The sequence below is a fragment of the Pleurodeles waltl genome, chromosome 3_1 (assembly GCF_031143425.1).
Source record: "Pleurodeles waltl isolate 20211129_DDA chromosome 3_1, aPleWal1.hap1.20221129, whole genome shotgun sequence".
Lineage (NCBI taxonomy): Eukaryota > Metazoa > Chordata > Amphibia > Caudata > Salamandridae > Pleurodeles > Pleurodeles waltl.
The window spans coordinates 1,142,992,118-1,144,145,550 of record NC_090440.1 but is presented as its reverse complement, the minus strand read 5'-3'; the positions used below and the strand labels follow the sequence as shown (position 1 = coordinate 1,144,145,550).

Here is a 1,153,433-nt window from a genome sequence, read left to right as displayed (position 1 = left end):
ATTACCACTCCCTGGCAGGAAGCCACACGAGTGTTAGTCCAAAAGGCAGGCTTCAAAGGAGAAGCCGTATTTGAAGGGCAAATGGGTAACACTTGGGAGAGGGGCTTCTCTGTTGTTTAGACAAGCAGGCCAATACTAGGGACAGAGAGGGAAAACCAGTTTTCAAACTGGTTATTCAGGGGTGTGTAGCCCCCTTGGTAGGCACACCTCTGGGTTGGACTAGGGAGCTCTGTACACTGAGATAAAAGTTCTGCCATGTTTGAAGGGGGCAGAATGGAGACTTCTAGGATAGCCAGATGCCACACTTCAGAAGAGGTCATCCTCAGGAGGGAGGGAACCTGTTAGCCCATTGGCAAGTGACAAGTGATTAAGACCTCCCCTGAGTGCTTTTTCTTGGCATAAAAAGGGCACCCCTGCCCTCCCAAACACCTCCCCCCCCCCCCCCCCCCCCAAAAAAAAAGATCTTGTTGGACTGGAGAAAATGACCAGAGAGGACTGCCCTGCTACACCAAGGACTCAGCGAATAAAGGCTTGCACCAATTTGGACTGCACCTGCTGTATCTAGTTGCTAGCAAAGGAAAACGGGCTGTGCCTTCTGTGTCCTGCTTATGGAGAAGTCGACTCCTGATCCCATCCAAAGCAAGAGACTCCCAAGTATCAATTGGCTGATGATCTATTCTCAGCATAGGGACGCAATTGCTGAAGAGGCCTGCTGGGGCAAGTTGGTAGCCCAGATCGCTGCTGTGTGCCACCGGGCAGTCCAAGGAAGCAGGACCCAATGCTCAAAAGTTGCCACCACATCTGTGGGACCCAGGAAAGTTGTGAAAGTTCAACTAGGTCACCCAGTAGGCAAATTACTGGCAGAAGAAGAAATCTGCTGTACCGGGCCACTGGACATCTACCCAGCTCAAGAGGACTTCGCAGGCCATTGACACCTTTGACCAGGATCACCTCACCATCCCTGTTGACCGCACAGCATCCTTGAGCCCCTTCAGCATCCTGTATCCCTTGCATCAGGACCTCTCAATAAGTCTGTGCAAGGAGCCACTGATGCTGGAATTGAACTGAAGACTCCATTCCTGGACAAGGTAACTCTTTCTGTGGGCCCTGCTGTTCCCCACGACTGGCTCCCTGCCGTAGTTGGTCGCCTAAAGAAACAGCATTGGAACTTACCCAAGTTTTTCTTGAAAAAGTTTTAAATTGTCATTTTCCTTCAGTTTGTCAATACAGGTAGGTAACCAGTATAAATATACTATGCCTTGTAAATTCTGTATCTCTGTAACCCTCCAGTAGATCTTTTTAATTTTAGAGTAAAAATATATAATAATCTAAACTATTTTTATAAACTGGTGTTGGATTTCTTGAGTATTTTGTGTATTTTTTCTTTACTTGTTTTGGTGTTGTTTAAATGTTTTACACTTTTTTTTTTTTTTTGTGTAAGTGTGATTTGTCAGAGCCACAGCTACCCAGGTTTAAGCTCAAGGTTTAAGAAATTAAACCTACAAGTGCGTGGTTAGTGTAATACTCAGTGAGTTTGCACAACCACACCGTATAATACACCCTATTTCCTCCCAAGTAGTATCAGGTAATGAGGAATCTATAGAGCAGTATCCCCTTGAAAAGTCAACTGCTCGATAAAACTTTAGCCTACAATGTTGTAATATAACAGGGTGCTTTGTAGGCTAAAGTTTAATCAGGCAGCTGTGGTTAAAGCAAGTGTGTGTATAGCAAAAGGAAAATTACTTCCGCATTAAAACTTTGTCTAAAACCAAAAACAGTCCCAGATTTAGCCTTGTTAAAATCTGTTGTGAAGAAGTTCTGCGGAAATGTTTCAAAATCCAGTGAACATATGGTGTATAATGCCTAGAGAGTGCAAGAAGTTGCACCTGAGTATCCTCTTCATTTCTGAGGTCACGTACCTCCTAATTCTATGTTGGTTCACACAGCCCAGAAGAGATCAGCTAACGATGGTTCCAGTGAAGGACTACCTGCAAGCAAGGGAAACAAATGACTGATGTGATTGAGAAAAGAGTGGCAATCGGTGTGGCAACCTCATGGTGCATTACCAACTCCCAGGCATTCCTCAGCTAGTGTTGCCATTCAGATGTAAGAAAATGGGTGATCTGCTGCAGCACATCCAAGAACACTATAAGGAAGAACTGAAGGAAAAACTAGGATTGTGGCATGTGTAGCTATAGATACACATACTGTGCATACTTCTGCCATCTAGTGTTTGGCTCTTAAGTGTAGAAGTTGTTTTTCTTTGACAAAGTCTTTCGAGTCACGAAGTATAGTGACTCCACCTATTACTGGTAATGTGCATGGATATCGGCTCCATTGTTGTACTGTTTTTTTTTTCTCCGCCATCTGATTCAGTCTTATCCCTTCGAGCTCTAGATTGACGCTGCGTGGTGGTGTTGCCAGGCCTGTTTGGATCCTTCGCACTCGGTGCTAACAATTGCTGTTTCTACTGTCTGGTCCTAATGCTCATTATGCCACCCCAGTTTGGACCCAGCCATATCCAAATTAGTCATGACCCTACTCCCCAAGGCAACAGTGCAGCCTGAATCACCAGGCCAGGTCCTCCTTGGACCAGAAAGAAGCGAAAAGAACAGATCGGCGGAATGGTGAACAACGCAAACATTCACCCCCCCAGTCACAGATCTGAGTTTAATCCATAATTTTTTCGCTGATTTGTTCTGCATTCTTTCCAACATCTGTTCTTTTTGATTTAGTCTTCCCTAATTGGGAAGGGTATCCCCAGACGTAGTCCCGTGTTTGGCATGCCATTGGATTCAAGCTAGCCTGGTTTATAAGGGGTGAAACCCCGAAAAAGGTCCCAGTATGCTTATTTCTGGTCCAGGAAGGACGTGACCTGGAAGTTCTGGCTGGACTATTAACATGCGTAGCAGTGTCTAGACTGATTTGCATATGGCTGGGTCCAAACTGTAATGGCATGGCCAGCAAAAAAAATAATGGATTAAACCCAGATCTTTGACTGGTGGTGAATGTTTGATTTGTTCTGCATTCCGTCTGTGAGGTGTTCTTTTTGCATTTGTCACCCTAAGTGGGAAGGGTATGCCCAGACGTGGGGCCCGTGCTCACACAGCCGCCGGTTTCAAGCTATACTAGCTGTTGAGGGGTGATACCCCGAAACTGGTCGAGGATGCTTGTTTCTGGTCTGGGAGAACCTGGCCCGGCAGTTCGGGCCGGACTGTTTCCATGGGGAGAAGGTAAAGATTGGTTTGCATATGGCTGGGTCCAAACTGGAACGGCATGGCCAGCAAAAAAATAATGGATTAGACCCAGGTCTGTGGCTTGGGGTGAATGTTTGATTTGTTCTGCACTCTGTCCATCATCTGTTCTTTTTGCATTTGTTTCAAGAGGAGATGCACGCACTACTCAGCAAGTGGGCCATATAAGCTTACGACCACAATACCGTGGCAAAGGGGTATTTTCCTTCTATTTGCTCATCATCTATAGGGATGGGTGACTAAGGCCTGTTCTCGACCTTAGACCCCTCAGCAAATACATCCTGTCCAGACACTTCAACATTGTAACACTTCAGGATGCCATCCCTCTACTACAGCAGTGGGACTTTATGACCACGCTCAACCTGAAGGGCTTCTACTTTAACACACCCATCCATCCTGCACAATGCTGGTTACTCCAGTTCATGGTAAGTGATCAGCACTATTAGTTCAAAGTGGTGCTCTTTTGGGTCACTGCAGCCCTGGGGTGTTCACAACTTGTTTCGCCATGGTAGCCACTCATTTCAGAAGGAATTGCATTAAGTCTTCCCTTACTTAGATGACTGACTAAGAGCGCAAAGCACAACAGTGCCTAGCACATACTCTGGGTACCATATATCTCTTACACAGCCTAGGCGTCAGCATCCATACAGTAAAATTTCATCTCCAGTCCCTACATGTCTAACCCTTCACAGGGGCCTAACTCAACTCTGTTACGGAGGAAGCATACCCCAGTCCTGCAAGGGTCCCAGTTTTCCAGACGCTGCTCTCTTTTTCAGCCAGATCTGGTAAAGGTCACAAAGGTCCTGCGCATCCTCGGCCTGATGGTCTCCTGCATGCCACGTTAAACATGCGTCTGTTACAGAAGTGCCTAGCAACTCAGCGGTCACAAGTGGAGGGTCACTGGTAGGATCTAGTATTGATCGGGGCTGTAATCATCGCTGTCTGCAGTCGTGGAATGCCAATAACCTGTTGCAAGGAAGGCCCTTTTTGGATCCAGTACCACAGATGACCATTACATAGGGCGCCTCTCTCACTGGTTGAGTATCTCACTTACAGAAGTTGACTGCTCAAGGAATGTGGGCACCCAGTAAACAGGGTGTTCACCTGGAGTTGCTAGCCATTCAGCTAGCTCTCAAGGCCTTCCTCCCTCACATCTAATCACATCTAACACAAGGGTAGTACTTGCACGGGCAACACCACTACACCACTGCCACGTTCCACCTACAGAAACAGAGCGGCACCTACTAATGGAATATATACCGAAAGTGGACAGCAGGTTTGCAGACCTCCACAGCTGGATGCAGCAACAAGTCCATGAATGGGAATTTCAGCCCCAAGTCCTACTTCCATACTTCCGCTGTTAGGGTTCTCCCCACATGAACCTCTTCGCCACTGCCAAACCGCAAAATGCCCAACCTTTGCCTCCAGGTTCCCACATCCTCAGTCCATGGGCCATACACAATGGATGGACTGGTCATGAATGTTTGCCTACGCTTTTCCACCTCTCCCACTTCTATTTGAGATTTGGAGGCTTCAGCAAACATCCTTCACTCTCATTTTGGTAGCCCCCAGCTAGGCCAGGCAGCCCTAGTTCACCATCCTCCTTGACCTATCTCTGGTGTCCCATGAGAAGCTGTACAACCGGCTGCATCTTCTCTCACAAAATCAGGGCAAACTCTGGTCTCACAAGCAGCTTAATCTTGCCATGTGGCCAATACTGTGCAGACATACGACATGCAAAGGTCACAATTCTATTTATACTATTGAGTGGCACCATGGAACAACACCAAGACAACTTACAGGTGGTCGCATACTACAACCCACTGGAGGTGTGTATGTGTGTGTATACATATATATGTATGTATATATATATGTGTATGTATATATATATGTATGTATATATATATGTATATGTGTATGTATATGTGGGTATATATATATATATATATATATATATATATATATATATATATATATATATATATATATATATATATATATATTGGCGTACCATATACAGTACTCTCACGTTTCTGGACTGCTGGTGATACCCAAGCCCTAAATGACTCTGTTGGGGCTCACAGACGAGTAGGGGATAGTAGGCACATTAGACTGCAGATAGCAGCAGGCCTCCTCCTGGCAAAAAGACATTGCCTGCAACTGGAGAGTAAAGGCACCACCAGCAATGAATGGATGGTCCTGCGGAATGGAGTACTGCACCAATGCTGAACGTTGTGTTTATAAAGCTAGGGGTTGTCCGAACAACATGGTGAAATCTGTGGAGACTGGGTTTCATATTGCATGGCTAGAACATCATGAATACTCTCAATATGCTGCATGATAAATGTCTGGAACTGGGTTCGGGATTGAGGTAATTTTTGTCGAATACACTGTGCTGTAACTCGTGAGGTGTGATCAGATCTAGATCTTTCTAACACCAATAAAAAGCTGTGAAAAAAATAATTTGCAATCTGACTCCTGAAGTCCTGGAGTGTTACATCAGTCTGCCGTCAGAAAATATGACTATGCTGAAAGAGGCATGCAGGCCTACAACCAGAGCCTGCTATATAGCCAAATGGAAAATGTTTGTGCACTTCTGTCTTCCTAGACATTTTGATCCCCTCAAAGCAGTAGTCCAGATCATTGTATGTCATCATCTTCATTTGCAACAGTCAGGACTTACTTATACTTCTATCAGGGTTCACTTGGCGGCTCTTGCCGCTTACTTGCAGAACAGTGAACGCACTTCACTTTTTCAGGTTCCTTTCATCAAAACTTTTATGGAAGGGCTAACCGAGATTATTCCGCCATGGGTGCCATCTTCCTCAGTCTGGAACCTCGACATTGTCCTAACATGGCTCATGGTCCCTCCTTTTGAGCCACTACATTCTTGTCCCTTACAGTTTCTTTCTTGTAAAGTATCTTTCCTCGTCATTACTTCCCCTAGTGTGTCAGTGAGCTGTAGTCTCTTACCTAGGAATAACCTTTTTTCGAGGTACAGTACGTTAGGATAATCAGGACAAATCCCAGATTCCTACCCAAGCGTAGTCTCTAGTTTCCACCTTAATCAAACCATAGGTCTTCCATATCCAGGATCAGAACATGCTCTTCACATGTCGCAGGACAAGAGAGCCTTCTTGTATTACATTGAGAGGACAAAGCCCTTTAAAACACAACAGCTTTTCATCTCTTTTTCCAAACCACCCAAAGGGCATGTTCTTTCCAAGGCAGGTTGTGCACACTAGTTGGTCAGATGTATACAGACCTGTTATGCCAAAGCCAAAATACCTTTTCCTATCCCTCTCAGACCCCACTCAACATGTAAAAAATTGGGTTTTACGACTGTCTTGGGTAATATCCCTATAGCTGACATCTGCAAAGCAGCTATGTGGTCTACTACCCACACATTTACAAACATTACTGTGTAGATGTCAGCTTGCCAACAAGCTAGCATTGGGCAGGCTGGCCCTTTGCACTTTTTCACTTTTTTTTTTTTGCAACATCCTAAGGCTAGCCATTGCTTTTAAGGAGGACTGCTTTACAGTCTGTGCACAACTTGTGTGCCTACAATTATGTATGTCATGAGCAGAAAATGTTACCCAGTAAGCATCTGTTTATGCATATACTGCTGTAGATTCACATGCGTTCACCCTGCCCCCAGAAGCCTTTCAATGTTCTGAATGCTCTTTTTTATCTTTAATATTCCTCTGCATGGTCATCTTTTCTGTATCTCTGTGCTTTGTCGCTACCTTCGGCCTTTGCGCGGAAGGACAAGGTGGAGTCACTATACCTTGTGACTTGAAAGACTTCTTCTAAGAAAAACAACTTGCACATGTCCAAGCCCAGCACTAGGTGGGAAGAGTATGCAGTGTATGAATCTACAGTATTACATGACATGAAATGGGTAAGTAACATTCTCCTTCCAATGTGGGTATATGCTGCTGTCTAGATGCTGTACCTATGGCATGTTCAAAGATCAACGTAGGCTTCATTTTATGACTTCATGCCTTGTTTCAGATTTCTGGATTCCACCAATAAGTAAAGAACAGCAATGCCGGTAAGGTCTGCTGTTTTATGACCATTGTTGCAGCCCATATACTGATGAGACAATTGAAAAGATTAATAAGGACACTCCTACAGCCAAGAACATGGATGCTCTTCAGCAACACAAGCCAGTAGATAGGCCTTCCAAAGCACAGTCTTTTAAACACAAGCACAATAATCCTCCAAACCCAGTCCATACATAGGGAAAGTTTTTGACAGAATAATAAAGACCACAGTAGAGTCATCTTTTGGTCTAGTAATTTTCTGATGAAAGTCTGGTGTTGTGCATCAAGCCGGTGTTTTTCCTGCAGTAAACAGCCTGCCACTATTTTCTAGTATGCCTATGTATTTTTTAAATTTTAAAACAGGGGTCTACTCATTTTCCTCTGCGTCTCTGCTCTATTGTTTTACTTCTTTTATTTTCTCCGCTTGTATTTCCATGGTATGTTATCCCACAGCAGCATGGTATCTGCATTCGTAAACATGAAATGGAAGCACTACTGTTGACGGAAAGCTTCCTCAACGTCCAGGCTGTCACTTGGTGAATATTGTCTCCCATATCACAAAACACCAGCTGTCAAACGTTTGATGGCAGCAGTCAACAGTGTACTAGAGAAACTACAGAAAACTGAGTAATGTCCACAGTGCTGCATAGCTACTCCATTGAGTTCACGCACCTACCCCTGAATATACCTCCATGAATCCACAAAATCAATAGGGAAAGTATACCGTTGTTGCTACAAAAGGATTGCTGGCTGCTAAGCAAAAGGGCAATAAAGGAAGTGCTGTATGTCAGAGTATTCATATACTTACTGATACCCCAAAAAAAGGCAACACTGTGTCTTATCCTGAAGCAGTGGGTCCTAAATACCTACTGGGAAACTGTTCATACATATTTAACAAGAAGTGATCCCACTTGGACTTGAAAGAGCCTTTCTAGTGGCACTTAACGTTAAGGACACCTATTTGCATGTGCTGATACTCTGAAGTCCTCATCAGAACCTTTTATTCCTGTGTTTTACTCAGGAATGTATTTTTATTTGTGACCTACTAGGCCATGTCCTCTTTCTTCTCAACCCAAAGGCGCAAGAAATCTAGCTGGTATACAAATTAATCATACACTAATACATTTTTCTAAGGGATAAGCAAATTAATGCTCTTTAATATTTACTGAATTGTAAATATTAAATATTTATTCAGGACTCAAACCATTACAAAATAAACATGTATTGCAAGTAAATTTCATAGGGTGGTAATTCATTTGTATACCATCCTGTACATACATTTAACATACTTTACTTGGAATTAGAATTATGGACATCCAGCATTCATCCATGTCATTCAAATACACAATGATAGATTTATTGTCCCTGATCAGTTTTAAATGATTAAAGTAACCTTTTGTATGAATAAAAGTGCTTCTTCAGAGCTGTATTGAGACGTTTTAAAAACCACAGTCCTTGCTAGAAGTGCTTAAGAGATTTGGTCTAGGCCTACCTTGTATCTAAATAGTCCAATGGCTATACCAGGCCCCGAGGTGCAACTTAGCTTTGAAGGCTTCCTTTCATGCAACATCCTTCTATCTCAAGGAACAACAAGGCTGCTCCTTCTCCCCATTGCTGTTCTTTTTTTAGCCTTGGAGCCAGTAACAACTGCAGTCTGACTGTCCTTCCATGGCACTTCCTGACAGACTACTGTTAAAGTTATTCTTTATGCAGATGCCATCCTTATGACTGTTACAAATCCAGTGGAATCTCAACTGGCTCTCATAAACTTGCTGAGTATTTTCTCTCAGCTCTTATACCACAAGGTAAATTCAGACATGTGAAGCGATTCACGTGTCCCTGTATCAAAGGGTTCCAATTCTGATGGGTACCACAAATAATTAATTACTTATGCACCTTTCTAAATAGGGGGCCTATCCAACATGGTGGACAACAATATAATTCCTTTATTGAATGTCACGTTAAGCAATTTTGACAGGTGGGTAGGCCTCCAACTACTGTATTAGGATTGTGTTCAGGCTGTAAAAATGATGGTAGCGCCTAAATATAATTACGTCTTTGGCATGCTTCCCATAGAAAAATCATAAACTCTACTGGTGCTAATATATTAGACTAGTAAGGCACTTGTGTAGGGAGATGGACAACAAGTAGACCTAGACTTAAACTTGACAAACTCTACGCTCATACCTAGTCAGGAGCATTAAGATGAACTCATACATTGTTCTAATCTGGCCCATCATCTTTCACAAATGATGCACTGGATTCCCTCAAGGCTGGACATACTGCTTTAGGTTACCATGGAAAGGGATATGCTTGCAGACAACTGAAGCTTCAGTATCCTTTACATACCCTGGCCACCCACACCTAACGTGGACAACCTGGTGATTGGAACAATGCAAAGCTTGCGGAAAGAAGCACACAGATCTTGGCTTCATGCCCCAAGGCCCCTGTCTGGCATAACTGTGGCATACATATAGGTGGCTCACTGCTGGCTTTCCAACAGTATAATGCATATAGTAGACCAATTGTTCTTGAAGAATACCCTTAAATCCTTTCAGAATTTACAATATGAGTTTACAATGGAACAGCCCAGTCCGTGATCTAATACACAGCTGCAGCACAGATTCCGGAGCAAATTGGGAAATGTGGCACTTGACTTGCAGTACTCTCCCATTCGACACTACTTTGGAGACATGACTCCTATGGGGGTGTGGTTTCTGGCATTTATGGTTGTCTCATTGATGAACATTTCTCCACTCCCACGAGGGAAAATGCTAGAGTATACTGCAACAGGAGAACACAGAGTGTACAGGTCAGAAGATTAAGCTGACCTTTTGATTACTCACAATACCTTTCTGCTTGAGGCCACACTGAAATTCATTAACTTTAACGTCCGCTATTATTGGTACATTGGTACTAGGCACCACATAGACCTGGCATGTTGCCACACTGTTAGAAATGGGGTTTCTAATAGTCTGAGTATGCACCCTATGCAAGCAGCAACCATTACTCTAGTCTGGGTAAGCTAGATACACAACTAGAGGTAACCTGTGCTTACTCTCTGGAAGCAAGCCACCAAACCCTTGGAGAACACGTTAGGTAGAAAGCAGAGTCCAACCCTCCAGCAGGCAGCAGGGCAACACAAGAGAAAAGCAGGCCTTTGAAGTCCAGCAGATGAGTCCTTTAAGTACCACAGCAGTTCTTCTGACAGAGTCCAGTTATAGTTCCAGAAGTGTCTGCTTTGGTGGGGTCAGAAACCCAGTACTTATACCTAAAAGTACCTTTGAAGTGGGGGTGGCTTCAAAGGAATGATCCTTTCTTCCTCTATGCTGGCCCCAGACTATCAGTAGAGGGTAATCAGCCCTTTGTGTGGGGCCAGGCACTGTCTATTCAGGTGCAAGTGTCATTCCCCTCTCACCCTTCCTGCGCAGGAAGAGGCATTAGAATGCAGATTAATGCAGATGAGCACCCACACATCTAACCTTCATGTGTTTGTGGCTGTCTAGAGGGAATGCACAAAGTGTAGCCATCACCCATCCCCAGATGTGTATTGGAGACAGGCGGCAAGCACAAACTACTGTAAGAGCAGAGCAATGTCCACTTTCTAAAAGTGGGATTTCTCAAATAGTATTGTTAAATCCAACTTATCATTACCATTCCAAAGATACAAAACATAATGCAGCTACTCCTTTCTGATCAGGAATTACAGCTTAAACTGTGGTTAATGAATTTCCAATGCAAGCCTATGAGAGTAGTAGGCTTCACAATAGCCAAAAATGAATTTGGAGGTTTTTCACTACCAGAACATGTAAAACTTAAAAGTACATGTCCTACCTTTTAACTACTTTGCACCCTGCCCTATGGGCTACCTAGGGCCTTCCTTAGGGGTAACATATATGTAGTAAAAGGGGAATTTCAGGTTTGGCAAGGGTTTTTAAATGCCAAGTTGAAGTGGCAGTCACACTACACACTGGCTCTGTAAAGGCAGGCTGAGACATGTTTAAAGGGCTACCTAAGTGGGTGGCACAATCAGTGCTGCAGGCCCATTAGTACCAATTAAGTTACAGACCCTGGGTATATGGTATACCACTTTACAAGGAACTTAAATGTAAATTAAATATGCCAGTTGTGAATATATACCAATGCATCATGTTTAGGGGAGAAGCACATGCACTTTTGCACTGGCCAGCATTGGTAAAGTGTTCAGAGTCCTACTGCCAACAAAAAGAACCAGCAAACATATACGGCAGGCAGACAAAAGAGTTTGAGGAAAGACCAAACTAAGGCTGATAGGTCTAATGCACATGATGTCTGTTGACGATGCGGGGCTGTGACCTCATACATATACTCTGGCACTGTACGGCACAACTGGACTGCTGAGTGGCATGACCTGGGAAAAGCACATGAAATGCCATTACGCCCTCAATACATCTTGCACCACTTCATGACATGGCAGACGACGTAATACAAAACTAGCACTTGCAACAGTGGCTGGCGATGGCATTCATCATTGCGGAGGAGGAAAGCATTGGCCCCCACGCATGCTGAATAGTTAGCTGAACTTGCAAGGGTGGTGGAATGTGAGCACATCATATACAAGGTCAATGTTCAGTTGCACCTCTGACACAGTGTGAGAACTATTTCTTACTCCACTGTAGATCGGGGCTACTTTGGTTACAAGGAGCCTCTATGGGAAAGGGTGCACTATACTATGCTTGTATCTTAGATAACCCATGATAACTTGGGCTGGGAGACAGAACGTAGTGCACTTGATACTCGGTCACTTCAGGGACTGTGATGAGAACAAGATGTACGTGGTTAATTGATTTAGTAGAGTGCCCTCTAATGTAATGAGGAATGGAAATGGGTGGTTAGACCATTGTGTTTGACAGTAGAATCCATGTGAAGAAACAGCAGTATTGTTAGGATATGTCGTGTGCTGTAGTATTTACCTCTTACATTAGGTTGTTTGTTGGTCTTCAGTTGATGAATGCCACGTCCTGTTATTGCCATTGTGCAAAACTGCCACAATGTGCTGTTTAACTTACATGTCTACTAAAAGTTTTCTTTATATTAAAAAAAAAAAAAAAAAAACTTAAAAATCAACATTACCAGTTGACATACTGCCCCAGTTTCACAAAATAAGATATGTATACTATTTGTTCAGCCTTTTGAGTCACAAGGTATCAGTAACTTCTTTAGTTGTGTACCTGCTTGGGCACTCCACTGGGTTAGCAAGATTCTTACTTTGACAGTTATCCTGTTACCTTTTCTCTTTTGAGACACTCCAGACACTGCCACTGAAGACCAGGCCTCCTATCTTTTGGGGCCCTCACACCTTCCTTACCTACTCCAGCTAATGAAGAGGCATAGAGAGTGATGGAACAGATGCCCTTCAGTAGATGTCCTCAGTGCCACTCGAAGTACCCTTGGGCCGGCCCTGACAGCATCTGTAACCTGTACTTTCCCCAGTGCTGAAGAGGAGGGAGCTGAAGAGGAAGAACAGATGCTCAAAGATGCTCTGTCTATCTCAGTCAACACCAGGCCTTGGATCTAGTCCACCCAAGACAGCGGAGTATTGTTAACACAAATAAATGCACAACAAAACTGAGTACAGACCCAGGAAGGTTGGGCTTCGAGCCCCGTGCATTAAACCCTCGCACCTCCATGGCTGCAATTGCCCTTTGGTTCTGGTCAGCATCTAGGCAAGGTGTTTGAGCTGAGAGAAGATCGAGCTGGGAGCCTTGACACGTCCCCATCGGCCTTCGAGCCCGAAAGCACACCTCTGCGTGCACAGCTCGGTCAAATTCGAAACATCTGCCTGCATCAAAATCAGTGTCTGCTTGGGACAATCCATGGCCAGCTCAGAAGAGAAGCCCATCCTTAGAAAGCTCCAACAGTAGCTCAAGACAGACTCCAACACATCATTATCTATACCCACACTGACAAGTTCTCTGCCACACCGGGAAAGACTTTGCCTAGAACCCTGAAGCTCTTTTTCTTGGACACTCCACAACCAAAAGCTTCTCTACAGCTTGCTGCTCAAAAAAAGGCTAAGGGACTGGGCTGCCAGCCTTTAACCTCTTCATCAACTCCTGCGACTTCCTCACTGGGATCCCTGGCATCCTACTCCTACTCCGACTCATGAAGCCCTAGTTACTATTCTCCAGCAGGATGGGGCCCCTGTCTACCCTCATCCCACAAACGATCCATGGGAGGACCATGATGTGGAGCTTCCAGGGGACCCTGACCTCGAGCATGTCCCTGTCAGAGCTTCTCCACATGACACCATTGCAACCCATTGTGTCATCCAGGGCATTGCCTCCTAGCACAAGGTTGATATGGGGTGAGAGCTGCGCCCTGGTTGCAATGGCAGCTCCACCTGGGATGGCCCGTGATTGGGGAAGTCTATGGAGTGCTCGCCTAGAACCAGATTAAGAGTTTTATTGAAGGAGAAATCGACACTCGAAATCCAACACCGATTTTATTTAAAAAAAGAAATAAAAAATACTCTTTTTTTATAAGAATTTAAACAATAGAGCAAAGAAAGATCCACTGGAGGGTTTAGAAGATGCATATTTTACAAGCAATAATAAATCAAAGCAATTTCACTCAACTGCTAACAAGCTGTGGCAAAGTCAACGAACTGGACGCTTGCAAACTTTATCAAAGAAAACTCAAGCTAGTGTCAGTGCGGTGAGTTAGGAGTACTTGGGGTGACTAACTATGGCAGGGAGCAAGTTATGGAGATTAGGCAGGTCCTCAAGAGCAGTTGCCTTCACAGGAGGAGCAGTCCTTCTCCTGTTCCAGACACTTTATCTTTGTTGCAATTCATTTTTATGGAGTGGTCCTGATGCAAGGGAAAAAGGATGCTGAAGATGGTTTGTGGATGTGACACTGTAGACGGAGGTCTCCCTGTAAGGACTCCTCAGTCCAGAAAGATGGTGTGGGGGTCCTGTTTGCAGGGTCGATGTCCCACAAAGTCCCCTCTGTTGTGGCCGAAGTTCTGTCACCACTGGACTACCAGTTTCCCCGTTGTCGAGGTCACAGACCAGTCCTTCCTGGGTTGATAACTTTCCTTCTGAGAGTTCAAGCAAATCTCCGACAGCACTCTGTCTCAGTAAACTCTGGTGCAATGCAGTGCTTCAGGGCTTGGTCCTTGGTGCTGCATGGCGGTGATTATAGCGGCTTGGAGACTTTGGGATACCAACTTGCCCAAGCGGACTTCTTCAGCTGTTGTGTCCCTGTGCTGCGAATTTGTCAGTCAGCTGACCCTTGGAGTTCTCTTGGATTGACTGGGCTCTGGAAACTGCTTCTCCTTGTGCAGGAACCAGCGGGCCCAGTCCCTCTCTCTGCTAGCGAGCAGCTGCAGTCCTCGTTGGTGCAGCAAGGCAGTCCTTTGGTTGATTTTCCGAGCCGTTTGAGGTCTGGGAGCCAGAGGGCTTCCTTTATGCTCAGAAAGTTCCCACTTCACCCCGCAGATTCATGAGATGGGTGCCCCCACATCCCACTGAGTCACCACCACAGATTTTGATTATTCCTGTCAAATGATGTGTAATAACGGCCTGTACAAGTAATCACTGGCGGATCTGGGTACCAATAATAGTTGATGTTTGATATGTTGTATTATATCCCAGTAGAAAGCACAAGTTAGACATGCATGTTACACCAGAGGATGAAACTTCCTAGAGAAACCACTATTGAGAGCTGAATGTTCCCTCCCAGTTTATCCCTATGCTAAAGGACATAGTCAAGTCTGTACCAGAAGTTTTCAGGGAGCCTGTGAAATAAATTTATGTCTGCATCATCTGATCCTGTATGCATCAGAATGCATGTCTTCGACCCCAGCCCCCCTGTTAGTTTCTGCCACCCATAAGAGAGTGCCAGAAAGCTACCCTCTCCTGACAAGGAGAGTAAGTCCACTGATGCAGCTCACAAAAGGGTGAAAAGTTGGTGCTGCCATACACTGGCACATAGCCAATTCTGTGGATTTCCTGCCCCAAAATGACAGGTCTCAATGGGAGAAATTGGAGGCCTTACTACAACATCTCCTGGACCAATTTAGGAATAATGGGGCTGCCAGCTCATCAACCTGAATGCTCCTCTTAAGTCCGAAGGTTGATAAGTTGAGTGCCCCTCAAGTTAGTTCCCGCAACATCTTTCAGAGGTAGCAGGCAAGAGGAAGTTCAAAAGCTACTTCCCCAGTCACAACGTAGTTGTATCAGCAACAACAGCAGGTCTATCACCAACAGGGAGGAAGAGGATACAAACAAGGCACCTTGTGGGGTAGTTAGCTCCAAGGGCTGAGGCAGAGGCACCCTTTCAAGGGAGCCTCTGCCTTAAAATTACTGACTTGGCCCTCTTTCCTCCCGATCACACCACACCGGTGGAGGAGAGGCTCTAATAATTCTTCCTTCTGGGAGAATATTACCACAGGTCATGGGTCCCATCTAGTATCAAGCACAGCTAATGCCTCAAGCTCATCTCAGCCCCACAAAACATCCTAACCAGCACAAACCTTCAGCCCTGACATGTCACTCGACTACAGGAGGCGGTCCAGGTACTCAAAGGGACCATTTACTTCCTCATACCTAAGAACAGATGCATCCCTTGAAACATTTCCATATAGTCAGCGTACAGGATGTCATCCCCCTGCTGCATCATAACCACACTAGACTTGAAGGACTCTTACTTCCACATACTTATCCATCTATCTCACTGGCACAACATCTGCTTCATGGCAAGCAGTCGCACTATCAGTTCAGATGTTTCCCTTTGGAACCACCACAGGCCCAAAGCATTTTGCCACATGAGTAGTGATGGTAGCTGCCCACCTCAGAAGGGGACTCATGTTTACCCTTACCTACACTACTGACTAAATAAGAGAAGCTGTCCTCTTCCTGCTCCACAGCTTGGGGTTTATTGTCCGTGACACCAAGCCCCACCTCCAGCCCCTACAGGTATTACCCTTTCTAGAGTCTGTCCTAAATGCTGGTACGGTCCAGGTCTACCCAAGTGATAAAAATATGCATTCAGCAGTTCCTGTATCTTTTTTCAGCCACTCTATCCTCTAACAGTTTGAACAGTGATGCACCTTCGAAGTATGATCATCACCTGTATAGCCATAGTCCCTCACACAAGGCTCCATATGCTTCCACTTCAAGAGTGCCTTTAGGCATAATGGTCAGAAGTAGAGCCAATGGTAAGATCTAGTGCCGATAAGGGCCAGCACCCATCATGCTTTGTGATGGTGGAACAGCAACAAGCTGCTGTGGGGGAGGCCCTTCACAGACCCAATTCCGCATGTGACCATCACCACAGACACATCACTTGCCAGGTAAAGGGCACATATAGTGGATGTGACAGCCTAGGGTCTCTGACCATCTTATCAACAGGGGCTCTGCATCAACCGTCTGGATCATTTAGCTACACAGCTGAACCCATAACCCATTTCAAGGCAAAGGAGTCCTCGTACGAACAGACAGTGTGACAACCATGTTCCATCTTCACAAAGAATGCGGCACACACTATGCAGCAGTCAGCACTGGTACTGCAGATTTAGCATTGGGCGATCCACCACAGAGTGCATCTTCTAGTGGAATACCTCCATAGGTGGGCAACATCTCTGCAGACCTGTTCAGCAGGATGTAACAATAAGTCCATGTGTGAAAACTCCACCAACAAGTCCTACTCGCACACATCCATCAGTTAGGGGATCCAGACTTCTTCGCCACTAACAAAAATGCAAAATGCCCAAACTTTGCCTCCTTGTTTCAACAGCAGCAGTCCATGGACAATGCTCTGTGAATGAACTCGTTAGGGATCTTTGTGTACACTTTTCCTGCTCTCCCACTTCTATTGTAAGTAGTGAGGAAACTGTGGAAAACATGCCTCAGCTTGGTGGCTCCCATGTCGAGGCCATGCTTCTTAGCCTTTCTAGAGATCTCCATTGCTGTACACAACAAGCTCCCCTACCGGCCAGACCTTCTCACACAGAATGAAGGCAGAGTCAGACACACACCCCAGGCAGCTCAACCTGGCGAACTTGGCTCCTGAGGTCTTAAAGATTGGATAGCATAAGCTACCACAAGAGTGCATGAATATACTAAAAGAATCAAGCATTCCCACCACTCTCGCGATACGCTGCTAAGTGGAAGAAGCTGGTCCACTACTGTACCTTGAACCGCTTAAACCCTCTTACAACAACGTCCAAGACATCATATGCTACCTCTTGCATCTGCAGAAGTCAAGGCTAGCCTACACCTCAGTACGCTACACCTAACTGCCATAGCCGTGTACATAAAAAACACTGAACACTTTCCACTGTTCAAGATCCCTGTCATTAAAGCCTTGATGGAAGGACTTAAAAGTACCATCATGTATAGCCAGGTGGATTTGCCTTAAGCCTCCAAACCTGCTATCACAGTGGTACAATAACCCTACCTGTGCCCCCAAGACCTCTGACGTGGTCAGCTCTACAAACCTTGACAAAAATGTATTGTGTGGATATTCTTACAAGGTAACAAGCAAGAGGCAGAGAACCTGACAAAGACTGTTTAAGACCTTTGCACAATCCGCTGGCTATGCACTGCTTACAGGAGTATTGCTTTACAGTCAATGCAGAGCATGTGTAACAATGGAGTCAGTGCCCAGGCGTATTCACAACTAGGGAAGGACTCACTAATACCTCAGGACTTGAAAGACTTCTTTTAAGAAAAGTTTGCAACAGTGTAAGCCCAGCTCCTTATGGCAGGAATTGCAGAGCATTTGAACCTACAGCATTACATGAAACAAACAGATGCTTACAGGTTAAGTAAGAACCCATTTTGCCAAGCCAAGCCAAAAAAAAAAAAAAGTCAGCCTAAAAAAATAAATCCCTAATTTTTTATTTTTTTTGTTTGCGTAATGTTCCCCTTGTACTAAGGTTACTTTGTGGGCAAAATGGATCATAACAATGTACTTTGTTTTGAGAACTGTTAAGAGCTCTTCTCAGATCACTTAATTGAAACAAGAAGAGGAAGAATCTTCTCATTGTTATAAACTATGTGTGTTTACCAAATGTTTTGCTGTACTGTTGGTGGTGGCTCATCTGCTCTGCCAGGGAATTCATGTTTACAATTGATTGATAAAAGAAAAACAGTTCAGAAATGCAGATTTCACACACAAACAGTTTCTCATATTCATCACCTGTGCCCAAAAGTCCCATCTGTAACCACTGAAGACCCAAAATTAACTAGGAGCAACACTGAAGAAAAAGTTACTTACCTTTTATAATTCTTTTTCTGGTAGAAACTCTAACCTCAGATTCCTCCCCATAGAATCTTCTCCAGGCTGAATCTGGAAAATCTTGCAGTACCTCCACACGCCAGTGGTTGACATTGATAGGCTTGGCATCGGAAGTGACTTGCACGGTTCCGATATAGGTGCAACCCAGGCACGCTAACATCTTTGGATGCAAACGGTGAACTCTCTCCTCTTTGTTTGAAGGATAAGATGGAGGGAAGAATGTCAGCAGTGTGATTTTGCCTGATGTGGAAAGAGGTCACACCACCTTCGGAAGGAAGGAGGCACGAGTCCGAAGAACCAGTTTGTCCAGGTAGACGTTGGCGTATGGATGGTTAACTCCCTGACTCTCCTTGCTGATGTAACGGCCACTAACAAGGCCGTTTTAAGAGTTAGGAGTCTGAGCGGACAACTTGCAGAGGCTTAAATGGGGAGCACATGAGAAAAGTTAGGACCAAATTAAGGTGCCATGGGGTCATGGTGAAAAGGGTAGGAGGAAACAAATGGTGCAAGCCCTTAAAAAGAAGTGTTACAACTGGAGGGCTGATCTAGCAACTGCAACAAAGCAGATATAGCCAAAAGATCACTTTTAACGGTGCCCAAGGCAAGACCTTGCTGAGCTAAAGATAGCACAAACAATAACAGTTCCAACAAAACCGGGGGCGCAAGTAGTTCAACATGATGGGAGGAGCACCAAACGGTGATATACAGTCTTTGTTGAGGAGATGCCTGGCTGCCAAGATGACATCACAAATCTCACAAGGAATATAAAAGACATTCAATTGTTACCGCTCAATCTTCGCGCATGAAGGTGGAGTGTCAGACTTTATCTTCTAGAATTTAGAGCTGGAGCAGAATCCAAGGAGAGGTGTACAGAAGTCCTGGGTTCCAGTCTAAGCAGAACACTTTTGAAAGTCCAACACGCAGAAGAGCTGACTTTGCATGTTCTTGGCAGTAGATCGAGCCAAGGTTCGCCCCATTCTTTGAGGAAACCTTACCGTCTCCAGATGTGGACTCCATTCGTGATCCACAGGGCATTGGCAGCTAAGTTTGTCCGATATCCCACCAGGTGCTGCACAATCAGTAAGATGTCCTGTCGCTCCAGCCAGGCTCAGAGGTGCGGGCCTCTTGCTCACTGTCTATGGCCCCATTCCACCCTGATGTTGCAGTACAACATAGCAGTGGTGTTGTCTGTAAACACCTGAACCAGCTTTCCATTTGATGGAACGGAGGAAGGCTTTCAACGCCAGAAGATTAACGTGGAGCTGAGACTTTGTCGGAAACCAGAGTCCTTTAATCTCCACCTCTCCCTGGTGCCCAGCATAACCCAGAAGTGATGCATTGTAAGTTCTGATCGAGAAAGGAAGAGGGGTCTGCCATTAGTGCAGTCTCAGTTTGTTAGCCACCATTGCAGATCTTTTGCAGTCTTCTTCTAAATCTGACCTGTCGACGAGCTTCACCAGCAGGATACAGGCCCACCAAAATTCAGGACAGACAGTGAAGTATAGGAATCGTATCCTGAATGGACTGACTACTCTGCAGGGTAGGTGCTGAACAACAATGTGTCCAGAATCGCTCAGATGAAGGGGAGCCTCTGAGAAGGAGTCTGGTGTGACTTCGCCAAGTTGATAGTGAACACCAGTGAATGCAGGAGGATAGTCATAGTCTGGAGGTAGGTGATGACTGCCTGGGGCTAGCCTACCTTTAGCAGCCTGCTGTCAAGGAAGGGGAAGACTGGCCTGGTAACCCAAAGGTGGGCTGCAACCACTGTCATCACTTTGGTGAACACCCAGGGGGCACTGGTGAGGCCGAAGGGGACCACAGTGAACTGGAAATGCTTGTGGCCTATTATGAACTGCAGGTAAAGCATGTGAGCTTGCAGGACAGGGATGGGAAGTCCAGCACAAACACTCAGCCTCCATAGCTCAGGGAAGGCAGCACCGAAGCCAAGGTGAGCAACTTCTCTTTTTTCAGCAGGGCATTGAAGGGGCGCAGATCCAGTATCGAGCCACGGCCTCTCTTTTTTTTATTTGACACCACAAAGTAGCCATACGTCTGGTGCAGGCACCCTCTTGATGGCTCTTTTGGCCAACAGAACTTGCTCTTCCTGACAGTGCAAGGGGAAATGGTCCTCCACCAGCTGTTGTGGGAAGTGGCAAAGGTGGATGGGTTTCCACAAATGGAAGGGCATAACACCGCTGCACAATTTGTAGCACACACTTGTCATAAGTGATTTTGGTTTAGTGGACAGGTACTGCCTGATCCTATGGCCAAAGGGATAGCCGTTATGGGTATAGGGCCCACTGAAGCAGCTTGGTGGGTGTGAGCCAAAGGTTCAGAGGACTGGACAGCGCACTGGGGCTGGCTCTTGTGCCCTCTATTGGATCTGCAAACCTGGGCGCAAAAAGTCTGAAAGGCCTGCTGGGAGTTGGGTAAGGCTGGTATTGCAGACACCCATAAGAGCCCCAGGTGCAACCACAGAAGGGGTGTAAGGATTGTTGCTGTAGTTGGGAAGATAGAGAGAGGCCTAGGGATCTTGCAGTAATCTGGCTTACATGAACCGCTCAAGCACTGTCAGTTTTGTCACCAAATAGGTGGGAGATTCTCTTCCCAAAAATGTCCAGCCTCTTGGATTCCCTATGCAGTGGGGTAAAAATGAAAGTTTGTGTGGATCTTTGCTGTTATGGCCTACACTGCAAGGCTCTCAGGTGAGTGATTCTGGGAGCGGAAGGCTGCACCTACTAGGATGGGTCGATGGCGATGAGCACAGGGGAGCATTGGCTTGTTTAGTTATTTAAAAGTATAACAACTTTAAATAGTAAAAAAGGACAAATATAAACCAGATACGTTAATTAATTAATCAACACTTCAGCAGGCTTTGCCTTATTGTAAACGTCATTCTTAGGGGAAAAAGACCAATAATAGCATAATGTGCAAAGTATACAAGATAAACATCTAAAACACACACATATATATATATATATATATATATATATATATATATATATATATATATATATATATATATATATTCCTGACTAGAGTGAGGGTCCTTGCTTGGACAGGGGGGTAACCTGACTGCCAGCCAAAGTCCCCATTTCTAACAGGCATTAAGGCTTACAGCATAATTAGTTGACAATATATGAACACAAATTAGTCCAGTGAAACAGTGCTTGGGGTCCCAGTAAGTATAAGCATCTAGGGAATGGGAAAACATACTTTTGTTGTCACCATATACCAAGAAGAGGCTGTTATGAACACAATGTGTTGAAGATATTGTCCAGCTCCTTAGCCAAACAGAAAACTCATGATGGTTGCTTCCCTTCAGCAATCAAATCAAATCATTAACATTTATAAAGCGCGCTACTCACCCGTGCGGGTCTCAAGGCGCTAGGGGAAAAAAAAGGGGGGTTAACGCTGCTCGAACAGCCAGGTCTTTAGGAGTCTCCGGAAAGCGGAGTGGTCCTGGGTGGTCCTGAGGCTGGTGGGGAGGGGGAGTTCCAGGTCTTGGCCGCCAGGAAGGAGAAAGATCTCCCACCCGCTGTGGAGCGGCGGATGCGAGGGACAGCAGCAAGTGCGAGGCCAGAGGAGCACAGGTGGCGGGTGGGGACGTAGAAGCTGAGGCGTCTGTTGAGGTATTCCGGTCCCTTGTCGTGGAGGGCTTTGTGTGCGTGGGTGAGAAGTCGGAAGGTGATCCTTTTGCTGACTGGGAGCCAATGCAGGTGTCTCAGGTGTGCGGAGATGTGGCTGCTGCGGGGTACGTCTAGGATGAGGCGGGCCGAGGCGTTTTGAATGCGTTGCAGGCGATTTTGGAGTTTGGCTGTGGTCCCGGCGTAGAGGGTGTTGCCGTAGTCCAGACGGCTCGTGACGAGGGCGTGGGTCACGGTTTTTCTGGTGTCGGCGGGGATCCAGCGGAAGATCTTACGGAGCATGCGGAGGGTGAGGAAGCAGGCGGAGGACACGGCGTTGACTTGCTTAGTCATGGTGAGAAGAGGGTCCAAGATGAGGCTGAGGTTGCGGGCGTGGTCTGTGGGGGTCGGTGCGGTGCCGAGGGCCGTGGGCCACCAGGAGTCGTCCCAGGTGGACGGGGTGTTGCCGAGGATGAGGACTTCCGTTTTTTCAGAGTTCAGCTTTAGGCGGCTGAGCCTCATCCAATCTGCGATGTCCTTCATTCCCTCTTGTAGGTTGGTCTTGGCGCTGGCGGGGTCCTTGGTGAGGGAGAGTATAAGTTGGGTGTCGTCGGCGTAGGAGGTGATGATGATGTCGTGCTTGCGTACGATGTTGGCGAGGGGGCTCATGTAGACATTGAAGAGTGTCGGGCTGAGTGATGAGCCTTGAGGTACGCCGCAGATGATCTCGGTGGGTTCTGAGCGAAACGGAGGGAGGTAAACTCTTTGTGAACGGTTTGCGAGGAAGGAGGCGATCCAGTCCAGAGCCTGGCCTTGGATCCTGGTGGAGCGGAGGCGGGTGATTAGGGTGCGGTGGCAGACGGTGTCAAAGGCAGCCGAGAGGTCGAGGAGAATGAGGGCGACTGTTTCACCGTTGTCCATCAGGGTTCTGATGTCGTCTGTGACTGAGATGAGGGCGGTTTCAGTGCTGTGGTTGGTTCGGAATCCGGTTTGTGAGGGGTCGAGCAGGTTGTTGTCTTCCAGGAAGGTGGTCAGCTGTTTGTTGACGGTCTTCTCTATTACTTTGGCTGGGAAAGGCAGAAGAGAGATGGGGCGGAAGTTTTTCAGGTCGCTCGGGTCAGCCGTAGGTTTCTTTAGTAGGGCGTTGACTTCGGCGTGTTTCCAGCATTCGGGGAAGGTAGAAGAAGAAAAAGAAGAGTTGATGACGGTCTGGAGGTGCGGGGCGATGATGTCGTCGGCTTTGTTAAAGATGAAGTGCGGGCAAGGGTCCGAAGGGTCGCCGGAGTGGATAGAGTTCATGATGGATTTGGTTTCTTCCGTGTTGATGTGGGTCCAGTTGTTGAGGGTGATGGCCAGGGGTGCGGGTTCGGTGGTGTTTGGTTGGGTCTGGTGTCTGAAGCTGTCGTGGAGGTCGCTGATCTTGCGATGGAAGAAAGTGGCGAGGGATTCGCACAGATCCTGTGAGGGCGTGACGGCGTTGGCGTTGGTGCGATGAGGATCACAGCTGTATAAAGAACCAATGCAGAATAACTACTCCATTACAAACATTCTGGCACAGAAAGCTTTCGCAAACACACTTGATGGTCAAAAATGCCCACATGCCAAGTTCATTGTTTCATCTCACCCACCCCCCAATAGCAAGGGAATACTCTGTGGATAAATTTGCCAAGGATATTGTAAATGCTATTTTACTTTGTCCACTGATTCTGGCAGTGGTATGAAAAAAATTTATCAAGCACCCATCACCATGACCTTAGTTGCAATAACATGGGCCAGGCTGGTATGATACCCCCATTTGATTGATATGCCTCACTGCAGACTCAATGGTTGCCCAAACTTGTGAATGAACCAATCTACTGATTACCTGAAGTCTTAGAATATATATATATATATATATATATATATGTGTGTGTGTGTGTGCGCACGTGCATGTGCGCCCCAGTGATTCTTGTTGCGCACAGAACATTTTTCAGGGTGAACTGTCAAGCTGGGGGGGGGGGGGGAGTTGTGTGTGTATATATGTGTGTGTGTGTGTGTGTGTGTGTGTATGTATGTATGTATGTGTGTGTATATATATATATATATATATATATATATATATATATATATATAGTGAGAGAGCGAGAATTTACATTTGTTTTTCAAGATAATGTCTTTCTAGAGCTTTACGGTCATATAAAATGACAATAACGATGCCAAATAAATTAATAGAAAACGTGCAATCTAAAATGTTTTCTTAATTCATTTTAGAAATAAAACAATTGCAGTCATTTCATCCATAGAAATTCCAGGTTAAAGTGCAATTTATGTTTAGAATAGCTTTCTGCATTCTGACAAAAACAAATGACAGTGTAACAAAAGGCAGATTACGCCAGTTTAAAACTTAGATTTCAGACATAAATTCCTTCTTGGGCTTTTATCGCCACCATCAAACCTTTAATTTGCCATTATGGGTTTACCCCAATCCCTAAATTTAAAATCTGCATTTGGTTTTCCCTGTGTAGTACATTCTTTAGATATCGAAACACTTCATCATGGCCCAATCAAGTCGAAAATGGGGTTATAAAGCTTTTATTATACAAGTAACTCAAATCACAGTCTTTATTGTTTAAACAAGCCAATGCTTCAATAACAATTTCTATTTGGGTTTTGAAACAGTGTAACATATTGATAGCCTGCCTAACCAGGCAGTCATTACATTCATGTAGCTCTCAATTCTAAGACAAATAGGCTAAGACCCCTTTTTATTGAATTCCAGCCGGCAGCTGAAACTTGGTATACAACTTTTACTCAAGGTGTAACTAAATCTGAAGCTATGCAACTGTGCATGCACTGCTCTGGTCGTACTATCCTCCACTCACACTGCATCATTCATACACTTGATGGAAGTTGTTTCACACATTGATCAGTCAACTGGTGAAAGAGCCTAAGAAATGGTCTTTCCATTAAATATGCTTATTAAAGGTTCAGTGAAAGGCCACAATACAGAGTACTAGAATGACAAAAGTTGTTTATTGTAACTATGAGTATAGTTTAGGTAAAGACCAGCAGATTTCTAGTAAAGTAATTGGGTTGTTCTAACACTGCAATTTAGCCCACAAAACAGTACAGTCAACCAGATCAGAAGTGGCTTATACATCAACAAAGCAGTAGCACAGACCCTGCAAACTTAATAGGTCTCCAAGCTACTACCAATATGGCAAACCAGTGATCAGTTGTAGAATGCTCTTCTCAAAACTCTCTTTCACACGGAATAAAACCCTTCTAATCCATCTAAATTCTTAAAAGCTTATGTGATTATTTTATAAGTTAAATCCAATAATGAAGTCAAATTATAATTGGGGAGGCTTCTCAATAAAAGAAACCAGGATTACTCTTGTCATTGTAAAAATATGCTTTCTATATTTTGGTCTAACTTGTACATAAGTGTTTGAGGGGAGACGGTAAGGTGTCCAACATGTTGTCTTTTCCACATCCCTTGTTTAGTCTTAAATAATGATGTGTGAGCAGAAGTGCCTCACTTTAGAAACATACCCATTTCCCCCCCTCTGCCACACCCCCCCCCCAACTCCTGGCCCCACCTGCCGGCAAAAGGCAAAGAGGTAGTGGGCTGACGGAGGATGGATAATGCCAGATGACAATGGAGGTGGCCTAGATCTGCTGAGCTTCGGGCATAGAGGACTTGCAGGGGGCTGTATCCTTTAAAAGAAGGCAGCAGCCGGATGCGCCATTATTGTAGATATTCATGTGCCGGGAGCAGAATGCCCATTGAGTGCTGGTGGTGCTCGCAGGTGATGGGAAACTCTACAGTGAGGTGCGAAGGGCAGGCAGATGAGGTGACACTAACTTTTGGTTTTGATTGGCAGCATGGGGAAGAGAAAGACTACTTAGACCTATGTAGCAGAACATAATGGAACCATTTGTAACACGACCCAGAAAGACTGGACCTGGGTACAGTCAGGTGAGACTAAAAAGGACGGATGCTTCAACAGAGCCTATGCCCGCATAGAGTTAGACAATGTCAAAGCTGAAGTCAACCTCTTGCAGGCAGACCTCGGAAACGGAAATGCCAGGGCCTAAAAGATGGCTGTAACAGTGGCATAACCAAACATTGAACTCCAATAGCTAAAGAAAATAATAGAAGCATCATGGGAAATGCCTCTCACTCCGGAAGACCGAGCATAAGATGGGTAAGGGAAGCACAGAAGCCTGAGCTTCACTTACAAATACTAGGTTTCAAGGATCAACTTGATAGATGATTCCTGGAGCCATGTCTGGAGCAGTAGTGACGGATGCAATCAAGTCAAGGGGACTGTTCACATTCTTCTCGTTTAAAAAAAAAAAAAAAAAAAAAAGTGACATGGCCCTGCACTCTGCCACAAAAGGACATCAAGATTATTTTGTTACAGAGACAGCATTTCACATAATAACAAAAAGAGATGGCAATCCTGTGTCACGGGCCAAAAGGTGCAGAAGCAGAGAATGTTCTTTGATGCTTTCAATCAGAAACTGAGGGCCATAGAGTTGAACGCATGTGGAAATATTCAGCCCAACACAGAGATTTCCATGAAGAGAAATCTTACTTCTTTGTCATACTGGGAGCGGCTGGAGTTAGGAGTAACAACTTCGGGATCTCAATAGCCAGAGCCAAACTGGTCACAGAGAGAACGAGGCCTGCTCTGTCACATTCCAAGCAAACCTCAACAAGGCGATAGGAAGAGTGGAGATTGTATTTGGAGGGGAAGTTACTTACCTTCTGTATTTTTCAGATGGATACTCTACCAGCAGCTATTTTACCTTGTGAATGTTCCCCAGGTGCCACACTGGAAGTAGAAACTTTAAAATAGTACTCTGCACGCCAGGGGGTGGCTTATGCGCACCATCCATGTGCGCGGACGTCAGTGTTTTCATAGGCTGTCTGCACCCTCACTATGTGCAGATTGGTATGAGCAGTGGGCAGATCTCTAATTTGGGACCCTTTAGAAAGAAAAAGAGATCAGTTCACTGAACAGGTGAGGTGGGAGGCTCAGTGATGAATCTGCAGTTAGAGAATGTACCAGAAAGAGAATTACAGAAGGGAAGTAACTTGTTCTTCTAATGGCAGCAGATTCCTCGCCTTGTGAATAGGTACAATAGCCAGTGTTCTCCATGTAGTAGTTGTGTGAAGTGGCTCAGACAAAAAGAAAGAAATGTCCTGCAGGACTGAGTGGGCCCTTATCGATGTGCCTCAACTGTTGTAGCAGTAGTTCTTCATGAATGTATGTGCTGATGCCCACAATGTCACCTGACAAATAGCCAGGCCTTTACAAGCTACAGCAGTGGTAGCAGGTTCAGCTCTACTGGAATGATCATATAAGCCAGATGGCGGCTGCTTACTAGCTAGTGCATAGCAGATCTTAATAAAGGGAACAGTCCATGTGGAAATGGCCCGTTTTTGCAAAGTCTTGCTCTTTTTGCCCCTGAGAATCTAAGAAAGAGCTGAATGTCCTCCACTGTTCTTTCATGCAATCTATACAAAAGCTTAATGCACTCTTAAGGTCCTAATGATGGAGCCTTTCTTCCTCCTTTAAAGGGATGAGGTGCAGCAAGAAATGCCAGAATGGTGCTGGCTTGCCCAGCATGAAACAGCTATCAGGGAGACCCTGCAGCTTGCTCACACACCTAGCCTTTGTTATGCCGATGAGAAAGACTAATTTAAACTTGAAACTAATGTGCAGCAGCTCAAAAAGACACAGATCATATAAGTGAGTACTGCATTCAAGTCCCACTGTAGCATCACAAAGGGTTTTGTTGGAAATAAATGATGCACACCTTTCAAAAATCTCATCACGAGCTGATTTCAATAAAGAGACAGATCCGGAAACCACAAAAAAGGCAGGGGAAAAAATTAACACAAAACTTCAGATAACTTGGCTTACAGTGGAACAATTTGACAGACATTGCCTCAAGCCACAAATTTGACCCAACAACTGGCGTACACCGATTTTGTAGAGGGATGCCTCGCTGCCATGATAGTAACAACTTCAGAAGGCATGTCAAAGAAGGTCAACTGTCGCTGCTCAATCTCTGAGCATGGAGATGCAAACTGTGCAGGCCTGGGTGCAGCACCCGCTTCTGCTGCAACAGAGGTCTTCCCAAAGCGGCAGTTCGATTGGAGGACAGGTGTTCATACCAAGGATTTCCAGGTACAACACTCTCCTGGTCCAATCTGCTGCCACTAGGATGACTTGGGCCTAGTCATTCCTGATCTTCATGACTCAAGACAGGAGAGGCAGTGGCAGTAAGGGATACACGAGTCCCTAGCTCCACTCTAAGCAGACTATATCTCCAAAAGAGCCTTCATGCAACTCAAACGAGCACAAGTGTTGACTTTGCATGTGCTTGGTGGTGCACTGTGGCCCTGCTGTAATTACAGTGTTCCAAGGCTGAATCCTCATTGTTGCCAAAAAGGGCTAGAGCCATAGAATGGCATATCCAATAAAGATGCCTGGACATTGTTGTAGAAGTCTGTGGGCCTCATCCAGGCATGATGCCGAAGTAGTCGGTCATGGCCAAGCCAGAGCGAATCACAAATTTGTGTCCTGGCCATCCTAAATAGCTTGAGCATGGGATGCTCTGACGTGGTCCAGGACATCCGGTAAAACTTTGGGTCTGTGTCCCTTAGGGCATGGGAGTTGTTGCCTACAAAATAGCTGACATTTACAGGCTGCAGTACAAGGCTTGTGGATGAGAAGATGCATCTGCCCAAGCTTGATTATCTTTTTAGACTCCTGATCAGTTGGAGAAGGCATTAGGATTAGCCTTATTTTTCAGTCACCTGCACTACCAACTTCACTGGTGTGGGCTCTTTGGTAAGGAAGTCAGGGTTACCTGGTGCTGAGCGAGCTACCTGTTGACTGGTGGTCCCTGACAATGTCCCAATTATGAGTGAAGGCTTTGATAAATGGCAATAGATTCTGTTGGTGATTGACCAGGCTGGAGTACCTCTGTCAGAACATTAGTCTTCACTTCCATGCTGGTTGTAGGTATACTTGCTGCCCTGTGCATAACAACCGCAAAGGAGGCAGTTTCTTCTGTGGGAGGGCCAGGAGGTGAAACAAGGCCACTGCCTGCGGAGACACATCCAGGCCAATGGGATATTTTAGTTCTTCATGGCAATTTTTCTTATCACATAGAGGAACAGAATCACCTCATCAAAATTGTCACTATCCAAGTCTGTGCCAAAATGATTGCACAGACTCTAGGCCCTAACATGTAGGGAGAGCAACGTATCAGAATGGTTTCTGTCTGGCTGCGCTCTGGTCAGATCAGGGTATGGCCTTGATCAGGGTCCCGGTGGATTCTGCTCAGTCAGACAGCACAATAAATTGCATACCCTCCTCCAGCATTGGTACAAGCTTCGATGTGAGGGGATTCGCTCATACATTCTCAAAACATATTGTGTTGACTTTCACCAAAAGAGGAAGCAGAACCCAGACCTCTACTTTCTATCTACCTCAGACTTAAGGGTATGCAGCACTGCTTTTAAGTCGGGCATAGCATGTTGTCAATAACACCACATGCTGCAGACACGAAACGTTGCTTACCTGTAACCAGTTGTTTGCCGCTTGTGTTGTGGATTCACATGCACCACACACCCTCCCTGTGTAGGGAAAATATGTAGGGGTGCAAGTTAATAGTTGGTAATTATAAGCATTTCTTTTTGCTGATAAGAGACTTCTAATCGCAGATTCCTAGGCTTGTGAATTTTCTAAGACACCAGACTTGTTCCAGAAACTTTCATAGCATTTCTCTCATGTGACAGTATGTGTCGTCTTGCACCTCCACTTTGTCTGCCCCACCCTGAAAGTGACTGTGCAGCTGCTATATCTGTGCCACCAACTTGTGCACACCACTACCGATTTGGATCTGGGGTTTTACAAAGCTTGTCACTTCTGGCAGGGATTTTTCCCTCAAATTCTCTAAACGTTTGCAGACAGTCTCCCACTAAAACTATAGGGTTTAAACTGTGTTGTGACAGTAACTAGCAGATGCCACTTACGGACATCCATGTCTGTCTATGGTGCCTCGGCTTTCAGCATAACTCTGCATTGTGTCCGTGTTGCACCATGATGAACAAGGCAGCCATCCGCAACTGTGAGGCACAACTTGCCAAACTCCTTTTGTCAAAAAAGCACTCATGGTCAAAGTAACACTGACCCTGGTCAAAAAACACAAGTGATCAAAGTATAGGTCTCCCGCAGCGCAACACTCCCACCATCCAAAGTCACACAATGTTCCATGCATCTTCAAGCCACAGTCATTCCCCTTCTATGGACCTGATCCAACACTAGTCCTGTTTGTCCCCGTCCTGAACAGGCGACACCACAAAAGCTCTAGCAGCTGGGGGTAGCCCTATGTCAGATTTTGGTACCACACCACATCCCTATGGAGTGCCTTCACGCCCTATCCAATGGGGCCGGTAGTCCGGATTCCCATTGTGGATTTGTCCTTGACACATTTTGCTGAGAGGGTGACTATTTTCCTGGCTTTGGCCATGGTGTCACCCATGATTCCACCATTGGCACGACGACTGACACTAGTGGCTTGAGCATCAAGGCCAATAACAACATCACTGACAACTGAAACGAAGACAATGATGTTTATCAAACTCTGAGAATCTCCCAACCAGTCAGATCTAGATATTATGCCCAATCTGAACCAGACTGTGGCCCAAAGTATAATTCTGGGGACAATTACAACTATGATGATGAACAGTAAGATGCTCAGTATCATGAAGGCAACGTCTTAGACGATCTACAGGATGCCAGTGGCCTATACACCTTGCAAGACGGCTTTTCTTCGTCTAATCCCACTGTGGCTACTAAGGAATCTTCATCCATTGCAACTGTAATTTGGAGTGGCTGAGGTACTTGACCTTACCCTACCTACACAGACATCAAAACTAAAAATTTTACAGAAGTCCCCAGCCCAGCACGATCCAACCAGTAACTTTTGTTTCCCTTTAAGAAGTCCTTGACTGATCTTCTGAGGGGCATGTGGGCATAACCAGCTCTTAAAGACCCCAGTATACTTCTACAGCATCCTACTTGAGAGAGCTTGGTGGAGCAGGCATCTACTAGCTGCCTGAATCCCAGTTCCTTCCATGACACTCCACCCGACAGGGAATCCAAAAGATGGAGACCTTCACGAAACAAATGTTTTCCTCCACCAGCCTTGCCCTAGGCTTTGCCACATAACATGCTTCCTCTGCAAGCCCCAGAGGAACCCCGTCCAGCCTTACAAAGGCTAATTTTGGATGGACAGGGTGCTGTGAAATACTCTATATGATCCATTCTGGATCCTACTGATTGATACCACCTGCCTTATCCAAACAGTGTGGTGCTTAGGTGCGATGCCTAGATTCCCCCCATGGGCTTCTCATCTGATGTCCAGCAGTCTCTCATGGACATACACTTTGGCAGCTGTAGGCTGTTCAGAGCAAAGGCTGGCCACTCTCTGACTTAGCTCTCCCAGCAGCAGTGCTCCTTTCAAGGCTTCGGTAAATGCAACCATCAAAGACAGAGTCCATAGCTCTCCCCTCCCCCCCCCCAACACAGTCAACATAAAACCATTTCACATTTTTCTTGGTGGCACACAATCGCCCAGTAGGTCACGTCACCTTTCACCTTCCCGAATGGAGGAAGATCATGTTCGATTAATAGGTGCTCTAGATTGTGCAACACAGAATCTGCCTACTCATCCTCTCATACCCCTGGACATACCCACACAACAATGACTCCCAGAGGGCTACTTATCAATAGTCTGCAGCACAGTTCAGGCTTTCTTGGCCAATGGAGCAACATAGAGAGTGTCAACATAAGAGCTCAGGGCTGGTTGCTACTCCCATTATTTTCTAGTGCCGAAAAAGGGGGAGCCCTCTGACCCACCCTAGGTCTTTGCCTTCTGAACTGCTTCCCCTAGAAGGCCAAATTCTAAATGCTTAGTCTTTCCTGGACCTAGGAGACTTGATGGTGGTGTTGGATTTGCAGGAGATCTACTTCCACATTCCCATCCTACAGTCCCACAAACATTACCTGCAGTTTTGTATAGGCCAAGAGCACTTTTAGGTCACCATGCTCCCCTTTGGCCTTGCCAGTGCACCTTCATGTTCCCAAAGGTGATGGTGGTGGTTGCAGCCCATCTGCGGAGGTTGGGAATACCAGTCTTCCCATACCTGGACGACTGGCTACTGTAGGCGAGCTCGCCACAAACATTCATAAGCGACCTCCAGACGATGGCTTACCTGTTGACAAATCTGCTGTTTTCCAACAACTTGCTGGTGTAACACCTGTCTCTGTCACAATGGCTCCCTTTTATTGGAGTCATCCTGGACACAGTGCTCTTCTGAGCCTTTCCTTCGGCTCAATAAATCAGGGTCATTCAGAATATGACCCTAATGGTTCAACAATTGGGCTGGGTTTCAGCAAGAGTGGCTCTGTGACTTCTAGGCCTCTAGGGCTCCTGCATCCAGCTTTTGATCCGCACTAGGTGGCACATACTTGCTCTGTAGTTGGATCTGAAGTATTGGTGGGCTCAGCAACAGGAAATCTCTCTGATTCCATCCAAGTGTCGAAGCAGTCTGTGTGTGAAAGACCTGCAGCGGTGGCTGTCCATCTACAATTAGTCCAGTGGCAGACTCTTATTCCTTCCCCACCAAGAGCTTATGGTTATGATGGATGCATTGTTGCTGGGTTGGTGAAGTCATCTAAGAAAGATGGAGATCCGAGAACTCTGGTCTCTGTCGGAAGCTTGCCTCCTCATCAACCTGTTGGAACTCCGAGTGATCCACTTGCACTAAAGGTTACTCTTGACTATCAAGTTAGAACTGGTGCAAGTTTTCACAGACAAAACAACCTCCATGTGGTACTGCAACAAGCAGTGCAGAGTGGGGTCGTGGGTCTTGTGCCAGGGAGTTTTAAATCCCTGGAAGTGGCTGAACACCTCAGGGCATCTCCTTGATTACCTAACACCTGGCAGGAACTTTAGTGCCAGTGCCCACTAATTTAACTAACCTTGCCTAGTAGATTACAATAGGCAGTTACACTCAAAGGTGGCACAGGGCAGCCTCCACCAATAGGGAGCTCACTGGCTCGATCTACATGCCACTGCAGAGAATACGTAGTGTCAAAACATTTGTGAGGTGAAGTTCCTGTGGGAGTCCTCCCTTGGAAACGAGTTCCGTCTGCATTGAGGATTGGGACTCATGTATGCCTTCCTGTTCCTCTCTCTGGTACCCAGAGTCCTGAAAAAGAACAAAAAAGACCAGGCAATATCATCCCAGTGGCTCCTGACTGGGTAAGGAGAGATTTTCTGGCCATGAGCACATCCTCCAAAACAGCTGTCCCTTTGAGAGGACCTACTGTCACAATAGCAGGGCTGGATCGTAATCCCAAACCTACTCAATCTGCTCCTCCATGCATGGAGATTGAAAGGCACAGCTGCTAGCTTTTGATCTCCCTCACAAAGTGATCAGTGTCATCCTAGCAATCAGGCATCCATTCACCAAATCTGTGGAAGCTAGACGCTGGGAAAAGTTTGCTATCTGGTGTTCCTCTGAAATATCCAACCTTTGAATGTACACTTCTTAGATGTTCTTTTGTTCAGTCTGTCATTTGTCTAGTAATGTCTTGCTGTGGCAAAGGTTAAATGTTACCTTTCGACCTTCAAATATTTACCTGATCAGCCAACCTTCAAGACATCTGTTGTGATGCGCTTTTTGAAGGGGTTGATCCACATAATTCTTCAACACAGTTTGTGATACCACAGTGGGAACTTCATTTGGTACTCATCTGTTTAATGTGCACCCCCTTCGAACCGATGCAGTTATCCTCCTCGCCTGGTATTCATCAAGACTATTCCACATGACTATAACATTGGCCACACAAGTGAGTAAGCTCCCGTCATTGTCTCTGATACCACCCATGAACGTCTTTCTTCCAGGACAAATTAGTTCTTAGGACAAAGGCAGCGTTCTGACCCAGTATAGTCTTAACCTTCCCCATAAGGCAATCCATCACCGTGCCAACATTCTATGCGCCACCTCATCCCTCCAAAGAGGAAGAGCATCTCCATTGTCTCAACCCTTAAAGGCCCCTCGGTTTCCATATTGGTCCGACAAGAGATTAGACAAGATGACTGCCTTTTTTCAGTTCCTCTGGAGCTAATAAAGGCAAAGAGGTGCAAAAGAGAACCATCTTCCAATGAATTGTTATGCATCAAGATCTGCTATAGGCTGGGTATAAAGCAACACAGAAAGCTTGCACATTCGTTCCTCACGAGTAAAGCCTGCTACAACTGCGCTTAAGCGCGTTGTACCAGTTCTGGACATTTGCCAGACTGCTGTGTGGACACGTATGAATCTGCTGTTAGGAGGAGATGTACTGCTTTGGTGTCTACTCACCAAGCGATGATCTGCTGTTAGGAGTCTCTATCAAAAAGAACAAATTACTTTCCTTCTGTAATACCTTTTCTAGTAGAGACTTGACGGCAGATTCCTCACCAACCAGTGCTTAATTTGATCTGGTTGTTGCTGGTGGGGGGGGCACCTGCACTTATTTTTGAGGGCTGGCACTTATTATTCTGCATCAGGCAATTACTACAAGCAAAAGACACATATGGGAAAGATGGAGGAAAGCAAGACTGAAAGGGGTCACAAAGGGAGAAAGCTGCAAGAGTGAGCTTAAGGGGCAGGGAGTGGCTGTAAATGGATTAAAGAGGCCATAGATACTTTAGGATTATGCATTCTCCGTGTTCTGTGCATGCACATTTAAATGCAGCAGCCGTGTGTTTCAGAGAAGAGCTTTGAGCACCGGCATGTTTTTATTTACAAATGAACCACTCTCACCAACACATCCTCCTCCCCGTTCCATGGAATGGATTCATTTAGTCCATCAAAAAAAGACCCCAGTCTGTAAGTCTGCACACTGCTGTATTTGATTTCTGTAGGCCCTGAGTCTCTCTGCAGGGATGGAGATCAGAAAGTCACTGATGTCAGAATGGGAAGGTGGCACATATATAGTAGGCCCGATGTCACATCTGAGCAGGGTCGGACCTGACTCAGAGTGACACAGCGCCATCTGCTGAAGTGCAGGGAAATGCTACGAAGGTTTCTGGATCTAGTTTGGCGCTAAGGCAAATTCACAAGGTCAGAAATATGCAATTAGAGTATTCACCAAAAAAGGTAAGTAACTTGTACTTTACCCCATCACATTTTTCGATGGAGGAAAAATTAATCTAAGGAGTACTCTCCATGCTGATGCTTTCTGGGTTTCGGCTACCTGATTATAAGCCATTCTTGAAACCAAACGTTTATGGAGGAAACAACTTGTAATTTACTGAATCCTACACCAGATAGCAGCATAATTCATAGCATGTGAATTTACAAGTCACAAGATGGTATTGTTGAATGTCAGGAAAGTAAAATTTCTCTTCCACTTATTACTTACCACCACACTCTCGCCGACTACTTAACGGCCAGAAGATTATCTCTAAAAGTCCAAAACCCATTAAATGTTACCTGATAGGAAATGCACACAGGCTACTTCACAGACCCGTACAATCTGTTGTCAACATGCCCAACTAAGAATGCACCTCCGTTTGGCATATTGTAAGAAATTATCCATGTTCTCACTACCCTTTCTAAACAGGACAGGTGAGATGATCTCGGCCCCACTAACTGATACCAGTGCTTATTACTATCCAACTCAATTGTGTGTGCATGCATAAACACACAACCCAAACAATTCTCTCTCTCCCCCCTCGGTGTCTAGCAACTTGCCTCTGCTTCAAAAAAACTAAAGGAAAGGGTTTTCAATCTTTCTCCTCTACTTCTTGTTTGAACTTTCCGCCAATGCCCTCAAACACAAACTTTTTTCTCTTACTCCATTTTGGACCCTCACATCCCTACCACTGCTTGAAGAGCAATAATATTGCTGGTAAATTGTCAGTGTGAGACACTCCTACATCTATTTATCTGCAGACCCCCATAGTAACATAGTAGGCAACTGTTACACGCCATTCTACTCGCTCCACTCTAAATGCAGCTTTGGGTTGCCTGGGCATATTGATGGGAACTATGTGGTCAATGTAATAAAAGAATCACAACACGCCTCGTCAGGGGTAGTAAGCACTATACAAAAATACTATTACAACGCAAGCACATCTATGGGTGTCTCATCAGGTGAGCTTCCTTCACATATTGTGCTTCCTGTCATCATAAATTCATTCAAATAAAATGATCATTGGAATTAGACATATTGCCGGGAATGCACGTGTTCATTGTCAACCATGTCATTGCTATTCAGAGTCAAAAAGCAGGACATAATTTACTGTGTGTTAACTCGTTCATCATTTCCTTTGAAACATCCAATTTGCTAACAAGCTTGTTTTTTATTTTAGGGAGACTTCAGACACAAATCCTCGTTTGTTATCTGAGAAACCGAGTGGAACTTGCAAGCCAACATGTATCAGTGGGAGACATCTTCACCAGGAACTCAAAATGAGATGGAAACAGTATAAAAAGGGCTTGGAAGTAGAGAACTGAATTGGAAACATTTCCATAATCTCTGATTTGCCAAAGTAGACATTACAGCATCCCTGTCCTCTCAAATACACTGCGAGTGATGCCCTAGGAGCAGTTTTAATTCTAAATCAGCACACATCTGGCATTTTTGGTGTGAGCATTATGAGACTTAAGGTTTATAATCCGGGTATCTTCAGCACTTATTTTGTGTTGAAATGTATACATCTATGAAAGATTACTTGTGTGTACACATTACTTCATCTTTGGAACACTGATTGCAATTTGGTATCTGATCACGAAGGCAACAAGCTGGCCAGCAGGCAAATTTTCTTCAAGACTGAAGACATGCAGAAAAGTGGCAAACACGTTAGAATCCATCAGTATGGAAAGGATTGTTCTCTGGGGTCAGACGAAAGATCGGAATATGTGAATATGTACTAAGTCACTTTGTGTATTCAAAATCTACTTCAATTCTCATACGTGCCCATCAATATTTTCTGGTTCTATAATTCTGTTTCTACATTTTTGCAAAGGTATATTTTGATAACTTCAGAGGGAAAATTTCTATTTAAATGTAAATATCTTGTATATTTTTTTAAAGTTATTCATAGAATACACAGCTGTAGCTGTGTATGTGTGTTAGGGGGTGGGAACGAGACATCAGTATTATTACCATTACAGAGATTTTGCAATACAGGTCTTTCACGGCTGCAAGCTGATTGCTTGCTCCCTTAGCCTCCAAAGGTCCTTTCAAACGTCATGTTTAAAATTATTGTTTTATTTTTTTTCTGTTTGCTTCTAGCTTTTTACATTAGGTGATGTTTTTCTATCTGCAATGTAGTGCTTTCTTTGGGCGCGAGGCTCATGTCGGAAGACAACTGAATTACTTATCGAAGTGGTGCCCATGACATGAATACTTTATAAGGTATACTTTTTCATATCGATATAAAGGCTTCTCTAAATTAGTTAAACAGGAGTGTTGTATAGTACGACTATAGTATTAGCACCGTCGGTCTGAACTACTTCTCTTTGAACCAATCCTAAAAAATGGCTGGTGAGCAAGACAAACAGCATTCGACTCTAGCATGCTGAAGTTGGAACTTTAGTGGGAAAATGATAGTCTTTGACCTTCTAAATATCCATAGCTAGTAGAAGAGGTTTTCATAAAGAGATACATTAAATAGCCTACACTTTCATTTCCATCAGCCTATGGAGGAAGTCGCCACATGATGCTTCCGACCATGTCTGGGCCCCACGAGTCCATCCCACAGAGCTTTGTGAGATAACTGTTGTAGACTTGTCAGCATCTGTGCATGAAAGTCATCCAATGAGGAGTATGCTAGCATAGTCAAAAGCAGGGACGAAAGCGTGTGTCATTGTTGGGCACTGAATGTAGGCTTTTATTACCTCAGTAGATGATTCCATTGTGACCTCACTGTCATGTCCCTCTTTTCTTGCTAGGAGGCAATAGGCTCGGCATTCTTTTTATATTTTCTACATGACAAGTCATTTATTTCACATATTGAGTTAAAAAATAAATGCCAATTTTTATTTCAAATGTTAAAGTGAGCAAAGGCAAAACTTACGTAGTTGAAAGATTAGGGCCAGAATACAATCTAGTGAAAGAGTATAGATGACTGGTATAGCAAAGAAAGATAACCGTAAACTAAAAAAAAAAAATAGACATATTTACAAGCCCCTTATGCCTCCGGAGCGTCACTTTTTGCGATGCTCCAGTGGCGCTGTGCCATATTTATAAGTTTGTGTTATGCCACTTTTTGTGGTTTAACACCACCTTGTAAATAGGGGCCTTCCTGATGCAGCTTTCTGCGGGAAAGGGCTGTGCAATGGAAATTGCTGTGGACGTACCCACGCAACACGCTTTTTGACTCCACCCCAGATTTACAAGGAAACGTAAAGCTGTGGTAGCACCAAACAAAAGGGGTGGCGTTAGAGTGGCGCAACAAGGAGAAATACTTTTAATTCTCCTTGTTTATACAAATCGCCATTAGTGATTGTTTTTGTGCAGGCACAATCACCCCTCCCCCAACACAGGCACCCTTGCACCATGGTGCAAGGGTGCCTGCGTTGGTGGTAGGCAGTTGATTTAGTGCCAGCGCAGGGGAGAATACAGGGATGCGCCCTATTCTTGTAAATATGGTGCATCCCTGCAATCTAGAAATGGCACAGCAAGATTTCTTGCAGCACTGCGCTGCGCCGTTTCCTTGTAAATAGGGTCCTAGTGTCTAAAGCCATTAAGCAAGAAACCAGAAGGAAGAGGAAAGATGAAACCCAGCAATGGCAGCAAAGAGGGTATTGGCAAATGAAAATAAGACATCTTCCCAGTGCTTTGTGATTACCATCAACTAAACTTAGTGGTGTGGCAGATCACTGTTTCTGTCTGGCACCACGAAAAAAAAAATATATATATTCAATAGGTCAACTCCGTTAAATAAGGGACTTGAAGGTGCAATGCAAAAAAACAAAAAATCAGCAGTACTACCGGTTTATATTCAGGATGAATGTTTTATGGTCTGACTGAGCTTCTATAGTGCATTCTAGCAAAAAGGTTTCTGGGAACTATTACATGAACCCACCTAGTCAAATTGCACAGACTTTGGCTTTTTTTTTTGCTAAAGATCGTCAGTGAGATGATGAGTGATATCAGATTTTAATGAATTCTAGATAGTGGGAGGTAGCACAGAGAAACCGCATCTGCCTCAACTAGAGACACTGCGTTTAGGCACTCATAGCAGAGCCTTATCTCTACTACCAAGTCCCAATCTGTCAGATACAATATAACCTTATGAAATAAGACTCTAGGGCCCAGATTTAAGAAAAGTGGCACTTCATTACATGAAGTGCCACTTCTCTTGCGCCCCGCTAACACCATCATATGTGTGCAGTTTTAATGATATGTTGCACCATAGCGCAAGCTAGGATCAATAGTGTCCTAATTTCTAACACTATTGTGGTACTTTGTAGGATTACTTTGCGCTAATCCTGCAAATTACAAGTCCATTATAAACATTGGTATGCCTCAGTTTAACGCCTGCACTGAGCAGGCACCGAAAATGACGAGAAAATGGTGCAGTGGAGTCTCACCTCTTTTCCACTGCGCCATTTTTCTGTTCCTCCTAACGGAGGAACACCCCCCACCCACCTGCCCCCCCCCCCCCCCCAGCCCTTGCATACATTGTGCCTGGCGCAGGCATAATGTGGCACAAAGGTTTACAAAGTGGCACAATACGTGTATTGCACCACTTTGTAAATTAGATGCAGAGTTTTTTGCCAACCTGACGCCACATTAGCATCCCAAAAAAGACACCTAGGTAGCGCTAGGCCGTTCTCAAATTTGGGCCTATTTTTTTTTTAATAGTAATCCATAAAAAATTTAAACATACTTTGAAAAAGGGAACCAGTGCAGTGTTAATCGTGCTTTGGAAATATGGTCATTTCTGCCTACATTTTAAGATGTGAAAAGCTACATTCTGTGCTCTCTGGAGCCTTGCAACGGAGACTTAAGGACTCAAAGTAGACCATCTTGTAGTAGTTCAAACAAACTTCCTTTGCACTTCTCAGAATTCCTCTGTGTTACTGGGACAATTGTGAAGATATACATTTGCTTAGTCAATAAAAGCAGTTCTTAACTACAGCATTCATTTGGTGTCCGAGGGATGTCTCAGCATCAAACAAGACTCCCAAGTTCTTGACTTGGTCTATTAGCTGTCAACTGAGGTCCAAGACTATAGATGGATTAAGGGAAAGCAGTGATGGACTACCCTTTGTACCAAAAATTGTGACTTTTTGGTACTATTGAGTTGATGGTTCGAGTTCCTCCAGGTTTGAGTTTCGCCAAATATTTATTTTCCTAGTAAAGGAGAAAACCGGAGTATGAGTATTGCTGTCAAATTTTTTTTACAGTACCTGATATCCCTAAAAACGTTTGAAGACTGAATCAAAATATATCTTAACCAGGATAAGAGGTCATGGAACACAGTTTCTGCAGTCTGGCCTGCAAATCTCAGACAGGAAGGAACCGAGATGTTTCCATTACCAGCACGCTGCACCTTCATTAGGGAAGCACACTGTGTCATGCCAAAAGCCCAGTAAAGCAGTTTGTCACATGCCTTAGTGTAATGCTAAAAAACAAAAAGAGGGGATAGGTTGGACTAGGCTACCATACATTATAATTGTTAGTCCACAGCTTGTGCCAGTTTTGGAAAACACTTACAGGGTGGTTTTTGGTCATAAACTATTGTGACCAGATCTAGAAAGATTAGACTTCTTGGTGAAGAATCATGAGGTCCTCCTTCAGAGGTTTTGGAAATGTGTTTCCTAGGTGTATATAGTAACGAGAGTGAAGATGAGTAAAGAGACGATAGTATGGTTTCCAAAAAGAAAATTTAGCAACATCTTGGAGTGAATCAGGAGTTAATGTTGACCAAGAACATGTGTCCCCCTCGAGCAAACTGCCTCTGGCTTTCGAATGGACATGCCTCTGATAAAGGAGTGCAGAGCTACAGGAGCAATCCGTGTAGCAGTCACAGGCAGTGTACTCCATATTTTATTTTGCCAATGAAAACATGAGTAAGCCTGTCACAAAGTGAGGGGCTCATATTAGGAGAGCATTACTAGTTGCACAGGTGAGAGGCAGCCATCTTCTTTAATCAGAAGGTTGGCTGGAGGGCTTAATGTTTCCAATGGTATAAAAGCAGTGGTTCCCAAGCTGCGTGAATCTGTTAGCAGCGCCCCTGGCTAGTTTTGATGGTGCACCGGGGTGCTGCAGTGCACAGATTGGGGACCACTGGTTTCAAAGGACCAGCAGTCAGAATTAGGGTTGAGGTACATAATGTTGCAGATGGTTTACCTCTCCAAAATAGCGTGGTGTAGATTAACAGAATACCACACTTAAGAGCCAACACAAAACTAGGCGTTACTGACGTAATTGCACTGAAAAATGAATGGTAGGATGCTAACAAACCGCAACCAGCAAGCACATAGCAGTAAGCTTTAGAAAAGTTCTGCCAGACCACCTCGAATTTTCATATTGTTTGTTAGATTATCCACATTATCACCAACAAGAATTAAGATCACATTTGTATTCAGAAAAACAAAACCTTACCTAGTAGAATTTATATCTTTCCAAGTTATTCTATTGTCCCTCTTTTACCTATACATTGAATGTAAAAATTGTTCTTGTTAATAACAGAGGCTATCATTCAATGTGGGAAAACTTTAAAAATGTATTGTATACAAATGTACCGGACTGTTGACATTAGCAGCGCAACTGTCATGTTCTTCTTGGGATGGCTGGCAAAAATGAGGTAATACTTTCTAAGATCACCTTAAAGACAATAAAAGTTTTAACTGGTTGTTGGTAGTTTGCAGGAACAACATAGTTTTGCATCTTGTTTAGCCGTGAACAAACGGGGAGACAATTAAAAATACTTGTGGAAAGAAATACACCGTTTCATTATATCTTGCATTCCACCTTGCTGAACTCTCCAGTTATATACATGTGCCATATTAAGAAAAACTGTGACCTTGGTGCTGATGTTCCATATTAGATCAAACCAGACTGCTAACGGGCCACAAGATAAATACAGTACACTACTGGTTAGGTGGATTCCAACTAGCTAAAGAAGTTGTGGATTTTGAAAATGGACTACCATACTGCCACCTCTTCAGGCAAGGGATTAAGTTTCCCACCCATGCTTTCACAAGCCTCTGGTTCAACATGTCATGTTTGTAAAAGGTATTTTTAACCTTAATGGACTTTAAGCCTTTGTTCCCTGCCTGAACTTTCCGATTCAAGCAATATAACGGAGTTCGAGGCTACTACCTCCACCACTCACATAACTACAGATGAAAACATTCAAGCCAAAATCTCTGCGATGCAAAAAAATGGGCCCTTGTGTGTTGCCCAAGGTAGTATGAAGAAAACAGAAATGTTCTGAGCTGGTTAAAGTGTATTTATGTAGCATAACTAGAATTCAGATACAGTTTCTTCTTTAAATTGTCTTAACATTTCATAAACTCGGTCTTTGATTGCAAGTGTTATTTTCAGTAAAGTATAACATTTTAACATTGGTTTTTGAGTCTTTATTTTTAACAAAATGCAAATATCTTGTCACACTGCTACATAGAGAAGATCTTATTGGAAATGATGCAATCTAAGTGACAGTACTGTTAAGAGAAATGGACAATAATACAAAAATGTGTCACAGGTGGTGAAACTAAATTGGCTTCTCTCTCCCCACATATAACCACGCAGACTCCCATCTGGGTAGGGGTAATCACAGAGTACAATAAATAAAGACACTTAGGGCAAGATTTATAAGGCCCTAGCGCCTCCTTGTGCTACAGTAGTGTCATTTTTTTTGTTTACGCTAATGTGGCTCAAGAAGGCAATTTTCGCTGCGCCATATTTACAAAGTGGTGCAATGCATGCATTGCGCCACTTTGACCCCTTGCGCCACCTTATGCCTATGTCACGCATTATGTATGCAAGGGGGGGTTCCGGCGTTAGGAGGCCTGCAAAAATGGCGCAGTGAAATCTACAAGATTTTCTTGCGGCATTTTGGCATCATTTTTAATGCCTGCTCAAAGCAGGCATTAAAGTGACACTCATTTTAATCATTTGGCCTCTTGCACTTAGCTGCACTAGCGTCAACATTTGTGAGGCTAGTGCAGCAAAGCGCCACAATAGCGTAAAAAATGTAGACGCTATTGGCCTAACGTGCGCCATATTGTAAATACGGCACACCTATGGTGTCGTTAGATGGCGTAGGGATGCACCAGTTTCTTGTAAATATGCCCTCTAACCTCTTTGCTAAACAAGGATAGAGGCCCTCACCCATCCTCTGAGGTGGCATGCTTCATTACAGGAAATCTCCTCACATCAACACTTTGGGTGGTTGTCTGTGCACGCTACCTTTGTGGAAAGGGAGTTGCTGATGGTTTTTTTTTTCAGTCCAAAGGAGAAGAGATCTATGAAAATGGGTGTGGGTGTCATAATGTAACAAAAATATAAGAGAAATGTGCGGGGGGGGGACAAAGAAAGCAAGCCAGCTCAGGGTGAGGGCTTCTCTCCTTTATAAACAATGATGTTAAGTTTCCCTATTCATTGTACTTTACCTTTATCTAGCTAGAACTATTCTGTGTAGTTAAGTATTTGATAGAAGGACATACTCTTCAGGTTCCCCATCCTCCTTACCCCCTGCCCCCACACACTTTGATTTCATCCCCTGTACACACTTTCAGGAACAGAATCAAATGGATAGAAAATAGAGGCAGCAAGGTCTAGATCTTGGTGCTGCATTTTCAAAAATCTCACACTACGATCATCCAGTTTTCAAACATCAATAGGGCCACTCCTCCCTTGTGTCTAATGTGAAACTACAATACAACCACAGCAGCTTTAACAGCTACTTTACCAAAAATCAAATACATTTTTACTTTGAATGGATATTTCCAACTGTGCAGATTCCTCACCTTTAGAATATCCCCAGGTTCTAGACTGGATCCAGAAGATATAAAACAGCATTGCTCCCATGCGCGAAGTGGTGTTTTGTACGTTGACTTTGTTCTACCCCAGCAGTGATGAATGGAGCTCCACATAAGCACCACCTCTGTGGGTAGACCTGTGTTCCTTCTTTTCGCACCTTCGTATGTGGATCCGGAGCTCTCACCCACTTTTTTTCTCGTGAGTTAACTAACTTTTTCTACACTTTTTCTCAATAACCAATGTGCAAAGCAACATGCCCCCTTCTAAAGCCATATGGTTTAAGCCTCGTGTCAAAAACGATTTCAGATGGCCAGTGGGCAAGCAGGGCTGCTGGACACAAACATGGTGGTTGAGGCCTTTTACTCCTGATGTCCCAGGCCCCGACCTACTATGAATCCTGAGCAACTAGGCTAGGTAAACCTTCTGCACTTGACTCCTAATGGTAGCTCTAGACGAGCAGTAAAAGGATCCCTTGGGAGGGCATGGCAGAGTGTGTGTGGTGTAGCTACAGATTAGTGAACACAACGCTTAATTTAGATTGCATCCACTAATGTCAATAAAGCAGTGTCCGGTCAAATACTTGCTTTTATACAAAAGATAAGTATTTTATTTCTAACTTTACACATTCAAAGAAATAACATTTGTAAGCAACAACACAATACCCTTGTGGTCGGGGCTCTACGGTTTATCTGGCAAACCACTATTCCACCTTCTTCCTTGCAATGTGGTTGGGGTTATTCGCCAATCACTGGTGGCCGTATGCAGGGACTGCTCACTAGTGATCCTTACTCAAGTGTTCCCTTTAACTCTAGAAAAATACTGAAAAGTGTCTATGGTGGCTCAGCACCTTCAGTAGAGTCCCCCAGCACCTGACAGGCCTATTTCTCGTCGCACCCCTTGAAGCATCACAGAAGTGTTCAAAGTTTTAGCTGGTGCTCTAACCGTGGACACTTGCAATCTCGGTCCTATTCAGAGGAGTTTGGCTGAACATGGTACACGCAGCAATACCACGCAGGCTCTCTCCTGAGTGGAGCTGCCAGTGCTTCCCGCTTCCATTGGTACGGTAAGTTTAGTTTTCCTTACACAGGGGACGGGGTTGATCTGTATGCTCCCAACCGGAGGTCAACAAAAGTCCTCTCAGCAGCCTTCAGAGTCCATGAGGTTCATCATGCAGCAGCCCTCATAGCACAATTTTAACCTGCAGGTCACAGCTTCAATTTTCCAGGGTACTGGACCGACCTTGACAAAACTAAGTGTCTTCAACCCCTTCTGGCATACAGTGTTGCCACGGTACTGATGGCACAGCTTAGACTTCTCTGCAATCACAGATACCACCGTGCCCCCTCTTTGCATGTGGGGTTGCTCGGCTCACGCAAGCCTTGGTGCTTTTTTTGGCACAGTCGCTTCTATGGTGGCTCCCTCTGGCAAACGGGGTCACAGCACCGGTGCGGTAAGGGCTTGGCAGTCCCCACACAAGTTTTGATGCACGGCTCAGTCTACGCAGACCTCTCCTGGAATACTGGGGTCAACAAATCACTCCTGCACACGAACAGCTACCAGATCGGGGCACAGCTGTCTCTTCACACTGTGAGTCCTCTCAGTGGGGCTTCCAACAGGACCTCACTCCCTCCAACACACTCCTGTTCCTCACAGGGCACACTGGTCTTGGCAAACAGGCAGGTGCTGGTGCTCCAGGCTAAAGGGCAGGTGGTCTTGGTTTCCCTGGATTATGTCCCCTCACCCAGCAAACTAGTAGGCCTTGGCCCTCAGTTCTGGTCACAGGCAGAAGTCCTGCAGCTTTTCCCTCCCACACAGCCCATCTGGCGGTTTGGAAGATGCTTCTTTTTAGTGTCTGATTTTCTCTCTTTTCTTCTTGAAAGGCTGTCACAGCAGGAGAGGCTCCGAAGTAGATAGTCCCATAACACCATGGGAGTGCCTAGAGTTCACACCTGGATGTCAACCACAGTGATATGTGCCTGCAAAGATAAATCCTGGGCTCCCAGCCTTACTCTTTAGGATTGTCTCATCGGGTCCATTTCCTTCCTTGTAATCTCTCACTGAATCAAAGAGCACCCTATAGAAATGTTCAGGGGAAACCGTCTCCTTTCCTCCATTGTGTCCCACCCAGCCCACAGGAATGCAGCAATACACAATCTGGAGGGATTCCTCTAAGTCTCATATCTTCACCCTGCAAGCCTAGGCTTCCCAAAATGGAAACCAGAGTCCTCCATGTAATGTACCGCTGCAAGAACACTTGTACTCAGTGTACATACACAGCCTACATACTGTCCAGTACTATTACCTCCATGAATTGTGCCACCCCATACATGCAGCACACATAATCACTCGGTGCGCACCGCTCAGTACTGTCTCCTTTCTGTGTTGTGCCATACTATGTTATTTGCAAACACACACTGCCAGACACCCTCACAATGCACAACCCTTCACCCATCATGTATTGTACTTCTCACAAGTACATATACATAAGGACATGTTTTCAATATGTATGCACTGGATAGAACTATATATCTCATGTAATGTATTGCTCACAGACACACATACATTAATTGGATGCATAAACTATGCTTGTAGTGCACTCCAATGCCCTATTCCTGTACTGTACCCTTCAAAGGCACACATGCATCCAGTGCAGTCACCACTCGTGCACTGCACAGCACTCTACATCCAACTGATGTTAGCCAACGGTGAGTTAAACGCACGAGCGTTACTTCAATAAAGCTGAGTGAGCCTGTAGGCCTCGCTTCCGTGACAAAGTGTAAAAAAAGACCTGTTCAATCCTACTGATTATTACACAGTATGCTGCCACCACTACTAAAGTGTGCTGCTAACAGTGTATGAGCCCCTTCTCGGTCCAACAAGACTTCAATCCGTGAGTCAGGCCCATGTCATGGTGCACATGCATGATCCTTGTTTGCCTATGGCAACAAAAATCAGCTTTAGGGATCCAGGCAACAGTACAGTTGGGCACTCAGGGCAGGGGTACACATATTCTACCAAGCAGAGGACTTTTCCTGTCCCAACACCTAATACTGTTGTAAGCAAAGGTCTGTGACAGACCCATAGTAGGTATGTTTTCATTTTAAATTGTGCGAAGAGTGTGCCCTCATGAATCCAAAGGCAATTCAGGAACATGAAGCAAAGCTGGATGTCGCTGAATGGGGTAAGAAATTGCGCAAGTCTCACTCCCATTAGAAATCAAGTTTACGGATCCGCTCCCGAACCTGGAGCCATTCACATGACAAATCTCATCCCTTTGCAAGTAAGCGGAAGCACAAGGAGACGAAGCGGGATTCCTCCCAGTCCCACCACTCTCTGCCTGAGAAATTGCAAGGATGTCAAGGTGCCTCTGTTTCGATCAATCACAGTCCCTCTACCCTTAACCAAAGAGCCAATTCCTTCTCTGATCTTGATACAATACTTTCCAAATGTCCTAAGCCACCAGCAACAGCGTAAGGGACTGAGGCCTTTCAAGAGGCCAGGTTGCTTATCTTCTGCATTTTTGGGCTCCTTCTGGCACTTTTGGGCAACAAAGATCTACAGAGCCATTCATTCAGGTTATGGGCAGTGGACCTGTTTCTGATGGACATCAGGTTCCATACCAGCTTAAGGGATAACTATTACTACGGCTCCAAAAATCCATGCAGGTCTCTTTGACATAGCTGCTGGTTCTGACCCCACTGATGCCAAATGAAGGCACCATTCCAATTATTGTGTCTGACTCTGAGCCACGTTCTTCCCGACCTCAACTGAGGTTGAGTCCTTGTTTTGCCCTGACACACCTAATCCCCGGATTGTCAGATTCTAACAAGACAATGCGTCTACTGCTGAGCCTCCAGCCCTACCTCGCACTCCAGCAAATTTTCAGTTCTGACTATGATGATGATGATGACAATTTATATAAGGATTTACAGTAGGCTCTGGGTTGGACACTTCCACAAACACTGGGCTGGTTTCCCACCCAGACTATCACAGAGAAGAGCGCTTCTTTCGGTATGTTAATGCGCATGCAACCAAGTTATTCAACTTACAAATTACTTCTACAGAAGTTAAAACAAATGTTCTTAATTAAGTTTCGCCGCCTAACTTCTTCCAAACTACTACTGTCATTTAATGATACCCTGACCAGCATTACTGGGTACTTGGGCTAAGCCTTATTCTTGTCCACCGGTGAACCGACAGGTAGCCAGATGTACTGATCGGTGTCAGGTGACACTGACTTTTTAACGCAACATCCTATGCAAGAAAGTGTGGCGGTTCAAGCTTCCACCAGCACAGTTAATCACAATCCTTTCCCTACGACCCCACTAGACAGTATTAGAGAATTGAGGCATTCCGGAAATTAATGTTTTCATCAGCCAGCCTGGCCCTGCAGTAGATCAAACCCAGCTGTCTCTTAGGGTGATACCCACATAACATTATAATTGAGATCTTGCCAGCAGTCCCTAAAGAATTGCAGGTCTTCCTGGTGCAAACCATCCAGGATGATTAGGATGTGGCCAAATATGTAATACATTTCACAATGGACCCTACTAACTATTTGGGCAGAGCAGTTGGAATTGGTGTGGTGCTGCAATGTCATGTCTGGATTAGATCCCCAGGCCTCTCTGAAGAAGTGCAGTCATCACTCATTGACATGCCTTTTTATGGATGCTGCCTTTTTTGGCAAGGACGACGATTCAGTCATGGAACACTTTAAAGAGAGCGGGCCAGGGCGTGTTCCTTGGGCCTTTTTGCGTGGCAATTTCTTCAGCAATTTTGCCACTTTTGGGAATACTCCAGAGATTTGGCATCTCTGTAGAGCCAGGGTGCACTGCCCCTTCAACAGGCAACTCAGTCCTTGTGGAGTCAGGGATGGGGATCAAGCAGACAAAGTCCAGGCCACCAGGTGCAACAAACCTCTTAGTCTTCTACCCCTGCAGTAACAACCTTCAAACTGATTTAGTTTGCCCATAGTGGCACACAAAAACGATTTGGGAGGCAGGATCAGACATTTCCTCCAAGGGTGGCGAAGCATTGCATCTGACAGGTGGGTCATTAAGAACGTTCAGCAAGGCTACACTTTGCCATAATCTTTCCAACCCACTGCATCTTGCATTCACACCAAAGTGGCTTTCAGAGGAGCATCTGTCCATTCTTCTTCAAGAGGTACACACTCTTTTAGCCAAAAGAGCCATAGAGATGATTCTGGCCCCAGAATTAAGGACCACCTGTTAGTCCCACTATTTCCTCAGGTCAAAGGAGATCTCCACCTGCTGAAAGCCTTTGTGCCAAAGTTCAAATTCAAGATGTTAATTATTGCTTAAGTTCTGTCTGCCCTGGATTCAGGAAACTAAATAGTGGCTTTGGATCCGCAGGTTGCCTAATTTCTGTCCTGCAGTCCCACAGACAAAATGTGCTGTTCAAACTAGGCCAGGATCACTTCTTATTTGCCATGCTTCCCTTTGGCCTCAACAGTGCCCCTAGAGTGTTCATGAAAGTGATAACGGTGACCACTGCACACCTTCGGAGTTTGGGGATTCCTGTTTTCCCCTACCTTGATGATTGTCGGTTGAAGGCGGGTTCACCACAGCCCACCTCCAGATGACGGTGGACTGCCTTAAACTGCTGAGTTTCACTATTAAGTTGCTGAGGTCACACCTGACTCCTTCACAGCAGCTCCCTTTCATTGGAACCATCCTAGATATGGTGTGGTTTCAGGACTTTCCTCCATTTCAGTGATCCTAGGACTTTCAGGCTATGATGCTGATGTTTCAGCATTGGTCCTGGGTCTCACCAAGAGTGGCTCTGAGACTCCCTGGCACTTTGTATCCTGCTTGTGGATTATGTTAGGTGACACATGCAGGCTCTGCAGTGGAACCTGGGCTCTCAATGGGCCCAGCACGGTCAGATTTTATTCAAGTTTCAGGGAAGACTACAAAAGGTATGTAAAGGTGGCTACTGACTACAGCTGGGCCCATGCAGACCCCTTTTTCTGCCACACCCAGACCTGACTGTTGTGACTGATGCTCTGCTGATGGCCTGGTGACATTATCTGGGAGAGGTGGAGATCAGGGTTATCTGGTCTCCCAGAACAACCTGACTTCACATCAGCCTGCTTGAGTTGCGAGCCGGTCGTCTAGTTCAGACAGCCTTTCTACTGTCTATCAAGATGAGGCTGGTTCAGGTTCTCATGGGCAACACCACTGCCATGTGATACTGCAAAAGGTTGTTTCTCTCTTGGGATGGTTGGAGCATAAGGGCATCTGGTCTTGAACCACTTAGCAGGATATATGAACACCAGGGTGGACAAATTTAGTCGGCGGTGCTCGGTTGATCACGAATGGCGACTATATCACAAGGTGGCATAGGGCAGTCTTCCAGCAGTGGGGAAAACCAAGCCTAGATCTTTTTGCCACTTTTGAAAAAGCATATCAAAACGTTTGCAAACTGGGCCTCATTTAGAAGAACTGATGCATCAGCATTGATGCATAATTTTTCTTGTGTCTGCCGCAAATGCCCTTACGACACCATGGATGCGCTGCATTTACAATACAGGGCTCCATGACACAAGAATTCACGGATGCATCAGAAATTCGGATGCATTTTTTTACGTTAGTGTGCATGGCTGGAGTTAATCATAAAACTGATGCAACTCCAGCAATGTATCAGAACAGAACAGAACAGAGCAGAGGCAAGTCCCATGTTAAAAGGCATATGTCAATCTTTGTCTGGTTTGAGGAAGCACAGGGATTTTGATGAAGTCAAGTCTTAAAGTAATGCAGTGAAAAGTTGTAAATTTCACTGCATCAGTTTTACGTGGCTATTAACGTGGGAACCCCTACCCTGCATACATTATACCTGGTGCATGTTTAATGTGATGCAGGTCTCAACAAACTGACACACTGACCCAGTGCGTCAGTCTGTAAATATGGAGCAGTGTGAAGAACTGATTGCGCAGCTGCTGCACAAAATAAAAATGACGCAGTGGCAGGGCAGGGCTCATTATAAATATATCCATGTGTTTCCAAAAATGGTCCCTCACAGAAATGTATTCCAGAGTCCACAGGAGTCCTCAATGGCTTTTCATCTTGAGTTCTGAATATCATGAACGACTGGAGAGTGTGGTAGTGGGAACTTCTGGGTTCTGAACAGGCTACTGCTTTAGGACAGAGGACCTCTGTCTTCAGCAGCAGGCAAGCTTCTGCACCAAGACCTACAGGATCTACACCTCCGTGCACGGAATAGAGCAGCGGCAAATGACTGCATTCAATCTCCCAACTGAAGTTGTGGATATAATCCTTTCAGCTGAATGTCCCTCCAGAAAGGTTGATTGACCCAGGAGCTGGGAGAAATTTTAGGCGTGGCATGGCAATACAGATCCATTGCAAGCTAAACTGTCCTAAGTCTTATCTGACATCTGACCCAGTAAGGACTTGCAGTGGGCACTATTCAAGTTTATTTGTGGGCTTGTTTCACTTTTTGTGTTTGCCAGACCAGCCATTCTTGTTTGAACCACCTATTGTGCTGCCACAGTGGGATCCTTATTTGATACTCACTTTCCTTATACAGGGAGTGCAGAATTATTAGGTAAGTTGTATTTTTGAGGATTAATTTTATTATTGAACAACAACCATGTTCTCAATGAACCCAAAAAACTCATTAATATCAAAGCTGAATATTTTTGGAAGTAGTTTTTAGTTTGTTTTTAGTTTTAGCTATGTTAGGGGGATATCTGTGTGTGCAGGTGACTATTACTGTGCATAATTATTAGGCAACTTAACAAAAAAAAATATATACCCATTTCAATTATTTATTATTACCAGTGAAACCAATATAACATCTCAACATTCACAAATATACATTTCTGACATTCAAAAACAAAACAAAAACAAATCAGTGACCAATATAGCCACCTTTCTTTGCAAGGACACTCAAAAGCCTGCCATCCATGGATTCTGTCAGTGTTTTGATCTGTTCATCATCAACATTGCGTGCAGCAGCAACCACAGCCTCCCAGACACTGTTCAGAGAGGTGTACTGTTTTCCCTCCTTGTAAATCTCACATTTGATGATGGACCACAGGTTCTCAATGGGGTTCAGATCAGGTGAACAAGGAGGCCATGTCATTAGATTTCCTTCTTTTATACCCTTTCTTGCCAGCCACGCTGTGGAGTACTTGGACGCGTGTGATGGAGCATTGTCCTGCATGAAAATCATGTTTTTCTTGAAGGATGCAGACTTCTTCCTGTACCACTGCTTGAAGAAGGTATCTTCCAGGAACTGGCAGTAGGACTGGGAGTTGAGCTTGACTCCATCCTCAACCCGAAAAGGCCCCACAAGCTCATCTTTGATGATACCAGCCCAAACCAGTACTCCACCTCCACCTTGCTGGCGTCTGAGTCGGACTGGAGCTCTCTGCCCTTTACCAATCCAGCCACGGGCCCATCCATCTGGCCCATCAAGACTCACTCTCATTTCATCAGTCCATAAAACCTTAGAAAAATCAGTCTTGAGATATTTCTTGGCCCAGTCTTGACGTTTCAGCTTGTGTGTCTTGTTCAGTGGTGGTCGTCTTTCAGCCTTTCTTACCTTGGCCATGTCTCTGAGTATTGCACACCTTGTGCTTTTGGGCACTCCAGTGATGTTGCAGCTCTGAAATATGGCCAAACTGGTGGCAAGTGGCATCGTGGCAGCTGCACGCTTGACTTTTCTCAGTTCATGGGCAGTTATTTTGCGCCTTGGTTTTTCCACACGCTTCTTGCGACCCTGTTGACTATTTTGAATGAAACGCTTGATTGTTCGATGATCACGCTTCAGAAGCTTTGCAATTTTAAGAGTGCTGGATCCCTCTGCAAGATATCTCACTATTTTTGACTTTTCTGAGCCTGTCAAGTCCTTCTTTTGACCCATTTTGCCAAAGGAAAGGAAGTTGCCTAATAATTATGCACACCTGATATAGGGTGTTGATGTCATTAGACCACACCCCTTCTCATTACAGAGATGCACATCACCTAATATGCTTAATTGGTAGTAGGCTTTCGAGCCTATACAGCTTGGAGTCAGACAACATGCATAAAGAGGATGATGTGGTCAAAATACTCATTTGCCTAATAATTCTGCACTCCCTGTATGCACTCCCGTTAAACCAATGCACAGCTGTCCTCCATGTCTCCTGACACTGAAGGCTGTCAAAATAGCTTCCGCTAATCACATCCGTGAGATTCAGTCTCAGTGCATCCACCCTACATTTTTTTCCCAAACTGATGTTTGGCCAGGGCCAAGGACTAGGGCGGCCTTATTGCCTAAAGTTCAGACCTTTTTTTTTTTGGGTCATATAGTCCATTACCCGTTCTATGCTCTTCACTTCACCTCACCCCTCGAAAGAGGAGGCGAGATTTCATTGGAGCCCTGAGCTTTTACTATGATTGCACCAAGGACCCCTGGATGGATGATCAGCTTTTTAGAGGGGGGGGTTCTCTGAGGCACTGAACCGCAGGGCAGTGGAGAATAGGACTTTGCCATGATGCACAGTCCTTTGTATTAAGATCTACTGCACAGTGGGTAAGAAACAGTGCCAAGAAGGACAGACCATTCCACCAGGACCAAGGCTGCTATCGCTGCATTGGCAGGCAGAGTGCCTGTCCTTCACATCTGTCAGTCTGTGACGTGGGCGTCAGTGCACATGTTCACAAAACACTTCTGCCTTGATAGCTAGATTCGAGGAGGGCATTTTGCCTGTTTGGTCTTGCCGGACTTTTTGATATAAACTATTTCCTAGACCCACCACCTTGGGAGGTACTGCTTTGGTACCTATTCTAAAGGTGAGGAATCTGCACCTAGAAATATCATTCTATCCATCAGAAGAACAAGTTACTTACCTTTGGTAAAGCTCTTTCGGGTGGATACTTTAATAGCAGATTTCTTACTGCCATCCTGCCTCCTCATTCTGTGTAATGGACTATTTTCCAATCTTCCAGAAAGGTCCAAATTTAGGAATCTGCAAGGTGAGAACAGAGTTGAGAAAGAAACTGATGTCAGCATGCAGAAGTGGTGCTTATTTGCGGTTCCATTTGTCAAAGGGCTGGACAAAGTTGGTGCAGAGATCGCACTATGCCACCTTCCGGCCTGAGGGAGATATGCTGTTTTAAATCTTCCAGATCTAGTCTGGCACCGGGTATACTCAAAAGGTGAGGATCCTGCAGTTAGATAGTGCATCCACTAGAAGGAGCCAAACAAGTAACTTGCTCTTTGCTCCAAAAGGACAAGCTGGGTAACTTTCTTCCTGATGAATGGGATTCCCCCCAGTGACTACTTACCTGAACCTATTCCCAGGAACCAGACAGGACCAGGTGGTAGGTATTGTGTGGACTGTACCAAGGAGGTCAGGTCAGACAAGCAGCATGTTATAGGGTACAAGAGCAGCAAGAAGGACAAGAGACCCCAAAAGAGAACTTTGTCCCGCTGGCTATAGCCCTCGCAAAGGAAGCCCTGGAAAGTATTCAAGCACATTCCACATCAGGTTAAACTTCTACAGCAAACTTGGACAGCGGTGTTTTAGTGGTTGAGATCCGTGTAGTGGTGGCATGCGCTTCTCTTCATACATTTACGAACCACTACTGTTTGGATTCAGAAATGAGAAGGGATGGCCATGTCACCCTTGCAGTCCTCGAGGATTTCCTCAACTAAACTTTCATTCAAATCCTATGGTGGGTGTGGGTACTGATTTTGATTCTATTTGACAGGTGAGGAATATGTAGGTAGAGGTATCCATCACAAGAAAACGTTGCTTACTTTTTGTAACCTTTCTGGTGGATACTCTACCTACATGCAGATTCCTAACTCACCCCATCCTCTCCCCCATTCTGGAGAAAGGTCATAGGGTTTTAGGAAGGTTTCAAATTTAGACTGCTCCACTGCATTGCTACAGCTACTATCATTTCATTGTCTTGGCCTCGAAAAACCTGGATTCCAACCTCCGATGATCTGCAGCGACCATCACTTTTAGGAACACCCAATGGGCTGAGGTAAGGCCAAAGAGAGCAGTGAATCGAATGTGTTCCTACCCCACCTTCAACATCAGGTAATGCTTGTGGTATGGGCTGATGGGTATATGAAAACGTGTCCTGCAAGCCCAAGGACACAATACAGTCTCCTGTGCCTATCGCTGACAGGATCTGACCCAGGATGAGCCTTTTTAATCTGCTCTCTCTCTCAGTAAGGCATTTAGCGGGCAGTGGTCTAAAGCAGGCCTATCGCCTCTGTCCTACAAAACAAGGAGTTAAGACAAATAGTCCAGTCCTCCCTTCTCAAAGTCTGTCACACATTTCATAGCCCCCTGAACAACTGCAGGTAAACTTCCTGCACCGGAATTGTGGAATGTTTCTCTAAAAGTTGCTCCTTATGGGAGGAATTTGAGGTGGGGAGGAAATAGAGGGCAGGACATAACTCCCTTGAACAATTTGTAAGACCCATGTGTCCAATCTTATGGATCTCCAGCCGGGGAGGAAATACTGTATTCTGCCTCCTCCTGGCAAGGCATAAGATTTAGATGGCCAATGGAAGAGGCTTGTTGGCCACTGCAGCAGGAAAGGATGAATTTGAGGTCTGCTGTCCCTGCTGGTTTGAACAGTGTCTACTGGTGCAACATTGATAGTCTAGGAAGAACTGGTTTTGTTGTGGCACAGGTAGGGAGTGCTGGTATTATCTGTGAGCTAGTCACATGAAATAGCCTCAGAATGTCCTGAATTGGGAAAATTGAAAAGCTGGTGTCTGTAACCCCAAAGGTAGGGCTGTAGCTCAACTAGCCTTGAATCATTCAACTGCCAAATCAGCCTTTTCTCTAAATAACATGGAGCAGCCTAAGGGCATCCTCCATTAAGGGTGCTTGCTTGTCCCAAGAAAGCCCAGTTGATTGTATCTAAGTGTGCCTCCCAAGCATGAAACTGGTGCCAGTAGCTCTGCCTAGTGTCCAGCGCAGATCACAGCACATAGTTTGCTGTGTCCTGGCCATCCTGCACAGTTTGGGATAGTGAGGTCCAAAGGTCTTCTTTAATTGCCAGCAAGATGTTGTCTTGTAACCACTGAGATGGCAAACTGCATTAATAGCTCTGCGGTCTAGAGTGGCTGAAGAAAGCATTCTATTTCCAAAAGCATCAGTTCACAGCCAGGGCCTTGGTTGGAAAGAAATTTGGATTATAACAAACAGGCTTTCCAGAGTTGGATGCCTAGTTAGTAAGTTCAGATAACCAGTCTAAGGGCATCAGTGCCGATGCGCCAGTTTTCCTGTCACCCTGCGCCTCCCCATTGACACCATGGTAGCTGTATCTATGATAAAGCACACACAATGGCGCACGTTAGTACAACTGCGTCAAAATGTTTGATGCAGTTGTAGCACTTTGCTGGACTAGTGTCAACATTTTTGATGCTAGTCAAGCAAAACTCAGGGAGGCCCATTGAAAAGAGCCTAGCGTCAGTTTAATGTCTGCCCTAGGCAGGTGTTAAAAAATCTTGTAGATTTCACTGCACCATTTTTTTGGGGCCTCCCTGCTGGAAAGCGCTTCTCTTGCATACATTATACCTGCCAAAGGTATAATGTGGCGCAAGGTGTTACAAGCTGGTGCAATTGTTACATTATAAATACGCCACAGGCTGGGAGTGTGTTTTGCACTGCTGTATCATAAAAGAAAACGCTGCTACATTGGTGTTAAGGGCTTGTAAATGATCCCCTAAATGATCGACTGACTGGCAGCCATGAGCATGGCTTAGACTATTTAGCTAGAAGAGCATCAGTAAGAGCATCATTAAAAGGCAACAATTGCTCAGACGGAGCTGTGGCAGACTGCTGCAGCTCCCGAATTATGAGCAATTAGGGGCCAGAATCACACTAAAGACCTGCTACATGGCCTCTTTGAAGTCAGCTATTTGCTGTGGTGTTGAAGATTACCTGGGGAGTTTGGGCATGCTGCGACCAATTGCGGAAGCAGTTCGGATTCAGGTGACCTTAGAGGATTGAAATCTGTATGTGGGCGCCCCTGCAACTTCCCACTAAACTTTAAGATCCAGGATGAGGACGAGTCCCAAATGTCTTTCTTGGGCTTGTGTTGAGACTTCGATTTACGGAAGACCTCTACGAAGAAGTAAACTTCTCGCAGTATCGGCCTGGAGATTGGGTCCGTGATCGGGCCTGAGATCTGAAACAGGATCTGTGCTTTGACTGTATCATGTGGTCGGGGATGGAGTTTTGCTTCATGTTCCTCAATTGTCTTGGGGTGCATAAGAGCACACTTGTTGCACAAATTAGATTTGTGCCCAGAATCCAAGCACCACAGGTGTATCTTGTACTTGTCTGTGACTGACATCTGCTTCCTACAGTTCGCACAGATTAATCCTTCTTGTTTTCAGCCAGGACGTTATTCCCTAGCACACTGTGAAATGTTTTAGGAGTTCTTGACATAGGTGGGAGCGTATTGAATAGGGGAGTAAGAAAGGAACTGACCTTAGCACGTAGGCAACTTTGCTGTGTCACTTCCAGGGCAATAGGAAGTCTCCGAGGAGGGCTATAGGCCTACATACCACTGTATAGGAACATTGCTGAAGAATTCTCAGGATTGAGTCTGGTACCTGAAGCTAGTCTAAATGTGAGAAATCTACCATTAGACTTGTCCATCAGAAATGCTTTTAGCAACTATTTTCGAAACCAAATTGAAAGCACCAGCTATAGTTGCCACCAAAGTAATAGCGTACAGATTGAGCTGAATACATGGTGATGTGAGAGAACAGTTAGGCCCAAAGGCTATTTATGAGGGATCTAGAAAGCAGTAATTAGGCAGCTGCCTTCAGGTGAAAAGAGAATAACGGTGCTGAAGAACATGTTACTTACCTTCAGTAATGCTCTTTCTGTTGGATTTCACTAACTTCAGATTCCTCATCTTTACAATACTCCAAGGTGCCAGACTGAATCTGGATACATTTTGCTCCTGCGCTCGGGTTGATGCTGCCGTGTAGCTTTGTTGTGAACCACGCACCTCCTGATGTAGGAAAGTGACAATAAGGCCCGTATTTATACTTTTTTTAGCGCCGCATTTGCGCCGCTTTTTGACGCAAAACGGCGCAAACCTACAAAATACAATGGTATTTTGCAAGTTTGCGCCGTTTTTGCGTCAAAAAACGACGCAAATGCGGCGCAAAAAAAGTATAAATACGGGCCTAAGTACCACCCCTGTATGCGGACGCCAGTTTCTTCAATCCTTCTCTTTCCCTACTGTCGATGATAGTGTGGTGATTCCTAATGTGACACTTCATTATGATGCTAACACAGAATGAGCATTCATTCCATTGTCAACACCTAATTCGCATGCACATTCATACTTGTGATATTCTATAAAAAAAATAAAAAATAAACATCGTTGAATATAAATCCTAGTTATCACAGTTCATTGTTACGGTTCCATCTCTCAATTAAAGAAGACATAATTATGCTGGTTTGCTGCATCAAGACTCCCTAGTCTATAACTGTTTCAAACTACGTTGACAAAAATGAGTCATTCTGATTTAAGGTAAAAACTGAATATACTTCATATTCATCTGTGGAGTGATTGTATTTTTTTTATGGAGACCGATCACGTCTTAGCAGTGCTTTACCAGATCAACAGCCTGATCTAGATGTGCTATGTTACCAAGGTATGCTCATGTAATTTGTGGCAAGAAACGTATCACAGCAGAACGTTGCTATCAAACGATGCTATTTCTCGTTTTTTTGTACTGTCTAATTTCAGTTCAACTGCTGAAATAAAACAGATTAAAAACAAATCCTGAGTTTTTCTTGTTTTACTGCCGTCACTACACACGCAGGGTTACATGATTTATGTGATAAAGACCCATTGAATAATGCTAATATGTAGCAATGGCTGCAGTAAAATGAATTAAGACTGAAGATTCTTGATGGCGTAAATTAGTATAATTATTTTGCTAATTGAGAGGTGAAATCCAACAAATGAGCTATAGTAACTGGGCTTTATATTCAACGATGTTTTTAGGCGATCTCAAATGTATGAATATGCATGGAAATTAGATGCTGACAATGGAATTAATACTCACTCTGTTAGCAGCAAGTGCAATGAGTGTACAATATGTATTGTTAATTTTATATTTTAAAGTACCTTCATGGATTGTTTATGGCATAAAGCACCCACCGCATCGAAGTCAGTTTCCCTCCATTTTTTCCAAGCCTTCAAGACAAGAGGGGGCTAAAGTTAGTGAACAATTTGCAGAACCAACATATTTGTAATTCTGTTAATTTTCACTGTAAATCATAAATCAAACAGAAAGTCGAGTGGGCAGGTTAGTGAGGAATCTGCAGGTAGAATATCCACCAGAAAGATCATTACTGCCGGTAAATAACTTTTTTGCAGCAACCATTCCTCCACTTTCATGGGATGGAAAGGGGGTACAAGGTCGGATGAGTGGTGGATAAGGCAAGATGGAAAGGAGGGAACACCTTAGGGAGTAAAACAGACCTGGATCCCAATACCAACTTGTCTGGAAAGAAGGTAGTGTAGGGAGGTTGACAGCTAAGGGCTTTCAACTCACTGATCCGTTTAGAAGACGTGATGGCAACAAAAAGCTAAATTTTGAGGCTCAGTATATGAGGGATGAAACCATGACGGGAGGTCAATAGAGTTCCCATCTAGAAGATAGGAACCCGACTTAAGTCCCATTGATGAACCACAAAACAGGTGGGTGGAAAAAGATTGGTCAGCCATTAAAAAAATGCATGACAGCAGGGGAGTTACACAAGGGCGGATGATACAGCAGTCCGAGGAAAGCAGACAAGCTAAATAGCCCTTCAAAGTGCCAATGGCACCCCCTCTAAGCAAGGGAAAGCAGAATTGCAGGACTTGAGATAGTTTGGCCTGCATGGGATAGACACAATTATTCACACACCATGCAACAAAGTTGCTCCATCGGCCAGATTAAGTAGATTTGGTGGAGGGGTGACGTGCAGATAAGACTAATGGGTATATTTATGAAAAGTAGCGCAGCACTACTTTTCTTGCGCCACTCAGCACCCCCCTAACGCCTCCAGGTGTGCGGCGTATTTAATATACGGCGCACCATGGTGATAGTTAGGGAACTAGCATCAGAATAGAGTCATTGTTTGCACGGGAACGCCTACCTTGCGTTTCATTAAGGCAAGGTAGGTCTCCACTTTCAAAAACTGACTTTAACTCCATACATTTGACGCTAGAGGGGTCTAACACCAAAGTAAAAATATGGAGTTAGTTTTGCACCGAATTAGAGTTTTTAAAAAAAATGACACTCATTCGGTGCAAACAGAGTATAAATATGCCCCTTAGTTTCTTAACAAGATTGAATAGAACAGTGGTGAAGTACGTGCAGAGAGGAATGGTGGATCGCCTGGTGCTTAACAGTATATATGGGTCACAAGTCAATCTACCACTGGTGAAGATGATGGCTTCTCCCAAGCTGCTAGGACAGGCATCAGCAGAGCCTCATTGAAAGGGACAAGAGGATCCGAAGTGACTGATGAGGGTAAGAGGGCTTCAGTGAGTACTTTAGTTGAAATCTCAGCTGAAGGTAGCTGTAAGTCCAAGGCCTCCGCCACTTTTAACATGATTTTGTGAAGGGACACCACCTAGCTAACTCCTGGGAAGTATCCAGGTCACATGCTGAAGACAGGCCTGAAGAAGATCCTGATCTGGGTCACCGTAAGAGATGTATTCTACAGGGTCCGAGTCTGTGACAAATATCTAATGGAGGAGTGCTCCTTAACCCCTTCGCTGCCAGGCCTTTTCCCCCTCCTGTGCCAGGCCTTTTTTTGCCTATTTGGGGCAGTTCGCGCTTAGGCCCTCATAACTTTTTGTCCACATAAACTAACCAAGCCAAATTTGCGTCCTTTTTTTCCAACATCCTAGGGATTCTAGAGGTACCCAGACTTCGTGGGTTCCCTTGAAGGAGGCCAAGAAATTGGCCAAAATACAGTGAAAATTTCGTTTTTTTTAAAAAAAATGGAAAAAGTGGCTGCAGAAGAAGGCTTGTGGATTTCCCCCTGAAAATGGCATCAACAAAGGGTTTGTAGTGCTAAACTCAGCACCTTCCTAGCTTTCAGGAACAGGCAGACTTGAATCAGAAAACCCAATTTTTCAACACAATTTTGGCATTTTACTGGGGCATACCCCATTTATGCAATTTTGTGTGCTTTCAGCCTCCTTCCAGTCAGTGACAGGAATGGGCATGAAACCAATGCTGGAACCCAGAAACCTAACCATTTCCGAAAAGTAGACAAAATTCTGAATTCAGCAAGGGGTCATTTGTGTAGATCCTACAAGGGTTTCCTACAGAAAATAACAGCTGAAAAAGAAAAATATTGAAATTGAGGTGAAAAAAACATCAATTTTTCTCTACGTTTTACTCTGTAACTTTTCCCTGCAATGTCAGATTATGGAAAGCAATATACCGTTACGTCTGCTGGACTCCTCCGGTTGCGCGGATATATAGGGCTTGTAGGTTCATCAAGAACCCGAGGAACGCAGAGCCAATAAATGAGCTGCACCCTGCAGTGCATTTTCATTCTATACCGGGTATACAGCAATTCATTTGCTGAAATATAAAGAGTAAAAAATTGCTATCAAGAAAACCTTTGCATTTCCAAAAAGGGCACAAGATAAGGTGCTGAGGAGCAATGGTTATTTGCACATCTCTGAATTCCGGGGTGACCATACAAGCATGTGAATTATAGGGAATTTCTCAAATATATGTCTTTTTTACACACTCTCCTATATTTGGAAGGAAAAAATGTAGAGAAAGACAAGGGGCAATAGCACTTGTTTTGCTAATCTATGTTCCCCCAAGTCTCCCGATAAAAATGATACCTCACTTGTGTGGGTAGGCCTAGCGCCCGCGACAGGAAACGCCCCAAAGCGCAACGTGGACACATCCAAAATTTTGGGAGAAAACAGAGGTGTTTTTTTGCGAAGTGCCTACCTGTAGATTTTGGCCTCTAGCTCAGCCGGCACCTAGGGAAACCTACCAAACCTGTGCATTTCTGAAAACTAGAGACCTAGGGGAATCCAAGGAGGGGTGACTTGCGGGGCTCGGACCAGGTTCTGTTACCCAGAATCCTTTGCAAACCTCAAAATTTGGCTAAAAAAACAAGTTTTCCTCACATTTCTGTGGCAAAAAGTTCTGGAATCTGAGAGGAGCTACAAATTTCCTTCCACCCAGCGTTCCCCCAAGTCTCCCGATAAAAATGATACCTCACTTGCGTGGGTAGGCCTAGCGCCAGCGACAGGAAACACCCCAAAGCGCAACGTGGACACATCCTAAATTTTGGGAAAAAACAGAGGTGTTTTTTGCGAAGTGCCTACCTGTAGATTTTGGCCTCTAGCTCAGCCGGCACCTGGGGAAACCTACCAAACCTGTGCATTTCTGAAAACTAGAGACCTAGGGGAATCCAAGGAGGGGTGACTTGCGGGGCTTGGACCAGGTTCTGTTACCCAGAATCCTTTGCAAACCTCAAAATTTGGCTAAAAAAACAAGTTTTCCTCACATTTCTGTGGCAAAAAGTTCTGGAATCTGAGAGGAGCTACAAATTTCCTTCCACCCAGCGTTCCCCCAAGTCTCCCGATAAAAATGATACCTCACTTGCGTGGGTAGGCCTAGCGCCGGCGACAGGAAACACCCCAAAGCGCAACGTGGACACATCCTAAATTTTGGGAAAAAACAGAGGTGTTTTTTGCGAAGTGCCTACCTGTAGATTTTGGCCTCTAGCTCAGCCGGCACCTAGGGAAACCTACCAAACCTGTGCATTTCTGAAAACTAGAGACCTAGGGGAATCCAAGGAGGGGTGACTTGCGGGGCTCGGACCAGGTTCTGTTACCCAGAATCCTTTGCAAACCTCAAAATTTGGCTAAAAAAACACATGTTCCTCACATTTCTGTGGCAGAAAGTTCTGGAATCTGAGAGGAGCTACAAATTTCCTTCCACCCAGCGTTCCCCCAAGTCTCCCGATAAAAATGATACCTCACTTGCGTGGGTAGGCCTAGCGCCGGCGACAGGAAACACCCCAAAGCGCAACGTGGACACATCCTAAATTTTGGAAAAAAACAGAGGTGTTTTTTGCGAAGTGCCTACCTGTAGATTTTGGCCTCTAGCTCAGCCGGCACCTAGGGAAACCTACCAAACCTGTGCATTTCTGAAAACTAGAGACCTAGGGGAATCCAAGGAGGGGTGACTTGCGGGGCTCGGACCAGGTTCTGTTACCCAGAATCCTTTGCAAACCTCAAAATTTGACTAAAAAACACATGTCCCTCACATTTCTGTGACAGACAGTTCTGGAATCTGAGAGGAGCTACAAATTTCCTTCCACCCAGCGATCCCCCAAGTCTCCCGATAAAAATGATACCTCACTTGCGTGGGTAGGCCTAGCGCCGGCGACAGGAAACACCCCAAAGCGCAACGTGGACACATCCTAAATTTTGGAAAAAAACAGAGGTGTTTTTTGCGAAGTGCCTACCTGTAGATTTTGGCCTCTAGCTCAGCCGGCACCTAGGGAAACCTACCAAACCTGTGCATTTCTGAAAACTAGAGACCTAGGGGAATCCAAGGAGGGGTGACTTGCGGGGCTCGGACCAGGTTCTGTTACCCAGAATCCTTTGCAAACCTCAAAATTTGGCTAAAAAACACATGTCCCTCACATTTCTGTGACAGACAGTTCTGGAATCTGATAGAAGCCACAAATTTCCTTCCACCCAGCGTTCCCCCAAGTCTCCCGATAAAAATGATACCTCACTTGTGTGGGTGGGCCAGGTGCCTGCAACAGAATAAGGCCCAAAACCTGAAGGGATAGTTGGGGGAGCCACGCAAGCCACACCTCCCTAGACTCCTTGGGGGGCCTATTTTTAAAAAATTTCTGGGTTTTGTAGGTTTCCCTACATGACAGCCACACCCTGGACCAAAAACATAGGTGGGCCCTTCCCCCCCCCCCCAAACACAGGCATTTTTTAAATATATCACTTTGATGTGTGCACATACGTCCGTGATGTGCCAAACACTAAAATTGTGAAAAGAAACACACTTAGGTTATGTGAAGAAGACCCCTCACCCACCAACCAAGTTGGTGGCATGCTTCATCATCGGGGTCCCACCCGAGGCACCTAGCGTGTCACAGGTGTGCTGCGACGCCTGATTACAGCGGAGCAGGTTTTGTCTTTTTTTTACAACACATACTGGTTGGATTTGGCACGAGGGTGAGTGATGGTTGAGTGGATCGAATTTTATTAACAAGGGATTTCACAAAAATGAAATGCACTGCTAATAACTGAAAGGCAAAAAAGTGAACCAATGACTCACAGCTCGTGAGCTGTAAAGTCGCGACAAGGCACCAACCGCTTTACAGGCCATTCACACACCTTTCATACATGACACGCACAAGACCATTCACACCGCCAGCCACGGGCCCAGCACATTACAACACTCACACCGACAGACCGCGCCACTCAAGGGCCCATCACTTACATACGCCCACATGCCTGATACAAGAATCACACCAGCTGATGGGAGTGTGGACTGCCGTTCGGCTGGCACCGCCAGCCAAGCGCCACCCCACGCACACCGCCAGCCAAGCGCCACCCCACGCACACCGCCAGCCAAGCGCCACCCCACGAACACTGCAATCACTTTTTTTTATTTATAAACAACAAAGAAACTACTAATTATAAAATAAGCACAAAACTACAAACACAAAAGCTCTAACTAAATACACAACAGATGCCAACCGTGAAACATATGAAAATATAAAACAGACAGCTTACGCTAAAGGTATTTCCCAGATTTCTTTTGGGGTATGGTAACTTCTGTAACAGCCGGGAACACACAGGCCAGGCTTTGAAGGGCATTCGGGGCAGTACATCCGGCTCTCCCTCCGGATTAATCTCCGGGCACATACTCTACATTTCTTTGTGGGCATGTCTTTTTTGGGAGTGGGAGGAATGTGATCTGGAAAGTGCCAATTTTCAATCTAGCCACATCCTCCACCACTTCTACTCTAGGAACTCTTGCCGGTTCCACCACAATAAGGCTTTCTATCACCGACTCCTGAAATTTAACAAATGACATCCTTGACTCGGGTGAACAATCCTTGTATACAATAAAGGCATTAAAAGTTGCCAAATGAAATAAATGTAGGGCCAACTTTTTATACCACACATATGACTTACGAAGAGCAGTGTAAGGTTCTAACCTCTGATCTACTCTATCAACACCACCCATGTGCCTATTGTAGTCCAAAATGCACGCAGGTTTGCGCACTTCCGCAACCTGACCCCAAACAGCCACAGGGGAAGTACTCTCATCATGGATGGTCAATAGCATGTACACATCCCTCCAGTCTGAAAATTTCAGAGCTAGCAGCTCATTATTCCGCAAGGCACTGCACTGTCCCCTCTCAAGTTTTTTACAGACAAGCTCCCTTGGATAGCCTTTCCGGTTAGAACGGATTGTGCCACAAGCAACAGTGTCCACCCTAAACAACTCCTTGAACAACTGCACTCCAGTGTAGAAATTATCTACGTACAAATGGTGACCTTTGTTAAACAGCCGCCTAGCAAGTTCCCACACAATTTTTTCGCTAACTCCAAAAGTGGCCGGACAACCAGGAGGGTCAATACTGGAATCCCTACCAGTGTAGACCCGGAAATTATACACATATCCTGTACTGCTTTCTGACAGCAGATACAATTTAATCCCATACCGTGTCCTCTTACTAGGAATGTACTGCTTAAAAACTAAACGCCCCTTGAAAAGGACCAAAGACTCGTCCACACTTATCTCTTTGCCTGGGACATAGACCTCTGAAAACCGATCCACAAAATGATCAAGGACAGGCCTAATCTTAAAAAGGCGGTCACAATCAGGGTGATCTCGTGGCAAGGCTAAAGCATTGTCTACAAAATGCAGCATACGAAGAAGCAGCAAATACTGATTACGTGTCATAGTTGCAGGAAATATAGCAGTTGCCATCAAGGGACTAGTAGACCAATAAGAAGCCAGTGACGGCTTCCTGATCAACCCCATCAAAAAAGTCAAACCTAAAAACCTTTTCATCTCTTCCAGATATGTGGGAACCCAATGAGTAGCTCTAGACTGAGGCTTAAGTCTGGCAGCGTTGTCCCGCAAATATTGCTCTGCATACACATTTGTCTGCTCCACAATCTCTTCCAAAAATACATCGTCCATAAACAAGTGAAAGAAATGGACAGGCAGAAAGTTTTCCGTATTAACTCTACACCCTGGGAGACCAGTAAATGCAGGTAACTGTTGCTGCTCCATGTTTGGGGCAATCCAGGTGTCAGGTCTTCCAATGGGAAACCCTGCAGCCCCAGGCTGCTGCACTCTTGGCACATCAATGTCCTCCTCTAACACAGGCCCTTCATCTGCACTGAGAGTAGCTTCCTCATCAGAAGAATACTCTTGGACAGAAAACTCACTTCCAGAATCTCCTGCTTCCTCCTCTGCCTCAGATGCAGAGTCAGTGTCGTAATCATGGTCTGAAGACGACTCAAAGAGCATGCGAACAACCTGCTGAGCGGTCACTTTGCGGCTAGCCATGATCCTAACAACAAATGGATTGCCAACAACAACTAGCACTAAAATAAGTAATGAACAAAGTGTAGCTTTATCACAAAGAGTTATGTACTACAAAAAACTATACCACACAGTTGCCTGAAATAGCTACTCACCAAGCAACTACTCTGCAATCACCAATGATATCCCACTAAAAAGAAAAAAGAAAAAAGCAATTTAGACATATGACAACACAAACACCACTGTGCTCACATCTAAGGACAATGTCAAACACACAATACTGCATTTAGTACACCACCTACAAACATGTCAACAATACTCCTTTGGAGTAAATTGCGTTCACTTACCTAAAACATGCAACTATGCAAACCACAGGACAACTACTGCCAAAACCGCAAAGATCCACAGCAAAGGAAGCAAAAGCGTTGAACTAGAAGAAAAAGAAGAAATAAATTGTTATAATCACAAATACAAATACTTTGCCAGTTGACAAACACCCCACCACCAAGAACTTGGAAGTTGTCCCTGGTACCTAAGTGGATCCTGCCCCCCTCGGGGTAGATGGGCGTAAAAGAATTGGCCAATCGGACCCCAAGGGGGGCAGAAATGGGCAACACCTCTGTGCCCCCTTTCAGGGGGCGACCCTTCCCCAAGGGGGCACCCCCAGCACAACACAAAACAAAAAAATCCCTGCTGTATTGGTGGTCTCTGCCCTCCTTGGGGGCAGATGGCCCTACAAAATTACGGGCAGAGATGGGCAATACAAATTTTCCCCACCTTAGGGGGGCGACCGTTGCCCAAGGGGTGCCCCCAAACACACACCAAACACAATCCCTGGCACCTAGTGTGCTTCCACCCCCCCCGGGGCCAGATCGTCCAAAAAATGGCTGGTCTGCCATCGGGGGGGGGGGGGCGAAACAGAAAAAAAAAGCTCCCCAGGGGAGCGACCCTTGCCACAGGAGTTGCCCCCAAAATAAACAATAAAAACAAAATCCCTGGTGTCTAGTGGTTTCGGCTGATCTGCTCCCGGGGGGGGGCAAAATACAAATAAAAATTGCCCCCGGGGGGGGGGGGGGGCGACCCTTGCCCAAGGGGTCACCCCCAAAAACACACATAAACAAAGATATCCCTGGTGTCTAGTGGTTTTCGCCCCCCCCGGGGGCAGATCCGCCGAAAAATCAGCAGATCTGCCCCCAGGGGGGGCGAAATACAAATAAAAATTGCCCCCGGGGGGGGCGACCCTTGCCCAAGGGGTCGCCCCCAAAAACACACATAAACAAAGATATCCCTGGTGTCTAGTGGTTTTCGCCCCCCCCTGGGGGCAGATCCGCCGAAAAAACAGCGGATCTGCCCCCAGGGGGGGGCGAAATACAAATAAAAATTGCCCCCGGGGGGGGGACCCTTGCCCAAGGGGTCGCACCCAAAAACACACATAAACAAAGATATCCCTGGTGTCTAGTGGTTTTCGCCCCCCCCCTGGGGGCAGATCCGCCGAAAAAACGGCGGATCTGCCCCCGGGGGGGGGGGCGAAATACAAATAAAAATTGCCCCCGGAGTGGGCGACCCCTGCCCAAGGGGTCGCCCCCAAAAACAAACATAAAAAAAGATATCCCTGGTGTCTAGTGGTTTTCGCCCCCCCCCCCCCCCGGGGGCATATCCGCTGAAAAAAAATTGCCCCCGGGGGGGACCCTTGCCCAAGGGGTCGCACCCAAAAACACACATAAACAAAGATATCCCTGGTGTCTAGTGGTTTTCGCCCCCCCCCTGGGGGCAGATCCGCCGAAAAAACGGCGGATCTGCCCCCGGGGGGGGGGGGGCGAAATACAAATAAAAATTGCCCCCGGGGGGGGCCACCCTTGCCCAAGGGGTCGCCCCCAAAAACACACATAAAAAACGATATCCCTGGTGTCTAGTGGTTTTCGCCCCCCCCCCCCCCCCGGGGGCATATCCGCTGAAAAAAAATTGCCCCCGGGGGGGCGACCCTTGCTCAAGGGGTCGCCCCCAAAAACAAACATTAAAAAATATATCCCTGGTGTCTAGTGGTTTTCGCCCCCCCCTGGGGGCAGATCCGCCGAAAAATCGGCGGATCTGCCCCCAGGGGGGGCGAAATCCAAATAAAAATTGCCCCCGGGGGGGGGGGCGACCCTTGCCCAAGGGATCGCCCCCAAATTTAGGAACAAAGAAAATCCCTGGGGCTAGTGGAGATTCCTGCTCCACGATCGCGGGCCCTGCCCGCGATCGTGGAGCAGGAATCTTGAGAAAACAGACACAGGGGGAAAGGAAAAACCCTTTCCTTTCCCCCCATGTCTGTTTTCTCAACCCCCCCGCCCCCCAAAAACGGAGAGGACTCACCTGTGAGCTCCTGCTCCGAAGACGCGCTGGAAGCAAATGGCTTCCAGCGCGCCGGCAACAGTAGATGATGTCAGCGCGCTGCACGCGCGCTGACGTCATCGGATTGCCGGGGGGGGGGCGGGGGTGGAAGGGGAAGGTCTTACCCTTCCATCCCCGCCTGGGGGGGAAGGGGGGTAAACCTCCTTTTCCAACAACCACTAGGCATCTCTACAGGCATGGACAACCGCTTTGGTGTCAGTCTGTGGCACCAGATGTGTTGGATATGAAGACAAAGGTGGCAGCAGTGGTGTGGTGGAGGCGAGATGGTGCAGACCATGTGGTTGGTTGCAGTGCTGAGAAGTGAAGAGCCGGATTGAAACAGGGAGGTGAAGGCACTGGAGCCGATGGTGCAGCGCTGAATGATACAGCTGAAATGCAGGAACACTGAGAGGTGGGGTGAAGCTACAGAGCCCGAAAGGGCATCAAAAAGCAGCGTCATCTTCGCAAAGATGGCATACATGGAAATGAGGAATACTGCCTGATCCGAACTCAGTGAAGGTCGTTACCAACGGTAAAAGCTACATAAGAGGTGCTGAGGACTCTGAAGGCAGTGAAGGTCTGTCCGGAGCCAGTCCCGATGGAGAAGAAGGGCTGCATGGACATACACAGGAATTAAGTCGACCAACTTTGGTTCTGAGGACAATGGTCCTGTTGGAGACAGAGACTGTTGAGATGACTTACCTAATGAGTGCTTCTTACCCTTTGTATGATGTTTTCTTCATTTTCTTCATTTTGTGGAAGATGAGGATGGAGATCTGGAATGATGCTCATATCGCTTCTTGCTACGTTGGTCATCTTTCCCTCTGGTCACAAAGAGTATGGACTGCCTCTCTTTGATGGCATTGGGGTGGCAAGAGGAGCAGGTCTCTGGAGTCATGGTTGGACCCTTAGTGACAGTGGCAAACCGAGTGTGGTTCCCGGATGGATGTCTGTCCCTTACAATCCTCACAGGGATTAAAACCCAACTTTTTGGAAGGAGACAAGGTACTGCTTTTTTGTAAATTTGTGTGATGAATTTTCTTAGAGCTAGAAACACATGATGCATGTGGAAGGCATGGAAAAAAGGGGACTGATAATGCTGCGCCAGGCTGGGCCTTGGTGGGGTCATCTGATGTTACTTTTGGCACCAACTGAATCCAGCATCCTCTACCAGCGATATTGTTGCTTTGAAGTTTTCTGAACTCAGTCTGATGCTTTGGGATTGTTCCACAGCTGAGGGATCTGCAAGTAGACTCATTCATCAGAAGTATCACAAAACACATGCTGGCCTCATCTTTGAATAAAGTGCAAGAAATTAATTTGGAACTTCTTGTGCCCTCAATTTTTTAGCTTGGAGTACTAAGTAATATGATACGTAGTGGGGCAGGCTGCTACTAAGTAATATGATACATAGTGGGGCAGGCTGCTATTATAGGTGGGTAGCAGTAACCACTGGTCTATTACGGTGATTGGCCATTTGGAATATTTCGCTAACACTAAGCCTAATCAGGACAATGGCATGTCACATTAGGAAGCATGAAGAAGTGGCTAGAGCCTAGGTCAACAAACCTCCCATAAATATAGAAAATAAGGAAGTGAGACTTAACGGAATGACACAACTTTTTATACAGCGTGAGTTGCCAACAATGAAGGACTGCCTTGAATGGTGGCATAAAAACATTAAAACAGTATCTTGACATGCAAATGAAGTCTTAGTGGCTAAGAATTAACCTGTTTCCACCTGGAGAGGACACAAATGAAAGAACTGCAGACAAATTCAGAGAGATTCTTGAAAACACTTAATTGATCAACCAAGAGACTATTAATGAATTAATGATCGCAATCGATGATATAAGGGAGCAAATTGAAGATTTAAAGATGAATGATGTTCAAAAGAACTATGATATATTGGCCAGTATCTCAGACAAATTCAGGAAGAACAGAGAAATAGGAAATTAATCAAATATCTGAGACCAAAGGGACTATAATGAACCAAGGAAATACATGTATACAAACAATTGACACAATAATAATACCTAACCTTGCATTAACTGTAGGAAGCTTGCCTGGTGTGTGGTGAGCACTTATGGTGTTAAAACCTTTTAGCAGATCCAGGTATACCCTATTAGTTTAGTGTAGACAGTGGCTAGGAAGCCAGGGCTCTCTAGAGGTAGGTGTGGATGCGTAGCCAAGACCTATCTAGGAGGCATGCAAAGCTTCTGCAACACCACTATAATAACACAGCTCTTACACACATGAAAGAACCGCACACTCTAAAAGTACTTTGTTATGGTAACATAATTAGTAAAATACTGTATAGGCAATACCCCAACTGGAGGTAAGTAAACACACTGTTATATACACATTAACAATCAGGAAATAGCATAGAAGGCAATAGGCATTGGTAAAAGCAATAGCAAATAGTAAGGGCCCTAGGGGAGGGCCAAACCATATACTAAAAAAGTGGAATGTAAAAGGCAGTCCCCCACCCAAGGAAGTGGAATCAGTAGAGGGGAACTGGAGGAACTAGGAACCCCAAGAGTTAAGTACCAGAGTGCCCCCAAGAGAGAAAAGGTAAGTACCTGGTTTTCCCCAAAAACAGCAGGAGGACTTTGGAAAACTGTGCAAGACCCAGACAAGACTGGAAAAACCCAAAGGTGGATTCTGACAGAAGAGGACCTACAAAGGAAGGAGACCAAGTCCAGTTCGAGTTGGAGAGTCTGGCTGTGGCAGGAGCTCAACCTTTTGTGAATGTAGGACCAGGTCGACGGTAGATGGAGAAAGTCAGCAGTGCAGCACAGGAGCACAAGAGGAGTACCAGTGATGCTGGAAAACCACCGACAAGCCTTGGCAAATGCAAGAGTCGGAGAAGAGGTTTTGCAAGGCTGAAGAGGACCAGCGAGGTCCAGGGAACTCGACCCAAGGAGGGGAGTCCGAGGTGACCCTCAGCAGCTGGATGAGTCACAAGAAGAGCACCCACAGGCGAGCCACAGGCAGCAGGCACAGGAGTCACTGTGAGGCCCACTCAGCACACCTGAAGAGGAGTCCCACTTCACTGGAGCAGCAGGCAGGCGACTGTGCTTTGCAAGAAGGAGTGCTGGGGCCCAGGGCTCGTGGAGCCTGAAGATCCCATGTAGGTGGAACAAACAAGCCTTGGTAGCTGCAAGAGTCACAGTGCACAGGCAAGGGCTTACTGTCTCTAAAGTTGGACAGCTTGTAGAGAGGACCAAGGGGACCACTCTAGACCACCACCTGTGATGCAGGATCCATACAGTTCCGGAGCAGAGAGGATCCACACAGCTGGTCGTTGTTGCAGTTGGTGCCTGGGGGTGCAGGTGAGTGACTCCTTCATTCCAAGGGAGATTCTTTCTTACTTCTTGTGCAGGCTTGTCACCCTCAGAGGATGCACAGCAAGGGAAAATTTTCAGTTGCTGGAAGGAGCCGGAGAAACAATATTGCAGAGCGGAGACGTTGCTGGAGTTGCAGATTGTTGGTTCCGAGAGGGTCCAGTTGCAGTCCTGGTGGCCAGAAGATTAAGTGAATGATGCAGAGGAGTCCTGCTGGAATCTTGTACATCGAACCCGAGGACCCTTCCAAAAGGGAGACCCTAAATAGCACAGGAAGGGGGATTGGTCACCTAGCAGGGTGATCACATATTAGGAGGGGGCTGTGACATCACCTGCCTGACCTGGCAACTCAGATGCTCCCAGGGGCCGCTGCCCACCTTGGATTCAAGATGGCAGAATCAAGTGGCCACCTAGAGGAGCTCTGGGTACCACCCCTGGGTGATGATGGACAGTGGAGTGGTCACTCCCCTTTCCATCATCCAGTTTCATGCCAGAGCAAGGAACGGGGGTCCCTGGACTGGTGCAAACCAGTTTATGCAAGGAAAGCACCAAATGTGCCCTTCAAAGCATACCGGCGGCTTGGTGAGGCTACCCCTCCCAAGCTATGTAACACATTATTTCCAAGGGAGAGGGTGTTACCTCCCTCTCCCACAGGAAATCCTTTGTTCTGCCTTCCCCTACCTGAGCTGGTCAAGGGTGTTGGGGGCAGAAACCTGTCTAAGGGGTGGCGGCAGCGTCTGGAATACCCCAGAAGGCTAGTAGGAGCAATGCTGAGGGTCTTCTAAGGAGCCCCAAGAGTGAATGGAATCATACAGCCAATACTGACAACAGTATTGGGGTATGATTCAAACATGTTTGATACCAAAAATGTCCAGGTTCGGAGTTACCATTATGTAGCTGGGCACGGGTGTCCAGTACATGGGTATAATTACTTCCCCACACTTACAAAGTCCAGTGTAAAGAAGCTGGAGTTCATAGGGCACCTCTGCTCTTGCAGGGGTGCCCTCACACACAGGTACCTGCACCCTGCCCTCTGGGCTAGGAGGGTCTACCGTAGGCGTGACTTATAGTGACCTGGTGCAGTGAACTGTACTGAAAGGGTGCAAGCACCTTTTCACGAAGGCTGCAATGGCAGGCCTGCAGACACATTTTGCATGGGCTCCCATGGGTGGCACAATACATGCTGCAGCCCATGGGGAACTCCTGGTGCCTTAATGCCCTGGGTACCTAAGGACCATATACTATGGACTTATAGAGGGGCACCAGTATGCCAATTGTGGGGTGTGCTAAGTCCTAAGCAACCAAATTTAGAGAAAGTACAGTCACTGGGGTCCTAGTTATCAGGAAACACACTGACAGCAGGCAAAAAGTGGGGGTAACCATTCCAAAAAGAGGGAGCTTTCCTACACAACCCCCCCTCCAAACGAAGGACAATAACTTTGCCCAGTTGAGTATTCATTGTCTCAGTGGAAATATCCAGAGAGTCCATCTGCATTTGAGTGGATACTCCCAGGTCTATGTTCCACTGTACAGTCCATTCCTTGTAGGGATATAGACCACCTCCTTAGAAGACCCCCAGTATTGCCATTCCAGCCTTCTGAGGTTTTCCAGGCAGCCGCTGCCACCTCTCAGACAGGTTTCTGCCCTCTGTTGCTTGAGAAGCTCAAGCCCGGGAAAGCAGAACAAAGGATTTCTTTTGGGAGAGGGGTGTTACACCCTCTCCCTTTGGAAATAGATGTTGGAGGCTTGGGACGAGTAGCCTCCCCAAGCCACTGGAAATGCTTTGAAGAGCACACTTGGTGTGCTCCTTCATAATCCAGTCAACACCGGTTCAGGGTCCCCTGTTCCCTGCTCTGGGGCAAAACTGGACAAAGGAAAGGGGAGTGACCACTCCCCTGACCATCACCACCCCAGGGGTGGTGCTCAGAGCTCATCCAGAGGGTCCCTGGGCTTTGCCTTCTTGGATTTCAAGTTGGCAGGGAACTCTGGGAGCATCTGAGTGGTCAGTGCCAGCAGGTGACGTCAGAGCCCTCCCTTGATAGGTGCTTACCTGTTTAGGTGACCAATCCCCCTTTCAGGGCTATTTAGGGTCTCTCCTTTGGGTGTTTTTTCAGATTCGAATTGCAAGACTCCAGCAGGAATCCTCTGCATCCTCTACTTCATCTTCTCACCAAAGAAACTGTGTCTGGACCCTCCAGGAACTCTACAAACTGCAACAAAGAAGCAAAGATGACTACTGCAACATTGTATCCTCAGCTCCTGCCAGCAACTGCAACTGTTTCTCGGTCACTAGCCTACAAACAAGTGATCATGACTCTCCTAATTAATCAGACAGGGCAGGCTTTAAAAGACGTGCTAGAGGCTGTCAGAGAGTTAGGGGATTTAGGACAATGGGATAAACCTCAGGGATCCTCAAGGTCTGAGGGGCGCACAGATATCAACAGAGTGTCTAGGAAAGACATGTTTACGGCGCTACTAAACGATTGTGTCAAAAAAGAACAGTTGATGGGATAGATACCAAAAGCTTGTGGGAAATGTACCGTAAAAAGAGGTTTAGATCGAAAGGAAAGCAGCAGAAAGGTAAACAAACAAAATAACAAGTGTGAAACGCAGAGCCAGTCACAGATATCAGGAGAAGGAATAGAAAGGGAGAGAAATGTTTCCTCACGAGGGAGATAGGAAAACTTGGACATTGACTGGTTAATTTTTGAGAACAGAGACGGGGGCGAGCCTGCTCTTAAATATGAAAGCATATATCCAGACCTCACTTGGGCAAAAGTTGACAAGTTTAAATCAGACTAGGAAACTGGCCAAGCTCCGGTACAAAGTTGGGCTCCTCAAGATAACAGACCTCATGTTGATTTAGAAATACACTGGAAAGACAAAAAAGTGCAAAAAGTTTGAGCCTTAGTTGATACCGGGGTGGAGGCCTCTTTGATTTATGGAAACCCTAAGAAGTTTAACGGACCACATTACACCATCACATGGTTGGGGGGAAGGCAGACCCCCACTGTACAAACCACAGTACAAATGAAAATAGGGAGAACAGTGAGAAGAGGATATACTGTGCTGATTGTGCCTCTTTTGGAATACATATTGGGAATTGACATTTTGAAAGGAATGACTTTGTATTTGGATGATTGTTGTTATCAATTTGGAACAAAAAGATACACTTGAGTGGCAGACATGAAAGTGGGTTGTTTAAAAATTTCCCCAGTGAAGATGCCCCTGGCAACTAAAGTAATTCATTTGAAACAGTGCTGCTTTCCTGGAGGGCATGATGAAATACGTGAAACTATAAAAGACATGATTGAGGCTGGTGTAATAGCTCCAACTACTACTGAATGGAACAATCCCCTCTGGCCGGTTAAACAACCAGACGGACGGTACAGAATGACAGCTGATTACCGCGAGCTTAATAAACATTCACACCCCTTTGACAGCCGCGGTCCCAGACACATAACTTTGATTAAATGAATACAGAAACATGCAGGGACATGGTATGCCACCATAGACCTTGCCAACACGTTCTTCTCCATACCCTTGGTGCCAGAATGTCAAGAGCAATTTTCATTCTCCCGCTGCGGAAGACAACATAAAATGTTATCTTTGCCTCAGGGGTACATACATAGTCCCACTATCTGTCACCGGCTGGTGGCAGAGCATCTGGAGGAAGTATCTGTCATTCCAGGTGTGCAATTGACCCAATACATTGATTATGTGATGATTCAGGGAGAGACAGAAGAACAAGTGCATATTCAGTTGGAGAGAGCGGTGGAACTCTTGCAGAGTAATGGGTGGATGATTAACACAGATAAGACACAAGGACCATCTCAAAATGTGAAGTGTCTAGGCATCCAGTGGAATTAGGGACTCAGAGAGGTGTTACCGCAAGCAAAGCAAAAAATTCTCTAGTTTGCCACTCCCCGCACTAAGCAGGAGACACAGAGATTTATAGGATTGTTTGGTTTTTGGAGACAGCACATCCCTCATTTGAGTCAGATCTTGGCCCCTCTGTACAAAGTGACTAGGAAGAAACATGAGTTTGAATGGGGTGAAGAGCAGCAGTGTGCTTTTGATTTGGCAAATGAAGCAATTCAACAGGCTTTAGACTTGTGGCCAGTGCAGGAGGGAGACATTGAGTTACATGTAACTGTTCAGGGACAATATGCAAATTGGAGTATGTGGCAGAAACAGGGAAGGCTAAGGGTGTCCTTGGGGTTCTGGACTAGAAAACTACCTGACTCTGGGGAGCGCTATACTCCTTTTGAAAAACAGCTTTTGGCCTGTTATTAGCTCTAGTGGATACTGAGCAAATAACACTAGGTCATAATGTAATTCTGAGACCTGAAATACTGATCATGCAGTGTGTGATGAGTTCACCTAAATCTCACCATATAGGACATGCACAAGAGGCTAGTATCATATGCTGGAAATGGTACATACAAGACAGGGCTCAAGTAGGACCGACAGGCACTGCAGCCCTACATGAACAGGTGTCACAAGCCCCTGTACAGGATGAGGAGAGGGTGCAGGAGGTACCACAGGTAATAAAAGTGTCACCAGTAAGATGGAGTGCACCATTTGAATCCTTGTCACCTGAGGATAGGAAACATATATGGTTCACTGATGGTTCATCCAAATACGTGGGTAGCAAAAGACATTGGAAAGCAGTGTCATACAATCCAGTTACCAAAAAGTTGCTGACCACCACAGGAGAAGGTAAAAGTAGTTAATATGGGGAGTTGTAAGCTGTGTATCAGGCTCTAAAGCAAGAGCTGCCTGGGACTTTCATATTTACACTGATTCTTGGTCCACTGCCAATGGGTTAGCCACTTGGCTTCCCACATGGCATGCACATAACTGGTTTATCCACTCAAAGGAGGTGTGGGGCAAAGAGCTGTGGTAGGCAATTTGGGAAATGTTAGAACAGAGTAAAGTCACAGTGTATCACGTGGATGCACCTTGTCCCATTGACTCACTAGAACGCTGGTTCAATTCCCATGCAGACGACAAAGCCAAAATTTCAGAGACAGAAGTGGCAATACTGGACTCTGACTTGGTGGGGATGGCTAAATGAGCGCACCAAAATGTGGACACCTGGGAGAAAAAGCCACTTACAGGTGGGCAGAGATTAGAGGGATGCACATTCCCCTAGACATGATAAAAACTGTAATTTTGCAATGTCCTATTTGTCAGCACACATAACAAAGATCTGTCCCACAAACAGCCAAATGTCAATTGGGGAGAGAAAAGTTACCAGGACAGATATGGCAAATTGATTACATTGGACCACTATCGATTAGTCGCGGGTGTCAATACACCTGCACTGTAGTGGACACTTACTCTCAGTACTTGATTGATGTCCCTTGCAAACATGCTACTCATCACATTACTATCAGAACTTTGGACTTGTTAATGTTATTCTATAGAGTACCACTCCAGGTCCAGAGTGATAATGGGTCACACTTCAAAGGCAAATTGGTGCAGGACTGTTCTCAGCACAATATTGAGTGGATATATAATATTCCTTACTATCCACAGGCCTCAGGAATTATTGAGAGAATGAATGGCTTACTGAAAGCTCAATTGCGAAAATTATCTGATGGAACTTTGAAAAAATGAAGAGAGTATTTAAATGAAGCCCTCCAAGTGTGTTACTACATGTCCTGCAATTCTCGTGACATTGGAAAATGCATTCAATTGCGTTTAAAAAATAAAACATCAACCTCTCAAAACTTACCGAGGGAACACAGAAGTTTGTGCTTTTACCGAATGGACAGACATTGTAAAAATATGTCAAATCACATGGCTTGTCATTATCTAGTGACTGCTACCAGTCAGATTAAACATGTCAAGTTGCCAGTTGGCTGGCTTTTCTCGTGTGGAAACCTTACTTTTACCTACATTCCAGGTAACATAACAGGCGGGCCGTGTACTTTCACATGCCTTGGACTCATGATATTTCCATCTAACTCTATACATACTCGTTATCCTAGAGACACTATGCAACTAGACGAAAATTGTGTCTCAGATATTCAATTATTATCCCATTCAGAGTATCTAAGCTTAAGTCTTTCAATTGGAGGCGTGCCTGGTTTAGCTGTATACAATACTAGGGTAATTAATAAGCTAGCATGTCTAATAGTTAAAAACATTAACCATACTTCTATTGCTTTATCTGAATTTTTATTAGATGTGCATGGTACTAGAAAAGCTGCATTACAAAACAGGGCTGCTATAGACTACCTTTTGCTAAAACATAATCATGGCTGTTCTGATTTTGAAGGCATGTGTTGTTTTAACCTTTCTGACCACTCTAAATCTATCCAGGCCCACATTGATACACTACATACATTAGTTAAAGGGGTATAACAGGATATGGATCAGGGATGGTGGGACTGGCTGTTTCAGTGGTTACCTGATTTTGGACAATTACGCAAAGTTTTGGGTGGAATATCTTTAGTATTGGCTCTTAATATGTTATTATGTTGCTGTGCACAGTGTATTCCTAATCTGCTTGCAATGTTTAGACTGAAAAAAGTTGATTTTAAACCTATGGGCTACACAAGTCATTGGTCAAAGAGCAGAATGTAGTGATATTTGTATTTTGACCACTGACTTCGTGTCACACCACTTTGCACTTGGCTTAGCTGTCCACCGTCACATTAGTGATCACCAGTTATAGACTCCATTTTGTATTCAGCTTAGCCTTAGTGTCACTGCCATGTTAAAGGTATGAGTAGTTTTCCGTACAAACATGGTATGCAACGTGTTTTCTATTCTGTGTGTTCTTTTTCTCACTGAAGAGCTAGGACATAAGGTGGAGGAGTCAGATAGCGAGATAAGGATGTACTAGACTGATGTTTATGGTACAGCAGAGAACGGTTTGGTTTTGGGAAAGACACCTCTGGATTTTGGCCAAGTCCCGACATGTTTCTTTCAAAGCTAACCTAAAATAGTCAGCATATTTTAATACTTGTTGCGCAGTGGGAGGGTTTTTTCCAGAAAGCTCCTTCCTCATTTGTTTAAAATATATAAGAGACCCAGATCGACAGTGGGAGATTCAGAGATCTCAATCAGGATTTTGGACGTAGAATGCCTGATATATATTTCCCATGAGCGTAGAGTTCTCTCTTTCTCATCTCAGTCGAACGGGGTCATCAGATTGCTGGCAGGAGAAAGATGAAGCACCAGCAAGGCCCTACGGTGACGTACTTTTATTAATTATTTGCTTTGCATTGTGTATCTTTGCATGTATGTGTTTGCTGTTTATAGATTGAAGATTCTTTGTACATGGTCTTACTTCATTGTTGCATATTTTAAAAGTATACTTTTGGCTATTCAAGCCTTCCTTCATGAGCCTTGCGAAAAGCTATAAAAAAGGTCTTCTTCGAATTAAGAAGTGCATTCCAGAGAATCTTTTTGACTCCTTTCAGTGTGTGTATTTTCACTCAGTCAAAAGTAAAGCAAAACAACCGGTCACCCACTATATTCCAGGAAACGAGACCGAGCCTTCATTACCCCTAAAATACTGTTGTATTTCTTTCCAGAGTGCTTTGCATAGGCTTATTCTTGTAGAAACCAGGCGTTGAGGCGCCACATTGCCCGTAGCCCTTCTCTTAGAGGGCCCAGACTTAGCGGCAGGGGGGCACAGTCAGAAATTCCTCTCAGCAAAATTTGGATTTGGTTGAGGCCTCGACAGTCCAGTGTGGGCATAAAGATCAGATCTATGAGTGACGGAGTGTGATGAGCCATGGACTTGTGCGTGTATTGTCTGCGCTGCAAATGCCAAGTTTGCCAGACATCGTACAGTCCCAGTGAGGTATACCAGTCTGAGAGATGTTAAGCATTTGGGTGGCGGGCCATGGAGAGGGGTTGTTTTCTTTCACTAATGACTGAGCTGAAACTCTCATGCACTGACAAAAGTCACTGGAATGCGCTTCTTAGTCTAGAGAAGACATTTATTAATTCACTGCGCAAGGTTCGTAAAGGAGATTAGCATGCTGAAAGCACACGTTTAAAAATGGTCACAGCAATTAAATGAAAACATGTACAAATGATTCTCCACTGCAATAAACACAGCAAATATATGTATCTATATGTATGTATATATGTCACAATGCAAAGCAGATAACAAGAATTAAAAAATATGCATCACCATGAGGCACGGGCACATCTCCTTCATATCCCTCCCATCAGCATCAGATCTCCAGAACCCAGAATCGATTGTGGGGAGCGAGAGATCAATTATCTTCACGGGAAGGATGACATACCTCAGCGTCCTGAGCATGGCTGAGATCTGATTCACTCCCTGGTCCATTTGGACCCGGCTTCTTATACTATGAACAAACAAGAAAGGAGAATTTGAGAAACTCCCTCCTCATAAGTTTATTATTTAAAAAATGCTGATTACTTTAGGCCAGCTTTGAAAAGAATACGACGGGACTTGGCCAAAATCCCAGGGTGCCCTTAAGCAAAACAAACTGTTCCCTGCCGTCCTAATACATTCTTATCAGCCTAAGCCCTTGGTGAGAAAAAAACATGCAAAATAAAAACATGAGCACATTGTATAACGTGAGCATGGAAAATTACTTGCAGCTTTTAACGTGGTAGTGGCTAATGCTAAAATAAAGTCAATAGGCAAAATGAAGTTGGTGGTCACTAATGTGACGGTGCGCTGCTGGCTAAGAGCAATGTGGAGTCAGTTGTCAAAACACAAATATCATTACAGGGGTCCAGACGCATCTGCCTCTGGTATTGGGACTGCCTTAAAGTCTCCCCCTATCAATGTCGGTCCTTGGGGCAATTTAAGGAGGTGTTTGGAGAGGATCTGAAGGAAAGAGTGTAGGGCCGCTGATGGTGTATAGACAGTCACTAAGTTAAGGGTGCATCCCTTGAGAGTACCGGTCAAGATTAAGAATCTTCTTTGCGGATCACTTTTCATAGGAGAGATTGTCATTGTACAGGACTTCCTCATTAACATGGTCACCCCCCTGGAGCCTGTAGTGTGCCCTGCACAGTACATCCTGTTGCAGCCTCTATGCACCAGGAACTGGCAGTTCTGGCCCATTAGGTGTGTCTCTTGTAATAATAGGATATATGGAGAGTGTTGGTGGGCAAATGTGAGCACCGGTGTACGCTTCACCTTTTCTAACAGGCCATTTACATTCCAAGACAGGACCCTCACAGTTGCCATTGTGGATTTCTTGTTTGATTCCACACCGTTTGGGGACAATGGACCGTGGGGGTTCCTCAGTGTGTCTCGCTGTTTATGGTGCATGTGTCTGTATGCGCTGTGTTATGCTTGCTATAGTGTGTGCCTTGCGTCAAGATGCACAAGTAATACATTTCCATGCAACTGTATCCTAGTATGTCATACAAAAGATAGGTTAAAACAAACTTTTCCCAAACTCTGGTAAACCTACAAAATCCTTCCCCTTCCCAAACTCCTACCTCACCCCATACTTCCCACCCAGAAGCATATGTTGCCCTACTGAAAAAGTACAACATAACACTACAAACAAAAACAAAACCTACAACTGTTAGCATTAAGCTAAGTCAAGTTAAGGGGTATGGTAGTAGTCCTCCCTTCTGTGAAGGCTTAGTAGTAGCCATCAATGTAAGTGCAGTTAGATCACTGGGCTGCATGATGTCAGTATTATGATCCACCATTCAGTGGGGGAGCCGATATGTTCCTCCTAGTCCGATGCCTGGTTAGATTTCTCTCCTTGGTTCTGTGAAACCCTAGAGGTGACAAGGAGATTTCTCAGTCCAGTGGAGTGTCCAAAGAGGAACGATTGTTGGGGCCCCGGCGTTATCACCGAGATCGAGTTCTGCTGCATTGGGGCTTGGGTTGTGTGCCAGAAACAATAGTTTATGGTCTTTTTGAGGTGTGTTTTGGGGTACTCCATGTATTACTGCATGGGCGCTCCTCTGTGAGCCACTGCCAAGCTAAGGTTGGTGAATCAAAGAAGTGGGTCTTATTTACATTTCAGAGTTTTACAGGAAAGAGGAGACGGTATTCGAGGCCCACCATCCTCAGCTTTTGCTTAACCTCTTTGTAAGACCTTCTTTGTGGTTGGATCTCACGCGTGCAGTCTGGGAATAGGAGGACTTTGGTAACTTCACACTGGAGGTCTAGATGATTGCGGGCTTCACGGTATACAGTGTCTCTGTCCCTGTAGTTTTAAATGCGGGCTATCATGGGTCTCGGAGGTGCCCCAAGAGGTGGTTTTGGATTTAAGGCCTGGTTGGCTCACTCGACCACAAACCAAGTTGATATGCGCTTGGGTGGTATCCAACTCTTTATCCATGACTCCAGAAAGTCTGCAGTCTGCTGTGCCTCTATCCCCCTCAGGCACTCTCAGCACGCGTATATTATTGCACCCGAATGACCATTCGCGTCTTCTGCCTGTCAGTGGAGTTCCGTTGTTTTGGTCAATATGCTTTCCACTTGGATTTTAAGGATAGATACTTCATCTTCCACTATCGAAATTCAGGACTCAGCGTTGGTGATTCTAGCAAAGGCATTTCGGAGGTCTTTCCGAAACAGGGCCACGTCCTCCAACACTTCGCATATTCTTGTTTCCACTGTTAATTGAGAGGATTGTATTGCATGTAAAATAGTGATAAGTTCATTGGCGGGACTTGGAGTTTTCTCTCCAGTTGGATCACCGATGGCCGTAGCTGCATGGTTGGTAGTGTATTGATCCATCCGCATTTGTGCAGTGGTCGATCTGGGTGGCTAATCTTTGTCCATTGTGGCGTCTGGTTTCAGGGGACTGTTGGCACACACACCGTTTGTTGTTGTTTCTCTAGCTGCCGGGCCCACTGTGGGTTGTACCCACCATCAAGTTCAGTGATTATTTGCAGGGTCCACTGCTGGGCCCTGGGTTGGTGGAACATAAGGCGCCCAAGCGGCAAGTATGCGGCGATCAAAGCGGCTACTCCTCAACGGTTCATTTGTATGACATAGGTTTTCTGCACGTGGGTCCTGATCGCAGGGTTGTTGGGATCCTTCCCGGTAGAGGAGTGGGTCTTTAAAAAAAAAAGTGGGGGGGACTGGTTTCCTTCAATCCTCGTGCCCGGGGTTTCCCCGGTTCCCTAGCACCCTCAGGCCACTGACGGTGTGTGTAGCTGCACACTTCTGGAGCGGCAAGGGGGTTCCTCCACTCCACACCTCCAGCAGGCACATACAGCGAGGCCCTCTGCCATGAGGCCGCTCCCTGGGATGCCTCCGGCCTAGGGCAGTCGAGCCTGGCAAGACTTTCCCGTCTAGCCCTGTATTTTAGTGACACCATGACCATCAGCGGGTCCACCACCTGCAGCCCAGCACCGGGTTCTCACCGCAGAGGCCCCGGCTCCCACCCAGGTCCATGCAGCACTTGCACCACTCCCTCTGTGGAGCCGCCCCAAGCAGCCCAACACCCCGTCCTCAGCCGCTTTCCTCAAGTGTCCCGGGTAGTCTCCCCCAGTATTAATGCAGGGGTGTGGAATTTATTAAAATATCTACTTGTCCAGGGGACAGGTTGCTTCTCAAATCTACTTGTCCTGTAAAAAGATCTACTTGTCCCTTTGGTGCCATTTAGTGTGACGACAAATTATGGCAGCAATCTCATTATGTAAGAGCTCTGATAATAGCCTCTCTGATTATGCCAGGGCTACTACCATAGTAGGGCTTGAATACTTGCAGTTTCAATCCCCACTGTAGCAATTTCCTTATTTTGCCACCTTTCTGCAGATCTGCATACTGGGGCTGGAGGAAGCAGTAAGCAATAGCTCCAGGGCTGGAATGCCTTTGAGTCTGCAAACCTACTAACATGCATGTTTTAAAGATTTTCACCAGCTTCTCTCTAATATTTTCCCATAATAAGAAAGGTTGGACATTTACTTCTGACAATGGCAGAATTAGGACTTCTTCCAGGGTTGGAAAGAAAGTGGCGTGAGGGAAAATGAACTTGCAAATGCTCAATAGATTTTCACATGAGCAAATCTACACATCGTATTTACCCATGCTAAAATACAGTTCACAAATATTTTATAGGGGTACGACATATACCATGGGTGCACTTTTGTGACTTTCTTTAAGAATTTGGGGACACATGTAGGTAGGTTCAGATTTGCGAGTCGCAAATCCGAATGTAGGATGGTGTTCCTGACACTATCTGTGATTTGTAAGGGCTTCGCAAATGCCCACCTCATGAATAATCATGAGGTGGGTCGCAATTTGCGACCCCCTTGCGAATGGCGGCCCTCACAGGGATGGTGGCCTGCTGGAGACAGCAGACCACCATGTCTGTGACTGCTTTTCAATAAAGCATTTTTTTTTTTTTTTTGTATTGCAGCCCGTTTTCCTTAAAGGAAAACGAGATGCATTACAAAAACGAAAAATTAAACGTTTTTGTTTCATTTTTTCAGAGCAGGCAGTGGTCCACAGGACATGTTTACAGTACATTCACTTTTGCGAAAGTGTTAGCACCCATTTGAAATGGGTGCAAACTGCAATTGGTTTGCGCCCGCGTTCGCGGTCACAAAACAATCCTACATTGCACTGCGAGTCGCAATTAGGAAGGGGACACCCCTTCCTAATTGCGAGTCGCAAACCCGTTTTGCGATTCGGTAACCAGGTTAAAAAGCTACCTACATGTGGGTCTTGGTCCCTAATTAGGTCTGGTGTTAACAAAGACATTTTGTTTTTATTAAACTTCTATTCCTCTCTCTTTCGGCTGGCTTTACTGTGAGTGATCGCATTCTGCTCTTCCACAAGGAGCATATTGGCACACAAAGTAGTTTTGTTCAGTGTCAGGAACTACAGTGGCAATCAGTGACGTAACGAAACTGGAGGGTGCCCCTTTGCAAAGAACATGGAGGAGCCCCCTCTCCAGACTCACTCGGGCAGGTGCTGTGCTGAAGGGGCCCCCTGGAGGGCGGCTGCGGGGCCTTTGTTATGCCACTGTTGGCAACGTGTGCTTTTAGAGTTCAAAAACTTTTTGGGGGGGTTTTGCCAGTGTTTGTTACAATGTTGAGGGCCTGGTAGGTCCCACAACAATAAAGTGTTACAAAAGCCATGTCAAAACAAGACACACATTGATGAAACTAAAAGACTTATAAAAATATGTCAGATCAGTTGGCTTTGTCAGTGTTTGTTTATTTTCATGCTTCCCATAATCGTGTTGAAAATGGTTACACTGATTTTCCATTAGAAATATTTTTGGGAAATACTAGCATGCATCAACACATTTTACTAAATGACACTTCATTTGCATCTAATCAGAGAGCATTCTGGGTGCATTATACTTAGCCTCATAGCCTAAACTTTTCAAACATGTGTATACACGTTTGTTTTTTTTGTACTGGAACCAACGTCAGTAGTGAAGTGTGACCTTAAAACATTTATTTACAGCACTCACCCTAATAATGAAGGCTTTCAAATAATGAACCATAAATACACATTACCTCAACTGCAGAGAGTTCCACTCTCTGTAAACTGGCAGCCAAAGGGTTCGTGCTGCAGAGGGTTGGGCCTACTTGTCCCAAGGACAAAGTAAACATAAAAACTTGTTGCCCTTGACCCCAAACAAGATGTCCCGGGCGTCGGGTGATAGGAATTCCACATCCCTGTAATGGCACTGTAATCACCAGCAAGTCTGCTGTTCGCCGCTCAGTAAAAGGGGGAGCATCTCCAGCACTGCATTATTCCTTGTCATATAGGCCCTGGCACCCACATAGGCCAGTGAGGGGTCTGCTATGCCTCCGAAGCAGGTTGTTCGAGGGCCCTAGGCAGCACCATATCTAGTGTCCTGCCTCCCGGAAAAGGGATGCCTCAGGCCCACTCATTCTCCAGCCATTCCGGGCCCCAGGTCTCAGGGTGGGGAGGTCGGTAGTGCATGCCTCGCACTCACAGTTCTGGCTTTGCAGCTCCTGGACGGTGCTACGACCCCGATATGTTTCGGATCTCTGGGCACATCAGCAGGTTTCTAGTCCACACGCCTTTGCTCCCACTGTTATTTCTGCACCCACAGCATCAGGTCCCCGTTAGATCTTCACGCCTGCCATGTTGTGCCAGTTGGCTATTGGTCCGCCAGCAAGTTGAGGGTCAGCAAGCACGATTCCAGGAAGTCACAAGCACTGCAGGTGGGTCCCCCACGGTCCCTTCAGGGTTACCAGGGCTTTCGCAGTATGGATTGATGTAGGAAGAACAGGAACACATCATATACATCACATACAGTTGTAAACCAATGTAAGTAGTGAAAGGCTTAATACATGACATGCTAAAAAAAAGATAGACTGTGGGTTCAATATCAAAGGCAGGTCATATTTAGGACAAACAAACACTTATTACTTAGGAAACTTATACACATGCTGCATTGTTAAGTTAGCTGTACTGAAACACACAAGAGGCCCAACCCACATTAGAATGAGAGTTTTTCTTTAAAGCTGCACCAACTGTCGCTTTCAAAATCTTCACTTAGCACGAACAGGGTGGTACAAAAGGGTGAATCCTGCCTTAGCACAAGGGTCCTAAAAACCACAAGTCATTCATATCTTGGTGAGGGGAACTGTGTAAGGGTCAGATAAGCATTTGCATAAGGCAGGGCTACCGTGAGCATCATGTAACATATAATCACTTGTTGTGCAGAAAAGATACAGATGCTGAATGACGTCAATGTTACTTACCCACCCATGAGGCGACCAATTCTCTTGCATGTGCTCTTTTTAAGGTGTACCTTTCCCCTATTATCTTATCTGTACTGCTTGTTCTTGCTTACGTCAATGCTGAACTTGTCAGCATAGTTTTTGTGGTTTTTACAGTATAAATAACACTGCTTGTGAACTAGAACTTTTAACTTCAGTCATGGCCTCTATGTTGGGACTGCCTGTTGTTCCCAGCTGAAAATCGATTAAACCTATTTTGCTGTGTCAAATTGATATGTCTTATTTTATCAACAGATTTCCCTCTAACATATTGGCCAGCTAAGCCAGGTGATCTACTTTGATCTCACCAACTGCTGGACTGGGGGCCCTGCCTGTCTCCACAAGGTGATCTGCGCACTTTTTAAAGAGATAGAGGAGATGCCAACATTTAAGTAAAAATCTCTGATCTTGTGGGGATGGATGGGAATCAGGTGTTTAGCAGTTAAGGTAGACAAAGTACGAGGTCTGTTCCTTTTATTTTATAAAGACATTTACAATTTTGACAATGTAATGTATATAATTTTGGTGTTTGCATGCAAGATTGTGTATGAATTGATACAATATTAAGGGATCCCGGTGGTAAGTCCGGAAGATACAAGGAACTTGACTAAGTCAAAAGTGGTCAAGAGTAGTGTTGGACTTGGGGCTGAGCAATCAGTGTATGTTCTAAAGAACGCTCAAGTCAACCTAACCCAGACCTTAAGTCTGGAAGTCACAATTTGTAGTTGCAAATAGTGAAAAGTTGTACCCTCTATGAATCCAGAGGGAAGTGACCTGTAGTATTTTGTTTGCCCTAGTAGGAAATTAAGAATTACTGTGTATGTATATGCATGTATAGATAGAAATGTGGCCACATAATAATGTCAATATATAAGTTTATGTTATTTAGTGTATAATTTAGGAATAAGTATCAGACCTCCTATTCTTATGAAAGTTAAGTTATAATAGTATACTCAAAAGTAAAGTAATTGACTGGATTGAGCAAATGTCCCAAAAAAGTCAACTAATTAATTCCACATCCCTTAATTAATTATTCATTTTTTAATGGTCAGGCTGTCGCCCCCTGCAACAGAACTGACCTTAGTAGACCAGTAATATCAAAATCATAGAATCATTTTTTTTAAGTCAGAAGTTTATGAATGTCTAGGTATTTATAGTATATCACCTCTAGGCCTTAAAACAACCTACATTGACATAAGAGAAATGCCCGTTAGACAATTATAAATAATTATTCAAAGAGCTAATATAAGGACATTGTCCTCCAAGTTAAATGTAGTGTAGTAGCCTTATGAACCCCATAACAAATACTGACTCTACTATTATCCCCATTATGAAACTATAGAGCCTCAAGATTGGAGGCAAAGATGAATTATCAAAAAGTATAGACTGGGACATATACACATATCTTGAGGGTATAAAAATAGACAAAGAATTATCAGCTACTAAACATACAAATATATTTAACTACCTTTCAGATAGATGTGAACAGGACCTTTGCATAATTAGAATGAAAGAGTTTGTTTTGAAATCTACAAAACCTGTTGCAGTTGTCTTTCCAAGAGTGAGGCACCCCTTTGAAGGCCTCTAAAATATTCCATTGAATTTTTCATGCGTGACACTGGTGCCACCTTGTGGCCAGAAAGTGAATATATTGAAGTCACTGAAATTTTTCATTGGAACCATGGGCAACAGTCATGTGAATTCCCTGCGATAATAGCAGACTCATATTTAGCATTAGACCTCCTACTGTATGCATTTATTAGGGACTTCCCAGTGTTGAATTTAGGATATGAGTAACTTATAAACATATATATATATATATATATATCACAATAACATTATTGTTTGTTGTGTCAGGCAAACAAACCACTTAGGCCACACATAAATGCACGTACCTAATATATATATAAATGAACAAAGTCTTTCAGAGATTAGGGATATATATATATCTGAGGTTCACCTTCACAGCCTAAGGACAGTTTATGTGAAGTCTGGAAATACCCCAGGAAGTAAATAGAAGTCCATTTAGAGTGTAAACCATATAGTATAAAGGATTAAGGGCCAGATGTAGCAAAATTGGTACACGTCGCAAACAGTGAATTTCGCTGTTTGCGACGTGCAAAAAGCACATTGCGATGCCCAATCCCCGTTTTGCGAGTCAGTAACCTGGTTACCGACTTGCAAAACGGGACTGCGAGTTGCAATTAGGAAGGGGTGTTCCCCTTCCTAATTGCGAGTCGCGGTGCAATGCTGCGACCCCTTCCCCTTTGTGAATGGCATGGAAAACATTTTTTCAGAGCAGTCCTATGGACCACTGCCTGCTCTGAAAAAATGAAACGAAAATGTTTCATGGTTTCGTTTTGTAATGCATCTCGTTTTCCTTTAAGGAAAACAGGCTGCATTATAAAAAATAAAAAAAATGCTTTATTTAAAAGCAGTCACAGACATGGTGGTCTGCTGTCTCCAGCAGGCCACCATCCCTGTGAGTGCTGCGAGTCTCAAGGGGGTCACTAATTGCGACCCACCTCATTAATATTAATGAGGTGGGCCTTTGCAACCCCTTGCGAGTCGCAGATGGTGTCAGGGACACCATCCTGCATTCTGAATTGCGAGTCTCTCTGACTCGCAATTTGCGAGTCGCAATTCAGAAAATACATACATCTGGCCCTTAGTTCAGTTAACAGACACGAGTTCTACTTTAGTACACATGGTTAAAGTGTTCTCAGGAGACAAGGACAGGATAGGAAAATACTGTAAGGAACGGCACAAAGCAACATTACAACTTGCACATGCATGGCCCAAAAAGGGCACATTTGATAATACAACAATAGAACACATGGCCACCTTCCTACAAAGTAAATTCAAGGGAAATAAACTAAAGAAAAGGAAGATCACACTAGACCTATGGAGGGTCTTTTGTGAAACAAATATGAATGAGTCAAAGACAAAGCCTCAGACCCTCCATTTGGTTCCTCCACCCCCCTATCAAGACGTGCAATTAAGGTTAGGCAGTGCAAAGGTACAGGGCATATATATGACACACTCACTACCCACCTCTTCACATCCCCCTGCTGTGGGATATACAGACCCTGAGTATAGCCCACCATTAGAATCTTTTTCTGAACATAGAGAATATGTCCACCCATCTCCATGTCCTCAAATGGCCAGAACACCACAGGAAATGTTAGGTGGGGACAGTACTAAATACATAGGGACAGTAGATGCCACATTTACACTTCATTTAGAGGACGAGATGTCCCCCACTAGGAAAAATGAAGGTATACATAATGAGGGGTCAAGAGAGGCACAGAGAATGGATGGGGCTAGAAAAAAAGAAGGTGTTTTGCAAAAAACAAGTACCAACATTAAAAATGAGACAAGAAGGTTAGCTTACACACCAGAAAGTCCCCCCACAGAGTGCTGCAGGTTCATGCACCCAAGAGCAGAGGAGAATAGTGTAGGCAAGGAGGTCACAGTGCAGGAAGATGGACGGGTAGACCAAAGAGCGACTTGGGAAAAGGAGGAAGGGCCCTTGAGGCAGTCAAGGGCCCTCACTGGGCCACAAATGACAGAACAAGAAGGACTAGAGGACACAGTCGCCACACATAGCAGCTTAGGTGAAGAAGATCTGGATTTAGAAAAATACTACAAAGGATCAGAGGGGGCATTAGATGACATCACTGGACATGTTAAAAGAATGTCCCTTCTTGAGGACAATAACAGGGAACAGTCACAATATGCCTGTGAGGGAGAAGAAAACAATAAGACAGGACAGACTTTACAAAAGAAGCCAAGAGAATTACAGAGATTAGAATTTGATGGGGCGCATGCACGCCCATATGAGAGAAAGGGAACATTTGATATGGCAGGAAAAATGACACTGAGGAAAGACATGGCACATGCATTCCCTGTACGCCCTGGCAATAATTTGACGCCCAATGAAATAGTAACTCAGTATAAAAATAGTTGGTATAATGTTGTCCCTTTTACTGACAACCTAGCAGGTTGGACAGAAGGATTGGCATCACAGATGACACCATGCCCGCGAGAGGGTTCCTTTGAACCCCGAGACATGGCTAATGCAGAAATGTGCATTTTTCAGGGGACAGGGGATCCTTACTGGGATTATCCCTATATGCAGAAAGGTCTAAGAGTGTGGCAGAAATATGCTCCTAAGTATGACTCTCGGCACCCTACTGGCAATAGGACTAGAGTCCTGTCACAACTGCAGGGGCGCCTCAGTATATACCATGGCCCCAGATGGACAAAGAAAATCTTAAAAACAGTTGCCACAACTTGCTGAGGGTACTGGGAAATGGATAACATCTCTGGAAAAACACACTGCAGGGATTACTCTTGCAATACGGGACATTAAGAGTTTACTAAGTTCCCTTATAGGAGATGAGACAGACCTACTGTTCACAAAGGCAGGAGTAAAGGATGTGACATTGACCAACCCAAAATGTGATGGGGCACCCTTTAATAAAGTAAGGGGAATTGTTTGGAAACAACTTAGCAAAATGTATCCAGACAGGCCACACATTGGGTCCCTTATGGCACAAACAATGCAGCCAAATGAGGACCCAGCCCAATTCCTTAGCAGAATGAAGGAAAAATGGACAAGTTGGGGAGAGTTGGGATGTAACTGGACAGAATGCAATACTATTTTACAATATAGTGAAAAAGGGTCTGCCAGCTGAAGTGCAGGATAAATTAGATAATATAGTGGCCTTAAAGGCCAAACCGTGGATAGAGATACAAGCACATATAATACATTTTTTTAAGAAGAGATAAGAAAAGGAAAAGAGCGAGAAAGATAAAATAGAGAAAGCAGCAGCTAAATTGGTCGAGCAGAAACTGGCTAAGAAAACAGAGGAAGGAATTACCAGTGCCACCACCCAGTTAGCTGCAGTGTCCCTGGGAGTGCCCCCTTCAGGCACCCCAAAGCAACCCTACCAGTATGCCCAGAAAAAAAAATAACAGGAATAATGGAAGAGGAGGGCGAGGAAGGTTTGGAGGAAATAGAGTAAACACATTCCAGAGTGGACAGACGTGCCACTATTGCAAGATGACAGGACATTTCATTAGAAACTGTAGGTTTAAAAAGGAAGATGAACTTAGCAACCAGACAAGGGCAAATTATGGCCAACAAATGGCACCTCCTGGTGGCATTTTAGCACAACCTACCACTAGTCCCCAAGTGATATATCTCCCACAGCCCCAAATACAACTGCAGCCTCAACCACAGATACAGCCTCAGCAGTTACAGCAATCAGTGCCCCAAATACAGTATGGGCCACAGCAGACAGTGCAGCCCACCTTGCAGCACCAGAACTTACAAGGAGGGGTAACTGTCAGCGGAGGGAACCCATTCCAGCAAAACTACATGGGAGGATATGCCCAATGAAGGTGCCCAAGGAGAAGTCTCATGTGTCCAGTCTTATCGGTAACCCTCAGGCCAGATGTGGAACCCACTGTGATGGTAGCCATAAATGACAAGGACACTTTTCTCATTGACACTGGTGCCACTAGGTCCTGTATCCGTGAGAGGGGACTGCCATTGTCAAATTTATCAATGGACACACAGGGGTTCTCCGGGGCTGTAATCAGGGTTCCATTCACTAAACCTGTGCAGATGGAAATAGGGGGGGGAAGGTATGTTGATGGATGTTTCTCATCTCCCCAAATGCACCAGCTAATCTGCTAGGATGTGATCTCATGGCAAAATTAAACATGACTATTCACTTTGAAGAGGATGGGACTATGATCTGTTCAACACCTGGAGTATCTAGTACACGCATCATGACAATGGTTACACAACCCCCAGATGGTAACCAAGTTAGAGCCAGACCTGTAGACATTTTAGCTTTTACTAGAGCAGTGTACACCATCATAGCAGAAACACCGGAACTGACAGGGAAGCTAGTTGAATTACCCAAGAGCTTTCTTTTTAGACGACAGGGCCCCTATTTTGAAATATTAGACAAGCCCTCATTCTGGAAATAGAGGCTCTAGAAGTGTCCCCCACCTATAGGACACTGGTGCGAAGTGGGCATGTGTCATCTTTTATGATCCCAACATGCAGGTGGGCGACATATCAGATGACCATTTGTTAGCTGATGACCTTAGAAGGACAGTGATTGTTTTTCAAAACAGTGTACCTCTGCGCACCACACAAGAGACAAAGCCTGTTATACCAATAAATGTCTCCAGTCCTATCAAGGGTAATGACTTTGCGCAGGTACCCTCCAACTTGTGGACCAAAGGCCCTTATGATGTAGGCCTCATCCGCATAGCAGTACCATTCAGAATAATTTTGAAGGAAGGAGCAATATTACCAAGAGTGAGACAATACCCTCTATCCAAAGAAGCAGAGGAGGGGATTGCACCTGTTATACAGGCATCGGTGGAGCAGGGAGTCATATACCCAGGTGTATCTCCGTGCAACACCCCAAATTACCCTATAAGGAAAGCCAAGGGAAATTTGTGGCGCATGATTCAAGACCTGCGCCCCCTTAATGACATAGTGATACCAGAATTCCCTGCAGTACCTGACCCTTCCATCATCCTAACCAACATACCCCAAGATGCTAAATACTTTTCAGTCATAGACTTGAAGAATGCATTTTTCAGCATTCCCCTGCACCAAGACAGTCACTTTTTGACTGGATTTTCGTATCGCGGTTCACAGTACCTTCATTCCCGATTACCTCAAGGGTACTGTGAGTCCCCTAGTGTCTTTAACAGGACGGTCAAGAATGACCTCACCAATTTTCAATGTGACAGCACAGTGTTGCAGTATGTCGATGACCTACTGATCTGTAGTCCAGCAGAGGAGCAGTGTAGAAAGGACACGGTGTCCCTGTTGCGTACCCTTGCTCAAAGAGGTTACAGGGACAAATTACAGTACTGCCAGGAAGAAGTTCAATACTTGGGGCAACTACTGTCAGCATCAGGCCGCCTAATTATGCCAGGGAGAGCAGAATCCATTCAGCAGATGACAGAGCCTGAGACTGTGAAAGGAATGCAGAAGTTCCTAGGCTTATGTAATTATGTCAGACAATGGGTTTTTGACTACAGTACTTTAATATCCCCACTGCTTGCATCTATCAAACAGGCAAAAACACAGAAAGACAGGATAACATGGACTACGGAGATGGAACATACCTTCAGTAAGCTAAAAACAGAGATAACAAATGCACCAGTGTTAGGAACACCAGATCACAACAAATAGTTTTTTCTTTTTTGCCACTGTAATGGCCAGGTGATGACAGCTGTCCTCACCTAAAAGTATCCTTTAGGCCACAAACCAATTGCATGTTTTAGTGGCCTACTTGATTCTGTCATGAAAAGCCATTACCCTTGTGAACAAGCACTAGCCACAGCAGCCTTTGCAGTAGAGAAAAGTGCCCCCATTGTCATGGGTGCACCTCTGACACTGTATGCTGAACATGCTGTGTTTGCAATAATTCAGAAAGCTAAAACAACATTAACAACACAGAGAGTATCAGGCTATGAGATAATATTATCATTACCATCCTTGAAGGTGGTTAAATGCCACATAGTCAATCCTGCTACCTTCTTTGCCACCCCATTTCAGACACTGACGATGATGCCCATGTTTGTGCCACATATACTCCAGATCCAGGTAGTGTTGTATATTTTGTGGATGGGTCTTCCACAATAGATCAGGACACAGGGGTAAGACATACCGGTGCTGCAGTGGTCAGAGCGATGCAGCACAACTCTTCAGACACACTGCAGATAGCCGAACAGATAACTTTGCCATCTCAATAGTCAGCCCAGGCTGCTGAATTAGTAGCTTTAGTGGCAGCCCTCAAACAAGGGGAAGGAGAAACAATAACAATATACTCTGATTCAGCCTATTTCACTACGACAGTGCATTCCAGCATAATGCAGTGGAACAGACGGGGATTTCTCAAGTCTGATAGAAGCCCTGTCATGCACCGCCCCCTTTTAGAGGACTTGATACAAGCTTTAACACTGCCACATGCAGTTGCAATAGTGAAATGCACAGCCCACACTAATGGTCAAGGTTTTGTGTTCCGAGTAATTGCTCTGGCTGATTGGGCAGCCAAAGATATGCAGCAACATGCCCTCTTAGTGACACACATACCACAGTTTTGTTAGCTAGTGAAACATTGACACCTTCAGACCCTTTGAAATGCATCCAGAAATTACACAGAGACAGCTCATCTGCATATAAGAGAGATACAAGAAAATGCCCCAGAGCATGAGAAACAGTAGTGGGAAACCAGAGGATGCACACAGACAGGAACAGATTTAATAAACAGACAAATGTCAACAGGGAAGCCTGTCATGCCCCCAAGCATTGCTACTGATAGCTCTAAACCAGCTACATCTTCCTTCACATACTGCTAGAGACAATGGCCCTCATTACAACCCTGGCGGTCCAAGACCGCCAGGGCTGTTTTAGCTGAAGCACCGCCAACAGGCTGGCGGTGCTTCAGAGGGGATTACGACTGCAGTGGTAGCGCCGCGGTCGCACCGCCGGGGCCGGCGGTTTCCCGCCACATTTGCCCCGACTATGATAATCCGCCAGGGCAGCGCTGCTTGCAGCACTACCCAGGGGATTACGAGTCCCCCTACGCCAGCCCTTTTCCTGACGGTTTGAACCGCCAGGAAAAGGCTGTCGGTACGGGGAGTCGTGGGACCCCTGGGGGCCCCTGCACTGCCCCCTGACAGTGGCATGGCATTGGCAGTGCAGGGGCCTCCTGACAGGGCCCCGTGCAGCTTTTCACTGTCTGCATAGCAGACAGTGAAAAGCGCGACGGGTGCAACTGCACCCGTCGCACAGCCGCAACACTGCCGGCTCCATTTGGAGCCGGCTCCCATGTTGCAGCCCACATCCCCGCCCTGCCGGGATCTCATAATGGGCACCGCGAGAGTGCGGCCGCATTGGTGGGGTCACAGCGGTTACACCGCCGCCCGCCAATGTTGTAATGACCCCCAATATGTCCCTCCAAATACGTCAGGATTGGTTTGTCCCTAACTTACATGAGATGATTACAATGTACATACACACCTGCACAGTGTGCCAGCAGTATTCACCAAGTCCCACCTCTAAGGCAATAGCTTCCACAATACCTCGCCCACAGGGTCCCTTTAAGGAACTGCACATTGATTACATTGATATGATTGACAGATGCAATCATTATCGCTATCTTATAGTTGTAGTCTGCCCATTCTCAAGGTGGATTGAAGCAGGACTTGTGTTCACTGTGATGCCAAGTCTGCTGCTAATTTTTTGATCTGTGAGGTAATACCGCAGTGGGATGTCCCTGAGGTGATCAGATCCGACAATGGCACCCACTTCGTCAATAATGTATTTTCTGCCCTCACTTCCTTGTTAGGAAAAACACACAAATTGTCTTCAGCTTATCATCCGCAAAGTAATGGAATTGTGGAGCGCCTTAATGGCCTCCTCAAGAACAAAATAAGTAAACTATGTGTGACATTGAAAAAGAAATGGCTATACTGCCTCCCATTAGCACTCTTTGCTTTGAGAAATACCCCAGGATCAGATCACCATTTGAGTCCTCATCAAATAGTGACAGGTAGAACAATGAGCACATTTGTGCCATCAACTAGACATAAGTTGGAGACTGAGAGTGCACCTGAAGTTGTACAAACTGAAATTAATGAATACATGTCTGAGCTAACCAAAGTTGCAAAGTTCTTCTCTAAACAGGTTACATGTGCAGCCAATAAGTGCGCCCACGCATCTCCTGTAAAGGATCAACAAACACCATTTCCTTTTGGAACTTTAGTATATATCCACAATTTTGTCAGAAAGTGGAAAGACTTCAAATTCAATGGACCCTTCCCAGTGACAGACAGCACGACTACAGCAGTGAAAGTTGAAGGCCACAAACCATGGTACCACCTCCAGGACATCTGCCTGGCCCCGACCATGCCATCCATCCCTTTGGACACCGAGCAGGAAAAAGAGGGGGGAGAGCAGGAGAAGCAACCAGAGTAAAGCCTCCATCTAAAGCTCCAATTATAGACAATTCTTCTTTCCAGTTATGCATTTTATGTGTGTTTTTCCTCCTCGGTGCACTGATATTGATGTTTTTAGCCCTTAGATATTTTGTATTTTTTTGATCCTATATCAATTATTACACGCATGCAGAGAACTGTTGATAATGATATTGACCATCACCCTCTACATACTGCTTTGTTTGATAATATGTTGTATCAGCACATGCATAGTATAGGCACACCCACGTCCAACACCAGTTGTTATGTATGCTCTCTCATCCCCCATGCTGCTGGAGTAGATAGATTGCATCTCCCAAAATATGTTTCCCCAAACATTACACATTGTCTCCTGTACCTATTTTTATGCAGAATGAGAGCACAGCTACAACCAACTCACGTAAGTCCTGTTACTGCACTAGTTAACACAACTAGATTTGACACCACCCCAAAAGTCCTACAAGTCCTGACAGGAAAACAAGAGATAATGGAAGAGATACCAAAAATGAAGAAAGCAGGGCAAAAAAGGTCTCACCCACATTGGGAAAAAGGGGTAATACATCAAGGTATTTTTGGAAGGTCTTACCGATCATCTGAATGTAGTAACTACTTAGCTAAACCCCTGTCGCTGATTGCACAGGCAGGCCAGTTCTTAGTATCACAGGATCAGTATTTGCCCATGATAAATGGCATACCGAGGCCAAAGTCATATGTAGAGCAATATCATTATGGAATGGCACTGAGGCACAAGGTCCACTAAGTTTTAATAAGATAATAGGCCAATGTCAGGAAATATAGGATGCGAACATACAGAGATATACATGGACAGGAACTACCATACACCCTAGAATAGCAATGAGATTAACACAGTTTTCTCTTTGTTTCAGAGGGAATGGGACAGTGAAGGTGGGGAGTATCCTCAACTGCAACATCACCACCTGCAATGCTGATATGCAGGGCAGCACCTCCAGCCTGATGGATCATTACTGGATGTGTGGGGCCCGGCTCCACATGCAACTACCCCCGGACTGGAATGGCCTCTGCTCCCTAGTGACTTTGCACACCCCCTCCCTGATGATACCAGGTGTGGACATCTCTCAGTTACATGACCATCCCATGAGCCATCCAACAACCTTGCTTCACCATTACCAGACAGAACGAGCTGCTGAGTTTTTTGGTACTGCAGTGTGGAAAGATGTTACACAGGAACATAGACTATTAAATGATGCCCAAATCTTTTTTGGTAGCATCCTACCATTTATTCAGGCAAAAGCAACTGCACGCTGGCTGCAGATCACACTCTTTAAATTGATGAAGACCATAAATGCAACCGAAGACGGGTTCAATGCTCTCAAGGAAGAACTCCGAGCCCTTAGGCTGATGGTAATGCAACACAGATATGTACTTGATTTAATGACGGCCATGGAAGGAGGGGTGTGTAAGAAGATTGGATCGGCCAATGATGCGGACAATGGGAGATTAACTCAGGCCATTCAGACTTTGCATGATCTACAAAAGAAAATGATCGATAAGGGGGGTGCCCCTGATGGGTGGTTTGAGGGCTGGTTCGAATGGGTGCCATCCTGGATATCGGGGTTGTTCAAGGCCTTGTTGCCTTTGATCGTGTTGTTGCTCTTGATGTGTCTTATTTTTCAGGTAATAGCATGTTGCAAAAGGATGACAGTTAAATTGGGAGGGACAGAGTAGTGGGTATGTGGGGATTCCCCTAGTTTCATTAGTAGATGGGAAGGTAGGAAAAGTAGTTGAATAATCAACTAGAGGGGGGAATGATGTAGGAAGAATAGGAACACATCATATACATACAAACATACATACAAACATAAGTTCCCAAATCCCAATACAAACATTTTAGGCTAGGGATAGTTGTAAACCAATGTAAGTAGTGAAAGGCTTAGTACATGACATGCAAAAAAAAAGACAGACTGTGGGTAAAACAGCAAAGGCAGGCCATATTTAGGCCAAACAAACACTTATTACTTAGGAAACTTATACACATGCTGCATTGTTAAGTTAGCTGTGCTGAAACACACAAGAGGCCCAACCCACATTAGAATGAGAGTTTTTCTTTAAAGCTGCACCAACTGTCGCTTTCAAAATCTTCACTTAGCACGAACAGGGTGGAACAAAAGGGTGTATCATGCCTTAGTACAAGGGTCCTAAAAAGCACAAGTCATTCATATCTTGGTGAGGGGAAGCATAGTTTTTTGTGGTTTTTACAGTATAAATACCACTGCCTGTGAACTAAAACTTTGAACTTCAGCCATGGCCTCTATGTTGAGACTGCCTGTTGTTACCAGCTGAAAATCGATTAAGCCTATATTGCTGTGTCAAATTGATATGTCTTGTTTCATTAACAGATTTCCCTCTAACAGGATGGCTACTTATTTCACAGGATTACCGAGGGGGATTGGGAGCGCACCTAAATTGTGGCTGCAATGTTGGTGTGCTTCACCAAGCCCCCGAAAGATCAAAGTTAGAATAAGAGAACATAAGAGCAAAATACGGACCAAGAATAAAAAATCTGTGTTAGCTGCACACTTTCATGCTCAGGGACATACTGTAAGCCAGTTACGTTTTTTGTATTGGAAGTTGTCCGAACTAGCGATGATATAGACAACAATAAAAACCTCCTTTGGAGAGAGATTTATTGGATTAAGAAAGAAGGTACTTTGACACCCACCAGGTTGAATGATCGCATGGAGTTGAGTTGTTTTCTATAATGTATGCTCATTCAATTTCCGTTTTGCCAGCAGCCTTATTTTGTTTATGTTTTGCAACATCCTGCATTCACATGAAGTGTGATATGTAAATATTGTTTGGTGACCACTTTCTTAAAAAGTGATTTTCAGATGTACCCTGTTGTTATAAGGAATAATGATCAATCCTATATTTTTGGTACACATATGGATTACAAGTTTCCTTCATTTCATATAGTTGGTTTAGCTCACAGCTAGGAACATGCATTAGGAATTTTTAGATTTTTTTGACCTTTGGTTGACATTTTTGTTTTTTTTGTTGTTCTTTACTCAACTACATTTCATGCAGGTGGTTACTTTGTGCCTGTAAACAGCCAATGAGGCACGTCTGTACAACATTATTGGAAGTAAATTAGAGTCCAAGTTTTACATACCTAAATTTTCATAACAGGGTGTGTCATGCCGAAATAAAATTTTAGAATGTTTTTGCAATTCTTTCATTATTTGAACATGGCGTCGCCCCGAAATCTGTGGTTTGCACCTCACACTGCTTTATGTTTTTTTAGCTGTCACTGAAACCAAGAGACTAGACATGATGGTCGGTCAAAAATTGTACCTAAGATGAGTTTAGTATGAGCCATGATGGGTGTACATGAACAATAGGTGAATGTCAAGATTTATTCTTTTGTCAGAACTCATTTGTTTATCCTGACAATTAAATCTTGGATTACAAGGTTTTTGTTAATGTGGAAATGTGAAGATCCACCATGTGGTCATCTGAGTTCCTGTTTTGCGGGTTACAGTGCTGTTTTGATGGCAACTAAAGGGATGGCAAAAAATCACCACTAAGATGGCAGCCGCTACGAATGGTGTCAGAACTTTTTCTTCATGGAAGGAATTCAAATGAGGGTTGACGACTGTGAGCGATACCTTTAGAGAGAGGTTATTTTGAAATACTGCTCCCACATCACCGCATCATATGCAGTTTTAATCCCAGACTACTAGGGATAACTTCAGGGATGCAACTAGACCCAAACACTCAGGGGGCAGCGAGGAGGGAACTAGTACTAAACAGTGGTGGTGGGGCTAAAATTTCACACAATGGGGGCCGGACCATGTGGAAAGCCTATATGTCCGGGTTTAATGTGCTAATGCATGGAAAAAGGATATGTGCAGGCCTCTTTCATGATGTAGCGCATTAAACCCAGATCTTTTATCTTCGCCAATGCATTCTCCTGAGACAATGAGCAATGCTTGAGCTCAGAGAGTGTACGCCACCAGACCTGCCAGCATCGAATGTCCACAAGATGGTTAGTACGAGTATTGTGCATGTCTGAGGAAGTAGCATAGTAAGGATGCCATGGGTGGAGGTGTAAGCTGGGAAAATGGCCACTTTGAATGCTGGTGTGGTGATAAATACAGCACTGATCAGGGTTCAAAGGGCCCCTCAGGGCTCCAGTGTCACTGCACCTTCTGACCAATGGTAGGTATGCCCGTAATCTGACGCACAGAAAAGAAAGCACTGATGGCTTACTGGAAAAATGTCTTATCAGATTAAAAGTAGCATGCACTGCATAATGATATCATTATTCCAAGGAACAAGATGAAGTCTGCGGAATGAATCTCCCTATGTGCTCAAGAAAGTGCTCTCACAGACATTGAAAAGTAGACTGGAGGCCTAAAGAATAAAACAGGATAAAGAAATGTTTGGGGAGCGTCTATCTGGCTGTCACAAAATGAGGCGGTTCACCAAAAGCTCAAAAGGAAAGGGTACCCACAGAGAATAATTTGCTGGATACCTGTTCACGATGTTAAAGCATGCCTGCATTGGTATTTCTCTAGCATGGACCTTGCCTGAGAGCAACACTGCGTTGCACATTATGGGAGGTAATGGAAAATAATGCAAGATTGTATTCATCAAGTGGCATCTTAAATCTTTTTGTTACGTACACTTATAGTAGTGTCTCTCACATTTAAATTTTAGGCACATCGTGATTAAGTGATTTCCCACAACTGCAAAATTTTTAGCTATTGCGAAGCTGAATTCAAACCAAGGTCCTCAGATCGACAGTTTAGCAACTAGACCACACCTCCTTCCTTAGTTGATGTATTAGAACTTTTTTTTAAAGCGTAAAACATGTGATTTCACCACTCCTTGTGAAAGCCCAGGTTCTTCTGATGTCTTAACGTAGCCATTAGGCCATATTCCTCATGTTGTCTAGTGAGTCGGCTGAATGTAAATTATTTTCGCATTTATGTGGGTAAACACCTAAACAAGTGAGTTTTATCTATTTGCATATACAAAATGGTTTAAAGTTAATTACAGGCAGGATACATAACAAGTAACTGTGTAATCTAGTTCGTTATTATCAGTGAGGGGTTCTGGTGATATATTTGGCCCTGTGGTTTGTAAATGTCACCAGAAGCCCAAGGTGGCAACAACAAAGTACCCATTATGTATTTTTTTTTTATAATACAACCAGTTTTGCTTAAGGTTCAGCTAACAATGGGGATTGACTGGAATTAAAATGTTGAGGTTTTGTTTCCCTGTCATAAATAGATTATTGATAAAACAAGAATAGGCAAAGAGGAGATCAGTGGATTTATGTGAACATGAGACTGCAGATTTACAGCATAATTATGAATGTACTGAAATTTCCACATAATTTCCAAAATATGCAGATTTCACCACAATTGTTGTTTATATCTCAAACAGATGAAAATACCAGACAATGTGCCACATAATATTCATTTTGTGATGCATAATTTCAATACCTTTGGTCCTCCACACTGATTATTCTTAGTAGCCTGGACAATGTAAAACATCTGCACAGTGTTTTAGAGACTACTGTTATGATGACAAAATCTGTAATCTGCATATAACCGTGAAATATTTCTCATATTTAATGGCTCCTTCTCATATTTAATGGCACTGCTCTTTGTGCAATACAAGCCCCAAAACATGAAATACATGCATTTTTACTCAAAGGCGTAATGACTTGTCAAATAGCTTAAAATGGCTATGCGCTGCTGTGAGAGGAGTGAGGCAATATTGTATTAGACTTATACAGCAGGTTCCCATTTCGTTAGCTTTAGATTAATTTTCTTATGAAAATACACACTTACGCATAAGTCATGCTTGCTTCTTTCACTCCAAATGAAAGAAGGTGGACAAAGATGCACATATTTAAATGTCTGCATGCTGCAACAATAATTCATTATGGGAAGTAGTGTTATCAGCCACATTACAGAAGAAGCTGAAGCTATTTAAAAATTAAATTTATTCTTATTTTGATGAGTATCAGCAGCATAAGACACTTCTGCAGGAGTAGACTGAGATAGCCAGAAGGAGACCTGTGAGTAGACCTATGCATGTGGGAAAGTGTTGCATGACCATAACTCTGCTTCACTCCTTTCAATGGGCTCCTGTAGCTCCCATCGATGCACAACGCCTGCAGCCTCAGCCAGTGCAGAGCTTGTGTTCCTTCACCTGAACTGGTTCCTGAAGGAAGATGGAAGGTGGAAGGTATAAGTAGGAACATAAAGTGGTATGCAGAGCTTTAGTCCACTGAGATCATGTTTGAGGGCATCATGACTGGAAGTCTTCCCTTTATTTGAGGTGACACCAAGATATACATTAACGATTAGCACACATGCACTAACAGAGTATACTGCAGGAAATGCCTTCTATTGCACCCTTGTAGTTGAGCTGTCATCACAAGCTTTATGCTTTCCTTCTCCAGCCACTCACTTTGGGGTTTGCCTGCTTCAACAAGCCAGGGAAGTGAATATATAAAATGTCAAACTCCCTCAGTATGTGAAGGGTTTACGTTTGATAATCCACGTGAAACACAATTTTGAAATGGACTATATCACAGTTTACAATTCTAAAAATAGCTGCCAAGTGAATCAGTGACGTGCAACACCCTTACTCCAACTTACTGCTTAATTTGCTTTTAATGAAAAATGTGTGCTTGTGACCAAAATGTTTCTTTGGTGATTGGTATCAGCACCATCCACAGCCAGCACCAGCACTGCCCTGTTACACAGTGAAAGACAGACCTCTGATGAAGGGAGCAAGACTGGAGGAAAATGTGTTGTAAAGTTTACTTTAGTCAATGTAGTCATGCCTCCTGCTCAAACACCCTCAAAATGTTCAATGAAATCTTCAAATGGTTCACAGTCAACACATGCAGCATGGTCACCCAGGCCCTCATCACCAGCAAGCTGGACTACGGCAAGGCACTTAGGGGCATATTTATACTCTGTTTGCACCTGATTTGCATAATTTTATTTACGCAAATCCAGCACAAACTTAACTCCATATTTATATTTTGATGCTAGACCCGTCTAGCGTCAAAATATTGGAGTTTGCATCATTTTAAGGATGTGTGAAACCACCTTGCGTCAATGAGATGCACAGTAGGTGTTCCCGTCCAAAAAATGACTCAAACACATTTTTAACCAACAGGGCAAAAATGACACACGGGTAGGATGCAGAGTCGAAATATGACGCAAATTGGGCTTTACGTCAAATTTTAATGCCTGGGTCAGGCCAGGCATTAAAATGGGGCAAACACACCACTACACACACAAGCAACATCATTGCTCAAGAAGGACAACATGGAGGTGCTACTGATGAAGCATGCCAGACAACGCAGAGCACAGGACCAACAGCAGCAGCCACCACCACCCCAACGTGCACCCCAAAGGCAATGAGAGCCTAAGGCAGGAGAGGGTCTTCAGGACCAGGACAACCCTCCAGGGCCTCAGGGAACACTATATCATCCGTAGCTACAGACTCAACTGGCAAGCCTTACAGCAGCAGCTGTGCCAAACTGAGCCACAGATAACAGCCAGCCTGCAGACATCACACAATATTCCACCAGTGACCAAGCTGCTAGCTCTCCTGCACACATTGTTCCAAACAACGGGTGCCCTGGTCCCTGGGGTATCACAGTCCTCATTCTCTGCCTTCCTGCCCAAGGTCCTAGATGCTATCATCTCCCTCACACCCAGCCACATCAGCTTCCCCAACACACAGCACAAGCAGCAGGAGACCAAACAGGAGTTTTACCAAATACATTGCTTCCCGCATGTGCTTGGTGCTATTGACTGCACCCATGTCCGGATTGTACCACCTGCTGCAACAGAGCATCTATACCGGAACAGAAAGCACACCCACTCCATAAATGTGCAGGCCATAGTTGACCACCAGGGATTGTTTACCAACATCTTGGCCAAGTATCCTGGGAGTGTACATGATTCCTTCATCCTCCGCACAGCACCATCAATCTGCACTTCCAGGACGGACGATATGGCAATGGCCTTCTTGTTGGTAAGCCCATAAACCTACCAATATACACATGGCACAGCAAACCTGTAGGACACACAATACATACACCACTACATTGACACATGGGCAGGAAGACACTGAGGTGTGACACAGGTAGTTATGTTGTACACCCTGACACAATGGAATAGACACCTATGAACAAATGACAGCTGCCAGTAACAATAGATGCCACTCGAGCTACAAGGGACCAATGTCAAACCACACAGTGACAATGACGTGGCCTGCCCTGGAAGTAGAATTTGGAAGATGAACCATATACTATTACATTAGGTCACATAGTTAATCCCACACCCTCTCAAGCAATAAGTACTGTGGAAGGGGTGTTCAATGTGTGTTGCTGCAGGTCAAACACCATGAGACACATAGCATAATGATGCTGACTCACATGTAGGTGACATGGAAATACCTAGTCAGTCCCAACATCACACATCACTCCTGGGGTGATGTTGCCAGGTAGCAATAAGGAAGTGGACTGTGCTATGAACACATATTGATGTGCCACTAATGCAAACTTCACACTGCTGCACACACTGAAAGAGCCAATCGTCCATCAAAATAACAGATGTACAGGGAGATGGCCCTTCCTACACAGATACATCCACCTCAAGGCAGTTAGCCAGGTTACCTGGAGCAAGTTTGGTAGTGTAGGTGCACGGTTGCACACGAGCTACTGGCAGAGGGAACCACAAAGGTCTACATAGAACCAAGTTACACATGGGACAATTGTGCATTGTCAGTACTGAACACCTCCATGCTGCCAACTTAGGGAAATGTGGTGGGCACTGTCACCAAGCCTAATCAAGGGCCTCACTTCTGGATTCCATCAGCAAAGACCTATGTCTAAGTGGATGGGATGTCCAGGTCACATAGTGCAACCATGTTACCACCACATCAGAATCTATTGTGTGTGTAGAAGTATCATGTCCCCTCCAGTGAAAGCACACTAAAACATGTTGGTCACTACAGAACGCATGGTACATACATACTGAACTGCAGTTTGGAAACTAAACCATAGATATCAGGTCAATGAGCCAAACACAAGTTGTCAAGTCAAACAACCCAATGCAGAAAGAATCTCACAGAAGCCCAGGATCTCACACAATGCCACAAACACATGAGTCACAGACAACACAAGATATCAACTGCCATGCTACATGACATTCCTGGTGCAAGCAGCAACACAATACTTACTCCTATTTTCTTTTTCAGCTGATCAGGGTTACAGGATCCAGCCATGGATCATGACCCCATTCCCAAACCCAAGCACAGCAGCAGAGTGTGGCTATAATGAGGCACATCGGAGCACACACACCATTGTGGAACGGACCTTTGGCATCCTGAAGCCCAGATTTAGCTGCCTGGACATCACAGGAGGCAGCCTCCTATATGCCCTAGAAATGGCCTTCAAGATCATATTGACTTGTGCCATCCTGCACAACATTTATGTTAGGAGGAACACCCCCCTATATGAACCCGAACAAGAACTGCCTGAGGAGGAGGAGGAGAAGGAGGCAGATGGTGCAAGGGAAAATAAGGGGGAACATCCAAACAGCTGCAGGAATGTGTCGCAGACAGCAGATAGTTCAAAACTTAGTTCACCAATAGTCACTCTAAACACATTGTTACGATATGTAATTAAACACCGAATTTTATCACTCAGGCCTGCTCTGGTTACTTATTTCTGCATTACATGTTCTTTAGGAATGTGAGTATTACTTCAGGGAGCATGTCACAAAGACAAATCTGACTACTTCTGATGCAACATCACATGTGATGCGTATGATTGCACAGCAAACATCACACACAGTTTAAGAAAAAAACATCTTTTCAATTTCACATATGAAGGACGAAATCATAGGACCACAACATATGACAGACATTTACGTTACCAACATGGTCTACTGTAGCACATGACACACAACTATGACATCTTCAATCATAAGGTAAATAAGCGCCTCATACATGAGGCAGTGGATGTGAAATATCAGTGGTAACAGTAATGTATGAACAGACCCCTGACGTTAGTAAGTGTGACATTTGCTATCTCTGCAAGGTGCTTGTGTGACAAGAGGTGCATCAATCCTGAAAATGGATAGCATGAGTGTCCCAGGTATGACAAGCAATGGTCACAACACATTCTCTGCGCATTCCATCCCTGGTAATAAGTCCTGACACTGCCATGTGTTAAGTCTCTGACCTCCCTTCTCTAGGGGGCGCTGTAAGTGGACTATCTGTACCCTGGGAATCATCATTAACACTCACCCAGATTCCCATTCTGACTCCTGTTTGCTTCCCTTTTCCGTATGGCTTGCTTAGAACAACTACATTAGCCTGCATGGACTTCAGGTCCCATAATGCACTGACTGATAGTCGGTAAGACCTGCAATCTTCTGTCCATAGATTTCCATGGGAAAAGTCCGGTTTTCCCTGTATACTGGATTCTCTCCTCCTGGACTTGTGAGAAACTGAAGCTGCACACACCTGTGAGCTCTCTCGTGCAGCCCCGCCATGTAACTCTGCCCTGCCCTTGCTACTGCCTGGAACTGCTTAAAAGCTGCCATTCCCTGAAGCTCCTCATCATGCATTGGAGTACAATTCATTTGTGTACTAGAGCCCTTGTTGGATTGTGTTACAGTCCTGATTACGCCTGAAACTGCTCACTGTTTACACAGTGCTGTTCCTGCTTGTTCCAGTCAGACTCTGCTCCCTTTTTTTCTGCCAAAACCTGCATTCTGTTACCCAGACCTGTTCCAGTCGTTGCGTCAACCAGAGCCGGTTTCCTGAGCCTCCATTTGCCTCCTAGTTGGTTCCCTTGCCCTCTGTTTCCTCTTGGGGTATCGTGTCTGGTAAGTGTACTATCAGTCCTCAACTGTATAGAATTGTTTAACTTTGTATTTGTTCTGGCACCCGGTTTCCAAGAGGCTAATCCAGCCCCATCCTTTGTCTAGTTTTGCATGTAGTCATTAGTGCCTAACAGTGACAGTGTGCTATGGCTGTATTCCAGGATTTGTTACAGTGTCTCCAGCCCGACAAACCAGGGCTAGTGTCGTGTATGTAAGGACAATCCATGTTTGTGCCCTGAGGGTCCAGACACAGATTCACTTCTGCCGCCACCCTTCTATGGGGCTTGCGTGGCAACTAGCTGTGAGATTAATTTGCACAGCGGCACTGACTGTTGCTGTGGTAAGTTCTGAGTCCTACCCTGTGCACTATCTTAGTGATGAGCCCTGCATGTTTGTCCATTACTGACCCGTTACATATTTGTCTACACTAAGGTTGCTCTGTATTCACTCTTCTGTATTATCTGCCGTACCATAGCTGCCCTATCCCCTTGTATGCCTTTAGCTGATCTTCTGCTTTAGGACAAACCTGCCTTGCAAGATACTCTGAGAACTCAAGGGTTGCCCCAACAGACTCCTGACTAGACCTGCACGAACCCATAACACCATGGAGCCCAATACTGACACAGGGTACACATGCCCACACACTTGAACGGGACACTTTTGTGGAATGCACCTCTGAAAATACGTGAACACATGCAGCCAGGGCTGCAGGTCTACCACAGCCACAGGAGTAACATGGGTAATTCGCATTAGTCAAACTGACATGTACATAACAATTTTATCATTTGTATTGAGGCTCAGTGTCGCAAACACTGTACCTACCAAACATGTACAAATGCCCGACATATAGGTAGTTTACACACAAGTCACCATGAAGTCGTAGCCAACAATTAATGACATGTGAGGGGTAACATATCCGACATAGCCCTCATCAGCCATCCTCGATCATCCCTGTGTACTGTTTGTCGTGGGAAATGTAATGTCCCCAAAGTCAAACAACTACACACATCAAATGAGTTGACACATATTACAAACACATATCATGACTGCATTACATCATTGATTGCCAGCTAATGTTGATACCCATTTGTAACACATTGATACATGACCATTATGCCAAATGTATTGTATGCTGTTCCATCAGAAGCACACATATAATTGTAACATTCAATTCACACACAAAACACAGAGGCCATGATTTATACTTTTGTAGTGCAGCCTTGCCGTCATTTGATGCAAAACCAGCACAAACTTACAAAATCCGTTAGAATTTCCTTACTTAGCGCTGCTTTTGCGTCAGAAAACAAAGGAAATTCTCCGCAAAGATAGTATAAATGTGGACCGCAGTTGCATGGTCTATCACTTACTGCTTAATTTGCTTTTAAAGAAAAATGTGTGCTGGAGACCAAAATGTTTCTTTGGTGATTGGTATCAGCACCATCCACAGCCAGCACCAGCACTGCCCTGGCCAAACACTATAACACACACTGCAGGCCATACCATCCTATCTTTGTCTAGATACAGGCTGTATGCATGTTAAATATTTCAAATTCACGCAAACACAGTCTGAGTCCGAAATTTTTGCGCAAATGGGTCAAAAAACCACGCATTCGTATACTAAACATCAATGGGCCCCCTAGAGGTAATTCCACCAGCGCACCCCAAGCATGCGGATATCCATAAAAATAGTAGTTTTCCAGTAATGTGTGGTATTTTGCCGCACATATAGATTATGCATCAAATATATTCACGCAAACTACCTATGCGTCAAAAAAATACACGCAAGATGGGAAACGGGGCGCAAAGGGGACAGGAAGTGATGTAATAGGAAATCCTGTTTACAGACATGGTACGATGGGAGTACTTTCAGTTTCACTTTACGGTCTGTGCTTTTTCTTGACTGTGTGGATTTGTCTTGGTGTTGCTCTGGTTTGGATTGCGTTTATTGTATCTTGTGGTGTCTATCTTTTGTCTTTTGGTGTATTCTATTTGTATATTGTACCTGTGTAAGTGTTTTGTGTATTTCAGTGCTGTCTGAATTGTATTTGTGCTGTTTGGGGGTTAGATTAGTTGGGTTAGTTGGGGTTTGTAATTTGGGTTGTAAGTCTCCTTTTTTCTGTTTTTTTCCCTTAATTTTTCACTTATCTTTTTGTAATTTTGTACTATAACATGTCGGGAAGGGCGACATGAATAAAGAGGAGCTTGGGGCCTTTGTGTAGCTGGTGTGCCACTTTCTTCCAATGATGCTGGAGGCGGGGCCATTGATACAGGGGTATCACACGGAGGCAAGGCGGCTGTGTTGGTCCAAGGTGCTCTTCCACCTGAAACGTGTGTTCAACACCTCCCGGAACGAGCACCAGCTGAAGCATCGCTGGGCTGACCTGGTGGCAAGAGAACAGGACCTGCTGGACCACCTGGGTGTGGTGATCGGTGGCCCTGTTGGTGAGTATCACATTGAAAAATGTGTATAGTAGAATGCTCTTGAGTGACAGTAGCAGATGTCTTGACGTGCTGCATGCAATGTTTGTGGCCATGTAGAATGCAAGTAGAACACACTGTTAGTGTACGAGTATTGAGATGTATTACACATGTTTATATATGTTAACAATGCAGTACAGAGTTTTGTTGAGCCATGCCCAACTATTACTTAGGGCCACATGGACCAAGCTATTCATAATTTTCACAAACGGCCTAGTTTTCAGAATTTTTGTGTTTACGTCAGGACAAATATTCATTCAAATGCACAACCCAAATTTTGCCATTCTGCTATCACATTGCACAATCACAAAACAGGGTTTGCTAGTGGCTTCTAGGAATGGGCGTTCCTATCCTATTATCGAGTCGCAGGCCCAATTGTTTTTCCCTAAGGCACAAAATGCTGGCACTGACCAATTGCAGTTACCATCCGTTTCAAGTTTGTGCTAACCCAGATGTCCCCCACTAGGAAAAATGAAGGTATACATAATGAGGGGTCAAGAGAGGCACAGAGAATGGATGGGGCTAGAAAAAAAAGAAGGTGTTTTGCAAAAAACAAGTACCAACATTAAAAATGAGACAAGAAGGTCAGCTTACACACCAGAAAGTCCCCCCACAGAGTGCTGCAGGTTCATGCACCCAAGAGCAGAGGAGAATAGTGTAGGCAAGGAGGTCACAGTGCAGGAAGATGGACGGGTAGACCAAAGAGCGACTTGGGAAAAGGAGGAAGGGCCCTTGAGGCAGTCAAGGGCCCTCACTGAGCCACAAATGACGGAACAAGAAGGACTAGAGGACACAGTCGCCACACATAGCAGCTTAGGTGAAGAAGATCTGGATTTAGAAAAATCCTACAAAGGATCAGAGGGGGCATTAGATGACATCACTGGACATGTTAAAAGAATGTCCCTTCTTGAGGACGATAACAGGGAACAGTCACAATATGCCTGTGAGGGAGAAGAAAACAATAAGACAGGACAGACTTTACAAAAGAAGCCAAGAGAATTACAGAGATTAGAATTTGATAGGGCGCATGCACGCCTATATGAGAGAAAGGGAACATTTGATATGGCAGGAAAAATGACACTGAGGAAAGACATGGCACATGCATTCCCTGTACGCCCTGGCAATAATTTGACGCCCAATGAAATAGTAACTCAGTATGAAAATAGTTGGTATAATGTTGTCCCTTTTACTGACAACCTAGCAGGTTGGACAGAAGGATTGGCATCACAGATGACACCATGCCCGCGAGAGGGTTCCTTTGAACCCCGAGACATGGCTAATGCAGAAATGTGCATTTTTCAGGGGACAGGGGATCCTTACTGGGATTATCCCTATATGCAGAAAGGTCTAAGAGTGTGGCAGAAATATGCTCCTAAGTATGACTCTCGGCACCCTACTGGCAATAGGACTAGAGTCCTGTCACAACTGCAGGGGCGCCTCAGTATATACCATGGCCCCAGATGGACAAAGAAAATCTTAAAAACAGTTGCCACAACTTGCTGAGGTTACTGGGAAATGGATAACATCTCTGGAAAAACACACTGCAGGGATTACTCTTGCAATACGGGACATTAAGAGTTTATTAAGTTCCCTTATAGGAGATGAGACAGACCTACTGTTCACAAAGGCAGGAGTAAAGGATGTGACATTGACCAACCCAAAATGTGATGGGGCACCCTTTAATAAAGTAAGGGGAATTGTTTGGAAACAACTGAGCAAAATGTATCCAGACAGGCCACACATTGGGTCTCTTATGGCACAAACAATGCAGCCAAATGAGGACCCAGCCCAATTCCTTAGCAGAATGAAGGAAAAATGGACAAGTTGGGGAGAGTTGGGATGTAACTGGACAGAATGCAATACTATTTTACAATATAGTGAAAAAGGGTCTGCCAGCTGAAGTGCAGGATAAATTAGATAATATAGTGGCCTTAAAGGCCAAACCATGGATAGAGATACAAGCACATATAATAAAAAAAATTAAGAAGAGATAAGAAAAGGAAAAGAGCGAGAAAGATAAAATAGAGAAAGCAGCAGCTAAATTGGTCGAGCAGAAACTGGCTAAGAAAACAGAGGAAGGAATTACCAGTGCCACCACCCAGTTAGCTGCAGTGTCCCTGGGAGTGCCCCCTTCAGGCACCCCAAAGCAACCCTACCAGTATGCCCAGAAAAAAAAATAACAGGAATAATGGAAGAGGAGGGCGAGGAAGGTTTGGAGGAAATAGAGTAAACACATTCCAGAGTGGACAGACGTGCCACTATTGCAAGATGACAGGACATTTCATTAGAAACTGTAGGTTTAAAAAGGAAGATGAACTTAGCAACCAGACAAGGGCAAATTATGGCCGACAAATGGCACCTCCTGGTGGCATTTTAGCACAACCTACCACTAGTCCCCAAGTGATATATCTCCCACAGCCCCAAATACAACTGCAGCCTCAACCACAGATACAGCCTCAGCAGTTACAGCAATCAGTGCCCCAAATACAGTATGGGCCACAGCAGACAGTGCAGCCCACCTTGCAGCACCAGAACTTACAAGGAGGGGTAACTGTCAGCGGAGGGAACCCATTCCAGCAAAACTACATGGGAGGATATGCCCAATGAAGGTGCCCAAGGAGAAGTCTCATGTGTCCAGTCTTATCGGTAACCCTCAGGCCAGATGTGGAACCCACTGTGATGGTAGCCATAAATGACAAGGACACTTTTCTCATTGACACTGGTGCCACTAGGTCCTGTATCCGTGAGAGGGGACTGCCATTGTCAAATTTATCAATGGACACACAGGGGTTCTCCGGGGCTGTAATCAGGGTTCCATTCACTAAACCTGTGCAGATGGAAATAGGGGGGGGAAGGTATGTTAATGGATGTTTCTTATCTCCCCAAATGCACCAGCTAATCTGCTAGGATGTGATCTCATGGCAAAATTAAACATGACTATTCACTTTGAAGAGGATGGGACTATGATCTGTTCAACACCTGGAGTATCTAGTACACGCATCATGACAATGGTTACACAACCCCCAGATGGTAACCAAGTTAGAGCCAGACCTGTAGACATTTTAGCTTTTACTAGAGCAGTGTACACCATCATAGCAGAAACACCGGAACTGACAGGGAAGCTAGTTGAATTACCCAAGAGCTTTCTTTTTAGACGACAGGGCCCCTATTTTGAAATATTAGACAAGCCCTCATTCTGGAAATAGAGGCTCTAGAAGTGTCCCCCACCTATAGGACACTGGTGCGAAGTGGGCATGTGTCATCTTTTATGATCCCAACATGCAGGTGGGCGACATATCAGATGACCATTTGTTAGCTGATGACCTTAGAAGGACAGTGATTGTTTTTCAAAACAGTGTACCTCTGCGCACCACACAAGAGACAAAGCCTGTTATACCAATAAATGTCTCCAGTCCTATCAAGGGTAATGACTTTGCGCAGGTACCCTCCAACTTGTGGACCAAAGGCCCTTATGATGTAGGCCTCATCCGCATAGCAGTACCATTCAGAATAATTTTGAAGGAAGGAGCAATATTACCAAGAGTGAGACAATACCCTCTATCCAAAGAAGCAGAGGAGGGGATTGCACCTGTTATACAGGCATCGGTGGAGCAGGGAGTCATATACCCAGGTGTATCTCCCTGCAACACCCCAAATTACCCTATAAGGAAAGCCAAGGGAAATTTGTGGCGCATGATTCAAGACCTGCGCCCCCTTAATGACATAGTGATACCAGAATTCCCTGCAGTACCTGACCCTTCCATCATCCTAACCAACATACCCCAAGATGCTAAATACTTTTCAGTCATAGACTTGAAGAATGCATTTTTCAGCATTCCCCTGCACCAAGACAGTCACTTTTTGACTGGATTTTCGTATCGCGGTTCACAGTACCTTCATTCCCGATTACCTCAAGGGTACTGTGAGTCCCCTAGTGTCTTTAACAGGACGGTCAAGAATGACCTCACCAATTTTCAATGTGACAGCACAGTGTTGCAGTATGTCGATGACCTACTGATCTGTAGTCCAGCAGAGGAGCAGTGTAGAAAGGACACGGTGTCCCTGTTGCGTACCCTTGCTCAAAGAGGTTACAGGGACAAATTACAGTACTGCCAGGAAGAAGTTCAATACTTGGGGCAACTACTGTCAGCATCAGGCCGCCTAATTATGCCAGGGAGAGCAGAATCCATTCAGCAGATGACAGAGCCTGAGACTGTGAAAGGAATGCAGAAGTTCCTAGGCTTATGTAATTATGTCAGACAATGGGTTTTTGACTACAGTACTTTAATATCCCCACTGCTTGCATCTATCAAACAGGCAAAAACACAGAAAGACTGGATAACATGGACTACGGAGATGGAACATACCTTCAGTAAGCTAAAAATAGAGATAACAAATGCACCAGTGTTAGGAACACCAGATCACAACAAAGAGTTTTTTCTTTTTTGCCACTGTAATGGCCAGGTGATGACAGCTGTCCTCACCTAAAAGTATCCTTTAGGCCACAAACCAATTGCATGTTTTAGTGGCCTACTTGATTCTGTCATGAAAAGCCATTACCCTTGTGAACAAGCATAAGCCACGGCAGCCTTTGCAGTAGAGAAAAGTGCCCCCATTGTCATGGGTGCACCTCTGACACTGTATGCTGAACATGCTGTGTTTGCAATAATTCAGAAAGCTAAAACAACATTAACAACACAGAGAGTATCAGGCTATGAGATAATATTATCATTACCATCCTTGAAGGTGGTTAAATGCCACATAGTCAATCCTGCTGCCTTCTTTGCCACCCCATTTCAGACACTGACGATGATGCCCATGTTTGTGCCACATATACTCCAGATCCAGGTAGTGTTGTATATTTTGTGGATGGGTCTTCCACAATAGATAAGGACACAGGGGTAAGACATGCAGGTGCTGCAGTGGTCAGAGCGATGCAGCACAACTCTTCAGACACACTGCAGATAGCCGAACAGATAACTTTGCCATCTCAATAGTCAGCCCAGGCTGCTGAATTAGTAGCTTTAGTGGCAGCCCTCAAACAAGGGGAAGGAGAAACAATAACAATATACTCTGATTCAGCCTATTTCACTACGACAGTGCATTCCAGCATAATGCAGTGGAACAGACGGGGATTTCTCAAGTCTGATAGAAGCCCTGTCATGCACCGACCCCTTTTAGAGGACTTGATACAAGCTTTAACACTGCCACATGCAGTTGCAATAGTGAAATGCACAGCCCACACTAATGGTCAAGGTTTTGTGTTCCGAGTAATTACTCTGGCTGATTGGGCAGCCAAAGATATGCAGCAACACGCCCTCTTAGTGACACACATACCACAGTTTTGTTAGCTAGTGAAACATTGACACCTTCAGACCCTTTGAAATGCATCCAGAAATTACACAGAGACAGCTCATCTGCATATAAGAGAGATACAAGAAAATGCCCCAGAGCATGAGAAACAGTTGTGGGAAACCAGAGGATGCACACAGACAGGAACAGATTTAATAAACAGACAAATGTCAACAGGGAAGCCTGTCATGCCCCCAAGCATTGCTACTGATAGCTCTAAACCAGCTACATCTTCCTTCACAAACTGCTAGAGACAATGGCCCTCATTACAACCCTGGCGGTCCAAGATCGCCAGGGCTGTTTTAGCTGAAGCACCGCCAACAGGCTGGCGGTGCTTCAGAGGGGATTACGACCGCAGGGGTAGTGCCGCGGTCGCACCGCCGGGGCCGGCGGTTTCCCGCCACATTTGCCCCGACGGTGATAATCCGCCAGGGCAGCGCTGCTTGCAGCACTGCCCAGGGGATTACGAGTCCCCCTACCGCCAGCCCTTTTCCTGACGGTTTGAACCGCCAGGAAAAGGCTGTCGGTACGGGGAGTCGTGGGACCCCTGGGGGCCCCTGCACTGCCCCCTGACAGTGGCATGGCATCGGCAGTGCAGGGGCCTCCTGACAGGGCCCGTGCAGCTCTTCACTGTCTGCATAGCAGACAGTGAAAAGCGCGACGGGTGCAACTGCACCCGTCGCACGGCCGCAACACCGCCGGCTCCATTTGGAGCCTGCTCCCATGTTGCAGCCCACATCCCCGCCCTGCGGGAATGTCATAATGGGCACCGCGAGAGTGCGGCCGCATTGGTGGGGGCACAGCGGTTACACCGCCGCCCGCCAATGTTGTAATGACCCCCAATATGTCCCTCCAAATACGTCAGGATTGGTTTGTCCCTAACTTACATGAGATGATTACAATGTACATACACACCTGCACAGTGTGCCAGCAGTATTCACCAAGTCCCACCTCTAAGGCAATAGCTTCCACAATACCTCGCCCACAGGGTCCCTTTAAGGAACTGCACATTGATTACATTGATATGATTGACAGATGCAATCATTATCGCTATCTTATAGTTGTAGTCTGCCCATTCTCAAGGTGGATTGAAGCAGGACTTGTGTTCACTGTGATGCCAAGTCTGCTGCTAATTTTTTTATCTGTGAGGTAATACCGCAGTGGGATGTCCCTGAGGGGATCTGATCCGACAATGGCACCCACTTCGTCAATAATGTATTTTCTGCCCTCACTTCCTTGTTAGGAAAAACACACAAATTGTCTTCAGCTTATCATCCGCAAAGTAATGGAATTGTGGAGCGCCTTAATGGCCTCCTCAAGAACAAAATAAGTAAACTATGTGTGACATTGAAAAAGAAATGGCTATACTGCCTCCCATTAGCACTCTTTGCTTTGAGAAATACCCCAGGATCAGATCACCATTTGAGTCCTCATCAAATAGTGACAGGTAGAACAATGAGCACATTTGTGCCATCAACTAGACATAAGTTGGAGACTGAGAGTGCACCTGAAGTTGTACAAACTGAAATTAATGAATACATGTCTGACCTAACCAAAGTTGCAAAGTTCTTCTCTAAACAGGTTACACGTGCTGCCAATAAGTGCGCCCACGCATCTCCTGTAAAGGATCAACAAACACCATTTTCTTTTGGAACTTTAGTATATATCCACAATTTTGTCAGAAAGTGGAAAGACTTCAAATTCAATGGACCCTTCCCAGTGACAGACAGCACGACTACAGCAGTGAAAGTCGAAGGCCACAAACCATGGTACCACCTCCAGGACATCTGCCTGGCCCCGACCATGCCATCCATCCCTTTGGACACCGAGCAGGAAAAAGAGGGGGGAGAACAGGAGAAGCAACCAGAGTAAAGCCTCCATCTAAAGCTCCAATTATAGACAATTCTTCTTTCCAGTTATGCATTTTATGTGTGTTTTTCCTCCTCGGTGCACTGATATTGATGTTTTTAGCCCTTAGATATTTTGTATTTTTTTGATCCTAGATCAATTATTACACGCATGCAGAGAACTGTTGATAATGATATTGACCAGCACCCTCTCCATACTGCTTTGTTTGATAATATGTTGTATCAGCACATGCATAGTATAGGCACACCCACGTCCAACACCAGTTGTTATGTATGCTCTCTCATCCCCCATGCTGCTGGAGTAGATAGATTGCATCTCCCAAAAGATGTTTCCCCAAACATTACACATTGTCTCCTGTACCTATTTTTATGCAGAATGAGAGCACAGCTACAACCAACTCACGTAAGTCCTGTTACTGCACTAGTTAACACAACTAGATTTGACACCACCCCAAAAGTCCTACAAGTCCTGACAGGAAAACAAGAGATAATGGAAGAGATACCAAAAATGAAGAAAGCAGGGCAAAAAAGGTCTCACCCACATTGGGAAAAAGGGGTATTACATCAAGGTATTTTTGGAAGGTCTTACCGATCATCTGAATGTAGTAACTATTTAGCTAAACCCCTGTCGCTGATTGCACAGGCAGGCCAGTTCTTAGTATCACAGGATCAGTATTTGCCCATGATAAATGGCATACCGAGGCCAAAGTCATATGTAGAGCAATATCATTATGGAATGGCACTGAGGCACAAGGTCCACTAAGTTTTAATAAGATAATAGGCCAATGTCAGGAAATATGGGATGCGAACATACAGAGATATACATGGACAGGAACTACCATTCACCCTAGAATAGCAATGAGATTAGCACAGTTTTCTCTTTGTTTCAGAGGGAATGGGACAGTGAAGGTGGGGAGTAACCTCAACTGCAACATCACCACCTACAATGCTGATATGCAGGGCAGCACCTTCAGCCTGATGGATCATTACTGGATGTGTGGGGCCCGGCTCCACATGCAACTACCCCCAGACTGGAATGGCCTCTGCTCCCTAGTGACTTTGCACACCCCCTCCCTGATGATACCAGGTGTGGACATCTCTCAGTTACATGACCATCCCATGAGCCGTCCAACAACCTTGCTTCACCATTACCAGACAGAACGAGCTGCTGAGTTTTTTGGTACTGCAGTGTGGAAAGACGTTCCACAGGAACATAGGCTATTAAATGATGCCCAAATCTTTTTTGGTAGCATCCTACCATTTATTCAGGCAAAAGCAACTGCACGCTGGCTGCAGATCACACTCTTTAAATTGATGAAGACCATAAATGCAACCGAAGACGGGTTCAATGCTCTCAAGGAAGAACTCCGAGCCCTTAGGCTGATGGTAATGCAACACAGATATGTACTTGATTTAATGACGGCCATGGAAGGAGGGGTGTGTAAGAAGATTGGATCGGCCAATGATGCGGACAATGGGAGATTAACTCAGGCCATTCAGACTTTGCATGATCTACAAAAGAAAATGATCGATAAGGGGGGTGCCCCTGATGGGTGGTTTGAGGGCTGGTTCGAATGGGTGCCATCCTGGATATCGGGGTTGTTCAAGGCCTTGTTGCCTTTGATCGTGTTGTTGCTCTTGATGTGTCTTATTTTTCAGGTAATAGCATGTTGCAAAAGGATGACAGCTAAATTGGGAGGGACAGAGTAGTGGGTATGTGGGGATTCCCCTAGTTTCATTAGTAGATGGGAAGGTAGGAAAAGTAGTTGAATAATCAACTAGAGGGGGGAATGATGTAGGAAGAATAGGAACACATCATATACATACAAACATACATACAAACATAAGTTCCCAAATCCCAATACAAACATTTTAGGCTAGGGATAGTTGTAAACCAATGTAAGTAGTGAAAGGCTTAGTACATGACATGCAAAAAAAAAGACAGACTGTGGATAAAACAGCAAAGGCAGGCCATATTTAGGCCAAACAAACACTTATTACTTAGGAAACTTATACACATGCTGCATTGTTAAGTTAGCTGTGCTGAAACACACAAGAGGCCCAACCCACATTAGAATGAGAGTTTTTCTTTAAAGCTGCACCAACTGTCGCTTTCAAAATCTTCACTTAGCACGAACAGGGTGGAACAAAAGGGTGTATCCTGCCTTAGTACAAGGGTCCTAAAAGTCATTCATATCTTGGTGAGGGGAAGCATAGTTTTTTGTGGTTTTTACAGTATAAATACCACTGCCTGTGAACTAGAACTTTGAACTTCAGCCATGGCCTCTATGTTGAGACTGCCTGTTGTTACCAGCTGAAAATCGATTAAGCCTATATTGCTGTGTCAAATTGATATGTCTTGTTTCATTAACAGATTTCCCTCTAACAGGATGGCTACTTATTTCACAGGATTACCGAGGGGGATTGGGAGCGCACCTAAATTGTGGCCGCAATGTTGGTGTGCTTCACCAAGCCCCTGAAAGATCAAAGTTAGAATAAGAGAACATAAGAGCAAAATACGGACCAAGAATAAAAAATCTGTGTTAGCTGCACACTTTCATGCTCAGGGACATACTGTAAGCCAGTTACGTTTTTTGTATTGGAAGTTGTCCGAACTAGCGATGATATAGACAACAATAAAAACCTCCTTTGGAGAGAGATTTATTGGATTAAGAAAGAAGGTACTTTGACACCCACCAGGTTGAATGATCGCATGGAGTTGAGTTGTTTTCTATAATGTATGCTCATTCAATTTCCGTTTTGCCAGCAGCCTTATTTTGTTTATGTTTTGCAACATCCTGCATTCACATGAAGTGTGATAAGTAAATAATGTTTGGTGACCACTTTCTTAAAAAGTGATTTTCAGATGTACCCTGTTGTTATAAGGAATAATGATCAATCCTATATTTTTGGTACACATATGGATTACAAGTTTCCTTCATTTCATATAGTTGGTTTAGCTCACAGCTAGGAACATGCATTAGGAATTTTTAGATTTTTTTGACCTTTGGGTGACATTTTTGTTTTTTTGTTGTTCTTTACTCAACTACATTTCATGCAGGTGGTTACTTTGTGCCTGTAAACAGCCAATGAGGCACGTCTGTACAACATTATTGGAAGTAAATTAGAGTCCAAGTTTTACATACCTAAATTTTCATAACAGGGTGTGTCATGCCGAAATAAAATTTTAGAATGTTTTTGCAATTCTTTCATTATTTGAACATGGCGTCGCCCCGAAATCTGTGGTTTGCACCTCACACTGCTTTATGTTTTTTTAGCTGTCACTGAAACCAAGAGACTAGACATGATGGTCGGTCAAAAATTGTACCTAAGATGAGTTTAGTATGAGCCATGATGGGTGTACATGAACAATAGGTGAATGTCAAGATTTATTCTTTTGTCAGAACTCATTTGTTTATCCTGACAATTAAATCTTGGATTACAAGGTTTTTGTTAATGTGGAAATGTGAAGATCCACCATGTGGTCATCTGTGTTCCTGTTTTGCGGGTTACAGTGCTGTTTTGATGGCAACTAAAGGGATGGCAAAAAATCACCACTAAGATGGCAGCCGCTACGAATGGTGTCAGAACTTTTTCTTCATGGAAGGAATTCAAATGAGGGTTGACGACTGTGAGCGATAACTTTAGAGAGAGGTTATTTTGAAATACTGCTCCCACATCACCGCATCATATGCAGTTTTAATCCCAGACTACTAGGGATAACTTCAGGGATGCAACTAGACCCAAACACTCAGGGGGCAGCGAGGAGGGAACTAGTACTAAACAGTGGTGGTGGGGATAAAATTTCACACAATGGGGGCCGGACCATGTGGAAAGCCTATATGTCCGGGTTTAATGTGCTAATGCATGGAAAAAGGATATGTGCAGGCCTCTTTCATGATGTAGCGCATTAAACCCAGATCTTTTATCTTCGCCAATGCATTCTCCTGAGACAATGAGCAATGCTTGAGCTCAGAGAGTGTACGCCACCAGACCTGCCAGCATCGAATGTCCACAAGATGGTTAGTACGAGTATTGTGCATGTCTGAGGAAGTAGCATAGTAAGGATGCCATGGGTGGAGGTGTAAGCTGGGAAAATGGCCACTCTGAATGCTGGTGTGGTGATAAATACAGCACTGATCAGGGTTCAAAGGGCCCCTCAGGGCTCCAGTGTCACTGCACCTTCTGACCAATGGTAGGTATGCCCGTAATCTGACGCACAGAAAAGAAAGCACTGATGGGTTACTGGAAAAATGTCTTATCAGATTAAAAGTAGCATGCACTGCATAATGATATAATTATTCCAAGGAACAAGATGAAGTCTGCGGAATGAATCTCCCTATGTGCTCAAGAAAGTGCTCTCACAGACATTGAAAAGTAGACTGGAGGCCTAAAGAATAAAACAGGATAAAGAAATGTTTGAGGAGCGTCTATCTGGCTGTCACAAAATGAGGCGGTTCACCAAAAGCTCAAAAGGAAAGGGTACCCACAGAGAATAATTTGCTGGATACCTGTTCACGATGTTAAAGCATGCCTGCATTGGTATTTCTCTAGCATGGACCTTGCCTGAGAGCAACACTGCGTTGCACATTATGGGAGGTAATGGAAAATAATGCAAGATTGTATTCATCAAGTGGCATCTTAAATCTTTTTGTTACGCACACTTACATTAGTGTCTCTCACATTTAAATTTTAGGCACATCGTGATTAAGTGATTTCCCACAACTGCAAAATGTTTAGCTATTGCGAAGCTGAATTCAAACCAAGGTCCTCAGATCGACAGTTTAGCAACTAGACCACACCTCCTTCCTTAGTTGATGTATTAGAACTTTTTTTTAAAGCGTAAAACATGTGATTTCACCACTCCTTGTGAAAGCCCATGTTCTTCTGATGTCTTAACGTAGCCATTAGGCCATATTCCTCATGTTGTCTAGTGAGTCGGCTGAATGTAAATTATTTTCGCATTTATGTGGGTAAACACCTAAACAAGTGAGTTTTATCTATTTGCATATACAAAATGGTTTAAAGTTAATTACAGGCAGGATACATAACAAGTAACTGTGTAATCTAGTTCGTTATTATCAGTGAGGGGTTCTGGTGATATATTTGGCCCTGTGGTTTGTAAATGTCACCAGAAGCCCAAGTTGGCAACAACAAAGTACCCATTATGTATTTTTTTTTTATAATACAACCAGTTTTGCTTAAGGTTCAGCTAACAATGGGGATTGACTGGAATTAAAATGTTGAGGTTTTGTTTCCCTGTCATAAATAGATTATTGATAAAACAAGAATAGGCAAAGAGGAGATCAGTGGATTTATGTGAACATGAGACTGCAGATTTACAGCATAATTATGAATGTACTGAAATTTCCACATAATTTCCAAAATATGCAGATTTCACCACAATTGTTGTTTATATCTCAAACAGATGAAAATACCAGACAATGTGCCACATAATATTCATTTTGTGATGCATAATTTCAATAACTTTGGTTCTCCACACTGATTATTCTTAGTAGCCTGGACAATGTAAAACATCTGCACAGTGTTTTAGAGACTACTGTTATGATGACAAAATCTGTAATCTGCATATACCAGTGAAATATTTCTCATATTTAATGGCTCCTTCTCATATTTAATGGCACTGCTCTTTGTGCAATACAAGCCCCAAAACATGAAATACATGCATTTTTACTCAAAGGCGTAATGACTTGTCAAATAGCTTAAAATGGCTATGCGCTGCTGTGAGAGGAGTGAGGCAATATTGTATTAGACTTATACAGCAGGTTCCCATTTCGTTAGCTTTAGATTAATTTTCTTATGAAAATACACACTTACGCATAAGTCATGCTTGCTTCTTTCTCTCCAAATGAAAGAAGGTGGACAAAGATGCACATATTTAAATGTCTGCATGCTGCAACAATAATTCATCATGGGAAGTAGTGTTATCAGCCACATTACAGAAGAAGCTGAAGCTATTTAAAAATTAAATTTATTCTTATTTTGATGAGTATCAGCAGCATAAGACACTTCTGCAGGAGTAGACTGAGATAGCCAGAAGGAGACCTGTGAGTAGACCTATGCATGTGGGAAAGTGTTGCATGACCATAACTCTGCTTCACTCCTTTCAATGGGCTCCTGTAGCTCCCATCGATGCACAACGCCTGCAGCCTCAGCCAGTGCAGAGCTTGTGTTCCTTCACCTGAACTGGTTCCTGAAGGAAGATGGAAGGTGGAAGGTATAAGTAGGAACATAAAGTGGTATGCAGAGCTTTAGTCCACTGAGATCATGTTTGAGGGCATCATGACTGGAAGTCTTCCCTTTATTTGAGGTGACACCAAGATATACATTAACGATTAGCACACATGCACTAACAGAGTATACTGCAGGAAATGCCTTCTATTGCACCCTTGTAGTTGAGCTGTCATCACAAGCTTTATGCTTTCCTTCTCCAGCCACTCACTTTGGGGTTTGCCTGCTTCAACAAGCCAGGGAAGTGAATATATAAAATGTCAAACTCCCTCAGTATGTGAAGGGTTTACGTTTGATAATCCACGTGAAACACAATTTTGAAATGGACTATATCACAGTTTACAATTCTAAAAATAGCTGCCAAGTGAATCAGTGACGTGCAACACCCTTACTCCAACTTACTGCTTAATTTGCTTTTAATGAAAAATGTGTGCTTGTGACCAAAATGTTTCTTTGGTGATTGGTATCAGCACCATCCACAGCCAGCACCAGCACTGCCCTGTTACACAGTGAAAGACAGACCTCTGATGAAGGGGGCAAGACTGGAGGAAAATGTGTTGTAAAGTTTACTTTAGTCAATGTAGTCATGCCTCCTGCTCAAACACCCTCAAAATGTTCAATGAAATCTTCAAATGGTTCACAGTCAACACATGCAGCATGGTCACCCAGGCCCTCATCACCAGCAAGCTGGACTACGGCAAGGCACTTAGGGGCATATTTATACTCTGTTTGCACCTGATTTGCATAATTTTATTTACGCAAATCCAGCGCAAACTTAACTCCATATTTATATTTTGATGCTAGACCCGTCTAGCGTCAAAATATTGGAGTTTGCATCATTTTAAGGATGTGTGAAACCACCTTGCGTCAATGAGATGCACAGTAGGTGTTCCCGTCCAAAAAATTACTCAAACACATTTTTATCCAACAGGGCAAAAATGACGCACGGGTAGGATGCGGAGTCGAAAAATGACCCAAATTGGGCTTTACGTCAAATTTTAATGCCTGGGTCAGGCCAGGCATTAAAATGGGGCAAACACACCACTACACACACAAGCAACATCATTGCTCAAGAAGGACAACATGGAGGTGCTACTGATGCAGCATGCCAGACAACGCAGAGCACAGGACCAACAGCAGCAGCCACCACCACCCCAACGTGGACCCCAAAGGCAACGCCTAAGGCAGGAGAGGGTCTTCAGGACCAGGACAACCCTCCAGGGCCTCAGGGAACACTATATCATCCGTAGCTACAGACTCAACTGGCAAGCCTTACAGCAGCAGCTGTGCCAAACTGAGCCACAGATAACAGCCAGCCTGCAGACATCACACAATATTCCACCAGTGACCAAGCTGCTAGCTCTCCTGCACACGTTGTTCCAAACAACGGGTGCCCTGGTCCCTGGGGTATCACAGTCCTCATTCTCTGCCTTCCTGCCCAAGGTCCTAGATGCTATCATCTCCCTCACACCCAGCCACATCAGCTTCCCCAACACACAGCACAAGCAGCAGGAGACCAAACAGGAGTTTTACCAAATACATTGCTTTCCGCATGTGCTTGGTGCTATTGACTGCACCCATGTCCGGATTGTACCACCTGCTGCAACAGAGCATCTATACCGGAATAGCAACTAGACCACACCTCCTTCCTTAGTTGATGTATTAGAACTTTTTTTTAAAGCGTAAAACATGTGATTTCACCACTCCTTGTGAAAGCCCATGTTCTTCTGATGTCTTAACGTAGCCATTAGGCCATATTCCTCATGTTGTCTAGTGAGTCGGCTGAATGTAAATTATTTTCGCATTTATGTGGGTAAACACCTAAACAAGTGAGTTTTATCTATTTGCATATACAAAATGGTTTAAAGTTAATTACAGGCAGGATACATAACAAGTAACTGTGTAATCTAGTTCGTTATTATCAGTGAGGGGTTCTGGTGATATATTTGGCCCTGTGGTTTGTAAATGTCACCAGAAGCCCAAGTTGGCAACAACAAAGTACCCATTATGTATTTTTTTTTTATAATACAACCAGTTTTGCTTAAGGTTCAGCTAACAATGGGGATTGACTGGAATTAAAATGTTGAGGTTTTGTTTCCCTGTCATAAATAGATTATTGATAAAACAAGAATAGGCAAAGAGGAGATCAGTGGATTTATGTGAACATGAGACTGCAGATTTACAGCATAATTATGAATGTACTGAAATTTCCACATAATTTCCAAAATATGCAGATTTCACCACAATTGTTGTTTATATCTCAAACAGATGAAAATACCAGACAATGTGCCACATAATATTCATTTTGTGATGCATAATTTCAATAACTTTGGTTCTCCACACTGATTATTCTTAGTAGCCTGGACAATGTAAAACATCTGCACAGTGTTTTAGAGACTACTGTTATGATGACAAAATCTGTAATCTGCATATACCAGTGAAATATTTCTCATATTTAATGGCTCCTTCTCATATTTAATGGCACTGCTCTTTGTGCAATACAAGCCCCAAAACATGAAATACATGCATTTTTACTCAAAGGCGTAATGACTTGTCAAATAGCTTAAAATGGCTATGCGCTGCTGTGAGAGGAGTGAGGCAATATTGTATTAGACTTATACAGCAGGTTCCCATTTCGTTAGCTTTAGATTAATTTTCTTATGAAAATACACACTTACGCATAAGTCATGCTTGCTTCTTTCTCTCCAAATGAAAGAAGGTGGACAAAGATGCACATATTTAAATGTCTGCATGCTGCAACAATAATTCATCATGGGAAGTAGTGTTATCAGCCACATTACAGAAGAAGCTGAAGCTATTTAAAAATTAAATTTATTCTTATTTTGATGAGTATCAGCAGCATAAGACACTTCTGCAGGAGTAGACTGAGATAGCCAGAAGGAGACCTGTGAGTAGACCTATGCATGTGGGAAAGTGTTGCATGACCATAACTCTGCTTCACTCCTTTCAATGGGCTCCTGTAGCTCCCATCGATGCACAACGCCTGCAGCCTCAGCCAGTGCAGAGCTTGTGTTCCTTCACCTGAACTGGTTCCTGAAGGAAGATGGAAGGTGGAAGGTATAAGTAGGAACATAAAGTGGTATGCAGAGCTTTAGTCCACTGAGATCATGTTTGAGGGCATCATGACTGGAAGTCTTCCCTTTATTTGAGGTGACACCAAGATATACATTAACGATTAGCACACATGCACTAACAGAGTATACTGCAGGAAATGCCTTCTATTGCACCCTTGTAGTTGAGCTGTCATCACAAGCTTTATGCTTTCCTTCTCCAGCCACTCACTTTGGGGTTTGCCTGCTTCAACAAGCCAGGGAAGTGAATATATAAAATGTCAAACTCCCTCAGTATGTGAAGGGTTTACGTTTGATAATCCACGTGAAACACAATTTTGAAATGGACTATATCACAGTTTACAATTCTAAAAATAGCTGCCAAGTGAATCAGTGACGTGCAACACCCTTACTCCAACGTACTGCTTAATTTGCTTTTAATGAAAAATGTGTGCTTGTGACCAAAATGTTTCTTTGGTGATTGGTATCAGCACCATCCACAGCCAGCACCAGCACTGCCCTGTTACACAGTGAAAGACAGACCTCTGATGAAGGGGGCAAGACTGGAGGAAAATGTGTTGTAAAGTTTACTTTAGTCAATGTAGTCATGCCTCCTGCTCAAACACCCTCAAAATGTTCAATGAAATCTTCAAATGGTTCACAGTCAACACATGCAGCATGGTCACCCAGGCCCTCATCACCAGCAAGCTGGACTACGGCAAGGCACTTAGGGGCATATTTATACTCTGTTTGCACCTGATTTGCATAATTTTATTTACGCAAATCCAGCGCAAACTTAACACCATATTTATATTTTGATGCTAGACCCGTCTAGCGTCAAAATATTGGAGTTTGCATCATTTTAAGGATGTGTGAAACCACCTTGCGTCAATGAGATGCACAGTAGGTGTTCCCGTCCAAAAAATTACTCAAACACATTTTTATCCAACAGGGCAAAAATGACGCACGGGTAGGATGCGGAGTCGAAAAATGACGCAAATTGGGCTTTACGTCAAATTTTAATGCCTGGGTCAGGCCAGGCATTAAAATGGGGCAAACACACCACTACACACACAAGCAACATCATTGCTCAAGAAGGACAACATGGAGGTGCTACTGATGCAGCATGCCAGACAACGCAGAGCACAGGACCAACAGCAGCAGCCACCACCACCCCAACGTGGACCCCAAAGGCAACGCCTAAGGCAGGAGAGGGTCTTCAGGACCAGGACAACCCTCCAGGGCCTCAGGGAACACTATATCATCCGTAGCTACAGACTCAACTGGCAAGCCTTACAGCAGCAGCTGTGCCAAACTGAGCCACAGATAACAGCCAGCCTGCAGACATCACACAATATTCCACCAGTGACCAAGCTGCTAGCTCTCCTGCACACGTTGTTCCAAACAACGGGTGCCCTGGTCCCTGGGGTATCACAGTCCTCATTCTCTGCCTTCCTGCCCAAGGTCCTAGATGCTATCATCTCCCTCACACCCAGCCACATCAGCTTCCCCAACACACAGCACAAGCAGCAGGAGACCAAACAGGAGTTTTACCAAATACATTGCTTTCCGCATGTGCTTGGTGCTATTGACTGCACCCATGTCCGGATTGTACCACCTGCTGCAACAGAGCATCTATACCGGAATAGCAACTAGACCACACCTCCTTCCTTAGTTGATGTATTAGAACTTTTTTTTAAAGCGTAAAACATGTGATTTCACCACTCCTTGTGAAAGCCCATGTTCTTCTGATGTCTTAACGTAGCCATTAGGCCATATTCCTCATGTTGTCTAGTGAGTCGGCTGAATGTAAATTATTTTCGCATTTATGTGGGTAAACACCTAAACAAGTGAGTTTTATCTATTTGCATATACAAAATGGTTTAAAGTTAATTACAGGCAGGATACATAACAAGTAACTGTGTAATCTAGTTCGTTATTATCAGTGAGGGGTTCTGGTGATATATTTGGCCCTGTGGTTTGTAAATGTCACCAGAAGCCCAAGTTGGCAACAACAAAGTACCCATTATGTATTTTTTTTTTATAATACAACCAGTTTTGCTTAAGGTTCAGCTAACAATGGGGATTGACTGGAATTAAAATGTTGAGGTTTTGTTTCCCTGTCATAAATAGATTATTGATAAAACAAGAATAGGCAAAGAGGAGATCAGTGGATTTATGTGAACATGAGACTGCAGATTTACAGCATAATTATGAATGTACTGAAATTTCCACATAATTTCCAAAATATGCAGATTTCACCACAATTGTTGTTTATATCTCAAACAGATGAAAATACCAGACAATGTGCCACATAATATTCATTTTGTGATGCATAATTTCAATAACTTTGGTTCTCCACACTGATTATTCTTAGTAGCCTGGACAATGTAAAACATCTGCACAGTGTTTTAGAGACTACTGTTATGATGACAAAATCTGTAATCTGCATATACCAGTGAAATATTTCTCATATTTAATGGCTCCTTCTCATATTTAATGGCACTGCTCTTTGTGCAATACAAGCCCCAAAACATGAAATACATGCATTTTTACTCAAAGGCGTAATGACTTGTCAAATAGCTTAAAATGGCTATGCGCTGCTGTGAGAGGAGTGAGGCAATATTGTATTAGACTTATACAGCAGGTTCCCATTTCGTTAGCTTTAGATTAATTTTCTTATGAAAATACACACTTACGCATAAGTCATGCTTGCTTCTTTCTCTCCAAATGAAAGAAGGTGGACAAAGATGCACATATTTAAATGTCTGCATGCTGCAACAATAATTCATCATGGGAAGTAGTGTTATCAGCCACATTACAGAAGAAGCTGAAGCTATTTAAAAATTAAATTTATTCTTATTTTGATGAGTATCAGCAGCATAAGACACTTCTGCAGGAGTAGACTGAGATAGCCAGAAGGAGACCTGTGAGTAGACCTATGCATGTGGGAAAGTGTTGCATGACCATAACTCTGCTTCACTCCTTTCAATGGGCTCCTGTAGCTCCCATCGATGCACAACGCCTGCAGCCTCAGCCAGTGCAGAGCTTGTGTTCCTTCACCTGAACTGGTTCCTGAAGGAAGATGGAAGGTGGAAGGTATAAGTAGGAACATAAAGTGGTATGCAGAGCTTTAGTCCACTGAGATCATGTTTGAGGGCATCATGACTGGAAGTCTTCCCTTTATTTGAGGTGACACCAAGATATACATTAACGATTAGCACACATGCACTAACAGAGTATACTGCAGGAAATGCCTTCTATTGCACCCTTGTAGTTGAGCTGTCATCACAAGCTTTATGCTTTCCTTCTCCAGCCACTCACTTTGGGGTTTGCCTGCTTCAACAAGCCAGGGAAGTGAATATATAAAATGTCAAACTCCCTCAGTATGTGAAGGGTTTACGTTTGATAATCCACGTGAAACACAATTTTGAAATGGACTATATCACAGTTTACAATTCTAAAAATAGCTGCCAAGTGAATCAGTGACGTGCAACACCCTTACTCCAACTTACTGCTTAATTTGCTTTTAATGAAAAATGTGTGCTTGTGACCAAAATGTTTCTTTGGTGATTGGTATCAGCACCATCCACAGCCAGCACCAGCACTGCCCTGTTACACAGTGAAAGACAGACCTCTGATGAAGGGGGCAAGACTGGAGGAAAATGTGTTGTAAAGTTTACTTTAGTCAATGTAGTCATGCCTCCTGCTCAAACACCCTCAAAATGTTCAATGAAATCTTCAAATGGTTCACAGTCAACACATGCAGCATGGTCACCCAGGCCCTCATCACCAGCAAGCTGGACTACGGCAAGGCACTTAGGGGCATATTTATACTCTGTTTGCACCTGATTTGCATAATTTTATTTACGCAAATCCAGCGCAAACTTAACTCCATATTTATATTTTGATGCTAGACCCGTCTAGCGTCAAAATATTGGAGTTTGCATCATTTTAAGGATGTGTGAAACCACCTTGCGTCAATGAGATGCACAGTAGGTGTTCCCGTCCAAAAAATTACTCAAACACATTTTTATCCAACAGGGCAAAAATGACGCACGGGTAGGATGCGGAGTCGAAAAATGACCCAAATTGGGCTTTACGTCAAATTTTAATGCCTGGGTCAGGCCAGGCATTAAAATGGGGCAAACACACCACTACACACACAAGCAACATCATTGCTCAAGAAGGACAACATGGAGGTGCTACTGATGCAGCATGCCAGACAACGCAGAGCACAGGACCAACAGCAGCAGCCACCACCACCCCAACGTGGACCCCAAAGGCAACGCCTAAGGCAGGAGAGGGTCTTCAGGACCAGGACAACCCTCCAGGGCCTCAGGGAACACTATATCATCCGTAGCTACAGACTCAACTGGCAAGCCTTACAGCAGCAGCTGTGCCAAACTGAGCCACAGATAACAGCCAGCCTGCAGACATCACACAATATTCCACCAGTGACCAAGCTGCTAGCTCTCCTGCACACGTTGTTCCAAACAACGGGTGCCCTGGTCCCTGGGGTATCACAGTCCTCATTCTCTGCCTTCCTGCCCAAGGTCCTAGATGCTATCATCTCCCTCACACCCAGCCACATCAGCTTCCCCAACACACAGCACAAGCAGCAGGAGACCAAACAGGAGTTTTACCAAATACATTGCTTTCCGCATGTGCTTGGTGCTATTGACTGCACCCATGTCCGGATTGTACCACCTGCTGCAACAGAGCATCTATACCGGAATAGCAACTAGACCACACCTCCTTCCTTAGTTGATGTATTAGAACTTTTTTTTAAAGCGTAAAACATGTGATTTCACCACTCCTTGTGAAAGCCCATGTTCTTCTGATGTCTTAACGTAGCCATTAGGCCATATTCCTCATGTTGTCTAGTGAGTCGGCTGAATGTAAATTATTTTCGCATTTATGTGGGTAAACACCTAAACAAGTGAGTTTTATCTATTTGCATATACAAAATGGTTTAAAGTTAATTACAGGCAGGATACATAACAAGTAACTGTGTAATCTAGTTCGTTATTATCAGTGAGGGGTTCTGGTGATATATTTGGCCCTGTGGTTTGTAAATGTCACCAGAAGCCCAAGTTGGCAACAACAAAGTACCCATTATGTATTTTTTTTTTATAATACAACCAGTTTTGCTTAAGGTTCAGCTAACAATGGGGATTGACTGGAATTAAAATGTTGAGGTTTTGTTTCCCTGTCATAAATAGATTATTGATAAAACAAGAATAGGCAAAGAGGAGATCAGTGGATTTATGTGAACATGAGACTGCAGATTTACAGCATAATTATGAATGTACTGAAATTTCCACATAATTTCCAAAATATGCAGATTTCACCACAATTGTTGTTTATATCTCAAACAGATGAAAATACCAGACAATGTGCCACATAATATTCATTTTGTGATGCATAATTTCAATAACTTTGGTTCTCCACACTGATTATTCTTAGTAGCCTGGACAATGTAAAACATCTGCACAGTGTTTTAGAGACTACTGTTATGATGACAAAATCTGTAATCTGCATATACCAGTGAAATATTTCTCATATTTAATGGCTCCTTCTCATATTTAATGGCACTGCTCTTTGTGCAATACAAGCCCCAAAACATGAAATACATGCATTTTTACTCAAAGGCGTAATGACTTGTCAAATAGCTTAAAATGGCTATGCGCTGCTGTGAGAGGAGTGAGGCAATATTGTATTAGACTTATACAGCAGGTTCCCATTTCGTTAGCTTTAGATTAATTTTCTTATGAAAATACACACTTACGCATAAGTCATGCTTGCTTCTTTCTCTCCAAATGAAAGAAGGTGGACAAAGATGCACATATTTAAATGTCTGCATGCTGCAACAATAATTCATCATGGGAAGTAGTGTTATCAGCCACATTACAGAAGAAGCTGAAGCTATTTAAAAATTAAATTTATTCTTATTTTGATGAGTATCAGCAGCATAAGACACTTCTGCAGGAGTAGACTGAGATAGCCAGAAGGAGACCTGTGAGTAGACCTATGCATGTGGGAAAGTGTTGCATGACCATAACTCTGCTTCACTCCTTTCAATGGGCTCCTGTAGCTCCCATCGATGCACAACGCCTGCAGCCTCAGCCAGTGCAGAGCTTGTGTTCCTTCACCTGAACTGGTTCCTGAAGGAAGATGGAAGGTGGAAGGTATAAGTAGGAACATAAAGTGGTATGCAGAGCTTTAGTCCACTGAGATCATGTTTGAGGGCATCATGACTGGAAGTCTTCCCTTTATTTGAGGTGACACCAAGATATACATTAACGATTAGCACACATGCACTAACAGAGTATACTGCAGGAAATGCCTTCTATTGCACCCTTGTAGTTGAGCTGTCATCACAAGCTTTATGCTTTCCTTCTCCAGCCACTCACTTTGGGGTTTGCCTGCTTCAACAAGCCAGGGAAGTGAATATATAAAATGTCAAACTCCCTCAGTATGTGAAGGGTTTACGTTTGATAATCCACGTGAAACACAATTTTGAAATGGACTATATCACAGTTTACAATTCTAAAAATAGCTGCCAAGTGAATCAGTGACGTGCAACACCCTTACTCCAACTTACTGCTTAATTTGCTTTTAATGAAAAATGTGTGCTTGTGACCAAAATGTTTCTTTGGTGATTGGTATCAGCACCATCCACAGCCAGCACCAGCACTGCCCTGTTACACAGTGAAAGACAGACCTCTGATGAAGGGGGCAAGACTGGAGGAAAATGTGTTGTAAAGTTTACTTTAGTCAATGTAGTCATGCCTCCTGCTCAAACACCCTCAAAATGTTCAATGAAATCTTCAAATGGTTCACAGTCAACACATGCAGCATGGTCACCCAGGCCCTCATCACCAGCAAGCTGGACTACGGCAAGGCACTTAGGGGCATATTTATACTCTGTTTGCACCTGATTTGCATAATTTTATTTACGCAAATCCAGCGCAAACTTAACTCCATATTTATATTTTGATGCTAGACCCGTCTAGCGTCAAAATATTGGAGTTTGCATCATTTTAAGGATGTGTGAAACCACCTTGCGTCAATGAGATGCACAGTAGGTGTTCCCGTCCAAAAAATTACTCAAACACATTTTTATCCAACAGGGCAAAAATGACGCACGGGTAGGATGCGGAGTCGAAAAATGACCCAAATTGGGCTTTACGTCAAATTTTAATGCCTGGGTCAGGCCAGGCATTAAAATGGGGCAAACACACCACTACACACACAAGCAACATCATTGCTCAAGAAGGACAACATGGAGGTGCTACTGATGCAGCATGCCAGACAACGCAGAGCACAGGACCAACAGCAGCAGCCACCACCACCCCAACGTGGACCCCAAAGGCAACGCCTAAGGCAGGAGAGGGTCTTCAGGACCAGGACAACCCTCCAGGGCCTCAGGGAACACTATATCATCCGTAGCTACAGACTCAACTGGCAAGCCTTACAGCAGCAGCTGTGCCAAACTGAGCCACAGATAACAGCCAGCCTGCAGACATCACACAATATTCCACCAGTGACCAAGCTGCTAGCTCTCCTGCACACGTTGTTCCAAACAACGGGTGCCCTGGTCCCTGGGGTATCACAGTCCTCATTCTCTGCCTTCCTGCCCAAGGTCCTAGATGCTATCATCTCCCTCACACCCAGCCACATCAGCTTCCCCAACACACAGCACAAGCAGCAGGAGACCAAACAGGAGTTTTACCAAATACATTGCTTTCCGCATGTGCTTGGTGCTATTGACTGCACCCATGTCCGGATTGTACCACCTGCTGCAACAGAGCATCTATACCGGAATAGCAACTAGACCACACCTCCTTCCTTAGTTGATGTATTAGAACTTTTTTTTAAAGCGTAAAACATGTGATTTCACCACTCCTTGTGAAAGCCCATGTTCTTCTGATGTCTTAACGTAGCCATTAGGCCATATTCCTCATGTTGTCTAGTGAGTCGGCTGAATGTAAATTATTTTCGCATTTATGTGGGTAAACACCTAAACAAGTGAGTTTTATCTATTTGCATATACAAAATGGTTTAAAGTTAATTACAGGCAGGATACATAACAAGTAACTGTGTAATCTAGTTCGTTATTATCAGTGAGGGGTTCTGGTGATATATTTGGCCCTGTGGTTTGTAAATGTCACCAGAAGCCCAAGTTGGCAACAACAAAGTACCCATTATGTATTTTTTTTTTATAATACAACCAGTTTTGCTTAAGGTTCAGCTAACAATGGGGATTGACTGGAATTAAAATGTTGAGGTTTTGTTTCCCTGTCATAAATAGATTATTGATAAAACAAGAATAGGCAAAGAGGAGATCAGTGGATTTATGTGAACATGAGACTGCAGATTTACAGCATAATTATGAATGTACTGAAATTTCCACATAATTTCCAAAATATGCAGATTTCACCACAATTGTTGTTTATATCTCAAACAGATGAAAATACCAGACAATGTGCCACATAATATTCATTTTGTGATGCATAATTTCAATAACTTTGGTTCTCCACACTGATTATTCTTAGTAGCCTGGACAATGTAAAACATCTGCACAGTGTTTTAGAGACTACTGTTATGATGACAAAATCTGTAATCTGCATATACCAGTGAAATATTTCTCATATTTAATGGCTCCTTCTCATATTTAATGGCACTGCTCTTTGTGCAATACAAGCCCCAAAACATGAAATACATGCATTTTTACTCAAAGGCGTAATGACTTGTCAAATAGCTTAAAATGGCTATGCGCTGCTGTGAGAGGAGTGAGGCAATATTGTATTAGACTTATACAGCAGGTTCCCATTTCGTTAGCTTTAGATTAATTTTCTTATGAAAATACACACTTACGCATAAGTCATGCTTGCTTCTTTCTCTCCAAATGAAAGAAGGTGGACAAAGATGCACATATTTAAATGTCTGCATGCTGCAACAATAATTCATCATGGGAAGTAGTGTTATCAGCCACATTACAGAAGAAGCTGAAGCTATTTAAAAATTAAATTTATTCTTATTTTGATGAGTATCAGCAGCATAAGACACTTCTGCAGGAGTAGACTGAGATAGCCAGAAGGAGACCTGTGAGTAGACCTATGCATGTGGGAAAGTGTTGCATGACCATAACTCTGCTTCACTCCTTTCAATGGGCTCCTGTAGCTCCCATCGATGCACAACGCCTGCAGCCTCAGCCAGTGCAGAGCTTGTGTTCCTTCACCTGAACTGGTTCCTGAAGGAAGATGGAAGGTGGAAGGTATAAGTAGGAACATAAAGTGGTATGCAGAGCTTTAGTCCACTGAGATCATGTTTGAGGGCATCATGACTGGAAGTCTTCCCTTTATTTGAGGTGACACCAAGATATACATTAACGATTAGCACACATGCACTAACAGAGTATACTGCAGGAAATGCCTTCTATTGCACCCTTGTAGTTGAGCTGTCATCACAAGCTTTATGCTTTCCTTCTCCAGCCACTCACTTTGGGGTTTGCCTGCTTCAACAAGCCAGGGAAGTGAATATATAAAATGTCAAACTCCCTCAGTATGTGAAGGGTTTACGTTTGATAATCCACGTGAAACACAATTTTGAAATGGACTATATCACAGTTTACAATTCTAAAAATAGCTGCCAAGTGAATCAGTGACGTGCAACACCCTTACTCCAACTTACTGCTTAATTTGCTTTTAATGAAAAATGTGTGCTTGTGACCAAAATGTTTCTTTGGTGATTGGTATCAGCACCATCCACAGCCAGCACCAGCACTGCCCTGTTACACAGTGAAAGACAGACCTCTGATGAAGGGGGCAAGACTGGAGGAAAATGTGTTGTAAAGTTTACTTTAGTCAATGTAGTCATGCCTCCTGCTCAAACACCCTCAAAATGTTCAATGAAATCTTCAAATGGTTCACAGTCAACACATGCAGCATGGTCACCCAGGCCCTCATCACCAGCAAGCTGGACTACGGCAAGGCACTTAGGGGCATATTTATACTCTGTTTGCACCTGATTTGCATAATTTTATTTACGCAAATCCAGCGCAAACTTAACTCCATATTTATATTTTGATGCTAGACCCGTCTAGCGTCAAAATATTGGAGTTTGCATCATTTTAAGGATGTGTGAAACCACCTTGCGTCAATGAGATGCACAGTAGGTGTTCCCGTCCAAAAAATTACTCAAACACATTTTTATCCAACAGGGCAAAAATGACGCACGGGTAGGATGCGGAGTCGAAAAATGACCCAAATTGGGCTTTACGTCAAATTTTAATGCCTGGGTCAGGCCAGGCATTAAAATGGGGCAAACACACCACTACACACACAAGCAACATCATTGCTCAAGAAGGACAACATGGAGGTGCTACTGATGCAGCATGCCAGACAACGCAGAGCACAGGACCAACAGCAGCAGCCACCACCACCCCAACGTGGACCCCAAAGGCAACGCCTAAGGCAGGAGAGGGTCTTCAGGACCAGGACAACCCTCCAGGGCCTCAGGGAACACTATATCATCCGTAGCTACAGACTCAACTGGCAAGCCTTACAGCAGCAGCTGTGCCAAACTGAGCCACAGATAACAGCCAGCCTGCAGACATCACACAATATTCCACCAGTGACCAAGCTGCTAGCTCTCCTGCACACGTTGTTCCAAACAACGGGTGCCCTGGTCCCTGGGGTATCACAGTCCTCATTCTCTGCCTTCCTGCCCAAGGTCCTAGATGCTATCATCTCCCTCACACCCAGCCACATCAGCTTCCCCAACACACAGCACAAGCAGCAGGAGACCAAACAGGAGTTTTACCAAATACATTGCTTTCCGCATGTGCTTGGTGCTATTGACTGCACCCATGTCCGGATTGTACCACCTGCTGCAACAGAGCATCTATACCGGAACAGAAAGCACACCCACTCCATAAATGTGCAGGCCATAGTTGACCACCAGGGATTGTTTACCAACATCTTGGCCAAGTATCCTGGGAGTGTACATGATTCCTTCATCCTCCGCCACAGCACCATCAATCTGCACTTCCAGGACGGACGATATGGCAATGGCCTTCTTGTTGGTAAGCCCATAAACCTAGCAATATACACATGGCACAGAAAACCTGTAGGACACACAATACATACACCACTACATTGACACATGGGCAGGAAGACACTGAGGTGTGACACAGGTAGTTATGTTGTACACCCTGACACAATGGAATAGACACCTATGAACAAATGACAGCTGCCAGTAACAATAGATGCCACTTGAGCTACAAGGGACCAATGTCAAACCACACAGTGACAATGAAGTGGCCTGCCCTGGAAGTAGAATTTGGAAGATGAACCATATACTATTACATTAGGTCACATAGTTAATCCCACACCCTCTCAAGCAATAAGTACTGTGGAAGGGGTGTTCAATGTGTGTTGCTGCAGGTCAAACACCATGAGACACATAGCATAATGATGCTGACTCACATGTAGGTGACATGGAAATACCTAGTCAGTCCCAACATCACACATCACTCCTGGGGTGATGTTGCCAGGTAGCAATAAGGAAGTGGACTGTGCTATGAACACATATTGATGTGCCACTAATGCAAACTTCACACTGCTGCACACACTGAAAGAGCCAATCGTCCATCAAAATAACAGATGTACAGGGAGATGGCCCTTCCTACACAGATACATCCACCTCAAGGCAGTTAGCCAGGTTACCTGGAGCAAGTTTGGTAGTGTAGGTGCACGGTTGCACACGAGCTACTGGCAGAGGGAACCACAAAGGTCTACATAGAACCAAGTTACACATGGGACAATTGTGCATTGTCAGTACTGAACACCTCCATGCTGCCAACTTAGGGAAATGTGGTGCACTGTCACCAAGCCTAATCAAGGGCCTCACTTCTGGATTCCATCAGCAAAGACCTATGTCTAAGTGGATGGGATGTCCAGGTCACATAGTGCAACCATGTTACCACCACATCGGAATCTATTGTGTGTGTGGAAGTATCATGTCCCCTCCAGTGAAAGCACACTAAAACATGTTGGTCACTACAGAACGCATGGTACATACATACTGAACTGCAGTTTGGAAACTAAACCATAGATATCAGGTCAATGAGCCAAACACAAGTTGTCAAGTCAAACAACCCAATGCAGAAAGAATCTCACAGAAGCCCAGGATCTCACACAATGCCACAAACACATGAGTCACAGACAACACAAGATATCAACTGCCATGCTACATGACATTCCTGGTGCAAGCAGCAACACAATACTTACTCCTATTTTCTTTTTCAGCTGATCAGGGTTACAGGATCCAGCCATGGATCATGACCCCATTCCCAAACCCAAGCACAGCAGCAGAGTGTGGCTATAATGAGGCACATCGGAGGACACACACCATTGTGGAACAGACCTTTGGCATCCTGAAGCCCAGATTTAGCTGCCTGGACATCACAGGAGGCAGCCTCATATATGCCCTAGAAATGGCCTTCAAGATCATATTGACTTGTGCCATCCTGCACAACATTTATGTTAGGAGGAACACCCCCCTATATGAACCCGAACAAGAACTGCCTGAGGAGGAGGAGGAGAAGGAGGCAGATGGTGCAAGGGAAAATAAGGGGGAACATCCAAACAACTGCAGGAATGTGTTGCAGACAGCAGATAGTTCAAAACTTTGTTCACCAATAGTCACTCTAAACACATTGTTACGATATGTAATTAAACACCGAATTTTATCACTCAGGCCTGCTCTGGTTACTTATTTCTGCATTACATGTTCTTTAGGAATGTGAGTATTACCTCAGGGAGCATGTCACAAAGACAAATCTGACTACTTCTGATGCAACATCACATGTGATGCGTATGATTGCACAGCAAACATCACACACAGTTTAAGAAAAAAACATCTTTTCAATTTCACATATGAAGGACGAAATCATAGGACCACAACATATGACAGACATTTACGTTACCAACATGGTCTACTGTAGCACATGACACACAACTATGACATCTTCAATCATAAGGTAAATAAGCGCCTCATACATGAGGCAGTGGATGTGAAATATCAGTGGTAACAGTAATGTATGAACAGACCCCTGACGTTAGTAAGTGTGACATTTGCTATCTCTGCAAGGTGCTTGTGTGACAAGAGGTGCATCAATCCTGAAAATGGATAGCATGAGTGTCCCAGGTATGACAAGCAATGGTCACAACACATTCTCTGCGCATTCCATCCCTGGTAATAAGTCCTGACACTGCCATGTGTTAAGTCTCTGACCTCCCTTCTCTAGGGGGCGCTGTAAGTGGACTATCTGTACCCTGGGAATCATCATTAACACTCACCCAGATTCCCATTCTGACTCCTGTTTGCTTCCCTTTTCCATATGGCTTGCTTAGAACAACTACATTAGCCTGCATGGACTTCAGGTCCCATAATGCACTGACTGATAGTCGGTAAGACCTGCAATCTTCTGTCCATAGATTTCCATGGGAAAAGTCCGGTTTTCCCTGTATACTGGATTCTCTCCTCCTGGACTTGTGAGAAACTGAAGCTGCACACACCTGTGAGCTCTCTCGTGCAGCCCAGCCATGTAACTCTGCCCTGGCCTTGCTACTGCCTGGAACTGCTTAAAAGCTGCCATTCCCTGAAGCTCCTCATCATGCATTGGAGTACAATTCATTTGTGTACTAGAGCCCTTGTTGGATTGTGTTACAGTCCTGATTACGCCTGAAACTGCTCACTGTTTACACAGTGCTGTTCCTGCTTGTTCCAGTCAGACTCTGCTCCCTTTTTTCTGCCAAAACCAGCATTCTGTTACCCAGACCTGTTCCAGTCGTTGCGTCAACCAGAGCCGGTTTCCTGAGCCTCCATTTGCCTCCTAGTTGGTTCCCTTGCCCTCTGTTTCCTCTTGGGGTATCGTGTCTGGTAAGTGTACTATCAGTCCTCAACTGTATAGAATTGTTTAACTTTGTATTTGTTCTGGCACCCGGTTTCCAAGAGGCTAATCCAGCCCCATCCTTTGTCTAGTTTTGCATGTAGTCATTAGTGCCTAACAGTGACAGTGTGCTATGGCTGTATTCCAGGATTTGTTACAGTGTCTCCAGCCCGACAAAGCAGGGCTAGTGTTGTGTATGTAAGGACAATCCATGTTTGTGCCCTGAGGGTCCAGACACAGATTCACTTCTGCCGCCACCCTTCTATGGGGCTTGCGTGGCAACTAGCTGTGAGATTAATTTGCACAGCGGCACTGACTGTTGCTGTGGTAAGTTCTGAGTCCTACCCTGTGCACTATCTTAGTGATGAGCCCTGCATGTTTGTCCATTACTGACCCGTTACATATTTGTCTACACTAAGGTTGCTCTGTATTCACTCTTCTGTATTATCTGCCGTACCATAGCTGCCCTATCCCCTTGTATGCCTCTAGCTGATCTTCTGCTTTAGGACAAACCTGCCTTGCAAGATACTCTGAGAACTCAAGGGTTGCCCCAACAGACTCCTGACTAGACCTGCACGAACCCATAACACCATGGAGCCCAATACTGACACAGGGTACACATGCCCACACACTTGAACGGGACACTTTTGTGGAATGCACCTCTGAAAATACGTGAACACATGCAGCCAGGGCTGCAGGTCTACCACAGCCACAGGAGTAACATGGGTAATTCGCATTAGTCAAACTGACGTGTACATAACAATTTTATCATTTGTATTGAGGCTCAGTGTCGCAAACACTGTACCTACCAAACATGTACAAATGCCCGACATATAGGTAGTTTACACACAAGTCACCATGAAGTCGTAGCCAACAATTAATGACATGTGAGGGGTAACATATCCGACATAGCCCTCATCAGCCATCCTCGATCATCCCTGTGTACTGTTTGTTGTGGGAAATGTAATGTCCCCAAAGTCAAACAACTACACACATCAAATGAGTTGACACATATTACAAACACATATCATGACTGCTGTACATCATTGATTGCCAGCTAATGTTGATACCCATTTGTAACACATTGATACATGACCATTATGCCAAATGTATTGTATGCTGTTCCATCAGAAGCACACATATAATTGTAACATTCAATTCACACACAAAACACACAGACCATGATTTATACTTTTGTAGTGCAGCCTTGCCGTCATTTGATGCAAAACCAGGACAAACTTACAAAATCCGTTAGAATTTCCTTACTTAGCGCTGCTTTTGCGTCAGAAAACAAAGGAAATTCTCTGCAAAGATAGTATAAATGTGGACCGCAGTTGCATGGTCTATCACTTACTGCTTAATTTGCTTTTAAAGAAAAATGTGTGCTGGAGACCAAAATGTTTCTTTGGTGATTGGTATCAGCACCATCCACAGCCAGCACCAGCACTGCCCTGGCCAAACACTATAACACACACTGCAGGCCATACCATCCTATCTTTGTCTAGATACAGGCTGTATGCATGTTAAATATTTCAAATTCACGCAAACACAGTCTGAGTCCAAAATTTTGGCGCAAATGGGTCGAAAAACCACGCATGCGTATACTAAACATCAATGGGCCCCCTTGAGGTAATTCCACCAGCGCACCCCAAGCATGCGGATATCCATAAAAATAGTAGTTTTCCAGTAATGTGTGGTATTTTGCCGCACATATAGATTATGCATCAAATATATTTACGCAAACTACGTATGCGTCAAAAAAATACACGCAAGATGGGAAACGGGGCGCAAAGGGGACAGGAAGTGATGTAATAGGAAATCCTGTTTACAGACATGGTACGATGGGAGTACTTTCAGTTTCACTTTACGGTCTGTGCTTTTTCTTGACTGTGTGGATGTGTCTTGGTGTTGCTCTTGTTTGGATTGCGTATATTGTATCTTGTGGTGTCTATCTTTTGTCTTTTGGTGTATTCTATTTGTATATTGTACCTGTGTAAGTGTTTTGTGTATTTCAGTGCTGTCTGAATTGTATTTGTGCTGTTTGGGGGTTAGATTAGTTGGGTTAGTTGGGGTTTGTAATTTGGGTTGTAAGTTTCCTTTTTTCAGTTTTTTTCCCTTAATTTTTCACTTATCTTTTTGTAATTTTGTACTATAACATGTCGGGAAGGGCGACATGAATAAAGAGGAGCTTGGGGCCTTTGTGTAGCTGGTGTGCCACTTTCTTCCAATGATGCTGGAGGCGGGCCATGTGATACAGGGGTATCACACGGAGGCAAGGCGGCTGTGTTGGTCCAAGGTGCTCGTCCACCTGAAACGTGTGTTCAACACCTCCCGGAACGAGCACCAGCTGAAGCATCGCTGGGCTTACCTGGTGGCAAGAGAACAGGACCTGCTGGACCACCTGGGTGTGGTGATCGGTGGCCCTGTTGGTGAGTATCACATTGAAAAATGTGTATAGTAGAATGCTCTTGAGTGACAGTAGCAGATGTCTTGACGTGCTGCATGCAATGTTTGTGGCCATGTGGAATGCAAGTAGAACACACTGTTAGTGTACGAGTATTGAGATGTATTACACATGTTTATATATGTTAACAATGCAGTACAGAGTTTCGTTGAGCCATGCCCAACTATTACTTAGGGCCACATGGACCAAGCTATTCATAATTTTCACAAACGGCCTAGTTTTCTGAATTTTTGTGTTTACGTCAGGACAAATATTCATTCACATGCACAACCCAAATTTTGCCATTCTGCTATCACATTGCACAATCACAAAACAGGGTTTGCTAGTGGCTTCTAGGAATGGGCGTTCCTATCCTATTATCGAGTTGCAGGCCCAATTGTTTTTCCCTAAGGCACAAAATGCTGGCACTGACCAATTGCAGTTACCATCCGTTTCAAGTTTGTGCTAACCCATTTGCAAAAGGGGAGGGGTCCCCATGGGATCCCTTCCCCTTTGTGAATGCATGGCCAAAAATTGATTCTGAGCAGGAAGTTGTGCCACAGCCACTGATTGCTTCCAAAAATATTTTTCAGTCATAAAATAGGTTTTTGAAATACTTTCTGTTTACCCCTGCTGAAACAAGGCTGCAATGAAACAAATATTTACATCCCTATTTGAAAGCAGTCACAGACATGGTGGTCTGCTGAGCCCAGCAGGCCAGCATCCCTGTGAGTGCCCTCATTTCCAAGGGGTTTGCAAAATGAGACCTACCTCATCATTATTCAAGAGGTAGGTAATTTGCTACCCCATTTTTGAATTGCAAACAGTGTCATTTTTAGTGTTCTGCCTCAGATCATCCAGCTTGCTAATTGCTAGTTGATAAATCTTGCAATGTGTGACTCAAAGAATCTGATCTTGGTACATATGGCCCTGAGTAACACATTTCAGGTGCAATGACAATACCTGTGCCCATGCATTCTGTCAATGATGATCTGTTAAGACACTGTCAGCATATCATATTTCACAGTTTGGGAACAGCAAAGTGGGCAATCCATGTTTAGTGCTACATTATCATCATTACACACACACACATGATCCCTGCCATCATGTTGGCATAGGAGGCATATACAGCTTAGGGGACACTGCCAATGGTGCATTTGTTACCTACATATAACTGTGCCACATATGCTATAGACCACTAAATGCAAGATAATTACTGACTGAAAATTGACCCACATGTCCATCACACAGTTAATCGTTTTCCCTTGATCCACAAGCCACAATGCCAGAGTCACTTCTATTGCAGGGCACCAGGGAAGTGCCATTACAATTGTCACCCAATTACAAATCATGACATGGAGTACCATATGAAATGGATTAGCCACACAACTTTGTAGTCAGGTTTAGCACTACATGATTGTTAGGCCCAGTGCATATGTACATATGTGTGTCTATCACTCACTGAAGTGTCAGTGTCAATGCAAGTTTGCAGTGGTATGTCTGTTGGAGTGTCTACATGTAGGATCAGCAGCTCACTCATATAAAATGTCACACACAGTGATATGCTCTCCACACGTTTGTACAGTGATCAGACATTGAGCATATATTCCCTTTTCATGTCTTACAGGTGGACCGGCCCCCTATACCATCGGGGAAGTGGCTCAATTTGAGTACCCAGAGGTATCCAGTAAGTTTGAAAATGTCTGTCCTGTGTAGTGATTGCAGCTGTTGTGTGAGTGACTCTTGTGTGTTGCACTCATTGCAAGATATGATGAGCTGGAAAGTGATCTGATCTATTACTTAACTGTAGGTTGACATAGTGTTCCATGCAAGGGTTAGACATTCACAAGCAGAGTGTCATATCTTGGCAGCAGCATGTGAACAAGGTGATTAGTAGCCACATGTAGGCCCACATTTGATTTGGAAGTGCTCCAGTGTCAGAATATTGTCAGCAAGTCATACCCCCATTTACACAAGACAGTGATGCATCAGTCTTCCACATAAAATTGTGCATCCCTGTATTGTAATGTACATGTAGGACTGCATGGGTAACTTTCCCCAACATCTAGCCCCAAATGTTGTACTCCATTACGTGGCACTTATGTGGTATGTAATAGGCGTGCATGCAAGTCAAGGCCAGATGTGTGCTGGCATCAACGTGGGTGATTTTAGAAATGTGTTGGCAGATCAGGTGTTGATGGTTGTCCACAAATGGAAACATGAATGTAGATGTGATTGACTAATGACTACCTCACTCCTAGTTTGCAGGCCTTCTCACATGTGTTCCACTCACTAAATCCATGTACAGGTGGACATGGCTTCGTGGTTGTCCTTGACAGTTGTGATAATGTATTGAATGCCCATACCCCCTCAGGTACAGGGGTAGGAGGAGAACATGTATGTAGGTAGGTGTGTTGGTCACAGTGTAAATGACAGACATCTAATTAAAGCATGCATGTGTCCCAAACAACACTGACCCCTTATGATTAGCAACTGCATACCATTCTGCCGATTACATATACAAATCACTGGTCTTGGGGGGCCTTGAAGTTGATCTAGATGAAAGGGATTAGTCGGCCTGGCCCATGTTAAGTACTTGCTGCATTTGTATTGTGACACATTGCACTACACAAATGCACAGATCAGTTTATTTGGTACACACCTTGTTGTACTTTGCTCTGCTGTCAAATACTTGATGGTTAGGCCCCGTTGCCATGTCATTCCTCAGGGTCAATGTATCATCTGTACTGTGATTTGGACTGCATGTGCCATTTGAGGGACAGTGTTAGATTATCATCTGTACATGCATCACACAATGATGATACTAATGGTTGCCTGTCTCATTTTTACAGCTGCCATCATGAATGCCGCTGAGATAAGGGAGTTCCAGAGTCGGGCAGTGAGGTACAGGCACATCTTGGATGTGGAGTATGGGTTCAGAATGATGGCAAGACGCTATTGTAGGGAGAGAGCCACAGGAGCATGGCGGGCTTTCAGCCAAGAGGGACCGGCATTGGCCACAACAGGTGTAGCCACCACCATGACTGCAGCCAGTGGCACAGAGTATATCAGCCCCACCTGCTGCACCCTCAGCCTCGGGAGCACCAGCCACAACACCTGCTGCACCTTCAATTACAGCACCCGGACCATGCCATTTGCAGGAGCAACTACATCAGGGACACAGACCACCACAGTAGCTGCTTTGGCCATGGCCGCAATGACACAGCTACAGAGGGACATGAGAAAAGTCCCAAAGAACATTCACACTCTCCAACGGGATATGGACAGGAATAGCCGGAGGCTAAAGTCAATTGAAAATAAAACTCTGAAGAGGGCAAACCTCTCAACTCCTGCATTACCTCACCCCTAATTCCATCCCCTCCCTCCTCTTTCCTTATCCAGTTTAGTTTTTAGTGGGTTTAGGGGGTTTAGTGATGGGTTAGAGTAGGCTAGTAGTTTAGATAGGATAAGTAGGGTGGCGGATGGGGGTGTTTATATTATTACATGTTAGTTTGTGGGTTAGGGGTTTGTTTAGTATTAGTTAGTATGTGTTTAGGTTAGTATATGTTGTCCTACATGTGTCCCGTCATATAAGGGGGAGTGGGGGGTAAATGTTTAGAGTGTTTAGTTAAATGTTTAGGGGATATGGCCAAGACTGAGTTTCATCTTGTAGATACCTTGGCCTGAAATATACTATTTTTACATTGCATTTGCCTCATTTTTTAATGCAACAGCAGCGCAAACTTACAAATTACAATTATATTTTGTAAGTCTGTGCTGCTTTTACTTCAGAAATGTTGCACAGACAGCACAGAAGATTTAGAATTCCTGGCCCTTGTGCATAACTATCTGCCCACATTATTTCTGCACTCTGGTATTGACACTCTGTGACCACTGACATGTTACAGGCATCACAAATCTCCTGCAAAGTAGATGTATCACATTACACAGAAACAAAGTGGTTGTGTAGGTGCTGTTGATTTTAAAGTGCTGTAGTGCAATATTTACATAGTCCAGGTTTGTGAGCCTACTAGTGTAAAGTATTACATCTTCCTGCACATAAACAATCATTAATGGCAGTTTGCTCATTCCATATGTGCTGCATTCTGCAGCACACATAGAACAAGCAAGAAATGTGGAGAAATTAAAGTATTTCTCCTTGTTGCGCCACGCTAACACTACCCCTGGAGAGGCGTTAGTTTTTGGTGCTGCCTTTGGTTAATGATTCCACATAAATCTGGGGCAGTGTCAAAAAGCAAAGGGCGATGCGTGGGTTCACCCACAGCAACACCCATTGCATGCCCCTTTGCTGCAGAAAACTGTGTGGGTTGGCCCTTATGTACAAGGCAGCGTTAAGCCGCGAAGATTGGCTTGTAAATATGAAGCAGGGCCGGTGGCACAAGGGCCTCGTAAATAAGGCCCAATGGCTGCAGGGTCTTGGCTGCATCTGGACTTGAACTCAGCTCTATCTGCACAAGAGTTCAACTCTACAAGATTATTAGGTTTGTTTGAGGTAGAGTTCCACTGTCTCTGTATGCACCAGAATCTACTTCCCTATGTGTAAGAACTTGCTTTAATAAGAGTGAGTGTGAGTATCTGCTTTTGAGAGTGTATCTGAACAAGTGAAAGTGAGCGAAGGAGAATGAGTGTGTTACAACGAGTGAAGGAGTGATTGATTGGAGGTTGTGTAAGAAGATGAAGTGAGTTGTGGGTATAGCTGTCAATGGTGCAGCAACTGCACCAGTGCCCAGTGTTAGTGCGTGTAAGTGTGTTAATAAGTGAGAATGAGAACCAGTTAGTCTGAGTATGTTTGTGTATGGGTAACAGTAAGTGAGAATAAGTATGAGTGTGAAGGAGTAAGTGAGATAAAGTGAGTTGGAGTGAGTGGGGGGAAACAGACTAAGATCCAGATTATCAAAACTTTCACACAGCACAGCACCCAAAGTTGTTGCATTGCACGAGAGGGAGAAAGCTAGAAAGTGCCACATCTACACAGATATCGTACTAGCCTTCTCTCCCTGTAGCACTGGCGCACAAATAGGCTGCCAAGCGCCAAACAAACACCTTAGCACCATAGTGCAAAGATGTCTGTGTGAATCTGGCATAGGTTTTGGCCCTTCCAGCACAAAATACAATGCTTCTAACTTTAAAACTTTTCTTACTTCGGATGTGTGCTGTATAGTGTAGTATACATGCAAAGTGGGAAAGGTTATGAGAAATTAAAGCATTTTTCCTTTTTAACACCTGTTTTCAAGTGGTGCTTACTTTTTTGGCACAAAAAACTGTCTACCATTGTTAGCAGATAGGATTGTGTGTCAAAAACCATGGGTGGTTGCATGGGAGCCACCCATGGGACATCCCCTTGACAAAGAGTAACACAAAGCAACACTTTGCACCGCTTTGTGTTACTTTCAAACAACTTTCCAGTGCAAAAATTCAAAAACACATTTTGCACAGATTTGTGTCAATTTTGTAACTCAAATGCAGCACAAAATGTTTGTTGATCTGGGCCTACATGTGAAAGGGAGTGAGAATACTTGAGGCAAATCTAGAAAAAAATCTGGTAAACTACTGGGTAGTATTACGTCCCACGACTTTCAAAGATCACCAGTAGCCACTGATGGTCCTCATTATGAGTCTGGTGGAAACAAGCCAGCTAAACCGGCGGTTGCTGCCACATAGAGCCTGGTGGGACTCCAAGTCCCAGGCTCCTTTTTGCCTCTGCCTGCCCCTCTCCACCTGGGGCCACTTGCTGCTGATCGCGGGCGCTACAAAGCGCACCGCGCAACACTCCTCTTGGTTGCTGCCACATAGAGCCTGGTGGGATTCCAAGTCCCAGGCTCCTTTTTGCCTCTGCCTGCTCCTCTCCACCTGGGGCCACTTGCTGCTGATCGCGGGCGCTATAAAGCGCACGGCGCAACACTCCTCTTGGTTGCTGCCACATAGAGCCTGGTGGGACTCCAAGTCCCAGGCTCCTTTTTGCCTCTGCCTGCTCCTCTCCACCTGGGGCCACTTGCTGCTGATCGCGGGCGCTATAAAGCGCACCGCGCAACACCGCTGCGCGGGACGAGCGCGGGCGAAGCCCGGGCCAAGGGCGGGCCCGTCCGCACCCGTCAGAGACCGAAGGAGGCTGGGCTGGGCCCCCCCTCTGGGCCCTAAGGTACGCTACTAGTTCATATAGTGCTGGGAAGCAACTTTAAAACTCTGTTTTGCCCTGCTTCTGTAACTTTAATCCTTAATGGGGAAGCGTAAGGCGAAAGGTAGCCCTGCACTGGGCTCTGCAAAATCTAAGATACTTAAAACCAATAAAGTCACGTTACCACATACTAACTGTGTTGCCAAGGAAATAGATGACCTGATTGAAGAATTTGAACAGATTTTAAACAATAAGGAGAGGATCAGGCGAAAGGAGTCGAAATCTGGTACTCTCATCCCGTTCTTGACTCCAAGTTCGCATACTGACCCCAAACCACAAACTGTTACGTCACTTCATCAGGCATCAGCCCCCCAAGGCCCTACTAATATTGGTAGTTCTTCTTCCTCATCTGCATTTCATCTTGATCCTGAAGTACCAAACGACAATATTACACATTTTTCAATTCCTTGTTCTAACCGTTTTTCCTCTCTGGCCCCCCAAGTTCTGGAAAATCCTATATTAATCTCTACGACCTTGCCATATACGGAGAGTGTTCCTTCACTAAATGACTTGCCAGCATTGGTGGTTAGTCTTAAGAGCGAAATAGGCGGGCTGAAATCCTTACTGTTTAAAATTACTACTCTTCTCAAAGGTAAAATTCTTCTCCCTAATGGTGAGCCCAAACCAAACTCTACAATATCCAACCACCCACACGTAAAAATTGTTTCTTCAACTGAGTCCCTGCCACTGCCATCAAGCACAGCAGCCTTTATGGAAGGGCAGCACTCTTACAGCCAGAATATGTCCCCTTTTGAACATAACACTCCTCTTTCCTTTAATGTCCCTCTCAAATGGGACACTACTAAAGCTTCCCGTCAAAACTTTGACCCAACGAAGAATAATTATATATATATGTGTAATGTTCCACCTCTGCCCCCAAATACACGAGAAGACAAAGCCTCACTAGCCAATAAAGCCACGCACTGGCTGAGACACGTTAGAGGCTGTGGCTCAGTCATCCACAATGACATTTTATCTGCCGAGCGAATGGCCTTCCAGGTTGTCGAGACTTCATAAAACTCAAATTCAAAAACTCCCATCTGGTAAAAGGTCTTCTAGATATGGAAGCACGCAATATAAATAGGGAGCCATCTGCTATTTCTCTCAGCGCCAATCGACCCACCAATGGTTATATGAAGCCGAACCTCCTCTCTAGAACAGCCAGCTGGGTCTCGAGCCGTTCTATAGACCATCGAGATTTCAGGCCATGAGGCCATCAGGCCCCAAAAGGTGTACCATCTGACCCTGTCCAAAACACCAGCTCCGGCCCTACTTCTAGTGGCCAATTAGCACCTGATTTCGACCTCCAGGGGGCCATTTCCGACATCAATTGACTATACTCTACTAATTCCTGCGTCCCCATTCCTAGCTTAGACCGACGGGCTACAGGTTCTTCACCCTATCCAGTTAGCCCAGGTGTCGCTTCCCCTCTGGGTTCACGACTCGTTAATATCAATCAATTTACAAATCTGTGTATGAAGAAGTTTATTGACAGCAACCTTCCAGATGACACTCTCGTGAAACCAAGCTGCTCTATTGCCCAGACACCAGCAAAACTTTTGTCCTGGAATGTGGCTGGCATCAATGGCAAACTTGCAGACATTGAGTGGGGGGTATTTGTTGAAAATTGTAATGTATGTATGTTCCAGGAAACATGGGCCAAAAACTGCACATATAGACAGGGGTTTAGTTCCTTTTTTAAACCGGCTATGCCGTCTTTAGCAGGTAGGGCAGTAGGGGGCTTATGTACTTGGGTAAAATCGACAGAGGTGGGAGGAATAAAGGAGATATACGTGGACTCCCATGACATCTTGGCTATTGCTATCCAACCAATCTCAGGCTCCCCCGTTCTCTGTATAAATATTTATAGCAGGCCGGGACCCTCCAATAACTGCTCTACTATCATTGAGCTTTTAAATACTCTTATTTCAGACTTCCGTCTTAAATATCATATTATAATAGCAGGGGATTTTAATGTCCAGCTTGAAATCAATTTAGATCTTATAGAGGTCATGCAACCTGAAGATAGTGTATGGAACATTCCTCCCCATTCCACCCAGCAAAACTCATACAAACCTTGCGCTAGGGCAATGCAGGTAATAGATCTTATGATATCACATGGTCTCCGTCTTGGTAATGGCCGTTTCCCAGCTGACACCCCCGCAAGACCAACCTTTTTCAGGGGTTCCTATAGTAGTAAACTAGATTACATTTTTTTTTATTTAAGAGTTTGGCACTACATACTAGATGTGGAAGTGGGCAATCCATACACTAGCGATCATGCCCCTCTACAGATTACATACAAGAGACCTCTTCTAGCAGGAGCTGTGTTTCCTTCTGTTTTACCTGCTGTTATGGAGTTGTCTAGCAATAGGCGCACAGTAAGATGGGACTCCTTTGAGAAATCGAACAAGCTCCGAGAAAAACTGTGTGATCTAATTTCTTCCCATCAGTTATTTGACCATAGTCTTACTTTTTCTCCAATTGAAGTTACGTCCCTTCATTTGGACCTCTTCACTACCCTGAAAGAGCTGTTTTCTAGACGCCCAAGGCCGCTGACTAACTCCTGCCCCCAACCCTGCTCCAAATGGTTCAACAAGAGGTGTAGAGAGGCTAAAAATACCCTGGTTAGCGTCTTAAGGACAAAGGACAGACTAGGTATCATTAATGCTAGACGTAATTATGCTTTTATATGCAATAAGAGCAAACATGAGCATGAAGAGGAGCTCTGGAGTGACCTACTTGAGGCAGCTAGAGCTCATGACTCAAAACGATTTTGGATTTTGGTATCTCGTAGTGATCAGAACCGAGCCCCTCATTTGGAGTCTCATATTACTCCTGATGCCTGGCTTTCCCATTTTAAAGAACTGTACGGCTCTCCATTGGCCCTCGATGCCCCAAATCTGGGACAGCTGACAACATCTTATTCATCCGCGTCCTCTTTGCCCCTCTTTACACTGAACGAAACCGCCCTGGCCATCACAGCCCAAAAAGCAGCGAAGGCCCCTGGGTCGGATGGGATTCCTTCTGATATGTTTAAAGCGGACCTGAATACCTGGAGCCGGTATATTAATAGGCTTTCTAATGCCATTTTGATTACCAGATCCTACCCTGACTCATGGAAAGAGGCTATTATCGTGCCTATCTATAAGAAAGGAGAGAGGAATTCCCCGGGAAACTACAGACCCATCAGCCTCCTTGACAATCTCCCAAAAATATTTTGCCACCAATTGTTGAGCAGGCTGAGTAAATGGATAGTGGATAACCAAATTTTAAATCACCTTCAAGCGGGCTCCAGAGAAAAAATCAGTACAATAGACCAGATATTTCACTTTATCTCTATTAAATGGAAAGTTGTCGATGTGAATTCAGGCCACCTATTCGTAGCTTTTGTTGACTTAAAATCAGCTTTCGATTTGGTACCTCGCAATAAACTATGGGAGGTCTTGTCTAAAATGGGAGTCCCTTGCCCTATTTTAAATATCATTAGAGATCTCTATACTGGAAATTATGGTAGAATCAGATGGGCCAGCATGGCGAACTAACTGAAAAATGTCCCACTGTTTGTGGTGTGAGGCAAGGTTGCATACTCGCCCCTACCTTATTCCTCCTTTTCATAAACGCATGCATTCCGTATCTTATGGAGTGCTCCAATGACGCCCCCAAAATAGGAGGGCAGAAGATCCCCTGCCTCCTATTTGCTGATGACACCTTGTTGATATCCCAAACAGCCACAGGTCTCACAATCCTGCTTTCAAGATTTATGACCTTTTGTAATGACCACGGCTTGGAAATCAACCGATCAAAAACTAAGTGTATGGTGTTTGGGGATAAAAAAGGTAGGATGCGGAGCCCCATTTATTTAGAGGGCGCCGCATTGGAAAGAGTTGGCGATTTTGAATATCTAGGCCTGAAACTAGAAGATTCGCACAAATGGCATTCTCATCTTCAGAAAGCAAATGTCCGCTTGAAACAACGGACGAGGGGTATCATAAGATTTGCAGCTAGATCTCCTAGCTTTGCCGTGACACCCGCAATTGAAATTTACAAATCACAAGCAAGGGGGGGAGCCCTTTATGGAGCCGAGTTGTGGGGCCACTGTAATATAGATGATCTGATAAAAGTGGAAAACTCTTTTTTAAGGTCCCTGCTAAGAGTTCCTTCTAGCACCCCAATGCTCCACATTCGAATGGACCTAAACTTGCCACCCATTTGCCAGATTGCTGCGCTTAGGCCTTTGTTGTATTGGATCCGTCTATGGTCATTGGACTCTCTTATTCCCTATAGATGTGGGCTAGTCAACCTGATGGCCAATAATACTAGTCCTAAAATCAAGTGGTGTGTGTATGTAGAAGGGATTTTCACACTACTTGGCTTGGTTTAGAAATTGGGTTTTTGGTTGGCAGTCAGGTTGCCCTCTGTCCAAGCAAGAACCCTCACTCTAGTCAGGGTAAGTCACACACAATCCAAAATCAGCCTGTGCTCACCCTCCGGTAGTTTGGCACGAGCAGTCAGGCTTAACTTAGAAGGCAATGTGTAAAGCATTTGTGCAATAAATCATACAACACCATAGCATAACACCACAAAAATACACCACACAGTGTTTAGAAAAATATATAATATTTATCTGGGTATCTTCAGGTCAAAACGATCAAAGTTGCAATATGAATTTGTAAAGATATCACTGAAAAGTGATATAAAGTGTCTTAAGTCTTTAGAAAGTAAACAGAGTCTCTTTCAAACACAAAGTACCTGGTTTCTGGTGGAAAATCTCCTCAGAGGGCCACAAAGGAAGAGATGCGTGGAAAAAGGGTGTGTGCGTCGATTTCTCCCCAGCACACACGGACTTGCGTCGTTATTTTCCACGCGGGAAAGTCGAGCGTCGTTTTCCGGCGCGCGGACAGTCTCTTTCTGTGGGTCGCGGGGATTACCAGATGTCCCGGGTCTGTGCGTGGATTTTCCTGCTTGTTTTCCGGCTGCGCGTCGTTCTGCGGGGTTGTGCGTCGAAGTTTCGATCTCACGGCAGGCGTCGCGTCGATTTCTCCTGCGGAGTCGGGCGGCGTTGTCCTTGCGAGGCTGTGCGTCAAAGTTTTGATCTCACGGCAGGCGTTGCGTCGATTTCTCCTGCGGAGTCGGGCGGCGTTGTCCTTGCGAGGCCGTGCGTCAAAGTTTTGATCTCACGGCAGGCGTCGTGTCGATTTCTCCCGGGAAGTCGGGCGGCGTTGTCCTTGCGAGGCCGTGCGTCAAAGTTTCGGTCGTCCCGAAGGCATCGCGTTGATCAGCGTCGGTGTGCGGCGTTTTTCTTGCCGCGGAACAAGCTATGCGTCGAAAAGTTCAGCGCACGGAGCGTCCAAGAGGAAGAGTGAAGTCTTTTTGGTCCTGAGACTTCAGGGAACAGGAGGCAAGCTCTATCCAAGCCCTTGGAGAGCACTTTTACAGCCAGGCAAGAGTTCAGCAAGGCAGCAGGCCAACAGCAAGGCAGCAGTCCTTTGTAGAAAAGCAGACAGGTGAGTCCTTTGAGCAGCCAGGCAGTTCTTCTTGGCAGGATGTAGTTTCTGGTTCAGGTTTCTTCTCCAGCAAGTGTCTGATGAGGTAGGGCAGAGGCCCTGTTTTATACTAAGTTGTGCCTTTGAAGTGGGGGGGACTTCAAAGAGTCTCTAAGAAATGCACCAAGCCCCCTTTCAGTTCAATCCTGTCTGCCAGAGTCCCAGTAGGGGGTGTGGCAGTCCTTTGTGTGAGGGCAGGCCCTCCACCCTCCCAGCCCAGGAAGACCCATTCAAAATGCACATGTATGCAAGTGAGGCTGAGTACCCTGTGTTTGGGGTGTGTCTGAGTGAATGCACAAGGAGCTGTCAACTAAACCTAGCCAGACGTGGATTGAAGGGCACAACAAGATTTTAGTGCAAAGAAATGCTCACTTTCTAAAAGTGGCATTTCTAGAATAGTAATATTAAATCCGACTTCACCAGTCAGCAGGATTTTGTATTACCATTCTGGCCATACTAAATATGACCTTCTTGCTCCTTTCAGATCAGCAGCTGCCACTTCAACAGTGTATGAGGGCAGCCCCAATGTTAGCCTATGAAAGGAGCAGGCTTCACAGTAGTGTAAAAACAAATTTAGGAGTTTTACACTACCAGGACATATAACTACACAGGTACATGTCCTGCCTTTTACCTACACAGCACCCTGCTCTAGGGGTTACCTAGGGCACACATTAGGGATGACTTATATGTAGTAAAAGGGGAGTTCTAGGCTTGGAAAGTACTTTTAAATGCCAAGTCGAAGTGGCAGTGAAACTGCACACACAGGCCTTGCAATGGCAGGCCTGAGACAGGGTTAAGGGGCTACTGAGGTGGGTGGCACAACCAGTGCTGCAGGCCCACTAGTAGCATTTAATCTACCTGCCCTAGGTACATGTAGTGCACTCTACCAGGGACTTACAAGTACATTAAATAGTCAATCATGGATAAACCAATCAGTAGTACAATTTACCCAGAGAGCATATGCACTTTAGCATTGGTTAGCAGTGGTAAAGTGCCCAGAGGTCAAAAGCCAACAACAACAGGTCAGAAAAAATAGGAGGAAGGAGGCAAAATGTTTGGGGATGTCCCTGTCAAAAAGCCAGGTCCAACATGACCCCCTACCAGCCTAAAGCCAGGGGAGAACAATCACTATCCTGATGTACTTCCCTGTTTGAGGCGACAGAACAAGGACCCAGGCCCACAACAGCAGGGGCATGCTCCAGTTCTTCGCCTTCCTGACTCCAATTGGATCACTCTGTCCATACTCTCAGGGCCCACTAAGCTAACCCATGGGGAACCTTTCTCCTTACCTGCGGATCCCATCTGTGCAGCACCTAACCTTACTTTGCTCACAGATGTATCCCAGAAGCAGGATAGTACCACCCTGACCAACACAGTGGTGTTGCCCACTCTACCCCCGGGGTGTGACACTTGTCCCCTCCCCAGGGATAACTCTGTCCACCCGGACAGCAAGCCACAGTGATTACTGACAGCTGCCAGGGATGAGAGCCAGGCCCCAGGCCTCTCAAAGCTCTCCAACCACTGTGGCTGTGGAGAGTGGGGGGCGGTAGCCCCAGGTGCTGGGCACCCTTTAACCACTCTCCCTTCCACCAGGTCAGGGATGACAGCCTGAACCTGGTCCTCCCCTCTGGGGCTCTGTACCCTCCCTCCTGGAGCGGTACCCCCAGAGTCCAACATGGTCAGGGTGCTTACAGAAGTCGCCCTGTACCATTCCTCCACCAGTGCAGGGCTGTTAACCTGCAACTGGCCCTCCAACCTGGGGCCTGTACCTTCAGGTTGGACTAGGGCCCGGGGTGAGGCTTCCCTCCCCCTGCCCTCCCTTCTGGGGTCCAGCACCCTCCAACTAGGAGTGGCCTCCTCAGAAGACAACATGGTAGGGGCACTGTTATCAGTAGCCCCTCCCTCCAGGTCCGGGGGGACACGCTGAACCTGGTCTTCCAGCCCAGGGTCTGTACCCTCAGACTGGATCACTGCCTGGCAAACCAGGACTTCCTGGGAGGCACACCTACCCCCCACCAGGTCAGAGTTTAACCTCTGCACCTGACCATTCAACTCAGAGTCACCACCCTGAAGTTGAACAATTGCCTGGCACGCCAGGACTTCCTGGAGGGCACACTGACCCTCCACCAGGTCAGAGTTTAACCTCTGAACTTGGCCATTCAACTCAGAGTCACCACCCTGAAGTTGAACAATTGCCTGGCACGCCAGGACTTCCTGGAGGGCACACTGACCCTCCACCAGGTCAGAGTTTAACCTCTGAACTGGGCCATTCAACTCAGAGTCACCACCCTGAAGTTGAACAATTGCCTGGCGCACCAGGACTTTCTGGGAGGCACACCTACCTCCCACCAGGTCAGAGTTTAACCTCTGAGCCTGGTTCCCCAACCCAGGGTCACCACCCTGAGGTTGGGCAATTGCCTGGCACGCCAGGACTTTCTGGGGGGGCACACCTACCCCCCACCAGGTCAGAGTTTAACCTCTGAACCTGGTCATCCAACCCAGAGTCAACACCCTGAGGTTGGACAATTGCCTGGCACAGCAGGACTTCTTGGGAGGCACACCTACCTCCCACCAGGTCAGAGTTTAACCTCTGAACCTGGGTATCCAACCCAGAGTCACCACCTTGAGGTTGAACAATTGCCTGGCACGCCAGGACTTTCTGGGGGGCACACCTACCCCCCACCAGGTCAGAGTTTAACCTCTGAACCCGGTTATCCAACCCAGAGTCAGCACTCTGAGGTTGGACAACTGCCTGGTATACCAGGACTTTCTGGGGGGTACACCTACCCCCCAACAGGTCAGAGTTTATCCCCTGAACCTGGTTAGCCAACCCAGAGTCACCACCCTGAGGTTGAACCATTGCCTGGCAGGCCAGGACTTCCAGGGAGGCACACCTACCTCCCACCAGGTCAGAGTTTAACCTCTGAGCCTGGTTCCCCAACCCAGGGTCACCACCCTGAGGTTGGGCAATTGCCTGTCACGCCAGGACTTTCTGGGGGGCACACCTACCCCCCACCAGGTCAGAGTTTAACCTCTGAACCTGGTCACCCAACCCAGAGTCAACACCCTGAGGTTGGACAATTGCCTGGCACAGCAGGACTTCTTGGGAGGCACATCTACCTCCCACCAGGTCAGAGTTTAACCTCTGAGCTTGGTTCCCCAACCCAGGGTCACCACCCTGAGGTTGGGCAATTGCCTGGCACGCCAGGACTTTATGGGGGGCACACCTACCCCCCACCAGGTCAGAGTTTAACCTCTGAACCTGGTCATCCAACCCAGAGTCAACACCCTGAGGTTGGACAATTGCCTGGCACAGCAGGACTTCTTGGGTGGCACATCTACCTCCCACCAGGTCTGAGTTTAACCTCTGAACCTGGGTATCCAACCCAGAGTCACCACCTTGAGGTTGAATCTTTGCCTGGCATGCCAGGACTTCCTGGGGGGCACTCTCACCCCCCACAAGGGACACACCGTCCCCAAGGGCCACACAAGAGTCTGGTTGGCGCAGGTCTCCCGACCTCTGCCCATCCGGCAGAGTCTGGGTTTCCCCCAAACCAGAAACGGTTTCACCTGGGTCATTCCTGGGGGGCTCTGCTCTCAGAGCTGTCCCCTGACTCTCAAGGTCCTCCACTGGGGTCTGCAACCCCCTCTCAACCCTATGTCTGGACTTCTGCACCCCTTCACTAGGAGGGGTACTGCCAGACACCAGAACTGTTGGGATGCTGGCTACAGTCACCCCCCCAAGTTCTTCTGACACTGCGGTGCTTCCCTCAAAAGGTGGCCCTACGGTACAGGCTAGGCTTCCCTCCTGGTGTTCCCTCATGGAACCCTCTAGGACCTGGGACCTACCTGGGACACTACAATCCTTTCCCACCACACTCGGTTGGGAACCACCTAGACCACTCCCTTCAGGAGCACCCCCAAATGCCTCTTCAGACTCTCTGGTACTCACCCAGAAGTCTGCCTCCATTGTAAGTTCCCTGGGGTCAGAGAACTCACACTCCACCTGGTGTTGGCGTAGCTCTGGAAAATAAGGACCAGACATATGCTCTCCAGCAATTACATCACTCTGCCCTTCACATGTATTAACCACAGTACCCTTCACCCAACCACCCAGTAACTCAACCTTGGAAAAGCACTCTACTTCACCCTCCTGAGACTGGTGAGACAGTATCTGTCTGTCCCTGACACTCAACCCATACTCTTCTGGGATGTCTCTACACTCTATATCCAGGATGTCCACCAGGGGGGAACCCTTTTCTCTGTCACTCTCTGCTAGAATCAGTAAAGTGTCCCTCCCCCCAGTAGGAATATGACTCCCTGTGCCAGTCCCCCAATCCTTCTCAGGGACCCTGTGCATAACGGGAACTACCTCATACCCTTGAACCGCCTGGGGTGTGTCAACTCGCTTCTTCAAGTTGGGCACCACATCTCTGGGCTTGTGCCCTCCTTCAGCAGTACTAGATGCAAGATTTTTGCTGCCACCATCTGAACTGGACTCCGCCCTTCCGGCCTCCAGTTTCAGCTCTTTACAGCTCAGCTCTTGAGCTGCAATCTTTTCTTCTTCCAGGGCTAAGAGTCTTTTTGCCTCAACCTCTGCAAGATACTCCTCTAATTGTTGCTCCTGTCGCCTTTGACCTCGGAGCCATTCATCTATTTCTGGGTCACTGTCCAACTCTGAGTAGTCTTCCTCCTCATGTGAGTAGTCCTCCTCCTCATCTGAGGGGTACTTAGTCATTTGGTTTCTTGCTGCCTCTCTCTCTGCCCATCTTTCCTCCCCCCAGACTATGTAGTGATGGAGCATCTCCGCCTTAGTAGATCTCCTTGCTACAGGAAGGCCCCATTTTCTGCAAAGCTCCCTTAGGTCAGCCTTAGTGAGGTGGTCAGTACGAACAAAGAATGAGTAGGTAAGCAATCCCATTCTGATAAGATCTTATCAGCAAAAAACAAAAATCCGAAGTCCAAAATATCAATAGTATATCCAGGAGGACATCAGAGAACCAAAAGCCAAAAAAGATGAAAAATCAAGTTGACCTTCAACTGTGGGTAGGTAGTGAAATACTTAGCTACTGTATGTCACTGCACAAACACAAGTCCTATCCTCACCGCTGATCACCAATGTTAGAAATTGGGTTTTTGGTTGGCAGTCAGGTTGCCCTCTGTCCAAGCAAGAACCCTCACTCTAGTCAGGGTAAGTCACACACAATCCAAAATCAGCCTGTGCTCACCCTCCGGTAGTTTGGCACGAGCAGTCAGGCTTAACTTAGAAGGCAATGTGTAAAGCATTTGTGCAATAAATCATACAACACCATAGCATAACACCACAAAAATACACCACACAGTGTTTAGAAAAATATATAATATTTATCTGGGTATCTTCAGGTCAAAACGATCACAGTTGCAATATGAATTTGTAAAGATATCACTGAAAAGTGATATAAAGTGTCTTAAGTCTTTAGAAAGTAAACAGAGTCTCTTTCAAACACAAAGTACCTGGTTTCTGGTGGAAAATCTCCTCAGAGGGCCACAAAGGAAGAGATGCGTGGAAAAAGGGTGTGTGCGTCGATTTCTCCCCAGCACACACGGACTTGCGTCGTTATTTTCCACGCGGGGAAGTCGAGCGTCGTTTTCCGGCGCGCGGACAGTCTCTTTCTGTGGGTCGCGGGGATTACCAGATGTCCCGGGTCTGTGCGTGGATTTTCCTGCTTGTTTTCCGGCTGCGCGTCGTTCTGCGGGGCTGTGCGTCGAAGTTTCGATCTCACGGCACGCGTCGCGTCGATTTCTCCTGCAGAGTCGGGCGGCGTTGTCCTTGCGAGGCCGTGCGTCAAAGTTTTGATCTCACGGCAGGCGTTGCGTCGATTTCTCCTGCGGAGTCGGGCGGCGTTGTCCTTGCGAGGCCGTGCGTCAAAGTTTTGATCTCACGGCAGGCGTCGCGTCGATTTCTCCCGGGAAGTCGGGCGGCGTTGTCCTTGCGAGGCCGTGCGTCAAAGTTTCGGTCGTCCCGAAGGCGTCGCATTGATCAGCGTCGGTGTGCGGCGTTTTTCTTGCCGCGGAACAAGCTGTGCGTCGAAAAGTTCGGCGCACGGAGCGTCCAAGAGGAAGAGTGAAGTCTTTTTTGGTCCTGAGACTTCAGGGAACAGGAGGCAAGCTCTATCCAAGCCCTTGGAGAGCACTTTTACAGCCAGGCAAGAGTTCAGCAAGGCAGCAGGCCAACAGCAAGGCAGCAGTCCTTTGTAGAAAAGCAGACAGGTGAGTCCTTTGAGCAGCCAGACAGTTCTTCTTGGCAGGATGTAGTTTCTGGTTCAGGTTTCTTCTCCAGCAAGTGTCTGATGAGGTAGGGCAGAGGCCCTGTTTTATACTAAGTTGTGCCTTTGAAGTGGGGGGGACTTCAAAGAGTCTCTAAGAAATGCACCAAGCCCCCTTTCAGTTCAATCCTGTCTGCCAGAGTCCCAGTAGGGGGTGTGGCAGTCCTTTGTGTGAGGGCAGGCCCTCCACCCTCCCAGCCCAGGAAGACCCATTCAAAACGGAGATGTATGCAAGTGAGGCTGAGTACCCTGTGTTTGGGGGGTGTCTGAGTGAATGCACAAGGAGCTGTCAACTAAACCTAGCCAGACGTGGATTGAAGGGCACAACAAGATTTTAGTGCAAAGAAATGCTCACTTTCTAAAAGTGGCATTTCTAGAATAGTAATATTAAATCCGACTTCACCAGTCAGCAGGATTTTGTATTACCATTCTGGCCATACTAAATATGACCTTCCTGCTCCTTTCAGATCAGCAGCTGACACTTCAACAGTGTATGAGGGCAGCCCCAATGTTAGCCTATGAAAGGAGCAGGCCTCACAGTAGTGTAAAAACGAATTTAGGAGTTTTACACTACCAGGACATATAACTACACAGGTACATGTCCTGCCTTTTACCTACACAGCACCCTGCTCTAGGGTTACCTAGGGCACACATTAGCGATGACTTATATGTAGTAAAAGGGGAGTTCTAGGCTTGGCAAGTACTTTTAAATGCCAAGTCGAAGTGGCAGTGAAACTGCACACACAGGCCTTGCAATGGCAGGCCTGAGACAGGGTTAAGGGGCTACTGAGGTGGGTGGCACAACGAGTGCTGCAGGCCCACTAGTAGCATTTAATCTACCTGCCCTAGGCACATGTAGTGCACTCTACCAGGGACTTACAAGTAAATTAAATAGTCAATCATGGATAAACCAATCAGTAGTACAATTTACCCAGAGAGCATATGCACTTTAGCACTGGTTAGCAGTGGTAAAGTGCCCAGAGGTCAAAAGCCAACAACAACAGGTCAGAAAAAATAGGAGGAAGGAGGCAAAAAGTTTGGGGATGTCCCTGTCAAAAAGCCAGGTCCAACAGGGTCTTACTGGAAGGATCCGCTATCCATTCCAAAAAACGCAACACAGACACTGAAGGATGCGTTTTGGCTCCATGTGCATCTTTCACAACTGTCTGCTGTCTCACCATCATCCATGACGGGCAGTTTCTTACAAATAAAATGCCATTATGAATCTGCGCAATAAATGGACATAGTTCTCTCTCCACGTGCACGTGCATTGTACATTAGATTTAGGGTAGGTTCTCTCCCTTTGCGCATCTTAACACATAAATAGGCCAACACTAGCTGCACTTCGAAGATGTGCCCAATGGTTGTGCCAGGGAAGAATCTTTTACCCACATTCTCTTTCAATGTCCTGCATACCAAAACCAGAGAGCTCGTTGGATTATCCCCTTGTGTAGGAAAATGGGTTTTAAGAACTGTCCACTGGCCTTGAGAATTTTTAAATCTGATCCATCCGTTCTAGTGGTTTGTTGCCTGGCAAAATACTTAGATTCCATCTGGCACTGTAGATTGAACATGCTTAAAAAAATAGAGGTAAACTCGACCATAGATGTGGGGAGCGGTCGTTGATGAACTCATCAGTGAATTTTAATGCAGGCACCTATTACCTTTTACTGCTTAAAGTATCTTTATGCCTAGACCTTTTTTTTTATATATATATTTTTTTTTTCTTTTAAGCAGCAATGTCTTATTATACTTAATATGACCGGCCAAGCCTGTATCTGATTTTTGATATTTATCATGCAAAATTTTTGTATTCCTACATGATCTTTTAATATTGTTTGACATTTTAAAAGGAAGAATTTTTATGGTTAATATATACACTTTTAATATTTAATTTTTTTTTTAATGTATGGATATTCTTATATTCTTAAATAGAAATGTTTCCTTTTGTGACATGTTCGGTTAGGCTTGTATTTGAATCTTTATGCCCAACATGCAAATCTTTGCACCATTATATGATTTTATAATATGGCTCGAACTTCCAGAAGGAAAACTCCCATGTTTAATATCTTCTTATGTAGTTCAACTTCTTATGTTCGAAATCTTTTGTTTATAACTTGCTGCTTTGTAAAACTGTGAATTGTGGTGTGCTTTTATGGTATTTACTTTTACCGAAATAAAGCTGACGGAAAAAAAAAGGAAACCGGCGGTGGCGATCTGACCGCCAACCTGCTGGCGGTGCAGACTGCCGAATTACGACTGTGGCGGTGAACAGGCCAGTAAACACCCAGTACACCACCTGTACCGCCAGTGTGGTATGACCAACCATCTACAGAGCAGCGGAAAGGACCTTACTGCCCACCGTATTACGGATCATCACACTGCCACGACTTCCGGGGCAACCTCCACTCAAAGCCTGGCGGAAAGGAACAGTATATAAGGAAACACCACCTTAGGGATACGGAGGAGTCCGCCAACGGCATGGAGCGAGAACTGGAGATCTTCACGATGCTGGTACTTGCAATCCACCTCCAGGACATACAGTGCCGATGAAGATGACAACGGTGAGTACCCCACCTACCACGCAAGGGAAGGAAGGGGACAATTACACACACACACACCACACACACACCCGACACTGACTGCCACACCCACACAAACAAACCCAGAGCAACACCCCTACCTATACACACACACACGCACACTCACAATACACTCACGCACAACCAGAACACATACCACACCCTACACACACGACACTCACACACCAAACAACACCAACCATAAACATGTCATGACAGTCATACCCAGCCACACACAAACTGAGCACAACACCACGACTGACACAGACACCAGGCAGAAGACGGCATACCGGACACAACCACAAGTGCCAGCTTGCCACTAATACCATACCATGACACCATCATCCATACCATTCACGCCACCCACATCATGCACAAGAACTGAACACACATCACAATCAATTTTCCACACACATACCATCCACACCAACTTCCAAACCCATCACCACACAATAGCATTGCACACACAAATACAAACGGGGCAAAAGTGAAAAATAGAAGTGATGTTCCCACACAAGCACAGTACACATGCATAGATGAGGACAACGATGCACATACCTGTGCACATGAGGCAGCCATAGGCAAACGCAGGACAACTTGATCAAAGTGCACCATCTGTGCAGGTTGGCCAGATATATTATTGAGCAAAACAAAAGGGGAAACAGGAACTATCTACAAATGGGCCCATTGGGTAGTTCTGAGGTCCATGACCATGCGGCCAAACAGTCCCAACAAGGCTCCAACTTGACTCCTGACACAACTATGGTCTCCACAGGGCAGGGGCATCAATGAGGCAGGCACCTCAGGGCGCAGGGGTGGGGATCAGGTTAGGAAGAGGAGGTTTGGGCTTTGGCTTCGGAGGGGGCTTGGGCTTCGGCTTGGGAGGGGGGGCTTGGCCTTAGCTTTTGATGCAGGGGGTGTGGGTTTAGATCGGTGGGTGGGAGCGGGATCAGGCCTCTTGACAGGTGTTTTCTTGGAGGGGGAAGGGACATGGGAACTGGAAGGAACGTCTAAGGAGGGTTCTGAAGTAGAGGTGGTGGGTTTGGGAAGGCCACAGGACAAGATGGGTGGGCCAGGAGGTTCAAACAGGTAACGCAGGAAAGGAAACGTTTTTTAGGAGCACGGGGAGGGGGTTTGGAAACGGGCGTGGGAGTAGAGGTAGAGGGAGTGGTCATAGGACGTGTGGGTCAGCCTTGAGACCCTCACAGGTGAGAAGCTGCGCTTTACAAATATTGATTGATTGATAGGTGTGCTGGAAGTAGATGCAGGTGGGTGCTCAGTCTGCTTGTGTGTGGTGGATGAATGTGGGGTGCCTGAGTGGGTGCGTTTGCGTGTTTTGGGAGGAGGTGGGTGAAAAAGGGTGAGAGAGGACAAACAGGCCGTGTGAATGTAAGTTGTAGTGGTGTCTGCATGTCTGGTGTGTGTGCTGCAGGTGTCTGTTATGGTTATTGTGGTGAGTGCAGGTGTAGTGTCTGTGGTGCATGTCTGGGTGACTGCTGTTGTGGTGACTGTGTCAATGGTGGCAGGATCTGGGAGTGAGGATGCAGTGCTGGCGGGTGTGTGTGGTCACTGTAAGGGAGGACGAGGAGGGGGAGACATTGGAGGACAAGGCTGTTGTGTTTGCATCTGTATGTTGAGTGTGTGCATGGCTGCGGTGTGAACTGTGGTGCCTGTGTGTGTCCTTGTATGGCATGTGTGTTGTTCTGTGTGCATGCTGTTTGGCTTGTGTGCTTGGGATGGGGATGGGGAGAGGGGTACTGGATGGGGCACACGTGTTCGGAGGGGGGACGGAGGTACCAGGGACACTGGCTACAGTCAAAGAGGAGGCCAGAGCCTGAAACGATCTCTGGAGTCCAGACAAGGCACTGTGAATGCCTTCCAGGTAGGCATTGGTTTGCTGCATCTGGGTTGCCAGCACCTGGATGGCATTCATTATGGTTGTCTGTCCAACAGAGATGGTTCTCAGGAGGTCAATAGCCTCCTCATTGAGGGCAGCTGGGCTGACTGGGGCAGGGCCAGAGGTGCCTGCGGCGAAGGAGACACCCACCCTCCTGGGTGAGTGGGCACAGGCAACTCGGTGGGGAGCTACTGGGAGGGCGCTGCTGGTAGGGGGGGGTGGCAGACGAAGATGTTGTTGGAGTGGTCCCAGAGGGGTCCGCCACCACCAGGAAGCTGCCATCGAAGAAGGAATCAGAGTCTGATGTTGCAGTGGTAGTAGGCTCCCCCCTAGTGCTCCCCTTGCCCCTGCAACCCACTGGTTCCCTCAGCATCGGTGGACTGTGCCTCCTGGGTCCCGTAGGCTGCAGCGTCCCTACTCGCCGGTGCCTCAGCTCCTTCACCTGATGATGCTGATCCACACAAGGACACAAGAAAACAGAGAGGGAGGGGGAGACAAGGAAAGGGATGCAGGTTGTGAGCAGCTCAACTATGATGCAGCTAGGCATACATGAAGTACACTTCAGTCTCAGACCTTACCTTACCATAACCTTTGCACTACAGGAATGTACCACTGATAGGGATAACATCTGCCTCTTTGGAGTATACTACACTGACAGTGGTGCCCTACAGATTCATTGTACATGTCCTGCAACTCCAACTGAGGTATCCATTTAATGCTCAGATGTTTTGAGTACCACCATGTCACTTAGCAAGACAACAGGAACACTACCTGACTGACTGTACTACCCAATTACCACCTTACCTGTGTACACATGCCCTCTCCACAACAAGATAACATAACCCGGTCAAGAAGCTGAAAACCTTCATACCTTGACACCTATGAGTCACTGTAATAGCATCCTTTCTCCATATTGCCTACCATCCTCCCAATACAGTTGGCATGCAGGACAGTGTGAGAACTCACCCCCTTGTGGCCACTGTGATGCCTTCAAGCACCCATCCAAGGCTGGGTAGGCCACCACCAGTATGCAGGACATTAGGGGGTCAGGGTCCGACGTGCACCCCTCCCTCGTTGGGAGGCCGTCCCCAGCTGGGCCTCTGCAGTCTTTTGGGCCCAGCGTCTCAGGTCCTCCCACTGTTTCCTGCAGTGGTTGTTCCATTGGCTATAGACCCCCAGGGTCCCAACGTCTTTGGCGATGGCTCGCCATAACCCCATCTTCTGATGGACGCTGACCTGCATGGGAGACACAAAGGTATACACATTAATGTAGAATTACCACATGCTTGCTGAAATAGGGTACAATCGTACTGGCAGTAGGCCACCATACATTCCATCATCTTCCTACAGGTACGCATCGATAGCCTACTCCACTACTCCTATACGCTTGGTAATCCTACATTCACACACACATGCACCCAAGCAATCACACTCACTGCTAGGACACTGTTAATCCACTCACCTGCTCCTCTGGTCACCCATACAACTTGGCATACAGGGGTAGGACCCCGTTCACAAGCCTGGTCAGCTCCTCCTATGTGAAGGCTGGGGCCCTCTCCCCTGCTTTGCGACCAGATGCAGGACACAGCAGCAGCACTCACCACGACCACCAGCTGTGGTCATGGTGAGTGCAGGAGTCAAGTGGCAAAGGGAAATCAAAATGGCGGTGACGACTGCGGTGGTATGCACCGTCACTGCCGGTGGCGATGACGATTGGCCCCTGTTCCCCATAGACACCAATGTCAACCAAAGAGGAATTGCAGGGCGGTACAGACTGCCTAACGCCATGATGACTTACACCAGCGGAGCCATGTCACTTTCATCTGTCCTCAGCATGTAGGACAGGCGAGCACCATTTGAAGTGTAAAATGTTATAGAGTGCAATCTCTAAGCGCCCGCCATGCTGTCATATCTTCTTTTATATGTTAGGCACATCAGTCATAAACAGCAATACATGCTATATGTGATGTGTGGCATCAATTAGCTGCATTTGTAGGTTGCATAGCACCGTGATCACACGTCGATTGTCACAATGTTAGCTGTATACAACCTTTCCATTATATGAAGGCTACGTGTGTGCAGTTGTGTGTGAGTTGACATCATCCGTAATATGTTGGTGTGGTGAGATATGTGTGTTGGCCCTCCCTAGGTACCAAACCATGCCAAGACTGATTAATGCACCAGTGTATCGGCCCCTAGTTGACCTGGCAACTTTGGAGGAACAACACTATATACTGACCTACGGTCTGAACCAGATGACCATACATGAACTGTGTGCCCAATTGAAGCCAGATCTACTGCCAGCTCTACATATTCCTTATGCTATTCCGCCTTATGTGGAGGTACTGTCTGTGCTACATTGTTTGGCCACTGGGTCATTTCAGGAGACAGTTGCCTTGGCAGCAGGTGTGTCACAGCCAATGTTCTGTAACATCTAAAGGGATGTCCTCACTGCCTTGCTGAAACAACTCCACATCTACATCAAATTTCCCCAAACTGGTGACTTTCCCACTGTGAAATCTGAGTTCTATGCCATTGCACACACTCCACATGTGATTGTGGCCATAAATGGCACCCATATTCCCATGATTCCTCCCAGGGTAAATGAACAAGTGTACAGAAATAGGAAAAGTCATCACTCCATTAATGTACAGGTGATGTGTCTTGCAGACCAGTACATCTCCCAAGTGATTGCCAAATTCCCTGGATCTGTGCATGACTCTTACATTTTGAGGAACAGCAGTGCCCCACACCTGATGGCACAGCTACAAAGAGAGAGAGTCTGGCTTGTGGGTGGGTGAGACGTGAGAGTGCAGTAGCGAACAACCTGCCTTTCTTACTCTTTACCCTCTACACAATGGTGACATGTGCTATGTATTCCCACTCTTCCCAGGTGATTCTGGCTATCCAAACCTGTCCTTGCTGTTGACACCAGTGAGGTATCCCAGGTCAGGGGGTGGCATTCACTACAGTGAGGCACATGGTAGGACAAGAAGAGTCATCAAAAGGACCTTCGGCCTACTGAACGCAATATTCTGGTGCCTGCATTTGACAGGCGGATCCCTGTGCTCCTCCCCAAACAAGGTTTGCAGATCATCGTGGCCTGCTGTATGCTGCACAACTTGGCACTAAGGGGACATGTACTCCTATTGGAAGAGGAGGAAGGACCTGATCCACGGGTGGCAGCTGAGGGGACAGAGGACAGCGATGAAGAAGGGGAGGATGATGTGGACTCCAGAACTCAGATCATTCAGCTATACTTCCAATGAGTTGAAGGTACATTTTGACTAATGTTTCCCATGACATTGCCTATGTAGATTTGTGTACAATTGTAAGAATGTACAACCAGTATTGGAGACACAGCAGTGTGTGTGTGTTGCAATGTGTGTACTGTCACATACCCCTTACTGTGTCATGTGTTTGATGACTCCCAGGGTAGTTCACACACAGAAGTTTTGATTTCCTGGATGTGTTTCCTGCCTTCACATGTATGGACTGTTTAGACATGCTGCGTGGATAGAGGGTGTGGGCCAGTTTTGCTGGCAGTACTTGTGACACCACATCTCCTCAGTAGCTGCACATCAACCTAGTGTGGATGGAGGTCACCTCAGCTGAAGTAGATGGCCCTGCAGTTCTACTAACCTGCAAAGCTGCATATCTGAGTTAATAACTGGTGTGTAGTGAAACTGACAAATGGTAATACTGGTCATTCAAGAAGTGAGAGTACTCTGGCAATTATGTCCAACTTTGGACACAAAACAGGTACATGTGTCATTGAACAAACTGTACCTAAATGTATGCTACATATCTGTTCCTCACAGGTCTTCCTATGGTGGGATCCCCTTTGCCATGCAATGTACAAGGAGGATTAGGACATTCCTGGTGCAAGTGCCAGGAAACCATTTCTCAGATTTGGAATGTTACATGCCTGCAGACATTCGCCCAGGCCAATTTCAGGTACTGTTTCAACATTTTACATTGAGAAAGTTATTCATCACATGCCTGCATTGTGAATAAAGCACAAATAAATTGGGCGTGGATTTACAGTGTTTATTAAGCGCAGCTCAATGAGGGATGGGGAAATACAAAGGAGTGGGTTGATGGTGGACGAAATAGCAGTTTGGTGTTCACAGCTGTTGGTAGCACAGGTCCAGAGTCCATGGGGCCATTAGGAAATGGAGCACAGACAGTAGTCAACAAGGTGGGTCAGTGGAACACAAGGGAGACAGTTCAGGAAAGGATCACATCCTGGTGGTGGGTTTGGTTATGGCTACAGTGTCTGAGGTATGTCTGGTTGGTTGGCCGGCCACGTTTGCGAGGGGGTTTTTGGGCAGCAGAGGCCATGGTGGCATTGTGGGCCTGCCATTGCTCCATAGCCTCCTGGTGGTGTTCTCTCTGCAGCCTCTAAATCTCCTGTAAAGTGGGCAGGACCTGGTCCATCCTGTCCTGTGAGTGCTGGTATGCTGCCAGGATTTGGGAAATAGCCACCTGGCCAGTTGCTAGCCTGGTTTGGCTCCCCGTCCCACAGATACCCTCCCACTTGCTCGGGCCCCCTGTGCCTGTGACCCCATCAGTGTGCCCACTTGCACCAGGCTCTTCATCATCTTGCCTAGTGATGGGTGGTGACTCTGGTCCCTGCACATGTGGGCACACAGTGGCTGACCCAGGGACACTGGTTTAGGGGCATTGGGCCCCAGCGTGGGTGGTGGCTGAGTAGTGGGGGTCTGTCTGGTGGGCTGGGTGGGGCTTCTGGAGGGTGACTGACCAGAGGTACCCGATGGACCATGGAGGCAGTCCAGATCCAGACATCCTGCTGTACTGTCATCACTGGGGCTTTCTTCTGCTGTGGGACTGGCATTTTCTGGCACCTCCTGGTGGATGCCATGAGCAGTAGTACCTGTGGAGTAAGAAAAACAAATTGATTGTGTGTCCTACTTGGCTTACCAGAGTCCAGTCCTCCAGTGAGGCCCTCGGATGCAGGGCAGCCATGACCTTCTCCTCCCACTCAGTCAACTCAGGGGGAGGTGGTGGGGGACCACCACCAGTCCTCTGGATGGCAATCTGGTGTTGTGATGCCCTGGACCGGACCTTCCCCGCAGGTTGTTCCACCTCTTCCTGATGTCATCCTCATGCGTGGATTGTTTCCCACTGCATTCACCCTGTTGACGATCCTCTGCCATAGCTCCAGCAATGGATGTCTGCTGGACGTGTGCACCGAACAGCTGTGGCTCCACCCTGATTATTTCATCCACCATGGTCTGCAACTCCCTGTCAGTGAAACAGGGGTTCAAAGGGGGTGCCATAGCGGGCTGTGTGGGGGAGATGCGTGCTGTGATGTGGTGGTGTTGTTTGGAGTAGTAAAGTGTGTGAGTGAGTTGGTGACAGGTGTGGTGATATTTGAAGGTGCAGTTGTGGGATGCGTGGATGTGTGTTTGTGAGCTATATGTGGTGTGCAATAACGTGACTTGAGTTTGTGGTGTCACTTTCCAGTTGGTCAAGAGTTGTGTAGTAACAGGTAGGTATATCTAGGGATTGTGGGTGTGTGTTTTATAGTGGTGTGTACGTGTCTCTGGTGTGGGGTGTTGTTGTTGGTGAGTCCATTACGTGGCTGCGGTGGTCTGTACCACCAATCTCGTACCGCTGTTGCACGACGCTGTGCTGATTTGCGATTCGTAATTAGGAGGGTGGTTTATTTTTGCCATGGCGGTGGCGGATTCTGTGTAGCCTGTTTCCTGCTGTTGTTCAGCCTGGCGGGCCAGATACCTCACTCTCTTCTGGAGGATTTTGCCTTTGGGGTTGTATTATGGCAAGGAGCTTCCTGCATCCACACCGGTCTTTTAACAGCAGACTGCACTGCAGTTGGCAGTAATTACCGCCAAACTCGTAATGAGGGCCATAGTCTCTTAAACCAGTGTTAATGGGTATGCACTGTTTATCTTTAAAACGGTGGTGATCAGTAAAGAACACTGCCTTGCACAATTAGACTCCCAATGTCAGTTTTTTGTCCTGGATATTGTGATTCGTCTGTGAGCCCCATGGCCTCCTTTGAGCACACTGCTGAAGCAAGATAAGCTGAAGGTTTTGGTCAAACAGAAGTAAATGTTTATTAAGAAGTTTAGTTTTAGTTTAGTCTAATGAATTTTTAGAGCGCATGGCTACCCGAGTAATTCCCAGTGCTGAAGGTAAACAATAAACTCAGCAGAGCCTATACTGATAATAAAAATGTCTTGCAGCTTTTTAACTGAGCTAGAGCTGCCTCCCCATTTTGCTTTCTTGAAACTGGGTATGTTAACCAACGAGGCAGTGGAGGATCTAAGTGCCCTTTGAGGGACATAAGGTGACACACATTGCCTGAGAAACCACGGACCCTTGTTATGGAGGGCTTTATGTGTCATGCAGATGGCCTTGAAATTGATCTGTTGTTTTATGGGAAGCTAATGAAGAGATGCCAGTGCAGGTTTGGCAGACAGATGCATGGGTGTGTTCATAAGCAAATGTGCAGCGGCGTTTTGCACAACTTGCAATCTCTTTACTAGATAACCCGGAGAGCTAAGAAAAAGGGAGTTGCCATAATCTAAGAGGGACAATATCAGGGCCTGAATAAAGAGTCTTCTGGCTGAAAAAGGTAGGATGTTGAAGATTTTCCTCATGGTTCTTAGTAAGCTGAAACAGGATGCAGCCAGCTTTTTAGATTGATAGTCCATCGTGAGGCGGGGGTCTAACCAGAAGCCTACGGTCTTTATATTTTCTTTTTGAGGAGGGAGATTTTTAAGATTTTCCAATGCTAACGCAGGAGACCTAAGGAGAGCATGGTTTTAAACTATCATTACTTCGGACTTTTCGTCATTGAGTTTAAGTTTAGAGATAGTCATCCATCTAGCTAAATCCGCGAGACAGGAGGATAAATTAGATTGGGCAGTGTTTCTGGGACTCAAAAGAGAAACTACCAGCTGGCTATCGTCGGCATATGATATCAAGGAACGACCATGTGGTTCAACGATTTTGGCTAAAGGGGACATGTAAATATTAAAGTGAGTGGGGCTCAACGAGGAGCCCTGAAGGGCCCAGCAGGTGAGGAAGAATGTGTTGGAAAGGAAAGAGCCGTCAAAGACTTGAAAAGTTCTATCTTTCAAGAAGGAGGAAAACCATCTTAGTGTAGTACCTTCCATTTCTATGGCTGAAAGTCTTTGAAGTAGTATACTGTGGTCTACAGTATCAAATAGGATGACAGATGCATGTCCACCTAGATCTAGTAATTGGAAAGTATCTTCCATAATGGCAAATAAAGTTGACTCTGTGCTATGTTGTGGTCTAAATCCCATTTGTGAGGGATGTAGGACTTCATGGTCTTCAAGGATACACGTTAGTTGGTTATTAACGTGTTTTTTAGCTACCTTCGCCACAATGGGAAGGAGAGCAATAGGTCTATAGTTGCTCAAAAGAGTTGGGTCAAGTTTAGGTTTTTTTAATAAAGGCTTAACAACTGCATACTTCAAAAGCTGGGGTACAAGACCAGAGGTTAGGGATTGGTTCAGAATATCTTTTAGTATAGGTGAGATTATGTTAGAGGCCAGAGCTAACACAATAGGAGGGGTGGGATCTAGGGGGAGAACTATTTTATAGTGTGCAAATATTTAGTAACTAGAGCCTCTGTTACAGGTTTAGGAGACAGGAGTGAGACTGTCAGAAATTGAAGATCATTATGTGAATGCCGATCTATCTCTTGAGTGTAGTTGGAGGGGAAGGTAGAATACATATCTATAATTTTCTTTTGTAATACCCTGCCAGATCATTACTATGGGTGGTGGAGGCCTCTATAGGGATGTCTGTCGAGGGGACCAGGGTAAGTTCTTTAAAGATAGTAAAGATCTCTTTAGGGAAGTTTGCAGACTGTTCAATTCTAGATGTATAGAATGCTGATTGAGCTAATTTGATTTCTGCATGGAATGATCTGATCGCCTCCCTATATTGTGTCTTAGAGGAGATGTCATAGTCCTTTCTCCACCTTCTTTCAAGTTGCTTTCACCTTTTTTTAAGTTGAATCAGTTGAGGTGTAAACCATGGTTTGGCCTTATGATTAATCGTTCTGACAACAGTCTTAGTTGGTAGTATGTTGTCTAAGGAAGTGGAAATCCACTTATTAAAGTTTTCTATAGACACAAACCAGTCTCCTCACAGATAGGAAGAGAGAGATGTAGTGTATCCCGTCAGTGTCTATGGTTCAATTTTGACCACTGGCGAGAAGTTGACTTTATGAAGGTTTGATGGAGGGGAAGAGAGGGACAGGGAAGCGTAAGTGACATTGGATAATTATCTGTCCAGATCAGAGGGAGAGGGGTATGAGAGAATAAGTCAGGAAGGTTACTGAAGAATAAATCAATGGTATGGCCTTTAATATGGTGGGTCCTTAGATCAACTGTGTCAAATCTAGTGAGGCCAAATCGGAAAGTAGGGATTTAGTCGAGAGGCGATGTTCCTCATCTGCGTGGATATTAAAGTCGCCAAGGATGGTAAAGTTTGCGGTTTTGCAGGACATGTCGGCCACAGAGTCAAGTAGGGCTTGTAAAAATCTCCCATATGGACCTGGAGGGCGGTAGATAAGTAGTCCAGAAAAAGTGAATGTGTCATTCAAGGTTAAAGAGAAGGACAGGCTTTAACAGTCAGGAATATCCAAAGGAGTGGCAGAACATTTAATTGAATTCTTATGGATGATGGCAATCCCTTCACCTTTAGCATGAGGTCTATCTAGACGGTTGATTGAATAGTCCTGGGGTAGTGACATTACTACCTCAGGAGAAGAATCTTCATTGAGCCAGGTTTTAGTTAGAAACAAAGTGTCTGGAATAAATTATTCTATTAATGAGAGAATTTGTAGATTGTGCGCTGTTAAAGAGCGACAGTTGACCAGTAAAAGTGGTTTTATTGAGTGGGGGAGGTAGTACAGGTTGAGGGGTCCAAGTGCAGATGTTATAGGCCATGTTGGGGGAATCAGGAGATATAGAAGAATGGGCTATATTCAACACGGGGCTATTAGAGGCTAGCAGCTGTTGTCCTGAATAGACTAATCTCTTTAAGTCTGTTTGGACAGCATGTCTGGCCACAGGTCTCTGTAGGGCGCGGACAGGCGCAGACGTCTACTGCGCGTCCGGCACATGAAGCCCTTTATACTGGGCAGCTCCTGGTGAGTGTAACAACTAGACCGCCTACCAAAATGGTGGAGAGAAAGGGAATCGTGGGGGAGCTAAAAAAATGGTGGCTGAATTTTTTTTAAAGCATATCACGCGTGGCAGACAGGGAGAACGCGACACGGTTTGCAGGCAGCAAGCAGTGAATTAAAAAGGGGAGCAATATGCAGAAGTGGAACCAGAGGGCTTGAGGCAAGCGTAGCCTCGAATACATGCAGCGCTACGAGTCTGCCCTCCGCCTCTGAACACGGGCGTAAGGCAGTGCAAGTTAAAATACAATAGAATAAAAGGAATACTCGATAGGTGATGGGTTTAGGAAATACCTTTGTGTGATCTTATGATCTCTTCTGCAGCCCTACTTCACGCAGGCTTTCCCTGGGACAGACACGCACAAAGCTGCAGGCCTGGAACCCACTACGGAACACGACGATGGGGAGGTAGGTTGGGGGCGGTGTTGGCTGAAGCCCTTTTAGCCAAATGGGTGTTGCACGCCTGGATAACTTGGTGTGCGTTGGCAAATATGCTTCCTTTAGTGTTCATACTAAATGGGAGCGCAAGGCCTCATGAATTTATCTACTGTTTTTTTATTTTTAGTTCCAGTGAATTAGGTGTGAGCACGGTTTGATTAAAAGATTGGAATGAAAATCCGTATGTCTTCTTAGTGTGCCATAAAGACAGTGGGCAGTCATGCGTTTAGATACGTGCATACTTCGTACTGAACGATATCCTGTTAGATTTTTACATGTATGCAATCTAGGTACCATTACGATCTCATTAGGACGTTTGAACAGTTGAGATCGCACTTCCTCAATTAATAGTTGTTTGATACAGTAATTGTACAAATTATAATGTATTCGTTTTCCAATATACTTAGACATTTATCTTTTCGTTTTTTAGAAAATAAATCCCCTGAAGAAGGGCAACGCCTGAAATACACTGGGAAGCCTTGTTTAATACATCTATTAATGGAAACAGAGGGATTCTAAATATTAAAGCATGCACTGGTGGAACCGGATGAATACTTGTGAACATTAACTCTCACATTTTCCAGCTACATCACAAGTGTTATTTTCATTTCAAGTATTGAATAATAAGAAGTCGGCTCTTGTGTGTGTAAACAGGATGCCTACAGAGACAATCCCAGTTGGGCCCAACCATAGTGCGTGAAGGGCGTCGTCCTTATTCAGAAGGGCGCTACCAATTCACTTGACCTACACCTAGGATCAGAAGAGATTCCCTTTCACACACAACTAGCATAATAAACCTGCACATAATGTTTGTTTACTACTGGAGTGCATTTCTATTTTCAATCTGGACAGAGTTTGTTTTACTTGAAACTGCAGTACTGAACAAAGAACTGATCATCTAGTCATGTGTTTTTGGTTCCGGCTAGGTAGAAGCATCCCACTGCCTAAGGTACAACCTGTGAAGCCACTCCTCCCCTGTGGGATGCGATGGAGAAAAAGATTTGGCAGGGTAATAGACTGACCTAAATGAAGGGGTGTCCCCCAATTTAGGAAAGAAGGCGGCCCTAGTTCGCAACACCAATATGTCATGATGTAAATGGTGGGTGGATGATCAGAACTTGAAATTCATGGACTCTCCTCGCTCAGGTGATCGACACCAAAAATATTGTTCTTATTGTATAATAAACACAAGTTACAACTGTGGAGCAGCTTAAAGAGAGACCCACATTGGAACAGCCAAAATGAGACCAAGATCCTTCTGCAGCCTAACAAAGGAAGTGGGAGAATACAGATTGGTCAACCCTCTCAAGAACAATGGTGGATTTGAACAAGGCAGGCAGATCTGGGAGACAGAGGCATGCCAACAACACAGTCAAGTACCTTTTTACAATACCTATAGCACACCCCCTTTGAGTTAGAGAGAGTGGGAGCTGCAGAATTTAGGACAAACAAGTCTGTTAAGGGTCCATGTTGTTGTCTGTGCACCATGAAACAAATGTTTTCCATCTTCCAAAAAACACAGATATTATTGAAGGGGCGACAAGCTGACAAGATTGCGTTCTCCATCTCCAGGGGCAGATCAAAAGAGCTTAAATGGCACCATTTACTCTCCAGGCATTAAAGTAGAGGCCTCGGAGATTAGGGTGCAGTACCATACCCTACGACTGGGAGAGTAGGTCTGGTCTGATTGGCAGCTTGAATGGGGGATGTAGAAAGAAGCACCCACGGTCATCATACCTTACACTCCTTGGAAGATCCGGGGCAATCAGAATTACTTTTGCCTGTTCTTGTGAACCTTCCTCAGAACTCGAGGAATCAAGGATATGGGGGGAATGCAAAGTGCAGCTGAAAGTTCTACTTCAACTGAAATACGCCCCACAAAGCTCTATCAACGGATATTGACGGGAGCAGAACTGCTGGTTCTGAGCATTTCCAGAGGAGTCAAACAAGTCCACCTGAGTAGTGTCCACTTGGCAAAGGTGTCCTGGACTACCGCCTGCAGAAGATGGTTCTCGTGAACTGCAAGATAACGCTGGTTCAGGCTGTAGGCGCTGACATTCAGAGACCTCACCAAGTCATTAGCTGTTGATCAGATCCCGGGCGGTGTGCTTAAGGCCACAGCCTCAATGCCTTAAGGCTAAAGGGAGGACACCCTACTTTCACTTGCTTGTTCATGTACCACATTTCTATTGTATTATCCTTCAAAACCTGGATGAACCGGCCTTGAATAAAAGGGAGGAATGTTTTGAGCTCAGGCTGAATTGCCTGCTGTTCCAGCCTGTTGACATGAAGCACCTGCTCATCCGGATTTCGAAAGTCCCTGATCTCTAGATGAGACCCCCCGCCCCCACCACCATAGTGTAGAAGCATCCATAACTACCTTGACCATGGTCTGAGGAAGACTGAAGACCATCCTACAATGGCGGCTCACCTTGTTTCCCCACAAATCCACATCCACTGCAGTGTTTGGGGAGACCACAGGTCTTCCCATACTGGAACCACTGCCGGAGGATTCAATGCATGACCAGTAGTATACAGGAAGCTAGCAGACTTAGCAAGCGCAAGACCTTCAGGACTAGAACGCATACACCTTCCAGGAAGGATTGGTCCATCTCCTGGATGTTGAGTCCATCTCCTGGATGTTGAGGATTCTGTAAGGAGGAGAGGTTTGTGGAAGGATGGCGTTCAGAAGCAACCCTATGAACAGGAGGGGCTGCAATGGCTCCAGGTGACATTTGGCCCTGTTGACTGAAAAGCCCAGATCAAACAGTAACAAGTCTGTAGACTGCAGATGATGCATCACCCTATCTGGCAATCTGGCTTTGAGCCAGGGGTGGCTCCTCTGCTATGGCAGAGGAGCTTCGCCCCCGCCAGCAGCAGCTGCAAACCTTTTATAGTAAAAACATAATAAACTCTGTTTATTATGTTTTTACTTTAAAAGAGGTGGAACCACGGGCAATGTGCAGAAGACTCCCCCTCAGTGAGCATGTATGTTTGGCCAGCCGTCTGAGGCGGGCCAAACATACATGCGCACTAGGCTCTCTCCAACCTGGCACTATGTTGCTGGGTTGGGGAGAGCAGGCAGAAGTTCCCACTGTGCTCTGAGTGCCCTGGCAGAGTGCTCCCTCCAATCCTACTGCTGCTTTCATGATGCTGCTGGCAGCATCACAGCAGCTGTAGGATTGGACGCAGGGCAGACTGGAAGCCTGTGCCTGCAATGCAAGACGTCGCAGAGCAGAGCGGATGGAATGTTGTGGTGCAGAAAAAAGGTAAGTTTGACTTTTTGTTATTATTATGCTTTTTTGGTACCCCCTACTAACGCGCCACCCCTCCCCTTTTCCCCTTTTCACTCTGGCGCATTTCTCCTCCTTTGAGCAGCCAGTTGTCCAGGTACAGAAAGATGGGAATGCTCGTCCTTCTGAGGTGGGATGTAATCACCATAATCAGCTTCTTAAGGTGCTGATAACAGATCAAATGAGAGCATCACAAACTGGTAATGCATGGAACTCAGCAAAAAATACTAGTACTTCTGATGAGACCCCAGTGCTGGAATGTGGAATTACATGTTCTTAAGTTGAGAAACACCATCCTGTCTCCCGCTTGTAATATCAACAAGATCCAAGGTAGGGTCAGCATCTTGAGCATCTGCCCTCTGAGGAAAAGAATCGAGTCCTTGAAGTCTAGAATCAAATGTAGACCACAGTCGTCCTTAGAAACAAGGCAATAGCTAGAGAAATATCCTCACCCAATTCCATGCTCTGGAACTAAGTCTACAGTTCTTTCCAGGATACATGTGGCCAACTCTTGCAGTATGGAAATGTGATCTGCTGGAAGGTTAGACGGTGGGGAAGGGAAGGGGTGGAGCCTGAGGGAGGGATAGGGTATAACCTCTATGATGTGATGGACCCACTGGTCCAAACTAATGGCCTTACAGAGTAGGAGAAAGGAAGACACCCAGCTTCTCTCTAGCTCTTAAGACTACCCCCCCCCCCAAACAGGCTCATCATGTCACAATTCCTTCCTTGCACTCTCTTGCTTATCACCAGGGGGCCAAATTGTGGGACTTTCCAATGCTCTAATAAGCTTCCAGACCTTCATCTGTATGCAAATCCAGACCTCCAGCCATTTGGATGCCTTTTGCTAATTACCATCCATTTGAAATCCATGCCGGTTATTCTGGAAGCCAGTCTGTTCATGTTTGGCACTCCATTAACTAGAATCCTCTGCTCACTGCTTCGTCTCCACCCCTGCAGGTCAAGAATGGGTGGAGGAATTCAGCATACCTGTGACTGGCTGGTGCTAGCCTGCTCACACCTGATGAATGTGATTACTGTGAGCCCTTTTAAGGCTGAGCTCCCTTCAGCCCAGTGTTGGTCATTGTAGCTGTTTTCCAGAGTGAGATCAACCATTGTTTCCTGAAGTTTCTGAGCCATAGTTATTCCTTGTTCCTGTTCCAGAGCCTTAGCTATTACTCCCTTGTTTCCTGAGCTCCTGAACCATAGTTATTCCTTGTTCTTGAGCTGTAGCTATTCATTGTTCCTGTTGCTGAGCCATAGCTATCCTTATTCCTGTTTCTGAGCTGTAACAAATCCTTGTTCCTGAACCAGCACTCACCACAGTGCTACCTTGTCTTCTGAGCCTTAACAAATCCTTGTTTCTGAACTAGCACACACTGCAGTGCTACTTGACTCCTGGGACTCAGCTATTCCTTGTTTCTTGAACGATTTCTGTCTGCTGTTTCCTTGTTTCCCGCAACAGCACTTCTTGTGCTCCCTTGAAGCCTCTCCAGTATTTTCCTTTAGCCAGACTACCTTTCTTTCCATTTCTTTGTTCTAGTTCCTAGTTTGCAGTTTTTTTTGCTGTCTTGCAACTAGTTTCCTTGTATGTTTGTAACTTGCTTTCTGATAAGTGTGCCCTTTTTGTCCTTTCTTTCCTCAAGCACTCCTCCTTGCTAGCTCCCTGTCTATCGTAGTTGTGTTTAGTTCTACTCTCTTGCTGTTACCGCCATACATGTTTGTGTTTGATCATCAGGATCTGTGGGCTCAGCTGACAACCTAGGTGGTGTTTCTTGTCCTCTGTATTGTCTTTCAGTTACTTTTTATAACATCACTATAGGGGTCAGATCCACATACCCTGCCTTTGATATATATACGATATATGGATATTAGCAGTCAGAATCTGTAATAGCAATTGCAGGTGAGGAACCTACTGAGCTTCAGTCCTACCGTCTGGAGCTCCAGAGTGCTTTACCCCACATTCCCTTTATTGTTCATGCTGTTAAATATATGTCTTGCACATTTTTCCTTGTGTGTTAGTTAGTCTGGGTGCCACATTACCTCTTGAATGCCTGTTCTTTCTGAGTCTTAACTTTCTTATTCCTTTGAACAGAGCTATCCCTTTGGATCACCTCTCTCCTCTGACTCTCTGTGTAATCTTGGACAGCTTTGAACTAGTATTCTGCCTCCATTGTCTTCCCTGCCACCAGTCTATCCAGCATCCCTCAACAACTCCGGACACATCATTGAACCTACTGTGTCCACACCAGATTTGTAATATGGCATGAAATATTCTGCCAGTCCTGAACAACCTCCTGAAAGTGCCTCCTCATGCCCTCCAAGACACGCAGTGTGACCGGCTCGGTCATGTCCCATAATACATGCATGTACCATGCTAAAAGACAGATGGCATTTAGTCATTTTAATGGTATACTGCTTGGAGAATTACCGATCTCTCTGGCGACGAGTGCACATGCAGAATAGGATCTCCTGGTGCAGGGTGGTAGCTCCTTGTTGCTAATCTTTCTGCAGGTGTTGAGGTGAGCTTTTCCCAGGCTGCCATGACTGACTCCACCAAGGTATCATTGAAGAGAAGTTGGGGTTCTAAGGTGGATGCAGAAGAAAGGAGGACCTCTATGAGGAAGTTGGTTTTAATATCCTCCGTTGGAAGCTTAACATCTAGCCCCTCAGCTGCTTTTTAAAACACTGACTGGAAGACCATAATGTGTGTGGTTGGTGCCCAGAGGAATTATATTTCTATTTCTGGGGAAAGGCCTGCCAACTTATGTAACTGCGGTCCTCCTGAATCATCCCCATAAGCATGGAGGTTGAGGGGATCTGAATCAGATCCAATGATGTCATGCATCCTTTGCATATATTCCTCCTCTTCCAAGAGCCTACATCCAAAACCTGTTTCAATCCAAGGACTTTAAATGGTGGAGGCGGAACTGATGGCTCCAAGTCTGGTGCTGGATTAGATGTTTGCGGTGGTGGCTTCTGTGGTGGGGCAAGTCAAAACATTGATGGTAATGCCTCTGTGTACTGGCATGAAAGAAGCAGGAATAGGCGAAATGCCTGAGGGCCTAGTATTAAAGTCAAATGCATAAACATCAGCATGTATATTGTATCAAACAGCCTCTGGAAGCACTGGATGGTGCCATATCTCTGGTAAAGATGTAAAACATTGTGTTAAGAAATGCAGCTAAGTCTGTGCCCAGTGTTCAGGGTATAAGGGAGCTTTGCCAGGAATTCTGGGAACATTGGAGTTGGTACTGCAGACAGCTCAAGGGTCCAGTCAGCCAGAAGTAATGGCATGGGGCTGCAAGAGGAAGATCTGACAGCTCCACAATGGCCATCTCTGGTCCAGAGAATTACGATCCTGTGGGAGATAGAGGGCATCTAGACAATTTTCCATGCTTCTTTTGATTTTGCCACTTGCTCATGGAACTCTGGGGAGAGTGACTTGGAGTGCAGCCTCAGACGATGACAGCTCAGCCTGTCACCACTGGCCTATGCCATGAACAATCTAGTTTCCTCCTCCTTGATGGTGTTAGGCTGCATTCTAAGGCAAGAGTTGCCAGACATGAAGTGATGGTATGACTCCATTGCACCAAAGGCAATAGAATGGGGGCCCGTAATGAAAATCTTTCGCTCACAGTCCCTACAAGGATTGAAGCCCAAACGTTTCAGAGGGAACATTACATTGCACAACTATGGGAGGGTGAGCTCCAGATCCATTACAAAAGCGCTGAAAAACAGGAACTGATGTTGCTATGCGAGGCGGCCACTTGATGGCTTTGGTGATGTCAACTGACCTCACTTCTGGTGGATACCAAGTCAGGGCCCACAACTGGTGCCTTAACAGCTTTGAAGTTTCGGCATCCAGTCTGGTGCATGCAATTGTTTTACAGGCGAGGATTCTGCAAGTAGAAGTATCCATCAGAAAAAGAGTCCATTCCACAGAAGGAGGAGGTCGCAGGGTTGGTGAGGAATTTATATTAAGAGTACCCACCAGAGAGTATTACTAAAGGTACGCAACTTGTTCGTACCTTTCTGGCAGAAGTTCTAACAACAGGCTTCTCACCATGTGAATAAATACCAAAGCAGTACTTCCCCCTAGGCATTGGGTTTGTGGAATGGCTCAGACCAAAATGTCCTGTAGAACCAAGCAGGCAAAACGCCCATCTGGACAGCCCTAACTGTCAAAGCAATAGTGATTTGTGAATGTGTGCACTGATGCCCATGTACCAGCCTGATAGAGGTCCAGCACAATAGTAGCTGCCTTGGTTCAAATTGAATGAGCCTATAATCCTTCAGGCAGCTGCTTTTTAGCTAGTGCATAGTAAACTTTTATGAAGAGGGCTTTCAATCTACAGATGGTTCTTTTCCACACTGCCTTACCCTTTTATATTTCTGAAAAGCTCACAAGGAGTTGATCGTTAGTCTGATGGTCTTTGGTACGATCACTGTGAAAACTGAAGCATCTTTGATGACCCAAACGGTGTAATCTTTCCTCCTCTTTGGAGGGGTAAAGCGAGGCACAAAATGTAGAAAGAGAGAAAGCCTGCCCGATGTTGCAAGATTTTACTACCTTTGGTAGAAATAGAGCTCAAAATCTCAATACCAGATTGTCTGGCAAGAATGTTGTGTAGGGAATCTAGAATGAAAGAGAATTCAATTTACTTATGCTCCAACCTGACATGACTGCAACCAGCAAAACCGTTTTCAGGGTCAAGAGAAGTAGAGGGCAACTGTGCATTGGGTAAATGGGGCACACATCAGAAAAGTGAGAACAGAATTCAAGTCCTGCTGCGACATAACAAAGGACTTAAACAGAAACAAATGCTGTAATCCTTTAAGAAATCTCACCACAACAGGTAATTTAAATAAATAAAACTGATCTAGCAACCACATAAGAACATAAAGAGCAGACAAATAGCCTCTAACAGTACCCAGTGCAAGTCCTTCCTAGGCCAATAACAAAACAAACACCACTTCGGACAGCAAAACATGTAGCAAGCGAATCTGATGGGTGTCGCACCAAGGCACAACTTTGTCTAATTTCGCAAAGGGCACCTGGCTGCTAGAATCACTTTGAGAGGAAGATAAAAGGAGACTAACTGCTGCTGCTCAATCTACAAGCATGAAAGGGCAGAGTGCAGTAGACCGGGTGCAGAGCCCTGCACTGTTGCTGTAACAGTAGACCCTACCAAAGTGGCAGCTTGAATGGAGAACATATGCTCATGCCTAGAAGTTTTGGATACCACATTCTTCTGGCCCTATTTGAAGCCACCAGTATGACTTGGGCCCCATTGGTCTTGATCTTCAGAACTCGAGCCAAGAGAGGTAGGGGGAAAAGGCATACAGGAATCCCAAGCCCACTCAAAACACCATGGGTCTCCCAGCGAGAGCCTTTTGGGAAATTTAGCACACAAAAATGCTGATACTGCATGTTTTCAGCTATGTAAAAAGATTGAGCCATGATTGTGCACATTCCTGTAAAACGCCCTGTGCAATTTCCGATGCTACAGCTATTTGTAATCCACTAGTCAGAGAATGAGTTTGTCCATCCTGGCATTTAGAGATCCTATTGGGTGCTTTACAACCAGATAAATGCTCTGGTGATTCAGCTAGTTTCAAAGGCACAAGGCCTCCTGCACAGGAACAAACACTCCACTGTGAATACGTGTTTAAATACCACATGGTGTATTGTGGTCTGTCAGAACGTGTATTAACCTCCTCTTGATGGATGGTAGGAGGGCCTTCAATGCCAATTGGATCACTCACAATGCCAGCATATTGATGTGGAGGTTGGTTACTGCCGTAGACCAGAGTTCTCTGATGTACGCCTCTCCCAAGTAGTCTCCACAGCCCAGCAGTGATGTGTCTGTTACTACCATACTACCATCACAGTGTGAGGAGAGGAGTCTGCTACTAGCTCACTCACAGTTCAGCGGACACCACTGCAGCTCTTTTGCAGTCTCCTTTGGAACCTGGATGTAATCAGAGCTGTTCCCCTGATGCTTTGCCCACTGGGACCGACTGCAGAGCCTGAAAATGGCATCCGGGTGGTTGACTACCAGCATACAGGAGGCCAACAGACCCAGGAGCCTCAACACCATCCTAACTGAAATCTAAGACAGAGGCTGGAAATCCGGATCATAACCTTAAATTGGACTCTCCCCTCGGAGGGGGCAGGGCACGAACAGAAATGCCTGCGAAAGAGTCAGGTGTGGCTTTGGCACCATGTTAGTGTACTCCAACAATGTTAGAAGCTTTGTTGGCATCTGGAGATGATCTAAGACTGCCTGCAGCGAGATTGTCTTCAACAACTAGATGTCAAATTATGCTGCAACCACCTCCATCACTTTCATTAACACATGAGGAGCACTGGTAAGGCCAACGGGGAGCATTGCAAACTGATGATGCTTCCGGTCAACTGAACAGCAGGTGAGGCATGTGGCCTGCAAGACAGGAATATACAAGTAAGTTTAATGCAAGTACAGTACCACCCTTCAGACTTGGGATACATCGCAGACAAAGAGGACCTTGGCCAGCATAAGCATTTTTAATTTGTACTACCGCAGGAAGGCAATGAGAAAGCAGAGATCTAAAAATACAACAAATACCTCTGTGCTTCTTACCACAAGGAAGTAGTAGGGGTGACACCCAGTTCCTATTTCTGAGGCCAGAACACTCTCTGTGACCTCTGGCCAAAGGGGCCTGCACTTCCTGCTGCAAAACACACAGGTGTTTCTCCATTAGCCACGTTGAAGAGGGTCAAGGTGCAGCAGAGTCAAAAGAAATGGAAGGGCATAGACCTCCCATGAAAAGTTGGAGGATCCATGTGTTCGAAGTGATGTCTTGCCATCCTTGGAAGAAATGTCTGATCCTGCCTCCTACAGGGTAGTTGAGTGCAAAAAGGGACACACTAAAGTGTTTTTTTGTGGTTGTGCTTGCTAGAGGGGCAGGGGCGCTGAGAAGTATGTTGTCCTTGATGGCCTGAACATTGTCTTTGGGTGCTGAGTCCTCAGCCACGAAATAGCTGAGAATGGTTTTGTGCCTGTGGCAGCATCTGGCATTGACGGTGTTTGAACTCCCTAGAATATACCCAAAAGGAACAAACCTGCCAGGGGCAGACAGCACCAGGGAATGAGCTGAGCCATGACTTTTCTTTAAAGTGATCCAGGGCAGAGTCTGCTTTCTCACCGAAAAAGCAAGCGCAATGAAATGGCAAGTCCATTAAAGGTGCCTAGACACCCCTGGAGATGACTGTAAACCTCATCCTGGCATGGTGCTGAAGCACCACTCTTGTGCCCACTGCCCCACCCAATCAGTTGTACCAAAGCCAGACCTTTAATCAATCAGATACATGTATGATCCCAATAGGTGATAAGCCGCGCAATACATGTATCTGATTGATTTAAGGTCTGCATTTGGTACAACTGATTGGGTGGGACAGTGGGCACAAGGGTGGTGCTTCAGCACCATGCCAGGATGAGGCATGATGCCCTGACCCTTTTGCAATATAGAGATGCTTTGGTGTCATGGACTGATAGATGTAGCTTATGAGACCACTTTCAAACCTGTTGATCTGTGCCTTTTTTTTCTTTGCAGATTGGGCATTTTCATAGTGTAGAAAAGAGCGTTGTCACTGGTAAGGAGACAAAGAAAATGCTGCTGCGGCTGAACCGAAGAGTCAGAAGAGTGATGGAATGCAAGAGACGCGCTGGAGAACCTTCTCCCTGATAAGCTGGGGCAGCCAAGCAAGGCCTAGGGTAATGGGTTCGTTTTTCATAGAAAGCGCCTAAAGATAGCTGCCAAATCTCGTAGACTCAAAGATCTCGCAAGATTTTGAGTTGAATGTCTCAGACTGGAAACAGGAACTGGAAGGAGGCCAGAGTGGGAGGATAAGGTGTTTCTAAATGTACAGGGGATCCAATGGGGCCTAATTTTGAATATGACACAACCCTAGAAATGGGTGTGATTGCTATTTTACATAATGGTATACCTTGGTGCTTACGGGCAATCTCAGTTGCATCGGAGGGGCTGAATTGTGCCTAGTTGGATCATTATTTGCATCACTGTGCATGGGAATGCAGACTCTGCACTAGGGATGATATGTGATCAGAGAGGTGGGATTGTGCCTGGGGGGTCGTTAGTAGCGGGGTACGTACAGTGCATTAAGGCTGTGCTAAATGGGATGGGAGAGGTGTGCCTAAGGGGTCGTTAATAGCGGGGTACATATGGTGCAAGAGGCACAGGTCTCCACAGTACTCCTCTCCCCCTCCAAAGACAAACTGACAGGCTGTGGTTTGGTTAGATTGTGTGCATGAACATTTTCCACCAGGTGTGCATGTGATTGGCTGGTTCCCAAGAATATTCTTTGGGGGTGGGGGGTTTAACCCTTCCAATGAACAAGATACTACAAATAACCCTATCTTCTTCAGAAATTGAGAATGTGGTTAACCTCAAATTCTTCTTGGCCCTTCACCAGGACAGGAGTAGGCGGTGGAATTGGATGTGAGGAGGAGGTAAAGGGTTTCAGAAGTGAGGTGTGGAACACATGCTGTATGTGACAGTCTTCAGGTAAATCTAGTTTCATGGCCACAGGACTTTCGCAATCTTGAATGGACCCACATATTAAGGATGTAGTTTTTTTGGCCCTTCCATGCATACGTGTTTTGGTGGTGAGCCATACTTTACCTCCTTCTGCATAGGAAGGTGCAGGACACCTGTGTTGGTCCTGCTTCATGTGCTCTTTTGTATACAATACGTTTTTCTGTGCAGTGTCCCAGATGTTTTGTAGATTCTGTGGAATGGTGTCCACTGCTGGTATCGTTTAGATAGACTGAATCGGAAAGGCCTTTGGATGATATCCTAGGTTACAATAAAAGGGTGACATTCCAATTGTCAAATGGATACTGCCGTTATAGGCCAATTCTGCCAGTGGCAGTGCCCACACCAAACTACTGGCTACTGTTGACAAAAAAACGACGAAGGTACTGTTCCATGGATTGATTGGTTAGTTTTGCTTGCCTGCGGGTGGTAGGCTGAGGGCAAACAGTGATCGATGTGCACAGCTGTGCAGACCACCTGCCTAAATTTGGAAATAAATTGGAGGCCTCTATCTGATAGAATGACTGAGGGCAAACCATGGGGTCCTATTTGCTGGATAAAGGTGCCTACTAAATCTGTAGAGTTCTGTAATTTTGGCAGAGGGACGAAGTGGGCCATTTTAGAAAACAAATTCACAACCACTAAAATGGTGGTGTATCCTTGGGTTCTCTTTGGAAATGGCCCTTTCTGCAGGGTTATCTTGAAACTGTTTTGCCTTACTTCCTCCAATTTTCCTGACCCTCTTTTTGTCGGCTTTAGGTCTCTGGGTAGTTTACCACTGCTAATCAGTGCTAAAGTGAATATGCCCTCTCCCTTAAAACTTGATTTAATTGGCATATTTAATGCACCTGTAAGTCCCTTGTAAAGTGGTATACATATACCCAGGCCCTGTAAATTAAATGCTGCTAGTGGGCTTGCAGTGCAGATTGCGCCACCCACAGAAGTAGCCTTTCAATCTTGCCTCAGGCCTGCCACTGCCGTTCCCGCGTCCGCAGTTTACTTCCACACTGACTTGGCTGGTCAAACTACTTGTCAAGGCCTAAACTCCCTTTTTACTACACCTAAGTCACCCCTAAGGTAGGCCCTAGATAGCCCTCTGGGCCAGGTACTGTGTATGTAAAAGGTAGCTCATATATCTTTATGTGTTGCATGTCCCAGTAGTGACAAACAGCCTATTTAGTTTTTCACTACTGTGAGTGCTGCTCCTCTCATACGGTTGAGTTGGGAATTTGCTTATGTATGTCTAAGTGGTTGAGTGTGGTAAAGCCGCCGACCAAGATGGCCACGCGGCTCTGGAGCAACGGGGACGTTGCCTACATATAGCTGCTGGCTGGAGCAATCCTCTGCCCTCAACGATTCCCGGGGTTAGGACTAGAGGTGAGTGAGGACTGAGACCCTGGGAGACTGCTGCTGGCACCCTGGACCCCGTGACGTGCCGCCCCTCTTGATCTCCCCACCACAGCCGAACCCGGCCCTCAGAGGTCCCATGGAGACAGGGTCTGTGGGTGAGCCTGAGGGTGGGGCAGCGAAGTGCTCGGCCCAGTGTGAAGATCTGCTTGCGGCCCTGGCTCCGGGCTAGACCGATCCCGGGCGTATTCACCTGCGGCGCACCTGGAGGTGAGCAGCACAGTTTCTGTTCCCCAGCAAAGCCTCATTGCCGTGCTACCACCAGCCCTGGCCCACAGCGTGGCGTGTAACTAGAAGCCTGCTCCTTCACTGAGTGGGATTATGCGCTGACTACCAGGACACCGGCGGACATATTGGACACTGCGGTGGCTGCGCGGACCCACTCTGCGCGCTGGTGTCCCCCCCCCTCTGCTACAGTGCAGTCACACCCCACCATGGCCCCCACAAACCCTGGATGGCTGTATGTGAGCCCTTAGGACATGGGGGATATGGCAGCGTGCTGCAGCCTACGCAGGTGAGAAATATGTCATGACTCATTTGTGTGCCCTGCTGTGGGAAGCTGCAATGCCTATTTTCTCTTGCTCATCTGCTATGCATGTATAACCTGCCATTGTTACCTTGCACCTAGGGTGTGATGCAGTTTGGTGCTGTGCTGTGCTGTGCTGTGCTGTGCTGTGCTATGCTTTGCTTTGGTTCAACCCATTGCCTCGAACGACTGCAGACTGTTCCTGTAACAACTATACATACCCCATTTTGATGCACAGTGCTTGTGGGGTGGAGATCCTTGTGGATTGCTATCTCCCTGATAGTCCTGCCCTGCGTGTTGCCTATACATGATATGCTGATTGTGCCTCCACGACTCAGTTTGCTTGGGCTCCACTTACCCAGCTCCTGTGCTTGCCGAGCTCTGCTACCCTCCTTGCCCGTCCTTTTACAGTCCGCTTGCAACACCACAATGGGGCGAGGGGACCCTAAACAACAACAGCTCTCCTTCAACTTTTAATAAGATCCCACGACATATGGACTCCAAGACATCTCCAGATGAGGACCCAACCACTGACCCTGCCTTTGCCCTCCATTTGATGAAACTACTGCAATTATGGCTGAATTGTGGGAGGGCTTAAAGGCCATCGATACATGCTTTCATGCCCTCACCACAAGAATTGATCACTTAAATGAATGCTTAGGCTGTCATCCCACTAGGTTGGATAGTGCGGACGGTCGTATATCTAAACTGTAAGACGGAGGTTCAGACACCAACAAGTTTATTGAAGATCATGGCCACCAAAAATTAGGATTTAGAAGCGCGCTCTAGGTGCAGGAACATCCACATAGCAGGGGTGGCGGAGTCCACCAACATGGGCCACATTAATTTTTTTGAGAAGCTGCTGGTAGACCTGTTTGGAAGAGAATCATTCATGAACACAGGTCCTTATATTCAGAGCTGTGCCAGATGCTCCTTCTCGATTGATAATTGCTGGGTTACTTAATTTTCGTGATCAGGATACGGCTCTGTGCCTGGCCCATGAGAAGGGACCGATGCACTCCTGCGGACTCCGCTGCCCCCTCTCCTTTGGACTAGAATTCTGATTACTCATCATGATGGTCCTTTACTTATCAGCCTTTCTTGTATGCTGACACTACCACTGTACCTTCTGCAGTTTTTGGTGCACAGCGAGCCAGCGGATTCCGCACTTTACTAGATTTCCTCTTCAACTAGGCAACCCCAACCCATTTGCAGAGCATTGCCACATCCCAGAGGTGTACGCTGACATGTTAAGTTTGTTAGTTTGTTGGGGAACTGTTGGGATTCATTGATATTTGCATACTCCAGTGTGGGAGGGGGGTATGGGAACAGTAGTTCTTGTATAATTGTTGGACAGACGCTTTACTACTAGATGTGCTCTGATGTTTCTTGCTTCTCACACTTTCCATCCACCACATATTAATTGCTACTTACCAGATGATACGGGTTAATGGCACTCGCCCTACTGACATATCTTGTATGACTTGGATTATCAGGGGTTTAAACAATCCTCGGAAGGGAAAGCAAGTTCTATCACACCTATCTAGACATGGCATTAAACTGGCATTCCTGCAGGAGACACATTTAGGGCCCTGTGCTCCTGCCCTTATGCCTCAACATGTGGCACAAACCGTTTTTTTGTGCATTACAGCTCCTATTCCCGTAGTGTATGCACGTTAATCCATAAAAGCATCCCCTTTGTCAGGAGAGACTCGGTCTCTCAGCCTGATGATTGATATCTCCTTGTCTCCGGTAAACTGGCTGGCAAGTCTATCTTGCTAGTCAATGTATAGGCCCCCAACGTTGATTCCTCTGAGTTCTTTCAGGACCTCTCTACCCACTTCAGCCGATTCCAAACTGAGCATATTCTCCATAGAGGAGATTTCAACATTACCTGCTTCCCCAGTTTGGATTCCACTGGCTCGTCCATCAGCATCAAGCCACACTCACTCCGTGCCCTTACGGAGCTGCTTGATACTTTTCATTTTACTGATGCCTGGCGCCCTAGGCACCCACATGCAAGGGACTACACCTACTACTCTGCCCCGCATAAAGTACTGCCCATTGGTAACTCTCTCCCAGATTGATGCTGTAGCTCTTTGCCATGGTACACAAATCTCGTACTTTTTCGGATAACTCTCCAGTTATGGCTGCAATGAGTATCCTCTGTTCATGCCCCATTGGCTTCTGGCGCTTTCCTACCAATGTACAATACGATGAGTTATTTCGCACTGAAGTACATGATGCTATCACCGAATACTTTGCCATGAACACGGGGACTTTGCAGACACAATCAGTGTTTTGGAAAGCCTTCAAGGAGTATATTAGGGGAGTTTGTATAGCAAAGCATGCAGGAGTCTTCTGTAGCATAAGGGATTATTTATCCATGGTTGAGAGGCAGCTGCACAACCTAGATCGCCAAAATCTAGCCCTCGCCCCTCACTCACCTTTACACAGTAGATCCCTATTATTGCAGGAGATTCAGGAGTTGGCCATGCGTAAAGTTGCCTATTTGGGTAAATACGCTAGGGCACGCAGATACAGTGAGAGCAAAGGACCGGGCCACACTTTAGCACAGATTCTTCGCCCTCCTTACCAGGCCTCCTATGTCACAGGTTTGCTTCATGAGGATGGTACCATGACTACTGACAATGCTGCCATACTGGACACGTTCACGACATATTACAATCAACTGTATACATCCTGCGTGGGTACTACCGATTCAGCCACCCCTGGGTGCCCATGCAAACTGTGTATGCAGGCCTGCTAGTGCAGCCTGCGTGAGGTCACTGTAAGTCAATCCTATGGTATGCCCTCCTAGCCCAGAGGGCAGGGTGCAGGTTCCTGTGTGTGAGGGCACCCCTGCATGAACACTGGACTTCGTAAGTGCAGGTAAGCCATTTTACCTGTGTACTGGATGCAGGCATGTTTGGTATCCAACATGTTGTAACCATACCCTAATACGAGTATTGGTGGCATGATTCCGTGCACTCTGGGGGCTCCTTAGAGGACCCCCAGTATTGTTCCTACCAGTCTTCCATGTTTGGCGGGCAAACCACGCTGCAGCAGCTCCTCAGACAGGTTTCTGCCCTCCTGCTGCTTGCCAGGTCAAGCAGGAGAAGGCAGAACAAAAGATTTCATGTGGGAGAGGGGATGCAACACCCTCTCCCTTGAAAATAGGTGTTCCATGTCTGTGGAAACGGAGCCTCCTCATGCCACCGGCTTGCTTTGAAGGGCACATTTGGTTCCTCCTTGCATAATCCGGTTTGCACCAGCACCCTGCACTGGTGAGAAACTACACAAAGGGAAGTGACCACTCCCCTGTCCGTCACCACCCCAGGGGCGGTGTCCAGTGCTCCTCCAGGTGGGCAGTTGATTCTGCCATCTTGGAAACAAGATGTGCAGAAGTCCCTGGGAGCATCTAGTTGGTTAGGACAGGTGACTGACATCAGTGACCCCCCTCTTACAGGTGGTCACCTCCACAGTGACCAAGCCCCCTGTTAGGGCTATTTAGGGACTTCCTAGAGGGTGGGTCCCCAGATTCGGTGTTACAAGACTTCATCACAACTCCTCTGCATTGACCTATTCTGCTCCCGGCCACTGGAACCACTGCTGTACTTCACAGGAACCAAACAAGCCTGCAACTCCAGAGACGACCTTGCCTTGCAACATTGTGTTTTTGGCTCCTTCTACTATTCGCAACATTTCCAAGGCTCTGCATCCTCTGGTGTTGGCAAGACTTAAGCTGCATCAAATAAGCAGTAAGGAATCTCCCTTGGACGAAGGAGTCAAATAAAATAAAATAAGCCTTTTTCAACAGAAGTTTGCCATAAAAGCATACATACAGAAAACAAAAACAATACATTAACCACAAGCCAAGCATATAAGAAAAGCATTAAGACTCAGGTAGAATGGATGGTATTGAGACAAAATAAAACGATAAAATACAGGGTTTTGTAATTAACAACTGTGCAGAAAATATAAAAATGAAAAAGAAAATATAAAAATGCAAGGAATGAAACAATAAAAATGATTAGGATCACCCAGCAGGTTGCATATGGCAATAGTTATGGAATTTACTTCTCAGTCACTAGCGAAATGTATTATTTTTCTGTGTCTGAGGATATCCCATAGGAACTTGAACATGATGTTACAGATGTATATGGTTGGCAAAGACTGTAGGAACACATAGAATGGTCGGCATTGTGTCAAGTTCATGGATCTCAGTAATGGCAACAATAGTCTCTTTCTTGGCAAGTTATACAATGAACAGAATAGAATTGTATGGAAAGAACTTTGCTTAGTAGCCATGTCATACGGACATTTGGCCATAGGTCTCAAACAGTCATTTAAGGTTGGGAAACTCACCGGTTGATGGAAAAGATCTACCCTAAACCTGGTCAAAACAAATCTGTGCTCTTCATTGCTCACCTCCTTTAGATATAGTTGCATCCCAGGTGAAGTTAAGTTCAGCTTGCTTTTAAGAACACTTGGCTGAAGCAGTTCAGCGGTTAGACTTAGGCCCATATTTATACCTTTTTAGCGCCACATTTGCATAATTTTATTATGCAAAAGTGGCGCAAACTTACAAAATACAATTATATTCTGTAAATTTGCGCCACTTTTGCACCAAAAAATTACGCAAATGCGGCACTAAAAAAAAGTATAAATACGGGCCTTAGTTCCTCTAAATGTGACAAGCAGTCTTTCTGCAGGTTTTTTTTATAGTGACAGCTCGTTGTGTTTCTGGTTTATAGTAGTAGTCTGGGTGTCCTAGATCACTCATACAATTTTTTACGTAGACCAACCATTTTACTTTTCCTCCGTTAGAGGACCTAAGGCAATCCCGTATAATCTCTTGGTTCAGCTTGGTATACTCAGAAGTCCATATCTTGTGCCATAGCAAGATCGGTTTGATTTGTATTAGGTTTAAAATTAGCAGGACCCCCAATTCTGAGCGGCATACGTGTGGTGGACTACTCTGTGGGAGAGAAAGAAGATACTTCAGGAAGGCGTTCTACATCAACTGTAGGGAGACATTGTTTACATGTCCCCAAAGGCCTGCCCCATACATGGCTGTTGACACACATTTGGCCTTATAAACCCTAGAGGGTTTCTTACCAACCTTGCAAGTAAAATAGCATAAGGCTGCAATAGTTTTCTGGAAGTGTAGCACTCTGGTTCTAATTGCCATGTGCCATGTCCCTTTTACATCAAACATGATCCCCCAGGTAGGAAAAGGAAATAGCGTAATCAATTCTGGTGTCTGGGAGTTTTCGGTAACACTTTCCCACCTGTCATAGAAAATGTCTTGCTTTTGATAACTAATAGCCCCAGTTCTTCCATATAGGACACAAAACATGTTAGTAACTGTTGCAGTGCAAGTGGGATTTTGGCCATTAGGCCCACATCATCAGCATATAAAAGGGCGGGGCTGTGCCGGGAGCCTATTTGGGGCAGGTTGTTACAATTGGAAGATAAGACGTTACCCAGAATATTACTGTAAAGGGAGAAGAGAAATAATGCCAGAACACAACCCTGCCTTACACCCCTCTCTATTCCAAATGGCTGGGACTGGTGCTGCATCCATGGTATGTTTCCCTGAGAAATTGTATGATCAGTAGGTCCACCCCCATGTTCCCCATGATAGCCCACAATTTGCTATGAATTTCGCCAACAAAGGCAGCAGTTAAATCAACAAAAGCTAGATACAATCTCCCTTGTTTGATAGTGGAGTATTTCTCGATCAGCATGCTTAGGTTTAGACTCTGTTCCGCAGTGCCTACTCCCTCCCGGAACCCGTACTGTAAGTCTGATAAAACATTTTTTTGCCCTGGGCCCATTCCTGTAGTCTGTTCAAGATAACGCAGCCTGAAACGTTTAGCATCAAATCTAGGAGAGAGATAGGATGGTAGCAAGTTGGACTATGTCAATCTCCCTTTTTGAAGATTGGGACAATAGTTGATTCCCTCCAGGATCTCAGTAGGCCAACTTGACAACACGCATTCAGGACGTGAGTAAGCAGTGGCCCCCAGAGGGTCGTGTTGGCTTTAAACAGATCTACAGGGATGAAGTCCGGGCCCGGCGCCTTGCCGGCTTTGCTAGCATTCAGGGCAGCAATGATCTAGTCCAAGGTGAATGCCAGCTTGATGGGGAAAGTAACGGGGCAAAAAAAAAAAAAATCACTCTCAGACAGAGCATCTACTGTCAGGAATAAGGATGTGCGCGGTCCAGGTCCCGCCCGAAACTGCGCTGCACGGATTTGCGCACCACTTGTTATCCCCTCTTGTTCCACAAGTGGCCATCAATGTCGTCTGCCCTGTGGTAAAGCTCATGTAGCTGCAGGTTCAGGACATTGGTGGACAAGATGCACTTATCAGTGCTATTCTCTGAAGGGACTACAATTCCCATGTTTTTAGAGGCAGCAGCCATCTTGGGGTGTGGCAGGCCTATAAAGCCCAGCAACATCCAAGCACGTTGCTCACTATTTTGAAGACTTCAATGCAGTCAGACCTCGTGGGGGTTCCTCTGAAGAAGAGTAGATTTCCTGCATGGCAGATGGACGGCAATCGGAGTATCCTTGTTTCCATGGTGAATTCAGATATGAGTAGGTCGTACTCTTAGCGGTAAGGTCTTCATGAGCCCAATCGTGAAGGGAGTTGTAACTTCCAAAAGGTAAAGCACCCCTTAGCACAACGAGCAAAGCGTTCTCAGTTTTCAGAGTGAAGCAGCCTTGGAGCGATGATTAAAGCGCTTCAGTCCACATGAGTAAAGCGCTCTTTTCACAGCAATCAAAGCGCTTCAGTCCACTTGAGGAAAGCGCCCTTGGCACGGCAATCCAAGCGCTTCAGTACACATGAGTAAAGCGCTCTTGGCACAGCAATCCAAGCCCTTCAGTCCACATGAGTAAAGCGCTCTTGGCACAGCAATCAAAGCGCTTCAGGCCGCATGAGTAAAGCGCTCTTAGCTCAGCAATCTAAGCGCTTCAGTCCGCACGAGTAAAGCCCTCTTGGCACAGCAAACAAAGCGCTTCAGTCTGCATGAGGAAAGCGCCCTTGGTACGGCACTCAAAGCGCTTCAGTCCACTTGAGGAAAGCGCCCTTGGTACGGCAATCAAAGTGCTTCAGTTCACATGAGTAAAGCGCCCTTGGCGCGGTAATCAAAGCTCTTCAGTCCACATGACTAAAAAAGCCCGTGGCACAACATTCAAAGTAATTCTGGCCACATGAGTAAGGCGCCCCTTAGCATAACGAGCGTAGCGCTTCAGATGAAACAAGTGAAATCGCTATCTGGCATAAGGAACAAAGCGCTTCAAGTAAAATGAGTAAAACTTTCCGGCCTATAGTTGTGAATGGGAAAGCATTTTGGAGATAAGCAAATTATAGATTTCATTGTTTTTTTTGGAAAGCATAATATGTGAAAAGCATATTTTAATTTTGAGAATTTCTAGGCTATGATCAAAAGTTTATATAATGAATGCATAGTTGTCACAGATTTGATATTCAGAGTATAATCATAGTCCAAAGCTCTTGCCATCTCTTGGTTCTGAGGTTGTAGTTTGTTCTTGTTCCATGATTCAAAGAAGGGGCTCTGCCCTGATTTCAAAAGGGGTCTCAATCTGATATCAGGGAGACGCCTTTGATCAAGAGTCTATTGATGAGTTATATTGCTATTGCATGAGTATATGCATATTTGTTCTAACCTTTTCTTTTCAGATCTCTCTCCCTGCAGTTCCCTACCCTAGTTCCCTTCCACCACCTGGCTTCATCATAACTCTGTGCTATAATAGCTTTCTGAGTTGGTGACGCCGGGAGGTGGGCCTTTTGTTCAGCAACGTGCAGATCCAGAGGAAAGGACACTGTGACACAGCCCTGACCTGTTAATAGGATTGGAATAAATATTGGAAAAGTGACTAATCCAGTCTCCCTCACTAATGGCTATTTCAAGGTGTGGACTGGTATCAGGCTGGAGATAGGGTGAATTGATTGCCCGCCAAAAAGCTGCAGGGTCTTTACTCGTGCTTGCTTCATGCAGTTTGCCCCATAGATCTTCTTTTAATACTGTTTTCTTCTGTGTTAAAACATGCTTGTAGTTTTTCCTAGCGGCCCTGACTTCCTACACACATCGTGGGCATTTTTGTAGTGCTAGTTTCATCGTTCTATGTGCCTTGGTAAAATGTTCATCAAACCACCCTCTCGTCCTGTTGTTGCTGCTGTCCCTACCTGTAATTACTAGTCCCTCCTTAACATCCCCAGCAATCTTTTGGAAACTCTTAATGATATCCTCGGGGTCAGGGCCCAGGTCTAAACCACTTTCAAAAGCCTGCGTACAACCACAGATCATGTTTTTGAGAAATTCTTGGGGCTCAGTCTTTGACCAGCGCAAGGTGAACTTGTTGAGCCTGTCAATGTTCATAGCTCCCACCGTACAATAGTTAGGAAGTGGTGCTTGGGATAAAAATAAAAAAAATCTCTTGAAGCCAATTTCCAGGTCTATGCTCAGGGGGTAATGGTCACTGCATGAAATTGTGTGGGTAATGAAATTTCCAGCCCTTGCGGCATGTCTGTTTGTGATCAAAATGTAATCTATCACTGAGTTTTTCCCATGCTCACTGAACATAGGTGTAAATGGGATTGGTGGACAGCAAATCTCCTTACAGAATGCAAGGTCAATATTGAATATAAGATCATTCAAGTGTTCTCCACAGCTAGAGTGTGTAAAGTGTGAGTGCCCAGCGTTCCCCCTTTTGCTTAAACCGCAGACCTTTTCTGAAGTCCTAGTGCAAACTTCAGTATTGAAATCTCCCCCCATAGAAATACCAAATCCTGGAATTATTTATTCCTGAGAGCTTCCATATCCCTTTTTAGTATAGTAAGGCAGTTTTTAACTCAGCTTTCGGGATGTTGGTATAGAAGTTAATGAAGACCAGCATCCGTTTTGGTGATGTTTCAACAACAACAATGTGATGGTAGGGTTGCGGAGCCAGCATAGTTATACTAGCTGCTCCCAGGGTGTTTGAAACTTAAGTACAGATCCCCCCCTTTGTTTTTCCTGAGTTGGATGGTTCTGCCGGGGTATGATAGATTCTGAAACCGTTTAGGTGGATTGGGTTTACTGCCCATGTTTCTTGTACACAGACTACAGCGAAGCTATTAACAAAATCACACCAGTCTGCTATTACAACTTTAGATAGTATACCTGCCACGTTCCAGAATGCTATCCTTGTATTCCCCTCAGGAGTGGTACGTTCACAATTGACCAACTGGCCATGAATCAGTAGATTGAGTCTGTCCAGGATGAGGGGGAGGATGTTTTTAGAGTCAGCAGCAGGAAAAGAAGTCAAGCCAGGAGCAGTTATGTCGCATGGAAAGGATAGTAGATCAGCAGGGATGTCGGGTGGTGCACGGAGTCAGTCATTCTTATCTAGATTAGAAGAAGTGCCAGCTAAAAGGTTGGTGAATCTGGTCCCGTCACACGGGGAATGGGATACTTAAACTGAATGTGTGAGAACCCTGGGGCGCATGCCCTTCCATCTAAGGCAACCAGATTATCAACCAAGCTCCTATACCGAAGTGTCAGCTCAATTGAGGCAAGACAGGTAGCCGGATCTGGCCTTCTAACAGCATCAATTATGTCTTTGCATATTATGGAGTAACAGCCCTTCACATGACAGATCCAGTGGAGTGAAGGAGTCACTCCCTGCATCTGCAGGCACCTAAGGCAACAGCAACTTACTGCTGGGATCCGCTCTCCACAGGAACTGCGTTGATCCTCCAACACAGGTGGTGGTCTTGAGTGGTCTTCTTGCACCTCTCTGCCCACTCTCTAACTTGGGAGATGGTGAGCTCTTGACTTTCTTTGCAGGACAGTACCCCTATGCTCTGCGACTCTTGCAGCAACCAAGGCTTGTTGACTTGTTGCATCAAGGGCTCTTCAGGCTTGAAGTAGTCCTGGCCTCCATCACTTCAGCCTTGCAAGGACAGTCTGTCCTCTGCTGCTCCAGCAAGATGGGACTCCTCTCCAGGTGTGCTGGCTGGGCCTCACTGCAACTTACTGTGCCTGCTGCTAGTGGGTTGCCTGTGGGGGTTACGACTGCTTCTTCTGGCTCTTCTGACTGCTGAGGTTCAGACCGAACTGCCCTCCAAAGGTCGAGTCCCCTGGACCTTGTTAGTCCCCCTCTTCCCTGCAAATCCTCTTCTGCCAAGACTTGTTGGTGGTCCTCCTGACCATCTGACACCTGGCGACCGACATGGGACATCATCTGCATAACTCCAAGGACCTCCCTGCAGCTCCTGGGCTTCACAGCTGATCTTCATCTTCTCTCATCGACCCAGATCTTCATCCACAGAAGGGTTTGTAGTGGCTTCTGGCCCCACACAGACACTCCTGTGTGGACTGGACTCTGGTCCCCTTCTTCCAGAATCCACCGAAGAGTTCCACTGGACTGGCCCTGGTCTTGCAATATTCCTTTTCCAAGTCCCCTTGTTAGTCTTTGGGAAGACCAGGTAACATACCTCTGCTCTCCTGGTTGCTAGGGATCACCTAGGTACTCACCTCTCGGGTCTTAAGTTCTCCCAGCTCCCTTCTAACTAGTCTACATCCTTGGGTGGGTGTCCTAACTTTGCATTCCACTGTTTTAGTATATGGTTTGCCACCCCCTCACCTCCCCCAATAGGGCCCTAGCTATTTTCTGCTATTTCTTGCCAATGCTTGTTTTTCTATTATAATTCCAAATACTTACTGTGCATATGAAGTGTGTACTTACCTCTAGTTGGGGGACTGCCTATAAGTAATCTAGATCAGGGTTACTGTAATAAAGTACCTTTAATTTTGCAAAGTGTGGTACCTTTCATGTGTGATAAGTTACTGTGTGACTGCTGTGGTATCGCAAGTGCTTTACACTCCTCCTAGATAAGTCTTGGCTGCTCACCACAGCTACCATTAGAAAGCTCTGGCTTCCTATACTCTGTTTCAGTAAATGATAGGGTTTGCCTGGACCTGGTATAAGGTGCAACACCATAGGTGTCCACCACACACCAGGATGCCGAAAAGGCATTTGACTCCCTTCAATGGTCCTTTTTGAATGCCACACTCACAAAGCTGGGAGTTCTTAGAAGTTTCCAAGACCTCATTACCCTACTATATATAGGCCCAACTTGCTTGTTTACACCTAAACGCACACTCTCTGAATTCTATCCCTTAACACGTGGCACCTGGCAGGGCCGTCCACTTTCTCCACTGTTGTTCATTATTGCCATGGACCATTTGGTCTGGCACTTCCAAGAAAACCACCTAGATTGAATACTACAGTTTCATTGAGGCCCGTTATTGGCATCTATTTACTCAGACGACATACTGCTTTTTCGTTCGGGCCCCCCCAACTAACCTTCCTCCTTCGATAGAGGAGACGATCCTATTCGGAGCTTTCTCAGGTTTATTGGTCATTTGGAGTAAATCTGAGCTTTTTCCACTCACGGAGATAATGACTCCATGTGGTGCAAAGACTCTCCCAAATACCTAGGCATTTTCCTGCATAGGGATGGCTCAGAAGTGATCTGGTGCAATTATGGTCCGGCAATCGATAGACTCAAGACCCAAGTTGACCGCTGGATCTGGCTGCCTTTATCAATAGCGGGTTGAATCACGATAATTAAAATGGTGGTTCTGCCCCGGTTTCTGTACTTGTTTTTGAATATCCCTATTGTTTTGACTAAGAGTTTTTTTTTTTTTACACCCTGCGTAGTCTACTCACACAGCTTATAGGGCAGACAAGCACCCTGCATCAGCTGGAGCACACTAACGCTCCGTTATGACCATGGCGATTTTGGAGTCCCTGATCTGCACCCTTACTCACCGGTTGCACAACCTCACTTTCTCTACTTCTGGTATCATCCTTATGCTCGAATCCAGTATCTTAAGCAAGAATGCCAACAAGCCCTTCCCCTTCCCACCATACTCCTGTTGGGGTTGCCAAGAAACTTGAAAGAAATACAGATGCTCCCCACTACCTGCTGGGCCTGGTCCAAACTATTACAATATTTGAACTATGATACAATATACTCTCCAGATCTTTTTTTTTTTTAAATATGTTTTTATTATTTTATCACCCAAGTGGCAACATTCAAGTGAAATACAAGAGATTACATTATGTTCCAAGACGCATTGTTCATAGCGATTATTTTGTTTGCACATTCTGCGAGTCCCGTTCAAGTCCACCGTGACCCAGCTTGGGCATTACAGATTTTGTTTTCACGGTACGCAATAATTCGGCATGTGCAAAGTAATTAGAGAAACAAAAAGGTATAGCGAGATATACTAAAATACGAAATAGAGTGGGCACGGCGGAGACAGGGAGAGGGGGGCTAGGGGGGGCGGCAGCAGGGAGAGCCAGGCGCCGGGGGGGGGGGGGGGAGAACGGCGCCACCTCAGATCACGCTGCAAGTCCCGGCGCTCATCCCAGTTACACTGCCGCCCCCGCACACAGCCGGTCCCTCACAGAACACCAGGGGTCCAGCCCGCCAGCAGGATAAGGGCAGCGGCGCAGGGGCAGCGGGTCAAAAGAGGAAGGGGCAGCAGGACTCCCCATCCCCAGGTCCCATAACATGTCTGCACATTTCAGCTCGCCAACGGTGCATCTGATGAGCTATACGAGGAGTATTGCAGTTTTTACTTTGGACTACCTCTTCCCCCATGAGTGTCAGTCAACCTCTATAATAATGTATTACATTTGCCGTTGAAGTGACAGCGATTATCTCATTCATGTTATTTTAGGGAGGGCGTTCATCATCTTTGTTTTCTGCAGCTGTCACAAATGAATTCCATACATCTAGTCCTTTAACTAGGATACCTTTATCCAGTAAGTTCTGTAGTGTCTGTGTTTCTGCTTTGGCCCAGCGTATTACCTCCTCTCGCCATTGGGCAACACTGGGAGCGCCCGGTGCCTTCCATTGCATGGCAATAAGGCGTCTATACAGCACCAATGCCAGGGCGATGCATTTATATGTACGTTCGCGTTTCTTAGGGTGGGGTGTTATACCCAGTAAGCACTCTTCGGGAGTGGGGGATAGTGTGGTGTTTGTCCATTCAGCAAGCAACGTTATTATTTCTATCCATGTGTTCCTAATCAGGAGGCATTCCCATGTCATGTGATAAAAAGTGGCCTCTTCTGTGTCGCATCTGGGGCATGTCTGTGGTGAACGGGGAAACATACGCGTTATGCGATGTGGTGATAAATAAGTCTGATGCACATAATTAAACTGTGTAAATCGGAAGCGGGGGTTACGTGAGACCTCGCAAATCATTTTCATCGCCTGTTCCCATGAGTATGGTGTTAAGGGCTCCGGTAACACATGATCCCATTTATTTTTTGCTTGTTCCTGTTTGTGTTTGGTCTGGGCTACTCTCCATATCTTCCCCATCCTGGCAATCCTTGGTTCCCTCTGACCCCTGAGATGTTGACTCTGGGCATGATTACTACACACCACTTGAAATCTGTGGGCGACCTGTTCACTAACTCAACCTTAAAATCGGCCTCCGTCTTAACGGAGGGATGTAGCACTTTGCAAATGGACAGGTTTATAATCCATTGATTGCATAGCGTACTGCGCACCACACTGCCTTCTTATCCAGCGGAGCCGGAAGCTTTCCACCCTCTCTTGCTAGATATAATAGCTCACCTTATAACTCTGTTATCACGCCTCGCTGCAGCTGCGGCCTATTGGAGTGGAGAGGGCTGGAGCCGTATGGGAGAGGAATCTGGGCCACCCCCTTTCAGATAAAACATGGTATTACTGCTATGCGCAAACCAAGCTGATTTCTAACAATCACCACCATAAATTACTCCACTAAAAATATTTGCATCGAGCATCCACCACTTCTAAACTGTTAGCCTAGTTAGATCTGACTAAGTCACATCACTGCCACAAGTGTACAGGGGAACAGGCTAATTTTGTTCATCTGGCTTGGACCTGTGCACCGATCTCCAGGTTTTGGGAGGACATTCATTCCACCCTGTCTCTTATGAATGAACAGTCACTTGCTCTTGGCCCGCTGTTGACTCTTCTGGGATATGTTAAGCCCCTACCTGTAGGCATATGGCAATATACAGCTATTACGCTCCTGCTGGCTAGGTGCCAGGTGTCCTTCCACTGGGGCAACAGTATACTCCCTACAGTTGGGGCTTGGCTGTGTGATCTCCCTGGTGAATGCCTCCTTACAGCCACCATCTTTGAGACCAGAGGACATATGGCAGCCACTTAGGGTCTACCTTGCCTGTCTACCTCACAACACTGTTGATACTGAGGGGGAGAACGCTACGTCCCCAGGAACCTAAATAATCTCCTTTTTGCACCTGCTTGACTCCCCCTTCCTATTTATTTTGCCACCCTCTTTATGTTCACCTCCTGTCTCAACCTTGGCATTTCCTCTTTGTATACCCACCACATTTCTCTGATCTGTCTGCTCTCCTTCTTTCCCACCCCTTTCCATTGACTTCCAGTCTTGCTTCTATGGTAGCTACGTTCATGGATGCATTTGTTTGGAGATGTCATGATTGTACATATATGTTTGCTGGATAATTATGCTTCTGTGCTTATCTGTTTTTTTCTGTTATTTCTTCAAAATGTTTTCAATAAAAAATGTATTAAATTTTTTTATGTCTAAGTGATAATTTCTGATCTATAAGGAGTAGTGTGGGAATGTTTGGTATGTCTGGAATGGAGGTGAGAAATCATGCTTACTGGTGTAGGTGGATTTTACATTGTTATTTCAGAAATGCCACTTTTAGAAAGTGGGCATTTCTCTATGCTCATAACTCTGGTGCTCTGCAGCATGGCTCCAATGTACCCCTAGGGCAGAGCGCCAGTTCTACTTTGTGCATACTCCCCAGACAGCCATCCATCAGGGAGGGTTAGGTGTGACAGGGTTACATCTGCATACTGATGGTCTTCCTGGGCTGGGAGAGAGGGAGGCTGGCACACTTTACAGTCGTATAGGTTGTTTCCTGCTCTCACACAAAAGGGTAATTTACCCCCTACTGATGTCTGAAGCCAGGGTAGAGGAGAAGGGACGTTCTTGGAACTGGTCAGAACTGGCAGGAACCTTCTTCCACCTTCTAGAAGCAGAGCATTTTGAATATAAATAGATGGGATTTCATCCCCTGATGTGAAGAGCATTTTTGGAAATGGGACTAAACCTCTGTCAGAAGGACTACTGGACTGCACAAGGGACTCAGCTGGACTGCTCCTCTGTGGCTGTCCTGCTTCTGCTGGGTGGCATAAAGGACTTCCTGGATTGCTTTTCTGCTTGTTGTCCTGCTGCCAGCTGCTCCCTGACTGTTCAAACAGACACTGTGGCCCTACCAGGGGGAACTGCTACTTGAACCTTGTGTTGCATGCTGGCCTGACTTTTTTCACTCTGCCCCACACTAAGTGTTCTCCTGGGGCCCGCATGCGACTATGGACGTGCATTTACTGCCCCTGGTCCAGCAAATAGATATATAGTACCTGAGGAGCACTGTACTTTTGGCTGATGTCAGCATGTGAAGAGCTCTTTCTTAATTATGGCCTTAGTGCAGACAAAGCACTTTAATTCCCCTTCCCTTTTTGCATAGCTGACAGGGCACGCTGTGTAGGAAAGTGGCTTTCTTCTAGCATAGTTACCCCCCCATTTCTGCCCTGTTTGTCAGTATGTTTTTACTGTCTTACTGGGATCCTGCTAGTCAGGACCCCAGTGCTCATAGTTGTGGCCTATATGTCAGTATGCTTGACTGTGTTGCTGGAGTTCTGCTAACCAGAACTCCAGAACTTATGCTCTCTCTGTTTTCCAAATTTGTCACTATAGTCTAGTGACTCCATATTCCAATCAAGATTGGCACACTGGACCCCCTCCCCCTTATACGTCCCTAGTATATGGTCCCTAGGTACCCAGGGCATTGGGGTTCCAGGATATCCTTATGGGCTGCAGCATTTCTTTTGCCACCTGTAAGGAGCTTACACAAACACTCCTGCAGGACTACCACTGCAGCCTGAGTGAAACAGTGCACACACTATTTCACAGCCATTTTCACTGCACCAGGTAACTTATAAGTCACCTATATGTCTAACCTTCAGTTACTGAAGGCTAGGTGCAAAGTTATTGTGTGTAAGGGCACCCTTGCACTAGCAAAGGTGCCCCCACTTTGTCCAGGACCAATTTTCCAGACTTCGTGAGTGCAGGGACACCATTACAAGCGTGTAATACATGTATGTCCATACATATATGTAGCTTCACAATGGTAACTCCCGATATATGGCCATGTGAGGTGTCTAAATTGAGAAATTGTACCCCCAATCAAATTCTGGTATTGGGGTGGCAATTCCATGCACCCTGGGGGCTCCACTATGGACCCCCAGTACTGCCAAACCACACCTCTGAGGTTTCCTCTGCAGTTCCAGCTGCTGCCACCTCATAGACAGGTTTCTGCCCTCCTGGGAATTAAGCAGCTCAATCCCAGGAAGGCAGAACAATTAATGTTCTTAAGGAGAGGGGTGTTACACCCTCTCCCATTGGAAATAGGTGTTACAGGCATGGTAGGGGTATCCTCCCAGAGCCTCTGGAAATCCTTTGGAGGGCACAAACGGTGCCCTCCTTGCATAACCCAGTCTACACCGGTTCAGGGACCCCCAGTCTCTGCTCTGGCACGAAACTGGACAAAGGAAAGGGGAGTGACGACTCCCCTGTCCATCACCACCCCAGGGGTGGTGGCCAGAGCTCCTCCAAAGTGTCCCTGCGTTAGCCATCTTATATTCCAAGGTGTGGGGACCCTCTGGGAGCATCTGAGTGGCCAGTGCCAGCAGGTGACGTCAGAAACCCCTCCTGCCAGGTGCATACCTAGTTAGGTAGCCAATCTCCCCTCTCAGGGCTATTTAGGGTCTTTCCTCTGGGTGTTTCCTTAGATTCGGTTTGAAAGACCACCAGAACTCCTCTGTATCCTCTGCTTTAGCTTCCGACCGTCGGATCAACAGTAGGCTGCTCCAGGAACGCTGTAACTGAAACAAAGTATCAAAGAAGGCTACTGTGACCCTGCAACTTCAGCTCCAGCCAGCAATTGAAACAGTTTCCAGGTTGTGCACGCTCTGAGGACTGTCTTCATTCTGCACCAGAAGGACCAAAGGAATCTCCTGTGGAGTGACGGAGTCACTTCCCTACTTCAGCAGGCACCTCTCTGCAACGACAACCAGTACTCTGGGACTCCAATCCTGTTGACGAGCGTGAACCTTGGAACACATGTGGTGGACCGAAGTGATCCTGACTGTCCGAAGGTCCAGCTGTCCTAATTAGGTGGAGGTCAGGGTTGCCTCCCCGTGCCAGACAGTACCCCTGTGCACCACGTGTGTTCTGCAGCTCCTTGGGCTTCTGTGCACTTCTTCCAGAAATCCTTCATGCACAGCGTAGCCCAGGTCCCCACAACTCCATCCTGCGACGCTCAGCTCCCAGAGTTGTTCGCCGGCGGCGTGGGATCCCTTTGGGTAGTGCTGCAACAACCTCATTTTGCAACTCCTTTGTCCCTGTGTCCTGGGACTCCTGAGGGTGCTGCCTGGTCTTCTGAGGGTTCTCTAAGGTGCTGAGAGCCCACTTTGTCTCCTCAGTCTGAAATGAGGCACCCAGGTGCCTCCTGTGCCCAGGTAGCGCCTTTTCCTGCCAACCGCAACATTTTTGTGAGCCAAGGGTTGTTGGGGGAGTCCAATGATGAAAACCAGTCTGCTTCCAATGACTCGACGTGGGACATCTCTTGCACCAAGCAGGAATCCGCAGCTGTCTTCTTTGGTGCATTTCTGACTTCTTCATCCAACTGGAGAATCCACTTTTGCACCTTCATCCTGGTTAGCAGGGTCTCCTGTTCTTCCTGGACTCTTCATCTACTTCTGGACTTGGTCTCCTCTCTCGGCAGGTCTTCAGGTCCAGGAATCCATTGTTGGTGTCTTACAGTCTTGCTTCGCTTTTGCATAATCCTTAAGCATGACTTCTAGTGTGTTCTGAGGAAACTTGCTGTACTTTACTACTGCTTTCCTGTGCTCTGGGGTGGGGTACTTTACTTACCTTTGGTGTTTTCTTACACTCCTAGCGCTCCTCTACACACTACACATGCCTACGGGGGAAACAGACATTCGCATTCCACTATTTTAATATATGGTTTGTGTTGCCATATTGCAACCTGTTGTGTTTTTCACTGTTTGCACTATTTTCTGACTGTTTACTTACCTGATGTTGGTTAATAGTGTATATATTGTGTATATTACTTACCTCGTAAGGGAGTATAGTCTCTAAGGCATTTTTGGCATTTGTGTCACCAAAATAAAGTACCTTTATTTTTGTAACACTGAGTATTGACTTTTCTTGTGTATAAGTACTGTGTGACTATAGTGGTATTGCAAGAGCTTTGCATGACTGCTAGTTCAGCCTTGGCTGCTCTGCTATAGCTAGCCCTAGACAGCCTTAGCTGCTAGACTGCCTACATTTCACTAAGGTGGATCACTGGACCTGTTATAAGGTGTAAGTACCTCTGGTACCCACTACAAACCAGGCCAGCTTCTCACACTCTGCCTGGACTTCACCGTGCTCCTTTGCAGCCCCTCCAACAAGAGAGCCTCACAGGTGTGAGGGATTTCCCCCCCCCCAAGCAGGAGCCCACAACGCAGAAGCACTCTGCTGACTCAGAGTGGCGAACGGGGCCGGATTCCCCCATGAGCCAGTGTCTGCATTTCAAAAGGCCACTGCAGTGCTGCAGGAAGAACCTGGCCAGGCCAAGGACTGCAGAGACAACCAGAAACGTCCCAAAGAGGCCCTGTCAAGGAGGGGGGAAAAAAAAAAAAAAAAAAAAAAAAAAAAGAGTTGCACTGAGTGCTGCACTGAGGGCAGGGCACCACGCTCGAAGCCGTGTCAGGATCTCTTCCTCACCCCAGCATCCTGCCCCCTTGCAGGATGGAAGTCGGGCAGGGGCCACTGGGGCGAGGTACCACGATCTCAGTTTCTGCTGGGGCCCCGTGTGTGAGCGCAGAGGTGAGTAGGGCCCTGGGGGTATTATATGGCCGACCTGCGCTGCTTGAGCATGCGGCCTCGAGTTTATAACATGAGGCAACGCGGCTGCACAAGAAAGTTTAGACACCCTTCCCCTCCTCCCCCCGCACCACCACTTAGCCCAATACTTGCCTTGCACAAACACCATGCCTCAGTGGAGTGGAATCACCTTCCCTCCTCACAGTAGGAACTTTTGGCACTGGACCCTCCATAACCCACAGGGGGAGAAGCCTTGATGGAGGCCCCGGTCTTGTTCCCCACTGCCCTGGAAAGCGACTGTATAACCCCTGATAGTAGTGCAAGGGCTCTCACGCCCTAGGTGGTGGGTAAAGGGGAGGGGGTAGGTGGGGACGGAGTGATTGAGGAGCTCAACATTGCATGTTTGGAGTACACGAACCATGTTGTCTTGCCCTACATGGGGCCTGCACCACCAGATGACCTTTAAGGGGAGTACCATTTGCTAGTGTGAGGATACCTGCCCTCATGCCGCTATAGTGGTTTGTATGTTTGTGGTACACCAACCCATGCTGCTTTGTGGAACGGATTACCATTATCTCACTAAAATGGAGGGGGGAGAGCTCTTATAAGACTTACACAGTAATGATCCCCTTTAGGTCCTTATGATGGCATGTGGTGATTTACATGTTTGATTACGTATCCCATGACCTGATGCTATTTGCGTGAGACTGCACCTGTGCCCTGATGTATGACGTTCTCATATAACCAAGGTTAATGGATAATAACTCAGGATTTCCATAGGGTGCACAGTAGTTAAGAAACATGTTATTTTGATACTTGCAGTGTCAAGATAACGAGTATTATTTCAGGACTGCATAATACACCCAGTAATGATGTTTTGGTAATGTACAATCTAGAAAGCTTTTTCTCTTATTGTACGCACTGTGCTGTTTGCCTATTTGGCAAAGTAATAACATTTATGTCATATTGAACTATGATTTTTGTATAATATACTTCAAATTTGTAAGGAAATGCCTTCCTTGGTATGGTTACCCCCTGCCTTTTGTTGGTGCCAGTTATGATTGAAAGTGTGCTGGGGCCCTGCTAACCAGGCCCCAGCACCAATGTTCTTACCCTAAACTGTACCTTTGTTCCCACAATTGGCACAGCTCTGGCACACAGATAAGTCCTGTGTAAATGGTACCAAGGGCCCTGTGGCAGTTCAGGCTGGACTGTTCCCATAAGGAACAGGGTCAAGACTGATTTGCATTTGGCTGGGTCCATACTGGGGTGGCATGGTGAGCAAAATAACAATGGATTAAACCCAGATCTCTGACCGGGGGTGAGTGTTTGCATTGTTCAGCACTCTGTCCATCATCCTTTTGTGTTGCTAAACTCCCATCAGAGTGCCATGCCCACCTCTCACTGCCTGTGGCATAGATAAGTCACCCCGCTAGCAGGCCTACAGCCCTAAGGCAGGGTGCACTATACCACAGGTGAGGGCATAGTTGCATGAGCACTATGCCCCTACAGTGTCTAAGCAAAACCTTAGACATTGTAAGTGCAGGGTAGCCATAAAGAGTATATGGTCTGGGAGTCTGTCAATTACAAACTCCACAGTTCCATAATGGCTACACTGAAATCTAGGAAGTTTGGTATCAAACTTCTCAGCACAATAAATGCACACTGATGCCAGTGTGGGATTTATTGTAAAATACACCCAGAGGGCATTTTAGAGATGCCCCCTGAATACCAGTCTGACTGCTATTGCTAGGCTGACCATTTTCTGCAAGCCTGCCACAACCAGACGTGTTTCTGGCCACATGGGGCGAGTGCCTTTGTCACTCTGTGGCCAGGAACAAAACCTGTACTGGGTGGAGGTGCTTCTCACCTCCCCCTGCAGGAACTGTAACACCTGGCGGTGAGCCTCAAAGGCTCATGCTTTTTGTTACAGCACCCCAGGGCATCCCAGCCAGTGGAAATGCCTGTCCTGCCGTCCACTGCCCCCACTTTTGGCAGCAAGGCTGGAGGAGATAATGAGGAAAACAAGGAGGAGTCACCCACCAGTCAGGACAGGCCCTAGGGGGCCCTGAGCTGTGGTAACCCCTGCCTTTAGAAATCCTCAATCTTGAGTTTTGAGGATCCCCCCGCAGTAGGAAGAGGCACAAAGAGGGTGCAGCCGTCTTCAAGGACAGCAGCCATTGGCTGCTGCCCCCCTGACCTAAACACACCCCTAAATTCAGTATTTAGGGGCGCACTGAATCCAGGAAATCAGATTCATGCAACCTACAAGAAGAAGAAGGACTGCTAACCTGAAAGCCCTGCAGAGATGACAGAGACAACAACTGACTTGGCCCCAGCCCTACCGGCCTGTCTCCAGACTCAAAGAACCTGCACAGCGACGCATCCGACAGGGATCAGTGACCAGTGCTTAATTTGTGCTTGTTGTTTAAAGTGCGGAGCACGGACACTTAATTCTGAGGGCCGGCGCTTAGTCTTCTGTCTCAAGCATTTACTGCGAGCAAAAGACACATGGGAAAGACGGAGGAAGAGGAAAAATGAAAAAGCGTCAGAAAGGGGAAAAGCAGGAAGCTTGACAGAGTGAGTTGAACGGGTAGGGAGTGGGTATAAATGGACGGATGAGGCCCGAGGAGGCTTCAGGATCACGCTGCCTCAGTATTATGTGCTCGCACTTTTAATTGCAGCAGCCGCGTGTTTAAAAGGAGAGATTTGGGCACCGGCACTTTTTTATTTACAAATTAAGCACAGCGAGTGACCTCTGACGCTCAGACGACTGCCCTGAACCAGAATGACCAAGAAACTCCTGAGAACATCGGCACTGTTCAAAAAACTGCAACAACTTTGCAACTTTAAAGCAACTTTCAAAGAACTCTCTCTTCCCGTCAGAAGCGTGAGACTTCATACTCTGCACCCAACGCCCCCGGCTCGAGTTCAGAACCAACATCACAGAGAGGACTCTGAGTCGACCCCCCGCACCTCCACAGCAACACCTGAAGATAGGATCCGGGGGTTCCCCCTGACCGTGACTGTCTGGTAACAAGGAACCCGACTCCTGGCCCAAGCACTGCACCCGCAGCCCCCATGACCGAGAGGAACCAACCACCAGTGCAGGAGTGACCAGCAGGCAGCCCTCATCCTAGCCCGAGAAGCCCCCCTGTGCCCTGCCTGCATCACCTAAGTGACCCCTGGCTCCCTCCATTGCTTTAAATAACAAACCCGACACCTACCTTGCCAACTGCACCCAGCCGCCCCTGTGCCGCTGAGGATGTGTTTTGTGGGCTTGTGTGTGCCCCCCCCCCAGTGCTCTACAAAACCCCCCTGGTCTGCTCCCCGAGGACACAGGTACTTACCTGTAAGCAGACTAGGACGGGAGCACCCCTGTTCTTCATAAGTGCCTGTGTGTTTTGGGCCCTCCTTTGACCTCTGCACCTGACCAGTCCTGTGTTGCTGGTGCAGTGGCTTTGGGGTTGCCTTGAACCCCAAACGGTGGGCTCTCTATGCCCAGGAGAATGACTGTGTAAGAGCTTTACTAACCTGAAAAACTTAACCAAACTTACCTTGCCCAGGAACTGTTGATTTTTTCAGTGTCTACTTTTAAAACAGCTTATTGCCATTTTAAACTAAAACTGTGTGTACTACTGTTTTAAATCAAAGTTCCATACTTACCTCTGTGAAGTACCTTGCATTTTATGTACTTCTAATCTTGAATCTTGTGGTTCTAAAATAAATAAAGAAAATATATTTTTCTATATAAAAACTATTGGCCTGGAGTTAAGTCTTTGAGTGTGTGTTCCTCATTTATTGCCTGTGTGTGTACAACAAATGCTTAACACTACCCTCTGATAAGCCTACTGCTCCAGCACACTACCACAAAATAGAGCATTAGTATTATCTAATTTTGCCACTATCAACCTCTAAGGGGAACCCTTAGACCCTGCGCACACTATCTCTCACTTTGAGATAGTATATCCAGAGCCAACTTCCTACATTGGTGGATCAGCAGTGGGGTCTAAGACTTTGCATTTGCTGGACTACTCAGCCAATACCTGATCACATGACTGAAACTGCAAAAACTGTCATTAGAAATTGATTTTTACAATTTGACTATTTTTCTAAATTTTTAAAAGTCCTGCTAGGGCCTTGTGTAGGTCCCTGTTAGCATTTCTTTTGAAGTTTAAAAGTTTGTAAAAGTTAGGATTTAAGTTCTAGAAGTAGTTTTTAGATTCTTAAAAAGTGATCCCAACTTTCAGAGTGACAATGAGTCAAACAGATGAGACAGTGATGGAACTCAACTTCACACCTTACCTGCATCTAGGGATGTCAGAGTTAAGGTCTCTCTGTAAACTAAAAAAGATAAAAACTGGGTCCAACCCTACAAAAGTAAATCTCCAGGAGCTTTTGGCAGAGTTCACTAGGGACCACCCCTCTGAGGATACTCCTTCAGATGGTGAAGTTAGTGACCAAGAGGAAGATCTCCCCCCCTCCTGTCCTAACCAGGGAGAACAGGGTTCCCCCAACCCTGACTCCACGAATCAGAGTGCCTGGTTCTTCCACAGGGGAGACCAGTACCTCTGGAAGCATTGAGGGCAGCCTCAATGAAGAGGACCTCCTGTTAGCCAGGATGGCCAAAAGATTGGCTTTGGAAAAGCAGCTCCTAGCCATAGAAAAGGAAATACAAGAGATGGGTTTAACTCCCTTCAATGGTGGCAGCAACATAAATAGAGTCAGAGAGAATACTAACATCCTAAACATCCCCAAAGGGATTGTAACCAAATATAAAGATGATGATGATGACACCACGAAGTGGTTCACAGCTTTTGAGAGGGCTTGTGCAACCAGAAAAGTAAACAGATCTCACGGAGGTGCTCTCCTTTGGGAAACGTTCACTGGAATGTGTAGGGATAAACTCCTCACACTCTCTGGTAAAGATGCTGAATCTTATGACCTCATGAAGGCTACTCTGATTGAGGGCTTTGGATTCTCAACTGAGGAGTACAGGATTAGGTTCAGGGGGCTCAAAAATCCTTGAGCCAGACCTGGGTTGATTTTATTGACTTCTCAGTCAAAACACTGGATAACTGGCAGTGGTGTAAGTGATTATGATGGGCTATATAACTTGTTTGTGAAAGAACATCTGTTAAGTAATTGCTTCAGTGATAACCTGCATCAGCATCTGGTAGACCTAGGTCCAATTTCTCCCCAGGAATTGGGAAAGAAGGCAGACCAATGGGTCACGACTAGGGTGACCAAGACTTCCACAGGGAGTGACCAAAAGAAAGAGGTCACAAAGCCTCCCCAGGGGAAGAGTGGTGAGACATCCAAGGGCAAAAGTAAAGAGTTTTCTACAGGGCCCCAAAAACCTGCTCAGGAGGGTGGGCCTCCAAGCCTCTTCACAGTCCGCAAATGGGTATAAGGGTAAAAACTTTGATCCCAAGAAGGCCTGGTGTTGAAACTGTAGTCAGCATGGACACCAAACTGTAGACAAGGCCTGTCCAAAGAAAAGTCCCACAACAAATGCTACTCTAGTTAGTACTGGAATAGCCAGTCTCCAGGTGGGATCAACAGTGTGCCCAGAGCAAATCAGGGTTCACACTGAAGCTACATTAGTCTCTGAGGGTGGGGTGGACTTAGCCACACTTGCTGTCTGGCCGAATAATATGCAAAAACACAGGCAGCAGCTCTTAATCAGTGGTACTAGAGTAGAAGCCCTGAGGGATACAGGTGCCAGTTTCACAATGGTGACAGACAAACTGGTTTCCCCAGGACAGTACCTGGCTGGACAGACATATCCAGTCACTAATGCTGACAATCAAACTAAAGGTAGAGCTCAAGACCCATGCAGCCATGCTGGGTATCCCTGAACTGGTGTGCGTCAAGACAAGGGCACAAAGCAGGGCTCAGGGTGAAAAAGAAGTGTTGGAGTCTGGAATAATGGCCCAAAACCTTCAGAGATAAAAGGAAAGAAGACTGGGGAACCAGCTTCAACACAGCAAAAGAAACGGAACCTCTCTTCCCAGGAAGATGTTCTATACCCTGAGGGAACTGAGTCCATGGAGCTGGAGCCTTACCAGGTTGAGCTCTTGGGCCCAGGGGGACCCTCAAGGGAACAGCTGTGTAAGGGTCAAGAAACTTGTCCCTCTCTTAAAGGCGTAAGACAGCAAGCAGCTGAGCAAGAAAAATGAACTGTCCGTGGAACCCACAGGGTCTATTAGGAAGATGGGCTCCTTTACACTGAGGCAAGAGATCCAAAACCTGGTGCCACGAGGAGTGGTAGTGCCTCAGGAGTTTAGGGAGTTCATTCTGACCTTAGCCCATGACATTCCCCTTGCTGGGCATTTGGGACAAACCAAGACTTGGGAGAGATTAGTCACCCATTTCGATTGGCCCAATATGTCCCAGAAGGTAAAGGAGATTTGCACCTCCTGCGTCACCGGTCAAGCCAGTGGTAAGACAGGTGGTCATCCGAAGGCCCCCCTCATTTCACTTCCAGTGGTGGGGTCCCCTTTGAAAGAGTGGAAGTGGACATAGTGGGTCCACTGGAACTTCCTACAGCATCAGGGAACCAATATATTCTGGTAGTAGTGGATCATGCTACCAGGTACCCTGAAGCAATTCTCCTTAGGTCCACTACTGCTCCTGCAGTAGCTAAAACACTCATGGTATTTTTTACCAGAGTGGGATTTCCTAAAGAGGTGGTTTCTGACAGAGGTACCAACTTCATGTCAGCTTACCTGAAACATATGTGGAATGAGTGTGGGGTGACTTATAAATTCACCACACCATACCATCCACAAACCAATTGTCTTGTGGAGAGATTTAACAAGACATTGAAGGGCATGATCATGGGGCTCCCTGAAAAACTCAAAAGGAGATGGGATGGCCTCTTGCCATGCTTGCTTTTCGCCTACATAGAGGTACCACAGAGGGGAGGAGGGTTTTCCCTCTTTGAGTTTCAGTTTGGCCATCCTGTTAGGGGGCTACTGGCACTTGTAAGAGGGCTGGGAGAGACCTCTCCATGAGCCTAAATAAGATGTGGTGGACTATGTACTAGGCCTACGTTCCAGGATGGCAGAGTACATGGAAAAGACAAGCAAAAACCTTGAGGCCAGCCAACAACTCCAGAAGTTGTGGTATGACCAAAAGGCTGCAATGGTTGAATTTCAGCCAGGGCAGAAAGTCTGGGTTCTGGAGCCTGTGGCTCCCAGGGTACGTCAGGACAAATGGAGTGGCCCTTACACAGTACTAGAGAAAAAGTCAGGTCACCTACCTGGAGGACCTTGGCACTAGCAGGACCCCCAAGAGGGTGATCCATGTTAACCACCTTAAACTCGATCATGACAGGGCAGATGTAAACATGTTAATGGTTACAGATGAGGACCAGGAAGCAGAGAGTGAACCTCTCCCCGATCTCCTCTCCACTGACCCTAAAGATGGCTCGGTAGATGGAGTGATCTATTCAGACACCCTCTCTGGCCAACAGCAGGCTGACTGCAGGCAAGGCCTCCAGCAGTTTGCTGAGCTCTTTTCCTTTACCCTTGGTCAGACACACCTGTGTACCCATGATGTGGACATAGGAGACAGTATGCCTGTCCAGAATAAAATATTCAGACAGTCTGACCAAGTCAAAGAAAGCATCAAAGTGGAAGTCCACAAGATGCTGGAGTTGGGAGCGATTAAGCACCCTGACAGTCCATGGGCTAGCCCAGTGGTCTTGGTCCCCAAACCTCACACCAAAGTTGTCAAGAAAGAAATGAGGTTTTCTTTGAACTACAGAGGGCTCAACTCTGTCACTAAGACAGATGCTCACCCCATTCCAAGGGCAGATGAGCTCATTGACAAATTAGGTGTAGCCAAATTCTTAAGTACCTTTGACTTGACAGCAGGGTACTGGCAAATCAAAATGGAACCTGGAGCAAAAGAGAAAATAGCATTCTCTACACCTGATGGGCACTACCAGTTTACTGTGATGCCCCTTGGCTTAAAGAATGCCCCTGCCACCTTCCAAAGGTTGGTGAATCAAGTCCTTGCTGGCTTGGAGTCCTTTAGTGCAGCTTATTTTGATGCTATTGCTGTCTTTAGCTCCAACTGGCAGGATCACCTGGTCCACCTGAAGAAGGTTTTGCAGGCCCTGCAAGCAGCAGGCCTCTCTATCAAGGCACCTAAATGTCAGATAGGGCAGGGAACTGTGGTTTACTTGGGACACCTTGTAGGTGGAGGCCAAGTTCAGCCACTCTGACCCAAGATCCAGACTATTCTGGACTGGTAGCTCCAAAAACCCAGACTCCAGTCAGGGAATTCCTTGGCTTGACCGGGTACTACAATAGTGACACCCCTCACAGAACTGACCTCTAGGAAAATGCCCAAGAAAGTTATATGGACTGTGGTCTGTCAAAGGGCCGTTGACACCCTGAAGCAAGCTATCTGTACAGCACCAGTTTTGAAAGCTCCAGATTATTCTAAGCAGTTCATATTGCAGACTGATGCATCTGAGCTTGAGATATGAGCAGTCCTGTCCCAAACAAATGATAATGGCCTTGAAAATCCTGTTGCTTTTATTAGCAGGAGTTTACTCCCCGGGGAGCAGTGTTGGAGTGCCATTGAGAGGGAGGCCTTTGCTGTGGTTCGGTCCCTGAAGAAGTTGAGACCATACCTTTTTGTACTCAATTCACAGTTCAAACTGACCACAGACCTCTCAAATGGCTGATGCAAATGAAGGGAGAAAACCCTAAACTGTTGAGGTGGTACATATCCCTACAGGGAATGGACTTTATAGTGGAACACAAAACTGGGACTGCCAATGCTGATGGCAATTCCAGGTTCTCCCACTTAGAAAATGAAGACTCTTGGGAAAGGTTAGTCTCATCCTCTTTCATTTGAGGGGGAGGGGGGTTGTGTAAGGAAATGCCTTCCTTGGCATGGTTACCCCCTTACTTTTTGCCTTTTGTTGATGCCAGTTATCATTGAAAGTGTGCTGGGACCCTGCTAACCAGGCCACAGCACCAGTGTTCTTTCCCTAAACTGTACCTTTGTTCCCACAATTGGCACAGCCCTACAACATGTTTCTACAATCCTGTGTGGAGTCTCTTTTGTGGTGTATTTATTGTGTCACTAGTGTGAGTGTATTGCACAAATGCTTTATACATGACCTCTGGGGATAAGCCTTACTGCCCTGTGCCAAGCTACTGGTCGTAAGCACAGGTTATATTTGGTGTGTAACTTACTCGCCCTGACTAGAGTAGTGGTTTCTGCCTGACTGAGGTGCATCTCCTAGCCAACCAGAAACCCCATTTCTAAAAGGTTCATGGGGTACCTATGAAAGAAATCAGTACTAATGTTGTGTATTGGGGGTACCGGAATGGGTTGAAGATGACCTTCAGGAGGACCATGAGAGGTTTTCTTACTGGGACAAATTGGGCAAGCTTTTACAAATGTCTGCCTTTCTCTGGCAAGTGTTTCCCACCACAACCATCAGTTACAGAGATCTTTTGGTTTTGTTTCCCGGAATGTCCTGTCAACTAGGAAGGATGACAACACTGGAGGATCCCATCCTTAAACTCTGGGGGAATAAACAAGTATCTGTCATAAAGGAGAAGGCCCTCCTGAATGGAATGAAGAAGGTAGTTAACCACTGTGTTTGATTCAACCCTGTAAGTGCCTTTTTCATGTCTATGAGGAACTTATCAGTGGAGCAACTGCCTACAATTCTATCTGCTGGAATCATGGGTATGTCTTTAGTCATGGTTTTGTCAAGAACAAAGATCTGGGATAGGGCATCAGCCTCTGCCTGTCTATCTCCTGGGGGGCACATGATAACAAAGTTGAATTAATAGAAGAAAAGGACCCATCACATTTGACGTGGTGTTAACGCCAAAGCGGAATGAAAGCACTGCAAGTTCTTGTGGTTGAATAAATTGTTATGGGATGTCTGCCATCCCATAAATAGTGACACTTTTCTTGAAATGCCATTATAATCACAAGTAACACCCCCTCAGCTATTGTGTAATTTTGCTCTCCCGGTAACAATTTTTTTGAGAAGGCGGCAATTAGATGCATGTGACGGGTTTCTTTGCCATGTTGTGATAGCACCATCTGACTGTATAGTGTGAAGTATCAGACTCCACATAATATAGTTTTGCGGGGTCTGGGTGTGTGAGGATGGGGGCTTACGTGAATTTGTTTTTCAATAGGTCAAAAGCCTTCTTGGCTTCCACAGACCAATGGTACACCATCCCTTTTTTTTTTTTTAGCAGGCTGGTCATAGGGACAACGATGTCTGAGAAGTGTGAAATAAAGCATCTGTAGAAATTTGCAAAACCCAATAGGGCCTAAACATCCTTGACGCATGTGGGTATGGGCGAGATAAAGATAGCCTCAATCTTTGTCTGATCCATTTTTATGAAGACGAAGATATCAACTTGTGTTACATGGAACATACACTTGTCTAGCTCTGAAAACAAGCGATGTTCTTGCAATGTCTGCAGAACTGCCTTAACATAACTCTTGTGTTCTTTTTAAAATATTAAGATATCTTGTATGTAGACAATAACAAACTGACCAGGAAATTCCCTTAGGACCTAATTTATGAAAAACTGAAAGGCCGCAGGGGGTTAACAACCCAAACTGCATAACAAAGTACTTGTACAAGCCATACTTAGTGTGAAATGCAGTTTACCCTTCGGTTCACTGCACTGACCGTTTTGTAATGTAGAGAAGCTTTGGTGTTGTGGACTGATAGATGTTGCTCTGTGCCTTTTTTCTTTGTAGATGGGGGATCTGTCAAGATGTAGGAAGGAGTGTCTTTGCTGGCAAGGAGCCAAAGAAAAGGCTGCCGCTGCTGAGCAAGAAGGTCGGAAGAGCGACAGAATGCAGTAGATGTGCTGGTGAACCTTCTCCCTGGTAAGCTGGGGAAGCCAAGCAAGGCCTGAAGGACAGGGTGTGATCTTTATAGTTCACACTCAGAGATGACCACCAAATCTCACAGGACTCTAAAACCTCATGAGATTTTGAGTCCCATGTCTCAGATTGGGACTGGGAATTGGAAGAAGGCCAGGGTGGGACGGTAAGGGGTTACTAAATATACTGGATCCACTGGGGCCTAACCTTGGAGATGGATGTGAGTCATATCTTACATTATTGTGCATCTTGGTGCTTACATGTGATTGCAGTTGCATGGGAGAGGCAGGATATTGCCAAGGGGGGTATTCTTTGTGGCACTGTGCATGGGAATGCAGACTCTATACTAAAGACATACGATGGGAGAGGCAGGATTGTGCCATGGGTGGGTAATAGTGGGGTACATATGGTGCAAGACGTACACGTCACAACACATAATATGGAACATTCTGCATTCTAAATTTAGACTACATAAAATAAATGCTGAATTGTTCAGTTATAAATATGGAGATGGGGAGTTGGGGATTGATTAGCCCTTTCATTGTTATTGCTGTTGTTGATGCCCAGAGCGAGCATTGGTGTGTGGGGTTGGGAGGTGGGGTGGCGGGTTCTCAGGGCAAGTGACACTAATTCCCTGATGCATGCCGCAACTACTCTTAAATTGATGTCTTGGAACATATGGGGGATGGGTATCGTGTCAAAGCGCCATAGTATCCTGACATACATGAAGAGAAGGGGAGTCCACATTGCTATGTTACAGAAGCCACATCTCACTAGGGGGAGGCTGACCGCCTCCATAAACGTTGGCGGGGGCAACTGTTTGCCACCACATATTCTGCATATGCACAGGAAGCGCTGGTCTGGGTGAGAGCGGAAGTGCCATTCGAGCCAATCTTGGTAGACACAGACAGGGAGGGCTGGTATGTATTAATAAAAGGCCGCCTGTATGGATGACTGACCCAACCAAGATCTCTTCGTCTTCCCCCTGAGAGGGGGAGACTTGGAGCCCCTGACTTTGAACTATATTACCTGTCGGCTCAATTACAATGGCTGGCACAATGGCTAAATGGGCTAGACTTAGTGGAGACAATTCTGGACGGCGAAGCTAGGCAAGGGGAGGAATTCATAGCACGACTGCTCAGGGGGAAACCAGTACCGCCCAGACCAACCATATTGGTATCCACAGCTCTAGCAGCGTAGCGTAGAGCCCTTCGGAGAACAGACACAACTAATCCTGATGCACCTGCGCTGCCCCTTGTGGGACTCCCACGTGGTACGACTGGGTCCACCTTCACCTCCAGACAACTCAAATATTGGACAGAGGCAGGGATCACTACGGTGGGCCACTGCTATCAGGGAGGGATGCTGATCCCCTTCGGGGACCTGGTAGACCAAAAGGGTCTGCCTGCCGGCCAATTCTTGACTTATGAGGCTGTAGCAGGGGCCCTGAAGGAGCTGTGGGGTGACAGGAATGGTGAACCACCTGCGGGGGTAGCCCTTCATACTATGCTGGTTGTGGGTGGAGGTTCACACCTGGTCACTTGGATTTATAAGGCATTAAATGGGATGATTGAGAGACCACTGGACGAACTGCGACTCAAATGGGCCACCGATATAGGCAGATCCATGACAGATGCAGAATGGCATAAGATTCTATCCTCTGCACATCAGATTTCACGTAATATGTGACTGAAGTTTATACAATATAAGTATGTCCACAGGACCTATCTCACCCCACGCAGAATTAACCGGATCTACAGGGTGACGACAGGAACCTGTCCCTGGTGTCAGTTGGCCGATGTGGACCTACGCCACATGACCTGGGAATGTCCGAAGTTAAGACCATACTGGGAAAAGGTGATTGCACGTATCTATACCGTTTTACATAGACAACTTGATGATGGGCCAGCGGTATGTTTGTTGGGCCTTTTTGACAAGTCCTTAATTAAAAAAGTGGGGAATAGATTTGTAGACTTTGCATTAGTACTGGCGCGCAGGAGAGTGGCGATGGTCTGGAAAAATAAGTATGGGCCCCAGCTGGCCAATGTTACTCCCTTGACGAGGGCAGAGGGGAGAGTACTGCGGAGGGATGAGATGAGGGGACTGAGGCGCCGACTGATCGCCCCCCCATGGGTGGAGGTGGTAGATGCATGGGAAGCGCTAGACGCCGCTGTGGACGATAGCCCGGGTGGGGTCCTGACCCCGAGTGGCTCAGGCATGAACGAGAGCTAGCACCGACATGAGACCGCCGTCGATCTGCGTCATGGGCGGTGCCTCCCCCTAGGTCTGTCCCTTCGTGCCCCCACCACCCCTGCCCCCCAGGTACTCGGGGGTCAGCATGGGCAACTGCACACCATGCATGTGATCTCTGGAAGTCTGGGCAAGTTACTGGGTTAACTGGTTATTCTGTTTTGTTTATTTCCATTTCGTTATTGGCTTACACACACAGGGAGTACAGGCACACATGCCTACGATGATATCTGGGGTGATTACCAACTCCCTGTCTCGCAAATATGCAACTGAGAACCTGAGAAGGCTTAAGACTTTGCCAGTATACTTTTGTATGCCTAAGACTGAATAAGATATAGGTCATCCTGTGATTGTGGTTTTGTGAAGTATGTAATGGATACCTACAGGCTGTATAGCAATGTAATTTAGAACCCTGAGTATTAAGTTCTGGCAATATGAATGAACGGATATGGATTACTTGAAATGCCAATAAACAAAATTGTAAAAATAAATAAATATGGCATTGTGTCTATCAGTCACTGGGAGCAAGCTGTCTGCTGTGTGTAGAGGTGACACTTTGAAAGGGGAGAAAATAAAAATTAAGAGTTAACTTTATGGTTATATGGACTCTATAAAACTCATCTTTTAAATTTTCTCACATAATCAAGAGTCAGATAAAAAAAAAAAAAAAAAAACAGGCAACATGCTCCCAGTGGCCCGTGACCACTGTGCCATATTTATAATAGAAAAATACAGCAATTCTTCTAAATGTGAGGAATTTAAAGTGAAGGACTATGCTTCGTAAAACATTAACATGTAATTGGCATAATTAAAAAAGTGTAGAAAAGCATTAGGACAATGTTTCAAACAAATATTTTCTTCACTTTAAATTTTTCCCATTTAAAGAAAAATTACCTTTTCAGTTATAAATATGGCAAAGTGTCTCCTAGCCACAGGAAACAAGAGGCCTGTTGTTTGTAAATGCAACACTTTAAAATGAGAGAAAAGTAAAATGAAGAGGTAACAATCATTAAAGTAACTTTCATTTAATTTTCAACTATTTAAAAGTATTCATTAAAACCATTATGTTCTCACACTCCAATACTGGGTTGACAAGGACTTTTATTGAGGTGTTAAAAATCTCAGTGCTTCACCTCTGTGCCACAGCCTTGGTCGTGAATCTGACTGAGCACCCTGCCATCTGAATCCTGATTATAATGTAAAATAAACACAGCATTCCCTTAACTTTAAAAGTAAATATGTCCCTGTTCTTTTTTAAAGATGAACTCAAGGCTGCTAACCACTCTGAAGATGTCTGTAAACTACTGGTAGCTCACCGGTTGACTCGTTGAAGACAACTGGTCTACCCAGTGCTCTCAGGTATGATATGCATAAAACCTCAGTACTCTCCTGAGGTCCAAGCAATGGAGGTGGAGTATAGAACGCCTGCAAGTCGATGTTCTTACTGATGTGGAACGGCATTACAACTTTCGGCAAGAAGGCTGACTGTGATCACAAAACCAGCTAGTTTGGGAAAAGGAGGTATATGCTGGTTAGACACAGAGGTTGAGGCTCACTCACATGCCGCACTAATCTTATGGCAACAAGAAACCCTCTCTTGATGAGAAGCCTCAAGGAGCAGCTGTGAAGTGGAAAAAAAAGTTATAAACTTTTCAAAAAGCACATAACAGCAGACTTAAAAAAGGAGGGCTTATCCAGGAACTGCAAAAAAAACTGTAATGTGCACTTTAACTATGTCAGACAGACAATGCCTTTGCCAGCTAGGGACAAAAAAACATAACTATTTCAGATACCATTCCCTGGAGGGGTCTTCTATCTGCTGAGTACTGCACTAAGCCCGAAATCTGTCCCACTGACCGGCATGTACAATTTTGGTGAAGAACGCCTGGCTGCCAAGATGACATCAATCACGTCTAGAGGAAGGTTGGAAGCGTTCAGCTGTCACTGCTCAATCTCCACACATGAAGGTGGAGATTGTGAAGGCCAACGTGCAGAACTTTTCTCTGTTGCTGTGAGTGCAGGTCCCCCCGGAGGGGGCAGAATGACTGGAGGAAAGATTCTCAATCCCATGAGATTGGCTCAGACGAAGGGGAGTGTCTGAGAAGGTGCCAAATGTGACTTTGGTATGTTGATAGTGAACCCCAAAGATGATAGGATGCTCTGCACAGTCTGGAGGTGGCTGAAAACTGCTTGGGGCGAGCCCGCCTTCAATAGACAGTTGTTGAGGTAGGGGAACACTAGCACTCCTGACCTTCAAAGGTATGCTGCCACCACCATCACCATCACTTTTGTGAACACCCGAGGGACACTGGTGAGACCAAAGGGAGGGGGTCAAGAAACTGGAAATGCACCTGTTCCACCACAAACTGCAGGTAGCACCAATGGGGTTGTAAGATTGCTGTAAGGAAATGCCTCTTTTTGCATGACTACCCCCAAATTCTGGACAGAAGCTGCTGATCTGTTGACCGAGGCCTGCTAACCAGACCTTACTAGTGCCTGACTTTAAAGTGTATATTTTTAATTGGCTTGCATCCAATTGGCATAAACTAACATACTTGTAAGTCTTTAGTATTTGGTACCCAGGGCCTGAAAGTCAGAGGGTTACTCAAGGGATAGTAGCACTGTTTGTGCCACCATATGTGTGACAAAGTTAAAATGTGGCTCTCAGTCCACCACTTCAGACTGGAAAACTACTAACTTGACTTTGTGATTCAAAGTACTAAGCCCACTGTGCCATTTAAAAGAATGCCAAATCCCAAAGCTCTCTCTGTAAAATGTTTGTCACCCCTATGGTAGGCATAGTGAGCCCTAAGGGAGGGTGCAACATTTTTCCAGGCCAGAACATGTATTATCACTCTTTGACAGTAAAAATGTGAGACTGTCGTTTTTACTGTGGAAGGTCCTGGTAGCGCCATTGGCAAGTACAGGATTAACACGCTGACCCATCACCTGTGCTACCCCCTGAATGGTGGGACCAAAGTTGATACTCCAAAGTATCAAACAATTCATTACATTAAGTCTGACTTGATACTCAAGTCAGAATTAATGTAACTCGTTGCAGTGTGCAACTTTTGCACTGTTGCAGCTTAGTTACCCAACATCTCCTGGGCCCCTTCACAGATGCATATGGGGTATGTCCCAAAGATAGTTTTCTGCGCTCCTGGGAAGACATGCAAACAGCTCCTGGGAAAGGACACAGTAGAAGCTTGCAATGGGAGCGGTGTTACCTCTCTATGGCAGAATGCCACACAGGTGTTGTCCAAAAAGGCAAGCTTCAAAGGAGAAGGTGCCTTTGGAGAGCCAACGGGTAACACTTGGGAAGGCGGCTGCTGTATTGTTTAGGATGGAGATGCCGGGCACTGTCGACAGAGAGGGGAAACCAGTTGTCGCACTGTTTTTTCGGAGGCGTGTAGCCCTCTTGGAAGCCAACCCTTTTGGTTGGGTTAGGAAGCCTTAGGGGTGGGCTAGTGAGGGCTGTACACCATGAGTGGGGTTCTGCCATGTTTGAAGTTGGCAGACTGGAGAACTCTGGGACAGCCAAACGACACTTCACAGGTAGTGGTCATCGGAGGGAGGAAACCTAGTAGCCCTTTAACTACTGATCCTATCCTACCTTAAGAGCATCTTCTGGGCATAAGAACTGCACCCCTGGCACCCAGAACTCAAATCTTCTTGGCCTGAGAAAAGGACCGAAGGATTGCACTGCTGCACAAAGGGACAAGCAAAGAGAGGCTCCTCCAAAAAAGACTGCACCTGCTGAACCTGATGGCTAGCAAAGGAGAAGGGACTGTACCTGCTTTGTCCTACTCATGGAGAAGTAGACTCCTGAGCCCTGCTAATGTAAGAGACTTTAAAGGTCTGTTGACTGACCACCTGTCACACAGCACAGACCACAACATTTGAAGAAGCATACTGGGGTGAGTTGGTAGCTCAGATCTTGAATCACCTCCATGTAGCACCAAGGAACAGGACCCAAAGGTCAAATGCTTCCCCCAAGTCTGCTCGACCCAGGAGACATGTCAGAGTGCAGCTGGTTTTGCCCAGAAGGCAAGTTATCACCCAAGGAAGGATTCCACTGTGATCACGATACTGGGCAACTGGCAGTCCAGTGGCAACCGAACTCCTGTCAGGCCCGATAGGACTTTGAGGGACTTCAACCCCTGTGATTAGGACTGCCTCAACAAGCTTGTGAACTGAGGAGTAGCCGCAAGAAAAAATCCATCAAAGACATTGCATCCACACCATCCTGTATCCCTTGCATCAGGACCACTTCCATAGGAGTCTATGGAAAGAGGATACAGAGAAATAGGTGTGCTGCAGATCCAATGTCCCATCCATTCTCCAGTGTCAAGGGCAGACAAGACCTGGGCAAGAGTGAACATTTTAACTGTCTTCTTCCAGAGGAAGGCGTTGAGAGGGCGTAGGTCTAAAATAGGATGAAGGATTTCTAATTTTTGGGAGCTGGAAAGTAGTGGGAATAACCACCATAACCTTCCTTTAGTGAGGGAGCCATTTCCATAGCCCCTTTGGCCAAAAGGCATTGCACTTCCTGATGCAAAACGGAGAGATGGTCCTCTGTCAGTCGGTTGAGACATGGTGGAAGGTGTGGCAGTACAGAAAGGGAGGTTGGGGCATAGTGCTTCCTAACCATTTGCAAGAACCACCTTTCCGATTTTATGGCCTGCCAACCCGGCAGGAATCATCTGCTCCTGCCTCAGTCTTGTATGGTTTGGACGAGGACAGGCCGTTTATCTTTAGACACCTGGGAGGACTTGTGTCACAGAATCCCATAGGGCATGGAAATAGCACCCCAGCAGGCATTCACAGATCGCATTGCTAAACACCTGGATGAGAAGTCTTTTCTTGAATATCTCCACTTGTGACTACTGGTAGCGCACTTGTGAGCAGGAGGAGGGGCCAGCCGCCACACGTCAGGGCAAGGAGCCCTTTAAAAACATTGTCGCGCTCCCGCTGCCGCGGGTAGCGCACTTGTGAGCAGGAGGAGGGGCCAGCCGCCACACGTCAGGGCAAGGAGCCCTTTAAAAACATTGTCGCGCTCCCGCTGCCGCGGGTAGCGCACTTGTGAGCAGGAGGAGGGGCCAGCCGCCACACGTCAGGGCAAGGAGCCCTTTAAAAACATTGTCGCGCTCCCGCTGCCGCGGGACGCGCCCGGGCCAAGGGCGGGCCCGTCCTTGCCCGTCATTGCCAGGAAGAGCCAGGAAGAGCCAGGGCAGGGCCACCCCCCTAATAATTTGAACGAGGTAGGCTCAAATGTGATGCCCCTTAAAAGCAGTGCGTCTGGGTCTATTTAAGTACAAACAATCTTACCCATATCGCACTACCTCCCAATTAGGGCCTATCGGCTTCTGGAATTTATTACCCAAGGTATTCATAACTCCCCCTTCGCGCACTAGTTATAAACGTCTTTGAGGCAAATAGCCTACCAAGATGGGGAAAAGGAAAGCTACCAGTAATCCTACTGAGCAGGGAAGGGCAAAAAGAGCACCTCGACACGCGGCCGAAAATTGTACGCTCACCCAAATTGACGATCTTATAGAGGAAGTGGAGAGTTTGCTAGCCACGAAACCCTCAAAATCTCGTAGGAAAGATGCTTCTTCCTCCTCTAATGTCATAAAATCTTTCTTCGCTCCTGTTCACAGAGATTCGCAGATATCTATACCCCAAGGCACCAGCACAGAACTTAGGAAGTTAGAAATTTTAAAGAATCCAACAGAGAGCCCTAACTTAAATCTGCCTAACCAGCAAGATGGTGTATCCCCCCTGCCAAACTGCAATAACCGCTTCTTACCCCTTGTCCTACCATCGCCAGCTGAATTAGAGAGAACCATCTCAAGGGAAATTGAGAAACCAGTCCCAGTCATAGCCACTCAAGATGAACATCTAGCTGTCTTCCAGCTAGTACAGATAAGAGATGAAATTTTAAGCCTTAGAGAGCATCTTACATCTTTTACTCATATGATATATGAGAAGCTGGACGGCATATCTGCAGTAATTGGGGATATAAGGAAGATACCACAAAAATTAGACCTTAATTCCTTACCAAAGTCAGTTGAAACACCGGAAACACCCATCCCACAGAGGTGTAGGCGTCAAAGGGTCGAAATGGTAACACAGACTACTCAGGGGGGCAATAGCGCACCTCCTGCAGCGTGTGTTCGTAATAACTACAATCCACCCTTGGACACAGGGAATAATTGGAAGGTGCACAGAGAAAGACACCTAGATACAAGCTCCAAATGCCCCTTGGGAAATAACCTCCAATGCCAGACTAGACATAACGTCTATGATATTTATATAACAAACGTCCCGAAGCTAAGTAAAGATCAATTTGAGCAAGGGGATTCCCTTAAAAACAAAGTTATACATTGGATAAGAAGGACAAAGAAGTGTAGATCCATTATAAGGGACGATATAGTCATTGCACAGAGACTTATAAAAATAGGTTCAACATCAGATCTCATAGGGATAAAATTGACCAGTCAGAATCTAGTTAAGGGCCTTTTGGCACTTGAGGAAAGAATGAGACCGGGCACCTCCTCCCAAATGACACTTGTTCACAAACTTCCGCAATCATTGACAAACCGGTCTCCACAAGAGATAAATAGTACTATAATGGCCCAATATTCTTGCCCGCAGAGAAGGGACCGAAAGCAAACCCATACTTCAGACATAGATTGACGCGAAGTCTCTGCCGTTGAAGTTCCTGCCGTTGAAGTTGGGAGCAATGGCATACCCAATCCCGACTCTTATACTACAAAAAATGACTTACCTAATATCCTGGGAGCAGAGCCTAAAACTTATTGTAGTGGCTCGCCAAAGGAAAAGTCCCAGCAAGAAATATTTTGTACATATGAGATTAGGGAAAATCTACCAGAAAATGGGCATGACCATGACCCACCGATTAAGATTCTATCCTGGAATGTGGCAGGCCTGACTCAGAAAATAGCTAATCCTGACTGGTGCAGACTTATAGATCAACACCACATCATTTTATTACAGGAGACCTGGGCGCCATCAGTAGTAAATAGAGAAGGCTATTGGACCTTCCAGAAGGCTGCATTACCATCACCATCAGGTAGGGCTTCAGGCGGCCTGATAATTTGGTTAAAACACGACTTGTTCCCAAAAGTTAGAGAGATAGTATCCCCTTTGAGGGATTTATTAGCCGTTGCAGTTGAAATTAGTACTGTTAAAGGTCTTGTTAACATAATAATTGTAAAGTTATATATTAGACCTGGCACCCAAAGGACCCAGACCATCCAGATGAGTTCAATAGTAGAATTTCTTAACTGCTTACCTATTGGGCGGGGTATAATGGTTGCGGGCGACTTCAATATGCAATTGAACCGCGGAGATGGCAATCAGCAAGAGGGATCCCAGTTCACAGACCCATGGGATAGATCAGGGCCGGTGCAAATTACATCTAAGAAAGAAGGAGGAGCCCTAGACCTACTGGAAGACCTAATAAAAATAAAGGGATTAAGAATAGTAAATGGGAATACCAGATCAGACAATCTGGCGTCACCTACATATAGGAGAGGTGTATATACTAGCCACCTGGACTATGTCTTAGTAAATGACGGCCTCTGGAAATCCCTAACTGACATGATAGTTCTCCCTCGCATTGATAGTGACAATCTAGCCTTAAGTACCTCCTTTTCCACTATCTTATTTAGTTCCAAGACACTATCAACGTGGACTTCAAATAGTGCCCTCATTAGGACCAATGACCGTAAAAATGTGAAATGGGATCGGGTTGAAAGTGATGTAAATTTCCAGCTAGCGATTTATAGAACAGTTGCAACAACACTTTCCCCCCTGAAACATACAAATATCAAATTGGTTGATTTGGTCTATCTTCATAATATCTTGGCCATCCGACTAAAACCACACTTTCAGACGGTAAGGAGGCGGACAGAGACTGTGATTAAAACCTCTAGGTGGTTCTCCAACTCCTGCCGTCAAGCTAAGATACACTTACTGGGAGCACTTAAGGAAGGGAATTTAAGAGAGATAAGGAAGAGCAGGACTGTATACAAAGATGTACTTAAAAATGCAAAAAAAGAATGGGCGAATAGGAATTGGAACAAGATGGTTGTGGCGCTCCAGGAGAAAGATCTTAACCTATTCTGGAAACTAGTGTCAGATAAGAGTAGCCCTCAAGAAATGGAAAGTTACCCTGTCATCCAGCCAGAAATTTGGATGACGCACTTTTCAAATATATACAGAAAACCACATACCAATAGCACTATTACACCCCTACTAAAACCTAATGATCCTGTTGGCAATACCCTAACGTGGGGGAGTACAACACCACCTAAATTTGACCTGGACTTATTTTCCATAAAAGAAACAACAGAGGCTCTCCAATCCACACGCAAGGGAAAGGCCCCTGGTCTTGATGGTATCCCAGGAGATTTATATCTTTCTCGTCTGACAACGTGGTCATTGTATCTAAACGCACTTAGTAACGAAATACTGAGGGGGGGAGGACTCCCTACTACATGGCAAGGAGCAGTTATAGTCCCTATTTATAAGAAAGGGCCAAGGGAACAACCTAACAACTATAGACCTATCAGTCTTATTGATGTTAGCCAAAAAATCTTCGCTAAGCAAGTGCTGAACAGATTACAGACATGGATAGATGATGCCCAAATTCTCTCAGAATCCCAGGGAGGCTTCAGAAGAGGAGTGAGTACAATAGACCAGGTATTTAGGTTTAACCTCCTCTGCTGGAAATACCTGTCATTCAACAAAAGTCAACTGTATGTAGCTTTTATCGACTTAAAAGCTGCTTTTGACATGGTACCTCGGGATACATTATGGGAAGTTATGGAGAGTTATCAACCCAATAGCGAACTACTAAGACTGATTAGATATCTCCATGAAGGGACTTACGCTCATGTACGTTGGTCAGATAGTGGCGACCTAACGGAAGCCATACCCGTCAATAGAGGGGTTAGGCAGGGCTGCATCTTGGCACCAACACTATTTAACCTCTACATAAACGGTGCTGTGGACCAATTGCTACACTGTAATCATGATGCCCCTAGATTAGCTGGAACCCCAGTCCCTATTTTAATGTTCGCCGATGACACCTTACTAATTTCAAGAACACCTATGGGCTTGCAAAATGAATTGGACACTTTTTATAATTTTTGCTCTAACAGAGGACTTGAAATTAATTCAACAAAATCTAAGTTTATGGCCTATAACCCACACAAACTATTTAGGGGGAAAATGATGATAGCAGGCCAACCAGTGGAGAGAGTCAGACAATTTGATTATTTGGGGATTAGGTTAAGTGACGACCAACGTTGGTCGGCACAGATTAAGAAGAGTCTGACAACACTTAGGCAAAGGTCTATAGTGATAGCTAAGAAAATAGCTAATACTTGTGAAGGGGAGATAACACCTGCCATCACCGTTTACAAATCAGTGGCAGTAGCGGCCTCAATTTATGGTGCCGAGCTTTGGGGTCATACCAACTCTAGGTGTCTGACCACTGTAGAAAACCGGTTTATTCGAAATTTCCTAAAGTTGCCGATGAGCACCCCTCTCACTCCACTAAGATTTGATTTAGCCCTAAATGAAATACACAATGAAATTGCATTAAGACCCCTAATGTATTGGATTAATCTTTGGTCCTTAGAGGACCGGTCCATTCTCCATAAAGCACTAGATGAATTTCTTGCAAATGACAGCGTATTAAAGATCCCTTGGTTCAGATACATCAGAGATACGTGTAAATTTCTTAAAATGGAGGAGGTGTGGAGTGCTCCCCACAATTTGGCAAAGGGAACAAAGGAACGTGTAAAAAGGTGTTACTGGGAGAGCATTTTGACCCAAATTTGGTTAAAAAATCATGGTAGTCTGACTTTGCAGTTCTTAGACCATAAATGTAGTCCCAAGTTCGAGGCCTATATGGATAATGTAAATCCTCCATATACCAAAACACTATTTATTAAATTTAGACTAGGGACTCTTCCGCTTAAGTCATTTACAGCGCAATGGAGACCGGAGGACTGCAATTCAATATACTGCCATCATTGTCAAAAGACAAAAGAGTCACTCGCGCACTTTATGTTTTTCTGCCCTAGATATTTGGTACCTAGGAAAAAGTGGATTGCTCCACTATGTAGGGCTATTGGGATAAGGGAATGGAATATGGCATTACGACTCCTAACAACTGATACAAATGATAAAATAGTTTTTTCTGTGGTGGGATATCTGCGAAGTGCATGGTTACTAAGAACAAAAGAACTATTATAAATGTGTAATTTTAATACATTGGTTCTAGACTATATTCACTTAATACATCAGTTTTTAACCGGATGAACCTAAAACCTAAACGGTCTGGATTTTAGTTTAAAGAATAATGACGATTTGTATGTTTTATAAATATATGACCTCACTATTTAATTAGGGTTCTTAAAAAAAAAAAAAAAAAAAAAGTAAATTATGCAATTTTCTTCTTTTATCTCGGATAACAGAGACAAATGTTAAAATTGGTCACTCAGCGGCAAGGTTCTTGTAAAATACACAGGTGACACGAACTAGAATTCTGATAATCATGTGCTTCTAATGTCCTGATTTTAGATTATATTTAATTAGTTTGATAAAATTTTAATTAATTGAAGTTAAATTTTAACAACCTAATACTTTTATATGTCTTTGAGATTTCGTAAAAACAAAAAATGTTTAAAAATAACGTTGTCTATACATTCTTAAAATTTTTAAAGTGCTATGCTTCTTAATCATGTTATGTCTTGTATTGTTTACTTTTAAGGCTTATAGCCGAAATAAAGTTATATATGGATGGACTACTGATTGGTGGGAGTAGGTGGAAGCGTGTTGGGGTTAGCCTTACTTGCAGACGCCTGCAACCCCAAGCTTTTAGGAAAGGGGTACAGAGATAAAAATGCCAGGTGGCCTAAGGCTGGGCAGTGACGTTGAGCAATATGGAGACGGACAGTGGGACCAGAGCAAAGTTTGACCCCAACAAAGTATCCGTAAGAGCCTTGTTAAAAAGCAAGAGTGGCTGAAGCACTTCTGTAAGAACACAGGTCTTGACTTCCAAGGTGGGGAGCTGAAAGTCCGTGACTTTGGCCACCCTGTGCATTACAATGGTGAAAGAAGCACTCTTCTCAGTGGTAGGACAAGGAGGTGAGAGGAGCCCCGACTCAGGGGAGGTGTCAAGACCACTAGCTTCCTGCAGAACAACATACCAATTCTGGTGATAGTTTTGTCCAATGTCATCACCTGCTCGTAATCACTGTCCACATCAGAGTCGAAAAGGGAATGTAGGGTGTGGGTTAATCTTGGTGGAGGCAGATCTAGCAAGGGAAGCAGGGCCCCTATGGTGGCTGAATGCAGCCTAGGTCAAGGTCGGACCGGCCCCTGACTCCATATCAGAGAGAACAATTGAAGCCTCGTCTTCTGGCTTGAATATCAGTGTAGAAGTACTAAGAACTGGCGTGGACAGTGGCGCTAGAGGCGGAATTGTGACTGGAGTCAAAGGTGCCACCATAGGGTCCAGTTGGCACAGAGGGCGAACCAACCTGCAGTAATCCAGGTGAAGAACCTCTTGGGTTTGTGGGGCTCAGAACAATACAGAGAGAGTAGGCATCCCTTACTGTTCCAATACATCTGCCACTTAAGAGGGACGCACAGCGGTGGGTACCCTATATTTCGTTTTATTTTTATTCATTATTTTCTAATCTTTTATCTGGTAACACGTAGAGTCCGCTTTTCATTAATTGTTAGGTTCACACTTGTCACATCCGAAGTAATTAGCATGGACTAGTTAAAGCGACCTTACAGTTAACTAGCTCCTGATTCTAACCTGATGATCCTTGCTTGCAGCAGTGGGTTAATGGCAGGCTGGCAAAGACTGGTCAGCCTTACGCCAAAGTGTAGCCACAAAAGAAGTCTTCACTCTGTCCTTTAGTGTCCTAGAAGAAAAAGTCATGCATACCTTGCAAACCCTATTTTTGCCGTCAGGATGAAGGCAATATAGGCAGTGTTTATGTTGATCTTCCGCATGTAATCTCTTTTCCCCCAAGTTTTACAGAATCTAAAGAGCACTTTTTAAAAAAACTATCCAACATTTTGATGCTTTAGAAGCTGAAGTAAGTAAAAAAACTGAGCAGAGCTCAGAGTCCCTTCACACAACTTGCAGTAGAAAATCTGAGGGACTGGAGCTCTGAGCAGCTTCAGGATTGGCTGCAGGGCAGGCTGGGAGCCTGCACCAAGAAGATGGAGGAGCGGAGCGGCGGCGAGGAGTCATTTTTTTCCCTTAATTTAATTTTTAATCCGCCCCCGTGCGCTACCCCGCCCCTTCTGCACCCCGCAAACCGCCACTGATACCAATGGTAGTCTAGTTTGGTGTGCCTATAATAAAGTACCTTTATTTTTGCAACACTGTGGTTCCTTCCATGTGTGATAAGTTATTGTGTGACGACTGTGGTACTACAAGTGCTTCACAAGCCTTCTAGGTAAGTCTTCGCTGATCACCACAACTACCCTAAAGAGCCCTGGCTGTCTAGACACTAACTATTTAATTGGGGTTTGCCCAGATCCAGTATAAGGTGTTACACCATAGGTGTCCACCACACACTGGGCCAGCTTCTTACATACTTTAACAATGTTTTCTATAGAAAGTTTCTCTATACTGCTATTTGATGGTGCGAAGCCCACTTCGACGACGGGGACAGTTTAAGCATGCCAATCTATGAAAGATACAAGAGAATTGTATGTACCATTCTGCCCCATTTTACTAAGCTGATCTTCTGTGAAATAAATGTCCTGTTGCCAATTGTCAAACCCTGCAACAGAGGAAATACTAGGTGTGTTACGTTTTTATCCAAAACACGTAGTCTATTTTACTGTTTTGAAAAAAAAATACCAATTGTCAAGGGATTGGACAAGCCCTGAACAAAGCATCAATGCCCTGGACTTGAGTGTTGTGTACCCCAATATTTCCTTCAAATAGTTGTAACCCTTCAGTGTCAATTGGGAAACAAAGAAATCAAAGTAAATCAATGTAGTTTTGAGGAATCGCATTTTGGTTCTTCACCAATTTGGGCCTAATGGGCCCTGTGATACACAATGACAATTGGGCCTCTCTCTGTGGGACAATGTACAACTAACACAAGCTATGCTTACTGATATGTTTCTGATATTGCCTGAAATGCATTATATTGCAAGGCTTGTCATTAGAACAGCCACCATGAAATATCATTGTCATTGCATGCTAGCTGAAGCAGTCTTCCTTCTTGAAGATACCATTTATGTACGTGCTGTTCTCAGTTCTGTCATAAGATGTATCACGTGATATTAGACAGGTAGGACATATTAGGTAACTTCCTTGTCTGTGCTTCAATTTACTATATATGGTGCATTATGAAGAATTGACTGTAGCACCTTTGGCAATAGTGAAGAAATGATCATACGTCAATGTTAAGGACCAATGAAAGACTCGATTCTGTTTGTGGTTTGATATTATAAAAGATCATGCATTACTTCCTTATTCAGACTGTTCAAGCTTGACCTATGCTGCTCAGTCTCCATGTACATGTATTTGTTGGTTCTAAATAAACCTTTTTGTCTACTAGGAAGAGCTGGCTAACGGTTGTATCCTGAGATGGGTATCTAAGATTCTGCTTCTACATTTGGTGGAAGATGCGGTGCTTGTCCTTCAGATAGCTCTCTTCAGCCTGGCTCCTGCCACTGCGCAGCAGGGGGGGGTTGAGGGAGGGGGGTTACGGCATCCTGGGGCTGTCGTATCTGTTGCTTCTGTGATCCTTCTCCGACTGCTCTCTCTCTAGAGGTTTCTGTTGATTTCTTTTAAGAAACAGGGGGGGAGGGGGTGGTGGAGTGATTCATTGATATTTCTGCTTCATAGGTTTAGTAATGGACTTGTGGATAATTTTTATATATACCGTTCCCCTTAGCCTGCTCTTCTTCATGATAATGTTTTTTATTTGTCTGTGCGGGCGTGCTGATACTACTTCTCCCCACATTACGGGCACCTCTACTCTACCTCGTGCGGATTTGCAGATGGTGGCCTATAGCTCTTCGCCACCTGCTGGCATTTTGTATTAATATCACAGTTTCTGTCTTGCTGCACCATTTACTTCCTTCCTTGTGACTGCATAAATAGATTAGGTTTCCTGTGTTTATTGTAGATTGTTATTACTTCAAGAGGAGGTTACGTAAGTGAGGCAGCTAGTGGTGTTGTCTCGGAACACAGCGGGAGGCGTTGTGTGATCACTGCTTCGCGAAGCAGTGACATCTCCAGCCGGCAGGGCTGGAGAAGAACAGTCTGGCCACAGGGGGGGGTGGTAGGTGTCCACCCCAGTGCTGAGGGGCAGATGGTGCCCAGAACACTCTGGCCAGAGGGGGGGTGGTAGGTGTCCACCCCAGTGCTAAGGGGCAGGTGGTGCCCAAGATACTCTGGCCAGAGGGGGGTGGTAGGTGTCCACCCCAGTGCTAAGGGGCAGGTGGTGCCCAGGTGTTGTGGAGTCGTGGTTTTCCATTCCAGTGGAGCAGGCAGGAGGTGCCGGGCTCTTTCATGTTTTCTGATCTATTCCCTACCATATTGCAGTCTGTGTTCTATGTTTATTGCATGTTGGAGTCGAAAGTTTTGGGTATGATGCACAAAAACAAAAACATATGGTGAAATAATTGTGGTGTGTATGGATGAAAGTGGCTTTGATTTATGAATGCATGGGTAGAAATGAGTGGTGTGCTGTATGTTTTATTTGAATGCATGCATTTGCACTTTAAAAGAGAGGACTTTGACAGTAGGAGGCATTCGGAGGGTGGGTTCCTGGTTGACATAGATTACAATGGGTATATAGACATTTATGAAAATTGACTGCTAGGATACCAGGATCCAGGGGAACTAAGTGACTACCCCACAACAGTGCACTATCACCACCCTGCACTCACCATACACCGGTACAAGGGGTGGGACCATTGCTATCTGTCAGGGCAAAGTTTTGTTCTGTCCCCCTGTCTTTTGTTTTCTTGTTATATGTGAGTGCCTTAGGGCAGGATATCAAGGGTGTGGTATTCTTACCTTTCTCTCCTGACTTTGTCATCTTTTCTTAGCCGTAAGGACGCCGGTGGGCGCAGTCACTAGCACCTTTGGCAATTTACCCTTTCAAACTTGTGCACGCTTTAGGTGAACACGATTGTGTGCATCGTGGCATAAATGGAAGAAGGTTTTCGGCTTCACTAATACTAAAAGCGGTTGTGTGGATGAAGAGTCCCCTGTTTATCCCCTGACGTGTTATTGGGTATGAGCGGCGGGTGCAACCTGCCGACACCCCTGTGTTCCCTGATGTGATAGTAATTGTCTTGTATTGAGCCAGTTAAGGGAGAGTTAGCCATGGGGAACCCTCTTAGTAAAAACCATTTAGAAGTGCATCAACCCACTCCTCCAAAAGACAGTCCTGCATACCAAGTAGCTATTAAACAAGGCCTACACGCATTACTGTTCCTAGACAAATGTCATAGACTGACTGCCAAAAGACCTGATTTACAGTTTCCAAAAAATGCCACCTATGACATGAATAAAATGTCATATTTAAGACAGATGCTGACCCTGAAAGGACGCAAGATAAGGGGATTAGAATGGGACGCTTTCTATTCTTGGAATTATTGTTTACGAGAACTCAGAATGACATATTATGTAAAGGATAAAGTACACAAGGAATTATTAGAATTGAAGGATGGATGTTATATTGTGAGAAAGAGGAGTGACAAGCGAGAGGAGTGGAGAGATAAAACGCTTGAGGTGGTGGGGACATTCCCATGTGTTCCTGTGGTAGGTGCACCACCACAGGAAGACAAGGTGAAGGGAACGCTGGAGAAGGAAGAAGAGGATCCACTCATAGAGGACCTCATAATGGGAAGACTAGGGGGTAATAAAACAAGGTCCGAGGGGATGGTGCAAAGTGCGAAATCAGCAGCAGGGGTACAGCCTCCGGAGCTATCCTCAGCTCAGAAGGCTGCAGCCCGTGGACTGGTGCAGAGCTTAGTAAAAGAGGAACAAAAAAAAGTGGATCTGGAAGAGTTAACAGACCGCAGATGCTGCGGGAGGTGAAAGAGGAAGTGGCACATATCGTACTAAAATTAGATACAGAGAGTGAAAAGTTACTCATAGAATTAGCAAAGAAAAAGAAAAAGCCGAATTTATTGAAAACACATTGGAAGCAGCAATTTGGGGATACCTCGGGAGACAGTTTCAGAGGGATACCAGAGCTACATAAGATCATATGGGAGATATGTGTTTTCACTCACAATACGAAGTATAACATTGATCTTATGAACTCGCCTCATGAGGAAAGTTTACTAGGAAATAGAAGGGGCAGCATATCAGGAAGCCAGTCGCAGGGAGGGTCACCGTATGTCACACCGAATAACTCCCCCAGCACACAAAGCAAGAATACATTTCTAAAATCTGATAGCACAAAGTGTCACGCCTTACTCACAGACCTCACTGATGGTAGGAAGAAGGTGGCAGATTTAAGAAGGGACACCACGAGGGCATACGGGGAAGAATTACTGGCCTTAGCACGCGCAGAACTAATGGCCCAGGGACCAGGAGTGCATAACAAATATACACAACATACAAACAATACGGACCCCATGCCCATAGAATACAGGTGGGACACCTCCCAGCTGAGTTTTACAGGGGAGGAATTGAAATGCTGGAGTGATGACAAAGTGTATTAAAGATTGGAATATGCCATACTAAAATTACAAAAAAATTGTTAGAAGGGTTACAGACAGCGCAAGTGCTAAAGGACCTAAAGAAAGGAACAGAAAAAGTAACCCAAATGCCTCAGAGAGGTGCCCTCACCCTCTATAGGAGAGGGGGGCCATATCCCAACATATGTTTATGTACCATGGCATCGTGCTGACTTGTTTGCCTTCACCAAAGATTATCCAAAACTGCGCGAGGACCCACACAAATGGTACACAGAGTTGAACAGGATAGTGGTGATGGGAGAGATGCTTTGGAAGGATTTGAACATGTTATTCAGTATAATAATACCACGAGATCTATGGGAGGATTGCAAAAAGGTGGTAGAATGGCCAACAGAAGAAGCAGAGAGAGGTAAAGGGGGGCACCAGGGTGGAGGTAGCAAGAGAAAAGGTGATCAAATACATAAGAGAAAGGGTACCAGAAGAGAAGAAAGACTGGTCCAAAATAATTCAAACAAAACAGGAAAAGAATGAGAGTGTGACGAGTTACTACGACCGTCTACTCCAGGTATACCAGCAGAGCAGTGTAATGAAAAACCCACTAGGTGAGGCGATGCCAGCGTTTGTGACTAACTTTGTATATGGATTACAGCAACCCATACAAACTCACTTACAAACGTCATTGATGTGCTGGCAACAACAACCAATTGACAAAGTGTTAGCAGCAGCCAGGTACTGCGCAGACTATCAAACAAACATCCAAGAAGCAGATGCAGAGAAGTTGAAAAAGGATAAGTTGAAACTGATGGTGGCACAAGAGAGGTTTTACAGCAATAGCTAAGGAAGGAGAAGAGGAAGGGGAAGAAGTAGGGGATGAGGTGAACGGGTACCTTTCACGCCCCAACCAGGTACTACTTGTTTCCTCTGCAATCAACCAGGACACTGGAAAGCAGACTGCCCACTGCTAACCAGAGGACAGAGGGGTAGGAATCAACAAAGGCAACAACAGGAGACGCCACCACAACCCCCACCATACACCAATAATGTGTATGATGCATACACCAATGATCCGGACTGCGCCGGTTGGGGCACCCACCAAGACACACCACAAGCACCTCAAAGGGGGCATGGGTTCCCATATCCCCCTCCCACCGAGACATACTTCACAGGCCCAGTGTTGTCAGTAGATCAAGATGGTCCATATGTAGATGGGACGGTATTGGGTAAAACAGTGCCATTTTTAGTTGATACTGGGGCCACCAGGTCAATGCTGAGACCTTCTGATGCTCAGAAATGCACCATTATCAGAAACACAAATAACGGCCGTAGGGATAATGGGGCAACCTATGGACAAATTTCTTACACAACCACTGAGATTCAAGGTAGGCCCTATCACAGTAAATCACCAGTTAATCTTTGCCAGGTACTGCCCAGTAAATCTGCTGGGTAGGGATCTCCTATGTAAATTGCAATGCACCATCAGCTGCTCACCTGAAGGGATCTTCTTGGAGAGCAAGTAGAATGGGATAGAGTTGCAAGCCTTTATGAAATGTGACCCGGGAGGACAGGCGCAAGGGCAGGGTCTTCCACCTGAACTGCAGAATACAGTCCCTAGCGAGGTATGGGCGAAGGGGCCAAATGATGTGGGAAGGATTTTGGACTACCCACCGGTACGCTGCGCCCTGGAGCCAAATTACCACAGGTACCACAATACAAAATAGCTAGAGAGGGTGAGGAGGGTATAGCCCCAGTAATAGAAGATCTTCTGAAACAAGGAATACTGCGGGGAGTGAGAGATAGCCCATGCAATACTCCGATACTCCCTGTGAAGAAAGCAGCAGTAGGGCCAGATGGGGCCCCGGTATATAGATTTACTCAGGATCTTAGGGAACTCAACATGGCAGTTGTACCATCATTTCCAGTAGTCCCAAACCCAGCCACCATTTTGTCTAACATTCCCAATACAGCCACACATTTCACCGGCCTAGTCCTCAGTAATGCTTTCTTCTCAGTGCCTCTTCATAGGGAGTCTCAGGGTCTATTTGCATTCTCATTCAAATTAAGAAGATACACGTGGCAAAAGCTCCCTCAAGGCTTCCGCGACAGCCCTTCAGTGTTCTCAGACGCCCTGAGGTCAGACCTGGCATCATTGCACCTGCCAGGATGGTCCACACTGATACAGTACATTGATGATCTGTTACTAGCCTCACCATCACGGACTGCATGCGTCCAAGACACGGTGGCCTTATTGGCCACCTAGCCAGGAAAAGACATAAGGTTTCCCAGAAGAAGTTACAGCTCTGCAAATCTCAAGTAAAGTATCTAGGACATGAACTGTCCCTGGGATCCAGGAGGCTGTTACCAGATCGGATAGCGGCAATAACACATCACCCAAGGCTGAAGACACAAACAGAGGTGTGGGTTTCCTTGGGGTGGCAGGTTATTGTAGGCAGTGGATACCTAATTTTTCCCTAATTGCACGACCATTGTTAGATTTAACACACAAAGATGTGCCAGACAAGGTAACATGGCCAGAACAGTGTGAGGAGGCCTTTCAGAAATTGAAGACGGAATTGTGTGCGGCACCAGCACTAGGCCTCCCAGACTACACTAAAGACTTACACCTATTCTGTCACGAAAAGGGGGGTTGCTCCCTAGGGGTTCTGGCACAAAAATACGGCACTTACTACCGCCCAGTGGCTTATTACTCAGCTACCTTAGACCCAGTGGCAGCAGGTCTTCCCCCATGTCAGAGCAGCAGCTGCCCTGGCAGTAGAACAATCTGAAAATATCGTCCTGGCACACACCTTGGTATTACATGTTCCCCACTCAGTAGACACGTTACTGACTACCACTAAAACCCAGCACTTGACAAATGCTCGTCTCTCACGCTATGAACTAACATTACTGGCACCACATCTAAAGATAAAGAGATGTACTACATTGAACCCCTCCTGCCTGTTGCCCACAGAAAAGGATCACGATGACCCCACCATAGACAATTCCTTCCATGATTGCGTCGTGGCCACAGACAGACACACCAAGGTGAGGCCAGACCTAAGAGACACCGTTCCCAGAGGCTGAAGGTGACCTGTTTGTTGACAGATCATGCATAAGAGATCATACTGGAGCGCTACAGGCCGCCTATGCTGTAGGAACGGCTAAAAAGTTGCTAGAAGGAGGAAGGCTACCAACAATAACAAGCGCCCAGGCGGCAGAATTGATAGCACTTACTAGGGCATGCATGTGGGCAGCAGGAAGGACAGTGAACATTTACACAGACAGCCAAATACTCATTTGGGGGTCACACATGATTTTGGTCAGTTATGGGCAATGAGGGGGTTCCTCACCTCAGCAGGCCGACAGATACAACATGCCTCACTGATTGTTGCCTTGTTACAAGCTTTGCTGATGCCCAAGCAAGTGTATCCACCTTCACCCCTAGCCTTGATATGGTGAGACCTGAAATAAGAATCTTTGAGAATTTGGTCCTTGAGAAAGTTAAGAAATTATGTAAATTCACTCCCAAACCTAACTGTAATCTGACGAGAAATGAACAACAGGCCCTTTTGAGATTACAGCAGAATAAAAACATTGTTATTAAACCCTGTGATAAAGGGGGAAGAATTGTCCTCCTTGAAATGGATCAATACAAACATAAGGTTAGTCTTATGTTAGGAATACCAGAACATTATAATAAAGTTAACAGCGGTTGGCAAAGGGAAGTGAAAAAGGTGATTCAGGAAGTTAGTTGGAAAGCATTTAATGATGGACTGATTTGTGAAAAAGAATACATATACCTGAATCCTACGACTACTAGAGTTCCCATACTATATGGTCTTCCGAAAGTCCACAAGAATGAGACGGATCCTCCCTTTCGACCCATTGTGTCTACGGTAGGGTCCATTACGGAACCACTATCAAAATACGTGGAAACATTTCTTAAAACGAGAGTAGTTCAACTCCCTGCATACATTAAGGATACAGGGCATATTATTTCAATCTTGGAAGGGGCCAGTTTCAATCCAGATACTGAGTTTCTGGTGACCATGGACATTGAGGCCCTGTATACAAATATCCCCCAACATGAAGCCTGGCAGGCGGTTCGTCAAATGTTTGACAAGGAAGGCATGACGGACCATCTGCTGTTTGTCCTCGATTGCCTTAAAATTGTATTGGAAAGTAACTTTTTGGAATTTGATGGAGAGATCTATCAGCAAAAGAAGGGAGTCAGTATGGGAGCAGCTTGTGCGCCAAGTGTTGCCAATATTTATGTAGGTCTATTCGAACAGACTCATATATACAATGAAATTGCCCCTTTTTGTGAGAATATCAGGCTCTGGTCAAGGTATATAGATGATGTCTTTTTTTATCTGGTCAGGACATGAAGAACAACTGGAAGAGTTCTGTAATTGGATCAATTTATGTGACACAAATCTTAAATTTTCCATTCATAAAAGCAGGGACAAAATTGAGTTCCTAGATATTTGGATAAAAAGTCAGAACTCTCAGCTAGAGGTATCACTCTATACTAAACCTACGGCAAAGAACACCATTTTGCACTTTGATAGTTACCACCCTAGAGTCAGAAACAAGGTGTTCCCTTCAGTCAGTTTCTCCACATCCGCAGAAACTGTACGGAACTGAGTGATTATAACATACATGCAGACGTGCTTCAAGAAAAACTACTTCTGAGGGGATATCCTAAGAGACTGATCAGAGATTCATACAAACGGGCAAAATACTATAATAGAGAGAGTATGTTCCAACAATGCACAAAAGAACCTAAACAACAACTAGTTTGTGTTATTCAACATTCAAATTTGAACAATAGAATCAGGAAAATAATCAACAACAATTGGCAAATTTTGAATAGTGATCAAACTCTTAAACCTTTGGAGCGACCTCTTTTGGCTTTTAAAAAAAATCAGAACATCCGTAACAAATTAGTTAAGGCAGCCCTACCAAGAGAAAGAGAATTCTGTCAAAAGTCCATTACTGGTACTGTCCCAGTGTTGGGAAATCACTGTTGTGGAATCTGCAAAGCATGCCCCAAAGCCATTGTAAACGATTTATTAGTATGGGGACAAAAGAAATATAAATTGCGTGACATGACTAACTGTAGAACCTCGAATTGTGTGTATTTGATTACCTGTCCCTGTCCAGCGGGTTATGTGGGAGAAACTGGACGTGAAATTAGAGTACGAATCTCAGAACATCTATCGAATATTCGAAACAAAAGGGAGGGAGCTCCCCTGGTGCAACACTGGTTGAAAGAAAAACACGAGCTAGATGATTTGATGTGGACGGTTCTGGAAAAAATCAAGGACGTCCCTGGCAAAGTAATGGAAAATACAAGAAAGAAGCGGGAAGTGTTTTGGATTTTTACCCTGGACACACATGATAAAGGTCTCAATGAGTGTATACCTTGGGAAAATGCTCTAATTTGAATCCTTCCTGATGTGTGTTTTCTTGTCTAGGAATTAATGATCTTCTCACATCTTGGGCAGCACCAGCTTTTTAGTTTTTTTGTCTTTTTCTTTAAAGACCTTCGATTCTGCTATATAAATAGAGAGGTCTTGGTCTAAGGTAAAGGAAAGATGTATATTTATACATCTACCATTACTCTCTAGGGGCATGCTGCAATAAACTACTTTAGGAGTCTGTATTTTCTTTTTTATTAATTTTTTATATTTTTCTTTTTTTATTCTGTATCTCATTTTTTGCATGGTTCTTTTCTAATTATATATTTAATGATTTGATCTTTCTATTTTGAATTATTCTTCTGTCTTTGGTTTTTCTCCCTACAGTTGGTTACATTGAAGACCTCTCTAAGATGGCCGACCCTATTCTTAGATGCCTCTTGAGTACGAAATCGCGCGATTTCGTCTGACGTCTCGTGGTCTTTACCGCAAGTAGGAGTTGAATGCCTGACCTTTAAATGGGGAATGCCGAACTCGGCAACCCTTGATCGGGCGTTCTTTACCAATAGTCGCCATAAAAGAAATCGGCATACCAGAAGGTAGGCTATCCCCTCCTGAAAAATCATAGTTCCCAGTTAAACGAGGGGTTCTTTTCGTACTGTTTTACTTGAAACGAATAGTCTTTTAGTTTATATGTTCACTCGCTTTTTTTCATCTACCGAGGAACCATTCTATCTAACCATGAACTTAGTGGGGTGGTGAAATCGTGGTTAAGAATGTCTGTAATATATTTGAATAGATTTCTGAATTTTTATGGACACGGGATTCCAGATAATTTTGATTTAAAAAAAGAGATAAGAGAGAACGGTTGAGGTAGGGGATCTCCATTTTTGTTATACCATTGACTTACGTTTTTTTCCCCCCCTTCCCCTTTTTCATATAGATGGAAGACTGATGGAAGTTATGGGTATCTATTCCTTTGGGAATTCGGTTATTTTGAAGAATATCTTGGTATGAGAAGGAATAAGTTATTGTATTTATAGGTAAAAGGCTGGTCCCTTAGATTTATAGATTCTTTTATTTATTTAAGGTGGTCCGTTCGGAAAACAGGGATAGATCTGTGAATCAGGCTCTGTGCCTGCATAAGGAGCCACTGAGGATTAGAATTTGAAGTTAGAGAATCAGTCCCTCTGTGCGCTCTCTCCCTGAGGGAACGCATCATCATTGTCATCTGGTATTTATTACTATCAATATACCCGGTGTGGAGACTATTCTGGGAGAACACATATATTTGATGTGTTCTTTGCATGTACTTGGTGTTCTAATTTTTCTTGCACTGGCTTTTGAGGATGAATCTTTTTTATTTTTTATTCTTTAATCACGTTCTTTTTTCCTCCTCTTATATTTGCATTTTTCCACCCCCCCTTTTTTCTTTGTTTATGCACTTTGGATTCTTTTGGTGATATTTTGCTTGTGGTATTATGTAGGTGGCTATTTGGATCTCAAGGAATCGGACTAAATGTATTTTTGTGTTATCATTTTTTATGTTTATCAGGATTGACTCGGGTGGGAAGGACAAGAATCTAAAAGACCTGCAACATCAGTTACCTAAAATTGAAAAAGGAACTGCCCTGACGAAGGCGGTCTTACAAATTGGATGGCTACCGCCGAAACGCGCGTAGGCTTAGTTCCTACAGTTGTTACAATGGACTATGAATTTTAAGGTCCAAGTGATTAAATTTTGGCTTAAGTTTTTACAGTTGTTACAATGGACTATGAATTTTAAGGTCCAATTGATTAAATTTTCTTTATGAATTAGGTGGAGACGCTATTTAGCTCTGAGTTATAACATGTCATTATTATGAACATTATTAAGACTCTAGAAAGAAAAAGTGTACATTTAATTTACATCTTATTATATCTTGGACAATTTGGATTTTCTTCTGTCAATGTTATTTTTTTATTATCCGTTGTGTCTTGTCTTGTGTAACACTGTGTCTCTGTTTATTCACTATATTTATGTGTGTGTGTCTTCCCTTGTGAATATGTAAATATTTATCTAATTCTGATTATTGCGTTCTCATGTTGTTGTACATACATATGTAATAAATATCATTTTTCATATTTTTGTTATCTTGACTTTTTGGTTGTTTATATTGTAGACAACAGTGAGCATTAGTTGTAGCTCATTTTCTTTTCTTGTACTCAAGTATTTCCCTGGATGGGCTACATATTATACCAGGGACCCTCGATAGTCTTCTCTCTTCTCCCAAGCAAGTAGCAATTGTGAAATGCACAGTACACACCTCTGCAAAGGATTACGTCTCTATGGGGAATGCATTCATTGACAAAGAAGCGCGAAGAATAGCACTCATTGGGTGTGAGTACAAATTGGTTCAGGTCACACCCACCATAACTATCCAAGAAGAAAATACACATTTTTACCCTTAGAGTGTCCAACAACAGGCCCAAGAAAAGGAATTTATGGATTGGGAGGAGGCTGGTTGCAAGCACAATGAGGAGGGTATCTGGGTAGGGCCCAACGGCAAGATATGTTTGCCATCTTTATTCTTGACCTCCATGGCACGCCTCTTCCATGGTCCCTCACACGTGGGAAGGGATGGAATGATACAATTGTTCTCACAGTGCTGGTTTAATACAAAATTCAGACAGAGTGCAGAAAATGTGTGCAAAAGGTGTACTATTTGTGCACAATACAACACTGGAAAGGGTACCCCAACTGCTTCAGACCACTTTCCACCCCCACATGGACCGTTTGAAAGTCTTCAAATGGACTTTATTGAAATGCCTCCAGTAAACAAAATAAGATATGTTTTGGTAAAAGTGTGCATGTTCAGCAAATGGGTTGAAGCATACCCTACTACAAATTGTGATGCACAAACTGTCACAAAGTGTCTGTTAAAAGAGCTGATACCACGTTTCGGGGTGCCGACTCTTAAGTTCTGACAATGGACCAGGATTAATTTTCCAGGTTATTCAGGGCCTTTGTAAAGGGCTGGGAATAACACAGAAGCTACATTGTGCATATCACCCCGCTGCAGCAGGAACTGTGGAAAGACCAAATGGAGTGCTGAAAAATAAGATAGGGAAAATATGCGCAGTGACTGAGTTATCTTGGATTGATGCACTCCCATTAGCGCTGCCAGCCACAAGGAGCACCCCTGACCGAGTCACAAAATGGAGTCCCCATGAGATAATATTTGGGTGCCCCATGAACATACCAGGCCACATGTCAGTTGCACCATTGGCAATAACTGATGATCTATTGATACAATATTGTAGAAAAATAACTGAGACACCACGTTATCTCCATCGCCAGGTACTGCAGGCCTTGCCAGAAGAAGGAACATTACAGGAACACGGACTACACCCGGGCGATTGGGTGTGGGTGAAGGCCCACACAAGACGCCACTGTCTTCAACCACGGTGTAAAGGACCATACCAGGTCCTGCTGACAACAGCTACAGCAGTTAAGTGTGAGGGTCTCACATCCTGGATTCATAGCTCACACACCAAGAAAGCTGCCGGACCGAAGGATGCCCAGCCGCCACCTACAGTGCCCATGAAAGTTTCACCCTCACAGCAGGGATACAACCTTTGATCAACAAGTACCACCAGACAACACTGACAGGACTGCTCGTGCTACACTCCTACAGGAGTCAGAGGGTGTAAGCTGGTCCTCCAGTGCATCAGTACATCGTTTTGAGGATTGCTCGTGCTACACTCCTACAGGGGTCAGAGGGTGTAAGCGGGTCCTCCAGTGAACAAGTACATAGTTTCAGAACTGCTCGTGCTGCACTCCTACAGGAGTCAAGAGGTGCAAGCGGGGTTCTGCAGGATCCCTTCATAGACTACTCGTGCAGCACGCCTAAGGATAAGTACATTGATATAAAATACCAGCAGGGGTGGTTTCAAGTGCTAGTAACCTCTGATACCAACCTGTAAAATATAACAGAGGAGCATATAAAGGCTGCAAGATTGAAATTTCAGAAAAAAGGACATTGAGGCAATTGTTATGACACAGATTCCATGACGCCAAGAAGAAGAAAAAGGAGAAGAAGTGGCCTATGGTAATTACGGCATTTTGTACCCCGATACCAGCTATAATTATCACAGCGATGTTGATAATATATAGAGGAGACATACAGATACCATTTCTAGACCAAGAACATTATGAGAACAAACTTGTGAAGAATGCAAGCGTGGGGAACAAGACACAGTGGGTGAAATACACAAAATGGGATGAAGATGTGGAGAATTACAAGAAAAATACATTTGTACAGATGACAGCTATGTATAAAGAATCAGTGAATGTGTCAGACTGTTATATTTGCACTCACCTACCGACCACCACCCAGGGGAAGAGTAACTATACTCAGATTCCACTCACCGAATATATTGCATGTAATATACTAAACAACATGTTCGGGAGGGAAGTGAAAGGGACAATAAAGAGGAGGCTGAAGAAGGGAAAAAAACAGGGGAAAAAGGGATAGCATCATTGCAAATTGGGTATCTACACTAGCAGCGGGTAAAATGCCAAGTATAGAAGAAAAGAATGGAATTGCATATCTGATATAGGTGCTCCAGGCAGATAGCATCCGACCAACTAAGACAAGTGTAGAAGAAGGGACAGAAGGTAAAGGGATGAATACGTGTGGGGAATTAACACCGAAGGCAAGGGAAAAGGAATTGTTGGATGCCTTCAACACAGGAAGGGATAAGGGTCACACCCAGGGTGGGACTAGCATGGAAATGTTGTCAGCATCCCTTGCGAGACACAAGAAGAAGAAAGCACCGTGGTGTTTCTGATAACATAAAGGCAGCACTACTACTACCGACAATAGCAGCCTAAAGGTAGGAAGTAGTGGCTGCAATAAAACTTCAGGCTTGGACAATATATGGAATGGCTCGACAGGTTTGTCCATAGGTCTCACGGCCCCAAAAGGAATATTTATAGTATGTGGGTCATCCGCATATTCTAGATTACCAGCGGGTTGGCAAGGCACCTGCTACATAGCGTTTGTGTTACCTCGAATAGTGCATGTGACAGAGTTGCCACAAGATAAAAAGGGAACACCTGGGAGGGTACGCAGAAAGAGGACACCCACATGGTTGGATACGTTCATGGCAGAGCAGGATGTCATTGTGATGCCATTAGGAATAGCACATTCACAATATCAAATTCACATATTGGACGAATTAGTGGAGAAATTGGCCAGTTCAACAGCAGCAGCCTTGAGTAACATTACTGAGGAGCTCACAGACATGCAAGCTGTTGTAATACAGAACAGGCTTGCGTTAGACATCATACTAGCAAGAGACGGTGGTGTATGTGCCGTGATCCATCAGGAATGCTGCATATATTTACACCGGACAATAGCGGGAACATAAGAACGGAGATAGGGGAAATAAGGAAGGTAGAAGAAGGAGCGAAGAAAGTGGAAGCTGGGACAGAGGTAGGAGGAATGGTGGATGGCACAGCAGCATGGTTCAGGGGGTTGGGGGTACCTGGTTGATAGAAGTTCTGGTGATAGAGATAGTGGCATTGATCACATTGTGTGTGCTGGTACAGGTTTGTCCATCCTTCATAGCTTTACTGTTGAAAACAACCTGTCGTAGGAGTCACGAAGATTACCCTAAGCAAGGGTATGAGGAAACAAAAGGAGAAAAGAACTGGGTTGAAATTACCCTAATACATCAGGACCTTTGAGGTTGTCATTGAGTATCAGAGGGCGGAATGTGGAATCGCATTTTGGTTTTTCACCAATTTGGGCCTAATGGGCCCTGTGATACACAATGACAATTGGGCCTATCTCTGTGGGACAATGTACAACTAACACAAGCTATGCTTACTGATATGTTTCTGATATTGGCTGAAACGCACTATATTGCAAGGCTCGCCATTAGAACAGCCACCATGAAATATCATTGTCATTGCATGCTAGCTGAAGCAGTCTTCCTTCTTGAAGATACCATTTGTGTACATGCTGTTCTCAGCTCTGTCATAAGATGTATCACGCGATATTAGACAGGTAGGACGTATTAGGCAACTTCCTTGTCTGTGCTTCAATTTACTATAAATGGTGCGTTATGAAGAATTGACTGTAGCACCTTTGGCAATAGTGAAGAAATGATCATACGTCAATGTCAAGGACCAATGAAATGCTCAATTCTGTTTGTGGTTTGATATTATAAAAGATCATGTATTAATTCCTTATTCAGACTGTTCGATCTTGACTGATGCTGCTCAGTCTCCATGTACATGTATTTGTTGTTTCTAAATAAACCTTTTTGTCTACCAGGAAGAGCTGGCTAACGGTTGTTTGTATCCTGAGATGGGTATCTAAGATTCTGCTTCTACAGTTTGTGCCAGCATATTTTTCTTTCCGAGGGATGATGTAAGCCCATAATAAAACAAACAGGGTCTGCAGGGACATGACCAGAAAAATAAGGACATTTTTTTCAATTAATGTGGGGGACTCCCTACAGCCCTACAGGTGGTGTTGGGCAGTGTTCCCACTGTATAATTAAAAATAGCATGTGGAGTACTAGTTCAACGATAACAAAACATTTGGCCATCATTTGCAGACTTCAAGTACAAATCCTCATTTCTGAATACTGTATAGGATTCTAGATCAGATAACATGTTTGAAACAGTCACAACATCTCATTCATCTGGACCGAACCTGGGTAATGAAATCGTCCATAGCAATCATAACATAAGGAATTTCCAAAGTTACTAAACTAAAAATGTCATAAAGGAGCTCAATTCAAACAATACCATCGTGGGCAGGAAAAGCAGAAATGTTCACAAGGGACAGTTTTCTTTGGACCTTATGTGAGAAAGAACGTGGCTTAAGTACTTTAGCTACCAGTTCAGGAGAAGTACGACCTGGGAGATAATGTCCATTCAACTGCAGGAAAAGTACTCTAACAAAAATAATCCAGATAAAGAGAAAAAACAGGGCAAGAAAAATCCAAAGGTAGGACCACGGATTAATCAAATAAGTATTTTCAACCAAAATCATAGAGCATGTGCAGCATGCACGGAACTATGTGAAGAATTGGAAGAGAAATTATAAATGTCGGCAAAATAACCAGAGGCAGTATGAGCAAAAAGAGGGACCACAGTGGGCAAAAGTGAGCAAGTAGGAACCACCAATGGTGGTTAATAATATATAATTTTCATTGCCAGGAGTAGTAGTCTAAAACTGTAAAATCACATCAGAAGCGCACCCTGTATTGGCAGTAGCAACAGAAACCAGTGCATTTTCAGCATTAGAAGTCCCCCACAGGGCAGTAGTAGTAGTATGGCTGCATAATACGCTTAAAGGGATCTCTTGGAGGGTAGGGAGAGGAGATATGGAGGTACCCAGATACTCTTGTGACAGACTGTGGCGAACTGGCCACATGATGTAACAATCAAATCAATGGAAATTTGTTTCTGTTTACAACTGTAGGAAAGTACCCTCTTTTTGGCATGTTACCCCAAATTTCTGACTGATGTCAGTGTGATTTTGACTGTCACTGGGATCCTGCTAGTCAGGACTCCAGTGCTTTTGTTTTTTTTGGCCTTCTTGTCAGTGTGTTTCACTGTTTTCTAAATTGTCCCTGGAGTCCTGCTAATCAGAACTCCAGTGCTCAGGCCTGGATCCAGCAACACGGGTGGTGGACTAAAGTGACTCCAGCAGTCCCCACGTCCAGCTGTCCAACTTTGGTGGAGGTAAGAGCTTGCCTCCCCACGCAAGACAGTGCCCCCGTGCACCACATGACTTGCAGCTCCCAAGGTTTGTGTGCGACCTTCCAAGAAGTTCTTTGTGCATTGCACAGCTTAGGCCCATTTGCACCTCCTTTGTCCCCGTGCTGTCGGACACCTGTGCACGCTGCCTGGTCCTCCAAGGGCTCTCTGAGTTGCTGAGAGCCCCCTTTGCCTCCCCCTCCTGGGTAGAGGCCACAAGGTCCCTCCTGGTCCAGGGCAGCATCATTTTCCGAGGTAAGAGCTTGCCTCCCCACGCAAGACAGTACTCCTGTGCACAGCGTGACTTGCAGCTGCCAAGGTTTGTGTGCAACCTTCCAAGAAGTTCTTCATGCATAGCACAGCTTAGGCCCACAGCACTCCATCCTGCGATGCACAGCCTCCTGAGTGGTTCTACGGCGGCGTGGGAATCCTTTGTGTCATGCTACGTGGGCCTCCATTTGCACCTCCTTTGTCCCTGTGCTGTGGGACTCCTGTGCGCATTGCCTGGTCTTCTGGGGGCTCTCTGAGTTACTGAGAGCCCCCTCTGCCTCTCCCTCCTGGTCCCAGGCAGCACCATTTTCCACTGACCGCAAGCTTTGCATGTGCCAAGGCTTGTTGGCGGAATCCAGCATCGCAAACCAGACTGCAGTCATCCATCCGGCGTGGGACACGTTCTGCACCAATCAGGAACCCGCATCTGTCTTCTTTGGTGCAATACTGACTGTCTTCTCACCGGTGGTTCTTCTTTTGCATATTCATCCGGGTTAGCAGGGGCTCCTGTTCTTCCTGGACTCTTCAGTGCTTCTTGGACTTGGTCCCCTTCTTACACAGGTCTTCAGGTCCAGGAATCCATTGTTGGTGTCCTGCAGTCTCTTCTAGCTCTTGCATTATCTTCTATCAAAACTTCAACTGTTTTTTTTTTTTTTTTTGGAAACTTGCTGTGTTTTACTCCTGCTTTCCTGGGGTGGGAGTACATTACTTACCTTTGGTGTTTTCATACACTCCCAGCACCCCTCTACACACTACACTTGCCTAGGTGGGAAATAGACTTTCACATGCCACTATTTTACTATAAGGTTTGTGTTCCCCCTAGGCTTATTGCAACCTATTGTGATTTTCACTATTTGCCTACTATGTACTTACCTGTTTTTGGTTACTAGTGTATATATTGTGTAATTTACTTACCTCCTAAGGGAGTATAGTCTCCAAAGTATTTTTGGCATAGTGTGACTAAAATAAAGTACCTTCTTTTTTTGTAACACTGAGGATTGTCCTTCATGTGTGTAAGTACTGTGTGACTACAGTGGTACTGCAAGAGCTTTGCATGTCTCCTAGTTCAGCCTTGGCTGCTCTGCCTACAGCCTGGCTTCTAGACACTGACTACATTTCACTAATAAGGGATAACTGGACCTGGTATAAAGTGTAAGTACCTTTGGTACCCACTACAAACCAGGCCAGCCTCCTACAATAACCAGCATGCGATGGCAAAATCACAGTTCTAGTACCTTGAACAACAAGGACAGGCATCGGAGCTCTGTAGGACAGGCTGAAGTCCTTTTTTTATCTGTAATCTTCTTCTAAACTAGATCCCCAACTTTAGGAATCCAGCCAGAAGTCACTGGATGCTCTTTCACTTCGTCAATGGCAGGACATTTAGAGTTCACGTTTGAGTGTTTATCTCGGAAGTCTTGTAATTTCTGTAAAACAGTGAAACGTTCACTGATGTCAAAGAGCGCATCTGCCACTACAGTGGCACGTTAATCAAGATCTGGAACATACACTGGCACACCAAAATGGACCTTATAGGGGATCTGAACACCCAAAGATTTCTAGGCAGATTATTTAATGATCTCTAGACTCCAAACAGGTGATGAGTCCAACTACGACCTTAACCTAATACTCTCGTTGTTAGGAACTGCTGTAAGTCACGGTTCTTCAGTTCCCCTTTTGAATTTCCCTCTGGATGAGGGGGTGGAATAATTCACACCAACACCCAGAATTCACATGGTCTCCTGGAAAGCCTTACAGGCAAAGCAGATCCTTGACCCCAATGGAGTGCTTCTCCTGCATATGAACCAATAAAGATCTACAAGTCTTTGATAACAGTTCAAGCGTCAGCTGATCACGGTGGCCCCACCCATGGAAATCGAGAACATGAATTGACAAGCCAATGAAATGAATTTAAATCTACAATCTGTTTGAAGCAGTCCACAAGGATCTAAATAGTCACACTGTAGTGGTTAATTTGAAACTTGAAGGGGTGTCTGTGGTGGGCGGGCAACAGTGGAACCTTTAATTTGTTGGCAAATTTCACAGCAAAGGACATATTTTTCAGTCTGTTTATAAAGACCCTGCCACCAGTATCGTTTATGTAACAGCAATACTATAGGTACCACACCAGCATGGGTAGATGCTAAGCCTTCGAGTGTAGCTATTATTAATTCTAGCCTGTGCTCCTGGTTGGATATCACTCGAACACCTACAAGCAAATGAAATATTGTAGGCATGCAACAGATAGGAGTATTTAAATGGAAAATGTTTTGATAAAGGCATGTCTCTAGCTGAAGCAGTGACAGCAGCCATGATGACATCTACTCCTGTATGTGAATGAGTAATCACAGCTACTTGTACAGTCTGAACAGCCGCCTTAGCAGCCTCATCAGGTAATTAATTCAGTACAACATGATTCAATGTGTTTATGACGTGAGCCTGTGGGCAAAGCATTTTTAAGAGCTGCCACCTTTCTCCAAAGCAATTTATGCTTGATAGTATTACCTTCAGTCTCTCTAAATCCATTCAAGAGTCAATAATGCAAATTATCATTATAGAACTGATTGCAGTAATAGGAATCACACAATATCAGTGTTGGGAATTCAAGAACTGTATTCTACAATGCCAGAACCAAAGTGTTCAATTCAGCCAGCTGAGCGGTACAGTCACCCAAGGTTTCTGTGTATGTTTTTTGTGTCTGAAATTCTAAATCTTCACTGCAGTGCATACTGCTGCGTACTTATGCTTAGAACCAACCGCGGGGTGCACTGAACCATCAATATATATATATTATTAAATCATACTGATCTAGAGGCAAAATTTAATTTGACACGTTATTCTTGTACATACTAGAGAAATTCCTGTGCTCGTAATGCACGGTCAAAAATGTGATCTACATCAGTAGCTGTAAAGGAAGTGGCCCACTGAATCCATCGTGGATGTAAGGCTTTGGCCTTAAGAAAGTTCACCTTTGTAACAGCCTCTAAGGCTGGAATGGGAGGGACCACAATTATGCACTTCCCCTGAGCCAATGGACGGTCATTCAGTACAGCTGTTCAAACTGCAGTCAGAATTTTTTCTGTTGGTGCAAAACCCATTTCCGCATTAGAATCTAAATGCGATTTATATGCAATTGGCAGTTTCACCTTCAATAACAGTGAGATGTGTAAACAGTAGCACCTGCAATCATGTTGATAACTAAATTACTGCAGTTAATACATGTGTGTAAGTGTTTGGATGAAAGTATGTCAGTTTGCAATGCTCTGATAATGTCAGTATATTCCATAGTCCAATGTTTGTCTGAAAAATCAGGATGAATTAATTCGTACCACAGTTTGCCCAGTTGTGCATAGTCTGGTATGTATTTTCTACGAAAGTTTAGAAAGCCTAAAAGTGATTGCAGCTTTTTAAAAGTATTTGGTGGTTGCAAGAGAGCACATTTATCTACGGAAGGATGGTGCAAGGCTTCTGCCTTCACCTGACAATTCATAACCTTAGAGCAGGACACTTAGAAAATTAATCTTTGATTTTTGAAAATTGAATTTAAAGCTGTGGTCTGCAAATCCTAGGCTTATGTGATCTACTCTGGCCAAATGTGCATTTAAATCATCTGTGAGGTAAATGTCATCAACGTATGACAATGCTTCTGAGTCAATTTTATGTAAAATTGATGTCACACAGGCAGTCTACAAAAGCATCTCTAGGTCCCTGGGATTGTAAAAACAATTAAATCTCTGATTTCAGACACTATATTTTGGCAGAAAAAAACACCGGAAATGTCCAATGTTTTTTTTTTTTTTTTAACAAACAATGTTATTCATTAAAGCAGTACTATGTGAATTTTCCACAGAAAGTACGAGTATGATAAACAAGTTACTTACCTTTGGTAATAAATTATCTGGTAGAGACTCCATCTAGCTGCAGATTCCTTACCTTAGAATTCCCTGGTGTCAGCTTTGAATCTGGAATTTTTCTGCTGAGAAGTACCCTGTGCACGCAGTCGGGTGGCGTCGTTCGGATCCACGTGCGTCATCCGGCTCCGCGTGTCGTCGTCAGCATCGTTGGAGCAGTCTGTGACGTCACGGTCTTCTATATAGGCACCACCCCGGCACGCGTTCTCAGTTCTTTTCCACAACGTCCCACACCAGAAGCGCGGTGTCATGGAAGAACCAACTTTTTTCTTTTCTTTTTGATTGTCTGAGCAAAAAGAAATGCCCTGGAGAATGTATAAAGATCGAAAATATATATATATATATATATATATATATATATATATATATATATATATATATATATATATATATATATATATATATATATATATATATATATCCACAGAGTTGTAAGGAATTTGCAGCTAGTTAGGGTCTCTACCAGATAATTAATTACCGAAGGTAAGTAACTTGTTCATCTGATAGAGACTTCTAGCTGCAGATTCCTTAATAGATACCCAAGCTATAACTCCTGGTGGTGGGTTGAAGATATACTTCACGCAAGGAAGTCCTGAAGGACCGAGAGAGCAAAATGCCACTTTCTTCTAACCTGGCTATCAAGGCAGTAGTGTCTTCAAAACGTGTGCAAGGAAGCCCACGTTTCCGCCTGGCAGATGTCTAGTTCAGGCACGCCTCGAGCTAATGCCATGGTAGCAGCTTTCCCTCTGGTAGAGTGAGATCTCAAGCCCTCAGGAGGCTGCTTCTTAGCCAAAGCGTAGCTAATTTTAATGCAGAGAACGACCCAGCGTGAAAGGGTTAGTTTCTGGACTGCCCGCCCCCTCTTTGCACCAAAGTACCCCAGAAAGAGTTGGTCGTCCACCCGAAACTCTTTTGTGCAGTCAAGGTAGAACGATAACGTTCTTTTTGGGTTCAGTCAATGGAGACGCTCCTCTTCTTTAGAGGGATGCGGTGGAGCAAAGAAGGTGGGCAGGGTGATATTTTGACCCAAATGGAAAGGGGTCACCACCTTTTCACAAACGGTCCACACCGCCCTGCTTGCTGCAGTACCACATTGTGGTAGTGTTGTCCATAAACACCGGCACTACCTTCCCTTTCACAACAGGAAGAAATACCTTTAATGTTAGCCGGATCGCCCGAAGCTCCAACAAGTTGATATGGGGTCTGGAATCTGCCGGAGACCAGAGGCCCCTGATCTACACCTCTCCCAGATGGCCGCCCCAGCCCAGAAGTGCTGCATCTGTCACTACAGTGAAATCTGGCTGGGGAAGGGAGAGTAGTCTGCCCTTGACCCAATCGCAGTTCACTAACCACCACTGCAGATCCTTTGCAGTTCCTTCAGAGATCTGACCCATGTCGGTAAGATTTCCCTGATGCTGTGCCCATTGGAACTTCAGGTCCCACTGCAGAGCCCTCATATGCCATCTGGCATGCTTGACCAATAGGATGCAGGAAGCCATGAGTCCCAACAGCCTCAGAGTCCGTCTCACCGAAATCCAGGAAATTTGGTATCATAACCTGAATATTCTGGACTCGCTGCTCTGGAGGATAGGCCAGATACTGCACTGTGTCCAGAACAGCTCAGATGAAAGTGAGCTTCTGAGAGGGAGTCAGGTGCGACTTTAGCACGTTTATAGTGAACCCCAGCAAGTGCAAGAGGTTCGCCATCATCTGGAGGTGGGTGACGAGCGCCTGGGGCGTCGGAGCCTCCACTAGCCAGTCGTCCAGGTAGGGGAAGACTGAAATCCCTAACCTGCGCAGATGAGCTGCTACCACTGCCATCACTTTCGTGAACACCTGAGGGGCACTGGTGAGACCGAAAGGGAGCACGTAAAACTTCAAGTGCTCGTGGCCCTCCTTGAACTGCAAGTAACGCCGGTGGGCAGGCAGGATGGGGATGTGAAAATACACATCCTGCAAGTCCAACACCACCATCCAGTCTCCTTGGTCTAGGGCAGACAAGACCTGAGCAAGAGTGAGCATCTTGAATTTCTCCTTTTTTATGAAGAGATTGACGTCCCTTAAATCTAGGATACGGCAAAGGCCCTTGTTCTTTTTGGGAATCAGAAAGTAGCGGGAATAACAACCACTGCCTACTTCTGACATTGGGACCCTTTCTAAGGCTCCCTTGGCTAAGAGAGCCATAACTTTCTCACGGAGCAAGACCAAATGATCCCCCATCAGCTGTTCTTTTACCGGAGGGATAAGAGAGGGAAAGACAGGAAGGGGAGGGAATAGCCGTTCTTTATGATATGCAAGACCCATTTGTCTGATGTGATGGACTGCCAGTGAGGGGGATAAAATTGAATCCTCCCTCCAACTGGATGGACATGGTCTTGCAGAACCATACTAGGAGGGCTTGGGCGCTGCGGAAGAGAGGGACTGTGTGGTGGATGACCTCTGGCTAGACCCTCTGGGTCTGGCGGTACCATGACCTCGTCCTCGCACGGGATGCTGTGAAGCCGGAGGATGGTGGCTAACTTGTGGCTGGGTGTGGTACCGCGCCCCTTCCGAAGCCTCGAAAGGCACGAAAGACAGACTGCTCATGAGCCTGTGCTGAAAGGCCCATGGATCTGGACCGTAGCTTGAGAATCCTTGAACCTCTGAAGCGCAGAATCTGCCTTCTCACCAAAAAGGAGAGCGCCATCAAAGTGCATATCCATCAAACTCGACTGGACATCCCCTGACAAGCCAGTGGAACGTAGCCAGACGTGGCGACAGAGGGCCACTGTCGAAGGAATTGCCCTGCCCAGCGAGTCGTTCGTATCCAAGCCACACCAGATAGTAAACTTGTCTGCATCTCTCCCATCCTTGACAGCCTGGATGAGAGTGTCCCGTATGCCCTACGGGACCTGGGGCAGCACCTGTGCCACTGTATCCCATAAAGTATGGGAAAAACAGCCCAATAGGCAAGAGGTGTTTACTGACGTCAATGCCAGGCTGGAGGAAGTAAACAACTTCTTTCCAAGTTGGTCCAGCCTCTTGGATTCCCTATCCAGAGGGGAGGAAGGGAAGGCACCACAGGAAGTGGAGGCTTGGGCCACTAAGCTCTCTGGGATGGGGTGTTGGGAGAGGAAACTAGGGTCATTTGGAGCAGGTCTATGGCAGCTGCCGATTGTCCTATTCACAGGAGCCCCTGTGCTGTGTTTGGACCATGTTCCCAGAAGGACATCCGTGAAAGCCTCATTGAAGGTTAACATTGTCTCAAATGTAGCAACCCCTGGCTGAAGCACCTCCGGCATAAGATTAGTCCTGACTGGCACCGTAGGCAAGTCTAGGTCCAAGACCTCAGGTGCCCTACACATCAACATGGATTAAGATGCACCCTCCTCCGTAGCCACAGCGGGAGGAGAGAGCGTGCCAGCATCTGGAGAAGTATCCAGTCCACTGGCTTCCCCTAGATGGTCATACCAGTCCTGTTCGTGCTCCAATCCATATTCTAAAGGGTCCTCAGAACCCCTCCAACTCCTCTCCTATGCCTGGGTGTTCTGAATAAGCCTCAGGCACTGAGCTGGGCCTAATCAGAGCTGTTGAAGCCGGAATCGGCGTCATATGACATTGTTCCGGCTCCGGATCAACCGGAATGAGGATGGGGCTACCACCACCATAGGGTGGTGGAGGGAGCGTCGACGTCGGGCGTGTTGCTGGAGAAGGTCGACTGTGAGAAACCAGCGCCAGTCCGGATCTGCTATCGGATCCCGGGGTGCCCAACGGTGCCCCTGAAGACCATCCCGAGGGTGCAGCCTGCTCAAAAACAAGGCGCATAGCCTCGTTAAATTCTTTGATTTGAGCGGAGGTCGCTCCGGTCCCTGGAAAATGGGAAGACGTGGAGTCGGCCCTGGCGACGGCTCCACAGAACCTCAACGTTCCCTGGACGCCTCGTCGGGCGACAGGTGTGGCGAAGTCGAAGTCCGCCTGGACTTCTTCTTGCGCCTCTTACCTGAATGTCCTGAAGACCTCGAATGCAAGGAAGATGACTTGGGGCTCCTGGAGCTGTGCCGCGACTTCCTCCTAGAGCGGGACCATGACCTCCTCGGAGTCACGCTAACTGAAGATGGCTGTCGGGGCTGCTAGAATTGTGGTCCTTTTCAAGGCACCAGAGACACACTTGGTGTGGATCCGTAACCAACATGGTACGATGACATGAAACATACGGTTGAATCCTGTCTTTCTTGAATACATCGTTCAGACAATTGAAAAGCTTTGACAAAACTGCAGAAAAATTGGTAGCTCTCCCTAGATCTTCGCTTAACCGGCACAGAAGGAAAATAACTGACGCACGTGCGCCGGGGTGGTGCCTTACCTTTGAATTATCCACAGGCGTCAAACTGGCTTCGTAAGATTTTTAGTGAGCAGTAACCCTGCACGCCAGTAGGTGGTGTTGATCACCTCTGTGTCAGTCATGGGTTACCCTGGAAATGACGTTGCGGTCCCTATTTAGGTGCTACATAGCTGCACTCCTGATGTCAGTTTTTTTTCCCACAACTTTTCATGCTATAAGTGCAGAACCATGAAGAACAATGACTTCTAGTGTGTCAAAACTAAGGCCCTGAAAGGGGAATAGAATCCCTGTTGTAGGAAGTTGGCTCTGTATATACTATACCAAAATGAGGTATAGTGGGCAGAGAGTCCAGGGGTTCCCCAGAGGCTTAATAGAGGCTAAAGTAGATAACACTAATGCTCTCTTTTGTTGTAGTGTGGTCGAGCACTTAGGCTATCAGAGGGTAGTGCAAAGTATTTGTTGTACACACACACTCAAGGAATGAGGCATACACTCAATGACTAACTCCAGGCCAATGTTTTTTATATAGCAAAAATATATTTTGTTTCCTTATTATTAGAACCAGAAGAATTGTTGCAGTTATGTATAGTTTTCAATAGGTAGCAAGCATTTGTATCAAATGTACTTTGTTTGGTTTTTCTACATAAAGCAGTTTACAAGTATCAATTTTCTATTAAAAAAATTATTAGTGGAATTTTCCATAGGAGTCCATAGTCCTAGGGATGAAAAAGTGTTAGCACAGATAATAGGTAAGTACACGTCTTATGATACCAGTCTTCAGGATTTAGGATGTCCACAGGCCGAAGTTTAGGCTGACTCCAAAAGTGCACCACCAGCAACCAGGGGCTGGCTGGGTGCAGAGGTCAAAGTTGGCAGAGTAGCCAGTATGTAGTTGGACCAGTCGTGTTGACCAGTGTCCACTTACATACCTTAAGATGTCTTCCCCACACTTAGAGTCCAGGAATTGGCCTGGAGTCTGTAGGGGTACTCTGCCCATGCGAGGTGACCCTCACATTTAGAAAAATGCACCCTGCCCTTGGGCTGAAGGGCCTTCCAGATAGGTGACTTATAATGTCTAAGTGCAGTGGTCAGGTTCGGTAGTGAAAGGGTGCTTGCATTATTTCACGCAGGCTGCAATTGCAGGCCTGCAATCAGTTTGCCTGGGCTCTCATGGGTGGCATAATACATGCTGCAGACCATAAGGGACCCCTGGGGTACCAATTGCCCTGGGTACCTAGAAACAATATACTAGGGACGTACATGGGTGCACCAGTATGCCAATTGTGGGTGTAATAAGTTACCAGCAACTTTATTTAGGGGAAAGAGCACAGTCGCTGGGGTTGTGGTTAGCAGGATCCCAGCGAACTATAGTCCAAACACACTCGCATCAGGCAAAAAGTGGGGATAACTATGCCAGAAAGATGACACTCTTCAACAACCTAGGGTGGCAACTCCACGGTTGGCTCAGGGGCCTCCTCCTCAGGGACCCCGTCAACCTCCACCACTGGAACTTCAGGGACCAGTTTCCTGCGCCCCCTACCCCTCACCTTGGCAGTTGCCTGGGCCATTCTTCCAGATTCCAGACACCCTTGACTCCCTTCCTGTGCAGCAATGGATTGTGTGGTCATGCAGACCCACTCAGGCAATCCCATCACCTCAAAGTGAAACCTGAGCTCTACCTCCTTTCAGGTAGGGTGCTCCAGGTCATTGTCTAACAGACAATCTACAGGCATGGCAGGGCTCACAGCTACTTTCAGAGTACCAGAGAACCCTACACCCCACAAAGGGAACCAGAGCCACTGGTAGATGGCTCACACAATTGTCGCCTAGTATGACTTAGTGGAATGTGTTTGGTAGGACCTGCTCTGTTGACACCAGCTGACACTTGACAGGTGTTATGCTTGCTCCTGTGTCACGCAGAGCCTCCACCCATTGCCCATTAATGGCGGCCCACTACATTAGCCAACCCATGTGTCTGCTCACCAGTGGGATCACTCTGCACATTGGGGTACAAACCTCTGACTTGTGATCAAAGAACCCTTTCTTCTTAGTCTCATACTGGGATTGGTTACCACTATTCTCTTGAAAATTATTTTGGGGGCCTTTAGGGAACTCCTTATTTTTACGTTTTTCTCCACCCTCTTTCTTCTGTTGAGAATCCTGACCACCTTTGTAGTTGTCCCACCCCTCTACCCCGACACCCTTTTGGACACTTTGGTGCTAGCCCAGAGGTCCGCCTCCTTAGCAAGATACCTGGGATCAGTCAGCTTACTGTCAACTAGGTGCTGGTGCAGCTCTGTAAAACAAATACCGAGTATGTGCTTCCTCAGGATTAAATTGTACAATTCAACATAATCACGGACTTTGCTGCCCACACCCAGCCATTTAGTGCCTTATTGGAGAAATCAATGTAGTCTATCCAGGATTGGTTGGGGAGCTTGTTACTGTTCCTGGATTTCTGGCGATACTTCTCAGGGGTTAGTCCAAATTAGGCAATCAAAATGGCTTTCATGGGAATGCACTTGGTCTGGTCCCGAACCTCTGAAAGAGGTGTGTCCCTCCCACGTGTTGGCATGTGATTCCACAGCCCCCCTCAGTTCTCTTCAGGAATCCCATGTGCCCTCAATGCAACTTCAGAACTTATCAATGCCATCTCTCACCACATAACTGAGCACCAAATTCTTGGGTGTACAAACCTCCTTGTCTCCATCAAGTACTGTACGTATGATGCCACCATCACTGCGGGGAACAGACTGCCTAGCCTTGACTCAGTTCATGAGCAAATAGAAGTTTCTTCTCAGACAAGGCCCTTTCACCCTCAGCCTTACTCTCCTCTGCCACCATTTGTAGTTTTGACACCTGCAGCCTGAATTTTCTTTTCTCTCTCTCCTTTCCTCTAGAATCAGGCCATGACTTGAGACACTGCTTTCTGCCCTCACAGGAGACACAAATCCACGGATGTCATCCTTAACTGCTGTTGGCTGCTCTTCAGAAGAGCCATTCTCCTGCTCCCCTAACTCACCATGCTCTTGGGAGTGGGATTCTGCCAAAGCCCTCAGCGTGTTTTGGTATTCCCCCTTCTTGGAGGCTCCACGGGTAGGTACCCCTAATCCCTTTGCAAAAAATCTTCAGCTAAGGGACTGTATAATTCTCCATTTTAGCCAGGTCAAACTCCTCAGCTCCAATTGTGGAACCAGCCAGAGACATGATGTATAGGGCTAAAGATGCAAAGCAGGGAAAATTCCACACAAAAAAAGTTGAGATGGTTTTCAAATGTGGGTAGGTAGTGTACACGTAGCTACTGTATGGCACTGCACAAACAAGTCCTATCCTCACCGCTACCACCAATGTTAGAAATTGGGTATCTAGTTGGCAGAGGTATACACCCTCGTCCAAGTAGGTACCACAATCCTAGTCAGGGTAAGTCAAAACACAATCCAATTTATCCTGTGCTCACCCTCTGGTAGCTTGACAGACTTAACTTAAAAGGCAATGTATAAAGTATTTGTGCAGTAACTCATACAGTAACAGTGAAGACACCACAAAACACACTCCACACCAATTTAGGAAAATAGATAATATTTATCTAACTAAAATAAGACCAAAAAGACAAAAATCCAATATGCACAAGATATCAGTTTTTAAAGGTTTAAATGAGTTCCAATCCTTAAGAATTAGTGGTTGTATCCTCTTAACATACAGTACCTGGGATGCACCAAAAATAACGATGCACTGGGTTGCAGCAGGAGAAGATGTGTCGAAAAATAAGGTGCTGCATTGTATTTTCCGGCCCAGCACAGGCAATGCATTGGTTCTTTTCGCATTTTAAGATGATGCGTCGATTTACAGGACACAGCCTTGGTTCCGAGGGGATGTGTTGAAAAATAAAGTGATGTGTTGTATTTTCTGGCGCAGCATAGATGATGTGTCCTTTCTTCCTCTGCTGCAAGGAGATGTGTTGTTTTCCAGGAGCGCAGCCTTGGTTCTTCACTGCGATGCAGGGATATTTTGATGTCCAGGGACGATGCGTTAAAAATCCTTGACATACTGGTAAGAAGGAGCGGGCGCTGCGTCGACCTGTTAGGCGATGCAGTGATTTTTCAATCGCGAGGCAGGCACTGCATCGATGTTCCAACGCACAGGGACTTTCTTCTCTTTGGTGAATTCTTTGTGGCCCTGGGACTTCAGAACAGGAGGCAAGCCCAATCCAAGCCATTGGAGAGCATTTGTGGGGAAGGCAGAGTCCTTCCAGCAGAGCCAGGAACCAACAGGGCAACAAGCAGGGCAGCAGTCCTTTTCAGCAAAGCAGTCCAGATGAGTCCTTTGGGCAGCCAGACAGACCCTGTGACAGGGACCAGGTGTAGATCCAGAAGTATTTGATTTGGAGGGGTGAGATAACCAGTATATATACAACCAAAATTGCCTTTGAAGTGGGGTAAACTTCAAAGAGTGGTTTTGAAGTACAAAGTTCCCCCTTTAAACTCAACCCTGTCTGCCAGGATCCCTGGAAGGGGGGGGAGGGGTATCAGTCCTTTATGTGAGGGCAGGCCACTGGCATCTGAAGTGTAAGGGAGAGCCCCTCCACCCTACCTGCCCAGGGAGACCCATTCAGTATGCAGATGTGACTGAGTGTCCTGTGTTTATGACTATCTGGGTGGAATGCACAAAGGAAGCTGTCAACCAGCACAGCCCATACGTGGACTGGAGACAAGCTGTAAGGCACAGATGGCAGTAACTGCAGAGAAATGCCCACTTTCTAAAAGTGGCATTTTGAAATAGTAATATTAAATCCAACTTCACCAGTAAGCAGGATTTTCTATTACCATTCTAGCCATACTAAACATGACAGGGCTAACTCCTTTCAGATGATAATCTACCCCTTAAGAGTATATAAGGGCAGTCCTAATGTTGGCCTAGGAGAGAAGGCCTCACTGTAGTGGAAAACAAATGTGTGTTACCAGGACATATAAAACACAAGTACATGTCCTGGCTTTTACTTGCATAGCATCCTGCCCTATGGGTTACCTAGGGCCTACCTTAAGGGTGACCTATGTGTAGAAAAGGGGGTGTTTAAGGCTTGACAAGTGGTTTTAAATGCCAAGTCGAAGTGGCACTGAAACTGCACACACAAGCCTTGCAATGGCATGTCTGGGACATGGTTAAGGGGCTTCTTATGTGGGTGGCACTATCAGTGCAGCAGGCCCACTAGTAGCATTAAATTTACAGGCCCTGGGCACCTCTAGTGCACTTTATTAGGGAAGTACAGGTAAATTAAATATACCAACTGGGTAGGAGCCAATTTTGCCATGTTTAGGGGAGACGGCACACGCACTTTAGCACTGGTCAGCAGTGGTAAAGTGCACAGAGTCCTAAAACCAGTGAAAACAGGGTCAGAAAAATAGAGTGAGGAAGGCAAAACGTTGGGGGATGTTCACCCCAAGGCTGTCAGGTCTGCAGATACTCTCAAGTTTACTACACCAATTGTCATGGAACACTCAGGCTTGACGTTTCTAATACGAAAACAACCATCATTCATATTCAAAATAGGATGTTCCTTCAGCCACTGCACACTCTCGCTCATCATTCACCATCTCAAAGTTCTACACACTTGACATTCCTAACTGTTTCTTACATACTGTGACATAATGACTGATATATCTACCAAACATCACACTTACCTTTACTTGTAGGACACGGTTTTGCAAAAGCCAGATTTTCAGAACAGCCACATATCTAACATGTAGGTTTGGCTTTTGATTTCCCTCTCCCACAAGGATTACCAGAATCTAATGTGTTGCCATTATTATTCTTAACCTTTCAAAAAAACTTCAAACATTGTATCATAAGAGCACATTTCTGTCCTCTGGCTGGAATGTCTTCAAAGTTGCAACACCATTAACCCACAGACGCTCCAGAATTGCAGGAGTACAAGCCTGCATTACCACATATTCACTAGTCAGATAATCTAGCACACCAAAATTACAGCCTGTTGCCAAATTCATGAAATCGCTTACGTACTCATCAGACTCATTCTTTTTCTGTTTCCTCTGAAAAACACTGTAATATGTGATACATAAACAAACTTTTGGAGCTAAAATTGAGCAAATCTCTAATAGCTGCAGTAAACCTATTTATGTCCCACCCAGCAAATATTGCTTCCTGGCATTTCTTAACTTTTTTTTAAGCCTTGAGGTCATACAAAATGTAAAATAATTATTTGCTTTTGATCCATTACACATTTCATTGAACATCAGTCGTACCAATATAATAAAAAAATACTCCTTCCATTAATTTAATCACAAAGAATGTTCAGATCAATACGTCCAACAGACTTAGGGAAGGCTGAAAGACAAAAATCAATATTTTAGTGGAACTGTCCAATGTCGACACTTAACCAATGGAGGAACTTGACTAGTTCCCTGTACATTCTTCGGCTTACAATTAGGAAAGTAAAGATATAATGATGCAGTTATTTGTGCGCAAAAGGAAAATACTACAGTTTTAAAATATCAAAAGTACTTAAATTCGTGGAAAAAGTGGGAATAAAAACTCCTTTCAATTCCAGAGAAAATGAATCAGGAATAGCTACAATGTATGATCGTACACTGATATAAGTGCTAACACCAATTAGGCTGCAATATTCATTTTAGATATTAAAGATGGCCACCCCGCAAGGTCTCGTCCCGTAACCTTACACGGCTGTCATTTTTGGCGTGACGTAGTAATAAAGAACTAATCAAGACAGCAGGGTGCATCCAGGAGAATGCACTTCTCGATTAAAGGCAGGAACTTGAACGGCTTCACTGGAACAAAAACAATTCTAGGCAATATTATGGTTCAATTAACAATAACACAATGCTGAGCCATAGGAAACAAGTGGCACGCACAGCAGAAGAGCATACTTATTAATGACTTTTTTTTTTTTTTTTTTTTTCGTCCTCATAATTATCACCCATGCTTTGGTAGAGGAAAAATGGTACCGGACGGGGGAAACGTAACCCTTGGGTCGTCCCGTTTGGTCTACGTTTTATTATTCTCCCAATCGTATGCCATCAACCAGGATATACTATTTTCTATGAAACCTAGTCATAACCAAAGCATCGCCCAGTATTGGGTAAGGGGAGTACTAATCATTGGACTTAAGTTGCACGAGGAGGAGACCAGACAGCAAAACAGTAATATACTATTGGTAGACATTTTCCCAGTTCATCCAGAAGTTATCCCTTCTAGAAAGGGGACCTCGTTGTTCCATTATGCACATTCGATTTACAGATATTTGCCAATCCTTAGAACGGGGGGGAAAGGGGTCAACCCATTTACGACAAATTTCTCGTCTAGCCAAAAGTATTAATACAAACAACAGGTGCTCCTGATGTGCTGACAATTTTTGATAATTCATACCCTGTTCACTGACCCCAAACACCACCATAGAAAGATCCAATTTTACGTTCACATTAAATATTATCTTTAAAGTGTTTCCTATCTCCTCCCAATATTCCCACAACTTTGAACATTGCCAAAACATGTGTATATCGTTTGCCTTATCGTCACCACACCTCGGACAGTTTTTCTGAGTTTTCCCGATAGCTGTTAATCTGGCCGGCGTCCAGTAAACCCTATGAAGTGTGAACAAATGGTTTTTCTTCAACTCTGCCGGGCTGGTCGTGAACCACAATTCTGAGCAGGACCTATTCCATAAAGATTTCACATCTAGAGTTGGAAAGATCCCCCCCCACTTCGACAAGGGAAGGGATGTCCCATCCCTTGTTGCTTCCAACAGAGCATGGTACCACAGAGCAACTTCCTTATTAATGATTTTCTGGTTTAATTTCCCTTCCCATATATTCCTTCCTATTTCTCCTATTTGTTGCGATTTAACCCAACTAGCTATCTGAAGATACTTGAATTTGGAGACTGTGCCTCCAGTCCCTTCATAAAGTGTCGACCAGCTTAACAGTTCTGGTCCTTCCATTATCTGGCCCCATCTTACAATCCCACTCACTCTCAAAGGAATTGATAATTTATCAGTGAGGCTTTCAGGAGTGCCAGGTGAATCCCAAATGGGGGAAGAGCTGCAAAAATAGGGTATCTCTAGCACCTTCCGAAAGTGCATCCAAATGTTGCATGCATGTCTGAGTGTCTTCAAGCGTACCTTCTTGAAGTACTTAGGATGGCCGAATTTATATAGAAAATGATCTGCTTTTTCCTCGAGGTGTGCCGTTAAGGCTTTCCACGCCGGATCATATTCTGACTTCTTATTCAATAGGTTTCTAATGTTTTTTAATTGAAATGCCAGATAATACTTGAAGAAATCTGGAGACGCAATGCCCCCCCACTCTTTTTTTTTTACTCATCTTTTTCCACGAGATCCTTACTCCTTTAGAGGCCCATACAAACGAGGATAAATCCCCCTGTAGTTTTTTAAACCAGCAGTTCTTAAACTCTAGTGGAATAGTGTTGAATAAAAAGGTGAATTTTGGGAGAATACACATCTTCAAAATGTTGGATCTTCCAATTATGGAAAGAGGGAGAGCGGCCCACGTCTTTAGCAATTTTTTGGTTTCTCTGTATGTTATGTTAAAATTTAGTTTAGGTACCTCATTTAGATCATTTGTTAATCGTATACCCAAATATCTGATCTCTTGTTTGACTAAAGGAGAAGCATAAGTCAAATTCCAACACATTATTTCTGTCTTTTCTGTGTTTACGCTGTAACCAGAAAGTTTACCAAATTGCTCCATCAAAGTATTGAACGCTAGTAGGGTAGAACTAACATCCTTGGTGTATAGCATAAGATCATCCGCATATAATGCTACTTTTTTTTCCCAGTCCCCACTTTGAAATGGAGTAATTTCCTTACTTAACCTAAGAGAAATTGCCAGAGGCTCAATATATAAGTTAAAAAGCAAGGGAGACAATGGACATCCCTGTCGCGTACCCCGCCAAATCCTAAATTCTTGTGATAACTGGCCGTTGACCAGAATTCTCGCTGAGGGGCATCTATACAATTCCCTGACTGTCCTAACAAAAGGAAATCCCAAGCCTCCTTTTTCCAGCACAAACCTCAAAAAAGACCAATTGACCCGATCGAAGGCCTTTGCTGCGTCAAAAGTCAGGATCGCCAGAGGGGTCTTTTCTTGTTCCGCCAGATCTATTGCAGCAAATAACTCATGTGTTACATCCTGGAGATACCTCCCTTTCATAAAACCCTTTTGATCCGTATGAATCAGATTGCCTATGGCACTCCCTAATCTCCTGGCTAAAATCCCTGTATAAAGTTTGTAGTCGGCATTCAACAGGGAGATGGGTCTGTAAGATGCACAAGACATTGGGTCCTTACCTGGCTTTAAAACTAGACAAATTATAGCCTCTCTCCAGGATTTAGGCGTCTGAGCCCCCTCAACCAGCATAGAATTAAATAATTCTAATAAAAAAGGACTAATAACTTCCCCCAAGACCTTGTACAATTCATTAGGTAGATTGTCTGGACCAGCGGCCTTTCCTTTTTTTAACGCTTTTATGCCTTCAATAAGCTCAGCCTCATTTATTTTACAATTTAATAGGGTCTTTTCAGAATCTTCTAGAGCTGGAAGGTGTAGTTTTTCTAGAAAATCACTAATCGACTCGTCTGAATTAACCAGGCTTTCTGAGTATACGTCTTGGAAAAAAGATACAAATGCCCCCTCAATCTCTTCTTGCTCCACACAAATCGTATTGTCCGATTTGACTGCTGAAATATATCTTTTAGAGAGGTCTGACTTAACCTTCCATGCTAGTAGCTTACTGCAACCTTCTCCATATTCATGGTGAGCATATCGGCTAGCTTCCCATTTTAACTTACTGCGATTTTCCAAAAAAGCCTCTAGCTTAGTCCGAACATTAACCTCTTGACATATCAAGTCCTCTAATAAATTGACCTTCTCTTCTGCTCGTGCTTTATGGATTGCAGCTTGCAAGGTTTTTAGAGATAATTCCATATCTCCCAATTTCTCTTTTTCTTCACGATGTTTGTATATTGCCAGGCTCATAAGCCTCCCTCTAATATAAGCCTTAAAGGCGTCCCAAACACACCATAAACTTGCCGTACCTTGGTTCAAAAGAAAGAAATCTCTTGTGTCTTTTTTTAATGCTTCTACTATAGAGTCGTCTAATAGTATAGCGCGATTAATTATACATCTAATACCTTTATTTACGACCCTGATATCCAAGTGTAATTTTACAGCTGAATGATCTGAGAGGTGAGCTGGATTGTGGGCTACCTTTCTGACCTCTGGGCATAAACTTTTATGTATTAAAAAAAAATCTATTCTAGATCTATGCCCATATTTTTTATTGTAAAATGTATATCTGTCTCCTTCGCCTCCTCTGCAGTGCCATATGTCTACCAATCCTAAATCTTGCACGGCTTGTTTCACCTGTGCCCTCATTTTAGGAGAGTTATCCGTACCTCGAGGGGTTGACTTATCGTGTACAGGGTCTAACAAAATGTTGAAGTCTCCGCCTAGTACCACTGGATATCTAGCTAGAAGTAAAATATTGAATAACTCTTGAAATGGTGTGGGATCATCTAGGTTAGGTCCATAATAGCCTGCCACCATGACCCAATAACCACATACGCACAGTTCTACCACTACCCATCTCCCTCTAGGGTCAACTTGCACCGATCCTATCCTAAGCTTTATGGATTTTTTGATGAGAACTGCCACGCCTTTTATCACACTAGTTTGGGAGGAGCATACGCTAAGAGAAACCCAATTCAACCGTTTAACCCAGGTCTCCCACTCTGTTTGTTGGAGATGAGTTTCTTGCAATATGATAATCTCCTCTTCCGCCAATCTTAAATATTCAAAAATCTTCCTCCTCCTGCTTACCACTCTTAAACCATTCACATTCCAAGAAAGAAATTTCAATCTTAAATTCCCATACTTAGACATATCTGTCAGGAGAAAAGGAAAACGTCATAAGCACAGCGCACCCCCCTCCTAGGTAAACAACATATGAGGACTTTCTTATTTTTATCCTTTCAACCCACCTAACCCACCTAACCCAACCCAAACCCCCACACCCAGTGCCTTCCACCCCCTCCACCAACACCAACCCCAACTCCCACCCAAACCCAACCCCCCTACCCTGGGGAACCCTCCCTGATTCTACTAGGATAACCATCCTGTTATCCTAAATTCGAACTCCCCATCGGACGAGATACTTCCACTAGATCTTATTGTGACGCCTTAATCTGGTCTATAAATGCGCTAACCTCCCCCGGATCTCTCATGTTATACATTTTGTTCTTCCACATGATCCGGAGTGCTGCCGGAAACCTTAGCTGTACGGTAGCCCCAAGAGAACGAAGCTCACGCATAAAATTTCCCAATTCCCACTGTCTATCTAACGTTGCTTTAGACAAGTCCGATCTTATCCTGAAGGCCCAATCCCCCTTGGAAAAAACACCAACTTTAAGGGCTTCAGACAGAATTTTTTCCTTGATAGAGTACGTATTGAAATTTATCAGAATCCTCCTGGGATTCTACCTCCCGGGATTTTTCTTGAACGGGTCACGATGGACTCTTTGAATATCCTCTTCCAGGTTAAACCCTGCTGTATTTGGGATAACCTCTTTTATCAAAGCAATCACATAGCCCTTAATATCTTCCCCTTCCAATCCCTCAGGAACACCCAAAAGCCTGATATTATTTCTCCGCATGTTATTTTCCAAAATCTCTAGTTTGTCCTGTAACAACTTTTCTCCACGTTTTAATTGTGAAATATCCTCAGATTGAGCTGCCACCCGCTCCTCATGGGCCGCCACCACAGTCTCGAGTTTACCCATCCGATCTGTTAACAAAGTGATTTTATTTTCCAAAGCCTCACATACTTCCCGAATCCTTGTTTGGTTATATTCTGATGTCTCAAATTTTTCCCTAATCTCTTTAGTAAGAGAGATTAGCAGGGCCTGTACGTCCATACCATAAGACATTGTACCTCTGAGAGGGTTGCTCTCCACTTCTAACAAAGCCGATAATTTAGAGGAATCCTCTCCCTGTCCATCTAGATCCTTGTCTAATGGATTTAGGGGCGACCGCCTAGCCAAACGCATAGCTAAATTTGACATTTCTAAATCATCTGAGGTTAGTTGACTATTTGCCATATCCTGCGATGGAAAGGTAGTAGTCCGAAAATATCTTGTGATCAGTAATTCACTCCTCCCCAGAAGTTCAGGTTGGCCTTCCCCCAAGAGAGGGATAGGAGGGCCCACAGATGACAAAATTTGATCAGTCCCCTTTAAAGAGACTTCGCCGTGAGTCTTATATCCAGGATTTGTAACTGCTACAGTCTCTGATGAATAAACCTGGGGCTTATCACTCACACCCAGGGGGCCGGGCTTACAAGTCCTTGCACCAACCAGGTTTTTAACCTCTGCCCGTGCAACCCTGGGGCGGCGTTTGATTGGAGACATGCACCGAGAGGCTCTGCTGGTATCACGTTCTCCTCCCACCTTATTCCTGTTCAAATTACTCCTAGTGGAAAGCCCCGGAGTCTCCGGTAAACTCCCACGAAGAGAACAGCGAGAGGTATAAGATCTCCCTCGTCGCACACCCCTCACTGCTTCAGCCCAAATAATGGAATTTAAAGCTTGATTCCAGGGGACCCCCTGACCACCTCTCGCCGAAGCAATTTCGCCCCCCTCCTTGTTCGCCGTGATTTTTAATTAAATCTCCCGACCTGGGGCGGGGAGATCAATATAAACAAGTACACTCCAATAGTAACGTATTCCGAGACTGGATTTTCTAGGATCCTTCCGAGTCCTTCAAATAGCTACTCCAAGCCCGATAGGCAAATGATGCCCAGTGATGCCCAACTCGGTCTAATTCAAGGAGTAGAAACAACGTTGGAATAACTCTTAAAGCAAAGAGACAATGCTCAAAGTTAATGATAAGAGAGTTTAACATCAAACCTCTGTGGGTGACAGAAGAAGTCTCAAAAAAAAAAAAAAAAAAAGGAAAGGCTCACAAAAAAAAAAAAAAAAAAAAAAAAAAAAAAAAAATGCGGATTCAACCTGCGATTGTTTTTTAAAGATCCGATGTTCAGGTTAATTAACGATTTATGGTATTCCTACCAATCTGGATTTATCAGTGTGTATCTCTCACGCAGGGAGCTCTGTCAACCTCAACACCGAGAGAGAGAGAAAAAAAAAAAAAAAAACGCCATCAACAGCTCTTCCCGGCAAGAGGGACGACTCACCCGGGGCGCCGGTCTAGGAGCCCTGCACAATCCCAGTCTCTCCCCTAGTCTCTTCCCCGGCGTCTCTCCTCCAAACCTCTTCCTCGTCACAACAAGGGGGCCCCTCTACGGCCGCGGTGATCCTCTCGCGCGTCGATCCAACTGCGGGACTGCTCCGGCTCTCAGCGCGTCGTTTCCAGGTCAGGGGTCGCAGGTCGCGTCTCTCGTCCGCGTCTCTCGTCCGATGGGAGTTCGCGGTCAGCGCTTCAACCGGCCGCCATGTTCCCCGTCCCTCTGGCGCTGCTCTTGGCGCCCTCTGTCCCTGGCGCTCCTCAGGTCCTCCTGTAGCCCATTAATGACTTTTGTAAGGTGCTGTATCGCGCATTCACAACACAAACGAAAACATAGGGAAAGTCAGACAATCATTTACTGACTCAAACTAGGGCTTGAGCTGCATTCTTCTGAGTAAAGCATAACCAATTAAGTGGCAATTAAGTGGTTAAGTAACATGCGCACCATTCAAATCCACAATCTCATGCCAAATCGACAAACTGCTAGAATGTTAGCTCAAAAGGATGAAATGTTTCGGAGGGTAAAATGCGTAAGTGAACTGTTGAGTGATTACTTTATTGTGCTCACAGGAATACACTAAAACCACCCAACACTCCTACAGAGGAGAGGCTAATCACATGATCGTAAAATTCAGTACAAACTTGAAACATAATTTAGAAATTTCAGAAGTGACAAAAGTATAATACAATGATACGATAAAATTATGTACAAATTGAAACTGAAAAGTATCAGTTGGCTGGTTTCAAGGCAGACTTCCTCCGAGAAGATAATCGTGGCTGTTTTCTTCCTGTCTGAGATGGGGATTCCAGGTTCCACTGACGGGGCTGGGGTATACTATATTAAAAAAACATACACACAATAGAGTCATGTTGGTATTACTCTCAATTCATCTCATCAGATCTGAAGCAGAGTAGTGCGCCTGCTCATTTATTATTTTTCTCTTTACACCCCTGACAACTGGCTGGCCACTTCAAGTTAGGGGCTATAGTTATTCAACTTCAGCTAGATGCAGTCAATACCATGTTATTAGATTATACCACAGTTACGTTGCAAAGCACAGCAACAAAAAAAAAAAATACTGGACTACAAAATGATCTCCAGATAAACCTAAGTAAAAACAGGATCTTGTCATTCAGCTAAGGCTCCTCAATATGATTTTGTATATGGAAGGTCTCCCAGTGGGAAGGGTCCAAAATATACTCTTGTCTGGGCGACTGAATGTCCAGTCAAACATGGTCAACATATATGAGTTATCATAAAGTCAGTGCACTGCCCTTTGCCATTAGTTTGAGACTCCTTGGCTTGTCAGTCATTCATTACTTATGCTGCTTATGAAATTCCTTCTCTAAATGACTTAAGGCACACATTTTTATAGGAAATCTTGCTGTCTTAAACTTCTCTACTCACTTCTCTTCTGGTCATTTTGAACTCTGCTGATAATTCTACAATTCCAAAATTGAAGAATAGGATACTTACATTCAATAACGTTCTTTCTGGTACAGACTATCTAACTGCATATTCATCACCATTTGAATATTCCCCAGGTGTCAGACTGGATCCAGAAACCTTTGAGCAGTATCTCGTTGTGCCAGTAGGTGGGTGCCAAGCAGTTCCACACTGACACCGCTCTGATCCAGATTACGTGCAAGTCCTTAATGGGCACCACTCCCATATACTGACATCAATTGCTCTGAAGGCTGTCCGCTCATCGAGACACAGAGCCCCAACAGCAAATTAGCTATTACCAACATGCAGATTACAGCAGTTGGGATCTTATGAATTGGTAAAGGCCAATTCACAGAAAAGTAGGGGAGGGGGATGGTGTGTGAGGGGGGGCAGCAGGGAACCTGAAGTTAGAGTCTCTAACAGAAAGAGTGCTACAGAAGGTAAGCAACTTGTCCTTCTAATAGAGGCTTTTAGCCACGGATTCCTCACCATTAGAATAGATACCATAGCAATATCTATACCAATTGGCTCAAGCCAAGAAGTCCTGTAGGACTATGGGGCGAAAGGCCCTTCTCAGCAAATTTAGCTGACCAGACAGTAGTGCTTCGTGAACGTAAGGAGTGATATAGATGTTGCCGCTTGGCTGAGAGAGGAACTGAGTGCCAACGTAGTAGCAGCACCTTTGGCCCCGGAGGAATTGGCCTGCAGACATTCTGGAGGTTGAATTTTGGCCAGGGCATAGTAGATCTTGATGAAGAGCACAATCCAACAGGAGATGGTCCTCTTTGGCACTGCCTTGCTTTTTTTGCCTGAGTAAAAACCACAAAGAGCCGATCAGCCACCCAGTGTTCTTTTGGTCGGATCAATGCGAAAGCTTAGTGCGCTTTTGGGGTCCAAGCAATGGCGTCTCTCCACAGAGTAGTAAGACGGAGCATATAATAAAGGCAGGGTGATGGTTTGTCTGACACAGAACAGCATCACAACGTTTAGTAAAAAGGATGCTCTCATCAACAGAACCTGGTTGACTGGAATGTGGTGTAGAGAGGTTAACAGAGCCTAAAGCTCAATCACTCGCAGTGCTGAGGTGATGGAGAGAAGGAACACAGTCTTGAGGGTGCAGAGCTACAAGGGACAGCTGTGAAACGGCTCAAAGAGAGTGCACATCAGAAATGTATTAACATAGTTAAGGTCCCACTGTGGCATGACAAAGGGAGAGGGAGGAAACAAATATTGTAAACTTTTCAAAAAGCACATAACTGGCGACTTAAACAAACAGGGTTGATTCTGTAACAGAAAAAGGGCCGAAAGAACCCTTTAACTGTGCCTGGAGCAAGATCTTGCCAGGCTATGAACAAAACAAATGACAAATCATATAAAACTTTGCCTGAAGGGGGTCCATTCTGCCAAGAACAGCAGTTGTCTGGGAGCACCTGCATCACCCTCCCCTTGATGGAAGGAAGAAAGGCTTTCAACACCAAGTGGATGGCCCTCAGATCTAGGTTGATATAGAGCCAGAATTTCACACTCCAGTAACCACCAGTGCAGATCTTTTGCAGTCTTTTCTGAAATATGAACATAGTTTGAGAGACACACTTGATGGTGGGTCTATTGGGACTTCAAATCCCCCTGCAGAGCCCGCATGCCACCTGGTGTGCTCTATCAGCAGGGTGCAGGAGGGGTACTGAGCACCTTGCACCAATCAAGGCTTGTTGAATCTCACCGTGGACTCCAACAGGAGAACCAAAGACCTGCCAGCGAGGGACGTCAGCATCGCAGAGGACAGCCTTCTCAGTCGTCCACTTGCCTTGTTCTGTCTCTCCTTCTGCAGGTCACCCAAAGAACCGTTTGTACCCTGACACAGGAGCACCACTGCTAAGGATCCACTGCACAAGAGTGCCGCGGCCCAATGACTTCCCACAGTGCCCCACCCCCTTTCATTCCGGATGCCCACCGGCCGAGGCCTCATGTTGGCAGATCCCAGACTTTTTCCCAAGTGCCCCCTTGCAATCTCTTTCCAGGTGGCCCCCCCCCTTGTCGCCAAGTGGTCGGTGCACAGGAACCCGACACTACAAACAGCACCAAGCCACAAATCTGTCCCGACGACAGGCGTATACAGTTTTTGTAGAGGGATATCTACCTGGCAAGATGATGTAACCCATCTCCGCAGGGAGGTCAAAGGTGTTCAGATGCTGCTGCTCAATCCCCAAGCATGAAGGTGGAGATTGCAACATCCCAGTTGCAGAACCCTGCCTTGCTGCTGCAAAAGCAGATCCTCTTGGAGGGACAGCCTGATCGGAGGACAGATGCTCAATCCTAGGGAGTACAAGATACCATAATCTCCCCTAGGATCTAGGATGACTTAAGCCCTGTCAGTCCTGATCTTCTTGAGAACTCTGGGCAGGAGTGGTATCAGAAGAAAGGCATACAGGAGTCCAGAGTTCCACTTGAGATTGAACAGGTCTCCTAGCAAGAGTAAAGGAAGCCTTCGAAACTCCAATGTGGAGAAGTGCTGGCATTGCATATTCTCAGCAGTGGCCAACAGATCGAGCCAATGTTCTCCCTATTTATGGAAGATACCTTGACCCACCTCCAAGTGTAACTGCCACTGGTGATCTGCTAGGTATGGACAGGAGAATTTGTCTGCCCTAGTATTCAATAATCCTGCCTAGTTGCTCACCACTGAGAAAATACCTTAGTGATCCAGTCATTTCCAGAGGCCCAAGACCTCCTGGCAGAGCCCCACCTGCTCTGGACATTGAGGTTCCACACGGCTGTGGTGTTGTCTGGGAGCACCTGCATCACCCTCCCCTTGATGGAAGGAAGAAAGGCTTTCAACACCAAGTGGATGGCCCTCAGATCTAGGTTGATATAGAGCCAGAATTTCACACTCCAGTAACCACCAGTGCAGATCTTTTGCAGTCTTTTCTGAAATATGAACATAGTTTGAGAGACACACTTGATGGTGGGTCTATTGGGACTTCAAATCCCCCTGCAGAGCCCGCATGCCACCTGGTGTGCTCTATCAGCAGGGTGCAGGAGGGGTACTGAGCACCTTGCACCAATCAAGGCTTGTTGAATCCCACCGTGGACTCCAACAGGAGAACCAAAGACCTGCCAGCGAGGGACGTCAGCATCGCAGAGGACAGCCTTCTCAGTCGTCCACTTGCCTTGTTCGGTCTCTCCTTCTGCAGGTCACCCAAAGAACCGTTTGTACCCTGACACAGGAGCACCACTGCTAAGGATCCACTGCACAAGAGTGCCGCGGCCCAATGACTTCCCACAGTGCCCCACCCCCTTTCATTCCGGATGCCCACCGGCCGAGGCCTCATGTTGGCAGATCCCAGACTTTTTCCCAAGTGCCCCCTTGCAATCTCTTTCCAGGTGCCCCCCCCCCCCTTGTCGCCAAGTGGTCGGTGCACAGGAACCCGACACTACAAACAGCACTGCACCTGGACTCTCCTGGGCAGGTAAACCTGAGCTTCTGGCCTTGTCAGTAACTTTGCACTCCTAGCCCCCTCTTACCTACTGGGCACCCCAGAGAACTGTGTGTAAGGACTCCTATGAAGACACAATATTCTGGAACCTATGCTGCCTAAAAACACATTTATCTACAAAAGCGTTACTTGCAAATCGTCTGAAGAACTGCAACCATATTTCTTTTTCTACAAATGTTCTGGTGTTTACATATAATACAAAGTAACTATGTTACTAACCAATTGGTCTCGAGTTGCTTCTTAATTGTGTATTGACTGCACGTACAACCTAGCACTACCCTCTGATAAGCCTAACAGCTCACCCACACCACCATAAAAGAGAGCTTTTGGGATTGTCATTTTTACCCATGTAAACCATTAAGGGTTGCCCTGGATTATCTGCATAGTACCACCCTACATTGGTTCAATGCATACCAAGCTTCCTACACTCATATTGGGGTAGCTCAGCCAAAGCACAAAAGGCATGGTAGGTCTGGTGCGGACAAGCAAGATGGGGCAGATGGGCTCATGGAGTATCGCATACCTGTTCTCCTTTATTGCTTGAAGGTGGAGCCTGTCTTGTCCCCAAAAAGGCGAGTCTTGTGGGAACGACATGTTAATGAGGGATGACTGTACACTGCCTGGAAGAAAATCTGTGGAATCGGTAGTGTCCAAGCAATAACAAATTGTGAACTTAGCTGTGTCATGCCTATTCTGTATGGCCTGGACAAAGCCAGTCAGATCATCAGGGACACCTGGAAGGACTTGAGCCACGGAGTCCCAAAGGGCATGAAGGAAATCCTCTCTTGAAGGAAATCCTTTTTTCCGCTACTCCGGCCTGAGCCTGGTTCATCAGCAAGAGGGCAGAACAGTGTCTGGGGTTAGCAGCAGTGCAGGCTGGCAGCTGGACCCCGTAAGGCAGAACTGGAGGATCATCTAGGGAACTCCTACAGTACATGGTATCATGCAACTAACACCAGAATTGGTGCAGTTGCGTGATTTGAACATGTTTGATACCAAACATGCCTAGGTACGGAGAAGCCATTATGTAGATGGACCACTCGTTTTGACCAGTGTCTACTACATACCTGAAGATGGCTTCCCTGCACTTACAGAGTCCAAGAATTGGTCTGGAGTCTGTAGGGGAACCCTGCTCATGTAGTGTGGTGTGGTTAGGTTTTTACATGCGCCCTTTCAAGCAGGATGCAATGACGGGCCTGCAATCACAGTTTGCATGGGCTCCTATGGGTGGCATAATACATGCTGCAACCCATAAGGGACCCCTGGTACACCAATGCCCTGGGTACCTAGGTACCATATACTGGGGACTTACAGGGTGGCACCAGTATGCCAATTGTGGGTGTGAAAAGTTACCAACACCTACATTTAGGGGAGAGAGAGCACTGGAGTCCTGGTTAGCTGGATCCCAGTGCACTACAGTCTAAAACATATTAACACCAGGCACAAAAGTGGTGGGTACTACAACCAGAATCCAGCTTACTACACTGATTTATTATCCTATCCACTGGAAAAGTGGACTGCCTTCATTGAGATCTGGTGTTTTATGGCCAAGTGCCACAAACACTGAGTCTCTGATGAGATTACTTGGGACCTTATGCCTCCAGGCTTGTTGATATAAAACATCAATGTTGCCTTGTCCCTCTGTATCAACACAGATGAATCAAAATCTTTGGGTAGGAACAACTGAAGGCCTTTCCTGAAGATTCTCATCTCCGGCACACTAATCTATTGTCTTGCTTTATATCTGGATCACAAGACCTCTGGCTGACGACATCTGGAAATGACCTCCTGCATCCTTCCACTGAAGCATCTGTGGTTATCAAGTTGGATTGAGTCAGGAGAAAATACAGTCATATTCCTGTGCTTCTTTCCATGGTGGATCATGGAAGAAAAGTTGTAATTAACAATGTGATGTGGATTTGGTCAATCAAGAAGCTTATATGTTCAATTCATACTTTATTAAATACACCTTTTGTTGGCAGAAGGGGGGGGGGGGGGACATATACAAAATTATATCTGTCCTACTAATCCCTTCAGTTGGCATTTGATGGTTTTGGTGCCTCAGCAATGAGGCCCACGCTGAGCAGGGAAGCTCGTTTGTCTTTTCAGTGAAACGTAGGCCTTTAATTCTTGGGGGTCTAGGAGCACTTCCAGTACATGAATTGTGCATAATGCTTTTAGGGTTGATTTCCCTTTAATCAATGAGAGTCCTAGTCTCCTAAATAGTTGAGTGTAGGCTCTAAGGTAGCACACTGGACTAAACAGTCACTGAGGTGTGGATTGACCTGATGACCTAAATGTTAAAGATGGGCACCTACTGGTACCATGTATTTTGTGAATAGTTTCTGGAGTAGAATTGAGTCCAACAAGGAACACTCTGAATTGATTATGGAAACAGGCCAACTCAAATATGAGAATGTTTTGATGTTATAGCGTACAGGTGGGTGGAAACTGATGTCTTTAAGATATAGGGATGCCATAAATTTGCTGTCCATCAGCTGCTGCAGCACTTTCTGCAAGGCGGCCATATGGAAGGGCTAATTTCTCAGGAAAACTGTGAACTGGCATAGACCTAGAATAGGTTTCCAATCTCCTTTTTCATGAGAAACAAAACCTTGAGTAGAAGCCTACATTGTGAAGACTGGTTTGAAATCTCCCTTTCGCAGCATGGTAGGGATGATAGCCTTTTGCAATTAGACACATTAGTATTTCAGCTTAAGCCATAGTGTTTGAGGATGGCACTGAAAAGATTCTAGGACGTGTCCAAACTGGATGCAGTCCAATACCCATTTTTCCAATACCATTTGCTTCTGTTCTTGCTACAAGGCTGAAATTCTGGCACCTAGAGGGCCAGGTCTCAGGCAGCAAAAGTAATGGTGGCTAGTGACTGGTGCCTCATTTCTTTTGATTTAGACTTTTCTCTGCCATTCTATATTGTTTGATTTTTGTTATATGTCGGTGTATGCTCTACTCTGTGGGGTGGGACCGTAATATTAGCAGTATTGTGACTTTAGTTGACATTTATCATCATGATAACCACCTCAATATGCCTGGCTCCTCCTGCTACAGGGCTGTGGGTGCCACTGCAATGCTCTGATGGACTGAACTATATCCTGTCAACTTTATGTTTTGCAGCACATCATCAATATGCTTCCCAATTAAAGATATCTCATCTAACAGCATATCTAGCATTACATTTTGCTTCTTAGGTCTAAAAGAAGTCGCTTTCAGACAACCTGATCTCTGTAATGCAGTTGCTCAGCAAGCAAGCGGAATCCAAGATTAATACTGGCCACTGCAGAGTCAAGAAATGATGCAGATACTTTCTTTCCTTCATGAGGGATAACCTTCACTTCCTATTTCTGGTTGTCAGGCAATAGGTCGAGTGAAGTGTTAAGTGACCATATCTGCATAGAATTGCCATGGTATTAGCCATCCTGATCGACGTGGCTTCTGTATTAGACAGCATGCAGTCTTCCTTCCCGCAGACAGTCTAATTATTGAATATGCCCGGGGGGGTTCAACATGGTAAGCCCAGGAATTATTAGACACCTTGTACTTCTTAGGCAGCCTTGGTACTACTGCTGCTATAGTCACCAGCATCTGCATAACATTTTTGCATCAGCATTAACTTTAAGCCTTCATGCCAGTGACGGGCTGTTAATATTATATTTTTAACCGACTTCCTTTTTGGCTCTCTAAAGCTGTGTAGAAAGCATTCTGTTTACTTACTTTCTGTTGGAGGGTGAAATATTTTTAATACTTTTTGATGAGAAGATGGAATCTGGTGATATCTGGCTGAGAATCTACTCGCTGGGTGTGGACAACTCTGCCACCAACCACCAATTGTCACACCTCTTAGTCAAGCAGGTTCTGTCAGTTCTTAGGTTTTTTCAAAGTGTCTGCCTGCAAACCCTTAGTGGCAGCGTAGGCAAGGTTGGATAACTGGGTACTAGAGTCAGAGGAACAGATGGTTACATGTCAGCCAGCTGAAGTTCTGGCTGAGGCCTTTGTATTTCATGGGGAGGATGAGGCACTTTTCTGAGGGGCTCAAAAGAGGCTGATATGAAGCCCAAGTGTTCAGTTACGGTGTTGACTTCCCCAGAGCTTTGCAGAAGCTGTATGACAATCTGCTGTCACTCTCTAGGAGCAGAAGATGCCTGACTCCATAAAGGCTCTTTCCCCAATGTGGTGGAGGCCCTGAATCTGGCAGCCCTGGCACTAGGCATGCAGCCTTGGAGAGACAGAGTGGTGCAACTGCCCAACACGGCACATGCTTTATTCAGAGTAGCTGCCGGGGTCTTGTGGCAAGCAGTGCGAGCGGGAACCCATTTCCTGCCCCAAGTGAGGTGCTGAGACTTCTCCTCATTTGTGCCTACGGCCTCTTGATATGGAACCCAGCAGGCCTCTCCTCCTCTTGCTGTCCCCACAGAGAGCTGTGCTCCATCATCCACACAATGTATAACTGGCACTTAATACATGGGGTGGATATTTTCTCCATCAATGTCCAGGGAAGATACCCATAAACTGGGAGACACAGAGCATCACCCTGATCATTATGGTGGAGGCAGACCTTGCCTCAGGCATTCTGCGACCTCTACACTTCGTACCTCGGCCCTGTCCAGTGCATCACTGCTGCACTGAACTTGCAGAGAGTTTACTTCTCTCTTGGTGAGTCCAAGGCCATACACCTCCAACCCCCCCCTCAACCCCCCTCTCCCCGGTAGACCCCCTTATGGAGTAGCGATGCCTCCACCGTCCCCTTTTTACCAACTAAATCAGATGAGGGTGGCCGCCACACTCAGGTATGGATGGGTAGTGCCCCCACCCAGTTCTACTGTCCGTGCTTCCATTTATGTTTTTTTTTGGCTGTCATAGGGTTTTGCTGGCTTTACAGGGTTCAAGGACAAGGCACTCTTTTACCCATTTGGAATGAGATATTCTTCTCCCAAAATATGTGGGGGCCCTCACAACCCTGGTGAACCACAGCACACATTGCACCTAGGAACTGGACTAACCTGTGAATACAAAACCATCCACACATCCAATTTTGAACCCTGTTCCTTGAGGGGCATGTGAACACGGAATACCTTCACTGGGGAACCAGAGAAAAGTCACAGAGGGACCTGTCCACAGCTAATGTTCACCTTCCTGTCTATACACTATCCCCCCCCCCCCCCCCCAGACATACCAGTGGGAAGAACCATGGTCTACATATCCCTTCCATCTCTCCTCCCCATAGCCTTCGGCTATTCCCTCAGGTCTGATTACCCATCAATTAGTCCCAGGAATTTACCCACCCCACCCTTATGGTGGGTTATCCTGTATTGCTGACACGACTCCCAAGCATCCAATATATCTACTTTCACATGCTTCCTTGTCCTTGCCTATTACTAGCTGCACGTTCCTGTTATTGCCATTAATACTCCTCCATATTCGCCCCCCACTTTGAGAGGAAAGTGAGGCCAATGCACCAGAGATTTGGCCAACAACCCGTGGGCTTCTGAGTACTTTCCTCTTTCGTCAGTCGCATCCTTTGATCTCTGATTCACTTGATCAAACACTGTCAGATGTCTTCCTAACCTCTATCACTGCTTACCTTAAATGTCAATGGATTATTGTATTTTGTGAAACCTAAAAAGATGATGCACTATTTTTTACACCGAGAGTACCAATAAAGCACTCATCCAGGAAACACTTATCTCAAGATCAGATGCTAAAACTTAAACGTGACTGGTTGGGCCCAGTTTTCAGCAACAGTCGCCAGGTAGTGATAAATGGCACTTCATCTCCTTCCAGCAGCTCCTCAAAGAATCTGGAGGGGAACATTCTTCTCAGTCTCAAGGTCCAGAGCAGTTTTTAAAACCTGGACAGATAAAGAATGTGGCTGAGTGTTCACCAAACTACGTATATTGGACAAACCACAGTGGAAGGATTGTAATATGTGCTAAATGCAGACAAGACTCGTTTTCTTGCGAGTCTATCCCGGATCACCTATGCCCTATTGCTGCACTGCACTTTTTCAAAGGGAAGACTATTTTCTTGTACCCGACCTGGTTCTAGACTGGTCAGGTTAACCCGACATCCACAACTTATTATGTGATCAGACACTGCAGGACATTTGGCTCTTTATATAGTGCACTGACCTGTGCTGCCCTTATGGCACCCAAACCCCGCATTGATTACTTGTCCATCCAGGAACACTTATTTTCCAATGTGACCTGCTGTGAAATACTGGAGGCAGTGTCTCTGATCACAGCCTGGATCACTAAGGTTTATACTTTGGGCTGCTAATGCTCCGCCAGCCAGGCAGTACATGAAAGCCTTCACCTACAGGCAACCTGAACAAAAAGAGCAGCTTCAGCACTACATCCGCTTTCCACTATCTGACAATAAGGGCTCAGTGACTTCTCAGAGGACACTGTGGGTGGTGGGAAAGGCAACACTGAGAGGGATGCTGATGAGGTACTCTGCCATGGGAAGAAAGAAGGCTAGCGCTTAACAGTGTCAATTGGAGATGGCGGTCCGTGACCTGTATGTCCAGTACGTCATCTCACCCATCAATCTGCGATTAGCCACATTACACCACAATACATTCTTTGTTGAAGTAGCAGAAATAGCATAAGTGAAGCTACTACGGCGCTGGTATGACTAGAGAGAGAAGGCAGATCATCTTTTAACTGCTCAGCTATGCCAACGGGAATGCCAATTAGCAACACCAGACATTTGTGATGAGGGCCAGAATTTGCTGACGCGTCTTTTTGACATTATGGGTCACTTTGCTTCGTATTATTCTTTGCTTTAGGCATCAGATTCACAAGCCATGTCAGACCAAATCGATTCCTATATAGCCCCATTCTACTGTCCACCCCTCAAAGGAAGCCTAAACATATTCGTAGGGGGCATTTACAAAGGAAGCCACATCAGCTTCACCCATTCTGCAAATCTCTTGCAGAGGATGGTTATCCTGGCAAATTTATTAAGACTGGCAAACCTCTCCTGACGCGTTTCCTGGCATGAGTGTTCTAAGAAGCAGAGAAGGAAGGCTCTCTGGGGGCCATATTCAATCATTCAACCACTACCAGCATTCCCAAAAAGAATAAAGACTCACTGGAGTGTGATAGTTATCACCCATCTCCATACTTAATATTGAGCTTAAAATCCTCACCAAAATACTGGTGACATGGTGGAGGAAGGTTATTCCTCAATTCATTTCTATGTCGCAGGTGGGGTTCATGCTGCTTTGCACCTCCTGTAATCATCTAAGACACTTGGCTCATATTATAGCAGACAAAAGACCTGGATACAGAGAAGGCATTCAGTCATGTAGAATGATCCTATCTTTTCAGGGTGATGACCAAGTAAGTCTAGAGGAAGATTTTACACACAAATTCTGCCTTTTACACCTACTGCTGAAATTATCTGCAGGGTTTCTTGTCTAGCACGATAAAGATTCACCAGGGCACCCAGCAGGGATGCCCTTCTCTCTGCTCTTCTTCATTGTGGCCTTGGCATTCTTGTCTATGGCACTAAGTCTACCTCAGCTTTCAAGGGAATACGGATAGGCAACGTGAGGTGAAATGATTTTTATAGGAGGATGACATTAACCTCTTCTGTCCCATCCTAATTCTTCAGCAGCAATGTCCATTATTGAACAAGTTACTAAGTTTTGGTAACGCCTTATTTGTTGCAGACTATTTAGCTGCAGATTTCTTACCTTTCAATATCCTCAGGTGTCAGACTGGATCTGGAAGATTTGAGCAGTCCTGCTGTGTGCTGGCAGGTGGCCTCGTTTGGTTCTATGTTGCCATAGTCCACCCTGGTAGTGAGGTGCATGATACCTATAAAGGTGACACCTCGGAGTGCCTACATCAGTTACTTTTGCGACTTTTCATGGCAGGGAGCCACAATGAAAACACACCACTCGTGTAGAAAACATTAAGGCCCTGAAAGGGGTGTGGTCATACCTGAACTAGTTCAGAGAGTAGGGAGGATAGGTAAGGAATCTGCGGCTAGGTAGTCTATATCAGATAAGGTGTTACAAAGGTTAAGTAACTTGTTCACCTGATCAGTGTTTTCTAGCTGCTGATTCCTTACCTTGGGATAGATACCCAAGCAATATCCCCCCCCCCCCCAGTGGTAGGCATGCAAATCTGATTAAACCAGAAAATCCTGTAGGACAGAATGGGCAAAGTACCCGTAACAACTGACTTGACTGTCCAGGTACTAATGTTTTGTGAACCTGCACAGGGATACATTGCAGACTGACAGCTATCCAGAAGAGGAATGCCGCACACTAACACAGTAGCCTGAGCCTCAGCTCAGGTAGAGTGAGCCTAATAGCCCTCAGGGAGCTGTTTCTTGGACAATGCGTAGCAGATCTTAATACACATGACAATCAATTGTAAGATGGTGCTTTTCTGTACAGTTTTCCCTTTCTTTGCTTCCACGAAAAGTTGATACTCCACACAGAACTCTCTTATACTGTCAAGGCAGAACAACAACACTCTTTTTTAGTCCAGATGGTGGGGCTCTCATCTTCTTTGGAGGGCTGGGGTGAAGCAAAGATGGTAGGCAGGGTGATGTTCTGGCCTTCATGGAAAGGAGAGACAACCTTTGGAAGGAATGAGGCACGGTTACAGAGGACCAGTTTGTCTGGGTAAAAGGTGGTATAAGGAGGGAGCGCCAAGAGCACTTGTTGTTCACTGTCCCTTATGGCTGATGTTATGGACACTAAATTGGCATGGTCAGTACCTTAAGAAGATGTAGGAAAGTCCCCTCTTTCTAGCATAATTAGCCACTTTTTACCTGATGTCAGTGTGGTTAGACTGTTTTCACTGGAGTACTGCTAACCAAGACCCCATTGGTTGAGCTCTCTCCTCAAAATGTGGTTGTCTTGGTACTCTTTACACCCCACAATTGGCATACTGGTGTACCCCTGTAAGTCCCTAGCATATGGCACTTAGGTACCCAGGGCATCAGGGGTCCCCCATGGGCTGCAGCTTGTATTAACCATCCATGGGAGCCCATGCAAACTGTGAAGGTGCATGCACTCTTACACTGCTGGTCACTACACCAGGTCACTTTAAGATACCCCTATGGGAGCTCCTTCCAGCCCAAAGGGCAAGGTGCAGGTCCCGGTGTGTGGGCATCCCTGCATAAGCAACGGCGCCCCTATGAACTCCAGTTCCAACTCCCTGGACTTATGTATTGGCAATAGGTCACTCCCTATGGTCCAGCTACATAATGGTAAGCCTGAACCTAGGCATGTTTTGTATCAAATAAGTTGAATTCATACCCCAATACTGATGTCAGTATGGGTGGCATGATTCCATTCACTCTGGGGCCTTCTTAGAGGACCCCCCAGTATTTCTCCTACCAGTCTTCCAGGGTTTGCGGGCAGCCCATGCTGCTGCAGTCCCTCAGACAGATTCTGCCCTCCTGCTGCTTGATCATCTCAAGCAGGGGAAAGCAGAAAGATAGATTTCCTGTGGGAAAGGGGTGCAACCTTCTCTCCTTTAGAAATAGGTTTAGCCTCCCCACGCCACAGGTTAGTTTTGAAGAGCACATTTGGTGCACTCCTTGCATAGTCCGGTTTGCACCCAAGTCCCAGCTATGGCGTGAAACTGCACAAAGGAAAGAAGAATAACAACTCCCCTGTCCATCAACACCCCAGGGGTAGTGCTCAGAACTCCCCCAGGTGGCCACTTGGTTCTGCCATCTTGAAATCAAGATGTGCAGAGGATCCTTGGAGCATCTGACTGGTCAGGGTAGGTACCTGAAGTCAGTGAATCCCTCTGATAGGTGGTCACCTTGCATAGTGAAAGCCCCTTCTTGAGCTATTTAGGGACTCCCTTGAGGGTGGGTCCCCAGATTTGCTGTGCAATATTCCACCAGGACTCCTCTGCAAAGACCTTCAGCTCCTGCCCACCAGAACCGCTGCTGGACTCCCCAGGAACTGAACAAGACTGCAACACCGAGACGCCATCTCCTTGCAACACTGTCTCAGCTGCGCCTTTCCACCACAGTGCATCCAATGCGGTCGGCAAAACGTCAGCTGCACCAACGAAGCAAGACGGAATCTCCCTTGGAGTGAAGGAATCACTCCCCTGCATCCGTAGGCACCTAAGGCAACAACGTCCGGCTGCTGGGATCTGCTGTCCTCTGGACCTTGGAAGATTCTCCAACACTGGTAGTGGTTCTCATGGGTCCTGTGCCCTCTCTGACGTCTGCCCCACTTGGGAGAGGAAGAGGCCTTGCCTCTTCCTCCAAGACAGAAACCGTGTGCACCGTGATTGCTGCAGCAACCAAGGCTTGTTGAACTCCTGCTCTGAGGGATCTTCAGGCTCCAAGTAGCTGTGGCCACCAGCACTCTACCGCTGTAAGGACTGTCTCCTTTCTGCTATTCCAGCGACGTGGGACTCTTCAGGTGTGCTGACTTACAGTGCCTGTGGCAGTAGGTTTCTAGTGGGGGATACAACTGCTTCTTCTGGCCCTCCTGTCTTCTGAGGGTCAGCCCGGACTCCACCCCAAGGGCTGAGTCTGTAGGACTTTGCTGGTCCTCTGCAGGTCTGAAAATCTCCAACAGCTCCATTTGCTTGTGCTTGTTGGTTGTCCTCCTGATCACTGACCCAACTGCAATCTGGTCACCGACAAGGGACAGCTCCTAAGTGGCTTCAGGAACTCCACTGCAGCTCCTGGTCTCCGCCGTTGAACTTTCTCCATCGCTGTCACCCTGGGACTTCACCCACAGAAGGGTGGGCATTGCTTCTGCCCCACCTGGACACTCCTGTGTTGACTGGACTCTGTCCCCTTCATTTGCAGGTCCTCTTCATCCACAATCCATCGTCTGATTCCACAGTCCTGGTCTTGCTTTTGCAATGTTCCATTTACAAGTCCCCATGTTAGCCTATAGGGTGACCAGGTAAATTACCTCTTCTCTCCTGGTCGCAGGGGGTCTTCTAGATACTTACCTTGGGGTTCCGCACTCCGCCAGCCCCTAGCTAACTATTCTAGCAACACAAAAGGATGATGGACGGTGTGCTGAACAATACAAACTCACCCCCAGTCACAGATCTGGGTTTGATCCATCGTTCTTTTGCTCACCATGCACCCCAGTGTCAACCCTCATGGGAACAGTCCAGCCCGAACTGCCAAGCCAGGTCCTCCCTGGACAGGAAACAAGCATCCTGGGACCGGTTTCAGGGTATCACCCTTCATCAGCCAGGCTAGCTTGAATCCAGTGGCACAGTGAGCACGGGACCCACATCTGGGCATACCCTTCCCGCTTAGGGCAACTTTAGCAACACAAAAGGATAATGGACGGAGTGCTGAACAATACAAACACTCACCTCCAGTCACAGACCTGGGTTTAATCCATCGTTCTTTTGCTCACCATGCCACCCCAGTTTGTGTTCCTAGCTAACTACTTCACATTCGCTGGTGGGGGACCCAGTCTCGCATTCCACTTTTTTAGTATAAGGTTTGGCCTCCCTAGAGGGCCCCGGCTACTTTATGGTTGCTCCTAACACTTACCTGTGTATATTTTGTGTGTACTTACCTCCAGAAAGGGGTTTGCCTTTAGTAATGTTCCTGTAATAAATTATTTTTGCATTACTATTGCAACACTGCGTGGTTCCTTTCTTTTGTGATAAGTTACTGTGTGACTACTATGGTACTGCAAGTGCTTCACACTCCTCTTAGCTAAGTCTTGGCTACCACTAGAGAGCCCTGGCTACCTAGACACTAACACTATCTAATAAGGGTTGCCTGGACCCAGTATAAGGTGTAACACCATAGGTGTTCACCACACACTGGGCCAGCCTCCTACATTGGTGGTGCAGAGGTGGGATAAGAAACTTGCAATTCCTTTACTAGTCTGTTCCACAGGAAAGATCACTACTAGTCTTTAGGACGTACTACACTTGGTAGTAGTAATTTCTAGACCGCTACTTTAGGCAAGTTGAGAGCCTAGCATAGCTTTTTCTCTAAACCTTTAGAAAGTCTAGAACCTTGAATTACGTAGGTGCACCAACACTACTCTAGGTAACATGCCTTCAGCAAAGGACACAACCCAGGCTCAGCATACAAGTATGAGTGCCTCACCTTTCATGAGTTTAGGGAGTTATGTGCCTCTTGGCAGCTGAAGACTGGGAGAAATTCCAACAAAACCCTACGCCGGTGTAGGAAAGTACCCTCTTTCTTGGCATGGTTACCCCATTTTCTGCCTGATGTCAGTGCTTGACTGTGTTCACTGGGATCTTGCTAACCACCACTCTAGTGATTATGCTCTCTTTCCCAAACCTCTGTATTTAACTCTCAATTGGCATACTGGTGGCCCCTTATAAGTCCCTAGTATTGGTACCCAGGGCAGTGGGGTTCCAGGGGATACCTATGGGCTGCAGCATATCTTTTGCCACCCTTAGGGAGCCCATGTGAAGGCTTCTACAGGACTGCCATTGCAGCTTGTGTGAAAAGGTGCATGCACCCTTCCACTGCCATTTACACGGACCCAGGTCACTTATAGGTCACACCTATAGTAGGCCCTGAGGGCACGGTGCAAAGTACCTGTGTGTAAGGGCACCCCTGCACTAGCAGAGGTGCCCCCACAACCATTTTCCCAGACTTTGTGAGTGCTGGGAACGCTATTTTACACGTATACTGGACATAGGTCACTACCTATGTCCAGCTACATAATGGCAACTCCGAACATAGGCATGTTTGGTATCAAACATATTGGAATCATACCCCAGTGGTTTTGCAGGCATTGGTTGTATGATTCCAAGCACTATGGGGGCTCCTTAGAGGACCCCCAGTATTGCCATTCCAGCCTTCTGGGGTTTTCCAGGCAGCCCCAGCTGCTGCCACCTCACAGACAAGTTTCAGCCCTCCTGTTGCTTGAAAAGCTTGAGCCCAGGAAGGCAGAACAATGAAGGTGCAAAAGGAGAATATAATCACAGGTGAAGAATACAATAGTGATGGGGGAACACAAACCATATACTAAGAAAGTGGAATGCGAATGTCGGTTTCCCACCTAGGCAAGTTTGAGCCAAATGTAGAAGGTATGATACAATCATGTCCTCTTGACAATTATTGAGGCCCACGTTGTTAGAGGAACACCATATGAAAAATCTCTTCCATTTGAAGGGGTAAGCGGAGCAAATGAAAAGCCGCTTAGCCTACTTGAGAATCTCTATGCAGTCTTGTGGCAAGTTCAAGTTTCCATACTGAACTAGCTCAGGAGCCATGCTGTGACCGGTGAAGAAGGCCTGGGAACCACCACTGGCGTGGCCACTCTGGAGCAATTAGGATCATCCTGGCTTTGGAGTGAAACAACTTGATCAGGACTGCCAGGATTAGGGGAATCGGTGGAAAGGCATAAAGAAATTCACCTGACCGGTAGATCCACAGGGCATTCCCCAGTGTCTCTGAATGGTAATACCTGAAGGCAAAGTTGTGGTATTTCCTATTTTCCACTGTGGAGAAGAGGTCCATAGAAGGGGTGCCCCACAAGCAGACGATACTTTGAACGACTTCTTCATGCAAGACTCCCACTTGTGATTTCGTTGAACGCTATGCTGAAAGCTTCTGCTTGAACATTCTGGACATCTGGGAGGCGAGTTGCCATTATCCTCGGGTTCCTGGCCAAGAGCCATTTCCAAATTGTCTGGGCCTCTAGTGACAAGACTCTGCACCTGGTGCCCCCTTGCTTGTTCAGCTAGTAAATGATGATTGTATTGTTCATCTGAACAAGCAGTGTCAATGGTGAATGATGGGTGAAAGGCCTTGAGTGCCAGATGAACTGTGTGAAGCTCAAGGAGATTGATATGATAAGTCTTCTCTCCGAGACCATGAGCCCTGAATCTAGAGGTGATCCATGTGCGACCCCCATCCGAGCAACGATGCATCTGTCACAATGGTTTGAGAAGGGACCTGTTGGCGAAACGGCACCCTTTGGAGGAGATTGTTTGGAGATCACCACCACTTGAAAGATCCTATCGTGTATTGGGATAATGTGATTTTGTCCTCCTGGTTGCCAGTCAGTTGGTCCCATTTGTCCTCCAGACAATCCTGGAGGCCGCATATAGAGGCGCGCATTGGGAGTGACAAAGATACAGGAGGCCATTGAACTGAGAAGATATGAGACTGCTCTTGTTATTGGATGAGACACCCTCCTGCGAGTATGACATTTCTGAAGGATCAATAAGCGTCATTCCTCCGAAGGACACACCTTTGCGTGAATGGTGTAGATGAAGGCCCCTAAGTAATGCAGCGTCTGGACTGGTGTTGACGTGGACTTGTTGAAGTGGACGTGAAGGCCCAACCGATGATGGAGCTGGCAGGTCCAATTGAAATGCAGTTGGGCTTTGTGAAACGTAGATGCCTTTTTGAGCCAATTGTCACTTGGCGTAGACGAAGGTTGTGTTTTCTTAGATGGGCTGTAACTACAGCCATGCAGTTGAAGAATGTTCTGGGTGCTGACTTGAATCCAAATGGTAGTACTGTGTACTGTAATTGTCATACCCCACGAGAAATCTGATAATTTTTTGATGCTTCCTGGCGATGGGAATGTAGAAGTATGCCTTGTGTAGGTGGCTAGAGCAAAGCCAATCCCCCTGATGAAGTTGGGGATATATTTGATGTAAAGCCAACATCTTGAACTTTTCCTTCCAAATCCACTTGTTGGTGACTATGGTTTCAATTACATTAGTCTGAGCCAAGCATGTCTCCTTAGTTATCTTATGGCAATAACCATGTGCAGAACTAGGAAAGAGTACGCAGCTGCACTGATTATTTGGTTTGATACCATTGCTCCTGTGTTTACTATTTCTAGGAAGCCTTCAAATTTGTCATTTGGAAGGTGTTCAGCAAATTGTTCGATCAAATCTCAAAGGGCCAGGCCGTACCTTCCCAAGAGTGCAGTAGCACTGTCTGCTTTCACTGATATGGGAGCTGTACTGCAGACTTTGCGGCCTGCTGAATTCTGCTTTCTACTCTGCTTATCTGGAGGTTAAGAAGATGATGGAGAGGTAGAATGTACTTTTTTGGGAGCCAATATCACAACAGAGTCGGGAGCAGGATCCGAACGTAAAAATAAGGGATCTTGCTCTGAAGGTCTGCATTTCGTCAGAAGCGTGGCTGGTGCAGGCTTAGAAGTGGCCTGAGTTGAAAGCAGGTCCATGCAGACCTGGAACCAGGGGAAGTAGCGATCTTGAGATGGCATGTTGCTGTAGCATTTCGAAGATCACCGAGGTGGGCAGTGTGGGGAGTGACATTGGTATATTTCGTTTGGAAGCCCCTTGGACTATAACCTCTTGAAAAGTGGATACGTCATCTATCGGAGAGACATGCGGTGATGGAGTGTCTGATAAGGTTGGTAAGTAATCTCTTGTTGTAGAAGAGGAATGGTTGGTATGACAACAACAAGAATGTGACCTTCATCTATGTGAGATACAGGACGGTGATGGTGATGTTAAGCAGTAGAAGAGCGACCTAAGCATGACAATGAGAGTGAAGGTGCAACAGTGATCACGTTAGGGTCCTGGTGTTCTCCTAAGTTCTGCAGGAGGAGGTAAAGTACTGGTGGAGGAAGCAATGGTGGAGGGGGAAAAGGAGAATTGGAGGTGGTGAAGAAGGTGGAAGAGATGGAAAGATGATTAATCTGTTAAATAATAAATTATTCTCTTTTTTCTTGTCTCCCTCCTTGACGTTTCCAAACATCTCAACATCGGCCTTGATCAACCACAATGTGTCGATGGCAACGCAGCACTCCTCAACATCGATCTCCCACATTGACGTTTTGCTCTTGACGTTGACTGTCCATGTCGTGATGACGGCGAACTGGCACTCTTTGACGGCAAAGTATTTCTTGACGTCGTCCGTGCATAATCCCTTGACGTTGACTGGTGTTGTGTCGACAGCAAGCGCCGACATTGCTCCAACGTTGACCCAGTCCTTGACGGCAAACAAGTTGGAGCTGCTCTGTACCTCGATGTCCTTGGGGACAGATATCATTTCCAGCTAGAAACACTCACTTGAGATCTTGCATGAGCACTGGAGATTCATGGTCAAGTCCTGGTGGACGACTATTCTTCCCCTCGCTGAGGTCCATCTGGCAGGGTGTCTGTTTTCTTTTCCTCACCTCTGATGCTTGCAGGCAAATCTTCTTCCTGTCGTGCTGAGTGTGTTTGGAAAATTTTCTGTGAATGTCACAGGAGGCAGGAAGAGAGGATGAGTCGATGTTGGAGAAACGTTGCTGCCCGCCGTTGACACAACAGCAATTTTTATATATTAAAAGGTGGTGAAACTTCTTGCTGTACATCAGTCTCCCCAGAATAATAACCCAACAGAGGTGATTTCAAAAGGTGGTTGCTGCTGAGTACACATTTTCAACTAAGCTTTCAATTAACTTCAAAAAGAACGAGCATACACCATAATAGCTCACTCTTTTGCTTCTATTCTGGTGTCAAAAGGCATTACTTCTTCCGAAGGCGCTACTGAGGCTGCCCATTTTAGTTGTGGCTTCAGAGCAACGTAAAAAGAATATCTGGTAGAGCCTAGGTCCTTCTCTTTTTCTCGAATGACGGTTATTCATAGAATATTTCATGCTAGATGGTGCCAATTTTAACCCGTGTATATGGTCAATAAGGGCAGTACTCTGGTCAACAAGGGCAGTACTCTCAGAAATGCTTTTCTTCAAATAGTTTAATTAATTTACTGTATTTTGCATGATACCAAAAAGCAACAATGTGTTGCACTTAACAACCACGAAGAGTGGGAGAATTTAAGGTCTAGAGTAATATTAATAGCAGGTCTCATGAAAACTTACGGTTTGTCAGGGGACATCATACAAAGGACCTGCTTACAACTGTCTTTGGATCCAGGGACCACTGCAAAGAGTAACACATATGATTTAGAGGCTTCCCAAGTTACTGGCTCCAAATACGTTTTCTTTTTCTTTTTTTACAGTAACTTTACCTTGGTCAGAAGCGGGCGTCTGAGATGACCCAATGTAACTGACACCAGCCCCAAAAGTCACATTATTTATTGTTTCTGATGAGAACAAAAAACAACAGTTTAGGTTCAGGCAATATACAACAAATCCTTGTTTTACATATGCTAAAAAAGTATCACCCTATTCCCCCACACTCGCTCCACCACCATATCCACATTCCAGATGAAAATCGGGTTCGAGACATTTCAAATTATTTCCAATCAAAATACAAACATGATTATTATATAATGCACCAAGCCTTTTACTAGCGTGCAAGAATTACATCAAAAAGGTCAGTGCTGTGGAAATCGGTCTAGAACGACAAAGAATTAACAGCTTTCGAGGGATTGTAGAAAGACTGGCAACTTAGAGATTAATTGCAAACAGAAGGCCCTCACAGAGAGTGCAGAGATCAGAGAGAAAGGCAGACGTGACCTACTCACTTCAACAGTACAGGGACAATACAAGCACATCAGTAATTCACAGGGTACTCACGGTCAGGGGTACTTATTGCTCTTCCGCCTACATTGAGATCTGATCCATCAGAATGCTGTCCCACACTACACAAAGAAACTGTACAAAGGGAAATAAATTAATAATTAGACAACCCAGGTGTTCTGCTTCAGCTTCTCATGCCACAAAAGAAAAATACTGACAGCACTCAGAGGATCAATGGTAGAAATAAATAAGATGAGAAACATGATTAGATGATTTAAGTTCTACATGATTTCAGCCACTCATGGCCCTACTTCTACAACAAACAATGTGACAAGTGGAAAAAATAACACATATATAAAGGTAAACATTATTCCCCTCAATGAAATTTTCTTTATCCAAAATAGGAGACAGTGGATTTCGGTTTCGGGAGGATGGTTTGGGGCTGACTAATCTGGGGATGATGATATGGAAGGCACATGCTAAAGTTCAATGACTATACCTTGCTTGCTGCTAGGTGCGCGAGAGCAAGGAACAGCACCAATGCTTTTACTGCGTTGTCTCATGTTAGATTCCACAGCTTTCTTAGCTGAGTTCAGGATTGCTGCAGTGCTAAGGGACATCTGCCTGGTGAAAAAAAGCACAATTTACAATCATACATGCGACAAACAATAGTACATAACTCACAAAAAATTACCATACAATAGATGTGGTTCTGCTGCATTGGTGCAGTCTTTAATGCCCTAGCTTAGACTAAAAGACGTAAGAGAAGGAGATCCCAATACACTGTACTTCAGTTGCCTTTTGACTGAATAGGGTATCCCCTCTTTTTTAGTTTTTAATAAAATAAAAAACAAGTACATAGTCTATTCCTATAAATACCAATTTTATGTTCTGTGAAGGGTAGAAGCCAGAATATTATTCTGAACCTATATTTAAATGTTGGCATACGTCAAAGTAAATTTCTCATTGGTGTTTAACGTAGGATCATTTATTTTAACAGGACTGTCACACAAAAACTACCCATATACATCAATTTCATGGCTACTGTTCCATCTCACCTCCCTCTTCCAATACAGTTATGCAGGACACTCTCAGCAGCTATTAGACACTAAATAGTCCAAGGAACTGATCTACTTCATGTATCTACCTTTTTTCTCTTAAGTTGCCATTTCTAAGTGCACATTTAGTGGAATGCTAAGTGTCCACAGACTAACAGGACAACTATGGTAACATTTTATTTTTTCAAACCGGTCTCAAAACATTCAAGCAAGCATTCTGCCAGAGCTGGGGGTCTATTATAGCTCTTTAAAGTGCATTACAATCAACTCAGACCAGAAATATAGTAATTTGAAATACAATAAGATATACACATTATGTAGTAATTGCCTAATTTGTTTAAATGCCATAAAAAAGGTATAAAAAGATTTTCATATATTTGGATGCTTTACATATTTTGTTCAGGGGTATTTTTAGTAAGGAGTGCCTATTTTATTATGTCAACTTACTGTGCTTCATATCTCAATTTTAATGCCAGTGTTAAATGCAAATTCGATTTTATATAGGTTTGTACACCGTTTGTAGCACATAATCCACACTATAGTTGTAAAGGCTGATTGCCAAATAGAACCCTCCCATATCATTGCATTCAGCCTTGTGTAAGTGTATAATAATTTATTATAAAGTAGCCACTCTATTTAAAACCAGTTACTTGCATTATGACTCACAGTATGTCGGTTTTAGTCAGCATACTTATTATTTGACAACGTTTGCCTTCCTGAGTGATAATCACCTTTCGGTCCTACTCCTGCATGCATAGCGTATGTCACTGTGCAATTTGACTGAGTTCTTGTGTTGTACTTCAATAATGTTAAAGGCTGAAACGCCTCAGGTAACATTCAAATTAATATGGCAACAGTATGTAAACAGATACTAAATAAATAACTATACACAATCTAAAGAAATGTTGTAAAGAGTGTGGTGTAGCTGTTAGATATAATCAACTAATCAGGGCTTTTTCCAGATGGTGGCACTGTCGTTCATTAAGCCTCACACCCAATACCACTACATTCAGCTTTTAACACTGTCTCTTGCCGCGTCCAACCACATACAAGTTCAACTTCAACCTACAGAGAATCCCCACACTTCAGCCAAGACTTGGCAGACAGTGCCTCTAATTTTACATTTGGAAGTATAATCTCACAAAACCATACACAAACTGGTAATGACACTGTGCCATCCTATTTCACAAAGATTGTCATTATAATGCAAAACCCAAATCAATTGTAAAACAAGAGACCCTTTAAAGAATTTACAATAAACCTTAACCACCAAACCTTTACCCCTTTATTTGACGGAGCATTTCACGATAGACTTCTCATGACATTAAAGACTACCTACAACATACTGGTTATCAACATGTGTCTTAAATGTAAATCCAACAAACCAAAACATGGGATCTCTGGTAAGACATCAACATTAAATCTTATGATGGCAGGGCAAGACTCAAACCATTAACAATGTCTACGTTTGCTGCCATCATTGCGAAAGCTACAGATGACAGCAATGTCAATTTCAATGTAATCTATCACAGCATAACTGCCTACAACAGCAAAGCATTTCATAATTACTGCACAATTGTACATTCACTGGCACATACTTCTACATGTTTGATGAATTCTAATGAAGCTTAGGCAGCCTAAGCAATCCAGGTACATAATTACATCGTCATTAAAGCCCATAGAGATCTACTTCATCATTGTCTCTATACAACCTCTCTGATAAAATCAAAACGTAAACTACCGTTTGTTAACATTTCAACATCCTCTCCCATTATAAAATAACCCTTCTTTGAATACATTACAACTCCCTTCCACAACATACTATCAAATCCTCCTGCACAACCAGGATATTGACCTCCTCTGTCAAGGCAGGCATATGCTTGCCCTTTCTAAAATCAAAAAGCAACAGAAATAAAGCCTCACCCTAAGCTCAATTATTCACCTTTCCTTTCTGAGAAAAGTCCTAGAAAGTGTACTACCTCCTCGTTCCCTTACTTTGCTTTATTATTTTGGAGGCAGCCATCACTCCAGATAACCCCACTCACAACCCCACTTTAAAAAATAGCTGTCCTCCCCCTTTACCTCCTCCTGTTTCTACTGTCCCTTACAGACACCAGTAGGTAATGTGCGAGACACCAACTTAAGCATTTTTCGTTTGGAGTTTGTTATGGATTTAGAGGTGTGGTGGGATCTCTGCTTGGCAGGGCTAGTGAGGTGCATTCACATGCAAAAATCATTAGCCTTTCTTTGGTAAAGCAAAGGAAAGGCTTAGTGTTGGAGTGTGACAACAGGATATGCATGCATAAGGAAACCAAGATGCCTGGACTGAACAGGAAAGTGTTTCAAACCAGACAACTAAGCGAGAACTGTGCTCTTGAAAAGTGGAGCCCCTCTTCAGACAACTATGAAATCAGCCTGGTGGCAAGTAAGCACTGTGCTGGGGGGTGACTAATTGCTGCTATAAGTCATAAGCTTTGCACGGGGACACTCCCACTTCTGGGGGATGCAATTCAAAGTCCATACGCATCATTTGTGGAAACACTTGCAGCAGCTTTATTCACAGTCTTACAACGATGTTTCCTGTGCCCAACCGGAAACCACAATATCTTGACCCCCAAGTCATGAATCATACTATCGGTCATAAATCAATTGGTGACAGGTCATAAATCATATCACAGGCCATAAATCAATTAGTGGCAGACACCTGGTCATATATCCATCATCATTAATGACAATTGCCATGGATAAATTTTATGCTGCTTCCTCTCTGCTTAGTACCCGTTCGGCGTTTCCTGTTGATGCTTGGTCCTTGAGCTGCTTGGTCCTTGAGCTGCTTGGTCCTCCAGCTGGAGCTGGAGGGGTAATGCATTAACTGCTAACTTTTAGGCCCAACTTTCTACCTTGCAGTCTGTTTTGCTCGACCGGCTGGTGGGCCGGGCTGGTCTGTGAGTGCTGTGTCCTGACCCCTTTTCCTCCCTGACCGCATCCCAAGGTAAGTGAACGGTCTTCCACCCTGTAAGGTGGCCTTCCCAACTCCTAAAGTGCTTCTTGCTGCGACTAACCTTGGCTGTAGGTGTGGGCGGGACTTCCTTTGTCCGGTGCTGCTGGTCACCGGCGTGCCCGAATACCAGAGTGCTCCACCACTTATAGGGGCACCTTCTTTGAAAAAATGCCTGGCCTCCCATCGGGCGGTTAACCGTGCCACTTGCACCTTCCTTGGTGCCTTTATTTGTGCAGTCTCCCCCTGCCGGTCCAGCCTGGGGGGAGGCGGTGTTTAGGTGTGGGCTGCTACGGCATGCCCCCTCGCCATCTTGCCCTTGCACCCTCGAGCCGGGCCTTGGCGTCGTTTACCATGCCGGTCTTCCGAGCCCCATTAGGGAGCAGGCCTCTGCCATTAGCGTCAACAATTAGTTCAAGTTAACTGAGCAGGCTTTGGTTGGTTACAACAGGAAATTGAGACTTTCCTCTGGCTTAATGAGTTGTTCAGTCGGGTGTGCCCCATGTGCTAGGGTTTGACGTTTGAGGGGTTGCCTTCCCCTGGGGAAGGGTTTTGTCCAGGAGGTGTTCCTCCAACTGAAGGGCTGTCAGATACTGACGGGCGCGGTTCCTGCCTCATCCAACCCGATCGGCTTGTTAGGAGAACTTAAGCCTGGAGGACTCTCAGAGCCCTGATCCATAGCTTCCTCCATTTTTCCTTTGTTGTTTGGTCCGTTTGTTGCTCCCCCTTCACCTGAGGCTTGTAAGGAAATGGTGACTGTGTGTTCTAATTGGGAGCTTCCCTCTGTGGGGAGACTGATAACCTCTGGTTGTAATGGTGATGGCAGACCTGTTATATCCTCATTGCTAGAGTAAAGAACTGATCCGGCATCAATCGAAAAGGTACATTTATAGTATTTTGTTTCATCTTAAAGCTCCAAGTCGTTGTCCTTAGAAAGGGAGCACCCTCATTGAATGCTGACTCCAAAGTTGACAGTGGCCAGGGGTTCTTTGCCATTAATGGGGGATCTTGCTTACCTGGCAGCTTGGGTGTTTTGGCTGGACTGTTTTTTTAGCAGTTCATGTAGGGGCCGGCCCCCTTTCCTCACCTGACCTCATTGAATGCAGCTGTAGGGCTATTTGTTATTTACTGAAAGTGAGTTGAGCCCAAATAATGCCTCTGACAGGGAGGAGATATCGTTATGGGTAGTTTAGTGTGATTGCCTGAAGCTGTTTTGCAGATGTTTACTGTTTGTTTAGGAGTATGCCGTGGCCCGCCCACCCAGTGAGGCTATGTCGTCTCTGCTGGAATGACGAACTGCTACGTGTTGCTGCTGCCAGGGCTAGATGTCACAATTGCAGTACAGTGGTGGAAATAACAGCTTGATGAATAGCATAATAGAGTTCCTCCGGTAGTAACTCAGATACACTGAGTGCCCTGATGCCAATGCAGGTTTCTATGTTCATCCGTGCGCTGGAACCGCAAACTGCACCTCAGCCTAGCTCAGCCTCTTCCGCAGATCACTGCTGTCTGCCCTAGCGCTCGATGACCTAATGGTGCTTGCTCCAACTAAAGGAGGGCTAAAGTCCTGAAAAGCCTGCAGAGCCTTCTGCCCAGTAGCTCTCTAAGTTATCAGGGCACTCATTGGTCCCCATTCCCCTCTTCGCTGATTTCATCTTTCAAGGAGGGAACTTGGAAGAGTGAGAGGAAGAAGAGGCCCAGAGTGCAAAAACCGGGTGCAGACTAGTACTGACAGGCAGCTGGACTGACTTGCTGGTGTACTTGTCTGGAGGCTATCAGGCAGATTTGTATGTATGCAGGCCAAATAGGGGCCTCTCAAGTCTAGGAGATGGTGGATGCATCAGTAGTGAAGGCTTTGCAAAAGAGGTAGTCAGAGTAGGCAAAAAGACCAAGAAAGAAAATGTCTAAACAGGAGTAACCTTCCTCTTCGGACCCAAACTCAGACACTCCTAGTACTTCAACATCAGGCAAATATGTTCCACACCTTTTGGACCATATCTGGGACAATTTGGAATGCAAGTGGGGCTGAAACAGTTGTTTCCACAATATGAAAAGCAACTGCAAGTTGCCAAGCCTCTACATCATAATATCCTGTAATAAGAATTGGAAGTTTTTTTTCTTACCAGTGGTCCTTATTGAGTTTGGTTCCTCAACAGATGGACTTAGCAGACATTTTTATTACTTCTGCAGGATCGTTTAGAGTTAGGGCTAAAGGTCCCAACATTAAGAATAACATGGTCTGCAATTAACCTCTTCTGTGCCTTGGACGAGATGATCTCGTCCAAGGCTACAGTTCCCCTGTGCCTTGGACGAGATCATCTCGTCCATGGCACAGGGGAACTTGGGGGCGCGCTAGCGCGCCCCCCGTGCACCCCCCTTCCCCCCCCAAGTCGGGGATGGAAGGGGAAGACCTTCCCCTTCCACCCCCGACCCCCCCCACCCCCCCCTGTGACGTCAGCGCGCGCGCGCGCTGATGTGTCACAGGGGCCTCCCTCGTCGCGCTGGAAGCTCTGCTTCCAGCGCGATTGAAAAAGAAATGCAAAAGCATTTCTTTTTCAATCACTTGGGAGGCCCGGAGGGGCTTCAAAGGGAAGGAAAAGTATTTCCTTCCCTTTGAAGTCCCTCCGAGGGTTTCAAAAGCCGGATTGCTTGCAATCCGGTTTTTGAAACCCCACTAGACACCAGGGATTTTTTTTTTTTTCGTAGAAATTGACAAAAGGGAGGGAGCCCTTGGGCAAGGGTCGCTCCCAGGGGGGGCATTTTTTTGAAAAGGCCTTTTCTGCCCCCCCTGGGGGACAAATTAATTTTAGGCCATTTCTGCCCCACCGGGGGACAGATCGGCCTATTATTAGGCCGAACTGCCCCCGGGGGGGGGGGGGCAGAACACTCTAGGCGCCAGGGCAATTTTTTTTTTGTGTTTTTTTTTTTTGTTGTTTCTTTTTTTAGAGATGGGGAGCGACCCATCAGGCAAGGGTCGCTCCCCTGGGGGGGCAAATTGTATTTAGACCATTTCTGCCCCCCTGGGGGCAGATTGGCCAATTTTAGGTCAATCTGCCCCCAAGGGGGCAGAAACCACTAGGCACCGGGGATTTGTTTTTTGGCGCCAATGTCACGCAGGGGGAGCGACCCCGTAGGCAAGGGTCGCTCCCGGGGGGGGGGGGGGGGGGGCAAATTTATTTTAGGCCATTTCTGCCCCCCCGGGGGACAGATCGGCCTATTATTAGGCCGAACTGCCCCCCGGGGGGGGGGGGGGGCAGAACACTCTAGGTGCCAGGGCAATTTTTTTTGTGTGTGTTTTTTTTTTGTTGTTTCTTTTTTTAGAGATGGGGAGCGACCCATCAGGCAAGGGTCGCTCCCCTGGGGGGGGCAAATTTTATTTAGACCATTTCTGCCCCCCTGGGGGCAGATTGGCTGAGTTTAGGTCAACCTGCCCCCAAGGGGGCAGAAACCACTAGGCACCGGGGATTTGTTTTTTGGTGCCAATGTCACGCAGGGGGAGCGACCCCGTAGGCAAGGGTCGCTCCCGGGGGGGGGATGGGGGGGCAAATTTATTTTAGGCCATTTCTGCCCCCCCCCCCCCCCCTGGGGCCGGCTGAGCTACAGGCCAAACACCACAGGTAGGCACCTTGCAAAAAACACCTCTGTTTTCTGTGAAAAAATATGTTGTGTCCACGTTGTGTTTTGGGCCATTTCCTTTTGTGGGCGCTAGGCCTACCCACAGAAGTGATGTACCATTTTTATCGAGAGACTTAGGGGAAGGCTGGGTGGAAGGAAATTTGTGGCTCCTCTCAGATTCCAGAACTTTCTGTCACCGAAATGAGAGGAAAAAGTGTTTTTTGGGCCAAATTTTGATGTTTGCAAAGGATTCTGGGTAACATAACCTGGTCAGAGCCCCGCAAGTCACCCCATCTTGGATTCCCCTGGGTTTCTAGTTTTCAAAAATGCACTGGTTTGCTAGGTTTCCTCAGGTGTCGGCTGAGCTACAGGCCAAAATCCACAGGTAGGCACTGCTTTTTATAAAAAAATGTGATGTGTCCACGTTGTGTTTTGGTCCCTTTCCTTTCGTGGGCGCTAGTCCTACCCACACAAGTGAGGTATCATTTTTATCGGGAGACTTGGGGGAACGCTGTGTAGAAGGAAATTTGTGGCTCCTCTCAGATTCTAGAACTTTCTGCCACAGAAATGTGAGTAACATGTGTATTTTTAGCCAAATTTTGAGGTTTGCAAAGGATTCTGGGTAACAGAACCTGGTCCGAGCCCCGCAAGTCACCCCTCCTTGGATTCCCCTAGGTCTCTAGTTTTCAGAAATGCACAGGTTTGGTAGGTTTCCCTAGGTGCCGGCTGAGCTAGAGGCCAAAAGCTACAGGTAGGCACTTCGCAAAAAACACCTCTGTTTTTTTCCAAAATTTAGGATGTGTCCACGTTGCGCTTTGGGGTGTTTCCTGTCGCCGGCGCTAGGCCTACCCACGCAAGTGAGGTATCATTTTTATCGGGAGACTTGGGGGAACGCTGGGTGGAAGGAAATTTGTAGCTCCTCTCAGATTCCAGAACTTTCTGCCACAGAAATGTGAGGGACATGTGTTTTTTTAGCCAAATGTTGAGGTTTGCAAAGGATTCTGGGTAACAGAACCTGGTCCGAGCCCCGCAAGTCACCCCTCCTTGGATTCCCCTAGGTCTCTAGTTTTCAGAAATGCACAGGTTTGGTAGGTTTCCCTAGGTGCCGGCTGAGCTAGAGGCCAATATCTACAGGTAGGCACTTCGCAAAAAACAGCTCTGTTTTCTGTGATGTGTCCACGTTGTGTTTTGGGGCATATCCTGTCGCGGGCGCTAGGCCTACCCACACAAGTGAGGTATCATTTTTATCGGGAGACGTGGGGGAACGCTGGGTGGAAGGAAATTTGTGGCTCCTCTCAGATTCCAGAACTTTCTGCCACAGAAATGTGAGGAACATGTGTTTTTTTAGCCAAATTTTGAGATTTGCAAAGGATTCTGGGTAACAGAACCTGGTCCGAGCCCCGCAAGTCACCCCTCCTTGGATTCCCCTAGGTCTCTAGTTTTCAGAAATGCACAGGTTTGGTAGGTTTCCCTAGGTGGCGGCTGAGCTAGAGGCCAAAATCTACAGGTAGTCACTTTGCTAAAAACAGCTCTGTTTTCTGTGATATGTCCACGTTGTGTTTTGGGGCATATCCTGTCGCGGGCGCTAGGCCTACCCACACAAGTGAGGTATCATTTTTATCGGGAGACGTGGGGGAACGCTGGGTGGAAGGAAATTTGTGGCTCCTCTCAGATTCCAGAACTTTCTGCCACAGAAATGTGAGGAACATGTGTTTTTTTAGCCAAATTTTGAGGTTTGCAAAGGATTCTGGGTAACAGAACCTGGTCCGAGCCCCGCAAGTCACCCCTCCTTGGATTCCCCTAGGTCTCTAGTTTTCAGAAATGCACAGGTTTGGTAGGTTTCCCTAGGTGGCGGCTGAGCTAGAGGCCAAAATCTACAGGTAGTCACTTTGCTAAAAACAGCTCTGTTTTCTGTGATATGTCCACGTTGTGTTTTGGGGCATATCCTGTCGCGGGCGCTAGGCCTACCCACACAAGTGAGGTATCATTTTTATTGGGAGACGTGGGGGAACGCTGGGTGGAAGGAAATTTGTGGCTCCTCTCAGATTCCAGAACTTTCTGCCACAGAAATGTGAGGAACACATGTTTTTTTAGCCAAATTTTGAGATTTGCAAAGGATTCTGGGTAACAGAACCTGGTCCGAGCCCCGCAAGTCACCCCTCCTTGGATTCCCCTAGGTCTCTAGTTTTCAGAAATGCACAGGTTTGGTAGGTTTCCCTAGGTGGCGGCTGAGCTAGAGGCCAAAATCTACAGGTAGTCACTTTGCTAAAAACAGCTCTGTTTTCTGTGATATGTCCACGTTGTGTTTTGGGGCATATCCTGTCGCGGGCGCTAGGCCTACCCACACAAGTGAGGTATCATTTTTATCGGGAGACGTGGGGGGACGCTGGGTGGAAGGAAATTTGTGGCTCCTCTCAGATTCCAGAACTTTCTGCCAGAGAAATGTGAGGAACATGTGTTTTTTTAGCCAAATTTTGAGGTTTGCAAAGGATTCTGGGTAACAGAACCTGGTCCGAGCCCCGCAAGTCACCCCTCCTTGGATTCCCCTAGGTCTCTAGTTTTCAGAAATGCACAGGTTTGGTAGGTTTCCCTAGGTGGCGGCTGAGCTAGAGGCCAAAATCTACAGGTAGTCACTTTGCTAAAAACAGCTCTGTTTTCTGTGATATGTCCACGTTGTGTTTTGGGGCATATCCTGTCGCGGGCGCTAGGCCTACCCACACAAGTGAGGTATCATTTTTATCGGGAGACGTGGGGGAACGCTGGGTGGAAGGAAATTTGTGGCTCCTCTCAGATTCCAGAACTTTCTGCCACAGAAATGTGAGGAACATGTGTTTTTTTAGCCAAATTTTGAGGTTTGCAAAGGATTCTGGGTAACAGAACCTGGTCCGAGCCCCGCAAGTCACCCCTCCTTGGATTCCCCTAGGTCTCTAGTTTTCAGAAATGCACAGGTTTGGTAGGTTTCCCTAGGTGCCGGCTGAGCTAGAGGCCAAAATCTACAGGTAGGCACTTCGCAAAAAACACCTCTGTTTTTTTCCAAAATTTAGGATGTGTCCACGTTGCGCTTTGGGGTGTTTCCTGTCGCCGGCGCTAGGCCTACCCACGCAAGTGAGGTATCATTTTTATCGGGAGACTTGGGGGAACGCTGGGTGGAAGGAAATTTGTAGCTCCTCTCAGATTCCAGAACTTTCTGCCACAGAAATGTGAGGGACATGTGTTTTTTTAGCCAAATTTTGAGATTTGCAAAGGATTCTGGGTAACAGAACCTGGTCCGAGCCCCGCAAGTCACCCCTCCTTGGATTCCCCTAGGTCTCTAGTTTTCAGAAATGCACAGGTTTGGTAGGTTTCCCTAGGTGGCGGCTGAGCTAGAGGCCAAAATCTACAGGTAGTCACTTTGCTAAAAACAGCTCTGTTTTCTGTGATATGTCCACGTTGTGTTTTGGGGCATATCCTGTCGCGGGCGCTAGGCCTACCCACACAAGTGAGGTATCATTTTTATCGGGAGACGTGGGGGAACGCTGGGTGGAAGGAAATTTGTGGCTCCTCTCAGATTCCAGAACTTTCTGCCACAGAAATGTGAGGAACATGTGTTTTTTTAGCCAAATTTTGAGGTTTGCAAAGGATTCTGGGTAACAGAACCTGGTCCGAGCCCCGCAAGTCACCCCTCCTTGGATTCCCCTAGGTCTCTAGTTTTCAGAAATGCACAGGTTTGGTAGGTTTCCCTAGGTGGCGGCTGAGCTAGAGGCCAAAATCTACAGGTAGTCACTTTGCTAAAAACAGCTCTGTTTTCTGTGATATGTCCACGTTGTGTTTTGGGGCATATCCTGTCGCGGGCACTAGGCCTACCCACACAAGTGAGGTATCATTTTTATCGGGAGACGTGGGGGAACGCTGGGTGGAAGGAAATTTGTGGCTCCTCTCAGATTCCAGAACTTTCTGCCACAGAAATGTGAGGAACACATGTTTTTTTAGCCAAATTTTGAGATTTGCAAAGGATTCTGGGTAACAGAACCTGGTCCGAGCCCCGCAAGTCACCCCTCCTTGGATTCCCCTAGGTCTCTAGTTTTCAGAAATGCACAGGTTTGGTAGGTTTCCCTAGGTGGCGGCTGAGCTAGAGGCCAAAATCTACAGGTAGTCACTTTGCTAAAAACAGCTCTGTTTTCTGTGATATGTCCACGTTGTGTTTTGGGGCATATCCTGTCGCGGGCGCTAGGCCTACCCACACAAGTGAGGTATCATTTTTATCGGGAGACGTGGGGGAACGCTGGGTGGAAGGAAATTTGTGGCTCCTCTCAGATTCCAGAACTTTCTGCCACAGAAATGTGAGGAACATGTGTTTTTTTAGCCAAATTTTGAGGTTTGCAAAGGATTCTGGGTAACAGAACCTGGTCCGAGCCCCGCAAGTCACCCCTCCTTGGATTCCCCTAGGTCTCTAGTTTTCAGAAATGCACAGGTTTGGTAGGTTTCCCTAGGTGCCGGCTGAGCTAGAGGCCAAAATCTACAGGTAGGCACTTCGCAAAAAACACCTCTGTTTTTTTCCAAAATTTAGGATGTGTCCACGTTGCGCTTTGGGGTGTTTCCTGTCGCCGGCGCTAGGCCTACCCACGCAAGTGAGGTATCATTTTTATCGGGAGACTTGGGGGAACGCTGGGTGGAAGGAAATTTGTAGCTCCTCTCAGATTCCAGAACTTTCTGCCACAGAAATGTGAGGGACATGTGTTTTTTTAGCCAAATTTTGAGGTTTGCAAAGGATTCTGGGTAACAGAACCTGGTCCGAGCCACACAAGTCACCCCTCCTTGGATTCCCCTAGGTCTCTAGTTTTCAGAAATGTACAGGTTTGGTAGGTTTCCCTAGGTGGCGGCTGAGCTAGAGGCCAAAATCTCCAGGTAGTCACTTTGCTAAAAACAGCTCTGTTTTCTGTGATGTGTCCACGTTGTGTTTTGGGGCATATCCTGTCGCGGGCGCTAGGCCTACCCACACAAGTGAGGTATCATTTTTATCGGGAGACGTGGGGGAACGCTGGGTGGAAGGAAATTTGTGGCTCCTCTCAGATTCCAGAACTTTCTGCCACAGAAATGTGAGGAACATGTGTTTTTTTAGCCAAATTTTGAGATTTGCAAAGGATTCTGGGTAACAGAACCTGGTCCGAGCCCCGCAAGTCACCCCTCCTTGGATTCCCCTAGGTCTCTAGTTTTCAGAAATGCACAGGTTTGGTAGGTTTCCCTAGGTGGCGGCTGAGCTAGAGGCCAAAATCTACAGGTAGTCACTTTGCTAAAAACAGCTCTGTTTTCTGTGATATGTCCACGTTGTGTTTTGGGGCATATCCTGTCGCGGGCGCTAGGCCTACCCACACAAGTGAGGTATCATTTTTATCGGGAGACGTGGGGGAACGCTGGGTGGAAGGAAATTTGTGGCTCCTCTCAGATTCCAGAACTTTCTGCCAGAGAAATGTGAGGAACATGTGTTTTTTTAGCCAAATTTTGAGGTTTGCAAAGGATTCTGGGTAACAGAACCTGGTCCGAGCCCCGCAAGTCACCCCTCCTTGGATTCCCCTAGGTCTCTAGTTTTCAGAAATGCACAGGTTTGGTAGGTTTCCCTAGGTGGCGGCTGAGCTAGAGGCCAAAATCTACAGGTAGTCACTTTGCTAAAAACAGCTCTGTTTTCTGTGATATGTCCACGTTGTGTTTTGGGGCATATCCTGTCGCGGGCGCTAGGCCTACCCACACAAGTGAGGTATCATTTTTATCGGGAGACGTGGGGGAACGCTGGGTGGAAGGAAATTTGTGGCTCCTCTCAGATTCCAGAACTTTCTGCCACAGAAATGTGAGGAACATGTGTTTTTTTAGCCAAATTTTGAGGTTTGCAAAGGATTCTGGGTAACAGAACCTGGTCCGAGCCCCGCAAGTCACCCCTCCTTGGATTCCCCTAGGTCTCTAGTTTTCAGAAATGCACAGGTTTGGTAGGTTTCCCTAGGTGCCGGCTGAGCTAGAGGCCAAAATCTACAGGTAGGCACTTCGCAAAAAACACCTCTGTTTTTTTCCAAAATTTAGGATGTGTCCACGTTGCGCTTTGGGGTGTTTCCTGTCGCCGGCGCTAGGCCTACCCACGCAAGTGAGGTATCATTTTTATCGGGAGACTTGGGGGAACGCTGGGTGGAAGGAAATTTGTAGCTCCTCTCAGATTCCAGAACTTTCTGCCACAGAAATGTGAGGGACATGTGTTTTTTTAGCCAAATTTTGAGGTTTGCAAAGGATTCTGGGTAACAGAACCTGGTCCGAGCCACACAAGTCACCCCTCCTTGGATTCCCCTAGGTCTCTAGTTTTCAGAAATGTACAGGTTTGGTAGGTTTCCCTAGGTGGCGGCTGAGCTAGAGGCCAAAATCTCCAGGTAGTCACTTTGCTAAAAACAGCTCTGTTTTCTGTGATGTGTCCACGTTGTGTTTTGGGGCATATCCTGTCGCGGGCGCTAGGCCTACCCACACAAGTGAGGTATCATTTTTATCGGGAGACGTGGGGGAACGCTGGGTGGAAGGAAATTTGTGGCTCCTCTCAGATTCCAGAACTTTCTGCCACAGAAATGTGAGGAACATGTGTTTTTTTAGCCAAATTTTGAGATTTGCAAAGGATTCTGGGTAACAGAACCTGGTCCGAGCCCCGCAAGTCACCCCTCCTTGGATTCCCCTAGGTCTCTAGTTTTCAGAAATGCACAGGTTTGGTAGGTTTCCCTAGGTGGCGGCTGAGCTAGAGGCCAAAATCTACAGGTAGTCACTTTGCTAAAAACAGCTCTGTTTTCTGTGATATGTCCACGTTGTGTTTTGGGGCATATCCTGTCGCGGGCGCTAGGCCTACCCACACAAGTGAGGTATCATTTTTATCGGGAGACGTGGGGGAACGCTGGGTGGAAGGAAATTTGTGGCTCCTCTCAGATTCCAGAACTTTCTGCCACAGAAATGTGAGGAACATGTGTTTTTTTAGCCAAATTTTGAGGTTTGCAAAGGATTCTGGGTACCATTGTTATCGGGAGACCTGGGGGAACATAGATTAGCAAAACAAGTACTATTGCCCCTTGTCTTTCTCTACATTTTTTCCTTCCAAATATAGGAGTGTGTGTAAAAAAGACATCTATTTGAGAAATTCCCTGTAATTCACGTGCTACTATGGTCACCCCGGAATTCAGAGATGTGCAAATAACCACTGCTCCTCAACACCTTATCTTGTGCCCTTTTTGGAAATGCAAAGGTTTTCTTGATAGCAATTTTTTACTCCTTATATTTCAGCAAATGAATTGCTGCATACCCGGTATAGAATGAAAACGCACTGCAAGGTGCAGCTCATTTATTGGCTCTGGGTTCCTCGGGTTCTTGATGAACCTACAAACCCTATATATCCCCGCAACCAGAGGAGTCCAGCAGACGTAACGGTATATTGCTTTCGATAATCTGACATTGCAGGGAAAAGTTACAGAGTAAAACGTAGAGAAAAATTGATGGTTTTTTCACCTCAATTTCAATATTTTTCTTTTTCAGCTGTTATTTTCTGTAGGAAACCCTTGTAGGATCTACACAAATGACCCCTTGCTGAATTCAGAATTTTGTCTACTTTTCAGAAATGTTTAGGTTTCTGGGATCCAGCATTGGTTTCATGACCATTCCTGTCACTGACTGGAAGGAGGCTGAAAGCACAAAAAATTGCACAAATGGGGTATGCCCCAGTAAAATGCCAAAATTGTGTTGAAAAATTGGGTTTTCGGATTCAAGTCTGCCTGTTCCTGAAAGCTGGGAAGCTGCTGAGTTTAGCACCGCAGACCCTTTGTTGATGCCCTTTTCAGGGGAAAAACCACAAGCCTTCTTCTGCAGCCCCTTTTTCCAATTTTTTTGAAAAAAACGAAATTTTCACTGTATTTTGGCCAATTTCTTGGCCTCCTTCAGGGGAACCCACAAAGTCTGGGTACCTTTAGAATCCCTAGGATGTTGGAAAAAAAGGACGCAAATTTGGCTTGGTTAGCTTATGTGGACAAAAAGTTATGAGGGCCTAAGCGCGAACTGCCCCAAATAGGCAAAAAAGGGCCTGGCACAGGAGGGGGAAAAGGCCTGGCAGCGAAGGGGTTAAGGAGGTCAATGCATCCTGGAACAGTTTGCCAGATGACCAGGGATTGTGCAATAGGTTGTTCAATGGTTTTCAGAATTTAAGGCCAGCTGTGGTTTGGCAACTACTTTCATGGGATTTGCTTTTGGTGTTAGAGGCCATGGTAGATCCTCCATATGAAATTTTATAGTCAATTGATAGTGTTCTGATGATGATGATGACTTTTATCTTGGTAGCAATCATGTCACCTAGCAGATTGGTGAAGCTTGGTTTGTTTTCAGTTAGACTCCTACTTTTAAAGTGTTGCAGGATAGGCTTGCATTGAGACCAGGTCTCTCATTTACTCTAAAAGTAAATACTGCAATTAACACAGAGCAGGATTTTTTTTGCCAGTCTCTGTTCCTTCTCCTTCAGGCTTAAGGGCAGAACCTTCTTCATTTGTTGGATGTGAGAATCGCTCTTTTGTTAACTGTCCAGGGTGGGGGAGTTAAGAGCCTTGTCTTCACAGTTTGTAAATTTTAGACCTGCCAAAAGAGGGTCAAAACCATCAGTTCAGACGTTTCAGTAGGTGGTACGATAACAAAGATTGCTTACAAGGAGTCAGAACACTCCTCGTTAGAGGTGCATGGTAGGTCTATGACAGTGATGTCCGCATCAACTGCAGAAATACAGGGTGCCTCATTATCAAAGATATTTGCAGCAGCTATACAGGATAGTCCCTCAACATTCACAAAGCATTATAGGATAATGTAAGGGATAAAGCGGGATGATGTGTTCGGGCCATAGTTTTAACCACTATTAAGGAATAGTGTGTGTTTGGATCTGGTCAAAGGAATAAAGATTTATTAACAGGAGGTGAGTTGTCGTGGTGTTATTGGCTTCTTACTTCTCATAAGTAATGAAGCAAAGCGAGGGTGCTTCATTACTTACCATATTCCATTAGGCAGAGTCCCTTCTCTATTTGTTTCATTAGCACCATCTGATGAAAGATAACGGGACAACTAAGATGTCTATGGCTTTTTTATGAACAGGAAGAGTTAGGGGGAGGGTACTTTTTAAAAGTAAGATTGTGCTTGGCGATGTCTGGAGGCTTGGCTACCTCATTAATGATGAAATGGTCGACTATCAGGTCCCTGACCATGACCTCTAATTCACATGAGCTAGCCCACACTGCCCTGAAATGTTGTGCTTTCTTACTGTCTTGTCTAGTAGATAATTACAAATACAATATGAAGACCTCTATATCCTCAATACGCTAACTTTGACACCTAAAGCATACAGTTTGCTTTAGGGCACTACTTCCTGTTTCTTTGTATACAGTGCATTGAAAGTGGTGTTTTGGGCCACGTTTACCATTTTTTCTTACATTTTGGCTAACTGGAAAAAAATAAAAAATAAAGGAAAAGAAAAACAGTAAATGTAGCTTTTTTGGCATTGTTTAGTTTTTTCGATTCATTTGGGAAAAAAGGGAAAAGTCATCTACAAATTTGAAAGTTGTGTTTTAGGATCTCATACGTATGGAGGCATTCTACTTTTTAGATTTCAAAAGGCAGTGCTAGGGCCTGGCAACAATGTGTTAATGAGTGATATACGACCGACGTGCATATTCGAGAGAGGGCCAGTCCTGTTAGGATAATTTAGGTGAAGAAACAAGAAAAAGAGACAGATGAACAACAGATAATGACCAGGTCACTGAGGGGACCCTCCTACTATGTTTGTCAAAATAATTCACGAATCACATCCTTAAAGTACGTATTTGAGAAAAAGCACATAAAGTCATTCAACATAGGAGTGAAGAAGTTTTAAATGGTTTTGGCTTGCGATTTTGTATTGCATGAACCAGGCCACTGTGTAGTAGAAACTCAACTCCATATTTCTCAACTTTAGAATATTCTAGTGGCGCCTGATTAGATCGGAAAATGTTCATAGCAGACGTCCAGCATGCGCTAGATGCTGATGTGTGACTGTGCATTGGCCTTGTTCAGCCTCATAGGTGCTGGAGCATAGTCGACATAAGCGCCATCCCTGCGCACCAATGTAATTTTCATGCTTGACTCTTTCGTCTCCATCAGACTCAGAACGCAAAACAACTGTAGGCACCAGTGCGCAGAGTTCTCATTTTTAGATGATAAGAAGAGACTACTTTAGGAGGGCGCGAAGGGGGGGTCACACAGTGAGTAATAGATAGAGTATCCACCAGAAAGAGTATAACTGAAGGCAAGTAAGCTTGTTTTTTTCTGGTGGATACTTCCAAAACTCAGATTTGTTACTTTTAGAATAGATACAAAAGCCTGTCTGTTGCGTGGGCTCAGACCAGAAAATTGTGTCGAATCCAATGAGTGAAATGCCCTTCCCGTTGGACGCTAGGTGTCAAGGAGGTACTGCTTCGTGTGCACTGATGCCAACATTGCAACTTGACAGATAGTCCAGAGCAGGCACTCTGTTTGTCATAGTAGTGCAAGTAGCCTTGGCCCTCGTAAAATAGGCATTCAATCCTTCAAGAGGCTGCTTATTTGAAAATGCATCGACAACCTTGATGCAAAGGACTATCCACAATAAAAAAAGAGTGCTTTTTCAGCACCACCTTATCTTTCTTAGCCTCTGAAAACCCCTCCAAAAGCTGGTCTTTGATGTAATCAATGTAAAACCAGAAGGCTCTCCAGGTGATGGAGTCTCAACTCTTTTGACGGGTGAGGCAGAGCACTCTACTTTGGGAGGCTGCCGGTTTGCCCAACGTGAAAAGGAGTAACACATTTTGGCACAAAGGCTGCCCTGGTCCTCAACAGCAGTTGGTCTGTGAAAAAGGTGGTGTAGGGCTGCTGCACAGAAACCCTGAAGCTCCATCATCTGACAAGCTTTCCCTGTGGCATCACAAACAGTTTGGGAAGAGGCATGAATGTTAAACCTTTAATAAACTATATTACAATATGTGTTCAAACAAGAACCATTGGTCTGGCAAACACCAAAAGGCAGAAAGGGCTGACAAATAACTGTGAATGATGCCAACTGTGAGACTTTGCTGAACCAAAGATAAAAACAAACAAAACATTTGACAACTTGGCTTGTAGGGGGTCTGTGTCTCGGACTCCACAAATTTGTCCCTGCACCCTGCATTTATAGATTTTGTAGCTGGACTCCTTCCTTCAAGGAAAACATCCACAACCTCGGGGGCAGATTGAACACAGTCAACTGCCACCATTAAATCTCCATGCAATGAGGTAAAGATTTGGGTGAACAGCCCTGCCCTGCTGCTGCAACAGAAGATACTCACGAAGTAACAGCCTGATGGGAGGACATATGCTCAATGCCCAGATGTTACAGGAACTACACTATCTTGGTCCTAAAGGGAGCTGCTACGATGACTTGGGCCTGGTCGTCTAGATCTTTTTTTTTTTTTAGAACTCAGGGCAGAAGAGGCAGGGGCAGAAATGCATGAAGAAGTCCCCGACTCCACTCTAGCCTGAAGTTGCCACCAAGACATAGTTATTTGGCACTCCAAACCGCAAACGTTTTGATACTGTGTGTTCTCGATGGGGGTGAAAAGATCTAGCCAGGGTTCTACCCATTGTTAAAAGACGCTCTGCAACATCTCTTGGTGCAGCTGCCATTCATGGTCCACCAGATATTGCCTGCTGATGTTGTTCACCCTACCATTCAAGGATCTTGCTAGGTGGTTCACGATAATGGTTATACCCTAAAGCTCCAGCCAACTCTAAAGGCACAGTTTCTTGGCACACAACTCAGGACCTCACTCCTCCCTTCAGTACAATATGACGGCTGTGTTATCTGTGATTTCTTGTGCCAACCTCCCCTTGATGGATAGTAGGAAAGCCTTCTGCGCCAAACAAATGGCCTTCAACTTCAATAGATTGATAAGAAGCTGGGTCTTTTATCCAACAATACTTTCTGGATTCAACAGTCAACAGAGATACAGCAGTGGGACAAGCATTACAATGTCATGTCTTTCAATAAGGTGAGCCTTTTTCCTTTTTTTGATTTTTCCCCACCATGCACAATCATACATATTACAAAATACTGCTTGCTACTCTGATTCAAGCATGTTAATATATGAAAGATGAAATAATGGAGAAAGTAAAAGTTACTTACCTGCAACTCTAGTTCTCCAATATTGGTATCATTCATTGATTCACATGCTCATTTCTTTGGAAGGAGCAGGTACTCTTTAGAGAGATCACAGGCATGTAGAATGGAACAGTAAGGGAAAGATTATGGGCTCTGCGGAAGCTATTGTGGACGATGTGCAAGGATTTGGTTGAGTTCTTAGGCAAGAGAGTTTTGGACAAGAAGGCCTAGCTGAGTAAATGCAATGTTCGCCGGTATACCCCCCCCCCCCACATGTCCCCCTACTTCAGTAAAAAAAGTAATCCATTAAGCCGGCCCCTGAAGCTGTGCCCCAAGGTAATGTTCGATATCTGGAGCACCCAGGCCTCTATGATCTGTGAGGAGCTTCATCTTAACCAAAGCATCTGTTCGCCTGCCAGTGTTGCAGATTAAGTCCCCCATCATGGCATCTGGAATATACTCCTGGGCATAGAAACAGGGAGGTAGGTTTGAGAAATAATAAAAAAGCCAAGACACCAATATCATTTTGGTAAGAGATACTTGGACCTGAACAGAGAGGGGAGAGATTTCTCCAAAAAGATTTGAGATCAAAGCCAGCATATTGCTTTCCTCAGGCTACAGTCAAGAAAGTCTTCATCTGTGGGGTCATAAACTCCCCAAAAATCTAGTGTTCATTCACAATTATGGTAAGGTCCAAAGCTTTTTTGAGGTCACTCAGTGATTGTGTCACAGCTGATATGCCCGACAAAGTCATTGCCTAGGAGGATACTCCACTCAGCACCCAGATACAGCAGGGCTCTACTGCCGGAGCAAACCCCAACAGTGACAATGGGCACCCCTGTTGTGTGCCCTGCCTCACCAGAAGGGAGGCAGAAGTAAGTTCACCAACTGGGACCCTAAGAGAAAGCGGAGTATAAAATAGTTCAATCATGCATATCATTTTGCTGCCTAATCCAGTCCCTTGCAGCAGAATAAACATGTAGTTCCGGCCTAACATACCAGAGGCTTTCTCCAGGTCTAGGACCAGGTAAACATCGCAGGGCTATACGAAGGGTGTCTCTGCTAGCAACTTGTGGAGGCGATGTATATTAAGGGACCATTACCTGCCATGGAAAAAAACATTTTGATCTTTGTGGATCATTTCCAGCAAACTTTCCATCAACCATGGTGCCAAAATCTTACTTAGAATCTTGTAGTCTTTATTAAGGATGGCAGGGGGTCTATAAAAGGACATGTCTAAAGGGTCTCAACCAGGTTTGGGAAAAGAAACCAAGTGAACTTCACTCCCAGATGGAAGTAAGGTGCCCTTCTTAGAATGCAATGTTATCAAGTTAGGCCAATCACGTAATCAACAGCTCCATATAGGTACAGCTACATTTGATCAGAAAGCAAGTGTGAGTGTGAGTGTGTGTGTGTATATATATATATATATATATATATATATATATATACATATACACACACACACACACACACATCTTTCCAGGAGTTTTTTGTTTTGTTCTCTCCTTTCTCCTAGTCCATATTCTCAATTTCATAGTCTTTATGCCAAACTGGAGGTGTGATTCTCCTTTTGTGAGTCCTTTTGCAATCTTCTTTCTCCATACCAACATCAAGATTCTGTTGGTCTTTCTTACTTCAATTATATCCCTCTCAACTTTCTTCAATCTTCTCCAGAGCTGGAGGTATTTTGACAACTCTATCCGTACTCCAACAATGACCATTTTCCAACATAATTACATTATTTTTTTACCTTAACAATATTAAAAGGACCCATACCTTTTGTGTCTCTCATATGGGAACCAAACCCCTTCACAGGATTTTTAACATACACCTTTTCTCCTACCTTCCAGTGTTGCTGCTTCGCACCATTTTTAATATCATACCTTTTCTTGTAATTATCTTGGTGCAAGGCCACTAATCTTGAATTGAGGCGTTATAGGCTCACTTCTCTCTCCTCCTCCTCCTCCTCCTAACCATGAAGGGAAGAATTTGGTACATGGTTTACGGCCTTTAAGAACTGAAAACGGAGACACTTTTGTAACTGAGTTAGGAGTTGTGTGGTATGCCCATAACATGTCGCGAATGGCATTTTCAATATTTAAGTGGTTTACACTAGCTAATTGGATACATTCTTTAACCATGCAATTGGTTCTTTCAATAAGGGGCAATACAGTACTGTAGTGAGATGGTTTATACCAAGAGATGCAAGGAAGTCCTTCATTGTTAATGAAGTTAATTGAACTCCATTATCGGTGATCATGGTGTCTGGTATGCCCTCAACTACAAACACGTCCTTTAGGAAATTAATGACAGGTTAAGTGGTCATTTGGTTGACCATTTTTACATTTATCCATCGTGAGTGGTAATCAATGAACACTACAGCAAAACGCTTGACTACCCCCTTCATGTTGATTGGCCCTATGATATCTAATGCCCATTTAGTCCAAGGTTTGTCTGGTACAACCACTGGAGATATTGGCGTACTGCGAATCAATCCTGACTTGTCACTAAGTGCACATTTTATGCAGTCCTTAACTTCAGCTTCAATCATCGAATCCATGTTAGGGAACCAATATCTTTCCCTAACACGGGATTTAGTTAGACTCCTGCCCAAATGGGCCTCATGAGCCAGAGTAATGATTTTATTTATTAAATATGCAGGGGGTATTATTTAATCATTACGGAGTACACAGTCTCTACTTTCACTTATTTCGTGTCTCACTTCCCAATAGTTTTTTAGTGTTTCATCCAGATCCTTTCTAGACTCAGGCCATCCTTCCCTGGCTAACATTTTTAATAAGTTCAGGGATTCATCCTTTTGATAAGCTAATTCCCATTCTTCCTTACTGATCGAGGGAGTACAAACTATCATTACAGGATACTCTGAGGTCTGATATTCTTCCTTTATGTCTAAGGGGTCTCTCAAAAGGAAGTCTGCAGCCGTATTTTTAATTCCTGGGAGGTATTCAACTTTGAAACAAAAGTTTTCAAGACCTAAGACCCACCCCCTGCAATCCTTGAGGTACAGTTGTAAAAACCTTTCGTGGAGAATACATATACTAATGGTTTATGGTCTGTGCGTATAGTGAATTGTGTACCCCAAAGAAAAAACTTTAAATGGCATATAGCCCAGAAGCACGCTAGGGCTTCTCTTTCAATGACCGAATAAATGGACTCTGCTTTACTTAACGCTCTTGAAGCAAAGGCCACAATTCTTTCTTTTCCCTCAATCTGTGAAAGGGTTGCTCTTAATCCCAATTTGCTGGTATCTGTAGTGAGGATAGTTTTTCTATTGTGATTAAACTTACATAGATAGGGTGCTGCTAATATGGCCTGTTTAACTTTATGGAGGGCAGATTCATGGCACTCCGTCCACTTGTAAGGGATGTGATTTTTAAGTAATTCTCTAAGATCATATGATAACTCGGAGACGTTCTTAACGTACTTCGTCATATATTCAGCTAGACCCAGGAAGGACTTAAGTTCTTCCTTATTTTTTGGTGCCTCTGCTTTTCTCACAGCTTCCACTGGGAGGTTTTAGGTTTGAATCCATCTTTTGAGATGGTATGCCCTAAATAGTCTACAGAGTCTACTCCAATTTTACATTTTTCCTTCTTCAAAGTTAGACCAGCCTCTTTTAATTTCTTGAGTACACTCCTCAAGTTTGTGTTATGCTCCTCTACCGTGGTTCCGTATATTAATATATCATCTTGGAAGTACAGCGTCTTAGGGGCATCCTCTAAAATCTGTTGCATGATTTTTTGGAATACAGCAGCAGCTGATGCAAGCCCAAATGGCATCCTATTGAACATATAGGATTCTAAAAGCGTGGTGAAGGCTGTGAGCCATTTAGAATCAGGGTGTAGTTCAACTTGATGGTAAGCACTAGAAAGGTCTAACACAGAAAAGCATGCTGCCTTACCCATTGTACTCAGTATCTCATGAAGGACTCTAACCTCTCAAGTTCTCTCTTCAAGGGATCTTTAAGTAAATGGGGTATTTGTCTGGTTTTATGTACCACTGGTTTAGCTCTGGGTTTTAATTTAATTTAATGTTGGAAATCCACCAATAAACCTAACTTTTCACTGAAGACTTCTGGGAATTCCTGTACAATCACATCACTAGAGTTGGGTTTATCAACGAGTAAGTCTTGTTCCGGATTGTTTGGATCTAATTTGATTCCCAACTCTTTCTGATGTTGCCAACCTAATAAGCTAGATCCCTCCTCAACTACGTAAACTTTTCCCACCGTGTTACGACCTTTGAATGAAATGAGGACTTTGAACATACCTTTGAGGGGAATGGGATCTTTGTTGTATCCCTTAGGATTAATGTCTGGATTAATTAATGTGATTGTATTTTCTTCACTAATTTTCCTAAAACTTGAAGCATTTATGATTGTGAATGGTGAGCAAGAATCAGCGAAAACTTTTACAGGATTGCCATCAATGGAAATTACACATTCAGGATACTGAGAACCTTTAACTTCTTCATTTGTAACCTGAAGTATGATCTTTTTAACCTCATGGTGTTCATCTGATTTTTTAAACTCCATTGGTCTCTCAATTTTGGAAACATCCCTACACACTCTAGCAAAATGGCCCTTTTTGTTACATTTCCTACATATAGCTGACCTGGCTTGACAGGAAGTAGAATTCGCCAGATGATTGCTGCTACCACAACGGTAGCATTTGAGACCTGCACTTGAGGTGTTGATTTTTTGGAGTTGTTTACCCCCATTCTTTACCTTAAGCACTTTCTCTTCCTCTATGGTTTCTTTAATTTCAGCAATTTGATCAGAAGAAGGAGGAGATCAGATTTTGGAATTTCAATTGCTTCTTGTAGATCTGGCTGCTTTTGTAGTAACTTTTCCTGAATTTTCATATTGCTCGTACAACGCACTAATTGGTCACGAATAAGAGAATCATTAAGATCCCCAAAATTACATAACATGCTCAAACCCCTCAAAGCAGCCACATAATTAATCACAGTTTCTTGTTTACCTTGAACACGGCAGAAAAATTTATGATGTTCTAATACAACATTAACCCTATCCCCAAATTGTTTTTCTAATTTAGTGTAAGTTGTCAAGTAATCATCTTGCACTTGACCTTCTGGGATATCAGGTTCAGGTAAGGAATCATACATTTTCCTGCCATGCGTGCCCAAATTCTGTAGACGCATATGTTGTTTCCTGATAAAGTTAAATTTGCCCCCACCAATGGCAATGAAGTAAGACTCAAATATCTTAAACCACTCTTTCCAAGGAACATTAGGTTCTCCTGTTTTATTTAAAAATAGAATAGGTTGTGACATTCCTGCTGCAGCCATTTTACAATGTGACAATACTGTACCTGCAAGATTATGATAATAATTACGTATAATACGAGTAACAATGGCAATCAGAATGTACTATGCACACACACACACACACACACACACATATATATATATATAGCGATAATAAGCATCAGAATGTACTATGCATATATATATATATATATATATATATATATAGCGATAGATTGAAATTGGAGAAAACCGGTCTAGTGTTCCTTTTAGTTTAAAGGAAAGAACCTCATATTTCCCATCAGGCTCCTCCAACCTGGAAGAAGCAGTACCAGAAAGATTAAGCGTCTGAAGACGAGTCCGTTTCTGAGAAGATTCACACCAACTGGTAAGTACTATTGCAAGGTAGTTGCTTAAATCAATGTACGAAGACCAGATGCATTTATTTAAAACGCTTGAACTGTTTGTACAGGCTTGCGCTAAGAGATACGATCTCTGAGAGGCAGGAATCGGTTGATCACGTGCCGAACTTGCTGAAAGAAAACTTGTTTATTATTTCACTGAGGAGGCGCTCTTCGATGTGCCTTGTGAAATTACTCTGCGCCTGAATTGTCAAGACACACATTGATTACTGCTTGCTTATGAGGCAATGTGAAGCGTTAAGAGGTGTTATGAGGCGTTGTACGTGAAAATCAATGTTGTGTGGTCTGCTTAAAAGGAATTGACAGAAGCTGTACGATGCGTTTTCATTTTGCGATGTTCCTCGTAAAAATCTACCTTACACATTGGTTATATCTTACGTTATGAGGTACACGTATATGTGCAGATTGACGTTCTATGTGGTCCGCTTCCAAAAGATTTGACAGCATCTGCTCAACGTGTTTTATAGCAGGCAGCGCACATAATTATGTTGCGGTTGACAACATCTGCCTTCCGGTGTAGCTCATATTGTTGTGCTTGAAAGAATCGCGTCTGTAGATTAGCCAAAGGATACTGCTCCTACGAGTGACTGAATTATATTGTTCTATTCTGTGGACATCATACAAAAGTTCTTTCAGTCAACGTTACATTACAGGCACGCTGATAATAAAAGTGGAAAAGATTTGTTGTAACCTTCTGATGAGAGTAAAGCAAACCACAATACTCTCTGCTTGCGCGTGAATGTTTACTTGATTGCTACACAGACATTTTTATAATTTGAGTATTAAATATAGACGTGCAGGCTAACTGGAATGAAGAAAGCTCTTCTTTCTGTATGGTTTATGTTGGCAACCTTGGTAATCTGGCAAGCCTGAATAGATAAAAGCGCAGCACAACAGTACCTTCAAGTGAGAATAATCACAGTAGATGAGGAGCATTAATAAGGGGTGGAGATGAAAGTGCCCCCTCACGCACTGCTCGTCGCCAGTGTTATAATGAGTTCACTCCATATTCCTTCAGTATCTGCCTTTATTTTCCAACTCCACTTTTCCTCATCAGCTCTTCTCACACCATCTTCTCCACAGCTCCCCTCAGCTCTCCACATTCCAATGTCAACTCCAACTCTAACTGTCAGAACATTCCATTCTAAGGGATTCCCAGGGGGGAAAAGGAACATACTACCTACACCTCTATTTTCTTAACTCTTACTAGATAAGTCAATATATATATATATATATATATATATATATATATATATATATATATATATATATACACACCTATATCTACTCATACATTTATAACTTATGCTCTTTGTACTTCTGGAATTATATTACAACATTGTGTGTATGGGAAGGCATGGGGTCATATAGGGAGAGATAATGCACACAAAATGCGAAGTGAATGGCTTCTTAGGAGTGCACACCATATTACATCTTCCACCGGCATCATGCACTTACGTAGTTGTTTTGGCCAAAGTCTTGGTGCTTCCCTTGGGGTCTGAGTAAACAACTGCTGAACTAAGTAACAAGGTCTCTCATTGGATGAATACTAAATCCAATACATCAACACGCCCAATTTATCCTGTTAATGATATTTTGATGGTCAGAAGGACTGGGTGGGTTGGGCCGTGGCAAAAATGTTTTGATGGGGATTGTGTTGTCTCGGTGTCCGTGAATAGTGGATGGCTTGGTGTCTCTGGTCCTTTTCAGCCAAAATCGATTCTGCTCCGCCCCTTTCCTACTTTTACACTACTGTGGCCCCACTTTTGAGGCCCAAGCTATCTAGCCCAAATCGTAGACAGCTACTGGAGCTCACAACTCAATTGTTTTGGACCACCATCTCCTCTAGCTGAGGTGGATTAACTTCTTGCTGCGGCTCCTGTGACATGCCAGTGTCAAATACTCTGCATGACTTGGATAATTCCCAAAAGAGACTAATGCAGGGCAGGCCAAAAGTGTTGCCAAGTTAGCTAATAATTGTTCACCCATTATTCACATTCCTAGTTATGTGCCTTCCTCTGGTGCTAGTATTCCATTAGCAATATCAACATCTCAGGGTGATCGAGCTATTGCTAATTCCATGGGGTCCACTAACCTAGCAATAATAACATGTAATATAGCTGGCCTGAGAGGTAAACTGTCCCATGAGGACTAGGGTGGGAGCTAAATCGACCGGTTGCCATCTAAGAGGAAAGGGTTCAAAGTTTTCCTCATCCTGGCACTAGGATCAGTCACAGGTAGACCCTCTGGGGGCCTGGCTACATGGGTTTGCTCCTCATTAAGTTATGAAGTAAAACAAGTATTAATTCCCATTACATCCTAGGGTTAGCACTTTGGTAATGGAATGCAAAAAACTCCTCTTATATAATGTCTACAGTAGGAAAACCTCACAAAGTGTGGAATCAGTGGTTATAGCACAGTTGAGAGAATTTCTAGTAGCGTCTAGCAGATCCACAGCTACTGTAGTTGGGGGTGACTTCAACAACCGCTTTGAGACCTGAGCTTTAGTAAGGGACATAGCAGGTGAGGAAGGTCAGAAGTGGGGTAGTCCCCAACAACTAGGTCCCTGTATAACAAGTAATTCTAAAGCTGCACTACAAATGACTGAGCTATGTCATGCGGTTTGAGAGATTACAATGGTTCTACCCTGTCATGTACAACCAGAAAACCCACATTTAGGAGAGGAGAGTATAGGAGCAACATTGATTACTTTTTCCTGGCTCTCTATTCATGGCCAGCTCTCACTAATATGGTGGCCCAGTCTAGGTATGAAAACAACTATTTCCCTCTGCTCCTAATCCTGCCCATTGGGTAACTGACCACTAGTAACAACGAAAGGAACGTGTAATGGGCTACCATTTTAACCACCAATACCATTCTCCCTCAGTTATATCATAGCTTAAACTATGTTTTAAGTGCACTGAGTGATCCCGATTGCCCTCTGCAAGCTGTTATGAATTTACAAGTCAATTGGTTTGAGATACTATGAAAAAATTGGATTAGAAAATCTATCCCCAGATGGAATTCTCGACCCAGAGATAATCCTTACAGGTACAATTAAGAATGCAGAGTAGCAAAATATGCTTTGATAAAGAGCATTAAAAATGTTTTTCAAACTCAAATCCAAGTAGCTAGGGCTAGATATAGAGAGGCTATCAAGCAGGCCAAGATTACCTAGGGTTCTTCTATCTGGGGGGGGGGGAAGGAACATATTAGGTGCTATCCAGAACAAGACCCAGGCATTTTTTTGGTACATACTTAGCCATGGTGGTATAACTATTTCGATGCAACCAGAATCTGCTATTCTTCCCAGAGACTGTGTTGCCCATTTTCAATCTCTCTGTGGTGTGGCAAGTGCCAGCAACGCGGATCCTCACATAACTGACTGGGAGGAGTTGACTGCAGTCTCCAACTCCCAATCAGTTGATGCTACTGGGCCCCAAGATAATCCCATATTGTCTTTCACCCTTGAGGAAACACAGCAAGCTATCTGAAAGATGAAAGTTGGCAAGGCCCCAGGTTCGGAGAAGATACCTGGGGACCTGCTGTACAAATCTGAAGGTCTGGGCACCATACTTAAATAGTTTTCAATACCATCTTGGCTGGTGTGCCAATTTCCCACTCATGGAGGGGCACAGAAATAGTTCCTGCCCACAAGAAAGGATTGAAAGCTGAACCAGCCAATCCTCAGCCTATAAGCTTGATCCACACAGACCAAAAAATGTTCAGTAACAGATTCTAGCCCACCTGAATTCTTGGATAGAATACAAGAACAGCCTCTCCCAATCCCAAGTGGGCTTTCACCCCAAAACAAATACTGTCAACCAAGTTTTCAGATTTGTAATGCTCAAGAGGAAAACTGTGGAGATTAACAGAGGCAGTCTTTATGTAGCCTTTGTGGATCTCAAGGAGGCCTTTGATTTGGTCCCCAGAAACTGACTTTGGGTAGTCTTGAGGGATCTGGCCTTTCTCGTAGTTTACTTGAAATCATAGTGCGTCTTCATACTAGGAACTATGACCAAATTAGATGGGGCCCACATGGAGAAACAACAGACTGCATACCTGTTGGCAAGGGTGTAAGACAGGGATGTGTTTTAGCTCCAACTCTTTTTTATGCTATTTATAAACAATTGTGTTGAGTTCTTGATGGACTGTGAAAATGTTTCCTCGTTCCTGGGTGCTATGAAGATCCTATACTGTTGTTCGTGGACGACATCCTTCTGGTGTCAAAAAGCCCTAAGAGCTTGGAAGCCTTGCTTGATACATTTAACCAGGTCTGCAGTAATATAAGTCCTGCCATTAAGGTGAATAAAACTAAACTCATGGCAATAATCATCGAAAATGTTGTGGTATGGTGAGTCTGGGGGAAAAAAAAACCTAGGAAAAGTAGCTAATTTCGATTATTTGGGTATTCCTTTATCTGGCTCTAACTAAGAGTGTGCCTCTTCTGAATTACAGAGTAGCTGCTGTGATGACCTTTGCAAAAAATACTAGGCTCCATCCAATGTTTCCCTTATTAGAAATATGGAGAGCAAAAGCAGTGGTTGCTGCCACCTACGGCTCTCGGACTAAAGCAACGCAGAAGCTTTAGGGGTGCCTGAAAATAAGATCTTGAGGGCTGTGCCAAAACACCCCCAGAGTACGCCCCGGTCTTCTTTAGAGTGGACCTGTATATTCAACCAATTACTTCCCAAGTCCGATTGAAACCAATCTTGTACTGGCTTAGACTATGGGCGACTCTTTTACTGGACCCCTATAGAACTGGGCTGAAAGAAACCGTTGGCCAACCTAGGAGCACTGATGTGTTGCTTTGGTTAAAGTACGTAAAAGGGTCCCTCTACACATTGGGATTTCCTGACCTCAGGCAACACCCAGAGCCTATTTCCTCCTCTTCTGCCAAAAAAGTAAAACTAGTCTTCTGGGATAATGAATGGTCGAAACTTCTCCTGTCTACATGCCTTGACAGAGTGGATGACCATCACTTAAACCACAAATACGAGCTCAAATTTGAAACATTTCTTGATAAGATTGACCCTCCGTTTACTAGGTTATTGTACATACGTTTTAGGCTGGGTACTTTTAACGCTAGCGACCTTTTCTAGTAACTGGAGACATCAGAGACAGGACAATGCACTCTGCCCTACCTACAGGGAAGATTCTGAAATGGACAACTATTTGCTTTTTTGATGCCCAGATATGAGACACAACAAGGGTGCTGGATTGTGCCTGGTGTAGATATTTGGGAACACACCACACCAGCTGGTCCTGAGGATTTATAGGTCAGATACTGGATTATGTATTGTGTTTTCTGTTGCTAAATTCCTCGAGCCTGCTTGGCCTATTCGTTCCAAATTTGCATAACAGGTGGCAGTTGCTCTTGATTTGCATAAGAACTACTTAACTATTTGGATACAAGATTCTAACACACAAGCTCATCGTTCCCTTTAGTAAGACTGTTGCCATTTTTATACTGAAAAGTGATGCACTTTACTTAATGCCTTTATTTTTACCTTTTGTAATCTAGTTTTAACTATAGTTATTGTATATTGTACTTTACTGATGTGTTCTTTTTATGTTCTATTTATTTGTGATCAAACAAAGATGGAATTGCTGTTGCTGTGACAGTTCCCGTCTTGTTAAAAAGCCTATACAATAGTGCCATCTAACAATAAAGCATTGCACATCAAACGATTCATTGCCAATGAAGAATTATTCCTGCTAGACGAATGGCCTGTTTAAGATGATTGCTTTAAGTACTTTTAAGTTTATGTTTTATAAAAAAAAAAATTATTGAATTAATATTTTATATTTGCTTATATTGTATTTTATAAACTTGGTAGCAACTTTTGCATATGGCTTGGAATCTGTTAATTTTTTTGTGAACCATGCTAGCTGAGTTTGTTGTTGCGAAATTGAATTTGAGCAATGTGGGGTATTTTTGTATATTTATGCTTTCCTCTAGTTTTATGGTCTTTGACCGAAATGAATCGCATTGAATTTAATATTCCTTACTATCTGGTTGAAAGACATGCCATATATCCACCAAAGACCAGTGAGACATCAATTGCATTAAATATTCAGCATTGTGAATATTAACGGGGTGAGGTACTAGAGGATACAACTACATAAATTAACATTCAACACACTATTCAAGTCTAAGATCCAGTGAAGGAGGGACCAAGTGAGAAGTGGAAAAGTGCACCAAGAATTGTATTGTGAATGTCCAGTGTTGGGGGGAGTAAATGATTCCCAGAAGGACAGACATGCCATCCAAAAAAACTCTCCCCAAAGACAAATCTTCCCTTGTTATATATCGTTGTTCTAGTGCACAGAAAGGGGACTAGACTTTTGACCCATATCAGTGTACCCATGGCAAAGCCAGATTATCTGGCGCAGGAACATTGGCCCCTCTATCATTTCTGAAGGTTGGGCGCCTCCCAGTCTGCTAAACGTGTCACTTGTTCAAAAGCAATGTAGGTGTCCTTGCGCTTAAGGAATGTATAAACATCATTTTTGGCTGATGTCATGCAGTGCACATTCCAGTTCAACAATACATACCTAGTTGTGATTGGAAGGTCTAAAGATAAGCAAGACCGGCCATCACGAGGCCATCGTTGCAGTGATTGAGGGTGCGATTCTCCAGCTGGGCAGATTTATGTGAGATCCTAGGTGTCTTCATCATTTCTGAGGCTCGTCAGAACAAAACAGTTCCCAACTACCCACCCAGTGGCCGCACTAGAACATCAGTCCAACCAACATAAAGGGCAGACTGAGGTAAACATAGGCTGAGAACATTAGTGACCCGGCATGGCCCACTGAAATAGGACAAGTGATATCTAATAAGGGCGAACCAAGCCCTGCCGAATCAATATAAACAAATGTGCTCATATGGGAGTTTGAAAATAGATGCATTATATAAGCCAGAGCTTGGAATATAGGCAATTAAGGGGACATAGGCATTAACATCCTCATTTATAGTGTTCTATTAGCCATTTAAGGATAGCCAAGCTCATCCAGTTAGAGTATAAAGCATTTTAAACATTGTTACAAGCAATAAGGCGCGATCAGATATTCTATTTGCAGTCAATAGCACTCAAAAGGCCTGCTGTTTGTAAATGTAGGTATTTTCATTTGAATGGAACAACCTCAATTACCGTGTGGTTCAATGCTCAAAAGAGCATGTATAGGATAAGCTGAGAGACTGGCCAAACAGAGGATCAGATGATGATATCTGCAGTCTGAGGTGTGATAGAAGGAGATATGATTGAAGTGGCGCTCAGTGAAATATTGTCCGAGTCTCTACCAGACAGAGGAGTCAGTTATGCCACTTATAGAGCACATCTCAGGAACTCTTTGTTGAGAGGCTACAGAAAGCTCGGACCTCCGCTCCAGTTACGATTGCACCAGCGAATGAGCGCCATGTTGAGAGGAGGGTCAACTCCATTGCTGCTGATGTGGACAATGAGGTCATCCCAGAGTGCACCTTATCTCACGTTGGGTAAACCAATGAGCTCGCTTGGCAGCTGCAGCTGTTTCCTGTTTCCACTCAGCACATCTGAAGAGGAGTCCCACGTCGCTGGAGCAGCAGGAAGGAGACTGTGCTTTGCAGGATGGCATGCTGGAAGCTAGGGCTACACGGAGACTGAAGATCCCTTGGAGGAGGAGCAAACAAGCCTTGGTAGCTGCAAGAGTTGCGATGCACAGGGGTACTGTCCTGCAAGGAAAGGCAAGGCTCACCATCTCCCAAGTTCGACAGCTGTTAGGGAGGACCCAAGGGACCACTCCAGCCCACCACCTGTGATCCCTGCAGTTCTGGAGCAGAGGGGATCCATGCAGCCGGTCGTTGTTGCAGTTGGTTCCTGCAGATGCATGAGAGTGACTCCTTCACTCCGAGGGAGATTCCTGCTTACATATTGTGCAGGCTGAAGACTTGTCGCCCTCAGAGGATCCACAGCCAGGAAAATGTTGCATCTGCTGGAAGGAGCCGGAGAAACAATGTTGCAGAGTGGAGTTGTTACTGGTGGGTCCAGTTGCAGTCCCGGTGGCCAGAAGATGAAGTAAACGATGCACAGGTGTCCTGCTGAAATCTTGCAGGTCGAATCTGAGGACCCACCCGAGAGGGAGACCCTAAACAGACTAGGAAGGGGGATTGGTCACCTAGCAGGGTGACCACCTATCAGGAGGGGACAGTGATGTCAACTGCCTGACATGGCCACTCAGATGCTCCCAGGGGGCTTTGCCCACCTTGGATTCAAGATGGCAGAATCAAGTGGCCACCTAGAAGAACTCTGGGCACCACCCCTGGGAGGTGATGGACAGGGGAGTGGTTACTCCCCTGTCCATTGTCCAGTTTCACACCAGAGCAGGAACTGTGGGTCCCTGGACTGGTACAAACCTGTTTATGCAAGCAGGGAACCAAATGTGCCCTTCAAAGCATACCGGTGGCTTGGGGAGGCCACCCCTCACAAGCCATGTAACACCTATTTCCAAGGGAGAGGGTGTTAGCTCCGTCTTCCATAGGAAATCCTTTGTTCTACCTTCCCCTGCCTGAGCTGGTCAAGCAGCAGGAGGGCAGAAACCTGGCTGAGGGGTGGCAGCAGCACCGCAAGCTGCCGGGAAACTCCAGAAGACTAGTAGGAGCAATGCTGGGGGTCCTCTAAGGAGCCCCCAGAGTGCATGGAATCATACAAGCAATAATGGCAACAATATTGGGGTATGTTTCAGACATGTTTGATACCAAACATGCCTAGGTTCGGAGTTACCATTATGTAGCTGGACACAGAGTGACCTGCGTCCAGTAAACGGGTAAAATGGCTTCCCCGCACTTACAAAGTCCTGAGTAATTGAGCTGGAGTTCGTGGGGGCACCTCTGCTCATTCGGGGGCACCTCTGCTCATTCAGGGGCGCCCTCACACACAGGTACCTGCACTCTGCCTTCTGGGTTAGGAGGACCTGGTGCAGTGACCTGTAGTGAAGTGACCTGTAGTGAAGTGACCTGTAGTGAAGTGACCTGTAGTGAAAGGGTGCATGCACCTTCTCACGCAGGCTGCAATGGCAGGCCAGCAGACACTTTGCATGGGCTCCCAAGGGTGACACAATACATGCCGCAGCTCATGGGGAACCGCTGGTGCCCCAATGACCTGTGTACCTTATAGTAGGGACTTATATGGGGCCACCATCATACCAATTGTGGGGTGTGTTAAGTCCTAAGCAACCAAATTTAGAGGGAGAGAGTACAGTCCCTGGGGTCCTGGTTAGCAGGACCCCAGTGATCACAGTCAAAACACATTGATAGCAGGCAAACAGTGGGGGTGACCATGCCAAAAAGAGGCTACCTTCCTACAATCATAGCCTGAATATCCTTGACTCGCCGTGTGGGAGGATAGGTCCGAAATTGCAGGGTTATCAGAACAGCTCCGCTGAAAAACAGCATCCAAGAGGGAGTTGTGTGTAACCTCTGCACTTTTATAGTGAACTTCAGCAAATGCAGGAGGTCCACTGTAGTCTGGTGGTAGGAGACAACAGTCTGTGGCGAGCCTGCCTTCAACAGCCAGTCAACAAGGTAGGGGAGATAAAAACCCTGATCCCCGCAGATGAGCTGCAGCCATGTAATCACCTTGGTGAACACCTGAGAGGCGCGCTGGTAGCGACAGAGGGGAGCACAGTGAACTACCATCCAAACACCTGGGTCCAGGGCAGATAAAACCTGAGCCAGAGTGAACATCGTAAACTTCTCCTTCTTGAGGAAGAGATTGAGGAACCGAAGGTCTAGGATTTAAAAGAGGGTAATGTCCTTTTTGGGGACCAGAAGGAAGCGGGAATAGCAACCATGACCTACCTCTGGCACGAGAACCCTCTATACGGCTCCTCTGGCCAAGAGAGCCGTAATTTAGTCACAGAGAAGGGACAAGTGATCCTCCATCATCTGAACGTATGATGGTGGCATGGGTGGAGGGGGTAGTCTTGAAGGGGAGGGAGTAGCTCCTTCAGACTATCTGCGTCTGATGTGATGGATTGCCAGCAGAGCAGGTGATGGCAAATCCTGCCACCAACTGGCCCTTGGTGGGGGAGAGTTGGACCAGGAAGGCTTAGAAGCTGCTGCAGAAGGGGGCGGGGGACTGTCCATGTGATCCATGAGGTCAGTGGATCCTACGTCCTCAGCCACGCAGAGCCTGGGCACCATGCACAGCACAATGGCTGGTCAGAAGTGGACATGGCTGGGGGGCCCCCTTCCGTAGCTACGAAAGGCAGATGGGATTTTGGGGGAGAGGGGATGGGAGGGGTGGATAACCAAGCTCTCAGAGGTGGGGTGTTGCTTCAGAAAACTTGGAGCGGAGCGATAGCAGCAGGCAATAGTCCTGTTCATAGGAGCCCTGTGCTGGGTGTGGACCAAGTACCCAGTAGGAAGTCTGTGAAGGACACATTCAAAGGGAGCAGCGGTTCTGAGGTGGAACCTTCCGGTTTTAGCACCTGTCAGGAGATTAGTCCTGACGGCCGCCAAGGGCAAATAAAGGTCCAGGACCTCAGCCACCCTCCACAACATCTTAAAGTAAGAAGCTACCTCCTCCATAGCCACAGTAGGGGGAGAAAGCATGCCAGTATCTGGAGAAGTAATCCAGTCCGATGGCTTCACCAAAGTCTGTATGGCAGTCTATAGGTGTTTTTTTTTCCATGGAGCTGGTATTCCAAAGAGCCCAGCGACCCCTCCCAATCATCCCCAAAAAATAACCCATAAAAAAAGGGCTCAGAATCTGACCTAGTAGACAAAGCTCTTGCCGGCGTCTGAACCTGCATCGTATGATGTCCACCCAGCTGTGTGACAGTCCGGGATTACATTGGGGATGGTGACGCCCGTGGACCGCACCGGGAGCGTCGAGACCGAAGATCGGGGTGGGACACTGAACGCCGGTCCGGATCCAAGGCTGGATACCTGGGTGCTCTTCGGCGTCTAAGCCACTGGTGCGGAATCCAATGGAGTCCCTTCCGACTCCCAAGGGCACAAAGACGCTCCAGAGGGGTGGGTCTGCCCAAAAATGAGGCCCATGGCCTCATAGAACTCTAGGAGTTAGGCAGGAGTCGCTCCAGCTCCCAAAAACTCAGGGAGATGCGGAGTTGGCCCAGACGCAGGCTCTGCAGAGCGAAGCCTAGAACGTGGACACTCCCTCGTCTTGTAAGCCGACGAGCGAGAAGTTGAAGAACTCTTTGACTTCTTAGATATCTTCTTGTGTCTTGACTTACCCAATCACACTGAGGACTTGCACTGGGACAACGGTGGATCCCGATGCCTTACTCTTGACCGAGATCTCGACTTGCAGTCATGCTGCCATTAGCTTTAGGGATCGCTCACTCTAAAGCCTTCAGATGCATGTCGATACTCGGAGCACAACTTTGGGTCATGGTTGTGCCCCAGGCACCAAAAACGCACGAGGTCAGGATCAGTCACAGACATCGTCCAATGACAAGATCCACAGGGCTTGAAGCTTGTCTTTCTATATGACATCCTTGACGCACCAGGAGTAGAATACTCAAAAAATCTTCGACAAGCTTGGAAAAAAAGACAATAAAAATGACTGAGAGGTAACTCTTTTCAGATCAGCACTTGCTGGCGCAGAAAGAAAAGATCTGAGGTCAGCACGCTGGTGTTGCGCCTACCACAACATCATATTTGCTTTGTCCACCGCCAAATGCAAAGCCGAACGACGCCACCTAGCAGCACACAGGGGTACTTGCTCACGAAAATCTCTGGATCCAGTCTGACACCTGGGGGAAATTAAAGGAATCAGCAACTATAAATCTCTATAAGATCCAAGGATGAACTTCAACTTGGCTGGGAAAAGAAGAGTACATGAAGGCTGAAGTTTGAGTTTTACTTCTGAAAATGAAGCATGGCGGCACTGGATGGCCAGTGTGTAATCCGGGAAAAGCATCATGTGTGCTCTCTCCAAGGCTAGACGGCCAGTCTGTTGCGCCATATGAAGTACAGTGGTTTTGTCACATAAACTGAACAGTTTGGCAACCACCTGTCTGGAAGGTTTGTCTACCGTGGGGTATCGGGCAGTAACATGGTGAACCCACTGCACTGCAAAGAAGGGAGAAAGGTCAGCAGATGTCACTTGTATAGAGAACCAGACGTTAAGGAACTTAATGAGATCAGGGCCTTCCAAAACTTCAAGAAGGCAAATATTTGAATATTATTCCTCTGAAGCGATCTTATGTGTCCTCCATTCCTCTCTTTAAAAAGTGAACTCTGTCTAGGAGGTTTGAAACTTATCTCAGGAGGTCTGTGGATTGCTATTGCAGTATCAGTTGAGCTATTTCATTGGTCTTCACAAGGTCAGAGAGTTTACGTTGGCTGCCACACAATAAAACCAGAACAATCAGAGTAGCAATAGAAATAAGGACCACGGAGTCGAGAATCCCACTGATCAAGAACAACGGCAGAGCTCCACTCCCAGTCCCCAAGCAAACTTATTAGGGACTGACGATCGCCAAGGGGACACATACAGTGTTCGTGTATAAGAAAAGAAAAATTGTGACGCTGTGTCCATAAGCACTACCTGATAGGTCGCAGAGAGGATGCACAACAAGGATAATAAACAATCAAACTCCAGGTGGTATTGAGAAGAAGTAGCTGTGAGGAGAAGCTACTCTATGTAGGGCACCCATTTGTCTGTATAGCCACCTGGAAATTGGGAGGCCATTAAAAGTGAGACCTGCCTTAACCCAGCACCTGCAGAGAGGGGCTCCCAGCAGCCAGGTAGGTACAAGCATTCTCTGTAGTCAGTGGGCCTGAGTATCTTTAGATAAACAGCTTTTAGGAGGCCCTCTACTCAGGGCCCAATCAATGGTGCCCTGCCAGCACCATATACTTAGGCATCCCCCTACACTTGTAATCTCCAGTACAAGCATTTGAAATGGCTTCCCTGTCCAATTACTATGTCTCAAAATCAACAGAGATATAGTAGAGGCATATTTGCTCATGCATTTATGCCCTCACATGTGCATGGATGAACCCTGCCTTTGGGTGACTTACATCTGGCACATGCAGTGTTTGGGTACCTGGCAAACTGGAGTGTTTGTGACTGGTAGTGTTTTCAATTTAACCTGCACCAACACATGCAGCCTGCAATGGAAGCAGTGTGTGGGCTTGGTGAGGGGTCCCTGAGGGTGGCACATTTGGAGCTGCAGCCCTCAGTGACTTTTCTTAATACAACAGGCCCTAGGTACCAGGTGTACCATTTACTAGGAACTTAAAGTGGTAGCTAAAGAGTTTGCCAATTGTGCAGAACAACTGTGCAGTTTTTAGAAAAGAGATCTGCCACTGGAGACCAGGTTAGTGGGGACCCAGTACTCTAACAGTCAAAATCACACCAGAAACCAGGCAAAAAGTGTGTGTGGGGGGAGACCACGTCAAAAGAGGCACTTTCCTAGAGGAGCCAAAAGGGTGACTTTGACCTGGTCGTTCCTGATTCTCCTGAGAACTCAGAGCATGAGTGCTATGGGTGGAATGGCAGCTAGGAAACCGAAGCTCCACAAGAAACAAAAAGCATCTACAAGAAAGAGCTGCCTTTGAAACTCCAGTGCGCAAAACTGCTGACACTGCCCATTCTTGGCGTCCGAAAACTGATCTAACCAAGGTTCTCCCCACTGCTGAAAGAGACCTTGCACCACGTCCGGAGGGAGACGGCATTTGTGATTCGATACAAATCTTCAGCTGAGTTTGTCCGCTCAGGGGTTCAGAGATCCAGACAGATGCTGAACCACTAGAGAAATGCCCTGACGTTCCAGCCATGTACAAAGACAAAGAACCTTGTGACAAAATTTCCATGACCCGCCCCGGCTCTGCCTGTTGCAGTACCAGATGGTGGTGGTGTTCTCCGTGAACACCTGCACTAGCCTCACCTTGATGGAGGATAGGAAGACTTTCAATGCCAGTACGAGTGCTCAGAACTCCAACAGGTTGATATGGAGTCTGCATTTTATGTCAGGACACATTTATGCATAACGTCTTTTATTCACTCCCTCTGAGCAGCACACATTAAGAGTTCCAAACTGCGTCATAATGAAAAAGAACTCTCAAGTCGATATAACTCTCCCTGTCTTCTATATTCTTCTTCTTTTGTTTGCTGCTTCTCAGCAGATAAGTATTGTTATATTGTGAATCTGGAATTTTTCTGTGTATGTAATTAATATTGGCAAATATAATATTGGTAGTTTTATGTTTAATCTACAAACTCAATTTATGGATTTATAGATTATAAGGAGGGCTCCACGTTTTCTATTTTGTACAGATAAATGCAGACATAAAACATTATCTTGCCTGTCTGTATTTATTTTTAAAAGCAGAACATACATATATTTGGATACTTTTAAGTGACTCACCATGCTGAGATTAATGACTTTCAGGGCAAAAGCTATACATATTGGTAACATGGGGAGTTACAAAGCTCAATGAGATTTGCTTAAATTACTGCATATCTCAACATGTATATGTGCTATTATACTATGTTTGAAATGTGGGTTTATTATTTTATTGTTTTTGTCTGTGTAATGTGCTAAAACCAGACAGGTAGCAAATTATGAGTGCATGTTTATCCATTAAATAAATGCAGAAATATACAAGTCCCGCTTCTATTCACAAAACATAAAATAAAAATGGATAAATACCAAATGAGATAGCTAAAAAAAAATATGGATAAATACAGACGGAAATGTTAAAAAATAAATAAAAAATACCATAATACCAGGAGCCCTACTTATCAGTTATTAATGTAAGTGTAGATTTTGCATTTGTTCCTTAGAAATAGGTATGTTCAGATTGTGAAAATTTATTTCAGTATTATTTTGAAACCGCTTTTAAATAAATATATACATACACACACACACACACACGAGCCAAAATACTATCAGTTTTAGTTTTTTTTCTTTTAATGTTTAATTGACTTGCCGTTTTCAGTTGCTGCGTATTAGGTTCGTGCTCTGATTGATTCCATTATAAACAGCTTGCGTATACTAAAAGCTAGACCATGACACGATGCGCCGCTATGTTGATGTGAATGACACACTGTGTGAGCCATTGGGAATGTGTTTGGTTCTAACACTCGTTGTGGTTATTGCAAGGCTATTGGCCTTGTTTTTAGCAATGTCAGTTTCACATTCTGGAACAAGCAGTGCATTTTCAGTCAGCTGTTAATGCGCAGTGAATTTTCAGACAGTGTTTTCTTCAAGGCTAATTTTCTGGTGATTAAGACAATTGGTTTGGGCCGATCTCGGTAAGCGTGTTTAGTGTGGAAAGTAAACAATTTATTATTAAAGAAAAAATTTCTGTAAGCAGGCCCTCAATTTTATCTAATTAAATTTAACTGTATACTTTGTACATAGACGTTTAAGAAAACGTTAATTACCTGTAACTGCAGTTATCCAGTATTAGTATCCTTCTTAGATGCACATGCTTGAATCATTCCCTGGAGAAGTGGGAGCCCCACTGTACCTTAGAAGAGCAGCATTTTAAGAATCCCAGACTATAATGGCAGCAGCCATCAACTGAATAGTCTATGTCTGTGAAAAAAAAACAAAAAACTTGGCCTATGACCATTCTGGCACCAGCACCCTCTCGAATACTCCTAAGAGAGGCTCTCTCCCTCAGATTGTCGAGCATAAGAGTGAAGTATATACTGAAGTATAAGGTCAGCCTCACAGGGGAGGAGGGTGGGTCGCATGAGAATCTACCAATACAGGATAACTACATTTACAGGCAAGTAACTAGTTTTCTTAACCAGTATTGGCTCATTCCTAGATTCACATGCTTGAATCAGAATAGCAAGCAGTACTTAAAGCAACTATTACGACCCTTAGTGGATCGTGGGTAAATATAAAAAACAGTTCACAATAGTGTCTAAGAGAAATACAATAACTATGCACACATACTATATTTCATATATAAATGCCTTGTTGAACTGCAGAAGCAAATCAAGCATTAGAGAACACGTTAACATTTAGCATAAAAAATTAGGCTCACCTTACTAAAATAGATGGCGCAGCATCGCCTGTCCTACTGCTGAATCGCAGCAATGTGCTAACTCCAGCCAGTAGTGCTGCGAGAAGGAATGGGTAGTCTTCCACATGGCAGCCCGGCATATATTATCCAAAGAAAGATCAGCGGAGGTAGACACTGCCCTCGTGGAATGTGCCTTAGGTTTCTTGATCAGTGGTTTGCCAGCTTGAGGGTGGCATAACTGAATGGTTGCTGAAATTCACTGAGCTATTGTTGGTTTCCTCACAGAAGCTCCCATACGACCTTAACTGTAAAAGACTAATAATTGATCTGATCTGTTTTACGGAGCCGCTTAGTGTGGCAGCGATAAAACTTCAGACATCGTTTGATGTCAACTGAATGTAGCGCTCTTTCAGCTGTTGTAGTGGGGTTTGTAAAGAATGTCCGCAGGATGATGGGTTCGTTGAGATGGAACCTTCGGTAAGTTTTTGGGATTTGTTCTGAGAAGCCAAAGTCCTCTGTGAAATGCAGGAATGGTTCTTGGATCGTGAAAGCCAGTATGTCACTGACTCTTCTGGTAGAGGAGAGAGAAAGAAGAGTAGCGACCTTCCAATCGGCTTTATGTATTGGCTCAAATGGAGATGTCATAAGCTGAGCAAGAACAGTGTTGAGATGTCACTCTGGAGGAGGTGGGCACACAGGAGGGAAAGTACGAAATAACCCTTTCATAAAATGTTTGATGAGCCTGGCAGAACAAAGGGAAACCGTATATGCACCCGCCAGTATCTTGAGATTGCAGCCAGTTGGACTTCTACAGAAGTAAAGATGAGTCCGGATTTGGCAAGCAAGAGGAAATAAGGCATGACTTGCTCAGGTGAAGCCTCGAATGGATGCAAATCGTTTTGTTGACACCAAGCACAGAATTTCTTCCACTTCTATCAATAAGTTTTCTTTGTACTTTCGGCTTGTACTCTAGAAAGTATTTCTCTACATCCCAGATCTATATTAATTTTTCTGAATTCACAGAACTCAGGAGCCATACGTGCAACGGGCGAGAGGCTGGTTTCAGATGCAATATCTGTCCTTGGTTGTTCATCAGCAGTGTTCCCTTCTTGGAAAGTGGAATGGTTTTGGTCACAGAAAAGAGAATCAGCTCCGTGAACCAGGGTTGTCTGGCCATCTGGGAGCTATTAAGATGAACTGGCAGTGTCAGCTTTCATTTTCCTGAGAACCCTGCTAATCCACGGGAAAGGGGAAAAAGTGTATGCAAAGATCCCGGACCATCACATCGCGAGGGGGACCCCCACGATCCTGGGAGTTGGTATAGACTGGCATAAAACTGGCGCCCATAGTAATGATGAAGTCTGGAACTGTGATAAGGAATGTCAAACCCTAGGAAATGTAATTGATGTGAGTCCACTACTGCAAAGCCTTTATTATTCTTGGTGTAACAGTGATTAGGTCCTCGAAGGACCCTTGAGATTGAATCCATTGGAGCTGCAGTTCTTCCTTTAGTAGTCTCATCTTTAGTCACGCTAGTGATCCTAGATTTATTGATGAAGAAATCATTCCTAGCATTGACTTGAAGATCCTCACAGAAACGTAAGTTTTTCCTGGATATATTTAGAGTCAGGGTGGTTAACATTTGCTGTCTTTCTTTTGAGAGATGGGCCTGGTTTCCGACTGTATCGATTTTTGCATCCAGATTTATCATCTGGCGTGTTGGATGATAGATGATTTTTGGTGATTCACCGTTAGCCCCAGATTGAGAAATAACGTCAAGCAGGCGTTGGTGGCCTGGGAAGGCTGCTGTGATGTTGGCGCTTTGAGAAGCCAATCGTCCAGATAGGGGAAAACCTGAAAGCCTTGCTTGCGAAGCTCTGTTGCCACTGGTGCAAGGCATTTCATGAAGATTTGAGGGGCTGATTTCAACCCGAAAGGAAGTAGCCTGAATTGATAATGGGTACTGGCTACAATAAATTGCAGGCTGGGATGAATCAGAATGCGAAAATAGGCATCCTGGAGATCCAATGATGTCATGTAATCCTGCGGTTGAGAAGGTGTAGTCGGAGAGAGTTATCACCCGAAAGGACTGTTTGTGCAGAAGCTTATTCAATTGTCTGAGATCTCAAATTGGCCTCCATTCTCCTGTTTATTTCTCACCATGAAGAATCAGGAATAGAAACCTAGGCCTTTCTGATAAGAGGGAACCTTCTTTATTGCCCCTTTGAAGAGCATTTGAGTAACCTCTTGTTTTAGTAAGTGAAGATAAGGTGGATGTGCTCCTTTCGGAGGATGATTTGGAGGTTTCTGCACAAACTCTAGGGTGTGACAGGAAGGCACTACGGCCAAGACCCACTTGTCTGATGTTATCTTCTTCCATTCATGCAAGTAATCAGAGGTGTTTGCGCCAACTTGGTTGTGATGAGGGGGAGAAATTGAAGCCAGTACCCAATAGAAATCATTGCTTGCGGACTGTGTCTTGACCACAGGAGGACTGCTTCTGCTTGCTTCCCTGTTTGCTGCTGCGGGAGATTGACAATTGGCTCAATAGTAAGTAGACCTAAACTGAGGCTGCTGTTGTCTATTAGAACCACCTATGTAAGATGTGCAACCTCTGCCCCAGACTCCTCGAAAGGGCAATATTTTATATTGCAGAGTGCCAATAGACTTAGAAGTAATCTGTGTCCATTATGATCGGCAACCATATAGACAAAGCATTATTGGCAAACAAAGTTTTGCAGTCATAGACCATGTCTAAAATCTTTCACTGGACCTCTGGTCTAAAAGAGATGGACTTCAACCATCCTTGATGGTGTAAAAGTGCTGCCCCAGCAAGTTGTCGGAAGCAATGGGAGGGAATATCCAAGGTGCAATCCATTATTTCTGCGGAAGTGCATTCACCTTCTTGTAGTATTTGCTTAGCCTCTGTTTATCTTCAGGAATTATATCAAGGATGTCACTCACAACAGACCACATTTGTCGGTAATAGTGACCTAACATTGCTAATGTATTTGATGCCCGGACAGTAATGGCTGACATAAGGGAAAATCTCTTCCCAATATTGTCCAGCCGTCTCCCTTCCTTAACCCGTGGAGCCGATATCGGGGTGGACGAATTCCTGGAGCGCCTTGTGAAAGCTTGTGAGACAACTGAGTCTGGTTTTGGATAGCCTACGAAGCACACTGGAGAGTCCTCTGTAGCCTTGTATTATTTTTTTACCCAGACAAGGTGGTACTTGTGACACTGTGGCTGGATTTTTCATTATCTTATTTGCCTCATTCCATATATGATCAATTATAGGGATGGCCCTTACAGATTTTCTAGCTTGCTCTTTGAATTCATGTAAAAAAACAATCTGTGTGTGAAACAAATGTTGGCAAATGGAAACACATGGCAGCTCTAACCATAAAACTGGAACTCTCCTATGTCCTCAGGCAGAGAATCCGATGGATGAGGAGGGGGTGGCGATGGTGTAGGAGCCAAAAAATTATCCCACTCATCATGAACATGCTGAAGAGCAACAATCTCTCCCTCCCTCTTCTCTCTCCTCTTCAGAGGAGATATCATCATCTCTGGGAGCAACGGCTATTGCTGATGCTGTTGTTAATCTAGGAGTTGATGGAGTTGGTGGCAAGCTTTTTGAGGTGGCCAGAGAAGGAAGGTGTGGTTGTGTAGGCTGTTGTGGCTGGTCCGGAGTAGGATCCGGGAATCAACATTTATAGTCCTGAAGCATGGTCTGAAAGTTTTGAATGAGAGACATAGGCATCTGAACTGTATTGCGTGGCTGAGTATATTGGAATAGTTCTTACTGTCTGCCATGAGGAGTATAATAAGCTTTACAGTCTTGCTGGTCATATTTATCTTCGTCATCATGATATTTGAAGTGCAATTCGGATGGACTGTGTGTGTCTCCAAATGGCTCCTTTTCCTCAGACTATTCTCAGTCCAAACAGTGGCTGGGCAGTAAGGTGGACAACTTGCTTGGATATGTGTCCTTAGGATGCAAGGCAGACCTTGTTACTTGATCATAGTACAAGGATCAGCAAAAATTTAACTGGTGGCAGGAAAAGAGTATTGTGGCCCTCGTATTACCTTTACCACAGATAGTGTTGTCATTGGGGACACTGTCGACGGTGCTGTAGTTGAGAACAGTTTTGTCGCACGTGGCGTTGATGGTGATGTGGCTGTTGAGGTTGATGTCATCGACCATACTGTCGTTGACAATGGCTTCTTCAACAGTGTTGTCGCAGACGATGGCTTTGTCGATGGTGGCCTTGTCAACGGTAACTTCGTTAATGAATGAGACATATGAGATACAGAGTAAAACTGTCCTCGTCGACAGTTTCAACATCACTTTGGTCGACGGAGGTTTTTTCTTCATTGGTGGTGATGTCAGTTCCACCGTTTCAGAATAACCTGTGCCACCTATCGTCGTTGACGTTATTGGTGTCTGTATAGCTGTCTAGATGGTGCTGACGGTAGCTGTGGTGGTGGTGGACTGCATCAGTGATGGCGGTGTTGTAGTCAACTGGATTTTTGGTTTTCTTGACGTCCATGGTTCAGAGGAAGGAGAACGATGACGAGTCTCCTTTTTCTTAGAGTATGGAGTGGACGGCTCTGAGGAGGCTGACCGAGTGGAGAATGTGATTTCTCTTTGAAGGGTATTTATGATGAGTCTTATGGGGAGTTTTAGCAGTTTTCCTGCTCTCCTCAGAACGCCCTTGGTCAGCAGATCTTGACCTTTTCTGGGGTCTTGAAGCATTGCCACTGTCGTCACTTGAAGAATTGGACTTCGGCTGTAACCACAAAAAAAGTCTTCCTTCTATGTCCCTCAGAGTCTTGGATGGGAACGTGCGACAGATCTTACAGTGCTTTCCTTGATGATTAGGATACAGGCAGTAGAGGTAGTATAGCCTATGTGATTCTTATATACTGCTTTTCTAACGTACCGTGGGACTCCCACTTCGACGACGGGGAATCATTCAAGCATGTGAATCTATGAAAGATCCAGTACTGGATAATAATATATTTCTCACAAAAAAAAATTCATATCAACCAACACAAGTGTCTCAAGAGGACATAATTAGGAAAATAGTCTCACATAAACTGCAACTTGCAGTTAAGGAGACCATGAAAGAGCTTTTGAAGTAAAAAAGGAAAGCAAAGACCCAGGAAGATGATAAATGTTTTTCTATTTCTGAGGATGAAGGTGAAACCCTGAGGAGACCTGGAGGAAAGGGTACTAAGGAAAGAAAATATACAGATGGTACTGGGAAAGGAGTTATTTGCAACTCAAAAAGATTGGATGTACTAAGCAACAGAGGATTGGCAATTAAGCACTGCATGGGAGATAAACAAACAAGACGAGTTTGAGAAGTCTGATAATAGACAGGATGATGACAAATACATTTATGATTTAAATTAGATGGATGGTTTGGATTATGATATATCTGAGTCTTATAGACACAAAGAAAAAATAAAGGTGTGATCTTAAACCCAATGGGTCAGAAATTATTTGCCCCTAGGGAACTGAAACACCCTAGAAGCGAGGAGTGGTGGCCACTTCATCATGTAGTGGATTATATTAAAATGTGGCTGAGAAGGCCATTAGAGAAAGAAGAAAAATATAACAAGGGCAGAATGTTCCCACCCCATGCTAGATAATAAAATCACCTTGACTTCTAATACAGATCTAGAGATGACTTAACGTTGGGTAAAGACCCAAGAAAAGGTTTGGAGAAATCTCTCAAGTCTTGTCAGGACAAAGTTTTAGACATGTTGGGTCCTGTAGCTAGAATGTTTGATTTAGCAGAGGAAGCTTACATAAAGGCGAAGAGATGTTAATTTAGAATTATTGCAAGGTTGGTCCCAAGGGGCCGTATGTTTCATAGGAAATGCCAGTGCTAGTTTTTTTGCGGAAAGGCGCAAAACCATCATAATGTGAATAAACCCCAAATTAGGAGAATTTGTGGTTAAAGAGACATCTGATGATACGAGGGGCCTTCTACTTGGTGAAGGAATGGTTAAAAGTATTGGAAATCATGTTCCAAGTTTCACGAGCCTGGATAGGTCATCATTTTCCATGAAAAAAGTATTTTCCGGAAATAGTCTTTCTGGAAGGGCGGGTAGGAGAGGGCAACCCCCTGGCCGAGAATTTGGTAAGTCCCTGTAGAAAAGTACCCTCTTTTTGGCAAGGTTTCCTCACTTTTTGCCTGCTATCAGTGTGCTTAGACTGTTTTCACTGGGATCCTGCTAATCACTACCCCAGTGATTGTGCTCTCTCCCTCCAAATTTGGTTACATTGGACCTTTGTGCACTACACAATTGGCATATTGGTGTCGCCTTATAAGTCCCTAGTATATGGTACTTAGGTACCCAGGGCACTGGGACACCAGAACCCCCGGGCTGCAACATGTATTATGCCACCCACAGGGCCCACACAAAATGTGTCTGCAGGCCTGCCATTGCAGCCTGTGTAAAAAGGTGCATGTTTGGTACCTAACATGTTGGAATCATACCCCACTAATACCACTATTGGTTGTATGATTCCATGCACTATGGGGTTCCTTGGAGGACCCCAGTATTGCTCCTACCAGTCTTCTAGGGTTTTCCAGGCAGCCTGTGCTGCTGCAGCTTTTCAGACAGGTTTCTGCCCTCCTGCTGCTTGACCAGCTCAGAATAACTACCACATCACAAAGGATTAATATCTAGATCTCGGACATCTCTTTAATTTATCCCTTTCATTACTCTACAAATGAGAGGACTCCTTCATATAGAAATTCCCTGAATCAATAAATGACTTGCTGCTATAGCTGAACGATAGCAATTCACAGTTCTGTATGTAAGACCTTTACCAAAAAGTTCTGCCAAAAAAGTAGCCAACTCCACTTCATCAGCCTCCATTGGATCCAAATCCTTTGCCATGCACCAACTAAACAATATTCGCTAAGCACTTCTGTACCTCTTCTTAGATCCTGGGGCTCATGACTCATTGAGTAATTCAGAAGCTGATTCTGTAAGTCTTATGAATCTTTCAGATTCATTGATGCTTTTTAAAATAAAAGGTTGAGCAAACCTAACAGAATCAACAGACGTTCTACCCCCTATGCTCTTTCTAATAAACCTCTCTTGTTTCTATCAAATAAGGTGTTTTGAGCTGTTGGAAACCGAGACTGTTTTCCAAAAAGGTGTCACTAATACTATCTAACATTTCTGTTTCCTGTAATGCAGCAGTACCCTCTGAATCACTGCAAAGGGAGGAAACCCATATCCTTTTTTCCTTGTCCAAACACATCCATTGCTACTGCACCTGGATTCAGTCTCCAACTGTAATACTCTTCCAATTGAAAAGTCAACCTGCAAGAAGAGGCAAATGCACACCATCTCCCAAGTTGGATAGCGAGCAGAGAGGACCAAGGGGACTACTCCAGACCATCACCTGTGATGCAGGATCCACACAGTTCCAGAGGAGAGCAGATCCACGCAGCCGGTCATCGTTGCTGTAGGTTCCTGCAGATGCAGGGGAGTGAATTCTTCACACCAAGGGAGATTCCTTCTTGATTCTTGGTGCAGCTGAAGCCTTGCCGACCCCAAAGGATGCACAGCCAGGGAAATGTTGCAGTTGCTAGAAGGATCCAGAGAAACAATTTTGTATGATTCTGACACGTGTGATACCAAACATGCCTAGGTTCGGAGTTACCATCATGTAGCTGCATCATAGGTAGTGACCCATGGCCAGTACATAGCTAAAATGGCTTCCCCGCACTTATTAAGTCCAGGGAATCGGAACTGGAGTTCGTAGGGGCCCCTCTGCTCTTGCAGGGGTGTGCACACACACAGGAACCTGCACCCTACCCTTTGGGTTGAAAGGGCCTACCACAGGGGCGACTTACAGTGAACTGTTGTAGTGACCAGCAGTGAAAGGGTGCATGCACCTTTTCACGCAGGCTGCAAATGGCATGCCTGCAGACACAGATTTCATGGGCTCCCATGGGTGGCATAATACATGCTGCAGCCCATGTAGGACCCCCGGTGTACCAATGCCCAAGGTGCTTAAGTACCATACACTAGGGACTTATAGGGGTACACCAGTATGCCAACTGTGGGGTATAAAGGGTATCAAGACAACCAAATTTAGAGGCGAGAGCACAATCACTGGGGTCCTGGTTAGCAGGATCCCACTGAAAGGTCTAAGCACACTGAAAACAGGCAAAAAGTGGGGCTAACCATGCCAGACAGACAGACTTTCCTATATGTTGCCATGGTAAGTAAGGCATTTTTGTATGGGGAAAGTTTGAGTGAGATTATGGCAGCAGCAGACTGGTCTAATGCCAGTACATTTAGGATTTCTTTAAGCCTATAGAACATGTTTCACACTGTGCTTTGAGAAACTTTGAACAAGCATAATGCCAGCCTCCTGTATTGACATAAGATGATGATTCTTATAGTTTTATTGCATAAAGAATCACAATTTTATTGAAGACAAGGTGGCTATCATTATCCCTACACACCCTCCGATTTACTTGGGGGAAGTGGTACTGTTTTATATCTTTTGTATAAATATTGTATAGTGAATAATTCATGCAGTTAATAAAAAAAAAAAGAGATAAACATTTAAGCGTTCATGTTTTGCAGATCAATATAAGTTTGGTGAGTCGTATGTACACAAGAGGATGAAGATGGAGAAGAGAAACAAAAAGAGGAAGAATATGGAGGCCAGGGAGAGTTATATGGACTTGAGAGTTTCTTTTTAAATTATGATGCAGTTGTGTTCTCTTTCGGGACTTTCAATGTATGCTGCTCAGAGGGAGTGAAAAAAGATGTTATGCATAATGTAAGCATCCTTGTCTTTAACAAAATCACGTTTGTTTATGCAGTGAACCTATAAGAATCGTCATTCCACCAGAGACCAGAGGCCTCTAATCTCCATCTCTGCCAGATGGCCACCCCAGCCCTGGAGTGACTTATCTGTCACTACTGACAGATCTGGTGGATAACGGAGAGGGGTCTGCCAATGAGCAAATCGAGGTTTGGTAATAACTACTGCGGATCTCTTGCAGTGCCCTCCGAGATCTGGACCTGTCGGAGAGATTACTCTGATGCTGCACTCACTGAAACTTCAGGTCCCACTGCAGAGCTTGCATATGCTAGTGGGCATGTGTCACAAGCAGGATGCAGGCAGCCATGAGGCCCAGCAGCCTCACAGCCAGTCTCACTGAAAGGCAGGGTAGAGGCTGAAAAATCAGTATCATAGACTCAATTCCGTAACTCGCCTTTCGGGAGGACGAGCCTGAAACTGAACTCTGGCCATAACAGCTCCAATGAAAGGAAGCATTTGAGAAGGGCTCAGGTATAATTTTGGCATGTTGATTGTAAACCCCAGAGAGTGAAGAAGGTGTGCCGTAGTCTGAGGGTGGGAGACGACTGCATGAGACAACCCTACCTCCAACAGCCAATCGTCGAGATAGGGGAGGACTGGCGTACCGGATCAAAAGATGAGCTGCAACCACTGCCATCACCTTGGTGAACACCTGAGGTGTGCTGGTAAGGCCAAAGGGGAGCACAGTCAACTGAAAGTGCTCATGAAATACAATGAACCGCATGTAATGTCCGTGGGAAGGCAGGACGGGGTGGTGGAAGCTTCCATCCTCCAAGACCAATGATACCATCCAGTCTCCCGGGTCCAGGGTAGAGAGGATTTGAGCAAATTTGAGCATTTTTAATTTCTTTATTTTCCTCAGTAAGAAATTGAAAGGGTGCAGGTCGAAGATAGGACAAAGGACTCAGTCTTCTTGGGCATCAGAAAGTAGTAAGAATAGCAATCCCAACCTACTTCTGATGCTGGCACCCTCTCTATGGCTCCCTCGGACAAGAGCACCGCCACCTCCTGGCGAAGTAAGAAGAGATGGTACCCTATCAGCCTGTCATAGGTGGGTGGCATGGGTGGAGGTGTGGTCAGGAAGGGGAGAGAGAGTAGCCCCTTTGTACAAGGTCTGATGTTACTGATCTCCAGTGGTAGAGGTGATGGGGTATCATGCTGCCCACTGGTTGCCCATGATGTTCATAGGGCAAACTAAAGATGTTTGAAGGTTGTGGCTGCCGGGGTGTGGTGGACTGGGCTGACTTCTAGCTGCCTGGCCCATGAGGTCTGTGGATACCGCATACCCGGCCTCGCAGGGGCTGGGAAGCTTGTTGCTGTGGTGGTGGGCAGGTAGAGATGCATCTGGAAGCACCTTAGGAAGACACGAAAGGAGGCAAAAGCTGACTGGGGTCGACGCAAGACCATGAAAAGGCCCAAGGACCTGGCCTTAGCTCTCCTGTCCTTAATGCACTCCAGCTCTGAGCCCACCTTGTCTCAGAAGATATAGAAGCCCTCAAAGGGCATGCCCATAAGCTAAGCTTGGACATCCACCCTCAACCACCAGTTGTCCTCGCTCAGGTGTGGCACCGTAAGGACACAGAGAATTAAACTGCTCTGCCTAGCGAATCTGTCGTATCCAGTCCACATCCGATTGTGAACTCAGCAGCATCTCTCCCATCAGCCTTAACTCGGGAGAGTATAGCCCGGCACTCCTTTGGGACCACAAGCAGGTCTTGTGTAACCAAATCCAAAAGGGAATGAGAGTAACAGTGCTAAAAGCATGCAGTGTTCACAGACCGTAATGCCAGGCTGGCAGAAGAAAACATTTTCTTGCCCCAGATGTCCAGCATTTTGGACTCCTTATCTGGTGGGATGGTAGGGAATGTGTCATGATTTAATCGGGAAGTGGATGCTTGGACCACCAATCTCTTTGGGGTAGGATGTTGGGTGAGTAAAGAGTAGTCCCATGAGGCAGGGCAGTGGTAGCGGGCAACTGTCCTTTCAACAGGAACCTCGGTGCACTGCTTGAACCAGGCCCGAGCAAGATGTCTGTGATGGCTTCATTTAAGGAAACGTTACTTACCTTCAGTAACAATTTATCTGATAGAGACATTCTAGTTGCAGATTCCTTACCTTAGAATTTCCCCTAGCTGTCAGACTGGATCTGGAGATTTTTCTTCGAGCAGTACCCTTGCGAGCCGTCAGGTGGAGTCATTCGACTCCGCATGTGTTGTGCTCACCGGGATCACGTTGCAGTTGTATATAGGTGTCACCCCGATGCGCCCAAGTGAGTTTCTTTTCACGCCTTACCAAGCCAGTAGCGCGGAGCTATGAAGAACACTGAGAATGGTGCACCAGTACTAGGGCCCTGAAAAGGGAATCCCTGTTCCTAGAAATAAGTTCGCAGTGAGGGGAGGATGGGTGGGTGGCTAAGAATATGTCTCTATACCAGAGAGATTGTTACTGAAGGTAAGTAACTTGTTCATCTGATAGAGACTTCTAGTTGCAGATTCCTTACCTTAGAATAGATACCCAAGCAACACTATCCTCAGCGGTGGGCTGCAAACCAAGATCATACTAGAAAGTTCTGCACGACCAAACCGCCAAAACAGCTGTCTCAGTGGACCTGACTATCCAGGCAGTAATGTTTAGTGAAATTGTGCAGGAATACCTACATTGCTGCCTGACAGATATCCAGGACAGGAACTCCGCGTCCTAATGCTGTGGGGGTAGGAGTTGCTCTGGTGGAGTGAGCATGCAAGCCCTCAGGGCGTTGTTTCTTTCCCAAAGCGTAGCACATTGTGATGCACAGCAGTACCCATCGGGAGGGAGATGGTACGCATATGCACCGCCGTCCCTTTCTTCGCACCCACATATCCAACAAAGCGTTGATCGTCCACCCGGAAATCACAAGTACGATTGAGGTATTACGCCAACACACTCTTTTTGGATACAGACAGTGGCATCTTTCTGTAGGAAGCTGGCCTGGTGTGTGGTGAGCAGCTATGGTGTTATCACCTTATACCAGGTCCAGGTATCTCCTATTAGTAAGGTGTAGACAGTGTCTAGGAAGCCAGGGCTCTCTAAGTAGCTGTGGATGAGCAGCCAAGACTTATCTAGGAGACATGCAAATCATATGTAATACCACTAGTCACACAGCACTCTGATACCTGAAAGAACCACATAGTGTTAGTAAATATAAAGGTACTTTATTAAAGTAACACAACACAAGAATACTTATAGGCAGGTCTCCCCAACTGGAGGCAAGTACACACTAATTATATACACATTAGCAATTATAAAATAGCATAGGAAAAACTAGCATTGGCAAAAGTATTAGAAAATACTCAAGGCCCTAGGGGAGGGCCAAACCATATACTAAGAAAGTGGGATATGAGATACAGTCCCTTACCTAAGGCTGTGGAGTCATTAGAACGGAGCTGGAGGAACTAGGGACCCCGAGAGGTGAATACCAGAGTGACCGCGGCCAGGAGAGCAGAGGTGAGTACCTGGTTTTCCCCCAAACTAAGAGGAGGACTTAGTAAAAGGACTATGCAAGACCCAGGTCAGACTGGAAAAACCCAAGGGCGGATTCTGGCATAAGAGATCCTGCAAAGGTGTGATGGTGTCCACCCTTCTGTGGATGCAGGACCAAGTCAACGGAGGAAGAAGACGACCAGAAGTGCAGCGCAGCGATGCAGATGGTGTCCCACCTCAGCTGTCAGGTTGCAGTGGGTCAGTGGTGCCGGACAACCACAAACAAGCGTTGGCAAATGCAAAAGCAGAAAAAGAAGAGTTGCAAGGCTGAATAGGACCAGCAAGGCCCAGGGAAGTCGACCCTTGGAAGGGAGTCCAAGGTGACCCTTGGATGTCGGGAGAGCCAATAGGAGCAGTCACAGGCAACCCACTGGCAGCAGGCACAGTAAGTCGCAGTGAGGCCCAATCAGCACGCCTGAGAGGAGACTGAGCTTGGCAGGAGGAAGTGAGGGGAGCCGGGGCTACACGGAACCTGAATATTACTTAGAGCAGGAGAAAACAAGCCTTGGTAGCTGCAAGAGCGGCAGTGCACAGGGGTATTGTCCTGCAAGGAGAGGCAATGGCTTACTGTCTCCCAAGTTGGACAGCTGGCAGAGAGGACCAAGGGGACCACCACCTCTGATGCAGGGTACACACAGTTCCGGAGGACAGCAGATCCACGCAGCCGATCGTCGATGCAATTGATGCCTGCAGACGCAGGGGAGTGGTGACCCCTCTCCAAAGGAGATTTCTTCTTACTTCTTGGTGCAGGCTGAAGTGTCGTCAAAATCAGAGGATGCACAGCCAGGGAAATGTTACAGCTGCTGGAAGGAGCCGGAAAAACAATGAAACAATGTGCAAATTGGGGTCGTCGTTGGAGTTGCAGTGTGTTGGTTCCTGAAGAGTCCAGTTGTGGTTCCAGTGACCAGAAGATGAAGTAAACGATGCAGAGGTGTCCTGGGGGAGTCTTGCATGTTGAATCTGAGGACCACGTGCAAGCGAGTCCATAGTTTAATCACCTAGCAAGGTGACCGCCTATGGAGGGGGAGGAGGGGGGGGGGGGTGTTGGAGTCCCCTGCCTGACCTGGACAATCAGATGCTTCCAGGGGGCTCTGCACATCTTGCTTTCAAGATGGCATAATCATTGGCCACCTGGAGGAACTCTGGGCACCACCTGTGGGGTGGTGATGGACAGGGGAGTGGTCACTCCTCTTTCCTTTGTGCAGTTTCACTGGTGGCTTGGGGAAGCTACCCCTCCTAAGCCATGTAACACCTATTTCCAAGGGAGAGGGGGTTGCCTTCCTCTCCCACAGGAAATCCCTTGTCCTGCCTTCGCCTGTCTGAGGGGTGGTAGCAGCGCGGGCTGCCTGGAAAACCCTGGAAGACTACTAGGAGCAATACTTGGGGTCCTCTCAGGAGTCCCAAGAGTGTATGGAATATAACAACCAAAACTGGCAACAGTATTGGGGTATGATTCTGACATGTTTGATACCAAACACGCCCAGATTCGGAGTTACCATTATGTAGCTGGACACAGGTAGACCTGTGACCAGTACACGGGTAAAATGGCTTCCACACACTTACGAAGTTCTGTGAAATGGAACTGGAGTTCGTAGGGGAACCTCTGCTCAAGCAGGGGTGCCCTCACACACAGGGACCTGCACCCTGCCCTCTAGGACGGCCTAACATAGGGATGACTTATGGTGACCTGGTGCAGTGACCTGCGGGGAAAGGATGCATGCACCTTTTCACACAGGCTGCAACAGCAGGCCTGCAGACACATTTTGCATGGGCTCCCATGGGTGGCAGAATACATGCTGCAGCCCTTGGGGAACCCCTGCTACACCAATGCCCTGGGTACCTAAGTACCACATTCTAGTGACTTTTAAGTGGGCACCAGTATGTCAATTGTGGGAAGTGCAAAGCCCTATGCAACGAAATTTAGAGGGAGCGCGCACAATCATCCTTGTTAGCAGGATCCCAGTGAAAACAGTCCAAGCATACTGATAGCAGGCAAAAAGTGGGGGCAACCATGCCAAATAAGAGGGCAGTTTCATACAAACTCTAGCAACTGCAAAAGGTGTGCAATAGTCTGAACGTGGGAGATGACTTTCTGGGGCGTGTTTGCCTTCAGCAGTCAGTCATCGAGGTAGGGGAAGACAATCCCCTAGCCTGCGCAGATGAGCTGCAACCCCCACCATTACTTTCGTGAACACCTGAGGGGTGCTGTAAGGCCAAAAGGGGAGCACAGTAAATTGAAAGTGCTTGTGACCTATCACAAATTGCACATAGGGCCTGTGGGCAGGCAAGATGGGTATATGGAAGTAAGCATCTTGCAAGTCCAACGCTACCATGCAGTCTCCAGGGTCCAAGGCAGAGAGGACCTGAGCCAGAGTGAGCATTTTGAACTTCTCTTTCTTGAGGAAGAGATTGAGGGCCCAAAGGTCTAGGATAGAATGTAGGCCCTTGATCCTTTTGGATTCCAGAAAGTAGCGGAAATAACAACCACAACCTACTTCTGGCACATGGACCCTCTCTATGGCTTCCTTGGGCAAGAGAGCTGCGACTTCCGCGTGGAGAAGTGCCAGATGATCCTCGGTAAGCGGCTGTAGGATGAAGGCATGGCCAGAGGGGCAGTCTTGAAGGGGAGGGAGAAGCCCCTTCAGACTACAGGGAGTGCAGAATTATTAGGCAAATGAGTATTTTGACCACATCATCCTCTTTATGCATGTTGTCTTACTCCAAGCTGTATAGGCTCGAAAGCCTACCACCAATTAAGCATATTAGGTGATGTGCATCTCTGTAATGAGAAGGGGTGTGGTCTAATGACATCAACACCCTATATCAGGTGTGCATAATTATTAGGCAACTTCCTTTCCTTTGGCAAAATGGGTCAAAAGAAGGACTTGACAGGCTCCGAAAAGTCAAAAATAGTGAGATATCTTGCAGAGGGATGCAGCACTCTTAAAATTGCAAAGCTTCTGAAGCGTGATCATCAAACCATCAAGCGTTTCATTCAAAATAGTCAACAGGGTCGCAAGAAGCGTGTGGAAAAACCAAGGCGCAAAATAACTGCCCATGAACTGAGAAAAGTCAAGCGTGCAGCTGCCACGATGCCACTTGCCACCAGTTTGGCCATATTTCAGAGCTGCAACATCACTGGAGTGCCCAAAAGCACAAGGTGTGCAATACTCAGAGACATGGCCAAGGTAAGAAAGGCTGAAAGACGACCACCACTGAACAAGACACACAAGCTGAAACGTCAAGACTGGGCCAATAAATATCTCAAGACTGATTTTTCTAAGGTTTTATGGACTGATGAAATGAGAGTGAGACTTGATGGGCCAGATGGATGGGCCCGTGGCTGGATTGGTAAAGGGCAGAGAGCTCCAGTCCGACTCAGACGCCAGCAAGGTGGAGGTGGAGTACTGGTTTGGGCTGGTATCATCAAAGATGAGCTTGTGGGGCCTTTTCGGGTTGAGGATGGAGTCAAGCTCAACTCCCAGTCCTACTGCCAGTTCCTGGAAGACACCTTCTTCAAGCAGTGGTACAGGAAGAAGTCTGCATCCTTCAAGAAAAACATGATTTTCATGCAGGACAATGCTCCATCACACGCGTCCAAGTACTCCACAGCGTGGCTGGCAAGAAAGGGTATAAAAGAAGGAAATCTAATGACATGGCCTCCTTGTTCACCTGATCTGAACCCCATTGAGAACCTGTGGTCCATCATCAAATGTGAGATTTACAAGGAGGGAAAACAGTACACCTCTCTGAACAGTGTCTGGGAGGCTGTGGTTGCTGCTGCACGCAATGTTGATGGTGAACAGATCAAAACACTGACAGAATCCATGGATGGCAGGCTTTTGAGTGTCCTTGCAAAGAAAGGTGGCTATATTGGTCACTGATTTGTTTTTGTTTTGTTTTTGAATGTCAGAAATGTATATTTGTGAATGTTGAAATGTTATATTGGTTTCACTGGTAATAATAAATAATTGAAATGGGTATTTATTTATTTTTTGTTAAGTTGCCTAATAATTATGCACAGTAATAGTCACCTGCACACACAGATATCCCCCTAACATAGCTAAAACTAAAAACAAACTAAAAACTACTTCCAAAAATATTCAGCTTTGATATTAATGAGTTTTTTGGGTTCATTGAGAACATGGTTGTTGTTCAATAATAAAATTAATCCTCAAAAATACAACTTGCCTAATAATTCTGCACTCCCTGTATTTGCAAAACCTACCTGTCTGTCATGATGGATTCCCAGTGGGACGGTTGATGGCGGATTCTGCTCCCCACTAGTCTGAGATGGTGGAATGGACTAGAAGGGTTTGGATACTGCGGCACGGGGCAGAACTCTTGTGGCCTGTCCCACGAGCCTGTGGGATTCCATGTCTCCAGCCGCACAGTGTCTGTGTAGCAGGAGCGGCTTGGTGGCTGGCAGGGAAAGGACCCTACAGGGAGCCCCTTCCGTGACCACGAAAGTGGCAAAAAACAGACTGTGTTGGGCGAGAGGGAGCTGCAAGGGCAAGGTACCGAGCCATCGCCCGGGACTCACTGAACCTCTCCAGCGCCGAGGCTGCTTTGTCTCCGAAGAGACGTTCGCCACTGAAGGGTATGTCCATGAGAAACTGTTGGACCTCCTCCGAAAAACCAGACGTGCTCAACCAGGCGTGGCACCTCAAGGACACCATCAACGCAACCGATCTGCCCAGTGAGTCGGTCGTGTCCAGTCCACAACGAATTGTGAACTTAGCCGCATCCCTCCTGTTAGAAATGGGTTCTCTAGTTGGCAGTCGGTTTGCACTCTGTTTAAGTAGGGACCCTCACTCTAGTCAGGATAAGGAAGATACCGAGGTCAGATAACCCCTGCTCACCCCCTTGGTAGCTTGGCATGAGCAGTCAGGCTTAACTCAAAAGCAATGTGCAAAGCATTCACACATAACACACAGTAATACAGTGAAAACACTACAAAACGACACCACACCAGTTTTAGAAAAATAGCCAACATTTATCTGTGTAAAACAAGACCAAAACGAGAAAAATCCAACAAATAGTAATGAAGATGTGAATTTTGCAAGAATTAACTTAAAAATACAGCTCCTTGAAGTCGATGGCTCCGTCTGGGGCTATCGTGGCATCGTGAACAACAAATCCAACAGTTCAGGCTGGCTGCGGTGTCACAGGCCAGCTACAGTGTTGGAAAGACCCGCAAACAGTACCTTGGAAATATAGAGCGTTGTGATCCTTGCGATGAGATCCAGAGTGTGGCGATGTTGGCACAGGTTCTGGGGGTCTTCAGACCCTTGAAGTCACCCGCATTGCAGATCGAATTCTGGACTGATGATTAAATCAGAAGCGCTGATGTGTATGGCATTGGGGCTGCGGTGCAAAGCAGGACGATGTGATGTGCAGTGCCCACAGGTCACAGTGCAGGCAGCAGCTCGGTAACGGGGTTGGTGAGACCAGGGCGATGTGAAACAGGGTGGTGCTACGTGCGGTGTCTGCAGGTCACAGTGCAGGCAGCGGTGTTGTCGTTGCTGAAGCACTGTCGTTGGTAGGCCCCAGGCGGCAGTGGCTCTGTGTGGCGCCCACAGGTCGCTGTGCAGACAGGGGCAGCAGGTGATGACACAGGAGTCGATGGTGCTTGTGCCGGTGGACCGGGGCTACAGTGCGGGATGGTGCTTTGTGTACCTCACGAGTAGTGTCCACAGGCGTGCAAGGCTGTGCCGGTGTCAGTGTGGGGCGTTGAGGATGCAAAGGCTGCAGTGCGAGCAAGGCGATGCACAGTGCAGGGCCTACCGGTCACGGTGCAGGCAGCGGCTCAGTGACTGAGTCAGTGGAACCAAGGTTTCGGTGCAACATGGGGCACGGGTCCGTGTGGCGTGTCAGGTCACGATGCAGGCAGCGGTGTCGCTGATGGTGTGGTGGTGGTGTTTCTTCTGTTGCAGCACAAAACACACAGTTTCCAGTGCTGTAGGCAGATTAAATTGAAGTCTTTGATATCCCTAAGACTTCCACCAGGAGGCAAGCTCTACTCCAAGCCCTTGGAGAAACCTCACAAGCAGGATACACAGAAAAGTCCAGTCTTTGCCCTCTTTAAGGTAGAAGCAGCAACTGCAGGCCAACCCAGCAAAGCACACACAGCAAAGAAGCAGTACTCCTCCTGCAGCTCTTCTCCTTGGCAGAGGTTCCTCTTGATCCAGATGTGTTCTAAAAGTCTGGGGGTTTGGGTCCACTACTTATACCCAGTTCTGCCTTTGAAGTTGGAAAACTTCAAAGGAAAGTTTCTGTTGTTGACAAGATCCTGCCTTGCCCAGTCTTGGCCCAAGACACACCAGGGGGCGTCAGAGACTGCATTGTGTAAGGGTATGCAAAGCCCTTTCAGGTGTAAGTGACCACTCCTCCCCTCCACTCTAGCTCAGATGGCCCATCAGGATATGCAGGCTATACTCCCCAGCTCCCTCTGTGCCACTGTCTAGAGGGAATGCACAACAGCTCAACTGTCAGTCTGACCCAGATGGAATACGCAACCAGGCAGAGGCACAGAATGGTTTAAGCAAGAAAATGCCCACTTTCTAAAAGTGGTATTTTCAAACAGACTTTACAAAAAGATATGTTTTTAAATTTTGAGTTCAGAGACCCCAAACTCCATATTTTTGTTTGCTTCCAAAGGGAAACTGCACTTAAAAGTTATTTAAAGGCAGCCCCCATGTTAACCTATGACAGAGATTGGTCTTGCAACAGTGAAAAACAAATTTGGCATTATTTCACTATTAGGACATGTAAAACACATCAGTACATGTCCTACCTTGTAACTACACTTCACCACTGCAGGTTAAAATTGCACACTAAGACACTGCAATGGCAGGTCTGAGACATGTTCACAGGGCTACTCATGTGGGTGGCCAAACCAGTGCTGCAGGCCCACTAGTAGCATTTGATTTACAGGCCATTGGCACCTCTGGTGCACTTGACTAGGGACTTACCAGTGTGAGAAAGTAGCCTCTTTCTAGCATGGTTCCCCCACTTTTGGCCTGTTTGTGAGTGTGTCAGTGTGTTTTTATTGTGTCACTGGGATCCTGCTAACCAGGATCCCCGTGCTCATAGTGGAAACCCTATATGTCAGTGTGTTTTGCCTGTCTCACTGGGATCCTGCTAGCCAGGATCCCAGTGCTTATAGTTTGTGGCCTAATGTGTGTGTCGTCAGTAGTGTCTAACTGTGTCACTGAGGCTCTGCTACCCAGAACCTCCGTGCTTATGCTCGTTACTATAGGCTAGTGACTTCATTTACCAATTTCATTTGGCACACTGGACCCTGCTTATAAGTCCCTAGTATATGGTACCTAGGTATCCAAGGCACTGGGGGTTCCAGGAGCTCCTTATGGGCTGCAGCATTTCTTTTGCCACCCATAAGGGGCTCAGCCAAACCCTTTCACAGGACTGCCACTGCAGCCTGTGTGAAATAGTGCACACACTATTTCACAGCCATTTTCACTGCACTTAAATAACTTATAAGTCACCTATATGTCTAACTTTAATTTACTGAAGGCTAGGTGCAAAGTTACTGTGTGAGGGCACCCTTGCACTAGCAAAGGTGCCCCCACGCAGTCCAGGGCCAATTCCCCAGACTTTGTGAGTGCGGGGACGCCATTACACGTGTGCACTACATATAGGTCAATATCTATATGCAGCTTCACAATATGACCATGTAAGGTTTCTAAGACCATGTAATTGCCCCCAGCATTCCAAATCTGGTATCAGGGAGCCAATTCCATGCATCCTGGGGGCTCCACCATAGACCCCCAGTACTGCCAAACCAGCTCTCTGAGGCTTGCACTGCAGCTACAGCTGCTGCCACCTCACAGACAGGATTCTGGCCCTCCTGGGGTCTGAGCAGCTCAGTCCCAGGAAGGCAGAACAAAGCATTTCCTTTGGGAGGAGGGTGTTAAACCTTCTCCCTTTGGAAATAGGTATTACAGGCTTGGGAGGGGTAGCCTCCACCAGCCTCTGGAAATGCTTTGAAGGGCACGGATGGTACCCTCCTTGCATAAGCCAGTCTACACAGGTTCAGGGACCCCCAGTCCCTGCTCTGGCGTGAAACTGGACAAAGGAAAGGGGAGTGACCATTCCCCTGTCCATCACCACCGCAGGGGTGGTGCCCAGAGCTCCTACAGTGTGTCCCAGACTTCAGCCATCTTGTTTTCCAAGGAATGGGGACACTCTGGAAGCCTCTGAGTGGCCAGTGCCAGCAGGTGACGTCAGAGACCCCTCCTGATAGGTCCATACCTGCTAAGGTAGCCAATCCCCCTCTCAGGGCTAATTAGGGTCTCTTCTGTGGGTTTCTCTTCAGATTCTACTTGCCACGTTTCCATCAGGAATCCTCTGCAACTACTTCATCATCCTCTGACCTCGCAATGACCGCAGACTGCTCCAGGAACCAGAAGGGCTACTTTTCCTCTGCAACTTCAGCTCGATCCAGCAGCTGCAACAGTGTTCACGGTGTGCATGCTCTGGTGACTCTGTCTTCACCCTGCACCAAAAGTACCGAAGAAATCTCCAGTGGAGTGACAGAGTCACTTCCCTGCTCCAGAAGGCACCTTCTAAGACGACGACCGGTTCTCTTGGACTCCTCTCCTGGCGACGAGCGTTCTCCTTGGAACACAGGTGGTGGACCCCTTCGACACAGACTGTCCTAAGGTCCTGCTGTCCAAGTTTGGAGGAGGTAAGAGCTTGCCGTCCCCCTTTGCGACAGTACCCCTGTGCACTGGGTCATCTTCACCTCCTGAGGCCTTTGTGCACTATTTGCAAGAATCCTTCGGGCACAGCCTGGCCCAGGTCCCCAGCACTCTATCCTGCGATGCTCAACTCGCTGAGTTGTTCTCAGGCGGTGTGGGACCTTCTTTTGTAGTGCTGCAACAACCACAATTTGCACCTTCTTTGTCCCTGTGTCCTGGGACCTCTCTGGGTGCTGCCTGGTCATCTGTGGGTTCCCTCCAGTGTTGGGAGCCCCTCTGCCTCCTCAGTCCGAGTTGAGGCCCCCAGGTCCCTCCTGGGTCCAGGCAGCGCCACTTTGATGCAATCCACGACACTGCTTGAACCAAGGCTTGTTGGACGAATCCAGTGACGAAGCTTGCCTGCATCCAACAGCTCCACGTGGGACAGCCATTGCATCATGCAGGAACCAGCAGCCGTCTTCCCTGGGTGCATTTCTGCAGTCTTCTTCCAACCGGAGACCCCTCTTTTGCACCTTCTTCTAGGTTGGCAGGGGCTCCTGTCCCTCCTGGAATCTTCTGTGACTTCTGGACTTGGTCTCCTCTCTTTGCAGGTCTTCAGGTCAAGGAATCCACCATTTGTTGTTTACAGTCTTGTTTGGTTCTTGCAATAACTCTAATCACGACTTGTAAGGAAACTTGCAGTACTTTACTCCTACTTTCCTGGGCTCTGGGGTGGGGTATTTTGCTCACTTTTGTGGTACTCTCCCAGCGATTCTCTACACACTACACTTGTCTAGGGGGGAATTTGTGATTCGCATTCCACTTTCTTAGTATATAGTTTGTGTTGCCCCTCAACCTATTTTCTCCTATTGCATTCTATAGCATTTCCTATTGTTTGCACTATCCTATGTCGAATTACTTACCTTATTTTGGTGTCTAGAATATATATTATGTATAATACTTACCTCCAGAAGGAATATTGCCTCTAAAATATTTTTGGCCTTGTGTAAACTACCTTTATTTTTGGTAACACTGAGTATTGTCTTTACTTGTGTATAAGTACTATGTAACGATAGTGGTATTGCAGGAGCTTTGCATGTGTCCTAGTTCAGCCTAAGCTGCTCTGCTACAGGTACCTCTATTAGCCTAAGCTGCTAGAACACTACTACATTTTACTAATAAGGGATAACTGGACCTGGATAAGGTGTAAGGACCCAAGGTACCCACTACAAACCAGGCCAGCATCCTACAACCAGTAAATCAACTATGCCAATCATGGATAAACCAATAATATCTCCACTTTAAATAGGGAGCAATTGCATGTTAGCACTGATCAGCAGTGGTAAAGTGTGCAGAGACAATAAACCAGAAAAAACAGAATCCAGCATACCATAAAAAACAGGCGGTCAGAAGCCAAAAAGACAGCGGAAACATGCCAAAAGATGCCAGGTCTAACACCTCCCATCAGCAACAACGTAGGAGAGGATGGCCTGGGCCTCCTCCGGGACCTGTGGCAACACCTGCACGACTGTATCCTACAATGAATGAGTGTGGCAGCCCAAAAGACATGCAGTGTTCATGGACCCCAATGCCAGGCTGCAGGAAGAAAACATTTTCTTCCCAAGTTGATCCTGTCTTTTTGATTCCCTATCTGGGGAAGCGTACGGGAATGCGCCAGTGGAAGAACCCGCTCCTAGGTGTGTGGTGTTGGGACAGGAATTTAGGGTCATTCGGTGCAGGTCGATGGCGACGGGAGACTGTCCTATTCACAGGAGCCCCTTTGCTGGGTCTGGACCAGGTACCAAGGAGGACATTGGTGAGGGCTTCATTGAATGGTCTAAGGGTTTACGAAGTGGAAGCCCCAGGCTGAAGCACCTCAGTCAGGTTAGTCCAGACTGCCGCAAAAGGAAGCTCGAGGCCGAGGACCTCAGCTGCCCTACTGATCATCACAGAATAAGACGCTCCCTCTGCCGTAGCCACGACAGGGGAGAAAGCATGCCAGCATCTGGAGTAGTATCCAGACCACTAGCCTTGCTCAATTCCTGTGGCATGTCCATGTCCATGTCCATATCAGGCGTCGAGTGATGCCGTTCCGTGTCGTCGAGGCTGAGGACTAGGTCGACATCGATTGTGGGTCCAACCAGCATCTGGAGCGTAAACGTCTTTGCCGTTCCGGGGAAAGTTGCATTGGCACGACCGGTGTCGGCACGGATCTGAAAACCGATAAGGAGGGGCCCGCAGTGGCCAGAGCTTCCAGCACAGAACCAGAGGGCCCCCTATCGGATCGCCTGGGCCCCACTCAGTGGGGGAGGGGTGGCTCTGGTCCCCTCAGAAGTCCAGGAGGTGTGGAGCGGACCCAAAAGTAGGCTCCACTGACTGATGCCTAGAGCGTTGACACTCTTCCAGTGTCACATCGGCCGGGTGACGGGGCAAAGCCGAAGAACGTTTGGTATGACCAGAGTGTCCCAAAGAATTAGAATGGGACGATGAAGAGTGGTGATGACTCTGGGAGCGGTCTTGTCACCTTCCTCTCGAACGAGACCGGGAGTGATGCCGAGTCATGCAACAGGTGTAGGAAAGTACCCTCTTTTTGGCATGGTTACCTGCACTTTTTGCCTGCTGTCAGCATGCTTTGACTGTTTTCACTGGGATCCTGCTAACAAGGACCCAGTGATTGCGCTCTCTCCCTCTAAATTTGGTTGCACACCCCACAATTAACATACCGAAGCCCCCATTTAAGTCCCTAGTATATGGCACCTATGGCATTGGGGCATCAGGGGTTCCCCATGGTCTGTAGCATGTATTGTGCCACCTCTGAGCCCATGTAAAATGTGTCTGCAGGCCTGACATTGCAGCCTGCATGAAAAGGTGGATTCACCTTTTCACTACAGGTCACTGCACCAGGTCACTGTCTCCTAACCCAGTGGACAGAGTGCAGGTCCCTGTGTGTGAGGGAACCCCTGCATGAGTAGAGGTCCCCCTACAAAACCCAGCTCAATTGCACTGGACTTTGTAAGTGCGGGGAAGGATAAGTTACTTACCTGTAAATCCTAGTTTTCTTCCAGGGGTATCCTCATCAAAGTCATAAACATTGAATATTCCCGCCCCCGTGCGGGGACCCCGGAGCATATATAAAATACACACATATAATACATGTGTAACAAACAGTCATGCAGGCTATCATGTTAAAAACAGGCTAAAATGCTTTATTTCTATGAAGTTTTTTTTTTTTTTTTAATATAATAAAGACTACAATAGAGCATAAATATCTACCCAAGCTCCTAAAACTAGGCTTAGGGAAGTAAGCAGCAGCAAACTCTAGAGAAAAAATAGAAAAAACTGCATTGAAAAACAATGAAGCATTCTTAGCCAATAGGCTGCATGCAGGTTAACACAGGAGAACCATAAAAACTTTGGCACCGTGCCTTTAAGACCCTGAGCACCTCCAGTATCCCACCATGCCTCAGGGGTGAAGGAAAGGTGACAGTTGGTTCACAGTTAGGTCAGTTCTTTTTACGGTGACAATATGCATAACTGATTTAAAATACAGTCTGTCCTGCACTTCTAGGAGACGTGCGTCCGGGGAGGAGGGTGGGTTGTTTATGACTTTGATGAGGATACCCCTGGAAGAGAACTAGGATTTACAGGTAAGTAACTTATCCTTCTCTTCCAGGGGATCCTCATCAATAGTCATAAACATTGAATAGATTAGCAAGCCCATCCCTAAATCCAGCGGACTGTCCGATAGAAGTGCAGGAATAGATATGTCTTACGCAAATAGATATTTTAGAGAGGCCTGCCCCACTTGGGCATCCGCTCTTGCATCTGAGTCTAAACAGTAATGTCTAGTAAACGTATGGACAGACTTCCATGTAGCAGCCTTACAAATCTCAGATATCGGAACATTGTTAAGGAGGGCAGCAGTAGCCGCTTTTCCCCTTGTGGAATGCGCTCTAGGCCGCGCTAGTAATTGTTTATTAGCTAGCTGGTAAGTATTAACAATACAAGAAACTATCCATCTTGATATTGTTCGCTTAGATGCTGCCTCTCCTGTCCTCAAATGACCATAGTTTACAGACAAGCGGTTAGAGTGTCTAATCGATTTTGTCTTGTCCAGATAAAATTTCAGCACTCTTTTCAAGTCTAATGAGTGCAATGCTTTCTCTGCCGGAGTCTCCGGATTGGGAAAGAACGTCGGTAAAGATATGGTCTGATTAATATGGAATTCTGACACCACCTTCGGAAGGAAAGATGTATGAGTTCGTAGAACCACTCTATTGTCATGAAAAACCGTGTACGGTTCTTTTGAAGACAAGGCCTGAATTTCACTGACCCTCCTCGCTGAAGTAATGGCCACTAGAAAAGCCGTCTTCCACGTAAGGTGTTGTAAAGAGGCCTTATGTATAGGCTCAAAAGGAGGGCCCATAAGTTTTGCCAAGACTATGTTCAGTTCCCATGGAGGAGAAGGTCTCCGAATGGGCGGAAAAACTTTCTTCAAACCTTCTAAGAAATCCTTGACTACAGGTTTTGTAAAGAAGGATTCCTGAGAAGGCGACTTGCGATAGGCTGTAATAGCAGACAAATGTACCTTAATAGATGATACCTGCAGACCGGACTTCGCTAGATGAAGCAAATAGGACAGTATGACATCCTCCTGCGCCCATATGGGATTATGACCTTGCTGACAGCACCATATGTAAAATCTCTTCCACTTAAAAGCGTAAGAACGCCGCGTGGAAGGCCGTTTGGACTCTTTCAAGATGTTCATGCACTCCTGCGAGAGCCCTAGGTGCCCATACTGCAGGAATTCAGGAGCCATGCTGTTAAGCTCAGAGAGGGTAGGTTGGGATGTAGAATCTTGCCCTCCATTCTGCTCAGAAGATCCGGTCTGCACGGCAGCCTCCTGTGAGGTTTTTCCGACAGGTTGAGGAGATCCGTGTACCAGAATTGTCGGGACCATTGTGGTGCTATAAGAATCATTCTGGTCCTGGATCTGTAAAGTTTGCTGATCACTGCCGGAATGAGGGGAATCGGCGGAAAAGAGTAGAGAAATATCCCTGACCAGTCGATCAACAGGGCATTCCCTCGAGATCCCGGACGGTAGAACCTGGATGCGAAGTCTCGGCATTTCTTGTTTACTTCGTCTGCGAAGAGATCCAGTTGAGGCCGACCCCATTGCGCGAAGATGTATTCTGCGACTTCGCCGTGTAGGACCCAATCGTGAGCGTCCTCTAGGTGTCTGCTCAGAAAATCTGCTTCCACGTTTTGCTGACCTGGCAGGTGAACCGCTGTAATTGACATTCCTCTGGCCAGGAGCCAATGCCATATCGCTTGGGACTCTCGCGATAGGGGTAGGGACCTCGTTCCTCCCTGTTTGTTCAAATAATACATCGTGGTTGTATTGTCCGTGTGTATCAAGAGCGTTTTCCCCTGAATTAGTGGCATGAAAGACTTGAGAGCCAGATGGACCGCTCTGAGTTCTAGCAGATTGATGTGGTACTGCTTTTCTTTGTCTGACCACAGACCCTGCGCTTGAAAGGGACCCAGATGAGCCCCCCATCCCTGAAGAGACGCATCCGTTACTAGGGTGTCGGATAGAAGCACCTGGTGAAACGGAGCCCCCACTGACAGGTGAGGTCTGTGCATCCACCATCTCAATGACTGAAGTGCTACCGCCGGTAGCTGCACCGTGTCCTCCCAGCGACCTGTTCTCTGGCTCCAGTTGGTCTCCAATGCCTCTTGGAGGGGTCTCATGTGAAGTCTGGCATTTGGGACAATAAAAATGCATGATGCCATGGAGCCCAGCAGCGATGTCACCTGACGTGCCGTAGGTGCGTTGGCTCTCAACGGGTCCGGACACTTCCTGTCTATTGAGGATAGTCGTTCCTCCGAAGGATACACTTTTTGGAGTTCTGTGTTTATGATAGCTCCTAGGTAGTGAAGATTCTGTGTTGGAATCAAGGTTGACTTCTGGTAATTGACCTGAAGACCTAGAGCTTTGCAAACTCCTAGTACAATGTCCCGATGGCTTCTCGCCTGCTCCGGAGAAGAAGCCTTCAGTAGCCAGTCGTCTAGGTATGGATATATGTATATCCTTTGTCTTCGAAGATGCGCCGCCACCACTGCCATACATTTCGAGAAAACTCTTGGGGCAGATTTCAGGCCAAAGGGTAGAACTCTGAACTGGTAATGCTGTAACGCTACTCGGAAGCGCAGGAATTTTCGATGTTTGGGAGCTATTGGGATGTGAAAGTACGCATCCTGCAGGTCGATGGAGCACATCCAGTCTCCCTGATGCAGCTGAGGGAAAATCTGGTGAAGCGCTAGCATTCTGAACTTCTGCTTCCTTATGTATTTGTTCAGCAGCCGTAGGTCCAGAATTGGCCTGAAAACGCCCTCTCGACCCTTCTTCGCCACCAGAAAGTAACGGGAGTAGACCCCCTGTCCTCTGTGTGCAGGTGGAACCTTTTCTAAGGCATTCTTTTTTAGGAGGGCGAGAGCCTCCTTGCGTAGCAAGCTGAGATGAGATGGATTGTCTTTGGTTGGTGGCAAGCGTGGTGGAGGCTGTTTGAAAAGAAGAGAATAGCCATGTTCGACAATATTGAGCACCCATTTGTCTCTTGTGATAGAGAGCCACTCGTGACGATAAGCTGTAATACTTCCCCCCACCGGAGTGGTGTACATTGCCGAGGGAAGCGAGATTTCATTGCTTGGTGGGTGCTTTCGGAGTGGACTGTTGAGGTCTACTTGACCCTCGCTCCCTTGTGTTTCTCTGTTGAAAAAGAGGGCGTCCCTGTCGTTGCTGTGACCTTTGCGACCAATGAGGGGTTTGAACCCTCTGCTGGAAAGGGCGCCTGTCATACGGCCTGTACCTCCGCCTGAAATCTTTCTTTCTTTCCAGGCCCACCGCCCTCATGGTATCCACCTCGGTCTTCATGCGGGCCATATCTTCGTCTGCATGGGCACCAAATAGACAGTTCCCGGCAAATGGGAGATTCAGGATGCGTTGTTGTGCTTCCTGTTTCAAACCAGTGAGCCTCAGCCAGGAAGATCTCCTTGCCAGATTCCATGTGCGTACCCATGAGCAGCCAAATCCGCCCCGTCTGCTGCCGCGCTGATAACCTGGTTGGATACCAGGCATCCTTCTTGTAGTCTCTCCTGGAAATCTTGTCTGTCCTCTCTGGGCAATTTTTCTGTGAATCTACTGAGAGAGTCCCACAGAGAACGATCATACCTGCCCAGGAGCGCAGACGCACTGGAGACTTTCATTGCCGAAGCCGCCGTCCCACATATCTTTCTCCCCAGAGAGTCTAGATGCCTGCTCTCTTTATCCGGGGGGATGAAGATGCCACTGAGTGGGTCTTTCGGGCGGCAGCTATTATAACCGAGTCCGGTGGCGGATCCTTCCTGAGGAACAAAGGGTCCTGTTCGGGAGCCTTGTATTTTTTAAGAATCCTAGCCGGGGCAGACTTAAGCGAGGCTGGGGCCAGAAAAGTGTCCATGGTTGGCTGCAACAAACCAGGCACTAGAGGCAGCAACTTTTTTGACGCTGATCTCTGTTGCAGAGTCTCAAAGATGACCGATGAGGAGGTAGATGGTTCTGGAACCTCTATGTTGAGTTTCTGCGCTCCTCTTAGCAGCACCTCGTTGAACGTGGTAATGTCATCCACCGGTGAGACTCAAGCAGGTGGTGAATCTGTTAGGGTGGGTGAGTAACGCCCGACAGATGAACCTGATGAAGACCAAGAGGGTGATCTTCTTCTTGACCGAGACCTGGATCTTCGTTGAGAGCGAGACCTGCTGCGAGACGCTGTAGCAGAGCGCCTAGGCCTCGCTGTCGGTTGGCGAGGAGCAGAACGAGCCCGTTCTGCCCTGGCTGTCGGTGATGGCGTTCTTGGCAGGGAGGCAGTAGGTGAATACATTCGCGAATATTGCGAATCTGGGGAGGCCGCTGGTCTGTTAAGGCTCTCCAGCCATCTCGGAGATAGATTGATGGGCGAGACATGCCCAGATGATGCTGCTCTTGACCGAGAAGAGTCGCTCGGTATGAAGACCACTGGAGATGGCGCCTTGTCTGGCGTGGGGCGATGTTCTGCTCCCTGTGAGACAGGTAAAACCTGAGTCGACGTCGATGGCTGTTTCGACGTCGAAGGGCGCCCAGCCGGTTGCTCTTGCCTCGACGTTGAGTGCCTCGACGCAGAGTGCCTTGACGTCGAACGGCAATCCTTGGACCTCGACTTGCTCGCCGTCGTGTGCCTCAACGTGGAGCGGTGGGAGGTCGACGGCGGATGTCTCTCGTGCATTCGTGGTGATTTCGACGTCGTGTGTCCTGACGTCGGGGGGCGCACAGCCTTTGGCGGCGACCGGGCACGCCGGCGATGGCTCGACGTCGATCGGCGGGCTGCCGTCGACGGAGACCTGCCCCTGCGCTGATGTTCCCTCGACGCCGTTTCCTTCGACGTCGGGTGTGTCACCGTCGACGGCGATCTATGCCGGTGAGACGGTGGTAGCGACGACGTCGACGGTGAACAAACAGGTACTTTCCTACCTGCTGACGTCGACCGAGCCATTCTCTCCTGAGAATGGCCTTCTGGTTGTCTTTGAAGTGAGGAGGACGATGTTCTTTGCCTCTCCTGAAGCCCATGTAGCCGGATCTTCTCTCTGTCTTTCTGAGTCCTCTTAGACATGTTCTTGCAGTACTTACAAGTGTCAGGGCAGTGACTCTGAGGCAGGCACACTATGCACAGAGAGTGGGGATCTGACTGGGCCTTCTTCTTCCCACAAGCAGGGCATTTGACAAAAAGTGAAGGCATTTTTCTGTCAGGAAAAACCTGCCTAGCTCAGACAAAGATGTTATTTGTCGAGTGAAAAGTGAAAAAACGCTTTTTTAAAGAATTTTTCTGAGAAAAACTCAGAAAAACTGAGAGCTCAATGCTCCAGGATCCTCTCAGAAGAAGCCGGAAAAAAGAACTGACCTAACTGTGAACCAACTGTCACCTTTCCTTCACCCCTGAGGCATGGTGGGATACTGGAGGTGCTCAGGGTCTTAAAGGCACGGTGCCAACGTTTTTATGGTTCTCCTGTGTTAACCTGCATGCAGCCTATTGGCTAAGAATGCTTCATTGTTTTTCAATGCAGTTTTTTCTATTTTTTCTCTAGAGTTTGCTGCTGCTTACTTCACTAAGCCTAGTTTTAGGAGCTTGGGTAGATATTTATGCTCTATTGTAGTCTTTATTATATTTAAAAAAAAAAAAAAAAAAAAAACTTCATAGAAATAAAGCATTTTAGCCTGTTTTTAACATGATAGCCTGCATGACTGTTTGTTACACATGTATTATATGTGTGTATTTTATATATGCTCCGGGGTCCCCGCACGGGGGCGGGAATATTCAATGTTTATGACTTTGATGAGGATCCCCTGGAAGAGAATCCATTTTAACAGTGTACTGGACACAGATCACTCACTACCTGTGTCCAGCTACATAACAGTAACTCCGAACCAGAACATGTTTGGTATCAAACATGTTGGAATCATACCCCAATACTGTTGCCAGTATTGGTTGTATGATTCCATGCACTCTGGGGTCTCCTTGGAGGTCACCCGAGTATTGCTCCTACTCGTCTTTCAGGATTTTGCAAGCAGCCGGCGCTGCTGCCACCCTCCAGGCAGGTTTCTGCCCTCCTGCTGATTGACCAGCTCAAGCAGGGGAAGCAGGAACAAAGGATTTCCTGTGGGAGAGAGAGAGGAATCACCCTCTTCCCTTGGAAATAGGTGTTACATGGCCTCCCCAAGCTACTGGTATGCTTTGAAAGGCACATTTTTTGCCCTACTTGCATAAGCCAGTTTAGGGACCCTTGGTCCCTGCTGTAGCGCAAAACTGGACAAAGGAAAGGGGCGTAACCACTCCCCTGTCCATCACCACCCTAGAGGTGTTGCCCAGAGCTCTTCCACGTGGCCACTTGATTTAACCATCTTGAATCCAAGATGTGCAGAGGCCCCCTGGGAGTATCTGTGTGGCCAGGTCAGGAAGGTGACTTCACAGATAGGTGGCCACCCCGCTAGGTGACCAGTCCCCTTTCCTGGACTATTTAGGGTCTCCCTCTTGGGTGGGTCCTCAGATTAGAAGTGCAAGATTTCAGCAGGACTCCTCTGCATCGTTTACTTTATCATCTGGCTAATGGAACCGCAACTAGACTTTTCAGGAATCAATAAATCCGTTTTTTCGGCTCTTTCCAGCAACTCGAACATTTCCCTGGCTGTGTATCCTCTGAGGCCGATGAGACTCCAGCCTGCACCAAGAAGTAAGAAGGAAATCTCCCTTGATGTGAAGGAGTCACTCCCCTGCATCTGCAGGCAAAAACTGCAATGACAACTGGCTGGGTAGATCTGCTCTTCTCCGGAACAACGTGGATCCTGCATCACAGGTGGTGTGTTGAGTGGTCCTTTTGGTCTTCTCTGCGACCTGTCCATCTTGGGAGATGGTAAGCCCTTAACTCTCGTGGCAGGACAGTACCCCTCTGCACTGCAACTCTTGCAGCTACCAAGTTTTGTTTGCTCCTCCTCTAAGGGATCTTCAGGCTTTGTGTAGCCCCCACCCCCAGCACGTCTTCCTACCAGGCACAGTCTCCTCTCAGCTGCTCCAGCAACGTGGGACTCCTCTTCAGGTGTGCTGAGTGGACCTCACTGCAACTGCTTGGTCTGCTGCCAGTTGGCTGACTGTGGGGGCTTCCTCCTCTACTTGTGACTCTCCAGACTGCTGAGGGTCACCCCGGACTCCCCTCTTTGGGTCTAGTCCCCTGGGCCTTGCTGGTCCTCTTCAGCCTTGCAACTCGCCGCCGTCTTCTTCTTCTTTTGCATTTGCCAAGGCTTCTTGTTGGTTCTCTTGCACCACTGACCAACTGCAACCAAGCAGACGACGTGGGACACCATCTGCATCACTTCAGGAACTCCTCTTTATCTCCTGTGCTGCAGTGCTGGTCTTCTTCGTTCCTTGTTGACCCTCTCCTGCATCCACAGAAGGGTGGGTTGTGGCTCCTGCAATGACCGGACACTATATCACAAACTGGACTTAGTCCCCTTCCCTTTGCAGGTCCTCTTCTGCCGGAATCCACCTTTGGGTTCTTCCAGTCTAGTTTGGGTCTTGCATAATCCTTTTCCAAAGTCCTCCTGTCGGTTTTGGGAAAAAACAGGTACTTACCTCTCCTCTCCTGGTCTCTGGGGGTCACCCAGGTACTCACCTCTTGGGGTTCCTAGTTCCTCCAGCTCCCCTGTACTGATTCAACATCCTTGGGCGGGGGAGTGCCTTTCACATTTCACTTTTTTAGTATATAGTTTGGCCCTCCCTATGTTTGCCTATACTTTTGCCAATGCTTATCACTTTTTATACTCTTTACTGATTGCTAATCTGTATATAATAGTGTGTTTACTTACCTCCAGTTGGGGAACTGCCTATTAGTATTCTAGTATTTGTTTTACCATAATAAAGTACCTTTATTTTTGTAACAATGAGTGTTTTCTTTCATGTGTTTAAGAGCTGTGTGACTACAGTGGTGTTGCATGAGCTTTGCATGTCACCTAGATAAGCATTGGCTGCTTATCCACAGGTACCGCTTGAGAGCCTGGCTTCTAGACACTGATTACACTACAGTAAGAAGAGATACCTGGATCTGGTATACGGTGTAAGTACCATGGGTACCCACCACACACCAGGCCAGCCTCCTACAACAAGGAGGGTGCACTAAAGAGGCGGCAGAAGAAGGGCTGGTGGGCTGGGCTGTATGGTTACCTTGGTGTCCATGAGTGCAGGAGGCTGGTCTGGTTTGTAGTGGGTACCAAAGGTCCCACCAGCCACGACTGCTCAGAAGTAGGATGCTGCGTAAGAAAACCAGGGTCACCACTTTCCTGTTCAAGGGCAAGGCTTAGACCAAGGGCCTATCAGAATGGCAGTTATGGCTTTGTTGAACTAGGGAAAGAACTCAGGGCAAGCAGGACAGGTTAAAGGGCTTCTATAAGGACATTTGTCTCAACTTCAGCAGAAGGCAGTTGTAGGATCAGGACCTCAGCAGCAGGTAAAATTACCACTCCGGAGGAAGCACTCATCTGTTGGTGACCCAATGAGGGGAAAATACACATTCTCTGCACCCCCCAAACCCACCCAACCACAATTCAGAGCAAAAAAAAAAAGACATAAGCATATGTCATATGTCATAATGGCATCCTAGTGATACCCTTTTACATAGTACAAATAAGCCATTAAGACTGTTAAGGAATTGAAATCTGAATTTATTAGCCTTCTGGGGAAAAAATAACTTCCATTTCCACTACCCACAGTCTCAAGAACATAATACAGAAGTCAATAATGTAATGCTTTCCTGTAATTAAACGATTTAATCACAATTTTGCTCAAGTTTATAAGGCATGAATGTATAGTCACAATCAAACAGGACTACAACTCTAGTGACTTTGGAGATGGTGCAGTGTTGGTTAAGGTATATAGTCAAAATTTCGGATTTACAATTTCACTTCACCATTATTTCAAATGTCTAAAAATTGGAAAGGTAACTATAATCGGGCAGCAGTAGAACATGTGAGTGTGTATTTTACATCTTCCGCGCCATAAGAGGCAAGTGTAAAATAATGTCATATTTTGCAGCCTATGTAGCTGATGAAGAGCTGGTGGTATGAGCTAAATTCTATTGGAAGTCTGATGTAAAAACTCACTGTACGCTTTAGGTCGAGCCAGTGAAGCCTCACCTCCTCCTTGGTAGGCTGTGGAGGTGAGTAAATGGATGGTAGTGTCAGAGTCACCAGATCCTCGGGGTCTGCGCATGTTCCCAACACGTCCACCACTGAACAGCTCCAAGACTCTGATAGATAAATCACAGAGGCTAAGAGACTTCAAGAGGGGAAGAGGGGATTAGGAAGGGAAACAGCTGGGAAGGAGACCTATAGTAAGAAAAAGGTTAGAACACACAATATGAAAATTATATCTCCTAAAATCAATACTAGACTATGATTCTAAGCATAGTCATTCTGAAAACATGAACAATCTAAGAATTAAGTTTAAAATGACTAAGTTTCAAGATGGCCGAATACCTGTAAGGGAATCAAGATGGATTAAATGAAAACTTTCTTATTCAAGTACTTTCCTTTACATGAGAATCAGAAAAAACATTCTGACTAAGTTTCAAACCAGTCATATAAATCCTTTTTTTGAGAATGCATACTAGAACCATACAATATTGCATCTAGAAACTCTGATCTTCTGTGTACTCTTAAAATGTTTCAACACAAATTGCGCATATTGTAGATTTATATATATATATATATATATATATATATATATAGATAGTAAACACCATAAAAGGAATGTGCACCATGAATAACACAATATGGATTCAGTAAAACAAATCACATAAGTTGTCAACTCGAATATTACATGATAAATATCTTAGAATAGTGGCATACAATAAACAACATGAATTAAACTCGAGGAGAGAATCGTGCATCTTGCCGATTCGAGTGTCACCATGTAAAATGCCAAGAAATGATAGTATGCAATGAATATCAAAGTCAAATCATCATTAAACGAATCGCGCGTCTTGCCAATTCGTAAACCACGATGTAAAATGCCAAGAAATAACAGCTCACAATGAACAACAAGATCTAAGTACAATGAAACGAATTGCGCGTCTTTTGCCGATTCTTAAGCCACCATGTAAATGTCAAGAAATGTAGCGCGCAATGAACAACAAAGTTAAAACACCATAAAACAAATTGCGGGTCTTGACGATTCTTAAGCCACCATGAAAATGTCAAGAAATGGTAGCGTGCAATGAAATAACAAGATTAAATTATCATGAAACGAATTGCGCGTCTTGCCGATTCGCAAGTCACCCTGCAAATGTCACAAACACTCAAGCGCATATTTCACACGCGCAAAGTACTCTGTCAAATCATAAAAGAATTAGGCCCAAGAACATGAGAGTTCTCGATAACGGCGTCAGGAGGCCAGCCTAACCACCGTCTTACCGCCCAGAACAAGGATCTCCAAATGAAGAATGAAAGTCAGATGTCCGGAAGATCAAATAGGCCACCGGGACAGGAGCTCAGGAAGTAGCTGCTGCTCTGCACCGGGACCTCTGAATAGTGAGCACTTGGAGCTGGGCTGGCTCCTTTTTATAGAGTCTTGGCCCAGCCCACAACCACACCTAGGCATGTTGCAGGGAAAGTCTCTAGAAGGCCCTGGAAAGGGACCACACCCTAACACACTCTGAAAGCCTGCAGCAATACATTGCAAATGAACAGCATTTGTAAGCACATTAAAAATAAGTCTTCAGGATTGAACTCTGCAATGCAAAAGGTTAAACAACATATCAGCACAATGCATAAATTACGTTGTTTTGAGAGTGCTGGGTTTTTGCATTCTAGTCGCCAATAGAGCGCGCACTGCCCTGGTGTTGACAGGTAGTGTGATGGTGCGTCCCAGATAGAAAGGGGACACCAGATTAAGAAAGAAAGCAACGATTAAGAAAGAAAGCAACGATTAAGAAAAAAGCAACGATTAAGAAAGAAAGCAACTTCAGTTCCCAACACCAATTTGTCTGGGAAGAAACATGTAAAAAGCGGTCAGACAAGCAAGGCTCGCAACCAGCTATCACAGCAAGTTGAGGTGAATGCAGCACATAAAACTGGTTTTAATGTCAAAAACCGCAACTAGTAACAGTGCAAGGGCTCAAAGGGAGTCTATAAGTAATGTCAGAACCAAAGTAAGGTCCCCCCCTAAGACATTATAAAAGCGTTTGGCAGATGCATGTTTGACCGATCTTTTGGTATCACTACTAGAGGCTTAAGCAAAGAGGGCTGATCTGGTAAACAGAGGATTGCCGAAAGCACCAATAGGTATTGCTTGACCACAGTCTCTGCACAGCCTTGATATGCCATGAACAGTGCCAACTGTAGTACATTGCCAAAGGACGTTTTCAAAGGATCAACACCCATCACGGCATACCAGGAGTCAAACTTGACCCATTCTTCTAAGTATCTGACTGTGCCATTGGATTCAAGCTAGTCTGGCTGCTAAAGTGTGATACTCTTAAACAGGTCCCAGTATGCATGTTCCGGTCCAGGGGGGACCATGCCTTGCAGTTCAGGCTGGACTGTTCCCATGGGAAGCAGGGTCAAGAAAGAGGTGCATATGGTTGGTTCCAAACTGGGGTGGCATGGTGGGCAAAAAAACGATGGATTAGGATGGAGTCTGGACGGCTGCCATTGGCTAAGATTAATTCAAACATTCCATCCATCACCTTGTTTTTCCATCTCTCAAAGTAAACAGATTTTGTAGAAGTGGAGTGCCAAAAAGACCATGTCCGCCACTTCTGATGGTAGCTGAAAGGCACTCTGAAGTGCGTGCTTGATCACCATGCAAAAATGTGTAGGCTGTTCTGATTGGAGTGCAGGACCTGCCCCCCTGAATTAGACAACAGGTCCACTCTGAGTGTGAGACAAAGGAGGAGGGTCCCAATGAACACGGGGCCTAGGTCTTTGTATCACACCCTTGATGGCCAGAACAAGGCAGTAAGAATGGCTTGGGCTTGTTCGTAGTGAATCTTCCTCGGAACCTGTGGAATCAAGTGTATGGTAGTAGAAGCCAAACTGCCACTTCAACAGAAACGCATCCTCCTAGGATCCCTGTGGCAGATATTGGAGGGCTCAGAACATTGGGAAGTGGGCGTCGCTGCACAGGGCAATGTGGTCTTGCGCAACCTCAGGATGGAGACACCACTTGTGGTCGGCAAGTAGACACTGACAAACAAGTTACTTACTTTTGGTAACAAATTATCTGGTAGAGACATATTCTAGTTGCCGATTCCTTACCTTAAAATTTCCCCCAGGGGTAAGACTGGATCCGGAGATTTTACTTCAAGCAGTACCCATGTGCCCCGTCAGTTGGCGTCGGTCAACTCCGTTCTGTTGTTGGCATTGTGAGGACGTTGTGGTCTATAGGTGCCACCCTGGCATGCTGTCAGTTTCTTTTCATTACTTTCCACGCCAGAAGTGGAGAGCCATAAAGAACACAAACTGGTGCACCAGAACTGTTGCTCTGAAAGGGAAGGATGGGTGGGTCGGTAAAGAATCTGCAACTAGAGTTAGCTAGATAGCTGATAATTTGTTACATAAGGTAAGCAACTTGTTCATCTGATAGAGACTTCTAGTTGCAGATTCCTTACCTTACACTACATACCCAAGCAATACCACCCGGGAGGCACGTTTGCGAAATAAGATCATACTAAGAAGTCCTGCAGAACCGAATGGCCAAAGCAGCCATCCCTGCGGACCGGACTGCCCGGGCAGTAGTGTTTAGAGAACATGTGCAAAGATTCCCACGTCACTGCCTGGCAGATGTCCAGGACTGGAACTCTGCGGGCTAACAGTGGTTGCAGCAGTTACTCTGGTAGAGTGAGCAGGCAAACCCTCAGGGGGTTGCTTCTCAGCCAAAGCGTAGCACATTTAATGCAGAGAACAACCCATCTAGAGATGGTCCCTTTCTGCACCTCCCATTCTTTCTTCGCATCCACATAACCCACAAAGAGTTAATCATCCACCTGGAAGTCTTTGGTACGATTAAGGTACAACACCAACGCTCTTTTTTGATCCAGACGGTGGAGTCTCTCTTCTTCACGAGAAGGATGAGGGGGTGCGTAAAAAGTAGACAAGATGATGGATTGGCCTACACGAAAGCCCGTGACCACTTTAGGAAGGAGCGAGGCCCTGGTACGAATCACCACTTTGTCAGGATGGACAGAGATGAAGGGTGGCTTCAAAGAAAGAGCTTGCAGCTCACTCATTCTAAGTGCAGAGGTGATGGCTACAAGGTAAGGTTGTTTTTAAAGTGAGAAGCCGAAGAGGACAATTATGAATTGTTTCAAAGGGAGCACGCATGAGGAAAGTGAGTACCAGGTTCAAATCCCACTGGGGCATTATGAACAGGGTAAGCGGAAACTTGTGGGCAAAACCTTTGAAGAATCTTGCAACAATGGGGGATTTAAACAAGGAGTGTTGATCAGCTAGCTTGAGGAAAGCTGAGATGGCAGACAGATTACCCTTAAGGGTGCCTAAGGCAGAGCCCTCCTGGGCAAGAGAAGTATTAAGAAAAGAATCTCAGACCAAGGTGCAGAAAGGGTATCAACAGACTTGCTGCCAAAATAACATTACAGACTTCGGGTGGAAGGTTGAAAGATGTCAACTGTCGCTGCTCAATCTCCACGCAAGAAGGCGGCAATTGGGCAGGTTCGGGTTGACAACCGTTCCCTGCTGCTGTCCCGGTAGATCCTCCCGAAGAGGCAGTCTGAGTGGAGGATCAATGTCCATGCTCAGAAGCTCAGGATGCCATATTCTTCTTGCCCAGTCTAGAGCCACAAATAGTACTTGGGCTCGGTCATTCTTGATCTTTTTGAGAACTCTGGGCAGAAGTAGTAATGGCGGAAAGATGTATAGGAGGCCTGCGTTTCACTCACGATGAAAAGTGTCGCCTTGTAAACTCCAATGCACAAAACAGCTGACATTGCGTGTTCTCTGCGGAGGTGAAGAGATCTAACCAAAGCTCTCCCCATTGCTGAAAGAGACTTAGCAATGCCTCAGGATATAGACGCCATTCATGATTGAACATGCATTGACGGCTGAGTTTGCCTGTTCTGGCATTCAGAGAGTCCCCTCCCCCACCCTCAGATGTTGAACCACCAGGGATATGCCCTGACATTCCAGCTGCGCCAAGACACGGAGGGCCTCTTGACAAAGAGTCCACAATCCCACCCCCACTGCTTGGTGCTGTACCACATGGCAGTAGTATTATCCGGGAACACCTGCACCACCTTCCCTTTGAGAGCGGGAAGGAATGCTTTCAATGCAAGCCTGATCGCCCTGAGTTCCAGAAGGTTTATGTCGAGCCAGGACTCTGGTGGAGACCAGATGCCTCTGATTTCCACCTCCTCCATGTGGCCATCTTATCCCAGGAATGACACATCTGTCTCTATTGTTAGATCTGGTTGGGGAAGGGAGAGGGATCTACCTTTGACCCAATCCCGGTTTGAAAGCTACCACTGCAGATCTTGCGCAGTTCCCTCTGAGATCTGGACTATGTTGGAGAGAATCCCCTGATGCTGCGCCCACTGGAACTTCAGGTCCCACTGCAGAGCCTGCATATGCCATCTGGCATTCGTGACCAGTGGGATGCAGGAGGCCATGAGGCCCAGCAGGTTCGAAGTCATTCTCACCGAAACCCAGGACAGAGGTCAAAGCATCGGTATCATGGCCTGAACATCCTGGAGTCGCCACTCGGGGAGGACAGGCACTAAAGTGATCTGCTCCGATGAATGGGAGCATCTGAGAGAGAGTAAGGTGTTAACTTTGATATGTTTACAGTAAATCCCAGTGAATGCAGGATGTCCATTGTAGTCTGGAGGTTGGAGATGTCAGTCTGGGATGAGCCTACCTTCCACAGCCAGTCTTCGAGGTAGGGGAAGACTGAGACCACTAGCTGGCACAAATGAGCTGTGGCCACTGCCATCACTTTCGTGAACACCTGAGGGGCGCTAGTAAGGCCAAAGGGGAGCACAGTAAACTGAAAGCGCTTGTGACCCACCACAAACCGCACGTAAAGTCTGTGGGAAGGCAGAACGGGAATGTGAAAGTATGCGTCCTGCAAGTCCAACGCTACAATCAAGTCTCCAGGGCTGACAGGACCTTAGCCAGGGTGAGCATTTTGAACTTCTCCTTCCTGAGGAAGGGATTGAGGGACTGGAGGTCAAGGATAGGGCAGAGGCCCTTGTCCTTCTTTGGCACCAGAAAATAGCTGGAATAACAACTACAACCTACTTCTGTCTCAGGGATCCTCTCTATGACTCCCTCGGCCAAAAGAGACTTAACTTCTTTACAGAGAAGTGCCACGTGATCCTCCGTCATCTGATTGTAGGGTGGTGGCATGGCTAGAGGGGTTGTCTCAAAGTTGAAGGAATAGCCCATTCGGACGATTTGCAAAACTCACCTCTCCGTCATGATGGATTCCCAGTGGGGCAGGTGATGGCAAATCCTGCCTCCAACTGGTCCGTGAGGAGCGATGGATTAGGAAGGTTTAGAGGCTGTGGCGGGAAAGGGGGGTTGGTGGACTGGGCCAACAGCTGGCTTCCTCATCCACGAGGACATTGGATTCCCTTAGCCACGCAAAGGATGGGCAGCATGCGTGTCACGGTGGCCGGAGAGAAATGGATGCGGTTGGGTGTCCCTTCCGTAGCCACAAAAGGGGCGAAAAGCAGACTGAGGGGAGCGAGGAGCAGCTGAGAGGCCATGGACCGAGCTGTAGCACAGGACTCCTTAAAGCGCTCAAACGTTGAGTCCGCTTTCTCTTCGAAGAGACGGGCATGTCCATAAGCGATTGGTGCACATCCCCCAAAAAGCCAGATATCCTCAACCAAGCATAGCGCCTCAAGGCCACCGTCAACGCAACCGATCTTGTTACTTAGTCTGTCATGCCCAGCACACAACGAATTGTGAACTTGGCTGCATCTCTCCCATCAGCAACAGCTTGGGAGAGAATCCCCTAGGCCTTCTGCAGGAGCTGCGGCAGCTCTTGCACGATTGTATCCCATAAAGTACTGGAATAGTGTCCCAAAAGGCATGGTGTGTTAACGGGCCACAATGCCAGACTGGAGGAAGATAATAACTTCTTTCCAAATTGGTCCAGCCGTTTTGATTTCCTATCTGGGGTGCGGATGTGAATGCGCCAGAAGAGTGAGAAGCCTACATGACCAAACTGAGGCGTGGGATGCTGAGTCAAGAATTTAGGGTCGTTAGGCACAGGCCATTGGTAGGGGTGAAAGTCCTGTTGAGAGGAGCCCCTGTGCGGTGTTTAGACCACGTCCCCAGCAGGACATCAGTGAAGGCTTCATTAAAGGGCAAAATGGCTCAGATGTAGAAGCCCCGGGCTGAAGCACCTTAGTCAGGAGGTTTGTCCTGACAGCTGCCGTAGCAACCCAAAACCCAGGACCTCAGCCGCTCTTCTCACCACCATTGAATAAGAGGCTCCCTCCTCCATAGCCATGGTAGGGGGAGAAAGCATGTCAGTGGCAGGGGAGGTATCAAGACCACTGGCTTCGCCCAATCCATTTCAGGATCGACTAGCTGGAATTTTAAAGGGTCCAGTGACCCTGCCATACTCTCACCGTACTCATAAGCTTAAGGGTCAGGATCCAACCTTGGGAGGAAAGTCCGGTGTCGGCACGGATCTGGTAACGGATCCTGGGGTACCCTCGGAGCAGAGGCCGAAGCTACAAGCGCAGATCCTTAGGGGGTCCCCCTCTGACCCCACTGGGCCAGAAGTCATCACAGGAGGGTCGGACTGCCCAAAAATAAGGTGTATAGTCTCGTATAACTCTGAGTTGGGCAGGGGTGGCTCCGACTCCCAGAAATACTGGGAGGCGCGGAGCCAACCCAGAAGCAGGCTCCGAGGATGGAGGCCAAGAGTGCTGCTGCTCCTCCATGTCACATCATCCGAGCGACAGGTGAAGTTGAAGAACTTTTTTTTCTTTGACTTCTTCTTGTGACCCGAATGTCATAATGATTTGGAGTGGCACGGGGACGAGTGGTGATGGCTCCACAAGCGTTCTTGTGACCTTCCTCTTAAACGAGACCTGGAGCATCAAAGAGCCAAGTGCTGGGCCACCATGAGCTTTATGGACCACTCCCCCAAAGGCTTCAGGTTCATGGCCTGGCACTCGGAGCACAACTTCGAGACGGGGTAGAGCTCCAGTCACCACAAGCACACGAGGTGCGGATCCATTACCAACATCATGCAGTGACATAAGTCACAAGGTTTGAATCCGGTCTTGCGCACAGATATCTCGATGCACCACGTAGTGTCAAGAAATGGACAAAAAGTCAGTCAAAAAGTGACTGAGGGTAGCTCTTCTCCGGATATGCGCGTAGGCTAGCGCAGAAAGAAAAGAACATGCCAGTGTGCCGGGGTGGTGCCTATATACGGCTGTAACGTCATCACATGACCAGAAGCGGAGTTGACTGATGCCATGTGACGGGGTGAAAGGGTACTACGCAAAGAAAAATCTTAGGGTCCAGTCTGATGCCTGGAGAAATTCAAAGGTAAGGAATCTGCAACTAGAAGTCTCTATAAGATAGAGTGTCACCTATGGTCACCATCCACAGACCGTTCTGGTGTGTTCAGGCCCAGAGTTTCAGAGCTTCTCAACATGCACACATCCCAGTCATGTTGTTGGCCAAGATTGGACCATCTGATCACGAAGTGCTGAAGCAAAGGCTTCAGTGGCAAATGATTCACCCACATTTTCAGCAGACTGATGTGACAACTCTGCCTTTCTGGAGACCACAGCCCTGTGATTGCCAGGTCCTCGAAATGTGCTCCCCATCCTAATGTGGAAGAATCCATAGTGACCCTATTTCAAGAGCTGAAATGTCCTAAAGAAATGTCTTTCCTTGCAACATGATCTCTGTATTTTCTCAGAAGCTCAAGAAATCCCTATAGACAGAGGTTGGCTTCCTAAAGGGCCGAATGATCCAGGTGCAGACTGCATTCTCAAAGAACATGCTGTTTCTCTGCTCTGTTTGAAGCTCTCTGGCTCTGCATCTGTCTTTTTCCATCTGAGGGCTTGTCCAACAAAGTATTCAGAACTTTGGAGGTGAACCCTGTGGACTGTATCCATGCATGGTGACTCAAAGTGAAAGAGGTGTCCAAAGATCTTGCCTCACTGTCTGCAGTATCTAGTCCAGTTGCACCATGCACCTAAATACATCCTGACCATCCCTTACAACTTCTGAGAAGTGATCTTTCAGATGGTCCAGGAATTTCGTAATCACTATTACTGCCATGTCCCAGAGAAAATGGGCCTATCTACAGAAGATTCAAAGGGCTAAGCTGACAGCTGAAAACCCCCTTTTTTCACTATGGCTTCCAGGTGGTTGGACTCCCAGTCAGGATGATGCACAGGGACAGCTCTAGGGGTGATGCTGGAAGTGGAGGATGTCTGGACTACTAAGCATACAGGTGAGGGGTGGATGGTTAGGAGGGCTGGTTCCCTTGGTGCTGGTCTGCAACTGCAAGCAAAGCCCCTATTAACTGTCAGGCCCGAGGTTGCTTTCACCTGAACCCACTGCTGAGTCTTCAGCAGACACCCACCAAAACACCCACACACATGCGCACAGACACACTCATCCAAATATTAATGTTTTCAACACCCCCGCTCAACACAAATGCCACACAAGCACCTACAACGCCTATGATGGAAAAATACTTTTAGTTCAAAATGCAGATACAGATACAGAGGTAGAGTGCTTTAAAGAGAGCAGAGCAACAGCACATTCTTTGGGACTGCACTCCACTCCTGGATCATATGGCCTTTTAAGAAGCCAACATCTCAAACTGCACACTTGACCTCACATGCTGCACCCACATCACACCGCTCCTCCGGAAGCTAACCAGTCTCCCAATTTACATGCGCAGCCAATTGAAACGTCTCACGCACACATACAAAGCCCTAGACAACATGGAACCAGACTACATAAACAGCAGCATAAACTTTCACAAACCCACTAGGCACTAACGCTCTGCCCTACTTTCACCCACAAAAGCAAAACTGGAGGTTGCTCATTCTCCTTCATCACACCAAAGACATGAAATGACCTCCCTCGACACATCAGCCTCAACCTCACTTCTTAAGCTCTGCAAGAAGCTTAAGACCTGGCTCTTCGTATAAGCACCTTCGGGCCCACATACCTAGACACCTGCCTAAGTGCCTGGATACACTCTAGGGTGATTAGTGTGCTATACAAATCATCATAACATTACATGGGTAGGCATCCATATTAAAGGAGCAAGTGAATCAAGCGGTTGAAGTACAGGTCTTTTCAGTGTCTTAGCTCTCTTACAGTGCTTCTATTACCCAAAGTGGTACCTTATCAAAAGAAACTCTCAAGAGTATAACCTTTAGGACAGGGATTGGTTGTGCTGGCACCAAACTCTTCAAAAGAACAGCCAGGAAATCATGTAATGCTTATCTGCTGAAAAATGACTTACCTAGGTCTTGTCACCAAATTCTTCAGGATGCCAACTCTGGGTGTAAGGTATGGGGAATATAACGGTGTTCGCTGTTGACTGCTAGGCGATGCTGCAGCTGGTATCAACCGTGATGACACAGGAGACATAGCTGCTTGTTCATTCTGATGTACAGTGGGGGTACCATTTTGAAGCTGCTGAGGTGATACCTTGAGAGATGACATAAGTAAAGCCCATTGTTTCTACTTTATTCAATAGTCTATTGAGCCAGCTAATTCCATCAATTAGTAAATTAAAAGATAGTTTAATCTTTTGCTTGTGCTCGAGTTTCAGTTCCTAAAATGTCAAATGCCTAGACCCAATAGCTGTCCATTGCCTGGCCTCTTGCAAAATGTTGATCAGTTCAGTCTAACAGATTAAGTGTTCAGTTTGCACTCTTGGCAGAACTCCAATCCCAAAAGCTGAAAAACAATGAATTATTAAGTTGTTCACCCAAAACACTGCTACCCAAGAAACAAACAATAGATACAGTTGTGTTCTGCAAAGATCCAGTACGATCACAAAACTAGTTTGTTAAAAACAAGTGCACATTGTTGGAGTCAAATAATTCCATTCCTGTGACACTCATCTGTGGCAGTGAGAGTTGCATATTTATCTAGGGAAGATATCAACACTGAAGAACTATCTATATCTATCTATCTGTATCTATCTATCTGTATCTATCTATCTATCTATCTGTATCTATCTATCTGTATCTATCTATCTATCTGTATCTATCTATCTATATCTATCTATCTATCTATATCTATCTATCTATATCTATCTATCTATATCTATCTATCTATATCTATCTATCTATCTATCTATCTATCTATATCTATCTATCTATCTATCTATCTATATCTATATCTATCTATCTATATCTATCTATCTATCTGTATCTATCTATCTGTATCTATCTATCTGTATCTATCTGTATCTATATCTATCTATCTATATCTATCTATCTATATCTATCTATCTATATCTATCTATATCTATATATCTATCTATCTATATATATACATTTTTTTTATTTTACAGAGGACAAACTAGCTTGCAGATGCTTTACCACATATAAAAATAAACATTATTTCCGAGATCTCTGCAACAGCTGTAAGCAATGTTTTAACATTTGAAGGTGCTTTTGTTTAGCGGATTACAAATTAAATCTAGAAATGAACTAAAAACAAAGACTACCATCAGAAAATCCCAGCTTTACTAGAATACAATACCACAAACAAACATTACACTAAAGCATTATCAGCTAATTTTGTTAAGACTCTGGCGAGAGTCCACCCAAAATCTCACCCAAAAATCACCTTAAGGACGTGCAGATGGTGAGAACAAAAATATTGCATAATTACATGTAATTGTACTTTTCCTACAATGGAATCTAATTGCAGTCATAAGCACTGAATTGTGGTACCAACAAGTGGTTTCCCGGAAGAAAATAAGTTACTTACCTGTAACTGTAGTTCTCCAGTATTGGAATCTTTCATAGATTCACATGCTTGAATCATTCCCCGTCATCGAGATGGGAGCCCCCGGTATAAATTACACAAGTAGTGTTAAAATATATGAACAAAAAGTCCCTATGCCTCTTCACTTTAACAGTCTATCAGAGTCATTTTAGGAAAAGGACCAAACTTGAGTATCCACCAATCAAGCGACACCACCCTCTAGAATCCTACTGAGAGAAGCTCCAGCACCTCAGACTTTCTACCGCACGTCGTGCTAGGGAGTCTCCTCAGAGCTCTGCTCTTTCTTCACACCTTTTCAACACATTTTCTCTCAGAAAAACGTATCTGACCTGATTGGAAAACCATCTTCAACATGTCTCATACGGAGAAGAAGGGTCTTTTCAGGAATTGCAAAATTTATGGAAAGAAAAGACTTCATTCTGAAGACCCTCACCAGGATTGCATTTACTGCCTCTATCCAGACCATTCAGCCAAGGACTGTAAGGTTTGTCGTACCTTTTCCTCTAAGACTCTAAAGGATAGGGAAGGCAGATTATTGATATGGCTGCAGAAACTAAAATACAGGGATAATCCAGTTTCTGACTCAGAGGGATGACTCTTCAACATCTAAAAGGTCATCAAAGAGGGTGAGATCAGACACAAGATCTCCCTTCCACCACTCAAGGAAAGGCCACAAAAAGACTGCTTCAGGGTCTTACAAGGGCCGCAGACCATCTTCTTCACCTCAGAAATCTTCCAGCAAACGGGAGAGAGTTCATGCTAGCACTTCAGAGAGGCATAAAAAATCCTCCTCTGTCCCTTCATCTGTGCCTTTTAAGAAACCATCCTCTGTTTCTGCGAAAAAAGCACCGTCACCTTTATTAATATCTTAATCGGGGGAGACACTATTTTGGATTCATATTACACCACTGTGTTAGTGTTTACTCGTTCATCCGAATTACGTACCTGACATCGGTTTTTTATAATTTATATTTTTTTATTATTGTCACGCAATGTGCTATCGGATCAACTTGGGTTGTCCGACTTGTGCAGTCATTTCAGCATTTACAGTATAATTGTCTTATGTTTAGCGCTTGACCTCCTTGTACTTTTCCTCTTTTCATTTTTTGTGTAGGACGCGTGCATTTGGACTTATCAGGGCCCAAGATTTCTGGCTACTACTTCTAATTAGTTACTCCGTGGTCACAAGACGCTTTAATTACCAGTATACTTTCAGGTAGTTCATGACTTAGTTTTTGCATTTTTCGCCGATATTTGCCGGTAACGGTTATTTTTTTTCAGTGGACATACACTGGTCAGTGATGTCAGGAATTTCTTGTTACAGATATAAAACCAACACAGTTTTTGGAGATATTTCAGTCTTACCAACCAGGCCTGCTGGTCTAGGTATAGTCATTATTCTAGTATTTCCCTACCTACATCATTTGTTTTTCTTGTGTACGCCGAAGCATAGATGCGGATGGTTTGATCTCTTCAAGTTTTGACATATTATTACTCACTACTGTTTCGGTTCTGTTTCACTATGCCTGAGCACATTCCCGAATGGTTTTCCTTTTGGTCTCTGCCTTTTCTTTGCCTTACTCAGGTTTTTTTTCACTTAGGCTGTCTCTCACCTGGTGTCCCTACAACTCATTATAATCATCATTGTCTTTTGACTTGGATCTGCCATGTCCACACTACCTTTCCATGTTCTACTCACTTGGGTGGTGCATTTCTGGCTATGACACCATATTTAGTGTTTGTTACCTTATATCACATTGATTGGTTTTGCCGATATAGTGTTCAAATTAGGCGTAAAAAGATACACAAATATCTTATATGTCTGTTTTACAGCCTTGAAAAAGTCACCTGTGCGACGAAACACGTGTTGGCTGTGTTTGGTGAACAATTTCTCTGTATGAAGCAAACTGTGCCTTGAATTAAAGAAACTTCCCTCAATGAACTTGGGATACCTACGTGTTTTTCTTCAACTTCATCAACTTACCTGGACAAATTGATGTCATTTGATTGTGTTTTACTCATGCGTGCTGTGGTCCCATATTGCTTATTGTATATTGTGTATCTGTATACACATTTTATGTCTATCGGGTAGTAAGACTTGACCACTGGCACCACTTTTGACCTTGTTAACGCTCGTTTCGTTTACTTACTGTGTACACTCCCTGGAGGTGCGGCACCTTTCACCCTTACTACCCCTATATAAATTCTATCATAACAATACAGGCTAATAAACGTAATAGACAGTGCAGGGGTGTCTAATGATGGCGTACTAATTTCTTGATTATGTATCCGTTACACTGCGTTCTTCAGTGAAACTAAGTCACCTAATACAATGCAGCCTGCTCGTAACACCACACTTACTTGTGGGGTGCCCAGAACTGGCGGTGCCACTAGGTTGATGGTTAAACTGTCTTCTTCCGCCTGCTCCATGGCCAACTGTTCTTCATACTTCTTCATATCATACTCAAGCTCTGCTGCCAGTTGTTTATCAACAGCAAAGAAATCCTGAATTTCATTCCTGTAATCCTGCATCATTTCCTATACAAACAAGAAATTACAATATGATACGAAGCTACACATTTTCATAGCCAACATCAACAGGGTGAGTAATAATCTTAAAATGGTAATGGGCCTTAAACACGAGAGTTTGGGCACGAGCTAGGAGTGGTAGTTGGAACAGTTATTCAAGCACTAGAAGGCAAGTAGACAAATGGAACTCAATGTGTAAGCACTTAATATGTTCAACAGATATGAACTTTTAATATAACGTACAGATGGCCAACTCTATTTCTATACTCTGGAAGTTATGTTGTAATGATAGCTCTAAAGAAACTCTAACATTTTATGCAAAGGTAGATACCTTCATGAAAAGGAGTTCAAAATCTTGTTCTTAACCAAAATAAGCTTATAAGATCTTTAAGCTCTAACAACTCTTACCCAGATACCCAAACCTGAATATCCTAACTTTACTCCCACTTAACCACAGATGTGATCTTGGGATGACTTTGCATTTCTATAGGTTTTGTAGCCACAAGACCTAGACAATTAACAGAAAAAGTGCTATGGCATGTCTCACTACCTCGCAGAAGGGGCTCACAAGTCTTAGTCATCTCAACGCACATTAAACTACAGATATTTCCACAGATCATTAAAATGCTATGCTACTCTAATATCTCCTGTGCCATGAGGTTCCTCAACCGTCTTACCCAAGACATATCTGTCTCCCTCCTATTTGGATTTACAAGGTTTCTGGTTGGAAAGGCTGTGGTGGTTCAACTTCGTCCACAACAAAAATACATACCCGAAGGTAATTCATGAGCTCTCGCAGAGCTGGAATCCGTTTCTGCTCCAGAAACCCTTTCAGCGAAGTGATGATGGGGATGATGTTTTCAATGAAGATTTTCTTTTGAACCTACATTCAAAAGTAAAACACAAAACGGTTGAATGCAGGATTCAAAGCATCTTTGTCTTACTTCACATGCACAGCATAATAAAGTGGAACACAGAATGCCCTGCATAGGGTAGAAAAGTAGAAATATATAACCACAGAAGGCACAACTGAACAGAAGGCCTCCTCTGCGCAAGCAAAACTTTGGAATATTATGTTACATTAAGGACTAAGCTTTGCTTTTCAATCTGCAAAACTGTCACCTCATATGAATTTTGATAAAGTACATGTTTGAATTAGGACCAGGTACAACACAGACTTCGTCATGGAAAAAACGAAAAGAAAAAAAACAAACCTCAGTGCAGTTACACTAAGCTAGAAGCTGTCCAATATACTCTTAAGCGCTCTATATTTAGGAAAGGAGTCAGATTGTTCAAAATGCATTATGGGGCGTTGTAGGAAAGTACCCTATTTTTGGCATGGTGTAGGAGGCTGGACTGGCTTGTAGTGAGTACCTAGGGGTACTTGCACCTTGCACCAGGCCCAGTTATCCCTTATTAGTGTATAGGGTGTCTAGCAGCATAGGCTGATAGATAATGGTAGCTTAGCAGAGCAGCTTAGGCTGAACTAGGAGACGAGTGAAGCTCCTACAGTACCACTTAGTGTCATATGCACAATATCATAGGAAAACACAATACACAGTTATACTAAAAATAAAGGTACTTTATTTTTATGACAATATGCCAAAGTATCCCAGAGTGTACCCTCAGTGAGAGGATAGGAAATATACACAAGATATATATACACAATACCAGAAATATGCAGTATAGTCTTAGAAAACAGTGCAAACAATGTATAGTTACAATAGGATGCAATGGGGACACATAGGGATAGGGGCAACACAAACCATATACTCCAAAAGTGGAATGCGAACCACGAATGGACCCCAAACCTATGTGACCTTGTAGAGGGTCACTGGGACTATTAGAAAATAGTGAGGGTTAGAAAAATAGCCCACCCCAAGACCCTGAAAAGTGAGTGCAAAGTGCACTAAAGTTCCCCAAAGGACAAAGAAGTCGTGATAGGGGAATAATGCAGGAAAGACACAAACCAACAATGCAACAACGATGGATTTCCAATCTGGGGTACCTGTGGAACAAGGGGACCAAGTACAATAGTCACAAGCAAGTCGGAGATGGGTAGATGCCCAGGAAATGCCAGCAGTGGGTGCAAAGAAGCTTCTACTGGACAGAAGAAGCTGAGGTTTCTGCAGGAACGAAAAGGGCTAGAGACTTCCCATTTTGTGGACGGATCCCTCTCGCCTTGGAGAGTCGTGCAGAAGTGTTTTCCCGCCGAAAGAACGCCAACAAGCCTTGCTAGCTGCAAATCGTGCGGTAAGCGTTTTTGGATGCTGCTGTGGCCCAGGAAGGACCAGGATATCGCAAAGTGCGTCAGGAGAGAGAGGGGACGTCGAGCAAGACAAGGAGCCCTCTCAGCAGCAGGTAGCACCCGGAGAAGTGCCAGAAACAGGCACTACGAGGATGCGTGAAACGGTGCTCACCCGAAGTCGCACAAAGGAGTCCCACGTCGCCGGAGACCAACTTAGAAAGTCGTGCAATGCAGGTTAGAGTGCCGTGGACCCAGGCTTGGCTGTGCACAAAGGATTTCCGCCGGAAGTGCACAGGGGCCGGAGTAGCTGCAAAAGTCGCGGTTCCCAGCAATGCAGTCTGGCGTGGGGAGGCAAGGACTTACCTCCACCAAACTTGGACTGAAGAGTCACTGGACTGTGGGAGTCACTTGGACAGAGTTGCTGGATTCGAGGGACCTCGCTCGTCGTGCTGAGAGGAGACCCAAGGGACCGGTAATGCAGCTTTTTGGTGCCTGCGGTTGCAGGGGGACGAGTCCGTCGACCCACGGGAGATTTCTTCGGAGCTTCTAGTGCAGAGAGGAGGCAGACTACCCCCACAGCATGCACCACCAGGAAAACAGTCGAGAAGGCGGCAGGATCAGTGTTACAGAGTTGCAGTAGTCGTCTTTGCTACTATGTTGCAGTTTTGCAGGCTTCCAGCGCGGTCAGCAGTCGATTCCTTGGCAGAAGGTGAAGAGAGAGATGCAGAGGAACTCGGATGAGCTCTTGCATTCGTTATCTAAGGAATCCCAAGAGACAGAGACCCTAAATAGCCAGCAAAGAGGGTTTGGCTACCTAGGAGAGAGGATAGGCTAGCAACACCTGAAGGAGCCTACCACAAGGAGTCTCTGACGTCACCTGGTGGCACTGGCCACTCAGAGCAGTCCAGTGTGCCAGCAGCACCTCTGTTTCCATGATGGCAGAGGTCTGGAGCACACTGGAGGAGCTCTGGGCACCTCCCAGGGGAGGTACAGGTCAGGGGAGTGGTCACTCCCCTTTCCTTTGTCCAGTTTCGCGCCAGAGCAGGGCTAAGGGGTCCCTGAACCGGTGTAGACTGGCTTATGCAGAAATGGGCACCAAATGTGCCCATGAAAGCATTTCCAGAGGCTGGGGGAGGCTACTCCTCCCCTGCCTTCACACCATTTTCCAAAGGGAGAGGGTGTAACACACTCTCTCAGAGGAAGTCCTTTGTTCTGCCATCCTGGGCCAGGCCTGGCTGGACCCCAGGAGGGCAGATGCCTGTCTGAGGGGTTGGCAGCAGCAGCAGCTGCAGTGAAACCCCGGGAAAGGCAGTTTGGCAGTACCAGGGTCTGTGCTACAGACCACTGGGATCATGGGATTGTGCCAACTATGCCAGGATGGTATAGAGGGGGCAATTCCATGATTACAGACATATTACATGGCCATATTCGGAGTTACCATTGTGAAGCTACATATAGGTAGTGACCTATATGTAGTGCACGCGTGTAATGGTGTCCCCGCACTCACAAAGTCCGGGGAATTGGCCCTGAACAATGTGGGGGCACCTTGGCTAGTGCCAGGGTGCCCTCACACTAAGTAACTTAGCACCCAACCTTTACTAGGTAAAGGTTAGACATATAGGTGACTTATAAGTTACTTAAGTGCAGTGTAAAATGGCTGTGAAATAACGTGGACGTTATTTCACTCAGGCTGCAGTGGCAGGCCTGTGTAAGAATTGTCTGAGCTCCCTATGGGTGGCAAAAGAAATGCTGCAGCCCATAGGGATCTCCTAGAACCCCAATACCCTGGGTACCTCAGTACCATATACTAGGGAATTATAAGGGTGTTCCAGTAAGCCAATGTAAATTGGTAAAATTGGTCACTAGCCTGTTAGTGACAATTTGTAAAGAGAGAGCATAACCACTGAGGTTCTGGTTAGAAGAGCCTCAGTGAGACAGTTAGGCATCACACAGGGAACACATACCTATAGGTCACAAACTTATGAGCACTGGGGTCCTGACTAGCAGGGTCCCAGTGACACATAACAAACATACTGAAAACATAGGGTTTTCACTATGAGCACTGGGCCCTGGCAAGCAGGATACCAGTGAGACAGTGAAAACACCCTGACATACACTCACAAACAGGCCCAAAGTGGGGGTAACAAGGCTAGAAAGAGGCTACTTTCTCACACATGGTTACCACCACTTTTTGCCTGCTATCAGTATGCTTAGTCTGTCTTCACTGGGATTCTGCTAACCAGGATCCCAGTGATGGTGCTCTCTCCCGCTAAATTTGGTTGCCTAGGACTTTGTACACTCCACAGTTAGCATACTGGTGCCCCTTGTAAGTACCTAGTATATGATACTTAGGTATCCAGGGCATTGGAGCACCAGGGGGTCCCCATTGCGGCTGCAACATGTATTGTGCCACCCATGGGAGCCCATAAAAAATGTACATGCAACCTTTTCACCACAGGTCACTGCACCAGGTCACTGTAATTTACCCCTACGGTAGGCCCTCCTAAACCAGAGGGCAGGGTGCAGGTCCCTGTGTGTGAGGGCACCCCTGCATGAGCAGAGGTGCCCCTATGAACTCCAGTTCTATTTCACTGGACTTGATAAGTGCGGGGAAGCCACTTTACCTGTGTACCTTTGTCCAGCTACATAATGGTAACTCCGAATCCTGGGCATGTTTGTATCAAACATGTCGGAATCATACCCCAATACCGCTGCCAGTAGTGGTTGTATGATTCCATGCACTCTGGGGGCTCTTTGGAGGACTGCTAAGTATTGCTCCTACTAGCCTGTCAGGGTTTTCCGTCAGCCCCCGATAATTTTCCTATTCAATAAGCCTTTGTACCTCTCCTGGATCACTTTTGAGGCAGAGGACACGGCATCAACGGATTTCAGTGAAGCTCCAACATAGCGTAGTTGTGTGCTGGTGTTAAGGCTGGGGCAGGCACCGATGGCATGAACATTAGAAGGCTGAAAGTTTTCACTGGTCCAGATATTGTGCTTTATGGGTGCAAGGCCCTGGCGAAAATGCCAAACATTGTGTTAAAAAATACAGCTGGGTTCATACCCGCACTCGGAACACAGAACAATTGTGTAGGACACAGGAAATCCAGCATCTGTGGAGCTGGCACCAATGCACCTAGTAAGAATGGAATTGGCATTGGCGGCGTCAAACAGGAAGGAGTCAGTGCCAATTGAATTGGCTTGAGGGTCGGATTCGGATAAGGTATAGGCAAAGAGCCACCCTGAGCAGGATCAGACAGCTCCTCCGAAACTAAATCTGACTTGGAGGAGAATGGGAGGGTCACTTGGGAGAATTACTTTTCTTTTTTGTTCCGGAGGAATGCTAGGAATGTGATCTGGAACTGTGCCTTGAATGTTGTTGACTTCACCAGTCCTCACAGGCCCAGGCCATAAAAGTCTTTGCTTCCAATTCTGTGATGACCTTAGGATGCACACTGTGGCACAAGTCGCAGTAACAATGGGTCTGGCCCCAAGCATCAAATCACAGAGAGTATGGATCTGTGATGGTCATCTGTCCCTTGCAATCCCAGCACAGCGTAAAGCCTGAATGTTCTGGAGGCAACACAACACTGCACTAGAGTATGACATTTCTGTGACGAAAACTCACAACTCTCAGGAGAGAGCAAGCTTCGGATCAGCATCAACGATGAAAAAAGGGGAAAGAACGTCTTTGCACCGGTAAGGCTCTATGACTTTGGTGATGTCATAAGATGTAGATACGAAGTCAGAGCCGCATACTAGCGGCGTGAGAGCTTTGAAGTTTCTGGATCCAGCCTTACACTTGAGATTAGTCCAAGTGAGGAATTTGCAGAGTTTACACATCCATCAGAAAAGTCAAAGTGCAACAATTTTTGTGAATTAATTCATTGAAAAAAAAAAAAAAACTTAAAAGAGAAGTAGAATTAAAAGAAAGTAACTTTTTCTTCTTCACTATGGGATCTTCAATTTATATTTTAAAAAATTTAACAAAACAGCTAGTTCATTTCTTCTTTGTGTTTTTATTTGAAAAAAAAGGGTCTGCTAAAGAGTTTTTCCTAGTACTGTTCTTATTTAGTGATCCTTTTAATGGCTATTTGGTCTTTTCATAAAGAAAGTGACAAATTCACCCATTAACGCTCGCTACTACTACTTTTTCAATAGCTTTTCTGTTTAAGTGTTATGAATATTTAAATGTGCTTTTGTTTTGCCAGTAACTTTGGCCCCATTTGATGAATTTTCCCGAAATTTTCAAAATACAACAGTTGGTTCAGCTGCTGTCTTGAAAGTTTTGGGGTGATTCATCATGCAGGGGTCGAGAAAAAGGGTATGTCCCAAATGTGTTTTCCCTCATGTATTTTACCATAGGGTCTTTAGACATGACTGTAGCCTGAGCCACTGAACGGAATTACACCAAATTTTGCAGGAAGCTAGATCTTGGTACGCAGATCGTGCTTTTTGTGATTTGGTGTAAATCAGTTTGGAAGTTTTAGAAATATTAAAGGGAAAATAAATATGGATACATAGGAACAAGGTGAGATTTGATTGGGCTGCCAACACATCGAATCAGGAAGTGTTCACAGCCATTTTGGGACTCTGCTTCATCCAAGCCCCTAAAAAAACCTTCCTGCATTTGTTTAAAATGTAGCCCCTGGGTGGGCCAGGTCCGGGGGACATGAGGCCATATTAAAAAAAAACAAGAAAGAGTGTGTGTGTGTGGGGGGGGGGGGGGGGGGGGGGGGGGGGAGTGCACGGGCCCCCTACCCTCCCTAGTGCTCTTTTGAGCCCCAGGGACCATTACCTCCCCAGACGCAAAAAGAACAGATGATGGACGGAATGAAGAACAAATCAAACATTCACTCCCAGTCACAGATCTGGGTTTAATCCATCATTTTTTTCACTTGCCATGCCATTACAGTTTAGACCCAGCCATATGCAAATCAGTCTTGACCCGACCCTGTTCCCCATGGGAACAGTCCAGCCCAAACTGCCAGGCCAGATCTGCCCTTGGCCAGAAACAAGCATCCGGGGACCAGTTTCAGGGTATCACCCTTCATCAACCAGGCTAGCTTGAATCTGGTGGCATAGCAAGCATGGGACCCAGGTCTGGGCATACCCTTCCTACTTGGGGCGACGGATGCAAAAACAACAGATGATGGACGGAATGCAGAACAAATCAAACATTCACCCCCAGTCACAGATCTGGGTTTAATCCTTCCGTTTTTTTGCATACGAATCTCTCCCCCCCCCACCCCCACCATGGGGTTCGTATGATCCCCGGGGACCACAACCTCCCCAGGGATCTATAAAAAATTGTGGAAGGGGGCTATGCTGACCCATCTCCTGGTGCTTTTGCATGTCACTGGAACCACCACCTCCCTGGGGCTGAAAACAAACATTTGCAAGACGGCTGCACAGCCCTCTCCAGGGTCCACCACCTCACAGAGGCCAAACATGTAATAACAACTGGGAAAGGGGCTGCCTGACTCCCTTCCGGGCCATATACGGCTCCAGGGACCACTGCCTTCCAGGAACCGGCAGGTGCAAAAGAAAGCTGGGGGGCGGTGCATGGCTCCCCTCCTAGAGCCCTTAATGGCCCTGGGGTCCGTCTCCCAGCAGAGCCAGCTCCTGCTATCTCCTTAAGTGCCTACACTTGGGAGATAGCTATCTGTGTCCGCTTGGTCGAAGCTGTGACAACTCCTGCCAAGTGAGAGCAAACACTCCCAGCAAGTAGGAGCTGTCAAACTGCTCCAGCTTGCCAGGAGTGAAGGTTTCATCTGTTTCCCTGCCCGCTGTCATGCATAATTAGCAGCTCCATGCATGCTGGTGCAATGCCAGCTCCTGCAGGAGGCTGGGAGCCGGCTGAGACCACAGGGACCTTAAGGCTTTATTTGGAGTTCTTTCAAGTAACTATAACTCATGTCTGATGGTAACTATAACTCGCACCCTTGCCATGCACTGCTAATTACTCCATGTATTACATCACTCATGACATCTTTTATAACATCATTGATAATATTAATAATGTAACATTTGCAGTAAAATCATTGATGTGCATGGCTGGGGAAATAACTAATCATAACTGTTGAATTTCAATGGTTTTGTATATTTGAAATGTGAGCCTAACTATAACGTCCCTTGAACCTTTGTTTTTTTCAGTGAGTACACACACACACACCCACCCCCCCCCCCCCACTCTAACTCCAGGCAAGGATTATGGACGCTTTGGAATGTTGCAAATCCATGTCTTTATTAAAGTGCTCTTCTGCTACCCAGTCTTGTCTTGATCAAATACACAGAACAGCCATCTTGTTCTCGTATTTCACCACTTTATGTGTGACATTATCGTAGACATTGAAAACATTCTTACCGCTACATTTCCTTATACATATTAGAAAAAGTCAGCTCATTGTCCTACTACATAATTTAAACTATTTACTTACTGATAGCCTAATTATCAAAATACTCGTCATGAGTAGCAGGGCAGCTGAAATACATCAGGGTAGCACAACAAGTATACTGCATAAGTATTGCAGATTCGTCTGACTCCATTTTTTTACTGACCCGCCTTTCGGTCAGGTGAACAGCCGCGACAAGCAGTCTAAGATGGATGAAGATACACACACACACAAGTATAAACATGTTTTATACATATATATTACTTTCTGTACACCTATCTATGGCTAAATCTGCGTACACCAACCTTAATCTATATCTCTCTCTCCATCTCTATATGTAGGGTACAGAACAGGTAACTGAGTAATATGGTGCAGTATTGCTATCAAGGGGTTCTGGTGACATCATAAACCATGATCGAGGGGCAAGTGGTTTGTAAATGTCACCTCAACCCCAGGTTGGCAATATAGGATCATATACGTTATAAATTTTTTTTTCGAGACTAGAAAGTGCGTTTCTAAAGGTAAATTTTAATTCTAATGTATTCTTCTACCTGCACACCTGTTGAATAGATTCCCAAGCAACATCCACTGGAGGTGGCCTGAGGGATGGTGAGATGAGGAAATCTTGCAGCACCGATCTGGAAAAGTGGCCATCTCTATACACCTCCAAGTCCAACCAATAGTGTGTGGCAAAGGTAATGCAAAGGCAACCATGTTGCCATTTTGCAGATATTTGGGATAGAAACACCTCTTCAAAGAGCAGAAGATGAAGAGTTGGCCCAGGTCAAATGGGCCAAGATTTCCTCAGGCGGTTCTTTCTTGGCAAAGGCTAAGCACATTTTAATGGAAATGATGATCCAGCAAGACAAAGTCCACTTCTTGACTGCTTTGCCTTGTCTACTGTCACAGTAACCATCAAATAGCTTTTCACCCACTTTAAAGTATTTTGTGCATCAATATAAAAACTGACCACCCTCCTGGAATCCAGGTGATGCAGTTACTCCTTTCCCACTGACAGGATGTGCAGTTTGGATGGAAACTTGGTGCCTGCAGCTCACTGACTCGTCTTGCCAAAGTAACTGCAACCAAAAAGAGTTTTTATGGTCAATAAGCACACTGGCAACTATGAGGAGATTCAAATCGAAACCCATCAAAAAAGTTAAGAACAAGGTTTTGGTCCCACTGGGGTATAACAAAAGGAGAAATGGGATACAGATCAGTCAGTCCATTAAGAAACCTAATCGTAATTGGGGATCTAACCCTTGACAGTGTCCAATGCACACACTTAAGACAAACTTGCCCTTAAGTGATCAACATTGTCAAAGCACCAGAAAACAGGTATTCCATCTCTCAGACTATAAAGATTTAACAGAAGGATGGTGAGTAGACAAGATACCGTACACCACCTCAGGAAGCAGCTGAAAGGAGCTTAACTGTTCTCGCTCAATCTCCTGGCAGAAGGTGAAGACTCTGAAGACTGGGGTGCAGAATCATTCCTCACGATTGGGAGAGAAGATCCCTTTGAAAAGAAGCCGAAGAAGAGGACATGTGTGAGGTGGAGAAGGTCCGCGTATTACACACTTCTCAGCCAATCTGAGGTGACGAGGATGACTTAGAGCCCGTCTTGGCGAGTCCTCCTCAGGATTCTAGCAATCAAGGGTATGGGGAAACGCGTAGTGAGGTGGAAAGTTCAACCTCAACTGAAACATGTGCCTCAAGGCTTCCCTCAAAGATACTGGAAAGAAGAATTGCTGGCACTGACCAATTTTCTATGGTGGTGAACAAGTCCACCTGAGCTGTGTCCCACAGAGTGAATATATCCGCGACTACCTATGGCAGAAGACACCACATGTACTTGATAAGAGAAAGCCTGCTCAGGCCATCATCTATGAAATTCAGAGAACCCCAAAAGGTGATTGGCAGTCAACCAGATCCCATGACAATGCCCCAAAGAGAAGAGCCTCAATGCTTAATGACAAAGGAGTTGAGACTGCTTCCTCTTGCTCATTTACATACACCCGGGCCATATTGTCCATCACTGAAGGTGTACTTGGAGAAATGACACTCTTAAAGCCCTCCATGAAGGCCTTGATAACAGGAATAAGCAAGGGCCAATTGCTCTGAATTCTGCGTAATGGCTGCTAGCTCAGCTCGGTGCAATCAGATAGTATATGCCAATTCCACCTTTTACAAATGCAACAAACAATAAATTAACTCCTGTCAAAAAAGAATCTGATGCAGAGTCAGATGCCCTGGCCCCTGCATTAGTTTTTTATATTGATGTACAACCATCTCCAGAAGCATGGTGTGCCAAGATTGACAGGCCAATGTAGATGCTACCAAAATGAGTCATTGACACTTGCCTCATTGTTCTCATCATGTATGGGATCGGGGAAGTGCAGGTAAAGTCTAATCATATATCCCTGACCCATTCATCTATAATAAATTGGTCAAAGCCAGTGGTAGCCTGGAGGTGAAGTTTTGTCATTTTTCTCAGTGGGGAACAAATCGGTTATGGTAGTGTCCTTAGCACTTTTGGAGCACTTAGGGATTAATCTCCCTCCTGTGGATCCGCTGAAGCGTCCTGTTTACCAGATACACAAAGCTGTTGTCCACTTCTGGCAAATGTTCTGGTAGGAGCTGAACATGTTGAAGGGCCTAATGTCATACATCCAGGGCCAGTGCAAATGGCTGGGTTGAGTTTGTGTGTCCTGCTTCTGAATGTAATACATTGCTGTCATGCTCCCCATCTTTATAAGGTTGCCTCACGACAAATGAGTTTGTAAAACGCTCTGACAGCTAGAGTGATTGCCATGAGTTCAAGGTAACTGATATGGTAACTCTACTATTTTGTCATTTAGATACCATGTACATTCATGTAGTTTAAGTGTGCTTCCCACCCCACAACTGAAGAGTCTGTGGAGATGCTCACTGGCAGAAGTAGATCAAATAAAGGCCTAAAAAAATTCCTGTTAAAGAATAGGAGGGCGTGCAGAGTCCTAGGCTGTACCAACACTAGGCCTTCTCAATGACGTCTGCTTGTGACCATTTTCTTTTAGGATACCCTAAAAATGGCTAAACCTGCTGCGACTGGAGAACGGTTTTTGGCACCGATGGTGAAGCCTAACTTGTGCAACAGAGCCGCTGCCGACTGAGTGCATGCTAGGCTTCTGAACTTCTGAAATATTCTATGAGCATGCTGAGAGTTTTCCATCAAGAGTATAACCTAGTGAATCCTGTTTTGAGGTGGGGCGAGGGGGGCAGTGGTGCAACGGCGAGGATCGGTGGCTGAGCCTCCAAGAAACAGCCCTTCCTTCATACCTGTACCAAGCAAGTCTGAACCGCCTGCTGACATTACCCAGTCCTAACCTTGGTGTGCCACTGTCTGTGTGGCGACTTGCGAAGAGGTGAACACCTGACCTGGGTCTATGCAACTGGAGAGTGAGACCACAATTCACTAGAGTGGGTTGGTAGCTGCCAAAGGGGTTCACCTTGAAAACAGGCCACTACATGTGCCTGTTTAAGTTTTGCCAGAAGGTAAAAAAATTCCTCTCACAGGACTTTTCACTGAAAACGTTCAGGCCACAGAGTTCAAGATTGCACAAGTGGAAAGCACCCATAGAACAGCCCACGCCCAAACCTGTGCCCATCTCCAGAATAATTACGATTTGATTACGTACACTGATAAAGTTTCACTCTTAGCAGCAACAGGTCAGAAAAAACAATGAATTAAACAGAAACCAGATATCCTCCATCCCTCAACTATGCCATGAACACTCAGAAAAGGAAGAAAACATTTGATTAGGTAAAGCACAAGCTGAGAGACATGAGAAACCAGTGACTTACCTTGGATAAAGCTCTTTCTGGTGCACTCACCCTTCAGATTTCTCGCCTTAGGATATTGAAAGGTACCATACTGGATCAGAAGATTTTCCAGCTACTGCTTGTCACTAGGTGGTACCACCCGGCTCCACTGTGACTATGCACTGCCCTGTTCTTTGCGCTCCGATGTCAGTTTCATTTACCTTTCTCATTCCACACCCCCAGAAGCAGTAGGTCAAACAAATTATAGGTGACAGCGTGCCAAACTCTAAACTGGAAACTTTTTTAATTCAAAACAAGTCACTCCACAGAACACGGAGGTGGGAGGGCAGTGAGTATCTATCAGAATGTGTGATGTTGAAGGTAAGTAACCTCTTCTCTTGATGGACAGTTCTATCTACAGATTATCAGCTTTAGAATAGAGAGAATACAAAAGATAGTGGCAGTACCTCTCAAAGGCGGTGGATTTGGCAGGATTACTCAAGCCAGAAAGTCCAGCAGAACAGGCTATCTGACCTTCTTGTCAGACCAAACTATTAAAGCAGGAGTGTTTCATGAATTTATGTACAGACGCCCATGTTTCATTTGGCACATTTCCAGAACAGGAACCCATCAAGCCAACCCCAATGTAACATCTTGGCCCTCAAGGAACAGGCCAGCACACTTACTGTGGAGCTGCTTCTTGGCAGGTACACAGCAGATCCTGATACACAGGACTATCAGCCTTGATGGGGCGCCTTTTGCACCACCTTGCCTTTCTTTACACCTGAAAACTTTACAAAGAGCTGATCATCCCCTCAATGGGTCTTAGTTCAGTTGATATTGAAAGAACACATTTTTGGGATCAAGGAAGTGTAGTCTCTTCTCCATCTTCAAATGGTGAGGTAGGGCAAAGAAGGTTGGCAGAGAGATCAACTGGCCAACATGGGAAGTGCTTAACAAATTAGAAAGGAAGGCTGCTTGTGCCCCAAGCACAAACTTGTTCCAAAAAATAGAGGAGAGGGTGGCTGTACAGGCAACACCTGCAGTTTACTCACACAGCACACTGATGTTGTGGCCATAAAGAAAAGACTGCATAGGATCAAAGGGCAAGCGCATGAGAAATGTGAAGACCAAGTTCAGATCCCACTGAAGCATATCTACCTATCTAGGGGAAATTCAAGTCAAACATTTTACAAAAAACATTCTAATGGGTGAGTTTAAGACAGCTGGTGAGATAAACACAGAAAGATCAAAAGGGAAGACAAATAGCCTTTCAAGGTGACCACCGCAATGCCTTGCTGTACTAATGAAAGAAAAAACAAAAGAACATATAAATGACTGGCACGTAAGAAGCTGGTATTTCGGACACCACACCAGGTGAAAAAGCTGTCCCAGCATCCAGCTTAGAGCGTCTTCGTGGATGGGTGTCTGGTCACCAGAATGACATCAACCACCTTGGTTGGCAAATCAAATGCATTTAGCTGCTGCCGCTCAAACGCCTTGCAAGAGAAGTATGTTGTGGAAAATCAGAAGCAGGACCCTGCAATGCTATACAGGAAGACACTCGGGCTCGGAAGCTCTGGGTAGCACACCCTCCTGGCCCAGCCTGGGGCGATCAAGATGACAGGAGCTGGACTTGTCCTGATCTACCTTAGACAAGGTGCCTACTGGCCTGGTATCCAGGACCCCACACTGCCCTGTCTGCTGTAGTACCACATGGGGTTAGTACTGTCTGTGAGGACTAGCACCAGTCTCCTTTTGATGGATGGCAGGAAGGCTTTTAGAGCCAGACGGATCATCAGTGACGCATCTTTTATCACTGCAAACTCTGATTGGAGAAGGGAGAGACATCTGTCGCAGGTCAGGTTGGTGTCTGTCAGTCTCCACTGCAGATCCTAAGCTGTCTTCTTTGAGATCTGAATTGAGTCTCAGAAGCAGCGCTGATGCTGGATCCACTGAGAACAAAAGGTCCCTCTACATAGCCCACATGTGCCACCTGGCATTAAGGTTAAGGATACGTGAGGCCAAGAGACCAAAAAGCCTCAGAGTACCTTCACCAAGACCCAGGACTGATCCAGAAAAATCAGGGTCATATCCAGAATGTTCCACACACACTCAGGAGGACAGGCAGTGAGAAAGCCACCATGTCCAGGATTGCCCTAATGAATGGAAGCTTCTGCGTGGGTTAAAGTGGAAATTTGTCTTGTTTATGGTGATCCCTAACAATGTCAGGAGCTCGGCCGTCATCTGGAGGTGGTCCATGACTGACTGCAGTGAGTTCTCCTAACATCTGAAGACGGACAGCCACCGCTGCTACCATTTTTGTAAACACCCACACACCAAACAGGAGTAGAGTAAACTGAAAATAGTCTTGGCCACCCTGGGCCAGAGGCAATATCTATGGCACTGCAGGACAGGTATGGGGAAATGCGTGTCTTGCAGGTCTAGTGACACCACCCAGTCTCCAGGGTTTAGAGTTGCAAGCATCTGAGAAGCATGAGCATTTTAAATTTGTCTTTCAGAGAAAGTCATTCAATTGACAGCAGGTCTAAAATAGGCCAGAGCCTCTGTCTTTCTTTGGACAAAGTAGTACAGGGAATAGAACCCTTTCATCTCTCGGAGTCTCACACCTCTAGACAATACAAGTCCCAAAATGCAGTTGCCCCAAAAGTGGACAAAACTCTACGAATATGTCCAGTACCAACTCTGCTAAGGAAACTGCACTGTGCGGATTACATCCATTTCCTTTTCTGGCATTCCAATTGCCAGAATGGAGGGCCAAACCGAGGCTGAACTGTGTGGTGTCACAAGGCCTGCACTGTCCGTTGCCATGCACAGAACGAAAGACAAAAAGGTTTAGTGAAAGGCTATTTTTATTTTTTAAGTGTAATGAGTCTGTGCACAGGGCCCTTTACCCCCAACCTGCATGAGCCACACTTCGATATGCAGGTGGTGTTCGGATGTGACAAAGTAATTAGTTTCTTCTCCAGACCAGTCTCCTCTTGCTTGCCCTCTTTCTCATAAGAGGTCCAGCTCTCCAGCTGTCCAAGCAGCGCTGCCACAATGGCGAGCAGCCAAGGAAATCAACACACAGGTGCCGAGCACAAACGCTTGAGAAGGAAACTGATTGTCTTTTGGTTTCATTGGATTACAGGGCTCTAAGTGAAATGAGACGGCATTGCATGAAGTGCTTCACTATTGCACGCCACGAAACAAAACATGACTAAAGCCAGCTCCAACCGCCTTAGAAATTATGACCACTCTGCACAGCTAACCACCAGAGTATGACAAAACAAGAACTGCATAAACCCAGCCCCACAGCATGACACAGAAATAGCACTCTGTACAGCCAACATCCACTGTGTGACATGGAAGGGACTGTACATACAATACAATGTGAAATGTGATACAAGAACTGCACAAAAATGACTGCCACCAGCATGAGGTTATTAAGCACCACACAAGACCCATATCCACAATATTAATTTAACAAACACTATTCACCTAACAGTTAAATAACAGGGGCACCAAACAAAACTTGGCACGTGTAAAACATGATGAAGAACAGGAGGCCAGAGAGTGAAGAAACACAATAGGCACAAAGTATTTGTGGGCGATGAGCCGGAGCTATTCTCCGTCCGTATGGACTGAAAAGTACCATAATTTCCCTTTACAACTGCGTGCCAGTGATACTTGCTCCCCCTGCCTATCGCAACCCCACCTTCAGCCCTAACACACTCGCAGCATTTGTTTTTGGTGAGAGTGGGGAGAGCTATGTCTAGTGCTGGCGCAAATAAAGGCACTGCTGCATTACTACCTTTGAGCCCCCCAGCCTCTCACCTCCCCCACTTAATCTCCTCTCATACCTCCTGCGCTATCACACCCCACTGCTCGACTCTCCTCAGCACCGTACAACACTACAACTCAAACCATTCTGCATAGCATTTATCCTCTGCCACACCACTCCCCAACCCAACCCAACACCTTCCCCCCTCACCTCGCACAATGCAGCAGCAGCACCTCTGTCCTCTGAAGAATCCCCAGACACTTAAGAGAGAATTATTGTGGTACCAGCGAGAGAGCCGCGTAGGAGCCCCGCCTCCGCGGCTCAACGTCAGTCAGCTGAGTGTGACACGATCAGCTGCGACGTTCGCACTGTGTGCACAGTGGTCGCCGCATCAGCCACGCCATCGTCTCAGCTCGGGGAAGAGGAACAGAGGCAGTACGTGGTATGGAAATCACTGCATGTTTTGAATTTTTAAATGCTGCATCAATATCGGCGTGTATTGCCAGAATCGACTACAGGAGGCGGCCTGTCAAGCAAAAAGGATTGCTTTGGAGATATATCAAGGTACACAGGGTGGAGGGGATGAGGGGGTGGAAAGGCATCCGGTTACAGAACTGCCTGTGCTCGCATGGCTTGTGAGAGAAGCACCATTCTCTGTCATATTTTGTTGGAAATGCAGCGTGGATAGAGAGACAGCCCCCCCCTCAAACACACTATAAGCACCAAATACCAGGAACACGAGGAGGACATAAGTAATTAAGAAAGAAATTAAATTAAAATAACCTGGATATTTTTGAAAGACCACCAAAGGTTAGCTGAATGTTGAAAAGCATATCAAAAGCATCACAGAAGCATGCGGAAGATATAAAATAAAAAGGACAAAAGCACGCTTTAATACAGCAAGATACAGGAAGATACAGGAAGACAGGGGGGTGAAAGAGGCTTTATTTTGAAGCATTTCAAGCACTGTAAGAAGTAACAGATGGACCCTTCCCCCTCGCCATGTTACATCTATTACCCAGTAGTAGAAATTCAAGAACAGGGAGGCCATCTCCTTCCAGTATGCGACACTCTCCTCGGGATCTTCAGAATAAGGGCCAGTCCTCAATAAAGACTCTCAGAACAGCATGTAACATAAAAAATAGGCGCCCCCTACCTTCAGAAACAATGGCAAATGTGGAATCAAGTACAAATACCAGTGGCCTTCAGCAGACTGCAATTAATGAATCCAGGTCTCGATTAACTACACCTCCTGACTCTAAAGATTCAGGCCTCCCTCCCCCAGGCAGAGTTTATTAAAGGAAAGAGACCCCGATGGGGCACAGGACAAAGTGCAAGAGTTGTAAGACAATTTAAATATTGCTTATAACCAGCAGAAGATAACATCTAGCCTGGTATCTCATAGCGAAGAGTTTTGTGATAGCGAAGGAGCCCCTAAGCAACTCTATCCGCTATTCGGTGGGGAAAGTAGAGGGGCTAAGGAGGTCCCATTCAGATCTCAGCCAGTTAGCCATATTGTTGTTTCGTCACAAGACATTTATTTCCTCTCCCCCCTCCCCACCCCACGTGCAGCCCGGCTCAGATTTGGGAGACCCCACGTGGCTTTCCATGAAATCATCTTTGGGCTCTGAACGAGACGTGGAAGAAAGGACCTGCCACAAGAGATACCAGGTAGACGCACAACCTTACGCAGAACAGGCTGGGCGACTTGAAGGAGAAGACACAATTCATTTGCAATCCTTGCTCCATCAAATATTAAATGAGCTAAAGTCTTTAAAACTTTCACAGACAGAAGCGAACAAAATAACAGAAACACAATTAAATTTGATAAATACTAATATTCAGCAGCTTAACACTCAAATCAGTGAGGTCGAACAACGTGTCTCAGGATGTAAAAGAAGGATGAGTTCACATTGCCCCTGCAATCTCCAAATGTCAAGACGATCTACTGCAGCTACAGATTAAGATGGAAGATGCGGAGAACTATTCACGAAGATCAAATTTAAGATTTATAGGAATTCCTGAAGGTTGTGAGAATGGCCAGAATATTACACAATTGATTACTGATCTAGTTAAATAGCATGTACTTCCGGAACTGGTAGATAACCATCAAGATCTCTCTATTATGCGTGCTCATCGAGTTCCAGCGGTGCTAAGACCTAATGCTAAATACCCATGCACAATACTGGTGAACTTTGGCGATTTTTGGATTAAAGAACGTATCTTGCAGCAGGCAATTAAGAGTAGAATACATCAGATTCCGGGCGCCTATGCTTTCAGAATTTTTTCTAACAAGTCAGCTGCCACTGCGCGCAGGTGGAGGGAACTAAAAGAAATGATTCTAGCATTTCAAAAGGCGGGAGCTCCAGCCGGGCTTGTACAGCAATCAAAGTTAAAAGTTCTTTTCAAGGGCCGCTCAAATATAATCCATACAGTGAATGCGGGCAGAACCTTGTTGCAAGATATAAGTAATGGGATAGGACTGGGTAAAGGAGGCTAGTACTAATTGGAGCTTTCATTTAATTATTGTATGTCGTTCACCCTCTAGCGCTCCTGACAACTAGATGCCATGCCAGAGCACCCATGTGGAGACATAAGGGGTGGGGTGGGAGTGCGTTCAGGGGAGGGCGATGCTCTGAGAATCCCCAGGCAGGATGGCTTCAAGGTCAGAGTGTTCAGGGAGGAGGGGGTGGGCAGTTTGGGATTCGGGGATGGAACGGGGAAGAGTTCCCTTAAGTTGAGAAAATTCAGGTTATTTCAAAAGGTAGCATAATATATTGGCTTTGGTTGGAGAAGGATGATTAACAAATTAGTCAATAACAATGGTTAAGCTCAAAGTTATTACCTGCAATGCGAATGGTATTTCTAATAGTAAGAAATACAAAGCAATGCTAAAATGGTTATGTTAATTTAATCCGGATGTTCTTTACTTTCAAGAAACTCATCTTAAAAAGTAATATTCCAAAACAGTTTTCGTCAGCTTGGTTTGCGTCATCTGGTTTGGCAGTTAAAGGGGTGGCAGTATATCTTAGTAACAGACTAGATTGGGTAGTAAAAGATGATATTACAGACCCTAAGGGGAGTTGGATCTGGCTCAAAGTTGTACAAACAAGTTCAAGTCAATTTGGTTAACTACTACGGTCCAGTCATAGATGAAGTAGAGCTACTTATGCAACTTTATAATAAAGCAATGAGTCCCACGGGCCCCTTTATTTTGGGAGGCGATTTTATTGATATTCAAGACATAACTTTAGATACCTCTAATTAAGCAAAAAAGCAACTTAAGCCTAAGACCAAAGGGCTTTTGAATGCAATGAAAAGCGATTTCCAGATAACCGACCCTTTGCGCGAAGGACACCCTGTTGCCACTCAATATACTTGTTATTCACATCGCTATAAAATCACCTCCCGGATAGATTTCTTTTTAGTATCTCGCTCGGTAAAGAAGCTAGATTCAGATATTTGGGTAAATACTTTTTTCTGATCATTCTGTGGTCATGCTGACGCTAGCATTGGACTTGCCTAACAAAGAGAGACCCAGATGCAGTTCAACAGATCTTTGTTAGTTAATCAGCAGTGGGTCTCAGATATGAGAAAACTCAAGCAAGAATTCTTCCAGTTTAATCGACATTCAGCCTCCTTGTTTAATGTATGGGAGGCATTCAAAGCAACAGCTAGGGGGCCAAATCATTTCGATTAAAGTAGCACGGACATGTCAAAGAAAATTGCAAATAACAAATCTACAGGAGGCAATAGACAGGGCATCAGAGGAATGCATTAGATGACAAGGACACGTACTGGCAAGGTGTAATTTTAACTAAAAGCGAGCCGAGCTTAAAGAATTTTTTGATCCTGGAAGAAGTAGTTAGCTCAAGAGCCTATCAGCAGCAGGTTTATGAAGAAAGCTAAATGATAGGTAAGCATTTAGCTTGGGCCACTCATATAAAACACGAAAAACAGAATACATCAAATCCAGGATCCCGAGACAAGTACGATGTTCAAGGATGACAAGGATATAGCTCGAGTATTTATATCACATTATTCCAGAATCTACGAGATGGTCTGTAAAGTCTCGTTTTCACAGCTAACTCAGTATTACGATCCTGTTATGCTACCTAAAATGTTGTTAAAGACTCAGAACGAAGTAGTACAGAAAAACACGCCACTGGAAATCAAGGGAGCTATACAGAGAATACTCAGTGCAAAGGCTTGTGGTGGTGATCGCTTTCCAATAGAATTTTATAAAACTTTTTGCGAAGAGCTTACACCGTTCTTGGCAGAATTATGTAACACAATACTCGAGGGAGTGGAAATACCAATAACGTTTAAAGAGGCAATAATAGTTATCTTTTTGAAAAAAGATGCAAATCCATTGAAATCTGATGCATATCGTCCAATTAGTCTGCTAAATGCCGATTATAACATTTGAACCAAAGTCTGGGCTACCAGGATCACGCCAATTGCACAGCAATTAATACATAAAGATCAGAACGGTTTTGTCACCAGTAGGTCAATGACAACCAATATAAATTTTGTGCTACAAGCAATAGATTACTTTACAGTCAAAATAACTCCTGCAGTAATAATAATGTTAGATGCTGACAAGGCATTCAATTAGTTAATTGGAAAACCTTGGTATACAAACTAACTAAATTTGGTTTCCCTTTGCATTTTACTACAATGTTAAGGCAGTTGTATCAGGGTGCTCAGGCTAGAATCGTAATCAATTTTAAATTTAGAGGCTCTATTCAGATTAAAAGTGGTCCTAGGCAGGGATGTCCCCTTTCTCCTATACCTTTTGCTTTTGTATTGAGCTTCTAAGCACAGGTAATAGGCAGTTCGATAAAAATTATTGTACAACTACCAGAGATGCCAAAAAATAAAAATTTTCCTGACAACATCATCCTCTATCTAAAACCAGGGATTGACAATATACAAAAAGCTTTCAACAAGAAATAATGAGTTCATGCAAATAGGGGGATACAAGATTAATGAAAATAAAACCGAAATTCTCCTATCTAATGCTGGAATGGAGGATCTTCCCGATGTTCCAACAGAAAGCTAATTTATATGAACCTGTAAGGTATCTAGGAATTTATGTAACGAAGAATTATAGATCCTTGTTTAATCTTAATTAAGGTTAAGATGCTTACAAAAGTACAAGCGCTTCTCAATAGATGGGTAGTTTTACCGTTGACTCATAGGGAGGGATCTGCTTAATCAAAATGTCAATCTTCCCACTTTTTCATTTTTTATTTAATAATGTTCCAATAAGAATAAACATCTCCTTACTTTCATGAACTAGATACCATGATATGGGGTTTTATATGGAGACAAAAACCACCAAAGGTTAGACTTTCAGTTATTTAGTTAGATAGGAGCCACAGGGGTTTGGCCCTTCCTAATTTTCGAGTTTATTACCAGGCCGCATTGCAGGATATACTGGCACGACACTTAACCATCAAAGTGACTATGGACAACTTTCTCATCAATAGAATGATGCTAGAATCAGCAATAAGACTCGCAGCATTTATAAAAAAAATAAAAAACTCCAGGAAAAAACCTCGATATAAGTATATACATGACCTTAGTAAAAGACTGGAAATCTTATGTAAAAGATTTCAAATGCCCTTAGGTTATAATTATCTACAATTACAGGAGTTTAAATACATTGGCTTAAATCTTCAAGAGACTGTGATAGCCCTATGGAAAAGCAAAGGGTTTAAAGAGATAGGGAACATTATATTGAGAAATAGATATATTACTTCGGTAGAGGTTGCAACCAGACTTGGTGATATGGTAACTAGACTTTTTCTGAGTTTTTCCCAGATCTCTCATTTTCTTAACGCTACCATACCCCAGGCAAGTACCCAAGAGCATCCAATATGGAGGGCGTAAATAGGAAGTAAATTACATGGCACAGGGAATTGGTACAGATTGTTAGCTGAACAATCCACTTCGACAATAACTGCAGAATTTAGGGATAATATTTTACATACAACACAATGTCTAATATCAGACGAAGATTGGAGGATCATCTCCTAAGTAGGATATAAATCCTTAAGGGCAGCTAATTATAAAAGAATGTCTTTTCTCTCTAGATGGATGGCCTATTACACCCCTGAAAAAATATACAAAATGTTTCTGTCAATTCCCGACCAATGCTTCCGTTGCCATCAGGAGGCGAGGGGGAATTGGCTTCATCTTTTCTTTAACTGCCCTAAATTAACTACTTTTTGGTCGGGAATAGAGGAGGTAATGAACCACACTTTTACTTTTAGGATTGAGCTTGATCCAAATTTAGTACTGTTCGGAGTTTCTGAGAGAACACAACAGCTAGCAAAACACCAACAATACTTTATAGCAATTATTATTGCAGTAGCTCGATCATTAATACTCCAGTTATGGCGGACACAGATGATTCCTACTGTCCAAAGCTGGTGGGATAATATGCTAACAACTAAAAACTATGAGGAGGCATATTCAAAACGTGTGGGGAGTATTTAAAGGTTTTCAGATATATGGCAGTATTTTAAGAAGCAATAAGTTATCAATAAGTATGGTAGACAGGTATATGGAACTAAGTTTCATGAATATATGTTATGCAATATATAAAATGACAGAAAACATCGATGTGATCACAATTGTAAAATGGATTTGAGTTGATTTGATAACTGAATGAACATAGATTGATAGCAAGGTTGTCCTGATTATACCAGCCAAAGAAAATTAGATGGTCAAGGATTGACCATGTGCCCTGGATCTGGAGGTTGTCCATGTAAGCCCCCCCCAGCCTAGAAGTGAGGCATTCATCACTATTGTTTGTGTATGAACCTCCTGATGAAAAGGCATTCCCCAAAGCAGGTTCTTTAGGGAGCACTCCCACTTCAGGGACAGCTTTCCATGATGAGATAATATTATCCTGTCATCACAATTGCATGTCAGCTGGTCCCACTGGTCCTCAAGACATTCCTGCAAAGGTTGCATGTGAAGAGGAGCATTCGGTGTGAGGAAGATTCAGGATACCACTGAGTCTAGGAGAGAGGATGTTGTTCTCACTGTTGGACAGCAAGCTGTCATGAGAGAGTGACATTTCCGAAGGATCGATAAACGTCACTCCTCCAAAGCATACACTCTTTCCTGTAATGTGTTGATGGTTGCTCCCAGGTAGTACAATGTCTGAACCAGGACATAATTTGACTTGCTGAGGTTTACTTGTAGGCCTAATCTTTGGAGCAGACTGCAAGCCCAGTGGTGGTGAAGCTGAGCTTTTTGAGACGTGGGCACCTTGATCAGCCAATCGTCTAGGTAGGGATAGCCTAATAACTTGTTTTTCCTCAGATGGGCAGTCACCACTGCCATGCACTTTGGGAATGTTCTGGGTGCTGACTTGAGACCAAACTGAATGACTTTCTACTGGTAGTCATCTCAACCTACTACAAACCTCAAGAACTTGCAGTGCTTTTTGGCAATTGGAATGTGAAAGTACGTATCTTGAAGGTCGATGGAATATAGCCAAACTCTTTGGTGTAATCAGGGATAATTTTGGTGTAAAGACTGCATTCAGAACTTTTCTCGCCAAATCCACTTGTTGGCTGTCTTGAGGTTGAGAAGGGGTCTGATTTCGTTCTTTTCTTTCTTTTTGCAGGAAAGAACCTGGAATAGATTCCAGTTCCTAGTTAGAGAGGAGGCACGGGCTCTACTGTCGGCTTCTGTAAGAGGATTTTTACCTCCGCTTGTAATTGTGAGGTTTATAATATAGATGGTTTTGGCAGAATGGAAGGTGGGGGGCTGGTGAATCCTAGACAGTATCCATTGCAGATAATATTCAGAACCCAGGCGTCTTGAGTGATGCTTCGCCACTCTGTCAGGTAATGTTGGATGCTTCCCCGTGCCAGAGTGAGTAACCCAAGAGGGGGGAAGTGAAGATTCAGGGTTTTGAGCCCGATGGATGTTTGCCTGTTTGAGCAGGCTGGTTGGTAGAGCTCCCTCTAGACCAAAGGTCTTAAAACTAGGGGACGGATCTCCCTAGGGGGGCCTCAAGTGATCCGGGGGGAAGACACTGGCCAAAAGAAGCATTATACAGATAACATACCTTTGTTTTAAACAGAAGCTTGTTATTACATTTTTAAAAAGGTAACAGTACTTAACTGCTATGTTTAAATAGGTCTAGACATATATAACCATTGCCATTTTTATAAAACAATGGTGAAATATTCTGAGGGGGAACCAATGATTTTTATTTTTCAACTAGGGGGGCGAGGCATAAAAAAGTTTGGAGACCACTGCTCTAGACTGCTTTCTCTGGTAGGACTGATAGAGTCGTTAGTGCTGTTGTGCACTGCTTTGTTGAAGCCCTTGATACCAATGAGGGGTTTGAACCTTCTGGGAACAGGTACGACGTTGGTAGAGTAGGATAGATTTTCTTTGTTCCCTGGGCCTCTATAAGCCAACTAGCTTTAGAGTATCCATCTCTATCCTCAGCCATTTCGTCATCCATATGACATCCAAAAAGTGTGGTGCCAGAGTAGGGGAGATTTATTATTCTCTGTTGTGCTTCTGGTTTGAGGGTAGTAAGACAGAGCCTAGATTGGCTGCGGAGAGCGACTCTGGCAATACTCGTGTGCTGCTGAAATGGATGATTCTGCTGCAGCACTTATAATTTGATTGGATACCATCAAACCTTCATTTAGGATTTCCAGAAAATCCTCTCTTATCCCTGAGGAGACGCTCAATAAACTGTTGCATGGATTCCCACAGTGACCTATCGTATCTTCCTAGAAGGGCAGAGGCACTGGCTGCTTTCATGGAGGTTGCTGCAGAACTGCACACTTTACGACCTACAAAGTCCAACTTGCGACTCTCCTTATCTGGTGGTACTGTAGAGTTGGGAATAGTGCCATGTTGTTTCTTTGCCGCTACTATAAACACCAAATCTGGTGTAGGATCTGTCTGGAGGAAAGCAAGAGTTTGCTCCGGGGGGCAAAACTTCTTTTGAAGCATGGATGGGGATGGTTTAATTGTGGCCCGAGCCAGGAAAAGATCCATGGCTGGATCAAGAAGACCAGGCACCAGTGGAAGTAGAGGTCGAGATACTGTTCTGTGCTGAAGCGTATCGAAAATAACTGAGGTTGTAGTGGTCTGAGTCGACATTGGTATATTTAGTTTTGCTGCTCCCCTCAACGAACACCTCCTGAAGTACAAGTTACTTACTTTTGGTAACAAAATATCTGGTAGAGACATATTCTAGTTGCACATTCCTTACCTTTGAATTTCCAGCAGGCGTCAGACTGGATCTGGATATTTTTCTTCGAGCAGTACCCTTGTGCGTCGGTAGGTGGCGTTGGTCGGTACCGCGGGTGTCATAGTTGCCGTGATGATGTCACGAGTAGTACATAGATGCCGCCTCAGCACAGTGACATCAGTTTCTTTTAATGACTTTCCACGCCAAAACGCAAAGCCGCTCAGAACACTGAGATTGGTGCACCAGAGCAAAGGACCAGAAGGGGGAATCCCTGTCCCTAGAAATCAGTTCTCAAGCGGGGAGGATGGGTGGGTCGGTAAGGAATCTGCAACTAAAATATGTCTCTACCAGATATTTCGTTACGGAAGGTAAGTAACTTGTACATCCGATAGAGACTTCTAGTTGCAGATTCCTTACCTTAGAAAAGATACCAAGCAGTGCCATCCTCGGAGGTGGGCTGCGAACCAAGATCATACTAGCAAGTCCTGCAAAGTAGCCATCCCGATGGACCTGACTGTCCAGGCAATAGTGTTTAGCCAACGTGGGCAGGGATGCCCACGTAGCTAACTGGCCGATGTCCAGGACAGGAACTCTGCTGCTAACGCAATGGAAGCAGCAGTCGCTCTGGTGGAATGAGAGCGCAAGCCCTCAGGGGGCTGCTTCTTCGCCAAAGAATAGCACATCTTGATGCAAAGAAGTACCCATCGAGAGATGGTACGTTTCTGCACCGTCTTCCCTTTCTTCGCACCCACATACCCGACAAAGAGTTGATCGTCCACCCTGAAATCTTTAGTACGATTAAGACAGAACGCCAACGCTCTTTTTGGGTCCAGACGGTCGAGTCTCTCCTCCTCATTGAAAGGATGTGGGTTGCGTAAAAAGTAGGCAGGGTGATGGACTGGCCTACATGAAAAGGCGTAACAACCTAGGGAAGGAATGAAGCCTTAGCGTGCAACACCACTTTGTCAGGGTGCACAGACAAGAATGGAGGTTTAATGAAAGGGCTTGAAGCTTACTCACTCTGCGAGCAGAAGTGATGGCAACAAGAAAGACAGTCTTGAAAGTAAGGAGCCGTAAGAGCAATTGTGCATTGGCTCAAAGGGAGTACACATTAATTAAGTAAGGACAAGATTGAAGTTCCACTGAGGCATGATAAATGGAGTGGGAGGAAATAAATGAGTGAGACCATTAAGGAATCTATTCACAATAGGAGATTGCAAGACTGAGGGTTGATCAGGTAGCCTAAGAAAGGCTGAAATGGCAGATAAAAACCCTTTAAGGGTGCCAAAAGCAGAGCCCTTCTGGGACAAAGAAAGAATTAACAAAAGAACCTCAGAAAGAGGGGCAGAGAGAGGATCAACAGATTTGTTGGTGCACCATGGCACAAATATATGCCAATGACAGGCGTATACCGTTTTGGTGGAGGGACGCCTGGTTGCCAAGATAACATCACAGTCGGGTGGAAGATTCAAAGTTGTCAACTGTTGCCGCTCAATCTCCACGCATGAAGGCGGAGATTGGACAGGTTCAGGTGGAGAACCGTCCCCTGTTGCTGCAACAGAAGATCTGAGTGGAAGATCAAAGGCCATACTCAATAGCTCTGTATACCATACTCTCCGTGCCCAGTCCGAAGCCACCAAGATGACTTGGGCCCTGTCGTTCCTGATCTTCTTGAGAACTCTGGGCAGAAGTGGTATAGGCGTAAAGGAGGCCTGCGAATGCCGCGTTGGAAACTCCAACGCGCAAAACAGCTGACACGGAGGCGAACAGATCTAACCAATGCTCTCCCCACTGCTGAAAGAGACCTTGCAGCACTCATAATCGGCTGTCCACTCAGGCGTTGAGAGAACCCGCCAGATGTTGAACGACTAGGGTAATGCACTGATGTTCCAGCCATGTCTAGAGGCATAGTGCCTCCTAACAATGGATCCAGGACACTACTCAGCCCCGTTTGTTGCAGTACCACAAGGTGGCAGTATTGTCCATAAACACCTGTACTACTTTCCCTTTAAGAGAGGGAAGAAATGCTTTCAAAGCAAGCCTGATCGCCCGGATCTCCAGATGATTGATATAGAGCCCAGACTCCGCCAGAGACCAGAGGCCTCTGATCTCCACCTCTCCCATGTGGCCGTCCCAACCCAGAAGCAACGCATCTGTCATTATAGATAGATCTGGCTAGGAAAGGGAGCGGGATCTCCTGTGGACCCAATATGGATTTGAAAGCCTCCACTGCAGGTCTTTCACAGTCCCCTCTGAGATCTAGACCATGTCGGACAGATTCCACTGATGTTGCGCCCACTGAAACTTCAGGTCCCACTGTAGAGCCTGAATATGCCATCTGGCATGTGTCACTAGGAGGATGCAGGAAGCCATGAGGCCCAGCAGCCTCCGAGTCAGTCTCACCGAAACCCAAGACAGAGGCTGAAGGATCGGAATCAAAGCCTGAATATCTTGGACTCGCTTTCTGCAAGGATAAGCCCGAAACTGCACCGTGTCCAGAACAGCTCAGAGGAAAGGGCACGTCTGAGAGGGAGTCATGTGTGACTTTGGCAAGTTGATAGTGAACCCCAGCTTGTGCAGGAGGCTCGCTGTAGTCTGAAGGTGGGAGACGACTCCCTGGGGTGAGTTTGCCTTCAACATCCAGTCGTCGAGGTAGGAAAAGACTGGGACCCGTAACCGGCGCAGATGAGCTGCAGCCACCGCCATCACTTTCGTGAACACCCGAGGGGCGCTGGTAAGGCCGAAGGGGAGCATGGTAAACTGATAGTGCTCATGACCTACCACAAATGGTAGTTAACATCTGTGGGATGGATGGGAATGTGGAAATAAGCGTCCTTCAAGTCCAACGCTACCATCCAGTCGCCTGGGTCTAAGGCAGACAGAACCTGAGCCAGGGTGAGCATTTTGAATTTCTCCTTTTTGAGGAAGTAGTTGAGGTCCCGAAGGTCTAGGATATGACGTAAGCCCTTGTCCTTTTTCGGCACCAGAAAGTATCGGGAATAACAACCACAACCTACTTCTGGCACAGGGACCTTCTCTATAGCCTCCTTGGCCAAGAGAGCCGCGACTTCCTGGTGGAGGAGTGCCAAATGATCCTCCAGCAGGTGCTTGAATGAAGGAGGCATGGCTGGTGGGGCAGATTGAAAAGGGAGGGAGTAACCCTTTCGATCTATCTGCAAATCTCACTTGTCCGTAGTGATGGATTCCCAGTGGGGCAGGTGATGGCGAATCCTGCCGCAAACTGGACTGGAGTGAGGGGAAGGACTAGGAGGGTTTGGAGGCTGCAGCGAGGGCAGGGGTGGACTGGGTAGACCTCTGGTTCCCTGTCCCGCGCCCATGTGGGGTTCAGCGTCCCAGGCCACGCAGTGGCTGAAGAGCATGGGTGGCACGGTGGCTGGGAGGGGGACGTGACAGGAAGCCCCTTCTGTGCCCAAGAAAGGAGCGAAAGGCGGACTGCTGGGGGCGAGGGCAGCGGAAAGACAAAGGGGCCGACCCGTAGCCCGGGAGTCCTTGAATCTTTCCAAGGCCGAGTCCGCCTTCACTCCAAAGAGACGGGAGCCATCAAAGGGCATGTCCACGAGAGACTGTTGGACATCCCCCGAAAAAAACTGAAGTATGCAACCAGGCGTGGTGTCTTAAGGCCACCGTAGTAGCAACCGATCTGCCCAGAGAGTCGGTCGTGCCCAGCCCACAACAGATCGTGAACTTTGCCGCATGCCTCCCATCGTTGACAGCTTGGGAGACGATAGCAGTGGCTTACTCCGGTATCTGTGGCAGAACTTGCGCAACCGTATCCCACAGAGAGTGGGATTAGCGGCCCAAAAGGCAAGCAGTGTTCACCGACCGCAGCGCGAGACTGGAGTAAGAAAACATCTTCTTCCTAAATTGTTCCAGCCTTTTTGATTCCCTATCGGGGGGGGGGGGGTGCGGAAGGAAATGCACCTTAGAAGTGGAAGCCTGGATGGCAAGACTCAGGCGTGGGGTGTTGGGACAGGAATTTAGGCTTGTTTGGGGCGGGCCAATGGCGGTGCGCAATAGTCCTATTCACAGGAGCCCCTGTGTTGGGTTTGGAGTAAGGATATCAGTGAAGGCTTCATTGAATGGCTAAAGGGGGCTCAGATTTGGAAGCCCCTGGCTGATACACCTCCGCGTCAGGAGACTGGACCTGACCTCTACAGTAGGTAGCTCAAGGCCCAGAACCTCAGCCGCCCTACTGACCACCATAGTATAAGTCACTCCCTCGGCCGTAGCCACGGTAGGAGGAGACAGCATGCCAGCATCTGTAGAAGTGTGTGGTCCACTGGCCTTGCCCAATTCCTGTGCCCCGTCAAGATGGGTCATCCTGGTATTCATAAGGGTCCGGGGAAACCTCTATTCCTTCCCCAAATTTGTACCTATAAGGAAAAGGGTCCAAATCCGACCTGGGGTGAGTAGGCCCCATTGAGGACAGAGGAGGCTTCAGCCGAAGCCGCTCTGACTCAGAGTCCTCGGGGATAAGGATCAGGTCGATGTGACAGTAGGCACTACTGACGTTGTGAGCGTTGTCAATCTTACCGGTGCCAGGTAAGGTCTCAGTGGTACGGCCGGCTTGACTGCGGATCTGGAGGCAACCTCAGTGGCCGGAGCCGAAGTCGCCGTACCAGAAGGCCCCTCGACCGAACCCTTTGGGCCCAAAGGCGCTGTGTCGGGGTCGGTCCACCCAAAAAATGAGGCGCATGGCCTCATAAAACTTTTTGTTGGGCGGGGGTTGCTCTGGCTCCCGGAAATTTGGGGAAGCACAGAGCGGACCTAGAAGCAGGCTCAAAAGACAGAGGCCTCGAGCGTCATAGCTCCTCCAGGGCCGCATCAGCCGAGCGACGGGGTGAAGTCGAAGGGCGATGGGACCTCATCGATTTCTTCTTACCTGTACCCTAAGACTTGAAAGAAGAAGAATGGTGGTGGCTCCCTGAACGATCGAGACTTCCCTCTCGAGTGAGACCGCTCCCTCAAGGCCCTCGGGTGCATGGCCCGGCATTCGGAGCACAACTTTGGGTTGCAGTCGTGCTCTAGGCACCACAAACTAACTCGATGCGGATCCGTCACCAACATCATGCAGTGACAGTCCTCGCACGGCTTGATACCGGTCTTCGGGGGCATCCTCGAAGCACCAAAAAACTCAAGAAAAACTCAACAAAAGGGTCGAAGTTGGTCAAAAATAGACCGTGGTTGCCCTCTCCGGATCAGCACATGGCACGGAAAGAAAAAAAACTGACGTCACTGTTCTGAGGCTGCGTCTATGTACTATTCCAGACGTCATCACAGTGACTATGATGCCCGGGGCGTCGACCAATGCCACCTCCCGACACGCAAGGGTATTGAACGAAGAAAAATCTCCAGATCCAGTCTGACACCTGGGAGAAATTCTAAGGTAAGTAATCTGCAACTAGCAGTCTCTATCAGATAAGTTGTGATGTTGTTCACCAGTGACACTCGAGCTGGTGAAGAGTCGAACAGTGTCGGTGTATATCTTCCAGTTGAAGTGGAGGATGTCAGTGGTCCGATGGTAAGATCGGGAATGAGAGTGGGGAGAATAATGAGCAGCATGGGGGGTTAGTCGATGGGTGCTTTGAACTATGTCGGTGTCTACTTGAGTGATGGCGCTACCTGGACCTTGATCCGGGAGTGTCCCGTGGTTGCAGGAGTGGTGCCGGTGAAAAAGGCACATTTGGAGTTGGATGAGGAGGTATTGGTGGAGGCGGAGGAGGTGCACCTGGGTTGGAGTGGTCACCTGGGAGAGGTGGAAATCAGAAATCTCTTCTCTGGCAGAGTCTCAACTCCACATCAATCTGTTGGAACTGACAGTGATCCGACTGGCACTGAAAGCCTTTCCTTCCTTCCACAAAAAGGAGGCTAGCTCAGGTGTTCACAGACATCACCACTGCCATGTGGTATTGACCAAACAGGGAAGGGTGTGGTCATAGAATCTAGGTCAAGAGGCTTTACATCTTGGGTCGTGGCTGAAAGATCAAGACATTTTTGGTGGCTCGACAGCTGGCAGGCTCCTTGAACGCCAGAGCAGATGAACTCAGCGTTGATGGCTAGCAGATCACATGTTGCATCTTCATTTAGAGGTGGTGCAAGGCCTACACCACAATTGAGGAGGACATTGGTTAGAGCTGTTCACAATTGCAGCGACCATGCAATGCCAGCTCTTCTGTGCATTGGAGTTTCAAAGATAGCTCTTGTTCAGAGACTAATTTGGTCTTGGATGGAGCTCTGGACTCCCATAAGCCTTTCTGACAATACCACTCCTCTCCAGAGTACCGAAGATAATCAAGAGCAACTGGGCTCAAGTCATCTTTCTGGCTTCAGACTGGGCACGAAATTATAGTATCCCAAACTCCAAAGCATTAGCATCTGTCCTCCAGTCAGGCTACCTCTTCAGGAGAACCTTCTGTCACAGTAACAGGGCAGGGTACTGCACCCAAACCTGTCTACTCTCCACCTTTGTGCATGAAGATTGATCAGAGAGAGTGAAGGGTTTTTGATCTCCCTCTAAAAGTATTTGTTGTCATTCTGACATCCAGGTAATCTACTAAGACCATCTACACCTACCGATAGGACAAGTTTGTGGCTTGCTGTACCTCTAAATCAGTTGATCCTCTGTCTGCACCCTGGTCTGAGGTCCTTCTGTTTATACTCCCCAAGGCTTTGCTTTGGGCACAATTAAAGGATCTCTGTCTGCCATTTCTGCCTTTCTACGGTTGCTGGATCAATCTTTCCTATTTAAGTCACTGGCTTACAACATAGGTTTCCTCCCATAACCTTCATTATGTCCCAGTGGGATTTCAATTTAGTTGTTTCTTTCTTTATGTTTTTTCCTTTTGAGCTGATCCGTAGCTGTCCTCTACATTTCCCAACTCTGAAAGCTTTTATTCCTGGTGGCCATAAATCTGCCAAGAGGGTTAGCGAATTGCAGACACTTTCGGTTAACCCACCCTACACTTCCATGTTACCAAACAAGCTGTTTCTTTGAACTAGATCATCCTTTCCACCAGCTTTTCACGTTCGGCAAAGTATCAACCTGCCTACCCCCCCCCACACCCCTTCTAAGGAAGAGGAAAGACTCCACTGCCTAGATCCAAAAAGAACGTTATTTCATACTGATCATACAAAAGAATTCTGGGTGAATGATCAACTCTTTGTTGAATTTGCAGGGGCAAAGAAAGGGAAGGCAATTCAAAAGAGAACCATTATAGCCATGGAAGGAGGTTAGGGTGGGCTGCAGGTGTTGTGGGGCTGTGTCATCAACTGATGACAGACTCCACATAGTTTGAGCCCGGAGTTTTTTCTGAGACATTTCTGTCAAAAATGCAAACATAGCACACAAGTCAACAAAAGGGTGCAAACCAGTGAGGGGAACTCGATCCTGATCAATGCGATGGCATGGAAAAGAAGGAACTGAGGTCAGTGCGCTGAGGTGGCAGTTCACTTCTGTCACAGATGACGCCACATGGAGCCGAACGATTCCACCTATGGGCGTGCAAGGGGACTTGCTCAAATATTTTTGGATCCAGTCTGATATCTGGGAATATTCTAAAGTAAGGAATCTGCTGCTAGAATTCTCAATCCGATACCTGTTGATGACAGGCGCCACAAGGTTTGAACCTGGGGAGTTTTTTTCTGAGATCTCGAAAACATGAAAAAAAAAAAGAAGGCACATTAATCGGTTGACGAAAAGGTAGAAGTAAAAAATTACAGAGGGGAGCATGACCTGGATCCGCACTGATTGTGCAGAAAAGGAGGAACAAAAGAGGTGAGGTCAGCGCACTGGTTACCCCTAAATAGGCACCGTGCATGTCCCTTCTGGTATGGACGACCCCAATGATGCCATGCAGAGCCGAATTATGCCACTTACAGGTGCACAAGGGGGGATTGCTCAAAAGTTCCAGATCCAGTCTGATGCCTGGGAATACTGTAAGCTAAGGAATCTGCAGCTAGAAGTCCCTATCAGATGCCTACGGTGTTGTTTTAAGACACTGATTTTGCTTTGGCCACAGAACCTCTGGGGGTAGGTAATGAGACCTGGGCATTCATTAGATGGACTGGAAAGGTAACCCTTCTAATAGCACTTACATGATGCTGTTCGTTAGGAACACAACTATTATGGTATCAATTAATTGCCGGCAGATACAGGGTCAATGCTCTGCTTTAGGATGAAAATGGTCAATGATGGATATTCAGCCGGGAAGAGAAGTACAGAGTACGGACACTTTGAAAGTATAGCTGATGTCATTTAGTATCCAAACCAAACATGATATTCTTTGAGAGCCTGGAGGATTCTGTAGACTAATGGTTGATGCTTCTTATTTTTATTCGGAAGAATAGCATTGAGCAAAATCATCGTTAACCACAGAACATGATTTGTACTGCAGCATATGCTCCTGTAGATACCAGAGTTATACTGTCAAATCTTGAATGCAACATTGAGTCACTTGTTTTGATAGCCCTGGGTTTGGGCATGCTCACCCCAGAATACATATGGTATTCCGATACGATGCGTCAAATTTTCTGTTGCAAGGCAGGCGCTACGTCAAATTTCCAGTCTGGAAGTCGGTGCTGCGTCATTACGGTCAGGCGATGCAGGCTTTGCGTTGATTTCTGCAGGCGTTGCGCCGATTTTCAGTCCACAAGGATTTTCTTGAAGAGGTGAAGTCTTTGTTGGTCTTGAGACTTCAGGAACAGGAGACAAGGTCAATCCAAGCCCTTGGACAACACTCCAGGAGGAAGGCAGAGTCCTTCCAGCAGAGTCAGGGAAAAAGGGCCGCAGTCCTTCTCAGCAAAGCAGTCAAGATGAGTCCTTTGGGCAGCCAGGCAGTTCCTATGACAGAGTGCAGGTCCTGAAGTGCACAAGTTCCCTTTTCAGCCCAGTCCTATCTGGCAGAATCCCTCTGGGGGATTATCAGTCTTTGTGTGAGGGCAGGCCACTGGCCTTTGAAATAAGTGTGAGCCCCTCTACCCTTCCTGCGCAGGAAGACCCAATCAGTATGCAGATGTGACTGAGTGTCCTGTGTTTGTGGTTGTCTAGGTGGAATGCACAAGGGGAGCTGTAAATTAGCACAGACCAGACATGGACTGGAGACAGGCTGTAAGGCACAAATGGTAGTAAGTGCAGAGAAATGCTCACTTTCTAAAAGTGGATTTTCTAAAATAGTAATATTGCATCCAACTTCACTAGTAAGCAGGATTTTCTATTACTATTCTGGCACTACCAAACAAGACATGACTACTCCTTCCCGATCAGAATCTACCACTTAAGAGTATATGAGGGCAGTTCTAATATTGGTCAATGAGAGGAGCAAGCCTCACAGAAGTGGAACATTAATTTATTAGTTTTTCACTACTGCGAAATTTAAAACACATATGTACATAACCTGCCTTTTACCTACATAGCACCCTGCCCTATGGGTTACCTAGGACCTACCTTAGGGGTGACATATGTAGAAAAAGGGGAGCTGAAGGCTTGGCAAGCAGTTTGAAATGCCAAGTCGAAGTGGCACTGAGACTGCACACACAGGCTTTGCAAAGGCAGGACTGAGACATGGTTGAAGGGCTACTTAAGTGGGTGGCACAATCAGTGTTGAGGGCCCACTCGTAGCATTTAACCTACAGGCCCTGGGCACATGTAGTACACTTTACTAGGGACTTCCAAGTAAATGCAATATGCCAATTGGGTATGAGCCGATGTTACAATGTTTTTAGGGAGATAGCACATGCACTTTACAACTGGTTCGCAGAAGTAAAGTGTCCGGAGTCCTAAAGCCAGCAAAAATGAGGTCAGAAAAAGAAGAGGAGGAAAGCAAAAAGTCTGGGGTGACCCTTCAGAAAGGCCATTTTCCAACCCTCAGCTTTTAAATTCCCTCAAGCACCAAAGTGAGCTCCTGAAACTTTTTTTAACAAATGCTCCTGTGCCCCAGTAGGTGGTGGTGTGGGGCTCCATGTTCGTTTTATCCCGCCTCCATAAGTTACACAGAATTGCAAATGGGTACCACTTTTGAGTGTTGACTTCAGTTTAGAATAAAGCATTTCAACCCCATATATTTGAAGGGTGAGTAACCAGACTGAACGGTGTCAGTGTGCAGAGACTAAAATGAAACATTATTCAAATCTAGGAGTATACTCCACAGAACAGTTTGGGTTGCTGAGGAATCTGCAGTTAGAGAATCCACCAGACACAGCACTACTTAAGGTAAGCAACGTGTTCTTTTGATGGATATTATCTACATATTATTCACCCTCTGAATAGATTCCAAACTAGTAACATTCAACAAGTGGAGGGTCTGAGAACTGCATTTCAGAACAGGAAATCTGGCAGGACCGAGCAAGCAAAAATGTTCCTCTCTTCGGACCCCAGAGTCAAGGAGCTAATGCCTGATGCAGGTGTGGATGGAGACCCCAGGTAGACAATTGGCAGATGTCAAGTATTGGATCCCCCATGGCCAAGGTCGTAGTAGCAGCCATAGCTCTGGTAGAATGAACCCAAAGTGACTCAGGAGGCTCCTTTTGGCCACGGCGCAGCACATTTTTATACAGAGAACAGGTCATGAGCATAAGGTCCATTTACTGACTGCCTTTCCCTTCTTAGCACCACAGAATCCCCCAAAAGTAGTTGGTTGTCCGCTCTGTGCTTTTTAGCTCAATCAGTATAAAAGCTAAAAGTTAGGGGCACTCTTGGGAGAAGAGAAGAAAGCAGGGAGTATGACCGACCCCACCACATTGAAAGGTGATGCCACTTTTAGCAGAAATTATGCTAAAGCCTGAAGCCACAGTTTGTAAGGAAAGGAGGAGTATGGTAGTTGCAGTGAGTAACTGCAATTAAAGAACAAGTTTCCTTCAGTAACGCATTATCTGGTAGAGACAGCATCCAGTCGCAGATTCCTTACTTTAGAATCTTCCCCAGTCGAGAATCTGCATCCAAAAACGAATCACCAAATTCATAATTCAATGAGTAGATTTCCATAATGAATCCAAGACCAAAGAGTACTCAGTTCGCAGAGCGGGGAGAATAGTTAAGGAATCTGTGGATAGATCCTATCAACTAGATAACGTGTTACCAAAGGTAAGTAACTTGTTCATCTGATAAAGACATCTAGCTGCAGACTCCCTACTTTAGAATCCGATACCATAGATATACCAATGAGGGAGGAGGGTCTGCAAAGTGATTCCATTGAGAGTTTCTAGCCAGAAGAAAATTTGTCTAAACAAGAGAAAAAGGCTGAGCTTTTCAGAAAAATACTGATGAGTATCCACACACTCTTTACTAAAAGAACTGTGTAAAGGACCACAGTTAGAACGAGTCATAACATTGAAAACATGATAACATCACCCATGACTGAGACCACTGAAAGTCTCTCACTCAAACAAAACTGGTCTACAACATGATAAAAAAGACCGAATATGAATAATAATTCAGGTGAGCAACAACATATTCTGCAACATAAAAAACTACAGGTAAATAAAGCATGGTAATAAATGTATCCATGGTATCATGACAGATCTATATATATATATATATATCTATCTATATATGCTGAGTAATTTGTCAGACAATACTGACATAACAGAATGGTACCTTTAGGGATATCATACCGCTTAGGAAACCAACAGCCCTCCAAACTGTCACAGTAGTGCAAATTGCTTAAGACACCATCATCAAGTAATAGTATCATACAGATGAATAAGATAGTAGGTATGCAAAAAGACTTGATAGTCTGGCGATGTCAAGGTTAGTACATTACGCTTTTTTTATGAATAGAGACCTATCAACCGAAGATCTAAGAAAGGTCTCCATACATAAACCGGAGATTTTAAAAGGTTCTGTAGGAAAAAAAGAATCGGACTGATTTTGTTTATTCCCTCTAGGGACAACACCTCACAAAGTGTGAAACACAAACTACAAACAATTAGAGGCAGTTAAATGATGAAAACAGTTGTCACCTAGAAGAGCAACAATCATGTAATAAACATATAAAAGTCTTTTACCACAAGTAGACGTGATAAAGCAACACATATTGCCCTCATGTACAATGAATATGAACATTGTCAGAGAAAAAAAGTACCCAGTAAAAAGTTAAATTCCTTCAGGGAAGAAGGAAACCTTAATTAATAAGGCAGTAGCATCAAAACTACACAGAATGAGTGAAGAATATTAATTCATCTATACACATGAGTGAATGGATTCTACCGAGAGCCTAGGCCTCAATGCAGACCCATGATAATGTGACATAATGCTAGGATTCTGAAAGAATAACGTTCAAAGAACATGTCGAATTCTAACAAATGTCTACACCAAGATGTAGTATATACATCAATCTGTGATGGCTAGGAAAGTAAACCTTTAGGACCAAAACAAATAAAGTCTTACAATTCACAGAATGTTACCTTCTGGTTTATGATGAATCAAATCTAGAAAAAGTAGATAACTTTTTTAAAGTGAATATCAAAAATACATTGCAAAAGTAGAATGCACATGAATAGACAATGTATGTAGGAAAGTCCCCTCTTTCTGGCCTGGTTAGCTACACTTTTTGCCTGATGTAAGTGTGCTGACCAGGGTCCCAGTGATTGTGCTCTCTCCTTTAAATGTAGTGGTTTTAATACTTCTTACACCGCACAACTGGCATACTGGTGTACCCCTGTATATGGCACCAAGGGTATTGGCACACTAGGGGTCCCCCCCATGGGCTGTCGCATGTATTATCCCAACCATGGGAGCCTATGCAAACTGTGTCTGCAGGCCTGGCATTTGCAGCCTGCGTGAAAAGGTATATACACCCTTTCACTGCTGGTTACTACAGCAGGTCACTATAAGTCACCCCTATGGCAGGCCCTTCCAGACCAAAGGGCAGGGTGCAGGGTTCCTGTGTGTGTGGGCACCCCTGCATGAGCTGAGGTGCCCCTACCAATTCCAGTTCCAATTCCCTAGACTTCGTAAGTGTGGGGAAGCCAGTTTAGCTATGTACATAATGGTAACTCCAAACCTAGGCATGTTTAGTATCAAACATGTTACAATCATACCCCAATACTGATGCCAGTATTGGTGGCATGATTCCATGCACTCAGGGGGCTTCTGAGAGGACCACAGAGAGTGGCCAAGCCCCTTATAAGGCTACTTAGGAAATCCCTTGCGGGTGGGTCCCCAGATTCGTTGTTTAAGACTCACCGGGGACCTCTCTGCAAAGATATCTTGTGCTCCAGGCCACCGGAACCGCTACTGGACTCTACAGGAACCGAACAAAACGGCAACACTGAGGCAACCTCTCCTTGCACCATTGTTTCCACAGCTCGTGTCCGCAACTTGCAACATTTCCATGGCTGTGCATCCTCTGGGGTCGGCAAAACTTTAGCTGCACCAAAGAAGCAAGACAGAGTCTCCCTTGGAATGGAGTTACTCCCCTGCATCTGCAGGCACCTAAGGCAACAATGTCCGGCTGCTGGGATCTGCTATCCTCTGGACATGCAAAGATTCTCCAACACAGGTGGTGGTTCTGAGGGGTCCTCTGGGTCCTCGCTGCCTTCTGTCGAACTTTGAAGACGGTGAGGACTTGTCTCTTCCTCCAAGAGGGAACCCTTGTGCACTGCGACTGTTGCAGCAAACAAGGCTTGTTAACTCCTGCTCTGAGTGATGTTCAGGCTCCAAGTAGCCCCACCCGCAACACTCTACCTCTGCAAGGACAGTCTCCTCTCTGCTGCACCAGCGATGTGGGACACCTCCTCAGGTGTGCTGACTGGACCTCACTGCGACTTACTGTGCCTGCTGCCAGTAGGTTTGCTTGTGGGGGCTCTGACTGCTTCTGCTGGCTCTCCTGTTTTCACAAGGTCAGCCCTGAATCCCCTCAAAGGGTCGAGCCCCAAGAACCTTGCTGGTTCTCTTCGGCTCTGCTAATCTCCAACAGCTCCAGTTGCATTTGGTTCTTTTTGTTGGTGGTCCTCCAGAACACTGACCCATCTGCAATCCGACAACTGTCTAGGGACAGCTCCTAGTTGACGTCAGGGACTCCTCTGCAGCTGGACTTTATCCATCTCTGTCGACCTGGATCTTCACCCACAGAAGAGTGGGCACTGTCTCCTGCCCCTAATGGACACTCCTGCGTGGACTGGACTCTGTCACCTTCTTTTGCAGGTCTTCCTCATCAGGAATCCACTTTTGGGTTTCACCGGCCTGGTCCTGCTTTTGCAATATTCAATTTATGAGTCCCAGTGTTAGACTAATGGACAACCAGGTAACTTACATCTCCTCTCCCGGCTGCTGGGGGTCTTCTAGATACATTTCTCTTGGGGTTCCACTCTCTCTCCTAGCCCTTGGCTAACTACTCCATATCCTCTGGTGGTGGACCCCTTTCTCACATTCCATTTTTTCTTTATATGATTTGGCCCCCCTATAGGGCCCTTGATATTTTAAGTTATTTCCCAATACTTACCTGTGTATATTTCTTGTGTGTATCTACCTCCAGAAGTGGGGTTTGCCTAAAGTAACCTAGTTTGGTGTTCATGTAATAAAATACCTTTATTTTTGCAACACTGTGTGGTTCCTTTCAGGTGTGATAAATTACTGTGTGACTATCCTAGTATTGCAAGTGATTCACTCTCCTCCTAGATACAACGTGCCTGCTCACTACAGCTACCACTAGACAGCCCTGGCTATCGGGACACTGTAACACTAACTAATAAGGATTGACTGGAACCAGTATAAGGTGTAACACCATAGGTATCCACCACACACTGGGCCAGTCTCCTACATTGGTTGCAGCGGTGGGATAAGACACTTGCAATTGCTTTACCATTCTGTCACCAGTGACTTTCCACAGGAAAGGTCACTACTAGTTTTTAGGACACACTACACTTGTTAGTAGGGATTTCTAAACTTTCAGTTTAGATAAGTTGGGGGCCTAGCATAGCCCTTACTTTGAACTTTTAGAAAGTCTAGAACCTTAGAATAGGTAGGTGCATCCACACTACTCTAGGTAACATATATTCAGCACAGGACACAACTCAGGCACTAGAAGCTAAATATGAGGGCCCCATCTTCCAGGAACTGAGGGAGTTATGTGCCTCTAGGAAGCTGAATACAGGGAGAAAGTCCAACAAAACTCTACTCCTAGGATTGCTAATCCTATCTGACCTCCAACATACAAAGGGTCAGGAAGAGCAGGAAGTAGAGACAGGCCCTCCAGTGTTAGACAGGATAGACTCAGATCCTACTGGAGAGGGTCAGGAGGAGGCTGGGGAACATCATAGTCCTATTGGGAGAACTCAAGGTAGTGAAAAGGGGGGAGCACACAAGTAGGTCACATTTATTCTCCTAGGGGTTTGGTACACATGGTCCCCAGGAGGAGAGATTGATCCTCCTCCTCCATCCATACCCATGTCTCAGTAGTGCCTGATGAGACTAACCACTCTAGTGTGTGTGTGTGTGTGTGTGTGTGTGTGTGGGGGGGGGGGGGAATATTGAGTAATCCCTAGACAGGGAAGTCAGCAGACAGACTAGAAGAGGCCAGACTGAGGTTGCAGTAGCAACAGTTAACACTAGATAAGGAGGCCTTAGCAGTGGAGAAGGAAAGACAGAATTTTGGGTTGACACCCGATAGTGGCAGCAACAGCTACAGGGAGACGGGGGTCAAGGAGGACTCCTATGACTCTAGAAATCTTAGAAAAATAGTCCCCCCCCTCTTACAACGTAGAGGGCAACATCCACACGTAGATCATTGCCTTATAGAGTGCCTGTAGAGTACAGAAGGTCTCCAGAGACAGAGGGCAGCCATCTTGTGGCTTTTCTTTACTGACTAGGGTAGGGACAAACTCCGCACTGCCAGTGAGGAAAACGCAGACAATTATCAGGCACTTAAGGATGCTCTCATTGATGGGTCTGGGATGACCATAGAAGATTATAGGATACAATTCACGGAAACCAGGAAGAAGTCCTCCCAGGAATGGGTACATTTTGTGGACAGCTCTGTCAAGGCCCTGAATGTAATGTACATGATTATCAGGGTTTGTACAATCTTCTTAAGACAGAGCAAATTCTTAATAATTGCACTTCTGACAAGCTGCGTCAGCATCTGGTGGACTCAGATCTGACCACTTCCCAAGAACTTGATAAGATGGCAGACAATGGATTCGCACCACAGTAGGTAAAAAAACCTCACAGAAGAAGGATTCTTCCAAAAATCAGGAGAAAGGTGGGGACAAATCTAAAGACAATAAAGCAACTTTATCAGGCCCACAAAACCCTTCTGGGGGGGGGGGGGGGGGGGAGGGGGGGAAAGGGGGAAAGGTGTCTAAACCCTCTTCATCCTCCCACAAGAAACCTTGGTGCTCAGTCTGTAGACAAAAACTCACAGGGCAGGTGACATCACCTGTCCTAAAAAGAGCACAAAGCCTGCTACTACCACTGCCACATCTACCCCTGGTGTCCCTAGCAATAGCACTGGTAGAAGTAATCAGTGCAAGGATGTAGATGGGTTCACCTTGGGAACTGCAGTGGGCTCCTTCAGGGATCCTGCAAGGGTGATGGTGGTAGGCAACCGTCCCATTTGCAAGAGCCAGTGTGCTAGGTTTTGACCAGGAACCCATTAGGACATCAGTGAGGGCCTCACTGAAACGGAGCAGAGGTTATAAGGTGGAAGCTCCCAGTTGCAGCACCTATGTCAAGAGATTAGTCTTCATGACCACCGAGGGCAGTTGAAGACCCAGGACTTCAGCTACCCTACTCACCATCATAACATAAGAAGCCACAGTAGGGGGAGAAAGCATGCCAGTATCTGGATAAGTGTCCAGTTTGCTGCCCTCACTCAAGTCTTCACCCCAGTCCACTGGTTCAAGGGGCTGGTATTCTGACAGATCATGCGCCCCCCTCCCATCCCATTCATCCCTGAAGCCTAGCCCATAGGAAAGGGGCTTATGATCTGAAAAAGGAGGCAAGGTTCCTACTAGCACTGGAGTCAGAGTCGTACATTGCCCATCCGGCTCCATGTTGGAGTTGGGGATTACAATGGTGATAGCACCGCCCTTAAAACCGGAAGCGTTGGGATTGGCACCAGGGAAGGTAGAGGTAGCACAACTGGTGCCAATCTGGATCCAGGACTGGATCCTTGGGAGCCGTTAGGTGCAGAGACCGAAGCTGCCAGAGCAGAACTCAAAAGGTCCCCTTCCCACTCCTTGGGGCACTAATGAACTCTAGCAGGGTCGGACTGCCCAAAAATGAGGCGCATGGCCTCAAAGAACTCTCAGAGTTGGGCAGGAGTCGCTCCGGGAAACTCTGGGAGGCATGGAGTCAGCCCAGTCGCAGATTCCGCAGAATGAGGCCTAGAACCTCGAAGCTCCCTCATCTCGTTGGCTGAAGGACGAGGAGAAGTCGACGAACTCTTCGACTTCTTTCATTTTTTCTTATGCCTTGACTTACCAGATCGTCCCGAGGACCTGGAGTGGGACAACAATGACGAATTTGGACTCCATGACCGATTCTGGGACCTTACTCTTGACCGGTATTTCAACTTGCGCACAGTTGAGCACCAGGCTGCCATCAGCTTCAGGGAACAATCCTTGAAAGCCTTCAGATGTATGGCCCAGCACTCAGAGCATGACATCCTGTTGTGGTTGCGCTCCAGACACCGAATACACACAAGGTGCAAATCCATCAGGGACATTAGCCGATGACAGGATACACAGGGCTTGAGTCTAGTCTTCCTATAAGACATCCTCGATGCACCAAGAGTGACACTCAAAAAAAAAAAAAAAGGCCAGTCAAAAATTGAATAGCTCTCTTCGGACCAGCACTTTGCTGGTCCTGAAAGAAAAGAACCGATGTCACTGTGTCTGGGTGGTGCCTATATAGGACCTGTGATGTGACATCAGGTTCGGACGCTGCCGTCAACAGACGCTGAGTCAATCTATGCCACCTACATGCGCGCAGGGGTACTGCTTGCAAAAATCTTTCAGATCCAGTCAGACACCAGGGAAGAATTCAAAGGTAAGGAATCTGCAGCTAAAAGTCTCTATCAGATAAAGTGCACATCAAAGTAAAAACTAAATTAAGGCTCCACTGCGGCATAACAAAAGGCACTGTAGGAAAAATGTAAATCTTTCCAAAAATGATAATCACAACTGGTGACTAATGGGGAGGGCTGGCCAGGCAAATTAAAAAAAGGCATGTAGGAAAGTCACTCTTTTTGGCATGGTTAACCCCAGCATTTGCCTGCTATCAGTGTGCTTAGACTGTATTCAAAGGGGTCCTGCTAATCAGGACCCCAGTGATTATGCTCTCTCCTTTCAAATTTGGTTACTTAGGGCCTCTGTGCACTCCAAAATTGGCATACTGGTGCCCCCTTATAAGTCCCTAGAATGCAGTACTTAGGTACTCCGGGCATTGGGGTAGCAGGGGTTCTCCATGGGCTGCAGCATGTATTGTGCCACCCAAGGAAGCCCATACAAATTGTGTCTGCAGGTCTGCACCCTTTCACCACAGGTCACTGCACCAGATCACTAAGTTACCCCTATGGTAGGCCCTCCTAGCCCAAAGGGCAGGGTGCAGGTCCCTGTGTGTGAGGGCACACCTCCATGAGCAGAGGTGCCCCTGCAAACTTCAGTTCCATTACACTGGACTTCGTAAGTGTGGGGGAAGCCGTTTTACCTTTGTCAAGCTACATAATGGTAACTCCGAACAAGTGCATGTTTGCTATCAAACATGTCAGAGTCATACCCCAAAACTGTTGCCAATATTGGTTGTATGATTTTATGCACTCTGGGAGCTCCTTAGAGGACCCCCCAGTATTGCTCTTACCAGTCTTCTAGGGTTTTCCTGGCAGCCTGCGCTGTTGCACCCCTCAGACATGTTTCTGCCCCCCTGTTGATTGACCAGCTCAAGCAGGGGATGGCAGAACAAAGGGTTTTCTGTGGGAGAGGGGGGTAACATCCTCTCCCTTGGAAATAGGTGTTACAAGGCTTGGGAGGGGCAGCCTCCCACAAGTCACCAGTTTGCGTTCAAGGGCACATTTGATGCCCTCCTTGCATAAACCAGTTTGCACTGTTTCAGGGACCCCTGGTCCCTGCTCTGGCTCGAAGCTGGACAAACTAAAGGGGAGTGACCATTCCCCTGTCCAACACCATCACAGGGGTGGTGCTCAGAGCTCCTCCAGGTGGCCACTTGATTCTGCCATCTTGAAACCAAGATGTGCAGAGGCCCCTGGGATCATCTGAGTGGCCAGGTCAGGCAGATGAAGTCAAAGACCCCTCCTGATATGTGATCACCTTGCACGGTGACCGAACCCTCTTTTAGAGCTATTTAAGGACTCCCTTGTGGGTGGGTCCCAAAACTCAATGTGCAGGACTCCACCAGGACTTCTCTGCATCGTTTACGTCCACTCCTGGACACTGGAACCGCAACTGGACTCTTCAGGAACCGAAAAGACTGCAACTCCCATGACAACCTTGCCTTGCAATTTAGTTTCTCTGGCTCATTCCAGCAATGGCAACATTTCCCCCAGCTGTGCATCCTCTGTGGTCGGCAAGACTTCAGCCTGCACCAAGAACCAAGTAAGAATCTCCATTGGAGTGAAGGAGGCACTTACAGAAACGCCGTCGGCTGCGTGGATCTGCTCTCCTCTGGAACTGCGTGGATCCTGCATCACAAGTGGTGGCTTGGACTGGTCACCTTCGTCCTCTCTGCCAGCTGTCCAATTTAGGAGACGGTGAGCCCCTGTCTCTCCTTGCAGGACAGCACCCCTGTGCACCACAACTCTTGCAACTACCAAGGCTTGTTGTCTCCTGCTCCAAGGGATCTTCAGGCTCCGAGTAGCCCTGGCCCCAGCTATTCATCCTGTCAAGAACAGTCTCCTCTCTGCTGCTCCAGCAACATGGGACTCCTCTACAGGTGTACTGACTGCGCCTCACTGCAACTTACTGTGCCTGCTGCATTTGGGTTGCCTGTGAGGGTTGCGACTGCTTCTGTTGGCTCTCCAGACTGCAGAGGCTCAGCCCAGACTTTCCTCCAAGAGTCGAGTCCCCAGGACTTTCCAGGTCCTCTTCAGCCTTGCAACTGCTCCTTTGCTCCTCTTGCTTTTGCCAAGACTTGTTAGTGGTTCTGCTACACCACTGACCATCGGTGACCCTACGACCGCACCGCTAAAAGGACTTCTCTTCAGCTCCTGGGCTCCACAGCTGGTCGTCTTCTTCACCTGTCAACCCGGATCTTCATACAAGGAAAGTTGAGTAGTAGTTCCTGCCCCCACTTCACAATCCATCATGGACTGGACTCTGTCCCCTTCTTTTGCAGGTCCTCTTCTACCGGGATCCACCTTTGGTTTCCTCTATTCTGGTCCTGTTCTTGCACAATCCTTTTTCCAAGTCCTCTGGTTACTCCTTGAGAAGACCAGGTACTTACCTCTGCTCTCCTGGTCGCTGAGGTTTACTTACGTACTCACCTCTTGGGGTCCATAGTTCTTCCAGCTTCTCTTTAATGACTCCAAAACCTTGGGTGGGGTACTTCACTTCGCATTCCACTAATTTGGTATATGGGTTGGTCCTATCCTAGGGTCTTAACTATTTTTCAGTAATTCTTGTCAATGCTTGTTGTTTCTTGTGCCAATTCCTAATCATTATTACTGTGTGTGTATATATATATATATATATATATATATATATATATATATATATATATATATACATATAGAGCGAGAGAGAGAGAGAGCACTTACCTCCAGTTGGGGGACTACTTATAAGTGATCTAGTGTTGAGTTACTATAATAAAGTACCTTTATTTTTGTAACACTGTGTGGTTCTTTCATATGTGATAAGTTGCTGTGTGACTTGTAGTATTGCACAAGCTTTGCATGTCTCCTGGATAAGTCTTGCCTGCTTATCCACAGCTACCACTAGAGAGCCCTGGCTTCCTACACACTTCCTACATACACTTATGTACAAGTTACTTACCTTTTGTAACGATATATCTGGTAGAGACATATTCTAGTTGCAGATTCCTTACCTTAGAATTTCCCCCAGGTGTCAGATTTGATCCAGAGATTTTTTCTTCAAGCAGTATCCCGGCACGCCATTAGGTGGTGTCAGTCTAATCCGCGGGCGTCGTGGTCGCTGTGATGATGTCAAGGTCATAATATAGGCATCACCCTGGTGCGCTGTCAGTTTCTTTTCACGACTTTCCACGCAAGTAGCACGGAGCCATGAAGAACACTGAGAATGGTGTGCTAAAACTAGGGCCCTTAAAAGGAGGTTCCTCTCCCTAGAAATCAGTTCACAGTGCAGAAAGGATGGGTGGGTCAGTAAGGAATTTGCAACTAGAATATGTCTCTACCAGATATATCGTTATCGAAGATAAGTAACTTGTACATCTGATAGAGACTTCTAGTAGCAGATTCCTTACCTTAAAATAGATTCCCGAGCAATACCATTCACCGGGTGGGCTGTGAACTAAGATCACACCAAAAAGTCCTTCAGGACCAAGCTTCCAAAGTGGCCATCTCTGCGGACCTGACTGCCCAGGCAGTAATGCTTGGTGAATGTGTGCAAAGATGCCCACGTTGCTGCCTGGCAGATATCTAGGACTGGAACTCCACTTGCTAACGCTGTGGTAGCAGTAGTTGCTCTGGTAGAATGAGCGTGCAATCCCTCAGCTGGTTGTTTTTTCACCTAAGCGTAGCACATTTTGATGCAGAGGACTACCCATTGCGAGACTGTCCTCTTATGCACTGTCCTTCCTTTCTTCGCACCCACATAACCAACAAAGAGTTGATCATCCACCCAGAAATCTTTGGTACGATTAGGTAGAACGCCAACGCTCTTTTTGGATCCGGGCGGTGGAGTCTCTCCTCCTCATAAGAGGGATGTGGGGGTGCGTAAAAAGTAGGCAAGGTGATAGATTGGCCTACTTAAAAAGGTGTCACGATATTGGGAAGGAAGGAAGCCCTGGTAAGAAGCAAAACCTTGTCAGGATGTAAAGCTAGGAAAGGTGGTATCGAAGAAAGAGCCTGAAGCTCACTCACTCTGCGAGCAGAGGTGATGGCAATCAAGAAGGCAGTTTTAAGGGTCAAGAGCCGTAGATGACAGTTGTGGAGCGGCTTGAAAGGAGCACATATGAGTTTTGTGACGACCAAGTTCAAATCCCACTGGGGCATAATGACCGGGATGGGAGTAAACATATGTGCAAGCCATTTGAGAAACCTCCCCACATTGGAAGATTTGAACAGAGAAGATTGTTCTGGTAGACTTAAAAAGGCAGAGATGGCAGACAAATAGCCCTTGAAGGTGCCCAGAGCACACCCCTACTGGGAATAAAGAGGAGAACCTATGAGAAGGGCGCAGAGATGGAAATGAGCAGACTTGTTGATACACCATGCCACACATTTCTTCCAACTACAGCGTATACTATTTTGGTGGAGAGACACCTGACTGCCATGATAACATCACAGACTTCGGGCAGGAGGTACAGACTGGACAGGTTCTGGTGAATTACCGTCCCCTGTTGCTGTGATAGAAGATCCTCCTTAAGGGGCAGTCTGATCTGAGAATCGATGGCCATGCTCAATAGCTCAGGATACCCAGTCCGGAGCCACCAAGATTACTTGAGCCTGGGCTTGCGTGATCTTGTTCAGAACTCTGAGCAGAAGTGGTATTTGAGGGAAGGCGTACAGGAGGCCTGAGTTCCACTTGTGATGAAGTGTTGGAGAGCAAGTGCCGCCTTGGAAGCTCCAATGTGCAAAATAGCTGCCAATGCGTGTTCCCTGGGAGGCGAACAGATCTAACCAAGGCTCTGCCCACTGCTGAAAGAGACCTTGCGTCATCTCCGAACGGAGATGCCATTAGTGATCGACGGCTGAGTTTGTCTGTTTTGATGTTCAGAGAGCCCACCAGATGTTGAACCACCAGTGAAATGCCCTTATGTTCCCGCCATGTCCACAGGCAAAGCGCCTCTTGACAAAGGGTCCACGACCCCACTCCGCCCTGCTTGTTGCAGAACCACATTGTGATGATGTTGCCGGTGAACACCTGCACCACTTTCCCTTTGAGAGATGGAAGAAATGCTTTCAATGCAAGTCGGATCACCTGGGGCTCCAAAAGACTGATGTGGAGTCCGGACTCCGCCGGAGACCAGAAGCCTCTGATCTCCGCCTCTCCCATGTGTCCGCCCCACCCCCATATGATGCATTTGTCACTGGTTGGGGAAAGTACAGGGATCTGCCCATTGACCTAATCTTGATTCCTCAACCATCACTGCAGGTCTTTCGCAGTTCCCTCCGAGATCTGAACCATGTAGGAGAGATTCCCCTGATGCGGCGCCCACTGGAATTTCAGGTCCCACTGCAGCGCCTGCATATGCCATCTGGCATGTTGGACCAGCAGGATGCAGGAGATCATGAGGCAAAGCAGCCTCAGAGTCATTCTCACCGGAATCCAGCATATAGGCTGAAATACCAGGATCATAGCTCGAATATCGTGGACTCATTTTCCGGGAGGATAAGCGCAAAACTCCACTGTGTCCAGAACAGCTCCAGTGACAGGGAGCATCTGATCAGGTGTGACTTTAGCATGTTCATAGTGAACCCCAGGAAATGCAGGAGGTTCGCCGTACTCTGGAGGTGGGAGACGACTTTCTGAGGCGTGTCTGGCTTCAACAGCCAATCATGAACACCCGAGGGGCGCTGGTAGGGCCAAAGGGGAGAACGGTGACCTGAAAATCCTCGTGACCTACCACTAATCGCAAGTAACATCTATGGGCCAGCAGGACGGGAATGTGAAAATAGGCGTCCTGCAAGTACAACGCTACCATCCAGTCTCTAGGGTCTAGGGCAGAAAGGACTTGAGCTAGGCTTAGGATTTTGAACTTGTTCTTGAGGAAAAGACTGAGGGGCTGGAAATCTAGGATAGGCGAATGCCCTGGTCCTTTTTGGGCACCAGAAAAAAGCAGGAATAACAACCAAGACATACTTCAGGCAGAGAGACCCTCTTTAAGTCTCCCTTGCCCAAGAGAGCCTTGACCTACTTGCTGAGAAGTGCCAAATGATCCTCAGATAGATAATCATATGATGGTGGCATGGCTGGAGGAGATGTCTCGAAAGAGAGGGAGTAAACACTTCAGACAATTTGTAACACCCACCTATCCGTGGTAATGGATTCCCTGTGGGGCAGGTGATGGCAAATCCTGACGCCAACTGGTCCAGGATGTTTCGACAGACTACGAAGGTTTGGAGGCAGAGGAGGTAGTGGACTGGGCATCCCGCTGGCTCCATGATCCCCAAGCTCCTGGGATCCTGCGGCCGGCAGGGGCTGTACAGCACCTTTGGTATCTTCCTAAACATTGCCCTGGGGACACCTTAACCCCAGAAGACTGGGACCGTAAGTCATACTTACCTGTAAACTGTATATGTACTTCCCCCCCACCTCCCCCAAGGACTTCACTGCCTTCAATGAAAATTGTGTCTACTTTTGAGATTGAAAAGTATTGGTTACCTGAAAACAGTTTTAACTGTTAATTACAAACGAAGTGCATGTGATACTTGAAAGTGATACATTCTTCAAACTGTACTTACCTGCAACAAAGATCATTTTGGTTCTAGAATTAAAGTAACAAAGTATATTTTTGATGCATAAACATTGGACTGGAGTTAGTCTTTGAGTGTGTGCATCATTTCTTGACACCGTGTTTACAACAAATGCTTAGCACTACCCTCTGATACGCCTAACTGCTCAACCACACTGCCACAAAAGAGAGCATTAGTATTATCTATTTTATCGTGTGTGAAGCCTCTGGGGATCCACTGGACTCTGCGCGCACTATACCTTACTTTGGTACAGTATATACAGAGGCAGCTTCCTACAACGCTTGGATGATGTTGGCATCAAATATAGGAGTTTAAACATGAATGAATCCCTTGACACTGTGCTATCTATATTCTATGTGCCCTACCTGTGGGTTTCTTTAAAACAAATCTGTGCAATATCTGTGCCTAAGACAAAAGCTATTTCTAGTCTCAGGCTTGCTCATACCCGGATCAATCAATCACAGGGCTGAAAGGTAATGTGTAAGGTTATGGCACCAATGAGTGCACTTGTAGTGAAAATAGGTAGGTTTGACCACTGACTTTGTGTTTCAACACTGTGCATATTAGTTGTTCAATGTTCACCAGTTGCAGATTACATTTTGTATTCAGTTTAGCTGCCTATTGGCTTTATCCTGTCGTTAGACATTGCAGTTGAGACATTGCATATGAGCTGTTTTTTTCCACATGGTAAACTAAGCTTGTGTTCTTCGTATTTTCTCTTACCGAACACAATAGCATGATAAGGAAGCACATATTTTTTGTTTTTCTTAAGTGCAGGGAACAGGTTAGCCTTGGAAGGGGAGCCTTGAAAGGTTGGCCAATTTTCAACGTTTTTCTTCCAACTCTGACCTACAGTAGTCAGCATGGTTGAATATTTACATCTGAGAGGGGAGGACCTTTCAGAATGCTTTTTCCATGATTGTTTAAGCCAGTGGTTCCCAAACTTTTTCGATCCCCGGCTCCTTTGACCTATTGGCCGTGTTGGCCACGGCTCCCCATTATGTTACTTTTTTTTGGCGGGTGGGGGAACGTAATCCCAGCCTCGGGAGTACTACCTTTTTTAGCCTGGAAAATAATTGGGATGAAACTGATGAGGGCATTAGAGAGCTTTAGAAGAGCACCAGATGACACTACATAGGGTCAGGCTTTATTTTTAAATAGGCACTGATGAGATTAAGTAATTTGCACAGAATCAAAGGATGGTAGCTGACGCCAGGACTCCAGCCTGGTTCCCAAGTTCTAAAGTCAACAGCTCTAACTGCTAGGCCACATCTCCTCCTTTGACAAAACTGGTGAAAGGATGTAACCCATCTGGCGGCTGCTTCCGACATCTCCTTCCTGTGCTAGAATGGGTCAGTTATTATTTTTCAGTTTTTCTTGGATATTCTTTTTTCTTCTCAGACACCTTCATACATTATGTCTTTCTGGTATCTGTCTTGCTTTGTCAGAGAAATGAACTCTGGTTTCATTATTCCCACATTCAGATTTGTCACAGAGGCTGGGCGCTCTGGAGTCTCATGTCTGTCTCTATTTACCTGTACCTACACTATTTACAGTTTGTCTTCTTTATTCTCTCGTTCAGGTTGCTGAAAATCAATTATTGGAAACTATTTTTGTTCTTTTGTCATAGGGATATTATTAATGGTACTTTGGCGCCCTCCGCTGGTCACAATAATTAATGCAAGGTGTTTTGTTTCCAATACCACGATGAAAAGCTACCGATTCAAAGCACCTCCGAGTGGTTTCCAGACTGTGTGCGGCGCCCCTGGCTAGTTTTGAAGGCGCACCAGGGAGCCGCGGCGCACAGATTGGGAACCACTGGTTTAAGCTATAAAAAGGTGGCTCTGGTCAGTAGTGAGGGGAATTTCCGGGACCTCTGTCAGGTTTGGACGTCAAAGGCCTGACACAGACACTTGTCCCGTGAGGGTGTATATCTCTTTCTCGCAGTTTAACAGCGGTCATCAACTTGCTGGCATGAGAAAGATGAAGAGCTTGGCAGGCCCTACGGTGATGAATTTTGACTTTATCCTTTGTTTTGCAATTATGCTATAATATAATTACATATATTTGCTGTGTACACTGCAGTTGAGAATCACTTTGATATATTTTCCTTTCATTGCTGTGACTATTTTTAAACGTGTGCCTTCGACCTACTAATCTCCTTCGTTTTTTTTAGGAACCTCGTGGTGGAATAATAATAAATGTCTTCTTTAAAGTAAGAAGTGCATTCCAGAGATTTTTGTCAGCTCGGTCATTAGTGGAAGCAAAACAGCACTAGCAGTGGATGCTGCCTGGCATTTCAACAGGTGTAAGGAAATGGCTCCTTGTTGCAGTTACCCCCCACGTTTTGCCTGATGCTGATGCTGACTTGACTGAGAAGTGTGCTGGGACCCTGCTAACCAGGCCCCAGCACCAGTGTTCTTTCACCTAAAATGTACAATTGTTTCCACAATTGGCACACAGGTAAGTCCCTTGTAAAAGGTACCAGTGGTACCAAGGGCCCTGTGACCAGGGAAGGTCTCTAAGGGCTGCAGCATGTGTTGTGCCTCCCTTAAGGACCCCTCAACTAACACATGCACACTGCCATAGCAGATTGTGTGTGTTGGTGGGGAGAAAAAGGCAAAGTCGACATGGCATCCCCCTCAGGGTGCCATGCACACAAAATACTGCCTGTGGCATAGATAAGTCACTCCTCTAGCAGGCCTTACAGCCCTAAGGCAGGGTGCACTATACCACAGGTGAGGGCATAGCAGCATGAGCAATATGCCCCTACAGTGTCTAAGTCTATTCTTAGACATTGTAAGTACAGTGTGGCCATATTAAGTATATAAAAACGAACTCCACAGCTCCATAATGGCTACACCGAATACTGGGGGGTTTGGTATCAAACTTTCAGAATAATAAACCCACACTGATGCCAGTGTTAGATGTATTAAAAAATGCCCACAGAGGGCATCTCTAAGATGCCCCCTGTATTTTACCCAATCCTTCAGTGCAGGACTGACTGGTCTGTGCCAGCCTGCTGCTGAGAGACGAGTTTCTGACCCCCTGGGGTGAGAGCCTTTGTGCTCTCTGAGGCCAGAATCAAAAGCCTGCACTGGGTGGAGATGCTTAACACCCCCCCACCCCCCTTGCAGGAATGGTAACACCTAGCAGTGAGCATCCAAGGCTCAAGCTTCGTGTTACAATGCCCCACGGCACTCCAGCTAGTCGAGATGCCCGCCCCCTGGACACAGCCCCCACCCTTTGGCAGCAAGTCCAGGGGAGATAATGAGAAAAACAAGGAGGAGTCACCCACCAGTCAGGACAGCCCCTAAGGTGTCCTGAGCTGAGGTGACCCCTGCCTTTAGAAATACTCCATCTTGATTTTGGAGGATTTCCCCCAATAGGATTAGGGATGTGCTCCCCTCCCCACAGGGAGGAGGCACCAAGAGGGAGGAGGCACCAAGAGGGTGTAGCCACCCTCAAGGACAGTAGCCATTGGCTATTGCCCTCCCAGACCTAAACATACCCCTAAATTCAGCATTTAGGGGCACCCCAGAACCTAGGAAATCAGATTCCTGCTACCTGAAGAAAGAAGAAGGACTGATGACCTACAAGCCTGCAGAGAAGGAGAAAGAGGACAACTGCTTTGGCCCCAGCCCTACCGGCCTGTCTCCAACTTCGAAAACCTGCTCCAGCGACGCATCCGACAGGGACCAGCGACCTCTGAAGCCTCAGAGGACTGCCCTGGACTACAGGACCAAGAAACTCCTGTGAACAGCGGCCCTGTTCAAAGCGAGCTACTTCTTTGCAATAAAGAAGCAACTTCTAAAGACTTCACGTTTCCCGCCGGAAGCAGGAGACTCTACACTCTGCACCCGACAACCCCGGCTCGACCTGCAGAAATCCAACACCTCAGGGAGGACTCCCTGGGGACTGCGAGCCTGTGAGTAACCAGAGATTACACCCCTGAGCCCCCACAGCGACGCCTGCAGAGAGAATCCAGAGGCTTCCCCCTGACCGCGACTGCCTGTAACAAGGGACCCGATGCCTGGAACCAACACTGCACCCGCAGCCCCCAGGACCTGAAGGAACCTAACTCCAGTGCAAGAGCGACCCTCTGCCTAGCCCAGGTGGTGGCTGCCCCAATGAGCTCCCCCTGTGCCTGCCTGCATTGTTGAAGTGACCCCCCGGGTCCCTCCATTACTTCCTATACAAAACCAGACGCCTGTTTGCACACTGCACCCGGCCGCCCCTGTGCGGCTGAGAGTGTACTTTCTGTGCCTTCTTGTGTCGCCCCCCGGTGCCCTACAAACCCCCCCCTGGTCTGCCCCCCCGAGGACGCGGGTACTTACCTGCTGGCAGACTAGAACCGGAGCACCCCTGTTCTCCATAGAAGCCTATGTGTTTTTGGCACCTCTTTGACCTCTGCACCTGACCGGCCCTGAGCTGCTGTTGTGGTAACTTTGGGGTTGCCTTGAACCCCCAACGGTGGGCTGCATATGACCCAACTTTGAGACTTGTAAGTGTTTTACTTACCTTCAAAACTAACCTTTACTTTCCTCCCCCAGGAACTGTTGATTTGTGCACTGTGTCCACTTTTGAAATAGCTTATTGCCATTTTTACAAAGACTCTACATGATATTGTGTTCATTTAAAGTTCCTCAAGAATCTAAGTGAAGTAACTTACATTTAAATTATTAACTGTAAATCTTGAACCTGTTCCTAAAATAAATTAAGAAAATATATTTTTCAATACAAAAACCTATTGGCCTGGAGTAAGTCTTTGAGTGTGTGTTCCTCATTTATTGCCTGTGTGTGTACAACCAATGCTTAACACTACACTCTGATAAGCCTACTGCTCGACCACACTACCACAAAATAGAGCATTGGAATTATCTAATTTTGCCACTATCTTACCTCTAAGGGGAACCCTTGGACTCTGTGCACACTATTTCTTACTTTGAAATAGTATATGCAGAGCCAACTTCCTACAACAGGCATCTAGTGTTATGGTGATAGTAAGACAGCTGTCATTTTCTATCTCCTCTCTGAGGGCTACCACATCGTCGGTCTAGATGTCTAGTTCAAAGAAAAGGGTCTGAATGTTGAGTAAATCTTGATAGAGGAAGGAGCCAAGACATTAAACAGATCACCATCAAATTCATCAAAGATATAAAGAACCCTGAATTATGGCAATACTACCTTTATCTACAGAGACTCCACAGGGAGTCAAAGGTGATGCAAGCAAGCGCTGAGGTAATTTTTACATTTCCAGTAGCCCATTTGATAAGCTAGGCTCTCAAGTTTGTTCCTCTCTCTTACATAGAAGCACTTATGTAGCCTGCTGGCAAGGGCACTCTGTAAATTTCCTCCTTTTACATCTTCTCACATTTCAGACTCCTCTATGGGTTGAGAATACAAAAAACAGAACTCTAAAGTGTCTTCATCCTTCCAGTAGTTGTTTTGCACCTCAACGAAGAGACAATCATTTGGAAAGGGTGGAAGGACTATCAGAGCATTTTTGTTGACCCTAACCAGATGTCTGATAAACCTGGAAGTTAACTGCAAGCAGAAAGTGTGATGACTGTTTAACATGGTACTGTATTTTAATGTACACAATGTATTTTCCAAGGCTGTGCTTACTGATTGTGACATTTCTAAAACTGGCAACTGTTTTATTGAATGAATTACTGCACACATTTCATTAAAAGAATGTTAAAAAGGACGCTTACTAATGTTTCAGCCTAGTTGCTAAAGATGTGGCAAAGAGAAACCACACTTTAAAAAAAAAAACAAGAAAAATAACTTTTCTACCTCCAGAAAAATAATTCACTTAAGATCTGAGGTCGGGCAAAGCTGTGTTACATCAAAAATATTTTACTAATACAAAAAACACAAACAAATAATACACCTGTGTTCAAGGACTGCTGCCTCACCATGCAGGTATGCGATTTAGTGATCTCCTTAACTGACATGGTTAAATGTTATAAGGCATTTGCCAAAGTGTCAAAATTCTATAACAAAAAAGGTAATGCTTATGTGCACCAACAGCTTTTTTGTTTTCTCTTTCCAATACCAAAAAGTAGGCCTTTCATCAAAATGTATTTTGGCAAAAAAGGTATTTGAGATTCACATTAATTTAATTGTAATTGGATTTAAAAGTCAAAATGCAATCCTAATAGCCATTTTTGATTTAAAATGTCATTTTCAAAACAACAACAAAATCATCTATAGGAATCAATTACGTGATATGTACAGAGACCGAGAAGCTAGATTGCACATGAATATGAAAGAAGAACTAATGCTGAAAAATAATTACAGAGGATTAACAGGTGTCTTTCCTTTTTTGCAGGATAAATATCATCGCACAATTATATGGAGCACTAAATGTGACACGAGATTAAAACAGTTGACTAAAGGTGTATAGCAGCATATGGAAAATTAACAGAACTGTTTTCATTAAGTGCTTAGCGCAACGCAGCTCAACATAAGGATGTTCAAAGAAGGTCCAGGATGACAGATCCACAGCCGTAAACCGCTCCATTTACATTCATTTAGTTTAAATATCTAGAAGTTATGGGAAAAAACTCGCTCTCCAACACCTGCAGTAGAAAACTTGTCAGTAAAACTTCAGGAACATGAATACTCTCACCTGTGAGATCAGTTTTTTCTGCGCAGCCTGCATGACTGCATTTGCCATTGCTATTTCATCATCATCAGCTTGGATATCCTCGCCAGGCTTCGACCTCATTGCAGACAACTTAATCTCTTTGCAGCTAAGGACTTCAAAAGTATCACAGAGCAACTCATTGGCCTCCATGTCTAAGGGAAGAACCCCATCAACAAAACTGGCTGCAGGAAGATATAAAAAACCAGCTTGAGTGAACTTTGATCCAAAGTAGTTTATTACTGCCCCTTCCCTATACAGTCTCTCTGTAGATACTCAACTTTTGTGTACATACCCAAGATGTTCTGGCTGATCTTGTTGGTAAGGCTGAATCTTTGCTCATCTGTAAAATGTTCCAATAAGAATCTATAAATTTTCATGCGTTTTCCTTTGTTGTCCTTTCCCTTTAGAGAAAACAGAATCTTCTCCCTGACAAAGAAAGCACTGTTACAAAAATTGCAAACCACTCATAAAAATAAACTAAAAGACTGCCTGCAAACAGTTGGATGCATATGGAATGAACATACAGAGGTGTGAAGGATCAAGCAAAATGACTTTCACCAACCTTTCGGACTGTGGGAATTTGTTGTACTTCTCATGCTTTTCATAACAGTTGAAGTGGAAAATGCATTCAGTGAAATGCTGGGAGAACATTACAGGATTCCTTTTCAATAAAAGGTGCACCAGACAAAACTCTGCAAAGCTGCCAAGTAAATTAGAATGTAATTTAATATTAACATGAACAATGGTGGGGGATTTTATTTCTGTACATACCAGTTTAAGGAAAGCAAAGACATACCTGGCAATATCAGGGTCTGGATCTACCAGAACACTGATGAACCGGAAAAACAAGGAACCCTTCCACTTCACAAATTCCTCCTACAGCAAGAAAATTAATACATCAATATCTGTTAAACATTCAGCCTCAAATTTAAGCACGTGGTAAGAAGCACAAATCCAACATACCCACCAGACGGCTTTAAAATGCAAAAAATATCAAACAGAGCCAAACTTCGTATTTGGTTAACATGTTCAGCCAATCCTATCGAGCTGATACCGGCATGCTCAAACTCACTCTGTGGTGAAAGGATAGTTAAATCAGTCACAACTCACACAGTGAACTAACACAAACCTCTAAAGCAATGGTGAGCATCAAACCAACCCGACTTATTCAGAACATCAAGTGACTGAATTGGATGATGTACACACAAATGATTACTTCTCAGGAATCAAATTGCAGCCTACCATCAAACGTGTATTCTTGGGACTACACACTAGTCTTATTCACTAGAAAAACAACTTAACACACTTGCCTATGTTCTTCAGGGGTATTCTGCCAAAAAGTGAAGTTGTTGCAGACATGCTTTGGAAGAAGGAGGCCCTATTTTTTGAGAACCTGTACAGCTTAAGCTTAACAGAAAGGAATACATCCTATGATACATATGGCAATACCGAGCTTTGAATGAGAGAAACCCTTTTTGGAAATCCCATAAAAGGTGGAAAGTTTATTCAACTTGTCAAATTCATTTACTCTATTAATGAATAACTTTAAACATTTACCATCTATCTAATGAGTGTATTGGCTTTTCTGTAGGAGTAAATGGCTGGGTAAAGAAAGTGTGATAAGTTAATTTTCTCTCTCGTTAAGATGGACCTCTGGGAGCGTCTGATTGGGTATGCCAGATAACTGACGTCCGTGTCCCCCTTTTGATAGGCGGTCACCCCAGAGAGTGGCCAAATCCCCTTTTTGAGCCATTTAGGGACTCCCCTGAGGGTGGGTACCCAGATCCGCCATGCAAGACTCCACCAGACCTCTATGCAGGACATCTTCTGCTCCTGGCCTCCAGAACCACTACTGGATTGCACAGGAACTGAACTAGACCACACTGCCTGAGACTACCTCTCCATGCAACATTGTTTCCGTAGCTCCATGTCAACATCTCCATGGCTGTGCATCCTTATGGGGTCAGCAGGACTGCACCAAGAAACCAGAAAGAATCTCCCTTGGAGTGAAGGAGTCACTCCCCTGCATCCACAGACTACTAAGGCAATAACATACAGCTGGTGGGATCTTCTGACCTCCGGGTCTGTGAAGATTCTCCAACACAGGTGGTGGTTCTGAGAGATCCCCTGGATCCTCTCTGCCTTCTGTCCAACGTGGGACAGAATCCCTGTGCACTGCGACTGTTGACCCAACCAAGGCTTGTTGACTCTTGCTGAGGGATCTTCAGGCTCTAAGTAGCCCTGGCCTCCAGCAATGTACCTCTGCAAGGACAGTCTTGTCTCTGCTTCTCCGGCAATGTGGGACTCCTTCAGGTGAACTTCCTGGGCCTCACTGTGACTTACTCTGCCTGTAGGTTGCTTGTGGGGGCTCAGATTGCTTCTGCTGGCTCTCCTGTATTTTGAGGGTCAGCCTGGACTCCCCTCCAAGGGCCGAGTCCCCAGAACCTTGCTGGTCTTCTACACATCTGCAAAACCTCCAACAGCTTCTTCTGGATTTGCCTGTGATTGTTGGTGGTCCTCCTGACCACTGACCCGTTTGCAACCCGGAGACCATCAAGGGAAAGCTCGCAGACAACTTCAGGGACTCCTCTGCAGCTCCTGGAGCCTAACTTCATCCATCACCATCAATCCTGATCTTCAGCTAGGGAGGGTGGGCATTGGCTCCTGCCCCACCTAGACACTCGGGTGTGGACTGGACTCTGTCCCCGTCTTTTGCAGGTCCTCCTCACCCGGAATCCACCCAGAGGTTCCACCAGTCCAGCCCTGCTTCTGCATTTTCCAAACGCGATGTCCCCATGTTCACCTATAGGAAAACCGGGCAACCTGACTCTCTGCACTCGCCCACTGGGGATCTTCTAGGTACTTACATTTTGGGGTTCCACTCTTCCCCAGCTCTTGTCTAACTACTTCATACACTCTGGTGGGGGGCACCCGTTTGCATTCCATTTTTTTTTTGTATATGGTTTGGCCCCCCATAGGGCCCTTGCTAATTTAAAATTTTCCTGAGTACTTACCTGTGAATATTTTGTGTGTTCATACGTCCAGAGGGAGGTATCCCAATGGTAGTCTAGTTTGGTCAGCCTATAATAAAGTACCTAAACTGTGTGGTTTCTTTCATGTGTGATAAGAAAACAAGTTACTAACCTGTAACTACAGTTATCCAGTATTGGTATCTTTCATAAATTCACATGCTTGAATCATCCCCGCTGTCGAAGTGGGAGTCCCACGGTACATGAAAAGCAATAATTAACAAATAATTCCCCTCCCCCCCCCCCCCCCCCATAGGCTATAATGGTAACACAAGTCATTCATATAGCCTATCCAAGTCCTTTTGTGAAAAGGACCCAAACCTGGCTGCTGGCCAATCAGGTACCAACACTCTCCAGAGAAGCTCTTTCCCTCAGATTTTCTAGCAAGAGAGTGAAAAAAGATCATGACCTGAGAGGAAATGCGAGCATCTAAGGGGAGGAGGGTGGGTCGCATGTGAATTTATGAAAGATACCAATACTGGATAACTGTAGTTACAGATAAGTAACTTGTTGTCTTATCCAGTATTGGATCTTTCCTAAATTCACATGCTTGAATCTGAATAGCCAGCAGTACTCTTAATAAACGTCATACCCGTAGTGGATGGAGGGTGCGAGCATAGAAATCCTCTAAAACATATTACCAAATAACCAGCTCATAAATCTTGTATTATGAGCCTAAAACAACACATATATATATATATATATATATATATATATATATATATATATATATATATATATATCAGTATCTCCAACCATATTGCATAGCAATTATAGACAATTGCATATAGAATAGTTTGTACATAATAAAGGAAAGGTCTTACCTTAGTGAAAGAGATGATGTAAGACAGCTTGTCCAACTAGAGAGTCAGTTCCCTGCGACGACTCCAAACAGTAGGGCTGCGCAAAGGAGTGCGTAGTCTTCCATGTCGCAGCCTGACATTTTATCCAGAGCAATGCCCTGGAACAGAGCAGTCGATGTGAAGACTGCTCTAGTGGAGTGCGCTCTTGGGCGCTTAGTCAACGGTTTTCCTGCTTTGGTGTGGCAAAACGGAATTGTAGAAGCAATCCACCGGGCTATGGTGGCCTTAGTGACCCCTGCTCCTTGCCGTCCATGAGCATAAGATACCAACAGCTGATCTGTTTTCCTTATTTGTTTGGTACTTTCGAGGCAAAATTTGAGGCATCTCTTGATGTCCAAAGAATGCAGAGCCTTTTCTGCGATTGTAGATGGATTTGGGAAAAAAGTTCGTAGTATAACGGGCTCATTAAGGTGAAATGATGATGGCACTTTAGGAATGTACCTGGGGTTAGTCCTGAGCAGAACAAAGTCATCTGAAAAAAACAGAAAAGGTTCCTTAGTAGTAAAAGCCTGTATATCGCTGACTTTCCTGGTGGAAGTAAGAGCAAGCAGAGTTGCCACTTTCCATGTGATGTACTTGAGTTCAGCTCTGTGAATAGGTTCGAACGGAGGGACAGGACTACATTCAGATGCCACTCTGGCGGATGTGGACGCACCAGAGGGAAAGTGTGGAAGAGGCCTTTCATGAACTGTTTAACAATCCTGGATGAGCCGAGTGAGGGCATATCAACAGAGCCCCTATAGGAGGCTATAGCTACCAAATTAATCTTAACCGATGCATGGCATAGACTGGCCCTTGAGAGGGTGAGAAGGTACGAAAGAATTTGTTCCGGCTTAATCTGTAAAGGATGGAACTTGTTCTGAGAGCACCAAACACAAAATCACTTCCATTTGCGCTTGTACGTCTTATTTGTACTGTCCGCTTGTGCCCTAGATAAAATCCGTCTGCATTCCTGATCAATGTTCATACCCTGGAACTCTCGGAACTCAGGAGCCAAGCGTGCAATTGAACAGATGTTGGATCGGGATGAAGCTCTGTGTACCAATACTGCCTGGGCCACCTGGGCGCTATGAGAATGATCCTGCAGCACTCCGACTTCATCTTCCTGAGGAGCCTGGGGATCAATGGGATGGGGGGAAAAGCGTAGGCAAAGATCCTGGACCATCTCATCGAAAGAGCTTTTCCCCACGACCCCGGGAGTGGGTACCGACTGGCGTAGAATTGGCATTTCGAGTTCTGATTGGTGGCAAACAAGTCTAGGATCGGTTGTCCCCAGCGTTGGAAGACACCGCTGAGTACCTTCTGGTTGAGTTCCCACTCGTGGCAGTTGTCGTCCGTCCTGCTGAGAGAATCCGCCAGGACGTTGTTGACACCTGGCAGATGCTCCACCCTGAGCGAATATTGTGCATTGTGAGCCAGTCCCAAAGAGAATGAGCTTCCCTTGAGAGGGAGAGGGATCTTGTTTCTCCCTGCTTGTTGATATAAAACATACTTGCTGTGTTGTCCGTCCGGACCAACACTGATGACCGTGCAATACGTGGAAGAAAAGCCTTGAGCGTGAGGTGGATCGCCTTTAATTCCAACAGATTTATGTGCATTCCTTTCTGCGCATCCGACCATCTTCCCTGAATGCGCATGTCTTGTAAATGGCCTCCCCAGCCTTCCAAGGAAGCGTCTGTCGTGATGATAAAATCTGCTATTGGCGTTAGAAAAGTAAGCCATTGGGAGAGACCACCACCGCAAAGCCTGTCGAATTCTTGGTGTAACACTTAACTCCTCTTGTAAAGTTCTCATTCTCAATCTTGCTAGACGAACTAGGATGATGGCTGAGGAAATCATGCCTAGAAGCCACTTGAACAGTCGTACTGAAACAAACTTTTCTGGAAATACTGCCAGCCAAGTTGGTTAGCTTCTGCTGCAGTGCCGGGGAGAGGTATGCCTTATTTTTGATGGTGTTTAGTTGTGCACCCAAGAGGACTATCCTGCGTGAGGGAAGGATGACTGACTTTTGTAGGTTTACTGTTAGCCCCAAACTGCGAAATAATTTCAGACAGGTGTTTGTAACCCTGGACGCTAGTACTGAAGGAGCTTTTATGAGCCAGTCGTCCAGGTATGGAAACACCTGAAAACCCCTGTTGCGGAGAAAACCTGCGACTGGGGCAAGACATTTTGTGATAACTCGTGGAGCTGACTTCAGACCGAATGGGAGAACTTTGAATTGATAATGGGCACCGGCCACAGTAAAGCAGAGATACTTGCTATGTTTTTGATGTATTGGTATGTGGGAATAAGCATCCTGGAGATCCACTGTTGTCATAAAATCTCCAGGATTGAGAAGGTGTAAGATATCCAACAGCGTGATCATCCGAAAGGATTGTTTCCGAAGGAAATTGTTGAGCTTCCTGAGATCTAGTATTGGTCTCCATTCCCCTGACTACTTCTTTATCAGAAAGAACTGGGAATAGAACCCAAGACCTATTTTCTGAACCGGAACCTCTTCTATCGCTCCCTTGGCGAGCATCAGGAACACTTCCTGTTTAAGCAGGCGAAGATGGAACGGTTTGGATGTTCCGGTGCTTTTTGTATGAATTCCAAGGTATGACCTTGTGTCACTATATCCAGCACCCATTTGTCTGATGTTATGGCTTTCCACTCCTGGATTTAATTGGAGATGTTCGCTCCCACTTGTTGAGTCTGTAAATATTGGGGAAAAATAGCCGGTGCCTGGTGATGATCATTGTTTTCTAGGTTGATCCCGGTTTTGGGAACCCTGTCTTATCCTTCCTCCCTGTCTGGCGTATGAGGCAGTGGATGGTTGTCTATACTGCTGCTAATAGGATGGTCTATATTGGGGCTGCTGATACTGCCTGTGAAAGGAACCTCAAAATGAGGTAAATCTCCTTCCTCTTGCACCCCAAAAGGGCTGTTTCCGGTACTGCAAGGTACCTAGGGACTTAGCAGTATCAGTGTCAGCCTTGATGGCCTGTAATGCGTCATCTACATGCTTGCCAAAGAGAGATTCTCCGTCGTAAGGCATGTCAAGAATTCTGGAATGCACTTCCGGTCTGAAAGATGTGGCTTTGAGCCAACCCAGTTGGCGTAATACCGCAGCACCAGCCAGCTGACGAAAACCGGTGGAGGCTATATCTAGAGCGCAGTCAATTATCCCTTCAGACATACGCTCACCTTCTTGGAGGATCTTCCGTGCCTCTGCTTGTTTGCTTTCCGGGATGAGGTCCATTAAAGCCTGCATATCACACCACATTTGCCGATCATAACGACCCAAGATCGCTAAGGAATTTGCTGCCCGAACAGTAATTGCTGACATGGACGAGAACCTTTTGCCCACTTTATCTAATCTCCTTTCTTCTCTATCTGGAGGAGTAGAGATAGCGGTTCTTAGAACGCCTTTGAGCCACTTGAGAGATGACAGAGTCCGGCTTTGGGTGACCAGTTAGACATGCCGGAGAGTACTGAGTTGCCTTATATTTCTTGTCAAGCTTTTGTGGCACTGGTGGAACTTTTGCCGGGTTGCGCATGATCTTGATACCCTCGCTCCATATAAAGTCAATAATAGGGATGGCCCTTACAGACTTCCTTGCTTGTTCTTTAAAATCATGGAGGAAGCATTCAGACTGTGAGACATATGTTGGCAGCTGTAAGCGTGCGGCCACCCAATCCATTAAATTGTGAAAACCACCGATATCCTCCGGTGGAGAATCTGAAGGGCAAGGAGGCGGTGGAGAAGGAGTGGGGGCTAAGTAGTCATCCTATTCCTCAGAAGGATGCTATGGCGTCGATATCTCCCCTTCTTCCCCTGATGTCAAAACTTCATCTCCGGGGGGAGCAGCTAACACGGAATGAGGAGTCATCCTAGGAGTAGCTGGAGGTGAAGGTACGCTCCTTGGTGTAACAGGAGAAGTTGGCGGTGGTGGTTGATCTTCTGCTGTAACTGGGAACCTCCTCCTATAATCCTGCAACATTGACTAAGTCCTGGATCAAGGAGGCAGGCATCTGGACAGAGTCTCTTGGTTGAAGCAGTGGTTGATAATAGCGCCCTTAATGAGAGTAATAAGGTTGATATTGATCATACCCATCATCCTCTTCCTGGTATTTGACATGCAATTGGGATGTGCTGTGCGCATCTTCAAATGGACCCTCATTCGATTCCTCCCAGTCCAGCAAATGACTACGTAATAAGGTTGACACCTTACTTGGTGAAGTATCTGTAGGATAGATCGCCGATCTTGGCAATGATGTGATCTTAACCATGGCTCGAAGATCAGGACACCCAGAAGAAGTAGGAATGGCCTCTATCTGGCTCACAGGAACCATAGGCATAGTCGATGGTGTCGACGACGATGGTCCCGTAGACGGCACAGATGATCCTTCATCAACGACGGTCTCGTCGACGATGGTGTAGACAACAGTGGTTTTGTCGACAGTGTCCTCGTCGACGGTGATACAACCGACCGAGCTTTCGTCGGTGGTGTTGCAGTTGACAGGGCTTTCGTAGACGATGTCATCAACAACTATGTTCTCGTCGACAAAGGCGTCGATGTTGTCAGCGATGCAATTTTTTCTGGGATCCTCGTCGACAGAGGTTCAATAGAAGAAATAGGAGCCTTTACCACTGACGTCAAGGTAGTCGTCGCCGACGGTCTCGTCAACGAGGTGGTGGAGACGGTAGATGTGAACACCTTTGTCGTCGTCACGGTTGTCGACGGTGGTGTCGTGTCGACTTAATTTTGATGGATACCTTTCTAGAGGTAGAAGGCTCAGAGGAAGGAGAATGGTGGGACGACTCCTCCTTTTGACGAGGAGAAGATGGCTCAGAAGAAACTGAGCCCTGTAAGCCTTTTGCACCTTCTCTATGATGCAATTTCTGCTGCTTTCTGGATCTTTCCGCCTGGCCAAGGTCCTCAGATTTGGACCTTTTGTGTGGCCTTTCTGACCCACTCTCCTCACCTGAAGTACATGATTTTGCCTATAACCATGTCAGAAGTCTACCCTCACGGTCTCTGAGGGTCTTTGTGGAGAAGGTACAGCATATCTTGCAGTCCATCACCTGGTGTTGTGGGTAGAGGCAGTATAAGCAATCTTTATGTGGATCATCCACATGGAGCCTTTTCTTGCCACAGGTCTTGCAAGGGCGGAAAAGGCCTTTTGTAGAAGAATCTGACATCCTTAGAGTTTTCTTGCGAGAAAAAAAAAAACTTCTGAAGAAGCAGAAAAAACAGCAGAGCTCAGGGAGACTCCCTTCACACGACGGGCGGTAGAAAATCTGAGGGAAAGAGCTTCTCTGGAGAGTGTTCTAGAGGGTGCTGATACCTGATCGGCCAGCAGCCAGGTTTGGGTCCTTTTCACAAAAGGACTTAGATAGGCTATATGAGTGACTTGTCTTACCATTATAGCCTATAGGAAAAAAAATATATATATAATTGTTAATCATTGCTTTTCATGTACCGTGGGACTCCCACTTCGACGACGGGGATGATTCAAGCATGTAAATTTATGAAAGAGCCAATACTGGATAAGTTACTGTGTGAATACTGTGGTATCACAAATGCTCTACATGCCTTCTAGATTAGCCTCGGCTGCACACCACAGACTACCCTAGAGAGCCCTGGCTGTCTAGACAAAGTAACACTAACTAATTGGGGTTTGCCTGGACCCAGTATAAGGTGTGGCACCATAGGTGTCCACCACACACTGGGCAAGCTCCCTACAAGAAAGCGTCATCCACCTCATTTTTTGCTAATTGCAGTGGATGAAACAGGGGCCCGACTGACCAAAGAGGAGTTGCCACATTTCCAAATTGTACTCAAACAAAGAGTCAAAATGATTGTGCTGAACATGAAACGTTGCAGACAATATCATTTGATATCAATCAGCAGCATTTATACAGCACACAGCTTCCTTCAGGAGCAACGTCGTGGCGCTCCAAGCAAAGCGTCTAAAATAAAGCCAGACAAAGAAATCTAGATTTGGTCAAAGAGCCAGGTTCGTAATTCTTTCCTGAAACAGTGCTCGAATTCGGTCATGCAGAGGTTAATAGAAGGGTGTTCCAAAATTTAGTAGTCAATACTGAGAAAGATCTGCTACCCTGACGGACGTTGGCAAACCTGGGAATATGCACGAGTCATAGGTGCTTAGATCTCAGAGATCTCTACTGTTGGAACCAACCCAGTGTATTTCTCAAGTAAAGAGGCGCTTGCCTGCAAGGTATCTGAATGACAAGGTCAGAGAATTTAACTTAATTCTTTTTGCCACCAGAAGCCAATGTATCTGCATCAGATGCAGAGAGATATGATGGCGAAAAAGGACCCATTGGATTGGCCTCACTATGCATTTTATATGTTCTGTAACATGTGAATCAGAAAGGCGGGTAAACCCAAATTAAGGCTGTTTGCATAATTCAAACGTGATGTCACTAAAGTTACTTAACTTTGGTAACAAATTATCTGGTAGACATATTTTATTTGCAGATTCCTTACCTTAGAATTTCCCACAGGCACCTGACTGGATCTGGAGAATTTTTTTCAAGCAGTAATCTTGCATGCCGTCAGGTGGCGTCGGTTGACTCTGCGTCCGTCTTTAGCACTATGATGACATCGCGGTCGTATATAGGCACCACACAGGCACGCTGACTTCAGTTTCTTTTCACAACTTTCCATGTCAGAAGCGAGGAGCCCTGAAGAACACAGACTGGTGTGCCAGAACTAGGGCCCCTAAAGGGAAGTCTCTCTCCCTCGAAATCCGTTCGCAGAGTGGGGAGGATGGGTGGGTGGGTAAGGAATCTGCAACTAGAATATGTCTCTACCAGATAATTTGTTACCGTAGAGAACTAACTTGTTCATCTAATAGAGACTTCTAATCGCAGATTCCTTACCTTAGAATAGATACCCAAGCAATGCCATCCTCAGAGGCGGGTCTGCGAACTAAGATGATATTAAGAAGCACTGCAGAATCGAACTACCAAAGTAGCCCCGTTCTTGCGGACCTGACTGTCCAGGCAGTAGTGTTTAGTGAACGTGTGCAGGGACGCCCATGTCGCTGCCTGGCAGATATCCAGAACTGGAACTCGGCTAACGCAGTGGTTGCAGCAGTTACTCTGGTATAGTGAGCACGCAAACCCTCAGGGGGTTTCTTCTTAGCCAAAACGTAGCACATTTTGATGCAAAGAACAAAACACCTAGAGATGGTCCTTTTCTGCACCGCCCGTTCTTTCTTCGCATCCAATGCTTTTTTTGGATCCAGACGGTGCAGCTTGTCCTCTTCACAAGAAGGATGTGGGGATGCATAAAAAGTAGGCAAGATGATGAACTGGCCTACATGAAAGGGTGTGACCACTTTGGGTAAGTGTCAGGAAATCCTGAGTTTCTCCGACTCCCCATCTTCAGGTTTTGGGGGGTTCTTCGAAGTTGGCGACACCCGCACAATCTGCAGACTTCATTATGGAGAGTTTCCTGGAAGTGGAGGGCTCTCAAAATGGCAGCCACTAAGAGTCAAGGTTGCCGCTCTAGTGTTGCGGCTGGAGCAGCTCTTGTGGACAGCTGAGTGATGTGAAGTGCGACCCTCTGAAGAGACGCACTTCAATGAGGAGATTTTGTGGGACAGCAGTTTGTTTTCCTGAGTCAATTGTTGCAGTCACGCAAGTATTCCGAGAGAGAGAGAGAATGAATTCTTAAGAGTTCCAATTTCAAGCCATAGAAACCTTACTTTCATTTTTAGTCATGAGAAAAATGTGAAGAGCAGTTACTTCAAGAATATTCAGTTTGTCATGTGAAAAATGTGAAGAACAGGTTTTCTCCTACAATACTCATTTTCAACCAAAACCAGTGTGCAGAAGAGAAAAAGAATATGAAAACAGAATTTGTATAATCTCATACCAAAAACTCCACAAGTAGAATTTCATTGCAATTTTTACCATTAATTACAAACGCGGAAGAGAAGCCAACGTCTCTCTACACTTGGGTAGTTCACATTAAAAGTTATGAAGAAAATCGTAATCCTGGTTAAAAGGAATAGAGAAGGTAGGACTTAGTGAGAGAGAGTATTCATGTTTTGCTTTAGCTTATCAATTAACATAACCAAAAACATTTAGTGTTAGACAAGCACAGAGTAGAGGACGAGGCAGTCTCTTCTTTCATCCCCACCCTTTTTCCCCCTCAAAGAGTTTTTTTTAGTCTCCAGATAAGAATATAGTTGGGGACTGAGAACTTTAGAGAGGCATTGGGTTCAATGAGTCATTCTGCTCCTGTGAAGATTTGCAATAGATACCACTTGTGACAGTAGGAAAGAGGCCCTGGTACGAAGCACCCCTTTGTCAGGATGAACAGAGATGAAGGGTGGCTTCAAAGAAAGCGCTTGCAGCTCGCTCACTCTACATGCATAGGTGATGGCTACTAGGAAAGTTGTTTTTAAAGTGAGAAGTCAAAGAGGACAATTATGAAGAGGCTCAAAAGGAGCACACAGGAGGTGAGTCCCATGTTTAAATCCCACTGGGGCATTATGAACAAGGTAGCAGAAACATGTGGGTAAGACTTATGCGGACTCTCCCAACAATGGTATATTTAAACAAGGAGGGTTGATCAGGTAGTCTGAGGAAGGCAGGGATGGCACAGAAAACCCCTGAGGGTGCCCAAAGCACTGCCCTCATGGGCAAGAGACAGTATAAACAAAAGAACCTCAGACACAGGTGCAGAAAGGGGATCAACAGACTTGTAAGTACACCATGCCACAAATTTATGCCAACAGCAGGTGTATACCATTTAGAAGGAGGGATGCCTGACTGCCAAAATAAATTATAGACTTTGGGAAGAAGGTTCAAAGCTGTCAACGGCCACCGCTCAATCGCCACGCAAGGAAGAGGCGACTGGACAGGTTTGCACAGAGAACTGTTCCCTGCTGCTGCAACAGAAAATCCCCCTGAAGAGGCAGTCTGAGTGGAGGATCGATGGACATGCTCACAAGCTCAAGATACCATACTCGTCATGCCCAGTCGGAGCAACAAGAATTACTTGGGCCCAGTGGTACTTGACCTTCTAGCGAATTCTGGGCAGAAGTGGTATTGGCGGAAAGGCGTATAGGAGGCCTGAGTTCCACTTGAGACAAAAAGCGTTGGCGATCAAGTGCTGTCTTGGAAACTCCAACACGCAAAATAGCTGACATAGGGGGTCATTGCGACCCTGGCGGCCGGCGGTAAGCTGGCGGTAACACCGCCAACAGGCTGGCGGTGTTCCGCCAGCTATTATGACCGTGGCGCAAAAGCCACGGCCATACCACCGGCCCCTCCAACATCATAATCCCCAGGGCAGCGGTGCAAGCACCGCTGCCCTGGGGATTATGAGTCCCCGACCGCCAGCCTGTCCGTGGCGGTAAACACCGCCATGGAAGGGCTGGCGGTAAGGGGACTTGGGGTGCCCCTGGGGGCCCCTGCACTGCCCATGCACTTGGCATGGGCAGTGCAGGGCCCCCCAGGCATAGCCCTGTCGCGCATTTCACTGCCCGAATTTCGGGCAGTGAAATGCGCGACGGGTGCTACTGCACCCGCTGCACACCAGCATTGCCGCCGGCTCTATTACGAGCCGGCAGCAATGTTGATGTGACTTTTCCGCTGGCCCAGTGGAAAAGTCATAATAGGGAGCCAGGAATACCGCCGGCAATGGCGGTATTCTGGCTCCCGCAGCCTCAGCAGTCTTTTTGGAAGACCGCCGAGGTTGTAATGAGGCCCATAGTGTGTTCTCTGCAGAGACTAACACATCTAGCCAAGGCTCTGTCCATTGCTGAAAGAGACCTAGCATAACCTCCCTATGAAGATGTCATTTGTGATCGTTCATACAATGACGGCTGAGTTTGTCTGCTCTGGTGTTCACAGAGCTTGCCACATGTTGAACCACCAGGGATATGTCCTGATGTTCCAGCCACATCCAGAGACATAGGGACTCTTGACAAAGGGTCCACGACCCCACCCTGCCCTGCTTGCTGCAGTACCACATGGCAGTAGTGTTGCCTGTGACACCTGTACCACATTCCCTTTGAGAGAGGGAAGGAGTGCTTTCAATGCAAGCCTTATCGCCCCAAGCTCCACAAGGTTTATGTGGAGACAGGACTCTACCGGAGACCAGATGCTTCTGATCTCTGCCTCTCTCATGTGGCCACCCCATCCCAGGAGTGACGCATCAGTCACTACTGTTTGATCTGGTTGGGGAAGGGAGAGGGATCTGTCTTTGACCCAACCCCAGTTCAAAAGGACCACTGCAGATCTTGCACAGTTCCCTCCCAGGTCTGGACTATGTCGGAGAGATTCCCCTGAAGCTGCACCCACTGGAACTTCAGGTCCCACTGCAGAGACTGCACATGCCATCTGGCATGCATGACCAGCAGGATGCAGGAGGCCATGAGGCCCAGAAGCCTCAAAGTCATTCTCAACGAAACCCAGGACAGAGGCTAAAACATCTATATCATATCTTGAATACCCTGGACTCGCTACTTGGGAGGATACGCCCAAAACTGCACAGTGTGCAGAACTACTCCAATGAGAGGGAGTCATGTATAACTTCAGCACCTTTATAGCGATCCTTAGCTAACGCAGGAGGTCTGCCGTAGTCTGGAGGTGGGAGACAGCAGATTGGGGCGAACCCACCTTCAACAGTCAGTTGTCGACGTAGGGAAAGACTTAAACCCCAAGCCAGCGCAGATGAGCTGCGACCACCGCCATTCACTTTTGTGAACACCAGAGGGGCGTTGGTACGGCCAAAGGGGAGCATGGTAAACTGAATGTGTGTAGGATGCTGGCCTGGTTTGTAGTCGGTCCCAAAGGTACTTACACCTTATACCAGGTCCAGTTCTCCCTTATTAGTGAAATGTGGCCAGTGTTTAGAAGCCAGGGTGACTAGAGGTAGCTGAAGGCAGAGCAACCAAGGCTGAACTAGGAAACATGCAAAGCTCTTGCAATACATCTGTAGTCACACAGTACTTACACACATGAAAGACACTAGTCAGTGTTACCAAAAATAAAGGTACTTTATTTTAGTGACACAAGGAAAAAATATCTTAGAGACTATACTCCCTTAGGAGGTAAGTATTATACACAAATATACACTAGTAACCAAAATCAGGTAAGTAAACAGTCATAAAATAGTGCAAATAGTGAAAATCACCATAAGCTACAATGGGCCTAGGGGGGACACAAACCATATACTAAAATAGTGGAATGCAAATGTCTGTTTCCCACCTAGGTAAGAGTAGTGTGTAGACGGATGCTGGGAGTGTAAGAAAACACCAAAAGTAAGTAATGTACCCCACCCCAAAGCCCAGGAAAACAGGAGAGAAGTACAGCAAATTTCCTCAGAACACACTAGGAGTCGTGATAAAGAATAATGCAAAAACCAACCAAGACTGCAAGACACCAACAATGGATTCCTGGACCTGAAGACCTGTGGAGAGGGAAGACCAAGTCCAAGGACAACTGGAGAATCCAGGAGTAACAGGAGCCCTTGCTTACCCGGATGAAGGTGCAAAAGTGGATTCTCCGGTTAGAAGAAAAAGTCAGAAATGCACCAAAGACAGCTGCGGGTTCCTGCTTGGTGCAAGAGATGTCCCACATCGAGTAGATGGATGCAGGCTGGATTTCGTCATTGGATTCCGCCAACAAGCCTTGGCTCACGCAAAAGATGCGTTTGGTGGGAAAATGCACTACCTGGACCCAGGAGGGACATTGGGGTCTCAACTCGGACTGAGGAGACAGAGGGGGCTCTCAGCACTTCAGAGAGCCCTCAGAAGACCAGGCAGCACCCACAGGAGTCCCAGGACACAGGGACAAAGGAGTTGCAAATTGCAGTCGACGCAGCACTACACAAAGGGGTCCCACGCCACCGGAGAACAACTTAGGGAGCTGAGCATCGCAGGATAGAGTGCTGGGGACCTGGCCTACCCTGTGCACAAAGGATTCCTTGGAGAAGCACACAGAAGCCCTAGGAGCTGCAAAAGAAGCAGTGCACAGGGATACTGTCTGGTTCGGTAAGGCAAGATCTTACCTCCACCAAATTGGACAGGTGGGCCTTTGGACAGTCAGAGTCACTTCGGTCCACCACCTGTGTTCCAGCATCCACACTCGTTATCAGGAGAGGGAATCCCAGTGTACCAGTCATCGCTGCAGAGAGGTGCCTGCTGAAGCAGGGAAGTGACTGTCACTCCATGGGAGATTCCTTCGGTCCTTCTGGTGCAGGTTGAAGACAGGCAGTCCTCAGAGCGTGCACGACCTGGAAACTGTTGCAGTTGCTGGCAGGAGCTGAAGTTACAGAGTTGCAGTAGCCTTCTTGGATACTTTGTTGCAGTTACAGTGTGCCTGGAGCAGTTCTGCAGGTGATCGGTACAAGGTGAAGCAGAGGTTGCAGAGGATTCCTGCTGGAGTCTTGCAAAACCGAATCTGAGGAAACACCCGAGGAGACCCCCTAAATAGCCCTGAGAAGGTGATTGGTCACCTAACCAGGTAAACATCTATCAGGATGGGTCTCTGATATCACCTGCTGGCATTGGCCATTCAGATGCTCCCAGAGTATCCCAACACCTTGGAATCCAAGATGGCTAACACCAGGGACACTCTGGAGGAGCTCTGGGCACCACCCCTTTCCTTTGTAAAGTTTTGCACCAGAGCAGGGACTGGGGGCCCCTGAACCGGTGTAGATTGGATTATGCAAGGAGGGCACAGTTTGTGCCCTTCAAAGCACTTCCAGAGGGTCTGGGAGGATACCCTTCCCATGCCTTTAACACCTATTTCCAAAGGGAAAGGGTGTAGTTCCAAAGGAAATGCTTTGTTCTGCCTTCCTGGGATAGGGCTGCCCAAGCCCCAGGAGGGCAGAAGCCTGTCTGTGAGGTGGCAGCAGCTGGGGCTGCAGTGGAAACTTCAGAGAGCTGGTTTGGCAGTACTGGGGTTCCATGGTGGAGCCCCCAGGGTAAATGGAAGTAGCCCCCCATACCAGAATCGGATTGGGGGTATAGTTTCTCAATCCTAGACACCTTTCATGGCCATATTCGGGTTACCATTGTGAAGCTACATATATGGATTGATATATATGTAATGCACACTTATAATGGCGTCCCCACACTCACGAAGTCCCAGAAATTGGTCCTGGACGTGGGGGCACCTCTGCTAGTGCAGGGGTCCCCTCACACACAGTAACTTTGCACCTAGCCTTCAGGAATTTAAGGTTAGGCATATAGGTGACTTATACATTACCTGGCGCAGTGAAAATGGCTGTGAAATAGTGCTTGCACTATATCACTCAGGCTGCCGTGGCAGTCCTGAAGAAGTGTTTGAATGAGCTCCTCATGGGTGGCAAAAGAAATGCTGCAGACCATAAGAATCTCCTGGAACCCCTATGCCCTGGGTACTTAGGTACCATATACTAAGGACTTAAAGGTGGTCCAATATGCCAATTCAGAGTGAAATATGGAGTCACTGGACTACAGTGACAAAATTAGAAACAGAGAGCATGAGCACTGGAGTTCTGATTAGCATGACTCCAGTGACACAGTCAAGCATACTGACAAAACAGTAAAACATACTCACATACAGGCCACAAACTATGACGTTGGGGTCCTATTACGATCCAAGTGAGACAGTAAAAACACACTGACAAACGGGTAGAAATTGGGGGTAACATAGTACTTTCCTACATGGGGGCATGAATGGTGCCAGGAGTGTCGACCTCGGGACCGGCGCTGTGGAAGATCGAGGTGGTACAGCCAGCGCCAGTCTGGATCCATGGGAATCGGACCGCCCAAAAATGAGGTGCATGGCCTCATAAAATTCCTTAAGTTGCGCAGGGGTCACTCTGGCTCCCAGGAACTCAGGAAGGCGTGGAGTTGGACCAGATGAAGGCCCCACATAGGGAGGCCTAGATGGATGATGATCCCGCTCCCTCGTGTTGTCGGCCAAGGTGAAGTTCAAGTACACTTTGCTTTCTTTAACTTCTTCTTATGCTGCGATTTACCCGATCAGCCCGAGGACTTGGAGTGGGACGACAAAGAAGGGGGGCTTTGTGACCAATCCAGAGACCTTCCTCTCGACCATAACTGTGACTTATGCATAGCTGAGCGCCAGGCCGCCAACAACTTTAGGGACCATTCCCTCAAAGCCTTCAGAATCATAGCCAGCACTCAGAGCACAACTTTGAGGCGTGCCCGCGCTCCAGGCACCAAAGGCACATGAGGTGCAGATCCGTTACGGACTTCCCCCGATGGCAGGATCCATAGGGCTTGAACCCAATCTTACAAGAAGACATCCTTGGATGCACCAGGAGTAGAATACTCAAAAAAGCTTACACAAAAGTCGCAAAAAGGACCAGTTAGAAAACGACTGAGGAATAGATCTTCTTCGCATCAGCACTAGACTGGCGCAGAAAGAAAAGAACTGATGTCAGCGTGCCGGGGTAACGCCTATACAGGAACCAGAACGTCATATCCAGCGCCAGACGTGGAGCTGATCGATGCCACCTAATGATGTGTAGGTTACTGCTGGGGAAAAATCTCAGGTTCCAGACTGATGCCTGGGGGAAATTCTAAGGTAAGGAATCTGCAACTAGATATGTCCATCAAATAAAGGGGGATCATCTGCGTTTGGGCCATACACAGATATCAACGTGAAGGGCTGCCATTGTAAAATGCCTGCCAGGATAACATAGCGCCCCTGCTTGTCATAAAGTACTCTACGCATGTGTCAGTGGAGGACCCTACAGAGAAACACCACAACACCCCGTGCATATTTCGAATAACAGGCCACATCGATATAATGTCCAATTTGCCCTCAAGTGCATCTGTGTCAATTCAGTCAGATGCAGCAGGCAGATGTCAATGTTGTGGTGTTGGAGATACACAAAGATATCCTGCAATTTATGCATCCATTAAGACCCTGAATGTTCCAAGTCAAGCAGTCAACAAATACAATTTAGGAGGAGGAGTGAAATAGAAGGTGTTAATAGGTGATCAGGTTGTTGTATAGCCATTTTAGTAAAGTCTCTAGGCACATTATTTTAGCAACTAGGCCTGCCGCTTGTCCCCTTTAGTCCAGTTACATTTTATTCTGCTTCATTTTCATCATTTCAGAATCAGCTACATTCGTGGTGCTGTTTTATTTGCTTTATCTAGTTATTCTTTCACCTAGGAAAGCGTTCTGTTTCTTAGCAATACATTCTTTTCACTTTGTGCTTGCCTCAAGGCTGCAGTGAGATAGGGTTGCCAGCAAAGTGGTACACTATGTCTCCAACATTCACAGAAACATACATATCCTTAGGTGGGGACATTTTCTCAGAACATCAGCTGTTTTATTATAAAAACACTTCTCTGTCCCATGCACGTTAGAGAGAGATTCCAGTCAGATGACCACGACCACATGCTGATTGACTTTGCTACAGCTGCTTGCTAAGACTACTGGTTCCCTGAACTATATGGGGATGGTGTCTCTCTAGACAACATGCTTCCTTGCTCAGGTATAGGGGATGATGTCTTCCTAGGTGGGAAACCTGAAGGGCGGATTAGGGCTTATCACACTGTGCTCTAACATAGCCTAGGTAGGAACCACATATATTAAGCATAGTGACAGTATGGTGGGATTTTTCTTGAGTTTCACTTTCCTTGTCTTCATTTTGCTTCTTGCGTGTTTTATCGTTCTAATTATTGCAATTCATGCCATATTACCTAAGACACAGCTGTTTCAATAAATCTTATTGAACCATTCTCTGTCTGTCTTTGCATGTGTGAGACTAATGTAACTAAGAGAAAAGGATGAGATCTGATCCACCATGATTTCCCTGGGAAGTCATTGTCATGCGCCCGGTTGCCACAATCATCCCTGTTCGCGGACAGAGATGAGGCGCTGCTAGTTGGCCGGAAACGTATTTCCCACTAATCAAATGATGCTGCCGCCCAAATCCAGCAGCCTCATTAGGATAGTGAGAGCCCTTTCTACATGGCACCACCAATGTTTGGTCAAGCACTGATCTTTCAGAACCTCCTAAGTATCTCTGTCCCACTAGGTGTAAAAGGTATCTCAATACTATATACGGAGACATCCGTGGTACTGAGGATTTCCTCCTCAGCTAGGTATGTAGTACCTATCATATGCTGTAGGTTGTTCAAGCTTTAACTTTAAAAGGATCTATCCCCAATTTGGTGTCTTTATTTCTGAACAGGTATATCTACCATGGCAAACCGTCAACAGGTAGCAATTGCAGAAAACATGTGACCTCCCCTAACTGTCCATTTGCTAACAAATGGCCTCACAGCCCAGGGGGCCTGTAACATTTGTAAATGAGGTTCATTGAGGCAACAGAACAGAAATATTCTACTCTTGGGTCACTTTTCCAGCAGTTGATGGGAACACTAATACATTTCACCAATATGCACCTGCAAACATACATGCAGAATAGAGAGCATATGCATACTTCGAGATACCTCTATCTTTTCAAGACCATAATAACTGGCTTGATTGTGCCCTACTACACATTAGATTAAGTCCTCTGAGTAATGATGATCCTACCTGTCCTTTATTGGCCACATATATACCGCATACTGATGCAACAACCTTAGCGGTAGCAGAGGTTCGCCGCTAATAACTTGACCTTACAGCAAAATATAGACTGTTAGTACAGTTGATAATGCAGACATTAAATACTAACCCAGCACATGATGCCCCAGCGCAACGACATGCAGTCACATGAGGCATTAACCCGGTGACTGTACATTCGATCATGGGTAGGTTGCCAGCCAAACAGGAGGAGATTCCGTTTTGGTTAGCTAAAAAAATAAATGCGCTGGAAGCGGTCTTTCCCCATACGGACCTCAGGTTAAACATAGGATGCTAACTATGTACATGCCATTTGGGATGGTTCCCACAGTAGATAACTGCAACACTTGGGGCAGGTATTTGCCACGCTCAACACTATAGCACACAGTACACTTAAACTTGCCCATCTTCCGGAGGTGTTAAGACAAATTCAAGATGAATACGGGGCTGCCCCGGCCCTGGATTTGTGAATGCAAATAATGGCAATTTTTTCACTGTATCTTCATTTATATTAAGTAACCTTAAAGGGGAAGCAGTTGCACTGGCCGTGCGAATGCGGCTGCAGGACGTGTCTGTACAGGATCAGGAACGCAAGCTTCCAAAGATTATCGCTGAGACCTACTCTAGCATTGGCCGAGATAGTCTGGGAGCCAGACCTATTAAAGTACAATTACAGGGTACATCCATTAAGGATTCTTCCAAACAAGCACCTGAGGGTTCTAAAAAACTCTGGGATAAACAAAAACAAACACCTAAAAAAGGAAGAATCTCAGCATTCAGAGACCCTTCAAAATCGCTATAATCTTAGAAATAAGGAAAATATAAAAATGCCTCATAAATATCAATATATTGATACACGCCAATGTCGTTCCTTTCAGGACTCACTGGATAAACGCAGTGAGAAAGGTGGGCGGTCAGAGCAGCGAACTGAGTACGTGTAACCGAGAGAGGACTCACAACGCTCATCAGAAGTTTGTTAAAAAAGAGAAACTTCCCATACAAAAATGCCAATTCAAAAAGAAAAATGTGGCAGTTATTTCTATACGAAATGCCACTCAGGATGAGAGCTGTACTGAAGAACAGGACAGTGCAGCAGATGTCGCAATAGTTTGCTGGAATCTTCAAGAGCATCTGGAAGTGAAAGCAACTGATGACTTCCTACAAGTTGAGACTGCGGACGTGTGTGTCTCCACACACATAGGGTGTATAAATTAAAATTACAACTTGAAGGAGTAATTGAGCACACAATAAACACCATCTGTTGGGATCTCGTTACCACCATTTATGATATCTTATTGGCCGAAAAGGATTGGCCACCAGAATTTGTCTGTAATGTCCCATATGGGGAAGAGGTAATTGAACTCTCTTTCTCGCCCCTTGTCCCCAGAGAGCTGAGGGAAGCTTGTGCCATTGATTGTGCAAAGGCGCAGGCACCTGCGTTATATCGCAACCATGTAGGATGGGATAAAGATTTCCCCTACCACTTGATACCACTTAAATCTCAACCCCATCCTCAAACCCAATACCCAATAAAGCATGAAGCTAGAGCACCTGTGAAGGAAATCCTCACACAGCTAGAGTACCAGGGAGTAATTAAACCCTGTGCCTCACTAATGAACAATCCATTGTTCCCCGTAGCCAAACTGGACCATTCATATAGAATAGTTTTCGACTACAGACATCTAAACAGTCATACATGCACGTTTGCCATACAAAATGCACAAAGCACTGCACTCATTAACAATATAATGCACAAAAAATACAAAACAACCCTGGATATCTCTAATGTTTTTTTCTGCCAAACTATAGCACCTGAAAGAAAGGACTTAACAAGTTTTAGCGCTTTAGGCTCTCAGAAAAATGCTGCAGTCTCCCACAAGGGTAAGACAAGTCCAGGATTGTTTTTAGCGTGTTACTTCAGTTTTACACAACATTGACCCAAAGGCATTGTCCTACTAGATGACATCTACCTTACGGATGGATGATCTCGTACAGCATGTAAGACGGGTGGCATTTGCCGAATAAGGCTACAAATTAAATTTCAAGAAAATAAAAATAGCCTTACTTAGCGTTCTGTTTTTGAGATACGAATTATCAGATGAAAGCAAGAGCCTAGCGTGTTGGTTTCTGGAAAATGCTCACACCTACAACCACCAAACACTATGAAAAAGCTCCAGTCACTGTTGGGCTTTTTAAACTTTGGCAGAACATACATTCCAGATTATGCACAATGCTTTAAACCATTATATGACTTAATACGTCCTGACTTTCCAAGCAAATATTAGACAGACGAACACACATGCATTCTCAGAGCATTGCAACAAGACATGCTTGCAGCTGAACACTTACAAGAGACAACAATGCACACTTGGTCATCAGATTAATTGCTGGTGCCACTGGTTTCATCAATGTAACATTCAATGATGGTGAGACAATCCGGATTGCACACAAATCACATTTGTATTCGATATCTGCTCTTTGCGCCCACAGAAGAAATTGACTGCTTTTCAGATAACTATTGTTAAATAGAGACCTCTGATCCAGGGGAAACCCATCACTGTTGTATCTCTGATCCCAGCCCTTGAGGCTGTCCCCAAAGCCAGCTTTCCGAACACTAAGGCACTACATCCATGTTGGATTCAATGGGCAACGTCTCTGACGGCCACTGATATTGACTATGTTTCTGCCCCAAAATTACAAACTCAAGAATTTCTCCAATATGAACTTGAATACCATGTTCCTGCAAACACATTGCTTATTGAACAATATCAAATAATTGTTTACACTGATGGCTCAGCCCAGCCTGCAGTAGGCACTAAACACTAATACTCCACTGCCTGCGAGGTCGGGAGTGGCTACATGAAAGATGGTGAATTCCATTCACAACACACTTACACGCAGACCTTAGGGGACTGCACTACACAGTTAGCAGAGCTCAAGGCTCTAGTGATGGCACCAGAACACATGGATCCAGGACAGTTAACATTATTAGTCTGTGATTCATACTACTGTGTCCAGTCCTTCAATGAATATCTACATTACTGGTGGCAGAATGGGTTCAGAGATTCAAAAGACAACACCAAATCAGTAGAAGAGGCAAGGAGCAAAATGCTGAGTGGTTGTAATGAGGGGAAAACAAACTGAATAGCAGAAACAGTGCCCCAACCCACCTTCCACTTTGACCCTCCAATAGGGCCAATCATTGGCAAAAACAAACCCACCATTCAAAACTCATATATAATCAAAAAAAAGAAAAAGGGGAATCATCCCTGGGGAGTGACAGTAAGTTCAAGAAGGTGAGGGCAAGACCAGAATCAGACTGGGCTGCACTGACAAGATGGGAACCACAGAGCCCACTGACTCCCAGCAAAGAAATAAGTCATTTAGAGAGGCCACCATTTCCAGCTTCACGGCATGCTGTTGTTAAGAAAACGCACGGTCAGCCTTTATTGCTGAGGTGGCCATGACCTGATAACATGGGCAGGAAGGAGGACACAGCAGCCCACGTGTCTTGGGCAAATTTAGCAGCAGCCTTGGGATCAGTAATGTTTTTTCCTGAATGGTTATGTGGAGTTTGGCTGGGTAAATCAAAGAGTACTTGGCGTTCATCTTCTGTAAAGTGCATTTCACTGGAATGGAGTCCTGTCTGGCAGCCTGCATGGCTAAGATGAAGTCTGGAAAAAAGGTGAGCTCATTGCCCTGATATTAGAAGGGCCATCATTCTCTAACCAAGCATAGCATAGTGTCCCTAGCTCCATAATTTAAGAGCCTGGCGATAATTGGGCATGCAGGAGTGTCAGGGGGCAGATTCTGGCACAGTGATGTTCCCTCTCAAAGATGAACATAGGGGAAAAGGCATCTCCAAATAGTTCGGAGCATCACTTCCACACAGTCATCCATGCGCCCATCACAGTCAACTTAGGGACTCAAAGAATTTGAAGATTGTTTCACTGCAAACGTGCTTCTAGGTCCTCATTCTTGTTGCAGATAATATCAAGTACCTACTCCATTTGGAGTGGGTGCTTCCCAGACGAGGTGTGCATCCTCCACATCAGACGTAAGGCATTCAGGTTGGTCTGTCAATATCTTCTGCAGTTGGTTGAATCGGTAGCCACTGGAAGATTCTGAGCTCTCTCCTTTGGGGTCCAAAGAAAGAGCAGGGGCACTGCACGCTGCATCCAACTGCAGTGCTTGTCGCCTTTCCTGCATAACTTGCTCCAGATTGGACGAGCACTCCAGCCGCACCCCCACTGCAGCCGGCAGTCCCGACATTGCCGATGGCGTCCATTGGAGTTCTGTGACCCAGTACACGGTGGCTGAGACAAAGAGGCATCCTCTGGCCAGCACTGTGCTGTTTAGTCCCAGGCCTCTTTAGGGTCTGGAAAAAAAGAGCAATTAGTCATCTGCAACAACCTGTAGCAGTGCCAGGAACAGAAGAGTATTTAACGTTACTCACGAAGTCTTGAGTTTGACAGCGAGACATGAGCTCTGCTGATGTTACACTGCCATTGTGTAGTCTGGGAAAATCGTCACTCTTGCATTATCTACCGTCAGGTTGTCAAGCTTGCAAGCCTCTCTCAGAATGACATCACAGTCCTTGTAGTGCGAAAGACAGGCCACCAGTGACCTTGGTGGGGTGTCGGGGAGAGGCCTCGTTGACAGGACTTGACACACTCGTTCGATGGTGAAGAAGGGCGAGAGGGCAAGGGGAGGAACAAAACCATGTTTCTAAGTAGGTCACTCCATCCTGTCCTTCGGCGTTCTCAGGAAGGCCCAGTACTTGGACGCTATTTCGGCATGAGCTGGACCTCAGAATCCGCCACCCTCTCGTCCAAGTAGCAAACTCAATCACTCTGGGTTCGCAGCTGGGATCGAATATCCCAAGTTTGTGGTTGAAGAGTAGCCAAATTCTGCTCTGTAGGATTGACTCTGTCAGCTACTTTGTGGTGGCCATCTCATAGAATAGTAGGATCCGCCATCACTTAGTCTATTTTATTCTCCAATTATACTGGGGATTTTTCTATGGCTTTCAGGACAATGTATAGTTTGTTACCATAGTCGTTGGTGCGTTAGAGTGTTCTGAGGTGGCTGTCTCACTTTGGTTAAGCAATGGGGGTGGGGCGCGAAGGATGTAAGGCCGCAGAGTGGGTCCTGGACCGAAGGCGTCCCATGGTCGGCATGGTAGTGCTATCAGGACCACTGGAGAAGTAGAGTTCACCTGGAGAGAAGGGCCGGCTTGTGTGCGTCAGATTATGATGGAGCACCATACAGCATGAGAAGCCCAATAATTAGAGTGGGTTGCAGGTACATCTCAGGCAGCTGCACATGGGAGCCCAGGAGCTGAAGGAAGGTAGGTGTTCTCCGACAGGGCAGGTTCCAGTACAGGCCGGCTCAGACACGCCCAGCTGGGCCACCAGCAGCAGGTTGTCATCCGCTCAGGAGGTATAGTTAATGGCAAAGGCTGCCTGGAGGGCAAGGTACAAGATGTGCCAACCTGGGGCCTAGCATCCCTCAATAGAGGTCACAAGACAGCCAAACAACAAATAAGCTTATGTGTTCACTAAGACAGAATGTCTCTAGTTCAAGTGTTAGAGAGACCAGGTTCCGAAATTACAACTTGAAGCACTTAAGTTAGGTGTGGCAGCACCACTGCAGCCAGAGCAGCAAAGTACAACTGCAGGGTAACCATGATCTCTGAGGCCCAATGGAACACCCAAGCTTTTGGATGCTGTATCGGGAATCGAATCTGTGTACAGGCCAGTTGGCAGAGATCCAGCAATGTCCGTCTGTCCGGGGCAGTTTCAGCAGAGAGAGAAAGTCAGATCCTGTGCGGTAGCAGTGTCACAGCAAGTAGGCTCCCCCAATGTGGAGCCCAGCAGCTGCAACTCAGGGCTGCTGCACTATTGCCAGGGGGTTGCCTCCGATGACGCCGCAGCTCGGACGTCACCAAGGGAGCAGGGTCTCCTGCTCTGGCCAATCCTCCTGGAAGAAAGGCAGTCTCGAATGCAGGTAGGCCTCAGCGTGCAGCAGCGTAGGTAGGATGAGACTGCAGTCCGCACCTCTAACCTTGACTTCCTGAAGCACCACAGATGCTTCCCCAGCGCAGCTAATGCCTGAGGAGCAGTAGTCAATAGGTCAGAAAGGCCGATGGTGGCTGCTTTAGGTGTAATGCGTTTGGATAATGAGGTTAAACACGGAGGTCTGTTAGCATCTGCCATTTTGGCTTTGCAAGCCACGCCCATGCAGCGCCCACTGTAAAGGGCTATATGTTGCCCTGGTCAGCTTTCCTCTTCTTACCTGACTGGCATTCCCTGTTTGAATCATCCATTGTTATGAGGTTCTTAAAAAGGTCTCACAACAAGCTTCCAACAACTCCCTTTATAATGCTTCAATGGTACCTTAATTTGTTTTATGTTCCTTATGCCTTTGAACCATTGCACAAGTTGCCTTTACACTGCTAGGCCAATCCAATATCCTGCCAACCTTATTCCCTCCTCTAAATCCAACAAAGGAAGAAGAGACTTCATCCTCTGGACCCTAAGAGAAAGGTCCGCTTTCACATGATAAGAACATGTGTGCTCAGATTGGATGAGGAGCCCTTCTTTGGCTACGTGGGGACAATGAAAGGCAAGGCAGTGTATAAGCAAACTTTATCAAAATGGACAGTCTTGTTTAACAAGATGCGCTATGCTCTGGTGCACAAATCACCAGAAGCCATTCAAGCTCATTCTACCAGAGCCAAGTCTTCTTCTTCTGTGCTGGCAGGAGCAGTGTCAGTAGCAGACATCTGTAAGGCTGCGTCCCAGGCTTACCTCCACACATTTGCAAAGCAATACTGTTTGCTGCTGAATTTGGATTCAGGAGTGAGGAGAGAAGGTCACTTCACAAACTCAGTCGTTCAGGAGTTATTGGTGTAACCAGCCACACACCCACCTCCTGGTTGGAGGTTGCTTGTTGAATCTGTTCAGAAGGTAAGGAATCTGCAGGTAGAAGTATCAATCTGGCAAAAAAGTTGCTTACGTTTGGTAACGCTCTTTCTGCTGGATACTCTATCTGCCTGCAGACTCCTCACCGACCCACCCATCTCTCCGCCGCATGGCTGGTTATCCCGCATGTCCTCCTAATGTAGTCCCATCATATTACAACACACTGTGCCTGTCTTGCTGATGTTAGGCCCTTGTGTCTGCCTCAATGGTGTGCGAAAACTGGATGGAAAGTAACGTTTCCATGCTGATGGGGATGCTTTATGGCTCCAGTTATGTGACAGGGATCCCGACTGGCACCTGGGAATTTCAAAAGGTGAGGAATCTGCAGCTAGAACTTTCCATCAGAAAGATATTCTAATGCTCCAGCCACCTTTCGAGGTGTAAACCATATTGGCACAGGGCCCAGGATTCCACTGTGCCTTGCTTGTTGCGGTACGAAATGGCAGGTGTGTTGTACGCGAGAACCTGCATCACACTCCCCGGATGGATGCCAAGAAAGCCTTCAGGACCAAACGAAGGGCCTAAATCTCGAGTAGCCCTGGCTCTCTGCTGGAAAACTTGCCTAGATGAGGTCTAGGACAGATTACATTGGGCCGTCTTCAGCCGTCAGTCATTGAGTTAAGGAGATACAGAAAGAAATGGTTTCTCTCAAGTAATTCTAGTTTTCTCTCAGGGGAATTTCGATTGAAATCATAAGCACTGAATAGTCCCGCCCATGTGCTTGGATCCCAGAGCAGTTCTTTCAAAGACACTTGTACTTTGCTTTAATTCTGAAAGGCCAGGAAACATATGACAGACATGTTAAATTATGCAGCCTTAAAAACAGAAATATTGTCAATCGTATTGAATTACTTTAAAATTTAGAAGGAAAAATGGGTCATACCTTAAAAGTCGCATAAGTAAAATGAAAAGTGAGCTTTTAAAAACACCCTCACAAACCCTTTTCACTTCTTTATAAAATAAGATACATAGCAAAGTAACCGGATTAGGATGAAGCACTGAAACAATGCAAAAAAGAACACTGGGCCTTTAATTGCCTCTAGACCGCCAAAGGATTATGCAGGAGACAGTGCATCTAGACAAGGATTGTTTAGAAGTGTCAGATCTTCTAAGCATAGCATGGTTGACAAACGGTTGCTTTGATTTTATTAAATATTTTATCCTGTCTAGATAAAACTCTACTACCTTCCTAACATTTAGAGTACGGCGAGACCTCACTGCAGGAAGAGGATTCTAAAGAAATGTAGGTACATTAGCAGCAGAGTCTTCTTTAAGGAGGAATTTAAAATGTGTTCTCATCACTACCCTATTGCTACTGAATACTGTATAAGATTCATGTGAACACACAACCTGTATGTCGACAACTCTGAGAGCTGACATAATGGCTACTAAGAGGGAAGCCTTCCAATATGTGTGTTGGAGAGAAGCCTTATGAACGGATTTGAATGGAGGACCCATAAGGCGAGGGAGGTCAGTGTTCAACTCCCATGGAGGAGAATGTCTCCTGAGGGAAAGATATATTTTCCTAATGCTTCCTGAAAATCTTTGACACAGGCATTCTGACAAAAGACATTTTTGTGAAGCATATTTTTGACATGCTGCGAGATGCACTCTAAATGAGGAGAAATGCAATTTTGTTTTAGAGAGATGGAGGAGGTATAGAAGAACTGCCTCTTCCTGACAAGCAAGGAGACTGATATTGTTCTGAGATCATCAGATGCAGAATCCCTTCTACTTGAAGGAACTGGAAGTTCTAGTAGATGGTCTTTTGGCTTCTCTTAGAAAATCAATGCATTCATCAGGGAGATTCAGGTGACAAATACTGTGTGATTTCGAGAGCCATGCAGCCAAGTTCAACGGTGAAGGTTGGGATGATCTGACCTCCATTGTTCTAAAGATCAGGTGTGAACGAGAGCCTCCTGCGTGGACACTCAGCGTATAAGGAGATATATGAGCCACAGTCACGGTCACTCTTGGGTAATGAGAATCATATTCTCGCTTCTGAATGTGAAAACATAATTATCACTGTTGGCAGTAGCGGAAATGAGGAAAGGTGTTAAGAAATTTGCCTGGCCAGTCGATCCACAGTGCATTACATAATGTGTAGGGTTAGTAGAACCTCAAGTCAAAACTTGGGCATTTCTTGTTTTCTCCGTCTGGAAAAAAAACAATTTGGGGAAAACCCCAAACAGAAAAGCTGTCGTGAAGTAAAACGTCATTTAGCATCCATTCAAGATTTTCTTGAATGATTCTGCTGAGTGTCTGCTTGGGTTTACCAGGTTCCCGAAAGATTAACCACCGTAATCTCGCAATCCCTGGAAATGAGCCACTTCCAAATAGTTTGTGTATACAAGGAACAGAGGTCTGGATCTTGTCCCTCCCTGCTTATTCAAATAATGCATGGTTGCAGTGTTGTTCATCTTCAACAATTGGAGAAAAGCATTCATGGCTAGATCTACTGCACTCATACTCAGAAGGCTGATGTGGTAAGACTGTTCATTCTGAGACAACAGGCCTTGAATCTGTAGATGGTCCATGTGAGCACCCCCCAACCTGTTAAGGAGGCGTCCATCACTATGGTTTGGGGCGAGATGTCCTGATGAAAATGCATCCCTTTGAGGAAATTCTCTGAGCAGAACCACCACTTGAGTGATTGTTTTGCATGAGTGGTAAGTATCACTCTGCCTTCCCACCTTCCAGAGAGCTGATCCCATTGATCTTCCAGGCATCGTTGGAAGGGCTGCGTGAAGAGACATGCATGTTGGACCACTAAGATGCATGATGCTAATACACCCAGAAGGGAAGAGACTTTTCTTACTGTTGGGTAGGATGTTTTCTTCAGATTGCAACATTTCTGTAGGATAATCGTCTCCCCTCCAAAGGAAACACTTTTGTGTGTACTGTGTCTAGAACTGCACCCAGATAATGCAAGTGATTCACATGTAGACATAGTTGATTGAGAGTTATGACAGTTAGATGATAATGTTGGCTTGCTTGATAAGGATGACGCTTTGATAAGCCAATCGTCCAGTTATGGATGGATGAAGATTTTCATTTTTCTGGGGTTGGCTGCTACAACCACCATGCATTTGAAGAAAATTAGTGCTGCAGACGTGAGGCAGAAAGAAGATACCTTGTATTGATAGGGTTCTTTTCCTACAACAAACTTCAGGAATTTGACTTTTTTTTTTTAATTAGCTATCAGGATGTGAAAATAAGCATCTAGCCAGTTCCTTTGATGGAGTTGAGGGTAGATGCGATGAAGAGCTAACATCCTGATTTTGTCTTTGCTAGCACATTTGTTTGATTTCATGAGGCCTAAAATGAGTCTATTTGTTTTGGGTCCTTTCTTCTTCACCAGCAAATAATGGGAATAGTAAGAGAATTCCTTATCCACCACATATTTCTGCAAGAAGATGGATACTTCTTGTTGCAGTTTTTCCCATTAGTAAAGGGAACGTTTTCTTTGTGGAACAGATGGTGGTGGACACTTGAATCTGAGACAGTATCCATGTGCTACAATATTCAAAACCCATCTGTTAGTGGTTAATCTTTGCCACTCTTGCAGGAAAGATGTTATACAACAGAACGGCAACAGAAAGGGGGGGGGGGGGGGGAATCTAATTTTTTCCCACCCCTTGTTTTAGTGGCCTGGGCACATGACTGATGTCCTTTGCCTCTTGCTGCTGTTGGTCAGTAATCCAATAATGGGTTTGAACCCTTTGATGGAAATAGCGATCATATGTCTCCTATATTCCCTACCTTTTCTCTAATCCAACTGTTTGGAGTGTGTCTAGTTAGGACTTCATTCTAAACATCTTTTTCAGCATGAGAGCTAAGCAAAGTGCTACCTGAAAAAGGAAGGTTCACCAAGCAAAGTTGGGCATCTGGTTTCAACCCTGTGAGTCTCAGCCCAGACGAATGCCGAAGTGCTAGTCGATAACAATACCCATGCACTGCTAGAGTGGAGGACTTGGCTGCAGCACCGATAACTTTGTTTGACACGATTTTTCCCTCATTAACACTCTCCTGAAAATCCTGGCGCCTGTCTCTAGGAAGATCTTCTATGAACTGCTGGAGTCCCAAAGAGACCTATCTTAGCGCCCTAGGAGAACAGTTGCACTAGCAGCTTTCATGGAAACTGCAGCGGTTCTGCAGACCTTTCTGCCCACTGAATCCAATTTCTTGTTTCCCTTATCAGGAGGTACTGTAGAAGATGGGGCTGTGACATGAAGTTTTTGAGCTGCTGAAACAATGACAATCTGGTATTGAATCTGTGCGGAAAAAAAAGACGCATCTTGACCCAGTGGAAGAATAAATCACTTACCTTTGGTAACGGTTTTTCTGGTAGAGACTATAACCGCAGATTCCTCACTGAGCCTCGCATTATCCCAGGTCTGTGAACTGGCCTATTTGACCTAAAAAGATACCAATCTAGGAATCTGTACATTGATCTCAACCTATTTGATTTTTTGCTCTACATCTGCGGGTGCTGTTGATGCAAGACAGTGACTGATGTTGGCGCATCTAGCTGGTGCCTACATTGACCTGAGCATGTCACACATGGCACAAGTGGCATCAGAAAGGATTCGCAGGAGTACTGCTTAGAAGTTTTCCTGCTCTAGTCTGATGCCCTGGGAATAGTCTGAGGAGAGGAATTTGTGGCTATAAAGAGTCTATAAGAAAAGGTGTTACCACAAGTAATTAACTTGTTATTCTTGACCTTCTGTTGGTTGACAAGCAGACGGGTGATGCAGACATGTGCCTTACGATAAAGGCACATGTCTGCAGGGGCAAGCCACCTTCAGTAACCAGTCGTCCAGGTAGGGGGAAGACTAGGAGCACTGACCTTTTAAGATGAGATGCGACATTCACCATCACGTTTGTGAGCTGGGAGTAGTTACCCACAATACATACAATACATACAGTGTTTATAGAACAGAGGGCAAGACTGGAGGACAAGAAAACCCCATGGACAAAAGTGTAAATCCTTTTTGATTAAACATCTGGAGGAGCAGAAGGAAGAACATTTGGGTTGACTTTCCTGGCCGAACACTGCACCACCAAACTCTCGGAGAAGGGAACTGGGTAAGAAAGTCCAGGTTCTCAGGCAAAGGGCTGTGACAGTGGGCAATCTAGCAGTTGACAAGCGCTCCTGGGTAAGGTTTGGCACAGGCTCCCAAAAGAATATCAATCAAAGCCTTGTTAAAAGAAGAGAGGTTCGGAAAAGGTTTGATCAGACAGTAGAACCTCAGTCTGCACATTTATCTTGACCTTTGTAGGGAGCTAGAGGTTAAGGATTTCCATATCTCTGCACACCGTTATGGCTAATAATGCACTCTTCCCTAGCTGGCCCTAGGAGGAAGAATAACAGTGTCCAGAGAAGTACCCAGGCCAAAGGCCTCTAGGAGTCCATCATACCAATTGTCATCATGGAATGGCAGTTGAATGCCCTCCTCTGCATCATAAGTGCCACTGTCAGAGTCAGTACCGCATACGTCATGAATAACTGCTCTCGGACTTTGGGTGGGGCAGCAATGCCCATGTCAGATGGATTCTGCGATGAGAAGATTAAACTGTGTTGCGCATGGCCTAGGACGAGAGCCTCTTGGGAGGCTCAAAAGGGGTCCTCATTAAAAATTTCAAGGTTAACGTTTAATTGGGGCACAAGAAAGGAGTTGGAAGATTCAGATTAGTCAACTCATTCAAAAACACATCACAATAGGGAAATTGATCAAAGAATGATGGTCTAGGAGACAAAGAACACTGTCAATACCTCTTGACAGTACCGTTCTCATACCCGTTCAGTGCAAGAGAAAGTGCAAACTACAAAACCTGAGACAACTTAGTCTGCAAGGGATCGACACTATCTGTGCACCATGCAACAAAGTTACCCCATTTACCATACTAAGTCAATTTTGTGGAGGGGCAACAAGCAGACAAGATGACATCTACCACCCTCAGTGGCAGTCGGAACGATTTCAGATGTCCCCACTCAATCTCCATGCATGAAGGGGGAGGCCTCAAGTTTGGGATGCAGTACTGTTCCACCGGCTGTGAGATTAGGTAAGGTCTTAATGGCAGCTTGAGCCAGCGACGTGTGGAGGTGCACAGGTCTGCATGCCACATACTCCTTGGCCAGTCAGGGGTGATGAAAATGAATTGGGCTCGGTCCTGACAGATCTTCCTCAGAACTTGAGGAATCAAGAGTATGGGGAAAACAGTGCAGCTGGAAGTTCCACCTCAACTAAATTGTGTCCCCCAAAGTTCCCTTCAACGGAGTAAGGAACTCTGTCAATGTCTTGTGTGAAGCATCAAGTTCACTAGCTGAGGACAGGAACTTGTAGCTGACATTGGAGTTCTTATCCATTGTCTTAATACGAGTAGCCACTGAGGGACGCCTAGTCTAACCTAAAGAGATCATGAATTCTTGTCTATACTCCTCTTCTTCCAAGAGCATTTGGGTATCCCTCCTGGATCTTTTATGAGGAATGGGCTCAGCGGGTGGCAAACTGTGTTTTGAGGGGTTGAAGGCTTCTGTGGTGTCGATGGGCATGGCACAGACAGTATGACTGCATAGATGTGTGTTGGGAGTGAAGGCAAGAACATACACTTGGGCTGAATGCCCGGTGCCATACGTATAAACTTGAGGAGAAGGAAAAATGTCCAAATGCCACAGTGGAGAGAGCTGCGTCCCTGAGAAACTCCGCTGGATCCATACCCAGCGCTGTGAAATCCAGATAAGATGGAGGAGGCATGGGGTGTTCTATATATAATCAAGCCGTGTAGGAAAGAACCCTCTTTCTTGGCATGGTTAACCCCCTTTTTCTTCCTGATGTCAGTGTGTTTGACTGTGTTCACTGGGATCCTGCTAACCAGGACCACATTGATTATGCTCATTCTCCCAAAACTATGTATTTCACCCACAATTGGCACATTGGTGCCCCTTATAAGTCCCTAGTACATAGTACCTAGGTACCCAGAGCATTGAGGTTCCAGGGGATCCTTATGGGCTGCAGCATATATTTTGCCTCCCATAGGGAGCCCATACAAAAACTTCTGCAGGACTGCCATTGCAGCCTGTGTGAAAAGGTGCAAGCACCCTTTCACTGCCATTTTTCACTACACCAGGTCACTTATAAGTCACCCCGTTTGATAGGCCTTCTAGCCCAAAGGGCTGGGTGAAAAGTACCTGTGGGAGGGCACCCCTGCACTAGCTGAGGTGCCCCCTCGAACTCCAGGCCCATTTTCCTGGACTTCGTGAGTGCGGGGACACCATTTTACGCGTATACTGGACATAGGTAACTCCGAACATAGGCATGTTTGGTATCAAACATGTTGGAATCATACCCCAAGGCTTTTGCTAGCACTGGCTGTATGATTCCATGCATTCTGGGGGCTCCTTAGAGGACATCCAGTAGTGCCATTACAGGCTTTTGAAGGTTTCCAGGCAGCCCAAGCTGCCACCTCCCAGACAGGCTTCTGCCCTCCTGTTGCTTGAGAAGCTCAAGCCCAGAAAGGCAGAACAAAGGATTTCCTTTGAAAGAGGGGTATTACACCCTCTCCCTTTGGAAATAGGTGTTACAGGCTTTGGGGTGGGAGGGGGTGCCTTCTCAAGCCACTGGAAATGCTTTGAAGGGCACATTTGGTGCCCTCCTTGCATAAACCAGTCTACACCTTTTCAGGGACTCCCAGTCCCTACTCTGACGCAAATCTGGACAAATGAAAGGGGAATGACTACTCCCCTGTCCATCACCACCCCAGGGGTGGTGTTTATAGCTCCTCCAGAGGGTTCCTCGGCTTTGCCATCTTGGATTCAAGGTTGGCAGGGAACTCTGGGAGGATCTGAATGGCCAGTGCCAGCAAGTGACGTCAGAACCCTCCCCTGATAGGGGATTGGTCACCTAACCAGGTAAGCACCTATCAGGGTTATTTATGGTCTCTCCTTTGGGTGGTTCCTCAGATTCGGATTGAAAGACTCCAGCAGGAATCCTGTACATCCTCCACTTCGACTTCTGACTGAAGGAACTGCATGTGGACTCTTCCGGACCCTAAAAGCTGCAACAAAGAAGCAAGATGCCTCCTGCAACATTGTATCTCCGGCTTCTTCCAGCAAATGCAACATTTCCCTGGTTGTGCATCCTCTGAGGACAGCCCGTCTTCAGCCTGCATCAGAAGGAAGAAAGAAACTCCCTTGGGGTGAAGGAGTCACTCTCCCCTGCTTCTGCAGGCACAAACTGCAACGACGACCGGCTGCGTGGATCCCCTTCTCCTTCTGAGCTGCGTGGATCCTGCATCACGGGTGGAGGACTGAAGTGGTCCTGACGGTCCTCTATTCCCACTGTTCAACTTTGGTGGAGGTAAGACCTTGCCTCCCCAAGCAAGAGATTACCCCTGTGCTCTGAATCCTTTGCGCTGCCAAGGCTTGTTGGCATCCTTCCTCCAAGATCTTCATGCATCCTGAAGCGCCAGCCCCCAGCACTCCTTCCTGCAACGCACAGCTCTCCGAGTGGTTCTCCGGTGGTGTGGGAGGCTTTCTCGTGGCGCTGCGTGGGCCTCTTTTGCAACTTTCGTGTCCCATCCTGTGGGACTCCTGGGTGCGCTGCCTGGTCATCTGTGGGTGCTCCGAGTCGCAGAGGGACCCCCCTCTGGCTTCACCTCCTGGTTAGAGTCCACTTGGCCCTTCCTGGCCCCGGAAGCGCCATTTTCTGCTAACTGTGAGCTTTGTGTGTGCCAAGGCTTGTTGGCGGATTCCGACGACGCAAACCTGACTGCAATCCGGCGTGGGACATCACTTGCACCCTCCAGGAACCCGACTTCGTCTTCTTGGGTGCAGTGCTGATTTTTCTTCTTCACTGGTGGTTCACCTTTTGCACCTTCATCCGGGTTGGTAGGGGCTCCTGCCCTTCCTGGACTCTTCTGTGCTTCTTGGACTTGGTCCCCTTTTTCCACAGGTCTTATTGTCCAGGAATCCACTGTTGGTGTCTTGCAGTCTGTTCTGGGTTTTGGAATATTCTTCTTTACTTTTCTGTGTGTGTTCTGGGAAACTTACTATGATTTAATCCTGTTTTCCTGGTCGCTGGGGTAGGTTGTGGTACTTACCTTTGGGCTTTCCTATTACTACTAGCTCCCCTCTACACACTACACTTGCCTAGGTGGGGGATCGACTTTCGCATTCCACTTTCTTAGTATATGGTTTGTGTTCCCCCAGTCCCATTTCTAACTATTGTGATGTTCACTAATTGCACTGTTTTCTGTTTTTATGCCTGTTTCTTTATTCTAGTGTGTAAGGAAATGCCTCATAGGCATGGTTACCCCCTGACTTTTTGCCTTTGCTGATGCTATGTTATGATTTGAAAGTGTGCTGGGACCCTGCTAACCAGGCAGGGTGTTCTTTCCCTAAACTGTACCTTCGTCTCCAAAATTGCCACAACCCTGGCACCCAGGTAAGTCCCTTGTAACTGGTACCCCTGGTACCAAGGGCCCTGATGCCAGGGAAGGTCTCTAAGGGCTGCAGCATGTCTTAGGCCACCCTGGGTACCCCTCACTCAGCACATGCGCACTACCTCACAGCTTGTGTGTGCTGGTGGGGAGAAAATGACTAAGTCGACATGGCACTCCCCTCAGAGTGCCATGCCAACCTCAAACTGCCTGTGGCATAGGTAAGTCACCCCTCTAGCAGGCCTTCCAGCCCTAAGGCAGGGTGCACTATACCACAGGTGAGGGCATATGTGCATGAGCACTATGCCCCTACAATGTCTAAGCAAAACCTTAGACATTGTACGTGCATGGTAGCCATAAGAGTATATGGTCTGGGAGTTTGTCAAACACGAACTCCGCAGTTCCATAATGGCTACACTGAAAACTGGGAAGTTTGGTATCAAACTTCTCAGCACAATAAATGCACACTGATGCCAGTGTGCAATTTATTGTAACATACACCCAGAGGGCACCTTAGAGGTGTCCCCTGAATACCAACCCGACTTCCAGTGTAGGCTGACTAGTTTCAGCCAGCCTGCCACACACCAGACATGTTGCTGGCCGCATGGGGAGAGTGCCTTTGTCACTCTGTGGCCAGGAACAAAGCCTGTACTGGGTGGAGGTGCTTCTCACCTCCCCCTGCAGGAACTGTAACACCTGGCGGTGAGCCTCAAAGGCTCACCCCTTTTGTTACAGCACCACTGAAGCGTGAGACTTTGCACTCTGCATCAGACGCCCCCGGCTCGACCTGCAGAAAACCAACACCTCAGGGAGGACTCCCTGGCGACTGCGAGCCCGTGAGTAACCAGAGATGACCGCCCTGAACCCCCACAGCGACGCCTGCAGAGAGAATCCTGAGGCTCCCCCTGACTGCCTGTAACAAGGGACCCGACGCCTGGAACCAACACTGCAACCGAAGCCTCCAGGACCTGAAGGAACCAAACTCCAGTGCAAGAGCGACCCCCAGGTGACCCTCTGCCTAGCCCAGGTGGTGGCTGCCCCTAGGAGCCCCCCCTGTGCCTGCCTGCATCATTGAAGGGACCCCCGGGTCTCTCCATTACTTCCTATACCAAACCAGACGCCTGTTTGCACACTGCACCTGGCCGCCGATGTGCCGCTGAGGGTGTACCTTCTGTGCCTTCTTGTGTCCCCCCCCCGGTGCCCCCCTGGTTTGCCCCCGAAGGACGCGGGTACTTACCTGCTGGCAGACTGGAACCAGGGCACCCCTGTTCTCCATAGAAGCCTATGTGTTTTGGGCACCTCTTTGACCTCTGCACCTGAACCTGAGCTGCTGGTGTGGTAACTTTGGGGTTGCCTTGAACCCCCAACGGTGGGCTACCTATGCCCCAACTTTGAGAATTGTAAGTGTTTTACTCACCTTCAAAACTAACCTTCACTTACCTCCCCCAGGAACTGTTGATTTGTGCACTGTGTCCACTTTTGAAATAGCTTATTGCCATTTTTACAAAGACTGTACATGATATTGTGTTCATTCAAAGTTCCTAAAGTATCTAAGTGAAGTACCTTACATTTAAAGTATTAATTGTAAATCGTGAACCTGTGGTTCTTAAAATGAACAAAGAAAAGATATTTTTCAATATGAAAACCTATTGGACTGGAGTAAGTCTTTGAGTGTGTGTTCCTCATTTATTGCCTGTGTGTGTACAACAAATGCTTAACACTACCCTCTGATAAGCCTACTGCTCGACCACACTACCACAAAATAGAGCATTAGAATTATCTACTTTTACCACTATCTTACACCTCTAAGGGGAACCCTTGCACTCTGTGCACACTATTTCTTACTTTGAAATAGTATATACAGAGACAACTTCCTACATAGTGTATATAATTTGTGCATTACTCACCTCCTAAGGGAGTATAGTCTCTATGGTATTTTTGTTATTTGTGTCACCAAAATAAAGTACCTTTTTTTTTTTTTTTAAACACTGATTATTTTCTTTCATGTGTGTGAGTACTGTGTGACTACAGTGGTATTGCATGAGCTTTGCATGTCTCCTAGATAAGCCTTGGCTGCTCATCCACAGCTACCTCTAGACAGCCTGGTTTCTAGACACTACCTACATTTCGCTAATAAGGGATAACTGGACCTGGTATAAGGTGTATGTACCATAAGTACCCACTACAGACCAGGCCAGCTTCCTACAAACTGGCGCTGGTGAATCCAAGAGTGTTGGCCCTGTCTCTGGCAGATGTCAGGACGGCCCAAAGATCACGTTTGTATGAGGAAAAGGTGTGGAGCTGCTAAAAGTAGGATGAGTTGGATCCACTATAACCAAGTCTTGCTCTGAAGATGAAGCTCCTGTGGGGTACAGGGGATTTGCCTCTAGGTCCTTTGTGTTTCCTGCAATGTTTCTTTTTCCACAAGGAATGAGAGGAAGAGACATGGAATGCACCCTCCAGTGACAACAGTCCACCCATCTCTACTGGCCGGGGCAGTGAAGAGCTTTGCCTCCTGGGTGACACTAGCTCTTTGATGGCCTTATGCTGCCAATTATGAAATGCATCACAGATACGGGGAATTGTGGTCTGACCCTAAACACCATAAGCAGATAGAATGAGGTCTATTATGGACATCTGTACCTCACAATCCATACAGGGCTTTAAGCTCGAATGGCAAAGGGGTGGAAGACACTGCACATGTACAAAATCGTGTGCGAGGAAAACTCACAACTCTCAGAGTGAGCTTCAGATCCACTTCGAAGGAGCAAAATAAAATGCAACTGACATTCTTGCACATGGTGGCCGCTATTTTGCGTCAGTGGATTCATCTGACACCACTTCTGGTACCGAAACAAAGCCAGCCCCCATACCAGCGACATGTGATCTTTGAGGCTTCCAGATCCTGTCTGACACCTGGGATTATTCTATAGGTCAGGAATATAAGGTCTATTTCATGGGATGTGTTAATCCCATATGCACTATGCAAGTCAAGGTATAAATAATTAGGACTATGATTAGTAAGCAATACATCCCCGACCCATCGTTATCAGTATGCTGGAGTGGTCCCTGTTCTGGTATGGGATCGGAGTCAGAGCCAAAGACAGAGAACCCTCCGCTGATAGCAGTATTGGCACCAAATCATCAATCAGTGATGGTGGAGCCAGCAATGGTGACTGTATAGTGGTAAACGACCACGGGGCTGGCGTGCACGTCTGTACCAGAGTTGGTGCAGGGCCGGTAGTGGATCCTGCAGAGGCAGGCCTTATTAGGAGACAGTCCATTAGCAGTAATCCAACTGGTAGTCCCTGCAGGTCCATGGGGCCCAAAGGTGCACAAGGAGGGGTCAAAAGTGCACTGATTTGCTGTATGGCCTCCATGAAGGCTTCAGTCTGCTGACAGGCCGATGGCAGCCAAGAAGATCATGGTGCATTGGAACCAGCTGAGGTATTGGTTCTATGGAAAGTTACCTCTAAGGAGTACAGCTTAGATCTGGACACCCTGACACCTTCTCTTTGGAAAAAGTATGGTGGGATGGGGTCGAATACCACTTCAACTTCTTGTACTTTTATTTGGACTTTGACTCATTGGAAGATTTTGAGAGGAACGAGAGTGGTTGCAAGAATATTCTTGGCGAAGGGGCCTGTAACGTGGGGTAAGAACAGGACCCGTCTGACATCTGTGGTTATTTCTAATGCTCAGCAATGTACAGTTTCACCTTCCAGGTCTCGGATTGCTTTTGGGTGTATCAGGGAAAGTTAGTCACACAACTTGAAGTGAAGACTAGAAATCGGTTACCAGACATCTTGTGGGGGTCCATAACTGACATCTGCTTACGCGGAATTGACATGCCTTTAGACCTGTTGTTTTTTTGGAGGGAGCGCACTATTTAAAAAATAATTTAGAATAGGTATGTCAAAGATGGGAGTGGAGTTCCAGATACACATTAGAGGCATAGAAAGAAACTTTAGTCAGCATGCTTGGGTGGCACTTCCATGCAGCTCGACCTCCGGGTGGGAATAGAGCTGCACTGCACCAACTACTGACTTAAAGAAGCATTGCTGAGAAACCTCTCTGGATGGAGTGTGGTACATGGGTGATAGTTTATGGTGAGGAATCTGGGTTTAGGAATATACCTGGCAAAAAGTTGGTTATCACAACAGAGTCAGAAGCTAAACATGGGAATACACAAATACAAAGGGAGGTGAAGATAATAATAAAAAAATAAATTTGAACTGCTTGATAATTTCACACTGCCCCCCTGTCATTTCTAGCTCTGCTTCATCAGATCAGCTATCACAGTGTCAATCATTTGGAATGCAGGCAGCAGCGGATTCACAATTGAAACTAACGAAGCCTCAAGTGACCATCCTTTCCTTGAGTAAGAATTAAATGAAAGAGACCCAACTAGGACGAAACCTGTCTTGAGTTGCTTGTGTCCAGGTTCAGAGAGGATCTAGCTTGTCAGTTTGGGCTGGACGGATCCTACTGGAGCAGGTCCAAGACTGATTTGCATATGACTGGGTCTAATCTCAAGTAGAATGATGGGCAAAAAAAGAGTAATAACCAGTGGCTGAGATTATCCCCTCACCTCAGTGTGTTAAAATCTAAGGCATTAGCCTTAAAGGCTTCTTACCTATATCAGAGCAGGAAACTGATAGAACCCATGCTAAGCCCAATATAACCCATCACATCTTCCAAATTGATACAGACACTAAATTAAGGTGCTGTAGCTTTCATGCTAAACCGTGACACTGGGCAACACGGTGCAGTGTCAGTGTTACAGAATCCTGTTTGTGTTCTCTGTCTGCATGGCACAGGTACAGCTAGAACTCAATCTGCACAGAAGCTTTTTATTTTTGAATCTCTCAATGAGAAATCTGTAGTTCACAGATCTCTAATTCACAGCTTCAACATTCACAGCTGAAGTCATAAATGCAGAAGACGATTATGCAAAGAAGAAAAAGAAAAAGCATGCAGGGTTTACCTCCTCAAATGCCTGGCCTTTCAATGAATTTCCAACAAAAACACAAATTGGTGAGGCTTCATGTATGTCAATTTCCACTCTTGGTTTTTAGGTTTGGGTCCATAGAGGCAGGGCACAACCAAAGGTGCTGGTTTTGCTCAGCCAAAGTACAATCTATGGCACATATTCAATGCACCTGCTAAGGATTACACAGCATTCATAGGATTCTAATGAAACCCATATTCAAACAATAGGAATAGTGTAGAGGCAGGATCGGCATGTTCAGACAGTTCATAGCAGCAACTTTTGGGGTGTTTATCTTTTAAAACAGATGTATTTAGTACTTGGTAAACTGCTCGGATCCTTTCTGGTATTGTGAGCTTATGCTAAGGAAAAGTGCTAGTTTTCAAAGATAGAGACTTTATTACGTGTTCTTGTATTTTGAAGAAACTGGCTGTCTCCATTTGTGATTAACATGATTTTACTTTTTGTAACTGAAGCCACATCAAATGTCTTAAGAATAGTTTTGAATCTGTTTATTTACAATGGTTTGAATAAATCATGCAACAGAATAATGGAAATTAAATAATTACAACTCAAGGTATGATGATTTCATAGATAAAAGTTAGATCTCAACGATGCATCTTGCAGATGCATCAATCAAAACAAACAGCCTTCCATGGCAGCATGTAATAGGGAGGCTTTGGGGATTGGCTTAAACGTTTTTTAATGACCACACCCAACAGCAATATGGAGCTCCGAAGCAAGTGCAATCTTTGGACTGCTTGATCTCCTGAGATACCCTGAAATAGCTGACAGATGCATTCAAATAGAAGTCTATTTTAGGATTGAGGTGGTCAGATGCAGAAGGCAAGGAAGGAAATACGTCATGAGAATGCATTTCAAGTGGCCCAAATACAGAAATATTTCCATTTCACCAACTATGGCACTGTGGAAGCAGGTCAAGATGCTTCCAGAATTTCCCAACACACTGAGAAGCATTAGTGGCATACTACAGGCTTAAACAGTCAGGCAGTCAGATGTAGGGAAACTGGACTGTGGTGTAGCACCTAGTCTTGGATCTTCAATAGCAACCAAGTGAATGGTTTGAAATGTATCCATTAGGCGATCCCAAACGTCTGCATGCCAACACTACCTGGCTCACATCAGCGCAACCATTGTGAGTATGCATGGTTCTTTCTTAAGTTTGAAAAGGACTATTGGTATGAAGGAAACATGAGGAAAAGCATATGCAAATATAACAAAAGCAATTTACTCGGAGTCCCGGGATTCCACCACTGGCTGGAATGGATTGGCATTTTGAATTCTCCAGCACTGTGAAGTTATAATATATCCAGTCCCTGTTCATCAATGTCCAAATCGTTTTCACTAAGGCTTCCACCATATTTCACAATCTTCAATCATGCTCCACCATCAGTGTGATTTTTGTCTCGCAGAAACCATTTCCACAGGTTTTGTGACTCTTGTGATAGCAATGAAGAATTTGTTAAAGCTTATTGTCTGATGATGTGTAGTCATATTGTCTGTCCTTTTAAGAAACTTGTGGTAGGAGATTCGTGGCAAGAAGGCCTTCAGAGAACATCTGGAAGCCCAGAGTTCCAGGATATATGTAAGCTTTCTTCTTGAAGAGCCTAGAAAATGCTTCTTTAAAGATACTGTAAATGCGTGCCCCAACCTTTTAGAGAAGCATCTGTTGTGAGCTGGAACTGCTCATCTGCAGCATAAAGGTCTCGTCCCAGTTGAAGGTTTTCTTTGAGCTTTCACCCTTTTAGAGCTTCTCTGATTTCAGAGGTGTTCAGGATCAGTTTCTCACTGTCCTTTGCCTTGTTGTCACTGTATGCCTAAATTTTTCACAGATAGACATCTACAGACTATATTACAGAAAGAAATGCAGAATCACATCATCCTAAGAGGAACTTGTATTCAGGACCATGATGCATTGCTTTGAGTAGATCTTGTGCTAAGGCCATCAGTCTTTCTATTTTATCTTAAGAGGGCTAAACTTTCACAGTGGCTGCATGTGTTTGCCCTTACATACAGAGACTTACGAGAAGTAGTGAGAACTCGCTTATTCTCATTGAGAGTAAGGAAGACTATTAACATTTTCAGAGTTGAGTGCTTGGATAGCATGCTGGTTTGAGGAAGCCTTAGTGAGTTAGTCGTGTAAATGTAGAAATGCTCTCACCCTTTGACATCATAAGCACTTATAAACTTGAGGCCAAACAGATATGCCTCAACTTTGCGTGTTGACAGTCTATTGCAAATCACAGGTAACTTCGATGTTGCAGAAAGTGGGAGCATGAAAGGATGCATCTTCAGGTTAAATTGATCTCAGGTAATCTCCATGATTGATTAACTGAAGAATCAAAGATCCTTCAACTCTACTGCTTGATGAACTTGTACAAATCGTAAGGTCCAAAATAAGGTGCAACTCCACTTCTTGTTGACAACCAAAAAAAACCTTGATGTCCTCCTTTAGTAGTGGTATTATCACACACTTGCGGAGCAATTAGATGATTTCTGATTTAAAAGCTTTTGGATGCAGATGATTTTCTTTTCTTGAAGAAGTTTGTGGTGGCATGGATACAAATTCCGTTGTTAAGTATACTGAATGATATTGTACACGCAAAGATCAGATGATATTTGATTCCAGATTGGAAGGAATAGTTTCTTACCTGTAACTCCAGTTCTTTCATAGGGGTATATCTCGGACAGTCATAGGCATTGACTAGTTCCACCCAACTTCGGGGAACCCGGAGCAGTTTTTTCAATGTCTTCTCAAGTGTTGATGTTTGCCTTTGTTCAGGAAGGCCTGTATAGTCACTTAAGAATGTCATTATGCAGCCTAAAGAACATGTTACTTACCTTCGGTAACGCATTATCTGGTAGAGTCTAGCTGCAGATTCCTTACCTTTGAACTCTCTGGCGTCAGCTTCAAATCCAGAATCTCTTTGCTGAGCAATAGCCTGCGTGCAATGCCGGGTGACGTCGTTCGGATCCGCGTGTGTCGTCCAGCTCCGCGTGGCTTTGACAGCGTCGTTGGCGCCACCTGTAACGTCATGGTCGCCTTTAAAGACACCACCCTGGTGCGCGTATGTTGGTTCTTTTGTTCACAAAACTTACACGCCAGAAGCGCAGAGTCTTGGCTAGGACCAACAAATTTGTCTGTGGAAAACTAGGGCCCTAAAAGGGATAAACCTCAACCCTAAAAAAGCGGGGAGACATGGGTGAGTGTAAGGAATCTGCAACAAGATAGAGTCTCTACCAAATAATGCATTACCAAAGGTAAGAATTTTGTTCATCTGATAAGGACTTCTAGCTGCAGATTCCTTACCTTTGAGGGATGCGCTGGAGGAAAGAAAGTAGGCAAGGGTGATGTTCTGACCTAGATGAAATGGGGTCACCACCTTGGGGAGTAAAGAGGCACGAGTTCTGAGAACCACCTTGTCTGGATAGTGAGATACGGTGGCTTTGATGACAAAGCTTGCATCTCACTCACACTCCTGGAAGATGTTATTGCCACTAAGAAGGCTGTCTTGATGGTAAGCAGTCGGAAGGAACAGTTGTGCAAAGGCTCGAAGGCCGCACACATCAGAAATGTGAGGACCAGATTTAAGTCCTATTGGGGCATACCAAAGGGCATAGGAGGAAACATATGTAAAAGCCCTTTAAGGAATTTATGTAAAAGGGGGATTTAAACAGAGAAAGCTGATCAGGCAGCCAAAGAAATGCCTATAAGGCAGAAAAATAACCCTTGAGTCCCCAAGGCAGAATCCTGCTGGGCAAGGGAAAGAATGAAGAGAAGAATATCAGAAACGGAATCAGAAAGAGGATCAATAGACCTTTCTGTACAATACTATACAAAGCGTTTCCAACGGCAGGCGTATACCATTTTAGTGGCGGGACGGCTAGCTGCCAAAATAACTTTATGTACTTCGGGAGGAAGGTCAGCAGCCATCAACTGTCACCGCTCAATCTCCACGCATTAAGGCACAGAGTTGACAGGTTTGGGTGGAGAACCCTACCCTGTTGCTACGACAGAAGATCCTCCCGAAGAGACAGCCTGATCTGAGGATCGATGCTCATTTTCAGAAGCTCGGATACCAGACTCTCTGGCCTCAATTCAGAGCCACTAGGATGACCTTGGCCCAATCATTCTTGATCTTCTTAAGAACTCTGGGCAGGAATGGTATGGGTAGAAAAGCGTACAGAAGGCCTGAACTCCACTTGCAATGAAAAGTGCCCTGGAGCAATAGCCGCCTTGGAAACTCCAACGCGCAATTCTGCTGACAATGCGCGTTCTCTGCAGAGGCGAACAGTTCTAACCAAGGCTCTCCCCACTGCGGAAAGAGTCCTTGCGACACCTCTGGATGGAAATACCATTCGTGATCTGCTAGGCATCGACGGCTGAGTTCATCCGCCCTGACGTTCAGAGAACCCGCCAGGTGTTGAACCACCAAGGTTATGCCCTGCTGTTACAGCCATGTCCAGAGACGCAGAGCCTCTTGACAAAGGGTCCACGACTCCACACCGCCCTGTTTATTGCAGTACCACATTGCAGTGGTGTTGTCCGTGAACACCTGCAATATCTTCCCTTTCACAACAGGAAGAAATGCTTTCAATGCCAGTCGGATCACCCAGAGCTCCAACAAGTTGATATGAAGTCTGGATTCTGCCGGAGACCAGAGGCCTCTGATCTCCGTCCCTCCCAGATGGCCGCCCCATCCCAGAAGTGACGCATCTGTCACTACTGTGAGATCTGGCTGGGGAAAGGAGAGGAGTCTGCCTCTGAACCAATAGCAGTTCACTAACTACCACTGCAGGTCTTTTGCAGTTTCTACCGAGATTTGAACTGTTTCTGAAAGATTTCCCTGATGCTGCGCCCATTAGAACTTCAAGCCCCACTGCAGAGCCTTCATATGCCATCTGGCATGTTTGAATAACCGGATGCAGGAAGCCATGAGTCCCAAAAGCCTCGGAATCGGTCTCACCAAAATTCGGGATAGAAGCAAAAACATCGGTATCATAACCTAAATATCCTGGACTCGCTGCTCGGGGGGATAAACCTGAAACTGCACTGTATCCAGAACAGCTCCGATGAAAGGGAGCTTCTGAGCGGGAGTCAGGTGTGACTTCGGCATGTTTAAAGTGAACCCCAGCAAATGCAGGAGGTCAGCTGTAGTCTGAAGGTGGGTGACCAAAGCCTGGGTTGTAGGAGCCTTCAACAGCCAGTCGTCGAGGTAGGGGAAGACTGAAATCCTTAACACGCACAGATGAGCTGCCACCACCGCCATCACCTTGGTGAACACCAGAGGGACAGTGGTGAGACTGAAGGGGAGCACGGTAAAATAAAAGTGCTCGTGGCCCATCTTGAACCGCAAGTAACGCCTGTGGGTGGGTAGGATGGGTGTAGGAAGTTGGCTCTGTATATACTATTTCAAAGTAAGAAATAGTGTGCACAGAGTCCAAGGGTTCCCCTTAGAGGTAAGATAGTGGCAAAAAGAGATCATTCTAATGCTCTATTTTGTGGTAGTATGGTCGAGCAATAGGCTTATCAGAGGATAGTGTTAAGCATTGGTTGTACATACAGGCAATAAATGAGGAACACACACTCAAAGACTTACTCCAGGCCAATAGGTTATTATATTGAAAAATATATTTCTTAGTTTATTTTAAGAACCACAGGTTCAAGATTTACAAGTAATACTTTAAATGTAAGGTACTTCACTAAGATACTTTAGGAACTTTGAATAAAAGCAATACCATATACAGTTTTTGTAAAAATGGCAATAAGCTATTTTCAAAGTGGACACTGCAAAAATCAACAGTTCCTGGGGGAGGCACAGAAAGTACACCCTCAGCGGCACAGGGGCGGCCGGGTGCAGTGTGCAAACAGGCGTCGGGTTTTAGATAGAAATTAATGGAGGGACCCGGTGGTCACTTCAATGATGCAGGCAGGCACAGGGGGGGGCTCCTCGGGGTAGCCACCACCTGGGGTAGGCAGAGGATCGCCTGGGGCCTCCTGCACTGGAGTTCGGTTCCTTCAGGTCCTGGGGGCTGCGGGTGCAGTGTTGGTTCCAGGCGTCGGGTCCATTGTTACAGGCAGTCGCGGTCAGGGGGAGCCTCTGGATTCTCTCTGCAGGCGTCGCTGTGGGGGCTCAGGGGGGTCGTCTCTGGTTACTCACGGGCTCGCAGTCGCCAGGGAGTCCTCCCTGAGGTGTTGGTTTTCTGAGGCCAACAGGTTTTTATATAGAAAAATATATTTTCTTCGTTTATTTTAGGAACCACAGGTTCAAGATTTACAAGTAATACTTAAAATGAAAGGTATTTCACTCAGGTATTCTAGGAACTTTGAATAATCACAATAGCGTGTACAGTTTTGGCAAAAATTGCAATAAGCTATTTTAAAAGTGAACACAGTGCAGAAATCAACAGTTCCTGGGGTAGGTGAGTAAATGTTAAGTTCACAGGTAAGTAAAACACTTACAGGGTTCAAAGTTGGGTCCAAGGTAGCTCACCGTTGGGGGTTCAAGGCAACCCCAAAGTTACCACACCAGCAGCTCAGGGCCGGTCAGGTGCAGAGGTCAAAGAGGTGCCCCAAACACATAGGCTTCAATGGAAACAGGGGTGCCCCGGTTCCAGTCTGCCAGCAGTAAGTACCCGCGTCCTCGGAGGGCAGACCAGGGGGGTTTTGTAGGGGGGTGGGGGCACAAGCAGGCACAGAAAGTACACCCTCAGCGGCAGAGGGGCGGCCGGGTGCAGAGTGCAAACAGGTGTCGGGTTCTGTATTGAAAGCAATGGGGAGACCCGGGGGTCTCTTCAACAATGCAGGCAGGCACGGGGGCTCCTCGGGGTAGCCACCACCTGGGCTAGGTAGAGGGTCGCCTGGGGGTCACTCCTGCACTGGAGTTGGGTTCCTTCAGGTCCTGTGGGTGCACTGTTGGTTCCAGGCATCGGGTCCCTTGTTACAGGCAGTCGCGGTCAGGGGGAGCCTCTGGATTTCCTCTGCAGGCGTCACTGTGGGGACTCAGGGGGGTTGTCTCTGGTTACTCACAGGCTCGCAGTCGCCAGGGAGTCCCCCCTGAGGTGTTTGATTTCCGCGGGTCGAGCTGGGGGCGTCGGGTACAGAGTGGAAAGTCTCATGCTTCCGGGGGGGGGGGGGGGGGGGGGGGGGGGGGGGGGGGAACGTGAAGTCTTTAAAGTTGCTTCTTTGTTGCAGAAAATTGCAGATTGTTGAACAGGGCTGCTGTTCTCTGGAGTTTCTTGGTCCCTGGTTGCAGGGCAGTCCTCTGAGGCTTCAGAGGTTGCTGGTCTCTGTTGGATGCGTCGTGTTGCAGTTTTTCCTCAAAGTTGGGAGACAGGCCGGTAGGGCTGGGCCAAAGCAGTTGTCGTCTCCGTCATCTCTGCAGGGCTTCAGGTCAGCAGTCCTCCTTCTTGTTAAGGTTGCAGGAATATAGTTTCCTAGGTTCTGGGGTGCCCCTAAATACTGAATTTAGGGGTGTGTTTAGGTCTGGGAGGGCAGTAGCCAATGGCTAATGTCCTTGAGGGTGGCTACACCCTCTTTGTGCCTCCTCCCTGTGGGGAGGGGGGCACATCCCTAATCCTATTGGGGGAATCCTCCTTCTTCAAGATAGAGGATTTCTAAAAGTAAGACTCACCTCAGCTCACGACACCTTAGGGGCTGTCCTGACTGGGGGGTGACTCCTCCTTGCTTTTCTCATTATCTCCTCCAGCCTTGCCGCCAAAAGTGGGGGCAGTGGCCGGATGGGTGGGCATCTCCACTAGCTGGGATGCCCTGTGGCGATGTAACAAAGAGGGCGAGCCTTTGAGGCTCACCGCCAGGTGTTACAGTTCATGCAGGGCGAGGTGAGAAGCACCTCCACCCAGTACAGGCTTTGTTCCTGGCCACAGAGTGACAAAGGAACTCTCCCCATGTGGCCAGCAACATGTCTGGTGTGTGGCAGGCTGGCAAAAACTAGTCAGCCCACACTGGAAGTCAGGTATGTTTTTCAGGGGGCATCTCTAAGATGCCCTCTGGGTGTATTTTACAATAAATTGCACACTGGCATCAGTGTGCATTTATTGTGCTGAGAAGTTTGATACCAAACTTCCCAGTTTTCAGTATAGCCATTATGGTGCTGTGGAGTTCGTGTTTGACAGACTCCCAGACCATATACTCTTATGGCTACCATGCACTTACAATGTCTAAGGTTTGGCTTAGACACTGTAGTGGCATAGTGCTCATGCACTTATGCCCTCACCTGTGGTATAGTGCACCCTGCCTTAGGGCTGGAAGGCCTGCTAGAGGGGTGACTTACCTATGTCACAGGCAGTGTAAGGTTGGCATGGCACTCTGACAGGAGTGCCATGTGGACTTAGTTCTTTTCTCCCCACCAGCACACACAAGCTGTGAAGCAGTGTGCATGTGCTGAGTGAGGGGTCCCTAGGGTGGCATAAGACATGCTGCAGCCCTTAGAGACCTTCCCTGGCATCAGGGCCCTTGGTACCAGGGGTACCAATTACAAGGGACTTACCTGAGTGCCAGGATTGTGCCAATTGTAGAGACAAAGGTACAGTTTAGGAAAAGAACACTGGTGCTGGGGCCTGGTTAGCAGGGTCCCAGCACACTTTCAAATCATAACTTAGCATCAGCAAAGGCAAAAAGTCAGGGGGTAACCATGCCAAGAAGGCATTTGCTTACACTAAGGTTTTGCTTAGACACTGTAGGGGCATAGTGCTCATGCACATATGCCCACACCTGGGGTATAGTGCACCCAGCCTCAGGGCTGTAAGGCCTGCTAGAGGGGTGACTTACCTATGGCAAAGGCAGTGTGAGGTTGGCATGGCACTCTGAGGGGAGTGCCATGTCGACTTAGTCATTTTCTCCCCACCAGCACACACAAGCTGTGAAGCAGGGTGCATGTGCTGAGTGAGGGGTCACTAGGGTGGCATAAGACATGCTGCAGCCCTTAGAGACCTTCCCTGGCATCAGGGCCCTTGGTACCAGTTACAAGGGACTTACCTGAGTGCCAGGGTTGTGCCAATTGTGGAGACAAAGGTACAGTTTAGGGAAAGAACACTGGTGCTGGGGCCTGATTAGCAGGGTCCCAGCATACTTTCAAATCATAACTTAGCATCAGCAAAGGCAAAAAGTCAGGGGGTAACTATGCCACGGAGGCATTTCCTCACAATGGGGATGTGAAAATACGCATCCTGCAAGTCCAACTCTACCAGCCAGTCTCTTGTCTAGGGCACACAAGACCTGAGCTAGAGTGAGCATCTTGAATTTCTCCTTTTTGAGGAAGAGATGACTTCCCTTAAATCCAAGATAGAGCGAAGACCCTTGTTCTTCTTTGGAATCAAAAAACAGTGAGAATAACAACCACTGCCTACTTCTGACATCGGGACCCTTTCTATGGTGCCCTTGGCCAAGAGAGCCATAACTTCCTTGTGGAGCAAGATTAAATGATCCTCCATCAGCCGTTTCAATGAAGGGATAGAGGGAGGGAAAGACTGGAAGGGGAGGAAATAGCCCTTTTGTATGATCTGCAAGACCCATTTGTCCGATGTTATGGACCGCCAGTGAGGGAGATGAAATCGAATTCTCCCTCCAACTGGACGTGCACTGTCTTGCAGAGGGCTTAGGCGGTGTGGAAGAGGGGGGCTGAGTAGTGGCCGACCTCTGGCTACACCTTCTGGGTCTGAAGGTACCACGACCTCTTCCTCGCACGAGATGCTGTGAAGGTGGAGGACGGTGGCTGACCTGTGGTTGGTGTGGTACCCCCACAGCCCTCCCGAACCCTCGAAAGGGGAGATAGGAAGACTGCTGGCGAGCGGGCACCGAGAGGCCCAAGGATCTGGCTGTGGCTCGAGAGTTTGTTAACCGCTCAAGAGCAGAGTCTGCATTCTCTCCCAAAAGTTGAGAGCCACCGAAGGGCTTGTCAATCAGATTTGCCTGGACATCCCCCAAAAAGCCAGTGGTATGTAGCCAGGCATGGCGATGAAGGGCCACTGTCAAGGAAATCGCCCTGCCCAGCGAGTTGATCTTGTCCAAACCACACCGAATGGTAAACTTGGCTGCATCTCTCCCATCCTTGACCGCATGGATGAGAGTGTCTCGTACTCCCTCTGGGACCTGGGGCTGCACCTGTGCCACTGTATCCCATAAAGTGTGGGAAAAACGGCCCAATAGGCATGAGGTGTTTATGGACCTGAATGCTAGGCTGGAGGAAGAAAACATCTTCCAAGTTGGTCCAGCCTCTTGGATTCCATATCCAGGGGAGCGGAAGTGAAGGCACCACGGGAAGTCAAAGACAGCTCCAACGATGCTGATGAAGCCACGCGGGTCTGGATGACACACGCAGATCCAAACAACGCCACCCAACAATGTGCGAAGGGTACTGCTCAGCAAAAAGATTATGGATTCGAAGCTGATCCCAGGGAATTCAAAGGTACGATAAGGTAAGGTACCCACCTCAGAGAAATGCAGCAATACACAAATCTGACTTTTTTTGGTAGGGGGAGGGGGGTTGGTGGTCCTCTACACCTCATGTTTTCACCAGGATGACCTGGGCTATCTAAAATGGAACCGTGTAATGTACCATTGCAGGCATACCTGCTCTGAGTGTACTTTAACAGCACACAAGCTTTGATACTCCGTCACACAAACATGACTAATATCCTGCCCGCCGTTTTACAAGTTCCATAAAATATAAAGAAACTTGTAACATGGCGGACGGGATATCCGTAACGTTTGTGACAGAGTATCCCATCCGCCAAGGTCATAATCAGGCCCTATGTCAGTGCTCACTGTTCAGTGCTAAAGCTTTTCTATAATGTACCAGGGTGTGCTATTTGCAAACAGTCACACTGCCAGCACACACACACACTCACCATGTGCATGCTGCACAACATATCTCCCTTTATTTCCTGTATTTTAAGCTAACAAAGCTACACCAAGCACATGCTTTCAGTGGGCATACACTACGTAGGACACCATCTCTCATGTAATATATTTCCAAAAGACAGACATCCTCTATATACATGCACTAACAAAGTTACTTACCTCTGGTAAAGCATTTGAGGTGCATGGCTTCGTAAAAGTCTTATTTGAGCGGTGGTCGTTCTGGTTCACGGATAAGGGGCTGGAAGACGTGAAGTTGGCCCTGGCAACGGCACCGTGGAACCACGCTCAGACCTTCGACATTCCCAAGATGCCTTGTTGGCCAACGGGCGTGGCAAAGTTGAAGCCCGCTTGGGCTTCTTCTCGTGCCTTTCCCCCAAATGCCCGAGGACCTCGAGTGGGAAGAAGAGGAATTAGGGCTCCTGAAGCAGTCCTGTGACCTCCTCCTTGAGCCGGACCACAACCTCTGAGGAGTCGCGGCAACCGCAGTCAACTGCCGGGCCGCCGTGAGCTTTAGAGACCGCTCTCTCTCAAAGCCTTCGGGGCCATGGCCCGGCAGTCTGAGTACGACTTCAAGTCGTGGTCCCTGTCGAGGCACCAGAGACATAAGACATGCCTATGTCATGGCACACATGTATGATCCATTTTCGCCTATGACAAAAACGAAATCACCATTAGTGACCCTGACAACATTACAGTTGGGCACTCAGGACAGGGGCACACGTCTTTATCCAGGCAGAGGACTATTCCTTCCAAACAGTTGGTAAACAGAAAATGCAAGTAGAGGAAGCAATGTAGAATAGGCACCACAGAGGCATTAATTGAGATTGAACAGGCTGTGATAACTTATTGAGTGGAGTGAGTTGGCAAGTTGTACTATAATGAAATCGACTAGAACAAAGTGTTCCAAAAATTGCTTTGTAGTAGAAAAATATGCACTAGAAGGGTGTCTAACCATTGTATGGAGAATACACAGTTTTTTCCTCACTTATAGGAGCTTTAATATTGTGTTCATGTTTACTGTTCCTTATCTAGAAATGGATCAAGGTTTCAGGAAGGAACCTGCTTCATTTGTCAGCAGTTGAACTCTCTGGCACTAGGTGTTTTCAAGGTGAGCTAATTACTCATCAGCCAAGCTTTACTATAAAACACACTTTTGAAGAAATTCTCTTTAAAATAGTGGAGGAGTGAGCGCAACGAGAAATAGGGGCTAAGTAGTTAGCTTGGTCCGTACCCGATACTTCTCCCCACATAGTCTTCCTATAGAAAGACTCTACAGAGTGAATATCTACATATTTATAAATGCATAAAGTGAAGATCAAGATATTATGTGACAAATGGATGAGAAGGAAACCCCACTCAAAAAAGTAGCGGCACTCACCTACCTCTTACAGTGCAGGATGTATATAAAAAAAAAAGTAAAAGAATTCAGGAAACATTTCAGAAAGAGAAGTGGTATGTACACTTGAAACATCCCTGACAGACATAAATGTTCATGCCAATTACAATGAAAGCACATAATGCAGCCACCTCGTTAAGATGCTACAACAATAATGCGACTAATAATGCAGACAAAAGCATTAGCAAATCTAATTAAAAGTGCAATAAAAGAGAAGGGGGGAAAGAATATTGCAAACCTTAAAAAGTCTAATACCTCATTATCCCCACTTATCCCCAAAACAGATCCAAGGTTTGTCCAGATGATTGGCCAGGTGTTCATTCCATAACCAAAAGGTAGAGTAAGACAAGGGCCCCCTTTCTCCTATTGATAAAGTCAGTCAGCTTATACACGTTTAATTAAATAATGGGGCCAACTACAAATAGTCAACAGGTGCTCATTGTTCGTGTCAGCAGAGTGCCGTCACTAGACCAGGGGACAAGATTAATGCTAGAAGCTCCGGGTAACCACAGAGAGTGAATTCCTTTTCAATGGCTTATCTGAGCCATCTGGATGTAGAATTGGTACCTTAACATCAATCCAAGCAGTGGGGAAGAGACTTGTCCTTGCACAAGAGCTTTCCCCACCAACCATACTTCCCGCAGAGCTAACAGTGGTGAGAAACATTCAAATGCCATCTCCAGGGCTGACCCTGTACTTGGACAAAAGTAACATAGTATCAGGAATCAAAGATATGTTAATCTCAAAATGTCTGCTCAGGTTAGGGAATGTACATGCACCAAATACACTGTGCTAAGCATGAGCAGTGTAAGCATCTATCCCTTTCTAGAAGGAATTGTAGTGGTCACCAAGAAAAGCATGCCTCTCCAGTGGTTGGAATTCCAAAGAAGCATTCATATTTACACTTATGCCTGCAGAGAAAGTTTTGCAGCAAGAATGAAACCTATTAGCGAACAGGAGGAGACAGACCCAAAGAAAACAAGCCAGGACGGCCCACTGACGATGAATGTAACACCATACAATGTAATTGCCTCATTGCTATGTCGATTTGCCATTACCGAATCCTGATGTTGTATAAATGCCAATAAAAATCCCGCGCAAAAAAGGAAGACTCTTTAAAGAAGAGGCCCAGTTAGTCGGAGTTTAAAATTAATGAGCGCTAACAACATACTGCCAGTTAATCAGAACAAAGAAATAAACACAAACTTCCTCCTCCAAAATAAATAACTCTAGAAGCCACACTACTACAAAACAAACTTTATTCTCCTAACTTTTTGGAAAGCCTCTTGGTCCATCTCATTACAATTCATCAGAATTAATCCCCTTTCACAGAGCACTATTATACCCTATATCCTATAAGGAACAGTTATTCCACGTTCTGGTTCTACAGCTTGAAGCACTTCATCAACCATATGGCTAGGTCATCAATTATACAAACTGTTGGGATGTGGGTCAGCATGTGGTCTACTGATCTTGTTCCCCTGGTTGACAATCAACAAATCCTTACAAATCTACCATTAAAGATTGAACAGTAGGGGGATCACATATCGGGGTGAAGCAAAAGGCCCTCTGGAAACAGAACTGTGGGTGTGGCTGACTTCTGAGAGCAGAGCCTGTCCAGAGGTGAGAAGAAATACCGGCCTAACAATGCAGAATAACAATGTTTTTAATTATAGGGATCAAGATGCTATCCTCACTAATGGACCAACCCCTATAAAGGGACACCATGGTGCTTCTTTTTCCAGAATACACTCAAACAGTCCAAAGGCAAAGCAAGAGCTTCGGTAAAGTGAAACAAAGTTATGTGATAAGGGAGTGACATATATGACGATGTTCCGAGCAAAGCTAAAGATAGCCCAAAACTGAAAAAGCTAGGATTTTGACATGGAAGAAATGTAGGATTAGTTGAAATATGAGGAAAAAAGGGACAATCAGGGAAAGGACAAAGTAACCCGTACACTGACAATGGACACACAATGTCAAGGCTAACCATTGAGAATATGGACAAGCAACTCACAGGGAACAGAACCACCTCAAGAGACCACAATGCACATACCAAACTGGACTGGGACAGCCCAGGGAATGAACAATGACCACAGTGAACTGCAAGCTTAAGACACTATGAGCCAAACACTTTATAAGATCGAGTTTCTGTGTTAGCATGGGGTCCAAAGCCTGCAGGTGTTTGGTACACCACATTTACACCAAAACTTAACTTGGGAGGCAACGTCCTGCTCCAGATAACTTCTGGAACTGAGGTGCTGGGACAAGAGTCATCCTATACTGAACCTGAGGCCCCATCATTGCCTGAAAGGCGTGCACTACTGTTAACCATCTTTCTCTTTTGCATGTACTCATGACATGAAGGAAAGGAGGATACGTAGTCCTCCTGCAATCCTCACCACTTCTTGTGAACTGTTCTTGTTACATGCTGAAAGGCAGTATTTCCATTTGTTAGGGTGTGTGCTATATAGTTCTTCGAAGGCTTTAAGGTGAGTATAATGGGCACTTCTGTATTGGGAAGGGGGTATGGAGTTCGAAATCGACAATTCGATAGTGAGAGGTGGGAGGGAGCTGGGTTTTTCCCTTTACAGTCCTATAAGCCTCAGAGTGTTATCAGTGGGAGGCTTAACCTACACTGCTTCAGCTGTATACAGGTACCAAGGTCCACATCCGTTTGGTCTGAGAACCGGGCATGACAGAACACAGGACAGCAATCACTCACACACAACAATCATGAATCTGAAAGGGTTCGGCGTAAGATTAAACAAGGAACAGTAATTCAATTGTTGCACCACCGCAGACCAGACTTGGTGCTCTTCCAAGAAACCCATCTTAGGGCACTGAATTCCAGTTCTCAGGTAGGGGGAGATACTCTCTGCTGGCCAACGATGGATTCACGAGGGGGAAGAATAAACATATACATAAATAAATCAATACTAATTGTTTCCACAGAACTGCAACACATCACACCTGCATTTGAATTTTATCATACAATTGAAGCGCACTGTTGAGCCAAGTTTTCATTAAAGCCTGAAAATGTTTTTACATTTTATTTTTACTACAGTTATAATAAACTGCTGGTTCTTACTGCACTGGAATCCACATTGGTGTTTGTTTTTTTATTTCATATTTTTCTGATTTGCACTGCGCATATCATTCCTTCCAGGAAATGCAAAGCACTCAATATTCATGTTGAGAACGTATACTCACATCCACATCTTATTTCAACTGGGAACATTTTAGCTTCATGCCTGCACAGAACATAAGGATAAGCAAATGCCCAAGCTAAACTAACCTGACTCACCTCCATTTACAACTAATAACATTCCCATAGACAGAGCATTAACTCAACTCCATTGCAACAAAATACAGCGAACAAAACAAGGTCTCAGCCAAACATCAACTTCAGCAAGTAGTCTGTCAAAGTAATGGGAGGAGGTTCCAGGACAATTACATAGATTTCTGTGAATATCAAATTCTTACCTGTAAGAGGTTGGTCAGCATGATAAGTGTCTGCTTGCGGATGAATGGATTATTGTCCTTCAGACACACAGACACATTAGGGATGTATCGGTCCACCATGGTGGTGTATCGAATGCACAAATCACACATCACAATAATTACGTTATTGCGGACAGCTACATCATGGCATATCTCCAGCTCCCTTGCCATGGCAGGAACACACTTCTTTGCAAGATCCTCATGCTGCAAGCATAGCTTCCCTGCCACATAAAAGCCACATATAAATGTTTAATCAGTTCATAAGATAATATTAGTGTGTGTGAGCATCACTTTGAATAAAGACAAAAAGTGTTTTAGCTAAGTAGGCTTTCTTGTTATCTAAATTCTGCATTATAGGTATCCTAACTAAAGTAATGAAAGTAGGCTATTCCCAACAGCATGGCAGGGACTCCCAAACTTTTCATCAATTAAGTATGATTGAAAAGATGGCCTTGAGGAAGACTTAAATCTGCAAATTAAGGTGTCAACTCAACCCAGTACAAAACAGGACAGCTTTTACCATTTTATTTTTTTCAAAAGCAAGAAAGAAAAGCCAACTGTAGTCAGATAGTTTCTTTAATGGTCCTTGACAGACTAAAGTCTCAATTCCGACATCTTCAGCGAAACAGCAACGCTTAGTAAAGGTGTGAAAATAATTCAATGTGGCTGCCTCTGCAAATGGGACGTCCTTTAATCAGGTAGCAGCAGCAGCTTTCCTGCGTGCAGAAAGTGCTCAAGGTTTACCAAGAATCGGTTTGTTAGCTAACTGGTAACAGGCGATACACAAAACTATCCATCTAACACTAGTTTGCTAAGAAGACACAATTCTGGTATGGAGAGACCAGTAATTGGTAATAGGCTCATTAGTTAGATCTTTTGGCATATCTAAATAAAATCTCAGGACTCTTTCAACATAGAGCAAGTGAAGGGACTTCTCTTCTAGTGTAGATGGATAATTAAAATATACCAGCAGAGACAATGTTCGGTTTATGTTATAGTCAGATACAACTTTAGATAGGAAAGCAGATCTGTCCTCATACAAACCTGCTATGATTTAAGACTGTAGGGCTTCTCCGCAAAAACACCCCAAAGCTCAATAGCACTTTTTGCTGATGTAAATGCCACTAAGACAGCCACCTTCTCATTGGAAATCCATATCTATAGCTTAAGAGTATACCCACAGTAACATGAGAGAACCTGGGGTGGCTAGTTGAGCTACAGAGGTACTGCAAGGGCATAACATACAGGATTATAAATTATGGGGGGGAGAGGGGGGCATGTATGAACGTGGGACAGGCTGAGTTGTAAATTGGTGGGAAAATATGTGTGTGTGTATATATATATATATATATATATATATACAGGGAGTGCAGAATTATATTAGGCAAGTTGTATTTTTGAGGATTAATTTTATTATTGAACAACAACCATGTTCTCAATGAACCCAAAAAACTCATTAATATCAAAGCTGAATATTTTTGGAAGTAGTTTTTAGTTTGTTTTTAGTTTTAGCTATGTTAGGGGGATATCTGTGTGTGCAGGTGACTATTACTGTGCATAATTATTAGGCAACTTAACAACAAAAAATATATACCCATTTCAATTATTTATTATTACCAGTGAAACCAATATAACATCTCAACATTCACAAATATACATTTCTGACATTCAAAAACAAAACAAAAACAAATCAGTGGCCAATATAGCCACCTTTCTTTGCAAGGACACTCAAAAGCCTGCCATCCATGGATTCTGTCAGTGTTTTGATCTGTTCACCATCAACATTGCGTGCAGCAGCAACCACAGCCTCCCAGACACTGTTCAGAGAGGTGTACTGTTTTCCCTCCTTGTAAATCTCACATTTGATGATGGACCACAGGTTCTCAATGGGGTTCAGATCAGGTGAACAAGGAGGCCATGTCATTAGATTTCCTTCTTTTATACCCTTTCTTGCCAGCCACGCTGGGGAGTACTTGGACGCGTGTGATGGAGCATTGTCCTGCATGAAAATCATGTTTTTCTTGAAGGATGCAGACTTCTTCCTGTACCACTGCTTGAAGAAGGTGTCTTCCAGGAACTGGCAGTAGGACTGGGAGTTGAGCTTGACTCCATCCTCAACCCGAAAAGGCCCCACAAGCTCATCTTTGATGATACCAGCCCAAACCAGTACTCCACCTCCACTTTGCTGGCGTCTGAGTCGGACTGGAGCTCTCTGCCCTTTACCAATCCAGCCACGGGCCCATCCATCTGGCCCATCAAGACTCACTCTCATTTCATCAGTCCATAAAACCTTAGAAAAATCAGTCTTGAGATATTTCTTGGCCCAGTCTTGACGTTTCAGCTTGTGTGTCTTGTTCAGTGGTGGTCGTCTTTCAGCCTTTCTTACCTTGGCCATGTCTCTGAGTATTGCACACCTTGTGCTTTTGGGCACTCCAGTGATGTTGCAGCTCTGAAATATGGCCAAACTGGTGGCAAGTGGCATCGTGGCAGCTGCACGCTTGACTTTTCTCAGTTCATGGGCAGTTATTTTGTGCCTTGGTTTTTCCACACGCTTCTTGCGACCCTGTTGACTATTTTGAATGAAACGCTTGATTGTTCGATGATCACGCTTCAGAAGCTTTGCAATTTTAAGAGTGCTGCATCCCTCTGCAAGATATCTCACTATTTTTGACTTTTCTGAGCCTGTCAAGTCCTTCTTTTGACCCATTTTGCCAAAGGAAAGGAAGTTGCCTAATAATTATGCACACCTGATATAGGGTGTTGATGTCATTAGACCACACCCCTTCTCATTACAGAGATGCACATCACCTAATATGCTTAATTGGTAGTAGGCTTTCGAGCCTATACAGCTTGGAGTAAGACAACATGCATAAAGAGGATGATGTGGTCAAAATACTCATTTGCCTAATAATTCTGCACTCCCTGTATATATATCCCTGCTTGCATGGGCAGTGTATGTATGGATTAAAACATTATTTCAGTAACAGATGTACTGTTTTCAATTCCAGAACATTTATGTGATAGAGTTGTTTCTTCTACCACAATCCCTGCACTGTCAGAACTTGAAGAAGGGCTCACCAACCCACTGGAGACATATCTGTTACAATGGGCTGAGTAGGGAAATTTTTATAAAATTAATTCCTTTCAGAAGATTGGACAGTTTTGTACCACCATTTGCGGAATACCTTTGCCTGTATTGACAGGTCCACTTGGTCTTTCCAACTGATTTTCCACTGAAACCACTGATCTTCCATGCACTTTTGAAGAGACCTGATTTGAAGTCATGCATTGGGTATGAGGCAGATGCAAGAGGCTATTGATCCAAGCATGATAATAAGCATGATAATAATCGCGCTTACTTGAAAACACATGTCTAGAGATGTACAGCAATGTCTGCACCAACTTTGGTGAAAAACTACAGATAATTTTCAAGTAGGCCCTAATTGTGAACTGCATTTACCAGGATGCAAAGGAGCGAACTGTGCCAGGATGTGAGGCAGTGTGCTCCGACCCGCCTTCCTGTTTAAAAGGCTCCCTTGAGCCAGTGAGCTGACGAGCTTTGGAGATGCACCTGTGTGCCTGTGAGAGGTATATGACTTGAGAGGATTTTGGCAGCATTTCCAGCAACCCCAGATGAATTTTCTTTGTTCTCTACTCTCTACTGAAGAAGGGCTAAACCCAGAAACACGTGTCTAGAGATATGCATCAATGTCTGCACCAACTTTGGTGAAAAACGACAGATAATTTCCAAGTAAGCGCTAACTGTTAACTGCATTTACCAGGATGCAAAGGGGTGAACTGTGCTGGGATGTGAGGCAGTGTGCGCCCAACTCTCCTTCCTAAGCCACTTCTTCAGTCTGTAATATGTCCCTCCCTCTCCAGTAACACACCAGGTCCAAAAGGCTTCCCCATTGACTTACTTTTAATTTTTTTTATAACTATTCTCCACCCTCCTTGCGCCGTACCTCTTGAACCTTTTCAAAAAGGTTAGGCGATCTGGTTCTTTTGCCAGATGACCTTGGATGTGCCACGATCTCGACTTTTCCCAAACCTAATAAACCTTCACAGTATTGTGCATCTTACAGGCCTATCTTCCTCGTCAACATGGACAGTAAACTTCTCGCAAAAATGATGGATACTAGTCTGGCTAGTGTCATGAAAACATTAGTTCACAGGGATCAAAACAGCTTTATGTCTGGTAGGGGGATGCATCATTGCTTGAGTAGATTACAGGTGGCACGCTCTATGCTTGGCGACCCGCAAAACCCTGCAGCTTTGTTAGTAATAGATTACAAAAACACCTTCAATACCATCCACTGGCCTTTTCTGATCCAGATAATGCATCAAATGAATGCTGGCCCAAGATTTATGACCCTGGTGGAGACCCTGAACAACTACCCAAGTGGGCGAGCATGAATTAATAGGGTCCATCAAACGAGGTACACAATAGGGCTGCCCCTTCTATCCTCTTCACCTTAGTGGTAGAACCCTTGACCAAATGAAGCAGGGAAAATGAACAGATATATAGGTTCAGGTGGGCAAATGGCTAGAAAGGCAGAGTGGCACTATATGCCAATGACAAGCTTCTGTAGCTGCAACACCCCCAGGAGTCTCTACCACACCAGATGTAAATGCTGGATATTTACAGCAATGCTGTTGGGTTAACGGTCAACTAGTTAAAAACAAATTATATAAACTTGAGAGGTACAACTTGAGAACACAGTATCACACAAGGTCCTCTTCTACATATGGGTATCCATCCACATTATTCAAGGGCAGCATACGCTTAGGACATAAATACTGCACCATTTTTGAGATGCACATGTACTGACCTAGACTGAGAGGTACAACTTGAGAGAACAGTATCACACAAGATCCTTTTCTATATATGGGTATCCACATTACTCAAGGGCAGCAGACGCTTAGGACAAATACTGCACCATTTTTGAGATGCACATGTACTGACCTAGATTCTTAGGCTTCACTCCTGCTTAACCTCCAAAGAAAGGTATCTCTTTACGCAAAGTTATTTCACCCTGCTCTATTTACATACTACAAAACAACCCCTACATATACTCCCTCCAAACTTCTTTCAAAGGCCTACTGACCTAAATTCTTGGTCTTCACTCCTGCTTAACCTCCGAGGAAAGGTTGTGCTTTACACAATGTTTAAACCCCTCTTCAATTACATACTCCACGTCTACCTCTACGTACTGGCCTCAAACTTCTTTCAAGGACCTACAATCGATTATCTTTAGGGAGCTTGCCCACCCACAAGATCCTAAAGACTCAATGTCAAATGTATTGACCCAGTGCATGAGGACGGCTTAGGGACCCCAGACCTTCGACTTTACTACTGGGCAGCACAGAATACCACTTGGGGACTGGCTTTATGGGGACAGATACAAATCCTCCAAGAGGCTTGAGTTGGCTACCCATCAGAGGCTTGGGACACTTAACCTTTTATTAAGGTGGGGGAGCACTAGCCTCTCTCCCACAGGTTTCTCAATCTTTCAAAGCTTTGTCATTTTTTGACAAAACCCACATTCATTAACTGAATGTGTAGAAGTTTAATAGACCGCACATTCACAGTTTGGATCCTTGGCAGCCTTTTACTCCGAACAGGAGGGACCCATCATGAAAAAGTCCTTCAAAAGTGTAGACTAAGGCTTCCCAGGCTTATGCAATATTGAATGCAGGAATCTGATAGAGACTTCTGGCCGCAGATTCCTTACCTTTGAATTCCCTGTTGTCAGCTTCGAATCTGGAATTTCTTGCTGAGCAATACCCTGCGTGCGCTGTCGGGTGGCATAGTTCAGATCTGTGTGCATCGTTCGTCTTTGAGTGCCTTCGTCAGTGTCACTGGAGCTGTCTGGGATGGCACGGTCACCTATAAAGACACCACCCTGGCGCACACACGTCCGTTCTTTACCTTCCGCGCTGGTTAAGCACAGGCCTGGGATCAAGCTACCCTTTGCCTTTTTGGCACGCCTTTTTTCAACCGTTCTGTCAAAGATTTATTCGTGTCTGTGCGAGGAATGTGATCTAGGAAGACGGGTTTTAAGGCGTGTGGTGCCTGCCATCGTGCCATGTCGGTGACGGACCCTGACCAGGTATGTCTCTAGTACCTCGACAGAGACCACAATGCAAAGTTGTGCTCTGGTTCCCGGGCCATGGCCTGAAGGCTTTGAGAGAGCTGTCTCCAAAACTCATGTGGTCCAGCAGTCGACTTCAGCTGGCGCGACCCCTAGGAGAGCACGGTCTCGCTCAAGGATGATGTCTCAGGACCGCTCCAGAAGCCCCAAGTCCTCTTCTTTGCACGCGAGGTCCTCGGGGAAGAGGCACAAGAAGAAAAAGTCCAAGCGGACTTTCACTTCGCCATGCCCGTCGTCCAGGAGCGTTGACATTCCGAGCATGGTTCCGTGAAGCCGATGCCAGGGCCCACTTTGCGTCTCACCCCTTATCTGGGACCAGGAGTGACCCCTGCTCAAATTAACCCCTTCTGTGCCTTGGGCGAGGTGATCTCCTCGTCCTGCACCTGGGGGAGGGGAGGAGCGCTCGCGCTCCCCCCATGGGCCCCCCACCCAAACCCCCCGGTCGTGGATGGAAGGGGAATCCCTTCCCCTTCCACCCCCCGAACCCTCTCCCGAGACATCAGCGCGCATCACGCGCTGATTGTCACAGAGGCCTCCTCCTTCGCGCTGGAAGCTCAGCTTCCAGCGCGCTTGGAAGAGAAATGCATAGCATTTCTCTTCCGATCACGTGGATGATTCCAGAGAGGCTTCAAAGGGAAGGAAATTAATTTCCTTCCCTTTGAAGTCTCTCTCTGCGTTTCAAAAGCCGGATTGTAAAGCAATCCGGCTTTTGAAACACCCACTAGACACCAGGGATTTCTTTCGAAAGTGGATATTGGCATAAGGGAGCGACCCCTTGGGCAAGGGTCGCTCCCAGGGGGGTCATTTTTTTTTAAAGGCCTTTTCTGCTAACCCCGGGGGGGGGGTAGAAACCTCTGGGCGCCAGGGATACTTTTTTTTTTTTTTTTTTTTTAAGAGGTGGGGAGCGACCCCTTAGGCAAGGGTCGCTCCCCTAGGGGGCAAATTACATTTAGGCCATTGGGGGCCCCTTGGGGGCACATTGGCCTATTTTTAAGAGGCCAATCTGCCCCCAAGGGGGACAGAAACCACTAGACACCAGGGATTTTTTTTTTTCTTCGTGAATTTTACGCAAGGGGAGCGACCCCCTAGGCAAGGGTCGTTGCCCTGGAGGGCACATTTATTTTAGGCCATTTCTGCCCCCCTGGGGGGCAGATCAGCCTATTTTAATTAGGCCGATCAACCCCAAGGGGGGCAGAAACCACTAGGCACCGGGGATTTTTTTGTTGTTGTTTTACAGATGGTGAGCGACCCCTTAGGCAAGGGTCGCTGCCCTGGAGGGGCAAAATGTATTTAGGCCATATCTGCCACCTTTGGGGGCAGATCGGCCGATTTTAGGTCAATCTGCCCCAAAAGGGGCAGAAACCACTAGGCACCGGGGATCTTTTTTTTATGCGCCAATGTCACGCAAGGGGAGTTACCCCGTAGGCAAGGGTCGCTCCCCAGGGGGTTTGGGGGGGGGGGGCATATATAATTTAGACCACCTGGTCAGAGCCCCACAAGTCACCCCATCTTGGATTCCCCTAGGTCTCTAGCTCAGCCGGCACCTAGGGAAACCTACCAAACCTGTGCATTTTTTAAAACTAGAGGCCAAAATCTACAGGTAGACACTTTGCAAAAAAAACACCTCTGTTTTCTGTCAAAAAATGGGATGTGTCCACGTTGTGTTTTGGGGCATTTCCTGTTGCGGGCGCTAGGCCTACCCACACAAGTGAGATATCATTTTTATCGGGAGACTTGGGGGGACACAGAATAGCAAAACAAGTGTTATTGCCCCTTGTCTTTCTCTACAAAATATAAGAAAGTGTGTAAAAAAGACGTCTATATGAGAAATGCCCTGTAATTCACATGCTAGCATGGGCACCCCGGAATACAGAGATGTGCAAATAACCACTGCTCCTCAACACCTTATCTTGTGCCCATTTTGGAAATACAAAGGTTTTCTTGATAGCTATTTTTCACTCTTGATATTTCAGCAAATGAATAGTTGTATACCCGGTATAGAATGAAAACCCACTGCAGGGTGCAGCTCATTTATTGGCTCTGGGTACCTAGGGTTCTTGATGAACCTACAAGCCCTATATATCCCCGCAACCAGAAGAGTCCAGCAGACGCAACGGTATATTGCTTTCAAAAATCTGACATTGCAGGAAAAAGTTAGAGTAAAACAAACGTAGAGAAAAATTGCTGTTTTTTTTCACCTCAATTTCAATATTTTTTTTTCCAGTTGTTATTTTCTGTAGGAAACCCTTGTAGGATCTACACAAATTACCCCTTGCTGAATTCAGAATTTTGTCTACTTTTCAGAAATGTTTAGGTTTCTGGGATTCAGCATTGGTTTCACGCCCATTTCTGTCACTGACTGGAAGGAGGCTGAAAGCACACAAAAAAATCGTAAAAATGGGGTATGTCCCAGTAAAATGCCACAATTGTGTTGAAAAATTGGGTTTTCTGATTCAAGTCTGCCTGTTCCTGAAAGCTGGTGATTTTATTACTGCAAACCCTTTGTTGATGCCATTTTCAGGGAAAAAACCACAAGCCTTCTTCTGCAGCCCCTTTTTCCAAATTTTTTTTTAAAAAAAAGAAATTTTCACTGTATTTTGGCTAATTTCTTGGCCTCCTTCAGGGGAACCCACAAAGTCTGGGTACCTCTAGAATCCCTAGGATGTTGGAAAAAAAGGACGCAAATTTGGCATGGGTAGCTTATGTGGACAAAAGGTTATGAGGGTCTAAGCGAGAACTATTCCAAATAGGCAAAAAAAGGCCTGGCACAGGAGGGGGAAAAGGCCTGGCAGCGAAGGGGTTAAAGGCTCTTATGAAGCCATGTGCCTCATTTTTAGGCGGGCTTCCCCCACAGGTGGGTCAAGGGTCTTCGGATCCTGCGGAGACAGCAGGGGCTCCACTGGGTTTGACGCGAGCGGCTTCGGCCTAGGTGCCGTTGCGGACCTCGGGATCTGATATCAGATCCAGACTGACGCCGGTTCCACAACGTCGGCCTCGTTTGGTGCTGGTCCAATGTCGACGCTCCCCCCCCCCCCCCCTACCACCAGGGCGCCCCAACCTCATTCCAGATGATACGGAGCCAGAAAGATCTGATATCAGATGTGGACTGATGCCGGTTCCACAACGTCGGCATCGTTTGGTGCTGGTCCAATGTCGGCGCTCCCCCCCTACTACCAGCGCCCACTAGTGGTGGGCGCCCCATCCTCATTCCAGATGATCCGGAGCCAGAAAGATCTGATATCAGATGTGGACTGACGCCGGTTCCACAACGTCGGCCTCGTTTGGCGCTGGTCCAATGTCGGCGCTCCCCCCCTACTACCAGCGCCCACTAGTGGTGGGCGCCCCATCCTCATTCCAGATGATCCGGAGCCAGAATGACGTCGTACAACGCCAATTCCGACTTCAATGGCGCGGACATGGCTCAGAACAGTGCCTGGTGCTTATTTTGATCAGCCAGGCACAGGTGAGGAATGGGAGGGGTCCATTCCTCACCTGTGCTGAGGATCTTTTAGAGTATGGATTAGAGGAGCAGGACTGGTATGAGGATCTAGGGTAAGCCAGTGGACTGGATACTTCTCCAGATGCTGGTATGCTCTCACCTCCTTCTGTGGGTACGGAGGAGGGAGCGTCATATGCCATGGTGGTGCGTAGGGCAACTGAGATCTTGGACCTGGACTTGCCTACGGTGCCGGTCAGGACTAACATCTAGAAAGAGGTGCTTAAGCCGGGGGTTGCTACATCGGAGCAGACGTTATCCTTTAAAGAGGCCATTACTGATGCCGTGCTGGGGACGTGGTCTAAACCCAGCACAGTGGCACCTGTAAATAGGACAATTGGCCACCGCCATCGACCAGCTCCTACCGACCCTAGTTTCCTGAACCAGCGCCCACATCCCGGAGAGCTTGGTGGTCCAAGCCTCCACATCCCAGGGTGGCTTCCCTTCTGTTCCCCCAATAGGGAATCCAAGAGGCTGGACCAACTTGGTAAGAAGATGTTTTCTTCCTCCATCCTGGCATTTAGGTCCGTAAACACCTCATATGTCTATTGGGCCATTCTTCCCATACTTTATGGGATACAGTAGCATAGGTGCTGCCCCATGTCCCGGAGGGCGTACTGGACACTCACTCAGGCTGTCAAGGATGGGAGCGATTCAGTCAAGTTTACAATTCAGTGTGGTTTGGACACAACCGACTCGATGGGCAGGGCGATTTCATCAATTTCTTCGTCACCATGCCTAGCTTCGTACCACTGGCTTTTTAGGGGATGTCCAGACAAATCTGATGGACATGCCCTTCTATGGCTCACGCCTTTTTGGAGAGAAGGCAGACTTGGCGCTTGAGCAGTTCAAGCAATCTCGAGCTATGGCCAGATCCCTGGGCCTCTTGGGGCCTGCTCGCCAACAGTCTGCCTTTTGCCCCTTCTGAGGCTTCGGGAGAGGTGGGGTACCACGCCACCTACAGGTCAGCCACTGTTCCCCAGCTTCACAGCATCCAGTTGCGGAACCTTCAGACCCAGAGGGTCTAGCCAGCGGTCGGCCACCACCCAGCCCCCCTCTTTCACAACTCCCAAGCCCTCCTACTATGGTTCTGCAAGAACATGCTCATCCAGTTGGAGGGAGGATTCGATTTCATCTCCCTCACTGGTGGCCCATAACATCAGACAAATGGGTCTTGCAGATCATACAGAAGGGCTATTCCCTCCCCTTCTAGCCTTTCCCTCCCTCTATACCTCCTTTGAAAGGACGGCTGATGGAGGATCATTTAATCTTGCTCTGCGAGGAAGTTACGACTCTCTTGGACAAATGAGCCATAGAAAGGGTTCCGATGTCAGAAGTAGGCAGTGGTTGTTATTCCTGCTACTTTCCGATTCCAAACAAGAACAAGGGGCTTCACCCTATCTTGGATTTAAGGGATGTCAATCTTGTCCTCAAAAAAGAGAAATTCAAGATGCTCACTCTTGCTCAGGTCTTGTCTGACCTAGACCAAGGAGACTGGATGGTAGCGTTGGACTTCCAGGATGCGTCTTTTAACATCCCCATCCTACCCGCCCACAGGTGTTACTTGCGGTTCAAGGTGGGCCACCAGCATTTGCAGTTTACCGTGCTCCCCTCGGTCTCACCAGTGCCCCTCGGATGTTGGTAATGGCGGAGGTGGCAGCTCATCTGTGCAGGTTAGGGATTTCAGTCTTCCCCTACCTCGACGACTGGCTGTTGAAGGCTCCTACGCCCCAGGCTCTCATCACCCACCTTCAGACTACAGCGGACCTTGTGCATTCGCTGGGGTTCACTATAAATGTGCTGAAGTCACACCTGACTACCTCTCAGAAGCTCGCTTTCATCGGGGCTGTTCTGGACACAGTGCAGTTTCGGGTTTATCCTCCCAAGCAGCGAGTCCAGGATTTCTGTGAGACAGCCTATGAGGCTGTTGGGACTCATGGCTTCCTGCATCCTGTTAGTCAAACATGCCAGAAGGCATATGTGGGCTCTGCAGTGGGACCTGAAGTTCCAGTGGCCACAGTATCAGGGAAATCTTACAGACAGTTCAGATCTCAGAGGGAAGTGCAAAAGACCTGCAGTGGTGGTTAGTGAACTGCGATTGGGTCAGAGGCAGACTCCTCTCCCTTCCCTAGACAGACCTCACAGTAGTGAAAGATGCGTCACTTCTGGGATGGGGCGGCCATCTGGGAGAGGCAGAGATCTGGGGCCTCCGGTCTCTGGCGGAATCCAGGCTCCATATCAACTTACTGGAGCTCTGGGCAATCAGACTGGCATTGAAAGCATTTCTTCCTGTTGTAAAAGGGAGAATAAGGATAAGTTACTTACCTGTAAATCCTAGTTCTCTTCCAGGGGTATCCTCATCAAAGTCATAAACATTGAATATTCCCGTCCTTGTGCGGGGACCCCGGAGCATATATAAAATATATACACATTATACATGTGTAACAAACAGTCATGCAGGCTATCATGTTAAAAAGAGGTTAAAATGCTTTATTTCTATGAAGTTTTTATTTTTATTTTTATTAAATACTACAATAGAGCCTAAATAAGTACCCAAGCTCCTAAAACTAGGCTTGGGGAAGTAAGCAGTAGCAAACTCTAGTGAAAAAATAGAGAAAACTGCATTGAAAAACAATGAAGCATTCTTAGCCAATAGGCTGCATGTAGGTTAACACAGGAGAACCATAAAAACTTTGGCACTGTGCCTTTAAGACCCTGAGCACCTCCAGTATCCCACCATGCCTCAGGGGTGAAGGAAAGGTGACAGTTGGTTCACAGTTAGGTCAGTTCTTTTTACGGTGACAATTTGTATAATTGAATCAAAATACTGTCTGTCCTGCACTTCCAGTAGACGTGCGTCCGGGGAGGAGGGTGGGTTGTTTATGACTTTGATGAGGATACCCCTGGAAGAGAACTAGGATTTACAGGTAAGTAACTTATCCTTCTCTTCCAGGGGATCCTCATCAATAGTCATAAACATTGAATAGATTAGCAAGCCCATCCCTAAACCCAGCGGACTGTCCGATAGAAGTGCAGGAATAGACATGTCTTACGCAAATAAATTCCTTAGAGAGGCTTGCCCCACTTGGGCATCCGCTCTTGCATCTGAGTCTAAACAATAATGTCTTGTAAAAGTATGGACAGACTTCCATGTAGCAGCCTTACAAATCTCAGATATAGGAACATTGTTAAGGAGAGCAGCAGTAGCCGCTTTTCCCCTTGTGGAATGCGCTCTAGGCCGCGCTAGCAATTGTCTATTAGCTAGCTGGTAAGTATTAACAATACAAGAAACTATCCATCTTGATATTGTTCGCTTAGATGCTGCTTCTCCTGTCCTTAAATGACCATAGTTCACAAACAAGCGGTTAGAGTGTCTAATCGATTTTGTCTTGTCCAGATAAAATTTCAGCACTCTTTTCAAGTCTAATGAGTGCAATGCTTTCTCAGCCGGAGTTTCCGGATTGGGAAAGAACGTCGGTAAAGTTATGGTCTGATTAATATGGAATTCTGACACCACCTTCGGAAGGAAAGATGGGTGAGTTCGTAGAACTACTCTATTGTCATGAAAAACCGTGTACGGTTCTTTTGCAGACAAGGCCTGGATCTCACTGACCCTCCTCGCTGAAGTAATGGCCACCAGAAAAGCCGTTTTCCACGTAAGGTGTTGTAAGGAGGCCTTATGGATAGGCTCGAAAGGAGGGCCCATAAGTTTTGCTAGGACTATGTTCAGTTCCCACGGAGGAGAAGGCCTCCGAATTGGCGGAAAAACTTTCTTCAAACCTTCTAAGAAATCCTTGATTACAGGTTTCGTAAAGAAGGATTCCTGAGAAGGTGACTTGCGATAGGCAGTAATAGCAGACAAATGTACCTTAATAGATGATACCTGCAGACCGGATTTCGCTAGGTGAAGCAAATAGGACAGTATGACGTCCTCCTGCGCCCGTATGGGATTATGGCCTTGCTGACAGCACCATATGTAGAATCTCTTCCACTTAAAAGCGTAGGAACGCCGCGTGGAAGGCCGTTTGGACTCTTTCAAGATGTTCATGCACTCCTGCGAGAGTCCTAGGTGCCCATACTGCAGGAATTCAGGAGCCATGCTGTTAAGCTCAGAGAGGGTAGGTTGGGATGCAGAATCCTGCCCTCCATTCTGCTCAGAAGATCCGGTCTGCACGGCAGCCTCCTGTGAGGTTTTTCCGACAGGTTGAGGAGATCCGTGTACCAGAATTGTCGAGGCCATTGTGGCGCTATAAGAATCATTCTGGTCCTGGATCCGTAAAGTTTGCTGATCACTGCCGGAATGAGGGGAATCGGCGGAAAAGCGTAAAGAAATGTCCCTGACCAGTCGATCAACAGGGCATTCCCTCGAGATCCCGGACGGTAGAACCTGGATGCGAAGTCTGGGCATTTCCTGTTTACATCGTCTGCGAAGAGGTCCAGTTGAGGCCGACCCCATTGCGCGAAGATGTATTCTGCGACTTCGTCGTGCAGGACCCAATCGTGAACGTCCTCCAGGTGTCTGCTTAGAAAGTCTGCTTCTACGTTCTGCTGACCTGGCAGGTGAACTGCTGTGATTGACATTCCTCTGGCCAGGAGCCAATGCCATATCGCTTGGGACTCTCATGAAAGGGGTAGGGATCTCGTTCCCCCTTGTTTGTTCAAGTAATACATCGTGGTTGTATTGTCCGTCTGTATCAATAGAGTTTTCCCCTGAATTAGCGGTGTGAAAGACTTGAGAGCCAGATGGACCGCTCTGAGTTCTAGCAGATTGATGTGGTACTGCTTCTCCTTGTCTGACCACAGACCCTGCGCTTGAAAAGGACCCAGATGAGCCCCCCATCCCTGAAGAGACGCATCCGTTACCAGAGTGTCAGATGGAAGTACCTGGTGAAACGGAGCGCCCACTGACAGGTGAGGTCTGTGCATCCACCATCTCAATGACTGAAGTGCTACCTCCGGTAGCCGCATTGTGTCCTCCCAGCGACCTGTTCTTTGGCTCCAATTGGCCTCCAATGCCTCTTGGAGGGGTCTCATGTGGAGTCTGGCATTTGGGACAGTAAAGATGCACGATGCCATGGAGCCCAGTAGTAATGTCACCTGACGTGCCGTAGGTGCGCTGGCTCTCAACAGGTCCTGGCACTTCTTGTTTATTGAGGACAGTCGTTCCTCCGAAGGATACACTTTTTGTAGTTCTGTGTTTATGATAGCTCCTAGGTAGTGAAGACTCTGCGTTGGAGTCAAGGTTGACTTCTGGTAATTGACCTGAAGACCTAGAGCTTCGCAAACTCCTAGTACAATGTCCTGATGGCTTCTCGCCTGCTCCGGAGAAGAAGCCTTTAGTAGCCATTCGTCTAGGTATGGATATATGTATATCCTTTGTCTTCGTAGATGTGCCGCCACCACTGCCATACATTTCGAGAAAACTCTTGGAGCAGATTTCAGGCCAAAGGGTAGAACCCTGAACTGGTAATGCTGTAACGCTACTCGAAAGCGCAGGAATTTTCGATGCTTTGGAGCTATTGGGATGTGGAAATACGCATCCTGCAGGTCGATGGAGCACATCCAGTCTCCCTGATGCAGTTGAGGGAAAATTTGGTGAAGCGCTAGCATTCTGAACTTCTGCTTTCTTATGTATTTGTTCAGCAGTCTTAGATCCAGGATTGGCCTGAAAACGCCCTCTTGACCCTTCTTTGCTACTAGAAAGTAACGGGAGTAGACCCCCTTTCCTCTGTGGGCAGGTGGAACCCTTTCTATGGCATTCTTTCTTAGGAGGGCGAGAGCCTCCTTGCGTAGCAAGGTGAGATGAGACGGATTGTGTTTGGTTGGTGGCAAGTGTGGTGGAGGCTGTTTGAAAAGAAGAGAATAGCCATGTTCGACAATATTGAGCACCCATTTGTCTCTTGTGATAGAGTGCCACTCGTGAAGATGAGCAATAATACTTCCCCCCCACCGGAGTGGTGTACAGTGTCGAGGGAAGCGAGACTTCATTGCTTAGTGGGTGCTTTTGGAGTGGACTGTTGAGGTCTGCTTGACCCTCGCTCCCTTGTGTTTCTTCGCTGAAACAGAGGGCGTCCCTGTCGTTGCTGAGACCTTTGCGACCAATGAGGGGTTTGAACCCTCTGTTGGAAAGGGCGTCTATCGTACGGTCTGTACCTCCGCCTGAAATCTTTCCTTCTTTCGAGGCCTACCGCCTTCATGGTATCCACCTCGGTCTTCATGCGGGCCATCTCTTCGTCTGCATGGGCACCGAATAGAGAATTCCCGGCAAATGGGAGATTCAGGATACGTTGTTGTGCCTCCTGTTTCAAGCCAGTGAGCCTCAGCCAGGAAGATCTCCTCGCACAGATACCATGTGCGTACCCATGAGCCGCCAAATCCGCCCCATCCGCTGCCGCGCTGATAACTTGGTTAGATACCAGGCATCCTTCCTGTAGAATCTCTTGGAAATCTTGCCGGTCTTCTCTGGGCAGTTTTTCTGTAAATCTACTGAGGGAATCCCACAGAGAACGATCGTACCTGCCCAGGAGCGCAGACGCACTAGAGACCTTCATTGCTGAAGCCGCTGTCCCGCACATCTTTCTTCCCAGAGAGTCTAAATGCCTGCTCTCTTTATCCGGAGGTACCGTGGATGAAGATGCCACCGAGTGGGTCTTTCGGGCGGCAGCTATGATCACTGAGTCTGGTGGCGGATCCTTCCTAAGGAATAAAGGGTCTTGCTCTGGAGCCTTGTACTTTTTAAGAATCCGAGCCGGGGAAGACTTAAGCGAGGCTGGGGCCAGAAAAGTGTCCATGGTTGGCTGCAACAAACCAGGCACTAGAGGCAGCAACTTTTTCGACGCTGATCTCTGTTGTAGCGTCTCAAAGATGATTGATGAGGAGGTAGACGGTTCTGGAACCTCTATATTGAGTTTCTGCGCTCCTCTTAGCAACACCTCGTTGAATGTGGTTATGTCATCCACTGGTGAGACTCTAGCAGGTGGTGAATCTGTAAGAGTAGGTGAGTAACGCCCGACAGAAGAACCTGATGAAGACCAAGAGGGTGATCTTCTTGAGCGCGACCTGGATCTCCGTTGAGAGCGAGATCTGCTGCGGGACGCTGTAGCCGAGCGCCTAGTCCTCGCGGTCGGCTGTCGAGGAGCTGAACGAGCCCGTTCTGCCCCGGCTGTCGGCGATGGCGTTCTTGGCGGGGAGGCAGTGGGTGAATACATTCGCGAATATTGCGAATCTGGGGAGGCCGCTGGTCTGTTGAGGCTCTCCAGCCATCTCGGAGATAGGTTGATGGGCGAGACATGCCCAGGAGATGCTCTTGACCGAGAAGAGTCGCTCGGTATGTAGACCACTGGAGACGGCGCCTTGTCTGGCGAGGGGCGATGTTCTGCTCCCTGTTGGACAGGTAAAACCTGCGTCGACGTCGATGGCTGTTTCGACGTCGAAGGACGCCCAGTCGGTTGGTCCTGCCTCGACGTTGAGTGCCTCGACGATGAGTGCCTTGACGTCGAACGGCGTTCCTTGGACCTCGACCTGCTCGCCGTTGTGTGCCTCGACGTGGAGCGATGGGAGGTTGACGGCGGATGTTTCTCGTGCCGTCGTGGAGATCTCGACGCCGTGTGTCCTGACGTCGGGGGGCGCACAGCCTTTGGCGGCGACCGGGCACGCCGGCGATGGCTCGACGTCGATCGGCGGGCTGCCGTCAACTGAGACCTGCCCCTGCTCTGATGTTCCCTCGACACCGTTCCCTTCGACGTCGGGTTTGTCGCCGTCGACGGCGATCTATGCCGGTGGGACGGTGGTAGCGACGACGTCGACGGTGAACAAACAGGTATTTTCCTACCCGTCGACGTCGACCGGGCCATTCTCTCCTGAGAATGGCCTTCTGGATGCCTGGGGAGTGAGGAGGACGATGTTCTTTTCCTCTCCTGAAGCCCATGAAGTCGGATCTTCTCTCTGTCTTTCAGAGTCCTCCTAGACATGTTCTTACAGTACTTACAAGTGTCAGGGCAGTGACTCTGAGGCAGGCACACTATGCACAGAGAGTGGGGATCTGACTGGGCCGCCTTCTTCCCACAAGCAGGGCATTTGACAAAAAGAGAAGGCATTTTTCTGTCAGAAAAAAACCTTCCTAGCTCAGACAAAGATGTTACTTGTCGAGTGAAAAGTGAAAAAACGCTTTTTTAAAGAATTTTTCTGAGGAAAACTCAGAAAAACTGAGAGCTCAATGCTCCAGGATCCTCTCAGAAGAAGCCGGAAAAAAGAACTGACCTAACTGTGAACCAACTGTCACCTTTCCTTCACCCCTGAGGCATGGTGGGATACTGGAGGTGCTCAGGGTCTTAAAGGCACAGTGCCAAAGTTTTTATGGTTCTCCTGTGTTAACCTACATGCAGCCTATTGGCTAAGAATGCTTCATTGTTTTTCAATGCAGTTTTCTCTATTTTTTCACTAGAGTTTGCTACTGCTTACTTCCCCAAGCCTAGTTTTAGGAGCTTGGGTACTTATTTAGGCTCTATTGTAGTATTTAATAAAAAAATAAAATAAAAAAAACTTCATAGAAATAAAGCATTTTAGCCTGTTTTTAACATGATAGCCTGCATGACTGTTTGTTACACATGTATAATGTGTATATATTTTATATATGCTCCGAGGTCCCCGCACAAGGGCGGGAATATTCAATGTTTATGACTATTGATGAGGATCCCCTGGAAGAGAACGCAGGTGTTCACAGACAATACCACTGCAATGGGGTACTGCAACAAGCAGGGCGGTGTGGGGTTGTGGACCCTTTGTCAAGAGGCTCTGCGTCTCTGGACATGGCTGGAACAGCAGGGCAGGTTCTCTGAATGCCAGGGCGGACAAACTCAGCCGTCAATGCCTTGTGGATAACAAATGGTATCTCCATCCGGAGGTAGCGCAAGCACTCTTTTAGCAGTGGGGAGGTAGATCTGTTCGCCTCCACCGAGAACAGCAATATCAGCAGTATTGCATGTTGGAGTTTCCAAGGCAGCAATTGCTGTGCGACACTTTTGGATGTCCGTGGAATTCAGGCCTCCTGTACGCTTTTCCACCTATTACACTTCTGCCCAGAGTTCTCTTTTCTCCCCAAGGTGGTGACTCCATTTCGTCTGGGTCAGAACATCACCCTGCCCAACTTCTTTACTCCACCGCGTCCCTCTAAGGAAGAGGAGCCACTCCACCGGCTGGATCCAAAAAGAGCGTTGTCTTTCTACCTTGACTGCACAAAAGAGTTCCGGGTGGATGACCAACTCTTTATGGAGTAGGCTGGAGCAAATACGGTCAGGCAGTGCAGAAGCGAATCATTTCACATCAAGATATACTATGCATTGGCCAGGAAGCAGCCTCCTGAGGGCTCATTCTTCCAGGGGCAAAGCTAACACTGCATTAGCTCGGGTGTTCCAGTCCTGGAGATTTGTCAGGCGGCAACGTAAGCATCTTTGCACAGATTTGCAAAGCATTACTGCATGGACAGTCAGGTACGGAGAGACGGACACTTTGCCCGTTCAGTCCTACAGGACTTCTTAGTGTAGGCAGAGGCATCCGCAGCCCACAACCAGGAGGTTATGGCTTGGGAATCTATTCAAAGGGAATGAATGTGCAGTTAGCAGTCTCTTTCAGATGAACAAGTTACTTACCTTCGGTTGTCTGGTAGAGACTATCTAGCTGCAGATTCCTTACACCCATCCATGCCTTCCCGCTCTGCGGATATATCTGGTAGGGTTAGGGTTTATCCCTTTTCAGGGCCCTAGTTTTGCACAGACAATATGTTGGTTCTATCCATGACTCTGCAGTTCTGGCGTGGAAGTTTTGTGGATAAAATAATTGACGTACGTGCCGGGGTGGTGCCTTTATAGGCGAGAGTGTCATGTCAAATGGCTCCAACGACACTGATGGAGCCGGACGACGCATTCAGATCCGAGCAACGCCACCTAACGGCACACACAGGGTATTGCTCAGCAAAAAATTCCAGATTCAAAGCTGACGCCAGGAAATTCAAAGGTAAGGAATCTGCAGCTAGATAGAGTCTCTACTAGATAATGCTTTACCGAAGGTAAGTAACTTGTTCGACAAGCCAATTCTGAGAAACATTTCACAAACAAGCAATTGAAGTGTCTGAAATCATCGCAGCACAAGCAGGTAAAAAAAAGTAACTAGGATGTGAGGCACATTAATGGTACAGTGCTTCCTGGGAGATTAAACATCCTGGTTGCTTAAAGGAGCTGAGTAATTTTTGGTTTTTAATCACCTTGTGCACTCTTGACCGAACAGGCACCTTTTCTGTAATTTTTCCTGTTGTAAGAGTTTAGAGATTCTTGCTACTGATATAGTATTTTATTCAGCCAGGTGCTGTAATGTTTGTAGGAAAGTGCCCTTTTTGACATGGTCACCCCCACTTTTTGCCCCAGGATTGGTGCTTTTTGACTGAAAGTGCACTAGGGTCTCTGCTAACCAGGCCCCCAAGTGCCAGTGCTTTCCCTTACAACAAGGCAAATATCTAATTGTAAACCAATTGGCAAGAAGTTTACCACCCCATAAGCCCCTAGTAAATGCAGCATGTATTATACCACCCTAAGGGACCCACAGTCAAACACATGAAGACTGCCACTGCATAACGCATGAAATTGTGCAAACCATTTTGAAAACACAACACTGCACACACCCTGCGTGCAATGCCCATATCCACTGCACTTAATATATGTAATTCACCCCTAGAGCAGGCTTAGAGACCTAAGGCAGGGTGCACTACATTACATGTGAGGGCCCATCTGATTGAGCAGATGTATCCCTATGCCCTCTAGTTTCATTTAGCAGGATATTGCAAATGTTCAGGCAGCCATCTAGCCATCTTAAGGCCATGTATTGCACTGAAACTAATGGTATTTGTTATCAAACACCTTGTCTCAATAGATCTGTACTGATGCCAGTATCGGACTTATTATGACATGCATCCAGAGGGCACCTAAGAAGTGCCCCCAGAAAACCTAATAGTCTCTTAGTATGCTGGCTGACTGGTACCAACCAGCTTGTACACCACATACAAGTTTCCCCTAACACCAGGACTTAAGATTCGTTGACTGGGAACCAAAGGAAGGACAAAGAATAGCCGAAGTTGTGAGAATAGCGGTCCTGCACCAAAAGTGGTGCCAAACCCTGCCTGGCTGCTTCCACCACGACAATCACAAAGACCGACTCGTCCAGAAGCTGATCAGCCTCCTCAAACCCCTGGAGGACTGGTCTCTCCTTCAACAAACAAGCAGCATCTCTCTTGGGGTGATGAAGCCACCAGACCTGCATCTGCAGGCACCACAGCATGACCTGGTACTTCGCCTTATAGGTCATCAGGCCCAACGAAGGAGCAACACGGCAGGAAGAGGTTGTTGCGAGTCCCAGAGGTGCGGCCCGTCGCTTTCACCAAGCCTCAAGATGCTGACCCCTCCAGTAGCCTCTCAGCACCAACACCCTGTGTACCGGAGCCCTTGCAATTATCAAGGCTTACTGAGTGTCCAGTCCAAACACCAACACTGACCTGTAATCGAGGAATGTCAGGATTAACAAGGCTATCGGCGAGAGTGGCCATGCTGTCCTGTTTTCTCCACCCCTCCCGGTCAAAGTCATGTGAGAGCCTCTAACTGCAGCCACCCGCCGGACAAAACACCTCAGCACCTGAGCCCCTCAGCCTGGGTTTACGGAAAAAGACTGCGTCCCTGTGCTCCAGAGACCATCAAGAGCCAAGCCCCCCCCTTTAAGTTCTGCCGGATTTGTCCCGAAGTACCCCCCCGCAGCGTTTCTTCTTCAGGTACACTGCCATTGACTTTGACATTTAGCACTCGAGGCTACCAACGCAACCAGCACCTCTGCACCCGGAATCACCAGGGCAGGTAAACCCAAACTGCTGGTAGTTTCATGAACCTTGACCACTAAGCAGCTTAAGTACTAAAATATACCCGCTACAATAGTCTGCAAGTACACCTATGCAGTTTATGTTTTTCCCATAGGACAAAATTACAGCGTTAGAGCATCATGCCTCAAACATGACAGCTTTGCTATTTTATTAGTTTTTCTTGTAAAAATCAATAATGTCTAAAGTACTTACCCAACATCAAAGATCTTGGTGTCTAAATATTTTTAAAAATCTGTATTATATTTCTAAATTGGACTCAGATTTCTTTTTAAGTGTGTCTCATTTATTGACTGTGTGTACAACTGCTCAACACTCCGCTGTGATAAGCCTAAACGGCTCGACCACACTACCACAAACAGAGCACTTGGGATTATTAAAGTACTATTTGCACAGTGTACTCCTTCATTGGTACACTACATAAAAAGCTAGCTTACTGCAATTTTGTATTTGTGCTTTATAAAATTGGTGGTTTTCAGAAAGAAAGAGAAAAAACCCAATAAAAGCATTTATTACATAGGCGACACATCGTTTTGCAGATAATAAGTGTCAAGTTTCAATTCAAGTTTTTAACCATCCTGCACTGATGAAAATAAATGCACACAGGTCCTCGAGCCCTGCGGGAATATTCTATGCTTATTACCTTTAGTGAAGATACCATGATGCAGAATCCATACATGACAGCCAATGTACAAAAGATATCACCAACTGGCTTAAGCAAACAATATTTTATAATGGGGAAAAGTACATTAAAATGTCATTTCAAATTGTAATATTATAACCAATTACAATTCAATTCTCAGGTGCAACATTTTTCAGTTTACATTATCATACACACAGTTCTAACTGATGTCTCAGAAGCACTTCAACTCTTTTTTTTTTTGTTTTAAATATACCTAACCTCTAGAATACGTTCTCTGGCATGTGCTTCATGGTCCCAAAGGCACAATATCTTAATAAGGAAAAAGGAATCCTGGACATGGCAAACAAGATAAATTTAAAAACATAACTGTGGTAGCGCAAGGATCACAGCAGGAATTGGGAATAAGTGCCATTGAAGCTCAAGCTAAAAAATTCGATTCAGACAATAGTTATTTAAAGTGGAGGAGGATCACTCCAAGACATGGGGGTGTGGTGGAAGACTCTAGAAGTCACAGAGCTGATTTCATGAAAGCAGTTATAATGAAATTGTCAAAGCACTGCAAGAACAGTGGTAATGAGTAAAGTACAGGGTGGAGTGAACTGAAGAGGTAACGGAGAAGGAAACAAAGCAAAATTGTTGCAGAAGGTAATATAGACTTATTACCTAGTGTAATGAAGGCATGTGCACGCACCACAGGAGGCATAGTGGATCCCCGGAATTGAGTTAGAGGCTGAGAAAGAGGCTGTGATGCTGGCAGGTCCTCACGTTCATGGGGATCCACTTCTGGAAGCAAAGACAGGATCCATGAAATTTTAAAACTTCTAATCTCACATTAGCATCCTCAATATTTACAGAAAACTCTACAGTCCTACCTTGGTCCAAACAGTCTGAAGATGCTAGGATCGACTGGACCAAAAGGAAGATTCGTTTTTCCACTTTGGCTGGGCACATCTGTACAGCCTCTCCCAGGGTGAAAAGATGCCTCACCTATGCAAAAAAGGAAAAACAACTATCTACACTGTGCAAAACAGTGTTAAATGTAAACATTTATTTCAAAGAGGAAATCAGTCATTGTGTAGGCTGGTTACCATGGACCAACTCACTGGCACCCATCAAAGAACTGACAAATTAAATTCTCAATAGGGGAAGAATACTAGGGATATGAACACATACCATTACTAAGAGGTGGGTGGGTGTGTTTTCCTTCCAGATTGTGTTGATTATGTTGCATGCAGCAATAAACACACACTTTTAGAAGGTCACACAATAGTATTTCAGACTTTGATTCTTTTCCTCCATGACAGTACCTGTGTGTTGTGGTTGACACAGCATAGGTGGCAAATGCATTTAAGCCACAGACATTCTGAGATAATGTGTTTGTTATATATTCTTTGCAGTGAATGCACTTTACTGGGAAGTCTTTGCCATGACCATATCTGAAAGGCGTATAATCTTAAAGCCATATTCGTTTTTCAGGACAGAATTTAAGATCCATTGTTTTATATCCTTTTAAAAGGCTTCTATTGATACACACAAAAGAGAGATGTATGCAAGTTGCATTCCATCTCTGAATTGATGCATGTACTCTACTTTTGTTTCTCAGGATCAATGTTCATAACTTTGGTGCCTTTGTTAACCAACTTCCGCATTTAACAAGTTCCAATTCAAGAAAGGCCAAGTGGAACAAACTAAGCTAGTGCTAACTAAGTTTTGTGCAATACCACATTCAAAATGACAGCAAATCTCTAGAATGTGGTAAGTCATGTTTCGTCAGTAGTTTTGCAAGAACTAAAATGTTTACTAATGTGACAATGGACAAACATTTATGAATAATAAAAGAGAAGGGGGAAAAACACAAAACTTAGAACAAAGACGCAAAATGAGTGAAGAACAAAGACGCAAAATGAGTGAAGACCAAGCCAGGCATTCAGTAGGCTCATCAGTCAGTTTTTAGGAGAAAGAAATGAAGTCCCAACGTGAGCACTAGGTACACAAACAGGCCATGAGGGCCTCTAACCAGACAGAAAAATAATATGCCCTTCTCAATAGATAAAGCTCCACCAGCTATGAAGAGGCCTGTAAAGAAGCAATGAACAGGCATACAAGTAAGGTCTGAGATCTCAACAGAAGGTAAAGAGGTTGCAACATAACAAAAATGTCTGTTGGAATTTCAATTTTACTTGGCATAATTATGGCAAAAGAAACCTAAATCATACACTTATTTTTCAAAAAGTATTTTTTTCAAATTTTTTGTTCAAATAATCTGAATTTGCAAAAAGGATAAACAAACATAAGGACGTTTTGGAAAAGCAGAAAGAATGTGCCCTTCAGTACAATCCAGATTACAGTTCTATCATCAAGCTTTTGAAGCACAGGCAGGTCAGGAAGAGAAACACAGGAAAATTAGTTAAGACTGTGCAGTAAATACATTTGTTAATACCATCTTTGAGCACACAGTAGAAAGTACAGTCGACACTTGAAATGACAATGGACAAATGAGTATGGGTGAGCTGATTTTAAATTTACTCAAGGTTACATTACTGGAAGTTATTATTTAAAATATGAAACCAGGATCGCATGTGTACACTGAATCGTGGCCTTCAGGCCCTAGTGGGAGGCTTCATAAGCCTATGGTGGTTTGAATGATAAGGCATAGTTTCTTACCTGTAACTCCAGTTCTCTCGTAGGGGTATTTCCATGATAGTCATAAGCGCTGAATATTCCCCACCAGCCTGCAGGGACCCCGGAGCACTTTTTTCAATATAACTTCTTAAGTGTCCATGTTCGCCTTACTTCAGAAAGGCCTGCCAAGTCACTTAAGAATGTTCCCATGCAGCCTATAGGAAGGGCTACAGTGTTCAAACTTCTTCATTCAGATTGTCCTTGAAGTTAAAGCATTAAACTGCTTGACAAATGAATGTAATTTTTCAGAAAAATTCCTTCACAAAACTCTTTATATCAGAAACAAAACCCTATGAAGGAGTGCAGAGCAGTGTAGCCCATAGGCTGCCATTAGTAATGAAGAAAAAGGATACTGTGCCTTTAAGAACAGCCAGTCCTCCAGTATCCCATCATGCTTAGAGAGAGGCAGTTACCCAGTTGTTTTTGCAGGTAGTTATTGGCTGAGAATAAGTATTAATCTAATAAAGCCATCTATCTGCTCCCCCGGGGAGGTGGGAGGGTTGCCTATGACTATCATGGAAATACCCCTACGAGAGAACTGGAGTTACAGGTAAGAAACAATACCTTCTCTCGTAGGGGATTTCCATGTATAGTCAAAAGCGTTGAATAGAATAGCAAGCCCATCCCATAACCCGCGGAGAAGCAGATAGAGTAATCAGAGAATATTCTCTCAAGCAAAGAGGTTCCTAAGAGAAGCCTGTCCTACTTGAGCATCTGCCCTAGCATCAGAGTCGAGACAATAGTGTTTAGTGAAGGTGTGAACTGATCTCCAAGTCGCAGCTTTACAAATTTCTGATAATGGAACATTCCGCAAAAGAGCAGTCATAGCTGACTTGCCTCTGGTGGAATGTGCTTTTGGTTTACCCTGTAGGGTTTTCTTATCTGGTTGATAGCAAAATAAAATACAGAAGACTATCCATCTCGAGATCGATTGCTTGGAGGTGGCTAAGACGGTACGGACCGTACCATAATTGACAAACAGTTGCGAAGTCCTCCACAGGGGATTGGTCTTATCTAGATAAAATTTCAACACCCTTTTAACATGTAGAGAATGGAGAGCCCTCTCTGCTGGCGTGGAAGGGTTCGGAAAGAAAGTACATAGGGAAATCGACTGCTTAATGTGGAAGTCGGATATAACCTTGGGTAGAAATTTAGGATGTGTTCGTAGGACTACTTTAGATGAGTGAAATACTGTGTAGGGCTCGTGGGCACAGAGGGCCTGGATTTCGCTGACCCTTCATGTTGAAGTGATTGCCACTAGAAAAACTTCCGCCCCATCGCTCTTCTGCCTTTCCCAGCCAAAGTAATAGAGAAGACCGTCAACAAACAGCTGACCACCTTCCTGGAAGACAACAACCTGCTCGACCCCTCACAAACCGGATTCCGAAGCAACCACAGCACTGAAACCGCCCTCATCTCAGTCACTGACGACATCAGAACCCTGATGGACAACGGTGAAACAGTCACCCTCATTCTGCTCGACCTCTCGGCTGCCTTTGACACCGTCTGTCACCGCACCCTAATCACCCGCCTCCGCTCCACCGGAATCCAAGGTCAGGCCCTGGACTGGATCGCCTCCTTCCTCTCAAACCGTTCCCAAAGAGTTTACCTCCCTCCGTTTCGCTCAGAACCCACCGAGATCATCTGCGGCGTACCCCACGGCTCACCACTCAGCCCGACACTCTTCAATGTCTACATGAGCCCCCTCGCCAACATCGTACGCAAGCACGACATCATCATCACCTCCTACGCCGACGACACCCAACTTATACTCTCCCTCACCAAGGACCCCGCCAGCGCCAAGACCAACCTACAAGAGGTCCCCACCCGCCTCCTCCGCTCCTCTGGCCTCGCACTCGCTGCTGTCCCTCGCATCCGCCGCTCCACGGCGGGTGGGAGATCTTTCTCCTTCCTGGCGGCCAAGAACTGGAACTCCCTCCCCACCAGCCTCAGGACCACCCAGGACCACGCACTTTCCGGAGACTCCTAAAGACCTGGCTGTTCGAGCAGCGATAACCCCCCTTTTTCCCCTAGCGCCTTGAGACCCGCACGGGTGAGTAGCGCGCTTTATAAATGTTAATGATTTGATTTGATTTAGAAAATCCGTCTTCCAAGTGAGGTGTTGGAGGGATGCTTTGTGTATGGGTTCGAATGGATGTTGCATTAGACGTGAAAGGACCACATTAAGTTCCCATGGTGGAGAAGGGTGCCTAACTGGAGGAAAGGCCTTCTTTAACCCCTCTAGGAAATCTTTGATAACTGGAATTCTAAAGAAAGAGGTTTGCGAAGGAGTTTTCCTATAAGGAGTTAAGGCTGCCAAATGAACTTTTATTGAGGAAAGTTGCAGGCCAGAACGAGCCAACTGTAACAAGTAAGGGAGAGTGACATCTTCCTTGCAAGATGTAGGGTCTATCCCCATAGAGGAACACCAGATGCAGAATCTTTTCCACATTAAGGAGAATGCTGAACAAGTAGATGGTCGCTTCGCCTCTTTTAAGATGTCCATACAATCCTGTGAAAGGTTTAGATGACCATACTGGACTAGCTCAAGAGCCACGCTGCCAAATTCAATGAGGAGAGATTGGGATGCCTCATTTGTCCTCCGAACTTCGTCAGGAGGTCTGGTCTGCAGGGTAGCCTGAGATGTGGCTGGGGTGATCGTTGAAGGAGATCCAGGGACCACCACTGTCTCTGCCACTCTGGTGCAATGAGGATCATTGTGGCTGATGTCATCGAGGGTTTGAGGAGGACTGCTGAGATCAGCGGAATTGGTGGAAAAGCATACAGAAATTTGTTGGACCAGTCTATCCATAGAGCATTCCCCAGCGATTCTGGGAGGTAAAACCTGGCGGCGAAGTCGCGGCATTTCCTGTTTTTTTCTGTGGCGAAGAGGTCAATAGAATGTGTGCCCCACAAACGGAAAATGTCTTGAGTGACGTCTTCGTTGAGCACCCACTCGTGGTTCTCTTCTAGAACTCTGCTGAGGGCATCTGCTTGCATATTCTGAACCCCTGGAAGGTGGCTTTCCACTATACTCAATTTCCTGGCTAGGAGCCAGTGCCATATTGACAAGACTCTGGATCTGGTGCCCCCTTGCTTGTTCAGATAGAACATAGTAGTGGTATTGTCTGTCTGTACCAGCAAGTTGTTGGTAGTGATTGAGGGTAGAAATGCCTTGAGAGCTGAGTGTACCGCCCGTAGCTCCAGGAGCTGATTCCTTGTGAGACCATCAACCTTGTATTTGCAGGTCATCCATGTGAGCTCCCCATCTGAGGAGATAGGCATCTGTCACAATAGTCTGCGTTGGGGGCTGTGCCCGGAATGGCATCCCCTTTAGGAGCACCACCAAGTATGAGATCTGTTTGCATGGGTGGACAGGCGAATTCGGTCTTTCCAGTTCCCCGACAATTGAGTCCATTGGTCCTGCAAGCATTCCTGAAGCGGACGCATGTGAAGGAGAGCGTTGGGTGTCAGAAAAATGCATGATGCCATGGAGCCGAGAAGTGAGGAGACTGTTCGCACTGTTGGGTGACGCATTGATCGGAGAGCCCGACACTTCCGGAGCGGAGAATGGATAAGCGTTGTTCCTCCGAAGGACACACTTTTGCCTGTAGTGTGTCGATGGTAGCTCCTTAGTAGTGTAACTTCTGGACAGGAACTGTCGTTGACTTGTGAAAGTTGACATGAAGACCTAGGCGGTACAGGAGCTCGCAGGTCATCTGGAAATGCAGTTTGGCTTCTGCGTAAGTGGATGCTTTGATTAACCAGTCGTCCAGATACGGGTATATGAAAATTCGATTTTTCCTGAGATGAGCTGCCACCACCGCCATGCACTTGGAAAAGGTTCTGGGTGCAGACCTGAGACCGAATGGTAGGACCGTGTATTGGAAGTGATCTTGACCCACCACAAACCTCAGGAATTTCCGATGCTTCTTCGCAATGGGGATATGGAAATACGAATCGTGTAGATCCACTGAGCAAAGCCAGTTTCCTTGCTGAATCTGAGGATATATCTGGTGTAAGGATAGCATCCTGAACCTTTCCTTTCGGACCCATTTGTTGGCAATTTGGAGGTCTAGAATGGGCCTGAATTCGCTCTTGTCCTTCTTTTGGATGAGAAAGTATTTGGAGTAAATACCCTTCCCCTGTTGGTTGAGGGGAACCAATTCCACTGCTTTCTTTTCGAGGAGGATGAAAACTTCCACCTTTAAGAGGTCGAGGTGTGCAGTTGAGGGTTTTGGCGCAATGGCCGGATGTGGTGTGGAAAACTTGAGACAATATGCATTCTGTACAATGTTTAAGACCCAAGCGTCTGTTGTAATTTTTTTGCCACTCTACCAGGCAATTGGTGACACTTCCCCCCCACCGGAGTGCTTAACGAAGTTGGGGGGAGGAAATTCTCAAGGTTTTGAGGAGGTAGGTTGTCGGGTACTCTGAGTGGACTGATGGGTCGATCGTCCCCTCTGTGATTTAAGCTGAGGCTGGTAGGCTCACTGGTACTGCTGGTGAGACCTCTTAGGGACCCATTGAGGGGTTTGAACCCTCTGTGTGGTGTGGCGGCGATGGAAAGGACGAAAGGATCTACGTTGCTCTTTAGGTTTGTCCAGTCCAACTGCTTTTGATGTGTCCACCTCAGCTTTCATCCTTGCCATTTCATCATCTGTGTGTGAACCGAATAAGGTTGAGCCCGAAAATGGCAGATTAATTATTCTTTGCTGCGCATCCAGCTTCAATGACGTAAGCCGCAGCCACGAGTGTCTTCTCAGCATCACACCATGGCAGTAAGAATGTGCTGAAAGTAAAGACGCATCCCGCTGCCACGCTTATGATCTGATTGGAGACCATAGCACCCTCTTTGGCCATTTCTAGAAAGTCCTCTCTGTGATCTCGGGAGATGCTCTGCGAACTGCAATACAGAATCCCACAAAGATCTATCGTACCTGCCCAAAAGGGCTGTGGCATTTATAGTCTTAATAGATGACATAGCCGAACCGCAGACTTTACGGCCTGTGGAATCCAACCTTTTACTCTCCTTATCCGGGGGAGAGGTGGAAGACGGAGAGGTAGTGTGAGCTTTGTGAGACCCCCAAATAACCACGGAGTCCGGTGGCGGGTCGGAACGCAAAAACACCGGATCTTGCTCAGGTGGCCGATACTTTTTCTGCAGTCTAGACGGTGCAGGTCTTGTTGTAGCCGGTGTTAGGAAAACCTCCACAGCGGGTGTAAGGAAAGCCTCCTTGGCATGGTTACCCCCTGACTTTTTGCCATTGCTGATGCCAAGTTATGATTTGAAAGTGTGCTGAGGCCTGCTAACCAGGCCCCAGCACCAGTGTTCTTTCCCTAAACTGTACCTTTGTCTCCACAATTGGCACAACCCTGGCACCAAGGTAAGTCCCTTGTAACTGGTACCCCTGGTACGAAGGGCCCTGATGCCAGGGAAGGTCTCTAAGGGCTGCAGCATGTCTTATGCCACCCTGGGGACCCCTCACTCAGCACAGACACACTGCTTGCCAGCTTGTGTGTGCTGGTGGGGAGAAAATGACTAAGTCGACATGGCACTCCCCTCAGGGTGCCATGCCAACCTCACACTGCCTATGGCATAGATAATTCACCCCTCTGGCAGGCCTTACAGCCCTAAGGCAGGGTGCACTATACCACAGGTGAGGGCATAGGTGCATGAGCACTATGCCCCTACAGTGTCTAAGCAAAACCTTAGACATTGTAAGTGCAGGGTAGCCATAAGAGTATATGGTCTGGGAGTCTGTCAAACACGAACTCCACAGCACCATAATGGCTACACTGAAAACTGTGAAGTTTGGTATCAAACTTCTCAGCACAATAAATGCACACCGATGCCAGTGTACATTTTATTGAGAAATACACCCGGAGGGCATCTTAGAGATGCCCCCTGAAAACATACCCGACTTCCAGTGTGGGCTGACTAGTTCTACCAGCCTGCCACACACCAGACATGTTGCTGGCCACACGGGGAGAGTGCCTTTGTCACTCTGTGGCCAGGAACAAAGCCTGTACTCGGTGGAGGTGCTTCTCACCCCCCTGCAGGAACTGTAACACCTGGTGGTGAGCCTCAAAGGCTCACCCCCTTTGTTACAGCGCCACAGGGCATCCCAGCTAGTGGAGATGCCTGCCCCTCCGGCCACTGCCCCCACTTTTGGTGGCAAGGCCGGAGGAGATAATGAGAAAAACAAGGAGGAGTCACTGGCCAGTCAGAACAACCCCTAAGGTGTCCTGAGCTGAGGTGACTCTGACTATTAGAAATCCTCCATCTTGCAGATGGAGGATTTCCCCAATAGGATTAGGGATGTGACCCCCTCCCCACCGGGAGGTGGCACAAAGAGGGTGTAGCCACCCTCAGGGCTAGTAGCCATGGCTACTATCCTCCCAGACCTAAACACACCCCTAAATTGAGTATTCAGGGTCTCTCAGAACCTAGCAAGATAGATTCCTGCAACCTGAAGACGAAGGACTGCTGACCTGAAGCCCTGCAGAGAAGACGGAGACCCCAACTGCTTTGGCCCCAGCCCTACCAGCCTGTCTCCCCACTTCGAGAAAAACTGCAACAGCAACGCGTCCCCCAGGGTCCAGCGACCTCTGAAGCCTCAGAGGACTACATTGCATCTAAAAGGACCTAGAAAATCCTGAGGACAGCGGCCCTGTTCAACCAACTTGCAACTTTGCAACAAAGAAGCAACTTATAAAGACCACACGTTTCCCGCCGGAAGCGTGAGACTTTCCACTCTGCACCCGACGCCCCCGGCTCGACCTGCGGAAAACCAACACTACAGGGAGGACTCCCCGGCGACTGCGAGCCCGTGAGTAGCCAGAGTTGACCCCCCCTGACCCCCACAGCGACACCTGCAGAGGGAATCCAGAGGCTCCCCTTGACCGTGACTGCCTGCTTCAAAGAACCCGACGACTGGGAAACACACTGCACCCACAGCCCCCAGGACCTTAAGGATCCGAACTCCAGTGCAGGAGCGACCCCCAGGCGGCCCTCTTCCTAGCCCAGGTGGTGGCTACCCTGCGGAGCCCCCCCCTTGCCTGCATCGCTGAAGAGACCCCCGGGTCTCCCCATTGAATCCTATTGTGAACCCGACGCCTGTTTGCACTCTGCACCCGGCCGCCCCTGTGCCACTGAGGGTGTACTTTCTGGGCCTGCTTGTGTCCCCCCCCAGTGCCCTACAAAACCCCCCCTGGTCTGCCCTCCGATGTCGCGGGTACTTACCTGCTGGCAGACTGGAACCGGGGCACCCCTATTTCCATTGAAGTCTATGTGTTTTGGGCACCACTTTGACCTCTGCACCTGACCGGCCCTGACCTGCTGGTGTGGTAACTTTTGGGTTGCCTTGAACCCCCAACGGTGGCCTACCTTGGACCCAACTTTGAACCCTGTAAGTTCTTTACTTACCTGTGAACCTAACAAATACTTACCTCCCCCAGGAACTGTTGATTTTTGCACTGTGTCCATTTTTAAAGTAGCTTATTGACATTTTTGCCACAACTGTACATGCTATTGTGATGATTCAAAGTTCCTAAGATACCTGAGTGAAATACCTTGCATTTAAAGTATTGTTTGTAAATCCTGAACCTGTGGTTCTTAAAATAAACTAAGAAAATATATTTTTCTATATAAAAACCTATTGGCCTGGAATTGTCTTTGAGTGTGTGTTCCTCATTTATTGCCTGTGTGTGTACAACAAATGCTTAACACTACCCTCTGATAAGCCTACTGCTCGACCACACTACCACAAAATAGAGCATTAGAATTAGCTCTTTTTGCCACTATCTTACCTCTAAAGGGAACCCTTGGAATCTGTGCATGCTATTTCTTACTTAGAAATAGTACATACAGAGCCAACTTCCTACAGCGGGCTCTAAGAGTCTAGGTACTAGGGGTAATAATGGTCTGGTAGCTGTAAACTGTTGCAGAGTTTCAAAGATGACCGATGTAGATGGTATAGGGGCGGAATATTTAGTTTTGATGCGCCGCGGACCAGCACTTCATGGAAAGTGTTAATATCATCCACCGGGGAGAGTCCGATAAGGTAGGGGAGTAGGCTCTGGTGGAAGACCAAGACTCCCTCTCATGCCCCCTTGAACTTGATCTATGCCTAGATCTGCAGTGCGACCTTGAACGGGATGAGTCATGGCCATGACGTGAACGGTGGCGCGATGTAGAGCGCAGTCTAGTTGGGACATTAATTGGTACTTGAGGCACTGGAAGCGGTGCCGGTTGTGGTAACTCCTGACCAGTTGGCTGAGGTGACGTTGGAGGTAGATCTGGAGGAGGAGAGGCATGCGGAGAAGCACGAGAAGAAGGCGATGAGGGAAGCAGTACTACCCAAGTAGATCGCTCTGAGGACGAATAAATTCTCCGTCTCTAGTGTCTCCTTGATGTCCCCCTCGACGTGGACCTCCCTCTTCGTCTCGACGTCAACGCTGTGCGGGATGTCGACCTATGACGTCTAAGTTTACCTCTCAACGTCGACTCTGACGCCGCCGCCGATCTGCTCCTCGACGTCGTGCGTCTTGGGGTCTTCGACATCGTGCGGTGCCTTGACGTCGAATGGCGACTTCTGTACGACGTCGAGCCGGACTCAGACGGTGAGCATGTCAGCACCGTACCTCCTCTCGACGTCGACCGGGACCGATGGCGTTTTCGCCCTGAAGAATGCCTCTCAGACTTTCCACGACCACTGGAGGCGGAGGTAAGAGCCCTGGTGGAAGACTGACCTTCCCCTCGCTCAGAAGTCCCACTGGTTCCTTGGCGTCTTCTCGCTGCTCTCCCTTGAAAGCGAATCTTCTCTCTGTCACGTAATGTGCGCCAGGAGAATGTCTTGCAGATGTTGCAGGAGGCAGGAATATGTGAGGAAGGCAGACAAATGATACAGACCTCATGAGGATCTGTTTTAGCCTTTTTTCTGCCACATTTTGGGCACTTGTCAAACAAAAAAGGCATTTGTTTAGTAAAAAAAAAGCCTTAAATTCTTGTCAGAAAACTTCAAAATCTAATAGAGAAAGACAAAAGACGTCGAATGAAGCCTTTTTTCTCAACGTTTCTCCATATTTTTGAAGAAAAAAAACTAAAAAAGTCGAGCTCAATGCTCCAGGATCAGCAGGTGCCAGAAAAAAGAACTGAGGTAACTGCCTCTCTCTCCAAGCACGATGGGATACTGGAGGACTGGCTGTTTTTAAAGGCACACTATCCTTTTTCTTCAATACTAATGGCAGCCTATGGGCTACACTGCTCTGCACTCCTTCATAGGGTTTTTTTTCTGATATAAAGAGGAGGAATTGTTCTGAAAAATTACATTCATTTGTCAAGTAATTTAATGCTTTTACTTGAAGGACAATCTGAATGAAGAAGTTTGAACACTGTAGCCCTTCCTATAGGCTGCATGGGAACATTCTTAAGTGACTTGGCAGGCCTTTCTGAAGTAAGGTGAACATGGACAATTAAGAAGTTAAATTGGAAAAAGTGCTCTGGGGTCCCCGCAAGCTGGCGGGGAATATTCAACGCTTATGGCTATACATGGAAATCCCCTACGAGAGAACGTAGCATTGACAAGTGAGTCCCACATAAGTCTGTTGGCTGGACATCAAGGGGTGAGTTGCAGCAAGGTATTATCCGTCTTATAGGAAATGTGAGCCATTCACGCCACCTTCCAAATTAAACAGTACTGGAGACCTTCCAGTTACTGGGAAGCAATAAGCAGGCTAGAGACAGCATTAAGTCTAGAAGAAGTTCATCTGCTTCATTTTTTATTTGTGGCTCAAGTCGTCCTAGCAGCATATAGGAGAATTCATAAGTAGAATATGTACTCAGGGTACTTTTAATTAACTTAAAAATGATATCCCAGGAATGTTGCAGTATGGGGAAATAAAAGAGCATGTGTGCCAGGTCACCTGCGTGATCGCCACAGTTCCAGCAGGTAGGTCTGATGTTAAGTTTATTTACATTTTCAGGGGTCCAGCAGTATCTGTGAATGGGTATGTATTTAGTTTCGGATAGCATTGGTGACAGCCTATTAGTGAAAGGGGATTTGTAGATATGTTTCCAATCAAATTTTATATTACGTTTCAATGGTTCTGTCTCCCATTTTTGCTCATTCCGTGAGTGCGGTTTGGAAAAGTTTGGTGAGAATAGTTTGTATACTTTGGATACCGTATGGACAGCTTTGCACAAGTTATTAATAAAACAAGGTAGCGAACGGCCATTCTTTAGTGCTGGATTTTTAGATAGCTGAAACTTGAGCCTTAGGAATTTGTATTAGTCGAGGTTATCCAACCTGAAGCTGGATTGCAAATTTGAAAAGGGGAGTGGGGAAGTACCATCAATTAAGTGTTCAACAAGGTTAATTCCTTTCTCAGACCAGTCGGGCCACATTTCAGAATATCCATGAATTTTTATTTGGGGTTGAGCCAGATAATGACAGGTTCAAGTTGTGGATCTTTAATTTTATTGTGGTAGTCCATTCTTAGAATAGCCTTTTCAGTAGAATATCTGATGTATTTATAATAGGGATGTAGTAGATGTCCATCATAAGGTAGGTGCAAATAGAATTGCCATCTAGTGATGATTTTTCTATAGTCATCCAGACTGGCAGGTAGACTGACCCGTCAAGGGGCCAGTTAGTGCCCTGTTTGAACAGATATACTGTTTAGTAGTTTTTAAAGCTAGGGAGGCCTATGTCGCCTTAATCTTTAGAGAACCTGTTTTTTTTTAGTGAGATTCTTGTTTTTTTGTCTTGCCATAAAAATCTGTTGAAGGTATTGTCAATTTTGGCTTGGAATTTGCAAAAGATTGTAATAGGAAGCACAATGATGAAATAATTAACTGGAGGGGTGATCATCATTATGAGGGATTCAGCTCTTCCCCACCATGAAAGAAATGTTGGTGACCATTCATCAAGAAGATTGCTGATCTTCTTGCCTGTGGACTCTTCTTATGTTCTAAAGTAGTAATGAGATAATTTGAAAATTCTATCTTTTAGAATTTAATGCAATCTGGTTGCCAAGCAAGGGCTGACTTGCCTACAATTTCTTTATTTCCAATATTATTGAGAAGTATAACCTCAGGCTTGTCTTTATTAAGCTTATAGCCAAATCCTGGATCAATGTCATTAAAGCAGGTAAAGGGCGTCTTAGTGGTAATTAAAATATCTGCAAAGGCAGCTATTTTTTAAAGTGGTATTACTGAACGATACACCTGATATCCCTGCATTTTCCCTTAAGTGATGATGACATGACTTTAGTGCTAGGAGGAAGATGGGGACCAAAGAAGGGGCAGCCTGGTCTAGGTCCTTGCTTCAAGGAAAATGTGTTCAAAATAGTATCCCTGGATCTAAATCTAACGAGCAGGTTATGATAGAGTGCCACTATCATTTATATCTAAAGTTCACCCAAGTTAAATTTCTCAAGGACCAAATTTAAGTAGTGCCAAGCTCCTTTGTCAAATGCTTTTTCTGCGTCAAGTGTGATCACTAATGTAGGGGTGTTTGATAGTTTAGCTTTCTCATAATGTGGCAACATTTTTCCTGTATTGTCTCTGAATATTCTATCCTTTAGAAATCCAACTTGTGAAGGGTGGCTGTGTTTAGATATGTATTTTTGAAGCCTGTGGGAAAGTGTCATGGCATTGATTTTGCAGTCTAGCTTAAGTAATAAGATTGGTCTGTAGCTTTTTTGGAAGCGTAGTGTCTTTCCCTTCTTTGGACATCACAGTTATGATGGCCTCCACGGGGTCGGGGGGAGGTCGTTTGAGTTGTCCAGATTTGGCAAAGAGGGTATAGTTTTAGTAGAGGTAGGATAATTCTTGTGAAGAAAGATTTAAAGAATTGTGTTGTACACCCATGCGGGCCAAGTGTTTTACCTATTTTGAGCTTTATAATAGTGCTGGCTATTTCCTCTTTTGCTATCAGGCCGTTACTCATTTTAATTTCTTCTTCTGTTAGTGTGAGTAAGTTGGCCTTATCTGGGTATACGCCAAACTTCTTGTGATCTATTGATATGTTGTGCGTATACATTTCCTGGTAAAAATCTTTGAATATATCAGCAATTTTATTCTGCTAAGTATGGACGAGACCTTTGTTGTCTTAAATTGCGTTTATGGAGTGCCTTTATAATTTGTGTTTTCAGTATGCGGATAGCGTTATGCCCACTTTGCATAGCCTAATGCTTTTTTGTTTATTGACCAAGACACCTGCTCTAGTGCTTAGAATTTTGATGTATTCTTATTTTGTCTTGACAACCTCATTTAGTATATGTTTAGGTTTAGAGGTGATATGGTGCTTCTCTAATTCTAGTATTTGTTTCTCTAGTTCCATGAGCTTGCTATTAGGCTCTTTGTTCATATTAGATCTAATTTTAAATATCACACATCTTAATGTGACTTTAAGTACCTGCCATCAAATGAGGTCAGAGGAAGTTCTGTAAACATTCTTCAATGATTTCCAATTGTGTTGATGTTTACGTATTTCATCATTGAATCTCCATTGCGTATGTTTTGTGGCCAGTGACAAATCAGTGATGGACAGTGATGCACACATGGTTGGAGATCAGTCTTGGTTCAATTCTTGTTGGGTCAACCCTTTAATGGGGTGTCCCGATATTAGTAAGTAATCTATTCGAGGGTACAAGTTGTGCAGGGTTGAGTGAAAGGTATAATCCCTTTCACCTGGGTTTTGTGTTCTCCAAATGTCAATTAGATTGTGTCTAGAGCACAGGTTCTTTAGGGCCTTTTGGCTTTTGTTAGCGCAGTATGTACAGTGTGAATTTGTATCTTGTGTAGGATCCATCAGGAGATTGAAATAGCCTGCAAAAATGGTCAGGGCATTATCTGGGATTAATTTAGGTTGAGTCGAAAGATCAGTCCAGATGGTTGGATTGCCAGTAGTGGGCGCATAGACAATGACCACAAGGAAGTAATTGTTTTTGTTAAGTTTTTAGATAATCCATCTCCCTTTTTCTTCAGAAAGTTTGAACACCATATCTATATTTGACTTCTTTGAGATCAAGGTTAGGATGCAGTTTTTCTTCCCGACTGCGGGGAGCATACCACACCGCTAAATTGGTTATTTCTGAGTGATGGATGAGCTGAGTGATGGATGAGCTGTGTCTGGAGTCACTCTTGATTTCCTGGAGTAGGAGCCCCCCCCCGCCCTAGTTAGTATAAGCAGTCAATTTTTTTTTTTATTTTTTTTTTTAAATAGGATTGTTGATCCTTTATACATTTATTGATATTATATTTATATTCTGCTTGGAGTTGTCATAAGGGTGGGTTCAGCTAGAACTTTGACACTGGAAAGTGGCGTGCAACGTTTGGTACAGCTCTTGCTCTAGTGGAAAGAAGTGTGCAAGCACTCCGGGGGATGCTATGTAGACAATGTGTGGTACATTTTAATGCAGAAAACGACCCATCTGGAGATTGTTCTCTTCTGTGCTGCCTGACCTTTTTTCGCAGCCACATACCCAACAAAGAGTTGGCTGAACTTACGCTCTTATTGGGTCCAGGCAGTGGAGTCTCTCCTCTTCCTCTGCACCACTTTACTTTTGAGAGAGGAAGATATACTTTCAATGCCAGGATCTCCAATAGGTTAATGTGGGGACACTGGACTATGCCGGACAAAAGATGCCTCTCATCTCCATATCTCCCAGGTGGCCGTCCTATCCTGTCCGATCTTGTTGGGGAAGGGAGAGTGATCTGCCTCTGACCCAATCACAGTTTGTTAGCCACCACTGCAGATCTCGCACAGTTCCCTCTGAGATCTGGACTATGTTGGAGAGATTCCCCTGATGCTACGCCCACTGGAACTTCATATCCCACTGCAGGACCTGTATATGCCATCTAGTATGTGTTACCAGCAGGATGCAGGAAGCCATAATGCCTAGCAGCCTCATAGTCATTCTCACTAAAATCCAGGATAGAGGATGTAACATCGTTATTATAGCCCGAATATCCTAGACTCGCTGCTTGGGAGGATAAACCTTAAACTGCACTGTGTCCAGAACAGATCCGAAGAAAGGGAGCATCTCAGAGGGAGTCAGGTGTGACTTCGGCACGTTTATAGTGAACCCCAGCAAATGCAGAAGGTCAACAGTAGTCTAAAGGTGGGAGACGACAACCTGGGGCAAGCCCGCCTTGAACAGCCAGTCGTTGATGTAGAAGACTGAAACCCATGACCTGTGCAGATGAGCTGCTACTACCTCCATTCTCCTGGTCACCCAACGGCCGCTAGTAAGGCCGAAGGAGAGCACAGGGAACTGAAACTGCTTGCGGCCTACTGTGAACCGTGAGTAACATCTGAGGGCAGGCAGGACAGGAATGTGGAAGGAAGCGTCCTGCAAGTCCAATGCTACCATCCAGTCTCCTGAGTCCAGGACAGATAGAACCTGAGTCCGAGTGAGCACTTTGAACTTCTCCTTCTTGAGGAAGAGATTCAGGGACACAAGCTCTAGGATAGAGCGGAGACCCATGTCCTTTTTGGGTACCAGAAAGTAGCGGGGATAACATCCACAACCTACTTCTAGGACAGGGACCCTCTCTATGGCTCTCTTGGCCAAGAGAACCGTAACCGCTTCACGGAGAAGTGGCAGGTGATCATCCATCCTCCGATCGTAGGATTGTGGCATGGATGGAGAGGAAGTAGCCCCTTCAGACTATCTGCAAAACCCACCTGTCTGACGTGATGGACCTCCAGCGGAGCAGGAGATGGCGAATCCTGACTCCAACTGGTCCCTGGTTTGTAAGCGTTAGACTAGGAAGGTTTGTAGGCAGCTGCAAGTGGGGAGCTGACCAGCCTGCTGGCTCCCTGATCCACTGAAACATTGGATCTCACGCCCTCGGCCACACAGAAGCTGGGCAGTATGCTTGGCACGGTGGCTGAAGGGAAACAGACTTGGTGGGCCGCCACTTCCAGAGATGGGTGCCAAAAGGGTATATTAGACATCCCCTGAACATCCTCACTCAGGTGTGGCGCATCAAGGCCACCGTCGATGCAACCGCTCTACCCAGTGAGTCTGTCTTGCCAAGCTCACATCGGATCGTGAACTTCTCTGCATCTCTCCTATTAGCAACACCTTGGGAGAGAATGGCCCGCACCTCCTCGGGGACCTGTGGCAAGGTCTACGGCAGCAGGCTGTTGTCCTGTTAACAGGAGCCCCGTGCTGGGTTTGGACTGGGTATCCAAGCAGGACATCAGTAAAGGTTTCAATTAAGGGGCAAAAGGGCTTCAGAAGAAGAAGCCCCAGGCTGAAGCACCTCTGTCAGGCGGTTAGTTCTAACTGCCATCAAAGGTATCTCGAGGTCCTGGACCTCAGCAATCCTTGGCACCACCACTGAATAGGACACTCCTTCCTCAGTAGCCACAGTAGGGGTGAAAAGCATGACAGTGTCAGGGGAAGTAACTAGACCACTGGACTCACCCAGGTCCGTCTGCCAGTCTATGGGATCTTGCAGCTGGTATTCTAAGGGGTTCAGCGATACCTCCCGTTCCTCACCATACCCCAATCCAAGGTAATAAAGGTCAGGATCTGACCTAGGGGGCAGAGCCCCCGTCAATGTCGAAATTGGCGTAGGACGACACTGGTGCGGGTCCGTGTCGAAGTTGGGGTTGGCACCATCTAGAGGTGCAGGTGGTGTCGGGAGCATTGACATTGGAACCGGCATTGGGGAAGGCCGAGGTGGTACAACCGGCGCCGGCTCAGATCCAGGAATTAATCCATGGGTGCGCTCCCTGAAGCCAAGGCCGAAGTCGCAAAACCCTAGGGGGCCCCTGCTGACCCACTGGGGCCAGAGGGCGCTCCAGCAGAGTCTGTCTGCCCAAAAATGATGAACATTCAAACTGTTGGAGATGGGCAGGGGTCGCTCTGGCTCCTGGAAACTCAAGGAGGCATTAAGCTGACCCAGACGCAGGCTCCAAGGACAGAGGCCTAGAATGACGATGCTTCTTTTTCCTCGTCTCATGACTTGACGGACAAGGTGAGGTGGAAGAACACTTGTTCTTTGACTTCTTGTGCCTCGACTTACGCAACTGTCCTGAGGACTTGGAGCGAGACGTAGATGAATGGGGACTCTACGACATTCTCTAGACCTTCCTCTCGATCGGCTTTGACAAGAACAGAAGATAACTGGGCTTCTTTGCAGATGTGTCCATCAACACACCCCCCACCTCCCTCCGCACACACTTTTTGCCCCCTTTTAGAACTGCTAGATGCTGGTTTTAGACTTACAGTGCACTGAGGCCTGCTAATCACACCTCAATGTCAGTGCTCTCTCCTTAAAACAAGGTGTGCCTGATTGTTACCACTGGCACAGGACTTTAGTACCCCTGTAAGTCCCTAGAAAACTGCACCCCTGTACTTAGGACATGGGTGCAAACGGGGTCCTTAAGGGTTGCAGTATAATTTATGCCAGCCTAAGGGACCCACCCACAAATTGTGCACAGCCTGCCGACACAGACCGTGTCAGGGTGCAAACCCTGAAGTGAAAACACTACAAGGCACATGTGTGCCATGCCAAATTCACTGCATGCATTATATATAAATCACCCATTCAGCAGGCCTTAAGAGCCCTAAGGCAGGGTCAAGTTTGATATATGTGATGACATACCTGCATATGCCCCTGTGATGTGTACTTCCATTCCTAGATATTGCAAATGACGGGCAGCCATCTTCAACCATGTACAGTTCATTGGTCAGCATGAGTGACCCAGCTACATGATGGCTACATGGAAAATCGTGGTGTTTGGTATGAAACACTTTTTCTTAATAAATGTAGACTGAAACCAGTATTGGATTTACTATGACATGCGCCCAGATGGCACATTAGGGGTGCATCCTCAAACCTACTAGTCCACTAGTATGCTGAATGACTGTTTTTGACCAGCCTGCCATCACAGATGAGCTTTTGCCCTCCTTGATGTAAGAGCCTCTGCTCTCCCAGGTGATAAGCAATGCCTCTGGCAGGAGGTGTTATCCTCTCTACCAACAGGATGGCTTTTAAATATGCATACCAAGGGCAGTGACTTCAAAGTCCCTGCCGCCTTTGTGATTCGGCCTCCGCTTCCCCCAGACCTGGGAGAGGCAACTCCCCTGCCCTAAGGCCCAACTGGCACCAGGACTGGCCAGAAAATTAGATATGCACTGCCTGGGTGGACACACCTCTAGGGTGACCAGCCTAAAGTGAACACGAAATTAGGAATTCTGGGACAGCGTGATGCCCATTCCCCAAAGAAATTGGTCATCTACGCGGTGTAGTGACAAAGGGGTAACTAGCCCATTGGTTACTACCGTTCACTCCCCTTAAAGGCCCCAAACTGAGTATTTACGGGACCCCCTAAAACCAGGAATTCAGGTTTTCTGGACTACAGAAGAAAGACCCGAAGAGCAGTGAAAAGCAAGAACAGAGGAGTTTGCCAAAAGTGGACTTCCCAAAAGCCCCTTTCTGCAGGCCCTCTCCAGCCGAGAGTATCCCTGTACCAGAACCCGAAAGAAAGACACCACTGCACTAGAGCATCATAGCCCAACGAGAAGTGGGCCAATGGTGACCTTATATGCCAGAGGATCTCAAGGGTCGAGCCCCCCTGTGGTTTCCCCTGTCTGCCCCCCATCCCCACCCCACCCCAGTCCCTTCCTGCAGCCACTTTCTAACCAAACCAATCTTCATTAAAGTGAATGGGACAACAGACGTTTTAACACCTCTGCACCTGGATGCTCCGGAGCCCACCCGAAGTGGTGTGTTCTTGGACCTTGCCCCATACTCACCTCAAGTGCAGAAGAGCAGTCCTTTAAGTCCTTGTTAAGTGCCTGAATGCAGAATATTTCTTTTCCACATAGGATAACATAACCACTCCAGAAAATGCACTTTGTCAACTTTTGAAACGTATAAAAATTCATATCGCGAAAAGTACTTACCTGATTCTGATGATCTTGGTTTTCTATGTTCACATACAAATAAGTGCTTTTTTAAATTAAATCTGTGTCAGATTTCTTTGTTGAGTGTGTGACTCGCTTACTGCCTCTGTGGTGAAAAAAATGCTTATCACTGTCCTTTAATAAGCCTAACTGCTCCCCCCCCCGCAACCACAAAAGAGAGCTTTTAGGGTTATTTTAACCTCAGTCAGCCAATATGGGTCGCCCTAGTTATCTGCATAGAGTCCCCTTATATTGGTATATTACATAGATAGCCAGCTTCCTACAATAGTGAACTTTGCTGCATTTTCCCCTTCAGCCACAGCTTGAGAGAGTACGGCCCGGGCTTGCTACCGGACCATTCGCAGCACCTGCACAACCGAATCCCACTGAAAATTTTATTAAAAGCACAAAAGGCATGTTGTGTTCACATACCACAATGAGAGGATGGTGGAAGAAAACATTTTCTTGCCTAAGGTGTGCAGCCTTTTGGCAATGTGCGCAGAACTGAATGTGAAAACTTGGACCACCAACCTCTCCAGTTTGGAGTGTTGGGTGAAGAAAGAGGGGTCCCCTGGGGTGGGGTATGGTGTTGGACAACCTTTCCGGCTCACAGAAGCCCCAGTGCATTGCTTGGAGATCCATAAGGGCTTTGTTAAATGGGATAAGTTGTTTGGAAGGTACGACCCTTGGCTGACGCACCTCTGTGAAGTAGTTAGTCTTGACAGCCACCAAGGTCAACTGAAAGCCCAGGACCTTTATCGCCCTCCTCACCATCATAGCAAATGTGGCACCCTCTTCCGCCGCATTAGTACCAGTATCTGTAGAGGTGTCCAGTGCACTGGCGCCTGCCTTTTCCACACACCAGTCCATGTCGGAGTTTAGGGTCTGGTATTCTTCGGGGTCCAGTGGGCCTTTCCAACCTTTCCCAAATCCTAGCCCATGGAAATAAGGCTCATGGTCCGGTCTGGATGGTATGCTTCCAGTCGGCATCAGGAGCACTCATCCGGCTCCGTGTCAGAGTAAGGGATGAGAACGGGGGAGCCGGAAGCATCAACATTAGGAAAGGTGTCAGGGAAGCTCGAGGTGGTATGACTGGGGCCGGCCAGAATCCATCTGTGGATTAAAGGGGCCTGACTGGCAGTGATGGAGTTCCCGTAGGTGGGAAACCAGTGGTGGCCTCTTCTGAACCAGTGGGGCCAGAAGGTGCCCCAGCGGGAATGGGCCAACCAAATGGGAGATACATGGGCTCATAGAACTTGAAGAGCTACGCAGGGGTTGTTCCCGAAAACTCAGGGAGGCACGCATCTACCTCAGGGGCAGGCTTAGTCGCGGAGCCAGACCTTGAATGACAATGCTCCCTCGTCTTGTCAGATGAGTTCAACAGACAAGGTGAACTCGAAGACCTCTGACTTCTTTACTCTCCTTTTTGTGCGACTTACCTGAATCACAGAATGTTTTTGACTCTAATGAATATCTATAGTCCCGTGACCGATCCGAGGTCCTTTCTCTCGGCCAGGATAGTGATTGTTGCGGCACTACACATCAAGCAGCAATGAGTTTGAGGGACTGCACACTCAAGGCCTTGGAGTGCATGGTGTGGCAGTCAACACAGGTCTTCGTTTTGTGGTCGCACCAGAGGCAGACAAGGTGAGCATCCGTCATCTGTCAGTGGCAGGTTGCCACAGGGCTTGAATCCAACCTTTCTAGTAGGCATGCCTGTACCAGGTACAAAATCTCCGCAAACTTTTGAAAAAAAAAAAGTCAACAAAAGTCAGTCAAAAATGAGTGGGGGCAGCTCTCACCGGATCTGCGTTAACTGTTGGAGAAAGAAAAGAAGTGACAGCGCACGGGGGTAGCACCTATAAAGGCACTGCGCATGTCACTTCCTGCGCAGACAACGCTACAGAGCCGAACAACGCTATCTAACAAGCAAAGGTATTACTCTCAAAACTCCATATCCTGTCTGAAGCGTGGGGATAATTCTAAGGTAAGGAATTTCGAAACTCTTAACATCAAGTGAATGCAAAGCCCTTTCAGCTGGAGAAAAGGGTTTCTTGAAAAAAGTTGGGAGGGAAACAATCAGGTTGACATGAAATACAAGCACTACTTTTGGAAGGAATATCGAATGAGGACAACTTTGTCTTTATAAAACGGTAAATGGCTATTTTACTAAATAGGGAACAGGTTTCACAAACCCTAATGGCAGAAGTAATGACTTATAGGAAGACCGTCTTTTAAGGCAATATGCTGCAGTCACCCTATGAACAGGCTCAAATGGAGGACACATTAATTTGCATAAGACTACATTCAGCACTTAAGTAGGTGGTCTCCCTCAGGAACAGAACCTTAATTCCTTCTACAGTACTTAATAATTGGGAATTGGAAAAAGGGATTGCAATGTAAAGTAACGTAAGGTGGATTTGTAGAGTACTGCTTGTCACCCGTGATGGTATCAGGGCGCTGAGTAGGTGAGAGTTAGCGTATGGTGAGGCTGGACCTGAGTGCAGGCTCTCTATAGTCCCACAAGAAGGCTAACTGATAAACCAGGTCTTCTGCTACTTGCAAAATTCAAGAAGTGAGGAGGAGGCCCTGATGCATTGGAGGAGGTTGTTCAGCATTTGCGGCTTGGTCGGAGAATGATCGACCTCCCATTCTGCTTCTGTGGTTGCGGTGTGTGTGTGCAAGAGAGTGATGCTGAGCAAAGTTGTCTAGTGGGTTGGTGGAAATGAAGCCGGTGACTGAGGTATGCAGGTCTTGTGTTGTGTAGTGACTTGAATGCACATGTGACAATTTTGAAGTGGCAGCACTTTTAGATCGGAAGCCAGGGGAGATTTTTGAGAAATGGTGTGGGATCGGTGTGGGAGGTTGCAGACAGTTTTGTGGCTGCATTTTGGGTGGCTTGAAGTCTGTGGAAAATGTGGGTTGGGATGCCAGTGTAGAGAACATTGCTGTAGTCCAATTTGCTCCTGATTAGGGCCTGTGAGATGGTACGTCTGGTGTCCAGTGGGAGCCACTTCAAGATTTTATGCAACATGCAGCAGATGTGGAAAGATGCAGAGGGGACGGCATTGACCTTGTACTTCATGGTGAGGTTAGTGTCCAAGATAATGCATGGGTTTCTTGCATGGTTGATTTTGGGGGGGGGGGGGGGGGGGTGAGTCCGAGCTTGGTAGCCACCAGGTGGAGTCCCAATGTGAGCTTTGAAAAGGGCATTTGTTTCTGTAAAAGATAATGGCTGTTCAGTGTACCTTCACTGAAGAAAACTGTAGCCAGACGTTGCCAAGTCAAGAAGGTAAGGAAGTACTCCTTTTTTACATCTGGTTTGACCAAGCATACCTGTAAACTACGTCTAGCTGCTGATTTGCATATAGTTGGGGACTTGAAATTGTTTTTAGCCTTTTTTTTCCTCATTTGCACATCACTTCTTTGCACTGTATTGGACTCTGGAGCTTCCCATTTCGGCTGTTAAAACGAACAGGCACTATTTTTGGGATATTGACACACCAGTCTTCCTCATCCAGAGACTACTTAAATTGCATGCCAGCTCGACATTGCAGTGGGCCTGTGCAGCTGATGTTGCGCCAAAGGAACGCCAAATGCAAGCCCGTCCACGCCTGGAATGCACCATGTGCCAGGACCCCTGGTCGCTTTTCCCCTCAGAGGTATACGAGGGAAGCACTGTTACAAACAAACCCCTCTGGCTATAAAACTTTCAATATCACCAATGTTTTCACTGCACTAACTAACTTTAGGTGCAGGGTAGAATTAGTGTCGTCTTCTGATCAGACACGGCTCAGTCTCAATTCTAAAGCAAGTTAGTCGAGTTGCTTCCTAATAAACTCTGTTCCCTTATTAAACATAACTAAGAGTTTTTAGAGTCTCATGCCCCCCATCTTGTATTCCTGACTGAAATTTGGACAGATGAAGCATCCGACCCGGATCTTGCGATTCCATTTATGGCTGGTTACATCATTAGTAGGCTTAACCGGACTGGTAAACATTGCGGCGGCTTAGCAATAGAGTATTACAACATGCTGGAACTAACATGCGAACCCTTAAATTTAGCTGATAATGAGGTCATCTCTTTAAAATGTAAACTAACTGACCAGTGTATGTTTTACGGTCTTTTAATTTATAAATCCCCTTTGCCTTAAGGCCAAATGTTTACACACTCTAGGCAGCAGTACTGAAACAAGTATTAAATATCCAATTTTACGGGATTGGGGGATTTTAACTTTCATTTAGATGAGCTTGATAATAAAGATTCGGTTCAGTTAACTGGAACAAAGTTGTCTCAACATGAATTAGTTGGTGAAGACTGCTACTCACAAGGTAGGCATATGCTGATTTGTTTCCAACTTTTCAAATCTCAAGATGGAAGCAATACTACCGTTAATCTGCTCAGATCATAAGGCAATCCACTTTAGATTGGATCTGTCAGCCCCAATGCCTGTAGTAAAATCAGCTGGGAAGATTAAAAAGAGTCGTGCCTGAACAAGATGAATTATAATGACCTACAGGACAGTCTTGAGGCCTCATTGCTGCTGCTTATTAAAGATCCTAATGAAGCAATGGAAAGGTACACTAAATGGATTAATGAGGCTGTTTCCAAATTGGTGCCGATTAAAGAGGTGAAAACTCTCAGAAATAGTTCAAAAGAACCAAGTTTTTCTCCTAAATTAAGAACAATGAAACAAAAATGTTGTAGGCAAGAAAGCATTTGGAGAACCTATCATAATGAAAATGAAAGAAGCAGATATAGAACCTTAATCCTGGAGTACGAAAACTAATTGAAGAGAAATCTAAATACTATACTAAGTAAATCAATCTTGTCACAAACTCCTCAAAAGTGCTTTTAATAACTGTTTCGGCTCTTTAAAGCTCCCAATTCTCCTAGTACCTCTCCCAGTCAGTCTTTTTGCAATGAAATGGCAGTATTCTTTAGAGACAAAGTGGAGGTAATCTTTGGTGAATTTGACTCCACTAGATCATCCAATCCTAGGACTGAACCTTTTGTGCAGATCTCAAACAACACTGAGCTCTGCAACATTCCTCTCATATTGATCAGGTGAGGTAGTTAATTGGTTCCAGTAAGTCAGGAGCTCCATCAAACTCCTGACCACCTAAAGTAATGCACAATATAGTTCATAAGATGGCTCCAGCTCTCACGGTTCTGTTTAACATCATTGTCGAGGAAACTGTAAACTGTAAACTTTGCACCCGTTAGGGTCTCAAGGCGCTGTACTCATACCGCTATGGAACCCCTCCTGGCTTTTCCCTGTGAGGTGCCCACTCCTGGGCACCCCCAGGATGGAGCCAGGCATCCAAGCGCTGTTGGGGCCGTTGTGGAGATTAAGCAAGCTATTGCCCAGAGTTGCAGAGTGGGACCCATTAATTAGATTAGGCACCGAGGCGAGAATTATCTGGTCCAAGGGAATTGAGCCCAAGACCTGCCGAAGCGGGACTTGAACCCTGGTCTTGAGCCAGATTTCTGCTACTGGGTCTGCCGCTCTAACCATTGTGCCACACTTCTCCACGGAAGGCTGTTTTCCTGCATAATGGAAGAAAGCTTAAATTCTACCATTACTGAAGAAGCCCTCTCTTGATCCTAAGGATGTAAAAAACTATCGTCCAATATCACTGCTACCCTATCCAGCTAAGGCTTTGGCAAAACACCTTAAAAGAACACTGTCAGAATATCTGGAGCAAAAATGAAATTATTAATGAGGCACAGTTTGGCATTAGGTTAAACCACAGTACTGAGACTGCCTTGGTGGCAGTCTTGGAAGAGATAGGACTTATTATGGACAAGGGTGGGAAGGCTGTGATAATCCGTCTAGACTTATCTGCCATTCAGTTCTTTTGGCATGGTTGGCACAAGCTGGGATCACCAGGTGAGCTTTTGACCTTCTCTCCTCTCATTTTTAACAGATCGAGAGCAGATGGTGGCCCTTGGAGAGTATAATTCTAAATCCTTTTTCCTGCCTTGTGGGGTGTTCCCCAGGGGTCATCACTTAACCCTACGCTTCTTACTATTTACGTGGCTCCTCTAGCCAAGTTGATTCATTCATTTGGCCATGGGGATGATTGTTGTGACTATTTCAAGTAATGAGGAGGTTGCTGATCAGTTCAATAGATGTATGAATGCTATAGTCAGTTGAATGAGTGGTAATTGTCTAAAACTAAACACACAAAAAACTGAGATCGTCGTGTTTGGAAAAGACGTTGCATTTTGGAATCAATCTTGGTGGCCTCAATCCTGCAGCTCTCTCCCCCAGCCAGTTTCTAAAGTGAAAAACATAGGGGTTGTTTTTAATGTTGGTTCATTATTTATGGATCGGATCAGCAAACTGACTTTGTCTTGATATTTCATGATGAGAATGTTGAGGCAGGTGCTGCCTTTTATTCCTATTGATCTGCGAAAATCATTTGTAATTTCTTTAGTGCTATCCAGACTTGGTTATTGTAATGTCCTCTATTTGGGCATCAAACAGAGCTTGTTAAATAAGTTACAGATGTTGCAGAATGCATCCTGCCCCTTAAGAAAATACTTACATTTGAGTCCCTATCGGAGGCCCTTGAGGAACTTTACTGGCTCCCAGTCAGGAACAAGATTGCTTTCAAAGGTTTATGCTTGGCATGCAAAGCTTTCCATGGAACTGGACCAAAGTAAAATCCAGGTAGATTGCCCCTAAAGGATTGCTACGATCTGCTGTTTCCAGTTTAGTGAATGTTCCTGAAATCAAGAAGGCTTCATGAGACGGCCACAGTTTTGTTTATTCCATGTTAACTCTGGAACAGATTGTCCCTACATATTAAAAGCCAGGCGATTTTTCTCAGTTTTCAAATAATTAAAAAACGTTGTTGTTCTCTTTGCCTTTAGTTTTCTGTCCCCTTGTTTGCATCATCGCCTAGGCATAGGTCAAGGTTAGCGCCAAGACGCCTTTGGGTATTCACAGGCTTTAGAAAATATCAAATCAAATAAAATGTTTTTGTGGTCACACGAGATGCAGAACATCTTCCATTTAAGAGAATAAGATGTTCTTGTGTAAAGGAGTATGGCTTCTCCTAAAACAGTGGTTCCCAACATGTGGTCTGGCACCCCTGGGGGTCCACGTAGCCTCCTCAGGGAGTCCGTTACTGCTTTGAAAATTACCTAATATTAACAGATTAATAAAGGGTACATAAATAAAGTGGCTAAAAGTACAATTGAAAATGTTAAAACGTACTGCAAATGTCAAGGAATTTGAAATTGGAGACTAAATATTAAATTAGTATCCCCAGATTGATTTGTGGGAACAGTTCAGGTGCATCAAACAGAATACAGTATGAATGATGTGTGGCTTCAAGTGAATTTAGAAAAGCTCCAACCTTCCTGTTAAAACTAAAAATATATATATATATTTTTTTTGTAAATTATAAAAAATGTGTTATTTGTTTTTGATGGCATGCTTGTTTCTGTATTTTGTGTGTATTCAACCAGCTGATCAAAAGTGCATTCCCAAGTTTACCTGGCTAGTAATACCTGGATACATAACTTGAGCAATTCAAGTTAAAAATCTTTATTCGGTCACAAAATATGGCCATAAAAGCACAAAATATAAAATACATTTTGAATAATCACAATCAGATAAAATAGAATAAAATGTTAAGTGTTCAATCAGTTTTATGTAGCATGCACAAAAAGACTTCACAGTTTATAATTAGAAAGCATAACTTCTCCTTAACTTTATAACAGCAACAATGTAGCTCAACACAGCAGAGAAGAGTGCAGAAGAAGTATGACTTTGTAAATAACCCAACCCATCTTTATAAGAAGTAAAGTATTTGTGCAAGAGACCAGAAAGGAGAAAGACAACTAGAAAATTGAATATTTAATCTCATCCTAGTCAATTATATTCTGGATTAGTAATCCAGTTTAAGTAAGGTTCCATGCCTACGGTGTTGGAAATTGGCATGTAACCGAGGACTGAAACCTTGTCAAGTGATCTCTCAATTCTGGCCTCTTCACCTTGTGAAACAAATTTTTTCTTGACCATATCTTTGGTAAGAGGACCAATACATTCAGGGGACAAAAAAAAAAGGGCTTAATACCAGGCTATAAAAGGTTTTCCGGATGTATGCCAACCATGGTATAGCAGCCATATTATCTAGATTTAGACAGTCTACCATCATCTCCCTCGAAACACCAGCCTCAGTGGTGCTCCAGAATTTCAGCCATGGTAATAGGGGAGCCATACCAACATGGCCCTCCAGGAAAACCATGCCTAATTCTAAATGGGTGATGAGGCTTGAGGTGATTTTAGGTATGGCTAAGAGCCTGCACAAGAATTTGTTTTTGGCTGCCTGCAGTTTCCCTGGGCCACTGTATCCCCAGACTCCCGCTCCATATATACCAACCGAAAGGCACTTCCTATTATACAGAAGGGTCATCTCCTTAATTGGTTTATGGCCTGGCCTTTTAGCAAATCTATAAAATCATTTCACAAGCCGCCCCCATCTTTGGGGCTCTCTGATGAATTTGCCTGTCCCATTTCCCGTTAGTGTCCGACAAAATGCCTAGATATTTAAAAAAAGAAAGAAAAAATTAACTTTTTTTAATAGGGGTCTTTCCAATTAAAAAAAAGTGTTCATACCAGGTGTTTTATGACCACTACTCATAATAAATGATTTTCCATGATTCACCTTAAGATTTAAATTTAACAAACATTAAAACCATTTAAAAGATTCTGGAGGCCATTGGCTGTTAGTGCTATAAGAACTGCGTTGTCCGCATATAAAAGTACCAGGACTGTGCAGGTAGCAACTTAAGGAATATCTTTACTACAGGGGCCTAAGAAGAAAAAGAACTCTAAGGAATATTGAACAAGAACAAAAAGGGGGCTAGTATACAGCCCTGCCTGACCCCTCTAACAACCTTTTTTGGAAGTATGCAATTACGTGTGTATAACACACTTTTGTATGGTATACAGTGTAGGCCCCTTACAAAGTCCAGCAAAGGAGGAATTACTCCTGCCTGCTCCTCCAGTTCTCATAGCTTACCCCGGTCTACTAGGTCACAGGCACAGAAGAGGTCCATGAAGGCCATGTGTAGGGCACCTCTCCTGGCTTTAACATACTTCCCTAGTATGGGGGATGAATTAAGAGCTTGCTCCACAGTCCCTAGATCAGGTCCAAAACCGTATTGGGCTGCTAACAAAAAGGAATTCGCCTCTACCTAATCCTCCAGCTTACCCAAAACTTTTGCACTGGAGTCTATTAAAGAAATTGGCTGACAGAATGCAGGAAGGTTCTGATCACCTTTTTTTTAGATTGGTACAATAGTACTCTCTCCCCGGGAGTCAATTACATTTCCCTTGACTACTGCTGTTAAGACACTTGTGACTAATGGTCCCGAAAAAAATCTACATGCACTTGAACAAGTCTATTGGGACCCAGTCAGAACCTGGCGCCTTTCCACTGGCAGCACTCAAGATGGCTTTGGTAATGGATACTAAATCATCTAATCTGATAGCCATTGGTCATTACAGGAATGACAATCTACCCTAATGCCCAGGTCGTACTCCTCCCCCTGATTACTCGTATTAAAAATAAGGGAGAAATTATCAATCTAATCCAGTTCAGAAATATGGCATTATTTGCCAGTGGCTGGATTATCCATAAAAAAGGTGGTTTACTACATTCCAGAAAAGTCTCTTGTTTTTCAGAAGTGCCGCTTTTTAGGTCTTCCCAAGCCTTACCTCTGATTTCCTGCTTCCTGAATTTTATAGGCCGTTATAATTATTTCTAGCTTCCTTGATGGCATCAATGTTACACGGGGTCATGTCATTGGCTTTTTTTAAGGGCTTTGAGCGCTGTGGTGCATTTGGGGCTGAACCATCAGTATGATGGGCGCTCTTTTGGGGGCTTATTTTTATTCAACTTAAGTGAAACCGTTCCACAAATTTCAATTAAACTTTCCCGAATTTTATTTCGGTCAGCATTCAATGAGAGGCAACAAGGTAATGCCTTTAAAAGCCACAGAGATCAATCAAGTCCTTAAGAAACATATGGCACATTTCATATGGACCCTTTTGTTTGCAGAATAGCAAATAGACGGCTTAGTAGCACCTAATGTAACAGAATAATGGGGAATTCAATCAATCAATTAAATCTTTATTTGATCATTATAAAATAGATCATAAAAGACAATGCATACCAAAAACTACATGATAATATATGGAAAATAGTGCAAGTGTATGAGCACAATAAAAATAAGGCTCAAAAAAGCACAACACTAAATAAACAAAGAGTCGCAAATATTAAAATAGTATTAAAATCAGCCCTATTAATAAAAACAAAATTAAAAATAAAAGGCTCTTCTCACGATTTAAACACTTCTTAAAAACAGCCAACGGCAAAGCAAGTTTCAGGATCATTTAGTTGCAGAAGGAAAAGCAGCGCAGCCCTATACTTAAATATGCACAGTAGTGGTAGCAAGAAGCACCTTGTAAGAAAACTATAGAATTTGTAGAATAAAACAATGTGCAATAAAGACTAGGGTGATTGCTCATCACATGGGCAAAAGCATACATCGATCATTGAAAACTGCCCTTGTGAAAAAAACAAGATCCACAGGATGAAGACAAGTCTAAATCGGGTCAGTAGCATTCTTTCATAGAAATTTTGCACATAAAACAAATATGGCGGGACCCCAGAAACCATCTGTGCTAAACAGAACTCTTAAGGTAGGCTTCATTGGCTCTGAAGTCTCCCTTGCAGCCTAATAAAACAATCCTGAACCCAAGCTTTGCCCTTTTTAGTGATAGTTTCTGGCTTACCTAATAAATAAGCGCAACCCAGCGCTGAGGTGGTGTCCCTAATATATTATGAACATGGGATACTTAACCCAAGATCACAAGAAATCCCTGATGATTGCACTGTCAAGCTCTGCTTCAGTGCTAGCCCAAACTGAAATACAAAGTGCCAAGGGAGCAGCATTCATGGCGACTTGAACATAGTCTAGTCCTAATTCCAGGTGGGAAAAGTAATAAGGTGTAAAGGGAATGACCCCCAACAACCAATGACAAAATCTTCTCTCTTTCACCTGGATAGTACCAAGTTCTCTGTAGCTTCATACCCCCATACCATTCCCGTTATGCATTTCCTTTTATATATTTCGAGGATAGGTACAACAGGTTTTTCCCCTCATGCTGAAGGCAAGTTGAAAGGTATCTCCCACCGCCTGCGAAAAGCGGAACACCCTGCTTTTAACACAAGTGGACCAGTTACAAGCGTCATCAAAATCCAAGCCAAGATATTGAAAGGAGCTTACCCTGCCCAGCTTGCACTGCCCTATGTTTAAAGTACAGGATTTGATGTTTCAAGCCAGTGCCCAATACCATATTAAAAAGAGTATCCCAAAGCTTTGATCTATTGACACAATCGAACGGGGAATTGAAAAAAATAAGATAATGGGACTGTGGTCACTATGAGGAAGGGGGTACACCTCTAAATGCACTAATGTCTGGGCTAGATCAGGTGACAAAAGCACAAAATCTATAGTGCTACCCTTGCCTCTACCTACAAAGGTGGGGGAACTTGCATCACCAAGAGCAAAAGCTTCAGAAGAAAAGGCCAGGTTATGAGAAAGAACCATCTGGTTTAATAATTCACCATAAACCATGGATATAAAAAAATGACTAACGTCAACCCCTTGGTCATTAGAAAACACAAGTGCACCATTCCCACTATAAATACATTTTACAATGTTGAAGTCGCCCACCTATCTAATTGACATGCAATTTCTTTGGCTGTGTACAAATTCAGATATTGACTTTCTAAGCTCTCGAATAATACCTACGGAATGCATTGCAAAGAAGCTAAAATTAAAATGTATTAACATTAAATTGAAAGATTTTGGCAAGGAGAGATTTAAAACTTGATGATGTGCCTGGATACTGTAACTCTGACCTTCAGGTTTATTATAGCACATGAAAAAGATGGCCAGACCCCTCTACCCTATTCCTGCAGATGATGGCGTTCAACAATATATGAAATCTTCAGTAAAAATGGAACAGCATACCATAATTCTTGATAAACAACATCCAATCCTCATTATAATGTTTGCAGTGAATCCCCATAATATTCCAGGATATCAGCTGCAGGTCTTGGTAACAGTTTTCTTGATTCACGTCTGTGTTTACATGTACCAGTGGCTGGGAAGAAGTGGGAGATTTGGAGGTGGGCTCCATCTGGACAGTTTTTCCCTCTGGGGGAGCTGGTCTCTGGTGCCAGTCATTATCAGAGAGGCTTGCCAGTGCTTCAAATCAGTTAGTGTGAGCAAATGGGGCACCCTGTGGGATTTCTTACAAAGTCTTTCGACTTGGGCAGCTCTGTACATAGGCGGTATGTCTGAGGGGTGGGATGGGGGTATGGCCGGACAGTAGGAAACAAACAGTCAGAATCTTCAACATTTACAACCACACATTTCCCACTTGAAGATTTTACTGTAGGGCCTACCCACTTAACCCTGCGAGCCATTATGATTTTGTCAATTACTTCAGAAGGACAATCAACACTCTTTTGGCACCAGTGTGCAGTTTTCTTTATAAGGCTCTGACAGTCCTCGTGCAGCTTCTTTCAATGGGTATACCCCCACTTAAACAACTGTGTATGGGATGCTGTCTGTAGCAAAATGTAGGTTCTCTACTTGATCTTTGGGGTTGGGGGGACAAGAGAATCTTGGATCATTTGGATGTGTACGTGAACCTACTGAGGTCACGCAGGGACTCCAGGTTAGCATCCGGTTGATCTTTGGCACCTTCTGCCCTGTGTACTTGAAGAGTTGATTACAGGCCTATTGTCAGGCTGTTGGATACGCAATTGTAGATTATCTACCTTGCATACTCCTATATTATTTGGTATCTGTGGAGTGCCTTCACCAGGCCTTGAATTTCCCATGTTAATAATTTGATATGGGCCAACATTTCTTCTTTAAAAGATGATAATACGCTCTCCTCAGAACAAATGATAGATTTGTGGCAGGCTTTAAGGACTTCCTTGGTGTTATCCATTGAAATGTGATTGATGCCGGTCTGATGTAAAGAGACGGGGTGGCAGAGTCCCATTAGAGTCCCGACAATGGGGCTCTAGTATAACACAGTCCTTTTGGGGTAAGCCCTGTCTTCTACCCTCAACCCCTTTCCTCTTAGTCGGTGGCAGACCTTTTCGAGAGATAGAACTTGAAGGTTCTAGAGCTAATCCACGAATGTTATCATGGACTACACACAGATTGTTTAATCTAGGTTTATTCCACTTTGTGGGTCCAGGGTTGCATGGCATGCCATCTTTCCTATTAATTAATTGGGGTCATATTAGAGACCTCCGCAGGAGTCTCCTGATGGGGTTCAGTTGACGAGGAAGATGGCTCCAAGATCAGCTTTCGTACTGCTTCTATGTGGTTTTGAAACAAATTAAACTCTCTAGATATTGTCCACATGGCTGGGGTTAATCAGGTGGTTATGGAGGGAGTGGAACTTAAGCTCTTCTTACCGCCTTTGGGGGCCGAAGTACTGTACTTCCCCATTGTGGTATGCAGGAGGTCCCTCCGGACAGTTGACTAAAAGGGAAAAGTCAATCAAAAACAAAAACTATCCCAAATCCCTAAAACGAAAGATGAAAACCAACCTTGTTAGGGTGTCTCAGTCAGGTCTTAAATTAATGGTGGTGCCTTCCTGGATCTGAAAACCACAAGACAGGCCCTAGCCTGGGTGCAGGCGGAAGCAGAGGGGCCGCTCTTGGCCCAGTCTTCGCTCCGGGGCGTCCCGCTCTGCAGGAGTCAGGTGGTAGTTTTGAAATGTTACCAAGTACCTCCTTCACTCCAAAGAGATGATGGGGAATGAAGTCCCACCCCACCAAGGGCCTCTCTGCACGGCAGGATGTGCAACTTGAGCATTTCTTGTTCTCAGCGTTTGCAAATAGCTATATTTGCCGAAAATCCCATTTGCAAAAGATGAAGTGCAGCACAAAGTTGTTTAAAACTCGTGATTCTCTTGAAATGTCCTGTTAGAGCAGAGGTCTTAAAACTGGGTGGCGGGCCGCCCTAGGGGGTCCTCAAGTGATCTCAGGGGGGGCGCCAGACTCTTGCCAAAAGAAGCATTATACAGATAACAGGCCTTTGTTTTAAGCAGAAGCATATTATTGCATTAAAAAAATATAACAGTAATTAACTGCAATGTTTAAAGAGGTCTAGACATATTTAAACATTGCCATCTTTATAAAATAATTGTGAAAAATTCTGAAGGGGGTCCCAATGATTTCTATTTTTCAACTGAGGGGGTTCAGCATTAAAACGTTTGGAGACCACTGTGTTAGTGGGAGCCCATATATGCACTTTGAACACCAGAGACAGACTGCTATGATATTCAAATTCCTGGCAATCAACATTTCCACATTTTCTGAGTCCCGGTACCTCTCTGCTTATTGACGTGATGAATTGCTGTTGGGTTTGTCACTTGAACAAACAGAGATGTTGTTTTGAAGCTTAGTAAAATGGATTTAAGGGCCAGGTGAACTGTCCTAAATTCCTGCAGGTTGATGTGCTATGTCATTTTTTTCCGGCCATGTTCATTGTGGTTGTAGACAATCCATGTGAAGTCCCCAATGTAACAGAAAAGCACCTGCAATAAAGGTTTGGGACAGAGTATTCTCATGGAATGTAAGCCTTTTTCAGAAGATTGGTTGACTGGCACCCCCACAGTAGAAACATAACTGCAGCCTGAGAGCGCTAATCAATCTGCCTGACAGCTGGCACCACTGATCTATCATCTATTGCTCTTTAGGCATAAGGTGCCAGAAAAATGCAGGATGCCACTGAATCTAGTAGCTATGAGAAACAGCAGCCCACACGATTTTTCATTTTTGAGAGATTTGACATTTCAGATGGCAGTCTTCATTTCCAAGTAATATATGGCTTAAACTGGGACAGCAGTAGACTCGTAGTGATTTATTCTGAGGCTCAAGCACAGAAAATAATAAACTACTATGTTGATTTGATACTGGGCTCCTTGAGAAGAGGATACTTCTAAAGCCGGAGTCAGAAGGGGTACACAAAACACTTCATCTTCCTGACGTTTTGCAACTAAGCTATGCACTCTGAAAACTGCAAGAAGCAGACTTGAGCTTTGAAGGGAAGCCTCTGTATTGATCAGGTTTGTCATATAGATTTCTATAGCACACTAATCACCGAGAGGGTATCCATGTGCTTGGGCAGGTGTGTGTTCATAAGTTGCTTATATGAAGAGCCAGGTCTACAGCTTCCTGTGCACTCAAGAAGTGTGGAGGAGGCGCTGCTGTGTTGAGGGACGTTTTTCTATGACTTAAGTGCGATGCAGGAGAATGAGATACCTCAGATTCTGATTTCATGAATGCAGGATATTTGTGCGAGTGAGACCGAGACACAGCATAGGCGTCTGGTGCATTGGTGAAAGTGTATGCGTTTGTTCAGGTATTCTGGTCCTATGTTGTTTAGGGCTTTGTATGTGTGCACAAGAAGTGTCTATTGGCTGTGCCTGTGAATGGGGAGCCAGTGAAGCTTCTTGAGGTGAGGAATGGGAGGTTCAGTACGAGTCTTGCAGCAATGTTCTGGATGGTCTCAAGTCTGTGTAGGAGCTCTTTGTAGATTCTGGCATTGAAAGTGTTGCTATAGTCCAGCCCGCTGGTGATGAGTGCATGTGAGATGGTCCATATGGTGTTCTGAGGCAACCTTTTGAAGATCTTTTGTAGCATGCGTAGGATGTGGAAGCATGAGGTGCACACTGCGTTGACTGGAGCCATCATGTTGAGCTGGTCATCTAGGATGATCCCTAGATTTCTTGATAATCTGTAGGTGTTGGTCCTCACTACGACAGCCACTAGATGGAGTCCCATGGGAAGGTCTTGTTGTCAAAGACCAGTACTTCTGTCTTCTAGGAGTTGAGCTGCAGGCAGCTGGTTTGCATTCAGTCTGCTACCATTGTCATGCAGTTCAAGTTGGTTTTGGTGGTGGTTGTCTTGTTTGTCAGGGAGAAGATCAGTTGGGTGTCATTCAGTTGGGTGTCATTGGTGTAGGAGATGATGATGATGTCCTGTGACCGGATGATGTTGGCAAGCATTGTTATGTATAAGTTGAAAAGGGGGGGCTGTGTGACAATCCTTGTGGGACTCCGCAAATCAGTTCCTTGGTCTCCGATGTGAAGGGTGGCAGCCTGACGCTTTGTGTTCATCCCATGAAGAAAGAACAGATCCATTTGAGAGCGGATCCTAGTATGCCAATCTTGTGGAGTATTGGGTGCTATGGGCAGAATGAGGGCTGAGGTTTCTTCTTGGTCCAGGATGAATTGAATGCCGCCAGTGGCTGCAATGACTGCTGTTTCAGTGCTGTGGTTCTTTCTGAATCCTTATTGAGTGTTGTGCAGAAGATGGTGAAGTTCAAGGTGGGCTGTGAGTTACCTGTTGATGATCTCAATCACTTCAGCTGGATAGGGGAGCAGGGAGGTGGGTCGGAAGTCGCTCAGTTGATTCGGGTCAGCTAGGGGGCTTCTTGAGGAAGCCGTTGATTTCTGCAATTTTCAATTCCACTGGAAAAGTGGCGGAACTGATGGAGTTGTTGATGATGTGGGTCAGGATGATGCTGATTGGTGATGTTCCCAGTTTGTAGATGCAGTGGGAGCATGGGCCCGCTGGGGCCCCTGAGTGACTGGACCACACGATTGCCACTGTGACAGTTCTGGTGATAGTTGTTGATTCAGTTAAGTGTCCGTCTTTGTTGGTGGTAGGTAGGTTAACAACAAGTTGGCTGGGCTGGTGTGCGCAAAGATGTCCTTGCAGCTGTTGGGGCTTCCTTTGATCCGGTCCACTAGCGTTTTTTTCTTGGGGTTTCTTATTCGCTGGTGACAGTTGGGGTGCAGCTTCGCAGGCTCTCCATTTCCTTTCTAGCGGTTTACAGTGTTGTTTGATGTCTTGGAGACCTTCTGTGTACCAGCTGGCCTGCTTGTTTGATCTACTATGCTTGTTGGGTTTGATGGCTGCATAGGAATCTGGGCAGTTCTTGATGTTCTTGTTGAGGTTGCCTCTGGGGCTAGGTAGATCTATGCAGAGGGTGCTGAGCCAGTCTGCATATGTGATTTTGCAGCAACTACAGCTTAAAATGGTGAATCTGTTAGGATTGTTAATTTGAGGACTGTTGATTTGGAAGTAGATGACTGAGTAGTCAGTCCTTGTGAGCGGTGCGGTGGAGTTGTTTTTGATGCTGTTGCTTGTGGTGAAGATGGGATCCAGTGTGTGCCCTGAGGTGTGTGTTTTTTCTGGGACAAGCTGGGTGAATCCGATGTTGCTCAAGTTTTCAAAGAGTGCTGTGGAGAAGGGGGTAATTTTGGTCTTACAGGTCAAAGGTGGGGTCACAAAGTAGAATGTAGGTTCTTAAGTCGATGGTGAGCTCAGTGACAAAGTTGGTGATAAGGATGGTAGCTGCTGTTACTTTCTTCCACCAGAAAAAGGAACTGAAGAGAGCGAAGTAGGAGGTCACAACTTTGTGGATTTTTTCAGAGGTAGCTTATGTTTGGTACTTGGCTGATTTGAACCCGCTGTTATGGATAATGACGTTTACAGTGAATATACAGGAGTATTCAGTACTCTTTCTTCTTCTCATGCCCCATCTTTCAGTACGCCTAGTTTAACCTTTGTTCACTACATCTAGACATCTGCATGATCTCCAAAAAGAGTGCTTCCAGAAAAAGGAAAATTAGAAATTCTCTCTTGAGCTTCTGTTTTCAAGCCTGTGAGGTGAAGCCAGGACAAGCAAAGTAAAGCTAGCCCATGGCAGATTACCGGGGCAGCCTTATGAGGAAGTGGAGGCGGCAGCAAAGGCTGAGGAGTCACTGCAGTACAGGTAAGAAGCTAAGTGAAGTAGGAGGTGGAGTCGGAGAATCGCACTGCCCTGAAATTGCAAAGGACTGAATATTTTGTGGTGTAGTATTAATCTGAAGTATGTTGTGTTCTCCTCTTTTTTATCTTGCAGAGGCAATCCAAGGAGAAGTGAAATGGATCTGCTGTTGTTGTCTCAGTCGACTCAACACTGAACACTTCCTCTATAGTTATGCAGTTTTTGCTGTCAACATGCCAGTAGCCTTCGATGTCAACTGTGAACGAGCCCTTGGTGACAAAAATGATGGCTGAACTTACACTGGATGTTATGGATTTCGATGTCAAACAGATGCACCTCTTTTTCCTTGTGAGACCTTTTCTTAGAACTACTTCTCAATAGGTCCCTGGAAAAGTTTAAAAGAACAATGGAAGAGGGAGCACTTTCACCATGTCCCCCTCATCCTCAAGTAGCAATTCTTCACCCTTTACTGGCCCTCCCGCAGGCCATTTCCTCTGTACTTCAGTGTCCACCTGTACGTTCTGAGGCAAAATTGATTAGTGTTTGGACGAATGGAGCTGAGAAGGCACAGAATTCGAACATCGAGAGGGTCTGTTTGGGCCACTGTCCAGGATATTTAAAAAAAAAAGGAAATGATTTTGTTAAAAAAAAAAGTGGTTTAGAACAATTTGGAAATGTTTTCAAAGAGAAAAAAAGACTAAAAAAGCCAAGCACAGTGTTATAGGATCCCCTCATCAAGAACCAGAAAGAACAACATGATCTAATGCAACTGACTGGCCATTATGGGATACTGGTGGTAAGCTGCTCCTTAAAGTGACAATATATTTTTTTCCAGCCATTTAGGCTACAGCACTTTAGGCTACAGTGCCCCCATTGTCTTTCAACCTTCCTTTGAAAAAGGTTTGTGAACAGTTTGTTGACTCCAATCTGAAAATGGAACTTTTTCCGCCTTTTAAACTGGTTTGTCTTTTGAAGGAAAAAAAAAGTGAAAAATTGAACAACAGACTTTTATAGGGTTTCAAAAGTAATTAGGTGGCAGAGGTAGTTGCAGTAACGGGAGCCCCACCCCTTATGCTATGGCTGTCACTGAAGTAGATTCTTGGCACCTTTGGTAGCCTTCTCGACAGCTGCAACCTGATCTTCGCCCTCTACTTAAGCATATTCCTGGGCATTTTTAACAGCACAATCCTATAGCAATTAGAGTTAGGGAGGCAAAAAATGCAGAAACAGAGTCTCACTCTGCTTTTTTTGGCCACACGGAAGGCATTTAACAAACACAAATCGAAAACCATTGTAAAAAGACATTGTTTTTGTCAGAAAACATTCTAAGTCTTAAAAGAGATAGCGTGACATTTTAATAAAGATTGGAACCATTTTCAAACAAAAACTAGTCAAAAGAAGGGCAGCGTGGAGGAAGAACTGTTCAACTGTCACTGTCAAGGCATGATGAGACACTGGTGGTATGCCTCTTCCCTTAAGCAAGCAGTGACAGCTTTCTTGTACTTTAGGCAGATGTTATTGCCTTTCACCTCCCTCACCCTCTAAGTTTATTCAAGACTATTTTTATCACTTTAAAAAACTAGTAAAAGTTTTGCTTTTTTAATAAATCAGCTTAAGAAAATAAATGAAAATTGGTCAAAACAGACCACTGTAGGTTCTAAAAAAAAACAACAAAAAAAAAACTTTAATAGCTGACTTTTTAGAATAGAAAAGGTTTTCTGTGTGTATTTTGCAAAAAGTGCTCTGGAATCCCACACAAGGACTAGACAATTCAGAGTTAATGGCTAAATGAATATCTTTATCCAAAGTTCCTACTTATTCATATGACAACAGGGGAGGGATCAAAGAACATTTCAGGCTCAACTAGTTCTCTGTTATTTATCTTGCCATAGATCCCCCTTTCCCATAAATAAAGGTCTAAGGGCCAGATGTTTGAAAGCATTTTGCATTCGCAAACAGTGCGAATGCCCGTTTGCGAATGCAAAATGCCATTTCAGAATGTATGAAATACATTCTGAACGCAATTTTAAGGAATTGCTAAAATAGGGATTCCTTAAAATTGCGACCCCGTTTAGAAATCGCAAATAAGGATTCCTTATTTGCGACTTCTTAGCACATGTATGAAGTAATTCCTAAATGCGATTTTGGCATTTAGGAATCGCTAATTACCACCAAGTTGAACTTGGTGGTAACCATGTGCAAAATTTAAAAATGCATTTAAAATGCATTTTTAAATTGTACATGTAAAGCACACATGCCCTTTTGGCATGTGTGCACCTTACATGTCCCCAATTTTTTTTTTGGGGTGCAGCAGAGGGGGCCTTAGCCCCCCAGCATCCTGGGGTTTTGCATTTCCAAAATTGCGATTTCTGGTTTAGAAATCGCAATTTTGGAAATGCAAAAAATTCGCAGATATGGGCCAACAGGCCCATAGCTGCGAATGGGGCCGGTATTGCAAATCGGTAATAGCATTTGCGATTTTTAAGAAATCGCTATTACCGATTCACAAATGTGATACAAGGCACTTTGCGAGTCGGAAATAGCGATTTCTTAAAAATCGCTATTTCCGAATAGCAAAGGGCCGTGATGATACATCTGGCCCTAAATTCCTATGGGGATGTACAGACAATTTTAATTCTCTAATCTATCAGACACTACACCCATTATTATCACTGACACACAAGCATTTAACACAGACAGCGAACAGATCCTGACTAAAGCACCCTCACTGATGAACCCACTTGGCATTGCTTAGCCCACCTATTGTGGGACAGAAACCTATAATGCACCTTGGAGGGAGAGTATTATTTATTTTACCAATGCCAAGGATAATGCCACCACGTAGTTAGGGACAGTACTAGTCCTGTACATCGCTTCATATCTGGGCCACGCTCAGTCACAAATCGGACGCCTAAATGAAGGTTTGCACTGGATTGCAAAACTGTTTTTAGTGTGCAGCAAAGGTAGAGTTGACAGACAGCTCATCACAATTCAAACATGGCTTATATGAACTAAGACAAGAAGTTTGATAGGTCACTACATAATGTAATCTTGAGACAAATGATTTGGGATTTTGCACATTTGTTGTGGTAGTAGATTTACAGCTGTCTAGGTAGACACCAGAGTTGCTTAATCTCCACAGCTACAAGTCATCGAACTGTGGACCACTTCAGTGAAGACTGTGATTGACCCATTTGTGACAATCAATGTTGCTTGGACCTTACCAGCATGTCCTCGTCTAGCTGTCCAACCTGGTCCTCAGTCAGCATGATACTAGAAATGTGATCTTCACTGGCTGAGACAATCTCTCCAAAAACACTGTTAAGCAATTCCTGTACAGAGGCAAAGAACAGAAGTAACAATGGGAAGAAGAAATAGACTACTCAACAAATCCATAAAACACTTTATTCAACATGTAAACCATTAATGGCTCAAGGATATCATTTCTTTCCAATACTATGAAAGTTCACAGGTTGAAAAAAATTAGAACATACATATAGCTAATTTTTTGAAACAACGCCACAAATGAGGCACAATTGTGTAAAACATCTCACTATTGAACCACACACGTCAACTTTTGGCTCTGAATGGTGTCCTGTAACAGAAGGACATCACATAGGGAAACAATGGTGTAGAAGTACTGACTAACGTAATCAAACAAAATGAGAGCATCACAATTAAGTCAACATGAGAACAGAAGTTTTAAGTTGTATCTTCAGAAGGAGACCAAGTTATATCCTGCTACAGGATCTTCAAATCTGCCATGCTTTACGAACATTTCATTTCTTTGTGATTTTTTTGTATTGCAGCTATGCCTCAGGAGGCATAAGTGCGCTTTATGTATTATCAACTGAAACACTGTCAGGTATCAACAATCTGTGAACTGAAGGTAGCAGTGTAAATAAATAGAACAGAAGGAGGATGGAGGATGGAGGATGGCCATCAATCACAGGTTAGAACAGCAGATTGTTTTCAACGATTTCCTGATCAAGCCCTACGTCAGAGTAGGAGTTCCGGAATGCCAATTCAAACTTTTGACACCACAGGACCATGCTTGCACACCTCCCCTTATAGGTGTGACCATTTATATTTAATACAAAATCTGAGTTCTCACTTAGAATTCAATAGATAGACTGAATTAAAAAATGGTGAGCAAAACAAGCAGTTTTCTGAAAACTGATTAATCAAATGCAATGCAACTCTCGTAACCAGCTATCTCTCCTGCATGCCTAATTCAGATAGACTGCTTACTAGTGGAAACTATTGGCAGAAATAGAGATTTTCAAATGTCTGCTGGAAAAGGCCCCAATTCAACAGTTTTCTAGGTCACCGTCTACCGAATTGTGCATATTTCTGTAACTTCTTGTGTGTCCTGTGGCTACTCTTCTACAATGTTCCTTTCTTTCAAATTAATTGCAAGAGTAGGATGACAGGTTTAAAAAAAAGATTAAGTGCATCAACCAAAGGATTTCATGAGGGAGGATACACTGCACTAAAATGTGGAGGGTTTTCCAACAAAAAAGCTTCAACTGTTCCATCAATGTGAAAAATATCAAACATTTTTGCAATAAAAACCTATGTGCTCTCTTCTTCTGTAACATGTATGCACATGCCTATGTTTTCTTTTCCCAGGGTAGAACAATATATTATCAATTTAACGTTAAACTTTTTTTATTACTCTCATTTTCTACAAAATGAAAATCAGACTGAACTAAAAGTGAGGCAGAGAGACAGTAATTCTCAGTAAGAAATAAAAACTTTGTGGCTCCTTTAGTGCAGCAATGAAGGATACTGGGCACTAGCTTACAGGCCCCCAAAATAAGCAACAATCAGCTGGACAGGGAGATGATTCACTGGCTCATGAAGACTTTGATCAGGGAGACCTTTGTAAAATACACATTACAACTATATGAAGGGACAATATGCCTCAAGTTCTTCAAATGTACCCCAAACTAAAACATAACCAAGCAAAAGTAAATCCTTCTTACTGTGCATTACATGACGGATACATTCATAATCTGCGTATAGTCAACTTCAGGAAATAACTCAAGGCATTTGTTCTTAGATGTCACTGTACAGTGTCTATATAGCTAAACTATCAATACTTATTTACCCGGGTTCATCCCCCTTCAGGATCAGCTAGTCAAGGGTGTGTAGTGCCACATTCTTGAAGTAAAGAAACATTCTATGTTTGGTGCAATATTTCACAATTGATCAACCCCACAACTAGTAACCAGAGCCATTTTCCAGTAGTTTGGGCCATGTTCCCATTTCTCAATATGTTGTTTGGCCATCCACTCAAAGCTGACGTTATAGTAATTTGCGTAATAGCTCATGCAATCATCATCTTGGCCCAATCACAAATGTAGCCATATTTTAGAACATTTGTATTGGGCACCAGGCATTTATGAATTAGTGAAAATGTACATTCTTACAGCATGGATAATTTCATGGATTTATTTTCACTGAAAAAGAATGCAATTTATGCCACCAAGCTGAAAAGTGTTTGTCCCCCCTCTCTGCCATGCTTAAAAGGTAATTATCTGAAATATTTTAATGCAGAAACACAGAATTTCCCAGGCTAATCACCGTGTACTTGGCAGATGAGGAGCAGTAATTCACAAAGATTCACCTGTGACTTCTACCGATTTGGATTGTAAAAGAAACATATCAAGAAGGTTCCACTGCACCCTTCGGAGAATTGACATATTCATGGATAGTAGCACCAACATGTACATCTTCATCCTGAACAACAGAATGTCTTCTATGACTTTTCAGTATATTTATGGCTGAAATGCATGGTCTACCATCGCCTCTCCTCCTTCTTTGGCTGATTGTGTATATAAATGCAGGAAAAACTGGTACAGAGTTGCCAGACTGACTTATCGATTAAGGTTTTATCCCTCACATCTGTAGTTCATATGAGAATTCTTCTTTCTCAGACATGCCTGTGGGGCCAGAGCAGATATTTTCGAACAAAATGGCAACACGTTAGAAAAAGAAAGGTAGACAGTGCAACAGCGTTCAGAGAGTTTGTGATAGTCATCAATGGGGTAGGAAGCAACGACACAGAATGAAGGAGGAGAGAGTAAGATAAGAGAGTTGAATGGGTTCTCCTACTTGCAACCAAATCAAACGTCAGTTACTCTCAAACAGAAAAACTGGTATTCACGTTGAGGCCGTTAGAGATATATGCTCAGATGATCAGCAACTGATTTAATGTATGCATTTGGTTGCAATGAAGTGTTATGCACATTAGGTTAGACCATAAGAACCCACCTGAGTCTCCTCAGGTGAACTGGCATGAGCATGGCAAAGCCTCTGCAGAGCCTCAACTGCTGGACTGACCACTTCAGGGGCAGAGTGAAATTCTTTAAGCCAAGTCTTAATATCACCTAGAACATGAAAAACAGTGAGTATGCAAAAATACTGAAAAAAAAAAAAAAAAAAAAGAGCACCTTCCAGAGGACGCACTAAGGTAGAACAGGATAAAAAAAAACTGATTCACTTACCAATTAGTCGTTCGCGGCCTCCTGGAGGAAGATGCTTTGCTATGTGACCAATGACATCCAATATATGTCCAGTAGTGCTAATAACTGCATTACCATGCCTAAGAACATAGGAAAACACCAGTTAAAACAAAGAACTAGTATGGTCATATGACAGATTTGATATAATAACACTATGAATGGCCTTTGGTATCATGAAATTAATGGTACATATGGCTACAATATGGAATAGAACCCGCTTCACAGAAAGAATCTACTGAAAAAGAGTAGAAGGTCAAAATCAAATGTTAGTAAGGGGGGTTGACAGCCACGGTATAAAAGACAGACAGACCTGTTTATCACCGCAAGATGCTAGAAGCATCTGTGATTCCTATTCAGGTACAAAATATTTAGTGCTTTTGGTATACAGTAAAGTGTATAAACGGAAAAACATCACTATACTTTAGTGAAATTACAACTACTGAAACCATATATAGGTTATTCCTCCAATTTTCAAGTTTGGCGCATGACTGAAAAATGGGTGCCTGATTAGAAAGCACAGAGAGCCCCAAAATCAGTTCTCTACACACAAAACTCATTAGTTTTTGGAGACTTTTAAGGTCTGATCCCAGAACAATACAGGGAATATGAACTATAGTATGACCTAAACAGAAGAATTCAGGAAGCGTTTAAAGGGAAACCCATAGTTAAAATAATACCACTGGCTAAACGTGACCCTTGCACTGGCAATCACAAAAATACCCCTTGCAAGACTCGTGGAACGTTGTAAACCAGAAGGTGAAGTAGAAAGGGGGCAGAATACCAGCTCAGGGTAAGAAAAGCTTAATGAGTAGTATCACCACATGCACATTTTACTTAACACCTTAAGCCAGTGGTTCCCAACCTTGGGCCTGCGACCCTTGGGGGTCAACAAAGCCTCATCAGAGGGTCCCCGGATTCCAAATATGATTCAGTGGGGTCCCCAGGTTCCAATAATGATAAAGTGGGGGTCCATAGAAGTCAGAAGGTTGGGAACCACTGCCTTAAGCTGTATTGGTTAGACAAATTCACAATCTCAAAATAAACACAAAGGGCCAGATGTAGCAAAAATCCAATTTGCGAGTTGCAAATTGCGAGTCCTTCCGACTCGCAATTTGCAACTTGCAAATTGGTATGCAGAACGGTGTCTCAGACACCGTCTGCGAGTCGGTATGGGGTCGCAAAGACCCACCTCATTAATATTAATGAGGTGGGTCGCAAATTGCGGCCCCATAGCGACTATGGGCACTCGCAAACATGGAGGCCTGCTGTAGTCAGCAGACCTCCATGTTCGTGACTGCTTAGAAATAAAGCATTTTTTTAAATTTATTTTTAAGTGTAGCCCGTTTTCCTTAAAGGAAAACGAGCTGCACTTAAAAAAAAATCCGAAACCTTTCGTTTCTGTATTTTTTCAGGTCAGGTAGTGGTCCCTTGGACCACTACCTGCCCTGAAAAAATAATTTGTGGTCCATTCACAAAGAGGAAGGGGTCCCATGAGGACCCCTTCCAATTTGCGAGTGGGTTACCATCCACTTCAAGTGGATGGTAACTGCGACACCATTTGCGACCGCATATGCGGTCGCAAATGGTATTGCATACCACTGCGAATCGCAAATAGGAAGGGAACACCCCTTCCTATTTGCGATTCGGAAATGCATTTTGCGAGTCGGTCCCGACTCGCAAAATGCATTTCTGCACAGGAAACTGAGATTTGCGACTCGCAAACGGCATTTTTTGCCGTTTGCGACTCGCAAATCGTTTCCTACATCTGGCCCAAAATGTTTTAGAATGCAGATTCTGTGAAAAGACACAACCACTGGCGGGGCACTGTCAGCCTATCCCAAGGCCAATATATTCATAAAAACACATGCTACTTCTGTATTTCCACATCGGGAAACTGTGATGAATGAACACTATAAACCTACAGAACAGCTTTCGTTTTCGCTCATGGGGAAACCTAGCAAAAATTTAGAGCTTACAAAAAAATTCCAACTTTAGGGAACTTGCAGAAAGGAATAAATCCATTTTCAACGTTGTTTTCTTGTCAGCAAATCAGAAGCAACTAAATATTCCACACATCAACCGATTCAGAAATATGCTATATCATTTTATGGTTCTGCAGTCTACACAGTGTCTGAAAAAAATCTTAGGGCAAAGCAGAAATTACGTACAGATGGTAGTCAGGGGTCCTAGGTGCACCTGGGTATGTCTGGATTATTTACAATCAGGAAACTAAAGGTCCTCATCGATGCCTTAGGGTGTGAGTGGGCAGGTAGGAAGCATATTTTTAGATTATTAATTTTAAGTCTCCTGGTGACCAATCAGAGGGCTGAACTATTAATATGCATCAACTCTTTAGAATTGATATTTGGAAAACAAATGTTAGCTTTGTCTTTCCCCAGTTCTAGGGTATGCCCCAATAAAGCAGAGGATTAGTACATACATTTCTAAAATAATATAGTAAAAACATAAGTAGGTACAGGCCTCGGCCACAACTTCTAAGAGCCTACAGTCCCCAAGGATGAAATAGCGGTGCCCATCTGTCCCCATAACATTATCGAATATGAGACAGGCCTAATGGAATTATACGTTCCTGGCCAATCCAATAAAAATTTACCTAGGTGCCCAAGCTTCATGCCACAGTATGTTTCCCAGCCTGGTGGACCCCACCCGAAACGTATTTATGCTCTGGGTGCATCAACCAATGCTGCTATTCATTTGAACAGGAGACATCACCGTTCCATGAAAACAGGCTTTTGGGTAACACTCCCCTATGCTACTGTGGCTCCAAGGTGGTAACCATGTCTGTCCGATGACAGAAGTGCAGGTTTTTGGTGAACTGTGAGCCTGTGAGTGTGCTTAAAGTGTAAAAAGGTAAACACCGTCACCAGTGTCTGCGCTGGATCCAGCTCCTGCTGATTTGATTCCACGGTGTACTGTTTGGGGACGAATCTGCTGTAATTAGGGATGAGTCCTGCTAACCCATGCTGAAAACGAGGACAAACTATACCATTCACCCGTAATCCGTGTTGATAGCTCACAAATTGAACCTTTTTGGAACACAGGGGTAGCGCAATCAGCTGAGCGGCAGTAAAAAGGGCAATTTGTGACTATTTTAGATTGACAGTGATGGGGAAGCTAACGAGCCGTGGTCGCACACGAAGCAAACCTGCTACACAGCAGTGATTAAGCTTATTATCTATGGAATGTTACTTTTACAATGGCACACATTACATTGTTGGAGTGAAGATAGCAGATGATGCGCCAAGGTTTAATCATCTGACCTTCCTAACATGGAACAATTCCTCATAACTAACTAGGAAAATATTTGCAAAAAAGTATGTAACATTGAAACCTCCATGATAGATATGAGAGGTAAACTGGAGAAATGACAATTAGAGTGGTAGCTGTGGAGACGTCTATACAGACAGCTGACCAAAGTAATAGGATCCTAAAGTATCTGTGACCAACCTACAGGAGACCAACAATTGCTTTGCTACTTTGCAGCAAGGCGCTATCCCTACAATCAAAATTGCACATCCGCAGGAACATAATCATGCTGCTTAGGTGGGAGGGCACAAGTGAGAAGGCAGACCTGTGAACGTCCACAGATAGCTTGCTCAAGGATGAATTGAACTGTGACTCCAATCTACCTCCATTATTGTAAATAAGCAGACACAATTGCCCAGAAGAAGTGAAGGGGCTAGTGGAGTCCGCCAAGGGACCACTGTACCCACTTTAGCTGATGAATCCAAGCAGGACACAATCCTGCAGTGAGCAACAAAACATAATAAAGTACTGTGCAATGATAAGAGGTGACTGGAGTTTCCAGACATCAGCCAAGTCACTGTTACTAGGAGAGACCAGCAACCCCTCAGGAAAGACGTTCTTGCATAAGGGGCACAAGCGAGTGCACAGCATTCAGCGCATTTGTGAGTGGTTGCACAAGAGTAAAGTCACACTGTCTAGGCAGAATCTTTACCTGCCAACTTGTAATCACTAAAAGTGAAAGAGGTTGCCTCACTCTGATCCTGACTACCTGCTTTATTCTTTCTTCGCTCTGTTGGTGTTCATGCAGTACAACTGATATTCCCTGTCTGATTAAAGGCAAACATAAGATACAATTCCCATTTTGCACAATGACCAGACGTTTGCTCTCAATTGAGAGGCTGTTTTCCGAAACTGTGGAGTCTCCCTAAAGTATTCCTCCAAATCCACTAATCCTCCATATACTTAACACAAGAGCTCTTTCTAATGTTTTATGAAGCACGGATGATGTTTGTTTCATACAGATTTAAACTGCATTTTCTTGGACACTGGCAGCCAGTTAAGTGATGCCAGGGTAGAGGTGACAGAATAGTGTTTTGTGATTTTTAGCAGAATGTGTGCTGTGGCATTCTTGACCACTTGGAGTTGTTTAACAAAAAAACAAAAAAAGGAGGACTTCCTAAATATAGCGCATTACCGTAGTGACACGCAAGTTTGACGTACTAGAAGATCACAGTAAATACAGCAGGTTGGATAGCACCTCAGGTCCAAACGGCATATCAGCCGCACTGCTCAAGCATAATAAAGAACACAGGATCCCACATTTACAATACCTATTCTCAAATTGATTGTCTACATTGATAATTCTACACTCTTGGTGTGGATTGATTATAACCCAATCTATACAAAGAGGCACAACTTCAGATCCTAGCTGCTACATTTTAATAGATCTCTAAGACACTGTAGCTAAGTATTTCACAAAACTACGACTGAGGATCGGGAGACATGGGCAACTGATCTTAATTTATTACCTTTTAACCAATCCTGATTTATTTCAACCGCAAACAGCATTGATAACCTGGCTAGCCTCACCATGTTAACTTACACATTTAAAGGAGAGAAACATCTTTTAGAAACTTGTCTCATCAATCTTAGTAAAGCTTTTGATTGTGTAAACAAACAATTACTAGGTGAAAAAGTAGCAGCTTGGAATATTTCAGATCACTTTCTTCGGGTGATCCAATACTATTCTATATCATACTAGGCACTTATAGAGCGCATGGCTACCCAACAGGCCTCAGCTCTAAATGTCGTGTCCATTCCTTACTTCCCCTTAGAAGAAACGTGATACTCAAATAATTAAGTCTAGAGATGTTTTCTAAAACTAAGTTCTTCCTTGATCTTTCTTAGTGATAGCAACAGACTGTTATAGGGTTGGGATGCCAGGTAGTCAAACAAACGTCCACCACTCCTTGCTTTCCTGACCATGGGCATTGTAGAAACCCTCTGATCAGCAGATCTTAAAGGCCATTTGGGGCTGTAGGGACTGAAAAGCCGCTGTAGTAGATGTGGGCTTTTGTCGTGCATCACCCAGTAGGCTATGCGCAGAGATTTAAATTAGATTATCTTCCATACTCGCTTCCAGAGAAGAGATGCCAGAATAGAGGTGACAGAATGATGTTTTGAGATTTATAGCAGAATGCATGCTGCAGCATTCTGGACCTCTTGGAGTCGTTTAACAATAAAAAGAGGACTGCCCACGTATAGTGCATTACCGTAGTCCAGGCGGGAAAGCACAAGTCCCTGGACTACCGTTCCATGGGTGGCAGGTAAAAGCCAACTCAGAACCTTCCTAAAGGTCCTGAGCAAGCCAAAGCAACAGGAGGCTACTTTCATCAACTAAACTTCCATAGTGAGGTTACTATCGATCCAAAAGCCAGGAGTTTTTATTTCTGCCTATAGAGGGTGAAGGTCTCTTAGGCAGTTGGGCCAGCATAGTTCTGTCCAGAGGGAACGGTTGTTGCTGACTACCAGAACCTTGGTTTTGTCACTATTTGGTTTCCGACTGCTGCTTGACATCCATTCAGTAACTTCCATTAAATATGAATTTGGTTGCTTTGGAGAGTGCTGCTGGGTCTGGGGTTAGTGAGGTAATGATCTGTAATCAGCATATGACACCGTTGAGAATTCATACCCAATTATTTCATCTGCCAGCAGGCATTCATAGACATTGAACAGCGTGGGGCTCAATAACAAGCCTTGTGGCACTTGGTGTTCCAAAACACCCAAGTCTGAGCAGAATGTTTCCTCACAAACTTGGAAGTTTCTGTTGCTCAGAAATGAGGCAAACCATTTAGAGCTGCATCCTTAATACATACTTCTTCCAATCTCTTGATAGCATCAAGTGGGACACAATGTCAAAAGCAGTGCTTTAGTCCAAAAGTATATTTGTAGCAGAGCCACCTAGATCCTGAATATTTTAAGCTCATCGGTTACAGCTAAAAAAGCTGTTTCTGTGCTATCATCCACTTGAAAGCCAGTTTGAGTAGGGCGAAGATTTTCCTGTTTCTCCACGAATGAGGAGAGGTTCTCATTGACAAATTTCTCAACAATTTTACTGACACCCCGTAGCTAGGAAAAAGGTCTACAGTTTTCAGCTAGTGCAGGGTCTAAAGAAGGTAAGGAGGTTTTTTACGGGTTTCACAGTTCCATGTTTCTAGGCAGGTGGCACCACGCCACTCTCAGGAGAGTGGTTAAGCATATTAGCTAGGAACGTTAAAATAGCATTTCCGCCTTTCATGGGCATGTTAGGGGGGCTGGGCCTAATGGGAATCCTGATTTAATTGAGGTTAAGAATTTCTTCAATTCTGACCTCTGGTAAGGCTGACAAGTTTTTCTCCATGTCAGAGTATTATTTTGAGAGCAGTGTTTGGGGCTGTTTCCTTAGTCAGGGAGGGGCAGATTTCGTTTGTCTTTCTCCACTGTCTTCACACATCATCCTGGGGAACAGTAATAAGGAATAGTTTCTCACCTGCAACTCCAGTTCTCTCTTATGGGTATTTCCATGATAGTCGTAGGCGCTGAATAGTTTCGCCCGCTTGCGGGGACCCCGGAGCACTTTTTCCAATATAACTTCTTAAGTGTCCATGTTGGTCTTACTTCAGGAAGGACTGCCAAGTCACTTAGGAATGCCCATATGCAGCCTAAAGGAAAGGCTACAGTGTCCAAAATTCTTCACCCAGCTTGCTTTAAAAAATGGACAAATTAGAGACGCATGCATTCAAATGCCTGAATGAATGAAAACATTTGCAGAAAAATTCCTTCACAAACCTTTTTATATTGCAAAACAATGATGGAGTGCAGTGGAGCCCTGCCGTCGTCTTTAAAAGGCAATTGTCAAAAAATAATCATGGCACATGGATGGTCCACACCAGGCAGGTGGCGGCTGGAAACAATGTCAACATACGCTTAAACTAAAGGTTACCTCGTTATGGTTTTCCTTTAATTCTTTGTTAAAAGACAAAAAAAATCCCTCGCTACATCCAATTCCGAGTCGTGAAAGATGAACTAACTACCACAACGTTATATGGCGTCAAAATCTTTCTTTGAAAGCTTAGCCAAATATGTAACATTTTATAATGCAATGTTTACAGATAATTATTTAAACTCCCTAAAAATTCCTCGCAAGCTCAAATAAGTCAGGAATTTGGCCTGATAGACACACACCTTGCTATGATGTTGTCTTTTGTGAAATACTGATATGCATTAAAAGAAGCAGAAGGACATAGACTGAAGTACTGCATCTGGTCAGAACACACTGCAGAACCAGGCACTTAATTTCACTCAGGAGTGGAATCGCTACACACAATAGACTTGAGAAACCAAAAATAACATATGCTGGCTTCAGAAGAGTTATAAATAAAAAATATGAACTATCTCACGCTGCAAAATGACAAACTGGCCTTCAGCCGTAAAAGACATGCTTAGTTCATTAACAACTACAAACAACTGCAGCCACTAAAATACATAGGAGACCTATCCAATCTACTATAAGATTAAGTTAATGTAGTTGCATTTCATGCACACTCCAACAATGGAACATTCACTACCCTGGAAATCTAAACCAAGCACAAATACGGGCTTTGCAGCAACAAACCGGAGTCATTGCTGCATGGAAAACTCAGATATTGCAAATGAACTATATCTAATTTGAATAACGTATGTACCCAATGCCACACAGTCAGTTTTTGTCTTGGTGGTGAGCACCCTCATTATGTGACCACGTTCATTAAACACTATCTGGTGTTGAATGACTTAACTAATCTAAATGCCAGTGGGGGCCACCTGATGCGCTGAAAGCGTGATTGTCTACCCTCTGCGCAGGACGCTGACACTATTCCGGCTGGGGTGGAACTTCATCTACTTATCAAAGACAAAGAGAAGAGGGCCTGAGAGCCACGAATGAAGGTCCAGTACAAAGGCTCCGAAAATATATGCCACAAAAACTAGGTACTGTTCCTCAATAAAGATAAAGACTGTAGGGCAGACAAGGAGCCTACGCTCAAAAGGGAACCCTATGTTATTTCAAGGTGATCTCACACACCTCAGTGGGATGCCATGCTTCATCATAAGGCCTGCTCCTCGTAGGACCAGTGCTGCAATGTCCTACGGTCCCCCGAACAGTCACTTTATCGGAGATCTTTTAAATGATGTCTTATGACGAGTCCGAAAGCAAAAAAAAATGTGTGATTAAAACCAACTATCCCCACGAGGGTCATTGGGGATTTCGAGGCCATACTCCCAGTTTTTGATAGATTTCTCTCTCTTCTGGATTTGGCTGAGTTAGACTGACTCCAGATTCCCCAAATGAGTCACAGTAAAGTCATGACTGTTAGGTGGGGCGTCCCCTGAGATCGAATCTATCCTAATGAAGGAGCATGTGGCGCTGGGCAATGTTGTTGTACCTCCGCCCTGTTGTACAAGTTACTTACCTTCAGTAATCAATATATCTGGTAGAGATATTCTAGTTGCATATTTCTTACCTTTGAATTTCCCCAGGTGTCAGACTGGATCCGTAGATTTTTCTTCAAGCAGTACCTCTGCACGCCGTCAGTTGACTCCGCAGACATCGTTGGCATCCTGGTCGCCGTGATGACATCGCAGTCGTATATAGGCACCACGCTGACGGCAGTTTCTTTTCATGACTTTCCACGCAAGTAGCACGGAGCCATGAAGAACACTGAGAATGGTGTGCCAAAACTAGGGCCCTTAAAGGGAAGTTCCTATCCCTAGCAATCAGTTTGCAATGCGGGAAAAATGGGCGGGTCGGTAAAGAATCTGCAACTAGAATATGTCTCTAACAGATGAACAAGTTACTTACCTTCGGTAACGGCTTTTCTGGTGGTTACACTAGCTACCTGTGGATTCCTCACCTAATGAATTCTCCCAATGCGCCAGCATTCAACAGAAATTTGCTTCCTAGCTCTGCACGTCGACGAGGACGTCACTACTGCCCGACTCCCACGCGACTCCGTCTGACGTCATCGTGGCAATAAGAGAACCTGTCGTCAGTTTTCACCATTTTTTACATGCCTTTGAGGCAAACAGGTGATCACCTGACATCACATACTCAACATGACTACATCAATCAAATATAATACACAACATTTAATCAAGTATAAACAGCAAAATATACACACATATATATATATATATATACACATACATACATACACATATACAATCAAATATATATACACATCCTTATATAAAAACACCCTAGTAATCTTGGTAAGACCAACCAGGCAACGGGGAGGCTGGTGGGACCGTCAGGAATCTACAGGTAGCTAGTGTATCCACCAGAAAAGGCGTTACCATCCTTCTGATGGATACAACTACTTGTGGATTCCTCACCTAATGAATAGAGTACCAAAGCAGTACCACACTCGGTGGCGGGTGCCTGAATGGTCACACCAAGAAATCCTGCAGCACAGACCGTGCAAAATGGCAATCCCTCCTAACCTCAGAGTACAAGCAATAATGCTTTGCAAAAGTGTGGAAGGAAGCCCAAGTTGCAGCCTTACAAATTTCTGCCTCAGGAATACCTCTAGCCAAAGCCGAAGAGGTAGACTTAGCCCTGGTGGAATGGGCTCTAATTCCAACAGGAGGAACCTTCTTTGCCAAGGAATAACATACTTTTATGCAAAGAATGACCCACCTGGACAGTGCTCTTTTGTGGACAGCCTTGCCTTTCCTCTTCCCCATGTAGCCAACAAAGAGCTGATTGCCCACCCGGAACTCTCTCGTTCTCTCGATGTAGAAACTTAAAGCTCTCCTCGGGTCAAGCTGATGCAGTCTCTCCTCCTCTTTTGATGGATGGGGAGGAGGGCAGAAAGACAAGAGCGTTATAGATTGTCCCAAATGGAAAGGTGTAACAACCTTTGGTAAGAAAGCCGCCCTGGTCCTCAACACCACCTTGTCTGCATGAAAAAAAGTAAAAGGGGTTTAACAATAATCGATTGAAGTTCACTCACTTGCCTAGCCGACGTGATGGCTATGATTAAAACAGTCTTTAATAGTAAAAACCTTAATGGACATGAATGTAAAGGTTCAAATGGCGAACCCATCATGAATGTGAGAACCACATTAAAATCCCACTGAGGTATAATAAACGGAGTGGGAGGAAACCTATTGGTAAGACCCCTTAAGAACCTTATAACTATAAGGGACTTAAATAAAGAGGGTTGATCAGGAAGGCAAAGAAAGGCCGACAGTGACGACACATAGCCCTTAACAGTCGCAACTGCACAACCCCTCTCTGCGCCAAGGACAATACAAACAATAAAATGTCTGACAAATAGGCTCATAAAGGATCAATTTGCTTCTCTCCACACCAAGCAGCAAATTTTGCCCATCTGCCAGCATAGATAGATTTGGTGGAGTGTCGCCTGGCCGATAAAATAACGTCCACCACTTCTGGCGGGAGAGAAAAGGAACTCAGATTGCCCCGTTCAATCTCCAGGCATGATGGTGCAGGCTCTGGAGGTGGGGGTGTAGAACCTGCCCCTGCGACTGCAAGAGGAGGTCTGCCCTGTGAGAGAGACAAGGCGCAGGACACAGTGAGAGTTGGAGAAGGTCTGTGTACCACACCCTTCTTGGCCAATCCGGAGCTATTAAGATGACTTGGGCCCGGTCTTGGCGAATCTTCCTCAGAACCCGAGGAATCAAGGGTATAGGGGGGAAACGCGTAAAGCAACAGGCCGTACCAGGACATCTGAAACGCATCCCCCAACTCTCCTTGCACAGGATACTGGAGGCTGCAGAACGTGTGCATTCTCCCGAGTGGCAAAGAGGTCTACCTGAGGGAATCCCCACATCCGGAAGATGTGAAGATCAGGTCTGGATGGAGACGCCACTCGTGATCGGCAGAGAAGTGCCGGCTGACACTGTCCGCACATACGTTCAGAACTCCAGCCAGATGGTTTGCTTCTACGCAAATCTGATGGTCCTGTGCCCAGGACCAGACCTGCAGAGTCTCTCTGCAAAGAAGGTACGACCTTACTCCTCCCTGCTTGTTGATGTACCACATCGTGGTAGTGTTGTCTGTCAGGACCTGAACAGACTGACCGCAAAGGGAAGGGAGGAAGGCCTTGAGAGCCAAACGTATGGCCCGCAATTCTAAAAGATTGATATGAAACATCTGTTCCACTGGAGACCAATGACCTTTGACCTCCAGGTCCCCCAGATGAGTTCCCCACCCTAGAGTGGAGGCATCCGTTATAACCGTGGCCACTGGTGGTGGTAGCAAAAACGGCCTTCCTTGGGAAAGGTTGTCGTCCGCAGCCCACCATCATAGATCCACTGCAGTGTCTCTGGAGATCTTTATCGACTCCTCGAGATCCCCTCTGTGCTGAAACCACTGCCTGCGGAGGCACCACTGAAGAGCCCTCACGTGCCAGCGTGCATGAATGACCAACAGAATTCATGAAGTGAACAGACCGAGCAGACGAAGGACCTTTAGGACTGGAACAACCGCTCCACTTTGAAACATTGGATTTAACACCTGAATGTCCTGAATCCGTTGAGGCGGAGGATAGGCCCGATTCAATGTTGTGTCCAGTACTGCCCCTATGAACAAGAGGTGTTGAGAGGGCTCCAGGTGAGATTTGGGCACGTTTACCGAAAACCCCAGATCGAACAACAACTGGGTTGTCATCTGCAGGTGATGCAGCACGAGCTCCAGAGACTTGGCTTTGATCAACCAATCGTCCAGGTAAGGGAATATCAATATTCCCTTCCTCCTGAGATTTGCTGCAACAACCGCCATCACCTTCGTGAATACTTAAGGTGCGGGAGTAAGTCCAAAAGGAAGGACCGCAAACTGGTAGTGTTGTGACCCCACCACAAACCAGAGATACTTCCTTTGAGACGTCAGAATAGGGACAGGAAAGTAAACTTCCTGTAAGTCGACAGACACCATCCAATCCTCTTTGCTCAACGCCAAAAGCACCTGTGCTAGAGTCAGCATTTTGAATTTTTCCCGTTTGAGGAACCAATTCAAAACCCTCCGGTCTAGGATAGGTCTCAATCGACCATCCTTCTTGGGGATCAGGAAATATATTGAATAACAACCCTGACCCCCCTTCCTGCTCTGGAACCAACTTCACTGCACCTTTCGATAAAAGGACTAGAACTTCCTGCTTCAACAATAGGAGATGGTCTTCTGTGCAAAAGGATGGACGGGGAGGGATGAGAGGGGGAAACTCCCAAAAAGGAAGGGCATAACCTTTCCCCACAGTATTGAGGACAGAGGAGTCCGATGTGATCAGCTCCCACATGCTGAGAAAATGAAACAACCTTCCCCCTACAGGAGAAGCATGGGATGCAATGGTTGGAGGACTTAGGCTGCTTTCCCTGTTGCACCCCCACCCCCACTGGAGGAAGAGGAAGAGGTAAGGTGCTGCTGGGTGGCCCCTCTCGTTCTAACCCTACTACGCTCTCTATAGGACCTATATGGAAGACTAGAAGGTTGTTGGCCTGCCGGTTGGGGTCTCCCCTGAAAGGAACTTCCTCGTCCAAACCCCCTGAATCTTCTAAAAGTCCTGAACGGGGTGGTCATAGAAGCCTGCAGGCCTAGGGACTTGGTCGTAGCCCTGCTCTCCTTAAAGCGCTCTAAGGCAGAGTCAGCTTTGGAACCAAACAACTTGCCCCCATCAAATGGCAAGTCCAACAGGGTTGTCAGTACATTTGTTAAAAATCCACAAGACCTCAACCATGCATGTCTCCTGGTGACAATGGATGTGGCCATTGCCCTGGCCACCGAGCCCGACGTATCCAGCCCTGACTGAATAACCTGAGTCGCTGCCGCTTGCACAGCAGATAGGAGAGCTCGCATATCCTGAGGCAAATCAGGTAGCACAGCCTTGGCCGCACCCATCAGGGCATGAATATACCTGCCCAAAACACAAGTGGCATTTGCAGAATTAAGGGCCATTCTGCACAAAGAAAAAGTCTTCTTGGCAGACTGGTCCATTCTTTTCTACTCCCTGTCCGATGGAGCCCCAGGGAAGGAATCAGGAGCCGAACACGAGGAGCACGAGGCCTGAACCACCAGACTCTCCGGAGTCGGTTGCCAAGAGAGGAATCCTGGGTCCCCAGGAGCCACTCTATCTTCTCGCCACTGATCTGCTTACAGCAGTCGAAGATACAGGTTTCCTCCAGACTTCCAGGATTGGTTCTGTGAGAGCTTCGTTGAACGGAAGGAGTGGCTCCGCAGCATCCAAAGCAGGATGCAAGACTTCCGTCAGAATGTTCGTCTTTACCTACGTAAAGTCCGCCGTCTTCCTTACCACTGTATGGAACGAGGTAGCCTCCTCAGTAAATTCCCCAGGAGAGGCCAAATCCCACTCAGGGGAGGTATCGAGACCACTTGCAGAGTCCAAACTCTGAAAGTCCCCCAGGGGCTCACCGATCTCTCCTTCCTCCAGGAGCTGCCTTCGATACTTTTGCTCCTCCAAAAGCCTCAGGGCCTTTCTTCTTGAGAGCAGCCTGGCCTCTGTCCTTGGCGACGACACAGAATTGGCCGACGTCGATGACCTCAGCTGACGCGACCCAGGAGACACACCCCAGTCTCCGGATTCGTCCGACGCCGGATCCATCGGCGCCATGGATAAACGGGCTCTCTTCACCGGCGTCGACTGGATTCATGGTGAAGTCATTGGCGCCACCGGATCAACAGAGGCCACTGGCGTCGAAGGTCTCCTCTGCAACGCCAACAGTACCGGCGCCGGACCAGCACCCTCTGCTGAACAGATGGGCATGAACGGCGTCTGCTTGTATGGAGCCGGAACATCCAATCCAAAAGCCAAGGGACCTGCGGGACCAGCCAGTGCACCGCCAGGGGCCATGGAGCTAAAGATATTAAACATAGCATTCAAGAATGCTGCTGGTTCCGCTCCTAGAGCCGGGAATGCTAGAATACTCCTGTGGCGTTGGATCAGGCACCTCTGACTGCGCTGCAGCCGAGAAGCAAGGACTCTGGTGAGGCTCGACGACCTCGGAGACTGACGGCGCCAGAGAAGCCTGAGGGCTCTCAGACTGAGGAGTCACCGTCGGACTGGCAACCCACGTCGCACAATGCCGAGTAGATGGTGACCTCGACCGAGATCGGTCTCTATCCGAACGGCACCGGGAATCATGTTGACGCCGTCTCTTATGAGACCTTGAGGACTTCCCTGAAGATGACATCCGATGCTTCTTTTTCTTTTTAGCCTTGGCCAAAAACCGCTTGGCCTCTCGCTCCATGAGCACTTTCGGGTTCATTTTTTGACACGAACCACACTCCTCCACGTCATGCTCGGAACTCATACACCACAGGCAGTCATTATGCGGGTCTGTCACTGACATGCGACCCCCGCACTCCCTACAAGGCTTGAATCCGTATTTACGAGGTGGAGACATTTTAACAAAGTAACACCTTTGAGAAACAGTAGCTCCCCAAGAGCCAGGAGAAAAACTGTTATGCTTCAAAGGCAAGGAAAAAAGGGAACTGACGTCAGCAAGGTCCTCTTATTACCACGATGACGTCAGACAGAGTCACTTGGGAGTCGGGCAATAGTGACGCCCTCATCTACGTGCAGAGCTGGGAAGAAAATTACCGTTGAATGCTGGCGCATTGGGAGAATTCATTAGGTGAGGTAGTTGTATCCATGAGAAATATCAATACCAAAGGTAAGTAACTTGAACATCTGATAGAGACTTCTAGTTGCAGATTCCTTACTTTTGAAAAGATACCCGAGCAATATCATCCCCGGTGGTGGGCTGCAAACCAAGATCACACCCAGAAGTCCTGCAAAACCGAACGGCCAAAGTAGACATCCCTGCGGACCTGTCTGTCCAGGCAGTAGTGTCTGGTAAAAGTGTGCAGAGATGTCCACATTGCTGCCTGATGGATGTCCAGGACTGGAAAGCCCCATGCTAGCATTGTGGTAGCAACAGTAGCTCTGGTGGAGAGAGCACGCAAAACTTCAGGGGGTTGCATCTTAGCCAGAGCGTAGCACATTTTAATGCATACGAGCACCCATCTTGAAATGGTCCTTTTCTGCACCGCCTTCCCCTTCTTTGCACCCATATATCCCACAACGAGTTGATCATCCACCCAGAAGTCTTTGGTACGATCAAGGTAGAACGTCAACACTCTTTTTGGAGCCAGGCAGAGGAGTCTCTCCTCTTCATGTGAGGAATGTGGGGGATGCATAAAAGGTAAACAAAGTGATGGACTGCCCGACATGGAAGGGTGTCACCACTTTAGGTAGAAAAGAAGCCCTTGTGTGAAGTACCACTTTGTCAGGGTGTACTGCCTGAAAAGGTGCTTTAGATGCAAGTGCTTGAAGCTCACTTACTCTGTGGGCAGAGGTGATGGCAACCAGTTTTGATGGTTAAGAGCCATAAAGGGCAGCTGTGAAGCGGCTCGAATGGGGCACACATAAGGTATGTTAAGACTAGGTTCAGATCCCATTGGGGCATGATGAATGGGTTAGGAGGAAAAAGATGTGTGAGGCCTTTAAGAAACCTCCCAACAATGGGAGATTTGAATAAAGAAGGTTGATCTGGCAACCTCAAGAAAGCAGAGACAACAGAGAGATATCCCTTAAGGGTGCCCAGGGCAGAGCCTTGTTGGTCAAGGGAAAGAATAAAAAGAAGGACCTGAGAGAGAGGAGCAGATACAAGATCGACCGATTTGTCGATGCATCATGCCACAAATTTCTTCCAACGACAGGCGTAAACAGTTTTGGTTAAGGGACGCCTGGCTGCCAAGATGACGTTACAGACTTCGGGTGGAAGGTCAAAGACGTTGACTGTCGCCGCTCAATCTCCACGCAAGGAGGCAGCGGGTGGACAGTTTCGGGTGGATGACCCTCCCCTGTTGCTGCGACAGAAGATGCTTCCGAAGAGGCAGTCTGATCAGATGAGCTATGGCCATGCTCAACAGCTCAGGATACCAAACTCTTCGTGCCCAGTCCAGAGCCACCAGGATTACTTGGGCCCAGTCTTGCCTGATCTTCTTCATAACTCTGGGCAGAAGTGGTATAGGCGTAAAGGAGGCCTGAGTTCCACTCATGGTGTAAAGTGTCGCTGAGAGAGTGCCGCCTTGGAAACTCCAATGTGCAAAACAGACGACATACTGCATTATCTACAGAGGAAAATAAGTCTAACCAAAGTTCTCCCCACTGAAGGAAAATACCTTGCGCCACTTCCGGATGGAGACACCATTTTTTGCCCTTGCGTTCACGGAGCCCGCCAGGTGTTGAACCATCAGGGAAACGCCCTGATGTTCCAGCCAAGTCCAGACACGAAGAACCTTTTAACAAAAGGGTCCACGACCCCACTCCGCCTTGTTTGTTGCAGTACCATATGGCGGTGGTGCTGTCTGAACACCTGCACTGGTTTCCCTTTGAGAGAGGAAAGAAATGCTTTTAATGCTAGTCGAATCGTTCGGAGCTCCAGAAGGTTGATATGGAGCCCAGTTTCCACCGAGGACCAGAGGAGTGACACATCTATCACCACTGTAAGATCTGGTTGGGGAAGGGAGAGGGATCTGCCTTCGACTCAAACCTGATTCGTTAACCACCACTGGAGGTCTCTCGCAGTTCCTTCCCAGATCTGGACCTTGTTGGAGAGATTCCCCTGATGCTGCACCCACTGGAACTTCAGGTCCCACTGCAAAGCCCGCATTTGCCATTTGTCCTTTTGAACTAGCAGGATGCATGAGGCCATGAGGCCCATCAGCCTCAGAGTCATTCTCACAGAAATCCAGGAGAGAGGCTGAAACATCGGTAACATAGCCCGAATATCCTGGACTCGCTTTTTGGGAGGATATGCCCAAAACTGCACTGTATCCAGAACAGCTCCAATGAAAGGGAGCGTCTGAGAAGGAGTCAGGTGTGACTTCGGCACTTTGATAGTGAACCCCAGCGAATGCAAAAGGTTCGCTGTAGTCTGGAGGTGGGAGACAACTGTCTGGGGTGAGTTCGCATTCAACAGCCAATCGTCGAAGTAGGGGAAGACTGGGACCCCCTAACCTGCGCAGGTGAGTTGCCACCACTACCATCACTTTCGTGAACACCCGAGGGGCACTGGTAAGGCCATAGGGGAGCATGGTAAGATGAAAGTGCTCGTGACCTACCACGAATCGTAAGTAATGCCGGTGGGCCGGCAAGACGGGAATGTGAAAGTATGCGTCTTGCAAGTCCGACACTACCATCCAGTATCCTGGGTCCAGGGCAGATAGGACCTGAGCCAATGTCAACATTTTGAACTTCTCCTTCTTGAGGAAAAGATTGAGGGACCGAAGATCTAATATAGGACGAAGACCCTTGTCTTTTTCGGAACCAGAAATTAGCGGGAATAACAACCATGACCTACTTCTGACAGAGGGACCCTCTCTATAGCTCCTCTAGCCAAAAGGGCTTGGACTTCCTCGAGGAGAAATGTCACATGATCCTGCGATTGTATGAAGGTGGCATGGCTCGAGGGGATGTCTCAAAGGGGAATGAGTAGCACCTTCAGAAGATCTGGAGGACCCACCTGTCCGAGGTAATGGATTGCCATTGGGACAGGTGATGGCGAATCCTGCCACCAACTGGTTCCTGGAGTACCCGCGGACTAGGAAGGTTTTGAGGCTGAGGAGGGGGTGGATTGGGTGACCCGCTGGCTCCGTGATCCCCGGGATCCCGCGCCCGTGGCCGCGCAGGGGCTGTACAGCACGCACAGGTCGATGGCTGTGGGGAAATTGACTCATTTGGGTGCCCTTTCCATAGCCACGAAAGGGGCGAAAGGCGGACTGATGGGGTCTAGGAGCAGGCACGAAGCCAAGGGACTGGGCGGTGTCTCAGGAATCCTTGAAGCACTTTAGCACTGAATCCGCCTTGTCTCCAAAGAGAAGTGTGCCATCAAAGAACATGTGTCCATCAGAGATTGCTGGACATCCCCTGAAAAGCCAGATGCTCTCAGCCAGGAGTGGCGTCTCAATGCCACCATCGATGCAACCGATCTGCCCAGAGAGTTGGTCGTTTCCAGCCAACAATGAATCATGAACTTTGCTGCGTCTCTCCCATCTGTCACGGCTTGGGAAAGGACAGTCAGGGCCTCCTCCGGAACTCTAGGCAGCACTTGTGCGACCGTATCCTAGAGAGTATGGGAATAGTGGCCCAAAAGGCATGCGGCGTTCACGGACCGCAGCGCTAGACTGGTAGAAGAAAACATCTTCCCCAAGTTGTCAGTTGTTTTGATTCATTATCCAGGGGTGCAGTAGGGAATGTACCTGATGAAGATGATGCCTGGATGACAAGGCTCTCAGGCGTGGGATGTTGAGTGAGGAATTTGGGGTCTGATGGCGCAGGTCTATGGCAGCGTGCAATCGTCCTATTCACAGGAGCCCCTCTGCTGGGTCGGGACCAGGTACCCAAAAGGACGTCCGTCAGTGCTTCGGAACAGGAAGAACTGGTTGAAGCACCTCTGTTAGGAGATTAGTCCTAACCACCACAGAAGGAAGCTCGAGGTCCAATACCTCAGCTGCCCTTCTTACCACCATAGAGTAAGAAGCTCCCTCCTCCGTAGCCACGGAAGGGGTAGAGAGAGCATGCCAGCATCAGGGGAGGAGTCCAGACCACTGGTGCCACCCAATTCCTCTACTCATTCCATGCTAGGGTCAAGCTGGTATTCCAAAGAGTCTACCGGCCCCTCTACATTCTCCCCATATCCATACCCAGAAGTATAAGGGTCCGGATCAAACCTGGTTCCAGCAGAGCTCATGGAGAATGCAATCAGCGTCGATCGACACCATTCCAGCTACGATTCTGGGAACAATCGGCAACGGGAGCGTCAACATCTGAGCCAACGCCGGGGACGGTCGCGCTGGAACGACCGGCATCGGGACGGATCCAGAAGCAGATCCGAGGGACCCTCTGGAGTCTGGGCTGAAGCGGATGACTTGGGACCCGAGGGGGCTCCTACTGACTCACCTGGGCCCGAGAGCGCTGAGGGTAGGTCAGTCTGCCTGAAAATGAGGCGCATGGCCTCAGAATTCTTTCAGTTGGGCTGGAGTGGCGCCGGCTCCCGGGAAGTTGGGGAAAGGTGGCGCGGACCCAGATGCAGGCTCTGATGACAGAGGCCTAGATCATTGACACTCTTCCCGCGTCACATCATCCGATCGACAGGGCGAAGTCGAAGAACGTAATCCTTCTTCGACTTCTTTTTCTTGTGACCCGAATGCCCCCAAGACTTCGAGGACGAAGAGTGGAGGTGACTCCGTGGGCGGTCCCGAGACCTTCCTCTCGAGCGAGACCGGGAGCGGCGCGCAGTCAAGTGTCTGGCCGCTAGCAGCTTTAGGGACCGCTCCCTCAAAGCTTTCGGATTCATGGCCCAACACTCAGAGCATGTCTTCGGGTCAGGGTCGCGCTCCAAGCAATAGAGAGACACAAGGTGCAGATCCGTCACCGATATAGTTCGGGGACAGGAGTCGCAGGGTTTGAAGCCGGTCTTCCGTGACATCTGTCAATACATCCACAATCTTGTCACAAAACGTTTGACAAAAAAGAAAAGAACTGACATGCTTATTTAAAGAGACGTGGTCTGTAACGGCTAAGCATTGTGCAGGGTTTGACAATTTGGGTTAAAACTACTTTATGTTGTAACTCCAAGGTGACTGATACCTTGATCTACTCTGTGTATCTCTATCTTTTACCCTGGCAGGGTGTTCTATATTTATAATGTATATTGTAGATCCCCAGCTAGTGGAGTACAATGCTGAGCTGCATGCTATTGACCTAATCAGTAAGCATATGGATGATCTTCTTCTGGGCCACCCTTAAAATTGTGGCAGGTGACTAACTGTAGGTTTGAGTCATGGACTGTCGCTCAGGATTCTCCCGTTGGTGAAGAGGATCAGCTTTGGGGAATCTTTGCCCTCTATTTCCCCTGTCGAGAGGGGGTTCTCTGTTGTACGCCAGCTAAATGTATTCACACTTGGTCATGGTCTTCGGGCATGCAATGGGAGATCAAAGTCCAACCGGGATGGGATCCATACTTACCATCGACCACACTGTACCAGTCTTATAGATTATATCCTTCTTGATATTCGGCTCTGGCACCAATTGGTTCACATGACTGTAGCCCCCAGGCAGGACAGTTACCATAAGGCTCTGGAGCTTACAGTGACAGCCTTGGGTGTTACCTTGCTGAGTACAGATGAAGCACTTGACCGAAAGTTGACTCCATCTAATTGGTGTAGGTTAAAGTGGAGCACCATGATAAGCTCAAAACAAACTCTGGGTAAAGTGTTTGGAGTTGCTTTAAATGGTCTCTCCGCAGTAGTGGATTAAGTTATGCCCCTTGGTGCTCCAGATGCTGTGGTAAGCCTGAGCGATATCCCTAACACTATGTTTGCCTCTCTAAAATATTTTTTTTCTGATAGACTCTAGGTTTATACCTACAAGGAAGAAAGAGGACTCTTGGTTTTCAGCATGTTGCATTGCTAAGCGCACTCTCTCTATTGATCTATCAAATCTGGTTCTAGAGAAGCAATTCGGACTGCTAGAGTGCATTATAAAGCTACTATTACTTGCACCAAGAGAACATGGAAGCGTTCCAAGTGGAGTACAATGCTGGGTTCCAGTAAGATAAGGATTATCGTTCTTTTTGGCAGATTGTTGCTAATGGTGCCACTGGTAATCAGACTCCACTGGATAGCAACATTCCTGCCTCTGCCTGAGTAGAGCATTTTTCCAAGTTAGGCATAAGGATCACAGCACAGTGCTAGCAGCCTCTTCTATTGAGGTCTTAGGGGCCTTAAGCAATACATTATCTGCTCTCACCCAGGATGGACACTCTATTGAGATAGTGTTACCCTGGATCCACCAGATCACCAGTTCTGAGATTTCCAAAGCATTAGACTGTATTACACCTAATGAAGCCCCTGGGTTGGATAAGGTGCATGATGATCTATTTAGATCATACAAATATGTCTGGTGCCCTTAACTAGCCCTGCTTTTTAGTGCTATAATGAATGGCGCGCCTATCCCTTCTACCTGGGTAGGGTCTAAAATTGTTCCAATCTATAAAAAGAGCACCATATCCTTACCAACTAACTAAAGACCAATCAGTCTTATTGACAGTTTGCTAAAACTGTTTAGTCGGACTGTTCTGAATAGGCTGACTGAGTGGGTTTCTGACTCAAATGTTTTAACTCTACTTCTGGCTGGGTTCAGAGACCGTATTGGGACAATTGATCAGGTTTTCCATTTGCAATTGCTACAATGAATATTTGTTAACACTGAGGGGTAACAGACTCTATTTATCTATGTGGACCTTAAGTCTGCTTTTGATCTTCTCCCCAGGAATACTCTGTGGCAGTCCTAGAAGAGTTGGGAGTTCCTAGCTATCTCTTGAGTAATATAATCAGAATACATTCCAACAACTATGCTCAAGTTAGATGTGGGCCAAGTGTGACAGGGGTGTGTGCTGGCCCCAGCCCTCTTTTATTTGTATATTAATAAGCTGGTATCCTAGGTACAGCTATGTGAGGGCGATGGCCCCACTCTTGCTGGGGTTAAGACTCCCTCTCTACTGTTTGCGGATGCCAATCCTCTGCTATCCAAGTTCCAGATGGAGATCCAGAAGCTTCTGGATTGCTTCAAGTCATTCTGCAGACAGAGAGGGATGGAGATTAACCGCAGCAAGACACAATTTATGGTTTTTAACCCCTAACCGACCTCTCTTTCCAGCCTGACCCTCAATGGGGTGCCACTGGAGAGGGTTTCTGTGTTTGATTAGGTAGGGGTTACACTCACTGAAAACTTTGACTGGCCTCCTCATGTTGACTCAAGTTACCGCAATTCTGTGGAGGTATTTTGAAGGCTCATCGGTTCTCTTCTTTTCGAGCACTGTCACCCACCCTAAAGATCTACAGAAGTCAGACTTTGGGGGACAGTCTATACAGTGGGGAGCTTTCATGATACAAGAGCTCTAGAAATGTCTGAAAATTTCTTCTTGAGAAGCTTAGTCAATCTTCCTGCTAGCACATCATTTTTCCCCATGCAGCTGGGTTGTGGTCAGACAGGGTAGTGATTTGGATTTGGTTGGGTTAAGACCCCTCCTATACTGGCAGAGTCTCTGATCACTTCCCGAGCTGACACCCTCCCGCGAGGCCCTGGAAGATGTACTGGGGCAGTATGGCGTTGTTAAGATTCCCTGGTTGAGATCCCTGAAAGCGTGTCTGAGTCACATTGGGTTTGGGCACTTATGGTCTTGTCCTGCAGCTATTACTTCAATGTTTAAGTCCGACCTGAAAGGTGCTTACTTGCGCTACGTTGACAACTAATTTGCACACCTCCATGGTCGGGTCCCTTATTGCATCTTTTTTGGAGTTCAAAGTGGTGAGTCAGTTTGAGGAGTTCTTGCATGAAATCGAACCTCCTCCTTCGAAGAGTTTATATCTTAAATTCCGCATGGGAACTTTCTCCCTTGGTTTCCTTTCCACCGTGTGGAAAACTCATTCTAGCGATCAGGGCCATTTTTGTCCGTTCTGCCCACTAGTGATAGAATCACCCGAACACGCTTTGTTGTTTTGTCCCGCCTACTTAGGGGTTCGAAGAAGATGGATCTTATCTGTTTGTCGCAGTTTGGGGGTTACTGAATTTTAGGATAGCCTTAAGAGTACTACAGAGTGACACTAGGCAGCTTACTGTCTTTGTTGTCTCTTAGTTCATGTTGCACATACCATAGGCTTAGGCAGAAATTGTTGTCCAGATGTGGTTTAGGTTTTTATTCAGTTCCCCTTTCCTTCTTATCTGTTTGATTGTATCATTCATATGGTTTTATTATGTATATTGATATCTACTTATGTCTTAATTGTTCAGATTTTAAAATTAGAGTTGCTCTATTGCATATTTATTGTTTTACATTGTTGTACTGTAAATGTAACATGTTTTTATGGCCTTGTAGAGGAAACAAAGACTGATTGACTAATGACTAATCTAAACCAGCAGCCTCCCTCTCTCTGACTGATGCACATGTTTTGTAATACTAAAGTATCCAGCATACTCGCTTTGACTACTAGAAATTGCAATTGATTAGACACATGGACTGATACCGAACTCTGAATCTATTACGAACTATGCATGTCTCAAGAGAATAAAAACAGCCAGTGCATAAATCTCCGTACTTATTATTGGACTAGAGTCCAGTTGAAATGGCAGGTCTAGCACCATAAGCACGGTTTCTCCATGCTGCTCCTCGGGGGTCTGGTTTCAGATAATGATACTGACATTGAATAATGATGCACATCCATTCACGGCTTACAGCACTTGTTTAATTTAGGAGTAAGCGCTGAGCGCCCATTAAGTTCTTCTGTTTTTAAGTGAATGCAGACTTAAAACCAGAGACCAAAAAATTGCCACTAAATGTTTAATGTCGCAAACTGTATACGATGGAAGCAACATGAAATACTGTTAAATGTATTTCTTTTGTGGTTTGTATCACACACCAACCCGTCATTTTGGTAACCTTTTCTACCAAACAAATACATGAAAATGTGGACGAGGATGAGCTGGGAGTGGGGTGAGCTGTGAGAGTGAATTTTGCCCATTAAACACAAGTTGGGGTTGAGACAATATAAACATACTAAGAGTTACCCTGTCAGGTGTCAATCACTGTAATACGTTTTTCTAGGATTACTACTCGGATACTTTTAAAGAACATTTTTTTCAAAATAAGGTGACTATTTTGTTCTGCTCCAGTATTCAATTTGCTTCTTTTTTACAGTGCAAAAAACGAGAAAGAGGCAAGAATTTTAGAAAGTGCCCAATTGCTATAACAACAAAAGGTGGTGTTTTTGAAATCCTAAGTAATGCAGGAACTCATACGAATGCATTTCTTTGAATTATTTTTACGGATAATCGTGGCAGAGATATAGGAAAAAGCTCCCAAATGAGTAAGATTTTGGTTTCAGCTGCAAAGGTATTTTGTTACATTGAGTAATGAAAATGTCACTTACCCAGTGTACATCTGTTCGTGGCATTAGTCGCTGCAGATTCACATGTTTGGCACAGTCCGCTGCCTGGTGTTGGGCTCGGAGTATTACAAGTTGTTTTTCTTCGAAGAAGTCTTTTTGGTCACGGGACCGAAGGACTCCTCCCTCTTTGGCTCCATTGCGCATGGGCGTCGACTCCATCTTAGATTGTTTTCCCCGCAGAGGGTGAGGATGGAGTTGTTTGGTATAAATAGTGCCCATGCAATGGAGTGAATATGTATGTATGATAAGAGTTTCTAAAAATTATTTACAAATGTTCAGATGTTTAAGGTTTATGATCTACTTCTAAACGGCTACAGGCTTCCCGGGGAGGTGGGAGGGTACATGTGAATCTGCAGCGACTAATGCCACGAACAGATGTACACTGGGTAAGTGACATTTTCAGTTCGATGGCATATGTTGCTGCAGATACACATGTTTGGCATAGACTGTAAAGCAGTTACCTCCCCTAAAAGCGGTGGTTTAGCCTGTAGGAGTTGAAGTAGTTTGGAATAATGTTCTTAGTACAGCTTGGCCCACTGTAGCTTGTTGTGCATTTAGTACGTCTACACAGTAGTGTTTAGTAAACGTATGAGGCGTAGACCAGGTTGCAGCCTTACATATTTCGCTCATAGGAATGTTTCCTAGAAAGGCCATTGTAGCACCTTTCTTTCTGGTTGAGTGTGCCTTTGGTGTAATAGGCAGTTCTCTTTTGGCTTTAAGATAGCATGTTTGAATGCACCTGACTATCCATCTAGCAATGCCTTGTTTAGAGATTGGATTTCCTATGTGTGGTTTTTGAAAAGCTATGAACAGTTGTTTTGTTTTCCTGATTAGCTTTGTTCTGTCAATGTAATACATTAGTGCTCTTTTGATGTCCAATGTATGTAGTGCCCTTTCAGCCACAGAATTTGGTTGTGGGAAGAACACTGGCAATTCTACTGTTTGATTTAAATGGAATGGTGAGATTACTTTTGGCAGAAATTTAGGATTTGTTCTTAGAACTATTTTATTGTTGTGTATTTGAATAAATGGTTCTTGTATGGTAAATGCCTGTATTTCACTTACTCTTCTGAGGGATGTGATTGCAATGAGAAATGCGACCTTCCAGGTTAGATATTGCATTTCACAGGAATGCATGGGTTCGAAAGGGGGACCCATGAGTCTTGTTAAGACGATGTTAAGGTTCCATGAAGGAACTGGTGGTGTTCTTGGTGGTATAATTCTTTTTAGCCCTTCCATGAATGCTTTAATAACTGGTATTCTAAATAGAGACGATGAATGAGTAGTTTGTAGGTAAGCAGATATAGCTGCGAGGTGTATTTTTATAGATGAAAAAGCGAGATTCGCTTTTTGCAAATGTAGTAAGTATCCTACTATGTCTTTAGTAGAGGCATGTACTGGTTGTATTTGATTGGCATGGCAGTAGTAAACAAATCTTTTCCACTTAGATGCATAGCAGTGTCTAGTGGAAGGTTTTCTAGCTTGTTTTATGACCTCCATGCATTCTTGTGTGAGGTCCAAGTGTCCAAATTCTAGGATTTCAGGAGCCAAATTGCCAGATTCAATGATGCTGGGTTTGGATGTCTGATCTGTTGTTTGTGTTGTGTTAACAGATCTGGCCTGTTGGGTAGTTTGACATGCGGTACTAGTGAAAGGTCTAGTAGAGTTGTATACCAAGGTTGTCTTGCCCATGTGGGTGCTATCAGTATGAGTTTGAGTTGGTTTTGACTCAACTTGTTTACTAGATATGGAAGGAGAGGGAGAGGGGGAAAAGCGTACGCAAATATCCCTGACCAATTCATCCATAGAGCATTGCCTTGTGATTCGCGGTGTGGGTACCTGGATGCGAAGTTTTGGCATTTTGAGTTTTCTCTTGTTGCGAACAAATCTATCTGGGGTGTTCCCCAAATTTGAAAGTACTTGTTCAGAACTTGGGGGTGAATTTCCCATTCGTGGACTTGTTGGTGGTCTCGCGAAAGGTTGTCTGCTAGTTGGTTTTGTATTCCTGGAATAAATTGTGCTATTAGGCGAATGTTGTTGTGAATCGCCCACTGCCAAATTTTTTGTGTTAGGAGGCACAATTGTGTTGAGTGTGTTCCTCCTTGTTTGTTTAGATAATACATTGTTGTCATGTTGTCTGTTTTGACAAGAATGTATTTGTGTGTTATTATGGGTTGGAAGGCTTTTAACGCTAGAAATACTGCCAACAGTTCTAGGTAATTGATATGAAGTTTTGTTTCGTGTATATCCCATTGTCCTTGAATGCTGTGGTGATTGAGGTGTGCTCCCCACCCTGTCATGGAAGCATCTGTTGTTATAACGTATTGAGGCACTGGGTCCTGAAATGTCCGCCCTTTGTTTAAATTTTTGCTGTTCCACCATAGAAGCGAGAGGTATGTTTGGCGGTCTACCAACACCAGATTTTGAAGTTGACCCTGTGCCTGTGACCATTGTGATGCTAGACACTGTTGTAAGGGTCGCATGTGTAGTCTTGCGTTTGGGACAATGGCTATGCATGATGACATCATGCCTAGAAGTTTTAGCACAAGTTTTGCTTGTATCTTTTGGTTTGGAAACATAGCACTTATTAGCTTGTGGAATGCTTGCACTCTTTGTGGACTTGGAGTGGCAATTCCTTTTGATGTGTTGATGGTTGCTCCTAGATATTGTTGTGTTTGACACGGTTCTAGGTGTGATTTTGTGTAGTTGATGGAAAACCCCAGTTTGTGAAGGGTTTGTATGACAAAGGTGGTGTCGTTTGCGCATTTTTTTACTGTGTTGGTTTTGATTAGCCAGTCGTCTAGGTAAGGGAACACATGTATCTGTTGTCTCCTGATGTGTGCTGCTACTACTGCTAGACATTTTGTGAACACTCTTGGTGCAGTTGTTATTCCGAATGGCAACACCTTGAATTGGTAATGTATTCCTTTGAATACGAACCGTAGGTACTTTCTGTGAGAAGGGTGTATTGGTATATGAAAGTACGCATCCTTTAGGTCTAATGTGGTCATGTAATCTTGCTGTTTGAGCAGTGGAATGATGTCTTGTAGTGTGACCATGTGAAAATGGTCCGATATGATGTAGGTATTTAGTGTCCTGAGATCTAATATTGGTCTTAATGTTTCGTCTCTTTTTGGAATTAGAAAGTACAGGGAGTAAACTCCTGTGTTTTTTTGTTGTACTGGTACTAATTCTATTGCATCCTTTTGCAGTAGTGCTTGAACTTCTAGTCCTAAAAGTTCTAAATGATGTTGTGACATTTTGCGTGTTTTGGGGGGGATGTTTGGTGGGAAGTTGTGGAATTCTATGCAATAGCCATGTTGGATTATTGCTAATACCCAATTGTCTGTTGTAATCTGTTGCCAAGCTTGGTAGAATTGGCTTAGTCTTCCCCCCACTGGTGTTGAGTGAAGGGGTTGCGTGACTTGAAAGTCACTGTTTAGGTGGAGGTGTTTTTGGAGTCTGGAATCTTCCCCTACTCCTTGGGAATTGACCCCCCCGATATCCCCTGAAACCACCCCTTTGGAAGGAACCCTGATATGGTGTGGTTCTTGATTGTTGGCTGGTGGTGTCTGTGGGTTGGCCACGAAACCCCCCTCTAAATGGAGTTTTTCTGAAAGAGCCTCTGCTCTGCGGGGAGTAGAGTGCGCCCATGGCTTTGGCCGTGTCTGTGTCCTTTTTAAGTTTTTCAATGGCTGTATCCACTTCCGAGCCAAACAGTTGTTTCTCGTTGAAGGGCATATTAAGGACAGCCTGCTGGATTTCAGGTTTGAAGCCTGAAGTGCGTAGCCAAGCGTGTCTCCTTATGGTGACAGCAGTGTTGACTGTTCTTGCTGCAGTATCGGCTGCGTCTAGTGAAGAGCGGATTTGATTGTTTGAGATCGTTTGTCCCTCTTCCACTATTTGCTGCGCCCTTTTTTGGTATTCCTGGGGAAGATGGTCTACGAGAAGTTGCATCTCGTCCCAGTGTGCGCGGTCATATCTGGCCAGCAGCGCTTGTGAATTTGCGATGCGCCACTGGTTGGCTGCCTGTGACGCCACTCTTTTCCCTGCCGCGTCAAATTTTCTGCTTTCTTTGTCCGGAGGTGGGGCGTCGCCAGATGTATGTGAATTTGCTCTTTTGCGAGCTGCCCCTACTACCACAGAGTCGGGTGGTAACTGTGAAGTAATAAACACTGGGTCTGTGGGTGGTGGTTTGTATTTCTTATCCACCCTTGGGGTGATGGCTCTTGATTTTACGGGCTCCTCAAAAATTTGTTTTGCGTGCCGTAACATCCCTGGTAGCATTGGGAGACATTGATATTGGCTATGTGTAGCCGAGAGGGTGTTAAATAAGAAATCATCCTCTATAGGATCGGAATGCAGTTGGACATTGTGGAAGTCTGCAGCCCTAGCCACCAGTTGCGAGTATGAGGTACTGTCCTCTGGCGGTGACGGCTTTGTGGGGTATGACTCGGGATCATTGTCCGGCACTGGGGTGTCATACAGGTCCCAAGCGTCTTGATCCTGATCGTCATGACTTATGGTAGTTTGCGCTGGTGAGTGCATTTGTGGCGGTGTTTGTGCCGGCGATGCCTGTGGAGGAGAGGGCGGAGGCGTGACTTTTTTAACCACTTTGGCTTGTGGTTGTGTGTCATCCTTTGGAAGTCCGATCTTTCTTTTCCTCATGATTGGGGGAAGGGTTGATATCTTCCCTGTATCTTGCTGGATGCACAGTCTCTTTTGTGTGTAGTCCGATTCTACACTTTGGAGCTCTTGTCCAAATTTGTGCATTTGGCCACTTAGTCCTTGTTCCTCTGAGTAGGATGAAGGTGTGGTATTTTTCGGCGCCGAGAGAGAATGTTTTTTCGGTTTCGGCACCGACAGAATTTTTGTTCCTTTCGGCACGGATTCTCGGTGCCGATGTCTTTCGGTGCCGGTATTTTGTTTTTGTCTCTCGGAGCCGCTTTCTCGGCTCCGAGGTTGCTCCATGGCGGTCCCTCGACCGGAGTCGGGTGTCTTCGCTATGGGCGTGCCCTTTTTCGGCCCCTTCGACGGGTCGCCTGATTTATGGGTCGAGCCATGGCCTGTTGGCAGTGGCGTCCCCTGGGCTTTTGGTTTGTCGATGGATTTACTTTTCGACGTCTTACTCACAGTTTGTTGCTGTTGTTCGACGTCGGAGTCTCCGGATTCTGATTCCGGAACCGAGAATGTTTCCTCTTCGTCGTCGAAACGTTGTTTTGTCGACGTGGACGCCATTTGGTGACGCCTGGCTCTTCGGTCCCGGAGTGTTTTTCTGGACCGGAAGGCTCGACAGGCTTCACAGGTATCCTCCTTGTGCTCGGGGGACAAGCACAAGTTACAGACCAAGTGCTGATCTGTATAAGGATACTTACTGTGACATTTTGGGCAGAAACGAAACGGGGTCCGTTCCATCGGCTTCGATGTCGCACGCGGTCGGGCCGACCAGGCCCCGATGGGGGATCGAAACTGCCCCAAAGTCTTCCGATGATCGGTGTCGATGTACCTAACTATCCCGATACCGAACGGAACAATACCGACGCTTTCTTCCGAGATTCTGACTAACTTTCCGAACCGAAACACGGAGCGAAAAGGAATACGTCCGAACCCGACAGCGGAAAAAAACAATCTAAGATGGAGTCGACGCCCATGCGCAATGGAGCCAAAGAGGGAGGAGTCCTTCGGTCCCGTGACCAAAAAGACTTCTTCGAAGAAAAACAACTTGTAATACTCCGAGCCCAACACCAGGCAGCGGACTGTGCCAAACATGTGTATCTGCAGCAACATATGCCATCGAACATGAAATTATCGCTTGCCACTAATTCTTTCCTTTCAGCCACAGACATTCTTGAATGAGGAAAACCAAAAAAAACTATAGGTTCTTTAGCACATTCCAATTGGGTTTAGAAAATAATATTGTTGTAATATGATTTCTAAAAACCTATTTGACATTTGTATGCTTTTTTTGGATAGAGAATCCTTATTCTGATACAGACCCCACTCACACTTTAGCTCCCCAAGTCTTAGAGGTTGAACCACATAATGACTGAACAGTGATGAAAATATTATCAACATATTAATACAGCATGACCATAAATTCACTAACTGTTACAAACTGAAAGAATTCATCTAAACCTTCAGTGGGGTCTAAAATATGTTCTTGAACTTGGGATTCTTTTTGAATATAGCAAAATTCTCTCATATATTAACTGACAACATGGGCAGTCAGATTGGGATGCAACATCTGGAAGGCACACTACAGTTATGAGTTTTGGAATGCTTGGAAGATATTCTTAAGTAAGTAATTTTCAAACAGCAGAAATAATTTCCTCATCAAAGTATTCTCAGATGCAGATAGGTGCCAATGATGCTTCCAATTACTTCACAATGGCTTCCCGAAACAATGTCTTGCCTTTGGAAACGATTTCAGGCCAGAAACTGCAGAAGTCTAATGCCACAGGCAACATGGCAACCTCAATGGGAACAGATTCGTCTCAGAAGAGGGAGGAAAAATAACTTTCATCACTATTGTAGGAACGTGCCTCCTTTCATATGGTCGTCGCAAACCCCTCAATTTTGCCTGGTTTCTGGTGCAATTTTAACTGAAAGGGCACTGGGTCCCTGCTAAACAGGTCCCTATTGCCAGATCTCCTTTCCCAAAACTGCACCGTCGTTTTTCCCAATCGGCAAACTTTAGCTACCACTATAAGTCCCTAGTAAATGGTACCCCTGGTACCTACGGCACAGGGTACTAAAGGAAGGTCACTCAGGGCTGCAGCACGAATTGTACCACCCTCAGGGACCCCCTCGCTAAGTGCACAAAGTGCTGCTTTCGCAGCCTGCGTGTCTTGGTGCAGAACTAAAATATAAATACGACATGGCACACAGCTGGTGTGCCCTGTACTCTTTACACTGCATTCAATATATGTAAGTCACCCCTCTAGGTGGTCTCCAGCCCTAAAAGCAGGGTGCATTATATTACATGTGAGGGCATACATGCATGAGCAGATATGCCCCTGCCATGTCTTTGTCGATTCTCATACATTGTAAGTGAGCAGTGAAGACATTTTAGGTACACGTGCTGGACACTGGTCATTAACAGTTCCCCAGCTACATGATAGCTTCACTGACATAGAGATGTTTGATATCAAAGACCTCGTATTAATAAACTCTCATTGAATCCAGTGATGGATTTATTAATTATATGCACTCAGAGGGCACCTTAGAGGTGCTCAGTGAAAATCTACCAACTCCTAGTGTGGGCACTGACTGGTCAAAACCAGTGCAGCCACCTTAGGCAGAGTTCTAGCCCCCTGAGTTTAGAGCCCACATTTGGTGGCAGGGCTGGCAGGAAAATTAGGCGCCCACTTCATGCCAGTACCACCCCTACTGTTGACAAGCTGAAGTGGACACTACCTTTTAAATTCCTCCAACTTGTGAGGAAGGAATTAGGCAAATATAAATACGACATGGCACACAGCTGGTGTGCCCTGTACTCTTCACACTGCATTCAATATATGTAAGTCACCCCTCTAGGTGGTCTCCAGCCCTAAAAGCAGGGTGCATTATATTACATGTGAGGGCATACATGCATGAGCAGATATGCCCCTGCCATGTCTTTGTCGATTCTCATACATTGTAAGTGAGCAGTGGAGACATTTTAGGTACACGTGCTGGACACTGGTCATTAACAGTTCCCCAGCTACATGATAGCTTCACTGACATAGGGATGTTTGATATCAAAGACCTCGTATTAATAAACTCTCATTGAATCCAGTGATGGATTTATTAATTATATGCACTCAGAGGGCACCTTAGAGGTGCCCAGTGAAAATCTACCAACTCCTAGTGTGGGCACTGACTGGTCAAAACCAGTGCAGCCACCTTAGGCAGAGTTCTAGCCCCCTGAGTTTAGAGCCCACATTTGGTGGCAGGGCTGGCAGGAAAATTAGGTGCCCACTTCATGCCAGTACCACCCCTACTGTTGACAAGCTGAAGTGGACACTACCTTTTAAATTCCTCCAACTTGTGAGGAAGGAATTAGGCCAATAGGGTAAGGGCTATGCCCACTTCCCAATGGAAGTGGTCATAGGAAGGGTATAGTCATCCTAACGGTGAGTAGCCCATTGGCTACCACATGGCACTCCCTGTAAGCACCTAAATTCTGTATTTAGGTAGCAACCCTGTACACTAACTCAGATTCCTGTCGACCTAAGAAGAGCCGGACAACACAGAAGTCACCGCCCCCCCCCAGAGAAGACTGAAGATACCAACTTACTTGGCCCCAGCTCTACCAGCCTGTCTTCAGGCCTCAGAAAACCTGTACTCATAAGACAGCGACCTCCAAAGCCTTGGGAGGACTGCCTTCCTTCAATAAAGACCAAGAACTCGCATGGACAGCAGACCTGTCCAAAAGAACTCAAACTCCAAAGAAGAAGTTGTCTTCCTGAGAAACCATAAAACCACCGCCTGGAACCACCTCAGCACCTGACGCCCACGGTCCATGTCCAAGTGACCTACCAGTTCTGTGAAGGTTCCCCAGCGCTTCTGAACAAGAGCCCACCGTGGTCTGACCAATGCCAGACTCCACAGCGATGCCTGCAGCCTAAATCTGAGAACTCTCCCTGACTGCAACCTGCCCGGTAAGCTGTTTCGGACCCTAAAAGATACCCCTGCACCCTGTCGAAGTTAAAATCCATTTGTATCTTTACTTATTAATGGTCATCCTTTATTATGGGTTTCTTCTCAATATTCAGAAATCGATATGACAAGGCAGTGATTCCAGTGAACTAATAACTGTTGAAACTAAGGGGAAAACCTTATTTTTATGTTATTTTCTACATTTAAATTTAAAGTCACAGGGGTTGCAACAAGAACTTCAACAATGTCTCTTTAAAGATGTCAGGCCACCAGCACCCATAATGCTCTGCACCACCTTTCTATACTTTAACAATTAAAGCCAAGGAAAGCATTTTAAATGTTCTGCTCAGTTGTCATTTTTCCTATACCATTTCGAAAAGTAATGAATGCAAAGGCCTGGTGAAAGGTAAGGATGAAGTCACGGACCTGCAAAATTGAAACTCTCCACTTGACTAAAAGATAATAGAAAATCTGTTCCAAAGGAAGAAAAACTCAATTTGAAACAGAGGCTCTCTAGTGTGCAGAGCTCTTTTCCCGGCAGAGTGGAAAAAAGAACTGAGGAAGAAATACGCTTCTCACTTTCAACAACAGTTCAGTATGGATGGCTGGTTGCCCATTAAAGACATCAAACACGGTTCATTCCACAAGGGGTGTATTTGCAACAAGGACATTGGTTGCTGGCATTCCTCTAATATGCGCAGTGTAGCAAGGATGCAAGAGTCGCCACGCATTCGTCAAACAATACTGCATAGATATGGAAACCTCTAGAGATTCAGCTGTGGGACAAACAGCCCCTAGTAAACTGTTGTGGTAAGGTGAGCCTGTTTCTGCTTCCTTCTTCTGTTGAGTTCTATCCATGTTCTAACGGTCACTGTAGCATGTTTTCTTATGATTTGCATATTTAACATTTAATACTTATTGTTATTCTGATTCAAGTACGTGAGTCTAAGAAAGATCCACTGCCAAAGAAGAAACAAGTTACTGACCTGTAAATACAATTGCCCAGTCTTGGTATTTCTTACAGAACCCTTCGAAGTAAAAGGATGTTAATATTTATTCTTTGACACATGCTTTCAACATCTGATGGACGTTGGACTCAGTGTTGCAATATCAGTGAGCCTTCACATCATTGCGTTAACTGCAAGTCATGAGAAAAGGGTACTAAAGAAAATGTTTGCCATGCGTGACTATGGAAGTGTGACCTTACAGCTATTTTAATTTTACCATGGGACTACAGACGAAATGACTGGGAATTGATTCAAGCATATGACTGATAGATCAAATGTTGAAGAACTGGGCGAGTCCATGCCATTGTGGATCTTTAAGAGCTGATAGACTTAAAATGTTAGCATCACAATTCCCCAGAGAGGCTCTAGCTGGGTGATTTTAATTTTACAGGTACAATAAATGCATTTTCTATAATTTTCTACATAATTAGTTAACAGTTTTTTTTAAGGTGCTGTTGAACACCGCTGGGTGTTGGTAATGTTCCAGCAGTTGTGAATGATGAAAAGCAGACAACAGGGACTAGAACTTCGAAACCTGTGACATGTGCATGTCTTCAGCAAGCAGGGCAATTGATCTTTTAAGAAAACAGGCTTTTTGCAGGTTCACCCCTACTTTTTGTTCGCATGTTGACTAGTAGGCACTAGTGAAATGTCCCTGCAATGCCCCAGGCCCTCCTAATCAGGGCTCCCTGCAATGCCCCAGGCCCTCCTAATCAGGGCTCGGTGATGTGCTCTGACCATTAAAAATACATCTTTAATTGGCTTAATCCCAATTGGTATTACTTAATTATAAGTCCCTAGTATGGGGTACCCGAGGTACCTAGGGTGTGTCACTTAAAGTGTCTCTCGTGGGTTGCAGCACCATTTGGGCCATGAATGAAACAAAGCAAACGCATGACTCACAGCCTGCCACCACTGGCTGGCAAAGCAGTTTTAAACTGCTAACTCGACTATGCCATTTCAATCCACGACAGAGCCCATGTCTTTGTTATTTAATGTTTGTAAGTCACTTCTAAAGCAGGCCTACTGACCCCTAAAGGCAGGGTATATTATATTAAAAATCTGGACCTGTAGTTTATGTGTTAAAGGTCTTAACAGTAAAATTCCCACATTGTAGTTTTTACTGACTAAAGTGTAGTATCCCCTTTGGAGGGTGCAGGGTTACATACTGACATTTCAACAGTGCTAGCATATGAATGGGATTACTAAGGTTGGTTCTTCAAAGTATCAAAAGAATAAGTGCATTAAATCTGAGTTAGAGGTTAAATCAAATGTAATGTCACTAGTAGAGAAAGTGCTCACAGTTGCCTCCTGGGGATAGGTGTGAACAGCTCCCAGGAAGGGTCAGAAAGAGACTTCAGTGCGAGGAGGTATTATCGCCTCCAAGAAGGAAGGAAACTCAAACAGGGAGTGAACCCAAAAGGCAAGCTTCAAAGGGGAAGCCGGCTTCGAAGGGCAAATGGCAAGCACACATGAGAGGGGCTGCTCTCTATTTTCACTAGACAGGATGGCGTCGGCGAGAGAAAAGAGAAAACAGTGGTCAGTCCATTTTTCCCGTGGGAGTTTAGCCCTAAGGTAGTCACACTCCTGGGGTGAGCTACCAATCTACACAAGCCAAGAGAGTTGAGAACATGGCATTCTTGTATAGCTAGAGGGACCTCTTCAGAGGATGTTGTCAAAAATCAGGAAGGACCAAAGTAACCCATTGGCTTGTGACCGCCACGTTCCCTGAATACCGTTTCTGGCCATGTAAGTGGCACTCCAATACCATAGATTTAGTCTGTACTAGAAAAAAGGACCCAAGAAGGACTCCCCCACTGACCCTAGACCTGGCAAAGAGAAGGTGTACATAAGAAGGACTGCACCTGCTGATCCTTGTGCTAGCAAAGGAGGACTGTGCATGTGGTGCCCTGCTTGAGAAGTCATCGTCCCCAAGCCCCAAACAGAAGAAGAGACTCCAACAGTGAGTTGGCTGACTTCCTGTTTCCCCACCCTGAAGAAGCCTGCCTTGGCAAGTTGGTAGCCAAGATCAATATGTCGTTGCTTACCACCTAAGTGCAGCCTCAAAAGAGTCTGCTGGACCCAGGAGAGGCATCAGAGTGCAGTTTGGTTACACAAAATAAAACTGTTTGCCAGTAAAAGGGAACTGTTGGTTTCATCGCTACCGGAGACCAGTGGCAGCTGGTTTTTGGCTGGACTCCATCCAAACTTCAAGGGACATCAACCTCTGTGGCCAAAGTCCACACCCCCCGTGTTCATGGACAAAGGGGTTTACCCAGGAAGATGAGCATCTTGACAGTCCTGTATCCCCTGCATCTGAACTACTCCATTGAAGTCAACTGCAAACTGAAATAAACATGGAACTGATCTGGAAACTGCTTTCATTGGTAAATAACTGTTTCTTGGGACCTTGTTAGTCCCCCTGACCTCCTATCTCCTGATGCTGGTCACCCAAAGTAAATGGAAGTGACAGCATTCAACGTTGACAAAGTTTGATAGAAGTTTCCAAAAGTTAAGCAGAAAGCTGTGATTTATTGTTTCTTCTAGTATTTATATCTTTGGAGCACTCCAGCAGATTGCGTTCATTTTGGTGTCCATAAATTCCTAAAAATAAAACTTTTTTTTATAAATTGGTGTTGAATTTCTTCTGTTGCTTTTCTTTCTTATTCAATTGTCTTGATACTTCTAAATGCTTTGCACTTGTTCTTGTGACCAAAGTCCAACAGCTCGAAGCCACAGCTACCCACAGTTGAGCTAAAGTTTTACAAAAAAGCCTGGTAGGACCCATAGAGGATAATTATCTTAAAATACAGTGAGGTCACACAACCACACCCTATAATACACCCCATTTTTTCACAATCATCATAATCCACCTAAGACAAACTGTAGACCTGAAATACCACAGCCAAGCCCCTCATTCCACCACACACTTTGTTCATATGCTAACCTGTCTAAAGCTTGCAAATGCAACATTGTCATTAAGGCATTCAGACAGTCTAACCTGACTTCTCTCTAATCTGTTTAAGAGGAAAACACTAAAAGAGAGATTACAAGTCAGCTCTTTTTGAAAGGAGAGAACTTGCTGAAAGAGCTCGTCAGTGTGCCAACTAAAACTGAAAGTACACTAGTGAATGATCATCTCCACAAGCAAAAAAGGCACAGCATGTAGCTTTATTTTTTATCTGATGCTCAAGTATTACTTAGTAAAGCAAGATGTTCTCAATCCGAAAAAGCACAAATGAGGTCAATCAATTTGAGAGGAATCCAGATCGGACGATCGTCATGAAAGTTCATGCCATGGTGTTGCAATTTGAGTCTCTCACTTATAAACCTGAATGAGAATAAATGAAGGATGACTGAAGTTCTGCTCCCAAGAAGGTTTCTGCTCTCCTCCACTATCTCCACTCAAAGTTATTGTTACGCCCCGGGTAAAACTATAACACAATAAAAATATCTAACACATGCATCTACGGTGATTTCAATACTTCTGAGGCAAGAAAATAAAAAAATGTAACCCAAACTTTCATACTCATGTTGTCATGCTAGAAATCGGTTAGTACACTATTTCTATGCTCCCCCCTAAAAAACATCGGCTAGACACAAAGCTCTTTGGGGGGGGGGGGGGGGGGTTCAAATAAAATCATCAAGGATAGTGAAAAAGTGAGTATAGTCTGAATTCACTTTTAATTAGTCCTTACCAGACATCAACATGTCAGTGTACAAAAGGGTGGGGTGTGGCGGGACAGGGGGGGGATAGAGACAAATTGAGGAGTCGGCCTACAAAAAAACTGCTTAACAGCCAGTCTTGTCCCAAGCTATAATATTAAAATTTAACATTTGATTAGTGGCTTATACACATCTATCAGGCAGTCATAATAATATAATTAAATCAGTAAAGTGAAACAAACACAAGTAAAAAAAAACATAAAGCCTTCATGAGGTTCATACCTGCGAGTCTGGTCCCAAGCATCAATGATTTTGGTGTAGTCTAGTTTAGGACAGGATCCAGCAACCTTCGAAAGTAGCATCCAAGCAGCGGCAGAGTGATCGGTCTCAGTATGTGAGATCAAATTGTTGATGAAAGTGGATGAAAATTTGTCTTTAGTTGACCACATGTAAAAAGCCTTGGATACATAGCGGCTGTAAAGAAAAACAAAAGGTTGCGAGAAAGAAAAAAATAACTAAAATATGGGTAGCAGACATTTTCCAAAACAGTGGAGGCGACATGTTTCTTTGGCTAAATCTGTGTTGTCCAATATTGGTCCCTCAGTCAGAAACAACAGAATACCATGTCAATCACTAAATGAATTTCATTAAAGGATGCAGAATAGGAGTAATTTACAAGATCTTTCATTCAAAAAATCTGGCATGGGCCTGCCTGTTGTGGACAAGCCTCAGACAGCACTAGAATAACTTAAACTAGCTCAATGTTATGGGGGTCGTGGCTTGGCTTGTCAACATGGTGGTTGTTCACTCCTAAAGTTCCACGCTATCGGCCACCTTAATCCTGTATAATTCTCCTTCGGGCCCGCCATCGGTCCTCACCTGACTGTTCGAGCACGGGGGAGGACCGGGAGAACATCTGCAGACCACGGAGGGCCGACCCCACGACCTGAGAGGTGCTGACCTCAGTGGGAGATCAGTGCCAGCCTCCCACACATCAGGGCCCAGCGCTCACTCTGCTCCCCGTTGGCCCTGAGATCACAAGGCCCTAGGAGGCACAGTGCAAATTCACCTTTGGTGCACAAGGACCAGTGGGCAGCGGCGCGGCTCAGTGGCGACCAAGGGTGAGGAGGCCAAGTTCTTCACTCTCCAGGGAACACCACTAGACAGCCCTAGCTCAGCAGTGCTTCCTGGCAGAGAGAGGCCTGAATGGCCCCGCTCAGCCTGGAAGGCAGCATCTGAGGAGTGCACTACGAAGGCAAGCCAACGTCTTTCGGGCTGGGGCAAAGGCCCCCCACTACACCCGCTGCGATCTGGTGGGGTAGCACAACGTGTAGCCTGTGGAAATCAGAGTGCCCAGAAAGGCTGCAGCACAGTCTCACACAGCTCTCAAGGCAGGCTAGGATCGCACAAGAACTGAGAAATAAGGGGAGGGGGCCCCAATAAAGTGACTCAGGAGGTCCACCAGTGGTGCATCTCCCGTCTTTCCATGAAGTCGAAGGTGGGGTTCCCTGGTGGCCGAAATCTCATTCATCAGAGATGACCTCTGAAAACAATCATGCCGAGTGGTGGAGGTCGAAGAGAAACTCTCAGCGCTGCAGCCTCAGATTTCGGAAGCCCAACAGTCACTAGAAGACCTCCAGGACTGAGTGAGGACCCTGGAGTAGCAAGTGGAGGACGCAGAGGACTGCTCCCTTCAAAGCAATGTTTGTGTCATAGGACCCCCGAAGGGACTAGAATGCTGTGTTCGGCTGACTTTCGTGGACAAGTGGTTCTGCTCCTTTGCCCCCGCCTCAGATCTCAATCAGTTTTTCTCCACAGAAAGCGTGCACAGGATCCCAGGCATGGCCGGCAATCCCAGGAGCGCCTCATGTTAGCCAAACTGCTCCACTACAGGGACTGGGACGCCATTCTCCGGGATGCGATATCTGCAAGCCCCCTCAAACTAGACAATCAAACATTAATGCTAAAAACCAGTTGTGCAACACCAAAGGACTTTGTGTCTGAGCGCAAAATGCAATATTCCTTAGGGTTTCCAACCCAACTACAATAACTGTCAAGAGGCAAGCCTCTTCTTCGCGGACCCTAATGATGTCTGGGACTGGCTAGATCAATATTATGCCCTGGTCCATTTTGACCCAAGGGGGAGGGAGCCCCCCTCAATCACCAGGAATGGGACAGGAGCAGTGGGGTAACTCCTTGCCCCCAAAGCTGCAAAGCCCCCCTCCTCCACTGAAAAACTCATTGCAGACAGACAGTGGCATCTCCTGCGGACAGCGCTGGCTCTTTGGAGGAGGACCGGGCCCCTACATCTTCATGACAGATGAGGAATCAGCCGCAACGGATGGTCTGTGCCTCAGCTCCTAGACCCCTGCGCTGCCCATTCTGCAAACAGGAGACTCCAGTTTCACTTGGTTTACTCATCCTTAACTACTATAACCCCATCCTCAACCTCCACCTCCCTCCTCCACCCTCCCATCCGACGCCTGGAGCCCCCGACCATTTTCTCCTCACAACTGTTGTAATGTTGTATTTTCCCCCTTTCCTTACCCCTCCGCAGTGAGGCCTGTCCAGGGCCACACTGAAAACACCTTCCACAACCAGGTAAGCACAATATTGACTCACTCACACCCTAGCTGCTCCGGGAGGGGGGGGTCTTAACTCACCTATAGTATGGCCTGTAGTATGGCCCCATAAGCAGAAACACGACTCCTAACTCTAAATGTTAGACGGATGCACAAAACGAGGAAACTCTATGGCATTTACTCCTACGTGAAACAGCCCAAATTATTTTTCTCCAAGAAACACACTTCACACTTGCAGAACTGCAGCGCTTGCACAAACGCTGGAGAGGACACATCATAGCTACCACCTACTCAGCTTATGCGCAAATTGCCCTACTCTGGATTGTACCCGGAGTCCCCTTCCATGCCTTGGACACCATAGTACACAGAGAAGGACACTTTGCTATAGTAGAGGACTGCCTTGACAGCTCAAAGGTCCTTCTGAGCCTCATCTATGCCCCCAATACAGAGCAAGAGGCCTTCTGGGAGACGCTGTCACAGATACTCACACACAAAACAGGGAATCCACGTATCCTGGTCAGCGACTACAATTCCCCGCTTGACATATCCTTAGATCCTCCCACCCACAGCTCCCCTATGCACAGCCCCACACACTGGCAGCACGCATTCAAAAATGGGTCCATCAGTGGAAGTTAGCGGATGTGTAGAGGTTCATCCACCCTCATAGATGATTCTACTCCTACTACTCAGCAGTGCACGACCTGTATGTGCATCTTGATCACGTTCCAGTGTTGACTACCCTTTGACATTATACGCAAAGCAGGCTACCTTGGCTGCCTCCTCTCCCATCACGATGCACATTCAAATTAACATGTCGCGAAACGCTCCTCCGGTACCCATGTTGCAACTGCCTATGGAAACACTGGAGCACCCTTCCTTTCATGAGTCTCATAGCCAGCACCTCACTCAATACTTCTCCAACAACCGTGGAACAGCGTCCTCAAGAGCGGCTGAGAGGGATGCCTTCAAGGTGGTCACACTATATGCAGGAAATATCAGGTGTCCATAAGACGCTTGACCTCAGTCCGAATGCTGTATTGCTGACCTGCGCCAAGCAGCGCTCCTAGAAGCCTTCGGAGGAGTGGAGTCTGCGGAGGCCAAAACCCAGTACATAGCCCTCCTGGAACAATTATGCTGCTTCAATTTTAAAGCCTATGATGCCAAAGTGCACCGGAAGGGAGATAAATCGGTCAGCCTCCTTGCATGGCTGGTCAACTAGGAGTCCCACTGTGTCAATAATTGAGATTTCCTCACCCGCTGGTACCAACCTCCACAGTTAATGTGCCATCCTTAGTGTTTTTATTGCCTACTACTCCTCGGTTTACGCTGTGGCCCCGTCCACGGAAAAAGTCAGGTCATTCCTTTTGGGGTGCCTCCTCCAGCACATCACACCTGTCAGCAGGGAAGAACTAGATGAAGCCCTGACTGTTTGTGAATTCAAAGAGGCCATCCGTACCCTTGCCAGGAATAAAACACGTGGCCTGGATGGTCTTTGAATTGAGTAATATAGTACCTTCCGTTCCCTCCATCTCCCCACCTAGCCGAGCTGTATGAAGAAGCTCTGCCTGCAAAGAGGCTGCCACTATCCATAAGTGAGTCAATACTAATCTTGTAGGAAGCTGACTTTTTATGTAGCCAATGTACGGGTGCATCATGCAAAAAGTCCAGACGACCTTTATCAGTTTAAAGAGGCTTATTTTAATATTCCCAAATGCCCTATTTGTGGTAGTGTATCCGAGCAGCTTAGGCTTATTGGGAGAGTGTTGAACATTTGTTTTACACGGTCAATAAATGAGACACACTAATAAAGAAATTCGAGGCCAACTTAACACAGATTTTTATATGTATGTAGACACCAAGATCATTGATACTGGATAAGTACTTTATGTAGGAAGCTGGCCTGGTGTGTGGTAAGCACCTATGGTCGTAATACCTTATGCCAGGTCCAGGTATCCCCTATTAGTGGAGTGTAGCAGTATTTAGAAGAGGAGGCAGCCCCCACAGGCGACCTACGGGAAGCCAAAACAAGAGTCGCACAGTGAGGCCCACTCAGCACACCTGAAGAAGTGTCCCATGTCGCTGGTGCAGCAGGCAGGAGACTGGGCGTTGAAGGAAGAAGTGCTGGGGTCCGGTGCTGCACAGACCCTGAAGATCCCTTGGAGGAGGAACAAGCAAACCTCAGTAGCTGCAAGAGTCACAGTGCACAGGGGCACTGTTCTGCAAGGAAAGGCAAGGGCTTACTGTCTCCCAAGTTGGACAGGTGGCAGAGAGGACCAAGGGGACCACTCCAGACCACCATCTGTGATGCAGGATACACGCAGTTCCGAAGGAGAGAAGATCCACACAGCCAGTAGTCGTCGGAGTTGGTGCCTGCGGATGTAGAGGAGTGACTCCTTCACTCCAAGGGAGATTCCTTTTTACTTCTTGAGCCGGCTGAAGACTCATCGTCCTCAGAGGATGCACAGCCAGGGAAATGTTGCAGTTGCTGAAGGAGCCGGAGAAACAATGTTGCAGAATGGAGTCGTCGCTGAAGTTGCAGAAGGTCCAGTTGCAGTCCCAGTGGCCAGAAGATGAAGTAAATGATGCCGAGGAGTCCTGCTGGAATTTTGCATATCGAATCTAAGGAGCCACCCAAGACAAAGACCATAAGTAGCCCAGGAAGGGGGTTTGGTCACCTAGCAGGGTGACCACCTATCAGGAGGGGGCTGTGACGTCACCTAACTGACCTGGTTACTCAGATGCTCCCAGAGGCCTCTGCCCACCTTGAATTCAAGATGGCAGAATCAAGTGGCCACCTGGAGGAGCACCCCTGGGGGTGGTGATGGACAGGGGTGAGGTTACTCCCCTTTCCTTTGTCCAGTTTGACGCCAGAGCAGGGACCGGTGCAAACCGGTTTATGCAAGGACGGCACCAAATGTGCCCTTCAAAGCATACCGTGGCTTGGGAAAGCTACCCCTCCCAAACCATCTAACAGCTATTTCCAAGGGAGAGGGTGTTACCTCCCTCTCCCAAAGGAAATACTTTGTTCTGCCTTCCTCTGCCTGTGCTGGTCAAGCAGCAGAGCGGAAGGGCAGAAACCTGTCTGATGCGTGGCAGCACCGCAGGCTGCCCGGAAAGTCCCAGAAAGCTAGTGGGAGCAATTCTGTGGGTCCTCCAAGGAGCCCCCAGCGTGCATGGAATCATTATTGGTAACAGTATAGAGGTATGATTCTGACATGTTTGATACCAAACATGCACAAGTTTGGAATTACCATTATGCAGCTGTTTCCAGTACACAGGTAAAATTGCTTCCCTGCACTTACGAAGTCCAGTGTAATGGAGATGGAGCTCGTAGGCGCACCTCTGCTCGTGCCGGGGTGCCCTCACACACAGGTACCTGCACCCTGCCCTTTGGGCTAGGAAGGCCTACCACAGGGGTGACTTACAGTGACCTAGTGCAGTGATGTGTAGTGAAAGGGAGCATGCACCTTTTCACACAGGCTGCAATGTCAGGCCTGCAGACACATTTTGCATGGGCTCCCATGGGTGGCACAATACAAGTTGCAGCCCATGGAGAGCCCCTGGAGCCCAAATGCCCTGGGTACCTAGGTACCATATACTGGGGACTTACATGGGGGCACCAGGATGCCAACTGTGGGATGTATAAAGTACCAAGCAACCAAATTTAGAGGTCGAGAGCACAATCACTGTGGTCCTGGTTAGCAAGATTGCAGTGAAGATAGTCAAAACACACTGACGGCAGGCAACAAGTGGGAGTAAACAGGCCAAAAAAGCATACTTTCCTACACCTTAGACATAGTAGATTTTACAAGAAAACACAATAATGTTATCCTATTGGAGAAACATACACTGCATAAGTATAGTTACAAACGTTTTTTGCAAGGGGAGAGGTTGCCTTCTAGGACTTAAGGTGCTTAAAGGCCATGGTCCAAGAAGTCACCAGGAGTTCAGTTTTACCTGCCCTGGTGTGTCTGGATGCAGAGGTGCGGGTCATGTTGGCAGCCTCAAGTGCTATGCATTAAAAGCTAAGGAAAAAGTACTTGTAAAAGGGAGGCTATAAGTGGGAGCTTAGGGATAAGTCTGGCAGAACCCAAAGGGGGACTCAGCTCTTGAGGGTCCCTGGAGCACAGGGAAAGATAGGTTTACGTGAACCAGGGCTAGGGGGCTCGGAGTACAGGTGATTGGTCCAGCAGGTCGCTGTAGTTAGAGGCTCTAACTTGCTACTGGTGACCAGGAGAGGGTGAGAAAACAAGGCAATAGAGCCACTCTCGACGAAGGCCTTGTGGAACCTAACATCCCTCAATGGCAAGTCAGCGCCAGTGGTGTCCGGATTAGACACGCATCAAGCTTTGATAGATGCAGGGGCTCCAGTACCCGTGGTTTTGGCACTGACCTCCTGGACTCATGACAACCTCTTCCTGGCAAGCTACTCCTTCCATGGACCCGATGGCCAGCAAGACAAAGTACCAAGTTGGTGCTGTGGGTGTCTGCAGATGCAGGGGGATGGCTCCTCTGCCCCAAGGAAGATGATGCTTGGTTTTGAAGGGAGAACAATTCTCTAAGGGTTTGGTGCCAAATGGGCCTTAGGGCACGGGGCAGCATTCTCCAGGTCAGGGAAGAAGCTACGATTGCATATCAAAGGCGGCAGGGGCTTTGAAGCCTCTGACATGCAAACTAGCTACCCATCTTGCTGGAGGAGTTCTGATCACCTTCCTCCAGAGCAAGCTTTGTGTCTGGCCTCTAAGAGTGAGGGTTGCTTTGCAGAGGGATAGGAAACTTGTCTCGGGTGGCAGGTTGGTCGATTTCAGTCAGCCAGCATACTAAGGGACTTGTAGTTTTCAGGGGCCTCCTCTAAGGTTCCCTATTGGCGTATTTCATAATAAATCGGATACTGGCATCAGTATAGATTTATTAAGATGAGGTGTTTGATACCAAACACCAGTATTTTTTAGTGAAGCCATTATGTAGCTGGTTAACTCGTAGTGACCAGTGTCCAGTATATGTTCTCAAAATGACTTTCTGAACATTTGTAATGTTTAGCAATTGAACTAGGCATAACAGGGGTACATCTGGTCATGTAGAGGTGACATCACAAGTAATACAATGCACGCTGTCCCGCAATATATGAAATGCAGGTCGATGCTACATTACATGAAGTGGGTACGGGCATTGGACACAAGGTGTGTGTAATGTTGCATTTTCAAAAAGGGTTGCACCATTTCCTGCATTCTGCAATATCAGTCTGCATGTGTTTGAGTGTATGTCCCTTAGGGTGGCATAATACATACTGAAGAACTTAGACCGTTTTCAGAACTCAGGCCCTGGGTACCAGGGGTACCTTTCACTAGGGACTTATAGGGGTGCTAATGTTCTTGCTAATTGGGTTACAATTGTCATTTGTCTCATTTTTAGGGAAATAGCACTAGCACTCTGGTCTGTTCAGCAGCCTCCAGTGCACTTTCAGAGTCACAAAACAGCTAATGGGGCAAAAAAGGAGGGGCCCTGCAAAAAGCCTGTTCTCCAACAAATCTCACTCTCAAAACCCAACTGAGTCCCGATCCTTCTTGCATACTACCCGGTTGCTATACTGGGCACATACGACAAGATCCTTGGGAAAATCCTGGTTGAGCGCTAAGCTCAGATCCTGCTGACCCTAGTGCACCCTGACCAAAACGGCTTTGACCCTGGGTGTAACACCTCCCATAACATAAGCAGACTTTTCCTTCTGATGGACCGAGCCTCCTCTTGTCGGGTTCCCCATGCGGCCTGCCTCATTCTGGATCTGGAAAAGGCTTTCGATACCCTTGAGTGGGACTACCTCTCAAATGCTTCCGTAGCAATACATAGCTACTTTACGTGACACCCCCCACACCCAAACCCCCCAAATCTACTGTCTTGCTGGGCTGGATAATATCCCCAGCATTCACAGTGTAGAGGGGCACTAGATAGGACTTGCCCCTTCTCCCCTTTATTATTTACTCTTGCGATTGAACCCCTGGCATCTCAACTTTGTTTGGAGGGTGGGGGGCCTGGGGAATACCCATGGACGGCACCACCCACACAGTTTCCCTCTATGAGGATGACCTACTCCTCTACATCCGGGACATCTGCGTATACCTCACTCCTATCTACAATATGCTGCAACCATAGGCACATTTTGGCGGTTTGCATGTTAATTGAGCAAAGTCATGTGCCTTTCCCTTGAGCGGCACCCTGCCCATGATCCAGGTTCGTTTGGGAGGGGCGGATGGTTGCTGAACTGGAGAGGTGACACTGTCCTCTAATCTCAGAAGGGCTTTCGCAGCCCTAAAACCTCAGGTAAAATTTGGTAACTGCTTCCCCATCCATGACCGGAAGATTCGCCATTTCTAAAATGACCATCCTCCTCTAGTACTTCACCAACTTCCCCATCGTTCCCGCATCAGCTTCTTCCATGATTTTCATGTGCTCCTTGGAAATCTTATCTGGGACAATAAATGGCATTGTACTGCTGATCTCAGTGGACAGAGGCAGCTTAGGCGCTCCTTCGTTTGAGGCCTACTACGTGGCAACCCAACTTTAGTGGGTCTCGATGTGGTTGGCACAGTGCAACCTGATCCAGACGTGCGCAGACTTGGGATCCCCTAACTCCCTCGAAGGGTTCAGAGATTCCTATTGCCTAAGACAGCCCCCCTGAGTCTGCAGCCACAACTAGTGAGAATCACTCGCAAATGCATTAGGCAGGTACTTAATCTTACCTGCCATGTCACTCTGTATGTCCCCGCCATTGCCCTCCAGGGCATCCCTTGCACCCCCCAACTTTCACTACTTTGTAGACTTAACCCCCTGGCTCAATTGTTTCCTCACTACCTGACCTATTTACAGAAGGCCAACTCTTCACCCTTGACCAATTGATAGACAACTTACTCTTCCCAGGGGTCAATACTTATCACCATATGCGGTGCACAATCCATGCCCAATCCATACTAGAAGCTGAACTCCCCACCCATTCTGTCATACAGAACCTAATAGGTATGGGAACAGGTCTCTGCTGCACAACATGGCAGTACATGGCATTGAGGGATCATACCGGGACCTCACTGATGTCACTGAGAGGCAAATGGGAAACCGACTTCAGACAGCGCTCCAGGGCAGCGAAAGGGATAAGGCCCTTGAAAACCCACACCAAATTTCCTGCAACACTATGTTTAAAAGTATTCAATTCACCATCCTTCACAGGGCCTTGTCCACCACCACATCAACTTAACTGCTTCTTTCCCACCACGGCTGCCCATGCTGACACGTTATTTCAGCAGACTTACAACATGTGCTGTGTTCTTGCCCTGCTCTCACCACATACTGCAATACAATTCATACCATAATATGCAAGGTGATGAAGCTCCCAGACATCTATACCTGGGAGGCCGGCGCTTTGGGCACTTTTAAGTATGACAAGTGCATATCGGTAAAGACACGTTTAGCTAGTCTTGATTTATTCCTCGCTAAGAGCACCATCACTTAAAACTGGCGCAGTCAGGTCCCTAAACGTGAGACCTGGTATGGTGCAGTACAGATATAGGGGAGGGCTGAGGGTGAGGCCCTGTGCTTTGATGATATCTGGCACAAACACAACTGTCTCATTTTTTCCACATAGGACACCCTTCTTGATCACTTTCTCCAACTCACTCAAAACAATGACCTATCCCTGTGAGCTCTGGGCTGCAGCCCCCATCCACCGGCCCTCCTTTCCCTGACTAATGTCCTCAGCATATCACCGGCCCCCTGGCTGCCCCCACCAACGATGGATTCACCTACCTCCTCGCATTATATTTTTTGGCCCCACTGGAGAGCTCCCTCAGCAGCTATACCAGCCTAGCAACTACAATGCGCATAAAACAGCCACATGTCCAGTAATTGACAGAAAAGCTTTCTAAACAGCACCCTGGTCTGTAACTCTTCCCATATATAACCCAACTCAGCTCTCTCCCTCTCCCAGCACAAGGATTTGCTACATCATTTCTAGTTTAGTCGGACAGTCATACCCATAAGGTATTCTATGAACACAGCCGAACTCACACATTGGATAACTCGCTGCCTTGCCGAACTTGGTGGCCAGGCTGACACCTGATACGAACACAAGTAATCCATGACCTATTTCTGTACCTGCTATTGCTTATTGAAAGCATCAATAAAAACACTTGGTAAAAAGAACTAGCTCAATGATATTACAAGCCATATTCTAAAGAACAAGTAAAGAAGTAATTAGCATGTTGTGGTAGGTCATTTGTAAGGGTTTTGGATGTTCACATTAATTTAGTCAACTTTGCAGAAGTTAAAGCATTACCAAAATTAAACCCACAAAGGATCAATGTGGGGAAAACAACAGTATGGAAATAAACTCATACATACTCTGAAGGCTACAACTTTGGAAACTACACTGCTCTGTTGAGCTCCAGGATGGGCTATCAGTGTTTGTATTTATTATGTTTTGAGAGCAGCACAGGCAGACTTCAACCAAAAGCAGAACATGAAGCGATGAGGACACTACCTGACCAAAGGGAGTTCTACGAAGAATTAAAACAGCCAGAGATTCAAAAAGCCACATAAAAAAAGAAATCAGTGGCTTAGTGACTGAGTTAGCCGTCTCAACAAGGGCAAACAAGTGATGTGGTCAGCAGAACTACAGGCACCCTCAACGTGTGGAGATATTCAGACTACTAATGTAGAAGTTTAAGAAAGAAATGCTGACATTGCAGAAATGTTTCAATAGATTACAAAGAAACTAATCTTTTGCAGAAAGAGGAATCTTTACTAGAACACTAAAACAAGCAGAAAGCAGCACAATTAAATATGCCCATGGACATCGTGAAATATTATAAACAATTTTCGAATAACAGAAAAATGCTGCTTGGGAAAAGACCGTGGGCAAAATCAAAATCGCAGAAACAATGTTTCCATCTGTAGCGAACAGTCAAATCTCAAATGCAGACCTAGTGTTCCATATCCAGCACCCATTGTTCAGTATCTTGCATTTCCCATATGATTTTGAGATAATACTAGATCACATTCAAGAGTATAATCAGCGTTCCAACTCAGGCAAAAATTGGCATCAAACATTTTAAGAATTTATTTTCCAATTAAAAGTGAGAATTCTAGGAATTAATCAGAAGCAAGATAACCTATCTTTACATGTGATACAATGCAACTGTTAAAAGATATATCATCAACTATGCCTCTGAAAAGGAAAAAAAAAAAAACTAAAAAAGAAAAGGACCTTACAAAAAAAAGTTACTTCCCTTCAGTAACATTCTTTGTGGTGGATGCTTAATCTACCTGTAGATTTCTCAGCCTGTAAACCTATCCTGAAGCCACTCTGGCCCATAAACCCTTCTGTAGTACTTCTTCCACATTAGTATAAAGCACAGACTCCATTACAACATCGGTAGTCGAGAACCTGGTGACATCACTGGTGGTATGAGGTGCGCCCCACTGACTTTCCAGCATTAGTTTCCAGTCCATTTTTTCCGCACACACAAGGCAAAGGATAAGAACTTTATAATAAATATGTACAATTGAACATATGCTTAAGAGTACAGAAACAGTAATATCTGGCAAAAGTGTGCAGAGTTACTTATTTCTTCTAATAAAAAACCCTTTGCCAAAGAAGAGGTAGAACATTTTGCTTCTGCAGAATTAGCATGTACGCTCTCAATGGGCTCCTTATTCACTAAAGAATGAGAAAAATGGTAATGCCCAATGTAATACACATCAATCAAGGCCTTTTCCAAAGTGACTTCCCTTTCTGTTCCCTATCTAGCCACAGAAAGCTGGTCGTCACTACAGAAGTTTTTTGCTCTATGTAGAAAGTAACCAAAAGTTTTGATACAGCCTATGGAGCCTCTCTTCCTTCTTAGAAGGATGAGGAGGTGGATATAAAGAGGGAAGGGAAATGGAATGACCTAGGTGAAATGGGGTTACAACTTTAGGCAGAAAGGCAGGTATGGTCCTAAGTACCAACTTTTTATAAACAACAGACAAAGGGTGGATGAGCACTAAGTGCATCCAGTTCACTGGCACGTCACACTGAAGTAACAGCTTTCTAAAGTCAACAACCTTATATGACAACTATGTCAAATTTAAAACGGACAGACTGTCAAAAATCTTAGAAAAAAAAACTGAAGTCCCATGGCAGCCCTATAAAGGAAGTAGGTTGAAACTTACTTGTAAGACCTTATAAGAAACACAAAGCAATAGGTGATTTAAATAAAGATAGTTGGTCCAAAAGCCAGAGGAATGCTGATAAGGTGGCCAAGCAACCTCTGACCAGCTCTACAATACAGCCATATTATGTTGAACAGCAACCACAGAACATGAGCTCTAAAAAAAAATCCACTGTAATCAGAATACAAGTAACTAACTTGTTCCACCTTTTAGACAATATCATTTTGGGAGTCGGTGAGCAAACAGGATAATCAAACACTTCAGATAGAAACTGAAACAAAGCTAAATCTCGCCGCTCAATCTCCAGGAATGGAGGTATAGGCTTTAAAGTTTGGGCTGCAGAACTGGAACAGAAGATCCATCAGGAGATGAAGACAGAGATGTGGACACAGAGAATGGTTCAGGAGGTATACATAGCACACCCTTCTTCAATCTGAGGTCTTGGAGAATTTTCCTCAAAACCTGAGGAATCAAGGATATGGGAAGAAACGCGTAATGAAGTAGAAAGATCTATTCCATGTGGAATTCAACCACCAAGGCTCAATGCAACAGACAGTGAAGAGCACAGAACTTCAAGCAATGCATTTTGTCATGAGCAGCAAGTAAGTCCAACTGGGGGACGTCTCACTGGTTGAAGATGTACTGAATTACCTCCAGATAGAGACGTTTCTTATGGTCAGCACAGCTTAGCCAAATGAGGTTGTCTGTCCTGATATTCTGAAAACCTGCCAAATGGATCATCACTAGCAACATTTCGCCCAGTTGGTCTAGAGACCATAGACCACTAATCTCCAGATCCTTCAGAAGAAACCTTTATTGTGATCACTGTCAGAATATGTAAAGACAATCCCTTAGTTGTGCTGTTTTCCTCTTCCCCGCAAGCCAGGTCTGCTGCAACATCCTGGGAGTGATTCCATGTTGGGAATCACTGCTTGCAGAAGCATCACTGGAGAGACCTTGTGCTAAACTGCACATCTGACCAGTAGTATGCAAGATGGAAGCAGAAATAAATGTAAGAACTTCAGGACTGGAATTTGAGATAAGTCTCACAAGAACAGAATAATGGACTGAATAAGTCAAATCCTCAAGCTGGTGGGCAAGCTCAGAGATGATATCTCCAATACTTCTGTTATGAGTAGGAAATACTAAGTGGGCCTTACTTGAGATTTGGGTCTATTTGTAGAATAGCCCAAGTTGGACAGAAGAGATGTTGTGGTCTGCAAGTGACAAGACACCATCTCTCTGCTGAATGAGCTCACACAAGCCAATTGTCTAAACATGGAAATATTGAGATCCTTGCCCATCTAAGATGGGCCGCTACCACTGCCACCATCGATATTAAGGTGTGGTATTTACTCCAAAAAGACAAAACTAACTAGTGAGTAGTGAGAACCCAGGGCAGATACTTCCTGAGGGACTGTAGGATCAGGACATGGAAAATTGAGCCCCACAAGTCCAATTACACTTTCCAGTCTTGTACTTTCAGTGCCAAAAGTACCTGAGCCAAGGATGACATCCTGATTATCACCTTGCTGAGAAATACGTTCAAGGCCCTGAGGTCTAGGATTGGGCTGAAATAGCCAGCCTTTCCATGTTTTTTTTATTTATTTTTTTGTTTTTTACTTTTCGTTATTCACAATACAACATGAACTTTCCCAAAGCAGAAATCAAAGATGGGCCGCTACCACTGCCACCATCGATATTAAGGTGTGAAAGGGCCTTATTTGTTTTCCAGAGCGGGGAGGGTTGGTAAGGAATCTGTAGCTAGATAGAGTCTCAACCAGATAAGGTGTTACCAAAGGTAGTAACTTGTCCATCTGATAGAAGACCTCTAGCTGCAAATTCCTTACTTAAAACAAGTATCTAAGCAAAACCTCCCCAGAGGCGGGTTTGCAAATCATTTCACACCAAAGGTCCAACAGGATTGAACGGGCAAAATGCCCGTCCCAGTGGACCTGACTGTCTAGGCAGTAGTGCTTAGTAAACAGGTGTAGTGGGGCACAGATGTCCAGGACAAGGACACTGCACGCTAACACAGTGTTCACAGCCTTGGCTCTGGTGGAGTTAGCACGCAAGCCCTCAGGGGCTGATGCTTGGCCAATGTGTAGCAGTTCTTAATGCACAGGACAATCCATCGAGTGATGGAACTCTTCTGTTTGGCCATCCCATATTTTGGCCCCACCTACCCCATGAAGGGTTGATCGACCACCTGGAATTCTCTTGTGCAAAGAAGGTAGGACGACAGTGCTCTTTTGAGATCCAGATGATGGAGTCTCTCCTCCTCTTTGGAGTTGGAGCAAAGAACGTACACAGGACAATGTTCTGGCCTACATTTGATGGAGTCACAACCTTCAGAAAGAAGGAGGCACGTGTTCGGAGAGCCAGCTTATCGAGGTTGAAAGTGAAGTAAGGAGGGTTTTCAGAGACTGCTCGTTATTTGCTGGCCCTAGTTATGGCCACAAAGAAGGCAGTTTTTAAGTCAAGAGCCTAAAAGGGCTTAGCTGTGAAGAGGCTCAAACAGTGTATACATTAGAAAAGTGAGAACCAAATTGAGGTCCCACTGAGGCCTTATGAATGGTGCAGGGGGAAACATATGTTGCAGGGCTTTAGAGAACCTAACCACTATCTGTGATTTAAGAGAGAGGGTTGTTCCGGCAGCCACAAAAATGCCTAGCTGGCAGAAAGGTAATCATTAACTGCACTCAGAGCAGAGCCTGCTTGACCAAGGATAAGGCAAACAATAGAAGTTGAGATAAGGATGTAATAAGGGGCTCAATGTTGGGGAAAGCACTCCTTAACACAAACTTGTCCCGATGGCAAGCGTATCCTGACTTGGTGGAGGGACGTATGGCAGCCAGGATTACATTACAGACTTCAGGATGAAGGTCAAAAGCTGTCAACCGATGCCACTCAATCTCCATGCATGGATGTAGATAGTGCACAGGTTCGAGTGCAGAGCCATCCCCTGTTGTTCCTGTTGTTCCTGTTGTTCCGACATGAGATCCTTTCCAAGAGGCAGCCTCACTGGAGGATTGATGGTCATACTCAATGTAGGAAATTACCATCTTGCCTGGCATGTTACCCCCATTTTTACTTATGTGTCAGTTTGGTTTTGCCTGTCTCACTGGGATCCTGCTAGCCAGGACCCCAGTGCTCATAGTTTGTGGCCTAAATGTGTTCCCTGTGTGGTGCCTAACTGTATCACTGAGACTCTGCCAACCAGAACCTCAGTGCTTATGCTCTCTCTGCTTTTAAAATTGTCACTACAGGCTACTGACCATTTTTACCAATGCTGATTGGCACACTGGAACACCCTTATAAATCCCTAGTATATGGTACCTAGGTACCCAGGGTATTGGGGTTCCAGGAGATCCCTACGGGATGCAGCATTTCTTTTGCCACCCATAGGGAGCTCAGACCAATATTACACAGGACTGCCACTGCAGCCTGAGTGAAATAACGTCCACGTTATTTCACAGCCATTTTACACTGCACTTAAGTAACTTATAAGTCACCTTTATGTCTAACCCTCACTTATTGAAGGTTAAGTGCAAAGTTACTAAGTGTGAGGGCTCCCTGGCACAAGCCAAGGTGCCCTCACATAGTTCAGGTCAATTTCCCCAGACTTTGTGAGTGCGGGGCACCATTACACGCGTGCACTACATATAGGTCAATACCTATATGTAGTTTCACAATGGTAACTCTGAATATGGCCACGTAACATGTCTAAGATCATGAAATTGTCCCCCCCATGCCAAATATGGTATTGTGGTGCCAATCCCATGCATCCCCGGGGCTCCAGCATGGACCCTGGGTACTGCCAAACTAGCTCTATGGGGTTTTCACTGCAGCTACCACTGCTGCCAACCCACAGACAGGCTTCTGCTCTCCTGGGGTCTGGGCAGCCCAGTCCCAGAAAGGCAGAACAAAGGATTTCCTCAGAGAGGGTGTTACACCCTCTCCCTTTGGAAAAAGGTGTTAAGGGCCTGAGAGGAGTAGCCTCTCCTGGCCTCTGGGAATGCTTTGAAGGGCACAGATGGTGCCCTCCTTGCATAAACCAGTCTACACCAGTTCAGGGATCCCCCCCAGCCCCTGCTCAGGCACGAAACAGGACAAAGGAAAGAGGAGTGACCACTCCCCTGTCTATCACCACCCCAGGAGTGGTGCCCAGAGCTCCTCCAGTGTGTCCCAGACCTCTGCCATCTTGAATGCAGAGGTGTGAAGGCACAATGGAGGCCTCCGAGTGGCCAGTGCCAGTAGGTCACATCAGAGACCCCTCCTGATAGGTGCTTACCTGGTTAGGTGGCCAAGCCTCCTCTGAGGGCTATTTAGGGTCTCTCCTCTGGGTTTCTCTTCAGATAATGAATGCAAGAGCTCACCAGAGTTCCTCTGCATCTCCCTCTTCGACTTCCTCCAAGGATCGACCGCTGACTGCTCCAGGACGCCTGCAAAACCGCAACAGAGCAGCAAGATGGCTACCAGCAACATTGTAGCGCCTAATCCTGCCGGCTTTCTCAACTGTTTCCTGGTGGTGCATGCTCTGAGGGCTGTCTACCTTCACCCTGCACTGGAAGCCAAGAAGAAACCTCCCGTGGGTCGACGGAATCTTCCCGCTGCTAACATAGGCACCAAACTTCTGCATCACCGTCCTCTCGGTCCCCTCTCATCTCGACGAGCGTGGTCCCTGAAACACAGGAGCTGGATCCAAGTGACCCCGACAGTCCAGTGGTCCCTCTACCCAAATTTGGTGGAGGAAAGTCCTTGCCTCCCCAAGCCAGACAGTAATCCTGTCTACTGCGTGAACTGCAGCTGCTAGGGCTTCTGTGCACTTTTGCAAGGAATCCTTTGTGCACGGCATAGCCCAGGTCCCCAGCACTCCATCCTGCATTGCTCAACTTGCTGAATTGACCACCGGCTTCGTGGGACCCTCCTTTGTAGTGTTGAGACGACCGCCGTGCTCAGATTTCCTAAACGCCTGTTCAAGTGCTTCTGCGGGTGCTGTCTGCTTCTGCGTGAGCTCTCTGTGCTGCTAAGTGCCCCCTCTGTCTCCTCCTCCATGGGGAGACCTCCTGGTCCTTCCTGGGCCCAGACAGCACCCATTTTCTTCAAACGAAACCTTTGCAGCTAGCAAGGCTGGTTTGCGGTCTTTCTGCATGGAAACAACTCTGCATCCTCCAGCACGCCGTGGGGCATCTTCTGTGCAAAGGACCAGTTCCTTGCATCCTCCGTTGTTGCAGAATCTTCAGCTTCTTGCACCCAGAGGCAGCCCTTTTGCACCTTCATCCGGGGTTTAGTGGGCTCCTGCAACCCCCCACCCCCGCTTTCTCCCCCCCCCCCCCCTCCCGGACACTTTTGTGACTCTTGGACTTGGTCCCCTTCCTTTAAAGGTCCTCAGGTCCAGGAATCCGTCTTCAATACTTTGCAGTCAGTTATTGTCTTTGCAGAATCTCCTATCATGACTTTAGTCTGTTTCTGGGGAAGTAGGGTCACTTTACTCCTACTTTTCAGGGTCTTGGGGTGGGGTATCTTGGACATCCTTAGTGCTTTCTTACAATCCCAGCGACCCTCTACACACTACACTAGGCCTAGGGTCCCTAAGTGGTTAGCATTCCACTTTCTTAGTATATGGTTTGTGTTGCCCCTAGGCCTATTGCATCCTATTGTATTCTACAGTGTCTGCACTACTTCTCTAACTGTTTACTTACCTGATTTTAGTTTGTGTGTATATTTTGTGTATTTTACTTACCTCCTAAGGGAGTATATCCACTGAGATATTTTTGGCACATTGTCACTAAAATAAAGTACCTTTATTTTTAGTAACTCGGAGTATTGTGATTCTTATGATATAGTGCTATATGATATAGGTGTTATAGTAGGAGCTTTGCATGTCTCCTAGTTCAGCCTAAGCTGCTCTGCTATAGCTACCTCTATCAGCCTAAACTGCTAGAACACTACTGATCTACTAATAAGGGATAGCTGGACCTGGCACAAGGTTTAAGTACCATCAGGTACCCACTATAAGCCAGGCCAGCCTCCTACACTCAACAGCTGAGGACACCAGACTCACCTGGCCCAATCTGAAGCCACACAAACGAGTGACACAGTTGTTCTGGATCAGTTTCAAAACTTTGGCAGGAGTGTTATTGGTAGAAAGGCGCACAGGAGGCGCCAATAGAGAACTCCAAATGAGTCTCCCTTGAAATTCCAGCATGCAAAATTGCAGACATAGCGTGTTCTCTGCATTGGCTAATAGATGTAACAAAGGCTCTCACCACTGCTGAAAGAGACCTTGCACCACCTCCAGATGAAGACGCCATTTGTGATCTGCTAGGCATCTGCAGCTGAGTTTCTCTACAACAGTGTTCTGAGAGCTCACCTGGTGTTGAACCATCAGGGAAATGCCCTGCTGTTCCAACCATAGCTAGAGATGCTGGACCTCTTTACAAAGGGTCTACAAATTCACTGTTTGTTGCAATACCACAGGTCTGTGGTGTTGTTTGTGAACACCTGCACCAGTCCTCTCTTGATCAAAGGAAGAACGTCTTTCAGGGTCAAATGAATTGCTAGGGGTTCCAACATGTTGATGTGGAGCTCAGACTCTGCCGGAGCTATATGAGGCCTCTGAAATCCACCTCTCCTAAGTGGCCTCACTAGATGCATTTGTCACTACAGTGTGCTCCATCTGGAGAGAGGGATCTGTCACTGACTAATTTGTGGTTTATTAGCCACCCCTGCAGATCTTTTGCAGTCAGTTCCCTCCGAGATCGGACCATTTTGGAAAGATTTTCCAGATGCTGTGCCCACTGTGACTTCAGGTCCCCCTGCAGAGTCTGCATATGCCATCGGGAATGAGTAACAAACAGGAGGCCCTAAGGACCAAAAGAATCAGACTAAGCCACACCAAAATCCAGAATAAAGGCTGAAACATCAGAACTGTAGCCTCAATATCCTGGCCTAGCCGCTCATGATGAAAGGCCGAAACTGCATTGTGTCCAGATAGCTTCTATGAAAAGCAGCGTCTGAGAGGGAGTCAGGTGTGACTTTGGCATGTTGATAGTAAACCCTCACTAATGTAAGAGGTTTGCCGTAGTCTGAAGGTGGGTGATGACTGCCTGGGGCGAGTCTGCCTTCAACAGCCATTCGAAGTAGTGGAGTACTGAAATCCCCAACCACCGCCAAAGACCTGCAACCACGCCATCACTTTTGTGAATATCCAAGGGGCACTGGTAAGGCCAAAAAGGAGCATGGCGACTTAAAGTGCTGTTGGCCCACCATGAACTGCAGGTAATGTGTGTGGGCAGGCAGGAAGGGATGTAGAAATATGTGTCCTGCAAGTCCAGCTCTAACATCCAGCCTTCCAGTTCGAAGTCAAACAGGACTTGGGCAAGCATGAGCATTTTAAATTTCTCTTTCCTCAAGAAGAGTTTGAGAAGGCACAGATCTAGGATAGGACAAAGTCCCCTGTCGTCCTTTGGCATCAGAAAGTAGCAGGAATAATAACTACAACGAACTTCTGATACAGGCATCCTCTCTCTATGGCCCCCTTGGCTAAGAAAGCCTGCACTTCGTGATGGAACAAGGCAAGATGGTGCTCCGCCAGCCAACTGTACATGGGGGGTATAGTTGGTGGGGTATTCACAAAGTGGAGGGAGTAGCCCCTTCTGGATGAGCTGGAGAACTCAGCACTCTGAATATTACTGTCCGCCAGTAGGGCAAGTGATGGTGTATCCTGCCTCTAACTAGATGCATATGATGGTCGGAGAGCAAACTAAAGAGGCTTGGAGGCAGCACCTGACAGGGGAGTGGTGGACTGACTCAATCACTGGCTACTTGTCCCACAACATCTGTAGGACCCGTGCACTCAGCCAAGAAAAGGCTGGGAAGCCTGTTGGCCATGGTGGCTGAGGGGTTAAGGATGTGGTTTGGAGACCCAATCCATGGTCACAAAAAGGATGGAAGGCAGACTGGGGTTAGCAAAGAGGCGATAAGCAATCCCAGGGACCTGGCCACAGCTCTGCTGTCCTTGGAGCGCTCCAGCACTGTAAGCCACCTTCTTTCCAAAGAGATGAGAGCCATCAAAAGGCATGCCTATGACCAAAGACTGGGCACACCACAAAAGACCAGTTATTTTCAGCTAGGTATGGTGACACAAGGCCACTGATGAGAAATCGCTTTGCCAACAAGTCAATTGTGTCATGCCTGAACTTTGCTGCATCTTGCCTGGCAGCAATAGCCTGAGTGGTATGGCTCGGGGACCTCCTCCAAGACTATAGGCAGCACTTGCGTAACAGAGTTCCATAATGTATGAGAATAATGGCCCAAAAGGCATACAGTGTTCACTGATCATAGTGCTAACTTGGCAGAAAAAAAGCATTCTCTTGCCAAAGGTGTCTAGCCACTTGAATCCCCTATCTGGTAGAATGGTAGGGAACACGCCGGGTTGATCCTGGAAGTGGATGCTTGGACTACCAAGTCCTGTGGGATGAGGTGTTGGGTGAGGAAACTGAGGTCCGCAGCATCAGGGCGAAGGAGGTGGGCAACTATAACTGTCTCAATGAAAGACCAGAACAGTATCTGGTGAATTGTTCAAACCACTGGCATCTGCCAGATCCTCGTACTAGGTGTCTTCTGTGTTGTCAAAGGGATGTTGGTAATCATGAGGGTCCTCTAACCCCTTCCAATTGTCACGCTCTCCAGGCCTGTCAAACAAAAAAGGGACTGACTCAGACTTGGGAAGCATGGACCTGCTTGGCATCAGAGACGGCATTGGGCATCACTGATCCAGCTCCGTATCAAATTTGGGTATAACAATGCGGCCCAAGCCCCCAGAGGGCACCGGTTGCATAAGGAGGGGTGTGGCCTCACCAGTAACGTTGCTCCATATCCAAGGGGTCCAAATGGCACCGAGGGTGAACTCGCCAGTGCAGAACCAGTGGGGTCCCTCCCACACCCATGTCAACCAAAGGCGCTCCAGAGGGGTCGCACTGCCCAAATATGAAGTGCAGAGTAGCTCCAGCTCCAGGAAACTCTGGGAAGTGCAGAGTTGTTCTTGGCACAGGCTCCACTGCAGAGCAAGGTATAGAGAGCCAATGCTCCCACACCAGGCCTGAGAATTTGGACAGACGAGGAGGAGATGAGCACTTACATTTCTTAGACAACTTCAATTTGGACTTATCAGAAGATCGATACGACTGTCTGGAGCATCTCCATGAGCAATCCCTGAACCTTCTCTTTGACCTGGAATGAGAATGGCATGGAGTCAACCGACATCGGGTGACAAGGGGCTGGAGGGACCATTCCCCCAGTGCCTTTGGATTCATGACAAGGCAAATCTTGTAAGTTTTGGAGTCGTGGCTGAGCTCCAGACACCAAAGGTAAACCAAATATCGGTCTCCAGAGAAATCTGCCTGTGACGGGCACCACATGGTTTAAACCCAGTGGACTTCTTGGGAGACATCCCTAGCACACCAGGAGATGGAAATCTCAAAAAGGCCTGGACAAACGATGAGACAAAAGAAATGTCAGTCACAAAATAATGGGTTTAGCTCTCTCCAGATCTGTGCTTCTGCGCCACCTGGTGTGGAAATGAAAAAAACTAACTGGGCGTGAGTGCCACCTATATAGGCAACAGGCAAATGACTTCTGGTGCAGAAAACACATTTCCCGATCCAGTCTAACTAGGGAAAATTGTAACATAAGCAATCTGTGGCTACAAGTCTCTATCAGATGTGCTCTGTGGCAAGAAAGATCCCTCATGGTAGAGTGGCCTGAAATCAATCTTACCCACATCAGAAGGATCAGCGAGACTGGAGTCCGAGCTCGCCCCCCTACACAGGCACTGGAACTGCAGCGGCTGCCTCTGGTAAGTCTTTCAGACGTGGCCCAGGTGGGCTGCAAAAGGCTGTCCTCGAGCTTCTCACACGCAGCCCTGAAGCGGCCAGGGGTGCTCAATGCTCCTCCAAGCTGGTAAAGTTATTTAGCTCGTCCCAAAGGTATTTGGGGGGGACCTCAGTAATGGCTTAGGCCTTCAAGGGTTACCGCAAAGGCCTCTCTCCTTCGATGCTGAACTCAACCAGATCACATTTCTTGCTTGGTCTCAGTGGCCCCTATGGCATATAGGGTCACAGTTCCTCCACTGCACAATGGCCCGAACTGATCTGCATCAAGGCTCTCTTCACAGTGCCCGCCACCCACCCACCTCCCCGACACACGGTATCTCAGAATTAACCTGTGTACAGGGGATTATCTGTTCGGTGCAGCAACGATCACAGCTCACTTCACAGTGGCCCTCCCCTGGCACAAAAGGGTCACCAAATTCCCCTGCACAAGGGCATCAACCCTCTCGGTGCAGCAGTCATCTTCTATCCGCTTGCCAGAATACCACAGTGGCCCTGCTCCCTTCAATGCTCTCAAAGAGTAAACTGGTTTTGACAAGCAGGCAGGCACTAGCGCTCCAGGGAAGATGGTCTTGAACTCCCTGGATGAGGTCTCCTCACCCAGCTGGGAGACGAGAAGTTGTCTACAGGCAGATGTCTTGAGGAGATTCTCCTCACACAGCCCAACTGGCTTCTTGACTGTTGACATTTTTTGGAGTCTCAAGCTCCCCTTCTTATAGTTTGAGTCTTTGACATTTACGTTGGGGGTCTGCTTCCTTTTGAAGTGCCCACTCCTCTCTTCCTCCTGAAAGCAGTATGGCACTGCAGCAACAACTTCAAATTTGATAGCCCCACAACACATGCCATGGGAGCGATTACAGGCTCACATCTGGATATGAGCTGCGTTGTATGTATATCAAAAGATTACCCCAGGGCCTTACACCTACTCTATATCAGTCTCATCTCCTTCTTGAGATGCTCCCAGGGCCCCTTCCCTGTGAACTCTCACTCAATCCAAGAGCACCCTTTGAAGTGTGCTGGAGAGCTTGGCTCTCCCTTCCTCAAGCGTGCCCCACCCAGCTTACAGGAATGCAGCAAAACACAAATCTGTCTTTGGTAATTCCTTTACCTTCTCTGCAGTACATCTCTAAGAATGGAACCCAGTCTTCCATGTATTTTATCATTCACAGGCACGCATACATGCACGCATACACCAAAGCGCATGTACATGCACACTGCACAGTACTACATCCTTTATGCATTGTACCACTCACAGCACACATACACCTAACACATAGAGATCACACATGTACTCTGCAGCACTACACACCAAACGGATGTAGGCCAAGGGTGAATTAAGCACACAGAGGTGGACGTTTAAATGAGTGAACCTGCAGGCCTCACTCCAGTGACACAGGTAAAAAGGATCCATTTGTTCCTACAGATCACTATACGATATCCTGCCACCAATACTGCTGTTCTATTATTACTGTTGTGAAACTGTACTTCAGTGTCTCCGTGCTGTAGCTCTATAACAAATAAAACATTTTTATAAAAAGAAAAAAAACTCTGGTAGAGCAGAGCAGGCTTCTAAAGCCCTTATGGTGCAGCACATGCTGGTAAAATTGAAGAACCTTTCAGCAGAGGAAATTTCTGCAACTTGCACAACGGTATAAGTAGAAATGCCAAGAAGGCAAACCAGACCACTGAGGCTGCATGGAATCTGTTGATTTCTTTTGTGTAGTGCTGCAGAAGATCCTACATTCTAAAATAAGATGAAAACAAGAAGGACAGAGGTGACAGTCTCAAAGGTGTGTAGGAATGCCAGTATAAAAATCAAAGCTGGGATTGCAAGCAAATATTGTTTACTAAGTATTGCATTCAAGACACTCAATTAAAACATGTCTTTTAGGTTACCTGTCAACATTTTCTGTTGTCAGAAACAGCCAACAGTAATACGATTTAATAGGAGAGATTGCATTTTAGAGTCCTATGCAATGGTAAACCACAGACACTCATTTACAGAGATTCACTCATTTTTCAATTTGTAAATAAAGAGTTTTTTTGTCACACAGATACCTCTCCTCCATCTTGTGCAATGGTTCACTTATGTACACGACCATTTGCCTCTCTTGCCTCACTTACTCTTTAATTGTGTCCATCACGTCCTTAAAGTCCTAGAATCTCAATAAAAGTTTAAGATAAAATACACAGTTATTTTTTATTTTATGAATCAAAATCCTAAGTGGTGTAAATATATTACCATGGCCATTTTGCTAAGAATTAGTGCACTATAAATCACACTTCATGTGCTGTGGGAGCAATGTACCTTTCAAACATCTGAACTATGCCGCAGTGTGACTCTAAATACCTCCATCCCACTTCTTCTATAATATTGATGTGGGACATCGGTGCTTTGAAAGGTAAAAAGCAGCAGGAAATAATTTACTAACTGTCAACAGACAAAGTACTTTCACCAAATATCTTCAAAGCTCATTCTGCATCAACCCACTCCAAATATTGTCCTATAAGCATGTTCATGCACTGGTAGTTTCAAAAGCATAAAACTTCTCAAAATATTTATTTTTTTAAATTCAGCCAAGGTCACCAAGATCTTGAAAGACCAATCTGTGAAAAAGATCCCCTTAGGCAAGGAGAAGAACATTAAAGAAAACTGAAATCTACTAGACCCCTCATATACTGTAATCTTAGACACCAATTCAATGTGAATGCCTGTACATTTGTAGGACTATGCCCAAGGACTAATTATGCTGCACGATCGTATGGAAGGAGATTCTTTACTCATTGAGTAGTTGAAGGTCATGGTAAATCACTTCAGGGTCTGAGGAGTAACTGGGATATGCTCGAGATTAAAACGTTTTGCGAGGCTATTTACACTTTCAAGTCAGCATGTGAGGAGGGAGAAGACCTCCACCTTTGCAGTGCTGGAAGCTAACACCTAATTTTATTGCCCTTTTTAACTATAATTTAGAGACTTAACTTGTATATTTTTAACTTGACATTTCGTAGCAAAATATATAGTCTATATCCCTGCTTAACCTTACACTTCCTAATCTGTTTAGTAGAAAGCAACAGCTGTTAAGCAAACAGAACAAATAAAACACAAAGTAATGAGGAGCAAAAAAGCCAGGAACCTGAAAATCCCAGGTTTCCTAATGCACTCTTAAGCAAATATCCGTAGTCCTCAAAACAGCCACGTGTTATAGGAGACACTACTATAACTATGAAAGGAAAAGCTTTATAAAGATCCCACTGATGACCTCTCTTTTTATATCTCTGGTTGTCCCGAGACCTAAACAAAATAATAAGTCAAAGAAGGCTATAAAGGTTTCTTTCTACTTTTCATAAAAGTGATCTGGAATGCATGAGGATAATCAAATAGCATGTGAATCACGGACAGATTGTGACAGTCTAGTCAACTGATGCACCTGCAACCTACCCTACTGCATCCCTAAATTTACAAACCGTAATCCCCAATTCTAACACCACTGCAGGCGCCCTTCCCCTGGTTTGCTATTATGACCATAGTATTTTAAATTTGCAACAAAACATGTACTGCAGAGACAGACGGGCAAGGTTTAATTGTTTATCCTAATTCAAAAGGTATTCACCAACAGCAAGAACTATAATATGCAGGCTCTCCATTACAACAGTCGCCATTCGGCTCCAACTTTAGGAGATAAAATAACAACAACCCAGATTCTAACACAGCATACCAGTCCCCTAGTTTCTTCCGAAAATCATTATGCCAAACGAAACATACCTGAGCTCCTGACTTTCTTCATTAAGTAGAGACAGAAGATCCCACGCCAGTTTCTGATGGCTGTCATCGACCCGAAACTTGTTATAGTGTTTAACATGCTGTAGCATCAGTTGATCCAGACACTCCAGAGCCTTGTCCTGAACAGTGCTTTCTGTGTCTACAACCACTGGTACTACACCAGTCAACCATGCTTTTTGCATAGTAACATTCTGTTGATGAGCCTGTTGACAGAAGCAATGGGTAGAAAGTAGAAATAAATGATACGTTTTAAGTTTGGTCGAGAGGCAGTTTTAAACAAAAGATACCAGTCAAGGTAAAACAAATGATAGTAATTGTCAGGTGTTGAGTAAGTCTTGCACAATAATCCTATTACTTATATGCTTCAAAGTGTGAGAAAGTGTGTGAGAGTGTGTGTGTGAGAGAGAGAGAGATAGAAGGAGAAAGAGACATAGAAGGAGAAATACAGAGAGAGAGAGTTTTCTCCATGCAATTTCCCATAAGAATTTTAGACATCTAAAGCGCTAAGTGCTGAACAGAACAGAATTACACCAAAATTGTCAGTAAGCCAGATCTGATCAAGAAAAATCTCGTTCTGCTATTTGGTGTACATCCATTCAGTTTTGGCGTTATTGAAGAAAAAAGATTTTTGTGTATCTAGGGATGCGGGGTCTGTGGTTCCCAGAGTTCTCAAAATTAATTCTGATTGGCTGCTACCACTTCAACAAGGAAGTGGTGGGAGCCCTCTTGGGTCTTAGACTCAGCCAGATTCCAAGAAAAAAAGTAAAAAACAAAACCAGAAGAGGGCAAGGTAGGAATACCCTGACCCACTTATTTTTTGTTTTAAAAATTTCCCACAAATTTGTGGTGGATCCATGGGAAAATTTGAAACAAAAAAAGGCAAGCATGATTTCCTGCGCTTTAAAAAAAAAAATTTTTTTTTGCCCTCTGGGTGGGTCAGGTCCCAGGGGTAATTGTTTGTTTATAGAACAGGGGAGTGGGGCATATGTGGCCCCGCTTCCCTGACCGATTTAGGTTTCAGGAACGCCAACCTCCGGGGCCCAGCCGTGCTTGCGAGTGTGCCACACTCACAGAGCCATTAATGCCCCTGGGGACCCAATCCTCCACAGCCGGCTATAGCTGTATCACGAGGCGCCCACCCCTGGGAGATAGCGGCTTACCTTGACAACACTGGTGAGGGGGGAAGGAAACCTGTGTTTGCTCTCATTTGTGGGCGCAATTTTAAAGCTCCTGCCACATGAGAGTAAACAGTAAGTCCACTCCGAATGCACAGGAGCATGTAAAATGCACCTGCCCTCTGGGAGCGGACTTTTCACCTATGGGCAGGGAAACAGATGATAATATTGCTCCCGGAGAGAGCAGCATTTTAGTCTGTCCCCTGTGGGCTGGAGTAATGCTGTCTCTCTCTGGAGGCAGAGAGCCTGATGGGCCAGCACGGCATTGGGGCTCCCCCTGCTGCCCACAACAGTAATGATGTGGGTGCCCTGGGTGGGCTCCAGGGCATCCACCAGTTGCTGGCCAGAATCCAGGGGATGGGGTCCCTAGTGACGAAATCGGCCCCAGGAGAGGGGGAGAGGGGTGTGGTGCCCCTCCCCCATTTTCAATTGGCCTGGTTCTCAGGGCCAATATTTGCCTGGGGAGGGAGGTTGTGTGGCCCCTACCCCTTCGTAATATGACCAGGCTCCAGGAGATGGGGTCCCTTGGGCCACAATTGGCCTGGGGAGGGACCCTGTGTGCCCCCACCCCTATAAATTAAGCAATAGGCCCAGGGAGATGGGGTCCCCAGGGTCATATACAGCCCAGGGATTGGGGCCACTTACCCCCACCCCTACAATCCTACGGCAGGCCCTAGGGGATGGTGTCCTGAAGGCCAACATCGGCCAAGGGAGGGCGGTAGCATGCCCTAAGGTAAATGTAAATCGCACCCTCCCCATGCACTGATAATTACTCCACATATTACATCAGTTGTGACATCTACTGACACAATTGATAGCTCTGCCATTTATTCTCAATAAAATTACTGATTAGAAAACTGTAATGAATCCGTTAATATACTGACTGTTCCTACTGCAAGGTGAAAAACGGTTTGATTTTATGAGACTAGGCTAAATTAATTGGCCCATGCTTCTACATCGCTAATGATGTGATGTCTGTCATTTACTGGATTCAATACTGGGCCTTTTTCTACTAGTAGAATTAAGTATCAACTGCTTCTTGATTTAGCTAACACCTGTTTCTATAAGCAGAAGTTGTACACGGCCATCAGGATATTCGACAAGAAATCCGTGTTGCATCTAAAAAAATAAAAAGAAAAGTTTAGCAGTGGCCCATTTGGGCCTGGTGAACCAAATACAGCTCTTTTAAAATCGCCCCATAAGATCAGTGCAACCAAATTCTGTATCAATGTTGCTGAGAAATAAGCTGGTGCCACCTTCCGGAGTGGACACTGTTGGACCTAACATCCTTGCCGTGGTTTCCCGCCTTTTTGCCTCTACTTTCTGTATTTTTGATTGAATGCTGGACTGTATTTTTGCTGGTTTTTGATACTCAGGTCATTTTTTATCACTGCTGAACAGTGGTAAAGTATTAGTGCTCCCTGTGTAAATTGTGATTATGATTGGTTATCCCTGACTGGCATATTTGATTTACTAGTAAGTCCCTAGTAAAATGCAATAGAGGTGCCCACGGCATGTAAATCAAATGCTACGATTGGCCTCCAGCACTGATTGTGCCACTCACAAGTAGCCCCGTAAACATGTCTCAGACCTGCCACTGCAGTGTCTGTGTGTGCAGTTTTCCACTGCCAATTCGACCTGGCAAGTGTATCCCCTTGTCAGGCCCAAACCTTCCCTTTTACTACATGTAAGGCACCCCTAAGTTAGGCCCTAGGTAGCCCATGGGCAGGGTGCAGTGCAAGTTCAAGGTAGGACATGTACTGATGTGTTTTACATGCCCTAACAGTGAAATACTGTTAAGTTCAGTTTTACTGTTGCAAGGCCTATCTCCCCCGTAGGTTAACATGGGGATTGCATTTAAATATCTTTTAAGTGAAGTTTCCGATTGGGAGCAGATAGAGATTTAGAGTTTGAGGTGGCTGAAATCACAATTTAAAAAATACATCTTTTGGTAGAGTTAGTTTTTAGATTGTCTGTTTGAAAATGCCACTTTTAGAAAGTGGGCATTTTCCTGCTTAACCATTCAGTGCCTCTCCTTGGCTGCTGAATTCACATCTGGATCAAATTTACAGTTGGGCTGTTTGTGAATTCACTCTAGACAGTGACACAAAGGGAGCGGAGGCGTGTTCTGCTTATCCTGATGAGTCTACCTGAGCTAGACTGGAAGGGAGGAGCCGACACCTGCACTTGCAAGGGCTGTGCCTGTCCTCTCACAATACAGTCTCCCACCCCCTAGAGTGTGTCTGCGGCACGGCAAGGAAGAGGCAGGGTCTTGTGCACTACAAAAACTTTCCTTTGAAGTTTGCCTACTTCAAAGGCAGAAATTAGTATAAGTATTCGACTGCTGACACCCCAGCCCCCCTCCCCCCCCCAAAAAAAAAACACCCTCCCCACCCAAACTTTGGAACACTTCTGGATCAAGAGGAAACTCTGCCAAGGAGAAGAGCTGAAAAGTTGTGAGGAGAAATACTGCCCCTTTACTGTGACCTGCAGTTACTGCTTCTGCCTCAGAGAAGACAAAGATTAGACTTTGCTGTGTATCTGGATTGTGTATATTCTCCAAGGGTTTGGACTGAGCTTGCCTCCTGTTAAGAAGTCTCAGAGACATCAAAGACTTCATCTGTCAGCACCTAGGCTCTCTTGCTGAGATCCCCTTACTTGCCATGTAGTGCCACATCCAGTATCTGGGCCCCTGGAAGGAGAAGCTGGCAGAACAAAAGTGAAAATCCATGCACCAGAGCCGAGCGGCAGAAAAATCCTTGCAGAGCCGGTAAAAACGACACCGTACTGGCTCAGTGCGGATTCATCGCTGCTGTGCATTTGGATTTTCCCTGCATCGTCTCTGGGCGCCAAAATCTTCAACATCACCACATGGACCCGAGTCTGCTGGTCCGGAAACAGACGCATCCCTTCCCTGCGAGGAAAGAATCGGCGCATCGCTTACCTGGAGGAGAAAATAATCGATGCACGGCCTCACTTGCGGGTAAGGAATCTGACATAGGTTCACCCGTGTGGCTTTATTTTTGATGCATACCAGGTACTTTTTGCTACAACAACGTATTCATTGATTTCTATGGATTAAGACTCTCTTTACTTTAAAAATTCATATCTTTGCTTGTTTATGTGGGATTCTTGTTGTTTTGGTTGTGCTGGATTTAAATAAATATTGGCTATTTTTCTAAATAGGTGTGGAGTTCTGTTATGGTGTTTTCACTGTGTTACTGTGTGTGTTTGGGCACATACTTTACAGATTGCCTCTGAGATAAGCCTGACTGATTGTGCCAAGCTACTAAGGGGGTGAGAGCATGAGTTATCTGAGCTGTGTATCTCCCTTACCCTGATTAGAGTGAGAGTCCCTACTTGGACAGGGTGTGAACTGACTGCCAACTAGAGACCGAATTTGTAACAAACACTATTGATGGAAATGTTTCTGAAGTCAGTCTAATTCCTGGGGGAATTCAAAATGTGCAGAATGCGTAAACCCTATTTAAACAAGAGTAATCTTCAGTTAGAAATACCAATCACAAAGGAAGTGTTCCCTCAAAATCTGGGAAAAGTTATTAAACATCTACTCCCAAAAAGGTGGTTGCATAAGCATCATCAAGACCAGATGAAAATTCCCTAACTCAGAGAGGAACCACTGTTTTATGAACAGCCATACTACAATGAGAACTCAAAAGGAGTCATCAGATGAGGCAAGGAGTGAAGAAATAAAGGAAATCATCTTTTATATCCTACCCTATATAAGTTTTTAGGGAAAGTAACTTATTTCAGCAACACTCTTTCTGGTGGACACTACTATAGCTACCTGATGTCTCACTCTTGGAAAATCCCAGTCGCCAATGTGGATAAGGAAACTCTTCAATAGGCCTCCCATAGTGAGTTTGTTTGGCGGGGAGGCACAATGTGCTAACTCCATCTCAGCATTGTATGCAGACCTTTATGACGACACGTAAGCCACAAAGCGCCATCAGTGTAATGACATCAGTTAACATCTAATTTATTTCAAAAGCTTTCAAGTCAACTGGATGAGAGTAATGCCCATAAGAAGATCGTATCCACCAGAAACAGTGGTACCAAAGGTAAGTAACTTTTTCTTCTGATGGATACTACTGCCTGCAGATTCTCCACGTTTTAAACAGATACCTGAAGCAGACGTGATGATACAGGGCCCAGGTCCAGATTCACAGAACTTCTTGCGGCAGAAATGAGAGATGGGTGTGGTCCTCTGTGATCACTCTTGTCACCGCAGGGAAAGAGTAAAATAGCATTCCTTGCAGAAGGTGGCATCTCGCACTGCACCAACGCAGATCCGCTGTAATGCTGTTGGAGATCTTGATGCAGCTTTGGAGATCTCAACTGTGTTGCAGTCACTGCCTGTGGAAGCACCACTAGAGGGCCCTCATATGCCAGTGTGCATGGGTGATCAACAGAATGCAAGAGGCTAGCTAACTGAGCAGGTATAAAACAGTCAGGACAAGAATGATAGTTCCATCCTGAAGGCTGAATATGGTGTTTAGAACTGCCCCTATAAACAGGATGTGCTGTGGAAAACCCAGGTCAAAACACAACTGGGTTTGTTACCTGCAAGATGCAAGTCACCATCCCTGGAAAGCTGGCTCTAATGAGCCAGTAGTCAAGGTAAGGAAATATTAGGATGCCCAGCTGTCTGATATGGGCCACAACCAATAACATCATTTTTGTGAAGACTTGAGGCGCAGAATTGAGGCCAAATGGAAGTGCAGCAAACAAGTAGTACTCAGCTCAGACAGTGGAGATACTACCCATTTGGATGTAGGATGTGGTTAAGGAAGTAGGCATTCTGCAGATTGACCAACACCATCAAACTTTCTGCTTCCAACTCAAGTGGAACCTGAGCAGGGATAGCATTTTGGACTTTTTTATTTTGGAGAAACAAGTTCAAAGCCCTTAGGTCTAGGATAGGTTGTAACCCGCCATCTGTTTTGGGGGATCAGAAAGTATCAAGAATAGCATCCTTGACCCAGTCCCTGCTTTGGAACCAACTCTACTGCATCCTTTAGGAGTTGGCACTGGATTTCCTATTGAAAGACAAACAGATGAGCTGGCCGGAGATGAATGGGAGGAGGTGTGTGTCGAAAGGGTGAGGCATACCTCACTTTCTCAATTTGCAAGAGCCAAATGGTCTGTAGTGGTGTTCCTTTATGTCTGTGGAACAAAAGATACCTTACCTCCAACTGGTTGAATTTGCTTGGGCTGGGTGGAACTTTCCTGAGGTGGCTGAAGAAGGGTAGGAGGAATGAGAGACAGGAAGACATGGTAGGGTTTGTTGCCATCCTTTGCCTCACCTACTATGTTTTTAGATCGGATTTGCCTGTTATTTCTGTCGCTGTTGTGTGGCGTACTGCTGACAGCCTCGAAAGAAGAAGCCCCTGCTGAAATCTCCAAGCTTCCGAAATTTCTGTAGTACCTGGCTTAAGACTGAAAACCAAGAGAATTGGCTGTGCCCTTTCTATCTTTGCATCTCTTTAACAGTCTGTTTTAGCACCAAATAGACAAGACCTCTCAAAAGGAAGGTTTAGATCCTGTCCTGTGAAAAGAAAGTTTCAAAATCAAGCCTAGTGACGTAGGGAGACAGATGTTACCATGGCTCTTGCAACTGAGTCAGCAGAATGTAGGCCAGATTGAATACCCTGTTTTGGAGCTGCCTGATCATTCTCAATCAGCTTCGTAAAATGGATCTGAAATTCATTCAATAGAGTAAGAGTGGCTACTTGTGCCAAGTCCAGTACAACATTAAATTATCAGCCAAGCAATTAAGAGGCATTGATGGACTTGAGAGCCATGCTCCCTGCTCTAAACATCTTTTTAGGTGAACTGCTCCATTTTCTTCGATTCCTAATCAGATGGAGTGGAGGGAACAGACCCTCGATTCAGCTTAGATGGCCAAGAAGCCTGCATGACTGGGCTCTCGAGAGATGGATGTCTAAAAGAAAATCAAAATCTCCTGGAGCTGGTTTATAGCACCAAACAATCATTTGTGAGACATCAGTAGAAGTGGTCTGCTTTTCCCATATGGCGAGTTGTGTTCTGTCAGGGCTTCACTAAACAGAAGCAATGGTTCTGCCGTGAGTGAGCTGTAATGAAAATGTCACTTACCCAGTGTACATCTGTTCGTGGCATCAGTCGCAGTAGATTCGCATGTTCTGCAATAGCTCGCCATCTGGTGTTGGGCCGGAGTGTTACAAGTTGTTTTTCTTCGAAGAAGTCTTTCGAGTCACGGGACCGAGTGACTCCTCCTTTTGTCTCCATTGCGCATGGGCGTCGACTCCATCTTCGATTGTTTTTCCCCGCAGAGGGTGAGGTAGGAGTTGAATTGTAGTAATAGTGCCCATGCAATGGAGTGACTAAGTATGCACCTATTTAAGGTTGAGATGATACATATATAAATAATTGAAGGTAACTTCCAAACTGCTACAGGCTCCCGGGGAGGCGGGTGGGCACATGCGAATCTACTGCGACTGATGCCACGAACAGATGTACACTGGGTAAGTGACATTTTCAGTTCGATGGCATCTGTCGCTGTAGATACGCATGTTCTGCATAGACTAGTAAGCAGTTATTTCCCCAAAAGCGGTGGATCAGCCTGTAGGAGTGGAAGTAGTCTGAAATAATGTCCTTAATACGGCTTGACCTACTGTGGCTTGTTGTGCGGATAACACGTCTACACAGTAGTGCTTGGTGAATGTGTGAGGCGTAGACCATGTGGCTGCCTTACATATTTCTTGCATTGGGATGTTTCCTAGAAAGGCCATGGTAGCACCTTTCTTTCTGGTTGAGTGTGCCCTTGGTGTAATGGGCAGCTGTCGTTTAGCTTTAAGGTAGCAGATTTGGATGCATTTAACTATCCATCTGGCTATACCTTGTTTTGAAATTGGGTTTCCTGCGTGAGGTTTTTGAAATGCAATAAAGAGTTGTTTAGTCTTTCTGATGTTTTTTGTTCTGTCAATGTAATACATTAATGCTCTTTTGACATCTAATGTATGTAGTGCCCTTTCAGCTACGGTATCTGGCTGTGGAAAGAACACTGGAAGTTCCACTGTTTGATTTAGATGGAACGGTGAAATAACCTTTGGCAAAAATTTAGGATTGGTCCTTAGGACGACTTTATTTTTGTGTAGTTGTATAAAAGGTTCCTGTATTGTAAACGCCTGAATCTCGCTTACTCTTCTTAGGGAAGTAATGGCGATGAGAAATGCCACCTTCCAGGTTAGGAACTGTATGTCGCAGGAGTGCATGGGTTCAAAAGGTGGACCCATAAGTCTAGTTAGGACAACATTTAGGTTCCATGAAGGAACAGGTAGTGTTCTTGGTGGTATAATTCTCCTAAGGCCCTCCATGAATGCTTTAATGACTGGTATCTTATATAGGGAAGTTGAATAGGTAGTCTGCAGGTATGCAGATATTGCTGCAAGGTGAATCTTAATGGAAGAGAAAGCTAGGTTAGATTTTTGTAAGTGAAGCAAGTAACCCACTACATGTTCTGGAGTTGTGTGTAATGGTTGTATTTGATTAATATGGCAGTAGCAAACAAACCTCTTCCATTTACTTGCATAGCAGTGCCTGGTGGATGGCCTTCTGGCTTGTTTTATGACTTCCATACATTCTTGGGTAAGTTGTAAGTGCCCGAATTCTAGGATTTCAGGAGCCAGATTGCTAGATTCAGCGATGCTGGATCTGGGTGTCTGATCTTTTGGTTGTGCTGTGTCAACAGATCTGGCCTGTTGGGCAATTTGATGCAGGGTACCACTGATAGGTCTAGCAGCGTTGTGTACCAGGGTTGCCTTGCCCAAGTTGGTGCTATCAATATGAGTTTGAGTTTGCTTTGACTGAGTTTGTTTACCAGGTAAGGAAGGAGAGGGAGAGGAGGAAAAGCGTAAGCAAATATCCCTGACCAGTTCATCCATAGGGCATTGCCTTGGGATTGTTTGTGTGGGTATCTGGATGCGAAGTTTTGGCATTTTGCGTTCTCCCTTGTCGCAAACAAGTCTATCTGAGGTGTTCCCCAGAGTTTGAAATAAGTGTTCAGAATTTGGGGGTGAATTTCCCATTCGTGGACCTGTTGGTGATCTCGAGAGAGATTGTCTGCGAGTTGATTTTGGATCCCTGGTATAAACTGTGCAATTAGGCGAATTTGGTTGTGAATTGCCCAATGCCAAATTTTTTGTGCTAGCAGGCTTAACTGCGTGGAGTGCGTCCCCCCCTGCTTGTTTAGATAATACATTGTTGTCATGTTGTCTGTTTTGACGAGAATGTATTTGTGAACTATTATTGGTTGGAAAGCTTTTAGTGCTTGAAAAACTGCTAGAAGTTCTAGGTGATTGATATGCAGTTTTGTTTGATGTACGTTCCATTGTCCTTGTATGCTGTGTTGATCGAGGTGTGCTCCCCACTCTGTCATGGAAGCATCTGTTGTTATTACGTATTGTGGCACTGGGTCTTGGAAAGGCCGCCCCTTGTTTAAATTTATGTTGTTCCACCACAGAAGCGAGAGGTAAGTTTGGCGGTCTATTAACACCAGATCTAGAAGGTGACCCTGTGCTTGAGACCACTGTGATGCTAGGCATTGTTGTAAGGGCCTCATGTGCAGTCTTGCGTTTGGGACAATGGCTATGCATGATGACATCATGCCTAGGAGTTGTAATACCATCTTTGCCTGTATCTTTTGTGTTGGATACATGCGTTGTATGATGGTGTTGAAATTTAGAATTCTTTGTGGACTTGGAGTGGCTACTCCCTTTGATGTGTCTATTATGGCTCCTAGGTATTGTTGTACCTTGCGCGGCAGAATGTTGGATTTTGTAAAGTTGACGGTGAACCCGAGTTTGAAGAGGGTTTGTATGATCTGATTTGTGTGATTTGAGCACTGTATGAACGAATGGGCCTTGATTAGCCAGTCGTCCAAATATGGGAACACATGTATTTGCTGCCTTCTTATGTGTGCAGCGACTACCGCTAGACATTTGGTAAAGACTGTTGGTGCGGTTGTTAATCCAAAAGGCAGTACCTTGAATTGGTAATGTATTCCTTTGAATACAAACCTTAGGTATTTCCTGTGCGATGGGTGTATTGGTATATGGAAATAAGCATCCTTGAGGTCTAAAGTTGCCATGTAGTCGTGTAGTTTTAGCAATGGCAATACTTCTTGTAGTGTGACCACGTGGAAGTGGTCTGATTTGATGAAAGTGTTCACTACTCTGAGGTCTAGGATTGGTCTCAGTGTTTTGTCCTTTTTTGGTATCAGAAAGTACAGTGAGTAAACTCCTGTGTTTATTTGTGTGTTTGGCACTAATTCGATTGCATTCTTTTGCAATAGTGCCTGCACTTCTATCTCCAGGAGATTGGAATGGTGTGTTGTTAAATTTTGTGCTTTTGGTGGTATGTTTGGAGGGAATTGTAGAAATTCTATGCAATAACCATGTTGGATAATTGCTAGAACCCAAGTGTCTGTAGTGATTTCCTCCCATGCTTTGTAATAATGACCTATTCTTCCCCCCACTGGTGTTGTGTGGAGGGGGTGAGTGACCTGTGAGTCACTGTTTAGTAGTAGGGGCTTTGGGGCTTTGAAATCTTCCTCTATTTCTAGGGAATTGCCCTCCTCTATATTGTCCCCGAAAACCTCCTCTATACTGTCCCTGGTAACTGGACGGTGTGGCTTGTGAGGTGCTGGCTTGTGTGCTTTGACCTCGAAACCCCCCTCGAAAGGGCGTTTTACGGAATGTGCTGTAATTCCCTCTGCCCTGCGGGGAGTAGAGTGCGCCCATGGCTTTGGCAGTGTCCGTATCTTTTTTGAGTTTCTCAATCGCTGTGTCCACTTCTGGACCGAACAGTTCTTTTTCATTAAAAGGCATATTGAGAACTGCTTGTTGAATTTCTGGTTTAAATCCAGACGTTCGGAGCCATGCATGCCTTCTGATAGTTACAGATGTATTAATTGTCCGTGCAGCTGTATCTGCAGCGTCCATGGAGGAGCGTATCTGGTTGTTGGAGATGGTCTGTCCCTCCTCAACCACTTGTTTTGCCCTATTTTGTAAGTCCTTGGGCAGATGTTCGATGAGATGTTGCATCTCGTCCCAGTGGGCTCTGTCATAGCGCGCAAGTAGTGCCTGGGAGTTCGCGATGCGCCACTGGTTTGCAGCTTGTGCTGCGACTCTTTTACCAGCTGCATCGAACTTGCGGCTTTCTTTATCTGGGGGTGGTGCATCTCCAGATGTGTGAGAGTTGGCCCTTTTCCTAGCTGCTCCTACAACTACAGAGTCTGGTGGCAGCTGTGTAGTGATGAAAGCCGGGTCTGTAGAAGGCGCCTTATACTTTTTTTCCACCCTTGGTGTGATTGCCCTACTTTTGACCGGCTCCTTAAAGATGTCTTTTGCGTGCCGGAGCATACCAGGGAGCATAGGCAGGCTTTGGTAGGAGTTGTGGGTGGAGGAGAGTGTGTTGAATAAGAAATCATCCTCGACCTGTTCTGAGTGGAGGCTTACGTTGTGAAATTGTGCTGCTCTAGCCACCACTTGAGAATACGCGGTGCTGTCTTCTGGTGGAGATGGCTTTGTAGGGTATGCCTCCGGACTGTTATCTGACACTGGGGCGTCGTATAGGTCCCATGCGTCCTGATCTTGGTCACCCTGGCTCATGGTGGTGTGAGCTGGGGAGTGTGATGGAGTTTGTGCTGCTGAGACGTTAATCACGGGCGGAGGAGAGGGTGGTGGGGTAACTCTTTTCACCACTTTTGGTTGTGGTGTCTGTTCCGTCTGGAACTCCAACCTTCTCTTTCTCCTAATGGGGGGAAGGGTGCTTATTTTTCCTGTCCCCTGCTGTATGAAGATACGCTTTTGCGTATGGTCCACATCAGTTGCTTGTAGCTCTTCCTCAAACCTATGCTTCTGCATTTGGGAGGTTAGCGAGTGCTCTTCTGTATAAGAGCCTGAAGCTGGGTCGCTTGCAGTTTGTTTCGGCATCGAAACCCTGTCTGCGTGTTTTTTCGGCTCCGAGGTGACTCTTTTCTTTTTCGGGGCCGAAACCTCTCGGCGTCGATCTGTTTCGGTGCCGCTGTCTCGGCGTCGAGCCGTGTCCACACCGGCATCTCGGTGTCGAGGCTTGTCTCCAGCACTTTCTCGGTCCCGAGAAGGCTGCGTGCCGGTGTCTCGACCGGAGTCGGACGATCTCGGCACTGTTTGGGCCTTTTTCGGTGCCGACGGTCGGTCACCGAATTTATGGGTCGAGCCATGGCCTGGTGGCAGTGGCGTCCCCTGGGCCTTGTAAATGTTCTTCTGAGTGGATTTCGACGTCTTACTCACGGTTTGTGTATCGTCGAATCCTTCGGAGTCTGAGTCTTGGATCGAGAAGGTACCTTCCTCTTCCTGTTCCTCGAACTCTCGTTGGGCTGTCAGTGCGGACGCCATCTGAAGTCTTCTGGCTCGACGGTCTCGGAGTGTTTTTCGGGACCGGAACGCACGACAGGCCTCGCGCAGGTGTCTTCGCTGTGCTCAGGTGACAGGCACAGGTTGCAGACCAAGTGTTGGTCTGTGTAGGGGTATTTATTGTGGCATTTGGGGCAGAAACGGAACGGGGTCCGTTCCATCGGCGTTCTTCAGCACGCGGTCGGGCCGACCGGGCCCCGACGGAGGATCGAAAAACTACCCCGAAGGGCACCGGAGCTCTTCGATCTTCGATGCGGTGTGGAATCTAAGTACGCCGATCCCGAACGCAACAATACCGACGAAAATCTTCCGAAATTAGCTAATTTTCCGTTCCGAAACTCGGAGCGACAGGAACACGTCCGAACCCGATGGCGGAAAAAAAACAATCGAAGATGGAGTCGACGCCCATGCGCAATGGAGACAAAAGGAGGAGTCACTCGGTCCCGTGACTCGAAAGACTTCTTCGAAGAAAAACAACTTGTAACACTCCGGCCCAACACCAGATGGCGAGCTATTGCAGAACATGCGTATCTACAGCGACAGATGCCATCGAACTTTAAGATATCAGTGAGGATGTTTTTGTACCTCTGTTGACAGCAGCTGCAGGTTCATCATGTCTGCTGCCTCTCTTAACTGTATGATATGAGGTCACTTCCAGTAGAAGAATACCAGTAGGGGATAAAGACTTCCATTTTAGGGGGGTATCAAGCCTGCTGGCATCCTTCAAGCCTCCAAAATCCAAGTTGAATATGGTCTGCCCATCTCAATCATCTTCAGAACTAGGGTCATTTTGAGGACCAGTGTCCCCAAATAATGTCTACCCCCATCAGTCTTTGTTCCTCCCTTATAAATTGGGGGCCAGCAGACGGGAGATTTTCTATCCGGGGTGAATATGGTGCCAGAGAAGTCACAGACAGTAGCAGTGGAGATGTTGGCTCCAGCTCCAGAGGAGTCGGCACCGATGGAGTATGCGGCGCCGAAGGGGCTGATCGTGGCGCCAGAGAGATGTCACGGCCTGGCCCTGAAGGTGAAGAGCTCGGAACAAACTGTGGAGAAGGCATTGTTCCCAGTGACAATTTGGGTTCATCCAAGGCACTTACACCAACGGCAGGAACAGAATGAAGGTTGTCGGTTGATAGGGTGTTGGCAACCCTCCAAGTAAATAGGCCATGTGACCCATGGGGCAAGTCAGGGTTCTGAGGAGGAAATAGGGCTCTTCTAAATTTGCTGAACATTGCATTCAGAAATGTGGAATGGTCAGTCCTAGGTATTCTAAGTCCAGAAACGAATCCCCAAAGATAGCTGAATTGATCAAGGAAGGAAGAGGGAAAATGTCCTGAACAACGACTCTCTAACAATGATTACGTTCACAATGCAAGAGTAACAACGCTTGCCGGAACAACACATGCCTTTTTCTCTGCCTTAATCATGCATGTGCTGAACTACGCATATGCGTGGTTAAGGTAGAGAAAAAAAGCGGAGTGGATCGGGAGATGACGATGTCAGGTAAGTGGGGCTCGGGCAGGGTTGGGGGTAATTTTTGTTTATAAGGGTGGGGGGTGTTGGGATACTTTTGTTTTTAGGGGCGGGGTAGTTTTGCTATTAGGGGAAGGGTACTTTTGGGCATTAGGGTGGGTGGGGAAGTGGCATGCTAGAACCACGCATGCCGTTCCCACACATGCCTTTACTAGGCATGCTTTTACAATAAAAAATCACTGTAATAGCGTGAACAGTAAAGGCATTCATGGTAACAACACAGTTGTTGTTCTGATCGCATTGTTTCAACCGCATTGTTCAGGCATGTGTGGTTCTCGCATGCGTTGTTTCATCATACAACCCACGAAGAGTGCTGAGTGAGGGGACTTCCCTCTTGACTGTGTACAGCAAACTAAGAAGGAAGGCAGCAGAGGCAGAGTTGAGGAGGTGAATCTCTTGCTCAGGGGGAGGACTTAGGACAGATCCAGTGGGAAAGAAATGGTTTGCTCACCAGGGTGGCACCTGCGACCCAGAAGACTAGTAAGGAGCAGCCACCTGGGAATCGGCTTTCAGGGTAAAGAGGCTCAGTTTGAACATGACTGGACTATGACTGTGCCCCCCTGTCCTGCTTCTGGTTGATGAGGTGAGTGAAACATTCAGTATGTCTACAAAATTCCACTGTAAACTTCAGGAAGCTTGATTTGTTGCCAATACATTTCCCTACATTCACTGTATCCAAAGTTGTAGCCTAATAATTTGTTTAGTTTTGGGATCTGAGCTAATGTGGTAAGTGTGCCTGTAGCTTTGGATGTTCAACTGCCAAGGTTGGACTAAATGAACTGTTACTGGGAATTAATGACCCCTGGTTCAAACTATTATCAGTACATGCTCATGTGATAAATTGGAAACAGACCTCCAGGAATAAATGGTGAAGGGAACTGCCTCTTGGCTGTGTGTTACCAGAGACATCAAAGTAGCATGAATGGCGACAGGCTGACAAAGCAGCAACATGATGCAAAAGATTGGGACAATACATATTCCTAGGACAGCCACATGAAGCTGTACAGCAATGGATGAACTCATTGGGTCATAGCCTACTATACAGAATGTGGACCCCTCTCTAAGATATGAACTCAGTGTACATAATTTTAAGGCAGTGCTAAAATAAAAAGTATATTTCATTAATAATTAAGTGAATCCCATCAGGATGACTTCCAGAAAATGAATAGAAGTACCGGATCCACTGAAGATGGCCTTTCAGAATTCACAAAAGACATCAAACAATCCAACGATGTGTGCAGCAGCTAGTACAGTGATACACTGACAATTCAATGACACATGAAGGAGAAAGGTACTTGCAACTGGGTCAATGGCCTCCCCTGTAACATGGCAAATGAAGGAGTCCTGAAGGAGTCTTCACTGAGCGCTCATGTTGCGCTGCTTACAGCATTGCTGACATCACCACCAGGAAGCAGAAAAGGAGGTCGCCCTGGTATGTCACAGGTCTGTCAAGTAAATGTCAGCTCTCAATGCGGAAGCGGAGGAAGCAGACAAGTCGACAAGGAACGGGACCAGGAAGGAGTGCTGCAAGGAAGCGGACCATACGTCGGGAGCTGTCAAAAGAGAGGAGACCTGCCAAAGGGAGGAAGGAACCGATGAGACTGGAGTCTCCAGCATGCCGGGACAGAGGGAGCGAGCAGGAGACCATCAACACCTCCTGGGAGTTAGGTTCAACTGCCCAAGGGCACCACAACTCCAGAGTTGAGTCATGGCCTCAGGCAAGTCCCGCCTTGGGGTGACCAGGGCTAGTGGTGGGCAAAAATGAGTTCCTCTGAATAAAAGGGGGGCAAGGAGGAGAAGAGAGCACAGAACTAGTACAGTGGTTGAAGAAGGGGACCACATCTGCACAACTTTTTGGTTTTGATACACGGAGGCCCCGGACTGTTGGTGACGGTGAGGCTGCATAATAAGGATAGAGTATAAGTGAGTCTATTTCTGTATTTTCTCCCTGAGGCTATACCAGGATATGAGTGGGAACGCCTGACCTCAGAAGGTGGAACATCGCATGTACGACCCCATGTGAAAGACCTAGGCTAAGGAAAAACCCACCTTGGAGCAGAGACTTGCTGAACATTATACTTTATTATTTCTTCTGTTCCAACTTTATCTTCTCATATATATGCATAAGCACAGTCTTGAAATTGAACTTTGGGCAGTCTGTCACTGCCAAATGGGCTAGCTTGCAAGTGTGTAGTATTTGTTTTTTAGTCCTGTGGGACTTGACCCGATCCAAAAGATAAAAACAAAAAAAAACATGCACACACACTGCCCACAATTCCAGTCCCCCACTGCATGTGGATCCAAACTAGAACTGTGCAAACTGGAGTCACCTGTTATGCCACTGCAGGCTCAAAAGTACATGCATAGGTTCTCTGACCTTGGAAGAGTAACAATCAGCAGCACTGAATTAAAAAAAGTCCCCTTCCACCATGCTCCTGGAAAAAGAAGAAACAAGTTACTTACCTGTGACTGTAGTTCTTCAGTATTGGAAACTTTTATAGATTTACATGCTTGAATTATTCCCTGTAGTCGAGATGGGAGTACCCGGTGTAATACAAAAGCCATGCTCAATTGCATATAAAGCTCAGATGCACTAGGCCTCTTAATTTATTAACATCTTAGTCGTTTTATAAAAAAGGACCAAACTTAACAGACAGCCAATCAGCTCACACCACCCTCTAGAACCCTCTTGTCAGGAGCTGATTCCCCTCAGATTTTCCACCTCACATTGTGCTAAGGAGTCTCCTTTGAGCTTTGCTCAATTTTCCTCCCAGAAATCCTTTCTGAAGGGATTTGGATACTTTTTCTCTTCAGAAATCATTCAAGGTGGGTCAACCTGGCTACCATGTCAGACACACTTAAGGACTTTTTAGAGCCTGTGCTACCTGCACGATGAAAAGGCTGCATGTGGATGACCAGCATAAGGACTGCATATATTGTCTCTATCCTAACCATAAACCTAGAGACTGTAAGGTATGTAGAACCTTTTCTACTAAGACTCTTTAAGGACAGAGAGGGTTGTCTTCTCATCTGGCTACAAAAAATTAAATCCAGAGACAATCCAGTTTCTGATGAGTACAGTGCCCCTTCTTCTGTTTCTGTGGTGAAAACACCTGTCAAACAACAATCTGATGTTTCTTCAGAGGAAAGACCCAGGAAAGCTTTTTAAAACTCTACTGAGGTGTCCTCAAAAATTGGTAGCCCTTCAAGGATGAAGACTAAAGCTTCAGACTTAAAGTTAAAAAAGAAGCCTGTCTCTGAGCCGTCAACAACACCATTCAAGGTAAAACATACCTTCAAAAAAACAACTTCTGTGCCGTCGACAGGATCATTGTTCGACGATGGCTCAGTCGACGGCTTAGGTCCTGAAGACGACGTCCACCGTCGCCACACTGTTTGTGTCTATGGCGAAATCCGGCTCTTCGTCGACGGTATGCTCTTCCTCCACGACGGCACGTCCTATATCTTCACCGTCGCGTTGATACCGTCGACGCTCCCATCAACGACCCCACCGGCGATGGCCTCGTTGATGCTGTTTCCACTGATGACGGCCTCGTCGACGCTGCTTCCACCGACAACAGCTTTGTCGACAGAGCAACAACCGTCAACGCCATGGTCGGCGACAGTCCCACTGTCGACCACACTCCAACCGTCGACGTCTCAACCATTGACGTTTCCACCGTCGACAACAACCGATTCGTTGACGCCACCACCGTCTGCGGAACATCTCTCGTCAACGACAAAGACTGCAGCCAAAGTATAGAGACCATGTTGCTTGCCTCTGTTTTCGTCAGTGGACCAGGATGCACACACAGGAGGGCGAAGAAGTATCATCTGACGCCCTCAGTCATGTCCCCTAGAAAGGTTTCCAGCCTTTTACCCCCTCACATCTCTTAGATGACGATGACTCGGATGAGGAGGGTATTTTTGGAGCAACCAGCAGCCCTTCCCAGTTAAGGGTTAAATGCCAAGAATACTCAGATGACGATGCTTCATACTATACGCAAAGCTATTATGAGCGGCCGGGGCTAGTAGGTCTTCCCTCTGGGATTGTTTCAGACTTACAAGCAATGTTGACGGACTATCAGGAATGTTTTCCAGCAAAGCCTTTGTCGGTTCAACAGCCGATACTTCTGCCTCAACCAACAACTCCCCACTTGCAGCAGCCGCATCATACACCTCAGCCAAGATCACAGCATTCTGTTCTTTCCATACCAAAGCATCAGGTCTCCTCTGATGAGGATACGGAGGAAGGTAAAATACAGCCTGACAAAGATGAGGGGGATGATTACATCATACCGGCACCTGCTTCTCCTACCAGTGGTAGAGTCCCCACCTGAAGATATAGGTGGCTTCCGGAAAAAGCTAGAGCATGTCGCTAGGCAGTTGGATCTTCCAATGCCCGCAACTCAGCAGGATTGCTTCCTCTGCGATTTTAAAGAACCCCACAGGAAGATGGTCAAAGCTATACCCATCATAGACCATGTTTGCAGCCAGATTACACCGGGGACTCCCATCTTGACGACAGGGAATGATTCAAGCATGTGAATCTATGAAAGTTCCAATACTGGAGTAACTGTAGACCCCTGCACAGATGCAGTTCCCATGTAGAGCACTTCATCTCTTAAGTCTGAAAATTTTGGGCAACAGCACATTATTTTACAAATTAGGCACTGCTCTTAGAGGAGCAGTGGAGGATTGTTTAGGCAAGCGAGGTCTGCATTTTCTGTGTCTAAGTGGTAGAGGAAGAATGACTACCTCAATTCTGAGTCTGAGGGAGGGATTGAAAGCTTAAGTTCCCTGAGCAGATATAGTTAACAGGCAGCAGATTTGGGTAGATTGGCAATATGGTAACTGGAGTTTTGATCCATGAAGAACCCAAGAGCTCTTAAGGCGGCTATAATTTAATAAAGAATAGCAAGATAGCAAGAGTTTATGCCAACCATTTTTGGCACTTCAAATACTCTAAATGACAAGGTAGTCATAGAGGTAATATTACATTTAAGGAGGAGCACCTAATCAAGTCTGATGCAAGAAGGCAGAGACTAATCTAATGTTATTCTAAATGAGAAGGGGTGCCCGCAACCAGAGGTTTAATCGTGTAAGACCCAATGTACCTGTGGTTTAAAGACTGAAATGGTCAAAACCTATCTGGGATCTGGCCCCCTTTATGATGAAAGTGTTTTGCAGTATGGTTGAAAAACAAGTTTTTTACCTTCAATTAACAGTCTTTTAAGGGAGATACTCTAACAACATAATCTGCACCCTGGGAATCTCTCAAGAGGCCAGACTGGATCCACAAAACTCTTTACAATCGCTCCTTAATGCTAGCAGGTGGCTCTATGGGTTTTCTTCACAATACAGTCTCATCCAAAGATAGAACGATGCAGAGCTGAATATAGGAGCCACAACTGCGCACTGTAAATTTATTCAATGACATTTTTTTAAAACTCAGATACAGAGCATAATTACCAAATTGAGAACATGGATGTTTGCATGACCTAAGTTTGAGCTTTTTATACTCTAAAGTCCACTACAAAAAAACAGAGGCAAGAGCAGTTAGTGAGGAATTTGTGATTAGGTAGAATATTTACCAATAATAAGAATCAACTTTTTATGGTGGATGTTTCTAAGAGTAGATTCCTCATCCTGTGATACCAAAGTAGTACACTTCAAGAAGGAGGTACTGAAGAGTTGACTTTATATCAGGGAGCCCTGCAGGAGTGAGTACATAAAATGAGCCTCCAGGGACCTGACAGCCAAAAGAGTAGCACCTGGTGAAAGAGTGTAGCTACAGGCCATGTTGCAGCCAGGCAGGTGACCAAAACAGAAAAACCCCTCGCCAGGACTATAATAAAGGCCTTTGCCCTGGTAGAAGGAGTGCTATGGACCTGAGGAGGATTTCTTCATTTTTTAACTGCCTCCTCCTTCTTTGCAACAGCTTATGGTCCAATAGGTACTCATTATTCTTATCCTTTAGGATCCAACTAGTGGAGCTACTCCTGTTCAGGGGGATGTGGTGGAGAGAAGAAAGCAAACAGCATTGTGGCCTACCCCCGATCAAAAGGGAAAACACTTTCGGAAAGAAGGATGCATGTGTCCAACGTACCACTTTGTCAAGGAAAAAGGTGGTATAGAGAGTCTTCAGAGTAAAAAATCTCCCAGAGGCATAACTCAAATAAGTAAGAACCACAATGAGATCCTATTGAGGCAGAATAACAAACAGTGAAAAGCATATGAGAGCCATTTTTGAAACCAGACTACAACAGATGACAAAGTAATGATAAATAACCTTTAACAGTGACCAGAGCATAAACTTGACGGCTAAAGACAAAAGGAAAAGAACACTAGACAGTCTACCTGTAGAGGGTCAACCTACTTCTTTCTGCAACAGGCAACAAAAATCAGACCAACAGTCAGAAAAAATGGACTTTGTTGAAAGTCATCAAGCAGACAAAACTCTACCCACTGCCTCTGATGGAATGTCAAAACCTCTCAGTTCATTCTTCTCAATCTCAACCAATGGAAGTGTAGGTTATGGAGATTTTATACAGAACCCTGTCCTGCTTCTGGGAAAGAAGGTACTGCCGAAGAGAGAGGTGAAGTGAAGGTCATACTCAAGCATTCAGGAAACTGTGGGTGCCAGCTTCAATGAGTGCACAAAAGAACTACCAGGACAGGATGAACACGGTCTCACACCTGACCGTCTTCAGGATCACTAGGATCAGCTGCAGATTGGGAACCATGTACAGGAAGTCTGAGCCACACTCGACAGAACTCATCTCTTAGTCCCGTTGGGAAGGAAACTCCAGGGAGCAAAATGCTGGGCAAGAAGAATCGGGAGTAGTAACCCTTTCCTCTCTCCTGATGTGGAACCCTTTCTATAGCTCCCTTGAGAAGCATGGTCTCGACCTCCTGCTTGAGCAGATGCAAGTGCTTCACCTTTCGAGGAAGGGGAGGCTTCGTAGGAGGGTAGTGCAAGATTTCCAGGATATGGCCAAATTGGATGCGATTTAGGACTCATTGGTCTGATGTTATCTTCTGCCAATTGTGGAAGTAGAGGGAAATCCTTCCCCCTAGTCTTGAGTGCAAGGGAAGGTTCGTAGTCAGAGACGACAGCAAGTCATTGTCTACGGCCTATATCTTTTGGTTGTCTTCCGGACTTTCCTCTCTGGGAAGCTCTCAAATAAGTTGCCTGTTGAGGCATTCTCTGTTGGAACTGAGGACGAAAGGAATGGGATGCCGCAGAGACAGAAGGATATCTATAATGCTGAAAACCTGGTCTATATGTTGAGTAGCCATGGCCTCTTGCTCCTCAGAAAGGCTGTTTTTTAAACTGCAGGGTGCCAAGGGACCTGGCCGTGTCAGTCTCTCTCTTGATTAACTGAAGTGCATCATCAATGCGCGTCCCGAAAAGGGCTTCACCATCCAAAGGGAGGTCAAGGATTTTGTTTTGGACCTCGGGTCTGAATGAAGTCGCTCGATGCCAACCCTGCCTTCTGAGAACCGCAGAACCTGCCTTCTGACGGAAAGCCGTTGTGGCGATGTCCATAGCACAGTCTATGATTTCTGCAGAAGACCTCTCCCCTTCCTGCAAGACTTTCCTGGCTTCTAATTTAGAGTCTGCAGGCGGTGGTCCAAATAGGGCGCAATGTCAGCCCATAGCTGTCTATCGTATCTGCCTATGATAGCCAGAGAGTTAGAAGCCCTTATAATAAGAGAAGCCATTACGGAAAAACATTTTCCTATATTGTCTAATCTCCTACCCTCCTTGTCCGGTGGGGCAGAAATTGGTGCTGAAGCGTTCCTAGATCTGCGTTGTGCCGCCTAGGCAATAACTGAGTTGGGTCTGAGATGGCCCGTGAGGTAGGCCAGAGAGTCTTCAGGAGCCTTATACTTTTTATCAAGGCGAGGTAGAACCGGGGTGACCGTGGCCGGGTTCTTCATAACTTTAATGCCCTCATTCCAGATATACAGGGAGTGCAGAATTATTAGGCAAATGAGTATTTTGACCACATCATCCTCTTTATGCATGTTGTCTTACTCCAAGCTGAATAGTCTCGAAAGCCTACTACCAATTAAGCATATTAGGTGATGTGCATCTCTGTAATGAGAAGGGGTGTGGTCTAATGACATCACCACCCTATATCAGGTGTGCATAATTATTAGGCAACTTCCTTTCCTTTGGCAAAATGGGTCAAAAGAAGGACTTGACAGGCTCAGAAAAGTCAAAAATAGTGAGATATCTTGCAGATGGATGCAGCACTCTTAAAATTGCAAAGCTTCTGAAGCGTGATCATCGAACAATCAAGCGTTTCATTCAAAATAGTCAACAGGGTCGCAAGAAGCGTGTGGAAAAACCAAGGCGCAAAATAACTGCCCATGAACTGAGAAAAGTCAAGCGTGCAGCTGCCACGATGCCACTTGCCACCAGTTTGGCCATATTTCAGAGCTGCAACATCACTGGAGTGCCCAAAAGCACAAGGTGTGCAATACTCAGAGACATGGCCAAGGTAAGAAAGGCTGAAAGACGACCACCACTGAACAAGAAACACAAGCTGAAACGTCAAGACTGGGCCAAGAAATATCTCAAGACTGATTTTCTAAGGTTTTATGGACTGATGAAATGAGAGTGAGTCTTGATGGGCCAGATGGATGGGCCTGTGGCTGGATTGGTAAAGGGCAGAGAGCTCCAGTCCGACTCAGACGCCAGCAAGGTGGAGGTGGAGTACTGGTTTGGGCTGGTATCATCAAAGATGAGCTTGTGGGGCCTTTTCGGGTTGAGGATGGAGTCAAGCTCAACTCCCAGTCCTACTGCCAGTTCCTGGTAGACACCTTCTTCAAGCAGTGGTACAGGAAGAAGTCTGCATCCTTCAAGAAAAACATGATTTTCATGCAGGACAATGCTCCATCACACGCGTCCAAGTACTCCACAGCGTGGCTGGCAAGAAAGGGTATAAAAGAAGGAAATCTAATGACATGGCCTCCTTGTTCACCTGATCTGAACCCCATTGAGAACCTGTGGTCCATCATCAAATGTGAGATTTACAAGGAGGGAAAACAGTACACCTCTCTGAACAGTGTCTGGGAGGCTGTGGTTGCTGCTGCACGCAATGTTGATGGTGAACAGATCAAAACACTGACAGAATCCATGGATGGCAGGCTTTTGAGTGTCCTTGCAAAGAAAGGTGGCTATATTGGTCACTGATTTGTTTTTGTTTTGTTTTTGAATGTCAGACATGTATATTTGTGAATGTTGAGATGTTATATTGGTTTCACTGGTAATAATAAATAATTGAAATGGGTATATATTTGTTTTTTGTTAAGTTGCCTAATAATTATGCACAGTAATAGTCACCTGCACACACAGATATCCCCCTATCATAGCTAAAACTAAAAACAAACTAAAAACTACTTCCAAAAATATTCAGCTTTGATATTAATGAGTTTTTTGGGTTCATTGAGAACATGGTTGTTGTTCAATAATAAAATTAATCCTCAAAAATACAACTTGCCTAATAATTCTGCACTCCCTGTAGTCCACAATCGGCATAGATTTAACACTCTTTTGAAATGGCTTCTCAAAATCATACAAAAAGCAGTCCATCTGCTTTGTGGGAATGGGAAACTCAAACCTTTTAGCAGCCCTTTCAAGTAGGTTGTGGAAACCGCCAATGTCACCAGGAGGGGAATCTACAGGAACTGGAGAAGGCGAGGACGGAGTAGGAATTTGATAGTCATCCCATTCTGTTATTGCATCCGGCAATTCTCCCTCCACCTTATCATCATCATCAGAAGAGGACAAATCCTGAGTAGGGATGGAAATTGGTGTCTGTACATGAGATGGTTGGATTCCTGGGTGGACAGGAGTAGAAGGCACCGAGGGCACAACAGGCTACTGAACTTCCAAGCCAGCTGGCGGACACCACCTTCTGTAGTCATCCAACATGAGTTGAAGATCAGCTATGAGTGATCCCGGCAAAGAAACCATCTGCTCCTGATAAGGATACTGGTTTGTCTGCTGGTAATAAGAGTGCGGATCATGCTGGGTGTCTTCCTCTCGATACTGGCACTTGACGTGTAGTTCTGATGGGCTATGAGCAACCCCGAAAGGTCCCTCATCATCTGAGTCCTCTTGTTCCAGTAAATGCATAGGTACCAAGGCTGAAACCCTACTTGGACGTCACTAATGGAGAAAGGAAAGCAGACTTCTTATGTGCTTTAACCCTCGTTGACGGCATTGTCGACGGCAACACGGATGGCCTCGTCGACGGGGACGTAGCTGGCACACTTATCGGCATCACCAATGGCATCGACGACGGGAGCACCGACAGAGTCGTCGACGGAGACATCGCTGGGGAAATCCTTGTAGACGTGGAAAACGACGACGGCAGAATCAATGTCGACAGGTCTCACCGGCGGTAGCATCGATGAAGGAGAGGCGTTGGGCGAGGCAACCATGAACGTTGTTGACACGATCGTCGATGAGGAAGAAAACGCCGTCAAGACTGTAGAAGTTGTAGCTGTCAACAACGAAGCTGTACAGATACCTTTAGACACCCCCATCGACGGTGTCGTCGTAGATTTTTCAGATCGCCTCTTAAAGACATGTTTCACCACAGGAGGTGGCGTTGGAGGCTCAGGAGAGGCTCTTTTGCTGCGTTCTGGGTGGGGGAGGCCGCCTCATCTCATCTATACTTGGTCAAGCCCTAAGAATCAAATCCTATGCTTGTGGTTGGTTAGGACTCCGTAACCCTTTTTTGTGTCCCCGAGTGGAAGCAAAGCCCCTCACAAGCAGCCCAAGGCAGCACAAGACAATTCCTTAACCCCATCTCTGAAGTGTAGGTCATCTGCAAGACTTCCAAGGCAAAGTTAACTGATGTTGTCTAAGGATCAGACAAAATCAGTAAATTTTGAAGTAATCATATTGCCTTTAGTTCTGGGTCACTTGGGACCGGAGTAGATTACCACCTGTGGTCTTGTTAATGACGGTCACCACGATATCCTAATAAGATGTAAGAACCATGCATCCCCAAACTATATGAAAGAAGTCCACACTAAACTCCTAGCAGCGGAGCATGTTGCCTGCGTCCCCAGAAACATAAGATTTAAGCGTTTTGGTTTAAGATATGGTCTATGGATGTTGCAGATTTGTATTAACTGGAACTGAGCACTGTGAGATGTGTGGGCACGTTACCTAGGATTTTGTGCCAGTCCCCTTCTGCGAGTGCTTGGCCCATGTCTTGGGACCATCAGTCTCTCAAATCGGTCAGCGCCCACAGAGCCTGTGCTAAAAGTGTTTTAAAGCTAAGGGTAAACACACATGATTTGCCAGCCATGGAATAATCTCTAGACCTGCATGGCCGAAAGCTTCTTATACATCCTCCCCTCAAACCCGCCGCACATTCGTCTCAAATGCCCCATACAGTAGGGGATGGTTGGTGGGTAAGGGCATAATCAGACACAAGCTCTGCAAAGTCTCAGTTTCCCGTCCATATACCAGTTTCCAAGCACTGTCATTCCTCATCTCTCTCAATATCTTTTCCCTGACCAGTCTCCCTCATGTGAAAGGTGCAGTAATGATGCCACGGGGAGAACCTTCATGTAGGGGGTTCTCACCAGCATGCGTTGTAAGGTCCTGAAGAGTATACAGTAAGAGTCCAGGGTGAAAGTCACATTGTCGATCATTCGTGCTAGCCAATATAGATTAAAAAAGTGGCACAGTTCGGGATTAAACGTATCCCTAGCTGCCTACCCTGATATCTGCAATGCCTCCAATAGACTGCCCATATGAGATGTTCCACAAAGTAAGAGTTAAAAGTCTGGGACTGCCAGTTTTCCAACATCAGTAGGCAGGCAACGTTTAGCTAACACCAGGTTCCTACGTCTCAAACCCCAAATGAGGAAAAGCAATAGGCTGTCCTTTTCACAAAAAGTGGCTTTTAAGAGTCATATCAGCAATGCAGCAAATTAATATAACAGGCAGGGAAGGAAAACCATCTAATGCTACCCTGCCCACTACTGACAAGAGCACGGTGAGCCAGAAATTAACAGTGGATCCAGGAGATCACAATCCCAGTCTCAAGTTACCCTCTACAATATTGGCCACCGTATTTTAGATATGGACATAAGGAGACCAAAAAGTCAGAGATTCCCACCAGAGCTCAAGTCCTACTTCTGGTGGTATATGGGTCGTTTCCACTGCGTTCACCCCAATATTCAGTCATAGTCCTCTAGAGCTTTACAGACGCCCTCCAAGTCCAAATGTTCACCTTGAACATATAATAGGTCGTCTGCATACCGGCATATGTACAGAGGGTGACAGTAGATAATGAGCCCCTGATAGCATTGGCCAGACCAGATCTGCAAGGCCAGCGGTTCTATAGCCTTTGCGAGTAACACTGGTGATAATGAACAGCCCTGATGAACAAGTTACTTACCTTCGGTAACAATTTATCTGTTAGAGACATATTCTAGTTGCAGATTCCTTACCTTAAAATTTTCCCCAGGCATCAGACTGGATCCAGAGATTTTAATTTGAGCAGTACCATTGTGCATCGTTAGGTGGCGTCGGTCGATTCCGTGGGAGTCGTTGCCATTGTGGCTGTGGTGATGACATCGGTGACGCAGAGACATGAAGAACACTGAAAATGGTGCGCCAGAGCGAAGGACCTGAATGGGGAATCAATGTCCCTGGCAATCAGTTCACAAGTGAGGAGGATGGGTGGACCAGTAAAGAATCTGCAACTAGAATAGGTCTCTACCAGATAAATTGTTACAGAAGGTAAGTAACTTGTTCATCTGATAGAGACTGCTAGTTGCTGATTCCTTACCTTAGAATAGATACCCAAGCAATACCATACTTGGCAGTGGGCTGCGAACTAAGATCATACTAGAAAGTCCTGCAGGACTGATTGACCAAAGCAGCCATCCCTGCGGCCCTGACTATCCAGGCAGTAATGCTTAGAAAATGTGTGCAGGAATGCCAACGTTGCTGCCTGGCAAATATCCAGGACAGGATCTCTGTGTGCTAACACTGTGGTAGCAGCAGTTGCTCTGGTGGAATGAGCGCGCAAGCCATCAGGTGGTTGCTTTTGTGCCAAAGAGTAGTACATTTTGATGCAGAGAAGTACCCATCGGGAGATGATTTGCTTTTGCACCGCCTTACTTTTCTTCACACCCACATATCAAACAGAGTTGATCGTCCACCCCGAAATCTTTAGTACGATTGAAGTAGAACGCCAACGCTCTTTTTGTATCCAGGCAGTGGAGTCTCTCATCTTCATGAGAAGGATGTGGAGGTGGGTAAAAAGTAGGCAAAGCGATGGACTGGCTTATATGAAAAGGTGTAACTACTTTGAGAAGGATTGAGGCCCTAGTGCGTAACACCACTTTGTCAGAGTGCACAGACAAAAATGGGGGCTTTGAAGAAAGGGCCTCAAGCTCACTTATTCTGCGAGCAGAGGTGATGGCAACAAGAAAAACTGTTTTGAAAGTAAGGCGCCGTAAGGGACAAATGTGTAACGGCTCAAAAGGAGCACACATTAAGTAAGAAAGGACAAGATTGAGGTCTCACTGAAGAATGATAAACGGAGTGGGAGGAAACAAACTAGTGAGACCCTTAAGGAATCTACCAACAATAGGAGACTTAAAAAGGGAAGGTTGATCAGGCAATCTAAGAAAGGCTGAGATAGTTGATAAGTAACCTTTAAGGGTGCCCTAAGCTGAGCCCTGCTGGGCCAAAGAAAGAACCTCAGAGAGGAGCAGGTTGGGGGGGTGGGGGGGACTGTCCCCTGCTGCTGCAAAAGAAGATCCTCCCGAAGGGGCAGTTGGAGTGGATGGTCGGCGGCCATGCTCAGTAGCTCTGGATAACATACTTTCCATGCCCAGTCCGGAGCCACCAAGATTACTTGGGCCCGGTAGTTCTTGATCATCTTCAGAACTCTAGACACAAGTGGTATTGGTGGAAAGGAGGCCGGAGTTACACTTGAGACAAAAAGCGTTGCCGAGCGAGTGCCGCCTTGGAAACTCCAACGCCCAAAACAGCTGACATTGTGCGATCTCTGTGGAGGCGAACAGATCTAACCAAGGCTCTTCCCACTGCTGAAAGAGACCTTGCGCCACCTTCGGATGGAGACGCCATTCGTGGTCAGCTATGCATAAGCAGCTGAGTTCGTCTGCTTTGACGTTCAGAAAGCCCACCAGATGTTGAACCACCAGGGTAATGCCCTGATGTGCCAGCCAGGTCCAGAGGTGCAGAGCCTCCTGACAAAGGGTCCAGGACCCCATTCCACCCTATTTTTTGCAGTACCACATGGGGGTAGTGTCAGTGGACACCTGCACCACCTTCCCTTTGAGAGGGAAGGAATGCTTTCAATGGAAGCCTCATCGCCCAGAGCTCCAAAAGATTGATGTGGAGTCCAGACTCCACTAGAGACCAGAGACCTCTGATCTCCGCCTCTCCCATGTGGCACCCTATCCCAGGAGTGACGGGTCTGTGACTACTGACAGATCTGGCTGGGGAAGAGATAGGGATCTGCCGTTGATCCAATCCTGATTCGAAAGCCATCACTGCAGGTCTTTTGCAGTCTCCTCCGAGATCTGGACCATATCAGGGAGATTTCCCTGATACTACGCGCCCACTGGAACTTCAAGTCACAATGTGATGCATGCATATGCCATATGAAGGTGGGAGACGACTTTCTGGGGCGTGCCGCCTTCAACAGCCAGTAGTTGAGGTAGGGGCAGACTGAAACCTCCAACCTGCACAGATGAGCTGCAACCACCGCCTTAACTTTCGTGAACACCAGAGGGGGACTAGTAAGGCCCAGGGGAAGCACGGTAAATTGAAAGTGCTTGTGACCTACCACGAATCGAAGGTAACATATGTGGGCAGGCAAAACAGGGATATGGAAATAAGTGTCCTGCAAGTCCAACGCTACTATACAGTCTCCTGGGTCCAAGACATGACCCAGGGTAATCATTTTGCACTTCTCCTTTTTGAAGAAGAGATTGAGTGCCCGAAGGTCTAGGATAGGGCGCAAGCCCTTGTCCATTCTGGGCACCAGAAAGTAGTGGGAATAATAACCACAACCTACTTCTGGCACAGGGACCCTCTCTATGGCTCCCATGGCCAAGAGAGCCACTGGTTCCTCGTGGAGAAGTGACAGAAGATCCTCCGGTAAGTAGCCATAGGATGGACAGGTGATGGTGAATCCCGCCATCAACTGGTCTGGGATGAGGGAGACGGACTAGGAAGGCTTGGAGGCTGCAGCGGGGGCAGGGTTGAACTGGGCAGACCTCTGGTTCCCTGTCCCACAAGCCTGTGGGATTCCGCGCCCCCAGCCACGCCAGGGCTGAACAGCATGGGTTGCACGGTGGCTGAGAAAGGGATGCGTCAGGGAGCCCCTTCCGTGGCCATGAAAGGCAGACTGTTGGGGAAGAGGAGCAGTCAAAACGCAGAGGGACAAAGCTGTAGCCTGGGAGTCCTTGAACCTCTCAAACGTCGAGTCCCCATTGTCTCTGAAGAGACAGGTGTCATCAAAGGGCATGTCCTTAAGGGTTTGTTGTACATTCCCTGAGAAACCAGATGTCCTCAACCAGGCATGGCACCTCAATGCCACCGTCAATGCAACCGATCTACCCAGAGAGTCGGTGATGTCAAGCCCACTTCAAATAGTGAACTTCGCCGGGTCTCTCCCATCAGCAACTGCTTGGGAGATGATAGTCTGCGGCAAGACGTGCGCGACCGTGTCCCACAGGGACTGAGTATGATGGCCCAAAAGGCATGCAGTGTTCACTGACTGCATGCCAGACTGGAAGAAGAACACATCTTCTTCCCAAGTTGGTCCAGTCTCTGATTCCGGACCCAGAGGTGTGGAAGGGAATGCGCCAGATAAGGATGCCTAGATAACAAGACTCTCAGGCGTGGGATGTTGGGACAGGAATTTAGGGTCATTTGGGGCAGGCCAATGGAGGCAACTGATCGTCCTGTTCACAGAAGCCCCTGTGCTTGGTGTGGACCAAGTATCCAGAAGGACATCAGTGAGGGCTTTACTGAAAGGAAGGAGTGGCTCAGATGTGGAAGCCCCTGGTTGAAACAACTCCTTCAGGAAACTAGACCTGACTTCAACAGAAGGCAGTTCGAGGCCAAGGACCTCAGCTGCCCTACTGACCACAATAGAAAAAAATTCTCCCTCCGCCATAGCCACTGTAGAGGGAGAAAGCATGCCAGCATCTGGAGAAGTATCCAGAACACTGGCCTCGCCCAATTCCTGTGCCCAGCCCTTTATTAGGGTCATCCTAGAATTCATAAGAGTCCAGGGATCCCTCCATTCCTCACCCACATTCATACCCATAAAAGAAAGGGTCCGAATCCAACCTGGGGTGAATAGACCCCATCGCAGAAGAGGGTGGCGTCGGCCGACGTCACTCTGACTCAGTTGGTTGGGATTAGGATCGGGTTGATGTCGATCTTGGGCACAACCAACGTCAGGAGCGCCAACAGTCGAAATGGCGCCGGGGAAGGTCTCGAAGGTACGACCAGCATCAGTAAAGATCCAGAAGCAGATCAAGAGGGGACCTCGTGGCTGGGGCCGGAGCCGCTAACATGGAACCTGAAGGGCCCCAAGCTGAACCCCTAGGGCCCAAAGGAGTTGAAGAGGGGAGGTGGACTGCCCAAAAATGAGAACCATGGCCTCATAGAATTCTTTCAATTGGGAAGGGGTCACTCCACCTCCAGTGAAGTAGGGAAGGCGCAGAGCTGACCCAGAAGTAGGCTTACAGGACGGAGGCCTAGAATGTCCACTCTCCTCCCGCATCGCATCAGCTGAGCGATAGAGTGAAGTCGAAGGATGCCTAGCCTTCTTCGACGACTTCTTTTTACCCGAGTCTCCTGAAGACTTGGAGGACGACGAGTGGTGGTGATTCCGCGAGCGGTTTCAGGACCTTCCATTGAAGCAAGACCAGTATCGTTGTGGAGTTGAGCACCAGGCCGCCATAAGCTTGAGGGAGTGCTTCCTCAGGGCCTTTAGGTGCATGACCCGGCACTCGAAGCACGACTTCGAGTCGTGGTCACACTACAGGCACAACAAACATACCCGGTGCGGATCCGTCACAGACATCATGCGGTGGCAGGCCTCACAAGGCTTGAAACTGGTCTTTAGGGACATTCTCGATGCACCAAAAATGCACCAAAAACTCGACAAAAGAGTTGAAATTGGTCACAAATTGACCAGGGCTAGCTCTCTCTGGATCAGCAAGTGGCGCAGTAAGAAAAGAACAGACGTCACTGCACAGTGCCGGTGTTTATGTACGACTACCGACATGATCACGGCGACCATGATGCCTACAGTCAACCAATGCCACCTAACGTAACGCCAGGGTACTGCTAGAAGAAAAATCTCTGGCTCCAGTCTGACGACTGGGGGAAATTCTAAGATAAGGAATCTGCAACTAGAAGTCTCTATCAGATGCGTGTCACATTCGATCCTGGAGGAAGAAATGCTGCTCCTGGTTTTGACTTGGGATGTTGTGGACAAGGATAAAAGCTGCATCCAAGTGAGAAAAAAAAAAAAACCTCTCCTCTACCTACATGCTGGCCAATGTAGCGTAAAGTAAATGCCAGCATAGGGAATCAAAAGCCTTCTACACGTCTACTTAAACAGAAAGTGCTTTGGGGTAATCCACTAATGTGGTGTGAATAATGTGCAATAGTTAGCGGATGGTAGGGATCATGCTACATATGGGTATAAACCCCATCTTATTGTTATGTTTAAGGGTACTGCAGTTTGGAAGTAGTCTGCGAACCACAATTTTAGTAAGTATTTCATAATCCATGTTTAGGATAGAAAGAGGCCTAAAATATGTTAATTGATCATTATCTTTGCTGTTTTTGAGCACAGGTTCTAATAAGGTTTCCCCGATTGTGGGCAGTAGATTCCCAGTTGCCCTGATCGTGTTATAAAGAGTAGCCAGGATTAAGGCAAGTGTGTCCACATAAGTTCCCTAGAATTCTAGGGGTAGACCATCTGATCCCTCCACCTTGTCCATAGCCAGAGCCTTTATTAACTCTCTAACCTCCTGTATAGTAAATTTAGGCACAAAGTGAAGTAGCCACTGCAGGCGGCAGCCTCCTTGTATTTGATGCCAAAATATAATAACAAGGACTTGAGAGGAGGCGGCATCATTTTACCTATAAAGGGAAGGGTAATAAGTCAAAAAGGCTGTATTGATCTCAGTCAGGCTATAAACCAGCTGAGCCTCCCATGGTACGCATCTGGAGTTGTTCCTGTCCGTCTCGTAGTCTGTCTTAAGTGCAGGGACTCCACAAATAGGCAAAACACCCCAGCATGAATTAAACATAAAATATTAACAGTTCTCCCATAGTGAGGGGACATGAACAAAAAACATACCCCAACTGTACCTCCCAGGAAACTCGTGCCATAGCACTCCGTCCAAACAAAATAACCATAGTGTAAACACCTTCCTAATGAGACCGAGAAGGATTGTCACTCAAGATTAGGGAGGGAGGACAAAACCATTTGGAATCGATGCCTAGATCTCAGTCCTCTCGCACAAACAAGAGCCAAGACAGGAAAAAATAATAATAGGCGCAAAGAACCGAGCCTTAGCATGTGGAGTACAGAGCTTGGCAGGGAAGAGCAATGCTTATGGGATTGCAAATTCCTGTAGTCATTTGTTGGTGTAGGAAGTTGGCTCTGTACATACTATCTCAAAGTGAGAGATGGTGTGCACAGGATCTAAGGGCTCCGCGTAGAGCTTGATAGTGGCAAAATTAGATAATACTAATGCTCTATTTTGTGGTAGTGTGGTCGAGCAGTAGGCTTATCAGAGGATAGTGTTAAGCATTTGTTGTACACACACAGGCAATAAATGAGGAACACACACTCAAAGACTTAACTCCAGGCCAATAGGTTTTTATATAGAAAAATATATTTTCTGAATTTATTTTAGAACCACAAGATTCAAGATTTGAGGTAAGTACATAAAATACAAGGTCCTTCACATAGGTAAGTAAAGAACTTTGATTCAAATCAGTAGTATACACTGTTTTAGTTAAAATGGCAATAAGCTATTTTAAAAGTGGACACAGAGCAAAAATCAACAGTTCCTGGGGGAAGTAAGTTTGGTTAGGTTTCTCAGGTAAGTAAAGCACTTACACAGTCAGTCTCTTGGGCATAGGCAGCCCACCGTTGGGGGTTCAAGGCAACCCCCAAAGTCACCGCACCAGCAACACAGGGTCGGTCTGGTGCAGAGGTCAAAGGAGGGCCCAAAACACATAGGCGCCTATGAAGAACAGGGGTGCTCTGGTTCCAGTCTGCTAGCAGGTAAGTACCTGCGTCCTCGGGGAGCAGACCAGGGAGGTTTTGTAGATCACCGGCTACTGTCCTGGAGAGTGGCTACACCCTCTTTGTGCCTCCTCCTTGAGAGGAGGGGGCACATCCCTATTCCTATTGGGGGAATCCTCCAATCTCAAGACGGAGGATTTCTAAAGGCAGGAGTCACCTCAGCTCAGGGAACCTTAGGGGCTGTCCTGATTGGTGGGTGCCTCCTCCTTGTTCTTCTCATTATCTCCTCCAGCCTTGCTGCCAAAAGTGGGGGCAGTGGCCGGAGGGGCGGGCATCTCCACTAGCTGGGATGCCCTGGGGTGCTGTAACAAAAGGCATGAGCCTTTGAGGCTCACCGCCAGGTGTTACAGTTCCTGCAGGGGGAGGTGAGAAGCACCTCCACACAGTACAGGCTTTGTTCCTGGCCATAGAGTGACAAAAGTACTCACCCCATGTGGCCAGAAACTCGCCTGGTTGTGGCAGGCTGGCAGAAACTGGTCAGCATAGCACTAGGAGTCGGACTGGTATTCAGGGGGCATCTTTAAGATGCTCTCTGGGTGTATTTTACAATAAATCCCACACTGGCATCAGTTTGACAAACTCCCAGACAATTTACTCTTTATGGCTACACTGCACTTACAATGTCTAAGGTTTTGCTTAGACACTGTAGGGGCATAGTGCTCATGCACATATGCCCTCACCTGTGGCATAGTGCACCCTGCTTAGGGCTGTAAGGCCTGCTAGAGGGTTGACGATTTACCTATGCCACAGGCAGTGAGAGGTGGGCATGGCACCATGAGGGGAGTGCCATGTCGACTTAGTCATTTTCTCCCCGCCAGCACACACAAGCTGTGAGGCAGTGTGCATGTGCTGAGTGAGGGGTCCCCAGGGTGGCTTAAGACATTCTGCAGCCCTTAGAGACCTTCCCTGGCAACAGGGCCCTTGGTACCAGGGGTACCATTTACAAGGGACTTATCTGTGTGCCAGGGTTGTGCCAACTGTGGGAACAAAGGTACAGTTTAGGGAAAGAACACTAGTGCTAGGGCCTGATTAGCAGGGTCCCAGCACACCTTCAATCATAACTGGCATCAACAAAAGGCAAAAAGTCAGGAGGTAACCATGACAAGGAAGGCATTTCCTTAAAACTGGCAAAAATAAAGCTCTGAGTCATTGAACCGCTGCTATGAAATCAGTTAAAACAGACACGTTTCAACCTGGTAGGTGCCAACTGTGCAGGCCTAGCACAAAATATAACCCGGGTCCTATGAGAGGAGGCCTCTTTTTGCATGGTTAGCCCCCCGATGTTTGCTTGATAATGATGTGTCTTAGAAGTTGTAGTGCCCAGAGCCCCTGCTAACCAGGTTCCCTGGGTCAGAACTCTTTCCTAAATCTGTAGTGATGCTTGTCACAATTGAATACACTCTTGAATATCACTGTAAGTCCCTAGTAAATTGGCACACCAGTACACAGGGCATGGGACATTTTGGGTTGGCACCTGAGGGCAGCAGCACTGATTGTGCCACCCTCTAGGGCCCTGCACCCAGCACTGCCATTGCAGGCTAAGTGTTCTGGGGCAAATCTAAAAAGGCCAGTTTGACTTGGCACACTCCCTGTGTGCTCTGTCCACCCTACACTGCACATGTTATGGATAAGTCACCAGTCTGGCAGGCCTTTCAGCCCTACGACAGGGTGCATCATACTATTTGTGAAGGCACAGATGCATGAGCAATATGCCCTCACCATGTCCTTGCCAAACCTGGGACATAGTGAGTGGACCGAGCAGCCAATTTAAGTACAGGTACTGGACACTGGTCAAACACGAGTTCCCCCGCTACATGATTGCCACTCTAACCCTGGATTGTTTGGTATCAAACAACTCAAGAAAATAAATCCAAACTGGCACCAGTATTGGATTCATCCCTAAATGTACCCAGAGGTCACCTTAGAGGTGCCCCGGCAAAAGTTAACCTAACTGGTATGGTTGCTGACTGATTCAAACCAGCATTCCACCTCCAGACAGCCAATACAGAAACCTTGGGGGGCAGCCCTGTCTCTCCGGTTTGTGAAACAATGCCCTTCCTTGGTGGAGGAGCTAACACCCCTTCCCTAGGGAATGTGCCTTCCCCTGGCGGTGAGTTTCAAAGGGTTACTGCCCGTGAAACTCGAGCCTCCAGGCCTGCTGCCAGCAGCTGATGGCTTCCCCTTTTGTGAACCCCCACTTTTAGCGGGAGCAAAGGTGGGAAACAACACAAGGGGTAGAAGGAGGGGTCTCACTGAGTATGCACAACCCCAAGGGGCTTGCAGGCGAAGTGGAGCCTCCATTTCATTTTCCTCCATGTTGGATGGCAGGAAAATAGCCAATGAGGTTTAAGGTAGTGACCCTTCCCACAGGAAGTGGTCACTGTAGTGGGTGTAGCCACCCAAGGGTACGTGTCCCATTGGACACTAACAAGCTCCCCCTAAAACCCTCACTAAATTCAGTATTTAGTGGGATCTCCTAGACCAAAAAATCATATTCATCTGGAAGTAAAGAAGACAGCACCAAAGAACCCGACAGGACAAGAACTAAGGACCTGCTACACCAGAAGAGGCTCCAAGACCCCCCCCTGCTTGTTGCACCAGAGTCCCAACAATCGCTGCTGCGAAGGAGCTGACCACTGGACCAACCGCAAAAGATCCAGAGGACCTTCAGGCTTTCAAATAGCCCAAGATCTCCTCCTTGAGTGGAGGCATCACTCAAGAAACTAAAGAAACCTGAACAGAACCAGCAAACCGGTTAGGGTCACTTCACCGACAGGACGATATCCCCGCAACCGGAAGCCACAGCCGGACCGGACGAAACACCAACGACAGCCCAGACGAGACCTACTAGAGTGCCAACTTTGGTGGTACTGGGCCCTCCTGTGGCCAAGTTCTGGCAATACCCCAGGAACTGGCCAGTCCACATCAAACAACTGCAAAAACAGCTCACCCAGAGCTGCAACGGGACCAGGAAGAAGCCCCAGTCAAGGGATTTCAGGAACACCCCAGACCTCCCACTAGAGCACCCTCATCGTCATGCAGGGACCCCGGAAGAAGACTTACCTCCAGCGCCAAAGGGTTCCATTGCGCACAGCCTCCAAGACCTCCAACTCGCCCTCATCCGGCCGCCCTGAGCCCTGTATCGTAGAACCTGCTGTGTGCCACTGGTCCCTAAACCCTTGCATCCTACATAGAGGGCCAGTCTCCTACAGGTTCCTACAATGGAGAAGTCAGGTAACCACTGTTAGAACGGTGTACCCGGTACGAGGTGGCATGCCGGGTCCATATGAGCTATTTCAAAAGCAACATTTTGGATAAGCTCTCTGGGGCAACTACTTCCTGCAACCAAATCCTCAAGGAAGGAGATCATGGAATCCCCCTCAAGGAGTTTGAGAGACCAACCACCCTGGTGTTATTTCAATGTGCCCTGCCATCTTGGTCCTCAATCCTGGCTTCCAGGGTGTGGATCTGAGTAGACTTATTCATCGGGGGCAAGCACTCTTTCATGGTAGGTACTAGGTCTACTACAGCAGTCACAACTGCAAGCACCCCGTCCGGTATTTTCAAATGATCGTTCTGGAGCAGGCTAAGGTCTGTCACCACAGAATCTACCTTAGTTTCTAGGGCCTCCCTGGTGGAGCAAATGGCAGCTAGGATAGCATCAAGTTTGTCCACCAGTGTGGGGCTCCAGGCTGGGTCTAAGTCCTGCCCTGAGGGTGTGTTAATGTCTCTCATCAGGGAAGGCTCCTCTTTGGATTCTTGAGTACATCCCAAGAGTCTAAAAAATGATGAGCCACAGATAGTGCACGCCCAGGAATAAGTGAGGAGCAGAATTCAGTAAGGTCAACAGCCACAAGTGACCAGTAGCACTATCTTTTAAGCGTTATGGCACAATATCCACCTTTTCCCCTAAAAGCCGGACGTTGAAGACCATATCCATTTGAGAGGCTCAGGTGTCCCCAGAAAAATCAGTGGTATTCATGCAACTCTGGCCTCTGGTACAACACTGGTGTCCATAGCCTGGGACACAGAGCGCTTATATTCAGGAAGACATAAAAATATGCCCTGCCACATTCAAGCCATACTCTTCACTGCTGGCAAAGGAATTCCTTAAATCCTCCAGTAGTGCAGGTACAATCTCACTCACTGTATCCCATAGAACATGGGTGTATTGATCCAAAAGGCACTCTAGTGTTAATTGATCGGGTTCCTTGAAGCATGTGATATGGGAGTAGCCAATTGTCTGAAGATATTGTGCCAACGTTCCCAATACCCTTGTAGAAGTTGTGGGAATGCCAACAGACCAAAGCCCCAAGATGGTGATATTTGGGAAATGTACTGATTGGCATGGCCTACGTGGGCAGAAAAAGCCTGACGTCGAAGACTATATCCACTTGAGAGACTCAGGTGTCCCCAGAAAATTCAGTGGTAACAATAGGTATCACCTGTATGCAGCCAAACAAGATATAGCTAGGCACTCAAGATCCTGAGTGGGGCCCAGTTTTTTTAATAGCTCAGAGCAATGGATTACTGCTCCATCGCAGAAGAGTACGCATATATAGGGCTGACCTAAAAAGCTTATGAAACTCTTTCTTTTTTTTAAATTTATTTTGGGAGGGTGTTACTACTTCAATATAATCTGATCAGGAAGACATGTAGATATCCTGTGTTCAAATAGAATCTCTGTACAATATATAACACAATGAAATGATTGTTCGGATGCCCCACAATGTCTGTGAGAGAATTCACAGAAAATTTCAGAAGAAAATGTTGTCAAGAAATAAACCCAAACGTCATAAAAGCCAAGGAGTCACTCCTATATACACACTCTTAGAGGCAAACAGCCCTTCGCATACAGAAGTAAAACCTTCCACTGTATCCCATAGAAGCAATTAGGCGCTCACGCGAAGCGGGAACAGTTCAGGCACTCACGCGAAGCGGGAAGACTTCAACCTTCACACCAGAGGGAACAACACCCTCATATGTATTTGAAGGAGCCAAAACTAATTAGCAAATTATTTCACAGACATCTTGGGGCATGCTAACAATCATCCCATTGTGTTATAGATTGTGTTAGATATTTGTTTTGATTTGCAACACTTCGTCCTGATGAAGGCCCTGGTCAAGTTAACCTTAGGGATGAAACGTCAACCTCTACTCATGCAATATGGAGTGCTCAATGCCACTTTGATTGTGTAATGTATTCTGATTCACTGTGAGATCCAACCAAGTGCATTCTGATATTGAATTCATAGAAGCCTATTGCTCCGTATAGTTCATATCGGTATTTTTGTGTTGCTCTAATTTGTTATTTTTTTTAAAACATAAAGCTTCCTTTTCATCAATATGTTTATGTGCAGTTATTAGGGTTTAAAATAAGGTTTTCAAAATTACTGGACCATTTAGATGAAAGCATGGGGGTATTTTATGTATGAATTGGCAATTTGCTAAGACTACTCTGTTCTTATGGAAGCTTATGAGAGGATCCTAAATTAAAAACGTCTGATTTCTGCTCAAAACCAACATAGCCACTTTCCAAGGCCAACTTCATCTAAGCCAGGTGGATAGGCTCCAATGGATGGTGGTCTAACAAAAGCAAAAGTTGTGAAGTGATCTCTTAGAAAATGTTTAATGATATTCAGAAAGATGGTTTATTCACTGTTCTGCAGATCTGTGATGTCGCTACCAAATGAACATCAAGACAACCCTAAGAGAGACTTAGTTGGACTGGATGCAGCAAATAAGGCAAAATACATCTGATGAGGTTCTGAAGACAATGGGTGGAAACCCTCCGCCTTAAAGGTACAAAAACCATCCCCATTTAGCCTAGTAGCTGCTATTGACACTGATCTTGCTTCTGCCTATATGATTTGGCATTTAAGGACGATGTCTAAGTTAATGAACTCGGTGTTCAGGAGCCATATCATCAAACCGGGATGCTAGGTGGTGTTGAAGAACTTCTCTTGAGCCCCTCGAGAGGCGATCCGGCAGTGTTCCTGGTGAAATGCATGGGGCTGTGAAGAACTAGACAAGATCATGTGCAACAACTTGCAGGGTGCCAGACAGGCACTACCAAGATCAGCTAATAGGGCTCCTTCTGGAGCTTCATGAGCACTCTCATGACAAGGAGAAGCAGTGAAAAGGCAAAAGCACCTATTCTGGACAATGCTATAAAAAGAGCATCTACTACCGACCCCTGCCTGCTTACAAGTATAAATATTTCTTGTTGGTTGTCGCAAACTATTTATATTGTGTATTGTCTATACCCCCTCCCCTTTGCTCCATCTCAGACGTTGGATATCATGGGGATGTTGAAGCAATAGCCCAATGATGAAGCATGCCACGATTAATGGGTGAGGGCAATTTTTAAGAACCTAGCATTGCTTCTCACTTAAGCAGGTCGAGGACGACTTGTATAGAGTACCTGTTTCTCCTCCTTATCTTGTTTTGCGTGTGCAAGTGTAGTTAATTGGGAGGATGGGTAAGGAGGGTTCGCCTCTCTCCCCTCTCAGCCAACAAAAAACCTTGAACTAGAATCTAAAGTGAAACAGCTTCAGAGTCTCCTAGTCTCCAAACACTCGACTGAAACAATAAACAAACTGAAACCCTAAAATACAAATATAATAAACTAATAAGCCAGAGAGAGCTCACGTGTGGCTGAACTCCAACAAAGCAAAAAAGTTATGCGAATTAAACACACATGGAAAATTTATAGCCAACTAACCAAAGGTCAAAATTCAGAACTACTTGATTATTGCAAAAAAGAGTAAATCAGGGACAACAGAAACTGAGACTAAAAACATAGCCAGCTACTTTGCACAATACTACAAAACACTACACAATCCAGACTTGCATCCAGTTGTCTCAGATTGTGAAACCTAGCTCCAAAATAACAAACTGCACTCAATTTAAGAAGTAGACCAACCCGAGCTAAGCAAACAGTTCAAAGTCCAGGAAATAGACAAGGTAATCAAAACACTTAAAATAAAGAAAGCACTGGGGCCTAACAGTTTCATAGTTTGTTTGTACAAAAACTTCCAGCCACATCTTACACCGCACCTAAAATCTCTCTGATTTTTATGCCTCTAAAGGCACAACTGGTCCGAACTTCACAGAAGCTATAATACCAGTTATTCATAAAGACAACAAAGACCCATCATACACTTAACACTATAGGTTGATATCCCTCCTTCATGTAAATTGTAAAACCTATGCAAATATCCTAGCTGCAAGATTGGAAAAATGACTCCTCTAACATTATTCCCAAGCTGGCTTCATAAAGGGGAGGCCTGCCTCAGATAATCTCAGACTCTTTGCACGTGTCCTAGAAAAAGCCCCTCTCCTCCACACGTCAGCAACAGCTATGACCCTAGATGCCGAAAAGGCTTTTGAGAAGGTGTCTTGGCTCTTCCTTAGATCGGTAATCCGCAAATTCCACCTAGGACCACCCTTTGAACAGAGTATTCGTACTATATGACGACCCATCACCCAGAGTTCGGGTAAACAGCTCCCTTTCTGAGAGGTCCAAACTATCCCAAGGCACAAGGCAAGGATGTCCTTCTCCCAGTTAGTCTTTCTCATAGCCATCCAGCCCCTCCTAACTGAATTGCAACCATCATTAAAGGCATCCCCATTTGATTTCAGGGCCTACAAGGTGCCATACCTGTAATCCTAAATCCGATTAGTGTCTATGCCAAAGCCTCAGGTCACACACTAAACAAAGATAAACAGAGGTCTTTCCCCTAAATCCACTATGTACTTCTGTAAGCCTCGGCAATAGTTACCTCAAATTTGCAAAAGCGTCACCTTAAATACTTGGGGCTAAAATTCTGTAAATCGCTGACCAATTGTCACACACACATTGAAAACACCCTCCTTAAAAAAAAAAATACAAGACCTCGTAGAAACATGGTCTCTCAAACATATGACCTAGTGGGGCAGCTAGGACTGCACCAAAATGCTAATAGCACCGCAGGTAAATTTCATAAGCATGTTCTCTTCATAACTTCCCGCTACCTTTTTAAAACTGCCCAACAATGCTATAATTCAATTTGTTTGGCGCAGTAAAAGACCCAGAATCTCTATCAAAATCCTATTACTGGACAAGGAAAAGGGCGGAGTCTGCCTCCCCACTGCAGCAAACTTCCAATGGCATTCATTCTCAAACAAGCTTTACATTGGTTTCACCCTTTCACTCACCTAGCTGCTACCTCTGTGAAACACTTCAAGCCCCTACACTCCACAAGTATAGTAAGAGACACAATACTGACAGTAAATCACCAAGACAGCAAATGTACTGTCAAACTCAAACACTTCATATGCCTCGCTCTGGCACAACCCACAGATAAAAACTGACAGTACAACCCTCCACTGGCCCACCTGGTCTTCACATAACATCTTATGCATTAAAGATGTGATTGATAGAGCCAACCCAATTTCCTTCTCACTCCTACAAACATTCTTAAACATCCCTAATAAGGAATTTTAGAATTTCCTCAGACTTGTGATTAACCGTAATCAATCCTTCACGAACCCACAAAATCCAAGCATTCTAAAGAAACTAGCTTTAGTTGCATCTCAAGACCACCAAGCCTCTAAAGACGGCTACACTCAGCTATCCAAGAAAAACTGGAAATATGAAAACATGCAACCAAGCTCAAAATCTACCCCATCATCTGTGCAAATACTGGCTGTTACATAGATCCTTCTGGATCCCTGACAAACTGTTTAGACTGGATCTAGTAAAATGGGACTAGTGCTGGAACTGCTCATCCAAGGCTGGTGATCCTAAACACATTTTCTTGCCCTATGCTCCCCTCATGCTGGGAAGGTATTCTCAAAACCATAAACCATATCTTCCACTATAAAGTAACTCTGGACCCTATCCTCACATGCTTAGGCCTCTCGATTCTCCCCAATCCTCCCTCACTCAAAGCAGAACTCTGCTATTTGACTTACTACTCACACTAGGAGTCAAAACGATCCTTAGTGATTGGAAAGACATCAAATCTCTTACCATACCTGGTGGGCCTGGGTATGCTTCCTCAAAAGAATTGACAGCATTATTCTCAACCAAAACGTCAACCACAATAAATACAGGGCACCACACCCTCAGGTACGAGTCCTGAGCTAAATTCCACCTTACATCCCTCTTCTCACAATTAGGATCCTAAGATATCCCACCCCCTTCCTTTCACTACTACTCCTCTCTCATCTGCACTTTCCCCACCACTCTCCTCACATACAAGTATACCATCACCTAACTATTACCTAATCAGGAGAGTTATCCATGGCAGCTGTAAAACCCATTTTATTTCGCCGATCTGATCTATCCAATGAATTATGAATTTATTGTCTTCTCATGTAACATAAGAAAACCACTGTACTGTTTTTTCTTCTCATCTCAGTGTATTCCTGTAATATGAAACTGTTTAACAAAATGTTAATATAAAAAAAAAAAAAAAAAAAAAAGAACTCTGCTAAAGATTATGACACTGAGGCAATCCCAATGCAGGCCAGGTCAGGCACTGCACCCAAGACCCCATGGGAGGCCAACCTCATGATGCAAAAGGCCTTTGGCCAAGTGCCTGGTCTCCGGCAAGGCTCTGCATCCAACACCGCCACCCTAAAGCCCTGTGGACATCAGACTCACGTTCTGGTTTTTGTTTTTTTTAAGTATTTTTTGCAGGTATTGCAGTACTCTCATGGTACTCGCACTCAAACGTAACCTCGCTATTACCATGAAAACTTTCTGCCAAATTCGCCATTAATTCTGTTCAGCTCTTTTTTCAGTTTCGGAGAGCAAAGTTTTCAATGGCAATTAACATGGGAAATGGTATACATATTTATACATTACACAGTTACGATCTAGTTACCATAGGAAGATAGCTTTTTGGTTTGCTAATACATTTGTTGTTGTTTGATAAAACATTCCCAAAAAGAAAAAGAAAAAAGTTAATCCACCTCAGCTCATTTCTGGAAAGTTACAAAGGGATCCATTAAGCAACAGCTGAGAGAAAAAAAAGGGTGGGTCCCTAAAACTCAATTTCCCCATGCAATGTTCTACAGGATAAATGAACAGTGATAACACGAAAACAGTTGAATGGAATTGCAAATGACATCAAATTTGGACGATAGCTAGATCTTGGTCTAGAAAATTGGCTTTTTGTTATTTGGTGTAAATCCTTTCAATAGTTTGAGAACTTAAGGTATAAAAACTTTGTATATCTGGATGGGTGGGTGCAAGTTCGACTACTAGAGTGATCTGACTGGTAAAGGGTGCTCCACACACTTACCCACCCAAAATAAAAAGCCTCATCAGACCATGGGGAGCTCATCCCCGGGGGTAAATGTGTTTGTATGAAGAGGGGGGGATTGAATTGCTTAAAGGAAAGGGTGTATTGTTTATGGGAGAGGCTGGCTCCCATCTCTGAGCCTTCTCAGTGCCTGGGGGCCCCCAATCCTGCCTGGAGTCATATAAAAAATAAAAAAAAGCACCCCCACACCACCTCCCATCTGAGCATATTTCAACACCTGGACCCCATCCCCTAGGGCCCAATGCTCTTAACAAGGGAAGGGGCAGCATTGCTCTCCCTCCCTGAGCCTGATTAGGTGCTGGGTTCCCCCTCACTTAGGGTGCTGTTTCTTTTAAAAGGGGAGGAGGGCCTGTGGCCCCCTACCCCTGCCTTCTCAAGGCCCAGGGTCCCCATCTTTAAAGGCTGTGCTTTTATTTTTTATTAAGGTGTTGGAGGCACACAGACACTCTCCCCCCCCCCCCCTCTCAAGAGCCTCATTACACCCTTCGGACTCCATACCTTGGCCTTCCTTTAATGTAGGTGGGTTACCTGGTGCCCACTTGAGGCACCCACTTACAACACATTGAGAGCCCCACCCCAGTGTCCTCGCCGGCTCCCTGCTTGTAGCAGGACCTCGCCTTATTAACACTTTGTTTCCCTGCACTCAACACTTGTGGCAAGAAACTAGAATGCTGGGTTCCAGGGGTCGGCGCCACTGGACACAACAATCAAGTTGGCCACAGGGGATCGGGTCCCCAGGACCGTTAAACTCTTAAAGGGGCTGCACGGCCTTGATCCCTTAAGTTATACTTTGTGCCCCAGGGGATGGGGTCTCCAGGGCCGAATGCGGCAAAAGGAGGGCGGCTGAAACCCCTTCTCCTTCATAAACAGATTGGGCCCCCTGGGGATGGAGTTCCTGGGGCAGAAAATGGTCTGGGGAGGGGGACCTCCTGATATAGAGCTCCATAGCCCGAAAACGGACAAATTTAATTTAGTTTTAATTTTAAAAATGTATCCAATTAAAACAAATAATTAAATTAGTAAACCGTGGCTAGAAACATTTTTAAAGATAAAAGGAAGGAATGAAGGCAATGCGAGCAGTTATGCTACCACCGACATGAAAGTGGAAGGTGGTTTTGTGATTTTAAGGGCCGCACCCTTCTTGTGATTCATCATGTTTCACAGGTGAGTTAGTTTAATTATTATTAAATAACAAGACTATCTTGGGTGCAAATGGAAGAAACACTGCAGTTATTCTTGTCCGAGCAGGTGGGGGGGCTTGCTTATTACAGTTATGAGGATTCCACTGGAAAAGAACCAGGATTAAAGACAAGTAAGAAAAAGTTACTTGTAGGCCTAGTCATGCATATAAGCAGTCCTTGAAAAATGGCTCACCCGGGTGATGTTTGAAGGTTTGGAAAGAATGATTTAAGAATTACAGGATCATTAAGATAAAAGTCCGACAGGACTTTAGGAATTAATTTCGGGTTAGTAAGTAAAATCACTTTGTCTTCTCTGAACTGAAGGAACCGTTCATGGACGCTAAAATCATGAATCTCCCTGACTCTACATGCAGATGTGAGTACGAGAAGAGCCACCTTCCAACCGTCCACAAAATATATTTCTTATCTGCTCTATGAATAGGCACGAATGGAGCGTTCAACAATTGCCCCAAGACTATGTTGAGCTGCCATGTTGGAGGAGGGGCTCTGACTGGGGGAATGTTCTGAACAATACCTTGAGAAATTGGTTAATGACCCTGACAGACAACAGGGAGGGACTATCAGATCTACGTAAACGGAAAATGGCAGCAAGATGCATCTTAATGGAAGCATGAGGCAATTCTGATTGTGCCAGATGTAAGATGTAAGGCAAGTTCTCTTCTGGAGGTGAGGATGCGCTTTAGAAGTTCTACATCACAGACAGAATCCCTTCCATTTCAGGCGGTATGTTTGATTTACATTGTCCGCCTGCCTGCGCCTTGGCAAGAATGTCCCTGCGATCTTTAGGAATGTTCAGGTGACAAAATTCCTGGAAGTCAGGAGCTAGGCTGATAAATTTAGAGATGGGATCCGGATGTCGATCCTGTTCCTGGTTCATTGTCAGCAAAGTGACCGGCTCGAGTTGGATGGGAGGTTGCACTGGTAGTAGGAGAAGCTCTGTGTACCAGTGTTGACACAGCTACGCAAGGGCTATAAGTATGACCCAGCAGGACTTGACCTTCACTTTGTTGAGCACTTTTTTGAAGGAGAGGAATCAGAGAAAAGGCATAAGCAAATATACCAAACCATGCAATCGAAAAGGTACTCCCCCATAACCCCGGATGGGAATGGCAACTTGCGAAGTACTGGCGTTTGGTATTCTGGGGGGGTCGCAAGAGATCCAGATTTGGTTTGTCCTACTGGAGAAAGATGAGATCCAGTGTTCTGTGGTCCAATTCCCACTTGAGGCTAGTTGTTCTCAGCCTGCTTAAGGTGTCTGCTATTGTGTTTTGATCTCCTGGCACATGCTCTGCCTTCAGGTGCACAGTGTGGCGGATACCCCGTTTTCAAATCAACTGAGCCTCCCTAGACAGTGGACGAGATTGAGAGTCTCCCTGCTTATGTAGTGCATCGTTGTTGTGTTGCCTGTTAAGATGAGCACTGGCGAATGAGGAATCCTGGGAAGGAATACTTGTAGTGCTGGGTATACTGCCATTAATTTGAGATGATTGATGTGGAGGCCCCCAATGTGAAGGAGGCCACTTGCCACTGACCTGAAGATCCTGGAGGTAAGTTCCCCATCCGTCCAGAGATGCATCAGCTGTAATGACTAGCAGTGATGTCTGAGGTAAAAACAGGAGGCCAACAGAGAGATTTAAAGGGCGTGTCCACCAGTCGAGTAACTGGATTATGAGTGGAGTTACTTGAATGATGTCTTCAAAAGACCCTGTAGCTTGCAATCATTGGATGTCTAGTGCTTCCTGAAAAGGACGCATTTGGAGGCGATAGTACGGTATGAGTGGGATGCAAGAGGGCATCATTTTGAGGAGAGATTTGTAATTGAGGACTGAAAGTGACTTTCTTTTCTGCACTCTGGTTCCAGAGTTGTCAGTTTTTGCTGTCTCTCGAGCCTGGGATAGGCCATGTTGAGGTCTGTGTCCAGTATGGCTCCCAGGCAGTTTATTCTCTGTAATGGTTGGAGTACTGATTTATTTGAATTGAGAGTGAGCCCTAGCTCGTGGAGAGGCGTATTGAAGCTATGATGGACTTCTTCACGGACTGCTGGTGGATGCTTCCACCAACAAGTCATCAAGGCAGGGAAAAATGTGATGCTTCTGTTGCCTGAGATAAGCTGCGACTGGTGCAATTTGGTGGAGATGCAAATGCGGGGATGGATGGGGAGGGGAACCGGGGTGGCTCGCAGACTTGATACCGAAGGGTAAAACTCGTAATTGAAAGTGTTTGCTGTGTACCGTAAAACTGAGGAATTTTCTGTGTTTCAGATTAATGGATTTATGAAAATAGGCATCTTGGAGGTCTAGGGAGGACATGTAATTTCCCCTGTTGAGGACCTGCAATATGTCTTGGAGTGGGACCATGCGAAACAATTGTTTCTTGAGATATTTGCTGAGCTGTCTCAAGTTGAGAATTGGTCTCCAATTCTTGAGTATTAATAAGGAGGACTAGAAACCTTTTCCCCGTTGGGAGCAGGAAACTCTCTTGTTCGCTGATGACTGGTTGTTGACGGAGAACCGTTGACGAGAGAGTCGTTGACGGGGGAACCATCAACAGGATATTTACTGTCAACTGAAGCGACGACGATGGTGCAATCAACAACGGTAAGAGTGAGTCATCGACAATGTCGTCAGCAAAAAGGATGTCATCATCAACACTTATTATGGTGAAGGTAGTAGATGTCATGGAAGACACTGTGAAGAGCGTCAATGTCCGTGTCAACGGAAATACCATCGAAGATGTTGAAGCAGGTTTTTTGAAAACAAGGTTCACCTTATGTGGTGGCGTTAGGGGTTCTAAAGTCGATTTCAGACAGGATTTTGAAGGAAAATCTGACTTCTTTTTGTCCTCTACTGGAAATCTGGCACGTTTGTGAGGCGATATAGAGGGGCTGTGGTGTTTCGTAGAGTCCTCAGAAGACGTTTCAGATGCCTTTTTTGAGGTTCTGGAGAGGTATGAGTAACATGAACCTCTTTAGCTCACTTTAAAGGTGTTTTTGAGGACATAGTGGAAGAGGTATTGCTTTCTTCATCAGATTCTGGTTTGTCTCTAGATTTGAGCTTTTGCAGCCAAAGAAGTCGTTGCCCTTCAAGTTTCTTAAAAGTCTTCACAGAAAATGTGCAACATACCTTGCAGTCTCTTGTTTTCTGCTCAGGTTGAAGTCAATATATGCAGTCTTTATGAGGATCATATACATGCAGGCTCCTCTTCACGCAAGTGCCACAAGGTCTAAAAAGCCCCTTTTTGAGGTCTTTGACATGATCAAAGTCAGGTTGAAAAACCAAGTTGTAGAGTATGTCTTTCTATGTAGAAAAAGATGAAAAATAATTTGTGAAGCAGCTACGGCTGGAAGAAAACATAACAGAGCTCACTTGAGACTACTTAGCACAACATGAAGTGGAAAATCTGAGGGGAAGCAAAGGGTGGTGTGACTTGATTGATTGACTCTTAAGTTTGGTCCTTTTTAAAAAATGACTGATATGTTTCTAAACTAAGAGGCCTAAGGACATGAGTATATATGTCTATTGGGACATTGCTTTTCTAAGATACTGGGGACTCCCATATCAATGACGGGGAAGAATTCAAGTATGTGAATCTATGTGTTGGCAGAATTTGATGTGAGCCATATCTTTGAGGTGACAAAGTAGGTGCACAACTCACCACTAACGTAATCTCTTTGATGGGAGAATATGCCCTCAAATATTCAGAGTCACTTGACCTCAACACCATTCTGTTATTAATAAGGCAGAGCCATTTTATAGATAGTTGCATCCCTGAAGGTGGAGGCTGTCCATTGGGTCTCGAAGTTCGAAGGAGGCAGAGAAGAAGGATCCTCTCTGGGCTTTGATGTTGAATGTGGGATAGAAATCAATGCAGGCTTTTCAGGCACAGTACCCATAGGTGTTGACACTAAACAGAGCATGGGCCTCAATGTCGGTCCCAGTCTTGACTATATATGGTCTCTCAAGATTGTGTGCTTCTCGTTCACTTCAACAGGGTCCCAGGTCTCAACAGTGAGCAGCTTGGAATCTTATCCATACTCAATGTTGTGGTTCTCAATATAAAAAGAAAACAGCACATTTTATTTCATCCGGCTCTTTAGGTGAGCGGTAAGAAGGAGCAGTGGTAGAAAGAACATTGCTTCTCAGATGGTCCTAAAGCTGCCTCCTGGAGGCTCTCTTCAAGGTTGTGCAGAATGATTTTCGTCTGCCCTTTACGGTTCTCTTAGACATCTTCTGCCAGGGTCCATAGCGTTCAGGATGAGGGTCATGTGGGAGGCACCCAATGCAGATATCATGCTGGCATCAGTAGGCTTATTTTCTACATTAGGCAAGGCACAAAGTAAAACAATGAAGACATTCTGGCTGGACAAATTAAAAATCCTGTAAGAAAAAAAGAGAACACTTCTAGTCTCTAAAAACGTTGAGTTGAGTGAAACAGACTGTAAAAGGTTTGAGGATTTCCAGAAGGAAGAATCACTAAAGAGGCAGAGCTAACAACTTGATGATCTGGCTACCAGAAGAAACAAAAAATTACCAACCGTCTGTTGGGCATGTTGGGACACATGAGGAATGGTGAGACCCATGAAGTCACAGTATCAGCTTTCATGTTCTTGTCTATGACAGACTACTTCCTAACAATGCCCTTCATTTCCCTTTTTTTCCACACAAAAAAGGGGGGAAAAAAAGTAAATAGGTTTCTAGTCACATCTTGCTTAAGTAGTGACTGCTGATTTTAACTAAGCTTTTATTTTGTAAAAGAATAATAATTAAATGTAGCCATTTTTAGCCTTTTAATGGTCAGCAAAGACCGTTTTTATCACTATTTAAGTGACCTTTCTCCTAGAAAGGCTTGAGCATGTGTAAGTATGTACATTTATATGAATATTTTTTTGTAAAGTGCTCCATGACTCCACACGTAGGTAGGATAATTCAGTGCTTAGGACTATTGAGGAGGATCCCCTGAAAGGATTTTAGGATAGAAAGCGAAGGTTTCCAATACCCTGGCATACATGTGACCAGGATAAGTACATGTGCTTCGAACCAGCGGCCCTTGCTTGATTAGTTTTGTCTGGGGGCACAGCAATGGAGCAGGATGCCATTGTCCTTACTGGTGACAATTCTTTTTTTTTTTTTAAATGGTTAAGGACATTGTTTTTTGTAGGTTCTACAAAATGCTTAGGACTGGGCTCCTATTTTCTATGTAGGTCAGCTGGAATGGATGCAGCTAAGTATCTGTCTTGTGAACCTACCGGGGAGTATAGGAGGGTAGAGTAACTCTTTCAAATATCCATGGATTTTACCAGGACACATACATTGTGGATTTTCAATCCACAACAGAGCAGTGAACAAACTAAAGACTTAAGATGGATAACAGAGACACATTGTGCTATCTATGTGGGTGTAATTCTGCACAAGACAAGGTTGAAGTTTAAAGCTTGCTATGTATCTCTCAGGGATTGAAGCAAAAAGGTAAACAATCTGGGGCATAGCTTATTGTGGACAAGATCCTTAATGCTGAGGGTTAATGGCCTGCAAGTTTTTGAGATCTAACCACTATTTCCTGACTGAGCAATATGTGAAAGATCTGTAATATGAAGATGTTTGTCCAAATATGTCAGAAATATGAGATGCTCAACAGGAAGATTTTCGGGTATCATCGCTTTCAAAACATGATCTGCACAAATATATTTCTCAAGAAATGATTAGTTCAAGCACAAATCTTTGCAATATTGTCTCCTTATAGTTTGTAGGATGGTGAAGACTGCCTTCTTGACAAATATGATCCTCAGTTTTAACACCACAGAGTATCATGAGACAGAGCAACTTGAAAGAAAATTAGATGGGTTAAAGTGGTGGAAGGTATAGATATGGCAACACACTCATTTATCCCAGGGAGGCAATAATAATGGTGTACCTTGCAGCAAATAAATCCACTCGGTGAGAGGAGGTGGGAATGAGATCAAGGGTCTTTACCGGTCACATTAGCATAAGGGTTGTAGATACACCACAAAATGATTAACTGATGACACACTGGCACCACTGCTAAATGGTCAGAAATGATAACCCATACAACAGATAATGAGTTTAAAAACATCAAGGCTTCTCACCACCAGAAGTTCAGTCAAAGATTGTAGGGCCTGCTTCCTGACAGACACTGCAGGGTCACGACATCGCTCTTTCAAGGTAGATAAGTCGTCTGGGCTGCAAGAGCTCACGTTGAACTTTAGTATGTTAACAATTACCTGTTACAAAATGAGCATGAGATAACGGTTAGATTATGCAAAGAAAGAGGAATAAAAAAAATGGGTGACAGAAACTACAGCTAAACATGAGAAATACAACATGAGAAGCTGAGCAGTTGCCATCTAAATTAATCTGAAGGATTGTGGCATAACAACTAAGAGTCCAGAAGTTACTAGGGGAGGATGTGCTTACACCAACAGAACCATTTATGTCTGTCTCCACTCTAATATCTAAAAATACCACAAAATGACACAAAACAGCATCATAAGATCAAATCCAGAATCCCTCCTGCTGATTCCTGTCAAAGAAAAGAAAAGCAACAAGAGACGGACATTCTCTTCTGTACAAGCAAACCGGAGGTAATATGTTGTAATATACACTAGCCATAAACAAGATGATAAAAATCTGAAGTGGCCCCAGAATCCCCAGTCTCTTCCCATGGCGTCTTTAGGAAACTCACAATTAACATTTAGACTTATCCAACCCAATGATAGAAATGTCTTTGCCTTCAAAGAGATCGTTCTTAGCCTCTAAAATGCTGTCAGTCAGTCTTCAAGCCTCAACCAAGCAGATTCCGAAGCCTGTCACCATACAAACTAGAAGGATTGTGGAGGGACACCTGACGAGGGCAATGTAACTTGTGAAGCTCTCAAGGCGACGCCAAGACTTGAAGGCAACAGTATCTCTCACTAAAGATAAGTGCAAGCCCACCAGAATAAAGTGGATGGTAGGTCTGGAAAGCCCGGGGGCACAATCAGCAATGAAGGACAATACCATGAGACCTTTTAGGCAAAACAACATCCATAAATTTGCAGAGGAATCCAAGACCACAAGGAAGAAAATCCCAGTGACAGCATGGGTTTCAAGCGGTGGGCAGCAGAGTGAACAGAGAGGAGGAAATAGAGCATCTGGCAGGCTGGTGTGCTCAGTCCCTACCTGGGCCACCCACCAGAAGTAATCAAAGTAAGGACTTTTATGGGGCACGCACCACAGGAAAAGATCTGGAATGACAGGGCAGGGCTAAGCGCAATACCACATGGTAATTTTTGTCTGGGCTCACTGCCCTCCAGCCTAAAATTCGAAAATTAGCCTACTTAGCAACACCCACCCTGACCCCAAAATAACAGCAGTGTGTGGCAGATCAGACTACATTAAGAAACGTAAGCCACCAAGCTTAGAAACAGTGACCTAAGTTAGAAGAAAAAAAAGAAAAAAAAAAGAGTTTACCCGTAGAAGCGCCTGCCAGCAGTAAAGATGGCCGCTGGCATACAGCATATCTGATCTAGTGATGTGAGAGCACAGTGTTGCCTCCCTAAGGCTCTTGTCCAAAACTTAAGAATAAAGTCAGTAGGCCCAGGGTGGAGAGCTGCCCCCCTCCTGGATGTATCAAGTATGTAGATGAGGTGGCTGAGGGTGCACAATGGAAGAAAAATGGGCCTGTCGAAAAGCCCCCAGTAAGACAGCAAGCAAGGGGCTCGGTTCCTGAGAGACTGGACATGGTGACTGCAGTCTCGAGTAATAGAGCACGGCAGGTAAGCCTGGGGGGTGGGGTGGTGGAAGAAGTGGAAAGGTGGCCCCTAGGATTTGAGAAATCAGCAGATGAGGTGGTTGCAGGCATGTCACAGGTGAGGATTTGGTCACGCCGCAAGCAGTGAGTGAGACAAAACAAGCATTTGCAATGCAATAGGTCTCGCAAGTATTTGAGTTGGAGCTATTGGGGTTGTAAATTGATAACTGGACTTTTCTTGACATATAAAGTGGTCAACCCTGCCTCATAAGTTGGTATTTTCCTGCCACATAGTTCCATTGGAACTGCATATAACTGAAGCACTTCTGAAACAAACAGCTCTCTAAGTTCCACATAATTCACATTCAGCTGGTCCTCAAATATGTTATTTCTTACAAAGTGTTGTGTAACCAAATCTTCTTGGTGCTAAATGAATTAAACAAACACAGTAAAAAGGGAACTCACAGGTTTCAATAATTGTTAGTCTTTTATCTATCATGTTTACTCATTGCTATATTAGAGTAAATGACAGCATGTTTGCACGCTGCTATGCTCAACCTAAAAATTGTGTTCAGCAACAATTACAAAGCACTATAGACCAAAAGAGCATATAAGTAACTATGGAGGTTTTGACAAACATGTTTGAATTTTGTGTGGGAAATCATCTGTCCCTATGCCGACATTCGTTTGGCTGAAAAAAATCGGGTAACATGAAAAAACACGCTAAACCAGGGTGGGGGACATGAAAACTATCGCTTTTAATAAGTGCCTATCAATGTGTTGATATAATCGATGTGCTAATGTGAAACACCTTTGGTGTGTTAATGAAATATAGTTGTTTGGGTTTTGAAGTGAGTTCATCATATTTTTTAATCAATGTTCGTTAAACTATTTACATGCCCTGTGGTGCACGGGTTCTTAAAGCCAAACCAGACTCTTGGCTCTGGCTTTGCTCTTTCTTTTAGTTCCTTGACTTGCTCACCTCTAGTGCCCACTGGAGCGATTGCGGAGTGTGCGCGCCCCCATTGCGCCCCAGGGGTTTGTGAATATTTTGCCATTGACTTAATCCAAAAGGAGAGTAGATTCCAGTGTGCAGTGTGGCCCTGGGGCTTAGAGGCTTGAGGTGCCCACTGAGCACTGATTATTGCTGAAGGTTCGTAGAGCACACTTCCTGGAGGATGCAGGACTCAGGTCTGTATGGCATCTTTCAAAGCTGTGCCAGCTTTTTATCCTGTGTTCCTCTTTCCACCAGCAATGAACACGAAACACAGCCCAAAATGTGCGTTTAAATACTCGCTGTTAATAAATACATGAGCCCTTTCCATCTTAACATTTGAGGTGTGGTATTGTATGCTTTTGTTTAGCGAGGGGCATGAGGGCTGAGAATAGTCTGCATCTACGTCAATGATGTCTTTTTTTGTGTATGCTGTGATAATGTAAGATAAACTAAAGCAGCCCCTCTCCCTCCAACACAGACACCCACACAAAACACAGGTTCACAAAGAAACAATATAAACACCCATCCAAACACAAACCATATAAAGCTCACACACACACACACACAAAGGTGCGAACCCACACACGCACACACAGACCCTTTAAATATTATTTATGTAATCAGTTCTAGAAGTGATTTAATTTTGTAAGACAATTATCAGTGATTGCAAAACCAGTTTGGCTTTTGTCTCGATGTGTTGGTATTATACCCTCTGTGGGAACAGCAAACTGAAGATATTAAACAGAAGCAGAAATGTAGACAACTGCTGTACAGAGTGGTCCGAGGAGCTGGGATTCCCTCTGCCCCTGAACTCCTGAAGCGCACGGGCCATGTTAAGCTGATCCTCATGAGGGAGCTGGGAGCGCTCTCAGTCAGACTGTCCTCTGCTTCCTCTGTAACATCACAAGCAGTGGAGGCAGGATTGTAAAACAAGAGTGAGGGCCAGATGTGGGATAAGGAATAAAACAAACACAGCCCCATCCTCACTTAGAAGACCAACATGCGTTCGCAAAGTGAGTGTAAAACAATCACAAAATTAAGGCGCTACAGGGTAAAAAGGGACACCCTAAACAAAATTTAAAAAAAAACTTTTTATTGTTTGTCATTATCCCAGCTCAGGATCAGCTTGAATGACGTGACTCTTCCTCTCTAGGGGAGGATAAACGCTGCTCCCGCACGAGCTCTGAGTATGCGCGTGCCTTTACGAAGCGTTTTTCATATAAAGATGCTTCTGATAATCCTAGAAAGCAGAGTGAAAGCAGGAATAACACAATGCACGGGCCTCTCATTTGCTCGATTTAGAGCTATTAGCGTTGTAAACTTATAACCAGACTTTTCTTGAAACACAAATTACAAGAAAAAACAAGCATTTGGAATGCAATGGTGTCGTGTTTGCTCGAGTTAGAGCTCTTAGCGTTGTAAATTACTGACTGGACTTTTATTGCCACACAGACTGAAAATAACAAGAGGAAGAGAGCGAGAGCGAGCTGGCCCTGGAAAAGCCCCCCTCTGTTTTTATTATGTTTGCAGAGGGAGCTGGTGGGGAGGAGGGACTGAACAAGCACCCACACTGTTGAGGTGAAACAGGCAAATGCCAAAAAAAAGTCCCTTACAGAAGAGATAAACAGGACATAGCGGAATTACACAGTACTTTGTGCTGCTCCCAAAGTGAAAAAAGGCAGTACAAAGAGGCAGAACTGACCACTAGCAAGTAAGGTCTTTTGAAGGACAATGCAACTAACAAATCAAATAGCTTTTCTTCACAGTATAAGTATACTTAAGTATACAACACGCCGAACGCTAATGCTCGACCTTAAAATGTAGGGCTCGGCTCCTGACTGCAGAACACGGAGTGGGTGTAAGTAGCTCAGGCCAGTCAGGGCGTAAGAGTGACAAAAGGAGTGCTGTGGAGGGGCTACTGAAAGACAAATAGCTGCTACTGAATTGACAACTTGAATACACAGAACATCCCAGGAAACAAATAGACATGCTGGACAGAGATCGCAAAGATTCATTCCAGCTCGGGGAAGAAAGAAATTGTTGCTGTGTGGAGCCTGATGCATATTGGAATCACCCCAACACTGTTGCGGAGAGGTTGTGAGCTGGCCACAGTGCAGAGGAAGAACAGAGAAGTGACGGCCTTGAAAGGACCAGGCCCACATTACTGATACAAGATGTAAGAATGAACACTAACAGGGCTACAAAAGACATGGCACAAACAAAGGTAGAGGCACAAACACTGACAAATATATAAGAGTAATAAACACTGCATTCCCTAAGCGGCAGGAGTAATGATATTTGTTTTTTAACCACTGTATCGGCGTTGCACTTTGCCTAGCAGCACACCGTCACATTGCTGACCACCAGCTTCATTTTGCCTATTGACTTTATTTTAGCATTAGCCACTGCCACGTTAGAGGTGCAGATGTTAGAAGTCCAGAAGCTGAAAGTAGTTTTCCGTGCTCAAGTATTGGAATGTGCTGTTTGCGGAAGTTTTTAGTCTGCCTGTCTGTGTGTTTTTTCTCATCAAGGGCTAAGGCATAACGTGGGGGAGTTAGGCTGATAAGAATGCGCTAGGATGATGTTTATGGTACGGCAGGGAACGGTTTAGTTTTGAGAGAAGGCACATTGGGATCTTGGCCAGTTCCAACGTGTTCCTTTAAAAAAACGACCTAAAGTAGCCAGCATTTTTTAACAACAACTTGCGGGAGGGGTTTTCTAGAAATCTCTCTGGCTTGTTTAAGGATATATAAGAGACCAAAGGTTGACGGTGAAGTCATTCAGAGACCTCGTACAGGGTCGGGACGCTGATGCCGGTCATCCTTCCCGTGAGGGTAGATCTCTTGTTCTCTTCAGAGTCAATCTGGGGTCTACAACTTGAGGCTGCTGGGAGAAAGATGAAGGAGCTACTGTGCCCCATGGTGATGAATTTTTACTAATTATTTGCTTTGCACTATATATATATATATATATATATATATATATATACATACACACACACATACACACACTGTTTATAGATTGAAGATTTTCTGTACATGTTTTCAATTGATTATTGTGCACATTTTAAATGTACACTTTCAGTTGTACTGACCTTCCTTTTCAACCCTTGCAGAGTGATTTAATAAATGTATTCTCTGGACTAGGAGGTGCATTCCAGAGATTCTTTCCAGTGTGTGTGCGCATTTCAGCTTGGTCTGCATTGAAGCAAAACAGCAGGAGACGGACCAGTCACAACCTGATCTCATACTAATAAATGTCATGACAACAACAAAGGATCCGAGAGTTTCGAAGACAACATTTGATGTTGTGGCCATAGATCTGGCACAGGTCAGAACAGATCTCAGCAGTGTTAGAGTGTTTGCAGTTGAAACTCAAAACACAAGCCACAGAAACACTGCAACAGTAGACATCATGCAAAAAATACCTTGAATCCAGACATTAAGAGGAGGAAGGCAGGCCCCAATGAAAAAACATCCATCTTGCTGGGCTCCTCAAAAAAAGGAGGAAGCTCTAACTCAAGGGACAGTCCAAATTCTTTTCGACTGAAATGGCTCACAGAATGTCACAGATCCTTCATCATCCTGGGAGCAGTGCTAAGAACAATCATATTAAGCCAACTCAATTACAGGGACCCATAACATCCTGCAAGAACCACAAATAAGAAAATAAGTTTGGGTGTAGGGCGCAACAAATGTGTTGTTTCCTGATTATACTCCCCAGGTACAGAAGCTGACACTGCTCTTCTGAAGCTGTAAATGAGAAAGGTAGGTATTTAAAACTAATCTATTTGATATTCTTTTCGGCATGAACACACGCCAGAATTCTTTAAAATAGCCGACTAGACCTTCGGAATGACTTGACAAAAGAAATGGAATGCAACACCATTTCAACAAGTGCGCAACAGCAGCTGACTGCGAACTGAATGACAACTAGGCCCATATTCTGCAGGAACACACTAGGAAAGTGCCCTTTTTGGATGGTCACCCTCACACTTTTTGCTTTAGATGCTATTAGTTATGACTCTGAAAGTGCACTGAGCCTACTAACCAAGCTCCAATGCCCATGCTCTCTCCCTAAATTGGCATATGCGGATTGGTATCCCCAATTGGCTTGCACTTTAACCCCTAATATATGGTACCAGCAGTACCCTGGGCATGGATCTTAAAGGGGACACCAGGGCATGAAACATTGTTTGTACCATCCAGAGTGACCCAAGTAAACTACCAACAGCAGGCCTGCGTTTGCAGACTGCAGGAGCAGTACAAACTGCTCGTACTCGACTGTTCTCACACCATATGTGGCACAGTCCAAGCACTACCTTTAATATACGTCAGTCTCCCCAAAGGAAGCCATCCTGAGCCCAGAAAACAGGGTTCACTATATTAACGGTGTGGACATGGAAGTTAAAGCATATATGTCCCTCTAGTGGCCTTTTCCATTAAAGGCTACTATAAGTGAGAGGCTTACATGCACCAGCACATCAAGCTGGTGAGCTTCTACGGGCACACTGCCTCTGGTATGCAAGCAGGCTGTCCTCCACTGGAGGCCTAAAACATCTCCCTGTCCCCAGCCACATTTGCACCCTTGCAGGTGGGAACATTAGTTGGTCAGGAGGCGTACACCCCCAGAAGACTAGCCACACCTCTAGGGTGGGCTACACCTGGTCTGTACAGCTGAGGAAGACTTTTGCCATGTTGAGAAGTGGCAAAATAGAGGGTTTTGGGTAGAAAAGGTACCACAACCCACCATATGTGGTCCCCACAGAGATGGCTTAGCAGGTGGGTTAGTAGCCCATTGGCTACTTAAACCCATATCGCTAAAGCACTTAAATCTAGGATTTAAGGGGCACCCCGGGCTCCAGAACCTCAGATCTGCAACAACATGTGAAGAAAGGACAGAAGGAGACCCACAGTGACAACAAGAATAACTTGCACAAATAAAAGGTGTGATACCTTGAACCTGTGGCAACCTTTCCAGAACTGCTCGACCGTGACTCATCTTGGACCGAAGTTCAGTTTCCTCAGCAAGAGGGAACACTTTGTGAGCCAAAAGCAAGACCATACTCCCTTGGACTAGGGACACTAGTCCCCTGCACACCACAGGTAAAAGTCCCCTACCAGAATCGAAGAAGCAATGGCCATCGGGCCTTCCGAGGGATTGATCGCCCAAAAGCAGGTGGTCCAGTGCATTGTGATAAATGTCGGCCAGCTCTCCACCAAGTTACAGCCGGATACAGTTTTTCCCACGGCCTCCCAAAGGGGAGATGGCTTCTCCTCCACTTTAAACTGCCAAGCTTTGTCAGTGGCCAGCATAGTGGTCACTACCTTTACTCGACACTGAAACCAGAGGGCACAACACCTGCATAGAATGTCGCCAGTGGCTCAGTTATCAAGTTTTTGCATCTGTTTCCTCACCTGCACTGTCACAGTGGTAAAGCAAGCAACCGCAGCACCCGTTCAGCACCAAGGATAGTCAAGCACACCTCTGCACCCAAGACACCTGAGCTAGGTGGAGTTGTTCTGCCAGGTGAATCCTGGTCCAGAGGCCCACAAATGCTTAACCCCCAGTGGGCTCCCACAAACTCAACCAGCTAGGCACTGACTGTCACAAGTACCGTTTTTCAGCACCTGCAGCTCCAGCGTTCAGCACCATAGTCAGCCAAGACACCTCTGAACCTGGGCCCCACAAGCCAAGTAAAAGTTGGTCTGACTATCGCAACTTGATCCTGGGACCGGCATGATCTTAACTACAAGTGGGTTCCTCTGAACTCACCCTGCAAGTGGCACTAGTGATTTTCGAGATTGACCACAATGGTAGAAGTTTCACAGCTTTAACTGCATTGAATTATATTTCACTTGAAATTCCACAACTCAGGTTATATGAATCTGACTTACTTTGTTTTGGTGTCTACATTAATATAAACATTTTCTTGATTTTTCAAATTTTTCTCAAGTCATGTCAATTACGTATTGTCCATGTTTGTACTCTAAAATGCTTAGTACATGTTCCTGTAGTAAAGCCTGACTGCTCTTTAAGATGTTAATCAGGACTAAGCTAAGGATTTTTTATTGTTAATCCAAGGACCATCTCTGGGGTATTGGGAGAGTATTAAATAGTGAAGCCTAACCAGCATCACTGCATAATACTCCACTTTCCAACAAACACCAACGACATTGGGATGCAGTGAAGTCTTTGAAAGGGCCTGGAGAGAGGCAACCCATAGTCCCTAATGCCTTGCATGCCTGAAGAGTTACAATTTCGATAGCTGCCCCCAAGCCCACGAAACAAAAGACCCAACACAATGGGTGACCAAAAAAAGACCCCCTGGTCCCCCAATGGATCAGCGGAAGCAACAAACTGTATTATACTGATATGTTTTCACCAAGTGTATTATGTTAGATATGTTGGGTTACAACACCTTCGATGGCATTGGACAAGATGGAGCCACTGACTGGGAATATGGTATTTATGCTTCGATGGGCTTGACGGCTCAAGCCTTGGTGCAGTTTTGATTTATAACATTGATGATACTACTGTGCCAGGAGATGTAGTACAAGAGGATAGTGCAGTCTTCAGATTGGTCGGATGGACAACTAAAACAATAAGTGTAAAATATGAATGTGGTATTGACTTGGAATGTGGAGGGCTAAAATAATTATGCCAAAAGGGCAAGGATGGGGGCATACCTGCGTAAGCAAGACATTCATATAGCCAGTCTGCAAGAGGCAAACATATTTCCTGAAGGATCAACAAAATAAAGAGAAAGCGGAGAGAGAGGTTTTATCATGCTGGCTACAGCACACACGCTAGGTGTGTATGGATAGGACTGGGCCAACTAATTGTGTCCTGGATGGAAAGATGGACAGGCAGGCGCATCACACAATTTAGAGCCAGAGAATGAAGCACTTGCTGAGGGAGATCATGAAGGATCTAGACCTGACAGAGGTATGAGAGAACAGAACATTAGGTCTCTGGAATTTTCACATCATGCACAGGCTTACAAATTATACTGTAGGCAAGAATCTGTGTTCATAATTACAGCGAGTGGAGAGCTGATATCTGATAGGATATATATGGGTAGAGTACTATTTGATCACTCTCTGCTTAAGTTCAGATCCCTTTGTTAAAAACAGGTCAGTGATGTATTTCTGGGGACTGCCGGCAGTTGCTCTGCAAGATGAACCACTCAGATTAACAATGTAGGAAGGAGTTAAGCAATATTATGTGCTAAATGAAAATTTAGCAGGAAGCAGGGATGTGGAATTGGATTCCATGGGAGTGGTGTCTGGGGGTTAATCATGACTAACCAAGATAGACTAGAAATAGCTAACACAAAGAAGAAATTACAATAGCTGCAAATGTCACAATTTATGAGCTACCATGTACAACATGACGCATTAACTGAGAACTGACATATTAGGAAAAATTGCAGAGAAGAAGATATTGCAAAATATGCATCACTGCATGTCTTGCACAGGGAAGGAAATAGGTCTAGCAGATTACAAGCTTGGCTTTTGATGCAAGTGATAGAACTGGACACCATCACTGCAATCAGAAACAAGTAGGGCCTTGTGGTCAAGGCACTAAAAGCGACTCAATAAGGTATTTCTTGAATACTATAAACAACTGTATGCACAGTCTAGGACTCCTCATGGAAAGGCAGAGTACCCTGTTTAGGGCACACAAGCAATACGCAGGTTTACGCAAGAGCAGAGGAACAAGTAGAGGAGTCCAAGACAGTAGCAGAAATTAAGGAACCTATAAAGGAGCTCCACACCTCAAAACACTTTATTGCAAGTATATCAAGAAGAGCCTGACAACGCCGAAGTACCTAAAATGCTAAGAGAAGAGGAAATTAGAATGAGCTTAAAGCCAGGTAAAGGCATGAGAGGCTGCTAAGCCCATAAGTCACCGCCAAGGCCAAATTCGAAAAACAAAATACTGAATAGTGTGACTAAAGATTCAGTACATGTCGGCCAAAATGGTTTCATACTATGGTAGAAAAACTGCACTAAATAAATGGTTGGAATATGTGATGTGAGAAATAGAGACTAGTGAAACAAAGATGGCCCTCGTATAATTGGATACAGAGAAGGCCTTTGATCCAATGACATGAAAACCAATAGCCATGGTCGGAATTAACACCACCATATTAGAGAGTGGGAGCTGAAAAGAGGCACTAGGCAGGGATAAACATTTTAGAGGAAACATGTGTCAAACCTTTTATAAACTTTATAAAATGGGCCCCCCCTCAAGCTGCAACAAAAGATAGTCTAAAAAAGGAAGCCTGATCGGAGGACAGAGGATCTCGCTCAGATGTTCTGTGTACCACACTTTTCTGGCAAAATTCAGAGCCATTAGCGTGATTTCGGCCAGATTATTCTTGGTCTTTTTCAGAACTCTGACAAAGAAAGGCAGGGGTGTCAAGGTGTAAAGGAGTCCTGTGTCCCATTGTAATCAGAATGCATCTTATAGTGAGAGTTCTCACGGAAACTCCAATGCACAAGACCTTAGACACTGCACATCTCCAATCGCGGAAAAGAGATATAGCCAGTGATCTCCTGACTGTCAGAATATGCCCTTCACCACCTCGAGATGCAGACCCCCTTTGTGGTCTGCCATAAGCTGCTTTCTTAGCTTGTCCACTCTAGCTATCAGGGATCAAGTAAATGGTTCTCCAGCAGAGAAATGCTAGGGCACTCCAAGCAACTCCAGACATGAGGAGCCTCATGTCACAGGATCCATGTCCACGCTCGACCCTGCTTGTAGCTGTACCACCTGGCAGTGGTGTTGTCCATGAGAACCCGCACCACCCTCCCACTGATTGATGGCAGGAAAGCCTTCAGCACAAGACTAATGGCCTGCAACTCCAGCACACTGATCTTAAGCTGGGCTTACATTGGTGACCAGTCATTTGATCTCGCCTACCACAGATGATCTCCTCAAACTAATACTGACATGACCTTCAACATCATCGGGTCTGGGTGTCAAAGGAAACATGGCCTGTCACTAGACCAACTGAATTTGAGCAAACATCACCACAAACTGACCCATCTCTTCTGAAATCTGGTAGCCATTCAATAGGTTTCCTCAGTGATTGACCCACTGGAACGTCAGAGGTCAAGAGGCCTCAGAATTGCTCTCACTGAGATCCAGGACAGAGGCTTAACCATCAGGATCACAGAACAAATGTCCTGGACTCAATGCAATGGAGGAAGGCCCTCAACTGCATCATATCCAGGACAGCTTCAAACAATGGCACTTCTACAAGGGCATCAGCTGCACCTTTTGACTCACTGATCATGAACCCCAATGATGTCTAAAGGTTTGTCATCGCTTTGAGGTGGTCTATAACAGTGTTGAGCCAACCTTTAACAGCCCATCATCAAAGTAGGGAAAAACTGGCTATCCCCAACCTCCAAAGATGTGCCACAACCCTTGCCATCACTTTTGTGAACACCTGAAGGGTGCTGAGGATGTCAAAAGGAAGCACTGAAAACAAGGTGCTCCTGGCTGACCTTGAACCGCTGCTAACACCTGTGAGACTGCAGGGATGGTATGAAAAAATGCTTCCTGTATATGAGAAGAAACTACCCAGTCCTTCAAGTCCAGAGCAGCCATGATCAAGGCCAGTGTGACTCTTCTGAATTTCCCTTTCTGAAAGAAGGAATTCAGGGGTCAAACGACCCGTATAGGTCAGAGGTCTCAGCCCTTTTTCAGCACAAAGTAATAAGTGCAACAACTGTCTCCTCTTTCCAAATTCGAAACCATCGCAATAGCACCTTTGGAGAGAAACACTCGCACTTCCTGTAATAAAATGGAGACGCGATCCTTTGAAATTTGTGGAAAACTGGCAAGAAAAAAAATGAAAGTGTAGAGCGTAGCCACGTTCAATGATTTCTATGACCAATCTGTCAGATGTGATGGATCACAACCCTGAAAGGGAAATACCCTATCCTGCCCCACATAGAATGGGTGTGCACTGCTATGGGCAAACAAATGCAACTTGTTGGGTGTTGCCGTATTCACTAATAACCAAACACTTGAGAACTGCACCCCCACATGCTCAAGTAATGTACCTTTGGAGGGCCTTACACCTCAGTACAAAGAAGAACTCCCACTGCTCTGGAATCAACACATTACACACTAGAACAAACTAGATCTTCAGCACGACAAAGGTAAGCACTAAGATGAAGGACAAAGAATATGTAGACTGCAAACTGTCTGATCACAAGCCCTTACGAATTACGATCACATGAGGGAGACAATGCCATAGGGGCAGCGCTAGAGAAGTACTTTACTGATAATAACGGAATGGCAAATGATCTCAGAATAGAATGTGAAGCATTTAAAGTGGTCATTAGGGGGATATGCATAAATGGTCGTAGGAACAAAGGGGTCCTACAACTCGTATTAACCAAGGTTAACTGGCAGGAGCAGAGTGGCACTGGTGAAATTGTATGCTCTACTCGAAGAAGGAGTCCAAGGGGTACCTAACTATCAATTGCATTTTGCTGCAGCCCACTTGCTATGAGTCGGGGGCTGGTGAACATCAACACAAAAGAAAGAGGATGTGTTGGCAGAACGGGAGGGATACATACAATGTCCTGGAATGCCTTATGAGCACTGTTCCAGGGGTTAAAACAGACTGCATGCTACTGAAAATCACTATGACATGCAGGAGAAAATGTATCCTTACCCGCACTGGGGCATCCCCATACTCCTCAGACCTGCCCATCTGGGCCCCGCCACAGACCAGACTGTTGAATACCACCCACCAGACCAAGCTGGACTGAAGCAAGAGTAGAGAGATTTTGTGGAAGATGGGCAAGTGAGTACATTCAATAACATAAGATGCTTAACGGCTCGTCTCAAAACAATCTCTGTTGTATGGGGCCTTGTCCACAGTGGCATGACGAGTCTGGGGAGAGGCACAGGATGTCCACAAACCAGACCCAGGCTTAAAAACATTACTAACACAAGAGCACTACAGTACAGCTGTCACATGCATGTATAAGGCATTAAGGCAACAACTGACACATCCAGCAGAGGAACTCAAGCACCAGTGGGAACACAGTGGGGATGGATTTCACATTAACAATGTGGAGGTGATGGCTGGCATCAGTGAAGGGGGTTATTAATGAACTTTGGACTATTGAATTGACACACTACCGAATAGGAGTTGAGGTGAATCCAGCAGCACATATATATTCAAATTTTACAGTAAGTCGGAATCATGTGCACGAATCTAAGAGGCCAACTCCTTAGCCTCCTAATATCAGACATCCGATACAACTTGCATGCAACATTCAGCAGTGCTGAATCTTGAACTTTAGACTATGTTTACACAATTTAATATAATACACCACACATACCTCACATCAGAAAGGGTTGGGCAGATGTTTTCTGTTATGTTGAAGTGGTCGCAAACTTCCTTAACACAGTGTGTTAAAAATTTGGTTACTGGTTGACTGGGGTGTAGGTTGTGGTCAAACAGCAATAACAATCCTTGCCAGAGTAAGGCATAAGCAAATCCTAATAACCTGTGCTCACCCTCTGGGAGCTTGGCACAGAACAATCAGGTTTAACATCAAGGCAATGTGTAAAGTATTTGTGCAATACTTCAAACAGTAAAACAGCGAAAACACCACACAAAAAGATTCCACACCAAGCTAGAAAGATAGATCTGACTTTCATAAATAAAACACAACCAAAACTACAGAAATCCAATATGTAGAAATGGAGATTCTGAATTTCAAAGTTTTAAGTAAAATTAGAACATTGGAACGTTGGCAGCTCCACTGAAAACAATGGAGTGCTCCGGGCTTTTACTGGCCGGTAAAAGCCCGCAGCACCAACATTCCAATGTTCTCTTTGTTCACAGCAAGAGCTGTGAACAAAGCCTCACGGAGCCCGAGGGGATTTTATTCCGGCTATTAAAGGCCCTCTCCCTTGTTAAAGTCCCGAGCCGAACGCGGGAGCGGGACATTAATAGCCGGTAGAGCCTGCTACGGCGGGTTCTAAGGCTATAGTAGAACCAAGAAGGAACAAGTGCTATTCGGGAGATCTAGTCGCACTGGACTGGGAAAAAGTCAAAAATTCAGGATGATTGCAATGGAGTGCGGGCCGGATATAGGGACCCCCAGTTAGGCCAGTTGAACCAAAGTACCTTAAATCCTGGATGCAGAATGTTGCATGGATCCGTGTCGAAGATATGTCGTGCAGACGAGGTAATGAGTTGGTTCCGAGATGTAGTGAGGTTTTGGTGCGAGTACCTGTTGCAATGACGTCAAGGATTCTGTCGATGGGGCTTGCAATGCAAAAACCGGTGTAGAGGATGCATTGTGAGGTCGAGACCATGCGTTGGTTCCAATGAGTGGTGAAGCTGTGATGCAGTGTGTCAACGGCAGTGTCAAGGACACCGTTGATGAGAAATGCAACAAGCGTGCACCAGGAAAAACACTGTGCAATGGTCGTTCCAAAAGTAATGTGTTGCACACCCAAGATGTGGGATGCGGCAGTGAGTCTGACACAACGGGTCCATTCCACGCAACTGTGGCAATGGGTCAGTTCTGCTCGAGGATATGCTGCTCAGTCAAAGAGATGCAGCTGTTCTAGTCAGGGATGTGTCGCTCAGCAGAAGATGTGTTGGTTATGCTGAGAAACCACTATTGGAAATTACACTAATAAAATGGCGTAAGATAATCACAATGTTATCCTACGGGAGAGTTCGGCCTTGAAGTAGTGAAAAATGAATTTGGAATTTTTTCACTACCAGGACAAGTGAAACGTAAAAGTATATGTCCTGCTGTTTAAATACAGTGCACCTTGCCCTCCCGGTTGTCCAGGGTCTACCTTAGGGGTGCCTTATATGTATAACAAGGAAAGTTTGGGGCTTGGCAAAAGGGTTATTTTGTCAGGTTTACATGGCAGTGCAAACCTGCACACAAATGCTCTACAATGACAGGCCTCAGACATGGTTAAGGGGTTACTTAAGGGGGTGGCACAATCAGTGCTGCAGGCCCATTAGTAGCATTTAATTCACAGGCCCTGGGTGTGCATAGTACAATCGCACTAGCAACTTATAAGGAAATTAAATATGCCAATTGGGGATAAGCCAATAATACAATGTTTAGAGGCGAGACGTGGGATGTTGAGGATGAGGTGTGCGGAGGTGTTCTTAATACGTTGAAGTTTCCTCTGGAGCTTTGCCGTTGTTCCCTTGTAGAGGGCGTTGCCGTAGTCCAGTCTGCTGCTGACGAGGGCATGGGTGACCGTTCTTCTGGTTTCGATGGGGGATCCATCTGAAGGTCTTGCAAAGCATGCGGAGAGCTTTGAAACATGAGGATGAGACGGCGTTGACTTGCTGGGTCATGGTGAGCGATGAATCTAGTATGAAGGCAAGGTTGAGTGCGTGGGTGGTGGGAGTTAGAGCAGTTCGTAGGGTGGCTGGCCACCAGCGTGTCAGTGCCCAGTGATAACCAGCTACTGGGAAGAAGTGCCCTGATACCCAAAGGAAGCTCAACAGTCTTTTCCAGCTCAAACCCAGTCAGTGCCTACTGAACCTATGACCTGTGTCCAAGAAACAAACACACCTATGGATTTGTGAATCTAGACCTAGTTTTAGATAAGCGCAGGATCACCATGGCTTGGAAGTACGCAGCAGCCCCTGCATAAACAGCATGGAAAACAGACCTACTGAAATGGTCAAAGGCAGAAATAGCAGCAAATAGGAACGTGAAGTTGCAGGGGAGGTGAGAGGACATATGAGAAAGGGAATGGGCTCATTGAAAAAAATGGAGGCCACGTCAGATATACGTCCTCCGTGTGGAGATGTACCATCACTAGATTTCTCACTGAAGGAGGTATTATGTTAAAAAGGAGATCTACTGTGGTGTGGGGTTAGTGAGTTCCCCTCCTTCCTTCCACTGGCTGGCTACATTTTGGGAGCACCCACATTGCAAGACTGTTGTACCAGAAGACGATGCACATGTACCCAGTCTATTATGACACAAAAAGTAATGTGTAACTCAATTGTATCTGGTTATTCCTTACTGATCAGAATAAGCCAATATCACACAGAAACACTACTACTGGTGTCATGCTGGAAAACTGACATGTACAAAAGGCATTTACTCAAAGAATCAGTCTGTAGAATATCACTGTTTCAGAAAAGAGAGAATCATGTGTCACTGTCATGTTTTTTGTTGTTACAAGTATGGTCATCATTCACATATACAGTCTTAGTGGTATAGGTCTCTGAAAATCATTAGGCATTGATTCTTGTCTTTCACTTGGTGTCTCTTCTACTGCACCACACAGGATCACTCACACTCTAGGTATACCACCCTAACCATAGCAAGACAATTAACTGCCTTCTCTTGTTTTAAATTTGCAAGTGCAGCCTCTAGCTTCATATCACCCTTTCTGCATCCATATAAAGGTCCATTATGTGTTGTCAATCACGTTTTGTTGTGGCAGGTTGGGGACCCACATATTCTTGCCGGATCACTTTTACTGACCAACAGACCTAACACACAAAAAAAAGAGTTTTGTTCTCAGTAGTTCAGTACCATTCAGGATTTTAGTATAAATTTGGGAAACATTGGGGTCTCAAATACCAGGTTTTGAGTAAGCTCCTGTGCTATTCTTCTCCAATACGCTTACACTTTACTGCAACTCCAGTGTGTGTGTAAAAAATATGCAGTCCTCTCTAACATTTCATACACGTAGGTGTGGGCATGGCCCATTTTATAAAGCGTGGTCCTATTATAATTCACTTGGAGACTTTTCAGCTGGATAAAGCACAGCCTTGCTTTTACTGCCACCTCACACATGTCCCTCAGCACAGTATTACAATTTATATCCTTTGATGTTTCCAGGTTATCCTTCCATTTTATCTTCAAACGTGATATCCCATCCGGCATATTATTAATAAGATTTTACAGGATGAAGAAACAGCCTCCCTTCCTAATTCATCAATTAATTTTCTACTCTCCAGAGAGGCAAATTCAAGGAGCTCTGAACAGTCCAAATTGTTAGCCAGCAATGTATGTTTCAATTGGTCAGACCTGAATAACTGGTTGCGATTTCGTGCATACTCCTTTTGGAGGCAGCAGTTGACAGCTTTCGACCTTCAGTCTGAAGTCTGTAATGTTATCTTGGCAGCCAGGCGTCTGTCCACCAAAACGGTATACACCTGTAGTTGGAACAAATTTGGGGCATTTTGCACCAACAAATCTGTTGATGCACTTTCTTCACCTCTGTCTGAGGTTCTACTATTCCTCCTCTCTCTAGGCTCACAGGGCTCTGCTTTAGGCACCGTTAAAGGCTACCTGTATGTCATCTCTGACTTCCTCAGACTGCCAGATCAACCATCATTATTCAAATATCCCAAGGAGATTTCTTAAGGAACTCACTCACATTTCCCACCTACCCCATTCATAATGCTGCACTGGCATTTGAACCTGGTACTTACATACCTTGTGTGTGCTCCTTTTGGGCCCCTACATAATTTTCCCTTGAGGCTCCTCACACTGAAAACCGCTTTCCTTATTGACATCTCCTCTCCTCGAAGAGTGAGTGAGCTCCAAGCTCTTTCTTTGAAGCCACCTCTTCTATCTGTCCATCCTGACAAAGTGGTGCTTTGTACCAGGGCCTACTTCTTCCCTAAAGTGGTCACACTCTTTCATGTAGGCCAATCTATCACATTGCCAACTTTTTACACACCTCCACATCCTTCTCATGAAGAGGAAGACTCCACCATCTGGATCCAAAAAGAGGATTAGTGTTCTATCTCAACCATACAGAAGATTTCCAGGCGGACGATCAACTCTTTGTAGGTATGTGGGTGCGGTGCAGAAGCTGACTATTTCTCAATGGGTTGTCCTCTGCACCAATATGTGCTACACTTTGGCAAAGAAGCAACCCGCTGAGGGATTGTGTGCCGATTTCACCAAAGCAACTGCTGCAACAACAGTGTTGGCACCCGAGGTGCCAGTCCTGGACATCTGCCAGGCAGCCACATGGCAGTCTCTGCACACATTCACAAAGCATTACTTCCTAGATAGTCAGGTCTGTAGAGATGGCTACTTTGACCATTCGGTCCTGCAGGACTTTTTAGTCTGATCTTGGTTCGCAGCCCACCGCCGAGGATGGTACTGCTTGGGTATCTATTATAAGGTAAGGAATAAGGAATCTGCAAATATAAGTCTCTATCAGATGAACATGTTACTTACCTTCGGTAACAAATTATCTGGTAGAGACATATTCTAGGTGCAGATTCCTTATCAACCCACCCATCTTCCCCACTTTGCGAACTGATTTCTAGGGACAGGGACTCCCTTTTCAGGGCCCTAGTTCTAGCGTACCAATATCATTCTTATTCAGGGCTCTGTACTACTGGCGTGCTAACTTGTGAAAAGAAACTGACATCAGCACGTCGGAGTGGCGCATATATATACGACTGCGACGCCATCATGGCGAACACGATGCCAACGACGCACGTGGAGTCAACCGACGCTACCTGCGGAAGGGTACTTTAAAAAAAAAATATATATATTCAGATCCAGTCTGACGCCTGGGGAAATTCTAAGGTAAGGAATCTGCTACTAGAATATGTCTCCAATTCGTTAACAAAGGTAACTAACTTGTTCATTAGTTGACTTTGACAAGGCTTGTTCACGGTTGAGTGAAATTGTACTGATTTACTATTGCTTGTAAAATATACATATCACCGGAAAACTCTGGTGGATCTTTTTCGCTCTAGTGTCTAAATTGTTATAACAATGCAATCTATATTTATAAATTGGTGTTGGATTTTTTGAGTGTTGTGTAGATTTCTTATTTGTTTTGGTGCTGTTCAAATGGTTAACACTTGCTTCTCTGGATAAATATTGCTGCTCAGTGCCACAGCTACCCAGTGTATTGAGCTGAGCTGAGTGTTTGACAGATGAAACCCAAGGTTCTTAAAGGGGACAGTAAGTGTATTACATGGTGAGGTTGCATTACCACACAATACACCCCATTTCCTCACATGCGTCCTACGTTGACTGTTCAGGACATCTCTGAGGCACCTTTTCAGTTTTATATAAGGTAGGTGTTCCCCAGATCACTTTATAGTCAGAATATGCTCCACATTCCCAGAATGTCTGAAACATCTTAGGAACAGACGTTGAAAGTAAAGTGATGTATAAAAGGATGTCCTCTGCATAAGCCAAAGTCTTCTCCTCAGTAGAGTTAGTACTAAATCCTCTCACATCCTCCTGTGCCTTGACCCAGTAAGCAAGAGGTTCTATTGGTAATGCAAAATGGAGCAGTAAGAGCGGGCATCCCTGACAGGTACCTCATCCTGAAAGGAAGCCTTTACATTATTTTGTTGACCTTGGCCACTGCTGTTGGGTTTTGGTATAAAAGAGACGCCGATTAATAGAAGGCCAGGACAAAACCAAACCTTCAGTGTCTCTGGAACACAAAAGGCCAATTTATTACATCAAATGCCTTTTCGGCTTCTAATGTGATTATAACATATGATTCAGACAGCAAATCTATAGCAGCCAGACTGATGTGTAACCTTGTTCGGCTGAGTCTGGTAAAAAGCCCTTGCATGAAGGTGGACTGATCTATTTAAATAAGAAAGCCTTTCAGTCCCATAAGCCTTGAGGTGAGAATCATCACCAGTAGCTATATGTAATACTGGCCAATGTTTCTTTTTCCTAAAGACTGCATAATTTTAGAAAATATAAGCACTAATTGCAGAATGAAGTACCTCCTGGCTTATTTCTACGTCTCCATTCTCTTTAATACCACTTCTCCCCTTTAGCTAAAATCATTAAAACTTATGGTCTTAGATTCGTGTCTTACACAGATAATGCTCAGATTGTACTTAGACCGGATGACAACCTCGAGCACTGTCAAACTACTTTTTATAAATGTCTCTCATATGTCACCACATGGATGTTATCTATCTGGCTCCTGCTGAACACTGAAACCAGAGATCCTCCCAGAGGGAGGTTTTCCTTTATGGACTTATGCCCAGTGGACTCGGGCTTTGATATCTGCTCTTCAACCCTTCAGCACTGTTTGCAATCTTAGTTTCACTTTTGACAACACCCTGAGCTTCACTTCTCAAATATAAAAAAAACTCAAACAATTGTTTCTTCTTTATAAGTGTTCTGAAAAACAATATTTATTCCTTTCTATTGAATTCAGGAAAACCATAATTCGAGTGGTTATTCTTTCCCACCTGGGTTGTGGCAATTCTCAAAATTGCAGGCTCACAGAAAATCCTTCCTCTCAGCGTGAAACTGCTCAAAATGACGCAGTGGTCCTCATTTACAATCTTCTGTGTAACGCCCCCACCTCTCAAATTCTGGACAATCACCAGAGGCTTCCTATTGCCTACTGCACTCTGATCATGTTACATACTACTTGTCATCAGGACTACTAACCCAATAGACCCATCTACCTTCAGAACAAATATAAATGCTACATGCCATTGCACTCTCTAAATTCTGCCTCCCTCAAACTTCATTTTAGACCTAAAGCCCGCTGCATCAGAAATCAAAGGTGGCTCTTCCTCCCATATTGCACCCAAAACATTTTATACCATAACACTTAGACTTCAGAAACAAGTGCACTTTTTCTTTGTTTCTAAAACTGCAGAAACTTTTTGTTTCAACATTTGCTTGTTTCTCCTCCTCCTTTTGTCTCTGCCCTTCCCCCAGCCAGTCAGCTAGCACCAGGATACCCTTCTTTCACGGTGTTTGCAGTTTTTACAAATCCTGTCATCATCATTATTTTAGACAGACAGGCCCACAACCTTCAGAGACTGGAAAATAGACACTATTACTTTAAGAACTCCACCTCCTGGTGCCCATCATTCACCATCAGTGACAGTTAAACCTTATGCAAAGGATCCTAGTATGACAATATCCATTTCCTCATTCTTTTTCTTCCACAGGGGAGGGCGGATTACTTATGACTGCAATGAAGATTCCCCTTGCACACAAGGATTGGAGGTAAGTCAATTTTCTAGTCTTCAAAAGAATCATGTGCAATAGACATACACAGTGAGCAGAAAAGCAAGCCCATCCTCACAGTGAACAGAAATAAACACAGGAAAAAATGAATTATGGAAACAAGTTCCTCAACAAAGACTTCCCTTCTTGGACATCAGCTCTAGTGACATGAAGCTGTGAACATACTTCAAGGTGGCTGCTTTTCAAATGTTTGCTACCTGTATGTTCCTCAGCAGGGCAGTAGGGGCTGCCCCGTACTACATGTAGTTAGCCCCAGATTCACAAGATAATTTATTGACCTTTTGGTAACACAGGATGATACAGGAAACTATAAATTTTGAGATAGATTGCTTCCTCTTAGCTAATCAGCTTCTGTTAAAAATTTAGGGCCTCATTCTGAGGCCAGCGGGCGGCGGTCACCGCCGCCTGGCGGGAACCGCCATATGGCCGCTCCGCGGTCGAAAGACCGCGGAGGCCATTCTGGCTTTCCCGCTAGGCTGGCGGGCGACCGCCAGAAGGCCGCCCGCCAGCCCAGCGGGAAACCCCTTCCCACGAGGAAGCCGGCTCCGAATGGAGCCGGCGGAGTGGGAAGGTGCGACGGTGCAGTTGCACCCGTCGCGATATCAGTGTCTGCTAAGCAGACACTGAAATTCTTTGTGGGGCCCTCTTACGGGGGCCCACGACACCCCATACCGCCATCCTGTTCCTGGCGGGCGAACCGCCAGGAACAGGATGGCGGTATGGGGTGTCGGAACCTGCTGCGCCGCCATGGAGGATTCCTGAGGGCAGCGGAAAACCGTCGGGAGACCGCCGGTTTTCCCTTTCTGACCGCGGCCAAACCGCTGCGGTCAGAATGCCCTTGAGAGCACCGCCAGCCTGTTGGCGGTGCTCTCGTGGTCGTTGACCCTGTACATTGGCAGAGCTCTGTGTACCTCCATGGGGGAGGAGCTGGACAGGGGAGTGGTCACTCCCCTGCCCTTTGTGTGTTTTTGCACCAGAGCGGGAACAGGGGTTTCCTGCACTAGTGCAAACCGGTTTATGCAAGGAGGGCACCAAATGTGTCCTTCAAGGGAGACTGGTGGCGCTGAGAGGCCACCCTCAACCCAGCCCAGAGACACCTAGTTCTAAAGGAGAGGAGGTCACACCTCCCTCCTCCAGGAAACCCTTTGTTCTGCCTTCCCCTTCTCAAGTTAGGCTCAGCAGCAGGAGGGCCGAACAGTATTTGGGGGTCTGCAGCAGCATGGGCTGGCAGGCAGACCCTGCAAGGCTGTACAGACAGATCTGGGGGATCCGCTAAGGAACCCCCAGAGTACATGGTATCATGCAACTAAAACTGGAATCTGTGCTGTTGCAGGATTCCAACATATTTGACACCTAACATGCTTAGGTTTGGTGACGCCATTACTTATTTGGACAACTGGTGTTGACCAGTGTCCACTACATACCTTAAAATGGCTTCCCCAAGCTTACAAAGCCCAGGGAATGGAGACTGCAGTTTGTATGGGCACCACTGCTCACACAGGAGTGCCCTCACACTCAGGACCATGCAACCTGCCCTTGGGTTGAAGGGCCTACCATAGGGGTGACTAACATAGTCCAGGCGCAGTGACTGTGATATAAGGCAAGCCTTATATCTTAAGTGGAAGGTGCATGCACCATTTCACACAGGCTGCAAAGGTAGGCCTGAGGACACAGTTTGCATGTGCTCCCATGGGTGACCGAATACATGCTGCAGTCCATGGGAGACCCCTGGTGTACCAATGTCCTGGCTACCTAGGTACCATTTACTAGGGACCTCCATGGGTGCAGCAGTATGCCAATTGTGGGGTGTAAAAGTTACAGGGTGGCCAAATTTAGAGGAGAGAGTACAGACACTAGGGTCCTGGTTAGCAGGATCCCAGTGTACTACAGTCTAAGCACACTGACACCAGGCACAAAGTGGGGGTAACTATGCTAGAAAGATGCTACTTTCTAGAGTGTTGGTCTGGGATAATGTCTATTAGTAAGGACAAAATTGCAGATTTTTTTTTTCCGAAAGGATTATAGTTTAGAACCCTGTTCTTGGTGGCTTCTTCTGAGGAAGCCTGGATGACCTTTATGTACACTTGAGAAGTGAACAGCTGTTATTCATAGGAGCCTTCGAATTACCAATTTCTAGATTGTGCTTCCTGGGAGTGCAGTCTGGAAATCATTCCACCCTGTTGTGCAGGTAATACTGTCAGTTTGGATAAAAATAGATTTTTTTTCTAGAACGCTGACAGAAAAGACTTGAGCTAGGTAAACTTCTGAGTTCAGGAGATTTGAGATATTAGATTGAGATTCAAGTTAAAATCTCCTGGACATAATCCATGTGCGCCTCAGCCCACTAGGGAAACCTTCATGACTATTGCAAGTTTTGGGATGACTTGGTGAAAAAGGATACGGGTCAGCATATTGTTTTTTATTTTTTTTGCCATCACTATTGGAGTGAATGGATTGCTGCCTTAGAAGAGATAGCCTGCCTTCCAAATTAAAGGAAAAATAGGATCTTTAGTCATTTAGGCATACATTGCAAAAGTCTGCTGCAATAAAGTCCTGGGTACTAGCAAACGCATTATGCAATGCAGGTGTTTATCCTGTGCCGGCTTGGATGTCGTCCAAACCTGCACAACCCACCTAACCAAACAGCAAGAGGCAAGACATACAAGTTACTTACCTTCGGTACCGATATATCTGGTAGAGACATATTCTAGTTGCAGATTCCTTACCTTTGAATTTCCCCAGACGTCAGACTGGATCCGGAGATTTTTCTTCAAGCACTACCGCGGCATCGTTGGCGTTGTGTTCATCGGGATGACATCGCAGTCGTATATAGGTGCCACATCACCGCACTGACGTCCGTTTCTTTTCACGGCTTTCCACGCCAGTACCGTGGAGCCATGAAGAACACCGAGTGGTGTGCCAAAACTAGGGCCCTTAAGGGAAAGTTGCTGTAAGGAAATGCCTCCTTGGCATGGTTACCCCCTAACTTTTTGCCTTTGCTGATGCCAAGTTATGATTTGAAAGTGTGCTGGGACCCTGCTAACCAGGCCCCAGCACCAGTGTTCTTTCCCTAAACTGTATCTTTGTCTCCACAATTGGCACAACCCTGGCACTCAGGTAAGTCCCTTGTAACTGGTACCCCTGGTACAAAGGGCCCTGATGCCATGGAAGGTCTCTAAGGGCTGCAGCATGTCTTATGCCACCCTAGGGGCCCCTCACTCAGCACATGCACAATGCTTACCAGCTTGTGTGCGCTGGTGCGGAGAAAATGACTAAGTCGAGACGGCACTCCCCTCAGAGTGTCATGCCCACCTCTCACTATCTGTGGCATAGGTAAGTCACCCCTCTAGCAGGCCTTACAGCCCGAAGGCAGGGTGCACTATACCACAGGTAAGGGCATATGTGCATGAGCACTATGCCCCTACTGTGTCTAAGCAAAACCATAGACATTGTAAGTGCAGGGTAGCCATAAAGAGTATATGGTCTGGGAGTTTGTCAAACACAAACTCCACAGTTCCATAATGGCTACAATGAAATCTGAGGACCTGCCAGCAGACTGTAACCGGGGCACCCCTGTACTCCATAGGCGGCTTTGTGTTCTGGGCCCTCCTTTGACCTCTGCACCTGACCGGCCCTGTGTTGCTGGTGCAGTGACTTTGGGGTTGCCTTGAACCCCCAATGGTGGGCTGCCTATGCCCAGGAGACTGACTGTGTAAGTGCTTTACTTACCTGAGAAACTTAACCATACTTACCTTCCCCAGGAACTGTTGATTTCTGCAGTGTGTCCACTTTAAAATCGCTAATTGCCATTTTAACCTATACTGTCTGTACTACTGCTTTAATTCAAAGTTCCATACTTACCTGTGTGAAGTACCTTGCATTTTATTGCTTACCTCAAATCTTGAATCTTGAATCTTGTGGTTCTAAAATAAATTACCAGTCCTGCAGGACCGAACAACCAAAGTAGCCGTCCTGACGGACCTGACTGTCCAGACAGTAGTGCTTAGCAAACGTGTGCAGGGGCACCCACGTAGCTGCCTGGCAGATATCCAGGACAGGAACTCCCCGTGCTAATGCAGTGGAAGCAGCAATTGCTCTCGTGGAATGAGCACGTAAGCCCTCAGGAGATTGCTTCTTGGCCAAAGCGTAGCACATCTTGATGCAAAGACGCACCCATTGAGAGATGGTACACTTTTGCACCGCCTTCCCTTTATTTGCACCCACATACCCAACAAAGAGTTGATCGTCCACCGAGAAATCTTTAGAACGAGTGAGGTAGAACGCCAACGCTCTTTTTGGATCCAGACGGTGGATTCTCTCCCCATGGGAAGGATGTGGGTGTGCTTAGAAAGAAGGCAGAGTGATGGACTGGCCTACATGAAAGGGCGTAAACACCTTAGGAAGGAAGGAAGCCTTGGTGCGCAACACTACTTTGTCAGGGTGCGCAGACAAGTATGGAGGTTTTGAGGAAAGGGCCTGAAGCTCGCTCACCCTGCGAGCGGAGGTGATAGCAACAAGGAAGACAGTTTTGAATGTGAGGAGCCATAAGGGACAATTATGCATTGGCTCAAAGGGAGTACACATCAAATAAGGAAGGACAAGATTGAGGTCCCACTGAGGCATGATAAATGGAGTGGGAGGGAAAAAATGGGTGAGTCCTTTTGGAAATCTACTCACAATGGGAGACTTAAAGAGTGAAGGCTGATCAGGTAGCCTAAGAAAGGCCGAAATGGCAGATAAATACCCTTTAAGGATGCCCAAAGCAGAGCCCTGTTGGGAAAAAGAAAGAATGAACAGAAGAACCTCGGATCGAGGGGCAGAAGGGGGATCAACAGATTTGTTGGTACACCATGCCACAAATGTATTCCAATGACAGGCGTATACAGTTTTGGTTGATGGACGCCTGGCTGCCAAGATAACATCGCAGACTTTGGGTGGAAGGGCAAAAGCCGTCAACTGTCACCGCTCAATCTCCATGCATGAAGGCGGAGGTTGGACAGGAGCGGGTGAATAACAGTCAATAGGCATCCTGCAAGTCTAACGCTACCACCCAGTCTCCTGGGTCCAAGGCAGACAGAACCTGAGCCAGGGTGAGCATTTTGAATTTCTCCTTCTTAAGGAAGTAGTTTAAGCCCCAAATGTCTAGGATAGGACGTTAGCCGTTGTCCTTTTTTGTTATAGAAAGTAGCGGGAATAACAACCACAACCTACTTCTAGGACAGGGACCTTTTCTATAGCTCCCTTGGCCAAGAGAGCTGCGACTTCCTGGTGGAGAAGCGCCAAATGATCCTCTGGAAGGTGACTGAAGGATGTAGCATTGGTTGGTGGAGCAGATTCAAAAGGGAGGGAGTAGACATTTCAAACAATCTGCAAAACCTACCTGTCCGTGGTGATGGTTTCCCAGTGGGGCAGGTGATGGCGAATCCTGCCACCAACTGGACAGGAGTGAAGGGATGGACTAGGGGGGTTTGGAGGCTGAGTGGGGGCAGAGGTGGACTGGGCAGACCTCTGGTTCCCTGTCCCACAGCCACGTGGGATTCCTCGTCCCCGGCCATGCAGAGGGTGAACAGCGTGGGCAGCACGGTGGATGGGCTGAGGACTCCGACAGGGAGCCCCTTCCGTGGCCACGAAAGGGGCGAAAAGCGGACTGTGGGGGGCGAGGAGCAGAAGAAAGACTGAGGGACTGAGCCGTAGCCCGTGAATCCTTGAATCTTCGCAAGGCCGAGTCCGCTTTGTCTCCGAAGAGATGCGAGCCATCAAAGGGCATATCCATGAGTGACTGTTGGACATCCCCAGAAAAACCAGAAGTACGCAACCAGACGTGGCATCGTAAGACCACCGTCGTAGCAACCGAACTGCCCAGAGAGTCAGTCGTGTCCAGCCGACAACGGATTGTGAACTTTGCCGCATCTCTCCCATCGTTCACAGCTTGGGAGACGATAGCACCGGCCTCCTCCGGTATCCGCGGCAGGACCTGCACAACCGTATCCCACAAAGAGTGGGTGTAGCGGCCCAAAAGGCATGCGGTGTTCACGACCCGCAGTGCGAGACTGGAGGAAGAAAACAACTTCTTGCCAAACTGTTCCAGCATTTTTGATGCCCTATCTGGGGGTGCGGAAGGGAATGCGCCTGAAGAAGAGGAAGCCTGGATAACAAGACTCTCAGGCGTAGGGTGCTGGGACAGGAATTTAGGGTCGTTCGTAGCAGGCCGGTGGCGGCGTGCGAGAGTCCTATTCACAGGAGCCCCTGTGTTGGGTTTGGACCAGGTAACCGAAAGGACATTGTGAGGGCTTCATTAAACGGCAAAAGGGGTTCTTAAGTTGAAGCCCCAGGCTGAAGCACCTCCGTCAGGAGATTAGACCTGACCTCAACAGTGGGAAGCTCGAGACCAAGGACCTCATCTGCCCTACTGACCACCATACAATAAGTAGCTCCATCCACCGTAGCCACAGTAGGAGGAGTCAGCATGCCAGCGTCAGGAGAAGTATCCAGACCACTGACTTTGCCCAATTCATGAGCCCAGTCCATAGAAGGATCGTCCCGATTTTCATAAGGGTCAAGGGACCCCTCCAATCCCTCCCCATATTCGTGCCCATAAGAATAAGGGCCAGAATCCGACCTGAGGAGAACAGGCCCCATCGAAGTCCAAGGCGGGCGACGCTGCTCCGACTGAGACTTCGGGTATAAGAATTGGGTCGATGTCGATAGTGGGCACTACTGACGTCTGAAGCGTCGACAAACGACCCAGCGCCTGGGAAGGTCTCAAAGGTGCGACTGGCGCAAATCCAGAGGTGACCTCAGTGTCCGAAGCCGCCAGCACGGAACCCAAAGGCCCCTCAGCCGAACCCCATGGGCCCAAAGGCGCTGTATTGAGGTCGGACATCCGAAAGGTGAGGCGCAAGGCCTCATCAAACTCTTTCAGCTGGGCAGGGGTTTGCTCCGGTAAACTCAGGGAAGCGTGGAGCCTACCCAGAAGCACGCTACGAAGACACAGGCCTTGTGCGTGGACGCTCCTCCCACGTTGCGTTGGCCGAGCGACGTGGCGAAGTCGGACAGCAATGGGACTTCTTCGACTTCTTCTTCTTACCTTAACCTGAGGATTTTGAAGAAGACGAGTGGTGATGACTCCGCGACCAATCTTGAGACCTTCCTCTCGAGCGGGACCAGGACCTACGTGGAGTCGAGTGCTGGCCGCCATGAGCTTTAGGGACCGCTCCCTCAAAGCCTCCGGGTGCGTGGCCCGGCACTCAGAGCACAACTTCAGGTCGCGGTCGCGTCCAGACACCACAGACAAACCCGATGAGGATCCGTCACCGACATCGTACGATGACAGTCCTCGCACACCTTGAAACCCGGTCTTCGGGGACATCCTAGACGCACCAAATGTTCACAGAAAAAAACTTGATAAAACGGTCGAATTCGGCCAAAAAATAGCCAGGGTAGCTCTTCTCCGGATCAGCGCATGGCACGGAAAGAAAAGAACTGACGTCACTGCACGAGGGAAGCCTCTATGTACTACTCCTGATGCCATCACAGCGACTACAATGCCAACGACACCCGCGGAGTCTACCGACTCCACCTACCGACGTGCAAGGGTATTGCTCGAAGAAAAATCTCTGGATCCAGTCAGACGCCTGGGGGAAATTCTAAGGTAAGGAATCTGCAACTAAAAGTCTCTATCAGATAGTAAAAGGTGATTTGTGGCAGCCTTTACGCATAGACACAAAAGTATGACATCTCCGGGAGTGTTGTGGTTCAACGGAGATTAACCCTTTCTCACTTGAACAACATGTCTCAATCAAACACAGGCAATGAAGAAGCTGCAGTAAAAGTTTCAATAGGATTTATTTAGCAAAACTGCAATCTGCAATAAGTTGCATGGGCTGCAATGATTAGGATAATGAACAGTGTAAGAAACAGAATGGTAAAGACAAGAGTAATTAATACAAAGACCCCCCCCACCATCTTGCAAGAACATGAAGTGACATGAGATATGATATATGTCCTAATACCCTAATGTCATGTACCCTAATTTCTAACCTAAAAGAGAGCTAGGTGGGTTAAACCTAATTGGCCAATGCCATGTCCATGAGAAGAGCCCCCCAACCCTTGTTACCTTGGAATGAGGTGTCTAGCTCAGACTCCTTAGAGACATGAAGGTGACGTTCAGCATCGAAGCCAGCTATGGTATCTGGCCGGAATCCCTCTGACTATCTATCTAAGTTAGGGGTAATTATACAGATCTGTTCGGACCCCAGACATAGGTCTGTTCCCAAACAATAGATAACAAGACATGCTTGAGACGGTAATTTATGTAAACAATTCCCTTGAAGACGTGAAGAGGGAAGGTACCAACAGTTTGTTTACCTTTGTCGCTTGATATTGACGCCTTAGCTTAGTGGCACTGAAAACACGAAACTATAACATGGGCCTAATTAAAAGATGTAATTAAATAAATGTGCTAAACAGAGCAAGCTAAGTAGGTAAAAGTAATTAGGTGACTGGGGCATGAGTCTGCAAGCTGAAGGCTAAGCTAACTCCTGTTTCCCAATAAAACAAACTAGGATTCACTACACCGAAACCATTTATTTAACAACTATGACGCCATAGTAGTGACGCCACCGAAGGTGAATGAACTCAGATGCTAAAAAGCGCTCTGCACTAAAAACCAAGTAAAAATCATATATAAAAACATGTTAAAAAAAAATAGCTTAAAAACATACAACGATATAATGTCGACCATGACAAGCACAGCAGGCCAAAGTAAGTGCAATAAATGCAAACTTTGAATTCGGTATTATAAGCCAACCATCAAATCTGTCTAACAATAGTCATGATCTTGAAGAGCATCTTCAAAGCCACCGAATGGAAAGGACCTCAGAAAAGAGGCCACATCATCAGATGTTAGATCGATCAGAGGATAGGCAGACGGATCCATGGAGCAGTAGGGCGTATTAGTCTCTTGTGCAGGACCACCTGCAGGAGTGGCACTCCCCACAGTGCCAAAGAGAGCCAGATCGTTCACCAATGGTGACTCATAAGTGGCCTTGTGAATCTGCCTTAGTCTCAAAGGGCATGACTGTGAATAGCCCCTTAACGAGGACATCATCAGTGCTTGGTCCACAGGAAGCACTGGAGTAACAGCAAGACACACTGTAGGCAAGTGTTCAAAGAGGCACTATACGCAGCAAAAGACTGTTTGCCCGCACCATAGGAGTGGTTGAAATGACAACGACCAATCACGCTCCAATTACCAATTATCTAATACTCTAGCTGTTAAGGACTGCTTTAGATCACGTTTCCGCCTTTTCACAGTGAATTTCCCTCGGGATGGTATGGTGAGGACTAATGGAGTTCAACACCCACCGTCCCCATGGTGTCCCTGAATGCCTTGGAGGCAGAGGCAGGGCCCTGGTCCGAATGGAATGCTGCAACCGCATAAGTACCAATAAATTTCAGCAAGTCCTTTATACCAGTTCGAGCATCAGCCAACAGCTGTGGCCATACCGACAGGAATCTAGAACAAGAATCTATAGCGACTAAGATGTATTTGTATGCACCATCAGGTTGAAGGGGACCCCAATGGTCCAAGTACACATATTGTAGTGGCCTATTGGACACAAAGAGGAATGCCTGCAGTGGGCGTTTGATGTTGGAGCTCTTGATTTCATGGCAAATGTCACAAAGGATGTATTGTTTTGTCTGTTTGTATAGACCTGGCCACGAGAAGAGTTTCTGTAAGAGTGTTACTATGGTCAAAATACCAGCATGAGCAGAAGCTACACCCTCATGCGCTGCTTTTATTAAATCTAATCACTGGTCTTCAGTTGGGATCGCTCAAGCTCCAACCCCAGGTGTTGCATAGGCAACATTCTGTGCACTGAAGTGGTAAGAGTATTTTGTAGGGTATCCTTTAGGAAGGGACTTTCCTTCAGCCGAAGCTTTCGCGGCAGTCAGAATTTCATTATCCAATCTCGTCTGAGAAGGAATCACTACAGCCACAGAAGCCGTAGCTACTCCCAATCTGGCTGTGTCATCAGCCAAAGAATTGCCGATAACGTGTACTCCTACACGTTGATGGTCCAATATATGTACTACATCAGTGATACTCAAAGTACGGCCCGGGGTACGCATCCGGCCCCTAGGTCAAGAGCAGCACTGTGTTGCTGTTTATTTGACTTGGCACTAGCAATAAAAATTGTTAAATAAACTGGCAAGTATTTAATTGGAGGCTTATTGAAAAGGGAGTAAACTAGGGTGTCCTGGAACTCAACTTTAAAAACAACATCATTATTAAAGACATCGTGCAGCGAAATAATGAAAGTATGATCTGTTTGAAATTCAAAAAGTGTATTTCATTAACCTGCAGAACCTTTTCACCTTACTACACACAATTATATCATTGCATTGAGACGCATTTTTAGAGTGATAGTTTTCAAATATAAATTTAGAAACTTTCATCCCCTCTTCTCCCTCCACCCTGACAACAATGTGAACTAAGAGGCAAGCCAGTTGTTATGTGACCTCTTTGGGAGGGCTGGGTTTCTATTATACATGAACAAAATTATATTTTATTAAATCAGATACAGAAGGTATTATGCAGCATACATCCTGAAGACTTATATGTGATAAAGAAAAAGGAAAAAAGGAGGTAAAGTTAAGTCAAACATTTGCCTAGGATCACACAATTTGGTTAAGTGGAGAAGCCGGGATTTATACCCATGTTTCTGGTTTCACATTGCGCAATTCATACACTAGATGTATATGCTTCACTTACCCTACCAACCACTTTACCACTACCCCTCACCACCCCCATCCCTCCGACCACCGCCCTGTTGGCATCAATGCGGCCCTCGGTTACATCACAGACCGAACAGTGCAGCTCCTGAAAAAAAAATTGTGAGTACCAATGTACTACATAAACACAAGGTAGCTTATCCTTGAGATCAGCTACCCTCTCCCACAGAGTTCTGTGTTTTATGGTGTTCCCTTTGGAGTCTCTGAACCCGTTTAGTATCCAATGATTAAGATAATCATTGTAGGACTGGATGCAGTAGTATGAGTTACAGACAATTAAAGTCAGTAATCCTGGCTCTGTATGTTCTAGCGCTAAAATAAGGGCTTTAACTGCAGCCAGCTGGGCTGTGCAGTCCCCTAGGGTCTGCGTGTAGGTATTGCGAGGGTGGAAGACTCCATCCTTCATCACTCCACTCACGGCTACGCAAGCGGCTGAGTATTGATGTTTGGTACCTATAGCTGGTTGTGCTGAACAGTCACTGAAAATGACAGTATGGTATCTGTCAAGTGGCAAAATATCTAGAGGAGCAGGGTATGCCTTTTCATTTTGGAGAAATTCTTGTGTCTGAAGTTTTGGATCAAAGATGTAGTCAACATCGGTGGCAGTCAGGGAGGATGCCCATTGAATCCAGCGTGGATGTAATGCTTTAGCATTAGAGGAACACTTGGTTTGGTCACAGCCTCCAAGGCTGGCACTGGGGTAACGACAATATTGCGTTTCCCTTGGGCAAGTGGTCTCCCCTTAATGACAGCCATCTGAACTGCAGTTAGAATTTTTTTATGTAGCCGCAAAATATTGTTCTGCAATGGAGTATAAATGCGATGTATATGCTATGGGCACTGTGTTTCCCTCGTTAAAGGTGACATAAGTGAACCCAATGGCACCAGCAATTATTCTGATGACCAAATTTGTTTTGTCACGGGTGTGCAAGTGGTTTGCTTCTAGCATGTCCTGTTGCAATTCCCTAAGAATGCGTGTGTGTTCAACTGACCAGTGTCTGCTAGAAAAATCAGGGCGTATTAAAGTCATAAAGTGGCTGGATACATTGCATAGAGTCAGGAATGTAAGTTCAGCTAAAATTAAAGAAACCAAGTAAAGATTGTAGTTTCTGGAGAGTGTTAGGTGGGTGTAGTTGAGCACATGTTTCTAAAAAATGTAGGGACAGGCTCTTGCCCTTGTTTGATAGTTCGTATCCCAGGAACAATACACTGAGAAAGGCTATCTTAGTTTTCCTAAAATTAAATTTGTAGCCAATGGCTGCGAACCCTAAAACGATCCAATTGACCATGGCAAGATGAATGTTGAGGTCATCATCTGTGAGATAAATATCATTCACTTAAAACCCCTCAGGATCAATATCAAATAGTATTGATGTTACATGGGCTGAGAACAGCCCTGGGCTATTCTTGTAGCCCTGGGGCAAACGGCAGAAGCGTTTCTGTGAGCCAAATGAGAATGCACTCGGGTCTCGACTTTCATGTGCTAAGTTTTGGCAGAAAAAACCATTGGAAATATCCAAGGTTGTTTTGTATTTTTTGTGCACTATGTTGTTAATTAGTGCTTTGCTATGTGAATTTTGTAAAGCGTATGTACGTGTATGTCTGTTTAAGTGCCTGTAATCCAAGACTGTTCTGTAGGAATGGTCTGGTTTTGCAATGGGGATTAGGGGTTATTCATTGCAGAGACACAGGGCTCAATTACTCCCTGGTACTCGAGCTGAGTAGGGCCTCCCTCACTGGAGCTTTAGCTTCATGTTTAACAGGATATTGTGGCTGTGGCTGGGGTGTAGACCTGACAGGTATTACATTGACAAGGAGAGTCCTTGTCCCAACCTACATGACTGCGTAAAACGCAGGTGGCTGCGCTAAAGCCCAATTGACAGCGTAGGCTTGTTTTACTACTTCTGGAACAAGATCAGAGAAAGAAGGCAAAATGACATCTTCCCCATGTGGGAGCTTACGGATGTGCTGAGGTGGCCAGTCCCTTTTGGCCAACATATCACATCACAAATAAGTTAATTCCAGAGTATCACACCAATAGTGCGCTCCACATCTCCCTCAATTTGGATATTTAAATCATAAACCCTGTCGGGTGGGAGAACATGGCCGTCCGCAGTCTTAACTGTAATGAAATTGCTAGTTGCTGTCGCATCTAGATGATATTTCAGACACTGGCAACATATCGTGTCCTGTGCTGCGCTGTCTAACAGTGTCACTGCCACGTCTTGCTCTTTTAGCAATGTTCTCAAGTGTACTGGCGTTTTTTCACTGACAGTGCGGCCACTTTTTTCTTTATAAACAGTAGCTTTTGTTGAGGGGACTTATCTTCTTTTTTTGTCTGAAGATTGTGGAGAGTCTTTCTTCTGTTTCACGTATTCAGGACGTCGATCAGGACGGCCCCCTCTCTCGCTATGTCTATCTGGTGCGTCCTGAAAGGAACTAGAGGGACGTGAATCAGTATATATGTCAGGAGCTCTTATATTTTCTGAGAGTATATCTCCTTTCGGGGTTCTCCAGGTGTGGAGAATCTGCGCACTGATTTTGTCTATTTGTAAATTGTTTTTGCTTATCCCAGCGCTTCTTAGAACCCTCCTATGCTTGTTTAGTACCTTCCTTAGGGGTGGTACTCTGTAGATCAAGCTTCTCCGGCTTGGCCCCCAAACTATCCCATCCTATACTGGTATAGGTGTCGGAAATTATTTTCGGTAGCTCTTTCTCCTGGTCCAAATGCGGAATCCCTCAGAGGCGCTGGCCTATTGCCAGTGCTACCACTTCCCCTTTAATGTTAATGAGTATAATTGAGGAGACTGCGCCAAAGTTACGCATCAATTTCATACCCAAATCTAGGGCTGGAGCAGCCCCATGCCCATTCTGAATTTGAATACTTCTGGTGAATTGGCAAGTGTCAGGGTACAGTGTGTGGTAGTATAAATTGTAGTGAAGACGGTACCCCATTTGGCATAGTCATCCACCAAGGGAACCATCCCAAAGGGCAAGCACACTGTGAGAATTCTAGGTTACTCCTGTGGTTTGCAATTCTGTATGTGTGGAATGTGAATGATATTTGGTCTTCCTCAGGAAAGGTGACCCAAGAATAGAATGTTTCTGTTTGGTAAGCTTCAGTAGCTTCTACTATGAATTTGACATCCCAGCCCCCCTCTGTTAAGCCATGCGTTACTAGGTGTAGTGTTAATCCTTGTCTAGCATTCTCAGGAATTTCTGTGGCGTTAGCCATATTGTGAAATGGATATAAGAGATGGAACACAAAATGAGGAGCAAAGTCCTTTTATGATTTCGAGCTCAAACAACCTACAGCCTAATTAGGTACTCCCTGTTCAGCTGAGGAGGATCTTCCCCAAGACCATGGACGTCTCTGTATAATGGTACTTAGGGTACCTGCTGTATGTGAGACAGTAATAGTCAGGGTATCTGTAAATTAGTACCTAAACACCATCGTTGGTGGTGCCATGTCCTAGTTTGACTCTTGCTCTAGGCAATACTGCTGGTTTAAGGATGACAGTACTTATGTTTGTAGATGACTATGCCAGTCCTATAAACAAGTCGCAACTGTTGTCCCAACCCAACCCTCCCGGCTCACAAGCAGCACCTCACCAGAAACCCAAACAGTAAAAGGTGATTTTTGGCAGCCTTTACGCATAGATTCAAAAGTATGACATCTCAGGGAGTGTCGTGGTTAAACGGAGATTAACCCTTTCTCACATGAACAACATGTCACAATCAAACACAGGCAATGAAGTTTCAATAGGTTTCATTTAGCAACACTGTAATCTGCAATACGTTGCATGGGATGCAATGATTAGGATAATGAACAGTGCAAGAAAGAGAATGGTAAAGACAAGAGTAATTAATACAAAGACCTCAACCATCTTGCAATGACATGAAGTGACATGAGATATAATACATGTCTTAATACCCCGTCATGTACCTAATCTCTAATCTAAAAGAGAGCTAGGTGTGTTAAACCTAATCTACCAATGCCATGTCCATGAGAAGAGCCCCCCAACTCTTGTTAACTTGGAATGAGGTCTCTAGCTCAGACTCCGAAGGGACACGAAGACTGGGTAAGCGTCAAGGCAACGTGCAGCATTGACAGCAGCGATGGCATCTGGTCGTAATCCCTCTGACTATCTGTCTAAGTGAGGAGTATTTGTACAGATCTGCTTGGACCCCTGATGTAGGTCTGTTCCCAAACATTAGATAATAAGACATGCTTGTGACGGTAATTTATGTAAACAATTCCCTTGAAGACGTGAAGAGGGAAGGTACCAACAGTTTGTTTACCTTTGTCGCTTGATATTGACGCCTTAGCGCAGTGGCACTGAAAACACGAAACTATAACATGGGCCTAATTAAAAACAAGGTAGCCATTTTAAAAGATATAATTAAATAAATGTGCTAAAACAGAGTAAGCTAAGTAGGGTAAAAGTCACTTGGTGACGGGGGCACGAGTCTGCAAGCCGAAGGCTAAGCTAACTACTGTTTGCCATTAAAACAAACTAGGAATCACTACAATAGAATGAAAACCTGAGCGGTAGCAGCCCAGGCTACCTGAGGATACTTGAGTCACCTGAAGAGGAACCTGGACATGCATCAGGATCACTGACTCCATGTCAAACACCCCTAATAACCACCTTCAACTCAGTAAAGCCCACATGGTAGACCTAGGTGGATCTCATGAGCGACAGATGCCATCTTTTGTGGCACCTTTATGAGGGTGGCACACAGATCTGGCCTAGGGGCAGTGCTGCCCCACCCAGGGTGTGCGAAGAAAGGTCTAGCAGGTGCCAGGGACCCAACAAGGAGAGGCCCTGCCCACATACCACCACCTTCATGAGCAGGGCCCCTGGCGATCAATGGGAGCACCCAGCCATACGGATGTTTCAACTCCACATTCCAAAACCAGGAAACCAGGCTTACAGTGACTTCAATCCATCCCCAGCCCACTCTCCACCCTCGTAAGAAAGCAGGGCAAGAGTACGTGCATTGGCATGGGGGAGGGGGAGTTATTGTGTCTGGGGAGGTCGACTCATTCCCGCATAGCCAATGCTGAGCAATTCCAGAGTCTTAAGTCCACAGCCACTCACGACCTTAATAATTGGCCTCCACGGTCTACCGTTGACCCGGCAGAGAACGTTCCCTTACTCATAGTCTTCCTGCCATCCCTCTACTCCCCAATAACGCAGGGCCAGGTCTGAACCTTCGAGTCGTCTCCCAGCAGTCCACCATCACTTCACGCGCAAGGCAACGCCATGGGGGATGTTGTTGCCCTTCGTCTTGGTGACTTCTCAGCAAACTCACTCTTGCCGCCTGAAGCCCAGGCCTTGTCCACTTGCCCTGTGTTCACAGACGGAGGAACAGCAATTAGGATTGCTGTGCTGCCCAGGAGGTTAGAGGATCAGCAGGTGGCAGTCAGAGCACCACTAAAACACATCTACCATGTTGGCTCATTAGCCATGCCCTTCCTTCTTGATGTACTTGTTGAAGTATCTCATAACAAACGCACTTCACTATTCTCCTGATTGTTGCCGCATGAGGCAATATAGATTCAAATTTCAGATATATCTCCTTTGTTGACACCTCTTTCACAGCTCAATTTGTTACTAACTTGGGAACCTCCAGACACAGCTTTGTTAAATATTTGTGTTTCTCTTTCCTTGGGGGAAAAGATGGAATCTCCTTCAGAAATGTAGGTCAGGGGCATTCCTCAGGCTATCAGAGGACCCCTCACTCAAGTATTTTGAGTGTACTAATATAGGAGAGACAGGAATTTTCTACCTTGTGTTGCATCACCTCACCCTATTTAGGGTTATATTAACTTCATGGAGGAGTGGGCGAGCCCGCTCCTGTAGGAACACAATTGTCAAGGAGACATGCCTGGCTTGATACTGTCCCCCTTCATACCAGCCAACCCAGGTCTGATGGTGGGGTGGGGTCATTGCATTTCGAGACATCCAGTGATGATGATCTATTTTTAACCATATCTAAGGTACCACCAAAAAAATGATATACCTGTGGTATACATTATGGTATTTTTAATCTTACCTGGATCCCTGCCTACCCAGGTGAATAAAATATCTCAAAAACTTCCTCACTAACAGCGGTTGAGCTCCCACTGGTAGCACCAACTTACCAGCATGGGATGAGGTGGTCAATGATGAAACATGTCACACTGCGTGGGTGAGACCACCTCAACCAAGCATATTGAGGCAAACAAAGGTACATGGTACCTAGGGACAAGTGATTAGGAGCAGGGAAATAGCCTTCCTTTTGAATATAAACACCTTCTCGGAACCACAAAGACACATCTTTCTGGAGGTCAAGACATAACTGCAAATGCTACAAATCTATTACATGCTATATTTTCTATCACGACTGAAGGCCATTTTCTAAAACAGAACTTTCATCTTTTATACCCAGAATCCACCTGTGAATGGATGGAAGAGAGGAATAATCTCCAACACGATGCACCACACTTGCCCACACTCCGAGATTGCCCAATGAGGAATCGTGGATGGGCACAGCTGATGGTTCCGGAGGTGCATAAAATTACTGCAGGTCTGCTGACGGACCTCGACCTCACTGTTCATGTTCCTTGGACCCTGAACCTCAGGACTGACAGCCTTACTTCCCATAGCAGATGGCGGAGGCCTGGCCCCTTCTACACTCTCTTCGCTCTTATTTGGATCCACTAACCCAAACATGAACTGGAGTGACTTTTCATAACCCACCTAGACACATTTTACTTCAGGAATGGATTTTGAGTAACGTTTGAGGGTATGGTGAAAATAAATGACGTTGGGGTTTGGCCTTGTGGTTGGCCACAGTTCCTAGTTTATCACATGACAGATACTTCCATGTTTTCGAGGTACCAGGAGGGGGGGATTTCTTGTTATTGCTCTTCTTTTACACTAAGTGCACACTCACTTCAGACACTATTATGCAATACCACAACAGAACCTGAGCAAGTGACGCCTATTTCTCCACTCCCCATGCATTACCCCATCCTTACCGCCTTGAACACCCAGTTGACATTGAGGCCTCTTGACATGGAATGTTAATGGTACCCTGAATTCGGTCAAATGAATTGCAGTGCTGAAGGCAGCTAAACATCAAAATGTGGACATACTCCTTTTCTAAGACACTCACTTGGCGAGCACTAGGTGCCCAGTTTTAGCCGGGATGGGCTACTCACAGGTGTTCCATGCTGGATGTACTATGGAATCACAGTGGGCAGCTATTATGATCCACAACAGGCTATCTGGCAAAGTCACAAAAAGTGTGCATAATAACCAAGGCCGATATGCAGCATTGTCAGACCTCCATTACCACCATCCTACTGCAGTGGCCAGCATCTATGCCCCTGCACCACTCACTCCAGATTTTCTTAACCCACTAATAGCACTATTGGTGCAGTTCCTGAAGGGGCCCTGGGTACTCAAGTGGACTTAAACAGAGTGGCAGACTGGGAACTAGACAGATCTACTAAAATCAAGGGAGTGAACCGTAGACCCTCCCTGTTGGCGAGATTTAAAGGGACAATGAGCTTATCTATCAGATGTGTGGAGGACTCTCCACCTCCAAGAACAAGGATACACTTATTATTCCAAGGGCCCACCAAGTGTTCTCCCATCCAAATTACTTCCTCCTCCCCACTTGACATCCGAATCCCAGTTAGAGGCCTGTCTGGCCTTTCCACAATGAAAATGCAACTGCGATTAGGTCCACAACTGTCTAAGCTGGGTTAGCTCCTGAATGCCCCGGGGCAGAAGGACGACAAAGTAAGAGACATATTCAGACGACCACAAAAAGTTACCTGGGTGTAAATAGAAGCTCTTGAGTCCCGGAAAGCCTCTGGGAAGTGTGTATGACCATGATAAGGGTGACATCATTAACAACATTTCAGGATGAAAAGTAAAGAGGTAACACATCTTGAGACCCGCATTTTATTAATAGGCAGAATATTAAGTGTTGCTGTGTCCCTTTATACTTAGGAACTCCGTGCATAAATGGACGGTTCTATGGGTAATGCTCCTAGAGGAGTCACAGATAGAATGGCTCGCCACAAAGAGCATTATATACCACTGGGAAGACAAAGTGAGCAAGACACTGCATTGGCTTTAAGTAGCATGAGTTGCTTCGAGCCCACTGCCTAAATATATTCAATGAGGGGAGCACAAGAACCACTGGGGAAGCCGCTATTGCCCAATGTTTCAGCTCCTTGTGCAGATCTATAAGCACAACTCCCATGGATCGTTCCAATTGCCCTCCAGCACCACAATGGACCTACCTAAACATCCCCCTGACTGTCTGACAGAAACTCACTCAAGAGCAGTATTATAGTGGAGGAAATGTTGAGGCCCTGACCTAACTGCTGTCCGGTAAAACACCTGGTCCCAAAGACTTCCCAACAGAATCATATAGGACCCTCATTCTTTGCCTACTACATGAAGGTTTGCTAGGGGCCCAGGGGACATGTGTGCTTCGCCCGTACCTTCAACTAGTAGCAATACTCAAACCCAGTCACCCATCCAATTGCTGTTCCTCCTACCACCCCATATCCCTTTTGAACATCAAAGTCAAAATGTGGGTTAAGACCCTATCTGACAGGCTGATGATGTTCCTAACCACTCTGGTCCATCCACACCAGTCTGTCTTCAAGCCCCATTGTGCCACAAGACGGTATCTGACTAATCTATAAGCCTCATGCGTTTCTCCTGGCGAACCTTCTACTTAGTCCGTTGGGACTACTGCTTCTGTTTACTGCCCAAATTAAACTTTCTTCCTAGATTTATCAACTGGATCCAATTAATATATATTGACTTGAGAGAGGGTGTGTGTGAGGGGAGGGGTGTGTGTATGTGTGTGAGGGTGGGGTGTGTATGTGTGTGAGGGTGGGGTGTGTATGTGTGTGAGGGTGGGGTGTGTATGTGTGTGAGGGTGGGGTGTGTATGTGTGTGAGGGTGGGGGGTGTGTGTGTGTGTGTGTGCGAGGGTGGGGTGTGTGTGTGTGTGTGTGTGCGAGGGTGGGGTGTGTGCGAGGGTGGGATATGTGTGTGTGTGTCTGCACGCCCCCCTCCCCACTGTCGTCTTCATTATTTGGCATCGCAATTGAGTCCCTGGCGGGGTGGATGAGGATAGCTGCCGTGGTCAGAGAGATGAAGTTTCGAACAGGATTGCATTTATGCAGATGACGTCATGATATTTCTATATAATCTTCAGGAGTCCGGTCCTAAAGTCCTCTGGATGCCCTGCTTCTCTGGAAGATTCTCTGGCCTACTTAAATGGCTAGACCCTTGGTATATCCCTTAGCCTGTAGTCCCTCTCTTCTGGGCCACCAACCTATACAAGTTCTGCAAGAGGGTTTTCAATATCTAGGGGTGTACGTCGCAGCACACCCACGACACACATTTAATATCCAGCCTCAAATCAATTGCAACCTAGGGTTCTAAACTACATTACCTTTACCATTATGGGGTGCTCCTACATTTACAAAATGGTCATCCTGCCCCCAACCGCCCTACTAATTACAGAACTATCTCTTACCTCTGCTAACAGCCTTTTTCCATAAACTAGCCACACTCATGCAAGACTTTCTATGGAAGCACCATGCCAGAGAATAGTCCTCATTAAATGCCTTAAGTCTACATACGACGGGGGCATTGCGATCCCAGACATGCTCTCATTCTACAAGTCATCCCATCTCACAATTGTAAACGAGTGGTAGCTCGACACTGAGGAAAATCCTTACTTTGCGACAGAGAAATGGCCAATGTGAGACACATCCTTAGTGCATCTGCTGTAACGTGGGGCACTCCAAGGAACTCTCCTACTGTCCACGACAGTAATGCTTCAAATCTGGAGAGATACCCAATGAGCTGTCAGATGGAGCAGGATGTTTGACAAAGAGGCACGCTGTGTTGTGGAACTCTACTGCAATAGGTCCTCTGCCTTACATGGGTTTAGACCATGTACCAAGATAGATCAAGATAGTATATGCACTTCAGCTTCTGGCAAAACCCCAGGCCCTGACGGAGTTTTATAAAACATTCGCATCTGTGGTTGCACCCCACCTGCTCCTGGATAGTGGCTCCGGCACTGACAGCTGCTGGAGCCATGGCACCAACACAATGCTAGGACCAGTCTCTATTTGTTTTTTTCAGCTCCACATGAGTTGCATGTGTGACTTGATAGATTACTTTGTACAGCTGACTGAGGCTCTGAAGTGCTGCAGACTGATTACCTCGGTCGCATTTATTCTGATCATAATACTCAGTTCTTGCAACTAGGGTGGGACACATCCTCTCCTGCCATCCTTATTTGGCAGCTGCGACCCTGGCTGCTGGAAGACGCACCCTTTAAGGGATCGTTGAGCACGGCTATCACTGAATATTTCGGACAAAACTACAGCACTGCATCGTCTGGACTTATCACATGGGAGGCGTTCAAGGACTTTATAAGAGGGTACTGTCTGAGTACACAATGGAACATGCGCAAATCCACTGAAAACAACGTAACTTAACAGGGAGAGATCCCTGTTGCAGCATGAACAGAGCGCTATCCACCACCCTCTAGGAGTTCACCAACTTGAATCCAAACGGGTGGAATGCACGTCTCTAGTAGAGAGGTTGCACTGTTTCAACTATGCACCTCACTCAGCTCGCACGCACACTGCGTCCGATAGGTTGGGTGCGCTGCTCACTTGGTTGATCTGCCAAAAGCAGGACCGCACACCTATTCTGGAGCTGTGCTTGGCGGCGGGCAATATGCTTTATATCCAGGGGGAGATACACAGTGAACTCACACGCCACTAAGCAGCCCTGTATCAATCGTCGACGACAGTGGGGCCTGCAGAATACAAGGAGTTCCTTTCCTTGGTTCGTCTGCCTGTCTGACAGAGGAGCAACAGGCAGGGCTAGATGAGCCATAAATGCTACTGGAGGTAAAAGATAGTATACGCACTTTGGCTTCTGGCAAAACGCCAGGACCGACGGCCTCACGTCAGAGTTTTATAAAACATTCTCATCTGGGGTTGGTCTCCCCTGCTGCGGAGTATAAAAAGGGACCCTGGAGGCGGCATCTCTGACAGAGTTGCAGTGAGAGGTGCTACTGATATCTCCTCTCAACCCTGACAACACTCCAGCGAAGCTGGGTTCATACAGACAACTCGCGATGCTTACCAGAGATTATAAAATTCTGGCAACGCAGATGGCGCCCCTGGTGTCTCGTTTGATCGACCCCGATCAGAATGTCTTTGTGCCAACACGCAGCACTTCCCTGAATATCAGGAGCTTTTTTCGGGTCATGAGGTACTCGACGCAGGACTGACCTAGGGCGGGTTGTCTGGTATTAGACCTGGAAAAGGCCTTTGACTCATTAGAATGGCCTTTCCTGTTTGAGGTGCTGGGTTGGTTTGGGTTCAATCCCAGCTTTTTAAGGTTAGTGAAACTGTTATATACCCAGCCTCAGTTGAGGGTCAAAGCTGGCGTGGCCATTTCAGAGCCAATCGGGGTGGGCAGAGGAACCAGACAGGGCTGCCCCCTTTATCCCCGCTGCTGTTCTCACTGGCAATGGAGCCCTTGACAGCAGAATTCCGCCAAAAATGGGAGGCAGGAGTATTCCGCTACGATACGGTCTACACACTGTATCCCTCTAAGCAGATAATCTTCTCCTGTATTTTAGAAGTATTTCCAATGTTCCAGACAAAATTGTTGAAATCCTACAATGCTTTGCTGCGCTGACAGGGTTACAGGTAAATTGGGCCAAATCATGTTTGTTTCCCTTCGGCCCAAACATGCCAGATCCAGGACTTCACCTCTCTGGGCTGCTCATTCCTTGGCAGCCCAGGATGTTCCGATACCTGGGTATTAATATATTTCATGTAAAAGAGGATTTGCATGATGGACCCCCAAACGGGCAGTAACATCTATCCGTGTTCAAATTAATTTTTAGCAAGTACTGCCACTTTCAGGGATGGGGAGAATAGCTCTTCTGAAAACGGTGGTCCTCCAGCAGTTGCTTCTCTAACTTACCCTATTATGTCCCTGCAAAATTCTTTAGGGAGCTGGAGTCCAGAATTATGGAATTAATCTGTAACAAGAGCAGCTGTAGAGTGGCTCTGACGAAATTGTACTCGCCACTGGACCAGGGTGGTCTGCCAGTGCCTAACATGGAGCAAAACTACCTGGCTTCTCAGCTACAGTGGGCAGCCATGAGGCTCTCTGGACTCCAGTTGTCAGACACGGCTGCAGTGGCATGGGCATGGACAGTATCTGAAGCATCACATCTATTCCACACCATAGTGTGGGTGCCAGAGTTGCTCCTGGTGATTATGGCGCATCGCTGTTACTGCAGGTCCTTATGCCTCAGGCATACGGTCACTCCCTATGCACCAGCACTGGCTCGCTGGGCATGCCTCGCGATTCACGGTGAGGACGGAGCTAGGGACCTTGGCACGCTGCTAGGCTACATACGCTGGGGGATTTGTACAGTGAGGGTGGGGAGGGGGGGCATCTCGGTTGAACCACCAATACACCTACTGGTAAAATACATGCAGGTCATGAACAACGTAGACATTTGATAAGTTGGTTCACTGACGCACTACGAATGCACACAATTCATGTCTGTGCTGCATTGTGGACCAGCTGGGAGGGTGATCTAGCCAGGCCCTGTACAGATAGGGAATGGGACGAGGCACTGAGAAGCAATAATAACATTGCCCGCAATGTTAGATTTTGCCTTATTCGAATCTATATATTCCATAGGGCCAATATTACCCCAGCTAAAATCAATCGGTATTTCCATTGTATGGAAGCCAACACGTGTTTCGTCACAACAGGTGGTTACCTTTCTGGTACTTTTCAGACCGTACTTACTTCTAAAGCCTTGAAAAAGTCACCTGTTGTGACGAAACACGTGTTGGCTTGCCTATGCAACGTTGTTCATCCAATGGAATACAATGACTGTGGTTATGGTACGATGATCTTTTTATGGACGTATGCCAATGTCTTTGAATAAAAGAATCTACTATAACTGAGCTTAATTGAAGGACTTACTTATTGACGAACTTCTTCGAGTGTTGCGGTGTCTGTAACAAATTCTGTGTGATGTTTCTTTGGAATACCATAATACTCTCTGGGGTAGTGGAGCTCACTCAACCACATTGCACCACAGCTCTTTGCTAAATTCTTAGCATCATTTCTATACCTATAAAAACGTTCAGGAAGTGCACTTCGTTTACCACCATTACCCATCTTCCTCTGTGTTTGATACGCTGGTGTATTATATGCCTTGAAACTGTGAGCACCCCAGAATCACAAGCACACAATAGATCCTAGACTTGATACACCACTCCATTGGGACTGGAGGACATTTTTATTGCCAATTAAATGTACGATACTCTAAGTTAACGTGATGAATCAGAAATGGTGTAACAGGAGTTATGCTTTCGGCTGTTTCACACTATAGTAATGTACGGACAATATGCTTTTTTCATGTCTGAAATGAAATAAAATATAAAGATTCAAGAAAAAAAAAAATACGAAGTGTTGAGACGGAAATGTCCTCTACATGGTGCGAGGCTTGTATGCCTGCCTCAAGTACCCATATGTTTTGTTGTCTGGATCACTAATGCTGGTTTTTTTTGTAATAGGTGAACATGTATCATGCGTGTGTGCCATGACTTAGCCTTGTCTCACGAATTGAGGACTGGGTGGGGAGCCTTTAGTGCTGCTCTCATAATGAGGGAAGGATACTGATTTCACCAGAAGCTAAGCTGTACAAGCGCAGTGGGAACAACATACAGTGTAGTGATCAGTAGTAGTGAACAGGTGCTTTTTACCCTGTGTGACTAAAGTGAGGAAGCATGCTGAATGCATGCACTCTGGTACAGTACAGAGAGGCTGCAGTACTGAACAGTGTGCGCAGACTGAGTGTGTGTGCTGTGCTACATGTGGGTGTGCTGATTGTGGCATAATACATGAGGCTAACAGTACTAGGTAGTGAGTGGGCTGTGGTTGTACACGGAGTGCAGAAATGCCTACACTGAACCATTACATGTAGGACCTTGGGTACCATTTTGAGAAGCTCAGACCTGCCTGATGAACACGAGGAGCAAAGGAATCCCCCCAGACAGATTTGTGCATTGCTGCACTCCTGTAAGCTGGGTAGGACAAGCACTGGATGAGGGGAGAGCCAGGCTCTCCCTGTGCATTTCCAAAGGGCTCTTTGATTTAGAGACAGATCACAAGGAAGGGGACTGAACACATCTCAGAAAGAGGGAGATGTGGCTGATAAGGGAATCAAAGAATAGGGCTAAGGACCCCCGATTAACCTTTTGATGCACAATCACTGTGGCAGGTGTGAACTCTGATCACTCCAATAAATGTTGTTGTGAATTATTCAGATTCTGAGTCCTGCCTGTCAGGAGGAGGAAGAAAAAAAAAAGAGCTGTCCATTTCAGAAAAGCAAAACCCCAACATAAAACTTTAAAGATCCAGATAATAAATTACATCTTGTGTCTGGAAAAGTATAATAAATAATGGAGTCTGAGACCCCAAAATGTTATCATCTGCTAAGCAGCCAGACGTGTTGTGTGAGGAGGAGAAGCTCTGCCTGTGACCATGACTAAGGCCCAAGTCCACAAGTTTCCCTGCTGGGTAGGAGACATACCCCAGGGAAGTCAAGATCACCTGCCCTGCAGCCTCGTGAACCAGCACCTGCCTGCTTAACAAGACCAGTGTGCCCGTGAGGAAGAGGAGTGTTAGAACGAGCTTAGTCCAGGAGGGAGGCCTCCTGTGAGAACTCCCTCTACGAGAAATGAGCAATTCATCCCTGCACCGATCAGGCCATAGCCCATGTGCCGGGCTGAATCGTACCTATGCCAGGAGGGCCCACCGGGGACTGAACTTGAGGCCTGCGGTGGAGAAACCTGCTTTCTGCACTGATCATGCCACTGACTGTGTGCCAGAGTGAATTGGCAACCGCAATATACCAGGATGGGGCTGCCAGAGAGCAAATCAAGGAGTGATGCAGGAGAAACCCATCTCCGCATCGATCTGGCCTTAGCCCGTGTGCCGAGTCGCCTTGGCAACCCCGTATGCCAGAAGGGTCACCTGAGACACTGAAGCCAAAGGGCCCAGGCCGTCACCTGAGACTGTGAAACTGCTGTGACCAAGGTGGGACCCAACTGCATCTTGTGGACTGCACTGAGGGAGGCTGGAGGAGCAATGGGACACCAACGAAGTCTCTTCTGAGCAAGGAAACCACTCCCCATCTCTGATGAGGGAAGAGTAACTTACCATCTAACCACTGGAGCCGGAGCAACCCTACCATCTGAATCCACGGGTAGCATGGCTGAAAGGAGAGAACTGGTGCCTGCCAGGTGCTGCTGCGGGTGATCGCGCACAGCCCGATTTAGCCGACCCTGAACATGATCGCCCTGTACTGTCAAAGGGGTTCCCTGCCGCCAGTGCTGGTAACCCAAAAATTGAGCCGATGTAATTGGAATTACATACCACTATTGGTGCTGCTAACCCCTGGAGTCTAATGACTCAACTTACTAGCAGAGTCTCTTGAGGATGGTCTACTAGTTTACATTCCCTTGATGTGACTATCAGTGAATGCGAAGTAACACCAAAACCGCTGCAGAGGTGGGAGGACAGGGCGTGGCCTGACAACTACTAGAGCAAATACATCTAGGGCACTATGTTACTGCTTTTTGAATGTCATTTACCTTTACAGTGTAGAGTTAGAATTAAAATATTTATTTTTATACAATAACAAGTATTTGACTGGACATTGATTTTTTTTAAACATTGCTTGCAGATTGAGTTACGAGTCATGTTCAATGATCTGTATATGAGCCTCCCCTGAAGGAGCCTTGACTGCTTGAGCTATGCTACTTAGAGTCAAGTGCAGAAGGGGGTGCTTGACCCAGTTGAGCAGAATTTATAGTAGAGTGGGCCCCCAGGATATCAGGAGTAAATGGCCTCAACCATCTTGTGTAGGCCCAGGAACTACGGAGTGCCCCCCTGGCCCTTTGAACTTCTGAACTATAAGCCTATGTTTTTACCGTCAAATAGCTGTTGCCAGTCTCACCTATCTTTCCAAGTTTTTGGAGAAAGTTTAGCAAAGGTCACATTCTGAAGAAAATGTTGCCTGGATGCAGACAGAGGCATTTAGAATGTGGATAATCCAAACATATCTTCTGTTCCCACACGCTTTACAATCCTTGCAAAGTGGTGTCCACTACTCTATCACAGCCTAGGTGATTTCTAATGTCCTATAAACACCTTCAATGCTGAGACATTTGTCAAAAGAAGTAATCTATCCTGAGGGTTCTTCACAGTGAATATGGGGTTGAAAATCTGGTAGTTGAAAGCGTGTCTTTGAGGAAGGGCTGAGGGTTCTGGTGCCTTTCTAGATTAAGTCCTGGTCAATTATAATGATGCAAAGAGGGTGTAGACAGCCTTTGAAAAGTGCAATAATATTGAGTGTAAATGTACACATATGTTAACACTGACCACTAGTGGTTTCTAGTCTAACAACAGAGACTAAAGTATGTGAATCTATGAAAAATCGAGTGTTGAAGAAGTAAACAGCTTAGAGGCTCATCGTGCAAATCCCGTCTACTCGCTGGGCTTGAAGATGTATATGATGAAGAAAATTGGTTACTTACCTGTGGTTCTCCAGTATTAGTATCTTTCATAGATTCACATGCTTGAATCATCCCCGTCGTCGAGGTGGGAGCCTCACGGTAACTTCAAATACATATAACAGTAAGTGTAACCCACTAGGCCCCAATGGCCCAAATAGGCACTGATGTAGCCTATCCATGTTCTTTTATAAGAAAAGAACCAAACTTGAGCTACAGCCACTCATGCGTCAACACTTCCAACAGAGGCGGTTTCCCTCAGATTTTCTAGTACAAGTGTGAAGCAGGAAGTTTAACTGTAAGGAGAGCCTCTGCGGGGACAAGGGTTGGTCACATGTGAATCTATGAAAGATACCAATACTGGAGAACCACAGCTGCAGGTAAGTAACCAATTTTCTTCTCCAGTATTGGATCTTTCATAGATTCACATGCTTGAATTGGAGTAGCGAGCAGTAATAGTGTTTAACTAGGTAATAGCTGTGTAACAAATAAGAATAATAATAGGAGTAATTCTACTCCTAGTTAATATTAGACGGCAATACCTCAAACTTTCCAGGAAGATAAGTATAATAACGATAATCATAATCAACACCACAATAAATATTAAGCTAATCCTAATAATAACAGTAATTATTAAAACCAGAAAAGTTAACATTGACCAGATTAAGAAAACGTAGTCCACATACCCTTTAAGTGGAAGGTGGGATGACCAGAGAGGCTCATCTTAATGGAATAGATGTCTCAGCACTGCTTGTCCAACCACCATGTCCAGTTTATTCATCTCTTTGAGACAGTAGTGCCTTGTATATGTAAGCTTGCTGGACCATGTGGCCGCTCTGCAAATGTGCTGGAAGGGCACTGCCGCGAAGAGCGCAGCTGACGTGGCCACCGCCCTTGTAGAGTGGGCTCTAACCTTGTTGTGGAGCGTCTTTCCGTCCTGGGCATGACAGAAATGGATTGCCAGCCCGATCCACCTGGCAATAGTCTGTTTAGATACAGGGGAACCCTTCCTCACATCCCCAAAGGCCACAAATGACTGGTCTGATTTGCAGATGTCCCGCATTCTTTGAAGATAAAATTTCAAACACCTCTTAATATCCAACGAGTGCAATGCTTTTTCCGCTACCGTCTGAGGGTCAGGAAAAAAGGACTTCAAAATCACTGGCTCATTCAAATAGAAATTTTAGGGTACCTTCGGAGTATATTTAGGATTTGTCCGAAGAATTACCCCATTAGGGTTGAATTGAAGAAAAGGCTCTTTGAGGGTGAAGGCCTGTATGTCACTTACTATTTTAGCTGAAGTAAGAGCCAGCAAAAGCACTGTCTTCCAAGAGATGAATTTCAGTTCAGCCCTGTGGATTGGCTCAAAAGGTGTACTCATGAGTTTTCCCAATATCACGTTCAGGGACCATAACGGTGGGGGTTTACGCACCGGTGGAGAAACTCTAAACAGACCCCTAAGAAATGGTTTCACAATCCTAGTAGAATATAACGAGGCAGTGTTCTCAGATCGGTGGTATCTTGAAATTGCTGCTACATGCACTCGGATGAAGGAATACGAGAGGCCAGATTTTGCCAAGTGTAACAAATAAGTAAGTACCTGCTCCGGGAGCGAAGAGATAGGATGGACTCCTTCCGTAGCACACCACAAACAAAACCACTTTCATTTAAATCTAAAAGTCTTATTGGTGGTGTCCGCTCTGGCCTTGGCTAATATTGCCTACCATTCTGATGAGATGTCTAAAGTGGCGTATTCATTGAATTCAGGAGCCAGGCCGACATGTGCAGAGATGACGGATCTGGATGCCTGACCTGGCCCTGGTGCATGGCCAATAGGGCTGGCATCCGCCTGAGGGTTGGCATCCGAACATGTGGCTGTTCCGAGAACATGAGGAGTTCTGTGACCTGACTGGGCCACCTGGGTGCTACTAGCAGGAGGCGACATCCTTCTGCCTTCATTTTGCTGATCACTCTGGGGATAAGTGGGATCGGAGGAAAAGCGTAGGCATAGACCCGACCAATTCATCAAAAACACATTCCCCCACTACCCTTTTTCGGGAAGCCAGCTTGCGTAATAGGGGCATTTCTTGTTCTCGTATGTGACAAATAGATCAAGATTTGGTCTGCCCCACATCCAGAAGAGTTGGTCAAGAACTTTCTGATCGAGCTTCAACTTGTGATACAGGATTACCGTCCTGCTCGGTGTGTCTGTTAAGACGTTGGTCTGTCCTCAGATGTGCTACGCCCTCAAAGAAATTTTTTTTTCTTATAGACCATTTCCAGATGTTCTGAGCTTGTTGTGAGAGCTGCAAGGACCTTGTGCCATCCTGCTTGTTTACATAAAACATGCTTGTTGTGTTGTCCGTCCTCATCAGAACATCTGAGTTTCAAATTCTTAGTAAAAAAGCCTTTAGAGTCCGATCTATTGCTTTGAGCTCCAGCTGATTTATGTGGAGTTGTCTGTCCTTTTGAGTCAGGACCCACTTATTCGCAAATCCTGAAGGTGGGCACCCCATCCCTCGAGGGATGCATCTGTTGTCACTATGTAGCGAGGTACTTGTGGAAGAAATGTAAGGCCGCTGGACAAAATGGGCCGGTCTCGCCCCCCAAGACATGGCCACTCGCATTGCTGGTGTGATGAGAATTTGGTCCTCGAAGGAGCCCTGCACCTGAAGCCACTGAGCATCCAGTTGCTCCTGTAGAGGTTGCATGCGTAGTTGGCAATTTGGGATCAGAGGAATACATGAGAAGATCATTCCCATTAATGGCTTAGTTCGAACTGAAACAAACTTTCTTGTCGAGAGCCTGTGGGCCAAGCTGGACAGTTTTTGCTTTCTCTCTTGAGAATGGTATGCTTTGCTTTGGAATAGTATCCAGTGTTGCCCCCAAGAAATTCAGTTTCTGCGTGGGATGAACGTGCGACTTGCAATAACTGATGGTAAGCACGAGATCCTCAAACAACTGGAGGCAGACGGTTGTATAGTGTACCACCTGAGCTCTTGAGGATGCCTTGATGAGCCAGTATTCGAAATAGGGAAAAACCTGCATACCCAGCTGGCGTAGGTGAGCTGCTACTGGAGCTAACATCTTTGTAAAAATTCTGGGGGCCGACTTTAATCCGAAAGGGAGGACACGAAACTGCAGATGCATACCAGCTACCCTGAACCTGAGAAAGTTGTGATGGTTTTGATGTATTGGGATGTGAAAATACACATCCTCGAGGTCTAGGGATGTCATGTGATCTCCTGAATTCAAGAGGCGTAGGATGTCCTGTAGCGTTACCATACGGAACAACTGCTTCTTCAGGAACTTGTTTAAGGATCTTAACTCTAGAATCGGGTGCCAATATCCTGAAGGTTTCTTTACAAGAAAGAAGCGTGAATAGAATCTGTGGTTGCTGTGAAGAGTTGGGACAAGTTCTATTGCCCCTCTGCGCAACATCACATACACTTCCTTGAGGAGTTGTTTTAATCGTGGAGGTGGCGGACCTGACGGAGGGATATTGGTGGTTTCTGTATGAACTCCAGAGTACACCCCTTGGCCACTATATCCAGCACCCACTAGTTGGATGTTATGCTTGATCACCGAAGGAAGTGACGAGTGATGTGACCCCCAATATTCGTCCTTTGGGTATTGATGGTAGCTGGTATGGCTATCCGGTCATTGCTTTCTGCCTGTATCTCTGCCACAGGCAACAGATCTTCCCTTTGTGGGGTGTCTATAAGCAGCGGTAGGTGGCAACAAATAGTGCTGCTGCTGCCCGTATTGTTGTCGGAGTCCTGCTGGAGATGACTGGTAACTGTGGTCTATACTGCTGGAAACCACCACGAAAGGAGTAACTTCCTCTACCCCTCACACCTCAAAATGGCTGTTTCTTGTACTGTAACGTACCAAGGGATTTTGCTGTATCTGTATAGGCCTTGATGGATTGCAGCATCTCATCCACATGCTTCCTGTAGGAGGCTGGCCTGGCTTATAGTGGGTACCTGATACACCTTGTGCAAGGTCCAGTTATCCCTTATTAGTAGATTAGTAGTGTTCTAGCAGCTTAGGCTGATAGAGGTAGCTATAGCAGAGCAGCTTAGGCTGAACTAGGAGACATGCAAAGCTCCTACTATACCACTTATACCATATAGCACTATATTATAAGAAACACAATACTCAGATTTACTAAAAATAAAGGTACTTTATTTTAGTGACAATATGCCAAAAGTATCTCAGAGGATATACTCCTTTAGGAGGTAAGTAAAATACCCAAAATATACACGCAAACCAAAAACAGGTAAGTAAACAGTTAGAAATGTAGTGCAAACACTGTAGAATACAATAGGATGAAATAGGACACAATAGGCATAGGGACAAAACAAACCATATACTCCAAAAGTGGAATGCGAACCACAAATGGACCCCATGCCTAGTGTAGTGTGTAGAGGGTCGCTGGGAGTGTAAGAAAACACTAAGGGTGTCCCAGATACCCCACCCCAAGACCCTGAAAAGTAGGAGTAAAGTTACCCTACTACCCCAGAAAGACAGTAAAGTCGTGATAGGGGATTCTTCAAAGGCAACAACTGACTGCAAAGCACTGAAAAAAAGATCTCTGGCAAAGAGCCCCCCTTCGGGGGGAGCCCGTCAGACATTGCAGCGCCGGTTTGACGAGGAGCCGTCTGATGATGAAGCAAGACACCCAATCTTCCTGGACCTGTGGACCTATAAAGGAAGAGGACCAAGTCCAAGAGTCACGCAAGTGGCCAGGGGGGGCAGGAGCCCACCAAACCTCAGATGAAGGTGCAAAAGGGCTGCCTCCAGGTGGAAGAAGCTGAAGATTCTGCAACAACGGAAAGTGCCAGGAACTTCTCCTTTGCACAGAAGATGTCCCACGGTGTGCTGGAGGATGCAGAGATGTTTCCACGCAGAAAGACCACAAACAAGCCTTGCTAGCTGCAAGAGTCTGGGTTGAAGAAAATGGGTGCTGCCCGGGCCCAGGAAGGACCAGGATGTCACCCCTGGGAGGCGGAGACAGAGGGGGCGCTCAGCAATACAGAAAGCCCACAAAGAAGCAGGCAGAACCCGCAGAAGCACTTGAACAGGCGTTCAAGAAATCTGAGCACGGCGGTCATCTCAACACTACAAAAGAGGGTCCCACGAAGTCTGTGGTCAACTCAGCGAGTTGAGCAATGCAGGAACGGAGGGCTGGGGACCTGGGCTATGCAGTGCACAAAGGATTCCTTGCAAAAAGTGCACAGAAGCCCTAGCAGCTGCAGATCACGCAGTACACAAGATTACTGTCTGGCATGGGGAGGCAAGGACTTACCTACACCAAATTTGGACAGAAGGATCACTGGACTGTCGGGGTCACTTGGATCCAGCTCCTGTATTACAGGGATCATGCTCGTCAAGATGACAGGGTACCCAGGGGACCGGTGATGTAGAGGTTTGGTGCCTGTGTTAGCAGCGGGAAGATTCAGTTGTCCCACAGGAGATTTCTTCTTGGCTTCCACTGCAGGGTGAAGCCAGACAGCCACCAGGAAACAGTCGAGAAAGCCGGCAGGATTAGGCGCTACAATGTTGCTGGTAGTTGTCTTGCTACTTTGTTGCAGTTTTTCAGGCGTCCTGAAGCAGTCAGCAGTCGATCCTTTGCAGAAGTCGAAGAGGGAGATGCAGAGGAACTCTGGTGAGCTCTTGCATTCGTTATCTGAAGAGAAACCCACAGGAGAGACCCTAAATAGCCCTCAGAGGAGGATTGGCCACCTAACCAGGTAAGCACCTACCAGGAGGGGTCTCTGACGTCACCTGTTGGCACTGGCCACTCAGAGGCCTCCACTGTGCCCTCACACCTCTGCATTCAAGATGGCAGAGGTCTGGGACACACTGAAGGAGCTCTGGGCACCACCCCTGGGGTGGTGATGGACAGGGGAGTGGTCACTCCCCTTTCCTTTGGCAAGTTTCCGCCAGAGCAAGGGCTGGGGGATCCCTGAACCGGTGTAGACGGGCTTATGCAAGCAGGGCACCATCTGTGCCTTTCAAAGCATTTCCAGAGGCTGGGGGAGGCTACTCCTCCGCCACCCTTAACACCTATTTCTAAAGGGAGAGGGTGTAAAACCCTCTCTCAGAGGAAATTCTTTGTTCTGCCTTCCTGGGACTGGGCTGCCCAGACCCCAGGAGGGCAGAACCCTGTCTGTGAGGTGGCAGCAGCGGTAGCTGCAGTGAAAACCCCAGAGAGCTAGTTTGGCAGTACCCGGGGTCCTTGCTGGAGCCACGGGGATGCATGGGGTTGGCACTCCAATACCAGACTTGGCATGGGGGGGACAATTCCATGATCTTAGACATGTTACGTGGCCATATTCGGCGTTACCATTGTGAAGCTACATATAGGTATTGACCTATATGTAGCGCATGCGTGTAATGGTGTCTCCGCACTCACAAAGTCCGGCGAAATTGCCCTGAACAATGTGGGGGCACCTTGGCTAGTGCCAGGGTGCCCTCGCACTAAGTAACTTTGCGCCTAACCTTCACTAAGTGAGGGTTAGACATATAGGTGACTTATAAGTTACTTAAGTGCAGTGTAAAATGGATGTGAAATAACGTTGACGTTATTTCACTCAGGCTGCAGGGGCAGTCCTGTGTAATACTGGTCTGAGCTCCCTATGGGTTGCAAAAGAAATGCTGCAGCCCATAGGGATCTCCTGGAACCCCAGTACCCTGGGGACCTAGGTACCATATACTAGGGAATTATAAGGGTGTTCCAGTGTGCCAATCAAAATTGGTGAAAATGGTCACTAGCCTGCAGTGATAATTTAAAAAGCAGAGAGAACATAAACACTGAGGTTCTGGTTAGCAGAGCCTCAGTGATACAGTTAGGCACCACACAGGGAACACATATAGGCCACAAACTATGAGCACTGGGGTCCTGGCTAACAGGATCCCAGTGACAGGCAAAAAAACAAACTGACACACAAGTAAAAATGGGGGTAACATGCCAGGCAAGATGGTACTTTCCTACACTTCCAGAAGAGGTTTTCCCCATCAAACGCCATGTCCAGAATTCTACTCTTAACTTCTGGGCGGAAGGAAGTAGACTTCAGCCACCCCTGCCTGCGCAAGACCGCTGCACCTGCTTGCTGCTTGAAACCTGTCAGTGATATGTCAATTGCACAATCGATGACCTTGGCTGCGATCCTCTCACCCACTCTGCTTTTGGAGCCACAACTAAAGTGTACCCTCTCGGTCTTTTAAGTGTTTTATGACTGAAGGTGCAACAGAACTTACAGTCTCTCATCTTGTAATCTGGATGCAGGCAGTAGATGCATTTCTTGTGGGGGTCATCAATGTGAAGTCTTTTCTTCCCACAACTGCAACAGTTTCTGAAAAGTCCTTTTTTAGTCTGTTGGGACATTCTGTCCACTGAAAAGCTGGGTTCTCTGAGAGAAAATATTCCTGTCCGAAAAATAAACTGAGCAGAGATCAGGGAGACTTCCTTCACACAACATGTGGTAGAAAATGTGGGAAACAGACTCTGTTGGAAATGTTCTAGAAGCTGTTGACACCTGATTGGCTGAAGCTCAAGTTTGTTTCTTTTTTTTTATATAAAAGAACATGGATAGGCAATAACAGTGCCTATCTGGGCCATTGGGGCCTACTGGGTTACACTTACTGCTACATGTATTTGAAGTTACCGTGAGTCTCCCACCTCGACGACGGGGATGATTCCAGCATGGTAATTTATGGAAGATCCAATACTGGAGAAGTGAATGTCCTCTGCATGGTAATTTTGAGGTGCATCACTGCTCTGAGTAAGCTAAGTGCATGTTAAACTGGTATACCGATTTTCTTTAAGACCCAGCATATACAAAATCCTGTACGCATATCGATGCCTACGCCCAACATCGACCACATGACCCAGAGCCTGACTCTGGGGTAAGGAGAGTTGTGCATCTTTTGGAACAAATATGCTTACAAGTCATGCCCAAGTCCTGCACTGAAATCCCTGTGTGAACGTCAAATCAGTGAGCATGCACGGAAGCTGAAGTCAGTAGGATTAATTCTGGACTTCCCGAGGTTTCACATGGCACATGATGGAGGTTGTGATACAATTCCCCAGACAGTCGAAGGTTATTGCCTGCAATTCTTATTTTAAGGGTATTGTCCTAGAAACTGAAGGGCTGCCTTTAGAGATTCAAATACCCCTTTCAGAAGGAAATTGCACATTTATACTTCCTGAGCTCTGGTATTTGGCTGATCGGAGGGAAAATGGAAGTGAATGCGTAGATTCAGTTGTTTGAGGGGGAGTCTAGTCTATTTATTTTCACCTTGAGTGGCCCACCTAGGAAAGATGATAATAGCACGGTGTAGAGCCTCACTCTTATTGTGCTAATGTGATGGTTCTTCTACTTCCACAATCATCAGTACTTGCTGGGTGAGCCGTCGCCATATACAAAAAATGTGCATTCACTGCAGCAGAGAATGAAATGTGAAAAGAAACTGCATCAAAACAGTTTCTAAACTTTAGGCACATCCCTGTCAGAATAGTGTTAAAAACGTGGAACCCAAACTTACCCAATTGGTTCTACTTCCAAGCATTTTCCCTAACTAGGGGTAGGGGTATTCTGAAGGCTACTTGGAGAGCTACTGTTATCGAGAGCTAGTATCACTGAGAGCTAGTCTTCAATGGGTAAGGGGACATGTAGGAAGTTGGCTCTGTATGTACTATTTCAAAGTAAGAAATAGCATGCACAGAGTCCAAGGGTTCCCCTTAGAGGTAAGATAGTGGCAACAAGAGATAATTCTAATGCTCTATTTTGTGGTAGTGTGGTCGAGCAGTAGGCTTATCAGAGGGTAGTGTTAATCATTTGTTGTTCACACACAGGCAATAAATGAGGAACACACACTCAAAGACAATTCCAGGCCAATAAGTTTTTGTATAGAAAAATATATTTTCTTAGTTTATTTTAAGAACCACAGGTTCAAGATTTACAAGTAATACTTCAAATGAAAGGTATTTCACTTAGGTAACTTAGGAACTTTGAATCAGCAAAATAGCATGTACAGTTTTCACAAAAATGGCAATAAGCTATTTTAAAACTAGACAGTGCAATTGTCAACAGTTCCTGGGGGAGGTAATTGTTTGTTAGTTTTGCAGGTAAGTAAACCACCTACAGGGTTCTAAGTTGGGGCCTCAGGGTAGCCACCACCTGGGCAAGGGAGAGGGTCACCTGGGGGTCGCTTCTGCACGGGAGGTCGGATCCTTCAGGTCCTGGGGGCTGCGGTGCAGTGTCTTTACCAGGCGTCGGGTTCTTAGAAGCAGGCAGTCGCGGTCAGGGGGAGCCTCTAGATTCCCTCTGCAGGCGTCGATGGGAGGTTCAGGGGGGTCAACTCTGGCTACTCACAGGGTCGTAGTCGCCGGGGAGTCCTCCCTGTAGAGTTGTTTCTCGCAGGTCGAGCCGGGGACGTCGGTGCAGAGTGCAAAGTCTCACGCTTCCGGCGGGAAATGTGGAGTCCTTTTAAAGTTGTTTCTTTGTTGCAAAGTTGTTTCTTCTTTGGAGCAGAGCCGCTGTCCTCAGGAGTTCTTGGTCCTTTTAGATGCAGGGTAGTCCTCTGAGGCGTCAGAGGTCGCTGGACCCTGGGGAACGTGTCGCTGTTGCAGTTTTTCTTGAAGTGGGGAGACAGGCCGGTAGGACTGGGGCCAAAGCAGTTGGGGTCTCCGTCTTCTCTGCAGGGCTTTCAGGTCAGCAGTCCTTCTTCGTCTTCAGGTTGCAGGAATGTATCTTGCTAGGTTCTGGAAGCCCCTAAATACTCAATTTAGGGGTGTGTTTAGGTCTGGGGGGTTAGTAGCCAATGGCTACTAGCCCTGAGGGTGGCTACACCCTCTTTGTGCCTCCTCCCTGAGGGAAGGGGGGCACATCCCTAATCCTATTGGGGGAATCCTCCATCTGCAAGATGGAGGGTTTCTAAAAGTCAGAGTCACCTCAGCTCAGGACACCTTAGGGGTTGTCCTGACTGGCCAGTGACTCTTCTTTGTTTTTCTCATTATCTCTTCCGGCCCTGCCGCCAAAAGTGGGGCCGTGGCCAGAGGGGGCGGGCATCTCCACTAGCTGGAGTGTCCTGGGGCGCTGTAACAAAGGGGTGAGCCTTTGAGGCTCACTGCCAGATGTTACAGTTCCTGCAGGGGGAGGTGAGAAGCACCTCCACCCAGTACAGGCTTTGTTACTAGCCACATGGTGACAAAGGCACTCTCCCCATGTGGCCAGCAACATTTCTGGTGTGTGGCAGGCTGGTAAAACTAGTCAGCCCACACTGGAAGTCGGGTATGTTTTCAGTGGGCATCTCTAAGATGCCCTCTGGGGTGTATTTCATAATAAAATGTACACTGGCATCAGTGTGCATTTATTGTGCTGAGAAGTTTGATACCAAACTTCCCAGTTTTCAGTGTAGCCATTATGGTGCTGTGGAGTTGGTGTATGACAGACTCCCAGACCATATATTCTTATGGCTACCCTGCACTTACAATGTCTAAGGATTTGCTTAGACACTGTAGGGGCATAGTGCTCATGCACCTATGCCCTCACCTATGGTATAGTGCACCCTGCCTTAGGGCTGTAAGGCCTGCTAGAGGGGTGACTCATCTATGCCATAGGCAGTGTGAGGTTGGCATGGCACCCTGAGGGAAGTGCCATGTCGACTTAGTCATTTTCTCCCCACCAGCACACACAAGCTGGCAAGCAGTGTGTCTGTGCTGAGTGAGGGGTCTCCAGGTTGGCATAAGACATGCTGCAGCCCTTAGAGACCTTCCCTGGCATCAGGGCCCTTGGTACCAGGGGTACCAGTTACAAGGGACTTACCTGGATGCCAGGGTGTGCCAATGGTGGAAACAAAGGTACAGGTTAGGGAAAGAACACTGGTGCTGGGGCCTGGTTAGCAGGCCTCAGCACACTTTCAAATCATAACTTGGCATCAACAAAGGCACAAAGTCAGGGGGTAACCATGCCAAGGAGGCATTTCCTTACAGGACATCACCTCACATCAACTCAAGTCTGTGCACTGTACCAGAGAGCTGCGGGTCTGCCTGAAATCTGAAAGCCTGTCTGTTGAGAAGGAAGAAGGTGCAGGTTGTCCCTCATGAACTGTCTGCTCTAGGAGAGGATGCCCAGTCACTGATGACAGAAAGGAGTGGCCAAGGAGAAGTTGGCTGCTGTGGGAGCACTCCTAGAGTTGACCAGTGTGACTGAAAGTCACCCGGCCCCCTTGCATATCCAAGAGAAATCACAGTAAACCTGTGACTTGACAGTGTGACTGCCACCAAGAAAGACAAGATCACCTCGTCTGACTCTACCTTTGCTACACCTAGAAGTTTGCAACCCTGCACCACATGCCAGAGGAAGGAATCCTAGCATGCCATGTAGATTGCACTTATGAGACAGAAGTGGCTTTGCGCATACAGCTGCATTTTTCATTGGCCCAAAGCTCAGAGAAGGAAGGCCATCAAAACAGAGCCAAACAACTGACTGTTCGCAACAGGCATTTGAAGGTTACACTCGCACCTAGATATCCAGAGGGAGTGCTACATCAGGTAAAATTAACACATGAAAAAAAACAAGAATACATCCATATAGTTTTTAGGGATGTTGGGATTTCTTCTACGGCTTGCTTCTATAATAGGATGTAGACATCCCAGAAAACTTGAAGATCAAGTTACTTACCTTAAGTAACACCTTATCTGGTAGAGACTCTATATAGCTGCAGATTTCTTACCTTAGAAATACCCCCTGGTGTCAGAGCGGATCCTGATTTTTTTTCATGAGTAGTACCCCTGCATGCCATTAGGTGGTGTCATTCGGCTCTTCGTTGTGCTTTGAGTGCCGGTAGGTCTATACCCTGAGCCGATTTAGGTGTCACCTCAGTGCACAGATGTCAGTTTCTTTTTGCAACATTCCATGCCTTTAGTGCTAAGCCACATAGACGACTGATTACTGGTGTGTGGAGCTAGGGCCTTGAAAGGGCCAGCCCTATCCCTATAAATCCGTTTGCAGAATGAGGAGGGTGAGTGGGTCAGTAAGGAATAAACAACTAGATAGTCTCTACCAGATATGGCGTTACCGAAAATAATTAACTTGTTCATCTGATGGATACTTCTAGTCACAGATTCCTTACCTTAGAATATATACCCATGCAATACCTTTCAGGAGGTTGGTCGGCAAACTTGATTCATACTAGGAAGTCCTGCAAGGCCGAACAGGCAGAATACCCATACCAACGGACCTGAATATCCAAAGCAGTAGTGCTTGGTGAACGTGTGCAGAGGCCCACGATACTGACCGCAGATGTCCAGGATCGGACTGCCACATTCTAACAGTTGTTGTAGTCTTTACTCTGGTGGGATGAGCACACAAACCCTATGGGGGCTGCTTCTGCACTAGTGCACAGCAGATAATAATGCAGAGCACGATCCATCTGGAGATAGTTTGCATCTGCACAACCTTCCTTTTTTTGGTCCAGATATATTCCATGAAGAGTTGATCATCTACCCGGAATGGTTTTATGTAGTCAAGGTAGAACAACAATGGTCTTTTTGGGTCTAGCCAGTGGGGTCTCTCCTCTTCCTTGGAGGGATGAGGCAGAGCATAAAAAGTAGGCAAGGTGATAGACTGGCCTACATGACACAGGGGTACCACCTTAGGTAAGAAAGATGCTAGGGTCCAAAGGAACAGTTTGTCTGGGAAGAAGGAGTCTTATGGAGACCGAGGTAACACCTACAGTTCACTGACCCTCTGGGCAGATATAACTGCCACCAAGAGGTCAGGAATTAAGTGGATTAAAGGGAGAACACATTATCAAGGTAAGAATCAAGTTAAAGTCCCATTGAGGCATAAAGAAGGGATTGGTAGGAAGTAAGTGTTGCATACCTTTAAAGAACCTATTTACCATAGGGAACTTGAAGAGGGTAGGCTAATCTGGGAGTCGCAGGACGATGGAAATGGCAGACAAATAACCCTTGAATGTGGCCAATGCAGAGCCCTGCTGGACCAGGGTAAGGATAAACAGAAGAATTTGGGAAAGGGCTGCAGAGAAAGGGTCAACTTGTCTGGCTGTACACTATGCCAAAAAACTTGTTCCAATGTCTGGTGTATACTGTCTTGGTGGAAGGATGTTGGGCTGCCAAGGTAACATTGCAGATTTCAGGCAGAAGGTCGAAAGTTGCCAACTGTCACCACTCAATCTCCACGCATAAAGGCAGAGGGCTGACAGGTTTGAATGGAGAACACTCCCCTGCTGCTGCAACAGATCCTCCTGTGATCGAAGGACTTATGGATGCGCTCAACTGCTCAGAGTTCCAGACTCTCTGAGCCCCGTTCAGAACCTTAAGGATGACTTGGGCCCGGTCATTCCTGATCTTGAGAATTCTAGGCAGGAGCTGCATGAGCCGAAAGGCATACAAGAGGTCGGAGCTCCACTCGAGGCAAAGAGTCCTCAAGGCAGAGCCACCTCGAGAACTCCAGCATGAATATTTGCTTACAGTTGACATTCTCTGGTATCTAACCATGGCTCTCCACACTGCTGAAGGAGAATTTGTACCTCCTCCGGATGAGATGCCAATCATGATCTGCTAGGCATTTTCGGCCAAGTTCATACACCCTGGAGTTCAGTGAGCCAACTAGGTGCTGGAAATGCCCAGGTGTTCCGCTAATGTCCAGAGATGCAGGGCTTCTTGACATAGGGTACACAACCCCAACCCGCCCAGTTTGTTGCAGTACCACCTGGTGTTGGTGTTTTCCATGAACACCTGCACTAGCCTTCCCCTGATGGAGAGCGGAAAGGCTTTCAGTGCCAGCAAGATCGCCCAGAGCTCCAACAGGTTGATGTGTAGTTCAGATTCCACCGGAGACCAAAGGCCTCTGATCTCCACCTCTCCCAGATGGCCATCCCAGCCCAGGAGTAACACATTTGTCACTACTGTCAGATCGAGTTGGAGAGGGGTCTGCCAATCACCAAAATACGGTACATCAACCACCACCGCAGGTCTTTTGCAGTGCCCTTTGAGCATTGGACCATGTCAGAGAGATTGCTGTGATGCATGATCATTAGAGCTTCAGGTTTCACTGCAGAGCCCGCATACGCCATCTGGCAGGTGTCACCAGCAGAATGCAAGAGGCCATGAGTCCCAATAGCTTCAGAGTCAGTCTCCTGAAATCCAGGAGAGAGGTTGAAGCATTGGTATCTTAGTCTGAATATCATGAACTCGCTGTCCGAGGGGATAAGACTAAAAAAGCACTGTGTCCAGAACAGCCCCGATGAAATGTACCGTCAGGTGTGACTTTGGCAAGTTCATAGCGAACCCCAGCGAGTCTAAGAGGTCCACTGTAATTTGGAGGTGGCAGGTGTCCGCCTTCAGCAAGCCTGACTTTAACAGGCAGGTGTCAAGATAGGGAAACCCGGGCATCCCGGATCCCTGCAGATGAGCTGCACCCACCGCCATCACCTTAGTGAACACTTAAGGGGAGCTGGTGAAGTGAAAGGGGAGTACAGTGAACTGAAAACATAACCAGCAGCTAGTGTCTGTGGGTAGGCAGGACAGGGACGTGGCAGTACGCAAACTCCAAGTCCACTGCAACCATCCAGTCTCCAAGGTCCAGGGTAGACTGGACTCGAGCAAGTGTGAGCGTTTTAATTTCTTCTTATTAAAGAAGAAATTGAGATGGTGCAGGTCCAGGATAAGACGAAGGCCTCCATCCTTTTTGGGCATCGAAATGTAGGAGGACTAGCAACCACAATCTACTTCTGATGCCAACACCTTCTCTATGGCTCCTTTGGCCAAGAAACCTGCCACTTCCTGGTGAAGTAAGGCAATGTGTTCCTCAGTGAGCCTACTGCAATTGGGTGGCGTGGATGGCAGGGTAGTCACAAAGGGGAGAGAGTATAATCTGGAGAACCCAGCAGTCCGATGTTACTGACCTTCAGTGGTGCCAGGAGTGACGTATCTTGCCTTCCAATGGGTGTCCATAATGCCCGCAGCGCCAACTAAAGAGGCTTAGGAGCTGCTACTGTGGGGGGAGTGGTGGACTGGCCGAACCTCTGGCTACTTGACCCACAGGGTCTGTGGATACGTCCTCAGCCACACAAGGGGCTGAGAAGCTTGCGTGCTGTGGAGGCTGGGTGGGTAGAGACACGACTAGAAGCACCTTCTGTGGCCACAGAAGGCGGGCTGGGGTTGGTGAGGGGGCCAGAGTAAGGTCCTAGCGGTAGCCCTTGTGTTCTTGCAGCACTTAATCCGCCTTGTCTCTGAAGAGATGGGAGCCATAAAAGGGCATGTCCACGAGCAAGGCTTGAACATCCCCTGAAAAGGCAGTAGTTCTCAACCAGGCGTGATACCTAAGGTCCACCAACGCTGCCTTCCACCTGTCAGCAGAAACTTGGGAGAGTATGGCTCAGGCCTCATCGGGGACCACAGGCAGGACCGGAGCAAATGAGTCCCAGAGTCAGTTGGAGCATCAGACAAAAAGGTACAATGGCAGAAGAAAACATGTTCATTCCTAAGGAATCCTGCCTCTTGGATTCCCTGTCCGGTGGAGTGGTAGGGAATGTGCCGAGATTTAGTTTCGTAGTGCAGGCTTGGACCATGAAGCTCTCCAGGGAGGGGTGCTGGGTGAGAAATTTGTGGTTCGCTCAGGCAGGGTGATGGCGGCAGGCTATTGTTATATTCACAGGGGCCCACGTCCAGGGCGTGGACCAGGCCCAGAGCAGGATGTCCGCCCGGGCTTTGATAAAGGAGAGAAGAGGTTTAGGTGGGGTGACTTTCAGCTGAAGCACCAAACCGAGCGTGGCATAAAGTCGTGGACCTCGGCCGACCTCACCACCACCACTGGAAATTAGGCTTCCTCCTTTGTAACGAGAATGGCTCCAGTCAGTGTTGGATGACGCCCATTCAGCTCTGTGTTGGATCCAGGGAAACAATGGGGGCAGTGCCAACAATAGGTGCTGGCGGTGCAGGTGACATCAGCAGAGGGACTCGTGCTTGGGAAAGTCGAGATGGCTCGACTAGTGTTGGCCCAGATCTGTCCATGGATCAAAGGGCACAATCCCCCGCCCCCCCCCCTCCCGTAAGTGTAGGAGGGCTCTCTTCGCTTTATAGGATGGAACTGAAAACGTATTGAATTGGCCCTCTTGTGGCAGGGTGTAGGAAAGTACCATCTTGCCTGGCATGTTACCCCCCATATTTTAATGTATATATGTTGTTTTAGTCTATGTGTCACTAGGACCCTGCAAGGCAGGGCCACAGTGCTCATACGTTTGTGCCCTGTATGTGTTCCCTGTGTGATGCATAACTGTCTCACTGAGGCTTTGCTAACCAGAACCTCAGTGGATATGCTCTCTCTGCTTTCCAAATTTGTCACTAACAGGCTAGTGACTAAATTTACCAATTCACATTGGCATACTGGTACACCCATATAATTCCCTAGTATATGGTACTGAGGTACCAAGGGTATTGGGGTTCCAGGAGATCCCTATGGGCTGCAGCATTTCTTTTGCCACCCATAGGGAGCTCTGACAATTCTTACACAGGCCTGCCAGTGCAGCCTGAGTGAAATAGCGTCCACGTTATTTCACAGCCATTTACCACTACACTTAAGTAACTTATAAGTCACCTATATGTCTAACCTTCACCTGGTGAAGGTTGTGTGCAAAGTTACTTAGTGTGTGGGCACCCTGGCACTAGCCAAGGTGCCCCCACATCGTTCAGGGAAAATTCCCCAGACTTTGTGAGTGCGGGGACACCATTACACGCGTGCACTATACATAGGTCACTACCTATGTATAGCGTCACAATGGTAACTCGAACATGGCCATGTAACATGTCTAAGATCATGGAATTGTCCCCCCAATACCATTCTGGCATTGGGGGGACAATTCCATGATCCCCCCGGGTCTCTAGCACAGTACCCGGGTACTGCCAAACTGCCTTTCCGGGGTCTCCACTGCAGCTGCTGCTGCTGCCATCACCTCAGACAGGTTTCTGCCCTCCTGGGGTCCAGGCAGCCCTGGCCCAGGAAGGCAAAACAAAGGATTTCCTCTGAGAGAGGGTGTTACACCCTCTGCCTTTGGAAATAGGTGTGAAATGCTTTGATGGGCACAGATGGTGCCCATCTCTGCATAAGCCAGTCTACACCGGTTCAGGGAACCCCCAGCCCTGCTCTGGCACGAAACTGGACAAAGGAAAGGGGAGTGACCACTCCCCTGACCTGCACTTCCCAGGGGAGCTGCCCAGAGCTCCTCCAGTGTGTCCCAGACCTCTGCCATCTTGGAAACAGAGGTGTTGGGGGCACACTGGACTGCTCTGAGTGGCCAGTGCCAGCAGGTGACGTCAGAGGCTCCTTCAGATAGGCTTTTACCTCTCTTGGTAGCCAATCCTCCTAACCTGGTAGCCAAACCTCCTTTTCTGGCTATTTAGGGTCTCTGCTTTGGGGAATTCTTCAGATAACCAATGCAAGAGCTCACCAGAGTTCCTCTGCATCTCCCTCTTCACCTTCTACCAAAGGATCGACCACTGACTGCTCAGGACGCCTGCAAAACCGCAACAAAGTAGCAAGACGACTACTAGCAACATTGTAGCGCCCCATCCTTCTGGCTTTCTCGACTGTTTTCAGGTGGTGCATGCTCTGGGGGTAGCCTGTCTCCACCCTGCACTAGAAGCTCAGAAGAAATCCCCCATGGGTCGACGGAATCTTCCCCCTGCTAACGCAGGCACCAAAAGACTGCATCACTGGTCCTCTGGGTCCCCTCTCATCCTGACGAGCGTGGTCCCTGGAACTCAGCAACTCTGTCCAAGTGACTCCCACAGTCCAGTGACTATTCAGTCCAAGTTTGGTGGAGTTAAGTCCTTGCCTCCCCATGCTAGACTGCATTGCTGGGTACCGCATGATTTGCAGCTCCTCCGGCTCCTGTGCACTCTTCCAGGATTTCCTTTGTGCACAGCCAAGCCTGGGTCCCCGGCACTCCTTCCTGCAGTGCATAACCTTCTGAGTTGTCCTCCGGCGTCGTGGGACTCCCTTTTGTGACTTCGCGTGGACTCCGGTTCACTTTCCTTCCAAGTGCCTGTTCAGGTACTTTTGCAGGTGCTGCCTGCTTCTGTGAGGGCTCCCTGAGTTGCTGGGCGCCCCCTCTGTCTCCTCTTTCAAGTGCGACATCCTGGTCCCTCCTGGGCCACAGCAGCACCCAAAAACCTCTACCGCGACCCTTGCAGCTAGCAAGGCTTGTTTGCGGTCTTTCTGTTTGGGAACACATCTGCAAGCTTCATCGCGACAAGAGACATCCATCCTCCAAAGGAGAAGTTCCTAGTCCTCTTCTTTCTTGCAGAACTCCAAGCTTCTTCCAACCGGTGGCAGCTTCCTTGCACCCTCAGCTGGCATTTCCTGGGCTCCTGCCCACTCTCGACACTGTCGCGACTACTGGACTTGGTCCCCTTGTCTTACAGGTACTCAGGTCCGGAAATCCACTGTTGTTGCATTGCTGGTGTTTGTTCTTCCTGCAGAATCCCCCTATCACGACTTCTGTGCCCTCTGGGGGTAGTAGGTGCACTTTACACCTACCTTTCAGGGTCTTGGGGTGGGCTATTTTTCTAACCCTCACTGTTTTCTTACAGTCCCAGCGACCCTCTACAAGCTCACATAGGTTTGGGGTCCCTTAGTGGTTCGCATTCCACTTTTGGAGTATATGGTTTGTGTTGCCCCATACCTATGTGCTCCTATTGCAATCTATTGTAATTCTACACTGTTTGCATTACTTTTCTTGCTATTACTTACCTAATTTTGGTTTGTGTACATATATCTTGTGTATATAACTTATCCTCATACTGAGGGTACTCACTGAGATACTTTTGGCATATTGTCATAAAAAGTACCTTTATTTTTAGTAACTCTGTGTATTGTGTTTTCTTATGATATTGTGCATATGACACCAGTGGTATAGTAGGAGCTTTACATGTCTCCTAGTTCAGCCTAAGCTGCTTTGCCATAGCTACCTTCTATCAGCCTAAGCTGCTAGAAACACCTCTTCTACACTAATAAAGGATAACTGGACCTGGTACAAGGTGTAAGTACCTCTGGTACCCACTACAAGCCAGGCCAGCCTCCTACACAGGGGACATGGTTGCATCACACTGCTGGTCTGGAGGGCTTTACCCCAGGCGGATATAATAGCTATCTCTCGTCTTGAGGACTTTTGGGCAAACAGTGGCCTACAAACGTTCCAGGCACTGCAGAAGCAATATTGGTTCTCTCACACCCAGTTTCATAAATATCTGCAGATGCACCAAGCCCTATTGGCCAATATTCTCCCAGGCACACTGATCCCAGAGTATTGCCCCCCCTGAGCCTAAACCGCTGATGGGGAGGGTGTGTAAAGGTGCCATTTCCAGGATCTACCGTTCCCTAATCATCAATGCTCCAGACCACTTCCCTGAGCTGCATAGGCGACCTTGGGAGACCTGGGTGGGTGAACTTAGTTGAGGAATAGAGTGAGGCAGAATGGCCCTCGGGAACTAGCTATTCCTGTGCACCTCTGATTGGTCCAGCTCAGCTACTTTCATAATGCATACATGACTCCCCAGCACCTCCATCAGATTGCCAAGGATTACCAAACTAGCTGTGACTGCTGTTCATTACTAGAGGCAGACTTCTTCCGTACGCTGTGGTCCTGCCCAAGATTGGTTCCCTCTCGGGAGGGGAGTCAGGAAGGAGCTTTCTACAATTCAGGGCCACCAACTTAACCTCACCCCAATGGATTGCTACGCTAGCATTGTTGGAAGATGTGGGTGGGCAGAGGATGGAACCTATTTTCATCTGGGTGATGACACTGGGGGCAAACAGGACCATAGCCTGCAACTGTAAGTCCCAGACCCCTGCCCCCATCAGTCGCAAGGGGGTGGACTGGTGTGCCCACCAACTCCCCATCTGCGAGGCCAGGGGTTGCCCCCACAAATACAAGAAGATTTGGGGCAGACGGTGGGCTTATTATGGACTGGATGTGGAGAATAATGAATGTTACCATGTAATGTCACTACTGTGTCGATTGGTGGAAATTGGTCATGTTTGTATCAGTGATCTTGTTGTAAAATCAATGAAACTGGCTATCAAAAAACCTGCTCACCTCTTTCGGCAGGCCTTCAGCAAACTCTTGCAGGAAGTTCAATAGGAAACATCCTATCTTCTGGATAGTTTCCATGCACTAGCTGTTTTCATTACCAGATGCACCATATACTTTCTTCTACCTGAGCGCAGTGTTCTGCTTTTCCGGTTCGGAGGGACATTAGATGACAGAGCAGTAGCATATGGCATTCTAGCTGTTTGAACAATAAGCAAGTCTAGAATCTATTCATATCTCAAAAATAAAAGGGTCTTGTGTGCTCTATAAATCTTACAGCTTTCAAAACCAGTTGCATATAGTCTTGGAACCAAAGGCAGCACAGGTCTATCAGTACTTCACTTATAAACTGTCAAAAACACTGACTTTAGAGGCCAGTCGGGTTGGTTAGGAAGGGATAACTTTGCTGCTCCTGTACCAAGCACTTTGTGCAAAGTGCTGATGTCATCCACAGGATGGTGGTGAATCAGTAAGCACTGGACGGTACCTTCTCACGTAGAAGTCAGATGGAGCTGACAAAGACGATTCCATACAGGCGTGAGGAGTGCCTGATCTTCCAACAAGCCTCGATCTGGAGTGACAGGAAACTAGAAACCTCTGTCTCCTTTGAGAATTACATCTTCTGGGAGACTAATTTAATGTTAGACTAGGTATGCACCTTGACATCAGTGTGTGCTTAGAGGTGTAGGAGCCAGAGAGTGCCCTAAAGAAGAGGGCTTAGGAGTAACGGCATGTCAGGAGTTGACCTCCCTCAAAGGAGGAGCACACTTCCGTGCTGGAACAGCTAATTCATGCTGAGCAGAAGTAACTGGTCTGGCAATGGTGATATGGAAAATGTCACTTACCCAGGGTACATCTGTTCATGGCATGAGACGCTGCAGATTCACATGCTGTGCATTATCCTGCCATCTAGTGTTGGGCTCGGAGTGTTACAAGTTGTTTTTCTTCGAAGAAGTCTTTTCGAGTCACGAGACCGAGGGACTCCTCCCTTTCGGCTCCATTGCGCATGGGCGTCGACTCCATCTTAGATTGTTTTCCCCGCAGAGGGTGAGGTAGGAGTTGTGAATATACTAAATGTGCCCATGCAATGGAGTAAGTATGTATGTACATAATGTGTATTAAAATAGTATTTATTTACAAATTAACAATTTTCATTCAACTTATAACGGCTACAGGCTCCCGGGGAGGTGGGAGGGTGCATGTGAATCTGCAGCGTCTCATGCCACGAACAGATGTACACTGGGTAAGTGATATTTTCCATTTGATGGGATGTGTAGCTGCAGATACACATGCTGTGCATAGACTAATTAGCAGTAAACACCCCAAAAGCGGTGGCTTAGCCTGTAGGAGTTGAAGTTGTCTGAAATAATGTTCTTAATACAGCTTGTCCTACTGTGGCTTGTTGTGTTGTTAACACATCTACACAGTAATGCTTTGTGAATGTATGAGGCGTAGACCAGGTGGCTGCCTTACAAATTTCTGTCATAGGTATATTTCCCAGAAAAGCTATTGTGGCGCCTTTCTTCCTAGTGGAATGTGCTCTTGGTGCAATAGGTAAATCTCTTTTTGCTTTAATATAGCAAGTTTGAATACATTTAACTATCCATCTGGCAATGCCTTGTTTGGATATGGGATTACCTGCATGAGGTTTTTGGAATGCTACAAACAATTGTTTTGTTTTACGAAATTGTTTTGTTCGGTCAATGTAATACATTAGTGCTCTTTTTATGTCTAATGTATGTAAGGCTCTTTCGGCTACTGAGTCTGGCTGTGGAAAGAAGACTGGGAGTTCCACTGTTTGGTTTAGGTGGAATGGTGATATAACCTTTGGTAGGAATTTGGGATTTGTACGGAGAACCACTTTATGTATTTCTATAAAGGGTTCTTGTATAGTAAATGCTTGTATCTCACTTACTCTTCTAAGTGATGTGATAGCTATTAGAAAGGCTACTTTCCAAGTTAAGTATTGCATTTCACAAGAGTGCATGGGTTCAAATGGTTGTCCCATGAGTCGTGTTAATACAATATTAAGGTTCCACGAAGGTACTGGTGGTGTTCTCGGGGGTATGATTCTTTTTAATCCCTCCATAAATGCTTTGATGACTGGTATTTTAAAAAACGATGTTGAATGTGTAATCTGCAGATAGGCAGATATTGATGTGAGATGTATTTTAATTGAAGAGAATGCTAGCTTAGACTTTTGTAAGTGTAATAAGTAGCTTACAATTTCCTTTGCGGAACCATGTAGTGGTTGAATTTGATTATTGTGGCAGTGATGAACAAATCTTTTCCATTTGTTTGCATAACAATGTCTTGTAGTTGGTTTTCTAGCTTGTTTAATGACCTCTATACATTCTTGTGTAAGGTCTAAGTGCCCAAATTCTAAGACTTCAGGAGCCAGATTGCTAGATTGAGCGATGCTGCATTCAGGTGTCTGATCTGCTGTTTGTGTTGAGTTAACAGATCTGGCCTGTTTGGTAATTTGATGTGAGGTACTACAGATCGGTCCAGCAGTGTTGTGTACCATAGTTGGCGAGCACAGGTTGGTGCTATGAGAATTAGTTTGAGTCTGTTTTGACTTAGTTTGTTTACCAGATAAGGAATGAGTGGGAGAGGGGGGAAAGACATCCTTGAGATCTAACGTTGACATGTAGTCCTCTTTTTTTAGTAAGGGAACCACGTCTTGAAGTGTTACCATGTGAAAGTGATCTGACTTGATGAAGAGATTCAGTGTTCTGAGGTCTAATATAGGTCTTAACGTTTTGTCCTTTTTTGGAATTAGGAAATATAGTGAGTAGACACCTGTTCCTTTCTGATGTTTGGGTACTAACTCTATTGCTTGTTTTTGTAATAATGCTTGGACCTCTAGTTGTAATAGGTCTAAGTGTTGTTTGGACATATTGTGTGCCCTTGGGGGCACATCTGCGGGAAATTTATGAATTCTATGCAATAACCATGTTGGATAATGGCTAGAACCCATGCGTCCATAGTTATGTGTGTCCAGTTTTGGTAGTATGTGGTAAGTCTCCCCCCCCCCACTGGTGTTAAGTGTTGGGGTTTTGTGACAGTGAAGTCACTATTTGGTTTGACTTTTCTTAGGTGTTAGGAATTTTCCCCTTCCTCTTGGGAATTGTCCACATCTGTATGAGTCATGAAACCCTCCTCTCTGGTATTGTCCCTGATAGGTAGGTCTGGTTTGCGAGGTGGAAGGCTCTGGTGTTTGCATTCGAACCCCCCTCTAAATTGTGGCTTTCTAAATGTGCCTCTGCTCTGTGGGGAGTAGAGCGCGCCCATGGCTTTGGCCGGGTCCATGTCCTTCTTTAATTTTTTAATTGCTGTGTCCACTTCCGGCCCAAACAATTGTTCCTGGTTAAAAGGCATGTTTAACACAGCTTGTTGGATTTCTGGTTTGAAGCCAGAGCTTCGTAACCATGCATGCCTGCGAATGGTTACCGCAGTGTTGACTGTTCGTGCTGCTGTGTCTGCCGAGTCTAATGCGGACCTTATTTGGTTGTTGGATATTGCTTGTCCTTCTTCCACAACCTGTTGGGCACGTTTTTTGTGTTCTTTGGGCAAGTGCTGTATAATGTGTTGCATCTCGTCCCAGTGTGCCCTGTCGTAGCAAGCCAGCACGGCTTGTGAGTTTGCGATCCGCCATTGATTGGCTGCCTGTGCTGCCACACGTTTGCCTGCTGCATCAAACTTCCTACTCTCTTTGTCAGGCGGTGGTGCGTCTCCCGACGATTGAGAGTTTGCCCTCTTTCTTGCTGCTCCTACAACCACCGAGTCTGGTGTAAGTTGTGTGTTATAAACACAGGGTCCTTTGGGGGAGGCTTGTATTTTTTCTCCACCCTAGGCGTGATAGCCCTTCCTTTAACTGGGTCTTGGAAGACCTGTTTTGCGTGCTTGAGCAACCCCGGGAGCATTGGCAGACTCTGGTATGAAGTGTGGGTGGATGCCTAGGTGTTGAATAGGAAATCATCCTCTATTGGCTCTGAATGCATTGCTACATTGTGGAACGTAGCTGCCCTCGATAGTACCTGCGTATATGCAGTACTGTCCTCTGGAGGTGACGGCATTGTTGGGTAACAATCTGGGCTGTTGTCTGATACTGGAGCATCATTTAAGTCCCATGCATCCGGATCATCCTGTGTCATCCCTGTATGAGTAGGTGACTGCATTGGAGGCGTTGTTACCGGGGACAGCTGTGGTGAGTGTAGTGGGGAAGGTTGTGGCGAAAACCTTGGTGGGGGGGTTTTATCTCTTGCCACCTTTGCCTTCGGCTGCATTTCTGACACATGAAATGCCAGCTTTCTTTTGGTTTTAATTGGAGGAAGAGTTTGTATTTTTCCAGTCTCTTTCTGGATATGCAACCTCCTTTGGGTATGGTCTGGTTCCCCCATACTTATTTCCTGCTCAAATCTGTGTTTATGCATTTGGCTGGAAAGTCCTTGCTCTTCTGTGTAAGAGCTTCTTTTCGGCTCCGAAGCCGCTTTTTTCGGTACCGATGCTTCCGATAAAGTCTTTTTCGGTTCTGACGTTACTTTTCTCACCTTGGGTGAGTCGAACTCTCGGTGCCGAGATGTCTTCTGCAATTCTTTGGCCTTTTTCCAGTGCCGATGTTTGGTCACCTTCTTTTCGATGGGTTAAGCCATGGCCTGCTGGCGGTGGCATCCCCTTGGCCTTAATGATCTTTGTGTGAGTCTTGGACGGGGCAGTTTTACTCACTGTTTTCTGCATTGTCGTGGGTCGCTCACTTTCGGAATCGTCTGAGTCCGTCCCCTGGATGGAAATTCTTTCCTCCTCTTCAACGTCGAGTTGTTCTCTCGGTGTCGACGCCATTTGTAGTCTTCTGGCTCTTCGATCACGTAGGGTCTTTTTAGATCGAAACGCCCGACAGGCCTCACAAGTATCCTCCCTGTGTTCTGGTGATAGACACAGATTACAGACCAAGTGTTGGTCCGTATAAGGATACTTCGAGTGGCTCTTCGGACAGAAGCGGAATGGGGTCCGGTCCATTAGTTTCGCCGATGGATGCGGTCGGGCCGACCAGGCCCCGCTGAAGAGCGGAAGCCCCCAAGGCCCGCCGGAGCGCTTCTACTATCGGTGTCGCTACCTTTACACTAAACCGGTACCGAGCGCGAACAATACAGTTTAATTTTCGATATTTAGCTAACTTTCCCAATTCAAAATACGAAGCGAAGAGGAATACGTCCGAACCCAATGGCGGAAAGAAAACAATCTAAGATGGAGTCGACGCCCATGCGCATGGAGCGGAAAGGGAGGAGTCCCTCGATCTCGTGACTCGGAAAGACTTCTTCGAAGAAAAACAACTTGTAACACACCGAGCCCAACACTAGATGGCAGGATAATGCACAGCATGTGTATCTGCAGCTACACATGCCATCCAACATATATATACACACACATACACAGTTAATTTACACATATATTTAGATTTTTTTTCTTCTAAATAAAGAAAAATCTAAACTTGTAAATGAGGTTGCTAGACAAAGCTTTCGGGTAGAAGTATCGTTCTGAAAAAAAAGCTGGTTTCCTTCGGTAACGATCATTCTGGTGCACACTCCATCTACCTGCAGATTCCTCAACTGCTGAATAATCCTCAGAAGCACATTGGATTCGGATATTTTCATAACTCCTCTGTGCTGGTATGGGGTGTTGACTCATTCTTGAGCCTGTTCGCTGTCCTTTTGTGACATCACTGTAGACATCAAGCCTTTGCATTGATAGGCATTGATTTTACACAATGCAGTGAAAATCGAATTTGGAACCTTAATATGGATGAATATTATCCTTCTTCGGAATGGTAAGGAGAAAAGGAATGAAATGTAGGTCTTTAACACATGTATGTTAAATTTTACCATAGATTTATAGCTTTTGCAGTCCCACAGAAATCTAGACTAGAGTGGCAAAACGAAAAGCATCTGCAACTTGGCATGCACGCCTGTCCTTGCTAGGTTTAGAAACAGACATGAACATAAACCGGTAAGTGAGCTGCAAAAGCGAGAAACAGGAGTTCCTGATATGACATTGTGGGTGACACTGCAGTTGAGAAAAGCATGTAAAAAACAAAGTAAAACAAACTAAAGAAACAAAAAAAAAAAACAACCTGTAAGGCAGCCTTTCTGACTCCAGTCTTCTCATCGCCTGCTCGCAAACGCAACATGGTTAGGACTTCCTTCCCTATGACAAGAAAATGAAATGTTCTTAAAATATTTAGGACACAGGCTCTTTATCAATTTAACATTGAACCCTCACAGTCGAGTTGACAGGCACTGCTGTAGGTACTTACTGCTTCTGGAATGAGTGAAAGGCAAGGAGCCTCAGCCTAAAGGGCAGGCATTAACAAATCAGAATGAAGATCAAAAGGGGTATCAAAAACTACTCTAGACTAAATAGCATGTATACTCCTTGGGACAAAATACTTCAAAGTTGTATACCCCTTCATCTTCCAGCTAAACCCCATTACTTCCCACAAAACATCTATTCATCATTATTAATTACTTTTGAGTCATCACGTGTAATTTATTCCAAGCTCCATCTGCTCTGTGTATAGTAGTGAAAAGGTATGCAAATCTAGGTCTGCTCGCCAGAGACACAGCAAAGAAAATAAAACAAATATTTAAATATTCCCTGATCAACAGCCTTGAATGAATACTTTTCCACTTGCTCCACTTACCATCAGCCTGCGAGGCGTCAGGGTTGTCTGATACTTCAATCGTTTTGAATGTGGCCTGTGTTTTGCGTTTTTGGTTGGTAGAAACTAGAAAGGGAAGGGGCAGGTCAGTACAAAAATGTAGCCTAAAAGCAAGCACGTAATAAAATGCAAGAGAGTTTTGTTTTTTAATGCGTCACCTCAATTATCTAGCAATCACAAAAAGACTGCCTTTAAACAAACTTGGACTATGTCCATGAAAAAGAAGATATCTGTTTTGCGCCAGTAGAACAACAGGAATCTCACCTACCACTATCTCAGGAAAAGATGATCTGACCCAACAAAGGAAGAGCTAAGTAATGTAGGCTAAATTCCCCCATAGTATAACTCGAACAAAATTAATGACACTCACACCCACTTGATTTCTCTATATACACACACATAAATAAAGACTTTTTTCGGTACTACTTGTATACATTGCACACTGGAGGTTTAAATCTGACATCTCACTAATATATGCATACCAGTAAACTGTTTAGACCCCGCATCAAGTACTTGGTCACAGTTTCCTCTCTGCAGGTGTTTTTTTTTTTTTACCTTCACTACTGGTGGATGTACTCTCAGACGAGTTGTTTCCCAGAACTGTACGGTAAACAGCTGTAGTGAGAGAAAAAGAATTAAGTGCAAATTAATGATAATTATCAGCAGGATAGCAAAATCCTACGCATGTCACAAGTCAACGCTAACTAGATTAATCCCAAGCAGATGATTAAACCTTTGGCTGCTTTTCTGATATGCATATAAAAGTTGCTTTAAAAAATGTCTACTATGACCTACGGATGAGAGTACATGAACAAGTCATGGGCAGATTTCAATATTCTTCACAAGATTTTTCCCCTTTTCACTATATATCTATTTGTTTTATTTATATCAACAGAAATTACCAAAACATCATTAAAGAGATAGTTCATAAGCAAAAAAAAGTCACAATGTAAGTTTAAAAACTTTGTTACATTTCTAAATGTTTTAAAACTTGTTCGTTTGTAGATTATTGTATAAAACACAAGCATCATTCAATTATTTACTGTTATACTTTAAAAATAATTCTTTTAAAAACATTCTAGGGTGTTATTTTAAGGCAGAACAAACAAAAACCACATGGTTAAAATCTTGGACACCATCAGAACACAAAGAGGAAAACTACATTCATCATATGGAGGACACATATATGCCCTTGATGAAAACGTTACTCACCTTTGTAAGCGGTATTTCGGGTGAATATTCCATCTAACAGCAGATTCCCTATCTTCTAAGTTCCCCTAGATGCCAAACTGAATCCGCAACATTTCCAATAATTGCTCATGTGCACCAAAAGGTGGCACTCTTAGACCCTGGGGCAGCATCACACGTCTTTTGAAAGTGACATGAAATAAATTTATTATAGCCCCCCTCCAGCCCCCTGCACAGATATTAAATGGTCTTTTCCATCTCTCGCACATCTTCACACGCTGATCAACCGTGACAAATTGCAAAAATGAGTGGTCTAAAGACAAACGTTTCAGAAACTAAAAAACTTCACTCCACAGAGAGGGGAGGAGGAAGGACAATGATGAATGTGCAATAAGTGTATCCACCAGAAAGATCATTACCAAAGTTAAGTAACGTTCTTCTAAAGGATACTTCTGACTGCAGATTCCACACTTTCTGAATAACAACCAAAGCAATACCTCCCACAATGAGGCGGGTCTGAGGAGTGGACTCCGATGAGGAAGATTTGTAAGACACAGCAGACAAAAAGCTCTCCCATCGATGCGGACTGTTAAGACAGCAGTGTTTTCAGACCATGTAGGTCTGAAAAAGTGAACGCTCAAGATGGCTCTTTTTTTAGGCTTGAGAGGTGAAACCTCATCTCCACCTCAGAAGAATATGGCAGATAGCACAAAGTAAACAGAATAAAAGACTGCCACAAAGAAAGGTGGCACAACTTTCTGCTTAAAGTAAACGCAGGTCAACAATAACAATTTGTCAGTGTATATGGGGCAGTAGACAGGATTGCTCCTGCTGCTGTTCACGGTAGCACTCAAGCTGCTTGAAAACTAAATATGCCGCGATGCTCAAGTTCAGACCCTGAAGTGGGACCCCAAGTCGGAAGATGCAATATCCCTATAACCTGGGCATACTTTTATACTGGGCGAACCTTGGTTGGTCTCTCCCATGCATATTAGAGAATCTGCGTGTCCTTGGAGAATATAAAAGGCTGCTTTTACTGGAGCAAATCGGTGAACTACCCCCTGATGGATTGGCACACCTCCAAGGACCCCCAACTTTTACCAGTTACAACTGACATGGAGAAGTTCCTCACTGAGAAACTATGGAGGATTTTGGATGCATACAAGAGGGATACAGATCACTGGTGACCCCTTCAGTTGTTATTATTGGGTAAGGCAGAGCTGCATAAAATGATATACTGACCCAAATTCCTTTACATCCTCCAAAGGAGGAGGACATGAGAAATGATACCACCAACAGACATGGTTATGGAAAACCTGGAGGAAGGACAAACAGTCCGTGGGCTGTAGGGGGAGACTGACAATGACACCTTTGAGGGAGATGGAGGCTGTCAAGGACCTTATAGAGCTTGAGGGACATAAACAATGGGACATGCTCGGTATTTCCGTAGTGGGAAATCTCTGGAAGGAGAGGAGGATGGTAGCCTTCTTAGAGTGGTAGGCAGACTATGAAGTGTCAAATCCAATACTTTAGATACCTGCAGATGCTGCACATCCTTAAGAAACAACTGTGGGGATAGAAACGATCGTGCCACTGATGGATGAGCCCAGGCCAGAAGAGTGGGGACTCCCCAGCTGGGCTAATGCTATAGACAGCCACTAGTGCGCTGAAAATTTGCTGAAATTAGAGCAGTGGGGATACCTTGTGCTGACCTAACTAGCTTCAGAATGATTGATGCCGTCTGTCTGGATAATGTTCAAGTTGTGTGGGGGTAGTTGGGGGGAATACTTTTGCTAGTTTGGAATAACTGGGGATGGTTCTGTGCTGCCATATAGGTGAGAAGCACCACTGTCTGCATTATAATGAAGAAAACATACGGTATGTTATTTGTTGAAATGGCCAATAAAAAGATGTATAGAAAAAAGGTGGTGGTATAAGGCAGTTGCACAAGCAGTGCATATAGCCGACTTTCACATCATGCAGTAGTAACAGCAATAAAAAACGGCAGTGTTAATGATCAACAGACTCAAAGCACCTGTGCATAGATTCAAAAGGTTTGCACATAAAGTAAAGAACAAATTAAGGTCTCACTGTAGAACAATAAAGGGAACTGGAGGAAACATGTGAACCCATTTAAGGAGATCTATCACCACAAACGACTTAAATAATGAAGCTTGATCAGGAAAATGAAAAAGCCAAAAGGGCTAATTAACAAGTTACCTACCTCTGCTAATGCTCTTTCTGGTGGCTACTCTAGCTAACTGCAGATTAATCACCTTGTGAAACCCTTAAGAGCCAGAATGGATTGAGAAATTTGGCTCAAGACTTTTGCCGTATGCCAGCATGTGGCCTTCTGCGGTTCAGTGCCAGCTTTGTCCCGCCACGCGCGTGAGAACAGAATTACATTTATGTGCCACTGTTGTGCTGTGATGTCAGTTTTTTATTTTTATTTTTATTTTTTTACTGTGACTAAACCATCAGACACAGAGCTTAGTAATTTATCAGATCTAACGGTGTGCAGATATTTCATTTGGAATCTTTTTATGGATGGTGAAAATAGTCTTCCAAAGAAAAGGAAGGAGGGCTGTGGTTAGATAAAGCTACCAGTAATCGAGTTACCCAAGGTAAATAATTTGTTCTTCCGAAGGATGCCTCTCAAACACAGAATCCTCACCTGAAGCATAGACACTAAAACAGTACCTCCCCATTTGTAGGGTCTGTGGAATGGCTCAACCCATAAACATCTTGCAGGACCAAGTGGGCAAAAAGTCTTCTCTGTGGACCTGGCGATCAAGGCAGTAGGGCTTTATAACAGATAGAGTGGAGCCCACGTCGCGACATGGCAGATGCCCAGAACAAGCACTCTGCATGCCAAAACAGTGGGAGCACCCTTGACTTTGGTCAGAGGAGATCTCAGACATTCTGGGAGATGCTTTTTTGGTCAGTGTGTAACAAATCTTCATAAAGATTACTATCCACCTTCATATGGTCCTTTTGTACACTGCCTTACTCGTTTTCATTCCTGCAAACTCCACAAAATGCTGATCATCCATCTGATGGTCTTTGGCATAGTTAGTGTAAATGTTTGGGGTCCATACAGTTGAGTCTCTTTTCCCCCATTCAAGGGGTGCTGGGGAGCAAAGAATGCAAAAAGGGTAAAAGACTGTTTGACATAGGGTGTCACAATTTTCATCAAGAACAATGCTCAAGTCCACAACACCAGTTTGTCCAAAAAAAAGGTGGTGTATATATATATATATAGTGAATGAAAAGGCAGAAATGTAGCTCACTCAAGAGTTGAGCTGAGGTATGACTATGAGAAAGACAGTTTTGAGAGACGGAAAACCCCAAAGGACAGCTGTGCAGTGGTTAAAGTGGAGTTCAAGTGAGGAAGAAGACAACTTCTCAAGGTCTCTCTGAAGCGTGACAAAAGGTTTGAGTGGAAACATATGGAGCAGACCTTTAAGCAAAACCAGCACAAGAGGTGATTTAAACAAGGACGGATAGTCTGGTAAACCAAAATTGCTAAAAGGGCTGACAACCTATAACTATGCCCACCGCAAGTCCTTGCTAGGCCACAGACAGCACAAAAAACAACCAAGAACTTTGCTTTTAACGGGGGAAATTACACCAGACCACAAACTTGTTCAAACATCCAAGAAAAATAGTTTTTTTCAGATGGATGCCTGGATTCTAGAATAAAATATACTACTTTGGGGAGGAAGATCAAAGTCAGTCAACGGTCGTCCAACTCAGTGTCCACGCATGGAGGTGTAGACTGAGTAGGCACTGGTGCAGGACCCAATCCTGCTGCTGCAACAGAAAATCCTCTCAATTAATCAGCCATATCAGAGGACAGAAGCTCATGCCCAGACGTTTCGGATACCACACTCTTCTGTCCCAATCAGGTGCCAAAATGATCACCTGGGCCCAGTCGTTCTTCATCATCTTCAGAACTCTGGCCAAGAGAGTAGTGGTGGGAAGGCATAAAGAAGTCCTGAGCCCCATCCTAACATGACTGTCTCAGAAAGAAAGCTATGTGCGGTCTCCAACGTGGAAAAGTACCAAGGATTTCTTGCCAGTGTCTCTCCACTGCTAGACACCACCATGAGCCATCTCCAAATGCAGTTGCCACTTGTGATGTGAAATGTGTTGCTGAGTTTGTCCACACTGGCATTTAGAGATCCAGCCAAGTTGCTGACTGTCAGGGAGATGCCCTGTTGATTCAGCCAATTCAAGAAGCAAAAGGCCTCCTGCCACAGGATCCAGGAGCCCACTCCACCCTGCTTGTTTCACTATCACATGGTGGAGATATTGTCCACGAGGACCTGGACGACCCTCCTTTTGATGGATGGTAGGGAGGCCTTCAACACTAAGCAAATGGCATGCAACTCCAAGTTTCATGGCTGCTGGCACCACTCAGACTCGATATCCCACTATAGAGCCCCAGTGTGCCATCTAGTGTAGTCTACCAGCAGGATGTAGAAGGCCAAGAATTCTCAAAGCCACTCTCGCTGAGACCCAGGGCCAAAGATGTAACATTAGGACCATAGCCGAATGCCTGGACATGTTGATCTGAAGGAAGTGCTTGAAATTGTACAGTATCCAGAACAACTCCAATGAACATGAACCTTTGCGATGTAAGGTGCGACTTAGGCACATTGACTGAGAACTACAAAGAAGGTTTGCAGTGCCGGAAGGTAGTTTACAACTAACTGTGGTGAGCCTGCTTTCAACACCCAGTGTTCAAGGTAGGGGGAGAATAGTATTGTCAGCCTCTGAAGAAGTGCCACAACCACCACCATCAGTTTTGTAAGCACCGGAGGGACCCTGCTCAGGCCTAAGGGGAGGACAGCAAACCAAAAATGCTCCTGGCCTACCTTGAAACACAGGTAACACTTGTGGGACTGCAAGACGGGGACATTAAAATAGGTGTCCTGCATGTCCAGCACAACATCCAGTTTTCTGGATACAGACCAGAAAGAACTTAGGCCAATGTGAACATCTTGAACTTATTTTGTTTAGGAAGAAATAGAGATGGGGAGGACTAATACACAACAGAGGTCTCCATCCTTCTTTGGCCCCAGTAATATGGCACAGAGTGGAAAGGAATCACAAGGCATATCTTTGCTAGACTATCAGCAGCACCCATTTGCTTTCTATAATGCTCTGCCAATTGTGGATCTAATACCTTGTCCTGCCTCCAACGGGATGGCCATATGCTGCTCAGGGAGAGCTGAAGTGGTCTTGTGGCTGTTACAGGAAAAACTGGGGATTTATCAGTACGCTGCTGCCACCGGCATGAATTCTGTCAGCCAGATCCCTTATCCAGGTGTGTGTGTGTGTGTGTGTGTGTGGGGGGGGGGGGGGGGGGGGGGGGGGGGGGGGTTGTTGGGGGGAGGGGGGGGGGTGTGTATGGTGGCGGCTGTTGCTGTGAAGATGGACCTCAGCATTCTCTTTCTGCCAAACCTCACCCAAAGCTTAGAAATAGGCAAAACAGCTAAGGACATTGCTGTACATGTGCACAAAAGCCAAGGGAGCACACAGTGGCCCTGCTTTCTGTGAAGAGCTCCAGCGACCAGTCTCTCAAAAACACAGGTGCCATCAAGTGGCATGCCCATTAGTGACATGTGCAAACATCACTTGAAAAGCAAGTGGATCTCATGCATTCTTGTCACTGAAGCACCAAGTGGGCATCAACTGCCCAGCACAAGTAGACAGACCAGAGCCAATGACTTATTTCACTGTATCCTGGCAATCTTGTGTAATCTGCTAAAGATTGGGATGGAATTCTTTTGGGAATGTTGGCAATATCTTGCTGACGATGTCCCACAACAATGGTTCCCCATTGACTGCCAGTAAAAGGTTGCCAAATCATATCCTATAAATTATGGGATTATCTCCTCAGAAAACAGCTGACATTGACTGACTTGAGGGGCAAGCTAGTTGAGGAAGTTTCCTGCATGCTTCTATTCATTTATACTCCGGGGTTCACCTCGCTGATGGGAACTTAAACCACCAAACCTTCTGATACAGAGTGCAGTGTAAAAAGATGAAGGTCACCTGGCACCGACAGGTGGCATCTGGCTACCAACCTGTTCACTCATGGGCATGAAGAAGGCTTAGACCAGGTGTCCATTAGGGTGTCAATCAGGGCTTCGTTAAGTGGAAGAAAGGACACAAAAGTTATCTGTCCATGTTGTGAAACTTATGTTGATACTTTAGTTTTGACTTTCACATTTGGCAACTGTAAGTGTAGTATCTACCGTGCCCATCTCATCACACAGCAAAGGAAGCACTCACTTACCTTGACGGCTCCGGGAGAAAACGCAACCCAGTGTCAGGGGAAGAGTCTCATCCACTGGCCTCCTAAAAGTACAGATATGTGCTTGTCATTGTTACAGTGTGGGGGAAAATAGTCTGCATCAGCTTTGTGTTCTCAGGTCGATTTGCTATTCATAAGGTGTGAGAAAGTAGCCTCTTTATTGAATGGTTACCCCTCACTTATGTCCTGTTTGTGAGTGTGTGTGTCAGTGTGTTTTTACTATATCACTGGGATCCTGTTAGGCAGGACTCCCGTGCTCATAGTGAAAACCCTATATGTCAGTGTGTTTTGCCTCTCTCACTGGAATCCTTCTAGCCAGGACCCCAGTGCTCATAGTTTGTGGCCTAATGTGTGTGTGTTGTCAGTAGTGTTTAACTGTGTCACTAAGGCTCTGCTAACCAGAACTCCTGGAACAGAGGTGGTGGAACCCTTCGACACAGACTGTCCTGAGGTCCTGCTGTCCCAATTTGGAGGATGTAAGAGGTTGCCTTTCCCGAGTACGACAGTACCCCTTGTGCACCGCGTCTTCTTCACCTCCTGAGGCCTATGTGCACTATTTGCAAAAATTCCCTCGTGCACAGCCTGGCCCAGGTCCCCAGCACTCTATCCTGCGACGCTCATCTAGCAGAGTTGACCTCCGTGGGGTGGGACCTTCCTTTATAGTGCTGCACCAACCGCAATTTGCACCTCCTTTGTTCCCATGTCCTGGGACTCCCGTGGGTGCTGTCTGGAGTTATGAGGGCTCTCTAAAGTGCTGAGTTGAGGCCCACAGGTCCCTCCTGGGTCCAGACAGTGCCATTTTGACGTAAAAATGCAACTTTGCCGGAACCAAGGCTTGTTGGACGAATCCAGCGCCAAAACTCGCCTGCATCCAACATCTCTTCGTGGGACATCTGTTGCATCACACAGGAACCCACTGACATCTTCCTTGGGTGCATTTCTGCAGTCTTCGTCCAACTGGGGACTCTGCTTTTGCATCCTCTTCTGGGTTGGCAGGGGCTCCTGTCCTTCCTGGAACTTCTTCCGACTTCTGGACTTGGTCTCCTTCCTTTACAGTTCTTCAGGTCCAGGAATCCATCATTTGTTGTTTGCAGTCTTGCTTGGTTCTTGCAATGACTCTAATCATGACTTGTAGGGTGTCCTAAGGAAACTTGCAGTACTTTACTCCTACTTTCCTGGTCTGGTAAGTAATTTACTTACATTTACTGTATTTTTACTGTCCCAGCAAATCTCTACACACTACACTTGTCTAAGGGAGAATTTGTGGTTCGCATTGCACTTTCTTAGTATATGGTTTGTGTTTCCCCTAGACCTATTTTCTCCCATTGCATTCTATAGCATTTCCTATTGTTTGTACTATCCTATGCCTAAATACTTACCTTATTTGGGTGTCTAGTGTATATATTGTGTAATACTTACCTCCAGAAGGAGGATTGCCTCTAAGATATGTTTGGCTTGTGTCACCCAAATAAACTACCTTTATTTTGGGTAACACTGAGTATTGTCTTTACTTGTGTATAAGTACTGTGTAACTATAAGTGGTATTACAAGAGCTTTGCATGTCTCCTAGTTCAGCCTAAGCTGCTCTGCTATAGCTATCTCTATCAGCCTAATCTGCTAGAACACTACATTTCACTAATAAGGGATAACTGGACCTGATGTAAGGTGTAGGTACCCAAAGTACCCCACTACAAACCAGGCCAGCCTCCTACATAAGGGCACACTTCTCCTCACAGGACTTGAGGTCGTACCCCAAACCCAAACTCCAGAAGCACACTTCATGAAGATCTATCACAGATATTTCTTTGCAACAGCCCCTACAAGGCTTAAACCATGTAGTTGCAGGATGGGACATGGTTCCCTTCCACACAGAAAAAAGTGGTAATTTTCCAGAAAACAATTCAGCAACCAACGAGAAAAAAGTTGGGAGCCGGCTTCTGATCCGCACAAGGAGACACAGAAAGGAAGGAACTGACTTCAAAGCACAGGAGTGGCTTTTATATGCAGCTTCATTGTCACTTCCGAAGCACTATGAAGTCAACATGGCTCCATACAGTGCTACCTACCAGTGGCGTGTGAGCACTTTATGGATGCACCCTGGCGATAATCTAAAGGTGAGAATTCTGCAGGTATAAGTATCCATCTGAATCATGTAATGGTTGTTACTTAAATCACAGAAGACAATTATTCCTAAAACAAAATTTATCATTTTATATTTTACATTTTTATTTACCCACAATTCATTTTTAAGGACGATGTTTTCCATTCCTCTCCCTAAAAGCCACCACCATGTTATGAGAGGTTAATCTTCTGGAAGGAGTTTGTCACGTAAGAATTAATTTCATCCAAAACTCATTGTAGGCCCTTTGGAGTAAGATCGATGAAGATCATGTCATCTGTTTAAAATAAAATATGCTGAAGGCACAAGCCTAAAGTTTGAAGGCAAGCTACAGAAGTGTGTATCTATTTCAGACAGGTTGTGTTATTATATAGAAAATAGGAAAGAAACTACCACACAACGAGACATGCTTTGATCCCTTCTGCATCACAATCTTCATGTATAGTCCTATGTATCCCCCCCATTAACACCTTACACCAATTGGAAGAGTGAGGGGCAGTACCCAGCCACAAAAGACCTAATGGAATCTAAAGTGTATCCAATCAACTCGATCAAAAGCTATTGAGAAGCCTCTAAAAACAACAAACTGTATGTCCCCTGATTCACAAAGGGCTTTCCAATATACACTGGGCAACAGCTATACTACCATATTGTAGACTTTAAAGGGAAGCTATTCACATTGTACAAAATATTATATGTGCTTTAATCTTGGAGATCCTGCAGGACACTGGTGGCAAAAATCTTCCACCGAAAGATTAAGAGCTGTTTGGAGGTAGCACTCAGGGGGCTTTTTTTTCCATATGTGAGTACAATACTACTAGCCCAGGTGCTTGGTACAGCAAATGAAGCAATCACAATGCCTGTGTTACAGCAGTGAAGAAATAAGGGGACCAAATAAAAGTTCTGAAAATCAAGAGCTTATATCACTACGCCTGGAAACTAATTTGTGCCCCATTGCACTCTAATAGCTGGACTTTTGAATAAAGCAAGGTATTTGTTTTGCTGCACCAGAATTAAACAAGAGTCACCAGCAAATTAATCTTGTTCTTTTAAGCAGCAAACAGACCCTCTTTCGTACAAGTAGTATAAAGTTCAGACAAGTAATTAATCTAACCCTGTTGTACGACTGCTACTGCCAAGGCGATTAACTTACTCACACAGCACAAGGCAATAATATGTCAGAATAGTCTCAAGTTTTTTTTTTCCTATTGTAGCTCTGTTCAAGGTCAAGTCAAGTTAAATAGATCTATCTACTTATGAGGGCTGCATCACGTCTAGCCCATCTCCTCCTCCAGACAAAGATTAGTTTAGCTGGACTTCATGAGAAATTCTTAAACTCCATTTATCTCAGCTGATAATTTGCAATCTTGTAGTTCCATTTTGACCCTTTCCCGGTTTGGGAAGTAACACTGTAGACCAATTGTTTCATTAATTTAATCATACATGATTTGAATTTAGTAGCTGTATCACCTTTATTTCTATTGAGCAATTCAGCACAATGCTATAACATTTCATACATGGAGGTTATGAATTCTAAAAGACAGTGCACCCTAATGCATAATTCCTGTTGCATAAAATGTCCACAACTCAAGCTCAGATGAGCTAACTTAGAGAGGGAGTGCCATTTTAATGCTTAGAATGGAATGAAACTTGGGGGTCCAAAGTAGAGATCTTTTAAACAATTGCTGAGGATTTGTTTAGGTCTTTGCCGACTGATGGGTAGAACGTCTTCCAACTGTCTACTGATTATCCCACAACCCAAATCCTTCAATTTCTCCAGCATAGTTACACCCTTAGTTATCTGCTTTACAATTCTATGGAAACCTAGTCCTCAACAATTAAACAAATCAGCTTGTTCCTTTTCAATCACAGATGCAATAAACTAAAAAATGTATGTACAATAATTAGGAGACATTTTGAATATATGAAGCCACAAGTACTGAACAGTAAAGTAGTACTTAAATGGTTAAAAACACATTTCTGAGGGCAATTAACAGACAGGTGGAACACGCAGTAGCATCACTTGCAGGATCGCTCTTCAAGTTTCTAGCATGGCTACGGGGAAGCTCTACTGACTGAGCTGCGATGGAGGAGTAAGACATACTGGCCCTAGGTTCCTTTGCCCACCAGGAGGTGGGCTTTCAATGGCTGTGGGGCATAAGAGGCACTGTGGATTCCCGCTGCGTGGGCGCGTGCCCGGGTTGAGACCGAGTCAAGAGTGGGCCCCTCCGAGTCAAAAAGAGGCTGGGCTGGGCCCACTATTATAGCTCTTGGGTGTGAGGCAGCGGAATATTTTAGCCATAAAGGTAATCCTTTTCTCTTTCTTTGGACAATATTGGCTGATTTTCTGGACATATTGCAATAATGGGTAAGTGAAAGGTCAACCATTCCCTTGAGCCACAAGGGGATACTAGTTCTAGTCTAGACTTAGGTCTTTCACTAACAATTTAACGTCAGCCATGGGGGCAATTAGCTCAGAAATTAGTCTGGTGGAGGGCCAATTTGATGCAGTAAGGAGGAAATTGAGCATTACGCTACAGATCCTTTTGTAGTTTCGTCAATCTTGGAGAACACAGGAGCAGTGGATAAGTCTGTAAATGAAACTTCAAATGAAGGAGAACAATATGATAAAGTTGAACCTGCACAAAATACTCTAAGTGGTCATTCCTTGGGTCCAGCGGCCAGTGTGTCAATGACTAATTCACCTCCCCCTAGCTCACCTCCAGTAAAAAGGGAAGAAAAATACTAATGTTGCAATCACATCAGATATAGGGAGTGGTGAGGTAAGATGTACCTCATTGAAGCCGAATGACAAACCAAGGACATCAGTCAGCAATGAAATACAAGAACTGAAAGTAAGGATTCTTGATCACTGTTCCAGGAATTTCTGATAAGCTGGAGGGTATGCTGAACAACTTCAACACCCTATTCTCAAAGAAACTCAAAGTAATCAAGATTAAAATGAAGGATCTTGGAGTGTCTCTCCAATAAGCAGGTACTCAAGAACTCTTATCCACCCTGAGAATGCCAACTGCGCCTCATCACCCTACAATACAACCTTTGGAGGATAGTACAAAAACTGTAAAATAAACAGATAAATGCAGCCATGGTGACAAAAGGTAGCTCTGTCGTAAAGCAAACTATTAGCAGACCTAGTACTGATTACTCTCATCTCCTTCCAGAGTGTACACTATGGGGGTCATTCCAACATTGGCGGTAAAAGCCGCTTACCGCCGTGCAGAAGACCGCCAACACACAGCTGCGGAATTCCGCCACAGTCATTATGACCCAGAGCCCGGAATCTGCAAAAATCCAGACACCCACACAAGTCCGCCACACCAAAGTTCAGTGATAAACTGGCGAAAACAAAACCTCCGCCGCCACGCCAACAGGAATACGCACACACTACTGTATAACGACTCACGAATCCACGCGACGGTCTTTCAACCGTGGTATTCCATTGGCGGTACACACCGCTGTGCTCAAAATACACACACGTTTACAAAACACAGCCACATTGGACAATTCCAAATACACACACCTGATACAAATACACACACCGCTCCCACACATTGAATACAATATAAAACACACACCCACATCACCCACAAACCCCTACGACCAGAAATTGAGAACGAAGCACAGAGAGAGACACTACAATCTACAAACAAGCATCCACAGGCACACAACACCATCACCCACATAACATCCACACACCCCACACAACACACCACTAAATATCACCCAACATATCACAACACACACCATCCCACACATCACCCACACCACCCCATGGCACAGCAGAGACACCCCAGGTTCTCTGAGTAGGAGCTCAGGGTCATGGTGGAGGAAATCATCCGGGTAGAGCCACAGCTAGTCGGATCACAGGTGCAGCACACCTCCATAGCTAGGAAGATGGAGCTATGGCGAAGAATAGTGGACAGGGTCAACGCAGTGGGACAGCACCCAAGAAATAGGGATGACATCAGGAAGAGATGGAACGACCTACGGGGGAAGGTGCGTTCCGTGGTCTCCAGACACCACCTTGCGGTACAGAGGACTGGCGGCGGACCCCCACCTACTCCCCCACAACTAACAACATGGGAGGAGCAAGTCTTGGCAATTCTGCATCCTGAGGGCCTCGAAGGAGTAGCTGGAGGAATGGACTCTGGTAAGTAAAACTTTAACTACTATATCCCCCACCCTACCTGCATGCCATCACATACCCCCACCCTCGCCCCCATCACTCCTACTCCTCACGTATGTCCCAATATCACAAACCACACATCCCAACACCAAGCCCTGCATGCAACCCTAAAGCATGGACACACATCACCAATGCATGGCCACTGCACATACCCATACACCCCCCTAAACCATCATCACACAAGGTCCCACACAGGAATGCAAGCACTGGGGTACACGGGCACCCTCCCATTGCACACCATGGCACATACAGATGCAATAATCATGCTTTTACACCCCTGCAGGACCCCTACCCAACGTCACCACACAGGAGGGTCCAGACATGTCCACATGACCAACAGAAGAGGCCTACAGTGATGACAGCAGCTCTGTCCAACTGGATCTAGATGACCAGCCCAGCCCATCTGGGACCTCGGGACAGTCGGTTCCCCTCACACAGTCATAGGCCACCACAGAGCTTCCCCCCTCAGGAAACACCAGCACAGCACCCACCCAGCGGGCCCATACCTCTGTCCCCAGGACACATCAAGCAGCAGTGTGTCCACCACTACAGGGAACCCAGGCTAACCCACCACCCCAACAACAACAGGGACCTGGGGGCAGTTGTAGTGGGCACACCGTTCAGGGGATAGAGGCCCAGGAACACAGGGGAACCGGGAGGGCTGCTGTGCGACAGGGGGAGGACAGGCCTAGGGAACCCACTCTCCACGAGGCCCTCTCCAACATCATGGGAGCATACCACCATTCCCAGGAGACGATGGCAACGGTACTGGCCAAGTTTCAGGAGACCCAGCGGCTGCAGGAGGAACAGTATTTGGGGTTCAGGGAGGAACTCAGATCCATCAATTCCACCCTGGGCACCATCGTAGGGGTGCTGAAAGAAGTCCTCAACACCAGGAGGGACACTGTGGCACAACAAGGGGCCCCTGACACTAGCCTGGACGATGAACAGCCCTCCACCGGCGCTAGTGGACAGGAGGCATAGCCACAGGACCACCACACCAGCACCCCACCCCATGCAGAGGGAGAACCACCACGTAAACGGTCCCTGAGATCCAGGACAAAGACAGAGAACAATGCCAAGACCCCAGCCAAGAAATGAGACCGCCCTGAATGTCATCCTTTTGTCCCACCTTGTCACCCTGTCCATCCTCAAACTGCCCCCAGCTCCCCTTCCTATGCCCTTTTGGACAATGCACCTGTGAAACAAATAGACTGGACTCTGCCATGGCCATTCCTCCACCATCACCCCTCACCATTTTACAGCATTCTCCAATATTGAGCACTAAAATAAACTCCCTTAAAGCACAAAACAATCTGGAGTCTGTCTGTGATTTCCAAATAGTGTATTAGCAATTACAGTGAAGAAATGCTCTTTCAATTGTAATGTCAACATACCTATGTCACACAGCTCTAGTCCATGAGGAAACAAAGCAGATGTCACACAGTGGGACCCACATCTGTGAAATCGTAAGGGAAAGTGAAAACTCAGTAATCATACACTGATGAAAAGGACAGACAGCAGAGAGGAAGTAGTGTTAAACTACATGAAGTAGGCAGGTTTGTCTTCTTACCTGTGTCTCACTGGAAGTATTGCAGGATAACCGAGTTCCTGTTGTCGATGTCCTCTTCTTCTGCTTCCTTGTGTTCACTGTCCACAGGCTCCACAGCTGCCACAACACCTCCATCTGGACCATCCTCCTGCAGAAAATGCACCTGTCGTCGCAAAGCTAAGTTGTGAAGCATACAGCAGGCCACGATGATCTGGCACACCACCTTCTTTGGTGAGTTGAATAGGGAACCACCTGTCATATGGAGGCACCGGAACCTGGCCTTCAGGAGCCCGAAGGTCCGCTCTATAATCCTCCTGGTTCGCCCATGGGCCTCATCGTAGCGTTCCTCTGCCCTTGTCCTGGGATTCCTCACTGGGGTCAGTAGCCATGACAGGTTGGGGTAACCAGAGTCACCTGCAAATGGCGAGGGTAACTGTTAGACACACACTAACCTGTAGGGAAATCCCCAGACCAAGACAACTATTCCCACTGATTTCGTTCCAGGTGCTCACCTAATAGCCACACACGGTGCCTCTGGAGTTGCCCCATCACATAAGGGATGCTGCTATTCCGCAGGATGTAAGCGTCATGCACTGAGGCAGGGAATTTGGCATTGACATGGGAAATGTACTGGTCTGCCAAACATACCATCTGCACATTCATCGAATTATAACTCTTCCGGTTTCTGTACACCTGTTCACTCCTGCGGGGGGGGACCAAGGTCACATGTGTCCCATCAATGGCACCTATGTTGTTGGGGATATGTCCCAGGGCATAGAAGTCACCTTTCATTGTAGGTAAATCCTCCACCTGAGGGAAAATGATGTAGCTCCGCATGTGTTTTAGCAGGGCAGACAACACTCTAGACAACACGTTGGAAAACATAGGCTGGGACATCCCTGATGCTATGGCTACTGTTTGAAAAGACCCTCTTGCAAGGAAATGGAGTACCTGCACTTGAGGGGGGATTCCTGTGAGATGGCGGATAGCTGACATCAGGTCTGGCTCCAACTGGGCACACAGTTCCAGGATTGTGGCACGATCAAGCCTATAGGTGATGATTACATGTCTTTCCTCCATTGTCAACAGGTCCACCAGCGGTCTGTACACTGGAGGATGCCGCCATCTCCTCACATGTCCCAGCAAACGGTGCCTATGAAGGAAAACAGCAAGCACAGAGTCAACCAACTCAGAGGTACGTACACACAGCTTACACAGAACACAATTCATAATCCGAAATTAGCATGTATGAGTGTTGAGGGTGGCCTAGGTATGTTTGACGCAGTTAAAAATAGAGCCATGTGGGCCCCTGAAATGGCGGCTGCCTGACCTGTGTAGTGGAATAGGGGGATATGAGGTAACTGCGCTGGCGTTGTACACCGTCGCGGTAGGCAGTCGAAGACAGTGGCGCAATTCTGCATTGGTTAACATTGGACCCTATGGGTCCCAGGAACCAATGACTATGTACGCCGGCGGTACGCACCGCCGCGGACGTGACCGCCATTTTCTATCTGTTCAATCACTCAATACCTGATCTTCGACAGGAGAGGACCTACACTGCAAGTGCTGCTGTGATCTCAGTCTGGAAGAGACAATGGCTTGTGCGTCTGGGGAAAGGGCCCCTGCCTTCACCACGGAGGAGTTGGAGAAACTTGTGGATGGGGTCCTCCCCCAGTACACGCTACTCTACGGTCCTCCAGACAAACAGGTAAGTACACTGTGAGCATGCTGTATGGGCAATGGGGGTGAATGAGGTGTGCATGAAACGATGGTGAGTGTATGTGCTTCATGGCAAGGGTAGGAAGGCGGGCCAATGACTGACGGTCCAGACTGTTATATCTTCTCCTTGTCCCCTGTACTATTCCTCTAGGTCAGCGCCCACCAGAAGGATATTTGGCATGCCATCGCCAAGGACGTCCGGACCCTGGGGGTCCACCACAGACGGAGCACCCACTGCCGGAAAAGATGGGAGGACATTCGCCGCTGGAGCAAGAAGATGGCGGAGGCCCAGCTGGGGATGGCCTCCCAACATGGGAGGGGTGACCGTCGCACCATGACCACCCTGATGTTCCGGATCCTGGCGGTGGCGTACCCGGAGTTGGATGGGCACTTGAGGGCATCACAGCAGCTACAAGGGGGTGAGTACACTTTCATTCAGCTGAATCTGCGCGAATTGGAGGTGTCAAGGTGGGGGAGGTGGGCTGTGGGTAACCCTAGGCCAGGGTGAGTTTTGTAGGCAAGGTCCCTTCGTAAGGCAGGCCATGTGGCACCCCACCCCACCAGTGTTAAGAGCCAACTACACCTATTCAGGCTGCTGTGACTTCCATGTGTGCAGCAATCGGGCATAGGCCTTGTACCCCATGGCCCTGTGATTAATCAGGGAACTGTAAGTGCATGGCGTAGTGCAGAGGGCTGCTGTGTCTGTAGTGTCCGCCAACTGTAGCAGTATTGCATGCACTGAACATGTCTTTCTTCTGTCTCCCCGCTCCCCCCCTTTTTGTGGTCTCCCTTGTCGTGTGCAATAGCATCATCAGGCGGAGGAGCAGTGGCAGCGGAGCAGGAGGGAGCTGCATCCCACATGGCCCTGGAGGGCGAGACAACAGAGTCTGAAGGCACCAGTGGGACGGAGGGCGAGGGGAGCTCCACGGCGGGGACAGGAGGAGACAGCATCGACACGGACTCCTCCTCTGATGGGAGCTCCCTTGCGGTGGCAGGCCCCTCTGTGCCACCTGCATCAACAGGTACAGCTGCCATCCCCCCTACCAACACCGCCCTCCCAGCAGCCCCTCAGCGTGTACCCTGTGGCCGCTCACCCAGGAGGGTGGGCATCTCCTTCGCTCCAGGCACCTCAGCCCCTGTCAGCCCTGCTGCCCTCAGTGAGGAGGCCATTGACCTCCTCAGATCCCTCACTGTTGGGCAGTCTACCATTCTGAATGCCATCCAGGGTGTAGAGAGGCAGTTGCAACAGAACAATGCATACCTGGAGGGCATTCATTCTGGTCAGGCAGCCCAACAGAGAGCTTTTCAGACACTGGCCTCAGCACTGATGGCAGCCTTTGTCCCTGTGTCCAGCCTCCCCCATCCAACCTCCTCCACCCAGACCCAAACCCCTGTACCTCTGCCTATCCCAAGCACACCATCAGACCAGCATGCACACACCTCAACACACAAGGGTAGCTCTGGCAAACATAAGCACCACACATCCCACGGACACTCACACAAGCATCATACCCATGCACACATACCAACATCCACTGCCTCCACTGTGTCCCCCTCCTCGTCTCCCTCCTCCCTGTCACGTCTCCACTCACACCTGCATGCATTACATCTTCAGCCACTACGTCCATCACCAGCACGCCCATCACGACACCCTGCTCACGTGCAATCACCACCCCCACTACCATTCACACATCCCGTGTCCTCTCCCAGTGTGTCTGTGAGCCCACCTCCCAAACTACACAAACGCAGGCACACACCCAGCCAACAGCCATCCACCTCACGACAGCCTCCAGCCCATGCACCTTCACCCAAAGTCAGCAAACGAACACCTCCTACAACCACTACCTCTTCCTCCACTCCCAAACCCACTCCAACTACCCGTCCCAGTGTGTCTAAAAGACCTCTTCCCTACACCTCCCCCACCCCTCCCGTCCCCTAGGGCCCGCCTTTAGAGGTCCCAACCCAGCACCTCAGCCACCACATCACCGGGAACAGTGGTGCCAGCAGTAACCGGCTTCTGAAGTGCGCCAAGCAGCAGGGCAGCCAGTGTGCCAAGGAGCCAGACCACGGACAGTCTGGGGAAGGGGCACAGAAAGAAAGGGAAGTCGCCGCCAACCTGCACGGCGGACAAGGACACCGCCGCCACCAGCAAGGCTTCCCAGGACACCACTGCCACCAGCAAGGCTTCCCAGGACACCGACACCACCAGCACCACTGCCAAGGACACCACTGCCACAGCACCGCTGCCAAGGACACCGCCGCCACCAGCACCACTGCCAAGGACACCACCGCCACCAGCACCACTGCCAAGGACACCACCGCCACCAGCACGCTCACTGAGCCACCCACCAGCACCGCAGGCCAATGAGCGCAGCAAGCACCGCCGCTACTCAGGCCGCCACAAGCACCGCCAGCGGCCACGCCACACCCAGTGCCAGTGGCACCACCGCAGACATGGCTGCCATCCCCAGTGGTCAGTCGTACAAAGCTGGTCGTCATTTTCAGGGGCCTGGACAGCTTCCATGTAGGCCCACCGTGAGTGGAGATTCCCATCCACTACCTCAGTCCTTGGCAGGATGAAGCAATCTGGGCACAAAGCCCCCTCCACTGTAAAGACTTGTGAGACTGTGGTTTTGCACTCCCCAGGATGCAGCAGTGGGCAAACCACCCACTGTAAAGACTTGTGAGACTGTGGCTTTGCACTCCCCAGGATAAAGCAGTGGGCATGGAGCCCCCTTGTGGATTTGGCGTTGTGCACTCATCCGGCTGAGGTGCCCCCCTTCCCTTCCCCCTGAGGTGCCTGTTTTATTTCAATCTGATGCCCCTGCAGTGTTCTCTCCGTTTTGATCGGGTATCATGTGTGGGCCTCGCCCATGCATTTTGGGCCCAGTGGTCCACAGACTATGTATGTGCAGTACATGGACTTGAATTCTTGGTGTATATATTTGTTAATAGTGTATATATATTTTTGAGCACTGGATTTTTATTGATTACAATCATTACAATCATTTCCTTTTGTCCTTGCATTCTTCCAGGGGCGTTTGGGGGGTGTATATGTAATGTATCAACATGTGTTTGTGTGTGTGTTGTAGTGGGTGGGGGTGTTGAGTGATGCCTGTGTCGTAGGTGCAGTACTCACCGTGGTCTTCGCCGCCGGCGTTCGTGCTCCTGGTAGAGGAGCAGGAAGACTATCGCAGGGAGGATTTGGAGTTCCGGCTCCATGGCGTCCTGGTTCCTTGTGGGGTGCGTAGAGGTGAGCGTTTTCCCTTCCAAGTCCTGTTTCCACCGTGTTTTTGTTCGAGGTGAATCCGCCCCGGAAAAGGTGGCGGATTGGCCTCTCATGATACAGTGGGCGGTACATTGTCTTCCATGCTGTCTGTTTGTACCGCCGTGGCGGTCGGAATGTGGCTGTCTATGTTGGCGGTTTCCGCCATGGTCATGATTCCAATTTTCTTACCACCAGCCTGTTGGCGGTCTTACCGCCGCTTTAACACCAACCGCCAGGGTTGTAATGACCACCTTAATACAATTATTCAAAGGGATCTTAGAGTTTTATCATCTCCTTGATGGGAAGACCATTAAGCTCTAAAGAATAAGACAGTTTTCTGCCTTAAGTCAAAATTGGTTTGGTTTTATGACTTGTCTCTGGAAGTCCTCTCTGTTAAAACTACTCTCTGGTTAGGTATTCATCAAAATGAATCTCCAGGGCACTGTGTGATTATTAATTTCAACACCCCATACCTTGTTAGCTATTTATTACAGCGTTAATGTTGGACAAGTTCTGCCCAGATTACAATTAAAGCTTTGCCCTTAGGTTATTTTTTTAGGTCAATTATGCCATCATCAGGATTTCTTCTGTTTCAGGCGATACATCAACTTCTATTAAGCATCTTTTTAATGCTGCGGTCATAAATAGTTTTGAGCCCTTATCCTCTTTGGATGCTCAGCATGATGTACTCAAGCTACAGGAACATTCATGTACCCAAGATCACCATAGCGGGAATTTGATCACTTTCCCCACAAAGAATCTGCACAGAGTAACAACATGCCAGCAACTCTACACAGAGTGAAGGCATCAGTGGAGACTTTATTCATCTTTCCCAACTAACAAAATGTAAAGTTAAACCACAAGCCAGCACCCTATAAAAAGAGTGGTGGAATCACGTTACTGTTCTGGAATGCTGCTGGCATTTGAGTGTCACTATAAGTGGTTATGATATCATCTTTGTTCATGAGGGGGCGTTGTAGGAAAGCACCCTGTTTTAGGCATGGTGTCCCCACTTTTTGCCTGCTATCAGTGTGCTTTGACTGTTTTCACTGGGATCCTGCTAGCCAGGACCTCAGTGATTGTGTTCTCTCCCTCCAGATTGGTTACCTTGGACTATTGTGCACTCCACAGTTGGCATGCTTGTGTCCCCTTATAAGTGCTGGAATCCTACTCCAATGCTTTTGCAAGTACTAGTTGTATGATTCCATGCACTCTGGGGGCTCCTTAGAGGACCTCCAGTATTGCTATTACAGCCTTCTGAGGGTTGCCAGGCAGCACAAGCTGCTGCCACCTCACAGACAGGGTTCTGCCCTCCTGTTGCTTGAGAAGCTCGAGCCAAGGAAGGCAGAACAAAGGATTTCCTTTGTGAGAGGGGTGTTAAACCCTTCCCTTTGGAAATAGGTCTTACAGGCTTGGTAGGGATAGCCTCCCAAGCCACTGGAAATGCTTTGAAGAGCACATTTGGTGTCTTTCTTGCATAAACCAGTCTACACTGGTTCAGGGATCCCCAGTCCCTGCTCGGACACAAAACTGGACAAAGGAAAGAGGAGTGACCACTCTCCTGTCTATCACCACATCAGGGTTGGTGCTCAGAGCTCCTCCAGAAGGTCCCTGGGTTTTGCCATCTTGGATTCCAAGTTGGCAGGGAACTCTGGGAGCATCTGAGTGGCCAGTGCCAGCAGGTGAAGTCCGAGCCCTCTCCCGATCGGTGTTTACCTGTTTAGCTGACCAATCCCCCTTTCAGGACTATTTAGGGTCTCTCCTTTGGGGGGTTTCTTCAGATTCACATTGCAAGACTCCAGCAGGAATCCTCTGCATCCTCCACTTCAACTTCTCACCGAAGAAACTGCATCTGGACTCTGCAGGAACTCTACAAACTGCAACAAAGAAGCAAGACGCCTTCTGCAACATTGTATTTTTAGCTCCTACCAGCAACTACAACTGTTTCCCGTTTGTGCATCCTCTGAAGACAGCCCGTCTTCAGCCTGCACCAGAAGAGCGAAGGACTCTCCCTTGGGGTGAAGGAGTCACTCCCCTGCTTCAGCAGGCACCTACTGCAACGACGACTAGCTGCGTGGATCCCCTCCCCTGCTGAGCTGCATGGATCTGGCATCACAGGTGGTGGATTCCAGTGGTCCTGACGTCCGTCTGTCCAACTTTGGTTTAGGTAAGAACTTGCCTCCCCACGCAAGACAGCACCCCCGTGCACCGAGTGCTTTGCAAGTGCAAAGGCTTGTTGGCATCCTTCCATGAAATCCTTTGTGCATCCTGCAGCTCCTGCCCCCAGCACTATCCTGCGACGCACATCTTCCCAAGTGGTTCTATGGCAGCTTGGGAGCCTTTGTCATATTGCTGCGTGGGCCTCTTCTTGCACCTCCTTTGTCTCTATGCAGTGTGACTATTGTGCGCGCTGCCTGGTCTTCTGGGGGCTCTCTGAGTTGCTGAAAGCTCCCTCTGACTCCCCCTACTGGGTAGAGTGCACCAGGTCCCTGCTGGTCCCGGGAAGCGCCATTTTCTGCCAACCACAAGCTTTGCGTGTGCCAAGGCTTGTTGACGGACTCCAGCGACGTAAACCAGGCTGCAATCCTCCATCCGGCATGGGACATCACTTGCACTAACCAGGAACCCAACTCCGTCTTCTTGGGTGCAATACTGACTATTTTTGTTCACTGGTAGTTCTTCTTTTGCACCTTCATCCGGGTTAGCAGTGGCTCCTGTTTTCCCTGGACTATTCTGTGCTTCTTGGACTTGGTCCCTTCTTCCACAGGTCTTCAGGTCCAGGAATCCACTTGCAGTCTCTTCTGGGTCTTGCATAGTCTTCTTTCTCGTTTCTGTGTACGTTCTGGGAAAGTTACTGTGTTTTTACTCCTGCTTTCTTGGGCACTGGGGTGGGTTCTAGTACTTACCTTTCGCATTTTCCAGCACTCCGAGCGACCTTCTACACACTACACTTGTCTAGGTGGGAAACCGCCATTCGCATTCCACTTTCTTAGTATATGGTTTGTGTTCCCCCTAGGCCCATTTCTAATTATTGTGATTTTCACCAATTACACTGTTTTCTAACTGTTTGTATGAATATTTCTGCATACTAGTGTAAGTTGAGTATTACTTCCTAAGGGAGTATAATCTCTATGGTATTTTTGGTATTTGTGTCACCAAAATAAAGCAACTTTATTTTTGTAACACTGAGTGTTTTCTTTTATGTGTGCGACTACAGTGGTATTGCATGAGCTTTGCATGTCTCCTAGGTAAGCCTTGGTTGCTCAGCTACATCTACTTTTAGAGAGCCTGGCTTCTAGACACTGCCTACATTTCACAAATAAGGGATAACTGGACCTGGTATAAGGTGTAAGTAACATAGGTACCCACTACAAACCAGGGCAGCCTCCTACAATAAGTCCCTACTATATGGTACTTAGGTACCTAGGGCATTGGGACACCAGGGGTCCCCCACGGGCTGCAGAATGCATTATGCCACTCGGGGAAGCCCATACAAAATGTGTCTGCAGGCATGCCACTGCAGCCTGCATGAAAAGGTGCATGCACCCTTTCACTACAGGTCACTACACCAGGTCACTGTAAATCACCCCTATGGTAGGCATTTTGAGCCCTAAGGGAAGGTTGCTGGTCCCTGTGTGTGAAGGAACCCTGTGTGAGCAGAGGAGCCCCTACGAACTCCAGTTCCATTGCACTGGACTTCGTAAGTGCTGGGAAGTCACTTTACCCGTGTACTGGGCACATGTCACTACTTGAGTACAGCTACATAATGGAAACTCTGAACCTGGGCATCTTTGGTATCAAACATGTTGGAATCATACCCCAATACTAATGCCAGTATTGGTTGTATGATTCCACTCACTCTGGGGGCTCATTAGAGGACCCCCCAGTACTGCTCCTACCAGTCTTTCAGGGTTTTGCAGGTAGCCCGTGTTGCTGCAGCCCCTCAAAGTTTTCTGCCCTCCTGCTGCTGGACCAGCTCAGGCAGGGGAAGGCAGAACAAAGGATTTCCTGGGGAGAGGGAGGCAATACCCTACCCCTTTGAAATAGGTGTTAGAAGGCTTGAGAGGGGTAGCCTCCCTAAGCCACCGGCTTGCTTTGAAGGACACATATGGTGCCCTCCTTGCATAAACTGGTTTGCACCAGCCCAGGGAGCCCCCCCGGTCCTTTCTCTAACGCGGAACTGGACAAAGGGGAGGGACCACTCCCCTGTCCATCACCACCCCAGGGATGGTGCCCAGAACTCCTCCAGGTGGCCACTCAATTCAGTCATCTTGAAAATAGGATGTGCAGAGGCCCCGGGGAGCATCTGAGTGACCAGGTCAGGCAGATGACATTGGTGACCACCTCTAATAGGTGGTCCCCTTGCAGACTGACCACACACCCCTTTTAGGGCTATTTAGGGACTCACTTGCAGGTGGGTTCCCAGATTCAGCATGCAGGACTCCACCAGGACTCCTCTGCATCATCTACTTCTGATCCTGGCCACTGGAACTGCAACTGGACACTTCAGGTACCGACAAGACGCAACTCCCAAGACAACTTCAACTTTCAACATTGTTTCACTGGCTCCTTCCAGCAAATGCAACATTTCCCCGGCTGCGCATCCTCTGGGATCAGTAATACTTCAGCTGCACTTGGAAGCAAGAAGGAATCTCGCTTGGAGTGAAGGAATCACTCCCCTGCATCTGCAGACACCTACAGCAGGCTGCGTGGATCTGCTCTCCTCTGGAACCGTGTCGGTCTTGCACCACAGGTGGGGGTCTGGAGTGGTCCCCTGGGCCCTCTGTCCACTTTGGGAGACAATGAGCCTTTACCTGTCCTTGCAGGACAGTACCCCTCTGCACTGCAACCCTTGCAGCAACCAAGGCTTGTTGCCTCCTGCTCTAAGGGATCTTCAGACGCCGCATAGCCCCAGCCTCCAGCATTTTATCCTTCCAAGGATGGTCTCCTCTCTGCTGCTCCAGTGACGTGCAACTTCTCCTCAGATGTGCTAATTGGGCCTCACTGCAACTTACTGTGCCTGCTACCAGTGGGTTTCCTGTGGGGGCTGCGACTGCTTCTGCTGGCTCTCCTGAATGCTGAGGGTCAGCACAGACTCCCCTTCAATGGTAGAGTCCCCTGGACCGTGCGGGTCCTCGCCAGCCTTGCAACTCTTCTTCTGCCTCCTCTTACATTTGCCAAGGCTTGTTGGCGCTCCTGACCACTGACCATCTGTGACCTGGCGACTGACGTAAGACATCACCTGCACTGCTCCAAGGTCTTGTCTGCAGCTCCTGGGCTGCACAGCTGATCTCCTTCCCCCATAGATCCGGAACTTCATCCACAGAGGAGTGGGTAGTGACTCCTGCCCATTCTGGACACTCCACTGTGGACTGGACTTGGTCCCCTTCTTTTGCAGGTCCACTTCTTCCAGAATCCACCTTTTAGTTCCCCTGGTCTGGTCCTGTTCTTGCACAGCCCATTTTCTATGTCATCCTGTTAGCCCTTGGGAAGACCAGGTACTTACCTCTGCTCTCCTGGCCGTTGGGGGACACTTAGGTACTCACCTCTTGGGGTCCAGAGTTCTTTCAGCTTCTCTTTAACTACTTCACACCCTTGGGTGGGGGACTTCACTTCGCATTCCACTATTTTAGTATATGGTTTGGCCCTCTCCTAGGACCCTCACTATTTTTCAATAATTGTTATCAATGCTTGTTGTTTCTTGTGCTAATTCCTAATTATTACTGTGTGTGCATATGTAGTGTGTACTTACCTCCAATTGGGGGATAGTCTATAAGTAATCTAGTTCAGTGTTATCATAATAAAGTACCTTTATTTTAGCAAACCTGTGTGGTTCTTTCAGGTGTGATAAGCTGCTGTCTGACTGCAAGTGCTTTACACTCCTAGATCAGAGGTCTTCAAACTGGGGGGCGGGCCCCCCTAGGGGGGCCTGAAGTGATCCCAGGGGGGGCCCCAGACTCTGGCCAAAATAAATATTATACAGATAACAGGCCTTTGTTTTAAGCAGAAGCATGTTATTTCAGTTTTAAAAAGGTAACATTACTTAACTGCAAAGTTTAAATAGGTTTAGACATATTTAAACATTGCCATGTTCATAAAATAGTTGTGAAAAATTCTGAGGGGGGCCCAGTGATTTTTGTTTTTCAACTGGGGGGGCGCGGCATTAAAAAGTTTGGAGACCTCTGTCCTAGATAAATCTAAGCTGTTCATCCACAGCTACCTCAAGAGAGCCCTGACTTCCTAGACACCGTCTTCATTCACTAATAGGAGTTTGCCTGGACCTGGTATAAGGTGTCAAAACCATAGCTGTCCACCACACACCAGGCGAGCTTCTTACAGGCGTGTCCAGCAGCCAGTTTAGATGGCTTCATTGTAGCGTGGCTCCCGGCCCTTTTCCCCCCATTCTCCCGTCATCCGTCTACCATCCGTTATGCAGCAGAATAAAAAAGGTGTGCCTCAGGGAGGGACATAGCTCGAGGGGGTCTTCCAAACGGACAGAGACTGGTGGCCCACAGTGGTGGGGCCTAGGAGGAATGGGGGCACTGTGACCTAGCATGTGCTGGTCTGCTCGGACACAAGCGGTGTGCACAGTGTCCCTAGGCGAAAGGGGAGCTGCCGGATTAGGTTGCGGTGCAGCAGCACTCAAAGCCTTTGAACCTGCTGGTGGTGCTCCCGGCATGGCAGGTGCTTGGGAATGCCCCCCCACTCCACACCCACGCTTAGTGCCTGGGCCGTGATGACGTAGCGGTCGTATATAGGGGCCACCCCAGCGCGTTGACGCCAGTTTCTTTTCATAAGTTTCCACACCAGTAGCGCAGAGCCATGAAGAACACAGAGTGGTGCGCCAAAATTAGGGCCCTTAAGGGGAAGTTTCTGTCCCTCGAAATCAGTTCCCAGAGCAGGGAAGGATGGGTAGGTCGTAAGGAATCTACAATTAGAACATGTCTCTACCAGATATATCGTTTCCAAAGGTAAGTAACTTGTACATCTGACAGAGTCTTCTGGTTGCAGATTCCTTACCTTTGAATAGATATCCAAGCAATACTATCCTTGGTGGTGTGCTGCGAACCAATATCACACCAAGAAGTCGTGCAGCACCGAACGGCCAACGTAGTCATCCCTTCAGACCTCATTGTTCAGGCAGTGGTGTTTGGTGAAAGTGTGCAGAGATGCCCACGGCGCTGCTTGACAGATGTCAAGGACTGGAACGTCCCGTGCCAAGGCTGTGGTAGCAGTAGCGTCCCTGGTTGAGTGAGCTTGCAAACCTTCTGGAGGTTGCTTTTTAGCCAGAGTGTAGCACATTTTGATGCATAAGAGTACCCATCGTGAAATGGTCCTCTTCTGCACCGCCTTCCCCTGCTTCGCACCCACATATCCCACAAAAAGTTGATCATCCGCCCGGAAGACTTCGGTACGATCACAATAGAACGCCAGTGCTCTTTTTGGGTCCAGACAGTGGAGACTCTCCTCTTCATGAGAGGGATGTGGGGGTGCATAAAAGGTAGGCAAGGCGTTGGACTGTCCGACATGAAAGGGTGTCACTACTTTAGGTCGGAAAGAAGCCTTTGTGCAAAGCACCACTTTGTCAGGATGTATGGCCAGAAAAGGTGGCTTAGATGACAGATCCTGGAGCTCACTTACTCTCCGGGCAGAAGTAATGGCAACTAAAAAGACAGTCTTGATAGTCAAAAGCCATAAAGGGCAGTTGTGAAGTGGCTCAAATGGGGTACACGTAATGTATTTTAATACCAGGTTTAGATAACCACTCGGGCATGATAAATGGGATAGGAGTAAAGAGATGTGTGAGGCCTTTCAGAAACCTCCAAACTATAGTAGATTTAAATAAGGAAGGCTGAGCTGGCTACCTCAAGAAAGCAGAGATAGCAGAAAGATATCCCTTAAGAGTGACCAAGGTGGAACCCTGCTGGGCAAGAGAAGGACTTGAGAAAGAGGATCGACAGATTTGTCGATGCACCATGCCACAAATTTCTTCCAATGACAGGCGTATACAGTTTTGGTTGAGGGACGCCTGGCTACCAAGATAAAGTCACAGACTCCAGGTGGCAGGTCAACGGAAGTCAACTATCGCAACTCAATCTCCACGCATGAAGTTGCAGAGTTGACAGGTTTGGATGGAGCTCTCTTCCCTGCTGCTATGACAGAAGAGCCTACCGAAGTGGCAGTGTGATCGAAGGAGATATGGCCATGTTCAACAGCTCAGGATACCGTACTCTTCGTGACCAGTTCGAAGCAACCAGTATTACTTGGGCCTGGTCTTGCCTGATCTTCTTCAGAAATCTGGGCAGACGTGGTATGGGCGGAAAGGCGTACAGGAGGCCTGAATTTCACTCGCGACAAAAAGCATCACCGAGCGAGTGCCGCTTTGGAAACTCCAACGTGCAAAACAGCTGACATTGCGCATTCTCTACAGAGGCGAACAAGTCTAACTAAGATTCTGCCCACTGCAGGAAGAGACCTTGAGCCACCTCCGGATGGAGATGCCATTCGTGATCGACCACGCATCGTCAGCTGAGTTAGTCTGCTCTGGTATTCAAGGAGCCTGCCAGGTGTTGAACCACCAGGGAAATGCCCTGATGTTCAAGTCAAGTCCAGAGGCGAAGGGCCTTTTGACAAAGGGTCCACGACCCCACTCCGTCTTGCTTGTTATAATACCACATGGCGGTGGTGTTGTCTGTGAACACCTGCACTGCTTTCCCTTTGAGAGAGGGAAGGAATGCTTTCAATGCATGTTGAATAGCTCAGAGTGCCAGATGATTGATATGGAGCCCAGTTTCCGCCGGTGACCAGAGGTCTGATCTCAGCATCTCCCATGTGGCCGCCCCATCCCAAGACTGACGTATCTGTCACAACTAAGATCTGGTTGGGGAAAGGAGAGGGATCTGCCCTTGACCCAATCCTGATTCATTAACCACCACTGCAGTTCTTTCCAAGATCTGGACCTTTTCGGAGAGATTCCCCTGATGCTGCGCCCACTGGAAGTTCAGGTCCCACTGCAGAGCCCGCATATGACTTCTGGCCTTTTGAACTAGCAGGATGCAGGAGACCATAAGGCCCAGCAGCCTTAGAGTCATTCTTACCGAAATCCAGGACAGAGGCTGAAACATCGTTATCATAGCCCGAATATCCTGGACTCGCTTTTTGGGAGGATATTCCCGAAACTGCACTGTATCCAGAACAGCTCCGATGAAAGTGAGTATCTGAGAAGGAGTCAGGTGTGACTTCGGCACTTTGATAGTGAACCCCAGCAAATGAGAAAGGTTTGCCGTAGTCTGAAGGTGGGAGACGACTGTCTGGGGTGAGTTCGCCTTCAACAGCCAATCGTCGAGGTAGGGGAAGACTGGTACCCCTAACCACAGCAGATGAGTTGCCACCACTACCATCACTTTCGTGAGCACCAGAGGGGCACTGGTAAGGCCAACGGAGAGCAAGGTAAACTGAAAGTGCTAGTGTCCTACCACGAATTGTAGGTAACGTCTGTGGGACCGCAAGATGGGAATGTGGAAGTATGCGTCTTGCAAGTCCAACGCTACCATCCAGTCTTAGGGATCTATGGCAGATAGGACCTGAGCTAATGTCAACATTTTGAACTTCTCCTTTTTGAGGAAGAGTTTGAGGGACCGAAGATCTAATACAGGTCGAAGGCCTTTGTCCTTTTTTGGCACCAGAAAGTAGCGGGAATAGCAACTACGACCTACTTCTGGCAACGGAACCCTCTCTTTAGCTCCTTTGGCCAAAAGGGCTTGGACTTCCTAGCAGAGATTTGCCATATGATCCTCCGATATCTGATTGTTTGAAGGTGGAATGGCTGGAGGAGGTGTCTCGAAGGGGAGGGAGTAGCCCCTTCTGACAATTTGGAGGACCCACCTGTCCGAGGTAATGGATTGCCATTGGGGCTGGTGATATTGAACCCTGTTGCCAATTGGCTCCTGGTGTACCCGCAGACTAGAAAGGTTTGGAGGAGGAGGAGGAGGAGGAGGAGGCGGCGGGGTGTACTGGGCGACCCGCTGGCTCCCTGATCCCCCGCGACGTGGGATCCCACTTCCACGGCCGCAGAGGGGCTGTACAGCTTGTGTGGGTTGATGGCCCGGGGGGAAAAGGACGCGGTTAGGTGCCCCTTCAGTAGTCACCATAGGGGCGAAAGGTGGACTGCTAGGGTCTAAGAGAGAGCGCAAGGCCAAGGGGCCGGGTCGTGGATCGGGATTCTTAAAGCGCTCAAGTGCTGAGTCCGCCTTGTCTCCGACGTGTGCCATCAAAGGGCATGTCCATCAAGGATTGCTGGACATCCCCTGAAAAGCCAGATGTCCTCAGCCAGACGTGGCGTCTCAATGCCACCGCCGATGCAACCGATCTGCCCAGAAATCTGTTGTATCCAGTCCACAACAAATCATTAACTTCGCTGCATCCATCTCATCTGTTACGGCTTGGGAAATGATAGTTCGTGCCTCCTCCGGAACTGCAGGTAGCACTTGCGCGACCGTATCCAAGAGAGTATAGGAATAGCAGCCCAAAAGGCATGCGGTATTCATGGACCGCACGACTGGACTGTTGGAAGAAAACAACTTCTTCCCCAAATTATCGAGTCCTTTTGATTCCCTCTCCAGGGGTGCGGCAGGGAATGCGCAACATGAAGAAGAAGCCTGGATGACTAGACTCTCAGGCGTGGGGTTTTGGGTGAGGAATTTCGTGTCTGGCGGCGCAGGCCGATGGCGGTGGGCAATCTTTCCATTCACAGGAGCCCTGTGCTGGGTCTGGACCAAGTACCCAAAAGGACGTTTGTCAGTGCTTTATTAAAGGGAAGAAGGGGCTCGGAAAAGGAAGGCCCCGGCTGAAACACGTCAGTTAGGATATTAGGCCTAACCTCCACAGAAGGTAGCCCGAGGTCCAGGACCTCAGCCGCCCTTCTCACCACCATGGAATAAGAAGCACCCTCCTCCACAGCCACGGTAGGAGGAGAGAGCATACCAGTGTCATGGGAGGTGTCTAGACCACTGGCACCACCCAAATCCTGCACCCAGTCCATTTGGGGGTCAGGCTCATATTCTAAAGGGTCCAGCATCCCCCTCCATACTCTCCCCGTATCCATAACCACAAGAATAAGGGTCTGGATCAAGCCTGGGCCCAGGAGAGCCCATGGAGAACGGAATCGGCGTTGAGCAACATTGTTCCGGCTCCGGGTCGTCGGGTATGAGGATGGGATCGACAGACTGTGGGCGCAACCGACATCGGGAGCGTCGACATCTGACCCAACGCCGGGGAAGGTCGCCATAGCACGACCGGCATCGGGACAGATCCGCGATTGGATCTAGAGGGGCCCTCCGGAGCCGTGGCCAAGCCGACGACTTTGAACCTGAGTAGGTCCCCACCGACTCACCTGTGCCTGAGGGTGCCGAAGGTGGGTCAGACTGCCCAAAAATGATGCACATTGCCCCATAAAATTCTTTAAGCTGGGCAGGGGTGGCCCGGGCTCCCGGAAGTCGGGGAAGCGCAGAGTCGACCAGGATGAAGGCTCCGATGACGGAGGCCTAGAGCGTCAATGCTCTTCCCGCGTCGCATTGACCGAGCGGAGGGGTGAAGTTGAAGAACTCTTGTCCTTCTTCAACGACTTCTTTTTGTGACTTGAATGTCCCGATGACTTGGAGGATGAGGAGTGGTGGTGACTCCACGGCCGATCGAGACCTTCGCCTCGAAAGAGACTAAGCGCCGCGGAGTCGAGTGTCGGGCCGCCATGAGCTCCCTCAAAGCTTTCGGGTTGATGGCCCGACATTCGGAGCACGACTTCGGGTCGTGATCGCGCTCCAGGCACCAAAGACACACGAGGTGTGGATCCGTCCCCGACATAGTTTGGTGACAGGAGTCACGGGGCTTGTATCCGGTCTTGCGGGACATCCCTTGACGCATCCACAAACTCATCAAAAAACTTCGACAAAAGAGTCGACGAAGTCAAAAAAAATCAAAAAAATGAGTGAGATAGCTCTCTCCGGATGTGCGCATGGGCTGGCGCAGAAAGAAATTAACTGACGTCAGCGCACTGGGGTGGCACCTATATACGGCCATGACATCATCATGGCGAACAAGACGCCAACGACGCCCGGTGAGTCGACTGACGCCGGGCAGAGATACTGCTCGAAGAAAAATCTCCGGATCCAGTCTGACGCCTGGGGAAATTCAAAGGTAAGGAATCTGCAGCTAGAAGTCTATCAGATAGGTCCTACAGAACGTGTCTGTGTGTTTCCTCATCTGGGGCCAATAGAAGTGGGTGACAATCCTTTCACAGGTCTTGTCCTGCCCCAAGTGACCTACCAGTAGCACATCATGAGCCAGACCCAGTAGGAAGGCTCTGAAACACCGGGGTACCACCAGTGCACGGGCTGCCTGAGGCCAGCAACCTTAGGCTCACTATACAGGGGATCATTCTCCCAGTAATCAGGTGAGATCCAGAGGCGCCACCAACTACATGGGCCTCGGTCTATTTCCATAGGACCTCAAGAGTGGAGCAAGCTTTCTGTGCAGAACTTCTCCCTCGTGGGGCCTCCTTCCCGCTGCCAATAGGTCACTCAGGTAGGTTCCCCATTTCAGCCACTTCTTCCCCTGTAGGTTCTGTGGTGCCCCCCCTCAGGTTCAGCTTCCTCTTTGACCATGGGAATCTCAGGAGTGGGTTTTCAGTGTTTCTTGCCTCTCCTCCTCCTCGTGGGCACCTGGGCCACGGTTTCACGCTCCAGGTCCTTCTCATCACCCTCTCTGGCGGCCATGGACAGTGTGGTTATGCACACCCACTCTAGCAATCCTAACATCTCCAAGTGCGACCTGAGTTCTGCCTCCTTCCAAGAAGGATGCTCCAGCTCATTCCCTATCAGACACTCAACAGGCATGGATGGACTCACACAGCTACCCTCTAGGAACCTGAGACACCCCTTCCCCATTCAAATGGTACCTGAGCTACCAAGCACACTATTGTCTACTGCTACAACCTGGTGGTCCACATTAGGGATTACCTGCTCCTCAGACACCATTTGACAACGGATAGTTGTTACACTGGCTCCTGTGTCTCTAAGAACCTCCACACGCCTTCCACTGATGCCACTGCCTGTACTTCTTAGTGTTATCACGCACAAGGGTTCTCCAGACCATCTCACCCTCACCCAGGGAGAATGGGTGATCAGTATAGGGAAAGGTGCGGAAGACATTGTGACGTGAAGGGTTAATTAGCTTGAACAGTGTAGATGAGCGTGATGCCTGCTGAAGCCAGAGCAACGTGGAAAGATTCACGATGTTCGCTTTCAAGCTTGTTTTTTTTTTTATGACATTCCGCAGATAAACTTATTCGCAGCTGCATGTGTAAGAAACAGGTTGTGAAGGAGATTCAGTCTCAACCTTGAGAACGAGACCACAGTAAAAGATGGAATGAAAACAATGGCCAGGGAATGGCAAAGCAGCCAAGAGACATGTGCTGATAACATAGCTAGAAAATACAAGAAGGGTATAGAATCCAAGCTTCAGGTTACTTAAGCACTGAAAGGCGAGTGAGGGAATTGAAGCTCGCAGACGGGGTTGTGAAAGCTGCCATGGCCCAGCGCTGCCTCCCTGTTTTGCTGTTCAGAGACCGTGATGCTTGAGGGGGAGAGAGGTCCAAGCAGGCGGTAGAGGGCTTCCCAGCATTTAATGAACTAAGTTAAGTTCCACACAGGGATGAAAGGCCTTTGTTTCTCTGCTCTATTATTATGATTGATTATTATGCTTGCACTGTGTTTATAATCTGAAGTATTCAGCCCGTTATATTTTGCTTTCTGAACATCGTAGTGTGAGCCTGCTGCAGTAATTGAAACATGCATTTTGGTGTGCAGTAAATCAAAGCTTATCTGAAGTATTCAACTTATTTATATTTTGCTTCCTGAACATCGTAGTGTGATGCATTTTGGTTTACAGTTAATCAAAGTTTATATCGGTCAATGAACTCTTTGCTTATATATATGCATAGATGCTCTTTGTAGTGTACTTATATATAGATGCTTTTCATTGCTATTCTTATTCTACTATTGTTAATGTGCTAAATGCCTACATTTACCTGAAATTCTAGTAAAGCTAAATTGTGTTCATAATTGGCGTGTGGTCCTTCATTGAGGGTCCTTATTGACTTATACCGAACAGGTGTCAACCCGTCACCTGGATAAGACAATGGGGTTAGCTCAGCTGGCTCCCCACCACTAACAGAGGCCAACTCCTCCCCACGTGCTACACTGGCCACCCTTAGTGTCTTCCCAAAGGTTTGGGGGGGGGGGGGGCTATGTTCACTTGAGACTCCCCCAGAAGAAATTTAGCTACAGTTCCATAATGCCTACACTGAAATCTGAGAAGTTTGGTATCAAACTTATCAGCACAATAAATACACCCAGAGGGCATCTTAGAGATGCCCCCTGAATACCAGTCCGACTCCTAGTGCTATGCTGACCAGTTCCTGCCATCCTGCTACAACCAGACGACTTTCTGGCCACATGGAGTGAGTACCTTTGTCACTCTGTGGCCAGGAACAAAGCCTGTACTGGGTGGAGGTGCTTCTCACCTCCCACTGCAAGAACTGTAACACCAGGCGGTGAGCCTCAAAGGCTCATACCTTTTGTTACAGCCACCTCAGGGCATCCCAGGTAGTGGAGATGCCCGCCCCTTCGGCCACTGCCCCCACTTTTGGTGGCAAGGCTGGAGGAGATAATGAGTAAAACAAGGAGTATCCACCCACCAGTCAGAACAGCCCATAAGGTGCCCTGAGCTGAGATGACTCCTGCCTTCAGAAATCCTCCATCTTGAGATAGGAGGATTCCCCCAATAGGAATAGGGATGTGGCCCCCTCCCCTCAGGGAGGAGGCACAAAGAGGGTGTAGCAACCCTCCAGGACAGTAGCCATTGACTACTGCCCCCCAGACCTAAACAAACCCCTACATTTAGTATTTCGGGGCGACCACGAACCCAGGAATTCAGATTCCTGCAACCTGAAGAAAGAAGAAGGACTGCTGACCTGAAAGCCCTGCCAAGACGACGAAGACGACAACTGACTTGGCTCCAGTCCTACCGGCCTGTCTCCAGACTGAAAGAACCTGCACAGCGACGCATCCGACAGGGACCAGCGACCTCTGAGGACTCGGGGGACTGCCCTGAACCAGAAGGACCAAGAAACTCCCAAGAACAGCAGCACTGTTCAAAAACTGCAACAACTTTGCAAATGTAAAGCAAGTTTTAAGAACTCTCTCTTCCTGCCGGAAGCGTGAGACTTCTCACTCTGCACCCGATGCCCCTGGCTCGAGTTCAGGAGAACTAACACCGCAGAGAAAACTCCCAGGCAACTACAACGATTTGAGTACCCTGAGTCGACCCCCCCCTGCACCCCCACAACGACGCCTGCAGAGAGAATCCAGAGGCTCCCCCTGACCGCGACTGCCTGGTAACAAGGAACCAGATGCCTGAACCAAGCACTGCACCCGCAGCTCCCAGAACCGAGAGGAACCACCTTCCAGTGCAGGAGTGACCAGCAGGCGGCCCTCTTCCTAGCCCAGTCGGTGGTTGGGCCGAGAAGCCCCCCCTGAGCCTGCCTGCATCGCCTAAGTGGCCCCTGGGTCTCTCCATTGCTTTCAATAGCAAACCCGACGCTTACTTAGCACACTGCACCCGGCCGCACCTGTGCCGCTGATGGTGTGTTTTGTGTACCTGTTTGTGTTCTTCCCCAGTGCTCCACAAAACCCCCTTAGTCTTCTCCCCCAGGACACAGGTACTTACCTGCTAGCAGACTGGAACCGGAGCACCCTTCTTCTCCATAGGCACCTGTGTGTTTTGGGCCCTCCTTTGGCCTCTACACCTGACCGGCCCTGTGTTGCTGGTGCAGTGACTTTGGAGTTGCCGTGAACCCCCAACGGTGGGCTGCCTATGCCCAGGAGACTGACTGTTTAAGTGCTTTACTTACCTGAGAAACCTAACCAAACCTACCTCCCCCAGGAACTGTTGATTTTTGCACTGTGTCCACTTTTAAAATAGCTTATTGCCATGTTAACCTAAACTGTGTATACTACTGTTTTAAATCAAAGTTCTATACTTACCTGTGTGAAGTACCTTGCATTTTATGTACTTACCTCAAAACTCGAATCGTGTGGTTCTAAAATAAATTAAGAAAATATATTTTTCTATATAAAAACTATTGGTCTTGAGTTAAATCTTTGAGTGTGTGTTTCTCATTTATTGCCTGTGTGTGTACAACAAATGCTTAACACTACCCTCTGATAAGCCTACTGCTCGACCACACTACCATAAAATAGAGCATTAGTATTATCTCATTTTGTCACTATCAACTTCTAAGGGGGAACCCTTGGACTCTGTGCACACTATCTCTCACTTTGAGTGTATATACAGAGGCAACTTCCTACATATACAATGTGCGCAAAACATACTGGGCTGGTGGGAAAGAGAAATGAAGAAAATACAACAGCTTACCGTTACCGAAATACATGTCGCAATACCGCTTGTCCTACCGCCATATCACCCTGCGGTGTTTCTTCCAAACAATAATGCCTTGCAAATGTATGCATTGATTTCCAGGTGCCCGCCCTGCAAAGGTCTTGAATGGGCACTCCTGCGAAGAGCACCGTGGATGAGGCCACTGCCCTTGTTGAATACGCATAAGTTGGTCTATGCAAAGGTTTTCTGCCGCTGTATGTCAATAGTTAATAGCAGAGGCTATCCATCTTGCAATCCCCTGCTTGGACAACGACTGGCCTTTTCTAGGAGCATTGAATACCACGAGAAGTTGATTTAATATCTTAAAATGTCTAGTTCTATCCAGATAAAATTTAAGACGCCTCTTAAAGTCCGATGAATGAAGAGCCTGTTCCGCCGGTGTTGAAGGATTTGGGAAACACAACTTTAGCACCACCGGTTGATTAATGTGGGAAGCCGAAGGAACTTTAGGTATAAACTTTGGATTTATTCGTAAGACTACCCTGTCTCTCTTGAACTGTAAGAAAGGTTCTTGGATAGTAAATGCTTGGATCTCACTCACTCTTCTGGCTGAGGTAAGAGCGAGAAGGAGAGCGACTTTCCAGTATAACATTTTTAAGTCTGCTTTGTGAATCGGTTCGAACGGAGGTTTCACTAATTGGGACAACACCAGGTTAAGCTGCCAAGATGGTGGCCTGACTGGTGGGAAAGATTGAAAAAGTCCTTCAAGAAATAGTTTTATGACCCTTTCGGACCACAAAGGAAGTGCATTGTCCTTACGTCTTATGGGAATTTGCTGCTAAGTGGACTCTAATCGAAGAGTTTGCCAAACCTGATCTGGCCAGATGGAGAAGATAAGGTAGTATCTGCTTCGGTGATGAAGAGAAAGGATGTACCTGAGCCTGCGTACACCATGACATTTGTTGGTACTGTCAGCTGCAGCTCTGGCGAGGATGACTCTACAGTCCGAAGGAATATTTAGGTGTGCAAATTCATGGTGTCCAGGAGCCAGGCTGTCAAATGAAGTGAAGCTGGGTCCGGGTGGAGAATTTGAGCCTTGCTCATTGTTAGGAGGGACGGCATTACTGGAAGAAGGTTGCTGTGGCTCTATTAGAGGAGAATTAGCTCTGTATACCAATATTGCTGAGGCCATGCCGGAGCGATCAGGAGAAGTCTGCAGCGTTTGTTCTTGATCTTTGCCTGTACTCTCGGTATGAGGGGAATGGGGGGAAAAGCATAAGCATAAATTCCTGACCATGCCATCGAAAACGCATTCCCCCAAGAGCCCCAATGGCGATCCCGACTTGCAAAGAACCAGCATTTTGCATTCTGTGGGGTGGAGAAAAGGTCCAGTTTTTTTTTTCCCCATTGGGAGAAAACTCGATTTAACACCCCCTGATCCAGCTCCCATTCGTGGTTGGATGACACTGACCTGCTCAGAGAGTCCGCTATGAAGTTCTGAATGTCTGGGACGTGTTCTGCTCAAAGGTTTATTCTGTGACTGATGGACCAGTCCGAAATGCACAGAGATTCTCTCGATAAGAGGAGAGATCTTGTTCCTCCCTGCTTGTTAACATAATGCATAGTTTGTGTTGTCTGTCCGAATGAGTACTGATGAGCCCCTTATCTTTGGCAGGAAAGCGCAAAGCGCTAGGCGGACTGCCTTCAATTTGAAGTAATTGATCTAAAACGACCTCTGATGTGGCTTCTATTTGCCCCTGACTTGTAAGTGCTGACGGAAGGCTCCCCAACCTTGAGAGATGCATCAGTGGTGGTCACCCACGGAGCTAGTTGGAGGAGAAAAGATAGCCCCACCGACAAGTGAGAATCCTGAGTCCACCAAGCCAGAGATGATATCATGGGTTTTGTTATCCTGATTATATCGTCAAAATACCCCTTGGACTGCGTCCACTGAAGGTCCAGCTGCTCCTGGAGGGGTCGCATTCTGAGATGACAGAATGGCACCAGTGGAATGCAGGAGGACATAATTCCCAAGAGGGACTTGAAGAGGCGAACTGAAACAGACTTTCTTTTTTGCACAAGCATGGCCAGAGATATAAGCTTTTTCAGCCTCCCTCCCGTAGGAGTTGCCTTGTTGTTGGATGTGTCCAAAACTGCTCCCAGAAATGTTTTCTTCTCAAGGGCTGGAAAGCTGATTTGTCGTGATTGACGGTGAGGCACAGATTTGCGAAAAACTCCACGCAGGTGCATGTCGACTTCAGCGCCTGGAATCTGGACTTGGCTTTGATGAGCCAATCATCCAAATACGGAAAGACCTGATGGTTGTGTCTTCTGAGGAAGGCTGCGACCGGAGCCAGGCATTTGGTATCAACTCTCAGGCCGATTTCAGTCCTAAAGGAAGTACTTTAAACTGGAAATGCTCTCCGGCTACCACGAATCTGAGATATTTCCTGTGGGAAGGGTGTATAGGGATATGGAAGTATGCGTCCTGCAAATCGAGGGTAGACATAAAATCTCCTGGATTTAGAAGGGAAAGTAGATCAGTTAAGGTAACCATACGAAATGACTGCTTCGTGAGGTAAGTATTGAGATCCTGAGATCTAAGATTGGACGCCAATTTTTCCACTTCTTTTGAATCGGGAAGAACTGATAATAAAACACCCGCTTCTTGTCTTGATGTGGAACTCTCTCTATAGCTCTCTTGAGGAGCATTGACTTGACTTTCTGATTGAGCAAATATAAGTGTTTCACCATTCGTTTAGGGGGGGGGGGCATTGCAGGTGGATTCTGCAGGAATTCTAAAATATGGCCACATTGAACCAGGTTTAAGACCCATTGGTCTGATGTAATTTTTTGCCAATTGTAAAAGTGGTGAGAAATCCTTCCCCCTATTTTTGTATACGAGGAAATGCATGTACCCAGAGTAATTAGAAAGTCATTGCCTGCATTCTGTGTCCTTCGCTTGCCTTCCTGCTCTTCCCCTTTGTGTTGTTCTCGTATATGCCGCTTGCGGAAGCAGCCTCTGTTGGTACTGAAGACGAAAGGACTGAGACGCAGCGGAGACAGAGGGGTACCTGTATTCGTGGAATCCTCCCCTGTAAGATAAATACCCCTGACTCCTGGCACATTGAAAGGGCTGCCTTCTAAACTGTGGCATGCCAAGGGACCTGGCTGTGTCCATAACGGTCTTTATGGACAGAAGGGCGTTGTCAATATTTTTTCCTAAGAGGGTATCTCCGTCAAAAGGCAAGTCTAGAATCTTGTTTTGAACTTCCGGTCTAAAAGAAGATGCACAGAGCCAACCTTGCCTCTTAAAACAGCGGTGCGTGCCAGCTGCGGAAACACTGTGGTAGCGATATCTATCGCACAGTCTATAACTTCGGCGGAAGACCTTTCACCTTCCTGCAAGATTTTTCTCACTTCCTTCTTTGATTCCTCTGGTAGTTGATCTAAGTAGGGAGCAATGTCTGCCCATAATTGTCTGTCATACCTGCCAATTATAGCCAAAGAGTTAGAGGCCCTTATCATAAGAGAAGACAACAGGGAGAAATGTTTCCCTATATTATCCAGTCTTCTACCCTCCTTGTCTGGCGGAGGGGATATTGGTGCTGAAGGGTTTCTGGACCTGCGCTGCGCAGCTTGGGTAATGACTGAGTCCAGTCTGGGGTGCCCCGTGAGGCAGGCCAGGGAGTCATCGGGTGGCTTATATTTTTTATCTAGACGAGGCAGGACTGGAGTGACGATAGCCGGGTTTTTCATTACTTTGATGCCTTCATCCCATATGTAGTCCACTATTGGCATCAATTTTATACTCTTTTGAAAAGGTTCTTTTAAATCATAAAGGAAACAATCCATTTGTTTTGTTGGCATGGGCAGATCAAACCTCTCTGCAGCTCTTTCTAGCAAACTGTGAAAACTTCTGATGTCACCCGGAGGGGAATCTATCGGGACAGGAGAAGGTGAAGATGAAGTAGGAATTTGGTAATCATCCCACTCAGTAATTGCATCCGGCAACTCTCCTTTCTCTCTGTCCTCGTCCGATGTCGACAGATCTTGTGTCGGAACTGATATGGGTGTATGTGGTGGTACATCCAACAGTGGTACCCCCGGTTAAATAGGAGTGGAAGGAAGTGGCACAGAAGGTGGCAAACAAGGTTGCTGTACCTTAGAGCCGGCCAGCGGAAATCACCTTCTGTAGTCCTCAATCATCAATTGTAAGTCCGCTATAAGGGACCCCGGCAAAGGGACCATTTGTTCTTGGTAAGGATATTGCTGTGCCTGTGAATAAAAGGATTGGGGATCATGCTGTATATCCTCCTCCAAGTCCTGGCACTTCACATGCAGTTCTGAAGGGCTATGTGCAAACCCAAAAGGGCCCTCATCCTGTGAGCCCTCCTCCTGTAAAAGATGTGTAGGTACCAATGATACCTTACTTGGTGATGTAAGCAATGGAGAAAGTAATACTGATTTTTTATAATTTTTTATCGTTGTCGGTGGTATCATCGACAACTACGTCGATGGAATCAGCTGCGATGACAGTGAAACTCCCGTAGACGAGGCGGTCGACGACAGCAACGGTTTAGCCACCGACAACAGTCTCACCGACTGTTTCGTCAACGGAGATGAAGGGATGACTACTTTGATCGTCGACGATGTGACTGAAAATACCGTTGACGAGGACGTCGTCAAGGTAACAGTCATTGAAGCAGTACATGCAGTAGACATAGTCGATGTTGTGGCAGTCAACGATGAGGCCGTATATACTCCCTTTGATCCTGCTGTCAATGACGCGGTAGTCGACAATGCTGCCGCGGACGGTGCTGTTGTACTTTTTCCAGATGGTTTTTTGAAAGTATGCTTTACCACAGGAGGTGGTGTTGGGGGCTCAGAAAAGGCTTTTTTACTACGTTCTGAGGAAACAGAATGCTCCTTAGAGTCTCATTTGGAGGATACAGAACTCCTGTGAGGAGAACTGGAAGGGCTGTACGCTTTGGAAGACACTTGTTTTGTCTTTTTAAAAGCTTTTTTTGGGTGGATCCTCAGAATGATGAGCTTTAAGAGTTCTGCGCCCCTTTTGTGGAACTTTCTTGATGAAGAAGACGACTCCTCACTATCGGAACCAGAAACAGGGTTTGATCTGGATTTCAATTTTTGTAGCCAAATCAGTAGCCTGCCCTCCCTGTCCTTGAGGGTTTTGATAAAGAATGTCCTGCATACCTTACAGTCCTAGGCTACATGATCAGGATAAAGGCAATAAATGCAGTCCTTGTGTGGATCTTCGAAATGAAGTCTCTTCTTTCCACAGGTTTTGCAGGCCCTAAAAAGGTTTTTCTTTTCCTTGTCTGACATGTTGAAATTTTGAAAAAATAGAATTTACCTAGATTAGGGAATACGTTTGAAACATTACTTGTTGAAGAAATCTTTCTCTGGTAGAAAAAACACAAGAAATAGATCCTTGAAGATTTGACTGAGCAGAGCTCAGTGGAGACTTCCTAGCACAACGTGCAGTAGAAAATCTGAGGGACTGGAGCTTCTCACAGGAGGGTGCTAGAGGGAGGGAGGGGAAGCATGACTGGCTGAGACTTGGGTTTGGTCCCTTCTATTTACAGAGACAAGGATAGGCTACTAAGGTGAAAGCCTTTGGGCCTTTTTTCCATTGTAGTTGCTTCTACATTGCTATTATAATGTACAGAGGACTCCCATCTCAACGATAGGGAATGATTCAAGCATGTGAATCTATGAAAATTCCAATACTGTAGTTAATGCCCTTGCTGATTGCAGGCGAAACACTTGAGGGGTCCCTTTCTTGCAGGCTTAACTGAAGGGAAGAAAATTAGTTACTTACCTGTAACTGCGGTTCTCCAGTATTGGTATCTTTCATAGATTCACATGCTTGAATCATCCCCGTCGTCGAGGTGGGAGCCTCACGGTAAGTTTAAATAGATAAAGCAGTAAGTCAGTAAAAGTAAAACCAGTAGGCCCCAGTAGGCCTCATAAGGTATTTTACAGTCTATCCACTTTGTTTTGTGAAAAGACCCAAACTTCAGTCTCAACCAATCAGGATTCAGCCCCTCCCAAACAGTCCCAACAGAGGCTGAATTCCCTCAGATTTTCTAGTAGGAGTGTGAAGTTTAATATCTGTATAATAGGGGAGCCTCTGAGGGGAGGAGGGTGGGTCGCATGTGAATCTATGAAAGATACCAATACTGGAGAACTGCAGTTACAGGTAAGTAACTAATTTTCTTCTCCAGTATTGGATCTTTCATAGATTCACATGCTTGAATCAGAATAACGAGCAGTAATGCTTTCTTAATTAGTGAATTACATTGACTGTAATTCTATTTGTAATTTCACAAATGATGTGAATCCCATCAGTTCAGCTTTAAAAACCACATACCTATTAATATATGTACATCAATAGACATTCGAATAGAAGAGCAATAACAGGTGTGTGGCAGAAAAAACCTGTACTCTTTTCATGATGATGAAGAGTACGACAAGCTAAGACATTATAAAGAAATGAACAATTTGAAGCAGAAATGTAGAGTAAAACACACTGTAACTATTAAGAAGACTAAGAACCAATAATGAACATACCTTGAGTGTGGTGGTGGGATGTGTTAGAGGCTCACCTTATCGAAATAAATGCCTCAGCACTGCCTGCCCCACTGCTGTATCGACGTTGTTCGTTTCTTCGAGACAGTAATGCCTCGTAAATGTGTGTTGGCTGGACCATGTTGCTGCTCTACAGATGCTATGTAGTGGTACCCCTGCAAATAATGCAGCAGAAGTGGCCACCGATCTTGTAGAGTGGGCTCTGACCTTGGTGTGGAGCGGTTTTCCTGCTTTTGAATGGCAGAATTGAATTGCCAGACCAATCCATCTTGCTATAGTCTGTTTGGACACCGCGTGTCCCTTTCTTGTTCCTCCGAAAGCTACAAACAATTGATCCGACTGGCGGAGAGCTTGAGTTTTCTGCAGATAAAACTTTAAACATCTTTTAATATCAAGGGAATGTAATGTTTTTTCCGCTACTGTTTGCGGATTTGGAAAAAAGGTTTTTAAGATAACTGGTTCATTTAGGTGAAACGTTGAAGGAACTTTCGGGATGTATTTTGGATTTGTGCGCAAGATGACACCTGAGTTTGTGAATTGGAGAAAAGGCTGTTTGATAGTGAAAGCCTGAATGTCACTGACTCTCTTTGCTGAAGTAAGAGCTAGCAGTAACGCTGTTTTCCATGAAATGAATTTTTGGTCAGCTTTGTGGATCGGTTCAAAGGGGGCTCTCATAAGCTGCATCAATACCACATTCAATGACCATAATGGTGGAGGCTTTCTAACTGGCGGGAAAAACCCGAAAAAGGCCCTTCATAAATTGTTTGACGATTCTAGTGGAACACAAAGAAACTCTGTCTGGAGATCTGCGGTATCTGGAGATTGCTGCCAGATGTACCCGAATAGAAGAATATGCAAGCCCTGATTTTGCAAGGAGCAGGAGATATGGAAGTATCTGTTCCGGAGTAGAGGACAAAGGATGTATATCTTGTGTTGCACACCATATACAAAAACGTTTCCATTTAAGTTGATAGGTTTTGTTGGTAGTGTCCGCTCTAGCTTTCGCCAATATATCTCTACACTCCGGGGAAATGTTGAGATTCAAGTATTCATTGTATTCAGGAGCCAAGCTGACAAATGAAGAGATGACGGATCTGGGTGTCTGACTTGTCCCTGGTGCATCGTTAAGAGAGTCGGGCTCTGTCTGAGTCGTAGATGTGGTCGTTCGGAGAGCATGAGGAGCTCCGTATACCAGACTTGTCTGGGCCATTTGGGAGCTATGAGCAGAAGGCGACACCCCTCCGCCTTCAGTTTGTTGATGACTCTCGGAATGAGCGGGATCGGAGGAAAAGCGTAGGCATAAACTCCGGGGAAGCCAACTTGCGGAGAACTGGCATTTCTTGTTCTCGAGAGTGGCAAATAGATCTAAGTTCGGTTTGCCCCATAATAGAAAAAGGCTGTTGAGTTTTCTGGTCTAGTTCCCACTCGTGATAAGGAATCACTGTCCTGCTCAGGGTGTCTGCTAGAATATTGGTTTGTCCTGGCACATGCTCCGCTTTGAGTGAAATATTGTGCTTTATGGCCCATGTCCAAATTTGTTGGGCTAGCTGTGAAAGTTGTAGGGATCTTGTGCCTCCTTGCTTGTTTAGATAAAACATGCTGGTTGTATGGTCTGTCCTGATTAAGACGCTTGAACTCTGTATCTTTGGTAAGAAAGCTTTCAGAGCTAAGTGTATTGCCTTGAGTTCCAGATAATTGATGTGAAGCTGACGTTCCTTCTGAGTCCAGATTCCGCTGATTTGCAGGTCCTGGCAATGTGTCCCCCATCCTGCAAGAGAGGCATCCGTGGTTACTATGTAACTTGGTGTTTGGAGAAGAAAAGACAGTCCGTTTGATAAATTGGTTAGATTCGCCCACCACCTCATGATGTTCTTCATTGGAGGCGTTATGCGAATCTTGTCTTCGAAGGAACCGTTGACCTGGGTCCATTGTATGTCTAATTGTTCTTGTAGGGGTCGCATATGGAGCCTGCAATCTGGGACTAGCGGAATGCATGAAGATATCATTCCGAGCAATGATTTGTAGATGCGGACTGAAACGAACCTTCTTCTGGAGAGCCTTTGTGCCAAGGAGGTTAACTTTTGTTTCCGCTCGTGAGATGGGTAGGCTTTGTTGCGGACTGTGTCCAGAATTGCCCCCAAGAAATTCAATTCCTGTTTGGGGTAGAGTTGAGATTTCTGATAATTGACTACGAACCCTAGGTTGTGTAGCAATTGAAGGCAATGGAAAATATGATTTTTCACTTGCGATTTTGAGGGTGCCTTTATAAGCCAGTCGTCCAGGTAAGGGAAGACCTGGATCTCTGACTGGCGGAGATGTGCTGCTACCGGAGCTAACATTTTTGTGAAGATTCTGGGGGCTGATTTGAGGCCGAATGGCAGAACTCGGAATTGAAGGTGCATACTTCCCACTCTGAACCTTAGGAATTTGCGATGGTTGCGATATATGGGGATATGAAAATAGGCATCCTGGAGGTCTAGGGATGCCATGCGATCTCCGGGATTTAACAGACGCAGGACATCCTGTAGAGTTACCATCCTGAACGATTGCTTCTTCAGAAACTTGTTCAGGGCTCTCAAGTCCAGAATGGGGCGCCAGTCTCCTGAGGGTTTCTTTACAAGGAAAAAACGGGAGTAGAATCCCCTGTTCTTTTGAAATAAAGGGACTGGTTCCACTGCTCCTTTTCTCAACATTATTCTTACTTCCCTGAGGAGTTGGTTCAACCTCGGAGGCGGTGGGCCCGATGGAGGAACAGTTGGTGGTGTTTGAGTGAATTCCAGAGTATGACCTCTGGCCACTACATCGAGTACCCATCTGTCCGATGTTATCGCCTTCCAGTTGGGGAAATAGGAAGTGATGCGACCTCCGACCCTCGATGTTGGTTGGTGGGGAAGCGTTGAGATGATCAGCGGGTCATTGTTTCCTGCCTGTATCTCTTCCCCGGGCAGCTCCTCGTCCTCTAGCTGGGTGTTTGTAAGCTGCGGCCGGAGGCAATCGATAATGCTGCTGTTGCTGATGGTATTGCTGTCGTGATCCTGTGGAGGAAGATGGATATTGTGACTTGTACTGCTGGTATCCACCTCGAAAGGAGTAATTACCTCTACCCCTTGCTCCACGAAAAGGTTGTTTTTTATATTGCAGGGTACCTAGGGATTTTGCCGTATCGGTATCCGTCTTGATAGCCTGCAACATGTCGTCGACGTGTTTGCCAAACAAACTCTCTCCATCGAAAGGCATGTCAAGAACACGAGTCTGGACTTCTGGTCTGAAAGAAGTCGCCTTTAGCCATCCTTGTCTGCGCAGGACTGCTGCGCCAGCTAATTGTCTAAAGCCAGTGAGAGAAATGTCTACTGCGCTGTCTATTATTTCTGCGGAGACCCTTTCTCCCTCCTGCAAGACCTTCTTTGCTTCCACCTTGACGTCTTCTGGCAGTAAATCTAAAAAAGCAGACATGTCTGCCCACATCTGGCGATCGTACCTTCCCAAGTTGGCGAGGGAATTAGCCGCCTTAACGGTGACTGCGGCCACAGAGGAGAATTTCTTGCCAATATTGTCTAATCTCCTTCCTTCTTTATCCGGGGGAGACGCAATAGGTGTGGAGGGGTTTTTGGAACGTCGCTGAGCCGCCTGTGATATCACAGAGTCAGGTTTCGGCTGTGAGACTAGACAGGCCGGAGAATCATCTGGGGCCTTATATTTTTTCTCTAGTCTTGGCATTTGTGAAGGCACTGTTGCTGGGTTTTTCATTGCCTTCAAACCCTCCTGCCATAAGAAATCGACAATGGGTATGGCTCGTACAGATCTTTTTGATGGCTCTTTAAAGTCATACAAAAAACATTCGGTTTCATGAGAAACAATTGCAAGGCCAAAACGTTTCGCCGCTCGCTCTATCAGATTATGGAAACTTCCTATGTCCTCTGGAGGAGAATCTACTGGACCTGCTGGCGGTGGAGATGGTGTGGGGACGAGATAATCATCCCATTCACTATTCGCCGAATCTCTTAGCTCACCCTCTTCCCTTTCGTCGTCCGATGAGGGGCAAGTTTCCTGGGTTTGGCTAATTACAGGTATAGTAGCCTGTGGCGTTACGGAAAGGCTAGTAATATGAGCTTGCCGAGGTGTCTGGTAGCTCTCAGGTCTAGGTGGCGTGGACTGAGTTGACGGTGGAAACCTTCTATAGTAGTCCTTCAACATAAATTGAAGATCTGTTACTAATGTGCTAGGCATAGCGAGGGGCGATGGTTGTGTCTGTGGATAAGATGTTGAGGCATAACTAGGCTGATACTGTTGATCCTCTTCCTCGTCAAACTCTTGGCATTTTACATTGAGTTGTGACGGGCTACTAGCTGCCCCAAACATTCCGTCGTTCTGCGAGTATGTGTCGTCGTCCTCATTCTCTAAAAGATGTTGTGGTGGGTATGGCAACACTTTACTTGGTGAGGTATGCATCGGAAGAATATCAGACGCCTTGTCCCCTATATAAATAATTGAAAGGGGTAAGAATCTGGAGGAATCGTCCTGATGGTACGAGGAATGGTGAGGCGAAGTATCCAGGTAGGTGGATGGTTTGTATATTGTTAATGCTGTAGATGATATGATCGTCGACGGTTCACTCGTCGGTGGTTCCCTCGTCGACGGCTCTCCCGTCGACGGCGGCGTCTTTACTAACGGGTCCTTTGTCAGCGAATGCTCCGTCGACGGTCTCTTTTTCGACGGGTGCTTTATCGACGACGGTCGTGTAGGTGCAGTCGTCGGCAGTGCCTTCTTGAACCTCATTGAGAGGTGTTTCGTAGACGGGAGTGCCCTGGTTGATTGGTGAACCCAGGAGGCCTCCGCTGTCGACGATGTGGTTGCCGACGAAGCTTTCTTAAAAAATTTTGCCGTAATTATCGTCGTCGATGACAACGGCGACGACGTCATAATCATCGGTGAGGCTGGCGTTGTGAACGTCGACAATACCGTAGTCGCTGTTACCGTCGACACAGTCGTCGACGGGGTGGTCGTCGACGGATGTTTTTTCACCGAAAAGAGTTGTTCTGGCTCTTTTTGTGGTGACAGAGACAGAGATGGCTTTTTTGAGGTACTTTTGTGGTGTAAAGGCGTAGTAGGTTCCGAATGAACCTTTTTTGGCCCATGTTTAAATGTCTCTTAATGAAAAACATCCTTTTTCGTCCCAATAGAGACTTGTCTCGTCTTCTTGAGCACCTTCCTTGGTGGTTCATCCGACCCTCTGCTTCTCTCACCTGTTCTTTTCTGAGGGCGAGAAGTTTGTGATGATGCCTCGCTGTCATCTGAGGAAGGATGCTCTAAGGCTTTCTGTTTTTGTAGCCATAAGAGAAGTCTACCCTCCCGGTCTTAGAGGGTTTTTTGACTAAAGGTGCGACAGATTTCGCAGTCTCTCACCTTGTGGTCTGGATGAAGGCAATAAATACACTTCTTGTGGGGGTCATCAACATGCAGTCTCTTCTTCCCACAGGTGTCACAATCTCTGAACAGACCCTTTTTTGCCTTTTCAGACATAGTGGAGCTGTAGCAATGTTTCCTGAGAGAAAAAACTAATCTTCAATCAGAAAATAGGAAAAAACTGAGCAGAGCTCAGGGAGACTCCCTTCACACGACGTGCGGTAGAAAATCTGAGGGAATTCAGCCTCTGTTGGGACTGTTTGGGAGGGGCTGAATCCTGATTGGTTGAGACTGAAGTTTGGATCTTTTCACAAAACAAAGTGGATAGACTGTAAAATACCTTATGAGGCCTACTGGGGCCGACTGGTTTTACTTTTATTTACTTACTGCTTTATCTATTTAAACTTACCGTGAGGCTCCCACCTCGACGACGGGGATGATTCAAGCATGTGAATCTATGAAAGATCCAATACTGGAGAACCAACTTTTCTTTTCAACAGCGGGTTGGGCATTCTTACCCTAGGGACTGGTTTGGGGCCCTTTGGAGAACTTCTTACTTTTATCCTTGTCTCCCCGCACCTCCCCCTTCTGTTGGGGATCCTGCCCAACCTTGGCTGAGCCTCCCACATACAACTTATTTTGGACCCTGGTGCTTGGTCAGCAGTCTGCCTCCTTGGCAAGCTTCCTGGGGTCAGTAAACTTGCTGTCAATCAAGTGCTCGCACAGCTCTGGAAAATAACTAGTAAACAAGTGCTCCCAATCAAGTTGTACTGTCCCTGATAGTCTGTTACCTCACTGGCATTCACCCAACCATCCAGTGCTCTGCAAAAGAAATCCACATACTGCACCCAAGTTTGAGAACCAAGCTTAGCACTTTCCCTAAACTTTACCTTGTAACTCTCAGGGGTGAGACCATACCTCCTGGTTAGGTCTTCCTTAATGACAGAGTACCTCATCTGATCTTCTGGATCTAATACCAACAAGGTGTCCTTCCCCTACACTAAGGAATACTTCCACAGGCCTGCCCCTTAATCTCTTTCAGGGATCCTGTTAATCTTCAGTGCCACCTCATAACCCCTGGCCCACTGCTCTATGTCATTCCCCACAAGTAAATCCTTCATCACATCCTTGGTATATGTACCTTTCCCTTGGACCATACTGTAGGGTTGCTGCTACCATCTGTGCTGGTCCTGCTTTTTAGATCCAGATCCTTCAAGCTCAGCCCTTGAACTAAAAGCATTTTCTTCTCCTCCATGGTCATTTTCTCTTTCTCTTTCTCGGCCACTCTTTTGAACCTGGTTAGTTCCAAATGGAGCTCCCTCACATGCTTCAGCTTGAGCTTCTTCAGCTCCATTCTGAGCCTCCTGCCTGTCGTCCAGCCCCTCTGGGGTCAGGCATCTGGAAGACACACTGCTACTTGTTCTGAAAGATGCCTTTCTCCAAGCCTGATTCTCCACAAAATCATCATCAAAGTTCTGCTCCTCTCCCTCCACAATAGCATTCTCCTCCCCTGTGTGCTCATCAGCCTCCTTTGCTGCCAACCATGCCCTCAGTGCCTTTTGCAGCTCATTCTTTTTAGTGAGGCCTTTAATAGGACATTTCAGCTCCTTGACGAACTTTTTGAACTGAGGCACTAAATAGACCAGGAGAGGTTGGATACCTAACACCAGCTCTGCAGCTCCATCTGCCAGCTCACCAAACCGAGACATGATTGTGAATCAGTCAAATGTTGCAAAATAGAATAATCAAACTGTTATGTTGGGGTGTAATGGCCTGCAATATGGAAATAGTGTACACTAATCACTGTATGTCAAGTACAAATACAAGTATTATCCTCACCACTGATCACCAATGTTAGAAATGGGGTCTCTAGTTGGTAGTTGTTTGCACCCTGTCCAAGTAGGGACCCTCACTCTAGTCAGGGTGAGGGAGCCACACACCTAAGATAACCCCTACTCACCACCCCTTTGGCAGTTTGGCACAAGTAGTCAGGGTCATCTCAGAAGCAATGTGTAAAGTATTTGTATACACATAGTAACAGTGAAAAAATTACCTTCACCAAAAGTTGTATTTTTAAATTGTGAGGTCAGAGACCCCAAACTCCATATCTCTATCTGCGCCCAACAGAGAATTACACTTAAGATACTTCAAGGTAATCCCAGTGTAACCCTATGGGAGAGATAGGCCTTGCTATAGTTAAAAATACATTTGGCAGTTTTTCACTATCAGGAGACGTAAAACACACTAGTACATGTCCTACCTTTTAAACACCCTGCCATTGGGGCGGCCTTTAGGCTTACCTTAGGGGTGACTTACACGTCGTAGAAGGGGAGGTTTGGACATGGCAAGTAGGTGCCAGGTTGAAATGGCAGTTTAAAACTTCACACACAGGCACTGCAGTGGCAGGTCGGAGACATGTTTACAGGGCTACTCATGAGGGTGGCACAATCATTGCTGCAGGCCCACTTGTAGCATTTGATTCACAGGCCCTGGGTACACATGGAACATTACAATAGGGACTTACTAGTAAAGCTAATATGCCAATCCTGGATAAACCAATCCCCAATAAGATGTAGACAGAGCATTTGCACTTTAGCACTGGGCAGCAGTGGTAAAGTGCATAGAGTCCTAAAGCCATCAAAAATGAATTTCAGTACAGGATCAAAAACAGGGGGTCAGAAGTAAAAAGACAAGGGAAACAACGCCAAGAGCTGACAGGTCTAACAGTGGTCTTTCCCCAAACTTTCGGCTTTATCACATCCTGTTTGGCTGATGTTATTATTGTTGGCCTTGGAACTCTGTGTACTTTACCAGTGCTAAAGTGCTTGTGCACCGGCCCTAAAACATGGTAAAATTGGCTTACACCTTATTGGTGAAATTAATTTACTTTTAGGTCCCTAGTAAAGTGGAATACCATATACACAGGGCTGGTCAAATCAATGCTACCAGTCGGCCTGTAGCACTTACTGTGCCACCCAGGTATGTAGCCCCTTAAAACAGGACTGCCTTTGTAGCCTGTACTTGTTTTAAATCGCCAATTTGACTTGGCAAAATAAACCTTTTGACAATGCTAAACTTTCCATTTTAATATGTATGTCATCGTTAAGGTAGGCCCTTAACAGCCCATAGGCCAGGATGAATTGTATTTAAAAAGCTGGACATTTACTTTTAAATGTTACATGTCCTGATAGTGGAAAACGCACAAATTATGTTTTCATTACTGTGAGGCCCAGCTCTCCAATAGGGTAACACTAGGTTACCTTATTACATTTAATGAGACTTAACATTTATTTGGGAGCAGGTTTAAATGTCATGTTTGGTTTCTAAAGAATTGTGATTTAAAATCCACTTTATTGGTAAAGTCGGATTTTAAGTCACCATTCTTAAAATGCTACTTTTAGAAAAAACAAACAGAAAAAGTAATGGATAGATTACATTAATAAATCTCAGCCACTGATATATCGGTCCACATCCAAATCCATCGTTATTTTATACACCATGCCACCACAGTATGGACCCAGCTACATGCAAATCAGTCATGACCCTGCGCCAATGGTAAACAAAAGTCCAGCCCAAACTGCCAGCCAGGTCCTCCCTGAAACAGAAATCAAGCAAACCAGGATCGGTTTCACCCTTGTTTGATGAGATACAGCCCCTAACAATTGTAAGTGGTTGAGATTAATTCAAACACTCTATCCATCACCTTGTTGTTTTCACTTTTGGGAAGTTGGCATTTTCTTGTTCCAACTACTTGGTATCTGCAGCCTGTTACTTGGTCACATGACTAGTTGTAGTTGGGAGTTTGGCCTTTGTGTGTTCCTCCCAGACAGCCACACAATAGAGGAACTGGATGGGACATCCAAGTAGAATGATTGGGGGGTAAGGGAGTTTGGGCTGTGCACAGCCCCACCTGCGTAATAAGTGAGGACTGCCCTGCTACCCCAAATCCAAAACTTGTGACTTAAAACATTTCTGTCAAAGTGTTCTGAGAACCAAGGGGAGTCTGGGACCTAACAGCGCACTGATCGCTCAAGGTGAATCACCAGTCGGCTTGACTCTGCAGTAACAAATCCTGTTCAGGGGCTCCTTGCAAAAGGGGAATGCGGCCTCGAGGAGCCCTTGTCAGCTACCACCTGTAACTTCATCCCACTGGAGATCTCCGAGTTCCAAAAAAAAGAGACTAAGGGGGTTATTCCAACTTCGGAGGAGGTGGTAATCCGTCCCAAAAGTGACGGTAAAGTGACGGATATACCACCAGCCGTATTACGAGTCCATTATATCCTATGGAACTCGTAATACGGCTGGTGGTATATCCGTCACATTTGGGACAGATTACCACCTCCTCCGAAGTTGGAATAACCCCCTAAGTCTAAAATATAGAAATCTTCACTGCAACACCATCCAGCCGCTCCCTGATGACAAAGTCTCCTCCTAAGATACCGCCGGCTGCCCCACTGAACTTTACCTTCTCAGACATTTTTTCTTCAAAAGTTACTCTAAGCCTGAAGATAAGTGGAGACCTGGCCTAATCAACTTCTTGTATCCTCATAGCACTCAAATGTGGCCTGCCGTAACTTTTCAACTCTGTCCAGGTGTCCCACGACTAGATGACAATAGCTGTCACTTTTAATTTTAACTGCCATTTTCACTTTAAACTTTAAAAAATCATAACTTTGTTTTTAATAATTTGATTTTTTTGCTTTTGGTGTCAATTTATTAAAATGTACCTTACTTTTCTAAATTGGTGTGGGATTTTCCTTGTGTTGTGTTTTTAATTCATTGCTGTTCTAAGTGCGGCATAAATACAAAAACAGATTGTTTCTAAGTTAAGTCTCACTGCTTTTGTACCAAGCTACCAGAGAGTTCAGCACAGGTTCACCATTAAAGAAGACTGTGTCCGGTGCTTGAAAAAAGGCTCATACCCCCCCTCAACCAACAAACTAATTTCTTGTAAAATTCGGAAATTTAAGGACTACGGCAAACAGAAGAAAAATAACACAACCAAGGAGGGCAAAATCTAGCATTTCCGTCATCCATTTTATTGGTTGCCTTTACATGACGAGGGCTTACAAATAAGCACTTGCGCAGGCACCAACAGCAATGCTTTTAACTGGGTTTTAAGTGAATGACCATTAACTAAAACTGTCCTTCACCAAAAGCAGGCAACAACTGATCAAAATACAGAATACCCAAAATATCCCATTCTGCCAAAAAGGTACAATGACTAAAACAGGGTTCTCCCAATGAGTAGCTCTCTAGTTGAATTTGGGCAGCTCCACTGTGTGTAGCCCAACCTAATGACAAACTTGTGTTATGTTAAATTAGGTATGTTTCTAAACTTGAAAATGATATATTTAAAAGTCAAATTTGCTTATTTTGAGGACTGTGAAGAAAATAAGTTACTTACCTGTAACTGTAGTTCTCCAGTATTGGAATCTTTCATAGATTCACATGCTTGAATAATTCCCCGTCGCCGAGATGGGAGCCCCCGGTATAAATTACACAAGTAGTGTTAAAATATATTAACAAAAAAAAAGGCCATAGGCCTCTTCACTTTAACAGTCTATCAGAGTCATTTTAGGAAAAGGACCAAACTTGAGTATCCACCAATCAGGTGTCACCACACTCTAGAATCCTCATGAGAGAAGCTTCAGCACCTCAGATTTTCCAAGCACAAGTGCGTCAAAGATAGGAAAAGAGAGAGAGAGAGAAACAAAGGTGAAAGTGAGCTTCTCTGGGGAGGTGGGTGGGACGCATGTGAATCTATGAAAGATTCCAATACTGGAGAACTACAGTTACAGGTAAGTAACTTATTTTCTTACTCCAGTATTGGAAGTTTCATAGATTCACATGCTTGAATCAGAGTAGAGAGTAGTAGTTATGCACATTGTACCATTGTAACCATATATGATACAAAACACGCTCATTTATAAAACATAAGTATATACATCTATATAAATCTATATACACATATATATATATATATATATATATATATATATATTTATATATATCTATATTCCACAAGTAATACTTCAAAGAACATATGACATGTTAATACTATCATTAAATATGTCCACTTCTCTATATGTTACATTGTTCTCTTTCTCTTGTTTTTTCTTTTTATAACTCTGTAAACGGAACATAAGGGATATAAACAATGTGCATACCCTGTTCTAGGATGGAGGGATGGACAAGAGATGGCTCACCTTCACCTGAAGAGATTCCTGAGAACTGCTTGACCCACTGCTACCTCTCCCTGAGATAGAGATTCCAAGCAGTAGTGCTTTGTGAATGTATGACAGCTCTTCCATGTTGCTGCCCTACAAATGTCTTGTAGGGAAACTCCGGCGAACATCACTGCTGACGAAGAGACTGCCCTCGTGGAGTGAGCATGTTCAGATGAGTGCAGAGGTTTATCCGCTGCTTGATGGCAGAAACGAATGGCTGAGGCGATCCATCTGGAAATACTCTGCTTGGAAAGTGGTTGGCCTTTTCTAGGTGCACTGTATGCTACGAATAGCTGATTAGGGCGTCGAAAAGATTTGGTTCTGTCCAAATAGAACTGAACACATCTTTTAATGTCTAAGGAGTGCAATGCTCTCTCCGCCGGAGTAGAAGGATGAGGAAAAAAGGATTTGGAGACTAAAGGCTCATTGATGTGAAAGTCTGAAGGAACCTTCGGGATGAAATGCGGATTAGTACTTAGCAGCAGTTTGTATCGTTTAAACTAAAGAACGGCTCTTGAATAGAGAGGGCCTGCACTTCGCTGACTCGTCTGGCTGATGTGAGAGCCACCAATAAAGCAACCTTCCATGAAAGGAATTTGAGAGAGGCACAATGGATTGGCTCAAACGGGTGCTTCATCAGTTGCGCTAAGACTATATTTAGGTTCCACGAAGGAGGTGGTGGTCTGAATGGAGGGAAGACCCTGAAAAGCCCTTTCAAAAACCTAGGTATATGCTTTTATCAGCCAATCGTCTAAATATGGAAAAATTTGGTGCTTCCTCCTTCTGAGGAAGGCTGCGATTGGTGCTAGACATTTGGTAAATATTCTGGGAGCTGATTTTAGGCCGAAGGGAAAGGCACAAAATTGAAAATGGCTGCCGGCTACGGTGAATCTCAGGTATTTTCTGTGGGCAGGGTGGATGGGAATGTGGAAGTATGCGTCTTTCAGGTCTAGTGTAGACATGAAATCTCCCTGGTTGAGGTGCAGGAGGACGTCTTGCAGGCTTATCATACGGAATGATTGCTTTTTTAAGTAGGTATTCAGTTCCTGTAAATCGAGGATCGGCCTCCAATCCTTCCACTTTTTTCGAATGAGGAAGAACCTGGAATAAAATCCTCTTCCCCGCTGTGCTCGAGGCACCTTCTCTATAGCTCTTTTGAGAAGCATTTTGTTGATCTCCTTCTTGAGTTGTTGTGGGTATCTTGAAGGAGTCCTGGGAGGGGGGGTGCGGGGGGGAGATTGGAGGGAGGCAGTTGGGTGAATTCTAGAGTGTGGCCCTGTTTCACTAATTGGAGGACCCACTTGTCTGATGTGATGACTTGCCATTGTTTGAGGAATAGGGATATCCTTCTGCCTAAAATGAAAGGAGGAGAATTGGATGTAGCCGGCGCCTCAGATGCATCAGGCTCTCCGAGCAGAGTCTTTGGCCGGGCGAGTAGAGCGTCCTCGACCACCAGATCTACCAAAGGCTGGTTGCGGCGGCTGCCTCTGGGGGTAGTACTGACGGTACTGTTGAGAAGAGGAAGGATAGGTGGAATATCTGTACTGCTGATATCCTCCTCTGTATGAAGGTTGGCCACGCCCTCTAGCTCGAAAGGAGGGCATTCGATATTGTAGGGTCCCTAGTGACCTTGCCGTGTCTGTGTCCGATTTAATGGACTGTAAGGCCTCATCCATGTGTTTTCCAAATAACGCCTGGCCATCAAAAGGTAAGTCCAAGATCTTATTCTGCACCTCAGGACGGAAAGAGGTAGCTTTAAGCCAACCTTGCTTTCTAAGAACAGCTGTCCCGGGAAGCTGACAAAAAGCAGTGGTTACTATGTCCATTGCACAGTCAATAAGTTCTGCTGACGTGCGTTGACCCTCCTGCAAAGTTTTGTTTGCGTCTGATCTTGCATCTTCCGGCAACTGGCTAATATGAGGGGCAATGTCTGCCCACAGCTGCCTGTCAAACCTAGCCAATACAGCCAATGAGTTGGCAGCTCTTACCACTAGGCTAGCCATAGCAGAAAACCTTTTCCCGATATTATCCAATCGCCTACCCTCCTTGTCTGGGGGTGCGGAAATCGGGGCAGATGGATTTTTGGACTTTCTTTGTGCCGCTTGAGCCACCACTGAGTCCGGATGAGGGTGTCCAGTTAGACATGCTGGTGCATCATCCGGTGCCTTGTACTTTTTGCACAAACGAGACAGTACTGCTGTGACTGTAGCAGGATTGGCATTGACCTTTAGACCTTCTTCCCACAGATAGTTAACCATCGGTATAGAGCGCATGGATTTTTTGAAAGGCTCTTTAAAGTCTTAGAGGAAACAGTCTGTCTGTTTGGATGGCATTGGCAAAGCAAAACGTTTGGCAGCTCTTTCTAGAAGATTGTGAAATCCTCCTATGTCGTCTGGTGGGGACTCCACCTTTGATTGAGAAGGAGGAGGAGGAGCAGGGATGATGTATTCATCCCACTCAGAATGAGTGTCCAGGAGCTCCCCTTCTTCATGATCTCCCTCTGACATGTCCGTATCCTGAGGAAGCGTCATATCCGGAGTAGCCACGTTCGTGAGAGGTAAAGAAGCTGGTCTCTGACGTGGAGTGGTAACCCCAGACGGGCGATGGAGGAGGTTGCTCCCCTTGAGGAGGAAAACGCCTGCTGTAGTCAGCTAACATTGCTCTGAGGTCAGACAATAAGGAGGATGGAATATATGCCCCCTGTTGGTATTGCTGTTCTTCTCCGTAAAATTGAGGGTCATAGGATTGAACATACTCATCCTCTTCTTGATACTTCAGGTTCAATTGGGATGGACTATGGGCTGCTCCGAATGGCCCCTCGTCATCTGAGTCTTCATCTCCCTCTAATAGGTGTACTGGAACAAGGGAGGACACTTTACTAGGTGATGAATGTTTTGGTGTTAGTTTTTCCTGATTGGTTTGATGTGTAATTTACACCGGGGCTCCCATCTCGATGACGGGGAATGATTCAAGCATGTTAATCTATGAAAGTTCCAATACTGGAGTAAGTGATTGTTTGCAACAAAATATGTTTACAGGTTATTTCATGCTTCATCTAGAAATCTTTTACTTATGTTCCTAAGTGCATATATCACTACTATGACAAGGAGAGGCGTTCAAAATTACAAATAATACAAATGCTTGCTGATTACCTTGCCTAATGCACTGAGGTTGTCACTACTAACAATTCTGCATGAAGAGGCTACTAATAGAATCTTGTCCAAAGTGATCACTATTGTAGGACTAATAATTTCTGTTAGAAGTTCAGGATAATTTTATTTAACTTAAGTAGTTCTCATAGTCAAGGGTGGAGAATAAAGCTATGTTAGATTGTCTCTCTATACAGCAAGTGACAACTTTTCATTTGAAAAATATCGCTGACCAGAAATACAGTACTTACTTCCTTGTAGTAGTTCTTGCACACCCTCTACAGCTGTGGCCACTTTCTTCTCAAGGCACTGGGCCAGGCAGGAGAGCGCCTTACTGCGCACTGTTGGGGCCTTGTCAGAGCAGCGGCCAAACACCATCACCTGCACAAGAAACTTGTGCTGCAGAAACCTCTGCTCCTCCAAAGGAACAGTGTTATCCACTTCTCTCTCTGGAAGCTCCAATAGTGCCACCGCCACTTCCAGAGCAAACACTCTATATGACATCTGTGGAGAAGTAGAATAGGACACAGAGAAGATTAATGTCAGTGACACGTGAATGAACGTGAAGTAACAATAGCCATAGGGTAAACACAATAAAGGGAACTTGCCTTGCTGTTTCGAGAATACTTGTACAGCCACTGAATAAATGTTGCATACTCTGCATTAGGGAACTTACACAGCAGCTTCACCAAGGCTTCAGCAGCATATGTTCGATGCTCTGACTTATCTGGAAACTTTAACATAAAAAAAACAAGTGATGTGGCCACTTCTTCAAAAATGCTAACAGTTGTCAAGTTCCATTACAACATTGATACAAGGTCTTTTACAACACGAGAAAAAAAAATTAACTGTTCTTTATCCTTTCTCCTAATGACTTAAGCATTAGGGTTTACAGCAATAACAGGTCAAAGAAGTATTTGCAACCAATTATCTCCCTTGAACCACAGTGGATAGCAAGCACACCTTCATTACATTTCTTGAAATGTTGAATCATAATTATGGACGAATAGCTACTTTTGACATGGAAATTCAAACCACATCCTTTAAATGCAGAGGGTAGAAACAGCAAAACACTGTGTCATTTATTTTAAGAAGTGTTATAAATGACTAGGCTGAAATTGTATGTTCAGTACTCCAACAGAGCTGTTCAACTGATAATTGTTCAAAAGAAGCAAATGGCCATTGTGCTTTGCAATTGATCTGCACATTGATTTAACAAGCATCAATGTCTTGGTAACTTTATTGTCGACACCTCAAAAACTCCACTTAACATTTCGAGTTGGAAGTATCTCTTGCTGTACGTTCGGAATTCAGGCCAAAAGGACATTGAGGAAGTCAAAATATATTTGTCATTGATGGTGAGAGCAACTATAAGCTAAATAACAATATAATTTCATATGACAAGGGCATTTATTTTAATCCAAACTAGAGCTGTGACTAATATTTCAGTAGTTAAATAAAATGTGTGTTTCTGCCTCAAAGGCCTTCACATTAAAGAGCAACAAGAGTATGGTTCCTTCTTGTGACATACCAATGGGATGACATCCACCTAGCAGGGCAGTGAGACAAAGGGCAGACCCTTGCATAGTGTTTTTTCAATGTTTTTGTTTGTAAGTTTCATTAGTGCCCTTTGCTTAATTGTTATCCTAATTTTAAGGAGTAAACCATGTCTGTATGTCATGTATCTTGAGACCTGCATCCAGACATCAGAGAACTGAACAATTTGAGACTTAATCAACAGGCAGGGATGTGAAGTGAACGAAACAATATAATTTCAAGATATGATTTGTCTCTGGGTCTGTGTGTAAACTGCTGGATTAGTAATCCGAGATCTTTGGTAACTGCTGTATCTGCTTTCTTCATTACAATAGGGATCTAAGCTTTAACACTGAGGGCTTGATTACGACTTTGGCGGATGAGATACTCCGTCACAAACGTGACCCCCCAGCCTTTTCAAAAGTTCCATAGGATATAAAGGAACCTGTAATACGGCGGATGGGATATCCGTCACGTTTGTGACGGAGTATCCCATCCGACAAGGTCTTAATCAGGCCTTGAGCCTCTAAACATAAATGAACAAAAAAACTGAGATATGTAGTTTATGATGACAGCGAATTACACTGCATCATTACTAAGTCCATAAAAACAGCCTTGAGAAACTAAAAGCCTTAAGTGTAAAATAATTAGCACAATTAACAATATTTACTGTCTAAAGAGTATAGATTAGCCTGGGCCTTTTTACTATTTTGTACTTCTTTGTTAGCCACTACTACACAGTACAACATGTGAAGAAATCCAAATAATTCAACTTATGTTAGCCACATTTTCCTTTTACAGTTAAAAAAAAAGAAAAAAAACACAATCATATGAGCCTCAAAGGTTTCATATATAAACTTACAAACCATAGCATTGCCTTTCAATGTTGAACCCCCAATGAATTGTTTGGGTTAACCATCCACACTTTATTAACCATCTCACCTCTATTAAACCTAACACAATTCTTAAAAAAATAACATACCATGTACTCCACATCCCCTACAAACTTTACTCCATAACATTTTAGAATTAGAAACCTATTTAACAAACTATAATTGATGTGAAAGAGATAAAGCAAGTGAATGTCTGAAAGTATTTATATGGTATTTTATTGGTTAGCTGTTTCATTAACATTTTATGTTACTGTGATTCAGACAACTTTTCCTGGCTCTATATTTCTTACCGAATTCCCATGTGACAGGCCAGAGAATGGTATTCAAAGTTAATACATAATTACACCTTTGTGTTATAAGATCACATCGGAGTGTTCTTTAGAGGAGAAGTATTAATTGATGCTTTAAATTAATATTATGGAACATACAGGTGATAATGAAAGCCAACTATACCTTGGCACAGATATGTTGGAGTAAAATGCGATATGCAGGATAGGAAACTTCCTTCATTTCATCAATCAGGAAACTGAAAAAAATGAACAACTCAAAATCTAATAGCTCAGACATTGTACAAGATATCTACTATGGCATAGTCTCAAATAAAAAATAAATTAGAGAAAGATCTTTCATCCATTCCTTTCAAGGAAGGATTTCTTGAATTTGCTTCAGTCCACTCCAAAATAGATTCTCTACTTTCCCAAACTGAAAGAAGAAAAAACATTTCTTAAAGATGCTTCTCAGAAACCACAGCAAACATAAAACATTCTTAGTTTACTGAAATTCACAAATCTACCCTTCAAATTGAAAACAAAAAATATCAATTGAGTCTACAAACATCTATCAAGATGTTAGACACTAGTTTTGCCCTTTCCTTCCCTTGTGTGTCCACTCTACATCAATGCATGATTTCTGTTGAAAAAGCATCAATTGCTATACCTCCTAATATAGTTCAAACTCTAGCTAAGCATGGCTGCCCATTTCAGCAAATTGTCTACCAGGACACATTTTAAAATCAATGCTAAATAGTTCACTTAAAGCTGACAAACGTCTAAACAGGACACTAAATACTGCGCCTCTCTGCAATAAGACGTTTTATGCAACAGTGGGTATAGTGATACACATAAGAAAAGGCTTTTGGGCATTGTTTTAGTCACCCCACAAAAACAAAACCCATAGTAAAGCTTCTTCATCTAACTGGTGGCTATGACAATCCACAAAGCATTGTAAGTGAATTATTATTTTGTTTCACCCTAATGATTAAGCAAAATAACGGGGCACACAGGTTTTTTGGGTATAGCAAACACTTTACCTGACAAAACGTATGGCCTGTTCCCTGCAATTTGCCACCTGAGCAGAAATGACAAGGAGAACGGGGTTGGATCCTTCCCCAGAGCGCATCATTAGAATCACACTGAGGATCCGCTGGAACAGGCGCCGTATTATCTGGAAGAGATGTGCAGGACATTCACAAAGTAAGGCATGCAGTGTTCTGTCCTCTAATCACGCACTGCTACAGAATTACAGTTTGTTAGCTGAAAGCATCATCTCAAAGTACACAAAATCAGATCAGGATGCGTTCAAGGGACCAGGGTTTACACTCTGCCTCCTGCTACTGACCACAGTCCATCCAGTGCCATTCTCTTACATTAGTAAGAGGAGTAAAGTAGAAACCGCTGTAGTACAGTGAGGCACGATGAAGTGCCCTAACTCAATGTCAACTCAATTTACACATGCCACAAAAATAAAGCTTTAGAAAGAGTAGAAAAACGGGAGAAAGTGACCCTAACTGCTAATGGCCCCATGACAGCTGCATGTGTTGAAATGTCACCACTAGAAAGATCACATATATGACTGAGATGTGAGCAAGTTATGGCACTCCTCATACATCTCTGGATTAGTCTTACCCAAAACATCACCAGGTTAAAAACATACATTTTTCAATTTATGAAGCAGCAAAGCCTAAGTTGTAGTGCATTAATGATAATGTAGTGTAGACCTGAAAAAGGAATATCAAACACCAAAAGAAATGAAGGGAGCAATGGGTTGGGGAAAATTAAAAATAGTCTTACGTGATCCACTTCTCCGTGGATTGGAAGGCAAAGCAGCCATAGTCCATGGTAGGCCAACTCTGGTATATACTTCATCCGGTTCACATCACTATAAAAGAACAAATAAAATAAGAAAAAAAATAAGCCTGTGGTCTGGATAGTATTCTACCAAGCAAGCAAAAATCTCTGTCCATCATAGTACAAATATGAAGGCATGATGGTAACACCAGTTACCACCTAGGTTCATTAATGGACACAACCAAGGCATAAAACTAACTGTCCAGAGTCCCAAGAATAGTATTCAATGGAATTAAAGAGAGGATAAAACCCAAGGTGAAGACAATGTATCATTTAAGATCAGATGTCAGCTACCCTTATCAGACAGTGAGTGCAGATTAAAAAAACATTTATGTATTAAGATTTGTAATGAAATGCAAGTTAGAACATTGGAATGTTGAGCACTTCACTGAGAACAATGTGGTAGCTTCAGGATTCTAACAGCTGATAAAAGCCCTACCATCAACATTCCAATGTTTGTCATTCACAGCTGTGAACAAAGGCCTCACGGAGCCCGAGGGGATTTCAACCTACTCAGCTGTCAGACCTTTGTTATACTAAGTATAGAACATTCTACCCTGATGGGGTGGAAAGTTCTAATAGATGTATAGCTCACTGTAGCTGGGCTATATTGACCATTAAAGGCTGGCTCCCCTGTTAACTGCCTTCACCTCGGCCCTTCAACCTGGAGCGAGCCCTTAATGGCATTTACAAAAACATGTCAACCAGTACACTGGAGTAGAGAAATTTTTCTACACAGTTTCATTTGGAGAGTGTAGGAACAATATTTTCCTTGTTATTCTCCCGTGTTTTTAACCTTGGCATCGGCTCTTTAGGTAGCAATACATTTTTCTTTCTTAGCGCCTATAGTCTGTTTTAACCCCACATATTCCAGTCCTTCACCTCACACAACTGCAGGTTTGAGAACATCTCATCAGCACTTCTTTACTAAAAGATCTCTGGCAAAGAGCCACCTTGTGGGGCCCGTCAGGCACTGTAGCACCGGCCCAACGAGGAGCAGGCCCGATGATAAAGCATGCCACCTGTTAGTGGGTGAGGGCCCTTGCTTCTAACAAATGAGAGATTAATTCCTCAAGCAGCGGTGCCTACAACATCCAGGGCACACCTGCTTATTAAACTGGAAATTAGCTTGCCTTATGTGACCAACTCTCAATCTTTGGAGGAGCTCCTCAATTTCATCCCAGTGGACCCAGACATACCTAGAGAGCAGACCAATGGAATTAACAATGTGCCCCCAGTTGGCAGACTGTGGCGCAATGTGCTTACCAGCCACATCTATGCTTTTTATCTTAGTCTGGCGGATGTGCATCGTAAGTGTTCTGAACATTTGCTTGCTTGAGAACGGCACGAACAACTAAGGAATGTGGTGGGAGTTGACCTCTAATGTAGATGGAATCCGAAGAGGAGACTTTGTATTTCATGTCAAACCGAGGGGTAATAACCTGGGCCTTGACTAGTTCCTTAACGATGTCAGGAGTGGGCTTGAGCATCACCTTCAGCATCGGGCAGATACTGCAAGTAACAATGGGCAGCGAATAGAGTTTCAAAGAGGAAATCCTCTTCCACAGGCTCTTAATGGATTTGCACATTATAGAAGGCAGAAGCCCTACATAGAACCTCATGGTAGAAGATGGAGTCATCTGGTGGGGACGGTTTGGCAGGGAAAAGGTTAGGATCAGTATTCCTAGGTGCATCTACATCATAAGAGTCACAGCGATGTTACTCTGGGGCATGTAATGTGTCTGCCCCACCTTGCTCACCCATATCGGTATGTTGTGAAGTAGGACGTTGGCTCTATATATACTATCTCAAAGTGAGAGATAGTGTGCACAGAGTCCAAGGGTCCCCCTTAGAGGTTGATAGTGGCAAAATTAGGTAATACTGATGCTCTATTTTGTGGTAGTGTGGTCGAGCGGTAGGCTTATCAGAGGGTAGTGTTAAGCATTTGTTTTGTTGTACACACACACAGGCAATAAATGAGAACACACACTCAAAGACAACTCCAGGCCAATAGGTTTTTATATAGAAAAATATATTTTCTTAATTTATTTTAGAACCACAAGATTCAGAATTCAAGTAAGTACATAAATTGTAAGGTACTTGGCATAGGTAAATATGGAACTTTGAATTAAAACAGTAATGTACACAGTTTTGGCAAAAATGGCAATAAGCTATTTTATAAGTGGACACTGTGCGAAAATCAACAGTTCCTGGGGGAGGTAAGTATTGGTTAGTTTCTCAGGAAAGTAAAGCACTTACAAGTTCAGTCTCCGGGGCACAGGCAGCCCACTGTTGGGGATTCAAGGCAACCCCAAACACCCAGCACCAGCAACACAGGGCCGGTCAGGTGCAGTGGTCAAAGTAGGGCCCAAATAACACAGGTGCCTACGGAGACAGGGGGGGTGCTCCGGTTCCAGTCTGCTGGCTGGTAAGTACCTGCATCCTCGGGAAGCAGACCAGGGGGGTTTAGTAGAGCACTGGGGAGGGCATCCCATGTAGGCACACAAATTACACCCTCAGCGGCACAGGTGCGGCCGGGTGCAGTGTGCAAAGTATTTGTCGGGTTATAGATAGATATCAGTGAAGAGAGCTGGGGGTCACTCTGGCTATGTAGGAAGGGTACAGGGGGGCTTCTCGAGCCAGCCACCGACTGAACAAGGATGAGGGCCGCCTGCTGTTCACTCCTGCTCCGGTAGTTGGTTTCTCTCGGGCCTAGGGGCTGCAGGTGCAGTGCTTCTTACAGGCATCGGGTTCCTTTATTACTGGGCAGTCGCGGTCAGGGGGGGCCTTCGAATTTTCTCTGCAGGTGTCGCTGTGGGGGTGCAGGGATGTCATCTCAGGGTGTCTACATCGTGGTAGTCACCTGGGGGTCCTCTCTGCAGTATTGGTTCTTCTGGACACAAGCCAGGGGCGTTGAGTGCAGAGTGTTGGGGACTCACACTTCTGGAGTGAGGCTGGAGTCCCTGTAAAGAGTTTCTTGGTCCTTTGGCTGCAGGGCAGTCCTCTGAGTCCTGAGAGGTCGCTGGTCCCGCTGGATGCGTTGTTATGGAGGTTCTTTTAGTCTGGAGACAGGCCGGTATGGCTGGGGCCAAGTCAGTTGTCTCTGTGGTGCTTTCAGGTCAGCAGTCCTCCTCCTTTCAAGTAGTCAGGAATCTGGTATCCTGGGTTCAGGGTCACCCCTAAATACTCAATTTAGGGGTGTGTTTAGGTCTAAGGGCAGTTGCCAATGGCTACTGTCCTGGAGGGTGGCTACACCCTCTTTGTGCCTCCTCCCTGTGGGGAGGAGGGGTACTTCCCTAATCCTATTGGGGGGAATCTGTCAAAACAAGATGGAGGATTCCTAAGGCAGGGGTCACCTCAGCTCAGGACACCTTAAGGCAGTGGTCTTCAAACTTTTTAATGCCGCGCCCCCCCAGTTGAAAAATAAAAATCATTGGGGCCCCCCCTCAGAATTTTTCACAATTATTTTAGAAAGATGGCTATGTTTAAATAGGTCTAAGCACCTCCACCCAGGACAGGCTCTGTTCCTGGTCACAGAGTGCACAAATGCACTCACCCCAGGGGGCAGAAAACAGGCTGGAAGTGGCAGGCTGGCAGAGACCGGTCAGCACTAGCAGTTGGGCTGGCATGCAGGGGAGGATCTCTAAGATGCCCTCTGAGTGCATTTCTCAATAAATCCCAAAATGGCATCAGTGTGGATTTATTTTGCTGAGAAGTTTGATATCAAACTTCCCAGTATTTAGTGTAGCCATTATGGAATTGCGGAGTTCATGTTTGACAGACTCCCAGACCATATACTCTTTATGGCTACCCTGCACTTACAATGTCTAAGAATTGGTTTAGAAACTGTAGGGGCATAGTGCTCATGCAACTATGCCCTCACCTATGGTATAGTGCACCCTGCCTTAGGGCTGTAAGGCCTGCTAGAGGGGTGACTTACCTATGCCACAGGCAGTGGGTTGGATGCATTCTGAAGGAAGTAGTCATTTTCTCCCCACCAGCACACACAAGCTGTGAGGCAGTGTGCATGTGCTGAGTGAGGGGTCCCCAGGGTGGCATAATACATGCTGCAGCCCTTTGAGACCTTCCCTGGCCACAGAGCCCTTGGTACCAGGGGTACCATTTACAAGGGACTTATCTGTGTGCCACGGCTGTGCCAATTGTGGAGACAAAGGTACAGTTTAGGTAAAGAACACTGGTGCTGGGGCCTGGTTAGCAGGGTCCCAGCGCACTTTCAATCATAACTAGCATCAACAAAAGGAAAAGTGTTAGGGGGTAACCATGCCATCAGAGGCATTTTCCTACAAGTGATCCCTGTGGAATGCAGTCTAATGGGTCAGGAAGAGAAGGAGGTTAACAAAGTGATTGGAGGTCTGGGAAGACTAGAGAGTGGTGGCAGTCCAGGCTCAGAAAGAGGACTGGTGGCTTTATTCTGCTTCTTCCAAAACTTTAGTGGTGGAGGGGGCTCCAGAGCTTCTTAGAAGCTAGGCTGCTTCTTAGGAGGCCAAGTGCTCAGCGCCGGAGCTTCTGTGAGGATTCAGCCAGTCTGGGGTTGAATGACCATGTGCCTCAGGCTAGTGTGAAGTTCGTCCTCGAGCTCCTGGAGGACCGGTTTGAGGGCTGATTTTCTGTCAGCACTGAAGGTGCTGGTATCGGCGCAGACCTGGGTTTTCACGCCAACAGCTTTGGATCTGACAGGCGTGGAGTCAGCTTTAAGATTTTCTAAGACACCATGCCTAAGCCAAGTGTAGTGTTCAAAGTACACAGTCGGTACCTACCAAGGCCCAAAGGCAGTGGTGGCCCAAAAGCCTGACTCTGCGGGTCCAGAGTAGCTGAAAGCCCCTTGTGAAGTGGAAACTTGGAGAGGGGTGAAGGGGGAGCTGTACTCACAACCTATTGAGCCATCTGGAGGTCTTCGATCGAGTTCGGAGGCAAAACTATCTTAGAGCGAGAAAATCTCCTCAGTGGCAGCCAAAGTCTTAGGATGATGTTACCCCTTCAGGTCCTGGGTGCTTAAGAGTTCTGGAGTATCTTCGCCACTCTTGCGCAACATCTCTAGTCAACAGGCCCAGTTGTCTCAAAGAGTCCTTTTTGAGCAGAAGGACCGGCACGCATCTAGAGAGACCTTGTCATGCTTGGATACGAGCCAAAGATTACAGAACTTGGGTATTTCGTACAATGTCAAAGGCAGTATCGAAAGGAAGTCCATTCCATCACAGGAAAGACATGGTGGGAGAGGACCGAATGGAAAGGAAAAAGGCCCCAGGGGTGAAGACTCTCCAGGGGCCGGAGTCAACCGGGGAAGCCCCAGGCTAAGCTGCAGGCATCGAACAAATACAAAAGAAGGGGGAACACGATCAACTACAATACCAACAGAGACAGAGGAACAGTGAGGAACAAAAAAAAAACACTGAGGGCATCGATCTAGAGCATAGGAGCACACGTCCCAATCCAACAGCAGAAAGAAAACTATCAAACAACAGAGCTGATTAAAAAGAGCACTAGAAGCAAGGGATGGAGTCAAAGTACCTCTTGACTTGAGAAAAATTCTCCAAAGAAGGACAACCAGCACACATCCGGGCTAAACACCAGATGGCAGGAGTATGCACAGAAGGTGTATCTACAGGTACACGCCTTGAGCATACATATTTATATTAATATATATATACACATACATCATACATGCACATCCATTTATACACATACATACACATATAGACATATTTACATACAAAAACATACCTATATATGCACACATACACAAACACATGCACACACTATATACACATACACATTTATACATACACACACACAAACATATATACACCTACATGTACTCCCATGCATACATATATACACATATAAACAGATCAATCTCAGCAATAGGATCAATCTTCTGATCCCATGGGTCAAATGTACATTAAATAGGACTGAGGTTTATTCCCCAAAGTGCTCTGATGCATCAACCTGATTACGCAGAGTATGACAGGCTAAAGCAGAAAAGAATCTATGTTCAACTCAATCCCAAAGGTTTCATTTGCCCATTTATAAGACCTAAAGAATGTGCTATGTTGTTTCAGCAGGGAGAAAATTTCAACCTTCAAGGCTGCCCGAAATTTTCTTTCCTCGTCACACAAACGTGTTTCCCCACCTCAAAACAGCACCCTGGGAGAAAGCACAAGATAATAAGCCAAACTTCAGGTCCATAGCATGAGGGGCTGCAAGTGTAATTAAATTGCACATCTGACAACAACAACAAAAAATCCAACCTTCAATTCCCTCAAAAGAGTGCCAGTAACTTATAGTTACCACTTCCACACATAGCACAAAGAGGGAGGGATTTTGGACCCTAAAAAATGACAAGACATGACCAAAATTACGTCTCCCACAATTTTTTTTAAATCTGTACAAGACACTAGCCTGCGAGAGGGGACAGCTTGCGCAAAGCTTCATGTGGTCGAAATCCCGCCTATTCTTGGAAAAAAAAAAACTTCCAGAGATATAGATACAAGTCCACTATTTAAAGTTTATCAGTCCCCAAACACCAATTAAAATTCCTCTTTAGTCCTAACCCACTCTCACAAAAGATCAGGACTTTGCTTTTGGAAATATTAATTGCCAGAAAATTAGCTCTAGCATACTCTGTCAATGCGACAAAACAGTATTGCAAGCCAATAGCAGTTAAGTCTCTCATGAGTACATCAACGGGGTGGGCGGGGCCAAGATGGCGTCATAAGTGGTCGCATTAGAATAGAGTTGGTTGCAATCTGGGCCCACTGTGTAGCATCCTGCATGTCTCCCCCTCGCTGGCTCCTCTAATTGAAACAGAAGCTCCCCCGCACCTACCTTCCTTGGTGGACAAGGCCCAGGGGTATTCCCTGCCTGACGTTAAGGGCCTGTAGTCATTTCGAGGCACCCGCTGTTGCGGCCTAGGCAGTGAGCCCACGAGGCCCGCTTCTAGATAGGTGTTGTGGGCCAGTGCTGCTCCCAGATTGCTGCCGGAGCTTGGAGCCAGACTTGCAGATGTGCTGGGTGCTCGACATCGCCAGAGATGGCGGTACAGAGGACGTGAAGTGCAAAGACCTCACCGCCAGTAATCGAGCCACAGTGATTGGGGCAGGGTGCGGAGATTCCAGCACTTGCAAATGACCAGAGGAGAGTGCACTTCCTGCTCCCGTGGGGTCCGGATGTGACACCCCCACTCCCTGCAGAAATTCTCACGGGGAGCAAATGTGCCTCCCACCTGCTGGTCTGCAAAGACTTTCGGCGGGGTGTAGATACACTGCCCCTCATGGCGACTGAGGCCTGCTGAGGTCTACAAGCTCTGAAGACCTGGGGGCCTAAAAACACGAAGGTGGGGCATTGGATGGTGACCTCTCACCTCACCCCGTGCGCTGATTTCGTAAGGTGAGTCTCTGTGGTTCCGAGGGGGATTTTGAGGTGGGTGAGCACTCGGGACTGGTTACAGCTGTATGGTGGCAGGGCTCCTGCCTGAGACAGAGAGAGTTTATCTGGGACCTAGCACATGCCCAGACTATCGGGGTGTAGTTGACCACTGAGGGCAACCTGGATAGGTTGCTCCTGACCCCATTACTCCTGGCACCTCGGGGACTGGCTCCAGGACATCCTGCCTGTGATGCAAAAGAGTGGAGTCAGAGGCACCCATGATCTAGGTGACACCAGAGGGTGGACAGAGATTGGAGGACCTCCTGCTGCCCCACAGGCCCATCTCCTGTGTGCCTACATTGACAAGTCCGGGGGCGATATCATCCTTCCCCCCTCTCTTGGTGACAGTGACTGGGCGGGCCTGGTCAAGCAAAAGACTTCCAAGCCCACACCCCCCAGAAGTCTATCATGGCCATACTGGCGGCTTCCCCTGTTGCAAAAGAGCTGATCCAGCAGCTGGAAAGTACACTTGAGCTTCATACTGAGATGTCTAACAAGGTACTGCAGGCTATCTTAGGAATCCAAAAACATTACAGACCCAACTTGGGGCCATTCAAATGAAAACAGGACTCAAGGGCAGACCATGCTAAATTATCAGAGTGGACGAAACTAAATCCTCTTTGATGTTCATGAGACTGCTGTCCAGGAGCAACAGAAAGCGCTACAGGCTGTGGCACGAGACCTCAAGGCTGGAATTGAAGATGTTTAAGGAAGCTCGAGACGCAATAATGTCCGCTTCCTAGACAGCGGAACATCTTTGGAGCGGTAAAGGTGAAACTACAGACTTTGGGATTGAGATACGCTCTGCTCTTTTCCGGGAGGTGAATAAGGGTAATTGACTTGGACACAACAAACTTTCTCCTTCCCCGGATGAAGCCTGGATATGGCTGCATACCAAGGGTATCCAGGAGCAGGACTGCGAGGAAATCTGAGGCCTGAGGTTGGTATGACGGGCAACCTAAAAGACAGCGCAGGCCACGAAGGCAGAGTTCACATCCATCCGACGAGCAGCGGAGGTGGTGGGAGAGGTCTCCTTGCACTGCGCCAACCAATTCCAAATGCTGGTTCCTAACACTGACCAGGAGTTGGTCCTGGGGGCATCCAGTCCTAGCTTCATAGATGAGGGACTCCACAGCTGCATCAGTGAAGTCACCTCATAGGAAGATGCCGGACCACTTACCATGCCTTACGTAAGTGAGTGATCTAGGCAGGGAATGGCATGGGTAGAGGGCATTGAGGTTGGTGGATGCCATATAGGCGTAGATTAGACAAGCTAAGATATGTGAATTTTGGGGCATGAGGTAATCCCTAGACCTGGGTTTCTTTACGCCCAGAACAAACTCTTCAACGTTACTCAGCCTACCCCCCAGAAACTTCCTAAGGACTGGTTCAGCTCAACAGTGGTGCCCTAGGCCACATTATGTGCTGTTTGGGACGTTGTGGCATGATGCCCGTTGGTACACAAGCCAAGGAAGCTGGTGTTACAGTTACTGTTTTTATTTTCATTTTATTCTGGGATTGGGCTGAGCGGTGGGGAGATAGGGGGTCTCTGGATCTTCTATATGTTGTGCATTTGTCCAGTGGCCCCAGGAGAAGAGCGCCACATGTCTACCATGGTGGTCACATACAACGCAGTGACCTGGAACATCAGGAGGATTACAACCCATGTGCGCCGACATAGGATATATGCCTATCTCAGGCGCCGATACATACATATAGCCTGCCTTCAGGAAACACATCTCACTGCCCCTGAGTTAGTGAAGGTAGCTGGGTGCTGGGTGTTCCATTTGTGCAGCATAGGACAATATTAGACCCAGAGAGCTGATATGTCCTGCTGGAAAGGATTTTAGTTGGGCACCCGCTCTCTATTGCTTCATTATATGCACCTAACACACTCCTAGGTGAGCTTTTGCGCCCAATGTCCATGTCCTTGTCATAGGATTCTTAACATGGAGGTAAGACTGCTGGTTGCGGGCGGCAGCACCACCGCATGCAGGGGACTGAGTCAATGCCACACCGTCTAGTAGCTGTCAGCCTAACACTTCCGGCTAGCGAGCAGCACCTCACGCCACCCATGGAAAGTAAAGGTGATTTGTGCCAGACTAGCGCATGACACTCCTCAGGGAACTTGTGGTTGGCAGATCCTGCCATTTTCTCTCATTAGTACAAGTCTCACACAAGCAGAGGCAGACAGAGATGCAGGACTGTTTTCATTGTATTTATTAAGAAGACTGCAATCTATGATAAAATACACGAGTTTTGATTATTAGGAAGATGAAACAAGGCACATTTAGAACAGTTATCATATTTAGAAGAAAATAATTCCCAGCACATTGGATTAAAAATGTGCCTAAGGATTCCTACCTACAACTTCTAGCATCTACACAAAAGCATAGCAGTGATAGCCCCTCTTTGCACCAACTAGTCCCTGAAAGTAACACCCAACCCCATACCTAAAATACAGGGGTCAGCATGTCGTCTCCTCAGTTGGCAGTAGAGACAGGGTTGAGGTCAGCAAAGTGGCAATGAAGTGGTACATAGCACAGGATGGCTCCTCTGGCTGGAACGACCTCTCTAACCTTCTTTTGGCCTGTGTGATGTTTTTGTAACAAAATATATTGTGTTCTGAGAAGCAGGCCTGACGTGGTAATACAGGCTTCTCCAACAAGTAGCTCATGAGCAACTGGTACCTCTCCTGCTCTCCAGCTGCCTATAAGTAGCTCTCCTGCACGTAGATCAGTGAACAAAATTAGAAGCTTTTGCTTCGTTAAATTAACAGACATAAACAGCAAAACTGAAAAGTGTGTATTTGAATAAAAAATATGTGATTTTTCAGAATACATAAACTGGTGTTTGGAGAAAAATAGTTGAATTTCCAAAACATATTTAAAGCCGATAATATCTGATAAAACCAAACACTGTTGAGGAGACTACTATAATAATATTATCTTGCTCCTAGAGGCACTGCAGTTATGGCTGTTGTGTATTATCCATAAAGGGAGACTCCGTAATTAACAAAGCATTTTTACCATAATGGCTGCCAACTGCACCCAATAAATGGAGGTAGTTACTGTTAGTGATCTTGCATCTGGTATCCACTAATATAACCTTGTATGATGTGGTTACTACTACAACTCTAATAATATTAGTAGCTTCAGAGGATTTTTAATGAATATAGGTAGCTCTTATTTCATAAAAGGTTGGAGACTCCTGTGGTAACGTGTCGAAGTTGGCTGTGCACTCTTGTGGCAGCAATACCACATAGATTATCATGTACAGCCTTGGGCAGAGGTACAGAGTCAAATGTAGAGCAGGAAAAGTAATAACACTCGCAGCTCATTAGAAAAATAAAACACATCCTCACTAAAAGCAAGCCATGCTAGAATTAACTAAAATTAATAAATGAAATGAATCATGTAACTAGATACAAGGGCCCAGGCCGAAAGCCGAAGCTAAAATAAGTGTGCCCAAGCAAGGCGGTAAACCAACAACAACCTTACTCACTGACCCCCTGGCTCCTGACATATGGGGTGGGGATTTTAATTGCATTCACTGCACCATCTTGGACAGATTGATACCCCTAATTGCCTGGGAATCAGGGGCTGCAAGCAACCAAACACTATCAACAGTGGACGCCCATGGCACACCTTCAAGATATCTGGCATCTGGGACAACCAGATAAGGCAGGATTCTCCGTTTATGCTCCTGTCTATCAGGTACACAGTGGGCTTCATTATTTCTTCTGCAATGCTGACTATTGGCCCCTCAGTAATATTGACTATTGGGGGCCCCTTGCCAAGCAGCAAGCAGAGGGTAACAAACTGTGCCGCACTCTGGCATGACTTTGCGCTGAAGTGCCCCAGACCATTATACAGATGGAGCAGTGGTGAACTCACAGGCTGACATATGCAAGATTTTTGCACAATATTATAAAAAAGCTGCACTCTCCCCCCCGGCGCTGCTCCTGACCAGTTCCAGAATTATATTGCGAGGGCCTACCATCCTTGTTTGAGCCCTTTACAATTTCAGAAGCTTGAGCAACCACTGCAGTTGGAAGAAATTCACACTACCATTAGTCAGATGGCTTGGAATAAGGTTCCAGGAACTGATGGGTTCCCATTCAAATATTACATGACGTATTGACACCTGCACTTAAGTTGCTTGCGATGTACTGAGAGGTAAACCTGCGGGGCAGGCTGCCTGATTCCCTGCCGGAGGCCCCGATAGTGGTGTTGCCCAAACATGGTCGTGATCCCGTGGACGCAAGTTCATACCGCCTTTTGTTAATGTTAAATATTGACTACAAAATCTAGAGCAAGGTCCAAGCGAATAGTTTATTGTTGATGTTCCCAACTATGGTGCACCCCGACGACTGTGGGTTTATCCCCAACAGAGCCACTTCCTCTAATACACGTAAGCTCTGACAGATCATGGGTGTCGAGGGGTCTGAGGAGTTCCCAGTGGGAGTCTCCTTGGACTTAGAGAAGGGCTTTGACACTCTTGGAAGGGTCATATCAGATGGGTGCCCTGGAGGCCTTGGGGATGGGCCTAAGCCAGAGAACGGACAGATCACCGGATATTCCATTAATTCCACATTGGCAGGGGCACATATTAGGGATGCTCCCTCTCCCTCTACCCTGTGGTTTTTGCACTAGCCATGGAGTCCCTGGCTGCTCTAATGGAGGCGGAGGGCCCACAGTGTCGTATAGCGGTGGGGCCACAATGGAGTATGGTCTCGCTTTATGCGGACATCCTGGTGTACATGCAGCACCCAGTGATGATGCTTCCGGCTCTCTGTCGCACTGGAACTGTTCGGTGACATGGCGGGCTTGAGGGTAAATTGAATTAAGTCTTGCATTTACCAGCTGCAGGAGCTGGAGTGCGAACGTTGAACGGATTGCGACTGACCGACTGTTTTGGCAGCTTGACACATTACGCTACTCTAAGGAAATGCCTTCCTTGGCATGGTTACCCCCTGACTTTTGTCTTTTGCTGATGCCAGTTATGATTGACAGTGTGCTGGGACCCTGCTAACCAGGCCCCAGCACCAGTGATCTTTCCCTAAACTGTACCTTTGTTCCCACAATTGGCACAGCCCTGGCACATCGATACGTTCCTTGTAAATGGTACCCCTGGTACCAAGGGCCCTGTTGCCAGGGTAGATCTCTAAGGGCTGCAGCATGTCTTATGCCACCCTGGGGACCCCTCACTCAGTACATGCACACTGGCTCATAGCTTGTGTGTGCTGGTGAGGAGAAAATGACTAAGTCGACATGGCACTCCCCTCAGGGTGCCATGCCCACCTCTCACTACCTGTGGCATTGGTAAGTCACCCCTCTAGCAGGCCGTACAGCCCTAAGGCAGGGTGCACTATACCACAGGTAAGGGCATAAGTGCATGAGCACGATGCCCCTACAGTGTCTAAGCAAAACCTTAGACATTTTAAGTGCAGGGTAGCCATAAAGAGTATATGGTCTGGGAGTTTGTCAAACACGAACTCCACAGTTCCATAATGGCTACACTGAAAACTGGGAAGTTTGGTATCAAACTTCTCCGCACAATAAATGCACACTGATGCCAGTGTGGGATTTATTGTAAAATACACCCAGAGGGCATCTTAGAGATGCCCCCTGAATACCAGTCCGACTCCTAGTGCTAGGCTGACCAGTTTCTGCCAGCTTGCCACAACCAGACATGTTTCTGGCCATGGAGTGAGTACCTTTGTCACTCTGTGGCCAGGAACAAAGCCTATACTGGGTGGAGGTGCTTCTCACCTCCCCCTGCAGGAACTGTAACACCTGGTGGTGAGCCTCAAAGGCTCATGCCTTTTGTTACAGCACCCCATGGCATCCCAGCTAGTGGAGATGCCCGCCCCTCCGGCCACTGCCCCCACTTTTGGCAGCAAGGCTGGAGGAGATAATGAGGAAAACAAGGAGGAGTCACCCACCAGTCAGGACAGCCCCTAAGGTGCCCTGAGCTGAGGTGACCCCTGCCTTTAGAAACCCTCCATCTTGAGTTTGGAGGATTCCCCCAATAGGAATAGGGATACGGATGTGCCCCCCTCCCCTCAGGGAGGAGGCACAAAGAGGGTGTAGGCACCCTCCACGACAGTAGCCATTGGCTACTGCCCCCCAGACCTAAACACACCCCTACATTTAGTATTTAGAGGCAACCCTGAACCCAGGAAATCAGATTCCTGCAACCTACAACAAGAAGGACTGTTGACCTGAAAGCCCCGCAGAGACGACAACTGACTTGGCCCCAGCCACTCGTACTGACAGCCGGAAGGAGGAGGGGCAGCCCAGGAGCCCTTTAAATTCACTGCTCGCGCTCCCGCTCTACGGGAGCCACGTATTGACAGCCGGAAGGAGGAGGGGCAGCCCAGGAGCCCTTTAAATTCACTGCTCGCGCTCCCGCTCTACGGGAGCCGCGTACTGACAGCCGGAAGGAGGAGGGGCAGCCCAGGAGCCCTTTAAATTCACTGCTCGCGCTCCCACTCGCGGGATGCGCCCGGGCCAAGGGCGGGCCCGTCCTTTCCCGTCATTGCCAGGAAGAGGCAGGGCAGGGCCCCCCCTCTGACATTTTTACTAAGGCCTTTGGATTTGGTGACATACAGGCACGTGGCTGCTAGGAGGTACTCTCTTTAGTGCTTTCTTTCTTTTTTTATTTTTCTGCTGCTTACATGACTGAGCTTATCTTTTAGACTATGTAAAGCAAATTAAAAGAGCAGTATTTAGTTACTGTCATTGCGGAGGCCTAAATCCTTATATACTTGATGCTGCGCTTACATTACAAACGCTGGTTCTTGTTTGCAATTGCTGGAGGTGGGACTAAGTCCCTATAAATTTCATTTTGAGTATCTGAAAGATCGGATTCCGCCCGTGGGTGTTGGGGGTGGGATTCACCTCCCATAAACCTGTTTTGTGTCCCCTTGGCTTTTTCCTCACGCTATATAACCTGAGGGACTCCCACAACCCATCGGGATGGGGAAAAGGAAAGCCAGTGGTAACCCTACTGGGCTGGGAGGGGCGAAGAAAATACCCCGACATGCTGCCGAAAACTGTACATTGACTCAAATTGATGATCTGAGGAAGTAGAAAGTTTGCTAGCTACTAAGCCCCTTAAGAAAGGGATTACTGCCGTTACCAACGACTTAAAATCCTTTTTCACCCCTGTGAACAGAGAGTTGCCGTTACCTTCATCACAAGGATCTAACTTAGAACTTATTACGCCAGAAGCTTCGACTAATTCAATAGAGAGCCCCAAACTGAGCTTGCCTAGTCAGCAGGGTAGTGTTCTACCCCTTATAAACTGCACTAATCGTTTTTTACTTCTTGCCTCCTTGGCGCCCTCTGGCCCAGAGAGGAGTGTGTTAAGGGAAACTGAGGAGCCAATAACGCATTCAGCTATCCAGGGGGGAACACCCTGTCGAGGCACAGTTAGTACAAATAAGAGCTGAAATTCTGAGCCTCAGAGAGTATCTTACATCTTTCAGCCACATGATATATGAGAAGCTGGACGGCATATCTGCCGTAATTGGGGGTATAAGGAAATCTTCGTCTAAACTTGAGCCTAATTCTTTACCTAGGCAAATCCCACAAGTTGAAACATTTACGGCAGGAACATACAGGGGAAAGAGGGCTGGAGTGGCAACACAAAATCCCCATGGGGAAGAAAGTGTACTTCCTGTTGTGGTCGGCTTAAATAAATGTGACACACACTGGAACAAAGGGGCTAACCAGGAGGCGCACAGAAATGATTTTTTAGATAATAGTCTTATAGATCCTCCGCGAAGTGCCCCAATAAGCCAGACTAAGCATAGCCAGTATGATGTATATATGGCAAACGTCCCTAAGCTAAACTATGGTCTAAAAGAACAAGGGGATTCCCTTAAGAACAAAGTAATCCACTGGATAAGGGGGGTAAAGAAGTGTAGGTCTATTATAAGGGATGACGTAGTTACTGTCCAGAGATACTCAAGAGAATGCTCAGGAACAGACCTTATAGGGCTGAAATTGAGCAGCCAGAGCCTAGTAAAGGGTCTCTTGGCACTTGATCAAAGATTGAGACCTGGTGCTTCATCCCAACTGTCACTTGCCCAAACAATCCCACAATCATTGGCTAATCTGTTTTTCAAAGAGAGATATAATACCCCAATGCCCCCCACCACATGTACTTCAAGACGGGATCATAGGAGCAGCCCAATTTCAACCACAGATTGACGTGCAGCCGCCATAGTGAAGGATGGGAGAGGCGGCATACCCAGCAAAATGGCTTTGGACCCCTGTATGCTAAGTAATCAGACATTGGGTACCCTGGGAGTAGAGCCAAGAGCACATTGTAGTGACCAAGCAGAGGAGATGGACTGCGGAGTAACGCCTTACTTAAGTGAGAACAAAGAGAAGCTGCAAGATATGGGGGATGGAACTGATTCACTAATTAAGCTCCTATCTTGGAACGTGGCAGGTCTGCTTAAAAAAATAGTTAACCCTGATTGGTGCAGCCTCATAGACCAACACCATATTATTTTATTGCAGGAGACATGGGCCTCTTCTGCGATTTATAGAGCAGGATATTGGACCTTTCAGAAGGCTGCGCTTCCATCATCATCTGGCAGGGCATCAGGGGGTTTGATAATCTGGCTAAAACATGATCTGTTCCCAAAGGCGAAGGAGTTACCAACCCCCACTAGGGACATACTAGCTGTTGAGGTCGAATTTAGCAGTCCAGGGGGGCTCGTTAGTATAGTATTTGTAAATATATATGTTAGACCTGGCCCCTAAAGGTCTCAGATCGCTTTGATAAATATGCTAACAGACCTCTTGAATTGTTTACCGGGGGGCAGGGCTTAATTGTTGCTGGAGATTATAATATGCAACTGAATTGCAAAGATGACTATCAGCAAAAAGAAACCCAGTTTGCAGATCCATGGGATATATCTGGGCCGGTCCAGGCCACAACTAAGAAAGCAGGGGGAGCATTAGATCTATTAGAGGATCTAATAAAAGCGAAGGGGTTAAGAATAGTAAACAGGAACACGAAGTCAGACACCCCGGCGTTGCCTACATACAGGAGAGGTCCATATGCGAGCCATCTAGATTATGTCTTAGTAGACGATGCGCTCTGGAAATTTCTTATTGATATGGTCGTTCTTCCACGTAATGACAGTGACCACCAAGCTCTGAGTACCTCCTTTTCTACTACCTTATTTAGTTGCAAAACATTGACAAAGTGGGTCAAGGGCAATGCCCTAACCATGACGAATGATTATAAAAATGTGAAATGGGAACTGGTGGAAGATGATGCAAATTTTCAGTTACTAATTTATAAAATAGTCACATCAACGCTTTTACCCTTGAAATATACTGATTTCGTACCGGTGGATCTGATCAATTTGCATAGTATTTTGACCAATCGGCTAAAACCACATTTCCAGGTAGTAAGAAGGCGGGCAGAAACTGGGGTCAGAACACTGAGGTGGTTTTCTAACTCCTGCCGTCAGGCCAAAACACAGTTATTGGGAGCACTGAAGGCAGGGAACTGCCGAGAGATAAGAGTATCCAGGGCCGCGTACAAAGCAGTACTAAAAAATGCTAAAAAAGAGTGGGAAACCAAACATTGGAATGGGTTGGTAAATGCACTTCATGAGAAGGATCTTAAACCGTTTTGGAAATAAGTGACAGGTAAAGGTTGCTCCCAAACTGTGGAGAACTACCCTGTAATCCAGCCAGAAACTTGGGTGTCACATTTTAAAAACTTATATAGAGTGGCTCAAATTAGTAACATTACTGTCCCTCTATTAAAATGCAATGGGCCTTTTATTTCCTATACATCAACTGTTGGGATAGCTACACTACCTAAATTTGACTTGGATCTCTTCTCTTTAAAAGAAATAACTTTGGCTCTCCAATCAGTACGTAAAGGGAAGGCCCCCGGGCTAGATGGTATCCCAGGCAATTTATACTTGTCTCGACCGACAACTTGGTCATTATATTTAAATGCGCTCAGTAATGAGATACTGAGGGGTGGTGGACTTCCCCCCCCCACGTGGCAAGGAGCAATTATAGTCCCTATCTTCAAGAAAGGGCCAAGGGACGAACCAACTAACTATAGGCCAAAAAGTTTAATTGATGTCAGCCAAAAAATATTCTGCAAGCAGGTACTGAACAGACTACAGGCATGGATAGAGGATTCTCATATCCTTTCCGACTTCCAGGCAGGATTTAGGAAAGGAGTGAGCACAATAGATCAGGTGTTCAGGTTTAATCTTCTTTGCTGGAAATACCGGTCACTCAATAAGAGCCACTTGTATGTGGCTTTTATTGACTTAAAAGCTGCCTTTGATATGGTCCCACGGGACTTATTGTGGAATGTCCTGGAGAGTTACCAACTTGACAAAGAATTATTAAGATTGATTAGGTACCTACACGAGGGGACTTATGCCCAGGTACGTTGGTCTCAAAGTGGTGATCTAACAGAAGCTATACCTATTGATAGGGGGGGTCAGGCAGGGGTGCGTCCTGGCCCCCACATTGTTCAATCTTTTTATAAATGGTGCGGTGGACCAGTTGTTACACTGTAACCATGATGCTCCAAAGTCAGCAGGAGCCTCTGTGCCCACCTTAATGTTCGCTGATGATACTTTATTAAATTTCAAGAACTCCAATGGGCCTACAAAACGAACTGGATGTTTTTTTACAATTTTTGCTCCGGTAGAGGACTTGAAATAAATCCAACCAAATCAAAGTTCATGGCTTTTAATCCACATAAATCATTTAGGGGGACAATGACTATAGCAGGCCATCCGGTAGACAGAGTTAGCCAATTCGACTATCTGGGGCTTAGGTTAGCAGATGATCAACAGTGGTCGGCATAGATTGGGAAGTGTTTGTCAGTTCTTAGACAGAGGTCAGCAGTGATAGGGAGGGAAAATCGCTAATATTTCGGAATGGGAGATCTCACCTGCTATTACAGTCTACAAAGCAGCGGCAGCTTGAACTTATAGTGCCGAGCTTTGGGGCCACTCTAACTCTAGGTGTTTGACGACGGTAGAAAACCGCTTTATACGTAATTTTTTGCGGCTGCCGATGTGTACCCCTCTTATACCTCTTAGATTTGATTTAGCCTTAAATGAGGTTCATAATGAAATTGCTCTAAGACCTCTTATGTATTGGGTCCGTCTCTGGACTTCTGAATATTTGTCCACCTTCCAAACAGCAACAATGAGTTCCTAGTGGGTGATTGTGCATTAAAAATCCCCTGGTTTAGATATATCAGAGACATGTGTAAACTCCTTAAAATGGAGGAGGTGTTGAGAGATCCTCACAACTTGACCAAGGAAGTAAAAGTGCACATAAATAAGGTGCTACTGGGAGAATATTCTGGTGCAAATTTGGTCTAAAAAAAAAACCCAAGGTAGCCGGACCCTACAGTTTCTGGATCATAAATGTAGCCCTAAGTTTGAGGCCTACATGGATAATGTAAATCCTCCTTACACCAAAACCCTCTTTATTAAATTCAGATTAGGGATTCTCCCGCTTAAGACATTTACTGCAAGATGGAGCGTGGAGGATTGCAATCTGACCTCCTGTTACTATTGTCAAGAGAAACCAGAGTCACTCGCACACTTCATGTTTTTTTGTCCTAGATATCAGGTCCCCAGGAAGAAGTGGATTATCCCGTTATGTAGGTCAGTAGGGATAAGGGAATGCAATACATCATTACGCATTCTGACAACTGATACAACTGACAAGGTAGTCTTTTCAGTTGCGAGATACCTGCAAAACGCATGGGCTATAAGAACCAGAGAATTGTTATAATTGTGTATTTTAATAAATTGATTTTAGATTAGAATTATTTAATGTAACAGCAGATTATCGATTGGAGTTAAGATGTAATGGCCCATTATATTTTAATATCTTAATATTTTAATATTTTAGGATTTTAAGATCAATGCCTGTTTTGCGCTGTTTTAACAATTACGCGATTTTATAATTCACTCAGGGTCTTTTAATGTATTATGTGGCACTTCTTGTTTATCTCTTTTTCATAATTGATCTACTGTATAATTATGATATGGCGTTTATTGCATACTTTTATGGCTTTTAGCCGAAATAAAGTTATTATTGATTGATTGACTTGGCCCCAGCCCTACCTGCCTGTCTCCAGACTGAAAGGACCTGCACAACGACACATCCGACAGGGACCAGCGACCTCTGGGGACTCCGAGGACTGCCCTGAAACCGAAGGACCAAGAAACTCCAGAGAACAGCGGCACTGTTCAAAAACTGCAACAACTTTGCAACTTTAAAGCAACTTTCAAAGAACTCTCTCTTCCTGCCTGAAGTGTGAGACTTCACACTCAGCACCAGACGCCCCTGGCTCGAGCTCCAGAGAACCAATACCGCAGAGAGGACTCCTAGGCGACTACGATGACGTGGGTACCCTGAGTCGATCCCCCAGCACCCCCACAGCGACACCTGCAGAAAGAATCGAGAGGCTCCCTCTGACCGCGACTGCCTGGTAACAAGGAACCCTAGGCCTGGACCAAGGACTGCACCCGCAGCCCCCAGGACAGAGAGGAACCACCTTCCACTGCAGGAGTGACCAGCAGACGGCCCTCTTCCTAGCCCAGTCTGTGGCTGGCCCGAGAAGCCACCCTGTGCCCTGCCTGCATCGCCTAAGTGACCCCTTGGTCCCTCCATTGCTTTCAATAGCAAACCGGACGCCTACTTCGCCTTCTGCACCCGGCCGCCCCTGTGCTGCTGAGGGTGTGTTTTGTGAGTTTCTGTGTGGCTCCCCGTGCATTACAAACCCCCCCCTGGTCTGCTCCCCAAGGATGCAGGTACTTACCTGTAAGCAGACTAGGACCGGAGCACCCCTGTTCTCCATAGGCACCTATGTGTTTGGGCCCTCCTTTGACCTCTGCACCAAACCGGCCCTGTGTTGCTGCTGCGGTGACTTTGGGGTTGCCTTGAACACCCAACAGTAGGTTGCCTATGCACAGGAAACTGAAGTTCTTTGCTTACCTGAGAAACCTCACCAAACGTACCTCCCCCGGGAACTGTTGATTTTTGCAGTTTCCACTTTTAAAATAGCTTATTGCCACTTTAACCTAAACTGTGTGTACTACTGTTTTAAATCAAAGTTTCATACTTACCTGTGTGAAGTACCTTGCATTTTATTTACTTACCTCAAATCTTGAATCTTGTGGTTCTAGAATAAATTAAGAAAATATATTTTTCTATATAAAAACTATTGGCCTGGAGTTAAGTCTTTGAGCGTGTGTTCCTCATTTATTGCCTGTGCGTGTACAACAAATGCTTAACACTACCCTCTGATAAGCCTACTGCTCAACCACACTACCACAAAATAGAGCATTAGTATTATCTAATTTTGCCACTCTCAACCTCTAAGGGGAACCCTTGGACTCTGTGCACACTATGTCTCACTTTGAGATAGTATATACAGAGCCAACGTCCCACAGCTACCTTAGGGTGAATATTTATTACACAGATTGGGCCTTCCTTGATGGTAATCATGGCAGGGCCTTCACATCGATAATATGGTCCCTGGGCTTCTGTACACATTTGCCTCTGTCATCCATGGGTCGTACATTTATGGCTAAGATGTTAATACTCCCACTGCTCCTCTATTTCTTCATTGCAGTGCTAGTGAAGTCCACCAGAGCTTATTTTAGGGACCAGCGGAGCTTGATTTCGGACCTCATATGGGGTAGAGCATGCAAGCGAGTTGCTATCTGAATACTGCAGCGACCATTGAAGGAGGGCAGCCTGGAGGTGCCTGATCCGGAATGTTGCTTCACAGCCGTGCAGCTGCAGTAGCCTATGTGCTGGTTTGCAGGAGATATGAGTGTGCAGCGGCTAGTGAGGAGTTGGGAAACATTGGATTGCTAGAGTGGCTGCTGTCATCTGGCGGACTGCCCAGAGGCCTGAGCTGACTGGCATGTGCTGCCAACGTTTGTTGGAATAGATACATCCAGCTGTAGTGTGCGACGCCACTGTACATCCCTCAGTTCCCAATTTGGTGTATGCCCAGTTTGAGGGACCTTCTAGGGGCCCATCACCCAGGGCCCTGGTGGGAGGCAGAACCGATAAACCTGGGGGGGACCTATATCATGATGGGTCCCTGCTATCCTTACAGGACTTGTAGCATGTCAACAGCCTCAGCGCTTGCCAGTTTTTGACTTAAAATGCTGTGGTACTGGAATGCAGACATATCTGGAGGGCAGGACAGGACACCCCGACCTTGCATAGGGATTACAATGTGTGCTGACCCATGGTTTGGACCATAGGGTGATCACGGTTACCTACGCAGCACTGCAGGCCTCGGGGGTTACACGTACATTGTTGAGTAAACCCAGGTGGGATGAATGCCTAGGTACTGCCCCATCCAAAAAACAATGGGGGATGGCGCTCAAGCAGATGAGATGAGTGTCCGGTAATGCAAGACTGAAATTTATCCAATTCACTTATCTCCATCATACATACCTTACACCCCATCAGCTACACAAGATGTACCTAGGAGTGGCCGCAACACGTCCCCGACATGGCAACCATGATGTGACCACATGGTGTTGGAGTGTCCCCACACCCATCGGAAGAGAGATGGGTGCAGGTCATGGGGCACATATCACATATACTGAAATACCTTTACTGCCGGGCGGTCTGATCTGTTTGCAAAAGATCACTAAATGCTTGAAACACACTAAATCTCCCCTGAAAGTCGTTTCTCTAGAAATTACCCTCTTCAAGCACCTGATAGCCATGTCCTGGAAACCAGGCCAGCAGCCAGTGATTGACCGCTGGCTGCGGGTCGTGCTTCGTTGGGCAACCAATGAGACGGTTGCCATGACACGAGATGTCAGGGGAGGGGGGGTTGGGGATGTGGGGTAACACTGCCACCTTATGGGACACATACGTGGTCAAACTACATGACAAATGTGACTCCCCTGCCTGTTGCCGTAGCTCTTGGGGTGGCTGGTTGTTGACACGAGGGACCGGAGATGCACTGAGACTGACCTGCTCACTCCCATTGACCGACACCACTCAACTCCCCTACATGCACTTAGACTGCCTATCCACACCTGTGTAACACTGAGACTTTACACGACTCTCCCTTAAGTCCTGGGTTGTTCTGCACGTTTTCTTTGTTTTTTGGCAACAGGTCACTGCACTGTCATGGCTTTGTGAGGTTGATGTTCCCCTCCAGACAATACAGGGATCCGGCTGACCTGGCCTCATTCACAGAGTCACGGTACTTGGCGATCAGACGCCAATACTTCCTGGAGTCTTTAGCACTTGCAGCCTCTCTTAGATTGATCTATTTTAAACTACGTTCCCTCCCACTTTCAAGAAGTTTGCATCAGGTTCTTAACTGTATAAGACGTTCAATTTCATGCTGTCGACCCAAAGAGAACAAAAAATGCTGTTTGCGTATTAATAAAGTTATTTCCTGATTTAATACTTTAAATTAAATGAGGATTTGCACTTTATTGGCAACCGAGAACCATCACGATCTAGAGCTTAATTTACAGAACTCTTACAGGTGGGATAAAAAAAAAAAAAGGGAAAAAAAAAAAAATAAATAAAAAAAAAAAAAAGAACAAGGTCACCACAAACAAGTCCCACCGGGTCGTCATAATTTCCCTTGATCTTAACACTTACGGCAGCCATGACCTTAGTTGTCCAAAAGGAACAACCATTTGAGTAATTAAAACCAATCATACCCAATCGAGGGATCCCAGAGTTCAGCTCCTGGAGATTAAAGGCCAGAGATGTACCACTCATATCATACTCATATCGGATTAAAAAACAGAGTTTCTCACAGATCCCAAACATTTGGAAGGAGGCTATCACATAATCAAGTAGACTGAGAGGTGGAAGCATGAAATATATATGAAGCAGGTCAAATTTTCTAAGCGTCTCAAGCAAAAGGAACCCATGCTTGTCCATTCCAATTTCATCAGGGAACAGAATGTCTGGAATTGACTATATATCTCCTGTGGCAACACGGCCAAAGATTGCAGAGGTAGAATTAGACACCTTGGCATTTACATCTCCCATGATTTTAACCCAGGGAAATCTTCCATTATACATATGTCATGCACAAAGCTACAGAATGAACGCACCAGGATATCAAATTGTTTTGTTGGTGGAATATACATGTTTGCTAATAAAAAGAAAGATGGACCGCTATTGTCACCCAGAAAAGCCAACTTCAAACATATACACAAATTTGAGTGATGTATGTAAACTACATGATTCCAGTAAACAGTCTTCTTGAGCGGAACTTACCCCCCTTCCTTTAGCATGACCCCTTTCAGAACCCCTTGCATTAAGGAAGAATAAAAAAATGACCACTGCAATCACACTCTACACGCCCAGGTTGCTTGTGGGCATATCATTAAGGGATTTTTTCTCATTTTGTCCCATCCCGGCCATATTCCATGAGCAAAGTAGCCCATCCTAGCTGCCTCAAGGGCTCACTGATCCTAGACGAAGGGTGGGCGATATTCAAGACACCCGCCACCCACCTCCACAGGAAAAGATAGTCTTTCAAATCAGTAGCCTGGGGATGAATCACAGGGCCCACAACCATGTTGATTACTCGACCCCCTTGCCTTAGTGAAACAACTACATCTTTGGATTTCCATATATAAATAAAGTCAAAATCAGGCCCCACTGCATCAATCACCATTGACTTAAATACCCTTGGACCATTAGGTTTTTGGATTGGGGGATTCCCTGTACTGGGCAACTGGGACCACATCAATCCCTAGCTTTAAGAAAAACTCAAGTTCTGAACAACCGGAGAGCAAAAGGTGATCGACCCATGGGAAAGGGGGACGGACCAGTCAAATTAATAGTTACATTTAAAACATCACCTATTTTCATCAACTTTAAAGCATCAATCTCCAAGAAGGAATTAAGGATAAAGCTTCTATTTACCAGGGGAGACTCCTTGTCAAGTAACAGAATAAAATCCAAAACAGAAGACATAGCATTCTGCTCCTCACAGGTCCTCTGTGACATGCATATCCATAAAGGTTCCCTGATCTTTGGACAGACGATTTTTTCCTCATGGCTAAGCCAGGAACGAGGAGGGTGGGAGATAGACACTACTGAGGTGCCTTGATCTACATTTCTCCTACTTGGCATATTAGGCAAGTTATAGCCCTTGTTCATCCCTCCTAGAGGAGAATATTCCACTTGAGACCACCCATCCAGATTACTCACATCACTGCAACCTAACTAACAAGGGGAGGGGAGCCCCACTTCCCACTCCCAGAATCTCAGACGGAACGTTAGATATGGGAAGCAAAGTCCCCAGAAGGAAGAGGGTGGGTCGGTGGAAATAGCTGGCGCTGCCCTAGATCTTCCTTCTACCCCAAGATCCTCATACAGGACATTCTGCATAGTAAGAGCAATCGAGACACTACCTTCAGGAGGGAGTTTTGTCAAACCCCCCCTAGCCTTAAACTCTCCATATCAATATCCAAGGGAAAATGCAGTTTTTTTGTTTTCCGTTTAGAAAATCTTATTCTTTTATTTTTCCTTTTCTTGGACATACTCGTCTGACTCCTTGCAGAAGACTCCACCTTACCCTCCATTGGAACCCTGCTTGGGACACCACTTAACTCTGGCACAGTATGATACAATGTGGCGATGTACTTGCAATTACCGGCTCACCTTCCAGACCCACACCTTACTGCAGAGCTGATCCATTTACTTTCCCACCTTTTTTGTGCCTTTTTTGCCGCCTTTTTCAACACTGGGAAACCGCAATCTTAGCCTTACCCAAAGAAGAACACTGTTCCAGTTCCCCAAACAACATACTTAAGCATAGCTTTTCATTTTCAAGATTACAATAATTGTTTGCTGTCAGCATATGGCATAATGGTGTACCAACTTGAAGAAGAGCATTTGTTATGCCTCCTAAGGGCAAAACCATTTTAGATTTGGTTTCCCACAAATCAAATCATAAATATTTATAAAGCGCGCTACTCACCCGTGCGGGTCTCAAGGCGCTAGGGGGAAGGGGTTACTGCTGCTCGAAGAGCCAGGTCTTGAGTAGTCTCGGAAAGAGGAGTGGTCCTGGGTGGTCCTGAGGATGGTGGGGAGGGAGTTCCATGTCTTGGCCGCCAGGTAGGAGAAGGACCTCCCACCCGCCGTGGTGCAGCGGATGCGAGGGACGGCGGCAAGAGAGAGGTTGGCGGAGCGAAGAGGACGGGTGGGAGTGTAGAAGCTGAGGCGGCGGTTGAGGAGTTCGGGTCCCTTGTTGCGGAGGGCTTTGTGTGCGTGGGTGAGGAGTCGGAAGGTGATCCTTTTGTTGACGGGAACAAGTAACAGAATAAAATCCAAAACAGAAGACATAGCATTCTGCTCCTCACAGGTCCTCTGTGACATGCATATCCATAAAGGTTCCCTGATCTTTGGACAGACGATTTTTTCCTCATGGCTAAGCCACAGTTATCATTGAAGGGATTTACTGCTGATTTTGACTTGGAAGGACCAAACTTATTTACATTCTGCACTTCAAACAAAATTGCAGACATCCTTTCCAGTACATTGTTCAGAACTTGGCACAATTATTTCCAATAAAGACAAAATAGTAAATAGCATCATTTCAATGCCAAATAAGTTTTCTGATGAAACACCCTCCCTCTATTGTCAGGTGTCAACTGCATACTCAGAAGAAAAACGTCGATCTAAATCAGAATGGAATCCTCAGAAGGAGTACAGTACAGTGGAGATAAAGACGGGTGAAGGGAACAAGAGAAAGGGTAATTAAGTAAACACCCCTTCATCTGACATTTTCTGGTTAGAAGCATAGTTAGGGGAACGCCCCTCTCACCCCCCTTAACACACACACACACAAACACAACCACCCCCCCCGCCCCAATATTCAGATCGATGTAAACATTCAGGAGAGTAAAATCTTCGCCAATCACTGACTCTTTACTGGCAACTGTACTAACGTCCCCAGATGTCACTTCTCAGAAGTACTTGTGAAGCTGGAACTGCACGTGAACCCCCAAGGTTGGCACCCTCCAGAGATGAACTTAAAAAAACAATAGTCTTTCATAATGCTATTGGAGGGGATGATGGGCACTGACTGGGCAGCTGCAGACAGCTCAACAGAAGATGAAGAGATAGTTGGAGGCAAATAAACTAACCCCTCCTGAACACCACCAACCATCGAAGATCCACTGTTAACATAGACACTCGTAAAAAAATCAATGGGTTAAAGAGGTGCGCATAACCAAGAGAGGTGATATAGTTGGACCACAACTAAAAACTTCAATCACTGCTTCGGAGGCAACTTAAAACGTTTTTCAGGAACAAAACATAGTAATAACTGGATGAGATATGAAAAGATGTTGCTGGGAGCTTCTAGCTCCATAGATGAATTTCCTTACTTTTGGAATTTGGCTAGGGAAAGAAGAAGAAATTGCTCGCCCACAGCACAAGTTCTTCAAAGTCATTGTATTGTCAACACAGCCCACTTCAAAGCCTGCGCATATGAGCTTTATGGCTGCTGAACAATCTGAAACAAATGCTGCTCACACGCACATCACGGACTCAGAAAGAGCTTGACAATATCAATAAAAACACTAAACAACCTGCGTCAACAACGCCACTGCAAAAAGCACACTAGCGACCTTGAATTTGTTATCGCTTTCAGGAAGGGGCAGTATACAACAGCCATAAATGGCAGTAATAGCAATTAAAACAGGTACAAGAAATATAAAGTAAAAAAACAGGCAGAAGGCAGCGGATAAGTCCAGGCATCCAAGTGGCGAGCAATGTGTTAACAATGGTGAAAATGTGTGTTGGAAGAAGGCTCCCTGCCAGGAGGCACAAACTGCACCAACCTATTGCTAGCAGTTTCTGTGCCACCAAGGGGGCCTGTGGCCTAAGCCTCTACTGCCATTAGGGCAGAAGATCACAATGCCCAGCTCACCACCTCCACCAGCAGACACTGCAGTCTGCTTCCTGCCTCCCACCTCCTATATTACGGAGGAGCAAAAATACAACAAGCCTGGCAAAAGAAGAAAGTCTGAGGGCCAAGCCAAATGCCCAATCCACTGAAGACTGTCCTACCAGCCATCTGAAAAAGTTGCGGACTAATGCCGACTCGCGGCTCTCAAACTGCAGCAACAAATAGTCCCCCCCTCTACTGAAGGTCAGGAAGGCTTGTGGAAATAGCCATGATAATCCTCGAGATGCGGACCTCAGAAGCACGGGCACCCCATTTACTTCCTCCGCTCCACACTGTGCAACACAAGATCCTCAGGCACGGGCAGGGGGACCTAGAGAGCAGAGCGCTGAGCTCACCGGCCACTCTTCCACACTGGAAGTGTAATTGATTGAGCTAGGTGGAAGGGGGTAACAACCTTTGGCAGCAAGGCTGCCCTGGTTCTCATTACAAGCTTATCCAGGAAGAAAGAAGTAAATGGGGACTTCGCAGGCAAGGCTTATAATTCACCAACACGTCTAGCTGACGTAATAGTGTTCTAACAGACCATCTTAAAAGTTAATAACCTTACAGGACAACTGTGCAATGGTTCAAATGGGTAACACATAAGAAATGTGAGAACAGGGTTGAGGTCCCATTGGAGCATGGTTATGAGTAAAGGAACACTTATTAAGAATCTGATGAGAGTATAGAGAGCTCAGGAACAAGGCTGACGTGGAAAACATGGAACTTATGTCAACCAGCAGTTAGGAACGCTTAATGGCTCTAGTGGTGTCATAAGGTGACACCACTAGACATACGGTGCTGAGGTACAGCCAGCACAACTCCAGTCATGAGAGAGCTATTAAAAAGATTCTTGATCCAGTCAGGTGCCTGGGATATTCAAAAAGTGAGGAATCTTCAGGAAAAAGTATCCATCAGAAATCACAAGTCTTTGAAAAATTAGCATATATGTGTCTCAAATTGTAAATATAAGTAATGTAACCAGATGACATCTTGTAAAAAGATGCAATGTAAAAAAACAAAAAAACTTAGCCATGTAATCTATTGGTCTGTCCCAGCTACAAATTCCCACCCACCTCCCCATCACATGTAGTTTACTGTAGAATAATGTAAATGGACCCTACCTACAGACACAGCACTGTTCTATGTAGCACCTGGTGTTTGAGATGCTCTAGTTTCAGTAAACATGTTCTCTGCAAAATGCTCCACTGTGCCTTGGTGCTGGGTTATTACACTAAATAACACACACCAGTGTCTTTTTATACCACTTCACCACGAATGACAAGGTAAAAATGTTAATATTTCATCTTTTCTGCTGCAAGACAGGTCTAGCATTCATTGGAAAAGCCAATCTGGCACAAGATTTTCTTTTTCGCATATGTCTCAAGAAAGAAAATATGCTGCTGCCTAAACATGGTGGCCACATGCATGCAACAAACAAATGTAAATAAATAAAAAAATAACCAATATCCATAATTGTAACCCATTCAGTGAAGAGTAGACATTCACACAGATGTGCCCTACTCACCCTACCGGAGGACTGTGGAAATCCCTTGGTCTGCCAGAGGGTTTTACCAACAGTTTTCGAATGTAAATGTGCTCACACTCCCCCAAGAAATGGCCTAGCAAGACATTCTTGAACAGTCCTCAACTCACTAACATGTAATGAAAATAGTTAATTTGGCAGTTGTCAACTATATTTTAGACAGTCACATTGCCGGTCAGAAGCTAAGTTGAACCCGAGGCAGTCTCCTGCCAAGCAGACGGCATGCTACAACATGCGAAAGACAGTTTCTGAGCCCAAGCAGGCTTCCACTGGAAGAGACTATCGAAGTTAAGCCTTGATTTTTTTTCTTAGGGATTTCATGTAGACAGAAGGCAGATGGTCAAGGTGGATGTAACACAAGACACCAACCAATACCCAACAGATCATACTACAAACACAAAACTCTCTACATAAGCATACGGTTCCGCCTATGAACCCTTCACATTTGTGTACTATACTGACACCAGACAACACAAAAAGCTTCTCAGTGCTAGGTGGGACGATCCAGTAATAAAGTGTGCCTCTCCATCTTCACATCAATCAAGGTCTACCTTACAACACATTCACAGTTAAGAGAGTAAAACATGCAAAAACAACATGAGAAAATGTCTTGACCACACAACTAAAAGAATGTTATCATCTGTGATCGAACTCTCATGTTTCTGGTCAATGAGGCATATTACACCATTCATCATTCTCACACTTCTGTACATCTGGTATCGGACCGCCATGCAAAGGCTGGCGGAAAGGGGGTGTTGGAGGCACCCTGGGGGCCCCTGCACATGGCAAGTCAGGACTCTCAGCAGAAGAGCCCAGGCTCTGGCAGATGAACTCTGGACGTCCCCAAGACTTCTTAACAAGAGGCAAGCTCATAGTGAACCTTGGAAAGCAGGATTTAGAAAGCCATGGTCAGTCCTTTCACTCCCAGAACTGAAGCAGCAAGCAGCAGGCCAGCACAGCAAAGAAACAGGTTGAGTGGCTTTCCCTCGTACAGCATCCAGCTCTTCTTTCTGGCAGAATGTGGTCAGTCCAGAAGTGTTCTAACTATGTGGTTAGAAAATCCTGCACGTCTCCATCTTCAGAAAGAGTGTTCAGATGTTTCTTATCTGCAGCTAACATGTTAGTCTATACCCATTGCTGGCACAGTTTACCCACACTGTACGTCGTAACTATACCTGTATGTTGACCCGATACAAAGAGAGTCTGGCCTGTTAATTGAAAAAACCCCTGAAGAGCTCAAGAAACGTGCTTGACACTCAGTGTCAGTGGGCCATATTAACCACCCGCCGGGACTGGAAAGTGAAGAATTATAGGTACCAGCCTTAACCATTACATCTAGCCTTTCCCCGGTGATATTAAGGAAATATTGCCAATCTTGAAACCTTGCCGGAGTGGGGATACTGGGCGTGTTCATGTCTTTAATTTTTGCTAACCCCAGACATGACGTCTGCTGAATAGTGTCATTTAAAAAAATCATTTGCACAGGAATCATGCTAGAAAAAAAGCTTCCCTACCCTGTATCCGTGTTCCCCATACACTTTTCAAGTCACTAGTGCTCTTCCAGTATTCGTAACCTTAAACTGCGAGCCGGGAAACAAAGGGATCTGAATAAATCAGTTTTGGTTCGGTTAGCAAAATTTTCCTAATTTGTGCTGGAGGAATTGTAAAATAATACGACTCTGCTTTTTTTGTGTCATGCCCAGAAAAATATGTAAATTTATCACTACAGTATTTTGGGCTCCCCACTGGTGGTGTAGAACAGTGTTCCCACTGTGTGTAGTTTAATACTGGTCTATATCTAGTGGCACAGTGTAGGTAGTAATGTCCCCAATTATAGCAGAACATTTCCCCATAATTCATTGTATGTTCATATACATCATCACTTTCAAAAGCGGAATAGTCCTTCATTTCAGTTAGCATGGAATCAACTGTTTGGACATCCCAATCATCAGAGACAACATCAGGTGTAATTACATCTGTCATAGATATTTTGAACACGTATGGTATTTGAATAATCTCTGTAGGTCCGTATATATCAAAGGGAACTTTGTCCCACACAATCCCATCAGAAATCGGTATTGCTATAACATTTATAGGGGACAAGTCTCTTCGGACCTTAAGTGAGGAATGATATGGAGTTAAAACTTCATCCAATGCTCAACAGAGGAGCGATCAGGAATATAGTGATCATTTATGAGCAAAAAGAAAACAGTCACAAAACCAACCCATAAAAATAATGCTGAGATTGTCAAACAGAACCATAAATAGTTCCACGGGTATATTAAATTGTTCTTTTTAAGCCACTGATACAGCTTACTTCTTGTTGAAACATTGTCAATCACAGTAGTGGATGAGTCTGAAGAAAAGTCATCAATGTCCATGAAATAGCCAGAGGTAGTCTCTGCAAACACAGGAGCCGGTGCATTATCTGTACTTTGGTCCACTACACGTGGCTGCTCTTGGTAGACAGTATCAACAGTCTGTGAGGTGTTTGTATAAAAAAAAACAGCCAAATCTTGGACAGGAGTGGTCATCGAAGTGGTGACTGGAATTAGCAAGAGTTCATTTTCCGCCCTCCCCATGGTCGAGGAGGTATCTGGAACTGCGCTGGACATTGTTGCATAGTCTGTAGTAGTGTTATTCATCCTACTATGTAGATGTATGTCCTGTTGGGTAGTGAGAGGGGATCGGGAACCACCCAAGGGACCTCTTGGTCTACTGTGAAGGATCGGCCACATGGTGTAGTTAGATGGCATCAATGGAAATAAATATGTTCGTTCAAGAGCCAGACAGTGGTGGTAAGATGACAGTCCTGGTACCTTGAATTCCCAAGACCGGTACAGGTGCTCTGTATGATGGACCGAACTCCTCCTTCACTGCGATCTTCTCACGAACCAGATCCCCAACTTTAGGAATCCAGCCAGTCGAAGTTTTCGCTAAATCCCTTATTCCTAAGGTGGCAGTACTGGTAGATGAGTTATCATCACAAAATTGCTGAAGCTCCTGTAAGACAGTGAGACATTCATTTATGTCAAATGGTGTTTCTGCTGCCACCATACAGGAGGCATCAAGATCTGGGACATACATAGGTAACCCAGTCTTCTGCGCTCATCTCTCATTGGTGATCACTGTTTCCAGGCGGTAAGACGGTGTTTGGACATTTCCCAACACCGTAATTGAGAATTTTCATATTCTTGATTTTAATTCTTAAATGAATAACAGATTACTTGTGTGCTGCCATTTTTTTACATTTGTATGGTGGTTTGCAAATAGGGAGGACGCGCAATTTATTCCATAAAGATTTGACTTCGTTATTACATTGTTGTTCATTGCGCGCTGATATTTCTTGACATTTACATGATGTTTTACGAGTTGGCAAGACGTGCAACTCGTTCCATGAGCATTTAACTTTGTTGTTCATTGCGCGCTACCATTTTCTGGCATTTACATGGTGGCATTCGAATCGGCAAGACGCGCAATTCTTTCCCTGAGTGCTTTTCATGTTGTTCATTGTGCGCTACCATTTCTTGGCATTTGTATGGTGGCATTTGAATCGGCAAGACGCGCAATTCTTTCCTCAGGTATAAATAATGTAAATTACTGTGCGCTACTATTCTAAGACATTTTCTTGGTAGCATTTCAAGTTGACACGTTGCGTGATTTATTCCTTGAATCTACGTTGTGTGATTTCATGGTGCACAATCCTTTATGGTGTTTAATACTCATATAAAAATCTGCAATGTGCGCAATTCACTTCCCAATGTTTTTTCTGAGATGAACACAACAATACCAGAGTTCTAGATGTAATGCTGTGTGTTCCTGATATATATATTCTTAAAAGGAGATTCATATGGTTGTTTAGAAATTGCTCAGAGTGTTTCCTGATTCTCATGCTAAAGAAAGTACTCGAATCTGTAAGTCCTATTGAACTTTTCCTGTTTCCTCCTCAGGCATTCGGTCATCTAAAGCCTAGTCAGTTTTAGGACTATTCTAGGGTTGTTCATGTTTTTCGGAAAAGACGAAGCTTAGAGTTGTAGCATGGTACTGATTTCATGAGATGTAATTTTGATGTTGTGTTTTAACCTTTTGCTTCCTACAGGTCTCCTTCCCAGCTGTTCCTGTCCTAATCCCCTTTTCCCCACTTGGACTCTCTTAGACTCTGTGATAAATCTAATCAGAGTATTGGAGCTGTCTTGTGGTGGAAGTGTTGGGAACGTGCACAGACCCCGAGGATCTGGTGACTCTGACAAGTGGCCTGTTGGACACTAAGAGGGATGTCTGCGGTGGGCGTTTGATATTAGAGCCCTTTATCTGCTGGCAAATGTCACAGCAAAGGAAATATTTCTTTGTCTGTCTGCGTAGACCAGGCCACCAGAAGAGTTTCTGTAAGAGAGTGTTATCGTGGCCGATATACCAGCATGTGCAGAAGCGACACCCTCATGCGCTGCTTTTACTAGATCTAATCGCTGGTCTTCGTTGGGGATCACTCGATCTCCAACCCCAGGAATTGTTGCGTAGGCAACATTCTGTGCATTGATATGGTAAGTATCGTTTGTAGGGTATCCCTTTGGAAGGGGCTTGCCTGCAGCTGAAGCTTTCACAGCAGTCAGTATTTCATTATCCAATCTTGCTCGTGAACAAGTCACTGCAGCCACAGAAGCCGTAGCTAATGCTGCTTCATCAGCCAATGTATTGCCAGTAACGTTTACTCCTAAACGTAGGTGGCCCAATGTATGTACTACATGGACACACGGTAGCTTATCCTTAAGATCAGCCACCCTCCCCCACAATATTTTGTGTTTAATGGTGTTCCCTTTAGAATCTCTAAACCTTTCAGCTTCCAATGATTAAGATACTCGTTGTATGACTGAACGCAGTAGTATGAGTCACAAACTATTAAAGTCAGGCATCCTGGCTCAGTATGTTTGAGCGCTAGTATAAGAGCTTTAAGTTCAGCCAACTGGGCTGTGCAGTCCCCTAGGGTCTGCGTGTAGGTATTGTGAGGGTGGAAGACTCCATCTTCCATCATTCCGCTCACGGCTGCGCAAGCTGCCGAGGATTGATGTTTAGTACCTACAGCCGGTGTGCTGAATCATCAGTGTATATGACAGTATGGTATCTGTCTAGTGGCAAGATATTTAGAGAAGCGGGGTACTCGTGTTCGTACTGGAGAAACTCTTGTGTCTGAAGTTTTGGAGGAAAAATATAATCAACATCAATGGCGGTCAGAGACGTTGCCCATTGAATCCAACGTGGATGTAATGCTTTAGCGTTCGGAACGCTTGCTTTCGTGACAGCCTCTAAGGCCGGCACCAGGGAGACAACAATAATACGTTTCCCTTGGGCAAGTGGCCTCTCTTTTATGACGGCCATCTGAACTGCCGTCAGGATCTTTTCTGTAGGTGCGAAACACTGTTCTGCATTAGAGTATAAATGTGATTTATATGCGATGGGTACTGTGTCACCTTCATTGAAGGTGACACAAGTAAATCCAATAGCACCAGTAATTATTCTGATGACCACATTTGTTTTATTGTCACTTGTGTGTAAGTGTTTAGCTTCTAGGATGTCCTGTTGCATTTCCCTAAGGATGCGTGTGTTCAACTGTCCAGTGTCTGCTAGAAAAATTAGGCTGAACCAAGTCATATAGTGGCTTGATAGGTTGTGCATAATCTGGAATGTATGTTCTGCCAAAATTAAAGAAACCTAGTAATGATTGCAGTTTCTTAAGGGTGTTAGGAGGGTGCAGTTGAGCACATTTCTCTAGAAAGTGCAGGGCCAGGCTCTTTCCCTCGTTTGATAGCTCATATCCCAGGAACAGTACACTGAGAAAGGCTATTTTACTTTCTTTTTTTTAAGTTGAATTTGTAACCGAGGTCTGCAAATCCCAAAATAATCCGATTGACCCTTGAAAGATGAATGTCCAGGTCGTCATCTGTGATATATAGGTCATCCACGTAGGATAATGCCTCGGAATCAATATCATGTAATATTGATGTTACACGGGCTGAAAATAGCCCCGGGCTGTTTTTATAGCCTTGAGGTAAACAACAAAAGCGTTTTTCTGAGCGAAATGAGAATGCACTCAGGTCCCGACTTTTGTGTGCTAAGTTCTGGTAGAAAAAGCCATTACATATGTCTAATGTTGTTTTATCTTTTTTGCGCACTATTTTGTTTATTAGTGCCGTGCTATGTGAGTTTTGTATAGCATAGGTGCGTGTATGACTATTTAAGTGTCTGTAATCAATGACTATTCTGTATGAATGGTCTGGCTTTGCAACAGGGAATAACAGGATATACATTGCAGATGTACAGGGCTCAATTACTTCCTGGTACTCAAGCTGGGTGAGGATCTCCCTCACCAGAACTTTCACTTCATGTTTGACAGGATATTGTGGCTGTGGTTGGGGTGTAGACCTAACAGGAATAACATGACAAGGAGACTCCTTGTCCCAACCTACATGATTGCGGTATAACGCAAGTGCCTGCGCTAAAGCCCATTCAGCAGCATAAGCTTCTTTTTCTGTTTCCGGAACAAGAGCGGAGAAAGAAGGCAAAATGACATCTTCCCCATGCGTGAGCTTACGGACGTGTTCAGGTGGCCAGTCTCTTTCGGCCAATAGGATATCACTAGTAAGATCATCCCAAAAAATTACACTAATGGTGCGCTCCACGTCTCCCTCTATCTGAATTTTTATATCATAAACCCTGTCGGTGGGAGAATGCAGCCATCCTCAGTTTCGACTGCAATGAAATCGCTAGTTGCTGTCGCATCCAGATGATCTTTCAGACTCTGGCGACATATCGTGACCTCTGCTGCGCTGTCTAACAAAGTCACTGCCCACCTCTTGTTCCTCAACAGTGTTCTTAAGTATACTGGCATTTTTAGCTGTCAGTGCTGCCACCTTTTTCTTCTTAAACTGTGGCTTTTGCTGTGGAGTCTTTTCTTCTTTTTTAATGGCAGACTGCAGTGAGTCTTTCTTTTGTTTCCCGTAGTCAGGACGTCTGTCTGGACGGCCCCCTCTCACTACGTCTATCCGGTGCGTCCTGAAAGGAACGAGAGGGACGTGAATCAGTATATCTGTCAGGAGTTTTAATGTTCTCCCTATTTCTGAGATTGTATCTCCTTTCGGAGTTCTCCCGGAGTGGAAAATCAGCTATCTTATTTCGTCAATCTTTGAAATCTTTTTGTTTGTCCCAGCGCTTCTTAGGGCCCTCTTGTGCCTGCTTTATACCCTCCTTATGGGTGGTACCTTGTAACTCCAATTTCTTTGGTTTGGCTCCCAAACTATCCCGCCCTACACTAGTATAGTTGTCGGAAATAATTTTTGGTAGCTGTCTCTCTTGTTCCTGGTGTGGAGTTTCCCTGAGACGCTGGCGTATTGCCAATGCTACCGCTTCCCCTTTAATATTACTGAGTATTATTGAGGAAACCGTGTCAAAATTACGCATTAATTTCATCCCCAAATCCAAGGCTGATGCAGCCCTGTGCTGATTCTGTATTTGTTTGAACACATCCGGTAAATTGGTAAGTGTCGGGTTATCTTGTGTGGTAGTGTATATAGCAGCGAAGACTGTACCCCATGTTGCGCACACATCCACCGAGGGAACCATCCCAAAGGGCAAGCACATAGTGAGCAGTCTAGGTTTTTCCTGTGGTCCCGTATGGGAAAAAACAGCTTCCAGCTGATTAGTTTTCTGGGCAATCCAGAACTGTATTTTTTCCCCGTTCTGTGGGTACTTTACCCATAAAAGTATGCACTGTTTGTGGATTAATCCCAGAAGCCAATTGGTAACCACCAGGTGCTGGCGGTGCTGGACGCGCTGGTGTGGTGTTCAAAGTTTGCATTACGAACTGAACTAATCGTCTATATAATGTCACTAATTCATTATATAAATCTCGCAGATCTGCTATTGTCCTATTTTGTATGTCTGGGTGAGGTGTGTATGTGGCAAACATAGGACACGTTGGTCCGTCATTACTTAAGGGACCTAGCCTCACTCTTTGTAGTACATGTGGTAGGGCGCCTTCAAATCAGTTCTGGTGCTCTTGGTATGTGAGTGATATTTCATGATTCTGGTATGCTCGGTACCGTGGAGGTACGTTTGCAATTTCATATGTGTGGAATGTATGTGTTCTTTGGTCCACCTCAGGAAAGGTGACCCAACAATAAAATGTTCTGGTGGGAAGGCTTCATTAGCTTCTATTATAAGAGTAACATCCCCACCCTCATCTATAAGGCCATGCACTAATAAGTGCTTGTCTAACATTTTCAGGAATGTCAATGGCGGCAGCCATTTTTGTTTAGAAAAACAACACCAAAATAGGGAGTATAAGTCCTTTTATGAGTTTGAGCTCGAACAACCTACAGCTTAATCAGGTGTCACCTTTTCAGCTGAGGAGGAATTTCACAAAGACCACGGACGTCTCCGTATAATGGTACTTAGGGTACCTGTTGTCTGTGAGACAGTGATAGTCGGGTATCCGTAAATTAGTGCCTAAACACCATAGTTGGTGGCGCTATGTCGTAGTTTGCTGCTGGTTTGAGGATGACAGTACTTTTGTTTGTAGGCGACTATGCCCATCCTAAAACAAGTCGCAACTGTTGTCCCAACCTTACCAGCTCACTAGCAGCACCTCACCAGAAACACAATAGTAAAAGGTGATTTGCGGCAGCCTTTACGCATGGACTCGAGAATAAGACATCTAAGGGAGTGTTGTGGTTAAATGGAGATTACCACTTTCTCACAGATATGTCTAATACAAACATAGGCAATGACAAAGATGCAGTAAAGTTTCAATAGTTTTTATTTAACACAGCTGCAATTTGCGATATATTGCATGAGCTGCAATGATTAGGATAACCAATAGTGCAAGAAACAGAATTGTGAAGACGAGAGTCATTATTACAAAGACCCCCACCATCTTGCAGTGCATGTAAAAGACATAAGAGGTGTAATATGCCTCAATACCCTAATGTGATAGGCCTAACCTCCTACCTAAAGGAGAGCTGGGTTTGCTAAACCTAATCTGCCAATGCCATGTCCATGAGAGGAGCCCCCAACCCTTGTTACCTTGGAATGAGGTCTCTATCTCAGGCTCCGCAGGGACACGAAGACTGGGTCAGCGTCAAGACGACGTGCAGCATCAATATCAGCGATGGTGGCGATGCCCTCTGGTCGGAATCCCTCTAATTATCTGTCTAAAGTGCGATGTATTTATACAGATCCACCAGGACCTCTAACGTAGGTGTGTTTCCAAAAATAGATAACAGACATGCTTGGGGGACAGCAATTATTATAAACAATCCCTCGAAAGTATAGAGAGGGAAAATCCCTAAGTGTGAACACCTACTGTTTGTTTTTTGTGCTTGATCTTGACGCCTTAGAGTGGTGGCACTGATAATTCAAAGCGTAACAAGTGGCCTAACTATAAACAAGGCAGCCACCTTAGATGAATTAAATAATTAAATGGGCTAAGACAGCACAAGCTAAGTAGGTTAAAAGTCACTTGGTGACAGGGGCACGAGTCTGCAAGCCAGAGGCTAAGCTAACTCCTGTTATCCCATTAAAACAAACTAGGATTCACTACAAGAGGTCCAGAACTTATACCCATGTCTGTCTTTGAAGTAAGCAAAGTCCAAAGAGAAGTCTCTGCAGTGCACAAGACCCTGCCTTTCCCTGGCCTGGCCCCAGGCACACTTCAGCGGGTTGAAGACTGATTTGTCTGCGGACAGGCAGTGTCCTACTCAGGTACAAGCGTCAGCTCCTCCCACCACTTTCGCTCAGGAAGAACCATCAGGAAACGCAGGGCACACCTCAGCTCCCTTTGTGTGACTGTCTAGAGTGAATACACAACAACAGCCCAACTGTCATTGTGACCCAGACGTGTATTCCACGGACAGGCAGAAGCACAGAATGGTTAAGCAAGAAATGCCCACTTTCTAAAAGTGACATTTTCAAACTTACAGTTCAGAGACCCCAAACTCCATATTTCCATCTGCTCCCAATGAGAATTTACACTAAAAAAGATATTTCAGGGGGCGTGGCTTCGGGCGTCAAGATGGCGGTCGCACTCTGAGAGTGCTCTGGACCCCTCCGTCATGCGCCCATAGCTAACGCGGTCTGGCCGAGCGAAGGATGCCCTTCCGGCTCTCCCCGTGACCCTTGGACCCTGGGGAGCAGGATGCGGTGAGCGGCTGCGGAAGGCAGGTCCCGATCTCGCGCCGCAGCTCGACCGGCTCCTGGGGGGGAAGAAAAACAAAATGGCGGCCGGGATTGAACTCCAGCGGCTGAGTCGACACCGACGCTGCTGCCCCTCCTGACGCTGCAGCGCCGGACTGAGGGTGCGCTGAGAGCCCTGGAGGGCGCTGGGGCCGCGCTCCATGCGCGGAGCCCCGCGGACTAAGGAGGCGGTGCCGCCCCGAGAGAGGGGCCCTGCACCGACGGGGCCGCCTCTAAGTGCCCACCTGGAGACGCCAGCGGAGAGGATACGCGGAGCCCCACTGGACTGAGAGTGCGCCGAGAGCCCTGGAGGGCGCTGGGGCCGCGCTCCATGCGCAGAGCCCCGCGGACTAAGGAGGCGGCGCCGCCCCGGCCCGAGAGAGGGGCCCTGCGCCGACGGGGCCGCCTCTAAGTGCCCACCTGGAGACGCCGGCGGAGAGGATCCGCGGAGCCCCACTGAATTGGGGCGAGGCCTTGTTGGCCTGAAGTGGAGTGGCGTGGCAGCAGTAAGGAGGATGCCCACCCATGGCTCCCGCCTTCCCCCCGGTGCCTCGGCTGACTCGAGGTGAGGGCTGAGGACGTGTGGTGCGCCTGGGTTGTGCGGGGGATCGGAAGAGGCCCCGCTGGAGGTGTGGAGGCGACTCGGGGTGGAGAGGACGGGAGGAGAAGAGGCTTGGAGAAAGAGACTCTCCCTCCCCCCCCCCCCTTCTTTATCAACTTTCAAGCAACAATTGACAAGCGTGCCGATGGGCCGGGTTCACCCCCCCCTCTGGGCCCCTGACCTGAACAGGCCCACTGCGGACCACAACTACGACTGGGAACAGGCAGTGAATCGACCTTAGGACACTGCGACACAGTCTGCGGCCTAATCAAGGTGAGGCTGGACCTACCGTGGAGTTGCTGGATCCTGGGGGTGTGGGGGGCCAGATCCTAGGCCGAAGTGCCTCTCTCCTTCTCTCCCCCCCCCCCCACGCAAAGGGTGTCAAGGAGAGACTGTCAAGGGGAGACCAACGAGCTAGACCCCCCCCCCCAAACGGAACCGGCGAAGGGGGCATCCGCGTGGAGCTCACGGAAACACAGACGGAATTAGAAGAGGTTTTGAGCCTGTCTTCCTGGCCTTCGTGCACATAATACTGAGACCATCCGTATCTGCCCGCAGCGGCGGGTCCCCACCGGTGTGGGGCCCCTCCACAGATTCATGATCATAACAAGTGAGCAGAGGCCCAAGACTTGAATTAAAGCACTGCAAGAATTAACCTATCTGACTCCCGCCCCCTGTGCCACGATGGGGAGAGACAAGGCGAACAAACAACCTCCACCCTCACAGCAAAAGATCGACCAGTTCACGACGCCGACGGGCCAGCGAGGAGAGGGGGACACGGCTAGTGGAGGCCCGGCGCCGGACGGAGTGAGTGCCATCCTTCAGGCAATCCAAACATCGCAGTCTGCTGTAGAGACCAAAATCGGGGAAGTACGGGAAGATGTGGGCCTTGTTAGGCAGGACCTCAGAAACGCAGTGAACCGGATCACCGAGGTTGAGGCCAGAGTCTCCCAGACTGAAAGCGACCTAACCAACCTTAAAACCAAGGTAGCTCAGCTGCAGACTCGATCCGGAGAGTTGCACCGCCGCGCGGAGGACGCGGAGAACCGGTCAAGACGCAACAACCTGCACTTCATCGGATTCCCGGAGGGCATAGAGGACGGCGGAGCCTCTGAGTTTCTGGAGAAATGGATCAAAACCTGGATGCCGGATCAGTCCCTTTCGCCCTGGTTCGTGGTTGAACGAGCCCACAGGGCACTTGTCCCTCGCCCCCCCCTCGCAACCATAAAATCCTAATTTTCCCAGACTACACCCGTGAGGTCCAGACCCACCATCGCTCATATGAGCACGTTAAACAAAATTTAGAGCAATGCAGCTTTCATACATGCTCCTCTTCCCCGCAAGACTCAAAGTCCTTATGGCCGGGAAAGCATATTTCTTTGAAACACCTGAAGAGGCATGGGACTGGCTAACGGAGGAGGGCGTCGGAGCCCGGAGGGGACCCCCTGGTCCTGCTGAGAAGACCCTCCCCCCTCCCGGGGGAGCCCCGGAAGAGCCGGAGGCGCACCAGGTCCCGGAGGGGGAGGAAAAAAGACACAGACACTCCTGTGGACAATGAGACAGCCCGAAACTTGGATTCACAGACAGAGAGAGGCGCGGACACCCCCGAACCTCAGGCCTCGGCCCAGGCGACGGATGACAACCGCTTGAGCCAGTCCCCGGCACTCGATTAATACAGCCAGTGTGATATACTTGGCCCCTGCTGGAGGATCTCAGGGGGGCCCGAGGTGTTCGACTTATAAGATATGGGCCCCTTGGGGGCCGCCGTTGGTCGCACTGTGCCCCTCTAATGCACAGCGCCTGAACTCGGCACACGGCCACTAATTGCAATTGATCCGGTTAAATGGAGGGGTCCACCACTCCACCCCAATGATAGTCCTACTGGCTGTCTGGTTCTGGTTGGGTATTTGGGCGACAGATGCTTCCGGTGTGGGAGTATGGGAAGGGGGGCAGTTAGGGGGGGGGGGGGGAGGAGTTTGAAACGAGTTTAAAGAGTAATGAGTGGCTTAACCTCGTTTGTTATTTTAATGTTTCACTGTTATGTTTGAAACGGCCGTCCCTAGATCCACAGCCAGACACTCAACCTTGTACAATACATATGCAACCCACGCCTGGCATACATTGACTCAGGTCCTCTCCTGGAACGTAAATGGCCTGTTAGATAAGATCAAAAGGTCTGCAGTATTTAGCACACTTCGCAGATATTCCCCCTCAGTGGTCTTCTTACAAGAAACTCACCTCCTCGGGACTAGATGCCCCATGCTTGTGCGAGGAGGGTACGATAGAATATACCACGCGGGCTTCTCTAGAGGCTCCAGGGGAGTGGCCATCTTACTCCACCGCTCCCTACCTATGGTGATTACAGGCACGCAGTCCGATCCACAGGGCAGATTCGTAGTAGTCACGGGGATGCTCCACGCTTCACGAGTAAACCTTGTATGTGTGTACGCCCCTCCAGCGGGACTGGATGCCTTCCTACTCTCGCTCCGCCGAGTGACAGCGGATCTTCCCCAGGGGGCCACCCTGTTGGGAGGAGACTTCAATGCTGTTCTCGACCCCAACCTGGAGGTGTCTGGCGGGGCCACCGCCAGTAGATCCAACAGGGCTTCGGCCCTCAATAGCTGGGCTGAGAGCCTAGGCCTATGTGAAGTATGGAGAACCTGGCACCCCAGGGAACGGTAATACACACATACATCAGCTGCCCACCAAACGCAATCCAGAATAGATCTGATTTTCATGCCCGCCTTGGACCTCCCGAGCATTATGGGGGCAGAGATACTCCCTCGGGGAGTCTCAGACCACGCTCCAGTACGTGTCCGACTGGGCGGAACAGATCCTTCAAGGCGCCTGATGTGGCGCCTGAATGCCTGGTATTTGCAGGATGAAGACTACACCCACGAGGTCAGGAATCATCTTATTCAATATTTTGATTTGAACATGGGATCAGTCCCATCTCCAGGAACACTATGGGCAGCCTGTAAAGCTACCCTTAGAGGGCAAGCTAAATACCTTGTCCGTTCCCGCGAGCGAGACCGGAATTCTCAGGTCTCCGACCTGGAGGCCAAGGCCTTAAGACTGGAGCGCCAACAAGTGACTTTATCGTCTGCCTCTACCATGAGGCAGTTGACTATAGTCAGAGACGAAATCAAACACATAATGCTAGAATCGGCAAAACATATCTGGAGAGCCTCTGTGGCCCGAATATATGGCTGGGGGGACAAAAATGGGAAGCTTCTGCATTGGCTGGCCACCCGTCCTCTGGCCAACAGAGTTATTCCTGAGATTTTAGAGGCCTCGGGCTCCCTCTCCAAAACACCTATTGAAATTGCGCAGAGTTTCGCCTCCTACTACGCCCGTTTATATGCAATGCACCCCCGCCCTGCCGTCGAGAGAGAGGCTCCCCTCCTAAACGATATTATCCTTCCCAGGGTCTCCTCAGAGACAAGAGACAGACTAGACGAAACCATCAGCCTCGAAGAAATCACCAATGCGATCTCCAGCCTGGCATCGGGTAACCCTGACGGTTTCCCAGCAGTTATACAGGAAATGCAGTGATATTCTGGTTCCACACCTGCTTAACATGTATGAAGAGGCTGAGAGATTAGGCCGCTTCCCCACTGAGATAGATCAAGCTACAATTGTAGTGATCCCTAAAACCCAACCCCCATCACGACAGTGTTCGGCGTACCGGCCCATCTCACTCAAACACTGAGGTCAAAGTGCTTTCCTCGATCCTTGCCTCCAGATTGAAAGAAGTAATGCCCACTCTGGTACATCCTGACCAATGTGGCTTTATGCCCACTCGCAGCACCAGACACTGCATTAGGCGGCTACACCTGGCCCTGGCCCTGGCACACCACAAGACTGTCGCATACGCCCTTGGCATTGCTCCTACTTGATTTTGAGAAAGCCTTGGACACGGTGGACTGGTCTTATCTCGAGCAGGTTCTGCAAAGAAACGGACTCGGCCCCAAATTCCGAAGCCTGGTGAGACTCCTATACTCCAAGCCGACAGCCCGAGTCCAGGTGAACGGAGTGGTTTCTGACCCATTCCCCATTGGCCGTGGAACCCGGCAGGGATGCCCACTATCTCCCCTGCTCTTCGCGCTAATAATAGAACCCTTATCAATAATACTACGAGGAGACCCACTGATCGAGGGCTGGTCCTGGCCCACCTGCTTAGAGGATCGTGTGGCATTATACGCAGATGATGTCCTCCTATATATTTCCAACCCGGCTAAAAGCGGCCCCCGCGTGCTAGAAATCCTAGGCCTCTTCACGGAGGACTCAGGATTGATTTTAAACCCCACCAAGTCCCTACTGGTCCCCCTGCATCGCTCCAGAGACAGTGTGGACTGGCAGCGAAATATCCCAGTACGAAGAAACAGTTTTAAATACTTGGGAATATACATCTCACTCCTCCCCGAGTTGACATGGGAGCTTAATATTACACCGCTAACTAGAAGAATCAAGACTGATCTCCTACGCTGGAAGACCCTCCCCCTTAACCTGCTTGGCAGAATAGCGCTTTACAAGATGATGACCCTCCCTAGGCTCCTCTACTTATTGCAAAATTTCCCGTTTCCCATACCCAAGAAATGGTTCAGGGAAATGGACTCACTGGCACGTCAATTTATATGGAGCGGAGCTCGTCCACGACTGGCGCTCAAAACTTGCCAGAGAGATGTATACGAGGGGGGTTTAGGCATGTCCAATATCCACTTTTACCACCTTGCGACGCAATTACTTGTGATCAACGACTGGGTGGGGGGTGGGTGGACAGACCTGGCATACCGATTGGAACTTCAGACCATGGGCTACCCTCGGATCTTTGACACCCTCTACGGGGGTCCGATTTCCCGGGACGTCCCGGATGTAACTAAGGTGGTTTTACAGGGATGGCAGACTGCTCAAAGGTCGAAGGGGTGGCGGGGGCGTCTCACCCAGCAGACTTCGCTATGGCATGGGAGGCACTTGGCGCAGGTGGCGGGCCTGGAAGGTTTTCAAAACTGGGATAACATAGGTATTTCCACTCTGGGTGACGTCTGGAGAGGGTCGCACATGTGGTCCTTTGAGGACCTCCAGAAATTGTTTTCATTGAATAAGACACAGTTCCACAGGTATCTCCAGCTCCGCCACGCCCTACCAGTACACGTCTGGGTGGGAGAAGCCATACCCGAGCATAGTCCTATGGAGGCCAAGGTGCTGATGGGGGGTCTGGGTAGGGGAGGTGTTTCTCAGATATACCGTACCCTGATCACCGGCACCACAGGTTCTCTGGAGGGGCTCCGCCGGAGGTGGGAGGGATGGACGGGCCCCATGGAGGAGATGGACTGGGACGAAGCACTGATGGCCCCGCACGCCCTAGCGATGGCCACACGCCTTCGATTGATACAAACATATTATCTTCACACAGCCTATTTTACACCCGTCAAACTACACAGAGCGGGCCTACGCCCCACAGCGGAATGCCCTCGCTGCAGAAGCCCTACAGCCGACTTTTTCCACATGGTGTGGACCTGCCCAGCCATGGTGACCTATTGGGAGGCTGTCTTGCAGGAAATCTCTGGGGTCTTACAGGAAGATATAGAGAGGAAACCTCTGCCCCTCCTTCTGGGGATCATGGGCGACACTGGGTTGAGGAGACCAGATCGAGCTTTCCTTGGGGTAGCGTGCTTAGTGGCCAAGAGGGATATAGTGGCGGGCTGGAGGGCTAAAAGTGCCCCAACACTGACTAAATGGAAAAGAGGGGTAGACTGGTGTGCACAGAGTGAAAAAACTTGTATATGAGGCTAGAGGATGTCCAAATAAATATAATAAGATATGGGGGTAGTGGGAGGCCGCAGCAGGTTCCTAAACTAAACAAAGTATAGCCTCCAATTATATTGTACTGCCTGGGATTATGGGTTCGACCGTTGTTAGATGCCCGTTGGCATCCTGTTAAATGTATGTATCATTGTATTCACTTTCTTGCAAAACAATAAAAAGTCTTTATAAAAAAAAAAAAAGATATTTCAAATCAATCCCAATGTTACCCAATGGGAGAGATAGTCCTTGCCATAGTGAAAACCGAATTTAGCAGTATTTCACAATCAACATATGTAAACCACAACAGTACATGTGTCCTACCTTTTAAATTCACTGCACCCTGCCCATGGGGCTGCTTTGGCCTACCTTAGGGGTGACTTACATGTAGTAAATGGGAAGGTTTGGGCTTGCCAGGTTGAAGTGGCAGGTTAAAACTAACCACACAGACACTGCAGTGGCAGGTCTGAAGCATGTTTACAGGGCTACTCATGTGGGTGGCATAGTTGGTGCAGCAGGCCCACTAGTAGCAGTTGACTTACAGACCCTAGGCACACATAGTGCACTTTACTAGTGACATATTAGTAAATCAAGTATGCCAATCATGGATAAACCAATCACCAGTACAATTTAGACACAGAGCACTTGCACTTTAGCATTGGTCAGCAGTGAAAAAGTGCCCAGAGTCCTAAAGCCAACACAAACAGGTCTGCATAGTTAGGAGGAAGAGGGCAAAATGTTAGGGGATAACCCTACAAAAATGGCCAGGTCCAACATGAATAATTAAAATACTTATTTAGGATACTGCACCTTGATGCTGAAAACTGGATCTCATACAAAACGGATTCAAAATGGGTCAAACCAATGAAGATCTGCAAGACAAACAGGAAATTAATGCGTCCCATTATCAGACAGACAAAGTTGAGTAACCACATCTCTTCAACATGATAAAAGCCCCCAGTATTTATTATGATTCCAGTCTCTACATGCACAATCCTTGAAGGTACCACTGGGTTTGTAGAGATGTACTATCTTAATGACTCAATATGTTTATTTTTCAAAACATTTAATTTGCAATCCTATTTACAGTCATGTGCACACAGATGATGTTCGGTGGGAACTAACTTGAGATATTAACTGCCGACACGAGTCAAATGAATGTAATGTCAATTTATACGCAGTACTCCACACAACACAGGTGCCCCTTTTCAATTGTTTTGTCATTCTAGTCTGCAAACAGAAACATATATATGCTCTCTTATAAGTGATAGCCACATACTTTTGTGTAAAGAGATGTTATGTCCAATGGTACCCAGTTTCCACGGACCTGTTTGTTGGACCCCGATAAGCCTCTGTTAGTGTTTGAACATATCTGGATCTCTCTTTTCCAAGGATACATACACATAGTCTTGCTCATTTGCAATTCACCAAACAATATCTCTTTTGAAAGTTTTCAGGAACATCATCCTATTACATGTATACAATGTACCACACAAGCTACTCTGATATTTGCCAATCACTACCTCTTCATTATATTAAGAGCATAAATAAAATAGCACATTACTATGGAATGCCCCTGCATCAGTTGTGCAGCAAGTACATCAAGGCCTGCATGCCTCTTTTATGATTTAGTTTCTAGACTGTTGCCTACACAGAATATGTTACACTCACATGATTTCACAGAATTTTACACTTTCATAGTTACCTGGATGCAGTGCATCACACACTGAGGTTTTTCTCTGAAGGAAAATTTTGGCAGGAGCCGCAAGAAATTCTTCAACAAACGAAAAATGGTCTCTCGAATTTGAAGGAGATCCCTGGGGGAAAAATGCATTTCATTTTCCTGCTCACCCTCCTCTTCAGACACATCATCCATCTGGAATTGGCAGAAGAGATTTAAATAGTTGAGCATCTTCAATGCTGCAGTTTAAGGTCTTGTGCAGCATACATTCAAAAAGTAGCTTTAAAAGTGTCCAGGACAAAGTAGGGATAAGGGTTTTAATTCAGACTCTTTCTAGTGGTCAGAAAGCCTGCTAATTGGCTACCAGTCCTAGATGTTCATAGTAACAACAGATAGCTCACAAATACACCTGGGATTCTGCATGGTCTCTCAGAATTATGACCCTTTGTCAAGGTAGGCAACCTCCTAGCTTCAATCGACACCAATACACCTACACCCAAAGCACATAAATTTATTGTGGCAGGGGAAGCAAACCAATGCAATGTGCTTCTTTTCTGCCTCAAGTATGCTTCTTGAAATTATACCAAGTGCCTAGTTTAGGTGGCATCTCACTCTATCAAAGAGGTGTCAGTTTATTTAGCTCAGATGACTCACTTATCAGAGATTCAACTCTTGATTTATCATTCAAGCGGAGGAGTTGACCATCAGCCCGTCAATGCTTGTTCTCAATAAAAAGATGTCCCTGCTCCATGTTATTGAAGACAGACCAATGGGGTCACCCAACAGATTGAAAGACCTGGGTAAATACTGGTACATGTAACAAGTGGTCCCCCGAACCTAACATCAACTTATGCAATATTGGACAAAATCAAACAGTACAACAAAACATAACCAGGGAGAGACATAAGTGAAGACATCAAAACATTTAAAATCATATCAACCTCAAAACGGTATTAAATGTACATTATAATATATATATATATATATATATATATATATATATATATATATATATACACACACACACACACATAAATAATACAATGGATGTTCCTCATTGAAAAAAGGGTGAAAGAAAGAGGTTGTGAAAAGATAGAGACAAGAAAAATACTCTTCAATAGCTTTAGAATACTTTTTAAACATTCTGTCTGGGAAAACAGCATTAAAATCCTTATAGCACCCCACATGGGAGGATCACACAGGTCAGACCAGAAGTCAAAAATATATTGTGGACGTCAACGATTTTAGTGGTCCCCACAGCGCAAAATGGTCACAAATTAACCTGTAGAACAACCTATGCTCAATAGCTTACAGCGATGCTCCATGAGACTGACAGATCACATTTACTGACTATCCCAGGGCCTCCAAAGTCTTTCAATGAGAGGATGACCAGCTTCACAAAAAGGCCGCCGACCCTTTTACTGCTCCAGTCCCAGAAGCAATCAAAGAATGCTGAACAGCTCCATGAGTCAAATTTTAGTCAGCTGCTTGCTCTAGCCTGGATATGACCCTGCTTTCTGCATGCTGCCTGCCCAACTTGTCTCTCTTTACGTGATGCTAAGCAGCAATGTAAATATTTCATGTGTGTCCCTAAAATGGCACCAGGGCACGTGTGACTGTCTAAATACATTTCAAACTGATTTCCTTCCCTGAAGCGACTGGGGTCAGCATTAGGGATCAGACACACTGTGTTCTCGTCTTCCTGCAGTCCAACAATCCGGACATACACTCAATCAATCGTTCGCCCTCACAAGACCCTAATTCACTCTCCGCTAATCCCCTGAAAATAGAATTCCTTAATGTTAAGATGGCTCAACCACCCCATAAAGCGTAAAAAATTGAGAACTATCTGTTCAAAATACTTTTAGAAGAAACTAAAATTGGCCAGAAAGAAGCTGCTTCCCTTAACAACAGATGCACAAGTGAAGTCACCTGTTCCCCTGCTGTGAATAAAAAAACGGGGTCATAACTATAATCTCAAAGAAATCAAACCCTACCCTAATATCTCACACTCCACTGACGAGAAGAGTAGGCTAGCAACCACGAAACTGTCAAAATGGAAAATATTTCCACCTCAATAAGCTTTATGGCCCAAAACGCTGGTGTACCCGATTTTTGGGATTCCCAGAGTGACACCTTAAAAAATATACCTGGAGATGAACTGATGATAGTAGCTGGAGATTTCAATCGCCCCCTTGATTTAACTATGGACAATCGAAATCCTCCCTCCACCCTTCGAAGTCTCACAAAGCTTTCCTGAATATCTTTACTAGCATTACCTTGAAGGAATGCTGGAAATTACAACACCCTGATACTAAAGATTACACCTTTCTCTCATTTCCACATTCCTCATATTCGAGCATTGACTATCTTCTCATATCAGGCACCTTTACGTACCCTCACTGATCAAACGGGCACTCTCCCTCATATCGGACGACTCATGTATAGCCTTGACAATTACTGGGACTAATATTAAACCCAATGACAAAATATGGTGCTTTAATGATGAATCGATAAAAGACGACATTTTCAGATCATGCGTAGAAACAACTATTCTTAACTACATCAGTTATGTTATGAAATTATGTTGTTATTCATTTTTTATAAAGCACTCATCTGCCCAGAGGAGTCTTGGCGCTGTCACTGTATGAAGGTTTCAACCAGAAGGGTCGAGGTTTTATTTACAGAACAGACATGTTTGCAAGGATTTTCTGAATTAAAGAAGACTTGAGGTTTCTTTAAAATAAGGAAGGAGAGTATTCCATAGTTTGGCAGTGCAGGTTATGAAGTTTCTGCCGCCCTATGCTGATCTTCGGAATTTTGGTACAACAGTATTCTTAGCTGTAGAATATTGTGGTGTCCTCGAAGGTGTGTACCAGTTAAACTTGCATTTTGAAGTAGTCTGGGACAGAATCATGAAAAACCTTCGAGGCAGTTCAAAGGACTTTAAACGTGATACGCTTTTTATAGGAAGCCAATGATGTTTTACTGAAGCCTGTGAGGCTGACTGGCGCCTAGGAATCCTCAGCAGTAGTGAAGCTGCTGCATTATGTACAATTTAAAGTTTATTGAGAAGTCTCTGCTGCATGTTCAATAAAAGAGCATTATAATAATTCAATTTGGTTAAGATAAGTGTCTTGTGTGCTTCCCTCAAAGAAGCCCTGATAAAATTCAATCTTGGCGAAGATTTTATTAAAACGGTTATGGCTCTATAGCAATCTCAGTCCTAGCGTGAGAGCAGGTGGCCTCGTTTTGTAATCTTTCAAACTGGAGAAGGGTATGAGAGAGGGGTATCCCCTCTCCCCAGAACTGCTTCTCTACAACATCCAGAATAACAACCTAGGGCTGAGTCAGGGTTAACTATAACTGTGTTGAAATAAACTTAGCAGCATATGCAGATGATATCCTGATTGTGACAGATAATGCCCTCCCCCCCCCCATTAAAGCATTATTTGCACTATAGATAACTATGCTCTAGATTCTGGCTACAGTCGCAATAGAGATAAATCTGAAGTTAAAGGCCTAAATAACATCTGCTTTAAAGACCCTACTAGAGGACTCTGAATTAGCTTAGCAAACTAGTTACCGTAAATACTTAGGAATAAAATGTGGATCAGACCTAATAGATACCTTAAAACATAATGAAAAAAATACTTTAGAGAAAGTAAAAAATCTTCTGGACAGTTGGAACCCCAAATTCATTACCTGGTGGGGAAGCATTGAGATGATAACGATGATGGTCACAACCAAAATAAATTACCGCATATATATGCTCCGAATATCTCTCTAAGATGATTTCCATCACAAACATAACAACCTTTTTTGTAATTTTATCTGGCAAAATAAACACCCTAGAACAGTGGTTCCCAACCTGTGGTCCGGGGACCCCTGGGGGTCCGCGAGAGCCTAGAAAATTAAAAAATATTAACAAATATTGACAAATTTGGTCCCTATCTTCCAGTAATGACTCAGGCGGGGGTCCCGGATTCTAATGATGATTCAGTGGGGGGTCCCTGGGTTTCATTAAAGTTAAAGTGGGGGTCCACAGAAATCAAAAGGTTGGGAACTACTGCTAGAATCTCAATCAAGAAACTTCGACTCCCCGTAGACCTTGGTGGGGTAAGCTGGCAAACTTTAGAAACTATCATTCAGCTTTCCAGGCAAAGCAGGGTTCCATCTGGCTATCTCCACCACTTGATTACAATCCAGCCTGGCTACTAGTACAACTAGCAATCTTGGAGGACTCTCACCCCATCATCTACCCAAATGAATCCTTCCCTACAAGCCAAACATTTATTTCGAAACACTAATTTAGCCCTACTAATACTCCATAGTCACCCTGAATGCCCGATAAAATCCTCTAACATGATCTCTCTTTGGAATAATATGATTTTTGAGATCAATAGCATCCCACTACATTGGAAATCTTGGTCTTCCAAAGGTAAACACTATTTGATGCAACTAGGCAAAAAAACGACTCATTCTCTTTTAAAGATCTTCAAAACCAATAAAACCTAGAAAATATGGATTATTACCATTTCCTTAAACTTACATACTGCATTTCTGAAGTCAAACCGTCTTTCCAAAACTCCTCCCTACCTAGACTCATCCGCTTAGTTATTCTGGACAGTAGGTCTCAAAATACTATAAACCCTTACATCCGCTCTCCACACGACTAAACTTATCCATACAGGACAAATGGGACTAACAAGAATCTGTATCCCAAGAGAACTGGACACCGATATGGAAATTGGTCGCCTCCCACAAAATTATACTAATACTCACCCAGACCAAATGTTAGCTCCTAAATATAATTTTTTGGACACCCCCCCTTAGGCCTCCATAAAGTTGGCCTAAAAAACGACACTGTGTGCTGGAACTGTAATAAAGAAATGAGTGACTTACCTCACCTGATTTTCCACAGTATCGCAGTTTTTGCATTTTGGAACAAAATATTGAAATTTCTGAAACGGTTATTAGGCTTTCAGGTTAAACATGGGTTTCACACCATCATTATGGGGTTCTTAGACCCTTGAATGAGTTCCCCCCAATGACGCATCACTACTAGATATTCTACTAACTGCCACCTCTGCAGAAACATTCTTACCAGTTGGAAGAACACTGCATCCACTTCCTTCAAGTCATGGTTGAATGGGATTGCATATGTGGGAGGTGCGGACAGCATCACTCTGCAGCATATCCCATGGAAACCACAACATAGGCATTTGTGGGGAACCCTTGACTCCTTTCTGCCAACAGTAAACACCAATGAGGCCCCACATTAAGCCTAACTTGTTAGTCAATTATTCATACTATAGCCGCTTGGGGTACTTTCCACGCATTTTGTACACACCCACCATTTCTGTTGTAAATTGTTAACCAACTGACATACTGTAGGAAAAATGAACCATTATCTTCAGGTACTGTTTTGCATGTCAATGTATAGTGATTTCATGCTACACTATATATAATGAATGTATATTTTACTGTCCGTATCTTTACCGTGTACTATGACATCAATTTACTACTTACAAAGTATTGATACTTCACAATCCTACCTGACCGATTTTCTTTTATCAATAATGTACCCCCACATATATGACTTGCTTTTCCCTTTTGTTCTCTCATTTTTATTTTTTTACATTGGTTGCTCTTGCAATTACGTCTTTTTTCAATATTTTCGCATGTTTGGATTATGCAAAACATTCTATCAAATTCTTTTGAAATAAAAACTATATATATCCTTCAAGGGTTCACCCTTGCCCCATAGCAAGATATTTTTAAAGACTAAATTCCCCAGCTTTGTTCTCTTCCGAGATGGTGAAGCATTACACAATGTATGTTTCAGATTCTCTGGTTCAGCCTATCTCAATTGGATTCAGTGATAAAGCTAGAAAATTGCAAGATGTCCATGTATAGAAGAAAGTTCCCCTACTCTGAGTCCCAGATTCTAATACTAGAACCAAGAGAACCAATGAGGAGGTATAAGAGAGCAAAAACAGACAACGATCACCTTTGACCCCCAAAAGCCCACACATTCAGGGGACAACGGCAAAATACCTAAAGGGGGAGACTGTATCAGTAACAAAAGAAAAAGTGAAATAATCATGTGTTAAATTATTTCTCCTGGAAATAAAATACGGCATGTAAAAACCCCTGTTTAAAAAATCAATTTGCTGACATTGTGAATGCTACTAATAAAAGAGTATGTGGACCAACAAGGGGGGTATATTTCTACTCTGATATCACTCAGTTGGTGCAGGATGCAAGGCAGTCATCACATTGATAAGGAAGTAACTGCAGCAAAGAAACATTTCATAAGTCCTGTTTTACCATTCTCATTTAAACTTTTTTCTTCAGGGTCACATATTCAGCAACCTCCAGTAGGCCTCGTCTTTTCTTAATAGGAAAACCTGGACTTTCTCCCCAGTCAGAGATTGAAGAAACTGCCAGATTTTGACTGAATGAAAATGACTGAGATCAGCATCTTGTTTAAAGAGACACTGTGTTGTGTTATAGCAGTTTTAAGTTAAATTAATGAGAATGGTAAACAAAATGTTCTACTGAGAGCGTCATGTTATTACATGACGGGAGAGGAGCAATGATCAATTTGAGAAAGTGAAATAATATTTGAGGTGTATGGTAGACCACCACAAGTAATAAATACACAAACTTATGTCCAGTAAAACATGGGGACGAGTTTTGGCTGGCTGCAGCTGGGGGCAAGACTCAAAGCCCTAGGATCTCTCCCAGGCGGGGAGGGCCGCCACATTATTTTTGCATCCAGAGGTGCTATATTTGGGACAGTTACTCCTGCTGCGCGGGATGCTTTTTGGGTGGCTGCAGTTGGGGACAGGACTCAAAGCCCCAGGATCCCTCACAGGCAGGGAGGCCCCCCCAGGTCATTTTTGCACTTGGAGGCTCTATATTTGGACCAGGTACTCTTGCTGCGCGGGAAGCGTTTTGACTGGGGGCAGGACTCAAACCTACAGGATCCCTCACAGGCGTGAGGTACGCCACATCATTTTCGCACCCTGAGGTGCTATATTTGGACCAGTCCCTCCCGCTGCGCAGGACGCGTCTGGGCATGTGCCCGGGCCAAGGGCAGTTCCGACTGCGCCCATCCGTGGCTGGGCTGGTCCCACCTTCTAAACATTTCAGTATTAACACTCCAAGGAGTAAGTGTGGGCCTTTGTCTCCCCTTATTCTTGACTTATGATTATCATTCATACTGCTATCCGGTCATTTGAACGGTCCTATAGTGTCCCAGAAGTGCTCCATACTGCACACTATCTTTCTAAGGGGCAAGTATTGTCTTTTAAAATACTTTAGTCCAGCACACATTTGGTGTATAGATAAAATGTTGCAGCGTGCTGTGGGCATTATTTCCACTGAAATTGCTTTAACAGAAAGAAGGTTGTCCCTGGGGCAGGGGTGAATTCCTCTAGTGGTGGCCTTTCACCCCAAGGCCTCCCAAGTGCTATCACAGTAGAAGATGTAATGGATCAAACTGTCCTGCAGGCTCAAACCCCTAGCTCCTGCACCAATATCTTAATTGCAGATGTTACTGGAGCACGCATAAAGATCGCCACAAAAATTCCCAATCATTTTAAACATCCGACAGGGCGTCCAAGGGCAAATATAATTTCTACTCCGGACTTTCAAAATGAAGCCTCGGCATCAGCTTTTTGGGACAATGGTGCCTTACCGCGGAAGGAGGCCTGGCCCTTTCCACATTGGATTAATGACCTAATGGAGGCATGTCTAACAAGGGTTAAAAACAATTCTGGCGGCCAAACTCGCCACGATTCTTGCCCGATTGGCAGTGACTGAGAAGGGAATCGTTGATCTGAATTTAACACGGAATAACTTATTACGCCATACTGTTTTGGCCCCGGGCGTCTTCTGACTAGCACTCTGTAACTTAACCTGTCATCGTCCCACAGCTTGAGGCTAAATACATTGGGGGCACTCCTGTTGCATTGAATTCCGATGGCCATATTGCCCAAAATTGTCCAAAAGGCACGGTTTCTATTGTACCCACGCATGTGTTTAGGGTGGGTTTAACACAACCATTAATCAAGTCGCCCGAGATCTTCCAGAAGCAACCGGTTATAAACCTTCCACCAGCATGTTGTCCCTACGTACTTATATCAGCAGGGGTGTATCTCTTGCAACAGGCGCAGAGAGAAAGACAGGAAGAACTTACCAATAAGAGTTTAAATTGGCAGGTTCGGTGTAAAAATGTTCCCCTTGCCATAGCAAATGATATCCCTCCGAACACGCAGGGTGGGTTGACTGGGGCCTGGGCCAGTAGATTGGCAGGGCGACTGCGTAGTGATGAACTTCAGGTCTCCTAGGCTGGTGCAGAACTTGCTTTTCAGATATACTTGGGGTTTTAGTGACAAAACGTCCATTGAGCCCCTTTTTTGGGGGTATTTTTATACGCCAGAACATGTTCAGAGCCAAGTTTTGATGCCTCCTAAAAGGTGCTTTCATTTGGACATGGACTTTTTTTTGGGGGGTGGGGGAGCCTTAATAAGTATTCTAATCAGACACTTTTGGAATCCCTCTACATAGCTGTTTTGATACACTAGATGGGGTAGATTGACTTAATTCCATAGAGCCTGCTGTTAGGATTTGTAATGCTGGTACGGAAACACAGGGTGGGAGGCAACATCAAATAAGATTATTTGCCGGGGTACATTGGGCGTCAATGCGCCTGGATGGGTCTCATGTAGATCAAGCAAGAAGGTGCATTGCCCGCATGGTATCCCCTGTTGTAGGTCCTTGGCAAGTGGGAAAACTGACAATATTGATGGGTTGTATCAATCCAGATCTTTACACTTTGTCCCAGGGAGAGGGTGAGCAGCGTATCAGTAGTGGATTAATAATTAATGCTGGGGGGGGGGGGGGATGCCACTATAGATGTTTCCCATCCCTCTTCCTGTACCTCTAGTGGTCCAGTGGCAATAAAACATCCTTTGGTACTCTGCGCCAATCTGGAAAAGGAATCTCTTGTAAATCAGATTAGAACAGTATCATGGAATGTAGCAGGGTTGTGCAATAAAGCTAAGCAACTAGAATGGGGCGAATTTATAGATGCTCTTTTTCAGGAAATCTGGTCCACCAGGCTTGTTCATCGCTCTGGCTACATTAGTTTTAGTAAGCTAACTGTTACAGGTGAGAGAGGTAGGCCCTTTGAGGGCCTAGCGACTTGGGTCAGTACTACTCTAAATTTCATGGCCCAAGAAATAATTATTATCTCAATGGATATCCTTTCTGTGTCGCTAACTTTTCAATCAATTTGTGTCTATATAAGGCCTGGAGGAACTAACTGTGAATCTCTGACTGCTGAAGTATTAAACACACATTTGATTAATACATCGGCAGGAGTACTGAAGCATGTGTGTGGGGACTTTAATTGTCAGTTTGAACCGCTGGATGCTTGCCCAGTTCACCTAACACAGGATAAGGATGCTGCCTGGATGATCCATCCCCTGGGAATGTGGTATTAGGAAGTGGACTGCCCTGGCATTGCAAATTAACGCTCTAACACTGAACAAGGGTTTGCGGGCAACAAATGTTAGGATCCCATCTGATAAAGAAGGGAAACATACTTTTAATCGGTCCCCAGGAACTAGTCTTACTGATTGCATTCTGGCAGATTATAAGAGTTTAGCCACAAATAAAAGACATGATCGTACTTAACAGAGGGGGTAGCGACCACAATGCATTGGTATTTGCTGTAGCACTCCAGGCAGTAAATGAGCGGGGTAACGTTGATGAGCCATTTGATTGCAGGCTCCAAATTTCTAGCAGGAAGCGTTGTGTCAAATGGGCCTCCATGGCTACTTCAAGAGAACAGCTGCAAGGGTTATATATGTAGCCCTGAGCAGCTTCAGTCTTGAAGTGGGATGTGGTTCAGGGTGGGCTGTTAGAGCAAGTAACTACTATCAATAATAACCTATTTACCCAGCTTAGAAATATGTACATGTGACAACAAAAATGTATTTTAGGAGAAAGCCCCTTTTGCCCTGGTACAATAAGGTTAGTAGGACAGCCAGGGCTACCCTCATGTCAGCTATTAAGTCCAAAGATAAGGGGGAAATAAAAGAGAGGAGTGCAATATTTAAGAGGTGCATTAGTGATGCAAAAAAGAATGGGACAGGACAAAAAATAAATAAAAAAGAGAACAGGAGGCTGTGGGGAAATCTATTAGAAGCAGCCAGGTATTTAGGGACTGTCCCAGCACAGTGGATCAGGTTTTTAGACTCCAGCTTATTTACTGGAAAATAGTGACACTTGGAGGCGGTTGACTTTACGTTGCTTTGTCGATTTACGTTCGACATTTGAAGTGTTTTCGCATATAAGGGTGCCCCAGGTGACCTCCTGTCTGCCATTATAAAACTTCACAGCCATAATTACGCACGGGTCCATTGTGGAAAGCTGGGTGAGATGATGGCAGCTTTCCCCGTTAGCAGAGAAGTAAGGCAGGGGTGCATCCTGGCTTCAATTCTTTTCACATTATATGTCAAGGACATAATAGCTTTTCTGACTAAGTGTGATGGGGACGCTCCTTGCCGGGCTAACATCAAAGCCCGGGCCTTGATGTTCGCAGACATTACCCTACTATTATCAAAATCACCAATGGGGCTCCAGAAGATTTTAGATCGTTTTGTGGGTTTTGGCGTCCAGAGAGGACTTGAAATAAATGTAGCTAAAACTAAATATATGATTTTGAACCTGTGCCCTAGTACGGGACCAAATCCAACATTGCTAGGGATCCACCTGGGGCAAGTCCAGATATCGGAGTACCTGGGGCTGACCCTGACAGAACAGCTTGACTGGACCCACCATATGGCCAAATCCAAGTTCAGATTGACAGGGAGCTTGATTAGAGTGCTAAATCGGCCCTGTTTTCATCACTGGCACCAGTGATCCAGAAATACAAACAGTAAATGCCTGGCTCATCTCGTCTATGTATCTGGGCTACGGGGCTACAAGGGCATGGAGAAATTGCAAACTGTGGAAAATCGTTTTCTGCGTCAGCTGGTAGGACTCCCTACTAGCACTCCATCAATTACTATTAGGCTAGATAGGGATGTTAGGCCAACATCCAGGCAAATATTGTTTTGGAAACGTATTTGGTCAATAAAAGAGCTTGGGACCTACTGACAGGGATTGGAAGAGGTCTTGGGTATCCCGGGTTCAGGAAGTATCCACTGGGTAAGATATGTAAAGGAGAACCTCTTAAAGATGGGCTGTTGTAACCTTTTGGACTGATCCTCGGGAAGCTTCAACAATCAGCAAAGTGATTCTGAAAATGAAATACAGGCAATCTAATGGACTTCAACTATCTGCACATGTATCATATGGTACTATTACTGACATATTTCTTTTATTTAACGATTTTTTTTATTTATTTGAACGCTTTTTAAATGAGCTAGATTCTCCCCTAGCAAGGAGGCTGTACCTGCAATGTAGGTATGGCACGCTTTACTTTTCTTCTTTTACTGTTAAGTGGAGGTGCCCCTCTGTGGATGGAGGAAGTTTATGCCCAGGGTGCAGCTCAATTGAGGAGACTGAGGGGCATATTATGTTTTTTCTGCCCTGCTTACTGCTGGGGAAGACGTAAATGGCTTATACCTGTCTGACAATCTTCGAGTGAGAAAATTCACTGTGACCCTACGAATCTTAAAAACAGATGTAACAGAGTACAGTGTTTGCTGTGATTCGCTACCTACTAATGAGGTGGAATATCCGTCAGAATTTGTGTTCAAGCCAGAACCCCTCCATTTGTTTTGCTCTTTATGAGCAGGGAGTTGCCTAGGATCTATCCACAGTGGTCATCCTTCCGTTTTATCAAGGATATGTACTGTTTCATTTTGCACTTTACCAATTTGCACATAAAGATGTTTTAGGTCCTTATGATTCATGTGCTGGGGTTATTTCCCCCTGTTTCAATAATGATGTGTATTTGTCCGATTGTTGTTTTATCAACTTGTATATATTGATGTTCTTCTATCTCTATTTAATGTTAACATTTTACAATTGTATGCCTCATTGTTCTGTTATATTTGCTGCTTTTACATCAACTTGCCGAAATAAAGTATATGATGATGATTTAGTTTAACCCGAGCTCAACCCACAACAGTTAAAGTTAGAAACACAAAACAATAACTATAATATGACGCCAAACATCCAATAAGGGCACTTGAGATATGAATACTTAAAAATTAAGAGAAAAAAATGCCAATAAGCGCAATTGTAGTCAATGGTCAGAGTAAACCGTGACTTAGGTTTAATTTCAGGCTGACCACGATGAAGCACAGGTCAGATGCACCAAGCAGACTGGCTCAACTATGGCCTGGAAGTAAGAAAAAGTTGCTAAGTCCGAAGGTGAAAAGGAACAGTCATGTTTTTGAAGAAAACCTCTTCTCCACACGGGGCAAACCAGAAAATAAAGCGGATGCTGTGGAACTGAATGGTCAGCCCCCTTTCAAGCTCTGCCGCTATACAGCAAAGGTTTTTTTAAAAGTTCATATGGTGCCCAAAAAAAACACAAAAGTACACTTCCAAGTACTGTCAGGACCTCAGATGGAGCACGTAGAGACTATCATGGTTTAAAGGCAAAAGCCAGTCTAGTTGCCACAGGTCAACTGCCATTCTTCAAGAATGTCCTCTTCATTGGCTTTAATGTTCCAGTAACCAGAGAGAGTCACTGTCTTTTCCTTGGTTTTCCTGATCATGCTTGTGCTCACCGACAAGAGCTCTATACTGCTTGCTGCACGCTGCCTTATCGCCTCGCTGCTTCTAGATATGCCTGAGAAGTCTGTGTACACTTCTTGTCGACTGGGGAGCCTTCCGGCTGTGCTCCCTGAACTTTTTGTTACTGTGGTGGCTCGGTTCCCCACTACCTGCACTCCATCCCATTGTTACTAAGTGTTGCTGAGCAGCTATTGCTGTTATGGTAGTGGGAGGAGACAGCTGCAACTAAAGGTTACAACCCTCAATGCGGTCACAGCGTGGCTGTCTCTTGACAATTTGGCACCTATGCAACATGCACGATAAGAATGCAGTGTTCAAATCGCAAAACATTTGTATACCCAGAAGTGGGTCCTGCGCTCACTGTGCCACGGGAACCATGCAATACCTGCCTGAAGAGATCTAAGTAGGATGAAACCGGTTCTAGGTTTCTTGTTTTCCAGTTCAGGGAAGATCTGGCCTGACATTTCGGGTTGGACTGTTCCCATGAGGAGCAGGGTCAAGACTGGTTTGCAAATGGCTGGGTCCAAACCGCAGTGGCAAGGTGGGCAGAAAACAATGGATTGGGATGCAGCCCGAGAGACTGCCAGTGGCTAAGATTAATTCAAGCATTCCATCCATCTCTTTGTTTTTGAATTTTAAAGGAAGCAAGCAAGACCATCATTTTCACTGGAATTTAGGCAGAGCTCCCTTAGAAATGGTGAAAGGTACCTACTTGGGCAGTATGCTCACACTAAGACCCTCATTTTGACTCTGGTGGTCAGTTTCTCTGACTGCCATACTACGAGTGCTGGCAGCCGTCCGCCATCTTTGTGGTGGAAAGTCGCCAGCATTCGTGATGGCAATCTGTGGTGCAGAGGCGGGGGCATCGCCAGCACTGCCACAGCAGCAGGACTCCACCTGCCGTATTACAAGCTGTAGTACGGCTTGGTGGAGTCCTGCTGTCATGGTGATGCTGGCGATGCAAGACCGCCAAGGCCCATCCCCTCTCGGTCGTCCTTCTCGACGGAGAAGGTAAGTGGGCGTCCGAAAGGGGGAAAAGGGGGGCCACATGTGTGGGTGCTGGTCTGCGGAGAGGGGTAGTGAATGCGTGCGTGTATGTGAATGTGAATGTGAATGTGTGCGCGTGTACGGGGGTGTCTGTGTGGATGAATGTGAGTGAGTAGGGGTGTCTGAGTGCGTGTATGCGTAAGCTGAATGGGTGTGTATGTGAACACATGTGTGCGTGAATGGGTGGGGGGTGTTTGTGAGTGTGTGGATGGGTGGATGGGGGGTAGTGCTTGTTTTGAGTGTTGAGACGTGTGCATGTGTGTGTGTCAGCCACAAGAATGGAGATACCCGTCGCCGGGTGCAGGACCGCCAGGGTTTTCGTGGCAGAGAGACCGCCATGGAAAGCCTGCCGGTTCGCAGCCTCGCAATACAGACAGCAGGCTAAGGCCTGCCGGTGGGTTGGAGATGCTCCCTGCCAGGCAGGGTTGTGGAGGCTTGGCGTCTGCCAAGCCCCACAACTCCTAATGTGGCGGTACTTACCACCGTCTCCGCGGCGGTAGGACGGCCACAGCGAGGCTGGAAGTCTCATGACCACCAGCCTCGTAATGAGGCCATAGGCCATTTTTCTCATATTGGGAGTAAGACTCCAGGCACATGTAGGAGCATTAAATAGAATTTATAACTTACTTTAAGTATTAATTATAAAGCTTTAAAGTTACAATTCAGCCCACACTATCGTATTCACTTGAGTATATATCCATTGTTAAGTGCTCTTACCTGAATGTGTGTGAAGGGAAGATTCTTTGTAAATTATCTTCTGTAAACCGAGCAATTCCTGTGCAAGCATTGGACCTGGAATTTGCACTTACCTGCACAGTCTCTCTAGTAATGGCAAACATAATTATGTTGGCCTACAGTCTTCTTGCATCAGATGGCACTGCGAGAGTCTTTTTAAAGCAGGAAACATTTTTCACACAAAGGATTTTACTTGCAGTGCAAAGATTAGGATTGTTCTATCACAATTATATTGTACAATAAACCATTTGCAGTCATGTTCTCCTGCTCAAATTAAACTATTATAAAAACGCAATTCCTAATAAGTTATTTTAGTGAGCTTTCACTGTAGCAGCTTAAACCTGATCAAATCTATTCCGGATACTGTACTTTTAAACAGCTGTCTCAGGACCACAGTGCAACATGTGTTCTATTAATGCTTTGACTAGGTATTCTCCCTATGACCTCTTATAAAAAGCATTGGTCAAGTCTGCGGAATGTGGATAGCAAACGTGATCTTTGCCACAGTGTAGTGCAAGATTTAAAGCATTCACTTGATATTGCTCAGATGCTGTGGAGTTCAAGCGAGGAAATGCTATGTTCATTCTTTTTGTTTTAAATGCAAAATACCAAAACGTGATTAACTGAATAATTTAGTAATATTTCCCACAAATGAGTTTGTATGTTATAAACTTAAATTTTTTAAAATCTTTTATATTTTGTACGATAATTAGTATCCAGTTTTAATTTTGTAGTCGATTTTATATTGCTGACCTCAGAATAAAGTATAAATCAATAAAAACATGTTTTGCTGCAATGTTCCATGAACCACTTAGGGGATCCTTGGAGATCTTTCTGGCTATGGATTTTAAACAGGACCTCCAAAAGGTACTTCTCATAAGTCAGAAATACCAAGCGCAGCAGTTTCAGTCCACCTGATATTCCTTCTCACAAGTTCAGCAGTATTCTGAGGGAGGCAGGGTGAACGTCCAACTTTGTAAGGTTCACAAGCCCACGGGGTGGCAGACACCCTAAGGCACTCCTAGACCCTCTCTGACCTATGAAGTAAGGGTTTCCAGGCCCTCATCTGCATACTTTTGTTTCTGGTGCTTAACTGTAAACAGGCCAAAAATGAAATGTTTCAGGGCAAATCCAAGATGGGAAAGGTCTTCAGTCACAATGAAATTGGGCTCCAAAGCTGTGGGGCGGGGGGGATTGGAAGTGTACTGTGGTAATCCTAGTGTCCACCCATACCTAACACTAACATCCAGTTTGAAGCCAGGACTGTGCCTACAACAAACTCAGACATAAGTCTAGTAGGACAAAAGCAGGATCCTTCAACAACTAGACAATGGATACTTAAACATTGGTTTGGCATCCTGTTCTTCCCCTTTGTAATGTGTTTCCTTTAAGATGGATTTGTAGCGAACTGCTTGTCATCCATAAGGGTATCCAGGTGCCGAGTATGCGTGTCATGAGGCTGGGCCTGAGTACAGGCAATCTCAAAGGTCCTACAAAATACTAATTGAAAAGCCAGGTCTTCAACTTCTTGAGGAATTCAGGAAGTGAAGGAGGAGGTCCTGATGTGTTGCGCCAAGTATTAAACATGGCTCATCAGACCAGTCAAGTAGGATTTGATAGTGTGATGTCACAGTATGCGCACACCAACACTCAATATTCTGAGGAGTCAGAGGAGTCCGTCCCAGAGGTCTTCCTGGAGCAGAGGACTATATTCTGGATGCCTTTGCACTGCCTGCCCTCCTGCTTTGTTATCGAGCAAGCCTCCAGATCTATGGACCACACCACCACAGCAAAGATCGGGACGCAATTATTCAAGAGAAATTACGAACTGGGGACCTCACCTTCCAGTCTCAATTGCAAATGATCTTCCCAGACTATACATGCCAGTACAGCAACAAAGGAAATCCTTTGACTGGGTTAAGCAGAAGCTCCAGGCCCTCAAACTGCAATATATGCTTCTATACCAAGAAAGGCAGAACGTGATCCATGCCGTCAAATCCCATTTGTTTGATACACCAGACCTGGCATGGAATTGGGCGCCGGAAAAGAGGCACATCCACAGCAAAACAACCCTACCCTGGAGTACTATGGGCAGACAGACAGCACCAAACCTAACAGCATGAAGGGGTCGTAGATGAGCCTGTAGTGGAAAGTGCACAGCCACCCCCAGAAGACACCACTCATCAGACTCTGATGATACCCAGTTAGACCAAACCCTGATAGCAAACCATGAGGCATCTCAGAGAGGCACACAGTCCCCTTGTGTGCTCAATTCAGGGATTTTCATGGGCCTGAAAGCTCAGGATGCTCTTGACGCCACTATATGCTTTGAAGAGAAACCAGCATCTGGTTCAAGTTGAAAGTCCTGTTCAAGACAATTCACTTTGTTCTCTTTCAGAGGTGACAGATGCTTCTTAGGGGGAAGTATGAAGTGATGGGCGCTGGAGTGGGGGTGGGAAGAGAGCTTACTTATGTTAACCAGAGCAGGCTGGTATGTTGTTCTATACAGTTTTATACAGACCGACATCCACTCATCAGAGCACCCCTATACACCACACGCAAAGAAAGTTCACTGATACCCTGTCCAAATAGGTCCACATCCATATTCCAATGAGTGTGTTAACAGTTTTGATCTGGGATGTCTTAATGACTACATTAAATGTACGGCGAACATGAAGTTCACCAAAGAGGCCCCCCCATTTTCTATCAGCCAATCTCCATTATATAAACAGACAGCAAAATCATTCCCTAAATTTTTGCCATTTGGTTGTTGCCATACATATAGAGCCTGGTCCTTGCAGGGCAAACCTGTTTTTTTTTTTTTTTTTTTTTAATCAAGGGATATTTGGGACCCTTTGAGTAATTACCTGTTGCAACAAGATACAGGGGAGAGTCCTGGCCAGCACTAATAGTAATGTTCCTGACATGAGGGATCAGGTCTAAATGTTATCATAAGGGAACCAGATTTATCCTGAATCTGACCTGCTACTATCAAGTGGCACTGCAGTGGATGGTTTGATAAGCATATGGTTCTCAAACATCATGCACAATGCTGTGTTTATATACATATTGAGAATATCATGTTATGAAATGTAACTACTGTTGACTGTGAAGATAGTTAAGGTTTAAGACGGATTAAATAACAGACTGCCGTTTTTATGCAATGTTTAACAGTGAAATAAACTCTCCAGAAGAACAAGTTAGTTCCCTTTGGTAACACTGTTTCTAGTGGATACTCTAACTGAATATTCCTCACCTGCAGAATATCCCAGGCAAAGGATTGGAACCAGGAGATATTTAGCACAGCCCATGGGCGCCAGTAGGTGGTGGCGTGTGGCCCTGTGTCAACTTCACTCCACCCCAGAAGTAATAACTGGAGCTGCATATTGGCACACCAGTGCACTGATGTCAGTCGCTTTCTGGACATTGTCTGGGACCTCAAACGCAAAGCCCAAAAGGAAATTGTTCGTGGCAGCATGCGCATCTCCAAGCTGGGAACATTTAGATGCAAAATAGACATCTTTCCATAGACCCAGGAGGAGGGAGGGATGTGAGGAATCGTGGTTAGATAGAATATTCACCAGCAAGAGGGTAACCGAAAGTACGTAACTTGTTTTTCTGATGGATACTTCTAACCACAGACTCCTTATCTGTAGAAGAGCTATCAATGCAGTAACTTCCAGGCAGCTAATTTGCGGAATGATTTTGACCAAATGTCCTCCAAGACCAAACGGCCACTCTACTTTTCCTGTTAGACCTGACTGTCAAAGCAGTACTGCTTAGTGAACGTGTGCAATGAGATCAATGTTGCAGCGTGACAAATGGTTCAAGACAGGCATTTTGCATGCCTACACGGTGGTAGCAACCTTGACCCTGGTGGAACGGCCCTCAACCCTTTTGGAGGCTGGTTGTTGGTCATCAAATAGAACTTATTATTATTAGAGAAATACTTGTTTGATCAAAGTCTGTTTCTGCACTGACTTGCTTTTGTTCACCCCAAAGAACCCCCACAAGAGATTGTCCGCCAGATGGTCTTCGGCAAGACCGATGTAAAAGCTAAGCACTCTTTTACGGTCCAAACAATGGAGTTTCTCCTCCTCTTTTGAAGTGTCAGGTGGGAAAACGCACGTCGGGCGAGAGATTGTTTGTTCACTGTCAAAAGCAGTCACAACTTTCAGAAGAGAGCGCCCTAATCCTCAGCATCAATTTGTACAGAAAGAAGGTGGTGCAAGGCAGCTGGACTGACAGAACCTAAATCTCACTCATGCGATAAGCTGAGGCTATTGCTATGAGAAAGACAGCCTTCAGAGTCAAGAGATGTAAAGAACAGCCAAGCAACGACCCAAAAAGAGTATACATAAGTAAGGACCAATTTAGGGTAACACCGCAACATCCCAAAAGGTTTAGGGTGAAACATGTGGGTCAAACCTATGAGGAAATGCATCACAACAGGTTATTTTAACAAGGACAGTTGATTTAGTAAACACAAGATGATCAAAAAGGGTTGGCAGATAGCCATTAAAAGTTACAACAGCAAGTCCTTGCTAGGCCAAAGATACGACAACCAGTAACACATCTGACAGTTTAGTTTTAACAGGCCCACAACACGGGTGCCACACCAAGCCACAAACTCTTCCTAGCGTCCGGTGTAAAGAGATTTCATATAGGGACGCCTGGATGACATCCATTACTATAGGAAGTACACCGAATACAGTCAACCACCACCACTTAATCCTGAAACATGGAGGTGCAGCTTGCACAGGCCCGGGTGCAAGACCCTGTTCTGCTGCTGTGACAGAAGATCCTCCTAAAGCAGCAGCCTGATCGGAGGACAGAGACTCATGACCAGAAGAGGACCACATTCTCCTTGCCAATAGGATTACCTAAGTCGAGTCATTCTTGATCTTCTTCAGAACATGGTGCAGGAGAAGTAGCGGTGAGAAAGCATACAGGAGTATGGCGGAATGAGTCTCCAAGACAGCCTTCTTGGGACCACAATAAGCATATTTTGGCAGTGACAAAGGATCGAGCCAGGGATCTCCCCCTTGTTGGAAAAAAAACAATGTGCCTCCTCCAGATGTAGTTGCCATTGGTGATCTGCTTTGCAGCGCTGGCTGAGTTTATCCACCCTGCTATTTAAAGTTGCTGTCAGATGGTGTACAATCAGGGAAATGTCCTGATGATACAGCCAGGTCCAGAGGTGCAGGGCCTTCTGGCACAGAGCCCAAGACCTTACCCTGCCCTTCTTGTTGCAATACCACAGGGAGATGTTGTTGGTGAGGATCTGAACCAACCTCCACTTAATGGACAGGAGGAAGGCTTTCAAAGCCAAGTTAATGGCCTACAAATTCAGAAGGTTGATGACACATTTATAACATGTCTGTCACCACTGTCACCTCTGGGTGGGGAACAGAGCGGAGTCTGTTGCCGGTCCAATTGAAGTTGAGCAACCACCACTGCAGATAATGGCAGTCTCCTATGAAATCTTCATGGAGTCAGTCAGTCAGGTTCCCCTGGTGCTGGGACCACTAAGACTTCAGATCCCAATGCAGAGCCTGTGCAATCCACTTGGCATGAATGGCAAGCAAGATGCAGGAGGCCAGTTGGCCAGGAAGCCTCTGAACCATCCTCAGTAAGTCCTATAGCTGAGATTGAAACACCAAGATCATAGCCCAAAAGCCCTAGACCCACTGTCCTGGAGGAAAGGACTGGAAGTACCCTGAATCCAGGAACGTTATGATGAAAGGCAGTCTCTGCAAAAGTCAGGTGTGACTCTGGCATGTAGACAGTGAACCACAACAATGTAAGAAGTTTGCTATCGTTTGGAGATGGGTCACAACTGACTGTGGCAAGCCCACCTTTAACAGCCAGTCGTCATGGTAGGGGAAGACTGCTAGCCCCAACTTCCAAAAGTGTGCTGCGACTACCCCCATCATGTTTTGTCAACACCCTTGGGGGTAAGGGTGGTGCTTAAATGAAGAACAGCAAACTGAAAGAGCTTATGACCCTTCTTGAACTGCAGGCAGCACCTGTGGAGCTGCAGGACAGGGGTATGGAAATAGGCATATTGCAGATCCAATGCCACTACCTGGTCTCCTAGATCCCAGACAGATAGAGCCTGGGCCAGCACAAGCATACTGAATTTTTACTTTGCAGGAACAAATTGAAGAGTTTAGGATCTAAAACAAGGTGAAGGCCAATGCCCTTTTTCAGCACCGGGAAATGACAGGAATAACCAAAGTTCCAATCTTCACTATCTGGACTCTTTCTTTCTCTACAGCTCCTTTCTTCAAAACAGCCTAAACGTCCTGCCACAAAACAGACAAATGATCATCCAAAAGTCACTCTGACGTAGGTGAAATAGGTGGCAGGGAGTAGAGGAATGGGAAGCGTAGCCCTGGTGGTTTCACTGCAGGACCCAACTGTCAGATATTATGATTTACTATCAGTGGAGAAAATGACTGATCCTGCCTCTCATGGGGTAGTCGTGTGCCAATAAGAGCAAATTAAAGAGGTTTGAAAGAGGCTGCAGGAGGCATTGGAGACTAGGAAGATTGGTGCCCCTACTGGTCTGGATGCTGTCTGTTAGATCCACTACTGTGACCCCCAAAAGGACTGGGGTGCCTGTTGTTGGGGTGGTGGGCCTTAACTGCACAGAACGATATACTTAGCCCCATCCTGTCCCTCCAATGGTCTGGGCCACATTGGCAACAACATTTCTCCAGGATTGCTGGTAAGATCGCAGCAACCTACTCTCAAAATGCATAGGAGTATTTCCTCAGCTACAGCTGGTGTTGAGTGATCTGAGACAAAAGTGAGCGGAATAAAACATACTCTTCTCAAATGCTTCAGATTATTTTTTACTCTGTCTTGTGGGGTCGTGGGAAAAGAACAGAGGTTAACTCTTCCAGTGAAGACGTGTAAAACAAGGCTCTCTGGAATAGAAAAGTGTGTGAGAACGGCAGGATCCTCAGGAGAGGGTCTGTGGCAACAAGACACCCATCTGTTTACTGGTGGAGAAGAAAAGGATTTGGTCCAAGTGCCCATGAGTGTGTTGCTCAGCGCATTGTTAAAAAGGCAGCAGAAGTTCAGCTGCTGCAGCACTTCTGGTAGATAAAACTTCAGAGTTTCAAACTGAGGTGGCATAGCAGGCAAAAAAACAACTGAGATGCAGCCCAGAGCGACCCCCATTGACTTAGATTAATTCAAACATTCCATATCACCTTGCTGTTTAAGCACTTCTGGCGTGAGGAATGTAGTTTTTACGTCCACCAAAAGCAATTATAAATCTAACTTCAATTAGCTTCCTAATAACAATGGTGAAAGAAGCCAATTCTTCTGTATAAAAAGACAAGGAGAGGGAGGGGACGGGCCACAGACTAGTTCTGTATTAGTGGAAGTGTCTAGGCAACTCTTGCACAGTCATATAAAATTGTCGGGGTCATATTGTGGGGAAATCCATCCCCTACATCACCATCATTGCCAAAAGTTGTCTGACTCTGGTTGGACTCCAAACCAAATAGTTTTTGGAGCCCTGGAGGATGGCTCAGAAGCATAGTCTTATCAAAGTCAGAAAGAGTGGAGGCCAGGCAGGTGGGAACTGAACTCATGTGCTGCTTCAGCTATGGTCAAGATCGGTTCAGCTTGGAGTCAGACAGAACTATGGGATCAAGGCCCTCCTACGGTGTCAGTGAAGCAGAAATTGACATGGATCTTGGTGTTGGGTTTGCAATCAGCACTGGAGTCAGACGCAAAGTCTTCTTCCTAGCTGTTCACGTCGACGAGGACGTCATAATGGCACAGCTCCACGTGACTCCGTCTGACGTCAACGTGCCAATAAGAGGTCCTCGTCGGCGTACTGACGTCAGTTTCACCTCATTTTTTTCCTGCCTTTGAGGCGAACAGGTGAATACCGACCCATCAAAAACCATAAAAATATATATATATGCAGACACAATAACATTGTCCATTAAACTCATATATTTACATAGTCAACTTAAAATACATGTATATACAAATATATAAAGAAACATATTTCCAATTACTGCAAGATAACTGTGAAATCAGGCAGGCAACGGGGAGGCGGGAGGGACCGTGAGGAATCCACAGGTAGCTAGTGTATCCACCAGAAAAGGCGTTACCGAAGGTAACTAACTTGTTCTTCTGATGGATACAACTACCTGTGGATTCCTCACCTTATGAATAGAGTCCCAAGCAGTACTGCACTCGGTGGTGGGTGCCTGCCTGATTACACCAAGAAATCTTGCAATACCGAATGAGCAAAATGACCGTCCCTCCTCACTTCAGAGTCTAGACAATAATGTTTTACGAAGGTATGGAGGGACGCCCATGTTGCCGCTTTGCATATATCTACTAACGGAACTCCTCTCGCTAGGGCTGAGGATGCAGACTTCACCCTAGTAGAATGGGCCCTGATACCTTCAAGAGGAACTTTTTTCGCCAGAGAGTAACAAATCTTAATACACAAGATGACCCACCTGGAGAGTGTACGCTTCTGGACCGCTCTGCCCTTTCGCTGTCCAACATACCCAACAAACAGCTGATCATCCAGGCGAAGGTCTTTAGTCCTCTCCAGGTAGAAGCTCAGTACCCTCTTAGGATCCAGCCTATGTAGCCTCTCTTCATCTTTAGAAGGGTGGGGGGGAGGGTAGAACGAGGATACGGTAATAGACTGCCCTATATGAAAAGGAGTGACAACTTTCGGCAGAAAAGCAGCTCTGGTTTTCAGTACCACTTTATCAGGGAAAAACATGGTAAAAGGAGGTTTAACTGAAAGGGCTTGAAGCTCTCCAATTCTCCTAGCAGATGTGATCGCAATTGAGAAAACAGTCTTTAAGACCAAATATCTCAACGGACATGAGTGCATGGGCTCGAAAGGCAAACCCATCAAGAACGTCAATACCATATTCAAGTCCCATTGAGGCATGTGAAAGGGCACAGGAGGAAATGTATTCACTAAACCTTTAAGAAACCTATTTACAATTGGAGACTTAAACAAAGAAGGCTGGTCCGGAAGGCAAAGAAACGCCGACAGAGCCGCCAAATAGCCCTTAACCTTAGTCACCGTACAGCCTTTCTTTGCCAAACTAAGAGCAAATAAAAGAATATCAGAAAGGGGGCCTTCAAGGGATCTTTTTGATTCTCCCCACACCAAACAACAAATTTTGCCCACCTGCCGGCATAAATGGATTTAGTGGAGTGACGCCTGTACGATAGAATAACATCCACTACATCCGGTGGGAGAGAAAACGAACTCAGGTTGCCCCGTTCAATCAGAACCTGAGGAATCAAGGGTATGGGGGGAAACGCATAAAGCAACTGGCCGCTCCAGGACATCTGAAACGCATCCCCCAATGCTCCTTCCAACGGATACTGGAGGCTGCAGAACAACGGGCAATGCGTGTTCTCTTGAGTGGCGAATCAATCCACCTGAGGAGTGCCCCACATCCCGAAGATGTGGAGGACCAGGTCTGGATGCAGACGCCACTCGTGATCTGTCGAGAAGTGACGACAGACCGTCCGCACGTACATTCAGAACTCCGGCCAAATGATTTGCTATTAAGCAAATCTGATGGTCCTGAGCCCAGGACCAGAGTCGCAGGGCTTCTCTGCAAAGAAGGTACGACCCCACTCCTCCCTGCTTGTTTATATACCACATTGCGGTAGTATTGTCCGTCAAGATCTGAACTGACTGACCGCGAAGGGTAGGGAGGAAAGCCTTGAGCGCCAAACCTACTGCCCGCAATTCCAACAGATTGATATGCAACATCTGTTCCGCTGGAGACCAAAGACCCTTGACCTCCAGGTCCCCCAGATGAGCTCCCCACCCTAAAGTGGAAGCATCAGATATTGCTGTGGCCACAGGAGGTGGTAGTGAAAACGGTTTTCCTTGGGAAAGGTTGCCGTCCACTGTCCACCAATGAAGATCCGCTACAGCGACCTTGGAGATCTTTATTGAATCCCGGAGATCCCCTTTGTGCTGGAACAACTGCCTGCGGAGGCACCACTGAAGAGCCCTCATATGCCAGCGAGCGTGAGTGACCAACAGAATGCAAGAAGCAAACAGACTTAGCAGGCGTAAGACCTTGAGGACTGGAACTGCCGCTCCAACCTGAAACAATGGAATCAGCCCCTGAATGTCCCGAACCCGCTGAGGTGGGGGGTAGGCCCGAAACATTGTTGTGTCCAGTACTGCCCCTATGAACAGGAGGCGTTGAGAGGGCTCCAGGTGAGATTTGGGTACATTTACTGAAAAGCCCAGATCGAACAACAACTGTGTTGTCATTCGCAGATGAGACAACACAAGCTCTGGAGACTTGGCTTTGATCAACCAATCGTCCAGGTAGGAAAAAAACGCTTCTTCCCTCTTTCTGAGATGTGCTGCAACAACTGCCATCACCTTTGTGAAAACCCGAGGTGCTGAAGTAAGTCCAAACGGAAGGACCGCAAACTAGTAGTGTTGCGTTCCGACCACAAACCGGAGATACTTCCTGTGCGACTTGATTATCGGGACATGGAAGTACGCGTCCTGCAAGTCAACAGACACCATCCAGTCTCCTTCGTTCAACTCTAAAAGAACCTGCGCTAGGGTCAGCATTTTGAATTTTTCCCGCTTGAGGAATAAATTCAAAATCCTCAAGTCTAGGATCGGCCGTAAACGACCGTCCACTTTGGGAATCAGGAAATATCTTGAATAACACCCCTGACCCCTTTCCTGCAACGGCACCAACTCTATAGCACCTTTTGCCAACATGGTGACAACCTGCTGTTGTAACAAAAGGAGGGACGGGGGGGAAGGGAGGAGGGAACTCCTGAAAGGGGAGAGCATAGCCCTTTTCCACAATTCCTAGCACCCACGAGTCTGTTGTAATTGACTTCCATTTCTGCAGAAAAAGACTTAATCTTCCCCCTACAGGAAAAGAAAGGTTGATAAAGTGGGGAAAACTAGGGCTGCTTCTGCTGTTGTCCACCAGAGGAGGATGAAGAAGATGACAGCTGCTGGGCTGGACCTCTAGCTCTACCCCTATCCCGCCCTCTAAAGGCACGATAGGGCGGATTGGCAGGTTGCTTGGTGTAGGACTGCGACCTCCGAAAGACAGAGCCTCGAGTGAACCCCCAAAACCTACAAAAAGGTCTATAAGGCGTTGCAGCCGAGGTCTGTAAGCCCAAGGACTTAGCTGTCGCCCGACAGTCCTTAAACCGTTCAAGGGCAGAGTACGCCTTGTCCCCAAACAACTTCTCTCCATCGAATGGTAGATCCATTAGGGTGGATTGAACATCTGAAGAAAAACCAGAGGACCTTAACCATGCATGCCTCCTAGTAGCCACAGATGTTCCCATGGCCCTGGCTATGGAATCTGAAGTGTCCAGGCCAGATTGTATTATTTGCTGAGCAGCTGCCTGCGCATCCATAAAAAGGGAACCAAACGATTTCTGCATCTCTTGTGGCAGTTCTTTCGCCATCTCTTTAGCGGAGTCCATAAGGGCGTGGATGTATCTGCCCAGCACACAAGTAGAATTAGTAGCCTTAAGCGCCATACTACAAGGTGAAAAGATCTTTTTTGAAGACTGCTCCATCCTTTTGGACTCCCTATCAGTAGGGACTCCAGGGAAAGTCCCAGGAGCAGACCTTGCAGAACATGACGCTTGTACTACTAAGATTTCCGGAGTTGGATGTCGTGATAGAAAAAACGGATCTCCTGGTGCGCCCCTATGTCTCCTCGCCACTGCCCTGTTCAAAGCCGGAGTTGTTACTGGCTTCTTCCACAAGTCTAGAATAGGCTCAGTTAAAGCCTCATTGAAAGGCAACAAAGGGTCAGCACTGGACGAGGAGGGATGTAGTACCTCTGTGAGCAGGTTAGTTTTCACCTCTGCCACAGACAAAGGTAAATCCAGGTACTCCGCTGCCTTCTTCACCACTGAATGGAAGGAAGCGGCCTCTTCAGTAAACTCCCCCGGAGATGCAATGTCCCACTCCGGGGAAGTATCCAGACCACTTGCAGTGGCAAGACCTTGAAACTCATCCGAAGGCTCAATCTCGCCTTCCTCCAACTGTCTATATTCCTCTTCCTCCAAAAGTCTCAAAGCCTTCCTCCGAGATCGAAGATGCGTCTCTAAGGCCGGCGTCGACAAAGAATCCATCGACGCAGACGACTTCGAATCCCGAAAGTGCCCAGGAAGAGATGGACGACTCCTAGACTCACCTGGAGCCGGCGCCGACACGGAGTCGACCGATGACCTTCTCGGAGTCGGTTGGCAGGAAGGTGATGGAGCCGCCCTGGATGGGGACATCAACAACGTCGGATGACGCGGAGAAGGAGTCGGCTGACGTGAAGAAGGATCCACCGTCACCAGAGGACTCCTGCCAGGGGATACCCTCGGCGCCGAACCGCCAGTCTCTGAAGGGCAGAAGGGCATGAATGGAGCAGCCTTGTACGGCACCGGAGAACCCAAATTAAACACCAATGGCCCCGTGGGACCCGCCGGTGCACCAGCAGGGGCCATGGATTGGAACACGGCATACATTGCATTCAGAAATGCAGCTGGATCCGTCCCTGGAGCCAGGAAAGCCGGGTACTGTTGAGCCGAGGTCTGCTGTACATCAGGCTCCCTCGACGCCGGCGAAAACTGAGGGCTACCCTGAACGACCTCAAATACGAATGGCGCCGGCGACAACTCCGGACTCTCAGGTTGAGGCGTGACAGTAGGGCTCATCTCCCATGTCTTCTGGCGTCGAGAAGATCGAGACCTCGACCGGCTCCGCTCCGAACGGCACCGACAGTCATGACGGCGCAGAGAGTCATGATGACGCCGCTTCTTATGCCTTTTGGGAGAAGCATGGGAGGAATCCTTATGGCCCTTCTTCTTCGCTTTTGCCAAGAAGAGCTTCGCCTCACGCTCCTTCAGAGCTTTCGGATTCATGCTCTGGCACGAAGAGCATCCTTCTACATCATGCTCCGAACTAAGGCACCAAATACAATCCGAATGGGGGGTCGGTCACTGACATCCGACCCCCGCATTCTCTACACGGCTTGAAACCGGACTTTTTTGGAGGCGACATTGTAACCACCAAAAAGCGCTACAGTTATCAACGAGCCAGGAAGAAAAACCCGTTGGCGTCGAAGGCACGGAAAAAAGGAAAACAGACGTCAGTACGCCGATGAGGACCTCTTATTGGCACGTTGACGCCAGACGGAGTCACGTGGAGCCGTGCCATTATGACGTCCTCGTCGACGTGAACAGCTAGGAAGAAGACTTTCCATCGGATGCTGACGCAAGGACGAATTCATAAGGTGAGGAATCCACAGGTAGTTGTATCCATCAGAAATTAAACGGCCTGTAGCCATGTACTATTACAAATAATGCAATATGAAATGGCATTCTTTGCAGAGAGAAACAAAAAAAATACTGATCGTCCAGATATTCTTGGAAATGCAGCATATTTTGTCACCTGTACACAGTACATACTTCAACAACCTCTCTCCTAGTCGGCTTTGATTTTTTCTTTCCACCATGGAGATCCCCCTGTGAGTTTTTCCCAGCATCCTTCTTTCGCTTCCTACTGGAGTCCGCTTCCTGTGGCCAACTGTTCTCCAAGGAATTCATGCATTTTTCAAACAGCACAGGGTGAAACACCTGGTTAGCAACACTGCCTGAAAAAAAAAAAAACAGGATAGAACAGTGAATTACTTTAGGAAGCCAAGTGCAGTGGCACCTTCAAGCAAATCACTTTGCTACCTTGCAAAACCTCTAGAGACAAAGCCTACAAATCAGTAACCAATAGCGCAAGAGAACCAGATGATATCATACGTGCTTGAGTATTAGGGTTCTTATCCTGAGAACAACTGGATTTTAAAGGAATACACAAAGGTATGTCCAATAATCAGTGAGTGGTCTTTCACTTGACACATTCCAGCACCTTCGAGAAAACAAGCAAAGTGGAGCTTTTTAAGAGAAAGGAGGAGGTGGAAAGGCCTAAAGGACCATAAACCCTGATCAATCATCACCTTCTTTTGATTAACTACATATTGGTCCCATAGATGTACAACTACTGGGTTTTACATTTTATTACATATATAATTGTAAAAGAAAGAACACCACTTAATACCCTTGCTATGATCAGCAAAACTGCTCATGTGAACAGATATGATGAATCCAGACTAACAAATACAGACTAAGCATTTATGGCGGTCAGATGGAAAGCAGTTTTGTGACCCAGCCATACCTATTCATTCTAAAATGTGAAGCCCTGTTTTGACATTTAGGAGGCTTTCACATAAACCTTCACCTCAAAAAGATATTCATGAAATATCAAAGGATATTGAGAACAAACTTCCATACTGTTTTTTTCGCCACATAGATACATCACATTTTTCCACTTAAAACTGACCCTTTTTTTTTTTTGCAAAGTGGGTAGCTGTGTAATTTAGGCCCTAGCTCATCCGGCACTAAATGAAACCTAACAAATCAGGACACATTTCAAAACTAGACACCTAGGGGAATCCAGGATGGGGTGACCCACATGGCTCTCACCAGGTTGTTTTACCCATAATCCCTTGCAAACCTCAAACTTTGACTTTAAAAAACACATTTTCCTCACATATCTGTGATGGAAACTATTGGAATGTGTTGGGAGCCCCATACTGCCTTCCACCCAGCATTGCCCTATCTGTGCCAATAAAAACGCTGCCCAACTTGTGTGGCTGGGCCCAGTGCCTGCAACAGGAACGGATCAAATCAAGAACAATGTGGGCTCTATTGATGTCAGATGGATCCGTTCCTGTCGTTGGCACTAGGCAGTACAGCAAAAGTGGCACAGAATTTTTATCGACTTAAGTGGGGCAATTCTGGGTGGTAGGAAATTTCTGGATTCCTGCCGATTCCTAGAAGTTTCCGTCACAGAAATGTAGGGAAAATTTTATTTTTCAGGCAAAGTTTGAGGTTTGCAGGACATTGTAGGTAAGAAAACATCATCCGATTCACACAAAGCACCACCCTGGAATCACCTGGTTGTCTGCTTTTCAGAAATGCCTGTGGTTGGTAGGTTTTCATGGGTAGTGGCTGAGCATGGCACCAAATCCCACAGCTAACCCTACTGCTGATCTCTCCACGTAGCACTTTAGGGCCTTTTGTGTTAAGGTCTCTTGGCCCACCCACACAAGTGATGTACCATTTTTATTAGGAGACTTGGGGGAATGCTTTGTGGTAGAAAATGTGTGGCGCCCTGCAGTTTCCACAAGTTTTTCCTCCCAGAAATGTGAGTATAATGTGTGTTTTAGTCAATGTTTGAGGTCTGAGGTTTGCAGGGCATTGTGGGTAAGGAAATGGTGTGGGATGCATGCAAAGCACACCACCCTAGACTCCCCCAGATGTCTAGTTTCAGAGATACCAGGGTCTGGTGGGTTTGTCCAGGTGCAGTCTACAAAAGTCCAAAAAATGCAGCCGTTCACCACTACAAGTGGGATGATACTGAGAGTGAGAGTGAGCCAAACTCTCCTGGCCCATTTGTAAAAACAACACCCAAAATAATCAAATATCCTCTTGCTTGCCACTGAGATAGGTTGCTTTAGTCAGAAGGGGAGCAGAAAGACTTGAGGTTTTAGGGGTGAGGGTGGCACCTGATGTTAGGCTGGGCTACACCCACCCCATTATTTTATTTAAAATATATGTTGCTGCTTTATAGTGGGCTTCTTGCCCTCCTCCAATTGCCTTGTTTATTTGGCTGGGGAGGGGACAGTTTTGGAAAGACTGTTTTCCCATGTCTATGGGGATGGGGGTGGGGGGGTGACCCATGGTGTGTCTAGTGAGCTTTCTGCCCTCCCAAAAGGGGAAAGGGGGGACAGAAAGACTATTTTTCCATTTTTAAGGGGGTGGGGGGTGGCCATGCTGGGCAGCCCCACCCCAACAATTTATGTTAAAAAAAATAGTAATCTCTGGTGTCTACTGGGCTTTTATACCAGATGTCAAGCTTCTTGATCTAGACCATGTTATGAAGTACTTTGTCTTTACCTTACTTACAAATCAGCCGATCAGCTCATCTTACTTTCAATCGAATGACGTCAGCGCGTCATGTGTGCCTACTGTCACTACATTGGAAAAAAATAAATCCTCAGGCTGCTGAGGCGGCTCTTCCTCAACTCCTGAGGCTTAAATTAAAAAAGGAAATCGCACTGGTGATCCCACCAGAGGGATTTCCTGCCTCAGGACTCAAGGACAGCCTGGAGCTGTCTCTGCGCACAAGGACAGGTGCGGAGGAAGGCATGGAGCCGTCCTCTACATCAAAGCGGTTAACTGCTGCCCTTCGTTTACACACTTCTCATTTTAAAAATAGCACCCCATGTGTGCGAATTGGCCTATTGCAGGCACCCCCTCAAAAAATACAAATCTCCACATTTTTGAAAAATAAAACTTTGGTTAAAAAATTTGTTCCTGCATGCATTTCTGTGACAAAAAGCTTTGGTATTTGCTAAAAAATAAAAAATACCCGACATGAAATAATAATTCAAAAATATATTTTCAATTTAGAAAAAAAAACAACAACAAAAAAAAAAAAAAACACACACAAAAGAAAATCTCCATTGTGAGAAACTAGTATCCATCATCAGTGATAGTATTGAAGAAGTCCATGGCCATTGTACAAAACACCATAAACAACCAGGACCTTACCAAATGCAAGTTCATGGACATTCTATAGTGTGAACGTAGTTCATCACTGTTAAACAAGTTATACCACACTGCTTTACATACCATTAGAATATACCAAGAAACAGAGAAATTATACTTTTTTTCAAGCTTTCTTTTTGTGATGAAAAGCAGACAATACCTTTGCTTGCCGGTAAAACCCTAATGTGAATATTTAACTACCAAATGGATTATTAACATAGGAAACCTCAACAGAAACCCCACACAATACTGGTTCTCTCAAAGTTTTATCAACATTATCTCCTTTCTTCTCATGCGTATCGCTTTGATCTCTCAACCTCTAGATTTATAGACCTTAATTTTTCAAATCATCATTTGTTCTGAAAACCATGCTGTTCAGGAAACCGTACACCCAGTAGGTCACACTTTGAATTCATCTATTTAACCCACTGAACTGTTTTCTCTCATTCTGTAACAAAAGTTTCATAAGGACGTTGGTGTTTTTACTTTCCAACTATCTCAAATTCCTTTTTTTTTTTTTTTTTTTTTTTTTTTTTTCGGAAAAGAAAGAAAAATAGTTACAATCATACACAGATTTACCCGTAAAATGAGACATCAAAGATGGCTACATAGTCCAATTGATCAAAAGAAACAGGATTTTTATTATATCAGTGGGCCAGGATCCATTCTTGAAATTGTCCCCATATTGCTTTCCCTTTTCTCCTAGCCAATCTCCCCTTCCGTTCATACAAAGCAGCTTCAAGATGATACACGGACAATAATTTACCCAACCACTGCTGCCACGATGGAGGTCGTGGGTCTAGCCTTGCAGAGGAGATGCATAATCCATAAACCGCCATGGAGAGAAAAATAAAGGCTCTGTGGCATTCCCTCGTATTCTCAGCAACCCCCCGGGACCATAATCTCAGGGGTAAGATCCAACTCATATCCCACTACTCCTTTTAACACAAGTTGAATGCCATCAATTCCCCGCAAGTGGCAAACATATGAATGATATCAGCTTCAAATACCCCACATCTTGGGCAATTTGTCCCTTGTGATCCGTCCCACTTGACGAGATGGGCTGGTGTATAATACAAATCAAACACAGTCTTATAATGTTGTGCTTGTAATGAGGAGGAAAGTAACATGATATGTCCCAATTCTAATGATTTAAAGAAATTAATGCTTCCATCTGCCAGCTTACCCTTCCACTTCTCACTATACTTCTCCAGATCATCAGGCTGTTCTGCCATCAGTAATGAGTAAATTAGTTTAATTGTTATATTAGGTTTTTCCAACATATCCTTGAGTAAACAATTTACTTCTAAAACCCTGTGCCCCCTCCCGTTTTCTTACTCTAAAATTCGCGTATCTGTAAATATTTGCCAAAATCCCTTTGCTCAAGATTAAACTGTTCTTGAAGACTCAAACGTCTTAACCACGAGATCATCAAAAAAAATCTCCTAACCTTTCTAAGCCTAAAGAGGCCCATTTTACCGCATAATCATCCTTGAATATTTCGGGGAGCGACGGGTTGTTATTTATTATATTGTAATTATTGAATCTTCCCAGCCCAGTCTTCTTTCGCCATGATTGCCAGCATCTGTAGGCCGCCTCCAGTACCTTATATCATACTTTCTTGTAGTACCCAGGTTCATGAAAAGTTAGCAAGCATCCATTCGCTATTGATCCTACAAGCAACTCATAGATGTTTGAACAGTACTCTGCTTCAGTCTTATCCATCATTCCCCCCCATAATGGGCGCATATACTGAAAAGCTGCTGCAAGTTGATATAGTTTCATGTTTGGTAGGGACCACCCCCCCTTTTCCCTAGGTAAAGACATGAATTTACCTGCCCTCCTACACTTACCATAGGCCCATATAAATCTCATAACTAATCGATCCATCTCCTCGAACCGGGAATTTACGAAGCTCAATGGTATAGCGCGGAAAATGTACAATAATTCAGGGAGGAGGATCATTTTAACCACATTACACCTTCCCATTATAGTCATATGTAAATTATTCCATCTATTCATATCGTATTTGGCTTTCGCCAATATCTAATCCAAGTTCAAATTAACAATTTCTCCTACTCTTGTGGTAATGTCGATACCCAGGTATACTGCATGGTCAACCCTCTGATTATCCTGGGTGCTCACATGTAGGTTTATCAGCAGTTGCGTTTTTGCTCTATTTACCAGATAGCCAGAAAACATCCCAAATTTACTCGCCACCTCTTCAATTTCTTTCAATGCTAGATCTGGGTTAGAAGTTATAATAGCTATATCATCCGCATATGCTAAAACTTTTGTATCCTATCCAAACCTACATACTAGCGGTATCATATTATTCCCTTCTAACTGTCGAAGCATGGGATCTATAAAGATAGAAAACAGTGGGGAGCATGGACACCCCTGTCTAGTACCGCGCCCCACTTGAATACACTCGGATTGCCCTCCCATTAGCTGTATTCTCACCCCCGGTAACCTATATATAGCTTTTATTGCTAGGATACATTTCTTCCCGAAGCCATAAGTTTCCATAACCTTCCACAGATACTTCCAGTAAACCGGATCAAACGCTTTCTCTGCATCTAACAACGCGACTGCCATAGGCTCCTTCGCGACTTCTGTGGCATCAAAGAGCGTGATGACTCTCCTAATGTGTTCGGTAGTGTCTCTACCCGGGACAAATCCATGTTGTCTACATGTTACCAACTTCTTTATCACCAAAGATAATCGAGCAGCAAGGATTTTTTAATAGATTTTGACATCGCTATTTATCAATGTGATTGGCCGGTATGAACCCGGGTTCTGCGGAGCCTTCCCTTTCTTCAAAAAGACCACTATATTGGCCATATCCCAAGATGGCGGGGTTCTGCTACCGTTCTGTAGCAGAGTAAATAGCTCCATCATCAGAGGAAACAGTAGTGTTTTAAAACTTTTATATAACTCTAAGGGGATCGCATCAGGACCAGAGGCTTTCCCGGTGGCAAGATCGCTCAATGCCTTGTCTAATTCTGAGCTGTCAATATATCGCTCCAAATGTAGATAATCTTCCTCTGACAACTTATTAATCTTAATAGAGCTAAGAAATTCTAGCATCTCTGCCTCTGTAAATGTAGATGTAGTATTATATAGCTCTGTGTAATTCCTCTGAAACACTTCCCTAATCCCATCCGCATCTACTACTATTTGCCCTTGCTGATCCCTAATCTCTCTGATGACCCCAGCTGCTATTTTATGGCGTGCTCTTACAGCCAACAGATGCCCAGATCTTTCTCCAAACTCGTACCCTTCGGATCGTTGCGCCAAATATTTTTCTGCTATACTTTTTGCCGTAGCCTCGTTGCTGCCTTTGCTATAGCAATCTGCTCCTGAATATTATTTATATCCTCCCCCCTTTCTATGGCTATAATCAACTGCCTTTCTACAGCTCTGAGCTTCGTATAAGCGTCCTTCATTTTGGTTTGAATGCTTTTTTGTTTCCAGAGGCTAAAGCTTAGGGTTTCACCCCATATGCCTGCTTTTAAAGTGTCCCAAACTACTTCTAACGGGGCCGACCCCGAATTGATCTCCAAGAATTCGGCTATCCAGCCTCTCATATGGTCACAATATTCAGGGTCCTTAAGAAGCCTTCTTTCAAAGGTCCACCTCCTGACCTTATGTTCAAGACCCTCTAAATCCAGGTCCAATACTAATGGGTTATGATCTGACAAACTGCTGAAACATTTCCATACTAGCATGTACTAACAACTCAGGCAATGTAAAAAAGCAATCGAGCCAGGCCAACTCTGCATGAGGGGCTGAAAAATAAGTATACTTGGGATATGGCCCACATAGCTTTACCCAGGCATCCACCAATCCTAGCTCCTTCTGAAGCCCAACCATTGCATTAAATACTCAAGGCTTACGCCCCTGATATTTCTTAGCTGTGGGTGCTAATAAATCCTGCAATCCATCCCAGGAGCCATTAAAGTTGAAATCCCCACAAAGGATATACGGAGGGGGCCAACCTGCTAGCTCTACTACCAGAAAGTCCATTACAACCGGATCATCAGTGACTAGCCCATATATAGAGCAGAAGGTAAAGCATCCTTTTCCACAGGGGCATTATGCAATCACTCACCTTCCATTCCTGTCGGCCTAACAAATTTCAATCTATTGTCCCGATCGAGTATTGCCACCCCTTTAGTTTTAACATCTTCTTCTGAGCAAACTATCATTCTCATACCCAGTGACCCTAGAATTCTGCTATTTTTGTATTCCACGCGAGTCTCCTGTAGACAATAGATATCAGCCCTAAGAGGTTTTAAGTCTTCTGTAACTTTTCTCCTTTTTCTGGGAACATTTAATCCACAAATGTTAATTGATGCTATTCGGAGCCTCGTCATTTTATCCTCTTCTTTTTCCCTCTTACAGTTACTTCTCTGCCTGACTGAATGATAACTCGGGTATTCTTCCATTCTCTATTTCCTCCCTTATCCTTTTGACTCTTGCGACTCTCTTTATCCCTTCCTTTCCCATTTTTTCTTTTTTTTCCCCCATCCACCCTCCCCCTCGCTGAACCTCCCCCCTCCCTGCTCCATCCCCACCTGGTCTGGTCGGGCCCTCCCTCTCCACCCCTTCATTAATGCCAAAAAAGCGCAAGTTATTTCTTCTCTGTCGATTCTCGTGATCTTCTAACTTCCACATTACATCAGTCAGTTGCCCCTCATGTGTCACACACTGTTCTCTTAGGGCCTCAACATCAACTTCGACCGCTGCAGTCCTTTCCTCTATTGCGTTCTGCTTAGCTTCAATTTCGATACGTGATTTTGCAACTTTGCGGACTGTTCCTTGGAGTTGTTTTGTGGCAACCCTTGCGCGGCGATTTTCTATCCTAGTTTCTGTTTGAAGTTCTTTGATTGAAATATATATTGATTGCAGCAGCCCTGATTCACCACTAGCAATACATGTACTGCTTGCCAGACCGCCTGCATTTCCCTCCGAATTATTATTATCCATTTGTTGACCACTTGCAATGGGTATATCTGTTAGTCTGATAGCTGAATAATCCCATTTGAGTGTCTTACTATCAGTAAGCATAGAAGATTCAATGCCCTTGCTGGGGCCAGACCGCACTATTGTATGTCTACGATGTCGCTGCCGCACTGTAGGTTCTCTGCTTGATGATATATCCCCCGTCTCGGAAGATATACTACTACCGGTTTCATTTAGGTCGTGCTCGCTACTGGTAATGTCAGATTCCTCCATTAAAGAATAAAATTTATCCCCGCCGTCTTTAGCCCAGTCTGGGGGTTTTAAGCTCTTTTCGATCTCTTTATCGCCTGCCATTGATTTTGATGACATATGTTGCCAGCCCTCAGTGCCTAGTGTAGTGGTTGTAGTGGTAATTTCGACAGTCACCAGCTGTCGTCCTCACGGCTGGAATCTCAGACCACTGTGCTAAGTGTCCTGATCCTCTGATAGGGGATCCATCCCTCTTCTCTTTTGTCACCACACCACTATCCAAGATGTCACTCTGTGAAGCCCTTATGAGAGGTTTATTCATTTCGACGGAGCCCCCTCCCTATTGGTTCTTAGGGGTACCACTTCTCAGACTGACTGTCTGCTGGGGGGGGCATAGTATGTTCAGTGTAATTTCCTTGAACTTCTGCAGCAAGAAAGGATGTAATTGTGGGCTGGATTTTGCCTTTTCCCCTAGCTTCCATGGGGGAAGTAATGCCATCATGATTCTTAGAGTCTTTAGCAATGCTGGTTGCGTTTTTTTCTGCTCAATTTAGCCGCTGTCACAGTAGGGCGTCTGACCGCCCCAATTAAATCTCCTTTGTCCTTCCCTGTACGTGTTGTCTTACTTCCCTCAGCTTTATCACCTGAATGCCGGGCTGCTTTTGGCGCCATATTAATTTTCAGGGTACGGGGAAGTGTTTTCATCAACTGAACAAGACTTGCTGCTGCTGTTATCACAGTCTGTAGTACCCCCTTTAAGACAGTTTTCGCGGTCTGACAAGGATGGCCAGCTGTAATTAGCTGAATAGAAAGTGTCATTAAAGGTCACTTGCCACAATTAACCCATTACTTGTTTTAGTGTTATTGCAGATGTTAACCCTGGGGGAGCATACCCCAACATGAAAAATGTGCCCGCAGCTGCTTTTTACAACAACGATAGGCCAGTGGAAAGTTATGGTGAGGAAATACACAATGTCCAAGTATTCCCAGTTGTAGCCGCTTAACCAATAGTTTAACTGTTTAGTACGTTCTGAGGTTATCGCAAACATCTTTGTGTTTGTTATATTTCTGTCATAAATATCAATTGAGAAGCCTGATTGTATTTTATTAGGCCCTGCGAGCCCAGCATGACCCCCTCCTTGCTTCCTCCTCTTACTTGTTTCCTGTTTTTTTATGATGATGAAGCCATAGGAGGGTAGCGCCGAAGCCAGTTAAAAGGGGAAAGGGCTCACTCAATCCACGATGCACCAGGAGCGGCAACGGTAGCTGAAGCTTGTTCTGCTTTCCCGACTTGCTGCCGGGCCCTGTAAAATCCAGCCCTCGTGGTCCTCAAATCTTCATATCGTCATGTTCAACAAGGGGGGGCCTCCCGCTGACCAGATCTGCCGATTCCCTCCATCACGGTGGATCCGATACCGAAGAAAGGCAGGAGGAGCGCGATACGCAGGGGATCCACCGCTCCACATTCCGCGCTCTACAGTCTGCTGGCGTTCGGGGTGGGCGGGGCAGGACAGCCTCAGTTACGCGGCGTCCATCTTGCTCGCCCCTTAATCCCAACTATCTCAAATTCCATTAAAAAAAAAAATCCTAAAATTTGAAGGTTGAGCTAGGGATTAAGCAATAAATTGTTTTATTTCTTGAGGAAGTCAATATGCTGAGTGTTTTATGTATTCGAGAAGAAGCTCAGGAAATCTTTTTTTGTGGTGAGGATTGTGTGAGATAAAGCTTACAGGTGAATTTAGGAATAAACCTTTAAAGTGGAGTTGGTCACCATCTACTTGGGTGTTTCCATTAGGAGTTTATCATTTTTTTTTCTTCTCAAATTCCATCCAAAAAATACAGATACTATTCAAGGCAGAAAAAGACAAATGCTGTAATGGCCAGTACCGATAAAATCTTCTAAACAGCCAACAGCAAACAGCTTGAAATTTGTAAAATTCCACTAAACTCCACAATGATGAGAAAAAGACACTGGTTCCTTCACGTCAGCAATAAATAATCAATGGCCTCATGTAAGAGTGTTGTTTGTAGTCACAAGGGTTGTGAATCAGGCTTTGTTAAAGTGATACACCTTTTCATAATGTACAAAACCGCTTTTGTGAGTCAGAAAAGGCTTTCCTTTCCTACTCATAAACCGAGCTCAGGATTCTTTTCAGAATTACTGGAAAGAGGAGGCATGAAAGAATGCTTTAGAGGCTTGTGACCTCAACTACACTGACAAACCACTGAAGTGCTACCACCTATCTATCGGGCATAGCAACTGATTCACAAAGGTGAAGCTGCCCCCACGAGAGAGCTTTCCCTTTGAGAACTATCCTGGTCTTGCAGGTCATAGGCCCTACTTGGCAGCTATTCACAGAGGTTCCCAAAACATGACGAGATTAATTAATATTCTTTATTAAGTCCTTCTGTGACAACATACAAATCGGCAACTTGCAATGTGAACCATTAGTACATCAATAACATTGTAAATATCATACCCCTTCATAAATCAGTTAGTGTGGAATTTCCAAATCCCTGGTTTGAGAACATGGGTACTACATCAGACCCCAGAACGCTCCTATGTTTGATATACAACATTTTTGCTAGATTCAAGCATGGCCCTCAAACAATATCAAATACTGAACAAACAGTGAGCGTGCAGTAAATGTCCTTCAACGCAAAGAGCAACCTTAATCTCCACTGCAGCACTTCTCAGACCAACCTTTTCTAACGCAGGCCTTTACCAGCCTGTTTTTAATTACAATATACGGATATTGGTCCAAAATCAAAATTAAATTCCTTTCCCATTCATTTCAGTCGTACCATTGCTCAAACTTACATTTAATTACTTATTCAAAAGCAGCCCATGAGTCACTGGACCTGTAATGTTACAAGTCCTCTAAAATAACTCTAGAAGTCAAAACAATTACAATCACACAAGTCCTTTCTTAGCTACAACTTCATCTGCGATCACATAATATTTGTTTTTGGATGGCCCAAAGGCATTATATCCCCAGAGGTTATAGATTTGGTAACTTAAAAATTAAAGATTAGGGAGTTGAGCAACCCTTGTGGTACTGAAATTGCCAATGTTCATGAGGATCTTCAATTTTACCAATAATGAAGATATTGAAGTCTTGAATTTGCTATTGCTCTGTCCCTTGTTTAGAAAAGGGTCATTCAGTTAACTGGGTAGACTTGAGCAACAACTTATCATTATGCGTCGTCTCCATAGTTTCCGTTGTATCACTTTCTACTAAATGTTCAAGTGAAGCCAATGCCATGGCTGTTTAAAACAAACTTCAGAGAAGGTTCAAGTCCTCACCATTTAATGCCCAAATTGAAGATGATGCTTTGGAAGAAAGTAAGGAGCGGTGTGGGTCTAGCTACACAAGTATGTTCTTGCTTGACTTAACACATACATGGTCACATTTATTCTTACAATTCTGGTGATGCCTGCCATACTTGTAACAATAGGAGGTGTTTACATGAAGTTTGGAAAGCCAGACAATGGAATAATACAGCTAATGCCTATTGACTCACCTGGAATCTCCAAAAGCAAAAAGTAGAGACCAGCAGCATGCAGACCATGCAACCGCTGCTCGACATTGGCCTTTTTACTCTCCAACAACTGAATAAAATGATACAACACAGCCACAAGAGCTTTGTGAGAAATATCATTTGCTGCAAAAAGTGTCCAAACGTTCTGAAACAAGAAGAAAAGAAAGTCTGTGTTATTGAAGGCAGCCCCTACAAATTTGTACAATATATTCCTGAATCCCAAGTGCTTCCCTCCAAAGTTTGTCCCACTGGTCTTTAAAACAATGGAATTAGCATTAACAATTGTTTGTTGCTCTCTCTCACTCAAGTATTTCTCATCACACTACTGCTAAACTGCTCTACACCTACATATGTCCTCCTCAACTTTGTCTTGATTAGTTCTGCTCTGTACACATAATTGACACTTGCACAGCGTACTACACAATTAATGGAGTCCCTCGTCCATCAATAAATGTCTTTTTTGGGGAAGTTAGCTGCTCTACCTATTAGATAAGTGTGCTGACTAGGCAACATCAAAGCTCCTGGTGGGAATGCTGTTCATCTGCATTGTACTTCAATACCAGATTAACAGCTAAAGTGTAACTAACTGAAAAGAACATGCAGGCCTACCTCTAATCACAATAACCAAGTTACAGTTTTGCTTCACGGGACATGCACAACATCAGGAGATGAAATACATTTCTATTTTTGTGCCACTTAAATCTTTGTATTAGTATCTGTTTTATTAAGTTGTGCTTTTATTTTAAGAGAGCAGAGCTTTGTTTTTAGCATGAACAGCCCACCCCTTTCCCACTCAAACTCACGCTGACCCTGCTATTTCTTCTTTCCAAAAAGGACGCCAGGTTCGGGGAAGGATGTCAGAGTCTGTTCTTTATGCCTAGGGAGTTGAAACTGATAAGACAGACTTACTTAATGGAAACAATAGAGCTGACTATGGTAGATAGTGCAGGCATGGAGTAGTTACTTAATATTTCAGCAGATAAGCAGGATGGAGCCTCAACCAGATATGGAGAGATCATCACTTGGAAAGGTCTAAAAGTAACCTGACGGAGAAGATGTAGATGCAAATGAATACTAGCACCAAGGGAGGATGAAATCAGCGGCACCATGAGAAGACCTACAGTCCATACATATGAGGTAAAGCCAAAAACATATTATTTAAATAAACAGAGAGGATAGACTCTGGCAGTAAACCACACATGCACTGAAGATGAAGGTAAATTCAGGGCAAAGGTGTAAAACATCCACCTGAAGGTTGAGCTAGAAAAATGCATCCAACCAAATTGCCCTGAGACAGTGAGTACAGGCAGAAAGACACAAAGGTAATGGGAGGAATGCATACAATAAGTCTAATCACTGGCAATCATTTGAGCAGCATTCTAACTCATTGTTCTTTTGCTCACCATGCCTCCCCAGTTTGAACCCAGCCATCTGCAAATGAGTCTTGTGCTCCTCATGACAACAGTCCAGTCCAAACTGCCTGGCAAGGTCATCCCTGAACACAAGCAACCGAGGACCGGTTTCACCCTAGTTATGGGCTCACCAACCCGGTACAGCTTGATTCCAGTGACAGAGTACAGACAGTTTCAAGGTTCTGAAGAGCAATGGAAAACCTAAAATTAAAAGCACTGTTTTCGATAGCCTGTGAAACATTGATAATACAAACTCTGCCACTGCGAGTCTTAATTTGTACAGAAAATATTTTGTTTTAATTACAAAATAAGGAAAAGATCACTGGAAAGGTATGTTACAAACACACTAATCCACTAATCAAATACAGAGAAGAGCTGAATTTGAGTATTTGTCAGTAAGTCAAGACACTACAAAAAAAGCGTATCCTTCTGAGGGCCTGGACTGGCTCCCCAGGCCCGCTATTCGATGAATGGTCTTGTGCCGTATAGTATCCTGCCATTATTGTAAGCTTTATGTTGAAAACACACGCCACATGTTACAAGACTGAAAATGTTAATAAAAACATTTTTATTTTACATAAAACAATAAAAGGGTTATTAGTGATATTTCAAAGCACCATACATGTTGGTGTCATGAATAAAAAGGCACAGAATAATGAAAAGGAAAATGTATCGAGTGCTTAGTGTAAAGGGTGTCTTAGTTGGAATTGAGAATCTTTGCTATCCCAGGTACTAAGAAACTCAAAGCATCAAATACATTCTCATCCAATTACTACAGAAAGTGGCTATTCAAGACAAACTAATACAGCCCCTGGACCGTGAAGTCAGGTCCCACGGCAGCCTTACACTATGCAGAGGATCAGAGGTCTCTTTGCCATTGGAAAGTCAAGCAGCATTGGGGAGAGTAGTCAGAGAAAAGTGGTGGTTCAAGGTCAGACACCTAGGAACAAGGAGTAAGTGGTACATACCCCTTACTTCTCACATGAGAAATAAACACCCTTGTGAAATTCCCCCAGTCCAAAAACAGAGCAACGACACGGTTTCTGGACAATGGCCTTCTTGCCAAACGTACGAAAACTGGCAAATGGAAACCACCAGACGCCCACTTCCCCTCTTCAGGGAGCACTGAGTCGCTACCCTAAACCCAGGCGGAAAGTAAGGCATTACATAGAGAGCATGTAGGAAGCTGGCTCTGTATATACTATCTCAAAATGAGAAATAGTGTGCACAGAGTCCAGGGGTTCCCCAAGAGGCTTGACAGAGGCAATAATAGATAATACTAATGCTCTATTTGTGGTAGTGTGGTCGAGCAGTTAGGCTTATCAGAGGGTAGTGTTAACCATTTGTTGTACACACAGGCAATAAATGAGAACACACTCAATGACAACTCCAGGCCAATAGGTTTTTATATAGAAAAATGTTTTTCTTAATTTATTTTAGAACCACAAGATTTAAATTGCAGGTAAGTACATTAAATGTAAGGTACTTTGCATAGGTATAGATAGGACTTTGAACCAAAACAATAATGTACACAGTTTTTCATAAAATGGCAATAAGCTATTTTAAAAGTGGACACTGCAAAATTCAACAGTTCCTGGGGGAGGTAAGTACAGTTAGGTTAACGTGGTAAGTAACGCACTTACAAGCTCAGTCTCCGGGGCATAGGTAGCCCACCGTCGGGGGTTCAAGTCAACCCCAAAAACCCAGCACCAGCAACAAAGAGCCGGTAAGGTGCAGAGGTCAAAGAGGAGCCAAAATAACATAGGCATCTATGGAGACAGGGGGTGCTCCACTTCCAGTCTGCTGGCAGGTCAGTACCTGCATCCTCGGGGAGTAGACCAGGGGGGGTTTAGTAGAGCACTGGGGGGGTCCCAAGTAGGCACACAAAGCACACCCTCAGTGGCACAGGGGCGGCCGGGTGCAGTGGGCAAAAAGGGCGTTGGGTTAGTAATAGGTTTCAATGGAGGGACCCAGGGGTCACTCAGATGGTGCAGGCAGGGCACAGGGGGGACTTCTTGGGCCAGCCACCGACTGGGCAAGGGTGACGGCCACCTGCTGGTCACTGCTGCACCGGTGGTCGGTTCTTGACGGGCATGGGAGCCACTGGTGCAGTGCTTTTTCCAGGCGTCGTATTTCTTCGTCCTGGGCAGTTGCGGTCAGGGGGGTCCTTGGGATTCCCTCTGCAGGAGTCATCATGGGGGTTCAGAGAGGTTAACCTAGGGTAGAAAGGTCGTCAGAGTCGCCTAGGGATCCGCTCTGCTTCGTTGGTTTCTCTGGACATGGGCTAGGGGCATCGGGTGCAGAGTGGTGGGGACTCGCGCTTCTGGAGTGAGGTGAGAGTCCCTTTAAAGATGTTTTCTTCTTGTTTGGTTGGACAGGTCCGCTGGAGTTTCTTGGTCCCTGGTAGTTGCAGGGCAGTCCTGAGTCGGTAGAAGTCGCTGGTCCCGCAGGATGCATCGCTGGTGCAGGTTCTCTGAAGTTGGAGACAGGCCGGTAGGGCTGGGGCCAAAGCAGTTGTCGGCTTCCTCCTTCTCTGAGGGGCTTTTTAGCTAAGCAGTCCTCCTCCTTTGTAGGACATCAGGAATCTGATTTCCTGGGTTCAGGGTCACCCCTAAATACTAAATTTAGGGGGTGTTAGGGCTGGAGGGCAGTCCCTGGGGGGGGGCTACACCCTCCTTGTGCCACCTCCCTTTGGGGGAGGGGGCACATCCCTATTCCTATTGGGCTAACTCCTACAACCAATATGGAGGATTTTCGAAGGAGGGGGTCACTTCAGCTCTGGTCACCTTAGGCGTGGACCTGGCTGAGGGGGTGGTGACTCCTTGTTTTTCTCATTATCTCCCAGACTTGCCGCCAAAAGTGGGGGCTGTGTCCGGGGGGCGGGCATCTCCACTAGCTGGAGTGCCCTGGTGCACTGTAACACCAGGCTTGAGCCTTTGAGGCTCACCACCAGGTGTTACAGTTCCTGCAGGGGGGGAGGTGTGAAGCACCTCCACCCAGGACAGGCTGTTCCTGGTCACAGAGTGCACAAATGCACTCACCCCAGGGGGCCAGAAACCTGTCTGGAAGTGGCAGGCTGGCAGAGACCAGTCAGCACTAGCAGTTGGGCATGCATGCAGGGGGGATCTCTAAGATGCCCTCTGAGTGCATTTCTCAATAAATCCCACACTGGCATCAGTGTGGATTTATTGTGCAGAGAAGTTTGATACCAAACTTCCTAGTATTCAGTGTAGCCATTAAGGAACTGTGGAGTTTGTGTTTGACAAACTCCCATACCTATACTCAGGATGGCTACCGTGCACTTACAATGTCTAAGAATTGACTTAGACACTGTAGGGGCATAGTGCTCATGCAGCTATACCCTCACCTGTGGTATAGTGCACCCTGCCTTAGGGCTGTAAGGCCTGCTAGAGGGGTGACTTACCACAGGCAGTGGGTTGTGGGCATGGCACTCTGAGGGGAGTACCATGTCGACTTACTCTTGTTCTCCCCACCAGCACACACAAGCTGAGAGGAAGTGTGCATGTGCTGAGTGAGGGGTCCCCAGGGTGGCATAATACATGCTGCAGCCCTTAGAGATCCTCCCTGGCCACAGGGCCCTTGGTACCAGCGGTACCTTTTACAAGGGACTTATCTGTGTGTCAGGGCTGTGCCAATTGTGGAGACAAATGTACAGTTTTTAGGGAAAGAACACTGGTGCTGGGGCCTGGTTAGCAGGGTCCCAGCAAATTTTCAATCAAATCTGGCATCAACAAAAGGCAAAGCGTTAGGGGGTAACCATGCAGACAGTGGCATTTTCCTACAGAGGAGAATAAAGGCCTCCTCCACAAACACCCAGTTTCCGAAAACTGTTATATAGTTATATATTTCCACGTGGGAAGCATCAGGAGAAAATACCCTGCCTCCCTGATAAGCATACACATATTCCCACAACCCCTCTGACCCTCCATAGCAATGACTTCAGTCGCTCCCCGACCTCAGCACAATGCGCAGCCCACACTTCCACAACATAACCAAGTATGTAACTATCTAAACCGCTGAGGTCCCCCACGTAATCACATTTCATCTAACAGGCACCCCAGTCAAAATGTAATGCTCATAACTATTTTTTCATATGTTGCACTGCCTTACTTTAAAACAGGGTGTAGGTGAAAGACAAATGACCATCAGCTGGACCTCCCTGACACTGCCCAACTTCACGTATATCATGCATGCATGCATGCATGAAGAGTGGAATGCATAAGAGACGATTCAATCCTGCATTGAGGGAGTTAAAAATGGGGTCTCTGGTTGGCAGTCATTTGCACTCTGACCAAGCAGGGATCCTGTCAAGGAGACCAGATCCTCGGGGCTTGCACATGTTCCTAACATGTCCACCTCTTGGCAGCTCCAAACTCCACTAGTAATATAGCACAGAGTTAAAGAATGGCCAAGTGGGGGAATGGGTATTGGGTTGGGAATAGCGGGGAAGGAGACCTGTGGAAGCAAGAGTTAAACAACACAATTGCAAGATTAAGCACAATGACTTTCAATCAGTTTTGTTTCAAATTAACACATACTGAAAACATGAATAGCCTAAGGCTTCACTATAACTAGGCCTCAAGAATCTAGGTACCTTGAAATCAAAAAAAGGTTATACAAGGTTTTCATATGGACATTCCAGAATTAACATATTATATTTTTGCACCATAAATGCTCTCTAAATATAGTTCTTAGAGTAGTCACTGCATTGTAACAAGAATCAAAGAACACATGTTTTTTTCTCTGCATGAATGAACTGTACTAGATTCATGAATAACACGGCTGCGTCACTCTCTGACTAAGAGTTCCAAGACTCAAACGTTCAGGAAATATTATGCATCTTAATCAAACTTGCACTTTTAGATTTCAATGTCTAGAAATGATCGCGCACTCTGCCGATCTGTATTTCAAAGGTTAAATGCCTGGAATGAATCGCGCACACTGTTGCCGATTCGATTCTTAAGAACCAAATGCCATGAAGTGATCGTACACTCTGCCGATCTGAATGCCAAGAAGTAAATGCCAGGATTGAATCGCGCACACTGTTGCCGATTCGGACGTCACAATACAAATGTCATGAAATGATCGCGCTCACTGCCGATCTAAAAATCAAGGATTAAATGCCAGGAAAATACTTGCACACGCGATGTCAAGTTTAGGCCCAAAACTCGAGTGTCACTGGAAACTGAGTCGGGGCCTAACCTTGCTGGAAGATCACCAAATAAACGAGGGCAGGCCTGGAAATGACTGGATAGGCCTCCGGGACAGGAACTCTGGAAAATGCTGCTGCTCTGCAGCAGGACCTCTGAATATTGAGCACATGGAGCTGGGCTGGCTCCCTTATATAGAGCCAAGCCCCGCCCACGAGCCACACCCAACCATGCTACAAGAAAGACTTCTAGAAGGTCTTAGAATAAATGACCACACCCTGTAGTCCTGCAAACAAGCCTTGCAAATGAACAATGAATTACAAACAGCATTAATGACTTTTCAAGGTAGAAGCTCTGCAATGCAAAAAGTTAACATACTACATAGGGACACAATGCATGAAATATGCCTTTGCATAAGGACTGGGTTTTTGCATTTACGTCGCCCATAGAGCGCGCACTGTCCTTATGTTGACAGACCCTCATTCTAGCCAGGGTAAAAGAGAAACACACCTGGGTAACCCCGTCCGCCCTCTTGGTAGCTTGGCACAAGCAGAAAGGCTTAACCACAGAAAGCAACGTGTAAAGTATTTGTACCAAAACATGCAATAATACAGTGAAAACACTACCAAATGGACGCCACACCAGTTTAGAAAAATAGTTCATATTTATCTAAATCAAACATGACCAGAATGACAAAAATACAACATACACAAGTAGAAATATGAATTTACAAAAGAATAAGAGTTGTGTTTTTCCCCTCACAAGAGGGTGATGCGTCTATTTCCAGACGGGTACCTCGGGTCTGGGTAGACTGCGTTGTTTTTTTACGTCCAGCGATGTTGCGTTCGAAATCCAGTCGCACAGTGTCAGGAAACCGCGCTGTGTGGGGATTGCGGCGTTATCAGCAGCCACTAGCAGGTGTTGTGCATCGCTTCTCCAGCTGTGATGCGCCTATCTTCCAGCCACGATGCAGGCAGAGCCTCGATTTCAGCCACGTGGACGGGGGTGCGTCATCTATCAGCCGCGTTGCAGATGGTGCATCGAAAATTTCCCCGCACTGCAGTCTTTGCTTGTATTTCAGTACTTTTCCACCAGCTTCATCTTTCAATGGACCAGGGACTGGATGGGGCACCACTTGGCAGGGCAGGAATCTCACCAGAGAGTCCAGGTGCTGGCAGAGGAAGTATTTGATGGCCCTAAGACTTCAACAAGAGGAGGCAAGCTAAACCCAAGCCCTTGGAGATTCTTCTCAAGCAGGAATGCACAACAAAGTCCACCCTTTATCCCCTTTCACAGGCAGAAAGAAAACAGTAACTGCAGGATAGCCCAAAAAAAGCAGTCACAGGCAGGGGAAGCACTTCACAGCTCTTCTCCTTGACAGAGGTTCCTCTTGAATCATTGAAGAAATCTGATTTTCAGTTGTTTGGGGTCCAATACTTTTACCCCTTTCTGCCTTTGAAGTTGGCAAACTTCAAAGGAAAGTCTCTGTTGTTCACAATATCTGCCTTGCCCAGACCAGGCTCCAAACTCACACCAGGGGGTTGGAGACTGCATTGTGAGAGGGCAGGCACAGCCCAGTCAGGTGTACGTGACTACTACTCCCGCCACTCTAGCACAGATGGCCCATCAGGAATCCACAAACATGCAGTGTCACAGAATGGTTTAAGCAGGAAAATGTCCACATTCTAAAAATGGCATTTTCAAACTGACACTTTAAAAACCAACTTTACCAAAAGATGTATTTTTAAATTGTGAGTTCAGAGACACCAAACTCCACATTTCTATATGCTCCCAAGGGTAATCTTCACTTAAATATTATTTAAAGGCAGACCCCATGTTAACTTATGGGAGAGATAGGTACTGCAACAGTGAAAGCTGAGTTTAGCAGTCTTTCACTGTTAGGACGTTTAACACACATCAGTACATGCCCCAGCTTTAACATACACTGCACCCTGTCCATGGGGCTACCTAGGGCCTACCTTAGGGGTGTCTTACATGTAGAAAAAGGGAAGGTTTAGGCCTGGCAAGTGGGTACACTTGTAAAGTCGAATTGGCAGTACAAGACTGCACACACAGTCACTGAAGTGGCAGGTCTGAGACCGGTACAGGGCTACTCATGTGGGTGGCGCAATCAGTGCTGCATGTCCACTAGTAGCATTTGATTTACGGGCCCTGGGCACCTCTAGTGCACTTTACTAGGGACTTACTAGTAAATCAAATATGCCAATCATGGAAAAGCCAATTACACATACACTTTACACAGGAGCGCCTGCACATTAGCACTGGCCAGCAGTGGTAAAGTGCCCAGGGTACCAAACAAAACAGCAAAAACAGAGTCCAGCACACAGTCAAAACATGGGAAGCAGAGGCAAGAAAAGACAGGCAAAACCACGCCAAGGGTGCCAGGTCTAAAAGGGGGCCTTAACAGGTTTCTCAGGAGCGAGCTAAGCAGTTTCAGTCCTCCATTCTTCCTGCCATGCCTCACAAACGTCTTTTTTCTTGAGATTTACTACCTGCATAGGGAAACGCCTGCCCTTTTACATCGGACACTGGATTTATTTTGACTTTGAAGCTTCCTTCCCCTCCCGGAAAAATCAACTTCAGACATGCTCGATTTAGACAAATTCTTGATTGCAGTAATTTTGGGGACCTGTTTGATCAGGTATCTCTTTCTCACTGCATTTGTTTGTTGGTTCTCTTCTGTATGACTGTAGTTCCACTTGCTCCTAGGCTGTGGACGTCATTTAGTATTGTCTCTGACACTCCTTGAGTCCGGAAGACTCCTGTTTTGGTTTCCAAATCCCTTGGGCTTTGGAATACAATGGCAGTGCATCTTAGGCATGCAGAGATCCTTCGACTACATACTTCAGGATTTCTGCTTATCTTATTCTATCTTTATTCAACCTTCTTTTTCTCTGGTGTATGAAGCATAGTCATTGCTCGCCAGATTGAGTGAATATACTATTTGACAGAACAGCTTAGACTTAAAGGACCACAAAAAGAGGGCTACCTGTTCTGATGTCAGTAACCACCTGTTCCCATGTCTTTTGCTACAGGACAGGGAAACAGGTGGTTCTGCGAGTGTTCTAAAAGCATTTCCCTGAGCCTCATGTGGCTGTCAGGGGAGGCATTATTAAATATTCCCTTAGTATGAGACCGATATAAAGCAGAACGTCAAGGGAGGAAGGCACAAGACACACAGTAAAAGGTTAATCTAGGTTTCTTTTAATTTGGAATATTGTAAAGCTTGTCAAGATACCAACAACATGTCTGGCCATATGTGTGTAGAGGTTTGCTTGAGGTGTTTGCAAGCAAGTTGGTCGATGCCTGGGTGAGAGGTGGTCTGACTGGTGATTCAGTCTTCTCTTGTATGAATGTAAGGGCTCCTTGAAAGGCGGTGGTTTGTTTACGATAGTGTTGTGCTGTGTTGAATTGGACCTGTGGCTGACGGTGTGCATGGCATTGTGTGGGGCGTGAAAGGTAAGTCAATTGCCTGTAAAGTGATTGGTGCCTGAAATGGCTACACAGCTCACCTCCAGTAGTCATGGATTAAATATTCTGAAACTACTATTAGCTATGCTCTTTGAAGCACTACTGGAGGTACCAAAACCAATCAATGTATGTCTGTACTTCATAAGAGGATAGACACCGAAGGAACGATAACAACCACTCACATTTTTGACAACTTAACACCCTGAGGCGTCCAGAGTGGTGAAACTTGCATAGATAGTGTCCTCACTTTCCTACACGGTATGCCAATATATTTTATCTTACAGGGGCATGTGATCATGTAAATAACATGCGTGGGTGCAGGTGCTCTGTGCTTGTATCATAACTTGTATCAGATTTATGCTGCTTCCTGAACATTTTTCTGCACTCTCTTTTTTCTGTTTCTCTTTTTTGTTTGTAGGCACCAAATATATTGGAACATAGGAGTGTGTCAGTGAATGAATGGCACAAAAGTGTGCATGTATTGTTACATCTTTATACTGATGTTAACTGGATTTAATAGTTTTTCACATCCCAGTGTAGGACAGTGAATCACTGGATCTGTACATAAATACGTTTTTGGCCATGACGAAAGCCATTAGACCTGGTAATAGCTAAGATGGCTGAAAGATATTCACCACAACCATTTGCTTGTTTGGGCCATCCTAACTTCGCCTCATTGAGCATCACCTTTGTTTTTAATCATACCCTGGTAACAGCCTAGTATTAAATGATTTTCAAATAGGTACCAGAAGTAATTTTCACAGTACCATAAAACCCCAGCATGACATTTATCCTTAAAAGTGCTCACCCCATTTGCGTGGTGGCTGAGCCAATCCACATACATTAGGTGTCTTGGATGTGGACTGAATAATGAAGCATGCCACTAACTAAAAGGAAACTCTGGTGGTTGAGAGTACCTAACTATTTAAGGATTTTGGGGGGTTATGGAGGATACTTCAAGTGGTTTCACTCCTCCCTATAATTATTTATATTTTTGATTTGGAAGCTGAGTTGTGTCCCTAAATTTATTTAACATCATTTTGCCCAATGAAAGAACACATACACCAAATCTGGTTCTAGCATCATCCTTTGTCAAAACTGGTGGCAGTTACTCATTAAGGCTTTTATCACCAACTTGACAACGTCAGAAAAGGAGCTGTTATGGTCGACACATTAAGATAACACCTTTCGTTCAAAGTCTAAACTTCCTACCACTTCTGAAATATTAATCTGTCACTTCTGTAGACTGCATGGGTTGCCTGATGACATCACCACAGACCATGGCTCACAGTTTACAACTATTTTGGAGAACTCAAATTAAGTTAAAAAGTTTTTCAGCTGTCTTTCATCCACAAATAGTCACATGTAACTCAATTACACTTTAGAACAGCATCTCTATTTCAAAGTGTGTGACGTAATGAGATTGGATCTCCTCCTTATCTCTTCAGAGGTTGACAACAATTAATCAGTCTATACATCGCTCACCAGCAATAACAGTCCAGGCACAGAGTAAACCTTTGCCAATCATCAGTAATCAAAGGAGATATCTATTCATTAATCTAACTCTTAGTAATTCAGCCACTTCAATAACTCAATGTTCCATCAGCACATGGCCTTGCCAGTAAACTAGCCAACATACGGCATGTCAAACGACAGAACCCAATCCTTGCCAAACAGCATTACAAGTAACATGCATATAAAAGATGTGAAGCTACTCCTCGGATATGAAGTACATTACAAGGCTTTGCAATCAACAAACATGTCACTCTTCAGTGCATCCATACTAAACTTATAGTTAAACTTGACCCTTTGATGCCTAGCAAGTTATCAATCCAATGGTGTAGGAGGCTGGCCTGGTGTGTGGCAGACACCTATGGGGTTGGCACCTTATACCAGGTCCAGGAAACCCTTATTAGGTAGTGTTACAGTGTCTAAGAAGCCAAGGGTCTCTAGTGACAGCTGTGGTGAACAGCCAAGATTCATCTAGAAGGAGTGTGAAGCACTTGCAATACAACAGTAGTCACAGAGTATGTTATCACACCTGAAGGAACCAGTGTTGCAAAAATAAAGGTACTTTATTACATGAACATTGAACTAGATTACTATAGGCAATCTCCCCCCCAACCTTTCTGGAGGTAAGAACACACAAAATATACAGAGGTAAGTACTAGGAATTAGCATAAAAACACCAGAAATAGCAAGGGCCCAATATGGTGGCCAAACCATTATACTAAAATAGCAGAATGCAAGAATGGGTCCCCTACCAAAGAATATGGAGTAGGGCTGGGAGAGTATGGAACCCCGTGAGGTAAATATCTCGAAGACCCCCACGACCAGCAGAGCACAGGTGAGCTACCTGGTCATCCCATAGGCCAACATGGGGAACTGGAATAATGCACGAACAGGTCCAGGACTGTGGAACCTAATGGTGTATTCCGGATGAAGAGGGACTGCAAAAGAAGGGAATAGAGTCCTGTCCAGCAGGAGTGTCCAGGTGGGACAGGAGGCAATGCCCATCCTTCTGTGGGTGAAGATCCAGGTGGACAGTGGTGGATGAAGTCCAGCTGTGGAGTCAAGGAACAGCAAAGGAGTCCCTGAGGTTACCTAGGAGCTGTCCCTCAACGGTACCCAGATTGCAGATAGGTCAGTGGTCAGGAGGACCACCAACAAGCACAACCAAATGCAACTGGAGTGGTCCTGGGGACTCTACCCCTGGAGGGGAGTCTGTGCTGACCCTAAGAAGACAGGAAAGCCAGCAAAAGCAGTCAAATCCCCCACGAGCAACCCACTGGCAGCAGAAACAGTAAGTTGCAGTGAGGTCCAGGCAGCACACCTGAAGAGGAGTCCCACGTCGCTGGAGCAGCAGAGACGAGACTGTCCTTACAGAGGTAGAGTGCTGGGGGCCTGGGCTACTTGGAGTCTGAAGATCCCTTGGAGCGGACACAATAAGCCGTGGTTGCTGCAACAGTCCAGGTGCACAGGGATTCTGTCTTTGAGGATGAGGCAAGAGCTCACCATTTCCAAAGTTGGACAGAAGGCAGAAAGGACCAAGAGGACCCCCCAGAACCACCACCTGTTTTGGTGAAGCTTCGCAGGTCCAGAGGACAGCAGATCTCAGCAGCCGGACGTCGTTGCCTTAGGTGCCTGCACATGCAGGGGAGTCACACTCTCACGCCAAGGGAGATTCCTTCTTGCTTCTTTGGTGCAGCTGATGTCTTGCCGACCCAGAGGATGCACAGCTGTGGAACTGTTGCAGGTTGCTGACAGGAGCCGCAGAAACAATGTTCCAAGGCAAGGTCGTCTCAGTGTTGAAGTCTTGTTCAGTTCCTCTGAAGTCCAGCATAGTTCCAGTGGTCAGGTGAAGAAGAGGTTGTTGCATAGGAGTCCTACGGGAGTCTTGTATGCCAAATCTGGGGACTCACCCACACTGCAGTTCCTAAACAGCCCAAAAGGGGCTTGGTCACTTTGCAAGGTGACCACCTATCAGAGGGTGTCACTGACATCATCTGACTAACCTGACCAGTCAGATGCTCCCAGAGGCCTCTGCTTATCTTGATTTCAAGATCACAGAATCAAGTGGTCACCTGGAGGATCTCTGGGCACCACCCCTGGGTTTGGCGATGGACAGGGGAGTGGTCACTTTGCTTTGTGCAGCTTCGCGCCAGAGCAGGGACCGTGGGTCGCTGGACTGGTTCAAACCAATTATGCAAGGAGGGCACCAATTGTTCCCTTCAAAGCAAGCCGGTGATGTGGGGAGACTACCTTTCCCCAACCTGGTAACACCTATTTCCAATGGAGAGGAGGTTGCACTCCTATCCCACAGGAAATTCTTTGTTCTGCCTTCCCCTGCTTGAGCTGGTCAAGCAGCAGGAGGGCAGAATCCTGTCTGATGGGCTGCAGCAGCGTGGGCTGCTCGTAGACCCTGGAAGACTAGTAGAAGCAATACTGGGGTGTCCTCTAAGGAGCCCCCAGAGTGCATGGAATTATGCCACCAATACAGGCATCAATACTGGGGTATGATTCCAACATGTTTGATACCAAACATACCTAGGTTTGGAGTTAGCATTATGTAGCAGGACCGTAAGTATTGACTATGGCCAGGACAGGGATTGAAAAATCTAATCGACCACTCGCTATGGCAAGTCATTTTTTATGAAGTCAAGCTATTTTTAGGACTTACTCGCCCCTTCTGGCAGGTGATAAAGAGCAGGTGTTCTGTTCAATCAGAAAGTGGAGGCACAAAAGACACCTTTAAATCTATTCTTGTATGTCACATTTGTTCACAGACAGAGGTCAAACTTAGTTTGTCTTACAATTAATTTTCCTCCTGACTGCAGAGTTGAAAGAATTTTGTAAGGCGAACTGTCTGACCTGCTGTTTAGAGTGTGACTTAAAAGTCTATAGGGTGTCAGGTTTTTCCTAACACACAACATATAAATGACTCAGTCAACTGTTCAAATATCTCAAAATGTATTTCAGAATTTGTGAAAGCCCATTTTTGGTACTTGTGTGATGAAAAAAATAATTTATTAGGATGAAAGCAAATCAGTACTTTTGTGTTAATGTACAAAGGATATGTTTTCTGAAACCCAATTTTCACAAATTGTTAATACACGATATAGTTTTATTAGTAAAGCTGCAAGTTAGTGGAAATGTTTTTGGACATTTCTTGGAAATGTATTGTGTCTAGACTACAGTATGCTACCACATCATGGTTTAGTAATACATTTATTAAAAGTAAGTTTAAACAAAATGAGAAACACTCCTGCCCTGATGGGAATGCTATTGGTAAACTAAAAGCAAGTAATGGACGACGAGTCCCCTATATGTGGGCTATATTCTTGTGATACATGGAGCAAACTTTAGTCTACTTAATCAAACAAAAGAGTTTTTTTTGCACTACAGAAATGCAGCGCTCACATATTTGAAGATGCAATCATATGCGAGAAAGAAGAAAAAGGCTACTCTGTAAACTATTTGCCGTTTACGGGTCAAGTACATTACAGTAAGGTCAACTAGATTATTCAAGTTACCTGACCTACAGATCTAGTAACATTTTAAAGATTTTTCAAGGCCTGTAGTACATAGCTGAAATGGCTTCCCTGCACGTACGAAGTCTGAATTGGAACTGGAGTTTGGCAGCTCTGCTCTTGCAGGGGTGTCCACACACACAGAGACCTCCACCCTGCCCTTACGGCTGGAAGGGCCTACAATAGGGGTTACTGCCAGTGACCAGCATGAAAGGGTGCATGCACCTTTTCAAACAGGCTGCAAATGGCAGGCCTACAGACACAATTTGCATGGGCTCTCATGGGTGGCATAATACAAGCTGCAGCCCATAGGGGACCCCTGGTGTACGAACTGCTCGGGCACCTTAGAACCATATACTAGGGACTTATAGAGGTACACCCATATGCCAATTGTGGGGTGTAAATGGTACCAAGACAAGCACATTTAGAGGAGAGAGAGCACCATCAGAGGGGTCCAGGTTAGCAGGATCCCAGTGAAAACAGTCTAAGCACACACTGACAACAGGCAAAAAGTGCGGGTACCCATGCCAAAAAGAGGGGACTTTCCTACAAACAGCCACAAAAAATGGATTTACCCACACACATGTAAATACAGCCTATTTCATATTTTAATACTAAAATCTGTTAGACCCGCCCAAATATGAAAGGTTTCCTCACAGCCAATTTCTGTAGAGTCAGAGTTCCCTTGCTGGTTTGCTATTGTGCAGTCCAAGATCATCTTCCTGAGCTTTGGGGATTATTCAGCAATCCAATACTCCAATATCCTTTGGGCCCTGGATAGTGTCCAATTTGGTTCCCAACCGCTGGGATTTGGCTTACAATGACAGGGCATTACAGGGATTCAGGATTTATTTTTCCTACATACTTTAGGATATCTGTTGAACTTTATTCAACCTTCTTTTCTCAGACATACGACGACTTGCGTCACTGCAATTCATGTAGTGTGTGTGGGCTAGTGCACTACATATTTTATAATTGAAGGGTGACATTAATAGGCCCATCCTTGTTTAAGTCTGTAACTACCCTCTCCATCTAACTTTCAAGCTGTATTCCCTACTTGATGTAAGAACATAGTATCTGCAGCATCAGGCTGTCAACTACCTTTTCAATCCCCCATCACTTGTCTACTGTGGAACGATGGGTACTTTGGTTGCAGGTGTTGAGCCCTCAGCTATACACCTTCCGGTGTCTAAAACTGGTTATTCAGTACACCAGTTCCTCCATCTTGACACAGATTACTGCTGAGTAGGGTCGTACACAAAAACCTTAAGTAGCAAGATGAAAGATAACTAACATGAAACATGGCAGCACATATGGAAGAGGCATATTACTAGACCCCTGCATTATTATGGATGCTTTATGAACCTCTGTCAGAATAAAAAAAAACGTGAACGATAAGCAACAGTCGGTAAAAAAAACAAAATAAGAACAGGATGTAAAGAGAATCATCATTGAAAAGTGGACTATACAATGAGTTTACAAGGATCTCTACCCTCATGGACAACCAGCAAACAATTTCACTCAATGAACCCAACTCAAAGAATACATGTTGCCAATAGCCTGCTTCCCAGCTTTTGGTATTACTGGGGGGACTAGTTGAAATACTCTTCCAAACTTTAAGTCCCATGATTATACCTCATTTGAAGCTTACAGATCTCAAAGTTGATAGCTCAGAAAGTATTTAGACCAGCCTGTGATGCTTGCTTTGGGGACCATAAAGGGAGACCAGCTCCTAAAACCATTACTTAGATATGAGGACTGTCAAGTAATAAAATAAAAATACAAACTCCAAAATAAAGATTCAGTATCTTTCAGCAGAAGTTACAGGAAATATTTCAGATTCAGGTACTCAGATTCAGAACTTACAGAAGGTGTGAATAAAGCAGAACAAGCAATTCATAAAAATTAAAGGACATAAAACAACATGCCACTTCCACACCTATGACAGGTCCTAAGAACAAAAGTTAGAGGATCAAGAAAACAGCTTTAGCTAAGCAAACATAAGGGCAAGAAAAAACTTTAACTGAAGTCAAGTTGCGAAAAATGAAATAATATTTATAAAGCCCTTAAATGCCCAATGGCGCCTAGGAGCTGCAGACAATTGAAAATAGTAGGCATAGTGTAAGATCACAGTAGAGCTATTTAAAAACTGAAGAGACACATTTTAAGTGCTTTCCTAAAAGGAAGAAGCATTGTCATGTTGTTCAAACTCAAGAGACACTTGCAACACATATTTGAAGGCATTCTGAGAAGGCAACTAAACACTGGATTTGAAGAAGCACACTGTGCAAATAAACTAGAAAGACTAAGGTAGAGACAGATGTTCCACCAAAACAAAGATTAATCTAAAAGAAAAGGACCTTTAAAAAGTTATGAGACAAGCGCTTATTAAATATCTTGACTGGGATGGGTGAGAATGCTATTTTAAGACGCGGTGTAGTAGATAGTAATATAGAGAAAATCAACAGGATTGAAGATTTAGGAACTGAACAAAATGACCTGGCTACAGAAGACCTTCCTTTTGACTTTTACTTCCACCTATATCGTAATATAATGTATTTACTACATTAACAAAAAAGCTGTACATTATAAAACCTGTAGACCGCACATCTTTTACAGATGTAGGACTGCAGCAATGTTGACTCTTACTGGAATGGCAGTAAGCCAGGGCCTGGATATGTTGTTGAATGTGTGTGTCCCGGAAGGTATCCTCTCTCAGGAGAGTAGGATGTGCTGGGAGAAGCCCATAGATGTGCTCCAGAAGTGCCACAGTGGGCTTGTTGAGAATCCATGTTGTGCACGTCATGGATGAATGTTAGATTGTTTTAAATAAAGTGCATGCCATGTATACTCTGGAGAATCTGCACTCTGATGTAGCCATCACTGCACCATTTGTAACTATATAAAATTGCTGGAATTTAACATCGAAGTACTCAACTCAGTCACATGACCACATGAAAGTTTCTGAGACAGCTGAGAATCAGTCAGGCCTCAAATACCCTAACAGGCTGCCTAAGGACTATAATCCTCTCGTCAAGGCAAACCAAATGTAAAATGCTAAAGAGCCTGACAATTATTCAAGCCTCATATCTTGCCAGGTCCAATCACATGAAAGAAGCAGTAGTAGCTAATAATTAGTAAGGATTTAAATACAACCATCATGTTCACAAAGAAGAAAAAATAATCTATTCAAACACCAAATTTAAGATGCATAGGCAGCTGATTTTTGAGAACTGAAATACCAACCATCATGTTCACCGAAAAGTAAGGTATCACAGGCAGGCCCACAGAGATGAATGATATAGATGGCTTAAGAAGTTCTCAAGCCTCAAAACTCTGTCAATTTTATTGAGGGATAGGATATCCCAGTCAAGTTAAAACATATATAAAATGCTATGGCAGGATCAGCATTCCCAGAGATGGAACATATTCACTATCTACAACTGCATCACTCAGCATTTGACCCGGGTTAAAGGTGGAGGCATATAAGGATTTTTGCCCTTTTGAAAAATTCTTTAGGTCCCTATGACACAAAAGACTTTTTTATTCAGACTTTACCCGATTTTAATCACATATCACTGAAGTAGCAAATTCATGCCTGAAACACAATGGGAGAAGGAATTCGTTATCATGCTAGACCTGAAACATTGGGAAGAGGTTCTCCACAGTATTAACAACTTTACCAGACAAGTTCAAGGAAATAGACAAGTTTGTGGCAATGGCACTGTATGGCAATCAGAATACACGCAATGAACCAGACAAAATCAGATACTTGTTGGATAGGCTGTGGTGGGTTGGGCATGGTCACATATGTTCTATGGGGCTGCCCGAGTTTGCCTACCTACTGGTCTGACATACTGGAAAGCATTCAATAAGCAACACATGGGTTGCTGGAATGATGTCCAGAGATGATATGTTTGGGATGCCACTGTAGTCTATAAAGTAGAAGACTATCTCTCACGTTCTGCTAGCCATCAAAAAAGTAATATTGTTATAGTGGGAAACAACCAGATCTTGTCTGGATACAAAGGTTGTGGACACTGCTAGGGCACATGAAACTGGCATATGTAGCCTTGGGAATAAATGGCAAGGTGTGCACATTTTTGGAACCAATGATTTCATAACTGAACAAAGACTATAGAGGACCATTGTGCCCTATGAACCTTGGAGTCCTGGGCCTTCTGGATGAAGACAAGCATGTAATGGAAAGCACAGGAAGAGGATGGGAAGTGAGGAATATGAGGGATGAGAAAGAAAGGGGGAAGATGCTATTCCAAGAGTCAGGTGCATTGGGAAAGGTTGAAGGGAGGATAGTATTCGAGAACTTGAATACAAGTAACTAGAGGCTAGAGGTACTGAGATGACAGGCAGGCAAAACAACCCCATGATATACTTTCTTAATTAAAGATTCTTAAATACAATTGAAAACTAAAATGCCATGCTAGCTCACAGGTTCCCACAGAGACGGGATATTAAGCCTATTGAGAAATACTGAAACAGCTAATATCGGTCAGATCCACCAATCAGTGTGGTGCCATTAGGAAACAACATGCAAGGCTGCAACTGCCTGCTTCGCTATCACACTGTGTCTCGAGACTACAAACAGTCCTTATTCTTGGTGTGCTCTACAAACGTAAACCTTATAAGGAGCAACTTCAACCAATGGCCAAAGCAAAACAGACAACTCATTTCAAATAGTCATCACAAAGCTTAAAACTGTTGGAATCATTTCCTACTACCCAAATTAACTATATGAGATTGGTGGGGCAAAACGTCTGTCAACATGGGTAAACGTTTAGAAGACTTTCACACTCCAATAACAGCTAAATTAGGGTTTCAGTGCACCCTGAAATCAATGCAACAGAGGTGCCAGACAAACATGAGCCAAATGTTTCAACTTTTTAACTCACATCTGGTTCTCTGAAACAATGGTTGAGATTTAAGTTTGTGGAATCAGAGGAATGCAAACACTTCTTCCTTGCCCAAAAACACACCACACAAAAATACAGAATCTCAACCATGGAGATGCCTTTTCTTGTAGATTTTAGGGTCCCTTTTTTGTTGGGGTGAGAAGGCATAACCTGGTGTCCCTTTTCACGTCAGATAGGGCACTGGCCAATCACTGTAGTCAAAAGTCCACTTGCAGATTGGTCTCTCTTTTGAGGACAGTGGCTGGCTAGTGTGTCAGTACCCACTAGACATCCCTTTAGATGTTTTAAGAGGCCTGTACCTTGAGAACCATTGGTTGAGATTGAGATTATCCAGTGTTGGAAGAATCTGCAAAGGTCAATAGGAGGAACACTAACAGCTGAAAGGGGATTGCTGCAGTTCTGGAATCATGGCAACCTTCTCCAACTGGTAGGATGGAACTAAAGCCAGGGGGAAGAAAAGTGGATGTCCCAGACGTGAAACAGACTTGCAGAACAGGGGTAGTGACAGGTAACCCCAAGTTTACAAAGGAAGGTCAGATCGAACAAGCTCACGCTTCTTCATTTCTCAAGGCGATGATCCTTGAACAATATATTATGCTGCTGTTTCTGGGCGGATGGTCTAGGGTGCACTCATGGCTCCTAGGCTCTATTAGTCTTATGAAGTACCGCACACATGTTTTCAGTGAGATAAGCCTCGGCTCTAGACTTGGGTCTGATTACTCCCCTCTGTCAGGTGTAGTCCAGCTCCTTAGGCAAGCAAGTAAGGAGTCTCTCTGCTGGTCAAGCAGCACTGTGACTCCACAAGCTATGGGGCTAAAATAATCTTTGTTGTGAAGAAAAGGGAATAAATTGACCTTGGAGTGGTTGCAAGCACTAAATCATGTTCCTTTCTAGGTCTCCCTCCAGATGCCTCTCCTTTTGTACTAGTTTTAACAAGTGTCAAACCACTGATTGAGGGATATGGGGAATCCACAGAGCAACTTATTAATAAAGTGCTACATTGGTGAAAAGGCCACAATCTTGACGGGTCTCTACTTTTTAGGCACATTACAATGGCAATGAGGGTACGTTTGGTTGGTCGACAAATGAAGAGTTAACCAGGGGACTGATTTGAGATGAATTTTGTAAGAGTTGGCTGGTATCTTGATTTCCTGACTTGCAGCCCCCTGATGGGGGCTCTAGAATATCTGTGCATCCCTTGGTCTTTTTTCATCCTCCTAGGAATAATTGTTTAGCTCCTACTGTGAAGCATTCCTCAGAAGCAGAGAAGCCCAGTAGGGATCAGTTTGCAGTGTCGACTGCCAACATATTCACAGTTGTGATCTCTTCTGAGGGATTGACTGACTTATCCCAGTCTCAATTGGTCTTAGACGACAGATTCACTGAAGATACAACCCCTTTATTAAATCTGGCTAGAGGGGTTGGGAGTGCTATGGTGTTAAGTAGGAACACAGCAGTGGTGGTGGGTCTGATCTCCAATGGGTAAAATGTACACAGACAATTAGCACTGTAGGTTGTTAGGAACCCTAGGATGTATCTAACATGCTTTTTATTGATGTGTTTATTCCCCTCTACCCTCAGTTACCCCTTCAAACTCTGTAAGGGCTAATGGGAGGGATCTAGCCACACTAGCATCACATGACCTCAGTTGCATTACCAATTCCTCTGATACAGGTTCAGCACATTTACTGGAGTTAAGGTTAGTGTTTTCTAAATCAAATAGTGTTCTTCAATGCACGTACCGAAACCCAGCTGATCGTGTTGCTGACCTTCCTAAATCTAATACGAGTGGATTCCAAACCTTTTATCCCAGTGGTTTTGATGGGGGATTTTAATCAGCACTTGTGAGAAGTAATCTGTTGGGTGGATGGTCTCAGATCACATGAGATGGATGGTCACCCCTTGCATTTTGAGTATAGGTTTCAGTGAGAGATATTGAATGAAATCATTTGGAATTTCAGTCTATCATTTGGCTGGAGATGCCCAGGGGAAGGTCTTTATAACTCTTTTGCCCCTTCATTTAAAGGAAGGGGGCGGCTACAATTATTGCTTATGTCCTTCTCTCAGCCTCATTCAGCCCATTAATAACTATTTATGCCATCTACAGTCAGGCTTGGAGTGATCACAATTCGATTTCGATTGGTTGAGATATTAAGAGTGCACCAGTTCATCACAAGGTGTTAAAAAGCGATGACGACAATAGCCGCCCACATGAGAAGGATTTTTTGTAAGAGAGTTTCCCCCTATGTCTTTTTTTAAAGAGCTGACGTGTCATTGCACTGGGGAATTTGAGGACCTGCCCAACGAGCGTGTGGTGGCTGCTCTTTTTCTTTTTTAAATATATTAGTATTAGGTGTATGCCATGCTAACCAAGCAAGGGAATACAGGGATTAGGACTCAGCTGCAATGGTTTGATAAGGCTTGCTCAAGGCCTCCTTATGACATAACACAGGCTCATTCTTGTAAACCTAGATTGGTGGTTACAGTGGCCTAATGCAGGCAGAAGTATAAATTAGTTATTAAAAGCAGGAAGGATGCTTTGAGGTGAAAAGCCTGGGTGTAACTGGCTGTAGTGAAATGTGTTTTGACCGCTGATTGTGTTGCACCACCTTGCATCTGGATTAGCTATCCAGTGTTCACCAGTTACAGACTACATGTTGTATTCAGTTTAGCCTTAGATTCATTCTGCCTATTGACAGCATTAGACACTGCCATGTTAAAGGCTGCCAGTAATTTTCCACATTGTAAATTGTGCATTCTGTCCTGTTTTCGTGCTTTTTCTCACCAAGGCCTTTGGTTGATGAGGATGTACTCAGACGGCAGGGAACGGCCTTGTTTTGACTTGACATCTTGGGATTGTGGCCAAACCCCAACGTGTTATTTTCAAAGCATACCTAAACTAGCCAGCATGTTTGAATACTTCTTGCGAGAGGTTTTTCCAGAAAGCTCCTTTGGTTTTTTAAGATATAAAAAGACCCAGTGCGATAGCGAGGGTTGGAGTGGCCTCAATCAGGGTTCAGACGTCAGATGCTAGATATAGAGTTCCTGTGAGGGCGGAGACTTCTCTTTCTCTCAGTCCAACGGGGTCATCAGTTTGCTGGCATGGGAAAGATGAAGAACCTGACAGGCCGTATGGTGATGCATTTCTTATTCATTTGCTTTGCATTATAATATAGATACATATATTTGCTGTTTATATGGCAGTGGAGAATCATTTTGCTATGTTTTCATTTAATTGTTGTGACTATTCTTAAACGTGTGCTTTCAACATGCTAATCTCCTTTTAGGAACCTCGCATAGTGAAATAATAAAATGTCTTCTTTGGACTAAGAAGTGCATTCCAGAGTTTTTTGTCAGCTCCGTCATTAGTGAAAAGCAAAACACTGGCAGATGCTTGCTCTCTGAAATGTAGTGCCAGATTTTGGGAAATTGTCAGCCATCCTGTTTTCTCCAGTAAATTCTCACCAGCTTTCCATGATCCTTTTGCCCATGATAAAAGGTGGCCCATTTTAGAGGTATTTATGAATATGTAGCCCACAAGGTGCAGGGGGAGGATTCTTCTGTAGTGCTGGAATTATTCCAATCTGTTTAAATCTGATATCAATTTGAGGGCTCCTTTATTTACTATGTACTTTAATGCTGTGGTTAAAAACTTAGATCTCCGCTTCACGGTCTGTTATTATTGCTATTTTTAAAAAGGGAATGAGATCAGATCTACCTTCAAGGTCATTGTGTGTATAATCCTAACCTCTCTTCAAGAGTGGGCAGAGCAAAATCAGATAATTTCTGATAACCAATATGGATTTAGGCAGGAGAAAATCATTATTCATCAGGTCCTGAATCTATACCTAATTATCAATAAATTTACTGTAGCTAAACCAGGTAGTATCAATTTGGTATTCATAGATCTGACATCAGCTTTTGATAGGGGGATTAGGAATAAACTATGACCTCTGGTGGTCTTCTTGAAATTGAGATTAGTTATTTTATGGCAGTATTTGACTGCCTATGTCACATATAGTGGTAATAATGGGGATTGCACTGATTATTCTTCTATTAACCATTGCTTCAGCCAAGGATCCATTTTGGCTTCCTTTTTGCTAACATTGTAGGTAAATCATCTGGAGGGACATTTGTTAGGTAAACCCAAGAGGTTTATTCCATTCCTCCTATATACAGACAATGCAGCTATTCTTGGCAAGACAGCACTGGGACGCACACACTTTTTGGATTCTTGTGAGTTTCATCGCTTCTCTTGACAAATTTGGGGAAGGTGCATGTTGCATGTTTGGTTGTGGGCCCAAGATCGATGAAAAGTAGAAAACATACTATAGAGAGGGTGGAAATTTCTAGGGTCCCTTCCTTTTTATATTCTGAGGTCTTGTTTGATGACAAGAGTTGTTGGGCATCTATGATTGCTTCAAACTGCTACTTTTTATTAGGCCTGTGGGAACTCTTTTTGACTTAGCTACCATGCTAGGGAATAAACCAACCCAGTCTTTACTGAAGATGTGAGTCGCAGTTCTTAACGTCAGTGTTCTATGGTGTTATGTGGATTGTTCTTCAATACAAGTGACTAGGAACCATTTTCTGATAAGATTTGCTTTCTCTGCAATATAGTATGTGTTCTTTTATTGTCCATGAGAAATAAGGGAAAGGTTATAATGTTAATACAATTGCTCTCGGAACCCTACTAGAATGGCTTTTGATCTTGGTTAATTCAGATTTGTAACCTAAGGCTATTTTTGAGGAATTCTCTCTCTTCGGATTATGTAAACAAAAAATTGCTTCACTCAACTATGTTTAAGTGGGGTTTCAGGCCCTCGAGCAGGCAGTGACTTACAGCTCTAGACTCCATTAAAAACCCAACTTAGCCTGGATGAAGGTCAACTGGATCTGTTTCAGAAAGTGTAAAAGAGAGGACCACGAATTACAGAAGGGGACTCTTAGTGCATATATTACTCTCTAAACAACAATGTACTCTGGGCCTCAGCTGATGTTTGCAAATAACTGTTATCATCATTATCTGTTAATTAGATTCCACCTTGGATACATTACTGGTGGTAGCCAAAGGCTGGTTTTTGGTGGAGAATCTTGGTTCTCTTGGTTGTGCTAATTTCTCCAAACAAGATACCCTTCATTTTATCATGTTTTGTGATTTTTATAATTATTTAACTTGTACATTCATTATTCCTCTTCTCTAGAGCAAGAACTTTAGACAAGCAAGACCCCCTGTCATATTCTTACAATTGTTAACTTCAGAACTTATTTGTCTTAATATTGTTGGATTTTAAGATGTGATTCAAAGAAAAGATAGAGTTAGGGTAATTTATGGCTTTAAAATGTATATCTGATAGAATTGACCTATATTTATATTCGGGTTTTACACTTTTATTGTTAATGTTTAAATGGAATAATTGTATGTAATGTGCTGCATGCTTTTATAGTTACTTTTTGTTTTATGGAACTTGTTTCCTGAGATAAACAATTAGGATCATGACAACTCCACAAGCTTTTGCAGATTAAGGCCCTATCTTGATGAAGCATAACAACTAAGCAGTGTTTCCACTTCTGGATATTCCCTCTCCACACAATCTCCTCAGTTGTAGGTCGAAATGTTTAACGAAGTAATGGTTGAAGTAGCCATTATGTGTACTCCTCTGGTAGCTAAGGCATCATGCCTTCAGCTAAAAAGGGAGTCTACTAGTCCTGGAGCAGCATACTGCCACTGATTCTGGTAAAACTTTTCAAATTCTCAGCCCTAGTGGCAACCCAGACACAGGTACCAGCTGGCTGTTGCAGTCTTTTAATGGTCCTGTATTATCAACTATTTCATCTATTTGATTGCTGCATTTCCTGCAAGATAAGGGGAAATTAAAAAGTACGACTAGGTGCACTATGAGCACCTCCTCCACTACCTGAAGTTAGCTAAGGAAGCCCCAGGATGTCCTCAAAAAGTAGAAATATCTCTCATCACAACTACAAGCAAGTGCAACAGCAAACCTGCTATGTAGTTAACCCTCTGCATGATCTTATTGTCACCTAAACCATAAGCCTCGGTTTGAGTCACACAGTGGAGTCCTGCTTTCAACTGCCTCCTCTATTTGGCCTTCTGAGGCTACAGTCTTCATGCACAACGCATTCCAGTGCCCAGACTTTGAACATCAAGCGTCACTCAATCCACTAAGGCCTAATATATTAAGCAGAGGTGCAGAAGCAATCAGATGTCCCACTTTAAGAGTTTACCTTTGCACTTACCTCAGTGATATTAATAAAATAATTTTAGTTTATTAACAGAGGTAGACAGACAGCACAGTAACCACAAACTTTATAAATGGGGATAGTAACACTAGCTTTGCCTTGATGGTTTGTGGTTTCTTGTTGTTTTATTTTACCTTTCTGTTAACTTTTAAGACATTAAATCACAATTTGTTTTCTAAGTATAGACCGCAGCTTGACCGCCCAAACATACTGTGGTTGCAATGAAGAACTTCAACTCTCTCTAATGTGAATCTTCAGGTTGCCTTCCATGGGACAAAGCTTAACTGCTTGACAAAGCAAAGCAGAGAGTTTTAGGAAATGCATCTTTCCTTTGCAGAGCACAGACCTTGTATCTTGAAACTGCTAAGCACTGCCCACAACTTGACAGATGTAGGAAATTGCCAGTTGTCCAACTGACTGTCCACCACAAGCAGAGATAAACAGTGTGATCGAGGGACAACGCCATCAGTGTTACACTACTTCTAAGGCAGAATACAGTACATGTAGGCACAGAAAGTAAAACAAAGCTATGACTGGAAAGAAAGGTACAAGCGAATCGTCCCTAACAGTCAGCAATATATGCAAGTAGTCTTCCAAGGTGTTGAGCTTCATAGGCCTTAAGATATTCATATGCACAAATAAAGAGATCTTCAGACAAATAATGCCCTTGATTAAATACTCAATTTGGGATAACCCTCACCCCTTATTCTTAAAAGGAAGACTATCCCAAATAAAGGAATTAACATTCTAATCAGTACTAAGCTGAGGTATATATACGATTTGTGTGAAGCAAAGGTCTCCAAACTCCAAGCGTGCACCCCTGGGGTCAATGACTATTTCCAGGGACATCAAATGCAGTATAAATGAAGATGACCTGGAAGTGCAACCTTGTTTATTTGTCAAGTTCCAGGCTGCCTTGGTTTACAGCACTGAAGTGCATTTAAAAGCCTGAAAACTGTGATTCTGAGAGTAGATGGGGTGAGGTGATTGAGTTTGGTGGAAAGGTCAAATGTGTGGCTCAAAAACTAAATATTCTGAAACTATTTCACTGTTCTTTCACTTTTCAGGCTATCACATATAATGTAACACCCACTTTAAATGAACAAGTACGGGCAAAACCAATAGGTCTTATCTTCAAGACTATTCCTTGTGGCTTTTCCTTTTGTTTCTGTGGAGGAGAATTATCTGGTGTGGAGTGAAATGTGTTGTGGTGAGGAATCATGTGGTGTGGGGGTGGAATTGTATGGCATGAAATTATGTGGAGTGTAGTTATGTTGAGTGGAGTGTAATTATGATGTATGGTGTGGAGGGAAATTATGTGGACTGTAATTATGTGGCATGAAGTAGAATTGTGTGTTGTGGGGTTGAATTATGTGTTGTGCTGTGGGGCTGAATTACGTTTTGTGAGCTGGAATTGTGTGGGTTGGAAATATGTAGTGTGAAATTATGTGGTGTGGAATTCTGCAGCACAGATGTGTAGTGGCAAGTCGAACTGTGTTGTGTGGAACTGTTTGAATTGTATTTGTGTGGCCGGGAATAGTGTGGCATTGAGTGGAATCGTGTTGAGGCAAATGATATGGCATTGAGAGGAGATGAATTGTGGAGTGTAATAGTGTGTTTTTGGGCCCAGTGCTATATGCGTAGAATATATATGTGGCATGGAATTATGTGTAATGGCATTGTATTGCGTATAATGGAATTATCAGGAGTTGAACTGTGTTGTGTGTAGTGGAATTATGGGGTGTGGATGTGTGTGCTGAACTAAATGACAGAATTGTGCAAAATTGTTATGCCGAGTTACGTGGAACTGAAATTTGTGGAATGTAAAAATGTGGCATGCAGTGAAGTTGAATTATGTGGAGCGGCATTGTGTTGCATGGAGTGGAATTATGTGGAGTGGACAGGGACAGGGTGGAAGAAGAAAAAAAAGAGGAATGGGGCAGGCGGAGATGGATTCAAATGCATGCTTCCCAGTGCAAAAATAAACAATCTCAACAATTCCTCTGCCTTTCCTACACCTTTGTTGTGCCCCTTCGTATGATGCCCCGGCTACTGCACCCTATCCCTTCTGCACCAGCATCGCAGACTCAAAGCCCCCCAAGCCGGACTACCTCAGTCTAGGACGCACTTTCAGGTGTGAGGAGAGACAGTCACCTCCAAGCCCACCAACAGTAAAGAACATGTCTCAGAGCACACGCTGGCTAGTCGAGGCCTAAAAATGAATGCAAGTTCAACTAATTGAGCCTCAATTGTTTTATGCAATCACTGCAGATGTCTGTGGCCAGTCACATAACTGATTCCTGTTTAATTCAGTGAGGAATGGTGACTTGCTTATTTACAGTGCTACGAAGTCCTAGCACGTGACAGAAAGCACTGTGTATACTGAAGTCACTATTTTAAAACTGTACTGCACACAGTATAAGTTAAACTGTCACAAAATGACTTCGTTTTTAAGATAAAGCAACTGGTGTTAAAGTGTATATTTTAGCAATAGGTACTCAGGATGTACCTGGTGGAAACATATTTATAAGTGTCCATTAAAACGATGAATTGCAGCACTCAGTGATAATTCCCTCACACTACCTCTCAAAAAGAATAAATCTTTGTCACCATAAAGCTACAAATGACTCCATCAATTATAGTTAATAATAATACAGGCTCCCAAGCAGTCTTTACATTTTTTTCAGGTAGCAGGCACCCTGCAGAAATGTCCAATTTCTTTAGCTAGGACTCTCTCTATGCTTCAAAGCTCAGGACACCTTAATTTTCAGTCAAAGGCTTTGAAACTGCCCATTAACCGCCCAGGTATGTTTGTTTCCAAACAAAACGTGTGAAAACTGTTTTTGAAAAACTAACAAAAAAAATGTGGGTGAGCACCATAGATCCACCCACTTCGAGCTCTGATTATTTGCATTCGTTGTTCCATGTGAGTTGAAGGTGTGGCAGGGAGGAAGTCAGCAAGGTCACATTCAGTGCAAAACCCTGGTAGTACATAGGGACATTAAAGCAATAGGCCCAGGAGAAAAAGGAAATGCGCTAAATATAAGAATACCGTCTAAAAGATGGCCCAGAGGGGGGGCGCTATGTGGGAGCTAATTTTGTTTACTTACAAATGGACAGAGACAGCTTTGTCAGACAGATGCACTAGGAAAGAGGCAAGACTAGGGAGCTATATTTTTTAAGGGACACTATTACTCAGCGCAGCAGGTGCAGTGGTTCTGGGACCAGGAGTGTGTGGGGTCACTACACCTCATGTATGGCTTTTTTGCTACCAGTGATGGAAATGGGGGTCCATTTTCCTTGCCTGCATTAGGGCCCACTTCACCACTGCTTTGCACAGATCAGGGACCAAGCAAAAGGGGTGAGATGTGGGGCTTTTGCTTTTATCCCTTTTGTCATAAACAAAGGGGCTAACAGTCTGCTTTGGGCAGTAGGCCAAAGTATGATAGCCCAGTGGAGTAGGCAAAGGAGACAGGGCTATAGTTTTCCTTGGTGCTGTTGGCGCAGTGGAGTTTAGTTGGCCACTCACTCAAACATCGCAAAGTGGTGTGAGGGGGCAACTAAACCACAGTTATGGCTAGGTTACTATCCTTTGTTGCCTGCATTAGGGACCAGTTCACACTTGTTGTGGCAGTGTTTTTGGGCCTCAGAACAATTACCTAATGGAGGGGAATTGAATCAGAGGAGACAGCTCCCTTGGAATCAGACAGATGGTGGGAAGCTGATGGGATAATATGGGGGCTCACGTATTTAACAAAGGGCACAAACAGCTCACTTTGTGATGTAGTACATACCATTAGTGAAGAAGGTGCTGTGGCACTGAAGCCCAGGAGTGCGAGGGTCTCATAACACCCCACTTACGTGGAGCAGTGATTTTTTGGCTAGTTTCGATTTTTGTTTAATGCATTTGTTCTTTTTAAGTCACAAATTTAATATGGAGTAAATGTTATAGAAAAAGTAGTCCTGAAATGATCGCATAAGACACCCTTCCCCCTCCCCCCCACAACCTCAGCCCTGCTACTCACGGTCCCTCAATCCTTACCATAAAGTTTTGGAGGGGGGCCCAAATTTAAAACACTGTGCTGGAAGGGGACAAAGCAAAAGGTCACTAGGGAAAACATTACACAGTAGGAAAAAACCTATCAGAGCAGTGAGAGTAGTGACAACAGGGATTGGCGAAAGAAGTAGATGGCTGGGTGGTCACAGTGCAAAATGCCCCTTTTAAAAGATGGGTATCTTGGGTATAGCTAACTGAATCTGAACAAAAACTAAGTTCGAAACCTATACACTTAAGTTGGACTGGCACAGTTAGGGACAGATAGAGGGGAATGGTAAAATGGAAAAGGGGAGACTAATGCTTTACAGAAAATAAAAGAAACAGTATTTAAAAACCCAAGTTAAAAAAGAAAAATAACAGTTTTCAAATTATACTGCACTAATCATGTATGTAAGATCCTCGTCAAAAGACTAAACATTAGGAGCAACGCCCAACAGACATGCAAAAAGGCATGTGGAAGTATTGGAAAGCAATAATGGGACACACCTCTGAGGTCTCTTGGTCTTCAACTGCAAAGGGATAGAGGCACTTGTAAAGTTTGTTGAAGGCTTCCACTCCATTTTCTGTGATCTCCTCTTGTACTCGTGAATCCAAAGGCTCAGTTTCAGTGAAATCCAGCTCCCACACTGTGTCGACCCATGCTAAAACAAAAGAAAGAAAAACTAGGGAGTCAGTCATAATAAAAACAAACAAGATAAAGCATCAATTAAAATGTTCAGAATATTATTAAATGGAAAAGAATTCATCATTCAGAAGATGGGGGCACATTAATACTTTGATCTTGGCATTTTAATTATTACCTGGTGCATTCTGTGCTCTGTCATTTTTGCCAAGCAGATGGAAGTGAAAACGTTTTCAATGAAAAAAAACGAATCCAAGGAATACAAAGCAGAGTAACACGTTTACACAAAATCATCATAATAGGATGAAGGTTAAGAACTAGATTAGGGTTATGGGTGGGGCTAGGCCGAAAAAAGTCTTAATGCCAAGCTTAGGGACAGTTTAAGAGATACAGAGAAGGTTCGGCACAGGTTGAGTACAACTAAAGCTCAGTGTAAGTCCAGGAAAAAGCTGAATAGGCATGAAGGGAATAGCTAGGGGTTGTTGTTATGTCGGGGTAACACTTAAGTCAAAGTTAGGGTATTAACAGCTTTAGGAAAGTTTACACAAAAGGTATGCAAGTAGATTTTAGAATATTACTAAATTAAGTTAATTTTAGAGAATTATAAAAAGGAAAGTCCAAATGAGATTTATCACTGAAAGTTTAAATAGTTTCAAATAAACCTTTTTCAACCAAATTATCTTTAATGAGATGTCAATTTCAACTGAAGATATAGGAAACAGTGACTTGTTCAGTGACAAGGCATTCAACCATAATATGTTTTTTAACTGTATTTCTAAGAAACAGAAAATAATTATATTCAACTTGAATGCATTATTTCCTTAGTAATTAAGTTATGTGTAATCTAAAACATATGTATGTATGTCAGTCACATTAATGTATCTATGCATGTCAGAAATACTCTCATCTAAGAGCCATTAGGTCTTCAGTCTTATGGTCTGACAATGCTCATGTCAATGTGGATGGCTAGTTTGCTTCACACAACTTTGCCCCCGACAATCAGTTCTCATACTCCTCACCTGCCCTTTCTGCAAATCAAGCTATTCTGTGCGAATCTAGTTCCATGTTGCCTTTAGACTATTAGAGCCCTGTATCACTCATGGGCTAGCAAACCTCAGGGCCGCCAAAGAGGCTACCAGCAACCTGGGCCTGCTCCAGAACATACTAAACTGTTGGGGTTTGATTCCACAGGCGATCACATACATTACATCTACTGCTGGCCCACGTCTTTTATACCCCAACTGTATTAGCGCTACCTAGCTTTGTAAGAATGGATGGTACTAGAGTGCGAATTCCACCAAGATACAGTTGGAGCAATGCTAGAAATACAAAGCAATGCACAAACTACAGTCTGTACAGAGGAAACAAGAATACTGAAAATTAAACCATAGTTGCATTAATGGCTAAAGGTGGTCTACGAAGGAGGTCAAAGAAGAAACACATCCCACTCAAGAAGAAATACATTTCTACAACAGGAGATCAAAGAAGAAGTGCAATGACTTAAAGCACATAGAAAGGTGGATCTATAGGAACTGTTGCTGCATGGCAACTAAGCATCTGCTCTTACTTAGTATTGCCTTGCTCTGTTGTCTTTGATTGACTCGATGTGCTAATGCTCGCACTGTTCCCCTTCCCATGCTGCTGTACTGCGGGTGAATGTACTCATCTAAATAAATTAAATAAAGTATTTTTTTTTAAAAAGGGATGTGCCCTTACTGTGGTATTGAGTGGCATGGAGCTGCTGTGAAATGATGCAGTTTCTGGTACTGTAAGGAACACTGCTGTGATAATGAATAATTTGTCCTAGCAGGAGAACCGGCTGGCCTGCCCATTAAATTGATATGGAAACCTTAACAACCTGCTTCTGGTCATAAAATCAAAGAGGGAGGAACTGTCGCTGCTGCCTCATCGCTACTAGCCTTACTGAGTATAGAAGTGAAAAAGAAAAAAGATATTGCTAACATTTCCACTACTATCCCACCAAATCACAATGGCGACAAGGCAGAGAGAACCTGTGTCACCCGCCCCACCTCACATCCTTCAAAGCCTGATGAATGCAAGCTTGCATTACCCCAGCGACGGAACTCCAAGAATCGAACATTGCTGGCAGATATAGAAAGGGCAGGAAAGACCATCAGCTGTGCGTGGAAAATGGCTGCAGAGACGGGATACCTATGTCCCGGCAGCATAAAGACCCCCAATATGGGGCACATATCAACACTCTTCTACAGAAGAGAGGGACATGTGAGATACAAAAGTAAAGAAACAAACTGGGCATTCTCTTGAGTCCTCCATGCAAGACCACATCGCGTGTGCCCAAAGCCAAAAAACTAAAAGACTAACAACATGAGACATAAGGACAGACCACACTGCACCACCAATCAAATAAAAAATAAAAAATAAACCGACTGTCAAGACAGACCGTGGTAATAAAACTCACTAACCAGGCGTGTGGAAGGATAACCACAGTTCAGAAGCAGCATCAAATACCAGCTGCATTAGTGCCAAATCCTCCACCAGCAGAAGTCCCACCCCAAACCCATCAGAAACAGTGAGCAATATATTCCCCTTCAGTGAACTCACAGGCCCCGCAGTGGCTTCTCCCTAGTAAACCATATGCATGGACTAACACAATAAGTCAGAGACAGTTCAGGGTATAAAATGGTCACTCTCACTGCACTATGCTGCAAACTCTTTTTAAACTTACCAGACACCAGCGATTATGATAATTGTGAGGCAAACTTTAGCTCAACCTGGACCACAGGCGCTTCATACTCAAGCAAGTGAAACAAAAAGAGAGAATTGATCAACAATTTTCTGCCCACCTAAGAAAATTAGAAACTACATGTATGGACAACAAGGAAAATGTAGCATAAAACGTTCAAGACTACAGATCAGCAGGCCTGACACAATCAATTCTCCACAAACTTTGAATAAGACTTAATAAAATCAAAACTATGGACAGGTCAAACAGACTAGCCAAAGTCCAAACCATTGCAATGACAGAGTTGTGGGAAAAAATTGAACTGGGAGAGAGCGAGGAACCAAATCAACCTGTGAAAATGGAAACAGCAGATGCCATCTATAGTAGACCACTGCCCAAGATGACCCCAGACAGGCAGAAACACCACCAGTGGCTTGCTCCAATGCGGATACTGTGGAAGAGAACCCCATTCCGAAACTAATGGCTGAATATGTGACATGTGCAGCATGTGGCCTTAAATACCACTTTGAAATTGTTTGCAAGTGAGATTGGAGGGGGCGGGGGGGGGGGGGGGGGAGGAAAAAGTATGTTCCCAGCAAACATGGGATGAGAAGAGGGATGTTCCCAACGTAGTTGAGGATTCTTCACTCTGATCACTATGCAATGACACAACGAAAATACTTACCAGGTGAAGCCTTCAAAAGCTGTGCCCAGATGGGGAAATTGAGGAGGATGAAAACAGTTTTCACATGTCTGTCACCTATCAGGGGTCCAATGGAAGATCTCCCCTGAAATGCGAGGTCACCATCAATCAGACAAACATTGTTTCTCTCAGACACCAGGCATCACTCAAAGTCATGGAGAAGACACAATACTACCTCTCCGTCCTTAGCCTGCGATTCAGAAGACAGAAACCAGCATCTTTGCAAACTGAAGTCACAAGTCACTACCAATCGCAGGCATATTTGTAAACGTTGTGCAACAAATCTCAAACTATAAAGACCAGGTTCTTCATTGTTGACGATGGCACTGGCACCCCTCATCCACTTCGCCACAGAAGATCCACTTGGTTCAATCTTCTTTGCATGCTGCTTTAGTATCATGGAAGTTAACAAAATCCTTGAGGAATATGAAGACAGCTTTGTATAACTGGGGTGTCTAAAAGTGAGAAATTTCAAGTCCATGCCGATGACACCATCAAATTGGCGATGCCTGATGCAGAAGGGTCTTGTTTCATCTCCAAAAGAAATTCAAGCTTCAGTTGAAACGACTGGAAGAGGGTTGAAGTAATTGACAGAGTAAATGAGTCCATACCATGGCTCTTTCTCATAAGACTACCTAAAGTGACAATACAGAGAGAAAGACAAACAAGTCTCAACACTCTGTGACGTATAGAGAGATCTGAATGGTGTGAAGTGATTTTCTAAGCTAAATTTGAACACAGGGTACCATTAGCTAACGATTGGCAAAGACAGTTGCTGTATCACTACCTTCTCAACTCACATTGGATTGAGAAGGGACACAAAACTGAGATCCTGGGTTTCATCAGTAGATGAGGCTTTTCAGAATGCAAAACAAGAAACCCTTAAAGGACAGCTGGGCATCTTAAATCCGAGTGATGACATCCTTAACTATGCAAAAGCACTGGATGAGCATAACAAAATACTTCACAACACTCGGCAGTGCCTTAGAGAAGCCTATTTGACCTTACACAAGGATAAACAGAAGTTTCTGAGAGACAATATTGATTTTTTGGCTACTTATTTTTGACCACATCAGAAGACTTATGACCTCAAGAAGGTACAAACAGCTAGAAATGCCTTGGAGGAGAGAAGCTTCTTTAGGTATGATCAATTACTTACCAACCCCTTTGTGACTTTACAAAATAGTCACTCACATAGTCCTGGCACCATAAACATGAGAGGCTTTCGAAGATATCAAGTCAGCAATCAAAAGAGCAAAACAAAGCATTATTTTGACACTTAAGCCTAGGTAGAACTGGTCCGACTAGGCTGGGGCAGTCCCCTTTCAGGAACATCAGTGAGAACACAGGAAACCAAGCACCTTTTCCAGAAGAGTGTTAACTGATACTGAGACAAGATATTCTCAAATACAAAGCAAAGCCTGGCAATCAAATGGCAATGTAACCAATGATACCTAATCCTGTTCAGGATAGACTTTGCATTATAAAAGAACCACAAACTGCTGGTACAGCTGCTTTTTTTTTTTTTTTTTTAATAGTACATCACAGCTTACCACACCAAGATTTTAAAAGTGTGCTTTACAACATCAGCAGCACAGCTCTAAAGTCAAGCATGGATCATGGTCAGCATGCCTGGCTGATTACTTTGCACGACACCTGGTGAAAAACACAGAGATCCAGCACTTTGTCAAACCTTTGCAGGCCTTAATATAGCTCACATCTCAAGGAGCTGCTCAAAAGCTCTCTCCCTAGAAGAAATTGACTGTGCCGTAAATGATTTATACATGCAGCTGCTGAAAAAGGGACTTCAAGAAAACAGCTGAAAAGGATTTAATCCGGCCATGAAGCAACAGATGAAGAGAAGCAATACTGTGGAAATACGGAAAGTGAGCAATAAACTCATTTTAAACGGAAGTGGTGACCCTGCTGAGAGGTTTCAAGATTGTGATCCTAAAAAGTCTCCAGCGGCGCATAGTCAGAGACATCACTGGATCACAAAAAAAAGAGAAAACCACACCTGAGAGAGAAAGTGTGGTTTCCACAGACATACAAGTGTATGGAAACGATGATGACTTCCTGCCTTCTTTGCCAAGGCAACAAAAAAATGCAACATCTTTCAGCTCCCATTATCACAGAAGATGCCTGCACGGGGCCCTGGGTTAAAGTTAGTGTAGATCTCTGCAACTTACCAGGTGGACACCTCATTCATATGGGCTTGTGCTCCAAGTACCCAATAGTCGAGACTGTGGAGCCTTCAGTGATTAAAAGAAGCAAACCAACGCTGGAGAAAATCTTCACAGCTTATGGTCTTCTTGTTTGCCTCAAGAAGGACATCGTCCATCCTTTAACAGACAGGTTTTAAAGCATACATGCAAGAACTGTACATTCAGCATCACAAGGTAATACCACAATGGCACCAAGCCAGTGGGAGGTGGAATTCTTCCTACATATCCTGAACAAGACATAGTGCATAGCTGCAGAAATGGGTAGCAACACTGAGTGGACACATCACAGCTTCTTGCATGCTTACCGGAATCCCCCGCATTGCACAACTATGCATTTGACTGCAACTACATTATTCAGAAGAGCTCCTAGAGACAATATCACAACAGTCCCAGGTTACATAACAACCAAAATTGACAGTGAGCAGAGTCAAGGAAAGTGAAGGACCAACAATGACAGTGCAATCAGAAGACGACAAGATGTAGATCCCGATGTGCACATTATCACGCACAGGTCAAAACCTGGCATCCGCATGGCTAATTTTGACTCATATGAGCTAACTCAGTGGGTGATTACTAACAGAAGAGGACAATGCTCTCCTCCAAGAAAGGGAGGGAAATTGTTACTTACAATGTGTCACTATTTAAATAAAATATCACCAATGAAAACGATGGACGGTTCTGAAAGGAAAAGGGGTGGGGGGGTAACAGCATACAGTGGGCAGCAATGAATCTACAAAGGTAGAAATGCCATGAGAAGCTGCTGAGGAAAGGATGACCAAATTCCAGAGGATGCCAACAATCACAGAAAGGCATTCCAGAACAATACCAGTTCCTGGTAGCTAAATAACTCTGTATACCCTCTGAAAGAATCCCAGAACGTCACAGAAGCTGAGAGACTATACATTACTGTTAGAAATTGGGTCTCTAGTTGGCAGTGGTTTGCATCCTGACCAAGTAGGCACCTTCACTCTAGTCAGGGTAAGGGAGCCACACAGCTAAGATAATCCCTGTTCACCCCCTTGGGAGCTTGGCATGAGCAGTCAGGCTTATTTCAGAGGAAATGTATAAAGTATCTCTGAGGCAATACATAAAGTGTCGGTGTATACACAAACATACACACAGTGAAAACACTACAAAAGAACTCCACACCAGTTTAAAATCAACAGCCAATATTTATCTGAGTAAAACAAGACCAGAAAGACAAAAATCCAACATACACAAGTAAAGATATCACTTTTTAAAGGTTTAAATGAGTCTCAATGCATAGGAATCAATGGCTGTATATTTTTATCACAGAGTACCTGAGGTGCATCAAAAACAAAGATGATGGGGTCGCAGGGAAGGTGAAGTGCCAAAAATGCAAAGTGCTGCATCAGTTCCTTACTGTGCAGGGGAGGTGATGCGTCAGTTCTTTCCACTCATGTAAGGCGATGCATCGATTCCTTACAGGCAGGAGAGGTGATGCATCGATTGTTTCCTCACAGGAAAGGTGATGTGTTTGTTTCTGGACACGTAGTCGGAGTTCTTTACTGTGGTGCGTGGTCGGCAAGAAACTGATACCCAGGGACGATGCGTGGAAAGTTCAGAAGCGTGGTGTTGCTAGAATCGGGATAGAACAGGCGCTGAGTCAATTCTTCAACCTCGAGACAGGCATTGCATTGATTTTTCAGTCGAAGTGCATCGACACGTGGATTTTCTCCTTCAGTACACCAGCTTACACTTCCAAGGGCTCAGGGACTGGAGTTGGCACCACCTGCCATGTTAAGACTCTCAGCAGAAGAGCCCAGGCACTGGCAGATGAAGACTTCTTAACAGGAGGCAAGCTCAGTTCAAAGCCCTTGGAGAACCTTGGAAAGCAGGATAGAGGAAGCAAAGTCCATTTCTTTCACTTCCAGGACAGAAGCAGCAGGTCAGCACAACAAAGCAAGAAGCAGTCCCTCCTGTGGCATCCAGCTCTTCTTCCTGGCAGAATGTCCTCAGTCCATAAGTGTTCTAACTTTGTGGTGTCAGAGGTCCAGTACTTATAACCATGTCTGTCTTTGAAGTAGGCAAACTTCAAAGAGAAATATTTGTAATACACAAGACCCTGCCTTTTCCTGCTCTGCCCCCAAACACACTCCAGGGGGTTGGAGACTGTTTTGTGTAAGGACAGGCACAGGCCTATTCAGATGCAAGTGTCAGCTCCTTCCCCCACTCTAGTTCAGGAAGACCTGTCAGGAAATGCAGGGCATAACGCGGCTTCCTTTGTGTGACTGTCTAGAGTGACTTCACAAACAGTCCAACTATCATCATGACCCAGACATGTATTCCAAACACAGGCAGGGACACAGAATAGTTAAGCAAGAAAATGACCACTTTCCAAAAGTGGCAGTTTCAAGCCTAACAATTCAAATAACAACCTCATCAAAAGCTGTATTTTTAAATGAGTTCAGAGATCCCAAACTCCACACTCTATCTGCTCCTATGGGAAATTACACTAAAAAGACATTTCAAGGCAATCCCCAAGTCCACCTATGGAAAAGAGTCCTGGCAATAGTGAAACCGAATTTAGCAGTACTTCACTATCAGGACAGGTAAAACACACTAGCACATGCCCTACCTTATAAAAATACGCTGCCCCCTGGCCATGGGGCTGCCTTTGGCCTACTTTAGAGGCGACTTACCTGCACTAAAAGGGAAGGTTTGGGCCTGGCAAGCAGGTGCAACTGCCAGATTGAAACGGCAGTTTATTACTGCCCACACACATCCTGCAGTGGCAGGTATGAGACATGTTTAAACGTTACTTATGTGGGAGGCATAATCAGTGCTGCATGCTGACTTGTAGCACTTGATTTACAGGACCTGGGCACACATTGTGCACTTTACTAGGAACTTACTAGTAGACCAAATATGCCAATCATGGATAACCAATCAGCAATACATTTTAGACAGAGAGCATATGCACTTTAGCACTGGTTGGCAGTGGTAAAGTGTCCATAGTACTAAAGCCAACACAAACAGGTCAGAAAAAAATAGGAGGAAGAAGGCAAAAGTGTGTGGCTAACCCTGCAAAAAGAGACAGGTCCAACAGTTACACATTTATGTTTGCTGCATTACAATTTGTCCATTATATATGAGAAACGACATTTGGTGTTCCACCCAGCACAATGTTAAGAGAAAGTCACGCAGAGTGATGATAAGGCCAAACATCACTAGGAAATAAAAGGTGGGGAGGGTGTTCTTGAACGCCAATACCTGTAATCAATTCTAGTGTTCAGTGTCCTCGTTTGCACCACTACTCTGCCCCAACACAATGTTGATGTGCAAGGTGCCACTTTACATTGATCAGGTTTCCTGAGCTGACTCACACAGAACAAGCTCACATAACCCTGATGACATCACAGTGCTCACTTGGCATGAGAGGGACGTGCAGGGAGCTTAGCCTGCCTGGGGACACCCAAGCAAATTACCCTCCCCATCACATCCCTTTCCCTCAAAACCCCACCTGTCTGATGACATTGAAACCAAAAGGACACTGATTGATCCCTGCTCTTCACAGAGAGAGAGAGAAAGAGAGAGAGAGGCAGAACTATGTACCATAAGAAAACTGAACACAACTGCATCCTATGAAAAGCTACCTAAATACTTTGTATGACAAGTGTTGAAGCGGTTTCCTCGAAATAAGCACGACATGGTTATGAAGATAACATCCATTTGTTAACGATCTGTTTCCAAGGTAAGAAGCCCATCGACAAAAGTCTGCCCAGTTCTGCAGTCCCAGGATATCTGCCTAACGGACAACTGTCCTGCAAGGCAGGAACCTCGAACTTAGTAACAAGCTTGGAAGATGCACTCTAGCAACACACAACTAAAGAACACTGAATGTATATTACAGAATATAAGAAGCAAAGATTACAAGAATCATTACATCACAATAAGGATACCACAAAGAGGTCTGATATTGTTTGCAGACCTACTGTGCTCTAACAGGGCCTCACACGACTTTGTCAGGCTCCCTGTGCTCCTCAAGAAGCTGTCAGACTCCATGTTCCATCAGACGCTTACCTCATGCCACGGTAGGAACATCACCTCCACCTTACACATGACAGCTACCTTTTGCCAAGAGAGACTCGCAGACACCCTTCCTTAAGGGAACAGAAATATGACCCCATCAGAGGTTGGCAGACACCGTGTGCCACAAGAAAAGGCTGCCAGAACCACGAGTCCTTTCAAAGTATGGAAAAACCCTGTGTATCTTTTCCCGAAGACTACTAGTACGAACAACCCCCATCACAAATGTTAAAGAACGTAAGAGTTGCTCACCTTGGCTTAATCCCTGCAGACCCCAAGCCTGCAGCGCCTCCAGTAACGGCGCTTCACCAGCTCCAGGCATTTTCCCTGTCACCTCGGTTAGAATACGCGCGCCAAAAGCATAGATCGAAACAAACCATTCCGGGCAGCGCGCGACTGTGACGTACAAACAGCTGTCACAGGATTCCAGCCTATACGACGCGTCGGTCTTTGTCAACAAGGCGGCCATCTTGGGATATGGGTTTCTACGCGATTGACTACGGAAATAGTGTGAGGAAGTCAATATGTTCCATTTAGTATTTTTTAACAAGGATAATATTGCAAACACATAACAAGATACTACAATAGCCGTTAATAAATGTGGTATATTAAGTTTCTTCTATGCCAAAAATCTATAGCTTTCGTCTAATATTTGTACTTGCCACTGTTACTTTATTACTCGACCCACTTCTACTTTGAGTTTCTCGAGTCGTATGATCATAAAAATATGCGATGGTGTTATTTACGAAGCGGTGGCCCTATTGAAATGGTGTAGCAAGAGCCAAATGTTCTCGTGTTAGTTACTTTGTATTTTTTAGGTCGAGCTTTTTCCGACGTGTTCGTATGTATCTGGACTTTTAATCACGCCCACCACAAGCCCATAATTATCACTTGTTAATGAGCTTGCCTTACAAAAATCTTTAATTTTCAGTGTAAATGCTTTACGTTTGTCCCTCCTTGGCGCGGTTTAGTTATCGCCTTGGACATCGCCCTGCTATATGGATAATTGCACTATGTTAGACTGCGAGCAAACTTCTTTTTCCTTTTGTGTGCTGCTTGATGATGCCTAGGCGCTTTGAATCGACTCGCTCATGTGAAACTGTATTACTTTTGATTTTCAATTTATGTGTCAAGAAAAGTCTGGTTAGGAGTTAACAATGCTAATAGCTCTAACTCCTGCAAATGTGAGACCTGTTGCATTGCAAATGCTTGTTTTTAAAGCTCCATGGCGGCAAAGTCTCTTCACGCACTGGCAAACTAGGAATGCCTCATTCACACAACACTTGCAATACCTCTAACTGACTATGGCTCGGAGTAGCGTTCCAACGCATCATTCTTTTGCCCATTGATAGAGATCAAATTTTACTCATTCTTTAGTGGCATAAAAGTTAGCATATGATGACTTATAAACCTTCATTTACTAGTCTAATAGAAATTAACACAAAATGTAAAACATGCATGTTTGAATAATGATGGACAATGTGACCTCCATTCGTATTTGACATTGTGTTTTAATATGAACGGTATTGTGAAATTATATTTGAGTGAACTACTGACATGAATTAATATTGAAAGTATTATTTGTAGATGAATAGTAGAAAAGAAGTCTTAGATGAACATGAATTGCACACATATTGATTTAAATGAATGTATTAACGTGAGTTGCACGTATGCAGAAAAAAAATCAGATTTAAATTGTCTTCTAATATGTTGTGAATAATGTTTGCAATTAAATAAGTAGCTTTGCATATTTGATTCAAATTGTAAGGTGTGCAATAAGATTTATATGTATTAACTGTATTAATGTGTATTTAGTCTTTCTAAAAGACTGACATTTCATTTTTGCTGCTTGTTAATTGTGTTCCCTTTGACCTGAATTGTCAGTCGTGGGAGAAGTGATCGTGTCTCACAAGAGTGCTTGCGGTTTATGAACCAGAGGCAGGAACAAGACCTCCGCAGGTGCTCCAGCACCACTAGAAGGGTTGCCATCAGCAATTTGTTGTCGTTTTAAGAGTATGCAAAGGCCTGGACATGATGCTAAATAGGACTATAAATACATCGAATGTAATTGTTTGTAATATTACCTTTCTGTCTGTATTCACTTTATTTGTTAAGTAGGAATCGTTACCAGAGACGTTTTAAGGCATGGGCAAAGTGGGCTCTGGCCTAGGGCCCCGGGCTTTCAGGGCCCCCCGATAGAGCCAGCTCTGATCTGCATTCATGCCCTGATTACCTGAATAATTCTTCAACATGTTTTAAATACTGTTTCCTTTCATTTATTTTTAATATCTTTTAGCTCAAAACAGGATTTCACATATGAGAAATGGGAAGATGTCACAGAGATTATTTTCAGTAATATTAGTGAGCAGCTGCTTTGTTACAATATAGAAAACACATATCACTATCCCTGAATATTAGATGTAAACACATTTAGAACTTAGGCAACTGTGCCTGTGCACTGTCAGTGACCTCGCCAAAAAGGGCATAAATGAGCTGAAATTGGATCACAAATTCAAAACTGTTCCGAACAGGGGCCCCCAAAATATGTTTGGCTAAGGGCGCCCAAAATCCTTAAGATGTCCCTGATCGTTAATGCAGCTCTATTTATGTTTACTGTTTGGAGTATGTAGAGCCAACCGCTAAAATTACCACTGTTAGGTGATTTTACTTATTTTTGTATCAGCTGCCACATTAAAATAACAGTGGTGCTGGTAGAAAACCAGCCCGGTGGGAACCCTACCTTCCATGTATACATGCCAACATTTTCAGACTTGCCGACTTGTGAATACATTTCACCATATGAGGAAGGAGCTGACCTTTGGAGGAGACAGGGCCTTATGCCAAGACCCACCTAAGAGGCACTTTACCCTTCTCCAAGCCCACCACCTCCTCCTGTCACGGACTACTCGTCGTCTATGTCTGTGGCCCACTGTGTCTCATTGTGTCTCATAAACCAAGGTATTCCTAGGATTATGGTATGATTGGGAGAGGAGATTAAATCAAAAGAGACATGTTCCTGATGCTTTCCAAAGAGTAGACCTTGAGTTGAAGTGGTATTGATGACAGGACTGGATGATAATAAGGATCCATCTACAGTATGCACTTGTTGTGGAACGTCTCTTGGTAGTTGCGGAATTTGTAGTTTCTTAGCCCAGGTCACATCCATATAAACTCCACTGGCTCCACAGTCTAATAATGCCAGGGTCCTTTCTTCACGACCATCGGGTAATTTCAGAATAACAGGTAACAGAAATAGGACAGTGGCATCTTCTTTGGAAGAACTGATGGAAGGTATCGCAGAAGTTCCCATCCCCTCCCTTCTCATAGAGGATGGGAAGTGGCATTTCCTGAGGTCTTCACAGGACGAACTGGACAAGTGCGGAGCAAATGGCCAGCAGCACCACAATATAGACATAATCCTCTTCTCTGTCTATCTTTACGTTCGCTAGAAGAGAGAGGGCCACTAGCAGTGGCTACTTGCATAGGTACTCCTTCTGTTGTCTCCTTTAATGCAGGTTGAGGTTCTTCAGGACAATGGACGATTATACGAGGGTTGCCTGACTGAGAAGGTCTACGATTCTTTCTTTTTTCTAGACAACGTTCTTGGAGACAATATTCTATATAAAGCGCTAAATCCATCAAGCCTCGTAAATCGTCTACTCTGGCACAGTGTAATAATTTGTCTTTTATGTCTTCTCGGAGACCTCTGCGAAAAAGAGTCACCAAAGTACGTTCCACCCATGTCGTCTCGGCTGCCAATTGTCTAAAGCATGTGATGTACTGGAGAACATCTTGGATGCCTTGTTGGATGTCACATAGCGCTTCTTCGGCTAATGCTTCCAATCCTGGGCGTTCAAGCATTTGTTTAAATGTTCTCACAAAAGCTGAATAGTCAGACAGTACTGGGTCGTTGGAGGCTACTAACGGAGTCGCTCAGGCCAAGGCAGGACCAGACAAGGCACTGATAAGATAACCCACCTTTGTTTTATCTTGCGCAAATTGTGTTGGTCTAAAGGCAAAATAGACAGTCAGAGCATCAATAAATTTTCGTTCCTTGTTTGGGTCTCCTAAGACCCGAGGCGTAGTAGTAGAGACTGTGGGAACATCGGTAGTTCGGGATGCCAGGGCTTGTCGTAAAGCCGCATTTTCATTTCTTAATTGTTGCAGTTCCTGGGCTTGTTGTAAAGTTAAGAGTAGTGACTGGTTAGGTTCTGCAGCAGCCGTTGCAGTATTCTCCATCCCGCTGGATGAAGTCTGGTTCGTTTGGCGCTGCAATCTGTCACAGACTACTCGTCATCTACGTGGCCCACTGGAACTGCAGAGAGGTCTTCATTTTTGTAGGTTCTGCCTTGACCCAGGTAGGGGCGGCCCTTTCTGGTAGCCACGGTGCTGCCGACAGAGGGAACGCCAAAAGCAGTCCGTGCCCTCCAGAAGGAGTCCCAGAGGGAAAAAAGCCAAAAAGGGAAAAAACCTCTAAGCAGGAACTCCCTGGAATAAGAACAAAAGATAAAAGGTAAGTCTTTTCAACAGGACAAAAAAAAATAGTACTGAAAAAAGCTGGAACAGGCTAGGAAAAAATATAACTGGCGAAGAAAGAAGCAGGAGCGAAGATCACCACCAAAGGAAGTGTTGCAGCGCAAGGAGAACAGGAATCACTCACCTTATATACCCAAGAACAGGAAGTGACCAACAGGAAGTAAAAAGGCACCATATTGGTTTGGGAATACATCATAGAAGCATATAGAGAAAGACACCATGTTAAAAAGGGTTCCTAAGGCATGCAGGGAAAAAGAAGGCATGCTGGGAAGAAGAAAGAACATGGCAGCTGGAAAAGAGCATAAATACAGGAGAAAACGAAGAAAGAAGAAAGGGAAAAAGGACAGACAATGAGGTAAGTGAAGGTGTGTGGGATGAAGTGTTGAGGAAATTAGTGAGGGTGCGTCGGGCCAGCAACTCGTTGAGGCCCCATGCCCAATTTGGGGCCTCGAGAAAAATAAAAAATGGCAGGGGCACGGCACGCCCGGCCTCTACGGACCACGGTCACGTCCCGAGCGGAATGCTTGGCTCGCCCTGCGGCCTGCCGCAGCGCGCACCTCCCCCTGTGAAAAAAACACAGAGTTTTTTGTGCTTTTGTCTATGTCCTGTGGTGTCTTCACACCCTTAATGGACATCAGCTGCTTACTGCCTCCAAGGACTAGCTGGAAAGCCACTCTTTGCTGTGGTTTCTCACTTGTCTTTCCTACCACTGTGTGATTTCGGCTCCTCACTTAAGGTTGCCACCTGACCAGTTTTCTGCCAATACCACCTGTATCTAGATGTCTCTGCCTGTACTAAAATAAGCAAAATAACTTAAAGCCGGTAATTTTAGCTTTTATCTGTGCAGCCTTCAAACAGCAAGTATAAAGTGAAAGTAATTGTGATGTGTCCATGACTAATAATTGAAGTAAACATAGATAGAAAGCTTTTGTAGCTGTGTTACCGAACCATGATTAATAATTGAAGTTATCAAAGATCGGAAACTCATATTACAAATGAATACATCCAATTTTGCTTACAGTCCTATTTTGAATTACATATGGGGCTTTAAAAATTCTTAAAACACAACAATTGGCCATTATTTGTCTCTTTGGAAAGGTGGCTACCCTACCCTCACCGGGTGACCATGTGAATGGAGCTAACATCATGTGGCACGCGGTGGCACGGTGTGAGTTGGCAGGTCTGCATTTTAGAACAGGTAAATGGGAAATAAAATTAAAAAAATCTGGAGACTGGATTGTCCCCATTGATTTCTATTGAAGTAGAGAACATTGAAGGCGGGTGACAGCTAAAATACAAACATTTTTGGGTCCAAAAATTGTGAGTCCCCCACCTGAATCGGGTGTACTGACATTTATGACCATGCCACCTCAAATTAGACCCAGTCACATGCAAATCAGTCTTGACCCTGCTCCAGTAGGACCAGTCCAGCCCAAACTGCCAAGCCAGGTCCTCTCAGAACCGGAATACAAGTAACGCAAAGCCTGTTTTGCCCCGATTGGGGCTCTTCAGTCAGGTGTAGCTTGGTTCCAGTGGCATAGTGAGCAACGGACCCACATCTGGGCATATCCTTGGCCACTTATAAGGCTCTTCAGTCGGGTGTAGCTTGGTTCCAGTGGCATAGTGAGCAACGGACCCACATCTGGGCATACCCTTGGCCACTTAGGGTGGTACATCAACACACAAAAGGCGATGAGAGGACACTTGCAATAAGTCTAACCACTGCCAAGGGTATGCTTAGACATATGCCTGACGTGTGCCTGAATAAAGATGACCATCTTGGGTGGCCATCGGTTTGGCTCCCTGTGATTGCTTGTGCTGCAGAAGTCCAGGATCAGAAGATCTGTGGAGGGCAAAAGATGACAGCATCAGACCTTAGGACTTACTTGGCCTTCCTCCAGATGAGGGAAGCCAGGCACAGACCCATGAGCCCATGAGATCAGTCGAAATGTTCCGATCCCCAACATGACACAACAGGCTCATGGATGGCAGACTACTGCTGCACCAGGCTCAAATGCCTTTAGCATCTATATGGCTTCACTTGGCACAAGAAAGATCTGCAGGGGTACAGAGGGCTGCCATTCCTGTACAACCTACAATTCTCACCTATCCCACCAGAAATTATGACTCTGGGATTCAATGAGTTATCCTCAAGCTTACTTGCACAGCCTGACTGATTGCTGGGGTCAAGATCCAAGGTTGGCGCAACCAACAGACAAGACTCGATCAAGCTCACTGTCAGAAGGTTCATGGCTGAAGAGTTCTTCCCCATGTGGGACACCAGCCCCTTCTCCACTTTCCTCTCACTTTCAGTTTTACAAGCTGAGTTAGATCCCCAATGGTGACTTTGGCAACTACCTGCCTCTGAATGTCACAGCAGCTAAATGTGAACGATCTCAGCTTATGTATTAGTTTAGCAACTGCAGGTCTGGCACCAGCCTGCAGTATAATGTTGTCTGCTCACAAGTGTCTTACATGATCAATCTGAGCCAGAAGAGAGCAGTAAACATGTATGACAATTATATCAAGTGCTGGGATGCTGGAAAGCATTATTTGTGTTAGACCAACCGCTGATGAGTGACACTTGGCAGGCCTGAAAGATTAATGTTTTCGAAGGAAAACAAGCATTGACACTGTCAGTAGATGTGGCTTTTATTTACTCTGTAAACATTGGACAATAAGTGGCTCAGTATAGACTAAGGGGCAAATTTAGAGTATGGCGGGCAGTATTTTGTCACAAACCAAACAGGGTAACCTGTCTGCCAAACTCTTGAATTGCCCTGCTCATTTAAAGATAGATTGACCACAAGGTTCCCGTTACTTGTCGACAGGGATTTTCCTCGGGCAGCACAATGGAGTAGGGGCCGCCAGAGGAAGGTCATCTCTTGATGTTAGTCCGTCAAGGTTTCAGAGGTAATGACCTCCACCACCCTGCCTGGCGGGCGGAGTACAGTCTATCAAATTCTAAATCAGCCGTTAGTTCGGATTGTGAAGATGAGCCATGGAGAGCTGGTGAGCCCATTATGCCATCTGAGTGCTGCTTACAAACCTGTCTTTTTTCTGATTACAATAAAAAGGCACACTCAGTTACCAAGTCGCAAAACAAAAATATTTTGCAACAATGCTGTATTTTGTTATAGGCCCCAAAAGACAAACGCGTCACAACCTGACAGCTATGTGTACCCGTCAACCCCTTACCTCAGAAATGCAGATGAAGTCAGACATTTAAGCGAGCAGTCCCAGTTAGGTCAATTGAGAATAAGCACTTTTTTGGTGGGGGATATAGGGTAACTTCATTAAAGTCCATGGAGTCATTTTGTTTGTCAGGGAGATGAATAGAAGTAAAAAACAGGTCACAACTGCCAAATGGGGGGAGTTGAGAAGTATGGAGAAGTCAAGTTTGGCCGTTTGGCTGTTAATCCTTCTCTCTGAGAAGTCAGTGAGTAAATGTGCTGTTAAGCATGCCTGTCTCACTAGTACAACTAAAAGTGTGGTGGGACATAAATATTTGTTTTCTGCTACCAGGCTCATCATTTTCTGTTTCCCTAAAAACCAATACCTGTATTTAGTTGGGGGAAATATGTTGGGTTGCCAGGACAAGTGCCAGAAAACTGTGGCTGTTCCAGCAAATCATTTCACCCTATCAGTTAGTGTAATCATTAGATTAGCTTCTCCCAAGGTTGCCTCATACAGTTTATCTAACAACTCTTTCAGGTTCCAAAAATATTTATAATGGGAAATGACAGGAAATACAAATTGCAGACAGCGGTTGATATTGGTGCAGTGAATCCCCCACAGATGCAGTTTCACACTAAAACTAAATTAGTTGTTCCTGGGTCTCTGATGGCCGGGACAAAATGCTCAAAGATAATACTGCTAGTGAATCCTACAGCCCAGGAAAGTGGAAGGTTAGCAGACATGCACAGCAAAGGAAACACGAAAAAGAGATGAAGAAAATAGTGGACAACACAAAGAGAGGGACAAAGAGGAAAAGTCAGGATGATAGAGAAAGTAAAAGTATAACGAGAGACAAAAGAAGGGTAGATACAGAAAAGAATAAACAGGAGTAAAACCGAAAGGTGGGTGGAAGGAAATGTGAAAGGAAATAAAGAAATTATGAAAGGAAGAATGGAAGTGGGAAAGGAAGGGTAAAAGAATGAACTGATGGATGGGTGAAAGAGGATGAATGGAAGTGTGAATGCATTGATAGGTGAAAAGGTGACTGGATGGAAGGATCAAAAATGGATAGATTGGGAAGACGGAAAGAATATAAGTTATAAATGATAGATAGATGTATTCAAATATATAATGATGGGTAAATAAATGAAAGAATGGATGTGAATATGAAAGTGGGAACGTATAGGTAGATGGACATATGGGCAGATTGAAAGGTGAAAGAATGGACAGGTGAATAGATGAAAAGATAGGTTATAGGATAGATGGATCAAAGGAGGATGAAAGAGTGAAAGGAACTCTCTTAATTTGGGAGAAGTTTGCTCTTTGAATGTGGCCTGTGTGATTAGAAGTATGACTTAAGTGGGGGGTATTTTAATATTCTGCATAGTGTCTTGCCGGATGAAGTACATAAAAAGTATGGCACCTTCAATCCGAGTAAAAGGGGGTGGCAAAGGAGTCAGAAATGTACCTAAAAAAAAAATATATATTTGGTAACTCTTTGGCTGGTCTTTCAGCTACAGGTAACTGCATATAAATTGAATGCACCCACCATAAATTAAACCTAAATGCAAATTAAACTAATTCGTGAGAAATGCATTGATCGCGTAGGAAAGCTCAGTTGGCTAATGCAATCACTTTAGATGTTTGTTCGTGTTTAATTGGAAGATCATTGACTTGAACTTGGTTGGTGCATTAGGGAATAGTGGCATGTATTTTTTATGCTATGAGTTCCGAGGCTTTGATTTAAAAATGCATTACACTTTGCGTAAGACAGACTGCATGCAGTATAAAATAGGCTGTGACAAAGTGTGGAAAAATAAGTGTTTAAGAGTTTACACCCCTTTTAATAGTTATAATTGTAGTAATACGCAATAAGGCTGTACCTTTTTTTCTTTTTTATAGGTTTCCATTAAAAGGACACTTTTCAGAATTGGCAGCATCCTTAAAGCATCTCTCAGCAATAAAAACTCTTTGTCACCATGAAGCTTCAAATGATTCTATTATTTGGAATCTATACTGGCTTCCAAAATTATATAGTACAAAATGTTCTTTTACTTTCTACCAAGAAGTACATACAGCATTGTTAATTTACAGATGCAGAGGATAACAAAAATACTCTTCTTATCTTCCTCTGATGTTATTTAGTGGGATGGGAGTGACTTCACTTGTGACCGAACTTACTTGCAAAAGGCACATCTTTCTTGTGCAGGAAGAGGTTACATATGTTTCTTGTTGCCCAATTAATTGGATGTGCTGTCACCCGTAAGTGTTTTTGCCACCAGATATATATAATTTGTTCTCATACATTGCATCATAAAACACTTATGCCATTTCTAAAGAGAGTAATATTACTATTATACAAATAACTGCAGTCAATTTCCTGAGTTCGGAAAGATGGAAGATTAGGTGTGCTCTGTCCGGTTCAATATGGTACCCTTCAGACCACTGTCGATGTCAGCAGCGAATAGAAACACAGCCCGTGCCGTGAGTGGCAGGAGCTGTTTTTTAATACTCTGAGTAGGACAGTGGCGTAGCTTGTTTGCCATGGACCCTAGTGCAAGCAACTATATAACTGGGTCCTTTTCATAATGGTGCCAGTCTGTCAACTTCCCCCACAATCCTCAACGTTTTTCACTATTGTCTGCATCTGCCATATCAAAACTCACCAACATTCTCATAAACACACTATTGTATTTTCACTCCCTGCAGTGCATTTCTGTAAGTCAAAGCCATAACACTAAAAAGCAATTCAAAAGCCAATAGGTTTGGCCCTTGTACAATGCATACACACTAAGGCATAACATGTAGAGTCCCAAAACCCACACTGATGTCCTCACATAAGCACAATCTTCACGAAACACTCAAACAGGCATATGCCTCACTCTGCACTCCCACAGGCACAACTGTCAAGCTGTGGACCACTTACACTGCACTCAAAAAATGTTAATGCTGTATTCACACAGCCAACGCACTCACAAAACATGGTGGCTATCCTGCACTCAACAAGCACACTGCTCACACTCAGGTTCAGCACTCGCTAGGAAGGAACAGAGTTGGGACTGATGGTGGCATAGGAGGCACAAGTTGAGTATCTGGTACATCAGTCCACTAGTGCAATTCAAAGCTGTTTAAGGAAGCTAAACTAAAGCCCAAATGTCAACTGAGGATATCTAATCTCCGACCAACCACACTTGGACCAGCAATGCAGACTATGTTGGTCTGATCTTTGTGGACTTTAGCAGGGAAACGTCTTGGCATCAAAAAAGTCCCACCTGCACTCTTCAGAAGAAAGGTGTAGTCCAGTAGCAGTGGCAGAGGATTTGCTGGTACTATCACTGCTCAATTAGCACTAGTCTGCTGTTGCAAGTAATAAACATATTTGAAGCCACACACAAATATTTACGTTGCCATTTGAACTATTTGATTATTATCTAGCATATTCTGTTTGATTGTATCTTTTCTTTGGGAAAACTAAGTATATAGACTGAAGGTTTTATAAAGTGTCAAATGAGAATTGTAATAGATATATGTATGGTTGATATTAAGATATCTGCATGTTTCCTTCTAGAGTATTTGTCTCCCAAGTTAACATCTAGAGTACAATAGGTGGGTTATTACGCAATATTCAAAATAGTGCAGCAGCTTAATAGAACCTTGGGACCCCAACTTTCTTTCCTTTCAGATTCCACTATTGTCCGTCCTCATGCAGTGATACACACACTAGACATATGGAGGAGGGACACAAGGTATTTGGGTTAAATGTGAAATACATACCGTAGATTTCTAGCTCCTTCTTAATCTTGTGGACTGATCTTCTTTGTCCTTCTTAATTTTCAGAAGAGAAAGGGTGTGTGGAAGTCCAGGTACCAGAGTATCGACCCAGTGACACTACCAGGCTTTTCATCCTCTCAGGTCAACCTGGACTTTGACAGTGCTGGGTCTTTTTTGGCTTACAGGAAGTTGGGAACTGATGTCATGGTCCATTTTATTCCTGCAAAAAAATTCTTGTGAGAGCCTGACAGAGACCTCTGCTACACGTCTGGGCTCTTCAGCAGATACTGAACTCCTGGCTCCATCATTCCACGCCTCCGACGACTCTCCTTCGTCTTCACTCGGTATAGGTGTGACACACCACCAGTTGGTCTCTTTCCGGGTTCTTCCTTTTGCTTTCTTGGGCTTTGCCTCTGGCTTCTGAAACTTGTGCATGCTCACAGGTGTTCTTGTACCTTCTTGGTCTGTTGACCTCCTGTTTGTTCCTCGATCATCCGGCCCTGTAACACAAGAAGGGCACATTTCTTGTCATATTCGGCGCCGGGGAAGCTGTTGGGCCCATACCGTGACTCTCACACCTCTATGCTTTACTCTTAGTATTCTGTGTCTGAATAAGCTTAGACGTTGCTGCCAGTATGATACCTGCTTTGTATGTGAGAATATCTTAGCTTGCACTGTTGCTGGCTATCTTGTAGTGTGTGTGAGGGGAACTTACACTGCTGCCAAAAGCTGCACATTCTTTGTGAGTTTACCCACACACACACACTTGGACTGTTGCTGCAGATGGCACCCCTGCTCTGGGCATTGAAAGGGAAGGTTGCATTGTTTCTGGCCAGGCTGGTATGTGTTTCTATGGGTGTGACTAATGTGTGTACTCCTTGCTGGCGCTGTACCTATTTTGTATGTGGAAATCTCAATATGAGTGTGAATCAAGCTTACACTCATACATCCTGGTGCTGTTCCTTACACTTGTTACCAGATCAACAATTCTCCTTATTCATTGTTTCTAAGGTGCTGCCCATTGTCATATTAGTTCCAGGTCTTTGAAGAAAGCTTGCAGTGGCCCTGCAGTACCACACTTCTTTAATGTCTTTACAAGAAGCTTGCACTGGCCCTACAGTGCCACATTTGTTCCTTGTCTGTGAACGACATTTGCACTGATGGCCCTGCAGTAACACACTTGTTCCATGTTTTTGAAGGAAGCTTGCACTGGCTGACACTGTAGAGCCACACTTGGATCATATCTTAAAAGGAACCTTCAACTGGTCCTGGAGTGCCACACTTGTTTCAAGAATTTCAACAAGTTTTTTCCTCTTTTGGTTCACAGCAACAATCCCTCAGGGGAAAAAACAAGGAAATCAGGTAATTAATAAAATGAGTAAATAAGCGCTATAGTGTGTCACCTCTTATATGCTTGTCACTCATTAAATGTCTTTATATCTTGCACGTTCCTAATACCAAGCATTTTAGATGTATAACAAGAAAAACAGGAGTATAAACAATTATTTAAGCTCTATGGCGTGTCGCCACAATATGCATTTCATTAATGAAAATGTCTTATTCTCTTTTAGGTGTTTCAACCACAAGCCTCCAGAGAATTCAAAAGATCAGAAAATCAGATAAGCAAATAACAACAGTAATGGAGTGCAAAAGTGTGTTACCCCGACAATGCACAGATGCTGTTTTAAACTTGTGTTCTTTTTCATTTTCCTTGCAGTGTCGCCGTGAACAAGGCTTCTCGGAAAAGCTTGCTGAGGAAGATCAACCTAACGATACCTGTAAACAGTAAACAGGCAACAGTAAACGAGCGCAACGGCAAACTCCATAATCTGAGGACACAAGACGAGGACGCAGAAACGGGAAAGCAGGTGAGTTACAAACAAGAAATAATGGGCTGAGCAATAGCCCCCTCCATCCGGCTTACTCCCAAAATAATAATGATACATGAACCCTTTCTGGTTGTGGGAAATATTGGCCGCAGTTTATTAACATTGATTTAAAGCAAACCCGCCCTTGTATTCTTTATAAGGGCCATAAAACATTGTGTCAAAATCTCTTACGCATTTATGATAGTTACAGAACACCTGGAGCTATTAGCGTGTCATAAATCACCCTTGACAAGTATGCTAATTACAGTTTATGTCATAGATCCCTTTGACATTTATGCAAATTCCAGGTCATAAATCATTGTTGACAGGGTTTACCATAAATTGTGCATCATTTACATGTCACATGCCCATAAATCACTTAGCATTAAATCAATCAAAACGGTTATTTCTTTGAGCACATTGCCCTTGGCACTGGCATTTGTCCTTTCATGTCGGGGAGTGGGTTCTCCTTTTCCTTTTAGACTGAATTCGCTACCTTGGATTATTCCTTGCATCCAGCCCTCCAGCGGACCCGGGCTGCGAGCGCTGTGTTTCGGGTACCCCCTCCAATGACTGCCTTACCCTGTCATAAGGCATCCCAAGGTAAGTATCCCTGCCACCCTGCTGTGCTGGGTGTGGCCTCCCCATCTTCTTTAATGTTCTTTGGCACCACGCCACCTGTGGGTTACAACCAACAGGCGGCTCAATCCCTTTTATTCACAGCCCACTAGCTGAATGGTTGCCCAGAGGATGACACAGAAAACCTCCGTCCCCTCTGTGTACAGGTGCACCTTGTAGTCTTTGAAATACTCCTTCCTCTGTTGGCTGATTAGACCATCCAGGCTGCTTTCCGAGCCATTAGCTATGCAGAAATTCTTCACCATCACATTAAGTTTCTTTCTTGACTTGTCTATGGCTGTGGCTGACTTGGCCTGATCAGGATTGTGTTACCGAGAAGCCTCACTGCCCCAAAGAGATCCCTCCTGATGCCCTTCGGAGCTCCCTCCTGCCTAGCTGAGCGAGGTCATTGCCCCCCAGGTGTGTGATTATAACACCCGACTTATGTCTCGGTGAAGCCTGCAATTCCTCAAGTGTGGGCTATAAGATGCTCCCACTTCAGGGCTGGCATTCGGAACCATTCCATTTCTGTCTGCTGAAAGCATAGCTCCCTCCGTGGCCCCATAGCCTTCTAACATGCCTGGGTTCTCTGCACAAGCGAGTGGCTGACCACCCAAGCTGCCTTGTGTCTTGTAACTGATTGTGAAACAAGTGCAGTGATGTCAGGCTCTCTGTTCTGTTGCCCCTCTATCCCTACTGTGTGAAAGTTCTTCTGGGGATGCCTTGTCGGGGGGGCTACTACTGCCCTGGTTGTTGCATTCTGATGTAGCTTTTGTAGGCGTTGGAGCTCAATCTCCCCATTGCCTTGATACCTGCTGCTGGTAGCCTGTGCTGGGCTGCTGCTGTCGTTGCCCCTATCCGGAATGAATGCGTGCCAAAACTGTCTGCTGGCACCCCTGCTCTGGTCAGTGCCCCCTTTAGCATTGTCTTAAACTGGAAGGCGCTCAAGTACCCTCCATTGTTGTGTATAAACAGCACCCCAGGGGGGCGTGGCTAAGATGGTGGCGTGATCGGACGTGAAGTCCCGAGCTCCGCTGCCCGGGCCTTCTCCGCCTGTTGGACGGACCTGGACCCCCTCGCGGGGGGTTCTCCCCGGCACCTTATGGGCACATAGGGGCCCCGCGGACGAGGTCCGGAGATCGGCCTGGTGTACTACGGCCCGACGGAGCGCCTGGCTGGAGAGGCGATTTGGGCCTGGGCCGCAGGCGAGTGTTGCGGGTGTGGCGTCTGGCACTGCGGCCGCGTGGACGCCGCAAAAGAGGAGAGGCGCCCACGGGCCCATTCCGGGCTTGGGCGCACATGGTCCTCCGAGGGGGTCGGCGGCAGTGATCGGGCCGCGGAGGGCCGGACCAGGGGGCCCGAGACAAATGAGAGAGACGGCAGCATGTGGAGCGGCCCAGCCCATAAGAGAGCGGAGGCCCAGAGGAGGCCGCCTCGTGCCGAGGTGACCCCTCGCGGACCCCTAGGAGCTGGGAGGAACGGCGGACTGGTGATTCGCGTGGTTCCCTGCCCACGCCACAATGTGATCGGGCTGGAGGCGCCCTCTGTTCCTGGTGAGTGCTGGGTCGTCCTGTGGTGGGTCAGCTTTGGGGAGAAACAGAAGAGGGGCGAGCACGACAGGGAAGGAGAGCGAAGATCGGTTGCTTCATCCTGGATTTGTGAAAGCCCAGAGCCGCTCTGAGAGGTTCCGGTGAAGTAGGTGCTTCGGAGAAGAAGACAATCGTGGGTCAGTGTGAGGGGCCGCGGCAGGTCCTGGTTTTTCCGAAGACGGCTGTGGAGCAAGATCCTGATGGCGTCCTCTAAACCTAAGAGGGACCAGTCGGTGAGGGAGATGCTCACTAGGTCTCACCTGCCACAGAGAAAACCGGCGGATGGGTCGGCGTCGGCGAGAGGTTCAGACGACCGAAGTGAGGGCGAGGACGACGAGAGAGAGACGGTCATGAAAGGTTTTCTTACCTCCTTATTTGACTCCCTCAGGATGGACCTGCAGGAGCTGCGTAGAGACATTTCCCAGGAGATGAAGGATCTGCGAGCTGATGTCTCGTCGCTGGGGGAAAGGGTGTCGAGTATGAAGGACAATGAAATCTCCCGGGGGAAAAGATCGAGCAATTGCAACAGGGAATCCTGCATCTTCGGGAGCAGCAGGAACTTCTGCAGATGGCGACTGAGGACTTAGAAAATCGCTCGAGAAGGCATAATATTCGGATCGAGGGAGCTCCATCTGGGGCAGAGTGCGGAGACATCAGAGAGTTTGTCCTGGCGCTGTTCCGCTCCACTCTGGGTCCTGATGGCTCCCGGGAGATCACCGAGGACCGGGCCCACAGGGTGGGTTTGCTGGGAGGAGATAATGCGCCCCCCCGGATATTTTGGTATGTCTGCACAATTTTATGACAAAAGAAAGTATCCTGCAGAAATCGCGCAACCTCCCCCAGGTTCAGTTTAGAGGACACACGCTGCAGCTGTTTCAAGATCTCTCGGTGCGGACATTGCAGAGACGGCGAGAACTCAAGCCCATCACGGAGCATCTTTGTGCACATTCTACGCCTTACACGTGGGGTCATCCTTTCCGCCTTTTGTTCCGCTGGGGAGAACAGCTACCCCAGGTGAAGTCGGTACAGGAGGCGCACTGGATCCTAGGCCTGGAGGAGACAGAGCGGAGTCCTGGGCCGCGTGGGGACACTGCCTCCGAGGGTTGCCAGAGATGGCGGTGAAAAGAGAAGAAAAGGAAGCACCCGGGGCCGTCTACGACTGAGCAGGCGCTGGAGAGACAGTCTGTGTTGAACAGCCTGGTGGCGGGGCCGTGGTGTGCCTAGATGCGGACAGCTGCTGGTGGTCACCGCTGGGGTCTGGGGTCGTTTGAGAGTGATGTTGTGGCGCTGGAGTGCGGACGACCCCTATCTTGGACTTGCCTTTTCTTGGACAATTGATTGAGGACTTGTGTGAGTTGGATGTTCACCTGTTGTATTTCATGGTTTTATGTTGTGGTGCTTCCTCTGGAATGCTTGGGTGCCCCGAAACTATGGTTGTTCCTCGATGGGTGGGCCCTCATTCAGGTAGTGCGCGGGGTGCCCCTGGGGCGGTCTCCGGCTCCTGAGATTCACTCCTTTAGCCACTCATGTCGCTTAAGTGCTTGAGTCTTAACGTTCGGGGCTTAATAACCCCGCCAGGAGGCTGGCAATTCTCTCTGCTCTTGAGCGCTCTGAGAGTCATATATGTTGTCTGCAAGAAACGCATCTGCTGCCTTCGGACACTCATCGCATGCGCTCCAGGTGGTTCCCCCGACAATTCTGGTCTTCTGCTCCCACGAAGCATGCTGGGGTTGGGATTTTGATCTCGAGGGCCTTCCCTGGGGAGGTGATTGCTAAGGTACATGAGGTTAAGGATAGGTTCCTGGCCATTAGACTCCATGTAGAGTCATTTCACTTCACAATCGCTACTTTATATGCCCCTAATGAGCGGCAGGGAGCATTTATGAGACAGGCGATTTCCCCCATGCTTACTTCACCGGATAGGGCACTTTTGGTAGGGGGGACTTCAATTTGGTCCTGGACAATGATATGGACCGCTCTGGACATCGTTTTGGGCAGACTGGGGCTTTGACTCCAGCGGGCCGGCAGTGGCTGGCGGATTGTGACTTGGAAGTCGTCTGGAGGAGGGCGCACCCAACGCATTCTATTCGGCGTCCTCTAAGACATATACGCAAATAGACTTTTTTTTGGCCTCCTCAGAGTTTGGCTCCCGAGTTAGGGAATGTACGATCCAACCTCGGGCCTTGACGGATCACGCTCCGGTTACACTGCTGGTCCGTCTGGATGGTGGGCCTATGCGGGTTCCCAGTTGGCTTTTCAGGGATACAATACTGCAGTCTAAGTCGGTGGAGGAGGCGTTGAGGCGAGCAATTCTTGACTACCTTAGTTACAATGACGATAGGCGGACTGGTTTTGGGGTGCTCTGGGAGGCGCAGAAGGCCGTTATCCGGGGGGGAGGTGATATCTCTCTCAGCTAAGGAGAATAAAGCTAGGAGAGACCTTAGAGAGGTTTTGGAGCGGAAAGTATCGGCCCTAGAGCGTGCTCATAAACATACGGGTGTCCCCAGGGTGTGGAGGGAACTGGAGAAGGCGTGCCTTCAGCTGAGGAGGCTTGATTGGGATCGGGCGGAGTATGCAGTGGCTCGGCTTAAACATAAATACTACGTAGGGGGGATCGATGTGGGAAACTTTTGGCCCACAAGTTGAGGGCCCAGCGATCGGCCATTGCTATAAAGATGGCGCGCTCCCCCTCTCAGGGGAGGCACGGATGGCTCAGCAGATAGCAGAGGTGTTTGCAGATTTTTATAGCAACTTATACGCTGCGGAGGTGGGGAGTGGGGTGGAGCCGTCCTCCTATCTAGCAGACTGTAACATTGTCCCACTCCGTGAGCAAGACGCTGCCTCGCTTGACCAGCCTATACGAATAGAGGAGGTAATTGCGGCAATTTCGCGCCTTTCTGTTGGGAAGGCGCCGGCCCCATACAGTTTTACAGCACTCTTCTATAAGACATTTTGCACTGAGTTGGCCCCGCTCTTAGTTCTGCTCTTTAACTCCTTTTTATTAACAGGGACCCTCACGCCTAGCATGTTAGAAGCGACCATCACAATCATCCATAAGACTGGAAAGAACCCAGAGGACTGTGGCTCGTATCTGCCCATCTCGCTTTTAAATATTGATGCAAAGCTATTCACGGGTATTCTAGCGCAGCGTCTTAAACCCTTTATGCCGTGGCTTATTGACCCGGACCAGTCGGGCTTTATTCCCCATAGACAGTGTGGGGACAACACGAAGCGGTTCCTACATCTGGTAGACAAAACTAATAGATCCCGTAGACACGGAGAAAGCATTCGACCGGGTGCACTGGCCCTACCTTTTACGGGTTCTGGAGTGCTTTGGTTTCGGCCCGGCGTTCCGGACCTGGATTCAGTGTATCTATAGTGCTCCGAGGGCCTCGTCGCTTCCTTTTCTGATAGGGAGGGGGACGAGGCAGGGATGTCCACTCTCCCCACTACTGTTTGCGCTTTATATGGAGCCCTTCGCTCAGCGTCTCCAGGATGCTGCCCAGATATCTGGGGGAGACCATCATCTCATTAGTCTTTATGCCGATGACGTGATCCTCACATTGGCAGACCCTATGGTATCCTTGCCGGCACTCATGCAGGCCATTAACGAGTTTGGTCGGGTATCAGGGTTCAAAGTTAACACGCAGAAATCCCAAGTCTTAAGCTTGTCAATTACACCATAGCATGAACAAGCCCTGCGGGCTCGATACCCCTTTATATGGTCATCGTCCCATGGGCCTTACTTGGGGATATCCCTGGCCGCATCAGTGGCTAGCACCTGTAGAATGAACTATGCTTCCCTGTCTAGAGAGATATTGAATGATCTGGAGAAGTGGGGGAAGCATGGCCTCTCCTGGTTCGGGAGGGTTTCCGCGATGAAGAGGACCATTTTACCTCGCATACTTTATGTCTTTCAGACGCTTCCCTTAACCCCCCCGCCATGTACCATTGCGACACTTCAGTCAGCGATACTGAAATTCGTATGGGGGGGGAAGCCGGCCCGGATGCAGCGGGGTGTGCTGTACCGTCCTAAAGATGCGGGTGGCCTAGCGGTCCCCTGTTTACTGCGGTATTTCCAGGCGGTTCAACTTCGCTTCTTATTGAAGTGGAGTCGACCGCTCACAGAAAGGCATTGGTGTTTCATGGATCAGGCGGTAGTGGAGTCTCATATCTGGAGGGAGCCATAGCTCCGAAGTAGATATAGAGCGCCGGGACTTTACTCCTCGCCGGTTACGGGGGTGATGCTCAGGGTTTTGGATGCAGTGGCGGTTAAGAGGGGCTTGACGACCTTTCCCTCCCCGATGTCCCCGATTTGCAGGAATCCTGACTTCGCTCCGGGGTTGCAAGCGGAGTGTTTTAGGCGCTGGCACAAAGGGGGCTGCAAAAGGGTAGGCTGTTTATTCGATGAGAATGGGGTGATGGACTTTGATCAGATCAGGGAGGCCTATGGGCTTGCGGAAGCAGATAGGTTGATGTACTATCAGGTGCGACATTGGGCTCTTCGGCCGGAGATTAGGCCATTGGTATCCAGGCCATTGACCCCTGTAGGAAAGTACCATCTTGCCTGGCATGTTACCCCCATATTTCACTGTATATATGTTGTTTTAGTCTATGTGTCACTGGGACCCTGCCAGGCAGGGCCCCAGTGCTCATAAGTATGTGCCCTGTATGTGTTCCCTGTGTGATGCCTAACTGTCTCACTGAGGCTTTGCTAACCAGAACCTCAGTAGTTATGCTCTCTCTGCTTTCCAAATTTGTCACTAACAGGCTAGTGACTAAATTTACCAATTCACATTGGCATACTGGTACACCCATATAATTCCCTAGTATATGGTACTGAGGTACCCAGGGTATAGGGGTTCCAGGAGATCCCTATGGGCTGCAGTATTTCGTTTGCCACCCATTGGGAGCTCTGACAATTCTTACACAGGCCTGCCAGTGCAGCCTGAGTGAAATAACGTCCACGTTATTTCACAGCCATTTACCACTGCACTTAAGTAACTTATAAGTCACCTATATGTCTAACCTTCACCTGGTGAAGGTTGGGTGCAGAGTTACTTAGTGTGTGGGCACCCTGGCACTAGCCAAGGTGCCCCCACATCGTTCAGGGCAAATTCCCCGGACTTTGTGAGTGCGGAGACACCATTACACGCGTGCACTATACATAGGTCACTACCTATGTACAGCGTCACAATGGTAACTCCGAACATGGCCATGTAACATGTCTAAGATCATGGAATTGTCACCCCAATGCCATTCTGGCATTGGGGGAACAATTCCATGATCCCCCGGGACATGATCCTAGCACAGAACCTGGGTACTGTCAAACTGCCTTTCCGGGGTCTCCACTGCAGCTGCTGCTGCTGCCAACCCCTCAGACAGGTTTCTGCCCTCCTGGGGTCCAGGCAGCCCTGGCCCAGGAAGGCAGAACAAAGGACTTCCTCTGAGAGAGGGTGTAACACCCTCTCACTTTGGAAATAGGTGTGAAGGCTGGGGAGGAGTAGCCTTCCCCAGCCTCTGGAAATGCTTTGATGGCACAGATGGTGCCCATCTCTGCATAAGCCAGTCTACACCAGTTCAGGGATCCCCAAGCCCTGCTCTGGCGCGAAACTGGACAAAGGAAAGGGGAGTGACCACTCCCCTGACCTGCACCTCCCAGGAGAGGTGCCCAGAGCTCCCCCAGTGTGTCCCAGACCTCTGCCATCTTGGAAACAGAGGTGTTTGTGGCACACTGGACTGCTCTGAGTAGCCAATGCCAGCAGGTGACGTCAGAGGCTCCTTCTGATAGGCTCTTACCTCTCTTAGTAGCCAATCCTCCTTCCTAGGTAGCCAAACCTCCTTTTCTGGCTATTTAGGGTCTGTGCTTTGGGGATCTCACCAGATAACGAATGCAAGAGCTCATCAGAGTTCCTCTGCATCTCCCTCTTCACCTTCTGCCAAAGGATCGACCGCTGACTGCTCAGGATGCCTGCAAAACCGCAACAAAGTAGCAAGACGACTACTAGCAACCTTGTATCGCTTCATCCTGACGGCTTTCTTGACTGTTTCCAGGTGGTGCATGCTCTGGGGGTAGCCTACCTCCTCTTTGCACCAGGAGCTCTGAAGAAATCTCCCGTGGATTGATGGAATCTTCCCCCTGCAACCGCAGGCACCAAAAGACTGCATCACTGGTCCTCTGGGTCCCCTCTCAGCACGAGCGTGGTCCCTGGAACTCAGCAACTCTGTCCAAGTGACTCTCACAGTCCAGTGACTCTTCAGTCCAAGTTTGGTGGAGGCAAGTCCTTGCCTCCCCACGCTAGACTGCATTGCTGGGTACCGCGTGATTTGCAGCTGCTCCGGCTCATGTGCACTCTTCCAGGATTTCCTTCGTGCACAGCCAAGCCTGGGTCCCCGACACTCCTTCCTGCAGTGCACAACCTTCTGAGTTGTCCTCCGGCGTCGTGGGACTCCCTTTTGTGACTTCGCATGGACTCCGGTTCACTCTTCTTCCACGTGCCTCTTTAGGTACTTCTGCAGGTGCTGCCTGCTTCTGTGAGGGCTATCTGACTTGCTGGGCGCCCCTTCTGTCTCCTCCTCCAAGTGGCGACATCCTGGTCCTCCTGGGCCACAGCAGCATTCAAAAACCTCTACTGCGACCTTTGCAGCTAGCAAGGCTTGTTTGCGGTCTTTCTGCGTGGGAACACCTCTGCAAGCTTCATCGCGACGTGGGACATCCATCCTCCAAAGGAGAAGTTCCTAGTCCTCTTCTTTCTTGCAGAACTCCAAGCTTCTTCCAACAGGTGGCAGCTTCCTTGCACCCTCAGCTGGCATTTCCTGGGCACCTGCCCACTCTCGACACTGTCGCGACTATTGGACTTGGTCCCCTTGTCTTACAGGTACTCAGGTCCGGAAATCCACTGTTGTTGCATTGCTGGTGTTTGTTCTTCCTGCAGAATCCCCCTATCACGACATCTGTGCTCTCTGGGGGTAGTAGGTGCACTTTACACCTACCTTTCAGGGTCTTGGGGTGGGCTATTTTTCTAACCCTTACTGTTTTCTTACAGTCCCAGCGACCCTTTACAAGCTCACATAGGTTTGGGGTCCATTCGTGGATCGCATTCCACTTTTGGAGTATATGCTTTGTGTTGCCCCTATACCTATGCGCTCTTATTGCAATCTACTGTAACTTTACACTGCTTGCATTACTTTTCTTGCTATTACCTGCATCATTTTGGTTTGTGTACATATATCTTGTGTATATATCTTATCCTCATACTGACGGTACTCACTGAGATACTTTTGGCATATAAAGTACCTTTATTTTTAGTACTTCTGTGTATTGTGTTTTCTTATGATATTGTGCATATGACACCAGTGGTATAGTAGGAGCTTTACATGTCTCCTAGTTCAGCCTAAGCTGCTTTGCCATAGCTACCTTCTATCAGTCTAAGCTGCTAGAAACACCTCTTCTACACTAATAAGGGATAACTGGACCTGGCATAAGGTGTAAGTACCTCTGGTACCCACTACAAGCCAGGCCAGCCTCCTACATTGGTTGTGCAGCGGTGGGATAAGTACTTGTAACTACTTACCACTTTGTCATTGTGTACTTTTCATAAGAGAATAATATACAAAACAAGTTCAGTGTATGTACACCTAACCAAAAAGGTTTGCTGTTCTTCTCTCAAACTTTTTACAAAGTTCTGAAAAGTTTCTCTAGACTTCTAAAAGTTAGAAAAAGTTTTTTCTCTGTTCTTTAAAAAGTTCTGAAACTTTTTCTTTCTTCTCACTGTCTCTAAACCTTCTTCTATCATGTCTGATGTAGATTCTGCTCTTAAAATGGTCAATACTACTTATGACAATTTGAATTACAAGAGCCTAAGGAGTCTCTGCTTAGATAGAGGTTTAGTGATAGGAAAGAACCCTACAAAAAAGTTTCTATATAATATGCTTATTGTGAATGATGAGTCCCAAGCAGGCACTTCAAATGAGAGGTTAATAGAAGGCTCCCATTCTGACTCAGGGGATCTCCTTGAGGGAGGTGGAGGGGGGGTTCTGTTCCAAATCTGCCCCCTAGCAGCCCACCTAGTAATGCTGGTAGTAATGGAGGCTCCCATCATAGTAGGGGTGTCCTTATTCCTGGAGGCCAGGTTATTAGGGTTCAGTCAGTTAGGGACAGATCTCCCTCTTTTGTTTCCAATTTATCTTCTGTGTCCAAGCATTCCCAACTCACCCACCCTGAAGACAACATGTTAGAAAGGGAACTCAAAAAGTTGAGAGTGGAAGAGACCAGACTGAAGCTTAAACAGCAACAGCTGGCCTTAGATAGGGAATCCCTAGACCTGGAGAAGGAGAGACAGAGATTGGGGTTTGGACCCCATGGTGGCAGCAGCAGTATTCCTGATAGTAATCCTGTTAGAGAGCATGATTCCAGGAATCTGCACAAGATAGTCCCCCCTTACAAGGAGGGGGATGACATCAACAAGTGGTTTGCTGCACTTGAGAGGGCCTGCATGGTACAGGGGGTCCCTCAAAGGCAGTGGGCTGCTATATTGTGGATATCTTTCAATGGAAAGGGTAGGGATAGGCTCCTTACTGTTAGAGAAAGTGATGCTAACAATTTTGCAGTTTTGAAGGATGCACTCTTGGATGGATTTGGCTTAACCATTGAACAATACAGGATTAAGTTCAGAGACACCAGAAAAGAGTCCTCACAAGACTGGATAGACTTTGTTGACTGTTCAGTGAAGGCCTTGGAGGGGTGGTTACATGGCAGTAAAGTTTCTGACTATGAAAGCCTGTATATTCTTATTCTGAGAGAGCATATTCTGAATAACTGTGTGTCTGACTTGTTACACCAATATCTAGTGGACTCAGATCTGACCTCTCCCCAAGAATTGGGAAAGAAGGCAGACAAATGGGTCAGAACAAGAGTGAACAGAAAAGTTCATACAGGGGGTGACAAGAATGGTAAGAAGAAGGATGGTAAGTCTTCTGACAAGGGTGGGTACAAAAGTAAAAATGAGTCTTCATCAGGCCCACAAAAATCCTCTGGTGGGGGTGGTGGGTCCAAATCCTCTTCCAATAATCAAGTTAAAAAGCCTTGGTGTTATTTGTGTAAAGTCAAAGGCCATTGGACAACTGATGCCAGTTGTCCAAAGAAAAACACCAAACCTCCCACTACCACAATCCCTACTGCAAATTCTAGTGCCCCTAGTAATAGCAGTGGTGGTGGGAGCAAACCTACTAATAGCCAATCCAAGGTAGTAGTTGGGCTCACTTTTGGTAATTTGGTTGGCGTTGGTCTTGTTAGGGAGACCACAGAGGCTGTGTTAGTCTCTGAAGGTGCCATTGATTTGGCCACCTTGGTTGCTTGTCCCCTTATAAATGGTGTTGAGGTTCAGGCCTACAGGGACACAGGTGCCAGTGTTACCATGGTAATAGAGAAACTGGTGCACCCTGAACAACACCTACTTGGTCAGCAGTACCAAGTGAAAGACGCTCATAACAACACTCTTAGCCACCCCATGGCTGTTGTGAATCTCAACTGGGTGGTGGGGTTTACTGGTCCAAAGAAAGTTGTGGTTGCCTCAGATTTACCTGTAGACTGTCTACTAGGGAACGATTTAGAGACATCAGCTTGGGCAGAAGGTCAGTTGGAGGCTCATGCAGCAATGCTGGGCATTCCTGGGCATATTTTTGCTTTGACAAGAGCTAAGGCCAAAAAGCAAAAAGGACAGGGTAACTTGGATCCTGGAACAATGGACCAAGTGCTCCCTAAAGCTAGGGGTAGAAAGGTTAAATCCCTACCCACTATCCCTCCCTCTACAGATGATTCTCCTTCTGAGGAAGAAGAATTTCTTCCCTGTGCAGAACCTTCACCAGATGAGCTGGCAGCAGACACTGCTGCGCTTGTGGGTGGAGGGGGGCCTGCCAGGGAAGAGCTGAGTGTGGCACAGCAATCTTGTCCCACATTAGAGGGTCTCAGACAGCAAGCTGTCAAGCAGCAAAATGTGGATGTCAGTGACTCACATAGAGTTTACTGGGAGGACAACCTCTTGTACACAGAGGCAAGGGACCCAAAACCTGGAGCAGCCAGGAGATTGGCCATTCCCCTGCAGTACAGAGAGTTCCTCCTAACTCTTGCACATGATATTCCTTTGGCTGGGCATTTGGGCCAGATCAAAACATGGGAAAGGCTTGTCCCCCTGTTTCACTGGCCTAGGATGTCAGAGGACACTAAAGATTTTTGTAAGTCTTGTGTGACCTGCCAAGCCAGTGGCAAGACTGGTGGCACCCCAAAGGCTCCCCTTATTCCACTACCTGTGGTTGGGGTCCCCTTTGAAAGCAGACAAATGGGTCAGAACAAGAGTGAACAGAAAAGTTCATACAGGGGGTGACAAGAATGGCAAGAAGAAGGATGGTAAGTCTTCTGACAAGGGTGGGGACAAAAGTAAAACTGAGTCTTCATCAGGCCCACAAAAATCCTCTGGTGGGGGTGGTAGGTCCAAATCCTCTTCCAATAATCAAGTTAAAAAGCCTTGGTGTTATTTGTGTAAAGTCAAGGGCCATTGGACAACTGATGCCGGTTGTCCAAAGAAAAACACCAAACCTCCCACTACCACAATCCATACTGCAAATTCTAGTGACCCTAGTAATAGCAGTGGTGGTGGGAGCAAACCTACTAATAGCCAATCCAAGGTAGTAGCTGGGCTCACTTTTGGTAATTTAGTTGGGGTTGGTCTTGTTAGGGAGACCACAGAGGCTGTGTTAGTCTCTGAAGGTGCCATTGATTTGGCCACCTTGGTTGCTTGTCCCCTTATAAATGGTGCTGAGGTTCAGGCCTACAGGGACACAGGTGCCAGTGTTACCACGGTAATAGAGAAACTGGTGCACCCTGAACAACACCTACTTGGTCAGCAGTACCAAGTGACAGACGCTCATAACAACACTCTTAGCCACCCCCTGGCTGTTGTGAATCTCAACTGGGTGGTGGGGTTTACTGGTCCAAAGAAAGTTGTGGTTGCCTCAGATTTACCTGTAGACTGTCTACTAGGGAACGATTTAGAGACATCAGCTTGGGCAGAAGGTCAGTTGGAGGCTCATGCAGCAATGCTGGGCATTCCTGGGCATATTTTTGCTTTGACAAGAGCTAAGGCCAAAAAGCAAAAAGGACAGGGTAACTTGGATCCTGGAACAATGGACCAAGTGCTCCCTAAAGCTAGGGGTAGAAAGGTTAAATCCCTACCCACTATCCCTCCCTCTACAGATGATTCTCCTTCTGAGGAAGAAGAATTTCTTCCCTGTGCAGAACCTTCACCAGATGAGCTGGCAGCAGACACTGCTGCGCTTGTGGGTGGAGGGGGGCCTGCCAGGGAAGAGCTGAGTGTGGCACAGCAATCTTGTCCCACATTAGAGGGTCTCAGACAGCAAGCTGTCAAGCAGCAAAATGTGGATGTCAGTGACTCACATAGAGTTTACTGGGAGGACAACCTCTTGTACACAGAGGCAAGGGACCCAAAACCTGGAGCAGCCAGGAGATTGGCCATTCCCCTGCAGTACAGAGAGTTCCTCCTAACTCTTGCACATGATATTCCTTTGGCTGGGCATTTGGGCCAGATCAAAACATGGGAAAGGCTTGTCCCCCTGTTTCACTGGCCTAGGATGTCAGAGGACACTAAAGATTTTTGTAAGTCTTGTGTGACCTGCCAAGCCAGTGGCAAGACTGGTGGCACCCCAAAGGCTCCCCTTATTCCACTACCTGTGGTTGGGGTCCCCTTTGAAAGCAGACAAATGGGTCAGAACAAGAGTGAACAGAAAAGTTCATACAGGGGGTGACAAGAATGGCAAGAAGAAGGATGGTAAGTCTTCTGACAAGGGTGGGGACAAAAGTAAAACTGAGTCTTCATCAGGCCCACAAAAATCCTCTGGTGGGGGTGGTAGGTCCAAATCCTCTTCCAATAATCAAGTTAAAAAGCCTTGGTGTTATTTGTGTAAAGTCAAGGGCCATTGGACAACTGATGCCGGTTGTCCAAAGAAAAACACCAAACCTCCCACTACCACAATCCATACTGCAAATTCTAGTGACCCTAGTAATAGCAGTGGTGGTGGGAGCAAACCTACTAATAGCCAATCCAAGGTAGTAGCTGGGCTCACTTTTGGTAATTTAGTTGGGGTTGGTCTTGTTAGGGAGACCACAGAGGCTGTGTTAGTCTCTGAAGGTGCCATTGATTTGGCCACCTTGGTTGCTTGTCCCCTTATAAATGGTGCTGAGGTTCAGGCCTACAGGGACACAGGTGCCAGTGTTACCACGGTAATAGAGAAACTGGTGCACCCTGAACAACACCTACTTGGTCAGCAGTACCAAGTGACAGACGCTCATAACAACACTCTTAGCCACCCCCTGGCTGTTGTGAATCTCAACTGGGGCGGGGGGTTACTGGTCCAAAGAAAGTTGTGGTTGCCTCAGATTTACCTGTAGACTGTCTACTAGGGAACGATTTAGAGACATCAGCTTGGGCAGAAGTGGAGTTGGAGGCCCATGCAGCAATGTTGAGCATTCCTGGGCATATTTTTGCTTTGACAAGGGCTCAGGCCAAAAAGCAAAAAGGACAGGGTAACTTGGATCCTGGAACAATGGACCAAGTGCTCCCTAAAGCTAGGGGTAGCAAGGTTAAATCCCTACCCACTATCCCTCCCTCTACGGATGATTCTCCTTCTGAGGAAGAAGAATTTCTTCCCTGTGCAGAACCTTCACCAGATGAGCTGGCAGCAGACAATGCTGCGCTTGTGGGTGGAGGGGGGCCTGCCAGGGAAGAGCCCGGTGTGGCACAGCAATCTTGTCCCACATTAGAGGGTCTCAGACAGCAAGCTGTCAAGCAGCAAAATGGGGATGTCAGTGACTCACATAGAGTTTACTGGGAGGACAACCTCTTGTACACAGAGGCAAGGGACCCAAAACCTGGAGCAGCCAGGAGATTGGCCATTCCCCTGCAGTACAGAGAGTTCCTCCTAACTCTTGCACATGACATTCCTTTGGCTGGGCATTTGGGCCAGATCAAAACATGGGAAAGGCTTGTCCCCCTGTTTCACTGGCCTAGGATGTCAGAGGACACTAAAGATTTTTGTAAGTCTTGTGTGACCTGCCAAGCCAGTGGCAAGACTGGTGGCACACCAAAGGCTCCCCTTATTCCACTACCTGTGGTTGGGTCCCCTTTGAGAGGGTAGGGGTTGACATAGTTGGCCCCCTTGACCCTCCTACTGATTCAGGCAATAGGTTTATCTTGGTGGTTGTGGACCATGCCACAAGATATCCTGAAGCAATTCCTCTAAGGACCACTATAGCTCCTGCAGTGGCAAAAGCCCTCCTGGGAATCTTTTCCAGGGTGGGTTTCCCAAAAGAGGTTGTATCAGACAGGGGTAGCAACTTTATGTCTGCATACTTGAAAGCTATGTGGAAGGAATGTGGCGTAACCTACAAATTCACCACTCCTTATCATCCGCAGACTAATGGACTGGTAGAGAGGTTTAATAAAACTCTCAAAGGAATGATAATGGGACTCCCTGAAAAACTCAGCAGGAGATGGGATGTCCTGTTACCTTGCCTCCTTTTTGCTTACAGGGAGGTACCCCAGAAAGGAGTGGGCTTCAGCCCCTTTGAACTTCTCTCTGGGCACCCTGTAAGAGGTCCACTAACACTAGTGAAGGAGGGTTGTGAACAACCTTTAAAAGGTCCCAAACAGGACATAGTAGACTATGTACTTGGCCTAAGATCCAGAATGGCTGAGTACATGAAAAAGGCCAGTAAAAACCTTCCGGCCAGCCAAGAGCTCCAGAAGCAATGGCATGACCAGAAGGCTGTTCTGATCCAGTACCAACCAGGACAGAAGGTGTGGGTATTGGAGCCTGTGGCCCCAAGAGCACTCCAGGACAAATGGAGTGGACCCCATCTAATTGTTGAGAAAAAGGGTGAGGTTACCTATCTGGTATACCTGGGCACTGCCAGGAGTCCCCTTAGGGTGATTCATGTCAACCGCCTAAAACCCTACTATGACAGGGCTGATCTCACCCTGCTCATGACAACAGATGAAGGACAGGAAGAAGAGAGTGACCCTCTCTCTGATCTTTTCTCCACCACTGAAGCAGATGCCTTAGTGGAGGGAGTAGTTTTAGCAGACTGTCTGACTGCAGAACTGAAAGACAACTGCAGAAATCTCCTTGGACAATTTTCAGAACTCTTTTCAACTGTGCCAGGCACCACATCGTGGTGTGAACACACAATTGATACTGGAGACAGCTTGCCTGTCAAAAGTAAAATCTATAGGCAGCCTGACCATGTTGGGACTGCATTAAATAAGAGGCTCAGAAAATGCTTGATCTAGGAGTGGTTGAACCTTCTGAAAGCCCATGGGCGAGCCCTGTGGTGCTTGTACTGAAGCCTCACTCAAAAGATGGAAAAAGGGAGATGAGGTTTTGTGTTGATTACAGAGGTATCAATCAGGTAACAAAAACTGATGCTCACCCTATACCCAGGGCAGATGAGTTTATAGATACACTGGCATCTGCCAAGTATCTAAGCATCTTTGATTTGACTGCAGGGTATTGGCAGATCAAATTGACTGAGGATGCTAAACCTAAGGAGGGCACTACCAATTTACAGTTATGCCCTTTGGGTTGAAAAATGCACCTGACACTTTTCAGAGGTTGGTGAACACAGCCCTGCAAGGGTTGGAGGCTTTTAGTGCAGCATATCTAGATGATATAGCTGTCTTTAGCTCCACCTGGGATGAGCACCTGGTCCACCTTTGGAAAGTTTTGGAGGCCCTGCAAAAAGCAGGCCTCGTTATCAAGGCCTCAAAGTGCCAGATACGGCAGGGAAACATGGTTTATCTGGGACACATGGTAGGTGGAGAACAGATTGCACCACTATAGGGGAAAATCCAGACAATCATGGATTGGGTTCCCCCTACAACTCATACCCAGGTGATAGCCTTCTTAGGCCTCACTGGGTATTACAGGAGATTCATTAAAAACTATGGCTCCATAGCAGCCCCTCTTAATGATCTCACTAGTAAAAAGATGCCTAAAAAGGTATTGTGGACAGCTAGCTGTCAGAAAGCTTTTGAGAAGCTCAAACAGGCCATGTGCTCTGCACCTGCCCTAAAAAGCCCATGTTACTCCAAGAAATTCATTGTTCAAACTGATGCATCTGAATTAGGGGTAGGGGCAGTTTTATCATAACTGAATTCCGAGGGCCAGGATCAACCAGTTGCTTTTATCAGCAGAAGGTTGACACCTAGAGAAAATAGTTGGTCTGCCATAGAGAGGGAGGCCTTTGCTGTGGTCTGGGCACTGAAAAAAGTTGAGGCCATACCTGTTTGGCACTCACTTTATTGTTCAGACAGACCACAAACCTCTACTTTGGCTAAAACAAATGAAAGGTGAAAATCCTAAATTGTTGAGGTGGTCCATATCTCTACAGGGAATGGACTATACAGTAGAAAATAGACCTGGGAGTACCCATTCCAATGCAGATGGACTCTCCAGATATTTCCACTTAGACAATGAAGACTCATCAGGTCATGGCTAGTCTTATTGTCCTACGTTTGCGGGGGGGTTGTGTAGGAAAATACCATCTTGCCTGGCATGTTACCCCCATATTTCACTGTATATATGTTGTTTTAGTCTATGTGTCACTGGGACCCTGCCAGGCAGGGCCCCAGTGCTCATAAGTATGTGCCCTGTATGTGTTCCCTGTGTGATGCCTAACTGTCTCACTGAGGCTCTGCTAACCAGAACCTCAGTGGTTATGCTCTCTCTGCTTTCCAAATTTGTCACTAACAGGCTAGTGACTAAATTTACCAATTCACATTGGCATACTGGTACACCCATATAATTCCCCAGTATATGGTACTGAGGTACCCAGGGTATTGGGGTTTCAGGAGATCCCTATGGGCAGCAGCATTTCTTTTGCCACCCATAGGGAGCTCTGACAATTCTTACACAGGCCTGCCAGTGCAGCCTGAGTGAAATAACGTCCACATTATTTCACAGCCATTTACCACTGCACTTAAGTAACTTATAAGTCACCTATATGTCTAACCTTCACCTGGTGAAGGTTGGGTGCAGAGTTACTTAGTGTGTGGGCACCCTGGCACTAGCCAAGGTGCCCCCACATCGTTCAGGGCAAATTCCCCAGACTTTGTGAGTGCGGGGACACCATTACACATGTGCACTGTACATAGGTCACTCACTACCTATGTACAGCGTCACAATGGTAACTCCGAACATGGCCATGTAACATGTCTAAGATCATGGAATTGTCACGCCAATGCCATTCTGGCATTGGGGGGACAATTCCATGATCCCCCGGGTCTCTAGCACAGAACCCGGGTACTGCCAAACAGCCTTTCCGGGGTCTCCACTGCAGCTGCTGCTGCTGCCAACCCCTCAGACAGGTTTCTGCCCTCCTGGGGTCCAGGCAGCCCTGGCCCAGGAAGGCAGAACAAAGGACTTCCTCTGAGAGAGGGTGTAACACCCTCTCCCTTTGGAAATAGGTGTGAAGGCTGGGGAGGAGTAGCCTCCCCCAGCCTCTGGAAATGCTTTGATGGGCACAGATGGTGCCCATCTCTGCATAAGCCAGTCTACACCAGTTCAGGGATCCCCCAGCCCTGCTCTGGCGCGAAACTGGACAAAGGAAAGGGGAGTGACCACTCCCCTGACCTGCACCTCCCAGGGGAGGTGCCCAGAGCTCCTCCAGTGTGTCCCAGACCTCTGCCATATTGGAAACAGAGGTGTTTGTGGCACACTGGACTGCTCTGAGTGGCCAGTGCCAGCAGGTGACGTCAGAGGCTCCTTCTGATAGGCTCTTACCTCTCTTAGTAGCCAATCCTCCTTCCTAGGTAGCCAAACCTTCTTTTCTGGCTATTTAGGGTCTCTGCTTTGGGGATCTCACCAGATAATTAATGCAAGAGCTCATCAGAGTTCCTCTGCATCTCCCTCTTCACCTTCTGCCAAAGGATCGACCGCTGACTGCTCAGGACGCCTGCAAAACTGCAACAAAATAGCAAGACGACTACTAGCAACCTTGTATCGCTTCATCCTGCCTGCTTTCTCGACTGTTTCCAGGTGGTGCATGCTCTGGGGGTAGCCTGCCTCCTCTCTGCACCAGGAGCTCTGAAGAAATCTCCTGTGGGTCGACGGAATCTTCCCCCTGCAACTGCAGGCACCAAAAGACTGCATCACTGGTCCTCTGGCTCCCCTCTCAGCACGACGAGCGTGGTCCCTGGAACTCAGCAACTCTGTCCAAGTGACTCCCACAGTCCAGTGACTCTTCAGTCAAAGTTTGGTGGAGGTAAATCCTTGCTTCCCCACGCTAGACTGCATTGCTGGGTACCGCATGATTTGCAGCTGCTCCGGCTCCTGTGCACTCTTCCTGGATTTCCTTTGTGCACAGCCAAGCCTGGGTCCCCGACACGCGTTCCTGCAGTGCGCAGCCTTCTGAGTTGCCCTCCGGCGTCGTGGGACTCCCTTTTGTGACTTCGCGTGGACTCCGGTTCACTCTTCTTCCAAGTGCCTGTTCAGGTACTTCTGCAGGTGCTTCCTGGTTCTGTTAGGGCTCCCTGACTTGCTGGGCGCCCCCTCTGTCTCCTCCTCCAAGTAGTGACATCCTGGTCCCTCCTGGGCCACAGCAGCACCCAAAAACCTTTGCCGCGACCCTTGCAGCTAGCAAGGCTTGTTTGTGGTCTTTCTGCGTGGGAACACCTCTACAAGCTTCATCGCAACGTGAGACATCCATCCTCCAAAGGAGCAGTTCCTAGTCCTCTTCTTTCTTGCAGAACTCCAAGCTTCTTCCAACAGGTGGCAGCTTCCTTGCACCCTCAGCTGGCATTTCCTGGGCTCCTGCCCACTTTCGACACTGTTGCGACTATTGGACTTGGTCCCCTTGTCTTACAGGTACTCAGGTCCGGAAATCCACTGTTGTTGCATTGCTGGTGTTTGTTCTTCCTGCAGAATCCCTCTATCACGACTTCTGTGCTCTCTGGGGGTAGTAGGTGCACTTTACACCTACCTTTCAGGGTCTTGGGGTGGGCTATTTTTCTAACCCTCACTGTTTTCTTACAGTCCCAGTGACCCTCTACAAGCTCACATAGGTTTGGGGTCCATTTGTGGTTCGCATTCCACTTTTGGAGTATATGGTTTGTGTTGCCCCTATACCTATGTGCTCCTATTGCAATCTACTGTAACTTTACACTGCTTGCATTACTTTTCTTGCTATTACCTGCATAATTTTGGTTTGTGTACATATATCTTGGGTATATATCTTATCCTCATACTGAGGGTACTCACTGAGATACTTTTGGCATATTGTCATAAAAATAAAGTACCTTTATTTTTAGTACTTCTGTGTATTGTGTTTTCTTATGATATTGTGCATATGACACCAGTGGTATAGTAGGAGCTTTACATGTCTCCTAGTTCAGCCTAAGCTGCTTTGCCATAGCTACCTTCTATCAGTCTAAGCTGCTAGAAACACCTCTTCTACACTAATAAGGGATAACTGGACCTGGCACAAGGTGTAAGTACCTCTGGTACCCACTACAAGCCAGGCCAGCCTCCTACAACCCCGTTTCGAGAAATGGCTTATGGGAAAGAAAGATGACAAAAGGATAATTTCGGATTTGTACAGACTCCTCCAGGCGGAGACGCACCCCACTAAAACCAAGGGACAGAGACAATGGGAGGCAGAGCTGGAGAGGGAGCTAACAGCGGACGAATGGAAGAGTGTTTCCTATAGATCGCACCACACAGCATACCATGCGTCGGGGTCTGCTATAAGTTGGCTACGTACTGGTATTACACCTAGGGTGCATGCATGGAACCCCACCTAATCTGATCTCTGCTGGAGGGGTTGTGGCAGCACGGGCACACTTATTCACCTTTTATGGCATTGCCCCAAGTTACACAGGTATTGGAAAGGGGTTCTTGACAATTTGGATAGGGTGTTTCTGACAGAAATTCATAGATTTCCGTCATATGTTATATTGGGCTTACCCAACCCCCTCACTTTCCCTCTTCGCTCTCGGAGGGGACAACAGATCGCGCGGACCCTTCACGCTGCAATACAGGTATTACTGGCTCTTTGGGGTACGGGTAGGGTCCCGACTTACACCTCCTGGCTCTATAGGCTCTGGTTAATTTTGGCAATGGAGAAACTGTCATTAGTGACAGCACAGAGGGTGGAGGAGATGGGGGACATCTGAAAGCCGTTCATACAGATCCTTTCTGCGGAATTCAAAGAGCTGACTTGCCCTGCTTATTTAAGGGTGTTGAGGATGCTGGAGGATGCCTGATAAGTGGGGTCGGACGGGTGTGGCAGGGCGGGCTGCGCGCCGAGTGGTTCAAGAGGATCGGCAGAGAGAGGCAGGCAGAATGTGAGGTACTGCTGGGTTCGGTGAGGGGAAGCACAGTTTTTTTCTTGTTTTTTGTTGACTGTATTATAATTTTTTTCCGAGTCTGGCGTTCTTCGTACAGATTGGCAACTTTCTCATTTGGAGTTGGGGCGAGGTCCACTTTGAATTGGGCTTTGAAACATAGAACTGTGTCTTATTATCTTGGTGAGATCTCTCTTTAATTGCTTTATTAATAGATAGGAGATTCTCCTGCATAATTGGTTTGCCGGCCGGCTTGGATGCAGGCATTGTGCTTTGTTTATGAATGTATATGTTATATACCAATAAACAGATTTGATCTATAAACAGCACCCCATTCCCTGTCGGCCTCTGCCCTACCTATTTCCCTACATTGCATACTGGGTGCTTGCACCTATCTGTACGTCCTGATTCTCTAGACATGTGCAAGTACCCCATCGTTTAGAGGGGGCACCAACTCACTTACCCGAAAAGCCCCAACAAATGCTAGGGTAAACTCTGCTTGAACAGCGTGCTCTTGAAGCTGCCTAAGCATATCGAGTCCAACACCGGCACTAGGTGCTTCAGTGTGTGGAATTCGATTGGATGCCTCGTATCCCTTGTGGGTCTCTCTAGTCTGGGCCACCCTTTCATCGCTGCCTTAATATAATGTGAACCAGTGGGGTCCTGCCCTATTGTGATTTTGCTAGAGTGTGCTACTGCTGTCACATGCACCTGCGCCCATGACTTGGACTTCTTCTGTGTGAATGCCCAATGTATAAACTTTTCTGTCACCCTACCTGACTCCTCGTGGTTCTGAAACCCTCTCAGTCCTGTCACCTTCTGCACTGTTCTTGCATAGGTTGCATATCGTCTTGCTGTCTTTGGGGCTAACGCATTTTCTATTCGATGGGACAGGTCCCCTCCACCAGTTCCCACAAGCTGTTCGGGAACCTATCATCTCCTGCTCTGCTCCCGGAACCAAACTCCTGAATTTCTCCATCTGGAAGCAAGAGAGTGCATCTGCTTTAGCATTATTTTCTCCTGGGATGTGCCTTGCCCTAACATTCAAATTGCTTGCTAATTGCATATTTACCATGTACCGCAGCAACTTTAGCACCCTTGGGCACTGCACATCTCCCTTGTTAATGGCCTGAACTACTCACTGGTTGTCTGACCACAGCTTAATTTTAATGTTCCTCAGCTGCTCCTGCCTAATGGTTAGGGCCACCACAATGGGGAAAAGCTCGAGGAGTGTGATGTTTTTTGTGAGGTTTGCCACTGACCATTCTCAAGGCCATCTTTTGTTCTTAAGGATTGCCCCAAAGCCTATACAGCCGGCTGCGTCAGTGTATAGTTCAATTTGCTTCGCTGACACCCAATTTCCTCTCCACATCAAGGTACCATTAAACTCTTCTAGGAATGTTAGTCATGTCTTCAGGTCCTGCTTTATTCCTGAGCCCAGCCTAGTGTGGTGGTGTTTCTTCTGAAGCCCTTTTGTCAGGTGTATGAGCTGCCTAGCGAACACTCTCCCTGCTGGGATGACTCTCGCTGTGAAATTTAGTTTACCGTTCAGCCCCCGTAGCTAGCCCCAGGGTGGATTTCTGTTTGCCCAATAGCTTTTGAATGTCATTACTCATGCCCTACACCTTTGCTTGGGGCATGCTGGACATGCTTGCTCTGGAGTCCAGCTCTATGCCTGAAAATACCAATCTGGTAGTGGGGCCTACTGTCTTGTCGTCTGGCAGCGGTACTCCCAGTTCTGCTGCCAGGGTTTGGAAAGACCTCAGTAAATCTACACACTCTGGACTTCTGGGCAGCCCTACGAATAAAAAATCATCAAGGTAGTGCAGCATTTCACCTTTTGGGTGTCGCTTATACAGGGTCCACTCTAGGAAGGTGCTAAAACGCACAAAGTAGGCACATGATATAGAACACCCCATGGGCAGAGCCTTATCAAAATAGGTTTACCCTTAGAATTTAAGACTAAGGAGGTGATAGCTCTTTGGATGGACAGGGAGCCGCCTGAAAGCAGACTCCACATCTGCTTTCGCCATCAAGGCACCTCTCCCAATTGACCATAGTATCTCTACTGCATCTTCCACAGATGCATAACCCACTGCACAATCTTCTGGGTCTATTCAGTTGTTTACTTATTCGCCCTCAGGGAAAGACAGGTGGTGGACAAGCAGGAATTTGCTTTGCTTCTTCTTGGGTACCACTCCTAGGGGTGAGATTACCAGGTCCGGGGGCCGTCTCCCTGTAAAGGGCCTTTTACTCTCCCCAGCTCTTTTTCTTTATTGATTTTTTCTCTTATCATCTCAGGGTTCTCGCTCGCCGAGCACAGGTTCTTTGTCTCTTTGCTAAGGCTTTCCCTCTGGATGGGATTCTAAGGCCTTGCTTGAATCCCTCGCACAGTAACTTTGCATCCCTTTGTTGTCGTATTCTTTGGCTAGTTGCCTCAGCCTGCATGTGTTTATGTGGGATCTAGCAAACTCTACTTCTCCCCTCATCCAGGCTCTGTACCCGATACCACTACTTCTTCTTCTCTTTGTCCCTCTTGTGGCTGCCTCCCCTGCTTTTCTTGCACTCTGCTGCTGGGTGCCCTACCCCACAGGTAGAACATACATGCCTGAATTTGCACTCTGCTTCCCAAGTACATTCATCTTTGTCATATTTGAAACATATAGACAATGCCCCTTTTCCTGCATGAGTTCCCTTCCAGTTAGTGTACTGTTGCTGTTTGTAATAGTGCTTTGCTTTCTCTTGCCTCCCTTTTTGATAGTTCACACAAAAGGAGTGGCTGCTCTTTCCTGACCAGCTCTTGGCCTCCCTTGCTATCATCTTCTTGTGCTTGTAGCCTGCCACATCCTCTTCATCCCATTCCATGTCTGGGTGGGCCTGTATTTTTAGCCTGAAACCCTTATCATAATCTAGCATCCCCGACAAACTGCCTCTGAGCCTCATGTATCTCTGAGTCATTTAGTCATAAGTCTTTTGCGCAGTGAGGAAACTTCTCTACTATGATACAGGCCATAATACGTAATGCCAGTTATCAAAGCTCTTCTCCTTTCTTAACCTATTTCTCTCTCTCTTCTCCTCTTCTGTCTTGTCTACCATGGTCAAATCGAGGCACTTGTATCTTCAGGAGTGAAAATATATCAATGAATTACTTGCGCCAGATACACTCCTTGGCCGCTAACAGTATCACAATAGCCAAGCCTGGTGCTCCGCCTACCATGTAGGGCCTCCCTAGGCTGCCTCTTTTGTATGACTCTGGGACCAGCCCCCCGTAGTTGAGCTGCCCAATTTTGTCACTTTTGCCCCTGTGTCAGCACACCATACCTGTGTAGGCAGTGCTCCAGGGCTTGTCAACTGTAGTTCTTCCTCCACCCTTTCTGGTGATGGGCTCCCTCACTTTGTATCTCCACCACTGTGGATGTGGCCCTTTTGCCCGGGGAGCCCGCTGCTACATTGGTTCCCTTGGGTGACCCTATCTCGCCCCCACTCGTCCCACACAACACCCCCCGTTTAGCAAATACCAGTGGTGCAAAAAGACTTTAAACATTCCTGTACAATAGCGCTGATTTGCTCACCATTGCTTGTCTTTGCTCGCTTTCTGGGTGCCGGTACCCCTGATGCCAGAGGTTCTGTTGCATCTTTCCTGTCTCCTTTCTTGCCGCCTCTCTTTACTATGCATTGAAGCTGCCTTCCTTGCTGCTTTTATAATTTCTTCAAGGACGATCTGCTGGATGGTGCTCTGTTCCTCCATGCTGGCAGCTGGGTCGTGCCGCATCAATGGGCTGTCCCCTGCTGCTTGCTATTTACAGTTGCTCAGGTCACGTAACCCTTTCGGGCTGTCCCTGGTTGCTTTCCGCGCTGCTTCTGCAGACAGGTCGTGTCACCTGAGGGTATTCCTGGCTGCTCGCCCCAATGTATTTGATGGTCCTGCTGCTCAACTTAGGTCGCGTCACCCTCGTCGGCTGTCCACGGTTGACTCCTGTGTTGTTTCTGAAGCCAGGTCGCGTCGCCCGCAACCTGTCCCGGGCAGCTCACCCCGGCTTCCTACTATGATCAGGAAGGAAGGGAATGTTTACAGGCCACTTGAAATAGCACTTCCACCTTTTAGTGTGCAGGGTCTGTCAATGTGGCCACGTCCTTTAACTTTGCCCAGCACGTTAGCCTAGATTTATGTTTGTTTACTGAGGGAAAATGTCATGGACACCTCAAGTAGAAACTTTATAATTTCAGTGTGAGAGTCCATGGCCTTAGTGATTAGACCACCGGTGACTACTATGTGTTGTAAATTATGACTGCTCCTGCCCCAAGTTCTTATTCTGCCTTTGCTCGCCTAGGGGGATATAATCATCAATACGTAGAATGAAATTACTTGGTAGTCCCACGGGTCAAATTGCCCAGCTGCTTCGCATGCTTCAGATTCAGCTGAGCTACTCAGTGAAATGTTTTCTACACTGGAGATGCTGAGGATTGAACCCAGAGCCTCATACATGCAAAGCATGCGCTTTACCATTGAGTTACGTTCCTTGCCGCTTAGCCACCGGTGGTATGGGTTAAACCGAGTGAGGGGGGAGCATGGCCACTAAACTATGCCCACATTCTCCTTCATTCTGCCGATGCTCTGCTCGCTCCCTTACTCCAGTTGCCGAATACCAAATGCCATGCGCTGGAGGGACTCCTTCCGCATACCTTTTTGCCTCCTCAGGCTCCCTTCTGAGACTGCTACCTTAGAGGATGAGATGTCCCTTCCATGGGTCTTCCCTTGCCGTGCGGCCTGCTTCCGTGCCTTCCCTCTGAGCCTTGGGAAGTTGCTGAGTGCGATGGGGCCTGCCGCCTCCCCCCACAGCCTGCCCTTGTGCCGCCGTGGCCTTCACTCCGGCTTTGTCTCGCCACACGGCCTGCGGTACCTTCTTGGGTTGCGGCAGTGACTCCTATGCTGTTCCTGCAGGTGCCTTGGCTGCACCTCGCTCGAGCGGTTCTGGCAGCGTCTTTTGTGGTGATGGAGAAGGCAGCTGGAGGAAGCACTGGGTGTCCCAGCTCGTCAGCTCACAGATCATATTTTCTACCTTGCTGTCCACGTAATCCTCTGGGGAGCCCTCACTCGGAAGGCCACGAACACTGCTTAAATGTCAAAGGTAGGAGATCTTCTTTGTTTTCTTTGCGCTGTCGCTGCCCTGTAGCCCAGGTGAATAGAGGGGTTGTGACCAGGGCAGCCCCTTCTTATGCCCCCCCCCTAAAGCGAGCCCTGAGGGTGTGAAGGGTGAATTCAAATGAATACCTGACCTTCTATTGGCCCTGGGCTTCACGCCCTTTTCCTGCATGGCACCTGGCCCCCCCAACCTCTATTGTTTCACCCTGCAACAAAGGGGAATGGGTGCCTCTTTCCTGACTCTCCTTCTCCTAATTGCGTGACTTTCTTGGATTCCTGGCATGCTTTCCTGTGTGCCTTGAAGTCGTTTTTGCTCTGCCACCTCTAGTTCCCTTCAGGTGCGGGCCTTCGTCCTTTCCTTTGGTGCAGCGCACCATCTTAAAGGCTGCAGGCTGCACCAATTAAAGGGTCCGCACGCTCGTTTTCAGAATCTGACGAGTCCTGACAGTCTACCAACAAAGCGCTGAAGAGGATCCTGCAGGAGAAGCACTCAAGACGCGGAGTGAGCACTGGCAGAATCTTCCTTCCCACCACGCTCCCGGAGGAGCATGGCTATACCAGGTCTGTACAAGGCTCCTGAATCAGAGAGATTAAAAGTGTCCAAAATAGAGATAATTAATGAGTGCGGACAAGATGAAAAGGAGACTAAAGTGCAGGGTGTTAATCATTTGAGGTTTGCATTTTTTCCACTTCTTTCTTGTTTGCGGTGACTTCGCTTGGAGAAACTCGGCCTAACTTATCAGAGTTTCAGGATCAGCTCATGTTTTATGCCCATATCCACCTATTGGCAGTCATTCAGGAGATGAGAAAACAACCTGAGAAATTCTTCAGAATTTCTATTGGCAGTGTATTTTTGCACATATATTGAAATACTGTCAAGTCTGTGAAAGATATCAGCAAAATAATCCTTATCGTCCACCTAAGCCCCCACTACAACCATTTCCTATCATAGGTTCTCCTTTCAAAAGGGTTGGGATGGATCTTATTGGTCCCCTTCCCAAACTATCCAAGGGTCATCACTATGCCCTTGCACAGGTTGATTATGCCACTCAATATCCCAAGGCATTTTCCTTACGTAGTCCAGATACTAAAACCATTGCAGATCATCTGGTCGAAGTTTTTTTTCGAGTAGGATTTCCAAAAGAAATACTCACTGACCAGGGTACTCTTTTTGTTTCAAAACTGATGTCACAGATATGTAAACAGTTAGACATCTGACACATCAAAACATCAGTATATTATTCTCAAACAGATGGATTAGTGGAAAAACTAAAACTGTAAACTTTGCACTTGTATAGCACACTACTCACCCGTTAGGGTCTCAAGTCACTGTACACATACTGCTGTGGAACCCCTCCTGCCTTTTCCCTGTGAAGCACCCACTCCTGGGCAACCCCCAGGGTGAAGCCAGGCATCCAAGTGCTGTCAGGGCTGTTGTGGAGATTAAGTAAGCTATTACCCAGAGTTACACCTATTAATTTGATTAGGCACCAAAGGCGAGAATTATCTGGTCCAAGGAAATTGAGCCCAAGACCCACTAAGGGAGGAATTGAACCCTGGTCCCGGGCCAGATCTCTGCATTGGGGTCTGCCGCTCTAACCATTGTGCCACACTTCTCCATTATACCAGTGGAATGGTATAATGGTTCTCTTGAGCTTATATTGAAAAAGATGTTGTCCGGTGAAGGGAAAAAGTGGGACCAGATACTTCCTTTAGCCCTTTTTGTTTTGAGGGGTCAAGTGCAGAGTAGTTTTAGGTACTCTCCTTTTGAGTTGTTGTACAGACGAAAACCTCAAACCCTCTTGGCAACAACTGGGGAGACATGGGAAAGAGACACAGAGCAAGACACAGGTGACCTACTAGAATACACTTAACAGTTAAAGACCCATATCGGGAAATTACAGGAGTTATCTGGCAGGTGATTGGGTACTGGTGTTATTACCTACACCTGGACACAAAATGATATATGAACGGAAGGGACCCTTTATAATACTTGAAAGAATAGGAAAGTTTACCTATAAACTAAAAATGGGACCACACAAGGAACAAATCTTTCACAAAAAGCTTCTAAAAATGGTTATGTCCTGCTCCAAGATATGTATATACCACAGATATCGGGAGTACCTAACATACTACCTTAGAGCAACTTCCCGTGAATGAGGGTCTCTCCAGTGAATAAAAAGAGGAACTGAAGAGGGTCCTATAACCCTTTTCTGCAATATTTTGTTGATATACCTGAGCAAACTACCTTGACTCAGCATGCCATTCCCACCCAAGAGGGGAAAGTGGTAAAACAAAAACATTATAGAATTCTAGCTGCCAGAAGACTAGCTATCCATGCTGCAGTAGAGCAAATGCTAAGAATGGGAGTCATAGAGCCCTCCCAGTACAACCGGTCTTCCCATATAGTTCTTGTTCCTAAGCCTTGATGGAAGCTTTAGGTCCATTAATAAAATGTCTAAATTTGCTGCACATCTATTTCCTAGAATAGATGAACTAATTGAGAAACTAGGAGAGGCCAACTACATAACCACTGTAGACCTCACCAAAGGTTATTAGAAAGCCCCCTAAAAATTGGAAGACAGAGAGAAAACAGCCTTTTCCAATCCTTTTGGGTTTTTCCAATTTACAGTACTACCCTTCGGACTTCATGGGGCCCCTGCCACCTTTCAGCATCTTATGAAGCAGGCATTAAAAGATCATCAAGAGAAGTCATCAGCCTATTTAGATGATAGTGTTATCTTTAGCCCTACCTGGAAGGAACATCTAACATATATAGCAAGACCCCTAGATGAACTGGCAAGGGTAATTCACATATAAATGCTGAGAAACCCAGAGCCTCTTCCAATAAAGTAAAATACCTGGGGTATATTTTAGGAAACAGGGTCATTGAACCACAGTCAGAAAAAAATTAAAGCTATCATGGAAGTCCCTTTTCCCAGAAACAAAAAGGGGGCCAGGGTTTTTCTGGGGATAGTGGGATACTACTGGAGATTTATACCGCAATATTTTACAATTTCTACCGTGTTGGCTGGTCTCCTAAACAAAAGGATAAAAAACTCAGACTTTCAGCAAACACCAACTACAGCAGTAAAAGTATTCCAAACTCTCATAGCGGCCATCACGACTAGCCCAATATTGATCTCTCTTAACTTTGGGAAGCCTTTTATACTTCAGAGAGATGCTTCCAATTGTGGCATAGAAGCTGCCTTATCCCAGAGTAATGAAGAAGGCATAGAAATGCCCATCCTGTTCATCAGTTGAAAATTGTTCCCCCAAGAAAAGGAGTGTTTGGTTATTAAATGGGCAGTGTAGAAGTTGCAATATTATCTTGATGGCAAACCATTCATACTTTACACAGATCATGCCCCCTTGACATGGTTGAGCTGAAACAAAGAAAATAACCTAAGGTTCTCCGTTGGTTCCTCTCCTTACAGCCCTTCCAATTTGAGGTTCGACATAAAAGATGGAAGGATTACGCCAATGCAGACTTCCTCTCACTATTTCTCCTTTTCCCTGATCTGGGAAATCCTGGGATGGGAATGTGTCACAATACAGAGTCATATATAACATGACATGCACCCTTCTTGTGTTACAGGGCCGGACGCTCAAGGAACTAACAGGACTCAGACAAACCAAGAAGGTACAAGAACACCCTTGAGCATGATCGGGTTTCAAAAGCAAGAGGCAGAGCCCAAGAACACGTAAGGAAGAACCCATTTGGTGAACAACTGGTTTTGCGTCTAACCTATTTTGAGTGAGGTCGAAGGAGAATGTCCAGAGGAGAGGGGCGAAGGAGCCAGGAGTTCAGCGTCTGTTGAAGATACCAGACATGCAGCAGAAATCTCCCAATGAAGTGCTGATGAGGATCCTGCAGGAGAAGGACCCGAGATGCAGAGCAAGAACCACAGAGACTTCCATCTTGCCACCTGGGAGTGTGGCTGCGCCAGGTGTATGAGGCTCCTGAACTGCGGAGAGAGACGGGAGGGGAAAGCAGAGTAAGACATAGAGACTAAGGGGGTCATTATGATCCTGGCAGTCTTCTGACCTCAAAGGTAAATGTGGCGGTCCCACCACCAACAGGCCGGTGGTGAAGACTGCCACATTATCAGTGTGGCAGGTTTGTCGGTGCCAACCTGCCACATTTCCACTCATACCGACATGGTGGTCGGAACTGCCGGGCCGGAGATGATCATCTCCGACCTGGCGGTCCACAGAAGACAATTGGTGGTATTAGGAGCCGGCTTTTCACCAGGGTTTCCACAGCAGTAGCACTGCCACAAAAACCCTGGTGGAAAGGATACCGGTGACAGGGAATTTCTTCTCCATCACTGGTAGATGACTCCACCCCCTCCCCCCTCAGCAAGCACTGAACCCCCTCCCCTCTCTAGCCACAGTGCCCCCACCCACCCTCCAGACACAGCTCCCCCGCGCCCCTCCCCGCATACATGCACACATACCACACATACACTCATTCACCTATACTTACACACACACATTCACTCACACGCATCCATACTCGCATTCACTTCAGCATTCATACACACTTTTACTCAAACCACCCATACACGCATTCACCTCAGCACTCATACATGCATTCAACCACAGATACTCACACCCATCCAAACATGCATGCTCACATGCAGACAAACATGCATTCACCACAACACTCACACTTGCATACTCACTTACATGCATACACGCACTCACTTCTACATTCAGACACGCATACAACCACACATACACACATTCATGCACAGACACAGACAACACACACACGCACACACAACACCCCTCTCCCTGTCCGACGATCAACTTACCTGGTCCGGGGAGAAGGTTGTCCAGTAGGGAACTGGAAATTGCGCTTAAGCTGCCGGCAGCGTCCCGCTATCAGGACACCACCAGGCCGTATTAATGCTCATAATGCGGCTGGAGGAGTCCTTCTGGCGGGGCGGGCTGGTGGTGGAACTGCCAGAGCCCCTTCGCCCGCCAGCACGACTACTGCGGGATTTCCACCCAAAGTGGGGCAGAAATCCAGCCATACCTGTAATATGGTGGGAGGAAGACCGCCAGCACTGGCGGTCTTCTGGCACCTGTGGCTTTGGCTGTCTTCAAGGAAGACCGCCAAAGTCATAATGAGGGCCTAAGTGTCTAAATAGACATAATTAATGAGTGCGGAAAAGATGAAAATGAGACTAAAGTGCAGGATGTTAAACCTTTGAGGTTTTCATTCTTTCCCTTTTCTTTCTTGTTTGGGGTGACTTTGTTTGAAGAAGCTCAGTCTAACTTAGTGACTAAAAGGGGGACTTGTATCTCCACCTGATGTTATTTTATGAAATCCACTTATAGGGTGAACTTTTCTTTTCATAATCATTATTAATCTCACCTTAAGGGTAGGTGATATGTGTGGTCTCAATAAAAATAACCTCTCAAACAGGGTGACAACATTAAGATAATACATTCTCTTACCTGACATATATATTTTTTTTAGGGTGCCAGCGTACAGGAGCACTGGAGGACCTAAAAGGAAATAAGAAGAAGGAAGGCTTTATTGAAAAAAAAACAGAAATATCAGTCCTTCGTTTCCAGTATTTAATTTTCTCATCCAGTGACAGTGAGCCACTGAAGACTTGAACCATATACTAGGCTGTAGTTCAGCCTGAGGTCCCCTTGAGCCCAAAATGAGCTGACCTTTTATGTGACTTCTGCCTGCTACCCAAACTCCAATCCCATGCACCAACAATGAAAGGCAAAACATTAAACTTTGATGTCAGAGAGGAGCAAGAAAAAGATACAAATCTAGTGGGTGAATTACACAATGTGAAACCAAAATAACTGGAATCATTTTCAGCTTGGCCACTTGACCAAATTATGTGATCCTGGGTAATTATTTTATTTTATAATGCCTCCTAATTCTTTAATTGTTGCTTATAAGAAAACCTTGAAATACATGAGGACGTGTGCTGTACACAAATGTCTCTTTTGTTTGACTTAATGTACTATAATGTTTCTCCATGTAAAATATGAATAGAGCCTACATATATGGTGCATATGCCAACTGACTTGCCCCTTAGCTCACTAATGGTATTATGGTCTGGGCTTGGGTGGAAGGTGGGGATGAAAGTTTCCAAGTTTATGTTTGAAAACTTTCACTTTTACTAAATGCTTCTCAATGTAATGCTATCATCTAATGAAATGCTTGTTAAAGAAATATACTTTTTTTAATTTTACAACACTTTGGGTCTCATTATGACTTTGGCGGTCTTTTGGCAAGACTTCTGCAGTGGCCGCTGCCAAAAGACCACCATGTTGGCAGTAATCTGACCGCCATATTAAGAGTCACACTATGAAGACTGCCAAAAAAACAGCCACAAATCCGACACCGCCAGGTTCGCCACCAGCACCTCCATGCCGACAACCTTCCACCCACCAGATTACGACCTGTAAATCACTACAGCGGTTCTTCCATGGCAGAAAACCATTGGTGGTCCGAACTGCTGCGCTCAGAACTCACTCCTGTCAGAACAGAACACCACATTGTACAATTCGAATACCTCATACCTGACACACATACACACACAAGGCACATTTACTCACTGCACTATATAACATTCCCACACACAACCCACAATCCTTTGCCATGAAAACAACCACCACATACACCGAGAACCTACAATCTCATTACTTAGCACTCATACACCATAGGCACATTTGCACTTCACACTCACCACACACCACAAAACTGCACAAACACCACTATACACACATCACAACTACACACAAACACCACAACCTACCAGCTCTCGCAACTAAACACCCCCACCCACCAAGCACCCTACACTGCACCCTACACACACAACACCCACCCCCAACCACAACACAATCACCATGTCACATCAAAAGCAGCCATGCTTCAGTGACGATGAGTTGAGAGTCATGATCGATAAAATCCTCATGGTAGAGCCACAACGGTTAGGAGCACAGGTACAGCAAACCTCCATAGCCAGGAAAATGGAGTTATGGCAGAGAATAGTCAACAGGGTCAACTCAGTGGGCAACCATCCACGCACAAGGGAAGACATCAGGAAGAGGTGGAACAACCTTAGGGGGAAGGTGCGTTCCATGGCTTCACAACACCAGATAGCTGTGCAGAAGACTTGCGGTGGGCCCCAATCTCCTGCCCAGAGTTCCCCTTGTGGGAGAAGAAGGTCTTGGATATCCTGCATCCAGAGGGCCTAAATGGAATATCCGGAGGACTGGACTCTGGTGAGTAACTACCACTCCATGGCACTAATTTGACCTGTCCAGCATGCTTCTTCACCACTCAAACACTTTTCAATTCACACCATCTCCCACTACGCATACCCCCCTAATGCCCCTCTCCTACATGCCACACCACCACCCTGCCCCAATGCCCACACACTCCCTAGCAATAGCACAGATAGCACAGCCAATTACTATCACTACGACTCCCACAATGCATTAGCTCATCTACATCAAAACCTTCACATCACATCTCTTGCATACATGACTATTGTACTAGCTACAACAACTGGATGCTTCAACTGAGGACCACTAAATGCAATGACAGCAATGCAATGGCACAAAACAATGCCAAACAACGCCAAACACAGACACAGCACTGTCACCAAACCTAAGGGCCAGTTATCCAGATTAACAACCCTGAAATAGACTGATCATGGTACACTCCATGCACAACATGCAGATAGGATGAGCAACCTTGCATACACACATACCCTCCTCCCACCTGAACACCATGCTGCAATGTTCAGCCATTCCCACTCACATCTAGCAAGCCAGAATGGGCAATAGCTAACAGGCCACACCTGTCATGTGCACCATCACACAGGAACAGAACCTACCCACCGAGCTAAAGTTACGAAGCCTGATTCACAGCAGCCCCTATGGAGCATGGTACACATGTCACAATCCACTATCCACAAACTGTGTTAGCACTGCTGCACCTGTCATTGCCATTGCTAGGAATCACGTCAAGTCACTGTCTGCATCAGACAAACAGACAACCAATCACACCTCCACCATTTAACCCTCTCTCACTTCATCACAGGTACCCCTGCCACTACCACCACGGAGAGGATACCAAAGACGGACAGCCCTCCTCAGGATGAAGGCCCCAGTGAGGATGTCTTGACAATGACGACCTACCTGGGCCATCTGGGACCCCTGGTCAGTCTACCACTCCCTGCCTCACCCTGCCCACATCAAACTCCCCCATCCTGTGGCACCACCATCTCAGCCAACCCTTCATCCCCAAACCTGTGCCCCAAGGACTGTTCACTCAATTGTGTGCCCCACAGTACAGGGACCCAAGTCCACCCCTCACACCGAAGACAATGAAGGTACTGCTGACACTGCGAGTGGACACACCGTGCCGGGGGCACAGGCATATGAGGGTAGGGGATGTGGGAGGGGACCTGTGGGCCAGAGGATGGGGCAGCCAAGGGAGTCATCTGACCAGGAAGCCATCTCCCAAGTCCTGGGAGCACATCAACAATCCGAAGACAGAATGGGCTAGATCATAACCATGTTGGGGGAAAACCAGAAGCTGCAGAGGGAATACCACCAGGAGGTCATGCAGCAGTGGCAGGCCCACAATGCCATCATTGCAGGGATGCTCAGGGACATCAACACCACCCTGTGTGCTTCCTCCACCACCAGCAGGTCCCTTGCACTAGCCACATCACATCAGAGCCTTCTACATCTGCGGCTGTTAGTGGAATGGAGGCCCTGCCAGGGGAACCACAGGCCTCAACCACCCCTCCCTCTGTAGCTGAAGAACCCCCTGCAAACTTGGACGTCCACCCAGGCATCCGGCTGGAGCAGATGCCAAGACAAACCTGATTCACAGCAACCCCTATGGAGCATGGTACACATGTCACAATCCACTATCCACAAACTGTGTTAGCACTGCTGCACCTGTCATTGCCATTGCTAGGAATCACGTCAAGTTACTGTCTGCATCAGACAAACAGACAACCAATCAAACCTCCACCCTTTAACCCTCTCTCACTTCATCACAGGTACCCCTGCCACTACCACCATGGAGAGGATACCAGAGACGGACAGCCCTCCTCAGGATGAAGGTCCCAGTGAAGATGTCTGGACAATGACGACCTACCTGGGCCATCTGGGACCCCTGGTCAGTCTACCACTCCCTGCCTCACCCTGCCCACATCAAACTCCCCCATCCTGTTGCACCACCATATCAGCCAACCCTTCATCCCCAAACCTGTGCCCCAAGGACTGTTCACTCAATTGTGTGCCCCACAGTACAGGGACCCAAGTCCACCCCTCACACCGAAGACAATGAAGGTACTGCTGAGACTGCGAATGGACACACTGTGCCGGGGGCACAGGCATATGAGGGCAGGGGATGTGGGAGGGGACCTGTGGGCCAGAGGATGGGGCAGCCAAGGGAGTCATCTGACCAGGAAGCCATCTCCCAAGTCCTGGGAGCACATCAACAATCTGAAGACAGAATGGGCCAGATCATAACCATGTTGGGGGAAAACCAGAAGCTGCAGAGGGAATACCACCAGGAGGTCATGCAGCAGTGGCAGGCCCACAATGCCATCATTGCAGGGATGCTCAGGGACATCAACACCACCCTGTGTGCTTCCTCCACCACCAGAAGGCCCCTTGCACTAGCCACATTACATCAGAGCCTTCTACATCTGCGGCTGTTAGTGGAATGGAGGCCCTGCCAGGGGAACCACAGGCCTCAACCACCCTCCCTCTGTAGCTGAAGAACCCCCCGCAAACTTGGACGTCCACCCAGGCATCCGGCTGGAGCAGATGCCAAGACAAACCTGATTCACAGCAACCCCTATGGAGCATGGTACACATGTCACAATCCACTATCCAAAAACTGTGTTAGCACTGCTGCACCTGTCATTGCCAATGCTAGGAATCACGTCAAGTCACTGTCTGCATCAGACAAACAGACAACCAATCACACCTCCACCATTTAACCCTCTCTCACTTCATCACAGGTACCCCTGCCACTACCACCACGGAGAGGATACCAGAGACAGACAGCCCTCCTCAGGATGAAGGCCCCAGTGAGGATGTCTGGACAATGACGACCTACATGGGCCATCTGGGACCCCTGGTCAGTCTACCACTCCCTGCCTCACCCTGCCCACATCAAACTCCCCCATCCTGTGGCACCACCATCTCAGCCAACCCTTCATCCCCAAACCTGTGCCCCAAGGACTGTTCACTCAATTGTGTGTCCCACAGTACAGGGACCCAAGGCCACCCCTCACACCGAAGACAATGAAGGTACTGCTGACACTGCGAGTGGACACAACGTGCCGGGGGCACAGGCATATGAGGGCAGGGGATGTGGGAGGGGACCTGTGGGCCAGAGGATGGGGCAGCCAAGGGAGTCATCTGACCAGGAAGCCATCTCCCAAGTCCTGGGAGCACATCAACAATCCGAAGACAGAATGGGCCAGATCATAACCATGTTGGGGGAAAACCAGAAGCTGCAGAGGGAATACCACCAGGAGGTCATGCAGCAGTGGCAGGCCCACAATGCCATCATTGCAGGGATGCTCAGGGACATCAACACCACCCTGTGTGCTTCCTCCACCACCCCTTGCACTAGCCACATCACATCAGAGCCTTCTACATCTGCGGCTGTTAGTGGAATGGAGGCCCTGCCAGGGGAACCACAGGCCTCAACCACCCCTCCCTCTGTAGCTGAAGAACCCCCCGCAAACTTGGACGTCCACCCAGGCATCCGGCTGGAGCAGATGCCAAGACAAACCCAGTGCCAGGAAGTGACCCTCTCCTGATTACGCTCCCTTCTGTGTCACTGAGACACCTTGTTGATTGTTCAATGACATTACCCCACTTTCCAATGTCCCATGGACACTGGGCCTGTGCTACCTACAGCTGTGCCACCTGCTCTGAGGATTCCATTTACCATTACCCCACTCATCACCTATTTGCCACTGTATGCACAATAAACACTATAGATAACAGCTACTGCACTTGGTTCTTTATTTGTACATATACAAATGTTTTGGCTTCAAAATGTAATGTGGGTATGGCCGCCTAATCCAACAGGCAGTGTAACAGACTGCAGAGGAAGGCATCCTCTGCAAGAGACACAGTACAACAGATATGTCCCAGGGTAGATCAAGGGAGTCAATACTACAGCCGCACACCAAAGTAAATCCACTTATCCAACCTGCAAAAAGACAGTGACAGAGACTACCATCAGGATAGTAGGCATGGTGCAACACAAAGCACATATGCAGTTCATAGTTGTCGTGCCGAGTGTAGATAGCCATGTAAACAGGGCACAGCAGATCTACATCACCAGTCTCAGGTAATACATCACAAAACACTGTAGCTGGCATCTGTCATGCCCTAAATTCTACTCTGTGAATAGTAACCAAAGGCTAATGAACATGAATGACACAAGCAATAGGTCGGTGAGCCAAAGATTAACATTACACAGTCACTTGCTGGAATGACATGAAAACAGGAGAATACAGGACGCATAGCACAATACAGGCCTGTCCATAGGAGATGTGAATCTTGCAACCTGCAGAGAGTACACATGGCAAAGATGATACATTTTCAATCACCTCTCACAACACACACATAGGGGTAGGAACACATTCCACCACCACTGATAATCCAAATCAGGCAGACCATTGGCAGCAAACTATGTTGGAATGGTACACGTGCAAATACACACACAGCATACCTGTATGTTACTGGAAGTACTGATTGATGAGCTCACCTGCACATTCCTCATCTTCCTCCTCATCACTTTCCACTTCTGCATCACCAGCCACTGGTCCAGCTGCCTCCTGATCATCAGCTAGTATGTGTATCTGATGTCTCAGGGCCAGATTGTGGAGCACACAGCAGGCAACTATGATCTGTCATACCTTTTGAGGAATGTAGAAGGGGGGACCTCCAGAGATGTGCAGACACCTGAATCTGGCCTTCAGGAAGCCAAATGTCCTTTCTATTACATGCCTCGTGCTGCTGTGGGCCTCAATGAAACGGTGTTCCCCTTCAGTGGCAGGGTACCTCACTGGTGTCAACAGCCAGGGAAGGTTAGGATAGCCAGAGTCACATGTGTATACAGAGGTGGGACCTGTTACAATACAGGTACATCCACAGGGAATAATGTGATGACAGATGCCATAATAGAGACACACATCCAAATGAATACATACCAATGAGCAAAGCCCTGTCTCTCTGTAGTTGTGCCATCATGTGGGGGACATCGCTGTACCTCAAAATGTAAGAGTCATGCACAGATCCAGGAAACTTGTCTGTCACTTGGGAGATGTATTAGTCTGCCACACACACCATCTGAACATTGATGCAGTGGAAGTTTTTCCTTTGCCTATACACCTGTTCATTGGCACTGGGAGGGACCAAGGCTAAATGGGTGCCATCTATGGCCCCTATCACAAGAGGGATGTCCTACTTCATAGAAGTCTGCCTTCACACAGGCCAAATCCCATTGATGGGGGAACCTGATGTAGCTGTCCAGGTGTTTCAATGAAGCACACAGTACATCCTTCAACACAAGACTGAACATGGGCAGTGACATCTCTGCTGCCAAGCCCACTGTAATCTGAAAGAAGCCTGTGGCAAGAAAGAGTAGCACTGACAGAACTTGAACTGTGGGAAAGATGGCATAGGGATTACCTTTGGCGGGCAATAGATCTGGCTCCAACTGAGAACATAGATCCATGATGGTCTGACGATTCAGATGATACATCTGAATGATATGCCTCTCCTCCATTGTTGCAAGGTCCAGTAGCAGACAGTACACTGGTGAATGTCTCAATTTTCTCATGACATGGTATCTAGGATAGAGAGGAGAGAATGTACAATGTGATATGCATTCCACACATGTTAGCTGAACATATCATTATCGCACACACCTAACACTGTAGACATGCCCCACACTGCTGACACATACTATATTGGGCATGCTGAAGCAACATTTACTCCATCCTTGCTGCATATTGTTGCCCCTGATCAATAGTTTCTGACATACATCACATGTGTCAGGTTCCACATGTGGTACACTGACCTGTCCTGCACTGAGCATGTATGTAGTCATGCTAATTCCCTAAATGGTTACACCGCCTCTGAGCTGACAAGTATCTGGACATGCACGTCATATGACAACCGGCAATTTAAGGCCACTGTGTCATGCATGTCAAATGTATAAGCCAAACCATGATGACACAACATAGGCCTACTCAGCATTCAGGTGAAAACAGTGTGTGGAACACTTATTTTTATTTATCAAGGCATGATATGAGCTTAAATGGCAGCTGCCTGTCCTGCAGCACTGGACAGATGGAAGTGGCCTAAGTCCACCGGCATCTGTTGTCATGGCGGTAGGCTGTCGCAACCGCAGTGCAACTTCTCATTGGGTAACATTACTGCATATGGGGGACTGGCGCCAATGACCATCACCGCCAACAGTGACTGTCCTGTACGCGACGGCCGTGACTGCCATTTTCTGCAGCCTTGCTTATTTCACTCCTGACACTCTTGCAAGCAGGAGCTGAGTTCCTGTGTACTGTCTCTAGGAGTCATCATGCCACGTCCTGCAGGTTATAGGGTCCCATCCTTCTACCAAGAAGAGCTGGAGAAGCTGGTGGAAGGGGTCCTACCCCTGTATGGACAGTTGTATGGAGCACCAATGCCATATCCATGTGTGATAGGGGTATGTGTGAGGGTAAAGGGCGTACGTGTTCCGGTCAGGGAGTACATGCATGCAAGGGGCATGGTGTTTAGGCGTGTGAACTGTGAGGATGGGTATGTGTGGGCATTTGGTGGGTCTGGTGTTTATAGTCCACTGCTGTTGGTACGGTGCCAGTCTACATAACTTTCTCCTTCTGTCTGTGTCACCCATGAAGGTCAAAGCCCATCAGAAGAAGGGGATCGGGCGTGCCATCGCCAAGCAAGTGCAGACCCTGGGGGGTCCATAGCCAGTGGAGAACCCATTGTCGCAAGCAGTGGGAGGACCTGAGGCACTGGGCCTGGAAGACCGCGGAGGCCTAGCTGGGGATGTCCCCCCCACAGAGGGAAGGGTGCCCGTTGAACCCTGACCCCCCCCACTGGCCCGCATTTTGGCAGTGGCCTACCCTAAGGTGTATGGGCGTTTGACGGCAGCACAGTAGCCACAAGGGGGTGAGTACTGACTGCATCCTGGGACATGGCTGGCCTTAAGTGGAATTGGATGCCTCACTGCAGGCAAAATTACATTGAAGTTAATGCTACATGTGTATCAACAGTTGGAAATGGGTACTAGGCACCTTGGCAGAGTATATTTGTTAAATGTGACTCTATCCTTTACTGTCAGCGGATGTACATCTCCCATTTCCATACCTCTCCATGGCTGGAATGTGGAGATGCACTAATGTCATAGGCACATGTGTGACTCCATTCTGGCCAAACAATGGATGTGAGTGTTTGCATCAACATAAGCATTGTGTATGACCAGTTCCTGCGAACTGCATTAGTGGCTTTGAGGTGTCCACTCCCATCTGCGTAGTCTATCCTGTATATGCGACTGTGCCACTCTCCTGATATCAATGGAACTATATTAATCATGTACTGGTTATGGTATTGACACATTGTGGGGAAGCCATTACAATTCCACCACAGAACTGGCCTTCATGGGACATGAGCATTGGCCTGATAGCTGACTGGGCAAATATATAGGTGATCTGCTGACTGAAGGGTATGTGTTGGTAGCCAGCCTGGGATAGTGTAACATGTCGAATTGATGAGGTCTGATAGCACAGATAATGCTTTCCTAGGAGCTATACTTGTGGGGATGTGGCCTTCCAACCTATGGGTTGATACCGGAGGTGGTAAGTGCCCTGGGAGATCGTTTATTTGTCATCATGGTGCATACATGGCGTATAGGACAAAGTCCTAGCAAGTCCTATGCTGACTGACTGCATACATCATGTCATCAAAGATAGTTGGAGGCACATCTGATTGCCTGTGACTATTACAGCTTGCCTTGGCTCTTAGGTAGTGGCAGATTAGGAGTGGTTTGGGTACTGCATAACACATGGCGTGTTGATGTGAATAATTTTTTTTATTCAATCTCCTTAGGCTGCTTATGTGGTAGTGGGATGTGTATTTGGTGTACTGGCAGTGGTGTTTGCCCATGTGTGCCTAATGCTTGCAAATATATACCTCCTGAGATGTGTGTTGTCTGGGCTCAGTGACAGGTTTTGCCGTTTGTGGAATGGTGTGTGTGAGGGTTGAGTTGTCATAGTGTGTAGACCAACTGGTGTACCTGCATGTGTGGTGGCATTGGAAGTGGTCCATGATGTGGTATGTGTGTTCAAGAGGTACCTCTGTTGTGACAGTGCACTCAGTGGATTTGTTTGGATGTTTTACATTTGGTACATGGTTCATTGTATATACACTTAGCAGTATGCTGGTAGTGATATATGTGTTGTGTGTTACCTGCTCTGGCTATGTGATAGGGTCAGACTATACCACAGATTCACATAGTACATATCAGATGTGAACTGTTTGGGTCTCTGACTAGTATTGGTTAAATCTGAGTTCTCCTCCATATTGGCATCAGTAAACTGAGTGAGCAGCCATGTAAAATGATAGGTAGGTGATGTGTGGTCTGTGAGTGGAGTTGTTGTCACTGTAATGGACATGTTACAGAGGACATGGACTAATCAAGTGTTGTGACTGGAGAGGCCTTATGTGTTGTGTCTAGTCAGCTGCACATCCATTGAGGGAAAGGGGTATGGAGAGGTAAGATGTATATTCAGGCATACTATTGCTACTGCACCCAGGGCATGCTATGCCAACTAAAGGGCTTTGGTTGGCATCATAGGGATGAGTCTAGTAATGCAGTCCTACTAAGGTACTGCTGTAGGTGTGAGGGTTGGCAGACAAGTGTGGGTAGTAGTGACATGTCATGACTTGATGTAGGTAATGTGTAATGGCAAATGCGATGGCCTAGCCATGATATGTGTTGTTACAGATGTACATGTGTAGCTGTGTCAATGGGAGGTATGTGTTAACCATTTTGCCCCCTATCTTTTTTTCTCTCCCTCTCTCCCTCCCTCTCTCTCTATCATTGTGTGCATCAGCATCGTCTAGTGAAGGAGAAGGGGCACAGGCGAGTGGGGAAACAGCAGGCCACAAGACCCAGGAAGGTGACACCAGCGACACCGAGTGACCCAGTGGGACAGAGGGTGAGGGAAGTGCCACGGAGGAGATTGGATCAAACACCTCATCCTCAGAATCCTCCTCCAGTGGACACATCTTTGCGGTGGCGGACTCATCAGGGACCACCCCAACTCCATCTTTGTCCGCCACTCCCATTACTAGCACTGCCCTTCCTGTAGCTCCCCATCCAGTTGCCCATGCCTGCTCACCCAGGAAGGTGGGCGTCTCCTTCGCCGCAGGCACCTTTGCCCCTGCTTCAGTCAGCCCTGCTGCCCTCAATGAGGAGGCTATTGACCTCCTGAGGTCCATCTCTGTGGTTAGTCGACCATTGTGAATGTCATTCAAGGACTGGCAGCTCAAGTCCAACAGAGCAATGCATTCCTGGAGGGCATTCACAGTGCCAAGGCTGGCCTACAGAGATCCTTTCAGGCTCTGGCCTTCACTCTGACGGCAGCCAGTGTCCCTTTGTCTCCCATCCCCCCTCCAACTACTTCTTCCCAACCCCATACCCCTCTCACCATACCCATCTAAAGCACACGTGCACACAGGCATGCATCCACCTCAACAGAAGGGTAGCTCAGGCAAACACAAGCACCACAAAACCCACCACCGGCATGCACACAAGCAACACCCGCCTGCAGACACATCAACATCCACTCCCTGCACTGACTCCCCCACCACCACTTCCCTCACAGACACTACACCAGACACACCTGCAGCCACCACACCATCATGCATGGATCCTGCCCCCATTCCCATCTTACCCACAGTCAGCACAATATCAGACCCACAGACTTCCACCCCAGTCACCACATCCACACCCACCAGAGCTACCGACAGCCCCACATGCAGCACATGTACCATACCTGCAGACACCACCCCAACAGACAGTCACCCACCCACCACGGCATCTCCCAGCACTACTTTCCCTCCTCCTCCCAAAACACCTAAACAGCTGCACTCACCCACCCAACAGGCACCCACAAGCATGCCACGCATGCACTTGCACCCAAGACATCCACATCTACACATCTGACAACCACTCCCTCACCTTCCACTCCCAAACCCTTTTGCCATGACCGCCCCCATGTGTCTAAGAAGCATTTCCTCTTGGAGTTTTCCCTGTTCCCTATCCCTCTCCCACCCTGTGAGACCCCCAAGCGCTATGTGTTCCTGCCCAAGTCCAGCACTTTCACCTCCAAGACCTCCCCTGCCTCCCCTCCTTGTGCCTGTCATGGAGTCCGGATCCTTGGGGTTTGTGCCTGTTCCCAATATGTTCACCTCTTGGCAGCTCCAAACTCTACGAGCCATTATAGCACAGAGTTAAAGAATGGCCAAGTGGGGGAAGGGGTTTTAGGTTGGGAACAGCGTGGAAGGAGACCTATGAAAGGAAAAATAAGGAACACAATAATCAGATTATACACTTTGACTTTCATAGACTTTGTTCAGAATAGCTATGGACTGATAACATGAATGATCAAGAGCCTTTATATATCATAACCTTATTAGCTCTGAGTACCTGGAAAATAAATAAGGATTATGCAAGCTTTCATAAGAGCGTTTCTTAAGAATACAATCTGAGGCTCTGAACCTTTAACTAACTCAAGTTATTCTTTGAATAGAAACTACTTAATAACAGTGATCAATAAACACATTCGTTTTCAGGAATAATATGCGTTAGGTTCATGAATGATACTGCAAAGGCACACTATAACAGTAATCAATGAACACATTGGTTTTTAGGAATAAACTGTGATAATCTCATAAATGATACTGCAAGGACACACTTTGTCTGGATCTTCAAGATTCAATTACTTAAGAATTATTATCCACTTTAAATATCAAAACTGTGCATCAAGATTTCAATGTCTAGAAATGATCGCGCTTTCTGCCGATCTGAAACAAAAGGGTTAAATGCTAAGAATAACTTTCGCACTCTGCCATTGATTCAACCATCAGGATCCAAATGTCAAAATACGATCGAGCACTCTGCCGATCTGGGTTGCATGTTTTAATTGCCAAGAATGAATCGCGCACACTGCTGTTGATTCAACCAGCAAGTTTTAAATGCCAAGATACAATTGCGAACTCTGCTGATCCGAACTGTGAAAGTTAAATGCCAAGAATGAATTGCGCACACTGCTGCCGATTCAACCATCAAGGTTTAAATGCCAGGATACGATCACACACTCTGCCGATCCGAACTGTGAAAGTTAAATGCCAAGAATGAATCACGCACACTGCTGCCGATTTAACCATCAAGGTTTAAATGTCAGAATACGATTGCGCACTCTGCTGATCCGAACTGTGAAAGTTAAATCCCAAGAATGAATCGTGCACACTGTTGCAGATTCAACCATCAAGGTTTAAATGCCAAAATACGATTGCGCACTCTGCCAATCCGAACTGCGAGAGTTAAATGCCAAGAATGAATCGAGCACTCTGTTGCCGATTCAACCATCAAGAGTTAAATGCCAAGATACGATCGCGCACACTGCTGATCCAAACTGCAATTGTGAAATGCCAAGAATGAATCGAGCACTGTGTTGCCGATTCAACCATCAAGAGTTAAATTCCAAGATACGATCGCGCACACTGCCGATCCGAACTGCAGGAGTTAAATGCCAAGAAAAACATTGCACTCACGATGTAACCAAAGGGCCCAAAACTCGAGTATTTCTGAAAATGGAGTCAGGGGCCTAATCCGACCTCCGTCTTACCGCCCTGCTTGAAGATCACCAAAGGAAATGAAGACAGGGCCTGGAAATCCTAGGTAGGCCTTTGGCACAGGAGCTCAGGAAAATGCTGCTGCTCTGCACCGGGACCTCTGAATAGTGAGCACGTGGAGCTGGGCTGGGTCCCTTAAATAGACCCAGGCCCCGCCCACGTGCCACACCCAGCCAGGCTGCAGGAAGGGATTCTAGAAAGGCTTAGAATAGGGACCACACCCTAACCACACCCTGTAGTACTGCAGCAAAGCCTTGAAAATGTGCAATACATTTTGAACAGCATTAATGGTGTTTCAACATGAATCTCTGCAATGCAAAAGGTTAACATACTGCATTAATACATAATGCATGAATTATTACATTTCATAAGAGTTAGTTTATTGCATTACGTCGCCCGTAGAGCGTGCACTGTCCTGATGTTGACAGTACTCCCCCCTCCCAAACGCGCTCTAGGGCCTGGTTTGTCTGGGTTTAGGTGATGAAAATGTTGCACTAGTCGTGGAGCATGAATGACAGATGCAGCGACCCATGAATTGTCTTCGGGACCGTAACCTTTCCAAGATATTAAATACCAGAGATTACGACCTCTAAGGCCCTCATTCTGACCCTGGCGGTCGGTGATAAAGCGGCGGCCAACCCGCCAACAGGCCGGCGGTCCAAAATATGCAATTCTGACCCTGGCGGGAACCGCCAACACAACCCGCCGCATTAACACTCCGCCCGCCACGGCGGAACAAACAAACAGCGCGGCGGTCCCCGCCAACAGCCAGGCGGCAGACAATGTACCGCCCACCCTATCACGACCCACCAATCCGCCACCTTTTCCGGGGCGGGAGCACCGCCGATAAAAACACGGCGGAAACAGACTACGAACGGGAAAACGCTCACCTCCACATACTCCACGCGAGATTCCAGCAGTATGGAACCCGAGTTGCAGGTCATCCCCACACTCCTATACCTGCTCCTGTACCAGGAGCACGCCCGGCGGCGCGGAAGACATCGGTGAGTACTGCACCTACGACACAGGGGAGGGAAAAGATTACCGGCACACACCCACCCACCCACACCCACTACAACACACACATCAATGCATTCCCACAGATCACTGTCACAACCCACAAACCCCCCCCTCCGAAATAATGCAAAGACCAAAAGAAGAGATCTTAAACGGGCAGATATATTGAAAAATGGACAGCAGTAATCCCAATAAATAAATAAACTATGTACAAAATATATACATCTACTAAATGTAGTCCAACCACTGTCCGTGGACCACAGGGGTCCTGAGCAAAGGGGCAAGGCCCAGTCCCACGACAAGAACTCCACGGAGAGAACACTGCAGGGGCATCAGAAAGAAAAAAGGACAGGCACCTCAGGGGGAAGGGAAGGGGGGGCACCTCAGCCACTTGAGTACACGACGCCAGATCCACGAGGGGACTCCATGACCACTGGCCCATCCTGGGGAGAGCAAAGCCACAGTCCATACAGTCCATACAGTGGGTGGCCTGCCCACTGGGCCATCCTGGGGAGAGCAAAGCCACAGTCCAAACAGTCCATACAGTGGGTGGCCTGCCCACTGGGCCATCCTGGGGAGAGCAAAGCCACAGTCCATACAGTGGGTGGCCTGCCCACTGGGCCATCCTGGGGAGTGCAAAGCCACAGTCCATACAGTCCATACAGTGGGTGGCCTGCCCACTGGGCCATCCTGGGGAGTGCAAAGCCACAGTCCAAACAGTCCATAACAGACTCCACTGCCACTGGAGGAGGCATGTTGGCCAGAGGACATCCTGCAGCCCTGCCCGAGACAGATCCTGCCCTGCCACGTCTGCCAAAGGGCCAGCGGTTCCTGCCCGGAAGGGCCCAGTTCAGCGGTTCTTGCCTTGAAGGGCCCAGTTCAGCGGTTCTTGAGACAGCGGTCCCCAGCGGAGCGGTGCTGGAGGCGGCGGGGCCCAGTTCAGCGGTTCTTGCCTTGAAGGGCCCAGTTCAGCGGTTCTTGCCTTGAAGGGCCCAGTTCAGCGGTTCTTGCCTTGAAGGGCCCAGTTCAGCGGTCCTTGCCTTGAAGGGCCCAGTTCAGCGGTCCTTGCCTTGAAGGGCCCAGTTCAGCGGTTCTTGAGACGGCGGTCCCCAGCGGAGCGGTGCTGGAGACGGCGGGGCCCAGTTCAGCAGTCCTTGAGACGGCGGTCCCCAGCGGAGCGGTGCTGGAGACGGCGGGGCCCAGTTCAGCGGTTCTTGAGACGGCGGTCCCCAGCGGAGCGGTGCTGGAGACGGCGGGCCCAGTTCAGCGGTTCTTGAGACGGCGGTCCCCAGCGGAGCGGTGCTGGAGACGGCGGGGCCCAGTTCAGCGGTTCTTGCCTTGAAGGGCCCAGTTCAGCGGTTCTTGAGACGGCGGTCCCCAGCGGAGCGGTGCTGGAGACGGCGGGGCCCAGTTCAGCGGTTCTTGCCTTGAAGGGCCCAGTTCAGCGGTTCTTGAGACGGCGGTCCCCAGCGGAGCGGTGCTGGAGACGGCGGCCATTCTATGGCCAACTGCTCATTGCCTGGTGGTGCCCTCCTGGGCAGCGGGGATGGTGCTCCTTCAATGCCCACCTGGGCTGTGGGTGGTGGGGCCCTTCTGGCCAGCTGGGCTGGGTCCTCCCTGGGCAGCGGCTATGGGGGTGGTGGGCTCTCCCGGGGCAGCTGTGCCGGTTCCTCCCTGGGCAGCGGCTATGGGGGTTGCGGGCTCCTCCTGGGCAGCTGTGACGGGTCCTCCATGGGCAGCAGGCCTGCTGCCTGACTTCTCCGCCTTGCTGCCCTTGCCCTCCTTAGTCGGGAGTCTGTGGCCCTTTCCTCCCTTTGGAGCTGTGGCTGTTGACGGTGGCTGGCTAGTGACAAATGCAAAAACAACAGTTGATGGACGGAATGTAGACCAAATCAAACATTCACCCCCAGTCACAGATCTGGGTTTATTCCATCAGTTTTTTTGCTCACCATGCCGTTCCAGTTTGGACCCAGCCATATGCAAATCAGTCTTGACCCTGTTCCCAATAGGAACAGTCCAGCCCGAACTGCCAGGCCATGTCCTCCCTGGACCAGAAACAAGCATCCTGGGACCGGTTTCGGGGTATCACCCCTCTTCAGCCAGGCTAGCTTGAATCTGGTGGCATAGTGAGGACGGGACCCACGTCTGGGCATATCCTTCCCACTTAGGGTGACAAATGCAAAAACAACAGTTGATGGACGGAATGTAGACCAAATCAAACATTCACCCCCAGTCACAGATCTGGGTTTAATCCATCAGTTTTTTTGCTCACCATGCCGTTCCAGTTTGGACCCAGCCATATGCAAATCAGTCTTGACCCTGTTCCCAATAGGAACAGTCCAGCCCGAACTGCCAGGCCATGTCCTCCCTGTACCAGAAACAAGCATCCTGGGACCGGTTTCGGGGTATCACCCCTCTTCAGCCAGGCTAGCTTGAATCTGGTGGCATAGTGAGGACGGGACCCACGTCTGGGCATATCCTTCCCACTTAGGGTGACAAATGCAAAAACAACAGTTGATGGACGGAATGTAGACCAAATCAAACATTCACCCCCAGTCACAGATCTGGGTTTAATCCATCAGTTTTTTTGCTCACCATGCCGTTCCAGTTTGGACCCAGCCATATGCAAATCAGTCTTGACCCTGTTCCCAATAGGAACAGTCCAGCCCGAACTGCCAGGCCATGTCCTCCCTGGACCAGAAACAAGCATCCTGGGACCGGTTTCGGGGTATCACCCCTCTTCAGCCAGGCTAGCTTGAATCTGGTGGCATAGTGAGGACGGGACCCACGTCTGGGCATATCCTTCCCACTTAGGGTGACAAATGCAAAAACAACAGTTGATGGACGGAATGTAGACCAAATCAAACATTCACCCCCAGTTACAGATCTGGGTTTAATCCATCAGTTTTTTTGCTCACCATGCCGTTCCAGTTTGGACCCAGCCATATGCAAATCAGTCTTGACCCTGTTCCCAATAGGAACAGTCCAGCCCGAACTGCCAGGCCATGTCCTCCCTGGACCAGAAACAAGCATCCTGGGACCGGTTTCGGGGTATCACCCCTCTTCAGCCAGGCTAGCTTGAATCTGGTGGCATAGTGAGGACGGGACCCACGTCTGGGCATATCCTTCCCACTTAGGGTGACAAATGCAAAAACAACAGTTGATGGACGGAATGTAGACCAAATCAAACATTCACCCCCAGTCACAGATCTGGGTTTAATCCATCAGTTTTTTTGCTCACCATGCCGTTCCAGTTTGGACCCAGCCATATGCAAATCAGTCTTGACCCTGTTCCCAATAGGAACAGTCCAGCCCGAACTGCCAGGCCATGTCCTCCCTGGACCAGAAACAAGCATCCTGGGACCGGTTTCGGGGTATCACCCCTCTTCAGCCAGGCTAGCTTGAATCTGGTGGCATAGTGAGGACGGGACCCACATCTGGGCATATCCTTCCCACTTAGGGTGACAAATGCAAAAACAACAGTTGATGGACGGAATGTAGACCAAATCAAACATTCACCCCCAGTCACAGATCTGGGTTTAATCCATCAGTTTTTTTGCTCACCATGCCGTTCCAGTTTGGACCCAGCCATATGCAAATCAGTCTTGACCCTGTTCCCAATAGGAACAGTCCAGCCCGAACTGCCAGGCCATGTCCTCCCTGGACCAGAAACAAGCATCCTGGGACCGGTTTCGGGGTATCACCCCTCTTCAGCCAGGCTAGCTTGAATCTGGTGGCATAGTGAGGACGGGACCCACGTCTGGGCATATCCTTCCCACTTAGGGTGACAAATGCAAAAACAACAGTTGATGGACGGAATGTAGACCAAATCAAACATTCACCCCCAGTCACAGATCTGGGTTTAATCCATCAGTTTTTTTGCTCACCATGCCGTTCCAGTTTGGACCCAGCCATATGCAAATCAGTCTTGACCCTGTTCCCAATAGGAACAGTCCAGCCCGAACTGCCAGGCCATGTCCTCCCTGGACCAGAAACAAGCATCCTGGGACCGGTTTCGGGGTATCACCCCTCTTCAGCCAGGCTAGCTTGAATCTGGTGGCATAGTGAGGACGGGACCCACGTCTGGGCATATCCTTCCCACTTAGGGTGACAAATGCAAAAACAACAGTTGATGGACGGAATGTAGACCAAATCAAACATTCACCCCCAGTCACAGATCTGGGTTTAATCCATCAGTTTTTTTGCTCACCATGCCGTTCCAGTTTGGACCCAGCCATATGCAAATCAGTCTTGACCCTGTTCCCAATAGGAACAGTCCAGCCCGAACTGCCAGGCCATGTCCTCCCTGGACCAGAAACAAGCATCCTGGGACCGGTTTCGGGGTATCACCCCTCTTCAGCCAGGCTAGCTTGAATCTGGTGGCATAGTGAGGACGGGACCCACGTCTGGGCATATCCTTCCCACTTAGGGTGACAAATGCAAAAACAACAGTTGATGGACGGAATGTAGACCAAATCAAACATTCACCCCCAGTCACAGATCTGGGTTTAATCCATCAGTTTTTTTGCTCACCATGCCGTTCCAGTTTGGACCCAGCCATATGCAAATCAGTCTTGACCCTGTTCTCAATAGGAACAGTCCAGCCCGAACTGCCAGGCCATGTCCTCCCTGGACCAGAAACAAGCATCCTGGGACCGGTTTCGGGGTATCACCCCTCTTCAGCCAGGCTAGCTTGAATCTGGTGGCATAGTGAGGACGGGACCCACGTCTGGGCATATCCTTCCCACTTAGGGTGACAAATGCAAAAACAACAGTTGATGGACGGAATGTAGACCAAATCAAACATTCACCCCCAGTCACAGATCTGGGTTTAATCCATCAGTTTTTTTGCTCACCATGCCGTTCCAGTTTGGACCCAGCCATATGCAAATCAGTCTTGACCCTGTTCCCAATAGGAACAGTCCAGCCCGAACTGCCAGGCCATGTCCTCCCTGGACCAGAAACAAGCATCCTGGGACCGGTTTCGGGGTATCACCCCTCTTCAGCCAGGCTAGCTTGAATCTGGTGGCATAGTGAGGACGGGACCCACGTCTGGGCATATCCTTCCCACTTAGGGTGACAAATGCAAAAACAACAGTTGATGGACGGAATGTAGACCAAATCAAACATTCACCCCCAGTCACAGATCTGGGTTTAATCCATCAGTTTTTTTGCTCACCATGCCGTTCCAGTTTGGACCCAGCCATATGCAAATCAGTCTTGACCCTGTTCCCAATAGGAATAGGTGGCTGGCTAGTGTCCTGGGGGGATATAGAACCCGGGCTCCGGCGGCGGCCCTTCCGCCTTCTGCTCCTCTTCCCAGGGGGTGGGCTGGCTGTCCCCTTGCTGCTGGGCGAAGATCCAGACCTGCGGGCTGGTGGGCTCCAATACCCCTGCACCCTTGTCAAGGGGGCTGCAGGGCTGGTGGTGGCTGAGGTGCTCTTCTTACCCCGACGAGAAGGAGGGGGGGGCTCAGGGTCAGGAAATAAGGTAGCAGTAGAGAGATAGATTTTCCTGGGACAATGGATAGTGGTAGGTACAGTGGGAATGGGAGTGGAGGGAGAGGATGTGGTTGTAGGCGAGACAAGTTTGCTGTCTTTGGGTGCAGGTGCAGGAGCGGGAGGCTGTCGTGAGGTGGATGGCTGTTGGGTGGGTGGGTGGCTGCGTTTGTGTGGTGTGGAAGAGGGGGTGACAGACACAGTGGGAGAGGACACAGGGGACGTGTAAATGGCAGTGGGGGTGGTGACTGCACGTGTGCGGACTGGACTGGAGGGTGTGCTGGTGATGGAAACACTGGCTGATGGTGAGGTGAATGAAGGTGTGAGTGTAGACGTCACAGGGAGGGAGGAGGGAGACGAGGAGGTGGGGGTCACAGAGGTGGTAGTGACTGTTGGCATGTCTGCATCGGAATGTTGCTTGTGTGAATGTCTGCGTGATCTGTGGTGCTTATGTTTGGATGAGCTGCTCTTGGGTGTTGAGGTGTGTGCAGGCTGGTCTGATGGTGTGGGTGGGACAGGCAGAGGAACAGGAGACTGGGAGGAGGGAGTTAGTAGAGGGAGGCAGGAGACAGGGACAATGGCTGCCGTCAGTGCTGAGGCCAGAGCCTGGAACGATCGCTGATGGGCAGCCTGACCCGAATGAATGCCCTCCAGGTACGCATTGCTGCGATGAACCTCCCTCTCCACCCCCTGGATGGCATTCAAAAGGGTAGTCTGCCCAACAATGAGCGTTCGGAGGAGGTCAATGACCTCCTCACTGAGGGCAGCGGGGGTAACAGGGGCAGGGCCTGAGGTGCCTGGGGCGAAGGAGATGCCCGGCTTCCTGGCAGAGCGGGCACGGGGCGAACGCTGAGGGGCTGCTGGGAGGGCGGAGATGGTGCGCTGGGTGGCGGCTGTACCTGTAATGGTGGGGTGCACGGATGGTGCCTCCCCCGCAAGGGAGCTCCCTTCCGAGGACGTGTCCGTGTCGCTGCAGGGTCCAGTCGTCCCCGTTGTGGAGCTCCCCTCGCCCTCCGTCTCACTGGTCCAGTCCGACTCTGTGGCATGGCCCTCCTGGGCCATGTGAGATGCAGCTCCCTCCTGCCCCGATGCCACTTCTCCTCCGCCTGATGATGCTGATGCACACAAGCACAGAAAGACAAACAAAAAGGGGGGGGAGAGAGAAATAAAGAGATTTTAGGTACATGGATCACCGGTACAGTTAGCGGACATGACAGACACAGATGCCCCCTGCACTAAGTTGCGCACTTGGGGTCCCCTACGCATTCCGTGGAACATGCCCTACACGCCTAGAGTTGACAACTGCACCCATGGATGACACGGCCCAGGGATGGCTGTACTGGCACACTACTGAGGGTGGTGGCTGGGGACACAGGGGCTTACGGGGGTGCCCAGCCTACAGATATCGCCCTGGCCTAGGGGGACCCACAGCCCTCCTCCCCCACCCAGACACCTCCACTGCGCGACAACAGAGTAGATAATGCTTGTACTCACCCCCTTGTGTCTGCTGTGCTGCCCTCACGCGCCCATCCAAATCAGGGTAGGCCACCGCCAGGATCCGGAACATCAGGGGGGTCAGTTGACGGCAGGCACCCCGCCTACGTTGGGAGGCCATCCCCAGCAGAGACTCGGCGGTCTTCTTGGTCCCGCGGCGGATGTCCTCCCACCTCTTGCGGCAGTGGGTGCCCCGTCCATGGTGGACCCCCAGGGTCCGGACTTCCTTGGCGATGGCACGCCAAATCCCGATCTTCTCATGGGCGCGGACCTATGTGACACGTACAGGGAGGGAGAAATACCACGTTCAAGTTTGTCTGCATTTTCGTTGCCAGTGGCCCAACGCCCCCCATCCCCGCCAGGCCCCCGCCAGGCCCAACATGCCCCCCATCCCCGCCAGGCCCCCCGCCATGCCCCCCGCCAGGCCCAACATGCCCCCCATCCCCGCCAGGCCCCCCGCCATGCCCCCCCGCCAGGCCCAACATGCCCCCCATCCCCGCCAGGCCCCCCGCCATGCCCCCCGCCAGGCCCAACATGCCCCCCATCCCCGCCATGCCCCCCGCCAGGCCCAACATGCCCCCCATCCCCGCCAGGCCCCCCGCCAGGCCCCCCGCCAGGCCCCCCGCCAGGCCCAACATGCCCCCCATCCCCGCCAGGCCCCCCGCCAGGCCCCCAAGCCAGCCAGTGGCCCCAAATCCATATTGAATTAAACTCACTTGTTGGTCTGGAGGACCGTAGAGTAGCGCATACTGGGGGAGGACCCCATCCACAAGTTTCTCCAACTCTTCTCCAGTGAAGGCAGGGGCCCTTTCCCCAGGCGCAGCAGCCATTGTCCCTTCCAGACCGAGGTCACAGCAACACTTGCAGTATAGGTCCTCTCCTGTGAAAGTTCAAGTCGCAAGTGAATAAGTAGATAGAAAATGGCGGTCACGTCCGCAGCGGTGCGTACCGCGGCGGTGCGTACCGCCACCGCCGGCGCCCTTCGCCATTGGCTCCTGAAACCCATAGGCTTCAATGTTAACCAATGCGGCTTCGCGCCGCGGTCTTCGACCGCCGACCGCCGCGGTGTGCCACGCCAGCGCATTGACCTCACATCCCATTGTCACACTTCACAGGTCAGGCAGCCGCCATTTCGAGGGTCCACGTGGCTCAATTTCAACTGCGTCACACAGGCCTAGGCCTTGCATAGCCACTCAGACACGCCATTCACTGCATAGAGAATCGTTTACTGTGCAAGCTGTGAGTACGTACCTGTGGGTTGCTTGACTGTGTGCTCCATGTTGTCCTTCCTAGGCACCGTCCGCTGGGTTTGGCGAGGAGACGGATGAATCCTCCCGTGTACAGGCCGCTGGTGGACCTGTCGACAATGGAAGCACGCCACATTATCCTGACCTACCGGCTTGACCGTGCCACTATACATGAACTGTGTGCCCAGCTGGAGCCCGACCTGATGTCCCCCATCCGCCAACCCACAGGGATTCCCCCTCTGGTGCAGGTCCTGTCAGTACTCCACTTCTTGGCAAGTGGGTCATTTCAGACAACAGTGGGAATTGCTTCTGGGATGTCTCAGCCCATGTTTTCGAAGGTGTTATCCAGAGTGTTGTCGGCCCTGATGAAATACATGAGGAGCTACATCCTTTTCCCTGAGGTGGGCGAATTGGCTGCAGTGAAGGGTGATTTCTATGCCCTTGGACATATTCCCAACGTCATTGGTGCCATTGATGGGACCCATGTGGCTTTGGTTCCCCCAAGAGACAGGGAGAAGGTGTACAGGAACAGAAAAAGTTACCATTCCATGAACATCCAGGTGGTGTGTTGGGCTGACCAGTACATCTCGCATGTAAATGCCAAATTCCCAGGGTCAGTGCATGACGCCTACATCCTAAGGAATAGCAGCATCCCTTACGTGATGGAACAGCTAGAGAGACACCGTGTATGGCTATTGGGGGACTCTGGGTACCCCAACCTGTCGTGGCTACTGACCCCAGTAAGGAATCCCCGGACCAGGGCAGAGGAACGGTACAATGAGGCCCATGGGCGTACTAGGAGGGTGATCGAACGCACCTTCGGCCTCCTAAAGGCCAGGTTTCGGTGCCTGCATATGACAGGTGGATCCCTAATGTACTCACCTAAGAAGGTGTGTCACATCATCGTGGCCTGCTGCATGCTTCACAACCTGGCTTTGCGCCGCCAGGTGCCTTTCCTGCAGGAGGATGGTCGAGACGGTGGTGTTGTGGCAGCTGTGGAACCTGTGGAGAGTGACGAGGAGGAAGACGACGGGGCTGAAACAGACAACAGGGACAGAATCATTGAACAGTACTTCCAATAGGACACAGGTAACAATTCAAACATAATTTAGTATATGTGAACTACTCTCCTGCATCTCTGCTGCCTGTCTATTTGCCCCAGTGTATGATGACTGAGTTGTGGCTTTTCCCTCCCTATTTCAGATCTGGGGTCCCCACTACGAGTCCTGTGCTTCGTTTCCCCATGGACTACAGCTTTGTGGCAGCTGTTTGTTGACTTCACTATGTACAAGGACATATTTGCACTGTCATGTCAATTACAATATTTTGAAATCACAGCCAGACTCCAGATAGTTTTGTGCAAAATAGGTGTTTATTTCAGTGCTCAAAATGGGATGGGTGGTTTCAAGTGGGTGGGGGCTATGGTGAAGGAATGTCCATGGCAGAGTCCAGAGTAACAGTCACACAGGTGCATTGTCCATAGGCCTGTGGAGAGATGGAGCATGGGCAGTTCAAGGATGGACAGGGTGACAATGTGGGACAGTGGGATGACATCAGGTGGTATCCTTTGCTGGCGGGGGTCTTGACATCCTACTCTGTCTTCTTGCGAGATCTCAGGGCCCTCTTGCGGGGTGGTTCTTCTCCTGCAGGAGGTGGGGGTCTGGTGGGCTGCTGTTGTGCGGGGGCCTCCTGTCCACTAGCGCCGGCGGAGGTGGTTGGCTGTTCTTGGTCCAGGCTAGTGGCAGGGGCCCTTTGTTGTTGTTGAGTGTCTGTCCTGGTGTTGATGAGTTCCTGCAGCAGCCCTACCATGGTAACCAGGGTGGAGGTGAGGGCTCTGATGTCCTCCCTGTACCCCCGATAGTGTTCCTCCTGCAGTACCTGGATCTCCTGGAACCGGGCCAGTACCGTCGCCATCGTCTCCTGGGAGCGGTTGTATGCTCCCATGATGGTGGTGAGGGCCTCGTGGAGAGTGGGTTCCCTGGGCCTGTCCCCCCCCTGTCGCACAGCTGCCCTCCGAGTTGCCCTGTTTCCCTGGGCCTCTGCCCCCTGGCCGGTGTGCCCACTACCACTGCCCCCAGGTCCCTGTTGTTGTTGGGGTGGTGGGTTATCCTGGGTGCCCTGTAGTGGTAGACACACCGCAGATTGACGCGCCCTGGAGACAGAGGCATGGGCCCGCTGGGTGGGAGCTGTGCTGGTGTTCCCAGAGGGGTTTGGGTCTGTAGTGGCCTGTGCCTGTGTGAGGGGAACCGACTGTCCAGAGGTCCCCGATGGTCCGGGCTGGTCATCAGTGTCCAGGTCGACAGAGCTGCTGTCATCGCTGACGGCCTCTTGGGTGGGGGGTGTGGAGAATTCTGGGCCCTCCGTGGCGGTGTGTTGACGGTCGGGTCCTGCAGGGGTATAGAGGTATGGTTATAGTTTCAATGTGTGGCATATGGGTGTATCTGTGGGTTCCCGTGTCCCCAAGTGCTGGCATTCGTGTGTGGGGGCTTTGGTGAGGGTGGCTTGTGGGGGGGATGTGTATATGCATTGGGCATGCTTTGGTGATGGGTGTCCATGCTTAGTGGACGCATGCAGGCCTAGGTTTTGGGATGTGTGGGTTGTGATGGTGAGACATTGGCAGGGAATAGGTGTGCTGGGGGTGGGGGTGAGGATGGTGGTGGGGGTGAGGATGGTGGTGGATGGTGGTGGGGGTGAGGGTGGGGGTGAGGATGGGGGTGAGGGTGGGGGTTCGAGGATGGGGGTGAGGGTTGGGGTATGATTTGGCATGCAGGTGGGGGGGAAGCAGTAGTGAAGCTTAAACTTACCAGAATCCATTCCTCCGCCGACTCCTGCGAGGCCGTCAGGATGCAGGATGTTCAAGACTTCCTCCTCCCATGTTGTAAATTGTGGGGGTTGAGGTGGGGGTCCTCCGCCAGTCTTCTGCACGGCGATGTTGTGCCTGGATACCATGGAACGCACCTTCCCCCGTAGGTCGTTCCATCGCTTCCTGATGTCTTCCCGATTTCTGGGGTGCTGTCCCACAGCGTTGACCCTGTCGACAATCCTCTGCCATAGCTCCGTCCTCCGGGCAATGCTGGTGTATTGGATCTGTGTGCCGAAGAGCTGGGGCTCTACCCGAACGATTTCCTCCACCATGACCCTGAGTTCTTCGTCTGAGAAGCGGGGGTGTCTTTGGGGTGCCATGGAGTGGTGTGTATGATGGGTGGGGTGGAGTATGTGTAGTTAAGTGTGTTGAGTGTGGTGGTGTGTGTTGTTTTGTGTGTGGATATTGTGTGGGTGATGGTGTAGTGTGCCTCTGTGTGATGGTATTCTGTGATCGCTGATGTGTCTCTCAGTGCTTCTTTTAGGATTTTGGTCGAAGGGGTTTGTGGGTGATGTGGGTGTGTGTTTTATATTGTATTGTGTGTGTGGGAGTGGTGTGTGTATGTGTATCAGGTGTGTGGAATTCAAATCGGCCAATGTGGCTGAGTTTTGTTCGTTTGTGTGTATTCTGACCGCGGCGGTGTGTACCGCCAATGGAAAACCGCGTTTGAAAGACCGCTGCGTGGATTCGTGGGTCGTAATGGCATGGGCGTATTTCTGTTGGCGTGACGGTGGAGGTTTGGTCACCTCCACTTTTCCGCCGACCGCTGGTCTGGCGGTCTGTTGTGGCTGTCGGATTTTCGGAGGTTTGGCTGCTGCGGGTCAGAATGACCGTGGCGGGTTACCGAGACCGCGGCGGAATTATGGAGGATTTCTGACCGGCGGTAGGCGCCTTTTACCGCCGAGGTCAGAATGACCACCTAAGTTTTGAATCCAGAACCTGTTTTACTTCGTATTCCAATTCTCCCTGTACTAGAACTGGAGCTAGTTGTGAGCGAGTTTTTTGGACTGCTCTTTTCAGGAGAGAAGTATGAAATACTAGATGAGAACGTAGTGATTTTGGTAAGTGCAGTTTATATGTTACTGGATTGATCTGCTGAATGACTGTGTAAGGACCTATATATTTGGGATTAAACATATGTTTTTTCTTGAAGTCAATATGGCGTGTGGAAAGCCACACTCTGGGGGTCATTCTGACCCTGGCGGCCGGTGGCCGCCAGGGCCACCGACCACGGGAGCACCGCCAACAGGCTGGCGGTGCTCCCACGAGCATTCTGACCGCGGCGGTTCAGCCGCGGTCAGAAGCGGCAAGTCGGCGGGCTCCCGCCGACTTACCGCTGCTCGGGGGAATCCTTCATGGCGGCGGAGCGCGCTCCGCCGCCATGAGGATTCTGACCCCCCCTACCGCCATCCTGTTCATGGCGGGAAAGCTGCCATGAACAGGATGGCGGTAGGGGGGGTCGCGGGGCCCCTGGGGGCCCCTGCCGTGCCCATGCCAATGGCATGGGCACGGCAGGGGCCCCCGTAAGAGGGCCCCGCAAAGTATTTCAGTGTCTGCCTTGCAGACACTGAAATACGCGACGGGTGCCACTGCACCCGTCGCACCTTCCCACTCCGCTTGCTCGATTACGAGCCGGCATCCTCGTGGGAAGGGAGTTTTTCCCTGGGCTGGCGGGCGGTCTTTTGGAGACCGCCCGCCAGCCCAGGGAAAAACTCATAATACCCTCCGCGGTCTTCTGACCGCGGAGCGGTATAATGGGGGCGGAATTCTGGCGGGCGGCCTCCGCCGCCCGCCAGAATCAGAATCACCCCCTCTGTCTCCTGGCTTATATTGTGGTCCTTTACAATGCTTTTGTCATAATATTTTTTATACGTTTGTTTTGCTTTATCTAGGTGTTGATTGATTTGTTTTTGGGTTTGATGGACTTGTCGTATTGTTTCTGACACCGCTGATGTAAGTGAGCTTTCTTGTGGAATTGTGATTGGCAATGTAGCCGGATGGTCGCCAAATAGGCCAAAAAAGGGCGTTGCACCAGTGGAAGTATGATACGAGTTGTTATAGGCCAGTTTGGCTAACCAAAGCATTGATTTCCAAGAATGAAGTGCTTTCTCAGCGTAAGCACGCATATATTGTTTCAATGTCTGATTGAGTCTCTCAGTTTGGCCATCTGTTTGAGGATGATGACTAGTAGATAGTGTAGAGGTAACTTGTAGGGTTTTGCACCATGTCTTCTAGAAGTTAAAGGCAAATTGTGATCCTTGATCGGAGAGGATCACTTTTGGTAATCCGTGATAACGGGTCACTTGATTTAAAAGTATTGTTGCCAATTCACTGGAGGTAGGCAATTTCCTGCAACCAATGAAATGTGCATACTTAGTGAGACTATCTACTACCACCAGGATTACTGAGTGAGATTGAACAACTGGCAGTCCTGTAATAAAGTCTAATGATATGTGTTCCCAACGTCGGAGTGGAGTTGGGAGAGGATGTAACAACCCTTTTGGTTTTGAGTGACTTGTCTTGATATGAGCACAAACTTCGCAATTATCTACCATTTGCTTGACGTATTTTGTCAAAGTAGGCTACCAAAAGTATTGTTGTATTAATTCAAGAGTCTTAGGAATACCTGGATGACCTGCCGTAGGTATAACATGTAACCAGTGAAACACTAGTTTGTGTAACTTGGTAGTTGGAACAAATAAACATGCATCATGAAAAGGTAGGCCTTGTTTGATTGATCTTTTGGGATCTGCTTGAGCCCAGTTCTGCCATTTCTCAATGGTGAAAGAGTTACTAATCTCTTCAAAAAAGTCTATGGTTTTGATGATACAGAGGATTTTGTCTGGGGCAATGATAGCTCGAGGAGACTGGATTGCGGGTAACATGGTGGAATCTTGTCTGGACAAGGCATCCGCTTTACGATTGTCTTTTCCGGGATGGAAGGTTACCACAAAATCAAACTCAGCAAAAAAGAACATCCAACGCAATTGTCGAGGAGTCAGAAGTCTAGCTGAGCTCATGAACTGAAGGGTGTGATGATCTGTGTATACTGTGATAGTGTACTTGGCACCTAACAAATAGTGTCTCCACTCTTTGAAGGCATCACGGATTGCTAAAAGCTCTTTCTCAGCGATGACATAGTTTCGTTCAGCTTCGTTTAGTTTTCGAGACATGTAGGCTACTGGGTGTAGCTGACCAGTATCTTTACTGTGTTGTGATAGCACTGCGCCAGTTGCCACATCTGAAGCATCTGCTTCCACTACTAACCGACGTTCAGTGTCTGGGTGAGTCAAGACTGGGGCAGTGGAGAAAGCTTCCTTTATGGTGGAAAAAGCTTTGTCAGCTTCTGGGGATCATATAAATGGTTCTTTCTTTCGTAATAGCTTGGTGATTGGTGCCACTGTCTGAGAGAAATGATCTATGAACCTGCGATAGAAGTTCGCAAAGCCTAGGAAGCATTGAACATCTCTAATAGTCTTTGGAATTGGCCAGTCAGAAACTGCTTGTACTTTTCTTTCTGCCATGACCATGCCTTTAGGGGTAAGAGTGACCCCTAAAAATTCAGCTGTGGTAACATGAAATTCACATTTAGTTAATTTGAAATATAGATGATGTTTTCGAAGATCAGTGAGAATCTTCTAGACATGTTGTACATGCTCGACCTTATTATCTGAATAGATTAGAATATCATCGATATAGACTATCGCAAATATATCTCGAAATTCTCTGAGGACATCATTAAAATAAATTGGTACGCTGTTGGTGCATTACAAAGTCCAAAGGGCATGACTGTGTATTCAAATAGACCATATTGAGTTTTAAAAGCAGTCTTCCATTCGTCGCCTTCTCTCATTCTGGCTAAGTGGTAGGCACCTCTTAGGTCTAACTTGGTGTAGAATTTGGCCTTTTTAACTTGATCCAACAAGACAGGAATCAAGGGTAATGGGTATTTGTTGTTTACTGTGATTTTATTCAATACTCTGTAATCTATACAGGTTCGAAGATCCCCATTAGCTTTTGAGACAAAAAAAAGAGGATATGCTGCAGGAGACTTAGAGGGACGAATGAATCCATTAGCTAGAAATTGGTCTAAGTATTTTCTCAGGTGTTAGTTTTTGTGTTCTGACAGGGCGTACACACGACAACTAGGGAGTATAGCACCACCAGTCAGATCAATTTGACAGTCACAGGGTCTATGAGGTGGCAATGTTTCTGCTTCTTTTTCATCAAAGACGTCTAAAAAAGATGAATACTGCCTGGGTAAAGTTACATTTTTTTCAGCGGCTGTGGCTATGTGAGTTTTATGAGGAACTGTGACTCTCACTGTCTGTAGACACTTTTCTTTAAAAATGAGTGAAGAAAACATGATTTTTCGCTCTTGCCAGTCTATCACAGGGTTATGGTGACTTAACCAAGGCATGCCAAGGATGGTCCCATACTGAGGAGCATGGATGACGTCAAAGATTAATTTTTCTACGTGTTTGGTATCTTGATTCCCCCCTTTGCCGGTCACAGATAAGGGGAGGGTCTGTAGGGTCACTGGACCTCCATCTAGGAGCTTTCCATTTACAGCGTTGACTATTTCTGGTGTTTTCTTTTTCTTACATGGGATTCCCCCATGTTTGAACCAGTTGTGTATCGATAAAGTTCCCAGTAGCCCCTAAATCGACTAAGGCTTTCTTTAGATAACGCTTCTTTTTTACTAGCACTTCTAAGTCTAGTTTGAGATGTCTTGATTATGAAGGGTTCATAGTTACACCCAAGAGCAACCCTTCTTTACACCTTGGGTGTTCTAGTTTTCTGGCTCAATTTGTACATTAGCTGCCACTTTCTTGGTGGAGATTTGTTTGCCTTTTGGTTTTACTGTACATTCTTTGACGAAGTGACCGTCCTTTCTACGTATATCTTTTTCTTCTTTCGTCAAGGGCCGCCTGATGGTTCCAATTTCCATTGGTTCTTGATTATGCTCTTTCTGAACTCGTGATTCTCTGCGTTCATGAACAAGCCAGGAATGTTTCTCAGTCTTTTTGCGTGTTCCTTGTCGTTCAGAAAGACGATGGTCTAGTGTTAAAACAAGATTTATCAAGTCTTGACAATCCGTGGGTTGAGGATTGATCTGAGCAAGAATGTCTTTTAACTCATCTTTGAGTCCTTGATAAACAGGGCTGCTTGTTTTTCTTCAGGCCAAGATGTTTCTGCTATCAAACGATTAAAGCTAGCCAAGTACGAAACCAAGTCTTTATTGCCTTGTTGCAATTCTACCAGTTCTCTGTCTGCAGATAAAGTGACAGTTCTTCGATCAAACACTCTTTCAAATTCCCCCAAAAAGTTTCTCCAATTATAAAGCAGTGGACTGTCTTTACGCACAAGAGGAATTGCCCAAGTGGCCGCGTCTCCAGTCAAAGAGGATAGCAGAGAGGCCACCTGGGATTGGGCATCAGGGAAGGCGTTTGGTCGACAGGTGAAATGCAATTCTACTTGAGTCAAAAAGGATTGTGCTTTCTGAGGATCACCTGAAAATCTTTCTGGAGGAGCCAAAGGGATGGCTGAGGGAACTGTGAGGGAAATGTTAGTTGGAGGATTTCCTCCTGAGCCTTGAGTAGGAGGACGGAACCAACCCGCACCCAGAGGACCTTGCTCCTTCTGTTCTACTCTGTCTTGCAACTGACTCACTCTCTCAGCTAGACTAGTTGCTATATCTTTAGATGCTACTACATCTGATTGGAGCTGTGTAATTACTTTGACTAGCTCATCCAATGTGGCCATATTGACAACCTAGCGCAAACCAGGGGGATTAAAAATTTGTAGGCTCACTATTCTGTCAAGGAGTCCGGATCCTCTGGGTTTGCGCCTGTTCCCAATATGTTCACCTCTTGGCAGCTCCAAACTCTACTAGCCGTTATAACACAGAGTTAAAGGATGGCCAAGTGGGGGAAGGGGTTTTAGGTTGGGCACAGTGTGGAAGGAGACCTGTGAAAGGAAGAGTTAAGAACACAATAATCAGATTATACACTTCGACTTTCATAGACTTTGTTCAGGATAGCTATGGACTGATAACATGACTGATCAAGACCCTTTATATATCATAACCTTATTAGCTCTGAGTACCTGGAAAATAAATAAGGATTATGCAAGCTTTCATAAGAGTGTTTCTTTAGAATACAATCTGAGGCTCTGAGCCTTGAACTAACTCAAGTTATTCTTTGAATAGAAACTACTTAATAACAGTGATTAATAAACACATTCGTTTTCAGGAATAATATGCGTTAGGTTCTTGAATGATACTGCAAAGGCACACTATAACAGTAATTAATGAACACATTGGTTTTTAGGAATAAACCTTTCTAATCTCATGAATGATACTGCAAGGACACACTTTGTCTGGATCTTCAAGATTCAATTGCTTAAGAATTATTATCCACTTTAAATATCAAAACTGTGCATCAAGATTTCAATGTCTAGAAATGATCGCGCTTTCTGCCGATCTGAAACAAAAGGGTTAAATGCTAAGAATAACTTTCGCACTCTGCCATTGATTCAACCATCAGGATCCAAATGCCAAAATACGATTGAGCACTCTGCCGATCTGGGTTGCAAGTTTTAATTGCCAAGAATGAATCGCACACACTGCTGCCGATTCAACCAGCAAGTTTTAAGTGCCAGAATAATATTGCGCACTCTGCTGATCCGAACTGTGAAAGTTAAATGCCAAGAATGAATCATGCACACTGTTGCAGATTCAACCATCAAGGTTTAAATGCCAGAATTGATCGCGCACACTGCCGATCCGAACTGTGAAAGTTAAATGCCAAGAATGAATCATGCACTCTGTTGCGGATTTCACCATCAAGAGTTAAATGCCAAGATACGATTGCGCACACTGCCGATCCAAACTGCAAGAGTGAAATGCCAAGAATGAATCGAGCACTCTGTTGCCGATTCAACTATCAAGAGTTAAATGCCAAGATACGATCGCGCACACTGCCGATCTGAACTGCAGGAGTTAAATGCCAAGAAAAATATTGCACACGCGATGTACCAAAAAGGCCCAAAACTCGAGTATTTCTGTAAATGGAGTCAGGGGCCTAACCCAACCTCCGTCTTACCGCCCTGCTAGAAGATCACCAAAGGAAATGAAGACAGGGCCTGGAAATCCTAGGTAGGCCTTTGGCACAGGAGCTCAGGAAAATGCTGCTGCTCTGTACCGGGACCTCTGAATAGTGAGCACGTGGAGCTGGGTTGGGTCCCTTAAATAGACCCAGGCCCTGCCCACGTGCCACACCCAGCCAGGCTGCAGGAAGGGATTCTAGAAAGGCTTAGAATAGGGGCCACACCCTAACCACACCCTGTAGTACTGCAGCAAAGCCTTGAAAATGTGCAATACATTGCAAACAGCATTAATGATGTTTCAACATGAATCTCTGCAATGCAAAAGGTTAACATACTGCATTAATACATAATGCATGAATTATTACATTTCATAAGAGTTAGTTTATTGCATTACGTTGCTCGTAGAGTGCGCACTGTCCTGATGTTGACAGTGCCCATGCCCCTCCCCCGGCCAAGAAATCTACCCCTCCCAAGCCCAGCCTCAAGGACCCCCCTCCCAAGCCCAAGGACCCCCCCTCCTAAGCCCCAGCTCAAAGACCCCCCTCCCAAGCCCAGGCCCAACCCCCCTCCACCAACCGTCTCCTAATCCCTGAGGTGCCTGCCTGCCCCCTAAATGCCCATACCCTGTGCAGGTCATTTTGCAGTCAGGAGTCAAGTAGGAGCCCAGTGAGGTGCTCTTTGTGTCTTGGGCACCCACGAATTTGGACTTGCCAATGGCCTTCCGTTTGTATATAGTTATTTTTTAATCACTGAGGTGGTCATTACAACCCTGGCGGACGGTGTTAAAGCGGCGGTAAGACCGCCAACAGGCCGGCGGAAATTTTTTGGGAATTACGACCGTGGCGGAAAACCGCCAACAAAGACAGCCACTTTAACACTCCGACCGCCACGGCGGTACAAACAAACAGCTCGGCGGTCACCGCCAACAGACAGGCGGAAGACAATGTACCGCCCACACTATTATGACAGGCCAATCCGCCACCTTTTCCGGGGCGGATTCACCGCGGATAAAAACACGGCAGAAACAGGAATTTCGAAGGAAAAATGCTCACCTCTACACACTCCACGAGGAAGGAGGACACCATGGACCCAGAACTCCAAATTCTCCCTGCGATAGTCTTCCTGCTCCTGTACCAGGAGCACCAACGCCGGCGGCGAAGACCACGGTGAGTACTGCACCTACGACACAGGGGAGGGGGAGGAAAAAAACAGGGACACACACACGCAGCACGCAACACCCCCACCCCCACCCTCACCCAATACAACACACACATTAATACATATCTATACATTATAGTTACACCCCCTAACCCCCCCGGAAGAATGCAAAGACAAAAGGAAATGAGTGTAACCATTGTAATATATCAAAATTCAGTAAGCAAAAATATACATATATACACTATTAACAAAATATACACCAAGAATAGTAGTCCAGGTATTGCACCATTCATAGTCCGTGGACCACTGGGCCCAAAATACATGGGCGAGGCCCACACACAATACCAGATCAAAACAGAGAGAACACTGCAGGGGCATCAGATAGAAATACAACAGGCACCTCAGGGGAAAGGGAAGGTGGGGCACCTCAGCTGGATGAGTGCACAACGCCAGATCCACGAGGGGCCTCCATGCCCATTGAAGTATCCTGCGGAGTGCAAAGCCACAGTCTCTCAAGTCTCTACAGTGGGTGGTTTGCCCACTGCTGCATCCTGGGGAGTGCAAAGCCACAGTCTCTCAAGTCTCTACAGTGGGTGGTTTGCCCACTGCTGCATCCTGGGGAGTGCAAAGCCACAGTCTCTCAAGTCTCTACAGTGGGTGGTTTGCCCACTGCTGCATCCTGGGAGTGCAAAGCCACAGTCTCTCAAGTGAATAACATTCTCCACTGGTTTCTGGAGGGGGCTTTGTGCCCAGAGTGCTTCTTCCTGCCAAGGACTGAGGTAGTGGATGTCTTTCTCCACTGGTTCTGGAGGGGGACTGGTGCCCAGAGTGCTTCATCCTGCCAAGGACTGAGGTAGTGGATGTCTTTCTCCACTGGCTCTGGAGGGGGACTGGTTCCCAGAGTGCTTCATCCTGCCAAGGACAGACGGAGTGGATGCATGTCTCCACTGGTTCTGGAGGGGGACTGGTGCCCAGAGTGCTTCATCCTGTGAAGGACTGAGGTAGTGGATGTCTTTCTCCACTGGTTCTGGAGGGGGACTGATGCCCAGAGTGCTTCATCCTGCCAAGGACAGACGGAGTGGATGCATGTCTCCACTGGTTCTGGAGGGGGACTGGTGCCCAGAGTGCTTCATCCTGTGAAGGACTGAGGTAGTGGATGTCTTTCCCACTGGTTCTGGAGGGGGACTGGTGCCCAGAGTGCTTCATCCTGTGAAGGACTGAGGTAGTGGATGTCTTTCTCCACTGGTTCTGGAGGGGGACTGGTGCCCAGAGTGCTTCATCCTGCCAAGGACAGACGGAGTGGATGCATGTCTCCACTGGTTCTGGAGGGGGACTGGTGCCCAGAGTGCTTCATCCTGCCAAGGACAGACGGATTGGATGCATGTCTCCACTGGTTCTGGAGGGGGACTGGTGCCCAGAGTGCTTCATCCTGTGAAGGACTGAGGTAGTGGATGTCTTTCTCCACTGGTTCTGGAGGGGGACTGGTGCCCAGAGTGCTTCATCCTGTGAAGGACCGAGGTTGTGGATGTCTTTCTCCACTGGTTTCTGGAGGGGGCTTTGTGCCCAGAGTGCTTCTTCCTGCCAAGGACTGAGGTAGTGGATGTCTTTCTCCACTGGTTCTGGAGGGGGACTGGTGCCCAGAGTGCTTCATCCTGCCAAGGACAGACGGAGTGGATGCATGTCACCACTGGTTCTGGAGGGGGACTGGTGCCCAGAGTGCTTCATCCTGTGAAGGACTGAGGTAGTGGATGTCTTTCTCCACTGGTTCTGGATGGGGACTGGTGCCCAGAGTGCATCACTCACCCCGTGACGGTCCCTGTTGCGTCAGTGCCCCTGCCGCTCATGGGCTAGCGGTGCTTGAGTTGGCGGTCCTTGCCCTGTTCAGCGGTGCTTGTGTTGGCGGTCCCATGCCCTGTTCAGCGGTGCTTGAGTTGGCGGTCCTTCATTGCCCAGCTGGGCTGGGGCTGGCGGTCCTTCATTGGTCAGCTGGGCTGTGGCTGCCGGGGCCCACCTGGGCAGCTGGGCTGTGGTTGGCAGGGCCCTCCTGGGCAGCTGGGCTGTGGCTGGCGGGGCCCTCCTGGGCAGCTACCATGGGGCTGGCGGGGCCCTCCTGGGCAGCGCCGATGGGGCTGGCGGTGGCCTCCTGGGCAGCTACTATGGGGCTGGCAGTGGCCTCCTGGGCAGCGACGATGGGGCTGGCGGTGGCCTCCTGGGCAGCGACGATGGGGCTGGCGGTGGCCTCCTGGGCAGCTACGATGAGGCTGGCGGTGGCCTCCTGGGCAGCGACGATGGGGCTGGCGGGGCCCTACTGGGCAGCGGGGATGATTGCGGTCTTCTCCGCCGTGCTGCTCCTCCCAGACTTGCCGGGTTTCTTGTGGCCCTTCCCCACCTTGGGAGGAGTCACAGCTGAGTCCACACTCCCACCAGGACCCCTGGGAGTGGCTTGGCTGGCTGGAGTCTTCCCCCTCTCCCACCGGGCACTGGCCAACTTCTGGTGCTTCACAGGGGGGGGGACTGGCTGTGCTGGTGGCCGGTGCACTCCACATACCTGTGACAACAGGCACCACTGGTCCTGGAGATGTTGTGGCTGAGGTGCTAGTTCAGGACCTTTGAGTTGGACGGGGGGTGGTGGGAAATAGGTTAAGGCTGGACAGGAAAAGTTGTTTGGACACACTGGGACGGGTGCTGGAGGGGGTTTGGGAGTGGAGGAAGAGGTGGTGGTAGTAGGAGGTGTACGTTTTGTGGCTTTGGGTGCAGGTGCATGCGCTGGAGGCTGTCGTGAGGTGGATGTATGTTGGGTGGGTGTGTGCCTGCGTTTGTGTATCTTCGGAGGGGGCGTCACAGACACACTGGGAGAGGACACGGGACGTGTGTATGGTAGTGGGGGTGGTGACTGCACGTGAGCGGGGTGTGGTGGTGGGTGTGCTGGTGCGGGACGTAGTGGCTGTAGAGGTAGTGCATGCAGGTGTGAGTGTAGACGAGACAGGGAGGGAGGTGGGAGACGAGGAGGAGGGTGACACAGTGGAGGCAGTGGATGTTCGTGTGTCTGTATGTGTGTGATGCTTGCGTGAGTGCCTGTGGGATGTGTGGTGCTTATGTTTGCCTGAGCTTCCCATGTGTGGTGAGGTGTGTGCAGGCTGGTCTGATGGTGTGCTTGGGATAGGCAGAGGTTCAGGGGATTGGGTCTGGGTGGAGGAAGTTGGAGGGGGGGAGACTAGACATAGGGACAATGGCTGCCATCAGTGCTGAGGCCAGAGTTTGAAAGGCTCGGTGAAGGGCCGCCTGACCAGAATGAATGCCCTCCAGGAATGCATTGGTTTGTTGCAACTGCCTTTCTACACCCTGGATGGCATTCGAAATGGTAGACTGCCCAACAGTGAGGGACCTGAGGAGGTCAATGGCCTCCTCACTGAGGGCAGCAGGGGTGACTGGGGCAGGGCCTGAGGTGCCTGGGGCAAAGGTGATGCCCACCCTCCTGGGTGAGCGTGCACGGGGCGAAGACTGAGGGGCTGCTGGGAGGGCGGTGCTGGTAGGGGGGTGGCAGCTGTACCTGTAGAAGTGGGGGGCAGAGATGTTACCGCCACCACAAGGAAGCTCCCATCGGAGGACGAGTCCGTGTCGCTGGTTTCAGCTCCTGTCCCCGCCGTGGTGCTCCCCTCGCCCTCCGTCCCACTGGTGTATTCTGAGTGTTTAGTAGTGTGGCCCTCCATGGCCATGTGGGATGCAGCTCCCTCGTGCTCCGGTGCCACTGCTCCTCCGCCTGATGATGCTAATGCACACAAGAACAGGGAGACCACAAAATGGGGGGGGGGAAACAGAAGAAAGACATGTTGAGTGCATGGATTACTGCTACCGTTGGCGGACAAGACAGACACAGAAGCTCCCTGCACTACGTCGCGCTGTTGGGCCCTACAGTGCAATTCATTGGAAATGGCCTACAAGGCTATGGACGACATCTGCACACATAGATGACACAGGTGCATGAATAGCTGTACTTGGCACTCTACAGAGATGGGGTGGGGGGCCACGGGCCATGCCTTACGGAGGGGCCTAGCCTACGGAACTCGCCCTGGCCTAGGGAAACCCACAGCCCTCCTCCCCCACCCAGACACCTCCACTGCACGCAAAGTCAGCTGAATGAGAGTGTACTCACCCCCTTGTGTCTGCTGTGATGCCCTCAAGCACCCATCCAACTCGGGGTAGGCCACCGCCAGGATCCTGAACATCAGGGGGGTCATGGTTCGACGGGCACCCCTCCCACGTTGGGAGGCCATCCCCAGCTGAGCCTCCGCCGTCTTCTTGCTCCAGCGGCGAATGTCCTCGCCTCTTTTCTGGCAGTGGGTGCTCCGTCTGTGGTGGACCCCCAGGGTCCGGACGTCCTTGGCAATGGCACGCCAAATATCCTTCTTCTTGTGGGCGCTGACCTACATGAAATGTACAGGGGAAGAAGAGAAGTCATTACCAACTGCGCCGTCAAAGTGAATGGCCCCCATCCCTACCCTTGCCATGTGGCACATGCACCCACCGTCTTTCATGCACGCAGAACTCTCCCCCTTCCTTCTTACAACCAGCCCTCTCCACACAGGCATAGCCCATACAACATGCTCCCTGTGTACTTACCTGTTGGTCTGGAGGACCGTAGAGTAGCGTGTACTGGGGGAGGACCCCATCGACGAGCTTCTCCAACTCCTCCGATGTGAAGGCAGGGGCCCTTTCCCCAGACTCACGAGCCATTGTCTCTTCCAGACCGAGGTCACAGCAGCACTTGCAGTGTAGGTCCTCTCCTGTCGAAGATCAGGTATCGAGTGATTCAACAGATAGAAAATGGCGGTCACGTCCGCGGCGGTCACGTCCGCGGCGGTGCGTACCATCACCACCGGCGTACATCGTCATTGGCTCCTGGGACCCATAGGGTCCAATGTTAACCAATGCAGCATTGCGCCGCAGTCTTCGACCGCCTACCGCGATGGTGTACAACACCAGCGCAGTTACCTCACATCCCATTGTCCCACTTTACAGGTCAGGCAGCCGCCATTTCAGGGGCTCACATGGCCTAATTACCAACTGCGTCACACATACCTAGGCCTAGTCTCAACACACATACAGGCCACATTTTGTGTATGAATGGTGTTCTGTGTAGTCTGTGGGTACATACCTCTGAGTTGTTTGACTCTGTGCTCGCTGTTGTCCTTCATAGGCACCGTCCGCTGGGACATGTGAGGAGATGGCGGAATCCTCCGGTGTACCGACCGCTGGTGGACCTGTCGACAATGGAGGAAAGAAATTTGATTATCACCTACAGGTTTGACCGTGCCACAATCCAGGAACTGTGTACCCAGTTGGAGCCTGACCTGATGTCAGCAATCCGCCATCCCACAGGAATCCCCCCTCAAGTGCAGGTGCTATCAGTGCTCCATTTCCTTGCAAGTGGGTCTTTTGGGACAGCTGTGGCCATGGCATCAGGGATGTCCCAGCCTATGTTTTCCAACGTATTGTCCAGAGTGTTGTCTGCCCTGCTGAAACACAGGTGTAGCTACATCGTTTTCCCTCAGGTGGAGGATTTGCCTACAGTGAAAGGTGACTTCTATGCCCTTGGACATATCCCCAACATCATAGGTGCCATTGATGGGACCCATGTGGCTTTGGTCCCCCCCCACAGGAGTGAACAGGTGTACAGGAACCGGAAGAGTTATCATTCCATGAATGTACAGATGGTGTGTTTGGCAGACCAGTACATCTCCCATGTGAATGCCATGTTCCCTGGCTCAGTGCATGACGCCTACATCCTGCGGAATAGCAGCATCCCTTATGTGATGGGTCAACTCCAGAGGCACTGTGTGTGGCTATTAGGTGACTCTGGTTACCCCAACCTGTCATGGCTACTGACCCCAGTGAGGAATCCCAGGACAAGGGCAGAGGAACGCTACAATGAGGCCCATGGGCAAACTAGGAGGGTAATCGAGTGGACCTTCGGCCTCCTGAAGGCCAGGTTCAAGTGTCTGCATATGACAGGTGGATCCCTATTCTACTCACCAAAGAAGGTGTGCCAGATCATCGTGGCCTGCTGTATGCTTCACAACTTGGCTTTGCGCCACCAGGTGCCTTTTCTGCAGGAGGATGGTTCAGATGGCGGTGTTGTGGCAGCTGTGGAGCCTGTGGACAGTGATGAGGAGGAAGCAGAGGAAGAAGACACGCAGAACAGGGACTCAGTAATCCAGCAATATTTCCAGTGAAACACAGGTGAGAATACATTCCTGCCTACTACATGTACTTTTACACTTCTACCTCTATCCTGTCTGTCATTTTCACCCAGTGTATGGTCACTGAGTTGTCACTTTCCCTTACGGTTTCACAGGTGTGGGTCCCAACGTGTCTCATCTGCTTAGATTCCTCTGGACTAGAGCTGTGTGACATAGGTATGTTGACATTACTATTTCAAGAACATTTTGTCACTGTAATTGCAAATACACTATTTCGAAATCACAGACAGACTCCAGATCTTTTGGTGCTTTAGGTGTGTTTATTTAAATATAAAATATTGGAGGGGGAAGTTAAATGGTGAGGGGTGATGGCGGAGGAATGTCCATGGCAGAGTCCAGTCTATTAGTCTCACAGGTGCATTGCCCATATGGGCATAGGAAGTGGAGAAGGGGCAGTTTAAATATGGACAGGGTGACAAAGTGGGACAGTGGGATGACAATCAGGGTGGTCTAATTTCTTGGTGGAGTCTTGGCATCATGCTCTGTCTTGTTCCTGGATCTCAGGGACCGTTTGCGGGGTGGTTCTCCGTCTGCAGGGGGTGGGGTGCTGGTGTGGTGGTCCTGTGGCGGTGCCTCCTGTCCACTAGCGCCGGCGGAGGTGGTGGGCAGTTCATCGTCCATGCTAGTGTCAGGGGCCCCTTGTAGTGCCACAGTGTCCCTCCTGGTGTTGAGTACTTCCCTCAGCACCCCTACGATGGTGCCCAGGGCGGAGCTGATGGTTCTGAATTCCTCCCTGAACCCCAAATACTGTTCCTCCTGCATCCGCTGGGTCTCCTGAAACTTGGCCAGTACCGTTGCCATCGTCTCCTGGGAGTGGTGGTAGGCTCCCATGATGGAGGAGAGGGCCTTGTAGAGAGTGGGTTCCCTTGGCCTGTCCGCCCCTGTCGCACAGCAGCCCTCCCAGTTCCCCTGTGTTCCTGGGCCTCCGTCCCCTGGACCGTGTGCCCACTGCCCCTGCCCCCAGGTCCATGTTGTTTTTGTGGTGGTGGGTTATCCTGGGTTCCCTGTAGTGGTGGACACACAGCTGATTGACGTGTCCTGGGGCGGAGGTATGGGCCCGCTGGGTGGGTGCTGTGCTGGTGTTTCCTGAGGGGGTAAGGTCTGTGGTGGCCTGTGCCTGTGTGAGGGGAACCAACTGTCCCTAGGCCCCCGATGGTCCGGGCTGGTCATCTAGATCCAGGTGGACAGAGGTGCTGTCATCACTGTGGGCCTCTTCTGTGGGTGGAGTGGACATGCTGGGACCCTCCTGTCTGGTGACGTTGGGTAGTGGTCCTGCAGGGGTGGAAAGGCATGATTATTGCATTTGTGTGTGTCATGGTGTGCAATGGGTGGGTGACCGTGTACCCCAGTGCTGGCATTCCTGTGTGGGAGCTGGTGTGATGATGGTTTAGGGGGGTGTATGGGTATGTGCAGTGGGCATGCTTTAGTGATGGGTGTCCATGAGTTGTTGTTGCATGCAGGGCTTGGTGTTGGGATGTGTGGTTTGTGATATTGGTACATTTGTGAGGAGTTGGAGTGATAGGGGTGGGGGCGAGGGTGGGGGTATGTGTTAGCATGCAGGTAGGGTGGGGGATGTAATAGTTAAGGTTTGACTTACCAGAGTCCATTCCTCCACCGACTCCTGCGAGGCCCTCAGGATGCAGAATCGCCAAGACCTGCTCCTCCCATGCTGTTAGTTGTGGGTGGGGAGGTGGGGGTCCGCCGCCAGTCCGCTGAACCGCCTGGTGGTGTCTTGAGACCACGGAACGCACCTTCCCCTGTAGGTCATTCCACCTCTTCCTGATGTCATCCTGATTTCTTGGGTGCTGTCCCACTGCGTTGACCCTGCCGACTATTCTTCGCCATAGCTCCATCTTCCTTGCAATTGAGGTGTGCTGCACCTGTGATCCAAATAGCTGTGGCTCTACCCGGACGATTTCCTCCACCATGACCCTGAGCTCCTCCTCCAAGAACCTGGGCTGTCTTTGCCATGCCATGTGGTGGTGTAGGTGATGTGTGGGGTGGTGTGTGTGGTGATAAGTGTGGTGATGTGTAGTGGTGTGTGGTGTTTTGTGCGTGGAAGTTGTGTGGGTGATGGTGTAGTCTGCCTGTGGATGCTAGTTTGTTGATGGTGGTGTCTCTCTCTGGCCTTCTCTCTGTAATTGTGGTCGTAGGGGTTTGTGGGTGATGTGGGTATGTCTTCTATATTGTATTGGGTGTGTGGGAGTGGTGTGTGTATGTGTATCAGGTGTGTGTATTTCGAATTGTCCAATGTGGTGGTGTTTTGGAGATGTGTGTGTATTTTGAGCGCGGCGGTGTGTACCGCCAATGGAATACCGCGGTTGAAAGACCGCCGCGTGGATACGTGTGTCGTGATAGTGTGGGCGTTTTTCTGTTGGCGTGACGGTGGAGGTTTTGTTTTCGCCAGTTTATCACTGACCTTTGGTGTGGCGGACTTGTGTGGGTGTCTGAATTTTGTCAGATTCTGAGATGTGGGTCATAATAACAGCTGTGGCGGAATCCCGCGGCGGTGTGTTGGCGGTCTTCTGCACGGCAGTAAGCGGCTTTTACCGCCAATGTTGTAATGACCCCCTGAATATTTTAATACATCTGGACCAACCTATTGTTGGATTCGATGGTAAAATACTTGTCCTGCCTTTCTTTCTACATGGCTGTTTAGTATTTGTGGGCTTTGGTTTATGTGAGATGTGTGTGTGTTGGTTGTGCAACCTGTTGTGCCTGGGCTGCGTATGTGTGTGTGTGGCCCTTCCATTAGTCCCACTGTCACTGCGGTGTTTTGTGTGTTGGATATGTTTGTGTTTGGTACATGCATGTGTGTGTGTAGCCAAATTGTGTATAGTTTGCGTTGGCATGTGAAATGGTGGTGTTGTGTGCCCTTGTGTGGTTGTTGTGTGTGCATCCGTGTGTGTGGTGCTGGCTATGTCCTACACCACATACCATGTGTGTGGTGTTGGCTATGTCCTATGCGTTGTGTGTGGTGTGGGCGTGGTGTGACAAACTGTTCGTTGTATGGCAGTGTGATATTGATGATTGGTCGTGTGGTGTTGCTACATGTTGTATGTATGTGTTGTCATGTGGAGGTGTGCAGTCAGAGTTCTTGGCGAAGCGTTTGTGTAGTTGCAGTTGTGTGGTTGCTGTGTGAGTCAGTGGTGTTGTGTATGATTGTGTTAGACAGTGGCGGTGCTGTGTGTGTGCGGTTTGGTGTGTGTATGGCACGTGTGTGCTGGCTGTGGTGTGTGTAGTTTGGGTGTGCTTGCGTGTAGTATGTGCATGCGTGTTTGTATGTAGGTGTGTGTGTTCGTATGGATGTGTGGTTACGTGTGTGTGTGTCTGTCGCAAGCCGTCCCGGATGTGTGTGTTGTGTGTGCATGTGTCTGCTAAGTGTGTGTACTTATGGTTGTTGTCTTTGCCCCCGTTGCTGGTTCTGGAGTTGTTGTGAGAGCAGGAGCAGTGGGAGGACTTTGAGTTCAGGCTCCATGGCGGCTCCGGGAAGGTATGTGTTCCAGAAGGTGAATGTTTCCTTTTATAGAGTTGGTTTCTGCCAGGGTTTTGGTGGTGGTATGACTGTGGCGGAAAGTCCTGCGGTGTGCAGGCTTGTAATGTGTCCGATGGAAACATGCTCCCCGCCGGTCTGAAGATGCCTACAGCTGTCCGCAGCGACCTGTCCGCACTGGTGGTACTGGCAGTAGTTTGGCTGTGTTCTTTTAGGAAGACCGCCATGCTCATCATTTGGCGGTCTTCACTGCCGGGCCGTCGGCGGTACGACCCCTGCCGCCAACATGGCAGTCCTGAGACCACCAAACTCGTAATGAGGGCATTTATCTATATTTTCAACATAATATTTGTTGTAGGATTTCCATGCTAAAACTTCCCAGGGCTCAACTTGTCTTTGGGCTCTTAGAACCGAGACATCCTCTTAGAGCCAAGACAGACAGAGCCTTTGCTCGGCTCTCCCTGTGAAATTGTTGGCTTGCCCACCTTTACTACAGTACTGTTTATAACTGTTACTCGAGTTAACCCCTCTCTCAGTAACTCACTCTGAGGAGGAACAACTTGTTCTGGAGATTCTGGATGGTTTCCACTAGTCTCAAAACAATGACTATTCCTACTTCTGGTTTTAATAAGTAAAATTAGTTGTTTTAAAGTTACCTGTTAATTTGTTTGTATAAAGTGAAACAAACAACGCTTAAGTAATTAATTTTCCCAGCACTCTGTCCTAAGTAAATGTATGTGTTTTTTTACTGACTTCCATTGTCTGCTATCCACCCATCAGGCTGATCGTAGTTATTACTGTGACTGTCTTGTCTTCCGAAGCCATGCAGCAGCATGGGCATAACTATTTCTTTGACCTCCGCTGGCAGGAGGGAGCTAGGGTTGAATGGCACATTCTCCATTTACTCCTACTAGCTCCTGTGGTCATAGTAGACTGGGGGTGCTGCCATCAATGTTACATCACTGAACACATAGGGATTATGAAAAATCCAAGAATCACACAAACCACAAGTATCGCAAATGAGACACACCCATTCAACAGGAGAATGGTAATATGGTAGTATGTAGCTGGTGTTGCATTTAGCAGTACACTGTCACAAATATGTTACGAAAGCATGGTGTGATAGCACACTGTCATTTACCAACGTCCCATCTTCCACTGAAATTACCACTCATTTTGCACAGACATACAGTTTTACGGATCAATCTATATGTTTGGAAATCAGATTTCGACGAATATTTGTCATCTGTACATCACCAAATAAAGGCCCTCATTTTAACCTTGGCGGGCAGCAACCGCGGCCCCCCAAGTTGAAACCGCCGGGCAGCCGCCAATCCAGCCACACTCCCGCCGGGCCTTTTTGGAGATCCACGCCGGCCAAGCGGAGATCTCGGCCGCAACACGGGAGCCGGCTCCAAATGGAGCCGGCAGGGTTGCAGCTGTGCGACGGGTGCAGTTGCACCCATCGCGCTTTTCACTGTCTGCTATGCAGACAGTGAAAAGCTGCATGGGGCTGTGGCAGGGGGCCCCTGCACTGCCCATCCCAGGGGCCCAGCGACTCCCCTTTCCGCCAGCCTTTTCATGACAGTTCAAACCGCCATGAAAAGGATGGCGGGAGGGGGACTCGTAATCCCGTGGGCAGCGCTGCCCTGGGGGATTTAAACCGCCGGGACTAAAGTGGCGGGAAACCGCCGATCCCGGCGGTGAATCGCCGCGGTCGTAATTCCCCAGGAAGCACCGCCAGCCTCTTAGCGGTGCTTCCGTCAAAACAGCCCTGGTGGTCAAAGACTGCCAGGGTTGTAATGACCTCCAAAGTGTCTTAATTTGTTTTGATCCTACTAAAATCTTTGTTTCTATCACAATTACGAATCGCAAAAAAAGCGCTTAGTTTGTGCTTTTGCAGCTGCTTGTTTAGTTTGGAAAAAGTGTGCATTCATTTATAGGTATTCACATTTAGTTGTGGCCTAAAAGCAGACAACATCCTACAGCTTTTCTTTCCACACAGGACGATTGTCACATAGTGCAGTTTACAAAGTACACCCATGCAGTAAGAGAAAGAAAATTAAACACCATTCTCCATGCTTTTTTTTAGAATCTGCTTATTGGTTATTTTTTTCAGAAATACAGCAACGCTTTATGTACAACTTAATAGCCACACAACTTTTGGAGATCACTGTTACATTTAAGTATGTTAAATAATATAATTCATTTTCCACTTTTATCCATGAAAAAAAGAAAATATTCCACAGTGTTCCAACTTTGCAATCGTTACTCACATGTCCCTTCTAAAATATGCTACCCTTTTACAATACTTTGGTGGGTGCTCATCCCTCCAACCCCCACTCACCCCATAGATCCTCCCGATCCTTGGGTGCCCCCTCCCTCAGAGCTGGACAGCAATGCTCTCCAGTCATGTAGGTCATCCTCTAGCTTTTTCGTCCATTCGTACTCGTTTAAGGCAAATTTCCTCCACCAGCACCCATTCCCTTACATCTTTCTTCCAATAGTCTATCCCCAGTCCTGTGCACCCCATTCAGATAATGGCAGTTCTACGTTTTGACAATAGTAGTACCAAGTGTGTGAACCTATACTCCATCTTTTTCCCTTTCTGTGCGTCTGTGTCCCCCAATAACCCCACCATAAGGCTCCGTTCTAAATTTACCCCAGAAGCGGTCTCCAGTTGTTGGAACACCTCATCCGGTCACGGTTTCGGGCAGGTCTTGTCAGGACTCTGGCTGGGACAAGCAGGAACATGACTGTGAAACAGAGAGCAGGCTCTGGCTGGAACAAGCAAGAACAGGACTGGAACACAGGGAGCTGGAAAAAGCAGGAACAATACTGGGAAACAGATAGCAGGTTGAGGCTGAAACAAGGAAGGAACAGGACTGGAAAACAGGGAGCAGGCTCTGGTTGAAACAAGCAGGAACAGGGCTGAGAAAAAGAGAGCAGGTTCAAGCTGAAGCAGGACTGAAACACAACCCAACGCGGGGTCTGGTACACAAAGGAATCGAACTCCAATGCACGATGAGGAGCTTCAGGAAATGGCAGTTTATAAGCAGTTCCAGGCAGCAGCAAGCCCAGGGTGGAGTCACATGGCTGGGCTGCACAAGAGAGGTCACAGGTGTGTGCAGCTTCAGTCTCTCACAAGTCCTGGAGGAGAGAATCCAGTATAAAAAAACAACCGGATTTTTCTCATAGGAAGCAATGGACAGAAGATTACCGACTACCAGGCAGTGCATTATGGGACCTGAAGTCCCTGGGAGCAAATGTAGTTCTTCTATAGCATGCCATATCGAAAAGGAAACCAACAGGAGTCAGAAAGGGATTATGGGTGCGTGTTAATGATGATTCACAGGCTACTGATAGTCCGTTTGCCGCGCCCCATAGAGATGGGATGACAGAGTCGTAACAGTATCCCCCGCACCATTCTGCTCAAGAAGAGAGAGCAATCATTTAGCTGAAGAAAGTTGAATAGAAAAAGCCACAGCAAGAAAATCCAACACCAACCTTGGTTGATAAGTTTACAGTCCTGCCACAGGTGAATCATCCATTGAGAAAGGTATGTATTAATACCCATATGGGCACTGATGTCTTTACTCTTGACTGTTCGATTGACATGGGAGAAGTGCATGGAGGTGGTTTCTGGTGAGGTGGATTCAGGAGCAAGGAGATCTGGAATGGTATTATGGACGGTACTCTTTAGGACATCAGTTTCCTGTTCAGTTCTTTCGTCTTTGGAGGAGATAATTGGCATATTAGTAACAGCCAGGTCTGTAACACCTCCCGACAAGCAGGATATGTCTATTTCTGCAGCAGTATTTGCATTGATTGTGGTCTGAGGCTTGCAAAGCATAGAGACTTGGGAGACATGGGTAACTGGTGTTCTCACGGTAAACATGAAAAGGTCAGAATTCTCTTTAGTTTTGGATGACTTCGGAGTATCAATTTAAGGATCAACAAGAGTTTTCAAGTCTTTAGAAACTGGATTAACAACTGGAAATGTAGAAGACCCATGTGCTAACTCTTTAGGGTGATCTTCAGACAAGACTGAGATTTCAGTATTGCAAGTGCTCTGTGGTGTATTCATGGTATCAGAAATGGTTTATTTGCAAAGCGTTTCTACTACAGGTAGTTTTATCTTCACCTCTGTTAACACTGAAAGGTTGTTCTTTAGGGAAAAATAGAACTGGAATCCCTTCAGAAGTTGCCTTTGCATTGTTATCTGAATTTTCAGTTCTTGCCTTTGACTTGATGATGGTTTCTTGCAATAAAACACTGAATACCGTACTTATCATCAGATCTTCAAATACAAGATTCAAATTCAATTATTTAGTTTTAGTGGGAGACATTACATCCTTCAGTACTTGAGCTTCTGTTTAAGATTGCTGGTTTTCAGGAGTCTTTAATTTCAGGGAGATAGCAGGTGGCATTGATGTGGCTACTTTTACATCAAGATCAGACACCGGTCAATCAAAATCTGTTCTTCACTTAGGGTCAAGCTTGAGACAGGGAACACAGTGGCAGGGAACAGTAAGTCAGGATCAGTGGTTGAGGCTGAAACTGTGTCCAGTTCTAGGAGAAGGCTATCATTTGTTATGACATGCTGTTCAGTATGAGATTGCTGGCTTTCTTCCTTGTCTGAAATCTCCATGGTTTGCTTTGACACAGAAGAGATCTTTAGACTTTCTGAGAAGTCCATCACATTCTTAGTAACTGCAGGTATTTCTTCACAGTCAGAAAACTCCATTAATTCATTTGAAACAGGAACTGTCTCTTCATTATCTGAAAATTCTATGATATTGTTTGAAGGGGCAGGATTATCACCACAATCTGAAAATTCTGGTGTGTGCGTCATTTGAACAGCACTACCTGCAGGTTTGTTCACCACAGGGCAGGAACTACTGTCATCAATAGAATAGATTCTTCAACACTGTTGCACAACTGGCCCTTTATTTCCAGTAAAGTCATGTATTGGTTTCTTATAGTGCAGCTATTTGAGTCTGCATCAGAACTCTCTTCTTTTTTTCTTTGGCTTTATTTGTTCTAGTAGAGATGCTGAGACGCTTTCTTCTGATGACTCTGATTGATCCTTTGAATCAAGAGGTGTCTCATCTCCCAGAGATGTCAGAGTCATTCAACTGTGCAGGGATATTCTCTGGAGTATTACTAGCTGAGAGAGAGTCTGCAGAAGAGGCTGATAGATTTGTAACTGGTGCTGTCTTTTGATTGTAATTAATAGAAGGGACAATCTGCTCTATAGTAGTCTTTGGAGAGGAACATGAAGTAGCATAATGTTCTTTGAGCCAAAGCTGGTGATCATTTTCTTTTTTCAGGTTTTCAAATTGCCTTGCAGTAGTTTCCATCAGTTGCTTTGTTACTTCTTCTAACCTATATATAGACAGAATGTCTGGTTCTGGCAACAGTGAAATATGCATTGATGAAAAGCACCCATGGGCAAGATTCATAGAGTGTGTAACAACATATTCATCAAAGAAGTCCAATATCTGCCTTTTAATCTGCCAGAACTGCTCTTTTAGTGTGTGTGTGTGGCCATATTGTTATCAAACCCACTCACAATAGAAAAGGGTTTAACAGAGCTTTTAGGGGTTGAGACTGATGTACTGTCATCCAATTGAGGAAGAGCACAAGCCTTTTGAGTTGAACTAAGGAACCCCACAGTCTTTACTGACCCCTTTGAAACAGAGTCTATCCTGCTGACTTGAAAGCTCTGAGGGACTGGTAGGTGTGTCTAAGAGTCAGCACTGCACTTTGAATTCTCAGAAACTGACCTAGAGGGGCTGAAGCATGCATCAGAAATCAATGGGATCCCTAGGGTGGCTTCTTGGACAGTGTCAGGATTCTTTGTTATAGCAGAGTCCTGGAAGTAAACCTGGGATGCACTCACATGAGGCAAGGAATTAACCAGTTTTTCTTGAGAGTAAGTGCCTTGTGCAGAGGTAGTAAAAGCACTTACACTGTTAGGAACATTCCCCCCTGTTTGAGGCAATAGAATCTCCAAAAACTCATTATTTCTTTGTAATTCTTCTACAGACAGGGATTGGGGGTCATAATCACAGATATAATAATAGTTGAACATTGATGGATCAGCAAGCCACGCAATGTAGTACTGAATTTGCAATCTTTAGTTTTCTTTAACAAGTCTATCCTTTAAACTAAGGCCTTTCTTAGAGGTTTTCAGAGAAGGTATAGGTTTAGAAAGGGGTGTCTGAAAATGACAGGAAAACATCTTAGGTCTGTGTGTGCCTTTACTGCCTAGGAAACTTGACATTTTTGGATTGTGCATCCTGTCACGGTTTCGGCCGGGTCTTGTCAGGACTCTGGCTGGAACAAGCAGGAACCGGACTGGGAAACAGTGAGCAGGCTCTGGCTGGAACAAGCAAGAACAGGACTGGAATACAGGGAGCTGGAACAAGCAGGAACAGGACTGGAAAACAGAGTGCTGGTTCAGGCTGAAACAAGGAAGGAAGAGGACTGGAAAACAGGGAGCAGGCTCTGGCTGAAACAAGCAGGAACAGGGCTGAGAAACGGGGAGCAGACTCTGGCTGCAACAAGCAGGAACAGGGCTAAGAAACAGACAGCAGGTTCAGGCTGAAGCAGGACTGGAACACAATCCAACAAGGGGTCTGGTACACAAAGGGATCGAACTCCAATGCACAACGAGGAGCTTCAGGAAATGGCAGCTTATAAGCAGTTCCAGGCAGCAGCAAGCCCAGGGTGGAGTCACATGGCTGGGCTGCACAAGAGAGGTCACAGGTGTGTGCAGCTTCAGTTTCTCACAAGTCCTGGAGGAGAGAATCCAGTATGATGGAACAACCGGACTTTTCCCTCAAGAAGCAATGGACAGAAGATTACAGGTCTTACCGACAACCAGGCAGTGCATTATGGGACCTGAAGTCCATGGGAGCCAATGTACTTCTTCTATAGCATGCCATATCGAAAAGGGAAACAAATAGGAGTCAGAAAGAGACTCTATGTGAGTGTTAATGATGATTCCCCGGCTACAGATAATCTGTTTTCCCACGCCCCCTAGAAATGGGACAACAGAGTCGTAACACATCCCAGTATGCTCTCACAGGTGAGCAGCTTCAAGCAAGGTGCATGAAGGTTGCATTGTCAGGCTGGCAGCGGGGGCAGTTCGACGGCTTAATGTGGTCTATCCTATGAAGTAGGACCAGTGTGATGTATGTACGGTATAAATAGTTCAAATCGGTTAACTTAAACCGAGCGTTTGAAGACACCGTGCACACCAAGGAGCACATCTTGGTCCACTGTTTATCTATTAGGGGGGGTCCTAGATCTGTTCCCCATGCCTGCCTAACCAGCAATCGCCTTCTCAGTCTATCAGACAATGCAGCTTATGCAGCTTTGTATAAATGCAATATTAACTGTCTCGCACCCCCAAGCTCCAGGAGTGCTTGAAGTACCAGGGAGGAGGGCGGAGCAATTGGATAACTCAGTCATATCTCCTTAGCTATGTTGGCTATACTAGTGTACATGAGAAACTGACCCTCCCCTAGGGTTGTCGTGTAGGTTCTCATTATCCTAATGAGACTACTGGATTTGGGCGGCAGAAACATTTGTATTGCGGGGGACTGGGTCTGATCCCGCACCATGTGACACCTGTCGGCCTAATCCGGGTTTGTTCCGGCTAACTAGGATTGTCTCATCTCCACCCAAGAGCAGGGATGATTGGGCAACCGGTCGCATGACATAAATTACTCTTTAGGGAAATCGTGGTCACTCAGATCTCATCCGTTTCTCTCAGTTACATTAGTCTCACGTATGCAAGGACAATCAGAGGCAGAGTATAGTCCAGTAAGGTTTTATTGAAGTAACTGCATCTTAGATAAGAAGGCACGTATTGCAATAACTAGGACGATGAGGCACAACAAGATTAAAATCATGACAGGGAGAGTAAAACACAAAAATAACGCTACCATAGTGTCACTAAGAGTATTATGGATAGTTCCTACCTAGGCTATGTGAGAGCACAGCATGTTAAGCTCTAATTCTGCCCTTCAGGTTTCCCCTGGGAAGACATCATCCCTCATACCTCAGCAAGAGGCCTGTAGTCTACATAAGCAGCTGCAGCTAAGCAATCTGCAATCAGCATACAGTCGTTGTCATCTGGCTGGAATCTCCCTCTAACGGATATCTGTCAAAGTAGTGTTTTTATAATAAAACAGCTGATGTTCCAAGAAGGATCCTCATGTAAGAGTGTTTATATTTCTGCCAACATTGGAGACAAAGCATACCACTTTTGCTGGTAACCTATCTTACTGCAGCCTTGAGAAAAGCACAGAGTGAAAGAAATGTCTTGTTTAAGAAGGCAGTGCTGACCTAGGCGAAGAACAGCGAGACAGAGAAAATAAAACAAGACTGTAAATGTGGCTACTGTTAAAATAATATAACAAAGCTAAAATAAAACATGTCTATGTTAAAGTGCACAGCAGCAGGCCTGGTTTTCTAAAATAACGTGTGTAAAACTATAGCTAAAATGGCTACACAACAGGGTGAATGTCTCTGCCACAGTTTCAAAGGAGAGAGTCTCCTGCAAGGTAAAGTGCTTCCAAAATTTCACACCCTCCAGACTGTTGTGTCCATAGTCATAGTCAGCGTACAAAAGGTCTGTAAGTCCCAGAAAGTTAACTCCCTGGCAAACAGAGGTTTCCCCAGAATCACTTTAACAATCCTTTCCCACAATTCTGCAGTATGTGTGGTGAGATATAGAATCTTTTCTGTGGTTCAGCCTCCTGAGTGTAAGAGGAATCAGAAAGTATTGCAACAGCCCTTCCAGTTTGAGTACCTCTCTTATCCACTGTTCCAGAAAGTGCTCCACCTCCTGCCCCTCTTCTCCTTCAGGGAATCCCAGAAGTCAAAGATTATTCCTCCGTGAATGTCCCTCAGTGTCCTCCGCTCGTTCCTCAAGGGCAGAGGTGAGTGTAGTCACCCGTGCCATCTGCTGTTTAAGCTGTCGGATTTCCAATTGTAACATGCCAATATTAGTCTCTGCTTCAGAGACTTTGTCGGCCACCTTGCGTAAATCTGCTCTCAAAAGGTTGATTTCCACAGATACCCCAGCAATTTGTCCCTCCCGCGCAGCCCTCGATCTCTGTATAGCTTCCAGCAGTGCTGCCCGCAAAGGCTCCTGTTGGGCTTCAGGAGACCCCACCGAAGTGTCCCGGGTCCGCCCAGTAAGGCGCTGCATTGTCTGCCGCACAGTAGCGTATTGAGAGATGGTGTTGCCCTGTGTCTGGCGCTGTATCTGTTCCTTCCCCATGGTATTGTTTTTTATGTAGATGCGTCAATAAAAATCAAGTACCTTTGAGTAGAGGGACACTGCAGCAAAAATACCCTTAGTATCTCTGCAGTATTCTGGTTGTGCTTGTTTTATGCCTCAACATTGTCTCACTGCTCTTCACATCTGTCTATCATGCAACATGGTCCAAATAGCATTAATTCAATAGCCCACAGCTGCAGCGTCTCCCCAAGGCTTGTCACTAGTCCCAGTATTTACACTGTTCAAACTGGAAGGGCCCCGGCCGGTCTCTGTAGTGCAGATGGTGTCCACTCCTTTCACCTTCCTGCCAGGATCCTTTTCATGGCTACTATTCATCGCAGCACCTCAAAGTGCATCTGGCCTGAGTGACTCTCTGAGAAGGCCCTCCGCAAGCCCTGGCAGGCCCCCTTGCGCTCTGTCCACTTGAGGCGTTCCACTGGTGCTCCTCCTTGCCTCCCCAGTACTCCCAAGATCTATATTTTGTCCCCCAGCCAGGAACATGCAGTCACAGGGCACCACAGTGCTCCAACGCTGCCGTCGAGCCCAGAAGGCCTGCCGCCGTCTCGACTAGCCTTCGAACCTTATGGACCCCATCTCACCTTCGGCTCCTTGGTGACGCAGCGGCCACCTCCACAGCTTCTGGCAGCGTCATCTTGAAGATACCCCCAGGCTCCCATGACATCTCTGGTCCTCCTGCCACCTCACATTCAAGGTTGTCCCCGGAATCCATCTGCCACTGCAACTCTGAACCCCAGCACCGCAGCGGAGCCCCCTAGGCTAGCAGCGCTCTTGTCTGGGCCCTAGGTTCCAAATCCACCATGGCCTTGACCCAGCTCTGTGACCACCACTGCAGCTGCTCCTCTCGGGCTGCTCTGGATTGCCACAGCGCCCCTTCCTTCAAACTCACAAGGCATGCCGGATGCTCCAGGGCTTTTCCATCTGCTACCTTGTCTGCTTACCGCCAGGCACCTCTTCTCTCTCCTGCCGTGCTCTGCTACGGACTCTGAGACAGCAGGCCCGGTGCACTCCCCCAGGGCTTGACTCAGGCCTTTGCCTTCAACAAGGTGCACCTTCGGTGGGGACTCCCTTGCCACCAAAGATCTCCAATAGGCTCTGGAATCTAGATAGCTCAAGAGAGACCTGTATTAATAGTTACTAGCACTTTCAAGTACAAGATGTTTTAGGAGGTGGGAGGTTGGTTGGCGGAGCTCACTAAGAGCACTTCCTGGCGGCCATGTTTCTGGCCACGCCCTTCTTCCATTTTCCATGTAAGCAATCAGCACTGATTTATCAGAAGACTAGACTGACATTTGACCTTTGTCTGTGAACGCACAGCAAATGTGACAAGATAAAAGGCTCAAAAGGTTGTTGTAGTTGGGCTCCCTCCCACCTCTGAGCCCCAGTGTATTGCACCAGCTACACCACTGGTAGCCAGGACCCTGCAGCTGGAGTATATCCATCACCCTCAAAGTTTCTTGCTCTGCTGAATATTTAGAAATGCTGAGCTTTTCTTTTAAAAGATCATCCTCATGTACTAAGGGTTTTAGCATTCCCAAATCTCCGATTTAAAATATCAGAGGGTTTGCCTGCACTACAACCTTTTTTCAAATGTATTAAGCCCATTTAACAATTCAATAAAGGTTTTCCGAATCACTGAATGGGTTTAGGAAGCTGTACCTGTGAGGTAATGGTATGTATAATATGGTGTGTCTGCAACCTCCTAGTTTGATACTTCTATCAACCACTTTTAAGGACCCCTGGTTTTGTCTGTCAAACTCTCAGCTCAATGCTGGTAGCTGTGACCCTGAGCAGCAAGGCTTACACAGAGGAACAAGTGTTAAGCATTTAAATAGCACCAAAATAATTGAGGAAGAAATCAACATAACACTTAAGAAATCCAACACCAATTTATAACAATAGGTTGTATATTTCTAAGAATTTAGGCACTAGAACAAAACAGATTCAATTAATGGTACTGAAGATATAGATTCTACAAGCAATAATACATCAAAGCAATTTCACTCAACTGCGATTAAGCCTTGGCAAATTGAACAAATTGGACACAGAAACGTTTTCAAAGAAAACAGGTAAGTGTCAATGCGGTTGGTTAGAAGTACTTGATGTGTCCAACTCTAACAGTGAGCTAGTCAGGCGTAACAAGCAAGGTCCTCAAGTACAGTTACCTTCACTGGGGAAGCAGTCCCTAAGCAGATCAAGGCACTATATCCGCATTGCAATTGGTTCCTATGGAGTGGTCCTAATGCAAAGGATGAAGGATGCTGTTGATGCGGCGCAGTCAACGAGAGTCCTCCTGCGCGGATTCCTCGGTTCACGAAGATGGTGAGGAGGTCCTCGTTGCAGGGTCGATGTCCCACGAAGTCCTCTGCATCCTGCCTGAAGTCCAGTCATCACTGGACTATCCTTTGCCTGTTGTCGCTGTCACAAACCAATCCTTCCTTGGTCAATACCTTCTCTTCAGAGGGTCCCAGCAACTCTTCAATTGCACTTCTGGGCTCCGCAAACTCAAGTGCAACACTGTGCATCGGGTCTTGGCCCTCGGTGCTGCAAGGTGGCGGTGGTAGAGGCTTTAAGTCTATGGGCTGTGAACTTGACCCAGCAGGATACTTCAGCTGTTGTGTGCCTGTGCTGCGAACAGAGGGCCAGTCATCTGGCCCTCTGAGTTCTCATGGGTTCACTGGGCTCTTGAGACACCTTCTCCTTGAGCAGGACATGGCAGATACAGTCTCTCTCTTTGCTAGCCACCAGGTGCAGCAGGTGCAGTTTTTTGCTGGTGCAGCCTCTCTTTGCTGGTAACACAGTGCAGTAGGACAGTCCTTTTTCTGAGTCAGTAAAAATGTGAGATCTGGGTGCCAGATGCACCTGTCTTTTGCTCAGAAAAGGCCCTCAGGGCAAGATGTGGTTGACAGCTAATGGGCTACCAGGTTCCCCCCATCTAGTGTCTGCTTCCTGTGAAGAGTGGCATCTGGCAATCCTAGGTTGTACTATTCTGCCCACTCTCAAGAAGGTGAGACCTCTCCCTCTGTGTACAGACCTCCCTATCCCACCCCCGGAGCGTGGCTACCTCAGCGCTACATGCCCATGGGGAAACCAGTGTGGCAATTGGTTTCCCCTCTCTGCTCCCCATGCCAGCCAGTCTACCTCAAAAAAGGGGCAGCCCTAACCCCTGGTGTCCCACATCTGCTCTTCAAAGGTGACTTCACCTTTGAAGCCTGTTTTTTGGGTCTAACACCTAAGTGGATTCCTTCAGGAGGGAAGTGACACCTCCCTGGCCTGCAATCCCTCATTGTTCTCCTTCCTGAGTCGTTGGCACATCTTTCCAGGAGGGCAAAAATCTGTTTTGGGGAGCAGGATGCATGTGTACCCGGGAAAGCATAAGAGGTTTAAAACCAACAAAGTGGCGGCTTCACTAAAGCTGCACACTGCAGCAGGTTTGTGAGGATTTGTGTGTATTATATGGTATTATATGGTATGGCTGTGTGGTCTTACTATGGAATACACTCACAAAAGCTATCTTGGGTCCAGTCAGGCTCTTCAAACAACCTTAAGCTCAACACTGGGTAGCTATGGCTTCAAGCAGAATGGCCTGTAAAAAAGGAACTTAGTGTAAAGCATTTAATAGTAACAAACAACAAAACGAGAAAGCCACACAACACGAATGAACCACAACACCAATTTATGAAAACAGATTATGTTTTTATGGAATTTAGAGCTCAAGATGTGCAAAATCTACTGGATGGTTCTGGAGATACAGATTTCTAAAGGTTTTATCACTTTTTAATTCAACTGCAAACAAGCATTGGTCAATTTAAAGTTTGCAAACTTTTGGAAAGTTAGTAGATGTTAGTTTGACTACTCCAACCCGGCTTGGGTGACAAAATATGACAGAATGAAGTTTAGAGGGGGGTTCTAGGCAAACCTTTGAAAGTTGTCTGGCCACTAGAGCATTTTCCAGCAAGTTCCAGCCTATAGGAAACGACCACCATAAAATTTAATGGAGTAGTCCTGATACTGGGAATGTAGGATGAAAAGATGCTCAAAGATGGTATGGATGCTGTGCAGGACTCCTTGGGTCCACAGTCATGTGGGGCAACTGTGGCCACAGAGGTCACGATCCCACGAAGTCCTATTTGAGACAGTGAAGGCCACCTGCTGCTGGGCTACAGGTCTCCGAACACAGAAGTTAAAAGGAAATCCTTTGGTGGAGACTAGTGACCATCTAGGGTGACCAATCTGGACTCTGATGACACTCTCGGTTCTGGCTGACTCGGGTGCCACTCTTGGCTTTCGAGGATCAGTCTCTTGGGGTGCCCAGCAGCAGTCAGCGGTCAGTCCTCTGAAGTAGCTACCAACTTGCCTGTTTGGGCTTCTTCAGCTTTAATGTCCCTGGTGCTGTTCAAAGGGGCCAGCCAACTGACCCTTTAATTCACTGCTACGGTCTGGCCAGGCGCCACAGGCATAGTAATCTTAAGTTTGCCAGCCTCCGTTGCAGCAGGTACAGTCCAGCAGATGGTGCAGCCTCTCTTTATGTGGTCCAGGAGTCAGCAGGGAAGCCCTTCTTCAGTCCTTGTTCCTGTTCCAATACGATATGAGGTACAGGGTGCCAGGGGTGCCATATGTGTCCTGGGAAGGTCTGTCTAACTCGGGTGCCACTTTTGGCTGACAAGGATTGATCTTTTGGGGTGCCCAGTGGCAGTCAACGGCCATTCCTCTGAAGTGGCTATCAACTTGCCGGTTTGGCCTTCTTCAGCTTTAATGTCCCTGGTGCTCTTGGGCTCCAGCCAACTGACCCCCTGGAGTCACTGCTTTGGTCTGGGGAATGACTTTTCACCAAGCAAAGAGCCACAGGCATAGTCCTTACTTTGCTAGTCTAAAGTGTAGCATTTGCAATACAGGAGACTGTGCAGCCTCTCTTTGTGCAGTTCAGAGGTCAGCAGGGCAGTCCTATTTCAGTCCTTGTTCTCTTTCCGATGTGATCTGAGGTTCAGGGTCCCAGGGGTGCCATATTTATCTTGGGAAGTGCCCTGAGGGGACTACATGGTCACTAGCCAATGGGGTACCAGGTCCCCTCTCTCTTGGTGATGACTATTTGTCTATGTGGCATCTGGCAAACCCAGAGTGCACTATTCGGGCCACTCTCAAGATGTCTGAACATTTCCTCAACTGTGAGGCACTTGGTAGCTCATCCTATAGGTGTGACTGTCTGTGGGCTACACCCCACAGGAAAAGCAATTTGGGTACTGGTCTTCCCTCTCTGTCCCTGCCTTCAGTCTGTTTACCTGAACAAAGGGCAGCCCTTCAGGAGTGATGTCGCCATTTGCCCACCAAAGGCAGCTTCAGCTTTGATGCTTACCTTTGGGCTAACACACTGAGTGGTTTCCTGCAAGGGGAAGGTGCCCCCCTTCCCTACAGCTAGCTTCTATTTGTCTAAGCCTGGGAGTCGTTCACATAACTCCCCAGGTGGGCAGAAAGCTGTCTGTGGGCCAGTGCCTGGGTGAGGTGGCTGGACCAGCTGGGTCTAAGAGGGGTAACTTTCTAAAAGTTCCATTACTTTAATAGTGACATACAAATCAACCTGTGCACCAGCTTGGGTTTAATGCCACAATTAATTTAATATCTTATAGTTCCCATTTAGGTAGCCCCATAGAGAAGTTAGGCAGGCTGAGAGGCCAGCAGGTAACCCTGTTTTGATGCCAAGACACATATAAACATACATGTCCTACTTAATAATATACAGCTCCTTTCCTTAGGGCACTATAAGCATTTCGGAAGGGAGAGTTATATATACTGTTAAGGGAAGTGGTGTTTTTGCCATTAGTAGTAATGAAGTAATGACAAAGTTGAACTGGCAGTGTATCCAGTCTGCATTGGCAGATGGGGAGCCATGTTGTACTTTGTCACATAGGATGGCACAATCAGTGCTGCAGCCCTGGGTGAACACTCTGCCTTACATGCCCTTGTTACCCTGAGTACCATATACTAGGGACATATAAGTAAGATATTACTTTCTAAATGGGGATAGCCAGTTTGACATGCACTTCATAAGGGGTTAGAACATTGGCACTGAGGTCTGGTTAGCAGGCCTCAGTACACTCTCAGAGTCCAAAAAACAGCAGTTAGTAACCCAAATTGGGGAAAAAAGGGGGGTGGGAAGCTGCAAAAAACCTGTTTCCTTACAAGGTCACATTAATTCTAACTTGGGATACAAGTCACGCCTAATATAAAGAGATGTTTGATACTTTGGAGTGCCCACTTTGGTTGCACCGTTCCGGAGTTAGCACAGCTGTGGAGTTCAGCGTGTAACCCTGTGCTTGCCAATCGGGAGACCAAGGGGGTGATTTTAACCTTGGCGGACGGCGGAGGCCGTCCGCCAAGGTACCGCCGCCAAATGACCGTACCGCGGTCAAAAGACCGCGGCGGCCATTCAAACATTTCCTCTGGGCCGGCGGGCGCTCTCCAAAAGAGCGCCCGCCGGCCCAGAGGAAATGCCCCTGCAACGAGGACGCTGGCTCAGAATTGAGCCGGCGTAGTTGCAGGGGTGCGACGGGTGCAGTTGCACCCGTCGCGTATTTCAGTGTCTGCAAAGCAGACACTGAAATACTTTTTGGGGCCCTCTTACGGGGGCCCCTGCAGTGCCCATGCCATTGGCATGGGCACTGCAGGGGCCCCCAGGGGCCCCGCGGCACCCCCTACCGCCATCCTGTTCATGGCGGGTTTCCCGCCATGAACAGGATGGCGGTAGGGGGTGTCTGAATCCTCATGGCGGCGGAGCGCGCTCCGCCGCCATGGAGGATTCACTGGGGCAGCGGTAAACCGGCGGGAGACCGCCGGTTTACCCTTTCTGACCGCGGCTGAACCGCCGCAGTCAGAATGCCCTCGGGAGCACCGCCAGCCTGTTGGCGGTGCTCCCGTGGTCGGTGACCTTGGCGGTCACCGGCCGCCAGGGTCAGAATGACCCCCCAAGTCTTTCCACAGTAAAATGGTTGTTTCACATGTTTTACTGTCAGGACATGTAAAGCATATATCCTGCCTGTGTCATATGTTGCACCCTGTCATTAGGGCTTGGTAGGCCTGCCAGAGGGGTGACTTACACATGTCCAGGGGAAGTGGTGACTTTGCCACTTCTTTCAATGGCAAAGCCAGGCTAGCAATGTACAATGGCTCTACCAGTCTGCAGTGGTGGACTGGGGGACTTGCTTTACTTGGGGGACCTCCAGGGTGGCATAATCAGTGCTGCAAGCCCTGCGACATTACTCTAACATACCAGGGTACTATTTACTAGGGACTTACAGGTAAGTTAGCCCGTTTCAATTGGGTATAACCAATTCAACACACACTTTTAGGGTCAGGGCACTGGTACTGAGGTCTAGTTAGCAGGCCTCATTTCACTCACAGAGTCAAGAAACTAGCAGCAGCATTTGAAAAACGTGGTGGTGGTTATTCAAAAAGAGGCAATTCCTTACAATACTAAATTGGTATTAGGAAGGGACATGTTAAGGGCATCCCTTTGAAATACTGATTCCTTATGATATGATATTTATGATATGAATATGGATTTCTGACACAAAACATTAATATTTTACCAACACCACCAAGGAGGTGGTAACGCATTAACAAACTGAAAGGAATTCCCAAGGGACTCCTTTCCCTTTGTGAATGTGAACAAAAACATTTTTAGAAGCAGGCAGTGATTTCTGGGACCGCAGCTTATGCCCAAAATATGTTTGCACAACGTTTTACTTTTTTTTTAAACACAACCAGTCTGGGGGGCGTGGCCGGCCAGATGGCCGCTCGGACGCACAAAAGCAGTGCTTGCGGCCCCGAGTCCGGAATCCTGCACCATCCTGTCGCCCCTGTGCTACGCGGACCCCGCAATGTAGTCACGGGGGTCTCGTGGATGGGGATGTGCCACGGGAGGTGAGAATCGTGCTGGGTCTGAGCCGCATTGCCGAGCTCCGAGCAATTGCCTGACTTCAACAGAGCAGGCGCCATGTTTATCGGCCGGTAGCCCGGCACGAGGAGACCTGCGGAGCACAGTCTGGCATTCACAGCTGGGGGGACCCTTTGGTGGTGGTGCCCTGACAGTACTGGTGGGCAGTGGGCACCCCCCCCCTTTTTTTCATCTGTGCTGCCCGTTGTGAGGGGCGGGCCAGGCCTGTGGCTGTCTCGGGCCTGGTGGTCACACTGGGACTTGCGCTGCTCCATTTGTAGGGGGCCCCTGCAGCGCAGGCCACCCATTGGAAGCGAGGAGGAAACACTCGGCGATATCATTCTGTTGGGGGGCTATTTGAGGAGTTTAGCACCCCCCCAGCTGGTTCGCCCCTACGTGATGACCTGTTCCCGGCATGCCGGGCGCCGTGCCGGCCGGCCATCACATTCGTGGCTAGAGGTGTCGAGTGGGGCCATTCGGAGAGCTCGCTGAGTGGGGTGCACTGGGGGCTGTGATATGATTTGAGCAGATCGTCGCTGGTGGGAAACGGATTTTGCCCTCCCCTCTGCTTTATCTCTGCGCTGGAGACGTGCAAAGCGGATGCTGTGGCAATTGGCCTGATTCCCCCCCGTACCCACACAACGCCAGGCATTGTAGATCTCCTGAGTGGCGACCTAAGCTCCAGTGGTGTGGGTTTGGCGCACGGTCACAGTGAGCGGCTGAGACTTGTGTGGGACCCTGACCCAAGCCGGTTGGATCGTGCTGGGCCCTTCTCCATGTTGCTTCTATGGTGAACATGAAATTAGGAGTTGGCCCTGTTGCATACATTGAGACCCTCAGTATCCTAGACCAGTGATGAAAGCGGGTGCTAACATGCAGAGAGCACTATGGGCAAGGACAAAGCGGGGAAGGGAATGCAGCAAACCCGGGTGGACCAATAACCAGCACAAACTATGAGTGGGTCTCTACCGCAAGAATCCCCGTGTCCCTTGAATAAAGGAAGCAAACCCACTGCCACGCAAATCCTGGCCGCCATTGAGGCCTCGGGTCAGGCAGTAAAGTCGCAAATTGCTGTCATAGCGGTTGATGTAAACTTGCTGAGAGCGGATTTGAGAGTGGTGGCTGAACGCTCAGTGGCGACCAAACAACAAGTGACCTCTATGCTGACTGATATTGACACCTTAAAGACTTTGGTGGCTGCTCTGGAGGTTAAAACGCGCAGACTGGAACTGAGAGTTGAGGATGCAGAAGGAAGAGCGCGTAGATCCAACCTCCGAGTGGTGGGTTTCCACGAGGGGTCGGAGGGCACAAACCCATACGCCTTCTTGGAAGACAGGATTAGAAGAGCACTGCCTAACGCCTCCCTGTCAACTGTGTTTGTTGTGGAACGTGCGCACAGGGCATTTCTCCCCTCCGCTGCCACCGGGTGCCCCACCAGGCGATCATCACCAAGGTTCTCAACTATAGGGACCGGGACACTATCCTTCAAGAGGTGCGCAAGAATGGAGACCCTTCCTATGAGAACCACATAATCTGCTTTTTCCCTGATTACACCCGGGAGGTGCAGCTCCAGAGACAGTCCTTCATGGGTGTTAAGCGCAAACTGAAAGAACTTGGATATACCTACATGTTACTATTCCCAGCTAAACTGAAGGTTTTGACCCTGGTGGTATCCGCGGTCTTATCTCCCGGCTTTATAAGGCCCTAAAACAAGACAGACAGATAAGCATAGCAGGGGTTAGGGATAGTTGGGATGCTGTTCTGGATGGTCCACTTACTGTTCTGGATGGTCCACTTACGGATGGTGAATGGTCTAGAATGTGCTCCCTGGTACAGGATGTGCCCAGCAATGCGAGATTTAAATTGATACACTTTTATTACGTTCACCAGGCTTACCTCACACCACACCGCCTACATAGGATATTCTCGGCACGCTCAGATGTATGTGCTCGCTGTGGTGGGGCTTTTGCTAATTTCGACCATATGACATGGGTATGTAGTCAACCCTTTTGGACCCAAATAGTTAGCACGCTGAGGGAAGTGTTGGCGATTGACGTGGGGGTGTCTAGGAAACACTGCCTGTTGGGTCTGATCCCTTGCCCTAAAAAAGGTTGTAAAATGACTTACAGATTTGCTCAGTTGGGACTCACCCTTGCCAAACGGCGCATTACGATACAGTGGACAAGCCCGTTCCCCCGCCTTACATGATGCTTGGTTAGCTGATCTTGTTGAATGGGCGACTGCTGAGGAGTGTTGGCTTCGTAGAGTGCGTATAGATGAGTTTGCCAAGCGAGACCTGGAGAGATGGAGGGGTATGATTGATTCCCTATTAGGGGACTCTGATGAGTTAGCGGGGGACTCCTCCGAGGAGGCTTCTGTTTGTTGAGACTGGGTGATACCATTTATGACTGAGGTACCTTCGCGTGGATTGTATGATTGCTCAGAGCTATTTGGAGGTTGTGTCTGCCCTTGCCCCCTCACCCTTTCTGCGCTCCCCACTCCCCCAATGCCTTTTCTCCGCCGATGGGTTGTCGCTGGAGGGTAGCTGCCCGTCCCTCCACCTGCCTGTGTGGTAGCACCTGTATGTGATGTGTTGTGGGGCTGGATGGTTCCTCCGTGGTGTGTTTTATAGGTGGGGTGGTCTAGCCAGGGCTGTACATCCCCTTTTGCTAGAAAGTTCATACTACCTCAGCGACAGTATTGCACTCTGGGTTGTCCCTGACGCGACGTCCATGTTGCAGGGCATGTGGCACTTGGTAAGATATCATACCATTGTCCAGGTAGTAATTGTCTGGCTGCAATTGTTTTTGCAGGCACATCGGTTATTCTGATCTTGTATCTTCTGTATGGGTATCGCTTCAGGCACCACCACAGTTCTTCCTGGAGATGTGTTGCGGACACTATGATTGTCAATTGGGTCTGTAATGCTGAGACGCTGCTGTGCATCATATGAACAGTGCAGCTTCTGTGTTGTAATTATAAAAGCAATAAATAAAGTTAAAAAAAAAAAAACACAACCAGTCTGCATTTAAAAAAAGGATTGCTTTACCTAAAGCAATCACAGACATGGTGGTCTGTTGACCCAAGCATGCCACCTTCCCTCTAAAGGCAGTGAACTGTACGGGGTAACAATTTGCAATATACCTCATCAATGTTCATGAGGTAGGTCGAATTGCAGGGCATTACTGTTCACTGTTAGTGCACAGGTTATTTGGAAAAATACAAATGCTTACTATAGATGTTGGTGCTCAAACTGTGACCACTTTACTGAATGCATTTTTAGTACATGACGCCCTTAGACTATAATATGCGTAGTTTAGCCACCTGCTCTTGTATTTTTTATTTACATTTTTGGCTACTATGAAATTCAGCATCATTTTTTGTTTAAAGTGCAACTCTTTATGTGCCTCAACATTTTTTGGTGGAATGGGAAATCCCTAAGACTAACACGATCTCTGCTTTGCTGAGATTATCTTTTACTCTTGGCTGTTGTGCCTGTACTCCTGCTGATCTTCACTTTAGGGGGCCCATCTGTGTCAGCCAAGAAATGCCCGATCCCAACTCCAAATGGAGATTTCCTGTGAGTAACTGCATATCACAAGGGAGTTTCAGAAAGGGGCACACACAAGATGCAGACACTCATACAGTTGCGGCTTGCTGACTTGTAAAGGGGCAAATGCAGCGTGCGCGGGGGTAACATTTAATTAAAATAAATTAAAACGTACCTCCTCCATTGCCCTGCTGCTCCTCTCTCCCTCGTTGTCGCTACAGGCAGGCACAGGCTCCCAGCCTGCCCTGCGGCCAATCCTGACACTGCTCAAAGCAGCGTCAGGATTGGCTGGGAGCACCCTAGCTGGGCACTCTCAGGCAGACTGGAGCCTGTGCAGGCTCTATCCAGCCCAGCAACACTGCCGGACTGGAGAGAGCCTACTGCACACGTGTGTTTGCCAGACAAACACACATGTCCTTTGAAGGGAGTGCTCTGTGCACTCCCCTAACTGCCCATCACCTCCATGGCCCCTTTCACCACGAAGGGATAATAAACCTAGTTTATTATCCCCTTATGGTGAAATGTTTGCAGCTTCTGCTACTGGCGAGGAGCAATGCTCTTCCGCTCTAATGGATGGAGGAGCCTTCCCTGACAGGAGCGAGGAGTGAATCTACCTAAAGAGCGTGTGCCATCAATGGTTACTGAGGAAACAGAATTCTGATCTGAGTGAAAGTGACGATGAAGGTGTAAAGCAGAGAAAGTCAAAAAGAGCATGCGTATCAAGTCGCAGCTTTCTCTTCACCTGAATGGACCTACTTTGCCAATGACGCAGACCAAGAATTCTGGGAATGTTGGCATCAGCATAATGGCTCAGCTGAGCATCTGTGAACTGGATATTGTGATTGAGCTGTATTTGGAACTTTCATTGTCATCTGGTACCCTAGGTTGTACACATATTAGAAATATTGAACCTAAACCTATAATTGAACATTTGAATAGATGCCCAGCTCCTTTGGAAATAAAAATCATTGCAAGATTCTTCAAACCTTTTTCTACTTTAGTATAGTTAGATACTGTATATGCACATAGACACAACTTAGGTTGTCTTTTATAAAATGTAGAAAAGAAGTTTTTGAATTTAGTTGAAGCCAGGAGGAGAGAGTTGGAAGCGAGATATGTTTACATCATGGTCCTGAGACTCATTATGTAACAATGACTTTGAGTCTGTAATAAGCCCTTTTAACCCTATGAATTGACTCTGAATGTTATTATGTGACATTTGACTTATAAAGAAACTGTTTAATGAAATTTAAATTTGTTTCTCTTCACCCCTCGAAACTGAGAAAAAAGATTAATCGGACCCCAGAATTAGTGAAAGGGCCCCAGGCTCCATCAACTTCGTACGCTTCATGTAAATGAAGACAGCCTGTAAACATTACAAAAACCCAAAATCGACCTCCAGGCCATCTTCAGCAAACAAATGTTTACTGTGGAAATTACACCCCTCTAGAAACACAGCCACAGACCCCTGGAGGTGTTCCCCGCTGTCTAAAGAGTTCTTCCCTAGACCTTATGGTGAGGAAGAGGATTTCTCTTAAAGGAGGGTAATGGTAGGGTAGGTGTACTTTGCCAGAGATTGGTTATATTTACTGGGATGGAGACACCAGCACCTCCCACCAAGCCATAAGGCCAGAGAGGTGCCTGGCTTCCACCACGTGTCAGGAAAGATGTGGCTGGTGCTGGTGGGTCACTGCTTTTGGGAATGGTAGTGCGGGCGAATTCCAGTGGGTGGACAGCATTGTAAGATATACTGTCTGAGAACTGGGGAACATAGCCTTTCTAGAATCAGGGGGTTCTTGGTGTATTTATTCCTTTAGGGATTGAAAGAATGTATTGTTTTTGATTTATTTGACTATATGAAACTAAACTATATTTGAGTTTTGGAAGGGTTGACTAAAAGACCAGGTAAAGAGAAAAGAGCTGGTTTCGATGCTTACGTTTTGTCATGTATGTAATCTCCACAGATTAGAAGGAAAAGACAAGAAATAAAAATAGAAGGGAAGAGAAAGGTCAAAAAAGAGTGAAGGGCATGAAAGACATTAGCGAAAAATCATTGAATTGGAAAATTAGATATGATGGAGGCCTTGCCAGTTAAGAAACATATTATATTGCCTTCTTAAATTGTATCTCCTTTATCAATACATGTGGAGAAAATGTCACATGAACAAATAACAATTTAATCTGGTGTGATGTTCAGGCCATCTAGTGTTTTGAAAGGTTCCCGTTTCTTGCTTGCTCATGAACAAAATGTTGTTCATTACTGTTTCACCTGGTCTGAACCTTTGGCATCTAGGATACAGAAACATTCCTACCCCTCTCTTGTTCAAGAATCAGAGTTCCTTTCGTCCAAAACCACACAGTTATTTGTACCAGACATAGGGCCTCATTTGGACCTCGGCGGTCTTTTCTCAAGACCGCCGAGGTACCACCGTGCTGAAGACCGCCAGTGCAGGCGGTTTTCCGCACAGCGTATTATGACTGCTGGCAGCCCTCCACCCTTTTCCAGACGGAGAGCCGCCAGAAGCCATACTGGCGGTCGGCGGTGAAGTGGAGGCTGCTTCACCTCCACCGCCACGTCATCAGAACACCGCCCACTGAATCACGTCCCATGATTCGGTGTGGCGATGTTCTGGTGACGGGGAGCTGGTGGCGGAGCAGCCCCCATAGATCCCGTTCCCTCCCGGAGGATCACCTGACTAGGTAAGGTGATCGTCCGTTAGGGGATGGGGGTGTGGGGTGTTGTGTGTTGGGTGCGTGCATGGGGGTGTGCGTGTGCGTGTGAGTGTGTAGAGGGGTTGTGTGAGTGCGTGTATGCATGCGGGGGGGTTGTGTGTATGGAAAATGTGTGCATGTATGTCTGTGTGTATGTGTGCGTGTATGTGTAGTTGTTGTGTGAGTGTGCGTGTAGGGGTTGTGTGTGTGTCAATGTTGTGGGGGGTGGGGAGGGGGGTCCTACCACCTTTGTGGGTGGTAGGGGGGTCGTGGGAGGGGAGGACTCTGGGGAGGGGGCGGGGGAGACCTTTATCAGTGCCAGGGAACGAATTCCCTGGCACTGATAGTGCCTACTGCCATGGATTTCATGGCGGTACAGAACCCCATGAATTCCATGGCGGTATGTGGGGTCGTGATACCGCCGGCAGTGTAGTGACAGCCGCCGGGCTGAAGACCAAAGTCTCCAGCCCAGCGGTCGATACCACCCTGTCGGTAGGAGTGGAGAAGTGGCAGTTTTGCATGGCGGTCACCGCCATGCTTGTAATTTCATTTTTTTTTTACCACCCGCCTGTTTGCGGTATTACCGCCACTTCTCCACTGACCGCCAGGGTTGTAATGAGGGCCAAAATTTCAAAAGATTGCAATGGTTCCACTCTAAATTGGAAACGTCTCAAAGATATTTTCTAATTAAACAAAATGCAACTTGATTTGGCAACATCAAGATGACCTAATAAGGGACATAGATGTGACCCTTCCAATTTCCAAAATTGATGGTTGCATAACAATATTAACAACAGAAATAGACTTTACAATTTACAAAAAGTCTCACCCTGGCATGTAATATACCTTGACCAAAGAAGCAAGCTAGAATGCAGGTGCCTTTTGTGAAAATTGGAGAGATGAAGATTAGACATGCAGCAATATGGATGGCAATGCGGGCAATACCATGAAATTGGTGATAGCTGCTTTGCAGGCCCTGACAAACCATATAAAAGTCAGGTTTCGCTACTGTGGACCCACTGAAAGCTTCTGCCATTCCTTAATATCTGTGCTAGTGAGCACGATGGATTGTATCATCAGACACACAAAACGAAGGGACAAAGAGGAAAGGGAGTAAGAGAGATAATATCCTGACTGGAGCCCACTTTCTGAGGTTTGGTCTGTTTCTGCAGACCTCTATATCACTCAAGTGACTGCCCAGTTCCCAGTGTCAGTGTGTGATGCTTACATACTGCGGAACAGCAGCATTCCACACCTGATGGCACCACTGCAAAGGGATAGTGCCTGGCTCATTGGTATGTATCGTGTCTTATGTGTGCCTCTGTATTCTGCACCCTCTACACCATCTTCCAGATTTCCATACAGTTTTCAATAAGCCTATTAGCTCTGTGCACATAGGTAGCTCTAGTTATCCCAACCTGCCATGGCTACTGAAACCTCTCAGGCATCCGACTACAGCAGCAGAAGACTGTTTCAATGAGGCCCATGGTAGGACCTGACGGGTAATCGAACGCACCTCAGGAGTGATGAAAGCCAGATTCAGGTGCCTGCACCTTACTGGAGGGGCCCTACTGTACAGACCAGCAAAAGTATGCCAGATCATTGTAGCGTGCTGCATGTTGCACAATTTGGCTATCAGACGTCACATCCCATTCCTGCATGCTGAGGAGGGTGCAGCTGTGCCAGTGGCTGATGAAGGGGACATGGGGAGTGATGAGGAGGATGATGACAAGGATGCAGCTGATTCCAGAGCAAAGCTGATACAACAATACTTTCACTGACATACAGGTATGTGTCAGAGCCATGCTATGTAACCAGTGGCATTGTCTGCCGTGTGCAGGGCTGCTACCAGGGTTGTGTATTCAATGTGGGTGTAGTGTGTACACATTACTTTAGATATGGTGCTGTAAACTGTATCACAGAACTTGTATATGATTGCTCCCCATTCTGGCACTGTCGCATGAATTGGTAGGACAATGGTCTTCCTGTTACATATGTGATGGCTGTACATAATGTACTCATGGTAGACATAGAGGTAGACAGAAACTGTACACCAAGGTGTTTATTTTTATCATACAAGTGCAAGGGCTGATGAGTGGGGTGTTGGCGAGTGCGATCATCAGAGTACTTAGCCCGCCTGTGGGGAGTCATTGTCCAGTATGATGTCCATGTGAAAAAGGTGTAATGACAGTGGAGAGACAACAGGGTATCGCTGTGACACACAAGGTGGTATGTTCTGAACTGGCTCACTTGCTGGCGGTGGTCTTGGTCTTGGCATCAGTGGAGGCTGTATGTCTGGTTGGATGTCCTCGTTTTCATGGGGGCTCCTCAGCTACTGGGGAAGGGGTGCTGGTGTCCTGTGTGTCCTTTGGCAGGGCCTCCATTCCACTGGTTGTGGCTGACATGGAGGGCTCAGATGTGATTTGGATTATGGTAGGGGCCTGCTGTTGGAAGGTGGACTGAAGCTGGATGGTGGCAAGTCCGTCAGCACCCTTGCCATGGTGGCCGTGGTGGCATCGTGGGTCTGCCACTGCTGTATGGCCTCCTGATGGTTCTCCCTCTGTAGCCTCTGGGTCTCCTGCAGGGTAGTGAGGATCTGGGCAATGGTGTCCTGGGTTTGGTGCTATACACCCAGGACCTGGTTAAGGGCCTCCTGGCCAGTCTGATGCTGTTGCTGCCCCCTCCCCTGGACCACAGATCCCCTCCCACTCGATCTGGCGCCCTATGCTTGTGTCCCTGGCACAGTATGCTCACTCCCAGTAGCACCAAGACATTCATTGTCTGGGGCGAGTGCCCTTGACTCAGGCCCCTGTACTGTGGGGCACACCTCTAATTGAATGGTCCCTGAGGCACAGGTTTAGGGAGGAGGGGCGAGCTGTGGTGTAGTAGCCACACGGGAAGGTGAATCAGGGGTGTCTCGGTTGGGGCTGCTGGAGGTGGACCTGCCAGTCGCCCCAGATGGCCCAGGCATTTCGTCATCCTCCAGACATCTACCCGGGCCTTCATCCTGGGGAGGGCTGTTTGACGCTGACATCCTCTGCTGGATGGCAGGTAGCAGGGTTTGCTGTGGATGGAAAGGGTGAGAGTTATTACTTGGACATTTCGTTGTAGTATAATGGTGTGCCGCTTGCAGTTGGTGAATTTGTTACACAGGGATGGCAATGACATTTGCAGCAATGCTGACACTGCATGTTGAATGGCCTTTGGGCCATGCTTGCCATGTCAATTGTAGTTGTGGGTTTGTTGTTTGACATTGCTGTAATTGTCATTGGTAGTGAGGTGGTGTTGGCTAGCAGTCTGTTTGGGTTGTGGGATGCATGTCCATACAGGTGCGCCATTGTGAGGTGTGAGTGTGGCTCGGATCCGACATGCCTAGTGATGGATTGTGCGAGTGGTAGTTGAGGAGATAGTGAAGGTTTAGCATGCATTGTGAGGAGTGGGTGTTTGGATGGGGGAGAGGGGTGGTGTGGCATGCAAAGTAGGAAGGTGGAGTGATAGTGGGGGTTGCATTCTTGTGGTTTGTGATATGATGGGGAGTGGTATGTGCCTGGGAGGCATGCAGGACTAGAGTGGTTAGTGCTTGGGGGCAGTGTAGGTTCCTTACCAGTATCAATCCCTCCAATTATTCCTGTCAGGCCCTCTGGATGAATGATGTCCAAGACCTTTTCCTCCCAGGTTGTCAGGTCAAGGGGAGGAGGTGGGGGTCCACCACCAGTCTTGTTGAGGGCGATGTTGTGCCTGGGCGCCATGGAATGGACCTTCCTCCTGAGGTCTTTTCACCTCTTTCTGATGTCCTCCTTTGTGCGTGGGTAGCTGTTGACTGTGTTCACCCTGTCGACAATCCTCTGCTCTCGGTTTTCAGGCCATTGATGTTTGCTGTACTTGTGCTCCCATCAGTTGTGGCTCAACTCTGACGATCTCGTCCACCATGACCCGCAACTCATTGTCAGTGAAGCGTGGGTGCTTGTGGTGCGACATGTTGTGGGGCTGGGTGCAACGTGTGGGTTCTTGCTCTATGTGCAGTGGTTCGTATATCTCTGGCTCGTGGCGATATTCGCAAGGGTTTGTGGGGGTTTGAGGGTGTGTGTATTATAGTGCGGTGAGCAGGTGTGTGTGGTGTGTGTATATGTTTCAGGTGTGGGGTAATTGGGCTGTCCAATCTGGTGTTGCCTTCTATTGGCAGTGATTTTCTAGCCCAACGCGGTGCACACCGCCAATGGTTTACCGCCGTGCATGTTCCGCTGTGCTGAATTGTGACTCATAATATGGCGGGCGGAATGTTGTCGGCGTGGTGGGGCCGGCGGATGGACAGTCACTCTTTCCTCGTCAGTGGCACAGGTGGTGTTGGATTTCTGGCTGTGTTGCGTTGGCTTGGTGTTTGTGTGTGTCTCGTAATACACTGTACCGCCAACACTGGCAGGATGGTGGCGGGATTTTGCATGGTGGTCTTGTCCGAAGACCCCCAAACTGGTAATGAGGGCCAGAGTGTATACAGTAAGTATTGTATGCCACTTGGACAGCAAGAACAAATAACAATTAAAACAAGGTTTACTTGCTTCAGCAATGAATCGTTCTATGATGAGCCATGAGTGGACATAGGCACCGGTCCAGGGTCCTGTACAGTTGAGACTCTACAAGAAATGGATCAAGAGAAAGCACAACAAACAATACAAGGCAGCAATGAGAGTGAGGGAAATAAAAAGGGAAAAGCAACAAACAGTGAAGGGACGCCAAAACAGTTCAAACCAAACTGAGAATTGGAAAGCCAATGCAAACATATAATACATTGCAAGGCAGAGGCATGACTTCCCAAGATTAATAAATGGGGTTCTGACGCTTATGACCTGGAAATGAACCCAACCCAGGAACTGTATAATTGGTAGCCACTAACATTTTGTAGTCTAGTGCTCCTTTCTCAGCCCTCACTGACCCATTCTCCAGTGCCTCCAGCTGACACAAATCTGTTGTTTCGTCTGAATCCTGACAGTTCCTCCACTTCGTAATCCCAACGGGGAAACACTGTTGGGGTTCTACGTTTAATGGGTGCAGTTTATGGAACCTCCTAAATAATCTGGTTGCATTCAAGAGGTTTGTTGGTTCCCGTGACCTTTCTGATACTTTGCATCCCTTCCAAAACACAAGTTATTGTAACAGGCCTCCGAAGACATGGGAATCTATGATTTATATAATTGCATACTTAGGTGATCCATATATCAAAACTGGGAGAGTTTGCCTGCTACATCTGCTTCAAAGAGACACCTGGCGGCTTTGGTGTAAAGAGAATTCTTCCTTAATTATGAAAGTACTTCTTTTCCTTGACAGTGATGTCCTTCTAGAGCAGGTCAATAAATAACTGCCATCTGACAATACAACCATGTATACATCCAAATTGCCTCTAAATGTATTGTTTACAAAATTCTGAAATACCTAGGGAACATTACAGAGGCAAAATGGCATAACCAAATGTTCATAATGCCCATATCTGGTGTTAAACGCTGTTTTCCATTCCTCCCATCATGATTCCATGCTACATTATATGTTCCTCTGAGGTCTGACTTGGATTATATTTTAGCGGATTTGATGCAGAAGTACTGATATTAGGGGGCAAAGGATACTGGTTCCATACAGTAATTTTATTCAGCCCTCTTTAGTCGAACATGTTGATATTCACCATCAGTGGTTGCTACCAAGATCGGTGCACATCCTGGAGCTACGGAGTGCTGAGTGAAGCCTTTTTCAAAAGTCTGCTGTAAATCCTACAGAAGAATGTTTTCTTATTTACTCTTAATGGATACATTTTACCATGAGGAATAGGGTTTCCTAACATCAGATCAAGTTGGCAGTTGCGCCTTTGATACCCAGGAAGGGAGTAAGCCCCATTTTTGCTAAACATGTCTTCAAATTAATTTTACTGCAGAAGAATTAGCTCATGTTCTTCTTTAACCTTAGTAGAGGTCTTTGACGAAACAAGTTGCGGAACGAAGCAGATTAAAGACTGAGTTGTTTCTGTCATCGGTTTAATAAAATAAAATAATGAACCTCAAAGTATGATGAATTTAGCGAGTTTTCATAATTATTCCAATTCATTTGACAATTAAGTTTGCTGGGCAGGCAGGTAGTCAGTCCCACGTTCAATGAAAAAAGAAGGAGAGTCTATTTAATTAAACTGAATCTCCTTTATGTCCCCATTTGAGTAGACACGAATAAGTAGTCTCGAAGCACAAAGTTCTCACTCTGAGAGCAGTCCCATCAATTTCTTTCTTTACTGATTTTTTCTCGATAGTACTTTTACATGGGTTTACATAGTGATAGAAAGTGAGGAGTCGTAAAACTATGCAAGAAACTTGTACACTGGGGTTTGTGGTACATTTTGTAGTACTACAAAGCTTACTGCAACTTTTGTACTGCGACATGCTGTATTGTGGATGATCTTGTATTATGCCAATTTGCCACTGATTTGTGTATTTCCAATTGGTCATAGCCAATGCGCTCTGCCTACCTGCCATGTAACACTTGATCTCCTGCCACTTTACGATGTATTTGGTGATTCTGTTGCACTTTGTTCTGCTGACTTGGAAATTTCAATAAAGAGATACCGAGCCAAAAAACATACTACAAAAAGCTGTTCAGAACATGACTACATCTTTTAAACTCATCCGCCGCAAGTGTTCTCCCTCTCTTTTGCTATAGGAATGACTTATTCTAAACTGGAATTACAAACTAACAATGTTTCTTGGTTATGTGGCTTATTTGTGCACCTGACAAATTGATTTCTGTCAAATTAACACAAATTATCCTGAATAACGTGTATCTATTGTAACCCACAGACATGTTTCTTGCTGACATAAAACTCTGTTAACTGGAAGTCTCTGTATCCCATCAGACATGTAAGCATTCCAGGCAACCGAGATGTGGATTTTGTAAATTGTGTTGCATCTGTTGAAACTGTATTTGTATGTTGTCACATCTGTAGAGTGACTTCTCCTGCCCTCGTTAGCTCACCACCGAACCTGCTCGCTGTAGTACCGAAATCCATGGAACATGTCACCAAATTTAGACGTTTCCGTTTTGGGTGTAAATGCATGCTTCAATTTGCCCTAGGGGGCTCGACTCCTTAGCAGTTGTGTGGGGATCACCATCTTTAATTTTCCTGTGACTCCCATTTCTTTTAATGAATACTCGATGCCCCACATTTGCATATTTCAGATCATTCTCTTAACACAGCAGTATAACATAGCATTTCTCATGTTTCCCATGGACAATCCAAAAACCTTAAGTCGTTACAAACTTCTTCCATCAAAATGTTCCTCCAATGTCTAGAAAATTACTTGGAAAACATCCGTTGGTTTACTATCATGTTACTCCTCTACAGGCTCTTTGTATGGTAAATAGGCTTCTGAACATCATTTAGAAAAAAGGGTGTTGGGACATAAAAATGTAGTGAGCTACCACAGCAAACTAAAATAAATAATTAAGGGCCTGATTTAGGGTTTGACAGACAGAGCACGCCATCACAAACATGCCAAACTCTGTCCCCCAAAATCCGCCTGCCTCATTTACAGGCCCTAAACTTTCTCTTGATGGAGCCTCTGTTAGCTCAATTGTTGGAAAGCTTCCCTCAATAGCAGGACGGAGTAGGGGCTGTTGGAGGAAGGGCTTTGCACTGCCCACCCCGTTTAGGTGTAATGTCCTCTTTTTCTCTTTGACATGGCTAGATAAAACATGGTGGTGAGGGACAGAAAAATAACAATAATGACTCACCCCCACTCCACAGACACACACACCCTGGGAAAATACTCATATGATGTTGCACTGTAAGAAATTGGGTTATTGGTTGACTGGGGTGTGAACCCTGGTCAAGCAGCAACCACAATCCTTGTCAGCATAAGACAGAAAGCAAACAGCAAATTAACCTGTGTTCAACCTCTGGTAGTTAGGCACAAAGCAGTCAGGCTTAACTTAGAGGCAATATGTAAAGTATTTGTGCCACACTTCAAACAGTGAAACAGTGAAAACACACTACAAAGGGGGTCCTCAACAGAGTTAGAAATATAGAGAAATATGTCTGGTCCCGCTGGACTAGGACAAGGTCACAAGTTCAGGACAACCGCAATGGAGTGCAGGTCTGCTACAGGGATCCAGTGAAGCCTGCTAAACAAAGTACCCTAAATCCTGGGTGCAGAGCAGTGTGTGGATCCACATTGAAGATGCATTGCACAACCGAGGCAATATGTCGGTTCTGAGATGCGGCGAGGCTGCGTGAAAGGTCCTATTGCATTGGCATTGAGGATCCCGTCAACTGGGCTTGCGTTGCAAAGGCTGGTCTCAGGAATGTATTGTGCAGTCTAGGTGGTGCATCGGTTCCGATGAGGTGAAGCTGCGGAGTGGAGCTTTCGGCATCGGCGTCAATACTGCCGTTGATGAGAGGTGCGAGGTGCTGCTCGGAGAAGCAATGTGCAGCAGCAGTTCTAAAGATGATGTGTCAAACCCAAGATGTGTTATGTGCTGACAATGCAAGTCTTTTGTGACGGGTCCAATCCATGCAGCAGCAGCAGCTACTTGTCAACTCTCCTCATGGCTGCGCCTTACAGCTGAGAAGCTGCATTGGTTTTGCTCAGGTATGCAGTGCTCAGCAGAGGATGTATCGATCCGCTGGCTAGCACCTTAGGACCTCTTCCAAGGGGGCACCACTTGGCAGGGTATATTTACAGATGGCAGAGTCTAGGTGCAGAAGCAGGGTGGTTGGAACTCTTTTATGTCCCTGAGATTTCAGATCAGAAGACCAGCCAACTAGCCCTTGGAGTCACTTCTGGTTCTGGGTTCAAGAGATGCAGGTCCAGTCCTTCGCACAGGTAAGAGGGCAGTAGGAAGCTGGTCAGAACAGCCAAGCAGGAGTTCAGCAGAGTGCAGTCCAGCAGAGTCTCAGTCCTTCAGCAGCCAGCAGTCCTTCTTCCTGGCAGAGTATTCACAGGTCCAATAGTGTACCGAAGTAGTGGTGCATGAGGTTCACTTAGTATACACAGTTGGGCCTTTGAAGTAGGGAAGACTTCAAAGACATCCCTTTGAAGTGCATAGATGTCCTGTCCGCCGTGCCCTGGCTCCAGACTAAGTACAGGGGGGCAATCAGCCCTTTGTGTGGGGAAAGGACACAGCCTTTTCAGGTGTAAGTGAGGCTGGGTCCAGCTCCTCCCTCCCATCCTGCCCAGGATGGTCCATCAAGCCACACCTAAACTTCCATTGTGTGTGGGTATCTAGAGGAAATACACAAAGTTCATCTGCTAACTACACCCAGTCATGTGATCAGAGACACGCTGCAAGCACCAAATGGCAAAGCCAGAAAAATGCCAACTTTTGAAAAGTGCCATTTTCAGAATTGCAATTTAAAATCTGACTTTAACATAAGTTAGGGTTTAAGTTGTGATCCCAAAGACACCAAACCTGGGGTGACATACGTCTCAAAAAGCAAGGTTTGGGGGGTGGTTGTGGCCAACCGAGATGGCCAAGTGGGCGTGATCCACATAAGCTCAACTGAAAAAATATGAACCATAGAGGTGTGTGAGTATTCTTGGCCATACCTGACACAGCAGATCCCTTCTCTGTAAGTGGAGCGCAGGGATCAGCTATTTGGAGTTGAGCTCTTGCCGTGGTGCAGGGCCCTATCTACGCTTGAGGTGCGCCAGCACAGATTCAGAACCAAGGGGTGAGTAGCCCTTCAGGGGTGGATTACAGCCCATATGCAGGGTGGTGAGGCGGGGCACTGGAACCTGGCCCGTGGCATCCTCTATTAAACCTCCATTACAGCCGTGGGTGTGGTAAGGGGCGGTGACCCTCGCTGCAGTCAGGCAGACGGACTAAGAGCTCCTGGAGGACACCCCATAGTTCAGGGGCCCCAGGAGCTTCACAAAGAAAACAGGAGACAAGTAAGATTGTCTCCCCTTTTGCTTGCCTGACCTCAAGATGGCAGCACCAGAAACAAGTCAAATGCACATTACCATTAATCAGGCATAATCTTCTGCCACACTCTCCCATGAAATGAATGCATTACGAGATTGGGGAACCTGGGCCTCTCCACTATTTAAGACCTCCTGATTGTGGATGCTCCAGGAGGCTTCTGAGCCTTCCCTGTCTGACCTTAAGATGGGGGACTATTCCTTCAATGATTGTTCATGACACAGTTGCTGATTGGTAGACAAGCTTGAGAATGAGCTGCATGAAATCTCTTTCTGTACACACCACAGTGCCTCCTAAGTCACCTGTGATGGCTGCTCCCCTCTGAAAGCTGGACAGGATGGAGAGCAATTGGCTCTATTGACCATGTCACTGCAAACAACAGTTAAGAAAAGAAGTGACTCACTATGCAAGGTGGACTCTGGTGTTTCACTCCTGCCTTCTGCTGAGATGGGGGAGAGCCCATCAACTGTAACTAGGCACAGCTCTTACTGTTAATCAACCTTCGATGGTCCCGGAGGCCTGTTTAGCCAACTCGGCAGTACAGTTACTTGCTGTCTTTCGCTGGACTGGGTGAGGATTGTGGTGATCCTCGGGGTAACACCACCCTTCACGCCTGCCTTCTTTATGCCTCTGAAAAGGATTCAGATAGAGTATCCAGCTACTTCACACCAACTGAAGGTCAGCAAATTGCCTTTGTCCCTATTAGCAGAGACGTCATGGCGCTCATGAAGGAATACCTTCTCTCCTCCCTTAAAGAATTCAAGTGAAAACTCCAGGAGGAGTTAATAGATCTGAATGCATCCCTGGAATTACTCAAGTTGGACATTAATACCAGGTTCACCACGCTCCAACACAATATTGACTCAGCTGGCTCCTGTGCGTTAGACCTTGAGACCAAGGTCCACGAACAGGACAGGCGTATGAGATTGGTTGAAGAATCCTCCGAAACCCTCCTTATGCAACTCCAAGCCTCCCTATTAAAATGTGATGATCTTGAAAACAGGCTTAGGTGCAATAACATACGCATCCGTAACCTGGAAGAAGGAGCAGAGGGACCAGGTTTCAAGACCTACATGGTGGGTCTGTTTGCAGAGGTAGTCAGGGATGATCGCTTGAAAATTTAGATAGACAGAGCCCATCAAGTGAGCCTCCAGGGAGCAGAAGGAGGGGGCATCCCTCGAGACGTCCTGGTGAAACTTCACTCCTTCAAGACAAAGGAGGCGATCCTTCAAGCACCATGAAAGAAAGAGGTCATCTCCTTCCAGGACGCCACATGCTCTCTTTTCCAAGATATAGCTCCATCAGCGCTGGCTCACAGACAACAACTATGGCCTGTCAAACGCAAATTAAGGCAAGGCCACATCAGGTATTGATGGATGGGCCTATTTGGCTTGATGTTTGACTATCAGAATAAACTTATCATATCACCAACCTCCCAGCTGCAGCGACAATCTTGGGTATCCCACTTTGTGATGCTCAATGACAGGAGGATGGTGCAGGTGCTCTGAGCATGAGCCTATCCGGAAACGAAGAGAAGAGACAGTGGCTCCCACAACGACACACCAAAACCCTGAGGAAACATTGATGGTTTACTGCTTTTCTGTTTTTCCCTTCCGGGCAGGTGCCATTCACAGATGAGCCTCTGCGTAATATTGGAGATCATTTGCTCACTTAAAAGACAAACTCTTCTGTGCTCATATCCTCTACCTGCTTCCCCTCCTTCCTAGAGGAGACGAGGACAAACTAAGCATGACTCCTGAGGTAGTAGGATGGTAGGAATGCTACAGTATAGGGTGGTCAGTGTACCCTTGCGCATCTTGAACATAAGCTTCTTCCAACAAATGGCACTAGCAGCATTTGACCATACACCCGACATGCAGTCTATCTCAACTAAATTTCTTCTTGTTTGGTGACATGTTGTGCCACTAGTTTTTTCTTTGAATTTCTAGTTGTTTCATTTACTGGTACAGACGGCACGTGGCTTAGTTGGGGTGAGGGGGGAAGGCAGGGGTGCAATCTGAAACACAATGCTTTGTTTATGATAGAGAAGCAGAGATAGGGATGGGCACAGGGAAAAAAAATATGTAGAATCAAACAATAGATCGCATATTCATTGAATACCTATGATGATCGCTGCATTCTCACGAAATGTTAAAGGCGTCAATTCACCTGCCAATCGTTACAAATTGTGGAAACATTTGCGAGACCAGCAGCATGATGTCGTAGTCCTGAAAGAGACCCACCACAGATTGCGACACAAATCTATCCTCTCATGTACAAATCCTCAGGGGCCACAAAGCATAATGGGGTGGCCCTCTTCTTCCACTCCTCATTAAGTTTTACTCAAGAGGATTACAATGGGCGTCTTGCGGGGAAGGTGTGCACTTTAGCTTCGGTGTATGTCCCTATGTCCCTAGTGTTAATTAAATATCCTTCATAGTAACGCTCTTGGGTTTATTAGGAAGCTCTGGGGAAGGGAAAATAATTATGCTGGATGACTTTAACCTCATGTGGGACCCTGGTATGGACAGCACCCACCCTCACAGATTCCCCACAGGGAATTTCCCCAAAACTTTGACACAAGAAATGCAATCGATGGGACTCATCTATGCCTGGAGGACAGTACCAACTACAACTAGGGAATACACATTTGTCTCCCATACACACTGCACATTCTGAAGATTGGATTATGGCTTCATCAGCCAATCGCTTGCGATGGCACTACTCACAGCCACCTTTCACCCAATCACCTTCCCTGATCACGCCCCAATACAGTTAACCATGGATTGGGGACTGCCACCATTAAAACTCCATTGCTGGTTCTTCCCCCACCTCCCTGACCAGGGAATCGCCTCTTCAGAGACGATCTTTGTAAACTAACACTAGGGATGCGTTTAAGACGTTTACTAGAGGGAAGTGCATTGCCCTGGTTTCAGCACTTAATAAACAAAGACCGAAAGAAAGATTAACACTTAACGCGGAGCTCCGTGCGGCAAGCAGGCACATAAACAACACCCACATTATTACTACAGCGGCAGGTCACAGCACTCAGAGGGAAACCTAATACACAAACAGGGCGGAATTCACCCTCTTAAGTCTCAAACACATATCTAACGAGCAGGGTTACAAAGTAGGGCAGATTTGGCACAACAATTTAGGATTAAAAGGGTGAAGGAGTATATTGGGGACATTATAGGGGGAAATGGCAAATTTGCACTCTCTGACTCGGAGAAGGCCCAATCATTTGGAAGTTTCTATGCGCTGCTATATGCTGCCACCCCTACAGATGTCCAGAACCAACTGACCTATCTAGAAAGTGTGGGTTTTCCTCAAGTAACAAAGGCTCAAAACGTGATCCCGAGTGAACCCATCAGTGAAGATGAAGTTAGGGACGTCATCGTGGCCTTGAAGCCCCATAAGTGCTGCTGCTGTTGGTCTGCGCCGTGGCTGTTCTGGCCGTGCATGGTTGTGGTAACCTGGTGAACACCTACACTTTTCAAAAAGGTATGGACCACAAGAAGAGCGATGACCTGACACCGGTTGATCACATCCTGGAGCCCCAGGACGTGGTGCGCTTTGGGGCCTGTCTTTTCACCCTGGGCTGTATCTGTGCAGCCTGCACCTATGTCTTGTCAACACTGAAGCTCGAGCACTTGGCTCTAATCTATTTTGGGGGCCTCTCTAGGTCCTTCTTGTACACTGGAGGTAAGTGATGGCATCCGGAGGGAAAGTGACAAAACCAGCATTCCATTATGTTGGAACTGGTAGGTTTTTGCACGATATGTGCATTGCTTTTCTGGCAAATTGTGAACACTTTGAGTGGGTGGGTTTTGAGCTGGGGTTTCTGTTAAAGGACACATACAAGATTGGATGGTGTGTTTTCAGACTAAGATTGCAATCACTTGCCTTAAAAACCAAAGTTAAGAGGTGGGCTAGGGATTGATGCAAGAAAATATATTAATTAATTAATAGAAGAAGAAACGATCTACGTTAACAGCAATGTTGGCTAAAACGACAGACCCAGCCCAGGAATAATGGGCAAGTAAGGCTGAATCATCGGATTGGAAGTGAATACTTTAAATAGTACCATGCGATTAAAATAGTGCTGTGCCTTTTACATCCACTAACCGAATTTGAAATTGGCAAAATTATTACCACTCTCCTGTGCATCCTTCAGATTGAAGGTGAAATGCCTAGTAAGAACCATAATAATCCGTGACAGAATAAATTACATCTTGTTTTTCGTATTTTGAAACGGGGTAGAGTGTAAGCTGTTTTTCACCTTCTTTAGACTTAATAGAATCCCTGCCTACTTGGTATGTGAATCTGATCGTTTTTAAACGGTTTCATGTTAGTACTGCAGTGGAATCAAACTCTCTAGTCAAAGCCTCCACACTGTAAAATATATTGGATTAAAAATGCCCTTATCCCATACCCTATAAGGATATTGTAAGTGAATGAGGAGCTCTCTTATGAGGCCATGAAACGCCCAGTTGACATTTGATATCATTTCTACCCTATGGCAGAGCGTATTTTATGCCTTCTAATAAATGTTCACAACATCAACTTTCCCACAAACTGCATACATTTTTGGTGTTTTGCTCTTTCATATGTAAACAATAGTGTGTTTGCAGACATGATTAAAGTAGAATCTGTACTGTGAAGCTGAACGGGCCAAAAAGAAACTAGTAGATGCTAAAAAATACTGTAGGCAAATGCTGATTTTTTATAGGACAATGTAAATACCTTGAAAAATAAGTGAGCTATTAACATGGAAATATTCTTTGATTCGTCTGTAGCTATCTGATTAATAGAAATATTTCATGTTCTTAACTGTCTGTGAAGTATGAAATACAGAACTAATGATGTTACTCTAGTTTTCACTGAATTAGTAACTGCCAGGAACAAAGGTAAACAAATTTAGTTGGCCTTTGCAATAATTTGGTTTCTGTACTTTTCGTGTAACTAGTGTGGCTATTTCCCAGCACTGAGGTACTACGTATATATTAATGATTGGTTTATCCATGATTGGCATATTTGATTTACTAGTATGTCCCTAATATAGTAAAGCATGTGTGCCCAGGGCCTGTATATCAAATGCTATTAGTGGGCCCGCAGCACTGATTATGCCACCCACATGAGTAGCCCTGCAAACATGTCTCAGACCTGCCAATGCAGTGTCTATGTAGGCAGTATTAAACTGCCATTTTGACGTGGCAAGTGCACCCACTTGCCAGGCCCAAACCTTCCCTTTTACCACATGCAAGTCACCCCTAAAGTAGGCCCAAGGCAGCCCAATGGGCATGATGCAGTTTAGTTTTGTAAGGTAGGACTTGTACTGGTAGGGTTTACATGTCCTGATAGTGAAATACTGCTACATACTGGGAATATGAAGTTGCCTCCTACTGTACAAGAGAAAAAAGAGGTAAAAATCACTCTCTCCAATGAATTACTCTGTCTAACCCTATACCTCTATCAGTCTATCCTCTATCTCCACTCAGTCTCATCCCAAACCTCATTCCACTACTTTGATCTCCAAAATAAATACACTCCTCCCTCCTTTACCCCTCCTGGTTCACCCCAAACCTCAGTTTGCTACTAGGATCTCCCAAAAAACACTACTAAATTCTCCCTCATGTATCTCCCCTTTGACTCATCCCAAACCTCATTTTACTACTATGATCTCCCTAATCCCTTTCTACAGACTGTTCCCTCATCCATCTTTCCTTTACTCATCAGAAGCCTCATCTCCCCATTAACACTTCCTGGATTCTCCCCTCTTTTATCCCTCCATTATTCTATTTCAATCCAACTAACAGACACACATGTCCTCTACTCATATTAACTCATACCTCCCTATGCTAATACCATACTCCTATTTCCCTATACTAATCCACCACTAATCCTTTTGGGTTCCAGAGTAGCGTGATACTCACTGAAAAGCACTTTGACGCCTCGTCAGGGGTAGGAAGAGCTATATAAATACAATTGCAATTTCAATTACAATAAGTCATCGGGACAGGACGGGTATATGTCTTTATTCTACAACATGTTTAGCTCTGACCTCATACCTCACCTAGTAGCGCTCTTTAATTATGTGGAACAATCAGGGGCAATCACACCCTCGATGAGCGAAGCCCTCATCACAATTATGTGGCTCATATTGCTCCATAGCACTGCTCAACTTGGATGCCAAACTTTACACAAATATACTGGCCGCCAGACTAGAAGATCTAATCCCCGACCTGATCCACCTAGATCAATCAGGCTTCATCGAAGGCAGACAGACACATAATAATTTACGAAGGGTAATCCACTTGGTCAAAAAGGCAACAAAGAAGAAGATACCAGCTGTGTTATTAGCCCTTGATGCGGAGAAAGAACTCAACCAAGAGGATTGGCCTTTCTTATTCCATACCCTGCAATGTTTTGGCTTTTGCAACCAATTTACCACCATGATTCAGGCCAATTATGTTTCCCCATGCTCGAATGTGCTAGTTAACAGGGTTGACTCAGACTTCTTTCAGCTTCAGAGGGGAATGCACCAGGAGTGTCCCCTATCTCCGCTCTTATTTGCCCTCAGTATAGAACCCCTTGCAGCTACAATTCGTTCAATGCCTGCTATTCAGGGCATCCCTGTTGGCTCAATTGACCATAATATTTCCCTCTTTGCTGATGATGTATTGTTGACCTTGACTTCCCCGCAGTCTTCATTGGATGCCCTGCAAGCAGCATTACAGACATATGAAGAGATGACGGGTTTCCTTATTAACATAAACAAATCCTTCCTCCTCAATCTAAAGCTTCCTCCTACTGATATGGATAATTTGGTGGCGACCACCCCGTTTTAAATGGGCTAAGAAAGAGATGACTTATTTGGGTACTAAAATCACCCCCAGAGTCTCGGGCCTATTCTGAGCCAATTATCCTACAGCAGCTTAGGGTAGACCTCAAATGTTGGGCTCTGATGTATATTTCATGGCTTGGATAAATTCATGCTATTAAACTTACTGTCGTGCATAGGTTGCTATTTTTTTCAGGGCCTCCTTGTTGACATAGATCATAGTTATCTTTCATCCCTCTGCTCCCTAGTAATGTTCTTCATATGGCAAAATTGCAGAGCACGCCTGTCTCAAGAAATACCAAGACTGCACGAAAATGCAGGTGGAGTGGGTCTTCTGGACTTCCATCTTTATTACAGGGCTGCCCAGTTACGCTTTATCTCCAGTCCCCACATGAGTCAGATAAACACTGGCTACACATGGTTAGAGCGGTGGTAGGCAGATACATTTGGGATGTGTTGTGGAAACCAAAATCTGACTACCCCACTAATGCGTATTTGAGCACACCCACTAAAACAATGTTTGAAGTATGGGATGAGGTTTTTAGAGGCACTAGTGGACCCTCTTTCCATCCCCTTACACTCTAATCCACTTTAATCCAGCATTACCCCCAGCATTGCATCCCTGACCCTTTGGCGCACGGTGGGAGGGGGAATGCCTCACCGTAGCTGATCTTTTCATGGGTGGGACTTTCTCACTTTTGAACACTGTAAGAGAGGCTTTCACCTTCCCTCGGCAGAATACCTCCACAATACGAAACTAAAACACAGGGTTCTCTACACCGATGTTCGGGAGGCGGCCACTAGAGAAATGACTCCCATCAAATGCTTTGGAAAAAGGGCAGGACCACTAAAGGTTGTATCTCCTTCATATACTCCCTTCTGCTACCCCGCATTCCCTCTCCACAACCCAGATACTAAGGTTTTTGGTGCAGGTTCTTGGATGGGACATCTCAGAGGCTAGCTGGGGCAGACTTTGGAGAGATGTTCCAAGGTTTAACCATTCTATTGGCATGAAGACGTCCACTATGAACATCTATTTGATTGGTATCTCTAGCCCACTAAACTCAAAAGAATCTTCTTAACCACATCTCATCTATGCCGGAGGGTGTGTGGTCTATTGGGTGACTTTCGCCATAGCTGGTGGGATTGTCTGAACATTCGTCCATTCTGGACTAAAATACTTGCTCAAATCAAAGAGATCCTGGGGTACCCGACTCTAGATAATCCGGACTTTGCATCACTAGGTTTACAATATGATGTCCATAAGTGCCAAATTAAGGGTGAGAGGGCCATACTATGGTTGTGTCTTGGTGCAGCAAAACTAACCCTAGTGGTGGCATGGAAGAACAGGCATTTGCAATTCAATGGTTCTCCTGTTTGGTCGAGTCAGAATTATTAGCATTTTAAATACCTAACTGGACTTTTCTTGCCATATAAATTGAAAATGAAAAGTAAAACAGTTGACCTAAGCGAGCCAATTCAAAGCGCCACAGTCACCCTGACAGGTAGCGCGAAGGAGAGACACAAAAGAAAAATAAGTTCACTTTCAGTTGAAAGTATCAGCAAATGTGCAATTATCCATGTAACAGGGTCGATTGCCGAGGCAGGAACAAAACTGCCCCAAGGAGGGACAAACGTAAAGCCTTTATCAATGATAACAAAGGATTATTTAAAGGCAAGCCCAAGAACGAGGGATAGTGGTGGGCGTGGTTAAAAGCCCCCAGATAGATTACAACACGTCAGAGCGCTCGCGCGCTCAACCTAAAAACTACAGTATTTCATTAGGGATCACATCTTTCTTAACAGCTCATCCACCACAGGCAGGAGTGACCGTCAGCAAAGCCTACACCCCTGTATGGATTAAATCTGGGTTTGAGTGTTCAAATCTGAAACACCATTTAGGGTTGGGACTCCAGAAGCATGTACAGAGGCTGCTCACAAGCTGACATGCTGTAGCCATCGAATTACCACTATAAAAACTCTGCCACCCAGAAGTGAACCTGGACATGGCCCTTACTGACGAGACTGTTGAAAGAATTTCTGCCTGCCACTCCCACCTTCATTTCCTGCCCAACCTTATCCCGTTTACTCTCGTCAATGAATACCTTGTTTTCTCTAAAACCTTTATTACATCTGCCTGAAGTATGCCAGCTCCCTATAATTCCACGTAGTGACAGCCTCTCCCACCACATGGAAATTCCCACAAAATGTTCTGCTCCGCAGTCTAAGGATCTTGTGTCATAACTGCTTTTATGGAATTAAGATTCACTCTCTTTTTGTAGATCAGTAATATATTGGCCCTGGTGTATTTGTTTGCAGAATAGTTGGTTTGCTTTGAGAGTAAGTGCTATACTCTTTTCATCAAAGCTGCATTTAATTGCGACTAACAGGCCAGCTCCACCAGCACTGTCTGAGAGCTTATGACTTTGCACTTTTGCCCCAGAACTCTGAACCTTACCTACAAAACAACTTTAATTTTCATAGCCACCTGCTGGAACCTTTCAGATAGGTACGCGAGCAGGCTCTAATTCACAGACACTTCTACATGACCTATCAACAAGGAAGAGGACGCAGAGTCTAATTTAGTGGTTGGCAGAATTGTGGCATCTGCCAGTAAGTGGTGGATGCCCCATCTGCTACCTTGCAGTTGCCCTACCCCTTCTAACGGCGATGGGGGGGGACTGAAGGATTTTTGCGGATGGAGTCTCAGCCGACTCTCCCTACCAGGTCATAGCGACGGTTTCCTGTTCTAACTGGGGGATGCCTATCATTGCTATATGCTGCCACGTTCTACCACGCTAGCCACAGCTGCCCTAGACAGGAAAATCAAAGAAGGAACCCTGACAGGCAGCGAGAAGACTTGCTGCACTTCAGGGCCATTGTAATTTTTTGTTCTACTGAAAAAACACACACCTTCTTTGGGATTATTTTCGCTTTTTTTTACTAAAACACACGTATGTCAGTATTGCAGCGCTCAGCTGGAGTCACCGGCTCAGTACTTCCGATGATGGCAGTGACAGAGGCTTTCAGTAAGTGTCCTGCGCATTGTTTCAGGAGTTTGCACTGAAAGCTGCCAAGGACCGGCTGGCGTGGGCCCTTTGTCATCGCTGTCGCCATGCACAATGGCTCTCACAACCAGCATGTGCTGGTAAAAGGATATAGACAAGCACAGCTGATCATGAGTGTGCGCCAGACTGCAACTCCCAAAATTATATGATTATGATAATATGAACAGTACATGTTTTTTTCAGTAGGTAAGCATAAACAAAGACATTCTTAGCAAGGGACGTGGGGGAAGAATATGAGAGCAGTACTTTGAATGCATTCTTAGCTTGGTAGTTGGGTCCGGGCGGCTCTTTGTCGGGCCTGCTAAGCCGTATCGTTTTTTTTCGTCGTAAACCTATAATAAAAGACACAAATAGCGAAATTGGTTGTTTGTAAAACATGAGTGAAAAACCGAACTGTACATCTCCTTGGCATATGGTGGCTGAATTTCAAAATATAAAACCAGATACTCGAGAATCAATATGGTTTCCCTTCATTGCTTGCCAAATTTGTGTGAGCCTCGGCAAACATCTCATTTCACAGAGCCCTCATTCTTTATGATAACGTATGAGAGAGCTTTTAAATACTGAGGTCAGGATGTGTGCTGTACAACCATCTCTTATATTTGATTTAATTGACTATAATGTTTCTCCACCTATGATAAGAAGTTAGGCCACCCATATAATTTACATGATTACTGACTTGCTTCTAGTTCACTCATGGCATTGTCATTAGAGCAAGCCATTAATATTTAAATGTTCATGTTTATAAACTATGGGGCACATTTACAAGCCCCTAGTCCCTCCTTGCGCCACCCTAGTGTCATTTTATTTTAATGATGAGGCAGCATCAAGGAGGCTTTTTCCCCTGCGCCAGATTTACAAAGTGGTGCCATGCAAGCATTGCGGCACTTTGTAACCCCTTGTGCCAACTTATGCTTTTGACAGCCATAATGTATGCAAGGGGGGAGTTCCCCGTTAGGAGGCCCAGAAAAATGGTTCAGTGACCTTTACGAGATTTCACTGTGCCATTTTTCCTGTCATTGTTTCCAATCGGCCTCCCCACGCATTGCTGGACTAGCGCCATCATTTTTGGCATTAGTCAATTAATGTGCCACAATAGCATCAACAATTTTGACGCTATTGTGCTAACATGCGCCATGTTGCCCGGTATTGTAAATACAGCGCTACCATGATGATAACAGAGGCATGCAAGGGGCGCAAGAAAAGTGGTGTATTTCAGCTGATATGCCACTTTCTTGTAAATATGCCTCTATAACTTAATAAATGTCTGAGCAGTGATATATATAATCTGATGTACTAAGGTGAAACACTTCTGCACTTTGAAGAAACTGTATCATATCCTTATATTATGTTTGTTGCACAATATACATGCCAAATGTTTTCATGGCTTGGTTCGTGCATGGACTCTTGGAGCCAAGTCACAACTTTGGCTTGGCTCTGGCTTGCCCTAATAACATACTGGTGCACTCACCCTCTTTGCAACTTCGGCTTAGAACACAAGGCCATCAGTCACTTGATAAAATTATTTGTAAAATGCAAAGACTGAAAACATGGAGCCCTGCCAACATGCACCAATTTGACAAATCTACTGTTTGGGGCTCTCATAGCAGAGATGAAGAAGTATGTGCAGTGAAAATGCATTAAAAATAAGTGATCCCATGGCAGGGACTGCCGGCCGTTCCTTTGAATGTGGCCATAGTCATAAGTTCCAAGGCAGAACTATCAAGCCCAAGTGGGACAAACAGGGGCAGGGAGGTGTTAAGATTGTGATACCCAAATGCATTCTTGGCTTGGTAGTTGGGTTTGGTGAGCTTGAATCTGGTTTGTTATGTCTGCATTGTTTTTTTTCATTGTTCTCATTTCCCTGATAGCCTTCAAGTTGTTCTTTCTTTGGAGCCAAGACTTAAATGCATATAGTGACAGGCTACCAACACAATAGTAAGTCTACAGCCATAAAAGTACTCCTTACGTGGGTGCAAGTATGCTACTTTTTGGAATTCACTAACTTTGGCAGTAGTAGGCTTGGAAACCAGTATAAGTCTCAGGTTTCCAGGCGTACTACTGGCATTCAAACACTCAAAAAGTGATGGGATGAATGCTTGCAAATAGTCTAACCAGTGGGCAATTGCTCAGAGTAGGATTCCAACACACCATTTTTGCACACTATGCCACTGTAGACAGAGGCTCACCTAATGCAAATTATTACTGAGTCTGTTCCTTGGGCAAAACGAGCTGCAATTAGGACATGAAGATTGCTTAATTTAAAAGCTATTACAAACGTGGTGGTCTGCTGACCCTAGCAGGCCACCATGCCTATGAATGTAGCCAATCGTAGTGGGTCGCAATTCACAACCTACCTCATGCATATAGTAGGTTGAATTGCGACCCACTACGATTCTGTATTTTGTGAACCAACCTTTTAGTACAAAGGTTGGTTCACAAAATATAAATAAATTTGCTCAAAGTCGGTGTACATTTACAAAATGCATTTTGTCTGCATTCCTGATAGGAAATCATAAATCGTTAAATGTAGCAATTTACGATTTCTTAACAGGATTGTTTGTACATGAGTGCTTTAGTCTCTCAGTGGAAGCTATTCTGCTGGAACTTAGGTTAGTGCACACTCCCTAAAGGCACCAGAGCAATTTGAAAGGGCTTAGTTTCAGTTGTTACATTTTTTTATCATTGTTTTTATTGCATTTTTAAGAACATACAACAGGTGACACCCTCATTGACATATTAAATTCTAGAGTTTTCTTACATCACTTTCACCGTCTTGTTCACAAGTGTATTAACAATCATGCATTGCCTTCTTTACTCCCTTCTCGTTTCCCCTTGTTCTGTTGAGTGACACTCTTCCCAGCTGACTCCCTTCCTTCAACTTCAGAATTTTAGAGCGCTGTTTGCGTGCCTGACCTTTCCTCTCCCAGGCTATAATACTGTTTCAAGTTACACCAGACCCTGTCAATTTTCTTATGTAGCCATTCTCTCTGCTTCCATATATTAGTCCATTACAGTGATCCATTGCCACTAAGTAGATGCTTGTTGCCCCCCCATTGAACACATTTGAGCTGTTTCCCTTTTTGCTAGCATGAGTCCCAGATTACAAAACAGGAGTTGAGCTCGGGTGAGATCCATTTCATCTGGGACTCCCAATAGGATGAAGTGTTGTTCTCCAAGATAAAGTTGTTAAATGTTGAGCTAAATTCACTTTGAAATTATGTACAGGTACAACTGATGTCCCACACAACTCAACAAATAGGTTGCAGTTTATAGATCAATAATGTCAGTCTTGCAGTACTTAAAGTCACCATGACGCATGTCAGTGGATAATAGAAGGAGAAGAGCCTCCAGGACATATGGATGACGAACCCCCAGGCAGATATTGAAAGAAGCCAGCAAGCCAAGCAGGACCGACCACGAAAGAACATGAACAAAATTGATGATTCACAACCGAAAGACGCACCTTTTATGTGTGAATACTACAATCATTTTAGTTGGCTTCAGAAAACACCTGGGGGGCCTACATGCAAATATCAATAAAGAAGTATCAGACCTCAAAAAGACATCAGTGTTTTGTAGCACTGTGTATTCTAGCTAGGAAGCAACAAAGATGTGCAGAAAAGGGATCATGAATGCATCAAGGAAGAGATAATACCCCTACAGGAACAAAACATACAGCTGCAGACTTAATTAGAAGGCTTACAAAATAGATCCCGCCACAACACTGTTGGAATTTGTGGGGTGCCTTTGTCTGCACTTGATCACCTGGAGGACTTCATTCTCTCTCTTTTGGAACCTATAGGGTTCCAGGCCCAAGAACATATCAAACTTAGCAGAACACACTGGGTGGGCCCACTTCGGGGCCCCAAAAATCCCCCACTAGATGGCATCACAAAAGTTCCCCACTGTGATATCAAAGAACAGATTGTCGCCTGCTGCTCAGAGGAGAGGAGATCTTAATATTGAGGGTGCCAAAATCCAAATTCTTCAGGATTTTTCTGTAGTAACTGTACAGAGGAAGTGAGACGTTAAGCCACTAATGGACCACTGACAGAAAGAAAAAATCAAATACTGCTGGGGAGCAAAATGGGCTTGATATGCTTCTGGGCGGAGGCTAAATTATTCCTACGACCAGGAGATCATCTCGCAGAGTTGCCACATCCTCAGAGACATCCAACCAGATCAGCAAATGACCCACCCCAAGGTTCGCTGGAGCAGAGTTGGCCACAAGCTCAGAGAGCTAAAACCCTCCCCTAAAAACACTGAGAAGGAAATGAGAGATTTGATCAACTGCCTTAGATCAGCTTACAAAAGACCCACTGGGCTGAGAACACCTCAGTAAGTGGAAGCCCAGTGCTGAAGCAGACATAGGGGGTTATTACAACTTTGGAGGAGGTGTTAATCCGTCCCAAAAGTGACGGTAAAGTGACGGATATACCACCAGCCGTATTACGAGTCCATTATATCCTATGGAACTCGTAATACGGCTGGTGGTATATCCGTCACTTTACCGTCACTTTTGGGATGGATTAACACCTCCTCCAAAGTTGTAATAACCCCCATAGTGACTTCAAGGGTCCTGGTTGACCAAGGAGTCATCAGAAGATAAGGGTACCATGTGTGGATAGGGAAGAGGAGAACCACAGTGGATGAAATTGTTCTACTATAAGTTATGTTTTTAAGTTTGAGTTTTTTTTAGTTAAGTTGACGCTCCAATTCGAATTACAGAGTCCTGTAATGCCACTCTCAGTGAAAACACATTGGCAGTCATTACAACATTGGCGGTAAAAGCCGCTTACCGCCGTGCAGAAGACCGCCAATACACCGCCGCGGCTGCAGAATTCGTCACAGCTATCATGACCCACATCTAGGATTCCACCGAAATTCAGACACCCACATAAGTCCGCCACACCAAAGGTCAGTGATAAACTGGCGAAAATAAAACCTCTACCATCACGCCAACAGAAACACGCCCATGCTATCATGACCCACGAATCCACGCGGCGGTCTTTCAACTGCGGTATTCCATTGGTGGTACACACCGCTGCGCTCAAAATACACACACATCTCCAAAACACCGCCATATTGGGCAATTCCAAATACACACACCTGATACACATACAAACACCACTCCCACACACCCAACACAATATAAAACACACACCCACATCACCCACAAACCCCTACGACCAAAAACTATAGACGAAGGCGACAGACAGAGAGCACAGCAATAGACAACCCCACCACACAGAGGCACACAACACCATCACCCATACACATCCACGCTCAAAACACCCCACACCACCACACATCACCACACTCATCAACACATACACCACCCCACACATCACCTACACCACCCCATGTCACGCCAAAGACACCCCAGGTTTTCCGAGGAGGAGCTCAGGGTCATGGTAGAGGAAATCGTATGGGTAGAGCCACAGCTATTTGGATCACAGGTCCAACACACCTCCATAGCCAGGAAGATGGAGTTATGGCGAAGAATAGTGGACAGGGTCAACGCTGTGGGACAGCATCCAAGAAATCGGGAGGACATCAGGAAGAGGTGGAACGACCTACGGGGGAAGGTGCGTTCAGTGGTCTCCAGGCACAACATCGGGATTCAGCGGACTGGCGGCGGACCCCCACCTCCTCCCCCACAACTAACAACATGGGAGGAGCAGGTCTTGACCATCATGCATCCAGAAGGCCTCGGAGGAGCCGGTGGAGGAATGGACACTGGTAAGTCAAATCTTAACTATCATACCCCCCACCCTACCTGCATGCTATCACACAACCCAACCCTCAACCCCTCCCCTGTCACTCCAACTCCTCACTAATGTACTAATAACACAAACCACACATCCCAACACCAAGCCCTGCATGACACAACTAAGCATGGACTCCCATCACTTAAGCATGCTCACTACACATACCCATAACACCCCCCCAACCATCATCACACAAGCCCCCACACAGGAATGCTTGCACTGGGGTACACGCACACCCACCCATTGCACACCATGACACACACACATGCAATAATCATTCTCTTATACCCCTGCAGGACCACTACGTAACGTCACCAGACAGGAGGGTCCAGACATCTCCACTCCACCCACAGAAGAGGCCCACAGTGACAACAGCAGCTCTGGCCAACTGGATCCAGATGACCAGCCCGGACCATCGTGGGCCTCGGGACAGTCGGTTCCCCTTGCACAGGCACAGCCCAACACTGACCTTCCACCCTCTGGTAACACCAGCACAGCACCCACCCAGCGGGCCCATACCTCCGTCCCCAGGACACGTCAATCAGCTGTGTGTCCACCACTACAGGGAACCCAGGATAACCCACCACCCCAACAACAACAGGGACCTGGGGGCAGTGGTAGTGGGCACACGGTCCAGGGGACGGAGGCACAGGAACACAGGGGAACTGGGAGGGCTGCTGTGCGACAGGGGGCGGACAGGCCAAGGGAACCCACTCTCCACGAGGCCCTCTCCTCCATCATGGGAGCATACCACCACTCCCAGGAGACGATGGCTACGGTCCTGGCCAAGTTTCAGGAGACCCAGCGCCTGCAGGAGGAACAGTATTTGGGGTTCAGGGAGGAGCTCCGAAACATCAGCTCCGCCCTGGGCACCATCGTAGGGGTGCTGAAGGACATACAAAAGACCATGAGGGACACCGTGGCACTCCAAGGGGCCTCTGACACTAGCCTGGACGATGACCTGCCCACTACCTCTGCCGGCGCTAGTGGACAGGACGCCCCGCCACAGGACCACCACGCCAGCACCCCACCCCCTGCAGACGGAGAACCACCCCGCAAGCGGTCCCTGAGATCCAGGAACAGGACAGAGCAAGATGGCAAGACCCCCGCCAGGAAATGAGACCACCCTGATTGTCATCCCACTGTCCCACTTTGTTACCCTGTCCAGATTGGAACTGCCCCAGGTCCACTTCCCATGCCCATATGGGCAGTGCACCTGTAAGACTAATAGACTGGACTCTGCCATGGACATTCCTCCACCATCACCCATCACCATTTTGCCACCCCCTCCAATAATTAGCACTTAAATAAACACCCTTGAACCACAAATCAATCTGGAGTCAGTCTGTGATTTAGAAAATGTGTATTAGCAATGACAGTGACAAAATGCGTTTTCAAATGTAATGCCAACATACCTATGTCACACATCACAAGTCCATGAAGGATGCAAGCAGATGACACACGTTGCTAACCACACCTGTGAAACCGTAATGGAAATGTCAACTCAGTTACCAAATACTGCTTCTAATTGACAGACAGGATAGAGGTAGAAGTGTGAAAGTGAATGTAATAGTAAAAAAATTGTTCTCACCTGTGTGTCACTGGAAATATTGCTGTATGACTGACTCCCTGTTGTCTATGTCTTCTTCCTCAGCTTCCTCATCATCACTGTCCACAGGCTCCACAGCTGCCACAACACCGTCATCTGGACCATCCTCCTGCAGAAAAGGCACTTGGCGTCGCAAAGCAAGATTGGGAAGCATCGAGCAGGCGATGATGATCTGGCACACCTTCCTTGGTGAGTAGAATAGGGAACCACCTGTCATATATAGGCACCTGAACCTGGCCTTCAGGAGGCCGAAGGTGCGTTCGATCACCCTCCTAGTCTGCCCATGGGCCTCATTGTAGCGTTCCTCTGCCCTGGTCCTGGGATTCCTCACTGGGGTCAATAGCCATGACAGGTTGGGGTAACCAGAGTCCCCTAATAGCCACAGACGGTGCCTCTGGAGTTCACCCATCACATACGGGATGCTGCTATTCCGCAGGATGTAGGCGTCATGCGCAGAGCCAGGGAACATAGCATTTACCTGGGAGATGTACTGGTCTGCCAAACATACCAGCTGTACATTCATGGAATTATAACTCTTCCGGCTCCTGTACATCTGTTCACTCCTGCGGGGGGGACCAGAGCTACATGGGTGCCATCAATAGCGCCTATGATGTTGGGGAAATGTCCCAGGGCATAGAAGTCACCTTTAACTGTAGCCAAATCCTCCACCTGAGGGAAAACGATGTAGCTCCTCACGTGTTTCAGCAGGACAGACAACACTCTGGACAAAACATTGGAAAACATAGGCTGGGACATCCCTGATGCCATGGCCACTGTTGTTTGAAATGATCCACTTGCAAGGAAATGGAGCACTGATAGCACCTGCACTTCAGGGGGTATTCCTGTGGGATGGCAGATTGGTGAGATCAGGTCTGGCTCCAACTGGGTACACAGTTCCTGGATTGTGGCACGGTCAAACCTGTAGGTGATGATCAAATGTCGCTCCTCCATTGTTAACAGGTCCACCAGCGGTCGGTACACCGGAGGATTCCCCCATCTCCTCAAATGTCCCAGCTGACGGTGCCTAAGAAGGACAACAGCGACCACAGAGTCAACAGATTCTCAGGTATGTACCCACAGCTACACAGAACACGACACCAAATACAAAACTCTTCCTGTATGTGTGTTGAGTGTAGGCCTAGGTATGTGTGATGCAGTAGTAAATGAAGCCATGTGGGCCCCTGAAATGGCGGCTGCCTGACCTCTAAACTGGGACAATGGGATGTGAGGTAACTGCGCTGGCGTTGTACACAGTCGCAGTAGGCGGTCGTAAACCGCAGCGCAATGCTGCATTGGTTAATATTGGACCCTATGGGTCCCAGGAGCCAATGATGAAGTGCGCCGGCGGTGATGATACGCACCGCCGCGGACGTGACCGCCATTTTCTATCTGTTCAATCACTCGATACCTGATCTTTGACAGGAGAGGACCTACACAGCAAGTGCTGCTGTGACCTCGGTCTGGAAGAGACAATGGCTGCTGCGTCTGTGGAAAGGGCCCCTGCCTTCACTGCTCAGGAGTTGGAGAAGCTCGTGGACGGGGTCCTCCCGCAGTACACGCTACTCTACGGTCCTCCAGACCAACAGGTAAGTACACAGGGAGCACGTTGTATGGGTTATGCTGGGTGGAGAGGGCTGGATGTCAGTAGGAAGGGGGCAGAGTTCTGCGACCATGAAGGACTGTGAATGCATGTGCCACATGGCAAGGGTAGGGATGGGGGCCACTCACTTCGACGGTGCAGTTGGTAATGACTTCTCTTCTTCCCCTGTACATGTCATGTAGGTCAGCGCCCACCAGAAGAAGGACATTTGGCGTGCCATCGCCAAGGACGTCCGGACCTTGGGGGTCCACCAGAGATGGGGCACCCACTGCCGTAAAAGATGGGAGGACATTCGCCGCTGGAGCAAGAAGACAGCAGAGGCTCAGCTGGGGATGGCCTCCCAACATGGGAGGGGTGCCCGTCGCACCATGACCCCCCTGATGTTCCGGATCCTGGCGGTGGCCTACCCTGAGTTGGATTGGCGCTTGAGGGCATCACAGCAGACACAAGGGGGTGAGTACACTCTCATTCTGCGGACTTTGCGCGCTGTGGAGGGGTCTGGGTGGGGGAGGAGGGCTGTGGGTTTCCCTAGGCCAGGGCGAGTTACGTAGGCTGGGCCCCTTCGTAAGGCATGGCCCTGTGGCCCCCCACCCCACCTCTGTAGAGTGCAAAGTAAAGGTATACATGCCCCTGTGTCATCTATGTGGACAGATGACACTCATAGCCATGTAGGCCATATCCCAGGAATTGCATCTGTAGAGGCCACGAGCACGGCGTAGTGCAGGGGGCTGCTGTGTCTGTATTGTCCGCCAACGGTAGCGGTAAGACATGCACTCAACCTGTCTTTCTTCTGTCGTCTCCCCCACTTTTTGTGCTCTCCCTGTTCTTTTGTGCATCAGCATCATCAGGCGGAGGTACAGTGGCACCGGAGCACGAGGGAGCTGCATCCCACATGGCCATGGAGGGCCACACCACAGACTCTGAATACACCAGTGGGACGGAGGGCGAGGGGAGCTTCACGTCGGTCACCGGATCAGCAAACAGCGACACGGACTCGTCCGCCGATGGGAGCTCCCTTGTGATGGTGGCACCATCTGTGCCCCCCACTTCTACAGGTACAGCCGCCACCCCCCCTTCCAGCACCGCCCTCCCAGCAGCCCCTCAGCCTTCGCTCCGTGCCCGCTCACCCAGGAGGGTGGGCATCACCTTCGCCCCAGGCACCTCAGCCCCTGCCCCTGTCACCCCTGCTACCCTCAGTGAGGAGGCCATTGACCTCCTCAGGTCACTCACTGTTGGGCAGTCTACCATTGTGAATGCCATCCAGGGTGTAGAAAGGGAGTTGCAACACACTAATGCATTCCTGGAGGGCATTCATTCTGGTCAGGCTGCCCATCATCGAACCCTGCAATCTCTGGCCTCAGCACTGATGGCAGCCATTGTCCGTGTGACTAGCCTCCCCCCTCCAACTTCCTCCACCCAGACCCAATCCCCTGTACCCCAGCCTATCCCAACCACACCATCAGACAAGCATGCACACACCTCAACACACAAAAGTAGCTCAGGCAAACATAGGCACCACACATCCCACAGGGACTCACACAAGCATCACCCACATACAGACACAGCAACATCCACTGCCTCCACTGTGTCCCCCTCGTCGTCGTCTCCCTCCTCCCTCCCAGTGTCGTCTACACTCTCACCTGCATGCACTACATCTACAGGCACTAGGACTCGCACCAGAACACTCAGCACCACACCCCGCTCACCTGCACTCAGCACCCCCACTACCATTTACACGTCCCCTGTGTCCACTCCCAGTGTGCCTGTGACGCCCCCTCCCAAAGTACACAAACGCGGGCACCCACACACCCAACATCCATCCACCTCACGACAGCCTCCAGTACCTGCACATGCACCCAAATCACATAAAGTTACACCTCCTACAACCACCTCCTCTTCCTCCACTCCCAGACCCCCTCTAGCTACCCATCCCAGTGTTCATCAGAAACTCTTCCTGAGCAACGTTGACCTCTTTCCCACCACCCCCACCACTCCAATTCATAGGTCCCGTAGTAGCACCTCAGCAAAAAAAAGTCCAGTACCAGTGGTGCGTGTTAAAGGTCTGTGGAGTGCACCGGCCACCAGGGCAGCCAGTGTGACATGGAGCCAAAGCACTGCCAGTCCACTCCCTGTAAAGCACCTTAAGTTGGAAAGTGCCCGACGGGAGAGGGTGAAGACTCCTGCCGGCAAAACAGCTCACAAGGGTCCCGGGGGGAGTGCCGAGTCAAGGTGGGGAAGGGGCAGAAGAAGTCTCCAAAGTCTGGTAAGAGCAGCACGGCGGAGAAGGCCGCCATCCTCCCCGCCGGCCGGGACGCCACCACCAGCACTATCATCACTGGTCCGGAGACCACCGACAGAGTCAGTGCCCTGGAGGGAAGCACTATCGTCACTGGTCCGGAGACCACCGCCAGAGTCAGTGCCCTGGGGGGCAGCACTATCGTCACTGGTCCGGAGACCAGCGCCAGCATCAGTGCCCTGGAGGGCCCCGGCAGCCACAGCCCCGCTGGGCACTGAGGGACCGTCATGCCACACACCACTGCACAGGTCAGAGACAGCAAAGGCAAGCACTGCTGAACAGGGCAAAGACCGCCATGGCAAAGCACTGCTGAACAGGTCAGAAACAGCAAAGGCAAGCACCGCTGAACAGGGCAAAGACCGCCATGGCAAAGCACCGCTGAACAGGTCAGAGACAGCAAAGGCAAGCACCGCTGAACAGGGCAAAGACCGCCATGGCAAAGCACCGCTGAACAGGTCAGAGACAGCAAAGGCAAGCACCGCTGAACAGGGCAAAGACCGCCATGGTGAAGACCGCTGAACAGGGCAAAGCACCGCTGAACAGGGCAAACACCGCCATGGTGAAGACCGCTGAACAGGGCAAAGCACCCCTGAACAGGGCAAAGACTGCCATGGCAAAGCGACGCTGAACAGGTCAGAGACAGCAAAGGCAAGCACTGCTGAACAGGGCAAAGACCGCCATGGCAAAGCACCGCTGAACAGGTCAGAGACAGCAAAGCAAGCATCGCTGAACAGGGCAAAGACCGCCATGGTGAAGACCGATGAACAGGGCAAAGACCGCCAAATCAAGCATCGTTGGCCCATGTGCAGCTGGGACAGTGACGGAACTGGGACCGTCACGGGGAGCGTGATGCCCTCTGGGCACCATTCCCCTCCAGAACCAGTGGAGACCTGCATCCACTCTGTCTGTCCTGCACAGGATGAAGCACTCTGGGCACCAAGCCCCCTCCAGAACCAGTGGAGACCTGCATCCACTATGTCTGTCCTTCACAGGATGAAGCACTGTGGGCACCAGTCCCCCTCCAGAACCAGTGGAGACTGTTATCCACTTGAGAGACTGTGGCTTTGCACTCCCCAGGATGGTACAGTGGGCAAACCACCCACTTGTGAGACTTGAGAGACTGTGGCTTTGCACTCCCCAGGATGGTACAGTGGGCAAACCACCCACTTGTGAGACTGGAGAGACTGTGGCTTTGCACTCCCCAGGATAAAGCAGTGGGCAAACCACCCACTTGGGAGACTTGAGAGACTGTGGCTTTGCACTCCCCAGGATAAAGCAGTGGGCAAACCACCCACTTGTGAGACTTGAGAGACTGTGGCTTTGCACTCCCCAGGATAAAGCAGTGGGCAAACCACCCACTTGTGAGACTTGAGAGACTGTGGCTTTGCACTCCCCAGGATACATCAATGGGCATGGAGCCCCGTTGTGGATCTGGTGTGGTTCTGTAATCCAGCTGAGGTGCCCCCCTTCCCTTCCCCCTGAGGTGCCTGTTGTATTTCTATCTGATGCCCCTGCAGTGTTCTCTCCGTTTGTGGACAGGTATCTAGTGTGGGCCTCGCCCATGCATTGTGGGCCCAGTGGTCCACGGACATTGATATGTGCATACCTGCAGTACTAATCGTGATGTATGATTTTTAGAATGTTTCTATATATCTGTATATATTTGGTTACTGTATTTTGATACATTACAATGTTTGAACTGATTTCCTTTTGTCTTTGCATTCTTCCGGGGGGTTGTGGGTTGTTACTGTGCTGTTTGGAAATGCATTGGTGTGTGTGTTGTAGTGGGTGAGGATCGGGTGGGGGTGTTGCGTGTGTGTGTCCCTGACTTTTGCCTCCCCCCTCCCCTATGTCGTAGGTGCAGTACTCACCGTTGTCTTTGGCGCCTACGTTGCTGGTGTTCGTAGAGGAGCAGGAAGACAAGCGCAGGGAGTATTTGTAGTTCCGGCTCCATGGTGGCCTCCTCCCTCGTGGAGTGTGTTGAGGTGAGCGTTTTCCCATTGTAAGAGCTGTTTCCCCCGTGTTTTTATCCACGGTGAATCCGCTCCGGAAAAGGTGGCGGATTGGCGGGTTGTGATAGTATGGGCGGTACATTGTCTTCCGCCTGTCTATTGGCGGTGACCGCCGCGCTGCTTGTCTGTACCGCTGTGGCGGTCAGAGTGTTAAAGTGGCTGTCTATGTTGGCGGTTTCCGCCATGGTCATAATTCCCATTTTTTGTCCGCCGGCCTGTTTGCGGTATTACCGCAGCTTTAACACCGTCCGCCAGGGTTGTAATGACCCCCATTGTATTGACTGGTACCGGTTAACTCTGGCAATATGTCCAGATGCACAACCCTGATCATACTTTTTGTTCATATGCTATGCAAAATACCCCTTTTGGATGAGGAAGAAGAAATATCCCATACAGTATTGGGCATCAACACCTAATAAGTTAACAGGGTGGAAAGAGCAAATTGGAAGGGGAGAAGGTCACCATGCGTAGAGACCCAGAGGGACAGTTCCAGAAAGTACAGATTTCAGGACACAGTTTGCTGACTACATATATAAACATGTATGCTCCCAATGCTGGAAAGGGCTAATACTGATAGGCTACTAACAGAAAGCTCATGGAGGGAGCAGTAGCGTGGTAGAAGTGAAATGGAAGTGGGGGGTTAACCCAGCTTGGGACCCTGGCCTGGATATAGCTAATGCCGATGGACACACAACAGGGACATTTCCCAAGGGGTCGAGACATCTCTTGGCACAGTGGGGACTTAAAGCTATTTTGCATACTTTACAGATTAATTACAGGGATTTTTTCTTTTTTCCCACGACAATATATCCTATTCAAGGATTGATTATGTCCTGATATCTCACCCTCTAATGAGCAGAGTACTAGATCCAGCTATATGGGATATCTCAATATCATACCATAGCCATATTAAAATTACCTGGGGAGATGGGCTTCTTGTGCCCCATGGATCCCACTGGGGACTCTCCACAGACATATTTATGAACTGGGTGATGAAGCAGGAATTGGTCCAAACGTTCAGCTAATTATTTGAAACAAACAAGGGAATCGGGATGGAGACATATGCAAGTCCGTGATGTGATCTTAGGAGAGATGAAGCAGAGGACTGGTTATTCTAGTAGCCAGGCTCCCCACCGGAAAAGACCATAGAATGGTAGAAATAGCTATAGAGGCCGCTGGCACTGAGGCTAGTCACTGTATCAATTGCTTCCATGAAAGACAAATACATGTAATAGTAATGTATTCACTGTAGAGTATGAGTGGCATTGGGCGTGGCGGAGTTGGGGGAATGTTCCTATGCCAAGTACTGCTGTAATTATTATGCCGTATAGGCGGCGTCTTACTGGAAAACTGATGCAGTGTACTGATCCTATGAAAATCAATAAAGAAAATTTAAAAAACAAAAAAAACAAGGGGATCCTCCATTTACAATTATGTGAGATGCCTTCAAGGGCACAGTAAGAAGGGAGGCAATTACAATGATGACTGCTATGTGACGAGAGGTCCGGCTGGGGGAAGTCAATTTGGTCTTGATGTTAGCTTTCCTAGAAGAACTGGATAAGCAGGACTCCTCCATTAAAAAACGTAGGAATTTGGCAAATCTGAGAGGGCACTTGAGTGTTCTATGGACGAATTGGCCTGAGAGGTCATTGCTGAAGTTGGGACAAACATTTTATGAAAAAGGTAATAAGGCAAGAACTCTATTAGTGCTCCAGCTATGTGTCCAAACTACTAGGAATATGTAAGAAATATAAGGAGGGATAATGGGACCTCTTTGACTAATGAGCAAGATAAAAGTGAAGAGTTCAGAAGATTTTTTCAGGTCCTGCACTCCGAAGACTTAGAAGAAACCACAAAGATTAAAGATTACTTACAGCTTTGTGGCATTAGAGTAACCTATTAATGTTTGAGAAGTTAAGAAAGATTTGAGGGAGATGTGTCCTACTAAATCACCGGGGCCAGATGGCTTCATAGTTCTATTTTACAAAACATATCTCATGTTTGGCAGAACACTTAGCTGCTCTGTACAATTCATTCAAAAGCACTCTGGAGTTACCAAGTGTACTCAGTGCACTTATATTTCCCTGATACACAAGGAAACTAAGGACCCAGAAACTTGTGCTGCCAGCAGGTTGATTGCACAACTTACCATATACCAAAGTATTTCACTAAAGAACTGGCAACTAGACTGGCATCGCTTCAACCAGGCCTGATTGATGGGATCACATAGGATTTGTGAAGGATAGGCAGGGCAGTGACACCGTCACAAGAATAGCGCGCCTGGCTGAGAAGGTCATGCACAAGAAATTTGCAGTGATTCCTCTCAGCTTTGATTCCGAGAAAGCATTTGATACGGTTAGCTGGTACTATCTAGAAGCGATGCTGAATCAGTTGGATTTTGCCCCTAAAATAACAGTCTGGATCTTAATGAATTACAAACATCCCAAAGCTAGGATAAGAGTTTATGGCATCTTTTTACAACCCTTTACTCCCCCATCCCTTCTATAATTTGAGTTAGCGGTCGAGCCCTTGTCAAGGACTCTGAGACAAGCTGAGAGATTCAGAGGGATTTCATTTGAGGACCAGCAATACAAGTTCTGGATGTTTGCGAATTACGTCCTGTTGATACTCACAGACCACAAGACTTCCTTTCCTGCCCTGGTGTTCATATCAGCTTTAAGGTTAACTAGGGGGAATCAGAAAACCTGCAGGGGAGGGCCTGGATCAGGCGATGGTAATGTGCCCTTTTAAATGGGCCCCCACTCCCTTATATACATAAGCCTAAACAATAAAACACAGTGGAGTTTTTGTTTTAAACTATATTTTTAAATTGTAGGGATGGGAAAGGAAAACAAAGGAAAGGAGGAGGGAAAATTAACAGGCATAGAAACATATGTGTTGTTCACATGTATCATACAATTAGTAAGATGATTGAACAAAAAGAGTTTGATTACAGATCAAATGGATCTGACTGGTGTCAGACCTGAGTTCTGGTCGTGATGTACAGGTCCATAATTATGAGATTCCACAGGGCTAGATTCGGGCTGATGTCCTCCAGTGGGCTGCATCTGAGATCTGGGCATTGTTTTACGAGGAGGCTCTGTTGCACACGCCTGAGCCTTTCAGAGTTTTGGACATTGTCAATGCAATGCCTCTCATTCTTTGTTCTCGTTTTCTGTAGGTGACAAAGGGATGCCATGTAGTTTCGAATTTGTGAATTATGTGTTGTAACAACGCTGTCAGTTTCTCCACTGCATATATAGTCCATATATTTCCCCATCACATATTGAAGGAGGAAGTTTGGGCTTCTTTCCACATTTGGGCGATGCTCAGATTACCAGCCACCAGCAAATGAGAGAACAATTTGCATAAAGGAGTAGCCGTGGAATATGTTCGATGTGTCCCAGGTGCCTCTAGCAGAATTAGGGAAGGGTTCTCAGGTAGGCTTATGTTAGTTGTAGTACAGATAGCGGAGAGGACCTCCAGCCAAAATGAATGGATATGAGGGCATGACTGCCAGGTGTGCAGGAGAGTGCTGTGGCTTCCACAGCCCTCCCAGCAGAGGTCTCGGCTGCCGAACATCTTGTGTAGATGTGTTGGGATGAGATACCAATGTGTTAGTATGTTATATGAACTCACCTTATGGTTTAGACAGATGGAGGACTTCATGGCCCTCCCCCATATGGCCCAGGCGTCTTCTGGAATGTCAGCTCCGGAGTCCCTCTCCCATTGTATCGAATGTGTGTTTTCTGTGGGAAGTGACAGCCAGGATATGTCGGTAGAGTCAAGTAATGCCTTTCTATCATAGACTGTTTAGGGACTCAGTGGGTTTTATCTTACTAGACATCGCAGATCGTATTTGTCTCCCTCCTGCCCAGTGTAGGACCTGCACTAGTCATAAACTCCCTTGTCTATCTAGGTTAAAGATGTCCATTAGTGCTTCGCTCTCCTGAAGTTCATCACTCTCAAAGAAATCTTTAGAGGTCGGGGGTGGTTCTGGTTCCAGATGCGGAATTGTGAGTTTGCCCCACAATAGGAGTTGGGGTTAATCTGGGGGGGGACGGAGGGACACGTTTGTTCAATTTGTACCCATGAATTGTCGGAATTCCAGCCAAGAGAGAGGCGTAGCTGGGCTGCTAGTGTGTCTAACGCAACGGTAGGGAAACCTAATCCTCTCTCAGCCACCAGCTGTGGGGGGGTCATAGATGCTACACACGGGGATTTATCCTGCCGCACAAAACTGGGCATTTTCCGGCGGATCGACACCAAGGTTGTCTTAGGGAGGTTGAGGTTGGCAGTGTTTGAAGAACGCATATTAGTCAGGGCATGACATATATTTAAAGACTAGCCAGTTTGTCCAGACAAGATATTTCAAGTTTGCCCCATTGGTATAGGTCTTTAAACAGTGCTGTAATCGGAAGGGGGTTATTGCACTTACAGATCATCTGTGCTTGGGAGGGCAGCTTCGTGCCTCGGTGTCCTATTATGGCTTCTATCCACGTGAACCTCGGCCCCTCGGACCGTCTTGCATAAGCTATTTTGAGGGTCTTCTATCCCTATATCTTGTGATTTCTGGTAGTTGATTTGAAGCCTGATACCTGTGCAAACTGTTTTAATTCCAACACTGGTATTGATTCAGTCGGGTCGATTATAAAGCATAAGATGTTGTCAACAAACAAAGCAAGTTTGTGTTCCCTGCCTCCCAGTATCAACCCGTGCATGCTTGGGTTTCGCTGGGCATTTGCCACTAGGGGTTCCGTAGACAGGGCGAAAATTAACACGGACAGGGGCTAGCCCTGCCTCGTTCCGCTGGTGATGGGAATATTAGAGGTATGTTACCCATTAACTTATATTTTGATAGTTGTTTTCTTATAACTAAACTGAGTAAATGTTTTCCACTTAGGGTCGAAATGAACCTTGTCCAACAGTTTGGTTAGGAACAGCCAGTCCACCCTATCAAAGTACTTTTCCGCATCAAGGGAGAGAAGGAAGAGTGGCAGATTCTGCTGCTCAGCTACTTCCTTTAGAGGGTAAGATATGAGCCCAGCATGGTGTCTGTGATCACTTTGGGCGACCAAAAGTAGATTTTTAAGGGGTACGGCTAGTATGAAGGCAATGGGCCTTACAGAATGTGGCTGTGAAGCCATCATGGCCAAAAGATTTTCAGGGTGGTAGGTGTTTGATTACCTCCTGTACCTCTTCTATTGAGATGTCTTCCTCTAGAAGGGCTATGTGTGCCTCCAAGTGTGGAAGATTATCATCTCAGAGCTAGTTGACCTGTAGTTGCTCATCTAAGACTTTTGTATGAAAGAGGACTGAGTAGTCACTTTGGAATGTGGTGAAGATCTCAGATGTATTGCGTAACTGTACCAACTCCTCCTTCTCTATAGTGTGGATGTGTTAAGAGTTGCCTTTAGGTGAAGCTTATATGCCAACAGCCTGTCTGCCTTATCTCCATTCTAGTAATAAGTTTGATTAATGTAGAGTAATGTTTTAGCTGCCTCCTTCATCTGAATTAGTTCTAGCTCCCCTCTTAACCTGCTCAAGTCTCTCTGGGTTCTTGCCAAGCCCCCTTGCTTATGTTGCCCATCTGCCTAGGATAGTTGTTGCTCTAAGTCTGTTTTCTATTGTTTGACGAGGCATTCTAACGTGGCCGTATGGGAGAGAAGCGCATCCCTGAGGACTGCTTTAGCCATGTTCCATAGTGTTGAGAGAGCCACCTCCTCATTAACGTTCTCAGAGAAGTAGTGGTCTGTGGACTCCCTGATTTGTTCCAGTACAATTGGGTCTCTCAACATCAATTTGCTGAACAACCAAGGCTCTGACAATTATTTTTGGGGGGCTGTGGAGGTCAATGTCAGCCAGAGTGGAGCATGGTCAGACAGTGTTTGTATGTCTATGTAGGAAACAAGCAGGTGAGGAAACAGTCAATCCAATAATGGGTTCTAAGGACATTGGAACAAAAAGTGTAGTCTTCCTCCAACTGGATGGTGGTGGTGGCAGATGTCTATGAGTTTGAGGTCTCACATCCTCTGAATGAGAGATGGGGGAGGGAGGGGTCGACACCCAACTCATCCTCTCACTCACCGACTGCCCCTCCACCACCAGAACTACCACAGAGGCATGACATGCATTGCTGGCTGGATGAAGAACAACTGCCTGCAGCTGAATGCAGACAAGACGAAAGTACTGATCTTTGGTAACAGCTGCATCACATGGAATGACTCCTGGTGGCCATCAGACCTAGGACCTGCATCCACTCCCTCTGACAATGCCATAAACCTCAGAATCATAATTGACAAGCTCACTATGAAACCACAGATCACCACTGTCTCCTCCCCCTGCTTCTTCAGTTTGTGCATGCCACATAGGATCTTCAAATGGCTACCCATGCACAGGAGACACACCGTGACACCGGCCCTCATCACCAGCCAACTGGTCTACGGCAACGCCCTCTACGTTTGAATCGCCACACACCTCCTACAGAGTCTGCAGACCATACAGAACGGCACAGCCAGACTCATCCTCGGCCTTCCCTGACGAACCTACATCACACCCCTCCTCAGGCAACTCCACTTGCTCCCTGTACGAAAGAGATGCCAATTCAAGCTGCTGACCCATGCACACACAGCTGTACACAATCATGGACCCGCGTACATTAGCCACATCCTAAACTTCCACCAGCAGTCAGGAGGACCACGCTCTGCCTCCCTCCCACTTGCCCAAACTCCCCACATCTACCGAAGCAGGCATGGAGGACGGTCCTTCTCCCACATTGCAGCAAAAACCTGGAACAGCCTCCCCACGCACCTCCTTACCATCACCTCACTTCCGGAATTCCAAATGGCCCTCAAAACCTGGCTGTTTGAATAAGCCTCCGGGTCCTGCAAGCGCCTGGATACCCTATCAGGTGATTAGCAGCACTTTATAAATCCTAATTGATTGAGGGGTCATCTTGTTGGGCATGGGAGCAGTTGATGGCTGAGTTCAGCATTGTATTATATTCCCCCTGCCAAAACAATGTCACCCAGAGCAACTTGTGAGGTCATAGGGAAGAGAGTGGAGTAGAATGCTTATTTTTCATAGTTAGGGCCATTTAGGGAAACAAGAGTGAGCTCTTGTGTGCCTAGTTTACCCTGATGTACCACCTGGTGACCATCCCGATCGGTGTAAATGGAACTCTTTGGAAGGACAGGTCCCCACGCACAAGGATCACCACTCCACATATTTTCCAGGTATAGGTGGTGTGGAACTGCAACGAGTACCAGTATGAGAAGAGACGTTTTATGTCTGCTTTGAGAAGATGCCTGTTTCACTGGCTGAGATCGGTATACCGGATGTGGCAGGTGTGGGGCGCGCCAGAAATATGGCCACTCTTGCCTGGCATGAAACTGCTTGGCATTCTAGTGTATGCTTTCTGCTGTCAGGCTCACTTACCTTTCACTACCGGGACAAAGTACACAGCGTTTGGCGTTTTCATCGGTCCTTCCTCCGCTTTCTTCCTGCTTCTTGGATGCTGGGATTCTCTGTAAGTCAGCTCCTGCTCATATCCCCAATTTAACCCTGCCAGGAAAAGAAAGGACAAAACATAACTTTAAAGCAGCGTACCCTTCAAGCAACATTGTGGTAATGCTCGCTGCGCTTCTATGATTTTTGTATGTATATACTTATCTGATAACTGCACTCTGCCTCCGGGGCCTTCCAGATTTTGACCCTTAGAGAAGATATCATGTAAAAAGAAAACAGGAGCCATAAGTACTTGTTCTTGAAACCTAAAAGACATAAGTACAAAGGACTCTAAGAAAGGCTGCATAGTTTTTCTTTATTTTTTTAGTTATATTTATTTTGTGCTGTGAACAGAAAGGTATAAGGTATGCTTAACCCTCTCATGGGTATATAGGGATATTGTGTTCCTTATGTCTGCTATGACATAAAGCTTACGCTCTGTTGTATTTCTTTAGATCACACATACTACCTTGTGCAACCATTTGTCTACATAAAGGAGGAGGGGTTTCACTCAAGTATTCTAACAGCAGTTATTTCCATTAACTACACACGCTGTACTGTGTCTATCTTCTAAGCAGATTTACTGATTACCTCTGCCTGAGCATGAGCAGCCCAAGACATACTTGGTGGTGATCTGTATTATGATGTAAAAAATATGTGTCAATTTGCATAGGATTGGTTGGGATAGCTATTGGGTATGAGGAAGAGTCTGGATAAAAAACTGTGGGTAGAACAGCAATGGGGTGAAATCCCCAGTGGGGTGTTGGTTTGAGAGTCATCAATTTCTTTGTGATCAAATAACACTTGACATTCAGTGAGTAGAACTGGAGAAAATAGGGGCTGGCTTCTCCTGGGATAAGTAAGGGAACCTCCCATTCCTCAAGATATGCAAGGTTTATAGTGGCTAATACCGACCACTGTAATAAAGAGAGCAGCAGAGCATGGAGCAGTTGTTGAATGCTGTGTTTCATACCTCCAATGGGCTGTTGCTCTTTTACGCCTCTTTTTCTGAAGATAAAGGACAGCCATATTTTTCTTTTAGCTCCGGAGCTTGCATGCTCTTCTGCGGGATGAACGAGTTGCTTGGAAACAGCAGCCCCCCCCCCCCAGTCTATCAGAGTGGTGTATGTCGGCTCTTGGGTACGATTCTGCGAGAAGATTGGCCTAGTAGCTCCTGGGCTCCCAGCTGGTTTTGCACAGCAAATTGTTTCTCTTTGTATGTGAAAAGGAGCTGAAAGGGGTATTCCCAACAACAGGGGATCTTTTCTTTTTGTAGGTGGTTGGTACTGTCTCTGAAATCCTTCTGGTGAGCTTAGGTATGGGCTGAAACACCTTGGAACAGGAGGATGGAATCTCACCTGAAACGTTTTCGGTTCTTGTTGGTGGGCCTTTTTCATGATGTCTTTTGCAAGGAAGTAGTGGGCATGTATGAAAATATCTGAAGGAAGATTCTTTTGTTGTTGACAGGTGGAGTAGACCCTATGAGTGCGGTCCAACATCACTGGGGGTTTTCAGGCTGCTCGTGCATCTGCGCTGTGGCTTGAGGCCGAGGCGGAAGTGCGGCCCGTGCGCCCCGCGTTGTGTTGTGCCGTGGGGGCCGAAGTGGCATAAGTGGAGGCCCCCCTACGAGGACCAGGCACTGCGAGGAAGCTGGAGTGAGGCGGAGGGAGGCGGCTGCAGCCGCAGCCCCAGCGACTTTGCCTCACACAGGAAGTGAGGAGCCTGTGGAGTCAGGGGAATCTCGTTGGTCAGCAGCTGCACCGCAGCGCAGTGCCTCTTCCAGCGCTTCCTCCAGCGGCCTGTCAAGGGAGCAGAGTTAGGGGCTGAAGCACGGCAGGCATTTACGGTGGTGATTTAAGGCTGCGAAAGAGCGGCATCCCTGGAGCTGGGATCCAAAAAGACCAGGAGTCTAGAAACAGCAGTGGCAGGGACCAAAGTGCTACGAAGCCTCTTGGAGGTCAGTAATTGGGGGATTGAGCAGGGGCCAGGGACCAGAGACACTCAGTTTCAACAGGGCTTGTAGGGGCCCAAAACAGGGCCCATGAGACTTTTCTGACAGGCCTGGGCCAGTTGGTGAAGGGATTGGTGGCTGGAGGGGAATCATCCTATCAGTTTCGCCTGCTCTGCAAGGCATTTGCGTTATCCCTTTTCGTGCTCTTCAGAGGGAGTAAACTCAACGATGACCATGAAGCTGCTACGTTCAGGTCGTCTGCTTCTAGGAAGATCATGCTTAAAAACGAAATCCAACCCCCTACGGAATAAAGCAAATCCCGTAGTCTTGCTGAAGGGCCAGACGCAGAAGCAATTATTCACCTTCTGGGGAAAAGAAAAAACTCCATTCCAAGACGTAGACGGAGAAGCCCCTCCTAATCCAACCTCTGATACAGAGCCACCTAAGAGACCTCCAAGGGAGCCTCTAAGGGAGTCTTCAAGGGAATTTTATCATGTGGAAGAAAGCTAGAGAAGAAGAATCAAGGATTCAGAAAAGGGTGTCTCGGTGCCCTCTGTGGAGATCGCAGAGAATATCTGGCATCCTCAGGTCTCTCGGAGTTTGTCCTGGTCACAGCTTTGTTCCTCCCCATCCTCTACATCTGTCCGGTCAGTCAGCCCATTCCCACTAGCAGACATGGCGCTTAAAAGTCCCCAGGAAGGTGGTGCCCTCCTATCAACAGCGCCCGCAGCCATCTAGCTTCAAGACTTTACGCTGCCGGATCTGGATCTAGATCTATGCCAGAGATATGGCTTTCAGGCCAATGATTTCCCTCCTCCCCCTGGGAACTGCAGGACTAAGGACCATATTTATACCTTTTGACGCAAAACTGCGACAATGCAGTTTTGCGGAAAAATGTTTAACGCCATTTCTTTGCGCCGCTCCGGCGTCAAATTTATACTTTGACGCTCAGCAGCGCAAACCACTGGTGTGAGTCATTTTTTTACTCAAAGCAGTGCGTCACGTTGTAAAGAAAAACGACGTCAACGCAGTGAAAATGACTTTAATCCGGTTTACGACATCGCAAACCGGCTACGCACCTTTTTTGCTGCAGTTGCGTCAAAAAGCAGCGCAAACACAGCAAAATGTGCAAAGGAGAGCCAAAATGGATCCCAGAAGCTTTGAGAGACCCCAGGAAGATGACAAAAGACCAGGAACCAGCCAGGAGGACCCACACAAGACCCCGGAGTGGGAGAAGAAGAAAAGGAAGTGTCGGTTCAGTGCAGAGGAGCAGGAAATGTTGGTGAAAGAGGTGACGGAACACCAGCACCAACTTTTTGTCACCTCTTAATTGCCAATTAGTAGGACAAAGGCAATTTGGCAACAAATTGTTGACAAGATAAACAGTGTGGCAGAAGTAAAGAGAACAGTCATTGAGTGCAAGAAACGCTGGCATGACTACAAGCTCAGGACCAAGGAAAAGATGGCCAGGAAAATGAAGGCAGCACTGCAGACTGGAGGTGGGAGTCCAGCACCGCAGGAGGCCCTGGACCACATGGAGGAGATGGTGGCAGCGGTCATCCCTGAGGAGATCATCACAGGTATTCAAGGACACGACAGCGCAGACTACCAGGAGACAACACAGATGCAGTGTGAGTGGCAAGGGGAACTAAAATGCCTAAATGTTAACTGTAAGCGGGGGGGACATACCTACTACACAATGCATGTAAGTCATGATAATCAGGGAGTGGAAAGGGCAAAGGGGCACGGCACGGGGGCATGGGCTGTGCAGGGCAAACCTGGGGCACAGTACAACACTACACCAACAACCTTTACATTGGGGTATGTTGCCATGCCAAGGATGTTGGAAAGGTAAAGCCAGTCTAGGAGGGTAGGGTACAACGTAAAACTGGCCTGCTGTCACACGACAGCTGGTATTCTCACTACATGAACTAGTGCTCAATTAACAGTCTCAGGCCATATCCACAAGTGGAATTTAACATTTACAACAGTTGCCACTACCACCTCTGCTGTGTGTGCAGGTCAAGTAGCTAATGGCAGCTTTGTTCCCATGGGTCAAACACACCCAAATTAGAAGGTTCAGGATGACAATGGTATCAATCCCTGTAATCAATCAACATTTGCTAATCCTGTCAAATGTGAATGTCCATAGTCGCTACAAATATCAGCCATTGTCATAAACATTATGAGGTACACAGCAGTAATGTCATACCCATGCTGCACATGTCAGGGTCCACCCTGTGCCTTGGTCATAATAGCTGCAATGACACCAAGCAACATCCCAACTGTCATACTGCTCAGTCAACAGCATTGAGGTGGAGAACAAATGTTTCCGGCTAGTGAAACACACCTGCACAGTCAGAAGAGGAAATGGAACACTGCTAGGACCATCAGTGCAATCCAATGTAGCACACATTCCCCAACATCAACATTACACACTAGCAATGCTGACATCTGTATTGTGCCATGCCAATGCTATACATAGTATATGCTAGGTCTCAGCAACATATAGCTGGATGTGAACTATAAGAGACTGGGTCAGTTCCAGATTGTTAAGTGTGGTGCAAGTGCCATCAGAACACCCACAGCCAGTGCAAGGCCACAACATGAGAATGGAAGTAGACGGAGGGTTGAGTTGTACAATAAGGTGTCAACATACAATTTGGGCAGAACCTACACCTAGAGAATGTGACTCAGACAATTCCCCAAACTGCCCACCCTACTTGTGACATGCAGGTGGGGCATAGGCCTGGGAGAATGCTAATATTAAAGACAGGAACAATGAACAGGAACCAAGATCACAATGTGCAACTAATAGGAAGTCAGGCATGTCACATTACAAATGCCACAACACAGACACACTAATTTCACTATATCTCATTGCAGAGGACGATGGCTTGCTTGGGGATATGCCTGTCCTGGAATTCCCTGATGACATGGATGACGACCTGACAAACATCAGCCAGCAGACCCTCCAAGATGTCATTGGAATCCTCCAGACCCCACCTTCAGTCGCAAGGAGGAGCACAGAAGTAGCAGCCATCACAGAGGAAACCACCCACCACCCCAATTGTACGACCTGCCAGCTCCAACCCAGCTGAGGACTCTGACGACACTGGCACCAGCTTTGAGAGGACTGAAGTTGGAGTACAGCGGGAGCTGGCCAAGGAGGTGCAGGTGGGGATGCAAAATATGGCAGCCAGCCTAGAGGGGGTGCGTTTGTGCATGATGTCATCTGCTGAACATCTATCTTGCAAGAACGTCAACAAAGTGTGAAGGAAATCAGCACAGAAGTAAGGGAGTTGACACAACACCTCCAACAACAAACCTTTAAATGCGTGCATGAATGCAATATTGGCCCCCTCAGGGCCGACCTGGCTGCCTACCACAGTGATGTAGCTGCTATACTTAAGAACCAGCAGCTCCTCCTTGCTGCAGTACTGCCCTTAATAGCCCCACAGTTGGCAGCTACCGGGATTTCTGACTCCACGTCTTCAAACACTGAAGTGTGTGTTGCCCCTTCAAACCCACCACCACCAAGGGCAGAGGAGACGACACACACATCAGAAGATGAAGACGTGGAACAGATCCCCTTCACCCGTAAGAGTACCCAGTAGCACTAGTCCCTGCCACATGGACACTTATAACCAAGGTCCTGTGCTTTGTAACATGCCAGTCTTGCAACAGCTGCTCACAAGCACTGTTCTCCAGCCCACAGTTTACCTTGACACTATGCTCTGTGATTGTCTCTCACTACCTCATTGGCAATTCATGTCCCTCTGCACTGTATGACACTTCACCCCAGCATGTCCAATGACATGTCCTTTTGCACTTGTGTAGTATCACAATAGAAGGTGTCACACTAATGAACTCACAATCCTGGACCATGTAAATATAGCACTACAGCACTTTAAAATAAATAGCACTTACACAACCACTTTGTCGCTGTGTACTGTGACACATCAACCGTAAGGGAGATTATTGATGTTTGCCTATTGTCAATGCCCATAGAATGTCAATCCAACTGCCCTGAAAGATTGTGGGCTGATAACTATGCACTGTGGTCTGGATTGTACCATCATCTGCCCTTCATGAGGGTTAAACCTGAAGTAAATAGAAACATTACAGTATAATGCTGTGTTGGACAGAATAAGTCTTCATCAAGGGACTTAAGCAGAAAATCATTGTCTCCAAATTTTTCTTCAAGTCAATCTTTAGGTATGTGAAGTTTGACTCAAAATTTTCATCACACACACCATACAGCAGGAATGGATGTGTACGAGTGTACGTACAAATAAGTAACCTGGCAGTACAATGTAAGAAATGATAGGTGTGAGTTATGTATACCACAGTGTCCTCAATACCAAATCTGGTCTCAAAGTATGACAGATTGAAAACATACATCCAAACATAAATACACATTGGGAACCATAGTAACCTTGAGTGGTGGGTGCAATGGATGGCAGATTCCTAGTGAAGTAGCTTTGGTGTAGCTGCCAATGTGACAGCTCAATTGGGATTTGGATGCAGGATGGAACACAAATGCAAAAACTAAATTGACACTGTTCACCCATGCCAAGGCCCTGATCCCCAAGCATATGACACATACTGTAAAGGAGTACCTACGTATTTATTTAACTGTAAAAATAGGATACTAAAACTAGGGGAAACACCTTAACTAACCTAACCTATCCTAACTACACATTACCCACAACTGGCCCTAACTACCCTAAGCTAAACTTACTTATCACATTTAACTAAACACTCTAAACATCAACCTCCCACCCCTCTTATGTGACGGGACACATGGAGGACAACATATACTAACCTAAACACATACAATCTTAAACTAAACAAATATATATTTTTTGGGATAAAAAAAATAAAACTTATAATACACAAAAACCCCAACATCATCCCCCACCCACCCACAAAACAACACATGTAAAAATATCATACCCTCCACCCCCAACCCACTAATACTAACTAAACTAACAGCCTATTCTAACCTTACACTTAGCCCCCTAAACCCACTAAATATAAGAACCAGAAAAGAGGGAGGGGAGGGAATCATGGCTGAGGGTCTCCAAGTCACAAGTTTGCCCTCCGCAGGGTCTTCTTAATCCCACGCACTCTCTTGTTGATCTGGGACACCTCCTGCTGCAGCCTGTCCAGTCTGCGCAACATCCGTTGCATGTCACGTTGCATTGAACGAAATTCAACATTGTCAATAACTGCAGCAGGGGTGGTCTGTGTGCCAGTTGTGGAGGGTTGTGCAGTTGCTGGTGCCATGCTTGGAGGGGAAGGCGCAGGGACTGCTGTCAGTGGTCCAGGAGCGGAGGATGTTGATGGACCTGCAGTGGTGGCTGTCATCCTTACTGCCACTTGGGTCGTAGTGGTGGTGTTGGTGGCGGCGGCTGTTGTGGACACAGATGGGCCCCCATGGGCAAATGCCCTCCACATCCTTGAGGCTCTTTCATGGCGATAACACTGTGCCATGTGGCGGAACCCAGACTCTACATTGAGAATGTGGCGGTAACGCATCGCCCTCCTCTGAAATTCACGGATCTGGTTGGCATCCATATTGGCTGCTGTTCAAAAAGATAAAGCCAAACATTAGTTACATCATTGTGTGACACAGCTACTGATGATAATAAAAAAATACATCTAATGTAGCTGAAACAGGCCATATCACTGTACAGATCACAGATTCACCCTGAGGAAGTACATGCCAACGCAGCCTACACATGTCCTATCTAACAGCTCAGCAATGCTCAAAAAGATGTGTACAAACTTAATTGCTCTAAGTATCATTATTCTGCCATTAGTCACATAACAAATGCTGCAAGTCCTCCACATGTGACAGGCCAACTCATGACTATCTTCTGTATGACAATCAAGGGCCACAAGATCTGTGATTTGTAAATGGAATTGCCAGGATGGTATGCAGTTGCTAATCAAGAGTGGGTATCCTAGTTTGGAACAAATGAATTACAGAATTACATGTCTGTGTACTACACTTGGATCCTCACACCTAGGTACACATATATCATAACCCTAAGCCTGTTCCTCGGGGGGGATGGACAAGCAACACATACTTTCAAACATCAAGGACAGCCAGGAAGCTTTGGACAGTTGTACATGGGTTTAGTCAGTCCACCACAGGTGAGGAGGGTGTCCAACTAGGATAGACATGAACACTAGACAATCCCATCCACATTTATGTTTGTAATTGTAGACAATTGTCAACATCATTTGATACCACTGTTATATCGTCCCTTTATGATAATTTATTACCCATCAGGACTCGTTTTAGGCCAATGTATCTTTTGACCCAGTTGAGAGACACCTTAGGACGAGATAGCTAATCAATATGTCAATCAATACATCAATAATGTTATCAATATTTATTACCACAATGCATTTCACTTTAGTCAAAGACATTAATCAACTCAAGACACCACCATGACCTGGTAGTCATGAATAACCACACCAGTTTAGTAGAATTTCATGATGTTTATTCCCTATTTAATTACAATTCTAAAAGCATGTGTGTTAATCTCAACACCAAAACACTCAATAACATTGTCATAATTTGGCAACTCGAATAAGACTTAAACAACGCGAGGAACGCAATTATTATAACATAACACAGCGTCAACATAAGTCAATTTTAGCAGAGTGTCATCAATGCGTCAATTCAACAAAATATAGATTCAGTCATTTGTCTATTTGCGTCGGCGTAGTGAACCCCTGTCCTAAATTCTGATTAGCATTAGCATGTTGGGCTTCATGCAAAACAATTTAGAACACCAATTTAGAAAACATCTAGCTATGGTCTCTGTCAAAAGTAAGCAGTTGGTACCTAGAAAGGAAAAGCAAACGGCCAAATCACAATTTCATTGTCATAGTTACCCTCCAATGTCTAGGTCAGCACTCAGGCTCAGTCTTCGTCTTCAGGATATCAGTTAATTCGCCATCAGTCAAACTCAGCTCCGGGGCAAAAAGGGGCACTTCCCTCATAAGGAGGTAAAGTGCAAAATGGGCAATCTAAGGACGAGGATGGTTTAAGCAAACCAATAAGTCACGAAACAGAGTGACAAAGTTTCTGGATAAAATCAATAGCATTCTCTACCTAATTCTCAATGGCTCCCCGTGTCGTGGGTTTTTATCCCTTTTTCGTTGTACATTCCCCTAAAATTTTATTGGATCTTAGTTATACTCCACTATCTTTACCCAATTAGGAAATGGATTATGTCATTAATCCTTCACCCCATGTTATTTTACAAGCTTTTTATTGGTCCACATGATTGAAGTCTTCGGAGGTAGCACGTCCGGTATGATTTAATCCCTCTGTAATTCTTTGCACATCTTTTGGTCAGTAGCTCCATTGTCTTCACCGGTTTGAACGACCTTGTACAGTACATTAATCTACAGTGTTGCATTTTGATTAACATTTTCTACATGCAATGGGAATTTCATGGGAACGGATCTACTATGGTTACATTCAGCTTCTAGTTTGAAGAAAACAACAAGGGGGCATGTCCTTTTGCGAGTCAGCACACTGCAAGATAGGAAAAATACTTTTAATATGAGAGCCAAGCAGCTAAGCTCCGGCTCATGCTAACTTAAGGCCTACGAGGATTTCAGCACAAATTCAATAATGTAATCATTAATAATTAGTATAAACTTATTCTTTATATTAATTCATAACTTTAGTCATTTTTTTATTAGTTCATGTATACATTGGGGGCCACTCCCTGTGGTCACATTACAAGTGCAGGTTTAAGCGAAAAATCATTTCTACAGTTTCTATGTGGCATTATCACACATAAATTCATAAACATTTCATGTTAATATAGATTATATAAGCTACGCTCTCTCAGTCCCTCCTCTGATGACGTTCGTCATCACACAAACCTTTCCCTTTCGACCTTTCACTTTTAATTTTTCACCTTGCGCATAATGCGCATTTCAACATCTTGTCCCTTGTGTGAACTTTCCCAAATTTCATTGAACATTTTCTCCCTTTCACTTTCCTCATTTCTCTTGTTTCTCTTCGTCCAATTTCTTTTAATTTTGTCATTAGTTTTGCATGCTCCCCATAAACCTAACAAACAGACCAGAACAATTAATAGACCCTCTAGTATTTTTGCAAGAACCCCATTCCAAATGTTGCTAAACTAGCTCCCTACTCTGGCAATTCCTTTTCCCACTTTCTCCCACACTCCAAGTTCCTTCAGTTCCTTCAAATCTGTACTATCTCTAGTTAGGTTAGTAAGCATACCGATAATCTTTTTACTATTGTCTGGTATAAATGAGCAACAATGACGCCCTTTGAGCATCTTGCAGACTCCGCTGCTCTTTGCTAAAAGAACGTCTAAAGCAAGCCGATTTTGAAGAGTCATAGCTCTTTCCGCAGCAAGTTCAGTATCCATCAGGAGTATAGCCCCTGTAAAATTTGTCAGCATGTTATCCACAATAGTAGACAACTTTTGAATCTTTATGGAGTTTAGAATAACCCCTACTGAAGGAATTATGGCTCCAAATATGTCACCAACGACAGCAGCCGCTGTCTCTCGTTTTTGTCTAGCATGTTGTAATTCAGACGCTTTAGGTATTTGCTTTAAGTCATCAATCTGGTAAATCTTTGGGAAAACTATCCCCAAATAACATGTCCCATACCATCCCTTAGGGAGACGGTAATAAGCATTAAGGGGGTCATTCTGACCCCGGCGGTCTTAGACCGCCGGGGCCAGGGTCGGCGGGAGCACCGCCGACAGGCCGGCGGTGCCCCGCAGGGCATTCCGACCGCGGCGGTAAAGCCGCGGTCGGACCGGCAACACTGGCGGTCTCCCGCCAGTGTACCGCCGCCCTTTTGAATCCTCCAAGGCAGCGCAGCTAGCTGCGCCGCCGAGGGGATTCCGACCCCCCCTACCGCCATCCAGTTCTCGGCGGTCCGCCCGCCGGGAACCGGATGGCGGTAGGGGGGGTCGCGGGGCCCCTGGGGGCCCCTGCAGTGCCCATGCCACTGGCATGGGCACTGCAGGGGCCCCCGTAAGAGGGCCCCTACAAGTATTTCACTGTCTGCTTGGCAGACAGTGAAATACGCGACGGGTGCAACAGCACCCGTCGCACCTTCCCACTCCGCCGGTTCGATTACGAGCCGGCATCCTCGTGGGAAGGGAGTTTTTCCCTGGGCTGGCGGGTGGTCTTTTGGCGACCGCCCGCCAGCCCAGGGAAAAACTTAGAATACCCTCTGCGGTCTTTCGACGGCGGAGCGGTATTTCGGAGGGGGGAACTCTGGCGGGCGGCCTCCGCCGCCCGTCAGGGTCAGAATGACCCCCTAAGTCCACAAATATAAGAGATCCCACGGATCGCTGGATCCTGTCCATTTAACATGAATGTCCATTTACTCTGAAACAAAAACACATGCCTGCATTCACTCGTTCCCACAAATAAAGTGTCATGATCAGATTTTGGCCTGTATATACAAAGCCTCCCTACATGTAATGCATCTATAGCTAATTTGCCCTGCGTCTTTATTGCAGTGTAAGCATAATCATTTGCGTATGTGCGTTTTTCTAACCCCTTTTCTAGTCTCTCTTTCAATGCTTTGCGTCTATCATCAGTATGATCTAAGAAGCTTTTCTCTACAGGTTTTAATAAGCAAGTCAGATTGTTGCAGTGTGCATAAGCTGTCCCAAATGTAAGCGTTGGTTCAAAGAAACCTCTAACTAATTTTATACTATGCTCCTTAGCTAACTTATTCAAAAATTCAATCACAGGCACAAAAGAAAACACCACGTCTAGATTTGAATAAAAGTATTTCACATGTTCCTGGTCATAGAATCTTGTTAGTAGCAAACTACAGCTTATCCCATATGTCAACGGCAAGCTATAATAAGTGACCCCTTCTTGCACTGATGAAGGAATCTTTGTACACACATAACAATTTCTCGCATCCATGGTCTCAACATACTCATTCAGCAAGTGATAGAAGACATTAGTGGAGAGTTCCCCTTTTGAATTAGTTTCCTCATGTAAGTATTTTGTATCTTGCTCAAACATTTCCCACGGGGTTAGTGTTGTAGTCTCAGGTTTTGAAGCATTGTTAGTCACTTTCTTATCCAACCACTGCATTCCCACAATCACACCTACAATTATTATTGCACACACAATACCTAATATAACACTTAACCAACCACATACCTTACCCTTCTTGCCACTACCTCTATTATGAACCATGGTCTGTAAAGAATCAGATAGCAGAATAACTCAAAGCTGACAATCAACTTGAGGATAATTTAAAAGCTCTCTTTTTTTTTTTTTTTTTTCTTGATGCAAAGTCTCTCTCTCTCTCTGTGTATTTACAGCATTTCACTCACTCCAGGACCCTTTTTGTCCATCTTTCTTTTTTCATTTACTTTATTTCGGTAAGTAAAAACATACCATAAAAGTACAATACACAATAAATTGTGAAAAAACACTAGAAATAGAAGCGCAATAAAATGGATAAAAATTGGAAAAAAGTTAAAATCATGGCAAAATAAACATAGAATATTTTTCTCCAGTAATAAAGGGTTCCTCTCAACAGGTGACCAAATCCCAAAATCCATTAATAGTCAATAATATGGAAAAACAGTACCTATAATGCCACAATATGTCAACTAATATCATGCGTCAAAGTTTAATAAATATGTATAAATAGATCTAAAAATCAGCTACCCAATCTTGTTCTTTAAAATTGCTAATCTAAGACGACAGATTGATTCAAAGAATTTTGCCACTGGATAGACTATGTAAACGGATGGGTCAGATTTAAGAACTCTCTCAGCATGTATACAGGTCCTAACACCTAATCGTTTACATAAGGGACTAATCCAAAGGGCTCTTTATTTATTGTATACACGACAGTGGAGAAGAACATGTGAAACAGACTCTTCGTTTTTACAACCCATCGGACAGAGCTTAGACCTGTTGGTGGAATTGGGCCATTTGTAGGTTAGGGAACACAAAGGGAGGGACCCTATTCTAAATCTGATAAAAAGGGCACGTGCGAATGGAGATAGTGCAGCGTCCATGAAGGGCTCAAATTCATAGTGACATTTGACTGACAAGTAACTATCAGACATGGACAACGGGACAACCTTAGCAAATTGAGCACTCTGGACATTATGCCAGAAAGCGTCCTTCAACAGCTGCACAGCATTTTTAGGGATGGAAGAAGGATCCTGCCAATAGGACCCTAAGCCAAGGTGGGTTAAGGACCGTTCGACATAAGCACACCAATTTGTTTTAGTGTTGGGGTTGCGGCCCACCAGTTTGAGGAGCCCACATCTAAATGGAATGAGGGCATCTGAAGACCATAGCCGAATCCAAAACAAGAGGGTCTTAAGGGAACAATCTGCATAATTGAAAAGAGATTTAGGTCCAATCGGATGGGCAGGGATGGAGTGCTGGAAGGAACTTTTAGCAGCATCTTCAGGAACTGGTTTTCCACCCTTGCCAGATTCGCCAAGTTGCAGTGGCCCCAAAACTCTGCACCATACAGGGCCCCCCCCGGCTTGAGATTTGTATATTTCGAGAACAGGAGTCATTGCAAAACTGGGTGATCTAGAAGCAAATCTCACGATGCCGCCCGCCCTTTGCTTCAAACACAGTAATGATTTTTGGCGGTGGGCATGCCAGAGATGTGAGTCTTCTAATTTTATGCCTAAGTAATCAAAAGTGCCCACTCTTTCCAGGGAGACGCCTTCTAGATATACAGGCCTCTTCATTTTCTGCTTCTTGTCCCCAAAGACCGTGTATTTTGTTTTTGCTGAGTTGATTTCCAAACCATGGTCATTGCAGAACTCCATAAACTTAGAAAGCAGACTAGAAAGACCCATAGCTGTTCGGGAAAGTAGCAAGGTGTCGTCAGCAAACAAAAGACATGGGAACTTCTGCCCACCCATACTAGGGGCATCACCAGGACAATCTAGAAGATATGGGATACATGCATTGATAAACAGGAGAAACAGGGTGGGCGCAAGAACGCAGCCCTGCCTCACCCCACGGGCTGTTGGAAATGCTGGGGTCAGATCACCTGCAGGGCCCCAGCGAACTCTGGCACAGTTGTCAGAGGATCTTTAATAATATTGATCATGGAGCCCGGGACTTCAGTATTGCTCAAAACCTCCCACAGCTTGGTGCGCGGGACAAGGTCGAAGGCAGATTTCAGATCAACAAAGGCCACAAATAAGTGGCCTTGGTCTGCGTCTACGATCTTCCACTTGATGGTAGTAAAGCGGAAGACCTGGTCGATAGTGCTGGCCTTGTCCCTAAATCCTGCCTGAAGATGACTTAAAACCTGGTTTTTCGCTATCCAGTGTTTCAGTCTGGATTGCAGATGAGAGCAGAATATTTTTTGCAGGTTATCTAATAAGCTGATGGGTCTATAATTTCCTGGAAAGCTCTTTTCTCCTTTTTTGTGAATGGGGACAATAGTTGCCACCTTCCAGGAGTCCGGATAAGACCGGGTTGTCAAAGCAGTATTCGATATCCTGTTGATATACCGGGTCCATGTAGACAAATCTGATTTGTACAGGTCCGAGGGGATACCGTCTGGTCCAGGAGCCTTCCCTGTTCTTTGGGCACAAATTGCCAGCTCTGTTTCTTTAAGAGTAAAGGGAGGCACCGCAGGGTAACACGTTGGAGAATCTGCAAGGCTAGTGTCGGCAGATTCCGACCAAGAGCCGTACATTTACCCAAAGTGAGTGAGCCAAGTGTCAGCATCAATATAGCATTCTGGAGTAAGTGAAAGATCTGGGTCTCTGCGTGAAACCAAGAGCCAGAAGAGTTTGGCATCGCAAGCCCTGGCCGCCTCCACCAAATTGCCCCATAGACTTTCCTCATACTTGAGTTTGGATGATTTGCAGGTGGATACATAAGTTCTTCTCGCATATACGATGAGGTCCCGATTCTTTGACTTTAGTGCTTTGGTCAGGAGGCTCTTGGCCTCCCGGAACCCCTTATCAAGCCATTTACAGTTAGGTACGGTGGTGGGGTTCCTTTGGATCGTGGCAGATTTAATAAAAAGCTCCTTAAGAGCCGCAAAAAAGGCCACATGGGAAGACATAACTTCCAAAGGAGATAATACAATAGAGTCATCAAAAAGCTGGTTGCTGGAAACTAAGGCGCAGAGTTTATCATTTAGCAAATTGGACTTCTGGAATGAAGCCCATCTCACAGCGCGCCTATTGCTGGACAATTTCAGCAGATCATGAGCATTAGAAGCATAAAGCGACGAGGGCCCTGTGCAAAGAGTTGCGTTAAATGCAATTTGAAGAGGGGCATGGTTGCTAGTAAGCCGTGGACCCACCTCTACATTAATTATAAAATGCCAAACCCGTAGGTCGAAGATGACGTAATCCAAGATACTGCTATAAGGGCCCCTAAAGAAAGTAGGTCTAGCAGGAATATCAGTTGGAAATCGGCCGTTTCCAAAACGAAGGCCATAAGTTACTGCAAGATCTATTATCTGCATCGCCCTGCAGGAAGAAATAGATGACACTGTATGGGTAGAAGAAGGGGGGACGTTCCACACATCATCTTCAACCTGAGTAGACTCAGCAAAAGCTGAGTCAAGTTCAATTTGCACGTTTTGATCGCCTGCAATGATAATACAATATTTAGAGTGAAAGTCAGATAAGAGATTATGCAGGAGATCTATAGTGGCAGACTGGTAATTGGAGGGGCCTGGTCTATTATAGATGTTAATACATAGCACATGAGTACCTACATTTGGCCGTATTACTATTGCTAGAATGTCAGAGGAATCAACAGCAATTTCCTTTACTCTACCCACCTCAGTCAGCTTAAGCCAGGTGCATAGCCCCCCCATTGCCCTGCCCCTAGGAGTCTGCATCACATTTTTAGTGAAGGAACAATAACCTTGCCTGTACACACAATCCGTGGCCCAAGTTTCCTGGAACATACAAATACAGAAGGATTCAACATAAGCCCCCCACTCAGGATCAGATAATTTACTCTTAATGCCTGCCACATTCCAAGACAAGAATTTCCCTGTGGCATGCATGGTGCTGCAAGTAGTTGTACAAATATCAGCATCCAATACTAGATTGGAGGTCACAGTGGCAGTGCAAGATGGAGCCCGTAGAGTGTTAGCCCCCAGACTTGGTAAGGATCTTTGGAGTAGCAAGGCCTGGGAATCATGTGGAGCACTATATTTGCAAGGGTTGGGAGAACATAGTCAGTCCACATCAGATGTGCCCCCTGAAGGCACAAGGTCTCGGATGTTAACATATTTGGAAGTAGGGGCCGCATCGACCCCAGCAACAGGGAAAGATGACAAGCCGGAAGGGGCAGCAGGAACAGGTACATTAGATGGAATCAACCTGACGGTTTCAACATACTCATTCAGCAAGCGATAGAAGACATTAGTGGAGAGTTCCCCTTTTGAATTAGTTCCCTCATGTAAGTATTTTGTATCTTGCTCAAACGTTTCCCACGGGTTAGTGTTGTAGTCTCAGGTTTTGAAGCATTGTTAGTCACTTTCTTATCCAACCACTGCATTCCCACAATCACACCTACAATTATTATTGCACACACAATACCTAATATAACACTTAACCAACCACATACCTTACCCTTCTTGCTACTACCTCTGTTATGAGCCATGGTCTGTAAAGAATCAGATAGCAGAATAACTCAAAGCTGACAATTAACTTGAGGATAATTTAAAAGCTCTCTCTTTTTTTTTTTTTTCTTGATGCAAAGTCTCTCTCTCTCTGCGTGTATTTACAGCGTTTCACTCACTCCAGGACCCTTTTTGTCAATCAGGATAGCAGCTTGTCATAATCGGGTTTCAAAGTCAATTCAGGTTATAAGTGTCACATCCGGTAGTTTATAAGTCTCTTACTCAGCTTTTCAACTTTCAATTTCAATTTCAGTTTTAACACAGTCTCTTTCTTTGATTGATTTCAGGTACCATAGTATTGGCCTGGTACTTCTCGATCAAAACAGAACACTAAGAATTCTTGTTGCCATTCAGATGTTGTTGCATATGCCCATTCAGGACCTGCGTACCTTCTATTTCCGGTTCTTTTTCTTTTCAACCTACATTCGCTTTGCAATTCTCCTTCACTTACCAGTTATCACCTTTGTGCGTCTTCTTCCTGCTTGGCCTTTCAAGACGCTGAACAGCACCCTCCTCTTGTGCTATGGTGTTTTCTCTTGACGGACCTGCAACTGGCTCAGGGGATGCCGGTGTGCTTTGACTTCTCTCTACTATTTCCCCTTCTTCTTCTGGGTCAGTAACAGGTTCAAGCTCTAACCCGTACCCGTCTACTTCTGGGAGAACCTCTCCTTGATTTAGTTCTCCTGCTGCCTCTACTGAGATAGGCTCACTGTCACCTCTCTCGAACTCGTTTACTGTTTGAGGGACTAGGCTGTTCTCAGCGGGCTCTCCTGTAGTCTCAGTTCCCCCTTGGCTGTTTTCTGGCCCTGAGACTTCCTTCTCTGGAATTGCTGAGTCGAAAACGTCAAGTTCCTCATCAGTCGGACATGTTACATTCTTTGTGTGACTGACATGTATCCAGTTTGGAACGCCTGCACATTTCACAGCAGTGGTTGTTGTCAGCATTACTTGGTATGGCCCCTTCCAGCGCGGCTCCAAACACGACTTTCTCACGTGCTTCTTGACAACCACCCAGTCACCGGTTTGCAGGGTGTGACCTGGATCACTGATCGTGGCAATGTGTTGGCTTCCACCTGGTGGGAAAAAGAGCAAACCACATCAGCCAAACCTTTGCAGTAGTCCAACACCATATCATCCGTGATATTCACAAGAGCATTTGCGGGTACTGCGGGTAGCCTCATGGCTCTGCCCATGAGAATCTCATGGGGTGATCGACATCAGCACTAAGGGCAATGCATCTGGCCATTTCATATTAGTAGCTGCGCACATTTTTGCCATTCTCTACCTCAAGGTACCATTCATCTGTTCTACTAGTCCTGATGCTTCAGGGCGGGAGCTACAATGCAGCTTTTGTTTAATGTCTAACGCAGCACACAAGAGCTTCATCACCTCATTGTCGAAGTGTCTGCCCCTATCTGATTCTAAAGAGACCAGAAAGCCGAACCTTGTTATTAATTCTCTGAGCAACAGCTTTGCAACTGTGAGACTGTCATTTCTACGTGTGGGGTCAGCTTCAATCCAGTGGCTGAAACCACACACAATCACCAACACGTACCTCAATCCTCCACAAACAGGCATTTCAATGAAATCCATTTGCATCTTGCTAAATGGACCACCAGCTCTCCCTATGTGGCTCAAAGTTACCACAGTCCCTTTTCCTGCATTCATCTGTTGACAGATGATGCACCTGTGACAAGTAACCTCTGCGGCTTGTCTGAATTTTGGGTTAAACCAGTCAATTTTGAATAACCTGATCATTGCATCTCTCCCAAGATGTGCCTGTCCATGATAAAACCTTGCAAATTGTGACAGGAGACTGTTTGGTAAAATCAGCTTCCCCTCCTCTGAGACCCACAAGTCGTCAGCCCTCTGTACACATTGCATTATCTGCCAGGAGCATTTTTCCTCTCTGCTAGCACGACCCTGTAGTGATTTTAACTCATCTAAAGTATCCACTACTCTTTAGGCAAAGTTCGAACATGTTTCATTTTCAGTCTCCGGTAACAATTCCCACTGATCCTTGAACGATGTACAGTTCAATGCGCGAAACCTTGCGACTTGATCTGCATAGCCGTTTCCCATTGACACAAAGTCTTGTGATTTAACATGAGCAATGCATTTCACCACGGCAATTTCAAGAGGTAACTGAATCGCATGTAACAAATCCTTAATCTGTTCGCCATTTTTCACTGGAGAACCAGAAGTGGTCATGAAACGTCTCTGTGACCACAATTGGCCAAAATCATGTACAATTCCAAATCCGTATCTGCTGTCAGTATAGATAGTGACTTTCAGGTTTTCAGCTGTGTGGCATGCTTTAATAAGGGCAATTAATTCTGCCACTTGTGCGGAATATACTCTCTCGAGCCAGGAAGCTTCAATAATACCAGCAATTGTACACACAGCATAACCGGCTCTCAGTATTCCGACTGAGTCTCTCAAACAGGATCCATCAACAAACATAATGCAGTCATTTTCTTTTAACTGCGTATCCTGAATGTCAGGTTGGGGCTTGGTACATAGTTCTGTTACCTCAAGAGAATCATGCTCCACTTCCTCTTCATTATTAATCTCAGTACTTTCAACAGGAAGTAGAGTTGCCGGGTTCAATACAGTACATCTCTTTAAGGAGACATTTGGCGACCCCAAAATAATTGTCTCATATCGGGTAAGTCGGGCATTTGTCATGTGCTGGGTTATAATTTTAGTCAACAGAATTTCAACTGAATGTGGAACCATTACTGTTAAGGGATGTCCCATCACTGTGCCTTCACACTGCGTGAGGCTCTGACCAACTGCTGCAACTGCACGCAAACAACCCGGTAAGGCTGCTGCGACTGGGTCCAAGGTAGCTGAAAAATACGCTACAGGGCGGTTTGCACCTCCATGGACCTGTGTCAAGACAGACAAAGAACAAGCATCACGTTCATGACAAAACAGTAGAAAAGGCTTTGTGTAATCAGGCATACCTAAAGCTGGTGCCCTGCACATGCACTCCCTCAATTCCAAGGATGACTCAAGCTCTTCCTTGGACAGAGTTATTGTATACGGGTCATCCTTAGTTTCCTTGCCTGTCAGCTTTATTAATGGTTTAGAGATAATTGAAAAGTTAGGTATCCACTGTAGCCCACCATTCCCAAAAACATCCTGACATCTCTCTTTGTTGTCGGTGGGTTCATCTGCAGAATAGCTGTTACCCTTTCCTTTGATATTCTCCTGGACCCTCTCTCAATCAAGTGTCCTAAGTATTTCACCTCTTTCTGACAGTACTGCAGCTTCTTTGTAGACACTTTGGGGGTCATTCCATGGACCGCCAGGGCCGGGGACCACGGAAGCACCGCCAACAGGCTGGCGGTGCTTCCAGGGCCATTCTGACCGCGGCGGTAAAGCCGCGGTCAGAAAAGGGGAACCAGCGGTTTCCCGCCGGTTTTCCCCTGGCCCAGGGAATCCTCCATGGGGATTCCGACCCCCTTCCCGCCACCCTGTTTCTGGTGGTTCTTACTGCCAGGAACAGGATGGCGGGAATGGGTGTCATGGGGCCCCTGGGGGACCCTGCACTGCCCATGCCACTGGCATGGGCAGTGCAGGGGCCCCCTAACAGGGCCCCATGAAGATTTTCACTGTCTGCTTTGCAGACAGTGAAAATCGCGACGGGTGCTACTGCACCCGTCGCACCCCTGCAACACCGCCGGCTCCATTTGGAGCCGGCTTCTATGTTGCAGGGGCTTTCCCGCTGGCCCGGCGGGCGCCCTTTTGGCGGTCGCCCGACGGCCCAGCGGGAAAGCCAGAATGGCATCCGCGGTCTCCTGACCGCGGAGCGGCCATTTGGCGGTGACCGCATGGCGGGCGGCGACCGCCGCCCGCCGCGGTCAGAATGACCGCCTTTATGTCCGTTCTTTCCCAAATGGTTCAGTAAAGCGATTGTGTCATACCTGCAGTCATCTTTTGTTCTGGACGCAATTAGCAAGTCATCAATGTATTGCACTAGAGTTGAACTGAAAGGCAGTTCCAATGACTCCAAATCCTTCTTCAATATCTGATTGAAGATGGACGGTGACTCAGAAAATCCTTGAGGAATTCTACACCAACTGTACACCTTGTCCAGGAATTTGAAACTGAAGAGAAATTGTCTGTCCTCATGAAGAGGCACCGAAAAGAAAGCCTGTGACAAGTCTACAACGGTGAACCACTCTGCATCACACGGAACCTGAAACATAATCACTGCTGGGTTCGGCACTATAGGACAACATTTTACTACAATGTTGTTTATTTTCCTCAACTCCTGCACAAATCGAACCTTCCTACAAGGCTTTTTCAGACCCATTATTGGTGATTTACATGGGCTGCTCAACACTTCTTTCAAAACTCCTTGCTTTACAAAATCCGCAATTATTTGCGATACCTGGATAAGGACATCTTGTGCCATGTGGTATTGTGGCGCCTGGGGAAACACTGCATTTGGCTTCACTTGTACTTTAACTGGTTCCACTCCTTTTATCAGCCCCACTTCTTTTCCTGTCAAGTCCCACACTTTCTCTGTCACTGTTCCCTGTAACTCAGCTGGTAAGTCAGTCACTGTAAGCACCGGGAATAAGGTTATCAAAGGCTAATCCTCATTTGCGGTTTCTGTCTCTAACTCTGAGAACTGCCCATCATCACTGTTTGTCTGCACCTCAATTCCATCGTTGGAACAAGTAATCGAACATTTCATTTTGCACAGTAAGTCTCTTCCCAGTAGGGAGACGGGACTTGAATCGCAGACTACAAACTTATGCAGTCCCTGAAAGTTGCCAATCTCAACTTGCACCGGATCTGTGATCGGGTTTGTCAAGTACTGGTTTGCTACTCCTACCACTCTTATGGTACGCCCTGAAAGTGGCAATTTCGGAACCTCTGCACTTCTGACTGTAGAGCGTGTAGCTCCGGTGTCAACCAAGAATGAAACCTTGTGACCCATCACCTTTCCCTCTACATAGGGTCCCCTCTGGTCTACTTCTAGTGATGCTGCAAGCCTGCACTCTTCACTGTCTGAGCTCTCATCCGACCATTCATCATTCATTCCATCTTCACCACATAATGGGAACTGCTGTACTGTATTATTTTGACTTACTACTTTACCTGTGACCTGCTGAGGAAGCATCACCTGTTGCTGTCCCATTGGGGCTAAGGGTAATTGCACTTGCTGTCTAGGTACCATGGGAACCTGCTGTTGTACCTGCTGCATTTGTGCTGGTTGAACACGCTGCATTTGCATTTGCTGCATGGGCTGTAACCCCTGCATCTGGACCACGTTATTTTGGAAGTTCTGATTTTGACCTCTCATTTTTGGACCTCTCACATTTTGAAATGTACCGATATCAGTGCTTTGTTGAACAATACCATCATGCACCGCATTTGGACATTCCCGCTTCCAATGCCCCACGCCCCCGCACGTGTGACATGGTGACATCTTTTTCATCCCCTGTCTGTCATTTTGAACCACAACAGTATTCAAATCTGGACCGCGATTCACAAAACCTCGACCTCGGCCTCTCGGTTGTGCCTGAAACACGCCATTCCCTTGCGGTTGTTGCTGTACCATCTGCTGGATTCCATTCCCTTGCATACCTGCCTGCCCTGCCCTTATCTGCATCACCATCACTTTCTCCTTCAATTTTCTCTGCTTCAGCTCAGTCTCGTCACTGCAGTATTTCGCATACTGCAACACCTCATCAATCGGCTTTGCTTGCCAACAGATCAAATGATTCTTAATCATCTGGCTAACCTCTGGTCTCAGCCGTTCAACGAACCTAAACACAAGATGGTTCATGTCTTTCGGCTCAATAGTCTCAGTGCCACTGTAATGTTTGAACGCTTTCAATAACCTCTCATAGTAAGCATGGATTGACTCTTTAACCTCCTGTGAGGTCTGGTCAATTTTCTGCCAATCTGTCACCTTCGGCGACACCTTTTGCTTCAAAAACTCAATCACTTTATGATAGTACTTCATCACCTCCTCAGATGGTGCTCCGGTCGCCTTATCCCTTGCCGGCTCCTGTGTTGGCCAGTCTACACCTCTCTTGCACTCAAGCCATAAGTCGGGTGGGACAATAATCTCAAACAAGGTATTCAAGTCTTCCCAGAGACACTTCGCAAGCTTTACAAACCTATCTGTTTGCTGATACCACTCTATCGGCTTCTCCCTTAACCTGGGATAGTAGTTCGTGAATGACAAAATGTCTCCTCAAGTCCACGGTACATGAACTAGGACCCCTCCAGCTGTTTCCCTCATTGGTAGTATCTTTACTGTCCCCGTGTCTGGTGAGGCTTTAGTCAGACTCAACCCCGGACTGTCGCTTTTCTCCTTATCTCTTTTCTTTGCCCATCTGCCTTCCCATTTTTCTAAGGCTGCCCAGATCTGAGCACTTTGCAGTATTTCTTTAAGATGCGCCCTTATTCCGGCCGACCTCATGTGATCAAAATCTTTAGAGTAGAAGTCTAGTCTGTAACTTCTTTTCAAATGCTTAGTATTCTCAATGTCAATATTGTATTTGTCTGCCAGGTTCGCCAACCTCTGATGCACCTTGCCCACTTCTTTAGTAATCTTGGGGCACAGACACCTTAACTCTGCTTCTGTGTACGATTCTAATCTGTTTACCCCTATTGTCCCTTCCACTAGTTCAGCAGATTCCACACCCAGTCTCACAAAGTTCAGATACTCATCTTTTTCTGACTTTTCTGGCTTCTCTGCAGTTACTGCAGTCTTTAGTGAAGCATAAGTCTTTTCTAGCCACTCATTTAATTGTTGCACCATAAAACCTTGCAGTGAAATATTCCCTGCATGCATCATTGGCAACTGCGAAGCATTCGTACACATTGTCTGTGGGGTAGCACACCTAGCCCTGCCTGTCTCATTGCTTCAACCGGGCTAAGATCAAAAAGGACCTTGGTCTTTCAACTGATCGCTCTCCCAGGGCCATTAACTGGGGAGTTCACATGGACCCTCCTCTTATTGCATCTTGGGTCATTACTCCCTGATCACACATGCCAGGCTTACCTTGCGCATACAATGACACCGGTGGACCGAGAGTAATTGGTAATGATATGGCAGCTGGTGTCTGACCAGGTCCCAAACCCCGCAGAGCAGTAACTCCCAAAGCTTGACTCGCTGAAGCCAGGGCAGGTACTAATGGAGGTCCTGCTGCTGGACTATACCCTGATATCAGTTGTTGCTGCGGCTGGGGCAGCAATTGTGGAGTTGGCTCAATCTGCAGTAACCTTGATTTTGTATATATCGGGTCAGGCGGCACTATCAGATTTGTAGTAGTCTCCAGTACTGGGACGTCTGGATAGCTTCTCTGTAGTGGAGGTTGCAACTGTATCAGCATGTCTGGAGCAGTGGGTACACTGACACCATTCTGTATCAAACCTGTATCACTAGTCTGTACTGTATTCGTAACTCCCTTCTCCTTCGTCTGGTTCCCAGGACCCGCACTGGTGCTCGAGACATTGTCGTCTACTGCATAAGGTGGCGGGCTATCATGCAATAACTGATTAAGAAACTCTTCATCGTCTGAGTCATCTTCCTCTATCCAAGACCTCTTAGTCTCTTTAGGCTTATTAGAGTCCTTGTCTGTCTTACAGGTGGCTTTCTTCCCCTGCGTCTCGTCTCCCTGTGCTATTGCTGGAAACAATTTGAGTCCGTCAACTATTCCCTGTCTCCACATTTTACTCTCATTGTTCCATCTAGCCTCAGCTAAAGTCTTTTCTGCCCTTTTCATTCTCCTCTCAAATTTCTGCTGTCTTTGTTTAATGGCCATTAAATCCCAGACTGCTAAAGCCTCGTACTGAGCTGGCCTCGGAGGTGGCTTTTGTACACTTAACATCCACCTCAAATTCTCTAGAATTCTTGTATTGAACGTTCCGTGCTCCGGAAACGCCAAGCATCCTTCCTTCTCCGTAAATTTGCGCCATTGTTTCATCCATAAGCAAGGCGCGACACCCTTTTCCTCCATGGCTATATAAGCTGGAGTACCCTCAGGCGGTGTAGGCTCCCCTTCACTCGCCATAATGTATGCGTCTCTTTTCAGAGCGCTCCTAAAAGCTTTGATAAAATTCATTTTTGCGTCTTTTCTTTTGTTTTGTATTTAATCAGGAAGTGACTTTAATTCCCAGGACACTCTTCACCCACCTTCCTCAACCTATTGCCTCTCACTGACGGCAGCCAATCCATGCGCGACCCCTCTCGGCAACTGACCTATCCCAGCGCAGCACTACTGATGTCACACTCACACACACTGCAGCTGACAAAGCCTTGTGGCTTGTCCGCCCCTCACCGGATTCACACCAAACTAATGCAACATATTGCGAGCACCTTTAACAACAACAACAACTCAAATTTGCCGGCTCACTACAGGAAGGGTACACAACCGCTTCAGAACTTTACAGAGATTTCACTTGAAGCCTCGGCCGCTACTCTCTCCTTCTCAGTTCCCGCACCCGCAAGCAGAATTTGACCCGCAAATCCTACTCTCGACTTGTCAATGGTTTGTTCCAGTGCACTTTAGAACTTGCCAAATCTCCATCGAAGGTTTCACTCACACAATTGACTCAAACTCGACTTGTCAACCACGCCCGATTGACCTACTAAACCGCACAAATTACAACATAAACCCAAGTGTCTTCTACACTTGTCATTATACTCCGGAGTCTTAGACCGCAACGGGTCCGTACATTAACAACCAACCACGTGGATAATTTTGAGCACAAAGCGCCACACTCATATGAAGTTCGCCGACTTCCCTACTCTCATACTGTGAAGTACGCCTACTCCTACTAAAACAACATCACCTGGCCTAAATACACACAAACTTCACAAATCACCTGCAAGATGCATAAGCTGAGCAAGCGCAAATCCTACACCACACATGCTAAAATGCTGAGAACATCACCAACTCACTTAGGCAGGCTCAGGGATCCCGGGAAAGTCATGGTGAATTTAGAAACACATCATACCTCCAATTTGCATTATCTCAGAAAAACAATCTAAACAATAATTCTCTGTCCTAGGGCCCAAAGGGCCAAACCGTCGCTCTGCTACCAGAACTGTTAACGTGTCCCTTTATGATAATTTATTACCCATCAGGACTCGTTTTAGGCCAATGAATCTTTTGACTCAGTTGAGAGACACCTTAGGACGAGATAGCTAATCAATATGTCAATCAATACATCAATAATGTTATCAATATTTATTACCAAAATGCATTTCACTTTAGTCAAAGACATTAATCAACTCAAGACACCACCATGACCTGGTAGTCATGAATAACCACACCAGTTTAGTAGAAGTTTATGATGTTTATTATCTATTTAATTACAATTCTAAAAACATGTGTGTTAATCATAACACCAAAACACTCAATAACATTGTCATAATTTGGCAACTCGAATAAGACTTAAACAACGCGAGGAACGCAATTATTATAACATAACACAGCGTCAACATAAGTCAATTTTAGCAGAGTGTCATCAATGCGTCAATTCAACAAAACATAGATTCAGTCTTTTGTCTATTTGCGTCGGTGTAGTGAACCCCTGTCCTAACCTCTGATTAGCATTAGCATGTTGGGCTTCATGCAAAACAATTTAGAACACCAATTTAGAAAACATCTAGATATGGTCTCTGTCAAAAGTAAGCAGTTGGTACCTAGAAAGGAAAAGCAAACGGACAAATCACAATTTCATTGTCATAGTTACCCTCCAAGGTCTAGGTCAGCACTCGAGTTCCGTCTTCGTCTTCAGGACATCAGTTAATTCGCCATCAGTCAAAACTCAGCTCCGGGGCAAAAAGGGGCACTTCCCTGATAAGGAGGTAAAGTACAAAATGGGCAATCTAAGGACGAGGATGGTTTAAGCAAACCAATAAGTCACCAAACAGAGTGACAAAGTTTCTGGATAAAATTAATAGCATTCCCTACCTAATTCTAAATGGCTCCCTGTGTTATGGGTTTTTATCCCTTTTTCGTTGTACATTCCCCTAAAATGTTATTGGATCTTAATTATACCCCACTATCTTTACCCAATTAGGAAATGGATTATGTCATTAATCTTTCACCCCATATTATTTTACAAGCTTTTTATTGGTCCACATGATTGACGTCTTCGGAGGTAGCACATCCGGTATGATTTCATCCCTCTGTAATTCTTTGTACATCTTTGGTCAGTAGCTCCATTGTCTTCACCGGTTTGAATGACCTTGTACATTACATTAGTCTACACTGTTGCATTTTGATTAACATTTTCTACAAGCAATGGGGATTTCATGGGAACGGATCTACTATGGTTACATTCAGCTTCTAGTTTGAAGAAAACAACAAGGGGGCATGTCCTTTTGCGAGTCAGTACACTGCAAGATAGGAAAAATACATTTAATATGAGAGCCAAGCAGCTAAGCTCCGGCTCATGCTAACTTAAGGCCTACGAGGATTTCAGCACAAATTTAATAATGCAATCATTAATAATTAGTATAAACGTATTCTTTATATTAATTAATTCATTACGTTAGTCATTTTTTAAATTAGTTCATGTATACATTGACGGCCACTCCCCGTGGTCACATTACAAGTGCACGTTTAAGCGAAAAATTATTTCTACAGTTTCTATGTGGCATTATCCCACATTAATTCATAAACATTTCATGTTAATATAGATTATATAAGCTACGCTCTCTCACCACCAATACCTGTCCTACAAAAAAGCACATAGATGCAAGCACCCATCTGGGCATGAGCTGCATGCACACCTAAGGCATTTTACTCAAGTGCCACATAAACGTAGCACAACATGTGGAGCTAGATGCTGCTAGGAAGTCAAACATACAGTCTAACATGTTCATTAGTGAACAGGGAGGCTCAAGTCTGTGGGTAATACTTTGGCATCCCTAGTCTGTGTGATTCAGGGTATGACTTGCTGACTAAATCATGAAAATGTCCCTCTCTAAATTTTTCATTACAAGAAATGTAACAACAAATGTCACTCTATTCACATGGCCATACCTACAGGGCTGCACTACAATCCCAAAATATGACTCTACGCCACTGATTGTCCAACTCAAATACGGAAAAATAAGTCAAACTCCAGTCAAGTTACATATCCGATCATGTGCCATCACATCATACCATGCTATTTGTCCAACACACAGGAGTCAATCACACAACAGTTGCAAACACAACACAGAACTGAAATATCAACACTTAATGGATATGTCTGGGTCTGCAAATCGAGCCACTTCTCCAATTGTATAAGGGGCAGGTCCACCTGTAAAGCATGGAAGGATGAAATGTGCTCAATGTCTGTGCATTGTACAACACTTTAAAGCAAAATTACTGTGTGTGATATTATATCTGAAAGTCCAGCCCCTCAGGCATGATGATACTCCAACATACATACCACTGCAAACATGTATAGACCCTGTCACGCCAGTGAGTGATACACACACATGCAGTGGCCCTAACTATCATGCGGTGACAAACATGATTCCTCAGTTGGTTGCAGACTCATTTATAGAGTGTACTCCATTTCATAATTTGTTGTTATGAAAGACATGCAAAGCCACATTCCTGGTGCACTGCAATCCATCATTCAGGTATTGTGGCTTGTGCATCAAGGGACATAAGTTACTGTGTGATGCTCATGTGGTTTGAGTTAAGCTCATGATTTAATATGCTTTCTATGGTCGCTTACATGTGGGCCTGTGTTGTGTGTAGGTTACATATGCTACATTTACAGTGTACCCTGAGCCACATATGCCCCCTATGACACCATAATGGCAGGGATCCTGTGTGTTACTTGATGACAATCTGACGCTAAACATGGATTGGCCATTTATCAAAATTAATACAACAAAGAAATATATGCTGACAGTGTATATTTTGGTCATCCATGACAGAATGCATGGGCAAAGGTGTAGTCATTGCACCTGAAATGTGTCACTCATTGCCCTGTGTACCCATATTGGGTATTGGAATTCACAGTTAGCCGCATTCATCATCTTACATTAGCCAAGTTGGGAGATCAGCGGGTGTACAGCAAACGGACACTGTCCCATTATTGAAACATGGTTTAGCAAATGACCTACTGTGTCAATAATGATGATGTAGGTTTGAATTTGTATGTACCTTGGGAATGGCACCAGTCACAGAAATGCTGGTCTTCTGATCTTAGCATACACACATGTTTGTGATAGCCTTCATACTGGGAAGTTAGCTATTGTACATATGCTGCACTAGATCAGCAGGGGTGTACCAAACGTAAAGTAGCAAAGTATTTGGGGACTTGATATGTATGATGAAATTGGTCAGGGGTCCCTTGCACAACATCATGCAAGTAATACATTGTGACCATGCATTCCCCAACTTCAGGTATCCCATGATGACCCAATAACTTATGAGAAGTGCATGGCTATAAAGTAATACAGATGACAAATGCATCAGCTCAGTTCCAGCTATTGTGCTCTAGGCCAATTTAAAACACACAGGAACAATGAACAGAGGGCCAGGGATATTTGTTCTTCCTCAGTTTGTAGCATTTGCTTCATGTTTTACGCTACAGCTATGGAAAGTAGTACCAAACATTTAAATCTGAACCCGGGTGCATTACTTTGGCATCCATTCCTAATTTAATTGCGGCACAAACCAAGTCAAACTATCAGCCAAAGATATTACCTGAGGTTAGGAAGAACTTTGTACGTATGGCCCATAATACAGTTCAGACATGTATTCCAAATAATTGGGGACCACATTAATTCCTTGCTTTAACTTGTGAAAAACATTTCTTTCCTGGTACACTCACAGACCGTGGATAAAACATATGTTTGAGCCGCATTACCATCATCTATTGATGTGAAAGCAGCACTAATTTACAAGATCAAGTTGTGTTTTGTAAGTTTGTGCAGCTGTTGCGTCAACAAATGACGGTAATGTGTAGCAATTTTTGCATAATACAGGGCCACTGCATGTTTAACTTGCATTCCACATGTCCAAAAACATTGCCTGCAGCATATCAACAAATCTGCTACTGTCACTACAGAGCATTTAAATGTTCACATTACTCTGAATTGTACTCACCAACAGGGCCACCAATCACAACACCCAGGTAGTCCAGCAGGTCTTGCTCTCTGGCAACAAGGTCAGCCCAGCAGTGCTTCAGTTGGTGGTCGTTGCGCAGTATGTTGAAAATGGGACGCAGATGGTACAGCACCTTGGACCACCTAAGCCTCCTCGCCTCAGTGTGATACCCCTGTATCACCCTGCCACCTGCTTCAATCATTAGGGGGAGGAAGTGGCGCACCAGCCAAATGAATGCCCCGAGCTCCTCCTCACCCATTCTCCCCAGACGTGGCCTACCCAACATGACAGAAATAATAATACTAATAAAGGGTACAGAGGAAAATAAAGAGAAAGGAGGGAGGAAAATAAAAGAAAAGTAACCCACAAACAGCCCAACTAACCCCAAACTAACAATACCCACTACATACTCCCAACAGTACAAAGACAAAATTAGACACCAAATAAGACAAATACACAATTACAATGAACAACTGAGACAATTACAAATAAAACAGATGAGAAATAGGATGGCACACAGGAGACAAAATCACAAATTGGACAGACAAAACTCACCACAGCCACACAGTCTAGAAAAATCACAGACTGCAAAATAAAAGTGAAAGTACACCCACTGTACCATTTCTATAAACAGGATATCCTATTACATCACTTCCTGCCTCAAATGCGGTGCATTTTTATTATGATGCGTCAAAATGTTATGACGCTTACAGTCTGTGTGTAAATTTTTTTTTTACGCAATTGCTTAAAAATTACCCCGCTTTCATAGTTTTATATATTTTGCATTGGTAACCAATTTCATGGGGTACAGTGTAGGAATTACCGCCGGGGCCAAAGGATGTATAATGGCTGTGAGCGTCATTTTTTAACGCATATGCAGCAGCATATGCGTTCTTTTTTTTTTACGTGTTTGCGTCAAAATATATGTCTTTTACAGTGTTTGTGTCATTTCTCACATTTTTAAAGTACATGACAGCTGTAACTGTACAGAGATAGGCTGTTTGCACCTGCATTGTGTATTGCATGGAAAGCAATTATGAGAGAAATGTAGCCACAGGGAACCTCTATGGTAACACAAAGACAGGTAACATCAGGCTAACAGGATGCACGCTTTGTCAGGAACTAACATGAACAAAGCAAATGCACAGTGAGCAGGCTCAGACTGGGAAAAGCCTGAACAACACTGAGGAAAATTAAAACTGGATTTGTGCTGTCGGCTGCAACGTTACACAATAACTCAAGGGCTGTGTTACACAAGTGGTTTATACGGCAATGCACAATAAGGATATTCAGAAAATGGCAGCTTCTAAGCAGTCCCAGGCAGCAGCAATGGCAGGGCAGGTTCAAATGGCTGTTCTGCATGACAGTGCTCACAGATGTGTGCAGCTTCAGTCTCTCAGAAGTCCTGTAGGTGTGAATCCAGTTCAAAGGACCAACAGTACCTTTCACATTGGAAGCAATGGACAGGTGATTACAGGTCCTACAGACTACCAGGCAGTATATTTTGGGACCTGCAGTCCCAGGGCCACCTAGAGAAGGGTGGGGAGAGACTGAATAAATGCCTGTGACAGAACTTATAACTTGGGATGGCATGCACCGGGCATGTCTTGTGAGCAATGCTTGTCATACTTGGGGAACTCGTGCTATCCTTTTGCAGCTTACATGGACTTCTTGTCACACATGCTCTTTGCAGAGATAGCTGATGTCACACTTACTCCTGTCTTAGTTGTATGCCATATGCTTCAATGAACCATGTTGCCAACATGGATGTGTACCATAGTTGTGCTACTCTGACATTGCCCTTCAAATGTGAAATGAACACCATATATGTCATTTACACTGTGTGTGAAGTTGGGTGTACATTCATGCCCAACAAATGTGAGATGGCTTTTTCAGTGTCCTAATCTGTATTACTGTACTGCTCCATGAGGCTAAACTCTGATTGTGATTCCTATGGATCATGTGATGCATAAATAATTACCCAGACCATGATTTAGTGATTAGATTAGGTGTTTAATGAGATATGCGCCATTTTACGACTCCCTCTCCCAGCTGTGCAGGAGTTTTGCGCGGTAGGATAAGTATGGCGCACAGGTGTTTAAGTCATTTTTTGGACGGGAACGCCTACTTTGCATGTCATTAACGCAAAGCGGTTTCACGCATCCAGAAAATGACGCACACGGAGGAATTTTGGTGTTCGCGGGCTCGGGCGTCAAAGTCAAACTTTTTGACGCAAATTCGGCGCAGACAGAATATAAATATGCCCCTAAGTGTTTACCACCGTCAACTGGCTTGCAGCTGTTTAATAGTACCCCCTCTCTACAAGATTCATTATACTCCCATCTTATTTGTCAGCAACACCAGCTCTAGAAGTAAGTGGTATCCAACCCATTCAACTTCCTGAACCAGAGGTTAGGCATTCAGCCTCATTGTTTAGCCTGGAAAACCTTCTTGCATCAATTTTAAAGCTCCTGGAGAAATTTGTAGGCGGCTCAGATTGTATCCTTGACTCTGTGACAGCAATTTTAATAGAACTGACTAAAGATAAAAAGGGGGAATTCATTCCAGACCTTTGACGAAATAGTGCTGTCCCCCTGCAGTCATAAAAAAATCAAAGGCTCCTTAGTGCGACTCCTAGGGAGCCTCCGAGGGCGCGCTTGATCGCGGATGTGAGACGCAAGCTGGTAAACCCCAATGCAATAGCCCCACTGAGGCAAAATCACTACTGGACAGCCCTGAAGATTTTATCTGATTTATTTTTGATACTCGAACGTTAAAACGTAATCAATTAGCAAAGCCCAATCAGTCCACTCTGAAGGTATTCTCAATCTTTGAAAAAACCTCCAACCAAAAGAGTGGTCCCATGGAATCACCCTCTGCATCGTCTATGGAAGAAGGAAATAAGAAGGGAGACAATGGTAAAGGTGGGAAAAGAATGAAAAAATCATATTGACGGATCAATAAGAAAGGTAGAAGGAAAGTACTCTTTCCGGAGGTGATAATTTCTCTGCAAATACGTACGGAGTCATCCACGGAGTCCTCTCTTTCACTTCTACCGCTACGGCCTAGTGTTTCCACCAGGGAGTCTGGAAGGGAGAGTAAAACTGATTCTTCCCCCACTCACCATTTGGATATCCCTCTTGCCTTGAATCCATCAGCTATTCCTTTTCTGCCTCTGAGGCTGGTGGTCGGCCTTAATGACATCAATGTCTCTTCAGGTGGGGAAGGAGCTCCCTCAGTAGGTCATAATGTGGATACCAACATAGTAGTCTTCTTGCCTATCTTTAATGCAGACTTAACCTTAAATAGATCTACTCTGTTGAGATGTTTTTCAAAGTCTAGTTCACTGAAACACATTTAAAGCCACGACATTGACCTAGTTTCCCTATTGGTTTCTAATGTAGGACTTAGGGCTAGGATCACCTTCCGCTCTATGTGTTTGGCAAACGTAGTCCTTTCACAAGCAGACTTATTGCAGTGTTGCGGGATTGATGTTGTACCTTTTTTGTCTCACACTATTTCCTGTGGGGATAAGGTAACGAATCAGACCATTAATAGCCCCTTTCCCACTGAGCATTTTAAATGTAGTGAACACACATTGTTTAAATCTAGAATAGATTTACAGGCTCTTAAAGTCTCCCTCATAGGGAATGATAGGCAGGTGCTACTGCAGGAATTGTGACCTGCACCCAAACAATTAGTCACTTGAATAGACGTGTGGAGCTGGCTTCCTGATGCCCTAACTCAAGTGAGGGGACCCAGGTTCCCGTCCCAACCCTCTTCCTAACATAGGTTTAAAAATGAATCCGTGGAATGCAGCTGTGGTAAAATTTAGTAGGGAAAAACGTTCATACCTTATCTTGTTAAACTCTGATTTAATCTGCCTTCAGGAAACTTGGTCAGACGCAGATCTATTATGGGATGACTATTTTGTTATTGATTGTAAAGCTTCCACGTCTCGAAGGGGGCATGCTAAAGGGGGGGTAGCCTGCCTACTGTCCAAAACACTTAAATGGGATTATACTTGTTATAAAGATCCCAGTAATCTCTTTGTGGCCTTAACTGCTCAATCGCATAATACGGCGTGAGGCCCTACTCCATTGCTATTAATTAATGTTTATGTTCCTCCTGAGGCTGCCTACGATTCTTTGTTACAGAAGGTTTTTGCCTATCTTGAGGATGCCCTAGACAGTGAGTTGCCCCCATTTATAGTATTAGTGGGAGACCTAAATTGTAAATTGTAAAATATCCAACTCTGCCTTATGCCAAATGTGTGATGCGGAGAGAGAATCTGCGCTTTGAATTCCAGCTAGTGCCCCCCCCCAATAAAAACTAACAAAAGAGGGAAACTTCTCCTCAGCCTCCTTAAGAAAAACAATTGCATTATTGCCAATGGTAGACCTTCTTCTGATTCTCCCCCTTCTTTTACACATATATCTTTGGGGGGAAGGGCAATCTTAGATTAGTTAGTGCTTGGCTATTCTTCCTACTATTTACTGGAAGATTTTAGGATTATAAATACTGCCTATAGCGACCATAATTTGTTTTTTATTACTCTACAAACAAACATACCATCGATGAAATCTTGGAAGTCTAGTGGATTTACTCAGAGTTTTGATAAAAAGACAGGGAGGACACAGTGGAATTTTAAAAGGATTGCAGGCGTATCAGCGATGTTAGTATCTGTGGTTGATGACCTGATTAGTTGGGAGGGGATGTAATTTCAAAACATTTCCAAATTTATGAAGCAGCTTGTTATAGGGCGCGAGGGTGGTATGGAGGACTCAGAGACGTATTGTAAGTGTAGGTGATATTTATTTAAGAGTCTTGTGCAAACTTGGGGTTTTAGATTTCGTGCGGTGTCTTCTTTAATGTCCTTCTCTTTTGGTGGTCTTCATGGGCCCTGTCTTGACTGGCGCCGACTTGACGTGGACTCCCGGTATACCAAAAAACACAAAGGAGTGGAATGGAAGGTAAGTCGGGATATATTTTTTTTTAACACGAAAGTAGAGAAGGGATAGAGGTAATGGGAAAATGAGGGGGAGAGAGAGAGAGAGAGAGAAAGAGAATGAGAAAGATAAAGACCCGGTAGTGTGTCTGTGAGGTAGAAATACGGGTGTTACACTCAAACACTCTTAATGCTCCCCGGTAGCTTTTGCTAAAATCAGAACCAAGGATTAAAGGCTGTCAATTTCTCTATTTAGCAGTAGTGGCTTCCCCTTTTCCCCTCTTCCCCACCTCCTCCTCTCTCCCCGCTCTCTCCTCCCCTGTTTCCTGTTTTACACGGGCTGGTTTGTCCTTTAAACAAGGACGTACCTTGTTTAGCCACGCCCCTCATGGGACGTGGCGGAAAGTGCTCGTCTCCTGCTCGTCGGGTTTTCCCTCGCGTCTTCTTTCCTCGTTGGAAAGCTCCGGCTTCTCGATCGTGGCTTCCTAGGACGCTGCGTCTCCCGGTGCTTGGTTCCCTCCTCCTGAGGCCGTTGCCTCAGAAGACTCCTCCGTCCCCCCGAGTCCGTTGTCGTTCTCTTCTATACCCGGGACCCGGAAATCCGAGTCCCAGGCGTCCGGTGCCGCCCCCAGGTTACTATGGGGATGGCAAACGCCTGCCTCCGATGCGCACGAGCCGCGCCAGTCGGAGGAGTCCGTAGGCGTGGTGGAGGACACCCGCCTACATACCCCATCCCATGATCGGGACTGATAGAGTACCGAAGGGTCAGGAAACCGGGAGAGGAAGTCGGCTGGACATTGCTGAGCACCTGGAAGATGCCGAATCTGAAATGTAAAGGGTTGAAGTTCCAGAAACCATCGTAGCACCCGAGCATTGGAGTCTTTATGAGAAGCCAACCAGGTCAAAGGAGCATGGTCAGTGAAGAGGACAAAAGGTCTGCCTACTAGGTAATATTGCAGATTTTCAATAGCCCATTTTACCGCCAAGCATTCCCGCTCTATAACTGGATAATTGCACTCCCGGGGCAGCAACTTCCTACTAATATAAACTACAGGATGGTCCTGGCCCTCAGCGTCAGGTTGAGTAAGGACAGCCCCTAACCACACATTTGAAGCATCGGTATACAAATGGAATGGCATGGAGAAATCGGGACACCTTAGGACGGGCTCCGTCGTAAGGGACTGTTTCAGATGTTGAAAGCTAGATAGTTGGGAGTCCGAGAACGTAGGCAGTTTCGATGGATAGTGCTTTTTAAGGAGATCAGTAAGAGGAGCAGCTAGTGTAGAGTATTGGGGAATAAACCTGCGATAGTAGCCCACGAGACCCAGAAAAGAGCGTGGTTCTCTTTTGGTCGTGGGGACAGATACCTACAAAATAGCTTCTACTTTGTTTTTTTGGGGCTGTAGAAGCCCGTTTCCAATATAGTATCCGAGATACGCGATGTGGTTATTTCCTAGGTTACATTTCTTAGGATTGGCCATGAGGCCTGCCTCATACAATGTGTGGAAATTTTTGTGTAGGTGTTGTAAATGCTCTCCCCATGTATCACTGTAGATAACGATATCATCTAAATATGCCGCGGCAAACGCTTGGAACGGTTTCAAGAGATGATCCATTAAGCGTTGGAACATGGCGGGAGCCCCGTGGAGACCAAAGGGAAGGGCAGTAAAATGATAGAGCCCTGACTGGGTGGAAAAGGCTGTTTTTTCTTTGTCTGCAGGAGCAAGTGGAATTTGCCAGTATCCCTTCGTCAGGCCAAGGTTGACATATACCGGGCATTCCCTAATTTCTCAAGTAAATCGTCAACCCGTGGAATGGGGTATGTGTCAAAGAGGGATATTTTGTTTAGTTTGCAGAAATCAATACAAAACCGGATGGAACCATCCGGTTTTGGTACTATGACCACAGGAGAACACCACGGGCTTGTAGATGGTTCAATAACTTTGAGGGTTAGCATTTTTTTTACTTCCTCTTCAATGAGGTGCTTTCGTGCCTTCGGAATCCAGTAGGGCCGTAACCGGACGGTTTTCCCCTCAGGTGTTCTAATGTGGTGTTGAATTAAGGTGGTTCTTCCCGGTGTTCCTGAAAAAAAACGAGAATGTCTTTTTAGAAGGGCTATGAGTTGGGTTTGTTCCTTCTCTGGAAGAGAACTATTTACCCGTGGGGCTTCCCATACCTCTTCCTTGGTTGTAGGAAAGAGGTCCATCCCTAATGGTGTGGTTGGGGTTACTAAAAACCCGGTAGCGATGGGTGTTGTCGTATTTTCTGGTTCTTCCCATTTCTTTAACAGATTAACATGATATATTTGTGTCTTTTTAGGGTGTTGCGATAATTCGATTAGATATGTGACCGGGGAAACTGACTTTATGATCTTATAGGGTCCCTGCCACCTGGCTAAGAGTTTGTTTTCGGACGAGGGTCGTAGTATCAAGACTTTGTCATTCTGTTGGAAGGAACAAATTTTGGTCCCTTGATCATAATAAGTCTTTTGGGTTTTCTGAGCTTTCTCTAGGTGTTTCCGGACATCATCCCACACGACCTGTAGTTGGGTTTTTAATTTATTGACATATTCTAACAGGGGTCTTTCTTCCTCGCCTTCTTCTTCCCACCCTTCGGCTGCCATGTCGAGTAAGTTTCGTGGTTGTCTCCCAAACACTAGTTCAAAGGGGCTATGTCCCGTGGATGTCTGCTCGTGGGTACTGATGGCGTAGAGGACTAAGGGTAATTTTTGGTCCCAGTCCCTCCCTGACTCTGTGACTGTCTTTCTCAGTAAAGTTTTGATAGTACGGTTGTAGCGTTCCACTAAACCGTCCATTTCGGGATGATAGACTGAGGTTTTTAACTGCCTGATCCCCAGGATTTTACAGATCTGTTTCATGAGGGCGGACATAAAAGGTGTTCCCTGGTCCGTTAATATTTCCTGTGGGAAGCCTACTCTGGAAAAGAAGGTGATCATGGCTTGGGCTACTGCCTTCGTGGTCGTACTAGAGAGTGGAATCGCTTCTGGATACCTAGTAGCGTAGTCGACTAAGACTAATATATAGGTGAACCCCTTTGTGGAAGGTAAGAGGGGTCCAACCAGATCCATACCTATGCGAGTAAATGGTATATTGATAATGGGGAGAGGTTGTAAAGGGGCCTTCCTAAGCGATCCTGAGTCTATCATTTGACAGCGGGGGCACTGGGCACAATATTTTCTGATGTGGCGTAAACCCCCGGCCAGTAAAATTGTCTTAGTAAGTACTCCTCTGTTTTCTCCCTACCGTAATGCCCCCCCCCCCCCCGGTTGGTTGTGTGCTAAAAACAAGACTTGAGTACGATAGGGCTCGGGCACTACCAGCTGTTTCTTTTCCCCACGGTTGGAGTTGATTATCCTATATAAAAGGTTCTTTTGAATTAAAAAATAAGGACCAACCTCGTTTGTGGACTCGGATTTTGCACTTTTCCATGCGTGACTTAGGGTGGGATCCTCCCGTTGACTAGCCCATAAAGAGAGAGAGGGGGTGGATATACTGGCTACCAGTTTTCCATAGGTCTGTCCAGATCTTGAGAGTTGATAGTTCTGTTTCCCTTGTCTTTTTTCCCTTCTAGTCAGTTTTACGCGAGTTGGTGGTTTCTCAATAGGACTGCCATGAAAGGGTGCTTCAGACCACCAATCTGGAGACATTATGGGAGATCTCACTTTGTCTAATAGTTCGGAGAATCTTAAATAGTCGGTACCTATGACACAGTCCTCTACTAGCCGATCCATGATTCCTACCGGTAGAAAATCCCGATATTCGTCCCACTCTATTTGTACCAGAGCCAAGGGGTAGTTGGCTTTGTCCCCGTGGATGCAGCAGATGGAAACCCGTTGTTTGGACGTTTGGTCTATACAGTTTAGTAGGTTACTTCGTATCACCGATTGGCTGCACCCTGAGTCTATAAGGGCTTGTATGGGGTTCCCATTTATTTTGACGGTTTGTTTGAACCTAAGGTTCCCCTTACCAGTGCACAGGACTCTACCCCTAATGACCCCGATTTCCATAGGTTCTACCCTGTCGCCTTTCCTTGGGCACATTCTGGCTATGTGTCTCCACTCCCCACAGCTGTAACACTGGGGTGGTTGCATGGGGGCTGCCTCTCCACTCCGACTCGGTCCTGGCTCTTCCGGTAATCGTCGCGGGGGATATTTAAGGGGTACCATGGGAGGTTTGGTATTGACTTTGATACCTGGGCTCTTAAACTCAGCAGATCTGTGATAGACACAGGCAAGATCACCGGCCATTTCGGTGTCAACTTTGGGATGTTGTCGTATCCAACTCCTAGTAGAGCCGGGAAGGGAGTCCAAATATTGCTCCAGTATAACCGCCTTGATAATGTCCTCTCTTTCTGTCCCCAACGGTCCCAACCCTTTTAATCCGAGATCTTTAACTCGAAAATAGAATGTTCTGGGGTCCTCACTCTGTCCCCACCTAATTTTCCGAAACCTCATCCTGTAATACTCTGAGTCGTGGCCCACCCTTTTCAATATACTGCTCTTGATATCTTTATAGGGTGTAGTACCTCCTGGGTTGGCTGCTTGGTAGGCCGTCTGTAATGTACCTGTTAAGAGAGGGGCAATGTATTGACTCCAGCGCTCTTCCGGCCATTGGGCCGAGGAGGCCACGCGTTCGAAATTCGTGAAGAACGCGTCGGGGTCCTCCCCTTCTTGATATTTTTGCAGGACGGAACTCGGGACGTTCGGATGTACTTTACTTGCTGCAATGGTATCAGTTAATTTCTGTAATGCCGTTTCGTGTACCAATTGATTATTAGCCATGATGGTAGCTTGGTTCTTTAATGCGCTTTGCAGGGCTTCCCGGTCTTCTTTTGCCTCCCGTTGATGCGCCTCCCATACGAGCTGTAGGTGCCTTTGACCTTCAGCTAGTTGCCGAATCATGTCCTCCAGCGTTGGCTTGTCTCCCATGTTTGCTGTATACTCCGTACCACCTCTCTCAACAAGATCCCACTTCTGACACCACTGTTATAGGGCGCGAGGGTGGTATGGAGGACTCAGAGACGTATTGTAAGTGTAGGTGATATTTATTTAAGAGTCTTGTGCAAACTTGGGGTTTTAGATTTCGTGCGGTGTCTTCTTTAATGTCCTTCTCTTTTGGTGGTCTTCATGGGCCCTGTCTTGACTGGCGCCGACTTGACGTGGACTCCCAGTATACCAAAAAACACAAAGGAGTGGAATGGAAGGTAAGTCGGATATTTTTTTTTTTAACACGAAAGTAGAGAAGGGATAGAGGTAATGGGAAAATGAGGGGGAGAGAGAGAGAGAGAAAGAGAGAGAGAGAGAGAGAGAGAGAGAGAAAGAGAAAGAGAAAGATAAAGACCCGGTAGTGTGTCTGTGAGGTAGAAATACGGGTGTTACACTCAAACACTCTTAGTGCTCCCCGGTAGCATTTGCTAAAATCAGAACCAAGGATTACAGGCTGTCAATTTCTCTATTTAGCAGTAGTGGCTTCCCCATTTCCCCTCTTCCCCACCTTCTCCTCTCTCCCCGCTCTCTACTCCCGTTTCCTGTTTTACACGGGCTGGTTTGTCCTTTAAACAAGGACCGTACCTTGTTTAGCCACGCCCTCCTGGGACGTGGCAGAAAGTGCTCGTCTCCTGCGCGTCGGGTTTTCCCTCGCGTCTTCTTTCCTCGTTGGAAAGCTCCGGCTTCTCGATCGTGGCTTCTTCGGACGCCGCGTCTCCCAGTGCTTGGTTCCCTCCTCCTGAGGCCGTTGCCTCAGAAGACTCCTCTGTCCCCCCGGAGTCCGTTGTCGCTCTCTTCTATACCCGGGACCCAGAAATCCGAGTCCCAGGCGTCCGGTGCCGCCCCCAGGTTACCATGGGGATGGCAAACGCCTGCCTCCGATGCGCGCGAGCCGCGCCAGTCGGAGGAGTCCGTAGGCGTGGTGGAGGACACCCGCCTACACAGCTGTTAGTTAGCTCTTCCCCTGGAGAGTTAAAAATTGCCCGGATAACGATCCCTTGCAAACTACTTGATCTAAACAGGGAAATAAATAAATTGGTCAGGTCCCAGTATTTAGTTTACTCTGGGGAAAGGGAAGCCAGGGTCGCTCTGTTAAAAAGGAGAAAGAGGTGCCTGATGGCCCGCCTCGTAAAAGAATCTGGGGATAGGTTCTGGATCCATCTCTGGGAAGCAGCAATCAAGGGTCAGGCAAGGCGTTTGTGGGCACTGGTGGGTGATGGCTGCGGGTCTAGAGTACGTCCATCACCCGTCGCCACAGCTGAAGCCCGCTGGTCTGAATTTATCTCCCTTGTGTACCCCTCAAATGGGGCTAAACCGTTTCGGGCTCCTGAAAGTAAGGGGACGCATTCTCTTAGTCCTCCCTCAATAAAAGAGATAGATTATGCGATCCGTTCTGCGCGTTCCTCTGCTGCAATTGGACCTGATGAACTTCCCATTTCAGTAATAAAACAAGAGATTCGCTCTTGGAGTAAGATCTTATATGTGGTCTTTAGAAGATGCTGCCTCTCCAGAAGCATTCCTTTCTCTTGGATCGGTAGTATCATTGTACCCCTATATAAAAAGGACGACCAAAACTGTCCTGCCAACTATTAGCAGATCACCCTCTTGGACGCAGTTGGTAAAATTTTCACCAAATGTCTGCTTTCCAGACTCACTTCTTGGGCAGAGGAGAATAACATCATTCCCCGGGAACAATCCGGATTTAGGCGTAATCATGGTACCCTGGACAACATTGCCATGCTACAAGTTATCTCAGACAAATATGTGAAACTGAGAGGTAGGGTGGTTCATGACTCCTTCATTGATTTCTCCACTGCCTTCAATGAAGTGGACAGAGACCTATTATGGAAAAAGTTGGCCACCATGAGGATGCCCCTATTCCTTCTAGAGTTAGTTATAGCTCTCCCCTCTAATACCTGGTGTAGAATCCTTCTTGGGGGCGATAAAGGTTTATCCCATAAGATATCAACTTAGAATGGGCTAAAGCAAGGCTCCCTACTGGCGCCCTTACTTTTCTCCTTATACATCTCAGTTCTTCCTTCTTCCAGGACTCAGAGCAAGGAATTTCCCCCGCAATTAGGTGGGTACCCAATATGTTGTCTGCTATACGCAGATGACATTATAATTTTTTACTTAACCCCTAAAGGCCCACAGAATCATCTTCAACTTCTATCAAAATACTCCGAATCCCACTTCTTGAAGATCAACGCCTCAAAATGTAAGGTTCTCTGCCTCCTGAGGAAAAAAAGATGACTTATCCAGATTTCCACTGGTCACTGGGAAAGCAAAAACTGGAAATAGTGAAATCATATCCCTTTTTAGGGAAAATAGTTTGCGGAAACCTTAGTGATGCCGCACACATCGCCTCCAATAAATCAAAGACCGACTGTCAAGCAAGAGGTCTACGGGCCCTTTATACAGCTACAGGGAGAAGACACTTATCACATCTCTTATCAGTATATCGAGTCAAAATTCCCGCATCCCTTTTGTATGGAGTGGAATTCACAGATATTTCCAAATGGGGGTTCCTGAATCAGTCGGAAGGAAAAATCCTTAGAAAGCTCCTGTCTGTGAGCACGGCTGTTTCAGTGGCGGCCTTAAAGCTGGAAATGGGGCTCTGAAGCGCGTATGTTCAAGGTTTAGCAGGGATCATACGTTTGGCCGCTTCACTTATAAGGAGTGAGGAAAACGCCATTAGATCTGTACTAAGGAAAGAACTCTGCTCAGAAAAGAGTAAGGCCAAATACTCCTTTTGTAAGAACTTTTCTAATGCTCTTGACATGTTGGAGCTGGATCGAAACCTGGTCCTGGAACTATCTCCATTGCACTTGAAAGTCAACCTGAAGCAGGCAACGTGGGCATTGAGTTATCGGCTGGACCTAGAAAGTTGCAAAAAAATTTTTTTTTTAAGAATTGAGAAAATACCCTAGCAATAACAAAAGCACAACCCTATATTACATGGAATATTCCACATAGAGTTAAGAGTATTTGGGTGCTGCTTCGCCAGGGTTTGCTTCCTTTGAATACACTACTGGCGAAATGGCATGGTACAGCCAAAAAGTGCAACTTTTGCCTTGCGAAACCCAAGATCTAATCCACGTCTTATTTGACTGCCTTTCCCTTGCCACATTTCGGCGTAAATGGCTAAAACCAGTTTGTCTTCGGTACTCTTTGTTGTCTGTATCAGAGTTTCTTCGAGCCTTGTATGATCCACCTAATGAACCATTTTGTTTTAGAATTTTTAATTTTTTCAAATGTTTCTTATATTTATTCTAAGTGCATGTGCTGAGAAGCAGGTTTATTGATTCATAAGTAAATGAGCATTGAGTGCTATTTGAGATAAGATAATTAGGTGGTCTCGATGTAATAATACACCTTATCACACCCATTTCCCATATGTGATTGGGCAATAATTTCTGTCATTTGCCTATATGAGCGGTTCTGTGGTGAGGTCGAACAAGGCATTTGGGCTCTCATTACAACCCTGGCGGTCGGTGTTAAAGCGGCAGTAATACCGCCAACAGGCCAGCAGTAAAAAAAATGGGATTACGACCACGGCGGAAACAGCCAACATAGACAGCCACTTTAATACTCCGACCGCCACAGCGGTACAAACAAGAAGCGCGGCGGTAAGCGCCAACAGACAGGCGGAAGACAATGTACCGCCCACCCTATCACAAGATGCCAATCCGCCACCTTTTCCGGGGCGGAACCAACGTGAACAAAAACACGGCGGAAACAGTATACAGAAGGGAAAATCACTCACCTCTCCACACCCCACCAGGAACCAGGACGCCATGGAGCCAGAACTGCAGATCCTGCCGGCGATGGTCTTCCTGCTCCTCTAACAGGAGCTCCAGAGACGGCGGCGACGACCACGGTGAGTACTGCACCTACAACACAGGGGAGGGGGGGAGGGTAAAGAGAGTGACACACACACGCAACACGCAACACCCACACCCCCACCCTCACCCACAACACCATACACACAAATACATGCTGCAACATTACATATACACCCCCCACCCCCGTTCAATAACGCAAGGACAAAAGGAATTGATTTGAACGATTGTAATCAATAAAAATCCAGTACTCAAAACTCTAAATACAGTATATACAATTATGTACACCAACTACACAAGTCCGGATAGTGCACCAATCATTGTCTGGGGACCACTGGGCCAAAAATGCATGGGCGAGGCCCACACTATATACCTGACTCCAAACGGAGAGAACAATGGAGGGGCATCAGATGGAAAATAAACAGGCACCTCAGGGGGAGGGGTAGGGGGGGCACCTCAGCCTGATGAACGCACAACGCCACTGCTCCACGAGGTGGCTCCATGCCCATTGATGTATCCTGGGGAGTGCAAAGCCACAGTCTCTCAAGTCTTTTCAGTGGGTAGGTTGCCCACTGCTTTATCCTGGGGAGTGCCAAGCCACAGTATCACAAGTATCTCAAGTGGGTGGGTTGCACACTGCTTTATCCTGGGGAGTGCAAAGCCACAGTCTCTCAAGTCTTTTCAGTGGGTGGGTTGCCCACTGCTTTATCCTGGGGAGTGCAAAGCCACAGTCTCTCAAGTCTTTTCAGTGGGTGGGTTGCTCACTGCTTTATCCTGGGGAGTGCCAAGCCACAGTATCACAAGTGGATGCCTTTCTCCACTGGTTCTGGACGGGGCTTTGTGCCCAGAGTGCTTCATCCTGCCAAGGACAGAGGTAGTGGATGTGATACTCCACTGGTTCTGGAGGGGGCTTTGTGACCAGAGTGCTTCATCTTGCCAAGGACAGAGGTTGTGAATGTGATACTCCACTGGTTCTGAAGGGGGCTTTGTGCCCAGAGTGCTTCATCCTGCCAAGGACAGAGGTAGTGGATGCCTTTCTCTACTGGTTCTGGAGGGGGCTTTGTGCCCAGAGTGCTTCATCCTGCCAAGGACAGAGGTAGTGGATGTGATACTCCACTGGTTCTGGAGGGGGCTGTGTGCCTAGAGTGCTTCATCCTGCCAAGGACAGAGGTAGTGGATGCCTTTCTCCACTGGTTCTGGAGGGGGCTTTGTGCCCAGAATGCTTCATACTGCCAAGGACAGAGATAGTGGATGTGATACTCCACTGGTTCTGGAGGGGGCTTTGTACCCAGAGTGCTTCATCATGCCAAGGACAGAGGTAGTGAATGCCTTTCTCCACTGGTTCTGGAGGGGGCTTTGTGCCCAGAGTGCTTCATCCTGCCAAGGACAGAGGTAGTGGATGCCTTTCTCCACTGGTTCTAGAGGGGGCTTGGTGCCCAGAGTGCTTCATTGGACAAATGACCACTGGGGATGGCAGCCATGTCTGCGTTGGTGCCACTGGCTCAGGATGTCACGGGGCCGCTGGTGGTGCTTGCGGCGGTGTAAGTCACGGCAGTGCTGGCAGCGGGCTCTCTGGCGGCGGTGCTGGCTGCGGGCTCTGTGGCAGCGGTGCTGGCTGCAGGCTCTGTGGTGGCAGTGCTGGCTGCGGGCTCAATGACAGTGGTGCTGGTGGCGGGCTCTGTGGCGGCAGTGCTGGTGGCGGCCTCAATGACAGTGGTGCTGGCGGCGGGCTCTGTGGCGGCAGTGCTGGTGGCGGCCTAAATGACTGTGATGCTGGCGGCGGGCTCTGTGGTGGCGGTGCTGGTGGCGGGCTCTGTGGCGGTGCAGGTAGCGGTCTTCTCAACCGTACAGGTTGGGGTCGACGTGGACAGAAGGTGTGACACTGGTCCATCAGTCGGTGCCACCATGCCCTCTCCTGACCTGCCCTTCAGTTTCTGTCCCTTCCCCACCCTGGATGGTGGCGCAGCTGTCTTGCCACTATCGCCTTTCGTTTTCCCTGAGCCCTTGGTGGCAGAGGTTTTCTGCTTCTCCCTCCGGGATGTGGGCAACTTTTTTAGTTTTGCAGGTGGCGGAATGTCCTTGCCCTCGCTCCGTGGCACACTGGGGGCCCTGATGGTTGGCGCACTCCAATAGCCCGGAGTTGCTGGCACCACTGTGCCTGGGGATGTGGTGGCTGAGGTGCTGGGTTGGGACCTGGAAAGCCTTGCCCTAGGAGACGGACGGGGGGGTGCAGGGAAGAGGTCAATATTAGCCAGGAAAAGTTTTTTAGACACACTGGGACGGGAAGATAGAGGGGGTTTGGTAGTGGAGGAAGAGGTAGTGGTTGTAGGAGGTGTACGTCTGCTGAATTTGGGTGAAGGTGCATGAGCTGGAGGCTGTTGTGAAGTGGATGGCTGTTGGGTGGGTGTGGGCCTGCGTTTGTGTAGTTTGCGAGGAGGGCTCACAGACACACTGGTAGAGGACACATGGGATGTGTGAATGGTAGTGGAGGTGGTGAGTGCACGTGAGCGGTGTGTGGTGATGGGCGTGCTGGTGATGGAGGTAGTGGCTGAAGATGTAGTGCATGCAGGGGTGAGTGGAGATGAGACTGGGAGGGAGGAGGGAGACGTGGAGGAGGGGGACACAGTGGAGGCTGTGGATGTTGGTATGTCTGCATGGGTATGGTGCTTGTGTGAGTGCCTGTGGGATGTGTGGTGCTTATGTTTGCCTGAGCCACCCTTGTGTGTTGAGGTGTGTGCATGCTGGTCTGATGGTGTGCTTGGGATAGGCTGAGGTACAGGGGATTTGGCCTGGGTGGAGGAAGTTGGAGGGGGGAGGCTGGACACAGGGACAATGGCTGCCATCAGTGCTGAGGCCAGAGCCTGAAATGCTCTCTGTTGGGCTGCCTGGCCAGAATGAATGCCCTCCAGGTATGCATTTGTTTGTTGCAAATGCCTCTCAACACCCTGGATGGCATTCGGAATGGTAGACTGCCCAACAGTGAGGGATCTCAGGAGGACAATAGCCTCCTCACTGAGGGCAGCAGGGCTGACTGGGGCAGGGCCTGAGGTGCCTAGGGCGAAGGAGATGCCCTCCCTCCTGGGTGAGCGGGCACGGGACACACGCTGAGGGGCTGCTGGGAGGGCGGTGCTGGTAGGGGGGGTGGCGGCTGTACCTGTTGATGCGAGGGGCACAGAGGGGCCGCCACCGCAAGGCAGCTCCCATCAGAGGAGGAGTCACTGTCACTGCGCCCTCCGTCCCACTGGTGGCTTCAGACTCCATTGTTTCGCCCTCCAGGGCCAAGTGGGATGCAGCTCCTTCCTGCTCCAAAGCCACTGCTCCTCCGCCTGATGATGCTATTGCACACAAGAACAGGGAGACCACAAAAAGGGGGGGAGGAAGACAGAAGAAAGACATGTTCAGTGCATGCAACACCACTACCATTGGCGGACACTACAGACACAGCAGACCTCTGCACTACACCATGCACTTATAGTTCCTAGATTATTCACAGAGCCATGGGGTACAAGGCCGAGGCCCGATTGCTGCACACATAGAAGTCACAGGAGCCTGACTAGGTGTAGATGGCACTAACCACTAGTGGGGTTGGGGTGCCACTGAGCCTGCCTCACAAGGGACCTTGCCTACCAAGCTCGCCCTGGCCTAGGGGAACCCACTGGCCACCTCCCCTACCCAGACACCTCGTAATGCGCGCAGAGGCAGATGATGGTGACTGTACTCACCCCCCCTTGTGGCTGCTGTGATGCCCTCAAGCGCCCATCCAACTCCGGATACGCCACCGCCAGAATCCGGAACATCAGGGGGGTCATGGTGCGACGGGCATCCCTCCCACGTTGGGAGGCCATCCCCAGCTGGGCCTCCGCCGTCTTCTTGCTCCAGCGGCGAATGTCCTCCCATCTTTTCTGGCAGTGGGTGCTCCATCTGTGGTGGAACCCCAGGGTCCGGACTTCCTTGGCGATGGCACGCCAAATATCCTTCTTATGGTGGGCGCTGACCTAGAGGAATAGTACAGGGGAAAAGGATAATCTTTACCCGTCCGGACCGTCATACTTATTGGCCCACATTCCCACCCTTGCCCTGACGCACATACACTCACCGTCCGCTCATGCAGGCCTCAGTCCCCCCCCCCATGTATCTTCCATCCACACCACTCCAAACAGGCATTGCTCATGCAGCATGCTCACAGTGTACTCACCTGTTTGTCTGGAGGACCGCAAAGTAGCGTGTACTGGGGGAGGACCCCATCCACTAACTTCTCCAACTCCTCCGAAGTGAAGGCAGGGGCCCTTTCCCCAGACACATGAGCCATCGTCGCTTCCAGACCCAGGTCACAGCAGCATTTGCAGTGTAGGTCTCCTGTCGAAGGTCAGGTATCAAGTGAGCAAGCAGACAATGCCGGTCACATCTGCGGCGGTGCGTACCGTCACTGCCGGAGTACATCGTCATTGGCTACTGAGACCCATAGTGTCCAATGTTAACCAATGCAGGATTGCGTCGCGGTCTTCGACCGCCATCGCGACGGTGTTGAACGCCAGCACAGTTACCTGATATCCTCTTGTCCCACCTTACAGGTCAGGCAGCCGCCATTTCAGGGTGCCACATGGCATTAATAGTAACTGCATCACACCTATCTAGGCCTTGCATACACACAGTAACAGGCACATTGCGGATTAATAAATGTGTGCAAATGACATTTTGTAATACCTCAGTGTTGGCTGACTCTCTGCTCACTGTTGTCGTCCATAGGGCACGTCCGCTGGGTCAGGTGATGAGATGGCGGCATCCTGCGGTGTACAGACCGCTGGTGGACCTGTTGACAATGGAAGAGAGACACATAGTAGTCACCAACAGACTTGATCGTGCAACAATCCATGAACTGTGTGCCCAGTTGGAGCCATTCCTGATGTCAGCTATCCGCCATTCCCACAGGGATCCCCCCTCTAGTGCAGGTCCTGTCAGTACTCCATTTCCTGGCAAGTGGGTCTTTTCAAACAACAGTGGCCATTGCATCAGGGATGTCCCAGCCAATGTTCTCTAACGTGTTGTCCAGAGTGTTGTCTGCCCTGCTGAAACACATGCGCAACTACATCGTTTTCCCTCAGGTGGAGGATGTGCCTACAGTGAAAGGTGACTTCTATGCCCTGGGACATATCCCCAACATCATAGGTGCCATTGATGGGACACATGTGGCCTTGGTACCCCCCCCACAGGAGTGAACAGGTGTACAGAAACCGGAAGAGCTACCATTCGATGAATGTGCAGGTGGTGTATTTGGCCGACCAGTACATCTCCCATGTGAATGCCAAGTTTTCTGGCTCAGTGCATGACTCTTACATTCTGAGGAATAGCAGCATCCCTTATGTGATGGGGCAACTCCAGAGGCACCGTGTGTGGATAATAGGTGAGGACAAGGACCCCATACCCTGTGGATAGTTGTCTGGGTCTGGGGTTGTCCCTACGGGTTAGTGTGTGTCTAACAGTTGTCCCTCAATATTTTCAGGTTACTCTGGTTACCCAAACCTGTCATGGCTACTGACCCCAGTGAGAAATCCCAGGATAAGGGCAGAGGAACGCTACAGTGAGGCACATGGGCGAACTAGGAGGATTATAGAAAGAACCTTCGGCCTCCTGAAGGCCAGGTTCCGGTGCCTCCATATGACAGGTGGTTCTCTCTACTACTCACCAAGAAGGTGTGCCAGATCATCGTGGCCTGCTGTATGCTGCACAACCTGGCTTTGCGAGGACAGGTGCCTTTTCTGCAGGAGGATGGTCCAGCTGGAGGTCTTGTGGCAGCTGTGGAGCCTGTGGACAGTGAAGAAGAGGAGGCAGAAGAAGAGGATATCGACAACAGAAACAATGTTATCCAGCAATTCTTCCAGTGAGACACAGGTAAGAAGATATCACTGCCTCCCACATCTCATACTATTGTTTGACCTATCATAAGTCTGTCATTTTCACCCAGTGTATGGACCCCGACTTGTCACTTTGCCTTTCCATTTAACAGATGTGGGTCCCACTTTGTGACCTCTGCTATATTTCCTCATGGACTAGAGCTGTGTTACATCGGTATGTTGACATTTAAATTGACATTGCTATATTCCATAGTCATTGCAATTACACATTTGTGAAAGCACAGACTGACTCCAGAATGTTTTGTGATTGATGTATGTTTATTTTTGTGCAAATAAGTGGAGGGGGCTGTGAAATGGTCAGGGGTGATGGTGGAGGAATGTCCATGGCAGAGTCCAGTCTATTTGTTTCACAGGTGCATTGTTCAAAGGGGCATGGGAAGTGGAGCAAGGGCAGTTGAAGGATGGACAGGGTGACAAAGTGGGACAGTAGGATGACATTCAGGGGGGTCTCATTTCCTGGCGGGGGTCTTGGCAATGTTTTCTGTCTTGTTCCTGGATCTCAGGGACCGTTTGCGGGGTGGCTCTCCATCTGCAGGGGGTGGGGTGCTGGTGTCGTGGTCCTGTGGCGGTGCCTCCTGTCCACTAGTGCCGGCGGAGGTGGTGGGCTTTTCATCATCCAGGCTAGTGTGAGGGGCCCCTTGTTGTGCCACAGTGTCCCTCCTGGTGTTGACAAGGTCCTGAAGCACCCCTACAATGGTGACCAGGGTGGTGTTGATGGACTTGAGTTCCCTGATCCCCAGATAGTGTTTCTCCTGCAGCCGCTGGGTCTCCTGAAATTTGGCCAGTACCGTTGCCATCGTCTCCTGGGAATGATGGTACGCTCCCATGATGTTGGAGAGGGTCTCGTGGAGAGTGGGTTCCCTGGGCCTGTCCTCCCCCTGTCACACAGCAGTCCTCCCAGTTCCCCTGTTTTCCTGTACCTCTGTCCCCCGAACCGTGTGCCCACTGCCACTGCCCCCAGGTCCCTGATTTTCTTGGGATGGTGGGTTTGCCTGGGTTCCCTGTAGTGGTGGACACACTGCTGCTTGACGTGTCCTGGGGACAGAGGGATGGGCCCGCTGGGTAGGTGCTTTGTTGGTGTTTCCTGAGTGGGGAGGCTCTGTGGTGGCTTGTGACAGTGTCAGGGGAACCAACTGTCCTGAGGTCCCAGATGGGCCGGGCTGGTCATCTTGATCCA

The 1,153,433-nt window shown here is 46.2% G+C and overlaps 2 protein-coding genes across 2 annotated transcripts in view; one reads left to right on the top strand and one right to left on the bottom strand.

The window, feature by feature from the left end:
• JAM3 (junctional adhesion molecule 3) overlaps positions 1-39,628 on the top strand; it is a 335,977-nt gene extending 296,349 nt beyond the window's left edge. The window contains exon 9 of the mRNA XM_069224453.1: positions 36,655-39,628. Within this exon, the coding sequence (XP_069080554.1) occupies positions 36,655-36,690 (36 nt within the window). The 3' untranslated portion in view covers positions 36,691-39,628. The remainder of the gene's footprint in view (positions 1-36,654) is intronic.
• A 234,479-nt stretch (positions 39,629-274,107) lies between these two features.
• On the bottom strand, positions 274,108-949,871 carry NCAPD3 (non-SMC condensin II complex subunit D3). Its single transcript, XM_069224452.1, has 35 exons — positions 949,638-949,871; positions 939,568-939,722; positions 908,710-908,872; positions 896,773-896,957; positions 868,756-868,926; positions 867,861-867,922; positions 821,368-821,455; positions 820,608-820,741; positions 819,752-819,824; positions 817,478-817,603; positions 817,121-817,373; positions 759,195-759,254; positions 758,622-758,705; positions 758,052-758,125; positions 682,644-682,778; positions 631,465-631,685; positions 605,306-605,497; positions 567,359-567,456; positions 567,126-567,241; positions 564,071-564,178; positions 523,201-523,315; positions 522,992-523,111; positions 500,106-500,344; positions 443,238-443,317; positions 443,004-443,141; positions 442,734-442,867; positions 442,424-442,623; positions 386,494-386,604; positions 385,554-385,730; positions 381,691-381,878; positions 296,444-296,568; positions 296,002-296,079; positions 295,491-295,565; positions 295,342-295,402; positions 274,108-274,407 (listed from the first exon to the last, which is right to left on the bottom strand). Exons 1-35 carry the CDS (start codon positions 949,852-949,854, stop codon positions 274,302-274,304), a joined length of 4,662 nt encoding a protein of 1,553 aa, XP_069080553.1. The 5' UTR covers positions 949,855-949,871; the 3' UTR covers positions 274,108-274,301.
• Positions 949,872-1,153,433: the final 203,562 nt, after the last annotated feature.

Excerpts from the sequence above, each read along its gene's own strand:
- NCAPD3 (XM_069224452.1), bottom strand. The coding sequence starts at position 949,854 with ATGGCCGCCTTGTTGACAAAGACCGACGCGTCGTATAGGCTGGAATCC. Across the intron at positions 896,958-908,709 it reads TTTGCTTTTGGAGATTCCAG|GCAGTGTTGCTAACCAGGTG; the intron begins GTGAGTCAATAG and ends TTTTTTTTTCAG. Across the intron at positions 605,498-631,464 it reads GAAGAAAGTCAGGAGCTCAG|CCGCTATGTATCCAAGGCTT; the intron begins GTATGTTTCGTT and ends TTTTCTTTACAG.